General features: G+C 44.4%; 1 protein-coding gene across 1 annotated transcript; it reads right to left on the reverse strand.

Moving 5' to 3' along the window:
* Nucleotides 1-17,250: 17,250 nt before the first annotated feature.
* PLEKHA7 (pleckstrin homology domain containing A7) lies at nt 17,251-944,931 on the reverse strand. Its single transcript, XM_030201054.1, is given in 29 exon segments — nt 17,251-17,493; nt 18,939-19,039; nt 35,047-35,189; nt 35,648-35,781; nt 45,264-45,425; nt 61,910-62,113; nt 76,619-76,710; nt 118,332-118,446; nt 128,732-128,920; nt 140,833-141,080; nt 151,806-151,914; nt 179,701-179,802; nt 181,610-181,759; nt 184,861-184,941; nt 185,308-185,376; nt 208,404-208,457; nt 229,103-229,189; nt 232,218-232,330; nt 232,333-232,745; nt 264,778-265,263; nt 304,682-304,860; nt 352,165-352,265; nt 355,827-355,899; nt 367,176-367,280; nt 421,929-422,040; nt 479,586-479,666; nt 944,368-944,425; nt 944,618-944,694; nt 944,846-944,931. Coding segments are annotated over 28 exon segments (3,912 nt in total). The 3' UTR covers nt 17,251-17,493; nt 18,939-18,950.
* Nucleotides 944,932-1,144,598: the final 199,667 nt, after the last annotated feature.

The following is a 1,144,598-nucleotide window of genomic DNA, read 5'->3' on the forward strand; positions in this document are numbered from 1 at the left end:
AATCCTTGCATTCTCGTACATTCTTTGCAGTAGGGTCTTCTAGATGCAAGTTTATGTCTCCTAATATAAGAAGATTGGAAGTTCATGAAGTGTGGTTGGCATTCTTACCAGTTACCTGGTGGTCTATAAAACAAAATAAATGTTTAGATGGTCAAGCAAGGTAGTGTGATTAATTCTAACTGAGGCAATTTCAAGTTGTGGTGTTATGGATTCGGCTGTAGTTATTACGGTGAGATAGGATTTATAGATCAGCGCAATGCCACCTCCTCTCTTTCCTTTTCTTGTCCAGTGAATAATTTTGTAGCCTGAAGGGCAGAGATCTAGTATTATTGGGTCATTTTGATCATGAATCCAGGTTTCATTGATGATTAGTAGATCAAGGTTGTCATCACTAATCCAGTCTGTTATTATTGTTGCTTTATTGACAACTGATCTGGCATTAGTATATCCTATTTGAATTGTCTGAAAGGGATCAGTTGGTTGAGATTATATTGATTTTCCTTAATTGTCTGTTTTCTTGTAGTGTAAGTTTATTATGCCCATTTTTTCCTTTATTTTGATGTTGTTCGTGTAAGGTAGTATTTCCATTGTATTTGTTGTTGTTGTTTTGGCGTTGTGTATTGTGTCTAGATGGTTAATAAGGCAAGAATATTGTGGGAATGCTATTGGTTTCTGAAAGGGGGGTGGCTAGTGTGTGGTGGATTAGAGAAAGTGAATAAATAATAAGGAGCAGTTTGGTAGTATTCATTTTGATGTTTTTTTCGCTAAAGATGTTAAATTAACTAGGATGTTTGTTATAATATTGAATCTTAATTTGATAGAATGGTGTATATTTCCAGTTAAGGTGAAGTTATAACTAGAAGGATTCCAGTTAGGGGCGAACTTCAAATTTAGTTCAGAAAGATATAACTAGAATGATTTGGTTAGAGGAGAATTTCAGATGTGCTAAATCTTTTTCCCGTTTTTCTGGTCTTCCTGGTGAAGGAACTGGGAAAGGGATGGTTGCTATGTTTGTAAATGGCCTATAAAGGACATGTTAGAGAATGCAGTCCTTGATTGGCCAGCTAAAGATTCCAGTGATATTTTGGTAGCTGCCAGACAGTGTGAGCGAAGAATCAAAGAAAAGGAAGATCAGGAAAAACAAAAAGGAAAACCAGAAGCAAAGATTGTTGAACTTACAAATTTCTTCCTTAGCAGGGGCAGCTAAAGGACGGGGGAGAGGAAGGGGGGAGATCACAAGAATAGAAATCCAGGATATGGGAGTGGTAAAGCAATCTGTTATCAGTGTGGACAGTCAGGACATTTCAAACGTGAGTGCCCGTATAAACCATGGTGGGTGAATCCAGCCACTCCTTTATTGCCTCTCCCTCCACCACAACTTCTCCCCACTCAGAACTTAAATCCCACAGCCCACCATCCCTGGCCTAAACCACCTCTGGCTGCTTATTACTCTGATGTGATTAATAATTAGGTCTGCCACCTCTGTTGGCCAGCGGAAGCCATGGGCATTCTACTATCCTGTAAAGGATTGCATGTTCACTCCAAATAATTACCCCAACCTTGTATCTGCACATGACAGTTGTATACAGTCAGAGCAGCAGCAGGCTCCTCAATTAGAAAGAAACCCAGTATTCAGTAGGTATAATAGTATAGACTGGGCACTGACAAGCTCCAAAATCAGAAGGACTCATTGGGATATAAGAAGTTAGATTATTACAATCTCACCAACAGCAGTTCAGGCAAATTAGGCATTCATCTCTGGATCATGATGGGACAACATTTCACACAGCAGGTGCAGTCTGATCACTCTCCCCAGCCTTCCGGAGCCTTCTGATCTAATACCCTCTGGGCTGCCCTTTTTATACCATTTTGACCCTATTCATTCCAATGGACCCTAGCTTTCTCACCAGAGCTCTTGGCCCTTATCAGTTGATAAGAAATGACTTCACATGTTTTCAAGCCCTAAGTATAAACAAATTATGTTTAGGACAACATCTGCGAAGAAATAACGTCACAGGCTATTCTGCCCTCCTCAGTTCCCCCCTGGATGATCTTATCCAGGGTGCAGCTGGCCCAGTACTATCTCCATATAATCAAAACAACTTTGCTCATGACGTCTCACAGGTACCAGTCTTCTTATTGTTTATAGAGTAGATTTCCCCCACCCTTGCCAGCTCTCAATTACCTCATTTCAGCACTTGCTACAGTGAAATGTAATTTGTGTCAGAAGTGATCTTTGATTTTTACAGGCCTAGCTCTTAGCCTGAGCCTGAGCCATTGACCTGTATTTCAAGTAAGTGACAGCATAGTTCTACAGATGACATAAATATTGACTTTGCAGAGGACTGACTAGGCCAGGAGGCCCCAGTCCTTATGAATCTCCAACTCCTTTGCTCAGAAGGAATGGAGATTGAGGGGGAGGTGGAAGGAAGAACCTACAGGTTCATTTTGGATTTAGAGGCAACTTATTCAGCCCTCCGCTATATGGATGCCCGCATGTGGGTGTCCAAAAAGTTAGAGGGAGCACAAGTTATACAGCGTGAGGGAATTGGAGGTGCAGAAATCCTTCACTTCAAGTCACCACCCCTGACATTAACTCTGCATGGACACAAATACCACCTCCCTTCCTGATTAGTACTCAGCTCCCAGTAAATCTGCGTGGCCGGAACTTTCTTAGCATAGCCAAGGCTAGTCTTAGCTGTGACCAGGGCACATTAAAATGCTCCATTTATTTAATGCAGCCAGCAGCAGAAGAAGCCTCACCAGTAAAAATTGAAGTGGATCCAGAGTTAGAACTACCCCGTATCAAACAGTACCAATTGAAACCAGAAGGAATAGAGGGAATTAGATCAGTGCTACAGGACTCAGTCAAAGGGTTATATATCCTATATCACCTTGTAATACTCCAATTCTGCCTCCCCTGAAAGCAGATGGTAAAAAGTATAGGTTTGTCCAAGACCTCAGAGCTTTGAATAAAATAGTGGTGGCCAAGTTTCCTATGGTGCCGGACCCTCATTGTATATGGACCATGATTCCTGTGACATCTACCTGTTTTTCTGTTATAGACTTGAGATCCACCTTTTTTAGTAAACAGCTCCATCCCCTTTCTCAGCAGTTTTTTGCTTTCTCCTTTGAGGGGCAGCAGTATACCTGGCGGACCCTCTTGCAAGGATACACTGAGAGTCCTAGTTATTTTCACAGGCCTTGAGAGCTGCCTTACAGAGATTCGATCCAACGCCTTCTACTCTGGTACAGTATGTGGATGATCTGTTATTATGTGCTGATGATATTAAATCTTGTAAAAAGGTTATTAAATATCTCTTACTATTCTTGTATAATACTGGGCTTAAGGTAAACAGGGAGAAGTTACAGTACTGTAAGTCTAGAGTAGTGTTTTTTGTTTTTTTTTTTGGGGGGGGGGGGGGGGTTAACTGATAAGGGAAAAGAAATTACACCTGAAAGAATTGCAACTATTTTGAATCTGAGTTTTCCAAAAAATATGACAGCCTTAAGAAGATTTTTGGGGTTAACTGTATTCTGTAGACAGTGGATTCCTAACTTTACTCAGATAGCAGAGCCATTGTATGCCATGTTAAAAGAGACAGATGCGGAATTTCCTGTCCCAACAGAACAGCAGCTTTCTGCCTTTGTTAACCTGAAAACAGCTTTGACCAAGGCTCCTTGTCTGATTTTGCAGGATTACAATTTAAAGTTTAATTTATATGTGTAACATACTAAAACTGTTGCTACTTGTTTGTTAGCCCAGAAGTTTCCCACTGGCCTTAAACTACTGGGATACTTCTCATGCCAATTTGATCCTGTGGTTAGAGGGATGCCATGTTGTTTGCAGAGCTTGATCATAACGGCATATGTTGTACAAATTACAGATTTTGTGGTTCTATAGCATCCTCTGACTGTGCATACAGAGCACATAGTGTCACAGTTATTAGTCTTGGCAAAAACTCAGCATATTACAAATACCAAACTACTGCATGTTGATCATATAACTATCACTAAATATACTGGCATGAATCCAGCAACCCTCCTCGCTGTAGAGGAAGAGATGGGGTAGCTGAGGGGGATCATGACTGTATTCAGCAAATTGCATTGGACACTAAGCCACGCCCAGACCTTTCACCAGTGCCTTTGTCTGATGCAGATTTAATCATGCTCACTGATGGGTCAGCCTATAGGGACCAACAAGGGACTATACGACTGGGTTATGCAAAGTGGTGTGCTGGAGCCGGCTTGCACCGGCTCGCAAGAGCCGGTTGTTAAATTTTTTACTGACTTGCGAGCCAGTTGTTCTTGAGGGCAAGCCAGCTCTCCTTCCTTCCTCCCTCCCTCCCTCCCAGCTACAGGGTCTGGTCTCTCCCCTCCCTTGTCTAGCAAATTCTTCGGGGCAGGCAGTCTTGCCTGCCCGCTGCCGGTACTGACCCTCCCCAGCTGCCGGATCGCACTTTAAAAATGGCTGCTGAGACTTCCAGCGGCGGCCTCGCGAGGACTTCTGCTGAAGTCTTGGAGGCCGCCCTTGTAAATCTCGGCAACCATTTTGAAGAGCGATCCGGCAGCAAGGGAGAGTCAGCATCGGCAGCGGGCAGGAAAGACTGGGATCTTTCCTGCCTGCCCCGAAGCATTTGCTGGACATCCTCAGTGGCTTGAGGGGGGGCAGGGGAGAGAAGGGAGTCGCTGGACATGGGTGGCTGGAGGGGGGCAGGGGAGAGAAGGGAGTTGCTGGACATGGGTGGCTGGAGGGGGGAAGGGGAGAGGAGAGTCAATGGGCAGGGGTGGCTGGAGGGGGCAGGGGAGAGAGTTGCTGGGCATGGGTGGCTGGAGGGGGGCAGGGGAGAGGAGGGTCGCTGGACATGGGTGGATGGAGGGGAGGGCAGGGGGCGAGAAGGGTTGCTGGGTATGGGTGGCAGGAGGGGGGGCAGGGGAGAGAGGAGAGTCGCTGGGCAAGGGTGGCTGGAGGGGGGGCAGGGGAGAGAAGGGAGTTGCTGGATATGGGTGGCTGGAGGGGGGAAGGGGAGAGGAGAGTCAATGGGCATGAGTGGCTGGAGGGGGCAGGGGAGAGAGTCGCTGGGTATGGGTGGCTGGAGGGGGGCAGGGGAGAGGAGGGTCGCTGGACATGGGTGTATGGAGGGGAGGGCAGGGGGCAAGAAGGGTTGCTGGGTATGGGTGGCAGGAGGGGGGCAGGGGGAGAGGAGGGTTAGTACATAAGTACATAAGTACATAAGTAGTGCCATACTGGGAAAGACCAAAGGTCCATCTAGCCCAGCATCCTGTCACCGACAGTGGCCAATCCAGGTCAAGGGCACCTGGCACGCTCCCCAAACGTAAAAACATTCCAGACAAGTTATACCTAAAAATGCGGAATTTTTCCAAGTCCATTTAATAGCGGTCTATGGACTTGTCCTTTAGGAATCTATCTAACCCCTTTTTAAACTCCGTCAAGCTAACCGCCCGTACCACGTTCTCCGGCAACGAATTCCAGAGTCTAATTACACGTTGGGTGAAGAAAAATTTTCTCCGATTCGTTTTAAATTTACCACACTGTAGCTTCAACTCATGCCCTCTAGTCCTAGTATTTTTGGATAGCGTGAACAGTCGCTTCACATCCACCCGATCCATTCCACTCATTATTTTATACACTTCTATCATATCTCCCCTCAGCCGTCTCTTCTCCAAGCTGAAAAGCCCTAGCCTTCTCAGCCTCTCTTCATAGGAAAGTCGTCCCATCCCCACTATCATTTTCGTCGCCCTTCGCTGTACCTTTTCCAATTCTACTATATCTTTTTTGAGATACGGAGACCAGTACTGAACACAATACTCCAGGTGCGGTCGCACCATGGAGCGATACAACGGCATTATAACATCCGCACACCTGGACTCCATACCCTTCCTAATAACACCCAACATTCTATTCGCTTTCCCATCCGCAGCAGCACACTGAGCAGAAGGTTTCAGCGTATCATCGATGACGACACCCAGATCCCTTTCTTGATCCGTAACTCCTAACGCGGAACCTTGCAAGACGTAGCTATAATTCGGGTTCCTCTTACCCACATGCATCACTTTGCACTTGTCAACATTGAACTTCATCTGCCACTTGCACGCCCATTCTCCCAGTCTCGCAAGGTCCTCCTGTAATCGTTCACATTCCTCCTGCGACTTGACGACCCTGAATAATTTTGTGTCATCGGCGAATTTAATTACCTCACTAGTTATTCCCATCTCTAGGTCATTTATAAATACATTAAAAAGCTGGACATGGGTGGCTGGAGGAGGGGGGCAGGGGAGAGAAGGTAGTCACTGGGCATGGGTGGCTGGAGGCTGGGGAGGAGAATCACTGGGCTGGGGAGAGAAGGGAGTTGCTGGACATGGGTGGGTGGAGGGGGACAGGGGAGAGGAGGGTCGCTGGACATGGGTGGATGGAGGGGAGGGCAGGGGAGAGAAGGGTTGCTGGGTATGGGTGGCTAGAGGGGGGCACGGGGGAGAGGAGGATTGCTGGGTATGGGTGGAGGGGAGGGCAGGGGAGAGGAGGGTCACTGGGTATGGGTGGATGGAGGGCAGGAGGAGAGAAGGGTCGCTGGACATGGGTGGATGGAGGGCAGGGGAAGAGAAGGGTCACTGGACATGGGTGGATGGAGGGCAGGGAAGGGGAGAGGAGGGTCGCTGGACATGGGTGGATGGAGGGGAGGACAGGGGAGAGAAAAGAAATACTGGACATGGATGGAGGGGAGGGAAGAGTGAGGAAGGAGATGAGATGAGGGAAAAGGAAGAGAGGAGAAAAACTGAACATGGATGAAGAAAATAGGCAGAAGCTGGATCCAATGGACAGTCAAGTCTGTGGAGGACCAGAAATGAAGGAGGAAAGGAAAGAAATAAATGGAAAGGAAGCCCTGGAAACGAAGTTTAGAGGACAGATAGCAGCAGAATCGGATACTGGGCCAGCATGATCAGAAAAACAGTCACCAGAAAACAAAGGTAGAAAAAAATCATTTTATTTTCATTATAGTGTTTGGAATATGTTCACTTTGAGAATCAGGTGCTCAACATTAAAAGTTTATATTTATTTACTTATTTATGGCATTTTATTGCACATTAAACATGAATTAGATTGGAACCTGGGATCATTTAATTTTTTTCCTGGAGTAACGCATTGCCCCCCCCCTAGGCTCTCTCCCTGGCTATAGCCAGCTCTGCAATTTGGGGGGGGGGGCGCAGAGGGGGACTGGGGAGAGAGCCTGTTGTTAAACATTTACTGGCACACCACTGGTTATGCAATATGTACTCAGGACAGAATAATAGAAAAAGGGTCTTAGCCCTTTACCAGTTCTCAGCAAGCAGAACTGTTTGCATTAATTTGTGCATGTGAGTTGGGACAGTTTGCAGCTGTAAATATCTACACTGACAGTGCATATGCTTTAGGGGTGGTCTGGGATTTCGCTGAGATCTGGAAACAGCGAGGTGTTTTGACCTCATCTAACAGACCTATCAAATATGCTAAATATATACAGAGACTGTTGGAAGCAATTAAGAAACCAGCAAAAGTAGCAGTCCTTAAGTGTGCTGCACACACTGGAGGATTAGACGCCGTGAGCCAAGGAAATAAGTTTCCTGATCAGACTACAAAAGCAGTAGCTCTAGGGCAGTCAACTTCTGTTAATTTACCTCTATATCCTAAGCTTCCTCCTGAATTGACTGCATTGGAACCAGTGGCATGGCTATGTGGGGCCGGGGGGCCTGGGCCCCCATACATTTGGCCCTGGACCCCTCTGCCAACAACCCGCCGCCAACTGCCTTTGCTGGCGGGGGACTCGCAAAAGGCTTCCTTCTGTTTCTGACGTCCTGCATGTTGTACGTGCAGGACGTCAGAGTCACAGAACGAAGCCTTGCAGATTAGCTGATCTGCAAGGCTTCATTCTGTGAGTCTGACATCCTAAACAGAAGGAAACCTTTTGTGAGAAGTGGACCTCGGCTGGCGGGGGTTGGGGTCCCCCGCCAGCAAAGGTAGGCGACAGCAGGTTGGCGGTGGGAGGGGGGTCGAGAGGGTCGGTGGCAGGGGGTGGGGGGCAAAGTCGGCAATGGCAGGGGGGGGGGCTAAAATGTGCCCCCTCGCCTGGTGCTCTGGAACCCCCTCCCGCCGAAGTCTGGCTACGCCCCTGGTTGGAACATCTGAAAGAATGCTTTGTCCAGTTAGACCCACAGCAGCATACAATATGGGCTACTTAGGGGGCTGTTCCCACAGCTGAAGGCTTATGGGAAAAGGACACTTTAATTGTATGCCAAGACAAACTACTTTATCCTCTAGCAGTGTACATGCACACTGGGACACATCCAAATGTTGCTTCTATGATAAAGACTTTCTCTGACCTTTGGTATCATCCAGTTTCCTGAGCATGCTGCAGCAGTAGTCCAAGCCTGTCATCATTGCTGGGCTGCTGGAAAGAAAGGACAGCTTTGCAGACCAGTACCTGCACACCTTCCAAAGCCCTGGGGCCCCTTTCTCTATATACAGGTTGATTACATAAAGACCTCCAGCCAGAGGGGGTCTCAGGTATTTACTGGTGGCAGTCTGTGGGTTCTCTGGATGGGTGGAGGCATATCCAACTACAAATTGTACAGCTGGGACAACTATTAAGCTGATGAAACATTTCTTCCCAATGTGGGGAATACCTTTAGTAATTTCCTCAGGCCAAGGTTCCACGTTTGTCTTGTCCCATTGGGAGGGGTTAGAACACCAGTTTGGGCTAAAGAGGCAGCTACACACTCCATATCATCAGCTCAGCTCTGGCCAAGTTGAGCACATCAATGGATTAATTAAGCAGCAATTAAGAGTACTCACCTCTGAGTGGGGAAATGATTGGGTTCAGTGCTTGCCCTTTGCCTTGATGATGCTTTGAAATTCCCCTCAATAGGCTAGAAAGGGTCTTACCCCTCATGAAATTATTACAGGTAGACCCATGGTAACCCCAGAAATGTTAGGGACCCTGCCAGATTCTGTTCTACTGCGCAGTGAACTCCTAACTTTTTGTCCGTACTTGCATAAAGCACTTTCTTCTTTTTATCCATTTCAGGTCACAGATTACAAAGCTGCTGGTGAGACACAGAGCGAGTATCCTTGTCTGGAACCTGGAGACTACATATATGTGAAGGTCCAGAGGCCTCGCACAGCTTTATCGGATACCTACAGTGGACCCTGGTGCTACTGGATGGTCAAGCTTCAAGGCCTGAATTCCTGGATTAATCTTTCCCACTGCAAGAAGAAAGCAACTCCAGCCCTAGGATCGGATGGGAAAACTTGTGAGGAAGGGGTCATTTTGAAGAAAAAAAAACAGTAGCGCAATTCAAAGACAATAAATGTTAATAGTTTAATCCGTACACAAGCATCATTTCAAACTGTTACATTTCATTTAAATTAATGTCTTTTGCAACATATTTATTTTTTCTAACAAAATTTTACAAAGGCAAAAAATAAAATCATTTTATTTTGGCAAAATGTTATGCCATTGATACTGGCAGTGTTGAGTTAGTCAAAAATAGACGGCTTCTTCTAAATATATATTTGTTTAAAGAATATCTTATCTGCATACTGTCAAAATACAGTAAGAATTTTATGTTAAAAGTCAAACCCTTTTTGTTTTTAAGCATTATTTCAATGCAGCAAAATACAACAGAAACAAAGTTAAATGTGTTTCTCACAAAACACTGCAAAATATTTGGGTGCTTCATTCATTATGAAAGAAATTACCTTGTGTATTTTTTTGTACCTGGGGCTGCTTTTAGATGGTGGCAATGTTCCATGGGTGAGTGAAGGAAGACTTGAACCTAGAACCCCAATTCTGTTTTCAGAAGGTAATTTTATATAACATCATTTTTATATGTATGTGGCTACATATGTGTGAAATTGACCTCTTATAAAATACTGACCTACCTAAAAGTACACACCGTAACATGATGGTACAAACTTTGCTGGTAGGTGTGCACAGGGGTAGAGTTTGAAGTACACAAATGGATTATAAAATATGATAATCTAAGTGCGGATATTTATCCCTGCTAAAAATCGTGCTCCTAACTTGCTACCTGACTCCAGTTTCAGTGTCTTTATATGTCCCTCAGTTACCATCTGGCTTTATTTTTACTTAACAGGCTGGTTTTAGCTGACTGCATGCATAGTCATGTACTCGTCTATGGTGGGACCAGGACTGGATATGGTCAGGCCTGGATTTAGATTAGGCAATGTAGACCAACTTCCAGTGTCAACCTCTGACAGTTGCCAGAGTGTTGCTGTTGTTGCCATGTCTCAATCCAATCTGAGCCACTACTTCCTAAATGGCAATGAATGCATTACAAAGATTCAGCATGACATAGGAGCTGACTCTGTGGGTGCTTGAGCACCCCCAATATTGAGAAAATTCCTTGTATGGGTCCAGGGAGGGGTGATTTCCATTGGGCTTAGCACCTCCAATAATTTTGAAAAGTTGGCTCCTATGGCATGGGGCCTGCAAGCTCTCATACTCTGGACTGCACAATTAGCGCCTGCCCCCTCCTTGTGCATGTGTGGGAGGAGGGGCAGAGTACCATTTGGGGAAGTCCAGAGGGCAAGAACTTGTAGGCCCCATGCTGAACCTTGGCAAAGTGTTTGCTGCCTCTGTCTCAGCTCCAGGAAGGTGGTGAGATGGCAGGATTGGTGGAGGAAAACATGGAATGTCTTTTCCTCATCTCCAATTGGCAGAGGGCAGGCAGTGCACTCATGGACATGGGACTAGGGCCCAGATGCATCAACCAAACGTTAAAAAATAAGAATCGTAAAAGTGCTTAACAATTTTTAAAAAACGAGGCATGCACTACCAAAACACTCCAGAAATGTTCGGATCGGTATTGCAAAGTAGGATGTATCACAGAATCGTTAAACCCGTCGTTAATCAGCGCCTAAAGCATGCGCAGAGCAGCCCAAGCGTTATGCTGGCTGCTCTGCGCATGCCACAAAGGCCCAGCTGTCAAACAACCCCCCCCCCAAACACGTGTGTTTCGGGAGGGGGCAAAGGCACTCGTCATGAGCATCCTGTATGGACGCCTTGCCCCCCCCCCTGCTGCTCCCCGCTTCCCCCCCCCCCCCCCCCCGCACGAAAAATCTCCAATTTTAGCAGCCCCGGGCCGGCCCTCCTCTCTTCCTGTATTCTCCGACACTAGCTCCGCCTCCTGCCATGCGCCGGTCCCGTGCCCCGCCCCCGCCCCTTTGGTCGTGGCTGCCGCTCCCCCCGTCCAACGACCCCCCCCTTTGCCTTACCGGCGCCTGTCACCTCTGCTGCACGGGCAAGAACAGCTGATCGGCGAGTCAGAAGGCCTCCTCAGACGTCCCTTCTTTCTTCCTGAGCCCGCCCTCCTCTGACGTAGGTAAACTAGGGGGGGTCGTTGGACGGGGGGAGCGGCAGCCACGACCAAAGGGGGGGCGGTGGGGCACGGGACCGGAGCATGGCAGGAGGCGGAGCTAGTGTGGGAGAATACAGGAAGGGAGGAGGGCCGGCCCGGTGCTGCTAAAATTGGAGATTTTTCGTGCGGGGGGGGGGGGGGGGGGGGGGGGGAGCAGCGGGGGGGGGGGGGGGGCAAAGCGTCCATACGGGACGCTCATGACGAGTGCCTTTGCCCCCTCCCAATCCTTTTTTTTTTCTTTTTTGGTGGAGGGAGAGGGGAGCAGCGGCGACCTGGGGCGTCAATAAAGGACGCCCCTGATGCGTTTTCGCCCACCCCAGTTATTTTTTTTATTGAATTTTGTTAACTTCTAGCAGACAGACAGCCCTAATGAGAGGTACAGACTCTCGTTAGATTTCACGGTGTTCTGCGTTAAACGAATCGGAAAAGGTTAGTGCATGTCATTTCAATGGGATTTGTAGAAGAATTGCTCATCTGCATTCAGTTTTCGTTAGCTGCTACTGTCGTCGGAAAATAGGCTTTAGTGCATGGAAAGGATAGGAAATTCTTCCTTGAGGGCTCATTTAACGATGAAAAACGTTTAGTGCATCTAGGCCTAGGGAAGCAAAGCACCCACCCCTTCTGCCCCATTGTCTATGGGCACTCAAAAATTCTCAACAGATTGTGTAAATTTAGGTACCAAAAATTTGAGTGCTAATGGCCAATTCTATAATGGCAGTTACGCATGCAATTGCCATTAGAGAATACCACATAAATCAGAATTTATGCGACAATTTAGGCATGAACACTTACACCCTGTCAATGCTTGATATAAATGCTCACGCCTGTATGTTGGCAGTTGTATGTGTGATAATATTCTATAACTTACACGTGCAACTGCATGACATGGCCCTGTGTATGTCCCCTTTGCAGCTGCCTGCATTTAGGCGCTATCCTCTGGATTCTATATATTGCGCCTAGCATTCCGTGCCAAAATCCAAGCATATTCTAAAACAATGCGCGTAACTTAATTGGCTTAACATGCTAATCAGTGCTGATAACAGCACGTAACAAGCAATACTGAGCACTAATTGGCAATAATTAGAATTTACATGCACAACTCACTAAGCGTATTCTGTAATGAACTGCGCCTAAATTCTAATGTGCGCAGTTCAAAAGGGGCATGGCTATGGGCAGGGAAATGGGTGTTTCAAGGGTGTTCCAAAAGTTTTTAGCTTAGTTATCGAGGGGCCCCTTTACTAAGCCGTGTAGGCGCCTAATCGCGTTAATTTTGAACTACCGCCTTGCTACTGTGTGGCCTGGGCAGTAATTTCATTTTTTACGTGCGTACACTAAGCGCACCAGAAATTTTCTGGTGAGTGGCACTAACCGGGTGGTAATTAGCATTGTATGCAGGTAGACCATTACTGTCCGGTTAACGCATGAGACTTTACCACTAGGTCAATGAGTGGCAATAAGGTCTCAGGCCCAAAATGGACGCACGGTAATTTTTATTTTGCCACACATACATTTTCGGCCAAAAAAAAAAAGGCCTTTTTTGCAGGTGTACTGAAAAATGGACCTGTGCGCATCCAATACACGCATCTACACCAGCGCTGGCCACTTTTCGGTGCACCTTAGTAAAAGGACCCCCGAATATGGCCAAGGACGTGTAAATCTATATTTACACCACATTTTCGTTGGTGTAGTTTTAGGCGCTGGGATATCAACTAAGTATATTCTATATACTGCGTCTAAATCTAGGTGCTGCTTATAGAATACTCTTAGCGGAAGTGTTTACCATGCTTGTAGAATAGTGCCTAAGTGCAGTTACGCAGATTTAATGCTATGTTAAATTAATTAATGATACTTACTGCCAATTAGTTTCTAATTTAATAATTTAGTGATGCAACTGGCACTATCTATAACTTGGGCATGCAATTTGGTGCACTAGTCACACAATTGTATGCACAAGCTTATAGAATTAGAGGGTCAAAGACTGAGGGGCCCTTTTACTAAGCTGCAATAAAAGGGGCCCTGCACTAGCAGCAGCTGTTTTTGCCGTGCACTGATGCCCTTTTTACCACAGTGAAAAAAGAAATGGCCATGCGGTAAGTTTGTGGTAATATTTTTCTGGAATTTCCAGTAAAAGGACATCTAAAGTAGGCCTTAAATCTGCTTAAACCAAAACATGGAGCCAGATAGCAACTTATAGATATGCCAAGAAGCTTCAGAGCTGGAACAGAGATCCAAGGTAAAGGAAAATCAACCTCCAATACCAAAGCAGGCACAGTCCTCTGCCACAGAGAAACTGCCTGGGATACTGCTGTATTGTTTCTTTACCCACTTTGCAGAAACGTCATGACAGTTCATTTTAGCTCAGCTCCTAAATTTTGGATTATCCTATGATTTCAAGTGCTATCCCTCTAGCAGTTTCCCTCGCCAAGCAGCACTATGGGGGTCTTTTACTAAAGCTTAGCTCCAGTTATCTGCAGGAATAAAATGGGCCCTGCTGCAAATAACTCAAGCTAAGCTTTAGTAAAAGACCCGCTATGGTTGCTGTGTCAGTCTACTTACTGAAAACAAGCTGTAGATGCACTCAGTATTTTACAGACATGTGATAGACCTTGATACTTTTATTCATACATCTGTGATGAACTATCACAAGCTTGGGTTCTTTCACCCCTAGCTCAATTTATGTTGACTAGATAAAGAGATGGTATCTCTCCAAAGCTAGTCAAAAATTCACAAAGTTTGCTGAATAAAAAAAAATGTTACTTATAAACTTTACTGATGGAGGAGATAGGAGAGAAATAAAGATCAAGAAAACAGCAATTTCCAGCTGTTGTAAATGAGCATAACACTGATTTGGAAGCTCTACTCTAGTGTAATTTTATAATGGCTGCCTAACTTGAGCAGCAGAAATTATGTGCACATGTTCCCTTTGAAAATTACCCCATGAAAAGTACATACTCACATTTACATCTGTTATTTCATATGCACAAATTTTCCAGAGTCCTTTACATGCATCATTTAAAAAGCATGTGTGAAAACAACCCTGAGAATACCTCCGCTCATGTCAATTAAACTTACACAAATACAGTTTAAATGCATACACCCCGGGATTCTATATATTGCACTGAGATTTCCATGTGAAAATTGAAGCGTATTCCATAACAATGCGCATAACTTAATTATTATGTGTACTACTTGCTAAGCATATTTTGTAACGTGGTGCATGTAAATTTAAGTCAAGTACTTGAAATGTGGGCATGGTTATGGGTGTGGAATGGGTGGGTCAAGGGCATTCTAAAATCTATGCCTGTTTTTATAGAATACACCTGCTCCGCGCCTAATTTAGGCATCGGGATTCACACCAGGTTTTACTGGCATAATTGACTGCAACTACATTTAGTTGCATGGACTGGCGCTCTACATATTCTATAAACTGTGCAGACATTTAGGCTTATTCTATAAAGTACATCTAAATTAAAGTTTGCTTTATAGAATACGCCTAAGCAAATTTCATTTTGGTGCCGAATATTTAGGCGTGATACATAGAATCTAGTCCATAGATTTATAAAAGGTGATTTCTGCACATAAAACACTGTTTTACCCCTCACAATGTCTTAAAATTACCCCCTAAGGTATCCAGTGCTACATTGTAGTATTCCAGTGTAAACTTTCCTGTTATAAGAGCATCCTAGGTTTTGATGTGATTTTCCCAAGCTCTTGCTTTCAGTCCCATGTAAACCTTGTAGTTTCTGCTTCCAAAGGGAACATCTGACAGTGCTAGATTTTTGCTTAGGACCCTGGACTCACCTATGTTCTCTGATGACTTCCTTTCCTCACTCTACCCCCCCCCCCCCCGAGTCCTTCCACAAGCTAGATCCCAGGTGGAAGTATGGGGGAACCATTTTGTCCAGTGACCTCCCTGGGTTTGACCACTGGGGGGGGGGCAAGTGAGAACGTACCAATTCCAATGTACCAGCTTCATTAAATGGCAATGCTACTGGTCTCCACTTCTGGCCAGGAGAGTTCCCCATTTTGGGAGGAGGGGTGCAAAATGTTCCATTTGAGGGCCTTCAATAGACCAGACACTGCTTCTATATACCACACTTTGGAGCCTTTTTACTAAACCGCATTAGGGCTACAGCAATACATGCAGTATTTTCCTCTTTTCCGTGTGCTAATCATACATTAACTATTTTTTTAAATATATTTTTTGGAGGGAGCATGTCATGGGCAGAGAATGAGCCTGGAAGTGTTAACCAGCTGGTGCATTCGAATTACCATGCAGTAACTGGCTAATGTAGAGTTAACAAGGGAACACACTGCACCGGCGATGTGTTCTCGTGTTAACTTTTTATAGGTAATGTGCAATAATGTGAACATTAGCACACAACCCCTAAAAAAGTATTTTTAAAAAGCCTTAATTTGTGCTGCGGTAAATCTGGGCTTAGCACGTGAAAAAGTCCCATATTAGAATGCACTAAGCCCAGATTTTAGCGCACCTTATTAAAAGGGCCCCTTTATCTTTTAAGAATTGATATTTTATCATTTATGTTTTTATATGTATTTTAAGTATTCAAATTAATTCTATGAAAAACATTTTTTTATTTATACACCATCTCCAAGCCCGAAGCAGGTATCTTCAAGTACAGTAGGTACTCTGTTGTAATTTGCATTTTTTATATTGTAATCTGCCTTGGACATATTTTAGGTAGAAGCAGAAAAGAACACTATTTTTAATAAAATTAAACTCCCTCTCAAACCCATTTGACATTGTTCTACATGAAGATTACATTCAGTATGATTTTGCTCTAAATTATACTTTTTTTTTGTTTTTATCAATATTTTGGTTTAGAACAGACAAATACAGTGTTGTGCTCAAATCTAGAATTATGATTATATCTGTGACATCACAAAACATCTTTCAGAATTATGGGCAAAGAAGAGCCCCAGTGATAAGGATGCTTTCAGAGATCAGAGCCTTGTGAGGATGTGATCACTTTAATGTGGGTTACTGGTACTTTGCTTTCGGGTTTGTGCAGTGCAGTGAGGTAAAATAGCACCAAGAAGGAGAAGTTGCACTAGAAGGCTGAACTGGATGTATATGTGACTCTCTATAGTCTAAGATCCAGGAAACCAAGTCAGTTCATTAATGCAGCAGCAAAAGCACCCTGGGAGGAGCTTGAAAAGTTTCTCTTTGTAAATCCAGTGCAGTATTTTATGAGGTCTGTCCTAAGCCCACTCCTTTTTCCTATGGGGAAAACTGCACGTGCTATTGCAGAGTGTACACATTCCCCCTGCAGAGATAGGAAAATGGTTTCCAAGGCAAATTTCTACAAATGAGCATCCATATCCTCCATAAGCAGTACGCTTGAAATGGACGAATGACTAGTTTTATTATATCTGGTGCAGCTGATATGCAGATCAGCCACCACCAACACAACTCTGACATGGGAAATCAATGGCTGTTATCCAGCCTCCTCCAGGGACAGGAAAGGATATCCACTCTGAACTGTGAGTTCGCTGCTAGATTTCATTTTGTTCATATGTATCAGGTATGTGTGTGTCTGTCTATAGGTGCACAGTGTGCCCATCCTGCATTTAAAAATCCACATCAAAACTACATAATGACAGTTCCTGATTTTGTTTTTTTATAAAGTCAGCCCTTGATTTAAAAGAAATTCTTAAAATACATTCTACTTCTGAAATGCTAAGTATTTTACAGGCTGTATTAAAAGTGTCATCATATATATATATATATATATATATATATATATATATATATATATATATATATATATATATATATATATATATATATATATATATATATATATGAACTAAAATAAAGGCTGAATTGTTAGGCATTAAGTATGACAGACTAAAACGATTCACATTGGTGAAGAGAAAGCCTCTGAGCTATTCCTGGCATCTCTGTTAGTATATCTGCAGATGGTTGATAAATGCCCTCCCACAAAGCTGGAGTAACACATGTTGGCTTCTCTCTCTGTTTCCACTTTGGGAAGTCACCAAGGATCTTCTGTCACTGCTCACTTACTGCTTTGGCTGGCATGAAGTAAAAGAGAGTAAAATTAACAAGTGTGTTACTTTGTAAATATCTGTACCACACAACTAGAACAATGTACTTTGCTTTTGTTATGTAAAGAATGCCTGTAAAACAAGTCTGGGTGGTTAACTGATAGTGTAAGAGGATACAGAGTTTATTACACTGGCGCAAGGTGGCTCAGTATGCAAAACATTAAAGTTACTGGGGCTGTGTATTTATGTAGAATAGACTTCTTTCTACAATAGGGCTTCTTCCCCATAAAAATAAATGAGGAAGGGAGAGAGAGAGAAGAGGATCAAAGAACATTTGATAAGAGGGCAATACAATTTATTTCACCTATACACATATATATGTATTTACATTACGCACACACACACATACCAGAAATGTGCTCAGGGTAAAATTGACTTGTTTGGACTTTTCCACCAATTTTCAAACTGTTTTTGGTTCATTTCACACATTTCTTTTATTAAAAAAATTAATGCCCATTAATTTTTTTAAGGAGCGCTAATTAACTGAATGCACACTAACAGCATATCCCTAATATACGCAGATACCCAGCATTTTAGATGCTCAGGAGTGATATGTACAAATCTGAGGAAAATCTCTCCCCTCCCCTGCCTCCAATGATGCACCAAAGCAAACTCTTCAGGATGACATCATAAGTAGAAAAACTTTCAAAGATAAATATAGCCCAAAAAGAACAGTGATACCCAACAAAACTCCCTAATCAGATCTGATAGTTAAAAGCATATAGAGGCCCTTTTACTAAGCTGCGGTAAATGTTTTTGATACACACTGAGGCCCCCTTTTACCACAGCCATTTCGGTGGGGAGCCGTTACAACCACCCACTGTGATGGCAATAGGGGCTCCTGCACTAACCCAGGGGTAAATGGACAACAGTGATACCCAACAAAACTTCCTAATCAGATCTGATAGTTAAAAGCATATAGGGGCCCTTTTACTAAGCTACAGTAAATGTTTTTGATGCGCATTGAGGCCCCCTTTTATCACAGCCATTTTGGTGGAGAGCCCTTACAACCAGCAATTTTGATAGGCTGCACTAATCCGGTTACCAATTACCTCCAGTTAAGTTCCAGCACTACAAAAATTGAAAAAAATTCCTGTAACACTGGAAATGGCACGCAGTAGTTTTGGATTGGCACATGGCAAGCCTGTTGCCATTTGCCAACCCTTTAATAAAAGGGCCTCATAATTTGTAACTTAGTAATACATTACATCCCAACACTGCCAGCCAGTACAGAAATATCTCAACAGACACAAAAAAGATCACAGAGCACCGGTCTCTAACATCATGATTCACCAACAACCTATCCACCTGCCAAATCTGAGTTATTCTGTTAGAATGGAATAAGTTCACACAAAGTTAAAACACATGAAGCCATGGCAAATGAGACATGCCAAAAAGCAGTTAGTTCTTACTTTTAAAGGTGCTTAGACAAATGTGTAGTGAAATCCATTGCTTAGGGGGGAGTGAGGTGGCTGTGGTACAGAAGGTGAGGGAGCATTGGCCAGTTGCTGAGCTACAAGGGATCATACACAGGATTTTAAGTCATGTAATTAGACATGCACATTAAACAATTAGCTTTCTAACAATTAAGCACCAATTTGTAATACAGTGAGGTATGAAGCATTCAGGCTGAACAGAAAAATAAAGTTTAATAAGAGCAGATTCTTTCTGGTTTAATCATTAATCAAGTACTTACCTGATTCCTCTGTAACTGTTGGTGGAGGGCTTAGAAAACTTCTGTTTTAATGAAGGTTTATCTATTTAAAGCAGCAGTACTAACTAGATTCTTTAAATTAGTAATCAACCATTAGTAATCAACCATTTCATGACTCTTGTTGGTCTTGGATTCTGCCTTTCTGGGTCTTGTGTGTGTGTGAGGTGGAATGTTTTTAATTTCAGTTAAAATAAAAACAATATTCTTAAGTAGTTTCCCTCTAATTCTGATGGCCCTTCTTATGAGTTGAGCATTTTCATGTTATAAAATGGCAGGACTGGTTGCCCCCTTCAAGACTAATTTGAGTAAATGGGTTATTTTGTCCACATTTCCTACTGATAAACATACCTGCTTTCAGTGTGTGGTTATCGGTACTTGCTTTGCTTTTCCTGCAACTATTGTTGATGCCCACCTGATGCTGCTGTCCTAGGCACCTCCTAGTCTTTCCTGATGGTTGGGCCAGCCCTGAAGAATGGTGGAATGCTTCACATATGAAAGGATTGGATTTAGATTTATTGTTTTTTAATATGGGTTTAAAGTCCCTTTTGGAGTCATTACACACATCGGGCACTGGTACATGGGACTTCTGATGAGGATCAACACAGAAGAACCTGGATTTATTTAACTTCAGTGCAGTGAGATAAGAGGAGCTATCAAAAACATTTGAAATCTCAGGAATAAAATAAAAGCCTAAAGTGAAAAAGAAGGGAGTTAGGAGCATAGTTATCAATGTGGGCTACTGTTAAGATGTGTTACTTTCCCACTAAGTTTTGCTATTTTAACACAGGTCTCCTTTTATGCAATGAGACCTAGTTACTAACAACTGGGGTCAATAGTATAATGACATGTCTTAATGGTAATCCACATTGATAACTTCCCCCTTAAAGGTTCTTTTTCACTGCCATCTGAATTACATATTTTTTTCTTCTAGCACTGCTGCTTTTACACTTCTTTACAAGAAAAGGTTTTGCAATACATATTTTTGCTATAAATATTCTATTTATTTTTCTGCAGCCATCACTAGATTAATATATATGGTAAAGTAATGAACAATGGTGTCAGGTAAGAGCACAAAGACACAGCCAACATTTCATCAAATTTCTCCTTTTTTTTATAATTTGTAATTTAGCTCCTCTGCTACTAGTGAGGTACAAGGAAGAGATATGTCTTATATTCTCACATTATCCACACCATCATTCTTGGGCAGGGGATCTCAACCCAGTCCTTAGGACATACACAGCCAATCAGATTTTAAACATACTCACAATGAATGTGGATAAGATAGATTTGCATATAATGGAGGTGGTGCATGCAAATTTACCTTATGCATATTCATGGACGGTATCCTGAAAACCTGATTGGCTGGGTGTACTAAGGTGATGTTTTTAACCAAGTAGCAGAGAAAATCTCCTCCTCCTCTTCCTGCAAATTAACAATTTTGTTTTCTCAAATTAAATCTTTGTTACAAGTAGCTGATCATCCGCTTTGTCCTTGTGCTACCTGCAGCGTAATTTAGATAAGTGATTTATAAATATAAAGAAGTGCTCAGATAGTCAATTAGAATTGCATTTTCCATAAGTGCTTTATTAGTCTGATTTTTAGTTTAAAATAAATTTTAAAATAAAGAATAATTCCTTAAGCAAACACTGTACTCTAGGAATATGCTCTCAAAGAATATTTTCATCTTTCTCCAAACCTCATGTTCTACAACCCAGGCTCGTATAAATGGAAGAATGCCCATTTCTTTTCAGATATCAGGGCTGGCTTCACCATTGAGCAATTGTACGTGATCCCACATTTTTGTCCTGTATTTCAGCCTCTAATGACTTATGCAAATGAGGCCCAACAATGAGTCTCTGCACATGATCCACATCTCTCCCAGGCTGTCCCTGTCACAAACATTTGATATCGTTTCCCCATTAAGAAGGCTGATGGTGGGTTGTGATTGAGAAGGAGAAGGTAAAGATAGAAAATTAAATACTGCCCCTTTCCTCCACCCTTCCTGAAAATTAAAAAAATATAGAGAGAGAAATCGAGAACAAGAAAGGATAGGGGCAAAAGAAAGAACACTAAAGGAAAAGTGTGCAAAAAATAATTACAGGAAGATGCTGGCTTTGCTTTACTTCTTAAGCTTTGAAATGCGAGATATTTCTGGGGTTATTTTTTGAGAAAAGAAATATGCAAGTCTTTATTCTGAGTAATCATCCCTGGTTTAACTTCCTGCCTCCCTCTTACCCTGAGGGTCCTACCAGCTAAAGGAACAGAACCACCTTGCTGATGAAGGACTGAAAACCAGTCAATGCAATCTTTTATCAATATTGCCCTTGCTGCATATTTATCTCACCCTGGGATGTACCAGTACTAGCCCAAGAGAGGATAATTTATTATTCACTTATTTCAAATGGATTATACGCCTTACCAAAAAAAGCCCAAGGTGAGTCACATCATCAACATCAATAAAATAGACCACCTCATAAAATAATATATATACTAGATAATAACCCAACCTCTCATTTTGTCTTTTTTTTTAACTCTTGCTTCCTCATTTATCAGACTTCTCTTACATCCTGGATCTCATCCAGGCCTATTATTGCAATCAAATATATAACAAGTACAAACCTAGATTGTGAGCCCTCCAGGAACAGGGAAATACCCAGTGTACCTGAATGTAACTTACCTTGAGCTACTACTGAATAAGGTGTGAGCAAAATCCAAATAAAATAAAATTTTAATAATGGCAGATGTAAGGATTAAAATATAGAAAAAAGATCACGTTCTTTTACATTTTCTTAAATTAGCAAACTTTAATCATAGTATGTAGCTACACTAGGTATCATATGCTTCCTGATACTCAAAAAGCACTTAAATTTAGCTTAGTGATTTTTCTGATACTGCCTCTCTCTATGTGCATCAAGGTGGTTACAATACAATACAATAAAAGGGATCTGGAAAAGGTAAAGTTACATTATACTGTTGTGAAAAGTAGAACAGCTACAATAGAGTGGAGATGACAATTTGCTTGGGTTTATCTAGGTTCCTCCTCTCTAAAGGGGCCACCAATGAAGTCTTTACTAAATAACCAGGTCTTCAGTCTGGTCCTGAACCAAGCCAAGGTATGTGTGGATCTTAGAGAAGAGGACATTAAGTTCTATATGAATGGAGTCTGGTAGCTAAATGGCTTTTTGTTTTCTTTTGCTTTTTGTGAGGAATGTGTGGCAAGAAAACAAGGTGGTTCAGAAAACATTTTCCTGATACATAAGTCACGCTGTATTCATAAATATTTTAAGGATCATCAATTTCAGTTGCTGGTTCAGGCTTTATTGCTTAGTTCTTCGGACTACTGCAATGTTGTATATGTAAGTTGTTCTCAGTCATTAATGAGAAAGCTACAGACAATTCAGAACATAGTGTTACGGTTAAGTTTTTCTTTGAAACGATCTGCTCACCTGTCAGCGTACTATGCCTAAAGTTCACTGGTTGCCACTAACTGCTAGAGTTTTATTTAAAATTTTCTGCCTTATGTAATGCGCTGTTTTGTTTTGTCAGATTTAGCACGTTCCTCTTGATCTGCACATTTGCTTTCTTTTCTAACTATGAAGGGTAAAGTTAGAAAGAAATGTATTGATTCTTTGTTCTCTTATCATGCAGCTAAATTAGGCAAAGAAATTTTGTCTTTGATAGTACAGGCTTCGAGTTATGTAAATTTTAGACGGTTGCTTAAGATGTATTTGTTTCAAAAATATGGTAGGAATTGACTATTAGTTTTATCTGATTATGTGATTGATTGTTTGTAATTGTATTTCCTGGTATGTCCAGTCTCCTTGTATGGAACCCACATCACACTACAAGGTATTGTGGGCTATAAAAATAAAGTGTTATGCTATGTTACTTATATGAATAATTGTTAGCTCTAAGTTGTTATATGGCCAAGTTAACCATTTTAAATTGAAAAGTTCTGAGGGCAGAGCAGAAAGTTATATGCAGAGCTGCAAAATTCAGCCACTCTCCAGATAACGAATGCAGCAATAGCATGAGTGAATTTGGAGAATTTATTCATTTAAAAAAGTTATGCACTGGCTGTCTTCATGAATGCTGACCTCTCCAATTATATTTGCCACCGAATATAGATTTTCTGTGTGGCCATTTTAAAATTCAGAGCTGGAGAGGGTTTGTGGTGCCAAATTTCCAGTCTTCACATTGCTACTGACTACTAGACATTCAGACTTGGCGAGGGGCTTGCCAGTGTCACCATCACAACTAAAGGCTGAATGGGCAACTGAGGTCAGGAGGCACTTCTTTCAGGTACTACTTCCTCCCACAGAAGGAAAAAGCAGCAGTTGCACTTGAGAACAGCACATCTGGATCTAGGCAGCCTGTTTGTGCTGTAGTTCTGGTGCACTAGATAGCACATGAGAGTGGGGGAGGGGAGATAGCAAAGATACTTACCTGTAGCAGGTATTCTCCGAGGACAGCAGGCTGATTGTTCTCACTGATGGGTCAGCGTCCACAGTGGCCCAGGAACAGAGATTTTTCCAGCAAAAATCAACAAACTTTGTGACAGCTTCCGGAGCGCGGGACAGACGCACTGCACATGCGCTGCCATCTTCCCGCCCACGCGTGTGTCCGTTCACGCCTCAGTTATATCAAAAAGCAACAAAGAACAACAACAATAACAACTCCAAAGGGGAGGAGGGCGGGTTGGTGAGAACAATCAGCCTGCTGTCCTTGGAGAATACCTGCTACAGGTATCTTCGCATTCTCCGAGGACAAGCAGGCTGCTTGTTCTCACTGATGGGGTATCCCTAGCCCCCAGGCTCACTCAAAACAACAAAAGAAGGTCAACTGGGCATCGCAACGGCGAGGACATAAGAATGATTGACCTACGAAGAAACATCTGAGAGTGCAGCCTGGAACAGAACAAAAAATGGGCCTAAGGGGTGAAGTTGGATTCTAAAACCCGAACAGATTCTGCAGCACCGACTGCCCAAACCGACTGTCACGTCGGGAATCCTGCTGGAGGCAGTAATGAGATGTGAAAGTGTGGACTGATGACCACGTCGCAGCCTTGCAAATCTCTTCCATAGTGGCTGCGTAACCCTGAAAGAAACAAACAGTTGGGCGGACTGTCTGAAGGGGCATGTCCGCTCCACATAGAAGGCAAATGCTCTCTTGCAGTCCAATATATGCAACTGACATTCAGCAGGGCTGGTATGAGGATGGGGAAAAAATGTTGGCAAGACAACTGGTTCAGATGGAACTCCGACACCACCTTTGGCAAGAACTTAGGGTGCGTGCGGAGGGAGCATGGGCTACCAAGGCTTGAAGCTCACTGACTCTATGAGCTGAAGCAACAGCCACCAAGAAAATGACCTTCCAGGTCAAGCACTTCAGATGGCAGGAATCCAGTGGCTCAAAAGGAAGTTTCATCAGCTGGGTGAGGATGACACTGAGATCCCATGACAGGGGGCTTTCACAAAAGCAAACCTCTCATGAAGCGAACAACTAAAGGCTGCCCAGAGATAGGCTTACCCTCTACACGATAATGAAAAGCACTAATTGCACTAAGATGAACTCTTACGGAGTTGGTCTTGAGACCAGACTCTGATAAGTGTAGAAGGTATTCAAGCAGGGTCTGTGTAGGAGAAGAGCGAGGATCTAGGGCCTTGCTGTCACACCAGATAGCAAACCTCCTCAATTTGAAAGAGTAACTCCTCTTCGTGGAATCTTTCCTGGAAGCAAGCAAGACTCGGGAGACACCCTCAGAAAGACCCAAGGAGGCGAAGTCTACGCCCTCAACATCCAGGCCGTGAGAGCCAGAGACTGGAGGTTGGGATGCAGAAGCACCCCCTCGTTCTGAGTTATGAGGGTTGGAAAACATTCCAATCTCCACGGTACTTCGGAGGACAACTCCAGAAGAAGAGGGAACCAAATCTGACGCGACCAAAAAGGCACAATCAGAATCATGGTCCCCCGTCTTGCTTGAATTTCAGCAAAGTCTTTCTCACCAGAGGTATGGGAGGATACGCATACAGAAGGCCCTTCCCCCAATGCAGGAGAAAGGCATCCAAAGCTAGTCTGCCATTGGCCTGAAGTCTGGAACAGTACTGAGGGACCTTGTGATTGAGCTCAGTGGCAAAAAGATCCACCGAGGGGGTGCCCCACCCTTGGAAGATCTTGCGCACCATGCCCGAGTTGAGCGACCACTCGTGAGGCTGCATTATCCTGCTCAATCTGTCGGCCAGACTGTTGTTTACGCCTGCCAGATACATGGCTTGGAGAAGCATGCCGTGCTGGCGTGCCCAAAGCCACATCTGGACGGCTTCCCGACACAGGGGGCAAGATCCGGTGCCCCCCTGCTTGTTGATGTAGTACATGGCATCATGATTGTTTGTCCGAATTTGAATGACAGGCAATCTCTGAAAGCCTTTAGAGCGTTCCAGACCGCTCCAACTCCAGGAGGTTGATTTGAAAACCTCTTTCCTGGAGGGACCAAACTCCTTGCGTGTGAAGCCCATTGACATGGGCTCCCCACCCAAGAAGGGATGCATCCGTTGTCACCACTTTTTGTGGCTGAGAAATTTGGAAAGGACGTCCCAAGACCAAACTGGATCGAATCGTCCACCATTGCAGGGAATTGTGAAAAGCGGTGGACAGCTGGATCGCATCCTCTAGATCACCTGTGGCTTGATACCACTGAGAAGCTAGGGTCCATTGAGCTGATCTCATGTGAAGACGAGCCATGGGAGTCACATGAACTGTGGAAGCCATATGGCCGAGAAGTCTCAACATCTGCCGAGCTGTGATCTGCTGAGATGCTCTGGCCATGGAGACAAGAGACAGAAGATTGTCTGCCCTCGCCTCTGGGAGATAGGCATGAGCCATCTGTGAGACCAGCAGAGCTCCTATGAATTCTAGTTTCTGAACTGAAAGGAGATGGGACTTCGGATAATTTATGACAAATCCGAGTAGCTCCAGGAGTTGAATAGTCATCTGCATAGACTGTAGAGCTCCTGCCTCCGATGTGCTCTTCACCAGCCAATCATCAAGGTAAGGAAACACGTGCACTCCCAGTCTGCGTAGCGATGCTGCAACCACCGCCAGGCATTTTGTAAATACCCTGGGTGCAGAGGCGAGCCCAAAGGGCACACAATACTGGAAGTGTCGAATGCCCAGACGAAATCGAAGATACTTCTTGTGAGCTGGAAGTATCGGGATGTGTGTATAAGCATCCTTTAAGTCCAGAGGGCATAGCCAATCGTTTTTCTGAATCATGGGAAGAAGGGTGCCCAGGGAAACCATCCTGAACTTTTCTCGGACTAAATATTTATTCAGGGCCCTTAGGTCTAGGATGGGACGCATCTCTCCCCCCCCCCCCCCCCCCCCCCGTTTTCTTTTACACAATGAAGTACCTGGAATAGAATCCCAGCCCTTCTTGCTCTGGTGGAACAGGCTTGACTGCATTGGCGCTGAGAAGGGCGGATAGTTCCTCTGCAAGTACCTGCCTGTGCTGGAAGCTGAAAGACTGAGCTCCCGGTGGGCAATTTGGAAGTGTGGCGATGAAATTGAGGGAGTACCCTGACCGGACTAATTGAAGAACCCACCGGTTGGAGGTTATAAGAGGTCACCTTTGGTGAAAATATTTTAACCTCCCCCCGACCGGAAGATCGTCTGGCACAGGTACTTTTATGGTGGCTATGCTCAGCTGGAGCCGGTCAAAAGCCCATCCCTTGGTTTTGCTGGGGAGCTGCAGGGGCCTCTCTGGGCGCTTGCTGTTGATGATAACGAGCGCACTTGGGCTGAGCCTGACAAGGCTGTCGGTAAGGTGGATTGTACCTACGCTTATTGTAAGCATAGGGAGCAGTCCTCCTTCCCCTGAAAAACCTTCTACCTGTTGAGGTAGATGCTGAAGGTGTCCGGTGGGAGAGTTTGTCGAGGGCGGTTTCCCGCTGGTGGAGATGCTCTACCACCTGCTCGACTTTCTCTCCAAAAATATTATCCCCCCGGCAAGGAAGATCCGCAAGCCGCTGCTGGGTTCGATTGCCAAGGTCAGAGGAACGCATCCATGAGAGTCTGCGCATCACTATACCTTGAGCAGCGGATCTGGATGCAACATCAAAAGTATCGTAAATACCCCTGGACAGGAATTTGCGACATGCCTTCAGCTGCCTGACCACCTCCTGAAAAGGCCTGGTGAGCTCCACAGGGAGCTTACCCACCAAGTCCGCCAGTTGCTTCACATTGTTCCACATGTGAATGCTCGTGTAGAGCTGGTAAGACTGAATTTTGGACACGAGCATAGAGGACTGATAGGCCTTCCTCCCAAATGAGTCCAGAGCTCTAGATTCTCATCCCAGGGGCGCCGAGGCGAAATATCTAGAACTCTTGGCTCTCTTGAGAGCAGAATCCACAACCATAGAGTCGTGAGGTAACTGCGTTCTCATCAACTCAGGTTCTCCATGAACCCGATATTGCGACTCAGCTTTCTTGGGGATGGTGGGATTAGATAGTGGTTTCATCCAGTTCCTTAGCAATGTCTCCTTAAGGACATTATGCAGAGGGACAGTGGATGACTCCTTAGGTGGCGAAGGATAGTCAAGGACCTCGAGCATCTCAGTCCTGGGCTCATCCACAGACACCGCAGGGAAGGGAATGCCCACAAACATTTCCCGGACAAATGAATAGAAAGAAAGACTCTCCGGCGGAGAAAGTTTTCTTTCTGGGGAAGGAGTAGGATCAGAGGGAAGACCACAAGACTTCTCAGAAGAGAAATATCTGGGATCCTCCTCTTCTTCCCACGAGACATCGTCTTCGGTATCGGACAAGAGTTCTCTGACTGCAGTCCGAAACCGGGCCCGTCTCGACGCCGAGGAACCATGTCCTCGATGATGATGTCAAGAAGTCGACTCCCGTGCCGGTGGCGATGAAGCTTCCTCCAGCGATGTCGACAGGGAGTCGACCTGGGTGGCAGCCGAGGCCCTGAGGTCAATGCCGCAAGCGGTACCGGCGTCAGAGACCGCACCACAGGCACAGAGCCAGCCGCCGCTTCCATCAACGGTACCGAGGGCGCAAGCACCCCCGGTACCAGAATAGACTGACGCAGCAGGCTTTCCAGGAGACCTGGGAGAATGGACGAGCGCCTCCAAGCCAGAGTCTTTGCCGGAAAAGGCTGTGGGGCAGGTGCAGGAGCTGGAGGCAGAATCTACAAGGGATGGGGAGGCGGTACCGGGCTGTCCAAAGGCCGACGCACCAACACCTCTTGAATGGAGGCCGAACAATCCTCCCAGCATCAACGCTTCTCGGGTGCCGAATCCTTCGACGTCCTGGAGCTCCCGGTACCATGTCTGGAAGGAGACCGATGGCGAAGCTTCTTAGCCTTCGCTTGAGGCACGGCATCGGTACTCCTCGGTACCGATGAGGAAGACGTGGAATCCACACGCCTCCTCAGGGTTGGGTCTGAAAGAGGTCGGTCCCGGTGTGCCTGCACAGCAGGAGTCTTCGAGGCAGGTGGAGACCCACTCGATGGCTCACTGCTCCCAGCGTGTGGTGGTCTCTGGACAGCCATTACTTGCGCTCCCGATGTCGATGCCATCTCCGGTGCCAACATCGACGCTGCCGACCTCGATGGCGAAGAACCGGGCAAAGCTCCAAACAGACGGTCCCGCTGAGCTAATCTCGACGCCTATGTCTGCTTTTTAAGGCTAAGACACAACTTACACGTGTCTGGGCGATGGTTGGGCCCAAGGCACTGGATACACTACGAGTGGGGATCCGTACCTGAGATTGCCCGGTTGCATTGACCGCACTTCTTGAAGCCGCTGGGAATCCTCAATGTCATGGACGGAAAAATAGAGGTGGCGAAGTCAACGTTCTCGATGGTGCCAAACAAAAAGGGCACAAAAAAGGAAAAACGCGTGCGTGCGGCCTAAGAGAGCCGCAATGGGAACAAAAGGAAACTTAGAAGGGAAAAAACAAGAAAATAAGGATATATATATACAGTGGGGGAAATAAGTATTTGATCCCTTGCTGATTTTGTAAGTTTGCCCACTGACAAAGACATGAGCAGCCCATAATTGAAGGGTAGGTTATTGGTAACAGTGAGAGATAGCACATCACAAATTAAATCCGGAAAATCACATTGTGGAAAGTATATGAATTTATTTGCATTCTGCAGAGGGAAATAAGTATTTGATCCCCCACCAACCAGTAAGAGATCTGGCCCCTACAGACCAGGTAGATGCTCCAAATCAACTCGTTACCTGCATGACAGACAGCTGTCGGCAATGGTCACCTGTATGAAAGACACCTGTCCACAGACTCAGTGAATCAGTCAGACTCTAACCTCTACAAAATGGCCAAGAGCAAGGAGCTGTCTAAGGATGTCAGGGACAAGATCATACACCTGCACAAGGCTGGAATGGGCTACAAAACCATCAGTAAGACGCTGGGCGAGAAGGAGACAACTGTTGGTGCCATAGTAAGAAAATGGAAGAAGTACAAAATGACTGTCAATCGACAAAGATCTGGGGCTCCATGCAAAATCTCACCTCGTGGGGTATCCTTGATCATGAGGAAGGTTAGAAATCAGCCTACAACTACAAGGGGGGAACTTGTCAATGATCTCAAGGCAGCTGGGACCACTGTCACCACGAAAACCATTGGTAACACATTACGACATAACGGATTGCAATCCTGCAGTGCCCGCAAGGTCCCCCTGCTCCGCAAGGCACATGTGACGGCCCGTCTGAAGTTTGCCAGTGAACACCTGGATGATGCCGAGAGTGATTGGGAGAAGGTGCTGTGGTCAGATGAGACAAAAATTGAGCTCTTTGGCATGAACTCAACTCGCCGTGTTTGGAGGAAGAGAAATGCTGCCTATGACCCAAAGAACACCGTCCCCACTGTCAAGCATGGAGGTGGAAATGTTATGTTTTGGGGGTGTTTCTCTGCTAAGGGCACAGGACTACTTCACCGCATCAATGGGAGAATGGATGGGGCCATGTACCGTACAATTCTGAGTGACAACCTCCTTCCCTCCGCCAGGGCCTTAAAAATGGGTCGTGGCTGGGTCTTCCAGCACGACAATGACCCAAAACATACAGCCAAGGCAACAAAGGAGTGGCTCAGGAAGAAGCACATTAGGGTCATGGAGTGGCCTAGCCAGTCACCAGACCTTAATCCCATTGAAAACTTATGGAGGGAGCTGAAGCTGCGAGTTGCCAAGCGACAGCCCAGAACTCTTAATGATTTAGAGATGATCTGCAAAGAGGAGTGGACCAAAATTCCTCCTGACATGTGTGCAAACCTCATCATCAACTACAGAAGACGTCTGACCGCTGTGCTTGCCAACAAGGGTTTTGCCACCAAGTATTAGGTCTTGTTTGCCAGAGGGATTAAATACTTATTTCCCTCTGCAGAATGCAAATAAATTCATATACTTTCCACAATGTGATTTTCCGGATTTAATTTGTGATGTGCTATCTCTCACTGTTACCAATAACCTACCCTTCAATTATGGGCTGCTCATGTCTTTGTCAGTGGGCAAACTTACAAAATCAGCAAGGGATCAAATACTTATTTCCCCCACTGTATATATTTTAAGAAACAGCTCCACAGCTCAAAAAAGCAGAAAAAGACCACGGAAAAAGACCACGTAATGAAGGCTCTTTTCAGGGGCACACGGAGAAAGACCGTAAGCAGTCTCTCTTCTACAGCGGAAAGAAAAGAACTAAAGCGGGATTCGCCGCACATGCGCGGTGCGCGCACTCAAAAGCTCTAGCAAGCTTTGTTGCTAGGAAGATTTCCGTTCGGGGGGGCTGCCATGGACGTCACCCATCAGTGAGAACAAGCAGCCTGCTTGTCCTCGAAGAACTGCTTAAATGCCGATGCCTAGTTACATATAATTAAATGTCCCAAACATCTATATAGAAAGCAGGATTTCTTTCAACACACCATCTGGTGCATGGGGATAATCAGATTAACTGCCTCTCACAACCATACGAACAATCTTGTTCTATCGCTACAGGAGAAATGGTGTGGTGCAAATCCTCATATAATCCCCTTACTTCTTTTTTATTTATTTTTGCATCTTTTATATCCCAAAACTGTGCAAATTCGCAAAAGTATATAAATATATTATTTCTAAATATCAACTTATCTTTAAAAGGCAGCAGCTTAAAGATAACAGGGAACCCCCGCCAAACAGGGCGGTTCCCTGTTATCTTTAAGGTGCTGCCTTTTAAAGATAAGTTGATGTTTAGAAATAATATATTTATATACTTTTGCGAATTTGCACAGTTTTGGGATATAAAAGATAAATAAAAAAGAAGTAAGGGGATTATATGAGGATTTGCACCACACCATTTCGCCTGTAGCGATAGAACAAGATTGTTCGTATGGTTGTGAGAGGCAGTTAATCTGATTATCCCCATGCACCAGATGGTGTGTTGAAAGAAATCCTGCTTTCTATATAGACTAGTAAAAAAGGCCCGTTTCTGACACAAATGAAACGGGCGCTAGCAAGGTTTTCCTCGGAGTGTGTATGTTTGGGAGAGTGTATGCGAGAGTGACTGTTTGAGAGTCAGAGTGAAAGTGTGAGCCCTGCCCTCCCAATCCATGGCCATCCATGTTACTCTGTCACCTGCCCCCTCCATTCATCCCTATCCAGCATTTCCCCTCTCTGCCTGAGGCCTGCCCTGCAATCCATATCCATCCATGCCCATCTGTCCCCTCCATTCATCCTTATCCAGCAATTCCCCTCTCCCTGAGTCCTGCCCTTCCAATCCATGGCCATCCATGCTCCTCTGTCACCTGGCCCCTCCATTCATCCCTATCCAGCAATTCCCCTCTCTGCCTGAGGCCTGCCCTGCAATCCATATCCATCCATGCCCATCTGTCCCCTCCATTCATCCCTATCCAGCAATTCCCCTCTCCCTGAGTCCTGCCCTTCCAATCCATGCCCATCCATGCTCCTCTGTCACCTGTCCCCTCTATTCATCCCTTTCCAGCAATTCCCCTCTCTCCCTGAGTCCTGCCCTCCCACTGCTCTTCCAATCCATGTCCATCTATGCTCCTCTGTCACCTGGCCCCTCCATTCATCCCTATCCAGCAATTGCCCTCTCTCCCTGAGGCCTGCCCTGCAATCCATATCCATCCATGCCCATCTGTCCCCTCTATTCATCCCTATCCAGCAATTTCCCTCTCTCCCTGAGTCCTGCCCTCCCAATCCATGCCCATCCATGCTCCTCTGTCCCCTGCCCCCTCCATTTATCCATTTCCAGCAATTCCCCTCTCTCCCTGAGCCCTGCCCTCCCAATCCATGCCCATCCATGCTCCTCTGTCCCCTGCCGCCTCCATTCATCCTTTTCCAGCAAGTCCCCTCTCTCCCTTCCATGACCCCCCCTCGCATCCATGCTCCTCTCTCTCCCATGTCCCAGCCTGGCCCGCCCTCTTCTCCCCCACTCCCTTCGCATCCATGCCCCCCCCCCCTTCGCATCCATGCATCCCTTTGTTTTTTTTTTCTTCTTTTTAAATTTACCTCCGTGGCGGTTCCGGCAGCGAAGCGTCAGGGAAGGAGGCGGCGCTCCCAACGTCTAGCTTTCCCTTCGCTGTGTTCCGCCTTCTTTTGAAGGCGGAACACAGCGAAGGGAAGGCTAGACGTCTGGAGCGCCGCCTCCTTCCCTGACGCTTCGCTTCCGGATTTGTTTGGTTTGATGCGAGGGCAGGGCAGAGACGGCTGGCTGGCTTGAAGGCTTCACACCACGAATCCACAAACCTTTCAGCCTGGGAGTGACGTCAGATGGCTTCACAGAACGTTGTCCTCAGAACGTTGAGGGTGCGTTTTATTATATTAGATGTTTGGGACATTTAATTATATGTTTTGATTATTAGTCCCCACATTGTGCTTGGTTGGTGGTAGTTAATAAAGGGGATGCCTACAGTTAGGCACAGTTTGGCCATATTCTATATCATCATGCATAACATTTGGGAATGCCCACCAAAATGCCCCTATCCGCGCACATCATTATAGAATACAATATGCAAGTAAATCCTAATTATTGCCAATTAGTGCTGATAACTGGTTATCACCCAATTTAACATGCATGCCCAATTTAACACGCGTAGCTCGTAGCACCATATATAGAATCTAGCCCTAAGTGCATGGTATTTATTTTTTCATATTTTTGGAGAGGGCATAGCATGGGTGGGGAGCGGGTGTGGAAGCGGTAACCAGTTAGTGTATATACAGCAATTTCTGCTAACTGGTTAGCATGATTAACATGGAGGCCCTTACTGTCTCTTAAATAGGAGGCGGTGAGTGCTCCTGTGGTAATCTCTTTAAACGGCCGCACACTAATGGTAACAGCGCACAGCCATAAATATGGCAGGCTAGAATTTAGCTATATACTAAATTCTATAAATGGTGCAAAAAAAAGTGCTAAGTGCTATTCTATAAACAGCGCTCATAGGCACCATTTTTTAGAATAGTGCTTAGTGACGGGAACAGCGACTACTTTTAGACATGACCATTTACACAAAAAAAAAACCCTGGTGTAAATCCCTGTGCCTAAATTAAGTGTGGATCCCCTTTATTGTATAACTAGTACATATAAGTACTTAAGTATTGCCATACTGGGACACACCGAAGGTCCATCAAGCCCAGCAACCTGTTTCCAACAGTGACCAATCCAGGTTACAAGTACCTAGCAAAATTCTAAAAAGTACAATACATTTTATGCGTTTATCCTAGAAATAAGCAGTGGCCCCAAATCTATTTTAATAATAGTCTATGGACTTTTCCTTTAGGAAGTCATCCAAACATTTTTAAAACCCCGCTAACTGCTTCTACTACATTCTCTGACAACACATTCCAGAGTTTAATTGCATGGTGAACGAAGAAAATGTTTCTCTGATTTGTTTTAAATTTACTAATTTGTAGCTTCATTTTGTGCACCCTAGTCCTAGTATTTTTGGAAAGAGTAAACAAGCGATTCATGTCTACCAGTTCTGCTCCACTCATTATTTTATAGACCTTGTCATATCTCCCCTCAGCTGTCTTTTTTCCAAGCTGAAGAGTACTAGCTGCTTTAGCTTTTCCTCATAGGAAAGTCGTCCCATCCCCTTTATCATTTTTGTCGCCCTTCTCTGTACATTTTCTAATTTCACTATATCTTTTTTGAGATGCAGTGACCAGAATTGAACTACGAGAGTAAATTAAAGGAAGGCCCATGATCCGCCCCCCCTTTCTGGACCCATGCATAATTTTTACGCCTACATCTTGGCACTTACATTTACATGCGTAATTTCTAATTGAAGTCAATTAGCATCGGTAATTGTTAGGGCCCAATTATCGGCACTAATTGGCTCATTATTCAACTACATTGGTCGAGTGTGCAATTTTTAGCAACTTTTATGGAATTGAGGGGTTATTGCACAGGAAGGACCTGCATAAGAACACGCTAAGTCTATTTACTAGCACAGCTTAATAAAAGGGCCCTAAAATTTCCCAGGAGTTTCAACACAACCGAGGCTACTCATACTAGAGACTGGTGAATGCAATTCTAAAAAATAATTATATATACAACAATACTGGACATGCTGATTTTCTGGAGCTTTGCAATTCTGATATCAGCATTTGTTTTGTTTTAGCTTATTAAATTAAGGTTCAATACCCTAAGCTGTCAATGGCAAAGGCTGCTGACAAACTATTGTACAAGAGAGGCAACAGCATTAAGAGCAGTGATTTGTTTTGTGTGTGTGTGTGTGTGTGTGTGTGGGGGGGGGGGGGTATTTGTATACAGGGACATTACCTGCTACCTGCTTACTGCGCTGGGAAGCCTCTGAAGCTAAAGCGTAGGATATTGTAATCATGCGTGCCTGCTCCTGTAGCTGGGAATCCAGGTCTGTGGGGCTGTGTTCATCTGGGGAAAGACTGGGTGGCATACTGTGCACGCTAGAGAGAGACAGAGAGAAAATTCCCCAGCACGTTAGCACTAAAAAGCACCACTACCTTGGAGTTTTAATAAGATTTCCTCCTCAGCCCAAATTCTTTTTCATGCAGCCCTGCTGGTTGAAAATGTTCAGACATACAGCTAACAAGACAAAGCAGATGAAAGATCTCACACAAGGCAATGAAAATGCACACTCCTGCCACACCAGTTTAGGGTGGGGGAAAATGACAGTTCTCATTTATATATGCTTTTGTTGTTGTTGTTAATTTCCTGTGAAAGCAAATGATTTAGAATTAACTTGTTTTGACCAAGCGTTAGAAGGATGTGCATCTGCAAAGGTGTCTGTCAATGCACATAAGCCATTGCCAACATTTTCTACAGGTCTTCAAATTCCTGTAACACTATTCTCTCTCTTGAAATGTTAAACAAGAAAAGTACTTTGGGAGAGTAAGAATCTGACCTTGACCTAGCAAGAATATTCTTTATCTTTTCCACTTTACGGTATCTTGCCTCTAATTCCTCACTGCTGAGAGGTTCTGCGGGCTCCAGCTCAATGTATCGTTCTGGAATGTCAACCTTTTCAGGTGTCGACAGCTATGGGGGAAAAAGACAGACTGTAACTTTCAACACAAAGGACCCCATGCTTGGTATGTAACAGAGCTAAAGACTGTGCCAACAGGAACAAAGCAGATAAAAGCTGCAACAAAGCAGGTACTGGGGTTAGGTACATAGGCAGGAAATTCCAGATAATAGAAACTATCTGCAGTTAGAGTTCTTTTCACCTAGAACATGAAGTCATTGACAAAATGTCTAACCAGCCGCTCAAAGGCATCTTTGCAGATGGACGCTGCAGGCTTGCCAACATTGCTTCAGCAAATTAGAAATATGTAAGAACTTGTAAGAAAATTTGTTGTTGGTGGTGGTGTTTGGGGGTGGGAGAGTACACAATTATGTTTAATATGTCTGCAGATGCCCCTCACCTTACCCATGGAACCAGTCACATTTCTGCACCAAAATACCATAATCTATGCTTCAAAAACAAATGGAACTGAATGTTCAGAATACAAGCATATATATACATATACATGCATGTATGCATATAAATGCCAAAAAGGAGTCTAAATGCTATTCTGTAAATCACTGGTGAAGCCATAGGAGGACCCCCACCCCCCCACACACACACTTTGGGCTTAGGCACCTCCCGAAGTTAGACATCTCCCTTTCTGTGGCTGGCAGGGATCCCCAAGCCCCACCAGCTGAACACAACCTCTTCCTTCTCCTCCAGTCCGGTGGCCAGAACTCTCCAAGCTCTGAAGCCAGCAGCAGTGTTTTTGAGCTGCTGCCACTGTTGCATGACCGCTGCCGCCCCCCTCAGTTTTGGTTGAGCATGTGTGGGTGTGGGGGGGAGGGTGGGTCCGCAGCAGCCTGGGGACACTGCCACTGGCTACAGAGCTTGGACAGTTCTGGCCGCCAGATTGGAAGAGGTGGGACTTGGGAACCCCTGCCAGCTCAAGTATTTATACTTTGCATTCAGGCGCAGCTGCTGGAGGGAGGGCAGAGGGCAGGGAGATAATCTGGTGCCCACCTACTTTGGGCTCAGGCCCCCCAAATCAGCCATCTGGCTATGCCACTGCTGTAAATACCTGAATATTTTACACAGCGTGATCTGACAGGTAGATGTACACATGGGCAGAGTCAGGGCAGGATTCCTGCTAACGTAAGCAATACTATAAATTACACACTTATCTCTGACAATTAGGTGCAAGCACTTAATCCAGCTCTATGGCTGACCTAAGTGCTCATTCCTAAATTACAGGCACATGTGTGCCAGTTATTCTAGTTTCCCATACAGTAAAGTAGGTGTCCCCATCAACCAAAGAGCGATGTGGGGCAGGGGGTAGGGGGGAAATGTGTATCAGAAAAGATAGGGGAAAAGAAAAGGGAGGTGGGGAAACATTATTGTAGGGGAGATATTAATACTTTCACTGCTAACCAATTAAACCAGTGCTTTCCTACTGTCGATTGTTTTGTAGAGCTACAAAACCCCTTGGAAGGAAAAATGAAATAACTTTTGAAATAGTGATGAAACATTTGAGATTTTTAGCTTTTTCAGTTCCTAAACTCTACATCAACTTCTGATCTCTTCAAGACATTAAGAGGTCATGGAGAGCAACTTCAGTAACAGGGTTCAGCCAGGTTGAAGGAGAGAAAGACAAGGTGAGGGCAGGGCACAAGGAAATAGAAGAGGGAGAAAGATCAACTGAATGAGAGCAGGATGCAGCAGAATGAGAGACTGGTGATATGTGAAACAAAAGAGGCAATTACCTCAGGTTCAGCTATCAGGGAACACTAATATTTCATTTATGTATTGCATTTGTTCTTATTGGTTTCCAGTACCATCTTTATGCTGATGACACCCAGCTTTACCTCTCCACTCCCGACATCACAGTTGAAACCCAGGCCAAAGTTTCGGCCTGCCTTTCAGACATCGCTGCCTGGATGTCCAACCGGCATCTGAAACTGAACATGGCAAAGACTGAGCTCCTTGTCTTTCCACCCAAACCCTCTTCTCCTCTTCCCCCACTTTCCGTCTCTGTTGACAACGCCCTCATCCTCCCCACCTCTTCAGCCCGCAATCTCGGAGTCATTTTCGACTCCTCCCTCTCCTTCTCTGCCCATATCCAGCAGATAGCTAAGACCTGTCACTTCTTCCTCTATAATATTAGCAAAATTCACCCATTCCTCTCTGAACAGACCACCCGAACCCTCGTCCACTTGCTCGTTACCTCTCGTCTTGACTATTGCAACCTTCTCCTTGCTGGCCTCCCGCTTAGCCACCTATCCCCCCTTCAATCTGTCCAAAATTCCGCCGCACGTCTTATCTACCGCGTGAACCGATACTCTCATATCACCCCTCTCCTCAAGTTGCTTCACTGGCTCCCGATCCGCTACCATATTCAGTTCAAGCTTCTCCTATTGACCTTCAAGTGCACTCAATCTGCAGCCCCCCATTACCTCTCCACCCTACTCTCCCCGTATGTTCCCACCCGTAACCTCCGCTCTCAGAACAAATCACTCCTATCTGTACCCTTCTCCACCACCGCTAACTCCAGACTCCGCCCCTTCTGCCTCGCATCACCTTATGCCTGGAACAGACTTACCGAGCCCATATGCCATGTGCCCTCCCTGCCCATTTTCAAGTCCTTACTCAAAGCCCATCTCTTCTCCCTTGCTTTTGGCGCCTAACCACCTTCCCCATTCATGATACCTACACTGACTACATAGTTTGTCACCTTTAGATTGTAAGCTCTCTTGAGCAGGGACTGTCCTTCCCCATGTTTAAACTTGTACAGCGCTGCGTAACCCTGGCAGCGCTATAGAAATGCTAAGTAGTAGTAGTAGTAGTAGTAATTTGTACCCCACATTTTCCCACCTATTTGCAGGCTCAATGTGGCTTACATAGTACCGTCAAAGGCATTTGCCCAGTCAGTCGGTGGATAACAAAATACAAAGTTGTATAGTGATCGTATGAGGTATAAGTGGAGGGTCAAAATGGATGAAGATTGCGTGTTGTCCTGTGCGATCATAGTCATGCTGTGTTGTAGGTGAAGAGGGTTACGTGGGGTCATTGGGGTAGGCCTTTTTGAAGAGGCTGTTTTTTAGTGATTTACTGAAGTTCAAGTGGTCGTGGATTGTTTTCACAGCTTTTGGGAGCCCATTCCATAGTTGTGTGCTTATGTGAGAGAAGCCGGCTGCATAAGTTGTTTTGTATGTCAGTCCTTTGCAATTTGGGTAGTGCAGGTTTAGGTAGGATCTTGATGATCTGACTTTGTTCTTATTGGTAAGTCTATGAGGTCTGTGATGTATTCTGGGACTACGCTGTATATGATTTTGTGGACTAAGGTGCAGATTTTGAAGATGATCCGTTCTTTGATTGGGAGCCAATGCAACTTTTCTTGGAGGGGTTTGGCACTTTCGAAGCGTGTTTTGTGAAATATCAGCCTGGCTGCTGTATTTTGGGCGGTCTGGAGTTTTTTTATGAGTTGTTCTTTGCAGCCCACGTAGATTCCATTGCAATAATCTGCATGGCTGACAGCATGTTTGTTAGGGGTAGTGTGTGTGTGTGTGTGTGTGGGGGGGGGGGGGGGGTTGCTGCCACTAGCACTGGCACGTTAAGGGCCCGATTTGTTAAGCTTTCTTTTCTCATTGCCACAGAATAGGAAACCCTCTTAGTAAACCAGACACTAAAGCAGTGATTCTCAACCCAGACCTTGGGGCACACCCAGCCAATTGGGTTAACATGAGTTAAGACTGCATTCCAAGGAGGCAGAGCATGCAAGAGACAGATTTGCATGCTCTGTCTCTTGCATATTGGTTGTGGATATCCTAAAAAAACTGATTGTCAAGGTGTGTCCTGAGGACTGGGTTGAGAAGAACTGCCCTAAAGAAGCTGCAGTACATCTTGAAGGATAGGGGCACTGGGAGAGAAGTCTCAGCAGTTGAATCCTAGATCCAGGACTGATGTTAAACATGCTGGGACCCAGGGCAGAAATTTAGGAGGGGGCCCCAAAGCTTACCAGCAGCTTGTATGTTGTGAGGTATTAATGTACCAAGTTTTCCAGAGATGGGGAAGTGGTAGAACTAGAGGACTTCACTTGAGGTTACAGGATGGTAGAGTTAGGATTAACATCTGGTAAGTTTTCAATGAGAGGGTGGTGGATGCCTGAATACCCTCCCGGTGGAGGCGGTGGAATTCAAAAGGCATGTGATAGACATAAACAATTCCTATATGGAAAGAGGATGAAATCAAAACAAAGCTTAAATGATCTCATGGCTGTTGATGTGTTAGAGGAGGGCAGGAGTGGTGCTTAGGCAGCTACTCCAAAAGATGGGGAGTAAGGCCAGTGCCAGGCAGACTTCTGTCTGTTCCAAAAATGGCAAAAACAGGTCAGAATCAAGTATGTGTATTTTATATCACATTTATATCATGTGCTATGAGTGTAGGTGTTATCTTTATGGGGGAGAGGAAGATATCTTAACATGTTGAAATTAGAGAGTAAAATGTTGTTACTTAGCAATAAGGTTGGATTTTTGTTTTAATCAGTGGCGTAGGAAGGGGGGGCGGGAGGGGCGGTCCACCCCGGGTGCACGCGCTCGGGGGGTGCCGGCCCCGCTGGTTCCCTGCTCTCTCTGCCCCGGAACAGGTTACTTCCTGTTCCGGGGCAGAGAGAGCAGGGAACCAGCGGGGCCGACGCAGCTCCGAGTGACGTGCACTCGGGGCGGATCGGCCCTCCCGCAGGTAAGAATGCGCTCCGGGGGTGGGGGGTGCGCCACAGAGGGGGGGGGGGGGGGGGGGGGGGCCGTGCCGTGCTGCACCCGGGGGGGGGGGGGGGTGCGCAGCGGCAACCTGCCCCGGGTGCCATTAGCCCTCGCTACGGCACTGGGTTTAATCATTATTATGATTATTGTGACTATGCTGAGGTCTTAATGATAAAATTACTTATCAGAATATTGGTGTGGTGGTGTGATATTATGACATCACATAAAAATTACCTATATATGATGGCAATTTTTGTAAACTGCCCTGTTTGTAATACCAGTGTTCAATCATGAACAACTGTAACCTGCACAGAGTGGTGACTGAGGTGCTGGCGTCTTTATGGACAGACTGGATGGACTATGCAGGCCTTTATCTGCTATCATTTACTTATGCTACTATCTCCTTCAGCTTGAGACAGGATTGGAGCCCTCCCCTGAAACATGGGGGGCCCAGGACATTTGCACCCCCCCTAAAGCCAGCCCTGCCTAGATCCGATGAAAATATGTCAAGGCCCACGCTAAAAGTATGTGCAGGAATTTCAAAATAAAATACCTGCATGCATGTTCCCTCAATTTGCCTAACTCTGTCTAATTTTACCTACTTTAAGTAGGAAAGTAAACATGCATTTAATCATATAAAAAAAACTTCTGAAACTGGTCCCATCGATATCTACATTTAATATATCACAGTTCCTGGACCTTCATTATTTACGCTGGGCAGTTTTTGTATTCTCACGAGTTACTTTTTTCTTGTTTGTTCTGACAACTTCCTCCTGCACATCTGGGCTTCCAGTTTCAACCAGAACAGATTCTACTGGGAAAAGAGTCAAGCAAGAGGTGGGGAAAGGATAGGAGGGAATTGTGAGCTGTTTAGTCTTGCTCTCTATTCCTTCTATTTTTTTAAAATTGTTTTCTGCTTATTTTGCTTTTACTGTAAACTTGTAAAGACATAATGTGTGATAATGCTTTTATTATATGTAAATTGCTATAACAGCATTGCCTTAGGTGATTCATCAAATAAACATAACCCTGAACCTTGACCGACCCCAGTCTGTAACATGTAACCCCCTAAGATCAAGAAAGCATTTCTATATATATACTGCCTTTCCCTTGATTATCAGTGTGGTTTACAATAAAATCAGCATCAACTAACATTCTCAACTTATTTACAATAATAATTCCATAATCACAATGCCACAACACTTTGGAGTCCTTTTACCAAGCTGCGGGGAAAAAGGGACCTGCGCTAGCAGCGGGGGCCATTTCTCCCGCAGCTAGTAAAAGCCCCACCTTAAAAAAAAAATGGCCACATGGTGAGATAACTCTTACTGCGTGGCCATGGTGATAAGGGCTCCCTTGCTTACACGGCGGTAACCGAGCAGTGCATAGCGATGCCCGATTACTGCCGGGTTATCAACATGCAAGCCATTTCCAGGCGTTTTCTTTTACCCACGGAAATAGTGCGTGCTCGGGGTGGGACTACCACTGGCGGCTAGTGATAAGCCCGCATTGGGCTTACGGCCGATCTGTACAAGGACCCCTTAAGGTGCCATTTACTAAGCTGGTTAGGTAGTGAGCCTGGAACTCATGGTATAACATGCTAGGCTAGCTCATGGCCATCAGATGGCAGCAATAGCACAGCAAATCCGATCACCGAGGAAGCTTTCATAATGAATATTCATTTTCTGTCCAGTATAAGACACCTTTTCCCCTGCAGACATCGCTGTAGCAATCACTACAACATCCCTTAGCCTTGGAATATTTACAGTCGGAGAAATAGCAGATTTTTCTGGAAATTGGTTTTGCTCAATAGCTGGCTTTCCCTGTATCTCTCCCCAAAGAAAACAGTAAATTGCCAAGTCCTAGGCCCCTTCCTAATATTTATTATACACATATTGCCAGATTCTAAATATTGTGCCTTAATTTCTGTGCAGAAATCAAAGCATATTCTATAACAACGTGCGTAACTTAATGGGTTAACTAGCTAATCAGCGCTGTCATTTGGATGTTAAACAATCAGCAGCATTATTTGGCATTAAGATTTATGAGCAGAACTCACTAAGTGTTTTCTCTAATGTGGGCATGTAATTCTAAGTCACATAGTTGAAAAGGGGGTGGAGCGGGGCATGGGTGTTTCTAAAATGTATGCATATTGTTATAGAATACACCTGCTCTGCGTCTAATTTAGGCATGGGGATTTCCACCAAGTAAAACATGGTGTAAATGACTGTGACTAAATTTGGTTGTGTGGAGAGGCGCTCGGCATAATTCTATATACCGCATTGAAATTTAAGCCTATTCTATAAAATTTAGGCATATTTGAGAAAATTCGCCTAGGTGTATTTTTTTTCTGTGCGGAATTTTCAGGCGCCATATATAGAATCTAGCCCAAAGAGGTTAACTTCATGAAGAGTGCCAAAATGAAGTGCGCTGAGTGCAAATTCCATAATGGCATCTGGGCACTGAGATTAGAATACTAGTGTAACTCAGCATTTATGCACTCACATTTAGGTGTGTCCACTTCAGCCATGTCAATAGCAGGGGTAAAGGCACACACTTAAATCTAGCAGCTTAGCATGTAAATTACAGTATTCTGCAACCTATGTGCATAAATGTTTGCCACACCTCCCACCCCCCCTTCATGTACACCACCTTGACATTAACGTGCTATCCTCTGGATTCTATATAACACGCCTAGTGTTCCACGCTGAAATCCAAGCGTATTCTGTAATGATGCACGTAACTTAATTGGCTTAACTAATCAATACTACAGAAAAAATCCCCAAAGGAGAGACGATACAGTTTCAAACTCCAAAGTTAGTCAATCTCCCCCCCCCCTCCCCCACCAAGCAAAAATAGGATCGGATGTCTTAGACTAAATGCGTCCAACAAAACGATATTTTGCTAGAGAATTTTATATTGCAAAAGCTCATAATGGATATACTTAACTCTTCCTCTCTAAGATCCCCCAATGTGTCTATCACACATGAACCTTATTCCACCACAATATAACCTTGTATTTGTTCAAATCGGAAATACAGTACTATGTAAGCCACATTGAGCCTGCAAATAGGTGGGAAAATGTGGGAAGGACTTGAAACAGAAATTTCTGTTGGACGTGGAGGAATGGACAGTGAAATTGCAACTAAATTGGAAAGCTAAGTTTTGCTTCTGTCCTTTTTTTACACCTGCCGGTGCTCAGTGCATATTTCATTAAGTTTGTGTTCTTTGAAGAGAGACCAAATTTGAACTGGGAGAGAGACGGCCCCTGGGGTTTTTCTTTTTGAAGGGTCTAGTTTTGTATTGGATGCCTTAGAACAAAAAAACACTATAACAAAAAACGGATTTATAGATAGGTGCGGGATATCACATAATTTAATTTTCATTCACAAAAAATATTGGGGACTTGAATTTAGAGAGTGTTACATGATGTATAGAGCTTAAAAGTGAGTCACTGTTGGCAGCTAGATTCACTGAAAGATATGCTCGGCTGTATATACAGCCTATACTGAACTCTCTTTTCAGGCCCCTATATATAAAAAAATTTTTTTGCAATATGAAATTCTCTAGCAAAATATCGTTTTCTTGGAGGTATTTAGTCTTAGACATCCGATCCTATTTTTGTTCTAGGATTGACTAATTTTGGATTTTAACAATCAGCACTGATAACAGCACTTAAGCAATAATGAGCATTAATTGGCAATAATTAGAATTTACTTGCACAAGTCCCTAAGCATATTCTGTAACGCACTGTGCCTACATTTTAATGCATGCAGTCAAAAAGGGGCGTGATTATGGGCAGGGAAATGGGCGTTTGTGGGCGATCCAAAATTTACATGTGTTATAGTATATGACCATCTGTGCTTAAATCTACATGCCAGGATTTACGCCACATTTTCGCTGATGTAAATAGAGGCTCATAGTTTTAGGCACTAGGATATCAACTAAGTGTATTCTATATACAGCATCTAAATCTAAGCGCCGCTTATAGAATACGCTTAGGTGAAAATGTTTTCCATGCAGATTTTCTAGATGCCATATATAGATTCTGGCCCTAAGCGACTTGCGTATTAAGGTTATAGAATATCACTGAGCATGTGTCTACCATTTAGCATTTGTGTTACCTTCATATACATACGTACTAGTATTCTATAGTATGGTGCTTATATTTCATGCTTACCAGCCTATACCATTGAATGCACTTCCAGTTCTCAAGAGCTGGAATTTCTTTACAAAATACTATTGGCATGGACATTTATGCCCACCCAGGAGGCGTAAATGTTTGCTGTATTTTACAAACACCAGGTGTAAATTATGACTGTTCTCACACCACGCCCATCAACGTTCCTAAGCTCTGGTCGCATAAAAGTACACACCTTGTCACTATGTATAATTTTACATGCACAACCCCTATGGTAATACTTTAAAAGCCCTCTTTTTCAGGTGCAAAAAAAGATGTTTATGTATAAAATTACTCACCCAGCGGTCTATCTGGACTGTCTGGAAATCATACTGATCACTATTTAGATAAAGTTGGCTCTGCAAGAGTTTGATATGGAAGGATGTTTTTCTTTATTTTAGTTCATTCTTGCCTTACTTTACTTTATATTTGGTTTTATTATTCATTTTTTTTGTAGTATGCTATGCTCTCCCACCTTCATAGAGAGCCAGGATAAAAATGTGAGTAAATAAAGAAGAATTTAAAAGCCTTCATAAAATGAGATTTCTTTGTAAAGAAAAATAAACCATAGAGTTACCTCCTTGCTAATATCCACGTCATAGTCTAGAGGCTCCAAGTCTACTTCAGTGACGGGTATAGCCTGAACCTTCAACCAGCCTTCATCATTCTTTTCCTTATCTTCTGCATCCCGTGCTGCCCTCTCCAATAACTGTAAATCAAAGTCTTGCTCCCGTTTCCACTGGTAAGAGATACATAACAGGTCAAACATCTTTATCCTTATCTTTCAGACAGACATCACAGGGGTAATTTTATAGCAAGGCACCTACCAAAATTTCCCAGATCGTATCTATGACTATTCTGTAAAGCAGGGGTGCTCAGTGTCAGCTCACAAGGTCTGCAACCCAGTTGGATTTTCAGGATTTATATTTGTGGACATCTTGAAAACCGAACTGGGTTTTTGGGCCTTGAGGACCACCATTGAGCATCCCTGCTGTAAAGACTCAAAACTGAGCAACTGAACACAGAATAAGTATGAACACTTCAACATAACTATAAAAAAATACTGTCATATGTAACATACAGCTCAATTACTAAGCCTCCAATACAGGTATTTTATGATGGTCCACTATATGTAAAGAGTAAATAAGTTTCATTTTGTAGATAATCTGCAATAATACGCAGAACTGTTTATCTCTCAAGTTTAATCTTCGGTCCAAAATTCATGAATCAATTTCAAACAAACATTATTTCAATGTCACCTCCTGCTCATAACTTCTTTCTAAAATGATCACTCCTCTCTTCATGCTCCATTTTGACATGGAAGTGTTTCAGGAAAACCCTTTTACTCTAAAAGGTCCACATACTCCAACTTCTTAACTGTGACCTCTTCATTGCTATCTTTATTTAATGCAAAGACCTGTACTGGAGGTTTAATAATTGAGCTGTATGCTATATGGTACAGTTATATGCATGTATGTGTGTTTTTATAAAATATTGTGTACCTTGCAAGGAATCCACTGTGTCCAAGTGTTTCCCCCGGGAATGCCTACTCATGGATCACAAAAAAGCATGGACGGTCTTGTTGGCATGTATACTTGTCTATATATATGCACCCACTTAAGTTTATAATACCCAGTTTCTGCGTGTAAAATATATTTTGCACATGTAAATTGCTTTATAAAATTACTCCCAATCACTGATCTCTATTACAACCAAATTCATTCTTGCCACTACTGTTGGGACAGTCCATGATGCTTTTACTCTGAAAATAAAGAGAGAATCAAACTATGGAAAACCTTCATATTTACAGGTTTCATTGGCAAGCTCAACCTGTAGGGAATTGCCAATTACTACTACTACTACTACTACTACTATTTAGCATTTCTATAGCGCTACAAGGCATACGCAGCGCTGCACAAACATAGAAGAAAGACAGAATTAGAATTATGAGCTCAAAGATCAACTTTGACAAAGATGGCAGAGATTTAATAAGACAACAGCAAAAGAGAGGGGTTGAAGCACACACGATGAAGAAACAAAAAGTATCAAGGATCATTCAGGCATTAGGAGAGTCATGAGTTCTTTATTAGACCCAACACAGGCCGTGTTTCAATGAAAATGTGCCTGTGTCAGGGGTCAAAGCAGTCAATGTATACAAGTTACTGAGCTAAAAGCTCTTAAAAAACGTAAATTGAAGCAGATGTAGTGTCCACAAGGTAGCAGTGTGTCATAGCACTTCAGCATCTCAAAAGTGGCACCAAACCAATTTCAAGACACCAAAGTGCTATGATTCACTTTGCTTCCTTGTGGACACTACGCTTTGTGTTTTTATGGGCTTTCAGCTCAATAACCTATATACATTGACTGCACTGACCCCTGATACAGGCGAATTGTTGCCAAAACATGGCCTATGTCGGATCTAATAAAGGACACTCGACTCTCCTATGCTTGAACCCTTGGTACTTTTTGTTTCTTCAATGAGATTTAATAAGGTCAACGACTAAACATTTTTTGTTCACATCTTACATTAGTTAAATTTCTTTATCATTTCAAGTTCCATGGCAAGAAGCAATGGACGTGGGTGATATGTGGCACTTTTAGTGATATATCTTAGTGTTGCAAAATTCAGATTAGTGTATTTTCTGATACTATGAGATTTCATATCTGTGCTTAGAAGGTTACAAGTTGTTTAGGTTGTGAGGGCTTGATGGAACCTATTTGTAGCCTCTCTTTAAAAGAGATTCAGGCACCTATGCGTCTTTACAAAATCATCCCACCAACCCACAGAAATCACAGCTAGAAAGAAGCTGAAGACATTATACCTACTCAAAGTCAGGTGCAACTGTTCATGCTTAACAATGCAAGTACATTGCAGCACTGCCCTCAAACATGCCTACCCCTGACTTGTATAAAGGTTCTTCTCTCCACATGTATGTTTATACATATTACCCATGAGATAATTTTATAAGAGACTTCTTGTGTGTGTAAAACAAGGTTTACACACATAAAATCCTTGATAAAAATTACCCCTTAGGGGCCATACATTCTTGACATTGGAATGGGCCCTGGGACCAAAGCCAATCAGTGTACCAGGAGTTACACTTAGGGAGCAAGGATTGAACGTAGACAGGGAGATGTACAAACGTATGTTCCCTTTTCCCCACATATGTGTTATGGGTGCCAAATCATCTGCCTAGAGTGACCCCTGTCTCTTGTGTGATTGGTTGTGCTGAATATCTTTCAATATTCTTCAAAAAGCACTTCCAATCACAACTATTCAATATTTTATGGAATACTTTTTCTTTTTTTGTGATTGTTTATTGCTCTGATTTACTTTGTAATAAGGGCAGTATTACCAAATCTTAAGAAACAAACATCTTTTTAAAAATGTTAATCAATGGAGAGAAGTATCTTTTGAGTTCTGGGGTAATCATAAATGACGTAAAAGGCTAAGCTCCCAATATACAGAGACTTCCTGTACTGCCTTCCAAAATTACAATCATCTAACCAGACACTCCTCATGAACATCACTAAATACCGCAGAATTCGAAAGATACTTCTCTCCATTGATTATGGACCCCTTTTACGAAGCTGCATCAAAAGGGAGCCTGCGCTGGTGCATGTTTTTGACACACACCGAGGCCCCCTTTTACCACAGCAGGTAAAAGGCATGTCTTTGTTGTTTTCAGGAAATGGCTGTGCAGCACTTGCTGAACGGCCATTTCAGGGGGGAGCACTTACCGCCACACATTGAGGTGGCAGTAAGGGCTCCCGCGCTAACCCAGCAGTAACTGTGCAGTGCCGACTACCACCGGGTACAAATTGGCGCTACAAAAAGAATATTTTTGAAGCACTGGATATGATGTGCGCTACAAGGATGCTGCGGTATCCCAGCGGTACAGCGAAGATACCTGTAGCAGGTATTCTCCGAGAACAGCAGGCTGATTGTTCTCACATGTGGGTCGGCGTCCACGGTGGCCCCAGGAATGGAGATTTTCCCAGTAAAATCCAGAAAACTTTGCGACAGCCAGCACAGAGTGGGATGGACGCACTGCGCATGCGTGGCCATCTTCCCGCCTCAGTTATATCAAAAGCAAATAAAGAATAAAAACAACAACTCCAAAGGGGAGGTGGGCAGGTTGGTGAGAACAATCAGCCTGCTGTCCTCGGAGAATATCTGCTACAGCTAAGTATCTTCGCTTTCTCCGAGTACAAGCAGGCTGCTTGTTCTCACATGTGGGGTATCCCTAGCCCCCAGGCTCACTCAAAACAATGAACAATGGTCAAATGGGCATCGCAACGGCGAGGACATAACAAAGATTGACCTACGAAGAAACAGCTGAGAGTGCAGCCTGGAACAGAACAAAAAATAGTGGCCTAGTGGTTAGGGTGGTGGACTTTGGTCCTGGGGAACTGAGTTCGATTCCCGGCACAGGCAGCTCCTTGTGACTCTGGGCAAGTCACTTAACCCTCCATCGCCTGCCGCATTGAGCCTGCCATGAGTGGGAAAGCGCGGGGTACAAATGTAACAAAAAGAAAATGGGCCTAGGGGGGTGGAGTTGGATTCTAGACCCCGAACAGATTCTGCAGCACCGACTGCCCAAACCGACTGTCGCGTCGGGAATTCTGCTGAAGGCAGTAATGAGAGGTGAATGTGTGGACTGATGACCATGTCGCAGCCTTGCAAATCTCTTCTATAGTGGCTGACTTCAAGTGGGCCACTGATGCTGCCATGGCTCTAACACTATGAGCTGTGACATGACCCTCAAGAGTCAACCCAGCTTGGGCATAAGTGAAGGAAATGCAATGTGTTAGCCAATTGGATATGGTGCGTTTCCTGACAGCAACACCCTTCCTGTTGGGATCGGAAGAAACAAACAAACATTTGGGTGGACTGTCTGAAGGGGCTTGTCTGCTCCACATAGAAGGCCAATGCTCTCTTGCAGTCCATGTATACAACTGAAGCTCATCAGGGCGGGTACATAAGTACATAAGTAATGCCACACTGGGAAAAGACCAAGGGTCCATTCAGCCCAGCATCCTGTCCACGACAGCGGCCAATCCAGGCCAAGGGCACCTGGCAAGCTTCCCAAACGTAAAAACATTCTATACATGTTATTCCTAGAATTATGGATTTTTCCCAAGTCCATTTAGTAGCGGTTTATGGACTTGTCCTTTAGGAAACCATCTAACCCCTTTTTAACTCTGCCAAGCTAACCGCCTTCACCACGTTCTCCGGCAACAAATTCAAAAGTTTAATTACGCGTTGGGTGAAGAAAACTTTTCTCCGATCTGTTTTAAATTTACTACACTGTAGTTTCATCGCATGCTCCCTAGTCATAGTATTTTTGGAAAGCATGAACAGACGCTTCACATGCACCTGTTCCACTCCACTCATTATTTTGTATACCTCTATCATGTCTCCCCTCAGCCGTCTCTTCTCCAAGCTGAAAAGCCCTAGCCTCCTTAGTCTTTCTTCATAGGAAATCGTCCCACCCCTGCTATCATTTTAGTCGCTCTTCGCTGCACCTTTTCCAATTCCACTATATCTTTCTTGAGATGCGGCGACCAGAATTGAACACAATACTCAAGGTGCGGTCGCACCATGGAGCGATATAACGGCATTATAACATCCTCACACCTGTTTTCCATACCTTTCCTAATAATACCCAACATTCTATTCACTTTCCTAGCCGCAGCAGCACACTAAGTAACATAGTAACATAGTAGATGACGGCAGAAAAAGACCTGCACGGTCCATCCAGTCTGCCCAACAAGACAACTCATGTGTGCTACTTTTGTGTATACCCTACTTTGATTTGTACCTGTGCTCTTCAGGGCACAGACCGTATAAGTCTGCCCAGCACTAGCCCCGCCTCCCAACCACCGGCTCTGGCATAGACCGTATAAGTCTGCCCAGCACTATCCCCGCCTCCCACCACCGGCTCTGGCACAGACCGTATAAGTCTGCCCAGCGCTATCCCTGCCTCCCAACCTCCAGTCCCGCCTGCCACCACTGGCTCTGGCACAGACCGTATAAGTCTGCCCCGCACTATCCCCGCCTCCCAACCTCCAGCCCCGCCTCCCACTACCGGCTCTGTAGTAGGTTTCAGTGTATTATCGACGACGACACCCAGATCCCTTTCTTGGTCCGTAAACTCCTAATGTGGAACCTTGCATGACGTAGCTATAATTCAGGTTCTTTTTTCCCACATGCATCACCTTGCACTTGCTCACATTAAACGTCATCTGCCATCTAGCCGCCCAGTCTCCCAGTCTCATAAGGTCCTTCTGTAATTTTTCACAATCCTGTCGCGAGTTAACGACTTTGCATAACTTTATGTCATCAGCAAATTTAATTACCTCGCTAGTTACTCCCATCTCTAAATCATTTATAAATATATTAAAAAAGCAGCGGTCCTAGCACAGACCCCTGAGGAACCCCACTAACTACCCTTCTCCATTGTGAATACTGTCCATTTAACCCCACTCTCTGTTTCCTATCCTTCAACCAGTTTTTAATCCACAATAGGACTTTTCCTCCTATTCCATGACCCTCCAATTTCCTCTGTAGCCTTTCATGAGGTACCTTGTCAAACTCCTTTTGAAAATCCAGATACACAATATCAACCGGCTCCCCTATGAGGATGGGGGAAGAATGTTGGCGAGACAATTGACTGGTTCAGATGGAACTCCGACACCACCTTTGGCAGGAACATAGGGTGCGTACAGAGGACTACTCTGTTATGATGGAATTTAGTATAGGGAGCATGGGCTACTAAGGCTTGAAGCTCACTGACTCTACGAGCTGAAGTAACAGCCACCAAGAAAATGACCTTCCAAGTCAAATACTTCAGATGGCAGGAATCCAGTGGCTCAACATCCTTAGGTTTCATCAGCTGGGTGAGGACGACGTTGCCAACCCATGACACTGGTGGAGGTTTGACAGGGGGCTTTCACAAAAGCAAACCTCTCATGAAGCAAACAACAAGGCTGTCCAGAGGTAGGCTTACCCTCTACACAATAATGAAAAGCACTAATTGCACTAAGATGAACTCTTACAGAGTTAGTCTTGAGACCAGACTCTGACAAGTGTAGAAGGTATTCAAGCAGGGTCTGTGTAGGACAAGAGCAAGGATCTAGGGCCTTGCTGTCACACCAGATGGCAAACCTCCTCCATTTGAAAGAGTAACACCTCTTCGTGGAATCTTTCCTGGAAGCAACCAAGACTCGGGAGACACCCTCAGAAAGACCTAAGGAGGCGAAGTCTACGCTCTCAACATCCAGGCTGTGAAAGCCAGAGACTGGAGGTTGGGATGCAGAAGCGCCCCTTCGTTCTGAGTGATGAGGGTTGGAAAACACTCCAATCTCCACAGTTCTTCGGAGGATAACTCCAGAAGAAGAGGGAACCAAATCTGACGTGGCCAAAAGGGCGCAATCAGAATCATGGTTCCGCGGTCTTGCTGGAGTTTCAGCAAAGTCTTCCCCACCAGAGGTATAGGAGGATAAGCATACAGAAGACCTGTTCCCCAATGTAGGAGAAAGGCATCTGACGCTAGTTTGTCGTGGGCCTGAAGCCTGGAACAGAACTGAGGGACCTTGTGATTGATCTGAGTGGCAAAAGGATCCACCGAGGTGGTGCCCCACTCCCGGAAGATCTTACGTACCACGCCCAAGTTGAGCAACCACTCGTGAGGTTGCATTATCCTGCTCAACCTCTTGGCCAGACTGTTGTTTACGCCTGCCAGATACGTGGCTTGGAGAAACATGCCGTGACGGCGAGCCCAAAGCCACATCTGGACGGCTTCCAGACACAGGGGGTGAGATTCGGTGCCCCCCTGCTTGTTGACATAGTACATGGCAACCTGGTTGTCTGTCTGAATTTGATTTGATTGGACAGCCGATCTCTGAAAGCCTTTAGAGCATTCCAGATCGCTTGCAACTCCAGGAGATTGATCTGAAGACCTGATTCTTGGAGGACCAAGCTCTCTAAGTGTGGAGCTCATCTACATGTGCTCCCCACCCCAGGAAAGATGCATCCATGGTCAGCACTTTTGGAGGCTGAGGAATTTGGAAGGGACGTCCCAAGGTCAAATTGGATCAAATTGTCCACCACTGAACGGAACTGTGAAATGCGGTGGACAGCTGGATCACATCCTCTAGATTCCCCGCAGCTTGATACCACTGGGAAGCTAGGGTCCATTGAGCAGATCTCATGTGAAGGCGTGCCATGGGCGTCACATGAACTGTGGAGGCCATATGGCCTAGCAGTCTCAACATCTGCCGAGCCGTGAACTGCTGAGACGTTCTGGCCATGGAAATGAGAGACAGAAGATTGTCTGCCCTCATCTCAGGAAGATAGGCCCGAGCTGTCTGAGAGTCCAGCAGAGCTCCTATGAATTCTAGTGGTTGAACTGGAAGAAGGTGGGACTTTGGGTAATTTATGACAAACCCTAGTAGCTCCAAGAGTCGAATAGTCATCTGAATGGACTGTAGAGCTTCTGCCTCTGAGGTATTCTTCACCAGCCAATCGTCAAGATAAGGGAACACATGTACTCCCAGTCTGCTTTGTAAAAACCCCGGGCGCAGACGCGAGACCAAAGGGTAGCACACAATACTGGACGTGCTGTGTTCCCAGACGGAATTGAAGATACTGCCTGTGAGCTGGAAGTATCGGAATGTTGAGTGTAAGCATCCTTTAAGTCCAGAGAGCATAGCCAATCATTTTCCTGAATCATGGGAAAAGGGTGCCCAGGGAAACCATCCTGAACTTTTCTCGGACCAGATATTTGTTCAGGGCCCCTAGGTCTAGGATGGGACGCATCCCCCCTGTTTTCTTTTGCACAAGGAAGTACCTGGAATAGAATCCCAGCCCTTCTTGCCCTGGTGGTATGGGCTTGACCGCATTGGTGCTGAGAAGGGCGGAGAGTTCCTCTGCAAGTACCTGCCTGTGCTGGAAGCTGAAGGACTGAGCTCCCGGTGGACAATTTGGAGGTCTGGAGATCAAATTGAGGGAGTACCCTAACCAGAGTATTTGAAGAACCCACCGGTCGGAGGTCATGAGAGGCCACCTTTGGTGAAAAAATTTTAATCTCCCCCTGACCGGCAGATCATCCAGCACAGGTACTTTTATGGCAGCTATGCTCAGCTAGAGCCAGTCAAAAGCCCGTCCCTTGCTTTTGCTGGGGAGCTGCAGGGGCCTGTCTGGGCGCACGATGTTGATTCTTGGAAGAGATAAATCTGGGATCTTCATCCCAGGAGGCATCCTCCTTGGTATCAGACAAGAGTTCTTGAACTGCAGTCCGAAACCGGGCCTGTCTTGACGCCGAGGAACCATGTCCTCTATGGCGATGCCGAGAAGTCAACTCCCATGCCGGCGGTGATGGAAGCTCCCTCCAATGATGTCGACGGGGAGTTGACCTGGGTGTCAGCCGAGGATGATGCCACAAGCGGTACTGGCGTCAGGGACCTCACCACAGGCACGGAGCCAGCTGCCGCTTTCATCGATGGTACCGAGGGTGCAAGCACCCCCGGTACAGAGGCAGGCTGATGCAGCAGCCCTTCCAGAAGGCCTGGAAGAATGGCTCGGATGCTCTCCTCCAGAGTAACTGTCAAGGAAGGCTGTGGGCCGGTACAGAAGTCGATGTCAGAATCTGTGGAGGCCTGCGAGGCGGTAACGGGCTGTCCGAAGATCTACGCACCGGCACCTCTTGTATGGAGGGTGAGCGCTCCTCCCGGCGTTCACGCTTTCCGGGTGCCGAATCCTTCGAAGCCCCAGAGTTCCCGGTACCGTGCCTCGAAGGAGACCAGTGCTGATGCTTCTTCGCCTTCGCTCGAAGCACGTCACCAGTACTCCTCGGTACCAATGAGGACGTGGAATTCACACGCCTCCTCGGGTTCGGGTCAGACAGAGGTCAGTCCCAGTGGGCCTGCACAGCAGAAGCCTTCGAGGCAGGTGGAGACCCACTCGACGGCTTGCTGCTCCCAGCTAATGGTGATGTCCGGACAGCCATTACCTGCGCTCCCAATGTTGATGCCATCCCCGGTGCCGATATCGACGCCGCCGACATCAGTGCCGATGTCAACGTCGATGCCGAGGAATCAGTTGGAGCTCCGAAAAGACGTTCCCGAAGAGCTCTTCTCAATGCCTGTGTCCGTTTTTTCAAACTCAGACACAACTTGCAAGCGTCTGGGCGATGGTCGTGCCCAAGGCACTGGATGCACCAAGAGTGCGGGTCAGTGCCTGAGATCGACCGCTGGCACCGAGCACACTTCTTGAAGCCGCTGGGAGGCTTCGATGACATCAGCAGAAAAATCGTGGCGGCGAAATCAAAAGGCTCGATTGTGCCGACCAAGGGCACAAAAAGGGAGCACTGCGGCCCCGCGGCCCAAGAAGGCCGCAACGGAAGTGAAAAGAAACTTAACAGGGGAAAAAACTAAGAGAAAAGAGGGTTTCCTTTTTTTTTTTTAAACTGGAAAAAAGAAAAAGACAAAAAAGGCAACATAAACCAAAAAGAAAGCGGTAAAAGAATGCCTAAGTCTTTCCTAGGGCCTGAGGGAGAGAGACCGACACGCATCCACTCTCCACTGCGGAAAAAGAAAAACTGAGGCGGGAACAGATGCGCGCAGGAAGATGGCCGCACATGCGTAGTGCATCCACCCCGGGTCCTTTTACCGCCTCTTTGTAAAAGGACCCCTAATTTTTTTTAATGATATAGAAATATTTGTAATATTTATTGAGAAGTGCTTTTGAAGAATGTTGTTTACAGTATTGCTTCCTTTTGGACATTTGGGACTAGATTCTATATATCGTACCTTGATTTCTGCGCAGAAATCAAAACGTATTCTATAAAGTAAGCTTTAATTTAGGTGTACATTCTAGAATATGCTGAGTGCTGCTCTGCACGACTAAATTTAGTCATGGTCAATTATGCCAACTAAAACTTGGTGTAAATCGAGATCTCTTAGCCATGGAGCAGGTGCATTCTATAACAAAGTATATAGATTTTAGAAATGCCCACAATCTGCCCATTCCATGCCCACTTTTCAGTTATGCAACTTAGAATTTATGCACACCACGTTATAGAATATGCTTACCAAATAGTGCATATAAATTCTAGTTAATTCAAATTAGTGCTAATTGCTTAACATCCAATTATCAGCAATTCGCTTGTTAACTAATTAAGTTATGTGCATTGTTATGGAATATGCTTCAATTTCCCTATGAAAATCAATGCACAATATATATAATCTCAGTGTTGGTGTGAACACCTTTCAATGACAAACCAGGTTTCTGATATGTGTTATTTTTGACTGTAAAAACAGAAAAAACATGTCTAATCATATTAGAGGCAATCGATCATTATAGCATTTCACATACAGCATATGTTGATATAGGGATCATCAATATCTCATACCTAAGATAATGTCTGACTGGAAAAGCAAAAACATTGCTTTTTTGGCATTGAAAGTAAAAATGAAGACATTTTGGGGGCAATTAATACGGTGCCTACGTTAAACTTAACAAAATCGCGTCTATTTTATGCTTGTTTGATAAGGACAAAATATTCAGAGAGATCTAGGGGGTTCTTTTACAAAGGCATGCTAGTGTTTTTAGCACGCGCTAAATGCACGCTCTAAATGCTAGACACACCCACAGAAATATATGGTCATCTCTAACTTTTAGTGCACACTTATTTTTAGCGCGCTCTAAAAATGCTAGTGTGTCTTTGCAAAAGGACCCCTAGATGCCATCAAGAAGACACACAAAGCATGATCCTTATAAATGAACTTAAATAAATAACCCATGTGCACACATTTACAGAAAGTGGAATGGCATTTTAGAAAGAATGTACAAATCATAATTGCAATGTCCTGTTTGGGATGTCTCAAGTTCTGTTAATATTTTAGAATTTGAATTACCAATAGACATTTACGTGCTATTTACAGGCGGTGGACGCATACGTTTTAAACCGGGCAACAAGAGGACATGAAAGTCTATGTTATGAAATCGTAACATACATGTTTATGTTGGCCATTTTAGAGAAATACACATGTATTTTTCCTGATGCTGTCACAGAGCCTGGTATCCTCTTGCCAATTTTGCTTTCAGGAAAGGGGGCATCAACCACTGGGGGATTAAAGAAGCAACTACTCCCCCACCCCAGTCCCTCCAGTAGAGTGCTGCTCAATACAAGCATTTTCCTAAAACCTGGATGTCCCAGGTAATAGATGTAAATCCCAATGTTGGTCTTTTTGGACACAAGACATGCATTCTCCTTCTGAACTGGGAATACACATTTATTTTTCAGAGTCATTCAAAGAACACCTTGCCCCTTTCATGTTTTTCAGTGTTAGATGTGTGTTTTCCAGCTTTCTAAAATCAGGATTGCGATGTGTCTGCAATACAAACATTTAAATGCCAGTTTACATGTTTCAAAAATAAGAACTATAATGTAATGGACCATTATACTATATTCTTTACATAGACACACATGAACAAATTTGCAGGGGCTCTAAAGGATGAGGAAGTGTGTGTTTGTGTACACTTGTGTATTTTACAAAATGCATGTGTATGCATGCTATAATTTCACCTCTGCTCTACTCATACTAACGCCAGAAACGCTTGCACTTTACACTTTCAGCATGTGTACTTATATGTGTATATGGCTGTACAAATTATAAAAGCCCTTTCCCATATGTAAAACAGGCTTCACACATAGAAAAACTTTATACAATTATACCCTACCTTTAATTCTTTACCTCTCTCTCCTTAACAGTACAGTATATCTCACAGATATGCTGGGGACATGCTTGATCTTGACTCAGCAGAAAAGATTAGACATTAAGGTCTACATTCAAGATCCATATACCTCTTTCGAATATATTGCACTTCTCTTACGAAAGATTCTTAGAAAAAATCAAGGTACCAGAACTGCTGATTCTTCAAATTTTGAAGGCACACATGGTTTCAACATTCTGTAGCTCATTCATGCACAACCTCTCAAGACTAAATTTAACACAAATAGAATTTAGACAATACTTTTATCAGAGAAACCTCTGTATAAATAGAGAAGTACTTTATGAAACCTGGAAAGAAAAAAAAATATATACTTTTCCAAAGGTTCAGATGCAGACATACTTATTTAAACCAGGCTTCATTGCAGTAGTATTAAAATAAAAATCCTACTACTCATTCTTTTCTACAGCAGTAAGAAAAACGTGAACCCATTTTTCTTAACAACACTTTTATTAGCTTTAGTGCTTATGTGGGTACATTAAAAAGTACTTTTTTTCATAATGACTAACATAATTCAAAATGTTTAATATTTAAAACTATACTTCATTTGACAGAAAATTGTTTTCCCATCTCAAAAGCTCGAGTGTTAAATAAAATGTTACCATGTTCACAGTGCTAATAATAAATGCATGGCACACGATATTCAGGTTTGCTATATTTTGGTTGTTAGACAGCATTTTCACACTGCAAGTGCCAAAGGTCAGTTGATCCATCAAAATCTTCCTGCTGCTTTATGATGCCCTTGGCAAACAGAGATGTCTACCCAATATGCTGCACTTGGCAAAACTTCAACATATGAGAGCTAGAAATTATAAGGACCATTTTACACAGAACAAAGATCAGAACTGAGACATCCTGCTTGAGATGAGCTCAGTTCCAGTGTTATTTTACAAAAAGATCTGCCAATATAAAGCGTTTACTAAAATGTGTGTGTATTTGCCGGCACATGCCATGGGAGCAGCTAAGACAAAGTACATGTGGGAAAAATCAACAGAAGAAATTCTGCAGCTTCCATATGTTTTTGAGCTAGCTTGCAAACATTTGTGTATAATTACTGGCAAAATAACTACCAAGCATATAATCTTTATTTACTTTCAATTTGGAATGGTGGGGGGGGGGGGGGGGGGGGGGCAGAGGATTTAAGGAAGATACCTTCCCTAATCCCTCCTGTAAAAAGCTGGCAGAAACAAGCACTTTTAAAAAACCTACATGTGCCAGGGAGCAGCTGGAAATCCCAAAGTCGAAGTATTAGGTCATGCACGAGTGTTGCCTTTCTGAAACGGGGAATATGTGTGTAGATTTTTGACCCAAGCAGGCCACGCCCTTTGTTATTTCTATGTATTACTGGCACTCACGTGTAATCAAGCCCTTTCTAAAACTGGATATTATTTACATGTGTAAGGCATAAGGCTTTTAAAATAATGGCCCATATCAAGAAGCAATTACTGTCTGACCAAGTAGACATTCATGTGTTTCCCAAGTCCGGTTCTGGAGTACCCCTTTCCAGTCAGGTTTTCAGGATATCCACAATGAATATGCATGGACTTGATTTGAATGCACTGCCTCTGCCTCCATGATATGCAAATCTCTTTCATGTATATTCATTGTGGATACCCTGAAAACCTGACTGGCAAGGGGTACTCCAGGACCAGACTTCAGAAACACCGATATAAAGGGGATGGGTACAATCAAAACAGATACATATTAAATGCAGGTACCTATTTTGTACCTCGGGCAATTGAGGGTTAAGTGACTTGCCCAGAGTTACAAGGAGCTGCAGTGGGAATCAAACCCAGTTCCCCAGTTCTCAGGCTGCCGCAATAACCATTAGGCTACTCCTCCACTCTTTTCTTTTCTTATCAAACTAGTAAAAAAGGCCCGTTTCTGACACAAATGAAATGGGCGCTAGCAAGGTTTTCCTCACAGTGTGTATCCTCCCTCCCTCTGAGTGGCAGGGTCCTCTCCCTCCCTCCGAGTTTCAAGCTCCCTCCCTCCCGAGGAGTCGTTGCGGCTGCCCACACACCCTCCCATGGGGCCCGGAGGGGCAGCCGTGGCCGTTGCAAGCTTTCCTCCTCTTTTGCGCCACTCCGACTCCTGAGGTCTCCCCCTCTCCCGTGCAGGAATGCATGAGCGTACCCACGCACCGGCTCGGCATAGCAGCACGCTCTCCATGGCTCTGCCCCCTCCACTGACGCCCAAGGAGGACTCTGACCTCTCTTTCCCTGCCATTGGTCGCAACACTGTCGGCTACTCCGCCCCTCAACGCTTCTGTTTCTTTCAAGCTCCGCCCCTGTGCCCTGTCCCTTTCACCCCTCCTCCTCCGGCTCTGACATTGTACGTGACGTCAGCCTGATCTACGGAGCCTAGCAGACCAACTGCGAAGAAAGCCACGGACACAGGCAGCAAGATAGAACGTTGGAGGTGAGAATTATTATATAGGATATGGAAATGGGGCAACAAATCCAAATAATCAGCAGCATCCTTGTCCAAGCACAGGTAACCTACAGATGGTTATCAAGAAGAGAACCATGGCAAGTGGAGCTAGCAAATGAGTGTTACTGGGGACTCTCAAAAATGGAAATGAAGAAGCAGGTGGTATTAAAAGAAATTCAAATTAATTGCTGCTAAACCGCAATAAAGCCTGGTTAAAACAAAAAAACAAGTAGCCTGGTTAGCAATTATTTTAAACAAATCAGAAGTTTCTGCAAACAAAGAAGGGAAGTATTAGGTATGACGAGTGATACAGGTCTAGAAGCTAGAGAGTTTGTGCAATGAATTAGCTAGAGAAGGGCCAGGAATTTTAAAGCTCTAATGGAACAAGACAAACCATAGGGCTAGCATTACAGAGACAGTGCCATTTACATCCCTGGTATGATGCCAAAGGAGTGACTGGGTGACGGTCCTTAACAGAAGTGCTTTGGTTAGAGGGCTCATTACATATTTATAACCTGTGCAATATTTATTAAGTTGGAAAAAAATCCCCTTCTCCGTTCTACGTATACTTTGAACCTTGCTTGATTACTTGAAATTCAGCTGTATAGCAGTACTGGTATATGCAATGAATCCTTAGATGAATGCTTTATATAGAGAGCAAAAGTGATTAACAGGCTCTAAAAGATACCTCTAAAGCAGTAAAAAATAATTTCACTTTAATACATGATTATACTTAGTACTGTGTATGTTAAGCTAGCTATTAATACATCCTTTCTAAGCTATTAAAGAACATCCATCAGAAGGCTCATTCCCTTACTGTAGGTCCACAACCTGAAACAACACTTTAATGCCCTCCAAACATGATTCAAGTTATAGAGTTATGATTGGCTGAAACTGCTGCCTTCTGTCTTAACTACACAATTCTCTAACCAACTTACCTGCAGCACCCACAAGCATTTTCGAGGCCATTTTCATATAAAAAAGAAAAGATGATGCCAGTAGCATAGCCAGACAGCCGATTTAGGGCAGGCCCAAGATCAAAGTGGGCGGGCCAAAAATGTCATGTCTGCCATCCCCCCTCAAACTACAGGAAAACCCAAATTTAACCTGCCTCCCCTCCCAGCACCTCCTCCCCCCTCCACATGTAAATGAAATACCTGTGCTGGCAAGGATCCTCAAGCCCCAACAGCTGAAGACCTCCTTCCTGCCAAACAAGCTTACTTCTTAGGCAGCTGCCGACATAGCCCCTTAACTGCTGCTGCCAGATGTTGGCCTGTGCGTACGCTCAATTTTGTGCATGTGTGAAAACAGAGAATGTGCACGGTGGAGGAGCCTGCAGCTGGCAGCAGCAGCTCAGGGACAGTGCTGGTGGCTGCCCAAGAAGTAAGTTCCTTTGGCAGGAAGGAGGTCTTCGGCTGGCGGGGCTTGGGGATTCTTGCCAGCCAATCTAAGAGAGACAAAATTCTGGATGGGTCTGAGCCCACCCAGGCCCACGCCACTGAATGATGCAAAGAACTGGTTTCTTCCAAACCTGCCCAGGCTATATGTGGCTAAAGTGTGCATAAACAGCACATATGTGCATAAGTTTAACTGAGAGGAGGCATTCCTAGGAATAAGGATGGGGAGAAGTTAGCACTTACACACATTTTATAAAATATGTACATATGCATGTAAGATAAGCCAGTGTATGTGGTGTGATTTTCAAAGGAAAAGTACTATGCACAAACTTCCCCTTTGAAAACTAGTGTAACTTATGCATATACTTTCCACAAAAGTTAAGAGGCCTATTATATAAAAATTATACCCTGTGACTATTCACCCTTAAAAAGTTATCCTAACATTTACTACTTCCAACTCTTAGAACCTGTATCGATGCTCTAGACAGCCACAGTTAGTCTACGTGTGCCATGAACAACGACATTAAAGTGCTTCCTATGCAAACTATGTATTGTGCTTTTTCTTATATCCTTTCTAGGCATTTCCTAACATACTGAGCCTATGTCTGCAGAGATGGGCCGGATGAAAGATCGAGACGGATCAGGCTGTCTGTCTCCCTGGCTAAGAGTCTTCTTGCGCTCTCGGACTAATGCCTTCTGGTGTCGTTTCATGCGTTTCAGCTGCTCCTCTGCACTCATCTTGCTTCTTTGGTGGTCTCCAGAGTATAGGCGCTCCAATGCACTTTTGGGTCTATCCTCCTTAAACAGGGAAGAATGCAAACAAACTTCCACTATAATTCATATTCTGCATGAAAACCAGAAAACCTTTATTGTCACTAAATAATGATTAGACATTTTGTATTGCTGAGTGTGTTCTTACAGCAATGTATTACACCAAAACAACTACTTCCAATTGAATAGTGTGCTAATACATTTCAAGGAAAAGACTTCAAAACCCCAAAGTGCTCAGTGACAATGCACAGACAATTTAGCACTAAACGGGCAACTGTTTCATCATAGGTCAGAAAAAAACCCTTTCTTCTTAATTATGTTGTATTTTCACTTTCATCTTTTTGGTTTTTCAAATTTTGCATTTAAAATAATTTTAGTACCATGAACATCCATAATTCCTGAAGCGGTCACAGAGCCCGGTATCCCTTGCCAGTTTCACATTTGGGGAAAGAAGGGGAACAGCAATTATGGGGGTGACTTTCCCTCTAGTGGAGAGCTATTCAATCAGAGCACTTTCTGTAACGTGGGTGTGCCAAGTATCATGTCTAAATACCAACATCCATCTTTTTAGACATACATCCCTTCCCTTTCCGAAATCAGGGGGCATCCATATCTTGGCCTCTCCCTAGTCCTGCCCAACACACACCCAGACCATGCCCCCTTGCCATAAGGTCATACTGCAGTTTTAGATGTTCATATCCCAGCTCTGTAAAATTGGGATTTGGACATCCATGCAATATGGATGTCTAAATGCTGGTTTTCAAACATCGGCATCACAAATAGAGCTTCTAAACTAAGAGCCATAGGCACATGTGTCTTTATAATGCCTAAGTAAGCACCCACTTGCTCTCTCAAACCAGGCACTCTGTTATAAAATTACCTTTAAAGGGTTTACAATCTACGTGGGCTCCTGGGAGTCACACGCAGACTAACTAAAGGGCACTTTTACTTAAGGGCTGGCGCATGACAACAGGCTTGCCGCATGCCAATCTGGACTTACCATTTCCAGCGCTACAAAAAGTTTCTATTTTTGTAGTGCTGGTGCTTACCTGGTGGTAATCAGCGCTGCTCAGTTACCGAAGGGTTAGCACAGGAGCTCTTACTGCCACCTCAATGGGTGGTGGTAAGTGCTCCCCCTGAAATGACCACGGCCACGCAGTAAGTGGTTCACATACTGCATGGCTATTTCTTTTCCAGAATAACAGACAGCCTTTTACCCACTGTGATAAAAGGGGGCATCAGTGCGCATCAAAAAACACGAGCTGATGCTAGCGTGAACCCCTTTTACCACAGCTTAGCAAAAGAACCCCTAAGTTCATAAGTGTTTATGGCAGTGGTGTAGCTATGAGAGGAGCCTTGGAAGACAGCCCCCCCATTCCAGCCTCAGGTCCCCCAACCAGTGGCGTTCCTAGGGGGGGGGGGCGGTGGGTGCTGTCCGCCCTGGGTGCACGCCGCTGGGGGGGTGCCATGTGCCTGTCGGCTCCACTCGTTCCGTGCTCCCTCTGCCCCGGAACAGGTTACTTCCTGTTCCGGGGCAGAGGGAGCATGGAATGAGTGAAGCCGACAGGCGCGCGGCCCCCCCCCCCCCCAGCAGGTAAAAATGCACCGGGGGGGGGGGGGGGCGCTGCACCCGGGGGGGCGGCGCATCGGCGATCCGCCCCGGGTGTCAGCCACCCTGGGAACGCCACTGCCCCCAACCCTGATGGCCAGTCAAGTGCCTGTGTTTTAGGCACTACTGACTGCCCTCCCACTCCCTATACCGCTGTTCTTCACCTCTCCTTGCACCGCTGTCCTTCAATTTTCCAGCCGTTGTGAGTTAGACACACTGCCTTCGGTGGCCCAGAAACTTTCCCTCTGCTACAATTTCCTGTCCCGCATAGACGGGACACTGCAACAGAGGGAGAACTTCCAAGACCGCCGAAAGCAGTGTCTTTACTGCACTGTTGCTGCCGGCATCCTGGAGGATTGAAGAATGGCAGCAGTGTAAGGAGCTATGAAGGGAGCCGGAACAGGAGACATCGAAAAGCTGAAGCCAATTAGGTTGGTCTTCCTTTCCCTCTCCTCTGTACTGCTGTCGGTCATCCTCGTTCACCCAAAACAAAGCAAGCAAACCTTTGAGCTGCTCTATCCATGTTGTCGTACTTTATTGTTGGTAACATTTTTTTTTAAACTTTGAATTTTATTGAGAGCTTGAAATGGTTTAAAAACTCTGAACCATTAAAGTAATGTTTCAATACAGCCATTTTACGATAAAAAAAGAAAAAAACAGGTAATTCACTTTATTCTAATACAAAAGCTCTCTAGATAATACCCTTCCCCCAACCCACCAACCTCCTTTACAGCAGCACCCTCCTCCCTCCCCACCATCGTATTTACCCTAATAATTACAACTTTCACACTTAAGTAGAGAGGTGTGGTAGCTGTGTTAGTCCACTCTTAAAGGTTATCAATTTACTTTATTTATTTATTTATTGCATTTGTATCCCACATTTTCCCACCTTTTTGCGGGCTCAGTGTGGTTTACAATACATTGTAAATGATGGAAATACGATTTGTTACAACTTGGTTATGGATTACACTGTGAGGAGTTATACGAGACAAAGTCAAAGTGTCGTTAAGGGAAAAAAACAATGGAAAAGAACAGTAAAATGGTGGAAAGAAACAACGGGAAACTAATAGGGCAATATATAATAGCAAGAGAACATTTGGTATACATTTTTCTGTGAGTAAAGGTATGAGTGTGGTAAGATTACGGGGGATGAGAATTCAGAAGTGGATGTATTGATGCATTACTGAACAGTGAGTGTGGACTTTATGTGTTTTGGTTCTTTCCGTAGATTTTATCAAAAAGATGGGTCTTCAATAGTTTGCGGAAGGTGACTAGCTCGTAGATCGGTTTCAGGTTGCGCGGCAGTGTATTCCAGAACTGCGTGCTCATGTAAGAAAAGGTTGACGCGTGCAGCGCCTTGTATTTCAAGCCTTTGCAGTTAGGGAAGTGGAGGTTGAGGAAAGTTCGGGATGATCTTTTAGCGTTTCTGGGTGGTAAGTCTATTAAGTCAGACATGTAGGCTGGGGCTTCACCGTGAATAATTTTGTGGACTAATGTGCATACTTTAAAAGTAATGCGTTCTTTGAGTGGGAGCCAGTGTAGCTTCTCTCGTAAGGGTTTTGCACTTTCATATTTTGGTTTTCCAAAGATGAGTCTGGCTGCTGTGTTCTGGGCTGTTTGAAGTTTCCTCAGTATTTGCTCTTTACAGCCTGCGTATAGTGAGTTGCAGTAATCCAGATGGCTGAGTACGAGGGATTGCACTAGGCTGCGGAAGACGGATCTTGGGAAGAATGGTCTTATTCTTTTCAGTTTCCACATGCAGTAGAACATCTTTTTAGTTGTGTTGTTTGCATGAGTTTCGAGTGTTAGGTGGCGGTCGATAGTGACGCCAAGGATTTTTAACATTTCTGAGATTGGAAGGTTTAGTTTTGGTGTGTTTATAGCGGTAAATTCATTCGTGTTGTATTGGGAGGTGAGTATCAGGCATTGAGTTTTTTCTGCATTTAGTTTCAAACGAAATGCATCTGCCCATGTGTTCATGATGTGTAGACTTTGGTTGATTTCATTGAAGATTTCTTTAATGTCTTGTTTGAAAGGGATGTATATTGTTACATCATCGGCGTATATATGTGGGTTGAAGTTATGGTTTGATAGGAGTTTTGCCAAGGGGATCATCATTAGGTTGAAAATGGTTGGTGAGAGGGGTGATCCTTGTGGTACTCCACATTCAGGTGTCCATGCAGCAGACGTGGTTGAATTTGATGTGATTTGATATGAACGCAGGGTTAGGAACCCCTTGAACCAGTTTAGGACATTTCCTCCAATGCCAAAATATTCAAGTATGTGTAATAGGATTCCGTGGTCAACCATGTCGAAGGCACTTGACATGTCAAATTGTAGGAGGAGTATATTGTTGCCGGTTGCAATCATTTGTTTAAATTTAGTCATAAGGGTAATTAATACTGTTTCTGTGCTGATTGGGCATCATGCAGTATTGAGTGCTTGTTTAGATAGTTTGTGAGTTGTTTAGTTACCATTCCTTCGGTTATTTTGGTTATTAGTGGTATGGATGCTACTGGTCTGTAATTGGTTATTTTGCTTGCGCTTTTCTTTGTATCTTTGGGTATTGGGGTGAGTAAAATTTTTCCTTTTTCTTTTGGGAAAAGTCCATTTTGTAGCATGAAGTTTACGTGGTTCGTTAGGTCTATTATGAATTGTTGAGGAGCTGATTTCATTGGGTTGTTTGGGCATATGTCTAGTTTGCAGTGGGATTTGGCAAATCTTTTAAGTGTTTCAGAGATGAGGTCTTCTGATAGTAATTCGAATTCGGTCCAGGTTCTGTCTGCTGGGTATGTGCCGTCTTCTGGGTCTAGACAATCTAGAAGTTTGGCGTATTCAATAGGACTGGCGGGTATTTTAAGTCGTAATTGTATAATTTTCTCCTTGAAGTATTTCGCAAGGTTGTCAACATCTGGTATGTCTTTGCTGTTGTTTGTAACTGGTGTGGTGTCTAACAGTTTATTCACAAGATAGAAGAGTTTATGTGTGTCTTTGTAGTTTGGTCCTATTATTGTTTTGTAATGTAGTCTTTTAGTCTGTTTTATGGTATATTTGTATTTCCTCCGAAGTAGTTTCCAGGCATTTAGTGTTTGTTCATCTCTCTTTTTGTTCCATGCGTGTTCTAGTTTCCTGACTTCGGATCTGAGGAAGAAGGGCAACCTTCGAAAGCTAATCAAGAAATGTATTAAGTTATGTCCAATAAAAAAGGTATCATCTTATTTTCTTTTCCATGTTTTATTTTGTTTGGTAACTTTCACACTGCAACCAATATACGATCCAAATGCACCCATTCTGTCGCTTCTTGGTCAAAGCGCCCCAATCTACGGTCTGTCAGTTTCTCCAACTCGGCCACCAGTCTGACTTTTGTTAACCACTGCTGTTTAGTGGGTCCAGAACTTGATTTCCAGTGAAGGGCTATGATTGTCTTTGCCACTGCCAGACGAAGATGTTTTATACGCCTCTGCAATTTTAGTCCTCTTCTGTTCCCCCATCCTAAAAGACACCACTTGGGATCGCAGGGAAACTCAGAGTCCAGGACAGTCGTGAGATTACGCGCCACTTCCAACCAAAAGTTTTGCAAGGAAGAACATGACCACCAGAAATGCCAAAATGTGCCCACGGCCATTCCAAAGCGCCGACACTGATCACTGGCGTCCGGGTACATTATTTTCACCCGGTCAGGCATATAGTACCATCTGCTTAATACCTTATATGCATTTTCTTTAATCAAAACACATATAGATGTTTTTTTTCACCTCCATGCATATTGCTTTCCACTCGGCCGTGCTTAACTCACATTCCAGGTCATGCTCCCTTGCACTCATATATGGTAATTTAACAAAACCCTCTCCCCGTATGTGGTGATACAAAAGAGATATAGCCTTCCCCTTCTTACCTACAAAGTACCATAGCTCCTCCAGATGTTCCTTCTCATCTGGATCAGTTCTTAGCCAACCCTGCCTATTAATAAAGTGTTTAATTTGTAGATAAGCAAAAAAGTCTGATGCAGGCAGGTTATGGGACTCTTGCAGTTCCCCAAAGTCCTTATGTCCCCCGAATCCATTAGGTCTCGAAATTGAACCAAACCTCGTTGGGCCCAGCCTGCAAATGCTGCCCCATGTCAGCCGGCTGGGAAACTAGGCTCCTGCGTAATCTGAACGGTCGACAAAGTTCTCATCCCCAGCAGCTTATATTTTAGGGAACCCCACAGTATCAACAGGTGCGAGATGAATGGATTCGAAGTCAATTTTTTATAAGTATTGGCTGGGACTGAAGCCCAGAGGCCTGCATCTAGAAGATTTCCCGGGACAAAATATTGTTCCAGATTGGTTATCGATGACTCCTCCCCCCTGCTCCATTCTGTTATCAATTTTAGTTGGGCCGCCCAATAATACCACTGCAAATTAGGCACGCCTCTCCCCCCTTGCCCTGCCGCTCCCCACATCACCTTCCTGGAGAGTCTAGCCGAACGCCCTCCCCAGATGAATCTGGATATTTCCGACTGAAAGCGGGCAATCTCTCCCATGGGGACCTGCAGGGGCAGAGTTTGGAATAAAAATATCAACCTGGGCAATAAGTTCATTTTAATGGCTGATATTCGTCCCCACCAAGACAGCCACTCACTTTTCCACCTATTCATGTCCCTCCGAAGTTCCCCAAACAGAGGAATATAATTTAAGGAATATAATTGGGACAGATCTGTGGGGATCTGTATTCCTAAGTATCGGAAGTACGATCCTGCTTTTTTGAAGGCAAATGACTGTAATATTCTATCCAACTCTTTATCTAGGATAGTTACCCCCATCAATTCAGATTTGTCATAGTTAACTTTAAAGCCTGACATCCCCCCAAACCTATTAAGCTCCCTAATAATAATAGGCAATGTCAGCAAAGGATTAGTACATAAGTAATACCACACTGGGAAAAGACCAAGGGTCCATAGAGCCCAGCATCCTGTCCATGACAGCGGCCAATCCAGGCCAAGGGCACCTGGCAAGCTTCCCAAATGTACAAACATTCTATACATGTTATTCCTGGAATTGTGGATTTTTCCCAAGTCCATTTTAGTAGTGGTTTATGGACTTGTCCTTTAGGAAACCGTCTAACCCCTTTTAAAACTCTGCCAAGCTAACCGCCTTCACCACGTTCTCCGGCAACGAATACCAGAGTTTAATTATGCGTTGGGTGAAGAAAAAGTTTCTTCGATTTGTTTTAAATTTACACTGTAGTTTCATCGCATTCCCTCTAGTCTTATTATTTTTGGAAAGCGTGAACAGACGCTTCATATCCACCTGTTCCACTCCACTCATTATTTTATATACCTCTATCATGTCTCCCCTCAGCCGTCTCTTCTGCAAGCTGAAAAGCCCTAGCCTCCTTAGTCTTTCTTCATAAGGAAGTTGTCCCATCCCTGCTATCATTTTAGTCGCCCTTCGCTGCACCTTTTCCAATTCTACATAAAACAAAACATCATCTGCAAATAAAGCTATTTTATGTTCTTTCCCCCCAATTTGTATTCCTCTAATGTCAGCTAGTGAACGAACACTCTGTGCCAGGGGTTCGATAGAGAGAGCAAATAACAGGGGGGAGAGAGGGCAACCCTGACGATTGCCCCTTTGAATCCTAAACTGGGCAGAGTATCCCCCGTTGACTTTAATTCTGGCTGCTGGAGATTCATACAGACATTGAAGCCATCCCACAAATTTAGTCCCAAACCCCACTGATTCCAAGATCTCCCACAAGCAGGACCATTCTACCCTATCGAATGCCTTCTCAGCATCTGTGGTCAACAGAGCCAATGGAACCTTCTGCTGTTGGGCTCCCCATATTATATTCAGAGAGCGTTGAATATTATCTTCTACCTGCCTTTGGGGTATAAAGCCTGATCGATCTTCATGAACTAATTGTGGTAACACTCTACCTAGGCGATCTGCCATTATCTTGGCCAATATTTTAACGTCTACATTCAGCAGGGATATCGGTCTGTACGAACCACACACAGCCAGATCACGTCCGGGCTTTAAAAGAAACGATACCCCCGCTTCATGCATACTGGGAGGGAAAGGGTGGCCCGCAAAACAGTCATTTCCTACCCTACTCAAGACAGGAGCTAATTCTGGTGTGAATATTTTATAGAATTTAGCCATATGCCTTCCCACCTTTGAGACCTTTAATCACTCTTGTCACCTCCGCCAGAGATATGGGAAACTCTAACTCTTTGTTCTGTTTATCTGAAAGCCTTTGGAGCCGTAACTCCCTCAAGTAATTCTGGGTCTCCAATTTCGATGCTCCTTCACCCCTAAAGAGTGGTGTAAAATTGGACAAATTGTTCTCAGATTGCACTGTCCTAGTGGAGAAGAGCACCCCTAGTCCCCTTTTATTGTTGTTATTGTACATTTAGTCTGGTGCTGTTGAAGAAAGCGTGCCAGCATGTTTCATGATTTATTACTAAACTCAAAAAATTTTTGTTGCTCCTGGCGTCTGGAAAATCCCATCTTCTCTACCTGAATCCTTTGTAATTCGGATCTGCAGTCTAATAAGTCAGGTAGAATTTCATGGTTCCCCCCCCCCCCTTGATGTAGCACCTCTAATCGAGCCAACCTCGCGCCAGTCTCCAACTCTTGGGCACAGCGTTCACGCTTGCGGATAGCTCCCTACTTAATGAGGTGCCCCCTTAATACTGTCTTGAGGGCATCCCATAGATTTCCATCAGACACTTCTCCATTATCATTAAATTCCATGTAATCTTTTATGGCCCTCCTTAGCTCCTTACAGACCTTTGCCTCGCCTAATAAAGATTTGTTCAGCCTCCAGAAAGTATTTGTACTTTCCTTCTCTAGCCCGAAGAGGGATACCCAGACCGGGGCATGATCAGAGGCATGGATATTCTCTATTTCAGTTTCCCTTACCTGCCCCCAAAGGGAACGGCTACACCATATCGCATCTATTCGTGTGTATGTCTGTTGCGCCTGAGAATAAAAGGAGAATGTTCATTGCCCTGGGTGCTTCAGTCTCCCTACATCCAGTAGGTCTAACTCCTTGACTAGTGTTATGAGTTTACTTCTGTGGGCTCTGATATCTCCCGCCCCTCCTTTGCAGTAGTTGAGTCCAGACACTGTCAAATTAAAATCGTCCCCCCCCCCCCATTATCACTCTGCCTGATGCGAACTGTGTCAACGCATCCCGTAATAATTCAAAAAAAGTTGCCTTGCCCTGTATTGGGAGCGTACAGGTTAATGATCATTACTTGTTGGTCGTGTAGCTTCCCTTTTATCACTAAGCACCTCCCCTGGGCTTCTGTATATACACTATCGTTGACAAAAGGTACCCCTTTCTTTGCTATAGTGACCAAACCCCCTGTTTTACCCCCTCTGGGGTCGGCTAGCAGGTAGTAATCCCCAAAACCTTTTTGCTTAAGCAGTGGTGCATCTCTCTTTCATATATGGGTTTCCTGAAGCATAACAACGTCCCATTTTAGGCGCCTAAGTTCCCGAAAGATAATACTTCTCTTTCCTGGGTTATTTAAGCCATTAACATTCCAAGTTCCCACCCTCCCCCCTCCCTTCCCCCCTTCCCCAATACTCTCGACAACCAACACCTCCTCCAGCCAGTTAGCTCCCCGAGGAAGTGTGCCAGCGCCAGAGGACCACATGCAATCACCATATATCGGTACACCCCACATTTCCATTCATCTGTCAATCATTCATTCCTACGCACTTCACAAGCTTTTTCAATCTTTAACCCTCACACCACTAGAAGAACATCTGCAGCTCTCCCAATTAGACATTATGTCCATAACAGTCAAGTTGTTTCTCCCAACTTAGGGCTTGGCTCAGTCAGTGGAGGGGTACGCCTCTTCCCCCCTCTTACTTTTTCCCATCCCTTTTGTACTTTAGATGGGGAACCTGGGACCCCATTTTGGGGAACTATCCCCTCCGCTTGTACATCTGTACATCCAAGCTCTGAAAGGACCTTCCAGGCTCCTGTTGTAGTATGAATCTTCCATGTTTGGGTTCCTACTGACAATTGTAATGCAAATGGATAAAGCCATCAGTATCTTAAGCCCGCCTTTTGTAAATAGGCCGTTACCTCTTTGAAATCTCTTCGCCGTCGCAGAGTCATCTGGGCCAGGTCCTGGAAGACTCCTTTACAGTGAAATCATGAAAACAAGTGATGTCGTCCCTCGGCACTGCCCCTCTCTGAGGGTCCAGGCTTCTATGGGCTCTGTCCAGGACTACATTGCCAGGTGTTTGCTCTCCTTGGGTATTTTCTCCTGAATTCTGGATAAATTCGCAAAGGTCCTGTACCACTTTGGCACTGTCTTTCTACTGATCCTCCTCAGGAACACCTTTAAATCGCAAGTTACATCTCCTTGATCTATTTTCTAGGTCTTCAACTTTCAACTCCATATCCATTCGTAACTGCCTCTCCCTGTTTTAGAGCTGCTTGTATACCTTGCATATCCTCCACAATCGCTTCCACCTTTTCCTCTGTTTCAGCCACTCTGTTTCCTATATCTCTCACCTCTCCACGGAATTCCACTACCGCCGATTGAATCTCCCTTTTAGTGGTCACCAATTCGGCCTTCAGGTCTTTAAACCATCGGGAAACATCCTTCCTGGTGAGTTCGGTATCGCTCTCAGAGTGGTCCTCGGGGTCCGGATCTGTATCTGAGTTGTCAGCCGCCATTTTAGCACCGCGTGTCGCCGCCCTTTGCTCCGGAGTCGATCCTGTTCTCTGCTTGTCGGCTTTGTATTGGAATTTTTCAAGCTTTTTCCGTGTCGCCATACTGACAGGAGGCTTTGGAGATTGATTTGGGGTGAGAACAAGTGTTTACCTGTGTGGATCCGATTTTTTATTCTGAAGCACCGGCAGAGCTCCGCGATCAGGCGGCCATCTCTCAGCGGTGATGTCACTTCCTCCATCTGTTGGTAACATTTTTATTTGATCTCGCTTATATTTTCAAACATGTCGGCTTTGCAGTACACGGATGTACACGGGGGAAATTATTGAATAATTAGTTCTAAATTATAAATCATTGTATCTTTAGAGGGGCTGGTTATAGGGACTCCCTATATTCGTGTAGAGATGTTTTCACCTAGTAAAGAGCCACCAAAAAGACATGTTATGCAAATCAAGTGCTTAACAATCAGACTTACTATTTATAAGTACAATTTAAAAAAAAACCTTTTAAGTTGAGACCTGGGAGCATTTAACATCTTTTTTTTATCCTGTGCCTAAATCAAAATAAAAAGATGGTATGTGGGAACTTGCTCCTTTTGTTTTGTGGAATGCAGTGATATATTATAAAAATGTACTCGCCTTTTTTTATTACTACTATTTCACAGAGAAGTGTTGAATAATGAGGGAAGGGCTTCCTTCATGCAGAAGTGCTGTCCAGAGTCATTATAAATGTGCCAACATTGTCCAGTTCTGCACAGTTAGCCACCAAGTTCATACAAAGTTAATTATGTTTAGTGGAAAGTAAATCTGTTGGCTCAGGCTGCTTGCTATGTGAATATTCCATCACTGTTTCATTATTGCTACCCAGTATTACATATTAAGGGCATTTGTTTTAAACATTAATTCATTTATCCAGTCTTTACATGCATGTGGTTTTGCTTTTTAAACCCAAAGGTGAATCCTAAGGGTGGTTGAACAATTAGGTGTAAACTGTGTTGTTTCTGACTTTACTTGTCTTGGACTGCTTTGGGTCCTGATGATCCGTATATCTGCTGTCTAGAATTTTGGAAGATGGAAATAAGAAAACAGAAATTAAGTTTTGGATGTATTCTGAGTCTGAAGAAATTCTGGAACTCTTTGCCAGAAGAGGTGGTAACAGCAGTTAGCGTATCTGGGTTTAAAAAAGGTTTGGACAAATTCCTGGAGGAAAAGTCCATAGTCTGCTATTGAGACAGACATGGGAAGCAACTGCTTGGCCTGGGATTTGTAGTATGGAGTGTTGCCACGATTTGGGTTACTGCCGGGTGCTTGTGGCCTGGCTTGGCTGCTGTTTTGGAAGCAGAGTACTGGGCAGATGGACCATTGGTCTGACCCAATATAGCTACTTTTGCAATTTGCAATTACTTGTTTTGGACTGCTTTGGTCCTGCTGATCTGTACATCTGTTGTCTAGAATTTTGGAAGATGAAATGAGAAAATAAAAATTAATCTTTGGATGTACTCTGTAGAAGTTGTTGTTTACTTTTGCAATGTATGTATAGATAAATTACACTCAAGCTGTGTCAAACTGTATAAAAAATTGAAATTCCTAGCACCGGCTCACACTGCCTGTGTGCTTCTGTTGTGAACTCAAATATTATCAATGTGGAGAAAAAAAGCTTCAGAATCGCTGCCCAGCCAGTCCCCCTCAGCGGACTATAAGGCATGAGCTCGGCGTGCCATCATGTAGCTTTAAAAAAACTCCACTTGTATTGTCAGTCACCAATTCTACTAAGTGTACTGCTTTATAATTTGTGTGTCCACTGCACCATCTAACAATATACTGTATCTTCTTGGTGAAAACACTTAAAGCATCCCAAATTCACATATAGTCTATGGAATGCACATCTAGCAAGTATAGCAAACAGAAGTCGCCCCAAAATCACTTAGCTCTGTATGTATGTATAGATGCCTGTTCTGTTGTGTGAATGTCTATACATACGGCTATGATTCCTGAACATGGAGCATCATTAAGGACAGACTTTTAAATGCCCAGTTGGGTATATATGCTAATCTCAACTTTGTTAAATGTTTCAGACATATCCATCTATTTATTCCCATGATGTAACTGAATTCTACTATTCTGTTTCGCTGTATTTTCAAATGTAAGCCACACTGAACCCAAGTTTGCTTGGGATAATGTGGGATATAAATGTAAAAAAAAAAATCCTTTATCCTCCACCTTTTAAGACACTGCCTATTCAGTTGGATGGTGATGGCATACGGAAAGCAAGTTTGGTCCAGTGAAGACTAACTCAAAATAACCTGTTCCTTAGCTGGGCTCTAGTATTACAATATTGAAAATGCGACCATACCATGCCTCTGTGGTTACGTTCCATTAATAAGTTGGCTGGAGTCACTCAAACTCATTTTCAAAGCACTTAAATTTTCATAGGTTACTACTGTTATCCCACAAGTTTTTAACTTAAATTTGTGAGTTTTATTTTGAGGTAGAGTGGTGTGGTAGCCGTGTTAGTCCACTTTTAAAGGTAATCAATAGAAATCAAACAAAATAAAACATGGAAAAGAAAATAAGATGATACCTTTTTTACTGGACATAATACATTTCTTGATCAGCTTTCGAAGGTTGCCCTTCTTCGTCAGATCGGAAATAAGCAAATGTGGTAGATGACAGTATATATAAGAAAAACTTCCAAGCATTTCATTGACAGTCTAACAGGGTGGGGATGGGTAGGAGGTATACATGGGAACATCAAAGCATTTCAGTGATAGATATTTTGGGGTAGAAAGTGATCTTGTATTTTGCTCCCTACAGTAGGTAATCCCTTTTCATTTTTATTTCTCCTGTGCTGTACTGCTTACAGAGAATGTGATTTCTCAGTGTTTCCTTTTCTAATTTTGGTCCTTTATTCTGTAATTCGTGAGGATTAGTCTGTGTTCTGGCAAGTAATTTGTGCGTGGATCCATAGGAGTCTGATGTCTGGCTTTTTAAAGGTATAATTACTGATATTTGTGTGTTCAGAATTTGTGTTGTTAAGCTTGCTACATAGGCTCTGAGAAGCTTCTTTGCAGGATTTATTGTTACTTCACAAAGTAATTTGGCAGACAATACTTTGCTCCTTCGTAAGGAGAAGGGGGTGGACTGGTTCATGTCAGCTTCAGAAAAGAGAGAACGCAGTAGAACCAGAGGAAGGGACAAGACGACTTATTAATACAGCTTAATAAGGGATTTTATATTTCTTATGAAGTAAAATTGAGGGATATGTACAGTGGCGTTCCTAGGGGGGCTGACACCCGGGGCGGATCGCCGATGCGCCCCGCCCCCCTGGTGCAGCGCCCCCCCCGGAACAGCGCGACGCCCCCCCCCGGCAATAGAACCCTCGATCCCCCGGCGAAAGAACCCCCCGGGTGCACGCCGCTGGGGGGGGTGCCGCGCACCTGCCGACTCTTCGTTTTCATGAAAACGAAGAGCCGACAGGCGCGCAGCACCCCCCCAGCGGCGTGCACCCGGGGCGGACCGCCCCCACGCCCTCCCCCTGGTAAGCCACTGGATATGTGCCACTGCAGTAATTATTTTCCAGGATACTGTGATGTGTGTTGAGAGGTTAACCAGACTCAAGTCTACTATAATGGTAAAGTTTAAGTTATGGGATAATACAACTTCATTTAAAAATGTCAGTGTTTCCAAGGTTTCCATAAATGTGCATATTGTTTATGTTGATGCAGGACAGATTGTTTACTTAGAAATCCGTTATCAAGTGCACTCTAAGACATTATTTAGAAGTATACCAAGCACTATTCACACCTATATTCCTAGAGCCCCCCAACAAATGTCAGGTCTGGTTGCACCCCTGGTCCATGGCGCAAGTAAAACTGAAATTAGGTTTTCTGATTTTAAGGTCATTTTTTTTAACCACTAGACCATTTCCTGATTGGAAGAAGACAGGTTGTTATTTTGTTTTAAAATGTTATTTGACTTATTTTTATATCTCCTTAGGATCATGCACAAATGTTGACACAAGCTAGTGAATACACACTAATGTGCATTACCATTAAAACACTTTATTACACTGAATGCTTAATCTGCCTGCCCTAGTGGTAGCAAAAGGCAGATTGGCAACAACTGATGGAAGCAGGCTGTCTATTCCTAGAGACAACAAAAATCTTTAGCCTTTTGAGAAAGCTCACTACACGGAGAAGAACTTCAACTCCTGGTGACAAAGTTAATTCTAGTTATCATACCTTGGAGCCATCAACAGCTAACCCCCTTCGAATTGTAACATACGAGGAAACTGTCGATGACTGGTGCAACCTGGAAGTCGATCCAGACAAACCTTTGTAATGAGACAAACAAATGCTTGAGATAAATACATAAATAAAATTACAACTTATTTTTACATCCATGATGCCTTGTAAAAAAGTCTTCATACTCTTCTATGTTTCCAGGGGTGGGCAACCATGGTCCTCAAGGGTGACAACTCAGGTAGGTTTTCAAGATTTCTAAAATGAATATGATTGAGATTAATTTGCATGTACTGCTTCAATTGTATGCAAATCGATTCATGCATATTCATTGTGGAAATCTTGAAAAGGTTATGGCCCTCAAAGACTGGTTGCCCACCCCTGTCATATTCTGTTTAAAATATTCTGTTCAAAATGTGTTAGGGTAGGAGCTTGTTTTGTGGATATATGCAACAGACTCTGCACTTTCAATGTGAAAGAACAATTAGGTTAGGTTATCTTTATTTAAAATACTGCTCTTCATTGACTTACAAATGAGAGCGGTTTACAGTAATAAACAAAGGGGAAAGGAACTACAGTATTCCATAACTTTCACTTGGGTAGGAAATGATAAAGAAGACAAATTTCATGAAGCAGGAGTAATATACAGATCTTTGACTCTGTCTGATCTACTAAACCCAAATCAGTAACCCAAATGCAAATCTAAAATAAAAAAATATTCAAAAAGCTATTATAAGAATTCAAAAAGGCAAATCCTTTGTCAAAGCAAATCCAAATTAGCTCCGTTTCCAAATATTGCCTTAACAAGGCCTAAAATAAGCTAAACAGATACCATCTGTATTCATCCACGGTAGGTGAATAATCCTGGAGAAGAATCAAGATGTTGCTATTGTATGAAGTGAACCTGAAGCAAAGACTAAACAAACTAAACTCTGGGACCGATTCTCAAAACTCTGGCACTGCAGGGAACAGTGCAACAAAATAACTTCCCAATGCTCAACACTAATAGCATGCAAATTATATGCATGCTGTTAGCATTGAGCATTTGGAAGTTAAAGGGGAGGACGGGCTTGGCCTATGCACACAAGAGCTGTAAGGCAGGAGCAGCTCTTGTGTGCATGCCCAATCAAATTGGGGAGCAGGGAGCCCATGCTCAGGCCTGGCAGCTGCTGAGCATTCTGTGGGAAGTATATATATATTTGTAGGTAGGGCCTCACTTTTCCAGCCTGGGGAGGTCAAACTGTTTTATCAAACTCTAGAATTGTGCGATTATTGTGGTGACTCGACAGCAAAATTACCGCTGGACTGATTTCATAGTTTAAGGGAATCAACACATAAAAACAACACATTAAAAAAAAATAATAAATTACTCTTATTACTGTAAAAGCGTAAAAACTAGAGTGATAAATCATAAAGCAATCAATCATCTAAAAGTTATATGATCAACAAAACAATTAATAAATGATAGAATGTACATAATACCCAAAGTGATGAATTATGAGACAAACAAGCATCTAAAAAATCAATATAATATAATCAACCAAAAGTGTAAAAGACAGAATATAGAGCCAACGGCGTAATTATGTTAAAAACACAACTAAGAGGAAAAACAAATGTAGGAATAAGGTGCATTGCTGAAGACAAACAAGGAGCCACAAGTATGAGCCATGTACGTGGACAGATATAAGACATATCAATACATATGTGTGAGTTAGCATAAAGGGATGATTAACACATACAAAAGAAAAACAACTTTGATTCATTTCCTTGCTGACATAAGAGGGGCATAATCGAAAGGGACGCCCAAGTTTTCCTGAGGACGTCCTTGCAAAACGTCCCGGTGGAGGAGCAGGGAAACCCGTATTATGGAAACAAGATGGACGCTCTTCTTTCATTTCGATAATACGGTTGGGGACGCCCAAATCTTGAAATTTAGGTCGTCCTTAGAGATGGTTGTCCCTAGACTTGGTCGTTTCTGATTTTCGGCGATAATGGAAACCGAGGACGCCCATCTCAGAAACGACCAAATGCAAGCCCTTTGGTCATGGGAGGAGCCAGCATTCGTAGTGCACTGGTCCCCCTGACATGCCAGGACACCAACCGGGCATCCTAGGGGGCACTGCAGTGGACTTCAGAAATTGCACCCAGGTACATAGCTCCCTTACCTTGTGTGCTGAGCCCCCAAAACCCACTACCCACCACTACCATAGCCCTTACGGGTGAAGGGGAGCACCTACATGTGGGTACAGTGGGTGTCTGGTGGGTTTTGGAGGGCTCATATTTACCACCACAAGTGTAACAGGTGGGGGGGGTGGACCTGGGTCCGCCTGCCTGAAGTGCACTGCTCCCACTAAAACTGCTCCAGGGACCTGCATACTGCTGCGATGGACCTGAGTATGACATTTGAGGCTGGCATAGAGGCTGGCACAAAATATTTTTAAAGATGTTTTTTTGAGGGTGGGAGGGGGTTAGTGACCACTAGGGGAGTAAGGGGTGGTGATCCCTGATTCTCTCCGGTGGTCATCTGGGCAGTTCGGGCACCTTTTTGTGGCTTGGTCATAAGAAAAACAGGACCAGGTAAAGTCGTCCAAGTGCCCTTTTTTTTTTTCCATTATGGGCTGAGGATGCCCATGTGTTAGGCACGCCCAAATCCCACCTTCGTTACGCCTCCAACACCCCCCCGTGAACTTTGGTCGTCCCCGCGAAGGAAAGAAGTTGGGGACGCCCAAAATCGGCTTTCGATCATAGGCGCCGACTCCGTGGGTGCTGTGGGTGCTCGAGCACCCCCAATATTTCACCCACCGGAACCGGAAGTTCCCTTCGCCAGCCCGGTGCCTGCCCTCACCTTCCTGTGTCCCACCCATTATTTTAAAAGTAATCTTACCTCGGGTCTCGGCGGCAGCAGTGAAAAGCGTGCAGGTTCGGCACTTCAGCTTTCCCTTCTCTCTCTCTCAGTTCTGGTCCCGTCCTCATTTCCTGTTTCCGCAAGGGCGGGACCAGAGCTGAGAGAGAAAGGAAGGCTGAAGCGCCGAGCCTGCCTGCACGCCTTTCACTGCTGCCGCCGAGACACCGAGGTACAATGACCTTTAAAATTCAAAACTCGAAGGGAGGGGGGCCTGGAACTCAGAGGGAGGGGGGCCTGGAACTTGGAGGGAGCAGAGGGAGGGGGACAGGGGGAGGGGGGACGGGGGAATGAACCACCTGTAAAAAAAAAAAAAAAAATTCAGCACCCCCAATCATTTTGAAAAGTTGGCTCCTATGCTTTCGATTATGCCGGTTTCGGCGACCCTGTGAGGACGACGCCCATCTTCCGATTTGAGTCAAAAGATGGGCATCCTTGTCTTTCGAAAATGAGCCTGATAGTTAACTATATCTGAGTTATCTTTTTACTTTCCTTGAGTTCTGATCACAATGTAAAAGATGTGATCACCACACGCACTCACATTACATGAAACTTTTATATACCTGATTACATCAACTTTTTTCTGATAAGGGTTAATGTCTGATTATTTATATTTTTAGAACTCCTTCTATACTATTAAGAAGAAGTCTGATCTCTAGATTTTCATTTTATAATAGACTAGTAAATCAGGCCTGTTTCTGACACAAATGAAACGGGCGCTAGCAAGGTTTTTGTTGGAGTGTGGATGTTTGAGAGAGTGTGTGTGAGAGTGACTGTGTGTGAGAGAGAGTGAATGTGCGAGTGTGTGTTTCTGACAGAGAGAGAGTGAGACTGCTGTGTGCGAGTGTGCCTGCTCTGTCCCCTTTTTCCTTGGCCCCCCCCTGTATCCACCCAGGTATGCTGTTCTCTCCCCTGCCCCCCCTCCCGCCACCCAGCGACTCTCCTCTGTCCCCTGCTCTCCCTCCAGCCACCCAGCGATTACCCTCTCTCCCCGGCACCCCCCTCCATCCACCCAGCGATTCTCCTCTCTCCCCCTCCCGCCACCCAGCGATTCTCCTCTGTCCCCTGCCCCCCTGCAGCCACCCAGCGATTGTCCGCTGTCCCCTGCCCCCCCTCCAGCCACCCTGCGAGTCTCCTCTGTCCTCTGCTCCCCTCTCTCCCGGTTGCACTCTTCCACCCATCTATGCCTCTGGAGGTCTGGTCTCTGATGACCCTCAGGGACGATTGCCGGAATATTCCTAAACCCAATCCTATATACCCCCCCTTCCTTTATCCAACACCCACTGAAGTAAAGAAGAGAGAACGAAAAAAAAAAACCCATTTAAATTCGCCGACGTGTGCAGAAGATAAGGGCCCTCAACCAAACACCACCCATTAGACCTTCTACCTGCTTATTAACGGTAATTCTTACATATTGTTCAAAATCTGACTCCTCACCCTATGAAGGAGGGATTGTATATACGCATCCCATATACTTAAAAACTGCTTCTTTTGCTTAGGAGAGCTACCAGCGCCCCGCTTTTCAAATAGCATCAATGCATATAAGCGATTTCTCCATGCCCAGAAAGACGGTGTCCCATCTCCTATCCATTCCCTCAATATGATTCTCTTCCCCAAAACTACTGCTTTCTGTATAAACAAATTTATCTCCCGCTTATTAACTCCAAATTTTTCATATTTGTCTAAGAGTACTCCTGCAGGTCTCATCGGCAAAGAGCATCCCCAGAGTCCCCCCCCCCCCCCCCCCACACATATCCCAGGATCTTCACCCAAAATGTATTCACCGCAGGGCGTTCCCAAAAAGCATGGTAAAAGGAATTATTATATTGCATACACTTTAGACATATCGGTGTCTCAACTCCTCCAATTCAAAACATCTGCTCCTGTGTAAAATACACTCCGGGCTCATTTTCAAAGCACTTAGCCTCCCAAAGTTCCATAGAAACCTATGGAACTTAGCCTCCCAAAGTGCTTTGAAAATATGCCTCTCTGTGTAGTACCCGATACTGACATTTTCTCAACTCTGCGCTTATAGAGATTTTCGGAATCCTCCTAATCAATGTCAGAAGATCAGACCCAGTAAGTGGCTCCTCCAAATCTCGATTCCACTTTTCCGAGAGCGTCGTGCAAGATCCATCAACCAACCATCGCTGTATTTCCTTGTAAATTGAAGAAACAGATATACCCCCCTCTCGAAATTTACCAAAGAATTCCTCTAATTGATCCCCCAATTTAGTGGCCACCTTCCTTCTATCCAGGGACTTATGATAATGTTGCAATTGCAAGTATGCTAACACATCCCTAGCCTCCATTCCTCCTTTGGTCTGCATGCGAACCTAGCTAAGGAGTCTGCCCTCATCATCTATCACATGCTGTAAAAGAGTCAGCCCATCTCTTAAAGCTATTGTTCTCTTGCCCTGGAGAAAATTGCATATTACCCCGAATGGGTATCTGGTCTGAAATTCCTGGGTCTCCTCCCTATAACTGGACCAAATATCTCCACGCCTCCTGAATCGACCTATTGCAAAGTCTAATCCCTAAATACCTAAAGAAGGTGTCTACCCACTTTAGTGGAAATATCCCCCTCCAATCTTGGCGCACTGACTTACATGTTGGGAGAGCCAAGGATTTATCTAAGTTTAGCTTAAAACCAGAAAATTCGCCATACTCCCTAAAACTACCTATCAGGGTTGTTAAAGAGCTCTGGGGTTCTGTAATATGAAGTAACTAGTATAGAAGGCCCGTTTCGGTAGCCAATGAAACGGGCACTAGCAAGGTTTTCACGATATTGTGTGTGTGTGAGACAGAGGGATTTGAAGAGTGTGTCTGTGTGTCTCTGATGGAACATGTGTGTTTGTGTGTCTGAGAGATATAGAGAGTATGTGTGGTGAAGTGCTTTCCATGACCCTCTCCTTCCCTTGCTCAGTCCGTATGTCTGTGTTGCTGGCCTCGCTCCCGATTTCCATGACCCTCTCTTTCCCTTGCTCTCCGTATGTCTGTGTTGCAGGCCCTGCCCCTGAAGTGCCTGAAACCTGAAACACGTCTCCGTAGACAGCCTGCTGGCTTTGGCTGTTGTCTCTGCAGCTGCTCCTCCTCTCCCCTGTGACGTCGCTGCACTCCTCCGGGGTTTTCCTGCAGGGGCAGTGACGTGCAGAGGAGAGGAGGAGCGGCTGCAGAGACAACAGCCAATGCCAGTTGGCTGTCTAAGGAGCTGTGTTTCAGGGTTTATAATTTATTTTGCATCCACTTCTCTCTCTCAGAGATAGATTGAAATCATAACAGCAATACTGAAACCTTCTTGCCAGCCTGCAGCACTTCACAATCATATTCACACATTCACACTCGCTTCCGTTCCTAACCACACCTCCCGCCATCTTCACCAATCAGATTTCTGAGAATGTCACCAGCACACGTCAAGCTATATCGCTGTCCAATCCTCGGTGAGCATTTGTTCTTCAACTGAATAGCAGTGGGTTTCGGGATGCAGGCCTTGAGATTCGCTGTTTTTGGCCTAGGTCGTTTTCTGTTCCGAGCCATGAATACTGCACTTCAGATGTCCAGCTTTAGTTTATTCCTGGATATTTATTTATCTTCGTTTTGGGGTAGGGGCTTGGGTGTTGCGCTGTGGGGAGGGGCTTTGCTGTTGCGCCTGCACAGAGGGGCTTTGCTGTTGTGCCGAGGGGGGGTGCTCTCTGAGGTGATTCGTAGGCAGGGAGAGGAGTAGGGAAACACACGGAGCGTGTTTCCCCTACTCTTCCCCCTGCCTGGCTTGTAGTGTTGTAGGTGCCCCGCCTTTGCATCAAATGTGATGACGTCGTGGGCGGAGCGATGTGATTGGTTGAGTGCCATTGCTCCACCCTAGAAGTCATGACGTGAGACGTGGGGGTGGGGCAAACACTCATGGGCGAATTCTGGGTTTAGAATGTTGGGACTTGTGGAGGCTTCATAGAACGTTGGAGGTGCGTTTTATATAGAGAGATAAGTTATCTGCAAAAGCAGAGATCTTAAATTCTTGCTTCCCCACTCGAACCCCTTTTATCTCGGGATTACCCACAACCTCCTGAACCAATGGGTCTACGGATAGTACAAAGAGTAAGGGAGACACGGGACATCCCTGTCTAGTACATAAGTACATAAGTACATAAGTAGTGCCATACTGGGAAAGACCAAAGTTCCATCTAGCCCAGCATCCTGTCACCGACAGTGGCCAATCCAGGTCAAGGGCACCTGGCACGCTCCCCAAACGTAAAAACATTCCAGACAAGTTATACCTAAAAATGCGGAATTTTTCCAAGTCCATTTAATAGCGGTCTATGGACTTGTCCTTTAGGAATCTATCTAACCCCTTTTTAAACTCCGTCAAGCTAACCGCCCGTACCACGTTCTCCGGCAATGAATTCCAGAGTCTAATTACACGTTGGGTGAAGAAAAATTTTCTCCGATTCGTTTTAAATTTACCACACTGTAGCTTCAACTCATGCCCTCTAGTCCTAGTATTTTTGGATAGCGTGAACAGTCGCTTCACATCCACCCGATCCATTCCACTCATTATTTTATACACTTCTATCATATCTCCCCTCAGCCGTCTCTTCTCCAAGCTGAAAAGCCCTAGCCTTCTCAGCCTCTCTTCATAGGAAAGTCGTCCCATCCCCACTATTATTTTCGTCGCCCTTCGCTGTACCTTTTCCAATTCTACTATATCTTTTTTGAGATACGGAGACCAGTACTGAACACAATACTCCAGGTGCGGTCGCACCATGGAGCGATACAACGGCATTATAACATCCGCACACCTGGACTCCATACCCTTCCTAATAACACCCAACATTCTATTCGCTTTCCTAGCCGCAGCAGCACACTGAGCAGAAGGTTTCAGCGTATCATCGACGACGACACCCAGATCCCTTTCTTGATCCGTAACTCCTAACGCGGAACCTTGCAAGACGTAGCTATAATTCGGGTTCCTCTTACCCACATGCATCACTTTGCACTTGTCAACATTGAACTTCATCTGCCACTTGCACGCCCATTCTCCCAGTCTCGCAAGGTCCTCCTGTAATCGTTCACATTCCTCCTGCGACTTGACGACCCCTACTAATCTCAAAGGATGCCGAAAACATCCCTTTAATCCAATCACTGCCTGGGGCGAATTATACAAAGTATGCACTGCTTTCAGGAACCCCCCCCCCCCCCTCCATAATGTCGCATGGTATCAAAAACCTCCAATCAACGCAATCGAAGGCCTTCTCCGCGTCGAAGCTGACTAATAAAGATGGTACCTTCATCTGCTCCACCTGTTCTAGGGAAATGAGTATCTTCCTCATATTTTTTGTGATGGTTCGTCCATGCACAAACCCCGCTTGTGGTTCAGCTATCACAGACGGCAACACTCGAGCCAGTCTATTCGCCAAAACCTTAGCGAACAACTTAGCTTCCGTATTCAACAATGAGATTGGCCTATACGAGGAGGGCTGCTTAGGGTCTTTTCCTGGTTTCAGCAACAAAATAATCTGAGCTAACTGAAGAGATCTAGGTAAAGTCCCATCCTGAACAAACTGCATAAACAACGATTGCAACAGAGGCACAACAGACGGGGATAGGAGCTTATAGAATTCGGCTCGTAGTCCATCCGGACCTGGCAACTTACATAACGTACTTTGTTGAATGGCAAAGGCCATCTCCTCCTCCGTTATTGGGTCGCCCAACATCCTGATCCTCCTCTGATATACTAGGGAGGTCTAGACTGTTTAAGAATACATCTTCCTCCATGACCTCCTCCTCTGACCGGGCATAGAGACATTTATAATAGTTAACAAATACCTCTGCAATATCTGAGTCTTCCCTCACCAGCACCCCATCTCCTCTATCTATATGAACTATTCTAGAGGATCCCCTTGCTCCTTTAACTAATTTCGCCATTAATTTCCCCAATTTTCCCCGATCTGTTACCATTTGTTATACATCCCTTTCAAACAAGACATTAAGGAAATCTCCAGTGAAATCAACCAAAGTCTACACATCATGAACACCTGGGCAGATGCATTTCGATTGAAACTAAACGCAGAAAAAACTCAATGCCTGATACTCACCTCCCAATACAACACGAATGAATTTACCGCTATAAACACACCAAAAATAAACCTTTTTATCTCAGAAACTTTAAAAATCCTTGGAGTCACTATCGACCGCCACCTAACACTCGAAACTCATGCAAACAACACAACCAAAAAGATGTTCTACTGCATGTGGAAACTGAAAAGAATAAGACCATTCTTCCCAAGATCCGTCTTCCGCAGCCTAGTGCAATCCCTCATACTCAGCCATCTGTATTACTGTAACTCACTATACGCAGGTTGTAAAGAGCAAATACTGAGGAAACTTCAAACAGCCCAGAACATAGCAGCCAGACATCTTCGGAAAACCAAAATACGAAAGTGCAAAACCCTTACGAGAGAAGCTACACTGGCTCCCACTCAAGGAACGCATTACTTTTAAAGTATGCACATTAGTCCACAAAATCATTCACAGTGAAGCCCCAGCCTACATGTCTGACTTAATAGACCTACCACCCAGAAACGCTAAAAGATCATCCCGAACTTTCCTCAACCTCCACTTCCCTAATTGCAAAGGCATAAAATACAAAGCGCTGCACGCATCAACCTTCTCTTATATGAGCATGCAATTCTGGAATACACTACCACGCAACCTGAAAACGATCTACGAACTGACCAACTTCCGCAAATTATTGAAGACTCATCTCTTTGATAAAATTTATTAAAAGGATCAAAACACATGAAGTCCACACACACTGTCAGTAATGCATCAATACACTCTCTTGGAATTTTCATCCCCCTTTAATATTACCACATTTATAGCTTTACTTACAGAAAAATGTTATACCGAATGATCTCCTACTATTGTTTTGTTGCCCTATCAGTTTCCAGTTGTCTCTTTCCATTGTTCTTTTCCCTCAACGATACTCTGACTTTTTCTTCGCATAACTCCTCACAATGTAATCCATAACCGAGTTGTAACAAATTGTATTTCCATCATTTACAATGTATTGTAAGCCACACTGAACCCGCAAATAGGTGGGAAAATGTGGGATACAAATGCAATAAATAAATAAAATAAAAATGCCGGTATAACTGAAACTTGTAATATTGCATTGACTTAATGCATATTTTCAAAGCACTTTGGGAGGCTAAGTTCCATAGGTTTCTATGGAACTTTGGGAGGCTAAGTGCTTTGAAAATGAGCCCGTTAACCACCCTAGCAAGAAGCAGCTCCCCCAATGTGGTCTGCAAAGCTACCAATGAACTACGTTTATCCTCTGAAGGGGATTTTCCATAGAGCATCCGTTCCTTAATCAAGTGTTTTTCAAGCCTTAGAATTTCCCGATCTCTCGCCTTTCTCTTTAATGCAGTGTATGCAATAATATCCCCTCTGAGTACCGCTTTGGCCGCCTCCCAAAAAAGCACAGGAGTATGTGCATGCGCAGCGTTATTAGCCTGATACTCATTCCACTTGTTTAATAAATATTCTCGGAATTCAACATCCCAATATAGTTGTATCGGGAACCTCCATCTGAATGACCCTACTCCATCCGATCCCATATTTACCGAACACCACACCATGGCATGATCTGACACATTGTACGCACCAATTCCTGCCTCCACCACAGATGAAAAATTTGATGTCGACATCAACCAATAATCAATACGTGACTGCGACCCATGGGCCCTTGAAAGATGCGTATAGTCTTTATCCCCGGGATGCAAAGCCCGCCACACATCCAAAAGACGCAAAGTAGAACAAAGTAACGGAATACCTCTACTCGGATTCCCCACCTCTCGTGCAGAGCCCAGAGACTTATCCAAACTCGGGTCATGTACCATGTTAAAGTCCCCTCCCATTAGTATTGGAATATCTGGCATCTCCAATAACCTATGTTTGATAGATTGTATGAATTTATGATTGTACACATTTGGGCTATATATGTTACACAGGAGCATCTCTTTTTTGCAGATAATAGCTCTAACAATTAGAATCCTACCCTTAGGATCCCTCCAGGTTTGCAGCTTATGTATGTCCAACCCTTTCCTAAATAGAATCATTAACCCTGCCGTGCGGCTAATTGCCGGTGCTTCCACCAAATCTCCAACCCACCATTTTTTAAACTTCATGTGCTCTGATGTGGGCAGGTGCGTTTCTTGTAAGAACACCACATCCGCTCTCTGCCAGTTTAAAGCCTGCATAATTTTTTGCCTCTTGGTAGGAGAAGATACTCCATTAACATTCCACAAAATTAGTTTAATTGGAGTCATGGGTGATAAAAATTACTATACATCCAAATATCTATTATTTTAAACCGGGCCTCGGGGCCACCCCAGCATATAGCCCCCCAGCCCAAAGCCTTCTCAGTGAATGACCAGTCTTCAGCCTCCTCCCCCACTGCACACGCTTGCCCATCAAAAAAAGAAGAACAAAACGAAGAAAAAAGAAAAATAAGAAAACCAATCCCATCCCTAGCACAAACCCCATTCTCCATCCCCCATTCCCCCCGCAACACCTTTTGAGAACTGCCTTCCCACCCCCCCTCCCGCCCGCCTACTCTCCCATCCTATTCCACCCAGTCCGAACCGAGGTCCATGTGAAGAGCCCGCCCCCAAGCCCCCCCCTTCCCATCCTAGTCAGGCCCCCAACACTTTTCCAAAACATGCCCTGGAGAATCACTTATCCATTACCATTACATCTAATCCATATATTCTTACATCCACTCCCCCCCTTTACTCCCCTTTATACCTATTGTAAACTATTATAACCTTGATTACGGATCATAAACAAACACTTTGGTTTTAGTTTTACAGTGACATATTAATATTTATACACAGATTTATACCTGCTGATCTGCTCAATTCAAAACCCTCATCTGTACAACCCTCCTCATCCATTTCTCCTCCCCTCCTCCTCCCATTCCTTCATTCATTCTGCCATACTTGCACATTCATCCTCAATCATCTCATCTCATATCCCCCTCATTGAATGCCCTTTCCCTTGATATTGTAACTTGAGTAAATTCCCTGCTTCAGCATCAGAACAGTCTCATCTCGTTACCACCACTTGCTTTTTCCCCTGCACTGGAACTTCTCCAGATTCGCTCTCATAGTTTGTCCAACACAGCACAGGGAAGTCTGATGGGTTGTCACATATTGAAGCAATCCGTCTCACAGAAGTTTCACGTCCCACCGGGCTTCCACTGATCAAAATAACCTGGGAACAGATTAACTGCAACGAAATTTGTGCATAGTAATCCTTTAAAGCGTCCACTTAAATCCACATTCTCTGACTCAGCTACTCAAACAGAGAGGTCTTTCAGGTCCCTTTCGATATAATCCATACGACTCTGTCTCTCGTTCCTTCGCATATCTCAGTTCCCAACCGGTCCTCTTTGCTCTGCTTTATTTAAATCATAAGGGGGGAAGCGTCTGAAGAAAGGCCTTCGCCCCATCAGCTGTATCGAACATCTGCGGTTTCCCTTCTGTAAACGCTTTGAGGCGTGCTGGGTATAGTAAGGCGAACTGAATATGCCTCCGGTGCAGTTCCCTGCAAATCGGAGCATAAGCCTTACGCAGTAGAGAAACTCTGGATGAAAAGTCCTGGAAACAAAGTATTTGCTTATTCTCAAACGTTAGTGTTCCTTTACTTCTGATGGCTTGTAATATTTCAGTTTTATGGACAAAATTCAACAGCTTGAATATTACCACGCCTGGCCGCACCTCCACGGGCCTAGTCGGTGTGCTCTTTTGATGCGTAGCACTCCCACCTCCAATTGTAACTGTAGGCTCTCGCTCAGCCAGGATTCCAAGAAACTCCTAAGCTCTGGTTCAGCGATCATTTCAGGCAAACCCACCAAACGCAAATTTCCACGTCGTGATCTGTTCTCCACATCATCTAACTTATCTTCCAAGGTTCACACCCTTTTTTGTAGCTCTTCATTTCCGTTAGCCAGCTGAAGCACCTTATCTTCTAGATCCGAGACCCGCTGACAATATGCTGTGAATTCTCCATTTAAAACTTCTAGCCTTCCGTCCGTGATATTGAGTTTATCTGTGACCTCTTGAAATCGTTTGTCCAATGATGCGTCGATCGCCATTTTCACTTCATTATTTTATTTATTTGCATTTGTATCCCACATTTTCCCACCTATTTGCGGGCTCAGTGTGGCTTACAATACATTGTGAATGATGGAATTGCAATTGGTTGCAGTACAATTCTGAGTTACATTGTGAAAAGTTATCGAAAACAAAGTAAATACAGGGTATTTAAATACGGTGCATTAACTATCTCCGCAACCCATGCGGATCCAACTGTGCCATGCCCCGATTCGCCTTCCTCCGCCATCTTGCTTTCGTTCTGGCACGGCTTCTCCTTCTCTTTATGCGGCACTTGTGACGCCATTGCTTTCAAATGATTTAGTCTAAAGCCTGGTCACTTCACTGGACAAAGTCCGTCACTTATTTGGATCTGGTCTCCGATAAACCCTCTTTTTGTAGGCTTTTGCTGGAAGGGGCCCAGGAGCGGTCTCTCCTCACCGCCGCTCGCTACCACGGCATCACATGACCTCGAAACATTTGATCATTAAAGGAATTGTGTCCTGTTTTTGAAGGCTCTTGGTGCTTTTTGTTATATTTTGGACCCTGTTTTGTACATTGTACCCTCTCTGCATTGTGACATAGTTTAAGGGAAAACACGCCTCACGACCTTCTTTAGTGCAGGTAAGAGGGCAAATTCCATGAGAAATACTCTCTTCAAATGCTCTAATGCCAGCAGGTGTTAGGTTTTGAGCGTTAAGGGCAGGGTTTGGTTTGTGCGCTGTTTCTGAGCATTAGGGGGGATAGCTAAGGACCTCATTAACATCTTTGGCACACGTGTCCTTAGCATTAGTGCTCTGAACGTTCTGCAAACCCTAACGCTGGTGCTAATCACCTCTAGAGCCGGCGTTAGGTTTTGAGCATCGGCTCCACTGAGACAAACAAGCTTATTTTCGAAAGTGATCGCCGGCCATAAATCGGGAGATGGCCGGTGATCTCTCAAAAGCGGCCAAATTGGTATAATCAAAAGAGGCTTTTTTTACAGCATCGCCGCTTTCCCGTCACCTCGCTGGTGAAAGTTCAAGGGGGCGTGTCAGAGGCGTAGCGAAGCCGGACATGGGCGTGGCTACCAGATGGCCGGCTTTCATGGATAATGGAAAAAAAAAGCGGCGTTCAGCAGTATTTCGCCGGGTTTACTTGGTCCTTTTATTTTCACGACCAAGCCTCAAAAAGATGCCCCAACTGACCAGATGACCACTGGAAGGAATCGGGGATGACCTCCCCGTACTCCCCCAGTGGTCACCAACCCCCTCCCACACTAAAACAATAAAACTAAAAACCTTTTTTGCCAGCCTGTATACCAGCCTCAAATGCGGTACCCACCTCCATGACAGCAGAATGTGTTCTATCCTCTGACAGCCTTTCCCTGGTTTTGATGTGGCTCTCGGGTGAGTGTGACACCTTTTCTGTTAGGTGCACTGCAGAGTCACATCAGCAATGCATTTGGTGGGTGTAGGGTAGTGGGCTCTACTCCCATGGTGCTTTTCACCCTGCTAACTGGGTCAGAGTGTGTGCAGTTTTGTTTTCGGTAGTCCATGAGGTAGTGGCCATTTTTGTAAGCCAGTTTTAGATCCCTTTCATGTGTTACCCACGTTGCTGAAAGAGGGCATTGTACACCATTCTGCCAGCTCTGACCTACTGCTAATCTCAGGGAGACTCTTTGCCAGTGGGGCACAACCTCTGATCTGCAGTTAACTGTGAGTAAACGTGCTTATTCAAATAAAGGACTTTTTCAAAGAGATTAGTCTTCAGGTGTCAACTGGTGTGCCAAGGTTATACAGCAGCAACAAATCCTAGAGGCCTGTGTGTATGCAGGTCCCTGGAGCACTTTTAGTGGGTACCACAGTGCACTTAAGGCAGGCGGACCCAGGCCCATCCCCCCCTTCCTGTAACACTTGTGCTGGTAAATGGGAGCCCTCCAAAACCCACTGTACCCATATGTAGTTGCCCCCTTCACCCCTAAGAGCTACGGTAGTGTTGTACATTTGTGGGTAGTGGATTTTGGGGGGGGGGGGGGGGTTGGGGGGGCTCAGCACCCAAAGTAAGGGAGCTATGCATGTGGGAGCTTTTTCTGAAGTCCACCACACTGACCCCTAGGGTGCCCAGTTGGTGTCCTGGCATGTCAGGGGGGCCAGTGCACTACGAATGCTGGCTCCTGCCATGACCAAATGCCTTGCATTTCTCTGGGTTTGAGATGGCTGGCAGTTTTTTCCATTATTGCTGAAAAACAAAACCGGCGATCTCAACCCTGGCAAACTCTGGCATTTGGATGGGCTAAACCGTATTATCGAAAAAAAAATGGCCGGCCATCTTTTTCGAAAATATGGTTCCGGCCAGCTGTTGCACCACCGCCAAAATAGATCGCCGGCGATCTATTTTGCCGGCGATGTTCGATTATGCCCCTCAAAGCTATTCAAAATATAGCTTGGGGGAACACCATAAGAAAATTTCAAATGTGCTTGAATATCCCTCAGAGCACTGTCAGGTCCATCACTGTAAAGTGGAAACTGGCACCCCCAACACACTACCTTGATCAGGCTGTCCCTTCAAATGTCAGTATTTAAGGTGTCCTATTATTATTTTAAAAGAACTAGGGAAAATGTTAACTGTTTAATAATTTCAAGATTACTTCAAATCCATGGCCCGCATGGGAGAGTGTCGAGCAGGAAGTAACTTGAAGAAATGCCCCATGGTTACCACTGGAAGGGCAATTCTATAAATTAGGCCTCTGCATTTACATGCCCCTTGCATAAGTAAATGTCTAGAATACTAATGCTTATACATGTTAAGGGCCAGATTCTATATATGGCGCCTAGAAAATCCATGCAGAAAACATTTCCACCTAAGCGAATTCTATAAGGGACACCTATACTTAGGCACGGTATATAGAATACACTTAATTGATATCCTAGCACCTAAAACTACGCACCTCCATTTACAACAATGAAAATGTAGCATAAATCCAGGCACATAGATTTAGGCGTACTGGGCCATATTCGAACTACATGTGTAAATTTTGGAATGCCTATGAAAACACCTGTTTTCCTGCACATAACCACACCCCTTTTTGACTGTGTGCATTAAAAATTAGGCACTTAACTTCTAATTATTGCTTAAGTGTTGGTTAAGCAAAGTATGGCAGAGAAAGGTGCAGAGAAGGGCAACGAAAATGATAAAGGGGATGGGACAACTTCCCTATTAGGAAAGGCTAAAGCGGCTAGGGTTCTTCAGCTTGGAGAAAAGGCAGCTGAGGGGAGATATGATAGAGGTCTATAAAATAATGAGTGAAGTTGAACGGGTAGATGTGAAGCGTCTGTTCACGCTTTCCAAAAATACTAGGACTAGGGGGCATGCGATGAAGCTACAATGTTGTAAATTTAAAACGAATTGGAGAAAATGTTTCTTCACTCAACGTGTAATTAAACTCTGGAATTCATTGCCAGAGAATGCGGTAAAGGCAGTTAGCTTAGCGGAGTTTAAAAAAAGGTTTGGACGGCTTCCTAAAGGAAAAGTCCATAGACCATTATTAAATGTACGGAGAGGCAGATGAATGTGAAGCCGATCCGCACGATGCCACATCGCCAATGCCACCGACATGAGGGCTCACCCGAACATCAGTAGTAGTTTAGACTATTGCAGACGGACCAATGAGAATCACAAACCTGCACCAAGCAACTTACAGGTTTGTTTGCTCCGACCCAAGCGCTTGGAAATGACGACAATGCGGGGGGAGTGGAAACAGAGATCAACCAAAGTCTAACTGGACAATGCAGGACTCACAGTCCTACAAGACTAGACAGGATCACCTCCACTCCAACCCACTAAACCACTAATCAGCGACCTGAGTGTATTACAATGACGACTGCCTGTGGGAATAGAAACAGAGACTTACCAACAATCCACCAGTTGTGATGTTCCTACTAACTTGTTCTACTGCCTACTGATCTTTGAATGCTTTCTCTGCAGCATATAGCAGTAATCTGAATTGCACTGTTGACTTGTCTGCTAACTTTAGACCTCTAATGCTTTTCTCTACATCTTATAGCATTATTCTGAACTGTAGTTTTAATGTTCCTATTAACTTGTTCTACTGCTTACTGATCTATGATTGCTTTCTCTGCATCATATAGCAGAAGTCTGAATTGCACTGTTGACTTGTTTGCTAACTTTAGACCTCAAATGCTTTTCTCTGCATCTTATAGCATTATTCTGAATTGTAGTTTGAATCATGCTGAATTGTAGTACTGACTTATAACCTATAACCACCTCTATTGCACCTTATTACACTACACTAAATTGCACTATTGACTGGAAAATTTCATCAGCTACTACCGCTTTATACTGGTGACCACTATTCTCAACTCAGCTCCTAGTGTATTATACAAATCAACGCCAATATGAATATTAACAAACTGCTTTTAATAATCTATTTTCTCCCTCTAATATACCATGCACTGACAACCCCTCTCACAGACAATAATCTACCCACAGCACACAAACCCTACAGACAACTCAAATACAACACAACTGTCCAAAAGAATAACGACCAAGTAAAAGAAAAACGTACTACCACATGGGAGCAACCAAAGAAAGGAAGAAAGGGCACAACAAACCCAGATACCAAGAGGATAGATAACTATAAAAATTAATACATCTTCGCCCACAACTGATCCTTACCATCAATCCAATTGGGTTATAAATGCCAGATCTGTAGTTAACAAAACAACAACAATAACAGACTGGATCACAACAGACAATTTCGATCTCTTATTTATAAGTGAAACCTGGATTCATGAACCTTAATGACCCCATATCTTAGACCTATGCCCCCCAGGTTACAAAATTACCCACTGACAAGGAATGGAAAAAGAGGAGGAGGCATAGCTATAATATACAGATCCCATTTTCACCATCACAACCATAGCCGAATCCATTCTTCCCCAACTTGAAATTGCCTCAGTTAGAATCACCACCTAAATGTTGTCCTGCTCTATAGACCACCAGGTAACTGCAGGACTGCCAAAAACCTTAATGGACTTCATATCGAACACATGTGTTTCCACTCTAACCTTCACCTTGAAGATCCTAACTCATAAGCACGCGTGAATGCCAAAGACTTCTTCCAACTATGGGATCTTCATGGCAAATATGCAGTTAACCCATATAAAGGAAACACTAGACATAATTACATACAATTCTCCTCTGACTTAAATCTTGTACTAACAGATACAAAGTGGAAAGCTATACCATGGTCGACCACTTCAAAGCAAACATTTCTCTTCAAGGCGAATGAAAGATTCACACCATAAACAAGAAAGAATAACCTATACCATGAGAGGCAAAATAGATCCGTTAACATTCTGGCAACAATTCTATAATAATGATTGGAATCCACTCACAGATTCAAACCAACTTATTCAAGAATGGGACAATAGATGTAGAAGCATATTATACAAAATAGCACCACTTCAATCCAGAACCTCACACAGGAAGAACTCAATACCATGGTTTAATGAAGAACTGAAAAAACTAAAAACACAAGTTAGAAGGTTAGAATGAGCATGGAACAAAAAGAAAGATGACCCCGCACTCAACGCTTGAAGCAACTACAAAGAAAATACAAATACACCATTAGACAAACTAAAAGATCATATTACAAAACTAAAATTGGACCAGACTACAAGGATACACATAAACATTTCCAACTCGTGAACAAATGACTAAATACTACACCGGTTACTTCTAACAGCACAGACATACCAACAGCAGACAATCTTGCAAAACACTTCAAAGAGAAAATTGTAAAGTTACGACTCACGATACCCGTCAATACCATTGATTACGTAAAACTCCTCGATTATCTGGACCCAATCCCTGGCGAATACCCAGCCGACAGAACCTGGACTAACTTCGACACACTCTCGGATAATACAATCACCCAAGCGCTCAAAAAGTTCGCCAAGTCCCACTGCAAACTAGCATATGCCCAAACAACCTTATAAAATTTGTCCCTCAACAACACCTATCAAACCTCACGAAACATTTGAACTAATGTTAAAAAATGGACTCTTCCCAAAGGATAAGGAAATATTCTACTCACCCCTATATCTAAGGACACAAAGAAATGGTTAAGTCACCTGTACTTTTCTTTGTGTCCTTAGATATAGGGGCGAGTAGAATATTTCCTTTATCCTTTGGGAAGAGTCCATTTTTTAACAAATAGTTCATATCTATCTCTCAAATAACCAAATTAACGGAAGGAATGGTGACCAAACAGCTCCCAACTACTTAAATAAATTTTCAATACTTCACGACTCCCAATCAGGATTTCGGTCTAATCATAGCACTGAAACAGTACTAGTTACTCTCCTGACTAAATTTAAACAAGCTATTGCAACTGGCAACAACATACTCTACTACAATTCGACATGTCCAGTGCTTTCGACATGGTCGACCACGGAATACTACTACACACCCTAGAATACTTCAGAGTTGGAGGTAACGTTCTCAACTGGTTTAGAGGCTTCCTGACCACAAGATCATACCAAGTGATATCCAACTCAGCTACATCAGCCCCATGGATACCAGACTGTAGAGTCCCTCAAGGATTCTCCCCTCTAGCCAACTCTCTTTCAACCTAATGATGACACCCTTGGCTAGGTTACTATCTAATTAAAACCTCAATCCATACATATACGCAGATGACATCACGATCTACATCCCGTTCAAACATGATTTAAAGGAAATCACCAATGACATCAACCAAAGCTTCCAAATCATGTATTCATGGGCGGATGCATTTCAACTGAAACTTACTGCAGAAAAAACACAATGTCTTATACTTTCTTCACAACATAACACAAGCAAATTCACCACCATACCACACCAAACTTCTCCCTTCCCGTTCAGACACCTTGAAAATTCATGGAGTACACCATTGACGAAATCTTACACTTGAAAGTCATGTGAAGAATACAACTAAGGAAGATGCTCCATTCGATGTGGAAACTTAAAAGAGTAAGACCTTTCTCCCAAGGAGCATCTTTCGCAATCTGGTACAGTCAATGGTTCTGAGTCCACCTAGATTACTGCAATGCACTATACTCTGGTTGTAAACAAAATCATCAAAAAACTTCAATATTCAGAAAAACCAAAATACGAAAGTGCAAAACCATAAGAGAAAAGTTACATTGGCTTCCACTTAAAGAACGTATCGCGTTCAAGGTATGCACTCTAGTTCATAAAATCATTCACGGAGATGCCCCGGCCTACATGCTAGACCTGGTTGACTTACCACCCAGAAACGCTAAAGATCATCTCGCACATTCCTTAATCTTCACTTCCCCAGCTGTAAAGGTCTAAAATACAGACTAACACATGCGTCCTGCTTTTCCTACATGGGTACGCAGCTGTGGAATGCACTGCCGCTTAACCTAAAACAATTTACTAACTGATTAACTTTCGTAAATCTCTGAAGACCTCTCTCTTCAACAAGGTTTACCACAACGATCAATAATTGTAAATGTAACACATCACCACTTTACCTTATAGTCTGAACTAATTTCTGCCTATATCTGTTTGCCTAATTCTATTATGTCCATCCATGTTTTCTATGTAACAACCAATGTTTATCTTCTACTCTGGAATGGCGAATGCCATAACGGAACATTGTAAGCCACATTGAGCCTGCAAATAGGGTGAGAAAATGAGGGATACAAATGCAAAAATAAATAAAATAAACTTGGGGAAAATCCACTATTTCTAGGATAAGCAGTATAAAATGTTTTGTATATTTTGGGATCTTGTCGGGTATTTGTGACCTAGATTGGCCACTGTGGAGGATGCTGGGCTCGATGGAACCTTCGTCTTTCCTAGTGGCAAACTTATGTAAAGTAGGGAAAGTGATTAGCAAATATTTAAACATAGTACTGCAGTCTAATTTTTATGAAACTTTTAATGATGCTTATACCACCACCTCCTACAACTGCGGTAAACTATAAATTATAGATAAACTAGCCGTTAAGGCCCGTAAAAACGGGCGAGTATTGCAGCCCTCCTCTCTCCCCTGGCCTCACCCTGTCCACCGATCCTCCTCCCATATCCAGCGACCCTCCTCTTTCCCTTGGCCTCCCCCCTCCCCCCATGTCCAGCAACCCTCCTCTGTGCCCTGCTCTCACCCCAAGTCCAGCAACCATGGCCTCTCCCCCCTGCCCTCCCCCCATGTCCAGCTACCTCATCGCCACTGCTCCCTCCCCCCTCCACGCCGGGCCCCCTGCACTGACCTGACAGCGCCTCTCACCTCCGTGTGAAAGCGCTACAGGCAGCAGCAGATCGCTCTGCTGCCTGTAGTGCTTCCACACGGAGGTGAGAGGCGCTGTCAGGTCAGTGCAGGGGGCCCGATACAGAGGGGGGTGGGAGCGGCGGCGGGGATGGGGGGAGGATGGAGGTTGTTTCACGCGATGTTCCTTTCCAGGCCGGCAGTGACGGCGTCCGACAATTCGACTCCGTTTCCCTCTCTGTTCCGCTCTCTGACGTCATGACGTCTTGACGCGAGGGCGGGACAGAGAGGGAAGTCTGTACTGCGCATTTGCAAGTGAGTACGGTCAATTGCCGTTTATATGTTTGATATACTAGGTATAATTATATGGTTCATTAATGTCTACAACCCCCGAAAGACCCCTTAAAATGCTGACTTAGAGCTGCTTCTCCAATATTAGGGTATCTCATTAAATAATAAGGATGCAAGGCAGAGCCAGGAATATTTCAAATCGAATTTCATATACTCATTCATTCATTAGATTATTTATGTGTTGCCTATCAATTCATTCCTAGGTAAGTTACAAAGTACACATTCATAAAATATTAGAACTTGATAACATAAAACATAGCATATTCTTAATCTTCCAATACTGTATATCTTCAAATAACACCTTTCACATCTGCAGTCCTTTGATAGACAGTGCACACAAACATTGATTTAAAAAAAAAATTCTGGTGTGTTCCATGCCCTGCTGCAAGTTCTGTCTCCACTGAATAGTGGGGCAATGGTATGGTCTACTCCCCCCCCTCCCCCCCAACAAAAAAACTGCTTCTCTCTGTCAGAATATAAACAAATCCAGCAGCCTGAAGTAGTGCAGGGCAGGACTATAATTTTTTTTTTTAGGAAAATGGTCAGAGAAACTATCAAGGAAAACACACACCTAAAGGTCAGTCATTTTTAAGTGATGTAATACAGGACCGGAAGGTATATACCCCAGTGCACTGAAAGAACTCAAACATGAAATTGCTGATCTACTATTAGTGATCTATAACCTGTCATTAAGATCATCCATTATACCTGAAGATTAGAAGGTGGCCAATGTAACACCAATATTTTAAAAAGGTTCCAGGAGTGATCAAGGAAATTACAGACCAGTAAACCTGATATCAGTGCTGGGAAAAATGAAAAAAACTATTATACAGAATAAAATTACCGACCAAGTAGACAAACATGGTTTAATGGGACAGAGTCAACATGGATTCAGCCAAGGTAAATCTTGCCTCGCCAATTTAATTTCTTTGAAGGTGGATAAAGGTGAGCCGGCTGAATTAGTGCAGTGGTCTCCAAGACGTGGCCCTGAAAGTCCATTTTTGCGGTCCCATAACGGAGACAGAAAATTGAATTGGCTCACCTGAAGGATAACAAGAAGAAGCATAAGGAGTGTCAAAGCAAATGCAAGGCGCAGATAAAGAAGGCCAAGAGGGATTATGAAAAAAAGATAGCATTAGAGGCAAAAAAACATAATAAAAATTTTTTTCGGTATATTAAAAGCAGGAAGCCGGCAAAAGAATCAGTTGGGCTGCTGGATGATCGAGGGGTAAAAGGGGCAATCAAGGAAGACAAAGACGTAGCGGAGAGATTGAATGAATTCTTTGCTTCGGTCTTCACCGAGGAAGATTTGGGTGGGATACCGGTGTCAGAAATGGTATTTCAAGCGGACGATTCGGAGAAACTTACTGACTTCACGGTAAACCTGGAGGACGTAATGGGGCAGTTCAGCAAACTGAAGAGTAGCAAATCTCCTGGACCGGATGGTATTCATCCTAGAGTACTGATAGAACTGAAAAATGAGCTTGCGGAGCTACTGTTAATGATATGCAATTTATCCTTAAAATGGAGCATGGTACCGGAAGATTGGAGGGTGGCCAATGTAATGCCAATTTTCAAAAAAGGTTCCAGGGGAGATCCGGGAAATTAAAAACCGGTGAGTCTGATGTCGGTGCCGGGGAAAATGGTAGAGGCTATTATTAAAAACAAAATTACAGAGCACATCCAAGGACATGGATTACTGAGACCAAGTCAGCACGGCTTTTGTGTGGGGAAATCTTGCCTGACCAATTTACTTCAATTCTTTGAAGGAGTAAACAAACATGTGGACAAAGGCGAGCCGGTTGATATTGTGTATCTGGATTTTCAAAAGGCGTTTGACAAGGTACCTCATGAAAGGCTACAGAGGAAATTGGAGGGTCATGGGATAGGAGGAAATGTCCTTTTGTGGATTAAAAACTGGCTGAAGGATAGGAAACAGAGAGTGGGATTAAATGAGCAGTATTCACAATGGAGAAGGGTAGCTAGTGGGGTTCCTCAGGGGTCTGTGCTAGGACCGCTGCTTTTTAATATATTTATAAATGATTTAGAGATAGGAGTAATTAGTGAGGTAATTAAATTTGCTGATGACACAAAGTTATTCAAAGTTGTTAACTCGCGACAGGATTGTGAAAAATTACAGAAGGACCTTACGAGCTGGGAGACTGGGCGGCTAAAGGGCAGATGACGTTTAATGTGAGCAAGTGCAAGATGATGCATGTGGGAAAAAAGAACCCGAATTATAGCTACATCATGCAAGGTTCCACGTTAGGAGTTACGGACCAAGAAAGGGATCTGGGTGTCGTCGTCGATAATACACTGAAACCTTCTGCTCAGTGTGCTGCTGCGGCTAGGAAAGCGAATAGAATGTTGGGTATTATTAGGAAAGGTATGGAAAACAGGTGTGAGGATGTTATAATGCCGTTGTATCGTTCCATAGTGCGACCGCACCTTGAGTATTGTGGAAAAGGTGCAGCGAAGAGCGACTAAAATGATAGCGGGGATGAGACAACTTCCCTATGAAGAAAGACTAAGGAGGCTAGGGCTTTTCAGTTTGGAGAAGAGACGGCTGAGGGGAGACATTATAGAGGCATATAAAATAACGAGTGGAGTGGAACAGGTGGATGTGAAGCATCTGTTCACGCTTTCCAAAAATACTAGGACTAGGGGGCATGCCATGAAACTACAGTGTAGTAAATTTAAAACAAATTGGAGAAAATGTTTCTTCACCCAATGCATAATTAAACTCTGGAATTCGTTGCTGGAGAACGTGGTGAAGGCGGTTAGCTTGGCAGAGTTTAAAAAGGGGTTAGACGGTTTCCTAAAGGACAAGTCCATGAACCGCTACTAAATGGAATTGGGAAAAATCCACAATTCCAGGAATAACATATACAGAATTTTTGTACGTTTGGGAAGCTTGCCAGGTGCCCTTGGCTGCTGTTGTGGACAGGATGCTGGGCTCGATGGACCCTTGGTCTTTTCCCAGTGCGGCATTACTTATGTACTTATGTAAGGATGGAGCACTAGAGCATGGTCACACTGATGCGCATGCATGTTAATATGAGGGGCATGCTACCCAGCAGAGTTTTGCGGAGCCTTTTCTTTATCCACCTTCCGATGGTGCCACATCCGTTAGGTGAGCCAATTAACATTTTCTGCCATAAATAGTTATTAACCGCTTATCAGTTAGAATTAGAAACAACTGGGCCAGAAATGAGATATCTGCTCTTATCATTCCAGTCAGCTAAAGTAAACTAACTGTTCAGGTCATCAACCCCTTCCTATTCCTCAGAGATCCTCTTGTGCATGTTGCCTGATTTCCTGGGTTAAAATCCCATCCTTGTCTCCACCAGCAGCAAAAAGGAGTCAATATTGTGCTTGTTGGAGTTCCTAAGGACATGTAGATGAAGAATGTGGTTTAGAGAATTTGTTGCAGGTTTTGTACTTCATAGGTATCTCAATAATGGTGTCCAAGGTTAGGTGCTAGAATAGTGCTTAGCGTGGATTCCTGTGCCCAACTTTGAGTGCAAGGACTTAAGCCTGCTAAAACCTGGTGTAGATACTGGCACCCAATTCATGGCAGTTCTACATGTAAATCACCCTATTCTATAACACTGTGCCTAAATTTTGGGAATGTTCCTCCCTTGGCCACACCCATTTCAGACAATTTAGGTGTCTAAGTCCTAATTTAGTGCCAATTAATGTCAATAATAGATTAATGGTTCATTAACAAATTAGTTTGTGCGTGGATCTGGGATCCGTGCAAAATTTGGGTGACCTTTATAGAATCTAGGGGTCTATGTCTAGGGCTTCCCAGGTTTACATAATGTAGGTGATGTTCAGGCACTTTATAAAAAGCGATGATACTTACCTGTAGCAGGTATGCTCCGAGGACAGCAGGCTTTATATTCTCACAAGTGGGTGACGCTAATCTATGTCGTCTGGTCCGGCTTTTGCCATAGTAAAAAAGAGAGAGCTTTGTGGAGGGCGAGTTACGCTCCACCGCGAATGCCTTCCCACCCGTTGTGCAAACGAAGTCTCCTCAGTTTAATACATAGTAACATAGTAAATGACGGCAGAAAAAGACCTGCATGGTCCATCCAGTCTGCCCAACAAGATAAACTCATATGTGGTACTTTTTGTGTATACCCTACTTTGATTTGTACCTGTCCTCTTCAGGGCACAGACCATATAAGTCTGCCCAGCACTATCCCCGCCTCCCACCACCGGCTCTGGCACAGACCGTATAAGTCTGTCCAGCACTATCCCCGCCTCCCGCCACCGGCTCTGCCACCCAATCTCGTCTAAGCTCCTTAGGATCCATTCCTTCTGAACAGGATTCCTTTATGTTTATCCCACGTGTGTTTGAATTCTGTTACCGTTTTCATTTCCACCACCTCCCGCGGGAGGGCATTGCAAGCATCCACTACTCTCTCCGTGAAAAAATACTTCCTGACATTTTTCTTGAGTCTGCCTCCCTTCAATCTCATTTCATGTCCTCTCGTTCTACCGCCTTCGCACCTCCAGAAAAGGTTCGTTTGCGGATTAATACTTTTCAAATATTTGAACGTCTGTATCATATCACCCCTGTTTCTCCTTTCTTCCAGAGTATACATGTTCAGGTCATCAAGTCTCTCCTCATATGTCTTGTAACGCAAATCCCTTACCATTCTCGTAGCTTTTCTTTGCACCGCTTCAATTCTTTTGACATCCTTCGCAAGGTATGGCCTCCAAAACTGAACACAATACTCTAGGTGGGGCCTCACCAACGACTTATACAGGGGCATCAACACCTCCTTTCTTCTGCTGGTCACACCTCTCTCTATATAGCCTAACAACCTTCTAGCTACGGCCACTGCCTTGTCACACTGTTTCGTCATAAATATAACCAAGGGGACAACTCCAAGAGGAGATGGGTGGGATGTGAGAACATGAACCCTGCTGTCCTCAGAGAATACCTGCTACAGGTAAGTATCTTCAATTTCTCTGAGGACAAGCAAGTTTCAATCTTCTCACAAGTAGGGAATCCCTAGCATCCAGGCTCACCCAAAACAACAACATTGGTCAACTGGGCCTCACAACAGCGTGAACGTAATACAGATTAACCTGAAACTATATACAATCTGAATAAGAGTGCAGCCTAGAGCAGAATAAAACGGGCCTAGAAGGGTGGAGTTGAACTCTAGACCCCAAACAGATTCTGCAACACTGTCTGCCCGAACCGACTATCGCATTGGGTATCCTGGCAGCCATGGTTCTGACATTATGAGCCATGACATGATCATCCAAGGCCAGTCCAGCGTGGGCATAAGTGAAGGAAATGCAATCTGACAGTCAAACTGAAATGGTGCATTTTCCGATGGTGACCCACATCCTGTTGGGATAAAAAAAAACAAAAACTGGGTGAACTGTCTATGGGGCCTTGTCTACTCCATGTAGTAGGCCAATGCTCTCATGCAATCCAAGGTGTGCAAGCTGCTTTCACCAGAATGGGCATGAGGTTGGGGAAAGAATGTTGGCAAGACAATCGACTGATTCAGACGGAACTCCAACACCACCTTTGGCAGGGTGAGTGCGAAGGACTCTGTATGCTGGAATTGTCTTAAAGGTGTTTTCATTGGAACTATGTTTTAACCTGTGCCAAGTGTTTTAAACCTGTGACTTAATCCAAGCAATCTGGTTACGTAGAATCTGGTGACTCTGGTGTCTGTTTTTAAAGGTGCATTCATTAGAATTGTGGTTTGAATCTACACTGCCAGAGACTTAATTCAATCAATTTGGTTACATAGCATCTGGTGACTCATAGACTGGAGGAAGGGCAATTGTATACTGCTGTGTGGTAAAAGACAAAAACATAACTTGGGATTACCTTGAGAGGTGTCTGAGCTAAATTGGGCATTTTCAGACTTGGTCTGATTGTAAATTGAGGCTACTTGGGTCCTATTCCCACCCACCCCTAGGTGAATTCTCTTTATATAGGGCAATCAAGGGACAAGTTTCTTCATTACACTTAATTGGTCAATTCTACTTCTTGTTATTCCCTATCACAGTTCACCTTTTCACACTTGTGAATCACATCAATATGACCTTCATTCATGATATGCTTTAATCCTAAGGCAAACTATCTGGAACCTTAGAGCTTGTCCTATCTGCCTCCAAATATCAGCTTTGAAAGATGAGATCAACAAACTTAAGAAGGAATTAGCTACAATTAAAGAAGCACCCAGGATTACTCATTTCCCAGCCAATTTACCACCACCACTACCTCAGAGAATGAAACAACAGAGGAATAGATAGGGGTCACAGTAGGCTCTGGTAGACTAAGTACATAAGTACATAAGTAATGCCATACTGGGAAAAGACCAAGGGTCCATCGAGCCCAGCATCTTGTCCACGAAAGCGGCCAATCCAGGCCAAGGGCACCTGGCAAGCTTCCCAAACGTACAAACATTCTATACATGTTATTCCTGGGATTTTGGATTTTTCCAAGTCCGTTTAGTAGCGGTTTATGGACTTGTCCTTTAGGAAACCGTCCAACCCCTTTTTAAACTCTGCTAAGCTAACCGCCTTCACCACATTTTCCGGCAATGAATTCCAGAGTGTAATTACACGTTGGGTGAAGAAACATTTTCTCCGATTTGTTTTAAATTTACTACACTGTAGTTTAATCGCATGCCCCCTAGTCCTAGTATTTTTGGAAAGCGTGAACAGACGCTTCACATCCACCTGTTCCACTCCACTCATTATTTTATATACCTCTATCATGTCTCCCCTCAGCCGTCTCTTCTCCAAGCTGAATAGCCCTAGCCTCCTTAGTCTTTCTTCATAGGGAAGTTGTCTCATCCCCGCTATCATTTTAGTCGCCCTTCGCTGCACCTTTTCCAATTCTACTATATCTTTCTTGAGATGCGGCGACCAGAATTGAACACAATACTCAAGGTGCGGTCGCACCATGGAGCGATACAACGGCATTATAACATCCTCACACCTGTTTTCCATACCTTTCCTAATAATACCCAACATTCTATTCGCTTTCCTAGCCGCAGCAGCACACTGAGCAGAAGGTTTCAGTGTGTTATCGACGAAGACACCCAGATCCCTTTCTTGGTCCGTAACTCCTAACGTGGAACCTTGCATGACGTAGCTATAATTCGGGTTCTTTTTTCCCACATGCATCACCTTGCACTTGCTCACATTAAACGTCATCTGCCATTTAGCCGCCCAGTCTCCCAGTCTCGTAAGGTCCTCTTGTAATTTTTCACAATCCTGTCGCGAGTTAACGACTTTGAATAACTTTGAATAACTGTGACAGAAACACTCACATTTCCAAGCTTTGCCCTGCCAAATTCATTTGCAGCGTTACATCATTATGATGCTGAAAAAAAAAGAAGTACTGTTGTGGAACCAGAGGCAATGAATGTAGCACAAACCAAGAAACATCCCACAAATAATGACAGATTGGTGAAAATCATAAAATTCTTACTGATCGAAGACTCCATTATCAGAGGCATTAACTTAGGAACATAGTTCAGGGGTTCCAACGTAGTGAAATGTCTTCCAGGATCTTCAGCTACAATTTGTACAGACCAAATACTGAAAGTGATCCGAGAGGAGAGCAAGGCTTCAAACGATGATGTTGTAATTCACCTGCAGGCAGATGATCAAAAGCCCCGCGCGGTTCAAAACAGTGCTCTAAAATAGCGCTGGAACAGCGCGGGGTGCTATTAGACCTATGATCAGAGATAATGCATGCAAATTTAAGCAGCGCAATTATCTCTGATTATGGAGTAGAAGTGCGGGAGAATTGTGCCTGAGCATGCGCTCAGCACAATCCTCCCGCACTTGTTTGACAGGTCTGGGCTGGAGACCAATGTAAAGGACGTCCATCTTTAAATCGGAAGATGGATGTCCTCAACTGCCCTGTTGCAGGGATGGCCAAATTTCAAGGGGGTGTCGGAGGTATAGTGACGAGGCAGTTGAGGACATCCAAAATTTGGACGTTTCGGCAAAAGGGCAATTAAGGACGTCCAAAATTGGATGTTTCTATGAGAAAGACATCTTTCTCATAGAAACATCCAATTTTAGAAGTCCTTAACTGCCCTTTTGCTGAAACGTCCAAAATTTGGACGTCCTCAACTGCTCCGTCACAGAAACGTCCAAATTTTGGATGTCCTCAACTGCCCTCGTTGGCAGGTTTGCTGTAGGGGGGAATGGGCTGGACAGGGCTCACCATTCCTCCCCAATGATCTGTAAACCCTAATGCCAGATCGGAGCTGGCATAGGGTTTGTCACGGCCAGCAACCCAATGTTAGGTGCGCTGGACGCTGATCATTGGGGATGAATGCGTTAAGCGCTGATTAGCATGCATTTGCAGGCTACTTGCACTAAGAGGCCTGTTTTAGCATGCATTTGCATGCTACTTGCGCTACAACCCTCGAGCGCATTTTTCACATGCGCGAGGGCTCTGATCATGGGTGGTAGCAAATGCCGGCGCTAGTATGGCGCTAACAGCCTCTAGCACCGGCTGTTTGCTTTTGATCATCTGCCTGCTGGTGACAAATGACCTGCCAACAATAGCAAGTTTAAAGCACAGAGAGTGTTCGAGAAGCTTGGGGAGGGCTTAAAATCTTGGTTTGGACTGTGGCTTTTTCTGAAGTAATTCCTATATGGGGGAAAGGAGAGGAAAGACTACGCAAAACAGTTGAATTTCAATAAGTGCTTGAGTATTGGTGTAAAGAAGAAGGTTTAGATACATAGGAGCATGGGATAATATGTAGAAAAATAACAGCTGTACTGTAATGATGGGCTACATCTTTCAGTGATGGGGAAAAAGTATCCTTGGGGAGAAATTCAGACAGTATGTTTCTAGGCATTTAAAACTAGAGGGTGGGGTGACAAAAGGAAACAAGGGAATTCAGAAAGTCACCCCCAAATAAACACGATGGCAGAGGGAAAGGGCATGTAAAATATTTTACAAAACAACCTAAACTCACTAAGCACATGGAAAGCAATGAGCACAAATGCTTGTATAAATAAAAAGTTTAGGAAGGATAGAGAGGGCCGAAGAGGTGGAGGAGTGGCGCTGTATATGAGAGACAATTTTAGAGCAGCTGAAATGCAGGAACCTGGGGAAAGGAAGAAGCTTTATGGATCATCCTGGAAAGAGAAGACGGAACCTGTATCCACACGGGGGTTATCTACAGACCTCCTGCACAAATGGAGAAGTTAGACGAGGATCTGATAGAAGATATTCAAAAGATTGGTATGAAAGGGGAGGTACTATTGCTGGGAGATTTCAATTTGTCTGACGTGGATTGGAACGTAAAAAGTAGGGAGATTGTGGATGCCTGTCAAAGTGCCTTGCTCAGACAAATGGTGACAGAACCCACGAGAGAAGGGTCGATGCTGGATCTAGTGCTCACGAATGGAGGAAGTGTTTCCAATATCCGGGTGGGTGCCCACCTATGATAGTGATCACTACACTATATGGTTAGATATAAGAGTGAAGGTGTAGTGCGGATGCACAAAACTCAAAGTACTGGATTTCAGATAAACTGATTTTGATAAAATGGGGGAATACCTGAAGAAGGATTTGTTTGTGTGGGAAAGCGTAGGAGATATGGAAAATCAGTGGACCAAACTAAAGTCTGCTATAAATATGGCGACTAATCTTTATGCGAGGAAAGCAAACAAAAACAAGAGAAGCAGGAAGCCTATATGGTTCTCCAAACAAGTAGCTGAAAAAATAAGAGCAAAAGGGAAATACAAAAGAATGCAACGAGAGGATCACGGAAAAGATTATCGGATTAAACTCAAAGAAGCAAAGAGGGAAATATGGCTAGCGAAAGCACAAGCGGAAGAAAAAATGACCAAATATGTAAAGAGAGGTGACAAGACCTTGTTCAGGTATAATGGAGAAACAATAGGAATGGAATTGCGAGACTGAAAGATAATGAGAATGGCTATGTGGAGAGTGATGAAGATAAAGCAAACGTGCTAACAATTATTTATCTTCGGTGTTCACGGAGGAAAATCCTGGAGAAGGACCGTGGTTGGCTGCTGAAGGAACATCAGGAAATGGAGTGGATACTGCGCCGTTTACAGAAGAAAGAGTTTATAAACAGCTGGAGAAGTTCAAGGTGGACAAAGCTATGTGGCCGGATGAGATACATCCTGGGATACTGAGGGAGCTCTTAAAGATTTATTTAATAGACCTTTAGAAACGGGAGATTTACGTGAGATTGGAGACGAGCGGATGTGGTCCCTCTACACAAAAGTGGAGACAGGGAAGAAGTGGGAAACTACAGACCGGTAAGTCTCACTTCGGTGGTAGGAAAAATATTAGTCGTTGCTGAAAGAAAGGATAGTTAACTCTCTAGAAGTCAATGGGTTACAGGACCGGAGGCAACATGGCTTTACCAAAGGAAAATCCTGCCAAACAAATCTTATTGACTTCTTTGACAGGGTGACCAAAGAACTGGATGAAGGACGTGCGCTAGATGTAATCTGCTTGGATTTCAGCAAAGCCTTTGATATGGTCCCCCACAGAAGACTCGTGAATAAGCTGAAAGGGTTGAACTTAGGACCGAAAGTGGTGAACTGGATAGGAAACTGGTTGACCGACAGGTGGCAGAAAGTGGTGGCAAATGGAATCCGCTCGGAGGAAAGGAAGGTGAGCAGTGGAGTTCCTCAGGGGTCGGTGCTGGGCCCTATTCTGTTTAATATATTTGTGGGAGATATTACTGAAGGTTGGAAGGAAAGGTTTGCCTTTTTGTGGATGACATGAAAATAGCCAAAAGAGTAGATACCCTGGAGGGAGTAGAAACAATGAGAAGGGATCTCCAAATGTTAGAAGAATGGTCGAGAGTCTGGCAGTTAAAATGTAATAAATTACACTCAAGCTATATCAAACTGTATCCCAAATTGAAATTCCTAGCCCAGGCTCACACTACCTGTCTACTTCTATTGTGGACTCAATGTTTTTCAATGTGGAGAAAAAAAAGCCTCAGAATCGCCACCCAGCCAGTCCCCCTCAGCGGACTATAAGGCATGAGCTCGGCGTGCCATCATGTAGCTTTAAAAAAAAACTCCACATATGTAATCAGTCACCAGTTCTCTTAAATGTGCTGTTCTATAATATTATGTGTCCACTACATCGTCTAACAATATACTGTATCTTCTGTAGTAAGCCTGAGAAGGAAACGGAGCGTGATGACAGTGGATGCATTTCTGTGATAAATGACTTTGGAAATTACCCCTGACGCAGCATTCGCGAAACGGGGGCTCCCTGTTGGGTTATGAACTGAGAAGCGCCATCGGGAGAAGGACACTTGAGCGTGAACACAGAGCTAAGTGGCTTTTGGGGCGGCTTCTTTTTGCAAGACTTACTAGATGTGCATTCAATAGACTATATGCGTATTTGGATTGCTTTAAAGTTTGCACCAAGAAGATACAGTATATTGTTAGACGGTGTAGTCCACAATAGAAGCAGACAGGTAGTGTGAGCCTGGGCTAGGAATTTCAATTTGGGATACAGTTAACATTTAATGCCTAGAAATGTAGAGTGATGCACTTGGGGTGCAGAACCCCAAAAAAGAGATACCGGATAGGAGAGGAGAGATTAGTAAACTCGACTCAGGAGAGACACCTTGGGGTGTTGGTGTCTGAGGATCTAAAGTTGAAGCGACAAGGCGACAGCCATGGCCAGAAGGGTGCTAGGCTGCATAGAGAGGGTTAAAACCAGCAGAAGAAAGGAGATGTTGATGCCACTCTACAAGTCGTTGGTGAGGCCCCACTTGGAGTACTGTGTTCAGTTTTGGAGGCCGTATCTTGCTAAAGATGTAAAAAGACTGGAAGCAATGCAAAGAAAAGCTACAAAAATGGTATGGGATTTGCGTTGCAAACTGTATGAAGAGAGACTTTCTGACCTGAACATGTATACCTTGGAGGAAAGGAGAAACTGGCATGACATGATACAGATGTTCAAATATTTGAAAATCCTCAAACAAATCTTTTTTGGAGATGGGAAGGCGGTAGAACTGGAGGACATGAATTCAGGTTGAAAGGGGGCAGACTCAGGAGTATTGTCAGAAAGTATTTTTTCACAGAGAGGATGGTGGATATGTGGAATGCCCTCCCGCGGGAGGTGGTGGAAATGAAAATGATAATAGAATTCAAACATGCGGGGGATAAACACAAAGGAATCCTGTTTAGAAGGAATGGATCCATAGAATCTTAGCAGAGATTAGGTGCTGGGCAGACGTCTACGGTCTACGCCCTCATCGTAACTGAATAGATATGGATGGGCAGGAGTGTAAATTTTAAGGAGTTTCGACGTTAGCTTCAGAACTTAGTACAAGAACAGTGCTGAGCAGACTTCTACGGTCTGTGCCCTGAGAATGGCCAGGTCAAATGATGAAACTTAGCATAAGGTGTATCCACTACTAAGGCCTGAAGTTCACTGACCTTATGAAATGAAGTAACAGCCATCAAGAAAACAACCTTATAGATCTAGTACTTCAGGTGGCAGCAATTCAGTGGCTCAAAAGGAGCTTTCATCAGCTGGGTGACAACAACGTTGACAGGGGGCTTTGACAAAAGCAAACCTCTCATTAAGTGAAAACTACAGGCTGTCCGGAGATGGTCTTACCTTCTACACATTGATGATAAGCACTAACTGCTCTAAGGTGAATCCTTATGGAGTTGGGCTTGAGACCAGACTCTGATAAGTGTAGAAGGTATTCAAGTAGGGTAAGTAAGGAGATCTAAGGCCTTGGTCTCACACCAGATGGCAAACCTCCGCCATTTAGAAGAGTAACACCGCTTAGTGGAATATTTCTTGGATGCCAGCAAGACTTGGGAGACACACTCCGAAAGATCTAAGGAAGCAAATTCTAGGTTCTCAACATCCAAGCTGAAGGTTGGGATGTATAAGTGACCCAGTCATCCTGCATGATGAGGGTTGGAAAACACTCTAATCTCCACAGTTCTTCGGAGGATAATTCCAGAAGAAGAGGGAACCATATCTGCCATTGCCAGAATACCACAATCAGAATCATGGTTCCATGATCTTGCTTGAGTTTCAACAAAGTCTTTCCCACTAGAGGTATCGGAGATAAGCATACAGAAGACCTGTCCCCCTATCAAAGAGGAAGGCATCTGATGCTAGTCTGCCTGAAGTCTGGAACAGAACTGAGGAACCTTGTGGTTGATCTGAGTGGCAAAAAGATCTACTGAGGGGATGCCCCAGCTCGGAAGATCTTGCGGGCTATGTCCATATTGAGAGATCACTCATGTGGTTGCATTATCCTGCTCAGTCTGTCAGCCATAGTACTGTTTCTGCCCACCAGATAAGTGGCTCAAGAAACATGCCATGTTGGTGAGCCCAATGCCACATCCGGACAGCCTACTGACACAAAGGGCATGATCTGGTGCCCCCTCCTTCTTGTTGGTGTAATACATTGCAACCTGATTGTCTGTTTGGATTAGATCAATTTGGTGAGATAGCTGATCTCTGAAAGTGTTTAGAGAGTTCCAGATCGCTGATCTGAAGATTCGTTTCCTGAAAGGACCAAGCTCCTTGAGTGTGAAGCCCATCTACATGAACTCCCATTCACAGGAGAGATGCATCCGTCGTCAGTATTTTTCGTGGTTGAGGAATTTGGAATGGAAGTCCCAGAGTCAAACTGGATCGAATTGTCCACCTCCGAAGAGAGGGTAGAAGCTCTGGGGACACTTGAATGACATCTTCTAGACTCCCCGTGGCTTGATACCACTGAGAAACCAGGGTCCACTGAGCTGATCTCATGTGAAGACGTGTCATGGGTGTAATGTACACTGTGGAAGCAATGTAGCCCAGCAATCTCAAAATCTGCCGAGCTGCGACATGCAGAGGCATGAACCTTGGACGACAGCGAGACAAGATTGTCTGCTCTCATTTCTGGGAGGTAGGCTCGAACCCTCTGTATGTCAAGCAGGGCTCCTATGAACTCCAATCGCTGGACAGGGTGGAGATGCGACTTGGGGTAGTTTAAAATGAACTCTAGGAGCTCTAGCACCTGAATAGTCATTTGCATGGACTCCTGAGCACTGTTCTCTGAGGTGCTCATCACCAGCCAATCGTTGAGATATGGAAACACATGGACTCCTAGTCTGCGTAGTGATGCTGCAACTACTGCTAGACATTTGGTGAAGACCATGAGAGATGACTCAAGGCCATAAAGGCAACACACTGTACTGGTAATGATGTGTAACCAGCCGAAATCGAAAGTACTTCTGGTGGGCTGAAAGTATCAGGAAGTGAGTATATGTGTCAAGTCCAGAGAGCATAGCCAATCATTTTTCTAAATCACTGGGAGAAGGGTGTCCAGGGAAGAAATCCTGAACTTTTCTCGAACTAGAAATTTGTTCAGGGCCCTTAGGTCTAGGATGAAACGCATCCCCCGTTTTCTTTTGCACAAGGAAGTACCTGGAATAGAATCCCTGCCCTTCTTCCCCTGGTGGAACAGGTTTGACCCAGGGGTGTAGCCAGACTTCAGCGGGAGGGGGGTCCAGAGCCCGAGGTGAGGGGGGCACATTTTAGCCCCCCTCCGTCATTGCTGATTTTGCCCTCCCCCCGCCACCGACCATCTCGACCCCCACTCCAGCCGACAACCCGCTGTCGCCTACCTTTGCTGGCGGGGGCCCCAACCCCCGCTAGCCGAGGCCCTCTTCTTCTCGCAAAAGGCTTCCTTCTGTTTCTGACGTCTTTTTGCGAGAAGAAGAGGACCTCGGCTGGCGGGGATTGGGGTCCCCTGCCAGCAAAGGCAGGCGACGGCGGGTTTGGCGGTGGGAGGGGGTTGGGCGGGTCGGTGGCAGCGGGGTCCCGGGCCAAATCTACGGGTGCCCAGGCCCCCCTGGCGCCATGTAGCTACGCCACTGGTTTGACCACATAGGCCTTCAGAAGGGCGGAGAGTTCCTCTGCAAGTATCTGCCTATGCTGACAGCTGAATGAATGAGCTCTCGGTAAGCAATTTGGAGGTTTGAGATGCCAATTGAGGGTGTATCTGAGATGGACTATTTGAAGAACCCACCGGTTGGAGGTTATTAGAGGCCACCTTTGGTGAACACATTTTAGCGTTCCGCTGACCAGCAAGTCATCTGGAACGGACAATCTTACTGCAGCTATGCTCTGTTGGAGCCAGTCAAAAGCTCGTTCCTTGCTATGACTAGGGAGCAACAGAGGCCTTTGGCACATGCTGACGTGAACTAGCGCAGCGGGGCTGAGTCTGAGTAGGCTGACAAGCTGAATGGTTGTACCTATGCCTAGAATAGTAGTACGGACCGCTCATTGGCTTGCCGAAAACCCTCCTAGATGATGAGGTGGATGCAGAAGGCGCCTGATGGGAGAGAGAAGACATTGTATCAGTATGCTTCTTGATTTTGTCAGCGAACTCCTCATCCTTCTCTCCAAAAAGGTTATCCCCCGGCAAGGGGCATCCACCAACCGCTGCTGAACAGGATTTCCAAGTCAGAAACATGCAGCCATTAGAGTCTGTGTATTGCTATACCTTGAGCAGAGATCCTGGATGCCACATCAAAAGTGTCATAAGTGGCCCTGGCCAAGAACTTTCAACACGCCTTCTGCTGCATGACCAACTGGTGAAAAGGAGCTGCTTGACCAACTGAGGGAGAGCATCCACCAAGTCGGACAGCTGTTGCACCGAGTTTTGCAAGTAGACATTCATGAAGAGCATTGAAGCCTTCCTCCTAAAAGAATCCAAGGTTCTAGCTTCTATGCCTGGAGGTGCTGAGGCATAGTCCTTAGTACTTCTGTCCCTTTTGAGAGTGGACTCCACCACCATGGAATTGTGAGGTAACTGAGGCCTAACAAAACCAGGCCAAATATATTCCGTGTATTAAAAAAGGAGGACGAAAGACCAAACGACAGCCGGCGTGGTTAAAAAGTGAGGTCAAGGAAGCTATTAGAGCTAAAAGAAAATCCTTCAGAAAATGGAAGCAGGAACAGACTGAAAATAATAAGAAACAGCATAAGGAATGTCAAGTCAAATGCAAAGCGCTGATAAGGAAGGCTAAGAGGGACTTCGAAAAAAAGATTGCGTAGGAGGCAAAAACACATTGTAAAAATTTCTTTAGGTATATTAAAAGCAGAAAGCCGTCAAAAGAATCGGTTGGACCGCTAGATGACCAAAGAGTAAAAGGGGGAAATCAGGCAAGACAAAGCCGTAGCAGAGAGATTAATTGAATTCTTTGCTTTGGTCTTCACCGAGGAAGATTTGGGTGGGATACCGGTGACAGAAATGGTATTCGGTGCTGACAAGTCGGAGAAACTTAATTCTCTGTAAACCTGGAGGATGTAATGGGCCAGTTCTACAAACTGAGGACTAGCAAATCTCCTGGACCAGATGGTATTCATCCCAGAGTACTCATAGAACTGAAAAATGAGCTTGCGGAGCTATTGTTAGTAATATGTAATTTATCCTTAAAATCAAGCGTGGTACTGGAAGATTGGAGGGTGGCCAATGTAACGCAGATTTTTTAAAAAGGTTCCAGAGGAGATCCGGGAAATTATAGACCGGTGAGTCTGACGTCGGTGCCGGGCAAAATGGTAAAGACTATTATTAAGAACAAAATTACAGAGCATATTCAAAAGCATGGATTAATGAGACAAAGTCAACATGGATTTAGTGAAGGGAGATCTTGCCTCATCAATCTACTACATTTCTTTGAAGGGGTGAACAAACATGTGGATAAAGGTGAGCCGGTTGATATTGTGTATCTGGATTTTCAGAAGGCGTTTGACAAAGTACCTCATGAAAGACTCCAGAGGAAACTGGAGAGTCATGGGATAGGAGGTAGTGTCTTATTGTGGATTAAAAACTAGTTAAAAGATAGAAAACAGAGAGTAGATTTAAATGGTCAGTATTCTCAATGGATACGGGTAGTTAGTGGGGTTCCCCAGGGGTCTGTGCTGGGAGACTGGGCATCCAAAATGGCAGATTACTTTTAATGTGAGCAAGTGCAAAGTGATGCATGTGGAAAAGAGGAACCCGAATTATAGCTACGTCATGCAAGGTTCCACGTTAGGAGTCACAGACCATGAAAGGGATCTAGGTGTCGTCGTTGATGATACGTTGAAACCTTCTGCTCAGTGTGCTGCTGTGGCTAAGAAAGCAAATAGAATGTTAGGTATTATTAGGAAAGGAATGGAAAACAAAATGAGGATGTTATAATGCCCTTGTATCGCTCCATGGTGCAATCGCATCTCGAATATTGTGTTCAATTCTGGTCGTCGCATCTAAAAAAAAGGTGGAATTAGAAAAGGTGCAGAGAAGGGCGACGAAAATGATAAAGGGGATGGGATGACTTCTCTATGAGGAAAGGATAAAGCGGCTAGGGCTCTTCAGCTTGGAGAAAAGGCGGCTGAGGGGAAACATGATAGAGGTCTATAAAATACTGAATGAAGTTGAACGGGTAGATGTGAAGCGTCTGTTCACGCTTTCCAAAAATACTAGGACTAGGGGGCATGCGATGAAGCTACAATGTAGTAAATTTAAAACGAATCTGAGAAAATTTTTCTTCACTCAACGTGAATGGAATTCGTTGCCAGAGAATGTGGTAAAGGCGGTTAGCTTAGTGGATTTTTAAAAAGGTTTGGACGGCTTCCTAAAGGAAAAGTCCATAGACCATTATTAAATGGACTTGGGGAAAATCCACTATTTCTGGGATAAGCAGTATAAAATGTTTTGTACTTTTTTGGGATCTTGTCATGTATTTGTGACCTGAATTGGCCACTGTTGGAAACAGGATGCTTGGCTTTATGGACCTTTGGTCTTTCCCAGTATGGCAATACTTATGTACTTATATATTGTGGATCCGATACTGGGTGTTAATCTTCAGGAACTGACAGAGGGGACTCCTGCTTCCTGATAAGGACTTCCTTGAGTACCTCATGGAGAGGTGCAGTCACAGCCTCCTTAGGAAATGTGTAGTCTATGACCTTGAGCATCTTAGCCCTAGGCTCATCCTCCACTTCCAAAGGAAATGGAATGGCATCAGCCATTTCCCTAACGAAAGATGGAAATTAAAGTCTCTCCAGCGGAGACCGTCTCCTTTCAGGTGGAGGGGAGGGTTCAGAGGGGATCACATAAGACTCATCTGAGGAGGTGGCTGGGATCTTCCTCTGAATTCCCCCGGGAAAAGCTAGAGTTGAGCCATAGGTTGCAGAGTTTGCTAGGGTCGATGCGGGAGCAAGATCTCGGCTGCTTGGACACAAGCACATCGGTACCTCCTGTATGGAGGGAGAGCGATCCTCCCAGTGTTGACACTTCTCAGTTACCAAATCTTTCGATGCCCCGGAACTCCCGGCACCATGTGTTGAGGATGAACGATGATGATACTTCTTGGCCTTTGCCTGAAGCGTGTCACCAAGGCTCCTCGGTGCCAATGAGGTCGAATCCTCACGTCACCTCGGGGTCGGGTCTGATGATGGACGGTCCAGGGGGCCCTGCACAGCAGGAGGCCTCGAGACAGGTGGAGACCCACTTGACACCTCACTACTCCCAGTGTCTAAGGGTCTCGAAGCAGCCATGCTTACCAACGCTCCTGATGCTGATGCGATGCTCAACATCGATGCCAACGCCTCCAACCTCGATGCCGAGGAACCGGACTTGGCTCCAAAAATTCTCTCTCATTGAGCCTCTTGGGAAACCTGGGTCCTCTTTTTGATGTGAAGACAGAGAACACAGTTAGCAGGGCTATGGTCGGACCCAAGACACTGCAGACACCAAGAATGGGTGTATTTTCTTGAGATAGTCCTATTGCACCAGGTACAGCGCTTGAAGCAACTGGGAGTCTTCGTGGATATGGACGGGAAAACCTTGTCAGCTAAATTAAACAATTCGATGGTGCCTAAAAATAGCAAGGCACGTAAAAAAAGAAAGGGAAAAACCCGACCGAAGTCAGGGTCTAAAAACGGCCCGATGACAGAAAAGAAGAAAACGTAAACCCGGGCAAAATAAAACTAAGGAAAACAAAGGACGGGTTTGAAAAAGGTCCAAATAAAGGAGCCACAAGAAAAATGAGAAAAAATAGCCGAAAGATACTTAAAAGCTCTCAAGTGAGGAGAGGACAAAAAAGTGCACATTCTCCTCACGCTGAAAAAAGAGAACTGAGGAGACTGCGTTCGTGCGCATGAGTGGTGCGTGGCTCACGTTCCACAAAGCTCGCTATTTTTTACTATGGCAAGAGCCTGACCGTGCGATGCAGATCGGCATCACCCACTTGCGAGAAGATTGAAGCCTGCTTGTCCTCGGAGAATATGCTGGTACATTACTCAGATTTGCACCTGCCTCAAAGCCGGTTTGTACTATTAGAGATAGCCCTGGGAGCCTACCATGTAAGACTAGATTCTATATACGGCACCTGAAAAATTGGTGCCAAAAATATTTTCACCTAGGCATATTCTGTAAATCACACCTAGATTTAGGCGTAGTTTATAGAGTCTGCCTAGCCGGTTTATAGAATATGCCTGGCGGCCATGTCTGCACCTAGCTCTAAGCACATCCATTTACGCCAAATAAAGCTTGGTGTAAATACTGGCGCCTAAGTTAGGCGTGGAGTAGGTGTATTCTATAACTATGTGCATAGATTTGCGGAATGCCAACAGTCTGCCCATTCCAAGCCCATGGCCATGCCCCCTTTTTGGCAGCACACATTAGAATTTAGATGTATCACTTTACAGAATATGTCTAGCAAGTTGTGCACTTAAATTCTAATTAATGCCAATTAGTGTCAATCATTGCTTGTTAAGTGGCAATTACAAGTGCTGATTAGCTTAAGTAATTAAATTGCATGTGCAAATCCAGAATATGACCAGATTTGCACATGCAATATAGAATCTGGTGAATAATGGCTAAATAAAGACACACAGATGCCTATGTTACCTTTATAAAACAGGTCTGTTATTGGAATTCCTTACAGGTGCCCTGTTAACAAATTAACTACCTATATCCTAGAGTCTTGGCGACTTACCTCTGCCAGGCAATGTCTGGTACCCACTCTCAGGACCTACAAAAGCAGCCGTCTGGTTCAGGTCATCTGCTATGTTTCCCAGCTCAGGTTCACTCATATAGCTGCGAAGTTCTACCTGTTAGTACAAACTTTTCTTCATGAACCGAGATCAAAAGTAAAACTATACAATACTGTGTATTCTGCATTTCTGCTTGGTGTATGTTACTACCCTATAGCACCAATTCAGCAATAAGTCCCACTTCTTGTAAATCAGTAGATAATAAGAGGAACAAGGAACTGGTGGAGATTATGGAGACTTTCTGAGGTGAGACAAGGGCCTAAATGTGTAAACCCTTGAGGAAAGAGAAGAAGGGAGATATGCAAAATGGTCAGATACCTCTTAGACTCTCTTCTGATGGAAGTTAGGCATGAATCATATAACGTCTATTTTCATAAGTTATTGAAAATTTGTTTGTTTCAGAAATATGTAATATCTTCTTAATGACACTGTGGTGATTTTATCTTAATTACACTATATTTATTTTGTTTCACATATTTGATTCATACACTTTTTAAGTGGTTGTAAACCATCTTGAGCTTCTGAGTAGTGACAGGATATAAAAGTTATGAATTAGTATTAGTATATTACACAAGAAATAAGCATTTTCAGTAGAAAAGGATCACGATAGAAGGCTGAATTTGGAGTAACATATTTTTTTTGCTAAATAGAAGTTCTGAGAGAAGAGGACATCTCTGTGGGTCAGTGACATTATTTTATTCTGAGCTTGGTAACTTAAAGATTAGGGTTTAAAGAGGAATTGTAGGATATTGATAAACACAGTTAGAATTTTAAAATTAAAAAAAGCAAGCAAACTTTATTAGCTAGTCTCCATACCCTTTCCCCCATAGTTTTAAAACTTGAAGTTTCTGCCACAGCTTAAAGATTAGGGTTTAAAAGAGGAATTGTAGGATATTGATACTCACAGAATTTTAATTTTAAAATTAAAAAAAGCAAGGAAACCTTATTAGCTAGTCTCCATACCCTTTTCTCCATAGTTTTAAAACTTGAAGTTTCTGCCACAGCATAAAGTAGTTCAGCAGCAAGAGGGGTGCTATCCAGTCTTTAGCACTGTGTCACATGTATGATTATCTCCCCATTTGGTGAGATGTCATATGTGTGTGCTTGATGCAAAGAGCTCCTAGCTCTCAGAGAACGAGTCCATTCTCTTGAGGCTTTAGTAGCAGTAGTTTGAAATGTCTATATGCGAATTCCAGAAGCCTAAGAAATAAGTTGGGAGAGTTAGAATATATTGCACTAAATGAAAAATTAAATATAATAGGCATCTCTGAGACCTGGTAGAAGGAGGATAATCAGTGGGACACCATCATACCGGGGTACAAATTAAATCGTAGTGATAGGGTTCATCGAATTGGTGGAGAGGTAGTATTGTATATAAAAGAGGGCCTTGAATCAAATAGACTGAAAATTTTGCAGGAAAACACATCTTGGAATCCCTATGGATTGAAATTTCATGTGTAAAGGGGAGAAGGATAGTGATAAGCGTGTACTACCATCCGCCTGGCCAGGATGAACAGGCAGATGTAGAAAGGTTATCTGAAATTAGGGAGGCAAACAAACTGGGCAACACAATAATAATGGGTGATTTCAATTACCGAACCAACTTGGAATATGTAGAATATAACTCACACCAATTGCAAAACTTTCTACAATTACAGAAGTGTTGAAAGGTGATTCTGGACCCGCTCATATGAAAAAAATGTGGAGAAAAAAGACCTCAGTATGACCGGCAACACCTCCCTTCAAAGGATTCACCTTTTCAATTACCCCAATATTGACTGGGTAAATATAACATCAGGGCATGTTAGGGAGGTAAAATTCCTTGATGAAATCAAGGACTGCTTTATGGAGCAGCTGGTACAGGAACTGACAAGAGAAGGAAAAATTCTAGACCTAGTCCATAGTGGAGCGCATGATCTGGTGCGGGAGATAAAGGTGATGGGGCCACTTGATAACAGTGATCATAATATGATCAGATTTGATAATAGCTTTTGAGTACGTATACACAGGAAATGCAATACATTAGCGTTTAACTTTCAAAAAGGAGACTATGATAAAATGAGAAGAACGGTGAAAAAAAAACTTAGAGGACGGTCAAAAATTTACATCAGGTGTGGATGCTGTTCAAAAATAGCATCCTGGAAGACCAGGCCAACTATATTCCGTGTATTAAAAAAGGAGGGAGGAAGACCAAATGACAGCCAGTATGGTTAAAAAGTGAGGTAAAGGAAGCTATAAGAGCTAAAAGAAAATCCTTCAGAAAATGGAAGAAGGAACTGACTGAAAATAATAAGAAACAGCATAAGGAATGGCAAGTCAAATGCAAAGCGCTGATAAGGAAGGCAAAGAGGGACATTGAAAAAAAGATTGCGTTGGAGGCAAAAAGATATAGTAAAAATTTTTTTTAGGTATATTAAAAGAATTGGTTGGACCGCTAGATGACCGAGGGGTAAAAGGGGCAATCAGGGAAGACAAAGCAAATGCAGAGAGATTAAATGAATTCTTTGCTTCGGTCTTCACCGAGGAAGATTTGGGAGAGATTTCGTGCCAGAAATGGTATTCAAAGCTGACGAGTTGGAGAAACTGAATGAAATCTCTATAAACTTGGAGGATGTAATGGGGCAATTTGACAAATTGAAGAGTAGCCAATCTCCTGGACCGGATGGTATTCATCCCAGAGTACTGACAGAATTGAAAAATGAACTTGCAGAACTATTGTTAGTAATATGTAATTTATCTTTAAAATCGAGCGTGGTACCGGAAGATTGGAGGGTGGCTAACGTAACGCTGATTGTTAAAAAGGGTTCCAGAGGATATCTGGGAAATTATAAACTGGTGAGCATGACATTGTCGGTGCCGGGCAAAATGGTAGAGACTATTATAAAGAAATAAAATTATAGAGCATATTTAAAAGCATGGACTAATGAGACAAAGCCATCATGGATTTAATGAAGGGAAATCTTGCCTCCCAATCTATTACATTTCTTTGAAGGGGTGAACAAACATGTGGATAAAGGTGAGTCGGTTGATATTGTGTATCTGGATTTTCAAAAGGCATTTGACAAAGTACCTCATGAAAGACTCCAGAGGAAATTGGAGAGTCATGGGATAGGAGGTAATGTCTTATTGTGGATTAAAAACTGGTTAAAAGGTAGAAAACAGAGAGTAGGGTTAAATGGTCAGTATTCTCAATGGAGAAGGTAGATAGTGGGGTTCCCCAGAAGTCTGTGCTGGGACCGCTGCTTTTTAACATATTTATTAAAGACCTAAAGATGGTAGTGAGGTAATTAAATTTGCTGACAACACAAAGTTATTCAAAGTTGTTAAATTGCAAGAGGATTGTGAACATTTACAAGAGGACCTTACGAGACTGGGCGTCTAAATGGCAGATGACGTTTAATGTGAGCAAGTGCAAAGTGATGCATGTGGGAAAGAGGAATCTGAATTATAGCTACGTAAAGCGAAGATACTTACCTGTAGCAGGTATTCTCCGAGGACAGCAGGCTGATTGTTCTCACATGTGGGCCGGCATCCACCGCGGCCCAGGAACGGAGATTATAACAGCAAGAATCCATAGAGCTTTGCGACAGCTTCCGGAACGCGGGGCACTCGCACCGCGCATGCGCGGCCATCTTCCCGCCCGTGTGCGTCCGTTCCCGCCTCAGTTATATCAAAAAGCAAATAAAGAACAACAACAACTCCAAAAGGTGAGGTGGGTGGGTTGGTGAGAACAATCAGCCTGCTGTCCTCGGAGAATACCTGCTACAGGTAAGTATCTTCGCTTTCTCCGAGGACAAGCAGGCTGCTTGTTCTCACATGTGGGGTATCCCTAGCCCCCAGGCTCACTCAAACAACAAAAGAAGGTCAATTGGGCCTCGTAATGGCGAGGACATAACAAAGATTGACCTATGAAGAAACGTCTAACTGAGAGTGCAGCCTGGAACAGAACAAAAAATGGGCCTAGAGGGGTGGAGTTGGATTTTTAAACCCCTAACAGATTCTGCAGCACCGACTGCCCAAACCGACTGTCGCGTCGGGAATCCTGCTGAGGGCAGTAATGAGATGTGAATGTGTGGACTGATGACCACGTTGCAGCCTTGCAAATCTCTTTTATAGTGGCTGACTTCAAGTGAGCCACCGACGCTGCCATGGCTCTAACACTATGAGCCGTGACATGACCCTCAAGAGTCAGCCTAGCTTGGGCATAAGTGAAGGAAATGCAATCTGTTAGATAATTGGAAATGGTGCATTTCCCAACAGCAACTCCCCTTCTGTTGGGATCAAAAGAAACAAACATTTGGGCGGACTGTCTGAAGGGGCTTGTCCGCTCCACATAGAAGGCCAATGATCTCTTGCAGTCCAATGTATGCAACTGACGTTCAGCACGGCGGGTATGAGGACAGGGAAAGAATGTTGGCAAGACAATTAACTGGTTCAGATGGAACTCCGACACCACCTTCGGCAAGAACTTGGGTGAGTGCGGAGGACTACTCTGTTGTGATGAAATTTGAGGTAAGGAGCATGCACTACCAAGGCTTGAAGCTCACTGACTCTACGAGCTGAAGTAACAGCCACCAAGAAAATGACCTTCCAGGTCAAATACTTCAGATGGCAGGAATCCAGTGGCTCAAAAGGAGGTTTCATCAGCTTGGTGAGAATGACGTTGAGGTCCCATGACACTGGTGGAGGTTTGACAGGGGGATTTGACAAAAGCAAATCTCTCATGAAGCGAACAACTAAAGGCTGTCCAGAGATAGGCTTACCTTCTAACGGTAATGAAAAGCACTAATTGCACTAAGATGCACTCTTATGGAGCTGGTCTTGAGACCCAGACTCTGATAAGTGTAGAAGGTATTCAAGCAGGGTCTGTGTAGGAAAAGAGCGAAGATCTAGGGCCTTGCTGTCACACCAGACGGCAAACCTCCTCCATTTGAAAGAGTAACACCTCTTCGTGGAATCTTTTCTGGAAGCAAGCAAGACTCGGAAGACACCCTCAAAAAGACCCAAGGAGGCGATGTCTACGCCCTCGACATCCAGGCCGTAAGAGCCAGAGACTGGAGGTTATGAGGGATGGAAAACCCTTCAATCTCCACGGTTCTTCAGAGGACAACTCCAGAAGTAGAGGGAACCAAATCTGATGCAACCAAAAAGGCGCAATCAGAATCATGGTTCCACGGTCTTGCTTGAGTTTCAGCAAAGTCTTCCCTACTAGAGGGATGGGCGGATACGAATACAGAAGGCCTGTCCCCCAATGTAGGAGAAAAGCATCTGACGCTAGCCTGCCGTGGGCCTGAAGTCTGGAACAGAATTTAGGAGCCTTGTGATTGGTTTGAGTGTCAAAAAGATCCACCGAGGGGGTGCCCCACACTCGAAAGATCTTGCGGACTACACCCATGTTTGGTGGCCACTTGTGAGGTTGCATAATCCTGCTCAGTCTGTCGGCCAGACTGTTGTTTATGCCTGCCAGGTATGTGGCTTGGAGAAACATTCTGTGATGGTGAGCCCAAAGCCACATCTGGACGGCTTCCAGACACAGGGGGTGAGATCCGGTGCCTCCCTGCTTGTTGATGTAGTACATGGTAACCTGATTGTCTGTCTGAATTTGAATAATTTGATTGGACAGCCAATCTCTGAAAGCCTTTACAGTGTTCCAGACCGCTCGCAATTCCAGGAGATTGATCTGAATACCGGATTCCTGGAGGGACCAAGCTCCTTGAGTGTGGAGCCCAGCTACATGCGCTCCCCACCCCAGGAGAGATGCATCCGTTGTCAGAACTTTTAGAGGCTGAGGAATTTGAAAGGGATGTCCCAAGGTCAAATTGGATCGAATTGTCCACCACCGAAGGGAATTGTGAAAATCGGTGGACAGCTGGATCGCATCCTCTAGATTCCCTGCAGCTTGATACCACTGGGAAGCTAGGGTCCATTGAGCAGACCTCATGTGCAGGCGGGCCATGGGTGTCACATGGACTGTGGAGGCCATGTGGCCGCGAAGTCTCAACATCTGCCGAGCTGTGATTTGCTGGGACGCAAGGAAACTAGAGACAGAAGATTGTCCGCCTTCGCCTCAGGAAGATAGGCGCAAGCTATCTGTGAATCCAGCAAAGCTCCTATGAATTCTAGTTTTTGAACTGGAAGAAGATGGGACTTTGGGTAATTTATAACAAACCCGAGTAGCTGCAGCAGTTGAATACTCATCTGCATGGACTGTAGAGCTCCTGCTTCCGAGGTGTTCTTAACCAGCCAATCGTTGAGATAAGGGAACACATGCACTCCCAGTCTGCGTAGCAACGCTGCAACTACTGCCAGGCATTTTGTAAAGACCCTGGGCGCAGACGCGAGACCAAAGGGTAGCACACAATACTGGAAGTGTTGTGTTCCCAGACGAAATCGAAGATACTTCCTGTGAGCTGGAAGTATCGGGATGTGTGTATGAGCATCCTAAGTCCAGAGAGCATAGCCAATCGTTTTTCTGAATCATGGGAAGAAGGGTGCCCAGGGAAACCATCCTGAACTTTTCTCGGACCAGTTATTTGTTCAGGGCCCTTAGGTCTAGGATGGGACGCAACCCCCCTGTTTTCTTTTGCACAAGGAAGTACCTGGAATAGAAACCCAGCCCTTCTTGCCCTGGTGGAATGGGCTTGACCGCACTGGCGGTAAGAAGGGCGGCGAGTTCCTCTGCAACTACCTGCCTGTGCTGGAAGCTGAAAGACTGAGCTCCCGGTGGGCAATTTGGAGGTGTGGAAATCAAACTGAGGGAGTATCTTAGCTGGACTATTTGAAGAACCCACCGATCGGAGGTTATGAGAGGCCACCTTTCGTGAAAAAATTTTAGCCTCCCTCTGACTGGCAGATCGTCCGGCACAGATACTTTTACAGCGGCTATGCTCAACTGGAGCCAGTTAAAAGCCTGTCCCTTGCTTTTGCTGGAGAGCTGCAGGGGCCTGTCTAGGCGCACGCTGTTGACGAGAACAAGCACGCTGGGGCTGAGCCTGAGAAGGCTGTCGAGAAGATGGATTGTATCTACGTTTATTGTAAGCAAGGGGAGCATTCCTCCTTCCCATGAAAAAACATCTACCTGATGAGATAGATACTGAAGGCGCCCAGTGGGAGAGTTTGTCGAGGGCATTTTCCCACTGGTGGAGCAGCTCGACCACCTGCTCGATTTTCTCGCCAAAAATATTATCCCCCCCGCCCCACCCCCGGCAAGAAACATCGACAAGCCGCTGCTGGGTCCGAATGTCCAGGTCACAGGCATGCAACCATGAGAGTCTGCACATCACTATACCTTGAGCAGCGGATCTGGATGCAACATCAAAAGAGTCGTAAGCACCCCTGGACATGAATTTACGACATGCCTTCAGCTGCCTGACCACCTCCTGAAAAGGCCTGGCATGCTCCGGAGGGAGCTTGTCCACCAAGTCCGCCAGTTGCTTGACATTGTTCCGCAAATGGATGCTCGTGTAGAGCTGGCATGACAATCTTGGACACGAGCATGGAGTACTGATAGGCCTTCCTCCCAAAAGAGTCCAGGGTTCTAGATTCTCGTCCCGGGGGTGCAGAGGCAAAATCTCTAGAAACCCTGGCTCTCTTCAGAGCGGAATCCACAACCATAGAGTCGTGAGGTAACTGCGACTTCATCAACTCAGGTTTTCCGATATTGGGACTCAGCTTTTTTGGGAATGGTGGGATTACTTAGTGGTTTCATCCAGTTTCTAAGCAATGTCTCCTTAAGGACATTATGCAAAGGGACAGTGGATGACTCCTTAGGTGGCGAAGGATAGTCAAGGACCTCGAGCATCTCAGTCCTGGGCTCATCCTCAGATACCACAGGGAAGGGAACAGCCACAGACATTTCCCGGACAAATGAAAAGAAAGAAAGGCTCTCCGGGGGAGAAAGCTTTCTTTCTGGTGAAGGAATAGGATCAGAAGGAAGACCACAAGACTCCTCGGAAGAGAAATACCTGGGATCTTCCTCTTCATCCCACGAGGCATCCTCCTTGGTATCGGACAAGATTTCTCTAACTGCAGTCCGAAACCGGGCCCATCTCGACGCCGAGAAACCCCGTCCTCGATGGCGATGCCGAGAAGTCAACTCCCATGCCGCCGCCGATGAAGCTCCCTCCAGCGACGCTGAAGGGGAGTCGACCTGGCTAGCAGCCAAGGCCGATGCCGCAAGTGGTACCAGCGTAGGGGACCTCATCACAGGCCTCGAGCCAGCTGCCGCTTCCATCGACGGTACCGAGAGAGCAAGCACCCCCTGTACCGAGGCAGACTGACGCAGCAGCCCCTCCAGAAGGCCTGGAAGAATGGCTCAGATGCGCTCGTCTAGAGTCACTGTCGAGGAGGCTGTGGGGTCAGTGGAGAAGTCAACATCAGAATCTATGGAGGCCTGGGAGGCGGTACCGGGCTGTCTGAATTGCGACGCACCAACACCTCTTGTATGGAGGGTGAGCGCTCCTCCCAGCGTCGACGCTTCTCGGGTGCAGAATCCCTCGATGCCCCGGAGCTCCCAGTACCGTGTCTCGAAGATGACGTTTAATGTGAACAAGTGCAAGGTGATGCACGTGGGGAAAAAGAACCCAAATTATAGCTACGTCATGCAAGGTTCCACGTTAGGAGTAAGGACCAAGAAAGGGATCTGGGTGTCGTCGTTGATAATACAATGAAACCTTCTGCTCAGTGTGCTGCTGCGGCTAGGAAAGCGAATAGAATGTTGGGTATTAGTAGGAAAGGTAAGCTCTGTTGAGCAGGGACTGTCTCTTCATGTTCAAGTGTACAGCGCTGCGTACGTCTAGTAGCGCTTTAGAAATGATAAGTAGTAATAGTAGTAGGTATGGAGAATAGATGTGAGGATGTTATAATGCCGTTGTATGGCTCCATGCTGCGACTGCACCTTGAGTATTGTGTTCAATTCTGGTCGCCGCATCTCAAGAAAGATATAGAAGAACTGGAAAAGGTGCAGCGAAGGGCGACAAAAATGATAGCGGGGATGGGATGACTTCCCTATGATGAAAGACTAAGGAGGCTAGGGCTTTACAGTTTGGAGAAGAGATGGCTGAGGGGAGACATGATAGAGGTATATAAAATAATGAGTGGAGTGGAACAGGTGGATGTGAAGCGTCTGTTCACGCTTTCCAAAAATACTAGGACTAGGGGGCATGCAATGAAACTACAGTGTAGTAAATTTAAAACAAATAGGAGAAAATTTTTCTTCTCCCAACGCATAATTAAACTCTGGAATTCGTTGCCGGAGAATGTAGTGAAGGCGGTTAGCTTGGCAGAGTTTAAAAAGGGGTTGGACAGTTTCCTAAAGGACAAGTCCACAGACCGCTACTAAATGGACTTGGGAAATATCCACAATTTCGGGAATAACTTGTATAAAATGTTTCTACGTTTTGGTAGCTTGCCAGGTGCCCTTGACCTGGATTGGCCGCTGTCAGGGACAGAATGCTGGGCTCGATGCACCTTTGGTCTTTTCCCAGTATGGCATTACTTATGTAGGTTTTATTAGGAAAGGAATGGAAAACAAAAATGAATATGTTATAATGCCTTTCTATCGTTCCATGATGTGACCGCACCTCGAATATTGTGTTTAATTCTGGTCACCGCATCCCAAAAAAGATACAGTGGAATTAGAAAAGGTACAGAGAAGGGCGACGAAAATGATAAAGGGGATGGGACGACTTCCCTGTGAGAAAAGGCTTAAACAGCTAGGGTTCTTCAGCTTGGAGAAAAGACAGCTGAGGGGAGATATGACAGAGGTCTATAAAATAATGAGTGGAGTGGAACGGGTAAACGTGAATTGTTTGTTTACTCTTTCCAAGAATACTAGGACTAAGGGGCATGCGATGAAGCTACAAAGTAGTAAATTTTAAATGAATCTGAGAAAAATTTTCTTCACTCAACATGTAATGAAACTCTGGAATTTGTTGCCAGAGAATGTGGTAAAGGTGGTTAGCTTAGCGGTGTTTAAAAAAAAAAGGTTTGGACAGCTTAGTACATAGACCATTATTAAAATGACTTGGGGAAAATCCACTGCTTATTTCTGGCATAAGCAGCATAAAATGTATACAGCTTTTTTGGGATCTTGCCATGTATTTGTGACCTGGATTGTTACTGTTGGAAACAGGATGCTGGGCTTGATGGACCTTTGGTCTGTCCCAGTGTGGCAATACTTATGTACTTATGTAGGTGGTGGATACATGGAGAAGGTGATGGAAATAAATCTGAACAAATGGAGAGAATCTTTAGAAGTCTGAAGATGATCAAGCAGGGTATTAGAATAGGGTCATTAACATCTCATCACGTTCCTTGTTGTTCAAAGTTAGTAATTCTTTACCTTATAATCCCCATTCACATACTGTCCCAGTTCTCTGTCTCTCTTCCTCTCATCCGATTGACGTTTTAAACCTCGCACAGAGGTGTGCCTGATAACAGTGGCCTCTTTTGGAAGAGGAGGGACAGCGGGTGGTTGGTCATCAGGGTTGTAGATCTGAGGTAGAGGAGGTCTGGGTGGTGCTTCGTCTTCCTGTAAGAACATAAACATCTATAAGACATTTTTCCAACATACTGGAATGTAAATATTTTATTTTAAAAATGTATGGCCTGTGCTAGGGGGCTTTATGCATCCCTAGGGGATTTTTATGTATTAACTACCTGGTGCACATGTTAATACAGGCTATCCCAGTTCTGTAGCCCAGCTACAAAAAACTAAATAATGGTCAAACATACTAAGAAAAAGAAGTAGCAATGCTACATCACTGCAAACAAACAGCAGAAAGGTCAAAATATAAATAGCATATATACACCAAAACTAAGAATTCCTTGGTCTTTGCACAAAAAATCATTTTAAATACATATAACATTCCTCACAAACATTTAGGCAGAGCACCCTGAAGCATACAGTACCATGGAGGTAATTTTAGAATGGTTGTGAAGCACATACACAGGCTGACTATTTACATGTATAAATACCATGGGATGCACACAGCCCAATATTCAGCCAATGCCGTCAGCATGGCAAGTGCCACCACTAATTGGATAGGGACAATACTGAGACACTATCCAATAGTTTTCCAGTTAAAGTTAGGATAGCTGTTTTCTGATTTGATGTGATCCAAGTAGTTACCTGGAGAGTGGACTGAATACTGATGCTCTCTGGATAAATTCCAGCTCCATCTATGCACCCCCCCCCCCCCCCCCCCCCCCCCACACACACACACACTATCCAAGGTACATGTGTCAGCAAACTGCTCATTTGGGCATGACTTTACAGGAGGCAATTGTGCATAACATTCTGGTCTTCAAAATCACCCCAATATATAAAAATAGAACTTTAGGAGCTTGGCTCATTAACTGGTACCTACTCTCTAGGTGCAGTTTTCTGAAATGCAGTGCTTACATGTGTCAGAAATGGTACCAACATGTGCAGGGTAGTGAATCAAAACTTAAGGGTGTGAGTGTCAGTGTTTGCATGTGGAAGCAACTGAGCAATGGTAAAGGGGATGGAACTGCTCCCATATGAGGAAAGGCTAAAGAAGATAGGGTTCTTCAACTTGAAAAACAGATGGCTGAGGGGGGATATGACTGAAGTCTACAAATACAAAGACTGGGTGACAATCAATGAAATTGCATGGAAATACCTTAAAAACAAATAGGAGAAAAATGTTTTTTCACTCAAAGAATAGTTCAGCTCTAGAACTCATGGCCAGAGGATGTGGTAACGACAGTTAGAGTATCTGGGTTTTAAAAAGGTTTGGACAAGTTCCTGGAGGAAAAGTCCATAGTCTGTTATTGAGATAGACATGGGGAAGCCACTGCTTGCCTTGGGATTGGAAGCATGGAATGGTGCTACTAATTGGATTTCTGCCAGGTACTTGTGAACTGGATTGGCCACTGTTGGAAGCAGGATACTGGGCTAGATGGACCATTGGTTTGACCCAGTATGGCTATTCTTATGTTATGTTCTTATACTCTTTTTTTCAAACCTGGTTTTTTTTTATCCCCCAGAAATGTGTTTAGGGAAACACATGTGTATTCCCATGGTTCCATATATACTTTACAAAAGGCTGGAAATTGTGACTTTCCCGACTTGGACATCCTGATATGGACGTCCTGTGCAAAATTGGTTTTATATATACTGAAGTGCCATTTTCTCTGTAATATGGGGGTTGGTGTGCAGCAACACTTCTGCATTCCCTAATCCTAACACTCAACTTTCTCCAGACCCAATTAGGTCAGTCATGGGAGACCACTCTTAGCATGACATTAGAGGAGTCACTTGGATTCCAAGAGGCAAATAAATTCCCAAGATCATGGAAGACAATTTGTAGAAATATAGCATACCAGGAGAATACATTCTACAACTCATATTAGGGGAATGACAAGGTTGAACAGATCTGACCGAGGAAGCCAGGAAGGAAAACTCCAGGAGAAGCGTGAATCCTGCACAATGATTACAACCACCACCAAAACAAATAAACAGAACTGGAAAACTGTGATAATAGAGTGAAGCAATTTGTATTGGTACTTTTTTCTGGAATTGTTTTCAATTGTAAGCTAGATAATTAGGTTTCACAGAAAAATATCTATATATCTATTATTATTTATTGCATTTGTATCCCACGTTTTCCCACCTCTTTGCAGGCTCAATGTGGCTTACAATACATCATGAGTAACAGAAATACATGAAAAAGTATACATTTAGTGATAACTGAAGGATTTTGGGTAGCATGATAATGATAAAACATGATAGTATATTAACAAACAAACATAAGAAGTATTTAAGAAATATATAAGAGTTGTATAAGAAAATATACATTTAGTAGTAGTTACAGGATCTTGGGTAACGTGATAGTGAAAAAACATGGTAGTGTTTTGGCAAGTAGATATAGTAGAGGCAGTTTTGGATGTGCGTATAGGAGTTTATATTTGTTGATCATTGTTGTATGCCTTGTTAAAGAGATGAGTCTTCAGTAGAACTCGGAAGTTAGTTAATTCATAGATCGTTTTTAATTTGCGCGGCAGCGCATTCCAGAATTGTGTGCTCAGGTAGGAAAAGGTTGACACATGCGTTAGTTTGTATTTGAGACCTTTGAAATTTGGGAAGTGAAGTTTGAGGAATGTGCGAGATGATTTTTTAGCATTCCTGGGTGGTAGGTCTATCAGGTCTGACATGTAGGTTGGTGCGTCTCCTTGAATAATTTTATGAACTAGGGTGCATACTTTGAACGTGATACGTTCTTTAAGTGGAAGCCAGTGCATCTTTTTTCGTAGGGGTTTAGCACTTTCGTATTTTGTTTTACCGAATATAAGTCTGGCTGCAGTGTTCTGAGCTGTCTGAAGTTTCTTGATTATTTGTTCTTTGCAACCAGCGTAGAGTGCATTGCAATAATCTAGGTGGCTGAGTACCATTGATTGTGCCAGGTTGCGAAAGACGGTTCTTGGGAAAAAAGGTCTTACTCTTTTCAATTTCCACATTGAGTGGAACATCTTCTTGGTTGTGTTTTTCGCGTAACTCTCAAGTGTTAGGTGTCGATCAATGGTAACTCCAAGAATTTTTAGGGTAATATCTATGTCTATCTATCTATATCTATATATATTCTGAAAATTTGGTTGCTATAGAAAAAAGTGCCTTCAAAGCATGCTTCTCTAAATACTTGACAAAACTCATGATATAGAGGTCAACAGGACACACAAGACTATTGGACTACAAGCTCCATTTTGCACAGGGGCTCAACATGGGAAATGGGATGTCCAGATCAGGACACTCGCGTTACTCCAGTAGTTTACAAAGAACTCCGCTGAACACAAAGAGACGCATTTTCGATATAACCTCCAAAAGTCCAATGCCAAACATGGTCATTTTTGAACCAGGAAAACATCTTTTTGGTTTGAAAATTGCCCTATATTAGACTTTTTTGTGCTCAGTGCATCTTTCTTTTAGGGTCATTTCAAACAAAAAAACGTCCAAGGGTAAAAAAACACAAAAACAAGACATTGGGATGTTTGAGGACCAGCAGTCTTACTAGACTGGCCACACAGACATCCCAGCAGAGCAGTGGGGCTGCCTAGGGGTCTTTGCAGTGAACTTCACATATCTCACGGTCGTGCCCAGGTTTCAGGCTCTCAGTCATCTCGCCCCCTGGTGGCCAGACCTGGTGGCTGCATTGGATTGTCTGTGTGCTGTTTCCCGTTCCAGACTTCAGCCCAGTCCAGTCCAGTCCGGATCTTCCGGCCTGCCAGACTTGCTTGTCTTGTTTGAGCCTGCACAGCACCTGTAGCTGCCTTGTGATTGCTGCAGATGAATTTCAGCTGCTGCTAGGCTTATTAGCCATTTGGAAACTCTCTGCTTTGCCTTTGCATCGCCTAAGGTCCCTGGTATGTTGGGGTGCTGGTGCACTTCTGCCTAGTCCACTTATAGTCTGTAATTCTTGCCTGATTCTAGTTTAGTCTTTGTGTAGCTTTGTGTTCTGTATTGCTTGTTTCCCAGTCTTGTTTCTTGTTTGTATGTCTTTGTCTAGTTCTTGGTTGCCTGTATTTCTTGTTCAGTGGCTGCCTGGTAGCTTTCAGTCCTGTCCCTTATCTATCAGTGTTTGTTCCCTGTTTCAGTGGCTGCTTGCAGCTTTCAGGTCTGTCTCTTGTCTACCAGTGTTTGTTCCCTGTTTCAGTGGCTGTTTACAGCTTTCAGGTCTGTCCCTTGTCTGTCTGAGAGTCCTAGTCTAGTATTCTGCCTAGCCTCCCTGTGTGTTCTAGTCCCTGTGTGTATCCTGTTGGTATCCAGTTCCTGCCCTGTCCAGTAAGTCCGCCGGCCACCTGCACCCAGGGGCTCAACTCCTGAGGAACGGTGGTCAAGTGCAGGTGAAGTCTAGCTGTCCCTGTCAGAGTTCTGTCTGATCCCTGTGTGGGGTGGTTTTGCCTGCCGCTCCTCGGCAGTGGCCCAAGGGCTCATGATCCTAGTTCCTGCTTTGGAAAACGTGACAACACAAAAAGTCTCAGGTGCACATTTATTTATTTATTTGCTGTATTTGTATCCCACATTTTCCCACCTATTTGCAGGCTCAATGTGGCTTACATTATGCCGCAATGGCGATCACATTTAACGGAATGAGAAGTTCAAATTATTGTTACAATTAAGGTACATAAAAATATCAGGTAAATTAGAAGTAAATAAATAAATAATTCATATCAGGTATATGAGATCAAGGACAAGGTATAATATTCAATAATAATAATGTGATTAAAGTAACCAAATTAAAAGAGTTCAATATTGGTTTGTTCTGGTGTAGTTTTGGAGTCAGGTCTTTATGAAGGATTCTTTTTATAAATCTCTTTGAACAGGTTAGTCTTCAGTAGCTTCCGGAAGGTTGTCAGATCATGCGTTGTTTTTATGGTATTCGGTAGTGCGTTCCATAATTGCGTGCCGATGTAGGAGAAGCTAGATGCATGTATTGATTTATATTTAAGTCCTCTGCAGGTGGGGTAGTGGAGGCTTAAGAAAGTGTGTGATGAACTTTTTGTATTTCTTGCTGGTAAGTCTATTAGGTCTGACATATATGATGGGGCATCTCCATGAATGACTTTATGAACCAAGGTGCAGATTTTGAATGTAATTCGATCTTTTAGTGGGAGCCAATGTAATTTTTCTCTGAGGGGTTTGGCGCTTTCACATTTCGCTTTTACAAATATGAGTCTGTCTGCAGTGTTCTGGGCAGTCTGGAGTTTCTTAATAGTTTGTGCTTTGCATCCTGCATAGATGGAATTGCAATAGTCCAAATGGGTAATACCAGTGATTGCACCAAACTGCGGAATACCTCCCTTGGGAAGAAAGGTATCACTCTTTTAAGCTTCCACATTGCATGCAACATCTTCTTTATAACATTTTTCATCTTCTTTATAACATTTTTCACATAACTATCTAGGGTAAGATTTCGGTCAATTGTGACACCCAGGAGTTTCAGGGTGTCCGCAACAGGAAGAGTATGGCTTGGTGTATTTATATTGGTGTACTTGATTTTATTATATTGCGATAAAAGGATAAGGCATTGTGTCTTTTCTGCATTAAGCTTTAGCTGGAATGCATCCGCCCATGAGTTCATTATTTAGAAGCTGTGATTGATTTTATCTGCAATTTCTGATGTCATTTTTAAACGGAATATATATCGTAACATCATCAGCATAGATGTACGGGTTTAAGCTTTGGTTGGATAGTGATTTGGCCAGTGGCAGCATTAAGTTAAAGAGAATTGGTGAAAGCAGCGATCCCTGAGGCACTCCACATTCAGGTCTCCATGGTGATGATAACCACATCATAACCCCTTTATATTGTAAGGTAAGCCCTCCAGAAATAGCAAAAAATGCACTCTACCCAACTGTTCATCACTACAATAGCCCTTATGCTTGCAGGCATCACCTATATATGGGTTCAGTAGATATTTTGTGGGTTTTAGGGCACTCACACTTTCCATTACAAGTGCACCAGTTAGAGATGGATATGGGCCTGAGTCCCCTTCTCTACAGGGCTACTCCTGGGACCCACATGCTGCTCTAAGAGGACTGGCCATTATAGTTTGATAGTTTACAATATTTGGTATACCACCCTTCACATGACCAGAGTGGTTTACAATGCAAAATTAAAACAGAAAGGAATGCTAGTAAATAAAAGAAAAGACAATTTTCAAACATTCAGCCAAGAAATTAACTTATCTTTCATACAAGAATCCACCCATTCTTTATATCATACAATGCCAAACAAGGGAATAGCGTGGCCAACAAAACACATCCATAAACTCCAGGGAGACGGAAGTAGTCATACACGATTTTTCCGATAATATATCACACCACACAACATCATACCCATCAATCTCCCCTATCTCCAACCAATCTCCAGGCCTCTGATGATACCAATCCAGGTCAGCCAAATGATCCAAATGCCTGGTGAAAAATATAAGTTTTTAATTTCAGCTTAAATTGACTCAAGAAGGTTTTTGCCCATACATTTTGTGGGAGTTGATTTCATAAATAAGGGGCACGCCCCCAAAAAAGCACATCCATTCGTAATTAGAGGTTCCTGCTGAGTACTGGAAAGGGCCAATAAAGCAGAATTTGCAGACTGTAAAGTCCATTGGGGATTGTAGAAGAGCAGCAAAAGGACCAAATAGGCCGGTGTCCCTCTCTTTTATTGGGGTCTGTATTCCACTGGGAGCCAATGGTAGTGAACATATAAAGGTATAACATGTTCTCTTCCACCCTACCCCTCCTAGTAACTGCATGGCCACATTTTGCCACGTCCTTAAGTCTCTTAAGAAGATAACGTGCAATCCCTACATAGACCACATTACCATAGTCTAATTTTGAGATTACCAATGAATGTATAAACACACAGAGTAGAATTGTCAAAATATCTGCAGCTGATAGAACCTGGTATGTACTGCCACATTCACCTCTTTGGGGGTGGGGGTGGAAGGGGGGGTCAGTGACCACAGAGGTCATGTCTTTATCCCTCCAGTAGTCATCTGGTCAGTTTGGGCACCTTTTTGGCACTTACTCGCTACTGAAACAGGTCTAGCTAAAATGTCCTATTTTTTGCCCTGGACATTTTTACAATGTTCCATAATTGCAGAAAAACATCCAAATCGTCAGCCTGCTCTAGTCCTGCTCAAAACACACCTCCAACATGCCCCCTTGAGATTTAGATGACCTGCATAGAAAAAAGTCATAAAAATGAGTCTCAAAAAAAAAACGTCCATCTACTGCCTTGTGTGGTTTTTTTTTGGACTTTTTCTATTCAAAAATGAGTCTCAAACCCTTTTGTAAAACAGGTATAAAGAAGCCTGCAAATATAGATCTATCTGCTATCATTTCATATAGAAAGAGAATGGCAAACCTTGGGGGCTTTATGCATATACATGCATATAGGACTGAATCTGCAATATACGCACGCATGCGCCAGCATTTATATGTGCAAGTGCTTCATTTTAAAAACTACTACTACTACTACTATTTAGCATTTCTATAGCGCTACAAGGCGTACGCAGCGCTGCACAAACATAGAAGAAAGACAGTCCCTGCTCAAAGAGCTTACAATCTAATAGACAAAAAATAAATAAAGTAAGCAAATCAAATCAATTAATGTGAATGGGAAGGAAGAGAGGAGGGTAGGTGGAGGCGAGTGGTTACAAGTGGTTACGAGTCAAAAGCAATGTTAAAGAGGTGGGCTTTCAGTCTAGATTTAAAGGTGGCCAAGGATGGGGCAAGACGTAGGGGCTCAGGAAGTTTATTCCAGGCGTAGGGTGCAGCGAGACAGAAGGCGCAAAGTCTGGAGTTGGCAGTAGTGGAGAAGGGAACAGATAAGAAGGATTTATCCATGGAGCGGAGTGCACGGGAAGGGGTGTAGGGAAGGACAAGTGTGGAGAGATACTGGGGTGCAGCAGAGTGAGTACATTTATAGGTTAGCAGAAGAAGTTTGAACAGGATGCGAAAACGGATAGGGAGCCAGTGAAGGGTCTTGAGGAGAGGGGTAGTATGAGTAAAGAGACCCTGGCGGAAGACGAGACGGACAGCAGAGTTTTGAACCGACTGGAGAGGGGAGAGGTGACTAAGTGGGAGGCCAGCAAGAAGCAGATTGCAGTAGACTAAACGAGAGGTGACAAGGGTGTGGATGAGGGTTTTGGTAGAGTGCTCGGAAAGAAAGGGGCGGATTTTACGGATGTTGTAAAGAAAGAAACGACAGGTCTTGGCAATCTGCTGGATATGAGCAGAGAAGGAGAGAGAAGAGTCAAAGATGACCCCAAGGTTTCGAGCTGAGGAGACAGGGAGAATGAGAGAGCCATCAACAGAAATAGAAAACGGGGGGAGCGGGGAGGTGGGTTTGAGGGGGAAAATGAGAAGCTCGGTTTTGGTCATATTTCATTTCAGGTGGCGCTGAGACATCCAGACAGCAATGTCAGACAAGCACGCTGAAACTTTGGTTTGGATGCAAGGTGAGATATCAGGGGTAGAAAGGTAGATTTGGGAGTCATCAGCATAGAGATGGTAGGAAAAGCCATGGGATGAGATTAATGAACCAAGGGAAGAAGTGTAGATAGAAAAGAGGAGGGGACCAAGAACAGAACCCTGAGGTACGCCGACAGGCAGAAGGATAGAAGTAGAAGAGGATCACCAGAGTGAACACTAAAGGTGCGGAGGGAAGAGGTAGGAAGAGAACCAGGAAAGGACAGAGCCCTGGAATCCAAGTGAGGACAGGGTATCGAGAAGTATGCTGTGATCGACAGTGTCAAAAGCAGCGGAAAGATCAAGAAAAATGAGGATGGAATATTGACCTCTGGATTTAGCCAGTAATAGGTCATTGGAGACTTTAGTAAGCGCAGTTTTGGTTGAGTGGAGAGGGCGAAAACCAGATTGTAGTGGGTCAAGAATAGCATGTGAGAGAAAATCAAGGCAGCGGCGGTGAACAGCACGCTCAAGTAATTTGGAGAGAAAAGGAAGGAGGAAGGGAGGAGAGAAACCAATTTGGGAGATGAGTAAACTAACTGTGAAACCAAAGAGCTTTGGGTAATTGTTCCCCGAGGGCCTCTTTTACAAAATGGTGATAAGCCCAATGCGGGCTTACTGCTTGCTAAAAAGGAAGTACCGCTGGGCTACCGCAGCAGCCTGGTGGTAGTTCCCACCCCCAGCGTGGGAGCCCTTACCACCACCTCAATGGCTTCATTTGCCGCATGGCCATTTCCTGAAAAAAAGAAAGACCTACCTTTTACCCGCTGTGGTAAAAGAGGGCCTCAGTGCATGTCAAAAACACACGCCAACACCAGCACAGGCCCCTTTTTGTCGTAGTTTGGTAAAAGGGGCCCTGAATCATTGGTGGAGACCTCAGGTCCAATCAATCAGGTAGCAAAATACTTGTGGATGTCTTGGAGCCAGTGTGGAAATTTCTTCTTCTTAATAATAATAATATTTGTATACTGCTGTAACCATATAGTTCAAAGCATTTTCCATAATCAAAGGAAAGCCAAGAAAGTCATTTGGGAATTACAATCAATTAAAATATAAAATATTAAGACAATTCTTATTCTTAAAAATGTTCCTGAGTTCTCTCTATTCTTTCTGGTTCTTTAGGTATTGTATCCTGCATTCTATTTCTTTTGTAAACTGTTTTGGGACCTTTAAGGTTAGAAGTGTAATGAATAGAATTGAATTAAAAAGAAAAGCTAGGAAATGATTAACATGAAAAAATATTTCTTGAATAATAAACATTTTTAAGCTTTTTCTAGAAGATAGATAAGAATAGGATTGTTCAAAAACAACCACTACTTTCCTTCCACTCAAGAAGCTTTTCAAATTTCTTGAGTCTTTGTCTACCTTTCACTGAAGGGAAAGCAAATGGGGACAATTTTTCAATCTTCTATTTCTGCTAATAGTAAAACTGAAAATGAGAGAGCATATAAACTAAACAATCTCCCTATAAAACTTTATAGATGACACAATCTTAAATAAAATCCTGGCTTCTATAGGGAACTAGTAAAGCTTAATATACTATAAGATGCTTTCATTTTTCTTTAATGAGTAAATGCGTACTGCAGTGTTCTGTGTTCTCTACTGTTTGGAAATTCCAATGTAGTAAGGTGACTATTTTTATTTCAAAAATTTGATATACTGCTATTCACAAAAATAGTAGCAAAGTAGTGTACAAAACAGGAGTCAGATTGAACTATGTCTAAACTGATCTAAACTGAAGTACTTCCTGATACATCTATTTTCTCATCAGAAAGAGAGAGGTTTTCACTGTAGAATTCACTTGAACATTAATAGTGTTTGATCAAATTTCACACCTAAAATCTTAATTACAGGTGACAGCGCATATCTAGTCTGATCAACGAAAATACGATAAATTAAAGGATCTGCTTTATTACCCAATAAAAGAAATGTAGTCTTCTCAGCATTTAGTGTCAGTTTATAGTTCATCATCTAAGATCCAATAAGTGAGATACAAGTTGTTGTTTTTTTTACAGTCATATTAATCTGAGACAGAGTGGAATACATTGGGATCAATACTGTTATGTCATCAGCATGACTACGGCTATAAAAATCCTGGTTCTCCAATACTAAACCCAGAGAACGTACAAATATATTGTACTCCTACCTTTTTCGGCTGCCCAAACCACACCTACCTAAAATCTCTGTGTCCTAGCCATCTACACATGTTAACAGCAGCTTTCTGAAATTTTCAATCTATATATGTATGCATGTATGTAATCTACATGTGTGAATACCACAATTTATACATGTAGATGCATCTAAAATGGCTTTCTATATCAATTAATAAAAGGCTTTAACCTGTTTACCCCTTTTGGAGGAGATTCTCTATACGGTGCCTAAAAAAACTGGCGTTGAAATCAGTATAGAATAAACTTATTCTATATTCGGCACCTAGTTTTAGGCGCCAATTAAAGAATAAGCTTAGTTGATATTTCAGTGCCTAAATCTGCATGAACCCACACCAACTAAAACATGGCAGTGTGTAGATTTAAGTGCACTGGGCCATATTCTATAACTAGGCACCTAAATTTCAGAATGCCCATGAAATGCCCATTTCTCTGCCCATAACCATGCCCCTTTTTGCCTGCGCATATTAGAAGTTCGGTACACATCATTACAGGATACGCTGAGTTGTGCACCTAAATTCTAATCAGTGCCAATTAGCTTATGTGCAGTGTTTTAGAATCTGCGCCAATTTCAGCACCTAAATCTAAGTGCACTATATAGAATCCGGGGGTTTAGGGCTAAATTCTATAAATGGCACCTAAACGAATCAGTGCCGAAAAAAATAGCACTTAGCACTATTCTATAAATGACACTTAAAAGTAAGGAGCCATTAACAGAATAGCACTTAGCACTGGGATCCACGACTACATATAGGCGTGACCATTTACACCAACGAAACCTTGGTGTAACTTCTTGTGCATAAATTAAAGGAACACCCCTGATCAGCCCATGACCCTACCCCCCCTTCTTGGACCCGCATGTAAAAGTTATGTACAGATCCCACACCTAAATTTAGGCACATAAATTTTAATTAAATCCAATTAGCACCAATAATTGTTAAAATCTCAATTGTTTGTGCTAATTGGTTCGTAATTCAATTAAATTGTGTGTACACGCAAAATTGTGCATGCAATTTTTAACAACTTTTATAGAATTCAGGGGTTAGTGTTAATTTATACATTATCATTATTGAAGTCTACCAATGTAATTTGATGATTAACAGGGATACAAACGTTTCAAAAACATTCAAAACGTTTACTCGAATTCCTGAGAAATTCAACAAGGTTTCCAGTATTGCTTTTCTGCATTTCTAGCAAATAAAAACTCAAGATTTAATGACAACATATTTCTTTTCACACGTATTCATTAAGTGCAGTTTAACTGTGCAATGGCTTTTCCAACCTTTGGAAACTGCTTGGTTGGTGTCTGAAGCGGTGGTTCCATTTTTCTTAGCTGCTGTGTCTGAACCTGAGGTGGTGGCTGAGTATAAGGCTGCGGCTGGGACTGTGGAAACAATCTAACCTCCAGTACAGATTTCATCGGACTCAGTGGAGGACTTTGCTGAGTGACAGCTCTTCTCTCCTTAGGTTTGAAAGAAATGGATGTGGAAGGCACAGAAGATTGATGAAACAAAGGCACTGTTTTTCTCTCTGGATTGGTGGGGGGGGGGGGGGGGGGGGGGGGGAAGAAATGTATAATATTAGAGACTAGGGCAGTGCCCAACAAAAACAAAGTTCAGTTTGAGGGCAGTTTTACAACCTAGGTGCTCACATCAACATGCATGTTATGAGCCAGATTCTATATATGTTGCTAAGAGTTTAGTGTGTTAAATTGGGCGTGGACCCAATTTAACGCAAATATAATTGAGTAATAAGCCAATCAGCACTGATAATTGGGTGATAACCAATTAGCACTAATTGGTAATAATTAGGTTTTATGTGCATATCATATTGTATAACAATGTGTGCATATATCCTTACGTGTGTACATATTTTTTATTTATTTATTTTTATTTATAACAGCATTTATACCCCTCATTATCCAGAGATGTCTGGTTCAATGTGGCTTACAAAGATAAATGGTAACAAGGTATCAACACATTGACTAGATGGTTAAAAGGTTACAAATCTGTCAGTGTCTTTTGGTGATACTACAGAAGGTTATACATTGTAGAAAGAAGATCATACTGGAATGGATGAGGTATAGGGAGGAGAGGATGTTTCTTTGGGGCGTTCCCAAATGTTATGTGCTGTGATATAGAATATGGTCAAATTGCACCTAACTGTAGGCGCCAGCATTTAAGCCTATTTATAGCAGGCTTAACTGCAAGCACCTACTGTTAGGCAAAGTTTATGCCTAAGCGTGATTCTATAAAAGGAAGCCTACTCTATAGAATTGCACTAAGCAAGTTAAATTGTTGGTGCCAATTTTTAGGCACTACTTAAAGAATAAATGTTTAAATGTTTAGAGTAGGGGGAAGGGATTTGATATACCACCTTTCTGTGGTTACAATATAGGCACTTATTTTGTACCTGGGGCAATGGAGGGTTAAGTGACTTGCCCAGAGTCACAAGGAGATGCAGTGGGAATTGAACCCAGTTCCCCTGGTTCTCAGGACACTGCACTAACCATTAGGCTACTCCTCATGTACACATGTATATGCCAGCCTGCCACCTAAGTGCTACTTGGCAAATTACCTGCTTAGCTTACCTGGGGGGGGGGGGGGGAGGGGGTGCAGACATGCATGGACAATGGGTGGGACATAGGCAGGGAGGCAGCTCTTTAACTGTGAGCGCCTAAATGTTAGGTACATTGACAGCCAGTTATGCTAGTCTTCTATATCATAAACCTAGGCCCTGGGTTACTTTATAGAATAGGCTCCTACCATCATGTGTCCTCCAGTTGCCTAATTGTAGGTACCTATAGAATTGCCTGCATTATGTACACGAGAACCCAAAAATCTACACAATTGATCATTCACACATTAATTCATGCTTACAAATGATTTAGGCATCTCAAATGAATCAAATTCACATGCACACCCCTGTAAGATGTACACATATAGGCCAGATTCTATATATTGAGCTTAGAAAAATCGGCATGGAAAACATTTCTTCCTAAGCGTATTCTATAAGCTGTGCCTAGATTTAGGTGCAGTATATAGAATACGCTTAGTCGATATCCTACAGCCTAAAACTATGCACATCTATTTACACCAATGAAAATGTGGCGTAAATCCCGGTGTGTAGATTTAGGCACAGAGGGCCATATTCTATAACTATGTGTGTAAATTCTGGAATGCCCACAATTTCCCCGCCCATAACCACACCCCTTTTTGCCTGTGTGCATTCAAATTTGGGCGCAGTGCATTACAGAATACGCTTAGGGAGTTGTGTGCGTAAATTCTAATTATTGCCAATTAGTTCATTATTGATTGTTAAGTGCTGTTAACAATGCTGATTGGCTCCTAATAGGAGATATCAACTTCTATTAGGAGGTATCAACCTGAATCTAGAAAAACAACACAACAACTACACTAAGGTAAAATTCTGCCTTACCTGATAATTTTCTTTCCTTTAGTCACAGCAGATGAATCCAGAAACCAGTGGGTTGCATCCGTCTACCAGCAGGTGGAGATAGAGAACTAAATTGCAGAGAGCCATACCAGAGTAAACTCTAAAAAGACTGACCTGTATACTTGATATGAGAATGAAAGCCCAGAAGTGGCGACGACTGATTCTAATGGTCTAAAAAAATAAAATAAATGATTGTGATGGTCTGAAAGAATAATAATAATATGGTCTAAGAAAAAAAAACCCAAACACTAAAAAAACGATGAAATTCGCAAATTAAAACTACCGAATTGTGCAGGACACAGTGGAGGGAAAACATCACAGATGGATAAATAATAAAATAATACAATGGTGGGAAAACGTGAATGGTATAGGAAAAAAATAGTATATAATGCACCGGCATGCTTGGAGAACTGTAAAACATTAGAACCAATCGTCGCCACTTCTGGGCTTTCATTCTCATATCAAGCATACAGATCCTCCTATATAAGCACACAACTGTGGAATGCACTACCAAAAGCCGTGAAAACAACGTATGACCACCTCAACTTCCATAAATCACTAAAGACCAACCTGTTCGAAAAGGCATACCCTACCGACCCAATCTAAGTGCCCGAATCAGGCAATACAGCAAAACCAAAGCCTGTAATGAACAATATAACTCCTCTTCTCTACGATTCCCTAATGTGTCTGTAACACATGAATCTTATTCGACCATAACAACACTTTGTATTTGTTTCATCACCGGAGTTGGCTAACGTCTCCACGGTACTATGTAAGCCACATTGAGCCTGCAAATAGGTGGGAAAATGTGGGATACAAATGTAACAAATAATAAACATCTATGTTTTATTAAGTTCTATTCATGTTAAACTAACTATTTTATGTTGCATCCATGTTCCATCAGGTTTTCCATGCCCTACTCATGGAAGACCTAGACATTGATGTTGCATCTATACCACAAACAGATGAAGTATAATATAATATATACACGCACATTATATATATTTGTTTAATCCCATATGTTCATGTCTTCTGTTTTCATTTTGGCTTTATGTTTTAAATTTCATTTTTCTATATATTGTTTTCAATCCATAGACTCCTGATATAGGCCTTCTGGCCGAAACACAATGTTGTGTCGAGTCATTTTGTTTTTAAATAAATTTTGCTTCATTTTACAGACGCCAGAGGGTGGTGGTTAATGGAATTCGCTCGGATGAGGGAAAGGTGAGTAGTGGTGTGCCTCAGGGATCGGTGCTGGGCTGATTCTGTTCAATATATTTGTGAGTGACATTGCCGAAGGGTTAGAAGGTAAAGTTTGCCTTTTTGCGGATGACAATAAGATTTGTAACAAAGTGGACACCCAGGAGGGAGTGGAAAACATGAAAAAGGATCTGCAGAAGCTAGAAGAATGGTCTAAGGTTTGGCAATTAAAATTCAATGCGAAGAAATGCAAAGTGATGCACTTAGAGAGTAGAAATCCACGGGAGATGTATATGTTAGGCGGTGAGTCTGATATGTACAGACGGGGAGAGGGATCTTGGGGTGATAGTATCTGAGGATCTGAAGGTGACAAAACAGTGTGACAAGGTGGTGGCCGTAGCTAGAAGGTTGCTAGGCTGCATAGAGAGAGGTGTGACCAGCAGAAGAAAAGAGGTTTTTAATGCCCCTGTATAAGTCGTTGGTGAGGCCCCACCTGGAGCATTGTGTTCAGTTTTGGAGGCCGTATCTTGCTAAGGATGTAAAAAGAATTGAAGCGGTGCAAAGAAAAGCTACAAAAATGGTATGGGATTTGTGTTACAATACGTAAGAGGAGAGACTTGCTGACCTGAACATGTATACCATAGAGAAAAGGAGAAACAGGGGTGATATGATACAGATGGTCAAATATTTGAAAGGTATTAATCCGCAAACGAACCTTTTCCGTAGATGGGAAGGCGGTAGAACTAGAGGACATGAAATGAGATTGAAGGGGGGCAGACTCAAGAAAAATGTTAGGAAGTATTTTTTCACGGAGAGAGTGGTGGATACTTGGAATGCCCTCCCGCGGGAGGTGGTGGAGATGAAAACGATAACGGAATTCAAAAATGCGTGGGATAAACATAAAGGAATCCTGTTCATAAGGAATGGATCCTCAGAAGCTTAGCGGAGATTGGGTGGCAGAGCCAGTGGTGGGAGGCGGGGTTATTGCTGGGCAGACGTCTACAGTCTGTGCCCTGAAATGGCAGATAAAAATCAAGGATATTTTTCTGTCCAATTTTTATATGCCAAACACCCTTATGTGCTTCTGTACTTCCATATATAATATTCACAAATCACAGAACCGAGTAAGCCACACCTAACACTCGCTCCTATAAAAAACCTCCTGCACATCTAAATATTTCCGATGTGCACAAAAACTTTCTATGTCACGATGTGATTGTATTATATCTATAATTGAATGCTATTCATATTATGAGCAATTCAAGAAGTCAAAAATTCAAAAGGCACTTAGCGTGTATGCAGTCAAGAGAATCCTCAATGGGTACAATAGGTGCAGTTCTTGTCAATCTCCCTCCTCTTGCTGACGTATAGAGAAAACTGACCCCTGTTTCTTTTATGTCAGCTGTGATATCTCCTTAAATTTGTTTCTTTCAACAAGATGTAATCCGGTGAATGTGGATATCCATAAACCTCACTCAAATCGTCCCAACGCGATTCTCGACTACTGACTCATTGCGTCCTTCAATATAAAGTCATAACGGGTCCGACTCTGCAGGGTTTCGAAAATCTTCATCAGGAACTCCGTATATGATAATATTAATGTTCTTCCAAAGGACTGAAGTATAAACGTGCCTCTCCTCCTTTGATAAATGCTGCACTTCGGATGCTACATTTCTTCAACAATCTAAGGAGTTGACCAATCGATTATTTGAAAGAGGTTACCCAGAACGGACCATTCGTAGATACAAATCAAGGTCAGGTATACACATAGGGTTACCATACATCCGGATTTACCCGGACATGTCCGGACGGATTTGGCCAGCCTGCCCGTTTGTCTGGATTTCTGTCATCTCCACTCCCCCCCGTCACCTCCCCTCCCCTTACTCTACTATCCCTGGTGGTCTAGAGGTACCTCTTCAGGGCAGGAAAGAGCCCCCTCTTTCCTGCCCGGAGCGCTGCTGCTAGCTGCCCTGCATACTGTGAGTCTGGCTCTCGGCGTTTCAAAATGGCCGCCGAGAGATGAAGCAGCCTCGCGAGACTTCAACTCTCGGTGGCCATTTTGAAACGCTGAGAGCTGGACTCACCACAGGATGCAGGGCAGCTGGCAGCAGCGCTCCAGGCAGGAAAGAGGGGGCTCTTTCCTGCCCTGAAGAGGTACCTCTAGACCACCAGGGATAGTAGTGTAAGGGGAGGGGAGGTGACGGGGGGGAGTGGAGATGACAGGGGGGAGGCAAGGTGATTGGGGGAGGAGGGGAATATGAGTCAGGGGTGGGGCGAGGGCGTGGGAGGGGCAGGACAGGGAACATGAAAGGGGCGGGGCAAGTGTCCTCTTTTTATGAGGACAAAAAATGGCAACCCTATATATACATAAAGTAGCACATATGAGTTATCTTGTTGGGCAGACTGGATGGACTGTGCAGGTCTTTCTCTGCCGTCATCTATTATGTACTACTTCTGTGGTCCGGTCTTTGGAAATCCTGGTTCATAGTCCCACTTCCCTCTGTGTTTGAGTTTCTTTGTGGGACTTCTTGAGTCCTCCACGTACGTGGATTCTCTTTTGGTAGATGGATACAACCCACTGGTTTCTGGATTCATCTGCTGCTGACGTTATGGAAGATTTTAATAAATTTGCTGAACCAACAGAACCTCAAAACAGCAAAAGCCACTTCATCACATGCAAAAGGTAATTTACTAGACTTACTAACTTATAGGTTCTCTGCAAATAACCAAATACTAGAAAATCACAACTCGGAAGAGATGATATGGTCAGATCACAGCAAACTCACATTCACATTTCAATGGAAACAGAATGTTAAGATTAGTGAACCAAGAACATCACACACTTTTATTACCAGAGGAAAGGTGAATAACCACAGCATCTGGTTAACAGCGTTGAATGAACAAACAAACATAGCACCCAACAACAACCATTTCATGAGGAAATGGGATGAATCAAGCAAAAACATATTGAACAAAATAGCACCACTCAAAATGAAAACAAGGAGGTACAAACAACCAAATCCCTGGTTGAATAATGAGCTACCATGTTTCCCCGAAAATAAGACAGTGTCTTATATTAATTTTTGCTCCCAAAGATGCGCTAGGTCTTATTTTCAGGGGATGTCTTATTCGGGAGTAGTAGGAGGACTGTGGCGGTCGGGAACAGTATTGAAGTGGGGGGTGGTATCCTGCAGGAGTAGGCCGTGGCTCACCTATCTGCCCACAGTGACCGCAGGACTCGAGCAGAGCAGAGCCGCCCTGGCCGGTCTGGGAATGGAGGAGGGGTATGCACTAGGGAAGGTAATGGAATGTGGGGCCGGGCTGCTCTGGCTGGGGGTCTCTGCTCTGGCTGGGGGTCTCTGCTCTGGCTGGGGGTCTCGAGAGGTTGTGAGAGGGCTTAGGGCGCAGGATCATCCCTACCATATTACAAACGTTAAAAAGAATTCTACGGTAGCTCCGTTCCCCGTTGGTGGCGTTTTATGCGCTCCTCCTGTACATTCGCAACACTTTCCATCCATCTAGTCTGACTTAGCCCTAGGGCAATGGAGCAGCGCTGAAAGGGCTCGGTTACTCATTTTCTTTTCTTTTATTATTTCTGCAAGGGGGATGTTTCTTCTCTTTCCGGGCTCACTTACTGGTAGTTGATCTTCACAAAAGCGTGAAGGAGGATGGTAGGAGTCCGCTGGACGATAGATTTTCCACCTCAGTCTTGTTTCTTGCATTTCTTTAATGTTATTTCGTCTTTGGGTTACAGCAAAAAAAATTAAGGTTTCTGTGTCCATGTCCCATCGGGGCCAAACAAAAACTTTGCTAGGTCTTACTTTCGGGGGAGGCCTTATATGTAGCAATTCAGCAAAACCTCTACTAGGTCTTATTTTCAGGGGATGTCTTATTTTTGGGGAAACAGGGTACTGAAATAACTCTGTAGGAAATGATAAAGAAAGTGGTCCAAAAACAAATCAGACATAAACAAAACTAAATGGAGAAAAGCAATAAGAACGTATAAACAAACCATAAAGAAAGCCAAAATGGAATACTTCAGCACATATGTGAACCCAGAACAGATCAATATGAAAAAAGTATACGAACTCATGAATAACCTACTAAACACCCAAGCTCTACAAGCCATCAAATGAAACACCACCAACAGCTGATGAGTTTGACAATATTTCGAGCAATAAACAACAAAAATAAGAACAAATCTTGCTGCAAAACAAATATCCCCCAGAGACATTCCCCCAATTGTACCTACCATACATGTACCTCATTCTACCACAATATCACTTTGTATTCATTCATACTATGTATTTGTTCAGACCGGAATCGGCTAACGCCGTTAATGGTTATATGTAAGCCACATTGAGCCTGCAAAAAGGTGGGAAAATGTGGGATACAAATGTAACAAATAATAAATAAATAATAATATGAATCCAACAAAGATCACTTGAAGGCAGACAGAATCTGGTCCACCTTTAAAACGCCTATAACCAGAACAGTTAAAGCATTACTGACAAAATATGCACATGCAAACTGTCTATTAAATACATGATGAAGAATCCACCAGAATGGTTCATTGAATGTTTTACCGAATACATAAAATACATGTTTTTGAATGGTCACTTCCCTCCTGATAAGGGCGAAATTATACTTACTCCAATCCCCCAAAACACCAGCGAACTCACAAACTATAGACCAGTGGCTTCAATACTACTACTGACCAAACGATGAAGGGTCTAGTAGCACAACAGCTAATGGAATATCTGACACATTTCTCAGTCCTACATAGCTCTCAATCAGGTTTCAGACCACTATACAGCACTGAAAAAGTCATAAGCACCCTGATAACAAAATTCAGGACTAATATGCCAAGGTCATAAGATCCTACTACTACAATTTGATATGTCAAGTGCTTTTGATCTGGTAGACCACACTACACTAATGACCCTGCTTGACAACATAGGAATTACTGGTGCAGTGGCAGCCTGGTTTAATGTTTTTTAAGGTCTAGATTCTATATTGTAAAGATGGATAATCAGTTTTCAACTTCTTGGATCTCCGAATGTGGGGTGCCACAGGGTTTCCAAATATCACCCATACTATTCAATATTATGATAGCGCCACTTGGCATAAAATTAGAAACAATGGGATTTAACCCACTCAAATATGCAGATGATGTCACCATCTATGTACCTTTCAACAACAATATCACAGAAATATTGGATAGGGTTAAAACAGGGCTGGACCTTATGAAAAACTGGGCCACAATTTTCAAACTTAAACTGAATAGAGTTAAAACAAAATTCCTGGTCCTAACCAGCCCACATAGTCCCACTTCTTACCAAAAATTCTGAATCAACCAACAAATGTACCAAATCGAAACACAACTAAAAATATTAGGAATCATTCTTGACAAACACCTATCTCTTGAAAATCAAGTTTCAGCAGTCACATCAAAACGTTTCAAAACTCTATTGAAACTGCGAAAAATTAGAGACTACTTTCCCAGTCAATCATTTTGTCTCATAGTACAATCAATAATATTGCCCCAACTAGACTATTGTAATGCAGCATATGTAGGGTGCAAAGAAAGCATACTGAAATCACTGCAAACCGTTCAAAATACAGCAGCAAGGCTGATCTTCAAAAAGTCAAAATGTGAAAGAGCAACTCCATTGCTCATAATGCTATACTGGCTCCCAATCAAGTCCAGACTACTATTCAAAACCAGCACCCTCATTTTCAAAATATTGTTCGGCATGGCCCCAGATTATGTGTTAGACCTGATCGAATTATCACCAAGAAACGCAAGTCCAGATACCAGAAGTTACTTACTACTTCACACCACCCAAAGGCAGAAACACAATCTACAAAATCATTTATATGGATGGATTTAGTTACCTGGCTTCCAAATGGTGGAACTCAATTCCCAAGATCACACAAAGCATTACAAACTATCTTCAGTTCAACTACCCCTTCAAGAAATTTTATGGTTAATTATATGTGTTACTGATGATCCAGACTAATTTGTACTGTAATGCAACACTGTAATCACTCCTGATTGTCAACTGTAAGCCACATTGAACCAAAACTTGTTTTTGGATAATTGTGGGATACAAGAATGAACAAATAAATAAAGCTAACGTTAAGCACAGTGTTATAGAATATGCTTGGATTTTGGCACGGGATGCTAGGCATTCTATATAGAATCTGGTGGATACTGCAAGAGGACCTAATCTCCATGATATATGTTTTGTTCATAAGGTATGTAAATCAACTGACCTAAATTCTTCTAAGGCAGGAAGAGAATGAAAAAAGGTCTAAGGAAACAGCAAGGCAAATGGTTTGCAAAAATCCAATACAGTTAACAAGAAAAAAGGCCAACCATGTAAAGATGAAGGCTTTAGTCACTATTTTTTTTATTTTTGTTACATTTGTACCCTGCGCTTTTTCCCACTCATGGCAGGCTCAATGCGGCAGGCAATGGAGGGTTAAGTGACTTGCCCAGAGTCACAAGGAGCTGCCTGTGCGGGGAATCGAACTCAGTTCCTCAGTTTCCAGGGACCAAAGTCCACCACCCTAACCACTAGGCCACTACTTTGGCTCCTAGGTTTTATACGTACATATCTGGCATGGCCATGTTTCAGCGAAAGAGGCTGCTTCAGGTTGAATGTATGCCAGTAGGTGTAAAAGTCCAAACGTCATAAAAACTATCTCTGACCTGGATTCTAACTACATGAAAACCCCGGTCAGAGTTACGGTTTTTATTAGTTTGGACTTTTACATCTTCTGGTATCCATTCACTGCTAAAGCAGCCCCTTTGGAGAATGAAGAAAGACAGGGGCTCGGGAGTAGGCTCATATATGGTTCCACTTAACCAAGGATGACACCTTGGGGAATAACCTGGGTTAGCCAAGAGAATCGGTACAAGCTACTCTAATAGTGAAAATCGGTATAAGAAGAAGAAATTAGTCCTTCCTGTTATTCCGGCAACTGTGGGACAGTTGTGTTAATCAACCAGCAGGTGAAGATACAGAACTGAAAACCGAGCTGCGACACCTCTCTTGGCATCCAGCTAAGCTCCACAGTATTTACGTGGACAAGCAGTAAGGAAAATTAAGTACTAAGGAGTGCATTATGCTTTTTTTTTGAGCCTCAACAATTGTCTTCTTTTTTAAATGCTAGGTGATCTGACCAGTAAGCCTCAACCACTCTACAACTCCATGTGATTTTTCCATACTATCTTAGAAAGAAGTTGCTTGCATTGAAAACATTTCATTACTGTATTTATCCTAAATGTCCTTGAGATGTTTACTTGTGATTAGTGTATTGGATTCTTCCATATACCGTGAACTTGTAGGGGTTTCATTATTAATTCTGTTTCCTCATTTTTAAGCTGTGGTGTTAAATTAGATGATCTGGATTTGAATCCTCTTTTTTGTAGCAACAAATTTAGAAATACCCAGTGTACCTGACTGTAACTCACCTTGAACTACTACTGAAAAAGGTGTGAGTAAAATCCAAATAAATATGAAATAAAAAAATGATAATTATTATGTAATGCTAATTTTTACACCTGTGTAAAGTGATTGTTTCACATACCTGGATTCTTCACAGATTCTATTATGACTTTGTAGTTTGCTTTATTTGCACTTAAGCCAGCTGTAACATCTTCAATTCTCCATAAATCTCTTTGCATTTGTGTCTTCTCCTAATATTCAGCAATAGAATAAACACACAAACATATTTCTAAGCCCATGAACTATAAATCTTTATTAAATGCAAAGAGCATAGCTTTAGAGCAATCTGCTGGGCCATTTTAACCCAATCCTAGTGCATGTTGAAATGGCCCAGAAAATTCCAGCAACATATTGGAGTAGCTTATGCAGCATGGCAGTTACAATAGTAATAATGGGCCCCATATTCAACTGGTAGCGATCTGCGCTTTGCTGACTGCTGTCGGCGTTAACCCTGGAAATTCAATGCTGGGCCACTTCCAGGCACCGGCATTCAATTTCCAAGTTTCCAAAGCCTGCTAATGCATAAACAACACTAAACACTGCTGTTCAACTTGTTTACAAAGCCACTAAATTTGAAAGGGCATCACCACTCCTTATTAGACTGCATTGGCTACTGATCAAAGCCAGAATTATATTCAAAACGTGTACATTTATATAAAAAATCATTTGTGGAAAGTCCCCAGATTATGGTGTGACATGACAGATCTTCCAACTCGAAACTGTACTTATTCTACACTTCCATAGCTACAAAAATATCAAATATAAATCCATAACTAAAGACTTCTCTCATTTAGGTACTAAATGGTGAAATTACGTCCCAAGAGAAATAAAAAACTCAGTAACTACTTGACCTTCTGTAAATTCTTGAAGGCTTTTCTTTTCAATAAGTTCAATGTTCTTAATTATTACAGTCTTTCTTTCGTATGTATTATTCATTAATTTGTACTGTTTATTACTTATGTAAGCCTCATAGAACTGAATAATAGAATTCGGATAAAGTGGATACAAATATCAAATAAATAAATAAATAAATAAATGGTTAAGTGCAGAATATCGGCACTTAACTGCCCGAGTGCCGACTCTACTCGAGAACACTCCCAAAATAACCTGCTTTCAGTTTGACACTAACTAGTTATTTTCAGCAGCAGTAACTGGTTAAGTGCCACTGAAAAATAGTGGATAGCCCCAAACAGGTAATTTAACCGGCCAAGAGCCGTTTCTGGCCAGTTAATTTGCTTTGAATATCGACCCCAATAATAACAACATTTTTATATATACCATCATGACTCTTAGCTCTAGATGGTTTACAGTCAAATGGTCTAAGGGATCTGAGAAGAAAAAAATTCCTTTATCAACTATCATCAGCTCTGCAAGTACAGTAAAAATAAGTTAGTCTCAAATAAACATAGGACAAAACAGATATTTTGTAAAATGCCAAGATTTCAGGAGCTTTCTAAATTACCAGAATTTATGCAGGATACAAGGAACAATCACTAAAGAGACTACAAACAGCACAAAACACAGCAGCAAGACGTATCTTTGGAAAAAAATTGATTCAAAAGCGCTCAACCACTACTTCAAAACCTACACTGGTTACCAATTAAAGCATGGGTATGCTCTCTTGCCTACAGAATAATCTTCAGACACACTGGAATACATGATTAACCTAACAGAACTACCTATACGAAATGTTATCAGAGGCGCAAGAACCTCTCTCACCCTACACTTTCCAAATGTCAAGGCTTTGTATACTAATCTTCATACTCAACCAACTTTACATACATCTGCCCCAAGACATGGAACACAATACGATAAGCCCTCAGATGCATGAAGAACTACAACATTCTAAATACACCTAAAACTCACTTCTTCGGAAAATTTCTTCTCCGACGATCACACGTAGAGGGGTATAATTGAACGGGGACGACCACCTCTAAGGGCACCCATCTCTAAGGACGTCCCAGCAAAGGGGCGGGGAAACCCGTATTATTGAAACAAGATGGGTGTCCATCTTTCGTTTCGATAATACGGTCGGGGACACCCAAATCTCAATATTTAGGTCGACCTTAGAATGGTCGGCCCCGGTTTTCGGCCATAATAGAAACCGAGGACGCCCATCTCAAAAACAACCAAATCCAAGTTATTTGGTCATGGGAGGAGCCAGCATTCGTAGTGCACTGGTCCCCCTGACATGCCAGGACAGCAACCGGGCATCCTAGGGGGCACTGCAGTGGGACTAACTGATGCACTAACTGAATGGAAAAAGCCTTTCCCTTACCAATTCGGAAAGGAACGGCCTTGCATGAAGGAAATCGCATGCAAATGACCAGCTAGCTGTTAGCTCATTTGCACACAATTTCCTTCCTAAGGAGGGGAAGCCAGTGCCAAAGACGGCTTCATACATGCAGACAAGCTGCGTGTATAATAGCTGTCTACAACCTTAAATAAATTGCCATCTACAACTTTATAAAACATCCAAGTGGGAGGAAGTGACGTCACCGATGTGATCGGTAGCCCAAATTCGGAGCTCCGCGGGGACGCGAGGAAATAAGCTGTTAAACCCCTAATCTAGGCGGATTTAATTTCATAGACGAGAAACGGAACTTACCAGAACATATGGCAGCCAGAAAGAAACTTTCAAAATTTAAATATACGGCTGAATCGGCAAAAGCGGGAAGCAGAGGGCCGGCAGGGTTGCCTCCGCGCGAAAACAAAATGGCGCCGGAGGAACCCGAATCGGAGGCCGAACTTGAAGAACGGAGCGGCGGTGAGGTGGAACTGGAGAGGAGCGAAATTATTAAATGGTTCCAGGAGCTGAAAACGGAGATGATTAACACTAGAAATAGCATACACGCTGCTGTTAAAGAATTGCGTGAAGAAGTAAAAGACATTGGTAACCGCGTGGGTGAGACTGAGAATCGCCTGGAGGAGATGGAGGCGGGGGTGGAGAGCCTGGCGAAAACAGTTAAAGAGGAGAGACAGCAACGGGAGGAAATGGAGATTCGGATGGAAGATCTAGAGAATCGCTCTCGAAGGGGGAATCTGCGCTTTAAAGGAGTGCCAGAGGAGGCCCAATATATGGAAGCTGTGAAAGTAGTGCAAGAGATTTGCAACTTCATTCTGAGCCACGGGAAAGACCCCCAGGAGAGTACAGATACGTCTGAAATCAAAATCGATCGAGCACACCGGAGTTTGGGACCGCAGCGGGGGGAGAACCCCAGGGATATCATTGCTTGCTTTCATGATTTCCAGGTAAAAGAGACTGTTTGGAGGCAAGCCCGGGCCTTGGGTGATATACAATGGCAGAACATTAAAATACAGATTTTCCAAGACCTGGCGAAATCTACTTTACAAAAGAGGCGGGAATTCCGCGAAGTGACGAGATATCTGCAAAAAACTGGTCTGCGCTATAGATGGATTTTCCCCAGTGGCCTTTTGGTTACGGTGGGGAACCAGACAAGGAAAATACAACACCCGACTGCAGCAAGGAAAATCCTGGAGAACATGGGGTGCACGGACCTACCGGAGGAGCTGCGAGTCTCCACAAAGGATGGTAATGGAGAGAAAAGTGCCAGTTCAGGCAGATGGCTCCAACAGGGGAAAAAGGGCACCAGCATAAACAGAGTGAGGAAGGAGCGGGGCCTGGAGCAGCAAGGGGACACTTGAATGGACAAATACAGAGGGGCTGATGCCCGGGTGCTAAGTTTGGTCACTTGACCAGTTGTAGTAAGTGATACCATGTTGGTAATGTTTAACTGATCATATGTCTATGATTAAGATAGAATACATTCGGAATGAATGAAGGAGATGACAGGTTTGAAAGGATGGGGGGGAAAAATGGGAGGCTGGTTCCCCTGGGGACGACACTTTCTTAGGGGGAACATGGCAGCTTGTAGTAGCGGCCAGTCGAGGGGATGGGTAGGGGGGAGGAGGGAGGGGGGGAAGGGAGGAGGGAGGGAGGGAGGGATTACAGTGGGATCATGGAATGTAAATGGCTTGAATACACCAGAAAAAAGAAGTATTGTTAGCAAGGAGATACTTAAAATGCAGTGGGACATTATCATGTTGCAGGAGACACATATCCAAAGGAAAGATGTAAGGCTTATTCAATATAAAAACCTGGGTCAGAATTATATATCGATGGACCCCAGAGGGGGGAAAAAGGGAGGATTGGCGATTTATATTAAAGAAAGGGTACCATTTGTGCATGAGCAAACTTTCCTGGAGAGCCAAGGAAGATGTATAGCGGTTACGGGAAAGATCAATGAACAACAGATCACCTTAGTTAATATATACGCACCCAATGAGGGACAAGGGGCATTCTTTGAAAAATTAAGACTAGAGTTGACAAATTTTGTGAGAGGAAAAGTGATTCTTGGAGGGGATTTCAATTGGGCTTTAGCGGATCTAGACCACTCAAAAGGAAAGAAAAAGGGTGGAGTCTCGGCAAATACGACTAAATTATTGAGTCTGGTCAGGGATCTTGATTTGTTAGATGTTTGGAGATTGCAGCACCCTGGGCAGAGGACATATACATTCTATTCGCATGCACAACAAACATATACAAGGATAGATGCAATTTGGGGCTCCCGAACTATCTGGGGGGGGGGTGGGAGACTCGGGAATAGGGAGTATACACGTGTCAGACCACGCCCCTATTTGGGCCTCGTGGAGGGGGCTGGGGAGAGAAAAGGGTCACACTTATTGGAGACTGAATGAATCTCTGCTTGATTCAGTGGAGGACTGTGAAGAAGTCCGGAGGGTAATAAAAGATTACTTAGCATACAATGACACGGGGGAAGTGGCTGAGGGGACACTCTGGGACGCTCTTAAAGCTGTGGTGAGAGGACATCTGATTAAAAATGGCAGTCAAAGGAAGAGGGAGGGGCAAAGGCGGGAATTGGAGGTAAGACAAAGGTTAGCGACCCTAGAGGCCCAACATCAAGGTGGACAATGCCCTGAAGTGCCTGTTGAGCTGAGGGAATGCAGGGCAGCCTTACGTCAAATTCAAATTAAACAGATGGATTTTCAAAGGAAGTTGGTTCAGCAAAAGTTTTTTGAATATAGTAATAAATCGGGAAGGATGCTGGCGCGCTGCCTACGCCGGCGAAGGGTGGGCAATACTATCATGAAATTAAAAGGGGAGGGGGACACATTATTATATCAAGATAAAGAGCTTAGAGACAGATTTGCCCAATTTTATGCGGACTTGTATACCAAAGAAAGTGGGGATTCGGGGGAAAAGACCAAAGAATATTTAAACGGGCTGGGATTGCGGAAACTAACAGATGCACAAAGAGAATCATTGGACAAGCCCATAACATTGGAAGAGATAGAAGGAGTTATTAGAGGATTAAAAGGAGGGAAAGCGCCGGGACTCGATGGGTACACGGCTAAATTCTACAAGCTAATGAGCAAGGAGGTAGGGCCATTGATAGTACGGGTAGGAAATGAGTGCTTCAAATCTGGGACCTTGTCTAGGAGTATGTATGAAGCGGGAATCTCGGTGATCCCTAAGCCGGGAAGAGATCCTACATTGTGTGCATCTTACAGGCCTATATCCCTTATAAATATAGACATTAAGATACTGGCCAAGGCTATGGCGGAGCGGATTAATAAGTTTCTGCCCCAACTGATCCATGAGGATCAATCAGGCTTTGTCCCGCGCAGGCAAGTAGCGGATAATATAAGGAGATCTTTAAACATTATATGGGAGGCCCAACGTCGGGGGGGGGGATTTTGTACTTTTAACAACGGATGCAGAAAAGGCCTTCGACCGGGTCGAGTGGCATTACCTATGGGAGGTGTTGGAATTTATGGGGTTCGGCCCAGGGGTACTGACATGGCTCAAGGGGTTATATGCAACACCAAAAGCTTGTATAAAAGTTAATGGGGGATACTCTGATCAGTTTAGGATACAGCGGGGCACGCGGCAGGGATGTCCCCTGTCGCCCTTGCTCTTTGCCTTGGCAATTGAGCCGCTAGCACAGAGAATTCGGGAGACGGTCAGTATTGAGGGGATTAGGGTGGGCGATCAAGAGCATAAAGTGGCGTTATTTGCAGATGATATTCTGTTTTATGTAAGTCGCCCGGAGGAGACTCTACACTCTATCTGTACGGAGCTTAGAGCGTTTGGAGCCATATCTGGTTTCAAAGTCAACTATGATAAGTCTGAGGTGCTGGGCATTGCGGGTCCCACTTTGGATATGAGTAACCTGGTAACCAGATTCTCTTTTAAGCATGCCAGGGAGAGCTTTCGATATCTTGGGGTAAGGCTGCCGCGGAACCTTGCACAGGTATATGGGATTAACTATGTCCCCTTGATTAGAGAGCTAAGAGCAGATTTAAGTAGATGGAAAAATGGGTTACTCTCATGGTGGGGAAGAATAGCGGTTATCAAGATGAACCTCCTCCCTAGGTTGCTGTTCCTCTTCCAGACGTTGCCAGTGGAAGTACCCTTGGGTACCCTGAACAAATTACAGGCGGATATGTCTAAATTCGCCTGGGGAGAGAAAAGGGCAAGGTTATCAAAGCGAATTATGTGGAGTGGGGTGGAGGTAGGAGGGAGGGGGATGCCCAACATCACATGGTACTATCAAGCGGCACAACTGAAGCAGGTGGCGGAATGGAGTAAGGGGGAAGGGGCACCAGTAGCAGTATTAGAACAACTACTGGAAACTAGGTGTAATCTGGAAAGGGGTCTGTGGGGATCTGGAAGGATGAGCACCCCACGTAGGGAAACTGACAATCCATTTATAGGGCACTTGTTACACACATGGGAGGTGCTGAAACGCAAATTTAAAAAGGGAGTTAAAACCTCAACATTGGCTCATATTATTCATGAGGTAGAGTTCCCAGGGGGAGAAGAGGGGGGTACGTTTCATGAATGGTATAGAAAGGGCTTGCGGAGATTTCGAGATTTGATGTCAGAGGGTACAATAAGGACATTTGAGACACTAAGGAGGAAGTTCGACCTGCGGGAGTCTGACAATTATGCATATTTGCAAGTCAAACATTATATGAGTAAACAGGGGTGGTTACATGCGGACCCGAGGGAAAAGGAGCCCCTAGAAAATATATGGGTTACACTGGAGGGGGGGAGGAGAGGCATATCCAGGTTATATAACTATATTAGAGGTAGCGCATTGAATAAATTACCTTATATGAAAGCATGGGAGAGCGATTTGAACTGTGAAATGAGTGTGAAAGAATGGGAGAGAGTATGCATTGAGGTAAAAAAGGCATCAGTGTGTGTATTAATAAAGGAAAATGCCTACAAAGTTTTAAGCAGATGGTACTATACGCCAGAACGGTTAAAACGAATGTATTCTAAAGCCTCAGACAGGTGTTGGCGCTGTGACAATGATCTGGGTAGTTTTATACATGTGTGGTGGTCTTGCACTCTTGTACGCTCCTTCTGGGACGATGTTACGGTGTGCCTGACCTCTATTCTGGGGGTGCAGTTTCCTGCAGAACCAAAGTGGTGCTTACTGGGGTGGGGAAATAAAAGGGGCCAGAAATGGCAGAAGCGGCTAAAAAGACTATGTTTATCAGCTGCGAAGCTAGAGATAGCAGCCCACTGGAAACAGAGAGTGGGCCCTACGATGGGAAAATGGAAAACGAGGCTCCGAACATTAATGGGACTTGAACAACTGACAGATAGACGGAGGGGTAGATTTGACCCTGACGCGGAGGAATGGATGCATCTAGAGCGTTTATGGACTGCTGCAACTAATATATAGGGAATTCAGCCATAAAGTGAGGGAGGGGGGAGGGAGGGGAGGGGGGGGGGGGGGAAAAAAAAAAAAAAATTCATTACGTTTTCAAATGTATATATTGTAGTCCATTCTATTTGCACTGGCTGTACAGCTGTTAGCTGAATAAGTGTATGTACTATGGAACAAAGTGACGGAATAAAAACATTTTTCAAATTAAAAAAAAAAAAATAAAACATCCAAGTGTTCGTCAGGGACGTCTTTTTTTTTTTTTAAGAGTATGGGTGAAAGACGTCCTTCGCTATGCCTCCGTCCCTGCAACGGCAGTTGAGGACGTCCAAAATGTGATGTTTCTGTGAGAAGGATGTCCATGCCTGCTATGCCTCTGACACCCCCTTTATTTATTTGGATTTTGGATCACAAGTAGCAGCAGTGGGATTTAAACTGGCCACCTCTGGATTGCAAGACACTAGGCCACTCCTCCACTCCCTTGAAATTTGGCCGTTCCTGTGGGGGGGGGGGGGCAGTTGAGGATGTCCAAAATGTTTGAAAGAAGGACATCCAAGCCTTCGTTATGCCTCCGCTGACACACACATACCTCCCCCCCCCAGGGACCTGCATACTGCTCCCCCCCCCCCCCACAGGGACAGCCAAATTTCAAGGGAGTGGAGTAGAGTGGAGGAGTGGCCTAGTGGTTAGAGCACTGGACTTGCAATCCAGAGGTGGCTGGTTCAAATCCCACTGCTGCTACTTGTGATCCAAAATCCAAATAAAGGGGGTGTTGGAAGCATAGCAGGCATGGACATCCTTCTCACAGAAACATCCAGGCATCAACATCCTTCTCATAGAAACATCACATTTTGGATGTCCTCAACTGCCATTGCAGGGATGGAGGCACAGCAAAGGACATCCTTCACCAATACTCTAAAAAAAAAAAAAGACGAAAGTTTTTAAAGTTGTTTTTTTCGGGGTGGGAGGGGGTTAGTGACCACTGGGGGAGTCAGGGGAGGTCATCCCCGATTCCCTCCAGTGGTCATCTGGTCAGTTTGCGCACCTTTTCGAAGCTTGGTCGTGAAAAAAAAATGGACCAAGTAAAGTTGGTCAAATGCTCGTCAGGGACGCCCTTCTTTTTTCCATTATTGGCTGAGGATGCCCATCTCTTAAGCACGCCCTCGTCCCGCCTTTGGTACGCTGCCAACACGCCCCCGGGAACCTTGGTTGTCCCTGCGATGGAAAGCAGTTGAGGACACCCAAAATCGGCTTTCCATTATGCCAATTTGGGCAACCCTGAGAGAAGGACGCCCATCTCCCGATTTGTGTCGGAAGATGGGCGCCCTTTTCTCTCGAAAATGCCCCTGATTATCAAACTGACCACTAGCAGGTACTGAAACTAGGACAACACTTCTTCTAATGTTTATTTAACATGTCTGACTGAATTTCTTGTAAGCCACATTGAACAGACTATCAGATTGGAAAATGTGGGGTATAAATGCAGGAATAAATAAATAAATAAAATCAATCTCTTTCACATCTAGTACCTACTGGTAATGAATTCCATAAGTTTGGTGTTTTGCCATAAACAAACAATTTTTAATGTGTCAAAATCAGGCATACAGATGAGGCTGCTAGAAGATTGAATTTATTAACATGAGTCAAGCGATTAGATACTTGATAAGGTCTAACCTGCAAACAGTTGCCAGATATGATGGGTAATTCCCATACAAAAGCTTAAAAGGAAAACACAACATTTTAAATTCCATGTGGGTTACTACTGGCAGCCAGTAAAGCTCTTTCAGAACTGGAGTCACTCTATCACATTTAGATGTACATAAAATTATCTTTGGTGCAACAGTTTGCAATAATTGCAGTTGAGCTAGCAAGGTTTTCAAGATACCCCAACACAGGGAATTGCAGTAATGCAAATAAGAAAACAATCTTATAGATCAACTTCTGCAAGTCATCTTTGGAGAGAAATGTTCTCACCTGATGCAAAAATTACAGTTTTTGAAAGACAGAGGTAAAACCATGATTAAGTCGTGTTTTTTTTTTTTTACTTCTAATGTAGAATCAATCCAGACTCCTAAACTTTGATGGTCATATGGAGAGGAATTAGCTTATCTTACCATCTAAACTAGGATCAGAAGTTGGTAAAGGATTTCAAATCCCTCTTACACACAAGCAGGGTTATCTTTTCTGTATTCAATTTAATTGTATCATATTGGGCTTCTAGAAAGGACGGAATAATCTGCATATGGAGGGTAATTCTGTAATAATCTGCTAGTTTAAGGCAGCAACAAGTGTGTAAATGCTGCTCTTCTAGTTATATATGCATGTACATTGACACTCCCATAAATTACTATTTTAGTCCCCAAGTACATGCCAAGATGCTGCGGTGCACATTTTGCTAGAATGTTCATATGGGCGGGGTTTTGATGAAGAATAGACTTACATGCGTAAATTCTAAAATCTTATAATCTACGCACATCCTTTTACAATCTAGGTGTGAACATTTACCTCAGCTCTATGGCTGGAGTAAATGACTCTGTCTACAAGTTACGTGCATGTAAGGTGGCTTGGGACTGGTGTTCTATATAGAAAAGTAGGTGCCTACTTTCTTTACAGAATAGGCTTCAAATAGATGCTTTTGTAGTGCCTAAATCTAGGTACCCCTTATAGGGTTATCCTCAACTTAAGTATGGTTTAAACCAGAGCAGCCTCACTAATTTTGGTTGGGACTACTACTACTTATTTCTATAACGCTACTAGAGATAGAGCTCTAGTAGAAGACAGGGAAAGATATTCAAAGGCACTTATCTGATTAGCAGGTGCTGTTAACCAGGAAATTACATGAGAGGTATTTCAGCTCTGTCAAGATGGCGCCTTTTAATATGTCCTCTGACCGTCTTGGGTCCACCACCTCTTCCTTCACCTTCCCCCCCCATAGGTGCAGCGCCTCTTCCTTCTGCCCCCCCCCCCCAGTACATCTTCGCCCTTCCCTCCTTTCCCCTTGCACCTCCCCCTTCAACCCCCCACCAGCACCTCTCTTTCTCCCTCAGCCTTCCTCAGCTCTTCAAACCCAAGCTCTTCACCGGCAGAGTAAGTTAATCTCACGTGACTAATGCATGTCTCTCTTAACACAGCAAATACAGTGGGGGAAATAAGTATTTGATCCCTTGCTGATTTTGTAAGTTTGCCCACTGACAAAGACATGAGCAGCCCATAATTGAAGGGTAGGTTATTGGTAACAGTGAGAGATAGCACATCACAAATTAAATCCGGAAAATCACATTGTGGAAAGTATATGAATTTATTTGCATTCTGCAGAGGGAAATAAGTATTTGATCCCCCACCAACCAGTAAGAGATCTGGCCCCTACAGACCAGGTAGATGCTCCAAATCAACTCGTTACCTGCATGACAGACAGCTGTCGGCAATGGTCACCTGTATGAAAGACACCTGTCCACAGACTCAGTGAATCAGTCAGACTCTAACCTCTACAAAATGGCCAAGAGCAAGGAGCTGTCTAAGGATGTCAGGGACAAGATCATACACCTGCACAAGGCTGGAATGGGCTACAAAACCATCAGTAAGACGCTGGGCGAGAAGGAGACAACTGTTGGTGCCATAGTAAGAAAATGGAAGAAGTACAAAATGACTGTCAATCGACAAAGATCTGTGGCTCCACGCAAAATCTCACCTCGTGGGGTATCCTTGATCATGAGGAAGGTTAGAAATCAGCCTACAACTACAAGGGGGGAACTTGTCAATGATCTCAAGGCAGCTGGGACCACTGTCACCACGAAAACCATTGGTAACACATTACGACATAACGGATTGCAATCCTGCAGTGCCCGCAAGGTCTCCCTGCTCCGGAAGGCACATGTGACGGCCCGTCTGAAGTTTGCCAGTGAACACCTGGATGATGCCGAGAGTGATTGGGAGAAGGTGCTGTGGTCAGATGAGACAAAAATTGAGCTCTTTGGCATGAACTCAACTCGCCGTGTTTGGAGGAAGAGAAATGCTGCCTATGACCCAAAGAACACCGTCCCCACTGTCAAGCATGGAGGTGGAAATGTTATGTTTTGGGGGTGTTTCTCTGCTAAGGGCACAGGACTACTTCACCGCATCAATGGGAGAATGGATGGGGCCATGTACCGTACAATTCTGAGTGACAACCTCCTTCCCTCCGCCAGGGCCTTAAAAATGGGTCGTGGCTGGGTCTTCCAGCACGATAATGACCCAAAACATACAGCCAAGGCAACAAAGGAGTGGCTCAGGAAGAAGCACATTAGGGTCATGGAGTGGCCTAGCCAGTCACCAGACCTTAATCCCATTGAAAACTTATGGAGGGAGCTGAAGCTGCGAGTTGCCAAGCGACAGCCCAGAACTCTTAATGATTTAGAGATGATCTGCAAAGAGGAGTGGACCAAAATTCCTCCTGACATGTGTGCAAACCTCATCATCAACTACAGAAGACGTCTGACCGCTGTGCTTGCCAACAAGGGTTTTGCCACCAAGTATTAGGTCTTGTTTGCCAGAGGGATTAAATACTTATTTCCCTCTGCAGAATGCAAATAAATTCATATACTTTCCACAATGTGATTTTCCGGATTTAATTTGTGATGTGCTATCTCTCACTGTTACCAATAACCTACCCTTCAATTATGGGCTGCTCATGTCTTTGTCAGTGGGCAAACTTACAAAATCAGCAAGGGATCAAATACTTATTTCCCCCACTGTAACAGAGATGCAGTTAACTGCATACTGAAGGGTCCTTTTACAAAGATGCGCTAACGTTTTTAGCAAATGCATTAAATATGCATGTGCTAAACGCTAGAGATGCCCATATATTCCTACAGGCATCTCTAGTGTTTAGCGCATGCTAAAAACGCTGGCATGTCTTTGTAAAAGATCCCCTGAGTTAGCAGCCATGCCACTAACAGGCAGTAGTGACCACTGTCCCACAGTAGCAGTATGGCTGCCTTCCCCAGTGCATTTTTTCTAGCAAAAAAGTTGCCGTTACTCAAATGCCAGGGCACCCTTCAGGGGTGGGGTGATCACTGAGGGATCCACCCTACAATAGTCAGGCCCCCTGCAATCAGTCATAGAATCTATGACAAGGCAGAATTTGTGTGTAGAGCCTGAGTTCTTTCATTAAAACCTGGGTTCCATGGGTCAATTTTAGCAGACAATGGAAAAGGTGCCGGTACTCAGTACCCCCAAGTACCCCCTCAAAAAAAGCCCTGGCCTTCCCTCAAATGCCAGCAACACTGCCAACAATTACTATGGAGGTTTTGCAACATGCGTTAGCTACAAAACCTTAAGGTGGTTTAGTAAATTAGGGCCTTACTTATCCGATTGGACACCTGGTAAAAGGGAAAGGGAAGGGACTTGATATACTGCCTTTTCTGTGGTATTTTGCAACTACATTCAAAGCAGTTTACATATATACAGGTACTTATTTTGTACCTGGGGCAATGGAGGGTTAATGACTTGCCCACAGTCACAAGTTGCTGCAGTGGGAATCAAACGCAGGAACCAAGGATCAAAGTTCGCTGCACTAACCACTAGGCTACAAAAGAACGAATGACTCAAGAAATCCAGGTAGGCATTATATGATACACAAATTATATCAATGTACTTCACAATAATTTTACTTTTAACATGTGTATGCTATGCCAATTACTGTAATTAGATAATTTTTCTGCATTTGTAGACTTTTCATTCAAAGGCAATCTTCTTTCTATATCATTGAGAGTCTAAATTGACTTTTGTGGTGCTACTGATGTCATTAAGCAGATAGGTTTGCAAGCACCACATTTCAAAACATGAATCCAGACAAATATGTCCTGGTTTGTAGAGTCCTCTGCCATTTAAAACAAGCAAACATATTGCTACCAATATCTGATGGTGACAAATACTGGTCTGGGATATATGTCAGAGATAAATCATCTCCCTCCATTTCCCTAGCATAGGGACATAAGAGAGTGATAAATATGACCAGAGAATAAAGGCTCAACCAGTATTACTAACGCTGACAAGTTTCATTTAAGTTTGTGCACCCAGTCTTCTGTTATGAAAGAGGCTATTAATCATACAACTAGTGGAGAGGAGTCAACAGAACTAGCTTTTTTTGGTGGCTGCTTCCTCCAACTTGTCTCCCTAATTTAACCCTTTAGTGTCCAATGTTCCCATCAATCTGTTACTATAAGGCTTATTATGGGAACATTGGACACTAATTAAACCCCCTCTTAGCAAGCCCAGTTATTACAGACCCAGTCCTTGGACCTAAAGATACAGCCAAAGTTCCTGAGAATTTGGTGCACACCAGCAGACGTCACTGTTGTACAAGAACTCGGCCACAGGAATTTATCCCATACCCACCTGTACCGACTAAAATCCATTTCATCCCCACCCATACCTGCAGGTACTTACAGCACTAAAGGATACAAAGAAAAAAAAGATATGGGGAATTTATTCTTAGAGCACATTCAATTATTCTTAAAGGATCCAACCATTTCAGATTAATCTTTTGGCACTGACATTTTGACAAGATAGCTTGCAACAAACATGTATGTATATTGCACCTGCAGAATGGCAAAGCCTTGATTTCTAAGCAGCAGTGGAACTAGCACTCAAATAGTCTCTCTCAGTGCATTCCAAGCCTCATTCAGGTTCTCCAATAGCTTCTTTCGTACATTCCAAGCATTGTTTTGGCATTGTCAGAGATTTAGAGTGCCCTCCAGCAAGAACCCCACGGTCACTTCTCTTATCCCCATAGGATTCCTGTGGACCTGAAAGTCATACCTGAAAGTTTTCCATGGGTTTTGTGGGATTCCCACAATCCCCATTCCCATCAGCTATCTAGCTATGAATGTTGCCTCCTCAGAATCTCCAGTCAGCTGAATGAGCAGAGGCTGAGCTCAGGAACAAAGCATGCATTTCCACATGGCACAACAGCTGAGCTACCGAGACTAGTATTCTTGAACACTTTGGGTCCACAGCCCTCTGATGAGAAATGCTTGGACTCAAATCAATTGTTTCTCATGGTTTTCAGCTTACTCCCTTGCAGTTAAAATTGTTGCTATTCGTTTGCTGCCACTCTCGTATTGCAGGGACAGGGCAAATCAGTCAATTGGTCTGCAAAATTCTATTTGCATGATAACCATGTAACAGTTCTCTTCAAATATTTCTATGACGTTTATTGATACTTTTGTGGGGAAGTGTAATTTTTTCATATCTGGATTACAGTGAAAGGTTCCTAACAAAGAATCTAATCTGCTATTATTATAATTCAGAAATATGGTATGTGATAATGCCAGATTCTTCCATAATAATTCTTCCTTAATCCAGAGACAATGACACCTCTAGACTGAAGCATTTAGGGGACAGAAAACAGAAGGGTGGATAAAGTATGATGTAGACCAAGCTAAGGTGTGAAGAGAAAAGGTGGGAGGTTGACCACGGATACCAAAGACTGGAAAGATGAACTCTGGAGTAAAAAACATTTACTGATAAAAACATAGTAACATAGTAGATGACGACAGAAAAAGACCTGCATGGTCCATCCAGTCTGCCCAACAAGATAAACTCATATGTGCTACTTTTTGTGTATACCTTACCTTGATTTGTATCTGTCATTTTCAGGGCACAGACCGTATAAGTCTGACCAGCACTATCCCTGCCTCCCAACCACTGGCTCTGGCACAGACCGTATAAGTCTGCCCAGCAATATCCTCGCCTCCCAACCACCAGCCCCGCCTCCCACCACCGGCTCTGCCACCTAATCTCAGCTAAACTTCTGAGGATCCATTCTCTCGGAACAGGATTACTTTATGTTTATCCCACGCATGTTTGAATTCCGTTACCGTTTTCCTCTCCACCACCTCCCACGGGACAGCATTCCAAGCATCCACCACTCTCTCCGTGAAAAAATACTTCCTGACATTTTTCTTGAGTCTGCCCCCCTTCAATCTCGTATCGTGACCTCTAGTTCTACCGCCTTCCCATCTCCGGAAAAGGTTCGCTTGCGGATGAATACCTTTCAGATATTTGAACGTCTGTATCATATCACCTGTTTCTCCTTTCCTCCAGGGTATACATGTTCAAGTCAGCAAGTCTCTCCTCATACGTCTTGTAACGCAAATCCTGTACCATTCTCGTTGCTTTTCTTTGCACCGCTTCAATTCTTTTTACATCCTTAGCAAGATACGGCTTCCAGAACTGAACACAATACTCCAGGTGGGGCCTCACCAACGATTTATACAGGGGCATTAAAACCTCTTTTCTTCTGCTGGTCACTCCCCTCTCTATACAGCCTAGCAACCTTCTACTTACGGCCACCGCCTTGTCACACTGTTTCGTCGCCTTCAGATCCTCAGATACTATCACCCCAAGATCCCTCTCCCCGTCGGTACCTATCAGACTCTCCCCGCCTAACACATAAGTCTCCCGTGGATTTCTACTCCCTAAGTGCATCACTTTGCATTTCTTCACAAAGTGATGCTAGGCCTGCTTCAGGAGTCTACAAGGAAATGTATATATATATAATTAACAATGAACTGTTCCAGGCATAAGGTGATGCGAGGCAGAAGGCGCGGAGTCTGGAGTTAGCGGTGGTAGAGAAGGGTACGGATAGGAGTGATTTGTCCTGAGAGCGGAGGTTACGGGTGGGAACATACGGGGAGAGGAGGGTAGAGAGGTAATGGGGGGCTGCAGATTGAGTGCTCTTGAAGGTCAATAGGAGAAGCTTGAACTGTATATGGTAGCGGATCGGGAGCCAGTGAAGCAACTTGAGGAGAGGGGTGATATGAGAGTATCGGTTCACGCGGTAGATAAGACGTGTGGCGGAATTTTGGACAGATTGAAGGGGGGATAGATGGCTAAGCGGGAGGCCAGAAGGTTGCAATAGTCAAGACGAGAGGTAACGAGCGAGTGGACGAGGGTTCGGGTGGTCTGTTCAGAGAGGAATGGGCGAATTTTGCTAATATTATAGAGGAAGAAGCGACAGGTCTTAGCTGTCTGCTGGATATGGGCAGAGAAGGAGAGGGAGGAGTCGAAGATGACTCCGAGATTGCGGGCTGAAGAGACGGGGAGGATGAGGGCGTTGTCAAGAGAGACGGAAAGTGGGGGAAGAGGAGAAGAGGGTTTGGGTGGAAAGACAAGGAGTTCAGTCTTTGCCATGTTCAGGTTCAGATGCCGGTTGGCCGAAACTTTGGCCTGGGTTTCGACTGTGATGTCGGGAGTGGAGAGATAAAGCTGGGTGTCATCAGCATAGAGATGGTAGTGGAAACCATGTGATGAGATCAGCGAGCCCAGGGAAGAGGTGTAGATCGAGAAAAGAAGCGGTCCAAGGACAGATCCTTGAGGAACCCCAACAGAGAGCGGGATGGTGGTGGAAGAAGAGCCATTAGAAAATACTCTGAAGGTGCATTGGGAAAGGTACGAAGAGAACCAGGAGAGGACGGAGCCCTGGAACCCGAATGAGGACAGTGTGTCAAGAAGTAAATTATGGTTGACGGTATCAAAGGCAGCCGATAGGTCGAGGAGGATGAGGATGGAATAGTGACCTTTGGATTTGGCAAGGAACAGGTCATTGCAGACTTTAGAGTGCTGTTTCTGGGGGGTCACGTGACGTCATGAGCTGAGCTAGCAGCGTGTTGACTCGGCTCCAAGACCCTCATCCCGCAAACAGCTTCATCTATCACGGAGAAGTCCTTCAAAACCCGCTGAGCAACACAGCAAAAGCGTATGGAAAAATATTTCACGAAATCGCCAACAGCAATGACCCAACGGTTGACTAATAAGGGAAAAAACAAGGCGAGCAGTGCAGAGGGCAAGATGGCGGAGGTAGGCCTTGAAGCGGCGGGGTCGAGTTTTACGGAACAGCAGCTCTCCCAGTTGACCGGCGCAATGACGAGCGCTTGGGCTCTGAAATGGACAGCGCTAAATGATAAATTAGATAATCTCCAAATGGCAATGGACGGTCTGGGTACTCGAACAAGTGATTTAGAAACGCGAGTCTCTGCAATTGAGGACGACACACGCAGTTATGGTCCCGATTTGCGAAATTTACAACAAAAACTGAGAGATCAGGAGTTAAAAATTGAAGATTTGGAAAGCAGATCGCGAAGGAATAATGTACGCATTGTGGGACTCACGGAACAATTGCCAGAGCGCAATCTGGAACCATGGCTGGAGGCTTGGTTGACAAAAGAGCTGGCCTTGACGGATTCGGCGGGCCCGTTGGTGATTGAGCGCGCACACCGCGTGGGAAGGAAACTGGAGATAAATGCCAGGCCCAGGGTAGTAGTGGCAAAAATTTTAAACTACAAACATAAGCTAGAGATCCTTCAGGGCTTCAAGATACGAAGAGATTCATTGAAATATGGAGGACAAAATATACTGATTTTTCAGGATTACACCCAAGCAGTCCAGGAGCAGAGGAGAAAATTCCACCCTATCTGTTCAAAGCTGGCGGCAAAAAAGATAAAGTTTGCTCTACAATATCCCGCGAAACTACGGGTGCAAGTGCAAGATCGATGGCAGACCTTTCAGACAGCAACAGAAGCTGAGAATAAGCTTAATGAACACCATATAATGGCAGAGTCTTAGCGGTTGACAGGCTCTAATGGTGGAATTGAGAAAAGCTGTTTGACTTCTGGTCTTTTCTTGCTGCAGACGGAGTTTGGGGCTGGAGGTTGGCAAAGAGTTCAGAAGCAGCAGAGAGGTGCAAAAGAAAATGTTGGAGTGGACCGGCTATGATGGAAATTATGGGTTACCTACTGGTTTAATATTAATTACTAAAGTGTGAACCACTTTTCAGTTGCAGAAGAGTGAAACAGAGCCCTATATCTAATCTGTTCAGTACTGGGCTCCAACCTGGCCGGCAAAATAATGTCTGGACACTACATAAAGGGTAGCCCCTCGAATATCAGGGGCAGCAGTATGTAAGCTTGATGTAAACAATCTGCTGATGGAATGAAGTAATATATGTGCCTCCATGAGGGATCAGAGGAAAACTTATCATTAACGGGCTAACCGGAGGCTGAAAGGTTCAATTCGTGATTGGATGTTTGTAGAATGAATGATCATTATTAACAAAGCAATGTTAGTGAGATGATCTGTTATAAATAGTTCAATTTGTTCTTGATTTACAAATATATTGTTTTGATCGCCATGAAAAGGTTTAAGCAAATTGATGGTGATCAAAGTCTGCAGCGTTGATGGCACTGAGGAATGGTGCTTGCTCACCCTGGCTTAAGTCGGGGAGGGCGGGAATAATGATAGAATGGTTAAAAATGTTACAACTGTTTCTTTGGGTAAATATAGATCTGGGGGAGGTTATTTACAATATATAATCTGTACAATAAGTGAGATGGAGTATTGGCGAAGGAAGAGATGAAGCAATAATTTGGTTAAATAAATAAATAAGAAGGGCTAACACATAAGTTAATATTGGTTGGTTGGATGCGGGGTGAGGGGGAGGTGTCAATAGTGACTAAGATCTCGCAGAGGGATAGTTGGGGAATGAAGGGGAATTTGGATGGGATGTATTGGGGAGGGACGGGAAGGGGGATGGGAGGGATACTTAGGAAAGTGCACCAGACAAGAAGATTAGGAATGAATCTTTTGCAAAAGCAACTTATTATGATGTACGTGTTGATGAAAACTTTGAGATACTGGAGGGGGGGGACCAGTGGCTGGGCAGGTTTCTCCCCAGATATGATGTTAAATAATTGGGGTTAAGTAATACTTTCTATAAGGAACATGGTTAAGATAGTTACGTGGAATGTGGGGGGTATTCACTCCCCCATAAAAAGATCTAAAATATTGCAGTATTTACAACGTATTAAGGCAGATATAGTGTTTCTGCAGGAGACGCATCTGTCAGACAGTGAACATGCCAAATTAGTAAAATGGTGGGTAGGGGATTGTGTGGCCTCAGCGGCAGTGGGACGGAAAAGAGGAGTAGCCATTTTAGTCAGAAAAGGGGTGGCAATGCAAATCAATAACATTGTGAAGGATCCAGACGGTCGCTTTATTTTCTGCCGGGCAACAATAAACAGACAACAGTTGCTCCTGGGTAGTATATATGCCCCAAACCAACTTGACCAAAAATTTTATAAAAATTTAATTACAATCTTGTCCAAAATAGAATCTACACCTTTGGTACTAGGGGGAGACTTTAATACGGCTTGGAATCCTCAGATGGATAAATCTAATCCCCCGGCAGGGCAAGGGGTATCGAAAATGAGGGGACTGCCAGATTTCTGCTCAATATTGGGCCTTATAGATGTATGGCGAGTTCTCCATCCATCAGAAAGGGATTATACACATCAGTCCAGAGCACATGAGACTCATTCTAGGATTGATTACTTACTAACCTCACGTGAGAATTTCTCAGATGTAATAGGAGCGGAGATTGGCCCTTGTATAATTTCAGATCATGCAGCAGTGTCGATGACATGGAAAGGGGGGAATCAAGGAGGAAAGGGAAGAGGTTGGTCCTTTCCTAGTTACCTTTATAAAGATGGGAAATTTGGGGAGTTCCTTGTAAACAAGTGGAAGGATTATTCACATAATAATGAAGAGATGAAAGATAGGGCTGCTTTATTTTGGGAAGCTGCAAAAGCGGTACTAAGGGGAGACATAATCAGTTATGTCAGTCACCACAAGAAAGCTAGAGATAATGAAATTTTACGTTTAGAAAAACATATAACTGGCTTACGGAAAAAATTTGGGGAACAGCCCACTCACCAGATTAGACAAAATATTATAAGTGCCCAGACTGCGTTGAATACTTTACTACATGATAGGGCAGTTAAGTCGCAGGCATATTACAAATTCCAACTTTATAGATATGGGAATAAAGGGGGCAAAATGCTAGCGAATTTGATTAATTCCAAGAACGTATCCAGACATATACTAACTATTAGAGATGATGCGGGTAAACTATGTCACGCAGATGAAGAAATAAGAGATGTCTTTCAGAAATTTTTCCAGCAACTGTATAAGCCAGGAGAGGAAAGTGGAATTAGCGAAGACCTCTATTTAGAAAATGTCTTGCTACCACATATATCACAGGAAGAATGTAAGGCCTTGAATGCTCCTATTAGCAGCGATGAGGTGAGCTGGGCCATAGGAAGCTGCAAGCTTGGCAAAGCTCCGGGCCCGGATGGCTTAAGGGCAGAATTTTACAAAGTATTGGGGGACTCTATAGTTTCACCTTTAACTGCAGCATTTAATTCCTGGGTAGAGTATGGCCAGTTACCAAAATATCTTAATTTAGCCCAAATAATAGTACTGCCTAAACCTAAAAGAGATCACACCCTAGCAACATCTTACAGGCCAATCTCGCTTCTTAACCAAGAGGTCAAGCTTTTTGCAAAAATCTTGGCGAACAGGTTGAGACGTGTGCTTCCAAGTATTATCCACGAGGCACAGGTGGGTTTTGTTCAAGGAAGGTCGGTAACTCGAAACCTTAGATGTATTTTAGCTTCCCTAGAACGTTTAGAGAACACGGGTGACCCAGCCATTATGATCAGCTTTGATGCCGAAAAAGCATTTGATCGGGTGGAGTGGCCTTTTTTGTTTTCTGTCTTAGGAAAATACGGATTTCAGGGGTGGTTTATGAGGGCGATAACAGTTCTATATGAAGCGCCGCAGGCTAAATTGTGGGTGAATGGGTTGCAATCCGAAGTATTTAAAGTTCAACGGGGAACTCGGCAGGGTTGCCCACTCTCACCCTTACTTTTTGCACTATATATGGATCCTTTGATCCGCGATATCTCTTCGTGTACGTCAATCAGTGGGGTGAAGTTTGGTGATCAAGAATTTAAAGTGGCAGCCTTTGCTGATGATCTGCTAGTGGTGCTCACTAAGCCTCGGGAATCACTGGCAGACTTATTGGAAATATTCTTAGAATTTGGAACATATTCAGGATTTAAAATTAATTACGATAAATCAGAAGCACTGGCTATAACAGCAGAAACCCGTAGAACATGGGTGGGACAGTTTCCACTACGATGGGTGGAGAGCTCCTTTCGATATTTGGGTATACTACTGACTGCAAGGACAGTGGACATACAAAGAACCAACATGCAATGGCTGTTAGAGAAAACAAGGCAGCAGTTGGATGCTTGGAAGGCGTTGACACTGTCATTGTCAGGTCGATTGTGCTTGATACGCATGGTAATTCTTCCTAGATGGCTATATGTCATGCAAACACTGCCAATAAGATTAATACAGAGGGATATACGATTGTTTTATAGATTGGTGACGAGGTTTTGTTGGGCTTATAAAAAGGCAAAGATACGGTTGCCCTTACTTTTGGGGGGATGGAAACAAGGTGGTATAGGACTGCCCAATATTAAATTCTATAACATAGCATGTAACTTGAGACAGGTACGTGATTGGATTTGTCTCTCTGATTACCATACTCCACTGGGCATAGAAAGGGAATTGTTTAAACCATACCAATTGGTCTCGTTGTTGCATGGGGATGGTCCATCACTGGCACACTCGGGAGGTAAATCTGTTCTTTTGAGACCTGTACGAGATGCATGGAGGTTTTTGGGGAAACTTTTGGGGGGAGACCCACAGGTGTCGGAACTCTTAACGATTAGAGGGAACCCGATGTTTGGACCCGGACAAGAAAATTCAGTTTTTGTGCGTTGGGAAGCACAGGGCTTCACTAGCCTGGAGACAGTGGTAAGCCACACAGGAGAGCTTAAACTTTTAAATCATCTAATCCCTCAAGAGTTAATTCGGTGGGGTGACACCTTTGCACATTGTCAGTTGAAACATTATGTTAATTCTCTTAATAAGGTGTCACTTCAATTTCGTTTGGGAGAAAAAATTTTAAACCTATTTGCTGAAGTTTCTAATGAGGCTCCCTCCATCTCGAATTTACAAAAGAAAATTTGGTCATTAGTACCTGGAAAAGAGCTGGCTCAGCTTAAGAGGCGTTGGGAGGTAGAGGTAGGCCAAGACTTAGCATCTTGGGATATAGCAACACATCTTAAGAATATAACACACTTAATCACTGGCGCAGGATATAGAGAATGCGCGTACAGAGTTATACACAGAGCCTACTTTTCACAAGTACAGCTATTCCGCGCAGGTGGAATAAGGACGCCCATTTGCTTGAAGTGTAACCTAGCCGACAACTCTCTATATCATGGGTTTTGGGGATGTCCGCTTATAAGATGTTTTTGGAAGAGGGTGGTGGCTTTTCTTTCTCTCATGATGCCAAATTGTATACAGGGTACACCTGCTCAGGTAGTGCTCGATTGCCCGGACGCATTTAGTGGGTTCAGAACAGGTGATGCTTTGCTATGCCGTAAACTTTGCTTAATAGCAAGAAAATGCATTTTGCAACAATGGACCTCACAGAACAAACCTGAATACTGGCATTGGCGAAATCAAATACATCAGGTACTTACTTGGGAAGCTCTAGAGGCCAGAGGCTCTTATAAACACAAGCTGCGATTTCTTGGGATTTGGAACCCCTACTTGGCCAAGTTAACACAACGGGGAAGAAGTCTAATCCTTAATAAACTATGACTAATAGTACATTTAAAGAGGGTGCACGGGGGGGGACACATTAGAGGGGTACATAAGAAGGGAGGAGGGAGTAGAAAAGGGGGGGGGGAAGGGGGGGGGGGAAAGTTATAAACATTTGATGGCTACACGAAAGTATTAATTCAGAAATGTTATTTTATTGAGTTCTGTTGACCTGTATTGAAACAAGCTATGTTAAGATGGATTGTGCTTTTCTATGTGTCATCAATAAAAACCATTGAAACATAGAGTGCTGTTTCTGTCGAGTGTAGTGGGCGAAAGCCGGATTGAAGCGGATCGAGGACGGCCTGAGAGGAGAGGAAATCAAGGCAGCGGCTGTGGACAGCGCGTTCAAGTAATTTGGAGAGGAAGGGTAGACGAGAGATGGGGCGGTAGTTGGAGGGACAGCTGGGGTCAAGTGAAGGTTTTTTGAGAAGTGGTGTGACTACAGCATGCTTGAAGGTGTCAGGGACAGTAGCGGTGGAGAGAGAGAGGTTGAGGATGTGACAGATTGAGGGGATAACTGTAGGAGAGATGTTGTTAAGCAGATTGGTGGGAATGGGATCAGAGGAACAGGTGGTGCACTTAGAGGAAGAAAGAAGGTGAGCAGTGTCCTCTTCGGTGATCTCAGGGAAGGAGGAGGAGGAGGCCAGGTTAGGTTGATTGAGGGAGTGGGTTAAGAAGTCGCAGGGAGGAGAAGGCTTGGAAGTGAATTCAAGGTTTATCTTCTGTACTTTATCGCGGAATTAATCAGCTAGTGATTGAGGAGAGAGTGAAGGGGGGGGGGGGGGGTGGGAGCGGAGGGCACTTTTAGGGAGTTGAGGGTGGCGAAGAGGCGACGAGGGTTGGAACCAAGAGAAATGGTTAATTGAGAGTAATATTTCTGTTTGGCAAGGAATAGGGAGGACTGGAAGGAGGAAAGCATGAATTTGTAATGGGTGAAGTCTGACAGGGTGCGAGATTTCCTCCAGATTCGTTCAGCAGAGTGGGTGCAGGAGCGAAGGTAACGGATGCAAGGGGTTAACCAGGGCTGAGGATTAATGCGCTTAGTGGGGCGAGAGACAGATGGTGCTAGGGTATCCAGAGCAGTGGAGAGAATTTCATTGTAGGTAGAGACAGCATTGTCGACGGATTCAGAAGACGAGATGGAAGGGAAGAGATTGGAGATGTGAGAGGATAGGGTAGGGGGTCGACGGCTTGGAGATTCCTGAAGGCAGTGGTTATAGTTGGGCGAGGTTGAGGGGGAGGGTGGTGAAGTGTGAGGGTGATTAGGTGATGATCTGAGATTGGAAGGACTGAGGTGCAGAAGTTGGAAGGTGAGCAGGAAGAGAAGAGAACGAGGTTGAGACAGTGGCCATTACGGTGAGTAGGGGTGGTAGAGCATAGTTGGAGGTTAAAGGAGGATGTCAGAGTGAGGAATTTAGAAGCGTAGGAGTTGGATGGGTTGTCAACGTGAATATTAAAATCACCAAGAATGAGGGATGGAGATAAGGGATCAAGAAAGACGGTGAGCCAAGCGTCGAGGAATGAAGAGAGGGGCTTATCAGGGGGGGGCGGTAGATGACTGCAACTCTGAGTGGTGTCGGGTAGAATAGCCGTATGGCATGAGTTTCGAAGGATGAGAAGCAGTGAGACTGTGGCAGGAGGAGGGGTTGGAAACTACAGGAGGGTGAGAGAAGAAACCCAACGCCTCCATCGCGTGCATCTGGGCGGGGAGTGTGGGAGAAAAGATATCCTCCATGGCATAGGGCTGCGATTGAGGCAGTGTCGTTAGGGGTTATCCAAGTTTCAGTTAAAGCGAGCAGTTGAAGGGAACGGGAGATGAATAAATCGTGGGTGAAGGAGAGTTTGTTGCATACTGAGTGGGCATTCCATAGGGCACACGAGAAGGGGAGGGAAGCGGGGGGGAGAAGGGGGATAGGGATGAGATTGGAGGCATTCTGGGATCGGTTACGTGGATATGGAGAGGAGAGGTGAGGGGGACCTGGATTGGGATTGATGTCACCTGCGGAAAGTAGGAGGAGTAAGAGAGTGCGGAGGAGGGTGGGGGAGGAGGGTCGACAAAGATGACGAAGACGGGATGTGTTAAGGAGGAATGGGGATGGGTTAATGGTGGGGAGGAAGTGTAGAAGGTTGAGAGCTAGGAATGATGAGGGGGGCAGGAGAGCTGGGGAGGTGGTGGGGGGAGGTAGGGTAGGGGAGTAATGAGCAGGACGGGAGGGGACAAGGGTGGGCAATGAGTTCCTGAGGTAGACAGTGGAGGGGGAGGGGGGAAGATGTTAGGAAGGGACAGGGCGATGAAGAGAATGTGTATAGGGGCCATATATAGGGCTTAGGTGGATGCGGATAAATGTGAAGTGGCTAAGGTGATAGGAGTAGAGGAGGAAGGCAGGAAGGCTAGGACTGGGACAGCAGGCAACAGCTAAGGCATAGGGAGTGATAGTGTCTAGATGAATTCAATCAGCAGTTGAGATAGAGTAGAGGAGTACAGTCAACAGTTAAAGTAGGTATTCAATATGCATCAGAAGTCGAGGTTTTAAACATAGCATTAAAGCAGTTCAATCAATGATTAAAGTAGATTACAGTGAGATGCAGCTAAGCCTAAATGCTAGCAGATTGTAGAGCGGCAATTAATAGAGCAAATAAAGTGAGGATTTGCAGTGAGGTGCAGTTTAAACCCAAAGTCTACAATATTGCAGAATTTAAATAGCAATTTGGTAGTAGAATTTCAACATGATACAGAGCAGTAGGATTTTGGTAGCGACTTGAGTCAATGAAACAGATGACTGGGACAGGCAGGAATAAGCTGGATCTGACGGACAGGGACAAGTCGGAGCAGGTAGCTGGAACAAGCCGGAGCAGGTAGCAGGAACAAGCTGGAACAAGTAGGGAGAGGCTGGATCAGGTGGACAGGAACAAGCTGGATCGTGCTGAAGCAGAAGGACTGGAGCAATAGGGGGAAGCTGAGCAGGCGGGATGGAATAAGCCGGATCAGGCGGGCTGGAGGAAGCTGGCGCAGATGTCTGGCACAACAGGGAGGAGCTGGATCAGGCGGACTGGAACAGGCTGGTGCAGATGGACTGGGACGAGCTGGATGAGCTGGGTCAGGCAGGCTGGAACAGGCTGGAGCAGATGGCTGGAACAAACAGGGAGAAGCTGGATCCGACGGACTGCAGTGAGCTGGAGCAGGTAGTAGGCGGGCTGGAACAAGCTGGAGTAGATGGCTGGTATAAGCAGGGAGAAGCTGGATCCGGCTGGATCCTGCAGACTGCGGCTGGAACAAGCAGGGAGAAGCTGGATTCGACGGACTGCGGTAAGCTGGAGCAGGTAGCTGGAACAAGCAGGGAGAGGCAGGAGCAGGTAGCTGGAACAAGCAGGGAGAAGCAGGAGCAGGTAGCTGGAACAAACAGGGAGAAGCTGGATCCGACGGACTGCGGCTGGGCGGCAGGACTGGAGCAAGTAGCTGGAACAAGCAGGGACTGGAGCAGGTAGCTGGAACAAGCAGGGAGAGGCAGGAGCAGGTAGCTGGAACAAACAGGGAGAAGCTGGATCCGATGGACTGCGGAACCCTGGGCGAGCTGGACTGCGGCGGGACTGGAGTGAGCTGGAGCTGGCTGGATCAGGTGGACTGGAACAAGATGGGGCAGAGGAGAGCTGGGCAGCAGGGCTGAAACACTCTGGAACAAGCTGGATTAGGTGGGCTGGAACAGAGGAGAGCTGAGCGGCAGGACCGGAACACGCAGGAAGAGACGGAAAAGATGGACTGGAACGATACTTTGTTCTCTTCCTTCTGTGTGACTCGCTACAGACACTCAGTCCTCACGTTACCAAACGTGTTTCAGCTGTATGCCTTCCTCAGGATCACCAACAGGAAACGATTCCACAATATCAATGTCTCTGGTAACATTCAATAGTATGTACACAAACCAGGACTATAAACCACCAACTTATACAAAGTGCTTATCACAGCTCACACCAGTATGATTTCATACATACATTTTTTATATATAGAGAACCCTCAGATATTTCCCACCATTTTTGCAGACAATAATGCTGCTATAAAGTGGTATAGCACTTCTTTCATCTGGTTACTCTAAAAGATTTTTGGGGGGAGTGACACTTGCTCATTTTAATTTGCTTCCCATCACCACAGTGCTATTAAAATCACTTTGACTTTAAAATATATACTTGGTGAAAGCTGTGCACTTATCTTGCCTCGCTGAAAAATATTCATCCCAAGCCTTCCCCTGGAACCGCCCGACTCCGCGGGTTTCAATGAACTGTAATGATCACAGCTGTTCGTTTCTTGGAAGATCCCTCCACCCTACTTGGTGTTTGGATAAACATAAAACCATCTCAGAGTAATAAATAGAATAAACGTTACTAGGGCCACAACAGGGCATTTTTGAGCACAAGGAAAGCTGCCAGACTGATGGTTCTTGTCATGCAGGCACAAAGAACCTGTAGACAGCTTCAGGTAGGAGTGGGAAATAAGACAAGGGATGCATTTTCAGTTTTACCAACTAACATCTGCACCAATGATCTTGTCAACCCCAGGACTTAAACAAAGCTCAAAAGCTCAAATTATGTGCTGCGTAAATAGTTGCTCTAGCCCATGGCTGCTTAAGTCTGAATATTGACTTAACCGGGCATGCGCTAACCAGCTTTTTAAAAAACAGAAATTCAATGCTGCCTAACCTGAGATAAATAAGATTTCCTCATTTCTTCTTGTAAAAGTTGCTTCAAGTGGTTGACATCATTTTCCAGTTTTCTGTATTCATTCCAGCCATTTTCCATTTCCTGTAGGCAACAACAAAAACTAAAATATGTTTGCATTTTCCCAGTAGTTTACGTCAGCTACTTTGTAGAACACCAGAACCAGAGTAAGTGTAGGAATTAAATCTAATGCAAAAAAAAGGAGGTCCATTTTACTTGATCGCATCTTATAATTCTGAATCAGTAATACCATCAGGAGAACCATGTGGTCTTCATTATTTTTGAAGTGGAGGCAAAAGGAATTCAACGTAAGAGCCAGGAAGAGTGCTTGATAAAGCAGATGGGGACCAGGGTCATGGGCTATCGATAATGTAGGGGGGGGGGGCCCTTTTCAATAATATGGCTGCTCAGGCATACTTAAAGCAATACGTACAAATAAAATGACATTTGATTCTCCGGACCCTCTCCCTCAGCCCATCTTGTCTCCCGCAATCCACATTTCCCCTAAAACTCTCTTCTCCCAATAAGCATTCTTTTCCAACCTTATCTCAATCAGTCTCAACTTCCACCAACCTCTCCTCCTAGTATACTGCCATCATCCTCTCCCCAATCCCTCCATTTCCCCCAGTTTGTTAATGCCCTTTGACCTTTCCCAGAGTCTTGCAACAGACACAACCCTCTGGGCCAGCTGTTCTGTTTTCTTCCAGTGTCATGATGAGGCTCTCAGTGAGCTTGATCCATGTGGTGTCCAAACTTCTTCACTGCTCACAGTCTTGAAAGAATAATGTGGGAATCCATACACTAACTAATTCAAATTCACCAAGAACCACACAATCCTTCAAAGAAAACAGAGCAGTTGTTCTGGAGATAGTGCCAGCAGCAAGCTCTGGATAAGGTGAGGCAATGTCCGTATTGAGAGAAGAGAGTTAGGGAACCACACCGGGGTCAATAGGAGCTGCCACTGGCCTCTGAGCCTTGCAAAGAAGAACACTGCTTTAGGCCTTCAAGTGACATGTATTTTAGTGTCCCATCAACTACAATGTAACTTTAAATTAACATAAGAAAGCAATTAAGCCACATTTAGGTACAGTAGAAAACACAATACAGTAAACCCTCAATTTAACAGATTTCGGATTTAATGGACAAGATTTATTTATTTATTGCATTTGTATCCCACGTTATCCCACCTCTTTGCAGGCTCAATGTGGCTTACAATACATTTTGAATAGCAGTCTTATGTCAGGAGTTCATCAAGTTATATGCAGTTCGGTACTTTCCCATTGTTTTAAGCGTAAATTACCAGTGATTATGTGTGTATTATTATAATGACAGTGCTGATATTAGTTATTCGGCGGTCACAAGTGAAATTTCAGAATTCAGAAGCAGAATTCCAAGCAAAATATTTATATGTATGAGCAGGATATTTTTTTCCTGCTGTGAGATCTATTTATGATCCTTTTTAAGTTTTCATAACGCTATAAAAACTCATTTGTTTTAATGAAAACTTGATGTACTGATTTATTTTGATAAGGTGGCAGATTAATTTTATTTTATTGTTATCTGTGTATTGTGTTTTTTTTTTTTTTTAATTATGAATGTAACTGTGTAACCTATTCTGGGCATAGTCGAGAGGATGGCATAAAATTAAATAAATAAATATTTCTTAATACATATGTAATGTTCTCGCATATAGCTAAATTTATGTGTGTGTGTGTATTGGCGGGGGGGGGGGGGGGGGGGGGGGGGGGTTGGCCATTTCAATTTAATGAACAATTTGATTTAACAGACACCTCCCCCACCAAATAGTCTGTTTAAATCGAGGGTTGACTGTATAACAATTTTAGCTAGGAGGTGACATTTCAATAATGGCACTTAGTCATTAGCCACATACAGTCGATACTTTGGATATTTCGGCTCGAATTTGGACAAGGTCTTCTTGCAGTAGCCTCTGCTGGCAAGCAATGTTTTCAACGTGTTGTGGCTGGTTGTTGTATTGGTCCATTTGTCTGTGCAGAACCTCTAAAACAGACTCCAGTTTGTCCTGGAAAGAAAGAGAATGGATTTGCATTTGCTTAGTTTTGCATTTTTCTGTTGGTGAAGCGTGCATCAGAATGGCACCAAAAACTCAAGCAGGTAAAGGGCAGAGAAAAAATGGGTTCAATGCCCCTCAGTTACATAGGTTTAACTGAGGTATATAAAGCTAAATATTTACCCCAAGGGTGCACATCTTTAGTTGCATGAACATATTAAAAAAAAAGACATCAAATAATAGGAAACTAATATCACAAAGGATTATTAATTAGACTGTGATGAATCACACTTCATACTGAGAGACTATCATGCATTTTCTTTAGCATTAAGATAAAGACCCCTCTAATCATTTGCCATAGAAGTAGTGATTTTGTGAAGCAGAACTGATTTTAAGAATAAGTCTCTGTGTATGTTTTATATTTATATTATATGCATTACATTTTTACATGGTACTTGCTAATTGATGAAAGACGCAAAATAGTGAGGAGATAAAACACCTAGAGGGGCATAATCGAAAGGGACGTCCAAGTTTTGCTGAGGATGTCCTCGCAAAACGTCCCGATGGAGGGTCTCGGAACAAGATGGACATCCATCTTTTGTTTCGATAATATGGTCAGGGATGCCCAAATCTTGAAATTTAGGTCATCCTTAGAGATGGTCGTCCCTAGACTTGGTCGTCTCTGATTTTCGGCGATAATGGAAACCAAGGACGCCCATCTCAGAAACGACGAAATGCAAGCCCTTTGGTTATGGGAGGAGCTAGCATTCGTAGTGCACTGGTCCCCCTCACATGCCAGGACACCAGCCAGGAACCCTAGGGGGCACTGCAGTGGACTGTATAAATTGCTCCCAGATACACAGCTCCCTTACTTTGTGTGCTGAGCCCACCAAAGCCCACTACCCACAACTGAATACCACTACCATAGCCCTTACAGGTGAAGGGGGGCAACTAGATGTGGGTACAGTGGGTTTGTGGTGGGATTTGGAGGGCTCACATTTACCACCACAAGTCGGTACCTATCAGACTCTCCCCGCCTAACACATAAGTCTCCCGTGGATTTCTACTCCCTAAGTGCATCACTTTGCATTTCTTCACAAAGTGATGCTAGGCCTGCTTCAGGAGTCTACAAGGAAATGTATATATATATAATTAACAATGAACTGTAATGATGTATAAAAAATATATATAAAAAAAGACATTAATCATAAAGCCGTATTAGATATACAGTAAAACAATATACATCTATAATTAACAATAAAAGTAACATCAATGATGACACCAATCATGAGACCCATCATAAATATTCAATAAAATAATGTAGTGAAGAGCGTAAGGTGTATGGAGAATTTAACAATATATTCGCATAAAGGAAATTATTTATGTGTATAATATAATATATAAAATGATATACAATAAAACGGTGTATATATACAGTGGTGGAAATAAGTATTTGATCCCTTGCTGATTTTGTAAGTTTGCCCACTGACAAAGACATGAGCAGCCCATAATTGAAGGGTAGGTTATTGGTAACAGTGAGAGATAGCACATCACAAATTAAATCCGGAAAATCACATTGTGGAAAGTATATGAATTTATTTGCATTCTGCAGAGGGAAATAAGTATTTGATCCCCCACCAACCAGTAAGAGATCTGGCCCCTACAGACCAGGTAGATGCTCCAAATCAACTCGTTACCTGCATGACAGACAGCTGTCGGCAATGGTCACCTGTATGAAAGACACCTGTCCACAGACTCAGTGAATCAGTCAGACTCTAACCTCTACAAAATGGCCAAGAGCAAGGAGCTGTCTAAGGATGTCAGGGACAAGATCATACACCTGCACAAGGCTGGAATGGGCTACAAAACCATCAGTAAGACGCTGGGCGAGAAGGAGACAACTGTTGGTGCCATAGTAAGAAAATGGAAGAAGTACAAAATGACTGTCAATCGACAAAGATCTGGGGCTCCACCCAAAATCTCACCTCGTGGGGTATCCTTGATCATGAGGAAGGTTAGAAATCAGCCTACAACTACAAGGGGGGAACTTGTCAATGATCTCAAGGCAGCTGGGACCACTGTCACCACGAAAACCATTGGTAACACATTACGACATAACGGATTGCAATCCTGCAGTGCCCGCAAGGTCCCCCTGCTCCGGAAGGCACATGTGACGGCCCGTCTGAAGTTTGCCAGTGAACACCTGGATGATGCCGAGAGTGATTGGGAGAAGGTGCTGTGGTCAGATGAGACAAAAATTGAGCTCTTTGGCATGAACTCAACTCGCCGTGTTTGGAGGAAGAGAAATGCTGCCTATGACCCAAATAACACCGTCCCCACTGTCAAGCATGGAGGTGGAAATGTTATGTTTTGGGGGGTGTTTCTCTGCTAAGGGCACAGGACTACTTCACCGCATCAATGGGAGAATGGATGGGGCCATGTACCGTACAATTCTGAGTGACAACCTCCTTCCCTCCGCCAGGGCCTTAAAAATGGGTCGTGGCTGGGTCTTCCAGCACGACAATGACCCAAAACATACAGCCAAGGCAACAAAGGAGTGGCTCAGGAAGAAGCACATTAGGGTCATGGAGTGGCCTAGCCAGTCACCAGACCTTAATCCCATTGAAAACTTATGGAGGGAGCTGAAGCTGCGAGTTGCCAAGCGACAGCCCAGAACTCTTAATGATTTAGAGATGATCTGCAAAGAGGAGTGGACCAAAATTCCTCCTGACATGTGTGCAAACCTCATCATCAACTACAGAAGACGTCTGACCGCTGTGCTTGCCAACAAGGGTTTTGCCACCAAGTATTAGGTCTTGTTTGCCAGAGGGATTAAATACTTATTTCCCTCTGCAGAATGCAAATAAATTCATATACTTTCCACAATGTGATTTTCCGGATTTAATTTGTGATGTGCTATCTCTCACTGTTACCAATAACCTACCCTTCAATTATGGGCTGCTCATGTCTTTGTCAGTGGGCAAACTTACAAAATCAGCAAGGGATCAAATACTTATTTCCACCACTGTATCTTCCGATTTGTGTTGAAAGATGGGTGTCCTTCTCTTTCGAAAATAAGCCTGCTAATCATTTAGCAATTCTACTGTAATTACTTTATTGTCCTTGAGGGTTCTTAATTTGTCTTCCAAGTCATGCAGAATTGCATCCTGTTCACAGAGTTTGCTTAGTTTGACCTAAACAAAAAAAGAAACACATTTCTGTCAGATTAGAAAACTACAGTTTCCCACACAAGGATTTCAGTGGGGTTTTTTAGGTTCATAAAGACAGGGGAAGGAAGACAGGACTATAAACTAAGAATGAAGTGCACTGCTGACCTCCTACTGGGAATAGAAAAAGTAATATTTAATAGGGATAGGTTGCCATTTTTAAACACCGGGGAAATCACATTTGTTGTTTCGATTCTCATTCGAAGCACAGACAGACACGTCAAGTTTTGTTTCTGTGATTCAGCATGTACTAAAATGCAAGAATGGAAGAAACACTAGTAAACTAGCAAAATACATTTTTTCCCATACACAATCCAAACATACATTACTCACATCAACATCGCTTTCTGCAATTCTTACAGGTTTGAATGTTCGGTCTTTCAGACTTTCCTGACCAGTAACCTAGGAAGTAAAAGAGGACTGAAATAAAAGCTTGCTAAAGAAATGTGTACACATATGACACAAATATCGCCCATTAGTACTAGGTGCAGTTTTGATATGTTCTGCAGGATAGACACCTTGAATGCTATGATTTGTAGTACAAGGGAAAACTGCAGTACATAAAAACAAAGCTTATGTATAAATTTCTAACACAATGCTGTTCTTCCTAAAAAAAAAAAAATTGAGATCAATATTCAGTGCCATTTACCCAGTTAATTGCTACTCCCTGGGGACAGACATTGATTTTCAGCAGTATTATCCTAATAATGCCCCCGAATCTCTTTCCTGACCCCCTGCCCTCCCAACAGCTCTATCTATAAGCACTATAAGCACTGACTATAAGCACTGACCGAAGTCACAAGTACCTGAGAAGATTCTAAAAGAGTAAAACAGATTTTATGCTTCTTATCCCAGCAATAAGCAGAGGATTTTCCCAAGTCCATCTTAATAACGGCTTATGGACTTTTATTTTAGGAACTTGTCCAAACCTTTTTTAAACTCTGCTAAGCTGGAGGCGATTCAAGATGGCGGCGTAACAGGTTGCGTGGAGAAGCGTCTCTGAGGATCGAACTGGGGAAATAATTCCTGCTGATATAATGCCCCATACCAAACGGAAGGGATCGACGCGGTTAGTTCCCCCACCTACCTCGACTCCCTCCTCGACCCAGATCAGACTTGACCGCTTTTTCGCGCCGGTTTCCCAACCAAATGGAGATGAGGATCCCATAGCGGGGCTCTCTAGGCAAGCGGAGGCCCTGTTGGGAGAGGAAACATCTCTCTCTCTCCACCTTCAATTACAAGACCTCCCTGCCCAGTGTCGACGACTACCGGAAGCGTTGCGGGTGGAACACACAGTGAGGGTCGGGAAACGCTAAGGAAGATGCCGAGTCTAGAGGCAGGAGCCTCGGTGAGAACGAAGGAGGTAAATCTTGAAATGATATGGGCAAAGTTGAATGAGATGGATGTGACTTTACAGCAAACATCGGGTGAAGTCAGTAACTTTAATAATAAATTTCAAGAGCTAAATTCAAAGGTAGACCGGATAAAAGAAGAAATAGCTGGGAAAGTAGTTGATATTCAAAAGAATGTAGACTCTCTCCAAGAATTTAAAATAAATGTGGTGAAAGATAATCTTGATATTCGGAGAAGAATGAAATATATTGAAAACTTTAATAGAAGATTAAACCTACGTCTATTGAACTTTCCCAAACTCATAGGGATTACTCCACTAGATTTATTTAAAAGATACTTGACTAAAGTATTGAAAATGCCTTTGGAAATTAACAGTTAACAAATTATACTATATTTCTACTCCTAAAGGAGAGATTGGGAAAAATCAAGAAATTCATCATGCTAATTTGGACCTTGCTAATATTTCAGCTATACTTGAGCAATCGCTGGATGAGTCAACAGAACGGTCCACTTTGAGTGTGTCTTTAATATTTGAACAGGATTTAAACAACATAAAGAAGCTTTATTTTAAGAATTTAAGAACCTGTTTTGGTGGTATTAAAGTGCAGATTTTTCCTGATGTTACGAAATCGACTCAAAAGAGAAGGAAAGCCTTCTTGGCATTAAAATCAAGAACTGCTGAGATAGGAGTTTTTCCTTGCCTATCCGTGCAAATGCCTTATTAGATTGGGTCAGGTTAAATACACCTTTTATTCACCCGATAGCCTAAAGTCTTTTCTGGATTCTAAACAGCTGTAATAATGCAAATTATGGGAACATTACGCCACTTGTTATTTTTTGATGAATTGTTGTATATATTCTTCTCTTACTCTTTTCGCCTCCTCAACTTATGGGGTCTAAGGAAGCAAATAAATTTATGTTGCAATGTATTTGGACTATATTGAGAAGTATTTAGTACTTCTATGAGTTATTTCCTTTAAAATATATGGTTAATTTCTATGTAATGTACTATGGCTGTATTTCATTAACAAGTGTATTCTTGCTAAAAGTTAAAATCAATAAACAAATTGAAACATAAACTCTGCTAAGCTAACTGCTTTTACCACATTCTCTCTGGCAACAAATTCCAGAGTTTTATTACACGTTGAAGGAAGAAATATTTTCTCTGATTTATTTAAAATTTACTATTTAATAGCTTCATTTCATGCCCCCTAGTCCTTAAATTTCTGGATACAGTAAACAAGCGAGTCATGTCTGCCCGTCCCATTTCACTCAGTCAGGATGGTCTGGGGGCAGAGATAACTATCCAGGTCCTGGTGCTGAGAATGGACAGTACCTAAATTACTTTCACCTGCTTCCTTATACCCAGATATTCTGTGCCAGGTACAGCCCAGGTATAATCAAAGAGGTGAGTTCCAAAACCTGTTAAGTACGAAGAGCTGTTCTCTGATAAATGCAATTTTCCTTATTTTCAAGAATTCTATTCAGCATAAGAAATTCTTTTTCAATTAATATCATATATCTTATGAATAAATGCCTTTTAGTGCAAATTTCACATATCTATGGATATCTATAAAGGCAGTCTTTTTCCAGTATGAACTTTATTTTGAAACAAAAATACTTAACATGTTTTGGAACTCATCTCTTCAATTATCTAGGTATAAATTTAAATGCCATGGTCAGCACTTGAAGTCAATGCTGACTGCAGTGTTTAAGAACCAGGGGAAATATCTACAAGATTATATTACTGTCAACTGTTCTATATTTGGTGGAATCTCTGTAAATTAAAACTTTGGTTTACACAATCATCTATATGAGAAGGCGGAGAACTAAAGACTACAAAATATTTGAACAGCTGGTAGCTTGAATATACAATTTCTTTAGCAGTGTGGAACAGAATAACTGGGCAGACTGGATGTGTCAAACTGGTCATCCGTTGTGCTATTAATCTCTGTGACTGTGCAGTAGAAAACCAGTATGCACTCTCTGTGAATCATTCATATTTGTAGCATACTGTGTAGATTTTGAGTGTAATCCACTTCCATTTGAGAAAATGTTGATTTTGATTTATTCATAATATATAGGATGACATGGCAGAAACATGGCTTTTTCTTTCTTAGCTGTGGACACTATGGTGCATGAGTACCCTTCACTTCATGCTGGGTGCTATAATTCTTTTGAAGTTCATTTTCATGCCATTCAGCATCACATCTGGACAGGAAGAAGGGAAAAATCTAAGGTTGTTATTTGTGGCCAGAATTTAGTAAACAGGAGACAATACTGCACAGTGTGAATGCAATGCCTAGCTTTCTGACTGTTATTTATTTATTTGTTGCATTTGTATCCCACATTTTCCCACCTCTTTCACACTTCATGGACATATTCCAGCCATAATATATGACCAATTTTAAGATATGACTCTATATCAAGTTATAGCAAATAAGGAGGAAGATAATAAAATCTTGGGTCGATGAACATGTAAGATCCCCTTTCTAGTTTATACACAGTACCCTTCCCAAACCTTTTTTAAATCCAGCTACAATAATTGCTATTACTACTTGCTTCAGCAAAGAGTTCCAGAGCTTAAGTATACAAGTGAAAAAATATTTTCTATTTGTTTTAAATGTGCCACTATGTAACTTCATTGAGTGCCCCCCCCCCCCCTAGTTTTTGTACTTTGTGAAAAAGTAAACAATTGAGTCTGGTTTACCCATTCCACTTCACTCAGGATTTTATAGCCCTCAACCACATCTCCCCTGAGCTGCTTCTTATCCAAGCTGAAGAGCCCTAACCTCTTTAGCCTTTCCTCATGAGAATCCCTCCATCCCTTTAATCATTTTGGTTGCCTTTCTCTGTGCCTTTTCCAATTCCATTATATCTATTTTGAGATGTGGCGACCAGACTTGCACAAAATATTCAAGGTATGGTCTCACCACTGACAGATACAGAGGCATTATAATATTCTCTCTTATTTTCTATTCCTTTCCTAATAATTCCTAACAGTCCATTTACTTTTTTTGGCTGTCACCACACTCTAAGCAGATTTAAACGTATAGTCCATGATGACACCTAGATCTTTTCTTAGGTGATGACTGCTAATATGGAACCTAGCATCAAATAGCTATGATTTGGATTATTCATCCCAAAATGCATCACTTTGCATGTGTCCACATTAAATTTCATCTGCCATTTGGATGCCCAGTCTTCCAGTCACCTAAAGTCCTGCTGCAATTTCAAACAGTCCGCATATGATTTCACAACTTTGAATATTTTTATATTATCTGCAAGTTTAATCACCTCACTCGTTCCCATTTCCAGATCATTTATAAATACATTAAAAAGCACCAGTCACAGTACAGATCCATGGAGCACTCCATTGAGAGAAATGGCCATTTAACCCTACCCTCCGTTTTCTTCCCAATTCACAACAGAGCAGCTAGCTGCCGTATATTTACATTCTTTGATTTGCTCTTGTTTCTGTCTTTCAGCATATATTTCGCATCATCTTCAAAGTCTGCTCTTTAACGTACAAGATCGTTTACGGAGAGGCCCCTGAATACATGCGAGAACTAATTGATCTGCCTCCAAGAAATGCTTTGTCAACATCGCGCAACTTTCTCTGTCTTCACTATCCCAGCAGTAGAAAAGTTAGATACAAACATATGTTTGCTTCGTCTTCCCCATTTACCAGTGCCAAGACTTGGAACGAACTGCTAAAGCAATTAAAAGGGATATTAGACCATCAATTATTTAAGAAGTTCTTAAAGACATTCCTATTTATGAAAGCCTATTCATTAATGAATCACACCATTTGACTCTCCCGTTGTAGTTTGAAGTGGTGCTTTTACCTGATTACTCTTGTTGGACAGTTTTTCCTTCCCATGTCTTTTCTGTGAATTCCACCTAACTCTGTCATCCTATGTTTCTACCTTTCATTTATTGTAACTTTTCTTGAGCTTCTGTACGCCACATTGTGCCTGCGCTTGTGGGAAAATGTGGGATAGAAATGCACTAAAATAAATAAATAAATAAATAAAATTTCTATAAAGTTAGAATTATTTTGGATGATAGACAATTTCTTTCTTCTTGGAATTGAAGCTCATTCCGTAAGTCTTACAAATTAACCCCTGGATTCTATATAGCACACCTAGAGATCTGTGCTGAAATCCAAGAGTATTCTATAACAACATGCATAAATTAATTAGCTTAACAAGTTAATTAGAGTTGATAACAGCACTTAACAAGCATTAATAAGCACTAATTGGCAGTAATTAGAATTTATGCGCAAAACTCACTAAGTGTATTCTGTAATGCTGTGCGCCTAAATTCTAACATGTGCAGGCAAAAAGGGGCATGGTTATGGATGGAGAAATGGGCATTCTGAAATTTATGCGCATAGAATATGGCCCAATGCACATAAATCTATGCGCCGGGATTGACGCCACATTTTCGTTGCTGTAAATGAATGCGCATAATTTTAGGCACTAGGATATCAAGAAGCGTATTCTATATACCGCGCCTAAATCTAACTGCCGTTTAAGAATATGCTTTAGTTGGATTTGATTTCCATGCCAATTTTTTAGGCATCGTATATAGAATCTCTCCTAAAGGGGGCAATTGTGTAATTGAATGACACAACATAGGCAGCTCAATGCCCTACATTGAGTACTAATTCTATAATGGCATCTGGACACCAAGATTTCCTTATAGAATACTAGTGTAACTTGGCATTTGTGCACCTGCATTTAGGCATTCCCACTTATGCCATGTCAATGACAGATGTAAGTAGGTGTGCCTAAATGCAGTAAGCTATGCAGTAGATTGTGCATATATGTTGGAGACAAACCCATGCCCCCCATTATGTAGTAAGCCATTTGTACAGGTAGGGCTATAGAAAACCACTCAGCACACTGCTAGACTTAAGCATTTAAGCAGTATATTTACACATTTTTAAGTGTTAGTATTCTCTAATCTATGCGCATAAATGGTGCATAGCTTTAGGAGGAGAGAGAAGAAAAAGGAGAAAGCCTCTGCAAAGTCAAAGGTCCAAGAAACAGCGATGGTAGTCCAGGAAAGGACGAGAAAACCTTCACATAAACTTTTATTGAAGAATGACCCTACTTGGCTGAGTTTCAGAACAGTCCTCCAAGCTACTACTACTTGGCTTTGAATAACGGTCACATATAGCAGCAGCTTGGAGGATTGTTCCAGTTTTTAGATTGTGTATGGACTTATATCCCTTTGAATTCATGCTGAAGATTGTGTTGACCCATGATGAAGGCTGTTGCTGTAACTTGGCTGAGTAAGGTCATTCTTCAATAAAGTTTATGTGAACTATTGGTTTTCTCCTCCTTTCCTGGACTACCACTTCTGTTTCTTGAACATATAACTTTAGGTGCCTTGTTGTAGAATGGCCTTTTTAAATGTAATCAGTGGTTATCCTGGAAACCAGACCTTTTGGGTGAACCACAAAGAGCAGGCCAGGAACTGCAGTACAAAAAAAAAAAAGTCAAGAAAATGCCACCGCTATTTTGCATGGAGCAACAAGCTTTGCTTGGCACGATACTCTCCCATATTCCCTGGCTCTCATCCCAGCTTTATGATCTCTGGTCCAGAGGGTGAACCCTTATATGGCACTGACATTGCGCACCCGGATCCGCACTAGGCAGTGTTTTTTTCCCCAGAGAGGGCTTATTTTAGGGCTACTCCTCTTGTAATAGCTGAGGAGTTTATACCGGGTCAGAGTGACCCCGATATAGGGGATGGGTGGCAAAAGGGCTGACACAGTTGGGTCATTTGGTAGAGGAAGATACTTTAGTCCCGAAGTCTGAGCTAGAAGAGGAGCATGGATTGACCCATGCAGATGCCATCTGCGACAAGTCTCTGATTTTATTCGGAGACGTGCTTTCTTGGACCTCTGCAAGTCAAAGACTCCGCTGGAATGGGCAATAAATGAGGGGAGTAGAAGGTGGAAGGGGTCGTATCTCCCGGTGATATAAGGCTTTGATTCTACAAGATGCACCCACCTCTCCATTTAATATATCCAGTCTTGGGAACGAGCTATAGGGGATAGTAATACTCAGCAGTAATGGGAGTGTATATTTACCTGATTGCTTAAGGTGTCTGTGGTTAGCAGTATGGTGGAAAATGGGTACAAAATGCATTATATGTAGTATTTTACCTCAGACCGTCTTCATATCATCTATCTCACTGTTTCTGCTCTTTGTTGGCGTGGGTGTGGTGATAGGGGGACGTTCTTTCAGATTTGGTGGACCTGCCCACAGGCCAAGGTTTACTGGGCTACAGTGTTTGTGTTGATTAATGAGATACTTGGCACATCTTTATTGCCTAACATGGGGTGTGCTGCGCTCAACATAAAGCCTCCAGTGTTACCTGCTAAATACTGCAAATTGACTTTTCAGCTGGTGAGTGCTGGTAGGATTGCATTAGCGTCAACCTGGAAGCAGAGCACATTGCCCACATGCCAACATCTGTTGTTGAAAGTTAAATTTTCCAGATGTCCAAACTTACAGCTCTTTGGTGCAACAAATTGCGGAACTTTCTTTCAATTTGGGAATCATATTCAACAGGGAGAGAGACATATACAGATTGATGATGTTTTCCTTGTATGGTCTTTTTATCATATTCATCTTTGGGTTTTTTTTGGACAGTAGACCTCAAGTGGACACAGCTGGAGGGTAGGAGGAGTGAGGGTTTTGGAGGGGGGGGGGGGTTGAGCACCTTTATTGGCGGGGTTGGGTTTCTCTCTTGCTCTGTACCAAAGAGTGATGGTATAACTTTAGTTCTAGTTGACCAATGTATGCCTGCACTTATGCTGTCTTTTCTTTTCTACTGCTCGATTTTGTTCATCGGTTCTACAATTTACAATAAAGTTATGTTAAAAAAAAAAGAAAAGAAAAAAGAAAATGCCACTGCAATAATAGATCCAAGTTAAGTGGTTCATGAAGAGAGGAAAGTAATGAGCTGGTCTGGTATATAAATTCCTTTATATTTGAATTAGGCCCAACACCTACAAATAAATAAAGAAAACATCTACCATAATTAGAGAACTCTACAATACATCAATAATGTCAGCAAACGTAACGTGACTTATTCTGAGTTAGCAATGAAAACAGAAACATAACTTAAGCTTCAACATGCTTTAATGGTTTCAAATGTTGCTGTTCAGAAAGTACAGCAAATTGTCCACGTGCATAAAACACATATATAGTATGAAGCATGATCAGAGCAGCCACAAGTCCATATGCATACTCGACAATAAAATATAAAACAAATTAATGCAAAGCCTTAGCTGCCTTTTTACTATAAAACACATGTAAAGCACGGGAAGTCAGATGAACTAAGCATTTTCCCATCCACAGGAAATGAGAGAAATCCCTTACCACATCTGGCTTAAGGTATTCAGTTGTTTGCTGCTAAACCATGTGTAGAAAGCAATGAAATGGCTACACTTTAGATATAATCAGTCTTACGTTCACGCTGCATCGTAACTCTGGTGCCGAGTACTTCAGCACATTTTGAACCAGGTTGATCAGAGGTTCATTACATTTAATCTGTTTCAAACAAAAATTCAACATTTCTGTTATTTAAAAAAAAAAAAAAACTTCCAAATTTCACAGATCTTTGGGACTAAATATTAGCCATTCATTAGGTTGCTGAATAAGCTAGTTCTCAAGCAGATAACTATCGCTTTCCTTTGGTAATGTTATTCAAACCATGTACAAAATGTATTATGCAATAATTCAAAAGCACGCATGACAAAAATAAATTGTGCTTAGGATGATGCTGGTATTGTTCATAACTCTTTAGGAAGCCTGCCTGTACTTTGTCTGAATTTCCCTGAGCAGTCAAATTTGAAATTAATATGGTACTCAGAGGTATATGATTAATTTGTGACATGGAAAACATGGGGAAAGGGAGGTGTCAGTTGTCACATTACCGCTATAAATCAATCAGATTCAGTACTTACTGAACTGATAGATGTGATATGGGACCAAGGATACAGGGGTGCAGTTTAAAAAACTGATGGAAAGTATTTTACACTGGGAATTGAGTACAATTTGACATGTATTTCTGGCATATGGTATCCACTCTTGGACCTGATACCATTTTGATAGGTCTGAGGACACTTAAGAACCATGTTTGGATATCCCGAGTGACAGAATAATGGCGCTATATTTTGGGTATGGATAAAATTAATATCATTTATCCTTCAAGTGTAAAAATTATTTGGTGAATGAAAACAGTGTTCCTTCATTAAATTTTACCTCTCTTGTGCTGTTATGAATCTGAACTGTTATTAACCTTGAGCTGGGAAGGAGACCATTAATGGTGTTACATTGCCCATGCAAAAAAGTACTAATCAAACCAATGGCACTCTCGACAAAGCACCTATGTGCAGATTCTATATATAGCACCGAGCATAAGGCAGCAGAATTTGTGTACAGATTTACTTAATAATGTAATAGGCACCAATTGGCCAATTAATTGGTGCCTAATTGAAGTTGCACGTGCATCTTCCTTGCATGCTATTCTATAACTTGGTGCCTGTTTCACACGTACAATCAAAAAGAGGGCATGGCCATGGGAGGGGCATAGGTGTTCTCAAAAGTTAGGTGCCATGTTATAGATTTTGGCTGATTCACGCCTAACTTTGGGCACCAGACTTGCACTTGTTTCTATCAGGCATAAATCCGGGGACCAAAGTTAGTCATGATCTGCACACTATGCTTGTTGGGTACCCTTTATAGAATACCGGTTGAGCGACGATCTTTTCAGTGCTTAAACTTTGGTGCTATTTATATAATTTCCTCCCTAGTCATAGTTATATCTGCTATTCGGAACCTCTATCCTGGCTAACAGATATAAAAAATCACATACATAATTATAAGCTTGTGCATTTAAGAAACGTTACTGTAGGATGCATACGGTATTTGGTTCTCTGCATGTTACGTCTATTTTGTAATTTAAACACAACTGAGTATGAAGTGAACACATCTAAAAAGCAACATAGTATTAAAACCCTTTTGCTGTAACTGTCTTATGCTATATAAAATTTACCTAATAAAGAGGATTTATTTATTTGTAACATTTGTATCCCGCATTTTCCCCACATATTAGCAGGCTCAATGTGGCTTCTGAATAACAACAGAAAAAAAAATCACATTTATAGATGGGGTAATTTTATGAAGTATACATGACAAGTATGTGCAATATAGAGGGTTTTGCACTGCATGCTATTTTACAAAAGGGGTTGACATGAGTATGTACGTACTTGACACTGAAAACTCTGTGCCTACAAAAGGGACCTGCCCCCAGAAAATGCTGGACAAAATTCCTAAGAAGGTATATAGTACATAGTATATAGTCTGTGCCGGGGCTGGTGGTTGGGCGGCGGGGATAGTGCTGGGCAAACTTATATGGTCTATGCCAGAGCCGGTGGTGGGAGGCAGGGATAGTGCTGGGCTGACTTATAGGGTCTGTGCCAGAGCTGGTGGTTGGGAGGCGGGGTTGGTGGTTGGGAGGCGGGGATACTGCTGGGCAGACCTATACGGTCTGTGCCGGGGCTGGTGGTTGGGCGGCGGGGATAGTGCTGGGCAGACTTATACGGTCTGTGCCAGAGCCGGTGGTGGGAGGCAGGGATAGTGCTGGGCAGACTTATAGGGTCTGTGCCAGAGCTGGTGGTTGGGAGGCATGGTTGGTGGTTGGGAGGCGGGGATAGGGCTGGCCAGACTTATAAGGTCTGTGCACTGAAGAGGACAGTACAAATAAAAAAGTAGCACATATGAATTTATCTTCTTGGGCAGACTGGATGGACCGTGCAGGTCTTTTTCTGCCGTCATCTACTATGTTACTATATGTTTTAAACTAAAGTATGTACCTATGTCATAAGCAATGGATGCATGTTCTTACACCCATAGGCGGTCGGTGGCCCAACTGATTGGGGAGGCTAAAGGGGGCGGGGTTAGGGGTGGAGCTTAAATCCATAATTGTCTGATAAAACACAGAAAAAATAAATAAATAAAAAAGTCACAATTAATACCTTTTATTAAATTTAGATATTAGATATGTATCATATGTCAAAGAATAAAGTGGTTGCTCAAAGCATATACTAACCACTATCGCTCAACTACAAAACACTATGCACAACTTTGTGCAAAAACACACTCAGAACCTTACTGTACCATAAATATTACACTAGGCAGAACCTAATACACCAACATACCACCCATACGGAAAATGCAGACCGTCACAATATGAAACAAGGATCATAATATCACAATTCTCATGTAGAGCCACAAAACATCCTAATTCATGTTTAATGTGGGATAAAATGCCATACATAAGTAAATAAATATAAACATTTAATGTTGAGCACCTGATTCTCAAAGTGGACATATTCCAAACACTATAATGAAAATAAAATTATCTTTTCTACCTTTGTTGTCTGGTGACTTTGTTTTTCTGATCATGCTGGCCCAGTATCCGATTCTGCTGCTATCTGTCCTCTTAACTCCGTTTCCAGGGCTTCCTTTCCATTTATTTCTTTACTTTCTGCCTTCCTTCTTCATTTCTTGTCCTCGCTCCCCTGCCCCCCCTCCAGCCATCCATACCCACCCTTTGATTCTCTCCTCTCCTCTCTGTTCCCGGGCAGATTTTCTAACAGGAGCTGCTCATCCAATCAGAGAGCTCTATTTGAATGCAGATTAATATACAGATACTCTAATGGGAATTGTTAGTCAAAAACACTAGCTAAACCCTTCGTTTTTGGATCAAAGTTCACATTTTTGATCAGAGCCATGCCCTAACATTAAGGCTGTAAACATTTCCAATAATTTTACCCATAAATATGCAAATGAGAACCTCCCAAAAACAGACTAATTTGCATATGACTTGAGCAAATTTGAGTACATAGCATATCAATCCCACTTCCTAGCACCTAAATTCTGCAATTAGATTTCATGCAAATACTTTTAAAACTTATTTTTAGCACTTTTAAAATTTCAGGGGTCAGTGCAAGTCTCTTTGGTGTGAACTGCTCATGTGCAGGAATTCCTGATCCTAGTTAAATATCTCCCTGGCAACCCAGGACACCTCCAGCCAACCCCCCTGCTCTGCTCTCCTAGCAGTAAGATAATCAAATTACAACTGGTTATACATAAGGCTAGAGACAGCTTTCACTGCAGCTGCTGCTGCTATTTAAACCCCCCCAGAGCAGCAGGACTTGCAGGAGAACTACTACTAATACTATTTAGCATTTCTATAGAAACAGCTGATCCATCCTGCTGTGGCTGGGGAAAGCCTCTTATACCGGGCGCCTATGCTTACACCGGCTATCAATGGCAACTTGTTTTTTAGGACCTGATGAAGATTACTGGTCGATGCTGAAAATTAGCTTGAGAATTAGTGGTCATTCAGTGTTCCTCTTTATAGTTCTTTGTCCTCTACCTCTGTCCATCTTCCTTTTCCCTCTATTAATCCATTTTTATCCTCTCATGTGCTCTGTGTCCCTCTCTGTCTGCATCTTCTTTGCCTTTCTATCTGGTCAGTCATCATGTTTGCCCATCCTCTGTGTTCATCTCTCTGCATCTTTCTGGTCCTTTCTTTGCAGGTGGATGACAGACAATCAGAGAAATAGACAATAGCTAAGACATGTAGATGGGTGGCACATCTGTACTGTCACACACCCACATGTGATCACTGAAAAGGCCAGACCTTCAACAAAACAGCAGCTTGCCAAAAGTGTACAAAGCTACACAGCATATCCTGTGGCCTCATTTATGCTTGTTCCTCAAGACTTTGGGCCATTCGTTTCATGAGACACATTGTTCCATCAAAGCTGGAGTGGAAGTTCTCGCCTATTACAACACCCTTGCAGTCAGAGAGGTCTTAAGTCTCCAATCTCAGGCTACTAAAGGCTGGAACTCTGGAGAGGCAGGCCTACCTTGACATCCAAACAGAGACCTTCAGACAGGGAGGAGGGCGCCACACAGATACAAGCTGCTAGGCTTGCTAGAAAACAAGGCATGTCAGGAGAACCCAACTAGCAGAGTAAGAAAGGACCACTACTTATGTTCTCCTACTGCACACTGGATTGTATCCAGCTGTAACACATTTATATCAGGGCATCTAAGGCTTTTCTCATAACACTTCTAAAGTTATTACAAAACAGCAGTCAAGCTATATAGAGCTAAAAAGTCTGACCACGTAACCTGCTCAAGGCCATCCAATGCCCTAAATAAGCCTTCAGCCATGCAGCTCCCCTTCACCCCAGGGGCAACTCAAAGCCTTATTGCCCCCAACCATAGAGTCCAGTATCTCCATTCTCATCTTCCCTACCCTCCAACAGTCCAGCATCTTCTCTTCCTCTCCCTGCCAACCACCATCTCATCTCCCCTTCTTCCCCTCTCTCTGTATCCAATAGCCAGTATCTCCCATTTTCTCTTCCTCCTGCCAGTGCTCATCTTCTGGAGCTGAAGAGGAAAGAGGTTTCAGCACTGGCCCTGGGCCTTGAAGCACAGGCTCATACTCAAGAGCTGCTGCTGTGTGTTTTGCAGTCATGACCCTAATAAAGATATTTCAAAACACAGCCATGTTGTATCTATAAATCATTATTATTTGTGGATTTTTTTTACTTTGTCCTCCTTTGGGTTGGTTCCATTTCTTGTGACATTGCTAATATGGATCTTCACCTTCTCTCGCTTACCCTATTAGCTGACAGTCAGTTGTTGGCCAGAGGCATTTGGGACTGCAGCAATTGAGATGGCAGCACAACCAAACCTCTTTTCCTTCCCATCTAGTTTCTCTTTATTCTCTCTTCTTACCCTCTTTGCTTTATATGGGTCTTTTAATTCTGTAAACCACTTGGTTATTTGCATGTTCATTGGTATATCAATTTCAAACTGCACACATCATGTGAAGTACAGGCTGGAGAAGCAGCTCAGACACAAGCTTCTGCCAGGTGGGCAGTCATGTCTATGATCAGGTTTCACAACAGCATCCAGTCCAGTATGGCTGCAGTCCAAGGACAAAGGCTGTGCTTTCATAATAATGCTTAAGTGGTACTTGGATAGAAACTAAAGGGAAAGCTAGGTCCTGGCTGTTCTGGTTATTCACATGCAGAGCTTGCAAACAATCTGGCTTTCTACTACTTGAAGGATTTAAAAAAAAATTATTTATGCATTTCACAATTATGAATAAGCGATACTTGTACAGAAAAAGCTAATTCAGGTGAAAAACAAAAACTATGGAATCTAGTTGAATATATACAAATGATCAACTGAATACAGCTTCAAGTCCTTAATTAAATAGATCCCAAGATTTAGACAGGGAATATAAAAGAAAAACAGCTAAATCCTAGCATACAGAAACAAAAGTCCCAAGAATATAGCCCAAAACCCCCAAAACAGCATAGTAGCACCAATTATGAAGAAGGGGAGTTTCTCAGCGAAAACCTCTTGGAGGCCAGGAAAGTAGCCAAACATGAGGGATCAAATAAAGCCTACTTAGACTGTAGTTGGAAATCTGAGGAAAAACAAAAAGATGCACTCAACTGGAGAATGCCACAACGTAACAGAAGGAATTCTTTCCTCCTCTTTGAGTATCCTTAATCTGGGAACATTAATTTTACAATTAAGAAATAACATATTATGATGTTTGAAAAAAACCTTAAGTACCCATTTTCTATCTCGTGACAGAGCAAATACTACTAACAAGGTGGCGAAGCAGAAGTTGTAGCAAAAGTTTCAAAAAAATTTGTAAGATCTAATGTATTCATTTGTAGACCAGCATCATCCTGTGGTTAACATCTCAGTCTAGCTTGAGACCAATAATAAACTTGTGTCAGTGGTGGCAAATTATCCTTTTCCTTAGATACCATAAGCATCTCTAATAAATTTTGTTTAAACAATTTATGAGAGAAATCACAGGAAGCTAGGAAAATTGACAAGATGATCTTTAATAGCCTCAGATTGAAAAGTCTGTAGCGCTTCTGCTGACTGTTCTATCTGGTCCATCCAAGATTTATTAACAACTAGTTCTTGAACTTGTTGCATCTGTAGTATCTCGTAAGTACATAAGTATGGCCATACTGGGAAGACCAAAGGTCCATCAAGCCCAGCATCCTGTTTCCAACAGTGGCCAATCCAGGTCACAAATACCTGGCAAGATCCAGTACAAAACATTTTATGCTGCTTATCCTAGAAATAGTGGAATTTCCCAATGTCCAATTTTATAATGGTCTATGGACTTTTCCTTTACGAAGCTATCCAAACCTTTTTTAAACTCTGTAAATCTAACCGTCTTTACCACATTCTCTGGCAACGGACATGTTGAGTGAAGAAAACTTTCTCCGATTCGTTTTAAATTTACTACTTTGTAGTTTCATCGCATGCCCCCCAGTCCTAGTATTTTTGGAAAGCATAAACAGATGCTTCACATCTACCCATTCAGGGCTTTTTTTGAGGGGGTACTGAGTACCGGCACCTTTTCCATTGTCTGCTAAAATTGACCCATGGACCCCAAGTTTTAATGAAAGAGCTCAGGCTCTACACACCAATTCAGTGTTGTCATAGATCCTGTGACTGGTTGCAGGGGGCCTGGCTATTATGGGATGGGTTCTTCAGTGATTACCCCACTTCCTGAAGGGTGGCCTAGCATTTGAGTACCGGCACCTTTTTCCTAGAAAAAAAATGCACTGTACCCATTCCACTCCACAGTTTATTTGCCAATGAATTAACTTGAGACAATTACAATTTCCCCAAGTCAGTCACAACTTCTTATATTGAATCCAATGTGAGCAAACAGGATCTCAATAAAAAGGGATGTTCATAAGACTGTAGACAAATTAGTAATCATAGTAGCTTCAGCTTCTATGGCCTTATATGCTGCCACAACATACTCCTGTTCCACCAGCATACTCCAGTCCCCAACAGTGATGTCTCCTTTCAGCTCAACAGCTCAGAGATCTTCTCCCATACCTCCCAATCCAGCTAACTCCAGCAATCTTCTCTCTCTCCACTGCAAACAGGGCAATCTCAGGGGGACCAAGACTGGCAAGTTCTGTGCTTGCAACTGTGGAGGGGATACTCACAAATCTGGGCTTAGAGAAACTTCTAGTCCTGCAGGCTCCAAATGCCCTCGCTCAGTTGGGACAGACTGAAGTGGGCTGCCTACAGATGCAATACCTTGGGCTCCAACTCAAAAGATAAAAGCATCCACAGTCTCTAGAGAGAGGCAGAGAAGCAGATGGAAAAGCACACACCCGACTTCTGACCTACCCTTCCTCTTCCCTGTAACAAGGTAAATTACAGAACAAAATGTTCCAGCTGCTTGGAATTATCGTGCGGACGCCATCTTGGAATCTCTAGTTTGTAGGATTTTCAATGATTTGTGGAGAAGCAAATGTTTCACTGCTGTTTGAAATACTGGTTACTGTACCAGGCTTGTATTGTTAAAAGCTCCGAAGTGGCAGTACTTGTGACTTGTGCTACACTGTCTCCCTGTAATTTTTACTGAATATGAAGGAGTAGCTTAGGAGATGAAGGTTCCAAATGTAAACTATGGAAGCTAAGGTTCAAATCCCTTTTCTCCCACTGATATTCCATGATCTTGGACAAATCACTTCACACTTCATTGCCTCAAGTACAATTTAGATTGTACACCCACTTGGGCAGGGTATTAACTTATGTACCTGAATGTAACTCGCTTTGTGCTTGGATTTGGAAAAGATAGTAACATAGTAAGTGACAGCAGAAAAAGACCTGAATGATCTGCCCAACAGTCACATTCATTATCAATTCAAGATTTCAATCGACAACGAATGCGATATTATATATGAGATCATGATCTTTCTATGGTGTTTCAAGTCCGCCTGGATCTTTTCTTATGTTCATTATGTTATGTCCTTATCTAATATAATAAAACGCACCCTCAACGTTCTGAGGACAACGTTCTGAAGCCATGAAGCCATCTGACGTCACTCCCAGGCTGAAGGGTTCGTGGAGTCGTGGTGTGAAGCCTTCAAGCCAGCCAGCCGTCTCTGCCCCGCCCTCGCGTCAAACGTCATGACGTCGAGGGCGGAAAAAAAAAAAAAAAAAAAAAAAAAATCCGGCAGCGAAGCGTCAGGGAAGGAGGCGGCGCTCCCGACGTCTAGCCTTCCCTTCGCTGTGTTCCGCCTTCTTCTGACGTCAAGGATGACGTCAAAAGAAGGCGGAACACAGCGAAGGGAAAGCTAGACGTCGGGAGCGCCGCCTCCTTCCCTGACGCTTCGCTGCCGGAACCACCACGGAGGTAAATTTAAAAAGAAGAAAAAAAAAAACAAAAAGGGATGTTGGGGGGAGAGAAGAGGGTGGCCAGTAAAGAAGAACAATGGGAGCGGGAGGGCAGGGGAGAAACGACAGCATGGATGCGAAGGGGGGGGGGGGGAAAGAGGGCGGCCCAGGCTGGGACATGGGAGAGAGAGGAGCATGTATGCGAGGGGGGTCATGGAAGGGAGAGAGGGGACTTGCTGGAAAAGGATGAATGGAGGTGGCAGGGGACAGAGGAGCATGGATGGGCATGGATTGGGAGGGCAGGGCTCAGGGACAGAGAGAAATTGCTGAAAAGGGATGAATAGAGGCGGCAGGGGACAGATGGGCATGGATTGGGAGGGCAGGACTCAGGGAGAGGGGAATTGCTGGATAAGGATGAATGGAGGGGACAGATGGGCATGGATGGATATGGATTGCAGGGCAGGGCTCAGGGAGAGAGGGAATTGCTGGATAGGGATGAATGGAGGGGGCAGGTGACAGAGGAACATGGATGGGCATGGATTGGGAGGGCAGGGCTCAGGGAGAGAGGGGAATTGCTGGAAAGGGATGAATGGAGGGGGCAGGGGACAGAGGAGCATGGATGGGCATGGATTGGGAGGGCAGGGCTCATGGACAGAGGGGAATTGCTTGATAGGGATGAATGGAGGGGACAGATGGGCATGGATGGATATGGATTGCAGGGCAGGCCTCAGGGAGAGAGGGGAATTGCTGGATAGGGATGAATGGAGGGGACAGGTGACAGAGGAGCATGGATGGGCATGGATTGGGAGGGCAGGGCTCAGGGAGAGAGGGGAACTGCTGGAAAAGGATTAATGGAGGGGGCAGGGGACAGATGGGCATGGATTGGGAGGGCAGGGCTCACACTCTCTCTCTCATATACAATGTCTTTCTGACTCTCACTCTCACTCACTCTGTCTCACACTGTATCACATTCACTCTCTATGTGCCACACAGTCACTCCACCACTCGCTTGGTCTCATACACTCACTCTCACAGAGAATCTGTGTCTCACACACACTCTCTCTCTCGCCCCACACACACACTCTCTCTCACACTGTGTCTCACATACACACTTGCACACACTCTCATTCTCACACACACACACTCTCTCACAAACACACTCACACCCAGACTCACTCTCTCTCTCACACACTCACACTTTCACTCTGACTCTCAAACAGTCACTCTCACATACACTCTCCAAACTACACACTCCGAGGAAAACCTTGCTAGCGCCCGTTTCATTTGTGTCAGAAACGGGCCTTTTTTACTAGTGTTTCTTATAATACTAAAATCAAAATCCAGATTTATGCACACATACTTTTGGCAAGTATATGTGTACTTCAGAGGAAGATATACACCACAGAGTTTATAAAACACCAGTAGCCTTCTAGAAAACTGTTTCCTGGCACACATCTCAACCCACACAACCTATATAAAATCACTCTCTTAGCATATACTTCACTAGCAACATAATCATAAGTAACAAAGGGAAACAAAATACTATACAAGGAAAACAATATTCCCCAGATTCGACATATGGAGCTCAAAACAGCACTCACAAATTTTATCAAATAACAAATCTATTAGCAACAATAACTGTCTGCTAATAATTATTGGTGTTAACTGGCAGCAATTTGGATTTACACATGTACCTTGCTAAGCACTATTCTATAAGATGCGTGCATAAATCTTTTAGCGCGCAGCTGAAATGGAAGTGTGGCCATGGAAGGAATGTGGGCAGGTCAGGGCTTTCACTAAATGTGCATGCAGTATTATAGAATTCAGGGGATCCATGTGGATCTTGGCACTAAGCGCCCAATTGACAGATGCCATTTACAGAATCTAGTCCATATGTGCACACAAATACATAAAGATACATGTGGAGGGGCATAATCGAAAGGGAAGCCCAAGATTTGCTGAGGACGTCCTCGCAAAATGTCCCGGTGGAGGGGCGGGGAAACCCATATTATCGAAACAAGATGGATGTCCATCTTTCATTTTGATAATACGGTCGGGGACACCCAAATCTTGACATTTAGGTCATCCTAGTGAAGGAATGGCCTAGTGGTTAGAGCACCGGTCTTGCAATCCAGAGGTGGCTGTTTCAAATCCCACTGCTGCTCCTTGTAGTCTTGGGCAAGTCATTTAACCCTCCATTGCCTCAGGTACAAACTTAGATTGTGAGGCCCTCCTGGGACAGAGAAATAGCCAGTGTACCTGAATGTAACTCACCTTGAGCTACTACTGGAAAAGGTGTGAGCAAAATCTAAATAAATAATAAATCCTTAGAGATGGACGTCCCTAGACGTGGTCATTTCTGATTTTCGGTGATAATGGAAACCAAGGACGCCCATCTCAGAAACAACCAAATGCAAGCCCTTTGGTCGTGGGAGGAGCCAGCATTCGTAGTGCACTGGTACTACTGCAGTGGACTTCATAAATTGCTCCCAGGTACATAGCTCCCTTACTTTGTGTGCTGAGCCCCCCAAACCCCCACTACCCACAACTGTACACCACTACCATAGCCCTTACAGGTAAGGGGGGGGGGCACCTAGATGTGGGCACAGTGGGTTTGTAGTGGGTTGTGGAGGGCTCACATTTACCACCACAAGTGTAACAGGTAGGGGGGGATGGGCCTGGGTCGGCCTGTCTGAAGTGCACTGCACCCACTAAAAATGCTCCAGGGACCTGCATACTGCTGTCATGGACCTAAGTATGACATTTGAGGCTGGCATAGAGGCTGGCTCAAAATATTTTTGAAGATGTTTTTTGAGGGAGGGAGGGAGGGGGTTAGTGACCACTGGGGGAGTAAAGGGAAGTGATCCTCGATTTTCTCCGGTAGTCATATGGTCAGTTCAGGCACCTTTTTGTGACTTGATTGTAATAAAAACAGGACCAGGTAACGTCGTCCAAGTGCTTTCCATTATGGGTCGAGGACGCCCATGTGTTAGGCACGCCCAAGTCCCGCCTTCGCTACGCCTGACGCGCCCCCATTAATTTTGGTTGTCCCTGCGACGGAAACAGTTGGGGACGCCCAAAATCGGCTTTCAATTATGCCAATTTGGGCGACCCTGTGAGAAGGACGCCCAGCGTCCAATTTGTGTCGAATGATGGGCGTTCTTCTCTTTCGAAAATGAGCCTGATAGTAACATAGTGGATGATGGCAGATAAAGACCTGTACAGTCCATCTAGTCTAACCAACAAGATAAATTCATTACCTATGGCATGTAATACTTCATATGTATATCTGGTCTCGATTTGTCATTTTCAGGGCATAGACCATAGAAGTCTGCCCAGCAATGTCTTTGTTCTCCAACTTCTGAAGTTGAATCTGTCCAGCCACGATCAGAACACAAACCGTAAAAGATTGCCCAGTACTAGCTTTACTTCCCAATTACAGGTGTTGCTTCCTTACCTCTGCTAAGCTTCTTTGGATCCATTTAATCTAAACAGGATTCCTTTGTGTTTATCCAGTGGTGTGCTGGAGCCAGCTCTGTCTGGCTCGCAAGAGCCGCTTGTTAAATTTTGACAGCTCTTGCGAGCCGGTTGTTGTTGGGGGCGAGCTGGCTCCATTACGGGAGGTAAGCATGGCAGGAGGGGCGCCATCACAGGCCATGCTTACCTCTCCTGCCGCTCTGAAAGATGTCCAACAATGTCCTTCGCCCCCACCCTCCGATCCGTTTTTTTTAATTACCTCCGTCTAAGCGCGCGCTATTAAAACCCTGCTGCTTGCTGCCCTTCTCCAGATGATGTTCGTGCCCTTAGTCCTGCCTTCTGACGTCATTCTGACGTCATTTCCTTTTTCCCGCGAAGGTGGGACTAAGGGCACGAACCTCATCCGAAGCAAGCAGGGGAAGCCTGGAGACGGCCAGCACGCAGCAGGGCTTTAAATAGCGCGTGCTTCGATGGAGGTAATTAAAAAAGACGGATGGGAGCGGGAGGGGAGGGTGGAGGTGAAGGACATCGTTGGACATGTTTGGGAGCGGGAGGGAAGGGCAGGGGAGGGAGGAGAATCACTGGGTATGGATGGGTAGAGGTGGCAGGGAAGAGAATTGCATGGATGGGTAGAGGGGGGCAGGGGAGAGACTTGCTAGGCATGGATGGGTAGAGGGGGGCAGGGGCGAGACTTGCTGGGCATGGATAAGTAGAGGGGGGCAGGGAAGAGAATTGCTGGGTATGGATGGATAGAGAGGGGCAGGGGAAGAGAGGGGAGTTTCAGGACATGGATGGAGGGGAGGGCATGAGAAATTCTGGACATGGATGGAGGGGAGAGAAGGGAGAGAGAAGAAATGCTTGACATGGAGGGAAGATAGAGGAAGGAGATTAGATGAGGGAAAAGGAAGTGAGGAGAGAAACTGCACATGGATGGAGAAAATAAGCAGAAACTGGATCCACTGTACAGTCAAGTCTGCGGAGGACCAGAAATGAAGAAGAAAGGAGGAAAGAAAAGAAATAAATGGAAAGGAAGCCCTGGAAACGGAGTTAAGGGAACAGATAGAGAGCAGCAGAATCAGATACTGGGCCAGCATGATCAGAGAAACAAAGTCACCAGTCAACAAACGTAGAAAAAAATAATTTAATTTCATTATAGTGTTTGGAATATGTCCACTTTGAGAATCAGGTGCTGAACATTAAAAGTTTATATTATTTACTTATTTATGGCATTTTATCCCATATTAAACATGAATTAGATTGGAACCTGGGATCATTTAATTTTTTTTTCATTGAAAGAGTAATGCATTGCCCCCCCCCCCCCCCGGCTATAGCCAGCTCTGCAATTTTGAGGGCGCAGAGGTGGGTGGGGGGGGGGGGGGGGGGGGGGGGGGGCGCCCAGGTGGACCGGAGAGAGAGCCTGTTGTTAAAAATTTACCAGCACACCACTGTGTTTATGCCATGCATTTTGAATTCCGTTACTGTTTTCATCTCCACCACCTCCTGTGGGAGGGCAGTCCAGGTATCTCCACCCTCTCCGCGAAAAAATACTTCCTGACATTATTCCTGAGTCTGCCCCTTTCAACCTCAATTCATGTCCTCTAGTTCTAGCACCTTCCTGTCTCTGGAAAAGGTTTGTTTGTGGATTGATATCTTTCAAATATTTGAATGTCTGTATCATATAACCCCTGTTTCTCCTTTCCTCTAGGATATACATGTTCATGCCAGTAAGCCTCTCCTTGTTTGTCTTGCAATGCAAACTTCATATCATTTTGTTGCTTCTCTTTGAACCACTTCAAGTCTTTTTACATCCTTAGTAAGATACAGCCTCCAAAACATATACATAAATACACATATCAAGGTAATTTTGTAACAGGTCAGCTATGTGAAAAGTCCTCAAATGCACCTGTTTTCTGAAGGTATACTTGTAGAATGATCCCCATTAACACACACATTCTCTTGCACAAATCTACACCTGCTCCAAAGGTGTCAACATATATATATACTCTCTATGTCACATGCATTTTATAAACTAGGCATTAAGGGGTCCTTTTACTAAAGGGTTGCCACGTGGTAACCTGGAACTACCCCCAGCGCATGCCATTTCAGATATCACAATGCTTCACTCAGTTCTGCAGTGACCTGAAGAAGGGAACTCTTGGAAGTTGATTAACAACTAAGAAACAAGCTGCAGGCAATTACATTTGTATCTAGGTCAACTAACATAGCAGCCATATTACTTCTTTATGACAGGAAGAAAGAGGATTGATTATGCCAAAAAAATGAGAAGTAATTATATATAAATTGTACCTTTAAGTCTAGGTACTCCAGGTCTTTCTTCAACTGGATATAAGTATCATCAGCCTACAGAAGGAGAAAATAATTAGCCCAAAATTATGATATATTTGAATGCTTAAACAACTATTACTATATTTACAAATACTGCACTTTTGCAAGCATAAGTTATGTTATGATCACACTAACCTACTTACCATAGAGTAATTTATAACCTAATGTGGTTTTAATGAAACCAATCTTATGTTCAATATCACCTTCAACTTTAATCACAGTCCTCATCGGTGCCCAGCCATGATGAATACATAAGAAAAAATAGGAATTGTCTTACAGTTAGCCCCTGTTCTAGTAACTCTTGCAGCAGACAAGACCTGCAAGTTACAAATAATAAGGGGGGATGTTCAGCCCAGCAGAACTATCTTTCTCAAATCAGAAGTTTTCATGTTACCCTGGTCCCCTCTTTACATATCAAGCCAAACCCCTATGATCCACGGGGTTGTCAAGCACTACAACAATGTACAAACAAATCTCTCAACAGAACAACAAGGTATTTACCACACTCCACAAAACTAACAGCTGCTGTGTAGACCAAGAGATTCAGATTTATCATGAGAGGAATGACCCTGTCAAAGGATTTAATAGAAGAGGAAATGAGTGTAAGAAAAAGTAGATTGTATTACTTCCCAGAAGCCAAATACTGTAGGACTCAATAGGGCAGTAAATAAAGGAAGAAAGGTTTACAGCAGCCTGGACAAGTCTCTTCATGAAGACTTCATCTGCTGATGCTTGTTTATCCACTCTATAATAGTTCATGAATGTACGAATGGAACCCCACATAAATGCACAGCACATCTCATCCTGCGAACTCATTTCACAGGCTTTTTGAAAGACTCAGTGATATAAGAAGGACTTTATCTGAAAGTTGATTTATGAAGAGTCAGAAATCTTTTATTATCATCACTCCCTTGACCCCCTCCTTTTAAAATTAATTCTTTGACAAATAGTGATGCACTTTTAAGTTGCAGAGAGTTAATCTTTCACCTCTATAGGATCTTAAGGGTAGGCAGAAATAAAGGAGGTGGGGGGGGGGGGGGGGGCAAAGCAATTTCTATCTAATGTGAAATGGTTAATTAGCCTAGGGATGAAATAAAATAGTCCTAACACAAACTTATCTGAAAAGAACTACGGAAAAGGAATCTCACATAATGCCATTATTAAGATGGACCTGGGGAAAAATCAACTGTTTATTTCTAGGAAAAGCAGCATAAAATGTATTGTACTGTTTTGGGATCTTGCCAGGTACTTGTGACCTGGATTGGCCACTGTTGGAAACAGGATGCTGGGCTTGATGGACCTTCGGGTCTGTCCCAGTATGGCAATGCTTATGTAATGTTCTTATATTTCTCCAATTTTATAGCCAAAAAAAAAAATAACAAATCAAGACTTGCACAAGAGGTTGGCAAAAAGTAGTACGCAGAAGTTGTTCCCTAACAGAATTCAACACAACAAGAACAGGCAACAAATATAAAAATAGAAGTAGTGATGTGAACAATGAAAAAACGTTTTGGTTCATTTGATCGTTTCCCCCAATTTCTGGAAGTTTTTTCAGTTTTACACATTCATTTCAATAAAAAGTTTTAATGCACATTAAATACACACTAACTGACAATACATGCTAAGCCAATGTACATTTTTTAATTGGTTGCAGAACAGTGACACACTGTCAATTTGGAAGCTTCAAGGACTGATGCAAATAAACATGCTAATGAAGTGACATACTGAAAGCCAACCCTCATCTTTCTCTATATCTCTGGAAAAACATTCAGCTTAAAATGTACAAAAGCAAAGGAAACCACAATATGACTTAGAGCTTATCTACTAAGCGATAGGCAAAACAATAACAAAACATCAGCACAAAGGCAAGCAGACCACTATGAAGCATTTGGATAGCCACAAATTGAAAAGCACAAATGAGCTACTCAGCAGCTGACCTGGTAGGTGGGATTAGTTGGCGCATGCTGCTGTAATTGGCCGATTTTGTAATTTCGTACACTAGCCAACTTAGCCTGATGTCTCCTTAATCGAATGAGAAGCAATGTTAGCTCTTCAGGCTGCAGGTATTCAGACACATTGCAAAGAGGAAATTAGCAGTCTTCAGGCAGAGTCACTGCGATAACATTCTTCAACCTTAGTGCCCAAAAAAGCATTTCATACACAAACTAGAATTCCCAGTGGAAAAGCAGGCATACAAGAGCCAGGTCTTTCTGGCAGACTGGTGCAGCATGGCAGAGTGCCATTCAGAAAGGTGCTTGGAGGCCAGACGTTTAGATTAGAGTGTGCTAGTGTTAGAGGTTGCTTGGGATTACTGTAGGACTTTGTGGTTGAGGAGGGGTGAGCTAAAAAGGGGATCCAGCACAAGAGGATATAAACAATGGAGGAAAATAATAAATAATATTTTTGGCTAAGGAGTGACATTTTCAGTTAGTCATGTTCTATGGTTGGTAGCTGTGAATATATCAAAAGTTGCCAACTGGATCCAGAGTCACTTAACAGGGTTGATACAGCTCTGGGTTTACTCCATTGCATGCAGGGACTTGTAGTCTTCCTGTTTTGCTTTTCCTAGGGAACACAATGGGGAAAGAAGAACTGTCAAAGAAGGGAAGAAGTGTCTTCAACGGCAGACTGGTTAACCTACTGAAGAGAACTTTAAACTAGAATCACTGGGGCAGGGTGATCAAAGTTCCCAGGTAAGTACAAGCCCTCAGCATTAAATATCTCAACACAAATGGGAAAAAGGGGCAACATCTGGAAAGCAGTATATACTAATGCCCAAAGTATGGGAAATAAGGTTTTAGATCTTGAGGCTGTGATGGAAGAGGATGATTTGGATTTAGTGGCGATCACAGAGACATGATTCACAGAGCACCATTCACAAAAAAAAAAACCCAGAAAAAAAAAACCCTAAGTAGAAAAACAAATAAAATCTATACAGGATGGACAACGATCCTTAAAAAAAAATGTATATATCTATATCTATATATATATATATATACACATCACATGTACTCTTCAGAGGACCTGACATGGGACTGTGTTTTGGCAGAATAGCCGCCTGCCTCAGTGGTCACAAAATGTATGTGTACAAAAAGCATACATAAGTTAAAAAAACAAAACAATAAATGCACATATGGGAAGGCTAGATAAGACTAACAATATAAAAAGCTGTTGTACACAGAACAAATGAATAAAATAATATGAACAAACACAAAAATAAAACATGAATCAAAACATATGAATAAAAACAAAATACTGTATTAACAGTCAAACGAAAACTTGAAAACATTTTGTGCAAATAGCAGACAGTACCACCTGAATGTGACAGATCCTATACAGAGGGTCCCAAGGAACACAGAATTCATGTACAGTGCAATGAAAATAAAATACAAACATCATAGTATAAATGTACAGTATCAAATATGTATATGTCAAGTACAAAGATGAAAATGTTAAAAAAAAAAATATATAAAAAAAATACAAGAGAGCAAGGTGCTGAATATCATCAACATAAAATAAGCTATACATGAGAACAAACAGTATGCACTTCACACTATAAAATAGCTCACCAAGCCTCGTTTTCATCTTGTGCAAATACAGCTGTGAAAACCAGAGAAATCATGCTATTGTATAGAATGTGCAGTGTGCCATGAAGACAGACTCCTTCCTGTAAATCAGGGGCGTAGCTACGGGTGGGCCTGGGTGGGCCCAGGCCCACCCAATTTCGTCCCAGGCCCGCCCACCCAAGCGCACGCACAATGCAGCAGCAGCAGCAGCCTCCTAGCGTACGGCAGACAGACTGACAGAGACGGCATCCACCCGCTCGCGCTCTGGCTCAGCTGATTCCTGAATCCTTCCAGCCCGATTTCGGCTCAGGCCCGCCCCCACCATGCCACTCGATAGACTGCAGCAGCAGAGGCTGGAGCTGAGCAGCCTAGCGTAAGCGCTACCCCACGTCGCAGGCACCCGCTTGGCTAAGGGCAGGGAGGGCCGGCTCAGCTGATGATCTCTGGCGCGTCGTGTTCTCTTCTTCCCATCCATCCTACGCGGATGTGGATGTGCGCGGCGGCAAGTGTGCTCATCCGCGGGTGAGTATTTTTGTTTTTTTTTTCCAGCACTGAGTTAAAAAAAAATTGCCGGCACAACGCATGGCTGCAGAGCGAGTCAAACACCGCTCCCGCTGTAGAGCAGCGTGGAGATAGTGTCAGGTGAGCTGTGTGGCAAGCTAGTGTCCCGTCGATGATTTCTCGCGCAGCTGAGGCACCGGAAGACTCCGTCGGATGCTGAAGGTCTGGTGGCCATTTTGCAATGCCTGTCGGTCGGACACCGCGATTGCAGGCCCGTTCCCTTCTAATTTTTCTCCTGCATAGCTCCCTCTTTGGCGGCCTATCTTTCAAAGCAGTCAGGCCAGGGGGTTCGGTGCTGCAGTTTTTTGGGAGTCCAAGGAAGGAGTGTTCTCTCCACTTGCCCTAGCACAGCCTTCAGGGGATCCGGTCCAGAAGCACAGAAAGTGGACCCAGAGTCTCTGGTGCCATTGTCCCCTCGGCCTTCGGAGGGAGGGGTCTTTCAGGCTTCTCTATCCTCACAGGCACAGCTAGAATTGGAAGAGGGAGAACTTATTTGTCCTGTTTGTCTGTCCAAATTAGATTGTAAGCTCTTGTTGAGCAGGGACTGTCTCTTCATGTTCAAGTGTACAGCGCTACGACATCTAGTAGCGCTGTAGAAATGATAAGTAGTAGTAAGTAGTAACTTAATTTTTTAATCCGGGTCAGAATAGAAGTCTGCCGCTCTAGCGCCACTGCTGGGCTACGTGGATGGATGGGGAGGTAGGGTGAGGGCTGATATCGGGCCACTGGGATGGATGGGAGGGGTAGGGAAAAGAAGGACTACAGGACAAATTTTAATTTTTGGTCCTTTATTTTGTATATGATAAGGTTGGTCTATGTTCTACCTGTGATCGAGCAGGTGAGAGATTCTGCTGGCACGTGGTTTGTGTGAGGATCTATTTGTCTGACTATTCCAATGGGATGTGTATTGCTGCTGTGCATATTCACTGCTGCTTTTAAAGGCACTGTTAACTAGTATTCCTGTTCAGAATTGGTGTTAAGGTTTGCAGCATAGGCTCTAAGAAATGATTAGTAGTAGTAGTAGTAGTAGTAAGAAGCATCTTTGCAGGATATAGTGTTACTTCACTAAGTATGTGACAGTGATGGGATTTTGTGTTGCTGTTATTGAGGTGCTATCAGAATTTGAATACATTTTCCTATGGAAAGCTGTTAAGAGGAAACATTCTAGCTATGCTCTGTATGTATCCCAAGAAAGGCTACTTATAACCTATATACATTGTGCCCACCCATGTAGCTCTGGCTACGCCACTGCTGTAAATAACTGCATATTCCCACTATATAATTAACTACTCTGACCTCGGATATTCTCAGACTGTAATCAGAAGGACACCTGGGATTCAGTGGCTATAGGAACACAGTTTATTAGCATCTCACCAAAAGCAGTACAGGCAATTAGGCATTCATATCTGGAAACATGGTGGAACAGCGCTTTGTGACACACAGCAGGTGCAGTCTGTCTTCTTCTTCAGCCCTCTGCTCCGATACCTTTAGCAGACCGCCTTTTATACCTTTCTTGTACCATTCATTCCTATGGACCCTAACTTTCTCACCAGCAGTCTTTGGCCATTATCGGTTGATAACAATGACTTCATATGTTTCCAAGCTCTAAGTATCAACAACTGATGTTCATGTCAACATCTGTTAATTAATGACTTCATATGTCATTTCGTTCCCTTCGCCCCCCCCCCCCCTACTTGCACCTGACCCACTACTATCTTCCACTAGCCAAAACATCCTTGCTGTTACTTTCTTGCTAGTGCCAGTGCAGCTGTTATTTACAGAGCAGGTTCCTCCTCCTCCTGTTTGTTCTCAATTACCTCATTTCAGCGTTTGCTACAGTGAAATGTATCGTGTCAGAGGTGATCTTTGATTCTTAGAGGCCTAGCTCTTAGCCTGAGCTGTTGGCCTGTATTTCACTGAGAGCAAGTGACAGCATATTTCTACATTCCTCAATGCGTAGATGAGACGATGGTGCAGGGAGGAGGGTTTTAGATTTGTTAGGAACTGGGCAACATTCTGGGGAAGGGAGAGCCTATTTCGAAAGGATGGGCTCCACCTTAACCAGGGTGGGACCAGGCTGCTGGCATCGGCATTTAAAAAGGAGATAGAGCATCTTTTAAACTAGAAATGGGGGGAAGGCCGACAGTTGCTCAAAAGCGCATGGTTCGGGATAAGGTATCTTGCAAAGATATCTCACAAACAGGGAAGATAGGGTTTCTGGATAGTGAGGTTCCACAACAGACCATGGAAGGCCAGGTGCCCTTAAATACAACTAAAGATCAGACAAAAGATGGTAAATCAATAGTGTCAAGTACTAAGCATCATGCAAACAGGAACAACCAAACATACTCTGAAATGTCTATATGCAAATGCTAGGAGTCTAAGAAATAAGATGGGAGAGTTGGAATATATTGCACTAAATGAAATTGGATATAATAGGCATTACTGAGTCCTAGTGGAAGGAGGATAACCAGAGGGACACTGTCATACTGGGGTACAAAGTATATCGTAGTGATAGGGTGGACTGGACTGGTGGAGGGGTAGCATTGTATATTAACCAGAGCCTTGACTCAGATAGATTACAAATTCAGCAGGACAAAAATCACACCTTTGAATCATTGTGGGATGAAATTCCATGTAGAAAAGGGAAAAGGATGGTGATAGGAGTGCAATACCGTTCGCCTCGCCAGGATGAGCAGGTAGACATAGAAATGATAAAGAAATCAGAGATGCAAACAAAATGGGCAATGTGATAATAATGGGTGACTTCAATTATCCAAATATAGACTGAGTAAATGTAACATTGGGACACGCTAGAGAGGTACAATTCCTTGATGAAATCAAGGACAGCTTTATGGAACAGCTGGTACAGGAGCCGACGAGAGAAGGAAAAATTCTAGACTTGGTCCTTAGTGGAGCGCATGATCTAGTGAGGGACGTTATGGTACTGGGGCCACTTGATACAGTGATCATAATATGATCAGTTTTAATATCAACCTTGAAGTAACTACACACAGGAAGTCAAATACATAGCGTTTAACTTAAACAAAGGAGACTATGATAAAATGAGAAGAACGGTTAAAAAAAAAACTTCCGTGGGGGGGAACTGCGAGGGTAAAAACTGTACAACAGGCATGGACGCTGTTCAAAAATACCATCCTGGAGGCCCGGACAGACATATTCCGTGAATTAGAAAAAGAAAGACGGAAGTCCAAAAGACAACCAGCATGGTTCAAAATTGAGATGAAGGAAGCTATTAGGGCTAAAAGAAACGCCTTCAGAAAATGGAAGAAGGAACTGTCTGAAAATAACAAGAAGCAACATAAGGAGTGTTAAAGCAAATGCAAGGCGCAGATAAAGAAGGCCACGAGGATTACGAAAAAAAAATAGCATTAGAGGCAAAAAAACATAGTAAAATTTTTTTTTCGGTATATTAAAAGCAGGGAAGCCGGCAAAAGAATCGGTTGGGCCGCTGGATGACCGATGGGGTAAAGGGGCAATCAAGGAAGACAAAGACGTAGCGGAGAGATTGAATGAATTCTTTGCTTCAGTCTTCACCGAGGACGATTTGGGTGGGATACCAGTGTCAGAAATGGTATTTCAAGCGGACGAGTCAGAGAAACTTACTGACTTCACGGTAAAACCTGGAGGGCGTAATGGGGCAGTTCAGCAAACTGAAGAGTAGCAAATCTCCTGGGACCGGATTGGTATCATCCTATAGTACTGATAGAACTGAAAATGAGCTTGCAGAGCTACTGTTAGGGATATGCAATTTATCCTTAAAATCGAGCGTGGTACCGGAAGATTGGAGGATGGGCAATGTAGCACCAATTTTCAAAAAGGTTCCAGGGGAGATCCAGGAAATTATAGACCGGTGAGTCTGACGTCGGTGCGGGGAAATGGTAGAGGCTATTATCAAAACAAAATTACAGAGCACATGTAAGGACATGGATTACTGAGACCAAGTCAGCACAGCTTTTGTGTGGGGAAATCTTGCCTGACCACATACTACTTCAATTCTTTGAAGGTAGTAAATAAACATGTGGACAAAGGGGGAGACGGTTGATACTGTGTATCTGGATTTTCAAAGGCGTTTTGACAAGGTACCTCATGAAAGGCTACAGAGGAAATGGAGGGTCATGGGATAGGAGGAAATGTCCTATTATGGATTAAAAACTGGTGTGAACGATAGGAAACAGAGTGGGGTTAAATGGGCAGTATTCACATGGAGAAGGGTAGTTAGTGGGGTTCCTCAGGGGTCTGTGCTAGGACCGCTGCTTTTTAATATATTTATAAATGATTTAGAAATGGGAGTAAGTAGCGAGGTAATTAAATTTGCTGATGACACAAAGTTATTCAAAGTCGTTAACTCGCGACAGGATTGTGAAAAATTACAGAAGGACCTTACGAGACTGGGTGGCTAAATGGCAGATGACGTTTAATGTGAGCAAGTGCAAGGTGATGCATGTGGGGAAAAAAGAACCCGAATTATAGCTACGTCATGCAAGGTTCCACGTTAGGAGTTACGGACCCCAAGAAAGGGATCTGGGTTTCGTTGTCGATAATACACTGAAACCTTCTGTTCAGTTGTGCTGCTGCGGCTAGGAAGCGAATAGAATGTTGGGTATTATTAGGAAAGGTATGGAAACAGGTATGAGGATGTTATCATGCCGTTGTATAGCTCCATGGTGTGACCACACCTTGAGTATTGTGTTCAATTCTGGTCGCCGCATCTCAAGAAAGATATAGTAGAATTGGAAAAGGTGCAGCGAAGGGCGACTAAAATGATAGCGGGGATGGGACAACTTCCCTATGAAGAAAGACTAAGGAGGCTAGGGCTTTTCAGCTTGGAGAAGAGACGGCTGAGGGGAGACATGATAGAGGTATATAAAATAATGAGTGGAATGGAACAGGTGGATGTGAAGCGTCTGTTCACACTTTCCAAAATACTAGGACTAGGGGGCATGCGATGAAACTACAGTGTAGTAAATTTAAAACAAATCGGAGAGGAAAAAATTTTTTTCTTCACCCAATGCGTAATTAAACTATGGAATTCATTGCTGGAGAACGTGGTGAAGGCGTTTAGCTTGGCAGAGTTTAAAAAGGGGTTAGACGGTTTCCTAAAGGACAAGTCCATAAACCACTACTAAATGGACTTGGGAAAAATCCACAATTCCAGGAATAACATGTATAGAATGTTTGTACGTTTGGGAAGCTTGCCAGGTGCCCTTGGCCTGGATTGGCCACTGTCCTGGACAGGATGCTGGGCTCGATGGACCCCTTGGTTCTTTTCCCAGTGTGGCATTACTTATGTACTTATGTAACAAGGAGATGGATAATTTTTCAAATATACGATTATATGAAAAAAATGGAAGTTTATGTGCAAATGGCAAAGAAGTGCCCTTATGATAGCTGTGTAATGTTTGGTAATACCCATTTTTCCAGGGGTAGGGGCTGGTGGTAAGAGAACTGAGTTGCAGAGAAAAAGAAGGGGAAAAATAATCAAAATACCACATATAAAAAACAAGTCTGCAAAAGTGAATACAGTGAGTTGCAGAAAAAAAATGGACCATCGATCGCCAAGTATTACATATAGAAAGAGTCCACAAAAATACTCTATAAAAAATGTAAACAGAAAGAAGTCTGTCTAAGGCTGAGGTGCTATTGTATAAAGAAGGAAAAAATGTAGCAAGGAAGGGAGAGAAAAGGGGGGGACCAGGGTATGGGAAGGGAAAGGAGACACTAATGAACAAAACATGAAAGAAAAAAGGAAAAGGTGATAATGAAAAAGGGGAGAGGGTGGTGTAGGGTGGGGAGGGGGAGGAGGGAGAGAAGAAGGGGGGGAAGGAAAAAGAAGGAGAGGAGAAGTGGGAAAAAAGGAAGGAAGGGGAAAGGGGCAGAGAGGGAAAGGGGGGGAAAAGGAAAAGGAAGGGGAAAGGGGGGGGGGAAGAGGAGAAACAGGGAAAGAGGACTACATAAGGAGGGGAGGGAAGGAAAGGAAAATTTAAAAAATGGAAGGAAAAAGTGCCCACAAAAAGACAACCTAAAAAATTTGGACTAAAACATGGGATGCAAAACGAATAGACCTGAAGAGGAAACTAAAAAATATGAGACAACGTGAAAAGGTGTTCAATATATATATATATATATATATATATATTATATATATATATATAATAAGCGCTAGCAAGGTTTTCCTCGGAGTGTGTATGTGAGAGAGAGGTATGTGTGAGAGAGAAAGTGTGTGTGAAAGATGGAGTGTATGTGTGAGTGAGTGAGAGAGAGACAGAGTGTGTGTATTTGTGTCAGAGAGAGTGTGTGAGAGACAGAATGTATGTGTGTGTGAGAGTGAGTGTGTGAAAGAGAGAGTGTGTGTGAGAGTGTATGTGAGAGATAGAGAGTGAGTGTGTGTGTGTGGGGCTCCGAGTTCCATGACCCCCTCCTTCCCTCCCTCTAATCCCCTCCGAGTTAGTTCCATGACCCCCTCCTTCCCTCCCTCTAATCCCCTCCGAGTTCCAGGCCCCCCTTCCATCTGAGGGCAGGCCCCCCTCCCTCCCTCTCCTCCCCTCTGAATTCCATGCCCCACCTCTCTCCTCCCCAGCGTGTTCCATGCCCCCCTTTCCTCAGAGTGTGTATGTTTGAGAGAGAGTGTGTGGGTGAGAAATGCAGTGGGACCAATATAGAAAGAAAAGCAAAGTCACCAGACAACAAAGGTAGAAAAAATCATTTTATTTTCATTTTAGTGTTTGAAATATGTCCAATTTGAGAACTTACATCTGCTGTCTTATTTTGCACTGGGTATACTGGAGCTGTAACAGCTTACAGAAATTATCTCTAATGAAAAAAATCACGTTATTTTTTTTCTCCTATACTAGTATATATTTTCAATGATGTCTGTTTATATGCGCCATAGCTGGTATAAGGGGTGTGGCTAATGTGGGTGTAGCTATCATAGGGGTGGAGCCATATGTGGTGACTCCACCCATAATGAGTACCGCAACCTTTTTTTCTACAAAAAAAGCACTGTCCTTTTATCTCAAACACATATCCGATTGTAATACATCACAGGTTATTTACATTGTTCCGTGTCTATACAACCTTATATATATATATGATTAAAACACATATCATTGAACATCGTAGCTGCATCTGTCATAATGTTATGTCTGCACCGCTCATTGCGAATGAAGGCAGATTATACGGTAAGTGACTTAGTTTTTTATGCTTAAAGTTTTTTAAATCAGTTGGAGGAGGGGAGATACTGATACTGTTTTACTCTGTGTGGAACAGAGGTTTATTTTTCATTTTAGTGCAGTTGTGCCTCATGGTCTCAATCTTGAGATACATTTTAGGCCTTTTTTTTAATGAGCATATCTTTTTAAATAACATTTGTACAAATACATATGTTTGTGTGTGTATGTGTATGTATGTATATATATATCCTATATAATAAAACACACCTCCAACATTCTGAAGCCGAGAAAGTGAAGCCTTGAAGCATTTCCTGCACCGTTCCGGAACTACGTGTCATCAGTTGAGGAGATGGAGCCTTACAGAGCGCACGAATGCTTCAAGGCTTGAAGGCTTCACTTTCTCACACACACACACTCACTCTCTGTCTCTCACATACATACACACTCTCTCTCTCACACACAGACTCGCACACACACTCTGTTTCTTTCTCTCTCTCTCTCTCTCTGACACAAACACACACACACTGTCTGTCTGTCTGTCTGTCTCTCATTCATTCTCTCTCACATCACACTGCATTTCTCACCCACACACTCTCTCTCACACATACACACTCTGAGGAAAGGGGGGCATGGAACACGCTGGGGAGGAGAGAGGTGGGGCATGGAATTCAGAGGGGAGGAGAGGGAGGGAGGGGGGCCTGCCTCAGATGGAAGGGGGGCCTGGAACTCGGAGGGGATTAGAGGGAGGGAAGGAGGGGGTCATGGAACTAACTCGCCGGGGGAGTGTGGGGGGGGGGGGGGGGGGGGGGGGGGAAGGTGCCGGTACGCCGTATCGTTGCGTACCGGCACAAAAAAAGCACTGTAAAAGGACCTCCTTTTTTGTGGATGCATGAACACAGAGATATTTAAAGAGTGTTGACAAACACTGCACCTGCCACATTTGGTATGGCCCTTAGGCTGGGAAGGAAGATTCAAACTGGGGGTCTGGCATTGTGGTACTAACCTCTCCTTTAAATTTTTCTCTCTGGAATATGTCACCACCAAATGTTAGTTTCTAAAGCACTGGTAGCCTTCCAGAATGCGCCAGTGTTTGCAAATGATTTTGTAAATACTGTCCGCTAAGTGAGAATACTTTAAAGTGCAAACAATGTCTGGTGCTTGTTGAGCAGTATGTGTAGACAATAGATTGCTTCTGTGCTGGGATTTTGCCCTAAGGTAACCCTCTTTTATCTGTCTCCTCTGATAACATCTATTTATGAATCTATTCGCCATTATAACTGTCTGATTCTCAAAATCTATGGAATCTGAGCATATCTTCCTCAAGAACTGACAGTATGGTAGGTTCTTTTTTAATGCATAATTATGAAACGTATGTAATGTAGGAAGGCATTCTTGTTGGTGGTTTCCTGAAGAAGGAAGTATTGAAATGATACGTATCCTTCTTGATGACAAGATCCAAAAAAATTGATCTTGGTGTCATGATACTACATTTTGAGTGTCAGATTTTTATCCTTGCTCTTAAGCAATGAAAAAAAAATGTATCAATCCTGTCAACATCTCCATGTCATAGTAAAAAAAATGTCTATATATCTTTTCTAGAATGAAAACGTACTCTATAAAGGGGTAATCCTGTAAGAAAATATTCTTAAAATGAGCTACATATAGATTTGCAATGTCGGGGAGCCATGGAGGCACCCATGGCTATGTCCTTGATTTGTTTATAAAATGTATTTTGGAACTTTAAAAAATTTCTTAGTAAACACAATGGTGACAAAAGTCAGAATAAGATGATTGGGGACTCTCCGATTATCGGTTCGGCCTCTAAGTGTGTTTTCAATACCAGCAGGTGGCCTGTTAGTTGGGGAATATTGGAGTAGAGAAAGTCAATATCTAAGGTAACCAACAGCAACCCAGAGATCTCCATCGATTCATCTAGAACCATGACTGGGATATAGTTATACCGAGCTATAATCTGTTCAGGAAAGACAGGGTAGGAAGAAAGGGAGGGGGAGTGGCATTATGGAGAAGATATATTATATGGTGCCTAAAAAATCTGCGCTGAAATCAGTGCTAAGCGTATTCTATAATCGGTACCTAGATTTAGGCACTAATTATACAATATGTTAGTCTCAAAAAAGATATAGTAGAATTAGAAAAGCTGCAGAGAAGGGCGATGAAAATGATAAAGGGGATAGGATGACTTTCTCTATGAGGAAAGGCTAAAGCAGCTGGGGCTCTTCATCTTGGAGAAAAGATGGCTGAGGGAGATATGATAGAGATCTATAAAATAATGAGTGGAGTGGAAGAGGTTGACGTGAAGCGTCTGTTTATGCTTTCTAAAAATACTAGGACTAGGGGGCATGCGATGAAGCTACAGAGTAGTAAATTTAAAACGACATCGGAGAAATTTTTCTTCGCTCAATGTGTAATTCAACTCTAGAATTTGTTGCCAGAAAATGTAGTAAAGGCAATTAGCTTAGCAGAATTTTAAAAAAGGTTTGGATGGCTTCTAAAGGAAAAGTTCATAGACCATTATTAAATTGGACTTGGGGAAATCCACTATTCTGAGATAGGCCAGCATAAAATGTGTTTGTACTTTTTTTGGGATCTTGAAGGTATTTGTGATCTGGATTGGCCACGGTTGGAAACATGATGCTGGGCTTTGATGGACCTTTGGTCTGTCCCAGTATGGCAATATTTATGATATCTCAGTGCCTAAATTCTACGCACATTTCATTTACACCAATGAAATGTGACGTAAATCCCAACTTGTAGAGTTACGCACACTAGGCCATATTCTATAACTACCCACATACAGTGGCGTAGCAAGGGCAGGGCGGTGGGGGCGGTCCGCCCCTGGTGTCCAGCAGGTGGGGGGGGGGGGGGGGGTGCTCCGCTCCGCTGCTCCCAGCCTACCTTAAAAAAAAATTTGTGAAGCATCGTTGCAGGCAGCGCCTCGCGTCTGCCCTGCTTGTAAAAGAAGTAGATCTCTCTCCTCCTCCTCGTCGGGTCTCACTGTGTCCCGCCCTCCTCTGAGGTAACTTCCTATTTCCACGAGGGCGGGACACAGTGAGGCCCGTCGACGAGGAGGAGAAGAGATTTACTTCTTTACAAGCAGGGCAGATGCGAGGCGCTGCCCGCACGCCGCTTCACAAAATTTTTTTTAAAGGTAGGGTGGTGGCAGGAGAGTCGGGTGGGATGGGGAGGGGGTTCTCAGATGGGAGAAGGACTGGAGTGGGGAGGGGGTTCTCAGATGTGAGAAGAGAGGCGTGTTGTGGTGGTTCTCAGATGGAGAGGGGAGGGGTTCTCAGATGGGAGAAGGACTAAAGTGGGGAGGGGGTTCTCAGATGGGAGAATGGGACTGGGGTGGGGTGTTGTGGGGGTTAGATGGGGAGGGGGGTTCTCAGAAGGAGAGGGGAAGGGGTTTTCAGATGGGAGAAGGGGACTGGGTGGGGAGGGGGTTCACAGATGGGAGAGGAGAGGGGTGTTGTGGGGTTCTCAGATGGAGAGGGGAAGGGGTTTTCAGATGAGAGAAGGGGACTGGGGTGGGGAGGGGGTTCTCAGATGGGAGAGGACAGGGGTGTTGTGGGGGTTCTCAGATGGGGAGGGGAGGGGGTTTTCAGATGGGAGAAGGACTGGAGTGGGGAGGGGTTTCTCAGATGGATAACGGCACTGGGGTGGGGAGGGGTGTTGTGGGGGTTCTCAGATGGGGAGGGGAAGGGGTTCTCAGATGGGAGAAGGGAGTAGGGGCTCTCAAATGGCAGAAGGGGGCTAGAACTGGGGTCTGAGAGGGCTCATGAGGGAAAATGGGGCATGCCTGGGTCAGGTGGGAGAATGGGTCGGGCTGAAAAGGGGGGCCCTAATGCAAGGCATGTGGATGAAGGGGTTGGAACTGGGGGCTGAAAAGGAGGGTAGGTGGGATAAGGGGGCTAGTACTGGGACTGGGGGCTGAAAAGGGGCAGGGGCTGAAACTGTGGGACTGGGGGCTGAAAAGGAGACAGGGAGAAGTGGCTGGGGCTGAAGCTCGGGAACTGGTGAGAGAAAAGGGCTGGGGTTGAAACTGGGGCTGAAAAGAGGACATGGAGAAGTGGCTGGGGCTGAAGCTCGGGACTGGTGGGAGAAAAGGGCTGGGCTGAAACTGGGGGCTGAAAAAAAGGGGCAGAGAGAGGGGACAGATCCTGGATGGAAGGGGGAGTGAGAGGGAGGGCAGACCCTGGATGGATGGGAGAGGGAGGGCAAATGGTGGATTGAAGGGGCAGAGAGAAAGGGCAGACAGTGGATGGAAGGGACAGAAAGGGCAGACAGTGAATGGAAGGGGAGAGAGAGAGAGGGCAGAGATAGAGGGCAGATGTAGATGGAAGGAGCAGGGAGAGAGGGCAGACATTGGATGGAGGGGACAGCAGAGAGGGCAGACACTGGATGGCAGAGAGAGAACAAAGACAGATGCTGGATGGAAGGAAGACAGTGAAAAGAAGATGAGGAAAGCAGAAACCAGAGACAACAAACTGTAAATAAAATATATTTTTATTTTTTTGCTTTAGGATAAAGTAGTATTGTAGCTGTGTTAATAAATGTTTATAATAGAACATGTAAACAAGGTAATCTTTTTACTGGACTAATTTTAATACATTTTGGCTAACTTTCGGAGAACAAAACCCACTTCCTCAGGTCAGGATAGGATACTGTAACAGCACTATACTGTATTGATCTGAGGAAGGATGTTTGGCCTCTGAAAGCTAAATGTATTAGGCCAATAAAATGGTATTATTTTATTTTCTATATTTGTTTTATTTCTATTTGTTAATTTGTAAACTGGTGATAGGTACTTGTTAGTTTTTTTTTCAAATTTACATCTGCTGTCTTTATATTTTGCACAGTACTAGGGGACATTTTCTGTTTCTGTGGTGTTGCATTGTATGCAGTCTGGCATCTTGGGGGTTCAGTTTAATTTTTGTCAATAGAAAGTTTATTATTACTTATTCTATAGTGGATTAGGGTGTATCTGTATTTGTGAAAAAGACATGGCTTTCAGTTGGCATTGACTGTGCAGGATTGACGATCTGTATTATTTTGCCTGGTTTCATTTTACAATAGGTGAATTGATGTTCTAGTGCTCACTGTAGTGTTTAAGATGCTTTCCTTTTCTTTGTGTGACTCGTAGAAATTATTGCTTATGGTATGGTAGAATTGCTCTATAGGTCCTGAGTGTTTTGAATTCTCGGCATGCCTAGTACTAGATTTTGGAGGGGGTGTTAAAACATGACCAGCCCTGGGTGTCAACTACCCTAGCTACGCCACTGCCCACATAAATTTCATAATGCCCATGAAACACTCATTTCTATGCTCTTGAAATAACCATTTCTCCGCTCTTGAAATACCCCATTACCATGTCCCTTTTTGCCTGCGTACATTAGAAATTTGGCACACTTTGTTACAGAATACGCTTAGCAAGTTGTGTGCCTAAATTTTAATTAGTGCTCATTATTGCTTTTTAAGTACTATTATCAGCGCTCATTTGCTTGTTAAACCAATTAAGTTGTGAACCTGGTTATAGAAACTGCGCCAATTTTGGCACAGATCTCTAGATGCACTATATAGAATCTGGGGGTATATGTTAAAGACAATAATAAAGTCACAAAATTATAGGAGCTACAGGGTAAGGAGGCACTGTGGGGTCAATCTGGAAAGAGGAAATGGGAAATGTATTTACAATGGTGCAATAAACAGGCTCTCTTCACAGGACAGAAGAAATGGACAGAGATTTAATTGAAGACATTCAATATATAGCTGTGAAATAGGTGCTTTGATATGCCAGATGTTGACTGGGATACCCCCTCCTGCAGGGTCTTTTAGAAGCAAGGAGATCCTGGATTCTCTACAGAGGGAACTATAACAGCAGTTGGTAATGGAACCCATGCGGGATGGGGCCAAACTGGACTTAGTGCTTACTAATGGGGAGTTTTTGATGTTGTAGTAGGTGATCACTTGGCATCCAGACAGTGTGGCTTAATATTAAGATAGGTATAGAGAGGGTTCATTCAAAAGTGAAGGTCCTAGACTTCAAAAAAACTAACTTATTCAGATGAGGGATTACCTCAAGGAATTGTTGTCTGGATGGGAACATCTGGAAGAAATTCGAAAGCAGTGGGCAAAATTGAAAGAAGTTACTGTAAGGGCAACAACCTTTTTGTAAGGAAAGTAAAGTAAGTAAGTAGCTGAAAGATAAGGAAAAAGAGGTTAGCCTTTATAAACTACAAGAGATTTCAGGAAGAGGAAGACAGGTGACAATATCTGTAAAAGCTAAGAGAAGTTGGTAGAGCAGTCGGGAAAGCAAAGATGCAAATAGAAGAAAAAATAGCCAATAAGGCAAGTGGGGGACAAAATATTTTTTGAGATATGTTTAGTGATAGGTGGAAGCGCAAAAGTGGCAATGTGAGAAGGGGAAGAATATGTAGAGATGATAAAGATATGGCAGAATTGCTAACAAATACTTCTGTTCTGTGTTCACAAGTGAAGGGCTGGGATCAGGACCACAGAAGACAACACAAATAGGAATGGAGGGATGGTACTCCCTGAATGATTTTCAGAGGACTGTGTTCGTGAGGAGCAGGCTAAACTAAAAGTGGACAAAACAATGGGGCCAGATGACATACATCTGAGGATACTGAAGGAACTAGGGAAGTTCTGGAGCCTCCGCTGGCTGACCTTGTCAATGCTTCTCTAGAGTCGGGAGTGGTCCCAAAGGACTGGAGAAGAGCAGTTGTGGTCCCTCTCACTACATGCCGGTAAGTCTGACGTCTGAGGTACGTAAATTACACACTTTAAAACAAGGAATAGCAAAGCTTTTGGAACCCAATGGATCACAGGATCCAAGGCAACATGGTTTCACTAGAGGCAATTTCTTGACTGGGTGATCAGAGAGTTGGATCGAGGGAGAATACTAGATGTGGTGTATTTAGATTTTAGCAAAGCCTTTTACACAGTTCCATATAGATGACTAATAAATAAATTGAGTATGGGCTCTGAAGTGACTGACTGGGTTAGGAACTGGTTGAGTGGAAGGCAGTGGTAAATGGTGCTCATTCTGAGGAAAAGGTTGTTACCAGTCTTCAAGTCTCTGCTTAAAACCCACCTCTTCATTGCTGCGTTCGGCACCTCTTACCGTCAGTAAATCCAGACTGCCCCAATTTGACCGTTCACTTGTCTACTAGATTGTAAGCTCTTTGAGCAGGGACTGTCCCTCTATGTAAATTGTACAGCGCTGCGTAACCTTAGTAGCGCTTTAGAAATGTTTAGTAGTAGTAGTAGTACCAGTGGTCTGCTGCAAGGTTCTGTTATTAGGCTGGTTCTTTTTAACATTTTTGTAAGCAATATTGCTAAAGAGCTGTCTAGTAAGGTTTGCCTCTTTGCCAATGATACCAAAATCTGTAATAAGGTAGACACCCCTGATGGAGTGGATAACATAATGAAGGACTTAGCAAAGTTAGAGGAATGGTCTGGAATTTGACAGCTAAGATTTAATGTATGTATGCTCCTTAATGCAATACCATTTGTAATTCTGTTACCTGGAAATGGCATCCGCCAGTACGGCAAATGTAAGCCACATTGAGCCTGCAAATAGGTGGGAAAATGTGGGATACAAATGCTACAAATAAATAAATAATAAAAATGCGGTGATACATTTGGCCTGCAAAATTCCAAGGGAACAGTACAGTTTTGGGGGTGAAGAACTTTTATACCCGAAAGAGGAGCGGTCTTGGGTGTGATTGTATGTGATGATCTTAAGGTAGCCATACAGGTTGAAAAGGTGACAGCAAAAGCTAGAAGGATGCTTGGGTGCATAGGAAGAGGAATGACAAAGTAAGAAAAAGTAGGTGATGATGCCCCTGTATAAAACTCTGGTGAGACTTCATTCAGAATATTGTGTACAATTCTGGAGACCACACCTTCAAAAAGATATAAACAGAATGGAGTCTGTCCAGAGGGTGGCTACTAAAATGGTCAGTGGTCTTCATTACAAAGCATATGGGGACAAACTTAAAGATCTCAATGTGTATACTTTGGAAAAAAAGTAGGAGAGAGGAGATATGATAGAGATATTTAAATACCTATGTGGGATAAATGCACAGGAGGCGAGTCTCTTTCAATTGAAAGGAAGATCTGCAATGAGGGGATAGATTCAGAAGTAACCTAAGGAAACAGTTCTTCACAGAAAGCGTGGAGAATTTGTGGAATGGAAGATGAAAACAGTACCTTAATTCAAGATAGCTTGGGACAAGCACATAGGATCTTTAAAGGAGTGACAGGGAAAGTAGAAGGCATGGATGTGAAGACTGAATAGGCCATATGGTCTTTATCTGCCTACATTTTTCTATGCTTCAAATATCTACATGCAATGGGGTCAACCCAACACTAGATCAACCCTGACAACTAAATCTGGATCCGTTGACAACCCTAAATATATCCTTGACTGTATTAAACAACTGAGCAGACTTTTCATCCTGTCACCTACTATATTACTACTAGCCGTTGAGCCCGTAAAAACGGGCTGGTATAGAGGTTTTCCTCCCCCCTGCGGTCACCACCGCTCCCCTCCCCCCCGCGAAGTCGCCACCGCTCCCCCCCCCTCGAAGTCGTCGCCGCCGCCACCCCTCCACCTGGTCCGGGCCCTCTCTTCACTTCTGAACTTACAGATCCATTCGCCGAAGCAGCAACGCACATCAGCTGAGCTGCCCCTTCCTTCTCTGCCTGTGTGTATCCCGCCCTCGCTGACGTTACATCACAGGAGGGCGGGGCCACAGGCAAGAAGGAAGGGCTCACTGCAGCTCAGCTGATGTGCGTTGCTGCGTTCGGCGAATGGATCTGTAAGTTCAGAAGGGAAGAGAGGGCCCGGGCCGGGTGGAGGGGTGGCGGCGGCGACTCCGAGTGGGGGGGGGGAGCGGTAGCAACGTCGGCGGCGCAGTTTCCCTCTCTGTCCCGCACCCCCCGTCATCACGTATTGACGCGGGGGCGGGACAGAGAGGGAAGTCTCTACTGCGCATTTGCAGTGAGTACGGTCACTCGCCGTTTATATGTTTGATGATTAAGTATTTCATTAATTCTGCTTTTAAATCAAAAGGAGGCCTTGGTACAGGGATTATTCTAAAAGAGAAAGAAATTCTACATAGCACAAACCTGTTTACAAATTTCAGCTACTTCCAAAATTACAATGCTACTGAAATTCTAGGAAGTTAAATTAAACAAAACACTGACGGAGCATGCAAAGTTTAATTTGAACATTGCCTACAGGGGAGTAAGTTCTCAAAAAGGTTTCAAGGTAAGTATATAGCAAAATGCTCACCGATTTCCCGTGTAAGCTGGGTGCACTTACGGTGTGTGTCATATATCCCATAGAAGGCATTGATCGTCTGTTGACATGCGTGGAAGCCTGTAACAGTGGAAAGAAACCATGTGCAACTATTATAACCTGTTCAAAACCCTGTAGGAGGTTTAACATAAGAATCGACTCAAACCAGGTGTAAGGTAACTTTGTGAGTTAACCACTTTTTTCTACCTCTGGAGAGGAAAGGTGAGCAGCCTCTAAAGTCTATACTCTACTTCTCACTTTTGCTTTTTGCTGACTCTGAACCTGATTTTTGTGTTAACCAAGAAGGCACGCTAAAATCAACACAGATGTAAACTTGCATCTTTTTTTCATTTACCACTCTCATTTTGTGCAGTTTATTCTGCTATAGCTAGACAAAATTTGCTACCCTCAAATTTAAGCCTGTCAAATTTGTCTGTCTGAGTTTTTTTTAAAATTGTAACCCAGTCTCCCCCAATTTCTGTTGCTCTTACATATACTTCCTAAATTTTGTGGTGGGTGGGCTTTCTCAACCTGTAGGAAAATAGCAAAGTTTTTGTTAGGAAATTATCACAGTATTATTCCTTACTGTATAAGTTGTTAGAAGTCTTAACTGAAAAATTTCAATCCATTTTGAGTTACAAAGAAAATTTATGCAGGTAGCAGTCCAGCAGCAAGATGGTGGCTATCCAGTGTTTTGCACTGAGTGTCGCATGCATGACTACCTTTCTGTTGAAGAAAGATTATGTGTGTGCACCTGCTGCAAATAGCTTCTAGCACTCAGAGAACAAATATGATTTCTAGAACTCAAATGCTGACCTGAAAGAGCTAAAGCAAAATTAACATTTGATATGTAGATTCAGATATATAGATATAGATAGATAGATACACACACAAGACCTTGAATGACAGTCTACCCCTCCACTCTGGCAGCACTTGTTTTGAAGAACCAAGGTCACCAAAAACTGAGGGAGATGTAGGATACTGAGAGGCTTTCGGCTTTCAGGGGAACAGTGGCATGGACCCACCTCAATTCTGGTAGCCTCAGTGTAGCTTTACAGGAACAAGATCACAAGGAAAGAAAGGTAACCCATTTGGAGACACTGCCCCCATAAGAAATCACCACCTGTTAGTAGTAGGACACGATCCTTCATGTATGATCTGCTTACTAATCGAAGTATTATCCTCTTGCACCAAGGATGTATCATCATGTCTGGGTTTCCAGTAGGGCAGGAATAGAACCACTTTATTGGTGATTCAGTCATTAGGAATATACACAGCAAGGAGGATGAGGTGATGGTGCAGGGAGAAGGGTTTTAGTTTTGTATGGAAATGGGCAACATTCTGGGGAAAGGGGAGCCTATTCCGGAAGGATAGGCTCCACAATAAACAGGGTGGGGCCAGGCTGCTGGAATTGGAATTTTAAAAGGAGATAGAGCAGCTTTTAAAATAGAAACTGGGGGAAGGCTGATAGTCATTCAAAATGCATGGTTTGGAACAAGGAATCTTTCAAAGATATCACCAAAACAGGGAAGATAGGGTATCCCGATAGTGAAGTTGCAAAAGAGACCATAGTAGATCAGGTGTCCTTAAATAAAAATCAGACAAAGGATTAACACTGTCAACTACTGAGCAAGATGTAAATAGGAACAACAAACATAGTTTGAAATGTCTATATGTGAATGCCAGAAGCCTAAGAAATAAGATGAAAGAGTTAGAATATATTGCACTAAATGAACAATTAGATATAATAAGCATCTCTGAGACCTGGAGGAAGGAGGATAACCAGTGAGACACTGTCATACCAGGGTACAAATTATATCATAGTGATAGGGTGGATCGAACTGCTGTAGGGGTAGCATTGTCTGTTAAGGAGGGCCTTGAATCAAATAAGATTGAAAATTCTGCAGGAACCAAAACACATCTTGGAATCCCTATGGATTGAAATTCCATGTGTAAAGGGGAAAAGTACAGGTGCAAGAGGGATGTGCTGGAGGATAAATTTAGGTCCTCTTTTTATCAAACCACACTAGTGGTTCCCGTGCAGCAATGCCGACACAGCCCATTCAAAGTGAATGGGCTTTGGTTGCATTACCGCACTGGGAGCCGCTTGATAAGAGAGGCCCTTAACTGCTAGTTAGGACACTAAGCCATAATCTAATGTGGCATTCTCAGAAATCCTCCCAGTTCAATGTGCAGCAGGACCCTAGAGGCAGGCCAAGATTGGAAGTCTCAAAGCATGTATGAGACAATGGTGGGAGGAAGGCTTTGGAATCATTAGGAATTGGGGAACGTTTTCGGAAATGGGGAACATTTTCCAGCAGGATGGGCTCCACTGCTGGTAATTTTGTAACTACATCTTAGGGGAAAGCCAAGTCACTTGGGACTGTACACGTTAGAGCAAGGTATATATGAAGGATACTACCAATCAAACAGGAGAAATTAAGGCAACCTGATGAGAAGGAATTAGAGGGGAAAAAGAGACTCCAAATGAAACAACTGCTAGTAGAAGGTTGTGAAAGAAAATAAAAATTCAGTATCTGGGAAAGTCAAGCAGGTATGGTGTTAAATGAAGATTGAGACATAGCATCTCACAGACCTGGTAGAGAAAACAACCAGTGAAATTGTTTTCCTTTTGTTTATACTGAATGTTAACCATCTTACTGTTTGAATAAAGTTTAACAAAAGTAATGGGAAAAAGGCAGCATGGCTTTAAAAAAAAGGGAGGTTGTACCTTACTGACCTATGAAATTTTTTGCAAGTGTGAATAAGTTATGTGGCTAAAGGTAAACTGCTCAATATAGTATATTTAGATTTTCAGAAGGCAATTAATAATATTCTCCATTAGAGATTCCATAGAAAGTTTGCAATGAATATGCATGAGAGAGATTTGCATACTATTGAGGCAGTGCATGTAAATCACTCTCATGTATATTCATTGTGGATATCCTGAAAACCTGGGCTGCCTGTGGACTTCGAGGACTAAATTGAGTAGCCCTGCTCTATACTATCAAAAACATTTCAAACATGTTTCCCCAAGTGGTCAACAGTAGACAACTTATAAGTTTTTCTTTGGCTAGATCTTTGGGAGGCACACCATAAAATGCCTTACCTTAAGAGCTTCTTGGGTTTGCATCTTCCTTGGTGATCCAGTGTAATTAGTGTCCGCACTCTGGCCCTCCTCTGTGGGTTTAACAGTGACCCTTTCTGCAGGAGTGTGTGGCTTCTTGGTGGATAGGCTTTCAGTGGTGCTGGCAGAAGAATATTGGAAGGAGATAGGGGAATGGAGATGGAACGAGGAACATCTAATGAACTTCGTCCTTTAACATGGTCAATAAAATCAATAGAACCTATGTAAAGTGGGCCAGTGGGGCTGCCATGTTTGAACTGTTGCCTCTGCTGCCACTCATACAGCTGCCACACAGTACCTTCCTTTGAAGCTTTACGATCCTCATTAGACATCTTAAAATGGCTGATACGGTCCTGGGCATACTTATAGTCACTGGGCAAATTGCGATTTGGTGGTGGTGAACTCCCCAAAGACTGCCTGGTGTTCTTTGGCAAGGTTTGACAGTTTTCAGGATATGATGACAAAGTTTGATTGGGAGCATGATGTGTTAGGTTGTGATCAGAAGAAAGGCTAGGAAGAAAAAAATATTCTTTGCAATATGAATTAAAATACAGAAGTATAAGTATAAAAGGTTGTTGAAACAGCCTAAATGAGACAAGACACTTAATTCAGGCATAAAATATGAAAATTGCCTACAACCCCAAATAAATAGCTGTTTAATAAAATCAGTCTGAAGTGCATAGAGATGGCAAGTTCTAATGTTAAATGTGGTGGCTGATATCCCATAGTCCTTTTAACACCTTAGTCAATACAAATATACATCTCTGCCCTAGCTCCACTCAAACTACATCCCCAGGAAAGCCATGTAAACACTGCTGATTACCGCCAGTAACACCCCACTGCAGAAGAAAATAGAAAATTATTTTCTACTGCAGGAAACAGCACACACCAATTTTGGAATTACTGCCGAGCGCCCGCACTACCCTGGTGGTAGTGTCAATTTGGCACGCCCTGTTGCAGCTTAGTAAAAGGTAAAATTATGTATCATACCTGATAATTTCTTTCCATTAATCATAGCTGCTCAATCCATAGACTGGTGGGTTGTGTCCATCTACCAGCAGGTGGAGATAGAGAGCAATCCTTTTGCCTCCCTATATGTGGTCATGTGCTGCCGGAAACTCCTCAGTATGTCGATATCCAAGCTCCATCCGCAGGACTCAGCACTTAGAGAATTACACCCACAAAGGGACACTCTGCCCAGCTCACCACCGACGAAACGGGGGAGGGGAATTAACCCAGCTCATCCCCACACAAGTGGGGGAGGGGAATCCGTCCAGCTCATCCCCGCGGAGCGGGGGAGGGACAACACCCCGCCGATGCAGGGGGATCTGGTTTATCCTTCAACCGCAACCGCGGGAAGGGCTGACTGACCCTAACACCGCCGAAGCGGGAGGGGTACAAAGCTGCCCTACATCCGCACGAAGCGGGAGGGAGCGCCGGCAGAATTTATGTCTCAATCCAGCCCCGTAAAACGGAGGGGAGAGGAATGCAGCAGCTCACTGTAACACAAACTCGTCTCAACTCTTGAAGAATCCAATTGAAAAAACATGAACACGAAGTCCTCCTGAACAGGAACTGAAGACTAAACTTGAATCTGAAATGCAACCAGAATATAAACAGTACAGATATCTGGGAGGGGCTATGGATTGATCAGCTATGATTAATATAAAAGAAAATTATCAGGTATGATACATAATTTTACCTTCCATATCATCATGCTGATCAATCCATAGACTGGTGGGATGTACCGAAGCAGTACTCACCCAGGGCCGGACATAGAAATCCCTGACCGCAACACTGCAGCTCCAAACCGGGCCTCCGCCCGAGCAGCCACAGTCAAGCGGTAATGCCTGGAGAAGGTATGGGCCGATGCCCAAGTTGCCGCCTTGCAAATCTCCTCCAAGGAGACGGACCCGGCCTCTGCCATCGAGGCCGCCTGAGCTCTAGTGGAGTGAGCCTTCAGCTGGATAGGCGGCACCTTCCCCGCGGCCACATAAGCCGCTGCAATGGCTTCCTTGACCCATCTTGCCACTGTAGGCTTAGCAGCCTGCAGACCCTTACGAGGACCTGCAAACAGGACAAACAGATGATCCGATTTCCGGAAATCATTGGTCACTTCCAAGTATCTGATGATGACTCATCTCACATCCAGATATTTGAGAGCAGAGTATTCCTCTGGGTAGTCCTCCCTACGAAAGGAAGGGAGACAGAGCTGCTGATTCACATGGAAGCGAGAAACAATCTTGGGCAGGAAGGAAGGCACTGTGCGAATAGTCACTCCTGCCTCAGTGAACTGCAGAAAAGGCTCTCGACATGAGAGTGCCTGGAGCTCGGAAACTCTTCTGGCTGAAGTGATAGCCACCAAAAAGACTGCTTTCAACGTCAGGTCTTTCAGAGATGCCCTCGACAAGGGTTCAAAAGGCGGCTTCTGCAAGGCTCTTAGCACCAGGTTGAGATTCCACGCAGGCACCACTGAGTGCAGAGGAGGGCGCAGGTGATTAACTCCCTTGAGAAAACGTACCACATCTGGCTGCGAAGCCAGGGAAGCACCCTTCAGGCGGCCCCTGAAGCAAGCCAGAGCCGCTACCTGGACTTTAAGGGAACTGAGCGACAGGCCTTTCTCCAGACCTTCTTGCAGGAACGCCAGCACTGAAGAAATTGAAGCAGTGAAGGGAGAAAGTGAGCCTGCTTCACACCACGCTGCAAAGGTACGCCAAACCCTGGCGTAAGCAGTAGAAGTAGAGCGCTTCCTCGCTCTCAGCATAGTGGCGATGACCTTGTCTGAGAAGCCCTTCTTCCTCAGACGCTGCCGCTCAATAGCCAGGCCGTAAGACCAAAGGGGGAGGGATCCTCCATCACCACGGGACCCTGATGCAACAGGCCCTGCTCCACTGGCAGCCGCAGAGGGTCGTCCACTGAGAGCCTGATCAAATCCGCATACCAGGGACGTCTGGGCCAGTCCGGACCCACCAGGATTATCCGGCCCGGATGCTTTCCCACCCGGTCTAGTACCCTGCCCAACATGGGCCAGGGCGGGAACACATAGAGAAGCTCTTGTGTCGGCCACTGTTGGAGAAGAGCATCTACTCCCAAAGATCGAGGGTCTCGTCCTCTGCTGAAAAAGCGCGGTACTTGGCAATTGGCCGATGACGCCATCAGATCTAGGCTCGGCTGGCCCCAGCGCTTCGTGTTGTCCAAGAACGCCTGAGCCGATAACTGCCACTCTCCGGGATCCAAGGTATGGCGACTGAGAAAGTCCGCCTTGACATTCATGACTCCGGCAATGTGGGCAGCTGACAGCTGTTCCAGATTCGCTTCCGCCCACAGGCATAGATTCATGGCTTCCTTGGCTAGAGGGGCGCTCTTGGTACCTCCCTGGCGGTTGACATAGGCCACAGCCATGGCATTGTCCGACAGGACCCGTACTGGCTTCAACGCCAGTACCGGGAGGAACTCCAAAAGCGCCAGCCGAATGGCTCTGAGTTCCAGGAGGTTGATAGACCACTTTGCCTCTGCAGGAGACCAGAGCCCCTGCGCTGTCCTTCCCAAGCAGTGGGCTCCCCAGCCCGTCAAAGAGGCGTCCGTCGTGACGACAATCCACTCCGGGATCACAAGAGGCATCCCTGCAGACAACTTGTCTGTCTTCAGCCACCAGCTCAGCGCCTTGCGCATTGCTGGGTCCAAGGGAAGGCGCACAGCATAATCCTCCGACACCGGAGTCCAGCGCTGCAGCAGAGAGAGTTGTAGTGGTCTCATATGAGCCCTGGCCCACGGCACTACTTCCATCGTGGCCGTCATAGAGCCCAACAGCTGCACATAGTCCCAAGCCCGAAGCGGAGAGGCTACTAGGAACTGGTCCACCTGAGCCTGAAGTTTGACAATTTGATTGTCCGGCAGGAACACTCTGCCCACTTGGGTGTCGAATCGAACTCCCAGATACTCCAGGGACTGAGTCGGGCGCAGCTGGCTTTTCTCCCAGTTGATGATCCACCCCAGGGAGCTCAAAAGAGCAATCACCCGGTCCACAGCTTTGCCGCACTCTGCATAAGAGGGGGCTCGGATCAACCAGTCGTCCAGATAAGGATGGACTTGTACTCCTTCCTTTCGCAGGAAGGCCGCGATGACCACCATTACTTTGGAGAAGGTCCGCGGAGCAGTAGCCAACCCGAACAGGAGGGCTCTGAACTGGAAGTGTCGGCCCAGGACTGCAAAACGCAGAAAGCGTTGATGAGGAGGCCAGATGGGAATATGCAAGTACACTTCCTTGATGTCCAAGGATGCCAGGAACTCCCCTGCCTTCACTGCCGCTATAACAGAGCGGAGAGTCTCCATGCGAAAGTGCCGAACTTTCAAGGCCCGATTGACCCCTTTGAGGTCGAGGATAGGCCGTACAGAACCTCCTTTCTTTGGTACCACAAAGTAAATGGAGTAACGTCCCTTGCCAAGCTGATTTTCTGGCACCGGAACGACCGCACCCAGGCGGATCAGATTGTCCAAGGTCTGCTGCACTGCCACAGCTTTGACCGGAGACTTACAGGGAGAGAGTACAAACCCGTCTCTTAAGGGTCGGCAGAACTCTAGCTTGTAGCCGTCTCTGATGACTTCCAGTACCCAAGCGTCTGAAGTTACTCTGGTCCACTCGCCCAGAAACGAGGACAGGCGTCCTCCAATCTGCACTGGGCCATGGACCAGGACCCCGTCATTGGGTACGAGACCCTGGGGGAGGACCGGAGGGCGCACCTCCGGGACGGCGGTCTCTGCGAAAGGAATGCTGCTTGGGGGAGAAGTTCCTCTTGAAGGAAGAGGGGGCAGAGGAGCCCGACTTGCCCGGGCGGTACCGACGGGCTTCCTGAAACCGTCCTCTGGAGATACCGGGGCGAGCACTGGCCCGAGCCCTGACCTCTGGTAACCTCTTGCCCTTAGACGTGCCGAAATCGGTCACGATTTTGTCCAGCTCGACCCCAAAGAGCAGCTTGCCTTTAAAAGGCAACTTAGCCAGGCGGGACTTAGAGGCATGGTCAGCAGACCAATGTTTCAGCCAAAGCCACCGCCGCGCAGAGACTGTCTGAGCCAAACCTTTAGCCGAGGCTCTCAAGACATCATATAGTAAGTCTGCCAAATAAGCCAAGCCCGATTCCAGGGCCAGCCAATCAGCCCTCAAGGAAGGATCCGAGGGGGAAGCCCGCTGCACAATCGTCAGGCACGCCCTGGCCACATAGGAGCCGCAAACTGAGGCCTGCAAACTTAAGGCAGCCGCCTCGAAGGACGACCTTAAGGCCGCCTCCAATCTTCTGTCTTGGGCGTCCTTTAGGGCTGTGCCACCTTCCACCGGCAACGCCGTTTTCTTAGTCACCGCAGTGATTAAAGAATCCACGGTAGGCCAAAGAAAGGCCTCCCGTTCACTTTCAGGCAGAGGATAGAGGCGGGACATAGCCCTAGCCACTTTGAGGCTCGCTTCCGGGACATCCCATTGAGCCAAAATTAAGGTGTGCATGGCATCATGCACGTGGAAGGTTCTAGGCGGGCGCTTCGTCCCCAGCATAATGGCGGAGCCAACAGGGGCTGAGGGAGAGACGTCCTCTGGAGAGGAAATCTTCAAAATGCTCATGGCCTGCACTAACAGGTTGGGCAAATCCTCTGAGCGAAAGATCCGCGCTGCAGAGGGGTCATCCGCTCCATCCGAGCGGGAATCCGTCTCCTCCAAGGAATCCCCAAAGGACCGTTGGGAGAACTCAGATACGCTGCCCTCATCTACATCAGAGGAAACAGCGTCCTCTAAGGCCTGGGAATCCACCCGAGGGCGTTTACTTCCGGGGGCTTCAACCCCTTTATCAGACAAGGGAGAAGGGGCAGCGTTTTGCATAAGGAAGGCCTGATGCAGCAGCAAAATAAACTCGGGGGAGAAACCCCCCAGACTGAGCAATTCAGCAGCCTGGGCCACAGCCCTAGACGCACCCTCAACCAGCGCTCGCAAGAGCAGGGGAGAAACATGCTGCGCATCCAAAATGGCGTCCGGCGCGACACTCCGCGAAGGAGCCGTGCGGGAAGAACGGCGCTTAACTTTAGCCGCTTTTTTGCCGTCGCCCAAATCAAGGGCGGCCATGGCATTAACGTCTCCAAGCTCAAGGGCGGCCCAAGAAGAAGCCGTCCGAGCAGAGTGGCCGGCCAAGATGGCGGAGGCGAGTAGCGGGGGATGGGCGTTTATGGCGGGAAAAAACGCCACACCGGAGGAAGACCCGGGACACTGACCGGCCTCCGAACTGACACCCAACAAGGGCGAATCAGACTTTAAGACCCCCGCATCCCCGCTAGAAGCGCACACACGGTCCGGGGAGCGATTCTTCGCGCCCTCGCCCTCCGACGCCATAGGCCACGTGGAGATCGATCGGGGAACCCCCTGCCCGTTATAAAAAGATAAAAATTACCTGCTTCTCGCTCCGAGCTGTAACGACCTGGTGTCCCAGTGAGTAGCTGCAATAAACGTTTAAATAAACGTCGAAATAAACGCCTTTAAGGACGTCCAAAAATTTTTTTTTTTTTTTTTTAACGGAGCCAGCGGGAGGGGGGAGAAAAGGAGGGACCTGGCGCCACCAGGTTTGCACTTGCTCAAGAAGAGCCCTCAACCCCAGGTACTCAACAAAACCTAAAAATTAGGCTTGGAGACCTAGCCAGAGCTGCTGCTGTGTGTGACCACCACCTGCTGAGATAGAGAACATACTGGGGAGTTTCCGGCAGCACATGACCACATATAGGGAGGCAAAAGGATTGCTCTCTATCTCCACCTGCTGGTAGATGGACACAACCCACCAGTCTATGGATTGATCAGCATGATGATATGGAAGAGCCACTTAAATTGCTATTTGCATTTGGAAAATATCTATATAAGAACATGTGCAAATGCTGTTATTGACAAGGGAGATGCTTCTAAAATAATCCCTTAATCTACAACATCTTATTTAAACAATAATTCAAAATGTTAGTTACTATGGATATATGTTCAGGTCAGAAGGGTTGCTAAAATTTTTGCAATCCATTATATAGTTTTCACACACAATATTTTTTGTGGACCATCAGACAGTAGGTAACCAAAATCAGCACAAGGCTTTTGTAGTCGCACCTCTTTCCTCATTGGTCCTTTTTATCATGTATCTTCCAGTATTCTTTATCTTATATTTTCCAATCAGTCACATTTAAATAACTTCTTCCAATCAAAAATATAACAAAATAGCTATTAGAAATATGTACAGTGGGGGAAATAAGTATTTGATCCCTTGCTGATTTTGTAAGTTTGCCCACTGACAAAGACATGAGCAGCCCATAATTGAAGGGTAGGTTATTGGTAACAGTGAGAGATAGCACATCACAAATTAAATCCGGAAAATCACATTGTGGAAAGTATATGAATTTATTTGCATTCTGCAGAGGGAAATAAGTATTTAATCCCTCTGGCAAACAAGACCTAATACTTGGTGGCAAAACCCTTGTTGGCAAGCACAGCGGTCAGACGTCTTCTGTAGTTGATGATGAGGTTTGCACACGTCAGGAGGAATTTTGGTCCACTCCTCTTTGCAGATCATCTCTAAATCATTAAGAGTTCTGGGCTGTCGCTTGGCAACTCGCAGCTTCAGCTCCCTCCATAAGTTTTCAATGGGATTAAGGTCTGGTGACTGGCTAGGCCACTCCATGACCCTAATGTGCTTCTTCCTGAGCCACTCCTTTGTTGCCTTGGCTGTATGTTTTGGGTCATTGTCGTGCTGGAAGACCCAGCCACGACCCATTTTTAAGGCCCTGGCGGAGGGAAGGAGGTTGTCACTCAGAATTGTACGGTACATGGTCCCATCCATTCTCCCATTGATGCGGTGAAGTAGTCCTGTGCCCTTAGCAGAGAAACACCCCCAAAACATAACATTTCCACCTCCATGCTTGACAGTGGGGACGGTGTTCTTTGGGTCATAGGCAGCATTTCTCTTCCTCCAAACACGGCGAGTTGAGTTCATGCCAAAGAGCTCAATTTTTGTCTCATCTGACCACAGCACCTTCTCCCAATCACTCTCGGCATCATCCAGGTGTTCACTGGCAAACTTCAGACGGGCCGTCACATGTGCCTTCCGGAGCAGGGGGACCTTGCGGGCACTGCAGGATTGCAATCCGTTATGTCGTAATGTGTTACCAATGGTTTTCGTGGTGACAGTGGTCCCAGCTGCCTTGAGATCATTGACAAGTTCCCCCCTTGTAGTTGTAGGCTGATTTCTAACCTTCCTCATGATCAAGGATACCCCACGAGGTGAGATTTTGCGTGGAGCCCCAGATCTTTGTCGATTGACAGTCATTTTGTACTTCTTCCATTTTCTTACTATGGCACCAACAGTTGTCTCCTTCTCGCCCAGCGTCTTACTGATGGTTTTGTAGCCCATTCCAGCCTTGTGCAGGTGTATGATCTTGTCCCTGACATCCTTAGACAGCTCCTTGCTCTTGGCCATTTTGTAGAGGTTAGAGTCTGACTGATTCACTGAGTCTGTGGACAGGTGTCTTTCATACAGGTGACCATTGCCGACAGCTGTCTGTCATGCAGGTAACGAGTTGATTTGGAGCATCTACCTGGTCTGTAGGGGCCAGATCTCTTACTGGTTGGTGGGGGATCAAATACTTATTTCCCTCTGCAGAATGCAAATAAATTCATATACTTTCCACAATGTGATTTTCCGGATTTAATTTGTGATGTGCTATCTCTCACTGTTACCAATAACCTACCCTTCAATTATGGGCTGCTCATGTCTTTGTCAGTGGGCAAACTTACAAAATCAGCAAGGGATCAAATACTTATTTCCCCCACTGTAATTTATTCTTAAAATCGAGCGTGGTACCAGAAGATTGGAGGGTGGGCAATGTAACGCCGATTTTTTAAAAAGGTTCCAGAGGAGATCCGGGAAATTATAGACCGGTGAGTCTGATGTCGGTGCCGGGCAAAATGGTAGAGACTATTAAGAACAAAATTACAAAGTGTATTCAAAAGCATGGATTAATGAGACAAACCAGCTCATTTTCGAAAGTGATCGCCGCCCGCCCATCTTCCGACACAAATCGGGAGATGGGCAGCAATCTCCTGAATCCGCCCAAATCGGCATAATCGAAAGCTGATTTTGGGCGGCTTCAACTGCGTTCCATCGCGGGGTCGGCGAATGTTGAAAGAGGGAGTGTCAGCATGGTAGCGAAGGCGGGACAGGGGCGTGCGTTGAGATGGCCGGCTTCGCCAGACAATGGAAAAAAGAAAGCCGGCCGTCAGGAGAATTTGGTTCATTTTATTTGGACCCCTTTTTTTTTTTAGGTCCAAGTCGCAAAAAAGTGCCCCAACTGACCAGAAGACCCCCGGAGGGAAGCGGGGATCACCTCCCCTTACTCCCCCAGTGGTCACCACCCCCCTCCCACACACAAAAAAAAATCAGAGTTTTTTGCCAGCCTGTATGCCATACCCAGCTCCCTGACAGCAATATGCAGGTCCCTGGAGCAGTTTGTAGTGGGTGCAGTGCACTTGAGGAAGGTGGACCCAGGCCTATCCCCCCCTACCTGTTACACTTGTGCTGGTAAATGGGAGCCCCAAAAAACCCACTGTACCCACATGTAGGTGCCCCCCTTCACCCCTTAGGGCTATGGTAATAGTGTAGAGATGTGGCAATGGGTTTTGGGGGGGATTTGGGGGGCTCAGCACACAAGGGAAGGGTGCTATGCACCTGGAAGCTAATTTTGTTTTTTTTTATTCATTTTTTAAAGTGCCCCCTAGGGTGCCAGGTTGGTGTCCTGGCATGTCAGGGGGGCCAGTGCACTAGAAATGCTGGCTCCTCCCATGCCCAAATGCCTTACATTTCGCTGGATTTGAGATGGCTGGCTCCGGTTTCTGTTATGGCTGAAAATCAGAGTCACCCATCTCATTTAACCCCGGCGAGCGATTTGGCCTGCGCCAAGCATATTTCGAAAATACGCTTGGCTCTGCCCCTTCGCGGTGCCGGCCCCGAAGATAGCCGCCCATCAATTTGGCCGGCGCCATTCGATTATGCCCCTCAAAGTCAACATGGATTTAGTGAAGGGAAATCTTGCCTCACCAATCTACTACATTTCTTTGAAGGGGTGAACAAACATGTGGATAAAGGAGAGCCAGTTGATATTGTGTATCTGGATTTTCAGAATGGCGTTTGACAAAGTACCTCATGAAAGACTCCAGAGGAAATTGGAGAGTCATGGGATAGAAAGTAGTGTTCTATTGTGGGTTAGAAACTGGTTAAAAGACAGAAAACAGAGAGTACGATTAAATAGTAGTAGTAAATGGTCAGTATTCTCAATGGAGAAGGGTAGACAGAGGGGTTCCCCAGGGCTCTGTGCTGGGACCGCTGCTTTTTAACATATTTATAAATGACCTAGAGATGGGAGTAACTAGTGAGGTAATTAAATTTGCTGATGACACAAAGTTATTCAAAGTCGTTAAATCGCGGGAGGATTGTGAAAAATTACAAGAAGACCTTACGAGACTGGGCGTCTAAATGGCAGATGACGTTTAATGTGAGCAAGTGCAAAGTGATGCATGTGGGAACGAATTATAGCTATGTCATGCAAGGTTCCACGTTAGGAGTCACGGACCAAGAAAGGGATCTAGGTGTCATCGTTGATGATACGTTGAAACCTTCTGCTAAGTGTGCGGCTGCGGCTAAGAAAGCAAATAGAATGTTAGGTATTATTAGGAAAGGAATGGAAAACAAAAATGAGGATATTATAATGCTTTTGTATCGCTCCATGGTGCGACCACACCTCAAATATTGTGTTCAGTTCTGGTCACCACATCTCAAAAATGATATAGTGGAATCAGAAAAGGTGCAGAGAAGGGCGATGAAAATGATAAAGGGGATGGGACGACTTCCCTATAAGGAAAGGCTAAAGCGGCTAGGGCTCTTCAGCTTGGAGAAAAGGCAGCTGAAGGGGAGATATGATAGAGGTCTATAAAATAATGAGTGGAGTTGAACGGGTAGGTGTGAAGCGTCTGTTCACGCTTTCCAAAAATACTTGGACTAGGGGGCATGCGATGAAGCTACAATGTAGTAAATTTAAAACGAATCTGAGCAACTTTTTCTTCACTCAACGTGTATTTAAACTCTGGAATTCGTTGCCAGAGAATGTAGTAAAGGCGGTTAGCTTAGCGGAGTTAAAAAAAGGTTTGGATGGCTTCCTAAAGGAAAAGTCCATAGACTGTTATTAAATGGACTTGGGGAAAATCCATTATTTCTGGGATAAGCAGTATAAAATGTTTTGTACATTTTTGGGATCTTGCCGGGTATTTCTGACCTGGATTGGCCACTGTTGGAAACAGGATGCTGGGCTCGATGGACCTTTGGTCTTTCCCAGTATGGCAATACTTATAATCATTCATTAGTGAGGTGAAGGAAGCTATTAGAGCTAAAAGAAACGCCTTCAGAAAATGGAAGAAGAAACAGTCTGAAAATAACAAGAAGCAGCATAAGGAGTGTCAAAGCAAATGCAAGGCGCAGATAAAGAAGGCCAAGAAGGATTACGAAAAAAAGATAGCATTAGAGGCAAAAAAACATAATAAAACTTTTTTCGGTATATTAAAAGCAGGAAGCTGGCAAAAGAATCAGTTGGGCTGCTAGATGACCGAGGGGTAAAAGGGGCGATCAAGGAAGACAAAGACATAGCGGAGAGATTGAATGAATTCTTTGCTTCGGTCTTCACCGAGGAAGATTTGGGTGGGATACCGGTGTCGGAAATGGTATTTCAAGCGGACGAGTCGGAGAAACTTACTGACTTCATGGTAAACCTGGAGGACGTAATGAGGCAGTTCGCAAACTGAAGAGTAGCAAATCTCCTGGACCGGATGGTATTCATCCTAGATTACTGATAGAACTGAAAAATGAGCTTGCGGAGCTACTGCTAGTGATATGCAACTTATCCTTAAAATCGAGCGTGGTACCGGAAGATTGGAGGGTGGCCAATGTAACGCCGATTTTTTAAAAAGGCTCCAGGGGAGATCCAGGAAATTATAGACCGGTGAGTCTGACATCAGTGCCGGGGAAAATGGTAGAGGCTATTATTAAAAACAAAATTACAGAGCACATCCGAGGACATGGATTACTGAGACCAAGTCAGCACGGCTTTTGTGTGGGGAAATCTTGCCTGACCAATTTACTTCAATTCTTTGAAGGAGTAAACAAACATGTGGACAAAGGGGAACCGGTTGATATTGTGTATCTGGATTTTCAAAAGGCGTTTCACAAGGTACCTCATGAAAGGCTACAGAGGAAATTGGAGGGTCATGGGATTGGAGGAAATGTCCTATTGTGGATTAAAAACTGGTTGAACGATAGGAAACAGAGAGTGGGGTTAAATGGGCCGTATTCACAATGGAGAAGGGTAGTTAGTGGGGTTCCTCAGGAGTCTGTGCTAGGACCGCTGCTTTTTAATATATTTATAAATGATTTAGAGATGGGAGTAACTAGCGAGGTAATTAAATTTGCTGATGACACAAAGTTATTCAAAGTTGTTAAATCGCGACAGGATTGTGAAAAATTACAAGAGAACCTTGCAAGACTGGGAGACTGGGCGCCTAAATGGCAGATGATGTTTAATGTGAGCAAGTGCAAGGTGATGCATATGGGAAAGAAGAACCCAAATTATAGCTACGTCATGCAAGGTTCCACGTTAGGAGTTACGGATGAAGAAAGGGATCTGGGTGTCGTCGTCGATAATACACTGAAACCTTCTGCTCAGTGTGCTGCTGCGGCTAGGAAAGCGAATAGAATGTTGGGTATTATTAGGAAAGGTATTGAAAACAGGTGTGAGGATGTTATAATGCCGTTATATCGCTCCATGGTGCGACCGCACCTTGAGTATTGTGTTCAATTCTGGTCGCTGCATCTCAAGAAAGATATAGAATTGGAAAAGGTGCAGCGAAGGGCGACTAAAATGATAGCGGGGATGGGACGACTTCCCTATGAAGAAAGATTAAGGAGGCTAGGGCTATTCAACTTGGAGAAGAGACGGCTGAGGGGAGACATGATAGAGGTATATAAAATAATGAGTGGAGTGGAACAGGTGGATGTGAAGCGTCTGTTCACGCTTTCCAAAAATACTAGGACTAGGGGGCATACGATGAAACTACAGTGTAGTAAATTTAAAACAAATCGGAGAAAAGTTTTCTTCACCCAACGTATAATTAAACTCTGGAATTCGTTGCCGGAGAAAGTGGTGAAGGCTGTTAGTTTAGCAGAGTTTAAAAAGGGGTTGGACGCTTTCCTAAAGGACAAGTCCATAAACCGTTACTAAATGGACTTGGGAAAAATCCACAATTCCAGGAACAACATGTATAGAATGTTTGTACGTTTGGGAAGCTTGCCAGGTGCCCTTGGCCTGGATTGGCCGCTGTCGTGGACAGGATGCTGGGCTCGATGGACCCTTGGTCTTTTCCCAGTATGGCATTACTTATGTACTTATGATGGGCAGCTCAAAAGACCATTTCATTTAAACGTGATACACTCATAGCTCTGACATAGTGCTATGTTTTGCAATAGCTGCATCAGGGAAATCTTCTCAGGAGCTTAGTCAAGATCGGGAGGCGGGGCTGGTGGTTGGGAGGCGGGGATAGGGCTGGGCAGACTTATACGGTCTGTGCCAGAGCCGGTGGTGGGAAGCGGGACTGGTGGTTGGGAGGCGGGGACAGTGCTGGACAGACTTGTACGGTCTGTGCCACAGCCGGTGGTTGGGAGGCAGGGCTGGTAGTGGGGAGGTGAGGATAGTGCTGGGCAGACTTATACGGTCTGTGCCTGTGCCAGAGCCGGTGGTTGGGAGGAGGGGCTGGTGGTTGGGAGGCGGGAATAGTGCGGGGCAGACTTATACGGTCTGTGCCCTGAAGAGCACAGGTACAAATCAAAGTAGGGTATACACAAAAAGCAGCAAATATGAGTTATCTTGTTGGGCAGACTGGATGGACCGTGCAGGTCTTTTTCTGCCATCATCTACTAGGTTACTATGTTCTTTAACAAGTATTTTGTGGCATGTCTGAATCATATCGCTATGCATTCAAGGTAAAATTTTTGCACCATGCACAACACTAGAAATTATTATAAAGTAAAGTAGCACTGTATACCTCAATACGTTTCTAATAATTTGAATTAAAAGTGGAGTAGCAGCTTAATGGTTAGAGGAGCGGGTTCGGAACCCAGGGAGCCTGGTTCAAATCCCATTGCAGCTCCTTATGATCTTAGGTGTCACTTAACCCTCCATTGCCTCAGGTACAAAGTCAAATTTTGAGTCCCCCAGGGACAGAAAAATGCCTACTGTCCCTGAATGTACACTGCTTTAATAGCTTTCAGGCTTTTTCTGTGAGAGAAGGAGGTTACTTGCTGCTCTTGGTAAGGAAATTATTATGACATGTGTCTAACTTGAGCATTTGGGGCCCTGTTTACAAAGGCATGCTAGCTGTATTAGGGGCCCTTTTACAAAAGCGCGTTATGCGCTACGTGCATGTCGAAATGAGACTACTCCCAGGCTACTGCAACCCCTGGAAGTAATTTCAGATTTGGAGCGCACCCATATCGTCTGGATGATTTATTTCCTCCCACACGCGTTGTTTCCAGTGGTAATCAGCATTTGGCATGTACTGACCAGTCACCGCACGTTAGCCCTTACCGCAATATCGATGGATGGCGTTAAGGGCTCAGGCCGGTTTTGGGAGTGCACTGGTTTCAGTTTTACAAGTGCACGCCCAAAACCGGTCCATTAAAAAAAGCCCTTTTTTGCAGACGCGGTTAAAACTGGCCCGTCACGCACCCAATACATGTGCCTACACTACTGCAGGCCACATTTTACCGTGGCTTAGTAAAAGAACCCCTTAGTGCACACTAAAAATTAACACGCGCTAACCGTGTAGATGGTTATAATATTCCTATAGACGTTTACATAGTTATCATGCACTAAAAACGCTAGCACACCTTTGTAAACAGGTCCCTTGAAATTTTGATGAATTTGAGTATCATTCTGTCTTGAGCTGACTTGGCTTTTTAGCGTTTATTTGTGTTTTCTTTTTTATTTCCTTAAGCAATTTCAATTTGCTGCTGTAGTGGTTGTTTCAGCTGCTATCAGGTATATGTGCCTTTAGGGACCCTGATAGGTATGTCCTTTTAAGTTGTTTTGTTTAAGAGGCATATATGACTATATGTTTTGTATGTGTTTTTTAAAGATTAATAATTGAATGTGTCAACATACTGACTGAATAATATTTTTATTATTATGCTAATTAACATATGTCTGTACTTGCTTTTGGGTTAGTTTTTATTTGGATTACTTATTTTTAACTGGATTTAATTAATATATTTTTTAATTATTTGTTTTTATGGTACTTTTATAGTGGAATGATAAGCCCCTGATGCAGCCTACGGGAGGAAAAACGTGGCCACGTCAGGCAACTGATTTTAATAAACAGTGTATTTCTACTTTCACTCTGGTCTGCATTGTTCTCTTGTGTATTATCTGCATGTAGATCACAGCCTCTATTGTTCCATCAAAATACAAGCTTAAGCCAGCTTTAATACTGAACTAACTTAACATCCATAACCTAAAATTTAGTTAGGTTGACTAGCCTGTTCACACTCCAAATTTTTTCCTGGCAATATTAGATTATGATACTAGTCAGCCCAGTGGCTCAAGGGGTAAGTGCTGTGCAGTGCCATGTGCAAGATTCCTATTTTGATCCTGATAGGATTTCTGTTCCCTGGGTTAGTTGGGGTGCTGCTGAGGCAGAGCAGAGAGCTGTAATCACTGCTCAAGAGCGACATCTAGTGCTATAATTGCAGGATTGCAGAAGAGGCCTAGGACAGTCCCACCTGATGGCTGTTACTGCAATAACCAGACCAGCTGGAAAAGAGGGGATACAAAACAAGGGGAAAATCTCCAGGGAGTTACAAATGAAGGCTCATGGCCTAGATGCCAGCCCTGGCTCCAAGTGAACTGGAGGTATAGAGAAGCAGTAGGAAACTGCAGGGTAAAAAACAGAAATGCATGAATATATGCATGCTACATTGTACTAAATAAGTCACTGAAATAAGATACAGATTATAAAGCTAAGCAGGATCATTAGTACACCATCAATAAATATCTTTTTTACTAGAGTTACCATTTTTCGTCCCCCCCCCCCTAAAAAAAAAAGAGAACACATGCCCCGCCCCCTTTCTACATAGCCAATCTTTTATGAAATAAAAAAAAAAATGTATATCTTTATTTTTTCCACCTTCAATTTTTCAGTTGCCTATCCTTATTTCCTGCCCAGTATTATAAGGAACAAATTCCTGCGCATGTCCAAACGAATTTTCCCACTCAGCAGGCCCAATCAGTGAGCGCATGTGCTATGGCTCAAACAAGTTGCCATAACAACATAAAACTTTACACCTAGTGAATGCAATCAAGCAACTGAGGGTGGGAGGAGAACATTTCACTTTGCCTTTAAAAGCTCAGCTTTAGGAAACCCTGCTTCTTCCAACTTGTTCCACATAATTGCTGACAGGAATGTGCAATTGCAGGCTAGATCCCTACCAGCAAAACTTAATAAAACCGGTTCCACTAAGAACCACAGTGACATAGTTAGCCATGAATCTCCCTCTGTATTCTTGCAGTGCTAATCCATGACCAAAGGCTGCAGGACTACTTACGGTAGCCAAGATCAACAGAAAATGTACACATTAGCACTCTTTTAGGTTTCTCTTTACTTCCTTACAAACTACCATGACTCTTTAAGTGATAGAATTACCATATGTCCTGATTTTACTGGGATGGCCTGGAGGTGGCATGCTCATTTTGACTATTTATCTGCTCTGCAGTCAGTCAGAGCCTGTTGCATAACCAGACAGTCCTCACTAGCCCTAGCTGTTCTATTCTGCTCCATTCATTCCACTCTTGTCATTTAAGCCCGAATCGAAAGCAGTATCGCCCACATCACAGCCTAAATGCTTTGCTCCCTGTCCGCTACTTACTGCTTCCCGCTGACTGATAGGACAGTTCCATAGAGAACCTGAGAACGAGCACTGCAACAACTACATTTTAATTTACATAATCATTGTGCTCCGGTGGGATAAAAAGGTGTTCACTGGCACCAATTGGATCTAAGCTATAGATTGCCGATTACTAAAACCAATCACTGCTTAGAATTGCAGACTGTCCTATAGACACTAACCAATCAAGATTTTGGAGGGGCGGGGATAAAACTTATTGTGCGTGGCTAATTGGTAGTGGTAGGTACTTGTCGGGTTTCAGCAACGCGTCCTGGAATTTTTTTTTTTCTTTCTCAGATCGAGTGGAAGTTCTAAACGCAATACAAATCGCATTCACACCCTGTTTCATTTTTACAATTCTAAGAAGCAACAGGCTAATTCAAAAAGGCAGGATATCATCCCCAGCAGCTGCTAACTTGTCAATTGTGGGAGACCCATGGTGCCGCCGCCCGCCCAGAAATCCGGACAAAAGGGCGGGCGGCCAAAACCCCCCGGACATGTCCTCAAAAACAGGACATGTCCGGAGAAATCCGGACGTATGGTAACCCTATTTTTTTTTACACAATATCAGGAAAAAAAATAGAAAAAGTATGATGAACGAACAGCCATGTGCTGAAAGGTTACAGAAGACAATTCATATAAAGACAGGACTGCAAGACCTAAGAAATTATAAGAGTTTGTGGAAACAGATGAAGAATCCTCTGCAGCAACTTCCTTCAGTTACCACTGTACCGGCTGCAATAACCGATTAACCTTCCTCCCTCAGAAAATGTGAAGTGTAAGATTAACCATTTTGAGTTTTTCTTATTTTCTTTAAGATTGTGTTTTCTTGATCTTGGATCTTCCAATTGTGGACAATTATGTAAGTATATATTGTTGAGAGAAAATGTTTTCCTTTTTATATTAATTTCTGTATTTCCTTACATTTATGTGATAAATGTGAATGTAATTAAGTAAAATGATAAACAAAATAAACAAAATAAAAAAAAAAAAGACAGGACTGCAAGAACTGTCAATGTGTATATTTTCTTTTTTCTGGAAAAATGCCCCAAACCAGAAATTTGAATAAGCAGAAATCTAGCTCATTTGAGTATACAACAGTAGAGTGATTGTAGCCTTTTAAAATCTTGGCACAGAAGATGCATTAGAATTGTGTTACAAGATAACACAGAGAGAGGGAAAAAAAAGAATACAGTCTCTCAGACATTACATCAAACTTTCTCCTTCCACGTAAGCCTAAAGGATAACCCTTGTAGATCATTATCTATTAAAAAAAAAACCTTACAGCGCTAAGTATCAAATTTCAGCATGGTTAGCACAGCTTTCTACCTTCCTGAAGTAAATACAATGAATGCTACTAATGGATATTTAGAATTGTTCAGTATATTTGTGTAGCTGGATCCAAATATAAAGTGTCATTTTCTAAACAAATCACCCAAATTGTGCAGCAGATATAACCACCAAAAATATATATGCACATTTCCACCTGCTATTTGCTATAAACAAAATTTGAGATAATTTATTTGCACACTTAAAGTACAATAGAGGAAAAATTTGCAGTTTGTTTTAGCCTTTTAAAAATGCCGCTGGACTGGGGGGCAGTAGCAGCGCACAGTGGCAAGGAATGGGAAGGCAATGGGCCAGGGTGCCCAGCAGCTGTGCCCTTAGCTCTGCCCCCGCTCTCCTACAATCACGGGAGCCACGAGGAAGCAACGCGTCATAGACATGCGACTTCGAGAGAGGGCACTGACGGGAGGCACAGCAGAACTTATAAGCTGCAACCACAAGGCCAGCACCCTCTCTCTGCCTAGGTGTGGTGGTGTACGCACGGGTATGCGAGTTTCCTGAGTGGCCGGTGCATGGGAGAGAATGCCTAGTTTTCTCTTTGGAAATTTCACCCTTTCCTGCATGCAGCAAGGCCGAAGCACAGGTGGAGGGTAGTTGCCTCGCTTTCTCTTTGAAGTTTTGCCCAATCAGTGAGGGTATGGAGGGGGGTGATGGCATGTGGCAATAATGTTCACATTATGTTGTCCCTTGTAGCTGATCCGGAGCTCTCCATGCGCTGGTGCCGTGTTAAAACTCAGAGTCTCGGGTGCTTTGAACGAGACGATGGCGAGAGGTGCAGAATAGCAGGGGAGGCACGGTGTTTGATTCTGGAGGTCTTGCGGGGTTAGAAAGAGTGTTATTGCTAATTTTGCAGCCTGGTGGGGGGGGGAGGAGGAAGGGAACAGGGCTGTGTAGGGGATGGCTTTCCCTCCCTGTGCATCAAAGACAAGGCTCCCCACCCCCTGCACTTTTATGCAAGGACATGACTCATCGGTTCATAAGGTAAATTTAATAAGTACATAAGTATTGCCACATTGGGACAGACCAAAGGTCCATCAAGCCCAGTATCCTGTTTCTAACCGTGGTCAATCCAGGTCACAAATACCTGGCAAGATCCCAAAAAAGTACAATACATTTTATGCTACTTATCCCAGAAATAAGCAGTGGATTTTCCCCAGGTCAATTTAATAATGGTCTATGGACTTTTCCTTTAGGAAGTGCTCCAGACCTTTTTTAAACCCCGCTAAGCTAACTGCCTTTACCACATTCTCTGGCAACGAATTCCAGAGTTTAAATACAAGTTGAGTGAAGAAAAATTTTCAATGATTCGTATTAAATTTACTACTTTGTAGCTTCATCGCAGTATTTTTGGAAAGAGTAAACAAACGATTCACGTCTACCTGTTCCACTCTACTCATTATTTTATAGACCTCAGCAGTCTTTTCTCCAAGCTGAAAAGCCCTAGATGCTTCAGCCTTTCCTCATAGGGAAATCGTCCAATCCCCTTTATCATTTTCGTTGCCCTTTTCTGTACCTTTTCTAATTCCACTATATCTTTTTTGAGATGCGATGACCAGCTCAAATCCAGATCCTCTAGGGTAGCATTTTTTGAAATGCTACCTGTTCCAAACGCAGGGCCCAAGAGACAGGCAGAGCTCCAGAGTCTCAATGCGTGGATGAGACGATGGTGCAGGGAGAAGGGTTTTAGATTTGTTAGGAACATTCTGGGGAAGGGAGAGCCTATTCCGAAAGGATGGGCTTCACCTTAACCAGGGTGGGACCAGGCTGCTGGCATTGGCATTTAAAAAGGAGATAGAGCAGCTTTTAAACTAGAAATGGGGGGAAGGCCGACAGTCACTCAAAAGCGTATGGTTCAGGATAAGATATCTTTCAAAGATATCACCAAAACAGGGAAGATAGGGTATCCTGATAGTGAGGTTGCAAAAGAGACTGTAGTAGATTAGATGTCCCTAAATAAAAATAAAAATCTGACAAAAGATTGCAAATTAGTACTGTCAAGTACTAAGCATGATGTAAATAGGAGTAACAAACACAGTTTGAAATGTCTATATGCGAATGCCAGGAGCCTAAGAAATAAGATGGGAGAGTTAGAATATATTGCACTAAATGAAAAATTACTATAATAGGCATCTCTGAGACCTGGAGGAAGGAGGATAACCAGTGGGACACTGTCATACCGGGGTACAAATTATATCGTAGTGATAGGGTGGATCGAATTGGTGGAGGGGTAGCATTGTATATTAACGAGAGCCTTGAATCAAATAGATTGAAAATTCTGCAGGAAACAAAACACTTCTTGGAATCACTGTGGACTGAAATTCCATGTGTAAAGGGGAAAAGGATAATGATAGAAGTGTACTACCGTCCGCTTGGCCAGGATGAACAGATGGATGCAGAAATGTTAAAGGAACTTAGGGATGCAAACAAACTGGGCAACACAATAATAATGGGTGATTTCAATTACCCCGATATTGACTGGGTAAATGTAACATTAGGACACGCTAGGGAGGTAAAATTACTTGAAGAAATCAAGCACAGCTTTACGGAGCAGCTGGTACAGGAACCGACGAGAGAAGGAAAAGTTCTAGACCTAGTCCTTAGTGGAGCGCATGATCTGGTGCGGGAGGTAATGGTGATGGGGCCGCTTGATAACAGTGATCATAATATGATCGGATTTGATATTAGCTTTGAAGTAAGTATACACAGGAAATCAAATACGTTAGCGTTTAACTTTAAAAAAGGAGACTGATAAAATGAGAAGAACAGTGAAAAGAAAACTTAGAGGAGTGACTGCAAGGGTCAAAAATTTACATCAGGCGTGGATGCTGTTCAAATATATCCCGCTTATTAAAAAAGGAGCACGGAAGACCAAACGACAGCCAGCATGGTTAAATAGTGAGGTGAGGGAAGCTATTAGAGCTAAAAGAAAATCCTTCAGAAAATGGAAGAAGGAGCCAACTGAAAATAATAAGAAACGGCATAAGGAATGTTAAGTCAAATGCAAAGCGCTGATAAGGAGAGTTAAGAGGGATTTTAAAAAAATACTGCGTTGGAGGCAAAAACACATAGTAAATTTTTTTTAGGTATATTAAAAGCAGGAAGCCGGCAAAAGAATCAGTTGGACCACTAGATGACCGAGGAGTAAAAGGGGCGATCAGGGAAGGCAAAGCCGTAGTGGACAGATTAAATGAATTCTTTGCTTCGGTCTTCACCAAGGAAGATTTGGGTGGGATACCAGTGCCGGAAATGGTATTCAAAGCTGATGAGTCGGAGAAACTTAATGAATTCTCTGTAAACCTGGACGATGTAATGGGGCAGTTCTACAAACTGAAGAGTAGAAAATCTCCTGGACCGGATGGTATTCACCCCAGAGTACTGATAGAACTGAAAACTGAGCTTGCGGAGCTATTGTTAGAAATATGTAATTTATCCTTAAAATCGAGCGTGGTACCGGAAGATTGGAAGGTGGCCAATGTAACGCCGATTTTTCAAAAAGGTTCCAGAGGAGATCCAGGAAATTATAGACCGGTGAATCTGACGTCGGTGCCGGGGAAAATGGTAGAGACTATTATTAAGAACAAAATTACAGAGCATATTCAAAACATAGTAATATAGTAGATGACGGCAGAAAAAGACCTGCATGGTCCATCCAGTCTGCCCAACAAGATAAACTCATATGTGTATACCTTACCTTGATAGTATGGATTAATGAAACAAACTCAACATGGATTTAGTGAAGGGAAATCTTGCCACACCAAACTACTACATTTCTTTGAAGAGGTGAACAAACATGTGGATAAAGGGGAGCCGGCTGATATTGTGTAACTGGATTTTTAAAAGGCGTTTGACAAGGTACCTCATGAAAGGCTACAGAGGAAATTGGAGGGTCATGGGATAGGAGGAAAAGTCCTATTGTGGATTAAAAACTGGTTGAAGGATAGGAAACAGAGAGTAGGGTTAAATGGGCAGTATTCACAATGGAGAAGGGTAGTTAGTGGGGTTCCTCAGGGATCTGTGCTAGGACCGCTGCTTTTTAATACATTTATAAATGATTTAGAGATGGGAGTAACAAGCGAGGTAATTAAATTTGCTGATGACAGAAAGTTAATTCGCGACAGGATTGTGAAAAATTACAGAAGGACCTTACGAGACTGGGAGACTGGGCGACTAAATTGCAGATGACGTTTAATGTGAGCAAGTGCAAGGTGATGCATGTGGGAAAAAATAACCTGAATTATAGCTACGTCATGCAAGGTTCCACGTTAGGAGTTATGGACCAAGAAAGGGATCTGGGTGTCGTCGTCGATAATACACTGAAACCTTCTGCTCAGTGTGCTGCTGTGGCTCGGAAAGCGAATAGAATGTTGGGTATTATTAGGAAAGGTATGGAAAACAGGTGTGAGGATGTTATAATGCCGTTATATCGCTCCATAGTGCGACCGCACCTTCAGTATTGTGTTCAATTCTGGTTGCCGCATCTCAAGAAAGATATAGTGAAACTGGAAAAGGTGCAGCGAAGGGCGACTAAATTGATAGCGGAGATGGGACGACTTCCTTATGAAGAAAGACTAAGGAGGCTAGGGCTTTTCAGCTTGGAGAAGAGACGGCTGAGGGGAGACATGATAGAAGTATATAATATAATGAGTGGAGTGGAACAGGTGGATGTGAAGCATCTGTTCACGCTTTCCAAAAATACTAGGACTAGGGGGCATACGATGAAACTACAGTGTAGTAAATTTAAAACAAATCGGAGAAAATTTTTCTTCACCCAGCGCGTAATTAAACTCTGGAATTCGTTGCCGGAGAACGTGGTGGAGGCGGTTAGCTTGGCAGAGTTTAAAAAGGGGTTAGATGGTGTCCTAAAGGACAAGTCCATAAACCGCTACTCAATGGACTTGGGAAAAATCCACAATTCCAGGAATAACATGCATAGAATGTTTGTACGTTTGGGAAGCTTGCCAGGTGCCCTTGGCCTGGATTGGCTGCTGTCGTGGACAGGATGCTGGGCTCGAGGGACCCTTGGTCTTTTCCCAGTGTGGCATTACTTATGTTTGCCAAAGTACCTCATGAAAGACTCCAGAGAAAATTGGAGAGTCATGGGATAGGAGGCAGTGTTCTATTGTGGATTAAAAACTGGTTAAAAGATAGAAAACAGAGATTAGGGTTAAATGGTCAGTATTCTCAATGGAGAAGGGTAGACAGAGGGGTTCCCCAGGGCTCTGTGGTAGGACCGCTGCTTTTTAACATATTTATAAATGACCTAGAGATGGGAGTAACTAGTGAGGTAAATAAATTTGCTGATGACACAAAGTTATTCAAAGTCGTTAAATCGCGGGAGGATTGTGAAACATTACGAGGACCTTACGAGACTGGGAGACTGGGCATCTAAATGGCAGATGAGGTTTAATGTAAGTAAGTGCAAAGTGATGCATGTGGGAAAGAGGAACCCAAATTACAGCTACGTCATGCAAGGTTCCACGTTAGGAGTCACGGACCAAGAAAGGGATCTAGGTGTCGTCGATGATACATTGAAACCTTCTGCTCAGTGTGCTGCTGCGGCTAAGAAAGCAAATAGAATGTTAGGTATTATTAGGAAAGGAATGGAAAACAAAAATGAGGATATTATAATGCCTTGTGTCGCTCCATGGTGCGACCGCACCTCAAATATTGTGTTCAATTCTGGTCACTGTATCAAAAAAGATATAGTGGAATTAGAAAAAGTGCAGAGAAGGGCGACGAAAATGACAAGGGGGATGGGACGACTTCCCTATGAAGAAAGGCTAAAGCGGCTAGGGCTCTTCAGCTTGGAGAAAAGGCGGCTGAGGGGAGATATGATAGAGGTCTATAAAATAATGAGTGGAGTTGAACGGGTAGGTGTGAAGCGTCTGTTCACGCTTTCCAAAAATACTAGGACTAGGGGGCATGCGATGAAGCTACAATGTAGTAAATTTAAAACGAATCTGAGAAAATTTTTCTTCACTCAACATGTATTTAAACTCTGGAATTCGTTGCCAGAGAATGTGGTAAAGGCGGTTAGCTTAGTCGAGTTTAAAAAAGGTTTGGACGGCTTCCTAAAGGAAAAGTCCATAGACCGTTATTAAATGGACTTGGGGAAAATCCATTATTTCTGGGATAAGCTGTATAAAATGTTTTGTACATTTTTGGGATCTTGCCGGGTATTTCTGATCTGGATTCGCCACTGTTGGAAACAGGATGCTGGGCTCGATGGACCTTTGGTCTTTCCCAGTATGGCAATACTTACGTACTTAGAGTTGAACACAATATTCGCTCCATGGACTGATTCAAAGGCATTATAATGTCCTCACTTTTGTTTTCCATTCCTTTCCTAATAATACCTAACATTCTATTTGCTTTCTTAGCTGCCGCAGCACACTGAACAGAGGGTTTCAATGTATCATCAACAAGAACGCTGAGATCCCTTTCTTGGTCGGTGACTCCTAATGTGGAATCTTGCTTTACGTAGCCATAGTTCGGGTTCCTCTTTCCCAAATGCATCACTTCGCACTTGCTCACATTAAAATTCATCTGCCTTTTAGACGCCCAGTCTCCCTATCTTGTAAGGTCCTCTTGTAATTTTTCACAATCCTCTTGCTATTTAACAACTTTGAATAAATTTCAGGCTTATTTTCGAAAGAGAAGGGCGCCCATATTTCGACCCAAATCAGGAGATGAGCGTCCGTTTCCCGTGGGCGCCCAAATCGGTATAATCGAAACCCGATTTTTGGCGTCCTCAACTGCAGTCCGTCACGGAGACTAACAAAGATCACTGGGGCGTGTCGGAGGCGGGACTGGGGCATGGTTATCGGCTGAGGAGAGATGGGCATCTTTAGCTGATAATCGAAACAAGAAGGGCGTTTTTGACGAGAATTTGGTCAGCTTTATTTGGACCCTTTTTTTTTCAGGTCCAAGTCCCCAAAAAGTGCCTCAACTTACCAGATGACCACTGGAGGGAATTGGGGATGACCTCCCCTAACTCCCCCAGTGGTCACGAACCCCCTCCCACCAACAAAAACCCACTTTACAAACTTTTTTTCCCAGCCTGTATGCCAGCCTCAAATGCCGTACCCACCTCCATGATAGCAGAATGTGTTCTATCCTCTGATAGCCTTTCCCTGGTTCTGATGTGGGTCTCGGGTGAGTGTGACACCTTTTCTGTTAAGGGCACTGCAGAGTCACATCAGCAATGCATTGTGATGGGTGTAGGGTATTGGGCTCCGTGATTCCACTAGCTTGTGTTAAATGCTCACGATGTTGGTAGTTGGTAGGCTCTACTCCCATGGTGCTTTTCCCTCTGCTTACTGGGTCAAAGTGTGCCCTGTTTTGTTTCCGGTAGTCCATGAGGTAGTGGCCATTTGTGTAAGACACTTTTAGATCCCTTTCATGTGTTAGCCACGTTACAGCACTTAGTTCTTACCTTGAATGTTGCTGAAAGAGGGCATTGTACACTATTCTGCCAGCTCGGACCTACTGCTAATCTCAGTACCAACGAGACTCATTGCCAGTGGGGCACAACCTCTGATCTGCAGTTAACTGTGAGTAAAGGTGCTTATTCAAATAAAGGACGTTTTCAGTGAGATTAGTCTTCAGCTGTCAACTGCTGTGCCAAGGTTATACACCAGCAACAAGTCCTGTCCCTGGAGCACTTTTAGTGGATACTGCAGTGCACTTTTAGTGGATACTGCAGTGCAGTTCAGGCAGGAGCAGACCCAGGCCCATCCCTCCCACCAGTAACACTTGTGGTGGTAAATGGGAGGCCTCTAAAACACACTGTACCCACATGTAGTTGCCCCCTTCACCCCTAAGAGCTAGTGTTGTACATTTGTCCCTCCCACAACCAAATGGCTTGGATTGGGACGTTTCTGAGCTGGGCGTTTTTAGTTTCCATTATCGCAAAAAAACCCCCGCCCATCTCAGAAGGGACCAAATCCATGGCATTTGGTCCGTACAAATCGTATTTTTGAAACGAAAGATGGACGCCCATCTTTTTCGATAATACGGTCTGTCCCGCCTCTTCACAAACCCGTTTTTGGACATAGACGCCGATGGAGATGGGCGTTCGCGTTCGATTATGCCCCTCCACATATCAAATCCTCCTGTTATCTGACCTCAGATGGAAAAAAGGTTTGTTATGCTTTGGTCAATATGCATGCATTTGGTATCAGTTGCATGCAAATCAAAATCTCCTTTTGTAACACAGTTCCACACATGGGCATAGTTTGACTGTTTCATTTGGGGGGTGCAAAGGATGGGGCGGAGCATATTAGCATATTCATTTGCATATATATATATATATATATATATATATATATATATATATATGCAAATGAATATACTAATATGGAGGAAGGAAGGGGAAAAAAAGCTGGCTTTTTTGTGGAATAACCATAATGAATATGTATGAGATATCAAGCCAGCTCTTTCTCCCTTCCTTCCTTCCTTCCTCCAGCACTCCCCTCTTCCTCTCCAGTAGTATTTCCCTACCCCCTTTCCCATACCATGCCAGTGTTGACCTTAGAAATGCATAGGCTCCATATGTAAATCCTTCAAGAGGTAGTGTGTCATGATTTAGGCTCTAAACCCTTTCTAATGTTTTGGTGCCACCTCAGTAAGGCTAACACACAATCTCTCCACTGCAAAACGCTATACACAAACTTGTGCAAAACCACACTCATATCCTTACTAAACCATAACAGCACTAATTCCAAGGACAGGACAAGCTACAACTTTATGCGTGAAAAGGCAGAACTGTAATTACGCTAGGCTCTAAAACACCAATACACTACCTCGTGAAAAAAAGCAAAACAAAAAGGGCTGCAAATACTACACGCTAGCAGAATACTGCACCTTGATCATACATGAAAAACACATGACAAAACAGACATGACACAAGGAACTAGAAATCAAAAAATATGAAGGCAAAATACTGAACTGGAAAGTTAACTCAAGAAGTCAGACTCAGCATGCCGCAATGCCAGAAAAATTGAAACTTACAATGCAAAATATCACAGATGCACATTTCAAAAAGCTGACATATTCCAATGAATAAATTCTGAATAAAATACTTTTTTCTACCTTTGTTGTCTGATCATTTAGTTTTTCTATTTGCTTCTGTTTTATGAAGTCTTCTTTCCATTTGATATTTTTTCTCTCACCATGTCCACCATCCTCCTGTGTCCTTATGCGTCCTGTCTACCATCTGTAGCCCTGTCCCTATCCTTCCTCGAGTTTCAGTATCTGCCCTCAACGTGTTCCAAACCAGCCCTTAAACTCAGCAGTTTCCCCACATCCATATCCAGCATTTCTCCTCACTCCCCTCCATCCATGTGCATCTACTTCCTCTGTCTTCCCTCCCCTCCATCCATGTCCAGCATTTCTCATCTCTCCCTTCCCCTCCATCAATGTGCATCTCCTTCCTTTGTCTTTCCTTTCCTCCATCCTTGTCTAACATTTCTCCTCTCTTCCCTGCCCTCCACTCCATCCATGTCCAGCATTTCTCCTCTCTTCCCTCCCCTCCATGTGCATCTCCTTCCTGACTTCTCTCCCCTCCCTCCCTCCCGCCATCCATCCGTCCGTCCAGCAACTCTCCATTCTCCCCTGCCCTCTCCTCCATCCACTCATATCCAGCAAATGTCCTGTCCTCTGCCCCCTCCATTCATCCATCCATGTTCAGCAATTCTCCTCTCTCCCATGCCCCCCCATCCATCCATGTCCAGCAACTCTCCATTCTCCCCTGCCCTCTCCTCCGTTCATCCATATCCAGCAAATTTCCTCTCTCCCCTTTCCCCTCCATCCATCCATGTCCAGCAATTCTCCTTCCCCTGCCCTCCACTCCATGTCCAGCGATTTCTATTCTCTCCCCTGCCCTCCTCTCCATCCATCCATCCATGTCCAGCAACTCCCTCCATCAATCCCTGTTGTCCAGCAATTCTCCTTTCTCCCCTGCCCATCCTGTTTCTGCTTTCCTTAACTTTCTTTACAAGATCTCCAGTCCATCTCCTATTTTTTCTCTCCCTTCCTGTCTTCTTCACTTCTTCTCCTATATCCATCTCTAACTTTGATCTTTTCCCTTCAGCTTTCCTTCATTTATTTTTCTCTCTCTCAGTCTGCTCAGACTTCATTTGTAGTATTCAATCTCCTTTATTCAACCACATCTACCTACAGCTTTTCATGTCCCTCACCCCAATCATCCCATTCTTCATCCTGTTATTCCTGTTCTTTTTTTTTTGCTAACTCTCCCCTCTTCCAGCACCCTCTCTTTCTATTTTCTATAAAGCACCCTCTCTATTTTCACTCCTCTGACCAGTATATTCTCTTTCTCACACCCTCTTCTGTCCAGCATATCCTCCTTCCCTTACTTCAATCCAGCATCCCTCCATGTCCCCTTCCCTTCCATGTCAGCTTCTCCATTATATCATTATTTCTCCCATGACCAGCATATCCCCTCTTTGTCCCCATCCCCATACAATGTCTAGCACCCCCCCCCCATCTTTTTCTTACCTCCCCATTTCCAGCACCTCCCCCTTTACTACTACTACTACTATTTAGCATTTCTATAGCGCTACAAGGCGTACGCAGCGCTGCACAAACATAGAAGAAAGACAGTCCCTGCTCAAAGAGCTTACAATCTAATAGACAAGAAATAAATAAAGTAAGCAAATCAAATCAATTAATGTGAACGGGAAGGAAGAGAAGAGGGTAGGTGGAGGCGAGTGGTTACGAGTCAAAAGCAATGTTAAAGAGGTGGGTTTTCAGTCTAGATTTAAAGGTGGCCAAGGATGGGGCAAGATATAGGGGCTCAGGAAGTTTATTCCAGGCGTAGGGTGCAGCGCGACAGAAGGCGCGAAGTCTGGAGTTGGCAGTAGTGGAGAAGAGAACAGATAAGAAGGATTTATCCATGGAGCGGAGTGCACGGGAAGGGGTGTAGGGAAGGACGAGTGTGGAGAGATACTGGGGATCAGCAGAGTGAGCACATTTACAGGTTAGTAGAAGAAGTTTGAACAGGATGCGAAAACGGATAGGGAGCCAGTGAAGGGTCTTGAGGAGAGGGGTAGTAAGAGTAAAGCGACCCTGGTGGAAGATGAGACGGGCAGCAGAGTTTTGAACCGACTGGAGAGGGGAGAGGTGACTAAGTGGGAGGCCAGCAAGAAGCAGATTGCAGTAGTCTAAACGAGAGGTGACAAGGGTGTGGATGAGGGTTTTGGTAGAGTGCTCGGAAAGAAAGGGGTGGATTTTACGGATGTTGTAAAGAAAGAAACGACAGGTCTTGGCAATTGCTGGATATGAGCAGAGAAGGAGAGAGAAGAGTCAAAGATGACCCCAAGGTTTCGAGCTGAGGAGACAGGGAGAATGAGAGAGCCATTAACAGAAATAGAAAACGGGGGGTGTGGGGAGGTGGGTTTGGGGGGGAAAATGAGAAGCTCAGTTTTGGTCATATTTAATTTCAGGTGGCGTTGAGACATCCAGACAGCAATGTCAGACAAGCACGCTGAAACTTACTCACCCTATGTCCAGCATCTTCCAATATCCCTTTTCCCTCCCAGCGTTGTCCCTGTGTGTCCTTATCCCCTCTCTGTCCAGCACTGTCCTTTTGTGTCCCTGTCTCTATGCTCCCTCAATGACCAGAATCTCGCTTCTCTGTCTCCCTGACACTCTCTTTTCTCTTCCCTTCCTCCTACATCCCCTACTGGGGCCAATATGTCTGGCTCTCAATTCCTGCCATCCATTCATGGTCCAGTGTCTCTCCCCCTTTCCCCAAGTCCAGTCTCCCTTCTTCCCTCCTACCAGCTAATCCACTTCTAACAATCTCCTCCCCCCCCCAATCCAGCACCTCTTCCTCTCTGTCCATCATCCCCCCCCCCCAAATAACCAGCACAGCAGGACCTGCACCTCTCTCCCTCCATCCTGTAGATCCTCCTCCTGCCCTCCATTCACCCCTACCCACATGGTTCTATCACCTCTCTCCTCCCAAAGGTCCAGCAGAACAGTACCTCCCATCTTTCTCCTTTTCTTACCCCCCCCCCCCCCCCTTCCTGGTTTCAGCGTCTCTCCCTTTTCCTTCCTCCTCACAGTCCGATTATCCCTTGCACTTGCGTTGATCGCTGCCGGTAGCGGCACTGCAGCCAGCAATAACAGCAGTCTGCCTCGGACTCCCCTGCTACAAGTCCCTCCTCCTCTGGTACAATTTCCTGTTCCACATAGGTGGGACGTGTGGCAGGGAAGTCCGAGGCAGACTGTTGTAATCGCTGCAGCGCTGCTACCAACAGCGATCAAGGGAGTGGGAGAGGTTAGATGTGAGATGTCAGCGGGGAGGGGGAAAGGGAAAACGCTAGAAAGAAGCAGCCTCAGGTCTCAGTGCCAGCCCATTACCAGGAGTTTAGCTTCATACAGACTCTCGGCGGCGGCTGTCCGACCGAGGGAAGGCAGGAGGGAGCAGCTGGGGTACAGGCTTAGCCTTAGAGTGTGCAGTAAGAAGACTGTCGTCGTCGTTTGGGGGGGGCAATGCCCCCCTCGCCCCCCCCGGTCTACGCCCATGGTTCCACAGTTACGTACAGCAATAGACAGTTGCAAAAAAAACCTTTACTCTTCCATGAAATGGCACAATTTCCTCCTGTTCTGTTAGTGCTCAAGCATTGCAGAAGAGCATCCGCTCAGTCCATCCAAAGTTAAACATATTCCCAAACGTTCCTCAGCTCCTCTATGCATGACCACATTTTGTGATACTTCTTCAGGAGGAACTACTTCCCATATACTCAGCAGGACTAGAATCCAGCCAGAATCCCGGATTTCCACTCCTCAGGCTTCATCAGCTTAATATTTAGCTTAAATATTACCATATGTTGATGAAGTTTTATAGTGTAATGTGAGAAATTTGTTATAAAGATTATGTAAGCAAGACTGAGCTTTGTTCTGACATAAATGGGTGTGTATGTATGTCGGCGTGTGTTTTGTTACAATAAACAGAATTTGGATATATGTATTGTTGGTCTGGAGCACATTAAGTGATTAAATTTTAACTGCCAGACCTTTGATCATTCTTCTAATTTTTTGAGATATTTTCTCATGGTTTCCTACTCCCTCCGGGGTATCCATTCTATTGGCTATCTTCAAGTCATGCGCAAAAAGGAGAGCAATGTCTCTCATAAATATATTAAACAGAATCAGCTCCAGTACTGACCCCTGAGGCACTCCACTACTCACCTTCCTTTCCTCTGAGCAGATACCATTTACACTGGCTCCCTATTAAGCAGTGTTTTGATTTTAAATTGGGCTTTTTAATCATTCACCTTTTGCTAGAGGGAAAATGTGAATATTTAAGTGATACATTGAGACTGAAAAATTCTGCAGTTAATTTGTGCTCTAAAAATACTCAAATGTTGTTTGTACCCTTGGTAAGGGAAATCAAGCTTGGGAGGGTAATATCTACAATGCTTAGTATAGCTGGACCCCTTTTTTGAAACACTTTGCCAGTACTTGATTCAATTCAGGAAAATATTGAAGGCGCAACTTTGTTGAAGTCTTTGGTACTCAATGAGTAGTTACAGTGTTTGTGTATTAAATTTGCTTTGATTTCTGAGTGAGGGGAGAGGAGGGCTATGTCTGTCCTATTTTATTAGGAAAGTTCAGTTGTGAGCCATATAGACTTGTGGAAATGATAGATATAAATCATAATATGTGAAATGACATAAGCCATTTGCATGCATAAACCTCCACAATTTTACATGGCTTTTAAAATGATTCCCACACATTATTTCCATTGTCTATACATATAAAGATAGATGTAGACATACATAGATATTTATAAAACACATTGGAAATGCAAATTTAAGTTTACGACAAAAGACCGTTACTTGTATGGCTTTTGGTGAGAAACAGAGTGATTATTAAGATTATAAACCTCTCTGGAAGGAAGGAAGGAAATACTACTAATCATTTCTATAGCACTACTACACATATGCAGCACTGTACACATTATAAGTAGGTATTTTCTTTGTATCTAGAGGGCTCACAATCTAAGTTTCTGTACCTGGGGCAATGGACGGACAGACAGACAGAAAGAAGACATGGTAGTAGTTTCTGTTCAATGAGTGTTGGGACATGTTACCAGCCCACCTTTAAAAAGCTGGTCTTTTTCTCACCTTTTGGAGTCTCCTTTTTGCACTTTGATCCAGTGCTCCACTTGCGCTATGTTGGTTTTCCTTTGTGTCTCTTTGTCTGGGTTTGTTGATTTGGGAGTAATTCCTCTTTTATATCCATTAGTACCATTGTAGTGCACTGGACTAGTGCCTGCATTCAACAAGTTAGACAGCGTTCCATTCTTCAATGGCTGAGGCTGAACTGTTCGGGACCGAGATGTCCTGGGCACTAACTCTTTGTACACCAAATTAGCTTCTGAATGCTTGGGTTTTCCTTGCTTTCCCTCCAGGATGTCATTTTTGAAAGTGTAACACTCTTCATCTTCCCTTTCCTTTCTTGTATCTTTGTGATTTTCAAATGAAAATGTTTCATCTGCTTTAGGAAAGTATTCCTGCCTATGAACAGCTTCAGCCTCAGCACACCCCTTGTAAGAATCAAGGTGGTTGGCTTGTGGTGGAGCATACTGCCTTTCTATTGTTTTCATTTCTCTGTAAATAAATTACAGATATATCAGTCAGATACCATGCAATACATTTCCTGGAGGCACTGCAAGCAGCATCTGTTTTTACAGCTGTGCATCAGGTTAAAAAAACATTTGTGAGGTTAACACATGAATAAAACATGATTGTAGATAAATACTGAAAAGGGTGCAATAGTGCAGATCTTACTTAATCTGAGAACTATGGATCCATTATGCCTACTCTATACTTTAATCCCATGGTCTTCACTAATTTTTAAGTCAGGGCCACTTTGGATAATTAATAATAAAATTTATTTATAACCTGCATTATCATAAAATTCTAAGCAAGGAACAAAATTACATACATAATGAAATAATGCATGACAAGCTGAAGAACAGCTGCCAAATATATTCCCATGGAGGGCTGCAACACTGTTGAACAGTGTGTGTCAATGACATCTATTCCCACCAGCACGCCTTTAAACTTTTCACTGAGGGTATCCTCAAGGAGGTATGCATTTCCAAATGCATTCCCTTTGCCTATCTAGAAATGCCTTGCCTTTCAAGCATGTGGCTCTTCACCCTATCCACTTCCTCCATTCTGTTCTGAGCTTGGGTAGAGAGGCAGAGAGTAGCAGAAAAAAAAACAAAAATCCAAAAAACCGAAAACTCTCCAGGGGCTGCCACAGACCTCCCCCCCCCCCCCCCCAGGCCTTACGTTGAAGAACAATGCTTTAATGGTTCCTCCTCCCTCTTCAGCTCCCCAACACAATCGGGTCAATTTTCAAAAGAATTACAAGTTGATTAGTGGCTTTGCTAGTATCTTTTTCCTAATTTGTTTTTGAGTAATACTTATATGAAGCATTTTGCTTTTTCTTGACCAAGATTGAGTTCTGTAACTATTTTGAAAACTCAATAAATATAATCAGGTCAACGTTTAAACTCCATGGTTGGTGGGGTTTCTTTGCACCAGTATCTGGCTTGCAAGTGGCCCTATGTATGCAGATACGAGTGCATACAGGGCCCCTCTTTCAGGCAATGGAAGTGGATTTGCAACAGAATAAGGAGATACGAAAATATCTCTGCCTCGTTAAAAGGTTGGAAGGAAGCCTTTGAAAAGAAATGGGCCCAGGTGACTTGATGCATTGCAGCTTGATGTGCTATGTTTCTGATAAGGTGATAGTTTGACCTTGGCCACCTCCAAATCAGGGACCTAAAATGGGAAGTTACTCCACTGGTATGGTTCAATATTAAAACAGAAGAGAGGGCTCATTCGAGATTGAAGGTCCTGGATTTCAAAGGAACTAACTTTGCCGAGATGGGGGAATTTCTCAAGGAACAGTTAGCGGGATGGGAACAGCTGAAGGATGTAGAACAGCAATGGACAAGACTGAAAGGAGCTATATTAAAGGCAACTAACCTTTATGTTAGAAAATTACATAAAAGTAAGAGAAAAAGAAGGCCTCTCTGGTACTCGAATGTAATAGCTGAAAATATAAGGGAAAGGAGGCTAGCCTTTGCACATTATAAGACGACTCAGAAAGATGAAGACAGGAGAGAATTTCTAAATAAGTGAAGAGAAGCTGGAAAAGCTATCAGGAAAGCAAAGTGGCAAATGGAGGAAAAGTAAGCTAATACGGTAAAATTGGGGTACAAGACCTTTTTCAGATATGTAATTGACAAGAGGAAGTGCCATAATAGCATTGTGAGGCTCAAAGCTGAGGGACAGAAATATGTGGAAGAGGATAAGGATAAAGCTGAACTGCTTAACGATTATTTTAGCTCTGTGTTCACAAATGAAAAACCGAGGGTAGGGCTGCAGAAAACAAAGGCTAAAGAGGATGGATGTATGGCAGACCAAGACCCGTTTACGGAGGACTGTGTTCATGAGGAGCTTGCCAAACTAAAAGTAGACAGAGTGATGGGGCCTGATGGGATACACCCGAGGGTGCTTAAGGAACTCGGAGAAGTTCTGTCGGCTCCGCAGACGGACCTCTTCAATGCTTCCTTAGAAACTGGAGTGGTCCCGGTGGACTGGAGAAGGACGGATGTGGTTCCTTTGCACAAGAGTGGAAGTAAGGAGGAGGTAGGGAATTACAGACCTGTCAGTCTGACCTCGGTGGTGAGTAAGCTAATGGAAACGCTTCTAAAGAGGAGGATTGTGACATTTCTTGAACTACATGGAATGCGGGACCCGAGGCAGCATGGCTTCACTAGTGGCAGGTCATGTCAGACGAATCTGTCTTCTTCAATTGGGTGACCAAACAGTTGGATGTGGGAGGGGCGCTTGATGTGGTATACTTGGATTTCAGCAAAGCCTTTGACACGGTTCCGCACAGGTGACTGATAAATAAATTGAGTGCCCTCGGTGTGGGAACTAGAGTAACTTATTGGGTAAAAAACTGGTTGAATGGAAGGAGACAGAGGGTGGTGGTAAATGGAGCTTGCTCTGAAGAAAAGGATGTCATCAGTGGAGTATCGCAGGGATCGGTCCTAGAGCCGGCTCTTTTTTAAGTCTTTGTGAGCGATATTGCGGAAAGGCTGTCTGGTAAGGTTTGTCTCTTTACGGATGATACTAAACTCTGCAACTGGGTGGACACCCTGAAGGATGTGAATGACATAAGGAAGGACCTAGCAAAGCTAGAGGAATGGACCAATATTTGGCAACTAAGGTTTAATCCCAAAAAATGCAGGGTCATGCACTTGGGTTGCAAAAATCCGAGGGAATGGTACAGTATAGGGGGTGTAGTGCTTCAGTGTGCGAAGGAAGAGCGAGATTGGGGGTGATTGTGTCTGACGACCTTAAAGCTTTCAAACAGGTAGAAAAAGCGACGGCCAATGTCAGAAGGATGCTTAGGTGCATAAAGAGGCATGACCAGCAGGAAAAAGGAGGTGATAGTGCTGTTGTATACAGTGGTGGAAATATTTGATCCCTTGCTGATTTTGTAAGTTTGCCCACTGACAAAGACATGAGCAGCCCATAATTGAAGGGTAGGTTATTGGTAACAGTGAGAGATAGCACATCACAAATTAAATCCGGAAAATCACATTGTGGAAAGTATATGAATTTATTTGCATTCTGCAGAGGGAAATAAGTATTTAATCCCTCTGGCAAACAAGACCTAATACTTGGTGGCAAAACCCTTGTTGGCAAGCACAGCGGTCAGACGTCTTCTGTAGTTGATGATGAGGTTTGCACACATGTCAGGAGGAATTTTGGTCCACTCCTCTTTGCAGATCATCTCTAAATCATTAAGAGTTCTGGGCTGTCGCTTGGCAACTCGCAGCTTCAGCTCCCTCCATAAGTTTTCAATGGGATTAAGGTCTGGTGACTGGCTAGGCCACTCCATGACCCTAATGTGCTTCTTCCTGAGCCACTCCTTTGTTGCCTTGGCTGTATGTTTTGGGTCATTGTCGTGCTGGAAGACCCAGCCACGACCCATTTTTAAGGCCCTGGCGGAGGGAAGGATGTTGTCACTCAGAATTGTACGGTACATGGCCCCATCCATTCTCCCATTGATGCGGTGAAGTAGTCCTGTGCCCTTAGCAGAGAAACACCCCCAAAACATAACATTTCCACCTCCATGCTTGACAGTGGGGACGGTGTTCTTTGGGTCATAGGCAGCATTTCTCTTCCTCCAAACACGGCGAGTTGAGTTCATGCCAAAGAGCTCAATTTTTGTCTCATCTGACCACAGCACCTTCTCCCAATCACTCTCGGCATCATCCAGGTGTTCACTGGCAAACTTCAGACGGGCCGTCACATGTGCCTTCCGGAGCAGGGGGACCTTGCGGGCACTGCAGGATTGCAATCCGTTATGTTGTAATGTGTTACCAATGGTTTTCGTGGTGACAGTGGTCCCAGCTGCCTTGAGATCATTGACAAGTTCCCCCCTTGTAGTTGTAGGCTGATTTCTAACCTTCCTCATGATCAAGGATACCCCACGAGGTGAGATTTTGCGTGGAGCCCCAGATCTTTGTCGATTGACAGTCATTTTGTACTTCTTCCATTTTCTTACTATGGCACCAACAGTTGTCTTCTTCTCGCCCAGCGTCTTACTGATGGTTTTGTAGCCCATTCCAGCCTTGTGCAGGTGTATGATCTTGTCCCTGACATCCTTAGACAGCTCCTTGCTCTTGGCCATTTGTAGAGGTTAGAGTCTGACTGATTCACTGAGTCTGTGGACAGGTGTCTTTCATACAGGTGACCATTGCCGACAGCTGTCTGTCATGCAGGTAACGAGTTGATTTGGAGCATCTACCTGGTCTGTAGGGGCCAGATCTCTTACTGGTTGGTGGGGGATCAAATACTTATTTCCCTCTGCAGAATGCAAATAAATTCATATACTTTCCACAATGTGATTTTCCGGATTTAATTTGTGATGTGCTATCTCTCACTGTTACCAATAACCTACCCTTCAATTATGGGCTGCTCATGTCTTTGTCAGTGGGCAAACTTACAAAATCAGCAAGGGATCAAATACTTATTTCCACCACTGTAAGTCTCTGGTGAGGCCTCATTTGGAGTACTGCGTGCAGTTCTGGAAAGATATAAACAGGATGGAGTCAGTCCAGAGGGCGGCTACAAAATTAGTAAGCGGTCTTGAATGCAAATATTATAGGGATAGGCTTATGAACCTCAACATGTATACGCTGGGAGAGAGGAGACTTGATAGAGACGTTTAAATATCTCAAAGGCATTTATGTACCGGAAGACAGCCTTCTTCAAATGAAGGAAAGCTCTGGAATAAGGGGGCATACGACAAAATTAAGAGGGAATAGGCTTAGGAGTAACCTAAGGAAGTATTATTTCACAGAAAGGGTGGTGGAGGCGTGGAATGGCCTCCCGGTGGAGGTGGTGGAGTAGAGGACTGTTCCAGAATTTAAAAAGGCATGGGATAAGCATGTGGGATCACTTAGGAACAGGAAGAATTAGGGGTTACAGAGGATGGGCAGACTGGATGGGTCATGTGGCCTTTGTCTGCCATCATGTTTCTATCTCTCCAATATTCAGCAAGCAGTGGTAGGTTTGTTTTTTTTTAAAAGTTTACTGTCACTGGCTAGATTAGCCCTGGATATTCAGTGTCGGGCTACGAATATCCAGTGCTAATTTTGTGTGGCCTGGCTGCCAGAGGTTATGTGGGCCCAGCCAATATTCAGCTAGGACCCACATAACTATTTTGTACCTAAAAAGCCTCCCCGCCCCCCCCCCCCCCCGATTCCCCTCCTGGCCTCCAAATCTGCCTCCTCCTCCCACCCTTCGGGAAGCAAAGTCCCTCCCCCCCCCCCCCGAGGTCTAGGTATCCCTGGTGGTCCTAGTGGGCTATTGGGGGCAGGGGTGGACAGCAGGCTGAATTATCGCCACTCTCCAGTTAACCTGCTTCCATCACCCTGGCACTATCTGGATAGTGCTGCCGAATATCAACGGCCTTTGCTAAGCCATTTATTCAGATAACAGCTGCCAGTATTTGGATAAATGCCTTTGAATATCAGGAACCACTTTTTTTTTGTTAAATGTGACTGTGGAGAAAGGTGCAGATAACACTGTTTGCAAAGCACTAACCTTTCAAACACAGCAGTGGGTTTCACATATGTTGTCCTCTTGCAAGAGAGAAAGCATTTACGCCTGGAATGTATAATCACCTTTAGCAGCGCATTATCTTTTAATGCAGCTTATAAAGGGCCAGATACAAGCTCGGTGCATGTTCCTTTCCTGTCAATCTACACTTACTATTCATTTTTTACATCACTGAATGTTCTAAATAAGTATACAAGTCCAATAAACTGTAGAAATTGACATCATGGAGAAATAAAGCCAGAAAGAATAAAATTGCTAAACTGGGGGTGGTTTGATAGCATATTCATCATCCCATCCCTGGGAAATCCCAAGGGTCATTCAGGATAAAGTAGGTAGATACCTTTTAATTCATCTAAAACTGGGCTCTAGGGACTATACTGTGGTCAATGTCTATGCTCACAACGAACCTACCTCTGCTTTTTGGGAAGTACTTAATACACTCTTGTTGAATCGTGCTGAGGGAGATGTTGTTCTAGAAGGAGACTTCAACCTTATGCTAGACCCGTGGATGGATAACGCAGGCCCTGCGGCTCATTACGCTTGCGGCGCCCGTGTTCATTTACAGAGGTTTGTTGCCCATTGGGATCTTCTTGATTTTTGGAGGTGCTTTCATCCTGGGCAGAGAGACTATACTTATTACACTCCATGAGACTTGCTCTCGAATAGACTACTGGATGGGGCAGCCGTCTCTTCTAAAAGGACTAGTGTCCTCTCAAATTTACGCCCATACTTGGTCTGATCATGCCCCTCTCACTTTAGCATTGCTGTCAGACTCAGTTGGGATTCGTTACTGAAGGCTTTCTTGGGGAGCCTGCACACGTTTCTCAAATAGAATCGGAGATCAAATAAAACCTTCAATTCAATCATACAGACGGAATGACCCCCGATATTCTCAGGGAAGGGGTAAAATTATTGCTCTGCAGGCCCATGTCACTAGAACAAAGCTTTTGGTGGAATAATCCTTGTTAGCTCACCTGGATACTTTGGAACATAAAGCTAAAACTCACGGGTTTACCCCATCCTTAAGAAATCAGCTACATCGGTTGCACCTGGAACTCCAGGAGTTGCAATTGGTGGAGACTGCAGGGAATCTACAAAGGGTGCGTCAATCTCACTTCGCGTTTGGTAACTGCACTAGTGGGTTACTGGCTTCCAAATTGAAAAAACCCCAAAAATGTGCAATTATGTTCCTACTATCCAGGACGAGAACGAAATAGCCCTTACAGATGTCAACTCTGTTCAGGATGTTTTTGTCCGATTCTACTCTACTCTTTACAAACCAGATATAGCACCTTCTGATATGGATCTTCATGGATATTTAGATTCTCTAGTTCTGCCTTGGCTCTCATCCTCTGTATTACATAAGCCTCTCAAAAATTCTCTATTTTGTTCTTCTTATAAGCCAATATCGTTATTATTTATTTATTTTTACATTTGTACCCTGCTCTTTCCCGCTCATAGCAGGTTCAATGAGGCTGACATAGTAATAGGGATTACAGAGTATTGATAGAGAAAATACAAGTATAGCAGAATAATAAAAGAGGAGATAGGTAGGTGGAGATGGGCAAGGGAGTAGGAGAAGGTGCAAGGGGTAGGTGAGCATAGGAGAAGGGTAGTGGAGGTGGGAGGGGGGATGGTACATGGAATACATATAAGGGAATTTAGTGGGAGATGTAGTTTGGGTTATTGTTGTCTCCTGGATATTTGTTGAGTTCATGAGATTAGTGTGGGTCATTTGGGTATGCTTGCTTGAACGGATGGGTTTTTAGTGATTTCTAGAAGGATAGATAGTTACTGATTGCTCAGATAGGTCTGGGTAGGGCATTCCAGAGTTGGCTGCCTAAGAAGGAGAAGTTGGATCCATAATAGGTTTGTACTTAAGTCCTTTGCAATTGGGATAGTGCAGACTGTAAACACAGACTATAAATTATTTACCAAGATCTTGGTCCTCCATTTGCAGAAGATTTTGCAAACCCTTATTCATGAAGATCAGGCTGGCTTTATTCATAGACGTCAGACATAAGTACATAAGTATTGCCATACTGGGAAAGACCAAAGGTCCATTGAGCCTAGCATCCTGTTTCCAACAGTGGCCAATCCAGGTCAGAAATACCCGGCAAGATCCCAAAAATGTACAAAACATTTTATACTGCTTATCCCAAAAATAGTGGATTTTAATATCCGCAAAACTCTGCATCTCTTATATCAAGCTCTCTTGTTTTCTGCTAACCCTATAATATACCACACTAATAAATACGAGAGTGATCTGGGTATCTCCCTGGAGCCTAGACAATGGGGAATTGAATTTAAATATTTATTAAAGGTTTCTATAGCCAGTAAACTGGTAGAAAACAGCTATAAAATACTCTATGGCTGGTACTATGCCCCACAATACATTCATCAGATTTTTAAATATGGTAGGGCACTGCTGGTGACACTGTGGGGTGCTTGCTGACATGTATAATGTCTGGCGGTCTTGCTTTATGGGTCAATCTTTTTGGACTATTGCTTTTCGAACCTTACATCAAATACTACCAGTCGTTTACCCCCATAAAGCAGAATACTGTTTGTTACATTTTAAGCCGGTAGGGGTGAAACCAGAATGTCATATGCTCACTTTTGTGTTTTTCATGGCTTGTAAAATTTCGCTGGTGACTTATTGGAAAAAAAATCTTGCGAGCCCACCATGGACATGGTTCTCTGAAAAATTAGTATCAACAAAATATAGACTGTGAATTCATATTTATTATGAGAAATGGGGAAAAGGTCTCATTTATCACCAGGTAACACTCTATCCCCGTCATGAGGAGATTAGTTGAAAAACCTTTGCAGTGATAGATATAATCATTGACCAAAAACCCCCTCCATCCGTATAGAGTAACTCAAAAATGAAGTGACTCAAAAAACATAACTTTGTGCATGATACCTAATCAAAATCACTGTGTAATAATTTGCTGGATGACAGACTATAAATATATATTCAGCAGGACTACACTTATCTTTGGCTCTGTGGGTCCCAATGGACATCCATTTCACCGTTGCTTTTTCAAGGGAAACGAGCCTACATACCTGCAAAAAAGAGAGAGTCAACGTGTGTCATTCTTCAGCAACAGTGAATACATAACCAACAAGCAAAGTCTGACTCACAGTGGCTTCACTCCCGCCTTATGTGATCGTCAGCCAGCTGTCAAAAAATGGCGGCGGCATCTATTTAAAAGGGAGACTGCCGGAAGTACCTGTACAATTAAACAGGAACTTATGTCTCAGCTAACAAGCCACCTCATTACAAAAAACTGTAATCTACATGAAACAGCCCCACTGCAAGCTGGTGTTGAGACCTCCGGGCTCCAAAGAATGTAAATGAAAAATCCAAAAGAGTTCTCTCTGCAACAAGATTTGATTGATGTCACCACCCCGCGGTGAGTACGTGATCAATGGTAAGGCATTTCAGATCTGTAAAACTGTGTCCCGGTGTGATACAATGTTGGACAACCAGGGCTCCTATATGTTGTTTAGTGATACAAGATTTGTGTTCATTTATACGAGTGCGTAGATTCCTCTTGGTCTTCCCGACATATATCATATCACATAGGCATTTTAACACATACACCACATGTGTAGTTGAACAAGAAGTGTGATGCTTTAAATTGCAAACTTTCTTGTCCACTGGATTGCAAAACGTGTTCGTTTGGTCAGTAATCTCACACATTTTGCAATTGGAAACTCCACATCTAAAATGTCCAGCCGGTGATGTCGGAATTCTATTGTCACTTGGTAATCGTGCAGGGCTTAGTAGTTTTCAAGTTCTTTGCGTGTGAAAAAGCCACAGGCAGACACTGATCTTTAAATATGGGGTGAGTTCTCATTATATCCCAATTGCATTTGACTATATTTGCCACCACATCCCCTCCCGACATGAACTTCATCACAAAGGTGCTACACGCACTCTCGTGTTCATTATATTGCTTGTCTATCAACAATAAATCCTTATTGTTGTATTTCACTGTTTTGTACACTTTTCACAGAACCTGTTGAGGATAATTCCTTTCAATAAAAATCACCATAAAACCTCTTGGACTGAGCTTTAAAGTCTTCTTCTGTGGTACAAATTCTATGGAACCACAAAAACTGTGAAAATGGTAAGTTGTTGTGCAGGCACCTAGGATGACAGCTACTGTACTCTAAAATGGTGTTTCTGTCAGTGGGCTTAACAAATACATTAGTATGGAACTCATTAGAACAAAAAGTGACCTCTACATCCAAAAAATGTATACAAGATCTTGAAAATGTAGAGGTAAATTGTATGTTTCTGTGACACGTGTTGAGCCAAGTTACAAATTACTGGAAATCCACATCATCTCCGGTCCATAAAATGAACACATCATCTATATATCTGTTCCATACGAAAAGGTCTCTTTTGTGTGGAAACTGTAAAACCCACTTCTGCTCACATGCCAACATAAATAAATTGGCCACCGTGGGAGCAAAAGTTGCTCCTTGTGGCTACTCCTGAGATTTGTAAGTATAGTTGTTCCAAAAACATGAAAAAGAAATCACACAACACTACTCTGGCCATGTCATGCAAAAAACTTGAAGGAACATCATGGGGTCTCAGTCTTGACTCCAAAGACTCCCATATGGCTTCCAAAATGTCTTCCTGAGGGATCATCATGTATAAGTACTTGATGTCCAAAGTAGCCACGAGTAAAGGTAAATCTGCTGGAATCTCCAGATCCGCAAGAATTTTTACAAAAAATGATTTCACAGTGATTTTGTTTAAGTATCATGCACAAAGTAATGTTTTTTGAGTTACTTTATATGGATTGATGGGGTTTTTGGTCAATGATTATCAGTGCTTTTTTTGTAGAAAAAAAGGTGCCGGTACTCATTATGGGCGGGGCCACCACATATGGCTCCACCCCTATGATAGCCACACCCACATTGACCACACCCCCTATACCAGCCATGGCGCATATAAACAGACATCATTGAAAATATTACAGTACTATAGGAGAAAAAAATAACGTGATTTTTTTTCATTATAAATAATCTATGTAAGCTCTTACAGCTCCAGTATACCCAGTGCAAAATAAGACAGCCAATGTAAATTCTCAAATTGGACATATTACAAACACTAAAATGAAAATAAAATGATTTTTTTCTACCTTTGTTGTCTGGTGACTGTTTTTCTTTCCATATTGGTCCCAGTCTGTGATTCTCCTTTCCTTTGTTTTCGCTTAACTCTTCTGTGCCATTTGTCATTTTTGTCTCCTTTTTCATTGCTTTCTTCAATATTTTTCAGGCTCTCTCTCTGTCCAGATTTAATTCATTCTTACTATCCATTCTTTAATTTCCTTCATCTACCTGTGGCTTTTCATCTTTTCCTCACCCTTGTTCTCCCCATGCCCCTTCCTCTTATTCTCCAGTCTTTCTCTATTCCCCTTTTCCATCCAGCAGCTCTGCTTTCTCTCCCCATCCTTCCAATGTCCCCCCTATTTCTTTCTGCATTCTTCCATCCAGCGTCTTCCCTCTCTCTCTCCCCATCCTTCCATCTGTTTTCCCCCTCTCTCTCCCCATCCTTCCATCTGTTTTCCCTCTCTTTCCCCAATCCTTCCATCTGTTTTTCCCTCTCTCCCCAATCCTTCCATCTGTTTTTCCCTCTCTCTCCCCATCCTTCCATCTGTTTTCCCCTCTCCCCAATCCTTCCATCTGTTTTTCCCTCTCTCCCCCCATCCTTCCATCTGTTTTTTCCCTCTCTCTCCCCAATCCTTCACTGTTGTTTTCCCTCTTTCTCTCTCTCCCCAATCCTTCCCTCTGTTGTTTTCCCTCTCTCTCTCTCCCCCCAATCCTTCCCTCTGTTGTTTTCCCTCTCTCTCTCTCCCCCCAATCCTTCCCTCTGTTGTTTTCCCTCTTTCTCTCTCTCCCCAATCCTTCCTTCTGTTGGTTTCCCTCTTTCTCTCTCTCCCCAATCCTTCCCTCTGTTGGTTTCCCTCTTTCTCTCTCCCCAATCCTTCCCTCTGTTGGTTTCCCTCTTTCTCTCTCTCCCCAATCCTTCCTTCTGTTGGTTTCCCTCTTTCTCTCTCTCCCCAATCCTTCCCTCTGTTGGTTTCCCTCTTTCTCTCTCTCCCCAATCCTTCCCTCTGTTGGTTTCCCTCTTTCTCTCTCTTCCCAATCCTTCTCTCTGTTGGTTTCCCTCTTTCTCTCTCTCCCCAATCCTTCCCTCTGTTGGATTCCCTCTCCCTGCCACGTTTCCCGCGAACGGCGCGAAGTCGCGACGCACGCGGCACCAGCCCCTATTTCCGGCCGCTGCTGCTTCTCCTGTTGTTGAGCAGCAGCGGCCGCTACACAAAGAAAAAGAAGATTAAAAAATTTTTTGAAACCTGGCTGAAACGCGGCACCCCGGCACTATAGACAGCCATTAGGCATTGGCTGTTGCCCCGCAGCCGCTCCTCCTCTTGCCTCTATGTCACTGCCCCTGGAGGAAGACCCCGGAGGAGCGCAGTGACGTAGAGGCAAGAGGAGGAGCGGCTGCGGGGCAACAGCCAATGCCTAATGGCTGTCTACATTGATGGGGTGCCGCGTTTCAGCCAGGTTTGAAGTTTTTTAAAAAATCTTTTTCCTTGTGTAGCGGCCGCTGCTGCTCAACAGGAGAAGCAGCAGCGGCCGGAAATGGGGGCTGGCACTGCGTGCAGGACATGGACTCACGGGGCGGGGGGAGCAAAAAAAAAAAGCACTGATGATTATATCTATCACTGTAAAGGTTTTTCAACTAATCTCCTCATGACGGGGGTAGAGTGTTACCTGGTGATGAGACTGTTTCCCCATTTTTTCACAATAAATAGATAACATGGTGAATTCACAGTCTATATTTTGTTGATATTATTTTTTGATTTGACAGAGACTGTGTTGAGAGCCTATCATCAAACAGTTATTAAGTTTTCTCTGCAAATTAGACCACATTCATCAGATAACTAAACTCACTGCAAGAATGGTACTCTGATTAATTTCCATAAAATTTGGGCCACCTATCACACTTGGCGATCTCCAGATGTGAATGGAACTTCTCATTCTTTTTGATCCCCTCTTTCCGATTCTGATCCTTTGGTTGGACTTATATTGGCTTTGCTATGCTGTAAATTGCAATTCTACTTTTTAGAACTTTTGGCCTGGCTTCTTGGGAGTGGAGAGGAAGGGTGGAGAGGGATGTTCTTTGGGGGTTTTCAACAGTGTTAAATTTTCAACTAGGCCACAATTGTTTGTATTTCTATATTTTGTTTATTGTATAAGCATTCAATACAACAAAAAGAGTTAATTAAAAAAAGACCAAAACCAAAAATCATGTTATCTTGCAGTTCCAAACATATCATATTTAAATACATAAATATATGTCCTTAAAACACACACCTGTATCTATTAATATTTACATCTAACTAGATGTATATACATATATATTATTTAAAATTTAACTCACACTTTTCCAGCAATAGTTCAAAGCAAATTACATTCAGGTACAGTAGGTATTCCCCTGTATCCTGAGAGCTGACAATTTCAGTTTGTACCTAAGGCAATGGAGGGTTAAGGGGTCCTTTTGCCAAGCTCAAGGAAAAAGGGCCCTGCAGTAGTGGCGGGGCAGTTTTTTTTCCATGCGCCAGAGACCTTTTTACTGCAGCAGGTAAAAAGCCACAAAAACAAAATGGCCATGTGGTGGGGAGCCCTTACCATCACCCATTCAGGTAGCGGTATTGGCTCCCATGGTACCCAATACCATGGTACCCGATTACCACCGGGTTACTGCCGCACAAACCATTTCCGTTTTTTTCCCCCAAGAAATGGCACCTGCGTAATGCAGAACTACTGCCGTTCTATAAAAGGGCTCCTAAGTGACTTCTCCAAAGTCATAAGGTGTATCAGTGAGATTTGAATACAGCTTCTCTGGTTCTCAGCTCCCTGCTATAACCAGTACACTACACCTCTACTTCAATACAATATCAATAAACATTTTATTTTATTGTATATCTCTATCTATATATTGTGATAAAGTCACATCCAGGATAGTTGGGTTAAGGCAGTGTCAGTTTGAAATACAAGTCCCAGAAGGCATTGCAGGCAAGGAAGCCAAACCACCACAAGGGTGGAGGTACACAAATTCCTACGAAAAGTAGAATCTGAGGAAAGGGGGAGTAGGAGGAGTAGGCTCTTGAACAACACTAGTAGGCGACGTAGATTAGGAACAATCTCTTTATTAAAATATACACTCGACTCAACACAGCCGTGTTTCGGCGCTACAGACGCCTTCTTCAGGAGTCTTGTGATATATAAATATACGAATATTAAGCTCAAAGAGAATGAAAGCAAGGCTTCTGCTACAATTGTAATCCACTGCCGATGCAGGAAAAAAGCTCAGCGTATTCAATTGCACTTCTGGGGGTGCAAATGCAATTTACACTGGGGCCCTTTTACAACACTGCGGCTTTCCTTCATGCTAAGACCATTTCTACCGCAGCGGAAAAACGGTCAATTTAATGACCATGTGCTAATTATTGGAACTGTGAATGATATTCTGATTTTCAGATGCAGAGCTTTTAATTTGCATTTTTCTGATTTTCTAAAACTGACAGAGTTGAGGATTCTTAACCAGTGTTCACTCTTGCAAGTAATTAGCATTGACATTACTGTGAGTGTCTATCTGACCTCTGATTCAGGCACTGCTTGTGCTGAAACACAGCTGTGTTGAGTCATCTTGCAAATATTATTGATACTGGTAATAAAGTCCTTTCTGGTTCCACTCTCTGCCCCCCAGACATTCCCCCTCAGCTAAAAAATAAAAAATATTTTTTAGTGTGTGGGGAGTATGCGCACATTCCTCAGGGATCAGTCCTTTCTCAATTACTTTTCAACATTTATTTTAGTCCACTTGCAACTTTACTTCAAGATCACAATATACATTTCTTCATTTATGCTGATGATATTCTTTTGATATATCCTACATCATTTTTTTCTTTAAATTTGGAACCCCCTTCAAGAGGCCCTTACTTCTTTGTCTGCTTGATTAATAACTTCCCATAAAGTTGTACTCAGTCCTACTAAAACAACAGCATGTTGGATCGCAGGTTCATTCAATACACCGTCTATACCATTGAAATTCTTTGGTCATCAAATTGCTTCTGTTGAGTCATTCCACTATCCAGGAATATACATTGATTCTAAACTTTCATTCAATAAGCAAATTTCTAATGCTCTAAAATCTGGGTATTTTGGCTGTGTTGTTTACTGTCAGTTCAAAATTACTTAGAATTCAATTCATTTGAGTACTTTACTTTGGGCCTCTTTTACTAAGCTGCGACAAAAGGGGGCCTGCGCTGGCATCAGCACGCATTTTTTTTATGCGCGCTGAAGCCCCCTTTTACCACAATGTGTAAAAGGTAGGTCTTGCTTTTCTGCAGGAAATGGCCATGCGGCAAGTCTGCAAAGCCATTTTAGGTGGGGGGGAGCCCTTACCAATTTTATTTATTATTTATTTATTATTAGGATTTATTTACCGCCTTTTTGAAGGAATTCACTCAAGGCGGTGTACAGTACATTTTTGTAGCACTGAATATGGGGGTGGGAAGTACCGCTGGTACTTCCTTTTTAGTGAGCAGTAAGCTTGCATTGTGCTTACTGCTGCTTTGTAAAAGGGGCCCTTCATGTCTTTGTCATTTCTCCATTGGACTATTGTAAAACCACATACGTAGGCCTTCCCCAATTTCAATTACGTAGACTCCAAAATTCTGCAATTCGTTTGTTGTTTAGGGAAAACGCTTCGATTCTGTTACTCCTTTATTTTTGGACCTTCACTGCTGCCACATCTGGTTTAAAATCCTGCTACTTGCTTTCAAAATATTACATTCTGGTAGACCTGCATATCTTTCTTCTTTAATTATCCCTTACACTCCGTCCCATTCATTCCGTTCACTAGATGCTAACCGCTTAGTACTACCGTCCCCTAAACAAGCTTGCAATGAGTCAACTCGAAACTCTGCTTTTTATTATTTGGTCCCATCTCTTTGGAATACTCTGCCCTCAGCTATTAGGGCAGAACTTTCTCTTACTACATTAAAAAAAACAACTTAAAACATTTCTTTCAATTAGCCTTTCCATTCAGTTCTCATTGACCTTGTTCAGCTTGTTCATGTCAGATTTGCACACACTACACTAGCGGTTTTAACTGTTGATGTTTGCTATCCTTTTGTATATGAGTGATTGTTTCTTTCCTATTAAATATGACATTCTGTTTCCTTATTTGGATTTTACGTTACTATATTATATTGTTAACCGCTTTGACCTATTGTGTTGTAAAAGCGGAATATCAAGTTTTAAGTAGACAAACATTTGCAACTTACATAAGTATTGCCATACTGGGAAAGACCAACCAGCTTATTTTCGAAAGAGAAAGACTCCCATATTTCGACCCAAATCGGGAAATGGGTGCCCTTCTCTCATGGGCACACTACCAGAACCCTCATCCACGCTCTTATCACCTCTCGCTTAGATTATTGCAACTTGCTTCTCACAGGTCTCCCACTTAGCCATCTCTCTCCCCTTCAATCTGTTCAAAATTCTGCTGCACGACTAATATTCCGCCAGGGTCGTTATGCTCATATTAGCCCTCTCCTCAAGTCACTTCACTGACTTCCTATCCATTTCCGCATACAGTTCAAACTCCTCTTATTGACCTATAAGTGCATTCACTCTGCAGCTCCTCAGTACCTCTCCACTCTCATCTCTCCGTACATTCCTCCCCGGGAACTCCGTTCACTGGGTAAATCTCTCTTACCTGCGCCCTTCTCCTCCACTGCTAACTCCAGACTCCGCTCCTTTTATCTTGCTGCACCATATGCCTGGAATAGACTTCCTGAGCTGGTACGTCAAGCTCCATCTCTGACCGTCTTCAAATCTAAGCTAAAAGCCCACCTTTTTGATGCTGCTTTTATCTCCTAACCCTTGGTTCACTTGTTCAGAACCCTTATTTTATCATCCTCACTTTAATATTCCCTTATCTCTTGTTTGTCTGTCCTAATTAGATTGTAAGCTCTGTCGAGCAGGGACTGTCTCTTCATGTTCAAGTGTACAGCGCTGCGTACATCTAGTAGCTCTATAGAAATGATAAGTAGTAGTAGTAGTAGTATGGGTGCCCAAATCAGTATAATCGAAAGCCAATTTTGGGCGCCTCCAACTGCAGTCTGTTGTGGGAATGAACAAAGTTGATGGGGGCGTGTCGGAGGCGTGGTGAACGCGGGACTGGGGCATGTTTATCGGCCGAGGAGAGATGGGCGCCCTCGGCTGATAATGGAAAAAAGAAGGGCGGCAGTAGCGAGAATTTGGGCCGCTTTTTTTGGACCCTTTTTTTTCACGAACAAGTCCCCAAAAAGTGCCCCAACTGCCCAGATGACCACCGGAGGGAATCAGGGATCACCTCCCCTGACTCCCCCAGTGGTCACTAACCCCCTCCCACCAAAGAAAAAAACTTTTTTTGCCAGCCTGTATGCCAGCCTCAAATGTCATACTCAGCTTCCTCATAGCAATATGCAGGTCCCTGGAGCAGTTGTTAGTGGGTGCAGTGGACTTCATGCAGGTGGACCCAGCCCCCCCCCCTACCTGTTACACTTGTGCTGGTAAATGGGAGCCCTCCAAACCACCCCCAAAACCCACTGTACCCACATCTAGATGCCCCCTTCATCCATAAGTGCTATGGTAATGGTGTAGAGTTCTGGGGAGTGGGTTTTGGGAGGGATTTGGGGGGCTCAGCACCCAAGAAAGGGAGCTATGGACTTGGGAAGTATTTTAATTTTTTTTTTTAACTTTTTACAAGTGCCCCCTAGGGTGCCCGGTTGGTGTCCTGGCATGTAAGGGGGACCAGTGCACTACGAATCCTGGCCCCTCCCACAACCAAATGCCTTGGAGTTGTTCGTTTTTGAGCTGGGCGGCTTCAGTTTCCATTACCGCTGAAAACCGATACTGCCCATCTCAAATCCGCCCAAATCTGATGCACTTGCCCGGCACCAACTGTATTATCGAAACAAAAGATGGACGCCCATCTTTTTCGAAAATACGGTCTGTCCCGCCCCTTCGCAGACCCGTTCTCGGAGATAGTCGCCCATGGAGATGGGCGTCCGCGTTCAATTATGCCCCTCCAAAGGTCCATCGAGCCCAGCATCCTGTTTCCAACAGTGGCCAATCCAGTTCACAAATACCTGGCAAGATCCCAAAAAAGTACAAAACATTTTATACTGCTTATCCCAGAAATAGTGGATTTTCCCCAAGCCCATTTAATAACGGTCTATGGACTTTTCCTTTAGGAAGCCGTCCAAACCTTTTTTAAACTCCGCTAAGTTAACCATATTCTCTGGCAACGAACTCCAGAGTTTAATTACACGTTGAGTGAAGAAACATTTTCTCCGATTCGTTTTAAATTTACTACATTGTAGCTTCATCGCATGCCCCCTAGTCCTAGTATTTTTGGAAAGCGTAAACAGACGCTTCACATCTACCCATTCAACTCCACTCATTATTTTATAGACCTCTATCATATCTCCCCTCAGCCGCCTTTTCTCCAAGCTGCCCTAGCCGCTTTAGCTTTTCCTTTTCCTCATAGGGAAGTCGTCCCATCCCCTTTATCATTTTCGTTGCCCTTTTCTGCACCTTTTCTAATTCCACTATATCTTTTTTGAGATGCAGCGACCAAAATCGAACACAATATTCGAGGTGTGGTCACACCATGGAGCGATACACAATGTGTTTTGTCCAGCAAAAAAGGTGATGGTACTCAAATGCTAGACCACCCTTCAGGATTGGGTGATGACTGAGGGACCCACCCCACAATAGTCAGGCCCCTTGCAACCAGTCACAGAATCTATGACAAGACAGTGGTGTGTAGAGCCTGAGCTTTTTCATTTAAACTTGGGGACCATGGGTCAATTTTAGCAGACAATGGAAAAGGTGCCAGTACTCAGTACCTCCAAGTACCCCCTCAAAAAAAAAAAGCCCTGGCGATACAAAGGCATTATAACATCCTCATTTTTGTTTTCCATTCCTTTCCTAATAATACCTAACATTCTATTTGCTTTCTTAGCCGCAGCAGCACACTGAGCAGAAGGTTTCAACGTATCATCAACGACGACACCTAGATCCCTTTCTTGGTCCGTGACTCCTAACGTGGAACCTTTCTTGGTCCGTGACTCCTAACGTGGAACCTTGCATGACATAGCTATAATTCGGGTTCCTCTTTCCCACATGCATCACATTGCACTTGCTCACATTAAACGTCATCTGCCATTTAGACGCCCAGTCTCCCAGTCTCGTAAGATCCTCTTGTAATTTTTCACAATCCTCCCGCGATTTAACGACTTTGAATAACTTTGTGTCATCAGCAAATTTAATTACCTCACTAGTTACTCCCATCTCTAGGTCATTTATAAATATGTTAAAAAGCAGCGGTCCCAGCACAGACCCGTGGGGAACCTCACTAACTACCCTTCTCCATTGAGAAGACTGACCATTTAACCAGTTTTTAATCCACAATAGAACATTACCTCCTATCCCATGACTCTCCAATTTCCTCTGGAGTCTTTCATGAGGTACTTTGTCAAACGCATTCTGAAAATCTACCTAAGAGCCTAAATTTGGCTTCCAGAACCTCTCTTTCACATTTTCCTATGTCATTGGTACCCACATGTACCAAGACAGCTGGCTCCTCCCCAGCACTATCTAAAATCCTATCTAGGTGACACGTGAGGTCTGCCACCCTCGCACCAGAAAGGCAAGTCACCAGGCGATCCTCATGTCCACCAGCCACCCAGCTATCTATATACCTAATGATTGAATCACCTTGGGACACTTCAGCTTGCCCCATGGTACATCACTTTAACCTGCGATAACCACGCAGTAGTACTTACTGCAGCTTACTAAAAAGACCCCTTTATTTGTTACAAGCTCATTTTGGGGTCCTTTTGACTATTAGCGCACCTTAGTAAAAAGCATCCCTGTATGCCGTGGAGGGGCATAATCAAACAGGGCGGACAAGTTTTCATGAGGGCATCCTCGCAGGACGGCCCCGTAAAGGGGCGGGGCAACCTGTATAATCGAAACAAGATGGGTGTTCATCTTTCATTTCGATAATACGGTCGGGGACACCCAAATCATGAAATTTAGGTCAACCTTAGAGATGGTCATCCTTAATTCATTTCTGAGATGGTCATCCCCAGTTTTTGGCAATAATGGAAACCAAGGACGCCCATCTCAAAAATGACCAAATCCAAGCCATTTGGTCGTAGGAGGAGCCAGCATTTGTAGTGCACTGGTCCCCCTTACATGCCAGGACACCAACCGGGTACACTAGGGGGCACTGCAGTGGACTTCAGAAAAAGGTCCCAGGTGCATAACTCCCTTACCTTGGGTGCTGAGCCCCCCAACCCACCCACCCCCCACACACAAAACCCACAACTGTACACCACTACCATAGCCCTTAGGGATGAAGGGGGGCACCTACATGTGGGTACAGTGGGTTTCTGGTGGGTTTTGGAGGGCTCACATTTACCACCACAAGTGTAACAGGTAGGGGGGGGGGATTGGCCTGGCTCCGCCTGCCTGAAGTACACTGCACCCACTACAACTGCTCCAGGTACCTACATACTGCTGCAATGGACCTGAGTATGGCATTTGAGGCTGGCATAGAGGCTGGTAAAAAAGTATTTTTAAAGATTTTTTTGAGGGTGGGAGAGGGTTAGTGACCACTGGGGGAATAAGGAGAGGTGATCCCCGGTTTCCTCCGGTGGTCATCTGGTCAGTTCGGGCACCTTTTTGATGCTTGGCCATGAAAAAAAATGGACCAAGTCGCCCAAGTGTTTGTCAGGGACGCCCTTCTTTTTTCCATTATTGGCTGAGGACGCCCATCTCCTAAGCACACCCCAGTCCAGCCGTCTCTACACTGCGGACACGCCCCCATGAACTTTGGTCGTCCCTGCGACAGAAAGCAGTTGAGGGAGCCCAAAATCGGCTTTCGATTATGCCGATTTGGGCGACCTTGGAGAAGGACGCCCATCTCCCGATTTGTGTCGGAAGATGGGCGCCCTTCTCTTTCAAAAATTCACCTGCTAGGTTCCTATAGCAAATAATGCACATTAATGGCATTAGTATGTGAAGTTTCTAAATGATCTTCTTCATGATATAAGCACACCAACTGCCTTTCTCATTTATGCTAACAAAATAGACAAATATAGATTTCAGTATAGCTCTGGTTTAGGTTGCATTAGTAATACAAAAATGAAAACAAACAAAAAAAAAAAGCTCAAGGAGAACATTTTAAAATCTGAACCTATTTTGCTCAGAAAATATCAAAAAACATTATTTTTAAGCCTATGTGCAATGGAAGCTAATTCTATACACGGTGCCTACGATAAGAAGGTTAAGTAGGTGCCTATTTTAAGTGTGTTCTATAAAGAAAAGTCGACACCTACTTTTCTTTATAGAATGGTAGCACAAGTGGCAGAAAACATACTTACATTTATGGTACAACCTCTTAACCAGCCCTTGTAGGGGTCTTTTCCTGCTGTCCAACCTTTACTGGTTAGGCCTGAATCATCTTTTCCTGAACCAAATATGGAGTCTGCAAACTGAGGCCTGAATACATCAGAAAATAGCTTTCTTCAAGGAAAAATACTTCTTGGCATAACAGTGCTAGTGGCTTCATCCAAGAACGTGTTTACATGCACTAGTCATCCACCTTATCTCCTGGGAGGCGCGGAGGAACAGTTTTCTCAGAGACAGTCTCTGGTACATCTATGAACCATGGAGGGAGTTTGCTACCATCAAGCTGGAAGTTCATAAGGCCTCATTTTCATGACCATGAATAATCTGCTGGACAGTGATACATGGTTGGTGATTGGTCCATATGTATCACCTGACCCAGAGGAATGCCAATACTGGGCATGAGAGGGAGAAAGAGTTTTAGTGAGGAGAAGAAGATCGCCTGGTGTATAGTTCTCTCTCTGAGGAGACTCATTTTTCTTAAACACCTGTGAACTGTGATACCATGTGCGAGAGCTGACAACGTCAAGGTCATCCACAGGCTGGTGGCTTCCTCAGAGACTAAGTAACCAGCTGCACAAAATAGAGACTTTGGACTAAACACCTGATCTACAGGGGATCACAGGAAATCTCCTGAGCCTGAACAGAAGGAATCGATTCATCACCCCCTTGGACTTTGAATCTACAGGACCTCAAGGGTGAGATTCAGGACTTTTCTTCTTATGGCTCAGGGTTTAGTTAGCTTTGGACTTTGCTTGCAACTGATTGGTTACAACAGGACTTGTGGTTAGTAGCCTAATTCTGCTGCTGTTGGTAATCTTTTCTCGGGATATTATAGTTGTATAATTATTCATATATATATTTTCATATATCTATTGGTATAATAATCAGTATATTTTTGGTAGTGTACAGAGTTTTGTAACTTGCTTTTCAATTTTGCCATATTGTTGTTTTTATATCTATAATAAATAATATATTTCCACTTTGGTATGCCCATGCCTAGGAGTTAGCCAGCCAAAAGTAGACACAACATTCACTCTAAACTTGTTACGAGGGGGAAAGTCTCATATTGTCACAGGGACATCATAATAATTATCAACACCCAATGTGTAGGTGGATCCCACTTGTGACTAATATAATCATTGACAAAACCCCCCACCTACCAAAAACTTTGTATTTATATATTTTTTGTGCAACTTTTTAATTTTAATATTTTAATTTTATATTTCTGTCACACTTCAAAGTACATCGTTGTTTAATACTAAACAACCAAACCCGACAGGCACCCATTTCGCTGCCGCTTTCTCAAAGGATCTGAGCTAATAGAGATCTGCAGAAAAAATAACAAAGATCAATGTCATTCTGTGTAAAAAAAAACAGTGAACTCCAATTTATCTAAAGAACATGGCTGGTGCTGACATAGTGCTAACATTCTGTGTACTTCTGCCACCATGCTAAAAACTATAGCAGCAGCGTCTTTTACTACTGATTAACCAGAAGTCTACAAAACATATGGCAGGAACAGATGCAGCATTGATGACATCATCAAGTCGGCTTACATGAAACAACCCCAGTGTATGCTTGTGTTGAGACCCGTAGGTTCTAGCAATTTCAGATGGTAAATCCAGAAAAGCTCTCTTTGCAACAATATTCTATCTGTATCGCCAACTTGGAATGAAAGGGTTACATGGTCTATCGCCAGGCAGACTAGATTATTAATGTTATGTGTTTCTTGCACACAATGTTGTACCAACGGAGCTCCCACAAACTGAATGATGCTCTGTAATACATGAATGTAAAGATCTGTTGGTTTTGCCTATATAGATTTTATTACATGGACATCTCAACATGTAAATAACATTTATAGTCAAACACATATTATGATGTTTCACGTAAGTCTTGTTGTTCACACCATTCTGAAAACTGTGGTAAACAGGTCTTGCATCACAGTTTACTGCATTTGAAATGTCCTGCAGGTGGCTTGTATCTAATTCACCATACTGTATAGGTAATTGAGCTGGACTCAATAATTCTTTAAGATTTTAAGCTCAAGAGAATGCAATACATAAATGGTGGTCAGCAAAAACCAGATTGGTTCTCATGATGTCCCAGCTCTTCTTGATCAAACTGACCACCACATCCTGCCCCAGTATGAACCGCATCACATAAGTAGTGGTAAGATCACTGGATACCGGTTGTTGCGTCCCTTGTAACAACAACTCCCTATTGTTGTATTTAGCAAATTTATATGTGCTTCACAACATATTCCGAGGATAATTCCTGCAGATGAGATTCTGATGAAATCTTCCAGCTTGTATCTTGAAGTCTTTGTCTGAAGTGCATATTCAATGGAACAGCAAAAATTGTGAAAAAGGTAGACTCTCTCATAATAGCCTAGGATGACAACTGTTGAATTCTAGAATAGTGTTCCTGTCAGTGTGTTTTAAAAACACTTTGGTGTAAAAAACTGTTATCAATATACTGAATACTGACATCCAAAAAATGGATGTGAGTTCTAGAAGTTGATACAGTGAACTGTATGTCTTTTTTTTCCCCAGAAATTTTATTGAATTTTCATACAAAAACAAAATTGCAAACTGCAATGTAATGTAAATGTGTAAAACACATAGACATATTGTGCATAGGGAGAAGTAAACTAATTTAGTACATATGAGTCCATTATTGCAGAGTGGATATATAGTCTTTAAGAGGTGACCATATTAGGTTCTTCTTGCTGACAGCTCCTACTAGATGTGCGGAAGCTAGTTCGTATTTGTAGTACAACAAAACAGATTGCCACCAGAAATGCTCATTTAGAGAAACTGAGTTTTTCCAATTTGCTAATATCATTTGCTGGCCTATTGTGATTAATGTATCAAATAGAATACTACAATGATCTTTTAGACAAATATCAAATTAACAAGATTTAAATATTATCAGTGATAAATTAAGGTTTATGTTAAGCTTGAAAATCTCACATATTATTTCCATATTGATTTCCAAAAAGATTAAATTTTTTCACATTCATATAACATATGTACTAACGTACCAATATTAGCGTGCCAATGCCAGCATAAATTAGTTGCTAATAGTTTTGCATTGTGCATTTTACGTGGGGTCCATACAGCTCTGTGATATAAGAAAAACATTGATTGCATAATATTTGCCGAAGCAAGCGGCCTAGTCAAAGATGACCAAATTTTAGGTTGTATAGAATTAGAAAGTTTGTGCTTGGTATCTATTTCCCATGTCTCCTGTAGTGTAGAATTAACTTTGCAATGAGCTGAAAGGAGTTTCTTATAAATATTAGAAGTCATGTGACCTTTTCTCTTTAGTATTTCAACAGATTGATATATGGAAGGTTCTTGAGTAAGATCAGATGACAGTAAGTCAGTTTTTTTTAATACAGTGTGACAATTGTAGCCAATGAAAATATTGTGTATTAGGAAGGTGAAATTGCGTTTGAAGTTCCTTAAAAGGTAATAAGTTATTTTGACCCTTTTGACAAAGATCATGAATGGTCCATATATTACACTTAGTCCAGGATTTCCAATAGAATATGTTTTGGTTGAATTGGAATTATTCCAGATTGTTATTCGTGATGTAGAAGGAATGGGCGAATCGAGCAGTTTGTCAAGATTCTGCAAACAAACTTGGTATTATTAATTATAGGGTTGTCTAACTTGAAAGAGGCTATGTTCATATAAATAAGATGGCGCATAGGAAAAAAGCAAAATAAGACTGTTCTAATTGCAGCCATATAGGGACATATTCTTTTTCAATAGCAAACCAGTGACATCCTTGTTGAGCAATAAATGCTTTGTGATATAATAAGAAGTCAGGAAAGAAGACTCCAAGTTCTCCCTTTGGAGCTTTAAGTTTTTTTTTAAGGAAATTCTGGGGGTTTTGGATTTCCAGAGAAAAGTGGTAAGAAGTTTTTCTATTGTTTGTAGAACGAGGATTGGAAAAGGACTGGAATCATACTTAATACATAATTTATTTTGGGGGAGACCATCATTTTGATGGTCTCTATTCTACCCCACCAGGAGATATGTAAAGGATGCCATTGCAGTATAAGATCCTTGAGGAGTTTGACTATTTTTCCACTGTTACATTTAATAGTATCCTGTAGTGTGTATTGTAGATCAATATCAAGATATCTAAGTCCTTTAGAGGACCATGCAAGATTGTATGGTTGGATTGGATTAGATCAGGTACTGCGTGTATGTTAAACGGCAGGACTTCTGTTTTAGACTGATTAATTTTGTATCCAGAGAAAACCGAAAAGGATTGTATAAGAGAGAAAAGAGGAGGAAAAGAGGTCACAGGGTTGGAGATATAAAGGAGTATATCGTCTTTGTATGTGGAGATTTTAAACTGTTCATTTTGACAAATAATTCCTGTTATCTCAGCATGTGAGTTGATGGCGAGAAGTAGTGGTTCTAAAGCCAGGTTGAATAGGTATGGAGACAGGGGACAGCCCTGTCTCGTACCTCTTTGTAGTGCTATATTCTCAGATAAATGATTATTGTAAATTATTTTAGCAGTGGGACGGGTGTAGAGAACTTTGATTTTATTTATAAAATCTGAAGTTGCGGAGGTCACGTGATGCGCAGCGAGCAGTAGCCACGTTTCCACGCTGTTCCGGGACCCCTGCTCGCTCTAAACCCGCGAAATACCGTTAAAGCGGTCCGACGCTGGAACCTTATGTACCAGCAGTTTCATGCAGATTGCATGGAACAATTCCTTGTATCCATGCCGTCCGGAGCCTCAAGGAAGACTGCAAAAAGTGACAAGGAGAAGGCGCTCGCGTCTGGAGGCGACTCCAAGATGGCGCCGGGTTCGCTGAAAAATGAAGCTGAATTTACTCCCCGCCAGCTGTCTCAACTATTCGCAGCAGTGGGAACAGCGCTGGAACTGCGGTTTGCGTCGCTGGAGGGGCAGTTTGGAAAATTTGATGGACTCTTAGCGGACCTAGCGGGACGCACTGCAGAAGCAGAAAAGCGAGTGTCAGACATTGAAGACACGGTGCAGCGCTGGGAGCCTGAAATCAGCAGCTTACAAGAGAGGTTGCAACAGCAGGCGGAGAAATTAGATGATATTGAAAACAGAGCTAGACGTAGCAACCTCAGGCTCGTGGGTCTCCCGGAAACATCCCTGATCAGACTTTGGGCCAAGTATTGGAAGAATGGCTGCAGAAGGAATTTGCCTTGTCTGACAGCAGGGGCCCTTTTTGCATCGAACGGGCCCATAGTCTTGGGAGACAACAGCAGAACGCCCAGAGACCCAGAGTGGTTATTATCAAGGTCCACAGTTACATCCATAAGGATGAGATCCTGCAGGGCTATAGATTGAAGCGGAACTCGCTAGCATATGCAGGGTCTCAGATCCACATATTCCAGGACTATTCTGCTAGTGTCCAAGAGAGGCGAAGGAAATTTCACCTGATCTGCACGACCCTGGTGAACAAGAAAATTCGTTTTTTACTACTATACCCTGCCACTTTGAAAATTCACCATGGGGGAAAATGGGTCACTTTCACATCACATCAATCAGCATTACAGTTTGTGAACCGAGAGCTGAAAGAGCCTCCTGCAACAGCTTGACTTTATGCTCCACGAATTTTGCTAGAGCATGACAGAGCTGCCTACAGGGTGCAGGTGATGGCGAAATCAGAAGGCCAATGGAATTGATATTATTGTAAGCTAAGGAGTCTCTTGGACTATGACAGGGTTCGGAGCGGGGTAGGGGTCCTCGCATAGTTGGTGACTTCTACCTAGATGGGGACAGTAAAGTTATGTGGGGCTGTGGGGTGGCAGGGGGATTTTTGTTAATGGGAGGGATAGGTGGGAGGAGGGGGGAATGTATGGTACTTGGAGTTTGTGTATGAGATGTGATGGGGGGATGCCACGAGAAATTATGGTTAGGTTTGCATTTGTTCTGGCGCGCTGCTGTGGGGGCGGTATTTGCTATGGAGCTTTTTGGGGTGCTTCCAGTGATGTTTTGGGATTAAGGTAAAATTTCAAGCACCCCGATTTATCTCCTGGAATGTATCTGGTATTAACTCCCCAGTAAAGCGTTCAAAAATTTTAATGGCCTTGCAGCGTCACAAAGCCTCTATCGCATGCTTGCAAGAGACAAAATTATCTGATATAGAACATCTGAAATTGAGACAGAGATGGGTGGGGGAATGCTTTTATTCCTCTGCGCAGGGGAAGAGGGGGGGGGGGGGGGAGTGGCGGTGCTCATTCATAAAAACTTGCAATGTAAAACACGGGTGGTGGATTGCAATACTCAGGGACGGTATCTGCTGTTACATTTAAATGTGATGGGCCAAGAGATTTATCTACTTAATATGTATGGGCCGAACGTGTACGATCACTCCCTTTTCCAGCATATTACACGACTTGGGTTGCAACATCCAACAGCACCGTGGATCCTCATGGGGGACTTTAATCAAGTGATGGACGGGCAACTAGATAGATCGACCCTGGGTGCGGGAGTGGCAATGGGCAGAGACAGGGGTTTGCGATATCTGTGTAAAACATTGAACGTGGTGGATCCTTGGCGGTTGATGAACCCTAATGTGCATGATTATACTCATCTTTCCCGTGCTCATGGTACATGGTCCAGGATAGACTACATACTGATAGAAGCTAGTCTTTTTTCCCAAGTATTGCATGTAGAGATTGGCCCGATGGAGGTCTCGGACCATGCTTTGATTTGGGTGGATGTAGAATTGGGGTGGCACGTTTGCAGGGACGACACTGGCGTTTTCCAGCATATTTGTCAGGAGATCCCCATTTCCAAGCTTATCTGTGTCAAAAGTGGTCGATGTTTGCAGATACACATGTGGATCATGAGCACACGGCACAATTATACTGGGAGACAGCAAAAGCTGTAATGAGAGGGGATATCATTTCGTATATGTGCGCAAGGGCAAAATGTATGACGCAGGGGATAATCCAGCTGGAACATAAGTACCAGATGGCAAAACGTAGATACCTTGCGACACCTTCTAAAATATTTAGGGAAGAGATGGTTTCAACGCTTGCAGCTTTGAATTCCCTCATTCATGAGCGTGTTAAGAAACAATTATTCCATCGCACCTTTGCCTTTCACCGCTACGGCAACAAGACAGGTAAATTGTTGGCTAGAGTTGTAAGAGCCTGGGGTGGTAATCGGTTTATCCCATCTTTGAAAAAACCAGACGGCACTTGGGAGAATAGATTAGTGGAAATCTTGCAGCTTTTTCGTGATTTTTATGCCGCTTTATATAAGGCCCCAGACGCTCAAAGTGGCCCATCCATAGTGAATTACTTAGAAGATTCAGGTATACCGCATTTACCGGCAGAAGTGGTGTGTCAGCTCAATGCCCCCTTGAGAGCTACAGAGATACAAGCAGTGGTTAAGTCTCTTAAGAGAGGTACAGCACCCAGTCCCGATGGGTACATGCCCGAATATTATCAGTGTATGCTGCCCCAGATTATTGGGGCATTGACTGCTTTTTTTGACACATCAACAATAAAAGGGGAGCTTCCTCCGCATGCTAATAAGGCATTGATTACCCTCATTCCAAAACCGGGTAAGCCACCGGATTGTCCAGTGTCATATAGACCTATATCACTTATCAACGTAGATTTGAAAATCCTGGCCAGAGTGTTGGCGGACCGTCTGGCACCCCACATGACCACTTTGATAGGTGAGGGACAGGTAGGTTTTGTCAAGGGCCGACACTCATCTATTAATGTTCGTAAAGTGTGTCTGGCAATTGCACATAGTCACGCTCAGGAGGAACCACTGCTATTAGTGAGTTTAGATGCAGAAAAAGCGTTTGACAAAGTGTGCTGGAACTATCTGTTTGGTGTCTTAGATTACGTGGGATTGAATGGTTCGTATGGTCAGGCTATTGCGACTCTATATTGTGATCCCAAGGCCTCTTTGGTGGTAAATGGTCTGCGTTCCGCTAACTTCCCTATAGCGCGGGGTACGAGACAGGGGTGCCCGCTATCCCCGTTGTTATTTTTGTTATATCTGGAACTATTGCTGCGGACTATACAGAAGGACACGGGAATTTCGGGAGTGGAAGGCCCCTTGTTTTCGGTGAAAACATTAGCTTTTGCTGATGATATATTGTTGACATTGACCAATCCGGCGGTGTCCCTGAACAGTCTCCTTGACGTTATAGCAGAGTTTAGTTACTATTCCGGGTTCACCCTTAATTTACAGAAGTCCATTTCTTTCCCGGTCCAGTGCTCGATTAGAGAATCTTGGGAGGGAGAGTTCCCACTAGCATGGTCCCCCGGCCCACTAAAGTATTTGGGAGTGTTTATACCATCGGACCTAACACGTCTATATGAAGTCAATATTCAACCCTTACGCATCCGTACGCAGCGGGCCTTACGGGGGTGGTATCCCCTTCCCTTGTCCCGCATGGGAAGAATTGCTTTATATAATATGATCCTGGTCCCGCAGTGGCTTTATGTCTTACAGATGCTACCTTTATTTTTAAAACATAGTGATGATAGTTTTGTGACTAGACTTGTGACAAGGTTTCTCTGGAAGGGTAGACGGCCTCGGTTGAGGGCGTCACAGCTCTTCCTTCCTCGTGCTCAGGGGGGTCTGGGATTGTTAAGTGTTAAGTTATAGTCGGTTGCTAGTAACATAGTAACATATAGTAACATAGTAGATGACGGCAGAAAAAGACCTGCACGGTCCATCCAGTCTGCCCAAGAAGATAAATTCATATGTGCTACTTTTTTATTTGTACTGTCCTCTTCAGTGCACAGACCGTATAAGTCTGGCCAGCCCTATCCTCGCCTCCCAACCACCAACCCCGCCTCCCAACCACCAGCTCTGGCACAGACCCTATAAGTCTGCCCAGCACTACCCCTGCCTCCCACCACCGGCTCTGGCACAGACCGTATAAGTCTGCCTAGCACTATCCCCGCCGCCCAACCACCAGCCCCGGCACAGACCATATAAGTATGCGTATGCGTCATTTGACAAACTGGTTTCGTGGATCCACTTATTTTTCTTGTACAGAGTTGGAGACGCGCTTGTTTGCCCCCCTGCATTTCAGTTCGTGGTTGCATTCCCAACCGGGGCAGTTGTGCACGCCGAAGGCTTTCGCACCACTGGTATTACCAGTACGGAAGACGTGGCGTTGGATATGTCACTTTTATGGCTTACAGGCGGACGTTTCACCCTTGTTGCCGATTCAAGGTAATAAAGCTTTTTGCCACGTTCTACCTCGGTAGACTTGAGTACTTGGGCGGCTCGGAGATTGCAATATGTATATCAGTTGTACATGGAAGATGGGGTACTTAAGACACCGGAGCTTCTTCAGAAAGAATATGGAATTCCAAAGGTCAATTTCCTTTCTATGTTTCAGATTCGGCACTACTTCAGATCTTTGCCGGCTGTAGCCTTAACACCACAGGTATGGGAAATATTATTGACTATTTTGGGTCTGGATGCGCAATTGATGATCCCCTTGAAATATTATCATAATACACTACGGGAACACTTAGGAGTCATAGATTATGATAAACTAGTTGACAGCTGGAAAAGGGAGTTGGGGTTAATCTGCAGAGGGATCAGATGAAGGCATGTCTCTTGGGTAGACAACAGTTAACGGAGAATGTGATGTTGCAAGAGCTACATTATAAGTTTTTATTGAGGATGTATATATCCCCGTATCGGGCACACCGGGCAACTATGTGGGTTGATGATGTCTGTTTAAAATGCGCCCGGCCTTTGGCGACGCTGGGATACATGTTTTGGAGTTGCCCGAGGATTTTGGAATTCTGGCGACGGGTGAATCAGCATGTGTCCCAGATGTGGGGGGTCACTTGGCACCTGTTTCCATCACAATTATTTGAAGTTTTTAGGGTGTTCCCATTTCTCCCTGGGGCACTCAGGGCCTTTTTGAAAAGAACAGTGTTAACTGGCAAGAAATCTATCTTGCAACATTGGATATCCGGAGACAACCCTACATTACAGCAATGGCGCTCGCACATGATTATTTTATGTGCATTAGAATGACGGGGAGTAGGAGATTTATCTACCCCTAGGGGAGATCTTTTTTGCCGGATTTGGCTCCCATTTTGGGATTCCCTGACCGCAGTGGTGCACAGTAGAATCTTGAATGCTTAGCAGGTGATGACTTGGCATGGAGTGGGTGGGTGAGGGGAGAAGGGGAGGGTGAGGGAGGGGATGGGGAGGGGGGTAGGAGGGGACAGGGGAAAAGGATGGTATATCACAGTGCTGGGGTATTTATTACTCTGCTGCAATGGTGGTTTTTGTTATTTATCAATACTACCACGCCGTCTGAAATGTGATAACCTTGCCAGTACCGCAGGGGTCATCAGAGCCTAGACCTCACGGGGCTGGATGGAAGAGAGACATTGATTTGTTTCTAACTTAAAGATGGCTTTGAATGTGGTACTGGAATACTAGTTGATATATGAGGCAAATGTTTTCATGGTCAGGGGGGGGGGGTGAAAGCCGTAAGAGGTTCATAGCAGATAGGTGAGGAATGGGTTTAAATTTTCCTGAGATGTTGACTGTGTCAAGTTGATACATAACATGTTGAGTTGTTTATAAAATTGTTGAAACATAGAATCACTAGAAATGAATAGGGAGGAGTGGGGGAGGAAATGTTTAAAAGTTTGTTGACGGAATGCTTTACAAGGTGTCTAGTTTGCTATGCTAGTTTTTGAAGAAATGTGTACGCACATGGTGAAATGTATTTCATTTGAATTGTCATCAATAAAAATGTTGAAACATAAAATATGAAGTTGCACCAAACCAGCTTAATGTTTGAAATAAGTATCTCCATTCTACCCTGTCAAATGTCTTTTCTGCATCTAACGATATTGCTACAATAGGACAATCTTGAGTTTTGGAGGCTTGTTGCAAATGGAAGAACAACCTAGTGTTGTCTGATATTAGTTTATTTGGCATAAAGCCTATTTGGTTTGGAGAGATAACTTTAATAATGACTTTCTTTAATTTGTTTGCAATTAATTTTGCGTAGATCTTATCATATGTATTAAGGAGGAAGATGGGTCTGTAATTCTGTAGTATTTGAGGGTCTTTATTAGGTTTAGGAATTACTGTAACAATTGCTTCAGTAAATCTACTAGTAAGACATTTGTGGGGTTTATGACATATAATTGGAGGAGGACGGTGGAAAGAGAGTTATGAAATATTTTGTAGAATTCCACAGGAATGCCGTCAGGACCTGGTGTTTTGTGAGGGGGAAGATCTTTAAGTGCTTGAAAAAATTCTTCTATATTGCATGTTTTTGACAAATTTTCATTGTCCATATCAGACCATTGTGGATGCTTGAGATGTGTAAGAAAGTTTTTTTTTATTTTTGTGCTGTCTTCATCTGCCTCAGATGTATATAAGGTACCGTTGAATTGGTGAAACGATTTCAATATGTTGACTGGTGTTGTAACTACTATGTTTTGATTGTTTTTAATAGATGATATACTGTATGAGCTTTAGTTCTTTTATGTTTAAGGTAATTAGCTAGAATCTTACCACTTTTATTGTTTCCGTTATAGTAGTATAATTTAGTTTGAAAAATTTCCTGAGTGGCTGCTTCACTGATTATTCTGTTATATTGATATTTGAGTTGATACAATTCTGTCAAGAATTTCCGGTCTTGTGTGGTATGAAAATTTCCTTCGCTATCTTTAATTTGTTTTTCTAACTTTTCAAGCATGGCTTATTGTTCTTTCTTTTTAAATGCTGCGATAGAGATCATCTTGCCTCTCAAGGTGGTTTTGAAGGCTTCCCACACTGTAAGAGGAGAGACTGTGGAATCCGAGTTTGTTTAAAAAAATTCGTGGATAAAGTCATTTATCCTTTGTTTGGTTTTTACATCCGATAAAAGATTAATATTCATACGCCATAATGGGGATTTGGTGTTTATGTTTTGGCATGAGAAAAGATTTAACATTATTGGAGCATGATCAGAAATTACAGTTGGAAAAATGACAGCCTTTTGTACTAATGATAGCATTGAAGAGGATAAGAGAAAGTAATCTATTCTAGAGAAACTATTATGAGGTGGGGAGAAGTGTGTATAGTCTCTCGTATCTGGGTATTTTGTTCTCCAAGGATCTATTAAATTTAGTTGAGAAATTGAGGATTGGAGAGCAATGGCAGCTTTGGATATGTATTTCTATCTAGCCAAGAATCAAGGGGAAGATTGAAGTCACCAGCCATAATTATGGGGGTTGCGGCAAAAGAAGAGATTGTTTGAGATAGAGCGAGGAAGAATTCAGGTGTGTCACTGTTAGGTGCGTAGACATTAACCAACAATAGTTTTTGTGAAGCAATTTCTATTTTAACAATCATTCAGCGTCCTTCAGTGTCAGCTAACTGTTGAAGAATTTTAAACTGGAGATCTTTATGCAAAAGTATAGAGACTCCATTTCGTCTGCCTACTGAAGGAGCATCTATTGACTGTGACAACCATTTATAGGAAAATATTAACTTACATAAATTGTTAATATGAGTTTCTTGTAGAAAGATTATGGAAGGTTTAAGTTTTTTGAGATGCATGAATACTTTCTTACGTTTAACAGGATGATTTAGACCATTGACGTTCCAGGAGACAAATTTTAGAGCTGTATTGGAGGATATGTTACTGGTCATGGCGGTTGGTATGAGACAGAGGAATTGCTAATGAGCATTTTGATTACTTTCATATGTCTGAAATAACAAAATAAAGAACATTTTCTCCCATGCACGAAAAAACAAAAAGACATAAAGAGCTAAGGGAAACCTAGCTCAGTCACTATAGGAAAGTTGTAATTGATATGGTGCCAGTGCCTGTAACAGAGAAGGGGATAAGCAGGAATTTTATATTGAACAAACCTGCCAATACACTTGCTAACATTTCATTTCTAGTATTAGTTTAAGCTAATCATTCGCAAACTTGCAAATTAAAATGTAAAAGCCATCCAAAGTTTAGCCTATGTCTAATGATTGAATTAAAAGAGCTTCTAGATATTGTAAATTGGAATATCAGAGGTAATATGACTTAGCATGGTAATTTAAAGGAGATCACTTTTGATTATATATTAATAACAGGACAATCACATCTGAAAAAATGCCCATTTAGCAACAAGAAGAGAAATGCATAGTCTTAAAACATTGAGAACAGATCGTTTCAGGACTGTAACTGTATTATAATTGCCTCAGGGAATTAGTGGTGATCAAGCTGTAACAAAAGGTATTTAGGTTCCTTGTGAGCTAATTATGTTAATTAGATATTCATTGCAATGACAATAAAGATGGCTAAAGCCTTGTTTTGCAGTAGTATAAACTGAATATCATTAACAGACTAATCTACATTTAGTAACATAGTAACATAGTAGATGACGGCAGAAAAAGACCTGCACGGTCCATCCAGTCTGCCCAAGAAGATAAATTCCTATGTGCTACTTTTTTATTTGTACTGTCCTCTTCAGGGCACAGACCGTATAAGTCTGGCCAGCTCTATCCCCGCCTCCCAACCACCAACCCCGCCTCCCACCACCAGCTCTGGCACAATCTTCCTCAACCCCTACGCCAAGCCCCCTCCCTAACCATCTTCAAATCTCTGCTTAAAACTCACCTCTTCAATGCTGCTTTCGGCACCTAACCTTTCGAGAAATATAGTATGCCCTATCAGATCGACTCTACACGTCTTTTAGATTGTATACTTGTCTCTAGATTTACACCTGTCTTTTAGATTGTACACTTGTCTTTAGATTGTACACCTATCTTTTAGATTGGGACTGTCCTTCCATGTTAAAATTGTACAGTGCTGCATAACCCTAGTAGCGCTTTAGAAATGTTAAGTAGTAGTAGTAGTAGCAGACTGTATAAGTCTGCCCAGCACTATCCCCGCCTCCCAACTACCAGTCCCGCCTCCCACCACCAGCTCTGGCACAGACCGTATAAGTCTGCCCAGCACTATCCCTGCCTCCCAACCACCAGCCCCGGCACAGACCGTATAAGTCTGCCCAGCATTAGCCCCGCCTCCCAACCACCAGCTCTGCCACCCATTCTAGGCTAAGCTCCTGAGGATCCCTTCCTTCTGCACAGGATTCCTTTATGTTTATCCCACGCATGTTTGAATTCCGTTAGAGGAGCTTCATAATATAGCAAGCTAATATGTCTGAAATAAACTGACATAACATAGTAATTTAAGAAAGTAGCTTTAAAATATGCAAACTTATATATCTGAATTAAACAGACACGCTTTAAGAGCTTATGAAAGAACTTTGAATATGCATTAACATTACAAAGGCGATCAAACTTGAATAGTGGGCGAGTTATTTGAAAGGATATAGAAAGTCTTTAGGACGACGAGATCCAAATGCCTTGAACATGAAACACAGTGGAGATTTAGTCTCCTCAGGAGAGTTGTGCAGATTAAGTAGCAGGGATGAATTTGTTGATTTTCAAGACATCGAGTTGGTATTTAGCTGATCCAAATGCATCTGTAGTTGTTCAGGAGAATCGAATGTTTTAGTAACATTATGTAACGTGACAGTCATTCGTGCAGGGTACTGCAAGCCAAATCTTGCTCCGAGGGATTTCAGCTTTGGTCTCATCTTGAGGAATGCTTTCCTTTTCCTAGCCATTGTTTTGGCAAGATCAGGAACAATCAAAACAGACTTGCCATGGATGTTAATAGCAGGGTGGGAGCATGCAGTAGTCAGGATCTGCAGCATGTGCTGGAATGTTAGCAGCTTCTCCACAATAGGCCTGGGGTGAGTTTGATTTAATTCCTTGAATGAAGGCACACGGTGTGCTCGTTCAAATTCTAGCAGAGGCTCAAAGTTAATATGAAGTATGGAAGGGATCCATTTACTGAGAAAGTCTAGCATATTGTTACCTTCGATGCCTTCCTTAAGACCTAGAATTCTGATATTACTCTGTCTGGATCTGTTAGCTAAGTCTTCAATTTCTTGCTCAAGCTTTTTAAAGTTAGAAGTTGTCGCGTCCTGTATCCTGGTGAGTTGTAAGGCAGCAAGATCAGATCTTTTCTCTACCTCCTCAATGCAAGTCTGAAATGCCGACAATGAGTTGTTTATGCTTATGATTTCTGTTTTTAGTTCACAAGTTGTTTCGTAATGTTTTGAAGATAAATCACGGAGAGCTCATAGTTCCTCTAGTACCGACTCTGTTAGCGTGCTCGTGGATTTTCCCGGCACCATTTTTTCTGGAGTCGGGGGATCAAACTTTGCTCTCTTAGATCCAGGCACAGAGTAATGCAGAGTTCCATTTTTGAGGTTTTTGAGTTTGACATTAGTAGAATGAGGCTGATCAATATATTTTGCGAATAATATCTTGTGAAATATACTATTCTAACCAAAGTTCTTGTTCAGTTGGCAGGAGACGTAAGATCAGACGTCCATCTCTGTCAATAGCTCACTAGCGCCCCCTCTGAATTGTATGTTTTTATAACTAGAGTTTAGACACATCACCCTGTAGCATGATATGAGTTTAATTGTCTGTTATTGATTTTGCTGGATCAGATACAAATGTAAAATATACAGCTGCAAATACTTATTGGAACAGTATCAGATAAATTAGTGTGACCATCACCTACCCTTAACAAAGGCTAGCTGGGTGGATAATTACAGTTAATCAACACATCTCCAAAGAACAAAAATGGACAGCAATCACAGATACAGGAGTTAACAAAGACAGTGAAACTCCACCTATTCTCAGATAATGACTCAGACACTGAAAAGCCCATATACCTATCTAATCTGACAAAAGACTTTCAAAGACTCTTTTAATCCTGTCAGATGCCTTTTGGATGTATATCACAGCAGATGTCCAGACAGAAAGTCTTATGATGTCATTAAAACATGTGACCAGTTACCTTGCTCCATCTCAAAACTAGATGAAACCAGTTTTCAGCTATCCCTGAGTTTTCATTGGATTGAGTACACCCCACCTGATTTCAGCCTATGGTCCAACAAGAGATTATAAAAAGCCTGGAACATTTTCAGCGCGCTGTTCGCTTCTCTTGCGCTCCGGCCCTGCTCTCTTTGTCCACTTCCTGATCTGGACCTTCACTGAGCCTTGCTAGACTTCACACACACATCCAAGGTAAGAGTTTCTCCAGGCTCCAGGAACACCTCTGCAACGAAAAGACTTCTTTCCCAGCAAGGATATCCTTCATCACTCCAACCAGCAGCCTCCATCAAAGTGAGTTACCATTAATCCAGCCTAATTTATAATTCAGATTTGCTATTCCCCTTGTGAAAGATTCCTAAAAACTGCCTCTCTCTTGTAACATTATTATATTACCTGTATTGTAAATAAACATTTTAAAGCTAAATATATGATCTTTATGTTCTGAGCACATGTCCTTAAACCTTACAGTGCAGGTTAATGTAATTCAACAAATATAGTATTTAATTCCCCCTTTTCTTATCATATTACCTTATATCTAATTGGTGGAGAATAGAATATAGAAGAATAGAGTATTATATAACTAGTAAAAGAGGCCCATTTCGTAGAGGAATGAAACGGGCGCTAGCAAGTTTCCACACCCCCCTCCCTACCTCTCTCCCTGTCTGTCATCCGAGTTCCAGCCCCCCTCCCCCTCCGAGTTCCATGGCCCCCTCCCTCCCTCCCTCTCTGTCATCTGAGTTCCAGCACCCCTCCCTCCATCTCCTCCCTTCTTCCGCCTCCTCCGAGTTCCAGGCCCCCCTCCTCTTCGAGTTGCAGGAGCCCCCCCCTCCCCTCCCCTTAGAGTTCCACGGCCCACTCCAAGCTGCAGGACTGCCCCCCCTCCCCTTCAAGCTGTAGGACGCCCCCTCCCTCCCTCCACTCCCCTCCGAGTTCCATGTCCCCCCTCTCCTCTGAGTTCAATGCCCCCGCGCCTCCCTCGAAGTGCAAGCAGGACCTGTCCTCCAGCAGCCCCTCGCCTTCCTGCGTGCTGGCTCTAATTTAAAAATTGTTACCTCGAGGTCCGGTGTCAGCATTGAAGGTGAACGGCACTTCACACTGCCTTCCCATCTGTCTGAGCTCTGCCTCTGGTCCTGCCCTCATTTCCTGTTTCTGGAAGGGCGGGACCAGAGGCAGAGCTCAGATAGATGGGAAGGCAGTGTAAGCGGATTCAATGTTGACGCCGGACCCCGAGGTAGGCGAGGGGCTGCCAGAGGACAGGTCCTGCTTGCACTTCGAGGGAGGCAGGGGGGGCGTTGAACTCGGAGGAGAGGGGGGGCGTGGAACTCGGAGGGGAGTGGAAGGAGGGAGGGAGGGGCGTCCTGCAACTCGGAAGGGGAGGGCAAGGGGGGAGGGAGGGGCGATTGTTTACTCACCTCCGGTGCCTGCTGCTGGGTTCCCTTCCCTCTCACTTCCCACTGGTCCGCCGTGACGTCATCCCCACGGCGGACCAATGGGAACTGTGTTACGAACCCAGGTGTTACAAACCCAGGCATCCAGACAGATGTGCAGAGGTCCAAATTATTATATAGGATTATTTTACAATCCAACCAGAGCATGAAGACGTCATCAATTAGCTCAGATCCCTTGAAAAAGCGGCAGCGAAACGGGTGCCTGTTGGGGTCCAATGAGCTTGCAGATAAGTGACACTGCATTTTGAATCTTTGTGCCAACTGCTAGTCATTCTGTTTGTTTTTTTAGTATTAAACAATGATGTACTTTGAAGTGTGACAGAAATATAAAATTAAGATATTAAAATTAAAAAATTGCACAAAAAAGATATAAATATACAGTTTTTGGTAGGTGGGGTTTTTTGTCAATGATTATCTTAGTCACAAGCGGGATCCACCTACACACATTGGGTGTTAATTATTATCATGTCCCTGTGACAATATGAGACTTTTTTTCCCCCCTTACAACAAGTTTAGAGTAAATGTTATGTCTATTTTTTGTTAAGTTTATTACTTTGTGGTGGGAGACTATTGGTAAGAAATTGTTGTTTTAGCCAGAGAACACGTAGATTATTGAATACAATAATATATGCACATATCTGCATACTCTGCCCATGTGCATGCTCAGCAGCAAAGTACACACTATCGAAACATGGTGCATAAGTTTCTGCTACTCAGTAAAGAGGCCACTTATGTAAATGACTAGAATACCACCATCTACAAGCACACCTGCCACCTAAATTTTAGGATGCTTCTTTTAGAATCACCCCCTAAATGTTAACATTGCTCAGAATGACTTGTGGGCACCAACATAGGAACTCTTTGTTAAACAAACAGGAAGATGGCCCCCATTGTATTAGGTATGATTAACTTACCTCTTGAGCCCTGAATGTGTCTGCAGAAGAGCTGCTTGATTCATGGCTTGTATCCAGGCATTCATATCCTCTTGTGTATCTGCGCTGAAGTAATAAGTCCGCACCCCAGAATTTTCCAAGTGTGACCCAATAATAGAGCTCTTGTTGAGGAAGTATGCACGCATCCCTGTATGTATTGCCTGTAACAGTATCAAGATCAATCAATAATGAACTTAAAATTTTTTAAATTATATGCATATGGAAATTTACAGGACCTTGCAGATGTTGGGGCGAGATTGCCATTGGAGGTCACAGTGGCCACTTTGGAATTGGAGCCAACACAGGGAAAATGTCTTTTATAAAATTGTGCAGGGGAATACGTGCACATAAGTGTGGCAACAAGATGGCATCTACTTATATATTTGAAATATGTGGGCATTCTTGGGGCAATAGTTTGAATAGAGCAGAGACAAAGTTGCCATGCAAGTTTGTTATTACAAATACAACAAATGTTATACCATTTTACAGTATTTGAAATCCCTAGTTGTCCTGGTTAAGATACATTTTAGAAATAAAAGTTATCACTGGGATAAATATTTTTGCAGGGTATAATCAGGAGCCAGATATACTGCAACAGGGTAAATTACATTTCCAATATCATCTTAATCAGCTGCTTAAAAAATTAAGGTCACTATGGAGTTCTTGTCTCAGACACGAACCATGCTTCTCCTTTTACCACTCCACACTCTTCCTGATAAGAACTTTTTAATCAAAATTCCAATTGAAAACAGTTTAAATCTTCCCTGTATTTTTTTTTACTGCTTTCATTTTTATTGGTGTTATTTCATTTTTGTTTGAAATTTTGCATTTGGTTGACGTGGAGGGACATAATCGAATGGGGCGCCCATGTTTTTCCGAGGACGTCCTGCGAAGGAGCGGGGAAACCCGTATTATTGAAACAAGATGGGCGTCCATCTTTTATTTCGATAATACGGTTGGGGACGCACAAATCTCCACATTTAGGTTGTCCTTAGAGATGGTTGTCCCCAGTTTTCGGCGATAATGGAAACCGAGGACACCCATCTCAGAAATGACCAAATCCAAGCCATTTGGTCATGGGAGGAGCCAGCATTCGTAGTGCACTGGTCCCCCTGACATGCCAGAACACCAACCGGGCACCCTAGGGGGCACTGCAGTGGACTTCAGAAATTGCTCCCAGGTGCATAGCTCCCTTACCTTTGGGTGCTGATCCCCCCAACCCCCCTCCCCAAACCCACTACCCACAACTGTACAACACTACTATAGCCTTAAGGGGTGAAGGGGGGCACCTACATGTGGGTACAGTGGGTTTCTGGTGGGTTTTGAAGGGCTCACATTTACCACCACAAGTGTAACAGGTAGGAGGGGGGGTGGGCCTGGGTCCGCCTGCCTGAAGTGCACTGCAGTACCCACTAAAACTGCGCCAGGGACCCACATACTGCTGTCAGGGAGCTGGGTATGACATTTGAGGCTGGCAAAATATATTTTTGAAGTTTTATTTTAGGGTGTGAGGGGGTTAGTGACCACTGGGAGAGTAAGAAGAACTGAAAAAACTAAAAACACAAGTCAGGAGACTTGAACGCGCATGGCAAAAAAAACAAAAAATGAACATACACTCAAAGCCTGGAAACAAATGCAAAGAAAATACAAATATACAATAAGACACACCAAAAGAGCATACTACAAAACCAAAATAGGACCAGACTACAAAGACTCATATAAACTCTACCAAACCGTGAATAAACTAATAAACACCACACCGGTTAGCACAGCCAGCACAGACACCCCATCAGCAGACCAACTTGCCAAATACTTTAATGAGAAAATTACTAAACTTATATCCACACTACCACTCAATACCACTGATCACGAAAAATCTATGGATTGCATAGTCCCTACTCCCGGTGAATACCCAGCAGACCGAACCTGGAATGACTTCGATCTGCTAACCGAAGAAACCATCACTCAAGCACTCAACAAATTTTCCAAAACCCATTCCAAACTGGATATCTGCCCCAGTAATCTAATAAGGTTTGCCCCCAAACGCTTCATAACAGACCTCACGTCACACCTGAACCACATGCTACAACACGGACTTTTCCCCAAGGACAAAGGAAATATATTACTTACACCCAAACCCAAAGACTTAAAGAAAAAATTAAATGACACAACCAACTATCGACCAGTAGCATCCATCCCCCTGATAGTAAAACTAGTGGAAAGTATGGTAACCAAACAACTCACCAACTACCTAAACAAATTTACAATATTACATGAATCACAGTCAGGATTTCGATCCAACCATAGTACTGAAACAGTGCTAACCACTCTCATAACCAAATTTAAACAACTAATTGCAACAGGAAACAATGTGCTACTCCTACAATTTGACATGTCCAGCGCGTTTGACATGGTCAGCCACCAAATACTCCCGAACATCCTAAACTACTTCGGGATTGGAGGAAACGTACTAAGACGGTTTAAAGGCTTCTTAACAGCAAGATCCTATCAAGTGATCTCAAAATCAAAAACGTCAACACCATGGAAACCTGAATGTGGTGTACCACAAGCATCACCGCTCTCACCAACCCTTTTCAACCTAATGATGACACCTCTAGCCAAATCGCTATCCAACCAAAGACTTAACCCGTACATCTATGCTGACGATGTCACGATATACATCCTGTTCAAACAAGACATAACTGAAATCACAAATGAAATCACACACAGCCTCCAAATAATGAACTCATGGGCGGACGCATTCTAACTAAAGCTAAATGCAAAAAAACCACAATGTCTCATCCTGTCCTCACAATATAACACAAACAAACCCAATACCTTAAATACTCCAGACTACACACTTCTGGTCTCAGACAGCCTGAAAATTCTGGGAGTCACAATTGACCGAAACCTCACACTCGAAGACCATGCAAAAAATACAGCAAAGAAAATGTTCTACTCAATGTGGAAACTCAAAAGAATCAAACCTTTCTTCCCAAGGGAAGTATTCCGCAGCCTAGTACAATCAATGGTGCTAAGTCATCTAGGCTACTGCAATGCCATTTATGCCAGATGCAAAGAACAAATCATCAAGAAGCTTCAAACTGCTCAAAATACAGCAGCCAGACTCATATTTGGGAAAGCGAAATACGAAAGCACCAAACCCCTAACAGAAAAACGACACTGGCTCCCACTAAAAGAACGAATTACGTTCACAGTCTACACCTTGTTCCACAAAATCATCTGCAGGGAAGCCCTGACCTACATCAGACCTTACAGACTTTCCTATTAGGAACACAAAAAGATCATCACGCACATTCCTCAATCTCCACTATCCTAACTGTAAAGGGCTAAAATACAAATCCACATACGAGACCAGTTTCTCATACATCTGCACGCAGCTATGGAATGCTCTACCGAAGGCCATAAAAACAACACAAGATCTAACCATCTTCCGAAGGCTACTGAAAACAGATCTTTTCAAGAAGGCATACCATCAACATCCATCTTAAATACTAAACAATAATATTATACATGATCTATACAAAACCGAACTTTTATCGCCTGACTGCTTAACCTCTTTGCTATTAATGATCAAGCACTACCACTTTAAACCTTATGTCGAACAGGGTCTCTCTATAGCCGAGGACCTAATGTATGTTACAACCCAATTTATTACTGAGGAACCTTCTTGCAATACCATAATGTATTCTTCTTTACCATATATGTACGCATATATATATATATATATACACACACACACACCATGATCTGTTCCATATATATTATGTTTCCATGTATGTTACCATGAATGTATGCACCTTAACGCAATACCATCTGTAATCCTGTTAACCGGAAATGGCAACCGCCATTACGGCAAATGTAAGCCACATTGAGCCTGCAAATAGGTGGGAAAATGTGGGATACAATGCTACAAATAAATAAATAAGGGGAGGTCATCCCTGATTCCCTCCGGTGGTCATCTGGTCAGTTAGGGAACCTTTTTGAGGCTTGGTTGTAAGAAAAAAATGGACCAAGTAAAGTCGGCCAAGTGCTCGTCAAGGACGCCCTTCTTTTTTCCATTATCTGCCAAGGACGCCCATGTGTTAAGCACACCCTAGTCCCGCCTTCGCTATGCTTCCGACACACCCCTGGGAACTTTGGTCATCCCCGCAACGGAAAGCAGTTGAGGGCGCCCAAAATCATCTTTCAATTATGCCGATTTGGGCAACCCTGGGAGAAGGACGCCCATCTCCCGATTTGTGTCAAAAGACGGGCGCCCTTTTCTTTCAAAAATGAGCCCAATTGTGTTTCCATTGAGCACTGGTTTACAAAGGTTGTTTGTAAAGCCGGAAGTTTTTAAAAAAGGAGATTATATTTAAATTTAGATTAAAATGCTGCTTTGTGATTTGTAACCAACACTTGATGGTATAGATATCATTAAAATGTTATAGCAAAATCAAATACCTCATTGTATTTGGATTTTTGCATTTTATAGGTTTATTTCTTAGTAACTATTGCTATTAAATACAACACGAGGAGGGGCATTTTCGATGTCTAAATCCAAATGTTGATATTTTGGTGAAAATATCTAAAATTCTCATCCTGAACATAGAAAGTTTTGAACCAGGAAAACATCTATTTTTTGATTTGAAGATCACTAGTTTCCAGATGTTTCAGTGCTGAGTGCATATTTCTTTTTGTACCATTTAAAAAATGTTCTAGAGACTTCCGGTGGGGGCATGGAGCTGTGAGGACGTGAGGAGGAGCAGCTCCGGGGCGCCAGCACAAATCAGCACTAGTAGCAGCCTAAACCCATTGAATATGCGCCACAGACCATGAAGGGGGCACACCGCGAACGTTTTTCTGAAATACGCGGAGCTCAAAAAGTAGCGGATGGCAGCAAAAACAGCTCAGAAAGAGCTCAAGGAAAAGACACGCGCCGCGGAGAAAATGGCGGACAAGACCGCTCCAGCATCGCCATCGCCCAGCTCGCTATGGGCGGCAGAGATTACCGAGGAAGTAAAGGTGGCGGTAGAACAGGCAGTGGGAGTCAAGCTCCAGCTTATTTTGGACAAGCTTGAAGGGCTGACTGAGAGAAATACACAGCTGATTAATGAACTGCAGGTGGTACAGCAGCGCGTTGGGCAGGCGGAAGAAGATATACTCAAAGTCTCGGAGGAGCAGCCAAGAATCCGGACGCACCTTGCGGAGGTGGAGGTGAAGCTCGATGACCTCGAGAACCGCTCGAGGAGGAATAATCTTCGCCTCGTGGGGCTGCCTGAAGCGTTACCCGAGTGGAATTTAAGCACATTCTTAGAAAAATGGCTGCCAGAAGTGCTAGGAAACGAGGAGATGGTGAAAGCGCTAAGGGTTGAAAGAGCGCACAGGCTAGGCCAGAGAAGAGACGACGCAGGACAACCCAGAGTGGTAATATTCAAGATTTTAAACTATGCCCACAAAATGCTTATTCTCCAGGAGCTGCGCAAGGGGAAATACCTTGAATATAAAGGCAAAAAAATACTGTGCTTTCAAGACTATTCCACAGCAGTGTCCGCAACACGGAAACGTTTTGCGCCATTGTGTACGAAGTTGTTTGGGCTCAATACAGATTTAGCCTCCTGTACCCGGCCAAGCTCAAACTGATGGAAAATGGGCAGGCGGTGTATTTTGAGAAGGTGGAGGAGGCGAATACATACGTGGAGAGGATGAATCTTACCATTCAATTCAAATTGGATACGTGAACCCCAGATCAGTAGTGACCAAGACAGAGGATATAACAGACTGGATCACTGCAGATAACCTAGACTTCCTCTTCATCACTGAAACCTGGATCCACAACCTTCAAGATCCTATAATCCTAGAACTATGCCCACCAGGATATAAAATTACACACTGGACAAGAAATGGAAAAAGGGGAGGAGGAATAGCCATAACATACAGATCTGAGTTCAATATCACAAACATAGCTGAATCCATACTGCCACAACTTGAAATCACTTCCATAAGAATCAATCACCCAAAATTGCAGGAACACCTTAACGCAGTTATATTTTACAGACCACCAGGCAACTGGCGAGACTGCCAAACGCACTTCATGGACTTTATCTCGAACACCTGCATCTCTTCCTCCAACCTCATCATAATAGGAGATATTAACCTACACCTGGAAGATCTCACCACAACAAATACCCAAGACTGTAGAGAGTTCTTACAACTATGGGATCTACAAGGACAAAATACGCAACCAACACACGAAAAAGGACACACATTAGACCTCATAACATACAAATTTGACCACAACGCAAACGTTATACTAACACACACAAAATGGTCTCCTACACTGCGGTCAGACCATTACAAAGCACATATAACCCTCCAATGGAGAACGAAAGACTTACCTAACAAACAAATACGAAAAACCTACACCACAAGAGGAAAAATAGAACCGGTTAAATTCTGGCAACAGATCTACGACGATGGTTGGACAACAAAAACAGACACAACTCAATTCCTCTCAAATTGGGACAACAGATGTAAATTAACACTAGACATCACTGCCCCAATCCAAACCAGAACATCGCACAGAAAGAACTCAATACCATGGTTCAACGAAGAACTGAAAAAACTCAAACCACAAGTTAGGAAACTAGAACGAGCTTGGAACAAAAAGAAACACGATCCCACACTTAACGACTGGAAGCAACTCCGAAGGAAATACAAATATATCATAAGACAAACCAAAAGACAATAGTACAAAACTGAAATTGGACCAAACTACAAAGACACACACAAACTCTTCCAACTTGTAAATAAATTATTAGACACCACTCCAGTCACCAACAACAGCAAAGACATACCGGGAGCTGACGACTTGGCGAAGTACTTCAAGGAGAAAATCATACACCTGCGACTTAAAATACCGGTCAGCCACACCGAATACAGCACACTCCTGGACTGCCTAGACCCAGACCCTGGAAAATATCCAGCAGACAGAATCTGGACGGAATTCACAATACTACCGGAAGATCTTATCTCACAAACGCTTAAAAGATTCACCAAATCTCACTGAAAACTAGATACATGCCCAAACAACCTCATGAAATCGGCCCCTCAACAATTTATAAAAGAACTAACAAACCACATAAACTATATGCTACAAAATGGACTCTTCCCAAGGATGCAAAGAAAAATGCAAATGAACTAACGAACTATAGACCAGTAGCATCCATCCCCTTAATTACCAAAATAACAGAAGGCATAGTGACCAAACAACTCACAGACTATCTAAACAAGTTCTCGATATTACACGATTCTCAATCAGGATTTCGCTCTAATCACAGTACTGAAACCGTACTAGTCACGCTCATGAACAAATTCAAACAACTGATAGAAAACGGCAACAATATTCTACTGCTACAATTCGACATGTCAAGTGCATTCGACATGGTTGACCATGGAATTTTATTACACATCCTCGAATACTTCGGAATTGGAGGCAACGTTCTCAATTGGTTTAAAGGGTTCCTCACTACACGCTCATATCAAGTGACTTCAAACTCGATTACATCAGCGACATGGAAACCTGAATGCGGAGTTCCACAGGGATCCCCCCTCTCACCGACCATATTCAACCTAATGATGACACCCTTGGCCAAATTACTATCGAATCAGAACCTAAACCCATATATATACGCTGACGATGTAACGATCTTCATCCCATTACATCAAGATTTAAGGGAAATCTCCAATGAAATCAAGCAAAGCCTACATATTATGAATTCCTGGCCAGATGCATTTCAGCTGAAACTCAATGCTGAGAAAACCCAGTGCCTGGTACTCACCTCGCAATACAATAAGAATAAATTTACCACCATCAACACACCTAAACTAAATATACCAGTTTCGGACACCCTGAAAATCCTCGGAGTCACCATTGATCGACATCTAACACTTGAGAACCATGCAAATAACATAACCAAAAAGATGTTTCATTCAATGTGGAAACTAAAAAGAGTTAGACCATTTTTTCCAAGGACTGTCTTCCGCAATCTGGTACAATCACTGGTACTCAGTCATCTGGACTATTGTAACTCACTCTACGCTGGCTGTAAAGAGCAAATACTCAAAAAACTCCAGACAGCTCAGAATACGGCAGCCAGACTAATATTCGGCACACCAAAATACGAAAGCGCGAAACCCCTATGAGAAAAACTACACTGGCTCCCACTAAAAGAACGCATCACGTTCAAACTTTGCACTTTAGCCCATAAAATCATCCATGGTAACGCCCCAGCCTACATGCCAGATCTAATAGAACTACCACCTAGGAACGCAAAAAAATCTTCCCGCACACCCCTCATTCTTCATCCTCCCAAGTGTAAGGGTTTGAAATACAAATCAATGCATGCATCTACCTTTTCCTATACGAGCACGCAGCTCTGGAATGCGTTGCCACGTAACTTGAAAACGGTCTATGAACTGACCAATTTCCGCAAACTATTAAAAACCTATCCCTTCGACAAGATATATTACAAAGATCAACATGTGTAACTGTATAATCTTTTGAACTTCTAGTACTGTCTTATAATGTCTTTTGCTTTAACACTATCATGTAATTCACCACCATGTAACACAAACCCTCTGTAAACCTAATGTATATTCACTTCTATTTCCAGTACCCATGATGTATTGTAAGCCACATTGAGCCTGCAAAGAGGTGGGATAATATGGGATACAAATGCAATAAATAAATAAATAAATGCTTGCCACAGGCCGCGAAGGTTGAGATCTAAGAGGCAGCTAGTTGGATGGAGCAAAACTCAACGGAGCAATAATGGTAGGCGCAGAGATTATTATTTTGCATTGTTGGATTACAAGTTAAAAGATACAGCGGAGATAAACTGGATCCAAGAGTGGAGAGTCCAGGGCCTTAAGGGCACAATGAAGGAAGTCTCTAAAGAGGTTTTGAGTTACTGTTGTTTGGTTAATGCAAGTTTACAGCAGGACCAGTTGTCGGCTGGAGCATGGATCACAGGACGCAGAATCCAGATACATCAAGGTGCTAATCCGGGAAGAATAAAGAACTCTTACGAAGGCCAGAAAAAAGAATGGACCGCTATACTGAACTTAATTTTTCAGCCAGAGGCCTGGTGAGCAAAGGGGTGTCCGGAAGAACATGAGGGTTTGAATAGCCAAGGGTTTTAGAGGCGCCCTAGCCTCAGTACAGTAGGAAGTTATGCCTAGCGGCATGAGTGGGAGGAAAGCGGGAATAGAGGGGGGGAAGGAGGGAGGGGGAGGAGGGAGGGGAACTTCCTGTATGTCTGTTGGGGTATGATGAGAATGAGAAGGGACTTGGGGGTAGGCCGAATAAGGCTGAAGAGGGACCTATATTGGGCTGGGACACTCTCTTGGTGCATATTGCAGGGAAGAAGATGTGCAGTGGAGTGGTACAATACAGAGAGAGGTGTGACATGACAACCTTACAGTTAATAACATGGAATGTGGGGGGTATATCCTCTCCGAGCAAGAGACAGAAAATATTGAAAACACTGACTGATAAGAAAGTGTCCATAGGATGGATGGGTTCACGGCCAATTATAAGCTCTTTCATCAAGAGCTAGGGCCACTGCTGGTAAGATTGGACAATGCTTGTTTTGTAGAAAAGGGCATACCACCAAGCATGCATGAAGCCGGGATATCGGTGCTCCTAAAACCTGGGAGAGATCCAACAATATGTGGCTCTTATCGCCCGATATCCTTGCTGAATGTAGACGTAAAAATTCTAGCTAAGCTTATGGCAGATAGATTGAGTGAGATATTGCCTTCTCTTATTCATGAAGACCAATCTGGCTTTATATGTCAAAGGCAAGTGGCGAATAACATTAGACGAACTCTTAACCTGATTTGGGGAGCACAGAGAAGAGGGGACTCCATGACACTTCTCACAATAGACGCAGAAAAGGCGTTCGATAGAGTGGAATGGGATTACCTATGGGAAGTAATGTTAGAAATGGGGCTGGGTAGACCTTTTGTGGGATGGGTGAAAGGGCTATATGAACATCCAGTAGCAAGAATTAAGGTAAATGGGGGATGGTCTGGCATATTTAATATACAAAGAGGAACTAGACAGGGGTGCCCCCTATCCCCGTTATTGTTTGCTATCTCTATTGAGCCTTTAACTCAACAAATCCGGGGGCTTAAAGACGTAAAAGGAGTTCGGATGGGAGGGCAAGAACACAAATTAGCCTTATTTGCAGATGATCTATTATTTTATATAGGTTCCCCAGGGAATACCCTGCCAGTGCTTACTAGAGAGTTAAACATGTTTGGAAGTATGTCCGGGTTCAAAGTAAATTTTGATAAATCGGAACTTATGGGGATAATAGCAACAGAGCAGGAGGTGGAACAAATGAAGAGATCCGGGTTCCGTTGGACCGACAGAAGTTTTCGTTACCTAGGTATACATATCCCAAGCGATCTTAACACACTATACCAGTTAAATTATGTACCACTTATAGCGGCAATCAGGAGAGATCTAATCCAATGGAAGAAGGGATGGTTATCGTGGTGGGGACGCATAGCGGCTGTAAAAATGAATATACTACCAAGGTTACTCTTCCTCTTTCAGACTCTCCCAATTGCTGTCCCTAAGAGGGAGTTACAGAAAATACAAACAGAGCTGGGGGAATTTGTATGGGGAGGTCACCCAGCTCGACTATCAAAGAAAATAATGTGGAAGACGATAGAACAGGGAGGAAGAGGCATGCCAAATATTACCTGGTATTATTGGGCGGCGCAACTCAGGCAAATTGGGGTTTGGAGTAGTGTGGACTTATCTCCCGTAACGAGATTTGAACAGATCTTTGTCCAGGAGGGAAATCTAGATGCTTTGTTGTGGGGGTCTGCCCCAGATAACATGTATAGATCCCTGACCCTAAATCCCTTATTTCCCACTTACTTACAATATGGGGGAAACTTAAGAAGAACTTGAGGGGATCGCAGACCCGTTCCACCTATGCCTGGATAACTCAAGAACCAGGATTCCCTGGCGGGCGGGAGAATAACACATTCGCAACATGGTTTGATAAAGGGCTGATAAGATTTCGTGAGCTCATAGAGGAGGGGAATCTTAAGAGCTTTGAAAAGTTACAACAAGAATACAATCTTCCACAGACTGACCTATATGCATACTTACAAGTAAAGAATTACATGAGCAAAGAAAAGTGGTTCAAAGATAAAGGGTTGGAGAGTGAGAAGTTCGAAAATTTATGGGGAGGAATAGGAGAGGGTGGGAAAGGAATCTCAAAGCTATACGAGCATATAAGGGGCTCTGGGATGGTAAAGCTTTCCTATATGAGGGCTTGGGAGCAAGATCTTAAAATGGAATTTAATGAGGGGCAATGGAGGAATATTTGCAAAGAGGTGAAAAAAGCATCAGTGTGTGTCCTAATTAAAGAAAATGCCTATAAGGTCCTGAGTCGCTGGTACTATACTCCAGACCGAATAAAGGCTATGTATCCTAATGCCTCGGATACCTGTTGGAGGTGTGAGGAGGGGAAAGGAACATATTTTCATATATGGTGGGAATGCCCGAAGATACAGGAATTTTGGGAGTTAGTTACAGGTTACATATCACTAGCGGTAGGAATTCAATTTTCTTGTGAACCCAAATGGTGTTTACTAGGTTATGGAAAAAAGGGTGGGAAGAAATGGCAAAGTAGAATTACACGAATGGGCCTGGCGGCAGCAAAAACAACAATAGCATTGAAATGGAAGCAGAAGCTGGGCCCAACAGGGCAAGATTGGAAGGGTAAACTTCAGCTAATGATGGGACTGGAAAAATTGACGGACAGACGTAGGGGTCACTATAATCCGAACGCGGAACAGTGGCTACACTTAGCAGAGATTTGGAAAGATGATTAAGGGAGCAATAAACTTGGGTATAAGATGCGGATGAGGAAGGGTGGGGGGAGGGGGAGAAGGGAAGATGGAGGGAGGGGGATTGAGAGCTCAGGGAGGGTGGGAGGGGGGGGGAATTTGGATGTGATATTGCTTGAATGTTGCTGTTTTTGAAATTTCCAAGGAGTATTTGTCTTCAGATGTTGTTATTCTGATATGTTAATAAAAACTTTTACAAATTAAAAAAAAAAAAAAAAAAAAAAAAAAGAAAGTGTCCATAGCATTCTTGCAAGAAACACATCTCACACGGGAAGAACACAAAAAGCTGAAAACCTGGTGGGTGGGGGAATTATATGAAGCACCAGTAGTAAAAAAAAAGGGAGGAGTAGTGATCCTAATTAGGAAAAACATTAATGTGGAGGTCAAAGGAGTGGTAGCAGACCCAGGGGGGAGGTACGTCCTCACATCAGTGGTGGTGGAATGACATCCCTTATTGCTGTGCAACATATACGCTCCAAATACTTATGATAAGCAGTTTGTCATACAGCTTATTCGCAAAATACATGCAATGGGTAACATACCACTGGTGGTGGGAGGGGACCTGAATGATGTAATGGACCCACTATGGGATAGATTTAAACCGACAGGGAAGGAACTGGCCAGAAGGGAGAGAGGTACCTCGAGATTATGTGACACATTAGAGCTGGTAGATGTTTGGAGAATGTTACATCCGATAGATAAAGACTTTACACACCTTTCCAGAGCTCACAACACACTATCTAGAATAGACTACATAATGCTTTCAAGGGAGCTTATCACCAAAGTGGAGGAAGCTCAGATAGGTCCAATCATGGTTTCTGACCATGCCTGGGTGAGAACGCAGATCTGGCTGGGAGGGGGGAGACCCACACTGGGAACCTGGCGCTTTCCTGCATATCTATCGGGATGCTCAATTTCTGCCTTTCCTGGTGGAGAAATGGGAGTATAGTTCTCACCATGAACAACATAGGTCAGACCCAGTTCTGACCTTCAAAAAGAGAGCAAGGAACAGGGAGGTGTATAGATTGGAGAGGCAGGTGGTGGCACTGAGAAAGAAGTATGGACAGGGTCACGATTTGGGAGTGTGATGGCGACTGTTGGAGACGCAACAGGCCCTAAATGAACTTCAGCAGGAGAAGGCTCAGAAAGCGAACATATATTATAAGTACCAGTTATACAGGTTTGCCAACAAAAGTGGGAGGTTTTTGGCCCGACTCGCTACCCAGAGATCTAGTGCTAAGAAAATTCTCATAATGGAAGATAGTGAAGGAGTACGGGCAAATACAGATGAGGGCATTGTGGCAATCCTGAGGGACTTTTTTGGCCGTCTATACACACAGCAGGAAGATTTAGTGCGCCCCAGTGGGATGTATCTACATAGTATGGATTTGCCGCAGGTATCTACAGAAGAGGCAGAGATGCTGAACGCACCCATTGCCGAGGAGGAAGTAGAATTAGTGATTAAATGGAGTAAATTAGGGAAGACTCCGGGGCCGGATGGCTGGTGAAATGAATTTTACAAAATATTAAATGCTGAGGTGAGCCCGTTGCTCGCGGCAGTATTTAATGCAGCCATTCAGCAGGGGCAGATGCCAAGGCATCTGAATAGGGCACAAATCAGCGTGCTGCCAAAGGCAGGTAAACCAGAAGATAGACCGGACTCGTATAGGTCAATCTTACTGCTGAACGTTGAGTTAAAATTCCTGGCAAAGATTTTGGCAAATCGGTTAGCGAGGTATCTGCCATCCTTGGTCATGGACTCTCAAGTGGGATTTACCTGTGGGAGGGTGATAGCTAAGAACATGAGGCGGATATGGGTCGCGCTAGAGAGGGTTAGAATAGAACAGACCCCGGCTCTGCTCATAAGCTTCGACGCTGAGAAAGCTTTCGACAGAGTGGACTGGGGTTATCTGTTTGGAGCGCTGCAGGCTTATGGTATCACAGGATCATTCGAGAAGGCAGTGAGAACACTATATGCAGACCCTCAGGCGCAGATATATGCGAATGGTCTGCAGTCTGACTGGCTCCCGATAGGGAGAGGTACGAGACAAGGCTGTCCACTGTCACCGCTTTTATTTATCCTAGCGCTAGACCCCCTTTTGAGGGAGATTCAAAATAATGTGGATATTCGAGGGGTGGTGATTCAAGAGCATACCTTCAGGACAGCTGCATTTGCGGATGATCTGTTGGTGTTAATCACAGACCCGAAGCACTCCCTGACATATCTTATGGAAAGCTTAGAGGAGTATGGGGACTTTCGGGGTTCCGGTTAAATATTTTGAAGTCAGAAGCCCTAGCTAGTTCTGAAAAACTCCAAAGGGAGTGGGGGGGGGGGGGATGGATTTCCATTGAGATGGGTGCAGGGGTCTTTTAGATATCTGGGAATACAACTCCCAATGGATATCAGGAAGATTTATGACCTCAATGTCGCCAAATTGCTAAGTGACACAAAAGAGCAATTGGCAAGATGGTCTATGCTCCCTGTGTCGCTAACGGGACGGATACAGCTGTTCCGTATGATAGTATTCCCACGCTGGCTTTACGTACTAAAGGCCCTACCTCTGTGGTTGGCAAGGCGGGAACTGGGGGCACTCAGAAGAATAGTGACGAAGTTTTGTTGGGCCGGCAAGAAACCCAAGATGAAGTGGCAACACCTATTAGGGAATTGGAGGGCGGGGGGGTTAGAACTGCCAGATATGAGGGCGAACAACCAGGCATGCCTCCTGCGACATCTGCGTGATTGGCTCCTGGGCACGACCACATACACGGATGTAGGATTGGAGAGGGCATATTTTTACCCATGGCATCTGAACAATTTATTACATGTTAAGCAGAAAGGACAATTGCCTGTTAGACTTAGAGAAAGTATGTTGCTGGGGCCGTTGTGGTATATGTGGCAGGAGCTATTGCAAAGGTGGGGACAGGACCCGAATTCCAGTGTATTCCTTTCGCTGGCTGATTTCACCCCAGGCAGGGAAAATGCAGTGTTTCGCAGATTGTCGGAACAGGGCGTAGAGTTAATAGAAAGCTTCCTTCAAGAGGATGGTACCTTGATCTCACTGGCGGATTTCCAACAAAGATGTTCGGGGGGATTGGCGGTGCTCTTTGCCAATCTTCAATTAGCACATTATGTGCGTAGTCTAGCAAAGGAGGGGCTGTCCCTCAGATTTGAGAGGCAGCTCAGGGAATTCATGGAGGGGGATGCATTGGGGCAGGTCTCGGTCTCATGGTTCCGCAGGGAGCTAGAGAAAGGGCAACTGGAATGGCAGGTATCAGAGGTGGCATCAAGGTGGAGTGCGGAAGCGCAACAACAAATTTCTGAGCGTCACATAAAACAAGCACTGATGGGCATACCGAAGGTGGTTCACAGTGCAGAATTACAAGAGTGCCGGTATAGAATATTACACAGAGCGTACTTCTCTCCCAGAAGGGCTTTCCATGCTAAAGTAGTGTCTTCGGACAGTTGCCCGAAATGTAAACAGAACAATGCAACTATGGTACATTGCCTATGGCAGTGTAGACCTCTCAAAGCCTTCTGGTGGAAACTGGGTAACTACATGGGAGAGGTATTGGGGTATCCAGTTGCTCTCACCTTTGCGAAAATGTTACTGGGTATCCCTGGGCAGTAGGGGGTTGGGACTCAAGGGGAGCGGGTGTTCAAGAGCAAAGCATGCATAGTGGGGAAAAATGCATTCTCAACCACTGGGTGGCGGATGTGCCTCCCTCTCACTGGTATTGGAGAAACAGACTGCATCAACTAATGCTTTGGGAAGCAAGGGGGGCACGCCTGACACCAAAGCGACAGATGCGGTTCTTAAGTGTCTAGGGGAAATACATAAGATATCGCCCCGGGCGCGTAGTCAAGTGCTTAACGGGCTGCCCTGGGGTTCGTCGGAGACTGGATGAGCTCACGTATAAGATATACATACAGGAAGGGGGGGAGGGGGAAGGTCGAAAGGGGTAAGGAACACACAGGGATGAGCATGGGGTTAAGGGATATCTTGTCTCGGTGGGTGGGGGGGGGGGAAGGAAAGGGCTGAGGGAGGGTGAGAAATGGGAGATAAATAGCAAAAAGCAAAAAACATGGGATACATATTTGTACTTGTATTGTAAACATTGACTGTAACACAACAGGCTGTGTTATGCATACAGAAACCTATGTGATGGCGATGTTCTTACTGTGGTTGTAGTTCCTATAAAAATGATTTAAACATAAAAAATGTCCTAGAGAAAAATGCACAAAAACATCATAGTGGTCAGTTCCGTGGACTTCATATAAAGAGACCCAGGTACAAATCCCACCTTGACACCCTTAGGAACACCTAAAAGCCTACTGTATCTAACTGAACACCACTACAAAGTCCTCCACAAGTGTACTAGCTGGAGTAAATATGGACCCGGGTCCCTTTCTCTACAGCCCATTGCAGTGACCACTAGCCAACTCCTGGGACCAGCGCCAAGGTAGTAAAGAGGTAATGGACAGGGTAGACCATCTGGTTCATTTTCGAAAGAAAAGGGCACCCAAAAAGCAACACAAAAGGCACATGGGCGTCCCCGTGAAAGAAGGTCGCCCAAATCCAATAATCAAAACCGGGCCGTAAGGGCATCCTCAGCACGAGGATGCTCATCAGTGGTCATCCCCACAGGGGGCGTGTTAAGGGCGGCATTGCATGATGTGCACCCCCAGTGTATAACGGCTTGCAAAATGGTTTCACATGGGTCGGAACATGGGGGTTCTTAATCAGACTTGAAATAAAAGCGACCAGAGTAAGGGGGAAGTCGTCTTTAGACCCATTAGTGATTTTGTGGAGTTGGAGAGTGGCGAGAGCATTGGTGGGAGAGAAAGCTGAATCGTTGTTTGCAGAGAAAGCTGAGAGTTTGTTGAGTACCTGTTACCTTTGTCTGTGTGCCGTAGTCGGAACGTTTTCACCCTCACCTGCCTCATTTGTGTTTTACCTTTACAGCTTTCCCTACCCCTTCCTCTATCTCCCCCATCCCCTCTCCCTCTCCATTTACTGTCCTCAAGTTCATATTTCATTCCCTTACCTGTTTGTAGTCTCTGTTTGTCTCTTTGTCCTGTGTACTGCTGCAGCGTGTTTGTGAAGACTGTTGTTTGCTGCTTGGAGAGTGAGTGGTTAGAGGGTGTGGCAGGAGAGTTTGTAGTGGGTGTGTGTCGGTGGTAGGCGAGTGAGTGGCAGCTTCTGTTTGTTGCTGCAGTGTTTCACCAAGTTGGTAGAGAAAGGTGAGCACTGGTGACACTGTATTGTACCTGTAGTGTGGGCAAACGGAGGCACAAAATGCACAGGTGGCTTATATTTTGGAGGAAGAGGAGAGGCACCGCAGGAGGTACTCACACCCCAGTTTTCAGGCCCCGTAGCAGTTTCCTAGACCTCACTGACCTGCAGTGTCTCACTAGATACCGCTTTGATAGGGCTGCCATTCAGCACCTTTGTGACCAGCTCCAACCCCTCCTGCAGCCCAGGACGCGTAGGAACAACCCCATCCCTGTACACGTAAAGATCACTGCTTCTCTATCTTTTCTGGCCACTGGGAGTTTCCAGTCTGCCCTAGTTGTGAACATGGGTCTCACCCAGCCTTCCATTTCTAACTGCCTCACCCAGTTCCTTGATGCCTTCCTTTCCCACACCTCTCAGTACATCACCTGGTGGGGCTGGTGGTTGGGAGGCGGGGATAGTGCTGGGAAGACGTATACGGTCTGTGCCAGAGCCGGTGGTTGGGAGGTGAGGATAGTGCTGGGCAGACTTATAAGGTCTGTGCCAGAGCCAGTGGTTGGGAGGAGGGGCTGGTGGTTGGGAGGCGGGGATAGTGCTGGGCAGACTTATACGGTCTGTGCCCTGAAGAGCACAGGTACAAATCAAAGTAGGGTATACACAAAAAGCAGCAAATATGAGTTATCTTGTTGGGCAGACTGGATGGACCGTGCAGGTCTTTTTCTGCCGTCATCTACTATGTTACCTTCCCCCTAGGCCCTGCAGAACAACATGGCTGACTTCTATGCCGTAGCTCGCTTCCCCTCGGTCATAGGGCCATTGACCGCACACATGTCACACTCAGACCCCCCCCCCCCCCCCCCCGGGCACGAGAGGCCACTTATAGGAACAGGAAAGCATTCCACTCCATGAACATGCAAGTTATGTGTGAAGCCCAGGGGGAGATTCTAGACATGTGTGCCCGATACACAGATTCCACCCATGATGCCTATATATTGCAGCACTCAGGAATCTTCCGCAGATTTGAGCAAGGGAATATCACCGGCGGATGGCTCCTAGGTAAGTGCAGGATGGATCTTCCCAAACTATACCTCCTCCAACAGGCAGTCCTCAGCACTGTCTCCCTCCAGCTCACTCCACAACCAACTATTCCCTCCCCCCACCTCCACAAGGTGCCCGCCCTAAACAATACACACTCATCTTTCTCATCCTGCTTCTCCCCAAAGGTGACAGAGGTTACCCACAGCGGAGTTGCTTCATGACCCCCATAGTGCACCCACAAACAGGGTCAGAGGAGAACTACAACAGAAGATATCGGACCACCCGTGGCATCATCGAGCGCACCTTCGGACAACTTAAGAACAGGTTCCGATGTCTGGACCATTCTGGAGGGGAGCTCCTGTACAGCCCCCCCCCCCCCCCCAAAAAAAAAAGGTGGCAAAGATATTCCTGGCCTGTTGCATGCTACATAATTTGGCAATGCGCAGAGGACAGGCCCTCCCAGAAGAGCCACAGTCACCACAGCAGCAAGCCCCTGATGAACAGAATGAAAAGCCCCCTCCACCTCCTGCCCACAGAGCAGAGCAGAGCGCACTCCAGCTGGGGGTCAGAGCTAGGCAAAGACCAATCAAAACAAGTTTTCTGTGAGAGTAAGTTGATATCTATTTATATCACACACAATATTTACACACCAACACCACCCCCTCTCTCCCACCACCATCACCCGCTCTGTGCATATTCCCCTCCCTCCAACCCTCACCCCCCAGCATGCCCCATCACTTTCCCCGCCCCCTCCCCTGGCTCTGTCCCCATCCCCTCCTACCCCTCCCACCGTGTTCCTTTGCAGCTGGTGCATAGTAACATAGTAAATGACGGCAGAAAAAGACCTGCATGGTCCATCCAGTCTGCCCAACAAGACAAACTCATATGTGCTACTTTTTGTGTATACCCTACTTTGATTTGTACCTGTCCTCTTCAGGGCACAGACCGTATAAGTCTGCCCAGCACTATCCTCGCCTCCCACCACCGGCTGGCTCTGCCACCCAATCTCGGCTAAGCTCCTTAGGATTCATTCCTTCTGAATAGGATTCCTTTATGTTTATCCCACGCGTATTTGAATTCTATTACCGTTTTCATTTCCACCACCTCCCGCAGGAGGGCATTCCAAGCATCCACTACTCTCTCCGTGAAAAAATACTTCCTGACATTTTTCTTGAGTCTGCCCCCCTTCAATCTCATTTCATGTCCTCTCGTTCTACCGCCTTCACACCTCCGGAAAAGGTTCGTTTGCGGATTAATACTTTTCAAATATTTGAACGTCTGTATCATTTCACCCCTGTTTCTCCTTTCTTCCAGAGTATACATGTTCAGGTCATCAAGTCGCTCCCCATACGTCTTGTAACGCAAATCCCTTACCATTCTCGTAGCTTTTCTTTGCACCGCTTCAATTCTTTTTACATCCTTCGCAAGTTACGGCCTCCAAAACTGAACACAATACTCTAGGTGGGGCCTCACCAACGACTTATACAGGGGCATCAACACCTCCTTTCTTCTGCTGGTCACACCTCTCTCTATACAGCCTAACAAGCTTCTAGCTACGGCCACCGTCTTGTCACACTGTTTCGTCGCCTTCAGATCCTCAGATACTATCACCCCAAGATCCCTCTCCCCGTCCGTACCTATCAGATTCTCTCCGCCTAACACATACATCTCCCGAGGGTTTCTATTCCCTAAGTGCATCACTTTGCATTTCTTCGCATTGAATTTTAATTGCCAAACCTTAGACCATTCTTCTAGCTTCCTCAGATCCTTTTTCATGTTTTCCACTCCCTCCCGGGTGTCCACTCTGTTGCAGATCTTAGTATCATCCGCAAATAGGCAAACTTTACCTTCTAATCCTTCGGCAATGTCACTCACAAATATATTGAACAGAATCGGTCCCAGCACCGATCCCTGAGGCACACCACTACTCACCTTTCCCTCCTCCGAGCAAATTCCATTCACCACCACCCTCTGGCTTCTGTCCGTCAACCAGTTCCTAATCCAGTTCACCACTTCGGGTCCTATCTTCAGCCCTTCCAGTTTATTTAAGAGCCTCCTGTGGGGAACCGTGTCAAAAGCTTTGCTGAAATCTAAGTAGATTACGTCCATAGCTCGTCCCTGATTTAATTCTCCTGTCACCCAATCAAAGAACTCAATGAGATATTTCCCTTTAGTAAAACCATGTTGTCTCGGATCTTGCAACTTATTGGCTTCCAGGAAATTCACTATCCTTTCCTTCAGCATCGCTTCCATTATTTTTCCAATAATCGAAGTGAGGCTTACCGGCCTGTAGTTTCCAGCTTCTTCCCTATCACCACTTTTGTGAAGAGGGACCACCTCCGCCGTTCTCCAATCCTTCGGAACCTCTCCCGTCTGCAAGGATATGTTAAACAAATCTTTAAGAGGACCCGCCAGAACCTCTCTGAGCTCCCTCAATATCCTGGGGTGGATCCCATCCGGTCCCATGGCTTTATCCACCTTTAGCTTTTCAAGCTGTTCATACACACTCTCTTCTGTGAACAGTGCTCTATCCACTTCAATCTCATTTATACTTTTTGCAGTCCATCGCGGTCCTTCTCCAGGATTTTCTTCTGTGAAAACAGAACAAAAGTATCTATTTAGCAAATTTGCTTTTTCTCCATCATTATCCACATAGCGGTTCGCAGTATCTTTTAGTCTCACAATTCCCTTTTTTAGTCATTCTCCTTTCACTTATATACCTGAAGAAATTTTTGTCACCCCTCCTTACATTTCTAGCCATTTGTTCTTCTGCTTGCGCTTTCGCCAGACGTATCTCTCTCTTGGCTTCTTTCAGTTTCATCCTGTATTCCTCCTCGTGTTCCTTTTCTTTAGTTTTTGTGTATTTCTGGAACGCCAACTCTTTAGCCTTTATTTTCTCAGCCACTTGCTTGGAGAGCCATATTGGTTTCCTTTTTCTCTTGCTTTTATTTACTTTCCTTACATAAAGGTTTGTGGCCTTATTTATAGCTTCTTTCAGCCTGGACCACTGTCCTTCCACTACTCGTATTTCCTCCCAGCCCATCATCTCCTTCCTCAGGTATTCCCCCATTTTACTAAAGTCAGCACGCTTGAAATCCAGAACTTTGAGTTTTGAGTGGCCGCTCTCCACTTTAGCTGTAATATCAAACCAAACCGTTTGATGGTCACTGCTGCCCAGGTGGGCACCCACTCGGATATTTGACACGCTATCCCAATTTGTGAGCACCAGATCCAGCGTCGCTCCCTCCCTCGTGGGTTCTGTCACCATTTGTCTGAGCAAACCGCTTTGCAAAGCATCCACGATCTCTCTACTTCTTTCCGATTCCGCAGACGGAACCTTCCAATCTACATCCGGCAGATTGAAATCTCCCAGCAACAGCACCTCTCTCTTGTTTCCCAACTTTTGAATATCTGCGATCAGGTCTTTATCTAGTTCCTCCAATTGTTTCGGAGGTCTGTAGACAACACCCACGTGTATAGAGGTTCTATCCTCTCTTTTTAAGGTGATCCATATCGCTTCTTCCTTTCCCCAGGTCCCTGTCATTTCGGTCGCCGTGATATCATTTCTCACATATAGAGCTACTCCTCCACCTTTACGACTCTCTCTATCCTTCCTAAACAGATTATAGCCTGGTATGTTTGCATCCCATTCATGCAAACCATTTAGCCACGTCTCCGTGATTGCAACAATGTCTAAGTCTGCCTCCAACATCAGGGCTTGAAGGTCATGAACTTTATTGCTTAGACTGCGAGCATTTGTGGCCATCGCTTTCCATGTACATTTCCTGGTATGTGATTCAACATTTGTGATTTGGGGTTGTCTTTTCTCTTTGGGTACCTTCATATCCTTTTGTTCCAACTTCATTTCTTTCTCTTCTGCCTCAGTTCTATTTTCAGGATCATCACCATGCTGTAATGGAGCAAAAGAATTCTGTAGGGGCAACACTTGTGAGGGCGGATGCCTCTGTTGCACATAGCGAAGTCTTCCTGAGCCTACTGTGAACCATCTATTCCTAGGTGGTTTTATCCTTGGAGGCAGTGGTGTGCAATTGGCTTGATTCTGTGCTGCATGGTTTTGTGTAGTCTTAGAAGCTGCTTTAAGTGCATCTAATTCCTGTTTTACCTTACTGAGCTCCTGTTTTAAACTAGCAAGCTGATGACAGACAGGACAAGCCTTAAGTTTCCAGATAATTGGCCTTGAAACTGAAACACCACAATTATTACAGAGAATAAAAGTCATCCTGTTTGTTGGAATGGGAATGAACAGGTATGCTATGATGGGGTTAATACTGTGCAAGATTAACTTTACTCCTCAGCCATATATAGGCAAGCAGAGGCAGTTGTAATTTGGGTGGAGTTAATTTGCAATAAGTAGAATAGTTAGGAAATTTATTTAGGAAGTGTCAGTCTTGGGGTGGGTGGGTTGAGGGGCAGGGTGGGGGGGGGGGCTTAAAGTTTAAAACCTGTGGAATGTGTTTGTTTTAAAACCTATCTTCAGGAAAGGAAAAAAGTTCTAATACTTGCTAGCAGTTTTGAAATCTGAAATCTCCTTTTCAGATTTACAGATACCAATAAACCAATTAGAAACAACAGGCAGAGCAGATTAAACAGAGCACACTATATTGCAGATTAAAACAGAGCACACTATAGGCAGAGTAGAATGAAACAGCAGAGCAGAATGAAAGTCAGATCACAATATTTTCAGAGCCAGTGTCCACAAGGTAGCCTGCTGCATCAGCTGCCCTGTGGAAGTCTGGCCATCTTGTGCTCTGTGGCTTGCCCTGCAACCTGGCCACAGGACCCAGAAGGGGAGCTGGTGTGGTGGCTGCTGGACCAGTGGCTGGTGTAGGCCCATGATGCTGTGCTCCAGCCGTTGGAGCTGCTGCATCACATCACATTGTATCTGTATCGCTTCCTGTTGCACCTGGAGTGCTTCCCGTTGGGCCTGGAGCGCTTCCTGGTGCAGCTCCAATTTCAGGCTCCGGTAGTCTTCCATCTGCACATTCTGGCCCAGCAATTGTGCGGCGAGGCGCAGTAGCTGCATCCCCTGGCTGGATTGCCTCTCCTGAGGAGGATGCCCCCCCTTCTGCATATTCAGATTCTTCTTGCCACCATTAGCAAAGGCTGAGTGTGGTGGAGGGAGAGCCTCTGCTGCAGGTGGTGGAGGGAGAGCCTCTGCTGTGGGTGTTGGAGGGACAGCTGGCGCTGCTGCTGGGTCCTGTGATTCCACCCCATGGTCCTGTGTGGTTTCTTGTGCAGGCCCACTGGTTTGTTGCTCTGTGTGCTGGGGCTTGTGGCCACTAGGGCCATCTTCTTCCTCCAACTGGCTGTCATCACCTGCATAGCAAAAGGGGAGGAAGTGTGTTGGTCAAAATAATCCACTTCTGTTTTTCAGCATTCATATACATAGCCCCACAGGCAAAGACCCAGCAAAGAGATGGTTAGGAATGGGACTGGCAGCCAAGCGACAGATGTCACTGTACATGGTACAGAGCTGGAGACAAGGAGCGCAGTGTACTACAGAGACTGATGTGCAAGAGAGCCACACAGGCAGGTGGGTAGACATAGAACTGTGGAAGGAGTGCAGAGAATACAGTGGCTACAGCACAGAGGTGAGGGAAGGAGATATGTACAGTTTGGTGATGGGAAAAGAGGAGGGAGTGGGGAAGGTCCCTAAAGCTGTGACACTGTGGTAACCTACACACACATTGCTGGAAACCTTCCCCCCCTTCACCTGGCTACTCCGTGTCATGGTCTGTAATGAATAGTGATTTGTATTGCATGTGGTGTTCTCCCCCCTTTCCCTACTGAGGACCACCACACTGTCCCAAACTTGTGAAAACAGAGTGTACTACAGTACAACAGATACCCCAGCTTCCTAATGGTCAACCTACCTGAGCCCTCAGGCTGTGCTGATGTGTCAAGGGACCCAATGCCATGGATCCCCTCCCTGGGGCAAGAGCCCATGAATGATGCGCTCGATGGGGGGTCAAGTTAGCGGTGTCATCTGCTGGGGGGTTGGCAAGAGCCTTCCTCCTGATATCATGCCTCAGCCAGCGCCACTTTCGTTTGCAGTCTTCCACATCACTGCCACAGTGGAAGACCACATTGAGCTGGTCCCTTACTGCTTCCCATTCTCGCTGCTTCGTTGTAGCAGCTAGCCTCTGGCCCGTGGGTGCAAAGAGATGCATGTGCCTCCTCTGTATTTCTTGAACCAGCAGTTCAACTCCTGCGTCGGTGAAATTACCCTTGTGGGTGGGTACCATTGTTCCAATGCGATGCAAAGAATCGAAAATACAGAGAAGGGCGCTTAAATACGCTTTCAGGGACGCCCATGTGAGAGTGAGAATGAGATGGGCGTCCCTGAGATAAGCGTCCTAATTTTGATTATCGACAAAATCCCTAAACGACCCAAGCTGCTTTGTCCTAATTTCGATTATAGGTAGGGAACTATGGGCGTCCCCAGCTACACTGTGTTTTGGGTGTCCTCATTTCGATTAAGGGTGATAATGATAAACATCCGCAGGTGCTCTTCCCATTTGGAAGTTTGCATTCCCTTTATTGGTGCCTCTTTAAAACGCTTTCTCTGTGCTTGCACTTTAGAGGGTTTTCTTAGATTATGGGGTGGTATTTCAAAACGTTTTAGCTCCAGTTATAGTAAACCTTGTTTTTGCCACTGTAGGCTTTTGTACCCTGTGTTATTTATTTATTTTTTTGGGGGGGGGGGGGTGGGGGGAGGGGGGGGGGGGGGGGGGACTTTTTTTTTGCCAATTCTTGAAAGATAACTGGTGTGTGGGCTTTGTTTCCGACTGGGTGGTAGCTGGTAGCTTAGCATATACTCTGCATTTTCTATATGTGACCAACTCGCCATTCTCTACCCTCCAGGAGCTCCTTGCTGTGTGTGATGTGCTCCCTCACTGCCCCCCATTCTCTCTCCTTTGTTGAAGCAGGCAGCCTCTGGTTCCTTGGAGCCAACAGATTCTTGCACCACAAATTCAAGGTAAGCTCTAACCTCTCAGCCACCTCTTCCCTTTCTGCTATGTAGGTGCTAAACAAACACTTCTTGTATCTTGCAGGACAGCTGGTCAAGAGGATTGCAAGAGACAGCAGTGGACTGTAATACACTGGACTCTGAGAGCCATGATTGTTTCTACCCAATTCATTGTACAGATGTCTTGTTCTCTGTTGGACATACTCAGTTGTGGCAGCCTGTGGGGTGGGGTGGGGAAGGGAAGAGGCCCTGAGAATGGATGTGTGCATCCCTTATGGTCAAAGGTTCCCCATTCTCTGCATTCAAATCTTACCTCTATTTTCACAAAGTTCACGGGTATCCACAGCTGGTAGTTTTTCTCCCGCTTAGCACCTCATATGTCTCCCCGCTAGGTTCCATCCTTCTTTATGTGGTGAACCCCAGTCCCCTGTTATGAAATGCCCACCCATTCTCAAGGTTGTTGGGGTGGGGAGGGGGGGAAGCATATATGCACTGAATGTCTTTTCCACATTATTCAACACAGTCCTATAATCCTCCATAGTTATGGAACAACATTTCTAAATTCTATCCTGCAAACTATTTTCAAGGTGGCCACAGGTGCGTGCCTACCATGGCCTTGAGCCCTTGTCATGGTGAGGAAGAGGTTACACTTCCTATTCTAAATTACCTGCAGGTGGCTGTAGCCTGGTGCCTATATAATTCCCCTAGCCTATGCCCTTCTGTACCTGATGTATTATATTGCAATTGTGATGAAGTACACATCCATCTAATGCTTTTACCCTTGGTTTCCCTTTCTCCTCAGCACTATATACCATTGCTGATGCATTCAATTTGAAAAGATAACCCAGCTGTTTGTAGCTACTTCCTGGCCCTCACCAATGAGGTCTGGTTGTGGGTAACGGTGTCTGGTGATCAGAGAGCAAACATTGTCTATGCGCTACCTATGGTTATCTGCAATTTTCTACTTGGCAGATCACTAGTGCTAGACAACATACCTATTATTTATACAACTCTGTGCTGTGGGGCTCTATGGTAAGGGGGGAGAGGCTGGATGGGCATTTGTGTTCCTCAACAGAAATGTCCACCCAGCCTCTCCGCCCACCCCCCCTTACCATACAGCCATGCAGTTTGGAAGGAACAGATAGCCTTCTGTATGGCCACACTTATGACACATATGTACCAAAGTTTCTCTGTCACAGTTTATTTATTGTATTTATTTATTTCACTTGTATCCCACATTTTCCCACCTATTTGCAGGCTCAATGTGGCTTACAAAGACCTGTTGTGGCATCGCCATACAGGATGAAGTATACATTTGGTGTTAACAAAGAAGTCAAGGAAGACAAAAGGATTTGATCAAGTATTTGTAGAGAGATACATTCTGCTTAAAGTTCGAAAGGTGTTGTATTATGGTTATCTATGGGTTCTCGTGATAGGCTTTGTCAAAGAGGTACGTCTTCAGAGATTTGCGGAAGTTGGTTAATTCGTTGATCGTTCTCAGGTGAGTTGGAAGTGCATTCCACAGCTGTGTGCCCATATAAGAAAAGCTGGTTGCGTGAGATAGTTTGTATTTTAATCCTTTACAACTGAGGAAGTGTAGGTTGAGAAAGGTGCGGGAAGAGTTCACCTGCCATGCAACACAGATTGCTGCATCCTCTCAAATCAACCCCAGCATTTGATAATGTGTAGTGCACAAAGTAGAGACACACACCCTGTTATACAGAAAAATATCAAATGTGTATTTAACAACAAAGAAAAAATAGAACTATTTACAATTTGGGGTTTTGTGTTTCCAACGTTTCTCAAGGGAGGCGTTGTCCTCCCCACTGAATGGCCCCTGCAGCAGGTTAATGAGCAGCACCAGGAGCAGCCTCTGTGCCCTGAAGTGCTGCTCCTTAGCCTGCTGCATCACTGACACCTCCTGCAGCAACTGGTTTTGGCTATTCACCAGTTGCTGCAGGAGGTGCAGTGTTGGGGATGGGGTTGGGGATGGGGTGGATAAGGCGGGCGGTGTTGGGCCCTCATAATCCCCCTCAAGGGGAGGCATGTCATGCCATGGGTTCTGCCTCCTCCTCCTCCTGCTGTTGCTGCTGCTGGCACCCTGTGTATGTAAAAGGATTGTCCTTGAGATCAGCACATTCAACATGGCTTGCATAGTGAAGAAGCTGGCTAGCTGCCATAAGGCAGGAATGGGGAAAGGATGGGTCAGTGGTGAGCCCTGGGCTAGATTTCCCAATACAACACAAACATCTACCCTACCATAACCACACCTTATTGCACACTCCCCATCTCAGAAAATCTAAAAATTCTTGGAGTCCCTATTGATCGAAACCTCACACTTGATACCCACGTGAAGAACACAACAAAAAAAATGTTCTACTCGATGTGGAAACTCAAAAGAATAAAACCTTTTTTCCCAAGATACGTCTTCCGCACCCTAGTACAGTCACTAGTGATTAGTCACCTGGACTATTGCAACGCTCTGTAGCGTAGAAGGCAAAGACCAGACCATTAAAAAACTCCAACAGCCCAGAACACCGCAGCCCGACTCATTTTTGGAAAACCCAATACGAAAACGCAAGGTCCCTAAGAGAGAAACTGCACTGGCTCCGCTCAAGAACGAATTGAGTTCAAGATCTGCACGACCGTACACAAAATCATTCACGCAGACGCCCCACTCTACAGGTTAAACCTATAGACTTACCACCCAGAAATGCCAGAAGATCAGCCCGCAAGTGCCCCTCCATTTGAACTTCCCACTGTAAAGGAATTCAAATACGAAACAGACATAACGTCTACTACCTTTGCGGTACAAAAGCACACAGATATGGAAACGCACTACTCATGGCCCTGAAACCCACTGACAACTTAACCAGCTTTCGCAAATCTATGAAGACACATCTCTTCAACAAGGCCTACAAATATAATCCTTAATGAAACAAATCACTCCTTACACCACCCAAATGCTTTAAAACACCCCTCACACGACCTTACCTAACACCTAACACCTTCTAACTTATTCCTCTTCTACCTCCAGATTATTACCGACTGTATCTAAGATTATGTCATGACTTTTTCATATTAACACCCTGTAAGCCACATTGAGCCTGCAATAATAATAATAGACAGACACATGGGGTGTGAGATGCATGAGATGACATGACAGGGACTCCTGGAAGCTGGTCTGAAAAAGGAATACACTATAAGATGTGTTGGCAGGGAACACTCATTCCTCAGCAGCATGTTAGCATTTTGAGTTGTGACTATGGTAGGATGACCATTTTTATTTGGGGGGGAGGAGGAGGAGGGGGTGGAAGCACTATTTCTTTACATTACTTTCAAATCATGCTATGACATCCACTAAGAGCAGGACATCAGGCAAGAATACCATGAAAACCATATCCACCCCAGAAAGGGGGATACAGAAGTGACAGGGACATGTCATCTCATTCATCTCAGAGCAGGTTAGTGTGAAGTTACAGCCACACTCATGGGAGGGTAGCTGCAACCTCAGGCCTTGATCTGGGACGCAGGTGTTATGACTTACTAGTTGCCTATTAGCCATATGGAACTGATATTGTGCAGGACATTTGCATTAGTAAATAAATACATTACAAATGAGTACAGGTGCCCTGTTGTATAATACTTATGTCGAGCACTGAGGCGCCGTCTCAGTGCCCTGATCATGTCAGGGGCTCTCCCTCTTCATTCGGTGGAACCGCCGCCGGAGGGCCTCGTGGTCCTCCGAATGCCAAATCTTATGCAAGATATAAGTTTGTACACCAGGAGTCAGGGGATGACTCTTCTTGCCTTCAGCACACAAATTCATTTGGAAATCAAAAAGGAGAGACTCACAACACTGATTTGGTGTGTGTGGGGGGGGGGGGGGGGGAGGGACGGAACGGACAGACATTACATTGGTACAGATGATGCTCACTGGCAGGGGGACATGAGGACAGAAACATACAGTTTGTGTGCAGTATTGTAGGGATGTGGGAATGTTTTTCTTTCTAGTACATAGATTCTATAATGAATGTGCAGGCGCACATATCACTGATTACCTTGAATGCAGACTACAGTTTGTGCTTACACTGCTGAGGGGAGCTCTATATGTGTAGCTACAGGAGGGTGCTCTGATAGCCCAGGAGGGGGGGGGGGGGGACAAACACTTACCTCTCCAATCTGTCCCTTATCTCACCCCAGGCTTCGATGGAGAGAGTCCTGGGGGGCAGGTGGTGGTGGTGTCTGAACAGGATTCGTCTGTGCTTGATGCACAGTTGCACCAAGTATGACAGTTTTCCAGCTTCGCTGTAAGTTAGGTTCACGTCTGAGAGACATGTTTCTCAGTGATTACCATTGCGAAGCGTGCATCGCCTTATATGGACGCCCAATGCGTGATGGACGTCCTTACATGCACAGGTCCATATATGGTCAACCATCCCATATATGGACGGGTCAGTACGTGCACGTCCTGGCATATATAATGTCTCCACACATGGACGGCCGTCATGCATGGACGTCCATGGACCGTCGTGACGCGTGCAGGGCCTTACCGTAGATGAGTACATATTGGACACGTGCAGAGCCTTCCTTATATGGATCATTATCAAGTGTGCGAACTTTATATTACACAATAAAATATGAATGTTCCTTATATTTCCCATAGCTGCATGTTCCAGAAGTACAGTGCATGTAGTTGTAGACATCCAGGTATGGGCAAATAGAAGGAACATTGAGAAGTACAGTAACAAGGACATGTTTCTCACAGAACTGCCGAAGGACGTCCCTGTTACAGGGCCACCGTCCTTAGGTCGGCCTAGTAAGATGGACGTCCTTCGGCAGTTCTGTGAGAAACGTGTCCTTGTTACTGTACTAAGGACGTCTTTGCAAGTATTTTTCCTATACCTTTGGCAACCCTGTTGGGCATTTTCAATGCGATAATGGAATGTCTAAGGGCGTCCTTTTTACTATTACTTGGGCGTCCCCGATTTGGGCGTTTCAACTGCGATAATGGAATGTCTAAAGGACGTCCATACTATTTTCCATTATACTTACCTGATTTTGGATGACTTCATGAGGGCGTCCTCATTCAGACTTGGATGAGCTTTTGAAAATGCCCCTCCATGTGTAACTTATAATAGAAATTTCTGCTGTGTAAGAAAGGATTTCATCTAATGAAACACCTAAGACCTTAAGAGTTTCTGTCAGATGATGGGGACACCGGACATTATAATTGGGCCAGCTAATGATGGTGCAGCCATAGGGCTGAAGACCATACATTTGGGGTCTGTTCAGGGTTGAGTTTTAATTTGTAATCATATACCCAGGCAGCTATATGGTTTAAGTGGGAGTTGAGCATGGCAATTGCTTGAATATCGTTTGTAGGTAACCTGGCTAAAATTCGAATATCATCTGCATAAACGTAGGAAACAAGACCAAGAGACTGAATGAGGGTTAAAAGAAGAGACAGATGTTGAATAGTGAGGGGGCAAGAATGAATCCCTGAGGGAATATCCCTGGGATTGTTGCCAGTTAACTGTATATTTCCTGTCTTGAAAATATGATAAAAAACAATGATAAACAGTATCTGAAATTCCTAGAGTTTGAAGTCTGGCTAATAAAAGATTATGATCTATTGTATTGAAGGCTGTGGAGAGGTCTAGTGAAATGAGCACCATTGTAGAGTTTTTATCAATGCCTTGCAGTATGTTGGTAGTTAATCCAAGAAGGGCTGTTTCTGTGCTGTGAAAATCATGAAACCCTGCTTGCTTTGGGTGCCCTACCTTTAGGGGGATGGGAGCAAACACTGAGGAATTAAGTGGGGGGTCATGCTTTAATCCCTCTAGTAGTCAGCTGGTCAGTTAGGGCAGCTTTTGTCACTTAGCAGTGATTGAAACAGGTCCAAATAAAAACATCCAAATTTTTGCCCTAGACGTTTTTATCTTGTTCCGTTATCCAGGGAAAATGTCCAAATTGTGGGCCCACCCAAATTCTGCCCAAACACTCCCCCGACATGACTTTGTGATTTAGGTAAACTTTGGAGAAATCCAACTCAAATCTGTTTCAAAAATCGCAACATGGACATTTTCCCTTGAAAAATGTCCATCTGGCACTTTGTACCACTTTTGAGGCGTTTTTCTCTTTTGAAAATGAGCGCCTTAGTGGTTATAGTACTGGGAAAGGCTATTCATATGGCTATTAGTCCCCAGTTCATTAAAAAAAACAACACAGTTTGTAGTCAAAGGATGATAAATTACATCACAAATAGTAAATAGGGGAAGTGATCCAGGGTCTCCAGAACCGTTCTGTCCTCCAACCACTGAGCTAAAGTGCCATTTCCAAGCCTGCATTGGGTAAATTCCCTGTGGCTGCAAACTTATTAAGCTTTTATGAAACAATTGTTACAGCATAACAATGCTGAAATATTAATTATTAAAGTGAATAAATTACTTGTTTAGAAATCTAAACCTATTGTGATGCTAAAAGACACAAATACATAAATGTATCTGTGGTTCCCCCTTGAGCAAAAATGGTTGGGAGACTCATCCATTTACATGTTCTCACTTTCACACTGGCAAAATCTGGCATGTATCCAATGATTTTTTTTTTTGGGGGGGGGGGAGAGAGGGAGAAGAGATATACACAAATATAGTGTTCCAGAACAAAAAATCTTTATTTAATTCCAGCAGTGATACAATTTGTCCATTAAGTCATGATACACTGTAGCAGCAGCATAACATTCCATTTTGCTGCTCCAAAGTTCAAATTTTCCGTCTTTTTCTTTCATAGGGGGCCTTTTACAAAGCGTACTACCGTCGGCACAACACGGCCACCAGCAGTAGTTCCGCCCCGAGTACGTGTCATTTCCGGGGGAAAAACAAAAACCCACGAAATGGTTTGCATGATGGTAACCTGGTGGTAATCGGTTACTTGGATACAGCAAAAGAGAGGGAACGAAGTACAAACTAAAGTCCAAACAAAAAAACAGCACCATGAGCCTTTAAAAATGGAACATAGTTCTTTAAAGAATAAGCCTTGACAAAAAGGCTTATTCATTAAAGAACTGTGTTCCATTTTTAAAGGCTCGTGGTGCTGTTTTATTGTTTGGTAATCGGTTACTGCCAGATTACCGCGGGAGCCCTTATTGCCACCTCAATGGGTGGTGGTAAGGACTCCCACCGCATAGCACGTGGTAAGAGTTCTCTTACCACATGGCCATTTTTGTCTGGGGGCTTTTTACCCACTGTGGTAAAAAAAAGCCCTGGTGCACAGGAAAAACGGCCCCTGTCGCCAGCGCAGGGCCCTTTTTCCAACAGCTTGGAACCCTTAGTGTTTTGTCTACTCTGCTCAATTCTTGCCCTCCCTGGGCTCCACCTGGGTCCTAGGCACTCCCTGGATCTCTATGCCTGTTACTCCAACTACTGGCCTTTGATCTCAGACAAGCTGTCAGCTTTAGAAGTACAACATCGCTCTTTACTGGACACTCTTCTACTCATCTTCCACAACAAAGTACTCTTACTCCTTACATCTGCCCTGTGGATAACAAGCAGACACTGGGAACAGGTGTTTACTCCTGCTACTCCCACACAAAGACTAGATATCCCATTCCTTCGTTTCCACTTTCATTTCTTCTTTTCCTACTCCCTTCAGATCTGAAATTACTCAAGGACCTACTATGTACTTGAAAGGCTGCACAACTATGATATAATGTAATGCAATGTAATATAATATGGCTTTTGAATTCTGCCAACTCCTAAATTTGGTACAAAAACAAAAGTAGAAAAGAAAAATCATAATAGAAATTTTCTAAATAAATAGTTTTAAAATTCTTCCAGAATTCTCAGATTCTTCTCAGATTCTTAGGTGGAGTAGAACAGACGGATAAAGTGATCAATCCAAAATTTTCTTAAAACAAAATCCTGAGAAAGATGAAAAATAAAGAAAATAAGGATCCCTAGTCCTAGAAAATCTGACTGAAATGAAAACTAGTATAAACTAGTATAAAAGGCCCGTTTCAGGCACAAATGAAACGGGCGCTAGCAAGGTTTTTCTCAGAGTGTGTATGTTTGAGAGTGTGTGTGTGAGAGTGACTGTGCATGAGAGAGAGTGAATTTGCAAGTGTGTGTGAATGACAGAGTGAGTGAGACTGTGTGTGTCTGTGAGAGAGAGTGTGTGTGCCTGGGGTCCCTCCCTCCCACCCAGTTCCAGTGTCCCCCCTTCCTCCGTGTTCCAGGGTCGTCATCGTCCCCCCTCCCTCCGTGTTCCAGGGACGTCGTCACCCCCCTCCCTCCCTCCGAGTTCCAGGGTAGCCCCCCTTTTTTTTTATTTTTTAGTTTTTGTACAGGTGGTGCATTCCCCCCTCCTCCCCTCTCGTCCCCTCCTCCGAATTCCAGACCCCCTCCCTCCCGCTCTCTGAGTTCCAGACCCCACCTCCTCCCTCTGATTTCCAGACCCCCCCCCCTCGGAGTTCCTGACCCCTGGACCCCCCTGTCGCGACCCTCTCAAGCCCCCCTTCCTGCCGCCAAACCTCCCCCGCCGCCATTGCGTACCTGTGCTGCCGGGGACCCCAACCCCTGCCAGTTGAAGTCTCCTCGGTCCCGCGGTGTGGACAAATGATGTGATCAAGTTTGAATCAGTTTGTGCTCGTGTGTCTGACGTCTGACGCACGCACACAAACAGATTCCAACTTGATCACGTCCTCTGGGTTTTCGGAGCCCAAAGTTACGGACACAGGCAGCCAGGCTCATAGAACGTTGGAGGTGAGTATTATTATATAGGATATTCAGGGCTGGAACCATCAAAGAGTTTGAAAAAAAAAACCAGGCCTGTAAAGGCAACCAGTGAAGACATATCAAACAAGGGTTGGCTATGTCAAAACTTCTTCAAATGGAAAATCAATTTTGCAGCAGTATTCTGAAGAATCTGAAGTTTTGTATGTAATTTAACCATGAGAAAGCAGTATAGGCTATTGCAATAATCTAGATGAGACCAAACAAAAGCTTGAACAAAAACCGAGAAGTGTTTCTCACTAAACATGATGTATGTTGTAAGTTAACAAAGTTTAAGAAAAACTAATTCACAACATGATTGACCTGGTGCTCAAAAGACAATGAACACCTGCAATGACAAACCACCAAACAATAACTTCTCTGGAAAAGAAAGTACATAAGTGTTGCCATACTGGGACAGACAGAACATCCATCAAGCTCAGTATCCTGTTTCCAACAGTGGCCAATTCAGGTCACAAGTACCTGGCAAGATCCCAAAACAGTACAATACATTTTATTCTGCTTATCCCTGAAATAAGCAATGGATTTTCCCAAGTCCATTTTAATAATGGCTTATGAACTTTTCCTTTAGGAAGCTATCCAAACCTTTTTTAAACCCCGCTAAGCTAACTGCTTTTACCACATTCTCTGGCAACGAATTCCAGAGTTTAATTACACATTGAGTGAAGAAATATGTTCTCCGATTCATTTTACATTTACTACATTGTAGCTTCATTGTATGCCCCCTAGTCCTAGTATTTTTGGAAAGAGTAAACAAGCGATGCACGTCTACCCATTCCACTCCACTCAGTATTTTATATACCTCTATCATATCTCCCCTCAGCTGTCTTTTCTCCAAACTGAAGAACTCAAGCTGTTTCAGCCTTTCCTCATTAGGACGTTGTCCTATCCCCTTTATCATTTTCATCGCCCTTCTCTGTACCTTTTCTAATTCCACTATATCTTTTTTGAGATGCAGTGATCAGAATTGCACACAGTATTCAAGGTGCAGTTGCACCTTGAAGCGATAGGCATTATAACATCCTCATTTTTTATTTTCCATTCCTTTCCTAATACTACCTAATATTCTATTTGCTTTCTGTAATGCCACAGCACACTGATAAGAGGTTTTCAAAGTATCATTAACAATGACTCCTAGATCTTTTCCTGGTCAGTGACGCCTAACCTTGCATCACGTATCTATAGTTTGGGTTCCTCTTTCCCACATGCATCACTTTGTACTTGCTCATATAACATCATCTACCATTTGGATGCCCAGTTTCGTAGGGTCGTCTTTCATCTAGAACGCCCTTCTAGGACAGGTGGTAGAGTCAAAAACAGTGAGCAAATTCAAAAAATGCATGGGATAGACACAGGGGATGCCTAAATAGAGAGAGAATGGATATGCAACATGGCTGTTGAGGTGTTACTTGGGAAAGAGTAGTGGGAACTGAGGCCAAAGCTGGACAGACTTCTATAATCTGTATCCCACAAATGGCAAAAAACTGAAAGAAGATTAGCCAAAACCATTATGGGAGAACCGAAGCAGATGCCGGACAGCCTTCTACAGTATGTGTTCTGCAAACAGCAAAAGACAGGTGAAGCTTCAACAACTCTAGTGTTGCAGATCACTTTATTGTCACGTGCTGTGAGTTAGATTTCTGTGCAGCTTGGGGGGAGGGGAAGACATTGGTGACTGATAAGTTGAATACTGTTAACAATACCTGGAAAGTTGATTACTGTTAACAATACCTGTAGTCTTAGTTCATCCTCATCATATTTGGTTGCCTAAATAGTTGGTATGGTGGAGTCTCAAGGTAAAATTATGTATCATATCTGATAATTTTCTTTCCATTAATCATAGCTGATCAATCCATAGACTGGTGGGTTGTGTCCATCAACCAGCAGGTGGAGATAGAGAGCAATCCTTTTGCCTCCCTATATATGGTCATGTGCTGCCGGAAAACAGTGGCGTAGCCAAAAGTGGGCTTGGGTGGGCCCAGGCCCACCCAGAGCAGCATACCTATGATGTGCCTGGCAGGGATCCCCAAGCCCCACCAGCCGAAAACTCCCAACAAGTGTCCCTCCTGCACACCTTGTAAGTAGTAGATCTTCGCCTGCAGTGAGCAGTGACATACATACTACTCGCAAAGGCCCCATAGCCTTCCCTCTGATGTATTTCTGCCTAGATGGAAACAGGAAGTTGCATCATAGGGAAGGGTGTGGGGCCAACCAAATCACCTGTGGGACAGGGCGAGGTTCTTCTGCCCACCCATCTTGGGCCCAGGCCCACCCAAAATTGGGTGTCTGGCTACGCCCCTGCCGGAAACTCCTCAGTATGTCGATATCAAAGCTCCATCCGCAGGACTCAGCACTTAGAGAATTACACCCACAAAGGGACACTCTGCCCAGCTCACCACCGCCGAAACGGGGGAGGGGAATTAACCCAGCTCATCCCCACACAAGTGGGGGAGGAGAATCCGTCCAGCTCATCCCCGCGGAGCGGGGGAGGGACACCACCCCGCCGATGCAGGGGGATCTGGCTTATCCTGCAACCGCAACCGTGGGAGGAGCTGACTGACCCTAACACCGCCGAAGCGGGAGGGGTACAAAGCTGTCCTACAGCCGCACGAAGCGGGAGGGAGCGCCAGCAGAATTTAGGTCTCAATCCAGCCCCGTAAAACGGAGGGGAGAGGAATGCAGTAGCTCACTGTAACACAAAATCGTCTCAACTCCTGAAGAATCCAATTGAAAAAACTTGAACACGAAGTCCTCCTGAACAGGAACTGAAGACTAAACTTGAACCTGAAATGCAACCAGAATAAAAACAGTACAGATATCTGGGAGGGGCTATGGATTGATCAGCTATGATTAATGGAAAGAAAATTATCAGGTATGATACATAATTTTACCTTCCATATCATCATGCTGATCAATCCATAGACTGGTGGGATGTACCGAAGCAGTACTCACCCAGGGCGGGACATAGAAATCCCTGACCGCAACACTGAAGCTCCAAACCAGGCCTCCGCCTGAGCAGCCACAGTCAAGCAGTAATGCCTGGAGAAGGTATGAGCCGATGCCCAAGTTGCCGCCTTGCAAATCTCTTCCAAGGAGACGGACCCGGCGCCCACGCCATCGAGGCCGCCCTGAGCTCTAGTGGAGTGAGCCTTCAGCGGATAGGCGGCACCTTCCCCGCGGCCACATAAGCCGCGCAATGGCTTCCGTGACCCCTCTTGCCACCTGTAGGCTCTAGCAGCCTGCAGACCCTTACGAGGACCTGCAAACAGGACAAACAGATGATCCGACTTCCGGAAATCATTGGTCACTTCCAAGTATCTGATGATGACTCGTCTCACATCTAGATATTTGAGAGCAGAGTATTCCTCTGGGTAGTCCTCCCTACGAAAGGATGGGAGACAGAGCTGCTGATTCACATGGAAGCGAGAATACAATCTTGGGCAAGAAGGAAGGCAACTGTGCGAATAGACACTCCTGCCTCAGTGAACTGCAGAAAGGGCTCTCGACATGATAGAGCGCCTGGAGCTCGGAAACTCTTCTGGCTGAAGTGATAGCCACCAAAAAGACTGCTTTCAACGTCAGGTCTTTCAGAGATTGCCCTCGACAAGGGTTTCAAAAGGGGGCTTCTGCAAGGCTCTTAGCACTACATTGAGATTCCACGCAGGTACCACCGAGTGCAGAGGAGGGCGCAGGTGATTAACTCCCTTGAGAAAGCACACCACATCTGGCTGCGAAGCCAGGGAAGCATCCTTCAGGCGGCCCCTGAAGCAAGCCAGAGCCGCTACCTGGACTTTAAGGGAACTGAGCGACAGGCCTTTCTCCAGACCTTCTTGCAGAAACGCCAACACTGAAGAAATTGGAGCAGTGAAGGGAGCCTGCTTCACACCACGATGCAAAGGTACGCCAAACCCTGGCGTAAGCAGTAGAAGTAGAGCGCTTCCTCGCTCTCAGCATAGTGGCGATGACCTTGTCTGAGAAGCCCTTCTTCCTCAGACACTGCCGCTCAATAGCCAGGCCGTACGACCAAAGGGGGAGGGATCCTCCATCACCACGGGACCCTGATGCAACAGGCCCTGCTCCGCTGGCAGTCGCAGAGGTCCGTCCACTGAGAGCCTGATCAAGTCCGAATACCAGGGACGTCTGGGCCAGTCCGGACCCACCAGGGTTACCCCGGCCGGATGCTTTGCCACCCGGTCTAGTAAACCCCGGTCTAGTACCCTGCCCAACATGGGCCAGGGCGGGGAACACATAGAGAAGCTCCTGTGTCGGCCACGTGTTGGAGAAGAGCATCTACTCCCAAAGATCGAGGGTCTCGTCCTCGGCTGAAAAAGCGCGGCACTTGGCCAATTGGCCGATGACGCCATCAGTCTAGGCTCGGCTGGCCCCAGCGCTTCATGATGTCCAAGAACGCCTGAGCCGATAGCTGCCACTCTCCGGGATCCAAGGTATGGCGACTGAGAAGTCCGCCTTGGACATTCATGACTCCAGCAATGTGGGCCGCCGACAGCTTGTTCCAGGTTCGCCTTCTGCCCACTGGCATAGATTCATGGCTTCCTTGGCTAGAGGGGGCACTCTTGGTACCTCCCTGGCGATTGACATAGGCCACAGCCATGGCATCGTACGACAGGACCCGTTACTGGCTTCACGCCAAGTACGGATGAAACTCCAAAAAGCGCCATCCGAATGGCTCTGAGTCTCCAGGAGGTTGATAGACCCACTTCTGCTCTGCAGGAGACCAGAGCCCCCTGCGCTGTCCTTCCCAAGCAACGGGCTCCCCAGCCCGTCAAAGAGGAGTCCGTCGGTACGACAACCCACTCCAGGGTCAAAAAAGGCATCCCTGTGGACAACTTGTCTGTCCTCAGCCATCCAGCTCAGCGCCTTGCGCACTGCTATGGTCCAAGGGAAGGCGCACAGCGTAATCCTCCGACACTGGAGTCCAGGCTGCAGCAGAGAGAGTTGTAGTGGTCTCATATGAGCCCGGCCCAGGGCACTACTTCCATCGTGGCCGTCATAGAGCCCAACAGCTGCACATAGTCCCAAGCCCGAAGAGGAGAGGCTACTAGGAACTGGTCCACCTGAGCCTGAAGCTTGACAATTCGATTGTCCAGCAGGAACACTCTGCCCACTTGGGTGTCGAAACGAACTCCCAGATATTCCAGGGACTGAGTCGGGCGCAGCTGGCTTTTCTCCCAGTTGATGATCCACCCCAGGGAGCTCAGAAGAGCAAACACTCTGCACTCTGCATAAGAGGGGGCTCGGATCAACCAGTCGTCCAGATAAGGATGGACTTGTACTCCTTCCTTTCGTAGGAAGGCCGCGCTGACCACCATTACTTTGGAGAATGTCCGCGGAGCAGTAGCCAACCCGAACGGGAAGGCTCTGAACTGGAACAGTGTCGGCCCAGGACTTGCAAACGCAGAAAAGCGTTGATGAGGAGGCCAGCTGGGAATATGCAGGTAAGCTTCCTTGATGTCTAAGGATGCCAGGAACTCCCCTGCCTTCACTGCCGCTATAACAGAGCGGAGAGTCTCCATTCGGAAGTGCCGAACTTTCCAAGGCCCGATTGACCCCTTGAGGTCGAGATAGGCCTTACAGAACCTCCTTTCTTTTGGACCACAAAGTAAATGGAGTAACGCCCTTGCCAAGCTGATCTTCTGGCACCGGAACCACCTCACCCCGGCGGATCAGATTGTCCAAAGTATGCTGCCACTGCCACAGCTTTGACCGGAGACTTGCAGGGAGAGTGTACAAACCCGTCTCTTTAAGGGTCGGCAGAACTCTAGCTTGTAGCCGTCTCTGATGTCTTCCAGCACCCAAGCGTCTGAAGTTACCCTGGTCCACTCGCCCAGAAACGAGGACAGGCGTCCTCCAATCTGCACTGGGCCATGGACCAGGGCCCCGTCATTGGGTATGAGACCCTGGGGGAGGACCAGAGGAAGCACCTCTGGGACGGCGGTCTCTGCAAAAGGAAATGCTGCTTGGGGGAGAAGTTCCTCTTGAAGGAAGAGGGGGGCAGAGGAGCCCGACTTGCCCGGGCTCGATACCGACGGGCTTCCTGAAACCGTCCTTTGGAGTTATCGGGGCGAGCACTGGCCCGAGCCCTGACCTCTGGGATTCTCTTGCCCTTAGACGTGCCGAGATCGGTCACAATTTTGTCCAGCTCGACCCCAAAAAGCAGCTTGCCTTTAAAAGGCAACTTAGCCAGGCGGAGACTTAGAGGCGTGGTCCGCAGACCAATGCTTCAGCCAAAGCCACCGCCGCGCAGAGACTGTCTGAGCCATACCTTTAGCTGAGGCCAGGGCCGGTCTTAGCAAGTGCGGGGCCCTATGCAGACCAATTTGATGGGCCCCACCCTAGCCCTGCCCCCACCTAACTCCGCCCCCACCTAGCTCCACCCCCACCCTAGCTCCAGGGCCGGCTACCCCTCCCTCCGAGCTCCCGGGCTGCTCCCTCTGAGCTCCAAGGCCCCCAGCTTCAGGGCTTCCCCCCCTAGGGCTCCCAGCTCCAAGGCCCCCCTCCCTCCCGGTCATTTTTTAACACTCCCTCCAAAATCCAGTACTAGGTATGCCGAGAATATAAAACACTCAGGACCTATTGAACAATTCTACCATATCATAAGCAGTCATTTCTACGAGTCACACAAGGAAAAGGAAAGCATCTTAAACACTACAGTGAGCACTAGAACATCAATTCACCTATTGTAAAATAAAACCAGACAGAATAGTACAGATCGTCGATCCTGCACAGTCAATGCCAACTGAAAGCCATGTCTTTTTCACAAACACAGATACACCCTAATCCACTATAGAATAAGTAGTAATATTGAAACTTTCTATTTAGACAAAAATTAAACTGAACCCCCAATGCCAGACTCTGCATACAATTCAACACCACAGAAACAGAAATGACCCCTAGTACTGTGCAAAATATAAAGACAGCAGATGTAAATTTGAAAAAACTAACAAATACCAATCACCACTTTACAAATTAACAAATAGAAATAAAACAAATACAGAAAATAAAATAATACCATTTTATTGGACTAATACATTTGGCTTCCAGAGGCCAAAATCTCCTTCCTCAGGTCAATACAGTATAGTACTGTTACAGTTTTCTTCTCTGAAAGTTAAGTCGAAATGTATTAAAATTAGTCCAATAAAAAGATTACCTTATTTACATGTTCTATTTATAAACATTTATTAACACAGCTACAATACTATATCCTAAAGCAAAAAAATAAAACTATATATTTTATTTACAGTTTGTTGTCTCTGGTTTCTGCTTTCCTCATCTTCTTTTCACTGTCTTCCTTCCATCCAGCATCTGTCATCCAGTTGTCTGCCCTCTCTGCTGTCCCCTCCATCCAATGTCTGCCCTCTCTCCCCTGTCCTTCCATCCACATCTGCCCTCTATCTCTGCTCCTTCCATGATCCATCCACCATCTGCCCCTGTCTGCCCTCTCTCTCTCCCCCCTCCATTCACTGTCTGCCCTTTCTATCCCTGCCATCCACTGTCTGCCCTTTCTCTCTGCCCCTTCAATCCACAATTTGAACCTCCCTCTCCCATCCATCCAGGGTTTTGCCCTCCCTCTCGCTACCCCATCCAGGATCTGCCCCTCTCTCCACCCCTTTTTCAGTCCCCAGTTCCAAGCCCCACTATCCCACCAGTCCCCATTTCAGCCCCAGCCCTTTTCTCCACCAGTCCCGAGCTTCAGACCCCCCAGCCACTTCTCCCTATCAGTTTTCAGCCTCCAGTCCCAGTACTAGCCCCTATCCCACCTACCCTCCTTTTCAGCCCCCAGTTCCAGCCCCCTTCACTCCACATGCCTTGTATTAGGGCCCCCCCTTTTCAGAACCATTCTCCCACCTGACCCACGCATGCCTCATTTCCCACCAGCCCCAGGCATGGCCCCCATTTTCCCAATGGCCCCTTCTCAGACCCCAGTGCCTGCCCCCTTCTCCCATCCGAGAACCCCCTCCCCAGTCCCCTTCTCCCATCCAAGAACACCAGTCCCCTCCCCACCCGTCCCCCTTAACCATCCAAGAACCCCCCTCCCCACCTCGGTCCCCTTCTCCCATCCAAGAACCCCAGTCCCTCCCCACCCGTCCCCTTCTCACATCCAAGAACTCCCTCCTCAGTCCCCTTCTCCCATCCAAGAACCCCAGTCCCCTCCCCCCCGTCCCCTTCAACCATCCAAGAACCCCCTCCTCAGTCCTCTTCTCCCATCCAAGAACACCAGTCCCCTCCCCACCTGTCCCCTTTAACCATCCAAGAACCCCCTCCCCTCCGTGAACCCCCTCCCCACCTCGGTCCCCTTCTCCCATCCAAGAACCCCAGTCCCCTCCCCACCCGTCCCCTTCTCACATCCGAGAACTCCCTCCTCAGTCCCCTTCTCCCATCCAAGAACTCCAGTCCCCTCCCCACCCACCCCCTTCTCCCATCCGTGAACCCCCTCCCCACCTCAGCTTTAGAAATGTTAAGTAGTAGTCTCCTTCCCATTTGAGAACCCCCCCCCCCCCCCACACACCCTTCTCCCATCTGAGTTCCCCCCCCCAACCTACCTACTAGGTTTGTTCTCCTGCGCCCACCACCCTCACTAGCTTTAAAAAAAGAATTTAGAAGAGCCAGAGGGACAGGCAGCGCCTCGTGTCTCCCCTCCCTGCTACTAAAAATGTCTTCGACGTCGTCATTGGGCCTTCTCACATTGAGTCCCGCCCACCCTCGCAGTAATTGGAAGTTACCTCAGAGAAGGGCGGGACTCAATGTGAGAAGGCCCCCAATGACGATGTCGAAGACATTTTTAGTAGCAGGGAGGGCAGACACGAGGCGCTGCCTGTCCCTATGGCGCTTCCACAGTCTTTTTGTAAAGGTAGGACAGGGTGGGAGCAGCGGGTGCAGGGCACCCCCCACCCGCTGACAGCCGGGGCGGACCGCCCCCACCACTCCGCCGTCGCGCGCCATCCGAGGGAGGGAGGAGGACTGGAACTCGGGCGGTCGGGGCGGGGCGACCTTAGGCGCGCCGCGCGGGGCCCCCCTGAGCGCAGGGCCCTATGCGGCCGCCTCGGTCGCCTCGCCTTAAGACCGGCCCTGGCTGAGGCTCTCAAGACATCATACAGCAAGTCTGCCAAATAAGCCAAGCCCGATTCCAGGGCCGGCCAATCAGCCCTCAAGGAAGGATCCAAGGGGGAAGCCTGCTGCACAATCGTCAGGCACGCCCTGGCCACATAGGAGCCGCAAACTGAGGCCTGCAAACTTAAAGCAGCCACCTCGAAGAAAGACCTTAAGGCCGCCTCCAATCTTCTGTCTTGGGCGTCCTTTAGGGCAGTGCCACCTTCCACTGGCAACGCCGTTTTCTTAGTCACCGCAGTGATTAAAGAATCCACGGTAGGCCAAAGAAAGGCCTCCCGTTCACCTTCAGGCAGAGGATAGAGGCGGGACAGCCCTAGCCACTTTGAGGCTCGCTTCTGGGACATCCCATTGAGCTGAAATCAAGGTGCGCATGGCCTCATGCACGTGGAAGGTTCTAGGCGGGCGCTTCGTCCCCAGCATAATGGCGGAGCCAACAGAGGCTGAGGGAGAGACGTCCTCCGGAGAGGAAATCTTCAAAATGCTCATGGCCTGCACTAACAGGTTGGGCAAATCCTCTGAGCGAAAGATCCGCGCTGCAGAGGGGTCATCCGCTCCATCCGAGCGCGAATCCGTCTCCTCCAAGGAATCCCCAAAGGACCGTTGGGAGAACTCAGATACGCTGCCCTCATCTACATCAGAGGAGACAGAGTCCTCTAGGGCCTGGAAATCCACCCGAGGGCGTTTGCTTCCGGAGGCCTCAACCCCTTTATCAGACAGGGGGGCAGGGGCAGCGTTTTGCATAAGAAAAGCCTGATGCAGCAGCAAAATGAACTCAGGGGAGAATCCCCCCGAACTGTGCACTTCTGCAGCTTGGGCCACGGCCCTAGCCGTACCCTCAACCGGCGCTCGCAAGAGTGGGGGAGAAACGTGCTGCGCATCCAAAATGGCGTCCGGCGCGAAACTCCGAGGAGCCGCGCGGGAAGAACGGCGCTTAACTTTGGCCGCTTTCTTACCGTCGCCCGAATCAAGGGCGACCATAGTATTAACGTCTCCCAGCTCGAGGGCGGCCCAAGAAGAAGCCGTCCGAGCAGAGTGGCCGGCCAACATGGCCCGAACTGTGCACTTCTGCAGCTTGGGCCACGGCCCTAGACGCACCCTCAACCGGCGCTCGCAAGAGTGGGGGAGAAACGTGCTGCGCATCCAAAATGGCGTCCGGCGCGAAACTCCAAAAAGGAGCCGCGCGGGAAGAACGGCGCTTAACTTTGGCCGCTTTCTTACCGTCATCCGAATCAAGGGCGACCATAGTATTAACGTCTCCCAGCTCGAGGGCGGCCCAAGAAGAAGCCGTCCGAGCAGAGTGGCCGGCCAACATGGCCCGAACTGTGCACTTCTGCAGCTTGGGCCACGGCCCTAGACGCACCCTCAACCGGCGCTCGCAAGAGTGGGGGAGAAACGTGCTGCGCATCCAAAATGGCGTCCGGCGCGAAACTCCAAAAAGGAGCCGCGCGGGAAGAACGGCGCTTAACTTTGGCCGCTTTCTTACCGTCATCCGAATCAAGGGCGACCATAGTATTAACGTCTCCCAGCTCGAGGGCGGCCCAAGAAGAAGCCGTCCGAGCAGAGTGGCCGGCCAACATGGAGAGGGCGAGCAGCGGGGGATGGGCGCTTATGGCGGGAAAAACCGCCGCACCGGAGGAAGAACCGGGACAGTGACCGGCCTCCAAACTGATGCTTAACAAAGGCGATTCAGGTTTTGAAATCCCCGCATCCCCCGCTAGACGCACCCACGCGGTCCGGGGAGCGAATCCTTGCGCCCTCGCCCTCCAACGCCATAAGCCACGTGGAGACCGAATGGGGAACCCCCTGCCCGCTATAAAAGGTAAAATTACCTGCTTCTCGCTCCGAGCTGTAACGAACTGGTGTCCCGGTGAGCAGCTGCAATAAACGTTGAAATAAACGTTGAAATAAACTCCCTTAAAGACGTCCAAAAATTTTTTTTTTTTTAAACGGAGCCAGCGGGGAGGGGGGAGAAAAGGAGGGACCTGGCACCACCAGGTTTGCACTTGCTCAAGAAGAGCCCTCAACCCCAGGTACTCAACAAACCTAAAAATTAGGCTTGGAGACCTAGCCAGAGCTGCTGCTGTGTGTGACCACCCACCTGCTGAGATAGAGAACATACTGAGGAGTTTCCGGCAGCACATGACCACATATAGGGAGGCAAAAGGATTGCTCTCTATCTCCACCTGCTGGTAGATGGACACAACCCACCAGTCTATGGATTGATCAGCATGATGATATGGAACCAGAGTTTAAGCCGGATGACTGGGGCCCACGCAGAGTGGCAGGTGTGACTCTGGCTAACTTATTGGGCAGACTGGATATAGACTGTGCAGGTCTTTATCTGCCATCAGTTACTGTGTTCCCCTGATCCCAGGAGATACAAATTCATAAATCTCCAGGTCTCTTCATATTCTGTAGGTGCAGTTCTTAGCTAGAGAGCAAGAATGGTCCAACCATAAAGTTTTGTTTTGTCCTTGTGATCACTCCTGTGGGGGGAAGTACCATAGCTAGTGGACAGTCCAGCTACTCATATTTCTCTTTACACCACTGTCAATGTCTTCAGATGGGAGAGGCGCCTTTAGTAAGGGGATCAAGGGAGACCCCTTATATATCCTTATTTTATTAAAGATTGGCTCTTCTTTGCTGTGTTTTGTCCAATCCAACCTCACGCCTTCCTCTTCTGCTCTCTGCACAATAGGAAAGGAGAGGCTGGACTAAGGAGCAGATTGGCTCTTCTCTAGACTAAACCACACTCCCTCCTTTCATGTTCCTTCAATGCTGCCTGCAAGAGGAGGGGAGGAGCTGGAGCAGAAAACAGGCATGATTCATGCTAGTCTGATTTCTTGAGAGGGGCACAGTACTAGAATCAGGTTTGGGGTAAGGAAAGAGTGCTAAGATCATCCCAAGACAGAGAGAATGCTTGTGTTTGTGAGAGAGTGTGTTTGGAGGGAGAGGAGGAGAGGAAAGATGATGTATACCATTGTGTAAGACTTCCCACCTTTTCCATCCTTCTATCATCCAATGTGATAGCATCATTTCACACCAATCACACCAACAGCATGCGCAATGTCCTAAATAATCTGAAACTGGACAGATAGAATTACACACCACTTAAATAAGAAAAATGTTTTATGTTCTTCTCATGCCAAAAGTTGTCACAAAATTTACAACTGATGCCACAATTCTGAGGTTTCATTAACTAAGAGCTCAACTGTTTTGCGAGCTTGTTGGCCTGGAGCTCCATCCTGTTGAAAAATAAAGCACTTAGAAATGTCTTGAATTGCAGTAGGACCTTTTAGGACATTTTACAGGACCAGGACACTGTACCAGTGACTTCACAGTGAGAATCCTGAAAGGTAACTTTAAAACCATACAAGAACGTAAGACCTTTGAAGTCAGAATGATTGAATACTTTAACACCCAACAGAAAGGACTTAATAAGGATCTGGGGTTCCTAGCCCATTATAAACCATAAAGCTGTATGTCTCTGTTGATCACCCCCACCCCTCACCTATCCACACCCATCCTGTTTAGAATATCAATGATATGCTTTGATGTCCCCATGCATACCTCCTACCCACCCCCATCCTCCCACCCTGTCAGACTGTCATAGTAATGCTTGAATGTTTTCACTTATATACACTGTCAGCTAGCACATTTGCTTATTTCCGATCTGACGAAGAAGGGCAACCTTCGAAAGCTAATCAAGAAATGTATTAAGTTATGTCCAATAAAAAAGGTATCATCTTATTTTCTTTTCCATGTTTTATTTTGTTTGATTTCTATTGATAGGCTATTTGGAGAAATGTTTGGAGTCCCATTTTTTTCTGGACCCCATGCATACTTCAAAGCTAATAAATATATAAATGTTACAAATACTTGAATGCATATTGTCCAAACAGGTGCTGAAAAGTGGAAATACTTTTCCACTTTTTCGAAATCTTTTTGTTCACACATGTAGTAATTATATGTACATGGATGTCATCTAGTACAAAGAATACCAGTCTTGCTTTACAAAATGTTCAATTATGCGATACCAGCTATACGCACCAGAAATAAGATGAGCTCATTGTAACCCTCAAAGGTAAAGCTGTAAGCAGAATCAGTGCAACCATTAATAGGAACAAGGAGAAGAATCATTTTGCCTAGAAACGATTATGCCTTGTATTCCTGAACAGCATGCTACAGCCGGTTTGTTGTTAACTTAGTTCAAGGACGGGGATCTGTTATTTTAAGCACTGCAGTCAACCTGTTTTCCTGCCGTACAATTAATCAGCAAACATTACACAGTAATTGAAAAGGAATGTGCTTCTGATGGAAGGGGCTGAAATATATTAACCATACCTTAAATGAATACTTGCGGCTGATACGATCTTCAAGTCCAACAGGGGATATTACATAGCTTGGCAATGGTATACTGCCCAAAATAGCCTCTTCCCTGCTGTCTGATCAATCAGAAGAAAAGGTATCATTAACTGTTGTACTTCTGCAGGACTAAAGAAACTGAATACACGTATAGAGGTGAATTCTATATATGGAGCCGAAAAAAGCGCTATTCTATAAGCTGTGCTTAAAGTTAGGCATGGTTTATAGAACTTACGCCTGGGAATTGCACCTAACTTTAGGCGTAACCATTTGCACCAACTGAAATGTAGTGCAAATGTACATGGCTAAATTAGGCACTTAGTCCCCCTCATTCTATAACAATGCACATAAACATTGGGAACACCCCATTCTGCCCATGACTCTCCCATTTCTGTGCACCTTTTTTATTTTAAACTCTTGTGTAAAATTTAGATGCAGATCCCGTGCCTAAATTTACACTTGTATATTTCAATTAAATCTAATTAGTGGCAATTGCTTAACAAGCCAATTATCGGACCTAATTAGCTTGTTCAATTAAATTGTATGTGCCCAAATTTGCAGAAGCTATTTCTGGATATAACATCTAAAAACTGTGATTATCTATCTTCTCTGCTCTTCTTAGAGGGATCTGCAATCTTAAAAGGGCTAAGTCTCTTGGGCTAAATTTTATATGTGGCGCTGTAAAAATCGGCACCGAATAAAATATGCCTAGGCGCGGTTTATAGAATACGCCTAGAGCCTGACCATGTGACTAAACCTAGTTGCAGGAATTTACGCCAAGTAGGTGTAAATGCCGGCGACTAAGTTAGATTCAGAGCAGATGTATTCTATAACAGTGCTCATAATTTTTAGTAATGCCCACGATCCGCCCATTTCATGCCCCCTTTTTGGCAGCATGCATTAGAATTTACGTGCATCACTTTATAGAATATGCTTAGCAAGCTGTACACTTAAATTCTAATTAAAGCCAATTAGTGCCAATAACTGCCTAATTGGCAATTATTGGTTCTGATAAGCTTAAGATAATTAAGTTGGTGAACAATACAGCATACGACCTGAATTGCACGTGCAACTCAAGTCACACTATATAGAATCTGGGGGCTAGAGAGAAATCTACAACTGGGCATCTCCATTTGGTTGCCCGGATGCAGCATAGGGAGTGCATATTTTATAACAGCCTTGGCAGAAATGTGTGTATTTTTAGGTGCACCCATTTATACCAGGTCTATGGCAGGTGTAAATGTGCACATCTTAGTATGGCACACACAGAACTTACAATATTCTGCAGGTTGTGCGCTTAAGTTAGACACACACCCATGTTCCACCCATGTGGATATTCCCTTTGCATTTACATGCTAAGGCAGTTGTGCACGTATGCTACAGAATATGCATACAGAATGTGCTAGCATTCTATAACATACATGCACAAATGGTGCCTAATTTTAATGCCCTATTATAGAATGATGGTGTTAAGGAAATACTCATTACAACTCGATTAAGTTATATCAACCCATGGAAGTAGAGTCTTCATGAAATATACATAGCAACATAGTAGATGATGACAGATAAAGACCTGTATGGTCCGTCCAGTCTGTCCAACAACAAAGACTCATAGCATAAGGTGTGTCCTTGATATTTTCAGGGCACAGACCATAGAAGTCTGTTGGCACTGCACCCCTGACATACAAATAAGCTGCTACCCTTGCACCTCAGACATCTCACCCACACATCCCTAGTGTCTTAGGTGCCCCACTACATACTCCACATGTATCCCATGCCTAACATACCAAAATCCTAACCTTGAATATACATCTACCCCGATTCCTCGATATTCTCTTTGGGTGAATCTGTTCATAAAAGCAGTTAATAAATCCCAATAAATAATCTATACACACAGCCCTAGTTATCCCTTAATTTCCACACATACCTCCACTCCTCCATCTCCACCACCTTGGGATAGATGATTTTATAACAGCCCATCTTAATTTTTCCACTTGGGACCCATCTAACCCTATCTAGCCCACTGCCTGGTCTATTAAACTAGGGATAAAGCCTCATGGCATCAAGATCCCACAAATGGAAGAAGGAAGAGAAATGAGGAATAATTTGGGTCAAAAAAAGAAGAATGGCATTACTGTAACCCTTGTTTGTCCAGATGAGCATCGGACAAGTTACTTTCTATAAATTTTTATAGTTTGTAGGGAGGTCAGGGCTAAGACAAGTTTGCACTGTGAGGCCAGTTGGCATATTAATCCATTTACTCAGCACTCTCTTATGTCTCAATAAGACATTTTAGGCCAGAATTTTAGTTCTGAACCAAAGGGTTTACTTAACATATTCTTCAGCAAAAATGTGGGCCAAGGTACAGAGAAGGGCAATGAAAATGATAAAGGGGATGGGACAACTTCCCTGTGAGGAAAGGCTAAAGAGTTAGGGCTCTTCAACTTGAAGAAAATACGTCTGAAGGGAGATATGATAGAGGTCTATATAATGAGTGCAGTGGAACAGGTAAATGTGAATTGCTTGTTTACTCATTCCAAAACTACTAGGACTAGGGAGCACACAATGAAACTACAAAGTAGTAAATTTAAAACGAATCAGAGAAAATATTTCTTCACTCAATGTGTAATTAAACTCTGGAATTTGTTGCCAGAGAATGTAGTAAAGCAGTTGGCTTAGCAGGGTTTAAAAAACGGTTTGAATAGCTTCCTAAAAGAAAAGTTCATAAGCCATTATTAAAATGGACTTGGGGAAAATACATTTCTTATTTCTAGGACAAGCAGCACAAAATGTACTGTAGTTTTGGGATCTTGTACTTTTAACCTGGATTGACCACGGTTGGAAACAGGATGCTGGTCTTGATGGACCTTTGGTCTGTCCCAGTATGGCAATATGTACTGAAGCTGTCATCGAAGCCCCACTCCAGCCTATCTAGATCTGTCCAGCCAAGATCAGTGCACAGACCGTAGAAGTCTGACTGGCACTGGCTTTGCTTTCCAATTACTGGAGATACTATCTAAGCACCTCTTTGGTTCCATTCTCTTTCTATAGTGCTGAATTAATTCCAGAACTGAAAACCTACATTGTGTCTGGGACCTTTTACATCTGTATTTGTGCCTATAGTGCTATAATGATTGTTCCTACTGCTGCGCGGTTTAATAATGGAAGTTATCAATCTTCACTGTGACAATACCCTTGGATAGGGTCTATAAATATCTTTAAGTTCTGTAAATAAAATGCACTGTATATCAACTGTGGCTATATATCCGGCCTTTTTATAAGGTGCCACTTTGAGGAGTAATTGTACCTATAGGTTATTCTGATCCAATTCCACAAACAGGATACCAAAGGAGAACTAACCCCAGTCTACAGAGGGGACTGGTTCACCCTTTTCCAGTGAAAGAATTCACTCCTAATGTCTGACTGAGCACCTTGAAAAAGAACCTTCACTCATGTCGGGGTAACTTTCAAGACATGCTTGCACAGAGAAGAAATTTGGTAGAGGTCCCCAAAACCTGTCATCAGGCTGTGCCTTGTTCAGCTTCAGGCAGGTCTGGGGCTGACAGTGGCTTGGAAGTCCTGAGCAATTGCCCTGGCTGCACCCTCTCACATTAGCCCTGATGCCTGCAATAACTACTCACCTTTGTAGTAGAACAAACAATGATCAGCAAGCACAAACCACCGTCTTTTCCATAATCGCATACCTGAACTGTCCTGCAAATATAAGACAGATTTGGGGGAGATTAAATTTGCAAGTCCTATTACAGCTCATGCTTGCTTAGATATAAATATGCATTTGAAAGAGGTGGAGGGAGAGAGATTAAGATGTGAGAATAAACAGGTCCTCCCTGGGAACAAAGGGATGATCTAATAAGTCTGTTTCACCCTCTGTAAAGCAAATATAAAACCAAGAGTTGGGTGGTCCACAGGGGTGTGCTGGTAAATTTTTAACAACAGGCTCTTTCTCCGGACGTAGCCAGCTCTGCAGTTGGAAGGGCCAGGGGTGGCCGGGGTGGGGGGGGGGGGGGGTGGAAGAGAAACACTTGTCTCTCTCTCCTCCCTCCCTTAGTGTGGGCATACCTTTGCTGGCAGCCAATAAATGGACTGCCACCACTCCCAAGGTCTTGCTCTGAGCAGCATGCTGGAACTTCTCTCACATGCTCGAGAAGTCCCAGCCTGCTGCCCAGCAGTAGTCTATTTACTTGGCTTGCAGGGCTCAGCATCCTCACCAGCAAAGTAAAAGATAATTCAGCAGGGGGCCCAAGCCCACATTTTGGGAGCCAGTTGTTAAAGAAGCCATGGAGGGCCCTGCTTTAACAACCAGCTCCCAAAATTCTTACAAACTTAACAACCGGCTCTTGCGAGCCTGTGAGAGCCTGCTCCAGCACACCACTGGTGGTCCAACAAAAACAGCTGAGAAAGCAACAAGGCAAATGGTCCACAATATCCAAATACAGAAAGCAAAAGAGGAGCAAAGGAAACAGTCTTTATTCACCACTTGCAGCTCTCAGATTTAAACAAATGCGACCGACATGGCTCAGATGGATACCAGCTGGTGTAAAAGTCCAAGCTTCACCAAAGTAGTAAAAACTGTATCTCTATTCTGGGTTTACATGTAGTGAGTCACACCAGTTTGGTGAAGCTTGGACTTTTACACCAGCGGTATTCATCTGCCCGAGGCAGCCATAATGGCAAAACATGGCCATGTTGGGTGTATTTGTTTAAACCCAGGAACTTTGATATGGTCTGCTCGCCTTCTGTTTTCCAACATTACAAATAATATATTGGGCATTGTAAAATAAGTTATTACAAGCATTTGACAAGGGAGAGTATAGTTATCAGATACTGAGGGCTCGATGCACAAAGGCAACCATAAAATACGGCTGCCTTGGTAAAATTTAGTGACTCGGTAACAGCCAGCAATGCACAAAGGGGATTGCATGCAAATGAGATGCACATATCCCTCTTTGTGCATCGCTCTGCTGTTTGCGAGTCCGAGCTGTCAAATGCATTTGACAGCTCTGATGCACTAGGTCCCCTCTAACCCCACACTTTTTTTTCCTTGGTGGTCCAGTAAACCCTGACTCTCCCCCAATATTTAAAAAAAAATTTCCCTGGTGGTCCAGTGTACTGTGAACCCCTGGACCTTTTTATACAATTTTCCCTGGTGGTCCAGTGGATTGCGACCCTCCTGAACCTTTTTTTTTACAAATTTTCCTGGTGTTCCAGTGTATCACGACCCCTCCATGTATGCATGCACCCACCCATCCCGATCATATCCACCCATCCACCTCCCTCCATTTACCTTTAGAAGGTGGGAAGCAAAGGGCAGGAGCAACAGCTCCTCCCTCCTGCCTTGAGCCCGCCCGGAACAGAGTGTGGTGCCCAGGCCTGCCAAGTACACCCTGGGAGTTTTTTCCTTATATGGTGCTTAGCCCCATCCAGTGCACCACAGAATGCACTGGCAGGGCCTGGGCACTGCCACTTTGTTCAGGGTGGGCCAGAGGCAGGAGCTGTTGCTCCTACTCTCTTGCCTTCACATTCTAAAGGTACTTGGAGGGGTGTGGGTGGAGTTGGAGTTGGGGTGGGTGGATGCACACATGGGAGGGGGATCGTAGTCCACTGGACCAACAGGGACATTAAAAAAAAAATTTTTGATCCAAGATGGCGTCATGAACCTGACATGAGTGGAATCTCTGCTACATCTTGTCATTGTTTTCCTCAGAATGCCGAAGCATAGGGGAAGGTTGGCTGCCACTGTTGCCTCTCGTTGACCACCCATGCTGGTGGCTGGCATTTTGGATTCCTTTCTGTGGAGAACTGGAGTGCCGATGAGGTCAGAGAGCAGCCCGCTTGCGAAGACCTCGGTGAGTGGAGACCTCACTGTGAAGCTAGGGCTAAATGTTACTCTGAGCCCCGACCATAGAGCGTCTCCCCCGCAGCCACAGAGCTCCAGTTCTCTGTTGATGCATCTTCTCCTCTGCAGCCAGGAAATGCAGCAGTGTTGGAACGACATAAGGCACAATTACAACCAGCGGAGGACTGGGGGATTTCAGTTTCTCTGAACTCCCAAATGGCTACTGTAGGATCATCTGGCCATGCGGGAGATTGACTACAGTTGGTGACCTGGGGGCTCTTTCTTTACCAGTTCAACAGGTACAGACTTCACTCTTTCCTACTTTTCTGGTGGAGATACTGACTGAAGTTACCCTTGACAATCTATGGGCTCTAATTGTAAATGGAAATGGGACTTGATATACCGCCTTTCTGAGGTTTTTGCAACTACATTCAAAGCGGTTTACATATATTCAGGTACTTATTTTGTACCAAGGGCAATGGAGGGTTAAGTGACTTGCCCAGAGTCACAAGGAGCTGCAGTGGGAATCGAACTCAGTTCCCACGGATCAAAGTCCACTGCACTAACCACTAGGCTACTCCTCCGCTCTGGGTAAGGCTCTTAAAAAGAAAACTAGAAACTGTTGATTCAGATATTAAAAATTGACTGAAAAAGTAGAGAAACAGGAGAAAGAACTTGATACAGTAAAGAAAATTCAAACAACTGATTAAGGATGTAGTGAATTTGAGAAGAAAAGTTGAACCTTTTGAAATTCCTTGAAAAGTAATAATCTACGTTTCTTAAATTTCCATAGAGTTTTTCTATTACTCCTAGGGAAATGCTCAGAAGATATATCAAAGAAATTTTCAGAGTATTAGAGGAATCTATTCCTCCTTTCTCTCAAACATATTATCACCCAAGTAAACCGGTGGAAGGTCAACTGACTGAAGAACAAAATGATGTCCCTTTAGATGTATCGGCAGTTTTAGATTTTTCGGACTCTGAAACAGTAATTGCAACCACCTTGTTGGCAATGGTTGCTTTGACTTCAGATAAAGATTGGTTGATGAAAATGTACTTCAAAAATAAGGATAAGATCTTCATGGGATTTAAAATTCAAGTTTTCCCAGATGTGTCAAGAGAAACTCATGAAGAGACGTCGCCAGTTCTTATTACTTAAACCAGGGGTTCTTCGGATTGGAGATACTTTTTATTTATGCTATTCGTGTAAATGTGTAGTCCGTTACCAATCAGTTAAATATGTGATTTTTGAGCCTTCTCATCTTACTGACTTTTTAGTAGCCAAAAGACTCGTGAGAGCTAGTTAGTATCACATTATTCGCTCTAAAATGTAAATAAGACATTCTGTAATCACTCAGGTTTAATTTCTTTATATCATTAATAATTTTTTTCCTATAAAATATTTCCACTTATATAATCTTAGATCTGCAAATAGTGGACCTGAGTCTATCTAATATTTTTATTTTGCTTTTGTATAGAATTTTCTATTTTGAATTATTGGATAGTTTTACTTTAAAGTACAAGTTTTACTTGGTTGTAAGATTTGAAAAGAATAAAACCATTAATCATAAAAAAAAATATTGAGGGGGTGTTGGGGTCCACTGGACCACCAGGGAAATTAAAATAGATTTGGGGGGCACCGGGAGGTGAGAGGTTGGAAGCACAAGCGGGCTGCCTAGAGCAGCCATAACATTTTCTTGTTAAATTACGTTGCTCTGGAGCTGTGTATCCCACCAGTATACATATTAGACTACGAATGAGCTCATTAGAATACCAATAAGCTCACTGTAATTGTCGCATCCCTCACCTGTGCCGCTTCTCCGTCGGGCATGCCACGCTGTCAGGGTGTCGCAGGGAGCGTTGACCAGGAGAGGTGGTCGGGCACCAAGCCCCTGCGTCGCACCGCTGGAATCCTGTCTGCAGTCTGGGCTGCTCCGGCCCTCCGGTCCGCTTCGGTGGCGGCGGGGAGACGCCGGCCAGGTGGACAGGGCCGGCGTTCCCCGAAAAAGGGATCCCTTGCAGGCGCGGAGCCTCAGAGGAACGAGGTCACTCCCCACAACGTCCGGATTGGCCGATCGCGGCTGACTCCGCCCACTGCTTCTGGCCGGCCAATCCGGGGCTGTTGAGTCACGGTTGTGGGTAGCTCCGCCTCCTTTCCGCTGTTACCGGTCCTCCTGATGGGGAGGGCTATTTAGGAGCAGCAAGGCAGAACTCTCATTGCTTCGGCTTCTGCTTTGGTGGATTCTGTGGCGTTGGATTCTTCCTGGACTGCTCTTGCTTAGAAACTTGCCTGGACCTGGACTCTGCTTTTGTTTGCCGCCTGCCCTGAAACTTGCCTGGACCTGGACTCTGCTTTTGTTTGCCGCCTGCCCTGAAACTTGCCTGGACCTGGACTCTGCTTTTGTTTGCCGCCTGCCCTGAAACTTGCCTGGACCTGGACTCTGCTTTTGTTTGCCGCCTGCCCTGAAACTTGCCTGGACCTGGACTCTGCTTTTGTTGGCCGCCTGCCCTGAAACTGGCCTGAACCTGGACTCTGCTTTTGTTTGCAGCCTGCCCTGAAACTTGCCTGAACCTGGACTCTGCTTTTGTTTGTCGACTGCTCTGAATCTTGCCTGGGCCTGGACTGTGTTTTTGCTTGTCTCCTGTTCTGAGACTGGTCTGGTCTTGGATTTAGCTCCTGCTTTCCATCTGCCCTGGAAGTCTCATCTGTGGCTACACACCCCTGACCTCCTGAGGAGTGGCTGCTCCACTCTTCAAGTAAGATCAGGACTGTCCGGCTGCCTAACTCTGTTCGGCACAGGGGCTCACTTTCTGAGGGTTACTAGGCCTGACAGTAAGCCGAAGCCATGAGCTCGCCGGATAAGCCTGATTTGACCGACCTGGCCCAAGCTCTTCAACAACAGCAGGCCCAGCTTAATAGACTTTCGGGAGTCCTTCAAGATGTATGCTCACAGATGTCGGCCCAACGCAGTCCGACTACTGGTGCCAGCCGAGCAACTCCACCCCAGCTTTCCTTCCGTCTACCTGAGCCTCCCCGGTTTGACGGTACACCTGCCGCCTGCCGCGGGTTTTTGAACCAATGCCAAATGCTCTTTGACATGCAACCTGCTTCATTCCCTACAGACAGAGCCAAGATTACGTACATCATCTCGCTATTGTCGGGGTCAGCCCTGGCATGGGCCTCACCCTTGTGGGAACAACAAGACCCTCTTCTTTCTGATCTGGGAGAGTTCTTGCGGAGGTTTCGCATGGTGTTTGACGTCCCGGGACGCCCTTCCTCTGCAGCTAGTGAACTGCTGCGTATTCAGCAAGGAAGCAGTTCAGTCGGGGCCTATGCTATCCAATTTCGCACTCTAGCTGCAGAGCTGAGGTGGAATCAAGAGGCCCTCACGGCGATCTTTTGGCAAGGCCTGAACGGGCGTATCAAGGATGAGTTGGCTGGTCGGGAGGTTCCTAGTACATTGGATGCACTTATTTCCCTCTGTGTCCGGATTGATGTTCGATTCCAGGAGCGAGCACGAGAACAAGGAACTTCGCGTCCGTCTCGAAGAACTTCTCCTCCTAGGCGACGGCCCACGTCTCCTCAGGGTGCGGCAGGATCAACCACAGAGGGGTCCGAAGAACCTATGGTGATTGGCAGACATCGTCTTTCAGCCGTTGAGAGGGCCCATAGACGAAACCATAGACTTTGCCTTTATTGTGGTAAACCTGGTCACTTTGTGAAGGAGTGTCCCAATAAGCCGGGAAATGCCTAGACCCAAGCCCTGAGGAAGGGGTGGCGTTGGGTCATTCGAATTTCCTTCCAGACAACTTGATTTCTGTGCCCATAATTCTCCTTTGGCGTGACTTCAGGGTGAACACTTTAGCTCTGTTGGACTCTGGAGCGGGAGGTAATTTTATTGATGCATCTCTTCTTAAGAAGCTGGGTGAACCTGCAGTGCCTTGTAGACCCGCGCTGCAGGTAACGTCCATTCATGGCTCAGCTCTGCCTCATCTTGTTACCCAGCTCACCCCACCACTGAAGATGCAAGTGGGTCTCTTGCATCATGAAGAGATCCAATTTTTTATTTTGCCCCATGCTATCCATCCTGTTATCCTAGGGTTGCCCTGGTTACGTCTGCACGCACCCAGCATCAACTGGCCGACTGGGGAGATCAGTCAATGGAGTAAACGTTGTTTTGAGGTCTGCCTGACTCCTGTGGAACCTCCTCCTAGAAGCATTGCCGCCTCACCTGGGATTCTTCGACCTTATGAAGCTTGTCTTCCTGAGGAATATAGTGACTTTCAAGATGTTTTTGATGCACGGGAGGCAGACTCCCTCCCTCCCCATCGCCCCTTTGACTGTTCTATTGATTTACTGCCGGGCAAGATGCCTCCTAGGGGACGATTATATACTCTGTCCAGAACTGAGTCGGCTGCTATGCGGCAATACATTCATGAAAATCTTACCAAGGGATTTATTCGACCCTCCTCCTCCCCGGCTGGTGCGGGTTTTTTTTTTGTATCCAAAAAGGACGGGTCGCTGAGACCTTGTATTGACTATCGAGGACTGAATGCTATCACAATTAAAAACCGCTATCCCCTTCCTCTAATCCCTGAGTTGTTTGATCGTCTTCAGGGGGCGGTTGTCTTCACCAAGTTGGATCTCCGAGGTGCATACAATTTGATCCGCATTCGTGAGGGGGATGAGTGGAAGACTGCATTTAATACTCACGAAGGCCACTTTGAATACCGGGTCATGCCTTTCGGCTTGTGTAATGCTCCTGCTGTATTTCAGGACTTTATTAATTTCATTTTCCGGGATTTACTGTATTCATCCGTTATTGTCTATTTGGATGATATCCTTATCTTCTCTGCTTCTCCTCAGGATCATCCAGGGCACGTGCGCACGGTGCTCCAACGCCTTCGGGCTCATCGACTGTTTGCCAAGTTGGAGAAATGTGCTTTTCACCAGTCGACTATTCCTTTTCTGGGACATATTATCTCCGCCGATGGCCTTCAGATGGACCCTGCCAAGCTTCAGGCTATCCAAGATTGGCCCCGGCCTCAAGGACTTCGGGCCTTGCAGAGGTTCCTTGGTTTCGCCAATTACTACAGACAGTTTATTCCACATTATTCTTTGATTACAGCTCCTTTGACAGCTTTAACCAGAAAAGGGGCCGATGTGCGGAATTGGTCCCCCACAGCTCTGGAGGCTTTCTCTACTTTGAAGACTGCTTTTGTGTCTGCTCCAGTACTCCGTACTCCAGATATTGCTAAGCCTTTTGTTGTTGAAGTGGATGCATCTGCTCTTGGAGCTGGAGCTGTCTTATCACAGGTGGCTTCTTCTGGTAAACGGCATCCTTGTTTTTTCTTTTCTAAGAAGTTTTCCCCAGCGGAGCGTAATTATACGGTGGGGGACAGAGAATTGCTTGCCATGAAGCTTGCCTTTCAGGAATGGCGTTATCTTCTTGAGGGGGCCGCTCATCCTTTTACTGTGATCACTGATCATAGAACTCTTCTTTATCTACAGAATGCCAAGCGTCTCAATCCACGGCAAGCCAGATGGTCTCTTTTTTTGCCCGTTTTGACTTTCACTTGATCTTCCGACCTACTGAAAAGAACGTCCAAGCTGATGCGCTCTCCCGAGCCTTTGAGGAGCCCGAGGACCCGGATGAGGTTCTCCTATGCTAAATCCGGCTTGTCTTCCTGCGTCGGTGGTGGCTGCTGCTTCTCTGCGGACCCCGGTTCCTTCCCGCTCCAGACGCAAGGTGTTACAATGGGGTCATTCTTCTGTTTTTTTCTGGACATTTTGGGTTCCGAAAGACTTATCAGCTCATCTCCCGTTATTTTTGGTGGCCTCATATGGCTCAGGACATTCTACAGTTTGTTTCTACCTGTCCCACCTGTGCTCGCACCAAGTCTCCTCCAGGCAAGGCCTGGGGACCTCTGCAACCCTTGCCCATACCTCAGCATCCGTGGCAGGACATTTCTATGGACTTTATTACGGATCTTCCTCCCTCCAAGGGTAACACTGTCATCTGGGTGGTGGTGGATCGTTTTTTTCCGCATGGCACATTTTGTTCCTATGCGAACCCTACCCTCTGCTGCTGTTTTGGCCTCTCATTTTGTCCAGCATGTTTTTCTAGTTACATGGATTTCCTCGGCGTATCATCAGTGATAGAGGTTCCCAATTCACGTCTCGATTCTGGAGGTCCTTGTGCTCCGCTTTGGTGTCGCCACACTTTTTTCTTCAGCTTATCATCCGCAGACAAATGGCATGGCTGAACAGGACTAATCAGACGCTTAAGGCTTTCCTCCGGGCTTTACTAACGCCCGTCAGGACAATTGGACTGATCTTTTGCCTTGGGCTGAGTTCGCCTACAATAATAGTGTGCACTCTGCCTCCCAGACTTCACCCTTTTTTGCTGTTTTTGGACGTCATCCTTGTCTTCCTCCTCCGCTTCCTTTGGATCACGCTCCTCCACTAGTTCAGCCTACTCTCTCCACTATCCAGGACACTTGGGGAACAGTACAGCACCACTTGCAGCGGGCGGCGGTCCGGTACAAAACGGTTTGCTGATCGCCATCGTCGGGCCGCTCCCGTTTTCCAGCCTGGGCAACGTGTTTGGCTCAGCACCAAATATCTGAAGCTTCGTCTTCCATCCTTGAAGTTTGCTCCCCGATTTATTGGTCCATTTGCTGTTCAATCTAGAGTGGGGACGGTAGTCTATCGTCTGCACTTACCTAGTAACCTGCATATCCACAATGCTTTCCACGTCTCGTTACTCAAACCTTTCCGGGCCTCACAGTGGCATCCTGAACCTAAGCGGATTACTGTTCCTGATTCTGAGCCGGATCCTGAGTTTGAGGTACAGGAGATTCTGGATTCCAAGCTCCAAAGGGGAAGACTTTTTTATTTGATTTCATGGAAAAATTTTGGTCCTGAAGATAATCTTGGGAACCAGCAAAGAATGTCCATGCACCCGACTTGGTTCGAGAGTTTCACTCTCGTTATCCTTCTAGACCTGGGCCGAGACGGAGGAGGGGGGCTTTCGGGGGGGGGGGGTACTGTCGCGTCCCTCACCTGTGCCGCTTCTCCGTCGGGCATGCCACGCTGTCAGGGTGTCGCAGGGAGCGTTGACCAGGAGAGGTGGTCGGGCACCAAGCCCCTGCGTCGCACCGCTGGAATCCTGTCTGCAGTCTGGGCTGCTCCGGCCCTCCGGTCCGCTTCGGTGGCGGCGGGGAGACGCCGGCCAGGTGGACAGGGCCGGCGTTCCCCGAAAAAGGGATCCCTTGCAGGCGCGGAGCCTCAGAGGAACAGATGTCACTCCCCACAACGTCCGGATTGGACGATCGCGGCTGGACTCCGCCCACTGCTTCTGGCCGGCCAATCCGGGGCTGTTGGAGTCACGGTTGTGGGTAGCTCCGCCTCCTTTCAGCTGTTACCGGGTCCTCCTGATGGGGAGGGCTATTTAGGAGCAGCAAGGCAGAACTCTCATTGCTTCGGCTTCTGCTTTGGTGGATTCTGTGGCGTTGGATTCTTCCTGGACTGCTCTTGCTTAGAAACTTGCCTGGACCTGGACTCTGCTTTTGTTTGCCGCCTGCCCTGAAACTTGCCTGGACCTGGACTCTGCTTTTGTTTGCCGCCTGCCCTGAAACTTGCCTGGACCTGGACTCTGCTTTTGTTTGCCGCCTGCCCTGAAACTTGCCTGGACCTGGACTCTGCTTTTGTTTGCCGCCTGCCCTGAAACTTGCCTGGACCTGGACTCTGCTTTTGTTGGCCGCCTGCCCTGAAACTGGCCTGAACCTGGACTCTGCTTTGGTTGCAGCCTGCCCTGAAACTTGCCTGAACCTGGACTCTGCTTTGTTTGTCGACTGCTCTGAATCTTGCCTGGGCCTGGACTGTGTTTTTGCTTGTCTCCTGTTTCTGAGACTGGTCTGGTCTTGGATTTAGCTCCTGCTTTCCATCTGCCCTGGAAGTCTCATCTGTGGCTACACACCCCCTGACCTCCTGAGGAGTGGCTGCTCCACTCTTCAAGTAAGATCAGTACTGTCCCGCTGCCTACTCTGTTCGGCACAGGGGCTCACTTTCTGAGGGTTACTAGGCCTGACAGTAATACAATTTGCATGGGGTTCTTGGTGGCTGCTAATGGCACTCTTTAAAGCCACGGAAAACTCCTTTGTGTATTGTTAGCTCTCTGATCACTTGCTTTAAAGCAAACATTAATAGCATAGTAAGCTTTGTGCATCTGCCCTGGGTGAACTACTGAGAAGAACAGCAAATAAATCTGTGGTTAAGGGGCAAAGTATAATACAGGTTTTCTCCCAAGGAAGGACAGGCTCCTTATATAGACAAAACACATGATATATGCCAGTGTTTCCCAAGTCCAGTCCCCTTGCCAGTCAGGGTTTCAGGATACCCACAATGAATATGCATCTTCCATCCAGAAACAGGTCAACATCTTCACAAACATACCTTAACCTGCACCTTCCCAACTGCAAAGGACTAAAGTACAAAACATATCATGCATCTAACTTCCTCTACCTGGGATCCCAACTCTGGAACGCTCTACCCAGATACATTCGATCAACTAGTGAATACCTACCCTTTAGGAAACTATTGAAAACCCATCTATTCAAACAGATTTACCCGAACGACTTGACCTACCATAAGCAACCCATCCATTTACTGGTTCATCTAATCATCAACAACAATGACTCAGGAATTACCTCCTACCAACCTTCTTATCCTTCATGCTCTTCCCCTACCTCTTCTTTATCACTCCACTTCCTTACCTATCCTTTCTCTCATACCTCTTTTATCCCATTTACCCCTTGTTCATCTGTCCTACCATATACCTCCTTTGTTGATTTTGATACTACAGATTGTATTCTCTTGTTACTATGTAAGCCGCATTTAGCCTGCGATGAGCGGGAAAGCGCGGGGTTCAAATGTAATAAATAAATAAATAAATAAAAGAGATTTGCATATAATAGAGGCAGTGTATGCAGATCAAGTTCATACATATTCTTTGTGGGTATCCTGAAAACCTGACCGGCAAGGGGTACTCAAGGACTGGCCTTAGGAAATATTGATAAATGCCATCAAGATCCACATTGAAAATAGTTATACTAAATGCCTTAACAGTACCTGTTTGTGAAGCCACCCTCTCACCACAACAGGAACATTGGGGTTCCTTTTGATGGAATGGTCCCTCTTCCCAAAACTGTGAACTTTATTGCTAGGTTTCTGAGACTTAAAAAGAGAGGTTTTTATTGAGAATTATATAATACTGCACCAAAATATCAGTTAATATAAAATGCAAAGCAGCTTGGTTTTAGTAATTTTCAATTATCATGCAAACATCAGATCAATAGTCTCCTCATGTTAGATTAAGTTATCTTCTCTCCTCTGGAGCAGTATTGGCTAACATTACAGAAGAAACATACTTGGAGAGTCCTAATGAGGCAGACAAATCCAACAAAGGTGTTTTCTCAGGCAGTTTTGATCACATAAAGCCAATAGCAAGCTATTTAGGATACCAGCACCACCATCCTTATGGGGTTAATTCTATAGCTGTGTGCCTATAGGGTGCCTAATTGGCATATATTCTATGAAGGAAAGAAGGCACCTACTTTTCTTTATAGAATACTACCGTAATCAGGTACATAAAAGCCAGCTCTGTGGGTGCTCTGCACCCCCAATCATTTTGAAACGCTGGCACCTATGACCAGGCATATACATATGTATATGCTTAGCATAAGCACTTACGCCAACCACAGAACCGACTTAAGTATGTACATCTATGTTCCAGAGAGGCAACAGAACTAGAGGACATGAAATAAACATAAGAATAGCCATACTGGGTCAGACCAATGGTCCACCTAGTCCAGTATCCCGTGTCCCACAGTGGCCAATCCAGGTCACAAGTACCTAGCAGAAATCCAAATAGTAGCAACATTCCATGGTACCATCCCAGGGCAAGCAGTGATTTCCCCATGTCTATCACAATAGGAGACTATGGACTATTCCTCCACGAACTTGTCCAAATCTTTTTTAAACCCAGATATGCTAACCGCTGTTACCACATCAACTGGCAATAAGTTCCAGAGCTTAACTATTTGTTGAATGAAAAAATATTTCCTTCTATTTCTTTTAAAAGTATTTCCATGTAACTTGATTGTTTCCCCTGGTCTTTATACTTTTTGAAACAGTAAAAAATCCATTCACTTTTACCCATTCTACACCACTCAGGATTATGTAGACCTCTCAGCCATCTCTTTTCCAAGCTGAAGAGCCCTAACCTTTCTAATTTTTCCTCATTTGAGAGGAGTTCCATCCCCTTTCATCATTTTGGTCATCATTCTTTGAACCTTTTCTAATTCCACTATGTCGTTCTGAGATACGATGACTGGACACAATAGGTGGGATCACAACATGGAGTGATACAGAGGCATTATAATATTCTTTGTCTTATTTTCCATCCCTTCCTAATAATTTCTAGCATCCTGTTTGCTTTTTTGGCCACCACCGCACACTGGGCAGATTTCAAGGAAGATGCAAGAAGGGAAAATCAAAATTCCTTTGACCCCACTACTTCCAGGCATCCACCACCACCACCTCTGGGGAAAATAAACTGTGATGAATTCAAAAAGGTGTGGGATAAATGCAGAGGTTCTCTATATAGCATGAAGATGGAACAGAAGTATTGACAACTTCCACTCATAGTAAAACTTAAATAAATTTCATACTTTACAGAATAAGAGACAAAGAGTAGGACAGACTGCACTAGGCATCACTTAGAACCCTAAAGACAAAAAAAGGGGGGGGGGGGACCTTGGCTGCCTTTTAGACAGACTTGATGGGCCATGCCGGTCTTTTTCTGCCATCATTTACTACATTAATAAGTTATTCTATATGTGGCATACATAAGATGTGCCTCACCCATGGTCCACCCATGTGTACACTTGCAAACTATGCCCTATCAGATATGCATGTAGTTACAAAATATCACTTATGTGCACTTTTGGCACATTTACATGCATAGATGTCATTATTCTAAACATTTACATATCCAATTGATATAGTTAGTGACTACTTTATACAATTACCCTCTTGGAGTTCAAATATTCTATTGATTCCTTATTTGGTTTGCCTTTTACCCCTTAGAAAATCCATAATTAAGCTTTTTCAATTGAGTTTTAAATTTCCCTGATTTTTCACATGGCTGCAACCTGCAGCAGTATCAGTGCCTTCAGTGGTCTTGTATTGTCTGTTTTACAAACTCAAGTCATTTGAGTTTGCTGTGACTATAATTCAACCAATATCACCAAAAATGAAGACAATTAGCAGCTTCAAAAAGAGAGAGAAGTGTGCTAGGATAAAATCAGTCACTAATATCCATTAACTGTGCATGAGAATATTCCTAGCTGCGCCACCTGTCAGAATATGAGGCACGCCACAGGGGTCTTTTGGCCATCAAGAGCAGAAGAAAAAGCTCTTCAGTTCAACCAATTTTAGCTCAAGTGCATTGGCATCAGAGGCATCAACCCCCAAGGGCACTGGAGCTGTTCTAGGTTCTGAAGAAGCACCGATATTGAGATGTCAATTCTCTTTGAGATCATGCAACCAACAAATTCTATTGGGATCAGCCAGGGGTCAAATGTATGGGCTGCAAAACCCAAGGGTGTGGTACAGTATAGGGGTAGCACTTCTTTGCATTAAAGAGGAGCAGGATCTGGGGCTGATCATACTTGATGGTCTTAAGGTGGCAGAACAGGTAGAAATGTATTTATTTGTTACATTTGTATCCCACATTTTCCCACCTATTTGTAGGCTCAATGTGGCTTACATAGTACCGGAGAGGCATTTGGAGACTCCGGTGTAAACAAATACAAAGTGATGTTGTGGTAAGATAAAGTTCATGTGGCACAGCCACATTAGGGAATCGTACAGCGGAAGAGTTGTGTTATGTCCATTACGTACTTTAGTTTTGTTGTGTTGCAGAGATCAGGCATTTATGTTGGATTGGTAGCATATGCCTTTTTAAACAGGTTAGTTTTTAGATTTTTACGGAAGTTTAGGTGGTCATACGTAGTTTTCAAGGCTTTTGGTAATGCGTTCCACAGTTGTGCACTTATGTAGGAGAGACTGGATGCTTAAGTTGATTTGTATTTGAGTCCTTTGCAGCTTGGGTAGTGCAGATTTAGGTACGTTCGTGTTGATTCGGATGTGTTTCTGGTTGGTAGGTTGATTAAGTCTGTCATGTCTCCCGGGGCTTCACCGTAGATAATTTTGTGAACCAGAGTGCAGATTTTGAAAGCAATGTGTTCTCTGATTGGGAGCCAGTGTAGTTTTTCGGGGAGGGGTTTTGCGCTTTCAAATTGCGTTTTTCTAGAGATAAGCATAGCTGCCGTGTTTTGAGCGGTCTGAAGTTTCTTTAATGTTTGTTCTTTGCATCCTGCATAAATTCCATTGCAGTAGTCTACATGGCTTAGTACCATTGATTGTATCAGATTGCGAAATGTTTCCCTTGGGAAGAATTGTTTCATGCTTTTGAGTTTCCACATTGAGTGGAACATTTTCTTTGTTGTGGATGTCACTTGGCTCTCTAATGTTAGGTTGCGGTCCAATGTAACGCCGAGGATTTTCAGGCTGTCTGAGATAGGAAGGGTGTAATCTGGGGGTGTTGATAATTGTGGGGTTGTCCGCGTTGTGTTGGGATGAGAAGATAAGACAGCGTGTTTTTTTCTTTGTTGAGTTTTAGTTGGAATGCATTTGCCCAAGAGTCCATGATGTTCAAGCTGATCTTGATTTCGTTGGTGATTTCTGTCAGTTTAGATTTGTAAGGAATGTATATTGTGACATTGTCTACACAGATGAAGGGGTTAAGGCCTTGGATGGATAAGGGCTTGGCTAGTGGGGTCATCAATAGGTTGAAGAAGATTGGTGATAGCGGTGAAATGTTTGAGTTTGTGTTTACCATGTCGAATGCACTAGACATGTCGAATTGGAGGAGGAGGATGTTTTTGCATATTGCTATTTCCTGTTTGAATTTGGCTAGGAGAGTAAGTAGTACTGTTTCTGTGCTGTGGAGGAGGCAAAAACCTGACTGTGATTCGTGTAATATTGAGAATTTGTTTATATAATCTGTAAGTTGTTGGCTACCATGCTTTCCATCAGTTTGACTAACAATGGGATGGATGCTACTGGATGGTAGTTAGTGATTTCATTTGTTTTTCTCTTGGTGTCTTTTGGTATCGGGGTGAGTAGGATATTGCCATTTTCCTTAGGGAAGAGACCTTGCTATAGCGGTCTTGAGGCAGGTATCTAGTTTACAGTGAGTGTTAGAGAACCTGCTGATCGCCCGTGCAACTGTATCGACGGTGAGGAGGCAAAATTTGACCAGGTTCGGTCAGCCGGGCATTCTCCAGTGGTTGGGTCCAACTCATTAAGGAAGTTTTCGATGTCAGTGTTGCCCTGAGGTAGTGTGTTGCTTAGGTTTACAATTTTTTCATTGAAATACTTACCAAGTTTATCTGCAGATGGGATGACTGTATTTGATGTAGTGACCAGGTTGGTGTCTAGGAGTTTGTTCACGATTTGGTATAATTCCTTCATGTCTTTATAGTCTGTCCCTGTTTTAGTTTTATAGTATGCTCTTTTGGCCTGTCTTATAGCGTATTTGTACTTTCTTTGTGATTGTTTCCATGTGTTGAGAAGGATGCTTGGGAGCACAAAGAGTGGAATGGACAGCAGAAAAAGGAAGTTAGAGCATCTCTGTATTTTTCTGGTCAGAACTCATTTGGAGTTTAAAGGCAGCTACCAAAATGGTCAGTGGCTTTTTTTCATAAAAAAATATTGAGACAGATAAATATCTCAATATTTATACACTCCGAAATGGTGGGAGGCGGGGCTGGTGGTTAGGAGGCGGGGCTAGTGCTGGGCAGACTTCTACGGTCTGTGCCCTGAAAATGACAGATACAAATCAAGGTAAGGTATACACAAAAAGTAGCACATATGAGTTTATCTTGTTGGGAAGACTGGATGGACCGTGCAGGTCTTTTTCTGCCATCATCTACTATGTTACTATATATATATATATATATATATATATATATATATATATATTGTAATATCTGTAATCCCGGTAGCAAACCTTCCGGGGGGTGGTAGGCTCCCTTCAGCAGTCCACAAACAAAGTCCTTCCAGACAACACAGCTTTTAGTTCCAAACAGTTTATTTCCCCTCCTCCACAAAATCTCAGTTCAAGGGGGTTAAAGTCCCATTCATTTTTCAAAACCAAGCAACAAGAAAAAAACGTCCCTTTAAATCCAAGTTCTCCCCCAGTGCAACAGCCTGGGTTTCAGTTTTAAAAGTCTTTCCGCTTGGGTGGTTGCAGAATGGCAGTACACCGCCCACAACACAGCTAATTGACTCCTGTGACCACCCACTGCCTTCAGTCCCTAAAACTCTGCCCCAAAGTACAATTACAGTCCATGTCAACTGGCTCCTCCAAACCTGGGGTGCTGCTCCCTCCAGACTCTTCTTCTTCCAAGCACTCCATTAACTCTGCCTCTCTGCTAGGCTGTTGGTTGGAGACCTCCTCCCCCTCCCAGGTGGAAGGAATCTTGTACTGATTTCTAACCTAAGGGAATTGAGCTTTGTCATCCCTGCTCCCCCTTCTGGCCCTCGTCTGCCATAGCAGCTGCTCTTTCCAGTCCTTTCCCCCCTCCATTCCACGTGGAGGCCATACCGGGTTTTGGGACCTACCCCCCTTATCCCTTCTCTCAGGGCCTTGTGGGGAATGTAGTCTGGCCCCATACCTCCTCCTGACCTGCTTAGACCCTCCAACCTCCTTACAATATCTCTCTATATAAAAGGCAACACCAACGTTCTATGAAGCCTCCAGCTGGAAGTGTGAAGGGGGCGAGATATCCGGTTTCCCTATGAGTGTCTGCCCCGCCCTCTCTGTAACACAGTCAGTGAAGGAAAACAGCAGAGCACGAAATCAAATTGCTGGCTCTGTAACAGTGAAGGACTCAGAGGGGGAGGGGAGAGAGGCCAGAGGGCAGGGACACACACACTCCCACATGCACACAGAAAAAAACATTGCTAGCCCCTGTTTCATTTGCATCAGAAACGGGGCTTTTTTACTAGTATATATATATATATATATATATATATATATATATATATATATATATATATATATATATATATATATAATTTATCTATTTATTTTAATTTTGCTCACACCTTTTTCAGTAGTAGCTCAATGTGAGTTACATTCAGGCATACTGGGTATTTCTCTGTCCCTGGAGGGCTCACAATCTAAGTGCTCTGAAAAAGGCCCACCTCCTGTGCATTTTTACCATGGATGTATTTAAATGTTACTATCAGATCTCTCGTCTTCTACTTTTCTTCCAACTGAAAGAATGCCATGTTTTTCTAGAGCTAAGCATGAAAGTGAAAGGGATAGACTCAGGAATAATTTAAGGAAACATTTCTTTATGGAAAGGGTAGTAGATGTGTGGAACAGCCTCATGATAGAAATGGTACTGATACACAAGGGTATCAGTATTCAAGAAAGCAAGAGACAAGCACAGAGGATCTATAAGGGAGAAGAAAGGATTGTAGTTAGCATAGATGGGCAGACTAGATAGGTCATATTGTCTTTATCTGCCCTGAAGTTCCACCCAATGACTGCATAGACACCAGCATTAACTGATCTCAGTGCTAAGTATTACACAAAGGTGACGGGACTTTTGTATTGGACTTCAGTGAATGATGTTGGAAGCAAAGAAATCTTGACATCTACCATTCCAATTCCCAAGTCTCCCTGCAGAGAGGATCAGTTATCTTTGATGACACCTGGGGTAATGCAAAACTCTCTAAGGTTCCAGGGTCGAGACACCCATGTATCTTGAGTGACCCAGAACAATGTTACCTCTCCTCCTGCTCCCCAAGCAACACTCACATCGTCAGTCTTAAGAAATCTGGACAGGAAGATGCAAGAGATGCTGATTTAAATCTAAAAGTTCAATGCATTGGTACCAACTACATAAACTTCTATGCAAAGGTGTCAGCCACTCCTAGAGTCCATGGCGGTACCTGGGGGCATGCTACTGATGCACACACACCAAAAGGGTGCTGGCATCAGTACCAGAGACACTCCAATATTCATTTCTATAGCATGAGGAGAGGAAGCTTTGGACTACATTGCACTGGAGTCTAGGCCCCCAAGAGACAAAAAGAACTCCCACAGAGGGGGCCAAGTGAAGATGCCCCTTTTTGGCAGCCCTTCATGTGGCTGTCTGCAAGTTGGGTTTGTGGGGCTCTTGGGAAATTTGGTTAGGGGTTGCTTCCCTTTGGTATATTTATAAAGATTTGTTTATATAATATTTCATTGACTACATATTTAGATTTGTGAAAGCGGAATTGTGTTCTTTGGGTGGCTAGAACTGTGTTTGTAAATTGTGTTTTTGAGTAGAGGGAGTTGGGGAGATTACTACGGTGTTAATGGGGGTGGGGTAGATATGGGGAATTTGAGTTGAATGTAGAGAGTGGTGTTGGAAAGTGGTGTCTGTCTTTTTGACAGCCTTGCCTAAGTTACAGTGGAACCCTGGAATGGGTTAATGTTTGTTATTATTTCACTGCTAGGTCATGTGAGCAAGGCATTGTGTGTAGTGTAGTTATATTAATGCAACCAATCTTGCCACCTCATTGACAGGCTCTGTTTCTATTGGTCTTTACCTTCTTCTTCTTCTCTGGGTTTGTGTGTGCCCTACTTTTTGGCCCTCTCTCTTTCTCTATGATTCTGTATCCATTTTACTTCAGTCAGCTCATGTCCTGCTAAACGCTCTGAAGAGAACTTGTTTTTTTTTACCTTGGATATAACTTTATGTTAAGATATAACATTTCTAGCAGACCAGCTCGGATCCTCTCCTGTAAACCCAGCTGTGTTTTTTCACCCGCTCAGTAAAGCTGGGTTTCTCAGATTTCTGTCTCTATCCACTGAAGCAACTGTCAGAATCACGAAGTCTCTGTGCCAAGAGACAATCTTCTGAACTGCTGACTGTGAGTGCTTTGTTGTGTTATTCAATAAAGAAAATATCAGAAAAGAGACTTCAGGTGTGCTGGTATGTCAAGGTTACCTGCAAGATATTGAGACTTTCAGGTAACAGGTCTTAGGAGACTTGTACAGGAAGGTGGATGGGGAAGAATGCAGAAAGAAAGAGATTGTTAGGAAGGATTCTGTCTGTACTTTGATGCCATTGATAAAGGCAAGCTTAGATAAAGTGCAGAGTTTGCTTAAATGACTCTGCTAAATGTTCAATCAGTGATTTGTAAGGTTGTAGTTGTGAGTGATTTAACTGTGAAGCATAAAATGGATATTTTATGTTATCACAATACAGTGTCTTTCTTTAAATATCTGCAGGTTGAAAAAAGAATAGGTGGCGGAAAGGGTTGAGGCTTTATTTTGAGAAACATTTCATTTGCAGCTATGAGAATATTTATGTTCCCTGGATATGAAGGAATGTTGACACCACTGAAAAGGGTTACTCTTTGGTGTCAGCCATGATCTACAGAACCCCTGCAACAAATGTTTCATTTTTTGCAGTTAAAGGGAAATGCAACTTTTTGATTGGTTTGTTGGGGTCTTGGCTGCTATTTTTATTTTGTTATATTTTAGATGGTTGTATTGATGATTATGATTATTGAATATTTGTCTTGTGATGTATGTAAGTTGCATAGTTTTTTGTTGTAATGTATCTGAACTGTGAGCTGTATAGTACACTTTGGTTAGTTATCACAGCGTGTTTTTTTAATCATCCAGTTGAGTCTGCTTGAATTGCTTAAGGAAGTGTTTTTTTCATCCCTTTTCTCTTTATTTTCGAGAGTGACTGTATCTTTGGACTCCTGAGGTAGGCGTTGGTATGCTGAAACATGGCCCGTGTTGGGTCTTTATCAATAAAGGATTCTCACTGTTCCAGTCCTGATGGCCATGCTGTGCTTTTTTTTTCCACTTTAAATTTTTATTATATAGTTTTATACCAGTCAACTTTCACAAAGAACACAACTTGTTCACTCTAGCCCGCGCAGGGGCCAACAATTACTGGACTAAGACATCTTGTACAAGCTTTTCAGCTACATAAACTCCTCTACAGTATGTGTGTTTATAATAGTCCTACAAACAACTTCCACACCCCAAGTAAACTGTGCGCCAATATTATGCACCATCCCCTCTCCCAGCCCTCCAACCACTTCCCGCCCCTTCACAATATGAGAATGCCCCTTGGGTCTTTGGGACACACTCCCTCACCCCCCTCCCTTTACCCACCCCCTCCAAGCCCACCTGCATCCTCTAATTCGCCACCATCCTAAATGCGTGTTAATCGCTGATGGAATCGAGCCCACCCACTTTTATGTCGCAGAAACCCCTTCCTGCGATATGCCGTAAGGCGCTCCATTTGTATTAACTGACCCAATTTGCACTTCCAATCACCTAATGTCGGGGGGGGGGGTCTACTTTCTTCCAATGCTGTGCTATGAGGCACTTGGCTGCTGCCAGCCCCCATCACAACCATTTGCTCGCCTCCCAAGAATCCCTCTCGTTATGTAAACCCAAGAGACATACCAAAGGACTGCACACCAAAGAAGACTCAATCAAAATTACCAATGCGTTCATAACAGCCTGCCAAAAGTGAACCACTCTGGGGCAGGTCAACCATATATGTAAAAACGAGCCCAGTTGTGATTTACACCTCCAGCATAAGCCCGATGTACCCGGATACATCCGCTACAGTCTCTCTGGTGTGTAATACCATCTGGTGAGGACTTTGTATGCATTTTCCTGCACCAAAACACACACCGAGGCTTTTTGAACCTCCCTACAAATAACTTCCCACTCCTGATCAGAAAAGTGGCACTTTAGATCTTCTTCCCAAGCCCCCTGAAAACTAAATGGCCTGGGATCACATCACCTAAGAAATTTATAAATCACTGATACTGGTTGTGCCACCCTCCTCAACAAAAGCCACAGGTTTTCCAGACTTTCCATCTCTTGAGGATTCTCCCCCCCCCCCCCCCCCCCCTCCAACCCAGTGTCCCCACAAAGTGTTGAATCTGTAAATAGGAAAAAATATCTCCCCCGGGCAGGCCATACATGGAGCACAGCGTATCAAAACTCTTCATCCTACCCCTCTGCAGCACAGCTCGGAAATTCAATATACCCATTTGTTCCCACCACACAAATATGGCATTTTCACTCCCAGCCCCAAATTTGGCTCCCATCGCAAAGGCACAAGTGTAAACACCCTATCAGTCTGGCCCTGTTTCCTCCGCACTTCTCCCCACAGTTCCACCAGATGCCTCACAAACGGATTTTGTATCCCAGCCAAAATCACTCCTACTCCTTCAGTAATCCACAAGTAGGAACTCATTGGCCTATGAGGGCTATACGACTGCTCTACCTGACTACTTGGCTTTGTTTCCCCCCTCTCCCAATCTATAAACATCCGCAGTTGGGCAGCAAAATAATACCACTCAATATTGGGCACCACTCTACCTCCCTCTCAGGAGCCCCCCCACAATACACATCCTGCCAAACGGGGATGTCTGCCCTCCAAAATAATCTGACAGAAAACCCTGCAGTTGTTTAAGTGTCTGCCTCTGAACCACCACTGGCAGTGACTGAAACAGAAATAACAATCTAGGCAGCACATTCATCTTCACCACTGCCATGCGCCCCCACCAGGAAAGCCACAACCCCTTCTATCGGGATAACTCCACCCGAATTTGGTCCACGATCCTCCCATAATTTAAACTATACACCCTTCGCAGATCCCTGGGAATCTGAATCCCCAAATGTCGAATGTGATTCTTGGCCCATTTGAAAGCAAACAGTGCTCTCAATCTACTCTCTTCCATGTGGGTTAAAGAAATCCCCAATAGCTTTTATCCATATTAACCTTTAAACCAGCATATCTTTCAAATTCCCTAAGGCTCTCCAACACCGTAGGTAGCGTCTGCTCCAGATCCACCATATAAAGTAGCACATCATCCGCAAACAGCGCAATACGATGTTCCATCCCTCCAACCCTAATACCCCGAAGATTTGGATGTTGACGTATCATTTCTGCTAATGGCTCTATGTACAGTGCAAATAGAAGGGGCGACAAGGGACATCCCTGCCTAGTCCCCCTACCAATTGGAAAAAAAAGATGTAAATCCCCCATTAATATTAAGGCATGCCTTCAGATCTGCATATAGGTTTGCTAGCCAGGTACCAAAATTATCTCCAAGGCCCATGCGATTCATCACTGCTCTCAAAAACCCCAAACTGACCGGTCAAAGGCCTTTTCTGCGTCTATTGCTAACATAGCTGTACTAGACTGGGATCTTTGTGGCTCCCATATTAAATGAAGAGTACGCCTTATATTATCCCCTACCTGCCTCTTTGGGATAAATCCAGGTTGATCTATATGAATCAATTTCGGCAGTACCCTAGCCAATCTGTTAGCCAGGATCTTAGCCACTATTTTTGCGTCCACATTCAGAAGTGAAATAGGTCTATATGAACCACAAACAGTAGGGTCTTTCCCAGGTTTAGGCAGGACCGTTACCCCAGCCTTAGACATGGATACCGGGAGCCTATTGCCCTCCAAAGTGCCATTACCCACTCGCACCAATATATCTCCCAGCTCCTCCACAAAACACTTGTAAAACCTCACTGAGTATCCATCTAATCCTGGGGCCTTACCATTAGGAAGCCTTTTTATTACTCCCTGTACCTCCCCTAGTCTAATAGGTTCCCCAAGCTCAGCTCTTTCAGATTCATCCAATCATTGTAATGGAAACCTGATCCAAATAATGAGCTATATCTGCAGCTGATGCACCCTCAGAGGCACTATATAAATCTTGGTAATATTGCACAAAGCATTTTCCAATATCTGAATCAGTATAGTGCCAACCTCCCCCACCATCTTTCAACTTTTGGATAAGGGAGCGTCCTCTGCTTGCCTGTAAATAATGGGTCAACAGTGCACTTGATTTATTGGCAAACTCAAAATACTGCTGCTTTAGCTTAGTTCTCATGAAATCAACGTCTGCCATCTGCAACTGTGCTATTTCCCCTCTCACTTGTTTGAGGTCTTCCCATATCTGTGGTGTAGGGTTTCGTTTGTGCAGCTTTTCTAAGTGTAATAACCTCATATGCAAAGTTAGCGAGTGTTGTCCTTTTTCCCTTTTCTTGCACGATCCCCACTTAATCAAGGCCCCCCTCACCACTACTTTCAACGCATCCCATAACACCCCATCAGTTACTTCCCCATTATCAATAAAGCGACAGAACTCTTGAATATTAAGTTTAATATCTTCCTTCACTTTCTCATTGCCTAGCAGTGACTCATTAAGTCTCCAGACTCCTTGTCGCCTGCAATGACCTATCCCAGTTAGTTTAATCCACATTGGTGCATGATCAGAAACACAAATTGTCTCTATCTCAGCCGCCTCCACCATATGCCATCCATTGCGATGCACCCACAACCCATCTATATGGGAATAGGTCTGCGCTGCATGCGAGTAAAAGGTGTAATTCCGCTGCACCCCATGTAGCAACCTCCAACAATCCACCACTTCCAACCCCTTCATAAATTGCAACAATGCCTTCCGCCCAGGACCACTCTGCTGCCCTCCTCCTGTCGAATAGTCTAACCTTGCATCTGGGGCAAGATTAAAATCCACCCCCCTACCACCTGCCCTCCCACAAATTTCAGAATCTCTCCTTTTAATGTTTGAAAGAATTTCTTCCGCCCCACATTCGGTGCATAAATATTGATCAATGTCAGCTCCTTGCCCTGCAACCACCCTCTAAGGGCCACACAGCACCCACTAGTATCTCGAAACACCTTTCTAATCTCGATCCCACAATTTTGTCTTATCAATATGGCCACTCCCCCCATCCTCTTTGGTCCTTCTCCCTGATGTACCACCACTTCCCGAAAAGGCCTACGACGCAGCATGTGAGTATTTCTTGGTCTTAAGTGTGTTCTTGTAAAAACATTACGTCCCACTTCAGCCTGCTCAACTCCTTAAATACTCTACTGCACTTCCCCTGATTATTGAACCCGTTCACATTCCATGAACCCACCGTAAGGCCCCCCACCCTCATCCTCTTGTCCCCTTCCCCTCCCCCTCCCTACCCCTGCTCCAACCCACTCTCCCTTGCTTTAACATATCCACAGTCCCTCCCCATTCTCCCCAACCCTCCCCCTCCCTTTAGCCGATCTCTCTATAAGTAGATCAGCCATCCCATGAGAATAAATGCACTCTCCCAGGCTTTGGCCTCACAACAGTCCATCCCCTGCCCTCCCATCACCCCACACTCCCCACATCTGCTATATAACTTAACCATTACTCCTCCTGTTTAGCATCCCTCCAACCTTTCAACCCCAGACCCCACACAATTATATTTCTCACACCCAAAATCCCTTCAATTCAACCTCTCAGCTCACCCTCACAATGTTCCAACATGTTCCCATGCTGCCCCACTCTCACCAGGGAGCCATGCCTGCCCTCCCCTCTCCCCCACCGACCCCCTATGCATAGCACCCCCTGAAATGGTTGCTTATCTGCATAATGTCCTCAGCGAATTAATCAATCTGTCGCCAGTCCTCTTAAGTCCTGTTTTCCTTCAGGAAGCCTGCTTATCAGATTCTTTCCCGATCCACCACCGTCTGTCACGCTGAATCCACTCTGGGTTCCTTGGCGGTCTCCGGTAACTCAGTCTGTACTGGAACACCTCTACACCCCAAGATCGCAATGTTGACCTTGCGTCACCCGGGGTCTTTACTTTGCATGACTTCCCATCCACCATTATCCACATCGCAAAGGAGAATAGCCACCTGGAGCGGGTCCCCTTTGACCTTATGAATATCGTGACTTCTCTAAAGGATGCTTTTGTAAAGTAGTCCATGCCAGATCTTGAAACACTAGAAATCTTGCAGTTCTTCCAAAGAATCTCTTTTTGTTGCCTCGCTTTAGACAATATCTGCTTCTTTGTGGGAAAATCAGCGAAACACACTACACTGAAGTTGTTATCCATAAGTACATAAGTATTGCCATACTGGGAAAGACCAAAAGTCCATCGAGTCCAGCATCCTGTTTCCAACAGTGGCCAATCCAGGTCACAAATACCCGGCAAGATCCCAAAAAATGTACAAAACATTTTATACTGCTTATCTCAGAAATAGTGAATTTTCCCCAAGTTCATTTAATAACGGACCTCCAAGAAACGGAATGAAACAGCTTGCAAGGTTAATAGCAATTTTGCACTATTCCTTTTTTTTATGAGACTCATTAATCTACAGTACTGCAAGTTACTGACTCCTATGGTAAATAGCTGTATTTCATCACAGCTTAGAAACGTCCTCCCTTATTGCTGAGCTTTTCTAATTATGTTTTCTAATTATCTGAATTTTTTTGTCTTTAAGTTTATATTTATTCTTATGTTTTGTTTTAATTCTGTGTATAGTGTTATTATGTATTTTTATTATGCAAGTGTTTTAATCCTTTTATCTTAGTGAACTGCTTAGAGTTTTTTATGTTTGATGTTCCCACCTGGGAACAAATGACTTGTCCAGTAATACCCACTTGCTGCGCAAGAGAGCTTTTCAGGAGCTGGGAGAGGGGTAAAACCTTTGATACAAACAATAGCTTCTCTGAAGTATTACCTACCTTTGGAAAGGGAAAGAAAAGATTGCACAATCTGAGAATTTCAATAGCTGGCTCAAAGCCTGGTGTCGCCAAGAAGGATTTAGGTACATAGGAGGATGGGGCAATACTTGGAAAAACAAAAGACTATACTGTAACGATGGACTGCATCTCACTGTGGCAGGAAAAAAAATCCTTGGGGAGAAATTCAGACAATATATTTCTAGGCATTTAAACTAGAAGGGCGGGGGTGGCATAAGGAGGCAGTTCACCTTCAAGTGGTCACCCCCAGCTGAAGCTAAAGACAAGATGCATCAGTAGAAAAGAAGCAATGAAAACAACAATCTTAGCAAATCACTTCATACCAACACAGCAGGAAGTGAGACCTAAACAAGAAACTAAACAGAAGAAAAAAATTCCACTGAAATGTAGATGGAAAGCTATGACCCACAAATGCTCACAGGTCTAAGCAAAAAAATGAAGATACTTACCTGTAGCAGGTATTCTCTGAGGACAGCAGGCTGGACATCATCACACATGAGTCGTCGTCCCCGACGGCCCAGGAGCTCCGGATTCAAAATCAAAATGTTAAAACATCTAGAAGCGACGAGAGTGGGCGCGGGGACAATGCACCGCGCATGCGCGAGTGACTTCCCGCCCGCTTCCCTCAGTTATATAAAAAGCAAATGAGAAGAACAACTCCAAAGGGGGAGGAGGGAGGGTTGTGATGATGTCCATTCCTGCTGTCCATGGAGAATACCTGCTACAGGTAAGTATCTTCATTTTCCAGAGGACAAGCAGGCTGGACATCATCATGCATGGGGTATCCCTAGCACCCAGGCTCACTCAAAACAATGAACAGTGGTCAACTGGCTCGCAATGGCGAGGACATAAATGAGATTGACCTGATAACAAACACAACTAAGTGAGAGTACAGCCTGGAACAGAACAGAAATGGGCCTAGGAGGGTGGAGTTGGATTCTAAACCCAAACAGATTCTGTAACACCGACTGCCCCAAACCGACTGTCGCGTCGGGTATCCTGCTGAAGGCAGTAGTGAGATGTGAATGTGTGGACTGATGACCTGGGCTACAGCCCTGCAAATCTCTTCAATGGAGGCTGACTTTAAGTGATGCCACTAATGGCAGCCATGGATCTAACATTATGAGCTGTGACATGGCCCTCCAGAGTCAGCCCAGCTTGGGAATAAGTGAAGGAAATGCAATCTGATAGCCAATTGGAGATTGTGCGTTTTTCGACGGCAACCCTCATCCTGTTGGGATCAAAAGAAACAAACAACTGGTGGACTATCTATAGGGCTTTGTCCACTCCACGTAAAGGCCAATACTCTCTTACAGTCCAAGGTATGCAACTTGTCCTCACCAGGGCGGGGTATGAGGACGAGGAAAGAATGTTGGTGTTATGACTAAGGATGTGAGCCTTGTGCCCCGACTGAGCATGGCGAAGATGGAGGGACACTGCACTCGGTCAGGCAGCCAGACAACCCCTAGCTTCACCTGGGAAGCGACCGCCGTTCCCCGAGAGTTGAGCCCCCAGGTGCAGGCAACCACCAGGACTTCCGGAACCGGCGGGGTTGCACGGCCACTGACCCGACAGGCGGGGCGAGCAGACACAGTCCCAGAGCAAGGAGTCAGCGGTGCAGCGAAAACAGGAAACAGTCCGAGGTCTGGGCAGGCAGCAACACAGCGTGTAGACGAGGAGCAGTCCGAGGTCAGGTACACAGGAAAACACTGGAATGCTGATAGCCGACTGTGGAACACAGAGGTAGACCACGACCTCTACGCAAATAGAAGCCGAAGCATGGAAGGACTGGAGGCAGGGCTTTAAATAGTTTGGGAATTAGGCTCAAACATGTGCAGCTGATCCAAGATGGCTGCCCCCATCAGAGGAGATGCTCTACGCCCAAATATGGGCTTCCTTCCTGAAACTGCCCAACTCCAAGATGGCTGCCACCACCTGAGATGCCATCCCAAGATGGCCGCCCTAACCTGGAGATACCCACATCCAAGATGGCCGCCGCATCCTCGAATGCCCATACCCTGCACAAGCAGGCTGCACCTCTGGAGGAGTGTAGCAGAGCGTAACAGTTGGCAATACAATTGACTGATTTAGAAGGAACTCCGACACCACCTTCGGCAGGAACTTAGGATGAGTGCGGAGGACTACTCTGTTATGATGAAACTTAATATAAGGAGCATGAAACCACCAGGGCTTGGAGCTCACCGACTCTACGAGCTGAAGTAACAGCCACCAAGAAAATGACCTTCCAGGTCAAGTACTTCAGATGGCAGGAATTCAGTGGCTCAAAAGGAGGTTTCATCAGCTGGGTGAGAACGACATTGAGATCCCATGACACTGGTGGAGGTTTGACAGGGGGCTTTGACAAAAGCAAACCTCTCATAAAAACGAACAACTAAAGGCTGTCCAGGGATAGACTGACCCTCTACACGCTGATGGTAAGCACTGATTGCACTAAGATGAACTCTTACTGAGTTAGTCTTAAGACCAGACTCTGATAAGCGTAGAAGGTATTCAAGCAGGGTCCGTGTAGGACAAGAGAAAGGATCTATGGCCATGCTGTCCAAACCAGACGGCAAACCTCCTCCATTTAAAAGCATACCTTCTTTTCGTGGAATCTTTCCATGGAAGCAAGCAAGACTCGGGAGACACCCTCTGAAGGCCTAAAGAGGCAACTTCTAAGCTCTCAACATCCAGGCCGTGAGAGCCAGAGACTAAAGGTTGGGACGTAGAAGCGACCCCTCGTTCTGAGTGATGAGGGTCGGAAAGCACTCCAATCCTCCATGGTTCTTCGGAGGACAAGTCCAGAAGAAGAAGGAACCAGATCTGACGTGGCCAGAAAGGTGCAATCAGAATCATGGTTTTGCAGTCTTGCCTGATTTTCAGCAGAGTTTTCCCTACTAAAGGTATGGGAGGATATGCATACAGGAGACCTGTCCCCCAATGAAGGAGGAAGGCATCTGACGCTAGTCTGTCGTGGGCCTGAAGCCTGGAACAGAACTGAGGGACCTTGTGATTGTCCTGAGCAGCAAAAGATCCACTGAGAGGGTGCCTCACGCTCGGAAAATCTTGCAGACAACGTCCATATTCAGAGACCTCTCGTGAGGGTGCATTATCCTGCTCAACCTGTCTGCCAGACTGCTGTTTACGCCTCCCAGATATGTAGCCTGAAGAAGCATGCGGTGCTGGTGCGCCCAAAGCCACATCTTGACGGCTTCTGACACAGAGGGCCGAGATCCGGTGCCCCCCTGCTTGTTTGTGTAATACCTAGCAACCTGATTGTCTGTCTGAATTAGGATAATTTGGTTGGACAGCCGATCTCTGAAAGCCTTAACATATTCCAGATTGCTTGTAATTCCAAGAGGTTGATCTGAAGACGCGTTTACTGGAGAGACCAAACTCCCTGGGTGCGGAGCCCATCCACATGCGCTCCCCACCCCAGGAGGGATGCATCGTCGTCAGCACTTTTTGTAGCTGAGGAATTGGAATGGGCGTCCCAAGGTCAAATACATAGTAGTAACATAGTAGATGACGGCAGAAAAAGACATGCACGGTCCATCCAGTCTGCCCAACAAGATAACTCATATGTGCTACTTTGTGTATACCTTACCTTGATTTGTATCTGTCATTTTCAGGGCACAGACCGTATAGTCTGCCCAGCACTATCCCTGCCTCCCAACCACCGGCTCTGGCACAGACCGTATAAGTCTGTCCAGCACTATCCCCGCCTCCCAACCACCAGCCCCCGCCTCCCACCACCGGCTCTGCCACCCAATCTCAGCTAAGCTTCTGAGGAATCCATTCCTTCTGAACAGTATTCCTCTATGTTTATCCCACGCTTTTGATTCCGTACCGTTTTCCTCTCCACCACTTCCCGTGGGAGAGCATTCCAAGCATCCACCACTCTCTCCGTGAAAAAATACTTCTGACATTTTCCTTGAGTCTGCCTCCCTTCAATCTCATATCATTGCCCTCTAGTTCTACCACCTTCCCATCTCCGGAAAGGTTTGTTTGCGGATTAATACCTTTCAGATATTTGAACGAGCGAATGGTCCACCATTGAAGGGAATTGCAAAAATCGGTGGAAAGATGGATGCCATCCTTTAGACCCCCATAGCCTGACACCACTGGGAAGCTAGGGTCCACTGAGCTGATCTCATGTGTAGACATGCCATGGGAGTCCATGAACTGTGGAGGCCATGTGGCCCAGAAGTCTCAACATCTGCCGAGCTGTGATCTTTTGGGATGCTCGAGCTGAGGACAACAGAGCCAGAAGGTTGTCTGCCCTTGCCTGGGGAAAGACAACTTCAAGATGTCGTGTGTTCAACAGAGCTAAACTTTTTACGGAATCAGATGGGACTTGGGATAATTTATGACAAACCCCAGTAGCTCAAGCAGTTGAATAGTAATCTGCATGGACGTCGAGATAAGGGAACACATGCACTCCCAGTCTGCGTAGCGATGCTGCGACAACTGCCAAGCACTATGTGGAAGCCAAGCACTTTGTGAACACTCTGGGCGCAGATGCGAGATACAAAGGGCAGTACGCAGTACTGAAAAATGCTGAGTTCCCAAGCAAATTGACTAGGTACTGCCTTGGATCTGGACAGCACTGAGATGTGAGTGTAGGCCTCCTTTAAGTCAGAGGCATAGCCAACTCATTTCCTGAATCATGGGAAGAAGGGTGCCCAGAGAAAGCATTCTGAACTTTTCTCGGACCAGGAATTTGTTCAGGGCCTCTTAGGTCTAGGATGGGACGCATCCCCCCTGTTTTCTTTTGCACAAGAAGTACCAGGAATAGAATTCCAGCCCTTCTTGCCCTGGTGGATATGGGCTCGACCGTATTGGCTCTTGACAAGGGCAGAGAGTTCCTCTGCAAGTACCTGCTTGTGCTGGTAACTGAAGGATTGAGCTCCCAGTGGGTAATTTGGAGGGGTTTTGATTCCAGATTGAAAGCGTACCCGGACCAGGACTATTTGAAGAACCCACCTGTCGGAGGTTATAAGAGGCCACCTTTGGTGAAAAACCATCAACCTCCGCCCAACAGGTAGATCGTTCCGGAACGGAAGAAATGATATCACAGTGACTAAAATGACAGAGACCTGGGGAAAGGAAGAAGCAATATGGATCACCTTAAAAAGAGATGATAGAACCTCTGTCCACGTGGGTGTTGTCTACAGACCTCCGACACATTGGAGGAACTAGATAAAGATCTGATCGCAGATATTCAAAAGTGGGAAAGAAGAGAAAGGTGCTGTTGATGGGAGATTTCAATCTGGCAGAAGTAGATTGGAAGGTTCCATCTGCGGAATCGGAAAGAAGTAGAGAGATCGTGGATGCTTTCCAAAGTGCTCTGCTCAGACAAATGGTGACGGAACAGACGAGGGAGGGAGTGACGATCTGGTGCTCGCAAATGGGGATAGTGTGTCAAATGTCCGAGTGGGTGCCCACTTGGGCAGCAGTGACCATCAAACGGTTTGGTTTGATATGACAGCTGAAGTGGAGGGCGGCCACTCAAAACTCAAAGTCCTGGATTTCAAGCATGCTGACTTAGTAAAATGGGGGAATACATGAGGAAGGAGCTGATGGGCTGTGAGGACAAACGAGAAGTGGAAGGACAGTGGTCCAGGCTGAAAGAAGCTATAAATATGGCCACAAACCTTTATGTAAGGAGAGTAAATAAAAGCAAGAGAAAAAGGAAACCGATATGGTTCTCCAAGGAAGTGGCTGAGAAAATAAAGGCTAAAGAGTTGGCGTTCATGAAACACAGAAAAACGCAAAAAGAGGAACACGGAGAGGAATACCGGATGAAACTGAAAGAAGCCAAGAGAGAGATACGTCTGTCGAAAGGGCAAGTGGAGGAACAAATGGCTAGAAATGTAAGGAGGGGGTGACAAAAATTTCTTCAGGTATATTAGCGAAAGGAAGAAGACTAAAAGGGAACTGTGAGACTGAAAGATGCTGCAAACTGCTATGTACATAATGATGAAGAAAAAGCAAATTTGCTAAATAGATACTTTTGTTCTGTTTTCACAGAAGAAAATCCTGGAGAAGGACCACGATTGACTGGCAAAAGTACATATGAGAATAGAGTGGATATAGCACCGTTCACGGAAGAGAGTGTGCAGAACAACTTGAAAATGTAAAGGTGGACAAAGCCGTGGGACTGGACGGGATCCACCTCAGGATATTGAGGGAGCTCAGAGAGGTTCTGGCGGGTTCTCTGAAAGATTTGTTTAATAAATCCTTGGAGACGGGAGAGGTTCCGTGGGACTGGAGAACGGCGGAGGTGGTCCCTCTTCACAAAAGTGGTGATAGGGAAGAAGCTGGAAACTACAGGCCGGTAAGCCTCACTTCGGTTATTGGAAAAGTAATGGAAGCGATGCTGAAGGAAAGGATAGTGAATTTCCTGGAAGCAAATAAGTTGCAAGATCCGAGACAACATGGTTTTACCAAAGGTAAATCGTGCCAAACGAACCTCATTGAATTCTTTGACTGGGTGACCGGAGAATTGAATCAGGGACGTGCTATAGACGTAATCTACTTATATTGCAGCAAAGCTTTTGACACGGTTTCCCCACAGGAGACTCTTGAATAAACTTGACAAGCTGAAGATAGGATCCAACTTGGTGAACTGGAGTAGGAACTGGTTGATGGACAGACGTCAGAGGGTGGTGGTTAATGGAATTCGCTCGGATGAGGAAAGGTGAGTGCCTCAGGGATCGATGCTGGGGCCGATTCTGTTCAATATATTTGTGAGTGACATTGCCGAAGGGTTACAAGGTAAAGTTTGCCTTTTTGCGGATGATACTAAGATTTGTAACAGAGTGGACACCCCGGAGGGAGTGGAAAACATGAAAAAGGATCTGCAGAAGCTAGAAAAATGGTCTAAGGTTTGGCAATTAAAATTCAATGCGAAGAAATGGAAAGTGATGAACTTAGGGAGTAGAAATCCACGGGAGATGTATGTGTTAGGGGGTGAGAGTCTGATATGTACAGATGGGGTGAGGGATCTTGGGGTGATAGTATCTGAGGATCTGAAGGCAACAAAAGTGTGGCAAGGCGGTGGCCGTAGCTAGAAGGTTTTAGGCTGTATAGAGAGAGGTATGACCCAGCAGAAGAAAAGAGGTTTTAATGCCCTGTATAAGTTTTTGGTGAGGCCCCACCTGGAGTATTGTGTTCAGTTTTGGAGGCCATATCTTGCTAAGGATGTAAAAAGAATTGAAGTGGTGCAAAGAAAGCTACGAGAATGGTATGGGATTTGCATTACAAGACGTATGAGGAGAGACTTGCTGACCTGAATATGCATACCCTGGAGGAAAGGAGAAACAGGGGTGATATGATACAGACGTTCAAATATTTGAACGGTATTAATCCGCAGACGAACCTTTTCCGTAGATGGGAAGGCGGTAGAACTAGAGGACATGAAATGAGATTGAAGGGGGGCAGACTCAAGAAAAATGTCAGGAAGTATTTTTCACAGAGAGAGTGGTGGATACTTGGAATGCCCTCCCGCGGGAGGTGGTGGAGATGAAAACGGTAACGGAATTCAAAACTGCGTGGGATAAACATAAAGGAATACTGTTCAGAAGGAATGGATCCTCAGAAGCTTAGCAGAGATTGGGTGGCAGAGCCGGTGGTGGGAGGCGGGGCTAGTGCTGGGCAGACTTCTACGGTCTATGCTCTGAAATGCAGATGCAAATCAAGGTCAGGTATACACATAAAGTAGCACATATGAGTTTATCTTGTTGGGCAGACTGGATGGACCTTGCAGGTCTTTCTCTGCCGTCATCTACTATGTTACAATGTCCCTTGGGTTGGAATCTCGCTGCGGGCCAGCCACTCTGTGTGCTGTCTGGATTTGGAGGTCTGGTAATTGACCCCCTTCCTCAGGATTCAATATGTGCCCACACAGCTCTCGAATCACTGCTTCACAGTTGCTGAACATATCCAAGTCTGGGATTCCTTTAAATCTCAAATTATTTTGGCACGACCTGTTCTCTAGATCTTCCAACTGCTCCTTAGTTGTTGCACTTCCACCGTGTCAGCATTCACTACTTTATGGAGTTTTCCCATGTCCTGCTTAAGAGTCTCCATCCCCTCCTCCATCTCACTGACACGCGTTACCAGGTCGTGGATTTCAGCCCTAATTTCTCTCAGGGCGTTTGGACATCCTTTTGGACCCCCGCCAGATCGGCCTTCCTGAAACCAACCCACAACATCCGATTTAGTAATCTCGCCAGAGACCTCCAGTCCTTCCTTAGCATGCTCCTCCTCACTACAGCTGGAATCGCCGCCATCTTGGACTCGCTCCGCCGGCGGTTTTTTGCTTTGTTCCGTCGTGAAACGGAATCGCTCCAGCCCCTTCTTCAGCGGCATAGCTCTGGGACCTCTCCCCTGCGATCCAAGCTTCGAGATGCTGCTCAAATCTACGGGATTTGCTCACTTTATAGCGCCCCAACGGAGCTCCGCGTTCAAGCTGACATCCTGGTCCGTAACGTCACTTCCCTTGGGACAAGGATTTCTTCAAACTCATGCTTAAGGTCTGTGCTTTTTTCTTTTGCAATAAAACATGCACATATAATAGATGATACAATAAAAAACAATACAGCATCAGAAAAAGACCACAGGAGACCCCCTCCCCCACTCACGGGGGAAGCCACTGCTTGCCCTGCGATTGGTGGCCATGGAATGTTACTACTATTTGGGTTTCTGCCAGGTACTTGTGACCTGGATTGGCCACTGTTGGAAGAAGGATACTAGGCTAGATGGACCATAGGTCTAACCCAGTATGGCTATTCTTATGTTCCCCATTCTACAACCCTCAATTCTCAGCTCCTGAAAGTATGCCAAAACAAAAATGAGAAGCTCTTACAGAGGAGCACCTAGCATGGAGACTAGACAGCTTTACTTATTGACACTGGGAACCAGCAATAAACGTTCAACCTGGGTACATAACTATAGCCTGGATCGACGCTCATAAATAATCAGCACTATGGGGGTAATTCTAAAAGCAGACACTAACATTTACTCCAATGAATATGCATGAGATCTTTTAAAAAAGGTTCCAGGGGAGATCCTGGAAATTATAGACCGGTGAGTCTGACATTGGTGCGGGGAAAATGGAAGAGGCTATTATCAACAACAAAATTGCAGAGCACATCCAAGGACATGGATTACTGAGACCAAGGCCCAGAAGCATCAACCATACGTAAAAAAAAAAATCAAAAACGTAAAAGTCCTTACCGAAGTTGAAAAAACGAAGAATGCAGTTAAAAAACAAGTCCCACATGTTCGGTTCGGTAAACGAAAGTCGAATGCATTAAAGAAGTGTAATCCCTATCGTTAATGTGCCCGTAAAACATGCGCAGAGCAGCCAAGCATTATGCTGGCTGCTCTGCACATGCCAAAAAAACGTCAAAGAAGCTGAGGATCGGGAGGGGGCAAAGGCGCTCGTCAGGAGTGTCCTGTATGTATGCCCTTGCACCCCCCCCCCCCCGCCCGAGGTCGACTCTGCTCCCTGCTTCCCCCTGTATTAAATAAAAATCAAAAGAAAACTCCAAACTGTAGCAGCCACGGCCCCCCTCCCTTCCTCTCTCTCTATTTCTCCTTCTCCCACACTTACGTCAGAGGAGGGTGGGCCCAGGAAGAACGGAGGGACGTCGGAGGAGGCATCACTGATCGCCGATCAGCTGTTCTTGCCCATGCAGCGCCTTCACACAGAGGTGAGAGGCGCTGCGCGGGCCCGGTAAGGCAGAGGGGGGGGGGGGTCCGGTGGAGGGGAGGAGCGGCAGCGACGACCTCAGGGGAGCGAGGCACGGGGGCGGAGGATGGTGGGAGGCGGAGCTGTGGGAGAAGGAGAAATAGAGAGAGAGGAAGGGAGGGGGGCCGTGGCTGCTACAGTTTTGAGTTTTTTTTTATTTAATACAGGGGGAAGCGGGGAGCAGCGTCGACCTCGGGCGGGGGGGGAGGCAAGGGCGTCCATACAGGAAGCTCCTCACGAGCGCCTTTGCCACCTCCCGATCCTTTTTTGCTTTTGGGGTTTTTTTTTCAATTTTATGCAAGGGGAAGCGGGGAGCCATGTGTTTGTGTGGGGTTTTTTTTATTTTCAAACATGCCAGCTTGGATTTTTATGCTGCAGGGAGAGGTGGAGAGCAGTGTCTGTATGACAGCTCAGGCCTTAACGACAGGTCTGACTTCACGTTAAATATATCACAGTAAATGATTCGTTGCAATCGTCGGTATGGTTAGTGCATTGCGAATTGTTCACATTTCAATTGGAAGTGACTCGTTTGCATTTCGTTTTCGTTAGCTGCTAGCGTCGTCGGAAAATGGCCTTTAATGCATGCTACGGTTGAAAATTTCTTCGTTAAAGGGTCATTAACGTTTTGTGCATCTGGGCCCAAGTCAGCACGGCTTTTGTGTGGGGAAATCTTGCCTGACCAATTTACTTCAATTCTTTGAAGGAGTAAACAAACATGTGGACAAAGGGGAGCCAGTTGATATTGTGTATCTGGATTTTCAAAAGGCATTTGACAAGGTACCTCATGAAAGGCTACAGAGGAAATTGGAGGGTCAAGGGATAGGAGGAAATGTCCTATTGTGGATTAAAAACTGGTTGAAGGATAGGAAACAGAGTGTGGGGTTAAATGGGAAATATTCACAATGAAAAGGGTAGTTAGTGGGGTTCCTCAGGGGTCTGTGCTAGGACCGCTGCTTTTTAATATATTTATAAATGATTTAGAGATGGGAATTAAAGGTAATTAAATTTGCTGATGACACAAAGTTATTCAAAGTCGTTAACTCGCGATAGGATTGTGAAAAATTACAAGAGGACCTTACGAGACTGGGCGGCTAAATGGCAGATGACATTTAATGTGAGCAAGTGCAAGGTGATGCATGTGGGAAAAAAAGAGCCCGAATTATAGCTACGTCATGCAAGGTTCCATGTTAGGAGTTACGGACCAAGAAAGGGATCTGGGTGTCGTCGTCGATAATACACTGAAACCTTCTGCTCAGTGAGCTGCTGCGGCTAGGAAAGCGAATAGAATATGGGGTATTATTAGGAAAGGTATGGAAAACAGGTTTGAGGATGTTATAATGCTGTTGTATCGCTCCATGGTGCGACCGCACCTTGAGTATTGTGTTCAATTCTGGTCGCCGCATCTCAAGAAAGATATAGTAGAATTGGAAAAGGTGCAGCGAAGGGCGACTAAAATGATAGCAGGGATGGGACGACTTCCCTATGAAGAAAGACTAAGGAGGCTAGGGCTTTTCAGCTTGGAGAAGAGACGGCTGAGGGAAGACATGATAGAGGTATATAAAATAATGAGTGGAGTGGAACAGGTGGATGTGAAGCGTCTGTTCACGCTTTCCAAAAATACTAGGACTAGGGGGCATGCGATGAAACTACATTGTAGTAAATTTAAAACAAATCGGAGAAAATATTTCTTCACCCAATGCATAACTAAACTCTGGAATTTGTTGCCGGAGAACGTGGTGAAGGCAAAGGGGTTAGATTGTTTCCTAAAGGACAAGCCCATAAACCACTACTAAATGGACTTGGGAACAAGAAGGGAGCCTACTAACATTTGAAGAATTACAAGATAAGATAGGGAACACTTGGGGAAACCGCTTTGCCTAAACTCAGGTTAAGCATTACTTTTTACATCTAAACCAGCCTGCATTAAGATTGGACATCTGGTAAACCCATTTTTTCAAAACCTGGAGACAGCGGGAATGACAGTTTCAACCCTATACAAAGCACTAGTGTCATGCTATCCCCAGAATAACCTAGGATATATCATACAAAAATGGGAAAGAGACTCGGGGAGGTCATTAAGAGGATGGGACATCAGGGCAACACTGGGACGCATTCCGTCACTCACCATAGATGAGAGATTAAGAGAATGTGAATATAGGGTGGTTATGCGGGCATATATGTCAGGACAACAAAGGGGACATATGAGGGCCACAAATGATACTAAATGTGTAAAATGCAACAATGCACCCCACAACTTATACCATGCTTTTTGGGGCTGTCCAAGGGTACGTGCCTTTTGGAAACAAATGCAGAATTATTTAACTACAATAACACAGGTCTCAGTAGGTGGAACCTGGGATCATTATGTCTTAGATACGCAGGCAGCCTTTGCGACTCAGGCGAAAGGAAATAGAGTTTGGTGTCGCAAGGTATGTTTAGTGGCACGCAAGACTATTCTACAGAAGTGGATAGACCCAGATCCACCGGTGTATTGGCACTGGAGGAACCAGATACATGAGCTGGCCACCTGGGAAGCCAGAGAGGAGAGGGGAACCCCGAAAAGGAAAAAACAGTTCATGTCAATATGGGGCCAATATATACAAGGACTTAGTCCACAGGGGCAAAGTTTGCTCCTCAGTCTATTGTGAGTTACCTTGGCAGTACACATGGTCTGAATGTTTAAATCCATTATCCCCAATATTGTTTGACACACAGAAGTAAGGGGGGAGGGGGGAAGTATAAAAAAAACTTGATGATGGTCTGTACAATAGTTACATGTGAAGTTTCACTGTACTGTTGAAGTTTTATATTTTATGGTATCTGTTATACCATATTTATTTCATCATTAATAAAAATGTTGAAACATAAATGGACTTGGGAAAAATCCACAATTCCAGGAATAACATGTATAGAATGTTTGTACGTTTGGGAAACTTGCCAGGTGCCCTTGGCCTGGATTGGCCGCTGTTGTGGACAGGATGCTGGGTTCGATGGACCCTTGGTCTTTTCCCAGTGTGGCATTACTTATGTACTTATTTGCATGCACTGCCTCGATTGTATGCAAATAGATTTCATGGACATTCATTGGGGAAATCCTTAAAACCAAACCTGGCGAGAGCCGAGGTTGAACACCCATGATTTGTGCTATACACGTGGGTACCAATGACGTAGGAAAATGTGGGAGAGAGGTTCTGGAAGCTAAATTTAGGCTTTTAGGAAGGAAGTTCAAATCCAGATCCTCTAGGGTAGCATTCTCTGAAATACTACCTGTTCCACACGCAGGGCCCAAGCAACAGGCAGAGATCTGGAGTCTCAACGCGTGGATGAGACAATGGTGTGGGGAAGAGAGTTTTAGATTTGTCAGGAACTGGTCAGCATTCTGGAGAAAGGAGAGCCTATTCCGATCTGATGGGCTTCACCTTAACCAGGGTGGGATCAGGCTGCTGGCGTCAACTTTTTAAAGCAGCTTTTAAACTAGAAACTGGGGGAAGGCCGACAGTCGCTCAAAAGCACATGGTTCAGGATAAGGTATCTCTTGAGGATATCACCCAGACAGGGAAGAAAAGGTTACTTGTAAGTAAGGATGTCAAAGAAATCATAGTAGATCAGATGGCCTTAAATAAAATTAATAATGACCAGACAGAAGATAACACATTAATAATGCTATGTATTAAACATAATATAAGACTTGGATCCAAGATGGCCACGCATCAATAAGACGCGGCGGATCTTACTCTTACCGGTGCTAAAGATGCCGAAACGTCGAGGGAGAGTGGCGGCCAGAGCTCCCACGCTGCCCCCCTCATTGCCTGGTCCTATAGACAGATTTGTGAGACCGTCGGGAACAGCTGTTGATAGCGGAATGCTGCCAGCTAGGAATCCCGATGAGCTGGAGACGTTGGCTTCCGTTGGCCTTGATGTCACTCTAAGCCCCGCTTTGCGCTTACCGCCTCCCCAGCCGATTGGCGCTAGCTCCTTCCTCCTTGGACCGACAGGGTCTACCCCGGAAGGTACAGAGGGCCCAGAAGATCGTCGAAAAGAAGCTCAGATAACACCGGAGCAAGGAATAGAGGGCAGTTTGCCCGTAAAGACGCCGCGGAATGAGGGGAGAGGAGCCGAGGGACAGAGTGTGATTCCTGAGCAGTCTTCCATAAGGTTAGAATTACCTAAAGCACTAGTGGAAAGACCAAAAGAAGTGACTTTAGAAACTTTATGGGATTTGGTATCTAACCTGGGACAACTTTTTCTGAAACAAAGTAATGAGATATTACCTAAAATAAGAACTTTGGAAACTGAAGTGCAAAAAAAAGAAGAGGCGTTTAAAGTTTTGGATGATAAAATTGGAAAATTGGAGGAGAAATTAGATCAAAAAGTTTTGAACTTTGAAACAACTCAAGCTGTGTTGATGAAAGATTTAACCAGTCTTAGGAAAAGAACTGAATTATTTGATAATTACACTAAAAGTTATAATTTGAGATTTGTTAATTTTCCTAGAATACAAAATGTAGCTCCTCTTGAAATGTTAAAATGTTACTTGTGTGAAAATTTGAATATTCCCGAACAGAATCTCCCACCTTTTACAATGGCTTATTATATTCCTGGAAAAGAACTAAATCAGATAATTGAAAAGCCGATAGATATATCTCTTTTGCTCGATACCACTGACTCTTGCAACGGCCGCTACTTTGGTGGTGACCGTTGCACTATTGCCGGATAAGAATTGGATTTTCCGCTTGTTTTTCCGTAATAAAGAAAAGCCTTTTCTAGGCTTTAAAATCCTTTTATTTCCTGATGTCTCTAAGGAGACTAGATGGTGGAGGAAACAATTCTTACTCCTCAAGCCGGAAGTTCTGCACTTGGGGGGTACCTTCTTCTTAAGATACCCCTGCAAGTGCATAATAAGACTTGGGGGGAAGAAATATGTTTTTATGGAACCTGCTCATGTTTCGGCACTTATAGCCTCGGCAAAAAAGGATAAGCGATAAGAATAAGGCAATTCCACTTAGTGATGTGCGATATCCTATGTTTATTTTCATTTGTTTATTTCTCCAGTTGATTTCCTACATACTGGATCCTAGAATTATGGACTTGAGTATCAATCCTTTGTAAAAGTGAATTATTTTACTTTTGTAGATAATTTCTTTGGTAAATTGTATATTTACGATGATACTTTCTGATATAAGAGGTTTCTTATAAATCTTTTGAATAAATGAATAAATAAAAAAATTAAAAAATTAAAAAAACATAATATAAAACGGAGCAACAAGCATGCATTGAAATGTCTATACGCAAATGCCAGGAGCCTGAGACATAAGATGGGAGAGCTGGAATACATTGCACACAATGAAAAATTGGATATTATTGGCATCTCTGAGACCTGGTGGAAGGAAGATAACCAATGGGACACAGTCATACCGGGCTACAAATTATATTGTAGCGATAGGGTGGATAGGATAGGAGGAGGGGTAACACTGTATGTAAATGAGAACCTTGACTCGGATAGGCTGCAAATGCTGCAGGAGACAAGACCACTATTGGAATCTTTGTGGATTGAAATTCCATGTGAAAAGGGGGAAATGACGGTGATAGGAGTGTACTACCATCCGCCTGCCCAGGACGAGCGGACGGACACAGCAATGTCAAAGGAAATTAGGGAAGCGAACAAATTGGGCAATGTAATATTAATGGGCGATTTCAATTATCCACATATAGACTGGGTTAATGTAACATCGGTACACGCTAGGGAGGTGAAATTTCTTGATGAAATCAAGGACGGCTTCATGGAACAGCTGGTTCAGGAGCCCACAAGAGAAGGAAAAATACTAGACTTAGTCATTACTGGAGCACATGATCTGGTGCGGGGGGGGGGTAACGGTGCGAGGGCCGCTTGATAACAGTGATCATAATATGATCAGTTTTGATATTGGCACTGAAGTGAACTTAGGAAATCAAATACACTAGCGTTTAACTTTAGAAAAGGTGATTACGACAAAATGAGAAAAACGGTGAAAAAAAGACTGAAAGGTGCAGCTCGCAGGGTAAAAAACTCGCATCAGGCGTGGATGCTGTTTAAAAACACCATCCAGGACAAATATATTCTGCGTATTAGAAAAAGGGGAAAAAAGACCAAACGTCAGCCGGCGTGGCTAAACAGTAAGATAAAGGAAGTCATTAGAACCAAAAAACAATCATTCAGAAAGTGAAGAAGAGAACCGACTGAAACTAACAAGATAAAACATAAGGAATGCCAAGCCAAATGCAAAGCGGAGATAAGATGGGCAAAAAAGGACTTTGAAAAAAAAGTTAGCGTTAGAAGCGAAAATATATAGTAAAAACTTTTTAGATACATTAAAAGCAGGAAGCCGGCAAAAGAATCGGTTGGGCCGCTGGACGAAAATGGTGTTAAAGGGGCGATCAGGGAAGACCGAGCCGTAGTAGAGAAATTAAATGAATTCTTTGCTTCGGTCTTCACTGAGGAGGATTTGGGAGGGACACCAGTGCCAGAAAACATATTTGAAGCAGGCGAGTCGGAGAAACTAAACGAATTCTCTGTAAACGTGGAGGATGTAATGGGTCAGTTCTGCAAACTGAAGAGTGGTAAATCGCCAGGACCTGATGGTATTCATCCCAGAGTATTAACAGAACTGAAAAATGAACTTGTAGAGCTACTGTTAGTAATATGCAATCTATCTCTAAAATCGAGTGTGGTGCCGGAAGACTGGAGGGTAGCCAATGTTACGCCGATTTTTAAAAAGGGTTCCAGAGGAGATCCGGGAAATTATAGACCGGTGAGTCTGAAGTCAGTACAGGGCAAAATGGTAGAGGCTATTATCAAGAATAAAATTACAGAGCACGTACAAAAACATGGGCTGATGAGACAAAGTCAGCACGGATTTAAGTGAAAGGAAGTCTTGCCTCACCAATCTACTGCATTTTTTTGAGGGGGTGAACAAACATGTGGACAATGGGGAGCCGGTGGACATTGTGTATCTGGATTTTCAAAAGGCGTTTGACAAAGTGCCTCATGAAAGACTCCTGAGGAAACTGGATAGTCATGGGATCGGAGGTAGGGTATTACTATGGATTAAGAGCTGGTTGAAAGATAGGAAGCAAAGAGTAGGTTGAATGGTCAGTATTCTCAGTGGAGAAGGGTAGTTAGTGGGGTCCCGCAGGGGTCTCTGTTGGGACCGCTGCTTTTTAACATATTTATAAATGACCTAGAGATGGGAGTAACTAGTGAGGTAATTAAATTCGCAGATGACACAAAATTATTCAGGGTCGTCAAGTCACAGGAGGAGTGTGAAAGATTACAGGAGGACCTCGCGAGACTGGGGGATTGGGCGTCCAAGTGGCAGATGAAGTTCAATGTTGACAAGTGCAAAGTGATGCATGTGGGTAAGAGGAACCCAAATTACAGCTATGTCATGCAAGGTTCCGCGTTAGGAGTTACAGACCTAGAAAGGGATCTGGGAGTCATCGTTGATAAGACGTTAAAAACGTCTGCCCAGTGTGCTGCCGCAGCTAAGAAAGCACACAGAATGTTGAGTATTATTAGGAAAGGGATGGAAAACAAACACGAGGATGTTATAATGCCGTTGTATCGCTCCATGGTGCGACTGCACCTCGAGTATTGTGTCCAATTCTGGTCGCAGCATCTCAAAAAAGATATAAAGCAATTAGAAAAGGTGCAGAGAAGGGTGAAGAAAATGATAAAGGGAATGGAACGACTTCCCTATGAGGAAAGGCTGAGAAGGTTAGGGCTCTTCAGCTTTGAGAAAAGGTGGCTGAGGGGTGATATGATAGAAGACTAGAAGATAATGAGCAGAGTAGAGCGGACAGATGTGAAGCGTTTGTTTACACTTTCAAACAACAACAAAACCAGGGGACACAAGATGAAGCTAGAATATGGTAGATTTAAAACAAATAGGAGACAGTTTTTCTTTACTCAGCGTGTAGTTAGACTCTGGAACTCGTTGCCGGAGAATGTAGTGACAGCAGCTGGCCTTACGGAATTTAAAGGGGGTTTGGACAGATTCCTGAGGGAAAAGTCCATTGAACATTATTCATTTTTTTTTTGGGGGGGGGGGGGTGGTGTTGCCGGGTTCTTGAAGCCTGGATTGGCCGCTGTTGGAAACAGCATGCTGGGCTTGATGGACCCTTGGTCTTTTCCCAGTATGGCGGTGCTTATGTACTTATGCACTTATGTATCAAAAACTATTAGAGGGGTGGACTGAAACCACACACAAAAATATCCAGCTTCACTTGTACTTAAATGTTATGCTATTACTGTGGTTCTATTTATTTTCATGCATTTATAAATTAAAACTGGAAGGGAAAAATCTCAGATTTCTCATCTATATAAATTAACTACTGGCTCAAAAAAACTTCCATAAATATATGACAATTCCTTTCAAGATAAGTGCATTTGAATTTTTCTGGAAAAATATCAAACAACGGTCCCATTGATAGTGACCAGGATTTTGTTTCTCGCTGCTTCAGGAAATAAGGACTGTGAACTTTTATTTAAATGCACAAGAATTTTATGCAGTGTATTTAAATAAAAGAGCATGGTCCCTATTCCCTGAAGTTATGAGTAGAGAGGTGTGGTAGCAGTGTTAGTCCACTTTTAAAGGTAATCAACAGAAATAAAACAAAATAAAACATGGAAAAGAAAATTAGATGATACCTTTTTTATTGGACATAACACATTTCTTGATTAGCTTTCGAAGGTTGCCCTTCTTCGTCAGATCAGAAATAAGCAAATGTTGGTAGATGACAGTATACATGAGTGAAACATCAAAGCATTTCAGTGACAGTCTAACAGGATGGGGGTGGATAGGTGAGAGTCAGGGAGACAGGAGAGCAATACAATTTACAAAGCAATACAATTTCATGCTTTGTAATGGGCTAGAAAACCATGATCGATGACCAAGAATTACAGCGAAAGCATAAAATGATGCTCCCATAGTAAGCAACTGTTGTTACTTCTGGAGAAAAATCTTCCTACACATTTATATACCATGTATCTGTAAAGATTTGGATTCTCTGCCTGCACAACAAAACATCTTTAAAAATCAAATATTTCTCTTGTTCTCTAAGAAAACTGACCAATAAGTGAAGTCATCCTGTGAATTCTCTAAGACCCCTATAAAGACCCCAAAAGGAAACACCGCATCCAAATCACCCTCAGCCTCACTTATCAAAAGAATATGTCTAGAAACAGAACAACATTTAGATCCCAATCTAAGATAAACCTAGGGTCTCTACCAAATATTTCCTAAGTCATATCTGGAGCAAACAACCCGTATTACTGGAAAATTGAAAAAGTGAAGATTCTTTGCTCTGGCAGCTTTCTCCGAAGCCTTAATCTTATGAAGAACACAAAGACAGTCATTAATTGTACCCCTGTTATTTGTAGGGTCTAAAATTGTGATTCCAAACTCATGATACATGTGTCCTGCCCACTGACTTTCCCATCCAATTCTTACAACATACAATCCATTTCATGGGGGACATCACAGAGTTATCTTATGCAGTCAGGCACTGAAAACTGGCGCCTACCCACATTGGCCCCCAAGTTAGCCAGTTTCGCAGTAGGCACTAAATGCGAATATTCAGTGAAGATAACTGGTTAAATCCCACTGAATGTTCCCGGTTAGCCGCAAGCAAGCTATTTAACCAGTCAGCGGTCATTTCTTACCAGTTAAATAGCTTTGAATATCAGCTGGCTAGAGTACAGTAGCTTTTGCGTGCTGAAACTTAGGCATCATCACTTACCCTGGCAGGTACAAGTGAGCACGCCTAAGAGTGCCAGGAACCTGCATAATTTATAATATTCTATAAGTTGTGCAGGTAAGCTGGTACCATGCCCAAAGCCTGCTCATGCTCCACCCACATATATGTTGCCTCCCATTGCCCTCTTAGTGACTTGCACATGAAGACTGTAGAATACAACATAGCACTTACATGGGTAATTTGCATTTTTTAGTACCAGTATTCTATAACTCAGGCATGCTAATGGCATCTACCATTAGACATCAACCTATAGAATTGCCTTTTCTGTATAACCTTTGTGCCTGGTGTTTTTTCCCTCCCCCCCCCCCCCCCCCCCCATCCCCTGCTGATTCTCCTTTATATATGGCTCCTCCACCTCCACCTCCACCCCCCACCCCCCTGGAAAAAAAAAACTCTCTTCCCATTTACCCCAACTCATACCCCCTTCAACACTTTTCCAATCCTCCACAGTCACCGTTTTTTTAACACACTCTGAGGTCACACCTTCCCAACCCAATGTCCTCTAAGATCATTTCTCCTAGCAAATTCTTTCCTCACTTGTCTCCCCACCTGTCTCTCCTCTGAACTCTTTCTCCAACTCTTGTCTCATCTCCTGAGCTCGTAAGCACCCCCTTTTCCAGCACAGACTTCCTCCTGCACTACACAGCTCTCTCAGAATATGAGATGAGTGGTGCCTGAAATAAACGTCGTTCCTACAGTCACACAAAAACAGTATAGGACTTTGGGTACCGCGAAAACCACATTCACAGTGCCATGCAGTACAGGAATATGACTGCATTGGCTCCTCTTCACCTGCAGACCACTACCTTAGCCTCATGTCTTCTTGCTTATTTGCAAGTTAATTCTACATCCTGGCAACATGGTCATGAAGAAACAATTTTCATTTTTTGCTGTTTTTGTAGAGCTGCTCCCCAAGGGACAGAGGAAAACAAATAATGGATACAAAAGCTGCCTTGATATATTTTTTTAATAAATAAAGACAGTTCTTAAATGATCTAGATAATAGCATCTCACATCATTTACCATTGGAGACAGTTTTATAACAAACTGGACATCATTTTTCAAAGAGCTGAATTTCAGAGTTGTCAATCTTTGAAATGTGCTAGCCCCTTGCTTGCTTTCGAGTGTCAGCTAGTGAACACATGCCTAGAAAAGCCACAACACAATTGAATCAATAAAGCTATTATTAAATTCTATGATCATTCTTTTATCAGTGCAGCATAATTTTTCTATGGTCTCAGGCACTGGACGGAGACCACCATCTCATGTAACAGAGGCCACCTCAGCTTAACAGGATTTGAACCACTGCCCCATGGTCACAAGGCTCTGTAATGCTGTGATCGTTCTCACTGGTAATTCTCTAAAGAATAAAATACAAAGCAAGTCCAGTAATGGTCTACACCCACCACTCTTCAACTGTAATAGAGAAAAAGAACATTCATGACCAGTCAGAAAATCAGCAATGAGCTGATATTGTATAAGATATTGTATGCCTGAGAATTTCAAACCTATTTGCTAATACTTTATATTGAGTTAGGGTTAGATTTAGTAATGCAACGATATCATGTAACACACAGTAACATCATTAACATGCATTAATAGAAAATGCATCGCACTGTATAAGATGAGACCTGAGGAAGTAATAGGTATGTGGTAAACAATGGCCAATAATGACCAGTATGATCCACCTAATCTGCCCAGTAAGGTAGCATGAGTTGGAGAAATTAGGTCTTACCTGATAATTTTCTTTCCATTAGTCCTTCCCACTATTCCAGAAGCCCACCCAAGGAAAAGGATCCTGGCAAGACAGCCTGAAGCTCCGAAACCTCACATGCCAATGCAACAGCCATCATGAATGCTGTCTCCAGCATAAGATCTTTCAAGGAGACTTTCCAGAATGGCTCAAAAGGAGGCTTCTGAAGAGACTGAAGGACCAAATTAAGGTTCCACTGTGGACAAAGCGCATAAAAGGGAGAATGCAAGTGGCCCACTCCCCACAAGAACTGAATGACATCTGTAAGCCACAAGAAACATCCTCTATAGTCAGTCCCTGAAACAGGCCAAAGCCACAACCTGAACTTTTAGAGAACCCAATGCTAATCCTTTCTGAAGACCTGCCGGGAGAGATGCTAGGATATGTGCAATCTGAGCAGAGAAGGTAGAAATTCCACACTCAGAACACCAGCCCTTGAACGTCCTCCACACCCTTCATACATCATGGATGCAGAGCATTTCTGAGCCTGAAGTAAGGTAGCAATGACCAAATCAGAATAACCTTTTCATCTCAATCAGGCCCTTTCAATAGCCAAACAGTAAGACCAAAGGTCCACAGATCCTTCATGAGAACTCGACCTTGCCTCAGTAGGCCATGTACCTGTGAAAAATGGAGATGATCCCTGTCCAGCAGTCGAACCAGGTCCATGTAACCACAGCCTCTATGGCCAATCTGGGGCTATGAAAATTATTCAACCCCATGCAAGTGATCCTTTTCAACATGTGGTCTACCATGGCCCAAGAAGGGAAGACATATAGTAATGTGTTTCCAGCCAGGGCTACAGTAGGGCATCAATCCCCATTGAACCCAGTTCTTTCCAACGGCTGAAGAACTTGGGCACCTTGGCATTCCTTCTCATTGCCATCAAGTCCTAAAGCGGAGAACCCCATCAGTCCACTATCAGCTGAAACCCTGGCTGGATAGTTCCTATTCTCCCAGGTCCAAGAAGTGACTGCTGAGAAAGTCCACCTCTACATTCCAGGACCTAGCGATGTGAGCTGACGACTAGCAGAAAACAATTTCTCTCCACCCAACTCATGAGGGAGGCCACCTCCATCTCTGATGGCTGTGGGCCTCACCTTGCTTGTTGATAAGCCACCACTGTCGCACTGTATGAGAAAACTCAAACCGGTGCCCCCACCTGAAAGACAGTGAATTTGAATAAGGCACTCCACACTGCCCTGAGCTCCAAGTGATTCATCAACCAGTGAGACTCCTGTTCTGTCCAGGTGTGCTGTGCCAGATGGAATCTGCAATGAGCTCCCCAACCAGACCCGCTGGCATCCACTGCCACCACCTCCCATTGTGTTATCGGAAAGAGAGCTCCAACAGTCAAATTCCTGGGCATCACCACCACATACTCCGTCTGGCAACCAGCATCCAAGGAAGATGAAGGTTGTACTTCCATGACACTGGAGACCAACGGCTGAGAAGAGACTCTCGCAATGGTCGTATATGAGCTTTTGCCCATGGCACCTCTTCCATCGCCACTGTCATTGACCCCAGATCTTGGAAGTAGTCCCAAACCCTGAGCCTGCCCCAACTAAGGAGAAGGTGAATCTGCTGAACCAGATGAATCTGCTGAACCAGTCTCGACCTTCTGTGTTCTGTAAGGACTATCCTCTCCCTTGCTATGTTGAATAGAATACCCAGATACTCCAGTGTCTGCCATGGAGTTAGTCTACTCTTCTCAAAATTGATTACCCAACCCAATGACTGCGGAAGATGGACAACCCTGTCTCTCATCGCCACGATGTCTGAATAGAATGAAGCACAAATGAGCCAGTCATTGAGATACGAGTGATTCCTTGGTGCCAAAGGCAGGCCACCATCACCATATTAATCCTGTTAAACTTTCTTGGTGCCATGGCAAGACCGAAGGATAAAGCCCTCAACTTGAAGTGATGGCCCAGCATCGCAAAACATATGGGTATATGAGTATATATGCAAGTATACCTCCTTGAGATTGAGGGTGGTGAAAAATTCTCCCACATGAAATGAAGCTATGACTTCTCTTAGTATTTCCATGAGAAAGTGGGATACTCGGAGGTAGCGGTTTAGACCTTTGAGATCAAAGACCAGACAAGGTTTGGGACAATGAAGTAGATGGGGCACCTGCATTGTCCGCCTACGAAACTGGAACAATGGCCTGGAATGCCAGCAAGGAATCCACAGTGGCCTGAACCTAGATCACCTTGGATCCTTTTCAACAAGGAGACCTCAAGAAAAGATGAGTGACTGGGATCGGAGAACTCCAACTTGTAACATAGAACAACAGTACTAGTTTGACGTGATTTTGGCCCACTCCTCCCGAAACTCCTGAAGACGTCCTCCTACAGGAGGAAGAGAAGTGTGGATCAGCCTTGCATCATTGGAAGATTGGCGTGCCTGAAACTGGTACTTTTGACCATACTGCTGATGCCCAGGCTGGTACCATCTGCTGTCTTTAAATTGAGAGACACCTGAAGATGGACAACCGGAGGCTTTCAGCTTATCCTCCGGCAACTGCTTTGACTTAGTTTCCTCCAGTTCTTTCATCAAGTTACTGAGATCTTCTCCAAATACCCACTGCCCCCAAAAGGGCAACTTAACTAGAGTGATGCTACATCCACTGCCCAATGCCATAACCAGAGTTGCTGACATGCCGTGACAGTCAAAAACATACTGTGGGCCGTAACATGTCATAAATAGCATCTGCCAAGTAGCCAGCCCTGCTTCCAGCTGGGTGTTATGGTGTCCACCTTGTGTTGCAGATTGCTAATGCCACTACAGGCATGCTCTTTCCACAAATGAGCTGCATACTGTCGCTTGAAAGCCCAATGAGGCCACTTAAAGGCTTACTTTCAGGGCAATGTCCTCCCTTCCACTGGCAAAATGCTCTTCTTAAGTCACTGCCATAATGTCACAGCACCCGTAGGAAAAGTGAATCCCTGTGCCAAACACAAGTTTGGTGGCCGAACAATCCGGACAGTAAAGAAATTATATAGGTGATCTTGAGGCTGTCGGATGGAAATGATGCAGGTTGTATATCAAAGAGCATCTGACATTGATTCAGGAAGCCCCGGCAAGCAGAAGGGGAACCGTCAAATCGGGGAGGCTTTGGCAGCCGGAAGGTCGGGATGGAGGGAGTAATTCTCGCTGCTCCCCCCGCAGGTGACCACTGGGCCTGAAGAGATGACATCTGACAGCACACATCCTGGAGAACCCCGGATAATCTATTAAGCTGAGCCTGCTGTTGTTGAAGAACCTGAGCCAGACCAGACATGTCAGGCTTGTCCGGCGAACTCATGGCTTCGGCTTTCTGTCATGGCTCCCGTAGGAAAAGTGAGTCCCTGTGCCAAACACAAGTTTGGCGGCCGAACAATCCTGGCTTACCTGCAGAGGTAGATGGAGCATCAAGCTCTGGACCTTCGTCCAGGCGACAGGGAGGACAGCCAAAGACAGGACCCAGTGAAATCACAGGCAGGCGGTGAGCTGAGGCAAAGTCCAAGTCCAGGCAAAGGTTCAAATGCAGGCAGCAAGCAAAGGCAAAGTCCAGGTTCAGGAAAAGGTCCAAAGGCAGGCGGCAAGCAAAGACAAAGTCCAGGTCCAGGCAAAGGTACAAAGGCAGGTGGCAAGCAAAGGTAAAGTCCAGGTCCAGGCAAAGGTACAAAGGCAGGCGGCAAGCAAAGGCAAATCCAGGTCCAGGCAAAGGTACAAAGGCACAGGTCAGAAACGTAATTGCAGGAACACGACAAAGCACCAGCTCCTCAGCAAAAGAAGAAGCCGAAGCAACGCTAGAGGAACCCTTCTGCCTCTAAATAGTCCTCCCACCGGGGACCCGAGAATCAGCTGGCAGGATGCGGGGTCGAGAGATACCCTTGGTCCCAGTCTCTGGCTGTGGCTGCCCGGATAGGTCCGCTGGCAGAGGAGGTGGAGTCGGGTCGAAACTGGCCAATCCAGACAAGGCAAGGCGGGGCCAGGGTTCTTGGGCTCCGCGCCCAGAAGAAAATCCCCCTCGAGACGCCGGCACTGCAAAAATGGCCGGCATTCCAGAAGACGCTAGAAGCCCGCAGTTGCTGCAAAGGCAGTAGAAACAGACCAGGACGAGGCGCAGAAACCGGGAGCGTCGGACCAGCCCGCAAGGTCGCCAACTTCTGCTACTGGAGCGGAGCTGAGGAGCGGACCAGCTGCGGGGAATGTCACACAGGTGAGGGACGTGACACATAACAAGGGCGTCCACCCTGGGAAGCTACAATTTATCTTTCTCCTCTGGAATCAATGGGTAGAGGTGAGCCATGGCTCTTCCCACTCTCAGCCCCTCGTCTGGCGAGACCTATTCTGCTGTAATCAGGTCCTGAATGTCTGGATGCATCAGGAAGGCCTTAGAAGGACCTCTAAGCCCTCTCAAGATTGACAAAGATGGAACTCTTGATGCTGAAGCAGAAGGCTCCTCAATGGAATGCACCGTCAGTGCCTCAGAAATAAGAATACTGAGCTCGTCTTTATGAAACAACTGCAGTAATTTCATATTATCCCCTCCTCAGGATGGAGCTCTCCCTCCTTTAATGGCTCCTTTAACGATGGCTCCTCTAAACAGACTGAGGCCACATCAATCTCTCAGGAGCTGAAGAAGCAACAAGGCGAGAAACTGAAGCACCTCACAGCAATTCCAACTGTAAATAGGCCTGGTGTAAGAGCAATATAATTTCCAGAGAAAACAAAGATCCCAATGCAGCTGAATGCTCTGTCAGGCTCTGAAGCTGTAAAATTGTGAATATGCGTGTGATCACTGACAGTCATCCCTAAGACCCCGGCATATTGGGCTGCTGCACCAAAATCTGAAGATGTGCTGTTGCTGACCATTTCCTCCTCGTTCTGAGGGATTTCTGGCTTGCCCACAGTACGTTTGGATTATCCCCTCCTCAGGAGGCAGCTCTCCAATGCTGGTTGGTGGGTCCCACAGCAGGTATGCCTTTCTGAGAGCGGCCATTCACCCCGTCTGTCACAAGTGCAGCACAATGCGGTCCCAAGTGGTGAGTCAGGATCCCTCTCCTGCACCAAGTAGAACTTGCAGCCTTCCAAGCGGTTCTGAATCAAACTTTAGTCAGGCTTACCAATGCCGGCTGCTCCCTTCAAGTTCACAGTCTCCACAAGTCTTACCCCAGAAGAGAAAGGATCAGGACAGATCTCTGTCCCATGCTCTCCAGTAAACCTCTCCTTTTTTTTTCTTATGGTTGTTGTGCTGCTAAAGGAGAGCTCCACAGGAAACGGGGGAGAAGTGACGGGAGGGAAGAAATACATTCATGGGGCACCAGAGACAGGGATCTGAAGAACTCCAGATATGACTCTGCAGACTCAAGCCACCTGCAAAGCTCAACTGGTGACCAGCTGACCAACTGGACCAGGAGCAAATCACTCAGAACCAGCGGCTGAGAAGTGTGTCCATCCACCTGCTGGGGATAGAAAATACTGAGCAGTGGATGCCAAGAGATATGTCTCAGCTCAGTTTTCAGTTCTCTTTCTCCACCTGCTAGTTCATGGACACAACTATCCCACAGGTTCTGGAATAGTGGGAAGCTACGTAATGAAAGTACCTGTTGCTCCATGCAGGTTACACCCCTTCATGCTATTGTATATGGTTGTACCTGCTGCTCAATGCAGGTTACACCACTCAATACTTTCCATCATCTTGTTTTGTAGGGATCTATTTTGTTTATCCTATGAATTATGTCACTGATTTTATCCTCACCACTTCTTGTGAAAGGGTATTCCAGGCATCTACCACCCTTTCTGTGAAAACATATTTCCTGGTGTTGCTTTTAAGTTGGCCTCTTGCAACTCCATTTCATGTCCTTTGGTTCTACAGATTCCCCAAATTTGAACGAGATTTGTTTGTTCATTAATACCTTTCACGTATTTAAATCTCTATCTGTTATTGTATCTCCCCATCCCTCCTTTTCTCTTCAAGTCATGTGGTAGCACCTTCTAGTAAATCTAGTCTTTACTGTTATTAGAATCTAATGTCATTTACTGTTTCATGTAACTTTATTAATACTGGTGTTTTTATGATGATTTATTTATATGTCTGATTATTGTACATACTGATTTGTTATGTTGTACAGTACCAGGAGCTGTGTAGAAGAGTGGAACACCCTTAAGGGAGTCTTTTACAAAGGCGCGCTAGCGTTTTTAATGTGCACTAATATTTAGGGTGCACTAAACGTTAGCGATGTCCATATATTTCTGTGTGCGCCTTAGTATAAGAAGCCCTTAAATTAGGGCTCACCCTAAAAGAGGATGCAGGACTCAGACCAAACTGGACATAGAAGGGCCCTCCCTCATGTGAAAAGGGTGGGATGAAAGGATTCTCTCTACCTCTTCATTGCAGGAGCCACAGGCTCCTGGTCCACTAGTGATCTAATTCACCTTCTTTCCCCAGATCTGAGGATAGAAGTCACAATGGCAGTATGAAAAGTGAAATACGGGGGTGGAGCTGTGGCATCAGCCTTGAGAAATAACCTCAATTCACCTCTCTCTAAGGCAGACCCCTAACCTTCCATAGTAAATGATGCAACATGAAGCATTTGCATCATTTAGTATGAAAGGTAAGGGCTTTCTTTGAGTTGTACAAATTGAGATTAGAGCTCTGTGCTGATGCAGGAGATGTGTGTATGTATATATATATATATAGAGAGAGAGAGAGATCTAGATAGATAGATTATACAAACACACACAGGCAGGTACTAAATCAAGGAGATATTGAAAGAAATAAGCAACTAATGATATTTATATATGGTGATGGAGTGTGATAGAAGAAGTATGGTACTTCATGGCACAGTTGAGTATTATCAGCTTTGCAAAGATATGTAGATTTTACCATGTGATTGTATTGTTTTAGGTTTTTATAATGTATGTTTTATTGTTACCTGCATAGAAAAGACATGCAGGCCATAAATATCCTATATAATAATTCTCACCTCCAACGTTCTATGCGACTGGCTGCGTGTCCGTGGCTTTCTTCACAGTTGGTCTGCTAGGCTCCGAAGCCCTGGCTGATGTCACGTAGAACGCCAGAGCAGGAGGAGGAGGGGAGAAAGGGACAGGGCAGAGGCGGAGCTTGAAAGAAAAAAGCGTTGAGGAGCGGAGTAGCCGAGAGCGTCGCAACCAATGGCAGGGAAAGAAAGGTCAGAGTCCTCCTTGGGCGTGAGCGGAAGGGGCAGAGCCATGGACAGCGTGCTGCTGCTGTGCCGAGCCAGCACGCAGGTGCGCTCACGCGTTCCTGTGCTGGGCACGGGGGGACCTCAGGACTCGGAGCGGCGCTGCAGAGGAGGAAAGCAGGCAATGGCCGCCCCTCCGAGCCCCATGGGAGGGTGTGTGGGCAGCCACCACGACTCCTCGGGAGGGAGGGGGACCCTGAAGGAGGGAGGGAAGGAAGGAGGGGGACTCTGAAAGTCGGAGGGAGGGGGAGGACCCTGAAAGTCAGAGGGAGGGAGAGGGAGGACCCTGATAGTCAGAGAGAGGGAGGGAGGGAGGGGGAGACCCTGAAAGTGGGAGGGAAGGAGGGAGGGAGGGGAGAGACCCTGAAAGTAAAAGGGAGGGAGGGAGGGTGGGGGGAGACCCTGAAAGTCGGAGGGAGGGAGGGGGAGGACCCTGATAGTCAGAGGAAGGGAGGGGGAGACCCTGAAAGTGGGAGGGAGGGAGGGAGGGAAGGGGGAGACCCTGAAAGTCGGAGGGAGGGAGGGGACAACCCTGAAAGTCAAAGGAAGGGAGGGAGGAAGGGAGGAGACGAACGTGAAAGTCAGAGGGAGGGAGGGAGTGAGGGGACGACCCTGAAAGTCAGAGGGAGGGAGGGAGGGGATGACCCTGAAAGTCAGAGGAAGGGAGGGAGGAAGGGAGGGGATGACCCTGAAAGTCAGAGGAAGGGAGGGAGGAAGGGAGGGGACGACCCTGAAAGTCAGAGGAAGGGAGGGAGGAAGGGAGGGGACGACCCTAAAAGTCAGAGGGAGGGGACAACCCTGAAAGTCAGAGGAAGGGAGGGAGGAAGGAAGGGAGGGGACAACCCTGAAAGTCAGAGGGAGGGAGGGGACGACCCTGAAAGTCAGAGGGAGGGGATGACCCTGAAAGTCAGAGGGAGGGAGGGAGGGGATGACCCTGAAAGTTGGAGGGAAGGAACGACCCTGAAAATCGGAGGGAGGGAGGGGACGACCATGAAAGTCGGAGGGAGGGGACGACCTGAAAGTCAGAGGGAGCGAGGGGACGACTCTGAAAGTCAGAGGGAGGGAGGGAGGGGACGACTCTGAAAGTCAGAGGGAGGGAGAGAGGAAGGGAAGGGACGACTCTGAAAGTCAGAGGGAGGGGACGACCCTGAAAGTCAGAGGGAGGGAGGGAGGGAGGTTACGACCCTGAAAGTCGGAGGAAGGGAGGGGACGACCCTAAAAGTCGGAGGGAGGGAGGGAAGAGATGACCCTGAAAGTTGGAGGGAGGGAGGAGACGACCCTGAAAGTCAGAGGGAGGGAGGGGATGACCGTGAAAATCGGAGGGAGGGGACAACCCTGAAATTGGGAGGGAGTGGGGAGGGGGGAAGGAAGGGAGGGGGGAGGGGGCCCCTGGCACACACTCTCATTCTCACACACACACTCTCTCACAGACACACTGGCACCCAGTCTCACTCTCTCTCTGTCACACACACACACTCGCACATTCACTCTCTCTCTCTCACACAGTCACTCTCACACACACTCTCTAAAAACATACACATTCCGAGGAAAACCTTGCTAGTGCCCGTTTCATTTGTGTCAGAAACGGGCCTTTTTTACTAGTTTTAAATAAATAAAAGTATACACATACATACTTTGGCTCCTCCCAGTTGTGTCTATTGAGGTCATCAGTCTGCACATGTCCGCTGTCAAGCAAGCCTGCAGGCTGGAATGAGGCTCAGCCTTCCAGTAGGGCATGGATGATGGGAAGAATAGGTAAGGGGAGGGGGGAGTCAAATCTCTGGTGATATTGTCATTAAGCCTGTATCAACAATAGAATTTCCTCAATCAGGCCTCACAAAGAGATACACAGATGTAAAAGAAAAGGGTGACAAAAGGCTGCTCATTTGAATATAGTGGAATTAGAAAAGGTACAGAGAAAGGTGACAAAAATGATATAGTGGATGGGACGACTTCCCTATTAGGAAAGGCTGAGATGGCTAGGGCTCTTCAGCTTGAAGAAAAGACAGCTGAGGGCAGATGGGGAGATACGATAGAGATATATAAAATAATGAGTGGAGTAGAACAGGTAGACAGGAATCACTTGTTTACTCTTTCCAAAACTACTAGGGGTGGGGGGGCACACAAGGAAGCTACAAAGTAGTAAATTTAAAACAAATCGGAGAAAATATTTCTTCACTCAATGTGTAATTAAACTCTGGAATTCATTGCTAAAGAATGTGGAAAAAGCAGTTAGCTTAGTGGGGTTTTAAAAAAGGTTTGGATAGCTTCCTAAAAGAAAAGTCCATAAGCCATTATTAAAATGGACTTGGGAAAATCCACTGCTTATATCTAAGATAAGCATCATAAAATGTATTGTACTGTTTTGGAATCTTGCCAGCTACTTGCGACCTGGATTGGCCACTGTTGTAAACAGTAAACTGGGCTTGACGGACCTTTGGTCTGTCCCAGTATGGCAACACTTACGCACTTAAATTAAATCTTCTCAGCAGACATCTTATGGTTGAATACCCAATCATGCCAACCATATACATGCTACCTAAGGTACACAAATCATTAACCAAACCACCAGGAGGACCAATTGTTGCAGCCATCGGATCACTTTTAGAACCACTATCTAAATTCGTTGATGTATTCCTAAGACCATTTATCCCAAAAGTCAAATCTTATGTACAGGATGCTTCTCATGTAATTCAACTATTACAGGAATTCGATGGGGACATGGAACACATCATTCTGGTAACGTTTGATATTGAAGGCCTGTACATTAACAGCCCCCAGGATGAAGCGCTCACTATACTTACCAACATTCTGAATGGCTGAACATAAGTTTTAAGAGTACTTACTTTTTTCATCATTCAACTAGCAATTTTAGCATTGAAAGAAAATTTCTCTTTCCAAGGACAATACTACAAGCAAGTAAAAGGGACAGCGATGGGAGCAAATATGGCTCCCGACATTGCTATCCTATATGTCACACAGTTTGAAAAAGAATTCTTACAATCACATCCCTTCAAAGAGGAAGTCAGGCTGTGGAAATGATATGACTACATCTTGATGTTATGGAGAGGAAGTGTCGAAAGACTGCACGATTTTCATGCATGGTTGAACACAGTGGATTCCAGTTTAAAATTCACTATGCATTACCATCATCAAACTATTCCATTTTTGGATATTAACATTAGGAAAAACACCTAAGGTTTTGACACTTCAATATGTAACAAACCAACAGGTAGAAATCATTTCCTTCGTTTCATCAGTTTCCACAGCAGACGCCTTAAGGAGAACCTCCCTTACTCGCAATTTTTGCATCTATGAAGACTTTGCAACAATTTTGATGAGTTTGAATTACAATCCAAGCCAATGATGAAATGGCTTGAGGATAGAGGTTACCCCATGCGCTGTATAGAGAAAGGAGTTTGAAAGCAAAGGCAGCAGAACGAGAAGAAGTACTAAAACCAAGTATTGATAGGGATTCACTAGATATTGTATGCAGTCTAAGATTCTCCAATTTATCTTGCAGGGCTAGTGGTTAGGAGGCAGAGCTAGTGCTGGGCAGACTTCTATGGTCCGTGCCCTAAAAATGGCAGATACAAATCAAGGTCAGGTATACATATAAAGTAGCACATATGAGTTTATCTTGTTAGGCAGACTGGATGGACTGGACAGGTCTTTCTCTGCAGTCATCTACTATCTGTAATTAAGTTGATATTATGCTTTAAGGTGATCCACTTAGAAACACAGAAACATAGAAACATGACGGCAGATAAAGGCCATATGACCCATTCAGTCTGCCCATCTTCTGTAACCCCTAATTCTTCCTGTTCCTAAGCGATCCCACATGCTTATCCCATGCCTTTTTAAATTCTGGAACAGTCCTCGACTCCACCACCTCCACCGGAAGGCCATTCCACGCCTCCACCACCCTTTCTGTGAAATAATACTTCCTTAGGTTACTCCTAAGCCTATTCTCTCTTAACTTTGTCATATGCCCCCTCATCCCAGAGCTCTCCTTCATTTGAAAAAGGCTCTCTTCCTGTACATAAATGCCCTTGAGATATTAAAACGTTTCTATTATGTCTCCTCTCTCCCTCCTCTCTTCCTGCATATACATGTTGAGGTTCATAAGCCTGTCCCTATGATTTTTGCATTCAAGACTGCTTACTAATTTCGTAGCCGCCCTCTGCACCGACTCCATCCTGTTTATATCTTTCTGTAGGTGCGGTCTCCAGAACTGCACGCAGTACTCCAAATGAGGCCTCACCAGAGACTTATACAACGGCACTATAACCTCCTTTTTCTTGCTGGTCATGCCTCTCTTTATGCACCCAAGCATCCTTCTGGCTTTGGCCATTGCTTTTTCTACCAGTTTGAAAGCTTTAAGGTCGTCAGACACAATCACTCCCAAGTTCCGCTCTTCCTTCGCACACTGAATCACTACACCCCCTATGCTGCACCGTTCCCTCAGAATTTTGCGACCCAAGTGCATGACCCTGCATTTTTTGGGATTAAACCTTAGTTGCCAAATATCGGTCCATTCCTCTAGCTTCGCTAGGTCCTTCCTCATGTCCTCCAGGGTGTCCACCCTGTTGCAGCATTTAGTATCATCCGCAAAGAGACAAACCTTACCAGAGAGCCCTTCCACAATATCGCTCACAAAGACTTTAAAAAGAGCCGGCCCTAGGACCGATCCATGAGGTACTCCACTGATGACATCCTTTTCTTCAGAGCAAGCTCCATTTACCACCACCCTCTGTCTCCTACCATTCAACCAATTTTTTACCCAATCAGTTACCCTAGGTCCCACACCGAGGGCACTCAATTTATTTTATCAGTCGCCTGTGCGGAACCGTGTCAAAGGCTTTGCTGAAATCCAAGTATACCACATCAAGCGCCCTTCTCACATCCAACTGTTTGGTCACCCAGTTGAAGAACACAGATTTGTCTGACACGACCTGCCACTAGTGAAGCCATGCTGCCTCGGGTCCCACATTCCATGTAGTTCAAGAAATGTCACAATCCTCCTCTTTAGAAGCGTTTCCATTACCTTACTCACCACCGAGGTCAGACTGACAGGTCTGTAATTCCCTACCGCCTCCTTACTTCCACTCTTGTGCAACAGAACCACATCCGTCATTCTCCAGTCCACCGGGACCACTCCAGTTTCTAAGGAAGCATTGAAGAGGTCCATCAGTGGAGCCGACAGAACTTCTTCGAGTTCCTTAAGCACCCTCGGGTTTATCCCATCAGGCCCCATCGCTCTGTCTACTTTTAGTTTGGCAAGCTCTTCATGAACACAGTCCTTCATAAACGGGTCTTGGTCTACCATACATCCATCCTCTTTAGACTTTGTTTTCTGCAGCCCTACCCCCGGTTTTTCATTCGTGAACACAGAGCTAAAATAATCATTAAGCAGTTCAGCTTTATCCTTATCATCTTCCACATATTTCTCTCCCTCAGCTTTGAGCCTCACAGTGGCACTTCCTTTTGTCACTTACATATCTGAAAAAGGTCTTGTCCCCCAGTTTTACCGTATTAGCTATCTTTTCCTCCATTTGCCACTTTGCTTTCCTGATAGCTTTTCCAGCCTCTCTTCGCTTATTTAGGTATTCTCTCCTGTTTTCATCTTTCTGAGTCGTCTTATAACGTGCAAAGGCTAGCCTCCTTTCCCTTATCTTTTCAGCTACTACATTCGAGTACCAGAGAGGCTTTCTTTTCCTCTTACTTTTATGTAATTTTCTAACATAAAGGTTAGTTGCCTTTAATATTGCTCCTTTCAGTCTTGTCCATTGCGGTTCTACATCCTTCAGCTGTTCCCATCCCGCTAACTGTTCCTTGAGAAATTCCCCCATCTCGGCAAAGTTAGTTCCTTTGAAATCCAAGACCTTCAATCTCGAATGAGCCCTCTCTTCTGTTTTAATATTGAACCATACCATACGATCATCACTAGATGCCAAATGGTCCGCCACCTTGACGTCAGAAACGTACTCTCCATTCGTAAGCACCAGGTCCAGAACAGCTCCATCCCGCATTGGTTCCGTTACCCACTGCTGGAACAATTCTTCCTGTAGGGAATCTAAGATCTCTTTGCTTCTAGACGACCCCACAGCTGGGACACCCCAATCAACATCCAGCATATTGAAGTCAACTATCAGTAGTACTTCCACTTTCCTAGCTATCTTGCGGATGTCTTCAATTAAGGCCCTGTCCATTTCCTCCAACTGTAAGGGAGGTCTGTATATCACTCCGATATAGATACATTTTCCTTTCCCTCTTTCCAGTTTAACCCACAGCGCTTCTTCCATAACCCACATGTCCTGCAGTTCTGTCACTTGGATATCATTCTTAGCATATAATGCCACACCTCCACCCTTTTTTCCTACTCTGTCCTTCCTGAATAGATTATAGCCAGGTATAGCAACATCCCAGTCAAGGTTCCCCGTGAACCACGTCTCCGTGACCGCCATGTCCGCTTCCATCATTGTAGCCTCAAGATCTAGAAGTTTGTTTCCCATACTACGGGTATTGGTATACAAGGCTCTCCAGATTTTACTCTTTTTATTCACTTCTATAGAGGCATTTGATGTCCTACCTTCCTTGGGGTTAATTATGGTTTCGTGGCCTTTTATACCCATCCTCATCAATTTTAGTTTAAAGCCCTCTTTAGTACTTTAGCCAGCCTGTTGCTACAAAACCAAAGCACTCTCGTCAGCACCAACCATGCAGCCACACATTTATCTCCAAGATGTGAGCTTCTCTCATTCGACCTTTACCTTCGATAGGGATGATCGATCACTTGAAAATTGAAGCTGCTCTTCCACTGCTGTGACAGCAATCACATGAGCTCAGACATCAAGACAACAGGCGGATGTGAAGTGCTGCCACAGAGACTCCTCCAGGGCTACAAGGAAAAGGCTATTGTTGCCACCCCTCTCGGCTGGACTGTAGTGATGTGCTCCCAGATACCTGATGTTTGTAGTCTTGGCGAATATCCATGTAACACCCACTCACAGCCGAGGGAGTGGAACAAATAAACTAACCTCGTCCTTTACTCTCAAAGAATAAAGGAGGAAAAGAATCTAAATTTAGGATTTGTTCCTGAAATGGAAGAACCACACCTTCAGATATACAAATTATCTTTTTCTTTATTGGATACAAATGCAAGCAAATTTTCATTCAAATAAACTCAAATTCACAATTAGTGTGTGGCTTAATAGAACTGCAATAACATATTCAACATTCAAATGTAGTTTTACATGGATACCCTTAACTTTTTCTGTTTCTTTCAACAAAATCACCTAAAAAGGCAGAAAAGAACCTTTTCAGATAAATATTTAAATTGTCTTTTAATCAAAATCAGATATTTGTTTTAATACTCTTTCCTTGCTATTGATGTCAGAATTTGAGTCTTTATGGGTGGATCTCACTTGAAACCAGAACACTTAAGCAAGTCAGGAAAACATAGATTTTTTTTATATTTGATGTTGTTCTGTTCTTTAGTTTTCCCTTAAAATGTTGTAAACCAAACAAACTTATATCTCCTTCAACACCCTTTGCAAATGTCACTTAGCTGTGGTTGAATTTATTTAGGTGAGGTCTTTCTTGCGTTGGAGCTCAGCCGGAACACTTCAGAGAATGATTCTTCCAGATTTCTTCTTCCTAACCTCACTTATAAAGAAAATAACCGGATGCAAAAAAACTTAAACTCCCTGCTTGTCCAGGAACTGACTCCACTCTGGTGACAATTGATCAGTTCTCAATACTGTGGCCACACTCTCTAATTGAAATAAAATAAGTTAAAGGTTTTCTCACTACAAAACCTATTTCTCACTGTTGTTTCCCTAGTCTAAACTGTTGCAGAAGAAGACTTTTGCACTGCATTCAGGGATCTCACACAGTAACCCATTTCATGTTCAAATAGTGATTCAACATTCCATCTCACAGACTTCCCATAAAAACATAACATTTCCCTGCACAGCTATCAGATCAATCTGGAGCATACATCACTCTCATACAAAAGCAGGGCTTAATCTGCCACTGACAAACCTTGTACTGCAATCAGAATATGAGCACAAAACACACCTGCCATAGAGACACTAAGCACAGACTCTCTCAGTCTTACCAAGGTAGACCGCCATGTGTGTCCACTTAGTATCTGTGCATACAGACTCTCATTCCACCTTCCATGACCTTAAATTCCCTATAACTTAACCATTCCATTCACTGCATGCAGAAATATACCTTTCCTCCACTCAAAACCAAATTAAATATGGTTTAAACTTTCTCACAGCTTTCTATTAGTACTGCTTTCTCACCCAGAACATCAGTTTACCTCACATGTATTCAGAAACACAACCATGGAAAAGGCAGTCTGGTTCATTTAAGTACTCACTTCTCAGCTCAAATCATCTCATTTTTCACTCACTTTTACTATCCAAGTACCCTTTTCCAAGTCACATTTCACTTTAAACTCATAAAATCCATGCCTTAATTCTTTCTTTTCACACACTCAGCATACATTTCTCTGTCTCACTCTCCATGTTCAGCCAGCCTTTTTTTTCTGCTCACCCAGTCTCCCTAGCAACTCACCCCCCCCCCCCCCCCCCCCCCCCAGAGGAACACCTGACTCCCTCAACCAATCAGCTTGTCAGCTAAAGACTGTTTTTTTTTTTTTCTTATCTCTGAACTGTTTAGAATCTGGGCTGTCCCAACCCCCACAGAAGTAAATGCAAAACTTCCTATACAGAGAATTTCAAAGTCAATTTTAACCTGACTTGTACCCAAAACAAAAAGGAACATTTTAAAGTACAATCCCCACCTAATCATGGTTTATTTCTTGAAAAATAAAACCATATTTAAGAAACATCTCACACTTTCTTCAGCTAACTCTATTAACAATTCCCAAACTAAACTTTAAACCTTTTCCAACCAGCAGCATCCACCAAACCCCTGGCACAGCCCCCCCCCCCCCCCCCCCCCAGAGCCCCAGGAAAAAAAACATTAAATATATGATACCATATATTACACTATTCATAGCCTCACTGATGAGGAGCAAATTCTCTCAGCCATCAGCCACAACATCTGACAGAACTGGTAGGGGTGAATATTATTTAAAGAGGCATTTCCAGCACAGGACATTGCACACCTCCATGGCTCCTCCCCAGTCCTGCCAGAAAAAATCCCTAGTTACTCTAATTACCACAGGGCTAGAAGAAAAGGGCTCTTCCCTAGACAGGCCCCGCTAGCTAGCACAGTAATCCTCACCAAAAGTGAACAATTTTACGATATTTGTGTCTGGAGTTTGCTTGGTTATCTATTCTCTCTGTCTGCTTGTTCTTGGTCTTCTTATTTTCACTCTCAATTTTCATTCCTTCTCTATAAAACTTATTTTCCCTCTTCCTCACTATTCTTTAATGTTTCTTCAACATTTTCCAGCAAATTGCCCATCGGCCGACCAACTGGCAAATTACTTCAACGACAAAATTACTAAGCTTTGCAACACGATTCCACAAGACTGTACAAGCATTGATTCCTTTCTAGACAAACTAGACCCTCAAGGAGACGAAATTCCAGCCGACCGTTCATGGACTACCTTCACTCCCCTCACCACGAAAGAAGTCTCTGTGACAATCAACAAACTTTACAAATCTCACTGTCATCTTGACCCATGTCCCAACTACTTAACGAAAGAGGCCCCAGAACGCTTTATCATACATCTTACCTTTCATCTAAACTTTCTTCTACAACAAGGTTTATTCCCCTCTGATCACGGCAACATACTACTAACACCAATACTGAAAAATCTTAAGAAACCAGCGAACGTTGTCACCAATTACCGCCCTGTCGCCTCCATTCCTCTACTAATTAAACTGATGGAAAACAGGGTGACCTCTCAAATCAACGAATATATACAAACATTCTCCATTCTACACGAGACACAATCGGGCTTCCGCCCAGCGCATAGCACAGAAACTGTCCTACTCACCCTAATATCCAAATTCAAACAAGAAATCGCATTTGGAAACATCCTCCTTGTACAATTCGATTTATCTAGTGCATTCGACATGGTAGATCATAACATACTAACCAAACTACTGGACAAACTTGGAATCGGCGGAAATATTATTAACTGGATAAAAGGATTCATCACATCAAGATCCTACCAAGTTAAATCACCCACAGCTACCTCACCATCTTGGTCTCCAATCTGTGGTGTACCTCAAGGATCCCACTTATCACTGATTCTCTTCAATCTAATGATGATCCCACTAGCCAAAGCCCTATTCAGACATGATCTCAACCCTTTCATCTATGCTGATGACGTTACCGTATTCATCCCCTTTAAATCAAACCTAACAGAAATCTCTGACAAAATATCCATGGGAATGAGCATCTTAACCTCCTGGGCCAACACCTTTAAGATGAAATTGAACAAAGAAAAAACACAATGCCTAATCCTCTCATCTCAGCACTCTGCACCCCCCCCCCCCCCCCAATCTAATCTTACCACCTCCGGCACTACAATCCCCATTTCTGACAACCGGAAAATCCTTGGAGTGACACTAGACAACCACCTTTCCCTCGAGAACCACGCCACAACCACCACGAAGAAAATGTTCATAATGATGTGGATACTGAAACACGTAAAACCATATCTACCCCTGAAAACATTCCAGAACTTGGTGCAATCCACGGTATTTACCCATGTTGACTACTGTAACAGCATCTTCTTAGGCTGCAAAGCCTACATCCTGAAAAAAATTCAGACTGCCCAAAACACAGCAGTGAGACTCATCTTTGGCAAATCACGTTTTGAGAGTGCATCTCTTCTCTGTGCAAAACTACACTGGCTCCCCATCAAAGAACGTATCAACTTTAAAGTCCACACATTAATCCACAAGATAATACACGGCGATTCTCCGGCCTATATGACAAATCTAGTTGACCTCCCAGCAAGAAACATGTCTGTATCCTCGCGAAACTACCTCAACCTGCATTATCCCAACTGTAAAGGTCTCAAGTACAAAACTTATTATGGATTCAATTTCTCCTTCCTGGGCAGCCAACTCTGGAACGCCTTCCCTAGACATATCCGATCAATCTATGACCACCTACCTTTCAGGAAAGCATTAAAAACCCATTTATTCAAGCAAGCCTACCCTAAAGACCCTGATTAAACTTATGAACCGATCTACCTAACAAACACCGAAGAAGCAACGACGACACTGACCCAGACTACATCTCCCACATCACCTCCCACATCACCAACCCATCCATTCTTCCACTTATCCATCCATTCACTACCCCATATCGCCTATATTTACCGACCCATCCAAGCTATTCCTATGCTACATTTAATTTTCCTACCTATCTAACAAAATTCTGTATAACCTAATACTATGTAAGCCGCATTGAACCTGCTTTTAGTGGGAAAGCGCGGGATACAAATGTATTAAATAAATAAATACCTTTTACAAGTACAGTTTGCACAAAGCTATGTAACTTACAGCACTCCCAATTCAAAGGATGCCAAAGCCAATGAAACAGTTCTGCGTGGTTTAAGGGAGTTATTAAAGTTACATAAAGTAAGAATATTGATTTTGCATTTCTCTTCTTACCTTTGAGGCAAATTTTGCATCTGTAGTGGATGTAGTTACTGCAGTGGAGCTTTCGCTGACCATACTGGAGGGTCTTTGGTTTGCCTGCTGCTGCAACATGGGGGAACTGTGCCTAAAATCACAGTGAAAAGGCACTGTAAAAAGACATCTAAATTTCAACTGCAACACAAACCTTTGGTCAAATCAAAGAAATTCTGTTAATACAATGTAGGGAAAGCAACTTGATATACCACCTTTCTGTGATTACAAAGTGGTTTACATATTATATACAGGTACTTATTTTGTACCTGAGGCAATGGAGGCTAAGTGACTTACCCATAATCATCATTTATCATTTATTCATTTTATATACCGTTTCTTATTACTATTGCAAAACAGAATAGTTTACATTAAAAAGAAATACTTCTCATACAAACAAACAAATAAGAACTCCAATCATTGATAGAAAAGCACAGCAACCCAAAAAGACAAAGAAATAGATTTCTAGTAAAATCTACTACTCCAAAAAACAAAACAAAACACAATTATCTATAATAAATATAATTTAACCAAAACGTCTACACCTTCCCTGCTATCATAAATTCTGTTCAATACAGTTTGTAAAAAGAAATTTTCAGAAGTTTTCCAAAGTGAATGTAGGAATCCTCTAATCTAATCTCTTTTGGAAGTCCATTCCAGAGAGAGGGAAACAGAAAAAAGAACGCTGATGCACGCGTAGATTCCCATCGAGCCTTAGCAGGCGGAGGAATGACTAACCTATTATCTGTTAGCGATCTAAGAGTTTGCATAGGAGAATAGGGAATAGTCAGATTAGATAGGTAACTAGGAGTAAGTAAATGAAAAGCCTTATGTGTCAAAGTGAATACTTTAAATTTGACTCTTGCTTCAATCGGAAGCCAATGAAGTTGGTATAATAAAGGTGTTATTCTATCATCCCTCCGAGCCCTACAAATCATGCGAGCCGCTGTATTTTGTATTCTTTGTATTCTTTTTAGATTAACTTTAGTGATCCCTGCATAGATAACATTACAATAATCTAAGCATGATGTAATATACGCGTACGTCAATATTTCTTAACATTTTTTATTTATAACCATTTAAATTTTTACAAGCGATAAAACAACTTGCTGGAAATACAAAGAAAGTAATATATAGGAATTATTTCAGTCAGGTAATTCTATTCTCTTCCTTAGACCACTAAATGGGGAGAGTGAAACAAGATAAGGAAATCAATTAAACAGTAAACAGAAAAAAAAACGTGGTATTAACCTGATTATCCCAGATACAACTCGTTTAATTCATTATTCCACATTGATCATCTGGTTGGCTTCTTCAAGGCCAATACAGTGTGTAGTCAAATCATTTAATTGAAAACATACTTATTGTCCAATATTAGTTAGAAATAATACATCTGATTACATTCTCTCTCTTTTAAAAACCAGAAGTTATTTAACAATACATATACTTGTCTCTAATTCAAATCCCACTGATTAAAGTAATCCCAGTTTTCACAGGCTTCACTCTTTTTAAAGTAATAATTTGAGGAAATATATGTCAATGTTTCAAGAGAATCTTTACTTATTATATTTCTAATTGAACGGAGCTTCCTTAAGTGAAAAAAAGACTTTAACTACATCAGATATTTGTTCCTCAAAAGTAAGTGCAGAATCAATAATGACCCCTAAATATCTGAAGGATTTAACTGTCGGAATGTATTGACCAAATAACATGGGTACTTACTGATGGAATAGCTCCATGTCCCACTATCCATGATGTCGTTGTCTTATCCGGATTTAATACTAAGTAATGTGTTGCCAACCACTCTGCCACTTTATCAAGACAAGTTTGAATTGGTGTAAGATCTATACTTGATGGCTGGACATAATGAATGAGAAGGAAGTCATCAGCCTACGAATAAGAACTAATACCCATTGTTTGAATGAGTAATGCTAGGGGACTAACGTATAAATTAAACAGCAATGGTGACAGGACTGATCCCTGTGGCACCCCACATGATGAACTATATACCTTGGAACAAGATTGCTGTTGAATAACTTTAAACGAACGATCTTTGAGGAAGAATGTAAACCATTTCATGGTTATCCCAGAAATACCAATTTCACTCAATCGATCAAGAAGTAAATTATGATTGATTAAATCAAATGCCGCAGATAAATCCAACGAAATAACTAGGGCAATATAACCTTGTTCCAGTTTTGCATAAATTTCACTTAAAGAAGTCAAGATTGTTTCCGTACTGTGTCCGTTTCTAAAGCCCAATTGTCTCGGATGTAACAAATTTTTCGAATCCACATAAGCTTGCAGTTGTGTGAACACAATTGTCTCTAAACCTTTAGACAAAAATGATAGATTAGACACTGGTCGATAATTATTAGGTAACAAAGGATCCAATGAAGGCTTCTTCAAACTCGGTTTTACTAACGCTTCTTTCAACACGGTAGGCACCACTCCTGTAGAAGGACTCAATGTAACAATTGAGCATAAAAACATTTGTATTTTTAACGTAGGTATTGTCAACCAGACTGATGGTAAAGGATCTAATGAACTATAGGTGGGTGAGAGACCTGAAATTAAAGTTTGCAATGATTCTACAGTAGGAATTTCAAAATCTCACCATGATGCAGATAAGTGCATGCCTGAAGAATAATTGGTTTGGCTTGTCCTCAACACCTTTGGAAAATGGCTTGCAGTGGGAATCAAACCCAGTTCACCAGGATCAAAGCCCACTGCACTAACTCCTCCATGGTAAGTTGTTTAAGTCAAGCTATATATGTTGTACACCACCTTTAAGTGAAAACTCTTCATAAAGGTAGCTAATTAATCTTAATAAATATTTTATAAGACATATCTTACAAAATGAGACGATCAGAAGTTCAAGAACCATGAAGAGGAGTGGAGTACCAGCCTAGTAGTTTGAGTAGCAGGCTAAGAACTAGGGAATCTAGGGTACAAATCTCATTATTGCTCCTTGGGGCTCATTTTTGAAAGAGAAAAATGTCAAAAAAAATTTTGAAACCCATTTTTTAGATGTTTTTCTGCAGTGCATCCAAATCACAAAGGATCAAGTCAGGGATGTGTTAAGGGCGGGATTTGGACATTCCTAACACTTGGACATTTTTTTTGCCATAATGGATAAAAACAAAAACGTCCAAGTTGGATGCTTTGGTCTAGACCTGTTTTAATAACGACTAAATCACAAAAAAATGCCCTAAATGACCAGATGACCTCAGGAGGAATAAAGGAATGACACCCCCTTACACCCCAGGGGTCACTGACCCCCAAGGATGTGAATGGAACAGTACGTACCAGCCTCTATAACAGCTTCAGATGTTATTTATTTGTGACATTTATATCCCACATTATCCCAAACAGATTTGAGTTCAATGTGGCTTACAATAAACAGTACAGGATACATAACAAAGAATAATGCATAAGACAGTAATTTGCCATAAGAATTCAATTTTACAATACAATATCATAAACATACTTGGATAGCTATGGATGTTTAACATTTAGAAAACCTATTATGAATGAGAAATTGTACATGAAGCAAAGAGAAGGTTAATGGTAAGTAGAGTAATAACCAATTCAGGTAATAATTAATTTTTTGAGATATTGTCATTCTTTGCGAAGGTTTGTATGAATAGGAACAATTTGAGGATTCCTGTATATTTCTTATTTTGGGTGGTAAGGAGTTCCACCATTTGGTTCCTAGGTAAATGAAGTCTGCAGAGTGGACAGTTTTGTAGATCACTTTTTTGTAATTTGGGAAGTGTAGTCTGAGATAGTTTCTTGCCTCGTATTTACTGTTTCTTTCATGTAGGTTTACTAATGGTACCATATAGTTAATTATTAATGGCCAATCCTATTAGAGCAGAAAGCAGGTCTTTGGAGTAGCCTAGAAGTCGGTGCAGTGCACTATGGAGAAGGGGACCTAGGCACATAATCCACTCTTACACTTGTGGTGGAAAGTGTCAGCCTCCCAAAACCCACCAAAAACCTACTGTATCCACATACAGGTGACACCTGCATCCATAAGGGCTACTGTAGTGGTGTATAGTTGGATACAGTAAGTTTTTGGTGGGTTTTGGAGGGCTCAACATACAATATAAGGGGGTAAGGGTGAGATGTGTACCAGGACCTTCTGTGACAGTGCCCCACTGCTCTGCATGAATATCTATGTGGCCAGTCTACTACGAATGTTGGCTCCTCCTACATCTCAATAGCTCAATTTTGTGCGTTTTTCACTTGGATGGGGTTGTTCACTAATTGATTTTTGGACGTTTTTTGCAAAACATCCAAAGTCGGTGTCCCTCCTTGTGACCTTGGTTGAGTCATGTTAAGACACGACATACTACTACTACTACTATTTAACATTTCTAAAGCACTACCAGGGTTGCGCAGCGCTGTACAATTAACAAAGAAGGACAGTCCTTGCTCAAAGAAGCTCCTTAAAACCTGGATATTCAAGTGAACCATCACCACAAACTTCATATTCACATCCTCAACAGTATATTTTCTTTTTTTCCTTCCTATTCCCTTTACTTTTTCTTTTGCCCTTCCCCTGAGCTTTTTTTTTTTTTTTTTTGCAAACTGCTTTGCTGCAACATACGCGATCAGCAGTATATCAAGATTTTGTAAATAATTTGTTACCTTTCATTGTCTGAGGTATCAACATAGGTCAATGTAAAACTGTGCTAAGCTCAGCACAGTAGTTTATTTATTGTATGCTTAATTCTTATGTGCTATGATTATTTTCAATGTAGCATGGGTAGCAGAATACAAAACGCCACTGCTAACCAAGAATAAAACTACTGTACTAAGCTTAGCAGAATTAGCCTGGAATCAGCACAGGGTTTTTTGTTTGTGGGTTGTTGTTTTTTTTTACTTTCCCAATAGTGCTGAAACTTCAAAGTGAAATGAGGTTTTTACTTCCCACTGACTTCAGAGCAAGTCAATTGGAAATTAAAAAAAAAAAAAATCAGACTAGAAATGAAGCCTCCAAGTTGGGGAGCCAAGACTCCACTGACCTCAGCTGAACTATCAAATATAAGATGGCAGGTAGCAGAAGAGGTCAGCTGGACAAAGCTTCCACTAATCTAGGGAAATACTGCTGGACCTTGGGAGAAGGGAGAAGGTTGTTCAGGGGCTTTCTGGTCTCAGAGGTCTCCTGTGCTGGGGCCTTGGGATAAGAAGTTGACTTGACTCCATATACCTGGGCCACCGAGTCCCAGAGAAGGGACTCTTTGGCTTAGAGATCTGAGGCTTGAAGTTTTATGATTTTACTACCAGTTTGGTGTTCCATTATAGTTTACTTCAAGTTTAGTGCAGATATTTTACTTTGCCATTTATCGCATATCATTATATTACATCAGAACTGAAGTAAAAAATAACATGGAATTGAAAAAAAAACTTGTGCTAAAAATCTAACAAGGCAGTAGAGCACTCAACCATTATTCTACAGTTATACTCTAAAATGGCTTAGCAAGTAATTGTAAGGGGAAGGGCATAAATTTACATGTGTAATTTACAGAATACTGTATGTTATGTATATAACCACTACATTTAGGTCAAGGTAGTTTACAATCCAAATGTACTCTATCACTATATATATATTTATTTAGAAGGAGCAGCCCTTAGAGGATGTGGGACCCTGTGTAAAGACTCATTGCGGGGGGGGGGGGGCTCATTTACATAAGACAGTAGAGGCTGAAAAGCAGGGCTAAAGAGTGTGGCCTTGTGCAATACACACAGCTGCTGAATGGTAGTGGCAGTCCTGTTAATAAGTTATTTATAAACCACCAATTTAAAATTCTAAGCAATGGACAATTGAACATGAGAAATAATCACTACATTCTCCAGCACTGCAGCTGGTGTCCATGTATTCTCTCTTATTCATACAATTTGGCAGACTGTAAGCTGGATCATGAACTAGATGCAATCCAACTTGGCTGCCAGAATGACTTTTGATCAAAAAAAATTTTCTCTCTCCCTTTACTGGAAAACTCAGACCTGTAGTGGGTTACGTGACCCAACTAATGGAACCTTTTAGTAAGCCATGATAGGGCTATCACATGGGTAGCACGTGCCAAATCGGCCCTACTGCCAGGGTAGTGCGGGAGCCCAGCAGCAGTTCCAAAGTTGGCATGCGCAGTTTCCAGCAGTAGAAAATAATTTTCTATTTTCTCCCACAGTAATTGGTAGCGTGGCCACATTGCCACATGATGTCAGATTACCATATAAGTAGCATGTGAGCCCTTACCAGCTTCTATCCACATATCCTGTGTTACATCAGATCACATTCATTGTTTTTTTATTCAGTATTTTCTTCACCGCATTTATTAATCGATCATTGCATATAAATTTGATTTGATTCATAGCTATTTCCCCTTTTTTTAGTCTCTGGCATTCTTTAATTTAATTTGTAGCTTTTTTGAACTTTGACCCGGAAATGATGCATATAAACATCACAGGACACTTGCAATAGTTTTTCCAGCTTCAATAATGGTGTGTCCATTTGTGTATGCTAGAGACCACAGTAAGTATATTTTTGTTTTGAGACACATTTTATGTATGCGCATCATTGCACTATTGGCATTTACTTGTTTTCATACATATTCACTTGAAGCAGTATTGTACTTTTGTTTTTAATCTTCAGACCAGTGTTGCCAGGTGGGCGGTTTTACCGCCCAATTGGGCAGTTTTCCGCGACCCGCCGCGGGAAATTTTTGCCCGTGGCGGGTTGCGGTTTTTTGGGCTGCTTTTTGGGCTTCAGGGCGGTTTTTTGGGCGGCTTTTTCGGCCGCGGGGGGCGGGGTTAGTGACGTTTTTGGGCGGGGTTAGTGACGTTTTGGGCGTGGCCGGTGACGTGAGAGGCGGGGGCGGTGACGGCGGGGGCGGGGGTGATGACGCGGGGGTGGGGGTGTCAGGGGCGGGGTTTGAGTTTGGGCGGGTTTTGGGCGGTTTTTATGCTGGATTGGGTGGGAAAAAAATTTTCCACCTGGCAACACTGCTTCAGACTGCAGCAGTTTTGCTTTTTAGAGATGTTGATATCCACACTTTTTGTGGTCCCTGCTTTAATGTTGTAATCATCCCTGTTTTTACATATAATCACTTGAAGTAGTATAGCAGGAAGTTTACTGGCAACGTGGTGGTTTAATTCTCCTCTGATGCTGTATTAATATTTCATTGTGCTTCTGTCAGCCTTTAAGGGCACTGATAATTGTTTGTCATACATAACAATAAGTGCATCATTTTATAACACGGCACTTGTAACATTTTAGATATTTTATTATTACATTGCACTTAGTGTTTATATATGTGACATTGCTGTGCCATGATGTTGTTTTGATTGCAAGACGTTTTGTATATAGTATTTTTTATAAACTCATTGCACTAGTCATGTCAATACACAATGTAGTGTCAATACCCCCTATGATACCTAAACTAATGTCATATTATTAGTCTTGATCCGCTCTAATTTTATTTTTTGCTTTTTATTAATTCTTTTTGATTTATGATTATAGGGGTTCCCGTTTTAGCTGGTTTTTTCTTGACTTTTATGCACTATATTTGCCCCTTTACGAAGGTTTCAAATTAGGTATGTGCCTTTTATTATCTCATTTATAAATTTTTTTATACACATTTGTATCGAAGTTCGTAACCTATACCAGTGCCCTTCCTTTGCTGTTACGTGATGTCAGATTTCATTATGCTTTTATATATATGTTTATACGCACTGTCATACAATTGTTGCATTATATATACTTCTTTTATATATATATTTTCTTATATATGCTCTTTTATGTACATGTATATATATATATATATATATTATTTATATTGGACAGTGCGTATCGATACGTTTATTCATGTAATTATTCTAGTATACTCTCTATGTATACCTAGTAATAGTCCATATTTTACTAATTGTTTTTTGTCAATTTATATATTTGATATATTATGTTCGTATGTGTGTTATATTTTATTTATTATGATCTATGATAATTATTATATATTTATTCATTGTAGCCCCTGATGCAGCCCTAGGTGGGCGAAACACGGCCTGTGTCGGGCGATTTGTTCATACACGGTATCTTCAATAAAATATTTTTGTTGTGACATTGATCTGCTGGCTTTCTTTCCCATATTGGATTTTGCAGATCGTTTGCCTTGTTGTTTTTTGAGAGAGAATGGGGGGCAGTGAGGGAGCACATCACACATAGCAAGGAGCTCCTGGAGGGTAGAGAATGGAGAGTTGGTCACATGTAGAAAATGCAGAGTATATGCTAAGCTACCAGCTAACACCCAGTCTGAAACTTTTGGAAAGGAAAGGTACAAAGCCCACATACCAGTTATCTTTCAAGAATTGGCAAAAAGGTTCCCCCCCAAAAAAAATACAAACAAACAAACAAACAGGTGTACAAAAGCATAAAGTGGCAAAAACAAGGTTTACTATAACTGAAGCTAAAACGCTTTGCAATACCACCCCACAATCTAAAGAAAAACCTCTAAAGTGCAAGCACAGAGAAAGCCGTTTTAAAGAGGCACCAATAAAGGGAATGCAAACTTCCAAATCGGAAGAACAGCTGGAGACGTTTATCATTTTCACCCATAATCGAAATTAGGGCGCCGAAAACACAGAGCAGCTGTGGACGTCCATAGATCCCCACCCGTAAAACGAAATGAGGACGGCAAAATCAGCAGAGCAGCTGGGGACATTTAGGAATTTTGTCAATAATCGAAATTAGGATGCCCATCGTGTTCTTACATGGGCATCCCTGGGATAGTATTTAAGCGCCCTTCTCAGTATTTTCAAATCTTTGCATCGCTTTGTTACAATGGTACCAAAGCAGCCACCCACCCGCAAGGGTAATTTCAGTGACCCTGAAATTGAACTGCTGGTGCAGGAAATCCAGAGAAGACATACACATCTCTTTGCTCCCACGGGCCAGAGGCTGGCTGCTACAACAAAGCGGAGAGAATGGGAGGCAGTAAGGGACCGGGTCAAAGCAGTCTTCCACTGTGGCAGGGATGTGGAAGACTGCAAGCAGAAGTGGCACCGGCTGAAGCATGATGTCAGGAAAAAGGCTGGTGCCAAATCCCCAGCAGATGACACTAGTAACTTGACCCACTAGAGCGTATCATTCATGGGCTGTTGCCCCAGGAGGGGATCCACGGCATTGGGTCCCTACATCAGCACAGCCTGAAGGCTCAGGCAGATTGACCATTAGGAAGCTGGGGTATCTGTACAAATCACTATTCATTACAGACCATGACACAGGGAGTAGCCAGGTGAAGGGGGGGGGGGGGGGAGGGTTTCCAGCAATGAGTGTGTAGGTTACCACAGTGTCACAGCTTTGGGGACCTTCCCCACTCCCTCCTCTTTTCCCATCACCAAACTGCATATCTCCTTCCCACACCTCTGTGCTGTAGCCACTGTGTCCTCTGCACTCCTTCCACAGTTCTATGTCTACCCACCTGCCTGTGTGGCTCTCTTGCACATCAGTCTCTGCAATACACTGCGCTCATCTCCAGCTCTGTACCATGTACAATGACATCTGTGGCTTGCCTGCCAATCCCATTCCTACACCATCTCTTTGCTGGGTCTTCGTGTATGGGGCTATGTATATGAATGCTGAAAAACAAAAGTGGGTTATTTTAACCAACACACTAACTCCCCTTTTGCTATGCAGGTGATGACAGCCAGTTAGAGGAAGAAGCTGGCCCTAACTGGCTGTCATCACCTGCATAGCAAAAGGGGAGGAAGTGTGTTGGTCAAAATAACCCACTTTTGTTTTTCAGCATTCATATACATAGCCACAAACGCGAAGACCCAGCAAAGAAGCTGGCCCTAGTGGCCACCAGCACACAGAGCAGCAAACCAGTGGGCCTGGAGGTGTGCCTGCACAAGAAAGCACACAGGACCATGGGGGTGAAACCACAGGAACCAGCAGCAGCAGTGCCTGCTCTCCCTCCACCACCCGCAGCCTTTGCCGAAGGCGGCACAGAAGAAGATGATGCAGAAAGGGGGGGCACATCCTCAGCAGAGGCCATCCAGCCAGAGGAGACAGCTACTGCACTTCGCAACACAATTGCTGGGCCACAACGTGCACCTGGAAGATTACTGGCACCAGAAATTGGAGCTGCAACGGGAAGTGGTACAGGCCCAGCGTGAAGTGGTACAGCAGCTCCAACGGCTGGAGCACAGCATCGAGGGCCTACACCGTGACCTGAAAGCACCTAGTACAGCCTTGATGCAGCAACAAATGGAGTCTACTTCCACCACTGCACATCAACCACCTGCAAAGAAGAGGAGCTTGAGATCCTCAGCCCCCCCCAGCCACTGGTCCAGCAGCCACAATGCCAGCTCCCCTTCTGGGTCCTGTACCCAGGTTGCAGGGCAAGCCACAGACCGCAAGGTGGCCGGACTTCCACAGGGCAGCCAAGGTAGCAGGCTGCCTTGTGGACACAGAGGAGGAGAATGGGAGCTCATCAGAGAAGTACTCTCAGAGTTCTCCTGCAGCACCAGCTGCAAAGGAACACGGAGGGAAGAGTAGGAGGGGTCGGGGACGAGGCCAGGGTAGGGGCGGGGAAAGTGATGGGATATGCTAGGGGGTGCTGGGAGGTGGGAGGAAGGAGTGTGTGGGTTGGAGGGAGGAGATTATGCACAGAGTGAGTGATGGTGGTGGGAGGGGGGGGGGTGGTGTGTAAGTACTATGTGATAGCAATAAATGTCAACTTATTCTCACACAAAACTTGTCTTGATGAGTCTTTACCTGGCTCTGACCCCCAGCTGGTGTGCACTCTGCTCTGCTCTGTGGGTGGGAGGTGGAGGGGGCTCCTTATCCTCTTCATCTGGGGCCTGCTGCTGTGGTGGCTGTGGCTCTTCTGGAAGGGCCTGTCCTCCGCGCATTGCCAAATTATGTAGCATGCAGCAGGCTAGGAATATCTTTGCCACCTTTTGGGGGCTGTACAAGAGCTCCCCTCCAGAACGGTCCAGACATTGGAACCTGTTTTTAAGTTGTCCGAAGGTGTGCTCGATAATGCCACGTGTGGTCCGATGTCTACTGTTGTAGTTCTCCTCCGACCCTGTTTGTGGGTGCACTATGGGGGGTCATGAGCCAACTCCGCTATGGATAGCCTCTGTCACCTTTGGGGAGACGCAGGATGAGAAATATGAGTGTGTATTGTTTGGAGTGGGTACCTTGTAGAGGTGTGTAGGGGGGGGGGGGGAGAATAAGGGTTGTGGAGTGAGCTGGAGGGAGACAGTGCTGAGGGTTGCCCGGTGCAGGAGGTATAGTTTGGGCAGATCCATGCTGCACTTACCTATGAGCCATTCGCCGGTGATCTCCCTTCGGTCAAACCTGCGAAAGATTCCTGAGTGTTGCAATATATATACGCCATGGGTGGAACCTGGGTATCGGGCACACATGTCTAGAATCTCCCCCTGGGCGTCACTCAGAACTTGCATATTGAGTGGAATGCTTTCCTGTTCCGATAAGTGGCCTCTCATGCCCGAGGGGGTCTGAGTGCGACATGTGTGCAGTCAATGGCGCCTATAACCGAGGGGAAGTGAGCTACGGGGTAGAAGTCAGCCATGTCTGCAGGGCCTGGGGGGTGATGGGGAAGGTGACGTACTCATAGGCGTGGGTAAGGAAGGCATCAAGGAACTGGGTGAGGCAGTTAGAAATGGAAGGCCCGGGTGAGACCTGTGTTCACAGATAGGACAGACTGGAAATTTCCAGTGGCCAGAATAGATAGAGAAGCAGTGATCTTTAGGTGCATAGGGATGGGGCTGTTCCTATGGCTCCTTGGATGCTGGAGGGGTTTGAGCTGGTCACAAAGTTGCTGAATGGCAGCCCTATCAAACCGGTACCTAGTGAGACACTGCAGGTCAGTGAGGTCTAAGGAACTGCTACGGGGCCTGAAAACTCTGGGGCGTGAGTACCTCCTGTGGTGCCTCCCCTCTTCCTCCAACATGTAAGCCACCTGTGCATTTAGTGCCTCCATTTTCCCACACTACAGGTGCAATGCAGTGCCACCAGTGCTCACCTCTCCCTACCAACCTGGTGAAACAGCAGCAACAAACAGAAGCTGACACTCACTCTCCCACCACCGACAAACAATGCGGTCACACACAGCAGAGCCACACTGCAAGCACTCTTTGACCCACTACAAACTCTCCAGCCACACCCTCTAGCCACTCACTCTCCAAGCAGTCTTCACAAACATGCTGCAGGAGTACACAGGACAAAGAGACAAACAGAGACTACAAACAGGTAAGGGAATGAAACATGAACTTGGGGACAGTGAATGGAGAGAGATGAGGGAGATAGAGGAAGGAGTAGTGGTGTCTGGGTTTGGGGGCTAGAAGGTAGGGAAAGCTGAAAAGGTAAAACACAAAAGAGGCAGGTGAGGGGGGAAACGTTCCGACTGGGGGACACAGACAAAGTAACAGGTACTCAACAAACTCTCAGCTTTCTCTCCAAACAACGATCTCGCCACTCTCCAACTCCACAAAATCTCTAATGGGTCTAAAGACGACTTCCCCCTTACCCTGGTTGCTTTTATTTCAGGTCTAACTAAAGACGCCCATGTTCCTGCAAATGCGAAACCATTTCGCTAGCTATTATACATTGGAGGTGCCCATCTCTTAATGCCACCCATAACACACCCCCTGTGGGGATGTCCTTAGATGGGCATCCTCACGCTTAGGACGTCCTTGCGGACCTCTTTCGATTATTGGATTTGGACGACCTTCTTTCACAGGGACACCTATGTGCCTTTTGTGTCGCATTTTGGACACCCTTCTCTTTCGAAAATTAGCCTGTTGGACGGGTTTTGTTTTCCGAAAATGGACCAAAAAAAAAAACAGTCCAAAACACAAAACATCCATAGTATTTTCGAAAAAAAGATAGACGTTTTTCTTTTACAAAAATGACCTTCTTCCCTATTCGGATTTTGGACGTTTTTTGCAAAACGTCCCAAGCCGAACTTAGACGTCATATTGAAAATGCCCCTCTTAGTCATACATAGACACGAGGATTATTATGAAATCTCTTGGCCTTCAAGATATTGTATGCCAACCAAGCAGCTCTGACCACTAGAGACATTACCTCTATCCTAACGTCTGACTATATAGCTAAACACCAACATTTAAATGTTTTAAATTCAAGATAAAAAACCTTGTGGATTTTATTTTCCTCTATAACATACATAATATTGGCACTTGCATCGCATCCATTCCCGACTCACACATGAACAAAGAATACTATGACAACCTTATAAATTGGAGAAATAATTTTGGCCGCGGCTTTATTAACCAATCAAAAATTCATAACCAACACAAATAAAAATGTTATCAATATTTCAATGCAACCTTCACTTTTCTTATTACCCTTTATAAAGCTAGTCAGTGCCGACCTAGCTGCACATATTTATTCCATCAAATGTATTAATACTCCATGAACCACCTTGTAAAGACATCAAGGCCTCACATCTGCTTCTGGCGGTTTCACACACAAGCAAGATTACACTGTAAAATCTACATAGCCAGTAAATTCACTGTCCTTAAATGAAGGCTGCTTGAAAAATTCTCATTTAAATTACAGTAGCTGTGACTTAAATTACCCCTTTTAACATCCCTAAACATGGTTATCCCAACTACAAAATTACCCAAGATCCCAATCCCAACGCCTCACTCTTCTAAATTTTGGGAAGGATTGGGTGCGATGAAATTTCTTGCTTCAGTTCCCTCAACTAGCTTTCTTCATTGTCGCCCATCAATTCTCCACAGCCCGGAGCCTACAAATTTTCCTGACTTTCTCGTGCTCCTTTGCTCCACCCACAACCTTAAAAAAACAACCCAAAATTTACATACCCTTTGAAGTCACCATTCTTTCAGCTCTAATTTAGATGCCTTATTAAACATCAACATCTCTTCCCAATAATCCCTTCTTATTTTGTTTACCCCTTTTTGCTAATTAATTTCTTAATTAATTACATCAAATTTCAGTAATACTAACAGGCTTATTTTTGAAAGAGAAGGGCGCCCATCTTTCAACACAAATCGGGAGATGGGCGTCCTTCTCCCAGGGTCACCCAAATCGGCATAATCAAAAGCCGATTCTGGGCGTCCCCAACTGCTTTCCGTCGCGAGGACGACCAAAGTTCCCGGTGGCGTCGAAAGCATAGCGAAGGTGGAACTGGGGCTTGCTTAACACATGGGCGTCCTTGGCCGATAATGGAAAAAAGAAGGGCATCCCTGACGAGCACTTGGCCAACTTTGCTTGGTCCATTTTTTCTTGCGACCATGCCTCAAAAAGGTGCCCGAACTGACCAGATGACCACCGGAGGGAATCGGGGATGACCTCCCCTTACTCCCCCAGTGGTCACTAACCCCCTCCTACCCTAAAAAAAACTTTAAAAATATTTTTTGACAGCCTCTATGCGAGCCTCAAATGTCATACCCAGCTCCCTGAAAGCAGTATGCAGGTCCCTGGAGCAGTGTCGCGTTCCCGAGGGCCTCGGCATTCTTCTTCCCCGGAAGCACTGGGTTGTGAGCCCTTGGACCACTACCGTGGAGCGGCAGTGGCAGGCAAGGTCACCTCCAAAGCAGAGACGAGGCAAGGCTGGACTGGAACCTCAGACTGGAGTCCTGCACGGGAATACACAGGACTGGAACGCACCGGACGGGTGCGCACTGGAGTGGAGCCCACTGGACTGGAACCCACAGGACTGGAACCTGCTGGACAGGAACACACTGGACCTAGGCTTCACCTACGCTTAGCTACCGTTCCCCGAGGGCTGAGCCCTCAGGTTCGGGCAGCCGGCAGGGCTTACAGGAAAACCGGAACTGGAACTAGCAAGCCGGAACAACAGGAATCAGGATACAGAAGTGCCCCCAGGCACCTAGGCGAAAGCAAGGCAGACAGGCAGGGAATGTTCAGGTTCCGGTAATAGTCAGGTCTGGCCGCAGGCAGAGAATATCTGGGTTCAGGCAGTAGTCGGGTCAGGCAACAGGCAGCAAGTATCGGGGTTCAGGCAGTAGTCGGGTCAGGCAGCAGGCAGCAAGTATCGAGGTTCAGGCAGTAGTCGGGTCAGGCAGCAGGCAGCAAGTATCGAGGCTCAGGCAGTAGTCGGGTCAGGCAGCAGGCAGCAAATATCGAGGTTCAGGCAGTAGTCGGGTCAGGCAGCAGGCAGCAAGTATCGAGGTTCAGGCAGTAGTCGGGTCAGGCAGCAAGTATCGGGGCTCAGGCAGTAGTCGGGTCAGGCAGCAGGCAGCAAATATCGAGGTTCAGGCAGTAGTCGGGTCAGGCAGCAGGCAGCAAGTATCGGGGCTCAGGCAGTAGTCGGGTCAGGCAGCAGGCAACAAGTATCGGGGTTCAGGCAGTAGTCAGGTCAGGCAGCAGGCAACATGTATCGGGGTTCAGGCAGTAGTCAGGTCAGACAGCGGGCAGAGAGTAGTCAGATTCAGGCAATGGTCAGGTCAAGGAGCAAGCAGAGAATATCTGGGTACAGGCAGAAGTCAGGTCAGACAGCGGGCAGACAGTAGTCAGATTCAGGCAATGGTCAGGTCAAGTAGCAAGACTATGGCTGGAGCTCCAGTAGCAAGGAATACTGGCAGCGGATAGGACTAGGGCTAAAGCTCCAGAAGCAAAGGAAAACATACACGGGAAAACCAGAAAGCTAAACACAAGAAGACTAGTAAAGCTGTACACAAGCTAACAGGAAAGCTATGCCCAAGCTAACCAGTCACAAGCTAGAAACTCACACTAAGCAAAACACAGGGGAACTAGTAAAGCTGAACACAAGCCAACAAGAAAAGCTATGCCCAAGCTACTAGTAACAAGCTAGAAACTCACACTGAACTGGACAAGGTAGCAGTGCACAGAGCACTCTAACATACCAGGGACCTTAGACGATGCAAAGGCAAAGGCTGCAGTCTCTAAGTGCTTAATAAAGCCCTTCAACATCTGAGGCGCAGCTGCAGCAATCTTTAAGTAACTACGGAGGCTGTTCAGGCACAAACCAAGGAGCAGGCAGAAAGCACAGTGAAACACAGAGAGGCTTCCCACACCCAGGTGTAGTGTAGTGAAGCAATTAGAGTCATGCTGGAAGCAGCCAGCACACAGAGAGAGAGAGAGAGAGAGCGCTAACCCAGGCAACACCCACAGGTGCAGTATAGTGAAGCAATTAGTGTCATGTTGCTGGATGCAGCCAGCACAGGGAGCCAGAGCTAGCTCAGAAAGGACAGACAGAAGAAACAGGAGCCAGCTAGGAAGCTGACCTCCAGGAACACGGTAAGTCTGAGGGTGGTCACGACCACAGACGTGACAAGCAGTTTTAGAGGGTACTGCAGTGCACTTCAGGCAGGCGGACTCAGGCCCATCCCCCCCTACCTGTTACACTTGAGGTGGTAAATATGAGCCCTTCAAAACCCACCAGAAACCCACTGTACCCACATGTAGGTGCCCCCCTTCACCCCTTAGGGCTATGGTAAGGGAGCTATGTACCTGGGAGCAATTTCTGAAGTCCACTGCAGTGCCCCCTAGGGTGCCCGATTGGTGTCCTGGCATGTGAGGGGGACTAGTGCACTACGAATGCTGGCTCCTCCCACGACCAAAGGGCTTGCATTTGGTCGTTTCTGAGATGGGCGTCCTCGGTTTCCATTATCGCCGAAAACCGGGGACGACCATCTCTAAGGTCGACCTAAATGTTGAGATTTGGGCGTCCCCGATTGTATTATCGAAACGAAAGATGGACGCCCATCTTGTTTCAATAATACAGGTTTCCCTGCCCCTTCACCAGGACGTCCTGCGAGGACATCTACAGGAAAACTTGGGCGCCCTGTTCAATTATGCATCTCCACATACAGTTGTTACCATTTAGATCGCTCCCAAGTCTGTTCTCCTTCTCTCTATTGATCTCTCTGCAGCCTCTGACCTGGTAGACCAGTCCCTTCTTTTGCACCACCTTCACCAGGTAGGTTTGAGGGACACAGCACTAGCATGGTTCTCCTCCTACTTCTCAGACCACGCCTATGTTGTTGTTCACATTGATGGGTCTACTTCCTCACCATTTTCTCTGTATTCTGGAGTGCCACCGGGGTCGATCCTCTCCCCCACCCTCTTCAACATATTTTTGGCTCCGTTGTTCACCCTCCTTCAGTCCTTAGATTTCATGGCATTTGTTTATGCAGATGACATCCAAGATTTTACCACTCTAGATCCCACAGACACACTGCAAATCCATAATATGAATCAGAAACTAACGCAGGTCACATCTGGGCTTACAAACAACAAATTATACATTAACCCTAATAAATTGCAAGCTGTGCTTTTCACTAACAATGTTGATAAGGCCTTCATAATGCCTATACTTGTTTATTCCATCCCAGTCCCATTGACTAGTATCATCAAAATCTTAGGAGTTATTGTTGATAACTCACTAATGTTTATCTCTCAGATATCCTCTGCTGTCAAACGCCCATTCTATAAGCTTCAAATGATCTGTTCAGTATGCTCATTTCTTGCCCATTCTGTTCTGAACATCCTCATTCACTCCTTAGTCATTACCTCGCTTGATTATTGCAATACCCTTTATGATGATTAAGATCAAAAGACCTAAAGCATCTTCAAATAGTCCAAAATACAGTCATGAAATTGCTCACTGGTCATAGAAAATATGACCACGTCACACCCCTCCTAAAGGAAGCCCATTGGTAACCTATATCTCATCATGTTACATTCAAACTTCTTTTAGTATTTAAAATTTGCGCATCTCTTCCAATTTCTCACATCCTACTGTCCAGAACAGACTTACTGTTCATTCATTCCATGAAATTGTAAATGACTCCACTCTTCCCTCCAACTTTTCAAGGCAAACTTGAAAACCTACCTATTTACTGATGCCTACTCATAGCTAGGTTTCCATGAGATGGACCTGGACTGCGCAGTTGTCCCTATGTGTTTCCCCTCACCTTTTTCCTACTGTCATTGTAGTTTTCCCTCTTCCCGTGCTCTCTTTTTGTTATCTTTGTCCTCCCCTTTTCCTCTCTTGCTTCCTACATTTGAGAAAGCCACCTAGACATCTATTTCATGGACAGGGTAGTAATCTTTAAATAAACTTAAAACTTAAAAGTACTGATGAAATATTTAACAGAAAATCTTTAGTGCTAGTCCTAGTGCTGTACAGACTAATGACATTCAAAACTCACTCCAATTAATAAAGCAGATATTCAGTTTATTGTTTGAGCAGCTGAAAGGCTGGGCAACAGATTCAGTTGTTCCAATTTGTACACGATTCACAATATTTTTGAGGAAAGGCTGGATCAGTAGCATGGCTAGAGAAAAGTTTGGGTGGGCCTATGGGCAGAATGGATGGGCATGAAATGTTCTTTCTGCCTCTGCAACTCAATATAGATACCTGAGCTGGCAAGGATCCTCCATGTCCTGCTCACTTAAGACCTCCTCCAGTTCTCCAGAGGCACTCAGTGATCCAGAACAGCATACTGCCAAACTCTGCAATTAGCTTGGCAGCAGTGTTTCTGAGCTCGAGCTGGCTCCTAGCACACTCTCATTTCTTGCGCACACGAAAACTGACCATGTATGAGGTGTCAGTGTCAGATGCTGACACCTTGTGCATGCTCAGTTTTCATGCATGAGAAATGAGTATGTGCTAGATGCTGACTTAGGCTCAAGAACACTACCACCAAGTCAATTACAGACCTTGATGGCATGGCATTGTGGGCCACTGGGTACCTTCAATGGACAGGAGGGGCCACAATAAGTGTGTGCCACTACTGGGTGGGTCTAAGCCCAAACTGGATGGACCACAAGTGGGGCAATAAAATTGGAATAAAAATAAGGTTTTGGAGATCACGCGAGACATGAGCTGAACAGCAGCGAGTTGCTGGAGCTCCGAGATCCATGCCCGACAATCGACGATTTCTCGCAAACCCAGACCTAATATTGAAAAGGAAAGTAACCCCGCATATGGATAGATACCTGAGGAACACATCTGGGGCGATGGCACAAAGAACATCAAAGAAAGAAAAGACAGAGAAAGCGAAGACGGACAGCCCCGAACAAATCAAAATGGCGGAGGCGGACGCAATACAACCCGGAGGATTTTCAGAAGCGCAACTCCTACAGCTCACGGCGGCAGTGGCAAGGGCCTGGGATCCCAAATGGGCAGAGATGGAGCAAAAATTAGAGACCCTAGCCGCGCAGTCAGATGGCATAGGGACGAGAGTGGGAGATTTGGAGACCCGCGTGGCGGCCCTCGAAGACGACAGCAGAGGCTACAGCCCTGAGATAGCAAACCTCACAAAGCAGCTAAAAGAGAGCCACGAAAAATTGGAGGAGTTGGAAAATCGTTCCAGAAGGAACAACATAAGAATCGTTGGATTAACAGAGAAGGTTCCGGAACGGAACTTAGCGTGTTGGCTCGAAGATTGGCTTGCAAAAGAACTGGCGCTCACAGATGCCATTGGCCCGCTAATAATTGAAAGAGCACACAGAGTTGGGCGGAGGTCAGAAGATAATACAAGACCGAGAGTGATAGTGGCCAGAATCTTCAATTATCGACACAAGATGGAGATCCTGCAGGGCTTTCGTATACGTCGAGATTCATTAAAGCACGAGGGGACTAAAGTTTTAATTTTTCAAGATTTTTCAACTGAAGTGCAACAACAGAGGCGCCAATTTCACCCGATATGTGCAGCCCTAGCAAAAAAAGATATACGGTTCTCACTGAGGTTTCCAGCCACGTTGAGGATACTAATTGAAGGCCAATGGAAATCATTCAAGGAAATAGCAGCGGCATCAGCGGCAGTGCGAGAAGCTGGACTAACAAATGCTGAGTGAGGTAAAACCTGGCTTGGGGATGCGAGACTAAAAGTAAGTGCTCTAAATATGGGATACAAGGGCATGGACTCATGGGCGCAAGTGATCTCCACATTCCATCTTCAAGATACAGAAGATGGAGCTAGGGAATCTAAGGGGGGGAAAGGGAAGGGAAGGGAGGGAGATAGGGGAGATAGGAATATGCCTTCACTCATCACACCAAGAAAGTAATAGACAGAGCGACAGAAAAGAGAAAAGGGAACTGTATATAAAAACCCCTCAGGGCAAGCAATATGCCAGTTAAAATAATAACCTGGAATATAGGAGGGGTCAGCTCCCCAATCAAGCGGGCAAAAATACTAACTGCCCTAAAAAGACAGCAAGCAGACATAGCATGTCTCCAAGAGACCCACCTCAGTGACATGGAACATAAAAAACTGAAAAGACTATGGGTGGGGGAAGTTTTTGCGGTGCCTGCCCGAGGGAAAAAGGGAGGGATAGCAATACTTATTCGTAAGGGATTAACATATAAGGCGACCCTACTGACCACTGGGAAAGATGGGAGATACATCATAATAAAAGTATGGCTGCCAGGCCTGGAAATCAGGTTAGTGGTCCTATATGGCCCAAACAACTACGAGCCGAATTTCCTAAGGACCTTAATAAGTAAATGCAACACAGAAGGAAAGGAGAAGCTGGTAGTGGTAGGAGACTTTAATCTGGTACTAGATCCCCAGATAGACTGCTCAAACAGATCCTCGACACACCAGTTGGGGAAAAGGGCTAAAGAGATGGCCTTATTTGCACGGGAACTCAATTTAATCGACATCTGGAGAACGTTTCACCCCTTAGACAAAGAATACACACACCGTTCAAGAGCACATGGCACGCAATCTCGCCTAGATTACATACTGGTAGAACGAACGGCCTTTCCACAGATGGTAAAAGCAGAAATAGGCCCAGAAGAAATATCGGACCATGCTTTTGTGTGGGTGGAAATTGAGACTCACGCAGGCAATGAAAGGGGGAGGGGATGGAGATTTCCAACACACTTATATGCAGACCCAAAATTTGCAAAATACCTCGCAGGCAGATGGGAAGATTACACAAAGAACAATATTGCACACGCACAAGCGCAGCCTACTCTATTTTGGACGGCCTCCAAAGCCGTCCTTAGAGGGGACATAATTGCATATAGCAGCAAGCAGAACAAACGCAGAACAGCAGGAATTATGAGGCTAGAAGAAAAACTCAAAAAAGCACAGAGAGAACATGCACGAAGGCCGACAAAAGATACCCTAGATACTTTAAAATCAACACAAATAACACTCAATTCGTTATTGCATGAGAAAGAGAGTAAGTCAGCACTGTTCTTTAAATACAAATTGCACAAGTTTGGCAACAAAACAGGGAGATTACTGGCAAACGTAATCAAAAACCAAGGAGGCCCTAGAGCAGTGACCACATTAAGAGATAAGTCAGATAAAATGACTACTGACCATAAACAGATAGGTCAAATTTTTACAGAATACTTCACCACGCTCTACAAGAGCCAAGAGAGTGTGCAAGGGGAGGAACTTTTAAACTATCTGCAAAATTCTAGGCTCCCAAAAATGCAAGACCAGCAAATAGAAGACCTAAATGTGCCTTTGACCTTAAAAGAATTGCAAAAGGCAATCAGGACACAGAAGCTGCGCTCAGCCCCAGGTCCGGACGGGCTCCCAGGGGAATACTACAAATTACTGCCTACTGAAGCCCTGACACACTTATTAGAGTACTTTGAAGAGGTGATACACAAAGGCCGCTTCCCAGATTTTGCTAACACGGCCCTAATAACACTAATTCCAAAAACAGGAAAATCACCAGAGAGGCCAGGGTCGTATAGACCAATATCATTGTTAAATGTTGAAATAAAACTACTGGCAAAAATTATGGCAGAACGCCTGGCGACATGTTTGCCTGATATTGTTGGGCCGGAGCAGGTTGGGTTTATCAGAAACCGGAGGGCGGGCCACAATGTGAGGAAACTACTACTAGCGATGGCAGCATGTAAAACTGGAGATATCCCAGCCTGGGTAGTAAGTCTGGACGCTGAAAAAGCGTTTGATCAAGTAAGTTGGGCATACCTATTTCAGGTTTTAGCAATGGTGGGCATAACAGGGTGGTTCGCCAAAGCAATAAAAACTCTATACACAGACCCCAGAGCCAGTGTGATTGTCAATGGACAGAGGGAGAAAGAATTTCCCATACAAAGAGGCACCAGGCAGGGATGCCCTCTATCACCACTGCTGTTCGTACTAGCACTGGAACCACTATTGAAACAATTAATGCAAGACAAAGAAATACAGGGAATAGAGGTGACAGGTCAACAGCTGAAAATTTATGCATACGCAGATGACCTGCTGCTATCGCTAACCAACCCCAAGCGTTCTTTAGAAGCGGTACTGAACAGGATAGAGAGGTTTGGAGAGTATTCAGGGTTTAGGCTTAATTATGCTAAATCACACATTTTACCAGTCAATGCAGGAGTGGTGGGAACTTGGAGAGGCCCGCAACACCTTACATGGACTCAAGGACCAATCACATATCTAGGAATCAAATTACCTGCAGATCTGGGACAGCTCTATAAAGAGAACGTTAGGAGGTTACTAAAAGAGACTGAGGAGAGGTTGGCTATGTGGAGATCACTGCCTATAACACTCTTAGGACGGATTGCCCTGTACAACATGACTATAGTACCTAAATGGCTGTATGTATTCCAAACTATCCCACTCTACCTAAAGAAAAAAGACGAAAAGACATTGGACAAGGCATTGCAGAAATTCCTCTGGCAGGGGAGAAGGGCACGTTTGCCTATATCTACATTAATAACCCCAGTGGAATATGGAGGACTGGGGCTACTGAGTATACGACACATGACAGTGGCTTGTGGAATGCGTCACATTAACGACTGGTTCCGAGGCACAGAGGATTTTTCCAATACAAGTTTGGAGTTACGAGTGGCACCAGAGCACCATTTCACAAATCATCTTCACGTGGGAGGTGGTCCAATACCTGAAATATTAAAGTACTCATGGATAATGCCGTCAGCCAAAGCTACATGGCACTGGATATGCCGGTTACACAAGTTCTCAGCAAGAGTGACTCCATTTAGATCCATCTGTGGAAATAGAGGTTTTGCACCCGGTAACATGTACGCGGTGTTCCACAGGTGGAAAAGTAAAGGAATGATATACCTAATGCAGGTGCTCAATCGGGAGGGCAAGATAAAGCCATTTGCGGAACTGCAGAAAGAATTTGGTCTTGCAGTAACAGATGAATTTCACTATAAACAGCTCAAACATTATGTGAATACCTTGCCATGGGAGTGGTTAGCAGAAGACGCCCAGGAGGAACTGGCATCTGCCTTTTCGATGGAAGCACAGCAAAAAGTCCCACTCACTTTTCATCATCGACATATCCGTGATACTGCAGAGGAACTGGATTATAAAGGATTGGCAGAGCAATGGAGTAAAGATCTATCGATCATGATACAAGCTTCACAGTTACAAACACACATCCTATTCATCAGACAACAAACTAAAGTAGCAAACCATTGGGAATTACAGTATAAATTTGCATTGAGACTATATATAGCTCCTTGAAGAGCATTCCATATGGGTGTGTCTCCTTGGGGCTCATGCCCGAAATGTGGAAAAGAAGGAGCGACACTAGGTCACATGTTCTGGGCCTGCCGGAGCGTTCTGACATTCTGGAGGAATATTACAACGTATGTCTCACAGTTATGGAACACGACTTGGAGGTGTGAGGTGACCTTGCTGTTTGGACAACCGAGGTTGAGCACACCTAGCCCAGGGGGACTCAAGGAATTTGTATTCAAGTCGACCATTGTAGCTAAACAAGTCATTTTGTCAGAATGGATCTCAACTAAAACACCCACACGACAACAATGGAGAAGCAAGCTATTGTACTTGCTGAGAGTAGAACGGCAGGGAATCCATGACCTAGACTCAGAAACAGGAAAGAAATTCCAAAAATGTTGGACTCCCTTTTGGTCGACACTAACCCCAGCAGCCCGAAGTCATCTTTTGAACATTTGAACAGTTAAAGACAATTAAGAGGACATATCTGTTAAAGGAGAAGTAGAATAGACCAGATCAGAATGTTGTTGATGTGAAGGTTTAATGAGGAAGTCATTGAAAAGAAAAAGGAAAAGGGAGGGGGGGGGGGGGGAAAGGGGGGGGGGGGAAGAAAATGGCAATATTGTTAATAATGTTAAAAAGGGAAAAAACGGCTTTGGAAAAAAGGAAATGTACATACTATGGTTGTATTCCCAGACACGAGTTGTAAAATCGGAGATGTTGTTAAATTTTGAATGATTTGCCAATTTGAATAAAAAAGATTGAAATATAAAAATAAGGTTTTAAGGAAGGAATAGGTTGTCATTTCATCATCTCAATAAGCTTTCAGACTCGACAAGTACAAAACACAACCCTAAAAGACTCTTAGTTCAGTTTTTAAGTTATCATCAGCTAAGAGAACAGGAGAATAAATATAAAGTTGCATGACCATCATGATCTAATAAAACATTTAAATGAACAAATATATCCTCTTTAAAGATCATTATTTAAACAGATATTCAAAGGTCGAGACCCCTGGTCTCCTGTGATTCCACACCAAAGTGCACAAAAATGTACCCTCACCAAAGGGAAGTGGAGCAGATTTTGCTCCTCCTCCACACACACCCCTCCCTCGACAATTCCTTGCTTCGTATACTGTTTGTGCTGCAGGAAGGGGAGGAAGAGTGCAACCCAAGCTACTGCTTCCTTCTCTGTCACTCGGGGCCCAACTGTTTCTTTGAACTACACCACTCAGAGCAACAGATGATCCCAGGTAACAGAACTAGGAGAGGGATGAAAACCAATATGTTCAATATGTTGCCACTTTCCCTCTCACACAGGCAGGAAGAGAAAAATTCTGTAAAAGGTTCAGAAGATAAACCTCGAATTCTCTACCAACCCACCCCCACCTCTCCCTCCCCTTGTCCGTTCGCCTATTTCCTCAACGCCTCCATCCTTTTCCTCCTTTCCTGAAGTCACTGATGAAGAAACATCACATTTTCTCTCCTCCTCAAAACGAACTACCTGTTCCTCTGATCCCATTCCTACCCACCTTCTTAACATCATCTCTCCTACTCTCACCCCTTTTATCTGTCATATCCTCAATCTCTCTCTTTCCACTACGACAGTTCCTGATGCCTTCAAACATGCTGTGGTCACACCGCTCTGAAGAAGCCTTCACTTGATCCTACCTGTCCTTCCAACTATCGACCCATCTCCCTCCTCCCCTTCCTTTCCAAATTACTTGAACGTGCCGTTCACCGCCGCTGCCTTGACTTTCTCTCATCTGAAGCTGTTCTTGACCCATTCCAATCAGGCTTTCGCCCTCTTCATTCAACTGAAACTGCACTTACTAAAGTTTCCAACAACCTGTTCCTGGCCAAATCCAAAGGTCTCTATTCTATCCTCATCCTTCTCGATCTATCCGCCGCTTTTGACACTGTTGATCACAGCCTACTCTTTGATACGCTGTCTTCATTTGGATTCCAGGGCTCTGTTCTTTCCTGGTTCTCCTCCTACCTCTCGCTTCGCACCTTTAGTGTACACTCTGGTGGATCCTCTTCCACTTCTATCCCTCTACCAATCGGTGTGCCTCAGGGTTCTGTTCTCGGTCCTCTCCTGTTCTCCATCTACACTTCTTCCCTTGGCTCTTTGATATCATCCCATGGCTTTCAATACCATCTCTATGCTGATGACTCCCAAATCTACCTCTCTACCCCCTAAATCTCAACCAGCATCCAGACCAGTGTTTCAGCCTGCCTATCTGATATCGCTGCCTGGATGTCTCAACGTTATCTGAAACTTAACATGGCCAAAACCGAGCTTCTCATCTTTCCCCCTAAACCTACCTCTCCTCTCCCCCCTTTCCCTATTTCTGTGGATGGCACTACCATTCTCCCTGTCTCATCAGCTCATAACCTTGGGGTCATCTTTGACTCCTCTCTGTCCTTCTCTGCTCACATTCAACAGATTGCCAAAACCTGTCGTTTCTTTCTGTATAACATCAGCAAAATCCATCCCTTCATCTCTGAGCACTCTACCAGACCCCTTATCCACACTCTTATCACCTCTCGTCTTGATTATTGTAACCTGCTTCTCACCGGCCTCCCTCTTAGCCATCTCTCTCCTCTTTAATCAGTCCAAAACTCTGCTGCGCAACTTATTTTCCGCCAAAGTCGCTATGCTCATATTAGCCCTCTCCTTAAATCACTTCACTGGCTCCCTATCCATTTCCACATTTAATTCAAACTTCTCTTATTCACCTATAAGTGCATTCACTCTGCCGCTCCCCAGTACCTCTCTACTCTTGTCTCTCCCTACGCCCCCTCTCGGGTACTCCGTTCTGTAGATAAATCTCTCTTATCTGTCCCCTTCTCCTCTACTGCTAATTCCAGACTCCGTTCCTTTTATTTTGCTGCACCCCTCACATGGAATAGACTACCCGAGACTACGTCTAGCCCCATCTTTGGCCGTTTTCAAGTCCAAACTTAAAGCCCACCTCTTTACCACTGCTTTTGACTCCTAACCACTACTCACTTGCCCTGTACTTTTATCCTCACCTCTTTATTCCTTTACCCTTATTGTTCTGTCTGTTTACCTGTCTTTTCTAGATTGTAAGCTCTTTGAGCAGGGACTGTCGTTTTGTGTATGGTGTACAGCGTTGCGTATGCCTTGTAGCACTATAGAAATGATAAGTAGTAGTAGTAGTAAAATCTGTGCTGAGCTCTATCAGAATAGGTCTGGTGGTTGGGAAGTTGGGGGGGGGGGGGGTGCTATCTTAAAAAGCTCATGCATGGGGACTGTATGAAACCAGGATGGTACGGCCTCGAGGTGTGAAAAAAGAGGAGTCATGGATTGTGAAAAAAAAAGGAGTCGTGAAAGAGGGGCAGGGATATGAAAAAATATATTTTGTGTGTGTGTGGATACCTTCTCCTTTTTCTGATATCCCCCTTTCCCAAATCCCATAACTTCTCTCTCCTCCATTCCCCATCACCATATTTCCGCTTTTCTTGCCTGCCCATCCCTGATCTTTCTTCTTGCTCCCCCATATCCAATCTTCCTCCTGCCTATCTGAGATCACCTCTTCAACATGAATATCTGAAATTCCTTAACCATAAAACTCCCATTAAGGGCTAAAACATTTTTCAGACACAATGCAAGGATGGAAAATTACTCAGTTCTAATGCAAAATAAAGTTACATTCTTAATACGCAAAATTTTTCAAAATTTAAGCAAATGTACCACATAATTTTTACTGAATTAGCGACCTCTTATGGGGGCTATGCTTATAAAGGTAATAAAGTAAAATGCATCCCAAGCAATCCTGCTTATAAAGCTGAAATTAATAATTCTTTAATGCTAAGCAAAGAGAAAATATCAATAGCTTTCTCTCTATTCCACAGTAGACAATGAAACGGAAATCTGGCTTCAAGCTCAAATCAGCATCCAAGAATGAGAAAAGAACAATCACATGCAGCTCCCTTTAAACAAAGCCCTTCAAGGTTAAGTGCACAATGTTAATAGTATAAGACCACTAGTTTGTTGGTTTTTTTTTTTTTTTTTTTAATAAACCACCCTACCACACACATGCTCTCTCCTATCTAGTGGGAAAAAAACCAGTAAGAACATGAACATAGTCCAGACATATAAAGGTGAGATGCATACGGAACACCTTTAAAAATAACACATTCTATAGAATGCTTGTTAACTAAATCAAGCCATTTAATTGGGCCAGTTTTTAACATTCTCATCTGCCAAAATGTCAGTATAAGGATCAGCAAGGTAAAGCATATTTTTTTAGATATAACTTCTTACAAAACCTCACAGCTGAATTTTTTCCAACCAGAATAAAGAGCTATTTGGCTACTGAGCATTTTTCTCACCCTACACACTTCATTTCAGAACCCTAAATATAAAATTAAAAATCAAACAATCCATGAAACAAGGCTGATTCAATTAATCCACCTACCTTTTATTGCACTATCAAATCCCTTGCTCTTCTCTGTGTAGACAACACAACAGCCCAAGTTTCTATATCCCAGGTGTTTAGTTGTTTCATCTTTTGCTGCCATAGTAACAATGCGATGTAAGAAACAAGAAGGCTCATTCTCTCTAGGGGTGATGCATTGGTTTTATCAGCCATGCTTACCAACAATCACGAAAAGCACCACACAGAGGCAAACAAGGACTCCAAGAAGAGACAGACACGGAGAGAGACTTTCCTTTTGGCAAACCAACAAACAGAACCTATGGGTCTATTTAGTAGGGAAGCATCATTTTAAGCCCATTTATTGGTATTCATTATATGCTTGTCCAGTGGTGAGGAAGCAATGAGCACAATAAACACTGAACTTAAATGGGAGAAGTGAGCTCCAATGTGGCCCTCCTGAAGCTAGTGAGTAGCCAGCCAAATGATTAGTGCAGTGAATTGAAAATTTGGAGAACTAGAATCTACTCCTACTGCAGCAACTTGTGATTCTGAGCAAGTCACCTAACCCTCCATTGACCCAAGTACAAAAACTTAGTTTCTCAGCCCATAGGGAAAAAGAAAGTACCTGCATATAACAAAAACCACTTTGGTTTTATCACAGAAGGGCGGTATGTCAAAAAATCTATGGAGAGGAAAAGGCAAACAGGAAAAATAAGAAACTATGGATCCCAGCTCAAACAATCTGACCCATCTTAAACCCATGTGCTGGAGAAGGTCGTCTCAGCTAACCTGACATAGGAGATATTACGAAGACTCCATTCAGCTGAAGAGGTTTCTTCATTTTTCATCCTTGACAAAACATCAAAATCAAGACAAAAATATGAAGCCAAGCATGTTCTGAAAAATTACCTAAAAACAAAAGTTTGGGCTCATACAATAATGTGTGTTTGAGTACTTCTTTGTTATTTATAACCTAATTTGAGTTTAAAGAAAAAAAAGTCACTCTTCTTGTTTGCCTCTTCCCCCCCCCTCCCCCCCCCCCCCCCCCCCCCGTGTCACTAGTGTCATCTGCCAGTCACCGATTCCTCTCTCAGATGGTGGCATGCTTTTTGGTCCTGCATCAATATGCATTCACCTGTGGGTTCTTCTGCATGGATTTACATCATGAAATACTCATTTTGGACTGTACATATATGGTTTATGTTGTCTAACATATTAAACATTTCTGAGGAACAACCAAGTTCAATACTTTTTGTCTTTAGACATTTTGGCTTACTTTCTTATTTGGGCATGGCACAGAATAAAACTATTTTTATATTTTACTCTGCAGTTTCTACTGGCTTCTTTGGGCTTCCAGCTCAATCAGAACCAGGGTGAGAACTAACACCATGATTTAGAAATGGCAACATTTAAAAACCAGTAGGGGAGCATTTCAATCTTCCAGGACACTCTTTAACTCAACTTAAGGATGCCAGGGCAGAGGAGGGGGCAGGGGAAGGCAAAATTCCCCAGGGGGCCCAGCACCGAGGTCTCTCTCCCTCTCCCAGGCCACCAGCGTCGCAGTCCCCAGTCTCCCCTTCTGTCACCGGGCCCCCTGCATTTTTTTTTAAATCTCTAAATCGGCAGCGCAGCATCAGCGAGCAGCACCTCACATCTGTGTGAAAGTGGCAGATCACCTCGGCCCTTCCCCACTGTTTCCCCACCCTCGTCTGATGTAATTTCCTATTTTCACAAGGGAGGGGCACAGTGAGGGAAGGCCCGAGGCGCTGCTCGCTGGCGCTGCCGATTTAGAGATTTTTTTTGTTTAATGCAGAGGGCCTGGTGGCAGACAGAAGGGGGCTGTCGTGGGAGCTGAGGGTAGGCAGGTGGAGACTGAAGAGTGCGGTGCCGGCGGCCTGGGAGCAGGAGGAGGCAACAGCAGTAGTGATTGGGTGGGGCGGGCCTGGGGGTGGCCTTGCCCCGGGCCGGCTCAGTCTCTCAGCGGCCCTGAAGGTTGCCACACTCCTAGAAAAGAACTTCCAAGGGACACTCCAGTATGAAACTGCTAAATTGGAACTCATCATAAACCTGGACACCATCACCCCAGCCATGAAAAGAGACAATGGATTCATGGCACACTATAGGTGCGAATGGATTCTACTACTCTGAGATCATCCTGTCTTTGTTCTCTCTCAGCCACTACAGCTGTCAACTGAACTATGCAGCTATTATATCTTCCTTTCCACACGCTAGCAAGAAATTCAGTGGCGTAGCCAAGAGGCAATTTCTGGGTGGGCCAACAGGTTGGATGGATGGGCACTAGAGAAACACTTGCCACCTGATATACTACTACTACTTAACATTTCTAAAGCGCTACTAGGGTTACGCAGCGCTGTACAATTTAACATGGAAGGACAGTCCCTGCTCAAGGAGCTTACAATCAAAAAGACAAGTGTACAATCTAAAGACAAGTGCACAATCTAAAAGACAAGTGTAGAGTCAATCTGATATGCCTTGCCCACGCCCCTACTCCTACCGCACACCTACCCCACCCCCAATAATTTCAATGAGAGTAGTAGTGCTGGCTTCAGTGGCTGCAGGCCACATTGAGAGCTAGGAGAAATATAAGAGAGTGCACTCTTCATCCTCCACTGAGCCACGGTCCACCAACACACATATGCTTCCCCCAAATATGCCCTAAATATTACGGTGGGGCCCTAAAATATCAATACATCAAGAAAATTGAACAAGTCAAAGTACTATAGAATACTACATAGAAAATTGATGCTAACAGAATACTTTGGTCACACACACAGAACACAAATGCCAAATACAGAATAAGTGACCACAAACCATAAACAAATTAAATCAAAATCCCAATAGGCCAGACCTTGCATTTAGCACAGCACAGAGAAATACAAAGAGATGCATTTTTTCCTAGACTGTGCGAAATATGATAGCACATACAAGAGACAGTGCTAGGGGAGGTACAACTAGGGCAACTGCATTTGGCCCCCTTGCCGGCTGGAACATAGTAACATAGTAACATGTAAGCTGAAGAAGGTGCAGCCTGTTAGTAAGCTTTGTGTCCCCTCTCAAATTTCTGCCTTGGACCACAGCCATATCTAGCAGGATGTACATTTCAAATCTGACATATTCTAGTCAAAACATGGGACTGGGAGACTGGGCATCTAAATGGCAGATGACGTTTAATGTGAACAAGTGCAAAGTGATGCATGTGGGAAAGAGGAACCCAAATTATAGCTACGTCATGCAAGGTTCCACATTAGGAGTCACTGACCAAGAAAGGGATCTAGGTGTCGTCGTTGCTCAGTGTGCTGCTGCGGCTAAGCAAGTAAATAGAATGTTAGGTATTATTAGGAAGGAATGGAAAACAAAAATGAGCATGTTATAATGCCTTTGTATCACTCCATGGTGCGACCTCACCTCAAATATTGTGTTCAATTCTGGTCGCCGCATCTGAAAAAAGATATAGTGGAATTAGAAAAGGTGCAGAGAAGGGCGACGAAAATGATAAAGGGGATGGGACGACTTTCCTATGAGGAAAGGCTAAAGCGGCTAGGGCTCTTCAGCTTGGAGAAAAGGCAGCTGAGGGGAGATAATGATAGAGGTCTATAAAATAATGAGTGCAGTTGAACGATGGATGTGAAGCGTCTGTTCACGCTTTCCAAAAATACTAGGACTAGGGGGCATGCGATGAAACTACAGTGTAGTAAATTTAAAACAAATCGGAAAAAAATTTTCTTTACCCAACGCATAATTAAACTCCGAAATTCATTGCCGGAGAATGTGGTGAAGGCGGTTAGCTTAGCAGAGTTTAAAAAGGGGTTAGACGGTTTCCTAAAGAACAAGTCCGTAAACCACTACTAAATGGCCTTGGGGAAAATCCACAATTCCAGGAATAACATGTATAGAATGATTGTACGTCTGGGAAGCTCGCCAGGTGCCCTTGGCCTGGATTGGCCGCTGTCGTGGACAGGATGCTGGGCTCGATGGACCATTGGTCTCTTCCCAGTGTGGCATTACTTATGTACTTAAGCAATTGGAATTCACTGCCAGAGAATGTGGTAAAAGCGGTTAGCTTAGCGGAGTTTTAAAAAGGTTTGGACGGCTTCCTAAAGGAAAAGTACATAGACCATTATTAAATGGAATTGGGGAAAATCCACTATTTCTGGGATAAGCAGTATAAAATGTTTTGTACTTTTTTGGGATATTGCCAGGTATCTGTGACCTGGATTGGCCACTGTTGGAAACAAGACGCTGGGCTTGATGGACCTTTGGTCTTTTCCAGTATGGCAATACTTCTGTACTTATGTAGAAAAATAAAATTCTTTTTTCCCCCTTTTGTTGTGTGTTCATTTTATTTTTCAAGTCATGTTGGTCCCAGGCTCTGGTTTCTACATCCTTCTGCTTTCTCTTAACTCACTCACCAGGTCTCATGTCCATTTGGTATACTCTCTCTCCATGTCCACTATCCATCTTCTTCCATCTCTATACCTCTAGCTTCCTCCATAGTTAGTATCTCCCTTTCTCTGTGTCCCTATATTTCTCTGTCCAGCTTCTCCCTTCTCTTCATCCCCAGTGCCAATATATCTCTACCCTCTCTGACCCTACCCCATCTAGCTTCTCTCCCTCCCACTCCCTCCCCTTTCCAGCATCTGGTTTGGTTGCTTGATTCCCTGCCTGCCCACCCACACTGCCCTCCCTTCCTCCCACATCCAGTAGCTCTCTCCCTTCCCTCCAATCCCCTTCATCCCACAAGTCCAGCAGCACTATCCCTTCTCTCCACCCCCCCCCCCCCCCCGTTCTTCCCCCTTCAAGTCTAGCCCTTAGGTCTGCCTTCCTGCCCCAACCCAACATCCCTCGCTGTCACTGCCTTTTCTCCCGCAGCTCCAGGTACGGCCGTCCAGGAGCGTTCAGCGTTGCCTGCGTCCTCTGAAATTCTTCTCCTTCCCGCCACTGCCTCGGTTCCTGCAACATTCTTTCGCCCATCGCCGGCAGCACTGCCATTCACCCAGACAGCTCCGCTCCCATTTGCCGTATCCATCTGGCCCTCTCTGATGCACTTCCTGTTTACGTAGGGCCAGATGGATGCAGTAGGGGGATGCGGAGCTGCCTGTGTGAATGGCAGCGCTGCCGGTGACAGGCGAAAAAAAGAATGCTGCAGGAACTGAGGCAGCGGCGGGGAGAAGAATTTCAGGGCAGGCAGGCAGGCAGGCAATGCTGAACGCTCCCGGACGGCCGTACCCGGAGCCGCAGGAGAAAAGACAGCGACAGCAAGGGATGATGGGTGGGTGGGCCTCGAGGGAAAGGGGCTGGGCCTGGGTCCGTCCAGGCCGCCCGTGGCTACGCCCCTGATGAAATTTACAATTATTTTATATCCCTCTCCCTCTCCCTTGCATTTTCCTATACACGTACTCATGTCGTGAACTTCACATCATGCATTTGACAAAGGGGAGGTCCTCTAAAGCTCATGCCGAAAATAAATTGGTTAGTCTATAATGTGACTCCTGCTTCTGTCAATTTTGTTACATCAGACTAACCCCTTTTAAAGATTTTATAATGAACCTTCATTTGCAATTATTTTAGGATTTTTTCCTCCACTTTATGAACTGATTTATTTGGAATTACTTATAGCCTATCATAAATTTTAAACAGCAAACATCACAAACATCGGACACAAGTAACATTTTTCATCATCACTACTAATAAACTATTCAAGCAACAAATGCTTCAACACTTTTCCTGAATTTTATTAAATCAGATTTGAGGCAGAGTGAAACTGGAATTCAGGCCCAAATCTCAGCTGGGGAGCAGTAACCTGAAAAGTGCATAAACTGTCAAAACATCACATATCAGCGGCCTTTTACGAAACAGCGGTAAGCCCAACGCAGGCTTACTGCACGCTATTCCGGGACTACTGCCAGCTCAACACGGACGCTGGTGGTAGTTCCAAGTCGAGCACACACTATTTCCGTAGAAAAAATTAAAACCCTAGAAATGGTTAGCCTGGCGGTAACCCGGCGGTAATCAGGCATCACCATGTGCTGCCCGGTTACTGTGGGAGCCCTTACCGCCACCTCAACGGGTGGTAGTAAGTGCTCCCCACCGCATGGTCACGCAGTAAGAGTTATTTTACCACGTGGCCATTTTTTTAGGGGACTCTTCACCTGCTGCAGTAAAAAGGGCCCTGGTGCCCGGGAAAAATGGCCCCTGCCACTACCACAGGGCTCTTTTTCCCGCAGCTTGGTAAAAGGATCTCTCCAGTAAAGGAACAGAAAGATGAGCTTGTTGAAAAGAATGCAGAATGCAAATTGGAGAATACATGGTCATCCCAAGGGCTGCATAGCGGCAAGGAAGGTGGGGGTGTAGAAACTGCTTCCTGTTCATTGTCTCTCCTACAGCGTCTGCAATTCTAGGGACACAATACACATGCAGCACAGGCCGCATGTAAAATGATGAGCCCTGAAAAGTAACACCAATATCATAAAATCAGACTACTATCTGTAGAAAGGCAGATAATTGGTTGACTACTACTGTGCTGATCATCCTTTGGAGCTGAATAGAGTTTGGTGGTAACTGTTGATAAACTTGCTTCTCCCGTTTTTTTTGTTGTACATTAAGCTGTGTAATTTAATTGTGCATGCTTTTTTGTTACCTGCCTAGAATAACAAATTCTGCAGGTGGCAAATTTTCTAATTAAATAAGAATAAATACAAGACTTTAAAGGTAACCAGTATAAGGCACTCACAGGGGGATGATCAGAAGCAAACGCTGGCACTAGAGGCTGTTAGCGCCATACTAGCACCGGCTGCCTCCCTCCTCTTCCTTCGACGCCGCAAAATGGCGGCACCCAGCCCTGCCCAGTGTATCCTGGGATGCGCTGGGCGGGGATTCACACCATATAAGGGAGAAACTACTATTTGTTTTAAAAGTATTTCCATGTAACTTCCTAGAGTGTCCCCTAGTCTTTGTACAATGTTATATCCCTGTCCCCCTCCCCCAACTTACTTTATTCCAGTGATTACAACAACAGTCCTCAGGCAGAGGCTATCATACATTAGGGTTCCTTCCAAAATCCTGCAATCATAGGTTCTAAACCTGGCCTCCGGATGTTGCCATGGCTCCCATCCCTCCTCTCCTATTATCTAGTTAGCATTCCCAGCCCCAACCAACCTGGGGCATGAAAACCTGAGCTGGAAATCGAACCCATGCCCCTCTTCACAGCAGTGCAGAGCACCTCCGCTAAGCCAGGCAACTTGTTGCTTTTAACAACATTTCATGCTAACCAACACCCCATGCTAGAGCACGTAACCATGTTTCTATGTATTCTTTTGTTTAAGGTATCCTCACAGATTGACCTTCTTGCACTTACCTCTGATTTCAGGTGATTTTTTCACCTCTACTAACAGCTCCTTGGGGCAGGACAGAAAACCATAGAAAAAGTTCTGCATTCAAACCTATCTCAAGATAAATTCATAGCTTGTTCTCTCACTTATAGAGAATTAAAAGCTAGACATTAACTGAACTCATGCTTTGGGGACGTTTCAGAAACTGAGCCCCCCCAGACCAATCTTTCTATGCCTTTTCATTGCTTATGAAAGGGTCACCTGGGAGTTATATAGGAATTCTGTCCATTTCATATTCAACGCAATATAACACTAGTTTTGACAAAGTCTCTAGTAAACTCATCATGACCAAGGTCAAGAACTTTTATGCAATTCTCATTTTATTTGGCCTACCTGCTGCTTTTGACACTGTTGATGGTTTATTTATTTGCAGCTTTTGTATCCCCCATTTTCCCACATACTAGCAGGCTCAATGTGGCTTGCAGGACACTGAATTGGGTCGGTGTAAAACAGGTACAATTAGAAATTGGGTAAGAGAAGGCAGAGGTAGATGGGAACAATAGAAGACAAAGAAATAAGAAATAACATACTCTTTTAAATCAGTGCAAGGTTGAAGCAGCTAAGCAGAATCAGAAGGGTAGGCCTTACAAAACAAATAGGTCTTTAAAGTCCATCTGAATTCCTGATGGTCATGTATCCCAGGTTCCACTCGAAAGGGCCACTATCTAGATGCCAACTGAAAAACAAAATGGGTACTTAAGGCTATCCTACATATTTTTTATAACAGACTTCAGCTCACAGCACTCGTGGAAGGTCAATATAGTTTATATTTATTTTATTTATTCATAGTTGTATGCCACAATTATCCAAAAACATGTTTCAGTTCAATGTGGCTCATTTACAAAGATGTATGATGCTGTGCTTTACAGTGGTTGGCAAAATAACTATTAGTGCGTACGGAATGGTTATTGGGTTTCTTGAGAAGATATGTTTTAGTTCATTTCTTAGATAAGTACATAAGTATTACCACACTGGGACAGACCAAAGGTCCATCAAGCCTAGCATCCCATTTCCAACAGTGGCCAATCCAGGTCACAAGTACCTGGCAAGATCCCCCCAAAAATTCAATACATTTTATGCTGCTTATCCCAGAAATAAGCAGTGGATTTTCCCCATTTTAATAATGGTATATGGACTTATGACGTCATACGACAGAAGGCAGGACTAAGGGCACGAAGTTCACGCGAACTGCAGCAAACAGGGAGGAAAAGCTTGGGCAGCAGGGCTTTAACGTGGCGCTTCAACGGCGAGGAGGTATTTAAAAAAGATGGATGGGAGCAAGAGGGGATGGTGGGGGTGAAACGCAATCGCTGGACATGGATGGGAGCAGGAGGGAAGGGCAGGGGAGGGAGGAGAATCGCTGGGCATGGATGGGAGCCGGAGGGGAGGGCAGGGGAGGGAGGAAAATCGTTGGATACGGATGGGAGTGGGATGGGAGCGGGAGGGGAGGGAGGAGAATCGCTGGACATGGATGGGAGCGGGAGGGGAGGGCAGAGGAGGGAGGAGAATCGCTGGACATGGATGGGAGCGGGAGGGAAGGGCAGGGGAGGTAGGAAAATCGCTGGGCATGGATGGGTAGGGGGCAGGGGAGAGAAGAGAATTGCTGGGTTTGGATGGATAGAGGAGGACAGGGGAGAGAGGAGAGTTTCAGGACATGGATGGAGGGGAGGGAAGGGAGAGAGAAGAAATGCTGGACATGGAGGGAAGATAAAGGAAGGAGATTAGATGAGAAAAAAGGAAGTGAGGAGAGAAACTGCACATGGATGGAGAAAATAGGCAGAAGCTGGATCCACTGTACAGTCAAGTCTGCGGAGGACCAGAAATGAAGAAGAAAGGAGGAAAGAAAAGAAATAAATGGAAAGGAAGCCCTGGAAACGGAGTCAAGGGAACAGATAGAGAGCAGCAGAATCAGATACTGGGCCAGCATGATCAGAGAAACAAAGTCACCAGACAATAAAGGTAGAAAAAAATAACTTTATTTTCATTATAGTGTTTGGAATATGTCCACTTTGATAATCAGGTGCTGAACGTTAAAAGTTTATATTTATTTACTTATTTATGGCATTTTATCCCATATTAAACATGAATTAGATTGGAACCTGGGATCATTTAATTTTTTTTTCCTCGAGAGAGTAATGCATTGTCCCCCCAGCTATAGCCAGCTCTGCAATTTTGGGGGGGCAGAGAGGTGGATGGGGGGGGGGGCGCAGTGGTGGACGGGGGGGGGGGGGGGGGGGGTGCCGAGGTGGACCGGGGAGAGAGCCTGTTGTTAAGAATTTACCAGCACACCACTGCCCCTGGGGAACCCCAATAACTACCCTTCTCCATTGAGAACACTGACCATTTAACCCTGCTGTCTGTTTTCTATCTTTTAACCAGTTTTTAATCCACAATAGGACACTACCTCCTATCCCATGACTTCCCAACTTCCTTGGGAGTCATTCATGAGGTACTTTGTCAAACGCCTTTTGAAAATCCAGATACACAATAGCAACCGGCTCACCTTTATCCGCTTGTTTGCTCACCCCTTCAAAGAAATGTAACAGATTGGTGAGGTAAGATATCCCTTCACGAAATCCATGTTGGCTTTATCCCATTAATCCATGCTTTTGAATATGCTCTGTAATTTTGTTCGTTATAACAGTCTCTACCATTTTGCCCAGAACCGATGTCAGGCTCACCGGTCTAAAATTTCCCAGATCCTCTGGAACCTTTTTTAAAAATCGACGTTAGATTGGCCACCCTCCAATCTTACGGTACCATGCTTGATTTTAAACACAAATTACATATTACTAACAATAGTTCCACAAGTTCATTTTTAAATTCTATCAATACTCGGGGATGAATACCATCCGGTCCAGGAAATTTGCTACTCTTCAATTTGTCAAATTGCCCCATTACATCCTGCAGGTTTATAGAGATTTTATTCAGTTTCTCTGACTCGTCAGCTTTGAATACCATTTTTGGCACCGGTATCTCTCTCAAATCTTCCTCGGTGAAGACCGAAGTAAAGAATTAAATTTAAACTCTCTTCTATGGCTTTGTCTTCCCTACACTGGACAGGGGGTTTACAGCTCGGTCATCTAGCGGTCCAACCAATTCTTTTGCCAGCTTCTTGCTTTTAATATGCCTAAAAAAAATGTTTGCTCTGGGTTTTTGCCTCCAACGCAATCTTTTTCTCAAAGTCCCTCTTCGCCTTCCTTATCAGCGCTTTGCATTTGACTTGCCATTCCTTATGCTGAAGGAAGCTATAAATATGGCCACAAACCTTTATGTAAGGAGAGTAAATAAAAGCAAGAAAAAAAGGAAACTGATATGGTTCTTCAAGCAAGTGGCTGAGAAAATAAAGTCTAAAGAGTTGGCGTTCCTGAAATACAGAAAAACTCAAGAGGAATAAGGAGAGGAATATTGGATGAAACTGAAAAAAGCCAACAGAGAAATACATCTGGTGAAAGCACAAGCAGAAGAACAAATGGCTAGAAATGTAAGGAGGGTTGATGGACAGATGCCAGAGGGTGGTGGTTAATGGAATTCGCTTAGATGAGGGAAAGGTGAGTAGTGGAGTACCTCAGGGATTGGTGCTGGGGCCGATTCTGTTCAATATCTTTGTGAGTGGCATTGCCGAAGGGTTAGAAGGTAAATTTTGCGGATGATACTAAGATTTGTAACAGAGAGGACACCCAGGAGGGAGTGGAAAACATGAAAAAGGATCTGCAGAAGCTAGAAGAATGGTCTAAGGTTTGGCAATTAAAATTCAATGTGAAGAAATGCAAAGTGATGCACTTAGGGAGTAGAAATCCAAGGGAGATGTATGTGTTAGGCGGTGAGAGTCTGATATGTACAGACGGGGAGAGGGATCTTGGGGTGATAGTATCTGAGGATCTGACAGCGACGAAACAGTGTGACAAGGTGGTGACCGTAGCTAGAAGGCTGTATAGAGAGAGAGGTGTGACCAGCAGAAGAAAGGAGGTGTTGATGCCCCTGTATAAGTCGTTGGTGAGGCCCCACCTGGAGTATTGTGTTCAGTTTTGGAGGCCGTATCTTGCTAAGGATGAAAAAAGAATTGAAGCAGTGCAAAGAAAAGCAACAAAAATGGTATGGGATTTGTATTACAAAACGTATGAGAGACTTGCTGACCTGAACATGTATATCCCGGAGGAAAGGAGATATGATACAGACGTTCAAATATTTGAAAGGTATTAATCCGCAAACAAACCTTTTCCGTAGATGAGAAGGCGGTAGAACTAGAGGACATGAAATGAGATTGAAGGGGGGCAGACTCAAGAAAAATGTCAGGAAGTATTTTTTCATGGAGAGAGTGGTGGACACTTGGAATGCCCTCCCGTGGGAGGTGGTGGAGATGAAAACGGTAACAGAATTCAAAAATACTTGGGATAAACATAAAGGAATCCTGTTCAGAAGGAATGGATCTGTCACGCTTCTCCCGGACAAACAAACAAAGCAAACACTGGGCCTTCAGGATTGAGAAAAATGTAGTTCTTTATTTATAATGGAGAACTACATTTTTCTCAATCCTGAAGGCCCAGTGTTTGCTTTGTTTGTTTGTTTGGTTGTTCTTGTTTACTGTATTCCCACGCTTCTCCCGGAAGCACTGGGTTGTGAGCCCTTGGACCACTGCCGTGGAGCGGCAGTGGCAGGCAAAATCACCTCCAACCCAGAGACAAGGCAAAACAGGACTGGAACCCCGGACTGGAGTACTGAACTGGAACACACTGGACTGGTATGCACCAGACTGGTATGCACTGAACTGGAATGCACTGGACAGGAACACACGGGACTGGTACGCACTGAACTGGAACACACTGGACAGGAACACACGGGACTGGACCTAGGCTTCATCTACACATAGCCACCGTTCCCCGGGGGTTGAGCCCCTTGAGCAGGCAGCCGGCAGGACTTGGAGGAAAACTGGTACTGGTACTAGCAGGCAGGAACACCAGGAATCAGGATTCAGAAGTGCCCACAGGCACCAGGGACCTTAGACGATGCAAAAGCAAACACAGAAGTTTCTAGGTGATTAATAAAGCCCATCTGCACCTGAGGCTCAGCTGTAGCAATCTCAAGGCAACTACGGGTGATGTTCAGGCACAAACAAGAAAGACAAGTCTGGCAGCCTGGAAAATCCAGATAGGACTGGGCCTAGAATGGGTAGGAACAGCAAGACAGTCTATGGCAGCCACCGGTTCTGGTCACCAGAGGGTGAGGGAAGCACAAACCAAGAAGCAGGCAGAAAGTATACTGAAGCATAGAGAGACTCAGCATACACAGGTGCAGCACAGAGGAGCAATCAGAGTCATGCTGGAAGCAGCCAGCACACAGAGACAGAGCATACACAGGTGCAGCACAGAGAAGCAATCAGAGCCATGCTGGAAGCAGCCAGCACACAGAGACAGAGCTAACTTAGAAAGACTAGACGGCAGCCAACTGTCACATCCTTTGCTCCCTCAGGCTGCTCCTCTGCGGGAAGCAAGGGCCGGGAGGAAGGACCCGCAGCCAGAGAGGACTTACTCGACGGTTCCCCGGATGGCCGCCTATCTCGAGTACAGTCGGGGCCGAGCCGGTATCCCTTGCGGCGATGGCCGGCCTTTCTAGAACCGCAGCCAAGAGCCAGGACCCGTCACAGCGATAGCCGCCCTGTCCGCGGCCGGGCCCGTAGGCCGGCGATCGCGGCTTCAAGGCTCTCAGTCGCCGGTTATGAAGTCCGCGCTTGCACCAGCAGGGAAGATGGCGCTGAGACGCGATGGCCGGCGTCTTCTCCACATTCGGGCGCGGGAACCCGAAGCTCCGCCTCAGAGGAACCAGAGTGGGATGCCGGTACTGTTGCCCCACCTGGGAAGCCGGACGGAACCCACCAGAGGGATTCCTTCAGTAACCGAGTTCCGATTGGCCACCCATGTCGGCTGGGGCTGGGCGGTTGATTGCTGACAGTATTTTAGGAGCAGGGCTGGAACAAGACGTTGCTTCAGGTTCTGTTTCCCGAGGCCAGTCTTCGTGTGCTCCTGTTCTCTGTGCGTTCCCTTGTTTTCCTGGTTTGACCTTTGGACTGTTACTGGACAACCCTGATAGCTGCCTGCCCTGACTTGTTGCCTGTTTTTGGACGACTCTGATAGCCGCCTACCTTGACCTGCTGCCTGTTCCTGGACTTCTCTGATTTTCCACCTGCTCTCCCCGCTCCCGATTCCAGTGCTGGGTCAGTCCGTCAACCCCGCGGTTCCGGAAGTCCCGTTGGCCGCCTGCAGCTGGGGGCTCAACCCCCGGTGAACAGCGGTCGCCGCGGGTGAAGACTTGGGGTTGCACGGCTGTCCTCTGAGGTCCTTCGGGGCCTTGCGGGACCTAAGGGCTCACCTTCTTCCCAGACAAGACACCAGCTTAGAGGCTGACTGCCAGAAATAAGGTAAACCTGAGAGGGGTCACAACCACAGACGTGACAGGATCCTCAGAAGCTTAGCGGAGATTGGATAGCAGAGCCGGTGGTGAGAGGCGGGGCTAGTGGTTGGGAGGCAGAGCTAGTGCTGGGCAGACTTCTACGGTCTGTGCCCTGAAAATGGCAGATACAAATCAAGGTCAGGTATACACATAAAGTAGCACATATGAGTTTATCTTGTTGGGGAGACTGGATGAACCGTACAGGTCTTTCTCTGCCATTATCTACTGTGTTTCTATGTATTATTTTCAGTCAGTTCCTTCTTCCATTTTCTGAAGGATTTTCTTTTAGCTCTAATAGCTTCTTTCACCTCAATCTTTAACCATGCCAACTATCTTTTGCTCTTCCTCCCTCCTTTTTTAATACACAGGCCTGGGCTTCCAGGATGGTATTTTTGAACAGCATTCACACCTGATGTAAATTTTTCGCCCTCGCTGCTGCTCCTCTTAAGTTTTTTTTTCACCATTCTTCTTATTTTATCATAGTCTCCTTTTGAAAGTTAAACGCTAGCATATTGGATTTCCTGATTATACTTATTCCAAAGCTAATTTCAAATATGATCATATTATGATCACTGATATCAAGCGGCCCCCATCACCATTACCTCTCGCACCAGATCTTGTGCTCCACTAAGGACTAGGTCTAGAATTTTTCCTTCTTTTGTTGGCTCCTGTAACCGGCTGTTCTATAAAGCAGTCCTTGATTACATCAAGGAATTTTACCTCCCTAGCATACCCTGATATTACATTTACCCAGTCAATATCAAGGTAATTGAAATCACCCATTATTATTGTGTTGCTCAGTTTGTTAGCCTCATTAATTTCCGATAACATTTCTACATCCGTCTGTTCATCCTGGCCAGGTGGACGGTAGTACACTCACTATCCTTTCCCCTTTTACAAGTGGAATTTCAATTCATAGGGATTCCAAGATGTGTTTTGTTTCCTGCAATGCTACCCCTCCACCAATTCGATCCACCCTATCACTACAATATAATTTGTACCCCGGTATGACAGTGTCCCACTGGCTATCCTCCTTCCACCAGGTCTCAGAGATGCCTATCATATCTAATTTTTCATTTAGTGCAATATATTCTAACTCTCCCATCTTATTTCTTAGGCTCCTGGCATTCGCATATAGACATTTCAAACTATGTTTGTTGTTCCTATTTACATCATGCTCAGTACTTGGCAGTATTAATTTGCAATCTTTTGTCTGATTTTTATTTTTATTTAAGGACACCTGATCTACTATGGTCTGTTTTGCAACTTCACTATCGGGATACCCTATCTTCCTGTTTTGGTGATATCTTTGAAAGATACCTTATTCCGAACCATGCGCTTTTGAGCGACTGTCAGCCTTCCCCCAGTTTCCAGTTTAAAAGCTGCTCTACCTCCTTTCTAAATGCCGATGCCAGCAGCCTGGTCCCACCCTGGTTAAAGTGAAGCCCATCCTTCCGGAATAAGCTCCCCCTTCCAGGGCCGCCGAAAGACTGGGCCAGGCCCGGGACAAGGCCGCCCCCTTCCCCCCCCCCCCCCCCCCCCCCGCGAGGTTGTCATCATCGCCGCCCCCCTCTCCACCATCAGGCCGGGCCCCCCTGAATTCAAACCATAGCGCCTCACCTCGACCTCACTCCGTATGAAAGAAGCGCAGCAGCAGCAGTCTGCAGATCGCCTCCCTTCAGGCCTTCCCTCCCTGTGTCCCGCCCTCATCTGACGTAACTTGCGTGAGGGCGGAACACAGGGAGGGAAGGCCCGAAGGGAGGTGATCTGCAGACTGCTGCTGCTTCACTTCTTTCACACAGAGCGAGGTCGAGGTGAGGCGCTATAATTTGAATTCAAGGGGGTCCGGCCTGGGGGTGGATGGAGGGGGGCGGGTGGAGGGGGGGGGACTGCGGCGCCGGCAGTGGCGTAACTAAGGTAGTTGACACCCGGGGCTGGTCATTTTTTAACACCCCCCTCCAAAATCCAGTACTAGGCATACCGAGAATAGAAAACACTCAGGACCTATAGAGCAATTCTACTATATCATAAGCAGTCATTTCTACGAGTCACACGAAGAAAGGAAAGCATCTTAAACTCTACAGTGAGCACTAGAACATTAATTCACCTATTGTGAAACGAAACCAGACAGAATAGTACAGATCGTCGATCCTGCACAGTCAATGCCTACTGAAAGCCATGTCTTTTTCACAAACACAGATACACCTAATCCACTATAGAATAAGTAATCATAAACTTTCTATTTAGACAAAAATTAAACTGAACCCCAGGATGCCAGACTCTGCATACAATGCAACGCCACAGAAACAGAAAATGTCCCCTAGTACTGTGCAAAATATAAAGACAGCAGATGTAAATTTGAAAAAACTAACAAATACCAATCACCACTTTACAAATTAACAAATAGAAATAAAACAAATATAGAAAATAAAATAATACCATTTTATTGGACTAATACATTTAGCTTTCAGAAGCCAAACCCTTCTTCCTCAGGTCAATACAGTATGGTGCTGTTACAGTATCCTATCCTGACTTGAGGAAGGGGGTTTTGTTCTCCGAAAGTTAGTCAAAATGTATTAAAATTAGTCCAATAAACAGATTACCTTATTTACATGTTCTATTATAAACATTTATTAACACAGCTACAATACTAATTTATCCTAAAGCAAAAAAAGAAAAATATATATTTTATTTACAGTTTGTTGTCTCTGGTTTCTGCTTTCCTCATCTTCTTTTCACTGTCTTCCTTCCATCCAACATCTGTTTTCGTTCTCTCTCTGCCATCCAGTGTCTGCCCTCTCTGCTGTCCCCTCCATCCAAATCTGCCCATTATCTCTGCCCCTTTCATCCACCATCTGCCCTCTCTCTCTCCCCCTTCCATCCAGTCTGCCCTTTATATCCCTTCCATCCACTGTCTGCCCTTTCTCTCTGCCCCTACAATCCACCATTTGCCCTCCCTCTCCCATCCATCCAGGGTCTGCCCTCCCTCTTGCTCCCCCTTCCATCCAGGATCTGTCCCCTCTCTCTCTCTCCCCCTTTTTTTCAGCCCCCAGTTCCAGCCCCCTTATCCCCACCTGCCCCTAGCTCTAGCCCCAGCCCACATCTCCCACCTGCCCCCCCTTTTCAGCCCCTAGTTTCATCCACACTATCCCACCAGTTCCCAGTTTCAACCCCAGCCCTTTCTCTCACCAGCCCCAAGCTTCAGCCCCAGCCACTTCTCCCTGTCCCCTTTTCAGCTCCCAGTCCCAGTACTAGCCCTCTTATGCCACCTACCCTCCTTTTCAGCCCCCAGTTCCAGCCCCCTTTATCTACATGCCTTGCATTAGGGCCCCCCTTTTCAGCCCCACACCCATTCTCCCACCAGCCACCGCAGGCATGGCCACATTTTCCCTCCTGGCCCCCTCTCAGGCCTCAGTTCCCTTCTCCCATCTGAGCCCCTCCCCAGTCCCCTTCTCCCATCTGAGCCCCCCTCCCGACCCGCCTACCAGCTCTGATGACAGCCGACAGCCCTCTGCCTTCTCCTGCCACCAGCCTGCCCTTTAAAAAAAGAAATAGGTGAAGCGGCGTCGCAGGCAGCACCTCGCGTCTGCCCTGCTTGTAAAAGAAATAAATCAGCTCGTCGGGCCTTCCCTCACTGCGTCCCACCCTTGCGGAAATAGGAAGTTACCTCAGAGGAGGGCGGGACACAGTGAGGGAAGGCCCGACAAGCCGATTTGTTTCTTTTACAAGCAGGGCAGATGCGAGGTGCTGCCTGCGACGCCGCTTCACCAATTTCTTTTTTTAAAGGCAGGGTAGTGACAGGAGAAGGAAGACAGCTGTCGGCTGTCATCGGAGCTGATAGGCAGGTGGGGACTGCAGCACCGGCGGCCTTTTTGGTGGGAGCAGCGGGAGCACCCCCTCACCAGCTGATGCCCTTGGTACGCCACTGGGTGCCGGGCCCCCCTTGGAGGCCCGGGCCCGGGGAATTTTGTCCCCCCTGTCTCCCCCTCTCGGCAGCCCTGCCCCCTTCCCAAGAATATTGCCCAGTTCCTAACAAATCTAAAATCCTCCTCCCTGCACCATCATCTCATCCATGCATTGAGACTCCGGAGCTCTGCCTGTGTCTTGGACCCTGCGCGTGCAACAGGTAGCACTTCAGAAAATACTACCCTTGATTCTGGATTTGAGCTTTCTACCTAAGAGTCTAAATTTGGCTTCCAGAACCTCTCCCCCAAATTTTCCTAAGTCATTGGTACGCACATGTACCAAGACAGTCGACTCCGCAGCACTATCTGAAATCCTATCTAGGTGACGCGTGAGGTCCGCCACCTTTGTACCAGGCAGGAAAGTGACCAGGCGATCCTCATGTCCACTAGCCACCCAGCTATCTACATCCTAATAATCAAATCACCAACTACAACAGCCATCCTAACCCTTCCCACTTGGGCAGTTGCTCCTGGAGACACATCCTCGGTGTGTGAGGATATTGCATTCCCTGGTGTGCTGGTCCTGTCTACAGGATTACTTCCAGCCTCACCAGGGTGATGCTCTCCTTTTAGAAGGACCCCCTCCTTCAAGGCAGCACAGGGGCTGCCAGATTGGAGGTTGGACTTCTCTACAACGTTCCTGTAGGCCTCCTCTATGTACCTCTCTGTCTCCCTCAGCTCCTCCAAGTCTGCTACTCAAGAGAACGGACTCGTCTAAGAGCTAGGAGCTCTTTGCATCGAGCACACACATATGACATCTCACCAAATAGGAGATATTCATACATGTAATATTCAATGCAAAAGACAGGAAAACACCCCTCTCACTGCTGGACTACTGTCTGCATCTTAGTATTATAGAATTGTTTAATTAAAACTTCTTAAGGTACTAGGGATAATAGATGAATAGGGTTTGCTTCTTAGAAATTAATTAAATGTAATTCAAACTCTAATGAAAATTGAAAATTCCTCTCTTGTTGTCCTAATTAGAATAATTGACTATAAATGAAGAGTTGAGCTGGGGTGGGTGGGAGTTAGGGTGTGTGGGTGGGAATGAGGACTGAACTGGGCCCTTCTGTGCCTTCTAGAGACTATCCCTCTGTTAATGCTGTGGCAGAAACTTCAAGTTTTAAAACTATGTGGAAAAGGGTATGGAGACTAGCTAATAAAGTTTGCTTGCCTTTTTTTAATTTTAAAATTCTGTGTTTATCAATATTCTACAACTCCTCTTTTAAACCCTAATCTTTAAGATGTGGCAGAAACTTAAGTTTTAAAACAACAGATGAAAAGACGCATTACAGTTAGAGGTTGTTTTGTGTATTGTTGTTCCAGAAAGATTAGTGCATATTTTACTCATAGAATTTCCTGAAGAGGTCTTTAGGTCTTTTCTGAACTGGAGGTAGTTCATGATGCTTCTTATGACTATGGGAATTGAGTTCTACCATTTTGAGCCCAGGTAGCTAAATCCCGCCGTGTAGGTGGACTTGTATAGTATGTTTTTGCAGTTGGGCAGATGAAGTAGTAGGTAACCTCTGGTTGCTGGGTTTGCATTTCTTGGTGATAGTTTGATCATGTCTAGCTTGTAGTCCAGTGAAATGCCAAATAGTATTTTGAAGATGATTGTGCTGGTTTTGAAAAATAGCCTGGCCTTGATTAGGAGCCAGTGTAGCATTATGAGTAGTAGGGTTGCTTTATCATGACCTGCCGAAGCAATTAAAGGGGATACCCGACCATCGACTCTTCAAAAAGTTTCTAAAGACGTTCCTATTTTCAAAAGCCTACTCCCTACCGAGCCTGGCCATTTGACTCTCCAGCTGTTGGTTGGCGGGGGGACTCTGATCCACTAGCTCCTGCTGAACATTTTACCCCTTCAATGTTTTCTCTTGTCTATTCTGTCATCCTATGTTTTACCTTTCCTATTGTATTGTTTCATGCACTGTTGTAAGCCACATTGTGCCAGCGCTTGTGGGAAAATGTGGGATATAAATGCGCTAAATAAATAAATATTTTGAATTTTTGAATATCAATCTTGCTGCTGTGTTTTGGATGGTCTGCAATAATCATAGTAGGTTTTCTTTGCAGCTTACATATGCTTCATTACAGTAGTCTAGTTGGGACAACATCACCATCTGTAGTATGACTGTCTGGGGAAATAATCTCTGATTCTTCTCAGTTTCCATAGTGTTCTGAAGTTTTTGGAGGTGATTGCAGCAACTTGGTCTTCCAGGGTCAGATATTTGTCGAGAACGATTCCTAGTATTTTTATTTGTGTTTCGATTGTTTAAGATTGTAGATCTATTATGAGGTTCTGATAAGTAGTGGGATTGTGCTGGCTGGATAAAACTAGGAGTTTGATTTTGTCTCTGTTCAGTTTAATTTTGACAGTTGTGGCCCAATTTTCCAAGAGGTCGAGTCCTTTTTTGGCCTTATCCAGTATCTCTGTGATGCTGTTGTTGAAAGGTATGTAGATGGTGACATCGTCTCCATATATGAATGGGTTTAAACCCATTTTTTCCAGTTTTTTGCCAAGTGGAGCCATCAGGACATTGACTAATATTGGTGATATCGGGGAACCCTGCGGGACCCCATATTCAGGGATCCAGGAGGCTGAAAATTCATTGGGCATCTTCACAAGGTAGGATCTAGTTCTTAGAAAACAGTTGAACCAGGCTGCTACTGCTCCAGTTACTTCTATGTTGTCGAGCAGGGTCATTAATATTGTGTGATCTACTAGGTTGAAGGCGCTTGACATATTGAATTGTAGTAGTAGTATTGACTGACCTTCGCTTATTATTCTTCTGAATTTTGTGATCAGGGTCATTAAGACTGTTTCAGTGCTATAGCATGGTCTGAAGACTGATTGAGAGCTGTAAAGGACTGAGTAGAGCATTAGGTATTCCATTAATTGTTGTGCTACTAGTCCCTCCATTGTTTTTATCAGCAGTGGTATTGATGCCACTGGTCTGTAATTAGTGAGTTCACTGATCTTTCTGGTGGCGTCTTTAGGGATTGGAGTAAGTATGATGTTGCCCTTGTCAGAAGGGAAATGGCCTTTCAAGAACATGTATTCTATGTGTTCAGTTAAGCATTTGATGAACCAATCTGATGGGTTTTCCATCATGTAGTTTGGGCAGCTGTCTAGTAGGCAATTGGTGTGTGCATATTTTGACAGAAGTGCTTTAACTGAGCTGTTTGTTGGTATCTTAATGGAGGACCAGACTCTGTCTGCCTTGATGTGGTTCTTCGTTGATTTCACACTTGTGTAGGAAATCTATGAGTGTGTTGCACCTAGCTTTGATCTTATTTTTATTATTGTTTCTTCAAAATATTGTGTGAGCTCGTCTGCTGTTGGTAGCTTTTCATTTGGCGTTAGCAGAGCTTGTGTGTTCAGTACATTTTTCATTAGTTCATGTATTTTTTTCGTTTTTATCTCTTCTGGGCACACTCTTTATGGTGCGTTTGTACTTGCTTAGGGCTTTCCTCCATGTGGTTTTGTTCATGTCTGATTTGTTTTTGGACTATTTTTTTCCAGTTTCCTGCACAGTTTTTTTCATCTCTAATAGTTCCTCGTTGAACTAGGGGTGCGATTGTCATTTCCTCTTAGTTTTCATTTCGAGTGATGCTATTTCATTCAGTGTGTTTCCACTTAGTTTGTCCCAGTTTCTCATGAAGTGAATGTTAGTGTTTGTTTGGTTCTTCATTGCTGTTGACCCGAAGCTATGGTTGTCCTTTTCCTCTGGTTAGGGCAGTGTGTAGTGTCCTCAGTTTTCTGTTTTTGCTGTTCTTTTTCCACTGAAGCATGAAGGAGGAGTGGCCTAGTGGTGGACTTTGGTCCTGGGGAACTGGGTTCAATTCCCACTGCAGGCACAGGCAGCTCCTTGTGACTCTGGGCAAGTCACTTAACCCTCCATTGCCCCAGGTACAAATAAGTACCTGTATATAATATGTAAGCCGCATTGAGCCTGCCATGAGTGGGAAAGCACGGGGTACAAATGAAATAAAAAAAAAAAAAAGGTGAGTTTTTTAATGGTCTGACCATCACACTTATGCCCAGTTATGAATCTCTATTGTTATTGTCTAAGAGTCTGTAAGCTAGTATGTCTAATTGGTGACCTTTTACATAAGATGAGGTGGCTGGTGCCATTTTGAAGTTCCTTCGGTTCAGAAAGTTTGTTAGAAGCCTGGTGTTGGCGTCATATTGCTTGACTAGGTGTAGATTGATATCACCTAGTGGAAGGACATTCGAGAAGTTTGTGTACATGCTTGATATGAAGCCCATGAAGTCGTCTTGGGCATTGGACCATCTTCCAGGTGGGCAGTACAAAAGTATACCGCATAATTGATCAGTTAATGTTGAGTCTGTGATTTTGTATGCCATGATTTCAATCACAGGGGATATGTGTTCAGCTGTGGTTTCTACTGTAAAGAAGGATTTGTATATTAAGGCAACCCTGTCTCCTTTCTTTTTAGTTCTGTTGATATGTGTTATTTTATATCCTGGCGGACATAAGTCAAGCAGTACTGGGCCGTCTCGCATTTGCAGCCACGTTTCTGTTATGCTCAGTTTCAATCCAGTCTCTAATTATGGATGACTTATTAACTGCTGATCTTGCATTTATGTAACTAGAAAAAGGAATGCAGAATATCTTGCAGATTCAAATTTCGCTAAAGAAGGGCTGATGATCATTCAAGGCAATGTGCTGCTGTATACTGCCACCAAATAAAGTGGAAGACCACAGTAAACTGCCTTAAAAGTCAGGATAATAATTTTAAGTTTAATCCTGTACTGAAATGAAAATCAGTGATACTGAATGATATTATAATGAAATGACATGGTCCGTTTTCAAGCTTGTCTCAAAAATGCATAGCCAAATATGAAGAGACTGAAGTCCCTTTAAAATGATTTGTGAGACCCCTGCATAGATGAAATTACAAGAAACAAAGTGCCTGTAATAAAGAATGAAATGTGGCACTGTCAAAATAATGGTGAATAGAATGAAATTGGTATTCTATATATATAAAAGGCACCTCCAACGTTCGAATGAAGCCTCAAGTCGGAACTTGAGGCGCCCGGGATATCTGGTTTGGCCTTCAGTGTCTGCCCCGCCCTCACGTCACAACGTGATGACGTCGAGGGCGGAGCAAACACACTCGACGAATCAAGGAACCCCAGCTCTGTTTTCACTCCCCACGAGGTTCGTCACCTCCTCTCTTCACCCCCCCCCCAAGTACGCAGCTTCCCTGCCCTCTCCACTCGCCCACGAGGTCGCCGCTTCCCCTCTCCACCCCCCCCCCCCAAGGTTGCCTCTTCCATTCTCCACCCCCCCAGTTCGACGCTTCCCCTCTCCATCCGCGAGCGAAGTCGCTGCTTCCCCTATGCTATGCACCCCCTCCCCCAAGGTCGCCTCGTTCAAACTCCACCCTCCCCCCGAGTTTGCCGCTTCCCCTCTCAACCCCACCCCCTGAGGTCGCCGCTTCCCAAATCCACCCTCCCCCCCTCAAAGATCGTCGCTTATCTTAAAAACAAACAAAAAAAACCGAAACGCAGGCAGCCTTCAGCCATTGGCTGTCTGCTCTGCAGCCACTCATCTCTCCTCTCACTGGCCCTGGAGCGCAGGAACAGCAAGTTCAAAACAACTTCCTGGTACCTGTGCTCCAACGGGGACAGAAAGAGGAGAGAAGAGCAGCAGCAGAGCACACAATCAATGCCTGAATGCTGTATTCAGTGCCTGGGAGCAAAGAACAGGGAGGGAGGAGGGCATGGGGTGAAGAGGGGGGCAGGGAGGAGGAAGGGAGGGCAGACTGGAAAGTTGACGGTGAGCAGAGGGGGAGGAAGAGGAGCACAGAAGGGGAAGGGGAATGACCACCTGCTTAAAACACTCACACATATACACACACACACTCTTTCAAACACATACACTCACTCTGAGGGGGAGAGGGTGGCCTGGAACTTGGAGGGTGACTGGGGCGGTGAGAGGAGGGGGAAGAAGAGGGGCACGGTAGGGGGAGGGGAATGCACCACCTGCTTAAAACACTCACACATACACAGAAACACACACACACTCTTTCAAACACACACACTCTCTCCCTCAATCACTCACTCACTCATTCACACACAAAGTCTATATATATCAAATGCACACTCACATTCTCACACAGACAGCCTCACTCTATGTCACACATACTTGCACATTCACTCAGTCTCTCTCACACACACACTCTCTCTCTCTCAAACATACACACTACCGATGAAAACCATGCTAGCGCCAGTTTCATTGGTATCAGAAACAAGCCTTTTTTACTAGTATAATAATAATAATAATAAAAACAATTTGTAAAACTGGATATTTATGGTTCAAAAGAGAGATGGAAAATCTATTATAATTCCAATATATTAAAATTAATCTACTGACTGATTGCATGCATATCTAACTTATGAATATTCATTGCAAATATCCTGAAAACCTGACTGGCTGAGTTCCCTCAGGACACGTTTGGGAACCACTGACCTAAGTAAATGACACTTAAACTGCCCCTATTTGTGTTTGTGTGTGTGTGGGGGGTTGTATTTATTCATTTATTTTACTTTATTATTCAGTTATTTAAAATTCTTCTAACCTGCCTATATACTAAGCATAAAATACAAAATAACAGTAATAGAAATACAAGACACAGAGAACACACAGTTTTAATATTTTCAAAGTAATGATGTCTGGGGACAAAGACAGATTAGGGGCCTGAAATTTAATTAAGTGGGGGCTAAAGCTGCAGGTTCATTTTGGGCACCCAAAACCCGTTAGGGATGGGCTGCTGTTTGCAATGAAATATCATTCACCAATAATACTGTACACTCTTGGGGAGGGAATTCAGTAACGGTTGCCCAAAGTTAGGCATTAGGATGATCCATACTAAGCTAGTATTCTGTAAAGAGTGCTCTACATGGAATGACCTATTTTTTGGCACGAGAGGCAGCATGTCTATGGGCAGAGAGTAGCCATGTCCTGTGCTAATTGGGTAGTGTGGGTACATTGCCGCATGCTGCCTGATTAGCGCGGGAGCCCTTACCGCCTAGCAAATAGACGACGGTAAGGGCTCCTGCAGTGATGGCCACGCGCTAATAGGAAAATTAGCTTGTGTCCATTACAGGAAAATATGCAAATATGGCCATTTTACCACCAAGCTACAAGTGGCCGCAGTGCACAGCAAACCCACTCATTACATACAGCACCGGCCCCTTTTGAGTGGAACTTAGTAAAAGGGTCCCTATGTTTAGTTCCAAATTATCAGCAAGCTGTGGCCCTGTCTAGGCTCTCTACCGTTCCTAGTTACACCACTGTTTGCTTTTTAACTGAATTCCACAGCATTATCAGAAGCCCTGCGCTGTTCCAAATAGCGCTGGAAGAGCACGGGGCTATAACGCCCCTATGATCAAAGCTAATAGCATGCAAATTTACGTGCGCTATTAGCTCTGATCATAGGGGTACTTCTCTGATTATAGGGTTACTTCTGTAGGAGGATTGTGCCTGGGCATGTGCCCAAGGCACAATCCTTCCGCAGAAGTTGTTTGACAGGTCCAGGCTGTCAAAAATCTGGATGTCTCAAACAGCAGAAACCTAAGCCCACCCCCCCCCCACCCCCACACCAACACAACACCTGGAGGTGCGGTGGACTTCCAGGACCCTCCTCCCAAAGCACAAAAAAACCCTGGTGGTCCAGTGGGACCGCTAGATTCCCACTTCCACCCCCCCCCCCCACACACACACACATCACACAGAAACACCCTTGTTTGGTGCGCTGCCTGCTGATCATGAGGGATGAATGCGGGAGACCCTTGTTTGCATGCGTTTGCATGCAATTAGCGTTCAGAGCTGGCAAGCGCGTTATTACACACGCTCACCGGTTCTGATCATCAGGCAGAAGCAAACACAGGTGGTAGTATGGCACTACTGGCCTCTAGCACCCATGTTTGCTTCTGATCATCAGCCCATATGTATCTGTTCAAAATATAGCGGATGATGGTAGATAAAGATCAAATTGGCCCATACAGTCTGCAAAGTTGAAATTGTTCCCCTTTGGGTAGTTGAGGATATAAATTTTCATAGGCAACCCAACAACTAATTTTCCCCACCCTCATTCTTAACGTTTAATTAAAACTTTTTATACCGCCTAATCTATTACAACGTAGGTCTAGGCAGTCTTAGCTACTAAAATAATATCAGTCAAAAGGTAGAAGGAAAGCCAATTTCAGATAGGATAGAAACAACCAAAGATTCATACATTCCAAAAATATTCTAATAACCAGTGGCGTACCAAGGGTGGGGGGGGCGCCGCGCGCCTTGGGGTTCTTCATTTTCATGCTCCCTTTGCCCCTTCCTGTTCCGGGGCAGAGGGAACATGAAAACGAAGAGCCGTCAGGCGTGCGGCACCCCCCCCCCCCCAGCAGCGTGCACCCGGGGGGGTTCTTTCGCCGGGGGGGGGGCATAGTGCTGTTCCGGGGGGGGGGGCGCTGCACCCGGGGGCGGGGCACATCGGCTATCCGCCCCGGGTGTCAGCCCCCCCCCCTAGGAACGCCACTGCTAATAACGAAAAGATAAGCAAACCAAAAACATTCTTGTCTTTTATCTGACCCCTGAAGTTTTCAGTTTTCTTCTAGAACATTTTTGGGAGGGGTAACTATAAGGCAATTGTGTAAAACATGAAATTACACAGAAGGTTATGCCTCAGTTGACTGCCAACCTTAACTACTGAAAATAAAAGTATGCAGTTTGGGGGTCATTTGAAATTCTGCATGGTGGGATGTGAATTAAAAAAAAAACATTTTTAATCTAATTAATGCAGTCAGACTTGAAAAGGCATATCACAGCAGTTAATCTTCATCCATGCTTCAGGTGTATGAAGCATGACAACATGACATTGAAACAAAGCAGTTTAAACCTCATGGAAAGTGCTTAAATGAGCCATTCACACCATACATCTGAAGAGTCTCTGTTTTTCCAAAGAGAAAGCTGATGTTTACAGCTGTAAAGTCTGATAGCTGAATTTTGCTGAGGGATTTAAGGCAGTACTGTGTGTTACATACAAACTGTTTTAGAAAATACATACTGGGGTTTTATTTCTAAATGTGCAAATGGGATTTAGACACCAGAAAAGGCAAAACAGTTTAAATGCAGGCAAAGGAAATCAATTTGCTTGTTTCAGTTTTTTTTGCAGTACATAAATCTCCTATATACTGGTGATGCACATCTGAGCTCAAGGCCTGAATCAGACTTTTAAAGATTACAATTTTTGCAGAAAGGCATGTTCATATTTCACTCACCTAAGCAAGAGAACACAGAACTGGTGAGAGAGAGATGAAAAGAGAAAACAGGGAACTAGATGAAAGAATTTTTAAGTATTTTTCTACCCTGCTACTCACTAAAATTGCAATAACCATTGTTCTGTCCCCTGACAGCCTTGCTTTAGTTTGTAGTGGGATCCTAAAATGTGTTTAATGCCTTTACTGTTATTCTCATATCTAAGAACTTTCATGGCTGCAGCTCTCACAGCAAAGATATGTGAGCAATGCATTGTGTGTAGTTTGCAGGTAAATGCAGCCACACTTGCTTGGCTGTATAAGAACTGTTACCACTGGTTGTGAGGCTGCCCAGACCTCTTCTCTCTCTCAGCCAAGCTTGGCTCTTATGTCTTCCTGCTATCATTTCCTGGTCATTCTTACTATCTCTGTCCCGAGAGGTCAGCCAGGTACGACCTTTCCCTCCAATCGAGGGCCGTCCTCTAACACATCCCTTGCCACCCGGTGGCAGACTCTGTCCCTATTGGTCCTTACCTGCTTCTTCCTGGGCTTGTGTGAGCCTTCTTGACCTCTTTGTCCCCTTCGACATGAGGCATTCACCATCTTGCTTCAGACAGCTATGTCCTGCTGAAACTCCCTGCAATGAACTTGGTTTTTTACCTTGAAAATATCTCCTCCCTAATGAGATATAGCACATTCCAGTCACCCAGCTTTGAACCACTTCTATCTGCTCAACTATTTCTCACCTGCAATAAAGCTACCTCTCTTCAGGTCTCCACCTCCAACCACTGAAACAGCTCTAAGGATTACGGAGTCTCTGTGCCCTGGAGCCATACTTCTGAACATCTGACTGTGAGTAAATTACCTGTGATTTATTCAATAAAAGAGACTACATAAAAATAATAGAGACTCCAGGTGTGACTGGTGTGCCAAGGTTATACTCCAAGATATTGAGACTTTAAGTTAACAAGCCTCAAGAGTCTTGACACCATATTGATAACAAATAAGTCACAAACACTGTTGAACACTTTACAACAATGTAAACACAACATGTGCATCTGGGTTCCCTACTGCAAGGAGCTACCCATGGTATAAGGGCTGTGTTTCCCAAGTCCAGTCCTGGAGTACTCCTCATCAGTCAGGTTTTCAGGATATCCACAATGAATATGGATGAACTTGATTTGCATACACAGCCTCCATTATTTGTTGTAGATTTCTTTCATGCATATTCATTGTGGATATCCTGAAAATCTGACTGACAAGGGGTACTCCAGGACCGGACTTGGGAAATACTAGTATAGGGTAACCCAGTGAGGCTGGAGTGGAGCCACAACCAAGAGCTGGAGCAAGTCAGAATGCGATAAGTCAGCAAATACTGGAGCTAGAAGAAGCAAGAGCAAAGCAGGACTCAGAAGCATCTTCTCAATTCCTTGGAACAACCAGGAAAACAGCTAGAAGCTAAAAGCTCAGTTCTCTGCATGAGGGTGGATAGCTTTCTGTTGCTAAGTACTCTTCCTGCTTCCACCCAGTCCCACCTCTGCAATTCCAGCTCTAAAGTTGTTCTCGTGCCCAAGGATTCTGTTTTTCTCCAGCCAACCCCAGTTTGTCATTATTTAGATGGACTTAGGGAAAATCTACTGCTTATTTCTAGGATAAGCAGCATAAATTCTATTTTACTGTTTTGGGATCTTGTCAGGTACTTGTAAACCTGGATTGGCCACTGTTGGAAACAGGATACTGGGCTTGATGTCCCAATATGGCAACACTTATGTTCTTATGACTCTACTGGCACCTAACCATGATATCATCAACGGTTTGACTTACCGCACAATTACTAACGGGATGCTACACTTCAACTTTAGAAAGCTTTTCAGAAGGCTTTGAAGACTCATTTGTTTTCTTTAATGTTTAAGTTATGTAATTTTTTATTTTTATTTGTTTTTGTAAATTCCTGATGTATGTTCAGTTTTTACATTGTGTTACCTCGCCTTGAATTCCTAGCAGGAGAGTTGGCAGATTACAAGCACCAGATAATATAACGTAACAGTTTCAGCATGATCAGTTGCTCCTAAGTAGCCAAAAATCAGACTGCATCAAACATTCCACATGTATCTGCTTATAAAGTATTTCAGTAATCACATTCTAGTCAAGGAACTTGTCTAAGTACACTCACAATTCTGTCTAGGAAGGTCTACAACAGTCTATTATATAATTGAGATTGCAATTAATCAGCTTGCATAGTCAACCACAATCCCCTCAGGAAGTTCATAATAAAGCATGGAGATATACTGGTTGTAGAGAATTGGGGACAAAAGTTTTGGCAACTTTTATTGAAGCACACTACTGGTCTTACCTGGTTAAGAGGTACATGAGCTTCTAAAGAAGGGTGTGTCTTAAAAGCACTAGCATGGATCATTTTCATAGAAATTTATGCTGGCCCACACTGAAGCATTATTCAATGTACAGGAATATAACTCACTTTGAAAAAAGGTGTGGGCTAAATCCAAATAAAATAAATAAATAAATTATCCTTCATTATTACTGCCAGAAGAAAGTGTGTAGCCTTTTTGAAATGGTAAAATCTGGCTATACAGTGAAAAATGCAAATAGAAAAGCAACTGTACTTACTCTTGTATATCAAACTCCAGATTTTCAGGTGAAACCTGTCCTGTCATAGGATGTCTAAATGTTGTAGTTTTCTGGTTGTGACTGCAAAACAGCAAGATATTGACTAATTAAAATCCTGAACAATTTTATAGTTGTTTTTTAAAGCCAGGTTCTATAAACCTGAAAGATTGCTTACTGCATAACGCACAAGAGAAAAAATGCAAAACAGATTTTTTTCTGTCATGTCAGAAAGCATCATTGTTTTCATTCATTTTCACACAAGTGTGTTAAATCTAACATTTGTGTGATTCTCTAGAGACACCAACAGAAGCCCATGTATTGCAGTTAGAAGAACTGTGCTTGCGTGAAAGCTCCACACTAGCAGGCAGAATGGCAAATTCACTTAACTTTTGTAATTTACCTCAAGGGTTCTGAAAAGCTCAAAATATGTACAGCTGCACTAAGATAGCATCTTAAAAACTTCACAGGTCTTTTAGGAGGCAATTCTATAATGCCAAGCTCTGGCTCTGTCACTGAAACACAGCCTGTGTTGGGTCTAATAAAGGACTCTTGGCTTTCCTATACTTGAATGAACCTTGGTGCTTCTTTTTGCCAATTCTATAATGCCATCTGTGCACCAAGATGACATTATAGAATACTAGTGTAAGTTGGCATGGGTGCTCCTAAATTTAGGCATGACCATTTATGCCATGTCAATGGTAGGTGCAAATGGGTGTGGCTATATGTAACTACTGACAATTGTTTAACTGACAGTATTCTTATAAGTTATGTGCATTACTTAATGACACACCCATGGCCCACTTATGTGCACATCCCCTGTGGTTCCATGCAAGTCTATAGAGTCATGTAGTGAGTCCGAGTGGAGAAAAAAATGTAGCAACTCTGACTCCAGCTTCAAAGTAGAATCTTATAACATTATAATATAAGGTACATTTATCATTCATATTTTTTTTGGTTCAGTATTTGTGGTCTACTAGTTCTAATTTTATACATAGAGAAATAGCCTATGTTTCTGTAATTAATCAAAGTTCTCTAAGATTTACTACATATAGTAGGAGTCGAGGTCAGACAGTAGAAAAATAGAGGAGTCTGAGGCAAAGGTTTGATGTTATCAACTCCACAGCCCTGGTTACGCACTATAGCTCACCTGGGCACTACCTTAAAGAATAGCGTACAGTGCACATTTGTGTATAACTACCAATTAATGGTGCCTTTGACACACAAGTGGCGTGTACATCTAGGCACAAATTTATATAATCACCTCAATCTATAAGGCACTCTTGATTTGACAGTGATCAACTATTCCACGAAGTTCAACCTCAGCATGGCAATCTGAATTTTCCAAATAACACCTTTTCCCAATTTCAAAACTTTTAAGCTTCCTGAGTTCAGAATGAAGCCACCCAGACTTAGAGGGTCCTTTTACTAAACCAAGCTAAAAAGTAGCCAGCAGTAGCTTTAGCAAGTGAGTTTCCTGCACGCTCAAGCCACTTTTTAGTGCACCTCTAAAATGGCCAAATTTCTATTTCTGCCATCAATAGCCATGCACTAATTTCCAAATTAGCATGTGGCAATTACCACCTGAGCCAGTGGCGTTCAGAGGGGCGCTGACACCCGGGGCCGATAGCCGATGCGCCCGCCCCCCGGGTGCAGCGCGACACCCCCCACCCTGGCGAAAGAACCCCCAGGTGCACGCCGCTGGGGGGGTGCCGCGCGCCGGTCAGTGTCGTTGGTTTCCATGCTCCCTCTGCCCCGGAACAGGTTACATCCTGTTCCAGGGAAGAGGGAGCATGGAAACCAACGAAGCTGACCGGCGCGCGGCACCACCCCCAGCGGCGTGCACCCGGGGCAGACTGCCCCCACCTTGGTACGTCACTGACCTGAGCCCTTACTGCCACTTATTTAGTAGGTGGTAAGGACCTCACTACTACTCCATACGGTAATCGGGCAGTGAGCAGTAATGTGCCTACTCCCCGCTTCCAGTGCTAGAAAAAGTGAAGATACTTGCCTGTAGCAGGTATTCTCTGAGGCCAGCAGGCTGATTATTCTAACACGTGGGTCGACGTCCGTGTCGGCCCGGGAACCAGCATTTTGCCATAGCAAAAACAAAAAGGTTTTGCTAGAGTCTTCTGGCGCACATGCAGCACGCACCGTGCATGCGCGGACTGATTTCCTGCCGGCCGTGCGAGCACGTACCTCAGTTAAATCAAAAAGTATACAATAACTCCAAATGGGAGATGGGAGGGATTGTGAGAATCAGCCTGCTGACCTCGGAGAATACCTGCTACAGGTAAGTATCTTCATCTTCTACGAGGACAAGCAGGCTGCTTATTCCATAGCGTCCCCAGATCAATCCAGAGACTTGTGGGTTATATCCCTCCTCTAGCAGGTTAGATAGAGAGAACACCGAAGTTCGCCACAAGAGGGCATGTGCAGCCAAGCTAACTTCAGTATTCTCTCTATCTAGCAGGTAGAAGGGTGCATAAAGTGCAGCTCTGTTGTTGAGGCTCCTATCCCGTTCCCTCGGGTGTGTTGAGCGTTGGGGTTGAGGTGCTGGTGCACAGTTTTGGGATACACCTGGTGGTGCCAGGTCCCTACCCTTCCTCCCCCTGTCCAGCTGGCAGCTAATTCTTCTAAGGATTATAACTATTTCCTCCTCTGGGGAATCTCTGCCCAGATTGATTAGAAGAGGGGGAGTTGCCCGCAGGTGAAGGGGATGAATCCCACCCGCGGCAAGGCTATTCCAGAAGAGAAGAGGTCATTTCCTTTTGAACCCTTGAAAAAAGCTTCATTAAAGGACATTACTTGTGAAAACGATATTCTTGGTGGCAATGGCGTCAGCCAGAGAGGTGTTGGAGCTTCAAGCACTTTCCTGCAGAGACCCATTTCTCCGTTTTTCGGAAGCAGGTGGTGTCGGTGAGTACCGGTTCCATCATTTCTTCCTAAGGTAGTCTCCTCCCGTTTTCATATTAACCAGGAAGTGATCTTGCCATCTTTTAAAAAAGAAGATATCCTCACAATTTTCAAGCTTTACGATGTCTTGATGTTAAGAGAGCAGTGCTCTGTTATTTGGAAGCGACTAATTCCTTTCGGAAGTCAGATCATTTGTTTTGTTCTTTTTGCAGGACAAAAGAAAGGCAGCAGGGCATCTAAGGCTACTATCGCTCGTTGGCTTAGGGAGGCGATTGCGTCTGCTTACCTGTTGATGGGAAAGTCTTCCCCTCTTCACGTTCAAACTCATTCAACTAGGGCTCAAGCTGCTTCCTTTGTGGAGTGTAGGTTGGGTTCCGGTGGAGGACATTTGTAAGGCGGCGACCTGGTCTTCGTTGCATACCTTTGTGTGAAGCATTACCGTCTTGATGTAGCAGCGCGTCGTGACGCAACTTTCTGGGGCTTCGGTCTTATCTGCTGGGATTCTCGTGGTCCCATCCTTGATGAGGATTGCTTTTGTACATCCCACAAGTCTCTGGATTGATCTGGGGACGCTATGGAAGGTAAAATTATGTCTTACCTGATAATTTTCTTTCCATTAGTCCCTCAGATCAATCCAGAGGCCCTCCCCTGGGTTTCGACAGTTTGCTCAGATTCATTATAATTCATTTTGATTTACTCGGTTCTGTTCACGTTCTGTTGTTACAATGGTTATGGAGTTAATAGGGGTTATATTTTTCAATATACTTTAATTATATTTGTACAGCAGCTCGGAAGTTTTCTTCCAAGTTTCCGCTGCTTTTGCAGAGGCAGGAGAGTGTTTTATAGTTCAATGGAAGTTTCTTACTGCTTTGGTATCGTTATACTGAAGTTAGCTTGGCTGCACATGCCCTCTTGTGGTGAACTTCGGTGTTCTCTCTATCTAACCTGCTAGAGGAGGGACATAACCCACAAGTCTCTGGATTGATCTGAGGGACTAATGGAAAGAAAAATATCAGGTAAGACATAATTTTACCTTCTCACACGTGGGGTATCCCTAGCATCCAGGCTCACTCAAAACAATGAACACTGGTCAATTGGGCCTCACAACAGCGAGGACAAAACATAGGTTAACCTGAAACTATATACAGCTACCTGAGAGTGCAGCCTGAAACAGAATAAAATGGGCCTAGGAGGGTGGAGTTGGATTCCAAACCCCAAACAGATTATGCAGCACCGACTGTCCAAACCGACTGTCGCATCGGTTATCCTGCTGAAGGCAGTAGTGAGATGTGAATGTGTGGACTGAAGACCACGTTGCAGCCTTGCAAATCTCTTCAATGGAGGTTGACTTTAGGTGAGCCACTGACGCAGCCATGGCTCTAACATTATGAGACGTGACATGGCCCTCCAGAGTCAGCCCAGCTTGAGAATAAGTGACAGGAAATACATCTGTAGCCAACTGGAGATTTTGGGTTTTCCGAAGGCGACTCCCTCCTGTTGGGATCGAAAGAAACAAACAACTGGGCAGACTGTCTGAAGGGCTTCATCCATTCCACATAAAAGGTCAATGTATGCAAGCTGCTTTTGCCAAGATGGCATGAGGACGGGGAAAAATGTTGGAAAGACAATTGACTGGTTCAGATGGAACTCTGACACCACCTTTAGTAGGAACTTAGGGTGCATGTGGAGGACTACTCTGTTGTGATGAAACATAGTACAAGGTGTATCCACAACTAAGGCCTGAGGCTCAGCTGACCCTACGAGCTGAAGTAACAGCCACCAAGAAATGACCCTTCCAGGTCAAGTACTTCAGATGTCTGGAATTCAGTGGCTCAAAAGGAGCTTTCATCAGCCTGGGTGAGAAACGACGTTGAGATCCCATGACACTGATGGAGGATTGACAGGAACTTTGACAAAAGCAAATCTCTCATGAAGCGAATAACTAAAGCTTACTCTCTACACGCCGATGATAAGCAATTTAAAAAAAAATCCTTGGGGAGAAATTCAGACAATATATTTCTAGGCATTTAAACTAGAAGGCAGGGGTGGCATATAGAGGCAGTTCACTTCAAGTGGTCACCCCCAGCTAAAGCTAAAGACAAGTTGCTTCAGTAGAAAAGAAAGCAATGAAAACAACAATCTTAGCAAATCACTTCTTACCAACAGAGCAGAAAGTGAGACTAAACAAGAAACTAAACAGAAGATAAAAATTCCACGGAATGTAGATGTAAAGCGATGACCACAATGCTCGCAGTCTAAGCAATAAAGTTCATGACCTTCAAAAGCCTGATGTTGGAGGCACACTTAGACATTGTTGCAATCATGGAGACATGGCTCAATGGTTTCATGAATGGGATGCACACATACCAGGCTATAATCTATTTAGGAAATATAGAGATGGTCGGTAAGGTGGTAGGAGTAGCTCTGTTATGTGAGAAATGATATGCGAGCGACTGAAATGACAGGGTCCTGGGGAAAGGAAGAGAAGCGATATGGATCACACTTAAAAGAGATGATAGAACCTCTGTCCATGTGGGTGTTGTCTACAGAACTCTGACACAGTTGGAGGAACTAGATATGATCTGATCGCAGATATTCAAAAGTTGGAAAGAAGAGAAAGGTGCTGTTGCTGGGAGATTTCAATCTGCCAGATTTAGATTGGAAGGTTCCAACTGCGGAATAGGAAAGTAGAGAGATTGTGGATGCTTTCAAAGTGCTCTGCTCAGACAAATGGTGACGGAACTCATGAAGGGAGGAGTGACGCTGGATCTGGTGCTCACAAATGGGATAGTGGTCAAATGCCCACCTGGGCAGCAGTGACCATCAAACAGTTTGGTTTGATATGACAGCTGAAGAGGAGGGCGGCCACTCAAAACTCAGTACTGGATTTCAAGCATGCGGACTTTAGTAAAATGGGGGAATACCTGAGGAAGGAGCTGATGGGCTAGGAGGACAAATGAGAAGTGGAAGGACAGTGGTCCAGGCTGAAAGAAGCTATAAATACGGCCACAAACCTTTATGTAAGGAGAGTAAATAAAAGAAGAGAAAAAGGAAACCAATATGGTTCTCCAAGCAAGTGGCTGAGAAAATAAAGGCTAACGAGTTGACGTTCCTGATATACAGAAAAACTCAAGAAGAAGAACATGGAAAGGAATATTGGATTAAACTGAAAGAAGCCAAGAGAGAGAGATACGTCTGGCGAAAGCACAAATGGCTAGAAATGTAAGGAGGGGTGACAAAAATTTCTTCAGGCATATTAGTGAAGGAGGAAGAACTAAAAGGGAATTGTGAGACTGAAAGATGCTGCGAACCGCTATGTAGATTAATGATGAAGAAAAAGCAAATTTGCTAAATAGATACTTTTGTTTTGTTTTCACAGAAGAAAATTCTGGAGAAGGACCACGATTGACTGGGAAAAGTACATATGAGAATGGAATGGATATAGCACCGTTCATGGAAGAGTGTATGAACAACTTGAAAATCTAAAAGTGGACAAAGCCGTGGGATGGTACGGGATCCACCCCAGGATATTGAGGGAGCTCAGAGAGGTTCTGGCGGGTCCTCTTAAAGATTTGTTTTAATAAATCCTTGGAGATGGGAGAAGTTCCGTGGGATTTGAGAAAAGCGGATGTGGTCCCTCTTCACAAAAGTGGTGATAGGGAAGAAGCTGGAAACTACAGGCCGGTAAGCTTCACTTCGGTTATTGGAAAAGTAATGGAAGCGATGCTGAAGGAAAGGATAGTGAATTTCTTGGAAGCCAATACGTTGCAAGATCCGAGACAACATGGTTTTACCAAAGGTAAATTGTGCCAAACAAATCTCATTGAATTCTTTGACTGGGTGACCGGAGAAATTGAATCACGGATGTCGCTATAGACGTAATCTACTTAGATTTCAGCAAGCTTCTTGACATGGTTCCCCACAGGAGGCTCTTAAATAAACTTAAACAGGCTGAAGATAGGACCCAACGTGGTGAACTCGATTAGGAACTGGTTAACGGACAGACGCCAGAGGGTGGTGGTTAATAAAATTCGCTCAGATGAGGGAAAGGTGAGTAGTGGAGTGCCTCATGGGATCGATGCTGGGGCCGATTCCTGTTCAATATATTTGTGAGTGACATTGCGAAGGGGTTACAGGTAAAGTTTGCCTTTTTGCGGATGATACTAAGATTTGTAACAGAGTGGACACCCAGGAGGGAGTGGAAAACATGAAAAGGATCTGCCAGAAGCCTAGAAGAATGGTCTAAGGTTTGACAATTAAAATTCAATGCGAAGAAATGCAAAGTGATGCACTTAGGGAGTAGAAATCCACAGGGAGACATATGTGTTAGACGGTGAGAGTCTAATATGTACAGAGAGGGAGGGGGTCTTGGGGTGATAGTATCTGAGGATCTGATGGCGACGAAACAGTGTGACAAGGCGGTGGCTGTAGCTAGAAGGTTGCTAGGCTGTATAGAGAAAGGTGTGACCAGCAGAAGGAAGGAGGTGTTGATGCCCCTGTATAAGTCGTTGGTGAGGCCCCAACCTGGAGTATTGTGTTCAGTTTTGGAGGCCGTATCTTGCTAAGAATGTAAAAAGAATTGAAGCGGTGCAAAGAAAAGCTACAAAAATGGTATGGGATTTGCGTTACAAGACGTAGAGGAGAGACTTCCTGACCTGAACATGTATACCCTGGAGGAAAGGAGAAACAGGGGTAATATGATACAGACATTCAAATATTTGAAAGGTATTAATCCGCAAATGAACCTTTTCCGTAGATGGGAAGGCGGTAGAACTAGAGGACATGAAATGAGATTGAAAGGGGGCAGACTCAATAAAAATGTCAGGAAGTATTTTTTCACGGAGAGAGTGGTGGATATTTGGAATGCCCTCCCGCGAGAGGTGGTGGAGATGAAAAAGGTATCGGAGTTCAAAAATGAGTGGGATAAACATAAAGGAATCCTGTTCAGAATGAATGGATCCTCAGAAGCTTAGCGGAGATTGGGTGGTAGTGCCGGTGGTGGGAGGCGGGGCTAGTGGTTGGGAGGCAGGGCTAGTGCTGGGCAGACTTCTACGGTCTGTGCCCTGAAAATGGCAGATGCAAATCAAGGTCAGGTATACACATAAAGTAGCACATATGAGTTTATCTTGTTGGGCATACTGGATGGCCCGTACAGGTCTTTCTCTGCCATCATCTACTATGTTACTTCCATCCATACTGTCTTTTGTGTTATCCTATACAGTGGTGGAAATAAGTATTTGATCCCTTGCTGATTTTGTAAGTTTGCCCACTGACAAAGACATGAGCAGCCCATAATTGAAGGGTAGGTTATTGGTAACAGTGAGAGATAGCACATCACAAATTAAATCCGGAAAATCACATTGTGGAAAGTATATGAATTTATTTGCATTCTGCAGAGGAAATAAGTATTTAATCCCTCTGGCAAACAAGACCTAATACTTGGTGGCAAAACCCTTGTTGGCAAGCACAGCGGTCAGACGTCTTCTGTAGTTGATGATGAGGTTTGCACACTGTTGAACAAAAGTATGAAATATTTGTTGAATAAAAGTATGAAAAATGCGGAGTGGAAGGCTCCATGATTACAACAAGCTGTTTAACACTAACCCTCCTGAGGCATGAGAAATTTGAACGGACATTAAACATTAGCCAAAGGCAGGCTCCAAAAAGTCTGTGGGCTAAAAGTTAGGGGGGGTAATAGAAAGCAGATGTTCTGCACATGATTAACAGTTTGTGGTATTCAGAGACTTGCACAGGAATGTTGTATGAGAGAATTAGTCAGAGGCCCGGTATAAAAAGAGAGGGAACAAAGAAATAAGTAAGCATTTTGAATTTCTCTTTGTCTGTGTATAGCATTTTGATTTGCCTTAAGCTTGCTGTATATTGCTTGTGTGTAGATATGCTTTGAGTACAGAAATGCTTCCTGCAATAGCCCATTGAGCTATGCAGAAAAATTGTAAATACACTGTTTATATTAAATATCGTCTAGCCTTCTCTACAAAAGTGGCGACATCCTTTTCTTCAAAGTGGCGAGCCAGCCAGGAGTAGGCCGCAAACGGAAAAGAGAAGGCGAGACGAAGAACAAATTAAGTGTGTGTTGTTAATGAAGTTTTTTACAGGATTTTGAGAGAGCAAGCGTTGTTTAAGCCTAATTTCTGTGCTCCACTGATGTGGGATTGATCAAACTACTGAACTGGACATATAGGCTACGACTCCTGGGCTTGCTAAAGAGAAATAAGAAGACGCGTGAGTAAGCTTACATTGTGGACTTAGGTATATTTGTTTAGTTTTATAGTTTTCTGTTTTGTATATTTTCTTGGTTTAGGTGCAGTAGTATATTTTTGTAGATTGTGGCTTTATAGGAGAAATTGTAATAGTCAGAATAAAATGAAAGGGAAAGGGGCAGATAAGAAGAAAAGCCTCCTGTATATGCTATGTATTTAGATTTAGATAGTTCAAAAAATGCTCCCCTTTGCAGCATGTCATAGAATTATTCCCATTAGAAAAAAAACAGATTGAAAAAATACATGAGAAATGGTATGATGCAAAAGATTCTTTTTTGAGCTGGTCTCAGTATGGATCGTTTGAAAAAATACAGCAAGAGCGGGAAAAGCAACCTTTTGTTCAGCCTGAAGGTTGAGGAATGCCATCTGTTTTTGATTTCTCAGTGTCTGGCTGTTCAGGAAGAACTGAAATTTTTTTTTGTTCCTTTTAAAAGATTGTTTGAGATTAGATTTAAATAAGTTTGATTTTGTCTTATAAGGTGATCTCTGTTTATTTTAAAATATGTGTTATTCTGTTTCTAGTTCTCTATGTGGAATGTCTTTGCAATTTAACTTTGTTTGACTCTTTTTTAAGTGAGATTCCTGCAGTGTTAAGAGATCATCTGTCTTGAATTAGTCACAGTTCCTAGCTAGTTCTGTGTGTAGGTTTAATAGAAGAGGTGATTTAAATCTTTAATAACATCTGAACAATATGATTTGTCAGCAATTTGGTCACTATGCTTCAGAATGTTATCAGAATGCAGGAATGCCCCAAGTACAAATGCAGACGCAGCAAGGATTGATGCCACAAGTAGTAGGGATGCCTGTGAGTGCCCCGCAGACTGCAATACAGCAGCCGGCGATGCAATCACAGGGACCAGGGGCTGCAGTACAGAGACAAGGCACTGTAAATGCTTTTCCAACTTGGCAGACAGACCAATGCTATTGACTGGAAGCAAACCCGTGTCAGGAAGAGGGAATGATTTTCAGATTAGACACAAGGGAACCCTTTATTACATTGACAATTGGCAAATATGGAACTCCTGTGAGATTTTTGATAGATACAGGGGCGAGTACCTCTGTGTTGTGTGCAAAACCACTGGGAGTTAAGCTTTCAAATCAGTATAGAACAACAGTGGGATTTACGGGGATAGAACAAGAAAAAGGCTAACAGAACCCACTCTGGTGCGCTTGGAATGCCACCGCACGGTTCAGGGAGGCTGTGGTACCCTTCTTAGTGGCACCTGATTGCCCAGTAAATTTGTGTGGTAGAGACTTATTGTCTCAATTAGGATTGTGTTTAGATTTTGGAAATAAAGAAATACCAAGTTTGCTCACCATGGTTCAACAGTTGAATAATGAAAATAAAGTAAGGGTTATGGAAGAATTACCACAACATATTTGGAGTACAAGTGATTCACCATATGGACTAGCCATAAATGCAAAACCCCATAAGATAGAATTAATAGAAGGGGCAAAGGGGCCGAAGCAAGACCCTTACCCCATACGACCTAAATTAGTATCCAAAACCCTGGAACACATTGGTAAATTATTGAAATGTGGTATTATTGAACCTTCAGTATCCCCGTACAATACCCCATTGTTTCCTGTCCCAAAAGGGGAAAACAATGTAAGGATAGTACATGATTTAAGAGAGCTAAATGAGGTTACAAAAAATCAATTTCCCAATTTGTGCAAATCCTGCTACACTTTTGCATACCCAGAATATATATGCATATAACACTGTTATTGACTTGTCTAATGCATTCTTTTCAATACCTCTTCATCCAGAGTCTAGGGATTTGACGTCATTTATAGTACAGAGTGAGGCATACAGGTGGACTAGGATGCCTCAAGGCTTTACTGATAGTCCATCGGTATTCTCAAAACAACTGATGATGGATTTAAAGGATTTCAGGAGTCAATTGCCTGACACGGTGTCATTGTTTGTCTATGTAGATGATATTCTACTGTCTGCTGAGACTGAAGCAGAATGCCTAGATTGGACTACAAAATTATTTGTGTTATTAGGAGAGTTAGGATATAAATGTAACAGGGAAAAATGTGTTATAGCTCAGTCTACTGTCACCTTTTTAGGACAAAATGTTTCAGCAGAACATAAGGTCATTATACCGGAAATTATATCTATTTTAAATGAAACCCCGGTACCGCAAACAGTTACCCAGTTACGTGCTGTTTTGGGAATGTTAAATTACTGCAGACAATGGATACCAAATTATACACAAAAAGTAATGAGACTTTATAAACATTTGAAACTGCCCGCAGCCACACCAAAGAATACATTAATTGTATTGGAAGAGCAGGATAAGATAATATTGGCTAAGATTGTGAGGGATTTATTATCTCCAGGACCGTTAGCAGTAATAGATATCCAATCACCTGTGCATTTGTGGGTAAAGACATGGGAAATAGTTGGGCAGCTATGATTAATCAAAACAATGAAGTAAATGCACCAGTAGCTTTTTTGTCAGGCTCTTTTAATCATGTGGAAAAAGGAATGAAAGAAATACCAAAGTTACTGACAGCTATAGTGGCTGCAGTAGGTAAGTGGAGAGCACAAATGCCTTTTGTTCCTATTGTAATACATACTAACCACACGATTAAAACGCTGTTGAGCCCTAGCCAAACAGCATTGACAGCCACTAGATTTGGAAAATATCAAGCAGTACTTTTAGGACAAGATATAAGAATAATACCATTAACTAAAGAACAGAGAAATAAGATAGATCTGCTTTTTCCTGTTGATCAAGAGATTGAGATTGATACTATAGAAATCCCTACATTTCACTGTCTTACTTTTGAACCCTTATCTGATGGATTAATATGGTTTACAGATGGAGCTTGTGAAAGGACTGTTGCAGGCTTTGCCTGCGTGCAGGTGGATGAGAATCTAAGAAAGATAATGCAAGTACAATATAAAACCCCTCCTGACCATACTGCACAGCATGCTGAACTTTTAGCCGTTATTACGGCCTTACAACACACTGATATGACTCAAAATGTTACTATATATACTGATAGTGGTTACGTTGCAAGTTCACTACAGTATCATATATTAAAATGGCAGCGTAGGGGGATGATAACCAGTGCAGGTAAAAATTTACAACATTACACATATTGGAAATTGCTGTTTGAAATTTTGGCAAGAAGGGAACGTGAAGGTAGAAAAACTGCAGTTGTGTGGACCCCGGCCCACACTGAAAAGCCAACCTTTGAAGCACTAGGTAATGCAATGGCTGATGCAGCAGCAACGGAGGTGGTTAAGCAAAGTGAAAAGATTTTGTATAATACTAGACAGACACAGGAAGGGCCACTTACGAATGTAGATAAGATTGAAATGTGGCAGCCAGAGGGACAGGAAAGTGAAAAATGGTTGAAGAGAGGATGTATGAAATTGGGAAGTGAATGGTTTAATGCAGAAGAAGGATTACCTTGTATGCCAATGAGTCAGGTGATTAAGGTATTAACTGAGTGGCATGCAACCATGCATTGGAATAAGGAAACAATGAAACAACAATTTGAGCAAAGATTTTGGACTTTAAAATTGATAACCTGATTCAACAGGTTGTGCAGAATTGCATGGTATGTAATATTAACATACCTAAAAGAGGTCCTAAAATATCGCCTGGGACACTTCCAATACCAGAAGGCCCAGCAAAAGAATGGTATATCGATTTCACTGATATGATTGTTCCAGTGCAGGGAAAAAGGTATTTGTTAGTTTGGGTAGAAGCATTTCCATGTAAAAGGGAGACAGCACATGAAGTGGTACAATGCCTGGTAACTCATATTAGGCCAAGACATGGGTGTCCATCTAGAATAATTTCTGATAACGGGACACATTTTAATAACAGTGTTTTGAAAGAAATGGCAACGATTATGGGTTTAACACACAGAAAAGTATCAGTGTATCGCCCCACCTCCAATGGTTTGGTGGAACGCTACAATGGTATTTTAAAAACTAAATTGAGAGTATTACTGAAGGCTTTAAACAAGGAAACAGCAGGTAAACCATATACCTGGCTTGATTTGTTACCATTAGCTTTGATGGTTATAAGGGCCCAACCTAATGGGCGTACTAAATTGACCCCATTCCAAATTCAGACAGGACGTCATTTCTTCCCGATGCAGACAGCAAGTACTGATAGCACAGCTCAGTACTGGCAAAAGCTACAACCTATGTTGAACCTGACAAGTGATATGATCCGAACAAATGTAATATCACAGGCAGGAACTACTAATGATGTTTGTGCTTTTAAAGTAGGTGACCTAGTGCTACGAAAGAACTTTACACATAAAACATGGAAGGATCCTGTGTATGTAGGGCCTTTTGCTATCACGGCCCTTACTCAGACCGCTGCCCGTCTGGAAGGTCATACTTCTTGGATACATTTAGCAGATATTCGACGAATTAATAACATTGAAATGGACAAAGAATAAACAAACATCATGTCCCTAAACATGATGGTATTGGACTGTTGTTGTTTGTTAATGGACAATGAACACATATGATAATAGACTTGTTACAGTGGCCAAGATGTTGAATTTGACTGATTGTATCATATGTGCCCACTGACTGACATCATCCTTGTCCTTGCCAACTATGATATATGGGACTACAATGATAAAATCATGTCTGTTATCCCAATATACCTGTGTAAGAGATGATGAAAACCTTCATTGGACAAATGAGACTATTTATAAGCAAGCCTTGCTTATGGACAAGTACCCACAGACATCATGTTGGTGTCTGATTAATAGTATGACAACTGAACACATTCTCCCGATAAAGTGCACTTACACGCAGAATGTTGTAACAACTGATTCAATGAATGTTATGCTTTTAATTTGTGTAATTTTTAATGCCACATCAGCTAATGAAAAGTAAGAATGAATGACAGTGCACTTCCCTTTAATGAAGCTCACTGTCCTATAAATTATATACCTCAAGAGATATAAATTTTGTACCCTAGTACAATTGAATCTGTTTAATGCAATATGTATTAGCATGTTTGCAAAGATGTGCCAGGATGTTTTTAAAATAACAATGATAACTGAAATTCAGAATAAATAGAACTTTAATATGTCAGCCAAAAATATTGAAAAAGCGTGCAGAAACTGAATGCCACAAACAAAGGGGGGAGGAAATTTAGAAGGGAGGTAAGGATACAGACTGGAGCTAAACAGATGTTTGAGTCCTGGAATACCAGGCCTCAAAAGGGAGGATTTGTTGAACAAAAGTATGAAAGATTTGTTGAATAAAAGTATGAAAAATGCGGAGTGGAAGGCTCCATGATTACAACAAGCTGTTTTAACACTAACCCTCCTGAGGCATGAGAAATTTGACGGACATTAAACATTAGCCAAAGGCAGGCTCCAAAAAGTCTGTGGGCTAAAAGTTAGGGGGGGTAATAGAAAGCAGATGTTCTGCACATGATTAACAGTTTGTGGTATTCAGAGACTTGCACAGGAATGTTGTATGAGAGAATTAGTCAGAGGCCCGGTATAAAAAGAGAGGGAACAAAGAAATAAGTAAGCATTTGAATTTCTCTTTGTCTGTGTATAGCATTTTGATTTGCCTTAAGCTTGCTGTATATTGCTTGTGTGTAGATATGCTTTGAGTACAGAAATGCTTCCTGCAATAGCCCATTGAGCTATGCAGAAAAATTGTAAATACACTGTTTATATTAAATATCGTCTAGCCTTCTCTACAAAAGTGGCGACATCCTTTTCTTCAACACATGTCAGGAGGAATTTTGGTCCACTCCTCTTTTGCAGATCATCTCTAAATCATTAAGAGTTCTGGGCTGTCGCTTGGCAACTCGCAGCTTCAGCTCCCTCCATAAGTTTTCAATGGGATTAAGGTCTGGTGACTGGCTAGGCCACTCCATGACCCTAATGTGCTTCTTCCTGAGCCACTCCTTTGTTGCCTTGGCTGTATGTTTTGGGTCATTGTCGTGCTGGAAGACCCAGCCACGACCCATTTTTAAGGCCCTGGCGGAGGGAAGGAGGTTGTCACTCAGAATTGTACGGTACATGGCCCCATCCATTCTCCATTGATGCGGTGAAGTAGTCCTGTGCCCTTAGCAGAGAAACACCCCAAAACATAACATTTCCACCTCCATGCTTGACAGTGGGGACGGTGTTCTTTGGGTCATAGGCAGCATTTCTCTTCCTCCAAACACGGCGAGTTGAGTTCATGCCAAAGAGCTCAATTTTTGTCTCATCTGACCACAGCACCTTCTCCCAATCACTCTCGGCATCATCCAGGTGTTCACTGGCAAACTTCAGACGGGCCGTCACATGTGCCTTCCGGAGCAGGGGGACCTTGCGGGCACTGCAGGATTGCAATCCGTTATGTCGTAATGTGTTACCAATGGTTTTCGTGGTGACAGTGGTCCCAGCTGCCTTGAGATCATTGACAAGTTCCCCCCTTGTAGTTGTAGGCTGATTTCTAACCTTCCTCATGATCAAGGATACCCCACGAGGTGAGATTTTGCGTGGAGCCCCAGATCTTTGTCGATTGACAGTCATTTTGTACTTCTTCCATTTTCTTACTATGGCACCAACAGTTGTCTCCTTCTCGCCCAGCGTCTTACTGATGGTTTTGTAGCCCATTCCAGCCTTGTGCAGGTGTATGATCTTGTCCCTGACATCCTTAGACAGCTCCTTGCTCTTGGCCATTTTGTAGAGGTTAGAGTCTGACTGATTCACTGAGTCTGTGGACAGGTGTCTTTCATACAGGTGACCATTGCCGACAGCTGTCTGTCATGCAGGTAACGAGTTGATTTGGAGCATCTACCTGGTCTGTAGGGGCCAGATCTCTTACTGGTTGGTGGGGGATCAAATACTTATTTCCCTCTGCAGAATGCAAATAAATTCATATACTTTCCACAATGTGATTTTCCGGATTTAATTTGTGATGTGCTATCTCTCACTGTTACCAATAACCTACCCTTCAATTATGGGCTGCTCATGTCTTTGTCAGTGGGCAAACTTACAAAATCAGCAAGGGATCAAATACTTATTTCCACCACTGTATAATAAAACGCACCTCCAACATTCTGAAGCCGAGAAAGTGAAGCCTTGAAGCATTCCTGCAACGTTCCGGAACTACATGTCGTCAATTGAGGAGATGGAGCCTTACAGAGCGCACGAATGCTTCAAGACTTGAAGGCGTCACTTTCTCACACACACACACTCCATCTCTCACCCACACACTCTCTCTCTCAAACATACACACTCCGAGGAAAGGGAAGCATGGAACACGCTGTGGAGGAGAGGGAGGGGGCATGGAACTCGGAGGGAAGGGGGGGCCAAGAACTCGAAGGGGAGGAGAGAGAGGGCGGGAGAGGAGAGGGAGGGGGGCCTGCACCTCAGACGGAAGGAGGGCCTGGAACTCGGAGGAGAGGGAGGGAGGGAGGGAAGGAGGGGGTCATGGAACTTGGAGCCCCCCCCCCACACACTCACTCTGTCTCTCACATACTCTATCTCTCTCTCACACACACTCACTCACACTCTGTCTCTCTCTGACACAAACACACACACACACACTGTCTCTCTCTCACTCATTCTCTCTCTCACTCACACACACACTCCATCTCTCTCACACACACTTTCTCTCTCATACACACTCCGAGGAAAACCTTGCTAGCGCCCGTTTCATTTGTGTCAGAAACGGGCCTGTTTTACTAGTGTTTAAATAAAGGCAGCATTTGGAATTTGTTTGAAACAGCCAGGCCATATATATGTTTGTTCCAAATCGAAATATAGCTGTCTCAACCTTGAAGAAAACTGAAGTTGGCCAGTTAATATTTGATCCAAAGAGAGACATTCTATCCTCTATTGAGTTTCTTAAATATGATACCTAAGGAGCAACCCCACAAGTCTGAAAAGTGATGAACTATATCACCACTGGTTTAATCTTACACTGGTATAATTTAAAGTGTTATACAGTTATTTTTTCACAGTTTTAAACCTCTACTGGGCTCTAACTAAATTGGCAATTGTTTGCAATATGGCTGGATCCATCCCATGTCCAATTTCCCTTCTACATGCACTTAGTTCATGCTCAGGGAAATTTCTCTGCAAGAATAACATGGAGAGCAAAACCAAAAAAATTGTTGTTTACTTTCACAAGCCACATTCAAGGTCACAATTTATAGCTTTCTGCAGATCAAAGGATCAATTCCCTCTGCAGCTCTGTGTGACCCTGGGCAAGTCAGTTAGCCCTCCATTGCCACAGGTACAATATACTTAAGAGTGTGAGCCCAACAGGAACATTGCAAGTACTTTAATATATAAACTGCCTCGATTCATGCTTCAAAAGAGGCAGTATATCAAACTGATAAACTTAAATGCACACGATAAAAATGTTTCCATTAAAAATGAAGAGAACTTGTAGTAACTCACATTAAAATAAAAACCCTCCTGTCTGCAGTATGCAACTTACAGCATGCTACAAGGGAGAACAAAATTTCTAGTTTGTCTGCTTAGGTGAGCCTGTCAAGTTTTATCAGTGCAGAAGTCTTTACATCCTGAATTCTCTAGAAAAACTCTCCCCCTGACATACACAAAGGCATTTATAAACCAACTCATATGACGATACACACCACACTACCCGATGAAACAAATGGCAGCTTGTGTCTTTTTTCCAGTGTGGTTTTTTTTTTAGCAAAAAAGGTGCCGGTACTCAAATGCCAGGCCACCCTTCAGGGGTGGGGTGATCACTGAGGGACCCACCCCAAAATAACCAGGCCCCCTGCAACCAGTCACAGAATCTATGACAAGGCAGAATTGGTGTGTAGAGCCTGAGCTCTTTCATTAAAACTTGGGGACCATGGGTCAATTTTAGCAGACAATGGAAAAGGTGCCAGTACCCCATCAAAAAAAAAAACTCTGCTTTCTTCACTGAGAAGTGCATTTTGTACATACTCTGTTTCTTATGCTATTCAAGACTAATTAAAGATCTTAAATCCTGCTTAAAGTTTAGGTATACAGCATTACATATGATTTCTTAGATGGACAGGTCATATGCATTACTGTCCACCTTTGAGTGACCTTAAGTGAATTATATTAAGGTTCCGGTTTAGATTCATGTAATGGGACAATTAATTCCTGTATGGTCAGTTTTATGCATTAACTAGTAAAAAAGCCCCATTTCTGATGCAAATGAAACGGGGGGCTAGCAATGTTTTCTTCTGTGTGCATGTGGGAGTGTGTGTGTCCCTGCCCTCTGCCCTCTATCCCCTCCCCCCTCTGAGTCCTTCACTGTTACAGAGCCAGCGATTTGATTTCGTGCTCTGCTGTTTTCCTTCACTGACTGTTTGTTACAGAGGGCGGGGCAGACACTCATGGGGAAACCGGATATCTCTCCCCCTTCACACTTCCGTCTGGAGGCTTCATAGAACATTGGTGTTGCCTTTTATATAGAGAGATGATATTGGTTTTTGGAACATTGATGGCTCTGCTTTTAAAGAAGATACTACTGAGAATCCAGGCCATTAACTAACAGCTTTATAGGAAAAGGATGCTATGGGTTAGAAAATGAGCGCTTTCAGTAGGGTGGGTTGTTCTTTTAATACGAAGAATTGATTTTTTAGTAAATACTCCTGTTTTCCTAATTTTTGAAACTAGGCAACAATTAGATTTGCATGGTCTATATCTTAATGCAAGATCGCTCAATAAGGCATATCTTATTCATGATTTGATAAAAGATTCATGATGTGATTTGAAAGTGAATGTAAAGACATGGTTAACGTGGAGGGGCATAATCGAAAGGGATGCCCAAGTTTTGCTGAGGACGTCCTCGCAAAACGTCCTGATGGAGGGGCGGGGAAACCCGTATTATCGAAACAAGATGGATGTCCATCTTTCGTTTCGATAATATGGTCAGGGACGCCCAAATCTTGACATTTAGGTCGTCCTTAGAGATGGTCACCCCTAGACTTGGTCGTTTCTGATTTTCGGCGATAATGGAAACCAAGGGCGCTCATTTCAGAAACAACCAAATGCAAGCCCTTTGGTCATGGGAGGAGCCAGCATTCGTAGTGCACTGGTCCCCCTGACGTGCCAGGACACCAGCCGGGCACCCTAGGGGGGCACGGCAGTGGACTTCATAAAATGCTCCCAGGAACATAGCTCCCTTACCTTGTATGCTGAGCCCCCCCCAACCCCCCCCCCCCAAAAAAAAAAACTGTACACCACTACCATAGCCCTTACGGGTGAAGGAGGGCACCTAGATGTGAGTACAGTGGGTTTCTGGTGGGTTTTGGAGGGCTCATATTTACCACCACAAGTGTAACAGGTAGGGGGGGATGGGCCTGGGTCCACCTGCTTGAAATGCACTGCACCCACTAAAACTGCTCCCAGGACCTGCATACTGCTGTGATGGACCTGAATATGACATTTGAGGCTGGTATAGAGGCTGGCAAAAAAATATTTTTAAAGATTTTTTTTGAGGGTGGGAGGGAGTTAGTGACCACTTGGGTAGTAAGGGGAGGTCATCCCCGATTCTCTCCGGTAGTCATCTAATCAGTTCGGGCACCTTTTTGTGCTTTGGTCGTTAAAAAAAAAAAACGGGCATCCTCGACCCATAATGGAAAAAAAGGGTGTCTCTGATGAGCACTTGGATGACTTTACCTGGTCCTGTTTTTTTTGTTAGGCACGCCCCAGTCCTGCCTTTGCTACACCTCCAACACGCCCCTGGGAACTTTGGTCGTCCCCGCAACGGGAAGCAGTTGGGGACGCCCAAAATCGGTTTTCGATTATGCCAATTTGGGCGACCTTCAGAGAAGGACACCCATCTACAGATTTGTGTCGAAAGATGGGCGCCCTTCTCATTCGAAAATAAGCCTGATAGTGTATAACCCTTTTCCCATAGTTTTAAACTGAAATTTTCTCTAGAAATAGGCATTTTCCCATAGTATTAAACTGAAACCTTTTCCAGAGGTAAAAACTTAACAGCCCAAAACTCTTGTTCTAAAAGGCAGTTATTTTCTGTTCTTTGGCTGCTGGAGAGGTAGCAAGTCCAGTGACCTCAATTAGGTGCTAACTAAGGTATAGGGAAGTAGAATATTTGCATAGGTTGCTGAGTTAGCTTCAAAGAACCTTTTTAAAAAAGGCCCCTTAGATTCAAAACTATATAAAGAGGAAAGGTCCCATTGAACATTCTTTCTGAGAAGTTCTGAGAGAAGAGGACATTTCTCTGGTAAGTGAACACTATTTTGCTTTGTGCTTTCGGAACTTAGATTGGAGTTTACAGAAGGAAATGTAGGTTAGTGATAGGCAAAATAAAAATTTTATCAACTAATCTCCATACTCTTTTCCCCTTAGTTTTAAAAACTTTGTACCACAGCATTAACAGATAGACTCTAGCAGGCACTGCAGGATCCAGTTTAGTCTTCCCACCCCTACGACAACTCTTCATTTATAGTCAGTTATTGTAAATAGGGTAACAAGCAAGGAGTGCTCTTACAGAGTTTTAAATACATTTCATTAACATCTAAGAAGGGAATAAATCATACAATATACTATATAAACTAAAAGACACTTTTATATTAGGCTAATATCCTTAATACTGTGGCAAGTTTTAAATTATTGAAAAACTCAAAAACACTAAGATGGAGTCAGCAGTCCAGCAGCGAGAGGGGTGCTATCCAGTCTTTTGCATTGAGTGTCACATGTATGATTATCTCAGAGAGGTACATAGAGGAGACCTACATGGATGTTGTAGAGAAGTCCCACCTCCAGTCTGGTAGCCCTTGTGCTAGAAGGAGAGCATCACCCTGGTGAAGTAGGAAGTACTCCTGTAGCCAGGATCTGCCCACCAGGGGATGTACTATTCTCTCGCACCGAGGATAATACGTCTCCAAGTGCTGCCCGGGAGGGAAGGGTTAGGACAGCAGTTGTAGTTGGTGATTCGATCATTTGGCATATAGATAGCTGGGTGGCTGGTGGACGTGAGGATCGCATGGTGACTTGCTTGCCTGGTGCGAAGGTAGTGGACCTCACATGTCACCTAGATAGGATTTTAGATAGTGCTGGGGAGGAGTCGGCTGTCTTGGTACATGTGGGTACCAATGACATAGGAAAATGTGGGAGAAAGGTTCTGGAAGCCAAATTTAGACTCTTAGCTAGAAAGCTCAAATCCAGAACCTCTAAGGGAGCATTTTCTGAAATGCTACCCATTCTACGCGCAGGGCCCAAGAGACAGGCAGAGCTCCGGAGTCTCAATGCGTGGATGAGACGATGGTGCAGGGAGGAGGGTTTTAGATTTGTTAGGAACTAGGCAACACTCTGGGGAAGGGGGAGCCTATTCCAAAAGGATGAGTTCCACCTTAACCAGGGTGGGACCAGGATGCTAGCATCAGCATTTAAAAAGGAAATAGAGCAGCTTTTAAACTAAAAATGTGGGTGGGGGAGGCCGACAGTCGCTCAAAAGCGCATGGTTCGGGATAAGGTATCTTTCAAAGATATCACAAAAACAGGGAAGATAGGGTATCCTGATAGTGAGGTTGTAAAAGAGACCGTAGTAGATCTGGTGTCCTTAAATAAAAATAAAAAAGACAAAAGATTGCAAATTAATACTGTCAAGTACTGAGCATGATGTAAATAGCAACAACAAACAGTTTGAAATGTCTATGTGCACATGACAGGAGCCTAAGAAATAAGATGGGTGAGTTAGAATACATTGCACTAAATGAAAAATTAGATACAATAGGCATCTCTGAGACCTGGTGGAAGGAGGATAACCAGTGGGACACTGTCATACCGGGGTACAAATTATATCATAGTGATAGGGTGGATCGAATTGGTGGAGGAGTAGCACTGTATATTAACAAGACCCTTGAATCAAATATATTGAAAATTCTGCAGGAAACAAAACACTTCTTGGAATCACTATGGATTTAAATTCCATGTGTAAAGGGGAAAGGGATAGTGATAGGAGCGTACTACCGTCGCCTGGCCAGGATGAACAGACGGGTGCAGAAATCTTAAAGGAAATTAGGGACGCAAAGAAACCGGGCAACACAATAATAATGGGTGATTTCAATTACCCCGATATTGACTGGGTAAATGTAACATCGGGGCACGCTAGGGAAGTAAAATTCCTTGATGAAATCAAGGATTGCTTTGTGGAGCAGCTGGTACAGGAGCCGACAAAAGAAGGAAAAATTCTAGACCTAGTCCTTAGTGGAGCGCATGATCTGATGCGGGAGGTAATGGTGCTGGGGCCACTTGATAACAGTGATCATAATATGATTGGATTTGATATTAGCTTTGAAGTATACATAGGAAATTAAATACGTTAGCGTTTAACTTTAAAAAGGAGACTATGATAAAATGAGAAAAATGGTGGGAAAAAAAAAAGCTTAGAGGACCGGCTGCGAGGGTCAAAAATTTACATCAGGCATGGATGCTGTTCAAAAACATCACCATGGAAGCCCAGGCCAAATATATTCCATGTATTAAAAAAGGAGTAAGGAAGGCCATGCGACAGCCGGCATGGTTAAAAAGTGAAGTGAAGGAAGGTATTAGAGCTAAAAGAAAACCCTTCACAAAATGGAAGAAGGAACCGACTGAAAGTAATAAAGAATGTCAAGTCAAATGCAAAGCGCTGATAAGGAAGGCTCAGAGGGACTTCGAAAAAAAGATTGCATTGGAGGCCAAAACACATAGTAAAAAATTTTAGGTATATTAAAAGCAGGAAGCCGGCAAAAGAATCGGTTGGACCACTAGATGACCAAGGGGTAAAAGGAGCGATCAGGGAATACAAAGCCGTAGCGGACAGATTAAATGAATTCTTTGCTTCGGTCTTCACCAAGGAAGATTTGGGTGGGACACCGGTGCCAGAAATGGTATTCGAAGCTGACGAGTCGAAGAAACTTAATGAATTCTCTGTAAACCTGGAGGATGTAATGGGGCAGTTCTACAAACTAAAGAGTAGGAAATCTCCTGGTATTCATCCCAGAGTACTGATAGAACTGAAAAATGAACTTGCGGATTAATTTTGTTAGTAATATGTAATTTATCCTTAACATCAAGAATGGTACCGGAAGATTGGGGGGTGGCCAATGTAACGCCGATTTTTTTAAAGGTTCCAGAGGAGATCCGGGAAATTATAGACCAGTTAGTCTGACGTCGGTGCCGGGCAAAATGGTAGAGACTATTATAAAGAACAAAATTACAGAGCATATTCAAAAGCATGGATTAATGAGACAAAGTCAACATGGATTTAGTGAAGGGAAATCTTGCCTCACCAATCAACTACATTTCTTTGAAGGGGTGAACAAATATGTGGATAAAGGTGAGCCGGTCGATATTCTGTATCTGGATTTTCAGAAGGCGTTTGACAAAGTGGAGGAGTGACCTAGTGGTTAAAGCACTGGTCTTGTAATCCAGAGGTGGCTGGTTCAAACCCCAATGCTGCTCCTTGTGACCTTGGGCAAGCCACTTAACCCTCCATTGCCTCAGGTACAAACTTAGATTGTGAGCCCTACTGGGACAGAGAAATCTCTAGGGTACCTGAATGAAACTCACCTTGAGCTACTAGTGAAAAAGGTGTGAGCAAAATCTAAATAATAAAAATCTTGCCTCACCAATCTACTACATTTCTTTGAAGAGGTGAACAAACATGTGGATAAAGGTGAGCCAGTTGATATTGTGTACTGGATTGTCAGAAGCAGTTTGACAAAGTACCTCATGAAAGACTCCAGAGAAAATTGGAGAGTCATGGGATAGGAGGTAATGTTCTATTGTGGATTAGAAACTGGTTAAAAGATAGAAAACAGAGAGTAGGGTTAAATGGTCAGCAGGGCCGGTCTTAGCAAGTGCGGGGCCCTATGCAGACCAATTTGGTGGGGCCCCATCCTAGCCCCGCCCCACTGTAGCCCCGCCCCCACCCTAGCTCCGCCCCATTGATACGATTATTCCATTTTTAGAACATTTTATAATGAAATTTCAAATAACGACAAATGAAGCTAAACTTGTACAAAAAAACTGATTGAAATAATAAGCACAATGCTATCATGAAACCTCCCCTCCCCAGAAATTATTCAGTTCAAGTCCACTACAATTAGTAGTTCCAATTCTCATAACAAAGGAGAATAAAGGAAAAATATTAAGAAAAGATTCAGTACTTTCAAATTCCCCTATTACTCTGTAACCCATATATGCAATAAAAGAAAAATGAAATGAAAAGATATACAATAAAATTAAGTGATGTGTAAAATATAATGTACAATATAAAAACATATAGACCACCAAGGTATTAAAAATTGTTTTAAAATATATACCACAACTCTCTGACTCAAGAAGACTCCGACTCTGTCTGTCATCCATAATTGTCTGACAACACACAGAAAAAAAATAAGTAAAAATAAAATAGACACAATTAATACCTTATACACCAATATACCAGCCATACGGAAAATGCAGACCGTCAACAATATGAAGCTAGCAAGGGATCATAATACCACAATTCTCATGTAGAGCCACAAATCACCCTTTTAGAGGTAGTGTGTCATGATTTAGGCTCTACACCCTTTCTGATGTTTGGTGCCACCTTAGTAAGGCCAACACACTATCTCTCCACTGCAAAACACTGTACACAAACTTGTGCAAAAACACACTCATAACCTTAACAAACCATAAACAGCACTAATTCCAAGGACAGGACGAGCTACAACCTTATGCGTGGCGTGGAAAGGCAACTGTAATTACACCGGGCTCTAAAACACCAGTGCACAACCTAGTGAAAAAAAAAACAAACAAAAAGGGCTGCAAACTATACGCTAGCAGAATACTGTACCTTCCTTGATCACACCTGAAAAACACATGAAGGCAAAATACTGAACTGGAAAGTTACCTCAAGAAGTCAGACTCAGCATGCAGCAATACTACAAAAATTGAAACTTACTTGAAAAATATCACAGATGCACATTTCCAAAAACTATTCAAATTACAGCCCACCAGATAGAACAAATGTGGGGACTAAACTTCCATCCAATATCCTATTAGCGTCCCAAACATATATATTCACTGCAGGGTTTACAAATTTTTATAGTCATCCACGATTTACTCCAAATTATTTTCGGGGTTCATCAGATCTAACTGCCTCTCACATCCATCTGAACAGTTATGTTCTTTGCGTCACAAGCGCAATGGTGTGGTGCAAATCCTCATTGAATCCCCTTCTTATCATTCATATCACACTGTTTAATTTCCAAGTCGTATAATTTATGTAATCCAGCAAAACTGTTTTTAATAATAAAATATGCCCAACATATCTCAGTGCATAAAATTATCTTTAAATGACGGCAGCTTGTAAACGCTAGGGAACCCCCACCATTTCCAAAAACTGACATATTCCAATTAATAAATCCTGAATAAAATAGTTTTTTTTCTACCTTTGTTGTCTGGTAACTTCGTTTTTCTGATCATGCTGGCTCAGTATCCGATTGTGCTGCTATCTGTCCTCTTAACTCCGTTTCCAGGGCTTCCTTTCCATTTATTTCTTTACTTTCCGCCTTTCTTCTTCATTTCTTGCCCTACATCCGTAAGTAAAAGCTGGGTCCTCTGCAGACTTGACTGTCCAGTGGATCCAGCTTCTGCCTATTTTCTATATCCATGTGCACTTTTTCTCCTCTCTTCCTTTTCCCTCACCTCATCGCCTTCCTCACTCTTCCCTCGCCTCCATCCATGTCCAGCATTTCTTCTCTCTCCTCCATGCACCCATGTTCAGCAACCCTCCTATCCCCCCTGCCATCCATCTATGTCCAGCAACCCCCCGTCCTCTCTGCCATCCACCTATGTCCAGAAATCCCCCTCCCCTGCCCTCCACCCATGTCCAGTGACCCCCCTGTCCTCCCCTGCCATCCACCCATGTCCAGAAACCCTCCTCCCCTCCATCCACCCATGTCCAGCGATCCTGCTGTCCCCCCTGCCATCCATCTATGTCCAGCAACCCCCCCGTCCCCTCTGCCATCCACCTATGTCCAGAAACTCCCCTCCCCTGCCATCCACCCATGTCCAGCGACCCTCCTGTCCCCCCTGCCCTCCCCTGCCAACTGCCATCCACCTATGTCCAAACCCCCCTCCCCTGCCATCCATCCATGTCCAGTGACCCTCCTGTCCTCCCTGCCCGCCCCTGCCATCCACCTATGTCCAGAAACCCCCCTCCCCTGCCATCCACCCATGTCCAGTGACCCTCCTGCCCTCCCCTGCCAACTGCCATCCACCTATGTCCAAACCCCCTCCCCTGCCATCCACCCATGTCCAGTGACCCTCCTGTCCTCCCTGCCCGCCCCTGCCATCCACCTATGTCCAGAAACCCCCTCCCCTCCATGCACCCATGTCCAGCGACCCTCCTGTCCCCATGCCATCCACATATGTCCAGAAACCCCCCTCCCCTGCCATCCACCCATGTCCAGCGACCCTCCTGCCCTCCCCTGCCAACTGCCATCCACCTATGTCCAAACCCCCCTCCCCTGCCATCCACCCATGTCCAGAAACCCCCCTCCCCTGCCATCCACCCATGTCCAGCGACCCTCCTGCCCTCCCCTGCCAACTGCCATCCACCTATGTCCAAACCCCCTCCCCTGCCATCCACCCATGTCCAGCGACCCTCCTGCCCTCCCCTGCCAACTGCCATCCACCTATGTCCAAACCCCCCTCCTCTGCCATCCACCCATGTCCAGAAACCCCCCTCCCCTGCCATCCACCCATGTCCAGCGACCCTCCTGTCCCCCCTGCCAACTGCCATCCACCTATGTCCAAACCCCCCTCCCCTGCCATCCACCCATGTCCAGCGACCCTCCCGTCCCCCCTGCCAACTGCCATCCACCTATGTCCAAACCCCCCTCCCCTGCCATCTACCCATGTCCAGTAACCCCCCGTCCCCGTCCCCATGCCCTCCACCCTTGTCCAGCACAAGACTCGTTTCCCTGCTCCCCCTCCAGGCACCTGAGCCCCCCTCCCGTCCGAGCCCCCCCCTCCCCGCCAAACGACCCTCTTCTACCACCCGACCCGGCCGGCACCTCACCTGACCCAACATTTCAAAAAAAATCTTCAAGCGGCGATGCCTGCGTCTGACTAGAAGAAGAAAAACCGCTTCGCGGTTCGTCCATTGGCCGGCCTTCCCTCATGTCCCGCCCTCTTATGTAACTTCCGCAAGGGTGGGACATGAGGGAAGGCCGGCCAATGGACGAACCGCGAAGCGGTTTTTCTTCTTCTAGTCAGACGCAGGCATCGCCACTTGAAGATTTTTTTTTGAAATGTTGGGTCAGGTGAGGTGCCGGCCGGGTCGGGTGACAGAAGAGGGTCGTTTCGCGGGTCGGGGGGGGGGGGGCGGGGAGGGGGGGGGGGCTCAGGTGCCTGGAGGGAGGGGAAGCAGGGGAACGCGGAGAGTCCCGTCGTTTGACATGGGTGGAGGGCGGGCGAGCAGCGGCAGTCCGGCGGCGAGGCAGAGCTGAGGCGCGCCGCGCGGGGCCCCCTTAGGCGCGGGGCCCTATGCGGCCGCCTCGGTCGCCTCTGCCTAAGACCGGCCCTGATGGTCAGTATTCTCAATGGAGAAGGGTAGTTAGTGGGGGTCTCCAGGTGTCTGTGCTGGGACCACTGCTTTTTAACATATTTATCATGACCTAAAGATGGGAGTAACTAGTGAGGTAATTAAATTTGCTTATGACACAAAGTTATTCAAAGTCGTTAAATTGTGGGAGGATTGTGAAAAATTACAAGAGAAGCTTACGAGACTGGGCGTCTAAATGGCAGATGACATTTAATGTGAGCAAGTGCAAAGTGATGCATGTGGAAAACAGGAACCCTTATTATAGCTATGTCATGCAAGGTTCCACGTTAAGAGTCACAGATCAAGAAAGGAATCTCGGTGTCATTGTTGATGATACGTTGAAACCTTCTGCTCAGTGTGCTGCTGCGGTTAAGAAAGTAAATAGAATGTTAGGTATTATTAGGAAAGGAATGGAAAACAAAAATGAGGATGTTATAATGCCTTTGTATCGCTCCATGGTGCGACCGCACCTCAAATATTGTGTTCAATTCTGGTCGCCGCATCTCAAAAAAGATATAGTTGAATTAGAAAAGGTGCAAAGAAGGCCGACGAAAATGATAAAGGGGATGGGACGACTTACCTATGAGGAAAGGCTAAAGCGACTAGGGCTTTTCAGCTTGGAGAAAAAGCAGCTGAGGGGAGATATGATAGAGGTCTATAAAATAATGAGTGGTGTGGAATGGGTAGATGTGAAGCGTCTGTTTACACTTTCCAAAAATACTAGGACTTGGGGGCATGCAATGAAGCTACAATGTAGTAAATTTAAAACGAATTGGAGAAAAATTTTCTTCACTCAACGTGTAATTAATCTGGAATTCGTTGCCAGAGAATGTGGTAAAGGCGGTTAGCTTAGCGGAGTTTAAAAAAGGTTTGGACGGCTTTCTAAAGAAAAAGTCCGTTATTAAATGGACTTGGGGAAAATCCACTATTTCTGGGATAAGCAGTATAGAATGTTTTGTACTTTTTTGGGCTCTTGCCAGGTATTTGTGACCTGGATTGGCCACTGTTGGAAACAGGATGCTGGCTTGATGGACCTTTGGTCTTTTCCAGTATGGCAATACTTATGTACTTATGACACTAGGTTACTATGTTTAAAACAAAAAGTAACAGTCCTATTATTTCACGAAGAGTTATTTGGTCATTGTACTAATTGGAACTTCAATGGGAGGAAGTGCCAAGAGTTTTATAGCTATCCAGATCAATTTCGAAAGTGATCGCCGGCCATCTTCCGACACAAATCGGGAGATGGTCGGAGATCTCCTGAACCTGGCCAAATCGGTATAATCGAAAGCCGATTTTGGCCGGGTTCAACTGCTTTCCGTCACAGACCCGGCAAAACATCAAGGGGGCGTGTCGGTAGGGTAGTGAAGGCGGGACGGGGGTGTGCTCACGAGATGGCCAGCTTCACCTGATAATGGAAAAAAAAGCCAGGCTTGACGAGCATTTCGCCGGCTTTACTTGGTCCCTTTTTTTTCACGACCAACCTTCAAAAAGGAGCCCCAACTGACCAAATGACCACCGGAGAGAATCGGGGATGACCTCCCCTTACTCTCCCGGTGGTCACCAACCCCCTCCCACCCAAAAAAACCCAAAACTTTTTTGCCAGCTTCAAATGTCATACCCAGCTCCCTGATAGCAGTATGTAAGTCCCTGGAGCAGTTTTTAGTGGGTGCAGTGCACTTCAGACAGGTGGACCCAGGCCCATCCCCCCCTACCTGTTACACTTGTGGTGGTAAATGTGAGCCCTCCAAAACCCACTGTACCCACATGTAGGTGCCCCCCTTCACCCCTTAGGTCTATGGTAATGGTGTAGAGTTGTGGGGAGTGGGATGTGGGGGGATAAACAACCAAGGGAAGGGAGCTATGCACTTGGGAGCAATTTTTTTATTTTTTATTTTTATAAGTGCCCCCTAGGGTGCCCGATTGGTGTCCTGGCATGTCAGGGGGAATAGTGCACTACAAATGCTGGCTCCTCCCACGACCAAATGCCTTGGATTTCGCTGGGTTTGAGATCGCCGGCATTATTTTCCATTATGGCCGAAAACCGATGCTGGCCATCTCAAACCCGGCGAACTCTGACATTTGGCTGGGCCCAACCGTATTAGCAAAGAAAAAGATGGCCGGCCATCTTTTTTGAAAATACAGTTGGCTCCGCCCACTTACGGCGTCGGCCCCGAAGATGGCCAGCCAGCTATTTGGCTGGCGCCGTTCGACTGTGCCCCTCTATGTCATCTTACCATAAATCAGTAAGTATCAAAGCTGGGAAAAGTTATATTGAACAGAAAACAAGAATGACCATATTCCAGTTGATACCATCCATTAATCGCTGTATCAGGTACCGTTTTCATGTGCACACAATACCATGTGCACCCCCATATTGATGTCTGGATTGGGTTTAAAAGGATTTTCCAAAAAGCACACATTAAGAGATCGTCATTAGTGAACTGGGCTTTGTTATAATTCATCTACTATTTGAAATTACTGCACTAGAAGCAAGCTGTTTTTTTGGCTTTATTTACTCTGGTAACCCTATCCTTATTCTTGATAACTGGTGGGCACAAGTTCCAGCTGCTGCCCAAGTTTCACTACAAAACTATGAAACCTCCCTTTATCAAAGCAGACAGGGCAATCATTTCTGGATTTGTGTCAACCATCTTTGAACTATCTGACATACAGAAGATTAAGAATTCCAAGTACAGTTTGCCACCTGCTTGGTTTTCAATGCACGCTGCATGACTCCAGGTTGAAAATATGATTCACTGTGCCAGCACTGTACACTGCTAAGTAGAGAATCTGGATTCAGTTCCCAGGCAAGGATACTGACCCTTGGACGAGTGAACCAGGCCTGAAGATAGTACAGAGGGAGTATGTAATCACCTGGAAGAAGCAAGTCCCCAGATATTGCTTAACAGCAGTAGTTACACTCAAAAGTCTATGTTGCTGTGTTCCAGAAAGATCCGCACACTCTGTGGTCCCTGACCGAGAACTGTCATTGAAACAGTTTGGCTAAGTTGAAAAGAGATACAAAATGGGGAGGGGGGATGGGTAATTCTGATTTAAGTATTACAGCACTACAGCCCACAAAAGAAGACAGTTCCTAATACCCAGGAAAACCAAGAGAAACGATGAAAGTTACCACCGTAAAAAAAACAAACTCCTATTGTTCCAATGTCTGTTTCAAACAACCCTCTCCTGGAGGCACACCAAGCCAGTCAGGTTTTCAGGATTACTACCATGAATATGAATGAGATAAAATTTGTATATAGCAGAGAAGTGCAAACCTGTCTTATGCATATTCATGGTGGTAATCCTGAAAATCCCCCTGACTTGGGATGCCTCCAGAAGAGGGCTGGGAGGCACTGGTTTAGAATATGGAAAAGAACTGAACTAAACAGTGAGACACAAACAGTAAACTTTATATCTTCAATAAAGGATCAGTACGGAGAGCCATGCTGCTTAATAAAGGGCAACATAACCAAGTTCCAGTTGAAAATGGCAGAAGACAGTACACTAATGATTTACCTTGCAGCTGATATGTTTTTCTATAGTCTGCCAAGAACAAAAGGTTCCTCCCTAGTGGCTTCAGCTGAAAGCAATATGTCAATATGAGACAAGGGAGGGTGACAGGGTTGTTCATTTTACGAAGCACGTGAGTGAAACAGGCCACATGAATCGTTTTTTCATTCCATCATGGCAGGTAAAAGAATTCTAATTTCCAATCTAGTAACATGTCAAAAGAAACCTTTTCTGTTTTTCTTTCCTTCACTCCTTGCTCTCCCCGATGTCATTTCATATATGCTGAATAATCTCCATGAGCGTCCGCTAGACGTTCATTCGAGCAAGCCAGACGCTGTCTATATTTGAAAACCACCAAAGCTTTTTTGGCGGTTTTCAAATACAGACAGCGTCTGGCTTGCTCGAATGAACGTCTAGCGGTTGCTGGCAAATTATCAAGATTGTTTGAAAATCCCTGCTTACACAGTGTGAAGATATATTTTGACCCCTGAGGCAGGCGCTTGTGCGCCGAAACACGGCCCATGTCGGGTCATCTTCACAATAAAGGACGGCTACTATCTCTTTCTTGAAGGCCCAGTGGTACTTTTTTTGTTTGTACTGTATGCTGTAATACCCTCTCTTTTGTGACTGCATAATCTCCATGAGGCCATTCTGAGTTCCTCCCCTTCTCTCAGAACATCCTCAAGAAGCTGCACCTGCAAACCCAGCTGATGGAATGAAAGCAATTTGTATCTTTGAGGATGGGTTGAGGCTTTGGTGCATTCTGTTAGTCATAGGTTCACTGTAGCCTTTCCTTCTGAATTCATCCCACACTCATACATCATCCAAGGCAAGTCACTGTTTACTTTTCTTGGTGGGTTGCAGAATAATGAAGAATAATGGAAGAAGAAAGCATCACATCTGCATTAATCACAGTGCCAGTGAGCTCAAGAAACGACAAGGAAAGGTAGTTCCCTAAACTAGGTTTCCCAACATGGAAGGAGACAATATTAACATTTTAGTGCGCGCTAAAATTGGGCGCATGCTAAATGTTAGAGACGCCCATAGGAATGCATTGGCGCCTCTAACGTTTAGTGCACGCCTATTTTTAGTGCATGCTAAAAACGTGAGCGCACCTTAGTAAAAGACCCCCTAAGTTTGCAACCTAAGGCAGTTCCAAATCGTTCATATGGAGCAGCAGTGTCAAAAGAATGGAATGAAGCAAAGCATTTTCTCTATACATTACAGTGTCTAAAAAAACAATCAAAAAATCCCCTAAGCACCTTAGGGCAGGAGTTTTCAGCCCAGTTCTCAGGACACACACAGGCAGTCTGATTTTCAGGAAACCCACAATGAATATGCAGGAGATAAATTTGCATGCACTACCTCCACTGCAATCTATCTCATGCATATTCATTGTGGGTATACTGAAAACCTGACTGGTTGGGTATGTCCTGAAGACTGGGTTGAGAACCCTTGCTATAGAGTAAGACCCATACTAAATCATATCATGCAAGCATATCTGGAGAGAACAGGAACCTTATTTTTGCTTTCACTAGAAAACTGGAAGTGACGGAAGTCATTTAATCCAAAAACTAAAGGATGATTTTCTTTTCAAGAAACCCGCAAATTTTGGATTGCTTTGTTCAACTGATGGTATTATTTGCAATGAATGCAATCTACATAATACACTCATGCAGTAACACAGGAGGAAACTTTTAGACCAGACCAAGTCATCTTTACTCCCTACCCACAACTAAAATTTTGTGTGCAGATGCAAACAAGCTCTCCAATGAAACACAAGTTCAGGGCAGATGGAAATGAATACCACATGCACAGGAAAGACAGGTATCTGGAGATAGTGAAACCAAAATCAGGCTGTTACTATTATAGGATAGAATATCAGAAACACAGACATAGCTTCTAATATTTCTGTTTAGTATAATCAAAGCTATTACATCACGTTCAACATGATCCTGTTATCAGCAGTGTCAATGAAACTGAAAATTGGGAAGAACGAGTTCTTCCAGGACCTCACGCTGACTTTTCTTAAAATAACATAAAAATGAAAAACAGCATGGTGTAAATATTTACTTACAGTAATTTGATATACCTCCTGAACACATAAACCTAGGCAGTTTACAATTCTAAAAATTAGTAACAAATATGATAGATATGCGAAAGGAACTACAACGTTCAGACAGGAAAGGAAACAGCATACACACCATATAGAAAGACCAATATATATCCATACAGGGATGGTGCAAACAGGACCAATATATATCCATACAGGGATAGTGCAAAGGGAGGCAGTAGAGGAGCGAAAGGGGAAGCAGATGAGTTTGAACCAACCACAATCGGCTAAATTGGAAGATCAAATGCCTGATGGAACAGCCAGGCCTTTAAAGCAGGCTTAAACTTTTTGAAGGATAATTCAACACAGACTTTGTGAGGAAGGGAATTTCAATAGGCAGGGGCTGCAAAATAGAAGGCACAATGTCTGGTTGATTCTAAGTTAGCGTGTTTGAGATTTGGCAAAACTAAATGGTAATCGTTAAGAGATTGCAACAGATGAATGGGTGAATATAGAATGGTAAGATTAGCCAGGTAATCTGGGAATCCTAGTCGGAAAGCTTTAAAGGTAAGAGTAATAAGTTTATGAATGATTGGTCCCTACTTTGAAAATATATTTCTTATTTAGGGTGGTAAGGCGGTCCACCATTTGGTTCCTAAGTAAGTGCAGAGTGGACAGTTTTGTGGATCACTTTTTTGCAATTTGGGAGGTGTAGTCTGAGATAGTTTCTTGCCTCATATTTAGTGTTTCTTTGAGGTAAGTTTATTAATAGTACCATATAGTTTGGAGCTGTGCCATTTAGTATTTGAAAGATAAAGGTACATAATTTGAAGGTGATTCTCGCTTTGATGGGAAGCCCGTGTAATTTGATTACAAATGAAGAGTGGCTTTGTAGTCAAACAAAGACATTCAGGCTAACATTTCAGCAATTTTACTTGCTGTGAGATCTAGAGCACTGCATTTCAACCTGGTCCTCCGGACCACCCTGCCAAGTTGATTTCATGCTATCTCCAGCTGTGTGTGCATTGTTAAGAACCACTGGACTACAACAGTGTTTCTCAAACCAGTCCTTGGGACACACCCAGCCAGTCAGGATTTCAGGATGCCCACAATAAAATGTAGGAGATATATCAGCATTCACTGCCTCTGATATGCAGATATATCTCATGCATATTCATAGCCTTAAATATACATAAAAATACCTTCCCACAATCTTAATCATACATTCCTCCCACACAACCTAAAAAACAAAATATATTAAATTATAAAATCCCTTTATCCCCAGAGTTTCACAATCCAGCTGTTATAATAAATGATCACATATACTTTTTGAAGCACTTAAGTAACTTCAATCATAATTTCAATCATATTGTCTAAGAAGTTATATCGATAATGTGAAGGCTCCTCCTTCTTTAAGAGTCATTCATATTTCCCTAAAGATTTTGATGTCAGGTATGTCCCCACTTGTGTTAGGGACCAATAAAAGCTCAGTTTTACTTGGGTTCTACTACTACTACTACTACTACTATTTAGCATTTCTATAGCGCTACAAGGTGCACGCAGCGCTGCACAAACATAGAAGAAAGACAGTCCCTGCTCAAAGAGCTTACAATCTAATAGACAAGAAATAAAGTAAGCAAATCAAATCAATTAATGTGTACAGGAAGGAGGAGAGGAGGGTAGGTGGAGGCGAGTGGTTACGAGTCTCCTCCTATCTAGTACATCTCCTTTGGATTTTTGCACCCCAAGTGCACCACTCTGCACTTCCTCTCATTAATCTAACTTCCAGACCTCTGACCATTCTTCTGATTTTTGGGAATCTCTTCTCATGGTTTCTACCCCCTCTGGGGTATCCACTCTATTGGCTATGTTTGTGTCATCAGGCAAAGTTTGTTGTTTTAGCCCATTCTTGAACTGAAGTAAGACAGGAAGTCAGTTTATTCAGGGCTGTGGGTAAGTCAGGTTCAACGGGTATAAGTAGCTGCACGTCATCCACGTAGATGTAGAACAGAGTATCCATTGACCAAATCAGTTTGGCTAGTGGCTTGAGGTAAATCTTGAACAGAATAGGTGACAGTATTGATCTTTGTGGTACCCCACAGGTCAGTACCCATGGTGGTGATGAGGTGCTAACACTATGGACTGTTGCCTGTCTGATAGATAGGATCTGAACCAGGTATGGACTGTTCCACTGATATCTATTTCTACCATTTGTGCTAGCATATCATGATCCACAGTGTCAAAAGCATTTCTGTGGTTATAAAGTGGCTTATATATTATATACAGGTGCTTACTTTGTTCCTGGGGCAATGGAGAGTTAAGTGACTTGCCCAGAGTCACAAGGTGCTGCAGTGGAATTGAACTTGATTCTCAGGTCACTGCACTAACCATTAAGCTACTCCTCCATTCCTGTATATCAGTGGCGTTCCTAGGGTGGCTGGCACCCGGGGCGGATCGCAGATGCGCTCCCCCCACCGGGTGCAGCACCCCCCCCCCCCCCAGCGAAACGACACCTCCCCCCCAGGAAGTAACCTGTTCCGGGGCAGAGGGAGCACGGAACGAGCGGCGCCGACAGGCGCGTGGCACCCCCCCCCCCCCAGTAGCGTGCACCCTGGGTGGACCGCACCCACCGCCCCCCCCCTAGGAACGCCACTGCTATATATAAATAAATATAAATATATTTTTTGTATATATGTGTAACAATTTATGGACTGCCTGCCTACAGTTCTAGGCAGTTAGCAAAATGTTATATCTAATACACATGACTTGCATTAAGGTCATGAGCATTTAGGAAGGTACAATAAAACACACACAATTAAATACAAAACACAATACACAAACTAAATGCTAATATACAACAAAAACTCCAAAAGGCGGTCCAATTAGGACAAATAATCCAAAATTAAATCCTATACAAGTGTAGTCTCATAGGCTGCCTTACACAAAAGGCTTCTTAAAGCTTTCTTAAATGCCAATGTATCTTTCAAAGCTTTAGTTATTGGTAACTGATTCCACTCTCTTCACTCTTGGTACACCAATCAAGAAGGTTCTATACTAAGTTTCTTAAAAGGAGAAAGATCACAAAACATTAACATTAAGTAGACAGACACTCTCAAATCGCAAGATACAAGATGGACGATAAAACTGTACCACTACTTTGAAATCAGCAACACCAGAAGTACATGCAGCTGTATCCACAGGAACAGACCAGTAGAACACTAGAAGCAGCAGGCCTGAAGCTCCAGCATGCAGCATGGGTCTTGAGAGAAAAAGTGAGGCAGGAGCCACAGGCCTACCAGGTAAGAGACATCAGGAGGGAGGGATAGAAGGATGGGGGCTGGAAGCAGGTGTGTAGCAGAAACGTGGCATGGGAAAGGATGGGGCTTATCTCTCTGCATTCCCCTATACAACCTCAGCTAAATCCATCCAGTAAAGGATGCCTGGTATTTCCAGAGATTTTGACAAAGCTAATTATACAGCAGTGACATCTTCAGACCACCTCTTGCAAGGACAATCCCATGACCTTAAAATCTGTAAACTGGATAGATGTATTGAGAATGTAATATTGTTGTCTAAGATACTGCCTATAGATGGGCCTATAAGCAGATCTCGCACACCAAATCTAGGAATCAGAACGATCATAAATTGAACAGGCATAACATGTTTTCCAGACTTCTTCCTCTTGACTGATATTAGTTTGTGACCCAAGGTTGAAATTTTTCTAAGACCAAATCTGAACAAAAGTTGCTTTATGGTAATTTATTTTTCAGGAACATGCAACACAATTTAAAAAAAACTAAATCTGCAGGTTCAAGGAACTCAGACAGCAGACAAAAGCACTTTTATTAAAATTTTAATTGCAATTAAAAGGTATGTTATTTATTTTTCCTCCCACTGCAGGTCCTTGTGACTCTGGGCAAACCACTTAGCGGGTCTTTTACAAAGGCACAGTAGTGTTTTTAGTGCATGCTAAACACTAGAGATGCCCATAGGAACATATGGGCATCTCTAGCGTTTAGTGAGCGATTCAGAAATGCAAGGTTTTCACTATAATACACTCAGCCAAGGTATAAAAATTCTCTTAAACACTGTCTACACCAATGTATCTCAGGCTGGTCTTGAAGCACCCCTTAGCCTAGTGCTTCTCAACCTTCTGCTGGAGACACACTAGCCAGTCAGGTTTTCAGGATTACCACAATGAGTATGCATGAGTTAGATTTACATACAACAGGTCTCTAATATATATAAATGTATCTTGTGCATATTTATAGTGGTAATCCTGAAAGCCCAACTGGTTAGGTGTGCCTCCAGAAGAGGCTTCAGCAGCACTGTCGCAGACTACAAATGGGACTACATACAACAACTCTTATACAGAGGAGTAGCCCAGTGGTTAGTGCAGCAGGCAGAGAACCACAGAGACTAGGGTTCAAATCTCATTGACAATCCTTGTGATCTTGGGCAAGTCACTGAACCCACCCATTGCCTCATATAGAAACAAATTACTGATCTGCTGCTAGTTATCTGTAACCTGTTGTTAAAATTGTCCATAGTACCTGAAGGCTGGAGGGTGGCCAATGTGAGCCAATTTTTAAAAAAGGGGTCCAGGGTTGATCCGGGAAATCAGTGCCTGACTTCAGTGCCGGGCAAAATAATGGACACTATTATAAAGAATAAAATTATGGAACATATAGACAAATATGGTATAATGGAACAGTCAGCATGGGTTCAGCCAAGGGAAGTCTCACCTCACCAATCTACTTCATTTCTTTGAAGGCGTGAATAAGCATGTGGATAAAGGTGAGCCAGTTTATTTAGTATATCTAGATTTTCAGAAAGCTTTTGAGAAAGTACTTCACGAGAGACTTCTGAGAAAATGAAGGAGTCATGAGATAGGAGGCAATGTACTTCTGTTGATTAAGAATTGGTTATTAGAAACAGAGAGTAGGGTTAAATGGCCATTTTTTCAATGGAGGAGGGTGAATAGTGGAGTGCCGCAGGGATCTGTACTGGGCCAGTGCTATTTAACGTATTTATAAATGATCTGGAAATCAGAACAGTAAGTGAGGTGATTAAATTTGCAGATGACACAAAACTATTCAAAGTTGTCAAAACACATGTGGATTGTGAAAAATTGCAGGAAGACCTTAGAAAACTGTAAGACTGGGCATCCAAATGGCAGACAAAATTTAATGTAGACAATTGCAAAGTGATACACATTGGGAAGAATAATCTGAATCAGTTATCTGATGCTAGGGTCCACTTCAGGAGTCGGAACTCAAGAAAAATACCTGGGTGTCATTGTAGACAATACGTTGAAACCTTCTGTCCAGTGTGTGGTGGCAGCCAATTAAGCAAACAGGATGCTAGGAATTATTAGGAAAGGGATGCAAGATAAGACCAAAAATATTATAATGCCTCTGTATCGCTCCATGCTGCGACCTCACCTTGAGTATTGTGTTCAATTCTGGTCGCCGTATCTCAAACAATATAGGTTCAAAGAACAGCAACCAAAATGATAGAGGGGATGGAACTGCTCCCATATGAGGAAAGGCTAAAGAGGTTACGGCTCTTGGAAAAGAGACAACTGAGGGAGGATATGATTGAAATCTACAAAATTCTGAGTAGTGTGGTGTGGAGCAGGTGGAATGGAACTGCTCCCATATAAGGAAAGGCTAAAGAGGTTAGGGCTCTTGGAAAAGAGATGGCTGAGGGAGGATATGATTGAAGTATACAAAATCCTGAATGGTGTAGTGTGGTGTGGAGCAGGTGGAAGTGAACTGATTTTTCACTCATTCAAAAAGAACAAAGCCCAGGGGACACTCAATGAAATTGCATGGAAATACGAGGCAATAATTTTTCACTCAAAGAATAGTTAAGCTCTGGACCCTGTTGCTGGAGGATGTAGTAATGGTGGTTAACATATCTGGGTTTAAAAAAGGTTTGGACAAGTTCCTAGGAGAAATGTCCATAGTCTTTTATTGAGATGGATATGGGGAAAGCCACTGCTTCCCTGGCATTGGTAGAATGGAATGGTGCTACTAATTGGGTTTCTGCCAGGTATTTGGGAACTAGATTAGCCACTGCTGGAAGCAGGATAGTGGGCTAGATGGACCACTGGTCTGACCCAGAGTAGCTATCCTTATGTTCTTAGGTAAGTCCTCTGAGGACAACAAAATACCTAGTGTACATGAATATAGCTCACTGGAAAACTGTGAGCTAAATACTTAATAAATAAAAGCCTTGGCATTAAACAAATAATCAAGTAGTCTCAGTTCTTCGACTTTGGTACCCAAGATTTCTGCTTGACTATCTAACAGAAGACAAGGACTATCAAACACCGATGCTAAAAGTAAAATGCAGTAAGATACAGAGCTGGAAGAACGTGGTAAGCAGTGTATGCATGGCAAGGGGGGGGGGGGGCGACAACATTTGAGGGGTGCCAGAAACTGCCATGCTTACCCTGCTTTACACTACAGCCCTCCCAAGAAGACCTACATTGATCCTTGAAGGCTGCCCTGGTGGTGTAGTGGCCACTCTTTCCTACCCTCTGCCGCTCCTCCGTCTCCGCTTTGCTCTTCTGTGGTGCGGGTTGCACCACCGGGTTTTCAAAATGGCTGCTGAGACTTCAGCATGCTAGAGAGGTGAAATTCCTTGATGGAATCAAGGACTGCTTTATGGAGCAGCTGGTTCAGGAGCCAACAAGAGGAGGAACAATTCTAGACCTAGTCCTCAGTGGAGCGAATGATCTGGTGCAGGGAGGTAATGATGCTGGGGCCTCTTAATAACAGTGATCATAACATGATCAGATTTGATATAAGCACTGGAGTAAGTACACACAGGAAATCCAATACGTTAGCATTTTATTTCTTTATTTAGATTTTGCTCACACCTTTTTCAATAGTAGCTCAAGGTGAGTTATATTCAGGTACACTGGATATTTCTCTGTCCCAGGAGGGCTCACAATCTAAGTTTGTACCTGAGGCAATGGAGGGTTAAGTGATTGCCCAAGATCACAAGGAGCAGCAGTGGGATTTGAACCAACCACCTTTTTAACTTTCAAAAAGGAGACTATGATAAAATGAGAAGAACGGTGAAAAAAAAAAACTTAGAGGAGCAGATGTGAAGATCAAAAATTTACATCAGGTGTAGATGCTGTTTAAAAATAACATCCTGGAAGCCCAGGCCAAATATATTCCATCTATTAAAAAAGGAGGAAGAAAAGACCAAACAACAGCCAGCATGGTTAAGAAGTGAGGTGAAGGAAGCTATTAGAGCTAAAAGAAAATCCTTCAGAACATGGAAGAAGGATCCAACTGAAAATAATAGGAAACTACATAAAGAATGGCAAATCAAATGCAAAGCGCTGATAAGGCAAAGAGAGACTTTGAAAAGACGACTGCACTGGAGGCAAAAATGCAAAACTTTTTTACGCATATTAAAAGCAAGAAGTTGGCAAAAGAATTGGTTGGACTGCTAGATGACTGAGGGGTAAAGGGGGCACTCAGTGAAGACAAGGCCATAGCGGAGATATTAAATGAATTCTTTGCTTCGGTCTTCACCAAGGAAGATGTGGGAGAGATACCGGTGCCAGAAACGGTATTCAATGCTGACGAGTAAGAGAAACTGAATCAAATCTCTGTAAACCTGGAAGATGTAATGGGGCAATTTGACAAACTGAAGAGTAGCAAATCACCAGGACTGGATGGTATACATCCCAGATTATTGATAGAATTGAAAAATGAACTTGCAGAACTATTGCTAGTAATATGTAATTTATCTATAAAATCAAGTATGATACCGGAAGATTGGAGGGTGGCCAATGTAACACTGATTTTTAAAAAGGGTTCCAGAGGTGATCTGGGAAATTGCAGACCGGGGAGCAAGATGTCGATGGGCCTGACTTCAGTGCCAGGCAAAATGGTAGAGACTATTATAAAGAACAAAATTACAGAGCATATTCAAAAGCATGGATTAATGAGACAAAGCCAACGTGGATTTAGTGAAGGGAAATCTTGTCTCACCAATCTACTACATTTCTTTGAAGGGGTGAACGAACATATGGATAAAAGTGAGCTGGTGGATATTGTGTTTCTGGATTTTCAAAAGGCATTTGACAAAGTACTTCATGAAAGACTCCAGAGGAAATTGGAAAATCATGGGATAGGAGGTTGTGTTCTATTTTTGATTAAAATCTGGTTAAAGAATAGAAAACAGAGTAAGGTTAAATGGTCAGTATTCTCAATGGAGAAGGGTAGATAGTTGGGTTCCACGGGGGTTTGTGTTGGGACCGCTGTTTTTTTAACATATTTATAAATGATCTAGAGATGGGAATAACTAGTGACATAATTACATTTTCCAACGACACAAAGTTATTCAAAGTTGTTAAATCGCAAGAGAATTGTGAAAAATTGCAAGATGACCTGACGAGACTGGGAGACTGGGCATCTAAATGGCAGATGATGGTTAATGTGAGCAAGTGCAAAGTGATGCATGTGGGAAAGTGGAACCTGAATTATAGCTATGTGATGCAAGGTTCCACGTTAGGAGTCACCGACCATGAAAAGGATCTAGGAGTCTTTGTTGACAATATGTTGAAACCCTCTGACAGTGTGCTGTGGCAGCAAAGAAAGCAAATAGAATGTTAGGTATTATTATGAAAGGAATGAAAAATAAAAATGAGGATGTTATAATGCCTTTGTATCGCTCCATGGTTCCACCGCACGTTTAATACTGTGTGCAAGTCTGGTCACCGCATCTCAAGAAAAATATAGCGGAATTAGAAAAAGTACAGAGAAGGGTGACGAAAACGATAAAGGGGATGGGACAACTTCCCTATGAGGAAAGGCTGAAATGGCTTGGGCTCTTCAGCTTGGATAAAAAAACGGCTGATGGGAGATATGATAGAGGTATATAAAATGCTGAGTGGAGTGGAACAGGTAGACGTAAATCTCTTGTTTACTCTTTCCAAAAATACTACGACTAGGAGGCACACAATGAAGCTAAAAAGTAGTAAATTTAAAACAAATCAGAGAAAATATTTCTTCACTCAATGTGTAATTAAACACTAGAATTTGTTGCCAGAGAATGTGGAAAAAGAAGTTAGCTTTGCGAGGTTTTAAAAAGGTTTGGATTGCTTTCTAAAAGAAACATGATATGGCAACACTTGTGTACTTATGAGAAGAGAGAAAGGAGATGTTGGATGGAGGGGGTACCAACTGATAGTTTGCAGGGGGGGCATCATAGACCCTAGCACCAGCCCTGGAAAGATATAGGTCAATTTAAAATGCAATGGACATCTTTGCAAGTCAAATGTGGCTCCCTGAATATGGAAATGCAATTCTTTTAATACCATCAGCATTGGCAGCTGAAGCATAGTCTTCACCTGTGCAGCAGGACAGACCAACAGCAGGAGGCAACAGATCACTGTCGGTGGCCATGTGGGCAGAAAGACAGACCAGTGTCGGTGGCCATGTGGGCTGAAGGAAGTGGCAGAGTGATTGGCCCATGAGACTGAGGGAAAGAGGAGCTGAGTCAATGAACACAAAAGCCAAAGGAAGGAGATAGCAACAATGATGATGTCAGCTGCCTTCTTGCTGGTGAAGATGGAATGGGGGATTGATAAAGGAAGAAAAAAAGGATGAGAGACTGCAGGCAGTAGGGTGGTGGAATGAGAGTATTTGAAAGGGTATTTGAGATCAAGGGGCTGGATTAAGAGAGATATCTGGGTGGGGACGAGGATGAGAAAAGGAGGATGAGCAAACTGGCCATTAATTTTAAGGGAGGGCACCCCCTTCATTACTCAAATCTGAGTCTCTCTGATACTGTGAATTCTGGTTTCATGGATCTTGATGGGTGAAAAGTTGGCCACTTCTACAGCAGAGAATTATTAGACACAATATTCCTCTCTAACCCAGTTTCACTAGTCCTGCATTCTGACACATGTACTTGCAATGCAAGTCTGTCTAAAGACAGATACAGTATAGATTTTCTTTCCATAATCCATTTGTAACATGTTGTACATGGAATAAAACCAAGCTGTGAAATCTTGTAACCAGGTACCTCTCGGTGCAGCCAAGGATAGAACAATCTCCTCCAGTCACAGGCTCCCGGTACAGTCAAGAAATAAATGTCCACCAGCAACTTCAATCTTAAGGACTTTATTCCATGCAGGTTTCTAGTAGACCTGATACACAGTTCCAACAGCAGCATTCACCTTCAATCTTAAGCACATATAAGCCACCTGAAAGCAGGGGCGTAGCCAGACAGCAGATTTTGGGTGGGCCTAGGCAAGAATTGGGTGGGCACCAAGTGTTCTTCCCCCCTCCAAAAAAAAAATCTCAGCTGGTAGGAAAACGCTTCTTTCCACCTTGGCAGCAGGAATGCACTGAAAACTGAGCATGCGCAGGTGCCGGTGTCGTGGAGAGTAGCGTTTTTGTTACCATCAGGGGGAAATCTTCAGCTTGCGGAGCTTGGGATTCCCACCAGTTACCACTAAACATGTGCTACTGTTGGGTGGGCCTGAGCCATAAATGGGTGGACCCTGGCCCACCCAAGCCCACCTGTGGCTACGCCACTGCCTGAAAGTGTGTGGCAAATAGTCCCCTTTAAGCAGTAGGCTATCAGCACATAGCAGGATTCAATACAGGCTCACAGTCAGCTCCAGTCTGGGCTCTTTATCCAGTGCACAATAAACAGTAGTTCAATTCCAAATAGAAGCAGTTCATTCGGTTCATCATCACAATTAAGTCACAAAGCAGAAGTTTTTATCTTCTACTCTCTTTACCTTCATAATGGGTTCCATACTTTAGGGACTTCTCATACCCAAGGGATTCCACCCTGCATCGGCTTCACCTGCAGATTCAATACTATAGGGACCTCTCTTACCCAAGGGTTTTCAAGCCTGCACAACTTTAGGGACTTCTCTTACCCAAGGATTTTCAGCCTGCATCTGCTGCACTCTACCCTCTTCTCTCCCCTCTCTCTTGGGACTCCTTCCCACCTGCCTAATCAATTCCTGGCTTCTGCTCTCACAACCAATCACTCTCCTTCCATTTGCTTCCCCCACACCCATACCAGCTGAGTTAAGCATTAGACTAATGATGAGCTCCTGCACACAGGGTTTCCTATCTCTCTTTCCCCCCTAGTGGCAGCCAATCTACACGTCCTGCCAGCTTACACCCATGTCTTCCCCTATTGCAGCTAGGAGTCCAGTCCGGGTTCTTCATCTCACCCCATGACTCCTTGCCTGCAATGCCTTCTGTGACTTGTATTTCAGACTGAAACTGCCTTAACCCAACTATCCTGGATGGCACTCTATCACAATCTGTATTCAATTAAAACATCCCAATAGCCACAGTTGAATACATACATCATCCCTACATTCTCCTTAGTCTGTATCTAATCCTTAAAATCTATATTTCTGGCCAGTGATTCATTATCTTCAATACCTGTAGAAGCAGCATACCAAAATACCTTTGACTCTGTTCTTAAAACAACTTTGCAGTGTGGCTAAACACAATGTATTAATAAACAACCCACTAGAACACTGCTTCCCAATCTTTTTGTGCCAGTAACCCCATGATTGCAGCCAAATTGTGATCCCCCCCAGGGGTGCAGAATAATGACGTACCTATGGTCAACCCACCTAGGCTGTTACCCATTTGGGGTGTCAACCCACTGTTTGGGGAGCTCTGCACTAGAGGTAAAGACTATCACTTCTGGAGAAAAATGCAACAGAATATTTTTTTTATTACTGAAAAAAAAATGTTTTCTACAACAATGAATTCTTCTCTCTCCTACTGTAATGCACTAGGGAGCACAGACTTAACCAGATTTGACAAGGATCAGATAGCTCTTGGGGATAAAGAAAATCTTAGTCTCGCTGCCAGCCTGCACAACATGAAAAACGACAGCAATTCTAGTCACATCATCTCAAAAAAGATATAGGAGTTCATTTTCAAAAGAGAAAAATGTCTCAAAATGGCATAAAATGGCATTTAGACATTTTTCTAAAAACAAATGTCCAAATCGCTATTTTCAAAATTCAGATTTGAGATGTTTTTCTCTTCAGTGCGTGCAAATCACAAAGTGGCATGCTGGGGATGAGATTTGGACCTTCTCAAAACTTGGATGTTTTTCTGCCATAGTGGAATAAAGCAAAATTGTCCTGGGTTAAAAGTTAAACATTTTGGTCCAGACCTGTTTCAATCACGACTAAGTCATGACCAGACTGTTCTAGTATGGCAATGCTTTACAGAAGTAGTAAAAACAGCCTTACATGTAAAAGGATTTTGTATTCCAGGCCTAAGACAAAAGAATGCAAACAGAAAAAAAGGATTCAGTTTTGCATAAAGCAATTAAAACCATTCCATCACATGAGCTATGAAACCACGAAGGTCAAAAAGAAAATTTTTAAAAATTTGTTCCCATCATTCTTTGGGTGCTCTTTTTACCTTGAACAAGGACAAAACTGTGCTCTCTCATCTCTATCCCCATTCGCTCTGAGAAGAAAGGCGACCTAAAGTACAAGAATTACTATAAACTTACCTCTCCCCCTGCAAGGAAAAGAACATCACTGCAGAACCATCTCCTAGTACTCCAGAGGCATACAGCACCACTGACCAGACAAAAACAGATGAAAAAGGATATCTGGAGCCATAGCCAGATTACACTTGTGAAATCACAGTGATTTCACACTGATCTAGAGTAATAATTTGGGATTTTAATCTATATTTACCTTAATGCAAATTCTCCTTCCTTAAGATTCCCAAGTGCTGTTATGAATGCCTAGCTTAAACTATGTTAAATAAAACTGTTCTGCAGCTTAAGAAAGAGACTCTATCCTTCCTTAACTATAAGGGCATTTTATCCATGGATATTTTGCAGGGCATATGTTCAATGAAGGATAGCAAACATTCAATCCGTTTATTATTTAATAGTTATATAAGCAGAGAAAAGGCTTTTCCTGGACTGTAGGTTGATAATGAGAAACTGTATAATATGGGAGTATAATGCCTTGTCACCCCACCCAGGACATAATTATACTACAACTATAGCCAAAGCACACATAACAAGATTATGTGGTTTTATGTATTTAATATTAAATAAGCTAGTCCCCTAGATTTAAAGGTAAACTGGCTAAATGAATGGGCTTCTACTTCAATCAGAAATGGGCTCTTCTGGAATGAGAAAGCCATGCAGGACATGCAGGACAGACACTGGACAAAGCTGCACCCGGGACATGAGTTGCATCTGACATCCACTTCCCTCCTGAGCTCACATGCTCTGAGACAGACTGACTCAAAAAATGGCACATGGAGACATCCTGACTTGGCAGGCAAGAGTAGTCAACCTGCTGTATGCTATACTGGGCAGCTTCTTTGATAAGGCAGTATAAAGTGTTTCAAACAAGTGTGATCTTGGCCAGCAGGCATTACTGTCACACAACAGGAACATTTTATTTATTTCATCCAACTCCCCTTGACTTTGTCAATGCTACAGCCGCAGCATTCCTCAAGATTTTTCCGATCTGACAAACGGCAACCTTCGAAAGCTAATCAAGAAATGTATTAAGTTATGTCCAGTAAAAAAAGGTATCATCTTATTTTCTTTTCCATGTTTTATTATGTTTTATTTCTATTGATTACCTCAAGACAAATATATTGCTTTTCTACAGTGACTGCAATTCCCTGGTTTATGGACAAAATGCATGAAGATATACACAAATATTCATGGCTGATACTCTGGGGGAAAAAATGCAGAGCTACTAGGTTTGGAGGTGGGGGACGCCCCAAGTAATGAGTTTGAGAAACACTGCTTTAAATCATTCAGCCATTTGCTAGATATTTGCTTTGGAACTTGTGGTCAGGCGTATGGCACGAGAGGCAAAAGAAGGAACAGAAAAACTGTAGGCAATTTTCATTACTCACAGTTCACACAACTGGTTTCTATTTTTCTGCCTACAAAGATTTACTATAACTACTCAAGAAGCCTTCTTGATATTTGATTATTAGAGAAATGGCCATTTATTCCAACTGTGTGTTTTGAAAAATTATACTGGTACAAATCAGAGTCAACAAAAGGATATCTGATGCCCTTAACTATTGGTCTTTATTAATTTTTAAGTGGGGGCCACTAAGGATCCAAACAAGCTGAAGGAAAGCTGCCAATTAGCTTCCCATGTGGGGCAGCAATACTTCTGAGCAGCATTAGTCAATATCTATCCCTTCCAGACCATCTTCAAACGTTTCATTGAGGGTATCCCTCAGGAGGTGGGTATTTCCTAGTATGTTCTTTTCTTCTATTAAGAAATTACTTGTCCTCCAAGAATAGAGCTTTCCCCTCATCCACGTTCCCCTTTCTGTAGAGAGGCAAAGTAAAAACAAAACAGAATGATGATGGGGGCTACCCCAGAGATGTCCAAGGGCTCCCAATAGACCTAGCATCTCTCCTCCCTTTCTTTACCCCAGTTCCCATGTCAGTCATGTACCCTGTGCTACCACCACCCCCACCACTGCATATCTTCCCTGGCTATTTTGAAGGCACTCCGGGCCAGCCTTAAGACTTTCAAGTAGACATCTGTGCTCAAGAACTGCTACTTCCTGCCCTTCCCCCCGGCAATCCACTTCTTGTCAGAGGCCCACATTCAGTGATTTAACGTGGGCCTTAATTGCAAGGTACAGAACCTTCATAGTGGCCCGGGAACAGGTGCAACAGCGAGGTGGCAGCAGCAGGGCAGCATGTTGGATATGGGACCAAAGGTAAGGGAGGGGAAATCAGATGATGGTCTCATGTCATGCCACCACCACCCCCTACATGCTACCACCTAGCAAAATTTGAATGGGGGATCCTGTACATCGCGGGAGGTGGTGGAGATGAAAACGGTAAGGGAATTCAAACATGCATGGGATAAACACAAAGGAATCCTGTTTAGAAGGAATGGATCCACGGAATCTTAGCGGAGATTGGGTGGCAACACCAGTAATTGGGAAGCAAAACCAGTGCTGGGCACACTGGGCAGACTTCTACGGTTTATGCCCTGATAGTGACTAAATAAATATGGATGGGCTAGCGCCCTGATGGCAAACCTATGACACGCGTGTCACAGTACTGATACGCGTAGCCATTTTCGGTGACACGCGGCCGCATGTGGCCGCATACAGAGAAGCAGCGGCGTTCCTTGCTGACACCCGGGGCGGATCGCCGATGCGCCCCCCCCAGGTGCAGCACGACCTTCCCCCCCCCCGGCGAAATCAACCCCCCCCCCCCCCCCTCCGGTGCATGTTTACCCGCTGGGGGGGTGTCATGTGCGCTCATATTGGCTCCCTCCGAGTCCTCCGCTTGTTCCCTCCCTGCTGCTCCCTCTGCCCCGGCTCCTGCACGGCCGTTAGGGGATCTTTGACCTCACTTCCAGCCGGCGGAGCAGAGAGCAGCGGAATGCCGTGGGGGACGCATCTCTGGGGGCCCTGTGATCGCCATTACCAGCAACCACATAACCACAGCAACCATCATCCAATCTACTGTTCTGGGGTGTCGTGGATTTCTAATTGACCATCATTACTGAGATAGGTGAGGGGGAGGCTGGGAGAGGCGAGGGCATGTGCTATGGGTGCCGTTTCCCGCCATTAGAAATAGCGGCAGCCATCTTAATTTACATAAGGTGGTCAGTTAGGCTAGTTAACCCCTAATTGCCTGCAGGGCTAACAGGCTATCTATAATTCTATCTTCTGTCACTGCCCCCCTGATGGAGAACCCAAAAAATAAAAAAACAAGGTTAAGTAAAGGAAGTGGTAGTAGCAGTAGCCGACCCTTTCAAGAGACATGGACCGAGATGTATGGCATTATAGAAAAAAATGGCAGATCATTTTGCGTTCTATGTACTGAAACGGTAGTAAGCAGAACGTGGAATATAAATAGACATTTTGAAACTAATCATTCCCAGCTCTTGAAAAAAAGTGAGGATGAAAGGAAGGAATACATTTCCAGGCAGCTACACTTTTATAAGAGCCAATCTAATTCCATCCTTACATTTGTAAAAGGTTCTACAAATTTAACATCTGCAAGTTTGAGAATTGCTCACTCCATAGCTCAGCATGGAAAAGCACTCAGTGAGGGAGGATTTATTAAAGAAACTCTCCTAAGATGTGCACCAGTTCTATTTCACAATATGCAGAATAAAGATGCAATTATTAAGAGAATATCTGAGTTACCAGGAAATTTGGAGTGCCTGGATCCGATTACCAGACACTTTTAGCACCCTGAAAAATATAGCAATGGCTTTACTCACAATTTTTCCCTCTACGTACTTTTGTGAAACCTTATTCTCAGCGTTAAATAATATCAAAACCAACAAAAGAAACAGATTGAAAGACGAAGTTAGTAGCGCTTGCTTGGGCTTGAAGTGTACAAAATACCAACCTTCAATTGAAGATTTAGCCAATGAAATTCAGCAACAAAAAAGTCACTAATAGGCAGATTAGTTAAAGAATTCCCCCTCCCCCTCACTTATCTTAGTTCACGGCACCCCACACAAGTTAAATAATATCAAGACCAACAAAAGAAACCGACTGACAGATGAACAAAGAAGTCACTAAGCAGGTAAGTTAAATAATTAGGTTTTGGTTTATTAAATACAGTTATATATTACAATTATACATTTTTGTTATTTAAACTATAATATCGCGAAATTATGGTTTTTTTTCTCGAAGTGACACACCACCCGAGTTATGCTCGGTTTTTTGGCGAATTTTGACACACCAAGCTTAAAAGATTGCCCATCACTGGGCTAGCGTGTAAATTTTAAGGGGCTTCGACGTTAGCTTCAGAACTTTTAGTACAAGAACAGTGCTGGGCAGCCTTCTACGGTCTGTGCCCTGAGAATGGCAAGGACAAATCAAACTCTGGTATACATATAAAGTATCATATACCATGTAAAATGAATTTATCTTGTTGGGCAGACTGAAAGGACTGTACAGGTCTTTATCTGTCGTCATTTACTATGTTACTATCAGGCTTATTTTCGAAAGAGAATGATGTCCATGTTTCAACACAAATCGGAAGATGGGTATCCTTCTCACAGAGTCACCCAAATCGGCATAATCGAAAGCCGATTTTGGGTGTCCCCAACTGCTTTCCGTCGCGGAGACAACCAAGTTCATGGGGGCGTCTCGGAGGCATAGCGAAGGCGGGACTTGGGCGTGCCTAACACATGGACGTCCTCGACCCATAATGGAAAAAAAAAAGGGCGTCCCTGACGAACATTTGGATGATTTTACCTGGTCCTGTTGTTCTTACGACCAAGCCTCAAAAAGGTGCCCAAACTGACCAGATGACCACCGGAGAGAATCGGGGATCACCTTCCCTTACTCCCCAAGTGGTCACTAACCCCCCTCCCACCCTTAAAAAGATTCTATAAAAATCTTTTGTGCCATCCTCAAATGTGATACTCAGGTCCACCACAGCAGTATGCAGGTCCCTGCAGCAGTTTTAGTGGGTGCAGTGCACTTCAGGCTGGCGGATCCAGGCCCATACCCCCCCCCCCCCCACCTTTTACACTTGTGGTGGTAAATGTGAGCCCTCCAAAACCCACCAGAAACCCACTGTACCCACATCTAGGTGCCACTTGTTGCTTAACGGGAAGTCAATGCAGTATTTCACGAAGGGGCTTCGCAGGTTCGAATTTAGATTTGCCAAAGATCAGTCTTGCCGCAGTGTTCTGAGCAGTCTGTAATTTCTTGAGTAGATGTTCTTTGCAGCCTGCATATATAACTTTGCAGTAATCCATCTGGTTTACTTACTATATAAATATAAATATAGAAGTAGAAAGGATGCCAAAAGTGATAAGATTTCAACCACTAACACAACTTAATAGCAGCAAGCCACAGCAGTGACATCCGACAAAGGGCAGGAAATAGAATCGGGCCACCTAATGCTCAAAAATTATATTTAAAACACACATTGCTACCACTAGAGGAAACAATTTTCAAACAATTTGCATAGGTGAAAAATGCTTTATCCGTGTTTATATAAACACCTCTAATTTTAAAAAGATGAGGCGATTCTCATCAGCAAGAATCACACAAGCACGAAAAGCGGCATCAATGCAGCAAGATGCCTCTGTGTTGTCCCACAACAGGTACACTTTTACCTGTACTGATAGGAGTTGTTCATAGGGTTGTGCTTAGGTTATGGAAGGTAAATAACATGCATAGCTTTCATTTTCTATTCTACATGCAGTATTTTCCATGAAAAATTATCTGGGGGAAAAAAGGGAGGTCGTAATTGTCACGGAATACCTAGCTACCCGCCTGGGGTTACCCTGCAGTCACTTAGAGGGTCTATCCCCAGCACAGCTCAGGTCTGCCTGTATCTGCCACTTGTGCTCTACACTAGCACCCTCCTCCCACTGACTGGGTCACAACCGCCTCTGGGCAAGTCTCCCGCTCTCAAATTATCCCCACTGATTTCTAGGTTACTGGAGGCCACACTCCCAGTGGTCCCACAGTTACCAGAAAGTACTCACAGACCCAACACACAAACCACCAGGATTGTTTAACAGTCCAAAGAGCCAAACTGAAAATTGTTTACCATCTTGAAAACTGAACAATGAACAAAAAATGTGCGATCAGCAAACAATAACAGGTAACTGAAATATAGATCAATCATAACACTAACTAAACATTTGTTTACTTTCTAAAACGTTCCCTGGAAGATCAGGATATATAATTCACCCAGCCTCAGCAAAGAGATCTGTATCTCTTTTCTCCCTGGCTAAGACTGAACTCAAAACCAGTAACTGCTAGTTAGTTTTAAACACCTGGCCAATCACAGCCCAGAACACAACATTTCAAAAATATACTGCATCCTGCTTGTGTTAAACTAAAGAAAAGATCATTCATTCTCTGTAACAGCTGTAACCTGCTGGCCAAATAGGAGAAATACACTTCAAGACATAATGCAGGAAAATATCCAATACATTTTCCAGGCTTAAAAAACACTGTTTCTTCACAGTAATAGTCACACGTATGTTTCAAATAGGCACTACTTCCGCTTTAAATATTAGCATAAGACCATAGAAGTCCGCTCGGCACTGTCCTTGCTCTAAAACTACTGAGGTTGTCATCTAAGTCCCTGAAAAGTCCCACTCCAGCAGTCTGCCCAATACTGGCATTGTTCTCCAACTTCTAAAGCTGAATCTGTCCAGCCACGAGCAGGGCACAGACCATACAAGTCTGCCCAGCACTGGTTTTGCTTTCCAATTACTGGTGTTGCCACCGAATCATCGCTAAGCTTCTTTGGATCCATTCTTTCTAAACAGGACTCCTTTGTGCTTATCCCATGCATTTTTTAATTCCGTTACCATTTTCATCTCCACCACCTCCTGCAGGAGGGCATTCCGGGTATCTACTACCTTCTCAGTGAAAAAGTACTTCCTGACATTATTCCTGAGTCTGCCCCCGCTTCAAACCTCAATTCATGTCCTCTAAATTCTACCACCTTTCCCTCTCTGGAAAAGGTTTGTTTGTAGATTAATATCTTTCAAATATTTGAACATCTATTTATTTATTTTATTTGTTACATTTGTACCCCACATTTTCCCACCTCTTTGTAGGTTCAATGTGGCTTACATAGTGCCAGAGACCTGTTGCAGACTCTGGTGTATACAAATACAAGGTGAAGTTGTGATAGGGTAAGGTTCATGTGGTAGGACCACATAGAGGAATCTTTCGACAGGAGAGTTTGGTGATGGCCATTACGAACTTTTGCGTTGTTCTGTTGCAGAGATCAGGCATTTACGTTGGATCTGTAGGGTATGCCTTTTTAAACAGGTGGGTCTTGAGTGTCTTTCTGAAGTGTAGATGGTCGTATATGGTTTTCAGGTCTTTTGGTAGCGCGTTCCATAGTTGTGTGCTGATGTAGGAAAAACTGAATGCGTAAGTTGATTTGTATTTGAGTCTTTTGCAGCTTGGGTAGTGTAGATTTAGGTACGTTTGTGTTGATACGGATGAGTTTCTGGCTGGTAGGTCGATTAGGTCTGTCATGTAATCACCATATATGATGTTATGAACCATAGCACAGATTTTGAAGGCAATGTGTTCTTTGATTGGGAGCCAGTGTACTTTTTCGCAAAGGGGTTTTGCGCTTTCAAATCGTGTTTTTCCAAAGATGAGCCCTTGCAGCCGTGTTTTGTGCGGTCTGAAGTTTCTTTAGGATTTGTCCTTTGCATCCTGCGTAGATTCCATTGCAGTAGTCAGCATGGCTCAGTACCATCGATTGTATCAGGTTGCGGAATGTTTCCCTCGGGAAGTATTGTTTCACACGTTTGAGTCTCCACGTTGAGTAGAACATTTTCTATAGCTATATCATATCATATCATCTATATCATATCACCCCTGTTTCTACTTTCCTCCACAGTTTACATGTTCAGGTCATCAAGTCTCTTCTCATATGTCTGACAAACAAAAAAAGGCAAAGATCTGCCACAGAAAAAGCAAACCAAAAGAAAAAAAGCAGATAAAAAAGACAAAAAATGGAACAGGAGGGTAACAGAAGTGGTTTATTCCAAGGTTACCTGACATGGCCACGTTTCGCCCTCAGGCTGCGTCAGGGGTACAAAAAACTACAAAATTGGAGAGGTGGAGATGTGAACAAATTGCTACTGCAAGCTGAACAACATTTGATTTATAGATTTAAGACTGTTAAACCTTTTGGGTTGAATCAAGAAACTGATCTCTCAGTGTTTTTATAGTACTACCAGCAAATTGCCAATATGTGCTGCTCAATCCAATGTTTGTTTAAATCAGCCACCTGGTGGTCAGTATATTTAACTGCATGTATCCAATGACTGTTCTACATCGTTTGCCTGGAAATGTCACATGACAGAATTCTTTTTATAAAAGCAAGTTTCCTGGGCCCAATGGCAGCGCATAGGAATATGGGCCCTTAAAGATTGTATTGATGTTAACAGAAAAGTGTGGAAATCCTTTTTTGATATATGTGCGAAATTTCTGTTAACAGGCTGCCAGTTCTATAGCTTAGTTCTATGCTTAAAAAGAGTAAACCTCAAATTCAGCAAATGCCTCAAGTACCCGAAATTGTGACCATTAGTCATTGGGTTCAGCAAGTCGGCCATGTTGCCTTGCATCTGTACAAGCTGCTGTTAGGTAGCTCCTCCTTTCGATGCGCAGGCCTTCGTAACTGTTGTGAAGAAGATATTCAGGAACCTATTTCGGATAGTTTATGGGAACGGACTTGGAGATCCTTGTTTAAATACTTCACATCCTCGTTGACGCTGCAATCTATGTATTTCTTTCTGCACAGGGCATTGTGGACACCTATTAGACTCCACATCGCTAATCCCTCAAAGTCTAACCTTTGTTGGTTGTGTCACTCTCAGCAAGGCAGTCTTAAACATCTCATATTTGATTGTGCGTGTCTTCAAACCTACTGGAAAGACATTTGGTCACTGTTGACAGGGCCGCCAAAAGGGGGGGACAAAATTTCCCAGGCCCGGGCCTTCAAGGGGGGCCCAGCGCCCAGTGGCGTACCAAGGGCGGGGCGGTCTGCCCCAGGTGTCAGCTGGTGAGGGGGTGCTTCGCTCCCGCTGCTCCCACCAAAAAGGCCGCTGGCGCTGCAGTCCCCACCTGCTTACCAGCTCCGATGACAGCCGACAGCCCTCTTCCTTCTCCTGCCACCACCCTGGCTTTAAAAAAAGAAATCGGTGAAGCAGCGTTGCAGGTAGCTTCCTATTTCCGCGAGGGCGGGACACAGTGAGAGAAGGCCCGACGAGCCGATTTGTTTCTTTTAGAAGCAGGGCAGATGCGAGGTGCTGCCTGCGACGCCGCTTCACCAATTTCTTTTTTTTTAAGCCAGGGTGGTGGCAGGAGAAGGAAGAGGGCTTTCGGCTGTCATCGCAGCTGGTAGGCAGGTCGGGTCAGGTCGGGAGGGGGGCTCAGATGGGAGAAGGGAACTGGGGCCTGAGAAGGGGCCAGGAAGGAAAATGGGGCCATGCCTGGGGGGGCTGGTGGGAGAATGGGTCTGGGGCTGAAAAGGGGGGCCCTAATGCAAGGCATGTGGATGAAGGGGGCTGGAACAGGGGGCTGAAAAGGAGGGTAGGTGGGATAAGGGGGCTAATACTGGGACAGGAGCTGAAACTGTGGGGACTGGGGGCTTAAAAGGGAACAGGGAGAAGTGGCTGGGGCTGAAGCTCGGGGCTGGTGAGAGAAAAGGGCAGGGGTTGAAACTGGGGACTGGTGGGATAGTGGGGATGAAACTGGGGGATGAAAAGGGGGGCATGTGGGAGATGGGGGCTGGGGCTAGAGCTAGGGGCAGGTGGGATAAGGGGGCTGGAACTGTGGGCTGAAAAAAAGGGGGAGCAAGAGGGAGGGCAGACCCTGGATGGATGGGAAAGGGAGGGCAAATGGTGGATTGAAGGGGCAAAGAGAAAGGGCAGACAGTGGATGGAAGGGATAGAAAGGGCAGAGATAGAGGGCAGATTTGGATAGAAGGAAGAGAGAGTGCAGGCACTGGATGGAGGGGACAGCAGAGAGGGCAGGCACCGAATGGCAGAGAGAGAACGAAGACAGATGTCCGATGGAAGGAAGACAGTGAAAAGATGATGAGAAAAGCAGAAACCAGACACAACAAACTGTAAATAAAATATATATTTTTCTTTTCGATCTTATGATAATCACTACTCAACCACAAGACTCACTATTAAAACTGATCGACTTAATTCAAGTGTTTGGAGGATTCTCCGGTTTTACGTTAAATGTTCAGAAATCAATTGGCCTCCAAGTGTACCCCGCAGATGAGGGCCCGGGCGAGTTGGATGTCCCTTTAACTTGGGCAGGAGGAAGAATTAAATATTTAGGCACGTACATAACGTAGGACCTGACACAGTTGTATCAGGTTAATGTAACTTCCCTGATGGAGATGACATGCCAAAAGTTGAAACTATGGAAAGATTATCCTTTGTCACTGTTAGGCAGAATAATGCTATATAACATCATGATTGTGCCACAGTGGCTATACATTTTTCAGACATTGCCGCTGTACCTTAGGTTGGAGGATGAGAGGAAACTGAAAAACATTTACAAAGATTTCTATGGAGAGGAAAAAGGGCTCAGCTCCCTATACAGATCTTATGCACTCCCAGAGAATATGGCGGGTTGGGCCACCTGAGTATACGCCACCTTTCAATAGCCAGTGGAATGCGCCACATCTCTGATTGGTACCGCTCAGTCTCTGACTTTTCTGCTACAACAATAGAGACAGCACTCACTCAGGATATACACTTTAGTTGCCTCCTCCATGTGGGAGGGGGCCCAATTCCAACAGTATTGGCAAACTCTCATATTTTCACCACTGCAAAGGCGACATGGAAGTGGATTTGCCGCCATCATCAATTTTCAGCGAAAATAACTCCGTTTATGGCGATCTGTGGCAACCCTAAATTTCCGCCAGGCAACATATACTCAGCTTTCACCAGATGGAAACGGAAGGGACTCCAGTACCTTATACAAATTTTAACAGAAGAGGGCCAGATACAATCATTTGCGGATCTACAAGCTCAATACTCATTGCCACCCTCTGATTATTTTCACTATCATCAATTGAGACACTATGTGCATAGCCTACCTTGGGAGTCATTAACTGAAGATGTACAAGAAGAGCTGTCATCAGCATTCGCCCTCCAGGCTCAAAACAAAGTTTCATTGAGGATGCACCACAGACACATTAGAGACTCTGTACAAGAACCTAACTTCACTGCCTTGGCCTGAGCTTGGAGTACAGACAGGGCAGTTACAGTATCTAGATCTACCCTACAAAGCTTTGTCTTCAACATTAAGAACTTCTCAAAGATGGTGGCACACCAGGAATTGGAATGTAAGTTTGCACTCCGATTTCATATGCCACCGCGGCGAGCATTTTATGTAGGTGTCTCTCCGGACGGAGCGTATCCTAAGTGCCTGGCAGCGGGCGCGGACTTGGCCCATATGTATTGGTCTTGCCCGAAAATAGTGTTATTCTGGACTCGCCTTTTAAACTACATCTCAAAATGTGGCATTCTAAATGGAGACATGACCCACTATTATTATTTGGACAGCCATCATTGGTAATCCCTCCTCCGGCAGGCTTCAAGGGGTTTGTACACAGATCGATCATTATAGCCAAGTCAATAATCCTGAGTGAGTGGATTTCCCCTAACAGTCCCACAATCCAACAATGGCGTAGCCAAATGATTGTATATATGAGGTTTGAGAGACAAATGGCCAAGTCTGATTCGAACTTTATAGAAACAGTATTCTTTCGTATATGGACCCCATTTTGGCAAACGTTGACTCCAGCGGCAAAAGGACTCCTTGTGAATTCATGAACAATGTGTGTGTACCATGGTTTATTACAAAGGCAATGTGCAGGTCAATGATTAGGGGTGGGAGGGGGGTGGGAATTTGGGAAGGATGGAAAAGCTGTGAGTAATTTTCTTTTGCACTTGCGTGAGAATTTGGTGGAACGAGAGTTACAAATGTTTACATGTTTATAGAAGGTTAAGTTGTAATCTGTTACTATGGATAGTTTGTACTTGATTTGCAAGAGTGTATATTCCATTATCTTTGACTCACGAATAAACAGAAATTAAAATAAAATAAAACAAAGATTGAGTGAGCATAAACATAGTATCACACATCAAAAAATGGAAGCTCCTATAGTAGCACATAGTTTGAATCAAAAACATCAATTCCAAGACTACCATTGTTTAGTCATTGATCAAGTACTGAGCTCTATCAGAGGAGGTAACAGAGAATGAAGGCTATTACAAATAGAACAACGTTGGATATATTCATTAAAATCCACATTCCCGAGGGGACTAAACAACAAAGTGGAATGGAAAGCAAAAAAGGTAAAATGAAAAAAGAAAATCGTAGCAGTGACCTACAAAGAGTATAAAACCGATAATTGGACGACTAGGCTTAGCGTCCCTTTAAAAAATGGGAGACGCCATGTTTAAACCTAACCTGCTAGTAAAAAATCCAGCGAATTGGTAATTAGGTAAATACAGCTATCAACCATAAGTAATGTCTTCCATATCCCAGTCAGGCTAACTTATACTTGGCACTGCCTTTGTTGACAGGACGTGAGGATTGGAGAGTAGGCATAAACATATAGTCGGTTGTCTCCCGAAGAAGCTAATTGTGAAACGGAGATGCTCTGTTGGGATAACCGCTGAAAGAACCCTTTAAACTCAGATAAGTGCTTGTACACACTCTCTCCTACATATCAAGTGGCGTCCTTTCAGGTCGAAAATTTCATATGAAATGCAAATGCCAATATATTTTGAATGGATAATTTGAACAGAAGAAAATTACAGCAGGATGTTTTTCAGACCAGTGAAAAAGTTCCATCAGCAATTATGTGAATCACTATTCACAAGAAAGAACTGAACACCTGAGATCTTTTCCTCCTTAATAATCTACATTATTTATACTTGCTACTCAATTTATGTATACAGAACTGGTATCTCTCCCAAATCTTCCTCGGTGAAGATCGAAGCAAAGAATTAATTTAATCTGTCCGCTATGGCTTTGTCTTCCCTGAGTGCCCCTTGGTTATCTAGCGGTCCAACTGATTCTTTTGCCAGCTTCTTGCTTTTAATATACCTAAAAAGGTTTTTGCTATGTGTTTTTGCCTCAAACGCAATCTTTTTTCAAAGTCCCCCTTTCTCTTCCTTATCAGCGCTTTGCATTTCACTTGCTGTTCCTTATGCTGTTTCTTATTATTTTCAGTCAAATCCTGCTTCCATTTTCTAAAGGATTTTCTTTTAGCTCTAATAACTTCTTTCACCTCACTTATTAACCATGCTGGCTGTCGCATGGCCTTCCTTACTCCTTTTTTAATACATGGAATATATTTGGCCTGGGCTTCCAGGATGGTATTTTTGAACAGCATCCATGCCTGATGTAAATTTTTGACCTTCACAGCTGCTGCTGCTCTTTTGAAAGTTAAATACTAATGTACTGGATTTCCTGTGTGTACTTACTCCAGAGCTTATATCAAATCTGATCATATTATAATCACTGTTATCAAGTGGCTCCAGCACCATTACATCCTGCACCAGATCATGCCCTCCACTAAGGACTAGGTCTAGAATATTTCCTCCTCTTGTTGGACCCTGTATGAGCTGCTCCATAAAGCAGTCTTTGATTTCGTCAAGGAATTTTACCTCCCTAGCTTGCCCTGATGTTACATTTATCCAGTCAACATTAGGGTAATTGAAATTACCCATTATTATTGTGTTCCCCAGTTTGTTAGTACACTCCTATCACTATTCTTTTCACCTTTACACATGAAATTTCAATCCATAGGGATTCCAAAATGTGTTTTATGTCCTGCAGAATTTTCAATCTATTTGATTCAAGGCCTTCCTTAACATACAATGCCACCAATTCGATCCACCCTATCACTATGATATACTTTGTATTCTGGTACGACAGTGTCCCACTGATTATCCTCCTTCCACCAGGTCTCGGAGATGCCTATTATATTTATTTTTCATTTAGTGCAATATATTCTAACTCTCCCATCTTAAGGTTTCTGGCATTCGCATATAGACATTTCAAACTATGTTTATTGTTCCTATTTATATCTTGCTCAGCAGTTGACAGTGATAATCTGCAATCTTTTTCTGCTTTTTATTTAAGACACCTGGAGAGGCATTTTTGAACGGGGACGCCCATCTCTAAGGGCGGCCATCTCCGAGAACAGCGCCGCAAAGGGGCGGGGCCATCCGTATTTTCGAAAAAGATGGCCGGCCATCTCTTTTTTCGATAATACGGTTGGGACCGCCCAAATGTCAGAGATGGCCGGTTTTGATATGGCCGGCCTCGGTTTTTGCCCATAATGGAAACCGAAGCCGGCGATCTGAAACCCGGCCAAATCCAAGGCATGGGAGGGGCCAGCATTTGTAGTGCACTGGTCCCCCTGACATGCCAGGACACCAACCGGGCACCCTAGGGGGCACTTCTAAAAATTAAAATAAATAAAAATAGCTCCCAGGTGCATAGCTCCCTTACCTTGGGTGCTGAGCTCCCCAAATCCCCCCCCAAACTCACTCCCCCACAACTCTACACCATTACCATAGCCCTTATGGAGCCTGGGGTTCGCCTGCCTGAAGTTCACTGCACCCACTAAAACTGCTCCAGGGACCTGTATACTGCTGCGATGGACCTGAGTATGGCATTTGAGGCTGGCAAAAAAAGTTTTTAAAGTTGTTTTTTGAGGGTGGGAGGGGGTTAGGTGACCACTGGGGGAGTGTCAGGGGAGGTGATCCCAATTCCCTCCGGTGGTCATCTGGTCAGTTCAGGCACTTTTGGGGACTTGGACCTGAAAAAAAAGGGACCAAATAAAGCAGACCAAATTCTCACCAGGGACGCCCTTCTTTTTTCCATTATCGGGCGAAGCCGGCCATCTCAAAGCACGCCTTCGTTCCGCCCCATCCCGCCTTCGCTACGCTACCGACACGACCCCTTGAACTTTGGCCGCCTCCGTGACGGAAAGCAGTTGAAGCCGGACAAGATCAGCTTTCGATTATACCGATTTGGCCAGCTTCAGGAGATCACCGGCCATCTCCCGATTTGTGTCGGAAGATGGCCGGCGATCTCTTTTGAAAATAAGCTGGCTGGTCTACTATGGTCTCTATTGCAACCTCACTATTGCTCAGGTGTGATGGCCCAGGAAGGCCTGCTGGGAAGCCTCAGAAATTGAGGCCCTAGTTTCACATGCAGCCTATTACAGTTCCTGATGCCTTTATTGTGCATATGCCAGAGTTCCAGTGGACCAGGCCTGAAGCTGGGCATTTTCCTACCAGCCTACTGGAACTCCCCATCACTCGTGGCAGTGCGCTTGGTCACACCTGCAGCTAGGGTTACCATTCATTCGGATTTCCCTGGACATGTCCTCTTTTTGAGGGTGCCGTGGGGAGTCCGGGCAGATTTCCGCATTTCCCCGATTTGTCCGGGTTTCGTCGGGACAAATGGTAACCCCTAAATAAAACAAAAAATGTTATTTTTTTCCTCCACCTTTTAAGGCACTTCCTATCCAACTGAAAGAGCTTTAGACTATAGCGTTTGCTGTTTTGGTTGTACTAAAATCGCGGCAAGCTCCGCCTACTGGCATTCTCATACAACGGACTTGATAGGCTCACTTCGTCTCCCGTTTTATCCAACCTCCTTGGGGATGACGGCTGCGCGGAGGGGAGGAAAAGGGAGAGATAAACCTACTCGGCTTCAGTGTTTTGACGTCATCCCCACAGCTTTCCTTCTTGTTCTCTGGCGTCGCGTCCCGCCCCTTTCTGTCGTACTTCCTGTTGCCAAGGAGGAGGTTCATCTCAACCTAAACTCCTCGGAGAGGCTATGTCAGAGAAGGAGCAGAGCGCCAGATTCGGAGAAGAAAAACGGCAGGAGTTGCTGCGGCGGCCGGTGACTGATGGTGATGGGCAATCTCAAATATATATGAGTTTGAAGGTAGGATGGGAGAAGGAGTTTGAGATTCAGGGTTATTGTACCGGATCGCGGATGTGGAGGGAAGTGGAAGAGAGAAGAAGAGTTGGCAGACCATGAGGGAGGGGACGAGTTCTGGCACAGAATGTTGCATGGTAATAAAATCTCTGGAGGAGCTGAACAGGTAAATACAAATAAGGGGACATCAATAAAGTTACAAAGTTAGTCCACTTAATATAATTTCATTTATTTGCACTCAACATCTTGTTAAACTTTGGAACTTATTGTTGAAGAATATGGTAAAAACAGTGTAACTGATTTTAAGAAAGCTTTGGACAAGTTCTTGAAGATCAACTCAATAGATTAAGATAGATATGGGGAAAAGGTCTCATAATGTCATAATGTGAACCTTTAGTTCAAAATGAGGTGGTAGACCACCAGGGCTAGATAGTAAGTGAGGGGGGGGGGGGGAGTATGTGACGTGGACGGGGACTATGTGACGGGGGAGGGGAAAAGGGGGCGGAACGAGGATCCAAAAGGGGGGGGGCAGGGAGCGTGATGGGGCGGAGCAGGGGGCGTGACATGTGTCCTCTTTTTCAGAGGACACAAAATGGTAACCCTACCTGCAGCAATTTTACATCCTGCAGCCTCAGAACTCAGACCGGACCTGAAACGGGTCCCAATGATGTGGGAATTAGCCTGGAAAGCCTAGATCAACCAGGACCAGCCCAACAGCACCAGAGGCCCCCCTGGCCATGCAAATTAGCAACTGGCCAACAATGAACAACTGTATTTGCACCACATAAATGGCCAAAAGAAGACCAGGGCAGTGGGCACCCAGGTAAACCCCATAATGGGGCTATTTATTATTTTTAAAAGTTCACCCCTTTTCATTATATGGTAGAAACAATTTGATGGCCTATTAACTAGTTTTGATGATGGAACCAGAGTTAGAGGTCTGGCAGTTTAGTGGTTCACACTGGCTGTAGATTTGCACTGCCAGGAAAGAATGGTTTTCTGCACTGAACAAACATGCAGCTGACCTGCACTGAGGCCCCAAAGCTCAGAAGCAAATGCAGGCGCTAGAGACCATTAACACCCATATTAGTCAGCACAGAATGCTCAGAGGTTCTAGTGTGGGGAAACAATGAGAGCTCCAAAGTAGAGAGTTGCACGGGGACAGAAATCCAACCTGTCCCCACCCGTCCCCACTGGAATCCAACCCGTCCCTATTCATCCCCGTAGGGAATCTAACCCATCCCCACCCGTCCCTATGGGGTATCTAACCCATCCCCGCCTCTCCCCATGGGGAATCTTACCCGTCCCCGCAAGAATTTAACCTGTCCTCACCCACAAGAATTTAATGGTACATTAAAAAAAATTCCTGTCAGCTCTCTCAGTCTCTGGCTTTGAGCCGCAGCGCTGCAGGCAAGGAAGGAACGGAAGTTGGAACACTCTGGTGCGCACATATAAGACTTCTCTGATTCACTGGCACTGTGTGCTAAGAGATCACCACATGCATGCGCCAGTAGGTCAGGTGAGATCTGATGCTCGTGCTTATGTCAGATCTGAGGTCTGCGCATCAGCCCAGAAGCAGAGAGGATTAATAGTAATAGTAAATGACAGCAAATAAAAACCAGATCAGTCCATCCAGTCTGCCCAATAGTCACAATCATTATCAATTCATGATTAAATCAACAATGACTGTGATATTATATACATGATTATGGTCTTTCTGTGGCATTTCTGGGACATAGACCATAGAAGTCCACCTGGCCCTATCCTTATATTCCAACTGCTGGAGTTGCCCTCAAAGCCCACTCCAGCCTATTCATCTTCTCATTTGCGGGACACGAACCGTAAAAGTCTGTCCAGAACTGTCCTCATGTTCCAGCCACTAAAGTTGCTGTCTAAACCCTTTCCAGCCCATCCAAAACCAGATTGCCATATATGAGACACAGACCATACAGGTCTCCCGGTATTGGCCCTAGTTCATCACAGCCAGAGTCACCATGCAAGTGTCACAAGACACATCCACACACATGCAGCCATTTAAGTTTAGGTTTTTTTTATAACTTCCATTTCTAAATAGAGATCCTCTGTGTTCATCCCATGCCTTTTTGAATTTCGTCACTATTTGTATCTCTACCACCTCCTTAATGGAGGCTTTCCACATCTGTGCTGTTAAAGCAAGGAGGAGGAGGAGACAGCACTCAAAGAATTTGGTACTCGGTAGGTGAGAGGCTGGCGCAAGTGCAGCATACACTTCCACGGGAACCCCACAGGAACTGCTTCCATCCCCGCGGTATCCCTGCGGAACTGCTTCCGTCCCCACGGGAATCCCCGCGGGATCCCCGCAGGAATCACGCGGGTTCCGTGGGATTCCCGCAAACCCCGTTCCTGTGCAAGTCTCTACTCCAAAGATTAGCACAACTAGCATGCTAATGTAGTCAAATTGTTAATGTTAATGAGGTCATTTCCTATTCCCTCCCAATGCTCAGAGAAGAGTTCACAAAATAAAGCCGCCATTACTGCTGAAAAAATAATACCAGCTCAGAACAGGAAAGAGAGGATTTCTCACAACTTTTTCTTTAAAATCTGCAGGGTTTTCTTTCACTTCAAAGCAGAAGGATCCCGTGGAATCCCCTAAGCACCAGTAGTAAGAAACAAATGAACATGAGTACGAGCAAACCCGAAAGTGAAAGCACACATTGGTGCCTGTTTCCTGCATTCAAGTAAAAAAATTTAAAAAACTTAAAAGCTTATATATAAAGGCGAAGAAAACAGATGCCATTGTGTACTCCACATTCAGGTTTGCCCTGCGCATTTACACAGGAGATGGGCTTAGCACAAAACCACTCACGATTTTGTAGATCTCAATCATATCCCACCCCCCCAGTGGCGTACCAAGGGGGACGGTGGGGGCGGTCAGCCCCGGGTGCACGCCGCTGGGGGGGTGCCGCGGCGCGCGCCTGCTCCTCCGAATTCGCTAAACTTCGTTCGTTCGCTGCAGCTCCCTCTGCCCTGGAACAAGTTACTTCCTGCTCCGGGGCAGAGGGAGCTGCAGCGAACAACGAAGTTTAGCGAACTCAGAGGGGCAGGCACGCGCCGCGGCATCCCCCCTCCCAGCGGCGTGCACCCGGGGGGGGGGTGTCATTTCGCCGGACGGAGGGGAGGTGTCATCTAGCGGGGGGGGGGGGGCGTGCTGCACCCGGGGGGGGGGCGCATAGGCGCTCCGCCCCGGGTGCCATCCAGGCCAGGAACGCCACTGTCCCCCCCCCCTCCCCCAGCCGCTTCTTTTCCAAGCTGAAGAGCCCTAACCTCTTTAGCCTTTCCTCAAATGAGAGTTTCTTTCCCTTTATCATTTTGGTCACTCTTCTTTGAACCTTCTCTAATTCCGCTATATCTTTTATGAGATAGGACGACCAGAATTGAATGCAATACTCATGAGGTTGCATGGTCTTATTTTCCTAATAATTCCTAGCATCCTGTTTGCTTTTTCTGGCTACTGCCGTGCACTGGGCAGAATATTTCAGCATATTGTCTACAATGATACCTATATCTTTTTCTTGGGTTCTGACTCCTATGGTGGACTCTAGCATCAGGAAACTATGATGCAGATGATTCTTCCCAATGTGTATCACTTTGCATTTGTCCACATTAAATTTCATGTGCCATTTGGATACCAAGTTTTCCAGTTTCCTAAGGTCTTCCTGCAATTTTTCACAATCTGCATGTGTTTTTTTGACAACTTTGAATAGTTTTGTGTCATCTGCAAATTTAATCGCCTCACTTATTGTTCCGATTTCCAGATCATTTATAAATATGTTAAACAGCACCAGTCCCAGTAAAACCTCTCAAAAGCCATCAATAGAGCTTGTTTGTTTCAAGAGGGAAAAATAGAATGCAACTGAGTTGCCAAGACCGCTGCATGCGGGGAAGCCATTCACACTTCAAACTTTACACTAATCCTGAACTCTGGGGAGAAGATGCACTAAAAAATCATTAGAGCCCTTCCCTTACCAATTCCCTTAATGAATCAGTAAGGGGAAGGCATGCATCAAGGAATAGGAATGCAAATGAGCTGCTCATTGTAGCTCACTTGCATTCTCTATTCCATTGGTAAACAGTCACCCGTGGAGCATGCACAGAGCAGCCAAGCGTTATGCTGGCTGCTCTGCGCATGCCAAGAACGTCCTTTACGGACGTGCTTCACTTTAAAAAACAAACCTTTAAAAGTCTGTACCTTGGACTGAAAAGCTGCACAGCCACAGCAAGAGAGGGCTCAGCAGTTCCCCTGTCACAGGCTCCCTCCCTCCATGTGTGACCGGGATCCAAGAAGAAGGCACAGCTCCCTCCTCCAGGTCTATCTCCCCTCCTCCAGGTCTATCTGAAAAGCTGCACAGCCACAGCAAAAGAGGGCTCAGCAGTTCCCCTTTCACAGGCTCCCTCCCTCAGTGTGTGATCGGGATCCAAGAAGGCGGCACAGCTCCGTCCTCCAGGTCTATCTCAGCCAATCACAGCGCGTTTAGCTCTGCTAAACACGTTGTGATTGGCTCAGGGACTTCCAGGTCTCAGCTGAGTGAAGCACTGCCAAAAAGACATTTTTATTATTGCGGGGGGGGGGGGGGGGGGGGGGGGGGGGGGGGAATGACGGCCATAATGGACGCCCATCCAAAAAAACCTGTCTATTATGGCCATCATTCCCCCCTGCAATAATAAAAACATCTTTTTTGGCAGTGCTTCACTCAGCTGACAGACCTGGAAGTCTCAGCCAATCACAGCGTGTTTAGCTCGGCTGAACACGTTGTCATTAGCTCAGAGACTTCCTGGAAGAGGGAGCTGTGCCTTCTTCTTGGATCCCGATCACACATGGAGGGAGGGAGCCTCTGAAAGAGGAACTGCTGAGCCCTCTCTTGCTGTGGCTGTGCAGCTTTTCAGTCTGGCTTGTGCGCATACTTAACAAGAGGTACAGACCTCTCCTTAGATTTTCCAGCGTTAAGGCAATCGGAAAAGGTTAGTGCATCTCATTACAATAGGGTTTCTACACAATTTGGTCATCTGCTACTGTCCTCAGAAAGGTAAAATTATGTATCATACCTGATAATTTTCTTTCCATTAATCATAGCTGATCAATCCATAGACTAGTGGGTTGTGTCCATCTACCAGCAGGTGGAGATAGAGAGCAATCCTTTTGCCTCCCTATATGTGGTCATGTGCTGCCGGAAACTCCTCAGTATGTCGATATCAAAGCTCCATCCGCAGGACTCAGCACTTAGAGAATTACACCCACAAAGGGACACTCTGCCCAGCTCACTACCGCCGAAACGGGGGAGGGGAATTAGCCCAGCTCATCCCCACACAAGTGGGGGAGGGGAATCCGTCCAGTTCATCCCCGCGGAGCGGGGGAGGGACACCACCCCGCCGATGCGGGGGGATCTGGCTTATCCTGCAACCGCAACTGCAGGAGGAGCTGGCTGACCCTAACACCACCGAAGCGGGAGGGGTACAAAGCTGCCCTACTGCCGCACGAAGCGGGAGGGAGTGCCGGCAGAATTTAGATCTCAATCTAGCCCCGTAAAACGGAGGGGAGAGGAATGCAGCAGCTCATTGTAACACAAAATCGTCTCAACTCCTGAAGAATCCAATTGAAAAAACTTGAACACGAAGTCCTCCTGAACAGGAACTGAAGACTAAACTTGAACCTTAAATGCAACCAGAATAAAAACAGTACAGATATCTGGGAGGGGCTATGGATTGATCAGCTATGATTAATGGAAAGAAAATTATCAGGTATGATACATAATTTTACCTTCCATATCATCATGCTGATCAATCCATCCGAGCGGGAATCCGTCTCCTCCAAGGAATCCCCAAAGGACCGTTGGGAGAACTTGGATACGCTGCCCTCATCTACATCAGAGGAGACAGAGTCCTCTAGGGCCTGGAAATCCACCCGAACTGTGCACTTCTGCAGCCTGGGCCACAGCCCTAGCCGCACCCTCAACTGTCGCTCGCAAGAGCGGGGGAGAAACGTGCTGCGCATCCAAAATGGCGTCCGGTGCGAAACTCCGAGAAGGAGCCACACGGGAAGAACGGCGCTTAACTTTGGCCTCTTTCTTACCGTCGCTCGAATCAAGGGCGACCATAGTATTAACGTCTCCCAGCTCGAGGGCAGCCCAAGAAGAAGCCGTCCGAGTAGAGTGGCCGGCCAACATGGAGTGGGCGAGCAGCGGGGGATGGGCGCTTATGGCGGGAAAAACCGCCGCACCGGAGGAAGAACCGGGACACTGACCGGACTCCATACTGATGCTCAACAAAGGCGATTCAGGCTTTGAAACCCCCGCATCCCCGCTAGACGCACATACGCGGTCCGGGGAGCGAATCTTCGTGCCCTCGCCCTCCGACGCCATAAGCCACGTGGAGATTGAACGGGGAACCCCCTGCCCGCTATAAAAAGGTAAAATTACCTGCTTCTCGCTCCGAGCTGTAACGAACTGATGTCCCAGTGAGCAGCTGCAATAAACGTTGAAATAAACGCCCTTAAAGGACGTCCACATTTTTTTTTTTTTTTTAAATGGAGCCAGCGGGAGGGGGGAGAAAAGGAGGGACCTGGCACCACCAGGTTTGCACTTGCTCAAGAAGAGCCCTCAACCCCAGGTACTCAACAAAACCTAAAAATTAGGCTTGGAGACCTAGCCAGAGCTGCTGCTGTGTGTGACCACCACCTGCTGAGATAGAGAACATACTGAGGAGTTTCCGGCAGCACATGACCACATATAGGGAGGCAAAAGGATTGCTCTCTATCTCCATCTGCTGGTAGATGGACACAACCCACTAGTCTATGGATTGATCAGCATGATGATATGGAAGAAGTCTTTAGTGCATGCCAGGGTTTACTACTTGCTCGTTAATGGCTCATTAAGTTTAGTGCATCTGGCCCTGGGAGGGCTGTTCCAATCCAGTAACACCCAGGGATGTCATCCCACTTGTGCCTGACTCAATCCTGCTTGTTGACAGAAAAGGTTGAATACAAATTAGGAAAACAAAACAGACCACCCTGCATATGGAGAGATAACTTTCAGGTGGTCACACTGTAGCTGGCTAGGATGTATATTCAGCAGGATGACAGTAACTGGACAGACCAGATTGATCACTTTTTCTGTTGGTATATTGTCATTTACTGTTCATAGCAGGTACTTGGCTAACCTCACTATGCTATAAAACAAAAAGGCTTAGAAATTACGTTCAGTAACAAGTTAAAGCAAATTTTCATGCTGCAGCTGCTGACTCAAAAAAACAAGTAAGGTGAACACATCTGTGGGCTGATAGTTCTGTAATAACTCTTCAAAGTAGAAACAAGTTTAAAATGAAAGTTGGTTTCCTCTGTGAGGATTCTTCTGGGTAAATTTTGTAACTGCTTTGTGCACCTCTGCTGGGACTTATCAGGAATGTTTTATAGGGCTTTGAGATTCATCAGTGCTGGTAGAAATTCATAGAGAGGCAAACCTCTTCAATAAAATATACAGTTTCTTCCTTCAGGGGACACACAGTGCTATAAATCTACAGGAGAACATTTCCATACAGCCCACTTGCAGAAGAGCAATACTCAAGGCTTAAACACTGCTTGAAACTACTAAATATGACCATGGCAAGATGACAGATTACTAGCATAGCTGGTCCATGTTGTACTACACACTACAGACTCAAAATCACACACAACTCGTTTTATTTTCCCATGGAGAAATAAAGAGCGTAGGCAGAGCTCTATTAGCAAATGATGCATATTCAAATAAATTCTATATTACCAGCCAAGATTTGTGCATCATCTCCTAATGTTTGAATCTGGCAACACAAGAGTGACAAAATTCTGTGCACACAGGCAAGCTTGACTACACCTTTTCTTGAGGAGTGTGTTTCTGAGCAGTCTCTCATCACCACCTTATGACCACAGAAACTTAGGCCTCAGAACGTTCTTTTTTATTCACAACTCTTAAAGACAATGAATGACATACATGGATACACCACCATGAAATGAATGCAACAGAGGTGCTCCAGCACAGGCTGACAGCTGTTTCCACTGTCTTCCTCTCAGATTCCCAGTAAAAAATTTTTAACTGAATTTGTAATGTTTCTTTTGTGATAGATATTTATAACAGGAGCACTGGAAAGTGAAGTCCTCCACACTGCAGTACAGTTTGAATTTGGAAGGAAATTTAGTCAACTGGTGGGGTAGCTGTGTTAGTCCACTTATAAACATAATAAACAGAAATAAAACTTCAACATACTAGTATTAGGAGACATCAACCTTCACTTAGAAGACCAGAACTCTACCAATGCACGAGAATGTAAGGAATTCCTCCGTCTATGGGATCTGAAATGGCCACAAATGCAAGCAACCCACGTCAAAGGGCACACACTCTATCTCATCTCACACAAACTTTCAACAGACCAGAGCCTAACAATAACAGATGCTAAATGGACAGAAACACCCTGGACCGACCACTACAAACTAAACCTATTCCTACACTGGCAGAAGAAGGGTCTACAGTGAATACAAGAACGAACATCCTACAGCACAAGATGTCAAGTAGACAAGAAAACATTCTGGCAACTGATATACAATAACGAATGGCCAGCACAACCAGACTCCATATACTACCTCATAGAATGGGATAAAAGATGCGAAAGCATATTACATGAAATTGCACCCTTACGAACAAGAACCTCACACAAGCATAACTCGACACCATGGTTCAACGATGAACTGAAAAAGCTAAAAACAAAAACTAGGAAACTCGAATGAGCATGAAGTAAAACAAAAGATGAACGTACACTCAACACATGGAAACAAATACAAAGAAAATACAAATATGCAATAAGACAGACCAAAAGATCATACTATAAAACCAAAATAGGGACAGATTACAAAGACACGAAGAAATTATACGACCTCGTGAACAAACTCCTAAACACCAACTTGGTCACTACCACGAATACAGACATCCCATCTGCAGATAAACTTGTGAAGTATTTCAATGAAAAAATTGTAAACCTACGCAACACTGACAATGAAAACTTCCTTAATGAGTTGGACCCAACCATTGGAGAATACCCGGCAGACCGGACCTGGCTAAAGTTCGCCCTCCTTACCATCGAAACAGTTACCAAGGCGATTAGCAGGTTTTCCAACACTCACTGTAAACTGGATACCTTGTCTCAGCTACCAAATGAAATCCGCCACTGACTGCTTCATAGCAGACCTCACATCCCACCTAAACTACATGCTTCAGCAAGGCCTCTTCCCTAAGGAAAATGGAAATATCCTACTCACCCCAATACCAAAAGATACCAAGAAAAAAACCAAATGAAATCACTAACTACCATCCAGTAGCATCTATTCTGTTGGTGGTCAAACTGATGGAAAGCATGATAACCAAAACAACTTACAGATTACATAAACAAATTCTCACTATTACATGAATCATAGTCAGGCTTTCGCCCCCTCCACAGCACTGAAACAGTATTACTCACTCTTCTAGCCAAATTCAAGCAGAAAATAGCTACAGGCAAAAACATCCTTCTCCTCCAATTTGACATGTCTAGTGCATTCGACATGGTAAACCATAACATATTAATAAGATTACTTGACAAGTTTGGGATTGGTGGTAACATACTTAGCTGGATCAAGGGTTTCCTAACCACAAGAACATATCAAGTAAAATCAAATTCAAACATATCATCACCGTGGAAAGCAGACTGTGGAGTATCACAAGGATCACCGCTATCACCGATCCTATTCAACTTAATGATGACCCCACTTGCCAAGTCCTTATCCAACCAAGGCCTTAACCCTTTCATATATGCAGACAATATCACAATATACATTCCTTACAAAACCAAACTGACAGAAATCACCAACGAAATCAAGCTCAGCTTGAACATCATGGACTCATGGGCAAATGCATTCCAACTAAAACACAATAAAGAAAAAAACACATTGTTTCATCCTCTCATCCCAACACAGCGTGGACAACCCCACAAGTATCATCACCCCTGATCACACCCTTCCTATCTCTGAAAGCCTGAAAATTCTCGGCGTTTCAATGGACCGTAACTTAACACTAGAGTGCCAAGTGGCATCCACAACAAAGAAAATGTTCCACTCAATGTTGAAACTCAAACGCATGAAACAATTCTTCCCAAGGGACACATTTCACAACCTGATACAATCAATGGTACTAAGCCACTTAGACTACTGCAATGGAATTTATGCGGGATGTAAAGAACAAACCTTAAAGAAACTTCAGACCACTCAAAACACGGCAGCTAGGCTTATATTTGGAAAAACGCGATTTGAAAGCGCAAAACCCCTCCGCGAAAAACCATACTGGCTCCCAATCAAAGAACGTATCGCCTTCAAAATCTGCACCCTGGTTCACAAAATCATCTACGGTGAAGCCCTGAGTGTCACGTTCACTAAACAGGAACTGAGTTTGTGAGCCCTTGGGCCACTGCCGAGGAGCAGCAGTGGCAGGCAAAACCACCCCACACCAGAAGCAAGGCAGAACAGACGTACCGGCAAATCCAGGCAAGGTCTCTAGGCAGTCAGCCAGCAAGCAGAAGACAGGTCCAGGCAACGGTTCAAAAGGCAGGCGGCAAGCAAAGCAAAGTCCAGGTCCAGGCAAAGATTCAATAGGCAGGCGGCAAAAAAGCAAAGTCCAGGTCCAGGCAAAGTTTCAAAAGGCAGGAAACCAACAAAAGCAGAATCAGGTCCAGACAAAGTCTCTCAGGCAGAAGTGCACCAGCACCCACATACTAGGGCCTAAGACACAATGCAAAGGCAACTGACTGCAGTCTCTAGGTGATCCATAAAGCCCATCCACACCTGAGATGCACCTGCAGCAACTGAGTAACAATGGAGGCTGTTCCCACAGGAGATCTCTAAGGACCAAATAAGGGCTTCCTTCCTGTCCTCGTTACTCCAAGATGGCTTCCTATGATATGATCTATCCAAGATGGCTGTACCCCTTGAGCTATCCAAGATGGCTACGACTCTTGAGCCATCCAAGATGGCTGCCGCCATTGATCCAACCCAGATGACGGCGGCCAGAGATAGGAAACCGAACAGATCTTCCCAAAGACTGGACTACTCCAGAAAGGATAGGCAGAAGCCAGCTCAGAAGCTGACCCCCAGAAATCAGGTAGAGGCTGTGAGGGGTCACGACCACAAACGTGACACTGAGATACATGATAGACTTGATCGACTTATCAATTGGAAACACAACCGAATCAACACGAACTTATCTAAATCTGCACTACCCAAGCTGCAAAGGACTTAAATACAAATCTACTTACGCATCCAGTTTTTCCTACATAAGCACACAACTGTGGAACGCATTACCAAAAGCCATGAAAATGACGTATGACCACCTAAATTTCCGGAAATCACTAAAAACTAACCTGTTTAAAAAGGCATACCCTACCGATCCTGATCTCTGCAACACAACCAAACTAAAGCACATAATGGACATAACACAACTCCTCTGTTCTATGATTCCCTAATGTGGCTGTGCCGCATCAACTTTCTCTTACCACATCACTTTGTATTTGTTCACACCGGAGTCTGCAAACGCCTCTCTGGTACTATGTAAGCCACATTGAGCCTACAAATAGGTGGGAAAATGTGGGATACATATGTAACAAATAAATAAATAAAATACATAAAATAACAGGCGAACTACACTATAAAACGCCTTAACACAGTTGCACAATAATGAGGAGTTAATGCATGAAAGCAGGCTAACCTCAGGATTCTATATATGGCACCTTAATTTCTGAGCGGAAATCGAAGTGTGCTCTATAACAATGCACGCAACTTCATTGTTTAACTACCCAATCAGAACTGTTAATTGGATGTCAAGCAATTATTAGCACTAATTAGCATTTAGATTTATACACACAACTCGCTAAGTGTATTCTGTAACGTGTTGTGCTTAAATTCTAAGTTGCATAGTTGAAAAGGGGGTGTGGGCATGGGTGTTTCTAAATTCTATGCATATTATTATAGAATACACCCGCTCTGCGCCTCAGGATTTACACCAAATAAAACATGGCATAAATGGCCACACTAGATTTGGTCACATGGAGAGGCGCTCAGCATAGTTCTACATAACTGTACATAAACTGTAGGCATGCTATAGAGAATATGCCTAAGTGTATTTTTTTTTTCTGTGTGGAATTTTCAGGCACCATATATAAAATCTAGCTTTATGTGTCTAATCTACTTTAGTTGAAGGGCCTTAAATGAGTTAAGTCTCACCCAAGCCTTCAGGTGTGAAGACTCAGTTATTAGATTATTTCTGAACAGCTCTGTTACTGCAGTGTTTACAAGTCTTTTGTTACTTACTATCTTCCTGCCAGATCCATTAAAAGATGACTGATTTTTGAACCATGCCAATCACTACCTGTCTCTTTCGATGCACTTCATTCCTGGATGCTGAGCACATGGTCTTTCAAAACTGAAAAGTCTTTCAAGTCCAGAAACAATACGTCAATATTTATAAAATAAAATCACAGATTAAAAACGTGCCAAGCACGCAGAATACAGTATGCTTACTATATTCAATGACAGAGAAAAACAGAAGAGATGATGCATGTTGGCACACATTTATCACACACTTGAGGCTGCCAATTATTTTTTAAGCTTTTAGCTTTATTGCCCACTTGGGAACCTTTACAAACTTGAATGATCCCTACTTAAATTTTATAACAACTGGAGGGCACTACCTTAAAGGCCCCCACAGGCCACATGTCACCCTCAACCAGCACCAGGGACCTCAGAAGAGGTCAAGTGCTGGAGGAAACAAGATGAACAAAATCTACAGCAAGGAGGAAATAAGATGATACCTTTTTTATTGGACATAACTTAATACATTTCTTGATTAGCTTTCGAAGGTTGCCCTTCTTCCTCAGATCGGAAATAAGCAAATGAGGTAGCAGATAGTATATATGAGAGAAACATCAAAGCATTACTTTGACTGTCTGACAGAGTGGGAGGGTGGGGGTATGCATGGGGACATCAAAGCATTTCATTGATATTCTAACAGAATGGGTGTTGGTAGGTGAGAGGAGGGTAATAAAGAGAAAAATAAACAGAGAAATACAGCTTTATGTTTTATAATGAGTTAGAAAACCCAGATCCTTATTAAGTCCTGTTTGTTGGGTGTCAAAATATTCAATCATTCTTATTTCAAAGGTCTTACGTTCCTGTATTGTTTTAAAATTACCTTTCAGTATTCTTACTGTGAAATCACTGGTGCAGTGTTCTGGTCTTGTGAAGTGTTGGTCCACAGGGGTGGGGGCCTGACTGGCACCGGCTATTTTCATGTGATGTCTGTCTAGATTGAATCTTGTCTTAAGCATCTGGCCTGTTTCTCCAATATAGCATCCTTCGTTACATTTCTTACACTGAATGATATATACCACATTGGAAGATGAGCATGTAAAATAGTCCTTTATGTTGAATATTTTTCCTTTGTGAATGACTGTGGGGTCATCTTATTTTCTTTTCCATGTTTTATTTTGTTTGATTTCTATTGATAACCTTTAAGAGTGGACTAACACGGCTACCATACCTCTCTACAGCAAGGAGGATAAATTAATGGTGCATATGGATAGTGACTTCAGACCCACTGCACCCTAACTCCTTTAACTGGTATAGAAAAACATTAACAGTTTCACGCTAAAAACTATAAATTGACACCTCATTCCAGGCATTTAGCACCAATTTTATAATAACTTAATGACACACCTGTAGCAGGGGTCCTCAAATTCAGTCCGAGGTCCACAACCCAACCTGGTTTTCAGGATTTCTACAATGAATATATATCAGATCTATTTGCATTCACTGCTTCCATTGCATGCAAAAAGATCTTATCCTATTCATTGTGGAAATCCTGAAAAACAGGTTGGTTCTGGACCTTGTGGACCTCTGCATTATAGAATATTAGTACACAACTGCATTGTCGCACCAAAAGTTAGATGTGCCTACTTATGACAGGTGAACAGTTGGCGTAAGTGAATGTGCCTAAGTGTGCTAGGAGTGGCCTAGTGGTTAGGGTGGTGGACTTTGGTCCTGGGGAACAGAGGAACTGAGTTTGATTCTCACTTCAGGCACAGGCAGCTCCTTGTGACTCTGGGCAAGTCACTTAACCCTCCATTGCCCCATGTAAGCCACATTGAACCTGCCATGAGTGGGAAAGCGCGGGGTACAAATGTAACAAAAAAAATGCACACAATTAATATTGTTCTATTGGCAACACACCCATGCATTTGCTCCCTGACAGCTTTATCCACCACTTATTATTTATTTATTTATTTATTAGGATTTATTTACCGCCTTTTTGAAGGAATTCACTCAAGGCGGTGTACAGTAAGAATAGATCATACAAGCTTTACCCACCACTTATACCCTCCAGCTGCCAGTTATTAGCACAGATCATGCATATAAGCTCTACTATTCTATATACTAGGTACACTATTAGTGCCCAAATTAAGTGAGCACTGCCAGTTTAAGAATGTTTAAATGCACAGAGGATCCTGATCAACAATATAAATAAAAGTTGAATATTCAGGATATCAACAAATAATTATAATTTGTGCATGGAATTTAATTGAATGAGCTAATTAGCACCAATAATTGGCTTTTAGATTGTAAGCTCTTTGAGCAGGGACTGTCTTTCTTCTATGTTTGTGCAGCGCTGCGTATGCCTTGTAGCGCTATAGAAATGCTAAATAGTAGTAGTAGTAGGCTTTTCAACAACAAATTATTAGCATTGCTTTAATTGGATTATATATGCGTAAATTTAGGTACGGGATCTATGCCTAAATTTTATATACAACTTCTAAAAGGGGGCACAGAAATGGGAGGGTCATGGGCAGAACTGGGACATTCCTAACATTGTGTGTTATAGAATGAGGGGGGATACGCGCCTAATGTAGGCATCTACATTTGCACCAGATTTCAGCTGGGCAAATGGCCGCACCTAAAGTTAGGCACGATTCCCAGGCATAAGCACTATTCTATAAACTGCATCTAATTTTAAGCACAGCTTATAGAATAGTGCTTTTTTCAACGCCATATACAGAATTCACCCCCACATGCGGGCACATTTCTCTCATTCATATTCATTTGAGGTATTCTGCAAGGCCCAAGGAACAAGTTTGGGAATCTCTCTAATCAATCCTTTAGCAACATAAAGAAACAACAACCTTAACAGTACAATCTAACAAAGCTCTTTTCTGTGAAAGCTCATTGAGCCCAAAACAAGGAGGATCCTACCTGAGACAAAAGCAGGAAGCAGAGAGGGCCTTTCACTAAAGGTTAGCTTGAGTTATTTGCAGCAGGGCCCATAGGAATAAAATGAGCCCTGCTGCAGATTACTCAAGCTAATCTTTAGTAAAAGACTGCCAGAGTGATTAAACCATCCTAACTGACTCTCTTACCTGTCCTTCAGATTTCAGAAATGCAAGGACAGCTGGTATTGCCCTTTTTTTATTTTGTCTTTTCAGAAGGAGGTCATAATCCATAAGGGAAATCATATATAGGCTGCACAGGTAAGTACAATTTCTGGTACAACTTCTATAGAAATGAATCAATGATAGAATATTTGAGGATGATTCATCTACCTGGACAAAGAGCTATAAATAGGTTTAGGAACACATTCTCCATTGTCACAAAGAGGAGGAGGCAGACACAAAAGGAGACTGCCCTACCACTACTACTACTACTACTACTATTTAGCATTTCTATAGCGCTACAAGGCGTACGCAGCGCTGCACAAACATAGAAGAAAGACAGTCCCTGCTCAAACAGCTTACAATCTAATAGACAAAAAATAAAGTAAGCAAATCAAATCAATTAATGTGTACAGGAAGGAGGAGAGGAGGGTAGGTGGAAGCGAGTCGTTACAAGTGGTTACGAGTCAAAAGCAATGTTAAAGAGGTGGGCTTTCAGTCTAGATTTAAAGGTGGACAAGGATGGGGCAAGACGCAGGGGCTCAGGAAGTTTATTCCAGGCATAGGGTGCAGCGAGACAGAAGGCGCGAAGTCTGGAGTTGGCAGTAGTGGAGAAGGGAACAGATAAGAAGGATTTATCCATGGAGCGGAGTGCACGGGAAGGGGTGTAGGGAAGGACGAGTGTGGAGAGATACTAGGGAGCAGCAGAGTGAGTACATTTATAGGTTAGTAGAAGAAGTTTGAACAGGATACGAAAACGGATAGGGAGCCAGTGAAGCGACTTGAGGAGAGGGATAGTATGAGTAAAGCGACCCTGGCGGAAGACGAGACGGGCAGCAGAGTTTTGAACCGACTGGAGAGAGGAGAGGTGACTAAGTGGGAGGCCAGCAAGAAGCAGGTTGCAGTAGTCTAAACGAGAGGTGACAAGGGTATGGATGAGGGTTTTGGTAGAGTGCTCAGAAAGAAAGGGGCGGATTTTACGGATGTTGTAAAGAAAGAAACGACAGTTCTTGGCGATCTGCTGGATATGATCAGAGAAGGAGAGAGAAGAGTCAAAGATGACCCCAAGGTTTCGAGCTGAGGAGACAGGGAGAATGAGAGAGCCATCAACAGAAATAGAAAACGGGGGGGAGTGGGGAGGTGGGTTTGGGGGGAAAATGAGAAGCTCGGTTTTGGTCATGTTTAATTTCAGGTGGCGTTGAGACATCCAGACAGCAATGTCAGACAAGCACGCTGAAACTTTGGTTTGGATGCAAGGTGAGATATCAGGGGTAGAAAGGTAGATTTGGGAGTCATCAGCATAGAGATTGTAGGAAAAGCCATGGGATGAGATTAATGAACCAAGGGAAGAAGTGTAGATAGAAAAGAGGAGGGGACCAAGAACAGAACCCTGAGGTACTCCGACAGGCAGAGGGATAGAAGTAGAAGAGGATCCACCAGAGTGAACACTGAAGGTGTGGAGGGAAAGGTAGGAAGAGAACCAGGAAAGGACAGAGCCCTGGAATCCAAGTGAGGACAGGGTATCGAGGAGTATGCTGTGATCGACAGTGTCAAAAGCAGCAGAAAGATCAAGAAGAATGAGGATGGAATAGAGACCTCTGGATTTAGCCAGTAATAGGTCATTGGAGACTTTAGTAAGCGCAGTTTCGGTTGAGTGGAGAGGGCGAAAACCAGATTGTAGTGGGCCAAGAATAGCATGTGAGGACAGAAAATCAAGGCAGCGGTGGTGAACAGCACAGCACGCTCAAGTAATTTGGAGAGAAAGGGAAGGAGGGAGATGGGTCGGTAATTAGAGGGACAAGTAGGGTTGAGTGAAGGCTTCTTAAGGAGAGGTGTGACCACAGCATGTTTAAAGGCAGCAGGGACAGTCGCAGTGGAAAGTGAGAGGTTGAGAATGTGACAGATAAAAGGAGTAAGAGCAGGAGAGATGGCATTAAGAAGGTGGGTGGGAATGGGATCAGAGGAACAGGTGGTACATTTTGAGGAAGAAAGGAGAAGTGTCGTTTCCTCAATAGTAACTTCAGGAAAGGAGGAAAGGGAATGAGGGGAAGGAGCGAGAGGGGAACGGACTAGTGGAGGGAGAGGTGAGGAGGTAGAGAATGCAAGGTTTATCTTTTGAACCTTGTTGTGAAAGAATTCAGCAAAGGTCTGAGGAGATAATGAAGTGGGAGTTGGGGGAGGGGGCACCTTGAGGAGAGAGTTCAATGTGGTGAAGAGAAGTCGAGGGTTAGAGCCAAGAGAGTTGGTCAGTTGGATATAATAATCCTGTTTGGCACATAAAAGAGCAGATTGGAAGGAGGTCAGCATGAACTTAAAGTGTAAGAAATCAGCAAGGGCCCGAGATTTCCGCCAGAGGCATTCGGCGGAGCGGGTACAGGAACGTAGGTAGCGGATATTAGAAGTCAGCCAAGACTGGGGTTTTGTACGCCTTATAGGGCGGGTCATCAAAGGTGCAAGAGTGTCTAAGGCAGAGGATAGAGTATTGTTGTAGGAAGAAACAGCCTCGTTGACAGACGTGGATGGTGCCACAGTAGAGAGGAGGTTTGAAACATGGGAGGATAGAGATGAAGGGTCAATATCGTGAAGATTCCTAGATAAATTAGATAAGATAGGACGGGACTGGGAGGGAGAAGATTTAAGTGTGAAAGTTATAAGATGGTGATCAGAGAGGGGAAGATCAGAGGCAAGGAAACTAGAGGGTGAACAGTTAGAGGAGAAGATGAGATCAAGACAGTGACCATTTTGATGAGTGGGGGAGGTGGAGCATAGTTGGAGATTAAAGGAGGATGTTAAAGCGAGTAACTTGGAAATATAAGAGTTGGAAGGATCATTAGCAGGAATATTAAAGTCACCAAGGATGAGAGAGGGGGAGGAAGGATCATGGAAGAAGGCAAGCCAGGCATCAAAGTCACTGAGAAAGGATGAAAGGGACTTATCAGGGGGACGATAAATGACCGCTATTCGAAGAGGCAGAGGAGAGAAAAGGCGGATAGAGTGGACTTCAAAGGAGGAAAAACAGTGAGATTGAGGTGGAAGAAGGGGTTGAAATCTGGAGGAGGGAGAGAGAAGTAGTCCAACACCGCCCCCGCGACCAGCAGGGCGAGGAGTATGTGAAAAAAGATAACCGCCATGGCAGAGGGCTGCGACTGAAAGATATTCTTTGAAATTGCTTTATTATTTTTTTAATTGTTATTGCACATCTACCCATTATGTTTAGCCTCCAGGAGTAAAAACTGTTGTTTACAAGGTAAAGAGATAATGAAATACTACACGTGGGGGTAAAGAAGTGGAATTTCAGTGGTATTGAACATTTATGTTGGCATACAAATATATGAGAGATATAAACGTTTCTGGTCTACTGTAGATGAGACAATGTTATAGGAGGAGAGAGAGAAAATATATAGGATTTTAATTTTTCTGTTAGTTTCACTGAACAGGAATATAGAATCCAGCACCACTTGCTGGTTCTTCAGCAAGAGAGAATCTCTGCAGACCCCCACTACATCTCCTCCCTCTTTCAAAATGTTTTATTCCCCAACAACACAGGAAAACATAACTATGACATAATATGAGAAAAGAAAATACAAGGATGAATGGGATAAGACTAGTGAAACTAATCCAGAAGAACTAGAAGGCAAGATTTAAAAAAAAAAAAAAAAACAACCCTCTACTGTAGTTCCTCACTTTGTGTTAGAGGCCAACTGAAACTGCTTTTTTTAGTTCTGGCCAAAACCGAAACTGCCACCAAACTATCTGAAAGCTTTCAGCCAAAACTCATCGCCTGGTTTCATCTGAAGCCAAAACTAAAAACTCAAGTTTGGTTGTGTGATTAACCAGTGAGGGCCACTGGAGATTGTCAGAACTTGCAGTCTGCATCCCTCTGCTAGACCCACAGTATCCAAGCCAAAATGTAATTTTTTAAAAATCCCTCTATTGCAGTTTCTCACTTTGTTACAGACCAACTGAAACTGCTTTTTTCAGTTTTGGCCAGAACCAAAACTGCCACAGAAATGTCTGAAAGCTTTCAGCCAAAACTCATCGCCTGGCTTCATTTGAAGCCAAAACTAAAAACTCATGTTTGGTTGTGTGATTAACCAGTGAGGGCCACTGGAGATTGTCAGAACTTGCAGTCTGCATCCCTCTGCTAGACCCACAGTATCCAAGTCAGAATATAATTTGAACAAAGACTGTATTTTATCTCCAAGTAAAATAGCCTCCACACACACAGACCACAAGTAATGAAAACATACTAAAAGACATGGTGATTTTACAGTGGATGACTTGCACTACACTTGGAGTGACAGCAGATGTCATAACTCCACAGAGAGGCTATCATCCCAAATTTACAGACTTAAATTCCTGCTAAAATTTTGGATCAAAAGCATTTATTTGGAGCACTTTATTTACCATATAAACTATTGTGCAAGATCATACCTGCATTACTTACAATCGCAGTTTAAAAAAAAAAAAAAAAGATGACAAACAATAGTGCCCCCCACCCCAGAACTACAGCCCCTTGTGGTCTAATGGTGTAGTTAGAGCAGAAACGATGCCCCAGTCACAGCAGCATTTTTGACAGCAGAGCCAGAATGGGAAGGAGTAACTGAGGATTGTTCTTGCCAGACTATACTTTTAGACCACCGTGGATTGTAAGATAGGACAAAGCAGGCCTACAGGTGCGGGGTGGGGGAGAAGCACTTAAGGGGGTCCGAGAGGAGGGGACAACTCCTATTTGGGGGGGGGGAGGTAGGGAAGGAGACAAATAAGTCAATAAGCAAACCAAAAACATAGCTGAAAATTAAAATAACCTTTTGGCCGAAACTGAAACCAGGTAGAAAAAAATGATTTGGGCCTGTTTTGGTGCAATAACTGAAACCAGCATTATCAGCCTCTACTTTGTGTATACTATAGCAAATTAAAGAATAGCAGTATTTTATTTAGGCATGTTAATTACTGCATGTAGTGCTCTTCTGGACACTCCAGTTGCTCATGACTATTTGTTCTCTGATGTATAAAATGATGTCTGTCATAGTAACATATAACATAGTAAATGACGGCACATAAAGACCTGAACGGTCTATCTAGTCTGCCCAACAAGATAAACTAATTTTACATGGTATGTGATACTTTATATGCATACCCGAGTTTGATTTGTCCTTGCCATTCTCAGGGCACAGACCGTAGAAGTCTGCCCAGCATTCTTCTTGTACTAAAAGTTCTGAAGCTAACGTCAAAGCCCCTTAAATTTACACTCCAGCCCATTCATATCTATTCAGTTACGATCAGGGCGTAGACCATAGAAGTCTGCCCAGAATTGGTTCTGCTTCCCAATTACCAGCGTTGCCACCCCAATGTCCGTTAAGATTCCATAGATCCATTCCTTCTAAACAGGATTCCTTTGTGTTTATCCCACGCTTGTTTGAATTCCATTACCGTTTTCATCTCCACCATTCCACGTATTTACCACCCTTTCTGTGAAAAAATACTTCCTGACATTACTCCTGAGTCTGCCCCCCTTCAACCTCAATTCATGTCCTCAAGTTCTACCACCTTCCTGTCTCTGGAAAAGGATTGTTTGCGGATTAATACCTTTCAAATATTTGAACGTCTGTTATCATGTCACCCATTTCTCCTTTCCTCCAAGGTATACATGTTCATGTCAGCAAGTCTCTCCTTGTACGGTCTGCAAAGCAAATCCCATACCATTTTTGTAGCTTTTCTTTGCACCACTTCCAGTCTTTTTACATCTTTAGCAAGATACGGCCTCCAAAACTGAACACAATACTCCAAATGGGACCTCACCAACGACTTCTAGAAGGGTATCAACACCTCCTTTCTTCTGCTGGTTATACCCCTTCTCTATGCAGCCTAGCATCCTTCTGGCAACGGCCGTCGCCTTGTCGCATTGTTTATTCACCTTCATATCCTCTGACACCAACACCCCAAGGTCTCTCTCCTGAGTCAAGCTTACTAATTTCTCCCCTCCTATCCGGTATTTCTCTTTTGGGTTTCTGCACCCCAAGTGCATCACTCTACACTTCTTGGCATTAAATTTTGACTGTAACAGCTCTGGGGTAACAACAACGTTCTGGTTTCAGTATTATATTTAGGAGTGGAGGAGTGGCCTAGTGGTTAGGGTGGTGGACTCTGGTCCTGGGGAACTGAGTTCAATTCCCACTTCAGGCATGGGCAGCTCCTTGTGACTCTGGGCAAGTCACTTAACCCTCCATTGCCCCAGGTACAAATAAGTACCTGTATATATAAGCCACATTGAGCCTGCCATGAGTGGGAAAGCACGGGGTACAAATGTAACAAAAATAAAATATACACACACACAATTGAAACTGTTGTACCTTTATACTCTCTTTTTTTCTTTTTGAAAATGCTGTGAATACCGCGTGAGTAAAGGTGGTAGCATGTAACTAATAATTTAGTGGGTGCTCAGTAAAAACCATGTTGCTATGGCTGGACTACTGAAAAGCAACATAAACCATCAGGATCATTGCACCTCTGCCCTACCTACCACCAACTTGGTAGTGTTTACTACTGTTAACATTTGTCATATTTATAGGTATTAACTTGTCATCTTTGCACCACGATTTTGGCGTCCTGTTTGACAATTTATTGAATTACATGCTTCTCTTATGTTTTCCTGTTTAGATGCGACTTCCAACTTATCCGGTACCCGCCCCAAAAGCATTTAATATGTATTTAACTTTATTTCATTTATTCTAGGGCTATAGCTCCCGACTACACATGTTATAATGTCTTTGTTAATATACATTTTCTTGCCTTTTGTTGAAATCGGTGTTTGGATGACAAGTGATGTCTTTGGCATTTTTTTAGTTCTGGCTAATGTGTTCCAACTAAAGGCTCTTTTTATGACTGTGCCTTTCCCAAAGAGCTTACATTTGTTTTGTTTTGCTTTGGAATATTTCGTTTTTCTCTCTCTTTTTCTCCCACTTCTATAGTAATTTTCAGGGGCTCTTCCCTGGGACATACTATACTTTTATTGTTTTCTTATATACTAGTGTCATGCAATTAACCTTGATACCGATGTCTGGGACTCACATCCATCGAAGGTAATCCTTCAATGGATGACGGTATCTCAATTAGCAGGAGCAGACTTCCATTCCGTTTTCGGAATGGCCTGCGGTTTCGGCATTATTGCCCACCTATGAGTTACTTGTATAGATGACCGCGGGGTTAATAAAGAGACGTCTAACGACTTTTGTTGCGATTGTGTACAGGTTGACTCGGGCATTCAAAATTTTAGAAATGGTTAGTTGTATACGCGGGAGAGCCTAACCTATAAAATTTTCATTTTACAGCGTTGTAGCGCTAAGGGTTTGTTGACCCTGCAGATGGTTTGTAGATCACTGCAGGTCCATTGGGGTGATTATGTTGTAGCTAATCAGCGGAAACCCATTGGACCGCTGCTCCTCGACTCAGAGGACCTTATTCGCAGGTTTTTTGAGTTCTTTTCGGGGGTGTTTGCAATGTCCCTATTTGGGGGCTCTATCATGGTGTTGTAGCCCATGGCCGATAACCGGGAAAAGTTGTTGGCAGGCAAGTTGTAGCTGTCTTTAGAAGCACACTCTGGGGAGTAGTATTTATTAATTTGGGATAGAGTAGTATAAATATATAATAGCTGACACTACGTATTTATTTACTTTTGTACTGTCTCTCTAGGCATATTTCTGTTTGCAGTTTCTGTCTTGCTTTCTCCTAATGGCACTTGCGGTGAAAGCGTAGAGCTTTCCGCCAATTAGTAATTTTCATTTTGGGTCCCTATGTTGGAGTACATTAGCAGATGCGTGAGTATGAATGTGTTATGTCTCTGCATGTTTTACTATCAGGATAATCATTGCTTGTTTTTGTAAACTGTTAGCACCTTATCATTTCTAGATCTCCTTGTTATCTCTGAAGCTGCCTTTTGAATCGCTAACCTTGTACCAGGTTCTAGGTCTGGTCAATATATATATATTAATATTAATCTAATTCATTTTCCTATAGCATGTTACAGGTCTGGAGCTTATCTGTAGACCACTTACTCACTAGGTCCCGTTATTATATATATATTGGGTGATGATGTTCACTACCCATTATATCATATCTTCCTGTTACTCTTATTATAGTATGTAGAAGTGTCATGTCTTGTTTAATGTCTTTATTTTGTTTCTATACACAGCTCCCAATATAACTTTACAGTTTATTATTTGCCTTACATTACACATTCAAACACATGTCAGTGAAACCTCAATGATATGTGAAAAATCTTTTACTTAGCTTGGGGCTAGAGGATAAGGAATTGGAAACCATTTGATGCTCTTCAGCAGTGTCACCACTCTCTCTCTCTCTGTGGTGATTCGTGCTGGTGTCTAAAACGTTTTTCCAATTTCAATTTATAATCTTGTTCATTATTCCTCATTCATTGGTCCATACTCTTATGCTCTCTCATGTTCAATCTGATATCCTCTCATTCTCAACACAACGTGTGTTTCGCTAATATGGCATCATCAGCAGAACTTAATAGAAGGATTGGAAATCATTCTCAACAATCTAAAGAGTTGAATATAGATATCATTAGCATGCTATGTTCCTTCAGCAGATATACATGAATTCATGAGTGTTCATAGTCGCTTAACCTTTCATATATCTTATCCAAACTTAACAGCCTACCTGAGGAGTGCGCCGCCCTGCTCTTCCACGGCTAGCTGAAAAACGCCCACGCACATGTTAAATAGCAAGTGAAGACTGACGTCTTGAACACGTCATCCATACAGCCATTCAATTTCACGATTTAGGCCACTAGGGGCAACTGTGTCCCAGTAAAAAATGAGTCTTTGCTCCCTACGTTTCAGCATTCTGACAACATCACCCCCATGAGGAGTACTAATTTGTGTTAATATAAGATATTTCAAATCTGAGATAGCATGGTGTTGAGTGGTCCAATGCTCTACTAGAGGAGCCTCTTTCTTCTGATGGTGCAAATTACTAATATGTTCCGCTATGCGCTGTTTGATCTTAAAAGTAGTAAAACCAATATACCATTTTCTGCATGGACAGATGATTCCATACACCACTTGAGATGACTCACAATTTGTTACTGTGGTGAAGTGACAAGGTTTGCCAGTTTTTGGGTGGGTCACCTGATCAGTTTGCCAGTTTTTGGGTGGGTCACCTGATCAGTTTGCCAAACATATTGGCAGTAGACACATCTCGTACAGGGCATGTGATCCCCTGTTCTTACTGTGTGACTTTCTCCTAAATAGGACCTCGATCTAAATAGTTCACCCATATTCCTGGACCTGATGTTGGCAAAAAGCGGATAATCCTCAAACTTTAGTAGAGATAACATGGGCCAATGTTGTTTAATAATCTCACAAACTGAAACAGTTCTTATCGAAACAGGTAAAATGCATGTTAACATTTCTTGTCTTCTGCCTCTATCTTTCATGTGGGTTGAGAAGCCATTGTTGATGAGTATTTGACGCTCGTTTCCAAGATTTTTTAAATATTTTAGTAGGGTAGCCGCGTGCCCTAAATCTGTTATACATGTGTCTAGCTTCCAATTTGAAATTGTCTGTCATGCCACACAGCTTTCTGATGCATAGAAATTGCCCCATAGGGATGCCCTTTTTAACCAAGAATAGGTGAAAACTGTTGCAATGTAAAATTGTGTTGGTATCAGTGGGTTTTCTATTAACTTTTTATCAAATCCAGAGTTAGTCAATGAAATATTAATGCCTAAATAATTGATGGAAAAACCCCCGACAGTAGATTCAAACCTGATGTTAGCATCACATGTGTTAATGTAAGAAACAAAATCTTGAAGAGTCTCAATAGTCACCTATCCATACCAGAAGGACGTCATCTATGAATCTTTTCCAAACCTTGATAAATCTGCTAAATCTAGAACCATATATATACCGTTGTTCAAAGTTAGCCATATACAAACAGGCAATGGTGGGGGCTACTGTAGCTCCCATAGCAATGCCATGCCTCTGGATGTAATTACTACCCTCAAACTGAAAGGCGTTTTTCTCTAAAATTTTCTTTACCATTTCAGCAAGAAGCTCAATTTTATCATGAGGAAGCTCTTATTGATTCAAATACGTAATCACTAATTCAGAAGCTTCTCAATGTGGCATTTTTGTATACAGAGAAACAACGTCCATGGAGAATAGTGTAGCTTGATCTTCTGATATAGTAGGTGTTTGCAGCATAGAGATTAAATGTGCTGAGCCACATACAAAGGAAGGGATGTCATGGAGGAGAGGTTGCAATCAAGATATTAAGATAGTGGTTCATTCAAGGAGTCTCTACTAGCGACGATCGGACGACCAGGGGGATTTTGGAGAGATTATTGTATTTTAGGTAAAAAGTAAATCTGAGGTATGCAAAGATGTTTATTATACAAATATTGAAACTCTTTGATCATAATCGTGCCTTTGTTTGTAGTTTCCAGTAGCATGCGATATATCGATCCCTGATTTTCCCTCGTGGGGTCATAGTCAAGTTTAGAATAGAACTGCAAATCTGTCAGCTGTCTCAAAGCCTCCTGCCTATAGGAGACAACATCCTGAATAACCACCCCCCCCCCCTCCTTTGCCAGCTCTCATAATAATTATGGTCTCATCCTGACATAATTCATCTAGCTCTCTGCGTTGTTCGCGGCTTAGGTTGGAAGGAGTGTTAATCTTGCTTTTTTCCATCGCTGAAACATCACAAAGTACTACCTGTGAAAAAGCCTCAGTTATCGCTTCAGGTGGGCCAGGCCCATGACCATTCTTCTAACTTTTGGAGATCCCTTCTCATTATTTCTACTCCCTCCAGGGTATCCACTCTATTGGCTATCTTCATGTCATTCGCAAAAAGGTACACCTTTCCTTCAGACCCTTCAGCAATATCTCTCACAAATATATTAAGCAGAATAGGCCCCAGCACCGACCCCTGAGGAACTCCACTGCTCACCTTCCTTTCCTCCGAGCGGATTCCATTTACCACCACCCTCTGCCAACTGTCAGTCAACCAGTTTCCTATCCAGTTCACCACTTTCGGTCCTAAGTTCAACCCTTTCAGCTTATTCATGAGTCTTCTGTGGGGGACCATATCAAAGGCTTTGCTGAAGTTCAAGTAGATTACATCTAGCGCACGTCCTTCATCTAGTTCTTTGGTCACCCAGTCAAATAAGTCAATAAGATTCGTTTGGCAGTATTTTCCTTTGGTAAAGCCATGCTGCCTCGGGTTCTGTATACCGTTGGCTTCTAGAAAGTTAACTATCCTTTCTTTCAGCAGCGACTCCATTATTTTTCCTACCACCAAAGTGAGACTTACCGATCTGTAGTTTCCCACTTATTCTCTGTCTCCACTTTTGTGAAGAGGGGCCACATCCTCTCATCTCCAATCTCGTAGAAACTCTCCCGTCTCTAAAGATCTACTAAATAAATCCTTAAGAGGTCCCGTGAGGACCTGTCTGAGCTCCCTCAGTTTCCTGGGATGTATCCCATCCGGCCCCCATAGCTTTGTCCACCTTCAGATTCCCAAGCTGTTTATAAACTCTTTCTTCCATAAACAGTGCAGAACCCACTCCATTCCCAGATATTGTCTCAGCAGCCAATCGCAGTCCTTCATCAGGATTTTCCTCCATGAACACCGAAGTAATTGTTTATAATGTTCGCTTTATCCTCATCACTCTCCACATAGCCATTTCATTATCTTTCAGTCTCGCTATTCCATTCCTATTTTTTCTCCTTTCTCCAATATATCTGAAAAAGGTCTTGTCACCTCTCTTTACATCTCTAGCCATGTTTAATTCCGCTCACGCTTTCGCTAGCCATATTTACCTCTTCACTTCTTTGAGTTTGATCCGATAATCTTTTCCATGATCCTCTCATTGCGTTCTTTTGTATTTCTTGAACAAAGCCTCATTTGCTCTTATTTTTTCAGCTACTTATTTGGAGAACCATATAGGCTTCCTGTTTCTCTTGGTTTTGTTTACTTTCCTCGTGTAAAGATCAGTCACCATATTTATAGCAGCCTTTAACTTTGACCACTGATTTTCCACTTCTCCTATGCCTACCCACACCTTCTTCAGGTATTCCCCCATTTTATCAAAATCAGTATGTTCGCACTCCGCCTTCGCCCCTATATCAAAACATATCATGTGATGATCACTATTACATAGGTGGGCACCCACCTGGATATTGGAACCTCTTCCTCCATTCATGAGAACTACATCCAGCATCGACCCTTCTCTCGTGGGTTCCATCACCATTTGTCTGAGCAAGGCACTTTGACAGGCGTCCACAAACGCCCTACTTCTTTCCGATTCTGCAGAGTTCCAATCCACATCGGACAAGTTGAAATCAACAGTAGCACCTCCCCTTTCATATAAATCGTTTGAATATCTTCCATCAGATCCTTGTCAAGCTTCTCCATTTGTGCTGGAGGTCTGTAGATAACCCCCCGTGTGGATACAGGTTCCATCTTCTCTTTCCAGGATGATCCATAAAGCTTCTTCCTTTCCCCAGGTTCCCCACATTTCAGCCGCTCTGATGTTGTCTCTCACATACAGCACCACTCCTCCACCTCTTTGGCCCTCTGTATCCTTCCTAAAAAGATTATAGCCCAGTATAGTCACATCCCATTCACGGGAATCATTGAACCACGTCTCTGTAATAGCAACAATATCCAATTTTTCTTGAAACATCAGGGCTTGCAAGTCTTGAACCTTTTTACCTATGAGCATATGTGCTCATTGCTTTCCATGTGCTTAGTGAGTGTAGGTGCTTTTCTATATTTAGGCAACCTTTCCCTCTGCTATCATGTTTATTCTGGGGGTCACTTTCCGAATTCCCTTGTTTCCTTTTGTCACCTCCCTGCCTTCTAGTTTAAATGTCTAGAAACATACTGTCTGAATTTCTCCCCAAGGATCCTTTTTCCCCATCACAAAAAGATGTAGCCCATCATTACAGTACAGCCTATTATTTTTCCACATATTATCCCATGATCCTATGTATCTAAAACCTTCTTCTTTACACCAACACTCAAGCCACTTATTGAAATCCACTGTTTTGCATAGTCTTTCCTCTCACTTCTCCCATGTAGGAATTATTTCAGAAAAAGCCACAGTCCAAACCAAAGATTTCAGTCCCTCCCCAAACTTCTGGAATGCTCTCTGTGCTGTAAACTTCCTATTGTTGACCAGGTCATTTGTCCCCAGGTAAATTACAACATCAGTATTTCAAGCCTTGCTTTCTTCTCAGATTACTTTCAGTATTTGGTCGGTACATCTGGTAGCTGAAGATCCTGGAATGCATTTCACTAGGTTGGAACCCTTGAACTGTGTTCCTAAGTTAATGCCTCTGATAATGGAGTCTCCGATCAGTAAGAGTTTTCTGCTTTTCACCAATTTGTCATTGCTTGGGGGATGTTTCTTGGGTTGGGCTACTTTCATTGCCTCTGGTTCCACTACAGTACTTCTTTTTTCAGCATCATAATGATGTAACACAGCAAAAGAATTTGACAGGGGCAAAGGTTGGGAGGGTGAGTGCTTTGTGTCACAGATCTTAGTCTACCAGAGCCTATCATCATTTTGCATATCTCAGAAAACAAGGTATGAAATATTTCAGCTTGGGCCTCAGAAACATCTCTTGTGAAATGGTTGCAAAACCCAGAGTTTGATGACCAATAGCTTTTTTTTTGTTTTGTTTCAAATATGCTGTTCTTTGATCCACATCAAAGTACAAACGTTTGATACTAGTTGGCTATCAAAGTATATAGCAATTAGTACAGTAAAGCTTATCTGCCAAATAGTCGTTAAGGGCTGAAAACCTTCCTGACAACAAAGAGCAAATTTTTTCCAGATATAGCACACTATATTGACAGAAGAATTCAAAAGGACTAAAATAATCCTAAGTATACTCTTCTTTTCAGGAATCCCTCTCGACTTTCAAGCTATTAAGGGTGCAATTTTCAAACTATTCAAAGTGGAAGAAGGGCTGTGCATATTTTCTCTTTGAGAACCACCATGAGTACAAAGAACACACAGCCACTTGCATCCACCTTTGGTAAAGGTAGAATTTCGCTTGGAAAGTAGCATTCCTTAAACTGAAAATGCTATTTGTGTGCATTTCTCTTTCTAAAAGCTGAGCAACCCTGAAAAATGCCTCCTTTCAACATGGCTAAAAGCATGCATGCTGTGGAAAAAAAGAGGAAATGTAATCATATTTGTTAAGATACAAATTTCAGACTGCCTATTATGAGAGTAAAATGCTTTAAACCCCTGGAAATCAATTTTTGAGACCTCTGTCCAGGAGGCTGTATTCAGAGATGCTGAATTTGTACCTAGGTGGACTAGTTAAAGGGAAGGAAAAGGGAAATGGGACTTGATATACCGCATTTCTGAGGTTTTTGCAACTACATTCAAAGCTGTTTACATATATTCAGGTACTTATTTTGTACAGGGGGCAATGGAGGGTTAAGTGACTTGCCCAGAGTCACAAGGAGCTGCAGTGGGAATCGAACTCAGAGGATCAAAGTCCACTGCACTAACCACTATTCTACTCCACTCTTATGAAAGGTTCTGTGGGAGACATTTCTAGGAGTACTGCAGTGGCCCTTCAATGACCCAATCATATACTAATGGCCACATAAGAGCTCTGTAGTGTGGTGTGCTGGACAAGGTGCATTATAAAGAAATCAAATGCCCTAAAATGTATTTAAGAAATAGGAGGAAGCTTCAGAATAATATGGCTCATATCAGACCTACCAGGCAGACAGCATTCTCATGTCACAATTAATGACTAGCTGCTTAAGTGATATTAAGAGCCAATTCCAGTTATTGCATACTCCTCCTATATTCAAGTGTCCAATGTGTATCGTGCTTAACTTATTTAGGGGCTCATTTTCACAGCACTTAGGGGTCCTTTTACTAAGCTGTGGTAACAATGTGTCCTGCATTAATGTGGACACATGAAATTGGTGCGCGATGGGCCATTATTTTTTTTACCGCAGCTGAGAAAAAAAATGTTTGGTTTTTTTAATGGGAGCAGTAAATGGTCATGCAGTAAAATTTAAAGTAGCACGTGGCTATTTACTGCCTGAGCCCTTACCACCACCCATTACTACTCACGTGGTAATCAGGAGCCAGCGCCAATGTGGCCATGCTGCCAATTACCGTCGGGAACGCCACTGTGGTACAAAATAGAAAATTATTTTCTACCACGGGAAACAGCATGTACCAAAATCAGAATTACCACTGGGCGCCCGTGCTACACTACCCCAGCAGTAGTGCCGATTTGGTGCATGTTACCTGCATGTTAGCCTTACCGCTACTTAATAAAAGGGTTCCTTAGACTTACAAAGTTCCATAGATTACTATGCAACTTTGTCAGATTAAGTGTTTTGAAAATACGCCTCTATGTAATATTGTAAGTTTAATTACTTTGAAAATACGCCTCCATGTAACTTGTAATTCTAAGCACTTTAAGATACACCTCTTAATTGGCTCAGCTACATAATTCAAACTCTAACAAATATTCTTTGCAGCACTGCTGGACTTATTCACATATGCTACAAGCCAGCAAACAGCTAAAGAAGTGCAAACAATGTTGCAATACTCAGTTACACCCACCCTCAGATTCTATATAGGATGTCCAGATTTGGGCACACAAGGCAGATGCAGGAGCGCTGCAGTGCTATTTTTGTGATCTTACCAGCCTCTCTATAAAAACAAAAGTTACAACTGTTTCAAAATGTTGCAGCTCAGTTAACATTTGGATTGTCACAAAGAAACAGTATCACTCCTTATAAAGTTACTGCATTGGTTATCTATTTCAGTTGGGGTCAGATTTAGGTTGCTAGCTTTGATTTTTAAGGCTTTAAGAGGGTTTGTTCCCTCTTAGTTGTAGGATACACATAAGCCCACCCAAAATGTGAGGTCTACTCAGTACTTACTGATATGGCCAATGCAAAGGCACTGATACCTTGGCTAACTCTCAATCTTATGCCCTCCCCTTAATTAACTTTCAGGCTCCTATCCCTACCCCCAAAATTTTGATTGTTAAATTTAACAATCATAATCATCCAGACACCACCTCACCCACAAGAATCCTGTAAACACACAATTGTACTATTAAAAATTAAAATTTGTCGTGTGTGTGTGTGTAAATGGGCTATTTGAACACTGACCTCCTTCCCTGCAGGTAAAAGAATGTGCTGATGATTCCTTGAGTTTGTGTGGTTGTCAGGCTCTATTGTTTTATTTTGACTACTACTGCTGTTTGCTGCCCCTAATAAACAGCCACCCTAGCAGACTGCATAATCATGCCTGATGGTTGAGACAGCCCTGTTCCCTATTAGTGGTACAATCATGCATACTTACTAAGCAAGCGAAAATTAGATCAAGAGCTTTTACTTCACCTGCTCCTAGGCCCTCATGTTCAAAAGCAAACTCCGGCGCTAGAGGCTGTTAACGCCATACTAGCGCGTGAAACAACGCGATCGAGAGCTCTTAGCGCAAGTAGCTTGCAAATGCATGCTAATCAGCGCTTAACACATTCATCCCCAATGGTCAGCGTCCAGCGCGCCAAAGACTGGGTCGCTGGCTGCGGCAAACTCTATGCCAGCTCCAAGCTGGCGTTAGGGTTTGCGCCAATCATTGGGGAGGAATGGTGAGCCCTGTCCAGCATGCAGTTGCATGCTGGCAGGCCCCCGTTCACCCCCAAAGCAAACGCGAACAGGGGGCTGGAGGTCCAGTGGACCTCCAGTCCCCCCGACAATCCCACCCCCACCCCCATGTTCAGGGAGGGCTGGAGATCTGGTGGGTCTCCAGCCCCCCCCCAAACCCCCAGAAAATGTCAAGTGGCCGCCGCCGCCGGCCAAACCCTCTCCCACCCTCCCTTATATGGTTTGTAGCCCCGCCCAGCATATCCCAGGATGCAATGGGTGGGGCTGTGTACCGCAATTTTGCGGTGTCGTCCACTGGAAGAGGAGGAAGGCAGGCTGCATCCCTCCTCCAACTAAAGGTAGGGGGGCCGGGAGGGGGGGTTATCACTTCTTCGACTCACGCTGGACCACCAGGGATTCGTATGACAATGCTGGGGGGTGGGGAGTTGGGGTGGCTTCGCTCGCTGGGTGGGAGGGTGGGAGAGGGTAGGGGGGCCGGGAGTTGTCACTACTCTTACTCACGCTGGACCACCAGGGATTGGTACAATGCGGGGGGGGGAGTTAGGGTGGACCTCAAGCCCCCCCCCCCTGTCGCTGGGAGGGGGGGAGAGGGTTTGGCCGCCGCTGGCCACTTGATATTTTCTAGGGGTTTGGGGGGCTGGAGACCCACCGGATCTCCAGCCCTCCCTGAACTTGGGGGGGTGAGATCGTCGGGAGGACCGGAGGTCCGCTGGACCTCCGGCCCCCTTTTGCCTTGCTCGGGGCAGGGGTAGTCAGGGCTTGGTGCTCCCATGGACCTCCAGCCCCTGCTTGACAGGTTTGGGCTTTTGACAGCCCAGACCTGTCAAACAAGTGCGGAAGAATTGTGCTGAGCGCATGCTCAGGTACAATTCTCCCGCACTTTTACCCCTTGATCAGAGATAATTGCGCTGCTTAAATTTGCATGCATTATCTCTGATCATCGATGCAGAAAAGCCCTGCGCTGTTCCAGCGCTATTTTTAGAGCGCTGTTTGGAACAGCGCAGGGCTTTAGATCATGAGGGCCCTAGTGAGCTGCAATTATGGGGAGCTGCAAGGGGAGCTGAATTATGTTACATATAGAAAAGGTGTGAAAATAACTTTGTGTCATCAGCAAATTTAATTACCTCACTAGTTAATTACCTCACTAGGTCATTTATAAATATGTTAAAAAGCAGCGGTCCCAGCACAGAGCCCTGGGGAACCCCACTAACTACCCGTATCCATTGAGAATACTGACCATTTAACTCTACTCTCTGTTTTCTATCTTTTAACCAGTTTTTAATCCACAATAGACACTATCTCCTATCCCATGACTCTCCAATTTCCTCTGGAGTCTTTCATGAGGTACTTTGTCAAACGCCTTCTGAAAATCCAGATACACAATATCAACCGGCTCCCCTTTATCCACATGTTTGTTCACCTCTTCAAAGAAATGTAGTAGATTGGTGAGGCAAGATTTCCCTTCACTAAATCCATGTTAACTTTGTCTCATTAATCCATGCTTTTGAATATGCTCTGTAATTTTGTTCTTAATAATAGGCTCTACCATTTTGCCTGGCACTGACGTCAGTCTCACCGGTCTATAATTTCCTGGATCTCCTCTGGAACCTTTTTTTTTTAAATCGGCATTACATTGGCCACCCTCCAATCTTCCAGTCCTCGCTCGATTTTAAGGATAAATTACATATTTCTAACAATAGCTCCGCAAGCTCATTTTTCAGTTCTATCAGTACTCTGGGATGAATACCATCCTGTCCAGGAGATTTGCTACTCTTCAGTTTGTAGAACTGCCCCATTACATCCTCCAGGTTTACAGAGAATTCATTAAGTTTGTCAGACTCGTTAGCTTCAAATACCATTTCCGGCACCGGTATCCCACCCAAATTCTTCCTTGGTGAAGAACAAAGCAAAGAATTCATTTAATCTCTCTGCTACGGCTTTGTCTTCCCTGATCGCCCCTTTTACTCCTCAGTCATCTAGCGGTCCAACTGATTCTTTTGCTGGCTTCCTGCTTTTAATATACCTAAAAAAAATTTTACTATGTGTTTTTGCCTCCAACGCAATCTTTTTTTCGAAGATTTCCTTATCAGCGCTTTGCATTTGACTTGACATTCCTTATGCCGTTTCTTATCATTTTCAGTCAGCTCCTTCTTCCATTTTCTGAAGGATTCTCTTTTAGCTCTAATAGCTTCCTTCACCTCACTATTTAACCACGCCGGCTGTCGTTTTGTCTTCCGTCCTCCTTTTTTAATACGCGGAATATATTTGGCCTGGGCTTCCAGGATGGTGTTTTTCAATAGCATCCACGCCTGATGTAAATTTTTGAGCATCGCAGTCGCTCCTCTAAGTTCTCTTTTCATTGTTCTTCTCATTTTATCATAGTCTCCTTTCTTAAAGTTAAATGCTAACGTATTTGATTTCCTATGTATACTTACTTCAAAGCTAATATCAAATCTGATCATATTATGATCACTGTTATCAATCGGCCCCAGCACCACTACCTCCTGCACCAGATCATGTGCTGCACTAAGGACTAGGTCTAGAATTTTTCCTTCTCTCGTCAGTTCCTGTACCAGTAGTTCCATAAAGCTGTCCTTGATTTCATCAAGGAATTTTACCTCCCTAGCATGTCCCGATGTTAAATTTACCCAGTCAATATCAGGGTAATTGAAATCACCCATTATTATTGTGTTGCCCAGTTTGTTTGCATCCCTAATTTCCCTTAACATTTCTGCATCTGTCTGTTCATCCTGGCCCGGCGGACAGTAGTACACTCCTATCATTATCCTTTTCCCTTTACATATGGAATTTCAATCCACAGTGATTCCAAGAAGTGTTTTGTTTCCTGCAGAATTTTCAATCTATTTGATTCAAGGCTCTCGTTAATATACAATGCTACCCCCTCCACCAATTCGATCCACCCTATCACTACAATATAATTTGTACCCCGGTATGACAGTGTCTCACTGGTTAGCCTCCTTCCACCAGGTCTCAGAGATGCCTATTATATCTAATTTTTCATTTAGTGCAATATATTCTAACTCTCCCATCTTATTTCTTAGGCTCCTGGCATTCGCATATAGACATTTCAAACTGTGTTTGTTGCTGCTATTTACATCATGCTTAGTACTTGACAGTACTAATTTGCAATCTTTTGTCTGATTTTTATTTAGGATCACCTGATCTCTTTATCTCTCCACACCTGACATCACTGCAGAAACCCAGGCCAAAGTATCGCCCTGCTTATCCGACATTGCTGCCTGGATGTCCAACTGCCACCTGAAACTGAACATGGCCAAGACCGAACTTCTTGTCTTCCCACCCAAACCCACTTCCTCCACTCTCTATTTCGTTGATAACACCCTCATTGTCCCAGTCTCATCTGCCCGTAACCTCGGTGTCATCTTCGACTCCTCCCTCTCCTTCTCTGCGCATATCCAGCAGATAGCCAAGACCTGTCGCTTCTTCCTCTTTAACATTAGCAAAATCCGCCCTTTCCTCTCTGAGCACACCACCCGAACTCTCATCCACTCTCTCATTACCTCTCGCCTTGACTACTGCAACCTACTCCTCACTGGTCTCCCACTTAGCCACCTATCCCCCCTTCAGTCCGTTCAGAACTCTGCTGCACGTCTTATCTTCCGCCTGAACCGATACACTCATATCACCCCTCTCCTCAAGTCACTTCATTGGCTTCCGATCAGATACCGCATTCAATTCAAGCTTCTGCTACTAACCTACAAATGTACTCGATCTGCAGCCCCTCCTTACCTCTCAACCCTCATCTCCCCTTACGTTCCTACCCATAACCTCCGCTCTCAAAACAAATCCCTCCTTTCAGTACCCTTCTCCACCACCGCCAACTCCAGGCTCCGCCCTTTCTGCCTCGCCTCACCCCACGCGTGGAACAAACTCCCCGAGCCCATACGCCAGGCCCCCTCCCTGCCCATCTTCAAATCTCTGCTTAAAGCCCACCTCTTCAACATCGCCTTCGGCACCTAACCTCTACACCTCTACCCAGGAAATCTAGACTGCCCAACTTGACATTTCGTTCTTTAGATTGTAAGCTCCTTTGAGCAGGGACCGTCCTTCTTTGTTTATTTTGTACATGTTAAGTAGTAGTAGTAGTAGTAATCTACTACGGTCTCTTTTGCAACCTCACTATCAGGATACCCTATCTTACCTGTTTTGGTGATATCTTTGAAAGATACCTTGTCCCGAACCATGCGCTTTTGAGCGACTGCAGGCCTTCCCCCCCATTTCTAGTTTAAAAGCTGCTCTATCTCCTTTTTAAATTAGAAAAGGTACAGAGAAGGGTGACGAAAGTGATAAAGGGGATGGGAAGAGTTCCCTATGAGGAAAGGCTGAAGTGTCTAGGGCTTTTTGGCTTGAAGAAAAGACGGCTGAGGGGAGATATGATAGAGGTCTATAAAATAATGAGTAGACGAGGGGACATGCAATGAAGCTACAAAGTAGTAAATTTAATATGAATCAGAGAAATGTTTTATTCACTCAACGTGTAATTAAACTCTAAACTTCGTTGCCAGAGAATGTGGTAAAGGCGGTTAGCTTAACGGAGTTTAAAAAAAAAGGTCTGGGCAGCTTCCGAAAGAAAAGTCCATGGACTATTATTAAATTGACTTGGGTAAAATCCAATGCTTATTTCTGGGATAAGCAGCATAAAATGTACTGAACTTTTTTGGGATCTTGCCAGGTATTTGTGACCTGGATTGGCCACTGTTGGAAACAGGATGCTGGGCTTGAGGGACCTTTGGTCTGTCCCAGTGTGGCAATACTTATGTACTTATTCTGGACCTTGATGGAGTCTCATAATTTTATTTGGCCACAATCATGGGGTCACAGTCACAAAAAGATTGGGAATCACTGCATTACAGTCTTGGAGTGGAGGAGTAGCCTAATGGTTATAGGAGTGGGCTGAGCACCAGGGAAGCCCAGCTCAAATCCCACTGTGGCTTATGATCTTCCTGATTTGCATATGCATATGCAAATCAGGAACAGCGGAACATCTGTGTAGTTGGAGGGGCCAGACAAGATGGGGAAAAATGTTGGTTGAGCAATAGCCTCTGTGGCCCATCCCATTCCACTGCCTATGAAGCAAATCACTTAACCCTCCTACTGCTTCAAGAAAATAACTGCTTTACCTGAATGTGATTTGCCTGGAGTTACAAATGAAAAAGGTGTGAGCTAAATCCCAAATCCCTTCCACAAGAGCCAAACAACCAATTCCCTTCAAAAAGCAACACACGGTCCCCTCAATCCAAAAGCAGTGTTACCTAGGATAGTGGTTCCCAAACTATGGGTTGTGACCCAAAATGAAGTCATATGATCAATGGAGGGGTAACAAGAGCCACTGTGACCTATGCCCAGTAATGGTAGCCAGCATGGGGCTGAGAATCAGTGATAATTCATAGGCCCTGTCTCCTCCTCGTGTGGCTTTCCTTTTAGACTGGAAGTGAGGTCTGGCAGTGCACATTAATGCACAGGAACATGTGCTACCTGCTGCCACTTGTCAGCACTACTGTTCCTGATTCTTTGAACATGTGGAAGAAGAGGAGTACTGTTCCCACTAAGCTGAGCGGGAGTCCTCCAACAGCACTGCTGTCAGTAGAGGGGTAGTGCTTCAATATTTTGTTTTCAATTGCTAGGGACAAGCAGGTTCCATGCAGTCCTGCAGAGCTTGCATGTCCCCTCACTATTGAAAATGTGATAGTGAAACAGTAGCTCCTACTCGCAGGATTGTAGGTGGAGGACTTGCTCAGCTTAGAGGGAACAGTGGAGGGGAGATGAGCGGACGTCTGCTATTTTTGCTTAATCAAATTTCTTTCCATTAAAGGAATTAGATTTAAAGGTATTTCTGCATTGTTTTGTTTCTCTGTGCTGTGTGTGCTTGGCTCTTTCTTGTCTATGAATGGTGTTCCTTATTTTATTGTTACTTTGTTTTTATTGTGCACAGCTTAGACCTGGTGTGGATTGAGCTGTGTAACAAGTATTAAGCTTCAAGTTTTTTGTGATTTCTCATTTAAGATGCAGACACTTAAATTATGGAATGTTTTACCACTGAATATATGGTACTGAATATCTTTTTATTAACAGCAGATTTGGTTTAAAAGTGGTTACTGTAAATATTCCTGATAAACGTTACTCGCTTCTTTTGATTGGTATGACTGGGTGACTGACAAAAGCAAGGAATGGAATGGTATTTTGTTTCCATTATCAGCTGGGGGTCATGTGAATTAAAGGCCTATCAGGCTTATTTTCGAAAGTGATCGCTGGCGATCTTCCAACATAAATTGGGAGATGGCCGGCGATCTCTCAAAAGCGGCAAAATTGGTATAATCGAAAGCGGCTTTTTTTACACCACCGCCGCGCCAGCGAAAGTTCAAGGGGGCGTGTTGGTGGCGTAGTGAAGGCTGGACATGGGCAGGCATGGGTGTGGCTACCAGATGGCTGGCTTTCGCGGATAATGAAAAAAAAAAGCGGCGTTAATCAGTATTTCGCCGGGTTTACTTGGTCCTTTTTCACGACCAAGCCTCAAAAAGATGCCCCAACTGACCACATGGCCACCGGAGGGATGCCCTCCCTGTAGTCACCCAGTGGTCACCAACCCCCTCCCACACTAAAAAAATAAAAATAAAAACCTTTTTTTGCCAGCCTGTATGCCGGCCTCAAATGTCATACCCAGCTCCCTGACAGCAGTATGCAAGTCCCTGGAGAAGTTTTTAATGGGTGCAGTGAACTTCAGGCAGGCAGACCCAGGTCCACCCCCCCCCCCCCACCTGTTACACTTGTGGTGCTAAGTGTTGAGCCCTCCAACCCCCTCCAAAACCCACTGTACCCACATGTAGGTGCCCCCCTTCACCCATAAGGGCTATGGTAATGGTGTAGAATTGTGGGAAGTGGGTTTGGGGGGGATTTGGGGGGCTCAGCACCCAAGGTAAGGGAGCTATGCACCTGGGAGCTATTTGTGTACTTTTTAAAAATTTTTAGAAGTGCCCCCTAGGGTGCCCGGTTGGTGTCCTGGCACGTCAGAGGGACCAGTGCACTACAAATGCTGGCTCCTTCCATGACCAAATGCCTTGGATTTTATCGGGTTTGAGATGGCCGGCATTTTTTTCCATTATCGCTGAAAAACAAAACTGGCCATCTTTTTTGATAATACGGTTCCAGCCAGCTGTTGTGCTGCTGCCAAAATAGATCACCGGCGATCTATTTCACTGGCGACTTTCGATTATGCTCCTCCACGTTTACTAAGGTGTACTATAGGCGCATTAGTGTTGTTAATACGTGTTAATGGTTAATGCACGTTAAACGCTAATGTGCCCATAGAAATGTATAGGCGCGTTAAAAATGCTAACACACCTTAGTAAACACATCCCAAACTGTTAAAATGGGCTCATGTTGGATAAAAGTTTAGGAAACACTGGTCTAGGACATTGCTCACTCTCTGTACTCAAAACTATCAGCTCCCAGGCTGTTCCATCTCTGAAGATAGCTCACCTCCAAGACCCAGTTGTTCACAGAAAACCGAGCCACAAGAAACAGAAAAATAAAGCTGTATCCCTCAGGAGACTGCTCTGTTAAAGGACATCTCTCAGCAGTAAAACCAACCAGAACTCTGAAGAGAGGAAAAAGGATAAAAATGCAGGAGACTACTGAAAGACTGAGGAAGGAACCTCCTCCTCAAGAACAAAGCAGGTGGTACACGCACTACCCTAACATCTGGAGTGGGTGATGTGGTGCAGAAAAGTCTTTCTGCATGCAACTGTTACTTAAGTATCCTATGGCTGTATGTAGTGTGCAAGCTGTCTTTGCAATTATTTTTTGGATCAACAAGCTGGAGAGTGGAGGAGGAAAACAGATCTAATGTCACTCAAAAAATATATTTTATGTAGCACACCAACAGTTCGATTGTGTGAGGAGTAGCCAATGATGGTCTGTATAGGCGAGAAGGCATACTTTTCCTAACACAAAAACTGAGTAATGAAATTGAAAAACACAAATTGGTGGTGGTGGGAATTTCAATTATTTTCAGCCAGAAAGATTCACGATTACTGTAACAATTGGAAACAAAGTGTTTAGGATCACAAGTCACACTGTGCTATTCGCAGGTCCTCTCAGTCTTCACTCTGGTGTTAACCATTAACCTACTCTCCCAGATCATTCTTCAAAGTAACCACAAAAGATGAGTAATCAAACTGAAGCCTTTTCCTTATGCCAGTCTTGCACAGTATCTGAAATATGTATAAACAAAAGACTACATTCCTGAGGCAAGGTGTGCCAGAAACCTGACACTTCAGGTTTCAGTTTTCATTTTTTTCATCTGGACTATGAGACTGAGATCAGCAATTTCTGCATTAACTTTCTGAGTACTTTGATGATCACTCCCAGATGGGTAAAGGGCTCTTGAAATCTGGCATTTTGGAATGAAGAGGCCAAAATGAAACCAGTTACCGTTTCCATTTACTGGTAAAGAGAAAGAATCATAAGTAGGAGGTATGATGAAAAAAACACTAACAAAAACTTCTCCTCCATACACCTAGCCACAACTTTACACCTCTAATAATAATAATAATAATAGATTGCTTAAAAACGGACATAAAAAGATCAGAAGTTCATGCACCGCTGAAACAACCCACCTTCTTTCACAAAGCTTTATTCTCATGAAAGTTAAAAAAAAAAATAAGGAAAGCAAGCTTCTCCCAATAGGACTTGCTTGAAAACTCCCTCACTAGTCAGAGGCTGGGATTTCTCAGCGCTTATCTTTATTTCCAATTAATTCCTAAGGACAGACGGCTCTCGCATTGTTTTAATTTCTCAGAAACATCTCTGGGCCTTTTATTTTAACGTATCTTTTTTTTCAGTTATTCTATGCAGTTTGCTAGTCACCTCTAATATGGTTCACAAAAAAGTGCATAAGAGAAATCACCCTACAATTGTGAATACTTTCTAGCACACCACAACACATTCAAGTCCCGTTAACGTAAGCAGGTTCTTCTAGGGGATCTGGTTCTTCTAGGGGATCTTTTACTAAAGATTAGGTCGAGTTAGCTGCACCAGGGCCCATAGGAATAAAATGGGACCTGCTGCAGATAACTCAAGCTAACCTTTAGCAAAAGACCCCCCCCCCCCCCCCCCCAGTAAGTAATTTCAAAGTCACTCAGAGCCCAGGAATAACCCACATAGCTCTCTCTGGATATAACAGATGCAATACGCTGATACTAGTGCAGACACAGCAAGAGATCCTCTGCAATAAATTGTGTGCAAATCTCCCATACAGAACACTAAAAAATCCCGCAGTGATCGCCACCACAGTTTCTTCACTATCCTTCCAATTAAAAAATGTACAAAAGTTTCCTGCTTAAGCCAGAATTTTACTGACACATCAAACGCTCTTAACATGATTATAAACAGTCGTTCCAGTCAGACTGTATAAGAAGGTTCTGCACCCTTTCGCATATTAAAAGACGGCGGTTCTGGTACAGACCTGCAGGACTCCCGGTAGAACGGAGAATTCAGTCGCGCAGCAGAGTTCGAGCACCTGGAATGAATCCACATGTCTTTGGGTCTTATATTCACTGTTCAACTGCATGCATGTTCCACAAGTCAAGTCCTTCCCCATCAATAACTGAAAAGGAGAGGTGGGAAACATCCATACACAGGCATCGACTAGAAATACAGCAGGAGTTTATGTTCCGGATGTGTGAGGAGGACTCCAGACATTCACCGTACTTCGTCTCACTAGGAGCAAGGTAATGCCCCAAAGCCCACACCCTCCTGACATCACAGTCAACCCCACACAATGTATGGTCGTTTGGGTTTTTTTTCTTATTCAGCGAACGAGTAGCAAAACCAAGTCCTTCCTCACGATGCACAAAATGCTATATTCCTGTCTCTGCAAAGGAAGGGTATACAAGAGAAACCTGCCGTCTTAAAAGAAACAAACGGTAAAAAAAAAAACCAGCCCTGACCTGGCAGCCAGCCAGCTCCCAGCAGAACGCTGCAAATCCCTTATCGTCACCTAATGAAGCTTGAGATCGCAAGCGAAACGGGATTTCAGCCCGTGGACAGATTCCATCGCCAGGAGATCCATGACCTTGAGACTTTCCACCTTAAAATTCTTTCAGCCGTACATCGAGGAAGAATCAATCCACAGCTCCGTGCGGTTTACCAGGAGCAGCGAATACAGGTCGCTGCACGTTAGGGCAATTAAAGAGAAGTCTCTACTGCCAAAATGGGTTATCGTTTCTCCGGAGACTCTTTTATAACAAACATCCTTTAAACTGCTTTGGCTTAGACTGTGAAGTTTTGTTTCAAAAGATTTTTTTTCAGCTTTTATTCAACAGCTCTTAAAAGATGTGCATGTTGTAACAATCCATGCTATTTTGCGCTAATAACGCACAAACTTGTTTTCTGAAAAAGTAGAAACCTGCCAGCTTATCTATCCAATACTTTCAAATACGATTTCGAGATTATTAAACAAAACACTATTTTTCACATTCCTAGGAACATAAGAATAGGTCTGTCAAGCAGGATACTGGGCTGGACGGATCATTGTCTGACCCAGTATAGCTACGCTTATGTTCTACAGGTCACGGCTACCTGGCAGAGTCCCCCTAAAAACAGCAAGATTCCATGCTCCTTACCCCCCCCCCCCAAGGGGTGGTGGCAGTAGAGATAGGAATCTTTCCCCAGGTCTACTCTCATAACAGTTTATGGCCTTTTCTTCTGGGAATTTGCCCAAACCTTTTTTAAATATCCAAAGCTCAGCTATGCATTCAGATAAAAAAAAAAAAACATATATACATACATACACACTCCTATTTGTTTTAAATGTACTACTTAGTAACTTCATGGCTACCCCCTACTCTTAAACAATTGATTCACCCACTCAGGATTTTATAGACCTTTCATGCAGGATCCTCCTCAACCCTCTTTTTCTCAATCTGAAAAAACCCTAACCTCTTTAGCCTTTCTTCATGAAAGTTGTTCCATCACTTTATCATTTGATCCCTATCTCTGACCTTTTCTAATTCTGCTATATCTTTTATTGAGATGCAGTGACCAGAATTGCACACAATACTCAAGGGGCAGTCTAATCAGTAGAGGGCTAGAGGCATTATGATATTCTGTGTTTATTCTTGTGATAGTATGAGTGCTTGAGCTTTCTAGGGGCCAATAAACAAACACTAGAGACAGCTTCAAGAGCTAACAAAAACATTATTCAGGATAGCAATGCAACACAGAAGTCCGTCCTCCCTTCAAGTCTGAAAACTTTCTATCCTGCTCATTAAGCAAATGTCTGAGCTACATACAATCTTTCATAGAAGGGGGGAATAGGAAACAGAAAATAAGATTAAAGAGGAGAAAGGGAAAAATATAACCTTGTAGGTTAAGGAATACTTTGGGTCCTTCAGCTATGGCTGACAGGGTCTTGGAGACTACCCTCAGTTCCTCTCAGGGCCTCCCTGACTTTCCCCAACTCAGAAGTTTATTCTTCCTCATCTGGGCAATGCCTTCTTAACTAGGCTTCCAGTCCTCGCTCTGTTAAGGTGGCCAGGAAAGATGTTTCTTAAGAGGAACTAGCATTCACCTAGCCACTTCCTCACAATCCTCAATCCCTTTCCTAATAATTCCTAGCATTCTCTTTACTTTTTTGGCCACCACACTGACCAGATTCAACGTGCTGTCCGCAATGATACCTAGATCCTTCTCCTGTTGGTGACTGTGAACCTTGCAGCATAAACTGGATTGTTCTTCCCTACTGGCATCACTTACACTTGTGCACATTAAATTTCACCAGCCATTTCCCTCAAAATCTCTCACAATCCACAATGCCGAATAATTCAGTAACTTCAATACAACAGCAATTCATATTGACAGAATAATAGGGATGTGCACAGGCAAAAAAATATTAATTTCATTTTTAGAAAATGTAGCTTTTCCTCTCAATTATTTTGGTTCACCACATATTTGTGTTAATAAAAATGCATGCTAATTTGTAGGTTAATGCTCATTAAATTGATTTGTAAATATTAACACCTTTAAAGGCACAGTGACAAATGCACTTCCCTACAGAATAATATTTAACTGTAACTGACATGATCAAGGGGTGGAAAAATATTTATAAAACTTACCATTTCTCTCTCTATTTTTTAAATGGTTCACAGGGGTTCTTTTTGTTACTGCTGTTTCTTCTTCTTGAATTGTAGAAAGAGGGTTGGGTATTTGAATTTTGGCTCCAACCTCTCTTCCCTCTTAGCTGGGTGGAAGTCCCTCCAACTACATTGCTGCCAGTGGGGTGGGAGGGCACTGTGCGTCAATATGGTTTTTCCATCACTAGTGACTGTTAAGTTACCTCAAGGAAGTTAGACTTAGGCAGGAGATGGTATAAGCCTATTTAGAGCATTATGTGGGCTGAAGCCAGTAGGCAGCACTTGCCAGCAGTAGGCAGATCTTGCCACCATTTTAGCTCACCCAAAACAATAGCAAAACACTATTGAAAACAATAGCAAAAGATTATTAGAAATAGTAACTGCTATGCGTGTTCCATCTGTAAAAAGTCTACAGCTATTCCAGTTGGATAGGCAGTGCTTTAAAAGGTGGAAGATAAAATAAATCTGACAGCTTTTTTATTTATTTGAAAGTTTCCCATATCTAGACATATCATGAAATAAAATTTAATATCACTAAAACAGCATAAAAAATTATTGTAGCCAGTAGAAACAACAGTAATAAACTCTGTATTTTGTGCTCATTTTTCTACACTGTTCTCTAGGATACACTGCATGGGCAAATTAAGGGGGTCTTTTACTAAAGCTTAGCTCGAGTAATCTGCAGCAGGGCCCATTTTATTCCTAATGCAGTCCACTGGTTTTCTTATATTTTGTTCTTGTGCTGACTTATACTGTGCCAAAACTGAAAACTCTTGTAGCTGGTCGATAATAAAAGGACCTCATTGTGAACACCATCCACCTTAAAAGGTTGTTTTGTGCTGTACATGAGGAACTGTGATATTGAATAAATAAGTATTTCTAGTCATCAACAAATGGCAAGAGTGTCCACAGAATTCACCAAAAACTATACTACGATGAACTAAGATTCACTAAAGTGAATTAAGATATATGGCAACAGGAAAAGACCTCAGAAGTTACAAAGAATATTTACCCAACCTGTGAGTCAGGGTTGGAATAATGGTCTTTTTGCAATGTATCCTGGTACAGGAGCCAACGAGAGAAGAAAAAATTCTAGACTTAATCATTTGCATGATCTGGTAAGGGAGGTAACGGTCCGGGGGCTGCTTGACAACAGTGATTATGTTTCAATCATTTTTATTAAGTGAACATAATCAGCTGTAACATTTCACATTACATAAGCAAGTTCCATAACAGCAATTGGCATATCTTCACATTTTGTATTTTATTGATATTAGTATTTCCCCCCCTAAACTACTCTCCCCCTCCCCTCCCTGTTCCCTACCCCCTTCCCTCCCCAAAGCCTCCCCCCCCCCTTTTTCCCTTATATATCCAATAACAAGCAGAGGTTACAGGAGCAGCAGCAACGAGGATTATAGGTTCAATATCTGGCTCCGGACCATTGGGGTCAAGGTTTCCCAAAAGGGGTGCCCATCTGCATTCAAATTGTTGTCTTCTTATCCGTGGCTGGTTCCGCATTGCCAGATGTTCTGTAACGTAAAAGTATATGCATTTGAGTTCGCCAATATTGCAGTGATGGTGGTTTGTTCCCCAGCCACTCCTGCAAGATTGCTTTTTTCGCTACTACTGTAGCTCTTTTACAAAGTCTGTGAATCCCTTCGGCGTTGGCTTGCTTAGCCTTGGGTGTCCAAAAAGCAACTTTGGATCATATGTCCATCTTCGGGACCAGAGTTCTGTCACTTGTTGTAATATACTTTTCCCAAAACCAAACCACTCTTGGGCATGTCCAAAACATGTGAGCCAATGTAGCCCCTTCTTGATGGCATTTCCCACATGCTCCATCCGGTGATGCTCCCATATGGAAAGCTCTTCTAGGCGCCACATATATCCTTAGTGCAAATTTATATTGTATTTCCCAGTGCTCTGCCAGTTTGTGGTCTGCCAGAGCGACCACACATGGTCCTTAAACATAGTCTCACTTATCTGGCTTCCCAGATCTTGGCTCCATTTTGCCGCGTAGCCCCTGTAATCCAATTCTGGCATTGTATCTCGGATGTGGCGATGATGGTAGGCCTGGGCACTTTCAATTGCGCCCCCACGACATAGCAGCAGCCAGTTCTTCCCCTCACGTCTCGGTGAGGTCTGTCCAATCAGACTGGACACATAGTGCCTCAAAGCTGGTAATAATGGAAATAGTCCGCTGAATTTATTTTGTACTGAGCTCTCAGTTCTAGAAACGTTCTGATACGCCCCTTCGTCTGTGAGCACATGATATAGGTATTCTATCCCCTTTTCCTTCCATCTGTGTGAATACAGTATAACTTTGTCCCAGGCTCAAATCCCGGGTTGCCACAAATCGACAGGTAGGGGGTAGTTTAAGGCGAAAAGCCATGCATGCGGCAGATCCATTTCCACACCGCTTTCATCGTAGCAAAATATGTGACTTCTGTAGGACTGCTGGGGATGTTGCTTGCTAACCATGCAGAAATCCTGTAAAGTTGTCTGTGGCCAAACAAGCCTATTCCATAGTGGTAGCAGAGTATTCACTTGCTTCGAAACCAGTCATTTAGGTGCCTGATTCACAGGCTACCGTTAAATATCGCAAACTCAGGAGGCCCAGGCCCCCGTATTCTCTTGGGATCTGCAGAATCCACAGAGCAATTTTTGCTTTCTTTCCTTTCCAAAGGAATTTCTGCAATATTTTGTTTATTTGCTGTTCCACTTTCCTTGGAAGATAAAGTGGGAGCGTTTGGAACACATATATACCATCTGGGTACAATCATCATGTTGTATAGCGCTATTCTGCCAAGCAAAGAAGCGGGAGGGATTGCCACAGCTTCAACTTGTCCGCCATAGCCTCCAATAGCCTGTTCACATTTGGGAACACACTTGAGCCAGGTTCTGGGGGATTTGGACTCCTAAGTACTTGATTGCCTCTTCAGCTTCTTTCCACTCCCAGTTCCTCTACCCTGTGCCTCCCACCCCGGAGAGATGGTGAGCCAATGTGATTTGTGTGCATTTATTTAAAACCCTGAAAGAGCACTGTATGTTCTATCCGTGCCCAGAGGCTAGCCTCAATGAATTCTGGGGGTCCCTCATCACCACCAACAAATCATCCGCAAATGCCAAGTCTGCACTACCTCTCCACCCACCTCTAGCCCCTTTATCTGCTCATCCGTCTTCAACGTGCAGAGCAGTGGCTCAATAGACAGCAAGAACAATAAGGGTGAGAGGGGCACCCTGACGAGTACCCCGTTCTATGACTATAGGGTCTGTTCGCACTCCATTAATTAATACAGAGGCCGTCGGCTTAGTGTATAATGTCTGTACGGCCTGAAGGTACCAGCCATGCATGCCCAAATACTTTAACACCCAAACAAAAATTCCATCCTATTTTATCAAATGCCTTTCGGCGTCGAGAACTGAGGAGGACTGCAGGTACATGATTTACTTGGCTGTAGCTCATTGCCATCAGCAATTTACGCACATTAGTAGAAGAATGTCTGCCCTTCACGAAGCCCACTTGTTCAGGCCCAATTATATCTGGTAAGTATTGAGCCAACCTGGTGGCCAAGATTTTGCTAATATTTTTATATCTACATTCATAATGAATTGGTCGGTAGGCCTCCGGTTTGGTCCCTTTCTTTACCTGGTTTGGGTAATAATGATATTAATGCCATATTATTGTGAATGGGAAACCTTCCTGTCTCCACTGCGTCCTCTAGATAGTCCATGCAGTGCCAATAACGCTTTCTGGGGGTATCATATTGTAAATTCTCCCGTGAATCCATCGGGCCCGGGGCAGAGTGATGTGGCAATGACTTTATGGTGGCTTGGAGCTCTTTACCAGTGATTGGGCCATTCAGTGTCTGTAATGCTAGTGCAGAGACTTTTGGCAACTTGGAGGCTTCTAAATAACTCATGAGGGATTCTTTATCTATGTCTTTATATTTTTGATATATTTGGCTGACATGTGCTCGAAATATATTTGCTATTTTTCGCTTTTTGTATGTATTTTACCTTTCTCATCCTTTATGGCTGATAGCACTCTATTTCCTCTCCCATGTTTTCACCACTCGGGCAAGCAGGGTCCCAGTTTTATTGCCAAACCTGTGCAGCCTGTATTTGTAATATATGGCCCCCTTAAGTGCCCTTTCTTGCAGCAGGGAATTAAGTGCCACTTGTGCTGCTTCCAGTTGCTCCCTATGCTCTTTATTTGGTGTTTGGGTGTACTTGCGTTTGGCCCTCCTCGCCTTTGCCTCTAACCTCACTATAGCTGCAGTTAGTTTTCTTTTCCGCGCACAGGCAAATGCTATTATATCTCCTCTCAGCACCGCTTTTGCAGTCGGCCAGTACAACTCTGGATTTTGTTCATGTTGCTTATTATGACTGGCAAACTCCTCCCACTTTTTGTTCACATATGCTTTAAAATTTGCATCAGTCGCCAAATAAGTTGGGAATCTCCACCCCGCTTGCCCCTGGTAAAACTTTCCCGCCTCTAAATCGAGCCATACCATGGCATGATCTGTTATTTCTTCAGGCCCTATTTCAGCTGCATAAACTTTTTGAAATAGTTTTTTTGCCCGACTAGAATATAGTCTATTCGAGATTGGGTGCCATGTGCTCTCGAGACATGTGTAAAGTCTTTTTCACCGGAATACAGGACACGCCAAACATCCACTGTATTTGTTGCTATCATGAGGCGGGATAGCGCTCTAGCTTTAGGGCCCCCCCCTATGGGCTTTCCGTGGTGTGAGCAGTCTAACTGGGGGTCTGCTACCATATTCAAATCTCCCAGTATCAACCGTTGGAGTCCCGAATATTGATTACAGTGCTGGATTAAATCATGGTAAAATTTTGGTTATATGTGTTGGGGCCATATACTGCCGCAACTAACATATCCAGGCCCTGGAGCCACATGCGCACCAACACGTAACGGCCCTGAGGATCTTGTACCAGCAGTTTCGTTTTGGCTGCCAGGCCTTTGCGCACTAAAATACTACTCCCCCATATCTCCCTTCTGAAGAAGCTGCATACACCTCTCCCACCCAGTCTCTAGCTACTTTTGGTGCTCTTCCGCTGTTAGTCGTGTCTCTTGCAGACAAGCTACGTCCGCCTTATGTCTTTTAAGTGCGTTTAAAATTTTTTCCTTTTAATTGGTGATGAGAAACCCCCAACGTTCCATGTTATGAATCTCGTTGTGTTAGGTTGGGTCATATGTTGTAAGGTAACTCTCCTTCCATGTTCAAATTTAACAGTAATGGGGTCTAGGCGCCCAGCTCCACCCAGTCCCCCCACTCTTCCTTCTGCCTCTACTCCTTCCCCTCCACTCATGTACTCTCTGCAGTGTTATGTCCTTCTCCCATCCCCCCCCTCACGTCCCCTCCCATCCTACCCCACTCTTCCCCATCCCCTCCTAAACCCTTGCATTTATCCATCTCCGAACAGATAGATACTGAGATCACATACAATTTGCCAGGGACCCCCGCGCCCTACAAATAACATTCTAAATTCAACATACCTTCAAACCCAACATGTCTATAAACCAATCTTTACATATAATAACTTTGTCATTGTAGCGACACTCACAAGTTACCTTCTACACTCACTGTGCATGTCCCGATTCAGCCTTTGCCTGAGCATCCGGCAAACTTTGTAAAATTTTTGCCACGCCAGCCTTTGCAGTCTCTGCACTATCATAAAGTTGCCAGTGTCCATTCTGCATTATTTTTAGTGTGGCCGGGTATAACAACATGCACCTGATGTTTTTCTCATACAGCTGACGGCATAGTGGTGTAAACTGCCTCCGTTTCTCCTGCACAGCAAACGAGTAATCTTGGAAAATGCGAACTTGGTGTTCTTCATATTGTAAGGTGTCCTTCTTTACTCTGTAGCCACGTAATATTTCCACTTTATGGACATAATTATGTAGTTAATAAGCACTGCTCTTGGTGCTCTGCGGCCATCTTGCTTCTTGCCCACTCGGTGTGCCCTTTCCAGACATAGCGGCCCCGCACTGTCGGATAAGGCAAACTCTTTCTTCAGCCAAGCTTCCAACAGAGTAGGAAGCACCGTATCTCTGATCGATTCTGGTATTCCAATAAGCCTTAAATTCGACCTCCGGGAGCGATTTTCAAGATCGTCCACCTTTTCTGATAACATCCTCACTGTGCTGGCCAGCTTGCTTCTTTCTTCCGCAGCTGAAGGCCCTGCATCTTCCAGAGAAGAGACCCTCCGCTCTAGGTCTCCCGTCCGGTTTCCCATTGCAGCCAAAAGTGTCTCAAATGAAGCAAGCTGCTCTGTCAGTTTTCTCACCTGAGGCTCCAAAACCTTCGACATTGCTAATGTTAGCTGCTACAGCTGCTCTGGGGAGAAGAACTGCCCTTCTTGTTGTTTTTTCGCCTCCATATTTCCGGTTTGCTTTGCTTTCTTTTTCTCTCCTTGATTTCCTTTCCCTACCATACTGCTCGGGGAGGCTGCCAAGTATCTGTCCATTGAGTTGCAATTTTACAGCAATAAAATGCTGATTAGGTGTTAAAGGCAATTACTTTAATGATGTTAAGGAGCCTGGGTCCCGGAGAGCAAAGGAAACAGGTCTTGCTCCCTCAAGGCATCATGTGATCTCCTGACAACAGTGATTATAACATGATCACCTTTAAAATTTGCTTTCAAAAAGGTAAACATAGGAAGTCAAATATGATAAAATTATGTATCATACCTGATAATTTTCTTTCCATTAATCATAGCTGATCAATCCATAGACTGGTGGGTTGTGTCCATCTACCAGCAGGTGGAGATAGAGTGCAATCCTTTTGCTTCCCTATATGTGGTCATGTGCTGCCGGAAACTCCTCAGTTTGTCGATATCAAAGCTCCATCCGCAGGACTCATCACTTAGAGAATTACACCCACAAAGGGACACTCTGCCCAGCTCACTACCGCCGAAACGGGGGAGGGGAATCAACCCAGCTCATCCCCACACAAGAGGAGGAGGGGAATCCGTCCAGCTCATCCCCGCGGAGCGGGGGAGGGACACCGCACCCGCCGATGCGGGGGGATCTGGCTTATCCTGCGACCGCAACCGCGGGAGGAGCTGGCTGACCCTAACACCGCCGAAGCAGGAGGGATATAAGGCTGCCCTACTGCCGCACGAAGTGGGAGGGAGCGCCGGCAGAATTTAGGTCTCAATCCAGCCCCGTAAAACGGAGGGGAGAGGAATGCAGCAGCTCACTGTAACACAAAATCGTCTCAAATCCAGAAGAATTCAATCGAAAAAACTTGAACACGAAGACCTCCTGAACAGGAACTGAAGACTAAACTTGAACCTGAAATGCAACCAGAATATAAATAGTACAGGTATCTGGGAGGGGCTATGGATTGATCAGCTATGATTAATGGAAACAAAATTATCAGGTATGATACATAATTTTACCTTCCATATCATCATGCTGATCAATCCATAGACTGGTGGGATGTACCGAAGCAGTACTCACCCAGGGCGGGACATAGAAATCCCTGACCGCAACACTGAAGCTCCAAACCGGGCCTCCGCCGAGCAGCCACAGTCAAGCGGTAATGACTGGAGAAGGTATGAGCCGATGCCCAAGTTGCCGCCTTACAAATCTCTTCCAAGGAGACGGACATGGCCTCTGCCATCGAAGCCGCCTGTGCTCTAATGGAGTGAGCCTTCAGCTGGATAGGCGGCACCTTCCCCGCGGCCACATAAGCCGCTGCAATGGTTTCCTTGACCCATCGTGCCACTGTAGGCTTGAATGCCTGCAGACCCTTACGAGGGCCTGCGAACAGCACAAACAGATGATCCGACTTCCGGAAATCATTGGTCACGTCCAAGTAATCTGATGATGACTCGTCTCACATCTAGATATTGAGAGCAGAGTACTCCTCTGGGTAGTCCTCCTACGAAAGGAGGGTAGACAGAGCTGCTGATTCACATGGAAACGAGAAACAATCTTGGGCCGGAAGGAAGGCACCGTGCGAATAGACACTCCTGCAGGAAGGGCTCTCGACAAGATAGCGCCTGGAGCTCGGAAACTCGTCTGGCTGAAGTGATAGCCACCAAAAAGACTGCTTTCAAACGTCAGGTCTTTCAGAGATGCCCTCGACAAGGGTTCAAAAGGCGGCTTCTGCAGGCTTTTAGCACTAGATTGAGATTCCAAGCAGGCACCACCGAGCGCAGAGGAGGGCGTAGGTGAGTTAACTCCCTTGAGAAAGCACAACACATCTGGCTGCGAGGCCAGGAAAGCACCCTTCAGGTGACCCCTGAAGCAAGCCAGAGCCGCTACCTGGACTTTAAGGGAACTGAGCGACAGGCCTTTCTCCAGACCTTCTTGCAGGAAACGTCACACTGAAGAAATCGGAGCAGTGAAGGGAGAAAGAGAGCCTGCCTCACACCACGATGCAAAGGTACGCCAAACCCTGGCATAAGCAGTAGAAGTAGAGCGCTTCCTCGCTCTCAGCATAGTGGCGATGACCTTGTCTGAGAAGCCCTTCTTCCTCAGACGCTGCCGCTCAATAGCCAGGCCGTAACACCAAGGGGGGGAGGGATCCTCCATCACCACGGGACCCTGATGCAACAGGCCCTGCTCCGCTGGCAGCCGCAGAGGGCCGTCCACTGAGAGCCTGATCAAGTCCGCATACCAGGGACGTCTGGGCCAGTCCGGACCCACCAGGATTATCCGGCCCGATGCTTTGCCACCCGGTCTAGCACCCTGCCCAACATGGGCCAGTACGGGAACACATAGAGAAGCTCCTGTGTGGGCCACTGTTGGAGAAGAGCATCTACTCCCAGGGATCGAGGGTCCCGTCCTCTGCTGAAAAAGCGCGGCACTTGGCAATTGGCCGATGACGCCATCAGATCTAGGCTCGGCTGGCCCCAGTGCTTCGTGATCGCCAAGAACGCCTGAGCAGATAGCTGCCACTCTCCGGGATCCAAGGTATGGTGACTGAGAAAGTCCGCCTTGACATTCATGACTTCCGCAATGTGGGCCGCTGACAGCTGTTCCAGGTTCGCTTCCGCCCACTGGCATAGATTCATGGCCTCCTTGGCTAGAGGGGCGCTCTTGGTACCTCCCTGGCGACTGACATAGGGCCACAGCTGTGGCATTGTCCGACAGGACCTGTACTGGCTTCACCGCCAGTACCGGAGAAACTCCAAAAGCACCAACCGAATGGCTCTGAGTTCCAGGAGGTTGATAGACCACTTGCCTCTGCAGGAGACCAGAGCCCCTGCGCTGTCCTTCCCAAGCAGTGGGCTCCCCAGCCTGTCAAAGAGGCGTCCGTCGTGACGACAACCCACTCCGGGGTCAAAAGAGGCATTCCTGCGGACAGCTTGTCTGGCCTCAGCCACCAGCTCAGCGCCTTGCGCACCGCTGGATCCAAGGGAAGGCACACAACGTAATCCTCCGACACTGGAGTCCATCGCTGCAGCAGAGAGTGCTGTAGAGGTCTCATATGGGCCCTGGCCCAGGGCACTACTTCCATCGTGGCCGTCATAGAGCCCAACAGCTGCACACAGTCCCAAGCCCGAAGAGGAGAGGCTACTAGGAACTGGTCCACCTGAGCCTGAAGCTTGACAATCCGATTGTCTGGCAGGAACACTCTGCCCACTTGGGTGTCAAAATGAACTCCCAGATACTCCAGGGACTGAGTCGGGCGCAGCTGGTTTTCTCCCAGTTGATGATCCACCCCAGGGAGCTCAAAAGAGCAATCACCCGGACTGAAGTTATGCCGCACTCTGCATAAGAGGGGCTCGGATCAACCAGTCGTCCAGATAAGGATGGACTTGTACTCCTTCCTTGCGTAGGAAGGCCACGATGACCACCATTACTTTGGAGAAGGTCCGCGGAGCAGTAGCCAACCCGAACGGGAGGGCTCTGAACTGGAAGTGTCAGCCCAGGACTGCAAAAACGCAGAAAGCGTTGATGAGGAGGCCAGATGGGAATATGCAAGTAAGCTTCCTTGATGTCCAAGGATGCCAGGAACTCTCCTTCCTTCACTGCCGCTATAACAGAGCGAAGAGTCTCCATTCGGAAGTGTCGAACTTTCAAGGCCCGATTGACCCCTTTGAGGTCGAAGATAGGCCGTACAGAACCTCCTTTCTTTGATACCACAAAGTAATGGAGTAACGTCCCTTGCCAAGCTGAACGACCGCACCGGAACGACCGCACCCAGGCAGATCAGATTGTCCAAAGTCTGCTGCACTGCCACAGCTTTGACCGGAGACTTGCAGGGAGAGTGCACAAACCCGTCTCTTAGTCTCTAGCTTGTAGCCGTCTCTGACTTCCAGCACCCAAGCGTCTGAAGTTACCCTGGTCCACTCGCCCAGAAACGAGGATAGGCGTACTCCAATCTGCTCTGGGCCATGGACCAGGGCCCCGTCATTGGGTACAAGACCCTGGGGGAGGACCGGAGGACGCACCTCCGGGACGGGCGGTCTCTGCGAAAGGAATGCTGCTTGGGGGGAGAAGTTCCTTTTTGAAGGAAGAGGGGACAGAGGAGCCCGACTTGCCCGGGCGATACCGACGGGCTTCCTGAAACCGTCCTTGGAGGAACCGGGGCGGGCACCACTGGCCCGAGCCCTGACCTCCGGTAACCTCTTGCCCTTGACGTGCCGAGATCGTCACAATATTGTCCAGCTCGACCCCAAAGAGCAGCTTGCCTTTAAAAGGCAACTTAGCAAGGCGAGACTTAGAAGCGTGGTCAGCAGACCAATGCTTCAGCCAAAGCCAGCGCCGTGCAGAGAACCGTCTGAGACATACCTTAAACCGAGGCTCTCAGACATCATACAGCAAGTCTGCCAAGTAGGCCAGCCCGATTCCATGGCCGCCAATCAGCCCCTCAAGGAAGGATCCGAGGGGGAAGCCCGCTGCACAATCGTCAGGCACGCCCTGGCCACATAGGAGCCGCAAACTGAGGCCTGCAAACTTAAAGCAGCCGCCTCGGACGACTTTAAAGCCGCCTCCAATCTTCTGTCTTGGGCGTCCTTTAGGGCCGTGCCACCTTCCACCGGCAACGCCGTTTTCTTAGTCACCGCAGTGATTAAAGAATCCACGGTAGGCCAAAGAAAGGCCTCCCGTTCACCTTCAGGCAGAGGATAGAGGCGGGACATAGCCCTAGCCACTTTAAGGCTCACTTCTGGGAAATCCCATTGAGCCGAAATCAAGGTGTGCATGGCTTCATGCATGTGGAAGGTTCTAGGCGGGCGCTTCGTCCCCAGCATAATGGCAGAGCCAGCAGAGGCTGAGGGAGAGACGTCCTCCGGAGCGGAAATCTTCAAAATGCTCATGGCCTGCACTAACAGGTTGGGCAAATCCTCTGAGCGAAAGATCCGCGCTGCAGAGGGGTCATCCGCTCAATCCGAGCGGGACTCCGTCTTCTCCAAGGAATCCCCAAAGGACCGTTGGGAGAACTCAGATACGCTGCCCTCATCTACATCAGAGGAGACAGAGTCCTCTAGGGCCTGGAATCCACCAGAGGGCGTTGATTCCGGAGGCCTCAACCCCATTATCAGACAGGGGAGCAGAGGCAGCGTTTTGCATAAGAAAAGCCTGATGCAGCAGCAAAATGAACTCAGGGGAGAAACCCCCCAGACTGTGCACTTCTGCAGCCTGGGCCACGGCCCTAGATGCACCCTCAACCAGCACTCACAAGAGCGGGGGGGAGAAACATGCTGTGCATCCAAAATGGCGTCCAGCGCGAAACTCCGAGAAGGAGCCGCGCGGGAAGAACGGCGCTTAACTTTTGCCGCTTTCCTGCCGGTACCCGAATCAAGGGCGACCATAGCATTAACGTCTCCCACCTTGAGGGAGGCCCAAGAAGAAGCCGTCCGAGCAGAGTGGCCGGCCAAAATGGGGGGGGCGAGCAGCGGGGGATGGGCGCTTATGGCGGGAAAAACCGCCGCACCGGAGGAGGAACCGGGACACTGACCGGACTCCAAACTGACGCCCAAAAAAGGCGATTCAGGCTTTGAAACCCCCGCATCCCCGCTAGACGTGCATACGCGGTCCGGGGAGAGATTATTCGCGCCCTCGCCCTCCCGATGCCATAAGCCACGCGGAGACCGATCGGGGTACCCCCTGCCCGCTACAAAAGGTAAAAATTACCTGCTTCTTGCTCCGAGCTGTAACGACCTGGTGTCCCAGTGAGCAGCTGCAATAAACGCTGATATAAACGTTGAAATAAACGCCCTTAAAGGACGTTCAAAATTTTTTTTTTTTTTTTAACGGAGCCAGCGGGAGGGGGGAGAAAAGGAGGGACCTGGCACCATCAGGTTTGCACTTGCTCAGGAAGAGCCCTCAACCCCAGGTACTCAACAAAACCTAAGAATTAGGCTTGGAGACCTAGCCAGAGCTGCTGCTGTGTGTGACCACCACCTGCTGAGATAGAGAACATACAGGAGGAGTTTCTGGCAGCACATGACCACATATAGGGAGGCAAAAGGATTGCTCTCTATCTCCACCTGCTGGTAGATGGACACAACCCACCAGTCCATGGATTGATCAGCATAATGATATGGAAGTTAGCATTTAACTTTAAAAAAGGAAGCTATGATAAAATGAGAAGAATGGTAAAAAAAAAAAAAAAACTTAGAGGAGCGACTGAGAGGGTTAGAAACCTACAACAGGTGTGGATGCTGTTCAAAAACACCGTCCTAGAGGCCCAGGCCAAACATATTCCATGTATCAGAAAAGGAGGACGGAAAACTAAACGACAGCCAGCATGGTTAAAAAATGAGGTATAGGAGGCTATTGGAGCTAAAAAGGAATCCTTCAGAAAATGGAAGAAGGAACCGAATGAAGAAAAATAAGAAGCGGCATAAGGAATGTCAAGTCAGATGCAAAGTGCTGATAAGAAAGGCAAAGAGGGATTTTGAAAGAAAGATAGCACTAGAGGTGAAAACTGATAGTAAAAATTTTTTAGATACATAAAAGCAGGAAGCCGGCAAAAGAATCGTTTGGCCCGCTGGATGACCTGGGTGTAAAAGGGGCAATCAAGGAAGACAAAGAAATAGCAGAAAAACTAAATGAGTTCTTTGCCTCGGTCTTCATCGAGGAAGATTTAGGAGGGATACCGGTGCCAGACAGGATATTCGAGGCTGACAAGTCGGAAAAAACTTAATGAAATATCTGTAAACCTGGAAGACATAATAGAGCAGTTCTGCAAACTGAAGAGTAGCAAATCTCCTGGACCAGATGGTACTCATCCCAGGGTATTGATAGAACTAAAAAATGCGCTGGCAGAGCTAATGTTAGTGATTTGTAATTTATCTTAAGATCGAGCGTGGTACCGGAAGATTGGAGGGTGGCCAATGTAACGCCGATATTTTAAAAAGTTTTCAGAGGAGATCAGGGAAATTATAGACTGGAGAGTCTGACGTCAGTGCCGGGCAAAATGGTAGAGACTATTATCAAGAACAAAATTACAGAGCACATTCAAAAGCATGGACTAATGGGACAAAGTCAACATGGATTAGTGAAGGGAAGTCTTGCCTCACCAATCTGCTGCATTTCTTTGAAGGGGTAAACAAACATGTGGACAAAGGTGAACCGGCTGATATTGTGTATCTAGATTTTCAGAAGGTGTTTGATAAAGTCCCTCATGAAAGACTAGAGAGGCAATTAGAGGGATATGGGATCGGAGGTAGTGTCTTACTGTGGATTACAAATTGGTTGAAAGATAGGAAACAGAGTGTAGGGTTAAAAGGTCAATATTCGCAATGGAGAAGGGTAGTTAGTGGGGTCCCTCAGGGATCTGTGCTGTGACCTCTGCTTTTTAACATATTCATAAATGACATAGAGATGGGGGTAACTAGTGAGGTGTATTGCTTTGGTATTGTAGCCTGCTCACTTGATCACCACAGACTGTTCACAGAATAAAATACTACAGATTCTTTTGGATTCATAGTGGGTAAATTAAACTCTTTATTAATACTTCAAATGGAAAGTGTATAGGTCATTATTGCTTCAGTCTACACAATGATTAAGAAATATACACACTGACTGAGTCAAATTAGGAGATATGCACACTGATTAAACCATCTAACTAAAAGAAAGTTATAAAACAGATATATATATATATATATATATATATACATACACACATACAACATCACTGGTTCAGGAATCTCAGGCCCATATCTCATCAGTAGGAGGTCCATTACAGCGAACGCTCAAAGTCTCCTTACAACCAGGAACAAAACAAACCCTCTGCATAGCATGTCTGCTCACAGATGAACCCCGACTCTGCTGTGGCAAGCCCTCCCTTTTTATTACGCTCTTAGCTCTTGTCCAGAGCTAAGGAAAGTTACAGAATGCTTCTAAGGAAAATTACAGAATGCTTCTCTGCTTAGGTCTGTGGGAACGTGGTCACATGCTTTCCCAAGTCCAGGTGGCCAAGCTGGGCCCGGAAAAACAAGTGTCATCCTCCCCTTCACATACCAAATTAGTTAGAGCTGTGTCTTATCTTCTGCATTCCAACTTTTCTGTATTTAAAAGAAAGCAAAAGCTACATACCTGTAAAAGGTATTCGCCGAGGACAGCAGGCTGATTGTTCTCACTGATGGGTGACGTCCGCGGCAGTCCCTTCAATCGGAGATCTTCTCTAGCAAAGACGTTTGCTAGCCCTCGCGCGCACACGCACACCGCGCCTGCGCGACCGTCTTCCCACCCGAACTCGCTCGTGTTCGTCAGTCCAGTAAATAACAAAGACAAAGACAAGGGAAGACACAACTCCAAAGGGGAGGCGGACGGGTTGGTGAGAACAATCAGCCTGCTGTTCTTGGAGAATACCTTCTACAGGTATGTAGCTTTCCCTTTCTCCGAGGACAAGCAGGCTGCTTGTTCTCACTGATAGGGTATCCCTGGCCCCCAGGCTCACTCAAAACAACAAACATTGGTCAATTGGGCCTCGCAATGGCGAGGACATAACTGAGATTGTGTTATGATTGGGGTCAGAACCCCTCTCAAACTTAACTCTTTCCTGGGGGTCAGCTTCTTAGCTGGCTTCTGTTTCTTTTCTCTGTCCTTTCTGAGCTGGCTCTGTCTCTCTGTGCTGGCAGCTTCCAGCAGCATGGGCTAATTGTCTTACTTCACTGCAGCTGTGGGTGTAGTCTGAGTTGCTCTAACTCTCTTTGGGTGTACTGGCTTCAAGTGCTTCACGGTGTAGCATTGGTGTGGGTTGGGCCGCTCTGGGTTTCAGTGTGCTCTCTGGGTCAGTGTGCTGTTGCCTGGGTCTAGGGAGTGTGACATCTTCAGGGAGGGCCTTGATAAGGAAGTGGGGTTCTTTCCTTCAGGGCCTTCGTAACGTTTGCTTCTGGCTACTTGCTTTAGGTCCAGGTTAGTTTAGTGCACTCAGTGTGCACTTGTGACTTGTGTGTTTGACTTCCCTGTTTTTCCCTTTTGCTACGGTGTGTAGCACTGCTGTTAGTGCAGTGCTGGAGTTTGGTGCTGGGAGCACCCTTGTTAGTAAGTGTTTAGGAAGCACCTTTTGTTGTTTGGGTATTTGGCTTTCCTGCTTGTTTCCTTGTGCTTTCCCGCTTTTCCTCGTGACCTGTGTTTAGCTGCTGTAGCTGGGTGCTTAGGAAGCACCGGGGTGAGAACCCATGTTTAGCTGCTGCAGCTTGGTGCTTAGGAAGCACCAGTGTTAGGTCTGGCGTTTGTCTTCCCTTCCTTTTCCCTTGTGGCTTCCCTGCACTTCTGTTAGTGTAGGACATAGGGGCACCCCTGTTAGTTTCTGTTAACAGCACTGCTGTTAGTGGAGGGCTTAGGAGCTCTTTGGTTGGTGCCGGGCTTAGGAACACTTTTGGTCAGTTTAGGAGTTAGGCGCACTTCAGCTACAGCCTGTTCTAGTCCTGGTCCCTGTGTCGTCCAGTAAGTCCTGCCGGCTACTCAAACCCAGGAGCTCAAACTCCTGGGGGCTTAGTAGCTATGTGCAGGTGAAGCTGTGTGGACCAGTCCGGTGTGCTCCAGTCCAGTGTTCCAGTCCTGTGTCCTCCAGTCCGGGGAATTCCAGTCCCGTGTTCCAGTCCGTGTGTTCCGGCTCGCTGGGCGGTGCCTGCAGTCCCTGCCGGTGTCGGTGTGCTTGCCCAGCGTTGGTTAGTGGGTTTTGCCTGCTGCTGTCGCTCCTCATCAGCAGCCCAAGGGCTCACATTTGCTCCAGAGCCCGGCCCCGCGGGCTCTGAACCTGAGAACCTGACAGATTGACCTAAACTTATTCAACTAACTGAGAGTGCAGCCTGGAACAGAATAAAAATGGGCCTAGGGGGGTGGAGTTGGATTCTAAACCCCGAACAGATTCTGTAGCACCGACTGCCCGAACCAACTGTCGCGTCGGGTATCCTGCTGTAGGCAGTAATGCGATGTGAATGTGTGGACAGATGACCACGTTGAAGCCTTGCAAATCTCTTCGATAGTGGCTCACTTCAAGTGGGCCACTGACGCTGCCATGGCTCTAACACTATGAGCCATGACATGACCCTCAAGAGTCAGCTCAGACTGGGTGTAAGCGAAGGAGATGAAATTTGCTAGCCAATTAGAAATGGTGCGTTTCCCGACAGCCACTCCCCTCCTGTTGGGATCAAAAGAAACAAACATTTGGGCGGACTGTCTGTGGGGCTGTGTCCGCTCCAGATAGAAGGCCAATGCTCTCCTGCAGTCCAATGTGTGCAGCTGATGTTCAGCAGGGTGGGTATGCGGATGGGGGAAGAATGTTGGCAAGACAATTGACTGGTTCAGATGGAACTCCGACACCACCTTTGGCAAGAACTTAGGGTGAGTGCGGAGGACTACTCTATTATGATGAAATTTGGTATAAGGAGCATGAGCTACTAGGGCTTGAAGCTCACTGACTCTATGAGCTGAAGTAACTGCCACCAAGAAAATGACCTTCCAGGTCAAGTACTTCAGATGGCAGGAATTCAGTGGCTCGAAAGGAGGTTTCATCAGCTGGGTGAGAACGACATTGAGATCCCATGACACTGTAGGAGGTTTGATGGGAGGCTTTGTCAAAAGCAAACCTCTCATGAATCGAACAACTAAAGGCTGTCCCGAGATCGGCTTACCTTCCACACGGTAATGGTATGCACTAATCGCACTAAGATGAACTCTTACAGAGTTGGTCTTAAGACCAGACTCGGACAAGTGCAGAAGGTATTCAAGCAGGGTCCTGTGTAGGACAGAGCGAGGATCTAAGGCCTTGCTCTCACACCAGACGGCAAACCTCCGCCATAGAAAGAAGCAAACTCTTCTTAGTGGAATCTTTCCTGGAAGCAAGCAAGACTTTGGAGACACCCTCTCCTTTGGAGAGACCCAAGGAGGCAAAATCTACGCTCTCAACATCCAGGCCGTGAGAGCCAGAGACCCGAGGTTGGGATGCAGAAGCGCCCCCTCGTTCTGAGTAAGGAGGGTCGGAAAACACTCCAATCTCCACGGTTCTTTGGAAGACAATTCCAGAAGAAGAGGGAACCAGATCTGACACGGCCAAAAGGGAGCGATCAGGAACATGGTGCCTCGATCTTGCTTGAGTTTCAGCAAAGTCTTCCCCACCAAAGGTATGGGAGGATAAGCATACAGGAGGCCGTCCCCCAATCCAGGAGAAAGGCATCCGACGCTAGTCCTGCCGTGGGCCTGAAGTCTGGAACAGATCTGAGGGACCTTGTGATTGACTTGAGTGGCAAAGAGATCCACCAAGGGGGGTGCCCCATACTTGGAAGATCCGCGTACCACTCTGGAATTGAGCGGACCACTCGTCAGGTTGCATTATCCTGCTCAATCTGTCGACCAGACTGTTGTTTACACGCCTGCCAGATACGTGGCTTGAAGAAACATGGCCGTACTGGCGAGCCCAAAGCCACATTCTGACAGCCTCTTGACACGGGGCGAGATCCGGTGCCCCCTGCTTGTTGATGTAGTACATGGCAACCTGATTGGTCTGTCTGAATTTGAATAATTTGATGGGACAGCCGATCTCTGAAGACCTTTAGAGCGTTCCAGACCGCTCATAACTCCAGGAGGTTGATCTGTAAAACCTTTCTCCTGAAGGGACCAACTCCCTTGGGTGTGAAGTCCATCGACATGAGCTCCCCACCCCAGGAGAGACGCATCCGTCGTCAGCACCTTTTGACGCTGAAGAATTTGGAAAGGACGTCCCAGAGTCAAATTGGACCGAATTGTCCACCAATGGAGGGACTGAAGAAAAAGAACTACGTCCTCTAGGTCCCCAGCAGCTTGGTACCACTGAGACTCTAGGGTCCACTGAGCTGATCTCATGTGGAGGCGGGCCATGTGAGGTCACATGCACTGTGGAGGCCATGTGGCCGAGCAATCTCAACATCTGCCGAGCTATGATCTGCTGAGACGCTCGTACCCAAGAAACAAGGGACAGAAGATTGTCGGCCCTCGCTTCCGGGAGGTAGGCACGAGCTGTCTGAGAATCCAGCAGAGCCCCTATGAATTTGAGTTTCTGAACAGAAGAAGGTGGGACTTTGGATAATTTTATCACAAACCCTAGTAGCTCCAGGAGTCGAATAGTCATCTGCATGGACTTTAGAGCTCCTGCCTCGGAGGTGTTCTTCACTAGCCAATCGTCGAGGTATGGGAACACTTGCACTCCCAGTCTGCGTAGAGACGCCGCTACTACAGCCAGGCACTTTGTGAACACCCTGGGCGCAGAGGCGAGACCAAAGGGTAGCACACAATACTGAAAGTGCCATGTTCCCAGACGGAATCGAAGATACTGTCTGTGGGCTGGCAGTATCAGGATATGAGTGTAAGCATCCTTTAAGTCCAGAGAGCATAGCCAATCGTTTTCCTGAATCATGGGAAGAAGGGTGCCCAGGGAAAGCATCCTGAACTTTTCTCAGACCAGATATTTGTTCAGAGCCCTTAGGTCTAGGATGGGACGCATCCCCCTTGTTTCTTTTCCACAAGGAAGTACCTGGAATAGAATCCCAGCCCTTCCTGCCCCGGTGGCATGGGCTCGACCGCATTGGTGGCAGAGAAGGGCGGAGAGTTCCTCTGCAAGTACCTGCTTGTGCTGGAAGCTGAAGGATTGAGCTCCCGGTGGGCAATTTGGAGGCTTGGAAACCAAATTGAGGGAGTATCCTAGCCGGACTATTTGAAGAACCCACGGTCGGAGGTTATGAAAGGCCACCTTGGGTGAAAAAATTTAACCTCCCCCCCCCACCCCCCCCCCGACCGGCAGATCGTCTGGCACAGACACTTAGATTTCGGCTATGCTCTGCTGGAGCCGTCAAAAGCCCGTCCCTTGCTTTGCTGGGGAGCCACAGGGGCCTGCTAAGTCGCACGCTGTTGACGAGAATGAGCGTGCTGGGGCTTGGCCTGGTCAGAAGGCTGGCGAGAGGGAGGATTGTACCTACGCCTATTAGAAGAATAGGTAACAGTCCTTCTTCCGCCATAAAAACGTCTACCAGTTGAGGTAGATGCTGAAGGCGCCCGGCGGGAGCATTTGTCGAATGCGGTGTCCAGCTGGTGGAACTGCTCTAACCACCTGTTTTGACTTTGTCACCAAAAATATTATACCCCCAGCAAGGAGAATTCGCAATCCGCTGCTGAATCCTATTCTCTAGGTCGGACGCACGCAGCCATGAGAGTCTGCGCATCACCACAACTTGAGCAGCGGCCCTGGACGCGACATCAAAAGTATCGTAAACACCCCTGGCCAGGAATTTACGACAGGCCTTCAGCTGCCTGACCACCTGCTGAAAAGGCTTGGCTTGCTCAGAAGGGAGCTTATCGACCAAGTCCGCCAAGTGCCGTACATTGTTACGCATATGAATACCCGTGTAGAGCTGGTAAGATTGGATTTTGGCCACGAGCATTGAGGAATGGCAGGCCTTCCTCCCAAAAGAATCCAAGGTTTTAGAATCTCTGCCCGGGGGCGCTCAAAGCATACTCTCTAGAACTCTTGACCTTCTTAAGGGCCAGATCCACAACCCCAGAGTCGTGAGGCAACTGAGTCCGCATCAACTCAGGATCCCCATGGATCCGATACTGGGACTCGATCTTTTTGGGAATGTGGGGATTAGTTAGCGGCTTCGCCAAGTTCTCCAGCAGTGTCTTTTTGAAGACATGATGCATGGGTACTGTGGACGATTCCTTAGGTGGCGAAGGATAGTCCAAAAGCTCAAACATTTCAGCCCCTTGGCTCATCCTCCGTAACCACAGGGAAGGGAATTGCCTTATACATTTCCCGGACAAAGGCCACGAAAGATAGACTCTCGGGAGGAGAAAGCTGTCTTTCAGGGGAGGGAGTGGGATCAGAAGGAAGACCGTCAGACTCCTCATCTGAGAAATATATGACATCTTCCTCTGCCTCCCACGAGGCCTCACCATCGGTATCGGACACCAGTTCATGAACCTCTGTCCGAAGCAGCGCCCGCCTCGACTCCGTAAACACATGGCCACAGTGGGAACATCGAGAAGTAGACTCCCGCATCGGCGGCGATGAAGCTCCCTCCATCGACGTCGTTGGACAGTCTGCTTGGGAGGCAGTCGATGCGGGCACCGCAAGCGGTACTGGCATCGGAGACCTCACGACGGGCAAGGGGCCAGCCGTTGCCTCACTCGACAGCTCCGGCGGCGCAAGCACCCCCGGTACCGGAGGAGAAGGCCGCAACAGCTCCTCCAGGATCCCTGGAAGGATGGCCCGGAGGCTCTCGCTTAGAGCGGCTGTCGAGGAAGGCTGGGAGTCCGGTACAGACGACGAACTCAGAATCTGTTCGGGGCGCGAAGGCGGTACCGGGCTGTCCAGGGTAGAGCGCATCGACACCTCCTGAATGGAGGATGAGCGGTCCTCCCGGCGTTGATGCCTAGTGGGTGCCAACTCCCTCGGCGACCCAGAGCTCTTGGTACCACGTCAGGAAGGTGACCGGTGCCGATGCTTCTTTGCCTTCACACGAAGCATGTCACCGGAACCTCCCAGTACCGACGAGGACGTCGAATCCAATCGCCTCTTCCTCGGGGCCGGGCCCGAAGAAGGTCGATCCCGGGGGGGGGGGGGGGGGGGGGCTGTACCACAGGAGCCCTCGAGGCAGGGGGAGACCTATTCGAGGGCTCACCGCCATCAGCAGGGGAATGGACAGCTCTCACCTGCACTCCTGACGAAGAGGCACCCTCCGATGGCATCAGTACCAACGATGATCTCGGTACCGTAGACGCTGGAGCACCGGTCGATGACCTCGGTACCGCAGACGTCGATGCACCGGCCGATGACCTCGATACTGAGACCGTCGAAACACCAAGCGAGGCCCCGAACAAAATGTTCCACTGGGCCAATCTCGCCGCCTGAGTTCTCGTTTTCAACAAACAACAGAGAGTACAGGCCTGAGGACGGTGCCCAGCCCCAAGACACTGAAGGCATGCAGCGTGCCTATCAGTGAGCGAGATAGCCCGGTTGCAGTTGGTGCACTTCTTGAAGCCGCTGGGAGGCTTCGATGATATGGGCGGAAAAATCACACCGGCGAAGTCAAAATTCGCGATGATGGCAAAGGCACCAAAAATAAAAAGGGAGAAAACCCCGGACAGGCGGCCAACAGGGCCGCTTTCGAAAGCGAAAGGAAACTTGACAGGAAAAACAAACTCAAAAATAAAGGAGTACTTTATAAAGGAGCGCGGAAAAAGAAGACTGATGAACACGAGCGAGTTCGGGCGGGAAGACGGTCACACATGCGCGGTGTGCGTGAACGCGCAAGGGCTAGCAAACGTCTTTGCTAGAGAAGATCTCCGATTGAAGGGGCTGCCGCGGACGTCACCCATCAGTGAGAACAAGCAGCCTGCTTGTCCTCAGAGAAAAGTTACTTTCGGTCAAAGACAGAGTTGAAAAACAATCTTTAAAATTCACTTCCATTACATGAGGTAATCAAATTTGCTGATGACACAAAGTTATTCAAAATCGTCAAATCACGGGAAGATTGTGAAAAATTACAAGAGGACCTTACGAGACTGGAGACTGGGCGTCTAAATGGCAGATGAATGTGAACAAGTGCAAAGTGATGCATGTGGGAAAGAGGAACTCAACTAACTATGTCATGCAGGGTTCAGCGTTAGGAGTCACGGACCGTGAAAGAGATCTAGGTGTCATCGTTGATGATACGTTGAATCTTCTGCTCAATGTGCTGCTGTGGCTAGGAAAGCAAATAGAATGCTGGGTATTATTAGGAAAGGGATGTAAAACAAAAATGAGGATATTATTCTGCCGTTGTATCGCTCCATGGTGTGACCGCACCTCGAGTATTGTGTTCAATTCTGGTCGCTGCACCTCAAAAAAGATATAGTGGAATTAGAAAAGGTGCAGAGAAGGGCGACAAAGATGATACAGGGGATGGGACGACTTCCCTATGAGGAAAGGCTGAAGAGGCTGGGGCTCTTCAGCTTGGAGAAAAGGCAGCTGAGCAGAGATATGATAGAGGTTTATAAGTTAATGAGTAAATGGAACGGGTCGATGTGGAGTGTCTGTTTACACTTTCCAAAAATACTAGGACAAGGGGGCATGCGATGAAGCTGCAGTGTAGTAAATTTAAAACAAATTGGAGGAAATTTTCCTTCACTCAATGCGTAGTTAGGAATTCGTTGCTGGAAAAAGTGGTTAAGGCGGTTGACTTAGCAGACTTTTTAAAAGTGGGAATAATCCACTATTTCTGGGATAGGCGGGACAAATTGTTTGTTCTTTTGGCCGCTGTCGGAGACAGGGTGCTGGGCTCAATGGACCCTTGGTCTGTCCCGGCATGGCGATGCTTATGTACTTATCTATCAACCATAGGTCAAAAACCTCCTTCATACCACTTTGTTTTTCATTCAAAATGCAGGAAATTCAATATCTCATCTTATTCCAAACAATAACAAGCTTTTCAATTTTCAAATTTTTTATGGGAATAGAGCATTCCACATCCCAAAGTGACACTTATCTCTGGTGACCAAATCCTGACAGGCACCCATTTCACCATGGCTTCGTCAGGGGATCAAGTCCATTGGTCACTGTCAGCTGCTCGCATATATATTCCCATAACTCCTCTCTATATAACCCATAACCATATTGTAACCAATGTAATTCCATGACTCACAATGTATTGTAAGCCACACTGAACCCGCAAATAGGTGGGAAAATGTGGGATACAAATGCAATAAATAAATAAATAAATAAAAATAAATAAATATGTGTGCTGCCTGCCCACATGAAAAACCACATAAAAATAAAGTAATAGGAAGGAGGTTTTTGACCCCATGATTAATAGATCACAGGGTAGGTAAAAATTCTTTACGACTTCTGAGATCTTTTCCTCCTGCCATGTATCTTAATTCACTTCAGTGAACCTTATTCTTAATCCATTGGTAATTATAGTTCTGTGTTCCTAGTCAAGCATCCAAATGTTATACAGAGGTGTATTTTCAAAGCACTTACAAGTTACATAAAGGCGCCATTTTCAAAGCACTTAGGGATCCTTTCACCAAGCTGCGAGAAAAAGGGCCCTGCACTAGCAGCAGGGGCCCTTTTTACCGCAGCGGGTAAAAAAGCCCCCAGCACACATGGCCATGCGGTAAGAGAATTCTTACTGCATGGTCATGCAGCAGGGAGCCCATACCGCTACCCATTGAGGTGGCGATAAGGGCTCTCACACTAACCTGGCGGTAACCAGGCATCGTGTGGTGATGCTCAATTACCGCTGAGTTATCGCCAAACAAGCCATTTCCGGGGGTTTTCTTTTCCCCCCTGGAAATGGCACACACTTGGGCAGTTACCACGCCGGTGGTCACATTGGGCCAGCGGTAGTCCTGAAAGAGCGAGCAGTAAGCCCACATTGGGCTTACCGCCGCTCTGTAAAAGAGGCCCCTTACAAAGGCAAGGAACAACTCCTTTTATGATATAAAAGTTCAAGACACCCCCAACGTGAATGTAGAAACAGTATTTAGACAGTTTGAAATACCATACTGAGCCTGTTTCCTGCTCACTGGGCTGGATACTTGAAATGTGAAGGTTACCTTAACAATTAACAGTTCCTCTTAATATATTACTCACAACCATATTAATGGTTCTGCAGTAGCTAAAGAAGTTATGCTGTCCTGGTCACAGATAATTGCAACAATAGCAGATGGCAGCGAGATAGGACCACTTGGTTCACCTAACCTCTGCATGTTTACACTGCTGTCACAGGTCTTATCAATTTGTGGTCTTCTCCTGCACCCTACACTACTAAAGTCTTTGGGGATACTTTATAAAGGCATTTACAGAGTGGCGTAGCTAGGTGGGGCGCAGGGGGGAGCGGTCGCTCCCCCAAATGGATTTAAAAAAAAAAGGCACCTATGCGCATCCACCGTTGTCTTCCCGCTTGCATGCGGTGCCACAACAAACACAGGATGCGCTGGATCATTGTCGTTCTCTGCCAGTCAGACGCCATCTGCTCTAACACTACAGCACTGAGACTGAAAACAGACTGCTGCAGTGCTGCTAACTGAAGAAGTCAGTGATTAGCCTGACCTCTGAGCCACCCGCACCCCCAACGAACTACCTTACCACAAGGAAAGGAGCTGGCTGGCTGAATAACTGGTTGCTGCTGTGTGCATGGACAACCTGCTCTCATTGAGCTCTCTTGACGAAGTTCTCATCTTCACACTTCTCCAAGCAGCACTGTGGGGGATGGGGCCAAGCCCAGGGATCCTTCTCAGGCAGGCCCCGTGGTGTGGTGCAGGCTGCAGCCCAGCTGTTCAGTGCTCGGAGCCTGGACCTCGGTTTTGGCTGTGTGATCTGAGCTCTTCATCTCTGACTTCGGTGGGGTAGGGAACACACTGTGCTCTGTCTGTGGGCTGGAAAGTGAAAGGGTTCCACCTCCGCGGCACTGGCTGTTTCAGCTAAAATATCTCGTGGGGGGCGGGGGGGTTACAGAAGGCAGATGGACAGTCTTCCTAGCCCATGCGCAGGAAAACAGGGGGGGAGCCCAGGTCCGGTGGGGGGCAACAGAATACAAATCATGGACAGTCTTCTTATCCGGTGCAGCAGAAAAATGGGGGTGGGGGAAAGGGGGAGAGAGACATACAATCCTTTGCAGCCTATAAAATAAAATAAACAAAAAAAGGGAAGGGAAGGGGTGGGAATGCACACACACAGCCTTCTTTTGCAGCCCATAAAATAAAAAAAGGGGAGGGGGTGAACTGGACAAAAACGCACACACACACAGTCTTCTTTTTTTACAGACCATAAATAATAAAATAAAAAAAAGGTGAGAAGGGGTGGGAGAGTTCCACAGCCTTTTTTTTCCAGCCTATTAAAAAAAAAAAAAAAAAAGAAAGAAAGAAAGGGGAGGGGAGGGGTTGCGAGTCACATAAACACTCTTTTTTCAGCCCATAAAATACATGGTCAAGACAAGAGGGTCATCAAGGGAAGGAAGAGGGAGATTTCGGAGGGGGGATGGAAGTAAGGGAGGGGGGGCAGGGAAGCAAGGGGAAATGTCAGACAAGGAGGTTGAAGAAAACAGGAGATGAGGTATTCCTATCTAATCCATTATACAGACTTTAGCTCACCCAAAACAATAACATAGTAACATAGTAGATGACAGCAGAAAAAGACCTGCACGGTCCATCCAGTCTGCCCAACAAGATAACTCATATGTGCCACTTTTTGTGTATACCTTACCTTGATTTTTACCTGTCATTTTCAGGGCACAGACATAATAAGTCTGCCCAGCACTATCCCCGCCCCCCAACCACCAGCCCCGCCTCCCACCACCGGCTCTGGCACAGACCGTATAAGTCTGCCCAGCACTATCCCCGCCTCTCAACCACCAGCCCCGCCTCCCACCACCTGCTCTGGCACAGACTGTATAAGTCTGCCCAGCACTAGCAAATGCTAAAGCAATATTAAAAATAAATGCGTGGTCTTAAGCTGTTCTAGTTAGATAGGCAGTGCCTTAAAGGGCAGAGGACAAAAGATTTTGTTTTCTTACTTATTTGATAGCTTTTTAATTTATTTGAAAACTTCCCTTATCTAGATATACATATAATGAAATAAAAATTGAACATCAGTAAAACAGGTTAAAATTATTATAGCTGGTAGAAACAGCAGTTATAATCTCTGTATTTTGTGCTCATTTTTCTACACTGTTCTATATAATACAGCAGTGGCGTAGCCAGACCTGACATTTTGGGTGGGCCCAGAGCTAATATGGGTGGGCACTATGTATACAGGTACGAGTAGTGTTTCATGGGATATTACAAAATAATGCCTTAGAGTGCACTTGATGAAGGATTTCTAACTAAATAATCTGCCCAACAGTTGTCCTGTGTCCAACATAAACTGCATACATACTTTATGGAACACCACCATTTAAAAAATTTCCATCCAGCACTATCCCACAATTTAGGCAATTACTAGACAAACAGAACTTAAACCTGACCAGACATAAGTCTACTATAATGGCAAACATCCTAACATCACAGTATCCTGCAAAATAATTATAACAATGGCACGTATCCGTCAAACTTTGCTTTATAACAAATGTAAATGCCTGATTAAACTATGTTAAAACCACCTTTTCTAAAACTTTAGATAAAAATGGCAAATTGGCCTAAAAATATTTAGCAGATCTATCATAGTCCACAGCTAAGATGTTTTCTCTTACAGTTTTCCATTGAAAAAAAGTGTATTAAGTTTCTGGTAGGACCTCAGTAATAGCAACATTGTCAAAATCCCTTCCCTGCCAGATTCTTTGTGAAGTAACACTAAATCTTATGACGCTTCTTAGAGCCTATATAGCAAACCTTAACACCACCAATTCTGAACACACAAATATGAATAAGAATACCTTTAAAAAGGCAGCAGTGAATTTATACAACAGCAATATATATGTCCCATTTTAAAAGCCAAACAGATATAAGTCCCCTGATTTAAAAAAAAAAAAAAAAAGCATTTACAATTTTATTACCTGCTGGGCTGGCACTGGCAGGAACTCGATTCTGGACTCGAATGATCTGGGACTCGAACCTTTCCAATTCCCACGTTTCCACAGGGCAGGGGCCAGGCTGAGGCTCATTCTATCCAGCATCTCCCCCAAGACAGACCAACAATAAAGAACGGCAACATGGATGCAGCAGCTCACAGGTTTGCTGTGTTTTGACTGAATGGCGACAGCTGCACGTGGGAGTGGAAACAGGGGTTTACCAAATGGCTTCCTTCCTTACAGTGGGCTAGATAGAGCTAGCACTTCCACTCCAGCGGCGAACAGGCGGGCGAGCGAGCCGGGGTTGTAAAAGCAGCAAGCAGGCACACTCGTCTCTGTCCGCTTCCCTGCCCTCTCAGCGTCCCGTCCGCCCGAAGGAAATGACATCAGAGGAAGGCGGGATGCAGAGAGGGCAGGGAAGCGGACGGAGACGAGCGTTCCTGCTTGCTGCTTTTACTCCCCGCCGCCAGTTCGCCGAAGCGACTTCGGGTAAGTCGTCGTCGGGTGCCCGTGACCACGCGACATGGTACGCTGCTGTAGTGTTTGCGTTTGCCGCTTGGGTGGGCGGGCTGAAATCGGGCTGGAGCCTGCCCTGGAGAAATCACCTCAGCTGAGCCAGAGCGAGCGGGTGCCGTTTCTTGCGGTGGTCGCTAGGCTGCTGCACAGTGTGTGTGCACTTGGGTGGGCGGGCCTGAGCTGAAATTGGTCAGGCCCACCCGTAGCTACGCCCCTGCAATACAGATGGCAAAATTTCAGTGAGAATATCCTGTTTCTTGATCTTAACTGTTCATCTTAACTGTTGCTGTGATCTGCCTTTGGGAAGCCTGGTGTTATAAAGGTGGAATATACTGAAATTAAATGAAAGTAAAATTAAACTCTCCTTTTCGTTGGGGCACATGGAATCACATCTGCATCTGATGTCTGTTTTGGTGTCCATTTACTAGGTGAAAATATTTCTGCATGAATTCAGGGGGTGATGGAGGGAGAGTCCCTATAGCCAGCCCCTCCAAATGACATAATGATTTAAAATGTAGAACAAATTAGTACTCTAACCAATGAAACCAATACTTCCTCTGTGTACATCCATATGCTGCACAAGCGAGCATGTTTAATATAAGTGAGATTAAATAAAAATGCAACCAACAGTAAAGAACAACAAGGATGTAGCAGCTCATAGGTTTGCTTGCTTTATTTCGAGTGTACTAGATGACGGCTACACAGGGAAGGAGGAAACATAGACTAACTTAATTGGTTTCAACTTTTTTGACGTCATCCCGTTTCCTGTTTTCGTCAACCTTCTTGTATCGTCAACACAGTATCTGGTAGTGGAGGGATTTTGTGTTGCTGTTACTGAGGGAATGGATATCCATGCATTCTATTACAATTGTACCAAGGATAGTGAAAAAAAAACTAGGCAAAAGCAAAAATGGGAGGGGAGAGCAAGGCAATCAAATTCTCAGAGATGGGCATAACTCTCAGTAAAGAGCATAAATCCTTTCAATATTTAGCTCATAATTGGTACTTTATGCTGGGTTTTCTGCATTTATTTGAGTTCAACTTTGTTTATTCAACTTCAGTTTTTCTCTCTGTTTTTTAAGAGGCATAATACAAAACTTGTAAGTTGATTAAAGTGTCTTAAGTTTCCGTAAAAAGGTATCAGCGTATATATTTGCTTTGTATTTATTAACCTGTATTTCTGTGCATTCAGATTCAGTACTGTACCAGCACTGTCACTGAATTCACCTCAGCATTTTTTGCTGCCTGTTGTATGAAATCCCACTTCACAGTACACAAATGCCAACATCTTGCCATGCTAATATAAGCTTCAAGTGTAAAAAAAAATATTTTTATGTTTGTATTAGTGTTTGCACTTGGCTGCCACTTGGCAGTACAGTGTAAAAGGTCAGAGAAGTTCCTGTTTGGTTGTTTCCTTGGAAGATGTGCTAATCCCAATGAGAAGCAGCCACCAGTGTCCCCTAGGCTTGTCTTTTCCAAGAATGTCTGGTTGCACCTTCTCTGCTGTGGGATGCTATGGCCTGCCTACCTTCTGGCACCTATTTTACAAAAGTCTGCTCCCCCAGACGTCAAAACCTAGCTACGCCTCTGCATTTACGTTCAGGTTTATGAAAAGAAATGGTTTGTTATGAAACTGCATGGTGTATATATGGGTAAAAGGATGCATATACCTCCATTTCACACATTTATCCATGACATAAAGAGACATTCCTGGGGGCACAGTCAGGACATACACTGGAATTTCAAGAGCACATATGTAAATTTTCTCAATGTTCTGTCTATTAAGTAGGTGTACTCTGTGCATCTGTAGAATCAATGAGGTAGTTTTCAAAAGGAAGGCATGCGTGCACTCTCTCTTTGAAAGCTGGTGCAACTTATGCTCCTAGGGCTGCCAGCTGGATCCAGATTCACTTGACAGGGTTGATCCAGTCACAGATTTACTCCATTGCATGCACAAACTTATGGCTCTGCTTTCCCCATTGCATTCCCTATGAAAGCAAGACTACAAGTTCCTGCATGCAATGGGGCAAACCCAGGATGAAAAATCCTGTCAGGTGGTAACCTTAAAATTGAGGCCTATTACAAAATAACTATGTTTGTGTCTTTCCCGTGTATGCTTGAGCTCTGCCACATTTTCATCATGCCTATAATCTCTACTGAAGCTTCCTGGTGTCCACTGCCCCCTTACATTCCTTTCAAGCTTCCCTTTTTCACTCCTTTGTCCTTGAGCTTTTCAGTCTATGCAAATTCCTACTTCTTCTGGTACTTTACTGAAGCCCAATAGGTATTCAAAAGTTTGCTCCATATCTGTGTTTCCTTTATTTCTTCTAGGAAGTGCATCTTGAGCTCCTTCAGTTTCTTTGTGTATTATTTAAAGTATAGATCATGATCACAGTAATGGCAGATCTGGCTTAGTGGCCCCCCTGAGTTGCCTCTCCATCAGCATTTTCTAACCAATATGGCTTCAGAATTTATCAGGTAAGCTATGGAAAAAACATCACCTGTGCCTGATACCACAAGTGCCACCAAATGATAGCTCTTAAATGAGCAAGTACTGCCTGCCGGATACAGCATCAGCTCTGGAATGTATGAACTGGAGAGCATGTTGGGCAAGAATAGCCAGGTCTACTTTGTTAAGTCTTTCTGGTCTCTGGTGGGGTTTTAAGTGCTTTCCTTTGAACAGATGAGTCCATTCCCATGTCCACACAACCTGTTCCAAATGCTGGTGTACCTTGAGCATGAAGAGCTGGGCAAACACTGCTCTGTATTGTCAATGTACCTTTGAAGATGTGATCTCCAGACATGAACAAAGTTCTCAAGGTAAGGTCTCATCAGAGACCCACATGAGGGTACTACTACTTCTTTCTGCTAATGGTGGGACTGATGTACTTTACAGGACCAATCAGAAGAAATGCTACATTACAGATAAGCTATCTATGATTTCATCAAAGCGGCTCCCCCTACTAAATGTTTTACATGGTCCTTTGCCCAAATGGACAATCATAGTAAACACAACAAGCATACAGTTAAAGTAGATGTAAAAAGTAGGCATACCCAGATGCTGATAAAGATTAGATGTGATGCTCAAAACAGATATAATTCTTTTTTAATGAACACACATCTTGTTGGTATATCTTTGACTCAGGTCTACTAAACAAACTATTATTGACAGTAGCAAAGAAGGATGAGAAAAGGGAAGTTTATGCAGTTGTTTAGATGGTTTCAATTATGACAAAGAAATGGTGACAACTATAAGACCAATACACACCCATTATTCTTGGTAAAATGGACATTAACAAAGGCCTCTCATGTTTTAACTTTATTGTAATCCAAATTGGTCAATTCCTCTATAAAAGGTGAAAAACAAATCCTTATATTTTCTCAGTGCCCAATAGCCATGTTCCTCTACAATAATTTCAAAAAATGAAGCACACTGCTACCCTAAGAAAATGAAAATTGTTTTTTGAAGTCATATTTGAAAATTGGGATTTTAACTTTTACTTACACTATCAGGATAACCAAGGGATATTACTTCTCATGTTCTGATCCAAATTCTAACATTGTACTTGACGGAACCATACAAGAGTCACTTTTGTGCTCATGAACAAGGTACACATCTTGGAGTTTTCCCTTTAACCAAATGAGAACTTCTTCATCCTTATCATTATGTTTAAATCTTATTTGTAAGAAGTTTTCAAAATAGATAAAACATCAACATGAAGTTATTGTGATACAAAATTTACCAAACCTGATAGGAAATAGTAAAAGTACCAGTTGTCATACACAACCCCAAGAACCCATTCTACCCACCCCCTTTACAAAACCTAATTCTTGAAGTTAGAACAATATTCATTTTCTAGGGAGAAAAAAAAGGCTAAAAAGGCTCCTTTCACAGGCGAAGAGACCAGTTTCTGGTATCTCCTCACCAATAAGGAACCAGAAATTTGTCACCAAATAAACATATATGCTCAAAGAGCTAGAGAGCACAAATAAATGAAACCAAATAGAAAAAAGCTCATTCATTAAATTCTATTAGGTAGGAAGCTTTCCAACATAATACCAAATTTATCAAAATGAAACCTCAAGAATCCAGGTGACCTACAGAGATGGTCTAACCCTTATTGGACTCATCAGTAGCCTAGTCGTTAATGCAGCAGACTCTGGTCCTGGGGAACTGGGTTTGATTCCCACTGCAGCTCCTTGTGGCTCTGGGCAAGTCACTTAACCCTCCATTGTCCCAGGTACAAATAAGTACCTGTATATAATATGTAAACCGCTATGAATGTAGTTGTAAAAACCACAGAAAGGCGGTATATAAGTCCCATTCCCTTCCCCTATCATCATGTGTTTCCAATCTATCTCTGAAAACAGCCTCAGTGTAAAAAAAACTCCAATCAGGAGAAAAAAAACACTGTGACAAAAAAACAGAGGGTACTTTATAGTGGTAAAGATCCCTACCCATAGAAAATGTAAAAAAACTGGGAGGACTAAGTAAACGCCAATATTTAACAATATGGGTGCACCACACATAAGAGGAAAAAATAAAAAAAAAACTTAGCTTTAACCCTAGAACCACGCTGCTTGAGTCGAGTCCAGGTAAGTATTAATTTCTCCACTGTAATCCTCATGAGTGGCCACTCATCTTTAATACATCGACAGGGGGAACCCCTGTTTCGATCCTGCTTCAGGGGGAACAGGAGTTTTATGATTTCACCAGTCTTGATCTCAAAATATATTATGCACAAAATGGCTGCTGACTATATAGAACGCCGACCCCTAGTCACACCCTAGTTTGCTGACGACATCTGAAATCAGCCAATCAATTGACCACAATATCAGTAGAAGGCCTCCCATTCCATTGGGCCATTCAAGCCCTTAGGTGACATCATTTGCAATTTAAATATCCATTTTTGTTCCTTCTGGTGAAGGCATCGGGACACATCACCCTGACGTCAGGTATATTAGTGAAAGGAGAATGACTAAAAAGGGAATTGTGAGACTAAAAGATACTGCGAACCGCTATGTGGATAATGATGAAGAAAAAGCAAATTTGCTAAATAGATATTTCTGTTCTGTTTTCACAGAAGAAAATCCTGGAGAAGGACCGCGATGGACTGCAAAAAGTACAAATGAGATTGAAGTGGATAGAGCACCGTTCACGGAAGAGAGTGTGTATGAACAACTTGAAAAGCTAAAAGTGGACAAAGCCATGGGACCGGATGAGATCCACCCTAGGATACTGAGGGAGCTCAGAGAGGTTCTGGCGGGTCCTCTTAAAGATTTGTTTAATAAATCCTTGGAGACGGGAGAGGTTCCGAGGGATTGGAGATCGGCGGATGTGGTCCCTCTTCACAAAAGTGGTGATAGGGAAGAAGCTGGAAACTACAGGCCGGTAAGCCTCACTTCATTTACTGGAAAAGTAATGGAAGCGATGCTGAAGGAAAGGATAGTGAATTTCCTGGAAGCCAATAAATTGCAAGATCCGAGACAACATGGATTTACCAAAGGGAAATCGTGCCAAACGAACCTCATTGAGTTCTTTGATTGGGTGACAGGAGATTTGACTCAGGGACGAGCTATGGACGTAATCTACTTAGATTTCAGCAAAGCTTTTGACACGGTTCCCCACAGGAGGCTCTTAAATAAACTGGATGGGCTGAAGATAGGACCCGAAGTGGTAAACTGGATTAGGAACTGGTTGACGGACAGACGCCAGAGGGTGGTGGTGATGAATGGAATTCGCTCGGAGGAGCGAAAGGTAAGTAGTGGAGTGCCTCAAGGATCGGTGCTGGGGCCGATTCTGTTCAATATATTTGTGAGTGACATTGCCGAAGGGTTAGAAGGTAAAGTTTGCCTATTTGCGGATGATACTAAGATCTGTAACAGAGTGGACACCCCAGAGGGAGTGGAAAACATGAAAAAGGACCTATGGAAGCTAGAAGAATGGTCTAAGGTTTGGCAATTAAAATTCAATGCGAAGAAATGCAAAGTGATGTACTTAGGAAGTAGAAATCCACGGGAGACGTATGTGTTAGGCGGGGAGAGTCTGTTAGGTACGGGCGGAGAGAGGGATCTTGGGGTGATAGTATCTGAGGATTTGAAAGCGACAAAACAGTGTGACAAGGCGGTGGCAGTAGCTAGAAGGTTGTTAGGCTGTATAAAGAGAGGTGTGACCAGCAGAAGAAAGGGGGTATTGATGCCCCTGTATAAGTCGTTGGTGAGGCCCCACCTGGAGTGTGTTCAGTTTTGGAGGCCGTATCTTGTTAAGGATGTAAAAAGAATTGAAGCGGTGCAAAGAAAAGCTATGAGAATGGTATGGGATTTGCGTTACAAGACGTATGAGGAGAGACTTGCTGAACTAAACATGTATACTCTGGAGGAAAGGAGAAACAGGGGTGATATGATACAGACGTTCAAATATTTGAAAGGTATTAATCCGCCAACGAACCTTTTCCGGAGATGGGAAGGTGGTAGAACGAGAGGACATGAAATGAGATTGAAGGGGGGCAGACTCAAGAAAAATGTCAGGAAGTATTTTTTCACGGAGAGAGTAGTGGATGCTTGGAATGCCCTCCCGCGGGAGGTGGTGGAAATTAAAACGGTAACGGAATTCAAACATGCGTGGGATAAGCATAAAGGAATCCTGTGCCGAAGAAATGGATACTCAGGAGCTTAGTCAAGATCGGGAGGCGGGGCTGGTGGTTGGGAGGCGGGGATAGGGCTGGGCAGACTTATATGGTCTGTGCCAGAGCCGGTGGTGGGAAGCGGGACTGGTGGTTGGGAGGCGGGGATAGTGCTGGACAGACTTGTACGGTCTGTGCCAGAGCCGGTGGTTGGGAGGCAGGGCTGGTGGTGGGGAGGTGAGGATAGTGCGGGGCAGACTTATACGGTCTGTGCCCTGAAGAGCACAGGTACAAATCAAAGTAGGGTATACACAAAAAGCAGCAAATATGAGTTATCTTGTTGGGCAGACTGGATGGACCGTGCAGGTCTTTTTCTGCCGTCATCTACTATGTTACTATGTTATTATTTAATAATTGATCTATCACAACACAATGTAGTTGGTCAAACGAGTGCTGTTGAAGATCACAGTGCTTAGCTGGAGGCATGTGCAGCTTTTTAAACTTGATGGTACGTTTATGTGCTGTCAAGTGGGTCTTTAACATACGTTTTGTTTGACCAATATATCTCAAGCCGTACGGACATGTGATCATATATATTACTGCTTCTGAATTGCAAGTGTCATGCCCCTCTCCTTGCCGGTGATGGCAATCCTGGGGCGCTGTCCTCCGCCATTCTTTAAGGCCAGGGTTCCCTTCTGCAATGCTGCTTCCACCTGTTCGCCAGTGGGTGCGCACGCACGCACGCGCGCAAGCCTGATCGGCGTCCTCTCCCATGCTGCTTTCTCTCTCCGTCAGCGCACCTCTTCTCTCCAACAGACACAGGCTGGGCACACTCAGCATGCCAGGTTCTCAGCCACACCTCTCAGCCCTGTGGATTGGCTATGTGTGTCCTGGCTCTCTACCCTGTGGACTCTCCCTTGCTGTTTCTCTGCCTCTCCTATTGGGTCTCCTCTGGTATCCCTCCAACCCATGGCGGCTCTTCCTCCCAGCTGTTTCTTGTTACAGGCTGATTCCAGCACTATTTCTGGGAAATCTTTCTCTACTTCTGGGCTTCAGCTTCTACCTTGGTAGGTGTTACTACTCTGCAGTCTGCTTCTTCTGCTGGTCCCTCGTTGCTGACTTTGCTTGTGCCTGGATTACTCTTTTGCCTGCTGCCTGCCTGTTGACATTGCTTTTACCTGGATTACTCTCTCGCCTACTGCCTGCCTGTTGGCATTGCTTGTGCCTGGATTACTCTCTCGTCTGCTACCTGCCTGTTGGACATTGCTTGTACCAGGACCATTCCCTTCCATTCCCCTCCAGCTGGTTCCTCAGCACCCCTCTCCTCAGCTTCCCGCACAAGTCCCGCCGGCCGCCCACACCTAGGGGCTCAACCTCCAGGGAACGGCGGTCACCGCAGGTGAACCTCAGGGTTGCTTGGCCACCAAGCAGAGTACTGAGGCATGTCATTGCGCTCAGCAGTGCTCCACTTGGCACAAAAACTCACAAGTCTGACAGCAAGTGGTCGAACAGTTCATTTGAATCCATTATTATGTACATTGTCCCAAAACCTGGTGGTCTCCTCCATAATAGCGCATAGCGAGCAACTGCCACATTTACTATGACCCATATGGTGATTTAATTTCACTGACCAAGCATCTGAATGACATAGCATATCTGCAAGATTCGTACATCTAGAGTAAGCTATCATGCATCTTTTTTGTGCAAAGCTCTCATGAGCTGCCAAAATGTTCCAATGGGAACGAATAATTCTAGTGATTTTTGTGGACATTGAGGTGTATTGTAATACACAAGCTATATCTGTATTTGGAGGCTTAGGGGATTTCTCTTCCAATAGCACATCACGGTGATTATAAAGGGCATGTTTATATGCATCTTTTATAACTTTTCTTGGATAGCCTCTTGCTTGTAATTTATCTTGAAGTTGCACTGGTGCTTGTTTGTATTTAATAGAAGAATCACAAATATGTCTATAATGAAAAAAATGGGCATATGGGAGACTATTTCGTGTATGAATTGGATGCATACTATCATAGTTCAATAGAGTGTTTCTATTTGTACTTTTTGAAAAAAATGTCAGTTTTTAAACTTCCATCAAGAATGGTCACTGTAACATCCAGAAAATTGTATGGTGTGCTACATATTGAAAATGTGCAGCTCTGTACAGTACACAAAGACAGTTCATGCATCTTTCAAGAAGTCAAGAAGCATACAGACAAATTAATTTTTCTCTTATCTTCCAGTTTCTAGACCTCTGGTGCACTTTCAGGTATTCCAACTTTTTTTTTTTTAACTCTTCATGATGAATATCCAGTAGCAACTTATCATAAGAAAGATACTAATAAGTTATCTCTATCTTTATGTGGATTTTCAAAAAGATAGCCAATATTTTTCCAATACTGAAAATACACATATGAAGATCTATGGAAATCTTATCTTTAGATCTTTACCCCTGCTGGCAAGATATACAGATAGCTGCTAAATGGATAAATTGAGACTCTGCCCCCAGAACCCTCCTCACAATATACAGGCCCTGATCCCTCCCAGGAAATACAGGCTAATTTTGGCTGTGTATTGAAAAACACACACACTTATGTGGATAGCATCCAATACTGACTGCATAAATTGCGCTTCAATATCAGACCATGTATTTCTCTTTTCAATACAACTGAAATATCCACAGTAAATATATTTACACATAACAAACATTACCTCCCTCCTTATCCCCTTCCCCAAGCATTAGTTCTCTACAAGTTAGACATGCGAGGTTCCCTAATATTTAACAGAAGAGGAAAAGATCAAAAATAACCATCATTCCCATTCTAGCAAGCAAAACCTTTTACCCATACAGCAATTTTGTATAATCTTTGAGAAGGATTCCATCTTGATGCTCTTCTCAACAGAGCTCAAACAGGCCCCAAAATCTGCATGCATTTATTAGAAGATTCTACCTCAGAAGCTTCTCTAGACCAGTAGTATTCACGAACAGTCCTCGATGGCCGCATACAGGTTAGGTGTTCAGCCCTAATGAACATGCACAAGAAAGATCTGAATTCAAACCATGTCCAAAGTATGAAGATGTTCAAATCTCTGGCATGCATCTTAATTATATATCCAGGATATCGTATAAAAATCCAGCTTTTTTCTGTTTCTCGAATTATCCTTTATCCACAATTCTTCAGCTGAAGCTTTAACATCTTTCTAATATGGATCTTGCATCTAACCACCACAAATGCATGAGAAATGAAACAATCCTTTTCCCTCTGACAGGCATCTCCAGTGTATCCCAGCAACAGATAAATTGGACTTAATGATAACACCTTGCCCTTAATTTCTTCAATTAGATTACGGACCATTGACCAGTATGTTAGAGTAATTGGAGACTGCCACTAGATCTGAGCCACTGCCACCACTGTGCATACTTCTCTTGCTGTGTGAAACAATCAGTGCTTTTTTTTGTGCCGGTACGGCACACCGGCACCTTTTTTGTGAGGTCTGGCTCACCTGTCCGCTCCCTTCCATTTGTGCAGTGCTCCCTGCTTTGAAATCTTTTGTTTACCCGAAGTCATGGCGAACCGGCACTTGAAAGCAGCAGGCAGGCAGACTTGCCGCGACTTCGGGTAAACAGAAGATTTCAAGGCAGGGAGCACGGATGCACGAATAGAAAGTCGGGGAGCTGAGGGCAGGCAGGTGGGGCTGGGGTTTGAACGATCTCGGGGGCAGGTGGAGGCTAGGGCAAGTCAGTGGACATGGAAGCGAGGGGGAGGATAGGGGGCAAAAGAGAATCACTGGACATGGAGGGGAGGGAGGACGGGAGAGAGAAGAATCGCTGGACATGGATGGGAGGTGAAGGAGGAGAATTGCTGGACATGGATGGGAGGGGAAGGCAGGGGAGAGAGGAGAATCGCTGAACATGGATGGGAGAGGAGGGCAGGGGAGAGAGGAGAATCACTGGACATGGAGCGGAGGGCAGAGGAGACATGCAGGACATGGATGGGAGGGGAGAGCAGGGAAGAGAGAATTGCTGGACATGGATGGGAGGGGAGGTCAGCAAAGAGAGATTCGCTGGACATGGATGGCAGGGGAGGACAGGGGATAGAGGAGAATCGCTGGACATGGGAGGGGAGGGCAGGGGAGAGAGGAGACATGCTGGACATGGATGGAGAGGAGAGCAGGAGATAGAGGAGAATTGCTGGACATGGATGGATGGAGGAGTTGGCGGGGAGAGAGGAGAAATGCTGGACTTGGATGGAGGAGAGGGGAGGGAGAATTATTGCTTTATATGGATACAGGGGAGGGAAGAGAGAGGAGAAATGCTGGACATGGATGGAGGGGAGGTGAGAGGAGAAGTGCTGGACATGGATGGAGGGGAGGAAAGAAAAAAGAAGAAGATGCACATGGATGCAGATGAGGGAAAGGGAAGAGAGAAGAAAAGCTGCACATGGATGGAGAAAACAGGCAAAAGCTGTATCCACTTTATACCTCCTCCAGTCAATTCCACGGAGGAGAACCCAGCTTTTACTTATAGATGTAGGGCAAGAAATGAAGAAGAAAGGAGGAAAGTAAAGAAATAAATTGAAAGGAAGCCATGGAAACGGAGTTAAGAGAACAGATAGAGAGCAGCAGAATCAGAGACTAGGACCAATATGGATAGAAAAACAAAGTCACCAGACAACAAGGTAGAAAAAATCATTTTATTTTCATTTTAGTGTTTGGAATATGTCCAATTTCAGTTTCAATTTCGGTCAGCCTTTACAACAGAATTTCAAAAAAAGGGGGTCTGAATTAAACATTCCATATTTTATTTATTAGGTCTTCTGATGCCTTTCCAGCAGTAGCTCAAGGTGACTTCTCTGTTCCCTGGATTCTTACAATCTAATCTTGTAACTAAGGCATTGGAATCACAAGGAAAGGCAGCAGAAATTGATTTCAGGTTTCTCTGGTTATCAGCCTGCTGCTCTAACGACTTTGTCACTTCTCCATTCCACCTTTCAATAAAGAGAAGATATTTGCTTTGAAATTGCTGGGGATCTTCAGGGCTGGCTTGTTTGGTGGCTAAGGCTGCCTGTGTTTTAAAACGTTTCTTTCTCTTTAAAGCTTTTTCTTATAACTGTCTGTCTCTATCCAGCTCATTTTCGAAAGTGAACGCCGGCCATCTTCCGACATAAATCGGGAGATGGCCAGCCATCTTCAGAACCCGGCCAAATCGGTATAATCGAAAGCCGATTTTGGCCAGGTTCAACTGCTTTCCGTCACGGAGCTGGCAAAATATCAAGGGGGCGTGTCGGTAGGGTAGTGAAGGCGGGACGGGGGCGTGCTCACGAAATGGCCGGCTTCGCCCAATAATGAAAAAAAAAAAAAACCAGCCAGGCTTGTAGAGCATTTCGCCGGCTGAACTTGGTCCCTTTTTTTTCACGACCAAGCTTCAAAAAGGAGCCCCAACTCACCAAATGACCACCGGAGGGAATTGGGGATGACCTCCCCTTACTCCCCCAGTGGTCACTAACCCCCTCCCACCCAAAAAAATAATTAAAAAACATTTTTTTGCCAGCCTGAAATGTCATACCCAGGACAGCACTATGCAGGTCCCTGGAGCAGTTTTTAGTGGGTGCAGGGCACTTCAGGCAGGTGGACCCAGGCCCATCCCCCTACCTGTTACACTTGTGGTGGTAAATGGAAGCCCTCCAAAACCTCCCAAAACCCACTGTATCCACATGTAGGTGCCCCCCTTCACCCATAAGGGCTATGGTAATGGTGTAGAGTTGTGGGGAGTGGGTTTTGGGGGGGATTTGGGGGGCTCAGCACCCAAAGTAAGGGAGCTATGCACCTGGGAGCTATTTTTTTTTCATTTTTAGAAGTGCCCCCTAGGGTGCCCGGTTGGTGTCCTGGCATATCAGGGGGCCCAGTGCACTACAAATGCTGGCTCCTCCCACGACCAAATGCTTTGGATTTGGCTGGGTTTGAGATGGCCGGCATTATTTTTCATTATGGCCGAAAACCGATGTCGGCCATCTCAAACCCGGCGAACTCTGACATTTGGCCGAGCCCAACCGTGTTAGCAAAAAAAAAAAGATGGCCAGCCATCTTTTTCGAAAATATGGTTGGCTCCGCCCACTTACAGCGCCGGCCCCGAAGATGGCTGGCCAGCTATTTGATCGGTGCCGTTCGATTATGCCCCTCTAAATCTCAACTAAATCAAACATAAAAAAACAAAGGAAAAAAAACGCTATTCTTTCACTGCTGAGGGTATTTCCTCTCTAAGTCCTCTCTTTTATCTACTCTATACTTGCTAGTTTTAATTTGGGGGCTGGTAGTTTCTTTTAAAACTGTGTTCAATTCTGTGCTGGTAAATTGTTTTTCTTTGTGCTGGAGTTGTTTTGAAGGAGCTGTGTTTTCTGAAGTAATCCCAATAACTTGCAGTAGCAGATAAGGTCTGACAGGCAGTGTAGGATCTAATTTAGTCAATGCGTGGATGAGACGATGGTGCAGGGAGGAGGGTTTTAGATTTGTTAGGAACTGGGCAACATTCTGGGGAAGAGGGAGCCTATTCCGAAACGATGGGCTCCATCTTAGCCAGGGTGGGACCAGGCTGCTGGCGTCAGCATTCAAAAAAGAGACAGAGCAGCTTTTAAACTAGATATGGGGGAAAAGCTGACAGTCACACAACAGCGCATGGTTCGGGATAAGGTATCTTGCAAGGATACCTCACAAACAGGGAAGATAGGGTTTCTGGATAGTGAGGTTACACAAGAGACCGTGGTAGGCCAGGTGCCCTTAAATACAACTAAAGATCAGTCAAAAGATGGCAAATCAACAGTGTCAAGCACTAAGCATCATGCAAATAGGAACAACAAACATACTCTGAAATGTCAAATGCTAGGAGTCTAAGAAATAAGATGGGGGAGTTGGAATATATTACACTAAATGAAAAATTGGACATAATAAGCACTACTGAGACCTGGTGGAAGGAGGATAACCAGTGGGACACTGTCATACCGGGGTACAAAGTATATCGTAGTGATAGGCTGGACCGGACTGGTGGAGGGGTAGCATTGTATATTAACGAGAGCCTTGACTCAGATAGATTACAAATTCAGCAGGACACAAATCACACCTTTGAATCATTGTGGGTTGAAATTCCATGTATAAAAGGGAAAAGGACGCTGATAGGAGTGTACTACCGTCCGCCTTGCCAGGATGAGCAGGTAGACACAGAAATGATAAAAGAAATCAGAGACGCAAACAAAATGGGCAATGCGATAATAATGGGTGACTTCAATTACCCAAATATACACTGGGTAAATGTAACATCGAGACACGCTAGAGAGGTACAATTCCTTGATGAAATCAAGGACAGCTTTATGGAGCAGCTGGTGCAGGAGCCGACGAGAGAAGGAAAAATTCTAGACTTGGTCCTTAGTGCAGCACATGATCTAGTGAGGGACGTTATGGTACTGGGGCTGCTTGATAACAGTGATCATAATATGATCAGTTTTGATATCAACCTTGAAGTAACTATACATAGGAAGTCAAATACGTTAAAGTTTAAATTAAAAAAAAAAAGACTATGATAGAATGAGAAGAACGGTAAAAAAAAAAAAAACAGAGGGGCAGCTGAGAGGGTAAAAACTGTACAACATGCGTGGATGCTGTTCAAAAGTACCATCCTAGAAGCCCAGGCCAAACATATTCCGCGAATTAGAAAAGAAAGACGGAAGTCTAAAAGACAGCCGGCATGGTTGGAAAGTGAGGTGAAGGAAGCTATTAGGGCTAAAAGAAACACCTTCAGAAAATGGAAGAAGGAATCGTCTGAAAATAATAAGAAGCAACATAAGGAGTGTCAAAGCAAATGGAAGGCACAGATAAAGAAGGCGAAGAGGGATTACGAAAAAAAGATAGCATTAGAGGCAAAAAAACATAGTAAAAAAATTTTTTCGGTATATTAAAAGCAGGAAGACGGGCAAGAGAATCGGTTGGGCCGCTGGACGACCGAGGGGTAAAAGGGGCAATCAAGGATGACAAACACGTAGCGGACAGATTGAATGAATTCTTTGCTTCAGTCTTCACTGAGGAAGATTTGGGTAGGATACCGGTGTCAGAAATGGTATTTCAAGCGGGCGAGTCAGAGAAACTTACTGAATTCACAGTAAACCAGGAGTACGTAATGGGGCAGTTCAGCAAACTGAAGAGTAGCAAATCTCCTGGACCAGATGGTATACATCCTAGAGTACTGATAGAACTGAAAAAATGAGCTTGCGGAGCTTCTGTTAGTGATATGCAATTTATCCTTAAAATCGGGCGTGGTACCGGAAGACTGGAGGTTGGCCAATGTAACACCCATTTTTTAAAAAAGGTTCCAGGGGAGATCCTGGAAATTATAGACCAGTGAGTCTGACGTCGGTGCCGGGGAAAATGGTAGAGGCTATTATTAAAATCAAAATTACAGAGCACATCCAAGGACATGGATTACTGAGACCAAGTCAGCACGGCTTTAGTGTAGGGAAATCTTGCCTGACCAATTTACTTCAATTCTTTGAAGGAGTAAACAAACATGTGAACAAAGGGGAGCCGGTTGATATTGTGTATGTGGATTTTCAAAAGGCATTTGATAAGGTACCTCATGAAAGGCTACAGAGGAAACTGGAGGATCATGGGATAGGAGGAAATGTCCTATTGTGGATTAAAAACTGGTTGAAGGATAGGAAACAGAGAGTGGGGTTAAATGGGCAGTATTCACAATGGAGAAGGGCAGTTAGTGGGGTTCCTCAGGGGTCAGTGCTAGGACCGCTGCTTTTTAATATATTTATAAATGATTTAGAGATGGGAGTAACAAGCGAGGTAATTAAGTTTGCTGAAGACACAAAGTTATTCAAAGTCGTTAACTCGCGACAGGATTGAGAAAAATTACAGAGACTGGGAAACTGGGTGGCTAAATGGCAGATGAAGTTTAATGTGAACAAGTGCAAGGTGATGCATGTGGGAAAAAAGAACCCGAATTATAGCTACGTCATGCAAGGTTCCACGTTAGGAGTTACGGACCAAGAAAGGGATCTGGGTGTCGTCGTTGATAATACACTGAAACCTTCTGCTCAGTGTGCTGCTGCAGCTAGGAAAGTGAATAGAATGTTGGGTATTATTAGGAAAGGTATGGAGAACAGATGTGAGGATGTTATAATGCCGTTGTATAGCTCCATGGTGTGACCGCACCTTGAGTATTGTGTTCAATTCTGGTCGCCGCATCTCAAAAAAGATATAGTAGATCTGGAAAGCGTGCAGCAAAGGGCGACAAAAATGATAGCGGGGATGGGACGGCTTCCCTATGAAGAAAGACTAAGGAGGCTAGGGCTTTTCAGCTTGGAGAAGAGATGGCTGAGGGGAGACATGATAGAGGTATATAAAATAATGAGTGGAGTGGAACAGGTGGATGTGAATGTGAAGCGTCTCTTCACGCTTTCCAAAAATACTAGGACTAGGGGGCATGCGATGAAACTATAGTGTAGTAAATTTAAAACAAATAGGAGAAATGTTTCTTCACCCAACGCGTAATTAAACTCTGGAATTCATTGCCGGAGAACGTGGTGAAGGCGGTTAGCTTGGCAGAGTTTAAAAAGGGGTTGGACGGTTTCCTAAAGGACAAGTCCATAGACCACTACTAAATGGACTTAGGAAAAATCCACAATTTCGGGAATAACGTATAAAATGTTTGTACGTTTGGGTAGCTTGCCAGGTGCCCTTGACCTGGATTGGCCGCTGTCGGGGACAGGATGCTGGGCTCGATGGACATTTGGTCTTTTCCCAGTACGGCATTACTTATGTACTTATGTACTTACCTGTAGCAGATATTCTCCAAGGCCAGCAGGCTTCAAATTCTCACAAGTGAGTGATGCCAATCCGCGTCACCCGGTCCAGCTTTTGCAAAGCAAAAAGAAGAAAGATTTGTGGAACGCGAGCCACACTCCACTGGGGAGGTGGGCAGGATTGTGAGGATATGAAGCCTGTCCTCAGAGAACACCTGCTACAGGTAAGTATCTTTGCTTTCTCCGAGGACAGGCAGGCTTCAATCTTCTCACAAATTGGGAATTCCTAGCATCCAGGCTCACCCAAAACAACAAACACTGGTCAATTAGACCTCGCAATGTGGGAACATAACACAGACTGACCTGAAAATATATACAATCTGAGTGAGGGTGCAGCCTGGAACAGAATAAAATGGGCCTAGGAGGGTGGAGATGGATTCTAGACCCCAAACAGATTCTGCAACACTGACTGCCCAAACCAACTGTTGCGTCGGGTATCCTGCTCAAGGCAGTAATATGATGTGAATGTGTGGACTGAAGACCACGTTCTTGCCTAGCAAAGTTCTTCAATGGAGGCTGACCTTAAGTGGGCTACTGACGCAGCCATGGCTCTGACTTTATGAGCCATGACATGACCCTCCAAGGCCATCCCAGCCAGGGCATGTGAAGGAATGCAATCTGCCAACCAAATTGAAATGGTGCGTTTCCTGATGGTGACCTCATCCCGTTCGGATCAACAGAAACAAAAAGCTGGGTGGACTGTCTGTCTGCTCCATGTAATAGGCCAATGCTCTCTTGCAATCCAAGGTGTGCAAGCTGTTTTCGCCAGGATGGAAAGAATGTTGGCAAGACAATTGACTGATTCAGATGGAACTCCGACACCACCTTCGGCAGGAACTTAGGGTGAGTGCGGAGGACTACTCTGTTGTGATGAAACTTAGTATAAAGTGCATCCACTACTAAGGCCTGAAGCTCACTGACCCTACGAGCTGAAGTAACAGCCACCAAGAAAATGACCTAGGTCAAGTACGTCAGATGACAAGAATTCAGTGGCCCAAAAGGAGCTTTCATCATCTGGATGAGAATGACGTTAAGATCTCATGACAATGGTGGAGGTTTGAAGGGGGCTTTAACAAAAGCAAACTTCTCATGAAGTGAACAACTATAGGCTGTCCAGAGATGGGCTTACCCTCTACACACTGAAAAGCACTAATTGCACTAAGGTGAATACTTAAGGAATTAGTCTTGAGACCAGACTCTGATAACTGTAGGAGGTATTCAAGCAGGGTCTGTGTAGGACAAGAAAAAGGATCTAGGGCTTCCTCCATTTAAAAGAATAACACCTTTAAGTGGAATCTTTACTGGAAGCCAGCAAGACTCGGTCCCTCTGAAAGACCCAAGGAAGAAAATTCTAGGCTCTCAACATCCAAGCTGTGAGAGCCAGAGACTGGAGGCTGGGATGTAGAAGTGACCTTCCATCCTGCGTGATGAGGGTTGGAAAACACTCCAATCTCCATTGTTCTTTGGAGGATAATTCCAGAAGAAGAGCGAACCATATCTGCCACAGCCAGAATGGCACGATCAGAATCATAGTTCTGCAGTCTTGCTTGAGTTTCAACAAAGTCTTTCCCGATTGTCAAGATACAATGACACATGAACTCCCAGTCTGCACAGCAATGCTGCAAATACTGCTAGACATTTGGTGAAGACCCTAGAAGCTGACGCAAGGCCAAAAGGCAACACACGATACTGAAAGTGATGTGTTCCCAGTAAAAATCGAAGATACTTCCAGTGCGCTGGAAGTATCGGAATGTGAGTATATGCATCCTTTAAGTCGAGAGAGCATAGCCAATCATCTTTCTGAATCATTGGGAGAGGGTGCCCAGAGAAACCATCCTGACATTTTCTCAGACTAGAAATTTGTTCAGGGCTCTTAGGTCTAGGATGGGATGCATCCTCCGTGTCTTCTTCTGCACAAGGAAGTACCCAGAATAGAATCCCTGCTCTTCTTCCCCTGGTGGAACGGGTTTGACCGCATGAGCCTTTAGAAGGGAGGAGAGTTCCTCTGCAAGTACCTGCCTGTGCTGAGAGCTAAATTAATGAGCTCTCAATGGGAAATTTGGAGGTTTGAGATGCCAATTGGGGGCATATCCAAGACGGACTATTTGAAAAACCCACCAGTCGGAGGTTATAAGAGGCCACCTTTGGTAAAAACAATTCTAGCCTCCTTGCTTTGACTGGGGAGCAGCAGGGGCCTTAGCCACACACTGTTGATGTGAATGAGCACACTCGGGCTGAGCCTGAGTACGCTGACGAGCCAAAGGATCGTATCTACACCTAGTAGTAGGGACTGCTCTTTGGCTTGCCAAAAACACTCCTGAGGAGGTAGGTGCAGAAGGCACCCAGCAAGAGAGAGAAGAGATTGTATCAGTATGCCTCTTGATTTGGTCAGCAACCTCCTCAACCTTCTCTCCAAAAAGGTTATCCCCCTCCAGCAAACAGCATCCAGCCAACCACTGCTGAACAGAGTGTTCCAAGTCAGAAACATGCAGCCACGAGTGTCTGCGCATTGTTATACGTTGAGCAGAGATCCTGGATGCCACATCAAAAAAGTTTCAACATGCCTTCTGCTGCTTGACCAACTGGCAAAAAGGCTCGGCCTAATCTGGAGGGAGCACCTCAACCAAATCCGACAGCTGTTGCACTGAGTTTCACAAGTAGACACTCTTGAAGAGCTGGTAGGATTGTATATGGGAGATGTGCATTGAAGCCTAGTACATCTTCCTCCCAAAAGAATCCAGAGTTCTAGCTTCTCTGCCTGGGGGCGCCGAGGCATAGTCCCTAGCACTCCTGGCCATTTTGAGAGCGGACTCCACCACCATGGAATTGTGAGGTAACTGAGGCCTAACCAAACCAGATTCACTGTGGATCTGATACTGGGTTGTCAATCTTCTTAGGCACGACAGGGACCGACAGAAGGTACTTCCAGTTCCTGACGAGGACTTCCTTGAGTACCTTGTGGAGAGGGTCAGTCACAGCCTCCTTAGGAGAAGATGTATAGTCCAGGACCTCGAGCATCTTAGCCATGGGCTCATCCTCCACTTCCAAAGGAAATGGAATGGCATCAGCCATTTCCTTAACAAAAGATGGAAATGAAAGCCCCTCCAGCAGAGACTATCTCTTTTCAGGTGGAAGGGATGGTTCAGAGGAGATCCCATAAGACTCATCTGAGGAGAAGTGTCTGGGATCTTCCTCTGAATACCCTGAGTGCTCCTCCTTGGTGTCGGGCAGTATCTCCTTATGGGATCGCCAAGACCGAACCTGCCTCGATGCCAAGGAACTGTGCCCTCAAGAGAGGCGTTGAGAAGCCAGTGCCTGTCTCAACTCCAGCAAGGCTTCCTCCACTGACAATGAGGGGGTACCAGCTTGGGTGGCAGTTGACACCAGAGCCACAAGCGGCGCCGGCGAAGGCTGCACTGCAGGCTGAGGGCCAGGTGGGGCTGCAACGGAGGTATGGCAGGCTCAAGAACCTCTGATACTTCTGGGAGCAAGGCCCGGATGCACTCATCGAGGGCTGACACTGGAAAAGGCTGGGGTGCCGGTTGAGGAAATATAGAACTCTGATTGTTATACATGAGCTTTTAGTTTTGAGTTAATTTTACATAAGTTGTTTTGCACAAATATAGAATACTTTCTTAATATTTCAGCCTTTTTCTATTTAACCTCCTCTTTTCTCCTTTCCACATAATTTCTATCTAAGCATTTATTTATTTATCGTACTTATACCCCATTTTTTCCCTCTTAGCCTTCCTTATCAGCGCTTTGCATTTGACTTGACATTCCTTATGCTGTTTCTTATTATTTTCAGTCGGTTCCTTCTTCCATTTTCTGAAGGATTTTCTTTTAGCTCTTATTGCTTCCTTCACCTCACTTTTTAACCACACCGGCTGTCGTTTGGTCTTTCGTCCTCGTTTTTTAATACGCGGAATATATTTGGCCTGGGCTTCCAGGATGGTGTTTTTGAACAGCATCCACGCTTGATGTAAAGTTTTGACTCTCGCAGTCGCTCCTCTAAGTTTTCTTTTCACTGTTCTTCTCATTTTATCACAGTCTCCTTTTTTAAAGTTAAACTCCAATGTATTTGATTTCCTATATATACTTACTTCAAAGCTAATATCAAATCCGATCATATTATGATCACTGTTATCAAGCGGCCCCATCACCATTACCTCCCGCACCAGATCATGCACTCCAATAAGGACTAGGTCTAGAATTTTTCCTTCTCTCGTCGGCTCCATAAAGCTGTCCTTGATTTCATCAAGGAATTTTACCTCCCTAGAGTGCCCCGATGTTACATTTATCCAGTCAATATCGGAGTAATTGAAATCACCCATTATTATTGTGTTGCCCAGTTTGTTTGCATCCCTAATTTCCTTTAACATTTCTGCATCCGTCTGTTCATCCTGGCCAGGCGGACGGTAGTACACTCCTATCACCATCCTTTTCCCCTTTACACATGGAGTTTCAATCCACAGTGATTCCAAGAAGTGTTTTGTTTCCTGCAGAATTTTCAATCTATTTGATTCAAGGCTCTCGTTAATATACGCTATCCGTCCACCAATTCGATTTGTATCCCGGTATGACAGTGTCCCACTGGTTATCCTCCTTCCACTAGGTCTCAGAGATGCCTATTATATCTAATTTTTCATTTAGTGCAATATATTCTAACTCTCCCATCTTATTTCTTAGGCTGCTGGCATTCGCATATAGACATTTCAAACTATGCTTGTTGTTCCTATTTGCATCATGCTCAGTACTTGACAGTATTAATTTGCAATCTTTTGTCTGATTTTTATTTTTATTTAAGGACACCTGATCTACTACGGTCTCTTTTGCAACCTCACTATCAGGATACCCTATCTTCCCTGTTATGGAAGATACCATATCCCCAACCATGCGCTTTTGAGCGACTGTCGGCCATCCCCATTTCTAGTTTAAAAGCTGCTCTATCTCCTTTTTAATTGCAGACGCCAGCAGCTTGGTCCCACCCTGGTTAAGGTGGAGCCCATCCTTTCGGAATAGGCTCCCCCTTCCCCAGAATGTTATCCAGTTCCTAACAAATCTAAAACCCTCCTCTCTGCACCATCATCTCATCCACGCATTGAGACTCTGGAGCTCTGCCTGTCTCTTGAGACCTGCGAGTGGAACAGGTAGCATTTCAGAAAATGCTACCCTAGAGGATCTGGATTTGAGTTTCCAGAACCTCTCTCCCACATTTTCCTATGTCATTGGTACCCACATGTACCAAGACAGCTCCTCCCCAGAACTATCTAAAATCCTATCTAGGTGACGCGTGAGGTCCGCCACCTTCGCACCAGGCAGGCAAGTCACCAGGCAATCCTCATGTCCACCAGCCACCCAGCTATCTATATGCCTAATGATCAAATCACCAACTACAACAGCTGTCCTAACCTTTCCCTCCCGGGCAGCACTTGGAGACGAATCCTCGGTGTGAGAGGATAGTACATCCCCTGGTGGGCAGGTCCTGGCTACAGGAGTACTTCCTACTTCACCAGGGTGATGCTTTCCTACTAGGAGACCTCCCTCCTCCAAGGTAACACAAGGGCTACCAGACTGGAGGTGGGACTTCTCTACAACATCCCTGTAGGTCTCCTCTATGTACCTCTCTGTCTCCCTCAGCTCTACCAAGTCTGCTACTCTAGCCTCAAGAGAACGGACACGTTCTCTAAGCTAGGAGCTCTTTGCATCGGGCACACACATATGACATCTCAGCAACTGGGAGATAATCATACATGTGACACTCAATGCAAAAGACTGGATAGCACCCCTCTCGCTGCTGGACTGCTGACTCCATCTTAGTGTTTTTGAGTTTTTCAATAATTTAAAAATTGCCACAGTATTAAGGATATTAGCCTAATATAAAAGTGTCTTTTAGTTTATATAGTATATTGTATGATTTATTTAGTGTTTCATTCTTAGATGGTAATGAAATGTATTTAAAACTCTGTAAGAGAACTCCTTGCTTGTTACCCTAATTACAATAACTATAAATGAAGAGTTGTCCTAGGGGTAGGTGGGAAGACTAAACTAGATCCTGCTGTGCCTGCTAGATTCTATCTGTTAATGGTGTGGTACAAAGTTTTTAAAACTAAGTGGAAAGGCCTATGGAGATTAGTTGATAAAATTGCTTTTTATATTTTTATTTTGCCTAACACTAACCTACAATTCCTCCTTTAAACCCCAATCTTTAAGTTCCCAAAGCACAAAGCAAAATAGCGTTCACTTACCAGAGAAATGTCCTCTTCTCTCGGAACTTCTCAGAAAGCCTCTTAGTGCTCATAAGATTGTGTGGCCATGACAGGTAAGTAAGGCCCAGAACTCCCAACCTGCTTAGGGTTTCTAGGATGCCTGCAACCTAAGACAGTCTACAATCAGAGCACTAACCATATCCTTTTTGAGCTTATGGTAATGAAGACCTAGCTCAAGATTTGATTTTGAAGTGAAAGCAAACACCTAGGTCACTTGCAAGGAGCACTAGCCATTCCCATATTTAGTGAAGGTCTTACTTTCAAAGACCTTCAAGGGGGGAGATGTATATTATCATCATAGCTAACAGCTTTGATTCAAGGCCTGACTTTGGTTCAGGATCTAAAATGAGAGGAAACCTTACAGGCCCATGACTCTAACCTGAACTCCAGTGTGACTGCAGAACTCATGATCTGTTGTGACACTCTCATGCAGTAGAATGAGGAATGGGCGTAGGTGGAAAAACAGCAACATGGTTTAGCAACATGGTGGTCACAGATGTTCTGCAGCTGACAGAACAAGATAACGCCTCAGGAAGATGACCTATCTTTCTAAGAAGAGCTAGTCCATTATATTATTAGCATTTCCAAGAAGAACTAACCAACTCATATTACCACAGCTAATCAGTGTTGGCCACGGTGTTGTCGTGTGTCCAATGGGGCATGATTGTTGTTGTTACCTGTAGCCTGAGAAGACCTATAAAAATGTATGTACTTCCTACTTTAGAGATTCAGACCCAGAAGAACACCTATGTGTAGCTGTGGTACTGTACTCTCATAAGCAATTAAATGTACATATACTCGGAGAATAATAAAAGTATTTGATTGATTATATATTCTTTGGAGTCTCAGATGCAAGCATCATGGTTGTGTTGTGGTTCTGTGACCCCCCCCCCCCCCCCTCTTGGTGAGTAATAAAATCTCTAACTTCACTTTCTCATATGTGTGGCCTTGTATTTTATCTCTCTAAAGCCGTTATATTATATATGATAGTTTAGAGAGGTGGTAAAAATACTAAACACCAATGGTCTTTCAGCACTCCACAATACTAAGTAGTGGATATTTGGGACACTGGAGTGACAGTGAAAAGACAGTGATAATCCTGGAGTGATAAGGGGTGCCCATTATTAACACGCCTCAGACCTCAATGCCGATGTCAAGGAACTGAGCTTGGCTCCAAAACGTTTCTCTCATTGAGCCTCTAAGGAAACCTGGGTCCTCTTCTTCATGCAAAGACAGAACACAGTTAGGAGGGCTATGGTCATACCCAAGACACTGCAGACACCAAGAATGGGTGTGTTTCCCCAAGATAGTCCTATTGCACTTGATGCCACTGGGCGTCTTCGTGGACATGGATGGAAAACCCTGTCAGCTAAATTAAATGACTCGATGGTGCCTAAAAAAGGGGGTAAGGCACGGAAAAAAGAAAGGGAAAACCCCGACTGAAGTCAGGGCCTAAAAATGGCCCAATGACGACGGAAATAGAAGAAAAAAAAACTTACACCTTGACAAAATAAACTAAGGAAAATAAAGAACAGGTTTGAAAAAAGGCTAAATAAAGAAGCCACAAGAAAAAGGAGAATAGCTGAAAGGCACTTAAAAGCTCTCAAGAACCGGGCGAGTGAGGAGAGGACAAAAAAGCACACCTTCTCACACAGAAAAAAGAGAACTAAGACCGCATTCACGCGACGGGCAGAAAGGCACTCGCACATGAGCGGTGGAGTGTGGCTCACACTCCACAATGCTCTCTCTTTTTTTCTTCTTTTTTACTATGACAAAAGCTGGACCAGGTGACATGGATCGGTGTGAAAAGATTGAAGCCTGCCTCGAAGAAAACAGCAGTAAACTTAAACCATAACTCTTCTGCTCTTTTTTTAACCTGGAAGTTTTCTCTTGTTCAGTCAGAACTAATAAGTACATAAGTAATGCCACACTGGGAAAAGACCAAGGGTCCATCGAGCCCAGCATCCTATCCACGACAGCGGCCAATCCAGGCCAAGGGCACCTGGCAAGCTTCCCAAACGTACAAACATTCTATACATGTTATTCCTGGAATTGCGGATTTTTCCCAAGTCCATTTAGTAGCAGTTTATGGACTTGTCCTTTAGGAAACCGTCTAACCCCTTTTTAAACTCTGCCAAGCTAACCGCCTTCACCACGTTCTCCGGCAACGAATTCCAGAGTTTAATTACGCGTTGGGTGAAGAAACATTTTCTCCAATTTGTTTTAAATTTACTACACTGTAGTTTCATCGCATGCCCCCTGGTCCTAGTATTTTTGGAAGGCATGAACAGACGCTTCACATCCACCTGTTCCACTCCACTCATTATTTTATATACCTCTATCATGTCTCCCCTCAGCAGTCTCTTCTCCAAGCTGAAAAGGCCTAGCCTCCTTAGTCTTTTTCTTCATAGAGAAGTCATTCCATCCCCGCTATCATTTTAGTCGCCCTTCGCTGCACCTTTTCCAGTTCCAGTATATCTTTCTTGAGATGCGGCGACCAGAATTGAACACAATACTCAAGGTGCAGTCGCACCATGGAGCGATATAATGGCATTATAACATCCTCATATCTGTTTTCCATACCTTTCCTAATAATACCCAACATTCTATTCGCTTTCCTAGCCGCAGCAGCACACTGAGCAGAAGGTTTCAGTGTATTATCGACGACGACACCCAGATCCCTTTCTTGGTCCATAACTCCTAACATGGAACCTTGCATGACGTAGCTATAATTCGAGTTCTTTTTTCCAACATGCATCACTTTGCACTTACATTAAACGTCATCTGCCATCTAACCGTCCAGTCTCCCAGTCTCGTAAGGTCCTTCGGTAATTTTTCACAATCCTGTCGCGAGTTAACGACTTTGAATAACTTTTTGTCATCAGCAAATTTAATTACCTCGCTAGTTACTCCCATCTCTAAATCATTTATAAATATATTTAAAAAGCAGCGGTCCTAGCACAGACCCCTGAGGAACCCCACTAACTACCCTTCTCCATTGTGAATACTGCCCATTTAACCTCACTCTCTGTTTCCTATCCTTCAACCAGTTTTGAATCCACAATAGGACTTTTCTTCCTATCCCATGACCCTCCAATTTCCTCTGTAGCCTTTCATGAGGTACCTTGTCAAACACCTTTTGAAAATCCAGATACACAATATCAACCGGCTCCCCTTTGTCCACATGTTTGTTTACTCCTTCAAAGAATTGAAGTAAATTGGTCAGGCAAGATTTCCCCACACAAAAGCCGTGCTGACTCGGTCTCAGTAATCCATGTCCTTGGATGTGCTCTGTAATTTTGTTTTTAATAATAGCCTCTACCATTTTCCCCAGCACCAACTTCAGAATCACCGGTCTATAATTTCCTGGATCTCCCCTGGAACCTTTTTTAAAAATGGGCGTTACATTGGCCACCCTCCAATCTTCCGGTACCACGCTCGATTTTAAGGATAATTGCATATCACTAGCAGTAGCTCCACAAGCTCATTTTTCAGTTCTATCAGTACTCTAGGATGAATACCATCCGGTCCAGGAGATTTGCTACTCTTCAGTTTGCTGAACTGCCCCATTACGTCCTCCAGGTTTACCGTGAGGTCAGTAAGTTTCTCTGACTCATCCGCTTGAAATATCATTTCCGACACCGGTATCCCACCCAAATCTTCCTCTGTGAAGACCGAAGCAAAGAATTCATTCAATCTCTCCGCTACGTCTTTGTCTTCCTTAATCCCCCTTTTACCCCTCGGTCATCCAGCGGCCCAAACGATTCTTTTGCCGACTTCCTGCTTTTAATATACAGAAAAAATTTTTACTATTTTTTTTGCCTCTAATGCTATCTTTTTTTTCGTAATCCCTCTTGGCCTTCTTTATCTGCGCCTTGCATTTGCTTTGACACTCCTTATGCTGCTTCTTGTTATTTTCAGACGATTCCTTCTTCCATTTTCTGAAGGCATTTCTTTTAGCTCTAATAGCTTCCTTCACCTCACGTTTCAACCAGGCTGGCTGTCTTTTGGAGTTCCGTCTTTCTTTTCTAATTAGTAGAATATGTTTGGCCTGGGCCTCCAGGATGGTATTTTTGAACAGCGTCCATGCCTGTTGTACAGTTTTTACCCTCTCAGTTGTCCCCCTAAGTTTTTTTGCACCGTTCTTCTCATTTTATCATAGTCTCCTTTTTCAAAGTTAAACGCTAATGTATTTGACTTCCTGTGTATAGTTACTTCAAGGTTGATATTAAAACTGATCATATTATGATCACTGTTATCAAGCAACCCCAGTACCATAACGTCCCTCACCAGATCATGCTCTCCACTAAGGACCAAGTCTATAATTTTTCCTTCTCTTGTCGGCTCCTGCACCAGCTGCTCCATAAAGCTGTCCTTGATTTCATCAAGGAATTGTACCTCTCTAGCGTGTCCCGATGTTACACTTACCCAGTCTATATTTGGATAATTGAAGTCACCCATTATTATCACATTGCCCATTTTGTTTGCATCTGATTTCTTTTATCATTTCTGCGTCTACCTGCTCATCCTGGCGAGGCAGACGGTAGTACACTCCTATCACCGTCCTTTTCCCTTTTCTACATGGAATTTCAACCCACAATGATTCAAAGGTGTGATTTGTGTCCTGCTGAATTTGTAATCTATCTGAGTCAAGGCTCTCGTTAATATACAATGCTACCCCTCCACCAGTCCGGTCCACCCTATCACTACAATATACTTTGTACCCTGGTATGACAGTGTCCCACTGGTTATCCTCCTTCCACTAGGTCTCAGTAATGCCTATTATATCCAATTTTTCATTTAGTGCAATATATTCCAACTCTCCCATCGTATTTCTTAGACTCCTGGCATTTACATATAGACATTTCAGAGTATGTTTTTTTTTCCTATTTGCATGATGCTTAGTACTGGACACTACTGATTTGCCATCTTTTGTCTGATCTTTAGTTGTATTTAAGGGCACCTGGCCTACCACGGTCTGTTGTGCAACCTCACTATCCAGAAACCCTATCTTCCCTGTTTGTGAGGTATCTTTGTGAGGTATCTTTGCAAGATACCTTATCCCGAACCATGCGCTTTTGAGCGACTGTCGGCCTTACCCCCATTTCTCATATTACAAGCTGTCACTCACCTGGCTCTTCAGAGTATTTGTTTTACATTTCCTCTCAACCTCTAAACACAGTCACTGAAGCATCAACCTTAGCTAGAGGTCAGGCACCCAAGACCATTCTGGAAACAATGACTATAACTCCCACCATGTCAGGGGCTGTGAATGCTGCCTCCATGTGGAAGGGCATAATCGAACGCAAACGCCTATCTCCATGGGCGTTTATCTCCGAGAACGGGTCTGTGAAGGGGCGGGCAGAAACGTATTTTCGAAAAAATGGACGTTTTTGAGCTGGGCATTTGTTTTCTTTAGCAATAATGGAAACTAAAAATGCCCAGCTCAAAAACGTCCTGATCCGAGCCATTTGGTCATGGGAGGGGCCAGGATTGGTACTACACTCGCCCCCCTGATATGCCAGGACACCAACTGGGCACCCTAGGTCAGTGCGGTGGACTTCAGAAAAAGCTCCCACATGCATAGCTCCCTTACCACGGGTGCTGAGCTCCCAACCCCCCTCCCCCAAAACCCACTACCCACAAATGTACAACACTACCATAGCTCTTAGGGGTGAAGGGGGCACCTACATGTGGGTACAGTGGGTTTTGGAGGCCTCCCATTTACCAGCACAAGTGTTACAGGTGGGGGGGGATGGGCCTGGGTCCACCTGGCTGAAGTGCACTGCGGTACCCAATAAAAGTGCTCCAGGGACCTGCATACATGCAGGCCTCTAGGACTTGTTACTGCTGTATAACATTGGCACACCAGTTTACACCTGAAGACTAATCTCTCCGAAAACGTCCTTTATTGGAATAAGCATGCTTACTCACAGTTAACTGCAGATCAGAGGTTGTGCCCCACCACTGGCAACGAGTCTCCCTAGTACTGAGATTAGCAGGTCAGAGCTTGCAGAATGCTGTACAATGCCCTCTTTCAGCCACATTCAAGGTAAGAACTAAGTTCTCTAACGTGGCTAACACATGGAAGGGATCTAAAACTGGCTTACAAAAATGGCCACTACCTCATGGACTACCGGAAACAAAACTGGACACACTCTGACCCAGTAGGCAGAGGGAAAATCACCATGGGAGAAGAGCCTACCAACTACCAACATCATGAGACTGTAACACAAGCTAATGAAATCACGGAGCCCAATACCCTACACCCACCACAAAGCAATGCTGATGTGACCCTGTAGTGCACCCGAGAGCCACATCTGACCCAGGGAAAGGGTGTGACAGGATCGAACATAATCTGCTGTCATGGAGATGGGTACGGCATTTGAGGCTGGCATAGAGGCTGGGAAAAAAGTTTTTAAAGTGGGTTTTTTTTTGGTGGGAGGGGCTTAGTGACCACTGGGGGAGTCCGGGGAGGTCATCCTCGATTCCCTCCAGTGGGCATCTGGGCAGTTGGGGCACTTTTTTGGGACTTGTTCGTGAAAAAAAAAGGGTCCAAAAAAAGTGACCCAAAATCGCAGTAAAAACGCCTTTTTTTTTTTCCGATTATCAGCTAAAGACGCCCATCTCTCCTCAGCTGATAACCACACCCCAGTCCCACCTCCACCACGCCCCCGACACGCCCCAGTCAACTTTATTCGTTTTTTCGCGACAGAGTGCAGTTGGAAACGCCCAAAATCGGCTTTCGATTATACCGATTTAGGTGCCTTTGCGAGAAAAACGCCCATCTCCCGATTTGGGTCAAAATATAGGCGTTTTTCTCTTTCGATTATAAGCTGGATAGTATCCCCTGCCTTGGTTAGATCTCACGTAGTCATCACTGTGCAACACTGCTATTGAGTAAGCCCACAGTTATTCATGCTGCATTAAAAAAAAAAAAGTGCCTGCAAGCTTGCAATCTAACTCTTGAGAGCAGTCCACTGATAAGTCAAGAGTTTCAAAAATAAACTTTCCTTATTAAGACTTTTGAAACGAATTTGGCTGTCATCCAGTTAGCATCACGCCCAGAAACAATCAGAAACATTCTTGATAAAATAGTTTCAGTATTGCTACTGTTTAGCTCATGCAAACAGCAAAAGGCTGAAGGTCACATAAAAGGTGACAAAACATTTTCAGATAAGTTAAAACAAAGGTTAAACACACACAAGAAAGGAATGAAAAAGGAATGGATCATGTCATATTGAAATCTATTACAACACAATTATCCCAAGAAAATACTATAAAAAAAAACGTTTATGTTCTCTGTTTTCAAAGAGGAAAGTCTTAAAGAGGTGGAGGGTAATTCTATAACCTGATTTAGGCACTAGGAATGCATCTTCCTGAGGTTTGTTCTATAAAGAAATGTAGCTCATATGTTTCTTTACAGATTAGCGCAAGAGGCCAATAATGCACCTATATAAGGGTGCAGGATTTGATTATTATCTTTCTGTGGTACAACTAAAGTGGTTTATATATTATATACAGGTACTTTGTCTGTCCCTAGTGGGTTCACAATCTAAAATCTCATGCATATTCATCGCGGAAACCCCCAAAACCTGACTGTGCCATCACAGAACTGAATTAAACGCACAAGCCTAGATTGCCAAAGAACACACAATCTATGAGGGAAAATTCTATAAAGTGTGCCAAAGGTTAGTTGTGAAAATGCTGGTCACTATGCACAAATTCCAGAATGGAGCCCAAATTTATGTGCAACATTCAGACATACCCACTTACAACATGTTTATGGCGGGCATAAATGCACATGCCGAAATGCATTACTTTAAATTACACTGTTCTATAAGACATGTGCGTAATTTGGGGGAATCCCCATTACCTTCCACATGAACACTCCCCTTGCATTTACACCCAGATTCTATATATCGTGCCTAGTACTCTGCTCCAAAATCCAAGCGTATTTTATAACATTCGTGTAATTTAACTGGCTTAAAAATCAAATCAGTGCTGTTAACAAGCAATAATGAGTACTAATTGCCAATAATTAGAATTTACAAGCACAACTTGCTAAGTGTAGTCTGTAATGCACCGCGCCTAAATTCTAATGTGTACAGCCAAAAAGGGACATGGTTATGGGTGGGGAAATAGGCATCTCACAGGTATTCCAAAATTTACATGCACTGTTATAGAATATGGCTCAATGTGCCTAAATCTATGCACCAGCATTTACACCACATTTCTCTTGGTGTAAATGGATGCACGTAGTTTTAAACACTGTGATATCTTATCAACTATGCATATTCTATATACCACATATAAATATAGGCTGCTTACAGAGTATGCTTAGGCGGAAATTTATTCCACGTGGAGTTTTCAAGTGCCATATACAGCAGCGTTTCCCAAGTCCAGTCCAGGAGTACCCCTTCAGGTTTTCAGGATATCCATAATGAATATGCATGAACTTCATTTGCATACACTGTCTCCATTATATGCAAATCTCTTTAATGCATATTCACTGTGGATATCCTGAAAACCTGACTGGCAAGGGGTACTCCAGGACTGGACTTGGGAAACTTATAGAATCTGGCCCTTGATGCTTCGTAGGCTGTGCACCAAGATTACAGAATACCGCTTAGCACTCAACTAGAACTAACATGCAAATCTGTACATTCATGGTGAAGCAGAGATGGGAACAGTATTTGGGGCAAGGTCAGTGGGATTTGGTCAACAACATTAAGACCCTTCCAGGCCGATACCACCTACTTTCACTCCTTTTAGGCTTGTGCTGTAATCCAGCACTTTTGGAGGCAGGTCACTGCCTATATGGCTTTCATTCTAGAGAGCAGGATTGAGGGGTCGCCAGAACAGTTGGTCTTGGACAAACCTGGATCTTTTAGGGGGAAAACTAAAGGGGAAACATTACTGTTTTGAAAAATGTGTCTTTTAGCAAGGAAGTGTATTTTAAAATCGTGGACTTCAGAGGATCCTCCTGAAAACTGGAAATGGTGTAACCAATTACATCAACTACTCAGCTAGGAAGCCCCAAAATTCCATGGGTCATTTAAACGAAAACCTGTTTCTTGAAGATTTGGACTCCCTACTTACAGTTGCTGCCACAGAAGGGAAGAAGTCAGATTCTGAACACTTTGTGATTGTCTCTGTTGTGCAGCCTCTTTTGTTTATATGCCAGGTTTCTGGGTGCTATAGTGCTCGGTCTCTCTTGAAGTATGTTTTTTGTTTGTTTGTTTTTTTGCATCCTGTTGGGGGAGAGGGGTTTGCAGTCCTGGGGGCCATAAGAGTCCAAGCCTCCTTGGATAATGGTTCCATCTGTTTTGACACTAGATAAAGGGGTTAGAGGTATAAGTTTTCAGGCAGTACGGGGTAGGAGGATTAAGTATTTTGTACCACTAGTTGGGGCTGCTATGACTTATTGTTCTGGATTTTTTTCTCCCCTTTTGGGGAGTGTATTTATTTGCTTGAAAACTCAAAAGCCGTTTCAAGATAAAAAGAAAAAATAACAGCCTTTTACACACTGTGGTAAAAGGTTGCCACAGTGTGCATTTAAAACATATGCCAACGCTACCACAGGTCCCCTTTTACCACAGCTTGGTAAAAGGGACTCAGTGTGGCAGTGTTTTTGTGTGTACAAGCACAAGGAATACACATGAATTTGTACCACCTTCAGAGCAGGATTTGAGCACCACTGGGCCTGGTTTTGAGTGCCTATGTTGCTTTAAAAAATTTTTTTTAATTAAAAAAAAACATTTTTAAACTTCAAATACAACTGAATTAGCAGCTCCATAATTTAAACAGATTTCTAACATATGTGATGGAGGATCTTCGTGGAGAGGAGAGTCCAAGACAAATTTTTTCCAGCCAACTGGCTCTTTCTATGATCTAACCATTACTCCAAAATAAACTCCAAGTTGTGCAGATCATTTGTAAAGGAATCCTGTTTAGAAGGAATGGATCTACAGAATCTTAGCGGAGATTAGGTAGCAACGCCTGTAATTAGAAAGTAAAACCAATGCTGGGTGGAATTCTACGGTCTGCGCCCTGATCGTGGCTGAATAGATATGGATGGGCTGGAGTGTAAATTTTAAGGGGCTTTGACGTTAGCTTCAGAACGTTTACGGTCTGTGCCCTGAGAAAGGCAAGGACAAATCAAACTTGGGTATAAAGTATCACATACCATGTAAAATTAGTTTATCTTGTTGGGCAGACTGGATGGACCATTCAGGTCTTTATCTGCCATCATTTACTATGTTACTATGTTTCCAATCTCATCAATTTAAAACTCAAAAATCCATAAAATAGAAAAATAAAACATGACAACTTATCTGTACTATTTAAAAAAAAAGAGTCTAAACAATAAAAATCCTGAACATGATCGTGTTTCAAGCATCCAACCCTGCATCCAGATAATTTTACAAAAGACTATTTCTGTGCACTAAGCACCGTTTTGCCTATGGAAATGTATTAAAAATTACCCCAAGACAGACCAATTTTAAAAATAGTTAAGCAGGGTTCTCATAATCATAGTAGCCTAGATAAAACTAAATTCTGGAGGCACAGCTAGCCAGTTGGGTTTTCAGGATTACTACAATGAATATGCATGAGAGAGATTTGCATGTACTGGAAACCCAATATATGCAAATCTATTGGATGCATATTCATTGTGGTAATCCTATGCCTCCAGGACAGGGTTGAGAAACACTGATCTCAAATAAAGATAACCCAGAGACCTATTCCATAATGGTTGAGACTCCTGAAACCCCTTCTTTGGGCATTATATCTGAAGAGGAGACCTGGCACTTTGGGAAAGCTCAGGTACAGCAACATTTTTGTGTTATTCTCATACTAGCCTCAGAACCTTATATGCTAGTTCTTCAAAACATTAAGCTGTGAATGCTACAGAATGTGTAGACTTAATATTAAATCAAAAACAAACAAAGAGGAAGAAAAGGACCTCACAAAGCCGTGAGAAACAAAACAAACCAGTGAGGTAAGTCCAAGGAGGATAATAAAAGATTCTTTATTGAAAATACTTAAAAACGACCCGACACGGCCATGTTTCGGCCCAAAGGTCTGCCTCAGGGGTCTTGATGAATCTACATGAAAAACGGATATAAACAGATATAAACATATACAGTGTATTTTCTAAACTGATGAAGTAAATAGTGAACAATATATGGAATAAACACATGATGTGATACATAGATAGTAAAAGCCATTATAACTGTATAAAAATTGTATGAGAATGATGTAAAGATAATTAAATACTGAGAATTGGTTACATAGTGAAACATGCTGATCAAAAAACATATACAGTGAAATCTGCTTAAGTGCAAGGGTCTGGGACCAAAAAAAATGCATGCAGCTAACCGGAGCGTGCACTTAACCGTTGTGACCCAAAGAAGCTTGACATCTGATAAACATACATACAGTACTGTTTATTATACATACAGTATACAGTCTCCGTTAACTGACGTTATACAGTCTCCGTTAACTGACGTTAGGCTTACTTGAAGTAATCAGTCATAGTCCTCTGTACACTCTTGTGTCTGTGAGTTCCATAGACTACGTCTGCCAGACGGTAAAAACTGTCATAGCACTGACATCCAGTGGCCTCCAGATAGGCCCACACGGTGTTGAGACTCTCCAGCGCTCTTGCAAAAGTGACAGGAGGTTGTTGAATTTCGTCAGCATGTGCCTCGCTGCTCATTTCATCATCTGTTTCATCATCCGCCATTGCCTGCGTGTAGGCGCATATCTGGACATCAGTGCTGTTGTCAGCTATTTGTCGATCGTAATCAACAGCTACGTAGTGATGAAATTCCTCTTCAGTAACACCGGCTGGGATGTCAATAGCCTGTTCATCTAACGCGTTTGCAACAGCTGCATCTGTTTTGTCTCTCTCCACATCCCTAACAAAGCTTGCCCGTTTGTAGCAGTTCAAAATGGTTGCCTGTGTAACATGATTCCAGACTTCATTTTGCATATGTAGGGAATCCAACGGTGATAGATTATGAGCCAGTTCAACAGCACGTTTATCCTTGCCAGTCTGGTCATCCATAACGCTCATCAGACGACGTAGCACAAGAGCCCGATAATGTTTTTTGAAATTGGCTATTATGCCCTGATCCATAGGTTGGATCAGAGAGGTAGTGTTTGGTGGCAGGAAGACCACCTTGACGTTAGACAGCCTGACATCATCACTGTGTGCAGCACAATTATCACAAAGCAACAAAATCTGACGCTTTTGTGCCCACATTCTAGTGTCTAACTTCTTTAGCCACTGCTTCCAAATTTCCCCAGTCATCCATGAATTTGTGTTAGCCTCATATGACACAGGAAGTCGCTTAACATTCTTGAAGCAATGGAGCTGTTTGCTCTTTCCAATGATGAGGGGTTCCAACTTCTCACTCCCATCCATATTGCAGAAAAGGAGGATCGTCAGTCGGTCCTTCGACGTTTTACTTCTCGTAGTTTCGGCTTGTTTGAATGCAAGCATTCCATCAGGAATCGCTCGCCAGTAGAGACCGTTTTCGTCAGCATTGAAAATGTCATGAGGTGTTACGTCTGTGCTCACCTCGCCCTCTGGTGGCCTGAACCGGTGGCTGCTTTGGACTATCACCCGTTCCAGACTTTAGCCCAGTCCAGTCCGGATCGTCCAGGCTGCCAGACTTGTCTGTCTTGTTTGACCCTGCACAGCTCCCGTAGCAGCCTGGTGATTGCTGCAGCTGAGTCTCAGTTGCTGCTGGGCTTATTAGCCTTTTGGAACCTCTCTGCCTTTGCATCGTCTAAGGTCCCTGGTATGTTGGTGCGTTGTGCACTTCTTCCTAGTCTGGTTTCTTGCCTGATTCTGCTGTTTGCCCAGACTCGGCTTGTTTCCTGGTTTTCTCTACTGCCTGCCCTGACCCGGCTAGTATCCTGGTTTTCTCTTCTGTCTGCTGCCTGCCCCGAACTGGCTTGTTCCTTGGTTTATTCCACTATTCTGTGTCTAGTTCTTGGTTCTCTGTATGTCTTGTTTAGTGGCTGCCTGGCAGCTTTCAGTCCTATTTCTTATCTGTTTGTGTTTCTTGTTTAGTGGCTGTGCTGGCAGCTTTTAGTCCTACTCTGTTGTGTGTTGCCTGTTGGTATCCTGTCCCTGTCCTGTCCTGAAAAGCCGTGCCGGCCGCCTGCACCCAGGGTCTCAACTCCTGGGGAAAAGCGGCTAAGCGCAGGTGAAGACTAGGGTTCCTGCTCTGCCTGTTTCAGCTTGTTTGCCCCTGCTGCAACCCCAGTCCGGGGTTCCAGTCCTGTTCTGCCCTGCCCCTGGTTGGAGGGTGGTTTTGCCTGCTGCTCCTTGGCAGTGGCCCAAGAGCTCACAAACCCAGTTTCCTGTTTGAAAACGTGACACGAGGTGCAAGCTTGTTCAAGATGGTAGGAAGAACTGAAAACCCAATTTTCAGCACCAAAGTCATCAGTGTCTTGTTTCTCACCATGCTGTTTCTTGAATTTTATGTTGCTCTTCTCCTTCCATCTTTCCAACCATCCAACAGTGGCTTTGAATTCAGTTAGTCCAAGACTTTCAGCTAGCTGATTAGCTTTCTCCATAAGCAGTGGACCACCGACAGGAAACTGTCTGCTCCTGACTTGAGAAAACCACCGAAGAAGAGCATCTTCTACATTCTCAGCTTTTCCCGCCCGTTTACGTTTCATGTGTGGATTTGTATCGTTTTGCCAGTCTTCCAGAAGCTGGTCTTTCTGCTTCAAGATACGTGAAATTTGACTGGGATTGACACCATATTCTTCAGCAATAGATGCTTGATTTTGTTTGTTTTCTAATTTTTTAAGAACGTCTATTTCAGCCAGTGTTAAAGTCTTACAATTGCGCGATGACGACGACTCCAGTGTACAATCTAACAACATTCTTTCGCTTCTTCTGCCTGTGGCAGTTAACTAACGTGATTTCAAATTTATCGCCCCTTTGTCACGCACCAATTGGCTTCCATATTCCATGCGTGCGCTTATGCGGAGTCTTTCCTGCAGAGGAGCAGTCTTAAACCATGCATATAAGCGAATCTTGCACTTTTCAGTGGTGCGCTAAACCGAAGTTTGTCCCCATAGAAATTGATGGCGCCAAAAACGGGACCGAAGTATGGCATGCAGTTAAACAGAGCATGCTCTTATCCGACGTGCACTTAAATGGAGTGCACTGTATTAATACATGATGTAGCATTTAAGTTTAAAACTGCTGACATGCGAGTGCATACAAATGAATGAAATAAAGCGAAACAACATAAAACATATTGAATGTAATTTTAAAAATGGTGAAATTAAAAACATATAACACATGATATGGCATTTAAATTTTTCAATGCAAGCAATTTGAATGTGTGAAATGGCATGGACTGAACCATGTTATATGCAACTGTAGGGCATGTAATTGAACAATTGAAAGTGATAATGAAAATTTTTTTTAAATTAAAAACAAAACAAAATAAAATGAGTACTGTATGATAAACAAAATGATAAAAGACCTGTGAGTGTTTAAGAAACCGCTAAATAATTATAAATATCAACAAATTAATAAGGATTCTACTGATACCTCTGATGTTGTGAAATAGGGCTTGACAACAGGATAAATTGTGAGGATCTAGCAGTAAAGTCCTTTTATTATCTGAACATAGATGAATAAATACATAAGTATATCGTTGCTTTGAAAATGAATGGTAAAGCTGGTTAACAAATGATAGTACAGAAAAAAACAATTTCATGTGAAGATAAGATATATGTAAGTGATGGTTGAGCATAGGTGGAAGGTGAAAGAATAAGGCTTGTTTAAACTTGAGTTTATAAAACCTGAAGGTAAAAACTAAAACATTCAAAAAAAAAAAAAAAACTAAGGAGCTAAAAAAAACAGTAGAACAAATTTGAATACATAAGGATGGCATTTAGAAGGCTAAACTTATGATTGCTTATGCAATATCGATGGTACTGAGGTGTTGTATTATAAATGGTTGGAGGGATGCTTACGTCATGTATTTAAAAAAGGAGTGCCAAAAATGTTGTTGATAAAAACATCAGAACACGTTGATATTAAAGTGAATAACGTGTGAAATCACTGAATAATAAAAAAGGGGGAAGAAAACCAGTGTGGCACAAATAAAATTAACTCCAAATGTAAGAAAAACGCAGCAGGCACTGTCAAATGTATATGTTTGGTGGTGATAAATAAGTTAAAAAAAGATATCTAAGTCACAGTGAGTAGTGCCTAAAGCTGGTAAAATGACGATGGTGCTGAGACATTGTATTGTAAATGGTTGGAGGGATGCTTACATCATGTATTTAAAAAACACACCAAAAAACGTTGTTGATGAAAAAAATATATATCAAGACAGTCGATACTAGAATGAAAAACGTAGGAACCCACTGAATAAAAACAGTGTGGCACAAATAAAAATGACTTCAAATGTAAAAAAAACGTAGCGGGCACTGTCAAATGTATATGTTTGGTGCTGATAAATAATAGATGAAAAACTGATATAAAAAAGCAGCGCTGCCTGAAGCTGTTAAAAGTGAAATGCCATGGGGAGAGGTGATGAGAAAAAAATAAATACAAAACTGTCAGCGCTGGTTACTGAAGCGGTGGATAAAAGAAACTCTGTGTGTTCAAACATTTGAAAATAAATGGAAAGCTTACCTTCTGTCTTGCGGATGCACTGAAAAAACAGTGGCCGTATAGTTGGCCAATGTAAATGATGCAACTGTAGAAAAAATGGTGGTTTCGGAAGCATGCAGTTTAAATAGACATGTTGGAAGGACGTGACGTGTGCCTAAATACACAATCATGAAAGAGATGACATATAATCGCTGTTCTGTGAATTGCGTCCTTTATGAGAGAGTGATATAGAGTAATATGTGCGAATTTTATAAAAAGTATTTATCCATGAGTCATATTTACTCTGCTCCTGTTCCCTCTCAGTTCTTATTAGGTATAAAGCAGAGCTCACTAGGGCTCTCTCTCTGGCTCTCTGTCTTTCTCTGTGCAGCAGAGCACAGAGCTCAGCTTGGGGTCTACTGCCCCCCCCCCCCTCTGTCCCGGGCACTTCTCTGTGTCCAGGGCACTAGGTCTCCCTCTTTCTTTCTCCCTGCAGCAGAGGGCACAGGACTCTGCTGGGCTGTCTTTGTTTCTTCTTCTTCTTTCTCTGCACACCTCCATCTTTAGCCACCAGAGCACCTGGCTCTGCTCCCCCCCTTCTCAGACAGCCCTAGTCCAAGGTTTCTTTTTCTTCTGAACAAACACCCTATCCTTTCTTTCTTTCTCCCTCCCTCTAAACACACACCCCAAGACAGCTTGTACCCTTTTTCCTGTACTAAGTGCTGTGAGCCAATACATATATGCAAATATAATATACTTTATATATCCAAATCCATGTGGATTGCGTATTCTTTGGGAACCCACTGCCTCTGTGAAGTGGACCCCGGGATCAACCCTAGACAACGATAGCTGATATCTTCGGAAAACCAAAATATGAAAGTGCAAAACCCTTACAAGAGAAGCTACACTGGCTCCCACTCAAGAAATGCATTACTTTTAAAGTATGCACATTAGTCCACAAAATCATTCACGGTGAAGCCCCAGCCTACATGTCTGATTTAATAGACTTACCACCCAGAAACGCTAAAAGATCATCCCGAACTTTCCTCAACCTCCACTTCCCTAATTGCAAGGGCTTGAAATACAAGGCGCTGCACACGTCAACCTTTTCTTACATGAGCACGCAGTTCTGGAATACACTGCCGCACAACCTGAAAACGATCTACGAGCAAGCCACCTTCCGCAAACTATTGAAGACCCATCTTTTTGAGAAAATTTACGGAAAGAACCAAAACACATAAAGCCCACACTCACTGTTCAGTAATGCATCAATACAGCCACTTCTGAATTCTCATCCCCCGTAATCTCACCACACTCGTACCTTTACTCACAGACAATGTACACCAAATGTTCTCCTGTTATTATATATTGCCCCTTTTTGTTTCCGTTATTTCCTTCCAATGTTTCAGTGCTCTTTTCCATTATTATATTCCTTAACGATACTTTGACTTTGTCTCGCATAACTCATCACAATGTAATCCATAACCGAGTTGTAACAAATTGTATTTCCATGATTCATAATATATTGTAAGCCACACTGAACCCGCAAAAAGGTGGGAAAATGTGGGATACAAATGCAATAAATAAATAAATTATGCTAATGGAGCAGCGCTGAGTAGTATAAGAAAGAACCTTGTGGATCTGAACGTTTGAAAGCTGTTTTTTTGAGTGGATAGCGGAATGCTTAGGCAATGGATGTGTGCAAAAATATGGTTGAGAGTACCAGTGGTAATCACGATGAGCGATGTCTGATTGAAAAAAAATGAAAATTGTAGCACTGGGAAAGTAAAATGAAAAATGCAACAACTGTTGGTGGCCCTGTGCTCCAGCAACTTGTCTATATACAGTACTATAGTAAATGGCAGCAGATAAAAGACCTGTATGGTCCATCTAGTCTGCACAATAAGGTGGATAGCTATACCTGTCACTCCTTGCCTTTGTTTAGGGTCTGTCGCTTCTTACAAGTTGCACTCCTCTGTGACTCAGTTTAGGGTTGCACCTATCACTCTGTGCAGGTTACACCCCTCTGTGCCTCGGGTATGAAGATCATTTAAATTTTGCTTGGATTCCTTCCTCTTTCTATACAAGGTTCCTCTGTGTTTATCTCAATCATTGTTCTTTACTGCAGCACCTCCACTGGGAGGATATTCTAGACATCCAAAACACTCCATTTTTTAAACTTAGCTATACTATTCACCTTGACCGCATCATCTGATAAGAAATAAAGGTTGTCTCCTGTATGCAAGTACCAAGTCATGAATGACTTACGGGGGCTACAACTTGCACGACTTGTTTCTTGATAACAAACATGACAGCTTTGTGCATTGACAAAAAAATCATAATTTAATAAATGAGCTTCAAGGAATATTTAGAGGTTAAATAACCACTTACTGTTACTTTGTTCAACATCAATTATGATTTTTATGAACCTAGATTATGATCCTCAGCCATCTCTTCTCCAAGAAGATAAGCCCCATTTTTAAGTCTTGGAAGTCTTTGTTGTTCTTTGTATCTTTCCTAACACTGCCATATCTTTGAGATCAGGTGACCAAAACTGCACACAAATATTCAATATGAGATTAGATCTATACAAAAATATCTTAATTTATCAACACAACCAAACACAATATCACAATTATGTCCTATGTAAGTAGAGACTATGTTCCAAGAGCCAATCTAACTCAGTGAGCTGAGAAGAATGCAAAGTTAAAATGGCCTTGCCAAACCAAATCTGCTCCTTATCAATATAAACTGTGAAACTTTCAATTAATGAAATTTAATTCCTACAAAATCTTTGGATGCAATTTCTTAACATCCTACCTGATTTACAACACAGTGGATGAACTTCATTCAATCCACAGAATTCTTGAAGGCATTATCCTCTCTCCTGGCAATGATGATTATAACAGTTCTCAGCTGTATTAGTTACCCATTTGCAGATAAAGTATACCAAATGGAACATTAACAACCATCTCCATTTTAAAGGATTGAAATGCTCCAAGCAGACTCCACAATGACCAACATACAGCCCCAATCTTCCTGACAAAAGCTTTTTACAAGCCTGGAATGCAGCTCATGCCAGATGTCAACAGAATTAACGCATGCCAAAAATATCTTACATGCCCTATCCCAACTATTCAAGATAAGAGCATTCAACTTTCCAAACAGAAAGAGGACACCACATTCATAAAGTAGAAGCAGATATTTCTATAGAGAGGCACAATAAAGTGGTACATCTCATCTATTGGGACCTTTGTAAAGATCATATATTGCTGTAGTGGAAAAGCACTGAGGTCATGATTCAAAGAGTTATGGAGAATGAAAAAGTACTTAGGATATTCCCGTTCCAATCAATAAAAAGCTAGATGCAAGACAACTGGACAAAGTGGTAACGAAGAAAAATACAAGAACTATATTGGTATATTGACATTAGAAGTGTCAGTGCCAAGTGATTATTCTGTGAATCATATGAGAGAGAGAGAGAAGATCCTTAAATACCAAGTAATGCAGTCAGAGACCTAGAAAATGTGGCAGAAAGATACACAAATTTCTAATTCTATTGAGTGCCACAGGCTTTATTAAGAATTTTTAAGTGCACCTTGATAGGCTTCCTATACATGTTGCATCTTATGAACTCCAAAAGGAAACTCTCTCTGGTACAATGCATGCTCTTCAGTGGGCAGCAGCAGTAGTAAATTTGAGGGGCCCTTTTACAAGGGCATGCTGAAAACTGGCCTGCGGTAGTGTAGACGCATTTTGGGCGCGCGCAGAATCATTTTTCAGCGCACCTGTAAAAAATGCCTTTTTAAAATTTTTGCCAAAAATGGACATGCGGCAAAATGAAAATTGTTGCACGTTCATTTTGGGTCTGAGACCTTACCGCCAGCCATTGACATAGCGATAAGGTCTCACGCAGTAACCAGGCAACACTGGTCTACGCACGTAAAATTCCGATTACTGCCGCAAACCAGAAAATAAAATATTTTCCAGCGTGCGTACCTGAGCGACTGAGATCATATTCCATATTTATTTATTAGAATTTATTTACCGTCAAACATAAGCAATAGACAATTACAGCAGTAAAAATATTCAAATAACAGTACAAGTATGGCATAGCATGTTGCATTACAATATCAACACAATACACAATAAAACATTTTGACAGACAGCATAGGGTGTAGGCAAACATGGAACATATAGATAGATATACATATAGGAGTAAGAAAATAATGGACCAATTCTTGCTAATGCTTGAACATTATCCAGCTTATAATTGAAAAAGAAAAACGCCTATATTGCGACCCAAATCGGGAGATAGACGTTTATCTCACAAAAACGAATAAAGCGGTATAATTAAAAGCCGAAGTTGGACGTTTTCAACTGCACTCCGTCGCGGATGCGGACAAAGTTGATGGGGGCGTGTCAAAGGCGTGGTGAAGGCGGAACTGGGGCGTGGTTATCAGAGATAGGCGCCTTTCGCCGATAATGAAAAAAAAATATGCGTTTTTAGCGAGAATTTAGGGCACTTTTCCTGGACTCTGTTTTTCCACGAATAGGGCCCCAAAAAGTGCCCTAAATGACCAGATGACCACTGGAGGGAGTCTGGGATGACCTCCCCTGACTCCCCCAGTGGTCACAAACCCCCTCCCACCACAAAAATATGCCGTTTCACAACTTTTTATGTTCACCCTCAAATGTCATACCCACCTCCCTGGCAGCAGTATGCAGGTCACTGGAGCAGTTATTAGGGGGTGCAGTGGACGTCAGGCAGGTAGACCTAGGCCCATCCCCCCCCACCTGTTACACTTGTGCTGGTAAATGGGAGCCCTCCACACCGCCCCCCAAACCCACTGTACCCACATGTAGGTGCCCCCCTTCACCCCTTAGGGCTATAGTAATAGTGTAGACTTGTGGGCGGTGGGTTTTGAGGGGGATTTGGGGGGCTCAACACCCAAGGGAAGGGTGCTATGCACCTGGGAGCTCTTTTACCTTTTTTTTTTTTGTTTTTGTAAAAGTGCCCCCTAGGGTGCCCGGTTGGTGTCCTGGCATGTGAGGGGGACCACTGCACTACGAATCCTGGCCCCTCCCACGAACAAATGCCTTGGATTTATTCATTTTTGAGCTAGGCGCTTGCATTTTCCATTATCGCTGAAAAACAAAAACGCCCAGCTCACACATTGTTGAATAAAACATGGATGTCTATTTTTTCCGAAAATACGGTTCGGTCCGCCCCTTCACGGACCCGTTCTCGGAGATAAACGCCCATGGAGATAGACGTTTTCATTCGATTATGCCCCTCCACGGGGTCCTTTTACTAAACTGCAGCAAAAAGGGGGCCTGCGCTGGCATCAGTGCATGTTTGTGACGCATGCTGAGGTCCCCTTTTAATGTAGCGGGTAAAAGGCTGTTTTTTTTTTAAAGAAATGGCCATGCAGCAAGTGAAGCACTTGCCACGCAGCCATTTTAGGGGGAGAACTTATTGCCACCCACTGAGGCGGCAATAAGGGCTCCCATGCTAATCCAGCTGTAATCGGGCAGTGCTGGTAACCAGGCAACAGGCAGCATTGCCACAGAGAGATATTGAATAATGAGGTAGGGTCTTCCTTCATGCAGAATTTCTGTCCAGAGGCAGTCTAAATGTGCCAAGTATTACATATTAAGGCAGGGCATTTACTTTAAACTTTGTTTTAATTCATTTATCCAGCCCTTGCATGCACATGGCTTTGCTTTTTAAACCCAAAGGTGAATTCTAAGAGAGGTTGAACAATTAGATATAAACTGTGTTTATTCTGAATTAACTAGTAAAACAGGCCCGTTTCTGACACAAATGAAACGGGCGCTAGCAAGGTTTTCCTCGGAGTGTGTATGTTTGAGAGAGTGTGTGTGTATGTGAGAGAGAAAGTGTGTGTGTGTGAGTGAGAGAGAGACAGACAGATTGTGTGTGTGTGTCAGAGAGAGAGAGTGTGTGAGAGACAGAGTGAGTGTGTGTGTGAGAGTGAGTGTGTGTGTGAGAGAGAGAGAGTGTGTGTAAGAGAGAGACAGAGTGTGTGAGAGAGAGTGTATGTGCGAGACAGAGCGTGAGTGTGTGTGTGTGGGGGGGGGGGGCTCTAAGTTCCATGACCCCCTCCTTCCCTCTCCTCTCCTCCGAGTTCCAGGCCCCCCTTCCGTCCGAGGTGCAGGCCCCCTCCCTCTCTCTCCTCCCCTCCGAGTTCTTGGCCCCCATTCCCTCCGAGTTCCATGCTCCCCTCCCTCTCCTCCCCAGCGTGTTCCATGCCCCCCTTTCCTCAGAGTGTGTATGTTTGAGAGAGAGTGTGTGGGTGAGAGATGGAGTGTGTATGTGAGAGAGAGACAGACAGAGTGTGTGTGTGTGTGTGTGTGTGTGTCAGAGAGAGAGAGTGTGTGAGAGACAGAGTTTGTGTGAGAGTGTGTGTGAGAGTGAGTGTATGTGAGAGACAGAGAGTGAGTGTGTGTGAGAAAGTAAAGCCTTCAAACTTTGACGCATTCGTGCGCTCTATAAGGCTCCATCTCCTCAATTGATGACACGTAGTTCTGGAACGTTGCAGGAATGCTTCAAGGCTTGAAGGCGTCACTTTCTCGGCTTCAGAATGTTGGAGGTGCGTTTTATTATATAGGATTGGAATATGTCAGTTTTTGGAATTGGAAATGCACGTCTCTGATGTTTTCCATTTTAGTTAACTTCTTGAGGTTTCTAGTTCAGTTCTTTTGCCTTTATAATTGATCTCAGGCAGTTAGTGCTATTATGGTATGGCAATGTTCTGAGTGTGCCTTTGCCCAGGTTTGATGTATACTGTTAAAGATGTCTTAGCAAGGTGACAGTACTTTGATGGTGTAGCTGTAGAAATGTCTCAGGAATAAGGAATGGTGTGCAAGCTAAAGTTTGTGAAATGGCTAAACAGCTTCTAAAATGTTGATAAGTATCTATTTCACAAAACTGAAATAATTCCAGTTTTTCTGTAACATCATTATATTTTATATACTTATTTATTTGTAACATTTGTATCCCACATTTTCCCACCCATTAGCAGGCTCAATGTGGCTTACAAAATACCGTCAAGGCGATCACCAAGTCCAGTAGATATTAAACAAATACAGTTTAAAATAAGGGTCAGGTAAGGTTAGGGTATACAAGTACAACCAGGGTCAAGGAACTAAGGGATATACAATGTCCATTACAATGTGAGGTTTTGATGCATTACAGAGTTAAGGCATTCAAGTTGGATCAGTAGAGTAGGCCTTGCAAAACAGGTTTTTAATGATCGCCGAAGTTTAGATGGTCATGGATCATTTTCACACTCTTTGGTAGTGCATTCCACATTTGTGTACCTAAGTAGGAGAAATTGGATGCATAGGTTGATTTGTATCTGAGTCCAATGCAGCTTGGATAGAGGAGGTTCAGATAGGAACGTGACGATCACGCTCTGGTTCTGTTTCTGGTCAGAAGATCTATCAAGTCAACCATGTATCCCGGGATTTCACCGTAGATAATCTTGTGGGCCAAAGAGCAAATTTTGAAGGTAATACGTTCCTTGATTGGGAGCCAGTGCAGTTTTGATCGGAGAGGTTTAGCGCTATCGAAACGTGTTTTACTGAATATCAGCCTGGCTGCTATGTTTTGGGCTGTCTGGAGCTTCTTCAAAAGCTGTAATTTACATCCCGCAAATAATCCATTGCAGTAATCTGCATGGCTCAGAACCCTTGATTGTATCAAGTTACACAATATTTTCCTTGGGAAGCAAAGTCTTAGACGTTTTAAGTTTCCACCTAGAATGAAACATCTTCTTTATAATGGAATTAACTTGGATCTCAAGTGTAAGATGGCTATCAATAGTTACACCTAAGATTTTGAGGCTATCAGAAATAGGAAGAGAATAAACAGGAGTGTTCAGGGTTGAGGTTTTATAATTATTGTATGGGGATGAGAAGATAAGACAGTGTGTTTTTTCAGTGTTTAATTTCAATTGGAATGCATTTGCCCATGAATCCATGATGTTTAGACAGCGCATGATTTATTTATTTGTTACATTTGTATCCCACATTTTCCCACCTATTTGTAGGCTCAATGTGGCTTACATAGTACCGGAGAGGCCTTTGCAGGCTCCGGTGTGAACAAATACAGGGTGATATTGTGGTAAGATCAAATTCATGTGGCACAGCCACATTAGGGAATCAGAGAACGGAAGAGTTGTGTTATGTTTATTACGTACTTTAGTTTGGTTGTGTTGCAGAGATTAGGCATTTAAGTTGGATCAGTAGGGGTATGCCTTTTTAAACAGGTTGGTTTTTAGTGATTTCCGGAAGTTTAGGTGGTTGTACGTCATTTTCAAGGCTTTTGGTAATGCGTTCCACAGTTGTGTGCTTATGTAGGAAAAACTAGATGCATAAATTTCATTGGAGATTTCAGAAAGGTCATGTCTGAAAGGGATATATATTATAACATCATCTGCGTAAATGAACGGATGAAGGCTTTGACTGGATATGAAGTTATCCAAAGGGGACATCATTATATTGAAGAGTATTGGTGATTATGGGAAACCTTGAGGTACTCTGCAATGTGCATTCCACGGTGTTGAAATGTTTGTTTTTCATTTAACTTGGTATGTTCTGGTAATTAAGAAACCCTTGATCCAATTAAGTATATTTCCTCCAATCCCAAAGTGATCAAGTAGACGCAACAATATATTATGATTTATCATGTCGAATGCGCTAGACATGTCGAATTGGAGGAGGAATATACTTTTACCTGTGGCAATTTCATGTTTGAATTTAGCTAGAAGAGTGACTAGTACAGTTTCAGTACTATGGAAGGGGCGGAATCCTGACTGTGATTCATGCAGTAGTGAGAACTTGCACAAAAAAACAGCACAACTCAGCTTCAGCTCCCACACTCCCAGAAGAAGCGAGAAGAAGGCGTTCCCTACCTCTTCTTCTCGCTTCTTCTGGGAGTGTGGGAGCTGAAGCTGAGTTGTTGTGTTCTTAGTTTTCTCCTCTTTAGTAGCTGGGAGGGATAAGTGGACAGAGCTGGTAGCTGCTGATCTGAGAATATATCACACAGAATTTTGGAAAGCATCAGCCTTTTGAAATTGGTCTATTGAATCCTCCTTTGTCATTGGTGTGACCCCTGACGCAGGTGCGGTGGCACCGAAACACGGCCCGTGTTGGGTCTTTCTTCAATCAAAATTCACTATTAAAGGATTTTTTAAATGAAAAAATTGTGTTCCCTTTCGTTTTTAAAGGCCCTTTGTGCTGTTTTTTTTGTGCTTGGTCTCTTTTTTTGTACTTGGTTCCCTCTCTTTGTTACATTGTAGTGAGAACGTGTCCATATATTCCATTAACTGTTTAGACACCATACTCTCCATCAATTTAACTACTAAAGGGATGGATGCGACTGGGCGATAATTGGTTAAGGTCGTTCAATTTTTTCTTTGTGTCTTTAGGTAATGGGGTGAGTAGAATGTTGCCATGTTCCTCGGGGAAGAGACCCTGTTGGAGCATGTAATTTAAATAAGATGTAAGGTCTTCCATGAAGCAATTGGGGGCAGATTTAAGTATGTAGCTGGGGCAAGCACCCAATTTACAATGTTTATTGGAGAATTTCTGAATTGCTTGGGTAATAGAATCAACAGTGATCTGAGCAAATTTAGACCAGTAACGGTCAGCTGGGTATTCTTCATGGGATGGATTCAGACTATTGATGAACTTATCAATGTCAATGATGCATTGAGGAAGTGTATTATATAATTTTATTATTTTTTTCCCCGAAGTAGTTGGCAATTTCATCTGCAGATGGGATGTCAGTGTTATTTGTTGTAAATCGAGTGGTATCTAGCAATTTGTTTACTAAATGAAATAATTTCTTTAGATCTTTGTAGTCTGGTCCTATTTTAGATTTGTAATAGGATCTTTTAGTTCAACTTATTGTATATTTGTATTTTCTTTGTATTTGTTTCCATGCAATAAGGGTATGCTCATCCTTTGATTTTTTCCATTCACGTTCAAGTTTTCTGGTTAATGTTTTTAGTTTTTTTAGTTAATCTTTGAACCAATGAATAACATTATGTCTTCGTAAAGTTCTTGTACTAAGGGGAGCAATTTCGTCTAATACGCTACTGCATCTATCATCCCAGTCAGAGAGGTAATGTGTGGAATCCGTTTGAGCTTTCCATTCATTGTCATATATCTTTTGCCAAAATTTTATTATTTGTGTTGGGAGGGGGGGGTGATACACAGAAAAACTTTCAAAATTAATGGGGTAGCAACCTACCACATTGATTGTTAAGCAGCTGGAGAGATGTCATTGCATTTCATATTTTTCTTCCAGCTACAGAAATACCCACTGTCTGCAGCAGGACATCCATAAAGAACAACTTGATTTTGATTGTAGAAAAGACAGCTAAAATGGATAAATTTGTAATTCGGATTGCAGTGGGAAAAGAAATGGAACAGCATATACCCCCAGCATCTGGAGTTAATCAAAATAACAGAAAACAAACTACTGAAGAGTTGGATAAGATGAGAGACCCAGCACTAGGTGTTGAGAGACCCAGCACTAGTGGTGCAAAATCCAACAAAGGTTGCTCATTTCAAGAAAAGTGGCTGTCCAATTTCAGCTGGCTCACTTACTGCAAGATAAAAGAAAAGGCATTTTGCAAGACTTGTCAAGATGCAACAGGTAAAGGTTTAATACAGTTTGCTACAAAAGCTGAGACTTCATTCATTGATGATGGATTTGATGCATGGCATCATGCATTGGAAAGATTCCGTAAGCATGAAAAACCTGAGTGCCACCGGGAAGGAACAAGCAAATTAGCAAGTACAAAAAATATATTTGCCATTATGAGTAAAGCCAAGAAAAATGACATGCTGATTGCACGCCTGGTGCCGACAAAAGCCTTCACATCACTGAGATATCTTGCTGAGCAAGGCCAGGCTATACGTGGTAATACAGATGACAGGTCTAATTTTTTGAATTTGCTAAAGTTAAGGGGTGAAGATGTTCTTGAAATAAACCAGTGGCTACAATGAACTAACTACAAATGGTTGTCACATGATGTGACCAATGAAATGCTTATGATCATGTATCAGGATGTGTTGAAAAAAGTGCTTGTGAACATTCAGAATTGTGATTTTTTTTCGATCATGATTGAAGAAACAGCTGATGTAAGTGTGCATGAACAAGCTTCAGTTTGCATTCGCTGGGTTGGTGATGGTTTAGAGGCTCATGAAGACTTCATCGGATTTTATGAAACAGGTGAAACAGCAGCAGAAAACCTTTTTTAATATTGTTAAAGATGTCTTAACAAGGTGTGGTTTGGATTTTAAAACGTGCAGGGGACAGTGCTTTGATGGTGCCAGTAACGTCTCAGGAATAAGAAATGTTGTGCAAGCTAAAATTCAGGAACTGGAGCCTCGTGCTATTTTTGTTCATTGTTTGGCACACTCCCTCAATTTGGTTGTTCAGGACTGTGTAGTAAATGTATTAGAGTGTAGGAACGTGCTCAATGAAATCAGGGAACTTTTTGTGAGTGCATCTCCTAAATGAGTAGCAAAATTAAAAAATCTGAAACATTCATCTGATGCACATAACCTGCGACCATTTGCAACCACCAGGTGGACACTTCATGCAGCTAGTTTAAAATCAGTTATTGACAATTACAGCTCAGCTTGAATTTTTCCACATGACAGCTGAGGAAAATCGCACTGAAGCTGGGACTAAAGCAAATGGATTTTGTTGCAGACTACAGACATTTTCTGTGTACTTCATGCTACACCTACTTCTGAAGTTATTCTCTCATATTGATGTAGCAAACACAGCAGTACAAGCAAGTACTCTCTGCATCCAGCAAGCATCATCTGTTATTGAAAAATTGAAAACCACTCTTCAGTATCTAAGCAATAATTTTGATATGTTCTGGTCAGAAAGAAAAGAACTGGCAAACAGTCTGAATATTGAAGAGTCAGTCCTGCCCCGGAAGCGCAAAGTACCAAAGTGGTTGGATTCATGAGTCAGTGAGCAATATACATTTTCCACAGTAGAAGATTTTTACAGGTGCCAGTACTTTGAAGTTTTTGATAATGCAGTGACTGTTTTGCACGACAGATTTGACAAAGAAGACTTGCATTTAATTATGCAAGTTGAGAAATTTGTGATTGGAGAAGATTCAGGAGAAAGAGTGTTTCAGTTCTACGGAAGTGATATTGACAGTAGTAGATTAACCTCATAACGCAATATGATGCTGGATATAATACAAGCTAGTGCTAGTCAATCCCTCAGCAGCATGAAAAATATACAGGACGCTGTGATATTTTTCAAATCTAATCCAACATTTCCCATTATGTTTCCTGAAATGTTTAAGCTTATTCAACTAATTCTAACAATCCCAGTCACAACCTGCTCCAGCGAGCGATCTTTCTCTGCACTATGCCATCTACAAACATTTCTCCGGTCAACAATGAGTCAAGCAAGACTGAACAACATTGCTGTTCTCCAGATTCACACAGAGTCAGATTTTGTTGACATCGAGGCGGTGGTAAATAAATTCATCAGCAAAACTGCTGTACAAAGGAACACATTCTTCTTGACAACATAAAAATACTGATTTCTTCACCTTTTGTGGTTTTGTTTTGTGATAACATTTTGTCTTGGATGTTGGCGAATACGCATTCAGGAACACTTGGTGGAACAAGGGCCTCTTGGACTCGCAGTGCCACTTCCTTAATAATGCTCTTTTGCTCATCAACAAATTGATTCTGTCCTATTGGGTGGCAGAAGATTCACCATCACTATCTCCAGCTATGGTTAGTCAATATGAGGGAAATGGCCTGTTTTGAACTTAGGACCTTTCATCACAGCTGGCAGTCTCACTGTCTCCCACAGCTGATGATAAGAAATGCTGTGGCACAAGTTTTTACACTTGTACCATGAGACTACTTAGACAGTAGACTAATTTTGCACACCATTCATTTTCGATTTGGTATTGCTCTGTTAATTGTTTTATCTGAATGTTGCAATAAAATATATTTTAAAAAACCAAAACAAAAGGTGAATGCAGTCTAAGACTATTTTTGGTGGTGGCAAGTGGAAGGAGAAAAAGAATATTGGATTGCGATCATTCAGCACCCCCAAACATTTTGAAAAGTTGGCTCCTATGTCTGAAGGTGAAGAAACAATGCGACAAGGCAACGGCCATGGCCAGAAGGATGCTAGGCTGCATAGAGAGGGGTATAACCAGCAGAAGAAAGGAGGTGTTGATGCCCCTCTACAAGTCGTTGGTGATGCTCCACTTGGAGTATTGTGTTCAGTTTTGGAGGCCGTATCTTGCTAAAGATGTAAAAAGACTGGAAGCTACAAAAATGGTATGGGATTTGCGTTGTAAACCGTACGAGAAGAGACTTGCTGACCTGAACATGTATACCTTGGAAGAAAGGAGAAACAGGGGTGACATGATACAGATGTTCAAATATTTGAAAGGTATTAATCCGCAAATGAACCTTTTCCGAAGACGGGAAGGCGGTAGAACTAGAGGACATGAATTGAGGTTGATGGGGGGCAGACTCAGGAGTAATGTCAGGAAGTATTTTTTCACGGAGAGGGTGGTGGATATGTGGAATGCCCTCCTGCGGGAGGTGGTGGAGATGAAAACGGTAATGGAATTCAAACATGTGTGGGATAAACACAAAGGAATCCTGTTATGAAGGAATGGATCCGCGGAATCTTAGCGGAGATTAGGTGGTGACACCGGTAATTGGGAAACAAAATTGGTGCTGGGCAGACTTCTACGGTCTACGCCCTGATCGTGACTGAATAGATAGGGATGGGCTGGAGTGTAAATTTTAAGGGACTTCAATGTTAGCATCAGAACTTAGTACAAGAAGAGTGCTGGGCACACTTGTATGGTCTGTGCCCTGAGAATGGCAAGGACAAATCAAACTCGGGTATATATATAGAGTACCACATACCATGTAAAATGATTTTATCTTGTTGGGCAGACTGGATGGACCATACCGGTCTTTATCTGCTGTCATTTACTATGTTACTATGCTTACCACTGCTTGGTAAAAGCCCCCTAATGTTAGCTAGGGAGCGAGGTTCATTACTGATATGTTATGCTTTAAATGAGCCCAGCTGGAGATATTGTCCCTGACAGAAGTATACAGGAGAGCTTAGAAAACAGTAGGGCCCAATACTCTGTCACATTCTATTATACTAAGCATGATGATTTGGTTTTCCAGGTATAATTCAAGACTCACAGAAAGTGTAGAATTTTTTTCCTGAACCTATTAAATTTTATAATCCACACATGATAATAAAGAAGAAAACCCAACAACTGTAACCCCAAGGTCCCTGCAAGAATCTGGCATAGTTTATTTGACAGAAGGGGAAGAGATTCTACATTTCAAGGCCTAAAGCCAGTCTAGTCAAGGAGTTCTAAAGTTTATTTTTTTTTTTTTGGGGGGGGGGGAGAAATAAAGCCATCTTCAACACACACTGGTAAATGGTGCACATTCAGACTGGCACACATTCTTCCAATAAACAGTACAGAGAGGGGTTAGATTCTTCCTTCCATACCCACAGGGATACCCTCCTTCCCTTGTTGTGGACTGGCCCCCCTCATGACATTTCTGCGTTCTCTGACTCTTAAGGACCCACTTGGCACCTTGAGTCCAAACTTTTCAGGCTCTCCTGTGGAATTCCTCTCTTCCTATGGAATTCACCAGACTCCTGGATCAAGCATTGGATGGGTACATTTTATCCTTTTTTTCTCTCTCTCCTCCTCCTTACTACAAAGCTCCACAATTCACTACTCCTCTGGACTGCCAAAGGCACCCCAATACCATTCCTCAAAGGACACTAGAGGAAGAAAAAGTTTCTCTCCAGCTCCGAGCATCTCCTTCTCCTCTCTAGGGATCTTTGAGGATCTCCTAGGAAAAGAGCTTATCTTGCTCCCTTACTTAACTCATCCCAGGGTACTACTCCAGCACCCACAAGCCTGTACACCTCCAACTCCACCTCTTCATAACCAACTAACCAAGCCCCGTGGACTACACCATTGTGGTCTCTAGGGGGGAGTGTAACAGAAAATGTCTCAGTCACTCACTTCTGCTTTCCACCAGAAGAAATCCAGACCTAATAAAAGAAAGCAAAGTTCCCTAACTTACAAATGTTTTATTTACAGTAATTCTTCTTTTATTAACATTTCCCAGCTCTGGAACAAAAATACTAAAAGCAATTTACTCTTTGGAGATGAACAAACTTTTCCCTGTATAGCAGTATCTACTCATATAATGTCCCCATGTGATTTTACTATGCTTATGATTGTCTAGGCCTTTTAAAGCATAATATCTATGAAGCCTTAATATCCTAGAAGTATAATCTCGGCACACCATCACACACCTGGAGCCTCTTTATTTTCAGAAATTTTCTTTATTGAATAAATATAGATAGTTTACTTACAGTCAGATGTTCAGAAGCACTGCCCCAAGGCAGTAGAGACTCCGTAATTCTGAGAGCTGTAACAGCGGTTGGAGACAGAAATCTGAAAGGAAGGAGCTTTATTGCAGAGGTGGAGAATAGTTAAACAGATGAAAGCAGTTCAGAGCTGGTTGGCTGGGACTGTGCAATATGAGAAAAAATGAACGAGGTAAAAAAAACGGGTTAATTACAAGGGGGGTTAGCAGGACAAGTGCTGTCTGAAGCAAGATGGAAAATGCCTCATGAAGAAGGGGAGGTCAAAAAAGGGCTCACACAAGCCCAGTGAGGAGGAGGTAAAGGGACCAACAAGGACAGAAAAGGTAGCAGGGGTGGTCCCAGGGGGCAGTCCTCGATTGGAGGGAAAGGTCATACCCAACTGACCTCTCAGGACAGAGATAGTAAGAATGACCAGGAAATGATAGCAGGTAGACAAAAGAGCCAAGCTTGGCTGAGAAAGAGAGAAGGTATTTGCAGGAGAATAGACCGCTAGTAACAGACATTATACAAAAATGCAGGTGTGTCTGCATTACATGTGAGACTACATTATGCACAATGCATTGCTCATATCTTTGCTGTGAGGACTGCAGCAGTAAAAATCCTTAGAAGTGAACATAACACTAAAGGCATTAAACACATTTTACCGCTATACTATAAACTATTGTAAGGCTGTCAGGGGACAGAACAATGATTGCTGATGGTTTATTGTTCCCCACAAAGCACTGTGTTTGATAGAAGGAATACAAATTGTTTTAATAAATAATGTACCTGCTGCTACCATGAGTTTCCATCGAGTCATTAATGGTTCACATGAATAAAGTATGTGGCAGACATACACTACAATTAATTATAATAACAAAGCTACATTCTTTAGCTTTCATTCAATGGGTTGTCATCAACTTTATGTCCAGAATCAACAATCACCATATGGTCAGAAAACAAGGATTTCTGCCATTAGCTGTTGAGCTTCTTTGCTATTGTCAGTCAAAGTATGACTTGAACTTTATGCTGCAAACTCATAAATCTTCTCTGACAAAGAAAACATTCAGCATACAGTGACACCTTGAAGCTATGAAATGAAAATTAATAACTAATATTATCCAGCTTTAAAATGTGCTCCTTAGGGTTAAGTTCTCACAGGGAATAGAATAGCAGTACCATGTTACAACCAAAATGCCTAATTAGCATTTAAAAAAACCATAAAAAGTAGCTGTACATTTCAAGCACCATACTGTACCAAATACATTGTGAGTAAAAATAATAATAATAAAACCATAGCTATAACCACTGAAGTAAAAACTCTCAACATTAGTCCATTTCCTACAATAACTACTAGTGCAACATTATGGCGGTTATTTTAGAAGCTCTATTCTTGTTTTGAACATCTGAAGACTAGTATTTAAGACCTCCATATTGCATGAACATCCAAATTCCAATTTTACAAGGCAGGATATGGACATCAAACACTGCAGTATTTCCACATGGCAAGGGAGAATGGTCTGGGCATGTTTGGGGTGGGACTAGGGAGGGTCCAAAATATGGATGTCCAGCTGACAAAGGAGGAGAAGTGATGTCCAAGTCTAAAAGTTATTTAGGTACTTGTCATACCAAGTTTATAGAAAGGTGCCCTGAAACTGCACTTAAAAAGTTTCCAACAACCTGTTACTGGCCAAATCCAAAGGTCTCTATTCTATCCTCATCCTTCTCGATCTATCCACCGCTTTTGACACTGTTGATCACAGCTTACTCCTTGATACGTTGTCTTCACTTGGATTCCAGGGCTCTGTTCTTTCATGGTTCTCCTCCTACCTCTCACTTCGCACCTTTAGTGTACACTCTGGTGGATCCTCTTCCACTTCTATCCCACTACCAATCGGTGTACCTCAGGGTTCTGTTCTCGGACTTCTCCTGTTCTCCATCTACACTTCTTCCCTTGGCTCTCTGATATCATCCCATGGCTTTCAATACCATCACTACACTGACGACTCCCAGATCTACCTCTCTACCCCCGAAATCTCAACCAGCATCCAGACCAATGTGTCAGCCTGCCTATCTGATATCGCTGCCTGGATGTCTCAGCGTCATCTGAAACTTAACATGGCCAAAACTGAGCTTCTCATCTTTCCCCCTAAACCCACCTCTCCTCACCCCCCTTTCTCTATACCTGTGGATGGCACTCTCATTCTGTCTCATCAGCTCGTAACCTTGGGGTCATCTTCGACTCCTCTCTCTCCTTCTCTGCTCACATTCAGCAGATTGCCAAAACCTGTCGTTTCTTTCTCTATAACATCAGCAAAATCCGTCCCTTCCTCTCTGAGCACTCTACCAGAACCCTTATCCACACTCTTGTCACCTCTCGCCTATATTATTGCAACCTGCTTCTCACCGGCCTCCCACTTAGGCATCTCTCTCCTCTTCAATCAGTTCAAAACTCTGCTGTGCGACTCATTTTCCACCAGAGTCGCTATGCTCACATTAGCCCTCTCCTCAAGTCACTTCACTGGCTCCCTATCCGTTTCTGCATTCAACTCAAACTTCTCTTACTGACCTATAAGTGCATTCACTCTACCGCTCCCCAGTACCTCTCCACTCTTGTCTCTCCCTATGCCCCCCCCTCGGGAACTCCGTTCTGTGGATAAATCTCTGTCTGTCCCCTTCTCCTCTACTGCTTTTTTTTTTAATTTTAATCATTACAATATTCAATAAATCTTGAATATAATACACAAAATATGAAAAATCTTCAACATAAACAGTGAAACAATAGAAAATTCCTCTTATCGACCACAATTTTAGGAAATTGATCCAAGAGGGAAATTAAATTTAAATTTATAAGCTAATACAAGAAAGCCTATTTTCAAATTGTTAAACCAAAGACTGCATCATGCTCTGTTGACTTACTCCAAGCTACTATACAGTGTTACATTCAGGACTAAATTTTCACAATTACACTTTCTTTGCTTATTAAAAAATCCTCCAACTGCTTGGGTTCAAAAAATTGATATTGCTTTGTATGATACAGTATCCTACAAACACAAGGATATTTTAACTGAAAATTTGCAGCTAAAGCTACTACCCTAGGACGCTGTAAAAGAAATAAATTTCATCTCCTTTGGGTTTCCCTAGATAAATCTGGGAAAACCCTTACTTTTGAACCCAAAAACAAAGAATTCAGATATCTCAAGGACAGTCTGAGTACAGCATATCTGTCTAACTCTAATGTAAATGTCACTAACAAAGTAGTTCTTTGTGTGACAACCTCCAGAGATGATTCCAGGAACGCAGTCAAGTTCATTGCCGCTTGAGGGTTTAAATTATCTGGGTTTTTCCCAGTAATTTGCAAGTAATATGCCCTTCTAATTGGTGGTAATGAGTTATCGGGCATTCCCAGGATTTCCACTAAGTATTTCTTAACCATTTGTACTGGAGACACAAGTGGAGATTTAGGAAAGTTAATGATTCTTAGATTAAGTCTCTTTGATTGTGATAAGTAGTAGTAGTAGTATTTAGCAGCTGTTCATTTGTGGGATTAAGGCACGATGCCTCCTTAATCTCCCAGTAGTTACTGTCACCCTCCTTCTCCCCTCAGTGTGAAACTGGAAGGGAATACCAGGCTCTATGACAGCTTTAGGTATTATGGACTTTCTTAACAGAGCTGCATACAGGTCTGAGGAGTAGCTTAACAGTTAGGTTAAAATCCCACTTTAGCTTTGTTTGTTTTTTTTTGTTTCTTTTGGGGGGGGTTGTTTATTTTTGGGGGGGGGAGTTTGTTTTAATATGAGCCCTCCGGGGACAAAAAAATACCTACTGTACCTGAATATATGACACATGCAAGCCTGAAGGCTATTGAAGTGGTGTACATTCAGATACAGTAAGTATTTTTCTGTTCTTGGAGAGCTCACAATTAAAAAAAAAAACCCAAACAGCTAAAGTGAGATTTGAACCTGGCTCCCCTGATTCTCAGCCCACTGCTCTAACCATTAGGCTACCACTCTACATGGATATCTTGTGACCATAAGATGAACAGAAAACACCCAAGGGAAGTGACAAAAATCAATACAATTCTTCAATAAACACTTCCACTGCTCATAATTACTGTATATATAACGTTTTATATATATATATATATATATATATATATATATATATATATATATATATATATATATATATAATTATTTATGAGCAGTGGAAGTGTTCCAACGATAAGTCTTTCGTTTCCTCTTTCATAACTTGGATGGTTCCATTTGTAAAATGGGATGCTCTTGCTGGATAGTTCTAGTACATAGATGTCCATCTCACATGTATTTTACAAGAGGCTGTTCTAAAATACATGTGAGATGGACATCCTTTTGCGACACTGTGACTTAGACGTCCATATTCTAAGTTAGAAGTCCTTTCTAAGATACTCTCCATGTATCTCTGCATGGCCTTTTACCAAACCAGGCTTTGATTGCCTAACATCTCAACTGCTAAGTAGGGCTGATCCTGGCTAGTACTTGGATGTCAAACCTTCCAGAAATACCAACCTGCTCCAGGAAGTAATCTTTCAATCACTCCAGAATCAAATGCCAATAGGCCTGCAAGTGCCATCACTTAGGTCAGTGGTATTCAAGAAGGATCCTCAAAAGCCACAAACATGTCAGGTTTTCAGGACAAACCTAATAAATATGCATGAGATAACTCGTGCATACAATGAAAGTAGTATGAATGTAAATCTCTCATGCATATGGGATTACCAGAAAACCTAACTGATTTGTGGCCCTTGAGGACCTGATGTAAACACCACTAGTTTAGGTGAAATGATTAAACTGAAATCCCACAGCACTGTCTGCAAGAGTAAGAACAATAATTCCCGTGTCAGGGATAAATTAAAACATCAGTTACACAGTCTAACCTGATAAAATTCATTCTGTAGATGCAATCTCATTAGGCTTGGCAAGCTCCAGCCTGTTTGCTCTATGTAGCCCTTCTTAACATCTGTGCACAGCACTGTATAAACAGTGTATGCCATATACATGCCATATACACACACACAAGTACTGGCATTTTTGCTACAGTATAAACATTAAGGGGCCCTTTTAGTAAGCCGCGTAAGCACCTACGTGCGCCAATTCCGAGTTACTGCCCAGCTACCGCGTGGCCCTTGCGGTAATTTCATTTTTGACGCGCATCCACTACACGTGTCCAAAAAATATTTTTTATTTCTGGTGTGTGTCAGCTACGTGCATTTGACACGCGTAGGTCATCACCGCCCAGTTACCGCTTGAGTCTTTACCGCTAGGTCAATTGCTGGTGGTAAGGTCTCAGACCCAAAATGGAAACACGGCAATTTTCATTTTGCCGCATGTCCATTTTCGGCAAAAATTTTAAAAATGCCGTTTTTACAGGTGCGCTTAAAAATGATTCTGCGCGCCTACACTACCACAGGCCATTTTTCAGTGCACCTTAGTAAAAGGACCCCTAAGTAATTGTTACTTTTGTATTCAGGCCTTTTTATAAAGTAAGGCAACCCTATTAAGCACGGACATGAAGAACAAATGGGCTTTCAATTGATCTTTTTTTCCTTCTAGGTATGCAATGAAGCAACACAGAAAGCAGTCCAGTCTAGATCTTACATTACTTGTAACATAATAGGCAGAATGTCCAAGATTGTGTTAACACAATGCATCTTAAATTGATCCCTTTTAGAATTAAATGCAACAGGTCAGTGAGTCCCATACATAAAAATCTGACATTACCCCAGCTCAGTCTTAGCCTGCATCAGCTACATGAAAGTTCACTTATTGAGCAGATCACACATTTTGTTCCTCTCAGTGCTTTTTAGCTAACATTATGATATGCTTTACTGTGCAAATTGCTTGTAGAATAACACGTTGTCAATCTCTGTTTCAAAGGTTGGCAGTTATAAATGATGTGGCAAACAAGGGCCATCATCCCAAAATGGGCAATGAAATAGCCCCATGGAGGTTTTACTTCACCATCTGGACAGCCACGCTGAAAATGTCTCTCATATCAAATCCTGTCATCACTGGAAACCTCCCTACCTCTCTATTGTTTCTATCGTCCCACTTCCAAATTCTACATTGATTACTTCTTCACAGTTTAAGCACCTGATTCTCTAATAGACCACCCCAGATCAAAATCTAGGTCTTCAACTAGAAGTAATCTGAATCGGGATTTTTTTTTAATTGTTTTTTGTTGGTTTTTAAACAAAAACAAAAAACTGAGGAGCAGAAGATAATTAGAAGAATACAACTTTCAGATTAAGCCAGTCTTCCCCTTCCCTCCCGTCCTCCCCGTTCAAACAGCTTTCAAAAAAGCACTCAGCTGAGCCCACTGCTCAGCCACCATGCAGCAGTTCAGGGCTCCATCAGCACGTTTCTTAACCCCTTTTACCAATACACTTAGGCCAAGGGGCAAGCAGATTTCCACAAACCTGCTATTGCTCGCCTTGCAGCTACAAAACAGAGTAATTCCTGTTTCTCATTGTGTGTGTCCCCTACCCACCTGCCACCCCCCCCCCCCCCCCCCCCCCCCCCCCACAAAGAGGATTTATTAATGAGCAACACCTTCCATCGAGACAGAGCAAAATCTACCATAGGTCTAATTCAGGCTGGTGGTAGCAGGATACCATCTGCAAAAGCCATAAGTTTCTTTGAGGCCAAATGCTGGAGCAATACCGTGCTAGTTTTGGTAGCTATTTAGATTATTATAAGCTTTGTGATTAGACATAGGAAGGGAGGGAGTGCTGGTGTGTATTTAAAAGATTTGTCCCCCACATTATCTAAAACTATAAGCAGGTTACAACATTGTTTACATAACTGCACAAAAGTTAAAAAGATGGTTGGACTTCCGGTTGGCACGCATGGTGAGCAGTTGTGCTTAAGGGAGCTCTGTCAATCCCATCCCGTTTTCCCTCCTAGATTCATCAATCACCGGTCAAGTACACTGCTTTTTGCTCTCCCATGCACAGGGAAACACGTTGTACAGCTGGAAGAAGCCAAAACAAATTAAACCTAAAGTGGGAGCTACCATCAAAGACATCTATGCAGCAAGGACAGTGCAAACCACACAGGAGAAAATGGTGTCTGCAAGACCTGGAAAGCAAATAGTTGGTGGTGCACCAGAGACAGAAAAACAGTTGGCAGAAACTCCAAACATGTGGGATATGATCTCACAAGAGATTCAGGCTTTGAGAGAAAAAATAGCAGAATTGTGATGACTCGCCTTCAGAGGAAATTACAAGAGATAGTAACCCAGCTTGTTAGAACTGGAGGAAGAAGCGGCGGGAGACCACAGTGAACATAATCGCTTACTGCAAAAAGTGGATTAGAAGACCAAGAAAATCGCAGCAGGAGGTCCAATCTACAAATCATAGGGGTAAAAGAGGACCTGGAAGGGTCAACAGTTTTGGATTGTGTGCATAAATTTAGGATCTGCCCTCCTCTCCACCTTATGAAATTGAAAGAGCACATAGGGAGCAGCACCCCAAATATGCCAAGAGCCTTAATAGTTAAACTGCTCTATTTCACTGATGTGGATCATATTCTGCGCAAGGCCCAACAGCACAAAAATCTACGTATGACAACATGGAGATTCGAGTGTTTCCAGATTTAAGCTTGGAAACACTCAGAAAGTGAAAAGAACTTTGGTCTTATAAAAAAAGACTTGAAGGAGAAGGGCTACCAGGTGGGCTTACGGTATCCAGCATGCTTGCTGGTACTTATTAATAGTAAAAGACACTTTTTAACCTCTCCGAAAGAAGTTCAGGGCTTCCTGAACACCAACTCCAAGGAGAGAGATACGGCACCTGAGAAACGCCCCCCACTGAAACGCACACTTATGGGCTCTACAAGGCAACGGGGCAATAGACTCGCAAAGATCAGGTCTCAGCGGAACAGACATAATGCATTAGCTCTTGTTCATAAATATCAGGCATTGCAGCAGGTAAAATTGCAGAAGAAAAATTTGGAACACACAGATGGAGATACTGTCTCTTCAGGGGGAGACAGCTTTTATCTGTCACTAGTAAAAAAGCCCCGTTTCTGAAGCAAATGAAATGGGGGCTAGCAAGGTTTTCTTCTGTGTGCATGTGGGAGTGTGTGTGTCCCTGCCCTCTGCCCTCTCTCCCCTCCCCCTCTGAGTCCTTCACTGTTACAGAGAGAGCGATTTGATTTCGTGCTTTGCTGTGTTTTCCTTCACTGTTTGTGTTACAGAGAGAGCGAGGGCGGGGCAGACACTCATGGGGAAACTGGATATCTCTGTCCCTGCCCTCTGCCCTCTCTCCCCTCCCCCCTCTGAGTCCTTCACTGTTACAGAGAGAGCGATTTGATTTCGTGCTTTGCTGTGTTTTCCTTCACTGTTTGTGTTACAGAGAGAGCAAGGGCGAGGCAGACGCTCATGGAGAAACCGGATATCTCTCCCCCTTCACACTTCCGGCTGGAGGCTTCATAGAACGTTGGTGGTGCCTTTTATGTAGAGAGATATCCTCAATCTCTCTCTTTTCACTGCGACCGTTCCTGATGCCTTCAAACATGCTGTGGTCACACCTCTCCTGAAGAAGCCTTCACTTGACCCTACCTGTCCTTCCAACTACCGACCAATCTCCCTCCTCCCTTTCCTTTCCAAATTACTTGAATGCGCCGTTCAACGCTGCTGACTCAACTTTCTCTCATCTCAAGCTGTTCTTGACCCATTCCAATCTGGCTTTCGCCCTCTTTATTCATCTGAAACTGCACTTACTAAAGTTTCTAACGACCTGTTCCTGGCCAAATCCAAAGGTCTCTATTCTATCCTCATACTTCTCGATCTATCCGCCGCTTTTGACACTGTTGATCACAGCCTACTCCTTGATACGCTGTCTTCATTTGAATTCCAGGGCTCTGTTCTTTTCTGGTTCTCCTCCTACCTCTCGCTTCGCACCTTTAGTGTACACTCTGATGGATCCTCTTCCACTTCTATCCCTCTACCAATTGGTATACCTCAGGGTTCTGTTCTCGGTCCTCTCCTGTTCTCCATCTACACTTCTTCCCTTGGCTCTCTGATATCATCCCATGGCTTTCAATACCATCTCTATGCTGATGACTCCCAAATCTACCTCTCTACCCCCGAAATCTCAACCAGCATCCAGACCAATGTGTCAGCCTGCCTATCTGATATCGCTGCCTGGATGTCTCAACGAGCTTCTTATCTTTCCCCCTAAACCCACCTCTCCTCTCTCCCCTTTCTCTATTTCTGTGGATGGCACTATCATTCTCCCTGTCTCATCAGCTCATAACCTTGGGGACATCTTTGACTCCTCTCTCTCCTTCTTTGCTCACATTCAGCAGATTGATAAAACCTGTCGCTTCTTTCTCTATAACATCAGCAAAATCCATCCCTTCATCTCTGAGCACTCTACCAGACCCCTTATCCACACTCTTATCACCTTTCGTCTTGATTATTGTAACTTGCTTCTCTCTGGCCTCCTTCTTAGCCATCTCTCTCCTCTTCAATCGGTCCAAAACTCTGCTGCACGACTCATTTTCTGCCAAAGTCGCTATGCTCACATTAGCCCTCTCCTTAAGTCACTTCACTGGCTCCCTGTCCGTTTCCGCATTCAACTCAAACTTCTCTTGTTGACCTATAAGTGCATTCACTCTACCGCTCCCCAGTACCTCTCCACTCTTGTCTCTCCCTATGCCTCCTCTCGGGTACTCCGTTCTGTAGATAAATCTCTCTTATCTGTCCCCTTCTCCTCTACTGCTAATTCCAGACTCCATTCCTTTTATCTTGCTGCACCTCACACCTGGAATAGACTACCCGAGCCTGTACATCTAGCCCCATCTTTGGCCATTTTCAAGTCCAAACTTAAAACCCACCTCTTTACCACTGCTTTTGACTCCTAACCACTACTTGTCCTTTTATCCTCACCTCTTTATTCCCTTACCCTTATTGTTCTATCTGTTTACCTGTCTTATCTAGATTGTAAGCTCTTTGAGAAAGGGACTGTCTTTTTGTGTATGGTGTACAGCGCTGAGCATATCTTGTAGCGCTAGAGAAATGATGAGTAGTAGTAGACAGCTCCTCCGGCGAACCGGAGGGAGATAATCATGCTACAATAGATGACACATACACAGGGACAAGCAATCCTCTTCAGACACCTCTGGAGGTTGCACTGGCTTAGAGATAAAGTTGTTCTCCGAGGACAAGCAGGCTGGATATCATCACGCATGGGTCGTCATCCGTGACGGCCCAGGAGACCGGAACTACAACAAAAAACTTTAGAAGGTTCCAGAGCGGCGCACATGGGGACAACGCACCGCGCATGTGCGAGTGACTTCCCGCCGGCAATGCCCGCGCATTTCCCTCAGTTTCTTTTTCTCCGTGACTGCGAAGGAGTGGTGTTTTTTTTCTGATCCTCGTGTTTTGCCCAGATCGCTTTTATCGCGTTTAACACACCCTTTTTCTTTATTTTTTCCCTTAAATTTTTTAGGTTTTCCTCATTTGTTCCAAGTTTTCTTTCTTTTTCATTGCGGCCATCCTTAGGCCGCTCAGCCATGTCTCTTTTCCCCTTTTTTTGTGCCTTTTTAATTGGCACAATCGAGCCTTTTGATTTCGCAGACGCTATTTTCCCGCCCATGTCATCGAAGACTCCCAGCGGCTTCAAACCCTGTACTCGCTGCAACCGGACCATCTCGAGTACCGACCCTCGCGCGTGGTGTCTCCAGTGTCTTGGGGCCGATCATCTTCCAGCTCCTTGTAAGCTGTGTAAATTAATGAAGAAGAGGACCCAAGTGGCTTGAGAGGCTCAGCGCGAGAGGCTTTTCCCGGATCGGTCCGCTCCTTCGACGTCGGCATCGACATCGGTACCGAGGTCAGCAGCGTCGGTGTCGAGGGAAGCAGCACCGAGAGTCCAGGTAATGGCTGCCGAGAGACCACTTCGGGTTGGGAGCAGCGAGGCATCAAGTGGGTCTCCGCTCGTCTCGAAGCCTACTGCTATGCAGGTCCCCCGGGACAGACCTGAGTCAGACCCGGCCCCGAGGAGGCATGAGGATTCCACATCCTCCTCATCAGTACAGAGGAGTGTCAATGACGGGCGTCGAGCGAAGGCGAAGAAGCATTGTCATCGATCTTCTTCCAGACATGGTACTGTAGAAATATGCTGTCACTTGCTCTCAGTGAAATACAGGCCAATGGCTCAGGCTAAGAACTAGGCCTGTAAAAATCAAAAAATCATCTCTGACACAAAATACATTTCACTGCAGCAAATGCTGAAGTGAGTTCTCAGAGAGCTGACAGGGGAGGGGGAGGGGTCTGCTCTGTCAACAATGCTAGGACCGGCACCTGCTGTTGACAAGATAAAACTAATTTTTCCCCCTTTTGATTTAACACCCTGCTTGCAGCACGGTAATGATTTCGTTTCTTTTCTACTTTTCCTTAAAACATATCTGTGAGCAGTTTAACATCTTGTCACATTTAATTATGACTGTTTTGAAAAAGTGCCCGATATTGTGTAGGCTGTCCGTTTCCTTTTTTTAACGTCATTTTTTCTTTTAGTGAAACGAAGGATTTCTTTTTCATTAGAAACAATCTGAATAATAAAATCTCACCATTCACTGCTTTCTGTCTCAAATCTCTTTTGATTAACAACAGCTGTATTTTCTTCTGCTACAGGAGAAATTAAAAGTTTCTTTCCCTTCCATTTGCATCACCATGTGTGGGTGTGTGTGAAGATTTCAGACCTTTCTTGTGCAGCGATAGACGGTACTTTATTTTCCCGTGAGCAGATTCGTCTGCCCATACATTATGTCCTCCTTATCTTACTCAAGTTTTATGCCTCCTAACTGTTTTCTGTTTCACAGCTCGCTGATTCACAGGACAGAGGCATGTTTAAAATGCAGTACAATCTTGATTATTCTATTATGATTTGAACATTTTATTTTACTGCTAACTTTTCCATCCACACCCCCCTCCACCCCCCTTCCACCCCCTCCTACCCCTCCCCTTTCCTCTCCCCCTTCTACACCTCCTCCTTTTTCCCCCTCCACAACCCCTCCTCCTTTTTCCCCCTCCACAACCCCTCCTCCTAACACACCCACTCCCCCTGCTGACATCCCATCCCACCTTACCCCCCCTTCACCAGACTTTTCCTCTACTTTACAGTCTTCAGTAACAACTTAAGCAATGGAAACTAGCAGGCTGCTTTCTCAATCCTGATGGTATCTGGACATATCCTCATGGTCAGTTATGTGCTTCTTAGTACATACTCTCTTTACTCCTACACTCACTCCACTACCCGCTTCACCTGAATGCAGCATCATTATAATAAGTTGCTGGGTTCACAGCTTGCCATTCAACTTTATTTTTGTTTTTTTTCTGAAATTGAGAACTGTTTTCCTCCTTATTTTAGCCACCAGAGGGGGATACCATGTTTTGATTTGTAAGGTGATTCATAAGAAAGCAAAATGGATGTTTGACAAATCCCCATTCATTTTTGGGTATATTATGTGAACGGTTACAGAAAGGGTAATTTGATATGTAAGGTTCCAGGAATGTTTAAATGTTTTTTTAGCTGGTCATGTATAAATTGGATGTACGTTTTACAAGTGCATGTTATTGCAAAGTCACATGACAGAACATTTAGAGAGTTTTACAGCATGTCGAGATGGTGAGAGAATGTGTTTGAAGGTGCAGAGTTATGTTGAAATGTTTTGAATAAGGAAAATGTATTTGGTATCCTCTTTCTACTATACTTTTTTTTAATGGGCTAGAATAGTAATATATTTATTATTCCACATTACCCTTGCTGACACCAATTCGGTCCTGCCTTCTATGCTTTATTTTTACCTTATTTCCTCTGAGTTGGCATCCTTTGGAAGCATGCTGCGACACTAGTCTCCCAACCGTGCCACCTACGGCTGCATTATTGGAAGGAAAATTATTAAGACCTACTCTATTTACTGGATAAACTGTTAAACTCTATTATTTTTTTTTGCTTTTATACAATTTCTGTTCCATGCTTTCTGTCTGCTTATTAGATGTAGAAGCATATGTTTATGGTTTGACTCATGTTTCATAAATACCTTTGCAGACACAATAGTCAGAGACTCTGCAATAACTGTCCCTTTTCGAAGTACCCTTCTTGGGTCAGGGACTGTCTGCCACTGCTGAAAAGCTGCAAATATCATACTTCCTGATTCAAATATGTGAAGTCTGCTACAAAACTTGACTCAGCCATACTTCATACTGTATAGAGATTTATGGTTCTAAATTTTTCATGTATTTCATTGTTTGTCATTCTCACTGCCTTGTTTGCAACACTTTTGTTCATAAACAGGGAATCTACATTCTGTATTGCTCTAACATCTGTGAAAGGAATGCTATAACATTTTAACTTTCTTTTTGTTTTTGAGCTGTTTGAAATTGTTCCCACACAAACCTACTAGGGGGCCATCCCTTTATCGTTGCTATTCTGACTGTTTTTCATTCTCTGTTGTTGAGCACTACTGTCCACATATCCTCAACCTATTGAGCTTGGCAAGGTCCAAACTTGAGACTGTGTTCTACTCCAGGTCATCAAGAGGTCTAAGGCAACCTGAATAGACCACCTTCTCGTAAGGGTGTGCCCTGCTACAAAGGGGAGGTGTTTCAATAGGAACCCTTGTCTCAAACCGGCGAAGAGAATAACAACCTAAGCGAGAATTTAGGATCAAAATGGAATTCTTCACACCTGATACCAGATGACCCACGTGAACAATTGACTGACACAACAGTATGGACCCACCAGTTCGGCCTGCTCCTGTCTCATCTGGACACTTTTGCATTTGCACTCGTACTCTAAATTGTCTTCCTTTCAAGGACATTCTTCCTGTACAATTTGGGACTCTTGACATAATGAAATATACTAATGAAATTGTTTTCCTAATATTTCTGTTGCCTACTTTTCTACTTTTTTAACATATGCTGTCTACTGTTATACTCGTCAACTCTTCTTCTATTGTGGTTAACTGTGATGAATTTTTTGTTATATATTCCCTTTTCCTCCACAGGTCAACACTTAGGTTAAGTATTTTCTTCTGTCTAGTATACTCTTCATCAATTGCACCCTGCTACTTATTATCTGTACAGGTGATGATTTCTCAATCATCAAGAGGGGAGGGTAATGATAGCCTTGCCTCTGCCTCCGGTCATCCAAAAGCTCTCAAAGTTAGAGACTTGGTGCACTGGAAGTACTACACCAGCCACCCCCATCAGTCCAATGATTGCCACTCCTCCTAAACTATCAGCCACCACTTCCTGACTGATACCTATGTCAGAAAGACGTATTCCAGATTTAAGCGAAGAAAAACAAACAGCTGTCCTGTTAAACTATTTTCCTTTTGAGGTCTGTTTGTAATGAGCTAAGTTATGTGAACTGTTCAGCATGTATAGAAAAGATATTGCAAGTTAGCTAGAAGGAGTAAGAGATGTGAAAGTTTTTTTAACAGGATTGTATAAGGATTGTATAGTTTCCGAACAGTGACCCCCTACAGTTGCATTGTCATGGCAGGATATTGTTTCATGTTTAATAATGCTTCTGTCTACATAATCAGATTTTTACATATACCTTGAACTGTGCAAAGAATGACATATGAAGAACTCCCTTAAGTTAATGACATGTTACTAATGAAGTGGACAACTATTAGATGGACTGTTTAACTGACTGGAAACCACGAGAAGCTTTCAGTAGAAGTCTCCTAGATGCAACATGATGTCTTCTGAATGAATCCCCTGCCTGCCTGAGTGAGCCTGCCCGAGGGAGAACCACCTACACCGACTTATAAAATCCTCTGATGCCAAAATTGTCTACTTATCAGATCAATGAAATTTTAAGTGACTTTGAATTACCTACGAAATTAAGTCATGGGACAGGAGAAAATACATGTAAACCGATATAGTTGTACCACAGAAAGGCAGTGTATCAGATCCATGACCCTAACTATGTACCTGATTCAGAGACTAAGTAGTTTGCCCAAAGCCTCAAGGAGTGAATAAGTGATACCACTAGACATCCATATAATGCCTTCAAAAGTTTTTTTTTTCCTTTTGTTTTGCTTTTGGGGGGAGAGGCAAAAACAAACTGCATGTATAAAAACAAAAAAGTTCACAGAAATTGGCAAAAAAAGTCAAAACTGAGATAGGCATGCAAATGATCGCTTTATTAATTCCCTGGCATCCAGACAAGAATATGCTATCTGTGCACCAATATAGTGCATTTCCAAACCTAGAGAGGAACAACTCAAGCAGAAAATTAGGGAGTGCTGCAAGAATGCCGGAGTACTTGACTGAGCCCAAAGCAAGAACAAGCATAGACCATGCTGGTTTCTGGCTGTTAATCCAACAAAGTTAACTATCCAGATCAAGTGTTTAAGCAATGACAAGCATTCCAAATTCAGCAGTGCAGGATTCTTGTCACGAAACACCTAGCCACCCACCTGGGGTTACCCCACAGCCACTTTGAGGGTCTATCCCCAGCATAGCTCAGGTCTGTCTACACCTGCCACTTGTACTCTACACTAACACCCTCCTCCCACCAACTGGGTCACAACCGCCTCTGGGCGAGTCTCCCGCTCTCCAATTATCCCCAGCGATTTCTAGGTTACTGGAGCCACACTCCATGGTCCCACAGTTCCCAGAAAGCACTCACACAGACCCAACACACAAACTACCAAGATTCTTTATCAGTCCAGACAGAGAGGCAATAAACTAAATATTGTTTATTGTCTTAAAAATTGAACAGTGGAACAAAGTGCAATTAAGCAAACAATAACAGGTAATTGAAATATGAATTATAACACTAACTAAACATTTGCATACTGTATAAACAGTACCTGGGATGATCAAGACATATAATTCACCGAGCCTCAGCAAAGAGATCTGTCTCTTTTCTCCCGGACTAAGACTTAAGCAACAGCCAGCAGCTGCTGGATAATTTCAAACTCCAGGCCAATCACAGCCCAGTCAACAAGTTTTAAAAGTATACTGCTCACAGTACTGTAGATTCACTTCACCAAGTGAAACTAAAAGAGGGCATGCACTTTTCTATAACAGCTTTAACATAAAACGTGCACCACCTGCTGGCCAAACTAGAGAAATGCACTTCAAGAGACAGCTGTGTCAGGCTAGTATCAGTGAGATTGTACAGTCTTGTGAGGGAAGAGGAGATAGAGTGTATGTTGAGGTCACCAAGAATAAATGAAAGGGCAATAAGAGTGCCTGGGTGGAGAAATCATAAAGACCCTGTAATGATAGTGATATGTGGTGGTTGGAGAACCACAAGAAAAAGGAGTGAAGTTCCAGGTAGGGAGATGGGTTGCATCCAGGGGGCAAATAGGCAGTTTAGACAAAATGGTAGTCAGGAGGGCAGGAGGTAAGCGACATGCAATGCCTGCATTCTACAACCAGATTTTAACCCAACAGGAAATACCAGGTTAAATGTTCTCAATCTAAGTTAAAATCAGGTGAGCCTTATTACGTAGAAAGTGTATTTAAGAGAAATCATGAGAGATATAGTAAAGGCTTTCAGAGAAGAGCATTTTACATTATGAGAACAGATAAGTATCTTTCCTGGGGCTGATGGAGAAGAGAATTGCAGGCAGGTAGCTTGTGTCTCCAGAAAACAAATATACAGTGGGGGAAATAAGTATTTGATCCCTTGCTGATTTTGTAAGTTTGCCCACTGACAAAGACATGAGCAGCCCATAATTGAAGGGTAGGTTATTGGTAACAGTGAGAGATAGCACATCACAAATTAAATCCGGAAAATCACATTGTGGAAAGTATATGAATTTATTTGCATTCTGCAGAGGGAAATAAGTATTTGATCCCCCACCAACCAGTAAGAGATCTGGCCCCTACAGACCAGGTAGATGCTCCAAATCAACTCGTTACCTGCATGACAAACAGCTGTCGGCAATGGTCACCTGTATGAAAGACACCTGTCCACAGACTCAGTGAATCAGTCAGACTCTAACCTCTACAAAATGGCCAAGAGCAAGGAGCTGTCTAAGGATGTCAGGGACAAGATCATACACCTGCACAAGGCTGGAATGGGCTACAAAACCATCAGTAAGACGCTGGGCGAGAAGGAGACAACTGTTGGTGCCATAGTAAGAAAATGGAAGAAGTACAAAATGACTGTCAATCGACAAAGATCTGGGGCTCCACGCAAAATCTCACCTCGTGGGGTATCTTTGATCATGAGGAAGGTTAGAAATCAGCCTACAACTACAAGGGGGGAACTTGTCAATGATCTCAAGGCAGCTGGGACCACTGTCACCACGAAAACCATTGGTAACACATTACGACATAACGGATTGCAATCCTGCAGTGCCCGCAAGGTCCCCCTGCTCCGGAAGGCACATGTGACGGCCCATCTGAAGTTTGCCAGTGAACACCTGGATGATGCCGAGAGTGATTGGGAGAAGGTGCTGTGGTCAGATGAGACAAAAATTGAGCTCTTTGGCATGAACTCAACTCGCCGTGTTTGGAGGAAGAGAAATGCTGCCTATGACCCAAAGAACACCGTCCCCACTGTCAAGCATGGAGGTGGAAATGTTATGTTTTGGGGGTGTTTCTCTGCTAAGGGCACAGGACTACTTCACCGCATCAATGGGAGAATGGATGGGGCCATGTACCGTACAATTCTGAGTGACAACCTCCTTCCCTCCGCCAGGGCCTTAAAAATGGGTCGTGGCTGGGTCTTCCAGCACGACAATGACCCAAAACATACAGCCAAGGCAACAAAGCAGTGGCTCAGGAAGAAGCACATTAGGGTCATGGAGTGGCCTAGCCAGTCACCAGACCTTAATCCCATTGAAAACTTATGGAGGGAGCTGAAGATGCGAGTTGCCAAGCGACAGCCCAGAACTCTTAATGATTTAGAGATGATCTGCAAAGAGGAGTGGACCAAAATTCCTCCTGACATGTGTGCAAACCTCATCATCAACTACAGAAGACGTCTGACCGCTGTGCTTGCCAACAAGGGTTTTGCCACCAAGTATTAGGTCTTGTTTGCCAGAGGGATTAAATACTTATTTCCCTCTGCAGAATGCAAATAAATTCATATACTTTCCACAATGTGATTTTCCGGATTTAATTTGTGATGTGCTATCTCTCACTGTTACCAATAACCTACCCTTCAATTATGGGCTGCTCATGTCTTTGTCAGTGGGCAAACTTACAAAATCAGCAAGGGATCAAATACTTATTTCCCCCACTGTATGATGAGATGAAGCCACAACACTAAATATAGAAGAGGAACATAGAAAGAAAACAAAGAATTAGTTTGAGGAAAGACCAAAAAGAAAGCTGCAGAATGGTTAACTTTAAGCTGCTTATTGTTACAAGGTAAAGATATTTTCAAACTTTACAGAAACATCCTTTCCAAGTGTGTGCGCTCTGCTTTTGATATTTTGTATATTACTTCATTGCACTTTTTATACTAATCTGATAATTGGGTAGGGTGTTTATGGCTCTGTTAGTAGCTAAAATATTGAGTGATAGTGAGTGATAAGATTAAACAATAAATCTTTTCTAGAACAAAACTTGAACACTACCAAAATCATAACTACTACTTCTAAAGTCAGTACCAGAATTCATATGATAAATTATGGTTTAGATATTTTTTGTTCTGCACAATCATTTGTTCACATCCTTTTGTGTTAGAAAAGGACTGAATATTTTGAGGCTAATGTGTTCATAATGATCCAAAAGATTCTAACTGTAGTGATGAGGACTCTGGGAGATAAAGTCTGTGGTACAGTCATTTTGACTCTGCATCAATTAGGAGCTGAAGCAGAAGCGACAATTCAAAAGAGTGTTCAATGTCAAACAATTTGGTCATACCAAGCACTGAAAATATGGCTCCAATATCTTGACTAGTGATAGAAGCCACAAAAGGGATCTCAACTGGTTCATGACAACTGGTTTTGCCATCTAAATGTATGCCAAAAACTTCGACGCCGGTCACTAACACTGTTCAAACAAGCTTGGAAGTTAGAAAATCTGAATGGTGTTTATTTGGAACCATACTGAAGACAAAAAGCTACACACTGATAGAGCCCAGAAAACATGTCTGGATGTCTGAAGCAAGCGGTAGGCCTAATAGGATTCAGTCATCACAAACAGCTATAACACCCGTGCAAGATGATCCAGGAAAAACTAAAATTGAGAAGCCTGTACATAGTTGGGTTATTTTAGAGTTGCCAGATGCCTGCAAGCCAGCAGAAGTTGATAGCACACAAACTGGTTTGTCTGAAAGATTTTTTAATAAATGTTAGCTGATAACCAAATATGCAATACAAAAGGGAAGGTATTCCTTCACTACAACACCTGAGATGCAGGTGTTTTCAGTTGTGCTCTTTATCAATGGCTGTGCTCCACTGCCTCATTGTCTTTAATGGGATCCTTCTGATGTCCACAATGCTGTCATTATAGCCAGTCTATGACACACAACCATTTTGAGAAATTGATAGCTGTCATTTATGTTACTGAAAAAAATAAACTGCACCTGATTGAATGGTCAACATTTCACCTTAGTGCACAGCACTGAACAGTCAATTCCTTCATTTTCTCAAGCCTTACAGTTGATGAATCTATGGTGCCATACTGGTTTGAGGGCTTCTTGACCACTAGAACTTACCAGGTCACAGTGAATTCCATCACTTCTGCTCCATGGAATGCCTCTTGCGGGGTATCACAGGGCTCACCCCTTTCACCAACCTTATTCAATATTATGTTGATACCTTTAGCCTCAGCTCTAGCAAAATTAGACTTAAATCCTTTCATCTATGCTGACGACACCACCATCTACATCCCCTTTCATACCACCGTATCAGAAATCACTCAACGAATCTTGCTTCTCCACTATTGAGCATTGGGCCCAGGTGTTTCACTTTAAATTAAACAAGGATGAAACTCAATGTCTCATACTCTCATCCACCTATACCCAAATAACCGACACCAATGCTTCCAATAAAGGGCTACGTTCTTCCTCTTGCCACCAGCCTGCGGCTTTTAGGAGTGCACCTGGACATGCACCTCCAGTTGGACAATCATGTGCATTTGGTCTCCAAAAGAATGTTTAATGCTATGTGGAGGCTCCGGCACATAAGATACTTCCTTACCAGAGATCTGTTCCATACACTTGTGCATTGGCTAGTCCTCTCCCACCTAGATTATTGCAGCGGAATTTATGCGGGCTGCAAGGTCTCTTTACTGAAAAAGTTCCAAACAGTCCAGAACACTGCCGCGAGACTGATTCTGGGAGAACATCATTTTGCACATGCCGAGCCTCTGCGCTTCAGACTCCATTGGCTACTTGTAAAGGAGTGTGTTATTTTTAAGCTTTGCTCCTTAACACACAAAATCATCTATGGGCTTGCTCCAGACTATATGCTCCCCTTAATCGACCTTCCACCCAGGAATGCCACACCTCCAGCACGGTCATATCTCCATCTCCACTTCCCAAACTGTAAGGGTGTCAAGTATACGAAGATTTTCACCTCTTCTTTCTGGTACTGGTGCCCTAAATACTGGAATGTTCTCCCGCAGCACCTCAAAACGCAGGTGGACCACATCCTCTTCAAGAAGTTGTTGAAGACTTACATCTTTGTTAAAACTTACTCCCCTAGTTACTCTGCTGATTGATATACCCTTCACGATCCCCACCCTGCTCAGTTTCCCATTGTTAGCTGCTGCTCCCTCTGTCTATTCCCTGTCCTCCTTGTAATATTTTCTTCATGGTAAATTTTCCTAATTTTCTGTAAGCCACATTGTGCCTGCATAAGTGGGAAAATGTGGGATACAAATGAACCATAAATAAATAAATAAATGATTTCTAGCTGCTTATATTTTAAAACTACACATTGTGGACTTTTCCAAAAGATTCTGTTTTTACTGAATTATCCTTTCATATCACAAGATGATTTATGCACTGCTAAATGTTATACAAATGTTCACCATGCTAGGGAAAACATTTATACTTCTCAATTGCTGTATAACACCCTGTATCAAAAGTTTAATACATCAGATAGTTGCAACTGTTTTAAGCAGAAAAGAACCTACAGGCCACTATGTCCTGTATGAACACCTTATGGCTGATACCGAGCTTATTGCTGGAACAAAGGAAGAAGAAGATTATGTTCCTATGTATTTTCCAAAAACGCTATAACTCAATAGTGCCATCATATACGATCTAGATCTATTACACTCAGAGTTTTGCCATTATCTTGTTCATAATTATAAGACTGCTGTTTAACCTGTTTAACCTGTTTAACCTAGTAAGTTTGTATTTGGCCAATATTAATCCTTTTTAAATGATACAATGAAATATATCTTCCCTATTAATACTAGTTTTAGCTATATTTACACAATCAAAGTTTGACTAATGTTCAGCTTTGTATTAATGATATATTAGTTGATTGCAATCATACAGTGGGGGAAATAAGTATTTGATCCCTTGCTGATTTTGTAAGTTTGCCCACTGACAAAGACATGAGCAGCCCATAATTGAAGGGTAGGTTATTGGTAACAGTGAGAGATAGCACATCACAAATTAAATCCGGAAAATCACATTGTGGAAAGTATATGAATTTATTTGCATTCTGCAGAGGGAAATAAGTATTTAATCCCTCTGGCAAACAAGACCTAATACTTGGTGGCAAAACCCTTGTTGGCAAGCACAGCGGTCAGACGTCTTCTGTAGTTGATGATGAGGTTTGCACACATGTCAGGAGGAATTTTGGTCCACTCCTCTTTGCAGATCATCTCTAAATCATTAAGAGTTCTGGGCTGTCGCTTGGCAACTCGCATCTTCAGCTCCCTCCATAAGTTTTCAATGGGATTAAGGTCTGGTGACTGGCTAGGCCACTCCATGACCCTAATGTGCTTCTTCCTGAGCCACTCCTTTGTTGCCTTGGCTGTATGTTTTGGGTCATTGTCGTGCTGGAAGACCCAGCCACGACCCATTTTTAAGGCCCTGGCGGAGGGAAGGAGGTTGTCACTCAGAATTGTACGGTACATGGCCCCATCCATTCTCCCATTGATGCGGTGAAGTAGTCCTGTGCCCTTAGCAGAGAAACACCCCCAAAACATAACATTTCCACCTCCATGCTTGACAGTGGGGACGGTGTTCTTTGGGTCATAGGCAGCATTTCTCTTCCTCCAAACACGGCGAGTTGAGTTCATGCCAAAGAGCTCAATTTTTGTCTCATCTGACCACAGCACCTTCTCCCAATCACTCTCGGCATCATCCAGGTGTTCACTGGCAAACTTCAGACGGGCCGTCACATGTGCCTTCCGGAGCAGGGGGACCTTGCGGGCACTGCAGGATTGCAATCCGTTATGTCGTAATGTGTTACCAATGGTTTTCGTGGTGACAGTGGTCCCAGCTGCCTTGAGATCATTGACAAGTTCCCCCCTTGTAGTTGTAGGCTGATTTCTAACCTTCCTCATGATCAAGGATACCCCACGAGGTGAGATTTTGCGTGGAGCCCCAGATCTTTGTCGATTGACAGTCATTTTGTACTTCTTCCATTTTCTTACTATGGCACCAACAGTTGTCTCCTTCTCGCCCAGCGTCTTACTGATGGTTTTGTAGCCCATTCCAGCCTTGTGCAGGTGTATGATCTTGTCCCTGACATCCTTAGACAGCTCCTTCCTCTTGGCCATTTTGTAGAGGTTAGAGTCTGACTGATTCACTGAGTCTGTGGACAGGTGTCTTTCATACAGGTGACCATTGCCGACAGCTGTCTGTCATGCAGGTAACGAGTTGATTTGGAGCATCTACCTGGTCTGTAGGGGCCAGATCTCTTACTGGTTGGTGGGGGATCAAATACTTATTTCCCTCTGCAGAATGCAAATAAATTCATATACTTTCCACAATGTGATTTTCCGGATTTAATTTGTGATGTGCTATCTCTCACTGTTACCAATAACCTACCCTTCAATTATGGGCTGCTCATGTCTTTGTCAGTGGGCAAACTTACAAAATCAGCAAGGGATCAAATACTTATTTCCCCCACTGTACATTCAAATTTGATGATTCCATTGTATGACACATAGACTTAGTTGGATTCTCATGTTTCCAAGTCTCACTCTGCCCCAGAGGGGTAGGTGTAGGATAGTTAGGCCCCTTGGGTTGGTTATGGTAAATGGGGAATCCCAAGGCTGCACTTCATCCAGCATATAATTATGTATCCGCAGGCTGACTTTTGCTATGGCCTTGTCCCTCACCATGTCAGAGCACCCATGTCACCTCAGACATATACATCCCACCACAGGACTATAGAAGCCCTCTGGAAAGGATTGCCACACACTAGTAGTCATGTGTGCTGGCCCCCCTGGGGGGGCCCGGCAAGAGGGGAATGTAGAAATATGCTATCACTTGCTCTCAGTGAAATACAGGCCAATGGCTCAGGCTAAGAACTAGACCTGTAAAAATCAAAGATCATCTCTGACACAAAATACATTTCACTGCAGCAAATGCTGAAGTGAGTTCTCAGAGAGCTGACAGGGGAGGGGGGGTCTGCTCTGTCAACAATGCTGGGACCGGCACCTGCGAGAAGTCATGAGCGAAGATGTTTTGGCTAGTGGAAGATACAAGTGGGTAAGATGCAAGTAGGATGAGAACATCCAAAGGGGGGCTAGAGGAGGGCTTGGGAACATGTGAAGTCATTCTTATCAACTGATAAGGGCTAAAGAGTTCTGGAGAGAAAGCTAGGGTCCACTGGAATGAATAGAGACAGAATGGTATAAAAAAGGCAGTCTGAAGGGTATCGGGGGGGAGAAGGCTGGAGAGAGAGGACGTGTTTTGAAGTGCTGTTCTACTATGTGAATGACTGGTTGCCTGTACTGCCTTTGGGTAAGATACTGATGCTAATAAACTATATTATTATATATACTGAATACTGGGTTTCTTTCTAATTATGGAGGTTGCTACTGCCCAGACTGTGTAAAGCAGTCATGAGCAGATACAAGGTGAGAGTAATTAAGGATTTAGAGGGAACATGCAATCCTTTTCAGGATAGTGGAAAGCCCATGGCTTCCGCTGCCCAAACCGAGAGCTCCAGGGAGCCGAGGGAGTCGGCACCTGAGAAGCGTCGGTGCCGGGAGGACCGCTCACCCTCCATTCAGGAGGTACCGATGCGTCGGTATTCCAGCAGCCTGGTACCGGCTCTCAAACCCCCTCAGATTCTGGTACTGGCTCCACTGGTTTTTCCGATGGCAGCTCTCGATGAGCGTCTTCGGGCCCTTCTTCCAGAGTTTCTGGAAGGATTGCTTCGTCAGTCTGCCTCAGTGTCAGGGGTGCTTGCGCCTCCCGTGCCGACTGCTGAGACGGCTTCTGGGCCATCACCTGTGAGGAGGTCCCTGCCTTCGGTATCGCTTGCGGTATCGGAACTGGTTACTACCCAGGATGACTCCCCCTTGACGTAGGTGGAGGAAGCTTCGCCGCAGTCCAGGTAGGAGTCGACTTCTCAGCATCCCCCACGAGGACGTCGATCCTCGATGTCGAGACAGGAGCGGGTTCGGGCTGCTCTTAAAGAGCTTCTGTCCGATACCAAAGAAGAGCGCTCATGGGGAGAAGAGGAAGACCCCAGGTATTTTTCGGAGGAAGACTCCTGTGGGCTTCCTTCTGAAACTACTCCACCCATTGAAGTTAGACAGTCTCCGCCTAAGAGTCTTACTTTTCCATCCTTTGTAAGGGAAATGTCTCAGATGCTCGAGATCCTGGATTATCCTTCTCCACCTGCAGAGGTTGCAACGGCCCCCTTGCACAATACACTCAGGGAAGTGATGTTGCGGAATTGGTCTTGCCCTCTTTCTAATTCAGTTGTCAACAAGAAGTCTGAGTCCCAGTACACAGTCCATGCAGAACCTGTGATGGTGAAGGCCCAACTTCCTCACGATTCCATGGTGGTGGACTCTGCTCTCAGAAGAGCCAAGAGTACTAGAGACTATGCCTCGGTGCCCCCAGGCAGAGAGTCTAGGACCTTGGATTCTTTTGGGAGGCGTACATATCAGGCCGGAATGCTCGCCGCCAAGATCCAAACATACCAGCTGTACACGAGCATTCACTTACGGAACTCGGTGAGGCAACTGTCCAGTTCAGTTGAAGCTCTCCCTCCAGAGCTTGTGGAACCTTTTCACCAGGTGGTCAGGCAGCAGAGGGTGTGTCGCAAACTCCTGGCCAGGGGGTCTTATGACACTTTTCATGCTGCATCCCGAGTAGCTGCTCGAAGTATAGTGATGTGCAGACTCTTATGGCTGCATGTCTCGGGCCTGGATCAGAAGACTCAGCAGCGAATGGCGGATGTTCCTTGCCAAGGGGATAATCTTTTTGGAGAGAAGGTTGAGGATATGGTCGATACCCTCAATAAGCACCATGATGCAATGGATTCTCTCTCCCGCCAGGCGCCTTCTGCTACCACCTCCTCTTCTAGGAGGCTTTTTGGAGGGAGGAGGAGTGCTCCCTATTCCTATAATAGGCGTAGGTACACTCCTACCTTTCAGCAGCCTGTTCAAGCCCGCTCCCAGCAGGCTCGCTCTCGTCCGCGGTGTGCGCCTAAGCCCCTCCGGCTCCCCAGCAAAAGCAAGGGATGGGCTTTTGAATGGCTCCAGAGCAGCATAGCCGCAGTAAAAGTATCCGTGACAGATGATCTGCCTGTTGGGGGGGGGGTTGATATTTTTTCACCAAAGGTAGCCTCTTATAACCTCCAACAGGTGGGTTCTTCAAAAAGTCCACTTAGGATACGCTCTCAATCTGGAATTCAAGCCTCCAAATTGCCCACTGGGAGCTCAATCTTTCAGCTTCCACCACAAGCAGGTACTTGCAAAAGAACTCTCCACCCTTCTAAAGGGCAATGGGGTCGAACCCGTTCCACCAGGGGAGGAAGGGCTGGGATTCTATTCTAGGTACTTCCTTGTACAAAAGAAAACAGGGGGGATGCGTCCCATCCTAGACCTAAGGGCCCTGAATAAATTCCTGCTCAGAGAAAAGTTCAGGATGCTTTCCCTAGGCACCCTTCTTCCCGTGATTCAGGAAAACGATTGACTATGCTCTCTGGACTTAAAGGACGCCTATACTCACATCTCGGTGCTTCCAACTCACAGGAAGTACCTTCGATTCCGATTGAGAACTCAGCACTTTCAGTACTGTGTACTACCCTTCGGTCTAGCATCTGCGCCCAGGGTCTTTACAAAGTGCTTGGCAGTTGTCGCAGCATCACTATGCAGACTGGGAGTGCATGTGTTCCCTTATCTCGATGATTGGCTGGTGAAGAACACCTCAGAGGCAGGAGCTCTATGATCCATGCACATGACTATTCAACTGCTGGAGCTGCTGGGGTTTGTCATAAATTATCCCAAGTCCCATCTTGTTCCAGTGCAGAAGTTGGAATTCATAAGAGCTCTGTTGAACACACGGACGTCTCAAGCTTATCTACCCCAGGCAAGGGCAGACAATCTTCTGGCCTTAGTGTCCTCGGCTCGAACATCTCAACAGTTCACAGCTCGGCAGATGTTGAGGCTTTTGGGCCATATGGCCTCCACAGTTCATGTGACTCCCATGGCACGTCTACATATGAGATCCCAGTGGTCTCAGGCTACGGGGGATCTAGAGGATGTCATCCATCTTTCCACCGATTTTTGCAATTCCCTTCAGTGGTGGACCATTCACTCCAATCTGACCTTGGGATGTCCATTCCAAATTCCTCAGCCACAAAAAGTGCTGACGGTGGATGCATCCCTCCTGGGGTGGGGAGTTCATGTAGATGGGCTTCACACTCAAGGAGCTTGGTCTTTTCAGGAAACGGGTCTTCAGATCAACCTCCTGGAATTGCGAGCGATCTGGAATGCTCTAAAGGCTTTCACAGACTGGCTGTCCAATCAAATTTTCCTAATTCAGACAGACAATCAGGTTGCCATGTATTACACCAACAAGCAGGGGGGCACCGGATCTCGCCCTCTGTGTCAGGAAGCTGTCAGGATGTGGCTTTGGGCTCACCGCCATGGCATGTTTCTCCAAGCCACATATCTGGCAGGCGTAAACAACAGTCTGGCCGACAGGATGAGCAGGATAATGCAACCTCAAGAGTGGTCACTGAACATGGAAGTTGTCCGCAAGATCTTTCGAGTGTGGGGCACCCCCTCCGTGGATCTTTTTGCTGCTCAGGACAATCACAAGGTCCCTCAGTTCTGTTCCAGGCTTCAGGCCCACGACAGACTAGCGTCAGATGCTTTTCTCCTACATTGGGGGACAGGTCTTCTGTATGTGTATCCTCCCATACCTTTAGTAGGGAATCATGGTTCCAAGATCACGGAACCATGATTCTGATAGCACCTTCCTGGCCCCGTCAGATCTGGTTTCCTCTTCTTCTGGAGTTGTCCTCCGAAGAACCGTGGAGATTGGAGTGTTTTCCGACCCTCATCACTCAGAACGAAGGGTCGCTTCTACATCCCAACCTCCAGTCTCTGGCTCTCACGGCCTGGATATTGAGAACCTAGAAGTTGCCTCTTTAGGTCTTTCAGAGGGTGTCACCCGAGTCTTGCTTGCTTCCAGGAAAGATTCCACAAAGAGGTGTTACTCTTTCAAATGGAGGAGGTTTGCCATCAGGTCAGACAGCAAGACCCTAGATCCTTTTTCTTGTCCTACACGGACCCTGCTTGAATACCTTCTACACTTATCAGAGTCTGGTCTCAAGACCAACTCAGTAAGAGTTCATCTTAGTGCAATTAGTGCTTATCATCAACATGTAGAAGGTCAGCCTATCTCTGGACAGCCTTTAGTTCGCTTCATGAGAGGTTTGCTTTTGTCAAAACCCCCTGTCAAATCTCCTCCAGTGTCATGGGATCTCAACGTCGTTCTCAGCCAGCTGATGAAGCCTCCTTTTGAGCCACTGAGTTCCTGCCATCTGAAGTACTTCACCTGGAAGGTCATTTTCTTGGTGGTTGTTACTTCAGCTCGTAGAGTCAGTGAGCTCCAAGCCCTGGTAGTCCATGCTCCTTATATTAAATTTCATCATAACAGAGTAGTCCTCCGCACTCATCCTAAGTTCTTGCCGAAGGTGGTGTCAGAGTTCCATCTGAACCAATTGTCCTGCCAACATTTTTTCCCCGTCCTCATATCCGCCCTGGTGAAGACAAGTTGCACACCTTGGACTGTAAGAGAGCATTGGCCTTTTACGTGGAGCGGACAAAGCCCTATCGACAGTCCACCCAGCTGTTTGTTTCTTTTAATCCCAATAGGATGGGAGTTGCCATCGTAAAACACACCATCTCCAATTGGCTAGCAGATTGCATTTCCTTCACTTATGCCCAAGCTGGGCTGACTATAGAGGGCCAATTCACGGCTCACGATGTTAGAGCCATGGCTACGTCAGTGGCTCACTTAAAGTCAGCTTCCATTGAAGAGATTTGCAAGGCTACAACGTGGTCATCAGTCCACACATTCACATCTCACTACTGCCTTCAGAAGGATTCCCAACGCGACAGTCGGTTTGGGCAGTCGGTGCTGCAGAATCTGTTCGGGGTTTAGAATCCAACTCCACCCTCCTAGGCCCATTTCTATTTTGTCCAAGGCTGCACTCTCAGTTAGTTGATTTTGGTTTCAGGTCAATCTATGTTATGTCCTCGCCGTTGCGAGATCCAATTGACCAATGTTCATTGTTTTGAGTGAGCCTGGGTGCTAGGAATACCCCATGCGTGATGATATCCAGCCTGCTTGTCCTCAGAAAAAATGAAGATACATACCTGTAGCAGGTATTCTCCGAGGACAGCAGGCTGGATATCATCACAACCCACCCTCCTCCCCTTTGGAGTTGTTGTTCTTCTTCTCCTTTTGCTCTTTATGTAACTGAGGGAAGTGCGCAGGCGTCGCCGGTGGGAAGTCACTCACACACGCGCGGTGCATTGTCCCCGTGCGCACCGCGCCGCTCTGGAACTTTCTAAAGTTTTTTGTTGTAGTTCCGGTCTCCTGGGCCGTCGCGGACGACGACCCATGCGTGATGATATTCAGCCTGCTATCATCGGAGAATACCTGCTACAGGAATGTATCTTAATTTTACAGATCCCAAGGCGGCTACTAAGCTCAACTGATATGGACTGCTTACAACTACCTCTCTGGCAAGTCAGACAACTCAGGGTACAGTCCAGAACGGAGTGGATTTGGTGGTTTTGTTTTATTTTGCTTACTTTAGAGTGCTGGGTTTCCAACACTTTATTCCAGTTTAATGTACAACTAAATAACTCAATGTGCTTGTTTATAATTGATAGAAGTTGTTACCAAGGAGGAGGGATGGGATAGACAGATAGGTTAAATTACCTAACCTGTTGCACAAAGGGAAAATGTTGGGGAATGAGGGTATGGGGGGGGGGGGGGGTCTTTTCAGGGGGAGAGGCTTCCGGAAAGAGGGGAAGGGAGTGGACATGTGGGTGGAATGGGAAGGAAAGTTCTGTCAGAGTATATAGGCAATTTCATATGACCATAAAACTCTATGTTGTGAACGGCTGGAGGAGAAGTACAATACTTTTACTCAGGATGTTTAAATGCCTGTAGAGAGGATACAATTCAGCTCCTGGAATGTCAGGGGCCTTAATAACCTAATCAAATACAAACGTATATTAACTGCATTAAATAAGGAACATCTAGATCAGTGGCGTACCTAGGATAGTTGACACCCGGGGCTGGTCATTTTTTAACACCCCCCTCCAAAATCCAGTACTAGGCATACCGAGAATATAAAACACTCAGGACCTATAGAGCAATTCTACCATACCATAAGCAGTCATTTCTACGAGTCACACAAGGAAAAGGAAAGCATCTTAAACACTACAGTGAACACTACAACATCAATTCACCTATTGTAAAACGAAACCAGACAGAATAGTACAGATTGTCAATCCTGCACAGTCAATGCCAACAGAAAGCCATGTCTTTTTCACAAACACAGATACACCCTAATCCACTATAGAATAAGTAATGATAAACTTTCTATTTAGACAAACTGAACCCCTAAGATGCCAGACTCTGCATACAATGCAACACCACAGAAACAGAAAATGTCCCCTAGTACTGTGCAAAATATAAAGAAAGCAGATGTAAATTTGAAAAAATTAACAAATACCAATCACCACTTACAAATTAACAAATAGAAATAAAACAAATATAGAAAATAAAATAATACCATTTTATTGGACTAATACATTTAGCTTTCAGAGGCCAAAACCTCCTTCCTCAGATCAATACAGTATAGTGCTGTTACAGTATCCTATCCTGACCTGAGGAAGGGGGTTTTGATCTCTGAAAGATAGTCAAAATGTATGAAAATTAGTCCAATAAAAAGATTACTTTATTTACATATTCTATTTATAAACATTTAACAATACATCTAAAGTACTACTTTATTTACAGTTTATTGTCTCTGGTTTCTGCTTTCCTCATCTTCTTTTCACTGTCTTCCTTCCATCCAGCATCTGTCTTCGCTCTCTCTCTCTGCCATCCAGTGTCTGCCCTCTCAAATGTCCCCTCCATCTAATGTCTGCCCTCTCTCCCTGCCCCTTCCATCCAGTCTGCCCTCTCACTCCCTTCTATCCACATTTGCCCTCTCTCTCCCTTCCATCCACATCTGCCCCCTCTCTCTCCCCCTTCCATACACCGTCTGTCCCCTCTCTCTCCCCCTTCCATCCACTGTCTGCCCTTTCTCTCTGCCCCTTCAATCCACCATTTGCCCTCCCTCTCCCATCCATCCAGGGTCTGCCCTCCCTCTCGCTCCCCCTTCTATCCAGGATCTGTCTTCTCTCTCTGCCCCCTCTTTTTGGCCCCCAGTTCCAGGCCCGTTATCCCACCTGCCCCTAGTTCTAGCCACAGCCCACATCTCCTACCTGCCCCCCTTTTCAGCCCCAGCCCTTGTCACGGTGGTGACTGTTTCCTTGTCTGTGCTCACCTCGCTCTCTGGTGGCCTGAACCGGTGGCTGCTATGAACTGTCACACGTTCCAGACTTCAGCCCAGTCCGGTCCGGATCTTCCAGGCTGCCAGACTTGCTTCTCTTGCTTGTGCCTGAACAGCACCCATAGCTGCCTTGTGATTCCTGCAGCTGAACTTCAGCTGTTGATGGGCTTTATTAGCCACCTGGAAACTTCTGTGTTTGCTTTTGCATCGTCTAAGGTCCCTGGTATGTGGGTGTGCTCTGTGCACTTCTGCCTAGCCCAGTTCTAGTCTGAGTTTCTTGCCTGGTTCTAGTTTGTTTGTATGTAGTTAGCTTTGGTTTTATTGCTTAGTTCCTAGTCTTGTTTCTGGTCTGCATTTCCTTGTCTTGTGTCTGTGTTCCTTTCTAGTGGCTGCTTGGCAGCTTTCAGTCCTGACTCTCACCTGTCTGTGTTTCTGTCTTAGTGGCTGACTGGCAGCTTTTAGTCCTGACTCTGTTGTGTGTTTCCTGTTGGTATCCAGTTCCTGCCCTGTCCTATAAGTCCTGCCGGCCGCCTGCACCCAGGGGCTCAACTCCTGGAGAACGGCGGTCAAGCGCAGGTGAAGTCTAGCTGTTCCTGCTCTGTCTGTCCCAGCTTGTTTGCATCTGCTGCAACTCCAGTCCGGGGTTTCAGTTCTGTTCTGCCTTGCCTCTGGTTTGGGGGTGGTTTTGCCTGCCACTGCCGATCCACGGCAATGGTCCAAGGGCTCACAAACCCTGTGCTTCTTTTTCTTCCACCAGTCCCAAGCTTCAGCCCCCAGCCACTTCTCCCTGTCCCCTTTTCAGCCCCCAGGCACAGATCCAGCGCAATGCATTAGTTATCACCCTATTGCACTCTTTAATACAGAAATGAAGATTTTTGCAAAAGTATTAGCCTCTAGATTGGATATCCTGCTTCCTAAGCTGGAACATGGGGAACAAACAGGTTTTGTTAAGGGTAGAATATTAGGCGAAAGGGAGAGCAATTAATCTGATCTCACTGATTCGATGAGATAAACTGAAAACCATGTGTGTCACTATAGATGCTGAAAAAGCTTCCAATCACGTAGAATGGGATGTTCTTTTTCGTGTCATGCAACAGATGGGATTGAGAGGACAATACGGGCAATGGGTTAAGTCATTATATGTGGCTCCATCGAGTCAAATTGTAGTAAATGGAGAAATATCCAAACCTTTTACACTAGGGAGGGGAGTGTGGCAAGTACATAAGTATTCCCCAAGTTTTCCACGTCATCACTGTGGTGAGTTACCATTTTTGTTTTGCTTAGCTTAATTATCCATTTATTTTCAAATTACTATATAATAATATATGAGAATGTTAAAATGTTAAATGCTTTAGGTGTTTATATAGGCTTATATATGTATGCTTGATGAGTCTAAATATTAATCTTTGGTTTAATTCATTATATGTTAAAAAAATTTTAAAAATATATTATTTCTGTGTTTTGTATTCTATGTAGACCCCTGACGCAGGTGCTAGTCACCGAGACACGGCCCGTGCTGGGTCTTTTTGTCAAGGCTCATTCATTAAAGAACTGTGTTCTATTTTTAAAGTCCCATGGTGCTGTTTTTTTGTTTGGACTTTAGTTTGTACTTCGTTCCCTCTCTTTTGTTATATCCAAGTACATACGTATTGCCATACTGGGGCAGACCAAAGGTCCATCAAGCCCACCATCCTGTTTCCAACAGTGGCCAATCCAGGTCACAAATACCTGGCAAGATACCAAAAAAAGGATGTCCAATTTCTCCTCTGCTCTTCGCGTTGGCCATTAAGCCTTTAGCGCAGGGAATCAGACATAATCAATCAATATTGCTAGTCACTGCAGGACAATGGGAACACAAAATATTATTATACACTGATGAAAAACTCCTTTTGGTCCGGGATCCAGCACACTCTCTGGACCCCTTACTAGATGAACTGAACCTATATTCCTAATACTCTGGATATAAGCTTAAAGTAAGACAAGATGCTATATTATTTAACACTATCAGACAGGAAGGGCCTCAGAACCTTCCCTTTCAGCTGAACACCAAAGGCTTTCGTTATTTAAGTGCTGAAACCCCGCTTTCTGTTTTTTGGTTGTTGTTTTTTTCCAAAATCTACCTATCATGGTAACTAAAGGCATGTTTAAGAGATGGGAGAAGATGTTGAGATCTTTTATATGGAATAGACATAGACCAAAAATTAGCTTTAACTGACTGATGTGGTCACAGGATGAGGGGGGGATGGGATTCCCTATCTAGGTTAGTACTATAGAGCAGCGGTGCTGGCAGCTGTAAAAGACCACCACGCTCCTGGCCCAGATAAATTGTGGGTGTCACTTGAACAGGCACACATCGCTCCATGTGCTTCTTTCTACAAATATGTGCGCCAAATGCCTCCCCCACTTATTTTTGGATTCATTATTACTACAATGGAAGGAGGTACAGAGACAGAAAGGGATAGGGGTTTTCTTTCATCCATATAGCTTGTTGAGAGACTATCCTCCTTTTCACACTGGATATTTAGGTCCAATACGGCGGGGATTAGAGTCCCTGGGTATAAATTACTACAATGAGTTAATGTAGAACTACTCCCCTTGGCGAATTTCAATTTGGGTAGTTAGATGTCCTGATCACGGTATAGGGTCCCCACATTAACATTCACCATTAAGATGTTTTACAGAAAAAAATTGAGGAAATTCTATATTATGTATAGCATATGATGTGTAATATAAAATAGCCAATGAATTTCCTCTGGTGTTTTAATATTAATAATGATGTCAAACTTGCACACCAAGCGGCTATTTTAAAGTATTTTAACGCACAAAATGTTTTAAAAGTGCAATGTATGTTTCAGAATAATAAGCAAGTGTAATTCACAATAACTTTCAACTCTTGTATAATTTCAGGAAAACATACGCTGTGAAGCGACCAATTTCAGTTCAGACCACAACTTAACTCAGCCTAAGTACATCAGATAAGTATATAAATCAATTTTCCCTCTCTTTACTCAAAATTTCATTAGTTTTCACACACTTTAGTAGGGAATTGATTCTTTGTGTTCAATTCTTTGTCTTCCAGAACCACCCTACCTAACCAAGATGGCTCAGATGACTTCTACACTCTCAGGAATCAGGTAAGTATCTTTATGTGTACACAGTCTCAAATTACTGGAAGAGGTGATGGCTGGAACACTTAGCTGTTTTGTAGACCTTTCCTGTATGGTGGTAACTTTGGCCTTTCTTGTACGTTGGTGCACTTTCTGGTCCCGCGGTGTCCTCTCAGCTGCTATTGTGACCTGTTCTTTAGTTAACTAAAGAGGAAACAAAACCCTCTCTCTCTACTCAGCCGGATTCCTAAAAGGGATTTATTTAATTCTATTTTACTGTGGCCGTCTATCTTATTTTTTAAAGCAAAATAATCTCCCTTTCAAGGGGCCTATCCTATACTTGTTTCCCTAACTGAAGAGGAACACTCTTCGCCGGATGGCAGGGATCACACCCATTCTCTCACTCACAATTTTACTCTGACTCTCCCCAGAGGCGTAGCCAGGTTTTGACATCAGGGGGAGCAGACTTTTATAAAATAGGCGCCGGTTGGTGTCAGCTAGACAGCAGTGCCTTTGTTGTTCTCAGGTGCAGTGACTGTGGTGGGCAATGATAAATACAGGCTGTCTCTTTTGCGTCCTGCCTACAAGGAAACAGGAAGTTACATCAGGAGACAGGACACAGGAGAGATCCCTGGACTGGTCAGAGCAGGCAACCTGTCTTCTTAACTACAAGTAAAAATATTAAAATTGTGACCATCACCTCAGGAACAGCACATACACTTCTTCCAGTGATGGACACTTTATTTAAACCAGATGGGCTTTTGTTTGTGTGGTGACTCTACAGGATGTGGAGACCACTAGTCCTGAGCATTTTTATTTTGTGTGACAAGTGCAACCAAAGGCAGCCCCTACCCCACAGCCTACTTTCAAATAGGACCAGACAAATAGGACTCAAAACTCTGCAAAATGTCACCCAAAACCTATACTGAAAACTTACAACACCATAACAGCCCTAACCCACCTATGAAAGGACAGTGCTACAAATATTACACTGGGCCCTAGAGAGGTTTTCCTAGGTGGTCCTGGATTACCCCCTTGCCATTCAGGTTTTCAGGCTATCCACAATGAATTTGCATGTAATGGAGGCAGTATATGCAAATCAATGTCATGCATATTTATTGTGGATATCCGGAAAACCTGACTGGCAATGGGGTACTCCAGGTCCAATTTGGGAAGCAGTGCCCTAGAACACCAAACTTACCACACCATAACAGCCCTAACCCACCTATGAAAAGAAAGGGCTATATATATTATCCTGGACTCTAGAGCACCAATATACCTACTGTTGGGAAACTGGAACAAGCTGCACTGTTACACTTTCCTACATAGAAACTACATGAAAGCAAAATCCTTCATCTCAGTAGCATATGCAGAACATGAACAGACCCTCATCTAATACAGAATACGGAGCCACAACAAAAAAACATTCAAACAGAAGCTGAAATAGAGACCCCCCTCCACTCTGCCCAAGAAAGCCAGACTCAGTGCAATACTGGTAAAAGAGAAACAGAATGCATTTTCTCCTGTACTTTGGAAAATAAAAATAGAAAAAAGAAAAAAATGTACATTTTACAAAGCAGGTACATCTCAGTCCTTACAAAGTATTACATAAAAATATTTTTTTTCTTTTCTACCTTTGCTGTCTGGGAATTTAATTTTCTAATTGGGCTGGTCCCAGTCTTTTTTTTTTTCCACGTTCCATGAGTCAGTCTTCCAAATTATTTTCCAGGTTGGCCTTCCTTTCCTTCTCTACATCTCACTGGCATTGATCTTTCATTTTATGTCCCCACTATCAAATAGCTGTGTGTACCTCTGTATTTTTCTTCCTGAACTGCTGACTTAGAACATAAGAGTAGCCAGACTGGGTCAGACCGATGGTCCATGTAGCCCAGTATCCTGTTTCCAACAGTGGCCAATACAGATCACAAGTACCTGCAGAAACCCAAATTGTGGCAACACTCCATACTATAAATCCCAGGGCAAGCAGTTGCTTCCCATGTCTGTTTCAATAGCAGACTATGGACTTTCCCTACAGGACCTTGTCCAAACCTTTTTTAAACCTAGAACGCTAACCGCTGTTACCATATCCTCCGGCAAAGAGTTCCAGAGCTGGTGTTATAAAGATGGAATATACTGAATTTAAATGGAAGTAAAATTAAATTAAACTCTTTCATTGGGACATATGGAATCACATCTTCACTTCATCTGTTTTGTAGAAGTTTTTACATTGTAGATACTCAAATAGATTATTCTATTTTGAGACAAGTTTCATGGACAAGTGTTTTTATAAGTCAAAATAAAAATAAATATTTTGTTTCATGCAGATTTCTTCTGGTTAAACATAACAGGCTGTAAGTCCCCAATGCAGTCCATTGGTTTTCTTATATTTTGTTCCTGTGATGACATATACTGTGCCAAAAATGAAAACTCTTCTCTCTATCTGGTCAATAATTAAAGGAATTGATTGTGAACACTATCAACCCTAAAAGGTTGTTTTGTGGCTGTACATGAGGAATTGTGATGTTGAATAAATAAGTATGTTTGTATCCCTAGTCCTGCATCCAAAGTTTATATAATCCTTTGAAGAAAGTCAGTTAATTGTTTAACTTATTAGTGGAACATAACCACAGAGGCATGGTAAGGTCCATTTTCAATATGGTAATACTAGGGCCCAGCTAAGGAACAGGTTATTTTGAGCTAGTCTTCACTGGATCAAACTTGCTTTCCTTGTGTCATCACCATAGAATTCAGTTATATCATGGAAGCAAGTACATAGACATGTCTGAAACACTTGACAAAGTTGAAATTAGAATATATACTACCTGGAATTTAAAACTTTAGTGATGCCGCTTGTCCTGAAATCATAGCTATAAGTATAGACAATTATTCAAATATTATCACATGCACACACCAGAACAGGCATCTATACACACATTGCAAAACAACAACTTAGCTAGAACAGAACAACATTACAAAATCCACAGCATGAAAATGTTACTAATATCCAGATATTTATAAAAGGAAGGAAAAAGTCTCAAAGATCTCAAAATCATACAGATTTAAAGAGCTAACTTGATCAAATGATCTTCTCCATTATTGGCAAAAAACCTTCCCAATATTTATATCTTTTAATAGATCTCTTTTTGTCACTTTTTTAAATTTTTTTTTTATTCTTTAATCAATCAAAAAAAGTCTGAGAAAACTCTCTTATGTACTGTGCAACTTCTACAGAGTACATCCAAAACTTTTTATTTTCTCATTTCCATCTTCTAAAATTCTAGACAGATGTACAGATCAGCAGGGCCCAAAACAGTCCAAAACAAGTAAAGAAACAACAGTTTCTACCTAATTGTTCAACCGCCCTTAGGATTCATTCACCTTTGCATGTAAGGACTATAAAACAAAATTTAAAGCAAATGCCCTTAATATGTAATACTTAGTAGCAATAATGAAACAATGATGAAATATTCAGTAGTAAGCAGCCTGAGCCAACAGATTTATTTTCCACTGAATATAATTAACTTCGTATTAACTTGGCAGCTAATAGTGTACTGAACATGACAATGTTAGCACATTTAGACTGGCTGGCCAGAACTTCTGCATTAAGGACACCCTCCCCTCATTATTCAATACCTCTCCGTGAAATATAGTTGTAATAAAAACGGCAAGTGCATTTTTATAATATACCATAATATATATATTTATATTGTTTCAAGCAAGTTCCAGTAATTGATATAATATACCACTGCAATCCACAAAAAAAGGAGCAAGTTCCCACATGCCATAATCTTTTGATGTAGGCACAAAAAAAAAGATATTAAATGCTCCCAGGTTTCAACCTAATTAATGTTTTTTTTTAATTATACTAAATAGTAAGTCTGATTGTTAAGCACCTGAAAACATCTCTACATGAATACAGGGAGTCCAGCCCCTCCAAATGACACGATTTAGAAGAAAGCAGTACTCTAACCCATGAAACCAAAACTTCCTGTGTATACACATCTCTATGCTGCACAAGCCAGCATGCTTAAAAATATAAGAAAAGAAGATCAAATAAAAATGCTACCAACAATTAAAATCAACAACGGTGATACAGCAGCTCTTCCTGGATTTGCTTGCTTTGAGTTAACGGCTGCGTGGAGCAGAGGAAAAGGAGAGAGACAGTACTACAGGCAAAAGGGAAAAGACGGCTACAGCGGTGGCTTGCCTTTCAATGTTTTGAGTTCGACGGTCGACCTCCTTGTTCACGTGGTTGCCTCCCCAACTTGGCTGCAACAAAAATGAAGCCGCGTGCAGGGCCATAGCCCTAAGCGCGCCACTTGTGCATCTGCCGGTTTCCGTCCTCCGCGTGATTCCTCCCAAACAGGAAATTACATCTTTGGTGGGGTGGGCGTGGAGGGAAATTGGCAGAGAGGCAGCAGGGGTGCTTCACAAGGTGGGTGGAGGATTGCGCCATGACATCGCAAGCAGTCTTCACTAATCCCGACCCCTATCTGTCAATCAACACTGTAGGCAAGGAGTTCAACTCTCAATGCGAAGGCAGGGTTTTGTCCGTTTGTATGTCACCCAGTCAGTGAGAGGCAGGGAAGGGATACTCGCGGTTCCTCCAGGCTGCTGCAAAGTGCAGACTCAAAAGGCAGTGCAGCGGCAGAGAGGAAAAGTTAAAACAGGCGCCGCTGGTGCATAGGCGCCATTTTTTCTAAAAGATTGTTTAGGGGAGCGACCGCTCCCCCTGCGCCCCACCTAGCTACACCACTGACTCTCCCCTTATTCAACTTCCATCACATACACTATCATTCAAACTTAGCTGGGTAATGGCAATGATCAGTAAAGATGCTTACCAAAATACGCTTAATTAACTGGTTCAGGCAGCGCTAACAGCTGTACCAATTCCCATAAGCTGTATACAGCTTATGAACCTGTTCCACTTGAGCAGGTCACTGTTCCTCACTCAAATTCTTTACCCAAAATAGTTTCCCTTTTGCTTAAAGTAAAAACAATGTTTTAAAATGGTATTTTACTCTGAATTAACACTTCAAACACTGTTTGGTCCCTCAACAGGCCCATACACACTCCAGTGCTCTTGTTTAACCAAACATATCAATCATCAACTCCCCTTCAATGTCACCACACTCTATTTTATCCCACCACTCTCACTGGTTTAAAACCAATTTCTCCCTCTCTGACAAAGACACCTATCACACAGGTCTGACTTCTTCAACTTCTTCAGTTCCTCTGACTCTGTAAGCCACTCGGTTTCCCTAGCAACCAAGCTTCTGCTTAGCCACTTGACCTAATATCACCAATCAGGCACCAGCTTACAGAATGTCAGCTACCTTTTACAGTTCAGAATTTTCACAGAATCTCCATTTTAAAAACCATTTTCCTCATTAAAACCAATGGACAAAATGGATTTTTACACAAAACACAGTGTGCATTTCACCCTACACAAATAAAATTTGTACCACCATCCAGGTCACTTTATTCCAAATCTAGACCATGTTTTAATTTGTTTAAAATCCATACTGGCCCCATTTTACAACCTTTTCCCCAAAATATCATCCAAAACCCCAAAGAAATTCACCAAATTTTCCACAAATGTTCATAAACATCTACTTCACCATACGCCATTGTCAGAATTTTTAAACATGCCCACAGAGCAGTGCAGGACGTTTCGCACCGAAAATGCCCCAAAATCCGATTTAAACTGAATATTAAAATTGTCAAAGGCCTAATCTTCCTGGAGGGACCCTCCAGACCCCCTTACCATAAAAATAAAAAATGCTAAATATGTTGGGAAGGCCCCACAAATAACATCGCAAAAAACTCCAACATTGAATTAAATTGAATTAAAATAAGGCCACAGGGCCTCTTACCTTTGACCCCAACATCCATCCTGGGGTCCTTTGAATTTTTTAAGGTCCCGACGGTCCTCCAACGTTCCCTCCGACTTTCGGCCTGGAAAAACACGAAAAACCTGGGCATCTTAAAAAATCGAGGCCCAGGCTGCGTTTTGCGGCCTACCGGAGTTTTGACTCCATTGCGCACGCGCCGGACCGAAGGCAGCCGGCTTCAGCTCTCCCCAGCTCCCCTGTAATTTCGGCAGCATGCCACCTGTTTCAGCAGTGATTTCAGCCCCTCCAATTTCCCCCAGCCGCGACTTCGACGCTGCCTCTCTCCTCAGCGCCCCCCCCCCCATAATTCCAGCGGCGCACCACTCACGCCAGCCGGGTTTTTGGCAGCTCCGGTGACCTCCAGCTCCCCTCAGCTCCAGGACTTCCTCCGGTCCCACAACGGGACCCAAACCCGCTGGAGCAAGCCTGGAGCAGGGCAGAAAACACCAGACACCCCTCTGAATGGCCCAAAACCGGCTCGAAAAACACCGGACCCACAAGGGGTTGCAGAAACCACAGGGCACATTCCAAAAGGCCCCCAAAGTGCCAACCAACCCCTGGATGGGCCAAAACCAGCCCGGAGCAGCCCAGTGCCCAGGAAAAAAAAAACGAAAATGGGGCCACAATTTTATTTAATTTTTCCAACCCTTTACATTAACTCCTCAAGGGAGATTTTTGACTCTGTCATATCTTCAAGAGCTTCTGAACTTTAAAATCCCCTTTTTTCAATACTTTCAAATGTGAGATCTGCTTCAAAACACAATGGAGGGTCCTCATCTTCATAGGCAACCCACAGACTTAGAAATTGTGTCATTTAAAACTGGACCATCGAAGAAACTTCTTTTGAAATTATATAAGGTGTTGGGAGTACTATCTGTAGATGTCACTCCACTACATGAACTCAGTTGGGAATGGTGGTTGGGGAGGTCATTAGATGCAGGGGAGTGGACAAACATTTATAATTATATCAGACAATGCTCAAGTGTTTCCAATTAACAAGTTCAGTTCATGTTAATCTTACGAATGTATTGGTACCCATCAAAAGTGAATGGTGCCACACTAGGGCAGCCACCCAATGGAAGCTGTTGGAGGGGATGTAGAATGGAAGGTACATATGAACACATGTGGTGGGATTGCCCAATAAGTCAAAAGTTTTAGAAACAGCTCTGGTCTAAATTGAACCTCTGCGGAGCTACTTTATGGGAATTTGGTCCCAAGACCTCTTTGTTGGGGGATGTCCCAGATTACAGGCATCAATTGTAGCATGATATAAGTTTAATTGTGAGAGTTATTAATTTTGCTGCATCAGATCTAAATCATATAAAATATACAGCTTCAAAGACACTACCCCCCCCCCCCCCCCACCTTTCCTTAGGAAAACTACTAGCTGGGTGGTTACCTAAGACCATCAACACCTATCCAAAGAATCAATCACAGAACAAAAGACAGTGAAACTCCACCTATTACTCAGACTCAGAAAAGCCCATCAGACAAAAGAAGCTCAATCACCCTCAGACAATGGACCAGCAGATGTTCCTTTCAAAGACAGCTATCTCAGAGACTGCAGTAACAAAAGACTACACCTCCACCTATTTTCAGACAAAGACTAAGCCCATCTAAGCTCAATCACTCTCAGACAATGGACTAGCAGATGTCCAGGCAGGAAGTCTTGTGATGTCATTGAGCATGTGACCTGTTGCCATGCTCCATCTCAAAGCCAGATGCCCAGGATTCAGCTATCCAGGAGCTTTCCAATTGGACCAAGGGCAACCACCTGACATGAGTCTAATGCCCAGTTCAGACACTTTAAAAAGCAGGGATTCTTTCTTTAGAGAGAGAGTTCTTCCTGGCTGTTCCTGAGTTCCTTATGCTCCTGTCCTAGTCGCCGCTGTCCTGAATTGATTAAATCTAAAAGCAAGCTAGAATCCTGACTTCTCAAGCTGGACATCACATCCACCTTAAAAGAAACTGCTTCAAGCTCCATCAGACAGCAAATCTACAAAGAAACCTTTTGTTCCAGCAAGATTCTCATGCATGACTCTCCATAGCAGCCTCCATCAATGTGAGTTATCCAGCTTAATTTACAATCAAACCTGTTATTTTGTAGCATACTTCCATTGGTAAAAGATCCTTTCTAAAACTACCTCTCTATTGTAAACTTATTACCTTGCCTGTACTAGAAATAAACATTTTCTTTTAAAGTTAACTATCTGGCCTTTATATTGGGAAAAGCACATGTTCTCACATGTGCAGGCTCCAAATACTCTGAGCACATGTTACCTTTTAAAGTTACACTGATACCACATGGTCGCTTTTTAAACTTAGTGCCATGCTTTGAGCACATGTTCCAAAACATACAGTGCAGGTTAATGTAATTAATTCGAATTTAGTATATAAAATCCCCCTCTATTCTTACATGATTATTATTCTTAACAATTTACCTTTAATTGGAATAGAATATGTATAAGACTAGAGAAATATTATATTATAAATATTATTTGTTTCACAATCAGTAGAGTCAAATCTGGGATTGGATATACTGCTAGCAGCAAAGTTGGCTTTTGCTCGTTCTCGGAAGACTGCTTCAGATACAAATGTGGATCTCTGGTACAGGATGTGTGCAGAAATTAGAAAATAACAACTGTGTTAAAAGGCCAGAAGAAATTGTGGACACAAAAATGGGCTAAAGTAACATTCTGTTTACTTTTACTCTCAATAGCTTTCAGATTATTTCCAACAACAAGGGAGAAGTGGTCCAACATTCGCATTAACTATGATTGTTAGTGTTTTCCAAGCTGTAAGGGTGGGTGGAAGGGGAGAAATACAATGGTAAAAATTGGTTGCTTGCACATAGGTTTTTATACAGTTCTCGCATAGAAAAACTGAACTCTTATTTTTTGCATGTGAATATCTTTCTTTTTGATAATCGATGTGGTAGACTGTACATCTTTGAATTATTGTACTGCTCAATGGATGCAATATGTGGCAACTTTCAACCCAACAAACACTGAATGATTAAAAAAGTTAAAAGATTAATACAAACAAAAAAATCATAAAAATATGTCATAACCATAAAAATATATCACATGAAAAAATATAAAAACAAAAACATTCCCAGAAACTATCACATACATCCAGCACTATATCTCCTGTTCTGGCACAAAAAAAACTAGCAATGAACAAGAGGTTTGCCTAAATAAGGGGCCCTTTTTGTGTTAGGCACTAACGCACCTAGGGGCACTTTTGCTAAGGCATGGTAGGCCTAATGCGGGCCTACCATGTACTAAAAGGGCACTATTGCAGAGGGTGCTAACGCATTCTGCATTAATTTTTGGATTACAAAGCACTAATCCCACACTGGAAAATATTTTTTTTTATTTTCCAGCACAGGAGGCATGGCCGTGGGTAAAGAGTAGGCAAACCTGTGTTAATTGAGTAGCACAGGCACAGTACCGCATACTACCCACTTAGTGCAGGAACCTGTAACACCTCCTAAATAGGTGGCTGTAAGGGCTGCTGCAGTAAAACCCATGTCCTAATTGGGAAATTAGAACGTGGCCATTATAAAAACAAAAAAAATTAAAAAGCAGCCATTTTACTAGCACGTTAAAGGTGGCCACAGTTATGCTCATTTTCAAAGCACTTAGCCTCCCAAAGTTCCATAGAAATCTATGGAACTTAGCCTCCCAAAGTGCTTTGGAAATATGCCTCAGTGTGTGTTAAAACCCATGCGCTAAAGGTAGCACGGGCCACCTTTTAGTATGCCTTAGTAAAAGGGCCCCTCTAATGCAATGCTAATGGTCTAATGCAGGATGCGCTAAAGAGTCCTGTGTTAGTTTTGTTGTGTGCGCACTCTAACCTCACAATATTTTCTTTTAGTACTTTTTGGGAGGGGCTATGGTATGGGCAGGTAATGGTCAGTGCACATTAGCACACCTTAATTAGTTAGCGAACATTAATGTGGAAGCCCTTACCACCTCCAAAATGGCCATGTACTAATGTTAATATTAGCGCACAGCCATAAATAAAACAAATACACCTACAGGCACACTAGAAATGGACTTCGTACATGGAAAAGACTCACATAAGAGTGTGCTAAGCCCATTTACTACTGCAGCTTAGTAAAAAGGCCCCTAAACACAGTTTCAGCTGTTTCCCAAAAAGCCCTACATGTACAATCTGTCTCACTTCCAAAGTACTAGACCAGCAAAAGAGAAGATCTGCAATTGATCTTCCTACAGTCTTATTTGCTGAAAGGATGGTACCTCCAAAAGGCACTGGCCCTGGTATCTTAATATATGAGGAGGACAGTATATCTTCACTGAAGAAGCAACACACAAAGGTACCTCATTACTTAGTGACCGGTAAACCAACACTTTTAAAGTGAATGTGCCAAGGAACTGGGAGCCAATACAAATTTATGAGGCTAGGAGCAATGTGATCAAAACAGAAAACTCCACTCAACACAAGCAGAACAAGCAGAAGCATTCCAAACCACACAAAGTGCTCACAACAAATGGTTTGCTGGACCTAGATTCAAAGCATTACAATAATCCAAATGCGGAACTGAGATTCCTTCAAATAAAAGAAGTTGTGGTCACCGTTCAACTACAGACTTTAAAAGTAATGTAAGAGGACCCATCATCAGAAAAGAAAAACCTTACTTATCAATTGCCAAATTAAAACAACGTGTCATGGTGTCCTGCTACTTCAGGTTTCAATCCTCTGAGATGGGTCTTTACAATTAAAAAAAAAAAAACGTCCTTCTCTCTCAAAAAAGGAGCAATTACATTATTTTTTATTAGAATTAAAAAATTAAAAGATATAAGCAGAGAAAAGATGTTACACTCTGTATATAAGTTCTTTATTAAACATCAAATGTTATTCAATAAAAGTGATGAATCTTAGTTAAGACTGTAGTTAAATATGAAAAAAAAGTATATTCAGGAATTTAACATTTCAATAAATAACCTTTGTTATAAAGGATTGGAAAGTAACCATCCTTAAAACGTAAGTAAATTCAACTGAATTTGTACATAAACCGTGCTTCAATTCTTTCACAAACTTCTTATTTTAATTACAGCTTAATGTAGCTTGATTTTTCATTTAAGATGTATTCAAATAAAGGTTTAATATATAACTCAGAAGTGTTACCATTTATCACTGAGAACCTTACTCATAGGAATTAATAATAATGACAAAGGATTTCTTCTCTGGTTCTTTGTAATATCTCGCATGACTAAAGAATTAAACTTTAGTTCTAAACTTTTACAGGTAAGTAACTTAAATAATTTCCTTTTAGATAAGTATTTTGTTTGTTTGGTCTTATAGTCTTCTTCTCACATAAGTCACTTTTTATTTTTCAGTCTATTTCTTTCAGTCTTGTAGCGGGATTATGTGTAGAATTTAACTTATCTGTCTTCAAACTTCTCAATTTCTTTTCAGCTCCGGGGCCGGCCCTCTTCCACATGATTATCTTCTGTACCTAAACCTATTCTTACATAAAATTAAAGGAAAAAAAATATCTTAACTGTGTAAATTAACTTTATGTTCCCTGTCAGGATCTAGAATCCTGCACTGTATAAAATCTTACTTTCAAAAATAAAATATCAATCCCTTAACTATTTTTCCTATACTGTCTTTTACTTAAAATCCCTATCTAAATCTATTCATCTTCTGTTGGACTTTCTTCCCAGTTAGCTTTCACTCTCACCTCATTCACATCTCACTGAACTTAACCAGTAAATTCCAAAATCCACAACTGTAAATAATATTTTCCTCAAAATTTATTTTTTTATATTTATGTGAGACCACTTTAACTATTGCTTTAGTTTGTCTCTAAAGCGAATTTAAAGAAAGTTAGAAATGTCACTTTTTCTACTTTAAATCAAATTTCTTCTAAATGTCTGAAGTGCTTTAAACAGGCATCACATTTTCTTCAAAACAAGTCTATAAAGAATCTATTCAATATAAAGTTAATACAGATTTGAATCTTCTTTATTGAATTAGAATCCTGAAATCTCTCTCAAAGTTTTGAGGGCTCACTAATAAAATGTCAATTCCATTTCTTCTTCACACTGACAACTTCCACAGACTTTCCACTATTCATCAGAAAAAATGGATTTATACTCACTCTAAGTTCTGAGGAAATTATATTAAATTCTCAATAATTTATTCAAAAGTTTACTCTCACAGAGGACAATCTTAAAATTTCAAAGAAAGTATCAAATCTTCCTACTAAATACTTTTCTTAAGCGCACATCCACTTTCCTTAACTCTCTTCTCTATATAACTTTCAAATTTACTTTTAACTAAATTTCCTCACACCAAACACACAGACAGCAAATCACTTAACACCTTTCTTCTTTGCAGTCCAACAGTCTTTCCCCCAGAACAGTTCTAACTAAATTCCCCTTAGAAACAGGTTCTTGCTGTCTGCAGGGCAGCCAATCAGATTCATGTCATAACATTCTATGGAGATAGCCTCCCTGCACATATCCTAACAAAAAACATAATTTCACTATTTAAAACCCTTGTTTTTAATCTTTAATCACTCAGAACACCTTACAGCCATGCTTTAAGCAGTATTAAGTAAAAATCTGCATCTTTACACACCCCAGGAACTCCCAGGTAGAAATCTCTACAGTTACATTCATCTATATTCAAACGGAGGTTAAATGACATCATAGCACATATTTATAAACACCCTACACCTTAAGTCTTTATTTAAAATTTTTTCAATCTCTTTAGAAATTCTTTAAATATTAATTTTAGTGAGAAGGTGACCTTGCAGGTCTCCTTGGAACACACAGTGCATGCGCCCGAAATTGCGCCGTTTCTGTGTCATATATGGGCTTTCTGTACCCCCCCTTTACTTAACAGCAGCCTTAGGGCAAAAACCTTCAAAATGCACCATTCGCGTATACATGATTGCACAATAGCGCTGATCGCAACGTGATTCAATTTTAAATAAAACAGATCATTTTATGGGTCAAAACGGTTGTTCCCCACATAAAATTTGTTGGAATTTATTGTATTTTACATGCATTGCCTGTCACCTATTATTTCTCTGTGATTACTCTGTGACCTCTGATGTGAATTACTTAGAGAGGTCACATAGCTATGCAACTTCCTGTGGGGGTTAGATGCAGCAGATGCAGCACATGGAGCACATGGAGCTCATGATCTCTCCTAACCTGAGAGGAACTATGGTGGTGTGAGCATCCATTACCATCTAAGCACATGGAAGGAGCTGATAATACAAATGTATAGTAATATGTATATATAAGCCTGTCTGATTATAATCTAACTGCAAACTGTGAGTAAACAGATGTTTTGTTACTTCAACTTTAAAGTGACTCAGCAGTGAATTATTCAGGGGTGAATGAGAGAGAGATGAAGAAAGAAATTAACATTTCTAAAGCTGAAGCTGTGTGTACTAAAATCTGCTAATTATTTACTACAAATAATCCAACAAAAGGGTTATGGGCCCAGGGTCCAGGAATTGAAAAAGAAGAGAAATATTACCAGGCAGAAAAAAAAAAAAAAAGGGCCACATTTTTCTCTTAAGTTTTAAAGGAAAGATTCAGTCTGTCTCTCTCCCCCCCCCACACAGCAGACAGAAGGCTAAGAAAATGGCTGAGGGAAGAAATTCACCATTGTTCTATTCTCTCAAGGTGCCTAAATTAACTGAGTTTAATTATCAGCAGTGGGAACTAAGATTCATATGTCTCCTTCGAGCAAAAGGATTAAATATATGCTTAGACCAAGACAGAACAGCTGAAAATATGGCTGAATGGGACAATGCAAACTATTATGTGAAGTGCATGCTTTTGGAAGCTCTCTCAGAGAAACAAGCCATATTAGTGGAGGGAAAAGATACACCAAAGGACATTTTATATAAACTGAGAACTATGTATGCAACTACATATGCAAAGCAGCAACCAATTTGGTTGGCAGAGTTGAATGAAACCAAATTAAGGGATAAAAGTAAATGTAATGATCACATTATGCATCTTATGTCTTCATTTCAAAAGCTAGAACTTTCTGGAATTCCCATGTGTGATGCATTGAAAAGAGCATTTCTTTTTACCTCACTATCAAAGAAGTTTGATGTTTTTAGGTCTGTAAATGAGGCCATTGAAGGGCAATCTTTTGAACAGACAACATCAAAACTAAGGCAGGAATGCATAATAAATGATTCTGAGGAGATGTGTTCTCAAAGCAAGTCAGAGAGAAATGAAACAAATTTCTTGGCAAAGAACAGAGGAAGGCGGAGCTATGGGAAAACTCCACCCAAGGGCAAGCTGATTTGCTACTCATGTGGAAAGGAGGGACATGTATCTAAATGGTGTAAGGAAACACAAAACACTCCCTCTAGCTCACCTAAGCCAATGGAACTAAAGAATTTTCAAACCAGGAAATGTATGAAGGACAAAGATAAACACAAGGGCTTTCTAATGGCAGAAAAATCTTTGACTATGGTAAATAATAATTCAAATGAAAGTACTTGGATTTTGGATTCAGGGAGCACATGCCATTTAACCAATTGTAAGGATTTCTTTCAGGAAATGTGTCCAGAAGAAGGAATTCTTAAAACTACAAACGCAGGGACTGCTAAGATCCAAGCAAAAGGTATTGGATTCTTAAAATGCAAAGTGTCTAATGAAGTTAAAGAAATTCCTGTAAGTGATGTCTTGTATATTCCCCAAGCAGTTTGCAATATGCTTAGTGTATCTACATTAGATAAGAAGGGATTTGCGATTCATTTTGAAAACAGTAAGTGCACAATCTCTAAAAATGATGAAGTGTATGCTGAAGCTTTTATGCATAATGATGTTTATAAGCTGAACATTTCAGGTGAAGCCTCACATATGGCGCAAGTAAGGAAGAATGATGGTAAATGTAGTCTGGAAATCTGGCACCGCCGCCTGGGATATCGTGATTCTAAGGTGATCCAGGATCTTTACAGTAAGCAACTGGCCACCGGCATTCACATAAGTGCAGATGCTGGTAAATTGGAGAAATGCATAGACTGTGTTACTCAAAAAGGTGTGAGACCCTCATTTCCTGCATACACAGGAAATAGGAGTAATAAAGTACTGGACTTAATACACAGTGACTTATGTGGACCGTTTAATATCCCATCATTGGGAAATAACAGATTTGTGCTAATATTCTTGGATGATTTCTCTAGATACTGTGTGGTCTATTTGCTGAAAGAGAAAAGTCAAGTCACAGACATGCTGAAGAAATACGTAGCCATGGTGAGCAATAAATTTGAAAGAAAACCAAAGGTTCTTCAGACCGACAATGGTGGTGAGTTCACTTCACAAAGCATGTGCACATTTCTAGAACAAGAAGGCATTCAACATATCACAACAGTAGCTTATACACCAGAGCAAAATTCTGTTGCAGAGAGAAAATTTAGGTCACTTGTGGAAATGACCAGATGTATGCTGTCAGATAGCAATCTCCCTAAAAGACTATGGGGGGAAGCCATTCTCACAGCAGTGTACCTACAAAACAGAATGCCAACTAAAGGCGCTGAGCGCACACCACATGAGACATGGCATGGTAGGAAGCCAAACCTGTCACACATAAGAACATTTGGAAGTACAGCATATGCTCATGAACCAAAGCAAAGAAGGCATAAGCTGGATTCCACAACAGAAAGGGGCATTTTAGTTGGCTATGCTCCAGGACACAAAGGATATAGAATTTTGAATCTGAAAACTGGCATTGTTGGCATAAGACATGTTACATATTTTGATGAAAACAAAAGGGTTGATAAAGGCTGGATTATCCCAGATGAGCCTTATCATCCAGAATATGAAACTAGAACCATAATAGACATGCCAGTGTATATAAATGCCATACCAAGGCAGATGTCTGAAAGCAACTCACCTGTATCTAACGAGGAACAGGCAGAGGAAGCAGACACAGAAAGGATCATTGAAGAAGACAGTACAGTTGGAGAAGGGGAATCAATTGGAGAAGGACTCTCAGATTTAGAGGATGCAGAAAGGTCGGACCAACCTGTTGTCAGACGCTCATCCAGGGAAAACAAAGGTGTTCCACCCCCAAGACTGTCTTACCTAACAAAGTCAGCAGAAGCTCAAGAGCCCTTAACATGGGATGAGATTGAGAAAATGTCAGCAGAAGAAGCTGCTGAATGGCATAAGCTGCACAAGAAGAAATTGATGCATTGGATAAAAATAATACTTGGATTCTTACAAAATTACCTCCTGGCAAGAAAGCTATAGGATGCAAATGGGTATTCAAGTTAAAAAGGAATGCACAAGGAAAAGTGGAAAGGTATAAAGCCAGATTAGTGGCAAAGGGATATCTTCAAAAATATGGAGAAGATTTTGATGAAGTGTTTGCACCTGTAGTGAAACACACGACAATTAGAACACTTCTGAGCATTGCAGTCTCAAAAGGCATGCAAGTCAAACACATTGATGTGAAAACAGCGTTTCTTCATGGAGATATAACTGAAGACTTGTACATGGAACAACCAACAGGTTTCATAAATACAAAACAAAGACAGCTAGTGTGTAAATTAAACAAAGGTCTTTATGGATTAAAGCAAAGTGCAAAATGTTGGAATGAAAAATTGCATGAAATATTGACAAATTTAGGATTTAAGCAAGGTGAAGCAGATAAATGCTTGTACACTAGGTGCACAAATGGACAATATGCATACATTTTAGCTTTTGTTGATGATCTGCTCATTGCAAGCAAAAGTGAGCAAGAGTACAAGGACATTGTAAAATATTTAAACCTCAATGTTGAGATAAAAGAACTTGGAAATGTGTCATACTATCTTGGTATAGAAATTGAGAAACAAAATGATGGTTCTTATCTTCTAAGCCAGAAGCAGAAAATAAATGAGCTTATTGAAAGTTTAGGTATGCAAGATGCCCAAGTTGTAAGCACTCCCATGATCACTGATTTTCTGAAGGATGAAACAGTAAGAGAACCTTTACCAGATAACATCCAATATAGATCAGCCATAGGTAAGCTTTTATATCTAACTACCACATACAGGGCTGATATAGCAAATGCAGTAGGAATTTTGAGCAGAAGGGTCAGCTCACCTACCAAATCAGATTGGACTGCAGTTAAAAGGATGGTAAGGTATTTAAAGGGTACCATTGATTGTAAATTAAAGATTTCAGCCAATAGTAACCCAAAACTAATATGTTACTGTGATTCAGATTGGGCAGGGGATCATTCTGATTATAAATCCACAAGTGGATATGTGTTTATGTATGGAAATGTACAAATTTCATGGGCCAGTCATAAACAAAGTATTGTGAGTTTGTCTTCTACAGAAGCTGAATATGTGGCTGTATCGGAAGCGTGCAGAGAACTGATGTGGATTGAAAAACTTTTGCTGGATTTCGGAATAGCTGAAAAGAGACCAATCCAGATAATGGAAGATAATCAGAGCTGCATCCGACTGTCACAGAATGACAAGGTTCAGTCACGCACCAAGCACATCGCAACGAAATACCACAACGTGCGAGAGTTGGCGAAAGAAGGGGTCATCAGTCTACACTATTGTCACACCAGTGAGATGACAGCTGACATCATGACCAAACCGTTACCCAGAGAACATTTTGTGAATCTGCGTATAAAGCTTGGACTTTGTATGAATAAATAATTGCATGACAGTTATGCATGAGAAGGGGTTTGTTGGAATTTATTGTATTTTACATGCATTGCCTGTCACCTATTATTTCTCTGTGATTACTCTGTGACCTCTGATGTGAATTACTTAGAGAGGTCACATAGCTATGCAACTTCCTGTGGGGGTTAGATGCAGCAGATGCAGCACATGGAGCACATGGAGCTCATGATCTCTCCTAACCTGAGAGGAACTATGGTGGTGTGAGCATCCATTACCATCTAAGCACATGGAAGGAGCTGATAATACAAATGTATAGTAATATGTATATATAAGCCTGTCTGATTATAATCTAACTGCAAACTGTGAGTAAACAGATGTTTTGTTACTTCAACTTTAAAGTGACTCAGCAGTGAATTATTCAGGGGTGAATGAGAGAGAGATGAAGAAAGAAATTAACATTTCTAAAGCTGAAGCTGTGTGTACTAAAATCTGCTAATTATTTACTACAAATAATCCAACAAAATTACTTTAAACATTGGTGGTACAGCGTTTCCCAGGCTCCACAATACTTCCAGAGCTATCAGGACTGTTAGGGCCCATCGCAGCGTCACACCTCTTTCGCAGCCATTTTCAGAGCAAACCAAAGCCCAGCATCACCCGGGGCTCTCCCAAATGCCGATGCTGGCTCTCTCCAACCCCAGAGCGGCTCGGAACGAGTGCACCCATGGCAGGATTGCAACCACCATGACCCTCAATCGCGGGCACTCTGGATGCCTACCCTGTCTCCCTAGAAACTCCCCAGGTGTAAAAAAAATTTTTTTTGTTTATTTAACCACAGGTTACAGTAACATAATTTGAATTGTACTAATTTTCAGAGTGTTAGCTGCGACCCATGTTTTAATTATTCTAATAAATAAAATAATGTGGTCAAAGGTCACTGCAACATATTTCTCAAAAGCTATAAAAAAAACTGAAGACAGTCAGTATACAGCCAGTAATGAACACCTAAGCAGGTAAACAGGTAACAGCAGGATGCATAAAAATATTAAATAATAAAGCCACCAAGGCAGATTGTTGTACCATTCCAGACAGTAAAGGGGTCTATTTCAAAAAGCTATTACGGTACCAACCTTGACCTGAAATGGTCAAATGACAAAAATGAGACAAAAGTGACTCAAACCAAGATAACACTCATCAGCAATCCCTAAAGATCTCAACACTCAATCAATAAACAATGATTAATAGTATCAAATGCGGCAAATATGTCCAAAACCATAAAAGTACTGATCTTCTTATTCAAATCCTTGACACATGATATCAAAAACAGACAGCAGTTATGTCACTGTTCATTTCTCCCAGAATCAAAATTTAAAAATATCCTGAATCCCATTTGCTTCAACAAAATCCTTTAACGGCTGTAAACTGTGTTTCCTATAACTTTTGTCAAATATGGCATTGAAGAGATTAGTTGATGTCACGGAACCCAGGATGGTGAGCCCTTGGACTGCAGCCAGACTGCAGAAGACAAGTCCTCTGGGGAGGCGCAGAGCAGAGGCGAACCAGGCACTGAATACAAACAAAATACCAGAAATGGCAAATAGAGCACACACAAGACAAGCAACAAGCACCACCAGAAAAGGGAGACAGACCACTGCAAGGCTGATCCGAAACCCACTTGTACAGAGTCCAAGTAACATAGTAGATGACGGCAGAAAAAGACCTGCATGGTCCATCCAGTCTGCCCATGACAAACTCATACGTGTATACCTTACCTTGAATTTGTACCTGTCCTTTTCAGGGCACAGACCATATAAGTCTGCCCAGCAGTATTTCCCGCCTCCCAACCACCAGTCCCGCCTCCCATCACCGGCTCTGTTACAGACCGTATAAGTCTGCCCTCCCCTATCCTCGCCTCCCAACCACCACCCCCTCTTCCCCCCAACTGCTCCGCCACCCAATTTCAGCTAAGCTTCTGAGGATCCATTCCTTCTGAACAGGATTCCTCTATGCATATCCCACGCATGTTTGAACTCCGTTACCGTTTTCATCTCCACCACCTCCCGCGGGAGGGCATTCCAAGCGTCCACCACCCTCTCCGTAAAGAAATACTTCCTGACATCTTTCCTGAGTCTGCCCCCCTTCAATCTCATTTCATGTCCTCTCGTTCTACCGCCTTCCCATCTCCGGAAAAGATTCGTTTGCGGATTAATACCTTTCAAATATTTGAACGTCTGTATCATATCACCCCTGTTCCTCCTTTCCTCCAGGGTGTACATGTTCAGGTCAGCAAGCCTCTCTTCATACGTCCCTCACGGCCGAACTGGAACCAAATCATACCAGAGGGAAGAGAAAAGAAACAGAACGGAATCTTTTGAACAAGTACTACTCAAGCAGTGCAGTGCACACACACTGAGCCACAAACAAGGGGTCAAAAGACCCTACACACAAGCACAAAGAAACTGAAGGGTAAAAGAGAACCCCACTTAGACTCACATGGTTGAAAACCACAAGTAAAAGATAAGAAAACCACACAGGAAGGCAGCACAGGACTGGGCTTAGAATCACAACTATAAATGAATAGACCTAACCAAATCAAACAGACATCGCACAGAGAGATAACTCAGGGCTGTGCTATTAGTCCCAGCTAAACGGAAGATCTCTCCACTCGTGCCACACTGAGAAGCAGCTCAAGGCTGAGCTAGTAGTCACAGTTAACAGAAGAACCACTCACTCAAACACAAACAGAATCAAACAGAGAGGATGCTAAGAGCTGTGCTAGTAGTCACAGCTAAACGGAAGAACAGCCCACTCGTGCCACACAGAGAGGCCACTCAAGGCTGAGCTAGTAGTCACAGCTAACAGGAAAAGCAACACACTCAAACACAAAACAGAAACCTCACAGAGAGGACTCAAACAGAAATCACACAGGGGAAACTCAAGACAAGGTCACACAGCCATAGAAAAGGAACACTCTAAGCTGTGCCACACAGCACTCAAGGAAAAAGGGAAGCCATTCATAGGAACACTCTAAGCTGTAACATACAGCACTCACAGAAAAGAGAAACCAATCAAAGGAATACTCAAGGGTGTGCCACCAGGCACTCAAGGAAAAAGGGAAGCCACTCATGAGAATGCACAAGGCTGTGCACTCAAGGGTAAAGGGAAGCCCAACATGATAATACACAAGGCTGTGCACACAGCACTCAAGGGTAAAGGGAAGCCCAACATGATAATACACAAGGCTGTGCACACAGCACTCAAGGGTAAAGGGAAGCCACCTCATGAGAATACACAAGGCTGTGCACTCAAGGGTAAAGGCAAGCCACAACATGAGAATACACAAGGCTGTGCACTCAAGGGTAAAGGGAAGCCACGTCATGAGAATACACAAGGCTGTACACACAGCACTCAAGGGTAAAGGGAAGCCACATCATGAAAATACACAAGGCTGTGCACACAGCACTCAAGGGTAAAGGGAAGCCACCTCATGAGAATACACAAGGCTGTGCACTCAAGGGTAAAGGCAAGCCACCTTATGAGAATACACAAGGCTGTGCACTCAAGGGTAAAGGGAAGCCACAACATGAGAATACACAAGGCTGTGCACACAGCACTCAAGGGTAAAGGGAAGCCACGTCATGAAAATACACAAGGCTGTGCACACAGCACTCAAGAGTAAAGGGAAGCCACCTCATGAGAATACACAAGGCTGTGCACTCAAGGGTAAAGGCAAGCCACCTTATGAGAATACACAAGGCTGTGCACTCAAGGGTAAAGGGAAGTCACGTCATGAAAATACACAAGGCTGTGCACACAGCACTCAAGGGTATAGGGAAGCCACATCATGAGAATACACAAGGCTGTGCACTCAAGGGTAAAGGCAAGCCACAACATGAGAATACACAAGGCTGTGCACTCAAGGGTAAAGGGAAGCCACGTCATGAAAATACATTAGACTGTGCACACAGCACTCAAGGGTAAAAGGAAGCCACCTCATGAGAATACACAAGGCTGTGCACACAGCACTCAAGGATAAAGGGAAGCCACCTTATGAGAATACACAAGGCTGTGCACACAGCACTCAAGGATAAAGGGAAGCCACCTTATGAGAATACACAAGGCTGTGCACACAGCACTCAAGGATAAAGGGAAGCCACCTTATGAGAATACACAAGGCTGTGCATACAGCACTCAAGGGTAAAGGGAAACCACTCATAAGAATACACAAGGCTGTGCCACAGAGTCAAATAACAGACACTAAAGACAAAGGGAAAAGCAAGCAAACAGGGAAAGCTGCCTTTAGATACGCAAATCAGATAAGAGCATTGCTCACAAGAATCAGGAGACAAACACAGCAGACAAGGAGTTAAAGCAGGCTAAAGGGAAGGGCTGCTTCTAATATGCAAGTCAGAAAGAAGCAGGGCTTACACTGTTGGAATGTATTGTATTTTGCATGCATTGCCTGTCACCTATTATTTCTCTGTGATTACTCTGTGACCTCTGATGTGAATTACTTAGAGAGGTCACACAGCTATGTAACTTCCTGTGGGGGTAGATGCAGCAGATGCAGCACATGGAGCACATGGAGCTCATGATCTCTCCTAACCTGAGAGGATCTATGGTGGTGTGAGCATCCATTACCATCTAAGCACATGGAAGGAGCTGATAATACAAATGTATAGTAATATGTATATATAAGCCTGTCTGATTATAATCTAACTACAAACTGTGAGTAAACAGATGTTTTGTTACTTCAACTTTAAAGTGACTCAGCAGTGAATTATTCAGGGGTGAATGAGAGAGAGATGAAGAAAGAAATTAACATTTCTAAAGCTGAAGCTGTGTGTACTAAAATCTGCTAATTATTTACTACAAATAATCAAACAAAAGGGTTATGGGCCCAGGTCCAGGAATTGAAAAAGAAGAGAAATATTACCAGGCAGAAAAAAAAGCCACATTTTTCTCTTAAGTTTTAAAGGAAAGATTCAGTCTGTCTCTCTCCCCCCCCCACACAGCAGACAGAAGGCTAAGAAAATGGCTGAGGGAAGAAATTCACCATTGTTCTATTCTCTCAAGGTGCCTAAATTAACTGAGTTTAATTATCAGCAGTGGGAACTAAGATTCATATGTCTCCTTCGAGCAAAAAGATTAAATATATGCTTAGACCAAGACAGAACAGCTGAAAATATGGCTGAATGGGACAATGCAAACTATTATGTGAAGTGCATGCTTTTGGAAGCTCTCTCAGAGAAACAAGCCATATTAGTGGAGGGAAAAGATACACCAAAGGACATTTTATATAAACTGAGAACTATGTATGCAACTACATATGCAAAGCAGCAACCAATTTGGCTGGCAGAGTTGAATGAAACCAAATTAAGGGATAAAAGTAAATGTAATGATCACATTATGTATCTTATGTCTTCATTTCAAAAGTTAGAACTTTCTGGAATTCCCATGTGTGATGCATTGAAAAGAGCATTTCTTTTTACCTCACTATCAAAGAAGTTTGATGTTTTTAGGTCTGTAAATGAGGCCATTGAAGGGCAATCTTTTGAACAGACAACATCAAAACTAAGGCAGGAATGCATAATAAATGATTCTGAGGAGATGTGTTCTCAAAGTCAGTCAGAGAGAAATGAAACAAATTTCTTGGCAAAGAACAGAGGAAGGCGGAGCTATGGGAAAAACTCCACCCAAGGGCAAGCTGATTTGCTACTCATGTGGAAAGGAGGGACATGTATCTAAATGGTGTAAGGAAACACAAAACACTCCCTCTAGCTCACCTAAGCCAATGGAACTAAAGAATTTTCAAACCAGGAAATGTGTGAAGGACAAAGATAAACACAAGGGTTTTCTAATGACAGAAAAATCTTTGACTATGGTAAATAATAATTCAAATGAAAGTACTTGGATTTTGGATTCGGGGAGCACATGCCATTTAACCAATTGTAAAGATTTCTTTCAGGAAATGTGTCCAGAAGAAGGAATTCTTAAAACTGCAAACGCAGGGACTGCTAAGATCCAAGCAAAAGGTATTGGATTCTTAAAATGCAAAGTGTCTAATGAAGTTAAAGAAATTCCTGTAAGTGATGTCTTGTATATTCCCCAAGCAGTTTGCAATATGCTTAGTGTATCTACATTAGATAAGAAGGGATTTGCGATTCATTTTGAAAACAGTAAGTGCACAATCTCTAAAAATGATGAAGTGTATGCTGAAGCTTTTATGCATAATGATGTTTATAAGCTGAACATTTCAGGTGAAGCCTCACATCTGGCGCAAGTAAGGAAGAATGATGGTAAATGTAGTCTGGAAATCTGGCACCGCCGCCTGGGACATCGTGATTCTAAGGTGATCCAGGATCTTTACAGTAAGCAACTGGCCACCGGCATTCAGATAAGTGCAGATGCTGGTAAAATGGAGAAATGCATAGACTGTGTTACTCAAAAAGGTGTGAGACCCTCATTTCCTGCATACACAGGAAATAGGAGTAATAAAGTGCTGGACTTAATACACAGTGACTTATGTGGACCGTTTAATATCCCATCATTGGGAAATAACAGATTTGTGCTAATATTCTTGGATGATTTCTCTAGATATTGTGTGGCCTATTTGCTGAAAGAAAAAAGTCAAGTCACAGACATGCTGAAGAAATACGTAGCCATGGTGAGCAATAAATTTGAAAGAAAACCAAAGGTTCTTCAGACCGACAATGGTGGTGAGTTCATTTCACAAAGCATGCGCACATTTCTAGAACAAGAAGGCATTCAACATATCACAACAGTAGCTTATACACCAGAGCAAAATTCTGTTGCAGAGAGAAAATTTAGGTCACTTGTGGAAATGACCAGATGTATGCTGTCAGATAGCAATCTCCCTAAAAGACTATGGGGGGAAGCCATTCTCACAGCAGTGTACCTACAAAACAGAATGCCAACTAAAGGCGCTGTGCGCACACCACATGAGACATGGCATGGTAGGAAGCCAAACCTGTCACACATAAGAACATTTGGGAGTACAGCATATGCTCATGTACCAAAGCAAAGAAGGCATAAGCTGGATTCCACAACAGAAAGGGGCATTTTAGTTGGCTATGCTCCAGGACACAAAGGATATAGAATTTTGAATCTGAAAACTGGCATTGTTGGCATAAGACATGTTACATATTTTGATGAAAACAAAAGGGTTGATAAAGGCTGGATTATCCCAGATGAGCCTTATCATCCAGAATATGAAACTAGAACCATAATAGACATGCCAGTGTATATAAATGCCATACCAAGGCAGATGTCTGAAAGCAACTCATCTGTATCTAACGAGGAACAGGCAGAGGAAGCAGACACAGAAAGGATCATTGAAGAAGACAGTACAGTTGGAGAAGGGGAATCAATTGGAGAAGAACTCTCAGATTTAGAGGATGCGGAAAGGTCAGACCAACCTGTTGTCAGACGCTCATCCAGGGAAAACAAAGGTGTTCCACCCCCAAGACTGTCTTACCTAACAAAGTCAGCAGAAGCTCAAGAGCCCTTAACATGGGATGAGATTGAGAAAATGCCAGCAGAAGAAGCTGCTGAATGGCATAAAGCTGCACAAGAAGAAATTGATGCATTGGATAAAAATAATACTTGGATTCTTACAAAATTACCTCCTGGCAAGAAAGCTATAGGATGCAAATGGGTATTCAAGTTAAAAAGGAATGCACAAGGAAAAGTGGAAAGGTATAAAGCCAGATTAGTCGCAAAGGGATATCTTCAAAAATATGGAGAAGATTTTGATGAAGTGTTTGCACCTGTAGTGAAACACACGACAATCAGAACACTTCTGAGCATTGCAGTCTCAAAAGGCATGCAAGTCAACCACATTGATGTGAAAACAGCATTTCTTCACGGAGATATAACTGAAGACTTGTACATGGAACAGCCAACAGGTTTCATAAATACAAAACAAAGACAGCTAGTGTGTAAATTAAACAAAGGTCTTTATGGATTAAAGCAAAGTGCAAAATGTTGGAATGATAAATTGCATGAAATATTGACAAATTTAGGATTTAAGCAAGGTGAAGCAGATAAATGCCTTGTACACTAGGTGCAGAAATGGACAATATGCATACATTTTAGCTTTTGTTGATGATCTGCTCATTGCAAGCAAAAGTGAGCAAGAGTACAAGGACATTGTAAAGTGTTTAAACCACAATGTTGAGATAAAAGAACTTGGTAATGTGTCATACTATCTTGGTATAGAAATTGAGAAACAAAATGATGGTTCTTATCTTCTAAGCCAGAAGCAGAAAATAAATGAGCTTATTGAAAGTTTAGGTATGCAAGATGCCCAAGTTGTAAGCACTCCCATGATCACTGATTTTCTGAAGGATGAAACAGTAAGAGAACCTTTACCAGATAACATCCAATATAGATCAGCCATAGGTAAGCTTTTATATCTAGCTACCACATACAGGGCTGATATAGCAAATGCAGTAGGAATTTTGAGCAGAAGGGTCAGCTCACCTACCAAATCAGATTGGACTGCAGTTAAAAGGATGGTAAGGTATTTAAAGGGTACCATTGATTGTAAATTAAAGATTTCAGCCAATAGTAATCCAAAACTAATATGTTACTGTGATTCAGATTGGGCAGGGGATCATTCTGATTATAAATCCACAAGTGGATATGTGTTTATGTATGGAAATGTACACATTTCATGGGCCAGTCATAAACAAAGTATTGTGAGTTTGTCTTCTACAGAAGCTGAATATGTGGCCGTATCGGAAGCGTGCAGAGAACTGATGTGGATTGAAAAACTTATGCTGGATTTTGGTATAGCTGAACAGAGACCAATCCAGATAATGGAAGATAATCAGAGCTGCATCCGACTGTCATAGAATGACAAGGTTCAGTCACGCACCAAGCACATCGCAACGAAATACCACAACGTGCGAGAGTTGGTGAAAGAAGGGGTCATCAGTCTACACTATTGTCACACCAGTGAGATGACAGCTGACATCATGACCAAACCGTTACCCAGAGAACATTTTGTGAATCTGCGTATAAAGCTTGGACTTTGTATGAATAAATAATTGCATGACAGTTATGCATGAGAAGGGGTTTGTTGGAATGTATTGTATTTTGCATGCATTGCCTGTCACCTATTATTTCTCTGTGATTACTCTGTGACCTCTGATGTGAATTACTTAGAGAGGTCACACAGCTATGTAACTTCCTGTGGGGGTAGATGCAGCAGATGCAGCACATGGAGCACATGGAGCTCATGATCTCTCCTAACCTGAGAGGATCTATGGTGGTGTGAGCATCCATTACCATCTAAGCACATGGAAGGAGCTGATAATACAAATGTATAGTAATATGTATATATAAGCCTGTCTGATTATAATCTAACTACAAACTGTGAGTAAACAGATGTTTTGTTACTTCAACTTTAAAGTGACTCAGCAGTGAATTATTCAGGGGTGAATGAGAGAGAGATGAAGAAAGAAATTAACATTTCTAAAGCTGAAGCTGTGTGTACTAAAATCTGCTAATTATTTACTACAAATAATCCAACATACACTGCAGTCAAAGGCTTAAAGAAACAAAAGAAAGAAATAAACAATGTTCTTACCAGAACTCAGCCAGCACCCACAGCCAGGTAGGGAAAGGAAAGGCAGGCAGAGACAGAGCAGACAGAGCACATACACAGCTGCATGGATGCAAAGTAATCAAGGAAAACAGCAAGGCTGGGGAAGCAAAGTAATCAAGGAAAGCAGCTAGGCTGGCAACAACCAGCTCTCTGAACAGTGAAAGGTAACAAGGGAAACCACACAAGGAAACAGAACAGGCTTATTGGACAGCCTAGATAACAAGGAAGTAATCCATTCAGGTTCAAACCAAAACCACACACACAGAGAAAAACAGAACAGGGCTTTGCTTGGGAGCAAACCAAAACCACACACACACACACACACAGGGAAATAGAAAAGGGCTTTGCTTGAGAGCAAACCTAACAGGAAAGTACTCCATACAGATTCAAACCAAAACCACACACGCAGGGCTCAGAGCTGTGCCCAGAAGCACAGCTTAACAAGAAGACCAGTTTCCTCAGAATCAAACAACAGTACAACAAGAAAAGGGAAAAACAGCCCTCTTGCAAAGGCAACACAGGAAATCTCCCTGGGTCCTTGTGCTGATGTCACAAGTAGGAAATGAAGCAGATGCAGGGAGACCAAAGTGAGGCCTGGCTTCAGGGACACCAAAGCGAGGCTTGGCTAACAGGAAGAACAACAACAGGAACAAAGGCAGACTGGAGAGTTCACAGAGCTAGATACAGAGAAACTAGGTCTGGACATAAGGGCACGACCACAACTGTGACAGTTGAAAATAGTTGAACCTGAATCAAACTTTAGATGTTTCAGTAAATGATGTACAGATACTAATGTACAAGGCATACTACTTTCATCTAATGATTTATTGACATCACAATGACATCCAGAATATCTTCCTTCAAAGACTTAGAGGTAGAGCATAAGGTCAGGGATCTAGATAAATAATTCAGTGGAGGAGTGGCCGAGTGGTTAGAGTGGGGAACTGAGGAACTGAGTTCAATTCCCACTTCAGGCACAGGCAGCTCCTTGTGACTCTGGGCAAGTTACTTAACCCTCCATTGCCCCATGTAAGCCGCATTGAGCCTGCCATGAGTGGGAAAGTGCGGAGTACAAATATAACAAAAAATAAACTTGAACTTCCTACATTTGAGGTGGTTAGTCAAAAGAAAACTGTTCCCACTTGGGTTCCATTAGACTCACTTGCTCAGTAATTGGTATACTAACAGAATCACTATCATCAGTAATCTTTGAAACTTTTGTCTAAAATGCATCTCTGGATGCTCCACTACTTGAGGGGAGAACAAAAGAAAGACAACAAATACTGTCTTGAAAAGAAGTTATCCCACAAGAGATCCGGTGACCGGCACTGAATAGCCGGTTTCAGTTTTGGCCGCAGCTACTTAACCAGCCAAGTGAATGTTCAGTGCTAGTAAAAGGGTCCCTTAACCCTCCATTGCCCCAGGTAGAAATAACCTTAGATTGTGAGCCCATTAAGGACAGAAAAGTACCTGCACAAATAGTAAATGTAAACCACTTTGACTGTATCTACAGAAAGGCAGTATATAGTGTGGAATAAGCAGAAACAAAAACAATACATTTTTTGCAGTGTAACAGAAATAATCGGCAGCTGCACAACCGCCACATAAGGAGAAGGAACGCAGTCGGGCCCAGGTAGCCAATATGGTGGCTTCACCAACATTACCACCGCAACCTCCAGATTCACCGACTCCTAATCTGACAGATGCGGTGGTGCGTGCACTGGACCCATGTTTCAATCAACTGATGAACCAAATGTCAAGGCTTACAGAACTTACCACAGAAGTTTAACGGCGCACTAGAGAGCTGGAGACTAGAGTAGCTGAGGTGGAAAATACACAGCAGGCCCAGGCCCTGGAAGAGACACTGACCCGATTGGAAAGCTTGGTACAAGAATACCAACAAAAACTGGATGACCTGGAGAATTGATCAAGATGAGACAACCTGTGGTTTGTAGGTTTGCCAGAAAAAATGCCAGACCACAAACTCACAAAATACTGGAAACCTGGTTGGTGGCGATGTTCCCCAAAGTGGCAGAAAATGGTGCCATTCATCTAGATAGAGCCCATCGCATGGGACAGTGCTACGCCCATGAATTGTTCTGGTTAAATTTCACAGATATTCCCAAAAGGTGGAAATCCTTTGTCTCTACAAAAACCGCAGAGAAGGTATTAAGTATGATGATACTCTCACAAGTCCCACTCTGTGGTGCAACTGGTGAGTTCGTTAGCTGCTTGTAACTCCAGAGACACAATTCCACTCTGGCTTCCTGTGGAACTTTTCTTTAATAACTTGAAATCATAACAGTTAATAAAAGCAAAGCTTTCTTACTCCTATTTCCCAGATCAATCCTTCCCGGGCACATAGCACTTGGCAATCACATTCATACAGGGCACCCGTGTAGGGTCCTTTGCTCCGATAAAGCCCATTTATATTATCTGCACCAGTGCCCTTATATCTCGTGTCTCACACAAAGTTTAATACAGTCTTTGGAGGAAAGCTCATTCACCTGAATAAAGTTCATTCATGAGTTTAATCCAGTCCTTTAAGGTAAGCTCATTCACTTGAATAAAGTTCATGCATAACAGTTCATCTCCTTTAAACTCATGCCTTTGAGGGGTCACGTGATGCTCTAGAAAGAGAAAGACGTGGTCCCGTGAGCTCCCGGGCCCTGGCTTATTAAATTGCATTTAAAGCGGGACGTTTAGCTGGCATCTCTCCCCAAAAAGCGGCGCAAGACATAACTCAGATCTGCATGGACAAATACCTAGGTTCACCAGCGCGAACAATGGCGAATCGAGGGACCAAAAAAGAAAAAGAAAAAACTAAGGCACCAACCGCGATAGCGGAGGAACGCACCACAAGCGGGGGAACCCTGCTCACAACGGAACAATTGCAACAGATCGTGGAAGCGATGGACACAGCATTAGACCCGAAGCTGGAAAAACTATATACAAAAGTGTCCCACCTGGAATCGCTTATTGCGGACACGGTCCAGCGAGCGGGGGAGCTGGAAAGGAAGAATCTCCGCGGTAGAGGGATGCAGCAGGCCCCGCGACGCAGAAGGAAAGAAAATGGCCGCCGCATTGGAAACTCTGCACGCAAAAGTGGAGGACCTAGAAAACAGATCACGGCGGGGGAACCTTCGCATAGTGGGACTGCCAGAGTCCGTACCTGGACCGAATGTTACCAGATTTACTTGAAAAATGGCTAGCAGAAGAATTGCGCTTTCGGACCACACAGGGAAACTGTGCTTGGAAAGAGCAACATCGTATAGGCCGGAAACAAGAGGGCAAGCCAGGCCTCACGGACAGGTGATTGCAAAAGTGCACAATTACGTGCACAAGGAAGAAATACTGAGAGGGTTTCGCCAAAAAAGAAACACACTGCAGTATGAGGGGCAGCAAATCCGTATCTTCCAGGACTACTCAGCCGCACTGCAAGAAAAAAGGAAAAAGTTTACCCCACTGTGCCAGGAATTGCATGAATAAACAACAGATATTCAGGTTGATTTACCCAGCGATTTGAAAATCAAACACGAGGGCAAGTGGAAAACAATTGAGGATATTCAAGAAGCACGAAGTTTTGTGAAGCAACTGGACACGCAAGGCAACACTGAACAGACAAATGGCTGAAGTGCACAAAGAAGGGAGACCTGCAGTGCAAAAGGTTTGTTTGTTTGGGGACCGATACTGAGTAATAAAATAGTTCCAACAAGGGTAGAGCCAATGTAGGGAGGAGGGAAGCCGGGGCCCGGGGGCACGGGAAACCCCAACACCCATTAATATGGGAGAAGATCACACAGGGGGGGGGGGAAGGGTGGATAGGGGACACAAGGAATCCCAAAGGAGAAGAGGAGAGAACAGGGGAGGGGAAGGGAGGGAGGGTAGGGTTTGGGGATCACACGCAGGGAAGATCATTCAAACGATGGGATTGTATAAGGGGGAGAAGGTCTGTACAAAGGGGGAGACGGGTGGACACACAGTTTAAGTACAACCAGAGATGGATATTCCAAGGGGGGAGGCTGGGTCCCCTGAGGAATGGAATAGAAGGCAAACTAAAGTCTTATAGAACACATAGAGGGAATGGCTAATCAACAGGGCGGAGGGACAAGATTGATCTCCTGGAACGTGGGTGGGATCACATCCCCGGTTAAGAGGACTAAGATCCTAGGCGCCCTGAAGCGGCATAAGGTGGGAGTGGCATGCTTACAGGAAACCAGGTTATCGCACACAGAACATCAGAAATTAAAAAGGCACTGGGTAGGAGAGGTCTTCTGCTCCTCGGCAGTGGGAAGAAGAGGAGGGGTGGCAATTCTGGTACATAAGGCGGCAGCAATTCAAGCTAAATTGGCGTTTGCAGACAGTGAAGGACATTATGTAGGGGTACAGGTAAATTGGCAGGGTCAGACGCGGCTCTTGGTAGCGGTTTATGCACCCCAGATGGGAGAAAAGAAGTTTTTTGCAGACCTTTTTGCAAGATGCCAAGGGTATGGCTCCGACCCACTAATTATTGCAGGAGATATGAACCAGGTCATGGAGCCGGGACTAGATAGGACTGGCCGACAATCGAGAGGGGGGACGTTGACACCTAGTGTGCTGGAGACCTTCTGTGGTGGGCTGGGGTTGGTGGACCCCTGGAGGTTATTACACGATACAGAACGTGATTTCACGCATACCTCACGGGCCCATGGAACCCAGTCCCGTATTGATTACATTCTTGTCTCGCAACAGTTATTTTCCCAGGTTTTGGACGCAACCATAGGCCCAGATGAGATCTCAGACCACGCTTTAATCTGGATAGATATAGAGGCACAACCATACTACTGCACACCGGGAGGCTGGCGCTTCCCAGCATATCTTTATTCTTCCAATGAGTTTGCCATATATTTAGCTGATAGGTGGGCAGATTTCCAATCGAATAATGCGCAGCATGCGGACAACGCCGGCCTGTTTTGGTCCACTGCAAAGGCAGTAATGCGGGGGGAGGTGATGGCATACATTGGTAGGAGGAATAGGCAAATCGCACAGCGGGTGGTACAGGCAGAGAAGAGGGTAAAACGGGCCAGGCGGGAATATACGGCGCATGCTACACAAGCTTTGTTTGAGTCCTTAATTGCAGCGCGGACAGAGCTAAATAGCCTGCTCCAGGAGAGGTTAATGAGAGCAACGGTGGTACGTAAATACCATCTTAATAGATTCGGGGATCGCCCGGGAGGGATGATGGCTAGGCTGGTTAAAGGAGTTCGCAGACGACAAATGGTGACTAGAATACGGAATGGCCCCCACACTCACACTACAAACCCAGAGGAAATTGCAGAAATTTTAGAACACACTTTGAAGGGGTGTATTCCGGGGAGCAGACAGGGGCAGAGATACAGGGGAAGATTCAAGAATATCTAACTCAAGCTACAATGCCACATTTAACAGAAGACCAAATGGAGTCTTTAGATTCCCCCATAGACGCCAAGGAAGTGATGAGAGCGTTACAAGCCCTGAAGATGCACTCCGCACCTGGGCCGGATGGGTTTTCGGGTGAGTTTATAAATTGCTTAAGCAACAAGTGGTGGGACCCCTGATAGGCCTATTCGAAGAGGCGATAGAAGCAGGAAGGCTCCCCAGATACGCGAACGAGGCGATAATTACATTAATTCCCAAACCAGGACGAGACTCTACAGACCCTGCTGCCTATAGGCCTATCTCATTAATTAATGTGGACATTAAGATCCTCTCCCGGTTATTAGCAGAGCGCTTAGCGAATGTACTACCAACGTTAGTGGGGGAGGAACAAGTAGGATTTGTGCGTGGTAGACACTCAGTGTTAAATGTGCGGAAGTTGATTGCAGCAGTGATAGCAACACCTAGGGAAGCTGCAACAGGCCTAGTGATAAGCTTAGATGCCGAGCGCGCTTTCGATAGGGTGACCTGGCCATTTATGTTTGAGACACTAAAGTGGACTGGGATACGTGGCTGGTTCCTACAAGCTGTTAAGATGCTCTATGAAGATCCCCAGGCCCAGCTATTGGTAAATGGGGTCAGAACACAAAATTCTTGATAAGGCGGGGAACAAGACAGGGGTGCCCTCTGTCCCCGTTACTATTTTTGATAACACTAGAACCCTTGCTATGTAAAATTCGTGCAGAGCCCGGAATCCAGGGCATGAAGGTGGGTGGGGGGGAGGTGAAACTATTAGCCTATGCAGACGACTTATTGATTCTAGCAGATGACCCGCAAACATCAGTGGCGCGACTACTGGGGAGCCTAGGAGAGTATGGGCAGTTATCAGGGTTCAAACTAAATCTGGGAAAGTCCTTGGCGTTACCGATGTCCCCCACTGTTAGGTCTAATTGGAAGGGTCCTTTTCCTTTTAAGTGGGTAGATGAGAAACTTACATATCTGGGGGTGGAAATCCCGGTAGACTTATCGACACTATATAGGAGGAACGTACAGCCGTTGCTAGAGGAAACTAGACGCCTTTTGGGGATATGGGGCTCTTGTCCGCTCTCTCTGGCGGGGCGAATTGCTCTTTTTAACATGATGATAGCACCAAAATGGCTGTACAGATTCCAGTTGCTGCCCTTGTATCTGCGAGGCAGGGAGGGAGAAAGCACTGCATGCAGTCTTAAGGAAGTTTTTATGGAATAATAAACGCCCCCAGAATAGCGTTGAATGTGCTATGTAAACCTAAAGCACATGGAGGCATGGGATTACTCAGTATCAGGTACCTTACAATGCTTGCACCATGAGACATGTGCGGGATTGGCTAGCAGGCAGCCAACAATTTACAAACACACAGCTGGAAGCCTCATTGGTGCCGGAGGTACATCTCAGCTGCTTAATGCACACACCAAAAATAAGAACCTGTTAGACAACAACCCTTGAACTGTTTCGTGAGATCAGTGAGAGCAATGTGGCGTTGGCTGTGCCGAAGACAAGGCTTTGCAGCAGATGCGACTCCATTTATATCACTACGTCTTAACCCGGATTTCCCAGATGGGTCATCAGCACAACACTTCAAATCCTGGAGGACAAAGGGGATCAATACCTTTTTCAGATATTGAATGAAGAAGGGCAGGTTTAAGCCACTTGCAGATCTACAAAGAGAATTCGGGACTGGTTGCATCAGACTTTTATGCACACGCACAGGTGAAACACTATGCTCGCTCCCTGGGTGCAATGAATTTGGCCGAAGATGTACAGGAAACGATATCCAACAGCGCTTACTCTAAGATCGGAAGAAATAGTGCCATTGCGATTTCATCATAGGTATCTCCTAGACACAACAGAGGACATTGACTATCGCAAGGTGGCACAAGACTGAAGCAGGACCTCAAGGTCGAGATAACAGCTGACATTATACAAAGCTTCCTGCTGTCCATCTTGCACAGATCAACGTTTACTAGACAATGGGAACAACAATATAAATTTGCCATGCGGGCCTTTATAGCACCAGCCAGAGCGCGTAAGGGCAGGTTTTGGAGTAGGAAATTGCCCCAAATGTGGAGAGGACAGAGCAACTTTGGGCCATATGTTCTGGCATGTGTACAGATAGAGCATTCTGGAAGCAGGTGCTGGCTGAGTTCAGCCATCACTGGAACGCGGACCAGTGGGAGATACCCCACTGCTATTGTTGACACATATGCTGTGCAAAGCCGATTCCAGCGGGATGCACGGGCTTTTTAAGAAGGACAGTGCTAATAGGAAAAAAGGTGATTTTACTTAACTGGAGAGAGACACAGGCGCCCACCCAGAGAGCTGTGGAGAACAAAGATGACAGAATTGCTACACCTTGAACTATGTGGACTTCTCGAGGCCGCTCACCCAGATCAGGAGCGGAAAGTATTCCGTGGGGTATGGGAGCGATACTGGAGTACCCTACAGCCTAAGATCAGACAGAGGATCTTGTGCAAATTGGAATAGAGAACTGAGACAAAGTGACACCCGTCAGATCCCTACAGAAGTGACATTAGATCCCAATACCAGAGTCTAGAGGAGGGAGAGGGTGGGAGGGAGGGAGGAGAGGGTGGGGGGAGGGGGGGACGAGGGATATAAAATGATAAAAGAATCGGGGACAGCATTTGGGGACTCAAATGTGAAAAAACTTGTTTTGCTAAGTCTTGTGGTTTTGAGACTGATTGATATATACACATTTGTATTGTTTGATTACTTACGGCTTTAATAAAAATCATTGAAAGATAAACTCATGCCTTTTTATTCCTTCACCTCCTTAAATGTTCAGAGGCTGAAGGGACCCCCACCCTTTAACATATTAGCAACCAAACACCTGGATCCATCCAACATGGGTTGGGCTTGAGCACAGTGTAAAATTTCTATTACACTCAAGTGCTTGCCATAACCCCCTGGGCTGGTTCAAACACCTCAACCTCCCTGGGAGCTTCTTTAGGGCTCCTTCTTCCACATTTGAATTAGGTTAGCAAGCAAGGTTGTTATAAGTCCTTTAGGCTTCTCCCTCTTTACCATTGCCAGGTCAGAAATGTCCCTAGGTTCTGGGTTCAGGAGCTACACCCCTCTCTTGGAACCCCGGAAACTCCCTCCAAGGGCATCCACTCCATCGGTTCCTCTCCCTCTCCTCTCTCTGGAAGCTTATAATCCACTTGATTAACCTTCCTGAAAAGGTCAGGGGACCTACCCCAGGGAGCTTGGGAATTAAGTTCTGTGGAATGGTGAGGACTAACCTCTTGACCCCGGGGAAGCTGGGAGTTGTAGTCCCTTAAGTGTTCTGGGTAGTGTCTGCCTTTACGGAGTCTTTTCCTAAAGATTTTCCCTCTAGGTCTGCCGGGCTCTTCACAATACAAATGTTAAGCTTTTTCAAGACTATTCTGAAGCGTAGACGAGCTTTTTCCTCTGTACGTAGCAAATTGGTTGAAAAACAGTATCGCCTTATGCTATAATATCCTGCCACATTGAAAGTCTACGTACAAGTTCAGTGGATTTCTTATTCTTCTCCAGAAGCCATCCATGACTGGCTCAATCATGTTGAGTCCACACAACAATCAGGAGCACAGTGGCGTAGCCAGTCCTGACATTTTGGGTGGGCCCAGAGCTAATATGGGTGGGCACTATGTATATAAGTGAGAGTAGCATTTCTTGAGATACTCCTAAATAATGCCTTAAAGTGCACTTGATGAAGGATTTCTAATAAACAGTCTGCCCAACAGCGGTCCACTAGCAATATAAACCACATACATACTCAAAGCCTATGTAGCAAACTTTAACACCACCCATTCTGAACACACAAATACTAATAACAGTACCTTTAAAAAGGCAGTAGTGAATATACACAACAGCAATATGTGTCTCACTGGAAAAGTCAGACTACTCAGACTGAGATAGATCCCAATACAAACCACATGCCAGAGAAGAATCACTTTGGTCACATGCAGAACACAGACCAACCCTCATCAATTGCCCAGCATCCGCTCTGTCCTTCCCTACCCCTCCATTCCTTCCCTGTAGCCCAAACATCAGTCCTACCCTTCCCTACTCACCTCATCCTTCCCTATAACCTGGCATTAGTCCTATCCTTCCTTTCCTACCCCCCATCATCCATCCTGGCATCAGCCCTTCCTCTGCACTACCCCCCCCCCCCCAATCTATCCCTATAACCTGGCATCAGCCCTCCCCTTCCCCATACCCATCCCATACCTAGGCATCAGCCCCACCCCCACCCAGAAACCTACCTACATTAAATATAAAAAAAAATTTTAATTTTAAGCTGGGCACAGCAGAGAACTTCCCCACCCCAAAACTCGCCAATGTAAAAGACACACAACTTTTTTTTTAATTATTATTTTAACCTGGGCATTGAGTGCACTCCCCACCCAGAAAATTAATTAATTAATTGTTAGTGGGTTCATGGGACACTGCCTAGGGGAAAAATGTATATTTAATGATTCAATATACCTTTCTCCCCTAGGCTGTGAAGAGCCCATCCCCACCACGAAGCCCACCACCAGCAAACACTCACTGTACATGTTACAAAGCATTTATTTTACCTGGGCAGCTGGGCTTCAAACCAAATTTGTATGCATGTGGTGGCAGGTGCAGACTCCGAGAGCTTTGCAGACTGTGCTCCATATTCTGTTCCTGTTTGGGGCCATGGGTGAGTGCTGACTCTGGGGGTCTCACTCCCAACTGAAGGCTGACCCAGGCAGCAAGGGCCCAATAACGTCTTTTCCCTTCAAGGAGCAGAACATCGAGAGAGCTCATCTCAGCCACAGCGCAGTCTCTGGTTTAAGTGGCACCACGCGAACTAAGTGGCGGTGAATGCGCATAGGCGCCGTTTTTTCAACAAATCTATTTGGAGGTGCGACCGCTCCCCCTGCGCCCCCCCTAGCTACTTTAGAAATTTATTTATAGCTTTGTATCCCACATTTTCCCACCGATTTGCAGGCTCAATGTTGCTTACATTGCCGTAATGGCGGGGTTGCCATTTCCGGGTAACAGGATTATAAATGGTATTGTGAATCAAGGGTGGGAGGGATTTAATAAGAGGACATAGGTCTCTAATCCAGATTAACAAAAGAATAACTTGCATAGGAACTGCATGGGCATAAAGAGAAAAGCAAATAACAGGATATACCTTTCACAGCTACTGGGAAAGGGCTGGGACCCAGTGGCTGAATGTTACAAGCGCATTGTTATGGTATCAAAAAGTTTAAGAAATAACACATTGTAAAATAATCACTTGGAATGTGGGAGGTATTTCCTCTCCCATTAAAAGGAAAAAGATACTAGCGCATCTAAAGCACCTTAAAGCAGATATTGCGTGCCTGCAAGAAACGAAACTGACAGCCGCAGAGCATGAAAAATTGAGACAGGGCTGGGTGGGACAAGTGATCTATGCATCTCCAGAAGGGCGGAGAGGGGGTGTGGCAATTTGTATACACCGGCGGCTAGCGTGCACGGTGGAGACGATCTTACAGGATCCTAAGGGGAGATTCGTGCTGATTAAAATATGGTTGCAAGGGAGGGAACTATACCTTTTAAATGTATATGCTCCCACTCCCCCAGATGACTCTTTCTTCCCTAGACTGTCTAGGCAGTTACTCCCTTATGAAAGTAAGCAACTAGTGATTGTGGGAGATATGAATGTATTGATGGACCCAAGAATTGACTGTTCGAAGGGAGACCAGGAGGGGAGAGAGCACCGCAGGGGAGGTCGAATGTTAAAGGAATTTAGCAATTCACTGTCTGTCATAGATACATGGCGTAACTTACACCCAGGCTCGAGAGAATATACACATAGATCTAGGGCGCACGGCACCTGGGGCAGAATAGATTATATGTTTACTTCTCCCACACTATTTGCGTGTATTAAAACACTAAAATTGAAGAAATATTGATATCTGATCATAGCCCTGTCTGGTTGGAACTGGAGGCACCTGGGAGCTACCAACCGACCAGGCAATGGAGATTCCCCAGTCACTTAGCAAGGGATAAGTCTTTTCAAAAATTTTTAGTTACAAATGGGAAGAATATGGTTGGTTTAATAGACAACATGAAGCTAATCCCCAATTATTTTGGTGCACTGGAAAGGCAGTTCTCAGAGGTAACATAATTGCCTTTATTGCAAATAGGCGGAAAAAAAAACTCGGCTAGCCTCCTGCACTTAAATAGACAATTACAGAAAGCCAGAAATCGATATATGACACGGCAAACCATAACTAATAGAGACTCTTATCTATCTATCCAAGCAGCGGTGAATTCCCTGCTGCATGAGAGAATGAAAAAAATAGAATCTTTCAGAAGTATAGCTTCCACAGGTTTGGGAACAGAACGGGGGGAATGCTGGCTCGGATAGTTAGGAGACGGGAGGGAGGTAGAACCATATCGGTACTAAAAGAAAAGACGGGAAGCCTCACCAATTGCCCGGATAGAATCCTTCAATTGCTCCAAGAACACGTTGCACACTATACACAGCTGAACACCCGGCTGGGGAAATACAAATGAATGATTTTTGAAAAGAGCCAAGATGCCAAAACTCGGGGATCTAGATATAGCGGGCTTAGAAGCTCCCATCCAACCTAAAGAATTAATAGAGGCAATTAAAGGACTGAAATCCTTTTCAGCTCCAGGGGTGGATGGGTATTCCGGAGAATTTTATAAGCTATTACAACCTCACTTAATACGGCCGCTCTTTGAATACCCACCAGTCGGTGATACAAGAAGGGAAATTTCCCTTATATGAATAACACCGCCTGTATTTCATTACTGTTGAAGCCTGGGAAAGTGGTTGAAGATCCAGAATCTTATAGGCCTATTTCACTAATCAATGTGGATATTAAGTTGTTAGCAAAGATTATGGCTTCACGACTCGGTAGATGTATACCTAGTGTAATAGATCCGGCGCAGGTGGGCTTTATTCCAAAAAGACATTCTGTTGTACATATACGGAGAATGTTACTAGCAATGGCACAGTGTCAGTTCCACGAGACACCAGGGATATTGGTGAGCCTTGATGCCACTAAGCTTTTGACAGAGTGGGGTGGAGTTATCTGTTCTATGTATTGAAGTGGATAGGACTCCCTCCTGGAATAATCCAAACTATTGAGACTTTGTATTCTGGCATGGAAGCATGTATATCAGCTAATGGGGGACTTTCGACACGGTTCAGGATAGGGAGAGGAACAAGGCAGGGTTGCCCCTTGTCCCCACTATTGTTTGATATAACGCTAGAGCCACTGTTGCGCCTTCTTAACTCCGACCCCAGAATTCGTGGGGTACAGTTGGGGGGGCAGGAGATCCGAGCGTTGGCTTACGCGGATGATGTTCTTCTACTATTGACTAAGCCACGGGAATCATTTGAAGCGGCACTATCTCTGATAAAAGAATATGGGATGTTATCGGGATTTGAACTCAATCTCTCTAAATCTTGTGCGATGCCTATGAACTTGGGAACTGAGTCCCTCTGGCGGGGGGAGGCCCCCATTAGGTGGGAGACGAATAAGCTGAAATACCTAGGAGTATACATCCCGTGCGATAGGTCCGCTGTGTATCGAGTTAACGTAGGCCCATTAATGGAGATGACTAAAAGTAAATTGATGATGTGGAAAGAGCTCCCGCTCACCATCTGGGGTAGAATAGCACTATTTAATATGATGGTGGCCCCTAGATGGTTATATGTTTTTCAACAACTACCACTCTTTTGAAACACAAAGATGATAAAGCAGTTACAGCGCTTAATACAAACATATCTTTGGCAGGGAAAGAAACCCAGAATATCATACAGCCAAATAGTGACGCCAAGGGAAGGAGGTGGCATGGGACTTCTAAATATCAAATTCCTAACGACTGCATGCTCCATGAGACATATAAACGACTGGTATCGGGGGACATCTGAGTTCTCCGCCCAATTGGTGGAGACTTCGGTGTTTTCCGGATATACATTTCAGTCATTTGCTACACACGGGTGCCCCATTACCACCGATGGCATTTAAGAGGCATCCACTTTTGCGACCCCTCAGGGAGACTTGGAGATGGGTGTGTAGAAAGTATCATTTTTCTTCTCGTGTAACCCCGTGGGTGTCAATTTGTAATAATCCTGCATTCCCACCCGGCAGAGGGATTAATATATTCAGTAGTTGGGCAAAAAAAGGGATTGTATACTTGGCACACATAGTCACAGAGGAGGGACGCATTCTGGAGTACGCGGAACTCCAGGCCAGATACGGAATTTCCCCAGTGCATTACTTTGCATATTACCAGTTGAGACACTATGTGGCCACATTAGAATGGACAGATATTACAGAAGATGTGGTGGAGGTTCTATCTGAAGAGTTTACATTGGGAGCTCAGCTGCAGGTGCCGCTAAAATTTCACCATAGACAACTCAAAGATACTACAGCAGAGCTGGATTTCCGGCGTCTAGCACGAGAATGGTCGGGGGGATCTGGGTTGCACATTTACTGAGGATGACTGTAGGACTTATTTAAAATCCATTTATAAGCAGAGACTTTCCATTCCGCAGAGGGAACGGCTATATAGATGGCTGCTTAGGACTCACATATCTCCACAGAGAGCACATAAAGCGGGATTTAACACGACAGGTGTGTGCCCCAAGTGCAGCCAGCCTGCGGCAACCCTAGGCCATATGTTCTGGAGCTGTCCCTATACAGCAAGATTTTGGCAACAAGCACTAAAGGGAATAGATCAAATGTGGGATTGTACTCTCCTGAGGGAGCCGTTAATCTTATTTAACTTATTTAAATACACAGTAGACCCACCAGACGGGTTTAGAGCGTTTGCAAAGATAGCAATTTATTTTGGAATAAATACTATACTACAATTTTGGAGAGCACAAGAGGCGCCCCCATTGCAGGTATGGCGCTCTCAATTAGTACAGCAAATGAGAATTGACAGGTGTGGGATACATGATTTGGAAAGCACAAGTGGTTTAAAGTTCCAGGCCCAATGGGAGCCCTTATGGAATACCCTTACACCGAAAGCACGTAGTCTTCTCTTGAATTTTTGACTTATCCGTGAGAATATCTGAAAATTGGCCCTACCCAAAGAACTGAGTGATGGGATAAAGCCCGTCTATGTCTTCCTCTTAGATAGGGCCCTCAGTGTATTTTGCAAAGTATTGAACTCACTTCAAATATCAGAGAGGTGAAGTCGGGCCAGTTGTTTATGCTAATGGTTAGAGCCCTATTCAGTCCATTCTATTATATAGAAGTTGTGGAGACACCGAGTGGGAGGGGGGGTGGTTGAGAGGAACACAAGATCAGTTCAGGCAGGGAGGGAGGGAGGGTAGGAAGGGGGAAAATATATAAAAATAACATATATTGTTTATTTTAGTATTGCACATAAGATGTTAGAAGACAATTTTTGTGTTATGCATTTTCTTGACAAGCATTTGTTATGTGTCAATTTATTAATAAAAACGATTTAAAACATAAATGGTATTGTGTTAAGGTGCAGGACATACATGGTAAGATACATGGAACATAACATATATGGAAGAGATCATGGTGTATATATATATATATATATACACACACACACACATATACATACCCATGTGCATACATACATGGTAAAGCTATTACATTATGGTATTGCATGAAGGTTCCTGAGTAATAACTTGGATTGTAACATACATTAAGTCATCGACTATAGAGAGGACCCTATTCGACATAAGGTTTAAGGTGGTAGTGCTTGATCATTAATAGTAGGGAGGTTGTACAGCCATGTGGTAAGATTTCGGTTTTGTATAGATCTGTTTTCAGTAGTTTGCGGAAGATGGCTAGGTTTTGCGTTGTTTTTTACGGCCTTCGATAGTGCGTTCCATATCTGCGTGCAGATGTATGAGAAGCTGGTCACGTATGTGGATTTATATTTTAGCCCTTTACAGTTAGGATAGTGGAGATTGAGGAATGTGCTTGATGATCTTTTGTGTTCCTAGTAGGCAAGTCTATAAGGTCTGACATATAGGTCGGGGCTTCCCCGTAAATGATTTGTGGACCCAGGGTGCACACTTTGAACGCAATTCGTTCTTCTAATGGAAGCCAGTGAAGTTTTTCTCTTAGGGGTTTGGCACTTTCGTAAAATGGCAATTCCCCTCTCTTTTACTGCTACAGTATTACAGAGGAGGTACAGGTTGGTGGAATGGGAATCCTCAGCCCTTTAGCTGGTAGTGGGATGAGATCCGAAGAAGATTCTAACTGTAAGGCCGAAAGAGGTTAGGGGATTCTACCCCACGTGTGTGTGTGTGGTGTTGGGGGGGATGTTAATCTTAAATTCTGCCTTGCTGAAGGTGTTGGGGGTCGGACGAGAAGGGTTTTCAGTTTCTGATCTGCAGCAGTACTAAGAGACCACAGTTTGCTACAAGTTTTGAGGTGGGTAGGAAGATTACTCGGATCCGTAGCCCTGCACTCACCTCCCTCCTGTAGGCTCGGAGACCCCCCCCCCAAGCAAAGGCTCCCTTGCAATAAGAGAAACAAAAGTCGGCGCACGAGCCACATCCTGATCACTTTCCCTCACTGTTCCCTCAGGTCCAGCCTGCCGAGCAGCTGACTCAGGAAAGTTTTAAAGGGGCAGAAGGCAAAGGGGGTGGGGGGACTTGAGGGACCTTAAGGAGTGTAATTGTTAGTGACTTTGTTATGTGAGTTTGCATTTAAATTGGTGAATAAAGGGCAGAAGCTCAGCTGAGCCAGGGCAGAACTTGAGCTTGTGATTGGGTGGCCTGGGCCCATCCAGGCCCATCCGTAGCTACGCCCCTGCAGGAGCATCTGATATAGTGGGTTGAATTGCTATGTTATTATTGCCCGATATTTAATTTAATCAGCCATTTCAGAAATATCTCCTATATCATGGTTTGACCTGGTAACACATGGCAGCATATTGACATTACCATCTTGGTATTAAGGCTCTCTTATCAACCTACTATATTGTAACTGATAGTTAGAATTTGCAGCCTAACTACTAGCTAATTTCCATGTCCCTGCCTACACTCGGGGCATGGAACAGTTGTATGACTGAAGGGATGTGTGTGTCTGGGGGTGTCAATGGTGGGTAGAATTGGGTGAGTGGGGACGGGGGTACTGGATTGTGTTAGAATTTTTATGGTTGGTGAATTTACTCATGAAACTTGGCAGGCTTCAGTGTGAGCGCGTCTTGAGAAATCGCTCCTTACCGCTCGAGAGAGACGGATTCCTCAGTTCCATGATGCCGCATACAAAGCGAAAAGGAGCTGTGAGGCTTCTCCGCCACCCACAGCCTCTTCTTCCCCAGCTTCAGGGCAGCATGGAGCATTTCCTTACATGTGCGTCTCAAAGTGGAGAGATGGGGTTACCTGCTGCAGGGGCATCTGGTGGAGCGGAGCCGCTGCTGGGTCTTGAAACATCCTTATCCCCGCCTCCTGACTCAATCTGCCCTCCGTGTCCGGCATCAACGATGGGTAGGGGAGCGGGCACCCGAGAACCCATGATGGCGAATAGGGAGCCAGCAGGCTGAGGTCCCCCACCACAGGAAGGAAGCCGGGAGAGGGAGGTCCTTGTGACTAAAGGACCCAAAACAACTCCGGACGTGAATCTAGAAAAGGATTTGGCTAATGCTGAGTAAAATGGACACAACTCTTCAAAATGCTTCAGAAAAGGTAAATATATCTGTGAAATTTGAGGCATGGCAAAAAAACTTAGAAATGTTAAAAGAAGACTTGACGATACAAGTTAAAGATTTTTTAAAAGATGTGGACCAATTGCAAGAATTTAAAGTGACGGTGATAAAAAATAATCTGGCAATGCATAGAAAAATTGAACAGATTGAGAACTCAATAGAAGATTAAACCTCCGCATATTGAATTTTCCTAAAATTCCTGGCAAGACACCCATTGAGTTGTTTAAAAATACCTGCAAGAAAATTTGAAAATGCCCCAAGAATTTACTCCCCCTATAAATAAATATATTATCTTCCAACAAGCCCAGGTGGAAAAGAAGAAAGAAAGAAGGTGTTGCTGTGGATGGTATAGACTTTAATAATCTGTCGGCAATCTTAGAACAATCTATTGAAATAGTCCCGGAAAGAGCTACCTTTTGGTCTCCCTGGTGTTCGAACAAGATTTTAATGAAATATTAAAGTTATACTTCAAATTTTCGAAGCTTCCTTTTTATGGAACTAAATTATGGATATTTCCGGATGTTACTAAAGTAACTCAAGAACGTAGAAAATTATTTTTGGCAATGAAACAGGATGTCCTTAAGCTAGGTGGTTCATTTTTGTTAGCTTATCCTTGCAAATGCCTGGTCAAGTTTAGGTGGGATAAAGTATGTATTTTATGACTCAGAACAGCTGAAATCCTTTTTGGACATGAAACACTTAATGTAGAATTTGGATAAATGATGTGAGACGAATTACACACATAATTTTATTTTTGTTTTATTTTTGTTACATTTGTACCCCGCACTTTCCCACTCATGGCAGGCTCAATGTGGCTTATATGGGGCAATGGAGGGTTAAGTGACTTGGCCAGGAGTCACAAGGAGCTGCCTGTGCCTGAAGTGGGAATCAAACTCAGTTCCTCAGTTCCCCAGGACCAAAGTCCACCACCCTAACCACTAGCCACTCCTCAACCGCATTATGTATATTTCTGTTATTTTACCTTAAATAACTCCACTAAATAGTAACTCCCCCCTCTGTATTTGAGGTCTAAGAAAGCAGGCCAAATTTTTTTTTCCTTTTTATATTTAGTTTCTTTAAAAAATTGTATTATGCTGTTTTTTCTGTAACAAGTGTTCTACTTGTAAGAAATTGAAAATTCTATAAAGAAAAAAGAAAAAAAAAAGAACTTGGCAGGCTTCAATGCAGCTGTGATGTTTTATCTACCATTGTTTTCTTTTACCTTGGAGCATTTTGGGGGCCCTTGTAGTGAATCTCTCTGGGCTGAGGCTGGGCAGCCCAGGGGGCCAAGTGGGTCAGTTTGTGGGTCAGCAAATTGACTAGTTCCCCAGAACACCTTGCCTTATTTCTTGGAATGTATCTGGGATATCTTCTCCTATCAAAAGATCCAAAATTCTTATGATTTTAAAACGCCATAAGGCATCTATTGCTTGCCTCCATCTTTTCTCAGAGATTCTCCTACTACCGATATAGTAATAAAACTGGTAGGCTCTTAGCACGCACAGTGGTCCCCTACAACATTTGTCTCTTCATTGATTGGACCAGATGGGATTCGAGCTCACCGCCCTCCTGATATTTTAAGATCTTTTCAATTATTTCTCTAACGTGTACTCTGCAGAACCCCATCTGTGGGCCCTTCTCTTGTTGATTATCTGGAAGACTCAGGTACATCAAAGCTTACCGCCACTAAGCAAGCCCAATAATGCGCCATTGCACACACAGGAAGTCCAACAAGTCATAAAATCCCTATCTCTTCATAAAACACCTGGGGCGGATTGCTAGGCAAGGCGCCGGATTGTCCCGCCTCTTATAAGCCTCCCTATTAAACACTGACGTTAAAATCTTAGCCCACATATTGGCAGATCACCTAGCCCCTTTTATTAGCCATTTGGTAGGGAACCATCAGGTTGGATTTGTATAGGGTCGCCACTCTGTCCAGAATGTGAGACGAGCATTGCTGGCAGTAGCACAAAGTCAGTTTACTCAGGAACCAATCCTCTTGGTTAGCATAGACACTGAAAAAGCAGTTGACTTTCCTGCTTATAATCGAACGAGAATAACGCCCAAGTTCCGACCTAAATCGGGAGATGGGCGTTCTTCTCACAAAAACAAATAAAGCGGCATAATCGAAAGCCGAACTTTGGACGCTTTCAACTGCACTCCGTCGCGGATGCGGACAAAGTTGACGGGGGAGTGTCGGAGGCGTGGTGAAGGCGGAACTGGGGCGTGGTTATCACCCGAACAGAGATGGGCGCCCTTCGCCGATAATGGATGCGTTTGTAGCTAGAATTTAGGGCACTTTTCCTGGACCCTGTTTTTTGACGAATAAGGCCCCAAAAAGTGCCCTAAATGACCAGATGACCCCCAGAGGGAGTCGGGGATGACCTCCCCTGACTCCCCCAGTGGTCACTAACCCCCTCCCACCACAACAAATGATGTTTCACAACTTTTACTTTCACCCTCAAATGTCATACCCTCCTCCCAAGCAGCAGTATGCAGGTCCCTGGAACAGTTGTTAGGGGGTGCAGTGGACGTCAGGCAGGTGGACCCAGGCCCATCCCCCCCCTACCTGTTACAATTGTGCTGCTTAATGCTACTAGTCGTCCAACCCCCCCCCCAAACCCCCTGTACCCACATGTAGGTGCCCCCCTTCACCGCTTAGGGCTATAGTACTGGTGTAGACTTGTGGGCAGTGGGTTTTGAGGGGGATTTGGGGGGCTCAACACCCAAGGGAAGGGTGCTATGCACCTGGGAGCTCTTTTACCTTTTTTTTTTGTTTTTGTAAAAGTGCCCCCTAGGGTGCCCGGTTGGTGTCCTGGCATGTGAGGGGGACCAGTGCACTATGAATCCTGGCCCCTCCCACGAACAAATGCCTTGCATTTATTCGTTTTTGAGCTGGGCGATTTCATTTTCCATTATCGGTGAAAGCAAAAACGCCCAGCTCACACCTTGGCGAATAAAGCATGGGCGTCTATTTTTTTTAAAAAATACGGTTCACTCCGCCCCTTCACGGACCCGTTCTCGGAGATTAACGCCCATGGAGATAGGCGTTTCTGGTCGATTATGCCCCTCTTTGTGAATTACTACTACTACTACTATTTAGCATTTCTATAGCGCTACAAGGCGTATGCAGCGCTGCACAAACATAGAAGAAAGACAGTCCCTGCTCAAAGAGCTTACAATCTAATAGACAAAAAATAAAGTAAGCAAATCAAATCAATTAATGTGTACAGGAAGGAGGAGAGGAGGGTAGGTGGAGGCAAGTGGTTACGAGTCAAAAGCAATGTTAAAGAGGTGGGGTTTCAGTCTAGATTTAAAGGTGGACAAGGATGGGGCAAGACGTAGGGGCTCAGGAAGTTTATTCCAGGCGTAGGGTGCAGCGAGACAGAAGGCGCGAAGTCTGGAGTTGGCAGTAGTGGAGAAGGGAACAGATAAGAAGGATTTATCCATGGAGCGGAGTGCACGGGAAGGGGTGTAAGGAAGGACAAGTGTGGAGAGATACTGGGGAGCAGCAGAGTGAGTACATTTATAGGTTAGTAGAAGAAGTTTGAACAGGAATGCGAAAACGGATAGGGAGCCAGTGAAGCGACTTGAGGAGAGGGGTAGTATGAGTAAAGCGACCCTGGCGGAAGATGAGACGGGCAGCAGAGTTTTGAACTGATTGGAGAGGAGAGGTAACTAAGTGGGAGGCCAGCAAGAAGCAGATTGCAGTAGTCTAAACGAGAGGTTACAAGGGTGTGGGTGAGGGTTTTGGTAGAGTGCTCGGAAAGAAAGGGGCGGATTTTACGGATGTTGTAAAGAAAGAAACGACAGGTGATCTGCTGGATATGAGCAGAGAAGGAGAGAGAAGAGTCAAAGATGACCCCAAGGTTTCGAGCTGAGGAGACAGGGAGAATGAGAGAGCCATCAACAGAAATAGAAAACAGGGAGAGTGGGGAGGTGGGTTTGGGGGGAAAATGAGAAGCTTGGTTTTGGTCATGTTTAATTTCAGGTGGCATTGAGACATCCAGACAGCAATGTCAGACAAGCACACTGAAACTTTGGTTTGGATACAAGGTGAGATATCAGGGGTAGAAAGGTAGATTTGGGAGACATCAGCATAGAGATGGTAGGAAAAGCCATGGGATGAGATTAATGAACCAAGGGAAGAAGTGTAGATAGAAAAGAGGAGGGACCAAGAACAGAACCCTGAGGTACGCCGACAGGCAGAGGGATAGAATTAGAAGAGGATGCATCAGAGTGAACACTAAAGGTGCGGAGGGAGAGGTAGGAAGAGAACCAGGAAAGGACAGAGCCCTGGAATCCAAGTGAGGACAGGGTATCGAAAAGTATGCTGTGATCAACAGTGTCAAAAGCAGCGGAAAGATCAAGGATGGAATATTGACCTCTGGATTTAGCCAGTAATAGGTCATTGGAGACTTTAGTAAGCGCAGTTTTGGTTGAGTGGAGAGGACGAAAACCAGATTGTAGTGGGTCAAGAATAGCATGTGAGGACAGAAAATCAAGGCAGCGGTGGTGAACAGCACGCTCAAGTAATTTGGAGAGAAAAGGGAGATGGGTCGGTAATTAGAGGGACAAGTAGGGTCGAGTGAAGGCTTCTTAAGGAGAGGTGTGACCACAGCATGTTTAAAGGCAGTAGGGACAGTTGCAGTGGAAAGTGAGAGGTTGAGAATTTGACAGATAAAAGGACTAAGAGCAGGTGAGATGGCATTAAGAAGGTGGGTGGGAATGGGATCAGAGGAACAGGTGGTACATTTTGAGGAAGAAAGGAGAAGTGTAGTTTCCTCTATAGTAACTTCAGGAAAGGAGGAAAAGGAATGAGGGGAAGGAGAGAGAGGGGAACGGACTAGGGGAAGGAGAGAGAGGGGAACGGACTAGTGGAGGGAGAGGTGGCGAGGTAGAGAATTCAAGGTTTATCTTTTGAACCTTGTCGTGAAAGAATTCAGCAAGGGTCTGAGGAGATAATGAAGGGGGAGATGGGGGAGGGGGCACCATGAGGAGAGAGTTCAATGTGGTGAAGAGAAGTCGAGGGTTAGAGCCAAGAGAGTTGGTCAGTTGGATATAATAATCCTGTTTGGCACGTAAAAGAGCAGATTGGAAGGAGGTCAGCATGAACTTAAAGTGTAAGAAATCAGCAAGGGCCCGAGATTTCTGCCAGAGGCGTTCGGCGGAGCGGGTACAGGAACGTAGGTAGCAGATATTAGAAGTCAGCCAAGGCTGGGGTTTTGTACGCCTTATAGAGCGGGTCATCAAAGGTGCAAGTGTGTCTAAGGCAGAGGATAGAGTAGTGTTGTAAGAAGAAACAGCCTCGTTGACAGACGTGGATGGTGCCACAGTAGAGAGGAGGTTTGAAACATGGGAGGATAGAGGTGAAGGGTCAATATCGTGAAGATTCAGGAATTGGGACTAGCTCTTCTCGGTCTTGAGATATGTGGGTATTTCGGGGGTGGTTTCTACAAGCGCTGCTGGCACGCTACTCCTCCCCACAAGCGGCCAATGTGATCAATGGAATGAGATCACCTTTCTTTTCGGTGGCTAGAGGTATGAAACAGGGTTGTCCTCTCTCTCCTTTACTGTTCTTACTCTATCTAGAGCCCCTACTTTGCACTATCCTCGGCGACCCAGATATTGCGGGCATTGTCCTTCCCACCTCTCTCTCAAAGTTCTGGTGTTCACAGATGATCTTCTACTCACACTGACTGATCTACAACATTCTTTACCACATCTGTTGGAAACTATATAGGAATTTGCATTATACCCGGGTTTCAGTCAGAACTTACAAAAATCCAATGCACTCCCGATCCCGATAACAATTAAGACCTCCTGGGAGGGCCTATTTCCTTTACAGTGTGCATATGGTCAACTGAAATATTTAAGTATTCTCATCTCCTCTAATCTATCCCAACTGCATAGAATCAATTTTGCACCTCTCTGGACTTCTACAAAATTGACTCTTCACATGTGGCAGGACTTCTCTCTCTTTGCTGAGCCATGTAACCTTGTATAACATGATCCTAGTCCCTAAGTGGATGTATAAATTGCAAGTGCTTTCTTTGTTCCTAACTCAGCAGGAAGGACGAACTTTATATAGAATACTTACCAAATTTTTCTGGAGGGGCCGGCGCTCCCGACTCTCGAAAATTCACCCTGCCCCATCCTCAGGGAGGTCTGGAAGTCCCAGATGTTAAGCTTTTCTCTTTGGCTATTTGTCTGAGGCATATTACTGATTGGTTTAGGGGCACTACATTTTTTTTCCAAGTACAGCTGCAAAACAGAGTCTCCTGGAGCCCCATCATTTTAGCTTTTGGCTCCATGCACCCTCTTTAATAAAGACATCGCCTGCTTTTGCCCCTATTTTAGATCCATTTAGATGCACTTGGCAATGGCTGGGCAAATTTAAAAGGCAACTTAGCCAGGCGAGACTTAGAGGCGTGGTCAGCAGACCAATGCTTCAGCCAAAGCCAACGCCGTGCAGAGACTGTCTGAGCCATACCTTTAGCTTAGGCTCTCAAGACATCATACAGCAAGTCTGCCAAATAAGCCAAGCCCGATTCCAGGGCCGGCCAATCAGCCCTCAAGGAAGGATCCGAGGGGAAAGCCCGCTGTACCATCGTCAGGCACGCCCTGGCCACATAGGAGCCGCAACCTGAGGCCTGCAAACTTAAAGCAGCTGCCTCGAAGGACGACCTTAAGGCCCAATCTTCTATCTTGGGCGTCCTTTAGGGCCGTGCCACCTTCCACCGGCAACGCCGTTTTCTTAGTCACCGCAGTGATTAAAGAATCCACGGTAGGCCAAAGAAATGCCTCCCGTTCACTTTCAGGCAGAGGATAGAGGTGGGACATAGCCCTAGCCACGTTGAGGCTCGCTTCCGGGACATCCCATTGAGCCGAAATCAAGGTGTGCATGGCATCATGCACGTGGAAGGTTCTAGGCGGGCGCTTCGTCCCCAGCATAATGGCGGAGCCAACAGAGGCTGAGGGAGAGACGTCCTCCGGAAAGGAAATCTTCAAAATGCTCATGGCCTGCACTAACAGGCTGGGCAAATCCTCTGAGCGAAAGATCCGCGCTGCAGAGGGGTCATCCGCTCCATCCGAGCGGGAATCCGTCTCCTCCAAGGAATCCCCAAAGGACCATTGGGAGAACTCAGATACGCTGCCCTCATCTACATCAGAGGAGACAGAGTCCTCTAGGGCCTGGAAATCTACCCGAGGGCGTTTACTTCCGGCGGCCTCAACCACTTTATCAGACAGGGGGGCAGGGGCAGCGTTTTGCATAAGAAAAGCCTGATGCAGCAGCAAAATGAACTCAGGGGAGAATCCCCCCGAACTGTGCATTTTTGCAGCCTGGGCCACGGCCCTAGATGCACCCTCAACAGGCGCTCGCAAGAGCGGGGGAGAAACGTGCTGCGCATCCAAAATGGCGTCCGGCGCAAAACTCCGAGAAGGAGCCGCGCAGGAAGAACGGCGCTTAACTTTGGTCGCTTTCTTACCGTCGCCCGAATCAAGGGCGACCATAGTATTAACGTCTCCCAGCTCGAGGGCAGCCCAAGAAGAAGCCGTCCGAGCAAAGTGGCTGGCCAACATGGAGTGGGCGAGCAGCGGGGGATGGGCGCTTATGGCGGGAAAAACCGCCGCACCGGAGGAAGAACCGGAACACTGACCGGACTCCAAACTGATGCTCAACAAAGGCGATTCAGGCTTTGAAACCCCCGCATCCCCGCTAGACGCACACACGCGGTCCGGGGAGCGAATCTTCACACCCTCGCCCTCCGACGCCATAAGCCACGTGGAGACCGAACGGGGAACCCCCTGCCCACTATAAAAAGGTAAAATTACCTGCTTCTCGCTCCGAGCTGTAACGAACTGGTGTCCCAGTGAGCAGCTGCAATAAACGTTGAAATAAACACCCTTAAAGTACGTCCAAATTTTATTTTTTTTTTTTTCAACGGAGCCAGCGGGAGGGGGGAGAAAAGGAGGGACCTGGCACCACCAGGTTTGCACTTGCTCAAGAAGAGCCCTCAACCCCAGGTACTCAACAAAACCTACAAATTAGGCTTGGAGACCTAGCCAGAGCTGCTGCTGTGTGTGACTACCACCTGCTGAGATAGAGAACATACTGGGGAGTTTCCGGCAGCACATGACCACATATAGGGAGGCAAAAGGATTGCTCTCTATCTCCACCTGCTGGTAGATGGACACAACCCACCAGTCTATGGATTGATCAGCATGATGATATGGAATCTGCTATATTTATGAGAATGCTAATGTTTGCAATTTGTATATGATAGGTGAGAGTGTGAGAAAGGTGAATGTGATTTGTATGCAGTAGTGTGAGTGGATGGGCATATATTAGTAATTTAATAGAATTTTAATTCATTTGTTTATTGAAACACTTAATAAAGGAATTTGGTACTTGAATAGTTGTTAGTATTGTGTGCATTAGAGCTAAAATACAAGTATACTGAAATATATTTACCCTTTGTGTGTAATTTGTTATTAAAGAATATGCATGAGAGATTTGAATATTTTGGAGGCATTGCACATACATACATCTCATGCATATTCCTTGGGTATATCCTGAGAATCTGACTGCCTAGTTGGTTTGAATAATACTCACCCATTGCAGGGGATCTCATGCCCAGATCCTGAGGAACTCAAACATGCCTTGCTGGTTTTCAATATAACCAAATATGCAAGAACAAACCCCCAGATTCTATAAAGGGCATCCAAAGTTGGATGCAGATCCCAAATAATTAGTTAATGGGCTCCAATGATTTAATTATTGCAGTTAATCACTTTATATATCTATATGTTCCATTTTTTCTTACACCCTATGCTATTAAAATGTTTTATTGTGTATTGACATTGTAATGTAGCATACTATGCTGTAATTGTCTACTGCTTATGTCCGACTTATTCTTGCTGCATACCGTCTTGAGTGAATTTCTTCAAAAATGCAGAAAATAAATCCTAATAAATAATTGACACTAACTATGATTTAAGCGCTGATCCAGCTATGCGCTATTCTGTAACAATGGACATCTACATTAGATTGCATGCAACACAAAATGGGGTGTGGCCATGGTGAGGCATGCCATTGTGGGGCATGGCCATGGTGGGGGCTTCAGCAGGTCAGGGGCCAATCACAAAAGGCGTGTTACAGAACAGTGGGGATCTGTGCCCGACTTGCCTGTCAGGATTTACATCAGGTTTCAGCTAGCTTAAGTCCTTGCGCCCAAAGTTGAGCGCTGAATTTGGCACTCAACACTATTCTATAAAATAGAGTGTCCTTTATAGAATAATCTTGAGTATCAAATTTTATCAGTGCTTAATTTCCAGCGCCATTTATCGAATCCAGTCCAAAGCGAGAAAATATTTGATGAGCATTCATTATGGAAGGCAAGACTGCTGGCAATTCCCAAGGACCAGAATTGAGAACCTCCCAATCCTTACTGGTTAATTTCAATTATTTTGTTTCTGAATACACAGGTCTTATCTCTGTTGTTCCCCAGCTAAAAACATACCAAAGCTGAAACAAATTTTTCTCTATTTACTTACCCTAGTTTGTGAAGGATTAGCCTAATGCTTAGTGAAGTGGGCTAAGAATCTGGGGAACTGGGTTCAAGTCCCAACGCAGCACCCTGTGACTCTGGACAAGTCACCCTCCATTACCCCATGTGAGCCCACTAGGGACAGAAAAAGTACCTGCATATTATTTATTTATTTGATACATTTATATCCCACATTTTCCCACTAATTGCAGGCTCAATGTGGCTTACACTAATCTGTAGGAAGGCTACAGTGCATGAGGTACAATTATACAGTTGAAAGTAATATATTAATATCCTTTAAAACAACAATATATAAAAGATAATAAAGGTAATTAGTGTCCTTGAACCTTGTTAAGACTAAAAGTTGAACAGAATTATGTTGAACCTGGAGAATAAGCTTTTTTAAACAGTATGGACATCAACAGTTTTCTGAAATTTAGGTAGATCTGGGTAGATTTTACTGATTTGGGTAAGGCATTCCACAATTGTGTGCCTATAAAAGTAAAGTTGGAGGCATACATAGATTTGTACTTGAGATTATAATAAATATAAACCCACAGAAAGGCAGTATATCAAATACATGACCCTTTACTGGATCAGGCAATTCTTGTGAATTGGGAAGACACTCTATAAAATGTTTTTTAAACAAATATGTCTCCATATAAATGGATGACTAATCATCTAATCTGCTTAAGTATTCTCTTTAAAAGATACATCTTAAATATTTATAACAGTACTATAACCTTTACCAGTTAAACCGGGGGGGGGGGGGGGTGGGGGGGTGGGAGGAGAGATTTCTAGATTCTACCATAAATTATTTTAAAATGCACGTTTACATTATTATGAAGGTTCTAGTTAGTTGTGTTTATATCTAAGAAAAGCTGGTCCTCCCTCTAGCCTACTTCCACACCTACATGATCTTAATGTCTGCACGAAAATGCTGATAGACTATTGTTTAGAGTATCTAAATGTCAAGTTTTCAAATGCATAAAATTAAGCCTACTAGGAAATATTCTGCTGGACTTTACAACTTCCCAGATACAATGAAGTCACCAAAAACTAGAGTGGCCAACTTTCTGAAAGAGAAAAACTCACCACTTCTTCCTCACCAGACTCCATGACTTTCCACAATCCAGTTCCCTGGCGCACCCCTTCAGTAAGCAGGCAAAAGCAGTGCATTGTTGAATACTGCTGTACCTTTAACTGGGTACAGGCTAGGCAATAATTTCTGCTGGGGAAAATGGTATTTTACCCATGGAAAGGGCTTTGACTACTGCCCTATAATCGTTTAGATAATAAAAATAAAATCATTTACAATATGATAAATGTTAACTTACATATACATTTTTATTCCAGTTAATCTCACATACCCTTCTCGACTTAACCCATCCCCCAAGCTCCCAATACTCACAATCCCCATAATATGATTCCACAAACTACAAGCTTTCAATACAGAAATGCCATTATTTATTGTGTCTACATTCTAATAATATTCCAAGAGCTCTAACCCAAACATGAATCAGAACACTCATGTAAACTGCTTCCTCCATTTCCCCATCCCCAGCAGTCACATTCACTTGCTTCCCCCATCCCCAGCAATCACATTTCCTCTCTTCCTCTACCCCCATCCTTCATTCCCAGTCACTTTCTCTCTCTAACCCCTCCCACGCAGTATTTCTTTACTTTTATTCACTTAGCTGGCATGCGCCTGGCAACCTACTATCTCCTTCCACAGCGGCCCCCATTGCCAAAAAGAATGATAAATATTGAGGCAAAAAAACAACAACTTTTAATTACCTGGAAGAGGGGGAATCCAAACCTTGAGGCGTGCCTTAATGGTTGTTGTAGGAAGCAGAGACGACTGTATCACAAAACTCCCCGCAGCAGAAGTCTGGCTCAGATCTGAGCTGGGATGCATGGCTGTCGCCAGGGGAATTGAGAAGCAATAATAGTGCAGAAGGCAACAGCTAGGGTAAGGGCCTTGCCACATCAAGGGGCTCATTTCAAAGTTCTAGACTTACAACGTTCCATAGTTTACTATAGAACTTTGTAAGTCTAAGTGCTTTGAAAATATGCCTCCAAGTGTGCTAGAAGGAAAAGCAACAGAGGACAGTTGCTCCAGGGCCATGGGGGTGGCAACTGAGTAGAAGACAGTAGTCATGATTACAATGGTGGCCATGGCTGCTGAGGAAAAGTGAGGAGTGAGCATGGGCCTGCAGGCATCCATGCGCTACTCTCTGCAGGAACTTCTACCTGCTGAGCTTCAGGGCTGCAGCCGTCTCTCCTCTTGCAGTCATGTCCTCGGAGGGGATGGTGGTCAGCTCTCTTTTTGCCTAATGGGGACCAGACTTCAATTGGCAGGGGGTCCAGAATCATTCTGGTCTCTCTGTTCCACTCCATCTCCACTGCAGGACCTGACCTGCTGTTTTAACCTCTGCCAGCAGCCTGCCTAGGAACAGAAAGTTGTCCAGGCTGGATAGAAACTAGCCAGTTGGCAACTCAGAACCATGGTGGTTGTAACCCAGGAGAGAATCCAGAATCCATAGACGTGGCGAACTCAAAAAGTCCCACGGAGAAACTCAAATAACAAAAGGAAGTGGGAATGAAAACCAGGATTCCCAAAGACTGGACCACAGAAGTTAATAAATATAAAGCAAAGTTTATTAACCAATAAAATGACTCGACACAACTTTGTGTTTTGGCCAGAAGGCCTACATCAGGAGTCTGTATTTTGGAGTAAAAAATGAAAATCCAAAACTGGCAATGATGGAAAATGGTGGTCTTAAAAAAAGACCGTTAGTACGAATACTCTTTCTAGTTCACAGATGAATCAGTATTGCCAGTTTTGGATTTTCATTTTTTACTCCAAAATACAGACTCCTGATGTAGACCTTCTGGCCAAAACACAACGTTGTGTCGAGTCATTTTATTGGTTAATAAACTTTGCTTTATATTTATAACTTCTGTGGGCCAGTCTTTGGGAGTCCTGGTTTTCATTCCCACTTCCTTTTGTTATTTGGTTGTAACCCAGGGCCTGCCCTATTCACTTTGTGGCTGCTTATGCCCTACAGTAGACAGGCTCCATACATCTTCAGGTTTATAGGGTTGGTGCTTCAGTTGAGCCCTCCAACACACAGAATCAGGGATCTGGGACTTGTGCCAGCTAAAGTGTGGATGGCTGATATCAAGAGAGACAGGGGCTTCCTGAGCCACCCCCACCCACCCCTCTCCTACATACAAACACTTGTGCCCCAGAATTCACCAAAGAAAGAATGACCAACAATGTTAACTGTACTATAAAAGATAAGATGTATTGGTATTTATAAGAAACCAAACCATCAGGTTAAACATCAAGTCGACATTAACAAACCATTCAAAATAACACCACACACAAGGAACCTCTAGCTTTGCAGCACTGGGACAATACTGCAATGCAGTCCCAGGCCATATTTACCCCAAATTGAAAGAACTGGTAGCCAAAAGGCTGAATTGTTAAAATAAACTCAGAAGGGTTTGCGCACAATCCAGTTGATGGCCCCCCGTGAGATTTGGGATATTTTTTGTTATTTTGAAATTTCTTAAGCACTCTACTGTAAACGTGGATGAATCTTTAAGTTGGGGTGAATAACTTTTTAACCATGTCTGTGGGGGCAATTCTGCAACTGGGAACCTCCATTTAGATGCCCCATGGATGCACAATATAACGGCATCTGGGCACCAGTGGCATTCCTATGTCTGCTACCACCCAGAGCGGATAGCAGCAGTATCCCCCCCCCCCCCACACACACACACAGAACATCACCTCCACTCCCTGCACCTCCTGGAGGTGCAAGGTGCATTCGTGCGGCTGTCGGCTCTGCCAGATATCCTGCCCCAGAACAGGAAGTAACGTCAGTGGAGGCAGGGAACCGGCAGAGCCAGCGGCTGGCAGAGCCAGCGGCTGCACCCTGCACCCCCTTGCAGCATGCACCCAGGGCAGACTGCCCCAACCACCCTGCCCTTGGTACGCCACTGCTGGGCACCCAAATTCGTAGCCTAATGGTTAGTGCAGTGGGCTTTGACCTTGACAACTTGGGTTCAATTCCCACTGCAGCTCCATGTGACACTGGGCAAGTCATTTAACCCTCCATTGCCCCAGGTACAAAAACTTAGATTGTGAGCCGTCTAGGGACAAAGAAGTACATGCATATAATGTGTATAGTACAGCACAGCATGCGTCTAGTAGTACTATAGAATTGATTTTTAGTAATAGTGAAACCCAGTTCTGGTACACCTATTTAGATTTAGATTAGATTTATTAGTTTCTTCTAGCCCACTCTTATCCAGAGCGGGTCACAATAAAACATCCATAAAATCATTCAGCAAAAGACACAAAAAGAATCAGGTAAAGCACAAATACAGTAATCAATAGGACAAAAAAAAAGCCTTAAACAAAAGAAAGTCTCTGAGCTGTTTCCGGAATGCAGGACCACTGGTTTCACACTAAGTCATAATGGCAAATTGTTCCACTCAATTGCACCTCGAATGGAAAGAGTGCCCAGCTTTGAAATCTCCAAGTGTATACATTGTAACCTAGGGACCACAAGCAACTGATGACATTCAGATCGTAGTGATCTGTCACAACTGTCAGGAATGGTGAGCCCTTGGACCAAAGCCGGAGAATTGGCAGACAAATCACATAGGCTGGCACAGGCAGGAATCAGAACAGACTGGACTATGATAAACTAACAAGACTCAACACAGGCAGGACCGAGGTAACTAAACGCAATGGACTAACGGACTCAAGACAGGGCAAGACAGAGGTAACTAAACACAATGGACAAAACAAGGACTGGATCCAGACGAGGCAAGGAAAAGAAGGCAAAGGGGCCAGAACTGGAATCCAGACAGGATACGGCAAAACTCGGAACTGGATTAAAACTGGGACTGAGACCCAGAATTGCAAGACAAGGCAACACACGGAAGTAGATTAAAACTGGGTCCAGAAAAGGGCAAGACAAAGACAAGGCAAGAACTGGATCTGGACAAGACTAGACTGAAAGAGACCAGACAAAGCACACATAGACAGGCAAGACAGGGTAGGAGCTAAGCAACAAGAATAACAGAAGCAAGACAATAAACAAGGCAGAAACAGGATTCAGGATTCTCAAATGGCTGAAACAGGATGCTGGAACGTGCTTGGCTTGACTAGACCTGGATTCTGGAACGGGCTTGGCTTGGCTGGTGCAGGATACTGAAAGGGACTTGGCTTGGCTGGAACAGGAGTGGAGGAGTGGCCTAGTGGTTAGGATGGTGGACTTTGGTCCTGGGGAACTGAGTTCAATTCCCACTTCAGGCACAGGCAGCTCCTTGTGACTCTGGGTAAGTCACTTACCCCTCCATTGCCCCATGTAAGCCGCATTGAGCCTGTCATGAGTGGGAAAGCGCGGGGTACAAATGTAACAAAAAAAAATACTGAAAGGGACTTGGCTTAGCAGGGAACTGGGACAGAACTAGCTCAAACATAGAGCAGGAGCAGAACCTGGCTCAAACACACAACAGGAACAGAACTTGGCAGAAACAGAGCTCAAGAGCCAGGAAGCAAACATGGCAGGCAAAGGATTAAGTAGATTAAGGGAAGTCAAACAAATGAAGAAGCAATGTGCTTACCAGCACCCACAGCTGGATAGCAGTGAAGTAATCAGGTATGATGCTGGCTTCTACAGACTCAGAATAAACAGACAAGAACCACACACACAGGAAACAGAACAAGGAATACAGAAACAGAGCTTGGCTAAACACAGAGGTTGGCTTAAACACAGAACTTAACTATAGCAAGAGTCAAAAGCATGGCTAGACTAAAAGCAGGAGCCAAGGGTAGAATCAAACAGATACAGACACCAAGGGCAGGGAGTGGCTCTACAGCCAGGCTTTCAGGAAACAAGATTCAAAAGCAACCTCACAGAAACAAAGGAAAGCATTGAAACACACAACTCAGAGAAACACAGTACAGACCCTTCAGGAGTAAAACACTCAGGAACAAAGCCAAGCATGGAGGGTTAAGTGAGGTAACACAAGATTAAGAGACCTCTTGCAAAGGCAATGTAGGAAAGCTCCCTGGGTCCTTATAAAGGAGTAGACTAATGATGTCACAAGTAGGAAATGAAGCAGAAGCAGGAAGACCAAAGCGAGGCTTGGTTACAGGAAGAACAACAAAAGGAAAAAAGGCAGACTGGAGAGGTCACAGAGCTAGATATAGAGAAACAGTAGGTCTGAACATAAGGGCACGGCCACAACCGTGACATGATCGTGGTGGCATATACCACTGCACATTTACACACCTGCAATTACACCAGCTGTGGCCACATAAATGCAGCAGGGATGTATGTAAAGTTACATGCATAATTGGAAGCCTATGTACCATTGTACCTGAAACGCATGTACCTTTATCAGACCACCATATCAACTTGTATTTGTTATCTACCGGACTTGGTGATTGCCTTTACGGTACTATGTAAGCCACACTGAGCCTGCAAATAGGTGGGAAAATGTCAGATACAAATGTAACAAATAAATAAATATCTTACACATACACACACTCAAATTTCTTAGTTATGCTTTACACACTGACATGTTCTGCTGACATTACGTAATATTCTTACTGATGTAATTCATTGGTTGCGTTTCACATACTTATATGTTCTGCTGACATTATATACATTCCATAAAAGCACACAATGTTAATGTCAATTTCATTGTTTTTGATTCTATTTAATTATTTTAATCTTTTATAGAACATTGATTTTTGTAATATTTATTGTTTTTTGTTCAGACCTCTGAAGCAGCTGGGTTGCCAAAACGCAGACTGTCAGGTCTTTTAATAGAGCCACATGTTGATGCTAACCTGTTCTTGAAGGCCCTAGATCAGTGGTTACCAAACCTAGTCCTGGAGGCACCCCAGCCAGTCAGGTTTTCAGGATATCCACAATAAATATTCATGGGGGAGATCTGCATGTAGTGGAGGCAGTGCATTCAAACCGCTCATGAATATTCATTGTGGACACCCTGAAAACCTGATGGGCTGGGTGCCTCCAGGTCCAGGGTTGGGAACCACTGCCCTAGATGATTACCCTTACTCTGCCCATGTATTTCCATCCTTTCATTTATGCACTTCCCTGGTTTCTGTATAGGGCACCAATCCCAGATCTGCACGTAACCTAGTCAGATGGCAATAATCAACGATTGGTATTATAAACATTTAATTGGCAGTAACTAGGAGTTACACACTGATTTGCCTATGTCCTATTCTGTAACATACGTGCCTAAAATTTGTCTATTATCACTACAGCTATGAGCTTTGGTTCAAGGCCTGACTTTGGTTCAGGATCTAAAATGAGAAAAAAACCTTAAAGGCCCATGACCCTAACCTGAACTTCAGTGTGACTGCAAAACTCCTGAGCTGTTGTGACATTTTCATGCAGCAGAATGAAGAATGGGCGTAGGTGGAAAAACAGAGTAATATCGTTTAGCAACATGGTAGTCACAGATGTTTTAGTGAAAAACAGAACAAGGTAACTCCTCAGGAAGATGACTTAGAATCATACAACGGAAGAGTTGTGTTATGTCCATTACGTTCTTTAGTTTTGTTGTGTTGCAGAGATCAGGCATTTATGTTGAATTGGTAGGGTATGCCTTTTTAAACAGGTTAGTTTTTAGTGTTTTCCGGAAGTTTAGGTGGTCGTTCGTAGTTTTCAAGGCTTTTGGTAATGTGTTCCTTAGTCTTCCAGTAAAATCTAGTCCATTATTAGCTTTTCCAGTAAATACTAACCACATCATTATAATAGCTATTAGCATTTCCAAGAAGAACTAACCCACTCATTACCATAACCAATCAGTGTTAACTATTACATTAGCATAGATCCAATAAGGTGTGCTTACTGTCATATTATCTGTATCCTGAATGGACATATAAAAATGAGTGTACTTCCTACTTCAATGGAGAGAGAGAGTCACAACCAGTACCTTTGTGCAAGCAGGGCTGCTCTCCCATGAGAAACCATTTAATTGGCAACTAATCCTATTGCTTTCTCACAAGTAGCCTTGAGTCTTTTATATCTGCAAATTGGCTTTAGCTGGTAATTTGAGGTGAGGGCGAAAAAGACCCTAAAATAAAACATTAGAGACTCAGACCCAGAGAACACCTATGTGTAGCTGTGGTACTGTACTCCCATAAGCAATTGATTGTACATATACTTGGAGAATAATAAATAAAAGTATTTGATTGCTTGTATATAATTTGGAGTCTCAGATACAGCAGTACTTTTGTATAGCAATGTTCTGTACTCCCAGTGAGATATCACTGATCTGCTAATTGTACAAATACTTGGTAAGAAATAAGGTATCTAATAAAACTCCTAACTGATGCAGCCTTGGGTGATTTATTTCTTCCTAAGTATTGGGAGGGATAAATTGACCCTAAAAAATACAAATTTCACAGTGTGCAACTCAAAAGTAAGTGTGGCCAGTGGAGAAGCATGGACAGGGCAGGGGCATTCCCAGAAATGAGGCACGATGTAATAGAATATCTGCATTTGCACACCTAACTGCCATCAATTGGGTGCGAGAATTTATACCAGCTTTTGGCAGGCATAAGTGTTCTTGCCCAGAGTTAGGCAGTGCCAGATCTAAGCATAAGCTAAACAAGCTACAGCTTAGAGCACCACAAAATTTTAAAAATATTTTGGCTTTTAGAATTTTATGTGGCTTTTTAAGTGCAGAGCCAACATCCACAGCTGAAACAAAATTCATGAAATTCACTTTAAATACCTTGTTAATAAATAATTAAAAATTGCACATATACAGTTTCAACTTTTTCGTGGTGACCCAAGGTCCTGTTTTGGTACGTACCTTTGCGAAACCTTCTGGTATAACTTTTTAACAAGGGGCCTCCAAGCCTTATACAGCTTAGACCTCACCAAGTCAGTACTGTAAAGGGCAGTCTGTGCAGAGTGCCTTTTATAGAACGCTCTATTAGCACAGATCATAACGGGACCCAACTTTGGGCACCATTTACTAATCTGGAACACTATGGTAAGTTATGATGGCACTTTTCCATGCTAATACTCTATACATTTTACACATGCAGATGAAGGTGCCTGGCTAGGCTGGCTGGGTTCACATCAGGCTCTGCAACTCAGACTAAATAACTACATTTTCTGCTTATCTTCTGCTTATTTACTACCCAAACTTTTACTGACTTCTGCTCAGCCTGTGTTGAGGTACCAGTACTCAATTTTACTCGGAACTTCTTCCATTTATTTTTGGCTGGAGAAAGGAAATTTTACCTCCCCTAAATAACTCTCCTCATGCTCTGAAATTGCAGCTGGACCCTTATTTACATCTATCCTTCCTCTGGAATAATAAAGAAAAAGCCTACAGCAACCTGCATCAATTGGACCATCCAAGGATATCAGAACCAGAAACTCTAAAGTTCACACCTGCAATCCATGAGTTAAAAAAATTTATTTTAACAACTACTTCTATAACTCTGAATCTTTTAAATTCCTTAAAACTAAAGGAAACCTATGCACTGTCTCCAAGAATTTCACATAGAAGTGCTAAGTGCAGCCATTTGTTTCTCTATTTGATAGAAGACTTTGATCTCACAGGCCTGGTCTGAATTTACAACTTTAAAAGGTCTGTTCTTTCAGCTATTAAAGCCTTAACCATGCATTGCCAACTAGGAAGACTGCTGATCTACAGGGTGTACTCCAAAGAGTGGACTGCAGCACCACCCAGTGAAATTTTGCCTAACTAGCTTCTGACACAAAAATGTGGGAGAAGGCAAAAGTGCAAGAGGTCAAACACCTACATAACAGTACTTAAAAGATCACCTCATTGTCACACCAAAGCTACCCACAGCACCCCCAGAACACCCTTGGGAACTATAGGATTGGTGAATGCCAAATCAGCTGCAAAGAAATCCTCGGTGATTCATGATGCCATAAATGAACAGCATCTTGACATCCTAGGAATAAGTGAAACCTGGCTAGATGAAAGTGGGGGTTTATCACTGGCTGAACTATGCCCAACAGGTTTCAATATCCAACATCAACCAAGACCAGGAAGACGGGGTGGAGGAGTAGCAGTATTGATTCGGGACACAATCAAACTGCGTACAATATCCATCCCCCAGGTACATGGATCAGAATCTCTTTTAATCCAACTAAAAGAGGAGAAGCCAATCTGGCTGCTCATGATTTACAGAGCACATTGTAACAACACATTATCTGTGCAAGAACTCCTAGACCTGATCACTCAAGCAACCCTGAATTACCCTAGGCTGGTGATCATGGGAGACTTCAATCTACACATCAAAACCCCAGATACCACCACAGCTGCCTTTCTGGACACGATGACAGCACTAAGATTTACACAGGTGATCAATTCTCCAACCCACGAAAAGGATCACATACTAGACCTGGTATTCTACAAAGGGGTGGATATCCCAGAATTCTGGGACAACAGTATTGAAATAACATCCCTATCATGGTCAGACCATTTTCTAATTAAATTCTCCCTAAGTGACCACCTGAAACAAATGGCACCTCCCAGAGTTTGGAAGGAGATCAGAGACAAAAAAAGCTGACCGCTGAGAATTTTCTAGAGGCCTTGGACTATCCGCATACAGATGAAAAGACAACAGTGGCAGAAGAAGTTGACATCTGGAATACACACCTAGCCAAGACCTTAGAGAAAACAGCGCCACTAAAAAAGGTCTTATGCCTCACTCACAAACGCTCACCTTGGTTCTCTCCAGAACTTCGAATCCTTAAACGCGAAAACTGGAAAGGAGATGGCGCAAATCTCACCTGGATGAAGACAGGCATAACTGCAGGAAGCACATGGCAAAGTACCGCCAAGCCTTAACAGCAACCAAAAAACAGTATTTCTCTCAATGCATTGCACAGGCTGCCAATTCAACCAAGCAGCTGTTCAGTACAGTAAACAGCCTACTGCAACCCCCACAACAAAACCAGCCTGCCCAGTTTAAACTGAACTGCAATGATTTTGTTGCATACTTTGCCAACAAAATTAAAAGTCTCCAGCAGGATTTACAGGCAATCCCACCCCCCAACCAGTCAATCAAGGGTGCACAAACTCGCCCCCTCCTAAAAGAGACAGATGGAACACTTTTAACCTGACAGAGGAGAGTCTTGACAAAATCCTAAGAGACCTTCGACCAACTACCTGCTCCCTCGATCCCTGCCCATCAAAGATAGTGCAAAAGGCAAGTATGGGCCTTTTAGAAGGCGCCACAAAAATTGTGAACAACGGGCAATGGGCAATAACCAACAGTATTAAAAAGTCAGTGATTCACCCTCTGCTGAAGAAAATCAACCTTGACCAGGACAAACGTGAAAGTTACAGGCCAGTATCCTGCATCCCGTTTCTAGGGAAACTCATAGAACAGTCTGTGTTCAACTTAATGAATGGCTAGAAAAGAGTAACTGGCTAGAGCCATGTCAATCTGGATTCAGGCCTGGTTATGGAACAGAAACGGTCCTCGTATCCCTGCTAGATGATCTTCACAGAAACTGAGATAAGGGATTTGCCTCGATGTTAGTACTGCTAGATTTCTCAGCAGCTTTTGACACTGTGGATCATGATATCTTGCTAGCACGACTGACAGAAACAGGTATCAATGGAACAGTACTTGCCTGGTTCAGATCCTATCTATCAGACATGCAACAATCCATAATGATTGGCAGCAACTCATCACCACCGTGGACACTGACCTGCGGGGTACCACAAGGATCGATACTGTCACCTATTCTGTTCAATATCTACCTCAAGCCACTAGCTGAGCTGATTCGGTCTATGGACACAGTTCTACATCTATGTGGACAATGTGCAGCTACTCATACCCATTGAGCCTTGAATAAACTGATCACTTGTCTAACATCAATTCAAGAATGGGCTAAACATAACAAACTTTGCCTGAACCCAAGTAAAACCGAGCTTCTCTTGATCCCTAACACAAGTGGATACATACCTGACATCAAAATCTCTTTTGGGAAGTATGAACTCCCCCTCAAATCACAAGTCAGGAACCTTGGAATACAGTTACATTCAACACTTACTCTGATTCCCCAAATCCAAGCAGCCTTCAAGAGCTGCTTCTACTATTTGCCACAGCTACGCTGCCTCTCTCCTTACATCGAGAAGGTAAATCTTATCCTAGTTGTGCATGCCATGATAACATCAAGACTGGATTACTGCAATGCACTATACAATGGTCTGACTACAAAGGGCCTGCACCAGCTCCAGTTGATTCAGAATGCAGCAGCAAGACTCATAGAAGGTTGCAAGCGACGTGATCACATCACACCATTTTTGCAAAAACTTCATTGGCTACCAGTACAATACAGGGCTAAATTTAAAACTCTATGTCTGATCTTCAAGGCCCTGAAAGGAAATGGCCCCGAGTATCTGAAGAATAGGATGATCCGCCATACATCGCCAAGGACACTAAGGTCCTCCCACGGACTTTCACTCTCCAAAAGACATTACACGATGTGATACCCACAAGCGAGCCTTCTCCGGAGTAGCCCCCACACTCTAGAATGCATTGCCTGAAAGGCTCCGCTTAACACAAGACTACCTCTACTTCAGGAAGCAGGTGAAAGCTTGGCTCTTCAACCAAGCCTTTAACGGAAGAAGTGACTAACTTGTTAGTCTCACTCACACACACAAGGATTGACTCGGGCTGCACATACTGCAGCGGGACATGTTTATCCACTCCTACCCTAGCTGAGATAATATTTAACCATCTCTCTGACCTCACGTGCAACTTTCTTCAAATCAATCACCTTACTTTCTAATTCTTCCTACTTTCTTACTCAACTATATTTTTCAACTTTGCCTTACCCTTCACTACCAATTATAATGTTCTAGTACATCTTGTGTTGTCATTGCAAGTAGTATACCATGCCATACTTTGGATTGTTGTTCGAATATTTGTACTGCTCTAATTGCCTCCTGCTCATATTTGATCTATTCTTACTGTACACCGCCTTGAATGAATTCTTTCAAAAAGGCGGTAAATAAAGTCTAATAAATAAAATAATAAATAAATATAGAATTGCCCTTCACGTGCCTTGGACTGGAAAACCACATTTTCATAGCACTGTCTGGATAGACTCCCTTCCTGGGCTGACAGGTTCCAAATTCAGATCACACCCTTCTCTCAGTTACCCAGTAAAATCTGTAAGGTTACTTCTGGTTAGTAGTTGTTTTTTTTTTTTTTTGGGGGGGGGGGGGGGTTCAGTCCCTGTATGTTTTGGCTTTCTGTCAGGGTGTAACATAACTCTGGTCCCTGAGAAGCCTTTGTTCTGTAGGGAAAACAAACACTTCTCCTTTCTTTTCTGATAGAAGTTCTGTGACAGCCCAATCCCTTTTTATTATGGAAATCCACCTGCTAGCTTGCATCCCATGAAATCAGGGTCTCCTGTTGTGAATTGCTGAAGCCCAGTTTCCCCACATCTCCAGTTTCTCTCCACCTATATACATTAGAGGTATTCCCTGAGTTCTAACAGCACATGGAAATTAACCCTGATGCTACTGGCAAGGACAGAGTGAGTCCAGCAACTTCTTATGAGTTCCCAGGCATGGTTTAAATAAATCCAGTTTAGTTTCAACATTAGCTGCCTACAGGCTTTGCTTGAGTCCCACAGCAATCAGCATTGCCTCTGTTTCTAGGTTTAGTTCAGCCAGGGGGGAAAAAAAGCCTTAAACTAGAGGACTGGAACATTTAATTCATTAGGCCCTCACAGTGAAAACTCCTCATGTCAGCAAAATGAAATCCCACTGCTGTCACTCCTGTTGTGTGGCCGTGAGCAAGTCATTTTCAGCATGCTCAACAATTCTCCCACCAATGTTTTTCATGATCTTCCTTCACTTTTCTTTTTATACAACTTATAGCCTGTTCCTGAGGGGTTACATGTTAGGTTCTCACTAGGTTTACTGACAGGGTTCAGTTCCTGAGTCCTGAGAACGCCATTTGCATGAAGACCCAGGTTCTCTCAAGCTGGAGCCTTTGCTATACTGGATGCTAAGCAAGCTGAGGCCAGGTCTGGGACTCCAGGATTTTTCAGGGATGGCTATACAGGAGCATAACACAGTGCTAGAAAATCTGGTACATGGTGAAACCTGAAGTCAAGAACACTAAGGGCCATTTACTAAGGTGTGTTAACATTTTTGGCACGCGCTAACCGTGTAAACGGCCATAGAAATATTATGGGCAGCTGCACGGTTAGTGTGCGCTAATGCTTAGCACATGCTAAAAATGCTAGCGCACCTCTAGAACGACTTAGCAAACAGGGCCCTAGATTTTTGCATATAGAAACAGAGTTTGGGTTCTGTGGCAAGCCTTAGGCAGCCTTCACATGGCTGGGAACACTTTGTCTCTAAGCAACCCTTTTTACTGGCCCCCAGGCCATTTTGGATCCTCATGTTACGGTTTTGGTATTTGTCAAAGCCACTCTTTCCAGACCTTGAACCTTCCAGAACCTTCTGTGTGTTGTGAGAAACCTATGGTTATAGCACTCTTCTCAAGGGTCCCACAAGCTCAGGTCTCACCAGCAGTCAAACCTGACTTTGCAACTACATCAGAACCTGGCCTAACTGGGGCTATAGTGCCAAAAGCCTTCATCTAGCTCAGTCAGTGCAGCAAAAAACATCGTGGCAGCGAAGCACAGATAGTAATCCAATAAGAAAAACTCAAGTGAGCTGACCTGGTGGCAGTGCTAAATATTTCCATGTGGACAAACCATAGTTTAGTTCCAGGCTTATCTCTTCTGCACCCTGGGTCGATAGGGACAGTGATGCTATAGAGTTATGGAAAGAAGTTATGATCATCAATAAGGGTAACTATATAAGCTCTGGTGCATTTAAAAAAGCAAGGAGAAATGAGCAAACTCAAAAACATGCCAAAGACTTATGGTTATGTACTTCACCCTTTAAGAAAGAAATTAAAAACCCCTGAAGAGGTTACAAAGGAAGTTTCATGGCACTGATAAATTAATCTGTTTTCAAGGGCATAAATAGCAGAATGTACTCCAAGAACTACTTTTGCAGTTTTTATTTTAATCTATGCCCTTCAAAATAATAACACAATCCATTTAATGAGATGAGCAGCATAACTTGCAATGCTCCAATTAAATTTACACATTAAAAATTATTATTTATATGCCATCAATAATTCATAAACAACCATCATCTAGTTGGCTGCATTATTGATTAAAAGCTAGCACTTTAATCAACCAATGATACTGCAATGTTGGTCACAAATGGGCACAGACACAAACCCAAACACTGCTGCTGTCTACTACATGTTAGGCAATAACGCATTTTCCAAAAAACCCTAACATAAAACTTAATATCTGTAAATGAAATGCACGGCATACATCAAAACCCACAACCAACTAAAAACTGCTCGGGTCTTCTGTTCCCAAATTGGCCAGAACTAGACATTTAGGAGGCAATGTTCATGTTTCCTGAAGGAAGGGTGTCCCATGCTACAGCAATACTAAATTGTTGCTTAAAGAGTCTATGATTGCCGGGTCCAACAGCATGCTTTGCCTTATGGTCTCTGGGAAAGGACTGGCACTGCACTGACTAGTATTAGAAAGAAATGGGTAGGGGGAGAGGAGCCCCTATTAGTTCTCCCTGGACACAGGCTGATGGCCTTAGATCCCAGTCGAGGTATCCATAGAGCTGGAAGCCCAAGGGTGCAGAAAGATCTGCTGGGTCAGAAAAGGGAAATAAAGAGAAAAGAATATAGTGTACACCAAACGAACTTGCAAAAAATCCAAATACACTTATCATTTACCCCTCCTGATAGAGTTGCTTCAGTATTTAGTTATAAAAGTCTTACTGAACTGTATCTTGTATTTCAGTTCCACACATGTATAGCTCTAACAAAAGCTGCCATATAAAATACTGCTGCTTAGTATAGTTATTACTGACTGCACAAACACATCGTTGCCATAGATTCAATTATTCAATGTAAATGTGGTCACAATGCAGGTAGGTGGATTGTGCACTGTACATACAGCTAACAGATGCAAAACAATTTCTGCTTCAATTGCTAATTAGCCAGGCAGCGATTATTAAACTTATAAGCAAATATTTATATTGCATTAGAAAAATATAAACTTTTATTTCCTGAGAAGTTATTTATTTATTTAGATTTTGCTCACACCTTTTTCAGTAGTAGCTCAAGGTGAGTTACATTCAGGTACACTGGATATTTCTCTGTCCCAGGAGGGCTCACAATCTATGTTTGTACCTGAGGCAATGGAGGGTTAAGTGACTTGCCCAAGGTCACAAGGAGCAGCAGTGGGATTTGAACTGGCCACCTCTGGATTACAAGACTGGTGCTCTACCACTAGGCCACTCCTCCACTCCTATTGCTAGCTTACAAAGGTCTATGTTGCAAGGCTGGACCCAACAACAATTGCTGGATCTAACAATTGAGACATCACAACATGACACCTGAATCTGTTATGAAACCTAGTACCTGCAGACTCATTGGAGAGCTGCCTATTGACTTCATTTATATACTGTTTCCTACTTTGCACAACAGTAGAACTCCTTTTTTTCTGCTGGCTTTTAACCAAAGAAAAGGGAAAATTAGGTTCTTACCTTGGTAATTTTCTTTCCATTAGTCACAGAAGAATCCATTACGAATGCGTTGTGTCCACCTACCAGCAGGGGGAGATAGAAAACACTGAAAACCTTAGTGCCTCTAGGACGGCTAGCTCCATCTGCCTCTCAGTATTTTGAAGCTTCCAAAGCAATGTTAAACCGCAAAGTAGCATAACATGAACATTCCTCACAGCGAACAAACGCCCCAGAACAGGAGCAATAACACAAAGGAGGGACAAACTCAACCTCCTGTAGTAAACCAGAACTCCTGAAGACTGTTTTCCAACTTCTCCCAATGAGGGAACATGTCTGCAGGAAAAACTGAACACAAAACAGAGTCAATCAAGGAGGGATCATGCATTCATTTGCTGTGACTAAAGGAAAGAAAATTACCAAGGTAAGAACCTAATTTTCCCTTCCTTGTCATCAGCAGCAGATGAATCCATTACGAATGGGATGTATCAAAGCAATCCCTAAATAGGGCAGGAACAAGCCACACCAGGTGCAAAAACTTGTGCTCCAAAAAGCGCGTCCCTCCTGGCAGCCACATCCAGCCTGTAATCACGGGCAAAAGAGAGCTTAGAAGCCCAAGTAGCTGCACTACATATCTCTTGAAGAGAGATTGCTCCCGTCTCAACCCAAGAGGAAGAAATTGCTCTTGTGGAATGCGCCTTAAAGGTGTCAGGCGGAGGCCGGCCAGATAGCAGATAAGCAGAAAAAATGGCTTCCTTAAGCCAACGGGCTATAGTGGCTTTAGACGCTGGAGACCCTCTGCGAGGACCTGACAACAATACAAAAAGGTGATCAGAGGTCCTGAAAGCATTAGACATTTGCAGATACTGCAACAGAGCCCTGCGCACATCCAGAAGATGCAACTGCCCAAAAGATTCCGGAAACTCCTCCCTAGTAAATGAGGGCAGATAAATAGGCTGGTTTAGGTGAAACACTGAAACCACCTTAGGCAGGAAGGAAGGTACTTGTACGTACCATTACTACGGACTGTGCGAATTGCAGAAATGGGTCTCGACAGGACAACACCTGGAGCTCAGACATCCGTCTCGCCGATGTAATGGCCGCCAAAAAGACTGTCTTTAGAGTCACATCCTTCTCTGAAGCTCGCCTCAGCGGCTCGAAGGGCGAACACTGAAGAGCCTTTAATACTAGCCCCAGGTTCCTAGCCGGACAAGGGGCCCGCACGGGAGGCCAGAGCCAAAGCACCTCTCTAAGAAACCGTGCAATGTCCGGATGCACAGCCAGAGAGAGGCCAGTGACCTTCCCCCGAAAACATGCCAAGGCTGCCACTTGAACACGCAGGGAATTATAGGCCAAGCCTTTTTGTATACCATCCTGCAAAAAGTCAAGTATCGGCGCGACAGAAGCCCGCATGGGTGTGATCGCTTTAGAAACACACCAAGCCTCAAACTGGCGCTAGATCCAAGCATAGGCAACGGAAGTGAAACGCTTGCGGGCCTGCAAGAGAGTGGAGATGACCTTGTTAGAATAGCCCTTGTCTCTCAATTGTGCCCTCTCAAAAGCCATGCCATAAGACCAAAGCGGCAGGGATCCTCCATGGTCACCGGACCTTGCGTCAACAGGTTCGGTACCAGAGGCAAAGAAAGGGGAGCCTCCACCAGCATCCGCCGGAGGTCCACATACCACGGCCGCCTGGGCCAATTCGGGGCAATGAGGATCACCACTCCTTGATGCAGCCGAATTCACAGGAGGAGTCGCCCTATTAAGGGCCAAGGAGGGACCACATACAGGGGGCCCGGGGGCCAGGGTTGAGCCAAGGCATCCAACCCCGCCGAACGAGGATCTCTCCGTCTGCTGAAAAAGGACGGGACTTTGGCATTTGTGCTTGAGGCCATAAGATCCGCTACTGGCGTTCCCCATTTGGCACAGATCTGAAGGAACACTTCGTCTGCCAGTTCCCACTCCGCAGGGTCAATTTGAAACCTGCTTAGAAAATCGGCTTGCACGTTGCTCTGACCTGCTATGTGAGCTGCTGACAGAAGCTGCAGATGTAGCTCGGCCCAGTGGCATATCTGAGCGGCCTCTGCGGCCAGTGCTTGACACTGAGGGCCAGATGCACTAAACTTTAACAAGCCTTAAATGAGCCTTTAACGAAGAATTTTTTAACCATTGCATGCACTAAAGCCCATTTTCCGACGACAGTAGCAGCTGACGAAAACAGAATTCATGTAGAAACCTTATTGTAACGAGATGCACTAACCTTTTCCGATTGGTTTAACGCAGGAAAACCGAACGAAACGCCGTGAAAGCTAACGAGAGGTCTGGACCTCTCGTTGTGGCTGTGTGGGCTTGGAAAAACAAAAACAAACACCTTTTAGGATGGCAAGCTCAGGAGGGGGCAAAGGCGCTCGTCAGGAGTGTCCTTCACGAACGGCCTTGTCCCCCCGCCCCGCTCGAGTTCGCCGCTGCTCCCCACTTCCCCCTGCATCAAAACAAAAATCAGAACTTAAGGCTGCCCCGGCCCCCCTCCCTTCTTCTCTTTCCCAGCTCCGCCTCCCACCATCCTCCGCTCCCGTGCCCCGCCCCCCCCTGAGGTCGTCGCCACCGCTCCCCCCTCCACCAGGCCCTCGCAGTGCCTCTCACCTCTGTGTGAAGGCGCTGCACAGGCAGAAAGAACAGCTGATGTCTCTTCGCCCAGTCTTCACATCTCTCCTTTCCTCCTGGGCTCGCCCCCGTCTGACGTACTTACGTCAGATAAGGGCGGACCCAAGAGGAAAGGAGAGACGCGAAGACTGGGCGAAGAGGCATCAGCTGTTCTTTCTGCCCGTGCAGCGCTTTCACACAGAGGTGAGAGGCGCTGTGCGGGCCCAGTAAGAAGGAGGGGGGCAGAGGACGGCAGGAGGCGGAGCTGTGAAAGAGAGGAAGAGAGGAAGGGAGGAGGGCCGGGGCAGCCTTAAGTTTTGATTTTTGTTTTGATGCAGGGGGAAGCGGGGGGAAGCGGGGAGCAGCGGTGAACTCGGGTGGGGTGGGGCGGGGCGGGGGGCAAGGCCATCGGTGAAGGACACTCCTGACGAGCGCCTTTGCCCCCTCCCGATCCATGCAACGTGTTTGTGTTTTGGTTTTCTTTTTTTGGTTGTTTTGACGTTTGTAGCATGCGCAGAGCAGCCAGCATAACGCTTGGCTGCTCTGCGCATGCTTTAGGTGCCGATTACCGACGGGGATTACACCAGCTTGATGCATTCTACTTTACAGTACCGTACCGAACATGTGCGACTTGTTTTTTTGGTGCTTTCTTCATTTTTTAAAATTCGTTAAGGACTTTAACGTTTTAGATTTTTTAACGTTTGATTGATGCATCTGGCCCTGAGTGCCGCCCTGTCGATTTATGTAGGCCACTGCTGTCGTATTGTCCGACAGAACTCTGACAGCCAGTCCCTCCAGAGTCTTGTGAAAGGCCAGAAGAGTCTGGAATATTGCTCTCAGTTCCAAGCGATTGATGGACCACCCCATTTCCTCGGGTGTCCACAGACCCTGGGCATAGCTTCCCTGGTAATGTGCTCCCCATCCCTTCCGGCTGGCATTGGTTACCACCAGGCACCAATCGGGAAGTGTTAGCTGCATTCCTCACCGCAGCATGCTGTCTGAGAGCCACCACTCCATACTGAGTCGGGCCGCAGGGAGCCACGTGAGTCTGCGTTGATAATCCTGGGACATAGGAGACCATCGTTGAAGCAGGGCAATCTGCAGAGGTCTCATGTGCGCTCTCGCCCATGGAACCACTTCCAAGGTGGCCATCATCAACCCCAACAGCTGGACAAAGTCCCAAACTCATGGTCGAGGCATCCTCAGGAGCAGACGGACCTGATTCCGAAGCTTGCACCGCCTTTGGTCGGGTAGAAAGACAAACCCCAAGGTTGTGTCGAACCAGACCCCCAAATATTCTAGAGATTGAGAGGGGGTCAGGTGACCTTTGGGTATATTGATGACCCAGCCCAGAGATTGCAGTACTGAGACCACTCTGGCTGTTACATGATGACTCTCTTCTGCAGAGTCCGCTCTGATGAGCCAGTCGTCGAGGTACGGGTGAACCCGGATACCCTCTCGCCTGAGAAAAGCAGCTACTACCACCATTACCTTGGAAAAGGTTTGGGGAGCTGTGGCAAGGCCAAAAGGCAAGGCCCGAAACTGGAAATGATTTCCCAACACCACAAACCGGAGGAACCGTTGGTGCGGGGGCCATATAGGAATGTGCAAGTAAGCTTCTTTTAGGTCCAGAGACGTGAGGAATTCTCCTGGCTGTACCGCCGCAATGACGGAGTGCAGGGTTTCCATGTGAAAATGCCGCACTCTTAGTTGACTTTCTTTAAGTCGAGAATGGGCCGAAAAGAATAAATGGAGTAACGACCGCAGCCGTGTTCGGCGGGAGGCACAGGGATCACCGCTCCAAGGTGTAACAAGACATGTAAGGTCTCCTCTACTGCCGCCCGTTTGACGGCAGTACCGCATCGGGACTCCACAAACACGCCAATCGGTAACCTTCTCTGATCAGGTCCAGGACCCACTGATCTGAGGTAATCTTGGACCACTCCTCGAGAAAGAGGGAAAGGCGGTGTCCTACAGTTGTAAAGGAGGAGTAGACCGGCGTCCCATCATTGTGGAGGACAGCTCTGAACTCCTGGCCTTGAGCCTGCCGCTGTGGAGCGTTTGTCCGAGCGAAAGGAGTTCCTCTGCTGAAAGCGGGCACGTTGAGTATGTTGGAATGTATTGTATTTTGCATGCATTGCCTGTCACCTATTATTTCTCTGTGATTACTCTGTGACCTCTGATGTGAATTACTTAGAGAGGTCACACAGCTATGTAACTTCCTGTGGGGGATAGATGCAGCAGATGGAGCACATGGAGCACATGGAGCTCATGATCTCTCCTAACCTGAGAGGATCTATGGTGGTGTGAGCATCCATTACCATCTAAGCACATGGAAGGAGCTGATAATACAAATGTATAGTAATATGTAAATATAAGCCTGTCTGATTATAATCTAACTACAAACTGTGAGTAAACAGATGTTTTGTTACTTCAACTTTAAAGTGACTCAGCAGTGAATTATTCAGGGGTGAATGAGAGAGAGATGAAGAAAGAAATTAACATTTCTAAAGCTGAAGCTGTGTGTACTAAAATCTGCTAATTATTTACTACAAATAATCCAACAAAAGGGTTATGGGCCCAGGGTCCAGGAATTGAAAAAGAAGAGAAATATTACCAGGCAGAAAAAAAAAAAAGGCCACATTTTTCTCTTAAGTTTTAAAGGAAAGATTCAGTCTGTCTCTCTCTCCCCCCACACAGCAGACAGAAGGCTAAGAAAATGGCTGAGGGAAGAAATTCACCATTGTTCTACTCTCTCAAGGTGCCTAAATTAACTGAGTTTAATTATCAGCAGTGGGAACTAAGATTCATATGTCTCCTTCGAGCAAAAAGATTAAATATATGCTTAGACCAAGACAGAACAGCTGAAAATATGGCTGAATGGGACAATGCAAACTATTATGTGAAGTGCATGCTTTTGGAAGCTCTCTCAGAAAAACAAGCCATATTAGTGGAGGGAAAAGATACACCAAAGGACATTTTACATAAACTGAGAACTATGTATGCAACTACATATGCAAAGCAGCAACCAATTTGGTTGGCAGAGTTGAATGAAACCAAATTAAGGGATAAAAGTAAATGTAATGATCACATTATGCATCTTATGTCTTCATTTCAAAAGTTAGAACTTTCTGGAATTCCCATGTGTGATGCATTGAAAAGAGCATTTCTTTTTACCTCACTATCAAAGAAGTTTGATGTTTTTAGGTCTGTAAATGAGGCCATTGAAGGGCAATCTTTTGAACAGGCAACATCAAAACTAAGGCAGGAATGCATAATAAATGATTCTGAGGAGATGTGTTCTCAAAGTCAGTCAGAGAGAAATGAAACAAATTTCTTGGCAAAGAACAGAGGAAGGCGGAGCTATGGGAAAACTCCACCCAAGGGCAAGCTGATTTGCTATTCATGTGGAAAGGAGGGACATGTATCTAAATGGTGTAAGGAAACACAAAACACTCCCTCTAGCTCACCTAAGCCAATGGAACTAAAGAATTTTCAAACCAGGAAATGTATGAAGGACAAAGATAAACACAAGGGCTTTCTAATGGCAGAAAAATCTTTGACTATGGTAAATAATAATTCAAATGAAAGTACTTGGATTTTGGATTCGGGGAGCACATGCCATTTAACCAATTGTAAGAATTTCTTTCAGGAAATGTGTCCAGAAGAAGGTATTCTTAAAACTGCAAACGCAGGGACTGCTAAGATCCAAGCAAAAGGTATTGGATTCTTAAAATGCAAAGTGTCTAATGAAGTTAAAGAAATTCCTGTAAGTGATGTCTTGTATATTCCCCAAGCAGTTTGCAATATGCTTAGTGTATCTACATTAGATAAGAAGGGATTTGTGATTCATTTTGAAAACAGTAAGTGCACAATCTCTAAAAATGATGAAGTGTATGCTGAAGCTTTTATGCATAATGATGTTTATAAGCTGAACATTTCAGGTGAAGCCTCACATATGGCGCAAGTAAGGAAGAATGATGGTAAATGTAGTCTGGAAATCTGGCACCGCCGCCTGGGACATCGTGATTCTAAGGTGATCCAGGATCTTTACAGTAAGCAACTGGCCACTGGCATTCAGATAAGTGCAGATGCTGGTAAAATGGAGAAATGCATAGACTGTGTTACTCAAAAAGGTGTGAGACCCTCATTTCCTGCATACACAGGAAATAGGAGTAATAAAGTGCTGGACTTAATACACAGTGACTTATGTGGACCGTTTAATATCCCATCATTGGGAAATAACAGATTTGTGCTAATATTCTTGGATGATTTCTCTAGATACTGTGTGGCCTATTTGCTGAAAGAAAAAAGTCAAGTCACAGACATGCTGAAGAAATACGTAGCCATGGTGAGCAATAAATTTGAAAGAAAACCAAAGGTTCTTCAGACCGACAATGGTGGTGAGTTCACTTCACAAAGCATGCACACATTTCTAGAACAAGAAGGCATTCAACATATCACAACAGTAGCTTATACACCAGAGCAAAATTCTGTTGCAGAGAGAAAATTTAGGTCACTTGTGGAAATGACCAGATGTATGCTGTCAGATAGCAATCTCCCTAAAAGACTATGGGGGGAAGCCATTCTCACAGCAGTGTACCTACAAAACAGAATGCCAACTAAAGGCGCTGAGCGCACACCACATGAGACATGGCATGGTAGGAAGCCAAACCTGTCACACATAAGAACATTTGGAAGTACAGCATATGCTCATGTACCAAAGCAAAGAAGGCATAAGCTGGATTCCACAACAGAAAGGGGCATTTTAGTTGGCTATACTCCAGGACACAAAGGATATAGAATGTTGAATCTGAAAACTGGCATTGTTGGCATAAGACATGTTACATATTTTGATGAAAACAAAAGGGTTGATAAAGGCTGGATTATCCCAGATGAGCCTTATCATCCAGAATATGAAACTAGAACCATAATAGACATGCCAGTGTATATAAATGCCATACCAAGGCAGATGTCTGAAAGCAACTCACCTGTATCTAACGAGGAACAGGCAGAGGAAGCAGACACAGAAAGGATCATTGAAGAAGACAGTACAGTTGGAGAAGGGGAATCAATTGGAGAAGGACTCTCAGATTTAGAGGATGCGGAAAGGTCAGACCAACCTGTTGTCAGACGCTCATCCAGGGAAAACAAAGGTGTTCCACCCCCAAGACTGTCTTACCTAACAAAGTCAGCAGAAGCTCAAGAGCCCTTAACATGGGATGAGATTGAGAAAATGCCAGCAGAAGAAGCTGCTGAATGGCATAAAGCTGCACAAGAAGAAATTGATGCATTGGATAAAAATAATACTTGGATTCTTACAAAATTACCTCCTGGCAAGAAAGCTATAGGATGCAAATGGGTATTCAAGTTAAAAAGGAATGCACAAGGAAAAGTGGAAAGGTATAAAGCAAGATTAGTCGCAAAGGGATATCTTCAAAAATATGGAGAAGATTTTGATGAAGTGTTTGCACCTGTAGTGAAACACACGACAATCAGAACACTTCTGAGCATTGCAGTCTCAAAAGGCATGCAAGTCAACCACATTGATGTGAAAACAGCATTTCTTCACGGAGATATAACTGAAGACTTGTACATGGAACAGCCAACAGGTTTCATAAATACAAAACAAAGACAGCTAGTGTGTAAATTAAACAAAGGTCTTTATGGATTAAAGCAAAGTGCAAAATGTTGGAATGAAAAATTGCATGAAATATTGACAAATTTAGGATTTAAACAAGGTGAAGCAGATAAATGCTTGTACACTAGGTGCACAAATGGACAATATGCATACATTTTAGCTTTTGTTGATGATCTGCTCATTGCAAGCAAAAGTGAGCAAGAGTACAAGGACATTGTAAAGTGTTTAAACCACAATGTTGAGATAAAAGAACTTGGTAATGTGTCATACTATCTTGGTATAGAAATTGAGAAACAAAATGATGGTTCTTATCTTCTAAGCCAGAAGCAGAAAATAAATGAGCTTATTGAAAGTTTAGGTATGCAAGATGCCCAAGTTGTAAGCACTCCCATGATCACTGATTTTCTGAAGGATGAAACAGTAAGAGAACCTTTACCAGATAACATCCAATATAGATCAGCCATAGGTAAGCTTTTATATCTAGCTACCACATACAGGGCTGATATAGCAAATGCAGTAGGAATTTTGAGCAGAAGGGTCAGCTCACCTACCAAATCAGATTGGACTGCAGTTAAAAGGATGGTAAGGTATTTAAAAGGTACCATTGATTGTAAATTAAAGATTTCAGCCAATAGTAATCCAAAACTAATATGTTACTGTGATTCAGATTGGGCAGGGGATCATTCTGATTATAAATCCACAAGTGGATATGTGTTTATGTATGGAAATGTACAAATTTCATGGGCCAGTCATAAACAAAGTATTGTAAGTTTGTCTTCTACAGAAGCTGAATACGTGGCCGTATCGGAAGCGTGCAGAGAACTGATGTGGATTGAAAAACTTATGCTGGATTTTGGAATAGCTGAAAAGAGACCAATCCAGATAATGGAAGATAATCAGAGCTGCATCCGACTGTCACAGAATGACAAGGTTCAGTCACGCACCAAGCACATCGCAACGAAATACCACAACGTGCGAGAGTTGGCAAAAGAAGGGGTCATCAGTCTACACTATTGTCACACCAGTGAGATGACAGCTGACATCATGACCAAACCGTTACCCAGAGAACATTTTGTGAATCTGCGTATAAAGCTTGGACTTTGTATGAATAAATAATTGCATGACAGTTATGCATGAGAAGGGGTTTGTTGGAATGTATTGTATTTTGCATGCATTGCCTGTCACCTATTATTTCTCTGTGATTACTCTGTGACCTCTGATGTGAATTACTTAGAGAGGTCACACAGCTATGTAACTTCCTGTGGGGGATAGATGCAGCAGATGGAGCACATGGAGCACATGGAGCTCATGATCTCTCCTAACCTGAGAGGATCTATGGTGGTGTGAGCATCCATTACCATCTAAGCACATGGAAGGAGCTGATAATACAAATGTATAGTAATATGTAAATATAAGCCTGTCTGATTATAATCTAACTACAAACTGTGAGTAAACAGATGTTTTGTTACTTCAACTTTAAAGTGACTCAGCAGTGAATTATTCAGGGGTGAATGAGAGAGAGATGAAGAAAGAAATTAACATTTCTAAAGCTGAAGCTGTGTGTACTAAAATCTGCTAATTATTTACTACAAATAATCCAACAGAGTAAACCCAGCAGAGCGCCCCGGGCGATACCTTCTAGCTTCACGGAAGCAAGGTCTAGAGGAGGAGGGAACCACTTGACCCTTGGAAGAAGGCCGCGGCCTATCCTCAGGTAACCGCTGGGGTTTAGCATCCCCCAGGTCTTTAACAATCTTCTCCAACTCCTCTCCAAACAACAGAAGGCCCCCAAAGGGCAACTTCACCAGCCTTTGCTTAGAAGCCATGTCAGCCGCCTAATGCCGTAGCCATAGAAGGCGGCGGGCGGACACCGCCACAGACATCTGTTTAGCCGAAGCTCTGACCAGATCATAGAGGGCGTCAGCTAAAAATGGCAAGGCCGATTCCATGTGCGGTGCAACCTCAGCGAGGGACTCCGCACCATCCACAGGCTGTTCCACTGCCTGTTGTAACCAAGAGAGGCAGGCTCGAGCAGCATAAGAACTGCAAACAGACGCCCTTAAGGCTAGGCCCAAAATCTCAAAGGACCGTTTTAGCGCTGATTCCAACCGCTGGTCCTGAATGTCCTTCAGGGCGACTCCTCCCTCTACTGGGAGGGTGGTCTTTTTTGTCACCGCCGTGACTAAGGTATCCACTTTAGGCATCCCAAAAACGGGCCAAGTGCTCCTCACTCAGAGGGTAAAGACGCCCCATCGCCCTGGCCACTTTCAAGGGCCCCTCGGGGTCAGCCCATTGAGCAGAAATAAGCTCTTGGATGGAGTCTCATGCAAAGGAAAGGCACGAGCAGGCTTCTTAGTGCTCGCCATCCTCGGATTGCCAGAGGAGGCCTCGCTTTGAACAGGGTCATCAATAGAGAGGGCCTGTAAGGCATCAGAGATAAGTGCTGGCAGCTCATCGTGGTGGAAAATCCGAACCGCAGTGGGATCAACCAGATCCAGTGGCAAACCGGCTCCTTCCTCTGGCTCTTCAGACCACGAAGGCCTGCCAGATCCCTCAGAGTCCCCACAGCCCGACCACGGGGGGAAAAAAGGGGGGAGCGCCACTCTCTGACGAAGAATTTACCCATGCTTAGCGTGCATCCAACACTCAGGGGCATCCACGTCTGGCCTCCAGGTAGCAACGCAGTGTCAGACACCTGTGGCAGAGCTCTTTTCCGCATGAAGGCTTTATGTTAAAATAAGCACAAACTCGGGGGAGAAAAACTCACCCTAACCTCCCGTCTCCGAATTAGGCGCCACGGGGAACAGAGCTCCTCTGGTAGCCTCGGCCCGAGGCGCCCCTCTGCTCTCAGACTCCTCCACAACCGCGGGGGTTGAGCCATGCGGCGCTTCCAAGATGGCGCCTGCTACCATCTCCATCAAGCAGGAAGAATCATTGCTCGCCATGCTCGTACTGGCTCTAATGTCTAAACAGCACGTTTTACCGAGCCCCGCTGCTGATCTGCGCTTGCCACAACAGGAACAGCGCTTAACTCCCTCAGCAGCCATCGCCGAAAAACGGTGGAATAAAATTCAAAATGGCGGCTTCGCGCCAAAATCACCCCGATCAGAACACCATCCACTGGCCCTCCCCGGAGGAGCTGAGTACCGCTCTTACCTCAAAGGACCGAGTCCACGAGCTCCAGTCACGCTGCACAGTAAGGAAAAGCCTCAGAAATAGCAGCGCTGAAAAGCGCGTTTTTTTTAAACACTGTGAGGAAAGTTGGAGGCAAACAGCTACAGAGGCACTCCAGAGGCAGAAGAGGGTGGGAAAGGCAGGGAAATGGCGAACCTATATGCCTGCATCCACACAGGGGGAAGGGTAAGGCAGGGAAAGGGCGAACCTATGTGCCTTTAAAGTGGGCTCCACTTAGCCATAACACCCCTGGCTACAACTGGCAAAAGCACAGGAGCCACCCCGGGCAGAATCTTCAAGGAGCTGAACAAGCTGCGTCCAACCCGGCTAGGAGATAGAGAAATACTGAGAGGCAGATGGAGCTAGCCGTCCTACAGGCACTATGGTTTTCAGTGTTCTCTATCTCCCCCTGCTGGTAGGTGGTCACAACCCATTCGTAATGGATTCATCTGCTGCTGATGACAAGGAATGGGTTTCTTGCTTTTTATAGTCTAACTAGAGACAAGCCACTGCATGGCCATTACATAAAAGATATTTATGGAAAATATGACAAAAACCAATCAGGACAATGGCTGAAAACTGGAGCACTTAGAAAAGAAACAGAAGGAATGATCTTAGCAGCCCAAAATCAAACATCACAAACAAATGTTATGAACACTAAAATTTCAAATGACAGTAAATGCTAATTATGCAAAAGATGAAACTGTAGAACATCTAATCAGTGTCTTCGCAAATAACCAAAACTAAAAACAATGGCATGATCAAGTAGCTAAATTAATCCACTGGAACCTCTGCACAATTATGGTTTTACTTTAGCAAACAACTATTGAAATCATACAGAAAGGTTATAGAAAATGGGCAGGTCAAGATTTTGTGAGACTTTAAAATACAAACCGACAAGCACTTGGAGCACAACCCTCTTGATACCATGGTCATAGACAAGAAAAATGCTTGGTTTATAAGATGTTGCCAAACCTGGTGATGATAGAAAAAAACAGCTGGAAAATAACTAAAACTGAAGTGGAAAGAGTTTAGAAGACAAAAATCGATGCTAATATCAATCGTGAGTAGAGCTCTTGAAGCAATGCCAACTAGACTCCCAAAATACTTTAAAACTGTTAAAATTTGAGACATAGCCCAATCAATTTTACAAAATACTAACCTACTTGGAACAGCATATATTTTGGGTCAATATCTAACTATAGACCAGTAGCATCTATTCCCTTAATTACCAAAAAAACAGAAGGGATGGTGACCAAACAACTCACAGAGTATCTAAACAAGTTCTCAATACTACACGACTCCCAGTCAGGATTTCGCTCTAATCACAGTACTGAAACCATACTAGTTACGCTCATGACCAAATTCAAACAAATGATAGCAACTGGCAAGAATATACTACTTCTACAATTCGACATGTCAAGCGCCTTTGACATGGTTGACCATGGAATCTTATTGCACATCCTCGAATACTTTGGTATCGGAGGCAACGTTCTCAATTGGTTTAAGAGGTTCCTAACTACACGCTCATATCAAGTGACATCAAACTCGATTACATCAGCTACATGGACACCTGAATGCGGAGTTCCACAGGGATCCCCCCTCTCACAGACCATATTCAACCTAATGATGACACCCTTGGCTAAACTACTATCGAACCAAAACTTCAACCCATACATATACGCTGACGATGTAACGATCTTCATCCCATTCAAACAAGATCTAAGGGAAATCTCCAACGAAATCAACCAAAGTCTACATATCATGCATTCCTGGGCAGATGCATTTCAGTTGAAACTTAATGCAGAAAAAACCCAATGCCTAGTACTCACCTCGCAACACAACACGAACAAATTTACCACCATCAACACACCAAAACTAAATCTACCAATTTCGGACACCCTAAAAATTCTTGGAGTTACGATTGATCGGCATCTAACACTTGAGAACCATGCGAAAAACATAACCAAAAAGATGTTTCACTCAATGTGGAAATTCAAAAGAGTAAGACCGTTTTCTCCAAGGACCGTCTTCCGCAATCTGGTACAATCATTGGTACTCAGTCATCTGGACTATTGCAACTCACTCTACGCCGGCTGCAAAGAGCAAATCATCAAAAAACTCCAGACGGCCCAAAACACGGCAGCTACACTAATATTCGGCAAATCAAAATATGAAAGTGTGAAACCCCTACGACAGAAACTACATTGGCTCCCACTTAAAGAACGCATCACGTTCAAAGTATGTACCCTAGTTCATAAAATCATCCATGGTGATACCCCAGCCTACATGTCAGACCTAATAGACCTACCATCAAGGAATGCAAAAAAATCTTCTCGCACATTCCTTAATCTCCATTTTCCCAACTGTAAAGGTCTAAAATACAAATTAATGCACACATCTACTTTTTCCTATATGAGCGCGCAACTCTGGAACGCGTTGCCACGTAACCTGAAAATGACCTATGAATTGACCAACTTCCGCAGACTACTGAAGACTTATCTCTTTCACAAGATATACCACAAAGACTAACACATGTAAAACATCTCCTAATATATCCAAAATGTCTTATAATGTCTTCTGCTATACCACTATCATGTATTCTACTACCATGTACCCTAAATCCTTCTGTAAAACCAATTCTATATTCTCTTCTTATTTCCAGTATCCATGATGTATTGTAAGCCACATTGAGCCTGCAAAGAGGTGGGATAATGTGGGATACAAATGCAATAATTAATCTGTATAATTCCCAAGTCCTTGCATAGCACTAAATTCATGGAATTCAAACCAGTCAACATTGGCTGTGATAGGCCTTAAAGACATAGTAATCATAATAATAATATTTCATTACAAACCATTTCCCACCATGTGCTCAAAGCATACAACAAAATTACAATACACACATAAAATTACATTCCACTACAAAATCAGGCCTTCAAGCTTTCAAGATATTTTATCACAATGAAATTTTTCTTTAAAGCACATTATTTCACTGGAGCTATTATTAAGACAGGCTAGTCTTTCGGTGGTCCCCCAAACCTGTCATAGAGACTCCAGAGCCAGTCAGGATTTCAGGATACCTGCAATGACCATTTTTTTTTTTATTTATTTAGATTTTGCTCACACCTTTTTCAGTAGTAGCTCAAGGTGAGTTACATTCAAGTACTCTGGATATTTCTCTGTCCCAGGAGGGCTCACAATAAGTTTGTACCTGAGGCAATGGAGGGTTAAGTGACTTGCCCAAGATCACAAGGAGCAGCAATGGGATTTAACCTGGCTACCTCTGGATTGCAAGACTGGTGCTCTAACCACTAGGCCACTCCTCCACCCCTGACAAACTTTTGGAAGTTCTACTCTGTCTTATCGATACACTTTGTTAACAATGGATGCTGGGTTTTCCCTCCCAAAACAAATAAATAAAAACCTAAAAAAAAATGTTGTTTTCATTTTTTCATCATATGCGCTTACCTTAATGATTGGATAGTATAGCAGTCCATTTGATTTTTGCCATATTTAGAAACTATTTGCTCATAATTAGGTTTGCCCTTAAAACACATGCAGCATAAACTAATTATAGACTGCTAACTTCTCTTAGCTTTTAAACTGTCTATTCTACTTTCTGCTAGCCTCATGCTATCATGCATGTCTTTCACCTCAACAGGCCATCAAAAAAATGCCAATGAACACACTGCAGCTGAATTTACTAGGATTTTCTGACACAAAATGGAATGCATGCGATTGTCCGGAACTGCTGAAATTGCATCCTCCTACTTAAGTAACTATTTTCAATGGTGCTTTGCATTTATTGTTTATGAAGAAAACAGTTTTGAAAAAAATTTGAAAATGCAAAAAAACTCAGATATAGAATCCTTGTATTTAAAATTGTGTGTGAGAGCAGAACAGTATGGAACTGGAATTGATGCGACAAAACACAGAACTAATAAAACCTACTTTCTGGAATGAGTATATTTAGCTGTATATGTGAATGCCAAAATGAAATGCCCCATCAAAGGATCTCTTGGAGCCCTGGACATGTCAAGATCACAGCAAAACTTTTCAGGACACCAAATAAAAATTATTAGTGGAGGAGCAGGAACACATGGACACACTCATAAGCCTATTTTTCTTCCTTTAAAAAGTGGACTAAAAATGACATACATTCAAAACCTATCATTGCACATCACCATCCCTAACCAAGATTTTACCACAGCAATATAAAATATAATTCCCCCAGAGGCTACATGAACACATTCCTCCCCCAGCATTAACTACCATATATGTTTACAATGCCTTCTTCACGTTCACGGAGTCTGCACGAGAGCTCATGCTTTTCAGTCTATTGGTTCCTAATTTATTGGCTATAAATGGCAGACTTCATTTTCCTTTCTCAAGAATGAGGAAACTATACAGATATTACCTTATAAAAAGGAATGATCATAGACATCAACATCTTCTTGAGCATCAGCTGGCTAGAAGAGGGCTTTTGTCCTCTTTTGGCTCCCTCCAAATATTAACCCCAAAGAGTTCTAGACTAACCCTAAACAGGTAATTTCAGCAAAATAAAAAAATGTACATAAGTACATAAGTAATGTCACACTGGGAAAAGACCAAGGGTCCATCGAGCCCAGCATCCTTTCCACGACAGCGGCCAATCCAGGCCAAGGGCACCTGGCAAGCTTCCCAAACGTACAAACATTCTATGCTTGTTATTCCTGGAATTGTAGATTTTTCCCATGGGCATAGACTGGAGGGGGCGAGGGGGGGCAATGCCCCCCCAAACTGTTCTTACTGGAAGTCGCGGGGTGCCACTGTTAAAGCACCAAACAGGAAACACCTCGACTCCGTCCTTCGCTTCCCTGCCCTCAGCGTTCCGCCCGCCCGAAAAGAAATGAATCAGTGGAAGGCGGGACGCTGCTGATAGAGCAGGGAAGCAAAGGACGGAGTCGAGGTGCAGGTGCTGGTGCTTCCTGTTTGGTGCGTTACCGCCAGTTGGAGTTCGCGTTCGCCGCTCTGCTCTTCGCGGAATTGCGCCGGTAGTAGTGGAGTGAGCCAGCCACCAGTCCACACACAAGGAAGAAGGGAGTAGTAGGCGCCGCGAAGCCAGGTAAATGAAATGTTTCCACTCCCCCGCGCAGCCAGCCGTCGCCGTTACCCACAGCAAAGTTGATGGTGTTTACTGGATATAAAACCACAGTGTACATAAGTACATAAGTACATAAGTAGTGCCATACTGGGAAAGACCAAAGGTCCATCTAGCCCAGCATCCTGTCACCGACAGTGGCCAATCCAGGTCAAGGGCACCTGGCACGCTCCCCAAACGTAAAAACATTCCAGACAAGTTATACCTAAAAATGCGGAATTTTTCCAAGTCCATTTAATAGCGGTCTATGGACTTGTCCTTTAGGAATCTATCTAACCCCTTTTTAAACTCCGTCAAGCTAACCGCCCGTACCACGTTCTCCGGCAATGAATTCCAGAGTCTAATTACACGTTGGGTGAAGAAAAATTTTCTCCGATTCGTTTTAAATTTACCACACTGTAGCTTCAACTCATGCCCTCTAGTCCTAGTATTTTTGGATAGCGTGAACAGTCGCTTCACATCCACCCGATCCATTCCACTCATTATTTTATACACTTCTATCATATCTCCCCTCAGCCGTCTCTTCTCCAAGCTGAAAAGCCCTAGCCTTCTCAGCCTCTCTTCATAGGAAAGTCGTCCCATCCCCACTATCATTTTCGTCGCCCTTCGCTGTACCTTTTCCAATTCTACTATATCTTTTTTGAGATACGGAGACCAGTACTGAACACAATACTCCAGGTGCGGTCGCACCATGGAGCGATACAACGGCATTATAACATCCGCACACCTGGACTCCATACCCTTCCTAATAACACCCAACATTCTATTCGCTTTCCTAGCCGCAGCAGCACACTGAGCAGAAGGTTTCAGCGTATCATCGACGACGACACCCAGATCCCTTTCTTGATCCGTAACTCCTAACGTGGAACCTTGCAAGACGTAGCTATAATTCGGGTTCCTCTTACCCACATGCATCACTTTGCACTTGTCAACATTGAACTTCATCTGCCACTTGCACGCCCATTCTCCCAGTCTCGCAAGGTCCTCCTGTAATCGTTCACATTCCTCCTGCGACTTGACGACCCTGAATAATTTTGTGTCATCGGCGAATTTAATTACCTCACTAGTTATTCCCATCTCTAGGTCATTTATAATACATTAAAAAGCAACGGACCCAGCACAGACCCCTGCGGGACCCCACTAACTACCCTCCTCCACTGAGAATACTGGCCACGCAATCCTACTCTCTGCTTCCTATCTTTCAACCAGTTCTTAATCCATAATAATACCCTACCTCCGATTCCATGACTCTGCAATTTCTTCAGGAGTCTTCGTGCAGCACTTTGTCAAACGCCTTCTGAAAATCCAGATATACAATATCAACCGGCTCCCCATTGTCCACATGTTTGCTTACCCCCTCAAAAAATGCATTAGATTGGTGAGGCAAGACTTCCCTTCACTAAATCCGTGCTGACTTTGTCTCATCAGTCCATGTTTTTGTATATGCTCTGCAATTTATTCTTAATAATAGCCTCCACCATCTTGCCCGGCACCGACGTCAGACTCACCGGTCTATAATTTCCCGGATCTCCTCTGGAACCCTTCTTAAAAATCGGAGTAACATTGGCTACCCTCCAGTCTTCCGGTATTACACTCGATTTTAGGGACAGATTGCATATTTCTAACAGTAGCTCCGCAAGTTCATTTTTAGTTCTATTAATACTCTGGGATGAATACCATCAGGTCCCGGTGATTTACTACTCTTCAGCTTGCTGAACTGACCCATTACATCCTCCAAGGTTACAGAGAATTTGTTTAGTTTCTCCGACTCCCCCGCTTCAAATATTCTTTCCGGCACCGGTGTCCCCCCCAAATCCTCCTCGGTGAAGACCGAAGCAAAGAATTCATTTAATTTCTCCGCTACGGCTTTGTCCTCCTTGATCGCCCCTTTAACACCATTTTCGTCCAGCGGCCCAACCGACTCTTTGGCCGGTTTCCTGCTTTTAATGTATCTAAAAAAATTTTTACTATGTATTTTTGCTTCCAACGCTAATTTCTTCTCAAAGTCCTTTTTTGCCCTCCTTATCTCCGCTTTGCATTTGGCTTGGCATTCCTTATGATCTATCCTGTTACTTTCAGTTGGTTCTCTTCTCCACTTTCTGAAGGATTGTTTTTTGGCTCTAATGATTTCCTTTATCTTACTGTTTAGCCACGCCGGCTGACGATTAGTCTTTTTTCCCTTTTTTCTAATACGTGGAATATATTTGTCCTGAACCTCCAGGATGGTGTTTTTTAAACAGCATCCACGCCTGATGCAAGTTTTTTACTCTGCGAGCTGCTCCTTTCAGTCTTTTTTTCACCATTTTTCTCATTTTGTCGTAATCACCTTTTCTATAGTTAAACGCTAGCGTACTTGATTTCCTAGTTTCACTTCCTTCAATGCCAATATCAAAACCGATCATATTATGATCACTGTTATCAAGCGGCCCTCGTATCGTTACCCCCTGCACTAGATCATGAGCACCACTAAGGACTAAGTCTAGTATTTTTCCTTCTCTTGTCGGCTCCTGAACTAGCTGTTCCATGAAGCTGTCCTTGATTTCATCAAGAAATCTTATGTCCCTTGCGTGTAATGTAATGTAAAGCCAAAAGCCTCCCAGCAGTGGCTGGCCCCGTTCCCAGAAGCTGCTCTGTCTACTGGCCATCCTGCCTGCAGTGTCTAAGCCAGTATTCAGCAGGAGATAACTGGGTAGGAGAAACAGGGGATAACTCCCAGCAGACTGCTAACTGTGCAGATATTCAGTGCTATCTGGCTAGGTATCAGTATTGAACATTCAGCTATAATTCAGCGGGCAGCAGCCATCATTTAAAAAAACATTGACTGCCTTTGGCTGAATCCCCCCGGGTTTTTTTTACTGCAGCCTCCCTTAATCTCTACCAGGGAGCATTCCCTACCAAAAACAAAAAAAAAGCATTACATTTGCATAACTTGAATTCTCTTGGAGCATATTCCTAGGTAAATATTCTCTCATTCAGTTGCTTAAAAAAAGTATATGATTGAAAACTGGCCTAACCAGTTTAATGCCTTCACCAAGTATCACATGGGGACATGGAGGGATGCTGGATTGAAGTAAGGGAAGGAGGATATGCTGGACAGAAGAGGGTGAGAGAAAGAGAATATACTGGTCAGAGGAGTGAAAATAGGGAGAGAGGGTGCTCTATAGAAGGGAGGAAATAGAAAGAGAGGGTGCTGGAAGAGGGGAGAATTAGCAAAAAAACCAGGAATAACAGGATGAAGATTGGGGTGAGGTACACGTTGAGGGCAGATACTGAAACTCGAGGAAGGGTAGGGACAGGGCTACTGCACAAAACAGAAGACACTGGAACCAAAGCGAATAGAAAAACTAAATGATGAGACAACAAAGGTAGAAAAAAATATTTTATTCAGAATTTAATTGGAATATGTCAGCTTTTGGAAAATTTGCATCTGTGATATTTTGCATGTAAGTTTCAATTTTTCTGGTATTGCTGCATGCTGAGTCTGTCCTTGGAATTAGTGCTATTACAGTTTAGTGAGAATATGAGTGTGTTTTTGCACAAGTTTGTGTATAGCCTTTTGCAGTGGAGAGATTGTGTGTTGGCCTTACTGAGGTGGCACCAAAACATCAGAAAGGATGTAGAGCCTAAATCATGACACACTACCTCTTGAAGGATCTACATATAGAGCCTATTCATTTCGAAGGTCAACACTGGTATGGGTATGGAAAGGGGGTGGGGAAATACTACTGGAGATGAAGAGGGAGTGCTGGGTAAGGAGGAAAGAAGAAGGAAGGGAGAAAGAGCTGGCTTGATATCTCATACATATTCATTATGGTTATTCACAAAAAAAGCCAGCTCTTTCCCTTCCTTCCTTCCTCCATATTAGCATATTCATTTGCATATGTATATATGCAAATGAATATGCTAATATGCTCCGCCTCATCCTTTGCCCCCCCAAATGAAACAGTCAACTATGCCTATGATTTTTTCCCAAGTCCATTTAGTAGTGGTTTATGGACTTGTCCTTTAGGAAACCGTCTAACCCCTTTTAAACTCTGCCAAGCTAACTGCCTTCACCACGTCTCCGGCAACGAATTCCATTGGGTGAAGAAAGACATTTCTCCCTATTTGTTTTTAAATTTACTACACTGTAGTTTCATTGCATGTCCCCTAGTCCTAGTATTTTTGGAAAGCGTGAACAGACGCTTCACATCCACCTGTTATACTCCACTCATTATTTTATATGCCTCTATCATGTCTCCCCTCAGCCGTCTCTTCTCCAAGCTGAAAAGCCCTAGCCTCCTTAGTCTTTCTTCATAGGGAAGTCGTCCCATCCCTGCTATTATTTTAGTCAACCTTCGCTGCATCTTTTCCAATTCTACTATATCTTTCTTGAGATGCGGCGACCAGAATTGAACACAATACTCAAGATGTGGTCACACCATGGAGCGGTACAACGGCATTATAACATCCTCACACCTGTTTTCCATACCTTTCCTAATAATACCCAACATTCTATTCGCTTTCCGAGCCGGCAGCAGCACACTGAGCAGAAGGTTTCAGTGTATTATCGACGACGACACCCAGATCCCTTTCTTGGTCTGTAACTCCTAACACGGAACCTTGCATGACATAGCTATAATTTGGGGGTTTTTTTCCCATATGCATCACCTTGCACTTGCTCACATTAAACTTCATCTGCCATTTAGCCGCCCAGTTTCCAGTCTCATAAGGTCCTTCTGTAATTGTTCACAATCCTCTCATGAGTTAACGACTTTGAATAACTTTGTGTCATCAGCAAATTTAATTACCTTGCTGGTTACTCCCATCTCTAAATCATTTATAAATATATTAAAAAGCAGCGGTCCCAGCACAGACCCCTGAGGAACCCCACTAGCTACCCTTCTCCATTGTGAACACTGCCCATTTAATCCCACGTTTCCTATCCTTCAGTCAGTTTTTAATCCACAATAGGACATTTCCTCCTATCCCATGATCCTCCAATTTCCTCTGTAGCCTTTCATGAGGTACCTTGTCAAAGCCTTTGAAAATCCAGATATACACAATATCAACCAGCTCCCCTTTGTCCACATGTTTGTTTACTCCTTCAAAGAACTGAAGTAAATTGGTCAGGCAAGATTTCCCCACACAAAAGCCGTGCTGACTTGGTCTCAGTAATCCATGTCCTTGGATGTGCTCTGTAATTTTGTTTTAATAACAGCCTCTACCATTTTCCCCGGCACCGACGTTAGACTCACTGGTCTATAATTTCCCAGATCTCCCCTGGAACCTTTTTTGAAAATTGGTGCTACATTGGCCATTCTCCAATCTTCCGGTACCACGCTCGATTTTAAGGATAAATTGCATATCACTAACAGTAGCTCTGCAAGCTCATTTTTCAGTTCTATCAGTACTCTAGGATGAATACCATCTGGTCCAGGAGATTTGCTACTCTTCAGTTTGCTGAACTGCCCCATTACGTATTTACAAAGCAGTTCTTTCAAAGCATCAACTTGCTTATTGTTGTGTTTATTACTTCCTCTTTATATGTGCCCAGTTTACCTTACTTGTTTGTACTAATATTTTCTGAGTATCCTTTATTCTTAACCTTCTTGGAATAAAATGTGTATACCTTTTATTATGGCCCTACTACCATTCCTTGTGTCCATTCAGTATTTCATGCTTTATCTATCAATTTTTGGGACAGCGGCAAGATTCTACACAGCCTCACCCTTATATATTCAAAATTCATAATGCCAATGGGTGGTTGAAAAGGAAAAGCTTTCAGAAGCTTTAAACCGTTATTTCTTATCAAGAGCAAAATAAGGATCAGATTTTAAACGTCTAACTTATCTAAATTTATTTATTTATTTTATGTATTTATTTATCTATCAGATTTCTATTCCACTGCATCCAGAGATCTGGGCGGGTTACAGAGGAACATTCAGAGAGTGAAAATGACAAAACATGTTACACTATACAATCAAATGAACATATCTTACATAAAGTGGAGGAGTGGCCTAGTGGTTAGGGTGGTGGGCTTTGGTCCTGGGGAACTGAGGAAGTGAGTTCGATTCCCAGCACAGGCAGCTCCTTGTGACTCTGGGCAAGTCACTTAACCCTCCATTGCCCCATGAAAGCCGCATTGAGCCTGCAATGAGTGGGAAAGCGTGGGGTACAAATGTAACAAAATAAAAAATAAAGTACTCAAACACATATATGCAAAATGTAGCACAGCATATAAGCCTAATTTAAAATGTCACATGGCATATGACGAAAAGAAACCTAATTTTCATATGCTTCATGGAACAACCATGTTTTATGTTTTTTTGAAGTGTGCAAAAGAGACTGACTGACAAAGGGTTATAGGAAGCTCATTCCAGAGCTTTGGTCCTATAATTCTAAACACAGATCTTCTATTGCTTTCAAGTTTAACAAGATGAAAAGAAGGAACTTTTTGCCAGTTTCACCGTTTAAAAGGACTTGTTGATTACTTAATGGACACCATGAAATGTTAAGGAACTTATAAACAACTTCAACGAATCCCTGCTGCATCTGCCCCAGAGTGGAACCTGTTAATAAGTTGTTGTTTATAATAAGAAGTTGTTTATAAGTATGAACTCCCCCTCAAATCACAAGTCAGGAACCTTGGAATACAGTTAGATTCAACATTTACTCTGATTCCCCAAATCCAAGCAACCTTCAAGAGCTGCTTCTACTATTTGCCACAGCTAGGCTGCCTCTCTATTTACATCGAGAAGGTAAATCTTATCCCAATTGTGCATGCCATGGTAACATCAAGACTAGATTACTGCAATGCACTATACAATGGTCTGACTACAAAGGGCCTGCACCAGCAAGACTCATAGAAGGTTGCAAGCGACGTGACCACATCACACCATTTTTGCAAAAACTTCATTGGCTACCAGTACAATACAGGGCTAAATTTAAAACTCTATGTCTAATCTTCAAGGCCCTGAAAGGAAATGGCCCCGAGTATCTGAAGAATAGGATGATCCGCCATACATCGCCAAGGACACTAAGGTCCTCCCACGGACTTTCACTCTCCAAAAGACATTACACGATGTGATACCCACAAGCGAGCCTTCTCCGGAGTAGCCCCCACACTCTAGAATGCATTGCCTGAAAGGCTCTGCTTAACACAAGACTACCTCTACTTCAGGAAGCAGGTGAAAGCTTGGCTCTTCAACCAAGCCTTTAATAGAAGAAGTGACTAACTTGTTAGTCTCACTCACACACACAAGGATTGACTCAGGCTGCACATACTGCAGCGGGACATGTTTATCCACTCCTACCCTAGCTGAGATAATATTTAGCCATCTCTCTGACCTCACGTGCAACTTTCTTCAAATCAATCACCGGGGCAGAGGGTGCAGGCAGGAACAGATGATGCAAGCTGGGGCAGACGGTGCAGGCTGGAACAAGTAATGCAGGCTGGGGCAGACGATGTAGGCAGGAACAGATGATGCAGGCTGGAGCAGGTGATGCAGGCAGGAACAGATGATGCAGGCAGGAACAGATGATGCAGGCAGGAACAGGGGACGCAAGCAGGAATAGAAGAGCAGAAGCAGGTTGGGGGAGAGAAGAAAGGCAGGAACATATGATGCAGGTTGCAGCGTTGGCAATTAGGCACCTTGTGGGCAGGCTGGAGCAGAGGACGCTGGCAGGAACAGAGGACGCAGGCAGGAACAGAGGAGCAGGGCAGGTTGATGATGATGCAGATGATGTAGGTTGCAGTGTTGGCAATTAGGCACTTCGTGGGCAGGCTGGGGCAGAGGACACAGGCAGGTGCAGGGGACGCAGGTTGCAGCGTTGGTAATTAGGCACCTCGTGGGAGGCCTCGTGTTAATAACGGTGTTATTTCAGTGCACGGCAAGTAAGACTTTAAGTAGAATTGTCTCAATATCCAGTCTCTATCCGGTTGTAGTACAAAAGTCACAATCAAAGTAGCAGGTTTGGAGCCCAAATTATCATCTTCAAGCATTTGTGTGAGGTTTAAAGTGTCAAAAGAAACATCGGCTCCTTCAGAAATAAGTTGATTAGTATTCTTCTTTTTATGTAATAACAAATAATATATTTTAGAGACTGGAAGGTAAGTCTGCTCAGGAATATTCAATATCTCAGATAGATACTTTTTAAAAGTTATAAGAGGAGCAACAGAAGGCATTTTAGAAAAATTTATAGAAATAACTTTTATAAAATTGTTTTCCTGATGAGTGGCGCATAAAATTATTTACATATAATTTGTATGCACTTAAATTTCCCATTAGAACATAAGAATAGCCATACTGGGTCAGACTGATGGTCCATTCAGCCCCTTATCCTGTTTCCAACAGTGGCCAATCCAGGTCACAGATACCTGGCAGAAACCCATAGTAGCAACATTCCATGCTACCAATCCCTGGGCAAGCAGTGGCTTCCCCCATGTCTATCTCAACAGCAGACTATGGGGTCCTTTTACTAAGGTGAGCTGAAAAATGGCCTGCGCTAGTGTAGGCACGTGTTTTGGACACGCGCAGATCCATTTTTCAGCGCACCTGTAAAAAATCCCTTTTTTTTTGTTTTGGCCAAAAAATGGACATGCGGTAAAATGAAAATTGGCGCACGGCCATTTTGGGTCTGAGACCTTACTGCCACCCGTTGACTTGGTGGTAAAGTCTCACGTGTTAACCGGGCAGTAATGGTCTACACACGTAGAATGCCTTTTACAGTTAGTGCTGTGCAATGTTAAATAAAAATTACGACCCGGGCCACGTGGTAGCCAGGCGATAATGCCAAATTGACATGCATTGGGCGCATGTAGGCACCTACATGGCTTAATAAAAGGGCACCTATGGACTTTTCCTCCAGGAACTTGTACAAGCTTTTTTTTTACCCAAATATGCTCACCGCTATAACCACATCCTCTGGCAACAAGTCCCAGCGCTTAACTATTCAATGTATTTCCATGTAACTTCATTGAATGTCCCCTAGTCTTAGCACTTTTTGAATTTCGGGAATAAGTTGTATAAAATGTTTGTACGTTTGGGTAACTTGCCAGGTGCCATTGACCTGGATTGGCCGCTGTCGGGGACAGGATGCTGGGCTCGATGGACCTTTGGTCTTTTCCCAGTATGGCATTACTTATGTACTTATGAAATAATAAAAAAAATCAGTTCACTTTTGCCTGTTCTGCAACACTCAGGATTTTGTAGACCTTTATCATATCCTCCCTCAGCCATCTCTTTTCCAAGCTGAAAAGCCCTAATCTCTTTAGCTTTTCCTTATATGGGAGGAGTTCCATCCCCTTTATCATTTTGGTCACTCTTTTTTGAATCTTTTCTAATTCTACTATATCTTTTGAGACATTGCAACCAGAATTACATGCAATACTGAAGGTGAGGTCGCGCTATGGAGTGATACAAAGGCAGCATAATATTGTCTTATTTTCCATCTTTTTCCTAATAATAATTTCTAGAATCTTGTTTGCTTTTTTGGCTACTGCAGCTCACTGGAAAGAAGGTATCATATTGTCTACAATTTTTAGGCATATTTTCAAAGCCTATGGAACTTTGGAAGGCTAAGTGCTTTGAAAATATGCCAATGACACCTAGATCTTTTTCTTGGGTGCTGACTCAGCAGAGGTATTCTCGGGGATGGGGTTGTGGTTTATGAACATCCTTTATAAAATATGTCTGTAAATAAACCAGGAAGCTTGAGCGCACTGAACAGCAGGTGTAAAATGTATGTACATACTTTCTGAGGGATAATTTCAAAGTATGTACACTTTCCATTTCAGAGCTGGTATAATTTATACATGCATCCAACACATAAGGTAAGTGACCCATTATAAGGTTACCCTCTAAATCATATGACATTTATGTATTTATAGATTAGACAGACAGATCTTATATTATAACATAAAAGAGACTACTGGTGAAACAGGTATGGAGATTATGACTCAGCTAGCAGAGCATGTACCACTTCTATGGCACTTTCAGTATTTCAAATAATCAAGGTTAATTGAAGTCCTGATTGTGCCTCTCCAGCAGGAAATAAAAATTCAAAGAGCAGCTGCAGTGCACCTATAATACATCAAACTATTCAGCCCTTTCTGCTGGGTTCCTTACCTGAGCAACTCCAGCACAGAATAATTTCATTAAGAGAACAGGACATTTAAAAATATTTTTAGTCTGTGGTTTATAAAGACCTTACACAGAGATTATTTTTATAACATTTAAAATTAAACAGGTTAGAAAAATGCTGCACTCTGCATGTTCTTGCACACATCATACTAAACAGTTTATTTATTAGGATTTATTGACCACTTATTTTGAGAAAATTCACCCAGTGTGGAATACAGCAAGAATAAGCTGGACACAGGCAAAGACAATTACAGTAGTGGAAATAATCAAATAGCGCACATTATATCATAAGATATTTTAATGTGTACTGTGGTTGACATTGTACATAGCATACTAACAGACAGCACAGGGTGTATATGGAGGTGAAATATATATAGACAGATAACAGGAGTTAGACATTAAGGGTAACTAACAAGGAAAAGTTGCATGTGGAATCAGAAAGGTGCATGAAAATCATCTCAGCTACAGCAGGAGAGGATAAGCATGTCCTGCAAATCCTGCTTGTCCTGTAATTGGTAGCACGGAAAGTTGTCACGATCTGGGTTTCTGCCAGGTACTTGTGACCTGGCTTGGCCACTGTTGGAAACAGGATACTGGGCTGGTCTGACCAAGTATGGCTACTGAAAAATTATGCTTCTTACCTGATAATTTTCTTTCCTTTAGTCGCAGCAGATGAATCCAGGTAATTGTGGGTTGTGTCCATCTACCAGCAGGTGGAGATAGAGAGAGCTGGATTGCACTGCCTTATGGGATGGAATGCTCCCTGGTCAGTCAGTATTTCTCATAACAAAGCAGAAGGAGACAGAATTATAACATTTCTCCACCCCCCCCCCCCCCATAGAACTGTAAATAGGTAAAGCTAAAAATCTAACACACTAGCTAAAAATTAAACAGAGCCGAACGATGGACAGAAGTAATAGGAGTCACGAAAAATTACCGCTGAACAAAATAGGGTAGGGCCGTGGATTCATCTGCTGTGACTAAAGGAAAGAAAATTATCAGGTAAGAAACATATTTTTTCATTCCTTAGCATCAGCATCAGATGAATCCAGGTACTTGTGGGATGTAGCAAAGCAGTCCTTAAATAGGGTCGGAACAAAGCACCCTTGGAAAACACTGATGCTTCCAAAGATGCAGTCACTCACACGGATACCCGGAACTGAAAGTACAGGAAAAGAAAGCTCATCAGAACATGCAGACATCTGTACTCCAGAGAGAACAGACAGGTGTACACCAAGAACATATGATGCCACAGTCAAAGACGTCTGGAAGACAGCCGGGTGTGGAACATCCACTAGCAAAACGTGGACGCGACAGCCTTCCTGATCTAGTGAGGAAGCGTTGCTTGGAAGTAGATTTCCCAGCTAAAGGAAAGGTAAAGGAAACTTCCAAAAGGGAAAAAAAATCCCACTAGCTGGACAGCAAGAGAACAAGAGAGGAAAATCAGAAAACCCTTGAGGACAAAGAACTGAGCGCACCGTCCCTCTTCAGGAGAAATCCAGAGGAACTCGACCGGACAAAGGCATAAAATCTGAAAACCTGGTTGGACTGAAAATAGGAGCCCTGAAAAACAAAGCCGTCCTGGACGATAACATGCAGAATCTATAGCATTAGGGAGAATCCAATTTGAATGGAAGGCTTGGATAACTCGTCTTCAGAAAAAGATAGGAATTGTACTTCAGCCAGAACTACACTAAGTTCGCAAAGCCCCCTTCAAAAACTGATGTTCCCCAAAATGGGAGGCCAATCAGCAGCTGCAGAAATCTGTAGCTGCTGTGCAGAGGAGTAACTAAATCAACGGACAGAAAGATATCCAAAGATACATGTGTAGCAATGCCCACATGAAGACAAACACGAGATCAAAATCCCCGAGCCCCCAACTGGGGCATTCCCCTGCTTACCCCAGCTGTGCAGCGTAGTGTTCGGAGAGCAAGGAAGACTGAATCATTGAAGAAGAAACTCATGGGAAGGCATTACCCTCAGCCTGAACACAATGTAAAGGGGAGCACTCCAGAAAGTTTTTGAAGAGAGAATCCTGCCCATTAGCCAGTCTAGACAGGATGACTAGAGTCCACGATAGGTAAACCGAGACTGAGAAGCAGTACCAGAATCCTGAAACTCGTCTGTTGTCCCTCTGAGATGCAGAGTTCCATAGAATTCAAATCAACCTGTCTATATCTTCTGTAAAGAAGAGCCCACCACGAAAGGGTAGGTCATCCAGAGTGACGTAGAGTCCTAACAGGTACCTAAATCCTAAGCCAGAGCTATCATCTTGCCTAGAGAGACAAGATATGGCTGAAGTGACATGGTCAATAGAACCAGCAGACATAGGAACTCAGGGTGCTAACCAAAGTAGCTGAGAGCCAGCAGACCAGAACATAAGCATTGCCATACTGGAACCGACCATAGGTCCCTCTAGCCCAGCGATGGCGAACCTATGGCACACGTGCCAGAGAGGGCACGCAGAGCCCTCTCTGCTGGCACGCGCGCCCAGCGCTACAAACAAAACAAAAAATCACGAAAAAAATCGTCGCATGCAGCCAATCGTGTGCAGCCATCGCACCATTGGCTGTTCGGTCGGCGGCGCAAATTTTAAAGGATGCGGGCTGAAGCTAATTGGCCTGTTGATGCAGTACCATGGCAACCAAAGTTGTTTTAAAACTCCTGGCCCGCCCCCCTCCCAATCGGATTCGCCAACCAGACCGCCAGAGAGCGGACAAATTTGTCTTGTCGCTCGCCGCCCGTCCTGTCCCAAATTCTAACTGTGCAGCACTGAGTAAGTACTTTCATTTAACCCCCCGCCGCTCTGGATCCCGGCTCCGAGTCATCTCGCTGCAGCTGGACCCCCCCCCCCCCCCCCGGCCTCACTCGTCGCCTGCCCTCGGAGAGATCCCCCCTCCCTGGCTCCCTCCCTGTCCCTGCTGGCTCAGGCAGCCTGGACCGGGTCACGGCCCTCTCCCCCCCCCTTGGCAACCGGCATCAACCAACTGAACGTCGCTGAACCCCCCACCCGGCCTCCCCCTCTCCCCCGGGTCTTACATGTTTCACCATTGGCTCCCCGAGGCATTCCATTCTCCCTCCTCCTTCGACACCGGCGATTCACTTAGCCAGCCTTCTGCCAGCGTCAGAGCCTCTCCTCAGGCGCACCCCACCTTCTGCAACTTCCTGTCTTCTGCAGAAGTGGGGCACGTCTGAGGGAGAGGACCCGACGCTCGCAGAAGGCTGGCTAAGTGAATTGCCGGTGTCAAAGGAGGGAGAACGGAACGCCTCAGGGAGCCAATGATGAAACATGTAAGACCTGGGGGAGAGGGGGAGGCCGGGTGGGGGGTCCAGCGACGTTCAGTTGGTTGACGCCGGTTGCCAAGGGGGGGGGGGGGGAGGGCCGTGACCCGGTCCAGGCTGCCTGAGCCAGCAGGGACAGGGAGGGAGCCAGGGAGGGGGAGGCGAGGGGACACTGCCTGCAGACACATGAGGAGAGAGAGAAGAGAGAAGCAAGAAGACACAGGGAGAGAGAGAGGCACCACACACAGACACAAGGGGAGAGAAAGAGGGGGAGGGACAGAGAGAGACAGAGAGACTGACACTGCGCACAGACACACAGGGATAGAGACAGCCGACACAAAGGGAAAGAGAGAGCGAGAGAGACACTGCCTGCAGACACATGAGGAGAGAGAGAGAAGCATCGCAAGAAGACACAGGGAGAGAGACAGGCACCACACACAGACACACAGGAAAAGAGACAACATGCGAAGAGAGAAGGGGAGAGAGAAAGAGAAAGGAAGAGACATGCACAATGCACAGAGAGAGAGAGACAGGCAACACACAAAGATAAGGTGAAGCTGTATGGGGGAGGAGAGAGGAGGTGATTTTGGATAGGGAGGAAGAGGGTGAGATGCTGGATAGGGGAAGAGAGAGAGACAGGGAGATGGTGGATGTGATGAGAGATAGATGGGGTGAAGCTGAATTGGGTGGAAGAGAGAGCAATGATGGCTGGGGTAAGAGAGACAGTTCACAGTGCTGGATGGGGTAGAAGAGAAAAAGACACTGTAATGCTGAATGGGGGAGGAGAGAGAGATATGGGGCAATTCTGGATAACAGGGAAGTGAAAGGAAGATGGGGCAGTGCTAGATATGGGGAAGTGAGAGAAAGAAACAGATGGGGTGATGCTGGTTGGCAGGGGGAGAAAGAGATACTAAGAGGAGAGGCTGCATAGTGGAGGGGGGAGAAGGGGAGAGAAAGAAACAGAGAGGACATGTTATATGACAAGGGGAAAGAATTAATGAAAGACTGGAGACTAAGCGAAAGGGGAATGGATGGGCTTGCTTGAGTGAGGGAAACATGGGAAAATGTAGGTAGGTTCAGTGAAAAAAGGGAGCTTAGACTGGATAGTAAGAAGAATAAAATTTAAATGGATAGAAATGCAGAAAAATAGAAGAAAGCTGAAAGATGAATGTCAGAGATGAATGTAGTGGAGGAAGTGTAGAAGACAGGAGAGGGAGAAATGGAGAGGAAACTGTGGCAAGAGAGTTTAAGTTCAGTTAAGAGTAGACTGAAGAAAGCAGACACCAGAGAAACTAAATGGCCAAACAAGAAAGGTAGAAAAAGAATTTTATTTGTAATAAATTACTGTGGTAGCAACATTAGGGCTTCTTTTACAAAGCTGTGCAAGTGATTCCTGCATGGCAATTGAGAGAAAGTCCATTGGAATTGAATGGACTTCCTCTCATTTGCTACGCTGGGAATCACTAGTGTGGTTTAGTAAAAGAGGCCCACATTATACCTCCTCCAGTCAATTCCACAGAGGAGGACCCAGCTTTTACTTATGGAGGGCAAGAAATGAAGAAGAAAGGAGGAAAGTAAAGAAATAAATGAAAAGGAAGCCCTGGAAATGGTGTTAAGAGAACAGAGAGAGAGAGCAGCAGAATCAGAGACTGGGACCAATATTACCAGAAAACAAACAACAAAGGTAGGAAAATCATTTTATTTTCATTTTACTGTTTGGAATATGTTCAATATGAGAATTTACATCTGCTGTTTTAGCTTGCACTGGGTATACTGGAGCTGTAACAGCTAACAGAAATGATTTATAATGAAAACAAATCATGTTATTTTTTTCTCCTATACTAGTATAATGTTTTCAATGTCTGTTTATATGCGCCATGGCTGGTGTAAGGGGTGTGGCTATCATAGGGGTGGAGTCATATGTGGTGACCCTGCCCATAATGAGTACCGGCACTTTGCGATAAATAATTAGATTTTGGGTTGCTGTTTGGGCACTCGGTCTCTGAAAGGTTCGCCATCACTGCTCTAGCCCATTATCTTGTTTCCAACAGTGGCAAAGCCATAGTAGAAGCACCTGGCAAGGTCCCAAAAATTTTAAATTGCTTACCCTAGAAATAAGCAGAGGATGGTCCCCAAAGTCCATGTCAATAATTGCTGATGGGCCCTTTGCTAGAAAAAAATATAAACCATATCAAAACCCGTTAAGTTAACTGCTTAAACTACATTCTCTGGAAAAGAATCGCAGAATTTAAATACACTAAGAACAAATATTTTTCCGATTTGATGAAGAGAATATGGCTGTGTGGATCCATGTATTCATAGTTGGTCCACAGCAGCGGGCCCAGAATTAGAAACCTGAGGTGCACTGAGCTCACTTTCTGCTATCTGCATTCAGCAGTAAAACTGAACCATACTAAGACGCAGGGTCATTGCCAGTGAGAAAGTGGTGCCAGAGCTAGAATGGAACAGACTATGCCAGCAAGAGGAAGCCAAACTTGCAACAAGCTGCTGAGGAAATCCACACTTGGAATGTTAGTATCATGGCATGGAGACAGCGAAACTAAGTATGCCCAGAACTACTTTCTAAGGTAATCTGTATAGCAGAGAGAAGCAAAAAACAACACTCCCAAGGAAAAATGAGGAGAACCAGCTTCTAACCTGTGAGCTAGAGAGCGACCTCAGTCGCCTTCCAGAAAAAACTGTGGCCTGCCTAAAAGCATGGTCACACCATCCTAAAGAGAAAAAATACCCCAGACTTGGAGAATTGTATTATCCCTTCTTCTTCTTTTTTTTTTACAACATGCAAACACAAATTCAAATTTGAAATGATAGTAAACTCCTGTGAAAGGAAGAGAACCCAAGAACACTGAAAACTAGGGTTTCCCTATCCCCCAGTCCCCAAGAAGGACAGAGAGATTGGGGAAAACATGCCTCTGGCATGAGAAAGCTGGCGGCAGAACCGCAAGGTCACTACTACATTAACCTCAGCAAAAGACACAGCACCCAGCACAGATGGTGCTGTTACCCCAGTGAGGAGAAAAATTAAAACAGCAGATATAACACAGACAGGGAAAGCATCCCACGCTGCTCACTCCAGCATTTCTATGCTACCGGCAATCAGGAATTTGGGTAACCCGCAGGGAACCGTCAGTGGCCACGTTGCCAATCAGAGGTGGAGACCCCCCCCCCCCCCCAAAAAAAAAAAATACTGAATCATGCAGGCCACCACAGACAACTGCAAAGTGGCAGCGCAGACCATGCTTACAGGAGAGCTACTACTACTACTTATCATTTCTATAGCGCTACTAGACGTACGCAGCACTGTACACTTGAACATGAAGAGAAAGTCCCTGCACGACAGAGCTTACAATCTAATTAGGACAGACAAACAAGAGATAAGGGAATATTAAAGTGAGGATGATAAAATAAGGGTTCTGACCCCTCCGAAGGGACACCACCTTGTAGTGGTGGAGGGGCTTCTGTGTTTCAATGACTCAGAGGGCTATGCTGAAGGGTTACCCATATCAGACAGGCCTCTGAGGAGAAACCAGACAAAGAGTGTCCCAAACTGGGAGAGTGGTAAGATGGTGACCTGAAGGTCGTATGCCCAGCGGCCCAGCTGCCCTCTGAAGTTTTGTCTTTTTTATGTAAAATCCCTCTCCGCAATTGCACTTTCCTTAACTGAGAGGAAGGGAACAACCGGCGGTCAGCAGCTGATGGCCAGCGTTTTGTCCCCTGAGCAGCAAGTGCGGGACCGCTGCACGACGAACTGCCCACAGATGAAAGGGTTGGCGAGTCCTTTGATTAGCACCGGCGAAGGAGCGTCGACGCTCTTGGACCTGGAAAAACAACTCTATCGCTCCCGAATTATTCAACCACCATGTCCAAAGGAGTGGAGGAGTGAGTTAGAGGCATATGCTGAAACGGAGGACGTTTACAGCAGAACCTGAATTGGCGGAACCACTCCTAAACACCTCAAGAGAAATCACCTTGGAGTTTTTGGCTTCCGTGGAGGTTACATTGAATGCCATCTGGAAGGCGCTTCGGGACCTGACAGCGGTAGTAAATAACTTTGTTTTAGATATAGTCTTATTGGAGAGTTACATGGACAATTTGACTGAACCCTTTGAGAGTGAAAAATTGATATAATAAATGAAGTTCTACACAAGCTAGAAGTGGTTATGATCCTGAAAATGATAATGGACCAGAAACTTTGAATGATAAGGTGGATGTTACTGTGGATGATTAATGTCAAGATTATTGTTTTTCCCAGAGTTCCAGGTATGACTCCTAAAGTTTTCCTCAGAAATATTTCCTTAATTATTACTTCGAAAGGAGTGAAGCCTGTGAAAACTGGGATTGCTTTAATCAGTGGGATTTGAATTAGAGACTTAAGTATATGTATTGTTAAATAATTTCTCGTTTTTAAAAGAGAGAGAATGTAATCAAATGTATTATTTCTAACTAAAATCTGGACTATAAGTATGTTCTCAATGAAATGAAGACTATACACCGTATTTGGTCTTGAAGAAGCCAACCAGATGATCAATGTGGAATAATGAATTAGATAAGTAATATCTGGGGATAATCAGGTTAATACCATGTTTTCTTTTTTCTGTTTACTGTTTAATTGATCTCCTTGTCTTATCTCACTCTCCCTATTTTTCTTCACTTTGTGGTCTAAGAAAGAGAAAGATTGTATATAATCCATATATCTAGTTGGGATTGTTTTCTTCTTATCTTGTATTAATGTGCAGTCCTCTCTGTACAGTATTACTATTTGCAAGTGACCCCTGTAAAATGAAAAATTATAAATAAATGATTAAAAAAAAAAAATAAGGGTTCTGAACAAGTGAACAAGGGTTAGGAGTTAAAAGCAGCATCAAAAAGGTGGGCTTTTAGCTTAGATTTGAAGATGGCCAGAGATGGAGCTTGACGTACCGGCTCAGGAAGTCTATTCCAGGCATGTGGTACAGCAAGATAAAAGGAACGGAGTCTGGAGTTAAGCAGTGGAGGAGAAGGGTGCAGATAAGAGAGATGTACCCAGTGAACAGAGTTCCCGGGGAGGAATGTAGGGAGAGATGAGAGTGGAGAGGTACTGAGGAGCTGCAGAGTGAATGCACTTATAGGTCAATAAGAGGAGTTTGAACTTTATGCGGAAACGGATAGGAAGCTAGTGAAGTGACTTGAGGAGAGGGCTAATATGAGGATAACGACACTGGCGGAATATTAGTCAGGCAGCAGAATTTTGAACAGATTGAAGGGGAGAGAGATGGCTAAGTTGGAGACCTGTAAGAAGCAAGTTGCAATAGTCTAAGCGAGAGGTGATAAGAGTGTGGATGAGGGTTCTGGTAGTGTGCTCAGAAAGGGAAGGGCAAATTTTGGTGATATTATAGAGAAAGAAACAACAGGTTTTAGCAGTCTTCTGAATATGTGCTGAGAAGGAGAGGGAGGAGTCGAAGATGACCCAAGGTTACGAGCTGATCAGACAGGAAGGATGAGAGTGTTATCCACAGAAATAGAGAATGGGGATTTTAGATAGTGCTGGGGAGGAGCCGGCTGTCTTGGTACATGTGGGTACCAATGACGTAGGAAAATGTGGAAGAGAGGTTCTGGAAGCCAAATTTAGGCTTTTAGGAAAAAAGCTTAAATTCATATCCTCTAGGGTGGCATTATCTGAAATACTACCCGTTTCATGCGCAGGCCCCAAGAGGCAGGCAGAGCTCCGGAGTCTCAATGCGTGGATGAGACGATGGTGCAGGGAGCAGGGTTTTAGATTTGTTAGGAACTGGGCAACATTCTGGGGACGAGGGAGCCAGGGTGGGACCAGGCTGCTGGCATCGGCATTCAAAAAAAAGAGATAGAGCAGCTTTTAAACTAGATATGGGGGAAAGGCCAGCAGGCACACAACAGCGCATGGTTCGGGATAAGGTATCTTGCAAGGATACCTCACAAACAGGGAAGATAGGGTTTCTGAATAGTGAGGTTACACAAGAGACCGTGGTAGGCCAGGTGCCCTTAAATACAACTAAAGATCAGACAAAAGAAAGCAAATCAATAGTGTCAAGCACTAAGCATTATGCAATTAGGAATAACAAACATGCTCTGAAATGTCTATATGCAAATGCTAGGAGTCTAAGAAATAAGATGGGAGAGTTGGAATATATTGCACTAAATGAAAAACTGAACATAATAGGTATTACTGAGACCTGGTGGAAGGAGGATAACCAGTGAGACACTGTCATACCGGGGTACAAAGTATATCGTAGTGATAGGCTGGACCGGACTGGTGGAGGGGTAGCATTGTATATTAATGAGAGCCTTGACTCAGATAGATTGCAAATTCAGCAGGACACAAATCACACCTTTGAATCATTGTGAGTTGAAATTCCATGTATAAAAGGGAAAAGGACGGTGATAGGAGTTGTTTACTAACGAACATCTTCCAGTTTCTGGTATCCTTGGTCGCTCTCCCACTTTTTTTACACACTTGTTTCTATCGTGGGGCGTTTGAGTTCTCTGTTTTTTGGGGGATTTCCTCTCTACCGTCCGCCTCGCCAGGATGAGCAGGTAGACGCAGAAATGATAAAAGCAATCAGAGACGCAATGCGATAATAATGGGTGACTTCAATTACCCAAATATAGACTGGGTAAATGTAACATCGGGACACGCTAGAGACGTACAATTCCTTGATGAAATCAAGGACAGCTTTATGGAGCAGCAGGTGCAGGAGCCGACGAGAGAAGGAAAACTTCTAGACTTGGTCCTTAGTGGAGCGCATGATTTAGTGAGGGACGTTATGGTACTGGGGCCACTTGATAACAGTGATCATAATATGATCAGTTTTGATATCAACCTTGAAGTAACTATACAGAGGAAGTCAAATACATTAGCGTTTAACTTTTAAAATGGAGACTATCCAGCTTATTTTCAAAAGTGATAGCCGGCCATCTTCCGACACAAATCAGCACGGCTATAGTGTGGGGAAATGTTGTCTGACCAATTTACTTCAATTCTTTGAAGGAGTAAACAAACATGTGGACAAAGGGGAGCCGGTTGATATTGTATATCTGGATTTTCAAAAGGCGTTTGACAAGGTACCTCATGAAAGGCTACAGAGGAAATTGGAGGGTCATGGGATAGGAGTAAATGTCCTATTGTGGATTAAACACTGGTTGAAGGATAGGAAACAGAGAGTGGGGTTAAATGGGCAGTATTCACAATGGAGAAGGGTAGTTAGTGGGGTTCCTCAGGGGTCAGTGCTAGGACCGCTGCTTTTTAATATATTTATCAATGATTTAGAGATGGGAGTAACCAGCAAAGTAATTAAGTTTGCTGAAGACACAAAGTTATTCAAAGTCGTTAACTCGCAACAGGATTGTGAAAAATTACAGAAGGACCTTACGAGACTGGGAGACTGGGCGGCTAAACGGCAGATGAAGTTTAATGTGAACAAATGCAAGGTGATGCATGTGGGAAAAAAGAACCCGAATTATAGCTACGTCATGCAAGGTTCCACGTTAGGAGTTACGGACCAAGAAAGGGATCTGGGTGTCGTCGTTGATAATACACTGAAACCTTCTGCTCAGTGTGCTGCTGCGGCTCGGAAAGCGAATAGAATGTTGGGTATTATTAGGAAAGGTATGGAGAACAGATGTGAGGATGTTATAATGCCATTGTATCGCTCCATGGTACGACTGCACCTTGAGTATTGTGTTCAATTCTGGTCGCCGCATCTCAAGAAAGATATAGTAGAACTGGAAAGGGTGCAGCGAAGGGCGACAAAAATGATAGCGAGGATGGGACGACTTCCCTATGAAGAAAGACTAAGGAGGCTAGGGCTTTTCAGCTTGGAGAAGAGACGGCTGAGGGGAGACATGATAGAGGTATATAAACTAATGAGTGGAGTGGAACAGGTGGATGTGAAGCATCTGTTCACACTTTCCAAAAATACTAGGACTAGGGGGCATGCGATGAAACTACAGTGTAGTAAATTTAAAACAAATAGGAGAAAAAGTTTCTTCATCCAACGCGTAATTAAACTTTGGAATTCGTTGTCGGAGAGCGTGATGAAGGCGGCTAGCTTGGCAGAGTTTAAAAAGGGGTTGGACGGTTTCCTAAAGGACAAGTCCATAGACCGCTACTAAATGGACTTGGGAAAAATCCACAATTTCGGGAATAACTTGTATAAAATGTTTGTACGTTTGGGTAGCTTCCCAGGTGTCCTTGACCTGGATTGGCCTCTGTCGGGAACAGGATGCTGGGCTTGATGGACCTTTGGTCTTTTCCCAGTATGGCATTACTTATGTACTTATGAGATGTTGGTTTAGGGGGAAAGATAAGAAGCTCAGTCTTGGTCATGTTTAGTTTCAGATGGCGCTGAGACATCCAGGCAGCAATGTCAGACAGGCAGGCTGATACTTTGGCCTGGATTTCAGCTGAGATTTCTGGTGTGAAGAGGTAGATCTGGGAGTCATCAGTGTAAAGATGATACTGAAAACCATGAGATGAGATCAGAGTACCAAGGGAAGAAGTATAGATGGAGAAAAGAAGAGGTCCCAGGACAGATCCCTGAGGTACACCAACTGACAGTGGGATAGAAGTAGAGGAGGATCCACTAGAGTATAAACTAAAGGTACGCTGGGAGAGATAAGAAGAAAACCAGGAAAGAATAGAGCCATGAAATCCAAGTGAGGACAGCGTATCAAGGAGTAGGCTGTGACCAACAGTGTCAAAAGCAGCAGATAGATCGAGAAAAATGAGGATAGAATAGAGACCTTTGGATCTGGCCAGGAACAGATCATTAGAGACTTTAGCAAGCACTGTTTCAGTTGAATGAAGGGGGTGAAAGCCAGAATGGATCAAGAATAGCTTGAGATGAAAGAAATTCAAGGCAATGGCGGTGAACAGCACGTTCAAGTATCTTGGATAGGAAAGGGAGGAGGGAGATGGGGCGATAGTTGGAAGGACAGGTAGGATCCAATGAAGGTTTTTTAAGGAGTGGTGTGACTATGGCATGTTTGAAAGACATCAGGAACAGTCGCAGTGGACAGTGAAAGATTGAGGATATGGCAGATAAAAGGGATGACAGTAGGACAGATAGTGTTAAGCAGATGGGTGGGAATAGGATCAGAGGAACAGGTAGTTAGTTTCGAGGAGGAAAGAAGATGTGCAGTTTGCTCTTCAGTGATTTCAGAAAAGGAGGCAGGGGTTGGAGGGTTGAAAGAATGGACTAAGGGAAGGAGAGGTGGCGGTGACCTGGTTGAGAATTCAAATTTAACCTTGTGAACCTTATCATGAAAGAACTCAGCCAGAGTCTGGGGGGAAAGTGAAGGGGAGGTTGGAGGTGAAGGTACTTTGAGGAGAGTGTACAGTGTGGCAAAGAGACATCGAGGGTTTGAGCCAAGAGAATTTGTCAACTGGATGTAATAGTCCTGTTTGGCAAGTAAAAGAGCAGACTTGAAGGAGGTCAGCAAGAATTTGAAATGTATGAAGTCAGCATGGACACGGGACCTCCCCTGAACCTCCCCTAACAGGCGGAAAGCCTTCCGCTCTCCTCAGAGCACCCCAGTGGTTTAAAACACTGAACTGAGACTCAAAAGTGCCTATCAAATGTAAAGAGTACCCAGGACCCCGGCCCCCTGAAGCACCGCGCAAAGGTTGCTCATGGGCCATAAAAAATATGGGAGACCCCACTGTGAAAGGAGAAGGAAACCAAACGCTCCACAATCTAGAGGAAACACTACGGTCCCCCATGTCACTGGACAGGAATTGCCTGGGGAGACTCCATGCATTAAAAATAAACCATGCACCCCTGCAGAGATAAGGCAACTGCCTAGTGCACTGCATAGAAGGGGTTGCAAACTAGGTGAACCCCCTTAAGAAGGGCTGGCAGGGGAAGGGCCATCGGATTCTCAGCTCACGGGCACTCTGCCCTTAAAGACCTTCTGACCCCAACAGAACCATCAGCCTTCAGGATCCACTCCAAATAAGAAGAGAGAAAGGAAGCTGAAACTGCTCAACAAAGTTGAATGGCATCTCTTCTCTGCATGGCAGAATAGGAGAGAAAAGAGACCCAAAAGGCAGGAACGACACTGAAGATTGTTGAAAACAAGTAGTGTCAGAAGCACAACTTGAAGGGGCTCCCTGCATGCTTCTCTGGGTTCTTTTTTTTTTTTTTTGCACTCAGAGGAAAAAGAAATCCCTCTCTCCCTTGGAGCAAAATCCCATAACCTCGGACATCATGGAATGAAGAAGCATCCAATCAGGCAAGAGAAACCATAGAATATGCTCACAAAATGGCCACTGACACCGAAGAGGAACACAAAGTCGCACTGCCTTCGCGCGGGAAAGAAAAAGGCCGTCCTGGAATAGCTGTTTACACCTCGGACAAGCTCAGAAAACTAGTAGCCAAAACAGTTGACAGCACTCACCATGACCACCGCAGGAGAAGCGCACAAACCCCATAACAAAATAACTAAATGCCACAGCAGAAGGAAGAAGGGGAGAAGACAAAAACCAACACTCACCCCAGAGACCCAACGGGCAGTCTGCTAGCTGTGAAATGTAGTCCGAGGAAGTTGTAAACCTCATCACCATCAGCCCTGATACTGGGAGCACCAGTATGTCTCCTGGAGCCCATGGAGAACAGCACCTGCACCTCTAAAACCATGCTTTCAGGGCTCTCTTTTTTTTCAGAAGGAGGTAGGAGAATGGAGACAGGGCAGGAGAGGGTAAAAGGGTGGGGGAGGGACCTGGGGTGACCAGGCATACCCCCTAAAGGCAGCACCGCTCAGCTGCACACCACAAAGCTGTACTGAACTGAGAGACCCAGAACAGGAGCTGACAACAGATGAGACCAGGAGCTCATGAGATACCGTCCATCTGCCTGCTGGAGATAGAGAATACCGACTGACCAGGGAGCATTCCATCCCATAAGGAAGTGCAATTCAGCGCTATCTCCACCTGCTGGTAGATGGACACAACCCACAAGTACCTAGATTCATCTGCTGCTGATGCTAAGGAACTTATTTTTCTTAGGTATACGCAGCTGGTGTTAGTCCTTGTGTATGATTCTTAACTAGTTAGTTGCTTCTACCATTAAAGGCTTGGGAGAAGAGCCAAGTTTTCACCAGCTTCCTGAATTACAGATAGTCTTGTGTTAAGTGAAGCTTTCTGGTAATACATTAAGAGCATGGGGGCTACTCCAGAGAAGACTTGTTGGCAGGCAGGGCTTTTTTTGAGGGGGTACCTGGGGGTACTGAGTACCGGCACCTTTTCCATTGTCTGCTAAAATTGACCCATGGACCCCGAGTTTTAATGAAAGATCTCAGGCTCTACACACCAATTCTGCCTTGTCATAGATTCTGTGACTGGTTGCTGGGTCCTGGCTGTCACGATCTCTGGCTTCTCTGACACTGGGATAAACGCCGTAAAGCGGCGGCAGCAGGCAAAACCCCCCAACCAGAACTGGATTACCAAACAAACAAAGACAGGAGCTGCTGACGCAGCCAAAGAAGGCAAGAACACACAGGGCTAGAGATTGGAATGGAACTAAGCTATAGGCAAGCAAAGCTGGAAAGAGGACTGGACCAACTGGACTTCACCTGCGGTGGCCGCCGTTCCCCAGAGGTTGAGCCCCTAGGTGCAGGCAGCCTGCAGGATTTCAGGATTCCACACAAGACACACGGTACAGGAACACGCTAGACTGAAGCAGAGTTAGGGTTCAGAGGGGAAAGGAATAAACATGAGAGGCAAGGCAGAATACTAGGCTAGGACTCACAGACAAATAACACAACACTAGGCAGAAAACAGACTAAGGAACAGGGACGGACTGAAAGCTGTCAAGCAGCCACTAGGACAGATACAATCAATATGCTAAAAGCTAAACTACATACAGACTGAACAGGAACCAGGAAGACAAACAGAAAAGAAACAAGACTAGGAAGTAATAAAACTTAAGCTAACCAACACAGACTGAACAAGAACCAGACAAAGAATTCAGACAAGAAGCTAAACTAGGCAGAAGTGCAACAAAGCACATCAACTCACCCAGAGACCTTTGGCAATGCAAAGGCAAAGTAGCAAAGCCCACAGGTGCTTAATAAAGACCATCACCTGCTGAGGCTCAGCTGCAGAAATCCCAAGACAAGTACGGGTGCTGCTGATGGACAAACAAGGCGAGCAATTCTGGCAGACAGGAAGATCCGGGCCGGACCGACCTCTGACACAGGCTTGGGAAACAGCAACAGCTAGTCTATAGCAGTCACCAGAGGGCGAGGGGAGCACAAACCAGGAAAACAGTCATAATCATGACAGTGGCTATTGTGGGGTGGGTCCCTCAGTGATTATCCCACCCCTAGCCTAGCATTTGAGTACCGGCACCTTATTTTGCTAGAAAAACTGCACTGTTGGCAGGTGTCACAACGCTTGATTTCCTTTGGTGAGGGTGTGCTTAGGGATGTTCCTTAGGAGGATCTTAGCAACCTTGGAGGTGCATACAGAGATATCCTGGTCGAGCACCCTGGACATTACCTTTAATCAGACAGTGTTTTACCCTTCCCACCATCCCCTCCAAAGGAGAGAAGGTAAAATTGCATAAACCCTGTCTTCCATGGCAGAGGGAGTGATGCATGGCCCCTGGAGCACGTCTATCACTGCAACAACCAGGTCAGTGATGTTGGGGTGGGGAGGAGGGGAAAAAGGTTTATATAAAATAAGGGAAACCCATGAGTAGTTACAAATGAATGCTCATAGTGCCAGATTCCAGCCCTGGTTCCAAGTGTGCTTGAAATGTGCACAAAGAGGGAGAAAACTGCTGGGTCAAAAAATATATCCTGTATCCTCTTACCTTCTGGAATTTAAAGCACCTTACAGAGCTTAATATCCCTATCTCCAGTGAATCTCAGGAATGTTTGTCATGAGAATACCACTTTAAGAAATAAGGTTCTTAGTAGAATGCTTAGCCAGTGCTCCATTTAGACTGAACATAGGTATTAATACTTTTAAACAAGCAATGGAATCCTAGATAATAGGAGAAGTGTCAATTTTCTCACACCACATTATGCTGCAAAAGGCAACCTTTTCAGAATTAAATACATTTTACTGAGATTTGATGAGGCATACAAATCCCTGCACAGAATATGTATGGCTTTAAGAAATGAAGGGGTCCTTTTACAAAGGTGCAATAGCGTTTTTAGCACGCACTAAACACTAGAGATGCCCATAGGAATATATGGGTGTCTCTAGCATTTAGCACACGCTAAAAATGCTAGTGTGTCTTTGTAAAAGGACCCCTTCATTTCTTGAACAGACTATTTTGACCCCTCTCCTGAATGTTCTTCTCCAAAATATCTACACAGAACAGAGTGAGAGACTATAGAAAACTAAAGAATGTTACTTACCTTAAGGACAAGGCAAAGACAGATTATTCAAACTACAGTACAGTCTCGAATATCCTTTATTTATTTTGATTTATTTACCACCTTTTTGAAGGAATTCACTCAAGGAGGTTTACAGCAAGAATAAGTCAAAAATAAGCAACAGACAATTACAACAATAAAAATATTAAAATAACAGTGCAAGTATGGCATAGTATGCTTCATTACACTGTCAACACAATACACAATAAAACATTTTAATAGACAGCATATGGTGTAAGCAAAGATGGAACATATAGATAGATAAGACAGTAACATGAGTAACAGAAGTAAGAAAATAAAGGACTAATTCAGGGTTCCCAAACTTTTTTGGTTCACGGCACCCGTTGGCCACATGGGTCTCCGCACCCCTCCCCGCCACTAGATCTCCCTTTCCCCGCAGCCCTCTGCCTTCCCCAAATCCAGCATCACACGCTACCTTCCTTCCTGCAGGTCCAGGCTTGCTGCCACTTCCTTCTCTTTCTCCTGCCGCTGCAGTGTTTGCAGCTTACATTTTCAGGCCATCCGCAATTCACACAGGCACTCTGGGGCCTTCCCAGTCTGCCGTGTCTGGCCCTCTCTGATGCAACTTCCTGTTACGAGGGCCGAACACAGCAGAGGGAAGTCCCCGAAGTGCCTGTGTGAATCGCGGACGGCTCAAACATGTAAGCTGGAAGCACTGCAGCAGCAGCGGGGGAAGAAGCAGGAAGCAGCAGACCTGCGGGAGGGGAAAATATGGAGTGATGTGCTGCAACACCCCCAAGAGTTTGCTGCGGCGCACCAGGGTGCCGCAGCGCACAGTTTGGGAACCGCTGGACTAATTTAAAGAAAGTTCAAATGAGGTCAGAAAGGTGCTTGAACATTAGTGAATCAACATGTCCTGCTATAGTATGTGCAGCCTGTGTCAGTCCTTATCTGATGTAAACAGGACTGACCTGTTGTTGGATAACTGAAAAATCGAATATGGAAAATACTGCATAAACCCCTCAAACAAAAGGCATAGCATTTCCGATTTTCACAAGTTTTTCTAAAACAACATTTTTAAATAAAAATAAAAGTGATGTCACCGGGAGGGGGGGTCTGTTGGATATGCCAGATGGTCAGATTAGCAAAGGTCGGATAATTCGCGACTGTACTGTACATGAACAAGTAACAGACAAGTGGAGAGCAATGCTCGGATACTGGCAAGATGACATGGCAGGTAAAAAACAAGACATATGGTCCAAGTCCTATGAGAGTAACTGTATAGGAGGGGGCACCTACTTAGCTGCTACTTTACAAAGATACAGGGGCCTATATAAGTGCAAAAAAACAGAAATAGAGCCTACATTGTAGATATGAAGACAGCTTCACCTGCTCTTGAGTATATGTAACTGTCCATGCCTAGATTACACAAGTGAGTAAATTAAGCATATTTTATAATCCATGTGGCTACCTGCAAACTCCATCCACATTCCTGCCCCGTACATGCCTACTAAACACAATCATGTCATAGTGCACACTTCTACACTGGTCGGTATTTTACAAGAGGCCACATATGTTCAAAAATTACTTTGTACTAAAAAATATATAATCTTAGGGGGTCACAGAAAAAACAATCTCCCAAAAACAATATAACCTACAAAATGAGATTATTACATAAATATTATAAACAATAAATTTTATTCAAAACTCATCCCACATGTTCAAAATTCCAAAAAGCATCCAAGAATGATTAACAGCACTTAACTTCAATAGCATTTTATAGTATAGTAATAGTCTATGTCCATCTTAATCCTTAAATTTATCTTAGCAGGTGGAGTGCTTGTTTTAAAATAAAACAAAATATCAATCACATGACTACAGACACTTTACAATCTTGTCTGTGTTGCTCGACATGTGCCCATGTTTCACTAAAGTGAACCGAGGAGACAAGACTTACAGCTCCGCTAGGGTAGACCATCGAAATCAAAATATATATGAAAAAATGAATATTATGTTTATTTATTTATAACCCACCTTTATCCAAGGCGGGTAACAACTCAACATACACAGAACTCAAAACACAGAATACAAACCACTCACACAAAAAATGAAATCATTACCTGCTAAATGTTTAGAAGAGAAAGACTGACAACAGGTAGTTAAAGCAGGAAACAAGAGAGGTTCAAAGTTTAGAACACCAACACAAACTAGGCCCAAGTACATCACCTGCAAGAGCCAATAGTTTTACATGCAGGAACCATTCTGTCTGCATTAAAGATTAGATGTCTCAGGTATTAACAAAATACCTGAAGTAGGACTTCATGACACTGCAGACTAGGAGTGGATATGTGGATGCTGTTTCTGTAGAATGTTGATGGGAAATTTGTTTACAAAATACTTTAATTGTTTTATTAAGATCGCCCAAAATCAACATGAACTTTGGATGGAATATTTAAGAACATAAGCACTTTGGATGGAATATTTAAGAACATAAGAATTGCCATACTGGTTCAGACAAACCAAAAGGACCCTTTAGCCCAGCATCCTGTTTCCAACAGTAGTCAATCCAGGTCGCAAGTACCTGACAGGATTCCAAAAGTAGCAATATTCCATATTAACCCAGGAATAAGCAGTGGCCTTCCCTAGGTCAACCTTAACAACAGTTTATGGACTCTTCCTCCAGGAATTAGTCCAAACTTTTATTTCCATCCATGCTGATGTTTCATAGATAGAGTTGGTAGGTTTGAGTTATTAGAGTGTTTTGGGTTGGTTGTTTTTTTTTTTTAAATATCCATGCTGATATTTCATAGATAGGGATGGTAGGTTTGAGTTACTGGAGTTGGTGCTAATATGGCAAGTTTCTCAGAGCCCATCTGCAGGGTTTTGAGTTACTTCACACAGTGTATGGCAGTGGAGACAGAAAAATAGTGTAGGGTAGAGGTGAAGGGGAAGGAATTAGGGAGAGTGCAAAGATAGGCAGGGAAAGAGAGACGGTGTACCAGGAGGGGTTGGAAGGTAAGTGTGTATGCTAGCAGAGAGAAAGTGTGAGTGTGTTGGGGAGGGGGAGTGAAAAATAGGAGACAGCGAAGAAGGTTATGGTGGGAAGGGGGGGGGAAGAGACAAGAAATGGAAAAAAGCAGGAGGGGAGGGAGGGAAGGGAGAAGAATTGCTGAGTAGGGTGGAAAGGGGCAAAAATGGAGTGAAGGAAGGAGAGAGGTGAAGAAAGGAGGCAATTAGAGAAAGGAGGGGAAGAAGAATATATGGGGGAGGTGAAGAGTGAGGGCTATGAGAGCAGGAGGGGAAGAAAAGAATGGAAGAATACAGGTGGGATAAAGGGAAACAAAGAAACAGAATCTATTTAAAAAAAGCAAAAATAATGATAGCTGTGGAAAAATCTTAAGGAAATTCTGAGAGAATAAAATGGACAACAGAAGCAGATGACTTAGAAATCAAAGGGGAGAGGAAATATGGAAAAAAGAAAAAAGAAGGAAAGGCACGGAAAATATAAAACTAAAGAATATAAAGATAAACAAAAACACAAAGGTCTGAAAACATCTTATTGTATCACTCTTACAGTTACACTAAATCAAGTAAGAAAATTGAAGCTGGCGATGGCAGACCTGAGAGGAAAGGCTGAGGGCCCTAAAAAGAGAAAGTGGAAAACAGAATTGGGGGAAAAAGCTAATCAATGTCAATCTGAGAGAAGGGGGAGAACGTTTACACACACACACTGCCACTAATCTGAGATCCCTATCCCCTCCCCCCACCACCAACATAGCCAGCAAATTGCATCTATTCAGGTGCCTACATAAGGCAGAGAAGTGCATAACTTACAGTATTGAGTAAGTTGTATGCATAAGTGGGAGCTCCATCAATGTCCCACCCATGCTTTGTGTACACCCTTCTTGCAAATGTCTGCTCTGCAAGTTAAGCGGGTATGGGTATTTGCAAAATAGCGCTTAGGTGCCCTGCCCTTACACACATGTGTAATGACAGAGGAGAGCCTTGACAAAAGAGACCTTCGACCAACTACTTGTTCCCTCGACCCATGCCCATCAAAGATAGTGCAGCAGGCAAGTATGGGCCTTATAGAAAGTGCCACAAAAATTGTGAACACCTCTTTCTAATGGGCAACTACCAACAGCTTTAAAAAGGGCAGTGGTTCGCCCTTTGCTAAAGAAAAACAACCTTGACAAACTTGAAAGTTACAGGTCAGTATCCAACATCCCGTTTCTAAGGAAACTCATAGAACAAACAGTCTGTGTTCAACTTAATGATTGGCTTGAAGAGAGAAACTGGCTAGATCCATGTCAATCTGGATTCAGACCCGGTCCTCATATCCCTACTAGATGATCTTCACAGAAACAGAGATAACGGATTTGCCTCAATGTTAGTACTGCTAGATTTCTCAGCAGCTTTTGACACTGTGGATCATGATATCATGCTAGCACGACTGACAGAAACAGGTATCAATGGAACAGTACTTGCCTGGTTCAGATTCCTATCTATCAGACAGGCAACAATCCATAATGTTTGGCAGCAACTAATCACCACCATGGACACTGACCTGCGGGGTACCACAAGGATTGATACTGTCACCTATTCTGTTCAATATCTACCTCAAGCCACTAGCTGAGCTGATTCATTCAATGGACACTCAGTTCTACATCTATGCAGATGATGTGAAGCTACTCATAGCCATTGAACCTGACTTACCTACAGCCTTGAATAAACTGATTACCTGTCCAACATCAATTGAAGAATGGGCTAAACACAACACACTTTGCCTGAACCCAAGTAAAACTGAGCTTCTCTGGGTCCCTAACACAAGTGGCTACATACCTAAATACCTTTTGGAAAGTACGAACTTCCCCTCAAATCACAAGTCAGGAACCTTGGAATACAGTTAGATTCAACACTTACTCCGATTCCCCAAATCCAAGCAACCTTCAAGAGCTGCTTCTACTATTTGCCACAGCTACACTGCCTCTCTGTTTACATTGAGAAGGTAAATCTTATTCCAGTTGTGCATGCCATGATAACATCAAGACTGGATTACTGCAATGCACTATACTATACAATGGTCTGACTACAAAGGGCCTGCATCAGCTCCAGTTGATTCAGAATGCAGCAGCAAGATTCATAGAAGGTTGCAAGTGACAACATCACATCATTTTTGCAAAAACTTCATTGGCTACCAGGACTAAATTTAAAACTCTATGTCTGATCTTCAAGGCCCTGAAAGGAAATGGCCCTGAGTACCTGAAGAATAGGATGATACTCCACATACTGCCAAGGACACTAAGCTCCTCACAAGGACCATCACAAACCACACCCTCTCCAAAAGACATTACACAATGTGATACCCGCAAGTGAGCCCCCACACTCTGGAATGCATTGCCTGAAAGGCTCCTCTTAACACAAGCCCTATCTCTAATTCAGGAAGAAGGTGAAAGCTTGGCTCTTCAACCAGGCCTTTAATGGAAGAAGTAACTAACAAGGAGTGACTCGGGCAGCACATACTGCAGCAGGACATGTTTATCCACTCCTACCCTAGATGAGATAATATTTAACCATCTCTCTGATCTCATGTGCAACTTTCTTTAAATCTGTCACCTTACTTTCTAACTCTCCTTAATCTCTTACCTATCTTTATCCAAAATATAATTCTAGGTTCACACTCAATAACTAGTTGTATGAATTTAATATGCAAAATTAACAACTGTATATATTGCAAAACATATAAATTTTTATTTTATTCATTAGAAATGCCTTACATAAGTGTACCTATTACAGCACAATGTTCTAAAATGTATAAATACACGCACTATCCACATTCATTCATCCATACCATTCACACAATACATATTCTCATATAACAGGACAATTATCCTAGTGGAAAATATTCTAATTCTTATCTCGACCACTTTAATACAATTTTTTGAACAGTAAACTGTATTCAAGTAAACAACTTTCACATAATATCCTTCTTGGTTAGAACATCATATTTCTCCCAAAACCTGAGATTCTTCCAAATAACAATTGTGTCTTAGTTTGGATCTCGTATTTCTCAATCGATTAAAGTGAAAGTCTCTCAAATAAAAGTTCTGTACTGGTAAAGTGTCTTAAATCACTAACCCCATGATATACCGTCGGATTAGGAACTCCACTTTCCAGAAAATGTCAACTGTTGATACTTAATCCATAAGAGTCCCAAAGCAGATTAATATCCATTGTATACTCAATTGGTCTCAAAAGGGCCCTTGGTCTCAAAAGGGCCCGACATGATCAGGTTTCGCTTTCAAAAAGCGTCCTCAGGGGTCTTTTGTATCTGAACAAAATCACAGCATAATTACATACCCTACTAACTAAACACAAACGTACAAAGCAAAAAACATAATATATTCATTTACTTGCCAGTTTTTTCAGGTAGTTGGGTGCTCATCAATTTGCAGTCTGTCGGTGAGGCTACCCCATAGGACGCCCACTGTAACGCCAGACTGACTACAGATTCTCAGTGTTTAAATATTCAGCCACTCTATCTCCTTATTTAACCCACGTGGGGCCACCGTGTCACAATAGAATATCAGGCATTGCTCCTTTTTAAGTAGCAAACGGGGGATATTCCCGTCCCTATTAACTTTAATTTGGTGCAAGACCACAAAACTCAATTCCTGAACTGTATGATTACAGGGGCTTGCACTCGGGCAGTTCTAATATTACTTAAGTGCTGCTCAATTCTAATTTTGACTTTTCTAGTAGTTAAGCCAATGTACCATAATCCACATGGACACAACACCCAGTAAATGCAATTCATGGTGTTACAATTCGTGTGTTGTTTTAATTGATACATTTTCATGGAATGAGGAATCTTGACCTCTTTCACTTGCATGGAGTATTGACAATAAACACAATTATTGCATTTATAGTGTCCGAAGTCAAGCTGAGAATCCTCTAACTTATTCCTAACTCTAGTTAATTGTTCTCCCAAATTCCTACCACGTGAGAACGCAAACCGGGGTGTCTGTTTAAATGTCTCGTGAATGCCCAATATCGGCCAGTGACAGCGAATAATTTGTATAATCTTATTGGATGATCACGTGTAAGGCAGCACACACGTCAACGAATTTTCTTTCTTCCCAGTTTTTGTACTATCAGTCTGTTACCAATCCCTGTGATAATTAAAAGCCCTTTTGGCTGCTCTTTTTAATATTTTAGATGGGTACCCACGGTTATGGAATCTTGTTATTAATTTGACAGCTTGCACACAAAATTCATCACGAGAACTGCAAAACCTTTGCACCCTCAGTAATTGGCTAGTTGGGATACTATTTTTTAGCATAGTCGGATGATGACTACGGTAATGTAAAACCGCATTACGATCAGTCTTCTTGCAAGTACACTTTTGTAATGAATCTATCTTCTTGCCATATAATGTTAATGTATAAAAAATTGACTTCATGAAATCCTATTTGATGAACGAATTTAATATGTGTACTAATTGTATTCAAATAATCTAAGAACTCCCTAAGATCAGACTCCGTGCCCTGCCAAATTAATATCATCGATATACCTAAGCCACTTTACCACCCCACTAAAATAGCGTGATATATAAATGGTAGGAATTTGGGAGAACAATTAGCTAGAGGTAGGAATAAGTTAGAGGATTCTCAGCTTGACTTCGGACAATATAAATGCAATAATTGTGTTTACTGTCAATACTCCATGCAAGTGAAAGAGGTCAAGATCCCTCATTCCATGAAAATGTATCAATTAAAACAACACACGAATTGAAACACCATGAATTGCATTTATGGGGTGTTGTGTCCATGTGGATTATGGTACATTGGCTTAACTACTAGAAAAGTCAAAATTAGAATTGAGCAGCACTTAAGTAATATTAGAACTGCCCGAGTGCAAGCCCCTGTAATCATACAGTTCAGGAATTGAGTTTTGTGGTCTTGCACCAAATTAAAGTTAATAGGGACGGGAATATCCCCCGTTTGCTACTTAAAAAGGAGCAACGTCTGATATTCTATTGTAACACGGTGGCCCCACGTGGGTTAAATAAGGAGACAGAGTGGCTGAATATTTAAACACTGAGAATCTGTAGTCAGTCTGGATTGATGAGCACCCAACTACCTGGAAAAGCTGGCAAGTAAATGAATATATTATGTTTTTTGCTTTGTATGTTTGTGTTTAGTTAGTAGGGTATGTAATTATGCTGTGATTTTGTTCAGATACAAAAGACCCCTGAAGGCACTTTTTGAAAACGAAACATGGTCATGTCGGGCCCTTTTGAGACCAATTGAGTACAATGTATATTAATCTGATTTTGGGACTCTTATGGATTGAGTATCAACAGTTGACATTATCTGGAAAGTGGAGTTCCTAATCCGATTGTGTATCATGGGATTGGTGATTTAAGACACTTTACCAGTACAGAACTGTTATTTGAGAGACTTTCACTTTAATGGATTGAGAAATACGAGATCCAAACTGAGACACAATTGTTATTTGGAAGGATCTCAGGTTTTGGGAGAAATATGATGTTCTAACCAACAAGGATATTATGTGAAAGTTGTTTACTTGAATACAGTTTACTGTTCAAAAAATTGTATTAACGTGGTCGAGATAAGAATTAGAATATATTCCACTAGGATAATTGTTATATGAGAATATGTATTGTGTGAATGGTATGGATGAATGAATGTGGATAGTGCGTGTATTTATACATTTTAGAACATTGTGCTGTAATAGGTACATTTATGTAAGGCATCTCTAAGGAATAAAATAAAAATTAATATGTTTTGCAATATATACAGTTGTTGTTAAATTTACCTATCTTTATGTTATATCTTTGCTTTATCCTTCACTATCAATTAAAATGTTCTATTACGTATTGTGTTGGCATTGTAAGTAGTATACTATGCCATACTTTGTATTGTTATTTGAATATTTTTACTGCTGTAATTGCCTATTGCTCATGTTTGTTCTATTCTTACTGTATACAGCCTTGAGTGAATTCCTTCAAAAAGGCAGTAAATAAATCCTAATAAATAAATAAATAAATAAATAAAATGTAAGTGCTAGTATTCTAAACTTTTACACATATACGCCGGATTCTATATATCACACCCAAATTTCTGCATCAGAGATACACATGCAAAAAAACTGACTAATGATCTCGGAAACATCAATAATTGGGTGGTAACAACCAACTATTAAGGTTAACTGGCAGTCTTAAAAATCTGCATGTGCATCTCGCTGCACGCTACTCTTTAAAGCGCAATCTGAAAAGGGATGCAATATGAAAAGGGAGTGTGGCCAGAGGCATTCCAAAAAGTTGCACACAGATCTACTGTATAAAGGGTGCACTCCCTTAGAATATCACTTACGGCTAATACTATATATCAGTGGTGGCGAACCTATGGCACGCATGCCAGAGAGGGCATAGGCGGGACCAGAGCTTGAGAAACCGAAGGGAAGGCCGAAGGTGCGCCGAGCAAAGAACACGCGCTTCTTCGCTGCCGGCGCTGCACGCTGCTTTAACCCCGAGGAACTGCAGGCTTTTAAAATTTCACAGGAGGAGGGGGGTTCCTGGTGCTGGGAGGGAGGGAGGACGGGCGGGCGGCCTGATACTTGTTGGGTTGGAGGGAGGGCGGGAGGCAGGCCTGGTGCTGGGTGCTGGGAGGGAGGCTTGGTGCTGCTGGGTGGGAGGGCGGCCTGATGTTGGGTGCTGGGTGGGAGGGCGGCAGGCCTGGTGCTGGGTGCTGGGAGGGAGGCCGGCAGGCCTGGTGCTGGGTGGCCTGATGTTGGGTGCTGGGTGGGAGGGAGGCTGCCTGCCTGGTGCTGGGTGCTGGGAGGGAGGGCGGCAGGCCTGGTGCTGGGTGGGAGGGAGGCCTGATGTTGGGTGCTGGGTGGGAGGGTGGCAGGCCGGCAGGCCTGGTGCTGGGTGGCCTAATGTTGGGTGCTGGGTGGGAGGGAGGCTGCCTGCCTGGTGCTGGGTGCTGGGAGGGAGGGCGGCAGGCCTGGTGCTGGGTGGTGCTGGGTGGGAGGGAGGCCTGATGTTGGGTGCTCGGTGGGAGGGCGGCAGGTCTGGTGCTGGGTGGCCTGATGTTGGGTGCTGGGTGGGAGGGAGGGAGGGAGGCTGCCTGCTGGGAGGGAGGGAGGCAGGCCTGGTGCTGGGAGGGAGGGAGGCCTGCTACTGGGTGCTTCTGCTGGGTAGGTGGGAGGCCTGATGTTGGGTGCTGGGTGGGAGGGAGGCCTGATGTTGGGTGCTGGGTGGGAGGGAGGGTGCCTGCCTGCCTGCCTGGTGCTGGGAGGGAGGGTGCCTGCCTGGTGCTGGGAGGGAGGGAGGCTGCCTGCCTGCTGGGAGGGAGGGCGGCAGGCCTGGTGCTGGGTGCTGGGAGGGAGGCTTGGTGCTGCTGGGTGGGAGGGCGGCCTGATGTTGGGTGCTGGGTGGGAGGGCGGCAGGCCTGGTGCTGGGTGCTGGGAGGGAGGCCGGCAGGCCTGGTGCTGGGTGGCCTGATGTTGGGTGCTGGGTGGGAGGGAGGCTGCCTGCCTGGTGCTGGGTGCTGGGAGGGAGGGCGGCAGGCCTGGTGCTGGGTGGGAGGGAGGCCTGATGTTGGGTGCTGGGTGGGAGGGTGGCAGGCCGGCAGGCCTGGTGCTGGGTGGCCTAATGTTGGGTGCTGGGTGGGAGGGAGGCTGCCTGCCTGGTGCTGGGTGCTGGGAGGGAGGGCGGCAGGCCTGGTGCTGGGTGGTGCTGGGTGGGAGGGAGGCCTGATGTTGGGTGCTCGGTGGGAGGGCGGCAGGCCTGGTGCTGGGTGGCCTGATGTTGGGTGCTGGGTGGGAGGGAGGGAGGGAGGCTGCCTGCTGGGAGGGAGGGAGGCAGGCCTGGTGCTGGGAGGGAGGGAAGCCTGCTACTGGGTGCTTCTGCTGGGTAGGTGGGAGGCCTGATGTTGGGTGCTGGGTGGGAGGGAGGCCTGATGTTGGGTGCTGGGTGGGAGGGAGGGTGCCTGCCTGCCTGCCTGGTGCTGGGAGGGAGGGTGCCTGCCTGGTGCTGGGAGGGAGGGAGGCTGCCTGCCTGCTGGGAGGGAGGGTGGCAGGCCTGGTGCTGGGTGGGAAGGAGGCCTGCTACTGGGTGCTTCTGCTGGGTGGGTGGGAGGCCTGATGTTGGGTGCTGGGTGGGAGGGAGGGTGCCTGCCTGCCTGGTGCTGGGAGGGAGGGAAGGAGGGAGGCTGCCTGCCTGGTGCTGGGAGGGAGGGATGGAGGGTGCCTGCCTGGTGCTGGGAGGGAGGGAGGCCTGCTACTGGATGCTTCTGCTGGGTGGGTGTGAGGCCTGATGTTGTGTGCTGGGTGGCCTGATGTTGGGTGCTGGGTGGGTGGGAGGGAGGCTGGGTGCTGCTGGGTGCTGGAAGGGAGGGCGGCCTGGTGCTGGGAGGGAGGGCAGGGGGGAGAGAAGGGTGGCTGGACATGGGTGGCTGGAGGGAAGAGGAGGGTGGCTGGACATGGGTGGCTGGAGGGGAGAGGAGGGTTGCTGGACATGGATGGAGGGCAAGAAATGAAAAAGAAAGGAGGAAAGTAAAGAAATAAATGGGAAGGAAGATCTGGAAATGGAGTTAAGAGAACAGATAGCAGCAGAATCAGAGACTGGACCAATATGGATAGAAAAACAAAATCACCAGACAACAAAGGTAGGAAAAAATCAATTTATTTTCATTTTAGTGTTTAGAATATGTCCAATTTGAGAATTTACATCTGCTGGCTTATTTTGCACTGGGTATACTGGAGCTGTAACAGCTTACAGAAATGATTTATAATGAAAAAAAATCATGTTATTTTTTCCTCCTATACTAGTATAATATTATCAGTGATGTCTGTTTATATGCGCCATGGCTGGTGTAGGGTGTGTGGCTATCATAGGGGTGGAGTCATATGTGGTAACCCCGCCCATAATGAGTACCGACACTTTGCAATAAATAATTCGATTTTGGGTTGCTGTTTGGGCACTCGGTCTCTGAAAGGTTCGCCATCACTGCTATATATGGTACCTGAAAATTCTGCATGGAAGTAAAACACGCCTAGGCGTATTCTCTAAAGTATAACTGTGAAGCAGTGTGTCTTAAGTCTGTAAAATGTATTAGATATGTTCCTGTTTTAAATTATGACCTGAAGTTTATGTCCTGAAGGGTATTTCTCCTATTTGGCCAGCAGGTGGTGTTTCTTTGCTGTAAAGCTGTTACAGGAAACTGAATGTTCTTTTCCTTTAACACAAGTAGGAAGCAAGCAGCAGTATACTTTTAAATCTTGTTCACTAGACTCTGATTGGCCTGGAGTTTGAAAATTTACCCAGAAGTACTGGCTGTTGCTTCAGTCTTAGCCTGGGAGAAGAGAGAGACAGATCTCTTTGCTAAGGCTCTATGAACAGATATATGTCCTGATCTTCCCAGGTACAGTATAGACAGTATACAAATATCTGGTTAGTGTTATAATTAATCCATATTTCAGTTACCTGTATTGCTATTTGCACTATTTTATTTCACTGTTCGATTTTTAAAAGACAATAAATAATATTTAGTTTATTGCCTCTCTGTCTGGACTGATAAAGAATCCTGGTGATTTGTGTGTTGGGTTTGTGAGTGCTTTCTGGGAACTGTGGCTCTAAGTAACCTAGAAGTCAATAGGGATAATTTGAGAGCGGGAAACTCACCCAGAGGCAGTTGTGACCCAGTTGGTGGAAGGAGGGTCCTAGTGTAGAGCACAAGTGGCAGGTTCAGGCTGACTTGAGCTGTACTGGGGACAGACCTTCTAAGTGGCCGCGGGGTAACCCCAGGCAGGTGGCTAGGCGTTTTGTGACAATGCCTGTATTTTATAGAATAGGCTTAAATTTCCACACGGTATATAGAATACACTGAGCGCCTCTCCACATGACCAAATTTAGTCACAGCCATTTATGCCATGTTTTACTTGGTGTAAATCCCGACGCCTAAATTAGGCACACAGTGGGTGTATTCTATAACAATGCGCACAGATTTTATAAATGCCCATGCCCTGCCCATGGCCATGCCCCCTTTTCAACTATGCAGCTTAGAATTTAAGCACACCACATTACAGAATACGCTTAGTGAGTTGTGAGCATAAATTTTAATGCCAATTAATGCTAATTGTTTGTTAATATCCAATTGACAGCACTCATTAACTAGTTAACCAATTAAGTTACACACACTGTTATAGAATACGCTTCAATTTACACATGGAAATTAAGGTCTGATATATAGAATCCCGGGGTTAGTGCTCAGTTTTTTTGGTGCTGAATTTTCAGCCCCATTTATTGAATTTTCTCCATAACACCTGCATAAATGTGGACCATCTATGTTATAGAATTGCCCTTATTCTGATTCATTGTGGGGGCACTTTTACTAAGCCGCGTAGGCGCCCAAGCATGCCAATTCAGAACTACCGCCTAGCTACCGCGTGGTCTGGGTGATAATTTCATTTTTTTAAATGCGAATCCAGTACGTGAACCGGAAAATTTCAGGCACGTGGCATTAACCGGGTGTAATCAGCAGTGTACACGCTGACAATTACAGTACCACCCAGTTAACGTGTGAGACCTTACCACTAAGTCAATGAGTGGCGGTAAGGTCTCAGGCCCAAAATGGACGGGTAACAATTTTTATTATGCTGTACATCCATTTTCGGCCCCCCAAAAATAAGGTCTTTTTTGCAGGTGCGCTGAAAAATGGACCTGCGCACGTCCAATGGGAAAATTAGGTTCTTACCTTGGTAATTTTCTTTCCTTTAGTCACAGCAGATGAATCCATTAACTGATGGGTTATGTCCGCCTACCAGCAGGTGGAGATAGAGAACACTGAAAAACCATAGTGCTCTATGGACAACTAGCTCCATCTGCCTTCAGTATTTGAAACTTCCAAAGCAGAGTGTATCCTCAAAGTAGAATAACATGAACTTTCCTCATAGCGAATGAATGCCCCAGAACAGGAGCAATAATCACACAACGGAGGGACGATCTCAACCTCCTTTAACAGATCATTAAACAGAAATCCTGAAGACTGTTTTCCAACTTCTCCCAATGAGGGAACATATCTGCAGGAAAAACTGAACAAAAAACAGATTCAGACAGGGAGGGATCATGCATTCATCTGCTGTGACTAAAGGAAAGAAAATTACCAAGATAAGAACCTAATTTTCCCTTCCTTGTCATCAGCAGTAGATGAATCCATTAACTGATGGGATGTACAAAAGCAATCCCTAGTTAGGGCGGGAAGATGCCACTCCACGAGGAAGCACTTGCGCTCCAAACTTCACATCCCGCTTCGCTGCAACATCCAGCCTGTAATGCCGGACAAAGGAGAGCTTAGAAGCCCAAGCAGCCGCACTACAGATCTCATGACGAGAGAGTGCTCCCGTTTCGGCCCACGAGGAGGAAATCGCTCTCGTGGAATGTGCTTTAAACGAGTCAGGCGGAGACCGCCCTGACAACAGATACGCAGAAAAAATGACTTCCTTGAGCCAACGGGCTATAGTGACCTTAGACGCCAGAGACCCTCTTGGAGGACCTGACAACAAGACAAAAAGGTGATCAGAGGTCCTGAAGTCATTTGACATTGCAGATACTGCAAGAGAGCCCTGCGAACATCCAGAAGATGTAACTGCCCAAAAGATTCCAGAAACTCCTTTCTAGTAAAGGAGGGCAGATAAATAGGCTGATTTAGGTGAAATGCTGAAACCACCTTAGGCAGGAAGGAAGGCACAGTACGTACCTTTACTCTGGACTCTGAAAATTGCAGAAAGGGGTCTCAACAGGACAGCACCTGGAGCTCAGACACATGTCTCGATGTAATGGCCACCAAAAAGACTGTCATTAGAGTCACATCCTTCTCCGAAACTCGACTCAGCGACTCGAAGGGCGAACACTGAAGAGCCTTCAACACCAGCCCCAGGTTCCAAGCCGGACACGGCAGCCGCACCGGCAGGCGGAGCCGGAGTGCCCCTCTTAGAAATCGGGCAATGTCTGGATGAGCGGCCAGGGACAAGCCACAGACCTTCCCTCGAAAGCATGCCAATGCTGCCACATGGACTCACAGGGAACTGTAGGCCAAGCCTTTTTGTAAGCCATCCTGCAAGAAGTCCAGTATCGGCGAGACTGAAGCCCGCGTGGGTGTGATCGCCTTTGAAACACACCACGCCTCAAACTGGCGCCAGATCCGAGCATAAGCAACAGAAGTGGACCGCTTACGGGACTGCAAGAGAGTGGAGATGACTTTGTTAGAATAGCCTTTATCTCTCAATTGAACCCTCTCAAGAGCCATGCCATAAGATCAAAGCGGCAGGGATCCTCCATGGTCACCGGGCCCTGCATCAACAGGTTCGGAATCAGAGGCAAAGGGAGAGGGGCCTCCACCAGCATCCACCAGAGGTCCGCATACCACAGAACCTGGGCCAATCAGGGGCAATGAGAATCACCACTCCTTGATGTAGCCGAATTTGCAGGAGGACTTGCCCTATCAAGAGCCAAGGAGGGAACACATACAGGAGGCCCGGGGGCAGGGTTGAGCCAACGCATCCAACCCCGCTGAGCGAGGATCTCTCTGTCTGCTGAAAAAACACAGGACTTTGGCATTTGCATTGACACCATTAGATCCGCTACGGGCGTTCCCCATTTGGCACAGATCTGAAGAAACACTTTGCCAGTTCCCACTCCGCTCGGTTGATTTGATGCCTGCTTAGAAAATCAGCTTGCATGTTGCTCTGACCTGCTATATGCACTGCAGAAAGAAGCTGCAGGTGTAGCTCGGCCCAGTGGCAAATCTGAGCAGCCTCCGCGGCCAGTGCTCTGCACTGAGTGCCGCCCTGTCGATTTATGTAGGCCACCGCTGTCGTGTTGTCCAACAGAACTCTGACAGCCAGCCCCTCCAGAGTCTTGTGAAAGGCCAGAAGAGCCTGGAATATCACTCTCAGTTCCAAGAGATTGATGGACCACCCCGATTCCGTGGGTGTCCACAGACCCTGGGTATAGCTTCCCTGGCAATGTGCTCCCCAGCCAACCAGGCTGGCATCGGTTATCACCAGCCACCAAGAGGGAAGCGCCAGCAGCATTCCTTGCCGCAGCACGCTGTCGGAGAGCCACCACTCCATATTGAGCCAGGCCGCAGGGAGCCACGTTAGTCTGCGTTGATAATCCTGGGACATTGGAGACCATCGTTGAAGCAGGGCAATCTGCAGAGGTCTCAAGTGTGCTCTCGCCCATGGCACTACCTCCAAAGTGGTCGTCATCGACCCCAACAGCTGGACAAAGTCCCAAGTTCGTGGGCAAGGCATCCGCAGGAGCAGACGGACCTGATTCTGAAGCTTGCACCGCCTTTGGTCGGGTAGAAAGACAAACCCTGAGGCCATGTCGAACCGGACCCCCAAATATTCGAGAGACTGAGAGGGGGTCAGGTGACTTTTGGGTATATTGACGACCCAGCCAAGAGATTGCAGTACACAGACCACTCTGGCTGTGGCCAGATGACTTTCATCTGCCGAATCCGCTCTGATGAGCCAGTCGTCGAGGTACAGGTGAACCCGGATACCCTCTCGCCGGAGAAAGGCAGCTACTACCACCATTACCTTGGAAAAGGTGCGGGGAGCTGTGGCGAGGCCAAAAGGCAAGGCCCGAAACCAGGGCCGCCGAGAGGGGGGGACAGGGGGGACAAATGTCCCGGGGCCCGGGCCTCCAGGGGGGCCCGCCGCCGCCTGGCCCGCCCTCCGTCACTCCCAGAACTAACCTTAAGCCTCCTTTCACTTTGCAGCAAGCAGCACCAGGTCAGGCCACTCCTTCCTTCCATATCCCGCCCTCGCCTGACGTAACATCTGCGAGGGCAGAGCACGGAAGGAAGGAGGAGAGGTCTGCCCTGCCGCTGCTTGCTGCAAAGTGAAAGGAGGCTTAAGGTTAGTTCCGAGGGCCCAGCCCGATAGCGGGTGGAGGGGGCCCAGCGACCTCGGGTGGGTGGGCGGCGGGGGGGCCCGGCGATCTCGGGTGGGCGGGGCCCGGCGATCTCGGGTGGGCAGCGACCTCTGGTGGGGGGGGGGGCCCGGGGGCGGCCTTGTCCCGGGCCCGGCTCCGGCTCTCGGAGGCCCTGCCCGAAACTGGAAATGTTTTCCCAACACTGCAAACCGGAGAAACCGTTGATGCAGGGGCCAAATAGGAATGTGCAAGTAAGCTTCTTTTAGGTCCAGAGATGTGAGAAATTCTCCTGGCTGTACCAACGCAATGACGGAGCACAGGGTTTCCATGCGAAAATGCCGCACTCTTAGTGCCTCGTTGACTGACCTTAAGTTGAGGATCAGTCGGAAAGACCCGCCTTTCCGAGGCACCACAAAGTAAATGGAGTAGCGACCGTAGCCGTGTTCGGCGGGAGGCAAGGGGATCACCGCCCCGAGGTGCAACAAGACTTGTAAGGTCTCCTCTACCGCTGCCCATTTGACGGCAGTACCGCATCGGGACTCTACAAACACGTCTCTCACCGGGGCGCTGAATTCCAATCGGTAACCTTCTCTGATCAGGTCCAGGACCCACTGATCGGAGGAAATCTTGGTCCATTCCTCGAGAAAGAGGAAAAGACATCCTCCTACTGCAGGAATCAGGGAATGGACCGGCGCCCTGTCATTGCGAGGGCCGCCCTTGAACTCCAGGCCTTGAACCGGCTGCTGTGGAACGCTTGTCCGAGCGAAAGGAGTTCCTCTGCTGAAAACGGACACGTTGAGAAAACCCAGCAGAGCGCCCCAGGCGATACGTGCGAGCTTCGCGGAAGCGAGGTCTGGAAGAGGACCACACAGAACCCTTGGAAGAAGGCCTCGACCTATCCACAGGTAACCGTTGGGGCTTAGGGTCCCCCAGATCTTTAACAATTTTCTCCAGCTCCTCTCCAAATAACAGGTGGTCCCGAAAGGGCAGCTTCACCAGCCTGTGCTTAGAGGCCATGACAGCCGCCCAATGCCGTAGCCATACAAGGCAGCGGGCCGCAACCGCCACAGACATCTGTTTAGCCGAAGCTCTGACCAGATCATAGAGGGCGTCAGCCAAAAATGACAGGGCCGACTCCATCCGCGGTGCAACCTTAGCGAAGGACTCCGCACCATCCGCGGGCTGCTCCACTGCCTGTTGTAACCAAGAAAGGCAGGCCCAGGCAGCATAGGAACTGCAAATAGACACCCTTAAGGCGAGGCTCGATATTTCAAAAGACCATTTCAACGCGGATTCAAGCTGCCGGTCCTGCATGCCTTTCAGGGCAACCCCTCCCTCTACATGGAGGGTGGTCCTCTTAGTCACCGCCGTGACCAAAGCGTCCACTTTAGGCATCCCAAAAGGGACCAAGTGCTCCTCACTTAGAGGGTAAAGCTGACCCATACCCCTGGCCACTTTCAAAGGCCCATCGGGTTCAGACCATTGAGCAGAAATAAGCTCTTGGATGGAGTCATGCACAGGAAAGGCTCGAGCAGGCTTCTTAGTACTCGCTATCCTCGGATTACCAGAGGAGGCTTTGCTCTTGGCAGGATCATCAATCGAGAGGGCCTGCAAGGCGTCAGAAATGAGCGATGGCAGCTCATCGCGGTGGAAAATCCTCACTGCATTTGGATCATCCAGATCCGTTGGCAAACCGGCACCTTCCTCTGGCTCATCAGACCATGAGGCCCTGCCAGAACCCTCACAATCCCCACAGCCCAACCACGGGGGGGGGAAAAGGGAAGTGCGCCACTCTCCGATGGGGAATTTACCCATCTATGTTTAGCGTCCTTCCAACACTCGGGGGAAGCAGCCAGCCCCAGGCCATCAACACCCGGGGGGAAACCAGGTAGCAGCGCAATGTCAGACACCTGCAGCAGAGCTCTTTTCAGCATGAAGGCTTTATGCATTAAAAGCACAAACTCCGGGGAGAAAAACTCACCCCGATCCTCCATCTCTGAATTAGAAGAGACGGGAACAGGAGCTCCTCTGGTAGCCTCTAACTGAGGCGTCCCCCTGCCCTCAGACTCCTCCACAACAGCGAGGGTCGAGGCATGTGGCGCTTCCAAAATGGCGCCCGCTGCCAGCTCCATTGAGCGGTAAGAATCATCGCTCGCCATGCTCGTACTAGCTCTAGCGTCTAAAGAGCACGTCTTACAGAGCCCCGCTGCTGATCTACGTTTACCACAACGGGAGCAGCATTTAACTACTTCAGCAGCCATCGTCTAACCGGACGGGATTATATAAGTAAAATGGCGGCTTCGCACCAAAACTTACCCCGTTTGGAACGGCGTCCGCGGGACCTCCCCGGAGGAGCTGGGCACCACTCTCACCTCAAAATAGCCTCAGAATAATTACGCAGAATCAATGCATACTCCTTTTTTTTTTTTTACGCCGTGAGGAAAGTTGGAGGCAGGCAGCAAAAGAGGTACTCCGGTAGGCAGGGGGATGGGTAAGGCAGGGAAAGGGCGAACCTATATGCCTTCAAAGTGGGCACCACCAGCCACAACACCCCAGCTTCAACTGGCAAAGCACAGGAGCCACCCCAGGCAGAATTTTTCCAGGAGCTGATCAAGCTACGCCCACACCTGCTGGGAGATAGAGAAATACTGAAGGCAGATGGAGCTAGCCATCCATAGAGCACTATGGTTTTTCAGTGTTCTCTATCTCCACCTGCCGGTAGGCAGACATAACCCATCAGTTAATGGATTCATCTGCTGCTGATGACAAGGAAACATGTGTCTACACCAGCGCAGGCCATTTTTCAGCGCACCTTAGTAAAAGGAGCCCCTGTAACATTAAGGAATTGCACCTTTCAAACTGTCTTCCCCTCTCATCTCCTCTCCTGACCACAGACACACAGAAAGCACATATATATACCAACAAACACCAAACACACATGTACAGATACACCACCACACATTTATATGATGAGGGGTAGGAAAATTTCATGAGCCATGTTATGCATGCTTGCTCCACTTGTTAGATTTCTTCAAAGGTTACAATAATGTTAATTTTTAATGGTTAAAGAAAGGGTGAAAGAGATAGACAATTTTTTCTAGTCACTGGAAAAATGAACAATTGTAGAACACAAAAAAAATCAGACACAGACCGATATTAGAACAGAGCCATCTGGGAGTCTTCCTCAGAAGATCAGACCTTTTCCTCTTTATTTAAACAGAAAAGGCTAAAAACTAACGCTGGCTTTTTGATGCTCACTGCACATTCTGCCTTAAAGAGACACAGAATTCCAAGAGGAGGAATTGTTTGGGTTTAAACACACTAATAGACAAAACACACCCCAGACCTGAAGGCAAGTTAAGTCTCACTTTGCCAGACAAAACAAGCAATTATAGCACCAAAATTTCATACCTGAATAACAAGGAAATCTATTCAACCCATTAATTTTCACTAATACCACAGCATTTGTACTTCTTGAAAAGGTAGGGATGCAAGTCACAGGTGTTTTGCTAAAATACACCTTTGACTATTTCTCACTTGGATTTAATTATCTAGGTAAATTACTCACATCCTATACAAAATTTACTTAATATGTACATGCAAATGCACAAGAATATTAAAAACAAAGGATTTAGACTTTAAATATGACTGAAAAGAAACACCCTTGGAGCTTGCAAAAACAAATAGGAAGGTACATTTTAAGGAGTACATGGCATTTATGCATAGATGCTGGGACTAAGGGGACCTTTTACCTAAGTGTGTTAAAGCATTTTAGGGGTGAATTCTATATATGGCACCAAACAAAATCCATGCTGAAAAAGACTGCACTTAGTGCTATTCTATTTATTCTATTGCATAAAGTTAGGTGTGGTTTATAGAATATACATAACGCCCGTTCCCTCAACTAAGATTTAGGCGTGTCCATTTATGCCAACTAAAATCTGGTGTAAATGCCCACACCTAACAGGCATGGATCGGACATATTCTAAAAGTGTGTGTAATTTTTACAAATAACCACAACCCGCCCATGCTCCTCCTATGGCCATGCCCCCTTTCGAGATCTGCACATTAGAATTTATGAGCACCACTTTATAGAATACGCTTAGAAAGTCATGTATGTAAATTCTAATTCGTGCCAAATAGTGCTGATAATTCCTTAATAGGCAATTATCAGTGCCAATTGGCTTGTTAACCAATTAAGTTGAATGCGCAATTTGACCGCACTGCCAAATTTGCATGTGCAACTTTAGGTGCCATATATAGAACCTGGGAATTATTTATTTATTTTATTTATTTGTTGCATTTGTATCCTACATTTTCCCACCTATTTGCAGGCTCAATGTGGCTTACATTTTTCCGTAATGGCGATCGCCAGTTCCGGAATGAGAAATACAAAGTGGTGCACAGCTGCAGCAACTGTTATTGTACTGAGCAACACACAGAACAGTTCACAGAGTTTTTAACCAAAGGTCTTTTTTAAGACCAGCCTGATATTTTTGCAATATCATTCTTAAGCAAGAAGTTTTACATGCAGGATTAAATCAAGACTCCTGAGGCAGGCCTGTGGCTGAAACACAGTACTGTGTCAACTCTTCCATCAATAAACTTAATTTAAAATTCTACAGTTGTCACTTTCATCTCTGTAGTGCAAGGTCTATATCCCACTGGTTTTTGGTTTGTTTTTTTTGTAACACTAAGTCACACATACTACTACTATTTAACATTTCTAGAGCGCTACTAGGGTTATGCAGCGCTGTACAGTTTAACAAAGAAGGACAGTCCCTGCTCAAAGGAGCTTACAATCTAAAGGATGAAATGTCAAGTTGGGGTAGTCTAGATTTCCTGAATAGAGGTATAGTGGTTAGGTGCCGAAGGCGACATTGAAGAGGTGGGCTTTGAGCAAGGATTTGAAGATGGGCAGGGAGGGGGCCTGGCGTAAGGGCTCAGGGAGTTTGTTCCAGGCGTGGGGTGAGGCGAGGCAGAAAGGGCGGAGCCTGGAGTTGGCGCTGGTGGACAAGGGTACTTAAAAAGGAGGGACTTGTCTTGAGAACGGAGGTTGTGGGTAGGAGCGTAAGGGGAGATGAGGGTAGAGAGGTAAGGAGGGGCTGCAGATCGAGTGCATTTGTAGGTTAGTAGGAGAAGCTTGAACTATATGTGGTACCTGATTGGAAGCCAGTGAAGTGACTTGAGGAGAGGGGTAATATGAGTATATCGGTCCAGGCGGAAGATAAGACGTGCAGCAGAGTTCTGAACGGACTGAAGGGGGGATAGATGGTTAAGTGGGAGGCCAGTGAGGACTAGGTTGCAGTAGTCAAGGCGAGAGGTAATGAGAGAGTGGATGAGAGTTCGGGTGGTGTGCTCAGAGAGGAAAGGGCGAATTTTGCTAATGTTATAGAGGAAGAAGTGACAGGTCTTGGTTATCTGCTGGATATGCGCAGAGAAGGAGAGGGAGGAATCGAAGATGACTCCGAGGTTGCGGGCAGATGAGACGGGGACGATGAGGGTGTTATCAACTGAGATAGAGAGTGGAGAGAGAGGAGAAGTGGGTTTGGGTGGGAAGATAATAAGCTCGGTCTTGGCCATGTTCAGTTTCAGGTGGCGGTTGGACATCCAGGCAGCAATGTCGGATAAGCAGGCCGATACTTTGGCCTGGGTTTCCGCAGTGATGTCTGGTGTGGAGAGATAAAGCTGGGTGTCGTCAGCATAAAGTTGATACTGGAAACCATGAGATGAGACCAGGGAGCCCAGGGAAGAGGTGTAGATTGAAAAAAGAAGGGGTCCAAGGACAGATCCCTGAGGAACTCCAACAGAGAGCGGGATGGGAGTGGAGGAAGAACCATGAGAATGTACTCTGAAGGTATGGTGGGAGAGATAAGAGGAGAACCAGGAGAGGACAGAGCCCTGGAACCCAAATGAGGACAGTGTGGCAAGAAGTAAATTGTGATTGACAGTGTCAAAAGCGGCGGATAGGTCGAGGAGGATAAGGATGGAGTAGTGACCTTTGGATTTGGCAAGGAACAGGTCATTGCAGACTTTAGAAAGTGCCGTTTCTGTCGAGTGTAAGGAGCGAAAGCCGGATTGAAGCGGATCGAGGATGGCATGAGAGGAGAGAAAATCAAGGCAACGGCTGTGAACGGCGCATTCAAGTATCTTGGAGAGGAAGGGTAGGAGGGAAATGGGGCGGTAGTTGGAGGGACAGGTAGGGTCAAGTGATGGTTTTTTGAGGAGTGGTTTGACTACAGCATGCTTGAAGGTGTCAAGGACAGTTGCAGTGGAGAGAGAGAGGTTGAGGATATGACAGATGGGGGGGGTGACAGTAGGAGAGATGGTGTTAAGTAAGTTGGTGGGGATGGGGTCAGAGGAACAGATGGTGCATTTCGAGGAGGAAAGAAGATGGGCGGTTTCCTCTTCGGTGATATCAGGAAACGAGGAGGAGGAGGCCTGGGTTGGTTGGTTGAGGGAGTGGGTTATAGGGTGAAGAGGAGGAGATGGTTTGGTGGTGAATTCGAGGTTGATCTACTACATCAACTACATAAATTGTTATGGGGCAGGGAATGGGCATGGACTGCATACTGCAATTAGAGTGCAGTCTCTTAGAGCTGTCAGTGGTACAGATAGCGTGGATACCCTTACACCTCCTAAATAGGAAGCAATATACACTCTACAATGTCAGTTCATTTACTACACAGTAAAGAGTTTTTTCCGAGCAGTAACTGTATGGTAAGAATTAACACACGGTAAGTGGATTTACTGTCAGGTCAACCTTCAATTCAAGACACTTGTTTTGACTGGGTTTCCCCCATCAAGTCTACAGAATTTTCTTGTTTACCTTCTTCAGATGTTGTTCTTGTGATGAATGCTGTCAATGTAAAGCTTTGTTCATTAGACATTTGTTTGGCTATAATTATGAAATCTAGGATCGTTGATATTGCTCCTCATGTTATTAAATTGATTAATGGATCTCATCTGTCTAGTAAGGTACCATATCAGTTGAAAAGAACACTCATTAAACCAGTTCCTAAGAAGGTATCGCTTGATGCAAGAGACCCTAGAGTTATAAATCGCTCTCTTCATTGCCATTTTTGGCTAAGGTGTTAGAGAAAGTAGTATTACACCAGTTAATTGATTTTTTTTGGACCCCGAACATGGGTTCAGAAAATTTCATATTATGGAGACGTCACCATGTCTATTATTGATGTCATTTGTCTTGGTTTTGACAGGGGTGATCAATTTATCATGGTCACACTTGGCATTATGCTGTTTCTGATATTTTGAATCACATGATTTTGTTTGCTTAAAACAGATAGGACTGGGGGAACAGTTTTAGATTGGTCTAGATCATATTTTATTTATTTATTGCATTTGTATCCCACGTTTTCTCACCTATTTGCAGGCTCAATGTGGCTTATATTATTCCATAATGGCAATCACCATTACGGCGTGAGGAAATACAAACTGGTATTGCATTTAATGTTCATAAGTGAACAGGCAGATTAGCAGTCAGATATAGAGAATTCAATATCAGGATAAGAAATAGAGTGGTGTAGTGTAGTGGAAGATCACAAAAACTGATTTTCTTCCTATTACTACCAGTGTGCTTCAGGGATCATTTGTCAGCAATATTAACACTATGTTGCCAATTTGTGAATTAATGAGAGAACTGGATGTGTGTTTTAGCTGTATGCAGATGTGGTGTCCTTTTTTGCTTTAAAGGATGATCTGAATGCTGCCATGTATAAGACTAGGATGTGTTTGATTCGGATTTAAGTCTAGAAACAAGTTATTAATTGGCTATTAATTTAGCAAAGATTGAGATGATGATCTGTTTTAGAAAACTGGTTTTTGGACACGTTTCTATCCCAATTTGTTTGGGGGTAATACTGGACTCTACTCTTCAGTAAAACCATTTGTATAACTGCTAAATTTCTTTATTCTATTTCTGACTTAAAATGTGTAGAAAATTAAAGAATATTCTTTTTTTTTATTTATACAACTTTTAATTTACATTCCAAAGCAGAGCTTTGACAAGAAATATACAAAGAGTTCAAAAGAAATAATCATATTATGGGGTAATCCCCTTAAAATACATATATATTTTACATAGTCCTCAAGAATGGGGAGGCTGATATATAAACCTTATATAGAGGATAAGGATATTATTAAGCAACATAATTTTCTAAAAAAGAAAAGCTTAGGGTATGTTACACCTATACCAAATTAAAAGTCCTTCCTAAAGATTCTTATGGTGGTTTAGGAATTCTTGCATTTAAGAAAGACCGAAGTTGTAAAGGATCAAAAAAATGGTATGTCTTAGTCTTATAGTATACTACACATTTACAAGGAAATCTCAATTGAAATTTAGCCCCCAGTTGTACTGTCTCTTGTCTCATAAGCAGAAATTTCTTCCTCCTTTCTTGCATAGTTTTTGATACATCCGGAAATATTTGGATTCTCTCCCCCATAAATATAACTGAGGAGATTTGTCTTAAATATTGTCTCAGTAAAGCCTCTCTATCCATGAGAAAGACAAAGCAAAGCCGATACATCCAGATTTTCCGAAACTTGAGCTGTAGGTGGTTTGTCTTTTTCTTTTAAGTCTCGAATAGGCAAAAAATAAAGCTTTTGTATTGGGGGAAAATTGTCTTCTGGATATTTAAAAACTTCTTTCAAAAATTTATAAAATAAGTCTCTCAATGGGGTATATTTAAGAAAAGGAAAATTTAGCAATCTCAAGTTTAAGTTTCTAAGCCCATTTTCTAAATTCTCTATTTTTCTATGGACCAAGTCCGCATTTTGGAATAGTTTACTCTCTTGTTCTTTTAGTTGAGACAAGGAGACCTCACATTGTTTTAAACTTTTTCCTTGTGAGGCTATTTCAGTTTGAAGAGAGTCAATTTTTAAGGTATTAGCATTCGAATTTGTAACAAAGTTAAGGCATACCTTGTGTAGAGATTCCATTGCCCCCCAAAGGGATTCTAAAGTCACCTTAGTTGGTTTCTCCAGGGGTAGCAGTTGCGTTTCTGGGTTAGATCGACTTTCTGCCATTTGCTGGACGGTAGGACTTTGCTCCAGGATATTTCCTTCACTTCTGCTATCCTTGGGGGTGGATGTAAGGTTCGTATCTTCGTGGAACATTCCCGCTTGAGGCACCGCCGTATCTCTGAAGGAGTTCTCCTTTCCTCGGTCCGCAGCCACTGTTTCCGACTGTTGGGCGGGACTTCCTCCCGGACTGCATCCTGACTCACAAACATGACAGGGACTTTGAGGGCTAAGCAAAAGTTTGCTTTCCAGGCCCAGGCTCCTCTCTGCCTCAGCCAGCGGAGCGCCCCTCGATGTAACCAGAATCGTGAATTCAGTTATCGGAGGTTGCCGGCGATTCACATCGGTAGAGGGTAAGGAGATACCTACTCTCACTTTCCCTTTCCTCTTAGGCATAGTATTTAAAAGAAAAATTGAAAAAGGCAAAATTTTCTCTCTGAGTCTGATTTCTACGTCCTACCTCGACGCCATCTTGAATCAGCCAATTAAAGAATATTCTTACCCCAGTTGATTTTTGTACTGCTAGGGTCAAGCTCTGTAAGAACTTTCAGCACTTCCAACATATGTTTTCTAAGCATATTTTCTGGCTTAACCAGATGAGAATGTTAAGGAAACAAAGGTTGAATCTTCTATGCAGATTAATTTCTTATCAACAACTATTTTAACTTTAATCAATGCCAAGATAAACTTTTAAAGACCTACCACTACCAGATATATTCTCCACTGTAGTCTCAATCGGCCAAATGAGAAAGTACCTCACTGCCTACTCTCCACTTTCAATTCACCAGTCACTCCCAAAAGCTGATCAATATTGCAAGATAGCATTTTTTTCAGCGACATAATGGCCAAACTCAAAATCTCCAATATCATAACTGGGAACTTATTCAAAACCACGTAAGATGAAATTCCTATCTACTCCTTTCAACCAACCCTGCAGATGCCCAAGAAAGCCTCTGTTGCACAAAACTTCCCAGTGTATCAGACACTTTAGGGCTCATCCTATCTGTGGGCTAACAGAAGCGAAAGCGCAGTGCTTCCTCCTTCCAACCAAGCCAACAATGCAACCCCAGGCCAATGCTCCCTGAGCTCAACACACCCCAGGCTCCACACTCAGAATAGCAGGCTCTCCCAGAGAACCACCACTAATCTCTGAATCTTCATTCTCTACCACATGCTGCAGAAAAACATTATGCGTTGTCTGGGTGGAAGAGAGAGACTCTCCCAAGTCTGTAGAAAAGACCTGGGGCTTGCCCTTCCCTCTTCTCCATACCAGATGCAAGTGAAAAACAGAAAACAGATATCTTCTGCAAAAGCTCCTCTATAGTCTGATGCCACTAAGTGAATAACACTGATACTAAGGGTTTTTTCTTTAAACTAAAGATTAGCGCATATCTGCCTCAGGACCCATTTTATTTATATAGGCCTGTCTGCAGACAACATGCAGTAATCTCTAGTAAAAGACCTCCTACATTTTAAGGCACATTAATGAACCATATGTATGTATGGTAACATATATTAAATGTTTTTTTTCTGGGGCTCTGAGGGGGCTGTTCCAGGGTGTTGGTGGATGCTGCTGGCTGGAAAAGGTTTAAAGTTAGTTTGGGAATTTTTAATGGAGTTAGCTGAAGAAAGTGTGAGATGTTTCTTAAATATGGTTTTATTTTTCAAGAAATAAACTATGATTAAGTGGGGATTGTACTATAAAATGTTCCTTTCTGTTTTGGGTACAAGTCAGGTTAAAATTGACTTTGAAATTCTCTGTTTAGGAAGTTTTGCCACTGTTGTCAGGTGGAAAATTTTTTTCCCACCCAATCCAGCTGTAAAAACAGCCCAAAACCCGCCCAAACTCAAACCCCGCCCCTGACACCCCCACCCCCGCGTCATCAACCCCGCCCCGCCGTCATCGGCCCCGCCTCCCCGTCACCGGCCCCGGCCAGAACGTCAGTAACCCCGCCCAAAATGTCATGTAACCCCGCCCAAAACGTCACTAACCCCGCCCCCCGCGGCCGAAAAAACCGCCGGAAAAACGCCCAAAATAAAAAAAAAAAGCCCAAAAAACCGCAACCCGCCGCGGGCAAAAATTTCCCGCGGCGGGTCGCAGAAAACCGCCCACCTGGCAACACTGAGTTTTGCATTTACTTCTATGGGGGAGGAAGATTCTAAACAGATCAGAAAAAAAACTGTCTTTCTCTGACAAGCTGATTGGTTGAGCGATGTCAGATCCTCTAGGGGGGGGGGGGGTGAGTTGCCAGGGAGACTGGAGTGAGCAGAGAGACGAGGGCTGTGAACATGGATTGAAAAAGAAAAAACGTATAGTGTGTGTCTGTGTAAAAGTAAGAATAAAAGTATGGATTTTGTGAGTTTAAAGTGAAATGTGATATTGAAAAAGGGTACTTTAATATTGAAAGTGAGTGAAGGTGAGCTTTGGTGCTGAGAATGAGATGATTGGAGCTTAAAAGTGAGTACTTCAATAAACAGACTGCCTTTTTCATGATTGTGTTGCTGAATACATGTGGGGAAAAACTGATGTATTTTCGGTGGGAGAGAGCCGTACTAATAGAAAGCTGTGAGAAGTTTTAAACCAAATTTAGTTTGGTTTGGAGTGAAACAGAGGTATGTATGTCCCAGCATGCAGTGAATGGAATGGTTAAGTTCTAAGGGAATTTAAGGTCATGGAAGGTGGAATGAGAGTCTGTAGGCTCAGGTATTAAGTGGACACATGGCTGCCTACTCTTTTTAGAATAGGGGAAAACAGTTGAGACTCAGGTTCTGAGAGACTGTGATTTCTGCTGGTAGTTATACCAGTGGCGTAGCCAGACGGCCAATTTTGGGTGGGCCTGAGCCCAAAGTGGGTGGGCACAAAATTTTCTCTCTGTCTCAGCCCCCTTCCTCCCTGCACTCTCCTCATCTCCCCTGGCACCTCCCAATTCAAAATATAATTTAGCTCATAAAGATCCCCAAGCTCTGTCAGCTGAAAACTTCCTTTGAAGACAGCCACAAATCCCTTTTACCAAACTTGGCAGGCAGCAATAGCAACAATGCCTTGAGTCACCGATGCTGGCACCCCATGCATGCTTAGTTATCGGTGGCTCAAGGATGTTGCCGCCATCTGCCAAGCTTAGTAGAAGGGAGTTTTAGCTGCTTTTAGAGGAGGTCCTCAGCTGATGTAGGTTAGGGATCCCCACCAGCTACAGCAAGGGTCGGGACTGGTGTTAGACATGCTAGGGCCCAGACTCTCACCAAATACAGAACAAGGGATCACAAATTAGAAATAAAAATATGTAGACAAAAATTGAACTCGGAACCTCGGCATGTTACAGTGGAGAAATAAAATCAGAAATACATTTCTTTTTTTCTACTGAACACAATAAGATATCCGCTGTGCACATTTCTCAAGCTAACAAATTTCAGTTAATAAATTCAAAATAAAATGTCTTTCCTACCTTTGTTGTCTGGTCATTTTATTTTTCCATTATGTTGGTTCAAATTTCTCTTTTCCACTTCCCTGTCTTTCTGTTAATTCTCCTTCAAGCAGCTGCTATTCATTTGTCTTTTCTCCACTCTCATTCCATTCCCTCACTACACTGACATATTGATGTTTGTTTCATTTTAGCTCTTTCCTATCTTCCTGCTCTCTGTCCACTCAAATTTCATCTTCTAATCCTTTTCCTTTTTACTTTTCAGATACCTGATTTCCATCTCCTTCTTTCACCCACTAGCTCTCCTATTCCCCATCTCACTCCTTCTCCAGCCTTCATCTTCAATCTACTCCCCGTAATCACTATCATCCTCTCGTTCATTTCCTTACCACCCCCTTGGCCTTCCACATGGTTCCACCAACCCTTCTAGTCCAGCATCTGCTCCCTCTTTCTCCTCTCTCCACCCTCTATCCCCTCCTAGCATCTTCCTGTCCTTTCTCTCTTTCCTCTTGCCCCTTCCCCCAGGGGCCAGCATTTCTCCCCCTCTTCCATCCCACCCACATTCCAGCATTTCTCCCTCACTGTCTTCTATCTCTGGATCCTACATCTCCCTCCTTCTTCCCCCTCCTCTGCCCTCATGGTCAACATTGTTCCCTCTTTTCCTCTTCTCTCTCACCCTTGCATCCCAAGTCTAACATCTGTTTCCCCCCTTGCAGCATCTCTTCCACCACCATGAAACATTTCTCCTTCATCCCTCTCTCCCCTGTGCAGTACATTTTCCTCCCCTCCCTCCCAAGTCCAACATTTCTCCTTCTTTTGTCATTCATCCCTCCTTCCCTCCCTCCCCACCCTACCCTACATCCAGCAATTATCCCTCTCTCTCCCCAATAATGATCCCATTTCTTCTACTCTCCCATGCATGTCTCCCTGTCCTACACCCCCCTGCATCTCTCCCTCCCCTCCCTAACAATTTCCCTCACTCCTACACCCCCTGTGTAGCATCTCTTTTCTTTCCCTCCCCTCCACTCCAACGCCCAAGCAGCCCAACAATTTTATCCTCGCCAACCCCCCCCCCCCCCATGCAGCATCACGGCACCGCAGCACGTTTCAAAGGGTTGCTGGCAGCATGTAAGAGAGAATTGCTGCAGTGCTGCTGATGACCCAGAAGCCTTCCCTCTGTTGCGCGATTTCAGGTCAGACTCAGCCAGCAGCAGTGATTCTTACACGCTGCCAGCAACCCTTTGAACCGGCGCAGCAGAAGAAGGAAGGCAGCTTCGGTCCCTGCATTTTTTTTTCTTCGATCGTCGCCGGCAGCGCTGCCATTCACACAGGCAGCTTCGCTCCCTTCTGCCTCGTCCATCCGGCCCATTCTGATGCACTTCCTGTGTACGTAGGGCCAGATGGACGCAGAAAAGGGGGGCGGAGCTGCCTGTGTGAATGGCAGCGCTGCCGGCGACGATCGAAGAAAAGAATGCAGCGCTGGCGGGGAGGAGAACGAATTTCTGCGAGCGACGTGTGCGGGCGAGCGGGCGGGCCTGGACGGAAAGTGGGTGGGCCTGGGCCCACCCAGGCCCACCCGTGGCTACGCCCCTGAGTTATACTAAGTGGAAGAAACTATAAGGGTGTCAGGAAAAAGTGTGTAAGGATTTTAACTCTGACACAGGGGAAGGACTGAGAGGTGAATCTGTGATTTGAAGAAAGAAGCCATTAAGCTGTGTCTGGGGGGAAGGTGTGTTGTTTGTGAGAGTTCTGAGTTCAGTGCAAGCAAGGTTTGGAATCTGACTTCAGAATAAAGAAAATCCAGCACTGCTGTTGTCTGAGTGTGCTGTATTCTCCAGATTGATCTGATAGCTGTGAAGGGAAAAGTTTTATGCTTTTATGTGAAGTCTGTGAGATGGAATGTTGAAGCTGCTGGATCATTTTAGACTAGGGAAACAACAGTGAGAAATAGGTTTTGTAGTGAGAAAACCTTTAACTTATTTTATTTCAATTAGAGAGTTTGGCCACAGTATTGAGAATTGGTTAATAGTCACCAGAGCCTGAACAAGAACAGAGGGAGTTCAAGGGTCTTGCCTCCATTTATTTTCTTTATAAGTGAGGTTTAGGGAGAAGAAATCTGGGGGAGTCATCCTCTGAAGGGTTCCAGATGAGCTCCAACGCAAGAAAGACATCACTTAAATAAATTCAACCACAGCTAAGTGACATTGCCAAGGGTGTTGAAAGAAATATATTATTTTTTCACAACATTTTAAGGGAAAACAAAGGAACAGACCATCAGATATTAAAAATCCATGAGATCCCTGCAAAAACACCAATAGTGCACACAAAGAGACCAATTTCTACATCAGGAAAGAGAATAACCACAAATATCTGATTTTGATAAAAGACAATTTAAATACTTATCTGAAAAGGTTCTTTTCTGCCTTTTTAGGTGAAACAGACAAACTTAAGGGTATACATGTAGGTCTACATTTGAATGTTGAATATGTTATCGCATTTCTATTAAGCCTTACACTAATTGTGAATTTGAGTTTATTTGAATGAAAATTTGCTTGCATTTGTATTCAATAAAGAAAAAGATAATTTGCAAATCTGAAAGTTTGGTCCTTCCATTTCAGGAACAAATCCTAAATTTAGATTCTTTTCCTCCTTTATTCTTTGAGAGTAAAGGACGAGGTTAGTTTATTTGATCCACTCCCTCGGCTGTGAGTGTGTGTTCCCTGGATATTCGCCACAACTACAACCATCAGGTTCTGGGAGCACATCACTACAGTCCAGCCCAGAGGGGTGGTAACAGATATGTGTGCGAACAAATGGCAACAAAAGCACATCCCTACAGAAGCTAACTGTGGTGAGGGTGTGAGGAGCACTGATCATTATCAATGCTTTAATAACTGGGCAGTGCTTACTTCTGAAAATGAGCCATGTCTAACCAACTGGCACACAGGGGCTTGCTGACAAATACAGGATCTGTCTACTTTCTATATAGATTATGTAGAATCATATATAAAGGCAATTATTTTCAGTTTTCAAATAGAGAACCACATTATAAACAAGAGTCAAAATCATAACAATGTTAAGTTAGCCCAATGGTCCATGGAGCACAGAATCTCATCTTCTACAGTGATCAATCCAAATCACTTGGAAGTGCTCAACAGATCTCTTCCCTGTTGTTCAATCCCAGATAGAAGAGATAGTGCCCCCCCCCCCCCCACACACACACATCTAGCCAGTAAGTGTTAATGAATATGTTCTCTAGTCATTTGTCTAAAATGTTTTTAAAACCCATCTACACTATTAGATTTGACAACATCCCCTGGCAACAAATTACATAGAATTATAGTATATTGTCTGTTTTATGTCACATAGTTCTATACTATTTGAAATAGCCATTCCCTATTATCCTGATCCACACCACTTATTTTATAAACCTCTGTGATACCCCCATCCCATTTCTCTCTTCTCCAAGTGGAAGCACCTTAATCCATCTGGCCCTTTTTGAGCCACTATACCCTTTTAATCATTTTTGCTGCCCTTTGTGTAATTTGTGAACAGTGGTATGGCCAAAAACAAAACAAAAAGCATTGGGCAATTATTAAAGTGTATTTCTGTGGCAGATGCTATGGAAGCTTTTCATTATACTGAATGATTGTGGAGCTCATTTTTAAAGCACTTAAACATACAAAGTACCGTGGAGGGGCATAATCGAACGGGGGTGCCCATCCATAAGGGCGCCCATCTCTAAGGTCGGCCCCGTACAGTGGCGTCCCTGACTGTATTATCGAAACAAGATGGGCGGCCATCTTTCGTTTTGATAATACGGTCGGGGACGGCCAAATCTCAACACTTGGGCCACCCTTAGAGATGGCCGCCATTGGTTTTCGCCGATAATGGAAACTAAGGACAGCCATCTCAAAACTGGCCAAATCCAAGCCATTTTGTCATGGGAGGAGCCAGCACTTGTAGTGCACTGGTCCCCCTCAAATGCCAGGACACCAACCGGGCACCCTAGGGGGCACTGCAGTGGACTTCACAAATTTCTCCCAGGTGCATAGCTCCCTTACCTTGTGTGTTGAGCCCCCCCCAAAACCCACTACCCACAACTGTACAACACTACCATAGCCCTTAAAGGGTAACGGGGGGCACCTAGATGTGGGTACAGTGGGTTTTGGTGGGTTTTAGAGGGCTCCCATTTACCACCACAAGTGTAACAGGTTGTGGGGGGGGGGGGGATGAGCCTGGGTCCGCCTGCATGAAGTGCACTGCAGTACCCACTAAAAACTGCTCCACGGACCTGCATAGTGCTGTGATGGAGCTGGGTATGACATTTGAGGCTGGCACAGAGGCTGGCAAAAAAATGTTAAAAAATTTTTTTTTCTTGGGTGGGAGGGGGTTGGTGACCACTGAGGGAGTAAGGGGAGGTGATCCCCGATTCCCTCTGCTGGTCATCTGATCAGTTCGGTCACCTTTTCGAGGCTTAGTCGTGAACAAAAAGGGACCAAGTCAGCCAAATGCTCATCAGGGCCGCCCTTCTTTTTTCCATTATCGGCCGAGGACAGCCATCTGTTAACCACGCCCCCATCCTACCTTCAGTACACTGCCAACACGCCCCCTTGAACTTTGGCCATCCCTGCGACGGAAAGCAGTTGAGGCCAGCCAAAATCGGCTTTCTATTATGCCGATTTGGCCGGCCCTGAGAGAAGGCCGCCCATCTCCCAATTTGTGTCGGAAGATGGGCGCCCTTCTCTTTCGAAAATGAGCTGGATAGTAACCTATGATACTTGATGGATCTAAGTGCTCTGAAAATGAGCCCAATGTAGATCGGTAAGGGCCCTTCACTGTTGTTCAGCATTATCAGTTGGACAGCTCCTGTGCCAGACAGATGAACAGATGCTCACATCAAAATTTGTTTGGGTTTTTTTTTAACATATAACTACTAAGAAAAAAAAATCATATCACATCAGATGATATGTAAAATAAAGTAATTTAATGTTTTCTCAGCACAGGAGATAACATGCAGCATGTATTCTGTTCAGGAGGCTGATAATATCAGTACTCAAAACTCAACTCGTCGTTGATGATACGTTGAAAACTTCTGCTCAATGTGCTGCTGTGGCTAGGAAAGCAAATAGAACATTGGATATCATTTGGAAAGGGATTGAAAACAAAAATAAGGATCTTATTCTGCCATTGTATCGCTCCATGGTGTGACCACACCTCAAGTATTGTGTTCAATTCTGGTCGCTGCACCTCAAAAAGACATACTGGAATTAGAAAAGGTGCAGAGAAGGGTGACAAAGATGATACAGGAGATGGGACGGCTTCCCTATGAGGATAGGCTGAAGAGGCCGTGGCTCTTCAGCTTGGAGAAAAGGCAGCTGAGGGGAGATATGATAAAGGTCTATAAGTTAATGAGTGGAATGGAACGGGTCGATGTGGAGCGTCTGTTTACGCTTTCCAAAAATACTAGGACAAGGGGGCATGCGATGAAGCTGCAGTGTGGTAAATTTAAAACGAATCGGAGGAAATTTTTCTTCACTCAACGCGTAGTTAAAACTCTGGAATTCGCTGCCAGAAAAGGTGGCTAAGGCGGTTAAATTAGCAGACTTCAAAAAAGGGTTGGACGGCTTCCTGGAGGAAAAAGCCATAGAATATTATTGAATGGACGAAGGAATAATACAGTATTTCTAGGATGGGCGGGACAAATTGCTTGTTCTTTTGGCCGCTGTCGGTGACAGGGTGCTGGGTTCGATGGACCCTTGGTCTGTCCCGGCATGGCGATGCTTATGTACTTATAACACTACACAGTAACGTAATATCAATGTACTCGAGTTTTGAGTACTGATATTATTTTATTGTGTACTGTTTTATACATATTGAATTTTGAGCACTGATTTTATGTTATTTTTGTAGCGTTGTATACCATGGCAATACATTTTTATCCTCATTGTTCCTGGGGTTCATCTAGCCTTCCTCTTAAAGAAAGTGGTTCGTAAATTCAATAATAAATAAGCAATCATTGGAATTTGGCAGTTCATACAAACATTACGGACTTCGGCTTGGGAACCATTTAAGATACCCACTTTAGGCTTAGGAACCTAGGATAAGCTGCCCAATCTTCAGCTTGGGAACCGGACAGATACCCTCACAAGGCTTTGGAACCTTGATGAAGAAACCAAACTAGAGGCTTGGGATCCTCATCCAAGAAACCCACCCGTGGCTGGTATTGTACAGCTATCGGGCGTGACCCCTATGGCGATGGGGTTACTGGTTCAAGTTCCTGAACTGGTAGTGACAATGTCACCATGGACCAACGCAATTTAGGTACTAATAATGTCTGTATAAAACAAAAATAATAGAATGCATGTGAGGCTGCGATAGCAGCATGTGATAGCAATGTCCTCAACTTTGTCCCTATTTCTAGGGCCTTATATGCCAGCGATGAAAAACCAACCCTACTTTTTTAAGGGGTTTGAAACATGCTCTTTCTAATGAAAATGATTAAAAAGAGTTTCCAGAAGGTCTTTTTTTGTAAAAGTGGGCTAAAAATACCCTATTTTTGGCGTTTTTGCAAAAATCATCAACTTTACACTCAATTTGTGAACTAATGGAAAATATTAGGAGAATGAAATTTTATATTAAAAAACCTTGTGTTGATAAGTTGTTGTGTGCAAAGTTTCACGTTTATCACACCTTTAATTCCAGAGATATAGAAACCCAAACTTTTTCGTGCCGCAAATTTTTCGGACCAAGTTTGCTCCAAGTTTTCTTCATGGAAATCGCTCATGAAGATTTTTTTATTATTTTGTTTAAAAGAGCACAAAATGTTGTACAAGATGGCAAAGTTTTGTTTCTCTCAACAAAATATTGCCGGAGATATAGAGGGGCATAATCGAACGGAAACGTCTATCTCCATGGCCGTTTATCTCCGAGAACGGATCCGTGAAGGGGCGGACCGAATCCGTATTTTTGAAAAAAATAGACGTCCATGTTTTATTCGACAATTTGTGAGCTGGGCATTTTTGTTTTTCAGTGATAATGGAAAATGAAAGCGCCCAGCTCAAAAACGAATAAATCCAAGGCATTTGTTCGTGGGAGGGGCCAGGAGTCGTAGTGCACATGCCAGGACACCAACTGGGCACCCTAGGGGGCACTTTTACAAAAAAAAAAAAAAGGTAAAAGAGCTCCCAGGTGCATAGCACCCTTCCCTTGGGTGTTGAGCCCCCCAAATCCCCCTCAAAACCCACCGCCCACAAGTCTACACCATTACTATAGCCCTAAGGGGTGAAGGGGGGCACCTACATGTGGGTACAGTGGGTTCGGGGGGCGGTGTGGAGGGCTCCCATTTACCAGCACAAGTGTAACAGGTAGGGGGGGATGGGCCTGGGTCTACCTGCCTGACGTCCACTGCACCCCCTAATAACTGCTCCAGTGACCTGCATACTGCTGCCAGGGAGGTGGGTATAACATTTGAGGGTGAACATAAAAAGTTGTGAAACAGCATATTTTTGTGGTGGGAGGGGGTTTGTGACCACTGGGGGAGTCAGGAGAGGTCATCCCCAACTCCCTCCAGTGGTCATCTGGTCATTTAGGGCACTTTTTGGGGCCCTATTCGTGGAAAAACAGGGTCCAGGAAAAGTGCCCTAAATTCTCGCTAAAAACGCGTATTTTTTTTCCATTATCGGCGAAAGGCGCCTATCTCTGATCGGCCGATAACCACGCCCGATGAGTCACTCGAGGTGTTAGTGAAGCCGACCTTCTTCATTTGTCGGTATCTTTTAGAGCGTCTATTACTGTCCATCCATGGGTATACATACCCTCGGGTGTAATCTCTCTCGTCCCGTTTGAACTTGGCTATTTTCTGCCCCCCTGATTTCCTGAGAATACTTATCCATGTTTTTCACGTGCATTTGGTATTGAGTATCAAAGGTGTTCACCTCCATGGATGCTTTTAATTCTTCATAGATCTTATTCAAATATGTTCACTGTTGATCCAATTGCGTTTGTAACTTATCTATAGATACCAACATAAGATCAAGGGAGCAACGCGTTATAGCAGCGTTCCAACTGGCAACGAAATCCTTGTTGTCCAAAAACCGGGGTTCTTTATTCCACCTTAAACCCCTGGGCACCCTTTGGGTGTGACAGTATTCAACTAGCACTTTGATGTGGTATTTGGTATGTATCACTAGTTTATTTTGGCGAGCCAAATCTTCCCATTCCACTCCAGTACTTTCTCCTTCATTAGCAAACAATCTGTCTCCGGTCATCAATTCCCGAACCCGTTCAGCTGGGAGCCCTAACTTGCTGTCCCACCCTAGGTCCTAAATAGTATGCACTTCTGGAGTATAGATGATCTCCGGATTTTCTACTTTCACTGAATATAAACCAAAAAAAAACCTTAACATAATATGTATATATATATATATATACACACACACATACATGTATTACGTGCAGTGCAATGTTACACAAAACGACTTTCCAAAAACTCTTTTTTTATATTTTTTCTTTTGCATTCAGATAGTGCTCAGTGACTGGACAACCACCTCTAGACTGACTGGCAGTCATTAAATGTGTTGTTCCTGCTAGTACATCATTGCACTCCGTCACCTGCCCTAGATGTTATATAATGAGGCATATTTTCAAAGCACTTTGGGAGGCTAAGTTCCATAGGTTTCTATGGAACTTTGGGAGGCTAAGTGCTTTGAAAATAAGCCTCAATGTCTCTTTAAGATGGGATCAATATTTCTTATATATAGAAAACAGACTCGTAGGTAAACCACTTATCTTAGCTCTTGACAAGTTGGTTCAGCTGTAACTAGTGGAGGTCCCAGTCACTTGGAAAGTGTGTAGTAAAATAAATTGTGATGGCATTTTTAAACCAGTTCCCAGTTGTTAGTCATTATTGGTGCCCTACATGCAAGCATGTTTCACCGTAGCGTCATCAGGGGAACACCATTCTAAAAACAAAAATGAACACAAAAATAGAATGTGTAACTTGAAAGCAATACCTATATGAATGCTAAACATACAATCTTAATATTTAAACCTTTCTTCCTTATTGGCATATTAGCAAAACATTGAAGTATATATGATATAACGGCTACCTTCAGGCAAGAACAGCCTACACTCCTCTCCCTCAGTCGGCCAGAATGCCGGTTCATGCGTGGTGAATACTGCCTTGATAACACCTATGGTTTTAAATCCTTGGGAGGTTGGTCAAAGCCCACCAATCGAGTTCCTTGACCCACCTCCCAAGGATTTAAAACCATAGGTGGTATCAAGGCAGTATTCACCGTGCATGCACCAGCGTTCTGGCCGACTGAGGGAGAGGAGTGTAGGCTGTTCCTGCCTGAAGGTAGCCGTTATATCATATATACTTCAATGTTTTGCTAATATGCCAATAAGGAAGAAAGGTTTAAATATTAAGATTGTATGTTTAGCATAGCTCAACTCAGGAGAGAGACCTTGGGGTGTTGGTGTCTGAGGATCTAAAGGTGAAGAAACAATGCGACAAGGTGATGGCCGAGGCCAGAAGGATGCTAGGCTGCATAGAGAAAGGTATAACCAGCAGAAGAAAGGAGGTGTTGATGCCCCTCTATAAGTCATTGGTTAGGCCCCACTTGAAGTACTGTATTCAGTTTTGGAGGCCATATCTTGCTAAAGATGTATAAAAACTGGAAGCGGTGCAAAGAAAAGCTACAAAAATGGTATGGGATTTGCATTGCAAACCATACAAGGAGAGACTTGCTGACCTGAACATGTATACCTTGGAGGAAAGGAGAAACAGGGGTGACATGATACAAATGTTCAAATATTTAAAAGGTGTTAATCCGCAAACTAACCTTTTCCGGAGATGGGAAGGCGGTAGAACTAGAGGACATGAATTGAGGTTGAAGGGGGGCAGACAGGAGTAATGTCAAGAAGTATTTTTTTTACAGAGAGGGTGGTGGATATGTGGAATGCCCTCCCACGGGAGGTGGTGGAGATGAAAACAGTAATGGAATTCAAACATGTGTGGGATAAACACAAAGGAATCTTGTTTAGAAGGAATGGATCCACGGAATCTTAGCAGAGATTAGGTGGTGATGCCGGTAATTGGGAAGCAAAACCAGTGCTGGGCAGACTTCTACAGTCTACACCCTGATCGTGACTTAATAGATATGGATGGGCTGGAGTGTAAATTTGGGGCTGGAGTGTAAATTTGAAGGGGTTTCGACATTAGCTTCAGAACTTAGTACAAGAACAGTGCTAGGCAGACTTCCACGGTCTGTGCCCTGAGCATGGAAAGGACAAATCAAACTCGGGTATAAAGTATCACATACCATGTAAAATGAGTTTGGGCAGACTGGATGAACCGTACAAGGTCTTTATCTGCCGTCATTTACTATGTTACTAAATTACTTGAAAATAGTGACAATTTCAAGCCTAGAGAGATAAAAGAAAAAATAAATAAATATTCAACATTAAGAATAAGGTACATTCTTCTAAATTTTAAGTAAAATGTATTTTGCAAGACAACATAGCAAAGGTCTTACAACATACAAGCCATATTAAACTCAACCTTTTACACATTACATATCACTCACGAAGCTAGAATATGGTAGATTTAAAACAAATAGGAGAAAGCTTTCTTTACTCAGCGCGTAGTTAGACTCTGGAACTCGCTGCCGGAGAATGTAGTGACAGCAGCTGGCCTTACGGAATTTAAAGGGGGTATGGACAGATTCCTGAGGGAAAAGTCCATTGAACATTATTAATTTTTTTTGGGGGGGGGGAGGGGTTGCCGGGTTCTTGAAGTCTGGATTGGCCGCTGTCGGAGACAGGATGCTGGGCTTGATGGACTCTTGGTCTTTTCCCAATATGGCTGTGCTTATGTTTTATTTGCCAATGTGAAAAATCTTTATGCATTCATTTTTCTTGCAATAAAATTTGATATTTGTCCAGAAAATGGTAACACAAAAGATTTGAACTGTGTTTTTATACAGCTCTGTACATCCAGTATGCGCTATACAAATGATGAAGATAATTATTGACCCCATATTTTTTTAAATGATATTCTCTGTATTGTGGAAACAAAAAATAAAAAACCTCCCAAAAGACTTTCTAAAACTAGCTGTACCAATAGATCTATTTGTGAAGGACGTATCCTGTGGCCTTGAGCCTTCATCTGCAGCTACCTAGGGATTGGTTTTACAGTTACCCCATTTCATATCATATCACTTTAGAAGGCTTGTGGGACATGGAAATACTTAAATAGGAGAAAACTCAATAAATTTACATGGAAATACATAACAAATAGGAGGAAATATTTTTTTCACTCAAAGAATAGTTAAGCCCTGGAAATCGCTGCCTGAGGATGTGGTAACAGCAGTTAGTGTATCTGGGTTTAAAGTCACTGATTGCCCTGGGATTGGTAGCATTACTAATTGGGTTTTTGCCAGGTACTTGTGACCTGGATTGGCCACTGTTGGAAACAGGATACTGGGCTAGATGGACCATTAGTCTGACCCAGTATGACTATTCTCATGTTCTTACTGTTAACATCTTTTTTTTTTTTTAATTTGTATGAAGTCTTTATTAATAGACAATATCGCAATCCAATAAAGTATAACAAGATAATCCTCGAGTCCTGATACATACTACTGAACAGAAATCAGTGAGAACATAGTGGAAAATACATTATGCAGTTAACAACGCAGTGCTAAGTCCATATTCCCGATCCCGGCTACTAAAAAAACTGATAGACCTGAACAGCGAGGCCATATTAACTTAAAGTTTTATGAAACTTTTATCAAAGAATAACAGGTCCCAAGCCCCTTCCCCCCTCATTCCCCCCTCCCTCCCATTCCGGACTTGCATCTTTAATTCTCCTGCCTACTTCATTTATGAGTATAGCGGAGGTAAGCATCCCATATTGAGCGCCACTTAGGCGTTAGGCTTCGTCTTTCAGCCATGAGCCGCTCCATCTCGCAAACATACCCCATCTTTCGGAGCCATCTATCCAGTGATGGGACCACTGGTAGTTTCCAAGTGGCTGCTATTACAATTCTAGCTGCACACGTGGCATAGCGCAAAAGAGCCTGTTGGGTGGGAGAAAGTCCCACCACTTTTGCCGAAAAAAGGAAAATGGTTGGATGCCAGGGAATCATCCGACCCAGCCAAATCTGCAGCCTACTTCGGACCATTTTCCAAAAGGCTCTAATCTTCCTGCAATGCCACCAGATATGACCCATGGTTCCCTTGATACCACAACCCCTCCAGCACAAGCCCGACAGAGCAGGGTAAATGCGCTGAAGGCGTTCCGGTGACATATACCACCTAAACAGAACTTTGATAGCATTTTCTTTGAAAGGTACATGAGACGACACCCCCACCGCAGCCCGCTCCATTCTCTCCCATGCCACCTCCTCTATTTCCATACCCAGCTCTCTCTGCCAGCTCTTCCTATGTATGGTATGACTGGGTATAGACTGATTGAGAGTGTGGTGCAGTCGGGATATCAACCCACCTGCCATGATCTGTCCCTCACAAATTTTTTCTAAAGTTGAGTGCTCCCTCTGTATCACCTCCTGAACTGCCCGAGTCTTAAGGAAATGTGTCAATTGGAGATATGCATATTCGTCAGACCCCACTACCGGGAACTGTTCACGGGCCCTCTGGTATGGCATAAGGGACTCCCCTTCAAATAATTGACCCCATGTCTGCAAACCCCCCTCGTACCACCTTGTAAATGGTCCTATTTCAGTTCCCGGGTAAAACAAAGGATTATGTGCTATCGAGGACAGACGAGACAGTGTACATTGACGTTTTGGAAACAGACCATCCCAGTTGGCAAAGGTGACATATACAGAAGGACACAAACCCTCCCCCAGAGACCTAAGAGTGCTCGGCATCCACATAAGCGCTTTCAAGGGCCGTGCACCCACTGTAGACTGCTCTATATGCACCCACTGCCTATCTGGGTAATCCTGATACCATTCCACCGCCGCACGTGCCTGCACTGCCCGATGGTACCGAGCCAAGTTGGGGACCCCAAGTCCTCCCCTGTTTTTCTCCTGATACAGAAAAGCTCTGGCCAGCCTAGGGCGTTTACCCGCCCAAATGAACCGCACAATACGGTCTTGCAGTGCAGCTAAAAATTTGCGGGGCATCTCTATTGGGAGGGCCTGGAACAGATACAGCAGGCGCGGCAGGATATTCATCTTAATGGCGGCTATACGTCCAAACCAGGAAAGTCCAATATCTCCCCAGCTCTCCATATCCTCAGCAAGTACCCGGGAAAGACCCTTATAATTTGCAGTGAAGAGCTCCGAAAGTTGAGCAGTGATATTCACTCCCAGGTACCGAAGACTCTGAGGGGCCCACCTAAAAGCATACAGCGATTTGGCTTCATCCACAATACCTGCAGGGAGAGTCACATTTAAGGCTTCCGTTTTTGACATGTTTACTTTAAACCCTGAAACTGCAGAATACTCTTCAATGTCTCTCAAGAGCTCAGGGAAGGTAGTTAGTGGTCTAGGGACAAACAACAGCACATCATCTGCGAATAAGGACAGCTTATGCTCTCTCCCCCCTATGGTTATGCCAGTGAACCCTGGGTTAGCTCGAACCCTTGAAGCAAAAGGTTCCATTACCATGGCGAACAACAGCGGAGAGAGAGGGCACCCCTGCCTGGTGCCCCTATGTAGAGCAAACATATCAGAGTTACCTCCATTCACTCTAATACAAGCTTTGGGTGAGCTATAAAACGCTTGTATCCACCCTCGAAACTGCGGCCCTATCCCAAATGTCTCCAACACTTTATACATGTAGGGCCAATGCACCCTATCGAAAGCTTTTTCAGCGTCCAGACTCAGGAGACACAGAGGCCTATCTAGTTTTTTAGCTAAATACATGATGTCGAGTACTCTCCGCGTATTGTCTGTTGCCTTTCTGTATGAAACAAAGCCCACCTGATCAGGATGTATTATTGCAGGGAGTAGAGGCCCCAACCTATTAGCCAACACCTTAGCTAATATTTTGGCATCAGCATTCAAGACCGAGATAGGGCGATACGATCCACATTCCACATGGTCTTTATTAGGCTTAGGTAGCACAGCTATCCATGCCTCCAGCATAGAGGGGGGAAGCGACTCCCCCTTTCCAATTTGGTTAAACAACTCGGCTAATAGTGGTGCTAACTCGGGGGCAAATTTCTTATAAAATTCGTTCGGGAGGCCATCCAACCCCGGGGATTTACAGGATGGCAAATGCTGAATTGCTCTCTGAATTTCAACCGGGGAGACAGGTTCCTCCAAAGTTGCTCTTTGTTGAGCTGTCAAAGAGGCAAGGTCACTCTCAGCTAAGTATTCTGTAATGGCTTCCACAGACGGGTTAATCTCCCTGGCGTACAACTCCTGATAAAATTCAGCAAAGCGCCGCCATATGGCGTCCGATGTGTTCAGAATATCCCCCCGCTTCCCCCGGATATGTGTGACCGCCCGTGACACCTTTTGCTTGCGCAAACGTATGGCCAAGAGTCTGCCTGCTTTATTAGTAAATTCATATGCCCGGGCCGACAATTTAGATTGAAGCTGGCATAGATGGTCTGAGTAAATAGAGTCTAACTGAAGTCGCTGATTACGCAGTTCCTCCAGGGTGGCCTGTGACCCACTTGCCTTATGTCCCGCCTCTAGCGCCCGAATCTTTTCCAGACATTGTGCCAATTGTTTCCTACGTATCCTTGCACGTTGGCTAGCTAACTTTAAAAAGTAGCCCCTGGACACCGCCTTCATTGTATCCCACACAATACTAAGGGAGGGTCCCGATTCTTTGTTCAGTTCCAAGTATTCTTTCAACACCCTCCTGTAGCCTTCCACCACCTCCCCCTCTTGCAACACACTAGCATTCAGTGCCCATCTCTGATCTTTAACCTCCACCTTAATAGAGGGTAACGTCACCCAGACAGGTGCATGATCTGAAATCGTCACATTCCCAATGCCTGCCCTCGGGCCCCGCTCTGAGAGCGTTACGTCAAGGAAGATATAGTCAATACGGGAGTAAGACGTATGTACTGAAGAGAAGTAGGTATAGTCCCTCACACGTGGATAATTAAGCCTCCACACGTCCAGGGTTCCCAAAGAAAGGGCCAGCGATCCTAAGGCCAAAGAGTCCCTGTTCCCCACAGACTGGGCAGTTCCAGACCGATCTAATACCGGGTCCATGACCCCATTAAAATCACCCCCCAGAATCAGAGAGCCCCGGGCGAATGTGGCCAAAAGATTCTTCACCTTAGTGTAAAATGCCCCTTGGTGATCATTAGGTGCATATATTGAAGCTAAAGTTATGTCCACTTGGTCTATGTTTATGTGCAAAAACAAAAAACGCCCCCCTGGGTCCCGTTTAATTTTAATTATTTGGGCAGGTACCTGTTTATGAATCAAAACCGCCACACCCCTTTTCCTAGAGCCATCCACAGATGAGGCAAAAAAACCCTTAGAGTATTGTGGTTGGTTTAGGAGTCTCTCATCCCGCTGGCGGAGGTGCGTCTCCTGCAACAGCACTATATGAGGCTTCCTTACTGTTAACATCTTGACCTGAGATACATCTCTTCATAAAGGCGGTTAATAAATCCCAATAAATAAATTCCTACTTGGAAAACCTATGTAAACTTGGGCTGATCATATGACCATTTCAGTGATAATCCCTGGCCAGGGACCATACATCCAAAGTTATTTGCTCATTACAAAATCACAGTAAAAGCTATCTGAAAAATTCAACACAGTAGAGTAAAAAAGTCTGGTCATACAAGAATATAGCAAAAATCCTTTTAAAAAATGTGGTATTTGCATATTTTTTAATCAGTCAATTAAATAATTGGTTTTGGGGTAATGGGCTTTTGTTCCATTTCAGTCATGGCTAATACTATTTTGAAGCATTTTCTGATGTTCAAATTTATAGCAATTAATATTTGACTGTCATTGTACAATTTGTCTATGAAATTTTATTTTGTTTTATGCAATGTATTGGATGTATATGCTTTTTGTAATGACCTAAGATGTTTTTTGAGAGAGCAACATCAAATGTAACAAAGAAAATCATTTTTACTATTGCATGAAGTATCCTTTTGCAACACTGTAATTATGAAAACAGGGACATCCTAATAAAAAAGCCGACTTCTTTGGCCTGTGCCCTGAAAATGGCAAGGGCAAATCAAACTCAGGTATACATATAAAGCATCACATACATCTTGTTGGGCAGACTGAACAGATCGTACAGGCCTTTATCTGCAATCATTTACTATGTTACTATCATGGAAATGCCACAACAATGCAATGAAAGTATGTTTTTTTTCTGGCTCACCATAGATAATGTTATTTTATAAATACCTAAAACGCGCTTTCAGTTCCTTTCTTTACACTATCAAAAGTTCTTCTTGAGCAATGTAAACATAGAATTTTGTTTCAGCTTCACAATATAGGTAGCCGAAACTATGAAACAGAACCACAAGGACTTTACATGGCTTCATTCCCGGTTCAAATCTACTTCAAAATAATTAGAAATGTACTTCCAGTGTATTTAATAATTTATGCACAGCAATGTTTCGTACCTTACCGTTATTTGTACGTTTGTTTTCTTGATTTGTTCTTACTCAAACAAAAAGAAATGTATTTCCAGATATGCAAAATTACTCGAGGACATACTGCCATATGGGTGATATTTAAGGGGATTTAATTAAGTAAGCACATTTTGGAGGTTATTAACACACATAAATACCAATATTACAATGATGTCATTTACATATGTAAATGCCTCCAGGTGCACAGATTCAAAGGGGGCATGATCTGGCTGAGTTTTGAGCAGTACAAAAATTTATGGGTTCGATTTTCAGAGTGATTTAAACAGGCAGGAGAGCCTTCGGCCTGCTTACTACTACTACTACTACTACTTAACATTTCTAGAGCGCTACTAGGGTTACGCAGCGCTGTACAATTTAACAAAGAGAGACAGTCCCTGCTCAAAGAGCTTACAATCTAATAGACAAGTGAACGGTCGGTCCGATAGGGGCAGTCAAATTGGGGCAGTCTGGATTCACTGAACGGTAAGGGTTAGGTGCCGAACGCAGCATTGAAGAGGTGGGCTTTAAGCAAAGACTTGAAGACGGGCAGGGAGGGGGCTTGGCGTAAGGGTTCAGGAAGGTTGTTCCAAGCATAGGGTGAGGCGAGGCAGATTGAGCGGAGCCTGGAGTTGGCGGTGGTGGAGAAGGGTACTGAGAGGAGGGATTTATCCTGTGAACGGAGGTTACGGGCGGGAACGTAAGGGGAGATGAGGGTAGAGAGGTAGTGAGGGGCAGCAGACTGATCACGGTGAGCTGCCCAACCGTCAATTCAGCAGCACTAAAAAGGGCAGTAGCGTGTTAAAAGTGGGCAGATCACGGGCGGCACAAGGAGCAGCACTGGGGAGGAGCCAGCAGTTATGCGGGTGCCAGCAATGTTCAGTGCCAGGACTTGAAGAGCTAACCCAACCAAGGCAGGACTGACCTAACTTAGGAGCTCTGCAGTAGCGTCGGCGAGTGGATTTGCCGCACACTGAGGCCCCTTTTACTACAGCAGGTAAAAAGCCAAAAAAGGAAATGGCTGTGCAGTAAGTCAACATTTGCTGTGTGGCCATATCCGGAGGACCCCTTACCACCACCTATTTAGGTGACTGTAAGGGCTCCAGCACTAACCTGGCGGTAACTGGGCAGCATACAGCACTGCCTGATTACCGCCAGGTAACCCCCCAGGCAGTAAAAAAAATGTTTTAATAAATAAAAATAATTCCGGACACACCGGAAATGGCGTGCACTGGAGGCAATACTATCGCTGGTTCCTGTATTAGGCCAGTGGTAGTGTTGGATTGGCGCACAACAAAGAGGCGGTAGCTTTACCGCCACTTTGTAACAAGGCCCCTAGGCCAGGTTAGGTATGCAGGTCTCAGCACTGAATACTGGCTGGGACCCACATAACAATTTTTGCTTTAAAAAGTCTACATAAGGCCTGGAGGTCAGCTTCGGGCAAGTTAGCCCCAGATATTCCATGTCGGAGCCTGGATATGGCCCAGTACTGATTATCTGGAGCTAATTTAGCCAGCCACAATCATGCCAGTATATGCAAATTTCCAATTTTGCCCAGGAATACATGTATATTTTTTAAACCTTTCCCCCATCAGCTTTTGTACCTCCTCCAAATCCATTTAAACCTTCAGCAAATTCTTCATTTTGAGTAAGGTTTTAGAGGCATGGAGGAGGCAACTATTCTTAACCCTCCAGACTTGGTTCCTACACTTCAAGCTGAATTAAATGCACTGGAGAAAGTGTTCGGGTCACCTTGGAGGAAGGAAAGAAATCCTAACACTTGTACAGCAACAAAACCAGCTGACTGGTTTATGGAACCCATTACTAGTGCACCAAACGATGCCCAAGAACAAAATAGGTTGGAAATGACAGGAAGGCACATGGGCAGAAATCCCAAAAGCAGCAGATACAGACTCACGACAATGCAGAAAAGCTTGTGACAGTAACAGCGCCAAGAGACAAAAATAAATATAAATATATTCATTTAGATTCTCCCTAAATGATTAGGAAAGAAGAAACAGCTTAAGGAAAGATTCAGTCTCTTGACCAAATCCAAAGAAAATGGAGAAACAGAATTTATCCACTGGCCTTATTCTCAGTTTCAAGAATCCTACAAAATAGAAGATGGGATTCTATGAACTGACCACTGTTGTTGATTTTTTTTTTTTAATTTACCACCTACAGTTTGGACTTGTAACGCATTACTGGGTAACCCTAATCGTAAACTTCGCAAGAAATCTATATTAATAATGCATTTTTGCAATAAGGGCACTGTTTACTAAGACACACTAGCATTTTTAGCAAATGCTAATGCTAGAGACACCCATATATTCCTATGGGTGTCTCTAATGTTAGAATGGGCTAATTTTTAGCGTGCATTAAAAACACTAGCACGCCCACAATGTGGATTAATAAACAGGATCCTAAATGTTATCTAACCACCAACTGAAGAAAACACAGATTTCTGAAATGATCTTTGGATGAGAATGCTTCTTGCACATTTTTTTGGACCCAAGAGTTTCCTCATGTATCTTTTGGTCTTTCAAATTTAAATCAGAACCTGGCCCCGGCCCTCAATTAAAAACTACCTAGGGACTTCTTTCCATTTTATACTCTTTCCCAGCTTACATGCCTAGGCCAGAGATCATACAATCATGGGCTCTGAATCCAGCCACTAGGTGTCACTGTAACAAAATGGCTAATTCTCTCACCTCAGAAACTGTAAATGCTCCCACAACAAAATTCCCAGTCAAGCTGGACCAACTCATTTCTGGAATTCTATCAACCTATGTCAACACCTCAGGGTTAAGTGGATTGCTCACCTGAATTCAGTTACCTTTATCTTCCTGCATGGCAGGGCAAAGGTAAAGGTAGTCCCCTGTACATAAGTACCAAGTTGTGAACGTCTTAAGGTGACTGCCACTTGCATGATGGTTTCTTTGCAGATTATTAGTAGGGTAGTTTGCCATTGCATTCCCCAATCACCTCCTACCCCCAGCCCCCTAGCTAAAGCCAAGTACTTATTTACTGACAACGTGGATGTATGGCTAAGTTGGCCACAGGCCAGCTACCCGACAAAAACCCCACTGCAGTATCTGAAAATCATGTGGTTGAAGCAGTAGGCAAGTGACCTACCAACTGCACCATGAGGCCTCCCTGCCCATTCAGGAAACCTGGATTCAGTTTTTGACTCATTTCTTTTCCTTAGTCTGGCCACAGCCAGGAAATCTATGGAGGCAGTTCTCGTTTGGAGGAAGGGAGGAGGTGGTCACTTCAGTCAATCCATAACAGCGATACCTTCTGCAAACTAAAGAGCCCTTTTACTAAGCCACGGTATACTTCATAGTTATCACGGCTCAACGCGGGACTTTACAGTGTGGTGGTATTCCAAGTGTTTTCTATTGCAGGTCATGCGTTAACATTCTTATAGTGTGCACCTATTTATTGGGATTTATTAGACATCTTTTTGAAGGAATTCACTTAGAGCCAGATGCACTAAACCTAACGAGCCAGCAACGTGGTTTTTAAACTAGTTCTAGCCGGTTTAGCGAGCAAGTACTAAAACGAGACATGCACAAAAGGGTTCTCCGAGCCATTTTCCTGTCACGGTAGCAGCTAACAAAAATGGAATGCAAAGCTATTATAATGAGCTAATTACTATTATAATGTGCATGCAAGGCGATGCACAGCCGTTTCTGACCCCCATGCACAAAAGCAGTCCCTACCTTTACCGTGGAAATTTTAACAGGAGGTCTGGAGCTATTGGTTTTTCATTGTCACAAGTAGGAGAAGGGGAGAAACAAGGAAGGGAAGATGGAGCACAAAAAAAAAACGTACACCGGCTTACTCGCAGCTTCTTTGCATGTATGAAAGTCGTGTATAAAAGCCGTACCATGATTCATTTTTCAAATGACATTTTACTAGCAAGTAACGGTGACTTACCAAAAATGCAAGAGTCAATCAAACAGCCTCTGCTGGGAAACAGCATCCCCCATGCTAGACACACAACAGAGAGGGGCTAAACTAATTGGACAGTGTCACCCTGGGATGCCCCGCCCACTCACTACTGGAGGGGGACACCAGGAAGTTCGGATCCAATCAGCTCATAGCTCTAGAGTGATGTCATCAGGGAAGCCCTGCAGGGAGGAGGAGTTGGGACAGCAGCCAGCCAATGAGAATCCATCTTCAGGGAGATGGACATTCCAGGATGTCAGCCTGCCAATAGGAGGAAGCAGCAGGAACAGCTGGGAGTGGAACCAAGCCCTGATGCTGATTCCTCAGAGCCCAGAGCAGCAGAGAGCAAGCATATTCTAGGCTTTTCCCAAGCAGAGGGGAGGAAGGGAACCCCAACACAGGTCTGTCCATCCAAAAAAAAAAAAAAAAGCGCTTTTGTGCTTGCATAAAAAAAAGGGGACTACATCTACTGCTTTCATATACACAGCTTGTCAAAGTATATGAGAGCCATCTGTAGCATGTGCAGAGCAGCCACACATAGCGATTGACTGTTCTGCGCCTGCTCAGCTCACCAACTGGCTTCCCCCATATCGCATGCAAATGAGCTGGGTCACAAAAGCAACGGAGCAGCTCATTTGCATGCGATTCTCTTTGTGAATCCCTCTGTTTCTAAATCGGTAGATTTTTAACGATTTGGAAATGCAGACGGATTCTTAACGGGACCTTTGTGCATCTGGGCTTAGTGTCTCCTATTTAAAAGGTACTAAGTGGTCCACACTAACTCCGTCTTAGCATATTAACTGCCAAATGCCTTCCCCCACTCTCCACACATGCCACACCCCCTGAAACAAAAAAAAACACTTAAAGGCCGGAAAGTGCTATATTACTGCATAGCCGTTTAACATGGTTCTGTGAAGTAAACCATGTGTTATGTGCTTATCACTAGTGTAAAAAAAAAAAAAAAAAGTTCCCGAGTGCACTCTGGTACCAAAACAAACAAAAGCACAACAACCATGGCTGTGCTTCTCAGCAAAAGGCTATCACTGTGATGACTAACTGAGATAGGTGGGAAGGATTTACAAAAGGAGAAACTGTCAGCTAGTTGAACAAGGCTCACAGCAAATTAGTTCTGGTGAATTAGTTCCATTTTATCTTATGGGCCCAGATGCACTAAACGTTTTTGATCGTTAAATGAGCCCTCAAGGAAGAATTTCCTATCCTTTCCATGCACTAAAGCCCATTTTCCGATGACAGTAGCAGCTAATGAAAACGGAATGCAGCTGAGCAGTTCATCTACAAACCCCATTGAAATGACATGCACTAACCTTTTCCGATTGGTTTACCACAGGGAAAGCAATTGAAACGCCGTGAAATCTAACGAGAGGTCTGCACCTCTCATTAGGGATGCGCGGGCTTGGAAAAACTATAAACAAACCTTGAGCCAATCCCAGCCCATAGCTGTGATAAACGCACTGTGATTGGCTCAGCACAGCGTGTTGTGACACTGCTCCCCGCTTCTCCCTGCAGCATAAATCCAAGCTTCTGGCACGTTAGAAAAAATAAATAACCCACAAAACACATGGCTCCCTGCTTCCCCCTGCAATAAAAAAGAAAAAACCAAAGCAAAAGGATTGGGAGGGGGCAAAGGCGCTCGTCATGAGCGTCCTGTATGGACAGCCTTGCCCCCCCCCCCCCGCTGCTCCCCGCTCCCCCCCCCCACCCCGCATGAAAAAACTCCAATTTTAGCAGCCCCAGCCCCGGCCACCTACGTCAGAGAAGGGCGGGCCCAGGAAGAAAGAAGGGACGTCTGAGGAGGCCTGCTGAATTGCCGATCAGCTGTTATTGCCCGTGCAGCAGAGGTAAGAGGCGCTGCACGGGCCGGTAAGACAAAGGGGGGGTCGTTGGAGGGGGGAGCGGCGGCAACGACCTAAGGGGGGGCGACGGAGGCGGGGCACGGGAGCGGAGCATGGCGGAAGGCGGAGCTAGTGTGGGAGAATACACAGAAGAACAAGAAGGGAGGAGGGCCAGGGCCGGGGCTGCTAAAATTGGAGTTTTTTCGTGCGGGGGGGGAGAGGAAGCGGAGAGCAGCGGGGGGGGGGGGGGGCAAGGCCGTCCATACAGGACGCTCATGATGAGCGCCTTTGCCCCCTCCCGAAACACACGTGTTTGTGGGGGGGTTTTTTGTTTTGACATCTGGGCCTTTGTGGCATGCACAGAGCAGCCAGCATAACACTTGGCTGCTCTGCGCATGCTTTAGGGGCCAATTAACGACAGGAATTATGAGCGTGTGATACATCCTACTTTTCAATACCGCTCCGAACATTTCTGAAGCGTTTGTTTAGTGCATTCTCGGTTTTTTAAAAATCGTTAAGCACTTTTACGTTTTTTATTTTTTAACGTTTGGTTGATGCATCTGGGCCATGGAGAGATAATTTCTCACCTCCCCATCTTGGTGTGATACCAGTCCCCAGTCTGAAGTAGCACCTAATTAGTGAGATACAATGAGATAGTGAATGAGAGAAACAGGGAGACAGGCACCCTAACAGCTTTCTTCTGGGTCCCTAATTAAACTAAAAAAGGGAAAGAGAAGGAACTGCTGGGACCTATCACTTATCCCCTTCAAACCTGAACATTTCCTAGCAAGTTCAAGATGTTGCTCTAATGCTAATAGTTATGAACTGCAAACTAACTGGTTGCTAATGTTCTCAATTTAACTTTAATTATTTCATCAAAATGAGCGTGAGGGGTGTGCAGGAGGCACACTGTTAACAGTCAGGAGCATTTTGATGCTGCTGACATTCTCAGCATATCGTTCATAAACTAATAAGAGAACCATTCCGAATATGAATTGTATGGGTTCTGGACAAACAAAATCTATAATTAACTACTCACTATCAAAAATATTAATTCTGACAACCTTTTCAAGGTTCTGTATAAAATGCAATAATTGTACAAAAGCAGAAATTGTACATTTATCTATAACCACTGAAGTTTTAAATAACACTAGTTTACTAAAAAAAAAATTGGAAAAGGAAAAAAACAACATTCAATTCACTACTAATTATTATATGTCAGCACATTTCTTATCTTTTTAATGTAAAACCCCACAAACCTGAATTTGTCAAACACCTTTTAATTTCTCTTTATCCAAGTTCCTTCCACATGACAGAACAAAGCTATATCTGGCAATCTCTTACAGGCCCTTTTACTAAGCCACCCTAGAAAGTGGCCTGTGGTAGTTTTAGCATGTGACTTTCCCAATATACCGAGGCCACTTAGAGCACAGCAGTAAAATGGTCACATTTTTCTTTTTTCCCTTAATGGCCATGCACTAAATTTCCCAATTAGCACATAGTCATTAGCGCAGGAGCCATTACTGCTATTTTGTAGGGTGATGGGGCTCCTGCGCTCATCCAGCACTAATCAGTGCAATGCTCCCATGCTAACCAAATAGCGCAGGGAACACCTACTCTCTGCCCATAAACACATCCCCCTCCACATTAAAAAATAAACCTTTTTAGCACGAGATTGGCACACAGTGATCAGCAAACTATTGCAGGACACCTCAGTGTGTCCCACGGCAGTACTTTTTGGCAATCACTAGAGCCTACCACCACTTAATAAACTAGTGCAATTCTGATCAGTCACCCCCTTTTCTGCCTACAAAAAAAAAATGGATTCATGCATGAAGATGCACTTAAGTTTCGAGAACGACAGACATGGCATGGTGAAAAGCACTAAGGCCAAGACCTAACTGATATGAACTTAATTTGCAAGGCTCATTAAAAAAAATTAAAGTCACCTCCTGGTAAATATAAATACTGTAGATATCATTAAAATTCAGTGTAGGCTAAAATACTACTATATTCATATTTGTAGAAACACACAATAGTGGCAATATATAGCTGTCATTTTGTTCAGGCAAGTAAAGATATGCACCAATGCTCAAAAATGCTTACATAAGTACATAAGCATTGCCAAGGGTCCATCGAGCCCAGCACCCTGTCTCTGACAGCGGCCAAAAGAACAATTGTCCCGCCCATCCTAGAAATAGTGGATTATTCCCACGTCCATTCAATAACATTATATGGCCTTTTCCTCCAGGAAGCCCGTCCAACCCTTTTTTAAAGTCCACTATGAGGCATATTTTCAAAGCATTTAGCCTTCCAAAGTTCCATAGAAACCTATGGAACTTTGGAAGGCTAAGTGCTTTGAAAATATGCCTCTAAGTCAACCGGCTTAACCACTTTTTCCGGCAACGAATTCCAGAGTCTAACTACGTATTGAGTGAAGAAAACTTTCCTCCGATTCGTTTTAAATTTACTACACTGTAGCTTCATCGCATGCCCCCTTGTCCTAGTATTTTTGGAAAGTGTAAACAGACGCTCCACATTGACCCGTTCCATTCCACTCATTAACTTATAGACCTCTATCATATCTCCCCCCTCAGTCGCCTTTTCTCCAAGCTGAAGAGCCCCCAGCCTCTTCAGCTTTTCCTCATAGGGAAGTCGTCCCATCCCCTGTATCATCTTTGTTGCCCTTCTCTGCACCTTTTCTAATTTCACTATATCTTAATGGGGATTTCCCACCGGGGCTGGAGAAGGGATTATTTGAGAGATGGTCGGCACAGGGTATCACTTTGCTAGAACATTTAAAGAACGAAGAGGGTGTCCTGTACAGCTTTCCGGACCTGCAGCAGAGATTCTCTTTAGCCACTAAAGATTATTACCCATATCTGCAATTACATCACTATTGGTATAGTATGGATCAAAATGCACTGGGCACGAGGTTGGGCTCTAGGCTTCGAGATTTTTTGAAAGGGGATGCATATGGACAGGTGTCAATATCGAGTTTACATAAAGTGTTGGAAGCTCTTAGCCCTCCCCGTGCCTACGAGACACTTGAGAAGTCATGGAGCAAAGATTTGGGATACGAGCTGAAAGGAATAAATTTTGCAAAATTGATAAAAGATATACCAAGACAAGTAGGAGGGGCGGAGCTGCAGGAGAGTCAATACAGGGTAATTCACAGGGGGTACATATCACAATCACAAGCAGTAAGAGCAGGATGGATATCTGATACTCAATGTCCTAAGTGTCATAGAGATAATAATACTTTTTTGCATGCATTTTGGCGATGTGATCGAATAAAACACTTTTGGGAAATGTTACAGAAGTATCTGGAACAATTATTGGGACATAGAATGCTTCCCTCTTGGAGGGGAGTGCTTTTGAATAAAAGCAATGCTTATGGGATCTCAGATAAAAATCAGGAGTTATTCTTACGTAAGGCCTATGCAGTGGGGAAAAAATGTATACTCAGACATTGGCTGCAAGCTGAGCCACCCTCCTTTTGGTATTTAAGAAATAGGCTCCATGAGCTAATGCTCTGGGAGGCTAGGGAGACTTACGGTAATCCAAAGAAAAGGAAGATATTTGTCAATATATGGTCTACATATTTACAGCATATCTCTCATAAGGCTAGAAGTGCAGTGCTTAACAAACTGGATACGTCCTAGATGGTGAGACATCTAGCAGATATTGGCTCCGGAGTTTGGACTGGTTAAGATCGGTAACAGATATAGCTAATATTATTACCATGGAATAAGTAGACAAAGGTATAAGAGCAAAATAAAGGAGAGGGTGGGGGGGGGAGAGAATGGGGGAGGGGGGAAAATGTAAAATAATGATGATAATGTTAGACTTGATGCATATGTACAATTTTGATATGACTGAATATTTACACAGTGTTTGATTTTCTTGGTTTTGTTTGACATGATATATCATCAATAAAAACAGTTAAAAATTAAAATCTCCTCCCACAACCATTTTGTACTCGTGCAATGGGGCTAACATAGCCAGTAACTGTGTGTAGAACTTTTGGGAGTAGACGTTCGGAGCTTAGACCGAACACAAGGCTACCTTTACTCCTTGGAGTGTACCCACCCATATCACAAATCTGCCTTCGGGGTCTTGTATAATTTTATGGCAGGTACTATCTAATCTTTTACTTATAAGGGCTGCCACTCCCCTTTGTCTGCAGTTAAAGGATGAAAAGGCCAACTCGCCCACCCATCCTTGTTTCAACTTAAGATGTTCTGAGACAGACAAGTGGGTCTCTTGCACCATGAGAACATCTGCCTTTAAGTGCTTACTGAGAACATCTGCCTTTAAGTGCTTACTGTATTGCAGAATCTTTTTCCGCTTGATTGGGGAGTGTATGCCATCTACATTAAGGGAGGCTATTCGTATACTACCCATTATCCCACATCAAAACCCTTCTAATACAGTACTTCATGGGCGCAAAGACCCACCGGTGTGGCATCCCAGCCGTGCCACCCTGTGAGATAGGCCCCCTATACTTTCTCCATTCGCCCAGCTCCCATACTGCAGCATAACAAAGCCTTTCTCTCCCCAGCCTCAAGTCCTTTTGATCCCCCTTACCTCTCAGTCCCCTCCTCCCACTAATACTCCTCCCCACCCCCATCCTCCCTCCCATCCCCCCAACCCCATCCCCTCTGTGCTCGCACACTCTCACTGCTCCCCCGCCCAACCTCACACGTATACTTTCATCCTCCATCCTTCGCATCCCATCACACCACCATACACAACACATCAGCTTCCATATACCAATTATCATTTCCCCCTTCCCCCCCGATTGAGACTCTGCCCCCCTCAATCATCTCCATAATGGCAAGCATCGGAACCCCTCCCCCCCTGTCTCCCCACCTCGCATTCAAACCTTGTAACCAACAAAGTTAACTTGCATTCAAACAGTGTTACCTTCTGCCCCAAGGGGCACTAGCCCCTGACCAACTCAAATAATTAACCTATAAACAATAACATTGCGTAGTGTTTCTGTTTCAACTGGCAGCACTCTGATCTGCACTCTATCCACTTGACTTTAGTTAGTGGGACACTTCCGTGCTCGCGCAATCCACAGGGCCAGTTTGGATCCATGTCAGTTCCATGAGGGTATATCACAAAAGTCTTCCATCTCTGGCCCTGATCCTTGTGGGTCCTGTGTTTTTTCCTTCAGGCCTCGGATTTACCTCCGGACCATGATGTAATGTGAAGCTGTCATGATGTTCCCCCATCAATAAGTGGCAGTATCCAGCGCATTATAGTATCAGCCCTTGGAAATGGCTGCCCATTTTTCACTGTTCAGTTTGTGTACCCTTGTCCAACAAACGGTGAATGGCCCCATGTCCTCCCCCGCTGATCACATTCTTGCGGGCTTTCAATGTCCTTCAGTTGTTTAATCTAATCAGGTAATAGGGCCTTCCATTTTCTCTCTGCTCTCCTCCCTACCGCATCTCCACAGCCTGTTCTGGAACCTTCGATAGCTTCTCCATAAAAGCTTGCAGCTCTTCTGCCTTTGTTAAGGTGAAGGTGCGATTCTTGTGGGTAATCCGTACTTTAGCCGGGTACTGGAAAGCAAATTTAATTCCATGTTCATACAACTTAGTGCAATACGGTGCCAGCAGCTTCCTTTGCTCCATGACTCTAAAGGAAAAGTCCTGCAAGATCAAAATCCGACTCCCTTTGTACTCCACATTGCGTTTTTTCTTATAGTGCTCGAGGATTTTGGCTTTATCCGCATAGTTTATCCGCATAGCGATGACCAGCCTCGGCTTCCCAGTGGCTTCTCTCCATGGCCCCATGTGGTGGATCCGCTCCACCTGCCCCTGGCCTGGCTCCAACTCTAGGCCCAATTGCCTAGGGATCCATTTTTCCGCCAGTTCTTTCAGTTCTGCATCAGGAACAGTTTCAGGGATACCCACAAATCTGATGTTGTTTCGTCTCCCTATATTTTCTTGATCTTCTACGCGTTCGATCAGCGTGCGTACTTGAGCCTCCAGGGCCCCGATGCACCCCTCTGCTGCTACCATTTGATCTGCTTGAGAGGACATCCGCTCTTCCATCTGTTGTATTCTAGCCGCGTGGCTCATGATGCATTCTTTGATATCTTCCATACCGGTGTGTAACTTAGCGAGCTTATCATCCAGTAGTTGTGACATATGTTTCAGTGACACTTGTATCACATCCTCTTGTGTCGGAGTCAAGCCCGAGCTTTGATTCGGCGGGGTTGGTGAGTTGAGCGGTGTTTGCGACGCCATTTTGCTTTTCACCGCACTGCCTTTCTCCTTGCCCGTCCGCAGTGCTTTTACTGGCATTCCATGTTGCTCTTCCTTTATAAAATCCACACCACCCGCTTCTGTACAAGTTCAGGTAACGTGCCTGTCTGTTTTAAGTAAAGTTAAAGTTCTTGCATCAGCAGTATTGGGGAAAAACAAGACAAGGAGAGGGGAGCTGACCAAACAGGCGTCCGCTCAGATCTTTTGCATCACGTGACCCCCCCAAATGTGTGCATGCTAACCATGCACTAATTTTTTTATTTTTTGAGGGAGCATGTTGGGGCGGAGAGTGAGCATTCCTACACTAAACAGTTAGCAAATCTACATTAGCACACGCTGTGAGCCCTTACCACCTACAAAATGGAGAGCTGTAAGGGCTCACATGGTAATTTTTTTAAATGGTCACATACTAACGACATTATTAGCGCAAGGCCACTAATACAAAAAAATTGGTTATTTTACAGCTATAATAAAAGATGGCCTTAGCATGCAGGAAAAACCCATGCAAGGATGTGCCGAGGCCACATTTTACCACATCTTAGGACCCCTATGTTACTATATTTTAATGTTCTCCACTTTGTGTTCATTTGTGGTAAGACAGGAAAGAAAGGACACAGAGACAGAACACATTAAAAGCACAATCCCCCCGATATTCAAAATCATTTAACTAGCCAGGAATGGCACCTGGCCGGGTAAACGGTACTTAGCCGGCTATCCAGTGATATTAAGTGGGAGATAGCCAGCTGTCTCCTGTTGAATATTCCAGTTAGCTGGTTATACGATATAACCAGTTATCTGCTAAGAGTTAACTGGAATATTCAACAGGAGACCGCCGGCTATCTCCCATGGAATATCACTGGATAGGTACACAGGCGGCAGTGCGTAGTTGGTTTAAAATGTAGAAACCACACACTAAAACTGCATGTCTGAACAACCTGAATTATATCACTATTGGATATGCTCTGATTCTGTGCTCAGTTTTTTTTTTTGTATGAAAACTTTCATTAAGACATGAATACTACTCCTTCTGGGTTTAGCATTCAAGACATATTCAGTAGTGATGGCTTAGGTAGCTTTTCAACTGCACGAAACATATCTATTCTAGTTTCCAGTGACTAGGGAAATGTTTGCACTAAAAGCTGATCTTTACAGTAGACTTCCAGCAAAGTTTTTAAAAATTCATACAGAGGCCAAATGCCATTAGTAAGGCCTTGAAATTGAGAGTGTTGTGTTCCACTAAATATCTCAAATATTATCACCACAGTCAATTAACAACAACTTCAGCATTGTTGGCTACAAACCCAATGCAAGAGCAGATGGATTGTATACTGAAAGCTGTTTAACCTACATGCAAGGAAAACAAAACCATGGTACATTTCACACAAATAATGCCAGGAGTCACATGCCAGAGGTTCTTTCAAATACCAGGTTTCCCTCAAGCCTAACATATTGCCCATCAGTGGGTCTTACAACACACACACATCTTTTAAACAAACTTTGTTGTACTATTCTCTTCTGCAGTGCTTCTCAACCCTCTCCTGCAAGCACAGCTAGCCAGTCAGGTTTTCAATTTACCACAATGAACATGCTTTAGACAGATTCACTTATACTGGAGACTAATATGTATGTTTCTTATGCATATTCATTGTAGTGATCGTGACTGGCTAGGTGCACCTCCAAGAGAGGTTGATAAGCGCTATTCTAGTGAGCAAAAACCATATTATTTCAAACTGCAGATAAATGGTTCTACATTAATCCGATAAACGGAGTGATTCTATAAAGGTTTTTTTTTGTTTTGTTTTTAACCTAAATGCTCCTTTCTGCTACAAGCCATAATAAGCTTAACACACTTCTAATGTACTAGCTGTCACCATTCTGTGGCTGGAAAAAGATGGTGCCCCCATCTGTTTGCGTCTGAAGAACAGAAGGGTTAAAATCACACCACAGACAAAAAAAAAAATTAAGAAGCATACAATACTTTAGTAGGGTAAAGAAGGGGAATTTAAAATAACTGATCATATATATATTCACCTCCCACTATCTGAATTCTCTAAAGGCTTAATGTCTGCACAGATCATCTGAATGCATTTATGCCAAAAGACAGGAGGTAGGGGCAAAAATACTGAGGAGCCAAGGAATTACAGCCCAAACTGGCATCTTACTATTAAGAAGGAGTAAAAGAAGAGATGAAAAGCAGTTACTACTACTACTACTAATCATTTCTATAGCGCTACTAGACATACGCAGCGCTGTACACATTATATACAGGTACTTTCTCTCTATCCCTGGGGGGGGGGGGGGGGGGGGGGGCTCACAAGCTAAGTTTTTTGTACCTGGGGCAATGGAGGTTTAAGTGACTTGCCTAGGGTCACAAGGAGCTGCAGTGGGAATCAAACCCAGATTACCAGGATCAAAGCCCATTGCACTAACCATTAGGCTAGGCAGTTACACCACACTTGGGAAGCAGAGAAGCAATTCACTGTAGGTAGAGTAAACGTCACAAGATAACGGTGTACATTATACAACTTGAACATGTAGAACAAACTTCATGATGACTATCCTCCTCAATCTGTAATGTGAGCACCTAAATGTACGCACCATTTGCAAGCTCAGATTATAAAATACTTGCACTTATGTGCATGGATGTTACAGATTCAAGTGTTGAGTGCTAGTTGGCACTGAACGGCATTCTATTCAACTGGAGGGATGGGCATCTGCCACAATTACACTTGTTTAAATGACACTATTCCATAATGTATCTAATCAACTAGAGAGTGAAAAGAGCTTCAACAAATCAATTCCACAAAATATCTACGCTCTTTTTTCTCCACCACCGCCAACTCCAGGCTCTGCTCATTCTGCCTCGCCTCACCCTATGCTTGGAACAACCTTCCTGAGCCCTTACGCCAAGCCCCCTCCCTGCCCGTCTTCAAGTCTTTGCTTAAAGCCCACCTCTTCAATGCTGCGTTCGACACGTAACCCTTAACGTTCAGTTAATCCAGACTGCCCCAATTTGACTGCCCCGACCGTTCACTTGTCTATGAGATTGTAAGCTCTTTGAGCAGGGACTCTCTCTCTTTGTTAAATTGTACAGCGCTGCGTAACCCTAGTAGCGCTCTAGAAATGTTAAGTAGTAGTAGTAGTAGTAGAAGTTTCAAAGATAACAGTACTTCAGCGTCTCAATATACAAAAGTAGTGCAATCAAGAAAATCTTGAAAGGGATAAAGCCTCAACTCCTGCTCCTCCACCCTTATGTTTAATGTAAAAGATGATAGGATCTTTAGCGGGTTTTAGTACTTCACAGGCATAAAAAACCCTTTCAGAAAAGACTGCTGAGAGATGGGTGCAATCTAATGCTGATAAGAATATTTTCATCAGGTCTTGAAACTGTGGCTATGGCGAAACTCTGGCCACAATCAATGTGATTGAATGCTTATAAGTTGAAGAGCACCTTTTCACTAGTTTGCTTTTGTGTATGATTTTCTCATGTTTTAAAGTCACATGTTATGATCCCTTTGAATTGAAGGCAACTGGAGTTTTAGCAATCTTTTCTGAAAGGGTTTTTTATGACTGTGAAGAACTAAAACCCGCTAAGGATCCTATCACCTTTTACATTAAACTCACGAGTGGAGGAGAAGGAGCCGAAGCTTTATCCCTTTTGAGATTTTCTCGATTGCACTCCTTTTGTATATTGAGATGTTGAAGTACTAATAGCTTTGAAACTTTTGGAAAAGAGCATATATATTTTGTGGAATTATTCTATAACTAGTAAAAAAGGTCCGTTTCTGACACAAATGAAACGGGCGCTAGCAAGGTTTTCCTAAGAGTGTGTATGTTTGAGAGAGTGTGTGTGAGAGTGACTGTGAGACCGGGTGCGAGTGTGTGTATTTGAGAGAGAGAGAGAGAGAGTGAGAGAGTGTGTGTGTGTGTGCCACAGGCCCCCCCTTCCCAGTTCCAGGATCGGGCCCCCTCCCCATCCCCTCCCTCCCTCCGAGTGTCAGGGTCCCCTCCCTTCCTCCCTCCGAGTGTCAGGGTCTCCCCTCCCTTCCTCCCTCCGAGTGTCAGGGTCTCCCTCCCTCTCTCCGAGTGTCATGGTCTCCCTCCCTCTCTCCGAGTGTCAGGGCCTCCCTCCCTCCGAGTGTCAGGGAGAGTGCTAATAATTTGCGTGTACAATATTCTTATTTTCCATACCTTCAAGGAATTAGGTTGTCGGTACTAAGATTGTATTTTGGAACCTCAGGAACTTTTGGGGTCACGAAGTTCCCGAGGGTTTCTGTCTCAAAAGTGAAACATCAAACCATCCTGCACGTACGAAACAAAAGTTTACTTGGCTAGAGCTTTCCCACACTGATAGATTTATCATTCTGCTGACTGATAGATGACCCCGCACCAACAACAGCACCTCAGAAAGCGCCCAGCGTGCCCTCGCTTCCAAAATAATGCGTGACCTTTCAAATATTTACTTCGCTGTTCGCCGGGGTTGCATAGGGTTGCATGGCAGTTTTAAAAATAGTTCTGAGCGCTCGCGGAAAGCTGTTCAGAGTGTAATAATAAATCCCTATTTTCCGGCAGCTGCTCTGGAAGGCAGAAGAACCCGATCCTGCCACCGGGGCTCAGGTTACCAGCGCAGACCCCAGGACGGATCAGGTGGTGGGGAGAAGTGGGGGGGACTGTAAAAGCACGGACAAGGGCATGGAACTGCCTGCCTCTGCGCACACTAAACGCTACGGGAGTCATACTTTGTATTTATTTTAAGGTCTGAAAGAAAAAAAGATGGGCTCTGGTTCAGAGAACTCCTGCCAGGGACCAAGCAGCAGAGTTGAACTTCTTGCCAGTGCATCGCAATACTACCTACACAGTAAGAATGGCAACTTTGGTGAAGGAAAAGAAAAGGCAGTACAGGGAGGCAAAGGCAGTTTGCTGATCATGTGTGACAGCCCTGCAGTGGAGTCAGAGAGACAATCTGCCTTATTTTCGAAAGAGAAAGACGCCCATATTTCGACCCAAATCGGGAGCTAGGCGTCTTTCTCCCGTGGGCACCCAAATCGGTATAATCAAACACCCATTTTGGGCATCTTCAACTGCAATCTGTCGCGGAAATGGCCAAAGTTGATGGGTGCATGTCAGAGGCGTGGTGAAGGCGGAACTGGGGCGTGTTTATCGGCTGAGGAGAGATGGGTGTCCTCGGCCGATAATAGAAAAAAGAAAGGCGTTTTTAGCACGAATTTGGGTCACTTTTTTTGGACCCTTTTTTTCACAAACAAGTCCCAAAAAAGTGCCCTAAATGACCAGATGACCACCGGAGGGAATCGGGGATGACCAACCCTGACTCCCCCAGTGGTCACTAACCCCCTCCCACCCAAAAAAAACAACTTTAAAAACTTTTTTTCCAGCCTGTATGCCAGCCTCAAATGTCATACCCAGCTCCATCACAGCAGTATGCAGGTCCCTGGAGCAGGTTTAGTGGGTGCAAGCACTTCAGGCAGGCAGACTCAGGCCCATCCCCACTTACCTGTTACACTTGTGGTGGTAAATAGGAGCCCTCTAAACCGCACCCAAAACCCACTGTACCCACATCTAGGTGCCCCCCTTCAGCCATAAGTGCTATGGTAATGGTGTAGAGTTGTGGGCAGTGGGTTTTGGGGGGGATTTGGTGGGCTCAGCACCCAAGGGAAGGGAGCTATGGACTTCAGAGGTAGTTAACTTTTTTTTAATTGTTACAAGTGCCCCCCTAGGGTGCCCGGTTGGTGTCCTGGCATGTGAGGGGGAGTAGTGCACTACGAATCCTGGCCCCTCCCACGACCCAATGCCTTGGATTTGTTTGTTTTTTAGCTGGACGCCTTCAGTTTCCATTATCGCTGAAAAACGAAACCGCCCAGCTCAAATCCGCACAAATCCGATGCATTTGGCTGGCACAAACCGTATTATCGGAAAAAAAGATGGACGCCCATTTTTTCCGAAAATACAGTTTGTCCCGCCCCTTCACGTACCCGTTCTCGGAGATAGACGCCCATGGAGATGGGCGTTCGCGTTCGATTATGCCCCTCAACTTGTACTCTTTAGAGGAACTCAAGAGCCGAGGGGAGGGGGCTTGGGTGATGCGCCGAGGGGGGGCCTGCTCCTGATCGCCGCGGCCTGGCTACTGCCGCCCGCCCTGCTGTTTCCCAGGCTGCACAGAGCACCGAGCCGGCTGGACACCGGACACATCACACGCCCCGCCCAATGCCGGGACAGCCCCGCCCCCCATGGGTGTGGCCACAATGGCTACAGTGATGTCAGCCTGAGCTACGGAGCCTAGCAGACGCACTCCGAAGAAGCCATGGACACAGGCAGCAAGACGCATAGAACATTGGAGGTGAGAATTATTATATAGGAGAATGTAACAAGGCCAGAAGGATGTGAAGCTGCATTGAAAGAGGTATAACCAGCAGAAGAAGAGAGGTGCTGATGCCACTGTACAAAAGTTGTTGGTGAGGCCCCACTTGGACTATTATGTTCAGTTCTGGAGGTCATATCTCACTAAGGATGTAAAAAGACTTGAAGCAATTCAAAGAAAAGCAACAAAAATTATAAGAGGTTTGGACCAAAACCAAAAGACATATGAGAAGACACTTAAGGAACTAAACTTGTATACCCTAGAGGAAAGGAGGGATGGAGTGATATGATAAAGATGGTTAAATATTTGAAAGGTATTCATATGCAAACAAAATCTTTTCCAGAGAAGGGGACGTGGTAGAACAAGAGGACATGAACTGGGGGGAGGGGGGGGATCAACTGAGGAGTAATATCAGAAAGTACTTTTTTACGGAAAGGGAGGTGATTGCGTGGAATGCCCTCCTACAGAGGTGGTGTAGATGAAAACGGTACCAGAATTTAAAAATGTACGAGATAAACATAAAGGATTCCTATATTCCACTCAGGGCCTCCGTTCTAGGTGTCGCGCGCCTGACAGCACACGGGGTATTTTTCTCTTTACATTTATTTTTCTCCCAGTTACTACTTATGGCTCCAGTACACTTTTTCTTCTTGGTACTGTTCCTTCCTAATTTGTTTCTCCATCTTAAACCACTGTACACTGCAGGAACACATTGTTCACCCTCTGTATTCATCATCTCACCATCTCTTTTTTCCTCTTCCTTTTTCTCAGCTCTCAACCTTCAACATTTCCTTCCTTCCTTCCTTTCTGAGTACATCTCACCTTCATCGCTGTCGTTGTACCTCTCCTACTCTTCTCCGTACTCTCTTGCTCCTTCTCCTGCTCTCCACTGGGGACATTACTCCCAATCCTGGTCCTCCACATCAGCTCTCATCCTACTTGTGCAGGTCACACCGTGATATCTCCAATCTAATTTCTGTTCTTCTCCTCCCCCTTCCTTCCCTGCCTTTCTCCTGCGCTCTGTGGAGTGCCCGCTCTGTCTGTAACAAACTTTTTTACATCCATGACCTCTATCTCTTGTACTCTCCATCTGCTTGCCCTAACTGAAACTTGGCTTTACCCTGAAGACTCTGCTTCAGTCGCGGCCCTATGCCATGGAGGTTATCTTCTCTCCCATACTCCTCGCCCAGTTGGCCGTGGACGTGATGTCGGGCTACTAATTTCACCCTCTTGTAGATTTCAACCTTCTACCTCAGTCTCACTGTTTTTCTTCCTTCGAAGTCCACTCCATCCGTCTATTTGCTCCTCTACCTCTCCGAGTAGCAGTCATTTATCGACCCCCTGATAAGTCCCTTTTTTTCCTTTCTCATTGACTTTGATGCTTGCCTTTCCTTCTTTCTTGAACCTTCATCTCCTTCCCTCATTCTTGGGGATTTTAACATTCATGCTAACATTCTGACTCTTATGCTTCGCAGTTTCTTGCTTTAACATCCTCTTTCAATCTTCAACTGTGCTCCACTGCCCCCACTCACCAGAATGGCCACTGTCTTGATCTTATCCTCTCCTCAAACTGCTCACTCTCCAGTTTCTGTGCCTCAACTCTTCCCCTCTCTGACCATCATCTGATAACTTTCACACTTTAACACCCTCCTCCCCAGTCCCGTCCAATCTTAACCAATACATTTAGGAATCTTCGGGCTATTGACCCTTCTACTCTGTCCTCCAATGTTTCAAATCTCTTCTCTACCACTATGTTATCCAAGTCTGTCAATGAGGCTTTCTCTTCCTATAATACTATTCCCTCTGGATACTCTTGCTCCTCCCATTCCCTGTTCTGTAAAGCGTACCAAACCCTAGCCTTGGCTGACCTCTAGAATCTGCTACCTACGTTCCTGTGCCTGCTCTGCTGAATGCCTTTGGCTGAAATCCCATGCCCATGTTAACTTCATACATTTCAAATTCTTGCTGACCTCCTTTCAGTCTGCTCTTTTACTTGTCAAACAGAACTATTACATCAATTTGACAAATTCTCTTTGGCTCAAACCCTCGACGTCTCTTTGCCACACTGAACTCTCTCCTCAAAGTGCCTTCACCTCCAACCTCCCCTTCACTTTCCCCCCAGACTCTGGCTGAGTTCTTTCATGATAAGATTCACAAGATTAAACTTGAATTCTCAACCAGGTCACCGCCACCTCTCCTTCCCTTAGTCCATTCTCTCAACCCTCCAACCCCTGCCTCCTTTTCTTCCTTTTCTGAAATCACTGAAGAGGAAACTGCACATCTTCTTTCCTCCTCGAAACTAACTACCTGTTCCTCTGATCCTATTCCCACCCATCTACTTAACACTATCTCTCCTACTGTCATCCCTTTTATCTGCCATATCCTCAATCTTTCACTGTCCACTGCAACTGTTCCTGATGCCTTCAAACATGCAGTAGTCACACCACTCCTTAAAAAACCTTCATTGGACCCTACCTGTCCTTCCAAATATCACCCCATTTCCCTCCTCCCTTTCCTATCCAAGATACTTGAACTTGCTGTTCACCACCGTTGCCTTGACTTTCTTTCATCTCAAGCTATTCTTGATCCACTTCAATCTGGCTTTCGCCCCCTTCATTCAACTGAAACAGCGCTTGCTAAAGTCTCCAATGATCTGTTCCTGGCCAGATCCAAAGGTCTCTATTCTATCCTCATCCTTCTTGATCTATCTGCTCCTTGATACGCTGTCCTCACTTGGATTTCAGGGCTCTGTTCTTTCCTGGTTTTCTTCTTATCTCTCCCAGCGTACCTTTAGTGTATATTCTAGTGGATCCTCCTCTATTTCTATCCCACTGTCAGTTGGTATACCTCAGGGATCTGTCCTGAGACCTCTTCTTTTCTCCATCTATACTTCTTCCCTTGGTACTCTGATCTCATCCCATGGTTTTCAGTATCATCTTTACGCTGATGACTCCCAGATCTACCTCTCCACACCAGAATTCTCAGCCGAAATCCAGGCCAAAGTATCAGCCTGCCTGTCTGACATTGCTGCCTGGATGTCTCAGCGCCATCTGAAACTAAACATGGCCAAGACTGAGCTTCTCATCTTTCCCCCTAAACCAAATTCTCCTCCTCCCCTATTCTCTATTTCTGTGGATAACACTCTCATCCTGTCTCATCAGCTCGTAACCTTGGGGTCATCTTCGACTCCTCCCTCTCCTTCTCTGGACATATTCAACAGACTGCTAAAACCTGTCGTTTCTTTCTCTATAATAACACCAAAATTCGCCCTTTCCTTTCAGAGCACACTACCAGAACCCTTATCCATACTCTTATCACCTCTCGCTTAGACTATTGAAACTTGCTTCTCACAGGTCTCCCACTTAGCCATCTCTCTCCTCTTCAATCTGTTCAAAATTCTGCTGCACGACTAATATTCCGCCAGTGTTGTTATCCTCATATTAGCCCTCTCCTCAAGTCACTTCACTGGCTTCCTATCCGTTTCCACATACAGACTCCGTTCCTTTTATCTTGCTGCACCATATGCCTGGAATAAACTTCCTGAGCCGGTACGTCAAGCTCCATCTCTAGCCGTCTTCAAATCTAAGCTAAAAGCCCACCTTTTTGATGCTGCTTTTAACTCCTAGCCCTTATTCACTTGTTCAGAACCCTTATTTTATCATCCTCACTTTAATATTCCCTTAGCTCTTGTTTGTCCTGTTTGTCTGTCCTAATTAGATTGTAAGCTCTGTTGAGCAGGGACTGTCTCTTCATGTTCAAGTGTACAGCGCTGCGTATGTCTAGTAGTGCTTTAGAAATGATAAGAAGTAGTAGTAGTAGGAAAGAGAATGGAAGCAAAACAAAATAACTTAGCAGTGCTTAGATGGTTAACTCAAGTAATTGAGAAATAAGGCCAGTGCCGGGCAGACTTCAACAGTATGTGCCTGAAAATGACAAGGACAGATCAAGATCAAGAATATAGATGTTATATTGCAACATGCTATGAGTTTATCTTATTAGGCAGGCATGCAGGTCTTTATCTGCTGTCATCTACTATGTTACTATAACCCTCAAGTGCTACATTTAGGCATATTCATTTACACGTGCTAAAAAATTGGCATAAATGTTAGTATATAAATGTCAACCAAAAAACAGCGAAGATGACACAGATGAGCAAAATAAAAACGAAAAAGGAAAAATAAAAACAGTGAAATAGGAAAAAGGAAAATGACAAAATATGTATTAAAAAAGGAAAACTCAAAAAATGGAAATATAACTGAAGTAAAAAAAGGACGACACAAGCAAAATGAATAAAAAAAATGATGAATAGATTTATTGAGTTGATATGACTCGACACAGCTGTGTTTCGGCCCAACTGGCCTGCGTCAGGAGTCTGTTACACCATGTGTGTATTTTCTAGCAGTGTAAATTCTTGTAGAGTATTCGATAGGACACACCTTAATGCAATAACACTATGCCTTTAAAAAGGCTATGTGCATGGTTTAGGAACAATCGTTATGAAGAATTCTGGTACGAGAATTATATATATATCTCTCTCGACGAGAGAAATTCCAAAGCTGCTTTGCGTACCAGAATTCTTCATAACGATTGTTCCTAAACCATGCACATAGCCTTTTTAAAGGCATAGTGTTATTGCATTAAGGTGTGTCCTATCGAATACTCTACAAGAATTTACACTGCTAGAAAATACACACATGGTGTAACAGACTCCTGACGCAGGCCAGTTGGGCCGAAACACAGCTGTGTCGAGTCATATCAACTCAATAAATCTATTCATCATTTTTTTTATTCATTTTGCTTGTGTCGTCCTTTTTTTACTTCAGTTATATTTCCATTTTTTGAGTTTTCCTTTTTTAATACATATTTTGTCATTTTCCTTTTTCCTATTTCACTGTTTTTATTTTTCCTTTTTCGTTTTTATTTTGCTCATCTGTGTCATCTTCGCTGTTTTTTGGTTACTGTTTTTTGCGAAGACAGGTTTCTTCTGTATTTGTTATAGTATATAAATGTCGACATGCTAGTATTCTAGAAAAGAATCTGGGTGTCCAGATCTTGTTACACAATTCATGCTCATCACCCAGCATTTTAGCACTTAACTTTTGTTGGCCCTTTCCTGAATTGCCCCCAATGTCTCCAGCGATTTAATTATTGCACTATGTACGTAGAAAAGTCTAGCAAAGCAGAGCTAAGCAATACATTTTTCACTATCAGCAACAATCCAAAGGTCAGTCTGACCTGCAATTTCTAAAGGACTATTTCTGCATCTTCCAAGGTCAGAATGTGGATGTGTTGTAGTGTTTTACTGATATATAAACACGTTTACCTTCAGACTTACCAGGGAGACGCTTAGAGAGAATCACACTACATCATCCCTATGACTGTTGAAAGATGCAAAAAAAAAAAAAAAATCAAAACCACAACAGAATACTAAATGTGCAACAAAAATGCTGCGTTGCAGATATGTACAAAAGGTCAGCTCTGAAAGACAATACTCATTTCTGTGTATGCAAACTCAAAGCCTTAACAGGGGGGTGGGGGCGAAGCTTTGCATGCTCAGTTCTGAAACTCTTCTGAAACAAAGGCTCTGAACAGATCATTCCATTGGCGTTTTCATGGTAATGATGATAATTCAGGCAAGTTGGTTGACAGCCAGATTATGCATAGAGATGCTGACTGGTCGCTTGTTTCTTCAAATGTTATGCTTCTCCCCCCTTCATTCTACATTCCCTCCCCCCCCCCCCCCCCCCCCCCCCGCTGCATAAACAGCCTGTCTGAAATATGGCCCTTGTTTTCATGTTCCAGTATTAGACAGAACAGTTTGTGAACAGCGAAATGTCTTGATGCCGTGACCACTTCCTCACAGGAACAGTAATCAGATTGAAAAGATGCCCTGTGTAGAACAGGCTTAACATAAGCACATAGGCAGCAATGTTTAGCAGAGCAGAAAATTTAAAGATCACTTTACAGACCACTAGAAACATTTAGTATGGAAAAAAACCCGCTTTCAAATAGAGGGAAGACTGAGGTGACGATTCCCTCTCTCTCATACATAGTGTCTTTGATAGATTAAATAAATAAATAAATAAATAAAGGGACCGGTCTGCTTCACTAGATCCTAAATCAGTGGAAACCAAATATGAAGAATTTATTGAAAGAATGTGTGAATTAGAAGACAAAACCACACCAGAAAGAACAAGTGCATACTTACAATATAACAAAAGGGTGTGTTTCCTCCATTTGCAAACTCATGCATATGTCTGTTCAGGGACTGAGTGTGAAAAGAATAATAAACTGCGTCTTGTCAGGGTGAGAGGAGCAGTATGAGACGTGTATGTGTACGGGGTTGAGGGGTGGCCGTCTTTGTGCCTACCCATATACACAGCCTAACCGTACAGACAAATGGATAGAGGTTCCCCAACTGGCACTATCACCTGGACAAAATGCACACTAAAGAAAACAGCTTAGTTGTTCATCAGTGCTCAAGCAGTGTGGGTAAGGCAAGGTTGGGAGCAATAGCTTTTTATATGTTTTGCATTACACATTCAACTCTACTGGATGGTTAACAAATTTGATAAATAAAATTCAATAAATGGTGCCAAAACTTAGGGGCTGAAATAAATTCAGCACACACACACCTTATATAAGAACATAAGTGTTGCCATACTGGGATAGACCGAAGGTCCATCAAGTCCAGCATCCTGTTTCCAACAGTGGCCAATCCAGGTTACAAGTACCTAGCAAGATTCCAAAACAGTACAATACATTTTATGCTGCTTACCCTAGAAATAAGCACTAGATTTTCCCCAAGTCCATCTTAATTGCTTATGGTCCTTTCTTTTAGGTTTATCCAAACCTTTTTAAAACTCCTTTAAGCTAACTGCTTTTACCACATTCTCCGGCAATGAATTCCAGAGTTTAATTACACGTTGAGTAAAGAAATATTTTCTCTAATTTGTTTTAAATTTACTACTTTGTAGCGTCATTGATTGCCACTTAGTCCTAGTATTTTTAGAAAGAGTAAAACAAGCAATTTATGTCTACCCATTCCACGCCACTCATCATTTTAGAGACCTCAATCATATCTCCCCTCAGCTATCTTTTCTCCAAGCTGAAGAGTCCTAGGTGCTTTAGCCTTTCCTCATAGGGAAGTCGTCCCACCCCCTTTATCATTTTCATCTCCCTTCTCTATACCTTTTCTAATGCCACTGTATTTTTTTTTGAGATGCAGTGACCAGAACTCCATGATTTGGCACCATGGAGCAATACAAAGGCATTATAATGTCCTCCTTTTTGCTTTCCTGTCTAATATTCTATTTGTTTTCTTGGCTGCCACCGCACACAGAGCAGAGAGTTTCAACGTATCATCAATGATGACACCTAGATCTCTTTCTTAGTTGGTGACTCTTAATGTGGATAGAATAGAATTTAGCGCGGATCCTCACCTAAAATTTGGTTGCTGGACTTACTCCTGCCGAAACCCGGTATAAACATCAGCACCCTTTGGCAAAGTTAGGCAGTATGCTGCAATTCCATGCATAACTTTTCAGAATGCTTTTTTTTAAACACCTACTTTTCAGATACATGTAATGGGAGTTAGGTGCTATGCCTTATAGAATAGTGCACATCCAGATGCGTGCACAAATTTTAATAACTGCAATCTTACATCAATAATTGGTTGTTGGCACCCATTTATTGATGGTTCAGGCTCATTATCTAATTTATTTGCAACCACATCTCAGAAGCATGCCCAAAGTTGGGTGAAGCAACATGGACACCATATATAGGATCCAGGGGAATGTGGACATCACTGCACATCAGTATTAGTCATTAGGAAAAAAAAATGCTGCTAAGAGGAAAACAACATTCGTTCAAAAACAAAAAGGCACTTCTTGTATTCCATATGGTAAATTTAATTCTCTTATAATTTATTTTCTGATGGTAAAACCATCCAGCAGCACCCTAGTGCAACTGACAGTATATCAAGCATTTGCAATCAATCAATAAATAAATAAATACCTAAACTGCTACCAGTTCTACCAACAGTTCCACATCAATGTTTGCAATAAAAATACTATGGAGCATCTTAGTTACACATCCATGCCACATACACATTCTGTATCTCACCATAAATCACGGCAAAGCACTCCTTTTACACAAGAATTTCTACTGGTAATTCACCTTCTTCTATGGGGCTGATATTCAGCAGTGGCAGCACACAGATTAAATGTCAGTGCTGTTGTTAAATGAATATGAATATCTGCCAATGTAAAAAAATATATATATAGAGAGATAGTTATAGATATATATTATAAAATACATACATATATATATATATATATATATATTTTTTTTTTTTACATTGGCAGATATTCATATTCATTTAACAACAGCACTGACATTTAATCTGTGTGCTGCCACTGCTGAATATCAGCCCCATAGAAGAAGGTGAATTACCAGTAGAAATTCTTGTGTGAATATACATACATATATATATATATATATATATATATATATATATATATACATATACATACATATACATATATATATATATGTACTACCCGTTAAGCCAGTTAAAACAGGCGAGTATTGGTATGTTCTATTTTGATGTCTAACTCCCTTCCTCCCAGCTCCAAGGCCCCATTCCCTCCCCCCTCCCCTCCCAGCTGCAAGGCCCCCCGCCCTCCCTCCTTCCCTGCCAGCTCCAAGGCCCTCTGTCCCTCCCTCCCAGCTCCAAGGCTCCCCTCCGTCCCTCCCTCCCAGCTCCAAGGCCCCATCCCTCCCCCCTCGCCACTCCAAGGCCCCCCTCCTCCTCCCAGCTCCAAGGCCCCATTCCCTCCCAGCTCCAAGGCCCCCCTCTGTCCATCCCTCCCAGCTCCAAGGCCCCCCTCAGTCTGACCTCCCATGTCCAGCATCCTCCCTCCTTCCCTGCCAGCTCCAAGGCCCTCTGTCCCTCCCTCCCAGCTCCAAGGCCCCTTCCCCTCCCCCCTCCCCACTCCAAGGTCCCCTCCCTCCCAGCTCCAAGGCCCCCCCCTCAGTCCCTCCCTCCCAGCCAGCTCCAAGGCCCCCCCTCTTTCTGAGACCTCCCATGCCCAGCATTTCTCCTGCCCTCCCCCTCCCTCCCCAGGGTCGCCGCCGCCGCCCCCCCCCCTCCACCCGGGCCGGGCCCTCTCCTCTACATTAAACGTACAGCGCCTCACCTCCGAAACCGCAGCAGGCAGATCGCCTCCCGTCGGCCTTCCTTCCCTGCCTGTGTCCCGCCCTCGTGTGACATAACGTCGGCGAGGGCGGGACACAGGCAGGGAAGGAAGGCCGACGGGAGCTGATCTGCCTGCTGCGGTTTCGGCGCTGTAAGTTCAATGGAGAAGAGAGGGCCAGGCCTGGATGGAGGGGGGCTGGTGGCGACCTCGGGGGGGGGGTGGGTGGTAGCGGCGACCTGGGGGGGGAGCGTTAGCGACCTCGGCGGTTCCCTCCCTCCCGTTCCGTGTGGTGCACTCCTCAGCGCAGTTTCCCTCTCTGTTCCGTCATCACGTCTTGACGCGGGGGCGGGACAGAGAGGGAAGTCTCTACTGTGCATTTTTGCAGGTGAGTCGGTCACTTGCCATTTATATGTTTGATACATACACACATATACATACACACACCTTACCCAAGACAGTGGCTGAATATCACCATTATCCAAATAAGTTTTGGGTGAAGTCCTCACTTGCCCTCCGCTCTTACTGTACAGATAGCCTCAGGCTGCTTAGAGATTTTCAGACCAATAACATTAACAATGTAACTTGTATTCCGCCTATACCTCATGGTTCAAGGCGGATCCCAGTACAGAAAAAGATGGACATATCCAGGAATTTGAAGCAGGGCCCATAGGAATAAAATGGGCCCTGCTGCAGATAACTCAAGCTAAGCTTTAGTAAAAGACCCCACACATTATTTGTTAGATTGCAGAACAAATTTCTGAAATGTTTCTGAAATCGACAAGAATTTGAAGTAGTAAAGTCTGAACATCCTTAATTAGACAAGCTGCTTGAAAAGAAAAAAAGGTTTGAATCTTTTTACAATTTTTAAATAGGGCCATAGATTACTTTAAAAACAAGACAATAGAATTTGAATTGAATTCTAGCATGAATTGGTAACCAGAGACACTTTATGAAGAACTGAGTTACACTATCAGACTTTTTTAGAGAGAAAATCAAATAAAGGGCAGTATTTTGGATGGTCTGCAATCACTTGAGAAGTAATTTAGGAACACCCAAATAAATATTACAGTAGTCTAACATACTCAAAATAGAAAACTGCGCTATTAAATGAAAATGATCTTGAGTACCTGCATACTCACTGAAGATTATGCATGATAAAAAAAAAAGTTCTGTGTGTTAATATATTAACAGGAGAATCGAAAGATAATTTGGAGTCTAGTAAAATACCCAACACTTTTATTGATGAAGAAAACTGATATAAAGTCCAATTAATTCTAACATTATTTTCCTTCTCTAAAACTGAAGGACTAACCAATAGAAATTTAGTGCCCTAAACACTAGAGACACCCATCTATGGGCGTATCTAGCATTAGTGCACGCTAAAAGTGCTAGTGCACCTATAGCGTGGCTTAGTAAACAGGGCCCATAGTCTTTTTGGCATTTAATTTGAGCTTATGTGTTTTCATCCAGAGACATAAAGTATTAATAATATTATGAAGTAAAACTGATTGAGATGCAACTGTCATACAGGGGGCAATTGTATAAGTGGGCCCTCCTTTCAGGTGAAAGCCTCTTCTATAATTGCATCTGGGAACAAAGATTTTGTTATGGAATAATAGTATAACTCGTTGTCAGTCTAGCTTATGTTAAGACACCCACAGTTACACCAGTCATAGATCGGGTGTAACTGGAGGAATCTAAATGCAGCAAGGGCACATGAAACTTATATTCTGTAAACTGTGTGTATAAATGGAAGCCCCGTCTTTGCCCCTCTCATGCTTCATCTATGTGAATGCCCCTTTGAATACACGCTATGCCACTTATTACATTATATTGCAGGATACTTATACCCCACACATACCTCCTATGTTCAGTGTGGTTTACATGTCAAGAAGATGGGGCATCCCAGGTATATTACAGTGGAAATACATAAGATTAAAAATTACAAAAAAAAATTAAAAACTAAGACTAAACATAATAATTAACCCTCTGTTTACTAAGCCATGCTAGTGGCTGCTGTGCGCTAATGCGGACACAAGACATTCACTTTGAATGGGCTGTGTCGACAATGCCATGTGGCTTAGTAAACAGGGGGGTAAATCAGATAATTTCTAAATTAAAAAAAAAAAAAAAAAGATTTCAAGGCTTGCTCCAGAATACCTATTGAATTCAGGTCTGGACTTTGACTGAGTCATTCAAGGACATTCATTTTCTTCTCGTTGAGCCACCCTCCGTTATTACTTTTGTTTTTTTGTGCTTGGGATCATTGTCCTGTTGAAAGATGAGTCTTCTTCCCAGTCCCAGGTCTGTGGCACTGGACTCCCTTCCCCTCCCCTTATGCTTGTCTCCCTGGTGGTCTAGAGGTACCTGTTTGGTCAGGGCAGGAAAGAAAGAGCCCCCTCTTTCCTGCCCGTAGCCATGCTGCTAGCTTCCTTGCTGCATCGTGTCTGAGTCCGGCTCTCGGCGAATCAAAATGGCCGCCGAGAGTTGAAGCTGCCTCGCGAGACTTCAACTCTCGGCGGCCAGGGCAGCTAGCTGCAGCGCTCCGGGCAGGAGAGCGGTGGTTCCTTCGTTCCTGCCCAAGCGAACAGGTACCACTAGACCACCAGGGATAGTGGCGTAAGGGGATGAAAGGTGACAGGGGGAAGGGAAGGTGATGAGGGGAAGAGTGTGGTATCGAGGGTGGGCCGGTACCTAGAAAGGGGCGGGGCGATGTGGTGAAAGGGGCTGGGGTGATGGGCACGTCGTCGTTTGCGGCTGGGATTTGTTGGAACGGGAAGAGTAGGGAAACATGCTGCGCGTGTTTCCCTACTGCTCCCCATGCGTTGATTTGCCTTGTTTTCATGTTCCGCCCTCGACTGAGGACGCGAGGACGGGGCATGCAGACATGATGAGTGTTGTGGCTTCACCACCATGAAGTTACGAACCGGTGTGTGAGTGCCTGCAGTGACGTCAGTGTCCTCAGAACGTTGAGGGTGCGTTTTATTATAGTAGATTACATTTAAGCCATATCTGAACAAGGATACAATTGTACAATTATTCAGTGCTGATTTCTACCCATTTGGACTACTGTTATTCTTTGTTCTTTGTATGCAGGGGAGCCTCGGAAGAACTGCACAGGATGCTAATGGTGTAGCTTGCAGCAGCCTGTGTAATTATTGGCATTAAAAGAACTGAACACATTTCACCAGTTCTTAAGGTCTTGCACTAGCTTCCTGCAGAGAAGCATATAGATTTTAAAATACTTTGGTTGATGTACAAATTTTTTTGTCAAGACGTGCCACAGTAATTTCTCCAACTGTGTAGCATATTATATTCCAAGTCATCAACTGCACTCTACACAACCATTTTTACTGCAAGTGGAGGCACTTTCACTCTGGAACTCTATGCCCTTGGGGTTGAAAACAATTAAGGACATTAAGGAATTTCACAAACAATGTAGAGCCTAGCTTTTTAAATGCTATGATTAATTTTATGTGGTCATTTTTTAATGATGTGATTATTTGTTGTAAACCACTTCACAGACACATAGGAAAAGGCAATATATAAGACTGCTGAATAAACAAATATATTCCTCAAGAAAGTAGAAAAACAGAGAGCTCAAGAGGCATGCCTCAATTTCTAGACTTATCATTTAACTACAGCATGTATTTCAGACACTCTTTCTGACAAGCTCAAAAATAATTGGAGAAAATGTATTGCATACAAGTAATTGCAACGTTTTTCTCGCTGAAATGGAGATCATCTCTAAAAAGCAGCAGATTGGTAGCTATAGCACAAAAGAGAAAACCTAATTCCTTACCAAGTATCTGAAATAATGGCTTGACTTCAGTGTTGAGGGATGTCTAACATGGGAATCTGTACATATCTTTTCTGCCATCTCTGGCATTCTGACTGCACTGGCGAATACAATGAAATATCAAGGTGAAGGACAACTGTCAGCAAGTCCTTCTCCTTTCTTTATTACCCTGAGTAAATCTGACCTGCTAAGAGCTTGCTTTTCTTCTGAAGTTCAGGTTAATTATTTCTGCATTCCAGTCTTCCTTTCTTACTAAAACAATCAATATTTGAAATGGATCATAAATATATCACATGCTGAGGTGGAAATAAGAGAAATAATTCCACAAAGTGGAAATAAAAAAAAAAGATACAATGGGTACAGTTCATTATCTTGAAATAGTCTCAGTTATTAAATGTCTGTAATCAGAGGATATGAAGGCAGGTAACAAGTGAAAACGTGAATTTGTAGTTGGGCAAAAATAGGGAGAAAAATCTGAACAGATGAAATGGAGCCAAATCAGATAAGGACAAAAACTGAAAGGGAACTTATGAGTAACTGGAAAGATGAGATTAAAACTGAAGTATTCTTATTCAACTATATTTAAAAATAATGCAGGCCCTGATTATTGTCCATATTACAAACAATTTTCAAAATGTTTTGCATATCAAGCTAAATAAAATTAGAATCAGTTTACCGCATTAACATTACGATATTTCAAGCCTGAATTAGAAATACTCTCAAAGGACAACAACCCTAAATTAAAACATCAATGGTGTTCAACTGCAATAATTTCCAAGGCAAACTTCCAAGCAAGGTAAACAAATTTATTTATTAGGATTAGTTGCTGCCTGTTTAAAGACAGTCACCTAAGGCGGTGTACAACAAGAATAAACCAGACTCTGGCAATAGACAATTACTGAAATATTCAAACAACAGTACATATGTAGGGGATTTACCTTGGGATATAAAACCTAGGTCCACATTTTCCATCTGTCTGCCCTAATACTGCAAGCCAGTGAGGTCAATTTCTTAGCCACTGTCTGATACTGTACTGCAGTAATCATACTTCTATGCATTTCAAGTAACAGAGTTAAACATTACTGAACCAGTAAATGCTAGAATACTTCCAACAAAATACTAAGGGGCCCTGTTATCAAAGCATGGTGGGCATACCGCCAGCCTGCCACACACAATTTGACTCTACTGCTGGGGTCCCGGGGAATCCTGGCAGCAGCTCTGGCTCCGAGCACCATTTTCGGCACTACAAAATATTTTCGTATTTTCTAGTACCGGGGGAGTGTCTGGAGATAATTGGGCAGCGCTGCATAGTTACTGTCAGGCTACCGCCAGAGCGCTTACTGCCTCCTAAAAAAAGGAGGCAGTAAGGACTCTCCCAAGAAATGGCCACACACCAATGCCACTGCTTAGCGCACAGTCATTTCCTTCCCTTTACTGGAAAACGCCTTTTACCAGCACCAGCAACAGACAACCTCAGCACGTAGCAAACCTGCGCGCCGATGCCACCGCAAGGCTCCTTTTACCGCCGTTTGGTAAAAGGAGTCCTAAATTTAAATTCTGTATAATGCAGATCAGTTCAATGGCCCAGTGGCAAGTAATGTGCGATGTCAGAAGAAGCAACCTGTGTTTGAGTCCTGGCTGGTTTTCAGCTGCCCCGGATGTCTGGGAATGCTGCAGAAAGAATGACCATGGGCCCACCCCCTCCCCTTCCTCAGAATCAATCATCCTGCAATGCTGCCAAAATATGGTCAAATTTAAGGCCCGTGATTGCAGGGTTCCCATAAAGCCAAAAACTGTCATTGCTGTGACCTTAAATGTGTAAGAAAAATCCCAAGTCTCATGGTACCAGATCTCAGTTTGGGTTCCAACTAAACTGAAAGTCCAAAAAAGCAGGTCGAAACTGCTGAGTTTTTTGTGGACATTTTAGCCATTCTAGCTTTTACAGCAAGTTTCACATGCTAAAGTGGAGAGAGGCCACTCAAAACTCAAAGTCCAGGCTGAAAGAAGCTATAAATAGGGCCACGAACATTTATGTAAGGAAAGTAAATAAAAGCAAGAGAAAAGGAAACCAATATGGTTCTCCAAGCAAGTGGTTTGAAAAAATAAAGGCTAAAGAGTTGGCGTTCCAGAAATACACAAAAACTCAAGAAAAGAAACATGGGGAGGAATACCGGATGAAACTGAAAGAAGCCAAGAGAGAGATACGTCAGGCGAAAGCGCAAGCGGAAGAACAAATGGCTAGAAATGTAAGGAGGGGTGACAAAAATTTCTTCAGGTATATTAGTGATAGGAGAATGACTAAAAAGGGAATTGTGAGACTAAAAGATACTGTGAAACCGCTATGTGGATAATGATGAAAAAAGCTAATTTGCTAAATAGATACTTTTGTTCTGTTTTCACAGAAGAAAATCCTTGAGAAGGTCCGCGATGGACTGGAAAAAGTACAATGAGAATGAAGTGGATAGAGCACCGTTCATGGAAGAGAGTGTGTATGAACAACTTGAAAATCTAAAGGTGGACAAAGCCATGGAACCGGACGGGATCCACCCAGAATATTGAGGGAGCTCAGAGAGGTTCTGGCGGTCCCCGTAAAGATTTGTTTAATATATCCTTGCAGACAGGAGAGGTTCCGAGGGATTGGAGAACGGCGGATGTGGTCCCTCTTCACAAAAGTGGTGATAGGGAAGAAGCTGGAAACTACAGGCCGGTAAGCCTCAATTCGGTTATTGGAAAAGTAATGGAAGCAATGCTGAAGGAAAGGATAGTGAATTTCCTGGAAGCCAATAAGTTGCAAGATCCGAGACAACATGGTTTTACCAAAGGGAAATCGTGCCAAACGAATCTCATTGAATTCTTTGATTAGGTGACAGGAGAATTGAAATCAGGGACAAGCTATAGACGTAATCTACTTAGATTTCAGCAAAGCTTTGACACGGTTCCCCACAGGAGGCTATTAAATAACTAGACGGGCTGAAGATAGGACTCCGAAGTGGTGAACTGGATTAGGAACTGGTTGACGGACAGACGCCAGAGGGTGGTGGTGAATGGAATTCGCTCGGAGGAGGGAAAGGTGAGTAGTGGAGTGCCTCAGGGATCGGTGCTGGGCCGTTCTGTTCAATATATTTGTGAGTGACGTTGCCGAAGGGTTAGAAGGTAAAGTTTGCCTATTTGCGGATGATACTAAGACCTGTAACAGAGGTGGACACCCCGGAGGGAGTGGAAAACATGAAAAAGGATCTGAGGAAGCTAGAAGAATGGTCTAAGGTTTTGGCAATTAAAATTCAATGCAAAGATATGCAAGTGATGCACTTAGGGAATAGGAATCCACCGGGAGACGTATGTGTTAGGCGGGGAGAGTATGATAGGTACGGACGGGGAGAGGGATCTGGGGTGACCAGTATCTGAGGATTTGAAGGCAACGAAACAGTGTGGACAAGCGGTGGCCGTAGCTAGAAGGTTGTTAGGCTGTATAGAGAGAGGGTTGACCAGCAGAAGAAAGGGGGTGTTGATGCCCCTGTTTAAGTTGTTGGTGAGGCCCCACCTGGAGTATTGTGTTCAGTTTTTGTGAGGCCGTATCTGGCTAAGGATGTAAAAAGAATTGAAGCGGTGCAAAGAAAGCTACGAGAATGGTATGGGATTTGCGTTACAAGACGTATGAGGAGAGACTTGCGGACCTAACATGTATACTCTGGAAGAAAGAAGAAACAGAGGTGATATGATACAGACGTTCAAATATTTGAAAGGTATTAATCTGCAAACGAACCTTTCCGGAGATGGGAAGGCGGTAGAACAAGAGGACATGAAATGAGATTGAAGGGGAGCAGACTTAAGAAAAAGTCAGGAAGTATTTTTTCACGGAAAGAGTAGTGGATGCTTGGAATGCCCTCCCATGGGAGGTGGTGGAAATGAAAACGGTAACGGAATTCAAACAGCATGGGATAAAAATAAAGGAATCCTGTTCAGAAGGAATGGATCCTCATGAGCTTAGCCGAGATTGGGTGGCAGAGCCGGTGGTGGGAGGTGGGGCTGGTGGTTGGGAGGCAGGGATAGTGCTGAACAGACTTATACGGTCCTGTGCCAGAGCCAGTAGTGGAGGCGGGGCTGGTGGTTGGGAGGCGGGGATAGTGCTGGGCAGACTTATAAGGTCTGTGCCCTGAAGAGGACAGGTACAAATCAAAGTAGGGTATACACAAAAAGTAGCACATATGAGTTTATCTTGTTGGGCAGACTGGATGGACCGTGCAGGTCTTTTTCTGCCGTCATCTACTATGTTACTATGAAGAAAAAAAAAACTACTAATATACCATTTCAAGCTACAAAAACAAAAAAAACACCACACAAAACAAAACCTATCACATAAATATAAATATTAGCAATGAAATCTCCATTGCTATCACCTGTTCATATATATCGAAACACAAGTCAGGTTTTGGCACATGAATTTACAGTCTTTCTAAATTAGCTGGCAAGCATAAAAAAATTAAACAGTACAGTGAAGAATATTCTAAAGCATTAAAGTGGCAACATGGCATTCCTTTCCTTTTCTAGTGATTGATTTTATATTTTTTTGTGAACCACTTTACAATGCATTAGTCATAAAAGGCAGTGTATCAAATCTAATAAGCCACGAACCATCTGCTGTCTGGAAAAACTCCCACTATCCAAAGTTCTTTTATCAGAAAATGCCCAACTATTCCAGATAAATGGTTCTGTAATAGTTTGAAACAAGCTATTGATTCCACCAGTTACATAAAAGTTTTGAAAGAGCTTTATAAAGAGGGAGCAATGCTGTTTTGGAATACATACATGACACCTCTTAAGCGTGGCAGGTTATGATTCGAAATTAATCAGGTCAACCGCTCACATACAAATCTGATGACTCTAACGACCAGTGCATTAGGATTAATTGACAAATGGCTAGCTTTCTAGCAAAGTTATTCTACAGCAGCCACAATCTCTTGGCAAAATCCAATTTTCCATTCACAGAATTCGTTACAAAACATGGGGAGGAAGAGTCACTCACTGAGCAAGAAACTGATTGGATTTGAAGACGAACCAGAGCCATTTCCACAACTGCGCACTTAAAAGCATGGATAAAGTTTATCCATCTGATTGAAGATTGCCTGGGAAAATAATTTCATCAGAAAATGCTCAAGACTTTCTCCTTTCACACAATAAACACACCACAATAGCAGCATGATCCAATGTCATTCATGAGGCAAGTTAGCCAAAAAAAAAATGCTTTCATGTTAAATCTTCAGTACAAATACTACGGTAGTCTTATTTCAGAAACTGAAAGTTTCTACAGTTTGCTCATTTTTCATTGCTTCTGCTTGGACAGTTTACAGAAAAATTTGCAATAATGGGGGCGGGGTGAGTGTTAATATCCCAAGTTAATTGTGATTAGATCAGAGCAGATTGACAAGAGAGCATGGGAGGAACTTGTAGTGTTGCTGCCTATTCTGAATCTCACTGTTTCCCAAACCATGGATCAGGACCCTAAATGAGATTAAATCATCAGTAAATAGAGGTCAAAGAAACAATGTTGCTGCCCCCTCCTTTTGGGCCCATTTACTGATGATGTAATCTCATTTAGGGTCCTAATCCATGAGATGCAGAATGGTATTGTTGCTACCCAGTTTCTCCCATGCTTTCTGAGAAGTTCTGAGAGAAGAGGACATTTCTCTGGTAAGTGAACACTATTTTGCTTTGTGATTTGGGAATGTAAAGATTGGGGTTTAAAGGAGGAATTGTAGGTTAGTGATAGGCAGAATAAAAATATAAAAAAGCAAATTTTATCAACTAATCTCCATAGTCTTTTCCCCTTAGTTTTAAAACTTGAACTTTGTACCACAGCATTAACAGATAGCCTCTAGCAGGCACTGCAGGATCTAGTTCGTATTAAGGGGGAACAAAAAGAGGGAAAAGCAAGCAGGACCAAGTTTAGTATTAAGGGGGAATAAAAAGAAAGAGAAAGAGAGGGAGAGAAAAGCAAGTAGTATTAACTAGTTGCTATAGAGTACAACCCTTTTCCCATAGTTTTAAACTGAAATTTTTCTCTAGAAATAGGCATTTTCCCATAGTTTTTTTTTAATTAAATTATAATACCAAAAACAAGCAAATATACTACTTGTCAAGAAATTAAACATTTGCTGCCTCATATTTATAAGAAAAAGGGAAAAAAAAACCCCTAATGAAGAAAAATACATACAGCCAAGTTTCTAAAGTCCACACTAATGGGATTCAAAATATTCGATTATGGACAATTTAAGACAAAGTTACAGGAAACTTCACTATTTCAGAGGCTCATATCTATTACCCCTATATATTAACAAGAAGAGCTATGATCTAGTATCTCCCTTATTCTGTTTAGCAGCCAGAAAAGTGGAGAGCTGTGAAGGTTCGTAGAATACATACTATTTAACTGGTATTTTATAATACATTTGCAGGGGTAAAAAAGTTCCACCTAACTGGATTACACCAGGTCTCAATAATAAAAATCTTCATCTACGCTTTTGCGTTTCTTTAGTTACGTTTCTTTAGTTACGTTAGGGAAGAGTTGAACCTTCAATCCGAGAAAGCTTTTTTTCTCTGTTTTGGAAGAAAAGCCTCATTAGCCAGTTTCTTGTCCAGTGATAGGGCCACCGTAGCTATCAATGTAGATGGACTTATTGGCTCACTGTTTGAGGCCTCTAACATCAACGAGACACCTAGAGCTGGTTTTTCCTGAGATACTTGGTTTTTTAAAGGTAAATAATATATCTGTGTGAATGGAGGAATCATCTCTTCTGAAACTCCTAATATCTCTTTGGAAAAATGAAATATGAAAGCGCCAAACCATTAAGAGAAAAACTACATTGGCTCCCCACTAAAAGAACGAATTGCGTTCAAAGTCTGCACTCTGGTCCACAAAATCGTTCACAGGGAGAGAGCCCCGATCTACATGTCCGACCTCGTAGATCTGCCAACTAGGAACACAAACAATTCAGCGCGCACATTCCTGAATCTCCACTACCCCAGCTGTAAAGGACTTAAATATAAAACCATATATGCATCCAGCTTCTCTTAAATTAGCACTCAGCTCTGCAATGCACTACCAAAGACCATAAAAACAGTGAACGACCTAACAATCTTCCGAAAACTACTGAAAACGGACCTATACAAGAAGACATACTATAACGATCCTTCTTAAATACCAGACAACCTGACGTCACACGACCTAGACATAACCGATCTCTTTATACCGAACTGACTACCTTGTTGCTACCAATATAAGATACGCAATACCACTTTATTCTCATGCTGGAAACGTTCTTCTATAACTGACTATTTAACTTACATAGTAACATAGTAGATGACGGCAGAAAAAGACCTGCACGGTCCATCCAGTCTGCCCAACAAGATAACTCATATGTGCTACTTCTACTTTGATTTGTACCTGTACTCTTCAGGGCACAGACCGTATAAGTCTGCCCAGCACTATCCCCGCCTCCCAACCACCAGCTCCGCCTCCCAACCACCGGCTCTGGCACAGACCGTATAAGTCTGTTCAGCACTATCCCTGCCTCCCACCACCGGCTCTGCCACAGACCGTATAAGTCTGCCCAGCACTATCCCGCCTCCCAACCACCAGTCCCGTCTCCTACCACCGGCTCTGGCACAGACTGTATAAGTCTGCCCAGCACTATCCCAACCTCCCCACCACCAGCTCTGCCACCCAATCTCGGCTAAGCTCCTTAGGATCCATTCCTTCTGCACAGGATTCCCTTCATGCTTATCTCACGCATGTTTGAATTCCGTACCGTTTTCATTTCCACCACCTCCCGCAGGAGGGCATTCCAAGCATCCACTACTCTCTCCGTGAAAAAATACTTCCTGACATTTTTCTTGAGTCTGCCCCCCTTTCAATCTTATTTCATGTCCTCTCGTTCTACCGCCTTCGCATCTCCGGGAAACGGTTCATTTGCGGATTATTAACCTTCAAATATTTGAAGTCTGTATCATATCACCCCTGTTTCTCTTTCCTCCAGAGTAACATGTTTAGTTCAGCAAGTCTCTCCTCATACGTCTTGTAACGCAAATCCCATACCATTCTCGTAGCTTTTCTTTGCACCGCTTCAATTCTTTTTACATCCTTAGCCAGATACGGCCTCCAAAACTGAACACAATACTCCAGGTGGGGCCCTCACCAATGACTTATACAGGGGCATCACTACCCCCTTTCTTCTGCTGGTCACACCTCTCTCTATACAGCCTAACAACCTTCTAGCTATGGCCACTGCTATTCGCCTTCAAATCCTCAGATACTATCACCTCAAGATCCCTCTCCCTGTCCGTACCTATCAGACTCTCCCCGCCTAACACATACGTCTCCCGTGGATTTCTATTTCCCTAAGTGCATCACTTTGCATTTCCTCGCCATTGAATTTAATTGCCAAACCTTAGACCATTCTTCAAGCTTCCTCAGATCCTTCGTGCATGTTTTCCATTCCCTCCCGGGTGTCCACTCTGTTACAGGTCTTATGTATCATCTGCAAATAGGCAAACTTTACCTTCTAACCCTTCGGCAATGTCACTCACAAATATATTGAACAGAATCCGGCCCCAGCACCGATCCCTGAGGCACTCCACTACTCACCCTTTCCCTCCTCCGAGTGAATTCCATTCACCACCACCCTCTGGCATCTGTCCGTCAACCAGTTCCTAATCCAGTTCACCACTTCGGGTCCTATCTTCAGCCCATCCAGTTTATTTAAGAGCCTCCTGTGGGGGAACCGTGTCAAATGCTTTGCTGAAATCTAAGTAGATTACGTCCACAGCTCGTCCCTGATTCATTCTCCTGTCACCCAATCAAAGAATTCAATGAGATTCGTTTGGCACGATTTCCCTTTGGTAAAACCATGTTGTCTCGGATCTTGCAACTTATTGGCTTCCAGGAAATTCACTATCCTTTCCTTCAGCATCGCTTCCATTACTTTTCCAATAACCAAAGTGAGGCTTACCAGCCTGTAGCTTCCAGCTTCTTCCCTATCACCACTTTTGTGAAGAGGGACCACATCCGCCGTTCTCCAATCCCTCGGAACCTCTCCCATCTGCAAGGATATATTATACAAATCTTTAAGAGGACCCGCCAAAACCTCTCTGAGCTCCCTCAATATCCTGGGTGGATCCCGTCCGGTCCCATGGCTTTGTCCACCTTTAGCTTTTCAAGTTGTTGATACACACTCTCTTCCGTGAACGGTGCTCTATCCACTTCATCTCATTTGTACTTTTTTCCAGTCCATCGCGGTCCTTCTCCAGGATTTTCTTCTGTGAAAATTTGCTTTTTCTTCATCATTTTCCACATAGCAGTTCACAGTATATTTTAGTCTCACAATTCCCTTTTTAGTCATTCCCCTTTCACTAATATACCTGAAGAAAATTTTTGTCACCCCTCCTTACATTTCTAGCCATTTGCTCTTCCGCTTGCGCTTTCGCCTGACGTATCTCTCTCTTGGCTTCTTTCAGTTTCATCCGGTATTCCTCCCCGTGTCCTTTTCTTGAGTTTTTTGTGTATTTCTGGAACACCAACTCTTTAGCCTTTATTTTCTCAGCCACTTGCTTGGGAACCATATCGGTTTCCTTTTTCTCTTGCCTTTTATTTACTTTCCTTACATAAAGGTTCGTGGCCCCTATTATAGCTTCTTTCAGCCTGGAACACTGTCTTTCCACTTCTCGTATTTCCTCCCATCCCATCAGCTCCTTCCTCAGGTATTCCCCCATTTTACTAAAGTCAGCATGTTTGAAATCCAGGACTTTGAGTTTTGAGTGGCCACCCTCCTCTTCAGCCGTCATATCAAACCAAACCGTTTGATGGTCACTGCTGCCCAGGTGGGCACCCACTCGGACATTGACACATTATCCCCATTTGTGAGTACCAGATCTAGCGTCGCTCCCTCCCTCGTGGGTTCCGTCACCATTTGTCTGAGCAAAACACTTTGGAAAGCATCCACGATCCCTCTACTTCTTTCCGATTCCGCAGAAGGAACCTTCCAATCTACATCTGGCAGATTGAAATCTCCCAAGCAAACAGCACCTCCTCTCTTGTTTCCCAACTTTTGAATATCTGCGATCAGGTCTTTATCTAAATCCTCCAATTGTGTCGGAGGTCTGTAGACAACACCCACGTGGACAGAGGTTCTATCATCTCTTTTTAAGGTGATCCATATCGCTTCTTCCTTTCCCCAGGTCCCTGTCATTTCGGTCACCGTGATATCATTTCTCACATATAGAGCTACTCCTCCACCTTTATGACCCTCTCTATCCTTCCTAAATAGATTATAGCCTACTCTATAACCTACTCTATCAAGCAGGAACTCTTTGCAATACCACTCTGTATTCCACTTTACCATGTATGTACCTTAATGCAATATCATTTGTAATTCCTCACCCGGCAATGGCGATCGCCATTACGGCATACTGTAAGCCACATTGAGCCTGCAAACTGGTGGGAAAATGTGGGATACAAATGCTACAAATAAATAAATAAATACAGTTTCAGAGCATTTCTCTTGGTAAAACCCCAGATTGCTTAGGAAAATTCACAAATCGAATATTATTATTCCTAGTTACATTTTCCAGAAATTCTGTTCTTCTTCTGAGTGAAATTAGATCTCTTATCATAGTCTCTTGGTGTAAATGTATTTCTTTCAAATCTTTTTCCACTTCTTTATGCTGGCTCAATAATGACTCTACCCTGACTTCAGTATCTTGCACCTTTCAGTCAAGATTAACAATATCTTGTGATAATTGTTTTATGTGCGGACTTAATGATTTCCCCAAGTCCACAATCAATGTCCAAAGAGTATCTAGTGTAACCTCCGTAGGTTTTTGTAAAACAGGAAAATTTACCTCAATTACAGCATGTGAGGCTTGTTGTACTCCCGTTTCTCCACGTATCTCTGCCAATTCTGAGTTACCCGTAGTTGTTCCTTTTCCACTCTGACTGCCTAGATCGCTTGAAAGGCCCGCATCCTCCGCGGATTTCCTTTCCTCCTCATTCCGTTGAATCGCTACAATCTTTGGTCACGTCACAGCGGAGTCCTGCATTGGCGTGCTCGTTCCAGAGGGTTCTGTAATGGAGGCGCTCTTCCATCGGGGCTGAGCGAAAGCTCCAACCCTGAGATCGCCGAGGTGTTTCCATCCTCACCCAGTCGTTCTAGCGGGTCCACTCCCGATATTGAGGGTAACTGGGCTCTTTGAAGGTAATTTTGCATTGCATTGCATTGTGGAATTCTGCCGTGGCGGGACGGCGGAGGACAGGCGGCCCCTTCTCTTCAGCATCGTAACAAACACAGAGCACCCTTGAGAGCGTCCAAATTAGTCAGCAGCCATTGTGAATCCCTGGCATTCTTTTCCCGTAGTTTTAAACTGAAACCTTTTCTAGAGGTAGAAACTTAACAGCCAAATACTTTAAAAGGCTCAAATCTTGTTCTAAAAGACAGTTATTTTCTGTTCTTTGGATGCTAGAGAGGTAGCATAGCCAGTGACCTCAATTAGATATTAACTAAGTTGTGAGGAAGTAGAATATTTGCATAGGTTGCTGAGTTAGCCTCAAAAAGCCTGTTTTGAAAAGGTCCCCTTAGGTTCAAAACTATATAAAGAGGAAAGGTCCCACTGAACTTTCTTTCTGAGAAGTTCTGAGAGAAGAGGACATTTCTCTGGTAAGTGAACACTATTTTGCTTTGAACTTTGAGAACTTAAAGATTGGGGTTAAGGAATTGTAGGTTAGTGATAGGCAGAGTCCTATATAATAATTTGCAACCTCCGTCTGGCTGCCTGGGTTCGTAACCGAGTTCCTATTAGTCCACCCTGGGGATGACGTCACAGAGCGGACCAATGGGGAGAGGGAAGGGAACCCAGCAGCAGCCACCAGAGGTGAGAAACCAAACGCCATCCCAAGTTCTATGATCCCTAACCTCCCTCCCTCCCTCCACTCCCGTCATCTGAGTTCCGGGCCCACTGCAGTCCGACGGCCCCACTCCCATACGAGTACCACGTCCCCCCTCCTCCGATTAAAACGTTTTACCTCCTGCTCCGTGTCCGAGTTCCAGGCCCACTGCAGTCCGATGGCCCCACTCCCGTACGAGTACCACACCCCCCTCTCCTCCGTTCCGCGCCCCCCTCCTCCGATGAAAACGTTTTACCTCCTGCTCCGCCGGTAACGCTGAAGTCCAGCACGCACGGACGCCGCTTCTCACTGTCTTTGCTTTCTGTTTCAGCTGTTCCTCTGGTCCCGCCCTCATTTCCTGTTTGCGGAAGGCCGGGACCAGAGGAAGAGCAGAAACAGAAGCGAAAGCGAAGGCACTGTGACGCGGCGTCCGTGCGTGCTCCCCTTCACTCTTGCCGGCGCTGCAGGAGGTTAAAAGTTTTTTACATCAGCCGGCACTAACGAAGGTGAGAGGCAGCAGCACATGCCCTGCTTGCAGTCGGAGGCCACAAACAGAGAGGGAGGGAGCCGCAGGGTGGGGTCCTGAGATGACAGAGGAGGGGAGAGGGGGTCCTGAAACAACAGGGGAGGTGGGGAGGGGGGTCCTGAGACCAGAGAGCAGGGGGGAGGGGGTCCTGAAAGCAGAAAGGAGGGGGGTTCTGAGACGAGGGGGGGTTCTCAAACTAGAGGGGGGGTCGGGGATCCTGAGACCAGAGAGGAGAGGGGGTCCTGAGACCAGAGAGGAGAGGGGGATGGGGGTTCTGAAACCTGAGAGGAGGGGGATCCTGAGAGCAGAGAGGAGCGGGGGTTCTGAGACTAGGGAGGAGGGGGGTTCTGAGATTAGAGAGAAGGGGGAGGGGGGTTCTGAGACTACAGGGGGGTCCTGAGACCTGAGAGGATGGGAGGAGGGGGGAGAGGGTGTCCTGAGACCATAGAGGAGGGGGGAGGGGGGTCCTGAGGACCGGGGGGAGGGGCGGGTCCTGAGACCAGAGAGGAGGGGGCCCTGAGACCAGAGGGGATGGGGGGTCCTGAGATGACAGAGGAAGGGGGAGGGGGTCCTGAGACCTGAGAGGACGTGAGGAGGGGGGAGAGGGTGTCCTGAGACCACAGAGGAGGGGGAGGGGGGTTCTGAGACCAGAGAGGAGGGGGGCCCTGCGACCAGAGGGGATGGGGGTCCTGAGATGACAGAGGAGGGGGGAGGGGGCTGGAACTTGGAGGAGAGGGAGGGAGGGGGCCTGGAACTCAGAGGAGGGGGCCTGGAACTTGGAGGAGAGGGAGGGAGGGGGCCTGGAATTCGGAGGAGAGGGAGGAGGGCATGCACCACATGTAAAAAAAAAATCATTTTGAAAAGTTGGCTCCTATGCCTAGGGTAGCATTTTCAGAAGTTATACCCATTCCACGCACAGGGCCCAAGAGACAGGCAGAGCTCCGGAGTCTCAATGCATGGATTAGATGATGGTGCAGTGAGAAGGGTTTTAGATTTGTTAGGAACTGGGCAACATTCTGGGGAAGGGGGAGCCTATTGAAAGGATGGGCTCCACCTTAACCAGGGTGGGGCCAGGCTGCTGGCATTGGCATTTAAAAAGGAGATAGAGCAGCTTTTAAACTAGAAACTGGGGTGCCGTGAACGGATGCATTGTAAGTTTGCTCCAGTAAGTCTTGTTCGGGAGTTTGATTTCCTCCATTAAAAAATGCCACATTCAAAGCGAAAAGGAATGCTGCAGGTAGTACCCCCGCCTATCGTGTCTTCCACGCTGACTCGACCAGGACTGGAGCGCTTATTTCCCATTCTTTCTCAAACGGTGAGTGGGGCGGATTCCTTAGCAGTTGGACCCGGTGAAGCGGTTCCTCCGCTGGAAAGTGAAACATCTTTGTCGTCCCCCCCCCCCCCCCCCCCCCCCCCCCCCCGCCAATCTCTACGATTCCTCCGTGTCCAGTGACAATAGCGAGCCGAGAGGCAAACCAGACTCCGGAAGTGCGTCAGTTGGCGGACCCAGCGGGGTGCCCGGCTCGGTACAGACATCGCTGAGGCCTAAAGATCATATGGCATCTGCGTCAGTGAGAAGAGAATCGGAGGCAAGTCTTGAAAAGATTTGGCTGAAATTACTTGAAATGGACAAGACCTTGCAACAATCTTCAGGAGAGGTAAAAGCTTTGAACTCTAGAATTCAAGAATTGAAAGACTCAGTTGAATCGGTTAAACAAGATTTTTCCTTAAAGATATCTGATTTACAAAATGAGGTGGAAAACACACGTGAGTTTAAAGCAACTGTGGCAAAGGATAACGTGGATATTCGAAGAAAGATAGAACAAATAGAGAATTACAATAGGAGATTAAATCTCCATCTACTAAATTTTCCTAGATTTTTGGGGGTGACTCCGTTAGAGCCGGTGGTGGGAGGCGGGGCTGGTTGGGAGGCGGGGCTGGTTGGGAGGCGGGGATAGTGCTGGGCAGACTAATTCTGTCAATGTTTGTTAAATATGCCTATAATCTTCACTAATTCCTACCCCCCCCTCCCCCCCTCATCATTGGGGTCTAAGAAAGCCTTACTTATTTTGTTATGATTATTACCTGATTTGTAAGAATTTTGATATTTTCTTCTTTTCCTATGGCTGTGTTTTACTTAACAGATGTAACCTGTTTAAGTTTTGAAAAATCAATAAAAATGATAAATCATAAACTAGAAACTGGGGGAAGGCCGCCAGTCACTCAAAAACGCATGGTTCAGGATAAGGTATCTTTCAAAGATATCGCCAAAACAGGGAAGATAAGGTATCCCGACAGTGAGGTTGCAAAAGAGACTGTAGTAGATCAGGTGTCCTTAAATAAAAATCAGACAAAAGATTGCAAATTAATACTGTCGCATACCGAGCATGATGTAAATAGGAACAACAGTTTGAAATGTCTATATGTGAATGCCAGAAGCCTAAGAAATAAGATGAGAGCGTTAGAATATATTGACTAAATTAAAAAATAGATATAATAAACATCTCTGAGACCTGGTTCAAGGAGGCTAACCAGTGGGACACTGTCATAACGGGGTACAAATTATATCGCAGTGAAAGGGTGGATCAAATTGGTGGAGGGGTAGCATTGTATGTTAAAGAGAGCCTTGAATTAAATAGATTGAAAATTCTGCAGGAAACAAAACACTTCTTGGAATCCCTATGGATTGAAATTCCATGGGTAAAGGGGAAAAGGATAATGATAGGAGTGTACTACCATCCGCCTGGCCAGGATGAAAAGACAGATATAGAAATGTTAGCGGAAATTAGGGAAACAAACCAACTGGGCAACACAATAATAATGGGTGATTTCAATTACCCCGATATTGACTGGGTAAATGTAACATTGGGGCAAACTAGGGAGGTAAAATTCCTTGACGAAATCAAGGACTGCTTTATGGAGCAGCTGGTACAGGAGCTGATGAGAAAAGGACAAAATTCTAGACCTAGTCCTTAATGGAGTGCATGATCTAGTGCGGGAGGTAACGGTGCTGGGGCCGCTTGATAACAGTGATCATAATATGATCAAATTTGATATTAGCTTTGAAGTAAGTATACATTGGAAATCCAATACGTTAGCGTTTAACTTTCAAAAAGGTGACTATAATATAATGAGAAGAATGTTGGGGGGGGGGGGGGAGAAACCTTAGAGGAGTGGCTTCGAGGGTCAAAAATTTACATCAGGCGTGAATGCTGTTCAAAAACACCATCCTGGAAGCCCAGGCCAAATATATTCCGCGTATTAAAAAAGGAGGACGGAAGACCAAACGGCAGCCGGCATGGTTAAAAAGTGAAGTGAAGTGAAGGAAGCTATTAGAGCTAAAAGAAAATCCTTCAGAAAATGGAAGAAGGAACCGACTGAAAATAATAAGAAACAGCATGGAGGAGTGGCCTAGTGGTTAGGGTGGTGGACTTTGGTCCTGAGGAACTGAGTTCAATTCCCAGCACAGGCAGCTCCTTGTGACTCTGGGCAAGTCACTTAACCCTCCATTGCCTGCCGCATTGAGCCTGCCATGAGTGGGAAAGTGCGGGGTACAAATGTAACAAAAAAAAAAAAAAGTCAAATGCAAAGCACTGATAAGGAAGGAAAAGATTGTGTTGGAGGCAAAAACATAGTAAAAATTTTTTTAGGTATATTAAAAGCAGGAAGCTGGCAAAAGAATCGGTTGGACCGCTCATTGGCGCCAACTCCGTGGGTGCTGTGGGTGCTCGAGCACCCCCAATATTTCCCCACCGGAATCAGAAGTTCCCCAGGACAGGAGCCAGCCCTCTGCCCGACCTCTTCTCCCACAACAGTCCTTCACCTGCCCCTCGCCTTGCCGCCCATAACTTAAAAGTCATCTTACCGGGGTCCCGGCGGCAGCAGTAGTGAAAGGCGAGCACGAGCAGGCTCGGCGAGTCGGTGCTTCAGTCTGCCTTCCCTTCTCGTTGCTCTCAGCTCTGCCTCTGGTCCCGCCCTTGCAGAAATAGGAAATGAGGGCGGGACCAGAGGCAAAGCTGAGAGCAACGAGAAGGGAAGGTAAAATGACTTTTAAGTTATGGGCGGCATGCAGGAAGGCGAGGGGCAGGCAAAGGACTGCTGTGGGAGTGGGAGAAGAAGAGGTCGGGCTGGAATTCGAGTCGGAGGGAGGGAGGGAGGGGGGATTGGGGGCTGGAACTCTGAGGAGAGGGGGGGCTGGAACTCTGAGGAGAGGGAGGGGGACCTGGAACTCTGAGGGGGGGGCAAGGGAAGGGGAGAAATGCACCACCTGTAAAAAAAAAAAAAAAATTAAGCACCCCCCTCAATCATTTTGAAAAGTTGGCTCCTATGGGACCGCTAGACGACCGAGGGGTAAAAGGGGCGATCAGGGAAGACAAAGCCATAGCAGAGAGATTAAATGAATTCTTTGCTTCGGTCTTCACTGAGAAGTATTTGGGACAGATACCAGTGCCAGAAATGGTATTCAAAGCTAATGAGTCGGAGAAACTGAATGAAATCTCTATAGACCTAGAGGATGTAATAGGGCAATTTGACAAATTGAAGAGTATCAAATCTACTGGACCGGATGGTAATCATCCCAGAGTACTTACAGAACTGAAAAATGAACTTGCAGAACTATTGTTAGTAATATGTAATCTATCCTTAAAATTGAGCATGGTACCGGAAGATTGGAGGGTGGCCAATGTAACGCCAATTTTTTTAAAAGGTTCCAGACGAGATCCGGGAAATTATAGACCGGTGAGTCTTACGTCGGTGCCGGGCAAAATGGTAGAGACTATTATGAAGAACAAAATTACAGAGAATATTCAAAAGCATGGATTAATGAGACAAAACCAACATAGATTTAGTGAAGGAAAATCTTGCCTCACCAATCTATTACATTTCTTTGAAGGGGTGAACAAACATGTGGATAAAGGGGAGCCAGTTGATATTGTGCATTTGGATTTTCAGAAGTCGTTTGACAAAGTACCTCATGAAAGACTCCAGAGAAAATTGGAGAGTCATGGGATAGGAGATAGTGTCCTATTGTGGATTAAAAACTGGTTAAAAGATAGAAACCATAGTAACATAGTAGATGATGGCAGAAAAAGACCTGTACGGTCCATCCAGTCTGCCCAATAAGATAACTCATATGTGCTACTTTTTATTTGTTCCTGTCCTCTTCAGGGCACAGACCGTATAAGTCTGCCCATCACTATCCCCTCCTCCGAACCACCAGTCCCGCCTTTCACCAACGGCTCTGGCACAGACCGTATAAGTCTGCCCAGAGAGTAGGGTTAAATGGTCAGTATTCTCAATGGAGAAGGGTAGTTAGTGGGGTTCCCCAGGGGTCTGTGCTGGGACTGCTGCTTTTTAACATATTTATAAATGACCTAGAGATGGGAGTAACTAGTGAGGTTATTAAATTTGCTGATGACACAAGGTTAATCAAAGTAGTTAAATCGTGGGAGGATTGTGAAAAATTACAAGAGGACCTTACGAGACTGGGAGACTGGATGTCTAAATGGCAGATGAAGTTTAATGTGAGCAAGTGCAATGTGATGCATGTGGGAAAGAGGAACCCGAATTATAGCTACATCATGCAAGGTTCCACATTAGGAGTCACTGACCAACAAAGGGATCTAGGTGTCGTCGTTGATGATACGTTGAAACCTTCTGCTCAGTGTGCTGTGGCAGCTAAGAAAGCAAATAGAATGTGTTAGTGCGAGATCTTATTTATGACCACCCTGACCCCCATTGGGATCAGGAGACTACATTATACTTAATTCAAGGACTTCAGTTTGGTACATTCTTGGGGGGCTCGGGACCCCTCAATTCACAACAAATGTTAGGTATTATTAGGAAAGTAATGGAAAACAAAAATGAGGACGTTATAATGTCTTTGTATCGCTCCACAGTGCAATCGCACCTCAAATATTGTGTTCAATTCTGGTCGCCGTATCTCAAAAAATATGTGGAGGAGCATAATCGAACGGGGACGACCATCTCTAAGGGCGTCCCAGCGAAGGGGCGGGGAATCCGCTATTATTGAAACAAGATGGGCGTCCATCTTTCGTTTCAATAATACGGTCGGGGACGCCCAAATCTCAACATTTAGGTCGACCTTAGAGATGGTTGTGCCCGGTTTTCAGCGATAATGGAAACCGAGGACGCCCATCTCAAAAACGACCAAATCCAAGGCATTTGGTCGTGGGAGGAGCCAGCATTCGTAGTGCACTGGTCCCCTTCACATGCCAGGACACCAACCGGGCACCCTAGGGGGCACTGTAGTGGACTTCAGAAATTGCTCCCAAATGCATAGCTCCCTTACCTTCGGTGCTGAGCCCCCAAAACCCACTCCCCATAACTGTACACCACTACCATAGCCCTTACGGGTGAAGGGCACCTACATGTGGGTACAGTGGGTTTCGTGTGGGTTTTGAAGGGCTCACATTTACCAGCACAAGTGTAACAGGTAGGGGGGAGATGGGCCTGGGTTCGCCTGCCTGAAGTGCACTGCACCCACTAAAACTGCTCCAAGGACCTGCATACTGCATACTGCTGTCATGGAGCTGGGTATGACATTTGAGGCTGGCAAAAAAAAAAAAAAAATTTTTTTTTTAGGGTGGGAAGGGTTTGGTGACCACTGGGGGAGTCAGGGGAAGTCATCCCTGATTCCCTCCGGTGGTATCTGGTCAGTTTGGGCACCTTTTTGAGGCTTGGTTGTGAAAAAAAATGGATTAAGTCGACCAAATTCTCTTCAGGGACGCCCTTCTTTTTTCCATTATCAGCCGAGGACACCCTTCTCTTAAGCACGCCCCAGTCCCGCGTTCGCTACGCCTCCGACACGCCCCCATGAACTTTGGTCTTCCCCACGATGGACTGCAGTTGAGGACGCCCAAAATTGGCTTTCGATTATGCTGATTTTGGCGACCCTGAGAGGACGCCCATCTCCCGTTTTATGTCGGAAGATGGGTGTCCTCCTCTTTCAAAAATGCCCCTGATAGTGGAATTGGAAAAGGTGCAGAAAAGGGCGACGAAAATGATAAAGGCTAAAGCGGCTGGGGCTCTTCAGCTTGGAGAAAGGACGGCTGAGGGGAGATATGATAGAGGTCTATAAAATAATGAATGGAGTGGAACGGGTAGAGGTGAAGCGTCTGTTTATGCTTTCCAAAAATACTAGTACTAGTGGGAATGCGATGAAGCTACAAAGTAGTAAATTTAAAACAAATCAGAGAAAAAGTTTCTTCACTCAACATGTAATTCAACTCTGGAATTCGTTGCCAGAAAATGTGGTAAAGGCGGTTAGCTTAGCAGAGTTTAAAAAAGGTTTGGACGGCTTCCTAAAGGAAAGGTCCATAGACCATTATTAAATTGGACTTGGGGAAAATATTTCTGTGATAAGCAGCACAAAACGTTTTGTACATTTTTTAGGATCTTGCCAGGTATTTGTGACCTGGATTGGCCACTGTTGTAAACAGGATGCTGGGCTTGATGGACCTTTGGTCTGCCCTAGTGTGGCAATACTTATGTACTTATGCCCATGTACTCTAATTTGGAGGAACTATTTCCAAGGATAAGAGTGCAATTCAGTCTCTAGGCCAGGGCTCCCCAAACCTATCCTTGGGACCCCACAGCCAGAAATATTTTCAAGATATCCACGTGAATATGCATGAGATCAATGTCTGTCATACAACTGTGCATAACCTGAAAAACATACTGCAGGGGCTCACAAACCTGTCCTGGGGGAACTCCAAACTGTCAGGTTTTCAGGATCTCCATAATGAATACAAATGCAATTGATTTGTATACACTGCCTCCTTGGAATGCGAATCATCTCATGCATATTTATTGTGGATATCCTGAAAACCTGACTGGCTGGGGTTTCTCCAGGACAGGTTTGGGAATCACTGACTTACTGCCTGTGGGATCCTGAGGACAGGGTAGGGAAGCCTTACTTTAGACCCCTGTAGATAACTCTCCACCTGCAAGAAGTGCCAAAATTAGGATGGTGGTTTTAGTGATGGGGCATTAGAGAGACAATTATCTAGCTACTGAATGTTTATTAAAAACTGAACTGGACATAAGGGTTTGTAGCACAATAACAGTACATTGGAGTGGAGCAGCCTAACAATTTAGTGCAGTGGGCCGAGAACCTTGGGAATGAGGCTCAATTCCCTATGCAGTTCCTTGTGACTCTAGGCAAGTCACTTAACCCTCCACTGCCCCAGGTAAAAAAAAACTTGACTGTGAACAGAGGAAGTACCTGCATACAATAAATTACTCTTTGTCATTTTATACCTTCAAGAGTCCACTTAACCCTAATGAATCCTTCCAATTTTTTCACCAGTTTCTGTTATTTTGTCTCCTAGGGCAGTAGGTCCATAAAGAGCCACCATGGCCTATAGCTGTAGCAGAAGTGTTGCCTTGACCTGAAGCATCTACACTATTGCTTCCACCACTGTTTAGCCCTGTTTACTATTTAAGCTAATGGCAGGCACCCGTTTATCCTTGGTGATGTACAGGTACAGTGGGGGAAATAAGTATTTGATCCCTTGCTGATTTTGTAAGTTTGCCCACTGACAAAGACATGAGCAGCCCATAATTGAAGGGTAGGTTATTGGTAACAGTGAGAGATAGCACATCACAAATTAAATCTGGAAAATCACATTGTGGAAAGTATATGAATTTATTTGCATTCTGCAGAGGGAAATAAGTATTTGATCCCTCTGGCAAACAAGACCTAATACTTGGTGGCAAAACCCTTGTTGGCAAGCACAGCGGTCAGACGTCTTCTGTAGTTGATGATGAGGTTTGCACACATGTCAGGAGGAATTTTGGTCCACTCCTCTTTGCAGATCATCTCTAAATCATTAAGAGTTCTGGGCTGTCGCTTGGCAACTCGCAGCTTCAGCTCCCTCCATAAGTTTTCAATGGGATTAAGGTCTGGTGACTGGCTAGGCCACTCCATGACCCTAATGTGCTTCTTCCTGAGCCACTCCTTTGTTGCCTTGGCTGTATGTTTTGGGTCATTGTCGTGCTGGAAGACCCAGCCACGACCCATTTTTAAGGCCCTGGCGGAGGGAAGGAGGTTGTCACTCAGAATTGTACGGTACATGGCCCCATCCATTCTCCCATTGATGCGGTGAAGTAGTCCTGTGCCCTTAGCAGAGAAACACCCCCAAAACATAACATTTCCACCTCCATGCTTGACAGTGGGGACGGTGTTCTTTGGGTCATAGGCAGCATTTCTCTTCCTCCAAACACGGCGAGTTGAGTTCATGCCAAAGAGCTCAATTTTTGTCTCATCTGACCACAGCACCTTCTCCCAATCACTCTCGGCATCATCCAGGTGTTCACTGGCAAACTTCAGACGGGCCGTCACATGTGCCTTCCGGAGCAGGGGGACCTTGCGGGCACTGCAGGATTGCAATCCGTTATGTCGTAATGTGTTACCAATGGTTTCCGTGGTGACAGTGGTCCCAGCTGCCTTGAGATCATTGACAAGTTCCCCCCTTGTAGTTGTAGGCTGATTTCTAACCTTCCTCATGATCAAGGATACCCCACGAGGTGAGATTTTGCGTGGAGCCCCAGATCTTTGTCGATTGACAATCATTTTGTACTTCTTCCATTTTCTTACTATGGCACCAACAGTTGTCTCCTTCTCGCCCAGCGTCTTACTGATGGTTTTGTAGCCCATTCCAGCCTTGTGCAGGTGTATGATCTTGTCCCTGACATCCTTAGACAGCTCCTTGCTCTTGGCCATTTTGTAGAGGTTAGAGTCTGACTGATTCACTGAGTCTGTGGACAGGTGTCTTTCATACAGGTGACCATTGCCAACAGCTGTCTGTCATGCAGGTAACGAGTTGATTTGGAGCATCTACCTGGTCTGTAGGGGCCAGATCTCTTACTGGTTGGTGGGGGATCAAATACTTATTTCCCTCTGCAGAATGCAAATAAATTCATATACTTTCCACAATGTGATTTTCCGGATTTAATTTGTGATGTGCTATCTCTCACTGTTACCAATAACCTACCCTTCAATTATGGGCTGCTCATGTCTTTGTCAGTGGGCAAACTTACAAAATCAGCAAGGGATCAAATACTTATTTCCCCCACTGTAGATATGTACCAATCACGTTGCTGAGATTTGATCTAGCTCTAATGCCACAGGATTGCCAGGAATTTAAGTTTGAAGTCATGGCAATCAATCAGATAAACATGTTTTCATATTGTGCCTGCACAAAGTAGTAGAAAGGCTACTACAGGTTCTGTGGTATCTTAGGCACAGTGTGAATTGCCTATCAGGCTTATTTTCGAAAGAGAAGGGCGCCCATCTTTCGAAACAAATCGGGATATGGGCGTCCTTCTCCCAGGGTCGCCCAAATCGGCATAATCGAAAGCCGATTTGGAAGTCCCCAACTGCTTCCTGTCGCGGGGGGGGGGGGGGCCCAAAGTTCCCAGGAAAGTGTCGGAAGCGTAGCAAAGCCAGGACTGGGGCATGCCTAACAGATGGGCATCCTCGAGCGATAATGGAAAAAAGAAGGGCGTCCCTGATGAGCACTTGGCCGACTTTACTTGGTCCATTTTTTCTTACGACCAAGCCTCAAAAAGGTGCCCAAACTGACCAGATGACCACCGGAGGGAATCGGGGATGACCTCCCGACTCCCCCAGTGGTAACTAATCAACAACCTTAAAAACTTTTTTTGCCAGCCTCAAATATCATTGCAGCAGTATGCAGGTCCCTGGGAGGGGAGGTGTGTGTGTGTCAGCGGAGGCATAGCGAAGGCATGGACGTCCTTCTTTCAAACATTTTGGACATCCTGAACTGCCCCCCCCCCCCAGGGACGGCCAAATTTCAAGGGAGTGGAGGAGTGGCCTAGTGGTTAGAGTACTGGTCTTGCAATCCAGAGGTGGCCAGTTCAAATCCCACTGCTGCTGCTTGTGATCCAAAATCCAAATAAATAAATAAAGGGGGTGTCAGAGGCATAGCAAAGGCAAGGATGTCCTTCTTACAGAAACATCCACATTTTGGACATCCTCAACTGCCCGTCGCATGGACAGAGGCATAGTGAAGGCGGCTATCACTTGGATGTCCTTCACCCATACTCAAAAAAAAAAAAAAAAAGACGTCCCTGACGAGCACTTGAATGTTTTCACCTGGACTTATGTTTTTTTAAGGTTGTAGATGGCTATTATACACACAGCTTGTCTGCATGTATAAAGCCATCTTTGGCATGCGCAGGGCAGCCACGCATAACGCTTGGCTGCTCTGCACTGGCTTCCCCTCCTTAGGGAGGAAATAGTGTGCAAATGAGCTAACAGCGAGCAGCTCATTTGCATGCGATTTCCTTCATGCATGCCCGTTCCTTTCCAAATCGCTAAGGGATCGGTAAGGGAAGGGCTTTTTCTGTTCATTTAGTGCATCAGTTAGTCCACTGCAGTGCCCCCTAGGGTGCCCGGTTGCTGTCCTGGCATGTCAGGGGGACCAGTGCACTAAGAATGCTGGCTCCTCCCATGACCAAATGACTTGGATTTGGTCGTTTTTGAGATGGGGGTCCTCGGTTTCCATTATTGACGAAAACCGGGGACGACTATCTCAACATTTATGTCAACCATCTCTAAGGTCGACCTAAATGTTGAGATTTGGGCGTCCACGACCGTATTATCGAAACGAAAGATGGCCGCCCATCTTGTTTCGATAATATGGGTTTCCCCGCCCCTTCGCGGGGACGTCCTGCGAGGACGCCCTCAGGAAAACTTAGGCACCCCATTCGATTATGCTCCTCCACATCTCCACTTTTCCTAGGCAAGAAAGAAAATCCAAGGGCAACCACAAAGTTCATGTGTTTGCCATTTTTCCCCTCAAGTCAATAAAAGAGAACATTAAGCTATCTACCAATGAACTGATCTAAAAAGACCAGTGTGCAGTCTAATGGCTGAAGAGCCTGGTCCAGCATACGGTCTACCAAGTTATCATTTTAAATTCAAGTGCATCTTTCAACCAGGTTCAGCAACTGAAAGCCTTTTTATAGGTCATGACTAGCCATATCAAACTATGACCCTTCAACTGCAAATACCTATACAAATCAAATTGCATTACATAAGAACATAAGCATTGCCATACTGGGACAGACAAGTCCATCAAGCCCAGTATCCTGTTTCCAACAGTAGCCAATCCAGGTCAAAAGTAGCAGGCAAGATCCCAGGATCCCTGCTACAGATTTTATTTATTTATTTGTTGCATTTGTACCCCACATTTTGGCTTACATAGTACCGTCAAAAGCATTTGACCAGTCGGTGGATAACAAATACAAAGTTGTATAGTGATCATATGAGCTATAAGTGGAGGGTTGGAATGGATGAACATTGCGTGATGTCCTGTTCGATCACAGTCATGCTGTGTTGGTAGGTGAAGAGGGTTACGTGGAGTCGTTGGGGTAGGCCTTTTTGAAGAGGTAGGTTTTTAAGTTCAAGTGGTCGTGGATTGTTTTCACAGCTTTTGGGAGCCCATTCCATAGTTGTGCACTTATGTACGAGAAGCCGGCTGCGTAAGTTGTTTTGTATTTCAGTCCTTTGCAATTTGGGTACATAAGTACATAAGTAATGCCATACTGGGAAAAGACCAAGGGTCCATCGAGCCCAACATCTTGTCCACGACAGCGGCCAATCCAGGCCAAGGGCACCTGGCAAGCTTCCCAAACGTACAAACATTCTATACATGTTATTCCTGGGATTTTGGAGTTTTCCAAGTCCGTTTAGTAGCGGTTTATGGACTTGTCCTTTAGGAAACCGTCCAACCCCTTTTTAAACTCTGCTAAGCTAACCGCCTTCACCACATTTTCCGGCAATGAATTCCAGAGTTTAATTACACGTTGGGTGAAGAAAAATTTTCTCCGATTTGTTTTAAATTTACTACACTGTAGTTTAATCGCATGCCCCCTAGTCCTAGTATTTTTGGAAGCGTGAACAGACGCTTCACATCCACCTGTTCCACTCCACTCATTATTTTATATACCTCTATCATGTCTCCCCTCAGCCGTCTCTTCTCCAAGCTGAATAGCCCTAGCCTCCTTAGTCTTTCTTCATAGGGAAGTCGTCCCATCTCCGCTATCATTTTAGTCGCCCTTCGCTGCACCTTTTCCATTTCTACTATATCTTTCTTGAGATGCGGCGACCAGAATTGAACACAATACTCAAGGTGCGGTCGCACCATGGAGTGATACAACAGCATTATAACATCCTCACACCTGTTTTCCATACCTTTCCTAATAATACCCAACATCCTATTCGCTTTCCTAGCCGCAGCAGCACACTGAGCAGAAGGTTTCAGCGTGTTATCGATGACGACAACCAGATCCCTTTCTTGGTCCGCAACTCCTAACGTGGAACCTTGCATGACGTAGCTATAATTTGGGTTCTTTTTTCCCACATGCATCACCTTGCACTTGCTCACATTAAACGTCATCTGCCATTTAGCTGCCCAGTCTCCCAGTCTCGTAAGGTCCTCTTGTAATTTTTCACAATCCTGTCGCGAGTTAACGACTTTGAATAGTGTAGGTTAAGGTAGGATCTTGACGATCTGACTGTTTCTTATTGGTAAGTCATGTATCCTGGGACTACGCTGTACATGATTTTGTGGACTAAGGTTCAGATTTTGAAGATGATCCGTTCTTTGATTGGGAGCCAATGCAACTTTTCTCAGAGGGGTTTGGCACTTTCGAAGTGTGTTTTGCTGAATATCAGCCTGGCTGCTGTATTTGGGCGGTCTGGAGGTTTTTTTTATGAGTTGTTCTTTGCAGCCCGCGTAGATTCCATTGAAATAATCTGCATGGCTTAGGACCATTGATCGTATTAGGTATCAAAAAGTTGCTCTTGGGAAGAAAGGTTTTAATCGTTTGAGCTTCTACATTGAACAGAACATTTTCTTTCTTACAGAGTTTACTGGGCTCTCAAGGGTAAGATTGCGATCGAGTGTGACACCGAGTATTTTCAAACTGTCCGAGGTAGTGAGGGTATGTCCTGGCGTATTTATGGTTGTGGGTTTGTATTTGTTATATGGAGAGGAGAGGATGAGGCAATGTGTTTTTTCGGTGTTCAGTTTCAGTTGGAATGAGTTTACCCAGGAGTCCATGATGTTCAGACTATCGTTGATTTTGTTGGTTATTTGTCAGATCATGTCTGAAGGGGATGTATATTGTAACATCATCTGCGTAAATGAATGGGTTAAGGCCTCAGTTGGATAAGGACTGTGCCAGTGGGATCATCATCATGTTGAATAGTATTGGTGATAATGGTGATCCTTGAGGTACTCCGCAGACTGCTTTCCACGGTGGTGATATGTTTGATTTTGATTTTACTTGCTAAGTTCTGGTGGTTAGAAAGCCTTTAAGTACGTTTCCTTCAATCCCGAAGTGGCCTATTCTTCTTAGCAGTATGTTGTGGTTTACCATGTCGAATGCGCTCGACATGTCGAACTGGAGGAGGAGTATGCTTTTGCCTGTGGCAATCTCCTGCTTGAATTTGGCCTGGAGGGTGACTAGGACAGTTTTGGTGCTATGGTGGGATCGGAATCCTGATTGTGAATTATGTAGTATTGAGAACTTGTCCAGGTATTCTGTAAGCTGTTTAGTCACAAAGCTCTCCATCATTTTTACTACTAATGGGATAGACGCAACTGGGCGGTAATTGGTAATATCGTTTGTGCTTTTCTTGGCGTCTTTTGGGGGGGGGGGGGGCCTGACACCAGAGAGAGAGGGAGAGAGGGAGGATGGGCCTGACACCAGAGAGAGAGGGGGGGAGGGAGGGAGGGAGGTATCTCTGTCACACACTCTCTCTCTCACAGTCAATGTCTTTCTCTCTCTCACTCTCACACACTGTCTCTCACACACTATGAGGCACATTTTCAAAGCACTTAGCCTTCCAAAGTTCCATAGAAACCTATGGAACTTTGGAAGGCTAAGTGCTTTGAAAATGAGCCCCTATGTCTCACACTGTTATCACATTCACTATGTGTCACACAGTCACTCACACACTCTCTTGGTCTCATACACTCAGTCTCACAGAGAGTCTGTGTCTCACACACACTCTCTCTCTCTCACACACACTGTATCTGTGTGAAACACACTCTCTCACACTGTCTCACATACACACTTGCACACACTCTCATTCTCACACACACTCTCTCTCTCTCTCTCACAGACACACTCGCACCCAGACTCACTCTCTCTCTCTCTTACACAGTCACTCTCACATACACTCTCTCAAACATACACACTCCGAGGAAAACCTTGCTAGCTCCCGTTTCATTTGTGTCAGAAACGGGCCTTTTTTACTAGTTTTATATAATTCAAAGCTGAAAACAGCTGCTGATAAGAATATGATGACCCACACAGAGTAAGTAAAGCAATCCCAAGTGCTTTCATTGACTTAAAATTATTTGGCAGAGAATTCCACACTTTTAAGGATTTCATTTTCAGAACTAACTGTGCTGTCATTTGTCATCCCTTCTATCTTCTCAAGTGTTACACGATCACAGAATTTATTTTTCCAGATAAGAGTTTTCTTGAAATTCCAATAGCTCCATTTCCAGATTTCCTAAATCGAAACCCTGTAAGCAGGAAAGATCAAGTTCCTCAAATCTGGCTCTCTCTGGAGAAATTAGAAAACACAGGGTTGTCTCCATTTTACGGAACTATAGAAATCTGTTACTAAAATTCACCTTTGCAGCTCGTACAACACTAGAAAATTCCTTGTAGATTTCCTGATGGCTTGTAGGACTGTCTGCAAATGTTTTACAATTTTCTAAATGCATTTTTAGATTTGGAAAATATTTTAGCTGCCCACTTTCAAGGTCTCTTTCAAAAACCTGAAGTTTTCTCTCAAATGTTTTGATATCACAAAACATCCTTTCTGCTGTTTTCCCTACAGCTATACCTTGTAGTTGTTTGTTCAGTACATTGAAGTGTAGGTGTAAAATCTGTAAAAAAAAACATGAAGTTGGTAAGCCAGGCCATATCAGTGAGCTGTGGATATTCCTGCCTTTTTTCATTCATAAACGGCCTAATTTCATCCAAGCAAGCTACAAATCTCTCCAGGACTCGTCCTCTGCTCAGCCACCAGACATTATTGTACGTAAGTAAACAATTATACTGTGCCTGAACCTCATCAAGAAGTGCTTGAAATTGTCGAAAATTCAGAGCACGAGCTATGATATAATTAACCATCTTTGTGATATCTTTGAGGACATCCTCAAATTTTTTGCTGCTTTCCCTGGCACAGAGAGCTTCTTGATGTATAATACAATGGAACTGAATGACTTGATGTTTTATTTCTTTAACAAAGAACCGTATGAAACCAGATGTGCCCACCATAGAAGGTGCCCCATCACTAGTAACTGAAACCACTTTTTCTGGTCTTATGTCTTGTGACAAAAAAGCCTCCATCATAGCATTGTAGATATCTATCCCTTGTGTTCTTTCAGGCAAAGACAACAGTTTCACCAATTCTTCTCTCATGATGTCACCAACAGCATAACCAGTGCATTTTGTCTAGCAAAAAAGGTGCTGGAACTCAAATGCCAGGCCACCCTTCAGGGGTGAAGTGATCATTTTGTGACTCACCCCACAATAGCCAGGCCCCCTGCAACCAGTCACAGAATCTATGACAAGGCAGAATTTGTATGTAGAACCTGAGCTCTTTCATTAAAATGCGAGAACCACGGGTCAAGTTTAGCAGACAGTGGAAAAGGTGCCGGTACTCAGTACCCCCAAGTACCCCCTCAAAAAAAGCCCTGAGCATAACACAAAATTACTGCTAGTCTTGCGTGATTATTTACATCTGTACTTTCATCCTAGCACATGGAGTAACAGGCTACCTTTTTGTAAGTCAGTGGTGAGCTGCTGACTAACATCACTTGCCATGCGCTGGACTCGATCTTTAACAGTATTTCTGCTAAGTGGCATCTCAGAGATGTGTTGAATAATTTTATCCTTGTTTGGCAAATCATGAAAAAGAGAATTACTCCCAGTCAACATGGCCACTTTGATAATATCCCCATCAGAGAGGGGTTTACCATGTTTTGCTATGCACAGTGAAATTTGAAAACTGGCATTTGTCAGATGATTTGTTCTAGAAAGATAGTTGCAAAAACTAAGATACTACATAGTAACATACTGGGAATTATATTTCCTCAATTTGCCTTCAATAAACTCTTTTCTTTCAGTTTCACTTAGTTTGGTAACATTTTTGTGGTTGGTGTCAAAGTGTCGTCTGACACTTGATGTGCGACACACAACACTTTCATTACACAGAATACATAACGCTTTTCCATTGCATTCAATTATTCCAAATTACTCTGTCCAGACCTCTTGGAATGATCTTCCACTATCTGTTTTTGCTTTTTTTGCTGCACTCATTTTTGGGTGTTCAAGGCAGTCTACAAAAAAAACAAAATAAAATAGCAATAATATGAAACTCCCAATACAAATCTATCCCTATACCAAAAATAGCTAACACTATGATATTCTTACAGACAAGCCTCCAGTGAACAAGGCAGGGCCAGCGCCGCAATGCCTGTGCTGTGGCCTGAGCGCTCTGCTTCCCTGCAGCTATGCCACTGTGAGCTATGCTCCCCTCCAACCCCACTATGGGAATCACCTTCGTGATATACAGAGGGCAGCAAGAAGACAGAAGAGACAACTGGATGGGGCGCATAATTATGGAGGAGCAGCCAATCTGCACACTGCATCTCAGCCTACTTTGCGGCCATATAATAAACTACTATGGCCTCACAGTTGACTGAGATTGAAGACAGTGTAGTACCATTTTAGAGGACCTTTTTGCACTGTGCATTGGCACACACGCAGTGCAAACTGGGCATTGTTTGCTCTGACTCCACTTTGAACTGAGCGCTGCTTTGAAATAAAAAATTTCTTTGTCCTTCTGGGGGGGGGGGGTAGGGGCAGTCCAGAAATGCAGGTCACACAGGTTTAAAAATAGTAACAATAGTGTGTGGCTTCACCCAATGATATTTAGCTTCCCTGAGCATAAGTTGCTTCCCCCTCGATAGGTATAAAAATAAAAAAAATCATACTCACTTTCCTACTCCCGCTCTACCGCTGCTCGTTGCTGGTCTCCTCATGTCTTCTCTGTCAGTTCCTGCGCAGCCATGATGGTGCTGGACTTAATGATGCTCCCAGTCTCTCCTAGGCCGCAGGTCTGCGGCCTAGGAGAGTGAGTGTCGGAGCGAGGAGTAATGTCTCCTCCGCTCCGACACAACTTTGAACTGCTAGCCGCTAGCACGATCGCGCCAGCAGTACGATTCTGGCTGAGGCGACAGTGCACGTGCCAACAGAGGGGGCTCTGCATGCCCTCTCTGGCACGCATGCCATAGGTTCGCCATCACTGGCTTATGGACTTTTCTTTTAGAAAATTATCCAAACCTTTTTGAAACCCTGGTAACTGCTTTTACCACATTCTCTGGCAACAAATTCCAGTGTTTATTTCTTCACTCAGGGCCCTGTTTACTAAGCCACGTTATAGGCACGTTAGCACTTTTAACGAGCATTAACCATGTACATGCATTAACAGTGTACATACCTACAATATCCCTATAGGCACCTACACAGTTAGTGCGTGCGCTAATTGCAGGTGCGTTAAAAACTCTAACTCGCCTTAGTAAGCAGGGCCCTCAGTATTTTCTCCAGTTTGTTTTAAATTTACTACTTTGTAGCTTCATTGCATGCCTCCTAGTCCTACTATTTTTAGAAAGCGTTCCAACATATCAAAAAAGGTGGGGGGGGGGGGGGTTGTTGTTCTTTTGATGGCAAATCTGAGAGGCTTAATCGAAAGGGACACCCAAGTTTTGCTGAGGACGTCCTCACAAAACGTCCCAGTGGAGAGGTGGGGAAACCGCTATTATCGAAACAAGATGGACATCCATCTTTTGTTTCGATAATACAGTCGGGGACGCCCAAATCCTAAAATTTAGATCATCCTTAGTGATGCTCGTCCCTAGACTTGGTCGTTTCTGATTTTCAGCGATAATGGAAACCAAGGACGCCCATCTCAGAAAGGACCAAATTCAAGCCATTTGGTCATGGGAGGAGCCTGCATTCGTAGTGCACTGGACACCAACCGGGCACCCTAGGAGGCACTGCAGTGACCTTCATAAATTGCTCCCAGGTACATAGCTCCCTTACCTAGATGTGGGTACAGTGGGTTTCTGGTGGGTTTTGGAGGGCTCACATTTACCACTACAAGTGTAACAGGTGGGGGGGGGGGGGGGGGGAGACTGTGTCTGCCTGCCTAAAGTGCACTGCACCTACTAAAACTGCTCCAGGAACCTGCATACTGCTCTCATGGACCTATGACATTTGAGGCTGGCATAGAGGCTGGCACAAAATATTTTTAAAGATGTTTTTTGAGGGTGGGAGGGGGTTAGTGACCACTGGGGGAGTAAGGGGAGGACATCCTCGATTCTCTCTGGTGGTACCTGGTCAGTTCAGGCACCTTTTTGTGCCTTGGTCCTAAAAAAAAACAGGGCCAGGTAAAGTCGTCCAACTGCTCGTCAGGGACGCCCTTTTTTTTCCATTATGGGTCGAAGATGCCCATGTGTTAGGCACGCCCAAGCCCCGCCTTCGCTATGCCTCCGACACACCCCTGTGAACTTTGGTCATCCCCGCAACGGAAAGCAGTTGGGGACGCCCAAAATCAGCTTTCGATTATACCGATTTGGGCGACCCTGTGAGAAGGACGCCCATCTTCCGATTTGTGTCAAAAGATGGGCGTCCTCTTTTGAAAATGAGCCTGTAAGGGATCTTTTTACCAAGCTACAGGGAAAAGGGCCCTGCAGTAGTGGTGGGGTTGCTTTTCATACGTGCCAGGGCCCCTTTTCCCCCACAGTGGGCAAAAAGCCCCCCCCCCAAAATATGGCCATGTGGTAAGATTACTCATACCATGTGGAAATGCAGCGGGGAGCATTTACACTGAGGTGGTTATAAGGGCTCCTGTGCTACCCCGGTGCTAACCAGGCAGTGTGGTGTTGTCCGATTACCGCTGGATAACCCCCAGCAGTATTTTTTTTAATCCAGCAGCGCCAGAAATGGCTCCGGCAGTAGTTCTGCGTTGTTGCGCCGCAACCCTTTAGTAAAAGGGCCCCTACGTTTTTTTTTATGTTTTGTCAATTAAAACATAAGCAGTCGTTCAATAGCATCATCCTGACCCATACTGGGAAGGGGGGGTGTTAATTGACACACTGAAGCATAATCTAAAATAAAAAAATTGTTTGCAGTTTTTTCCCCCCACTATAAACCATCTTTCTCCAGATACGCTGACACACCTTCCCCAAAATCACATTCATGGCCCTTGTTCTACTGTGATTCAATGACAAAGACATCAAAATCTACTCCCCCCCCCTCCCCCATGGAATTTGCTAGTCCCCAGGGGATCACGGTGGGGGGACTGGGAGATATTTCCAATTATCTTGGATCTCAAGGGGCCAGTTATCTGTGTTATGATCACACTCCCCTCATGCTTACCACTCAGTGAAAAGAGGAACAAAGTGGCTGCCCCCTCCTCTGTTGTATGCTGCTTTACCCTTTACCCTCTCTTTTGGTATCTAGTTAACACATATCACAAACATAACTTTGAAATGCTTAACCTTTTTTTGGTTCCCGCACCCTTTTAACTGATCAATGAAACCCTTGCATCCCCTTCCTACCACGTGTCCACTACATAGTAAAATATAGTAGATGACGGCAGAAAAAGACCTGCACGGTTCATCCAGTCTGCCCAACAAGATAACTCATATTTGCTGCTTTCTGTGTATACCCTACTTTGATTTGTACCTGTGCTCTTCAGGGCACAGACCGTATAAGTCTGCCCAGCACTATCCCCGCCTCCCAACCACCAGCCCCTCCTCCCAACCACCGGCTCTGGCACAGACTGTACAAGTCTGTCCAGCACTATCCCCGCCTCCCAACCACCAGTCCCGCTGCCCACCACCGGCTCTGGCACAGACCGTGTAAGTCTGCCCAGCACTATCCCCGCCTCCCAACAACCAGCCACGTCTCCCGATCTTGACTAAGTTCCTGAGGATCCATTCCTTCGGCACAGGATTCCTTTATGCTTATCCCACGCATGTTTGAATTCCGTTACCGTTTTCATTTCCACCACCTCCCGCGGGAGGGCATTCCAAGCATCCACTACTCTCTCCGTGAAAAAATACTTCCTGACATTTTTCTTGAGTCTGCCCCCCTTCAATCTCATTTCATGTCCTCTCGTTCTACCACCTTCCCATCTCCGGAAAAGGTTCGTTTGCGGATTAATACCTTTCAAATATTTGAACATCTGTATCATATCACCCCTGTTTCTCCTTTCCTCCAGAGTATACATGTTTAGTTCAGCAAGTCTCTCCTCATACGTCTTGTAACGCAAATCCCATACCATTCACTACGACTACTGAAAGCTACTTATGTTGCTAACCGTTAGCATTAAAGCATTTCTTTTTCTTTTTTTTTGGCTAACTTGCTGCATGAATGACATTGGATCATGCTGTTATTGTGGTATGTTTATTGTGTGAGAGAAGAACTATCTTGTGTATTTTCTGATTAAATTATTCTCCCAGGGAATCTAGAATCAGATGGATAAACTTTATCCATGCTCTTAAAGTGCGCTGCTGTGGCGATGGCTTTGACTCTTCTTCAAAGCCAAGCAGTTTCTTGCTCAGTGAGTGCCGCCCACCCTGCATTTTATAACTAATTCTGTGACTAGGCATTGACATTGCTGAAGTCTTTTCCTCCACTGATTAAGTCAGAATGATCATTATTCAGACTGGTTATATATTCTGGTTATATAGAAACTGATAGCCTTAGTATTGAGATTCATAGTTAACTCAGGGGTCCTTTTACTAAGCTGTGGTAAAAGGGGGCTTGCTCTAGCGTCAGCGCATGTTTTTGACATGTGCTGAAGCCCCTTTTTTAAAAGGCTGTCTTTTTTTTATTTAAAGAAATGGCCACGCAGTAAGTGAATCACTTACCGAATGGCCATTTCGGGGGGGGGGGGGGAGCACTTATTGCCACCCATTGAGGTGGTGGCAAGGGCTTCTGCACTAACCCAGCAGTAACTGGGAAACACGCGGCACTACCCTATTACCAGCGGTAGTTCTGGATTGGCGCACGGCAAGCCCATCACCGTACGCCAACCTTTTATTAAAAAGGCCTCAAATTTTTTTTTTGGGGGGGGGGAAGGGGGCAACTAGATGCTCCCAGAGATGTTCTGAAAACCAACTGCTCAGCAGAACGTGAAGTAAAATCTGTTTCTCCATTAGAACATCCAGCTGTTAGGGATGTGCATGGGGGGGGGAGGGGGACGAAGAACACACGACTTCGCTCTATTTCGGATTTTGTTTCATTGCTATCTTTATCCTTTTATTTCTGCATTCCAACATTCCCTGAAGTGCTGAACTGCTACAAAAGAAAAAGTAGGTGTTTTTCTGTCACCTCAGATTAGAAACTACTTGAAACAAATGGCTTTGATGATGCTCTCAGAACTTGGCAAGCACTAAAGTGAGGAAGGAGAGATGAAAAGTGATTTCTTGAAATTATCCTAGTAATCTGAAAACTGCCAGGAACCTCACCAAATGTTTTACATTGTACACTTCCCCAAAAACACAGAGTCTCCAGAAGCATATGCAAAGAAGCCACTAAAACTACTTCCACACCCCTAACAGACATATTCCTTCCTTTGAAAGCAATGGATTTCCATGCCAAAAGCCCCTCCTCTCCCAATTTACAACAGTTTGGCAGAGACTAATACAGGTGGCCAGGCAGAGAGAAGGAAAAATAAAATAATTGAACTATTGATGAACCCAAAAAGCGCTTTCAGTTACCTTCTCTGTACTTCCAAAGCCCCATCCCACCCATCTATATAACACCCTCATATAATCTCCTACTTACCTCTCACAAGTATTAAAATTTTAGCAGGAATATGAATCTGTAAATTTGGGATGATACCGTGAAATTAGAAAAGGTTCAAAGATAGAGAGGATAGAACCCCTCCCATTATTAGGAAAGGTTAAAGAGGTTAGGGCTCTTCAGCTTGGAAAAGAGACGGCTGAGGGGGGATATGATTAAGGTCTACAAAATCCTGAGTGGTGTAGAACAGGTAAAAGTGAATCAATTTTTCACCCTTTCAAAAAGTACAAAGACCAGGGGACACTCAATAAAATTACATGGAAATACCTTTTAAAACAAATAGGAGGAAATATTTTTTCAGTCAAAGAATAATTAAGGTCTGGAATTCATTGCCGGAGGATGTGGCAACCGCAGTTAGTGTATCTGGGTTTAAAAAGTCTACAGTCTGCTATTTAGATAGACATGGGGAAGCCACTGCTTGTCCTGGGGATTGGTAGCATGGAATGTTGCTACTATTTGGGTTTCTGAGATACTTGTGACCTGGATTCGCCACTGTTGGAAGCAAGATATTGGGTTAGATGGACCATTGCTCTGATGCTCTGGTTATTCTAATGTTCACCCACTTGTTCTCCTTCTCTGATCCCTTGCATTCCCACATACCCAAAACTCACAAAACCCCATGCCCTCATACTAAGGAGCTGCCAAGTTAACCATCTCTACGAGAAAATTTTTAAACCAGTCCTAACCTTTTCTGATCAGGTCCAGGACCCACTGATCTGAGGTAATCTTGGTCCACTCCTCTAGAAAGAGGAAAAAACGTCCTCCTATTGCAGGCAAGGAGGAGTGGACCGGCGTCCCATCATTGTAGAGGACGTCCCTGAACTCCTGGCCTTGAACCGGCCCCTGCAGAACGTGCCCCTGAACACCAGCCTTGTCAGCCGCCCAATGCCACAGCCAAAGGCGGCGGGCGGACACCACCACAGACATCTGTTTAGCCGAAGCTCTGACCAGATCAGAAAGGGCGTCAGCCAAAACTGACAGGGCTGACTCCATCCGCGGGGCAACCTCAGAAAGGGGGCCTGCACCATCGGCGGCCTGTTCCACCGCCTGCTGTAGCCAGGAAAGACATGCCCGGGCTGCATAGGAACTGCAAATAGACGCCATCAAGGCAAGGCCCGCAATTTCAAAGGACCGCTTCAGCGCGGACTCCAGCCGCCGGTCCTGCATGTTCTTTAAAGCGACCCCTCCCTCTACTGGTAGAGTGGTCTTTTTTGTCACCGCCGTGACCAACGCATCCACTTTAGGCATCCCCAAAGGGGCCAAGTGCTCCTCACGCAGAGGGTAAAGCTCACCATAGCCCTGGCCACTTTCAAAGGCCCATCGGGGTCAGACCATTGAGCAGAAATAAGCTCTTGGATGGAGTCATGCACTGGAAAGGCACGAGTATGCTTCTTAGTACTCGCCATCCTAAGATTAACAGAGGAGGTCTCGCCTTCAGCAGGATCATCGATCGGGAGGGCCTGCAAAGCGTCACTAATGAGAGCTGGCAGCTCGTCGCGGTGGAAAATTCGGACCGCATTGGGATCATCCAAATCCAGTGGCAAACAGGCACCCTCCTCTGGATCATCCATCCCTGAGGGCCTGCCAGATCCCTCAGACTCCCCACAGCCCGACCACGGGGGTGGGGGGGGGGGGGGAAGGATATGCGCCCCTTTCAGACAGGGAATTTACCCATCTATGTTTAGCGTGTTTCCAATGCTCGGGGGAGGAAATAACCTCTGAAGCCATCCCCGGGGCATCAACACCCAGAGGAAAGCCAGGAGGCAATGCAGTGTCAGACACCTGCGACAGAGCTCTTTTCAGCACGAAAGCCTTATGCATTAAAAGCACAAACTCAGGGGAGGAAAAACTCACCCCGACCCTCCGCCTCCAAATTAGGAAAAACAAGATGTAGGAGCTCCTCTGGCAGCCTCTAAATGAGGCGTCCCCCTGCATTCAGATTCCTCCACAACCGCGAGAGTCGAGGCATGCGGTGCTTCCAAAATGGCGTCCGCTGCCAGCTCCATCGAGCGGGAAGAAACATCGCTCACCATGCTCATACTAAGGTGAGCATCTAAGGCGCATGTTTTACACAGCCCCACTGCTGATCTGCGTTTACCACAACGGGAGCAGCGCTTAACTCCTTCAGCAGCCATCGTCCAACAGGACGGGAACATAGCAATAAAATGGCTGCTTCATGCCAAAACTTACCTCAATTGGAACGGCATCCACGGGACCTCCCCGGAAGAGCTGAGCACCACGAGTCAACAAGCTCCAGTCAAGCTGCACAGAACCAGAATCACTGGAAAAAGAACGCTCTTTTTTTTTTTTTACGTTGTGAGGAAAGTTGGAGGCAGGCAGCAAGAGAGGGACTCCGGGAGGCGGGGGGAATGGGTAAGGCAGGGAAAGGGTGAACCTATATGCCTTTAAAGTGGGCACCACCAGCCACAACACCCTTGCTCAACTGGCAAAGGAGTCACCCCAGGCATTCTGAAATCCAGGAGCTGATTAAGCTACGTCCACACCTGCAGGGAGATAGAGAAATACTGAAGGCAGTTGGGGCTAGCCGTCCAAGAGGTACTATGGTTTTTCAGTGTTCTCTATCTCCACCTGCTGGTAGGCGGATACAACCCGTCAGTTAATGGATTCATCTGCTGCTGATGACAAGGAAACTGTATTTAGCTCACAACGGAAAGGTTAGACATAAGAAAATACCTCACCCAATAAAAATATCACCGGATGAATTGTTTTTATAAAGAGTGGTGTGAAGGTGTAAAACTGTGAAGAGAATCAACAGATGTTATATATTCTCAGATAATACAGACAGGTAAAAATGAATGAACTATTCATTAAAGTGCAACTAGTGAATTTATTGCACTGAAAATTTGTTATAACTATTTTAAAATATTAAAACCATCTAAATAATTTTAAAATATACAATAAATAGTTAAAAATTCCCTTCTGGATCCAGATTTACAATACTAATGTTTGTCTCTCTTCCATAGAATTTTGTGTTCTTACAAAGAATCTTTAGGTAAATATTGCACCTAAACTATATCATTGAACCTTTAAGTTAATAAACTTAAAAGAATTTCACTTAACAATTAAATTTTTCTTTCCCTTACAGGGTTTACTTTACAAGTATGATGTGCAAATTTAAGAAATAAATTGTACTTTCATGAGAAATTAAACTAGTTTTAACACTTCTCTCTCTCTTTTCTCATCCTTCTCGATCTATCTGCTGCTTTTGACACTGTTGATCACAGCCTACTCCTTGATACGCTGTCCTCACTTGGATTTCAGGGCTCTGTTCTTTCCTGGTTTTCTTCTTCTCTCCCACCTTTAGTGTATACTCTAGTGGATCCTCTTCTACTTCTATCCTACTGTCAGTTGGTGTACCTCAGGGATTTCCATCTATACTTCTTCCCTTGGTACTCTGATCTCATCCCATGGTTTTCAGTATCATCTTTACGCTGATGACTCTCAGATCTACCTCTCCACAACAGAAATCTCAGCTGAAATCCAGGCCAAAGTATCAGCCTGCCTGTCTGACATTGCTGCCTGGATGTCTCAACACCATCTGAAACTAAACATGACCAAGACTGAGCTTCTTATCTTTCCCCCTAAACCAACCTCTTCTCCTCCCCCATTCTCTATTTCTGTGGATAACACTCTCATCCTTCCTGTCTCATCAGCACGTAACCTTGGAGTCATCTTCGACTCCTCCCTCTCCTTCTCTGCACATATTCAACAGACTGCTAAAACCTGTCGTTTCTTTCTCTATAATATCAGCAAAATTCGCCCTTTCCTTTCTGAGCACACTACCAGAACCCTCATCCACGCTCTTATCACTTCTCGCTTAGACTATTGCGACTTGCTTCTCACAGGTCTCCCACTTAGCCATCTCTCTCCTCTTCAATCTGTTCAAAATTCTGCTGCACAACTAATATTCCGCCAGTGTCGTTATGCTCATATTAGCCCTCTCCTCAAGTCACTTCACTGGCTTCCTATCCGTTTCCGCATACAGTTCAAACTCCTCGTATTGACCTATAAGTGCATTCACTCTGCAGCTCCTCAGTACCTCTCCGCTCTCCCTACATTCCTCCCCGGGAACTCCGGTCACTGGGTAAATCTCTCTTATCTGCACCCTTCTCCTCCACTGCTAACTCCAGACTCCGTTCCTTTTATCTTGCTGCACCTTATGCCTGGAATAGACTTCCTGAGCCGGTACGTCAAGCTCCATCTATGACTGTCTTCAAATCTAAGCTAAAAGCCCACCTTTTTGATGCTGTTTTTAACTCCTAACCCTTGTTCACTTGTTCAGAACCCTTATTTTATCATCCTCACTTTAATATTCCCTTATCTCTTGTGTGTCCTGTTTGTCTGTCCTAATTAGATTGTAAGCTCTGTTGAGCAGGGACTGTCTCTTCATGTTCAAGAGTACAACGCTGCGTACATCTAGTAGCGCTACATAAATTACTAGTAAAAAAGCCCCGTTTCTGATGCAAATGAAACGAGGGCTAGCAATGTTTTCTTCTGTGTGCATGTGGGAGTGTGTGTGTCCCTGCCCTCTGGCCTCTCTCCCCTCCCCCCTCTGAGTCCTTCACTGTTACAGAGCCAGCGATTTGATTTCGTGCTCTGCTGTTTTCCTTCACTGACTGTTACGGAGAGGGCGGGGCAGACACTCATAGGGAAACCGGATATCTCGCTCCCTTCACACTTCCGGCTGGAGGCTTCATAGAATGTTGGTGTTGCCTTTTATATAGAGAGATAAGTAGTAGGTTACAGGTTTTTCAAGCTAAGAATGAGTATTAAGGCAAGTGCATAGTGCTTCTCTCAGTTCTAAAGTCTTTACATTTAGCTTTTCTTCTTCTTTACTTATCTTTATTTTCCAGCTTTCTTGGTTCTTCAATTTTTCATCTGTCTTGAATGTCTTTGTCTTCTCCCTAAACCTTTACTTCAAATAAAAATAACAGGAAAGAAACTACCTCCCTTCAGTGTATGTGTAACTTTGAGTGGGCCTGCCGCAGTGGTGTGCTGGAGCCGGCTCGCACTGGCTCGCAAGAGCCGCTTGTTAACTTTGCTCGGCTCTTGCGAGCCGGTTGTTGAAACCCGTGAGCCGGCTCTCCTCCCTCCCTCTTCCCTCACATCACCGACCTGACGAATTCTTCGGGGCAGGCAGTCTTGCCTGCCCGCTGCAAGTGCTGACTCTCCCCCGCTGGCGCTGCAGGTTCGCGCTTTAAAAACGGCCACCAAGACTTCCAGAGGCGGCCTCGCGAGACTTCGCCCTTGTAAGTCTCGGCAGCCATTTTGAAGCGCGAACCGGCAGCGCCAGCGGGGGACTGAGTCAGTGCTTGCAGCGAGCAGGCAACACTGCCTGCCCCGAAGAATTAAAGGAGTCAGATCAGTGACGGGAGGGAGGGAGGAGAATTCTATTAACAACTCGGGAGGGGGTGGCAGGGGAGAGAAGGGTCGTTGCTGGGCATGGGTGGATCATGGAAGGGAGAGAAGGGTCGTCGCTGGGCATGGGTGGATCATGGAAGGGAGAGAAGGGTCGTCGCTGGGTATGGGTGGATGGAGGGCAGGGGAGAGGAGGGTCACTGCTGGATTAGGTGGATGAAGGGCAGGGGAAAGGAGGGTCACTGGGTATGGGTGCATGCAGGGCAGGGGAGAGAAGTGTCGCTGGGTATATAGGTGCATGCAGGGCAGGGGAGAGGAGGGTCACTGGGTATGGGTGCATGGAGGGCAGGGGAGGGTTGCTGGGTGCATGCAGGGAAGGGGAGAGAAGGGTCACTGGACATGGGTGGATGGAGGGCAGGGGAGAGGAGGGGAGAGAGAAGAAATGCTGGACATGGATAGAAGGGAGGGAAGAGTGAGGAAGGAGATGAGATGAGGGAAAAGGAAGAGAGGAGAAAAACTGCATATGGATGAAGAAAACAGGCAGAAGTTGAGGACCAGAAATGAAGAAGAAAGGAAAGAAATAAATGGAAAGGAAGCCCTGGAAACGGAGTTAAGAGGACAGATAGCAGCAGAATCGGATACTGGGCCAGCATGTTCAGAAAAACAGTCACCAGACAACAAAGGTAGAAAAGAAATAATTTTATTTTCATTATAGTGTTTGGAATATGTTCACTTTGAGAATCGGGTGCTCAACATTAAAAGTTTATATTTATTATTTATGGCATTTTATCCCACATTAAACATGAATTAGATTGGAACCTGGGATCATTTAATTTTTTTTTTCCTGGAGAGAGTAATGCATTGCACCCCCCCCCCCCTCCCGGCTATAGCCAGCTCTGCAATTTTGGGGGGGCGTAGAGGTGGACCGGGGAGAGAGCCTGTTGTTAAAAATTTACCAGCACATCACTGGCCTGCCATCACAGGAACCTTAAACCGAGAACTCTAATTTAAATAAAATAAAATAAACTTATTTTCCCTGTGTCTGATTTCCTGACTGACTCTAATAAACTTTTAATTCCTTAACCTGACTACTGAGAGCAGGTCCTCCTCATAGATGCAGGTGTATCCTTGAAGATCTTCAAGCATTCACACAACACACATACAGCTCTCATTTAATTCACACAGAACTAGGAGGTTTGATTTAAATTAAATCCTTTCTTTTTCTCTGAGTTCATATAAATTTAATGTCTGATAGGTTCTAATCTTTAATAATAACCTGTTTGGCTTCAAGAACTTATAAAAGCTTAATATCTTTTAAACCTCAAAGAATATTTTTTCTTTCAGGAGTAATACCATATCAATTCCTGTAGTAATTTCTTCAACTTACTGAAGCATTTCTAAGTTTCAGTACTTGTACAACACTGTTCTGAGAAAAATATTTTTTTATTTCTCCTGAATTATATTCCAACTATTTCTTAAATTAACTACTATCAATTTTTAAGTATTTAATCTATCAATTACAACTTTTCTCCTTATAGAGAACTAAAACCTCCTTATCATTTTTACATATTCTCACTTTTTGTGTATCCAGGCACTCCTATTATTTCAATCAAAACTTTCTCATTTATTCCTTTCTTTTCATTTTCTCAGACAGGTCAAGATACACCTCCTCTCTCCTTTAAATCTTCAGTTGCTCTCTTACCAACTGTTTTAGCTAGGTTCCTTTCTAGAGTAGTACAGCCAATCAGAAAGCTCTATTCAAAGACACATCTCCATACTAACATTCAATTATGCATTTTTTATTAAAAATACTATCTAAAACCTTCATTTTTGGATTTTAACTATATAACTCAGGTTACAGCAGTGCCCTAAAGTCTATTATGTAAAACATTTCATTTAAATTGACCCCCAAATAACCAAATTAGAATCTGCACACAACTGGAACTAAAATAAACCCATGGCAAACATCTACAGGCTTCCACCACCTAAACTCTATCATTGAAACTTTTGCAAACATTTTTAAAATTTATTTTTAATACCTTTGAGTTTGCAGGTGTCAGTGCAGGTCTCCCTCAACTGTACTGCGTCTGCACCCGAATCTGCGCCATTTACAGGGATACCTTGGCAACCAAGATGCCTCCAATAGCCTCCCTCCATTTCCCAGCACCCACTGGGCTGAAATTTATTTAAAATGCATCACATGTGTGCGCTTCACGCATGCACGATGGTAGCAAAAGCCCAATTTCAGCTGCATATTAATTAAACCCTTCCCGGGGTCAAAATTAGCACCCCCACAACATTTTTAATAAAATCATTGGTGCTTCAGCAGTCTCGAGGCTCCAGTACCCCTCCGGAGTCCCCGAGCACACTCTCACTGCTGTGCATGCGCGCATGACATCACTGATGACATTGGCGCATTCCTCAAACGCTGTGCATGCTAGCACAGCAAGTCCTGGGCCCTGCAAGCCTCAGGACATCTCCTACCTACCATGTCCGGCTCTCCTTCTCCTAGTGTCAGTCCGGACGCCTGCAGTTTGCGCCAAATTCACAATTCCGCATGGGACCCGCCAGCGACATCAGGCAGACCTCCCTAAGCCCCTCCAGTGCTCTCATGGCCGGGTAGGTAAAAAAAAAAATATATATATATATATATATATATATACATATATATATAATTTTTCTATACTGGTTACACTAATCGTTAGTGGGCCTTAGTAAAAGGGCCCTTTAAATTATTAGGGACATACCTAGCAAAAATAATGTTTGCCTGAAAATCAAGAAAACTCTGAAAACAATTTTTTGATTTCAGACACTAATAAAAAAAAAGTTTTAATAGGCATTAGAATTATTTTAACATAAGAAAAATCAATTTTTATTGTGCACTAATTCATTTGGCATGTAGTAAATGTTTTTAGGCATGCTAACAAGCAATGAGGTCCTTTTACTAAGCTGCAGTAAGCACTAATGTGTGCTTATCACAGGTTAAAATCCACTACCACGAGGTGTGCTCAAGCATCCGACGGTAGTTCTGTTCAGCATTAATTAAAAAACAGAAAATATTTTTTTACCACTAGAGGTGTTTGGGGTAGACAGTAGGCATGTCCACTACTAATCAGTTAGCGTAACTGCATAACCACATGCTAACCAATTAGCACACCGTTGGCGTAGGAAGGCTCATGCATTAATTGGGAAATCAGCACTTGGCCCTCAATGGGGGAAATAGAAAATGCAGCCATTTTTACTGCCATGTTAAAAGTAGCCTCAGTGAGCAGGAAACCCCCATGTTACTAAGCTGCACTAAAAGGGCCTCCAATGTATTCTAAACAATACAAATCCCTATCTAATATAATAAAACGCACCGTGAACGTTCTAATGAGGACAACGTTCTGAAGTCACTAAAAAACACTCCCTGAAGGGTTCGTGGGGTTCGTGGCGTTCGTGGTGTGAAGCCACCCAGCCGTCTCTGCCCCGCCCTCGCGTCAAACGTCATGACGTCGAGGGCGGGGAAAACACACGGATCGCGAGGCCAGAAAAAAAAACAAACGGATCGCACCCACGCACGGTGCGTTTACTATATTACATTTACCTCTGTGGTGGCGGTTCCGGCAGCGCAGCGTCAGGGAAGGAGGCGGCGCTCCCGACGTCTAGCCTTCCCTTCGCTGTGTTCCGCCTTCTTCTGACGTCAATGTGACGTCAGAAGAAGGCGGAACACAGCGAAGGGAAGGCTAGACGTCGGGAGCGCCGCCTTCTTCCCTGACGCTGCGCTGCCGGAACCGCCACCACGGAGGTAAATAAAAAAAAAAAGAAAAGGGATGTGGGTGGGCAGCAAAGTTGAACACTGGGAGCAGGAGGGCAGGGGAAAAACGACAGCATGGATGCGAAGAGGGGGGGGGGGGAAGAAGAGGGCGGGCCAGGCTGGGACATGGGACAGAGAGGAGCATGGATGCGAGGAGGGGTCATGGAAGGAAGAGAGGGGAATTACATGAAAAGGAAGAATGGAGGGGGCAGGGGACAGAGGAGCATGGATGGGCATAGATTGGGAGGGCAGAGCTCAGGGAGAGAGGGAAATTGCTGGAAAGGGAAAAATGGAGGGGCCAGGTGACAGAGGAGCATGGATGGACATGGATTGGAAGGGCAGGACTCAGGGAGAGGGGAATTGCTGGATAGGGATGAATGGAGGGGACAGATGGGCATGGATGGATATGGATTGCAGGACAGGCCTCAGGCAGAGAGGGGAAATGCTGGATAGGGAAAAAATGGAGGGGACAGATGGGCATGGATGGCTATGGATTGCAGGACAGGCCTCAGGCAGAGAGGGGAAATGCTGGATAGGGATGAATGGAGGGGACAGATGGGCATGGATGGATATGGATTGGGAGGGCAGGCCTCAGGGAGAGAGGGCAATTGCTGGATAGGGAAAATGGAGGAGCCAGGTGACAGATGAGCATGGATGGGCATGGATTGGAAGGGCAGGACTCAGGGAGAGGGGAATTGCTGGATAGGGATGAATGGAGGGGACAGATGGGCATGGATGGATATGGATTGCAGGACAGGCCTCAGGCAGAGAGGGGAAATGCTGGATAGGGAAAATGGAGGGGCCAGGTGACAGAGGAGCATGGATGGACATGGATTGGAAGGGCAGGACTCAGGGAGAGGGGAATTGCTGGATAGGGATGAATGGAGGGGACAGATGGGCATGGATGGATATGGATTGCAGGACAGGCCTCAGGCAGAGAGGGGAAAATGCTGGATAGGGAAAAATGGAGGGGACAGATGGGCATGGATGGCTATGGATTGCAGGACAGGCCTCAGGCAGAGAGGGGAAATGCTGGATAGGGATGAATGGAGGGGACAGATGGGCATGGATGGATATGGATTGGGAGGGCAGGCCTCAGGGAGAGAGGGCAATTGCTGGATAGGGAAAATGGAGGAGCCAGGTGACAGATGAGCATGGATGGGCATGGATTGGAAGGGCAGGACTCAGGGAGAGGGGAATTGCTGGATAGGGATGAATGGAGGGGACAGATGGGCATGGATGGATATGGATTGCAGGGCAGGCCTCAGGCAGAGAGGGGAATGCTGGATAGGGATGAATGGAGGGGGCAGGTGACAGAGAAACATGGATGGCCATGGATTGGGAGGGCAGGGCTCAGGGAGATAGGGGAATTGCTGGAAAAGGATGAATGGAGGGGGGCAGGGGACAGATGGCCATGGATTGGGAGGGCACGGCTCACACTCTCTCTCTCATATACAATGTCTTTCTGACTCTCCCTCTCACACACTCTGTCTCACACTGTATCACATTCACTCTCTATGTGCCACACAGTCACTCACACACTCGCTTGGTCTCATACACTCACTCTCACAGAGAATCTGTGTCTCACACACACTCTCTCTCTCGCCCACACACACACACTCTCTCTCACACTGTGTCTCACATACACACTTGCACACACTCTCATTCTCACACACACACTCTCTCACAAACACACTCACACCCAGACTCACTCTCTCTCTCACACACTCACACTTTCACTCTAACTCTCAAACAGTCACTCTCACATACACTCTCCCAAACATACACACTCCAAGGAAAACCTTGCTAGCGCCCGTTTCATTTGTGTCAGAAACGGGCCTTTTTTACTAGTAAATTATATTTCCAGCTTTAGCAATCATGTCCTTCATGAAGAGATATCCTAAACATTTATGATCTTTATTAGACAGGTTTTACTGTAGAAGGCTGGTTGCAATTGTTCAATGACTCAGGACTACTGAAGACAGTGACAGGGAGGCTCTTCGGCTGTGACTTAACCTCTCTTCTACCTTCAACTCAAGGACAGATCAGAGAGGCTTGGAGAGTAAAGAGGGCTGATGGTCTTTCAAACCCTAAGAGACAAAAATTAGGTGTACCACAAGGATCTCCTCCATCACCCATTCTATTCAATATATTTCTTTGCCCATTTGGTTCACTGTTATGTAACTTGGGGATGGTTTACTTTCTTTTTGTGAGCAATATTCAAATTGATATTCCATTTAAAGAATCTAGAAATACAGCTTACCTTTTAATGGAGGAATGTGACCTGCAGGTTGAAGAATGGATAAAGGATAACTTACTAAAATTAATCTGGATAAAACACTGCTGTTATGGATGGAAGGAATGTGCAAGGTAACAGCAGATGAGAGCCCCGTGTGGGGAGAAGATAGGATTCAACTGAGCTTCACTATCCAAAGTTTGAGGGTAATAATACATTTGACTAACAATGGAGAATCATGTTGCTTCTATGATAAGAGTTTAGTCAACCTACATGTCATGCACCAAATTTGTCCTTTCCCATTGGATGCTAACTTTGATCAGATAATTTAGGCAATAGTGCTCGTCCATCTTGTCTACTGTATCATCACATACTTGGGACTTCTGAAAAGAACAGTGGACTTGTTACAACAGCTACTAACAATTTTTGTGGAGCTAGGTGGGAGAAGGCTGTGCCATATCTGGAACATCTGCACTTGTTCCCAGTTTAAGCATGAGTAATGCAGAAATTATTAACACTGGGTTTCATGATTTATATAAGAAGATATGACATCAAACTAATGGTCCTGTTTACTAAGCAGCACTAATGGCACACTAGCATTTTTAGCGTGCGCTGATTAGCACGCGCTAAATGCTAAAGTCACCCATAGAAACATAGGAGCAAACTCTAGCATGTGCTAAAAACGCTAGTGCACCTTAGTAAACAGGACCCCAAGTGTTTTCCACTTTCAGTTGGGGATTATAGACAAACCCCCAACCTCTGGGCAAGTATTTGGTAATTACAAGAGAGAAAGGGGACTAGGCCTGCAATGATGAAATAGATTATCTAGCAACTAAAGATAGAGGTGAAGTGGAAGAGTAGCCTAGTGGTTAGAGCAATGGACTAAAAACCAGAGAAGCCAGAATTCAAAAACCTGGACAAGTGACTTCACCCTCCAATAGATTACAAGCCCTCTGGGGACTGGAAATAACTACTGTACCTGAGTGTAACTTGTCTTGAGCTGCCACTGAAAAAGGTATGAGCTAAACTAAAATGCACCACACAAATTTCCCGAAAATGGTTGAACTGAGTGGTTTAGAATTATTTAAGAAATATCTTACTGAGGTTCTTAATTGTTCCCCCGAGATGATTCCTCCTCTAAATAAACTATATTATCTACCAATTCCACAGAAGGAAATGGAGGAACAAAGGAGAAAATCAGCAGAGCAGGGAATGCAAGAGGATGGATTACAAAACTTAACAGCTTCTCTTGAAAACTCACTGCCTGAAATTTATACTCGTTCAACTTTGTTAGTTTCTTTGGTTTTTGAGCAAGACCTCAATTTAATTATGAAACTATATTTCAAAAATGCTCAAAAAACTTTCTTGGGATCTCGTTTGTGGATCTATCTGGATGTAGCTAGATTCACTCAGCAAAAAAGAAGAGAGTTCTTATTATTGAGAGATGAAGTTAAAGCTTTGGGTGCTAGCTTTTTGCTAGCCTATCCATGTAAATGTCTAATCAAATACTTGGATAATAAGTACATTTTTTATGAACCTGAACAATTGAAAAGCTTTGTTGGATCAAAGAAGATTGTCAAATGACCTCTTGGATTAAGGGAAATAATGAAGTATTGACTACCTGTGGGGCGGTCTAGGTCATATTGCCACAAAAAAAATGATAAATAATTTGATGCTGTTCTCCTTCAACTTTTTTGACTCCCTCTTAAAGTGTTGGTGGTCTAAGATAGGAAAATATTGTTTCTTTTTGATATGGAAATATTATTGTAATTTCTTTTGTCAGATGTTTTATTTCCGAGTTTTCCTTAACAAGTGTATCTTGTAATTATTTGTGAAATTATAAATAAATAAATAAATAAATAAAATGCACCACACAACACCCTTATGGTTTTGTGCAAAATTACAAACTTGGGGGCCTCTTTTACAAAGCCACTATAATGATTCCTGCACAGCAAATGAGAGGAAGCCCATTCAGTTCCTACGGGCTTCCTCTCATTTACAGTGTGGCTTTGAAAAAGAGGCCCTTGGTTATTTGAAAAACTGTGAGGAATTCTAGGTTGGGATGGGAATACATACTTCTTTTGCTTTTCTTTGACCTGATTAATAAAAAACTTTAAAGATCCTCACTTTAATATTATGTTCAAGATGATGTACAAACAAAGACAATGTAGAACAAGAAACAAAACAAATACGTTCCCTCTTCCCATACCAATATAATTTTAAGTTCTTCCTAAATATTAACAATATAACATTGTTTCCAAGTCCAGCTGCAACCCTAAAGGCCTTTCTTCACCACATATTTCTGAGCTGGCATTACTAGTGATTTATGTGAAAGGCGATTCTATAACTGGGTGCCTAAATTTATGCATCCCCTTGCACATATAAATTCACAGAATACTGGCATTTTTGCAGGCGGGTGTTACAGAATAGTGCTTAATAGCATTCTGTGTAAATGCGGGGGGGGGGATACACATGGGCATGGCTTCCACTTACATGCATAAACCTACTGTCAGTTAAACACATCCCTACTGCGCTTACAGCAGCTCTACAGCTGGCATAATTGCAGGCATGTAAACATAAGTTTATTCTTATAGTCCTCAATAACCACCAAGTTCTATGCAGATTACAGAATCAAGAAATCCAACAATTTCCTGAGAACTATAGCTCCATACAACAGTTAAAAAAAAAATAATCTCTTATGTTATTTCCTAAATTGACCATAGCAAGTTAAAATTCTTAGCTGGACTGGCAAAGTATTCCATACTGTAGCTGCTAAAAATTAAAAAGGCATGCTAATACTGGGTTACACTGATATTCTCTAATGGAACCTGAGTGCCCAGATGCCTTTATATAACAGGCTCTCACCTAGAGGCCGACCAAATTACAGTTTCAGTTACGATGCCAAGACCCGACCCCAAACCCTTTTTCTGCCTGATTTCGGTTTTGGCTGAAAACAATCATGTGTTTTTGGTGAAAGCGAACAATTTGTGCTTTATCCCTCCATCTCCCTTCCCCCCTCCCCATCCATACGCTCCCTGAGTCTATCTTACAATTCCTGGTGGTCTAGGGGTGTAGCTGGAGCACAAGTTACCCCCAGTTATTCCTGCCCATTCCAGGTTGGCTCTCAAACTAGCTGCCATGACTAGGGCATCGCTCCTGCCCTAGACCACCAGGGATGTAAGGTAGTCCTGGGAGGAGGGGGGCTACTCTTTGTATTTTTTTTTCTATACTGAGATTGAAATTAATGTAGTTATGATCTTGCACAATACTTTATATGGTAATAGAGTGCACCCATAAACACTTTTGATACAAAATTTTAGCAGGAATTTAAATCTGTAAATTTGGGATGATAAACTCCTTAGGAATTAGACTCTGTGGAGATATGACATCAGCTGCTTCTCTACATGTGACGGGAAGTCAGCCATTGTAAAACCACTGTGGCTTTTAGTTTCAGTTTTAATTAGCAGAGGTCCATGTGTGATAAGGCTATTTTACTTGGAGGTAAAATATGGTCTTTCATTATTTAAATTGAATTCTGTCTTGGATACCTTGAGTTTAGCAGAGGGATGCAGACTGCAAGCTCAGACAATCTCTAGCGGCCCTCACTGATTCACATTCACACAACCAAACTTAACTTTTCAGTTTCAGCTGCAGTTTCAGTTTAAGGCCAAAAGCTTTCTAGCCAATTTCAGTTTCGCTCGGCCTCTAACTCTCACCACACATCCTCAAGAGGCCTAAATGGAAATGCCCGCTTAGAGAACTGCCCCTTGTTTAATTTCAATTGCTACTAGACAGAAGGCAAGTGGCTTGAGTATATGTTGATGTTTTGTTTGTTTAAATTCTTTTTAGACTGCCTTTCTGTGGTAACAAACCAGTTTACATATTAGATTTGATACACTGTAAACTTGTAGCACAGATTCTTCTCTTTTTTGTGTTAAATGTATTTTAATGATATGATGATACTGTTCTCAGCTTTCAACCTATATTAGTTACTAAAACACAGGAAAAAAATCAAAATAGACAATTACTAAAGAATAACAAAATACAAAGTTTGGTACAAGGAAGAAAGATAGATTAGCGACTGTTTCTAGCACCAACTGTAACCTGTAAAAGCTCAATATAATAATGTGCAGTGCATGCTAATACATGGTATATATCTCATGCCCCACTGCATAAAGAGAGACCTGCAATATATTGCAATAAACATTGATACTGGAGATAAGGTGTGTCAATACACCATGGCTTTCTCTTATACCATCATGCATTTACATTCCTAAAACCCACGAAAGAATAAACATGGAAAAATGGAAACTGCATGTAAAAAATTATTACTGAAATCTATAATCTCCACTTAGCTTGAGGGTTATAAGTAAAGACAATCTCCACTGACCAGGAAAGTACAGCACTTGCCTACGCACTAAATCGCACTCTACAAACTGCGGAATGTGCACAACCGTGTGTCTGCAAACCAGCGCCTACTAATCTGCATAAACTCCAGGGTGATCGACAAGTTGATTCCGTTCAGTGCGGCTCGGGTAAACAATGTCAAGCACCGGGTTTCAAAGGGCACTGAGCAGCAATTCTGAAACCACAACCTTCAAAAGTTTCACCACCTGCAATCCCGATAGTAACCAAAAGAACCAACAGCCTTCCATGCCACTGGGGCAACAAATGGAAGCAGAAAACCCAAGAATCAAAAAAAGGCCAGAAAGAAGCGGCCCACTTCCCATACCACTAAACACCCCAAACGTGTGTTTCTCATCTACCCCCTTCCCTTGTCATGATTGCAAAGGTATAAAACCTAGAGTACGGTAAAGGAAGCAAAACAACAGGTGCCACGTCCGTCCCAGATCCCTGCAAGAGGTTTCCCGTAACAGATGAGCTCACAAAGTACCAGCGGAGGTCCATACTCACTCGATGAAGTAACTGGCTCCCTCTTCGGTGAAGCCCTCTTCCCATCCTCGGGGCAAATCTAGAAAGCAGGACGAAGGAAGAGAGAGAGTGAAAAACTTTGCGAAAACTCACCTCCCCTTCTAGAACGTCCCCACTGAAAGAGCGCTGCTCGCATTTTTCGGAGCAGAACAAACGAAAAGTAAAGAAAAGGTCCTGAAACCAGTAAAAGAAAGCAATATGTGTGGTTTTTCTCTTCCTTCCCTTCACCCACCTGACCGTATCATATGGCCAGAGTTGACAGGTTCACCGGTGCGAGGATGCAACCATGTAGTTGAGCGAGTTTGGTCACTAGCAAACGAAAGCAAATAATAAAAAAAAATCATGCACCTGTTAGTAGCAAGAAAGCAACAAAAAAACATGAAGGGAGGGTGGAACAGCGCAACATATAATTGCAAGCTGCATTAAAAACCCTTGGTGACCCCGCAAAATAAACCCTTACTTGACGAAAAAAACCCTGCCGTCTTGGCAAACACCATAAGACCAAGGCGCAGGTAACGTATCCCGCTCGCCCGCGCCCGCCGCCATGTTCGCAGCCAGGAGGACGCTTCTCCCAGGGCCAGGACTCAGCGGCCCGCTCGCTTTCATCCCTGCCCGCCAGGGGCGCTCACAGACCACCACCTCCTCCTCCTCCTTAAAGGTCCGCAGGGTCTAGCGAGCATCCTAGAGCTGGTGAGACCTGAGATGAAGAAGAAGGGAAATGGGGCTTTAGCCGACTGAAAACACGGGACGAAAGCGCACTTTTAGTCGGAAATACTCACCGATTGGGAGCTTTCGGGTGTCTGGAAGTTAGTTGAGATGGATTTCCCCCCCATGTTTCTGTTATAGACTTACTTATTTATGTTTCCCCTCCCGCGATGTATAAGTCTTTTGACCACTTTTCTATATTATGTCTTGTAGCCTCTGGCAGTTCTGTGGCCCAGCGACTCAATCATACTATCTGTACTGTACAGCATTGCTTAAGCTCCTTAGGACACAACTTTTCAGGATTATTGAGGGTGCTAAATCCAATGCAAATTATTTGTCCTTGAACACAGTCAAGGAGTTTGTTCAATACTGGGAATGCTCAAGTACCCACAGAGCTGGCCAGTGCCTCCTATGGCTTAGCTCTAACAGTGTGGAGAGCAGTAATAGTAATTCTACAAGTTCATTGAATATAGCAGAGAATGGGGGTCTGGTTCATAACTGGATTTCAAAAGATTTCAGCATTGGATCCGTGAGATCCGTCCTTTACCTTCTTCCTAGCGTACAGGACCCCACAGTCATTCACAAAGGAAAAACATTCAACATAAAGGAATCCTGCACGTGCTCATCTTCCAATGTGGTATACATCATCCAGTGTAAAAAATGTGACCAAGGATGCTATATTGGAGAAACAAGCCAGATGCTAAAAACAAGATTTAACTTACATAGACATCACATGAAAAACGCCATTACCAGCCAGGATGCCACGCCTGTGGGGCAACACTTTACAAAAACAGAACACTGTACTAGTGATTTCATAGTAAGAATCCTGAAAGGTAACTTTAAAACAATACAGGAACATAAGACTTTGAAGTCAGAATGATTAAATATTTTGACACCCACCAGACAGGACTTAACAGAGATCTGGGCTTTCTAGCCCATTATAAGCCATAAAATTGTAAATTGTACTGCTTTGTTTGTCACTCTCCTGTCTCCATGCATATCCCCCTGTCTCACCCATCCACCTCCATCCCCACCGTTAGATTGTCACTGAAATGCTTTGATGTCTCACTTATATATACTGTCATCTACCAAGATTTGCTTATTTCCAATCTGACGAAGAAGGGCAACCTTCGAAAGCTAATCAAGAAATGTACTAAATTATGTCCAATAAAAAAGGTATCATCTTATTTTCTTTTTCATGTTTATTTCAAATAAATTTTTATTGATGATGGTATCAAACAATAGGCAAATAGTGTTATACAGTATCCATTGCAGCTAAGTCTTAAATCAAACATTCAAACAGCATACTGTCACATCATCATTTTGTACATTCTCTAATTCTACTAATTCCCCCCCCCCCCCCCCCCAACAGGGAACCATTCTTCTTCTCATTACCTATGATGCCTAAACATCTATGTTACACTCCTTACCCACGCAGGCAATTATTTTGTAATTAAGTACATCACAGATTTAATATAGGACCTTTCGCTGCTGGTGGCAATGTCAACCAAAATGGAGTCCATATCTTGCAAAAAACTGTTTCTTTAAAAGCTTCTTTCTGATCTACCAGCCTTCTCTCAAACCTCATGAGACAACCATCTGTCTTCTCCATTGATTGACTGTAGGGATTTTATTTGTAATCCACTCACTCAATATTACTTTCTTCGCTACAACTGTTGCTCTAATTGCAAAACCTCTGGAACCAGCTGGAGCCGGAGACTCCCATCTCGGGTTGTCAAACAGTAAGTGTGGTTCATAACACCAAGTTGTCCTCCATATTAGAGATACATGCTTTAGGAGACTCTTCCAGAACTTTGCTATTTTTTCACAATGCCAAAACATATGGCCTAGCCGTACTCCCATCTCGCCACACTTCAAACAGGCCCCATCCGACGAGGCCCCCATATGGAAGGCCCTTCTTGGTGGAATATGTGCACGCATAGCAAACTTATATTGTAATTCCCAAGACGACATCATCTTGCAGGATCTCCGCAGAGACAAAATATATGTTTTGAGAACTTGGTAGGAAAATTCAGTTCCTAAGTCTTCAGTCCATGCCTGTGCTAGACCTCTGAAATCAGGTTCTGGAATTGTGGTCCTTGATGTGTCTGTGGTGCATCCGAAGCGGAACTTTATTTTGTGCTTGTAATGAGAATGCATCAGACAGTTCCTCCTGTACGTCCTCCGCCAGGTCTTGCCACTTCAAAGTGGCTATGTAATGTTTCAATTGTACATAGTGAAAGTACTCTGATGGACGACAGGAGTATTTCGTCTTCAATGCTTCAAAAGATTGAATTTGGCCCTCCTCAGTCACCACTTGTGTTATGTAGCTTAGTCCTTGCTTTTCCAATGGCGGAAACACTCCGTATATCTGTCCCGGTGGGAAGCCAGGATTGTCACAAATGCTCAGGTATGGTGTGGTCCGTGATGAAATTGATGAAGTCGACAAATCCATCTCCAAACTGCCTTCGCTGTTGGCATTATATGAGAGTCCTGCAATATTGGCGGGATCCGTCCTCCACCTGTATGTAGCAGGCTGCTGAAGTGGATCCCAGCAGTGAGCTGGGTCTCCAAGTCTGTGGCAGAAAACTCCGCTGTGTTACGGAACCAATCCGAAATGTGTCTCATTCCGCATGCTATAGTAAGATGTCTCACACTCAAAGTCCCAAGCCTCCATGTTCCACCAACATCTGGAGTGTTGCAAGTGGTATCCGAGCCTTCCGCCCTTTCCATAAAAATTTGTTCAATTGTTTATTCAATCTCTGTTCGTCTTCCACACGTAAGAACAATGGCAGTGTTTGGAAGACATATAACCACTTAGGCACAAGGACCATATTATATAATGCAATCCTCCCTGATAATGATAATGGATAATCATGCCATAGTCTCAGCTGTGTACAAGTCTGAGTTAATAGTGGTTGCACATTTTTGGAATACAGAGTAGTCAAATCCTGTGGTATGTAGGTGCCTAGGTATTTAATTTTTTCTTTTTTCCCATATCAAATTTCTCTCACCCACATTCATGTTTCCCACCTGGGGGTACACCATCAATCCCTTGGACTTCTGCAGATTTAGTGTGAAGCCGGACAAAATCCCATATTCCTTAATTATAGCTAACATGGCCTCCAGCGCCTCCCGTGGTCCGGTCGTGATCACAGCCAGATCATCAGCAAACGCTAGCACTTTAACTTGACCCTCTCCCACCATAACTCCCGGGATGTCCTGCTCAGATTTCAAAGCCCTCAACAGTGGTTCCAAGGCTATCACAAAAAGTAAGGGGTGAGAGGGGCAAACCTTGTCTAGTACCCCTCTCTATTCCAAAGGGTGAAGCCTTGACTCCATTAACCAGAATCTCCGCTTTTGGGTCTTTATATAAGGCTATTATGCTTGATAGAACCACCCTTGAATTCCCATATATTTAAGAGTTGTGAACAAGTATTCCCAACCTACTAGGTCAAAGGCCTTCTCAGCGTCTAAACTAAACAGGCACGTCGGTATACCCCGCTGCTGACTGGATGCCATTGCCAACAGCAGTCGGCGCACATTTCCAACCACCTGCCTAGCTCTGACAAAGCCCACCTGCTCCTGTCCTATTACCCTAGGCAATATTGTGGCCAACCTATTGGCAAGAATTTTTGGACAAGATTTTAATGTCCACATTATAAGTGAAATTGGTCTGTAAGAGGCGGCCTGATCTTCTGGCCGTCCTGGCTTGGGTAATAGTGAGATCACGCCGTATTAGCGTGCTGGGGGAATTTACCTTCTGTTATGACCTGAGTATAATAATCACAAAGGGGGCCCACGATGGATGTTAGTAATATTTTATAGAATTCCCCTGTATATCCATCCGGCCCTGGTGCGGAACCCAAGGGTAAGGATTTGATCACCTCCTGGATCTCTTTCCCCTGTATTGGACCTTCCAACCTTTTAATTCTATTTCTGTTAGTTTGGGTACTCCCACACGGTCTAAAAAGCTATTAATTACCTGACATCTGGTTTTGGGGGTTGCCTGATAAAGAGCCTTAAAGTGTCTTGTAAATATCCGTGCAATATCTTCGCTATTATTATATTGCACTCCTTTCTCGTCTTTCAAATTCGTTATTGGTTGCCTATTTCCCCAAGTCCTCACTAACCTCATTAACATAGATCCTGATCTATTCCCAAATCTCTGTATTTTAAATTTTTGGTATGCCAGGGACCTGCACGTGCGTTCGTGCAACAATGAATTAAGTGTAACCTGCATGGCCTGCACTGTTCTTTTGTTATGGCATTGGGGCTACGTATATAACTGGCTTTCGCCTTCTGCAACTTGGCTTCCAGCCTCAAGATTGCTATAGAATGTTTTTGTTCCTTGCATGGACATAGGCTATCACCTCCCCTCGCAGTACAAGCTTTTGCAGCCGACCAAAACAATGTTGGTTGTGCCATGTGCCTTCTATTATTTTCCTTATAATCTTCCCATTTCTGATGGAGGAAATCCTGGAATTCCTTACTGTGGTAGAGATATGCTGGAAACCTCCATCCCCCTGATGACTGGTAGAATCTCGTGGTCTCCACATCTATCCATACCATGGAATGGTCAGACAGCCCCCCCGGGCCTATTTCTTCTGCTCTAGCTACCCATGAGAATGCTGTTCGACTTACCAATATGTAATCTAATCTTGAAAGTGTGCCATGTGCTCGAGAAACATGAGTATAATCACGCTCTCCAGGGTGTAGTGCCCTCCATGAATCTACCAGATCTAATGAGCACATGAAAAGACCTCATGGCCCACGCTTTAGGCCCTCCCCGTGATGACTCCTTGGGATCAGAGCAGTCTACATGGTAATCTGAGACCAAATTAAAGTCACCCATAACTATGAGTTGTGAAGCTTTATATGGCATACATATTTCCATTAACTTCGCATTAAATTTTGCATCATAGACATTAGGTCCATATAATCCCAGCACCAAAAATTCTCTATTTTGTATCCATAACTTATCACTACGTAGTCACCTTGTGGACCAACTTGCACTACTTCGGATTTGGCTGCTAACCCCTTGCGTATTAATAGAGCCCACTCCGCCTTTTCCGTCCTCCTGCTGAGCATAATGAACCTCCCCCCCCATCTAGTTCTTAATTTCTTATGCTCTTCCGGGGAAAGTCTAGTTTCTTGTAAACACCCGACATCTACTTTATTCCTCTTTAGGGCCTCCAGAATTTTTGCTCTCTTAATTGGGGTTGCTATCCCTCCCACATTCCATGTAGCAAATCTTAAAGTTTTAATCTTCCTTTCCGTAATACTTGTCTTCCATAGCTACTTCCAAATATATCTCCCAGGTGCCCAGCCTCACCCAGAAGATCCAAAATGTCAAAATTCTCCATTCTAATCCCCAGCTAATGTCTCTGTTATCACTTCCTACCTGCTTTTCCTTCTGATCACCTTTGCATTGTGTGTTATACAAATATTCATCCCCTTCTTCTTCCTACCCAACATTGTCATTGACCCTTCCCCCCTCCCTCTCTTGACCCCCCTCCTCTCCTTAACTCCCCTTGTTGCCTCAAAAGCAACTGAACTCCCATTCTATTCACCTAACGGAGATACAGATGAGATTGTGCCCCCCCCCCTCCGGAAACACACATTAGTATCATGTCATATCAATCCCGCTACCCGCCTGTCTTTCCCCGCAATTCTCATAAGGCATCTCTGCACATGAAAATACAACATACAAACGCTTTAACTTGTCATAATCATACATTGAACTTAACCCTTGATGAATGTTCACTGGTTCTAAACACCTTCTTGTGCCACTCATGTCAGCTCTATCCCAGCAATAAATTTTGTGGCTTCTTGTGGTGTTTTAAATTGATGCCATTGTCCTTGATGTTGGAGTTTTAATATCGCTGGGTAAATTAGGGCAAATTTTGTTTGATTTTCTGCTAGGGTTTTACAAATCGGCTGGAATGCCCGTCGCTTCTCCTGTAAACATAGTGAAAAGTCTTGAAATATCTTAACGGGGCTGCCATTGTAGAATAACTTATCGCGTTTCAACCGAGCCCCTCTCAAAATCTCCATCTTGTGTATAAATTGTGCACCTTTACAATCACCACTCTCGGTCTTTGGTTTTGTTCCGGTTTTCGTCCTAATCTGTGGGCCCTTTCCAGGCACAGGGATTCGGTATTATCTGATAGCGCCATTTCTTCAGACAGCCATTTTTCTAATACCGATTGTAACATGTGCTCCGGAATTGTTTCTGGGATGCCCACTATGCGTAGATTATCACGCCGTGATCGATTCTCCAACTCATCAATCTGTTGGGATTGCAATTGCACTAGCTTTTTAAGCTCTTCCAGCTGTTTAACTTGTCCGATCTCACCGTCTTCTATGGCCGACACTCTGTGCTCTAACTCTCCCGTACGACGGGTAGTGTCATCCAAACGTGTTTCCATCAAGGTGAGCTGATTAGAAAGTTGTTGTAACTGGGGCTCTAGTGCCGACTTCACCGCTTCGGTTAATTGCACTAGTTGTTGTTCTGTGAAAGTTACCTCTTTCGCGCTTGGTCCGGGGCTCGGCGCCATTTTGGGATCCGTCCCACGCGGCTTCTCCGCGTCTTTTTAACGTTTTTTTGCTGGCATCCCCGCTTCAATTTTTATAACAAAAGGGTCCATATAAGCGAACTTGCTGTTTTATAGGATTTTGCGGTTCACTGTCGCCCGGCAAGCAGTGTTGTTGTGTCCGAGGGGGGGTAGGGCCCAGGAGAGGAGCTACTGCACGTCTGCTCCGCTCAGCTCATCGCGTGATCTCCTTTTCATGTTTTATTTTGTTTATTTCTATTGATTTCCTAGAGAACGAATGTGTGCCACTTCTTTACAGTGTTTCAAGGGGTAAAACAGTGTTCTATGGTGAAAGTAAAGTAAGAACTTGTGATTAACATCTGTAGACTTCGTACCTGTAATAGATAACAGGATAAACACACAGCCCATGAGCTGACCATACACAAAGAGAGGGTTGAACCTCGGCAGGCCAACTATGTAAGAGAACCAGGAAAGACCCAGAGCAAGCAGCTCAGATAAGTGACCTGAATCCAGTGCTCCCAGATCCTGTGACTTGCATCTGTTCTCTTAGGCTCTGAGGCGGTTTAGGGCAGGCAGCAACCCTGGGCAGGCTTAACAAATGTGTTAGAGAATCATGGTTTCAGATAAGGAAGCTTTTTAGTATTAAGAAAGTATCTGTGGAGTTTCTTTCTTTCTTTCTTTCGGGTACTATTGTTACATTTTCTGCAAATAAAGTAATCAGATTAGATTAAAATTGCCAGGCTATGCAGTTTAAATTAACTGCAGTTACAGAAGAGGCTGGAACCAGGACTGGTGCAAGGATATAGGTACCCTAACCTTATGCTTTGCACCCCATCCCATTAAACCCTTAAACATCTCTTCCCCCCCCCCCCCCCAGAATAATTTGGGTGAATGGACTATATGAAACTACCCCACTCCCTTCTGGTAACTCTACCTCCTGTGGCTGTCAGGACCATTGTTCTTTGCTTCTTACCACCCCCCCCCCCCCCCCCCCAGATATTACTGCCCTTGTCTAATGGTTGGACTGGCCCTGGGCTTGATTCATCAAATTTGTTTGCTTTTAATTCAAATACTCCAACAGTAGCTTTGTACCTGAGGCGATGGAGAGTTAAGTGACTCACCCAAGATCATAAGGCGCTGTACTGGGATTAGAATTGGGCTTCCCCTGGCTCTCAGCCCACTGCTCTACCCAATAGACTACTCCACTCCTATTATGTCATCTTTTCTTCTAGAACTACCTTTTACAAGGCAAGAAAGATCTCCAAAATAAATCTAAGTGAATTGATTTGCTGTTTTTTAAATGCAACAAAACTTTGTATGTATGCAAGAATAGTGCACAGTGCTTTAAAGCTCTATCATGGTCACTAAACAGGCCAGAATCCTGTTAGCAACAAGTATCAGAAGATATCACTAGTTTTTAGCAGTGTGCCATGCTCCAAAACCTTGCTTAATGAATGTTTAGTTACAACAATCTCCTTATTCTCAATGGCCTGTTAACTAACTAAGCACCAGGATGTCTTTCATGCATAAGGAGAGGGATGACGCAGCAGGAAGAAAGAAGGTGATGGTGCCATTGTATAAGTCTCTTGTGAGGCCCATTTAGAGTACTGTGTGCAATGCTGGAGGACACACCTACAGAAAAGATTAAACAGGATGGAGTCAGTCCAGAAGGCGGCTACAAACTGGTAAGGCTGTCTTGGACATAAAACATATCAGGACAGGCTTATGAACTTCAACATGTATACGCTGGAAGAGAGGAGGGAAAGAGGAGATATGATAGAAACATTTAAATCTCTCAGGGACATTAATGTACAGGAAGAGAGCATTTTTCAAATGAAGGAAAACTCTGTAATGAGGGGACATATGATGAAGTTAAGAGGAATCTAAGAAAGTATTCATTTACGGAAAGGGTGGTGGAAGCATGGAATGGCCTCCCAGTGGAGGTTGTAGAGATGAGGACTGTGTCAGAGTTTAAGAAGCATGGGACAAGCATGTGGATCCCTTAGGAAAGGGAGGAGTTAAGAGTTACAGAGGATGGGCAGACTGGATGGTCATTTGGCCTTTATCTGCCATCATATTTCTATGTTTCTTACAATCTAAGGGCCTCATGTACTAAACCAGTTAGTACATGAGGCCCTTAGATTGTAAGTAAACCCTTTTGAGGCAGAGGAATACCTACTGTATTTGAATATAACTCACCTTGAGCTGCAAATGAAAAGACAAGAGTTAAAATCCAAAAATCTATGTAAATAAAAGAGATTCTGTACAACCAGGTGTAGTGACAAACCTGGACTTGTCAAACCCTGAGCTTGTTATACAGTAACATAGTAATGTTCCAATATTTCCTTTCAAATAAGTCTTACTTACGTTTCCTTGAATTCTTCTCTCTCCCAAAAGCACCCCTTTTGGTGTTAGATGTTACAAGGGCTGCTGGTTCTCCTTGTTCAGTTCTTGGAGTAAGTGGTTCATATCCTTGCAGATGAAGTACAGTTGGTTATATACCATACCCCTAAATATGGTTAGACAATGCACATTTGAAATATTTAATAAATTAAAACAAAAAGAAAAACTGTACTAAAATTTAAGCTGCCAGAAAATTATTCACGACATATTTAGTCATCATTGTACACAGAAAAACCCTTAAATTTAAGTATGAAACAAAAACTGAAAAATTTAATCAACACTCCATTTGAAAGAGCAACAAATCTACACAGGACCATTTGTAATAATGCCATCCAACAGAATGCTGTGTTTCGCCTTAGTCTTCATCAGGGAATTCATATAGTGGGTTCTGCCTCTTTCAGTATTGCTGGGTTATAACCACAGCCATAACTGCGTGAAAAAAAAAAAAAAGAGACACCTCTCCACTACTGGCAGGGAGCAGACCTGGAAGACAGCAGTGGAGGTATTTCCCCTTGTTCGTTGTGGTTTGTTTGTTTTTTTATTCCATTGCAGTTATGGCTGTGGTTGTGGACTGGCAATCATAAATAAGGAGAGCACTGTATGACTCCTGATGAAGATGGACTAAAAAATGAAATGCAGCACTGCACTGGAGAACAGTACTTACAGTACAGTGAAGAGTTCCTGCTTCCCACTAGACCACCAAAGAAACACTTGGTAAGGCTGGGAGGCCGGTATTTGTGTCAGAGCAGATCGCTATTACTAATCATTTCTCCTATTGCTACTAGATGTATGCAGTGCTGTACACATTATAATGCAGGTACTTTCTCTGTCCTAGAGGGCTCACAATCTAAGGGTTGGTTTTTTTGTTTGGTACGTGGGGCAATGGAGATTAAGTGACTTGCCCAAGGTCACAAGGAACTGTAAGTGGACTTAAACCCAGGTTGCCTGGATCAAAGTCTGCTGCACTAACCATTAGGCCACTCCTCCACTTGCATCAGGGGAGGTTGCCATTGTTTTGAGGGCATTGGGGGAGCAGGGGGTTGTCATTATGTTGAGGGCATCAAGGGTAGGGACCTGTTTATATGTCAAAGAGGTACATAGGGGCTTTGATTGCCTCAGAAGAGATGAAAGGGGACTGGATCCCACCCATTGGCCCCAATGGGGCTGACATAGCGCTCACTCTTTTGATTGCTACAGCCAGGAACCCTCTTTTTTTTTTTTTTACATGTTTTTTAAATAAAATTGCTGGATATTCTAGAAAATGGATATACACTCCTGTACATTCTTCTACATATTTTACAAAAACTGCAGCATTTGGCAAAGCATTGGACGGTGCTGCCCAATTACTGCCAGTTAAGTCCTTGGCGCTAACCCCACCCCCCCCAAAAAAAAAATAATTCCAACATGCTGGAAATGGCATGAGGTGGGGGAAGGCACTACTGCCGGGCTCCTGTGGTAGCCCAGCACTAGTGCCAGTTTGCTGCGCTTTAGTGAAAGGGCCCCTAAAAAAGGAAGGGAAGGTGTAAGAGACTGAGAGAGGGTTTAGATACTCTGTTTTATTTTATTGTATTGTATAATATTTGATGTTGATGTATTTTTTATTTAATAAACCACTTTGAAATATGTTTTTATAATAAGCATTATATCAAACTTATTATTTTTATGAACAAGCTCAGCTGCTCTTTACCATTGAGTGCTGGTTCTTCAAGCCAGTGCTTGGGATATTTATTTATTTATTTGTTGCATTTGTATCCCACATTTTCCCACCTATTTGCAGGCTCAATGTGGCTTACATAGTATTGTATTGGCAATCGCCAGTTCCGGTCTAACGGTTACAAAGTGAGTAATGGTATAATAAGGTTCGTGTGTAAAGACACAATAATGGATCGTAGGGAGGGGGAGTTATGTTTTGTCCATACACTCTTTGGTTTCGCTTGTGTTGCAGGATTTTGGTATTTAGGTTGGGTCAGTCGGGTATACCATTTCAAACAGATTAGTTTTTAGTAATTTCCAGATACTCCCATTCAGCCTTGTTTTTCAGCCACACAAGATTTTTCCACATATACTTATGATTTCCAATGATCTCTTGTTAAAAGTTGAGTGAACATCTAAGGTGCGCTATGTAGATAATGATGAAGAAAAAAGCCAATTTGCTAAATAGATACTTTTGTTCTGTTTTCACTGAAGAAAATCCTGGAGAAGGACCACGAGGGACTGGCAAAAGTACACCTGAGAATGGAGTGGATAGAGCACCGTTCACAGAAGAGAGTGTGTATGAACAACTTGGAAAGCTAAAGATGGACCAAAGCCATGGGAACGGGCGGGATCCACCCCAGAATATTGAGGGAGCTCAGAGAGGTTCTGGCAGGTCCTATTCAAGATTTGTTTAATAAATCCTTGGAGACGGGAGAGGTTCCGAGGGATTGGAGAACGGCGGATGTGGTCCCTCTTCACAAAAGTGGGTGATAGGGAAGAAGCTGGAAAACTACAGGCTGATAAGCTCACTTCGGTTATTGGAAAAGTAATGGAAGCGATGCTGAAGGAAAGGATAGTGAATTTCCTGGAAGCCAATAAGATCCGAGACAACAATGGTTTTACCAGAGGAAAATCGTGCCAAAACGAACTCATTGAATTCTTTGATTGGGTAACTGGAGAATTGAATCATCGACATGCTATAGACGTAATCTACTTAGATTTTAGCAAAGCTTTTGACACGGTTCCCCACAGGAGGCTCTTAAATAAACTCGATGGACTGAAGATAGGTCCCGAAGTGGTGAACTGGATTAGGAACTGATTGACGGACAGATGACAGAGGGTGGTGGTAAATGGAGTTCATTTGGAGGAGGGAAAGGTGAGTAGTGGAGTGCCCTCAGGGATCAGTGCTGGGGCCGATTCTGTTCAATATATTTGTGAGTGACATTGCCGAAGGGTTAGAAGGTAAAGTTTGCCTATTTGCGGATGATACTAAGATTTGCAACAGAGTGGACACCCGGGAGGGAGTGGAAAGCATGTAAGGATCTGAGGAAGCTAGAAGAATGGTCTAAGGTTTGGCAATTAAAATTCAATGCGAAGAAATGCAAAGTGATGCACTTAGGGAGTAGAAACCCAAGAGAGACTTATGTGTTAGGCGGTGAGAGTCTGATAGGTACTGAGGGGGAGAGGGATCTTGGTGTGATAGTATCCGAGGATCTGAAGGCGACGAAACAGTGTGACAAGGCGGTGGCCGTAGCGAGAATGTTGCTAGGCTGTATAGAGAGAGGTGTGATCAGCAGAGGAAAGGAAGTGTTAATGCCCCTGTACAAGTTGTTGGTGAGGCCCCACCTGGAGTATTGTGTTCAGTTTTGGAGGCCGTACCTTGCGAAGGATGTTAAAAAAATGGAAGCGGTGCAAAGAAAAGCTACAAGAATGGTACGGGATTTGCGTTCCAAGACGTATGAAGAGAGACTTGCTGACCTGAACATGTATACCCTGGAGGAAAGGAGGAAAAGGGGTGATATGATACAGACGTTCAAAATATTTGAAAGGGTATTAATCCACAAACAAATCTTTTCTGGAGATGGGGAAGGCGGTAGAACGAGAGGACATGAAATGAGGTTGAAGGGGGGCAGACTCAGGAAAGATGTCAGGAAGTATTTTTTTCACAGAGAGGGTGGTGGATGCTTGGAATGCCCTCCTGCGGGAGGTGGTGGAGATGAAAACGGTAACGGAATTCAAACATGCGTGGGATATGCATAAAGGAATCCTGTGCAAAAGGAATGGATCCTAAGAAGCTTAGCAGAAATTGGGTGGTGGAGCAGGTGGGGGGGAAGAGGGGTTGGTGGTTGGGAGGCGAGGATAGTGGAGGGCAGACTTATACGGTCTGTGCCAGAGCTGGTGATGGGAGGCGGGACTGGTGGTTGGGAGGCAGGAAGTACTGCTGGGCAGACTTGTACGGTCTGTGCCCTGAATAAGGCAGGTACAAATCAAGGTAAGGTATACACATATGTCACGTCTGTGGCCGTGACCACCCTCAACCTTACCTTCTTTCTGGGGGTCAGCAGCTCTGCTGGCTTCTGTCTGTCTTTGTGTTAGTCTTGTCTCTGTCCGGGTGTCGTGTTCTCGAGGACCTTGGCATTCTGTCAGGCTTCTTCCCCGGGAACCCTGGGTACGTGAGTCCTTGGACCACGGCCGAGGAGCGGCAGTGGCAGTGGCAGGCAAGATCACCTTCGGAGCAGAGAAGAGACAAGGCTGGACTGGAACCCCGGACTGGAGTCCTGCACTGGAACACTCGGGACTGGAACGCACCGGACCGGAACACACTGGAGTAGGCTTCACCTATGCTTAGCTGCCTTTCCCTGAGGGTTGAGCCCTCAGGTTCGAGCAGCCGGTAGGCTTACAGGAAAACCAGAACTGGAACCAGCAACAGGACAACCGGAGTCAGGATCCAGCAGTGCTCCCAGGTACCTAGGCTAACGTGAGACAGGCAGGCAGGGAATGTCCGGGTTCAGGGCAGGTGGCTGGCAGAGAAGCTCTGAGTACAGGCAATAGGCAGAGACAGGTGGCTGGCAGAGAATATCTGAGTATAGGCAATAGCAGAGACAGGCGTGGTCAGGCTCAAGCAGGAGTCTCTGGGCAGGCGGCTAGCAGAGCAGTAGATAGGTACAGGCAAGGGTCAGAACCAATAGCAAGACTAGGGCTGGAGCTCCAGTAACAAGGAGAACTGGCAAAGGACAAGACTAGGGCTGAAGCTCCAGAAACCAAGGAAACCCACCGGGGGAAAACCAGAGGCTAAACTCAGGAGACCTAGAAGCTGTACACAAGCTAACAAGCAGAGCAGTGCCCAAGCTAACTAGGCAAACACTAGGAACTCACACAGAGCAAACACAGAAGAACTAGTAAAGCTGTACACAGGCTACCAAGCAAGGCTGTGCCCAAGCTAACTAGTCAAACACTAGGCAATCACACAGAACTGGACAATGTAACAGTGCACAGAGCACTCTAGCATACCAGGGACCTTTTACGATGCAAAGGCCAAGACTGCAGTCTCTAAGTGCTTAATAAAGCCCTTCCACACCAGAGGCACAGCTGCAGCAATCTCCAGAAACTACGGAGGCTGATAGGCACAAGCCACAGAGCAGGCAGAAAGCACAGTAAAACACAGAGGCTTCCCACACCCAGGTGTAGTGTAGTGAAGCAATTAGAGTCCTGCTGGCAGCAGCCAGCACACAGAGAGAGAGAGAGAGAGAGATAACCCAGGCAACACCCACAGGTGCAGTATAGTGAGGCAATTAGTGTCATGCTGCTGGATGCAGCCAGCACAGAGAGCCAGAGCTAGCTCAGAAAGGACAGACAGAAGAAGCAGGAGCCAGCTAGAAAGCTGACCCCCAGAAACAAGGTAGGTTCTGAGAGTGGTCACGGCCAGAGACGTGACACCGGGTGTGCTGATTGCTTCACTAGACCTCACCTGTGTGGGCTATGCCTCTCTAGGGAGCCAGCATCTAAGATGGCTGCCACCGGCTCTGTGCCAGCTTCCAAGATGGCTCCTGCTTGTCTTTCCTGTGGGCTCACTTCCTATGTGTGCCAAGCCTCTTTGGGGTCAAGGTACTTCCTGCTTCTGTCCTGCTGCTGGTGACCTCATCAGTGAGAGCCTTCATAATGAAGTGCTGTGCTGGCATTCTGGGCCTTTGCATTGGTGTTATGCTCTTAGGCCAGGTCAGGTTAGTAAGTGTCCGCTGCCTACTGCTTAGCCTTTCTCTGGGTTCCAGCCCAGCTTCGCTTCTGTGTCTGTTGTCTTCCTGTGGGGGGTTCTTCCCTGCCTCTGCGTGTCTGTGGGACTGTGGGTCCTTCCTGGCTTATCCTGTGTTTGGAGGGAAGCCTCTGCTCCTGGCTTACTCTGTGTTTGGGGTGAAGCCTCTGTTCCTGGCTACTCTGTGTTTGGGGTGAAGCCTCTGTTCCTGGCTTTCTCTGTGTTTGGGGTGAAGCCTCTGTTCCTGGCTTACTCTGTGTTTGGGGTGAAGCCTCTGTCCGTGTTTGTTCTCTGTCTGCATGTGATGAAGCCTCAGCCGTTGTGAGTTCAGACCCTTGGCTTGATTTTCCTGGTTTACTCTGTTTGCTCTGTTGCCTATCCTGAACCCTGGTTCTGGCTAGCTAACATATTTCCTGAGTGCCTATCCTGTACCCTGCTTGTATATCCTGTGTGCATATCCTGAACCCTGCTTGTATATCCTGAGTGTATATCCTGAATCCTGTATCTGTCTAGCTAGTGTGTCTTTCCTGGGTGATTATTCCTGTATCCTGTCTCCACCTAGCTAGAGGGTTTACCCTGTGGGTATTCCCGGATCCCCATTCTGCCTAGTGTGTATGCTGCCCTAGTCTTTGCTCCTGCTAGCTTTCGTATGTCTTGTCTCCTTGGTCTGTCTTCTGGTTCTTCCTAGTGGCAGTGCAGCAGCTCCCTGTCTGAGTTTAGTTCCTAGTCTAGTCTCCCTCATGTATCCCAGACCCAGGGTGGGTCCTCGGGATCTTCAGTTCCTGTGTATCCTGCAAGTCCTGTCGGCCACCTGCACTTCGGAGCTCAACTCCGGAGGAACGGTGGCTAAGTGCAGGTGAAGCTGTTCCTGTTTCCTCTGTTCCAGTTGCCTACTCCAGTCCAAAGTTCCAGTACTGCTCTTCCGTGTATCCCGTCCCAGGGTGGTCTTGCCTGCCGCTGCCGCTCCTCGGCAGTGGCCCAAGGGCTCACGAACTCCAGTTTTACCTCGAGGACCTGATAGAATGCCAAGGTCCTCGAGAACGCGACAGAATGCAAAGGCCATGAGTCCGGCAAGATCATCGGTCCAGCTGGGCTTCCTGCCCATGACTTCATTCCCTATGGACAATCCGGGTGCAGTTCCTGATTTTGACTTTGATTCCTATGTTAGCCCAGTTTCTTTTTTTGGGTCCTTTTATGACGCTTCGGGAGTACCGAGATTAACTTTTGTCTGATCCAGCCTTGAAGGATACTCCTGAAGCAGCAGCTGAAAGAAAGCGTCTCTGGTGGCGTCTGGTCCGCCATAGCCCAGTTTCTGATATGAATCCTGCTATCTCGCTCTGTGAGTACTGCCTCAGACTTCTGGAAGAGCCAGCTCTGCGGGATACTCCGGAAGCTGAGGCCGAAAGAAGACGCCGGGGACTTCCTCTGCTCTGGTCTCCTCAGCCGCCTCAGCCGAGCAGCCGGCGGTACCATGGTGGGTTAGCTCCTGTTCGGGATTCCAGTCCACCAGTGCTGAGTCCAGTCCGAGGAGAGTTTCAAGCGGAGCATTTGAAGTGTGTTCGAGTGAAGCCTCCAGCTAAGCCTCTGAGGTCAGCCCGAGGGATGGTCCTGACCATGTCTCTGAGGTCAGGCCGAGTGAGACGTCGGACCAAGCCTCTGATTCCAGTCAAAGTAGTGCCGCCACCTAGGCGCCTGAATCCAGTCCAGGGGGTGCTTCATACCGAGTCCCCGCTTCCAGTTCAAGTAACGATTCCACTTAAGACTCGCAGTCCGAGGGAAGCTTTCGATTGAGCCTCTGATTCCTGCTCGAGTGGCGCTCCGGGTCGAGTCTCCGGTTCTTGTCCAAGTGACCTGTCCAGTCAAGCCACTGAGTCCAGTTCGAGGGGGGCTTCTAACCAAGCCTCCGGTGCCAGTCCGAAGGGTGGTTCAGGTGGAGCCTCCGCTTCCAGTCCAGAGGGCACCTCCAATCAAGCTCCTAAGGTCAGTTCGAGTGGCGCTTCAGATCGAGCCTCAGTTAAAGTCCAGTTCGCGGGGCGCTCACAGCCAAGCTCCTGAGTCCAGTTTGAGAGGCGCTGCCAGTCAAGCTTCTGATTCCAGTCCAGGTCCCAGTCCCGGTTCAGCTGCTGTTCAGAGTTCATGTTCCAGTCAAGACTCTGATTCCAGTCCGGGTCCCAGGCCCGGTCCAGCTCCACTTCAGACTTTGAGGCCCGTCTGGGTCCCAGCCCCGGTTCAAGTCCTGATTCCAATCCGGGCCCCAGTCCCGGAACTGTTCCTGATTCCAGTGTGGGCGTCCAGCCCATGAGTTTTGCCTCAATTACGGTTCTTGATGATGAGATGATGTTCCAAGAGGCCCGTGACAGCCCTTGTTCTGAGTCAGCCGTGGAGAATCCCCCCCGAAGCTATAGCTGAGAGAAGGCGTGTTCAACGGCTTGGGGTCTGGAGAAACCCATTTTTTGCATTGCACCCTGCTAGCATGCTCTGGGGATACCATGGCCGTTTCCTCTTGGACCCTGCTCAGACAACTCCTGAAGCTAACGCTAGAGAGACATCCCAGTCCGGCCAGAGGGGTGCGTCCAGCCCTGCAGCTGAATCTCTTCTGAGTTCCAGTTCCAGCCAAGATGCTGAGTCTGTTCCGAGTTCCAGTTCCAGCCAAGATGCTGGGCCTGCTCCGAGTTCCAGTGCCAGCCAAGATGCTGAGTCCGTTCCAAGTTCCAGTGCCAGCCAAAATGCTGAGTCTGTTCCAAGTTCCAAGTGGTCTTGCCTGCCGCTGCCGCTCCTCGGCAGTGGCCCAAGGGCTCACGAACTCCAGTTCCACCTCGAGGACCTGATAGAATGCCAAGGTCCTCGAGAATGCGACAACATATGGGTTTGTCTTGTTGGGCAGACTGGATGGACCGTGCAGGTCTTTTTCTGCCATCATCTACTATGTTACTATGTTAGTGTTCTTTAAATTGCGACAATTGTGCGATGTATGTCCATACATTAATAAGAAAAACTACTTGGTTCAAGCATTGGCATTTAGATTACTGTAATAGCTTGTATTTTACCATTACAGTTAAATTACATGCCAAGCTCCAAGTTCTTGAAAATATGACTGCAAAGCATATGAAAAAATTTGATAGAGAACTCAGGCCTTGATTTCTTTGCACTGGCTTCCAGTGCAAGCTCAAATTTACTTCAAGCTTGCCTGTTTTGTGTGTAAAATGTTTAATGGTTTGTCCCCAATTTATCTGTTAAATTTGGTTGTTTTCCCTCTGAAAAGATCTTCTAAATCCAGATCATTTGTGGGGATTAGATTTAAGAAAAATTTAGAGAATTCTTTTAACTTTCAGGCTGTACAATTTTGGCTCTCATTACCTGTAGTGTTACGGACAATCTCTTCTTTTAGAAAAAAAATGTTCTTATTTAAGAAATGTTATGCTTAATTTTTCTGCAATGTTTTAATTTTGTTAACCGCTTTGAACCACCATCTGGTGGGAGTTGGTGGTATACAAGCAACATATCATCATCATTATCATCATCATCATCATCATCATCACAATGAATACGCATGGGATAGATTTGCACGTGTAGCCTCTATCAGGAAAACCCAACTAGCTTGTGCACCTGAAGGACAGAGTTGAGAACCACAGAATCTGAGGAAGTAAAAGAAAATTATCACTCAGGGGCTATGGTATTGCAGGGGGCAGGCGAGGTAAGTCTGTCAATCATGTTCTGTTATCACACTCTGGCACTTATTTTTGAAACATGTAGACATCCCAAAATGCTGCGACAGATGTCCATATGCTAGATGCATTCCAACTAAAACTTAACGCAGAAAAAACACAATGTCTTGTACTCACCTCACAACATAACACAAAAAAACTTCTCCACCATAATCACACCATACTGTTCTCTTCCTGTCTCACAAAACTTTAAAATTCTTGGAGTCACCATTGATCGAAACCTCACTCTTGATACCCATGTGAAAAACACGACGAAAAAGATGTTCTAATCCATATGGAAACTTAAAAGAGTAAAACCTTTCTTCCCAAGATACATCTTCCGTACCCTGGTACAGTCAATGGTAATAAGTCATCTGGACTACTGCAACGCACTATATGTGGGCTGCAAAGAACAGACTATCAAAAAACTCCAAACTGCCCAGAATACTGCTGCCAGACTCATATTTGGAAAAACTAAATATGAAAGTGCAAAACCCTTAAGAGAGAAACTCCACTGGCTCCCACTTAAGGACCTACCTCCAAGAAACGCCACAAGATCATCCCGCAAATTTCTCAACCTACACTTCCCCAGCTGTAAAGGACTAAAATACAAGCTGAAGCATTCCACTACCTTCTCTTACATAAGCACGCAATTATGGAATGCATTACCTACAGACCTGAAAACAATCGACGAAACAACTATCTTTCGCAAATCTCTGAAGACATATCTCTTCAACAAGGCCTACAATGAGAACCTATAGCCACACTAATCCAACTCACCAACCCACTCAGTTAAGAAAGCCCACCTTCTATAATTACCCTAATCACCCCCCTTCCTTCTCTTTCTTCCCTTACTAATCTCTGCACAATACTAAATATATCTGTTTATCCTGTAATGACAAAGTAACAAAACTATGTAAGCCACATTGAGCCTGCAAATAGGTGGGAAAATGGGGGATACAAATGCAATAAATAAATAATAAACAATAAACATCCAAATCCCGATTTTGCAAAGACAGGATTTGAACGTCCGGCAATACCATATGTTCAAATAACAAGAGGAAGTGCTTTGGGCATGTTTTAGATGGGTTAGGGAGGGCCCAAAATTAGGACGTCCAACAGTGATTACAGAAGGAAATGTCCAAGTCTAAAAAGAATGACGTCCTTAGTTAGACCTGTTTCAATTACGTTTAAGATACAGAAAGGTACTCTGATTCAGCAGCTGGCCATAGAAGGGATTAAGGGGGTGGTTCTCAACCCTGGTCCTGGAGACACACCCCAGCCAGTCAGGTTTTCAGGATATCCACAATGAATATTCATGAGAAAGATTTACATGTACTGCCTCAACTGAAAGCAAATCTATCTCATGAATATTCGTTGTAGGTATCCTGAAAACCTGCCTGGCTGGGGTGCCTCTTAGGATCAGGTTGGGAACCACTGGATTAAGGCACGACACCTCCTTAATCCCCCAGTTGTTGCTGTCCCCCTCCCCCTCCCTCTCCCTTGAAAGTGAAACCATAAAGGAAAGCAAGGCTCTGTGACAGCTTCAGGTAGTTTGAGCATTCTGAACAAAACACTATACAGGTTTGAGGAGTAGCCTAGTCGTTATTGCAATGGACTGTAAACCAAGGGGTCTAGGTTCAAGTTCCACTTTAACTCTACCCCATGGCCACTTAGAGAGTCTATCCCCAGCACAGCTCAGGTCCGCCTGCACCTGCTGCTTGTGCTCTAAACTAGCACCCTCTCCCACCAACTGGGTCACAACTGCCTCTGGGCAAATCTACCGTTCTCAAATTATCTCCAGTGATTTCTAGATTACTGAAGGCCACACTCCCGGTGGTCCTACAGTTTCCAGAAAGCACTCACAGACCCAACACACAAACCACCAGGATTCTTTATCAGTCCAGACAAAGAGGAAATAAACTGAAACTTTTTTTGTCTTAAAAATATTGAACAATGAACAAAAAGAAGTGCAATCAGCAAACAATAGAATGAAATAAGACTCTGCAGTGATTATTTGCAATTTTGCAGTCTATTAAAAACATGGTTGTTAAGTCAGGCTTTTGTGGTGTAGTTAGGAGAGAGGTGCTGGCCCAGGTGAAGAGGTTATAAGAAGGCTGGCGAGGAGCATGCCGAGCAGCCGCAGGTAACATAGCGGTTGCCACACGGCAGCTCCCCAGCACGAGCCCCCTCCCCCTTCCGGCTTCCCCCTGACGAGGCGGGACCCTGCCCGCCGCTGGTTGGGGGAGGAGTTTCAGGGTCTCCATGCGCCGTTTAAACGGCTGCCGACGGGGCGGGGAGGTTTCTTTGTTGGCAGCAAGCAGCGCAGGATTTTTGTGGACCACGTGTTTTGTACGGTAAACTTTTCTTCCCTTGCTCGCGGCAGCCGACAGTATAGTATTACCGCGTAGAGCGGTTGTGGCCGGCCACTCGATCAGCTGATCACACAGCCGGCCTTTCCATTTTGGCCTCCCATTTTGATTTGGCCTTCCTTTCCTTTTAGGCCCCCCATTTTGATTTGGCCAGCCTTTCCATTTGAGTGCAGTTCTGGCCGGCCATTCGATTAGCTGTGCTTTCAGTGATTTTTAGTGCCAACTCAGTTCGCGGGATCGCTGCAGTCGCAGACTTTCTCCGTATTCGGCCATCGCGAACCAACGGTAACCAGACTCGCTTTCAGAGACTTTAGTGCCAGTCGCCTTATTTTGGCCTTTTTTCACTGTCGCCCAGCTTCGCCATTTTTCCTTCGTGGCCGCCATATTGGCCGTTTTTCTCATAGTCGGCCATTTTGTTTTCTTTCTTTTGTTTGCTTTGACGCGAACTGTTTTCGGCAGTGTACCCTTGCGGTTTTAATCGTATCACAGTATGCCTCGCCGTGCACAGGTTTCACAGCCTACTTCCACCCAGGCCGCAGCATTGCAACCACTACGCTCATCCTCGAGGCGGGCAAAGCGTCCCGAGAGACTGTCCTCTGCTTTCAACTACTTCTGTACCATCAGCTGCAGATACCCGCTCTTGCTAGCCTGCTGTTCCTGTGCTTCCTGCATGCCTGATGGTACTTTGCCAGGGGACGATCAGGCCGGCCCGCCGCACTCTCCTGAACAGCCTCACCCAGCAAGTTTGACACTATTGAGATCCCCTACGCACCCACGTAAGGACACCCATGTGAGAAGACCCAGTCTGGTTCTGCATCCTGCAGCCCACCCTGTGTTGATTCACAGATCTTCTTCTCCAAACGACCCAGCGTCCTATGGCCTCAGCACCAAACGAAGCAGATGCAGGTCGTTCTCCGGAGACAGCAGATCCCCTCGCAGAGATCCACACACCTGGGACAACAGACCACATCACAGTCACCGCGCAAGCTCCCGCACATCCAGGAGCAGCTCTGAGGGTCCCAGATCCAGCAGCCGTGGATCCCAGTCCTGTCGCAGGCCTCACAGATCCCCGTCGTGCTGCAGACACCGTGCACACTGTACATCCCATGACCACTGCAGAGACCCTAGGCAGGCCCAGCCTACGGCCACTACGGTGCTGCAGGAGCGGTCAGCCTCATCTCATCACAGCCCTGCACTCACAACCTCTCGGCTGGTGAGCCATGAGGTCCCACGTTCGCAACAGGGCCGCCCTACGGGACACAGCAACCTTTACTCCCAGGTGACGAAACATCAGGCGACTAAGCGGCGAAAGAAAGGTAAGAAGCGCAAGCACTCCAGATGGTCTAACACATCTTCATCCTCTGATTCTTCCTCTTCTTCCTCCTCACCATCCCCTACTAGAGACATGAATGCTATACCTTTCGCACCCGCGCCTACATTCACATACGGTGTTCCCACTGAGCGCTTATGGCAGAGAGTATCCAGGACCCTGCGGAAGAAGGTGCTGCGGTGGTGGTACTTTGACATTTTCAAGCTGGCCGAAGGCAGATGTAGGCGACATGCCAAGAAACGTGTGAAGAAGGGTGACCTGCTCCCAGAGCACAATAGAGTGCTTCCAAGGAACCTTGCATGCTGGGTTATCTCCTATGCACACATGATGAGCATTGTCTGCAGAAAACAGCCTCATCAACTCGACCCTATGCTCTGTTACCTGGAGACGGTGCTCAGCATCTATCAGGAGCATGAGGGATATGCATGGTTAGCGTATGACAAGCATTTCAGGGACAAAATGGAGGCTAATCCTACTATGGCGTGGGACATGGATAACGAGGGCTTATGGTTGCGGAATGTCCTCACGAGCCCCGGCATCGCTACAGGATGCTCTGCCCAGCACAGGGCGCCTCCTGGCAGCAAGAAAGGGAGGTCTGCCATGCTTTCACGGGAAGTGTGTTGGAGATACAACAAAGGAAGCTGCACCATCCAAGAGTGCAAGTTCAAGCACCTGTGCACCACATGCGGAGTTCCACACCCAGTGTCCTCGAAAGGCTGCCACACGACAAGCAGGACCCTCAAAACCTTGACCCATTCGCCCTGGCACCTACTCCCATTTGCTTGGACGCTATGAGACCTTGGCTGGCGCGATACCCTAAGCAACAGGCTGCGACATTATTCCTGCATGGTTTCCAAGATGGTTTCCTTATACCATTTCTGGGCGTCGTTCCGCCATGCTCCGAGTCTCCACTGCTGCGCTCCAGGTCCTGCCTAACCGCCATTATCTCAGACAAACTCTCTGTTGAGTGATCGGCAGGCCGCGTTGCGGGCCCCTTCCTCCATCCCCCTTTCCCCAGAATGTTTGTCTCTCCCTTTACGGCTGTCCCCAAAAAGGAGCATGGCAAGTTCCATCTCATACACAACCTTTCCTACCCCCCTGGTCACTCTGTCAACGACTCCATACCAGATGGCGCGACATCAGTCCAGTATATGTCTTTTGATTCTGCGCTGTCCTTGGTCCGGCCAATGGGGCGGAATGCGCTTATGGCCAAGGTAGATATTGAATCCACCTTCCGCTTACTACCCGTGCACCCAGACTGTTTCTCGTTGCTGGGGTTTTGCCATGACGGCCACTTTTACTTCGACAAATGCATGCCCATGGGGTGTGCCGTCTCTTGCAATTTTTTGAGGCGTTCAGCATATTCTTGCACTGGGTGGTGTCACAGCGGTCCATTGTACAAGCTATCGTGCACTACCTTGACAATTTATTCTTTGTCAGGCCCCACCACTCCAGCGCCTGCAGAGATCTCAAGGATGTCTTTCATACCATTGCCCTGGACTTTGGAGTGCCCGTCGCCAGCAGCAAAACCACAGGGCCTAGCACTGTCATCACCTTCTTGGGAATCGAGATAGACTCGACAACACTAACCACCAAGCTCCCAGAGGACAAATTGCACGGCCTCTCGCGGAAGATCCTTCATGCCCTGCGTTCGCCTAAGCTCACCCTTTACCAGATGCAATCGCTCATTGGCTCCCTCAACTTTGCCTGTAGGGTCATTCCAATGGGTAGGGTATTTGTCTGCAGGCTCGCTGCTGCTGCTGCTACTGCCGGCATAGCGCGCAAGCACCATCACTTGCGCATCACACTTCCCATCAAGCAGGATCTGTACATCTGGCTCCGCTTCCTGCAGGACTTCAACGGACGAGCCCTGATACAATCGGCTCCAAATTCCAGCGTCGATCTCTGCCTCTATACAGACGACACCGGTTCCTCTGGATGTGGAGCCTATTTCAGCGGGGACTGGTTCGCCGTCCCTTGGCCACCGCACTGGACACGCTCTGGCCTCACCAAAAACATCACCTTCCTTGAACTGTTTCCCATTGTCGCAGCAGTCCACTTTTGGGGTACTGAGCTTGCCAACAGAAGTGTTACCCTTTGGTCAGACAATGCAGCTGTGGTGGAGATCATAAACAAACAAACGGCGCGTTGCCCACACACTTCAGCTCTTCTCCGCCACTTTGTGCTCCGCTGCTTGCAACTTAATCTAACCACACAAGCAAAGCACGTACCAGGAGTGGATAACTGTATTGCTGATGCTCTCTCATGTTTTCAATTTTCCCTCTTTCGACAGTTGGCCCCCTCGGCGCACGAAGACCCAACCCCGGTCCCCGAGCACCTGTGGCAGTTGGTGACAGCACCGAGCACTTACTCATCGGCAGCTCATTAGCCCCTTCCACTCTGCGGGCGTACCAGCGGGCATTTCATCACATTTCCAAATACCTGTCAAGTAATGGATGGACGATTGGAGCGGTGCCTGAGCATCTCATTGCCCGTTATATCACGGATGATTTTGAGCAGGGCGCTTCCAGGACATCAGTTACCTCATGCATTGCAGGCTTCTCCTTTTTCTCCATGCTCCGCGGATGGGGTAGCCCACACTCCAGCTTCCTGATCAAGACTTTGCTGAGAGGATGGGCGCGGTTCACTCCGACGCCCCTCGACACCCGGCAGCCCGTCACCCACGAACTACTGCACGGCCTATGGGTCGCCATGGACAGAGTGTGCAGGGACAGTGATGAGGCCGCCTTGTTCAGGGTGGCCTTCTCTTTGGCCTTCTTCGCCGCCCTGCGCATCGGCAAGCTCACTGTGCACTCCAAGACCAGACCAACGGGAGGACTACAGATGAGTAATATCTCGTTAGCACAGGATGTGGTCCACTTGCGCATTCCCAGGTCCAAGACGGATCAGATGGGCAAAGGGCACGTCATTACCCTGCATGGCGTCCCGGGCTTGCGCACTTGCCCATTTGCCAACCTCAACAGCTTCCTAAAGATTAGACCGCCAGCTGCCCCGACCCTTTTGCTGCATCAGGACGCCAGTCCTCTCACCCGATTTCAGTTTACGGCTGTCTTTCGACAAGCTCTCCTGGAAACGGGTCAGTGCCCCGACAACTACGGCACCCATTCTTTCCGAATAGGGGCGGCAACTACTGCCTTCCAGCAGGGTCTCTCCTCTCATGGCATCAAGCGGCTGGGCCGCTGGAGATCCGCCGCATACCAGACTTACATCAGGCCACTGCAATAGACTAACCATGCCTTCTCTAACCATTCCTTCTCTTACAGGTCTGCCGCGGCCAGGTACAGTGTGGATCATCGGTCATTCGTACATCGCCAATGCTCGCAAGCGCTTAATGGCCCGGAGGCTGGGTCTACACCTTGGGTTAGACGCCAAGGGGGTGACGCTGACATGGATTGGCATCCCTGGCATGAGGTGGCATCAGCTCTTGCCCAATGTCCGCCGGCTGCTGCTCACGGCACCTCAACCTGATGTCCTGCTCATCCACCTGGGAGGCAATGACATTGGACACACCCCATGCCACCACCTGATTGCCATGGCCAAGCAAGATCTCCTAGAACTCTCTGCTATCCTGGCAGGACCTCTATCCTCTGGTCGGATATCATTCCGAGGTGGCAGGCATCCCCTTCTAGGTTGTGGTCCAGGGGTGTGACTAAGGTTAACCGACAGATTGGCATATGGGTGGAGCAGCTTGGCGGAGCAAAGATCTGGCACCATTGGGCTTATCCTCTCACTCCGGGGTACTTCCACCCGGATTTTATCCATCTCTCGGAAGTTGCTGATTTCCTCCTCCTTAATGACTTCCAGGAGGCCCTTGAGAGACATTTCTGAAAAGGGGGAAAAGGGGGGACCCGAGGACCCTGATTCTCAGGCCCCCCGGGTTGTGGCGGAGGCACCCGAGCTGGGGAACTCTGGGATGTGCTGGAGCAACAGCCAAAAGGAAGATCGCCCGCTCCAGACAAGGGACAGGAGCACGCAGTGCTGGCAGACTAGTCACCTTGCTGGTTACAAAGGGCAGGTGGGACGCTGGTCTGGGGGATGGGCTGCCCCAAGCAGTTGAAAGCTCGGCCACGCTGGAGGCGGGAGACAGGGCTGGTTGCAGCATGAGGGGTGATGCTGGCACTCTAGCTGGATAAGCATGGCGGAGGGTTGGAGCATCTGTAACGTCAATCCCAAGGCTCGGGTGCTTCCTAGGAATTGTTTATTATGTTTAATGTGTTTAAATAAAGTTTGGTCTGTGAGTGCGTGAGGGGTGAAGGCGAGGGCTGGAGCGAGAGGGTGTGCAGCCTGCCTATGTTAAAGAAGGCTGGCGAGGAGCATGCCGAGCAGCCGCAGGTAACATGGCGGCTGCCACACGGCAGCTCCCCAGCACGAGCCCCCTCCCCCTTCCGGCTTCCTCTTGACTTGGCGGGACCCTGCCCGCCGCTGGTTGGGGGGAGCCGGGGGGGAGGAGTTTCAGGGTCTCCATGCGCTGCTTAAACGGCTGCCGACGGGGCGGGGAGGTTTCTTTGTCGGCAGTGAGCGGCGCAGGATTTCTCCCGCCCTCTCTCCCCTTTCGCACTTCATTGCACGGGTGGTGGTTTCACCAATGACAGTTAAACGGGATAAAGGCTCCAACAGCATGCAATGTTCTTGTCGGGCTGCATCCTCACCGCAGCCCGACTTTACTATTATGTTCAGCTACTTACTGTCAGTTGAATTATTAATTATTAATTAGCCAAGGCACTGTGCTGCCATGGCGGTTTGTTCAGGTTGCTTTATAATGTTAAGTTCCATTGTTAGTTCTTCATGTCACTGTAGTACTGTAGGGGTTGCTTAAATAGTGTACAGAGTTTTGTTTCAATTGACAGCTATGTACCTAGCTGCTCTCAGGGATATTATAGCAGATAGGACTGCGGGAGGGAGCGGGGGGCCTATTCGACTCTACTGTTTTCTCCCTAGGCAGAATAGATACGCTTATGCTGTCACAGTGGCGGAAGCACCTGAACCGAGGAACACTGGGATGTGCTGGAGCAACAGCCGAAAGGAAGATCGCCCGCTCCAGGCAAAGGACAGGAGCACGCACTGCTGGCAGACTAGTCACCTTGCTGGTTACACAGGGCAGGTGAGATGCTGGTCTGGGGGGTGGGCTGCCCCAAGCAGACGGAAGCTCAGCCACGCTGGAGGCGGAGACAGGGCTGGTTGCAGCATGGGTGGTGATGCTGACGCTCTAGCTGGATAAGCATGGCGGAGGGTCGGAGCATCTGCAACGTCGATCCCAAGGCTCGGGTGCTTCCTAGGAATTGTTTAATGTGTTTAAATAAAGTTGTGGCCATTTATTCCCAAAACCTGTTTCATGCTTGGTCTGTGAGTAAGTGAGGGGTGAAGGCGAGGGCTGGAGCGAGAGGGTGTGCAGCCTGCCTATGTTAACGCTGGGAATTGGGTAAGGGAAGAACAGAGTGGGGTAGGGAATGGAAGGAGAAACTGTACTTCAGGTTGTTAAAGGAAACAGTGTATAAATCAAACTAAATAACTGGTCTAGTGATGTCAACACAATGGTAAGAAAAGCAAAAGATGGAAGCAGACTCAGTAGAACTTCTTCAGGGCAAATATTAAGAAGCAGATGGGTTCTACAAATGAAAGTTTTAGTAAAAGCAGCAAAAAGCAACAAGAAAATAAAACAAATTGAAGCCAATGTATGGAGAGAGAAAAGTAAAAGAAATAAAACATGGAAATGTAGTTGCAACACAGTTATATATCTAGATGTTTATGTAAGCATAAAGGATCCTATTCATTACGGATTAGGAAATTCACTTATGGCAAGAACTGTGGCCAAAAGCAACATCTGTCAGTGCCAAAGTGTTCTGGACTCTAGCAAACATTTTTACAAGTGAAGCTGTAGGTAGGAGATTTTCATCACAAACCACTAAATTGTCTGTGGATAAAGGAGGACTGCTCTGTGGAAAAAAAGATGTAGCATAAGAGAAGGGAGGAACAATAGGCAAAAACAAGAAGAATAAACACCTCACAGGTAGCAACAACAAAACAACAAACCCAAGACAACAGAATTAAAAATATGCCCACACTTTAACAAAAATGTGGCTCTGCCCGACTCTCATCATCCTGGGCCTACAGCATGACGTCATGGCCTAAGGTAGATTTCATGACGAGAAGTGTTGTCATCACTAGCAGACCACAAAAATCTGCTTCCTCCCTGCTTCCAATCAAATATTACGTACTCATTTTTGTATACTGACAGACTATCACAGAATGTGTTACATATTTAAGACAGAAGGAACAAAGGAAATACTTCCATTTATAATCAGAGATCTGCTTTATGCCAGCAACAACCCTCTTCTACCAACACTCCTTAGTATGCATTACCCTACAACCACACTTCTTAGATTGCTGAAGTAGCTTTGGACCTTTGGTCTCGTACTACTACTACTATTTAACATTTCTAAAGCGCTGCTAGGGTTATGCAGCGCTGTACAGTTTAACAAAGAAGGCCAGTCCCTGCTCAAAGGAGCTTACAATCTAAAGGACAAAAAATGCAGTCAATCAAATTGGGGCAATCTGGATTTCCTGGATAGAGGTCCAATGGTTAGGTGCCGAAAGTGACATTGAAGAGGTGGGCTTTAAGCAAGGATTTGAAGATGGGCAAGGAGGGGGCTTGGCGTATGGGCTCAGGGAGTTTATTCCAAGCATAGGGTGAGGTGAGGCAGAAAGGGCGGAGCCTGGAGTTGGCGGTGGTGAAGGGTACTGAGAGGAGGGATTTGTCCTGAGAGCGGAGGTTACGGGTAGGGGCGTAGGGGGAGATGAGGGTAGAGAGGTAATGGGGGGCTGCAGATTGAGTGCATTTGTAGGTTAGTAGGAGAAGCTTGAATTGTATGCGGTACCTGATCGGAAGCCAGTGAAGTGACTTGAGGAGAGGGGTGATATGAGCATAACGGTCTAGGCTGAAGATAGGACGGGCAGCAGAGTTCTGAACAGATTGAAGGGGGGATAGATGGTTAAGAGGGAGGCCAGTCTCGTACTTGTACATTGGCAGACTCTTTCATGGAACAAGGGCAGGGTTGACCATCAACTCTTTATATAACAGCATCTGTTAAACCGCTCCATAAATAGTGCATCACTTTGCAGGCAGTCACGAGTTATTTGAGCACAGGCCTCCAGTTGGCCAAGTGAAATCCTACTGCCAAGCCCAAGTTTGGAGACAACAATCCATTGTTTCAGAAGCTTTCAAAAAAGAACTAATTGAAGAAGTTTAAGGTGATAAAGCTTAAGACCCATCATTTTAACTTGCCTATCCAAATGCAACTAGTATTGCCGTGTAACTATTCTCACGGCTATCACAATAGGATTTTGTTACTAATATCTTGATATCTCTAGCACACCCTACCTCCCTTATGTATCTTTGTTGGATTTTAAATTATTGTCCATTCTATCCCTTTCCCTTATAATGATAGCTTTCTAATTATAAAATTACCCCATATATATTGTTGATTTTATATCCGGAAACATCTAAAGGTCTTTTATTTAAAAAACACATAAATCACACACTGCACATGAGAATCTTTTTTTCTACTCTTTATACGACGTTATAAAATGTCATTTCTAGATGTACTGTACAATTCACAATTGTCCTTTAAGCCTGTACCATATGCCATTATAAAATGTCAGTAACTATCCAGCTTATTTTCGAAAGAGAAAGACGCCCATATTTCGACCCAAATCGGGAGATGGGCGTCTTTCTCCCGTGTGCAACCAAATCGGTATAATCGAAAGCCGATTTTGGTCATCTTCAACTGCACTCCGTCGCAGGAACGAACAAAGTTGACGGGGGCATGTCGGAGGCGTGGCGAAGGCAGGACTGGGGCGTGGTTATTGGCCGAGGAGAGATGGGCGTCTTTAGCTGATAATCGAAACAAGAAGGGCGTTTTGGACGAGAATTTGGTCCGCTTTATTTGGACCCTTTTTTTTCAGGTCCAAGTCCCTAAAAAGTGCCCCAACTGACCAGATGACCACTGGAGGGAATCGGGGATCACCTCCCCTGACTCCCCCAGTGGTCACTAACCCCCTCCTACCAAAAAAAAAACACTTTAAAAACTTTTTTTTCCAGCCTCTATGCCAGCCTCAAATGCCGTAGCCACCTCCATGACAGCAGAATGTGTTTTATCCTGTGACAGCCTTTCCCTGGTTTTGATGTGGCTCTCGGGTGAGTGTGACACCTTTTCTGTTATGCGCACTGCAGAGTCACATCAGCAATGCATTGTGGTGGGTGTAGGGTATTGGGCTCTGTGATTCCAGTAGCTTGTGTTAAATGCTCACGATGTTGGTAGTTGGAAGGCTCTACTACCATGGTGCTTTTCCCCCTTCCCCCTGCTTACTGGGTCAGAGTGTGCCCTGTTTTGTTTCCGGTAGTCCATGAGGTAGTGGCCATTTTTGTAACACAGTTTTAGATCCCTTTCATGTGTTAGCCACGTTACAGAACTTAGTTCTTCCCTTGAATGTTGCTGAAAGAGGGCATTGTACAGCATTCTGCCAGCTCTGACCTACTGCTAATCTCAGTACCAGGAAGACTCTTTGCCAGTGGGGCACAACCTCTGATCTGCAGTTAACTGTGAGTAAACGTGCTTATTCAAATAAAGGACTTTTTCAAAGAGATTAGTCTTCAGGTGTCAACTGGTGTGCCAAAATTATACAGCAGCAACAAGTCCTAGAGGCCTGCGTGTATGCAGATCCTTGGAGCACTTTTAGTGGGTACCGCAGTGCACTTCAGGCAGGTGGACCCAGGCCCATCCCCCCTACCTGTAACACTTGTGCTGGTAAATGGGAGGCCTCCAAAACCCACTGTACACACATGTAGGTGCCCCATTCACCCCTAAGAGCTATGGTAGTGTTGTACATTTGTGGGTAGTGGGTTTTGGGGGAGGGGGTTGGGGGCTCAGCACCCTTGGTAAGGGAGATATGCATGTGGGAACGTTTTCTGAAGTCCACCGCACTGACCTCTAGGGTGACCAGTTGGTGTCCTGGCATGTCAGGGAAGTGAGTGTACTACGAATCCTGGCCCCTCCCACGACCAAATGGCTTGGATTAGGACGTTTCTGAGCTGGCCATTTTTATTTTCCATTATCGCTAAAAAAAACAAACGCCCAGCTCACAAACGACTAAATCCATGGCATTTTGGTCTGTACAAACCGTATTTTCGAAACGAAAGATGGATGCCCATTTTTTTTTTAAATACGGTCTGTCCAACCCCTTCACGTACCCGTTCTCGGACATAGATGCCCATGGAGATGGGCGTTCGCGTTCGATTATGCCCATAGGCACCTCCTATAAGCAGCGCAATTATCTCTCATCATCGAGTCAAAAGCCCAAACCTGTCAAACACCCTGCCCTGTCGGTCAAACACCCTGCCCCGAGGTCCCCCCTGATGATCCTACCCCCTCCCCCCCAGGTTCAGGGAGGGCTGGAGTTCTGGTGGGTCTCCAGCCCCCCAAACCCCCAGAAAATGTCCATTGGCCACCGGCCAAACCCTCTCCCACCCAGCGAGCAATGGGAGGGGGGCTGGAGGTCCGGCGGACCTCCGGCCCACCCCGACTCACCCCCTCCAGCGTTGGCTACCAAATTCCCTGGTGGTCCAGCAGTAGTAGTAAAAGAGACCCCCCCTCCCTTGGTTGGAGGAGGGAGGTAGCCTGCCTCCCTCCTCTTCCATGGGTGATGCCGCCGCAAAATGGCGGCGCCCAGCTCTGCCCAGGGCATCCTGGGATGCACTGGGCTGGGCTACAAACCAAATAATAATATGTAAAAAGTGGGAGTACGACCACGAAAACCAGAAACTGGAAGATGTTCTTGAATAAAAAACTTTATTGAAAATTTAAAGACTCGACACGTCGTGTTTCGGCCGTCAGGCCTGCATCAGGAGTCTATAAAAAGTACATTTATATATGATGTGTATGATAAAAGAACAACAAGAAATATTTTTAACAGAAGAAATAAAAACAGTAAATATAATAAATTATATGAACTCATAAACTTATATAAAAAATGGTAATAATAAAAATGAGACAAATATAAAAAATACTGTATATGAATTTATAAAATAATAATACTATACGAAAGCATGTCATATATAAATAGAGTCATTAAACATTGCAAGATGTATATGCACACATAAATTTGAAAAAGTGAAATAATACAAAATGCACATACAAGTTGAAAATAAAAAACAAATAACCATTTAAAATTTGAATTAATAATAATATAAATATGTATAATAATAATAATATATGTATATGCAAACATATGTGTATATTATATTAAAGTAACATGCATTTGGGGAATATAATAATATTGGTCAAAGGTTTAATGTCAACCACATGAATGGAAAAAACTATAGAAAAAAGTATGGGGAAACCATTTACATAGTACATAACCGCATTACTTAGTGAAAGCGAGTGTGTAAGAAAAATAGCAAATTTGAATGGATGAGGAAGATCATAAAATTAAAATTAGAAAAATTCTTAATGAGAAATGGTATTATATTTATTAATGGGACTAACCTGCTGTACAAAGTGCTGCAGAGCAATGACGATGGAAATCCTCTGGAGTTTTTACAGCAGTCTATCAGGCAATATATAGAACAAATGAAGAGAAAAAAAGAGGAAAAAACTTACCCCTTGATAAAGTGTAAAAAACTGTAAAAAAATATATATGGTGTGTAATATATTGAGGAGCACTAACCTCTTGCACAGAGAGTTGCTAAAAAAGTAATAAGGCTGATTCTTCGGAAATAGCGTAGTAGTCTGTTGTGAATAGACAAGTAAAAAAGTGTTTCACAGGAGAGAAGGATCAAAAGAAAATAGAATAAAACTTGAGACAGGAAAGGGGAGCCAACAATGTGAATTAGTACTACTAACCTTAAAAAAGACTGTTTTAAAAAAGTCCGTCAGAAGCGCTGCTCGCACTGGTGATAGTATAGATGAAAAAATTGTATCTCAGAGGAGCTGCACTTTAAACAGAAAAAGGCGCGAAAGATCACGAAAAAAAGCCGCTAAACCGGAAGTGATGTATGGAAGAAAAAACAAGGTCTGTAGTATTTGAACGAATGATACGCTGCACGCACTGCTGATAATATAGATGAAAAAATTATGTCTCAAAGGAGCTACACTTAAAACAGAAAAAGGCGCCGAAGAAAACTGGCAAAAATCACAAAAAAGAAAATCGCTAAACCGGAAGTGACGTATCGGGAAAAAAATAAACCTGTGGTGTTTAAACGAATGATGCAACAGTGCGCAAAAAGTTAAAAATATAGAGTAATATATTAAAAACTTTACAATAATGCTTATGAAATGAAATATAAATACCGATGCGCTGTTGCTAAAGAAACAAAAATAAAAAAATAAAAAAAGATTAAAAAAGGAGCATTAAAACCGGAGATAACATACACTTAGAGAAAAATAAAAAAAGGGGGAATGACAGTGTACCAATACTGAGAAAACAAAACCAACACTGTGTGGAGTAATAAATAACGGTTGATGCTATCTGAGAAACAGAAACAGAACAGGAAATATTATGACAAAAAACATAAATGAAGAGAATTATATGAAAATAAGAATTAAAAATGAAAAAAAATACAGAAACAAACAAAAAATTGTTGCATAGGTGTTATGTCAGACATGTGTGAAAAAGATGAAGTATGTCAATATCATAAAGCAATTAAACAATTATGATGCAGGGATATATAGATGAAAAGCAAAGAAAAGAACGATTAGTAGCATAAATATTAATAATAGTGAGTACTGCAAGGATATAATTTGAAAGGAAAGGAAAATAGGAGAATTGGTTGATACTAGATTATGGAAAAGTGTGTATGAGTGGAAATAGTAAAAGGGCACTGCAATTATGTAATTTGAAAAATGGAATGAACTTGGATTATAAAAAGAATATATTGGTATCATGTATACTTAAAAAAGAAGAAATAAAAGAAATAAATAATAAAAAATAAAAAAATAACAGAAAGTGCTAATGTGGGTAATTGTGTTAATACTCTTCAAGTATTCAAAATTATGAGTGTATTAAAAGGGATGTTCATAAAAATGGCCGATAATCGATCTCGTTATTTAGACCATCAGGTGTTAAGGTATTGAGGTCAAAGATCAATTTCTGTTCTTCCTGTAGCAGTTGTTTATTCAAATCTCCTCCTCTCCATTTCTTTGCAAAGGTTTTAAAAACAAAATATTTTAAATCTGTAATGGAATGATTTGCTGAGTACCAGTGTTCAACTAGGGGAGCAGATTCGATCTTTCGTTTAATACAGCTCCTGTGTTCGATAATTCGGGTTTTAACTGCTCTAAGTGTTTTGCCCACATATATCATTGGACATGGACAAATAATAATATAGATGACAGATGCAGTAGTACAATCTGAGGTATGGTTTAATTTGAATGATTTCCCAGTTTTTGGATGGATGAAGTTGATAGTTTCAATGCAATGAATGCATACACTGCAATGTCCACATTTTTGATGTCCAAGTGGTGATGTAACTGTAGTGACATCCGGTAATGTCGAGGGTACGAAATGCTCCTTCAAGTGCGGTATTGGAAAGAAGGATGTATCACACATTCGCAATCGCCGTCGTTAAACGGCCTCTAAAGCATGCGCAGAGCAGCCAAGCGTTATGCTGGCTGCTCTGCGCATGCCGCAAACGTCAAAACAAACAAAAAAAAGCCACAACACATACACGTGGCTACCCGGTCTGCACCAATAAGTACAAAAAAAAAAGGATCAGGGGGGGGCAAGGGTGCTCGTCTGGAGCGTCCTGTATGGACGGCCTTGCCCCCCCCCCCCCGCTGCTCCCCGCTTTCCGCCGCTCCCCCCACCCCCACCCCCACGAAAAAGCAAAATTTTAGTAGCCCCGGTCCCCCTCCCTTCCTGTTCCTCTGTTTTGCCAAAGTTCCGCCTCCCGTCATTCCTCCACCCCGTGCCCCGCCCCCGCCGCCTCCCCTGAGGTCGACTACGCCGCTCCCCCCCTCCACCGAGACCCCCTCCATATTACTAGCCCGAGCAGCGCCTCTCACCTCTTTCTGAAGGCGCTGCACGGGCAGGAAGAAGATCTGTTGCATCTGTTGTTGGTCGCAGAGTCTTCATGACGTCTCTTCTTCCCTGGCCTAGGCCCGCCTCCTTCTAACGTAAGTCACCGTGTCTGTCAGCTGTCAGGCAGGCAGCGCTGATAGAGCGCTGCCGCGGGGGTGGGAGACAGAGACCATGATGTGCAGGAGAGGAGGCAGCGCCATGGTGGGAGAAGGTGAGTGGAGGCAGCGCCGATAACTTTAAATGTGCTGGACAGACGCGCACGTGTGTGTGGGGGGGAGGGGGGGTTGTAGTGCCCACCCATCCAACCCACTGGCCCACCCAAAAATTGTCTTTTGGCTACGCCACTGGATGGCAGATAAACGTCGAATGGCCCATCTAGTCTGCCCATCCTCTGTAACCCCTAACTCTTCCTTTTCCTAAGCGATCCCACATGCTTATCCCGTGCCTTTTTTTTTTTTATTGAAAATTATTAATTTTACAAGCATTTCCATCTTGTATACAGAAATATAGAGCTAAGATATCTTCAAAACCTTTTATGCTTAGGCTTATATATAATCACTAATAGGAACCAATAATAAGGAAATTAACACAGAATTATTTCCCAAGCATTTAAACACTTATAGAAATAGGCCCTCTACCTCAGACCACAAAAGAGCTAAGGGGGGGCGAACAAAGTATAGGAGATAATAAAGCAGAAAAAAAAATTAAAGAGGCATTATGGCCTGGTCTAATGAACACAAATTATCACATTACTCATATACATTAATCTAATTTAGGCAGATATTGTCTTTTGTTCCAAAAAGGTTTTGAGCTGCACAGGGTCAAAGAAAACATACTTATTGTTAACATAGTAAATTATACATTTGCATGGATATTGAAGAAGAAACTTAGCACCGATAGATTTAGTGTCCTCTCTTAGGGCCAGGAATAATTTTCTTCTTTCTTGGGTAGTTTTAGCAATATCCGGATATATCCAAATCCTGGCCCCACAAAAAAGAGTCAAAGTATTCTTAAAATAAATTTTCATTAAAGAATTAACATCTTGCTCAAATATAAATGACACAAGTAATGTAGCTCGAGTTTTTATATCACTAAAAGATTGATCCAGGAGTGCAGAAACATCCAGAGTTACATTATCATCCACATGTGGTTGTATTTGAGTTCCAACTCCTTCTATTACATCCTGTTTTTTTGAGGCAATCGGTAAATAATAAATTTTATTTATAGGAGGAATCAAAGTGGGTGAGTAATGAAGAACTTCGATCAAGTATTTCTTAAATAATTCCATAGCTGAGATTGCTGTAACTACTGGGAAGTTTAGAACTCGTATCCCGTGCCTTTTTAAAGTCTGACACAGTCCTCGACTCCACAACCTCCACCGGGAGACCATTCCATGATTCCACCACCCTTTCTGTAAAAGGGGCCCTACAATAGCAACCCGTGTGGATTCACCACGTGCCGAGGCCCCCTTTAAGGTAAAAAGCTTTGGTTTTTTAAAAGGGAAATGGCCCTGTGGTAAGTGAACCATTTGCCATGTGGCCATTTTCCAGGGGAGGCCTTACTGCTATCCATTTAGGAGGCGGTAAGGGCTCCCACGCTATCCTGGCGGTAACCAATTATTGCTGGGTAAGGCCCCAGCTCTAGAAAATAAAAATGCATTTTCTAGCATCAGAGTTGGCGTGTAGCAGAGGCCAGGACTACTGCTGGGCTTCTGCAGTAGCCCAGCGGCAGGCCTGATTTGCAGCAACCAATGCAGCGGTAGCCCTACCCTTTAGTAAAAGGGCCCCTAAATCATTTAGCATGAGTTAACCCATAAATTAATATGTGTTAAGATGATGAACATGCAATAAAAGGTTCTAATGTGTGTTAAAAATTCTTTATGTATGTATTTATGTATGTATTCTTTATGAATGTACATTCTTTGTGTATGAAACAATCTGAACAAATATCAAAAAATTTGAGAACATTGCCAGATGATCAGCAAAGCTGTAACTAGGAGGGGCACAAGGGAAGTGGCAGCCAGTGGCGTAGCTAGGGTAGTTGACGACACCCGGGGCCGGTCTTTTTTTAACACCCCCCCCCCCCCAAATCCAGTACTAGGCATACCGAGAATACAAAACACTCAGGACCTATATATAGAGCAATTATACCATACCAGTAATTTGTACAAGTCACACAAGGAAAAGGAAAGCATCTTAAACACTACAGTGAACACTAGAACATCAATTCACCTATTGTAAAACGAAAACAGACAGATTTGTACAGATCGTCGATCCTGCAGTCAATGCCAACCGAAAGCCATGTCTTTTTCACAAACACAGATACACCCTAATCCACTATAGAAAAAGTAATAATAAACTTTCTATTTAGACAAAAATTAAACTGAACCCCCAATGCCAGACTCTGCATACAATGCAACACCACAGAAACAGAAAATGTCCCCTAGTACTGTGCAAAATATAAAGAAAGCAGATGTAAATTTGAAAAAACTAACACATACCAATCACCACTTTACAAATTAACAAATAGAAATAAAACAAATACAGAAAATAAAATACCATTTTATTGGACTAATACATTTAGCTTCCAGAGGCCAAAATCTCCTTCCTCAGGTGAATACAGTATAGTGCTGTTACAGTATCCTATCCTGACCTGAGGAAGGGGTTTTGTTCTCTGAAAGTTAAGTCAAAATGTATTAAAATTAGTCCAATAAAAAGATTACCTTATTTACATGTTAAAGCAAAAAAATAAAAATATGTATTTTATCTACAGTTTGTTGTCTCTGGTTTCTGCTTTCCTCATCTTCTTTTCACAGTCTTCTTTCCATCCAACATCTGTCTTCGATCTCTCTCTCTCTCTCTCTCTGCCCTCCAGTGTCTGCCCTCTCTAATGTCCCTTCCATCCACTGTCTGCCCTCTCTCTCTCTGCCCCTTCCATCCACTGTCTGCTCTCTCTCTCCCTTCCATCCACTGTCTGCCCTCTATTTCTGCCCCTTCCATCCACCATCTGCCCCAGTCTGCCATCTCTCTCTCCCCCTTCCATCAATATCTGCCCTCTCTCTCTCCCTTCCATCCATCCAATGTCTGCCCTCGCTCTCCCTTCCATCCACTGTCTGCCCTCTATTTCTGCCCCTTCCATCCACCATCTGCCCCAGTCTGCCATCTCTCTCTCCCCATTCCATCCACATCTGCCCTCTATCTCTGCCCCTTCCATCCACCATTTGCCCCCATCTGCCCTCTTTCTCTCTCCCCCTTCCACCCACCATCTGCCCTTTCTCTCTGCCTCTTCAATCCATCTGCCCTCCCTCTCCCATCCATCCAGGGTCTCCCATCCATCCAGGGTCTGCCCTCCCTCACACTCCCCCCTTCCATCCAGGGTCTGTCCTTTTCAGCCCCCAGTTCCAGCCCCCTTATTCCACCTGCCCCTAGTTCCAGCCCCAGCCCACATCTCCCACCTGCCCCCCTTTTCAGCCCCACTATCCCACCAGTCCCCAGCCCTTTTCTTCCATTAGTCCCGAGCTTCAGCCCCCAGCCACTTCTCCCTATCCCCTTTTCAGCCCCCAGTTCCAGCCCCCTTCATCCACCACATGCATCCCCCCTTTTCAGCCCCAGACTCATTCTCCCACCTGCCCCAGGCATGGACCCATTTTCCCTCTTGCCCCTTGTCAGACCCCAGTTCCAGCTTCAGACCCATTCGCCCATCTGAGCACTCCCCTCTGAGCACCCCCACCCCTCCCCAATCCCCTTCTTCCCTCTGAGCACCCTCTGAGCTCCCCCACCCCTTCCCAATCCCCTTCTTCCCTCTGAGCACCCCTCTGAGCTCCCCCACCCCTCCCCAATCCCCTTCTCCCCTCTGAGCTCCCCTCTTGGCTCCCCCACCCTCCCTCCCCAATCCCCTTCTCCCCTCTGAGCTCCCCTCTGGGCTCCCCCCACCCTCTCCAATCCCCTTCTCCCCTCTGAACACCCCTCTGGGCTCCCCTACCCCTTCCCAATCCCCTTCTCCCCTCTGGGCTCCCCCACCCTCCCCAATCCCCTTCTCCCCACTGAACACCCCCACCCCTTCTCCCATCTGAGCACTTCCTTTCTCCCCTCTGAGCTCCCCCCTCCCATCTGACCCCCCCCAACCTGGTCCCATCCCTGTCCCCGTCCCCCCTCGTGGAGAACCAACAGAGCCCTCGTCTCCTGCCATCACCCTTCATTTTTTTTTAATCCATTGCAGTGACGCAGGCAGCGCTTCGCGTCTGCCCTGCGTGTGCTGTGAAGAGAGAAAATCACCTCGCTGGTGTCAGGCCTTCCCGCGTTGTGTCCCACCCTCAAGGAAATAGGAAGTTACCTCAGAAGAGGGTGGGACACAACGGGGGAAGGCCCGACGCCAGCGAGGTGATTTTCTCTCTTCACAGCACACGCAGGGCAGACGCGAAGCGCTGCCTGCGTCGCTGCAATGGATTTAAACAAAAACGAAGGGTGAAGGCAGGAGACGAGGGCTGTCCGGAGCACCCCCCCCACCCGCTGACACCCGGGGCGGACCGCCCCCACCACCCCGCCCCCACCGCCCCGCCCTTCCTACGCCACTGGTGGCAGCTTCCCCAAATGGATTTTGAATGAAATGGCACCTATGCAGATTGGCCTTTCAACCTCACCTCAATTTTTAACCATGTCGGCTGTCATTTGGTCTTCATAGTAACATAGTAGATGACGGCAGAAAAAGACCTGCACGGTCCATCCAGTCTGCCCAACAAGATAAACTCATATGTGCTACTTTTTGTGTATACCCTACCTTGATTTGTACCTGTCCTCTTCAGGGCACAGACCGTACAAAAGGTGTGGATCAAGGACTCAGGAAGCAGCTTGTGGGACAGACAGAGGAATACAAGGACCAGGACTGAAAGCCTCAGCAAGTAAAGCAAATGAGGAAAAACCCCTAAAAGACCAACCAGTCCTGGCTTATATTTCAGCACCTATTAATCTGTGAAAATATGGTAGCTAAATTTGAATACCATGTTTGTTCAAAGAACTTTTATCACTGGACTATACACTTTCCATACTCTAGGACCATTTGAATTTGGACTTAGACCACCACTACAACTACTCTGATTGTAAAACCAATTAAATGTACTGTGCTAGTTTCACTGGGAAGATACACTGGTTCTGGGAGATCTAGTAGAGAAAAATATTCACCAATTAAATGCCATAACATCCTAAGCATGTTTACATACAGGTTAAACCACATTCCTTAAAATTAAAGCTCAAAGCTACATAGGAGTTTCTAGCCTTCTGTGTTACAGTTCAGCTCATCAGTGGGCATTATGACCTGAGGGGTCCTAAGGCAGAGAGGGGGAATGAGTAAGGTTTTAAGCACAAATCCTTAAGCAAAAGATATCTTTAGATTTTATATACAATGCTGCAAAATGTAGGGGATTTTCAGAAAAGTGGTTTAATTTTACAAAAAAAACAAACCTTCCAGAAGAAGATGGAGCCACAGACAAACTATGCAAGCATTAATGAATGAATGAATGTGCAAAAGTTAACACACACAGAGGACACTATGTGAAAAATTTATTCTTTTTATACCCAAATGATGAATCTTATGCAACCAGAGCAGATGCTGTGGAGATGCCCTGTGTGTGCTGTGAAGAGAGAAAATCACCTCGTTGGTGTCGGGCCTTCCCGCGTTGTGTCCCGCCCTCGCGGAAATAGGAAGTTACCTCAGAAGAGGACGGGACACAACGGGGGAAGGCCCGATGCCAGCGAGGTGATTTTCTCTCTTCACAGCACACGCAGGGCATACGCGAAGCGCTGCCTGCGTCGCTGCAATGGATTAAAAAAAAACCGAAGGGTGAAGGCAGGAGACGAGGGCTGTCCGGAGCACCCCCCCACCCGCTGACACCCGGGGCGGACCGCCCCCACCGCCCCGCCCTTCCTACGCCACTGGTGGCAGCTTCCCCAAATGGATTTTGAATGAAATGGCACCTATGCAGATTGGCCTTTCAAACCCACCTCAATTTTTAACCATGTCGGCTGTCATTTGGTCTTCCTTCCTCCTTTTTTAATACACGGAATATATTTGGCATGGGCATGCTAGGGATGTAAAATTCCTTGATGAAATCAAGGACTGCTTTATAGAGCAGCTGGTACAGGATCCAACAAGAGAAGGAAAAATTCTAGTCCTAATCCTTAGTGGAGCGCATGATCTGGTACACGAGGTAATGGTGCTGGGGCCGCTTGATAACAGTGATCATAATATGATCAGATTTGATGTTGGCTTTGGAGTAAGTACACACAGGAAATCCAATACCTTAGCATTTAACTTTCAAAAAGGAGACTATGATAAAATGAGAAGAACACAGAAAAAAAAACTCAGAAGAGCAGATGTGAAGGTCAAAAATGTACATCAGGCGTGGATGCTGTCCAAAAACACCTTCCTGGAAACCCAGGTCAAATATATTCTGCTGTAACCAGGTACCTCTAAGTGCAGCCAAGGATAGAACAATCTCCTCCAGCCACAGGCTCCCGGTACAGTCAAGAAATAACTGTCCACCAGCAACTTCAATCTTAAGGACTTTATTCCATGCAGGTTTCTAGTAGACCTGATACACAGTTCCAACAGCAGCCTTCACCTTCAATCTTAAGCACATATAAGCCACCTGAAAGTGTGTGGCAAATAGTCCCCTTTAAGCAGTAGGCTATCAGCACATACCAAGATTCAATACAGGCTCACAGTCAGCTTCAGTCTGGGCTCTTTATCCAGTGCACAATAAACAGTAGTTCAATTCCAAATAGAAGCAGTTCATTCAATTCATCATCACAGTTAAATCACAAAGCAGCAGTTTCTACCTTCTACCCTCTTTACCTTCAGGAGAGTTCAATACTTTAGGGACTCCTCATACCCAAGGGATTTCACCCTGTATCAGCTTCACTGGTAAATTCAATACTTTAGGGACCTCCCTTACCATAGGCGGTTGGTGGCCCAACTGTTTGGGGAGGCTAAAGGGCACAGGGTCAGGGACGGTGCCAGGGGTGGGGCTTACATCCATAATTATCTGACAACACAGAAAAAAATAAGTAAAATAGTAACAAGCAATACCTTTTATTAAATTTAGATATTAGATATGTATCATATGCCAAAGAATAAAGTGGTTGCTCAAACTGTCTGAGTGCTTGATGGCTGAACAGTATAGTTGGAAGGAAAGTGCATTTCTATAGAATAGGCAGTCAGAACTTTTGGTTGACACAAAAGCACCAGTGCTAAGGTCCAATTTCCAGAGTGCAGAGATACCAAGGGTGTCCCATCCCAAATGTGAAAAGTACAACCCCAATTAGTGAGATTCAAGGTTACCAAGTGAAAGTTGAGCTACTACTGAGAATGCGACGAGCTAAATTAAGTCCAAATTCTAATGTTAGGCATATTGAAAAGCAATGCAAAACCTTAAAAAAGTCACTCAGGACCTATAAAGCAAATTGACTGTAACATAAGAATAGCCATATTGAGTCATACCAACAGATTTACATTTCAGAAACTGACACATGCCACTCACTAAATTAAAAAATGAATAAATATTTGAAACAAAAATGTATAATAAGGTGATACCTTTTTATTTGACTAATTTAATTTTTTGACTAGTTTTTTGGAGTTTACTAACCTGAGGAAGGAGGTTTAGACCTCTGAAAGCAAGTCAAAAATGTATTTAGTCCAATAAAAAGCTGTCATCTTATTTTACATTTTTTATGTTTTATTTTTATTTATTAACCTGTAAAGTGGACTAACATGGCTACTTCATTCTACATTAAAAATAATTTTACCTTTGCTATCTGGCACCTAATTTTCCTAATTGTGCAGGTAGCAGTCTCTGGTTACTGCCTTTCTGTCTTAACTCTTTCCATATCTCCTGTTCATTTATCATTTTTCTCTCTTCACATGTCTTTTTCACATCTTCTATTACATCCATCTCCGACACTGATTTTTCTTTTCTGCTTTCTTCCATTTTTCTGCCTCTCTGACCACTCAGACTTATCCATGCGTCATTTTCCCTGTTTTCCATCTTTTTCCCTCACCCAGGGTGTGTATGTGTCTCAACTCCCCCTCAGCCATATCGAATCTGTTTCTCTCTCTCCCACCCCACCATCCAAGATCTTGTGTGCGTGACTCTCTCCCTGCCTGCCATAATCTCCTCTCTGTTTCTCTCCCTCCATCTAACTTTCTTCTCCCTCCCTGCCATGCAGCATCTCTTCTCTCTCTTCCCCTGCCCCAGGCACCCAGGATCTCCTCTCTCTCTCTCACCTCACCCTACCTCACATACCATACAGATCTCTTCTCTGTCTCTCTCTCTCTCCCCATACAATGCACCTCTGTCTCTCCCACACCTTCCAGCATTGCTCCTCCCTCTCTCTCTTCACTCTACACCTCAGCCTCTCTTCTTCCACTGCCTGTTTTTCTTTTCACTATCTAGCTTTGCTCCTCTGTCTCGTCCCCCCCCCCAATATCTAGCTTTTTGCTCCTCTGTTTCTTCTCTTCCCCTAATATCCAGCTTTGCCCATCTGCCTCTTCTCCCCCAAAACATCTAGCCTTGCTTCTCTGTCTGCCTCCCCCCAAATATCCAATCCAACATTGTGCCTCTGCCTCTTCCCTCCCCCATCATCCTCTCTGTTTCCTCCCATTTCCTGCCTCCAGCATTATCTTCTCTCTCTCTTTTTTCTTCCCCCTAGCCACAAAAAGAAAAAGAAGCTGGAACTTCCCTTCCATGCTGCCTTGCTGCCAAACCTGCTGCCTCTCTGATTCAGTGGCCATCGGTAAACAAACACTGTACACGGAGCCATAGAGCTCTGCACGGCATCGCTGACAGCTCTTCCGGTCCCACCCTCTATGATGCAACATTCTGTTCGGGCAGGAACCGGCAAGCTGTCAGCAACATGCAGAGCTCTATGGCCCCGCACATAGATAGTCTGTTTATTGATGGCCACTGAATCGGGGAGCAGAGAGTCTCAGGCAGAAAGGCTGCAGGGAGGGGACGCTCCAGTTAATACCTTATGCTGTCGCCAGATTGGGAAGTGCTCCAAAAGAGCTTGCATTTGGGCTGGGGAGGCTTAGCCTCCCCAAGCCTCTTATACAGGGCGCCTATGCCTACAGTCATGACAATGAGGCCTTGTGATTTGTGAAGGGGTGGAGCAGATGGAAGTGGAAGGGGAAGGAGTGAGGCGGCTCAAGAGCAAAAGGAGACAGAACAGAGCCTTGCCTTTATTACTTCCCCAGAGAGAGAGAGAAGAGAAAGGTTAGTGCCCCCTGAAAAATGGAGGAGAGAAAAAGACTACACTACCCAGCAGCCCCGGCACAAGCCCTGGTACAGAGATTACCTTCCCCAGCAGGTCACAGGGGAGAACTCTGACAAGGCAAGGGAGGGGCCCCTGGAGGGTAATCAAGTGAAAGAGGAACAGCTGAAAAGTGGGTGAGACGAGGAACCCATGGAGTGGCAAGAGGCTGAGGAGAGGGAGAGAGAGGAGAACCCAGAGGAGCCGATGGACCTCACAGCTTGGGCTCATTCCTTAGGAAAAAAGCTGAAAAAGCAGGTGAACTCGTGGTATGGCAGCTGGGTTGCAAGGGGAAAGAGAAAGGGTCATGAGGGAGAAGGGTCAGTGTATTGAGAGAGTGACCCAAGAAAGGGTGGGACCTTTTTTCTTCCCAAAGCAAGTTCAGGCTGTTATGAACTGTGTGTTAAAGGTGCTGTTTAAAGAGGGATTATGGCCTCCCCCTGTGTGAACTGTTGTTCACAGCGGGAGGAAGCTGGTTGTGAGAAAGTGTTTGCTCAAGCCTGAAGAAGTGGTTTATTGGGAACTGGTTATTGGGACTGTTTGCCAAAGCACCAGGAAGAAACCGAGAGCAGTTTCTCTTTTTTTCTTGTGTTGTTTTTTTTTCTTCACGGACATTCTCCTCCTTTTCAAAGGGGAGTGAGAGAAGGAGAGTACGGGGCTGCAGACTGCTTAAGGTAGAACAAACTGAGTTCTGGCAGCAGGGGACTGGAGTTGTTTTTCTTTCCTGCTGCGCTGTGATCCTGAAAGGAGAACAGTGGGATTGTGTTTTAGATGCCTGCTTTATTGTTGTTTTGGAAACTGCTGGACTGTGAATCCCAGAAGGAAAATAAAGAAACTTGCTGATTTTCTTTTAAGTTTGATTTCTGTAAGCCCTGCCTTGTGGACTACAGTGGGCTAGGAGGTTGGGACATAAATCCTGTTTTGTAGCCGGAGTGTCCAAGGCAGGGGCAAGATCCTGCGGACTCTGGAAGGAGGGCCGGATCTTTCACAGATTCCAGCAAGAATATCTTATCAGTCACAAGTCTGATGGTAGCAAACTCTCACAGATGTACTGGAGACTCTTTCTCTGTGAAAACTGCTCCTCCGCACCTCTCAGGAGATAAGGTGGATGGCTAGTGTATGTAAACACATGTCCTTGGATGAAGCCAGCACAGCTATGCCAAGTAGTAGTTTTCCTTAGTAGAAAGCTAGTTTCTGATGTATTCAGGCCTCAGCTGCAGAGTTCATATTCTATCAGGAAAAGATGGCTCAGGTATACCAGGGCTCTAACCAGCAAAGGTGAAAAAGCAGGAAAATACCCCTACAGCACCTCCTAGGAGGTGTTAAGGGGAGATTCTATAAATCACATTCAAAAATGGGCAATAAAAGATCACCATTAAGCGTGGTTCTATAAAAAGCATGTGCCCTTTATAAAATCACACTTAGTGCTGATTCCCGTGCCCAAACTTTGGGTGCCAGACTTACACCTGCTGAAACCTGGTGTAAATGCTGGTGCTAAAGTTGAGTACACTGGCCCTGTATTCTATAAATATGTATGTTTCACGAAATGCCTAGCCAGCCACCTGGTGTAACCCCGCGGCCACTTAGAGGGTCTATCACCAGCACAGCTCAGGTCCACCTACAGTAGCCGCTTGTGCTCTACACTAGCACCCTCCTCCCACTGACTGGGTCACAATTGCCTCTGGGTGAGTCTCCCACTCTCAAATTATCCCCAGTGATTTCTAGGTTCCTGGGGCCACACTCACAGTGGTCCCTCAGTTCCCAGAAAGCACTCACAGACCCTACACAGCAGGATTCTTTATCAGTCCAGACAGGCAGAACGAACAAATAATTGTTTTTATTCTCATAAAAATTGAATGCTGAACAAAAATGTGCAAATAGCAAACAGTAACAAGTAACTGAAAAATGGATCAATTAGAAAACTAACTAAATGTCTATATACTGTCTGAGCAGTACCTGGGAAGATCAGGACATATAATTGTTTACAGAGTCTTACAAAAAGATCTGTCTCTTTCTTCTTCCAAGCTAAGACTGAAGCAACAGTCAGCACTACTGGGTAATTTTTCAAACTCCAGGCCAATCAGAGCCCAGTCAACAAGTTTTAAACGTATATTGGTAATTGTTTCCTGTTTGTGTTAAAGAAAAAGAACACTCAGGTCCCTATAACAGCTTTAAGCATTAACATGCACCATCTGCTAGCCAAATAGGAGAAATATACTTCAGACGTAATTAATACAGGGAAATATCTAATACATTTTTTACAGGCTTAAAACACACTGTTTCTTCACACCTCCCCCTTAAGAGAGAGACCCTGGACTGCGGCCTCCACAGACCGCTGATTGGGTCTCAATAGTCCAGTGTCAGGGTGGTTCTGGCTCTTCCTTAGCACCCCTAGCACAACTCTTCATTTATAGTCAGTTATTGCAGTTAGAATAACATATATATTACTGGGGATAAATATTTAAACTAGAAGAACAGATCCCAAAACTATATCACAAAAAACGTTCTTCCTTTAAAATATTTAATTTCTTTTATTACAATACATATATCACATAAAACCACTTATGCTGTGTAAGTTCCGGAACTTGCCCAGTCACACCCTTCACTTCACCACCCATTCACATAAACCTTGTGTGGGCACATTTCTATATATCCATAATCTGTGTACATTCTCCCCAATTGTTGTTTCCTCAATTTCAAATCTTCCACTTGTGTCTTAGATATCGTCCTTAAAGGTTCAAATTATAGTCCTTTTAAATCATAAAAATCTTCTAAATCACATCAAGCAGGAGCACAGTGTTCACAACAAAGTCTCTCCAGCACTCTTCTTGGAGTAGTGTTAGTTCAGCAGAGTGAATCAGTGCAGTGTGTCAAGGGCTTCCTGGAATTTACATACTGTTTCCAGACTTTAAGCACCTTCTAACTCTTCACACCTTCTCTCTTTTGTTCCTCGATGCGAGACCGCATTTCGAACACTCCTTCTTCAGGAGGAACATTTCCCTATACCAAAAACAATACATAGTTTATCTATAACATTTCCCTACTTTCATTCCTATCTATCTCTTTTAACCCCCCTATACAAACTTATTCAATCTAAATCAAATTCAATAATGAAATCTTTAACCTTTAAATTTTAAGGCAGCCTACCTTAGGAATCATGAGTCCAGCACAGGACCCTCTGTGAGCGTCTCAGCAACTTAAATGACTAAAGCAGGAAATCACACTGCTTCCTTATATCAAATTTCACTGAATCATTTTCACCTGGGGGGCAAAACCTACTATGTCCATTCTACCTCCAGGTTCAGACCCCTGGGAGCCACCGTATCCCACTCGAAGATAAATCTCTGTTCAATATTCAGCAGCTGTGCTGTGACGTCACCCCCTCCTCTGCACGGAGTGATCTGTCTAAGCACCGTGCATTTTAAATCAGCTACTTCATGAGCATGTGCTATCCAGTGGCTGACCAAAGGAGCCTCTTGTTTACCAATTCTAATGTTGCTAGCATGCTCAGCCAGACGTTTTTTTAACTGGCGTTTCGTGTGCCCTATATATTACATTTGACAAGGGCACACTATACAATAAACTACTCCTACACTGGTGCAATCAGTAATGCTGCGCAAATAATATTTCTTGGTGGTACCAGGGATCCAAACCCATTGAGTGGACATGGAAAATGTACAAAATGCGCACTTCCCACACGGTGAATGTTGCCCCTGGTTGTTACCATTATTTCTAGGTTTATGTAACAACTCCCCTAGATTAGACATGCGGGAATAGGCTATTTTTGGATGCTCAGCAAACACCGGATGAGTTCTTAGGATGTGCCAGTTCTTATGTATAATATGTCCTATTTTAGAGGCTTTAACAGAAAAAGGCAGAACACAAGATAAAGTGCGATCTATGGATCTTGGGGTGGGGAGAAGTAACCAGGGACGTTGAGCATACAACGCTCTCTTGTATGCTTTTTTAATCAACCCCATAGGGTACCCTCTTTGCAGAAATCTTTGAGTCATAGGCTTAGCTTGTTTTCTAAATTCACTTGTGGTTGAACATATACGTCTAAGTCTCAAAAACTGGCTTATGGGAACCCCTCTCTTGAGAGCAGGATGGTGAAAGCTAGTGTAATGGAGTATGGAATTACGGTCTGTTTGTTTTCTATATATAGTGGTACTGAACTCATTATTATCCATTCTCTTGACCAATATATCCAAAAACTCCATTTTCTCACTATCCATACGAAAGGTGAAGTGCACATGAGTGTCCAATGTGTTCAAATACTCAACAAATTTAAGGGCCTCTTCCCTAGTGCCCTGCCAGAATAAGATCACATCGTCTATGTATCTCTTCCATAGCAGGATATGTTCCTGCCATGGTGAGTGATATACATATTTCTCCTCAAACTGAGTCATGTACAGACACGCCAGCGAGGGAGCGACCGTGGCCCCCATGGCCACCCCTCCCCTCTGCACATAAAACTCATTCTGGAAACTGAAATAATTCTGGCAGACCACCAAGGTGAGCAATTGGCTCAACACCTTAACTTTAGCCATAGGCATGGCAGAACGTATCAAATATTCTGATGCCATCTTAATGAGTTGATCCTGAGGAAGGTTGGTATATAATGCTACCACATCTAGCCCAATCATGTGAAATTCACCATCCCGTATGTGTGTTAAATCAATCTCTTCTAGCAATTGAATAAAATGTAAAGAATCTCTGACATATGACTCTGCCTGGCTCACGTAAGGTTTTAAAAACCTATCCATGAATTGAGATATAGGTTCCAAGACAGAGTCACGTGTCGATACTATAGGGCGGCAGGGGGGATTCTCCAAGGTTTTATGAACCTTGGGTACAAAATATATATACGGAATCTTCGGACACGGATGACATAAAAATCTTTGCTCCTTAATCGTAAGTATACCATTTAATACTGCAGTGTCCACCCACTCATCTATTTGCTGTTTTAACTCTAGAGTGGGGTCTCTTCCAATTTTGTTATAAAACTGTTGTTGATTCAATTGATTAAGGGCTTCTCTAACATATTTCTCAGAGTCCATAATAACCATGGAGCCCCCCTTGTCCGCCCTCTGTATAATAATTTCCTTATTTCTTGCTAGTCTATCAATACTCTGCCTTTGAGAGTAAGAGAGATTACCACCTGCTCTCCCCTCCTGACTCTCTATAGAAGAAAGTTCCGCCAGAACCAGTCTCTGAAAAGTAACAATTGACGGATCAATGGGTCCCGGAGGTACCCATCTAGATTTATACCCAGTCCGGGTAAGATAGGAATCCGGTCCTACTACAGATTCTTGTGCCCCAAAAAATAGTCGTAATCGGAGCTCCCTAAAAAACCTATATAGTGCCCGACGCGTAGCAAAAGCATCGTAAGTATTAGATGGTACAAATGAAAGCCCTTTACTTAAAACATGCTGTTCCTCTATAGATAAATTAACCTGTGATATATTGATTATATTGCTTTCTTGGCCCCCTTCCTTACTTTTCCCGACGTTTTGCCTGTCTCCTTGGTTTCTATTTGTATTTCTTGCTTTAGTCATTTAAGTTGCTGAGACGCTCACAGAGGGTCCTGTGCTGGACTCATGATTCCTAAGGTAGGCTGCCTTAAAATTTAAAGGTTAAAGATTTCATTATTGAATTTGATTTAGATTGAATAAGTTTGTATAGGGGGGTTAAAAGAGATAGATAGGAATGAAAGTAGGGAAATGTTATAGATAAACTATGTATTGTTTTTGGTATAGGGAAATGTTCCTCCTGAAGAAGGAGTGTTCGAAATGCGGTCTCGCATCGAGGAACAAAAGAGAGAAGGTGTGAAGAGTTAGAAGGTGCTTAAAGTCTGGAAACAGTATGTAAATTCCAGGAAGCCCTTGACACACTGCACTGATTCACTCTGCTGAACTAACACTACTCCAAGAAGAGTGCTGGAGAGACTTTGTTGTGAACACTGTGCTCCTGCTTGATGTGATTTAGAAGATTTTTATGATTTAAAAGGACTATAATTTGAACCTTTAAGGACGATATCTAAGACACAAGTGGAAGATTTGAAATTGAGGAAACAATTGGGGAGCATGTACACAGATTATGGATATATAGAAATGTGCCCACACAAGGTTTATGTGAATGGGTGGTGAAGTGAAGGGTGTGACTGGGCAAGTTCTGGAACTTACACAGCATAAGTGGTTTTATGTGATATATGTATTGTAATAAAAGAAATTAAATATTTTAAAGGAAGAACGTTTTTTGTGATATAGTTAGAATAACATGCCAGGAGTACTCTTACAGAGTTTTAATTACATTTCTTTACTTTCTAAGAAGAAAACACTAAATAAATAACACAATATACTATATAAACTGAAGACATTTTTATATTAGGCTAATATCATTAATACATTAGCAAGTTTTAAATTATTAAAAAACACCAAAATACTAAGATGGAGACAGCAGTCCAGCAGTGAGAGGGGTGCTATCCAGTCTTTTGCATTGAGTGTCAAATGCAGTGCTTTTTTTGTAGGAATAAGGTGCTGGTACTCATTATGGGCGGGGTCATCATCTATGGCTCCACCCCTATGGTAGCAACATCCATAGTAGCCACACCTCTTATACCAGCCATGGCGCATATAAATGGGTATCATTGAAAATACTATTCCAGTATAGGAGAAAAAAATAACTTGTGATTTTTAAATAATTTCTGTAAGCTGTTACAGCTCCAGTATACCCAGTGCAAAATAAGACAGCAGATGTAAATTCTCAAATTACACATATTCTAAACACTAAAATGAAAATAAAATGATTTTTTCTACCTTTGCTGTCTGGTGACTTTGCTTTTCTGATTCTGTTGGTCCCAGTCTCGGATTCTGCTGCTCTCTATCTGTTGCCTTAATTCCATTTCCAGGGCTTCCTTTACATTTATTTCTTTGCTTTCTTCCTTTCTTCTTCATTTCTTGCCCTACATCCATAGGTAAAAGCTGGGTCCTCCGCAGACTTGACTAGAGGAGGTATAGAGTGGATCCAGCTTTTGCCTGTTTTCTCCATCCATGTGCAGTTTTTCTCCTCTTTTCCCTCATCTCCGTCAGTATGCATCTCCTTCCTATTCTTCCTTCCCCTCCATCCATATGCATCACCTTCCTCTCTCTTCCCTCTCATCCATCCATGTCCAGCATTTTTCCTCCCCTCCATCCATGTTCATCTCACTTCCTCTCTCTTCCCTCCCCTCCATCCATGTCCAGCATTTCTCCTCTTCTCCTCCCCTCCAGGGCCGTGCCGATGCGGTAAGCGAGGTAAGCGCCGCAGGGGGGCACCCACCTCTGGAGGGCGCCGCCGCGGTGCTTACCCTCGCCCCGCCGAGGCCTTTAAATCTTTTGGTCGCCCCGGGTGTCACCAGAAAGGGGGGTGCCGCCGCTCCCGCTGCTCTTCATCCTGGCACCCCCCCCCCCCCGCACCAGCCCTTTAAATTTATTTGCCGACGCGATAGCGAGCGCAGCACCTCGTGTGGAAGTAAAGGAAGCGGATCCGATCATCTCATTGGGCCTTCCCTCACTGTCCCGCCCTCCTCTGACGCAACTTCCTATTTCCTCTAGGGCGGGACAGTGAAGGAAGGCCCAATGAGATGATCGGATTCGCTTCTTTTACTTCCACAAGAGGTGCTGCGCTCGCTATCGCGTCGGCAATTTCTTTTTAAAGACGGGTGGCAGGGAGAAGACGAGGCAGGGTGAGGGTGGGGGACAGATGGGGTGACCGTGAAGGTGGGGGAGGACTCGGATAGCAGAAGGGATTGGGTGGGAGACAGATGGGGTGAGGGGGACTCGGATGGGCAGAAGGGACTGGGTGGGAGACAGATGGGGTGAGGGGGACTCGGATGGGCAGAAGGGACAGGGTGGGAGCCAGATGGGGTGAGGGGGACTCGGATGGGCAGAAGGGACTGGGTGGGAGACAGATGGGGTGAGGGTGGGGGGCACTTGGATAGCAGAAGGGACTGGGTGGGAGCCAGATGGGGTGAGGGGGACTCGGATGGGCAGAAGGGACTGGGTGGGAGACAGATGGGGTGAGGGTGGGGGGCACTTGGATAGCAGAAGGGGCTGGGTGGGAGACAGATGGGGTGAGGGGGACTCGGATGGGCAGAAGGGACTGGGTGGGAGACAGATGGGGTGAGGGTGGGGGGCACTTGGATAGCAGAAGGGACTAGGTGGGAGACAGATGGGGTGAGGGGGACTCGGATGGGCAGAAGGGACTGGGTGGGAGACATATGATGGGGTGAGGGTGCGGGGCACTTGGATAGCAGAAGGGACTGGGTGGGAGACAGATGGGGTGAGGGGGACTCGGATGGGCAGAAGGGACTGGGTGGGAGACAGATGATGGGGTGAGGGTGGGGGCACTTGGATAGCAGAAGGGACTGGGTGGGAGACAGATGGGGTGAGGGGGACTCGGATGGGCAGAAGGGACTGGGTGGGAGACAGATGGGAGAAGGGGCATGGAGCTGGAACTGGGGTCTGAAAAGTGAGCAGGAGGGAGAATGGGGTCATGCCTGGGGCAGGGGTGGATGGGAGAATCAATGGATCTGGAACTAGGGGCAGCCGCAGGTGGGAACTGGGAGCCGAAAAGAGGGGGCAGTGAGAGAGGGGGGATAGATCCTGGATGGAATGGGGAGTGAGAGGGAGGGCAGACCCTGAATGGATGGGAGGGGGAAAGAGAGAGGGCAAATGGTGAATCGAAGGAGCAGAGAGAAAGGGCAGACAGTGGATAGAAGGGAGTGAAAGAGCAGACAGTGGATGGAAGGGGGCAGAGATAGAGGGCAAATGCTAGAGGGAAAGGAGAGAGAGAGGGCAGATGGTGGATGGAAGGGGGAGAGAGAGATGGCAGACTGGGGCAGATGGTGGATGGAAGGAGCAGAAATAGAGGGCAGATGTGGATGGAAGGAACATTAGAGAGGGCAGACACTTGAGAGCAGAGAGAGAGCGAAGACAGATGCTGGATGGAAGGAAGACGGTGAAAAGAAGATAAGGAAAGCAGAAACCAAAGACAACAAACTGTAAATATATATTTTTATTATTTTGCTTTAGGATATAGTATTTTAGCTGTGTTAATAAATGTTTATAAATAGAACATGTAAATAAGGTAATCTTTTTATTGGACTAATTTTAATACATTTTGACAACTTTCAGAGAACAAAACCCCCTTCCTCAGATCAGGATAGGATACTGTAACAGCACTATACTGTATTGACCTGAGGAAGGAGATTTTGGCCTCTGGAAGCTAAATGTATTAGTCCAATAAAATGGTATTATTTTATTTTCTGTATTTGTTTTATTTCTATTTGTTAATTTGTAAAGTGGTGATTGGTATTTGTTAGTTTTTTCAAATTTACATCTGCTGTCTTTATATTTTGCACAGTACTAGGGGACATTTTCTGTTTCTGTGGTGTTGCATTGTATGCAGAGTCTGGCATCGGGGGTTCAGTTTAATTTTTGTCTAAATAGAAAGTTTATGATTACTTATCCTATAGTGGATTTGGGTGTATCTGTGTTTGAAAAAGACATGGCTTTCAGTTGGCATTGACTGTGCAGGATCTACGATCTGTACTATTCTGTCTGGTTTCGTTTTACAATAGGTGAATTGATGTTCTAGTGCTCACTGTAGTGTTTAAGATGCTTTCCTTTTCCTTGTGTAACTCGTAGAAATGACTGCTTATGGTATGGTAAAATTGCTCTATAGGTCGTGAGTGTTTTGTATTCTCGGTATGCCTAGTACTGGATTGGGGGGGGGGGGTGTTAAACAATGACCGGCCCCGGGTGTCAACTACCCTAGCTACGCCACTGCTGCCGACGTCTCCCTTCCCTTGCACTCGTTGGTTCCCTCAGTGTCCCGCCTTCTTCTGACGTCAGAAGAAGGCGGACACTGAGGGAACCAAGAGCGCAAAGGGAAGGGAGACGTCGGCAGCGCTCCGCTTTCACTGACGCTGCTGCGACCGGAAGTAAAAGATTTAAAGGCCCCAGGGTGCGGAGGGAAGGGCAGAGAGGCATGGATGGGAGGGCAGGGCCCAGGGAGAGGACAAATTGCTGGAAGGGAAGGGGAGGGGAGAGAGGATTGCTGGCTATGGATGGAGGAGGGAAGGGCAGAGAGGGACAAGGATGGACATGGGGGCCCAGGGAGAGGACAAATTGCTGGAAATGGAGGGGAGGGGAGAGAGGAGGATTGCTGGGTATGGATGGAGGAGGGAAGGGCAGAGAGGGATAAGAATGGACATGGATGGGAGGGCAGGACCCAGGGAGAGAGGAGAAATTGCTGGAAATGGATATAGAGCAAGAAATGAAGAAGAAAGGAGAAAAGTAAAGAAATAAATGGAAAGGAAGCCCTGGAAATGGAGTTAAGAGGACATATAGCAGCAGAATCAGATACTGGACCAGCATGATTGAAAAAAGAAAGTCACCAGACAACAAAGGTAGAAAAAAATTATTTTATTTTCATTTTAGCGTTTGGAATATGTCCACTTTGAGAATTTACATATGCTATCTTATTTTGCAATGTATAGCAATTTGTTTCTAAGAATATTGCTGACAATTCCTTTCAGTGTGGCAAGTGGTGAGCGATCATTTTCATGGGGGGGGGGGGCGTGATCATTTTCATGGGGGGGGGGCGCCAACTGATAGTCTGCAGGGGGGCGCCAGAGACCCTAGGCACGGCCCTGCTCCCCTCCATCCATGTTCATCTCACTTCCTTTCTCTTTCCTCCTCGCCATCCATGTCCAGCATTTCAACTCGCTCCCCTCCATCCATGTGCATCTCCTTCCTCTGTCTTCCCTCCCCTCCATCCATGTCCAGAATTTCTCCTCTCTCCCCTAAATCCATGTGCATCTTCTCCTCTGTCTTCCCTCCCCTCCATTCATGTCCAGCATTTCTCCTCTCCCCCTCCACTCCATATACGTATGTGCATCTACTTCCTCTGTCTTCCCTCTCTTCCATCCATGTCCAGCATTTCTCCTCTCTCCCTTCCCCTCCATCCATGTGCATCTCCTTCCTCTGTCTTTCCTTCCCTCCAACATTTCTCCTCTCTTCCCTGCCCTCCACTCCATGTCCAGCATTTCTCCCTTCTCCCCTCCCCTCTATATGCATCTCCTTCCCGTCTTCCCTCTCCTCCATCCATGTCCAGCATTTCTCCTGCCCTCCCCGCCATCCATCCATGTCCAGCAACTCTCTCTCCCCTGCCCTCCCCTCCATGTTCAACGATTCTCCTTTGCCCCTATCCTTCCCTCCCATCCATGTCCAGTGATTCTCTTCTGCCCTCCTCTCCATGTCAAACGATTCTCCTTTACCCCCTATCCTCCCCTCCCATTCCATCCATGACTAGTGACTCACTCCAGCCTCCACCTGCCCCCCGAGTTCGTTCCAACCCCAGCTCCACCTGCCCATCCTCAGCTCCCTGACTTTCCATTCGTGCTGCAGCGGCAGTGAAGACAGCAAGCAGGCTTCCCTCCAGCCTTCCCTTCCCTCTCAGTGTCCCGCCCTTGCAGAAAGGAATTTACATTAGAGGAAGGAGGGATGCTGAGAGGGAAGGGAAGGCTGGAGGTGAGCCTGCCTGCTGCTTCACTGCCACTTTGCCACTATGACTTTAGGTAAAATAAAAGATTTCAATGCAGAGCGGCATGAACAGAAAGTCATGGAGCTGAGAACAGGCAGGTGAGCTGGCCCTGAGAAAAAAGGTGCCGGTACACCGTACTGGCACATACCAACACAAACAAAGTACTGGTCACATGAATGATTATCTCCCAGTTGTTGAGCAGTAATATGCGTATGCCCGATGCAACGAGCTCCTAGCTCTCAGAGAACGGGTCCATTCTCTTGAGGCTAGAGTAGCAGACTTGGTGGAGCTGAGGGAGACCTAGAGTTGCATAAAGGAGACCTACAGGGACATTGTAGAGAAGTCCCATCTCCAATCTGGCAGCCCCTCTGCTGCCTTGGAGGAGGGGGGCCTTCTAAAAGGAGAGCATCACCCTGGTGAGGATGGATATAATCCTGTAGACATGACCAGCAAACCATGGAATGCAATATCTTCTCGCATCAAGGATGTGTCTCCAGGAGCTACTGCACAGGTGGGAAGGGTTAGGACAGCTGTTGTAGTTGGTGGAGGAGTGGCCTAGTGGTTAGGAGTGGCCTAGTGGTTAGGGTGGTGGACTTTGGTCCTGGGGAACTGAGGAACTGAGTTTGATTCCCACTTCAGGCACAGGCAGCTCCTTGTGACTCTGGGCAAGTCATTTAACCCTCCATTGCCCCAGGTACAAATAAGTACCTGTATACAATATGTAAGCTGCATTGAGCCTACCATGAGTGGGAAAGCACGGGGTACAAATGTAACAAAAATAAAAAAAATAAATAACTTAAGCGTGTAGATAGCAATGGCGTACCAAGGGGGGGGCGGTCCGCCCCGGGTGCACGCCGCTGGGGGTTGCCGCGGCGCGTGCCTGCTCCGAGTTTGCTAAACTTCGTCGCTCGTTTGCTGCAGCTCCCTCTGCCCCGGAACAGGTTACTTCCTGTTCCGGGGCAGAGGGAGCTGCAGCAAAGCGAAGTTTAGTGAACTCGGAGCAGGCGCACGCCATGGCACCCCCCCCCAGCGGTGTGCACCTGGGGGGGTGTCATTTCACCGGAGGGGGGGGAAGGTGTCATTTAGCGGGGGGGTGTGGCACCGGGGGGGGGGGGCGCATCAGCGCTCCGCCCCGGGTGCCATCCAGGCCAGGAATGCCACTGGTAGATAGCTGGGTGGCTGGTGGACATGAGGATCACCTGGTCACTTGCCTGCCTGGTGCGAAGGTGGCAGACCTCAAGCGTCACCTAGATAGGATTTTAGATAGTGCTGGGGAGGAGCATGTGGGTACCAATGGCATAGGAAAATGTGGGAGAGAGGTTCTAGAAGCCAAATTTAGGCTCTTAGGTAGAAAACTCAAATCCAGAACCGCTAGGGTTGCATTTTCTGAAGTGCTAACTGTTCCACGTGCTGGGCTCAAGAGACAGACAGAGCTCCGGAGTCTCAATGCTTGGATGAGACGATGATGCAGGGAGGAGGGATTTAGATTTGTTAGGAACTGGGTGACATTCTGGGAAAGGGGGAGATTGTTCCGAAAGGATAGGTTCCACCTTAACCAGGATGGAACAAGGCTGCTGGCTCTAACTTTTAAAAAGGAGAAAAAGCAGCTTTTAAATGAGAATGGGGGGGGGGGGGGGGGAGCCGACAGTTGCCCAGGAGCGTATGGTTCGGTGTGGAGTATCCTTGAAGGATACTGTTGAAACAGGACATTTATGGAATCCCAGTAGAGAGGTTTCAATAATGCTGAAAGTAAGCCAGTTTAATGAGAGAGCAGGATAAAGGATGCACATTATCCCCTTCAACTTCTAAGCAGCTTATAGATCAAAGGAAAAAACACAATTTGATGTGCCTGTATACAAATGCTAGAAGCCTACAAAATAAATGGGAGAGTTAGAATATATAGCACTAAACACTGAGGTAGATATAATAGGCATCTCAGAGGCTGTCACGATTGTGACTGTTTTTCTTGGTTTGTGCTCCTCTCGCCCTCTGGTGCCCAGAACCGGTGGCTGCCATAGACTTTCCAGATTCCCTTTTCGATCCGGTCCAGATATTTTGGCCCTCCAGTCTTGCTTGGAAGTTTGGCAGCTAGCCTCACCCTTAGATGCCTTGAGATTGCTGCAGCTGAGCCTCAGCTGCTGATGGGCTTATTAGCCACCTGGAAACTTTCTGCCTTGCCTTTGCAATGCCAAAGGTCCAGGTTGGTGTTTGTGCTTAGTGCACTTCTGCCTTGTCTTGTTTAGCCTTGTTTCTTAGTTAGTGTCCCTAGTCTGTATTCCTGCCTGTTTGAGACCTGTACCTTGAACCCTGTTCTAGCCAAGCTTGTGTTTGTTTCCTTGCCTGTTTGAGACCCTGTACCTTGAACCCTGTTCTAGCCAAGCTTGTGTTTGTTTGTTTCCTGCCTGTTTGAGACCCTGTGTCCTGTATCCTGTCTAGTCAAGTTTGTCTTGATCCACTCCATCCAGTAAGTCCTGCCGGCTGCCTGCACCTAGGGGCTCAACCCCTATGGAACTGCGGTCAAGCGCAGGTGAAGTCCTGTTCCAGTCACGCTAGTTCCTGAATCCTGCTTGAGAATTCTGTATCCTGTCCAGTCTGGGTTGGAGGGTTTCCCAAGGGCTCACGTTGGTCCAGTGCCTGAGACCGTGACAGAGGCTTGGTGGAAAGAGGACAATCAATGGGACATTGTGTTAGGGTATAAATTGTATCACAATGATAGAGAGGATCAAATTGGAGGGGGGGTTACGCTATATGTTAACGAGGAAATTGAGACAAATAAAATAAACATTCCACATGACACAGAAAGCAGCGTAGAATCATTATGGATAGGAATTCCATGTGTGAAGGGAAGGAGTATTCTTGTAGGGCTGTACTACCGTCCGCCAGGACAGAACGAACAGACGGATGAAAAAAATGTTTACAGAGATTAGGAAAGCTGGCAAATTGGGCAACACTATAATAATGGGTGATTTCAATTACCGTAATCATGCGGAATAGGTAGAATCTATTATCAAACAAAGTTACACCTTCCTACCTTATATACAACGTATTGGAGAGTAACAATGGCACGCAAAAGGTGAGAAAAAGTCTTTTTTTCTCACATTTTTTTACTTTTTCTCACCTTTTGCATGCCATTGTTACTCTCAAATACGTTGTATATAAGGTAGGAAGGTGTAACTTTGTTTGATTTCAATTACCCCAATATTCACTGGATAAATGTTACATCAGGGAGTGCAAGGGAGATAAAATTTCTAGATGTATTAAACGACTGCTTCTTGGAGCAACTGGTCCAGGAAGCGACGAGAGGGGGAGCCATTTTGGATCTGGTTCTTGGTGGCGTGCAGAGCATAGTGTGAGAGGTGGCGGTGTTGGGTCCCCTGGGAAGCAGTGATCATAACATGATCAAGTTTGGCCTACTATGTGGGATGAACCCGCAAAGGCAATCTACTGTAACTGCATTTAATTTTCAAAAGGGTGACTATAATAAAATGAGGAAAATGGTTAAAAAGAAACTAAAAGGATTGGCTGCAAGGTTAGGACGCTAAATCAGGTGTGGACGCTATTCAAAAATACCATCTTGGAAGCCCAGACCAGATGCATTCCACATATTTGCAAACGTGGAAAGAAGAGAAAATGTCAGCCAGCATGGTTAAAAGGTGAAGTAAAAAAAGGCCATTACAACCAAAAGATTGTCCTTCAAAGAATGGAAAAAGGACCCAAATGAAGAAAATAAGAAGCAACATAAGCACTGGCAAGTCAGATGCAAAGCACTAATAAAGAAGGCTAAAATAGAATATGAAGAGAAACTTGCTGTAGAGGCTAAAACTCACAGTAACAACTTTTTCAGGTACATCAGACGCAGAAAGCCTGCGAGGGAATCCATGGGACCGTTAGATCATGAAGGAGCAAAAGGGGTGCTCAGGGAGATCAAGGTCATAGCGGAGAAACTGAATGAATTCTTTGCTTCTGTCTTTACGGTAAGAGATCTGCCTGCACCAGAAATGGTTTTCAAGGGTGATGATGGGGAGGAACTGAAAGAAATCTTGGTGAACCTGGAAGATCTACTGAGCCAAATTGACAAATTAAAGAGTAGTAAATCACCTGGACCAGATGATATACATCCAAGGATACTGAAGGAACTGAAGCATGATCTACTGTAATTACTGTACTATAATATATAACCTATCGTTAAAATCATCCGTAGTACCTGAAGATTGGAAGGTGGTCAATGTGATGCCGATTTTTAAAAAGGGTTCTAGGTGTGATCCGGGAAATTATAGACTGGTAAGCCTAACATTGGGTGCTGGGCAAAATAGTGGAAACTATTATAAAGAATAAAATTATAAAACATGTAGACAAACATGGTTTAATGGGACAGAGTCAGCATGGGTTCAGCCAAGGGAAGTCTTGTCTCACCAATTTGCTTCATTTCTTTGAAGGCGTGAATAAACATGTGGATAAAGGTGAGCCGGTTGATGTAGTGTATCCAGATTTTCAGAAAGCTTTTGATAAAGTTCTTCATGAGAGACTCCTGAGAAAATTAAAGAGTTATGGGATAGGAGGCAAGGTTCTGGTGTGGATTAGGAATTGGTTATTGGACAGAAAACAGAGGGTAGGGTTAAATGGTCATTTGGATGAACAGTGGAGTGCCACAGGGACCGGTGCTATTTAACATATTTATAAATGATATGGAAATCTGAATGACGAGTGAGGTGATTAAATTTGCATATGATACAAAACTATTCGAGGTTGTTAAAACACATGCGGACTGTGAAATATTGCAGGAAGACCTTGGGAAATTGGAAGACTGGGCAGCCAAATGGCAGATGAAATTTTAATGTGGACAAATGCAAGGTGATGCACATTGGAATGAATAATCCAAGTCATAGTTACCTGATGCTAGGGTCCACCTTGGGGGTCATGACTCAAGAAAAAGATCTAGGTGTTGTTGTAGTTAATGAAATGAAATCTGCTCAGTGTGCGGCAGTGCCCAAAAAAGCAAACAGGATGCTAGGAATTATTAGGAAAGGGATAGTGAATAAGACTGAAAATACTATAATACCTTTGTACCGCTCCATGGTGCGTCCACACCTTGAGTATTGTGTTCAGTTCTGGTTGCCGTATTTAAAAAAGATATAGCGGAATTAGAAAAGGTTCAAAGAAGAGCGACCAGAATGATAAAGGTGATGGATCTCCTCTCATATAAGGAAAGGCTAAAGAGGTTAGGGCTCTTCAGCTTGGAAAAGAGACAACTGAGGGGAGATATGATTGAGGTCTACAAAATCCTGAGTGGTGTAGAAAGAGTAGAAGTAAATCAATTTTTTACTCGTTCCAAAAGTACAAAGACTAGGGGACACTCAAGGAAGTTACATGGACATACTTTTAAAACAAATAGGAGAAAATATTTTTTCACTCAACAAATAGTTAAGCTCTGAAACTCTTTGCCGGAGGATGTGGTAACAGTAGTTAGCGTATCTGGGTTTAAAAAAGGTTTGGACAAATTCCTGGAGACAGATATGGGAAGCAACTGCTTGCCCTGGGATTTGTATTATGTAGTGTTGCCACAATTTGGGTTTCTGCTAGGTACTTGTGACCTGGCTTGACCACTGTTTGGAAAACAGGATACTGGGTTAGATGGACCATTGGTCTGACCCAGGATGGCTACTCTTATGTTCTTATATAAGAGGCCATCGGCGTTACCGTGTTCACTGACTTTCTGGTGCTGTATGGTGGAGTTGTGCATTTACAGGGACAGGCTCCACCGGAGTAACTTCCTATTCTCTCCTGAGACCCTCTTCAGCCAGACCAACAGATTGTGATCTGTGATGACAGTAAAGTCTCGCCCATACAGATATGGTTGTAATTTTTTGAGAGCCCACACTAAGGCCAGACACTCCTTTTCAATAGTGGCATAGGCTACCTCTCTGTCAAGGAGTTTGCAACTTAGATACATAATGGGATGTTCCTCCCCTCTGCTATTCACTTGACTGAGTATAGCCTCAATGCCATATGTTGAGTTATCAGTCTGTACCACAAATCTTTGCTGATAGTCAGGTGCAGCTAGTACTGGATCGGTAACTAATACTTGTCACGATTGTGGTCGTGACCCCTCTCAGGCTCACCTTATTTCCGGCGGTCAGCTTCTGAGCTGGCTTCTGTCTGTTCTTTCTAAGTTAGTTCTGTCTCTGTGTGCTGGCTGCTTCCAGCATGGCTCTGATTACTCCACTATACTGCACCTGTGTGTGTTAAACCTCTCTGTGCTTCAGTATGCTTTCTGCCTGTGTTTTGGTTTGTGTTCCTCTTGCCCTCTGGTGGCCAGACATGGTGGCTGCATTGGATTGTCTGCGTGCTGTTTCCCGTTCCAGACTGCAGCCCAGTCCAGTCCGGATCTTCCGGCCTGCCAGACTTGCTTGGCTTGTTTGAGCCTGCACAGCACCCATAGCTGCCTTGTGATTGCTGCAGCTGAATCTCAGCTGCTGCTGGGCTTATTAGCCATTTGGAAACTCTCTGCTTTGCCTTTGCATCGCCTAAGGTCCCTGGTATGCTGGTGTGCGCTGTGCACTTCTGCCTAGTCCAGTTTATTGTCTGAGGTTCTTGCCTGTTTCTAGTATAGTTTTTTGTGTAGTTTGTCTTGTACTGTATTGCTTGTTCCCAGTCTTGCTTCTTGTTTGTATTTCTCTGTCTAGTTATTGGTTGTCTGTGTTTCTTGTTTAGTGGCTGCTCTGTAGCTTTCAATCTTGTCTCTTGTCTGTCAGTATTTGTACCCTGTTTTAGTGGCTGCTCTGCAGCTTTCAGTTCCTGACCCTTTTGGCCTGTCCACTTCCTGCCTAGTGGGTATCCAGTTCCTGCCCTGTCCAGTAAGTCCTGCCGGCCACCTGCACCCAGGGGCTCAACTCCTGAGTAACGGTGGACAAGTGCAGGTGAAGTCTAGCCGTCCCTGTCAGAGTTCTGTCTTATCCCTGTATGGGGTGGTTTTGCCTGCCACTGCCGCTCCTCTGCAGTGGCCCAAGGGCTCAAGATCCTAGTTCCTGCTTTGGAAAACGTGACAATACTGTCTATAATTTTTGGAAAGCTGCTTCACATTCTGGCGACCAGGTAACTATTTGGGGTAGTCTCTTTTTAGTCAGGTCTGTTATGGGCTTGGCTATGGTGCTGTAGTTAGGCACAAACTTCCTGTAATACCCGTTGTCCCAAGGAAGGCCAACACTTGCTTTTTACTTTGGGGAGTGGGCCAAGTTTGTATAGCTTCCACCTTAGCTGGTTCAAGCTTCAGCTGCCACCTCCCACTCTGTGTCCTAAATATTACACTTCTGCTATCCCCACCTGGCATTTGCTGGGTTTTATGGTCAAGCAGTCCTCCCTGATCCAGTCCAATACTCCACTCAAATGGATCAGGTGGTCATGTACACAGTATTATCATCAAGATAAGCCCTAGCATGCTCCTGGAGTCCATCTAACAGACGATTCACTAAGGAATGAAATGTACCAGGGGCATTTTTCATTCCAAAAGGCATTGCAGTAAACTCATAAAGACCAAATGGGGTAATAAGTGCTGATTACTCCTGAGCTGCAGCTGTTATGGGGATCTGCCAGTACCCACAGCTAAGGTCCATTGTACTCAGGTACTGGGCCCCAGCTAAATGGTCTAGTAACTCGTCCATCCGGGGCATCGGATAGGTGTCAGATACAGTACAATCATTAAGTCTCCTGTAATCCACACAGAAGTGAGTTGTGACATCTTTCTTGGGAGCAAGAACTACAGGAGAGGCCCAAGGCCTATGAGATTTCTCAATAACACCTAGGGCTAGCATCTCATCAATCTCCTGCTTCATTTGCCTCTCCTCCTCAGCAGATATTCAATAAGGACTCTGCTTCAGCGAGTCATGGCCACCCGTGCTTGCATTATGATTAGCCAAATGGGTAAGTCCTGGTTTAATGGAAAACATATCAGCATACTTTTGCAATACTGCTTCTAACTGCTGTCTCCCACTACAATTTGTTGTATAGATCCCTCTGGTAACGTCCCTGCTAAGAAGTATGGGCTCACTATCCTGACACTCTTCTGGTAGATTGCACACAGCAAGCACCATAACTGTGTGATTTGCATAGGCCTTTAACATATTTACATGAAAAGTACGCTGCTTTCTCTCTTGAGAGTCCATAGATATAACATAGTTTGTATCATTCAGGTGCCTTATGACCTTGTAAGGTCCCGCCCAATTAACTTGAAGTTTATTCTGATGATGTCACGGTCGTCGACGCCCGTGCCTTGCTCCATCTAGACCCATTAGATTTACCTGCAGTTCTTGCCAGTGACCTGTGGGGTGGTGGAAGCTAAGCTGGTGATATCAGCAGTGCTGAGCCCTTCTTAAGCTGGCCCCTGTGTGCACTCAGTGTTCTAGGAATAATCCTTGATTGAGCTCAGGCCTGCCTGAAGCTCTGCTAGTTCCATCTGCTGTTTCATTGTCAGGCCGTGGCATTGTTGCAGCTTTCACTTTCTTGCTCTGTTCCAGTGAAAGCTGCTTCCAAGCCTTGAAGTCCTGAGAGCTACATGCCCTTCAGCAGAGTCCCCAGTCATCCAGTCGCTGGCTGCAGTGAGTAGGCTCTGTGCTGAATTTTGGACTGTGTGTGCTGGTAGCGCAGAGGGATCCATGTGGGCTGTTCCTGGTTCCTGTTTGCTGCGCTGTGCCTGTGTGTGTCTTTTGCCCTGGGAGCATCGGCTCAGGCATTACTTTATTTAAACCCTTTTGCCCTGGGAGCATTGGCTTGGGCATTGCTTTGCTTAAAACCTTTTGCCCTGGGCGCATTGGCTTGGGCATTGCTTTGCTTAAATGTGGTTGCCCTGGGAGCATTTGGCTCAGGCGCCTCTGTGACTGTTTGTTTGTTCTTTGCCTTCAGCAAGTGGAGTGGACCACTCAAGTTCCCTATCCACGGTTCTGGTCTACAAGAAACTATTTTTCCTTTGCCCTGCTGCTCATCTCCGGCTTCTGAGAAAGCTTGCCACGGAGGTCCTGCAGCTTACATGAGAGTCATGACAGAACGAACCTTTATCTGACTGCCATCAGTCTCACTGCTTCCAGCTAAGTGCTACTGTTTTCTGTTGCCCGCCAGGACGGGCCTTTGACTAGTCTCTTGTGCTCTTGTGTTTGCTTTCCTTGTACAGCTAGGGTGTCTTACTATTTGCCAATATTGCATGCTTAATGTTTTGCTTTGCTTTAGCTAGTGTTAGGATGTGCAGCTAGGCTGCTTATTGTCCTCTCTTCTCTTACGTTATTGCTGAGCCGTTTCTTTGCCTTTTGCCTTATGTTTCTTTTGCTGCCATTAAAGCTACCTTAGTTCACCTCCATTTGCAATCCAGTCCAGTTCTTTGGGATACTCTTGTCTCTATGGGAGTCCGTCTACCCAGAGGTGGTTGAGTGATTCTCATGCAGCCACCCCTGGGCCAAGGGCTCACAAATGTCACAGATGAACTGGAACTAAAACAAGTACCTGCTAGCCCTCATAAAACTCTATTCCGGACCTTACGATCATACCAGATCTTTTGCTTATTCTGGGCTGCCTGCAAGTTATCTCTGACAAAGCCCACAAGTTCTTCTAATCTCTGCCGCAATTACAGGGGTGTCAGAGGTATCAAATTTCCCCTTCCAGTGTTCTCTTATTAGGTCAAGGGGCCCTCTCACCCTCTGGCCATAAAGCAACTCAAATCGGGAGAACCCTGTAGACTCTTGAGATACTTCTCTGTATGCAAACAGTAGGTAGGTAAGTATTTTTCCCAGTCTCGGTGTCCTGTTTCTACAAAAGTCTTTTAACATGTACTTTAATGTACCACTAAATCTCTCCACCAACCCATTAGTTTCCTTGGTCAGAGTATTTCTCGTGGATATGTAGGGGTATATATATTCAAGAGGACAACTCCTAATATATATCCAGACATACTTAGCTGACAGAACACTACTAAATAGCAATTATTCTGGACTTGTGTCTAGGGGAAGCGTACCTCTTTGGCCCAATGGCTAGCTAGCTTTGCTGGAAAAAGGAACAATGCCACAGATGGAATATATATTATTTATTAGGTTAAGAAATATATAGATAGATATAGATATATAGATATAGATATATAGATAGATATAGATAGAGAGAGAGAGAGAGTTCTGAAGCAAAATGCAAAGCAAAATACAAAATAACTTGCTATAAAAATAGATTATCACCAAAATATAGATAATGATGATATATGATTATTCTAATGGACTAACTAAATGAGTGATTACACAACCAATCACAATACTGATATCGTAATGATTATTATGAGAACTTACACCACACGTCTTATGCAAAATACACAGTTAGCAGCTAAATTCACAGACCATAAGTCATGACATAAAACCCATCTGTCTTAGACAAAAGCCCAAGAACTAGTTATCCCCTAACTAATAGGTAGTAAATCCTGTTATCTCACCCTGCAGTCTGTAGCAGACTTCCAATGGTAAAGAAGCAGATTCCTCCTCTGAGACTCAAGCTGAAGCCTCAGCAAGTCTCTTAGTCCAGGAATAAAGTCCGAGATCTGCATTCTGGATGCAGATGGCACAGTCTTTAGGTAAGGCCGTATATTGTAGCTGAGCTAACCTTGTGAGTTTGTTACAAGGTATGCAGTTCACTGGTGTTCAGCAAATCAGTTTCTTGCTCTCTCTCTCTCAGAGCCTTCTATCTTCCAGCAAGTCCTCTGGTCTTCTCCCTTCTGCCTACCTTGGCATCCAAGGGTCAGATGATACCTGTGGACCAATCACAGATGGTGTGTTAATGTCTAGCCAGCTTCATGGTCATGAAGAGGGGCCTTTGTTGTAGCAATGAAACTGTTATCCATGGCATGCAAACCTCCCTGTTGGATCCCATACTCCTGGAGGTATCTGTGTCTCTCTCCTCCATTCTTCCCAGGAGATAACTGGGCTAGTTTGCAACAATTATATGTCCTTGGATGAAATCATGGTATGCTCAGCAGTAATTTTCCTTTTTGTAACAAAGCTGGTTTCTGATGGTTACAGATGCATGCAGGCCACAGGCTGTAAAATCCATATTGTTATAACAGAATGGTTCGGCTTGTATAGGCCAAGACCAGCAAAGGTGAGATCTCAGCTTGGAGAAAAGGCAGCTGAGGGGAGATATGATAGAGGTCTATAAAATAATGAGTGGAGTGAAACGGGTAGATGTGAAGCGTCTGTTTACGCTTTCCAAAAATACTAGGACTAGGGGGCATGCGATGAAGCTACAATGTAGTAAATTTAAAACAAATCAGAGAAAGTTTTCTTCATTCGATGTGTAATTAAACTCTGAAATTCGTTGCCAGAGAATGTGGTAAAGGTGGTTAGCTTAGCGGAGTTTAAAAAAGGTTTGGACGCTTCCTAAAGGAAAAGTCCATAGACCATTATTAAATGGACTTGGGGAAAATCCACTATTTCTGGGATAAGCAGTATAGAATGTTTTGTACTTTTTTGGGATCTTGCCAGGTATTTGTGACCTGGATTGACCACTGTTGGAAACAGGATGCTGGGCTTGATGGACTTTTGGTCTTTCCCAGTATGGCAATACTTATGTACTTATATAAATACTCCTACAGATATCCTACCCGGGAAAATATTTCTAGCTGGGTAGTGGCAATTTTCTCTGATTCTATGGAGGATAAGGCTACTGCTTCAGGATATCTGGTAGCAAAGTCCACCACTGTCAATATATATCTTTTCCCAGTCTGACTAGGGACAGCTAGAGGCCACACTATATCCACAGCTATTCTCTCAAAGTGCTCACTGATAATGGGTAAAGGTTCCAAGGAAGCTTGGGGTGACAAAAAATTCTTCAGGTATATTAGTGAAAGGAAAATAACTAAAAAGGGAATTGTGAGACTGAAAGATGCTGCGAACCGCTATGTAGATAATGATGAAGAACAAGCAAATTTGCTAAATAGATACTTTTGTTCTGTTTTCACTGAAGAAAATCCTGGAGAAGGACTACGAGGGACTGGCAAAAGTACATATGAGAATGGAGTGGATATAGCACCGTTCACGGAAGAAAGACTGTATGAACAACTAGGTGTATGAACAACTAGGAAACCTAAAGGTGGACAAAGCCATGGGACCAGACGGGATCCACCCCAGGATATTGAGGGAGCTCAGAGAGGTTCTGGCGGGTCCTCTTAAAGATTGTTTAATAAATCCTTGGAGACGGGAGAGGTTCCATGGGATTGGAGAATGGCGGATGTGGACCCTCTTCACAAAAGTGGTGATAGGGAAGAAGCTGGAAACTACAGGCCGGTAAGCCTCACTTCGAATATTGAAAAAGTAATGGAAGCAATGCTGAAGGAAAGAATAGTGAATTTCCTGGAAGCCAATACGAGACAACATGGTTTTACCAAAGGGAAATCGTGTCAAACGAATCTCATTGAATTCTTTGACTGGGTGACTGGAGAATTGAATCAAGGACGTGCTATAGAAGTAATCTACTTATATTTCAGCAAAGCTTTTGACATGGTTCCTCACAGGAGGCTCTTAAATAAACTGGACAGGCTGAAGATAGGACCTGACGTGGTGAACTGGATTAGGAACTGGCTGACGGACAGACGCCAGAGGGTGGTGGTTAATGGAATTCACTCGGATGAGGGAAAGGTGAGTAGTGGAGTGCCTCTGGGATCGGTGTTGGGGCCAATTCTGTTGAATATATTTGTGAGTACATTGCTGAAGGGTTAGATTTGTAACAGAGTGGACACCCAGGAGGGAGTGGAAAACATGAAAAAGGATCTGCGGAAGCTAGAAGAATGGTCCAAGGTTTGGCAATTAAAATTCAATGTGAAGAAATGCAAAGTGATGCACTTAGGGAGTAGAAATCCACGGGAGACGTATGTGTTAGACAATGAGAGTCTGATATATATGGACGGGGAGAGGGATCTAGGGGTGATAGTATCTGAGGACCTAAAGGTGACAAAACAGTGCAACCAGGCGGTGGCCATAGCTAGAAGGTTGCTAGGCTGTATAGAGAGAGGTGTGACCAGCAGAAGAAAGGAAGTGTTGATGCCCCTGTATAAGTTGCTGGTGAGGCCCCACCTGGAGTATTGTGTTCCGTTTTGGAGGCCGTATCTTGCTAAGGATGTAAAAAGAATTGAAGCGGTGCAAAGAAAAGCTATGAGAAGGGTATGGGATTTGCGTTACAAGACGTATGAGGAGAGACTTGCTGACCTGAACATGTATACCCTGGAGGAAAAGAGAAACAGGGGTGACATGATACAGAGGTTCAAATATTTGAAAGGTATTAATCCGCAAACAAACCTTTTCCGGAGATGGGAAGGCGGTAGAACTAGAGGACATGAAATGAGATTGAAGGGGGGCAGACTCAAGAAAAATGTCAGGAAGTACTTTTTCATGGAGAGAGTGGTGGATGCTTGGAATGCCCTCCCACGGGAGGTGGTGGAGATGAAAACGGTAACAGAATGAAAAAATGCGTGGGTTAAACATAAAGGAATCCTGTTCAGAAGGAAGGGATCCTCAGAAGTTTAGCGGAGATTGGGTGTCAGAGCTGGTGGGGGGGGGGGGGGCTGGTTGTTGGGAGGCGGGGCTAGTGCTGGGCAGACTTCTACGGTCTGTGCCGTGAGGATGGCAGATACTAATCAAAGTCAGGTATACACAAAAGGTAGCACATACGAGTTGTCTCTGTCCTATATCAGTATTCATATCTGGAAGGGTCTCTGCTGGTGACTGACAAATCAGGGTCATCAGTCTGATCAATAGGTGTGTCAGATAAGTCAGGCTGTTCCTTACTTACAGCCCCGGTCACCTCAGGAACTGGTGCTCCTGGAAGCACTAGAGCACCTCCTCCTGTCGCTTTGTCAGCAGGTCAAACCTGGACTGGCTCAGGATCTGGAACTGGAGAAGTGATCTCTGCTGCTTCTGCTTGGTGGGCCGCCCAGTCACCATAGTGGAAATGCTGAGTCCTCTATCAAGAGTAATATTCATTGGACCCATGTTGGTCCCACACATTGGTACAGGAGTGTTTTTCAATATGCCTACTTCTCTGTATCCAGGTTTGTACCCCAATCTAGGAATACTCGTGCAATGAGTACAGTCTCTGGATCCGTTGGCTAGCAATACCTCTGCAGTACGCCCTGGTAGAATAGCATCTTCCAGCACTAGCTCTGGTCATAACAAAGTCATGCTAGAGCCACTGTCTACAAGCCCAGCCACCTGGGTCTGATTCACAGTTACTGGAGTGCTATAGTGTTGTGGTAACTCATCTGCTTCCTTGCTTGATGAATGGCCAGTAACTTTTTGTGCTGTGGCAACTGTGTGGGTCTTCTTCGTGGTACTGGAGCTACCCATGAAAGCCGCCGGCCTTGGTGCAGGAACTGGAATGCCCTTTAGTGCAGGTTTGGGGTTATCTGGGCAATCCGCTTTGAAATGTCCTGTAACACTGGTAACAAGGACATTCATGCCTAAAGTCTTTAGGTTTTTGGGAAACACTGGAGGGTTTGCTGACAGTCTCTGAGGTTGCAGGGATATTTGGCTTAGGGCCCTGGCTGCCCTTAGGTACTGGCTGCGCCTGCTGCGAATATGGACGGCTTCTCTTTGCCAACCATGGATGGATTAGCCATGAAGATGTCAGCCAACTCAGCCACCTTCTGTGGAGTACAGGGCTGGTGAGAAGAGAAGAACCAGATGTCTGTACATGGGTGATGAGATTTACTCAGGTAACACCAAGACTGACAGCAGCAATTAGAAAAAATTGGTCAGTTCTACAGACTATACCATTTTCAGCCCAAATAAGACTAAGTTTCGCATACAGTCAGGGTAGCAACCTCAAGGAAAGACTATCACCGGTGGTTTTGAGAACTCCGCCGGTAGAGATGACAGAAGAACCAGGCCATTACAGCTGTGGTAACTGTCAGATGTGCGGGCTGATGATTTGTGCTAAAGAATTTGTGGACCCCCAGTCGAATAAAAGTTATACTTTAAGATCCAGGACTCTATGCACATCAAAATATGTAGTATTGCATCCAATGCCCTTGTAACAAATTATATATAGAGCAGACATCATGGAAATTGCTAACCCGCTTGACAGAACACAAAAGCAATATCAATATTAAGAAAGTGGGCGCTCCATTGGCAATGCACTGTGAAGAAGAGCACCATGATTTTGCAAGTCTACGATGTATTGTTCTACAGCAACTCACTACAAGTGCGAGAGGCGGAGACAGTAAACGCTGTCTGGCCCAATTAGAGTAAATATGGATCTTCCGTCTACAGACAGTATTCCCAACAGGTTTGAATTTCAGATTGGAATGGAACCATTTTTTCTGAACATTTTTAAAAACATTTTTCCACACATGTTTTTGTAGTGGATGAAGATTGGATACACTAGTGTAGGCGTCTGACGTCAGGTTATAAATACAGGCGCCATATTTAAAGAAGGATATACAAGAGAGCTGCAGGAATGGGACGTAGGTCACCAGAACAGTGAAGTGAGAAACTGTGGTTTATAACAGAGTTGTTTGATTAGTGTTATTACAATGTAGCCAGAATTCTGAAGCGCTGTTCTGTATTTTGTAGAGAGATTTGCCACAGACCCTGAAGAAGGTTCAAAACTCTGGCCATAGTCGGCCGTGGCTCTCTGACTGCAACGAACAGCTAACATAGACAAGTTATGTATATTAAAAAGATAAAAAGAAAAAACTAAGAGAAAACTTGTACTACTTAAAAGCCTAAAACCATAAGGAGGAGGAGGAGGGGTTGAGCCAATGATGAGAGTGAACGCTCCCAGTTGAAGTAGGCTATGCCACAATAAAAAGGGTGCACTTTTGAGGTGTCTTCATCCATATATCTTCCCTGTTTCAGTCTAATGATCCGATAGATACAGATGGTATTAATTGATGTCAACCATTATAAACTGCTAAACTAGGTAGAGGATTATTGAATTTGCATGTTACATGGTGTAGCAGTATCCTCTTCAGCTTGTATTATTATATAATAGTCAGATAAAGGGAGAACCACTGCAGAGGATCTAGACTGACTCTATGGTGGGATGCCAGGATGGTGCTCCCAAGCTTTTGGATGTCTCAGCGGCTAAGAGATAGTGTGGGATACTAGTAAAAGACCCATGAGATCTTAAACCATTGTGTAAAGGTGTGGAATATGATAGGAAGACACTACATTTTTGTTTTATCTTGTAAATAGAAGCCTTGTTTGAAGTGTGAACTGCATTTGTCCAATGAGAAGGATTATTGTGTTTATTGACCAGATTGGATATTGTGAAGATGAGGCTTCTGCTCCCACTCTCCAGCAGGCCTCACTGGCCTGTTGCCTCTGAACAGGACTCCAAACAGTCTCCTCCCAACACCCTGAGCAATCCAACCTCAAGCTCCTGGTCCCCTTTCTCACTCAGGGTGAGCTGGTTCTCAGTATGCAAATTGTATGCAGATTAGCAGGTTATCCTTTCACGCTCAGGGTGACCTGGTTCTCCAGCGGCAAAATTAAACAGGTCTTACCAACAGCATATTCAGGCAATTCTTTATTCCAGCCCCTGGGCACAGTTCTTCTAGCTTCAATACTTTATACATTTACATATCTTCACACTGAGCCTCCCCACACAGATTCCTGGGCTCAGCATTAACCTCAATACTTTGGGGACTTCTAACCCCAGGCTTTGCAGCCGGCTTCTCAGTACTGGGACACACAGCCCTACTTCTTCTTTGGACACCCAGTCCTTCCTTACTTTCACAGTCCTTTCTTTGAACACACAGTTCCTCTAAGTACTGAGGCTACACAGTCCAACACTAATGCTTTAGGGACTTCTTACCCCAGCCTGTTTTCCTGCCTTGAGCACACAGTCCACCACAAGTCCATAGGGTTTAGCCAGTTCTTTCCAGAGGGATCCTCTTTCTTCAGCTACCAGCTCTCTCCTCCTCCTTTTTCAACTCAGGTGGGGTATAAAGTGGTTAATAGCTAAACAGGACCCAGCCCATAACCGCCTGCACCTGTAGCCATCCCAGGACTCTCCCCCGGTCCTAGCAACCTCCACATCCCGGCCCCTAATGGGTCCCTCTAGTGGCTCACCCGGACATCCTGGACATTTTTAGGGGAACAGCGCCACCTAGTGGCCTGCCCCGGCTAGGACAGCCTCTTATTTATCACAATATGGACTGGAATTGAGCTGAGTCTTATCCTAGATGTGTTACATTAAGTCAGCTATTTCTTTAGATGTGAAGAATATCGTAAGCCAACAAATATTGTGGTTATACCTTATTTATTTAGGAAAATTTTATATATTGCCTTAGATCTAGGCAGTGTACAATAAAAACAATATTAAGAAGCAAAGAAAAGAACTACAATTTGTTGACAGGGAAGTATGTATATACATTCATTTCACAAAGCTAGGATAATACATAAGAGGGTTACAAAGGAAATGAAGGAAAAGGGAAAAGGAACAATTTAACAACTTGGGGGGGGGGGAGGGGGTGGCAGGTAATAGCGGAGGGAGAACTGAACCTTCAGCAGCAAACATCTTAGGAAGTATTATAAGCCTGGTGGAATAGTCAAGTCTTTAAGGCTGATTTATTTTATTTACATTTGTACCCTGTGCTTTCCCACTCATGGCAGGCTCAATGTGGCTTACATGGGGCAATGGAGGGTTAAGTGACTTGCCCAGAGTCACAAGGAGCTGCCGGTGCCTGAAGTGGGAATTGAACTCAGTTCCTCAGAACCAAAGTCCACCACCCTAACCACTAGGCCACTCCTCCACTCCACTTTAAAATTTTTAAAAGAGGATTTGGCTCTGATATCGCAAGGGAGAGAGTTTCAATAGAATGGAGCCTCAAAATAAAATGCACAATGCCTAATTGATTCAAGAATGGCTAATTTAAGATTGGGAAGGACTAAACAGAAATCATTGGTGAGTAGGGGATGGTGAGATTACATAAGTATTGTGGGAAACCTATCTGGAAGGCTTTAAATGTAATAGTTAATAGCTTGTGAATAATGACCAATGGGAAGCCAATGATGTTTCTGGTGTAAAGGGGTGACATGATCAAATTTCTTAGCACGACAGAGTAGCCTGATAGTGGTGTTTTGTAATGTCTGGAATCACTTGAACACTTAGCAAGGTGAACCTAAACAAATAATGTAGCAGTAGTCCAATCTAGACGTTAGTAGCGAGAAGATGAGTGAGTGAAATGCATTATGATCAAAGGACTTCCTAACAAAGCAAAGCTTTCTGAGGATAAAAAAAAGCCAGTTTTACATACATTAGAAATCTGTGGTTTGAAAAGTCAAATGAGAGTCCATAACCCTGCTTATAATCGAAAGAGAAAAACGCCTATATTGTGACCCAAATCGGGAGATAGAGGTTTATCTCCCAAAAACGAATAAATCAGTATAATGGAAACAAAACATTTAGTGCGTCCGTTTCGCTCGTACGCTCAGATACAAACACCCAAATAAGGGGCATGTCGGGGGCGTGTTAGGGGCGGTGTTACGAGGTGGTCGTCTACAATGGATAGCGAAATGATTTTGGGTGGGCGGGAACATGGGCGTCATTGTTTAGACCCGAAATAAAAGCGCCCAGAGCAAGGGGGAAATCGTCTTTAGACCCATTAGCGATTGTGTGGAGTTGGAGAGTGGCGAGATCGGTGTTGGGAGAGAGCTGAATTGTTGGTTGCAGAGAAAGCTGAGTGTGTGGAGTACCTGTTACGTTCGTCTGTCTGCCCTAGTCGGAACGTTGTCACCCTCACCTGCCTCTTTTCTGTCTTACCTTTTGACCTTTTCCTACTCCTCCTCCTTGCTCTATCGGTCCCTTCCCCTTCCCCTCCCCCTATCCCTCTCCATTCACTGTTCCCTCCTGTATATTGTATTCCCTGACCTCCGTTTGTCTCTGTGTTCCCTGTACTGTTTGGGGAGTGACTGGCCAGAGGGCGTGGTGGCTGGCAGTGAGAGATCTGTGTGCTGTTCTTGTTTTACTACTAGTACTAATACTTGCACTGGTGGGGATATGGATGCAGTTAATGCACTGGTGGCTGGCATGGTAGAGGAAGAGGCCACATGCCGCAGGAGGTATTCACAGCCCCGAGTGTTCAGGCCCCGCACCACCTTCCTACACCTCACTGACCAGCAGTGTCTAACAAGGTTCAGGTTTGATAGGGCGACCATCGTGCAGCTTTGTGAGCAGCTGAAACCCCTCCTTCAGCCCCAGACCCGTAGGAATAACCCCATCCCTGTCCACCTCAAAATCACTGCCTCTCTCTCTGTCCTGGCCACTGGGAGTTTTCAATCTGTATTAGCTGCTAACACAGGGCTCACCCAGGCTCTACTTCACACTGTCTCACCCAGTTCCTGGATGCCTTTCTAACTCACACCTCTCACTACATCACTTTCCCCACCACCCCCCAGGCCCTGCACAACAACATGGCTGCCTTCTATGCTGTTGCTAGATTCCCCTCGGTCATAGGTGTGATTGACTGCACACACGTCGCACTCAGACCCCCCCCCCCCCCCCGTCCATACGAAGCCACCTACAGAAACAGGAAGGCATTTCATTCTATGAACATGCAAGTTGTGTGTGATGCCCAGGGGGAGATATTAGACGTGTGTGTCAGGTACCCCGGTTCCACCCACGATGCCTACATCCTACAGCACTCGGGCATCTTCCGCAGGTTTGAACAAGGGGAGTTCACCGGTGGATGGCTACTAGGTAAGTGCAACATGGATGTACCCATACTATACCTCCTCCACTGGGCAACTCTTCGTCCTGCCTTCCTCCACCTCACTCCACAACCCACTATCCTAATCCCTCCCCCCCCCCCCCCCCCCGTACCTGCTCCAAGCAATACACACTCATCTATCTCATTCTGTTTTTCTCCAAAGGTGACCAAGGCTACCCGCAGAGGACGTGGCTCATGACCCCCATGGTGCACCCACAACCAGGGGCAGAAGAAACCTACAACAGGAGGCATCGGAGCACCCGGGGGATCATCGAGCGGACCTTTGGCTTCTTGAAAAACCGGTTCCGCTGTCTGGACAGGTCTGGAGGAGAGCTGCTCTACAGTCCAGAAAAAGTGGCCAAGATCTTTGTGGCGTGCTGCATGCTGCACAATTTGGCCCAGCGCAGAGGACAGGTCCTCCCAGAGGAGCCACAGCCAACAGAGGAAGCCCCAGATGAGCAGAAAGAGAAGCCCCCTCCACCCCCAGCCCACAGAGCAGAGCTCACTGCTTACCAGCTTGGCGTCAGAGCCAGACAAAGACTCACAGAAACAAGTTTTCTGTGAAAGTAAGTAAGTGCACATTTATTTGTATTACTCACATAAGTGTTACCTTCAATCACACCCCCCACCACCACCCACCAACCCTCACCCTCCAGCATGTGCCGTCACATTCCCTGTCCCCTCCCCCGTCCCCTCTTACCCCTCCCACAGACTTCCTTTGCAGCTGGTGCTGCAGGGGAAGTCTGTTCAGACTCCTCTGATGGGCTGCTCCCACTGTCCTCCTCCGTATCCACACAGCAGCCTGCAGCTTCGGCTGCGCTGTGGAAATCCGGCCACCTTGTTGGCTGTAGCCTGGCCACAGGACCCAAAAGGGGAGCTGGTTTGGTGGGTGCTGCACTAGTGGCTGCGGAGGTGGACGATCTCAACGCCCACCTCTTAGCTGGTGGTTGCTGCCCACTGGAGGAGGTGGATGGCAGGTCTTACTGCAGCAGCACCGGTGGAGTAGGTGCTGTGACCTGAGGGCGCAGGCCTTCAATGCTGTGCTGCAGCTGTTGGAGTTGCTGGAGCACCTCCTGGTGGGCTTGGCGCTGCACCTGGAGCACCTCCTGGTGGGCTTGGCGCTGCGCCTGGAGCACCTCCTGGTGGGCAGTGCCTCCCGCTGCAGCTCTAATTTTTGCTGTCGGTACTCCTCCAAGTGTACATTGTGCCGCAGCAAATCAGTGGCCAGCCGCAGTAGTTGCCTCCTTTGGTTGGATGGCCTCTGGCGAGGAGCTGGCCCCCTATATGTATCCTCCGCATCAGAAAACTCAACCGGTGGTAGAGGTCCAGCCTCTACTGCTGGTTCTGCTGCTGCGGGTGGTGGAGGTACAGCCTCTACTGCTGCTGCTGCAGCAGGTGGTGGAGGCAGAGGCTGTACTGCTGCAGGTGGTGGAGGTAGAGGCTGTACTGCTGCCTCAGGCAGTGGAGGTTGAGGCTGTACTGCTGCTGTAGGTGGTGGAGGTTGAGGCTGTCCTGCTGGTGTAGGCCTTTGTTGGGATTGGAGGCCACTAGGGCCAGCCTCATCAGAGTCATCACCTGTATGGCACAAGGGTGAGGAAGTGTGTTGGTGAAAATAACCCACTTTTGTCTTTCAGCATTCATATACTTTGCCCCACGCTTCATGACCCAGCAAAGAGAGATGGTGAGGAGGAATGGAATTGACACCCATGTGAAAGAGAGCACCATAGGCAGCTGGGTACAGGTGGTGGACAGACAGCCAAGAGAGGGACACCGCTCACAACTTTGTGGACAAGCTGTTTGTTGTATATTTGTTAAAGTGAAGGACATTTGAGCATGTCTTGTGTTACTACTGACTTGGTAGACTGCCTAGAACTGCTGTATGACCCCGATTACAGGCTCCTTAAGTTGCATGCATGTGGCCCACACTGACTAGAGCACAGAGGTGACAGAAGGAAATAGGCTCAGTTTGGTGATGGGAAAATAGGAGGGAGTAGGAAGGAAGGGCCCCAAAGTTGTGCCACAGTAATAACCTACACACACCCATAGGAGCCAAGCGTAAAGTATTATTGGGGGTGCTAAGCCCAGTGCAAAGAACCCCTCCCTGGACACCTACATTACATGATATTTCCTCAATATTGGGGGTGCTCAAACACCCACAGCACCCACAGATTCTACTCAAATAGAGCTTACAATTTAATTAAGATGCACACACAGGACAAGTAAGAGGGAAGCCAATGAATATGGTAGGGATAGGGAGTAAGAGTATAGAGCAAGTGAGTAGGGGTTAGGAGGTCAGGACACCATCATAAAGGTGGGCGTTTATTCCACATATGAAGACAGCCTGAGACACACCCTGGTGAAATTCCTCCCCCCACCTCCCTCCTCCTGACCCCCACTCCTCACCTCCCTCCCCCTGGCCCCATCTTCTATAACACAGTGTGGTGCAGCACAACAGATACCCCAACCTCATAATGGACAACCTACCTGAGCCCTCAGGCTGGGCCGAGGTGTCAAGGGACCCGATCCCGTGGATGCCCTCCTGGGGTAGGAGAGCGTGAACCATCAGCTCCATGGGGGTGAGGTTGGCTGTGTCATGTGCAGCAGGATTGGCCCCAGCCTTCCTTCTCACATCCCTCCTCAGCTTGCGCCACTTCCGCTTACAGTCCTCGTCGTCTCTCCCACAATGGAAGACTGCATTCAGCCTGTCACGTACCGCCTCCCATTCCCGCTGCTTTGTGGTCGCAGCCAGCCTCTGCCCTGTGGGAGCAAACAGATTGGCGTGCCTTTGCTGTATCTCCTGCACCAGGAGCTCCACCTCTGCATCTGAGAAATTACCCTTCCAGGTTGGGGGCTGGCGTGGCGGCATTGTACCAATGGGGTTTCGAAAATACGGAGTGGGCGGTTATATCGTCGCCAGGAATGCCCATGTTGGATGGGGGATAGGCGTGTCTGATATGGGTGCTTTAATTTCGATTATACACACAATTCCTAAACGTGCCCAGCTGAGGTAGCGATTTGAAGCGCGTGATTTCGATTATGGGCAGATAACTATGGGCATCCCCACCTGCCTTCCCCTTCTTGATTGCCATTTAACCCGCGATTTTATGCGCTGGGACTTTGGCACATTAGTTCACACGTTTTACCCTCACTTATATTAAGGTTTGTGTTTGGCCAATTATGCTTCGGTACACCTGTGTATTTTGGGGGGGTTGTTATTTGTGGTTGCCCTCAGCCCACAACACTTCCGTTTCCATCCTTTGAGCCTCTTCCTGTCTCCCATTCTCTCTGCCTGGTTGTAGCAGGCAGTCTGTGGGAGCTAAGAAATTGCTACAATCGCACCAAATCAAGCACCCCTCGACAAGGGTCCTTTCACTGAGGCAGACGTCCAGCTAATGTTCCAGAAGATAGAAGACGCACTACACATTCTTGAAACAGACGTTCATGGTAATCTCTTATTTCTCTGCCACCTCTTCTCTTTCTGCTCATCATCAAGGAGTGTCCATTCACTGTATGTAGTCTGCAGTCATCTCTTAGCTCTCTTTTCACCAGGTTCCTGTGCACTGGTTGGAGGACATCAGCCCCGTACTGTGTGGTTCTGCCAGGTTCTGTTGCAGCTGCTGTATTGGTTCCCGGTAGGTTCAATCCTTTGTTTGTGTGCTGAAACCCAGTCCCCATTTATGAAATGGCCACCCATTCTCACTTTTGATAGGAGGGGGAGGGGGAACAATATAGGCAATTCATGTTTGTACCACATTATTGAACACAGTCCTACAATCCTCCATAGTTCTGGAACAACAACATTTCTAACATGTAGGCTGCAAACTAGTTTCAAGGTGGCCACAGGTACCGCCTACTGAGCCTTTAAGACATGGTGAGGGAGAGAGTTTGTGGTTACAGGTCCAAACCCAAATTACCTGCAGGTAGCTACAACCTGGTGGCTGCCGTGGCTTAGTGGTTAGATCACCAGCCTTGTAATCACAAGGTTGCCAGTTCAATTCCCACTGCTGTGCCTTGTGATCTAGAGTGAGCCACTTAACCCTCCATTGCCTCAGGTACAAACTTACAGTCCTCCTGGGACAGGGAAAGACCTGGAATGTAGTTCACCTTGACCTACTACTGAAAAAGGTGTGAGCAAATAATGAACACCATATTTATTTGTGCCCTTCTGTAACTCTTGTATTATATTGCAACTGTGATGCAGTAAGCCTCCATCTAATGGTTTTCCCATTGTTTTCCCTGTTTTCCTTAGCACTATATACCATTGCAGATGCATAGAATGTGGAAAGATGAGGCAGCTGTTTGTAGCTCCTTGGTGGGACCCCCCACCAATTTGGTATGGTTGTGGGTAAGAGTGTCTGGTGATCACACTGATAAAAGATCATGTATGTGCTACCTAGGGTTATGTGCAAGAGTGTACTTGGCAGATCACAAGTGCTAGACAACAAATCTATTATTTATGCCACTCTGTGCTGTGGGGCTGTATGGTAAGGGGGAGGGAGAGAGGCTGGATGGCCATTTGTGTCCCTCAACAGTAAATAGCCATCCAGCCTCCGCGGCCCACCCCCCTGCACATAGGGCCATGGAGGTTGGAATGAACAGGTGGGCTTCTGTATGGGCACCATTATCACAGACATGCATCAACTTTCTCATTAACACTTCACATTTCATGCAATGCATATTGCTGCCTCCTCTCACATCAACAGCACCATTTGGTTATATGTAATGCACAACGCACACACTGTTAGATTAAATGTGAAAAAATATTTTTTATGTCCAAACCCCAACATATTCCCCCCCACCCCTACAAATTCCCCCCACACACAAAAATTCCCCAACACCCCTACATATCCCTCAACCCCCCTCCAACATTTCCCCCCCCAAATTCCAAACAAATCACCCAACAACCCCCCTCACAGAAAGCAAACAATAACCCACCCTTCCCCCCCCCCCCAAGTCTATGAAGGGCGGCCATGGCCTCTTATCAAGGCCCTCTGTAGCAGGGTAATAAGCAGCAGCAGGACCACCCTCAGTGGGCCATGGAGCTGCTCATTACCCTGCCTAATGGTTCTGAGCTCCTGCAGCACCTGGTTCTGCCCATCTACCAGGTGCTGCAGGAGGCGCAGAACTGCAGCTGGGCCAAGGGCTGGAGGTGGCCCAGGGGATGGAGATGATGGCCCAGGGGATGGAGAGGCCTCAGATGGAGGTGGCCCAGGGGCTGGAGCTGGCCCAGGGGATGGAGAGACCTCAGATGGAGGTGGCCCAGGGGCTGGAGCTGGCCCAGGGGATGAAGATGGCCCAGGGGAGGGAGATGTGTCAGATGATGGAGCTGCACGTGGGGAGGGTGTCCTCTATAATGTCCTCATCAATGATGAGGACCCCCTCCTCCGAGTCCGACTCCTCATGGGCCTCCTCGGCCGGCTCCTCCTCCTCCTGCTGGTGGCCCTCCTGGGCTGACTCCTCCTCCTCCAGGTGGCCCTCCTCATCCGCCTGCTCCTCCTGCTGGTGCTGGAGCCCTGTGTAAGTAAAAGGAGTATGGATGAGATCACCACATGCAACATGGCTTGCATAGTGCAGTAGCTGGGTGGCCTGAGCCGGGGGAAGGTGTGAGGAGGCATGGCCTATACCCATGGGGGACTGAGATGCATCAGATGACATGACAGGGAAGCTGCTCTGACACCACAGAACACACAGGACATATTGGCAGACCACACTCATTGGTGACCAGCATGTTTGCATTGTGAGATGCGACGAGGGTTTGGTGACCTGTTTTTGTTGTTTTTAATGGGGGGGGGGGGCGGTGGGAAGGGTGTTTAGCACATAGCTTTTATGTGAGGGAGGCCATGACATCCAGTAAAAGTAGGGCCTAAGGCAGGTCTACCAGGACACACTATCCACCCACCCCAGAAAGGGGGAGAGTAAAGTGAGACATGTCATCTCATTCATCTCGGGGGGGGGGGGGGGGGGGGGGGGATGGTCATTGGAAGTTGCAGCCACAGTCATGGGAGGGCACCTGCAACCTGCATCCTTGATCTGGGACAGATATGTTATTACTTAGTAGTTGGCTAATAGCCACATGGAAAGTGATACTGTACAGGACATTTGCATTATTCAATAAATATATTTACAAATCAGTACAGGTGTCCTGTTTTTGAATACTTACAGCGAGCGCTGAGGTGCCGTCGCACTGCCTGGATGAGCTCTGGCCTCTCCCGCCTCACACGGCGGAACCTCCTCCTCAGGGACTCCAGGTCCCTGTGAACCCCGAAGCGTCTATAAGATATAAGTTTGTAGAGCAGGAGTCAGGGGATGGTCCTTCTTGCCCTCTGCACACACATTCATTTGTTATTCAAATAGCAGAGAGGGTCAACACTGTTGGGGGGGGACCACCTCCATTGGTACAGATTCATAGGAGCCACCTTTTTTAAATTTTGGGGGGTGCTACCCCCAGTGGAGATCACCCCTCCCTGGACACATACAAGGAATTTATTCTATATTGGGGGTGCTCAAGCACCCACAGCAGCCACCGAGTTGGCTCCTATGCAGATGATGCCATAGAGGTGGCCATGAAGCCAGAAAGTACCGTTTGTATGCATTATAATTTATGCTTGTAAAACTACTTTACAGTATATGTGTTATCATTACCATGTTATCAAGTATGCTATACGTTTAATTGGTATAATGTTTCCACTATTCCGATGTGTTGTAAGCCATATAGAGCCTGCAAAGAGGGGTGGGAAAATGTGGGGTACACATGCAAGAAATAATTAAATAACGAAATACATTATTGTAGGGATGTGGGAACGGTCGTCCTTTCAAGAACATACATTTTATTAGTGATTGTGCATGTACCCATATTACTCATTATCCTTGCATGCACACTCCAGTTACTGGTTACATTGATGACGGAGCTGTTATATGTGTAGGTACAGGAGGGGTCGATATGGGCCAAACACTTACCTTTCAAGCCTGTCCCTGATGCGGGACCAGGCTCTCATGGCCTGGAGCCAGGGGGGGCAGGTGGTGGTGCTGGATGAACAGCCTGTGGCACCAGCAGCAGGCTCTCTGCGTGGCTGAAGTTTGGCTCACGTCGGTGCGCCATTTTTTCAGTGAGAGAATAGGTGTTGGAAAACAAGTGCCTTATATGGACATCCTTGCGTGACGGACGTCGTTTCGTGCACAGCTCCATATATGGATTACCATCCCATATATGGCCCTATCAGCACGTGGACGCCGTCGTAAGCATAGATGTCTTTGAGGTGCATGCCTGGTTGTTATGCGTGCGGGCCCTTCATGCATGCGGAACTTGCCTTATATAGATTAGTATGAAGCACCCGACCCTTTTGACATATACACAATATGCATATAGCTGCATGTTCAGTAGGTACAGTGCATGCAGTTCCGGACATCCAGATAGGGCACATATGAGGAATATTCGGTGGAGCAGCATGATATTTCTGTAGATGCGTATAAACGTCCCTCATATTTTCCGTACCTGGATGTCCAGAACAGCATGTACTGTACTTGTGGTACACCTATGTACATTCTTTTACACACTTTCTGATTTGGTCATTTTCACCTGTGATAATCGAACGTGTTAGGGCGCCCTATTTATTAACGCTTATGCGCTCCTCATTTGATCATTTTGCAACAGGGATAATCGATTGTTGAAAAACGCTCATACTATTTTTCGATTATACATGCCTGTAGCTTTCCTCTAATTCTGATCCTCTCCCAGGAATAAGACTCTTCAAAGTGTGGGTTCTGTATAGTTCTGCTTATTGACAATCTTTCTATATCATCATTTGGTGGTAAAGGTGAACAGCAGAGCAGTTTATAGTACATACACACAATACAATCATCCTGGTTAGCACTAATGCTAGTTTATATACTCCACCACACACCAAGAGTTAAATACTCAATGTTAGGAAAGCTTTCATGAAGTCTGCTGAACTTCTGCACAGCTCTCTGGGCAATTTCTCCAAATGAGTTTGTTTTGCGCTTATAATGGCAGGAATGAGCCTCAGATTTAAGCCCGGGCATGTGCAGTATGATCTCAGTCTCTCAAATACACTGTTAATGCTCGCCATAAAACTTGCATTGTGCCAAAGAGATCTTCCCTCTGGAGTTCATAAGAAGTAACATATATAGGCAACCTATCCTGCTGTATTTGAAAATTCTTTTTGATCAAGCCTGTGGCACCCAAAACGATGGGAAATATTTCTGTATCTTTCTGCAAATTTTCTTGGTCTCAGACTGCATTTCTTGATACTTCAGGATCTTTTCTTTCTCCACGCAATTCACTCATTAATTGCTTGGGACTGACAGCTCTATGATTAATGCTATTCTGGTGTTATTCTCTTTTACCACTAAGTCATGTTTTCTTGCATCCAGCTTTTCATCTGTGGGGATGGGGATGTCCTAAGTGATCATAACCTCTTCATTTTCCACAATTCTCATTATCCCAATGTTTTTCTGGTACATTGATGTCGTGTTTACAGAGTTGCCTTGAAGACTACTAACTAATGCCTTTATCCAAATTTAATTTTGTGCACACTTTTTTGCATGCACAACTCTTGGGTATGCAAGTTTACAGAATTGGGGGGTATATGCAAATAGTGAACATTCTTATCAGCAAATGACATTTGTTTCAAATGACAGCCCATCCCTACCTCTCGCTACAGCAGTCTGCACATCAGCACATGACCTCTGGTGGCCAATGGAGGAGTGGCCTAGTGGTTAGAGCACTGGTCTTGCAATCCAGGGGCTGCTCCTTGTGATCTTGGGCAAATCACTTAACCCTCCATTGCCTCAGGTACAAACTTTGATTGTGAGCCCTCCTGGGACAGAGAAATATCCAGTGTACCTGAATGTAACTCACCTTGAGCTGCTACTACTAAAAAAGGTGTAAACAAAATGCAATAAATAAATAATAAATAAATAAATAGATGGAACATGCAGGCTACAATTCTCCCCTATAGCCACAAGGAGAGCTCTCAGCATGGATTTATCTTTCCTGACACTGGGAATATCACCTACATTCAGCAAGATAGAAGATCCTGCCCATCCCTGGATCCCCCATGTAAAGGCATATAACTCTCACTGGTGACCAATGAGGTCACACTGTTTTATTCATTCTGCTGCTTAATCCTCAGTGAGGTGCCCTCCACTTTGAATTATTACATTATGATAAATGAATGTCTAATTCAATTACTTTTTGATTTTTTTGTAATGAATTAGTTATGGTTCATGCACCATTAACATTCTTCTTCAATTCAGTTTAAGCTACATCCTCTTTCATCTCTTTAAATTCTTAAATCAATACCAAATGCTGCATGTATCATTACCCCTTTTCAACTACCGACAATTAACATGCAAAGTCAAGAGCCAAGGACCAATACACAAATCCTGCTGGGATTCTGAATGAACAGCAATGGATTTATAATAAGACACTTTGCCGGCAGGAGCACTGCAAAAATATTATACATTCAGGGATTCAGTTACAAGAACCTGTCATATGTGACTAAAGATGTTTAATAGCATGGTGGGGAAAAGTCTAACAGTATCCTGTGAAAACTTTATCTAGCTCTGTCTAACATTAGTGATCGAGAGAGAACTAAGAAATGACTAGCGGAACAGTGCAGGTGACTGTTTAAGACAAGTGATCAGAGTCAACATAGCAGTTCTTTCAATGTAAAATAAAGGCTGACTGGAGTGTAAAAAACCTTGAACTACATTTTTAAACCCCTGGACATAGCCATTTTATTTTCCTGTATTCTGGTTGGTTGCCAATTAACTAAACACGACTAGGGGTACATAAAGCTAGTGTGATTCTAATGCCTAGAACTTCCCCCAGGTGGCACTATATTATAAGAGCAAAAAGACATTCCTGGCTGGTGTAACTATTATGCAAACTAGGCACAAGCCTAAGGTAGCAGCTTCTGGGGGCCAGTAAGAAGCAGCTCAATGGAGGAGAGTGAATAATGGAGTGTTGCAGGGATCTGTATTGGGATCAGTGCTATTTAACATATTTATAAATGGTCTGGAAATCAGAACGACAAGTAAAATGATTACATTTGCAGATGACACAAAACTATTCAAAGTTGTTAAAACACACGCAGAGCATGAGAAATTGCAGGAAGACCATACGAAATTGGAAAAACTGGGCATCCAAATGGCAGATTAAATTTAATGTGGACAAATGCAAAGAGTTGCACATTGGGAAGAATAATCCAAATCATAGTTACTTGATGCTAGGGTCCACCTTGGGAGTCATCACCGAAGAAAAAGATATAGGTGTCATTGTAGAAAATACATTGAAATTTTCTGTCCAGTGTTCAATTCTGGTCACCATATCTCAAAAAAGATACAGTAGAATTAAAAAAGGTTCAAAGGGGATGGAACTGCTCCCATGTGAAGAAAGGCTAAAGAGGTTAGGGCTCTTCAACTTGGAAGAGAAGCTGAGGGGAGATATGATTGAGGTCTACAAAATTCTGAGTTGTGTAGAATGGATAAAAGTGAATTGATTTTTTACTCTTTCAAAAAGCACAAATAGGGGGACACTCAATGAAGTTACATGGAAATACTTTGAAAAGAAATAGGAGTTAATATTTTTTCACTCAAAGAATAGTTAAGCTCTGGAACTCTTTGCTGGAGATGTGGTAAAAGTGGTTAGCATATCTGGGTTTAGAAAAGGTTTGGAAAATTCCTGGAGGAAAAGTCCATAGTCTGCTATTGAGATAGACATGGGGAAGCCATTACTTACCCTGGGATTGGTAGCATGGAATGTTGCTACTATTTGGGTTTCCTCCAGGTACTTGTCACCTGGATTGGCTACTGTTGGATACTGGACTGAATGGACCATTAGTCTGACTCAGTATGAAGGGCGTAGCCAGATAACAGATTCTCGGTGGGCCTAGGCAAGAAGTGGGTGGGCACCAAGTGTTCTTCACCACCACCACCACCACCAAAAAAAATATCTCAGCTGGTGAGAAAACGCTTCTTTCCACCTTGGCTTACCATCAAAGCTACCACTAAACATATGCTACTGTTGGGTGGTCCTGAACCCTAAGTGGGTGGGCCCTGGCCCACCCAGGCCCACCTGTGGCTACGCCACTGCTCAGTATGGCTATTATTATGTTCTTATCCTGACACCCACACAAACTTAAAGAACCATGAGTATGCACTTTTACCTGCAGGGAGGATCAGTAGTTTTCAACTAGTCCATTCACCTGGATAAATGGCTTTTAGAGATTGTTCTCATTGTATAGGTATATGCAAAGCAAACTTTGGTGTCTATTTTCTCCAAGATTGCTCTGAGAAAGATGAAAAAGGGGGTAATTATGATTGTTGAGATAAAGTTTCAAAAGAGAGAGAGAGGGAGGGACTAGGAATTTGGAGGTCAATATTTATCACTAGTGAACCAGGGTAGGAACGGCTCCTACCCAGGGCCGTGCCAACACGGTAAGCGAGGTAAGCATGGCAGGAGGGCGCCATCCTCTGGGGGGCGCCCTGCCGCACCATGCTTACCTCACCCTCTTCTCCCCAGATCCTTTTCCTTTTTTTTTTGTTTAAATTTACCTCTGTCCGGCAGTATAGCGTCAGTGAGAAGGAGGCAGCGCTCCCCCGCCCCGACGTGTCTACTAGTCTTCCCTTCGCTGTGTTCCGCCTTCTTCTGAAAACAAAAAAGGAAAAGGATCTGGGGAGAAGAGGGCGGGCAGTGTAGCGATCGTTTTCGGGGGGGGGAGCGGCGCGGTGCCAATGGGGGGGTGGCGGCGGCGCGGTGCCAATGGGGGGGCGCCGGAGGCGCCAACTGCAGGGGGGCGCCGGAGACCCTAGGCACGGCCCTGCTCCTACCCAGTTAGCTAGCACTGACTGGGCCCCCACAGGATATTCAGACAGTGCCACTGAATATCCACTTTGTCAACTGCAGCTCTACAATTAGTGCTGAGGTGGTCCAAGGCAAAGTCAGGGTGCAGCTGGAAATTATCCCAGCACTACCGATATTCAGATGTACTACCCAGTAGAGAATGACACGGGGATGGGTACCCGCAGTAACTGTGGGGATGGGGACAGAGCTTGCAAGGATGGGGAAGGGACAACTCCCATGGGGATGGGGTGAGGATAGGGAAAGAGCCCACGGGGATGGGGACAAACTTTGTCCCTGTGTCATTTTATACTTTGAAGCCTGTTAATGAATTGGACTGTTATTTATGTTTGAGTGATGCAGACAACAATATTTTGATTTTTTGGAAAAACAAGCCAACATGTTGGCCACAACTAGCAAAATTTGCATGGGGGATCCTGTACATCCTGCTACCAGCACATCTTCTAAGAAGACATCTTCTATTGCAGGAAGGACTGTGGAAGACAGGAGAACTAGACTGAATCCTGAGGTTGTTGATGACTTCTTATTCATCCACAGATTAAAAAATCATAACAGTGCTTCACAGGACATATTTCTCCTCTCTACAGCATAAAGAACGGGTTGTATTTTGTACCCCTGGACATTTTAACAGGGTGGATTAGGATTCCTTGGTGTAGTAGAAATCAGCTATTGTTGGTGGGGTTAGAAGGGTAGAGGGTGGTAGTGAGGACGGTTATTATAGCTGCTCACTGTTATTATTGTTTTCTATTTGTAATTTATACACACTAGTTGCACAGCATATTGTTCCTTTTTATACTTTAATAAAAAGATTTAAATATAAAATCATAATTGTTCAAGGTTTCTGCAGATGAGAACAGAGCCCAAGGAAACGGGGCGGGGACAGGGACAGAACCTGCAGGGATGGGGCAGGGACAGAGACAGGGACTGCAGGGATGGGGTGGGGACGGAAATAGAACCCACGGGGATGGGGCAAGGATGGGGGCAACTTTGTCACTGTGTCATTCTTTTGTACCCAGACAGCTACCCCCATAACTCCTGGCAGGCCACCTAGTACCCAGATAATCAGTTTTGGTACCCACATTGGGACTGGCAATGAATATCTGGGCATAATTTAGCTGCTGGTGACCAGCATTTAAAACTCACTGACTGCTGCTGGCTGATTATTGACCAATTGATGGGGAGGGTGCTCAAAGCTCAAGGTTTGCCTGGGGCACCTAATACCCCTGCACCTTTATTTAACCATCCCTTGTTGTCTTTTCTGACACTTCCCAGAGAATTGTAACATGCAAATCTGCATCCTCTTTTATGAACTTCTGGATTTTGAGAGATAAACATAAGCACGGGGGAGGACATTCTTCTAAATATCAGATAACAATGGAATATATTTATCAGGATAGAATTTCACTGTGATAACTCATTGAGCTGATAAGACTATACAGTTGTAGCTATAACAGTCATTTGTTTATTTTTGGTAAGATGATTTGAAAGCAGAGATATGCCTAGGCACCAACATTGGGGTGCCAACACAATCTAAATTACCCCTCCCTGGACACAATAAAGAAGCTTGTTCAATATTGCTGGTGCTCAGCACCCACTGGCACCCAAAGCTGGCTCCTATGTGACGTATAAATGTTTTCAGCATTTATGCCTCACTTAAAGGGAATTGCACAGTATTTTCATCACACTTTGGAATAATGCTATGCATATGTTAGAAATTTCTGTCCATGGGGGGCTCACAATCTGAGTTTTTACCTTAGGTTAAATGACTTGTTTAAGCTCCTTATGAACTAGGAGGGGGGGAGGCAGAAAAATACCTATCAAACCTGAATATATACCACTTTGATAGCTATTGAGCTTGTAGGTGGCATATACAAACTTTAAATTAAAAAAAATTGCAGACAGATGTGAAGGACATTTAGGTAAAGTAAAGATTTAATATATAATTCGAATTCAAATTTGTTGTTATATGTTGTGATATTCCACTTCTCACTCAGGGTGACCTGGTTCTCAATATGCAAATCATACGCAGATTAGTGTGCTACCCCTTCTCACTCAGGGTAACTGGTTTCCACTCAGCACATTAAGCAGGTCTCACCAACTGCATATTTCTCAGGCAACTCTTTATTCCAGCCCCTGGGCACACTTCTTCTAGCTTAACACTTTATGCTTTCATAGATCTTCACCTTGAGCCTCCCCACACAGATACATGGGCTCAGTACTATACCAATACTTTGGGGACTCTCACCCCAGGCTTTGCAGCCTGCTTCTCTCAGTACTTTGGACACACAGTCCCCTCTTTGAACACACAGTTCTAGACACACAGTCTTTTCTTCTTCGGACACCCAGTCCCTCTTTGAACACATAGTTCTAGACACACAGTCTTTTCTTCTTCGGACACACAGTCCCTCTTTGAACACACAGTTCTAGACACACAGTCTTTTCTTATTCGGACACACAGTCCCTCCCCTGAACACACAGTTCTAGACACACAGTCTTTTCTTCCTGGACACACAGTCCCTCTTTGAACACACAGTTCTAGACACACAGTCTTTCTTCTTGGACACACAGTCCCTCTTTGAACACACAGTTCAACTCTAATGCTTTAGGGACTTCTTACCCCAGGACTTTCAGCCTGCTGATCTCCTTTGGACACCCAGTCCACCCCCAAATCCATCAGGTTAGCCAGTATCTTTCGGGGGCTCTCTCTTCTTCTTCTGCTAGCTCACTTCCCTCCTTTCACAATTCAGGTGGGGTATAAAGTGGTTAATTAGCCACCCAGGACCCAGCCCATAATCTCCTGCACCTGTGGGCTTCCCAGGGCTCTCCCCGGTCCTAGCGACCTCCATCTTCTTCTAGCGCCCTCTAGTGGCCTACACCGTATAGGACAGCCTCATACCTTCTCACAATGTATATTTACTCTCAGCAGTTTTTCAAAACATATGATGAAATATTTTCTTCCTTTGAGTCCTGACAAATTGGTCCAAATTAATGTGTAATTCCTCCTGCCAGCAGATGGAGGCAGAACTAAGAGCTAAGGACAATTGCCCCTGTTCTCTCAGGTGATGCCTTCCATCAGATCCAAATCCTCATTTCCTTCAACTGAGTGACAGCTTCTGGAGAACATAAGAACATAAGCATCGCCAATGGGAAAAGACCAATGGTCCATCAAGCCCAGCATCCTGTCTCCGACAGCGGCCAATCCAGGCTTCAAGAACCCGGCAACCCCGCCCCCCCTTTAAACTTTCTTAAGGCTAGCTGCTGTCACTACATTTTCCGGCAACGAGTTCCAGAGTCCAACTTCACGCTGAGTAAAGAAAGACTTTCTCCTGTTTGTTTTAAATCTACCATATTCTAGCTTCATCTTGTGTCCCCTGGTTCTATTGTTGTTTGAAAGTGTAACTAAATGCTTCACATCTGTCCGCTCTACTCCGCTCATTATCTTGTAGACTTCTATCATATCACCCCTCAGCCGCCTTTTCTCCAAGCTGAAGAGCCATAACCTTCTCAGACTTTCCTCACAGGGAAGTCATTCCATCCCTTTTATCATTTTCGTCGCCCTTCTCTGCACCTCCTCCAATTCCTTTATATCTTTTTTGAGATGCGGCGACCAGAATTGGACACAATATTCGAGAAAATATAGCTGTTTGCCTACTTTAATATATTATGGTAATCTAGGCACGAGATGTCTTATACCCAGTGCTTTTTTTGTGCCGGTACGCACCGGTACGGCATACCGGCACCTTTTTAAATTTGTCCTCAGCTGACAGCACTCTCTCCCTATGTCAGTGTCTCTCACTGAACGGCTCCACTGTGGTTGGCAGCAGTGTTGCCATATAAAAAAAAAAATTCCCACCCAAAACAGCCCAAAACCCACCCAAAAACCGCACACACCCCACCCCCGACGTCATCACCCCGCCCCTCCGTCATCACCCCCACCCCCGCCGTCATCAACCCCGCCCCTTTCATCATCACCCCGCCCCGCCATCATCAGCCCCACCCCTTCTGTCATCACCCCCGCCGTCATCAGCCCCACCCCCATCATCATCGCCCCGCCCAATATGTCACCTCGCCCTGCCCAATACGTCACCAAACCCCGCCTCTGTCGCCGTCAACCCCACCCCCCCGCCGGCCGAAAAACCTCCCAAAACCCGCCCCCCCAAAAAAAAACAAGCCAAAAAAACCGCAACCCGCCGCGGGCAAAAGTTTCCCGCGGCGGGTTGCAGAAAAACCCCCAATTGGGCGGGAAAACCGCCCATCTGGCAACCCTGGTTGGCTGAATTGAAGTGAAGCTACTGGCCCTATCAGCTTTGGCAGGCAGGCCCAGCAACAGCACGCACCCAATAGCAACAAAGACGTCACCTGATCGATGGCGCGTGCGTGCTGTCAAGCCAGGTCCTGCTCTTACCTGCCTCGTGCACTGCTGTTGGATCACGCAGGAGAGAGAACAAAGATAAGTGTGAAAGTGCTCACCAGCACCACTGCTCCCTCTGAGTCGGCTCCGAATAAAAAAGTGCCTGCAACAGGCAGGGTTCAGCTGAGCAGCTAAGGCTGTTTGTGCTGCTGTGTCCCTGCCCTTGCCCCCCACGACACATCAGAAAGGCTGGTTCAGCCAGGGCAGCAAGCAAGCTCCGAGTCTTGCCTGCCTTCTGCACTGCTATCGGATCCCGCGGGAGAGAGAACGACAACAAAGAGAAGTGTGAAAAAGAACAAGGTGCTCACCAGCACCACTGCTCCCTCCGAGTTGGCTCCGAAGTCCTAAAAAAGCACCTGCTGTGGGCACAGACCGCCCCCCCCCCTCCAGGCTCTGGAAGCAAGGTAAGAAGAATGGGCCTGAAAAAAACTGAAGGAATGGGAATGGTTGAGGGGCTGAATGGGTGATAAGTCATCTAGACTATTGCAATGTGCTTTATGCTGGTTGTAAAGAGCATATCATCAAGAAACTTCAGACAGCTCAGAACACCGCAGCTAGACTAACATTTGGAAAGACAAAATACGAAAGTGCTAAGCCCCTAAGAGAGAGTCTGCACTGGCTTCCAGTTAAAGAACGTACTGTGTTGAAAGTGTGCACTCTGGTTCATAAGGTTATTCATGGAAATGCTCCGGCCTACATGTCAGACCTTATTGATCTCCCACCCAGAAACGCTAAAAGATCAGCACGCACATAGGCGCCCGGTATAGGAGGCTTGGGGAGGCTAAGCCTCCCCAGCCCAACTGCAGCCCCCACCCCGTGAGCTGCAGACTTCCCCGTCTGCCCTCAGCTGTCATTTCCTGCGTTCATTCTAGCCCGATCCCCCGCTCCCCCGTCGTCAATCATCTCAAGTCTGCCCGCCCCTCAGCTGCCCGATAGGCTAGCCCTCGTCCCCTTCCTGCCCTCGCCCTACCTTAAAATATTGTAATTTTCCTCGAGCGGGCGGCACCGGCATTGCAAGGAGCAGCAGGCTCCCCAGCCTTCCCTCGCATGGCTCCGCCCTCTGCTGACGTATTTCCTGTTTCCGCGAGGGCAGAACCATGCAAAGGAAGGCTGGAGCCTGCTGCTCCTTGCTGTCCGTCCCGATCTCAGTCTCCTTCACGGTTGTCAGTACCCCTCCTGTACCTGCTGTTCTCTTCCACGTGGTGACACGCCTGCCCACAGAGGACTCAAGGGCTCTCCCGCTCCAGGCACTAGAGGCTCCAGCAACTGAAACAGCACACAGCAGGCGCTCTGTGTCACATGACTGCAGCCAGAGTCCGAGCACAGGAAACTTGATTATCCTCCAGCATAAGGGTCATTGACTTTCAGGCTGCCATACAAAGGACCACCTATCTTGTTTGGTACGCTTGTTTCTCTATCGATGTAACACTTGTTTATAAAGTTTATATGATACTTTGTAAATTAATACTCGAACTGTACAGAATGTATATAATGATGTTTGGTTAAGTGCATAAGAATATAAGATGCGCTATATGGATCAGAATATAGGTCTTTCAAGCCCAGCTTCCTGCACTAGAAAGCAGCTTGCAGATCCAAGAGACCAAATTTATTCCTTATACAGTGGTGGAAATAAGTATTTGATCCCTTGCTGATTTTGTAAGTTTGCCCACTGACAAAGACATGAGCAGCCCATAATTGAAGGGTAGGTTATTGGTAACAGTGAGAGATAGCACATCACAAATTAAATCCGGAAAATCACATTGTGGAAAGTATATGAATTTATTTGCATTCTGCAGAGGGAAATAAGTATTTAATCCCTCTGGCAAACAAGACCTAATACTTGGTGGCAAAACCCTTGTTGGCAAGCACAGCGGTCAGACGTCTTCTGTAGTTGATGATGAGGTTTGCACACATGTCAGGAGGAATTTTGGTCCACTCCTCTTTGCAGATCATCTCTAAATCATTAAGAGTTCTGGGCTGTCGCTTGGCAACTCGCAGCTTCAGCTCCCTCCATAAGTTTTCAATGGGATTAAGGTCTGGTGACTGGCTAGGCCACTCCATGACCCTAATGTGCTTCTTCCTGAGCCACTCCTTTGTTGCCTTGGCTGTATGTTTTGGGTCATTGTCGTGCTGGAAGACCCAGCCACGACCCATTTTTAAGGCCCTGGCGGAGGGAAGGAGGTTGTCACTCAGAATTGTACGGTACATGGCCCCATCCATTCTCCCATTGATGCGGTGAAGTAGTCCTGTGCCCTTAGCAGAGAAACACCCCCAAAACATAACATTTCCACCTCCATGCTTGACAGTGGGGACGGTGTTCTTTGGGTCATAGGCAGCATTTCTCTTCCTCCAAACACGGCGAGTTGAGTTCATGCCAAAGAGCTCAATTTTTGTCTCATCTGACCACAGCACCTTCTCCCAATCACTCTCGGCATCATCCAGGTGTTCACTGGCAAACTTCAGACGGGCCGTCACATGTGCCTTCCGGAGCAGGGGGACCTTGCGGGCACTGCAGGATTGCAATCCGTTATGTCGTAATGTGTTACCAATGGTTTTCGTGGTGACAGTGGTCCCAGCTGCCTTGAGATCATTGACAAGTTCCCCCCTTGTAGTTGTAGGCTGATTTCTAACCTTCCTCATGATCAAGGATACCCCACGAGGTGAGATTTTGCGTGGAGCCCCAGATCTTTGTCGATTGACAGTCATTTTGTACTTCTTCCATTTTCTTACTATGGCACCAACAGTTGTCTCCTTCTCGCCCAGCGTCTTACTGATGGTTTTGTAGCCCATTCCAGCCTTGTGCAGGTGTATGATCTTGTCCCTGACATCCTTAGACAGCTCCTTGCTCTTGGCCATTTTGTAGAGGTTAGAGTCTGACTGATTCACTGAGTCTGTGGACAGGTGTCTTTCATACAGGTGACCATTGCCGACAGCTGTCTGTCATGCAGGTAACGAGTTGATTTGGAGCATCTACCTGGTCTGTAGGGGCCAGATCTCTTACTGGTTGGTGGGGGATCAAATACTTATTTCCCTCTGCAGAATGCAAATAAATTCATATACTTTCCACAATGTGATTTTCCGGATTTAATTTGTGATGTGCTATCTCTCACTGTTACCAATAACCTACCCTTCAATTATGGGCTGCTCATGTCTTTGTCAGTGGGCAAACTTACAAAATCAGCAAGGGATCAAATACTTATTTCCACCACTGTAGTTCTCTCCCAAGAATAACTGGTGGCTGTTTCCAAATCTCTGTGACTAATTATTGTTCGGGCCTTTTTCTCCAAGAGCTTGTCACAATCTCTTTCAAACCCAGTTATGATAATAAATAGAAATAAAACAAAGCACAGAAATGAAAATAAGATGATACCTTTTATATTGGACTAATTTAATACATTTTTATTAGCTTTTGAAGGCAATACCTTTTATGCTAACTGGTGCCGGAAGGAAACGAGGGCTAGCCTATCGGGCAGCTGAGGGGCGGGCAGACTTGAGATGATTGATGACGGGGGGAGCAGGGGATCGGGCTGGAAGAAGGCAGGAAATGACTGGCAGAAGGTTGACATGGGCTGCTGGATGGAGGGGAGGGGAGAGGAGGGTTGCTGGAGATGAATGGAGGGGAGGGAAGAGTGAGGAAGGAGATGAGATGAGGGAAAAGGAAGAGAGAAAAATTGCACATGGAGGAAGAAAATAGGCAGAAGCTGGATCCACTAGACAGTCAAGTCTGTGGAGGACCCAGCTTTTACTTACAGATGTAGGGCAAGAAATGAAGAAAAGCGGAAAGTAAAGAAATAAATGAAAAGGAAGCCCTGGAAACGGAGTTAAGAGGACAGATAGCAGCAGAATTGGATACTGGGCCAGCATGATCAGAAAAACAAAGTCACCAGACAACAAAGGTAGAAAAGATAATTTTATTTTCATTATAGTGTTTGGTTTATGTTCACTTTGAGAATTAGGTGCTCAACATTAAAAGTTTATATTTATTTACTTATTTATGGCATTTTATCCCACATTAAACATGAATTAGGGTGTTTTGTGGCTCTACACATATCATGATATTATGATCCCTTGTTTCATATTGTTGACAGTCTGCATTTTCCGTATGGGTGGTATATTGGTGTATTAGGTTCTGCCCAGTGTAATATTTATGGTACAGTAAGGTTCTGAATGTGTTTTTGCACAAAGTTGTGCATAGTGTTTTGCAGTTGAGCGATTGTTTTTAGTATATGCTTTGAGCAACCACTTTATTCTTTGACATATGATACATATCTAATATCTAAATTTAATAAAAGGTATTAATTGTGACTTATTTTTATTTATTTTTTCTGTGTGTTATCAGACAATTATGGATTTAAGCTCCACCCCCAACCCCGCCCCCAACCCTGCCCCTTTAGCCTCCCCAAAATGTTGGGCCACCAACCGCCTATGAGCATGCACATTCCTGGGACTTCACTTCCCAAGTTGTAAAGGTCTAAAATACAAACTAGTACATGCGTCTAGCTTTTCCTACATTGGCACACAGATGTGGAATGCATTGCCACTTGACCTGAAGACTATTCATGACCTAATCAACTTTTGAAAATCATTAAAGACTTACCTTTTCAACAAGACTTACCATAACAATCAATAATAGGATTTCTAACATACCGCTAGTCACTTGATATTCTGACTGTTTTCTTGTTTACTGAATTGATTATATCCACTATGTTTCACTTGTTCTATATGTAATTAATTGTGTATGTACTCTTGAATGATGCTTGACATGATGTAATATTGTAAGCAACATTAAGCCTGCAAATAGGTGGGAAAATGTGGGATACAAATGCAACAAATAAATAAGATGTCAGAAGTCATATACATGTCCCTGTACAAACATTTCTACATAGATTTAGTTTACACATGCATATTTTCAGCTCTCATTACAAATAGACTTTCTCATTTGTTTAAACATTTCTGTAACTTTCAACATAAAATTTCCAAAATTGAATGGGAGAATGCTTATAAGTCCATAAAATTCAAGACATAATTTTTAAAATCTTTATCATTGGGGTATGCTGGGTAACTAGGGCTGTTACAAAAAAGCCTCTTAAAAGCATTAGATAGGCATTTCATGTCAATAGATTTTTTCCGACTTAAGTTAAACAATAAAAATCTCTTTTAAATGCATTCATTATATCCTATTTTCTTTAGTCATCAGGCATCATTTTATAATTATACACGATTTGACAGTAGGTATTTTGAATGGTGGGGATACATGTCTATCTCGAGTGTCATTTTATCGTATTACTGCATCGGTAATACCAATCACTTTTAGTTTTCTTTCAGTTGACTGTCTAATTACCTCATTTCTGGTTACTTTTGGCGCCAAAATTAACGTATTTAAATGCCTTGTAACCTGACATACGCTGTTTGTCTTGTATATATTATACATAGATGCTACATTTTTAAATATTATTTTATCAAAGTTTTTATCAAGGTATTTTATTTCTTTGGCATAGGCAATAAAGATATTTCCAGTATGTTAGTTATTTTTTACACGCTCGCATTAGATGCACAGTGGTGACTAATATATTTTCAGTACAGATCTTTTATATTTAACGTATCTTACTTATTCCACAAAAATTACTATTCACCCTTCATATTTTTAAATTATTTACATATGGACGTCGTTTGTTTTCTGTTTATAAGTCGTTATGATTATACATACATAAGTACGACATTGCAGCCTTATACAGATATACACCTATTTTTTTATTTAAATGAGTGTCCGCTTCACTTTCCAGACTACCCATTAGCATCTCCACTTTTCAAGCTACAAGAATCATTAAAGGTTTGTTCATATATTGTTTTTATATCTACATTTTTTAATAAGTCATCAAGACAATAAATATATATACGTTTCATTTCAGTTTCATTCAGATAGATATTTATTTTGTATTTAATAAGGACTATATATATGTGTGCCTGTTTTATTACATAGACTATCCGATAACAAATTCTTTTTTTAACCCATGAGGATCATTCAACTCTATACCAAATAGGTCTACCTTACATAATACAGATATTATATAGATCTCTATTTCAAACAATATTTATTTAATAGAAGTTCATAAGGTTATCATATAATGTTTTTTAAAAGTGTCCATATTTTAATTATATTTACATTTTTGGAAAAATAATTTTATTTTTTGTTACATTTGTACCCCACGCTTTCCCACTCATGGCAGGCTCAATGCGGCTTACATATTGTATACAGGTACTTATTTGTACCTGGGGCAATGGAGGGTTAAGTGACTTGCCCAGAGTCACAAAATAATAGTTTCACAATTTCCAAACACAAAATACATTTATCATATACACATTTTTTGATCATCTATTTTTCTTTATTCCTTATTTTTTTAATGTTTTCATTATTTTTTATATGTTTTAAATATTTTTTTCATTATTATTATTATTTATATTTATTTATTTATTTATTTTCATCCTTATCTTTACATAACACCATTTATCAATTATATCTTCATTTTTAACAAAGTTTTTTATGGTGTACCATTTCATTTCATTTGATTTGATCTTTATTTGCACTTTGGATATTTATTCATTTTCTATATCATAAGTTGCATAAAGAATCTATGGTTTTCATTTTTCAGTTTAATTTTATGTTGTTCCCTTGCTTATACATAACATAAGTTATGATGTTTTTATCCATTCATTTATTTGTAAATGTTTTTCATATATGATGACATATGTTTCAAAAATATTGTATTGACATAGGTTTCAAACATGTCGTGTCAATATCACATTTTTATGATTTTTTCTTTAAAAATTATTGTGTTTATATTAATTTTAATGTTCTTTTGTCAATAATTTAGACTCCTGAGGCAGGCCTTTGGCTGAAACACAGTACTGTGTTGAGTCTGTGAATAAAGCTTTCTTTTATCATCATAGTCCCATTTCCCTGGAGTCATTGGTCCATTCCCACTTCTTATTAGATAGCCTTGTTTATGTTGGAGTTTGTGTTCATCCACCTAGGTGGATTGCCTTTCTCTTGACTTTAGATAGGCACAGTACATTTATGTAAAATAAATTAGGGAAAAATAAAAATTACATCAGAATCCAATTGTTAACAGTGGAAATTAGGGAAAATAAAGTTCTATATTTGTAGTAAAAAAACTAATTTATAGCTTGCATAATAAAGAAGATTAGAACATCAAGTAATCAATTAGGAGCACAGTTTCTCCATTTATAGTAAATAAAGGATACATAAAATGGAAGAAAAGAGTTTAACATTCCAGATGTTTACAAAGAGTATCTAGAATATACATATATTATCTTGAAACATCCCTCTTATTGCTGAAACAATATGGTGAAAGAGAAGGCAATTTAAGCAAATTGGGACAAACTAGGCAGTCACCTAGAAAGGTTCTGTCTTTGTTCTGGGGCAGTACAAAACATTTTCTTTCCAGGTACATAAAATATCTTAACTTCTTCTTAATCTAACATTCATCTAGATTCACTTTTACTGTGGGACAATTTCTCTGGAATCTCAGTTATCTGAGGTACAGTGACACAGATATATATATATTTATCATAAGAGTAATGAACTAAACAGATGAAATACTTCAGTAGACAAAAGTTTCCTTGCAGAAATCACATTAGGAAAACACAAGTTTCAGCAGGACTGTGGTAAACCCTGTGTTGATGAATCTCGCTTGCAAAGTACAGTTGATTGCTCAGGGATATTAGGGAGGAATAGAATGTAAACATATGGGAACAATAAAACTGCATCACAAATTGTAAAAGTATGTAGCATGTAGACATTACAGAAAAATATAAGCAGGAACCTTACAATAAATCTCACAGTTAATGTAAGATTTATCCTTGTATGAAAACATGTCAAGTTTTGAATGCAATGCAACAAAAATCAGCTTTAAAAAAGAAAAATCCTAATGAGGCAGACAAAAGCTACATCCTTGACTGACCTTTACAAAGTTTCACATAGATCAGGCAAGAAATATAGCACACGTCTGTACAATCAAGATGGGGCAAAGATATCATCCAGGTAAAAGCTATCTTTAAGGTTTATTCTTAAAGAAAAAGAGACCCTAATTCTGTACTGAATGTGAAAACACATTGCCTCGTCCTTTCATCCCAACACAGTGCCAACAACCCCACAACTATCAACACCCCAGACTACACCCTTCCTATCTCAGACAGCCTGAAAATCCTTGGCGTTACAATAGACCGTAACAACGCTAGAGAGCCAAGTGGCATCCATAACAAAGAAAATGTTCCACTCAATGTGGAAACTCAAACGCTTGAAACAATTCTTCCCGTGGGAAATATTTCGCAACCTGGTACAATCAATGGTACTAAGCCACAAAGAGGCTCATTTTCAAAGCACTTAGCCTCCCAAAGTTCCATAGAAACCTATGGAACTTAGCCTCCCAAAGTGCTTTGAAAATATGCCTCTTAGACTACTGCAATGGAATTTATGCGGGATGCAAGAAACAGACCTTACTACTACTACTACTACTACTACTTAACATTTCTAAAGCGCTACTAGGGTTACGCAGCGCTATACAATTTAACATGGAAGGACAGTCCCTGCTCAAGGAGCTTACAATCTAAAAGACAAATGTACAGTCAATCTGATAGGTCAGGCAGATTGGGGCAGCCTATATGTTCAAAAGGTTAGGTTCCGAAAGCAGCATTGAAGAGGTGAGCTTTAAGCAAGGATTTGAAGATGGGTAGGGAGGGGGCTTGGCATAGGGGTTCAGGAAGATTGTTCCAGGCATAGGGTGAGGCAAGGTAAAATGGGCGGAGCCTGGAGTTGGCAGTGGTGGAGAAGGGTACTGAGAGGAGGGATTTGTCATGTGAGCGGAGGTTACGGGCAGGAACGTAGGGGGAGATGAGGGTAGAGAGGTAGTGAGGAGCAGCAGAGTGAGTGCATTTGCAAGTAAGGAGGAGAAGCTTGAATTGTATGCGGTATCTGATCGATAGCCAGTGAAGTGACTTGAGGAGAGGGGTGATATGAGAATAATGGTTTTGGAGGAATATAAGTCGTGCGGCAGAGTTCTGAACAGATTGAAGGGGGGATAGATGGCTGAGTGGGAGGCCAGTGAGGACTAGGTTGCAGTAGTCGAGGCAAGAGGTAATGAGGGCGTGGACGAGGGTTTGGGTGGTGTGCTCAGTGAGGAAAGGGCGAATTTTGTTGATGTTGAAGAGGAAGAAGCGACAGGTTTTGGCAGTCTGCTGGATATGCGCAGACAAGTAGAGGGAGGAGTCGAAGATGACTCCGAGGTTGTGGGCAGATGAGACGGGGAGGATGAGGGTGCCATCAACCGAGATAGAGAGTGGAGGAATGTTATGATTGGGGTCTGAACCCCTCTCAAACTTACCTCTTTCCTGGGAGTCAGCTTCTTAGCTGGCTTCTGTTTCTTTCTCTGTCCTTTCTGAGCTGACTCTGTCTCTCTGTGCTGGCAGCTTCCAGCAGCATGGGGTTAATTGTCACTTCACTGCAGCTGTGGGTGTGGTCTGAGTTGCTCTACCTCTCCCTGGGTGTACTGGCTTCAAGAGTTTCTCGGTGCTGCATTGATGTGGGTTGGGCCTCTCGGGGTTTGAAGGTGTTCTGCCTGGCTCTAGGGAGAGTGACATCATCTGGGAGGCAGGGGCGTAGCTACGGGTGGGCCTGGGCCCACCCAATTTCACCTCTGGCCCGCCCACCCAATCGCACACACATGCCCGCCCACTTTTCTTCCAGGCCCATGCCAGCGCCAGCTCCCATTGCCGGCCACTGCTGCTTTTCCAGTTGAGCAGCAGGGCCGGCGCTACAAAAAGAAGAAGCGCTCAGCTGATTGAGCTGAGCGCCAACTTTAACGAGAAAAAATGTTTAAAAAAAAAAAAGTGCAGCACCGCAGGCAGCCTTGGGGCATTGGCTGCTGGCTCTGCAGGCTCCTCCCGTCTCCCTACATCACTGCCCCTGTTTCGCTCAAGGGGCAGTAACGTAAGAGAAGGGAGGAGCCTGCAGAGCCAGCAGCCAATGCCTCAAGGCTGCTTGCGGACCTGGTGCCGTGCTTTTTTTTTTTAAACATTTTTTCTCGTTAGCATTGGCACTCAGCTCAATCAGCTGAGCACTTCTTCTTTTTGTAGCGCCGGCCCTGCTGCTCAACTGGAAAAGCAGCAGTGGCCGGCAATGGGAGCTGGCGCTGGCGGGCCTAAATCAGGAGATGGAAAACAGATGGAAGGATGGGGAGAAAGAGGGAAAACGGAAGGATGGCAGAGAAAGAGGGAAAACAGATGAAAGGATGGGGAGAGAAAGAGGGAAAACAGATGGAAGGATGGGGAGAAAGAGGGAAAACGGAAGGATGGCAGAGAAAGAGGGAAAACGGATGGAAGGATGGCAGAGAGAGGGAAAACGGATGGAAGGATGGGGAGAGAAAGAGGGAAAACAGATGGAATGATGGCAGAGAAAGAGGGAAAACATGGAAGGATGGGGAGAAAGAGGGAAAACGGATGGAAGGATGGGGAGAGAAAGAGGGAAAACAGATGGAATGATGGCAGAGAAAGAGGGAAAACATGGAAGGATGGGGAGAAAGAGGGAAAACGGATGGAAGGATGGGGAGAGAAAGAGGGAAAACGGATGGAAGGATGGGGAGAAAGAGGGAAAATGGATGGAAGGATGGGGAGAGAAAGAGGGAAAACAGATAGAAGGATGAGGAGAGAAAGAGGGAAAACGGATGGAAGGATGGGGAGAGAAAGAGGGAAAACGGATGGAAGGATGGGGAGAGAGAGGGAAAACGGATGGAAGGATGGGGAGAGAAAGAGGGAAAACAGATGGAATGATGGGGAGAAAGAGGGGAGATGGATGAAAGGATGCAGAGAGAAAGGGGAGAGACTGGAAGGATGTGGAGAGAGAAGGGACACTGAACAGAAAAGGGTAGAGAGATAGAGAGACACTGGTTAGAAGGAGGGAGAGAGAGACATTAGATGGAAGGATCAGGAGAGAGGGTAGATGGGTGGAAGGATGGGGAGAGAAAGAGGGAAGATGCTGGATGGAAGGGTAGGGAGAAAGAGGTGACAATGGATGGAAGGATGTAGAAAGAAAGAGGGGAGACCACTGGAAGGATGGGGAAAGAGAGGGGAGACACTGGAAGGATGGGGAGAGAAAGAGGAGAGCTGCTGCATGGAAAAGGGGGGTAGTGAAAGACTGGAGAATAAGGGGCACGGGGAGAACAAGGGTGAGAAAAAGATGAAAAGCCATAAGTAGATGAAGGAAATTAAAGAATGGATAGTAAGAATGAATTAAATCTGGACAGAGAGAGAGAGGCAGAAAAATATTGAAGAAAGCAAAGAAAAAGGAGAGAAAAATGACAAATGGCCAGGAAACCCTGGCAGAAGAGTTCAGCAAAAATGAAGGAAAGCAGAATCTAGAGACTGGGAGCAACACAATGAGAAAAAGTAAATGGCCATACAACAAAGGTAAAGAAAATAATTTTATTTTTAATTTAGGATAAAGTAATATGGTACCTGTGTTAATAAAGTTTCAGAGACCAATACTTCCTTCCTTAGGTCAGGAGAGGATACCATAACAGCATTATACTGACCTGAGGCAGGAGGTTTTGGCCTCTGAAAGCTCACTGAAAATGTGACTAAATTTTGCTGGGGGAGGGGGGGGTAGAGAGAAAATTTTGTGCCCACCCACTTTGGGTTCAGGCCCACCCAAAATCAGCAGTCTGGCTACGCCACTGCTGGGAGGGCCTTGATAAGGAAGTGGGTTCTTTCCTTCAGGTCCTTCGCAACGTTTGCTTCTGGCTACTTGCTTTAGGTCCAGGTTAGTTTAGTGCAGTGTGCACTTGTGACTTGTGTGTTTGACTTCCCTGTTTTTCCCTTTTGTTACGGTGTGTAGCACTGCTGTTAGTGCAGTGCTGGAGTTTGGTGCTGGGAGCTCCCTTGTTAGTAAGTGTTTAGGAAGCACCTTTTGTTGTTGGGGTATTTGGCTTTCCTGCTTGTTTCCTTGTGCTTGCCCAGCTTTTCCTCATGACCTGTGGTTAGCTGCTGTAGCTGGGTGCTTAGGAAGCACCAGGGTGATAACCCATGTTTAGCTGCTGCAGCTGGGTGCTTAGGAAGTACCAGTGTTAGGTCTGGCATTTGTCTTCCCTTCCTTTTCCCTTGTGGTTTCCCTGCACTTCTGTTAGTGTAGGGCGTAGGGGCACCCCTGTTAGTTTCTGTTGGGAGTGTGAGAAGGGAGAGGCTTTCCTACCCTGGTTAGGCCCCTAGAGGGCGCTCCCCTAAAATGTCCAGGGAGAAGGGCTGGGTGAGTTGCTGAAGGGAGCCAGTAAGGGGAGGTATAGCTGGAGGTCGCTAGGACCGGGGAGAGTCCTGGAGGTGGAAACAGGTGCAGCAGGTTATGGGCTGGGTCCTGTTTGGCCATTAAACACTTAATACCCCACCTGAGTGGTGAGGGGGAGAGGAGAGCTAGCAGCGGAAGAAGAGGGCTGGTAGCTGAAGCAGGAGGTCCCCATGTGAAGTACTGGCTGAGCCCTTTGGACTGGTGGTGAACTGTGTCCAAAGCAAGGAAGCTGGCTGGGGTAAGAAGGCCCTAGAGTGCCAGGTATAAGAACTGTGTGTTACAAGGACGGACTGGGTGTCCGGGTTACAAGGAAGGACTGGGGTGTTCATGTTACAAGGAAGGACTGAGTGTCCAGGTGCTTAAGCTAGAAGATTGAACTGACTAGGAAGAAATGTTTAAGCTGGAAGGACTGTTTAAGCTTGTAAAAGCTCACTGAAAATGTGACTAAATTTTGCTGGGGGAGGGGGGGTAGAGAGAAAATTTTGTGCCCACCCACTTTGGGTTCAGGCCCACCCAAAATCAGCAGTCTGGCTACGCCACTGCTGGGAGGGCCTTGATAAGGAAGTGGGTTCTTTCCTTCAGGTCCTTCGCAACGTTTGCTTCTGGCTACTTGCTTTAGGTCCAGGTTAGTTTAGTGCAGTGTGCACTTGTGACTTGTGTGTTTGACTTCCCTGTTTTTCCCTTTTGTTACGGTGTGTAGCACTGCTGTTAGTGCAGTGCTGGAGTTTGGTGCTGGGAGCTCCCTTGTTAGTAAGTGTTTAGGAAGCACCTTTTGTTGTTGGGGTATTTGGCTTTCCTGCTTGTTTCCTTGTGCTTGCCCAGCTTTTCCTCATGACCTGTGGTTAGTTGCTGTAGCTGGGTGCTTAGGAAGCACCAGGGTGATAACCCATGTTTAGCTGCTGCAGCTTGGTGCTTAGGAAGTACCAGTGTTAGGTCTGGCATTTGTCTTCCCTTCCTTTTCCCTTGTGGTTTCCCTGCACTTCTGTTAGTGTAGGGCGTAGGGGCACCCCTGTTAGTTTCTGTTGGGAGCACTGCTGTTAGTGGAGGGCTTAGGAGCTTTTCTGTTGGTGCTGGGCTTAGGAACACTTTTGGTCACTTTAGGAGTTAGGTGCACTTCAGTTACAGCTTGTTCTAGTCCTGGTCCCTGTGTCGTCCAGTAAGTCCTGCCGGCTACTCGAACCCATGAGCTCAACTCCTGGGGGGCTTAGTAGCTAAGTGCAGGTGAAGCTGTGTGGACCAGTCCAGTGTGCTCCAGTCCCGTGTTCCAGTCCGGGGGACCAGTCCAGTGTGTTCCGGTCCAGTGTGTGTTCCAGTCTGGTGTGCTCCAGTCCAGTGTGTTCCGGTCCGGTGTGTGTTCCAGTCCGGGGGATTGCAGTCCTGTGTCCTCCAGTCCGGGGGATTCCAGTCCACGTGTTCCGGTTCGCTGGGCAGTGCCTGCAGTCCCTGCCGGTGTGCTTACCCAGTGTTGGTTGGTGGGTTTTGCCTGCTGCTGTCGCTCCTCGTCAGCAGCCCAAGGGCTCACGTTTGCTCCAGAGCCCAGCCCCGCGGTCTCTGAACCTGAGAACCTGACAAGGAAGAGGAGAAGTGGCTTTAGGTGGAAAGACGAGAAGCTCGGTCTTGGACATGTTCAGCTTCAGGTGGCGGTTGGACATCCAGGCAGCAATGTCGGATAGGCAGGCCGATACCTTGGCCTGGGTCTCTGCTGTGATGTCTGGTGTGGAGAGATAGAGCTGGGTGTCATCAGCATAAAGATGATACTGGAAACCATGAGATGAGATCAGTGAGCCTAGAGAAGAGGTGTAGATAGAGAAGATGTAGATAAAGAAGCTACAGACCATTCAGAACACGGCAGCTAGGCTTATATTTGGAAAAACATGATATGAAAGTGCAAAGCCCCTGCATGAAAAACTACACTGGCTCCCAATCAAAGAACACATTGCCTTCAAAATCTGCACCCTGGTTCACAAAATTATCTAAGGTGAAGCCCCTGGATACATGATAGACTTGATCGACTTACCAACTAGAAACACATCAGAATCAACACTAACATATCTAAATCTGCACTACCCAAGCTGCAAAGGCCTCAAATACAAATCAACTTACGCATCCAGCTTTTCCTACATAAGCACACAACTGTGGAACACACTACCAAAAGCCTTGAAAATGACGCATGATCACCTAAACTTGCGGAAATCACTAAAAACTAATCTATTCAAAAAGGCATACCCTGCCGATCCAACCTAAATGCCTGATCTCTGTGACACAACAAAACTAAAGTACGTAATGGACATAACTCAATTCTTCCGTTGTACGATTCCCTAATTGTGGCTGTGCCACATGATCTTCATCCTACCACAACATCACTTTGCATTTGTTCTCACCGGTGCCGGCAAACGCCTCTCCAGTACTATGTAAGCCACATTGAGCCTACAATATGTGGGAAAATGTGGGATACATATGTAACAAATAAATAAATAAAGCGAATGCTACATACCTGTAGAAGGTATTCTCTGAGGACAGCAGGCTGATTGTTCTCACTGATGGGTGACGTCCACGGCACCCCCTCCAATCGGAATCTTCACTAGCAAAGACGTTTCCTAGCACCGCGCATGCGCGGTCGTCTTCCCGCCCAAACCAGCTCGTGTTCGTCAGTCCCGTATATAGCAAGACAAAGACAAGGGAAGACACAACTCCAAAGGGGAGGCGGGCGGGTTTGTGAGAACAATCAGCCTGCTGTCCTCGGAGAATACCTTCTACAGGTATGTAGCATTCGCTTTCTCCGAGGACAAGCAGGCTGCTTGTTCTCACTGATGGGGTATCCCTAGCCCCCAGGCTCACTCAAAACAACAAACATGGTCAATTGGGCCTCGCAACGGCGAGGACATAACTGAGATTGACCTAACATTTTATTCAACTAACTGAGAGTGTAGCCTGGATCAGAATAAAAAATGGGCCTAGGGGGGTGGAGTTGGATTCAAACCCCAAACAGATCCTGAAGCACCGACTGCCCGAACCGACTGTCACGTTGGGTATCCTGCTGCAGGCAGTAATGAGATGTGAATGTGTGGACAGATGACCACATCGCAGCTTTGCAGATCTCTTCAATAGTGGCTGACTTCAAGTGGGCCACTGACGCTGCCATGGCTCTAACATTGTGAGCCGTGACATGGCCCTGAAGAGCCAGCCCAGCCTGGGCATAAGTGAAGGAAATGCAATCTGCTAGCCAATTGGATATGGTGCGTTTTCCCACAGCCGCTCCCCTCCTGTTGGGATCAAAAGAAACAAACATTTGGGCAGACTGTCTGTTGGGCTGTGAACGCTCCAGATAGAAGGCCAATGCTCTTTTGCAGTCCAATGTGTGCAGCTGACGTTCAGCAGGGCAGGAATGAGGATGGGGAAAGAATGTTGGCAAGACAATTGACTGGTTCAGATGGAACTCCGACATCACCTTTGGCAAGAACTTAGGGTGAGTGCGGAGGACTACTCTATTATGATGAAATTTGGTATAAGGAGCATGAGCTACTAGGGCTTGAAGCTCACTGACTCTACGAGCTGAAGTTACTGCCACCAAGAAAATGACCTTCCAGGTCAAGTACTTCAGATGGCATGAATTCAGTGGCTCAAAAGGAGGTTTCATCAGCTGGGTGAGAACGACATTGAGATCCCATGACACTGTGGGAGGTTTGATGGGGGGCTTTGACAGAAGCAAACCTCTCATAAAGCGAACAACTAAAGGCTGTCCCGAGATCAGCTTACCTTCCACATGGTAATGGTATGCACTGATTGCGCTAAGGTGAACCCTTACAGAGTTGGTCTTGAGACCAGACTCAGACAAGTGTAGAAGGTAGTCGAGCAGGGTCTGTGTAGGACAAGAGCGAGGATCTAAGGCCTTGCTGTCACACCAGACGGCAAACCTCCTCCATAAAAAGAAGTAACTCCTCTTAGTGGAATCTTTCCTGGAAGCAAGCAAGACACGGGAGACACCCTCTGACAGACCCAAAGAGGCAAAATCTACGCTCTCAACATCCAGGCCGTGAGAGCCAGAGACTGATGGTTGGGATGCAGAAGCGCCCCTTCGTTCTGAGTGATGAGGGTCGGAAAACACTCCAATCTCCACGGTTCTTCGGAGGACAACTCCAGAAGAAGAGGGAACCAGATCTGACGCAGCCAAAAAGGAGCAATCAGAATCATGGTGCCTCGGTCTTGCTTGAGTTTCAACAAAGTCTTCCCCACCAGAGGTATGGGAGGATAAGCATACAGCAGGCCTTCCCCCAAATCCAGGAGGAAGGCATCCGATGCCAGTCGGCTGTGGGCCTGAAGCCTGGAACAGAACTGAGGGACCTTGTGGTTGGCTCGAGATGCAAAGAGATCTACCAAGGGGGTGCCCCACACTTGGAAGGTCCGGCGCACTACTCTGGAGCTGAGCGACCACTTGTGAGGTTGCATAATCCTGCTCAACCTGTCGGCCAGACTGTTGTTTACGCCTGCCAGATATGTGGCTTGGAGAAACATGCCGTAACGGCGAGCCCACAGCCACATGCTGACGGCTTCCTGACACAGGGGGCGAGGTCCGGTGCCCCCCTGCTTGTTGATGTAATACATGGCAACCTGATTGTCTGTCAGATTTTGGATAATTTGGTGGGACAGCCGATCTCTGAAAGCCTTCAGAGCGTTCCAGACTGCTCGTAACTCCAGGAGATTGATCTGTAGACCTTGTTCCTGGAGGGACCAGCTTCCCTGGGTGTGAAGCCCATTGACATGAGCTCCCCACCCCAGGAGAGACGCATCTGTAGTCAGCACTTTTTGCGGCTGAGGAATTTGGAAAGGGTGTCCCAGAGTCAAATTGGACCAAATCGTCCACCAGTGCAGGGATTCGAGAAAACTCGTGGACAGGTGGATCACGTCCTCTAGATCCCCAGCAGCCTGAAACCACTGGGAAGCTAGGGTCCATTGAGCAGATCGCATGCGAAGACGAGCCATGGGAGTCACATGTACTGTGCAGGCCATGTGGCCAAGCAATCTCAACATCTGCCAAGCTGTGATCTGCTGGGACGCTCGCACCCGGGAGACGAGGGACAACAGATTGTTGGCCCTTGTCTCCGGGAGATAGGCACGAGCTGTCCGAGAATCCAGCAGAGCTCCTATGAATTTGAGTCTCTGTACTGGGAGAAGATGGGACTTTGGATAATTTATCACAAACCCAGTAGCTCCAGGAGTCGAATAGTCATCTGCATGGACTGTAGAGCTCCTGCCTCAGATGTGTTCTTCACCAGCCAATCGTCGAGAAAAGGAAACACGTGCACTCCCAGTCTGCTGCTACCACAGCCAGGCACTTCGTGAACACCCTGGGCGCAGAGGCGAGCCCAAAGGGTAGCACACAGTACTGGAAGTGACGCATTCCCAGACGGAATCGGAGATACTGTCTGTGAGCTGGCAGTATCGGGATATGCATGTAAGCATCCTTTAAGTCCAGAGAGCATAGCCAATCTTTTTCCTGAATCATGGGAAGAAGAGTGCCCAGGGAAAGCATCCTGAACTTCTCTTTGACCAGATATTTGTTCAGGGCCCTTAGGACTAGGATGGGACGCATCCCCCCTGTTTTCTTTTCCACAAGGAAGTACCTGGAATAGAATCCCAGCCCTTCTTGCCCGGGTGGCACAGGCTCGACCGCATTGGCGCTGAGAAGGGCGGAGAGTTCCTCTGCAAGTACCTGCTTGTGCTGGAAGCTGAAAGACTGAGCTCCCGGTGGGCAATTTGGAGGAATGAAGGCCAAATTGAGGGCGTATCCTTGCCGGACTATTTGGAGAACCCACTGGTCGGAGGTTATAAGAGGCCACCTTTGGTGAAAAGCTTTCAACCTCCCCCCGACCGGCAGATCGTCCGGCACGGACACTTTGATCTCGGCTATGCTCTGCTGGAGCCAGTCAAAAGCTCGCCCCTGCTTTTGCTGGGGAGCTGTGGGGCCTTGCTGAGGCGCACGCTGCTGACGAGAGCGAGCGTGCTGGGGCTTAGCCTGGGCCGCAGGCTGTCGAGAGGGAGGATTGTACCTACGCTTACCAGAAGAGTAGGGAACAGCCCTCCTTCCCCCATAAAAACGTCTACCTGAAGAGGTAGATGCTGAAGGCTGCCGGCGGGAGAATTTGTCGAAAGCGTTATCCCGCTGGTGGAGCTGTTCTACCACCTGTTCGACTTTTTCCCCAAAAATGTTATCCGCACGGCAAGGGGAGTCCGCAATCCGCTGCTGGATCCTATTCTCCAGGTCGGTGGTACGCAGCCATGAGAGTCTGCGCATCACCACACCTTGAGCAGCGGCCCTGGATGCAACATCAAAGGTATCAAATACCCCTCTGGCCAGGAATTTCCTACATGCCTTCAGCTGCCTGACCACCTCCTGAAATGGCTTGGCTTGCTCAGAAGGGAGCTGGTCCACCAAGTCCGCCAGCTTCCGCACATTATTCCGTATATGGATGCTCGTGTAGAGCTGGTAAGATTGAATCTTGGCCACGAGCATGGAAGAATGGTAGGCCTTCCTCCCAAAGGAGTCTAAGGTTCTAGAGTCTTTGCCCGGGGGCGCTGAAGCATGCTCCCTAGAACTCTTAGCCTTCTTCAGGGCCAGATCCACCACACCAGAGTCGTGAGGCAACTGAGTGCGCATCAGCTCTGGGTCCCCATGGATCCGATATTGGGATTCTATCTTTTTGGGAATGTGGGGATTAGTTAGTGGCTTGGTCCAGTTCACCAGCAATGTCTTTTTCAGGACATGATGCATGGGTACTGTGGACGCTTCCTTAGGTGGAGAAGGATAGTCCAAGAGCTCAAACATTTCAGCCCTTGGCTCATCATCCTCCACAACCACCGGGAAGGGGATGGCCGTAGACATCTCCCGGACAAAAGCCGAGAAAGACAGACTCTTGGGAGGAGAAAGCTGCCTTTCAGGGGAGGGAGTGGGGACAGAAGGAAGGCCATCAGACTCCTCGTCAGAGAAATATCTGATGTCCTCCTCTGCCTCCCACGAGGCCTCATCATTGGTATCAGACACAAGTTCACGGACCTGTGTCTGAAGCCGTGTCCGTCTTGACTCCGTGGAACCACGGCCATGGTGGGAGCGTCGAGAGGTGGACTCCCTGGCCGGCAGCGGCGAAGCTCCCTCCCCCGACGTTGTCGGGGAGTCCACCTGGGAGGGAGCCGAAACCGGTACCGCAAGCGGCACCGGTACCGGGGACCTCACCCCGGGCAAAGGGCCAGCTGTCGCCTCACTCGAAGGCACCGGTGGCGCAAGCACCCCCGGTACCAGAGGAGAAGGATGCAACAGCTCTTCCAGAATGCCAGGAAGAACGGCCCGGAGACTCTCGTACAGAGCGGCTGTAGAAAAAGACTGAGAAGCCGGTGCAGGCATCGAGGTCAGAATCTGTTCCGGGCATGGAGGCGGTACCGGGCTGTCCGGGGTAGAGCGCACCGACACCTCCTGGATGGAGGGTGAGCGGTCCTCCCGGTGCCGATGCCTGCTGGGTGCCGACTCCCTCGGGAAGGTGACCGGTGACGATGCTTCTTCGACTTCTTCGAGCGAAGCATGTCACCGGAGCTCCCCGGTACCGATGAGGAGGACATTGAATCCAGACGTCGTTCCTCGGGGCCAGGGCCGAAGAAGGTCGATCCCGGGGGGGCTGTACCGCAGGAGCCCTCAGGGCAGGAGGAGACCTACCCGAAGGCTCACCGCCACCAGCAGGGGAATGGACAGCCCTCACCTGCACTCCAGACGAAGCACCACCGTCCGACGACATCAGCACCAGAGGGGGTCCCGGTACCACCGACGCTGACGCACTCTTTCGAAGCCTCGGTACCGACGATTCAGGAGGAAGACGTCTCGATGCAGTCGACGTCGATGCAGTCCCTGAAGACTTCGGTGCTGCCGACGTCGATGCACCCGACGAATCTCTAGATGCCGATGCCGTCGAAGCGCCGGAGAACAGAACGTTCCACTGGGCTAATCTCGCTACCCGAGTCCTCTTTTGCAAAAGATCACAAAGACTACAGGCCTGCGGGCGGTGCCCAGCCCCAGACACTGAAGACACGAGGCGTGCCTATCAGTGAGCGAGATTATCCGGGCGCACTGGGTGCACTTCTTGAAGCCGCTGGAAGGCTTCGATGTCATGGGCGGAAAAATCGCGCCGGCGAAATCAAAATTCGCGATGATGACAAGAGGCACCGAAACAAAAAGGGGAAAAAACCCATGCGGGCGGCCAACCAGGCCGCTCCCGAAAGCGAAAGAAAACTTACGCTGGGAAAAAACTAGAAATACGGGAAAAAAGGTTTTTTGTTTTTGTTTTTTAATGAAAACACGAAAGACGCGTGAGGGTCCTCAGAGGGGCATGAAACGGTGGCAAAACACGACCGTCCCGAGCGCGGACAAAAGAAGACTGACGAACACGAGCCGGTTCGGGCGGGAAGACCGCGCATGCGCGGTGCGCATCGGCGCGCGAGGGCTAGCAAACGTCTTTGCTAGTGAAGATTCCGATTGGAGGGGGTGCCGTGGACGTCACCCATCAGTGAGAACAAGCAGCCTGCTTGTCCTCGGAGAAATAAAATTACACTTTAGCTGTAACTAATGCATTAAAAATGTTGATAAAAGACAGAATATAAGTAATTAACATGCCTACTATGGAATGCAAAAAATAAATCTTTTGTTATATTGCATATACAACTGATTTGTAATCAGGAGAAAAACTTTTATATGTACTGATTGTATTACCCACAAAATTGGAAGAAAGACAAAAGTGATCACTTATACTGATTGTATATGAGGGGTAACATAAAGGCACACTAATAAATAAAAGACAAAGAATTAAGAGGTTGTAAATCAGATCATGCAATTGGAATTCAGTACTGGGCATAACCTTTAAATTAAACATGGTGTTATTCACAATTATGTATGATAAATTACCAACAGGAGAGAGACCACACCAAGTGTGGAGGTGCACTAGATCCCCACGGAAAAAGTCAATTACAACGTAGAAAAGAAGTGGGGAAGGTAGGCTCTTTCCAAACAGAGAGGAAGACGTATGATAAAAGGTTTTATTGATATATTAAAAAAATGACTCAACACAACCGTGTTTCGGCGCCGGAGCACTTTCTTCATGAGTCTACAAATTAAATATAAAAATCAACATAAACAAAAGCACAGAAACTAACACACATATTAATAAGGAAACTAAAATCAATAAAAAAACAACTAATTAATATATCAAAGTATACAAAGGAAAAGAAATAAATATAAATACAATAATGACAATAAAAATAATAAGTGTAATAACTAAAGCAGGGTGGCTATATTAATTATTGTGCAACCAACAGAGAAATGTATGCATATCCAAGTGTAGAGATAAAAATGCAAATAAAGTAAAATCAAAACAATTACATATAAACATACATTCTATATGATAACAGCATGATAGAACACCATACAAACATAAGGTTATATTGACAAAAATGTAACTAAACTATATATTACATTTATATATATATATATATATATATATATATATATATATATATATATATATATATATATATATATATATATGAATGAAATACAAAAACGTTCAACCATTGACCATACAATGAATATATCAGAAACTAAGAGTATCATTCTTCAGGCCAAAATGTATGTAGGGTGTAAGGTTGTTAAACCATTTACGGTAAAATGTTTCACAGATGAAAGTATGTATATATGAAAGATTAACACATTGTTCAAAAACAAGAAGGTGAACAACAACAACAACAAAAAAGAACAAAAAAAATGCATCTAAGAGACTACTAATGTGGAATATGATACGATTTAAGTGCTGTTAATGTAGAACTATTTTAAAAACATTATATTGTATAATTTAAAATGTATATCCATACGTATGTGTATTTATAAAAGAAGCCAAAGTATTAAAAAACACTAGTATTGGATATAACAAAGTAAAAAATTAAAAAATTCATGTTGCTAATATTCAAAGATAAATTAAAGTAATGTATATGTCCTGTATCAACATAGTATGTGTAGAAGAGAGGTCAGACATATGGTAATGTTAATCTTACAAAGCCTCGGAAATAGTAAAGAGAAAGAAAAGAAGTGTGGAGACGAGAATACAGATAGTATCTCACTGACCTTGTGTTGTGATATGATGTTGAATTCCAACTAGGTATAGGTGCGGTGGGACCACAGTCCCCTGAAAAAAAGAAGGACCAATGACATTGAGAGTGGGACGGTGCAGTGGTCTAACGCAGAGAAGCGACCTGTGTAGAGAAATATCACGTATGATGCTTATGTCTATGTTACCAAAGACTACTATGAGCACCGATACAAAAACATCCTGTATAGTGATCATAAGGAGAAAAGATGGTAAAGGAGAGGGAAACGTATAAAAAAAAGTGGCAGCTATTGAAAAAGCTCCGCAAACACAACTGGTGTAACGAACACTTCTAAAGAGCCGAAAGTATAACTGTATAAAATCAAATGTAGCTGAGCGTGCAAGTACTTAAGCAACATCTCGATTCTAAAGACATAAGAACAAAATGTACAAAAAAGCCAACAAACTCACCACTACCAAGATCAAACTGCTTCTGTAAACAATGTATGCTGTCGCAGAGAAGTATCAAGAGAATACACACAGCTCGTCTGTCTTTTAAATGCTCAAAAGCGCGCCAACAACAAGGCTGTGTTGAGTCATTTTTTGAATCTATCAATAAAACTTTTTATCATATGTTTTCCTTTCTGTTTGGAAAGAGCCTACCTTCGCCACTTCTTTTCTATGTGATAAATTACCAAAACAGTGTCTTAGGGCTAGAAGTACTTCTTATGTGCACAAATTAATATGAGATAGCTATTCCAGAGGTAGGAAAAATGCACAATAGTACTGTTTAAATGCTCCATTGAGATTCTGTATCTCTGCAGCTGATCAGAAATCTTGGTGGAGTGCGTTGAAATAATTAAAAAAGAAAATATTTCTTTATATTCCACTGGCCTAGCTATATCATTTTTAGGATACACATGTACATGTTTCATTCATAGTTTCTTAAAACAAGCAGGGAAAAAATACCATAAATTTTCATACTGGAATGTGGACCAAACACTCCCAATATTTTAAATATCCTGAAAATAAAACTGTAGAATTCTTAGCAGGAAAACAAAATTGTTATCTAGAAATCATATACACAAAGGAAAACATTGAAATAAAATTGTATCTAATAAATATTAGATTTAAGCCATTAGAATTAAAACTGCAGGGCAAACTTGGGAAAATGTTTTTTTTTTTCTTTTATGATGCAAAAGTAGTGCCAGGTCAGCAGTTAATTGCTTCGGGCTAAGGACAAAAGGTAATTTAATCCTTATCAGTACTGCTGGAATGCAAGATTCCAGAGCTCACACAAAGGACATAACAAGAGATAAAACTGGAAAAACCTGTTTATCATTTAAATTAAACTACAATCTTCTCTCTGACGAGCAGATAGAAGTCTTAGTAGCCGTCATGGGTCACCATTTTGTTCTAGGCTGCGTTTGGTTTGCTATTCGCTAAAACACTTACAAAATCTATTAAATATCATAGAAAACAATTATACAGGAATTAGACAGAATTAAAAGTCTTTTTAATTACTCACCCACCAGCACAGCATCAGACATCAGTTTCAAGTTATAACAAACTTACAAAATCTAACATCAGTACCTCTGGTAATTATAATTAGACTAATTAGATAAAGAAGGAAGAAAAGTTTGTTCCTCATACAAAGGTCACAGAACAGAGAGAAAGCAGAGAAAAGGCAGAGACAGAAAGAATGAATGAAAGATTCATAGCTATAGAGAATTAGTTTCTATCAAGGGGGTGAAAGTAAACCCCCATGGGAAAAACCATAGGCCATTGGACAGATCTGAAACACTCTCTCTCCAAATGTTTTGGCATTGTTTGCAGCTGGATATATTTATGCCACTCTCTTCTTTTTGAGTCTATGTTATCACCATGCATATCTCCCTGTCCCTCATCCACCTGGCCCTCCCTGTCTCTTAACTAACCCACCCCACCCTCATCCTGTTAGGCTGTCACTGAAATGCTTTGATGTTTCACTTATATATACTGTTATTTATCAACATTTGCTTATTTCTGATCTAACGAAGAAGGGCTACCTTCGAAAGCTAATCAAAAAGTGCACTAAGTTAGTCCAATAAAAAAGGTATCATCTTAGTTTCTATTCTATGTTTTATTTTATTCTATTTCTATTGATTACCTTTAAAAGTGGACTAACACAGCTACCACATCTCTCTACTCAAATTCCATGTAGGAAGAGAAAGAATATTGGTAGGGTTGTATTATTGTTCACCTGGCCAGAACAAACAGGCAGATGATGAAATATTAACAGAAATTAAGGAACTTATGAGAGGAAAGGAGTGGGCCTGTACCTGCTCCAGCCAGAGGGCTCTGTGCCGAAGCGTGCTTGCTGTGTTCCTGGAACATCACCAGCCCATGATGTGATCAGTAGGGCTGATAGCTTTGCATAAAGGGGAGCATGTTCTGTGGCATGTAGCTACAGGTGCGGCTGAAAATGCATGTCCAGGCCCCTTTGGGAACCCAACAGAGCCCAGTGGAGCCTAGAAGAATCTTTATTTGATTTGAGGCCTATTATTATAAGGTACTGTGATTTTTTTTCCTCAGTATTTCAATTCTTATATATCTCCTTGACACTTCAAACAAAATAAATAAATATACATAGAGAGAATATGACAGCAGGGAAAAGACCATATGGCCCATACAAATTACTAAGCTCTGCAATCCATTCCTTTCCTTCAAAGATCATCTTTGTTTGACCCATGTTTTCTTGACTTCAGATACAGTTCTTGTTTCCACTACCTCCATAGAGAAGCCACACACATCTACCATCCTTTCCATAAAGAAATATGTTTTCATATTACTCCTGATTCTATTCCCCTTTACGTTTATCAATGAATTCTTCAAGAGCGTCCTTTCAATTGAAAGAGGCCTTCCTCCTGTGCATTTGTATCACAGAGGTAAAGCTCAATCTCACAGAAGTCATAGCCTAACAAGTCTGCTTCCTATGGCTACAACTGGGGTGCTAACTGGGGCGTGCTTGCTGTTCTCGTATGGCTTTCCAAAAGCAAAACCCAAGGAACAAATAAACAAAAACCAAAAAAAAATACAACCCACAAAAAACCTAATTTGGGGGGATAAAAAAAAAAAAGAAACAAAACAAAGAACAACAACAGAGTTTGCACTTTCTTCATGCGAATCCTTCAGGTTTCAGCCTATTGTACTGCTGTACTACGCATTGCCTGTCTGTGAAAGCTATTTCATGTTAACTTTATAGCCTTAATTTTTATATCTACTGCTACTCCTGATTGTAAGCGAATGTCTCACCATAATTGGTCTGTTTATGCTATGTTTTATATTATGATTGCCTATCTCCTCAATATGACACATGTTTGTAATATACCGCATGCTTCTAGTCCTGCCTATCCTTCAAATACGAGGGTTTCTCTCTAAATGTTCTAAAGATACGTCTTCATAACTTCCAGACTCGTCTGAACTATGTCAACATTTCTCTTATCTAGTAGAGGCGTTTCTTTATACAGTAGTTGTGCAGTTTTGTTCGCCCTAGGTTGCAGGATAACCCCTCATACTGCAATTGAAATGCCATACTACTAAATAGTGGCCATCAATTCTGGCGCATGCTCACCTGATAACAGCCATTCCTCTTCAAGTTTCATGAGTCTGGATGTGGCTGTATCTTTGAATGAAACTGTGTAGCATTTCTGTTTATCTCCTTTATGGTGTTTCAGTTGCTCATTAGTCATAACCCTCATATTTGAACCTCAGTTTTGCAGTCTTCATGTTGTTCTTATAATTAGCTGTCTCTTTCTCTTATATGATGTGTAGGTTTGACCAGTGTTAAGTATTTTTCAGTTTCGCATATATCTGAAACATGCAGGGTCTGTCTTTAAGTGTTCTCTCGTTTCTCCTCGCAACCTCTCTTACTATATTACACTTTTTAAGGCTGAACTAGCTGTTAGTTCTTTATGCCGCTTTTCTTTCTTCTAACCTAGCTTTTCCTCTCCTCCTCTTTTTGGTGTTTCGCCAGGTGTCTGTCTCATAAAAGACCAAAACTTTTCTATTTAACTTTCCTTATACTCACTGATGGCTCAGTCTAACATTCAGTGGCGTTCCTAGGCTGGCTGACACCCGGGGCGGATCACCGATGCGCCCCCCCCCCCCCCCCCCGGGTGCAGCGCGGCCCCTCCCAGCAAAATTACCCCCCCCCCCACGATCCTACCCCCCAGGTGCATTTTTACCTGCTGGGGGGGGGGGGGGGTGTCGTACCTGTCGGCTCCGAGTCCGCTCGTTCCCTGCTGCTCCCTCTGCCCCGGAACAGGAAGTAACCTGTTCCGCGCAGAGGAAGCAGCAGGGAGGGAACGAGCGGACTCGGCCAGCAGGCACGCAGCACCCCCCCAGCGGCGTGCACCCAGGGCAGACCGCCCCCACCGCCCCCCCTGTTGGTACACCACTGCTAACATTGTCTCACCCTTAAGATTTGTGACCTGGAATGTTAATGGTTTAAATCATCCTGTTAAACGGAAAAAAGTTTTGATTTAAGAAACCTAATCCTGTGATAATTTTTCTGCAGGAGACTCGTGCCTCCGCATTAGCTTTTATAAAACAAAGTAATTGGCTCTCATCTTCCATAGACTCTCCCTCAGTAGGGAGGCAGCATGGAGTTTCAATACTATTTCACAAAGACCTGCACCCAACTATCTTGGAATAGAAGGTAGATCTCCAGGGTAGATGGGTAATTGTCAAAGTATCTATTAATAATGTCTCAGTTTTACTTGTTAATATATATGCTCCTAACTCTGATACTCCTGATTTGTTCCTTAACCTCTTTCAGCTAATACAAGCATTTGATCCCCTTCCCATAATATTGTCCAGTGATTTTAACATACCTTTAGATTACCATCTAGATAGACATTCTCAGGCTAAGGTAACACCCTCCAAATCTTCTATTGCTCTGTGTTCTCTTATTGACCACATGCACCTTGTTGACCCGTGGAGATTATATAACCTGATCGCTAAAGAATTTACATTCTACTCTTCTCCTCATAAGAGTTTCTCTCGGCTGGATTACTTTCTAGTCTCTAACACTCTAACTAAGTCAATTCTTACCTCTACTATTTTTCCAATCACTGTCTCTGATCACGCACCAGTCTCCTTAGATTTGAACTGGTCCTGTACCAATAGTAGGCGTTCCCCATTATGGAGAATGCCTCTCCATCTTCTGGCTGATGATGATATCTCATTGAGGTTAAAAGCATTCATTAAAGATTTCTTTAACACCAATTCCTCTTCCGCACACTGCTGCTTACAGTATGGGAGGCCTTTAAAGCTACCCTTTGAGGTGAGCTTATTTCGCTCGCTGCTTATAAAGCTCGGACAGTGCGGGCCTTAATCTCACAGCTTGAATCTCAAAATAAAGAAACCGAAAACAAATATTTTCAAACTTCTAATCCTATCCTCCTTAATAATTTATGTCACTTAAAATTTGGGATAAATAAACTGTTAAGCTTTAAAGCCGGCCAACAGATATTTGAATTTCAATCTAAGCATTATGCTGAAAAAGATAAATCTAGTAAGTTATTAGCTAACTATCTAAAAAGGAAAAGATCCAAAGTACAGATCTCTGCCATCAACACATCTAACCGTGGCATCGCCACCTCTCAAATCGATATCTCCAGGTCTTTTCATAATTTTTACTCTGAACTATATCAGTCTGAAGCCCCTCAATCGCATCAGTTAACTAAATATTTTTTAACCCCCCTACATTGTCATAAATGGACAGAGAAGGAAGTCATCCCCCTTCAAGAGACCATCACTGAAAAAGAAGTTAGAGTGGCCATCCAAGACTCTCCTCTTGGAAAGTCCCCAGGCCCGGATGGGATCCCTATAGAGTTTTACAAAGTTTTTAAATACGACCTCTCTCTTTTTCTTTTAACTTTATTCAATGATCTGTCTCCAGAAACCGCCTCCACCAGCCGATTCTCTGAGGCAGTCATAATCGTCATTCCTAAACCAAATAGAGATCCTCTATTGGTGTCTAACTACCGGCCTATATCATTACTAAATGTGGATTATAAATTATATGCTAAAATTCTAGCCAACCGTCTTAAAAAAATTGTGTATAAAATTATTCATCCCAGTCAAGTGGGTTTCATGCCTGGAAGACTTATCAGCGACCATGCAAAACTTTTTCTCCATTTATCACATGTGGAGGGGCATAATCGAACGCAAACGCCTATCTCCATGGGCGTTTATCTCCGAGAACGGGTCCGTGAAGGGGCGGGCCGAACCGTATTTTCGAAAAAATGGACGTTTTTGAGCTGGGTGTTTGTTTTTTTTAGCGATAATGGCAACTAAAAATGCCCAGCTCAAAAACGTCCTAATCCGAGCCATTTGGTCATGGGAGGGGCCAGGATTGGTAGTACACTGGCCCCCCTGATATGCCAGGACACCAACTGGTCAGTGCAGTGGACTTCAGAAAAAGCTCTCACATGCATAGCTCCCTTACCATGGGTGCTGAGCTCCCAACCCCCCTCCCCTCAAACCCACTACCCACAAATGTACAACACTACCATAGCTCTTAGGGGTGAAGGGGGCACCTACATATGGGTACAGTGGGTTTTGGAGGCCTCCCATTTACCAGCACAGTTATTACAGGTAGGGGGTGATGGGCCTGGGTCCACCTGGCTGAAGTGCACTGCGGTTCCCACTAAAAGTGCTCCATGGACCTGCATACACGCAGGCCTCTAGGACTTGTTGCTGCTGTATAACATTGGCACACCAGTTGACACCTGAAGACTAATCTCTCCGAAAACGTCCTTTATTGGAATAAGCTTGTTTACTCACAGTTAACTGCAGAGGGTGTGCCCCACTGGCAACGAGTCTCCCTGGTACTGAGATTAGCAGTAGGTCAGAGCTGGCAGAATGCTGTATAATGCCCTCTTTCAGCCACATTCAAGGTAAGAAATAAGTTGTCTAACGTGGCTAACACAGGAAAGGGAACTAAAACTGGCTTACAAAAATGGCCACTACCGCATGGACTACAACAGGAAACACAACAGGGCACACTCTGACCCAGTAGGCAGGGGGAAAAGCACCATGGGAGAAGAGCCTACCAACTACCAACATCGTGAGACTGTAACACAAGCTAATGAAATCACGGAGCCCAATACCCTACACCCACCACAATGCAATGCTGATGTGACCCTGTAGTGCACCTGAGAGCCACATCTGACCCAGGGAAAGGCTGTGAGAGGATCAAACACATTCTGCTGTCATGGAGGTGGGTAAGGCACTTGAGGCTGGCATACAGACTGGGAAAAAAAGTTTTTAAAGTGGGGGTTTTTTTGGTGGGAGGGGGTTAGTGACCACTGGGGGAGTCCGGGGACATCATCTCCGATTCTCTCCAGTGGTCATCTGAGCAGTTGGGGCACTTTTTTGGGACTTGTTCGTGAAAAAAAAGGGTCCAAAAAAAGTGACCCAAAATCGCGGTAAAAACACCTTTTTTTTTAATCAGCTACAGACGCCCATCTCTCCTCGGCTGATAACCACACCCCAGTCCCGCCTCCAACTTTATTCGTTTCCGCAACGGAGTGCAGTTGGAAACGCCCAAAATCGGCTTTCGATTATACCGATTTGGGCGCCTTTGCGAGAAAAACGCCCATCTCCTGATTTGGGTCGAAATATAGGCGTTTTTCTCTTTCGATTATAAGCTGGATAGCCTCTTTCCAGCCTCAACCAATCATGGCTCTATCATTGGACACGGAGAAGGCCTTTGACAGAGTTGAATGGAACTTTCTCTTTGAAGTACTAACCTGGTTTGGCTGTCCTTCTGAACTTTTGCTTAAAGTTAAAACTCTTTATGCCAATCCAATAGCCAAAGTAATCACTAATAACCTTTTGTCAGATAACATCATTTTGCTCCGTGGCACCAGGCAAGGCTGTCCATTATCCCCATACCTCTTCAATATTGCACTAGAGCCGCTTCTCATTGTGATTAGAGCCCATACGTCTATTCATGGAATTGTTTATAAAGATTTAGAATTTAAATACTCGGCCTATGCGGATGATGTCTTACTCTATATTTCTGATCTGAATCAGTCTATTCCTACTCTGCTGGACTTGATCACTCACTTTTCACAATTTTCGAGCTACAAAATTAACCAACAAAAGACGGAACTATTTCCTCTCAACACATTAGCATTCCCGAATTTGGCTCAATCTTTCAACTTGGTATGGGCCAGCCCAAAACTTAAATACCTTGGTGTAGAATTGCACACTACACCCGCAGATTCTATTCACCATAACTCCGACTTAATCCTAAAAACCCTTAAAGCTTTGCTTCATTCATGGCATCCACTAAACTTGTCCTGGTGGGGCCGGCTTGAAACTATTAAAATGATGATTTCTCCAAAAATCAACTATATCCTAAGCATGCTTCCAATTCTCTTCCCTCTCCCATTCTACTCGCGCGTGGACAAATTGTTATCTGCCTTTCTATGGTCAAATAAGCCTCCAAGAATTGCTTTGAGGAAACTTAAATGCACCAGGGAAAAAGGTGGGCTTTATTTCCTGACTTCCTCACCTATCATAAATCTTACATTTCGCAGCAAGGATGCAGATGGTTCTTCCATAATTCTGAATACAAACCTCTGTGGCTGCCATTGGAGAAGGGTCCCAAGAAAACAACAAGGCAAACGATCTGCAAAATCCAACGTGGAAAACAAACCAGCAGATCAATGTACAATCCAAAAGACTTTATTGAAGATACCGTATATAAGACAATTGCCCGACACAGGCCGTGTTTCGCCCAACATTAGGGCTGCGTCAGGGGCTATAATAAACAACAAACATATCAAATTATAAAACATAGAGAATCATAAAAAATATATCTCTATAAAATATGTAAAACATCATTATGAATAATAATGTACATGTAAAGCATAGACATGAATTATGAACATTGAGAGTCTCTTTTGATTCAAAAATAATATGTACATTTAAAAATATGTTAAGAATAAACATATAACATTGAACACAAATTATTATTTAAAAATATATAACATAAATATACATGTAAATATGCATAAAATGCATAAATATATCAGAAACCTCTACATTATTAATACCAAGCTACAAATTAAAAACATATATATTACACATCCATAAAATACCAGCAAAGAAAGGGCACAAACATAAGCATAAAAAATGTGAAAAAGATTTTTTTAGTCATAAAATGGGTTGTAAAACCATTAAAAAATATATTAAAAAATAAAATCAAGGACACATAGAGGGGCATAATCGAACGTCGCCGGCCAAATAGATCACCGGCGATCTATGTTGGCGGTGGCGCTACAGCTGGCTGGAACCGTATTATCGAAAAAGATGGCCAGCCATCTTTTTTTTTCGATAATACAGTTTAGCCCGGCCAAATGCCTTGGAGTTCGCTGGGTTTGAGATGGCCGGGTTTGTTTTTCAGCGATAATGGAAAGTTATGTCGGCCATCATAAACCCCGGTCAAATTCAAGGCATTGGGCCATGGGAGGAGCCAGCATTTTTAGTGCACTGGTCCCCCTGACATGCCAGGACACCAACCAGCCACCCTAGGGGTCACTGCGGTGGACTTCAGAAAAGCTCCCAGGTGCATAGCTCCCTTACTTTGGGAGCTGAGCCCCCCCCACCCCCCCCCCAAACCCACTACCCACAAATGTACTGCACCCACTAAAATTGCTCCAGAGACCTGCATACAGCCTCTAGGACTTATTGCTGCTGTATAACTTTGGCACACCAGTTCACACCTGAAGACTAATCTCTCTGAAAAAGTCCTTTCTTGAAATAACCACGTTTACTCACAGTTAACTGCAGATCAGAGGTTGTGCCCCACTGGCAAAGAGTCCCCTGGTACTAAGATTAGCAGTAGGTCAGATGATACTGTAACCCCTTGGCCTCCTATGGCAGTTTTTGCTTACAGAAGACAGGCTGGGGAACACCTTCAGGGATAAGGAGTTTGAATAAAAATTGAGTAATTCCTCCCTTATTCAGAAAATTAGGGTTCTGGGATGCTGATCCATCGTAGCAAAGCAGATTGGTATAAGAGAATATCCTGAACACTCCTCTATCAGTCTCACAACAAAAACAGCCAGAAAGGCAGGTATATAATCCACAGCAAATAAGTTTACTAGAGGGTACTGGGTTTAACTCAAAAGAACAGAAACAACAGTTATTTTATTTTTTGTCTATTAGATTGTAAGCTCTTTGAGCAGGGACTGTCTTTCTTCTATGTTTGTGCAGCGCTGCGTACGCCTTGTAGCGCTATAGAAATGCTAAATAGTAGTAGTAGTAGTGTACAATGCCCTCTTTCAGCACCATTCAAGGTAAGAACTACGTTCTCTAACGTGGGTAACACAGGAAAGGGAACTAAAACTGGCTTACAAAAATGGCCACTACCGCATGGACTACAACAGGAAACAAAACAGGGCACACTCTGACCCAGTTAGCAGGGGGGAAAAGCACCATGGGAGTAGAGCCCAATACCCTACACCCACCACAATGCATTGCTAATGTGACTCTGCAGGGCACCTAACAGAAAAGATGTCACACTCACCCGAGAGCCACATCGCAACCAGGGAAAGGCTGTCGGAGGATACAACACATTCTGCTGTCATGGAGGTGGGTACGGCATTTGAGGCTGGCATACAGGCTGGCAAAAAAGGTTTTTAGTTTTATTTTTTTAGTATGGAAGGGGGTTGGTGACCACTGGGGTAGTATGGGGAGGTCATCCCCCATTCCCTCCAGTGGTCATCTGGTCAGTTGGGGCACCTTTTTGAGGCTTGGTCGTGAAAATAAAAGGACCAAGTAAAGCAGGCGAAATACTGCTTAACGCCGCTTTTTTTTTTCATTATCGACGAAAGCTAGCCATCTGGTAGCCAAGCCCATGCCCGCCCATGTCCCGCCTTTGCTAATCTACCGACACGCCCCCTTGAACTTTCGCCGGCGAAGCGACGGGAAAGTGGCGATGCTGTCAAAAATGCCGCTTTCGATTATACCGATTTCGCCGCTTTTAAGAAATCGCCAGCCATCTTCCGATTTGTGTCGGAAGATGGCCGGCGATCACTTTCGATTATAAGCTGGATACCTAGTCTATATCTTCCTTAAATGAGCGGCTGAAAGAAGAGGAACAAACATATAGAAAACACATAATTATTGCAAAAAATGAAAAAGATATGAAAAAAAATCATCATAAAAATGATAAAACAATGATTGAAAAGATATAATAAAAATAATGATAAAAGATGCACATTGAATGGGTATGTAATACTTACTAGCAAATTGCATACCAGGACAAGGATAAAAGCAATTTTCTTTATAAAAACCTCAAAGTAGCGTATCCCTAAATGAATAAAAGAATAATGGAAAAATAGACAATGAAAAAAATGAAAAAAATTATAACAAAATGTCAATAATAAAAAAAAATGATGAAAAAATATAATGAGGATATATAATAAAAATATTAATAATGAAACAATGATGAAATGTGTAGTGAATGATAAATAATAGGGAAACTCAGGCAATAAAGTGGATATGTGAGTGTATATCAAATATCAAAAGCTGATGTGTTATGTGTGAATCATGTAAATTACAGTAGTGCACTCTAAAATTAGTGAATAAAGTATACCAAATATCAAGAGCTCTGACAAGACCTAATAGGCATAAAGTGCATATCACCATTAGTAGGCTCAAAGCAAACACCTATGCTTCCATATAAAATTACCTAATGTTGGCTAGCTGAAGCTACTTCTCACACCAGGGCCGTGCCAAGGGTCTCTGGCACCCCCCTGCAGACTATCAGTTGGCGCCCCCCCCCCCCCCCCGTGTGGCACAAGATGCAAAGGAAATAGGAGCTGAAAGAAGGAGTGCATCTTTGTGGGATTGCTGAACAAATAAAGGGTTTACAACCACTTAGCTTTTCGTGCTTTCATGTTCACGAAATTGGTAATTAAATCTTTGATATCTAGACTTCCGGTTGGGAAATGGAGTAGCGAGGCGGAAGGCGAAGCTGCTCCGGGACACTAACTGACCTGCACTCGTAAAAGGCGTCCTAAACAGAAAATAAACATCGGCTCCAGAACGGGAGTGAGTCCTGCACAGACCGGAGACAAGGAGTGGCGAACTAAAAGATATGGCGGCGAAATCGGGGCGGAAGGAGCCCAAAGACCGCATACGTCTGGGAGACGGCAAGATGGCGGACAAAGGAGCGCCCGACTCACCTTCGCCCAGCTCATTATGGGCCGTGGAGATCACGGAAGAAGTGAAGGCGGCAGTGGAGCAGACGGTCGGACAGAAACTGCAGCTGATTTTGGATAAGTTGGACGGCATGGAAGAGAGGCAGGCCACGCTGATGGCGGAACTTCACGAGGTGCAGCAGCGAGTGGGGCAGGCGGAGGAGGAGATCCGGAAGGTAGCAGAAGAGCAGCCAAACTAACTCGCAGGATGGAGGAATTTGAATCGCGGCTAGAGGATCTCGAAAACCGCTCAAGACGGAACAATCTGCGACTTGTGGGTCTCCCAGAAAGCGTGGGGGAAAAAAATCTGAGTGCATTCCTGGAAAAATGGCTGCCAGGAGCGTTGGAGCATCCGAGCCTTGAAGGGAAGCTGAGAATTGAGCGGGCGCATCGCTTGGGCCCAAGGCGAGATAATATGGACAGGCCACGGGTGACCATATTAAAGATCTTGAATTATGCCCACAAGGCAGAGATTCTGCAATGCCTGAGAGCGGGGAAGAAGTTGGATTACCAAGAGAAGAACATATTATGCTTTCAAGACTACTCGCAGAAAGTTTCCGCAGCAAGAAGGGATTTTGCCCCTTTCTGCTCTACTTTGTTTGGTCTCAAATACAACTTTAGCCTCCTTTACCCAGCGTGGCTGAAGGTGATCAACAATGGCCAAGCGGTCTTTTTTGAGAGGGTGAAGGAGGCGAAGGATTATGTCAGCAAACTGCAAGCAGCAGACGGAGGTGTGCATGGAGGGAATAATGGCTGAGAGGACAACTTCTTAAAGACTTGGCCAAATCTGATGTGGTAATTATGACCGCAGGAGACTGGAAGAGATTTCAAGTTGATTGTTACAAATGTTTATGCGGACTCATCGTTGTGAGTCGCGACTGTTTATAGTTGGGGCTGTGGGCAGCCTGCAGTTTGGCACGGATACCAGAGGGTTGCAACCCTCAGAGGAGTAAGAGAGTGTCCTAATCCTGGGGACACGGAAGCTCATTTGCCTTCGGGCATGTTGGGGGTACAGTATGTTGGGGGGGAGATAGGGGGGGAGGGGCTGGGAGGGGGTTGGGAAGGGGAGGGGGGAGTAGGGTCGGGGGGAGTAGGACAAAGGAGGGTTACTGGAGAGAGACGAATGTGGATGTGTGTGGTGTGAGAGTGAGATATGGCTGACTGGGAGTGAGGGGGCGGGGTGTGAGGTGGAAGATAAAGAAGATTACCTGGGAGGTGGTGGCTGGGACATCTCCTGGGTGCGTATAACTGGGAGACAGAGGATGGGAAGGCACACTAGCATTTGGGGATGATAAATTTAAAGATTGTGACCTGGAATGTGGGGGGTATACACTCCCCAATAAAAAGGCAGTAAATCTTGAAAGTTCTTAATGATCAGAAAGCAACAATAGCTCTCCTGCAAGAAACACACTTAACACAAGTAGAACACGAGAAGCTGAAGAGATGGTGGGTGGGAGAGTTTATGGATTCCCCTGCAGTAGACGGGAAAGGCGGAGTGATAATACTGATCCGCAAAGGTCTGCATGTGAAAGTACAGAAAACTATAAAGGACACTAGAGGGCGGTATGTCCTGGTGGCTCTAGAGATAGAGAGACAGCCATTGCTATTATGTAATATATATGCGCCCAATAAATTTGAGAAGGTGTTCTATAAGCAGCTTCTGCGGCGGATACAGGACATGGGAGAAGGCCCTGTTGTGATGGGCGGGGACTTTAATGAAGTCAGAGAACTGCAATTAGATAGATCTAAGCCAACGGGAAGGGAGCTGTCCAGAAGCCAGAGGGGTTTGGGGATGCTGGAGGAGGCGTTAGATGTGATAGATGTTTGGAGAACCCTAAATCCGTTAGAGAGAGACTATACGCACCTATCCCGAGCCCACTCCACGCTATCCCGCATTGATTATATAATGATTGCAAGGGAGATGTTAACACAAGTACAGGGGACTAAGATTGGTCCAATAGTGGTCTCTGATCATGCTTGGGTCTCCCTGGACATGCAATTGAACAGAGATGCGCAGAGGATCTCTTCCTGGCGCTTCCCGACATACCTTTACCGAGACAAGCAATTCCACCTGCAGCTGAGAAATAGATGGGAGCAATATCAGGAGGAAAATGAAGTCCATAGGAGTGACCCGGTGCTTTTCTGGGAGGCCGCAAAAGCGGTGCTCCGAGGTGAGACAATAGCCTACAATAGCTTTCGGAGGAAGGTGAGGCAACGAGAAGTGCAGAGGTGGGAAAGGAGGGTAACAGCTTTGAGGAGACTATATGGACACACTCAGACACCAGAAGTGCGGGCCCGGTTGTTGGAGGCGCAGCAAGCTTTAAATGAACTTCTGCAGCAAACAGCGCAAAAATCTGCACTGTATTATAAGTATCACCTGTATAAATTTGCTAACAAAGGGGGAAAATTTTTAGCTCGATTATTGCACAAACAGGTGGGCTCCAGGAAAGTTCTTTCACTAGTTAATAAACAAAAGGAGCTAAAGCATAAGGATAGAGAAATAGCGGAGATCTTTAGGCAATTCTATGAAGCGCTGTACAAACCGCAGCTGGAGATAGCAACTCCGAGTGAGGCATATCTTGGGAGCGTTGATGTGCCGAAGCTGCACAATGATGACCTACAGATCTTAAATGCAGCAATAACGGAGGATGAGGTAGACTGGGTTGTAAAGCAGAGCTCGCTGGGTATGACACCTGGGCCGGATGGTCTCAGCAATGAATTCTATAAACTACTTAGGCCGGGAATAGGACAACAATTATCGGAGGTTTTTAACGAAGTGATCAGTAGGGGACAGATGCCCAACCATTTGAACCAGGCTAATATTATGGTCATACTGAAGCTGAACAAGCAAGCGCACCTGCCGGAGGCCTATAGGCCTATATCTCTGTTGAATTCAGAGACAAAATTTATAGCTAAGATATTGGCAAATAGACTAGCTCGGTTCTTACCGACATTGTTGGAGCAGTCACAGGTGGGCTTTGTGAAAGGCCAGAAAGTAGTCAAGAATCTAAGGCGAATACTTGGTGCCCTGGAGCGAGTGCGGAATGAAGGTTTGCAAGCTATGTTAATCAGCTTTGATGCTGAAAAAGCCTTCGACAGGGTGGACTGGGGCTTTATGTTTGAGACCTTAAAGGCCTATGACATAACGGGATTCTTTGGGAAGGCTTTATAGACTTTGTATACGGAGCCTAGGGCGCGAGTAAGTGTCAATGGGCTATATTCTGGCTGGTTTACTATAGGGAGGGGAACCCGGCAGGGCTGCCCGCTCTCGCCGCTTTTGTTCGTATTGACCCTGGACCCGCTAATACGGGAAATTGGAAATAATGTAGGAATTAAGGGTGTACGGATCCGAGGTCAGGAGTTTAAAACTGCGGCATTTGCGGATGACTTGTTGGTACTGATCACAGACCCACAGAGTTCGTTGGACCAACTGATGGACAGTTTGCGGGAATATGGGGACTTTTCAGGGTTTAAACTGAATCTGGAGAAATCGGAGGCACTAGTTAGTGCGGGGGTGGATCCGGTGATTTGGAATCGGACACAGCTCCGTCAAACACATGGGGAGTTTAGGTACTTGGGAGTGCAGCTCCCAATGGATCCAGCGCAGCTGTATAGGGTTAACGTCCCTCGTTTGATTGTGGAATCTAAAGCATAGCTGGCGGCGTGGGTTTCCATGCCACTGTCCTTTCTTGGAAGAATACATTTATATCGCATGATAATATTCCCAAAATGGTAGTATATGCTGCAGATCTTACCTATTAGGCTGTTGGCTAAAGATCTGGAAGCCCTGCAGAGGCATGTAGCGTGGTTCTGTTGGGCGGGGAAAAAATCGAAAATGCAATGGAAACATGTATATGGGGCGCAGTGTAAGGGAGGCTTGGGCATGCCTGATTTGAAGGATTATAATTGGGCGTGCTTGGCTAGACACCTCGGGATTGGCTCCTTAATAAGACAACCTATACCGATATATGTTGGGAACAAGCCTTCTTCAGGCCATGGTCCTTAAATTGTTTGTTACACGCTAACAGAAGGGGGATACCAAACCCGTTTAAAGATAGTGTACTTTTGCAACCTCTACGACAGGCCTGGAGAGTACTATTAGGGCACTGGGGACAGGATCCGGGAACCAATGTGCTGCTGACGATAGTGGGGAACATGGACTTTCCGGCGGGTCAGGAGAGTCGTATTTTTCAAGACATGAAGAGGCAGGGAGTGATTTTATTGGAGAGTTTTTTGCAAGTGGATGGTTCGCTATTGCCCTATGGGGAATTTGAAAGGAGATGTGCGGGAGGTCCACTGGCAAAATTGGCCTACTTGCAGTTGGAACACTACTTTAGAGGTTTGCCCCAGTCTGCACTCACATTGGATTTTGGGAGGAAGATTCGTGACTTTCTGAAGGGGGATGCAGTGGGGCAGACTTCAATCTCTTTGTTTCATAAGGCACTGGAAGAACTGAAACCTAAAAAAGATATTGGTGAGGTAGTGGGGAGATGGGAGCAAGAAGTGGGGGGGTTCCTTTGCAACCGAGAAGGTAATGGCTGCCTTAAAAGGGATGACAGGGGTGGTGCATAGTGCGGAACTGCAGGAATGTCATTTTAGATCAATCCACAGGGCATATTTCTCGGGTAAGCAAGCTTGGCATGCAGGGATAGTGGGGGCAGATAAATGCGGGAAGTGCGGAGTGGGCATGCTTTCTCTGGCACATGGGATGTGGCAATGTTGGCTCATTCAAGGATTCTGGGCGGCTCTCGCCCGGTTCGTATCAGAGCTATTGGGAAGTAGGATACACTTTACATTTGAACGTGTAATGTTTAGCTCCCCAAGAGTGTGGACGGTGGGAACAAGGGAAGAAAAATTGTTCCTGAGCAAGTCCTGCATTCTGGGGAAGAAATGCATAATGAACCACTGGCTAATGGACATACCGCCCTCATACTGGTACTGGAGGAACAAGTTGCACGCTCTCATGTTATGGGAGGCTAGGGGTGCCCGTTACACGCCGAAAAGGAGACAACACTTTGTTCGAACGTGGACTGCATATTTGAATGTAGTAGCCCCTAGGGCTAGAAGTCAGGTGTTGAATGAACTGGGTTGAGAGGGGATGAATGTGGAGTGACTGATGGGAAGCAGTGTGGGGGGGTGGGTGAGGCGGGAAGGACTGAGGTAATACTGAGGAGAGCAGCCAAGGACAATCCACAATGTAGAGATGACTCACTCCTTGAGTATGGGGGTTCCTATTACTAAGTTTGTACGACTTCTAAAGAGGTGTTGGCATAAGATGAAGGGCTGTAAGATATAAGTCCATGTGGGGCAGGTTATGTCGTAAGATATAAGTCCATGTGGGGCAGGCTATATCGTATGGTCGACACCTCCTGTGTTTCGATGTTGGCTGTTCTATTGGTTGTACTGAGCAGGGTGGTATACACCCTTTTGGAATATGCAAGGGTGATTCGCATTAATAAACATAAGGCGAGAGATGGATATAGGGAGGGATGGGGGGAAGGGGGGGGGATAAAATGTAAAAGTGTATGGTGACTTAAGTGATATCATTGATAATTTGCGTTTGTCTCATTTTCTGAGCAATTTGTACAAGCTCTGTTACCACTAATAAAAAGATTTAAACATAAATATTTGATATCTAACTGGGCACATATATCATTCTCAATAGCAATCATGGCAAGGCTTACAAGCCTTTCTTGCAAAATACTTGATCGCAAATAATTTTTTATGATTTTTAACCATGAAAATGATCGCTAGCACTGACTCTAAAGTTTAGCAATTTCATTAAAGCAAAATGTATTTTCACATATCACAAACTCTTTACTCTTCCTATCCAAGGAGAATGTTTTATATAAAAACAAACACAAAAAAAAGCAATCAGATTTTCACTTACCAGCTCTTCAAACACTAAACAGTCAGCTAAACTTCTTTGAAACTACTGTTGGAACCATCAGCGAATGAAATGGCTTTTAGCTCTAGCTATCTCAGGTTACCTGATAATTATGCACACATCATTGCAGTCATCATGCCCTCCTCTCGGTGTACATGCTCAGAAAAACTTTGAACCACTTACAGATTTTAACAATTACACTATTTATTTTTTATTTCTCCCCAGTCTCACTTGCACACCTCCCTCCAAACCTGTTCTCTTTAATTTGAATGTTGTTCAAGCTCACCCTGACTAAGGAGTTCTTCCCACAGAGGAGAATCACAACTTCAGGTAAAAGATTTTGCAACTGAGCGGACCTCAGGCGCCCTCCAGAGGTCGGTGCCCCCCTGCAGTGCTTACCTCGCTTACCGTGTTGGCACGGCCCTGTCTCGCACTAGTTTCGAACTCTGTTGTCAATACTGATGCCGTCCATATTGAAGTGTGCATACAGAACCCATTAGTGGTTTGTGTGCATAAATAACATGATTATTTCATCAGTGAGCAGCGCAAAATAAAACAACTTGTTACTAACAACTAGAAAGTCCATTAAGGACATTAACTGTCACAAATTAAAAATATCTATCAATACGCCTGCAATAACCCAATGTATGTGCGCTCTATTATAGATCCTGACGACATCCTCATAGAAGTCTACATATAGAGCAAATCACTAATTTGGTTACAGAAACAGCGTTAATATATCATTTGTTAGCAACATCGAATAAAGCTATTTTCACGCTGATCTCAATCTCTGTAGTAAATATTAACAGCGTCAGAAAACTTTATCAAACAACTCATTTCTAACAACCAGCTGATCCTATTAAGCCATACTGATAAAAAAGTAACTGACGCAAATAAAGAATATCTTACCACCGATTCAATCTTAATAATGGACCCCGGTAGTATGTGGGGGAGCCTCAAAACCGTCGTAGAGTGGAACTATACTTTGCTAAAATGACGGAGCAACTCAGAAAAAATGATAGTACTCACTGTAAGACGCCAAGTGATCAATAAATAGTTTGCTGTCAAAGGCTGGAAAAACCGCTGGACGTGGAAACGCTTCCTTATATGCGTCATTTCCAGTTTGATTTCAAACAACATTAGCTCTAAAACCACGATTAGAACTGATAGCCTAAGTGACAGGATAATGTGGAATGTAGTATAACGACTATCTGTAAAACTGAAGTAGTGAGATAAAATAGATAATAATATTAAATGATTGGTCATGCAAATTAGACCCTATGTAGATGAGGTGCAGTGTGTGAATCATTAAATCCTATGTGATTGTGAAATAAATATAAAATTGAAACGTTAAAACAATATGTGAATTGAAATAAATATAATTAAAAAATGAAGTAAAAATATATATATATCAAAATATAAAGAATGTTGATGGGAATAAAATCCTCACCCAGAGTTGAAAGATGCATCCATTGATGGCCATATATACTATTCAAGAAAAATATATAAAGAATATCTAATGAACCAGGAATATGATAGAGACAATTAAATAAAGAAATGTTTATTTTATATAAATTAAGGAAAAATGAGATTAAAAAATGAAAAATGAAAAAAAAAAATAAAAATAATAGAAATTGGTAAAGATCAAAAAGAGGGGGGCAAATAAATAAGAATTAATAAATCAACAGAATATTACTACATATCCTCGAGTATTTTGGAATTGGAGGCAATGTTCTCAATTGGTTCAAGGGGTTCCTAACCACATGATCGTACCAAGTGACATCTAATTCAACTACTTCAGCTACATGGATACCTGAATGCGGAGTCCCACAGGGATCCCCCCTCTCACTGACCTTATTCAACCTAATGACGATACCCTTGACGAAACTACTATCAAACAAAAACCTCAACCCATACATATACGCAGACGACGTAACGATCTACATCCCATTCAAACAAGATCTAAAGGAAATTTCCAATGACATCAACCAAAGCCTACATATCATGCACACATGGGTGGACACATTTCAACTGAAACTCAATGCAGAAAAAACCCAGTGCCTAATACTCACCTCGCAACATAACACAAACAAATTCACCACCATTAACACACCAAAATTGAATCTTCCAATCTCGCACACCCTAAAAATTCTTGAAGTTACCATTGACCGACACCTAACACTTGAGAATCACGCGAAAAACACTATCAAGAAGATGTTCCACTCAATGTGGAAATTAAAAAGAGTAAGACCTCTCTTCTCAAGGACCGTCATCCACAACCTGGTACAATCAATGGTACTCAGTCATCTAGACTACTGCAATGCACTCTACGCTGGCTGCAAAGAGCAAATAATCAAGAAACTTCGGATAGCTCAGAATACTGCAGGTAGACTCATATTCGGCAAATCAAAATATGAAAGTGCTAAACCCCTACGAGAAAAGCTACATTGGCTGTCACTCAAAGAATGCATCACGTTCAAAATATGCACCCTAGTTCACATAGAGGGGCATAATGGAACAGAAACGCCTATCTCCATGGGCGTTTATCTCCGAGAACGGGTCCGTGAAGGGGCGGGGCGGATCGTATTTTTTAAAAGAAAAAGACGCCCATGTTTTATTCGTCAAGGTGTGAGCTGGGCGTTTTTGCTTTTCAGCGATAATGGAATATGAAATCGCCCAGCTCAAAAACGAATAAATCCAAGGCATTTGTTCGTGGGAGGGGCCAGGATTCATAGTGCACTGGTCCCCCTCACATGGCAGGACACCAACCGGGCACCCTAGGGGGCACTTTTACAAAAACCAAATAAAAGGTAAAAGAGCTCCCAGGTGCATAGCACCCTTCCCTTGGGTGTTGAGCCCCCCAAATCCCCCTCAAAACCCACTGCCCACAAGTCTACATCATTACTATAGCCCTAAGAGGTGAAGGGGGGCACCTACATGTGGGTACAGTGGGTTTGGGGGGGTTGGACGACTTGTAGCATTAAGCAGCACAATTGTAACAGGTAGGGGGGGGATGGGCCTGGGTCCACCTGCCTGACGTCCACTGCACCCCCTAACAACTGCTCCAGGGACCTGCATACTGCTGCTTGGGAGGAGGGTATGACATTTGAGGGTGAAAGTAAAAAGTTGTGAAACATCATTTGTTGTGGTGGGAGGGGGTTAGTGACCACTGGGGGAGTCAGGGGAGGTCATCCCCGACTCCCTCTGGGGGTCATCTGGTCATTTAGGGCACTTTTGGGGGCCTTATTCGTCAAAAAACAGGGTCCAGGAAAAGTGTCCTAAATTCTAGCTCAAAACTGTTCCATTATCGGCGAAGGGCGCCCATCTCTGTTCGCCCGATAACCACGCCCCAGTTCCGCCTTCGACACGCCTTCGATACGCCCCCGTCAACTTTGTCCGCATCCGCGACGGAGTGCAGTTGAAAGCGTCCAAAGTTCGGCTTTCGATTATACCGCTTTATTTGTTTTTGTGAGAAGAACGCCCATCTCCCGATTTAGGTCGGAACTTGGGCGTTATTCTCGTTCGATTATAAGCTGGTTAATCATCCACCGAGACGCCCCAGCCTACATGTCAGACCTTATAGACCTACCACACAGGAATGCCAAAAAATCATCCCGCACATTCCTCAATCTTCACTTCCCCAACTGTAAAGGTCTAAAATACAAACTAATGCATGCGTCAACCTTTTTCTACCTGAGCACACAATTCTGGAACATGCTGCCGCGCAACTTAAAAACGCTCTATGAACTAACCAACTTCCGCAAAATACTGAAGACCCATCTCTTTAACAAGGCATACCACAAAGACCAACAAATATGAACTCCAATACAAATATCCAGAACTGCCTTACAAAATTTGCTTGTTAATTATTAGTATGTTCTATCATTATCAAGTTTGCTTGTTAAACTACTATTATGTTCTATCATTATCATGTTACCCAAGATCCTTCTATAATGCTAAATGTATATCTTCTTATATTTTTCCACTATTCATGATGTATTGTAAGCCACATTGAGCCTGCAAAGAGGTGGGAAAATGTGGGATACAAATACAATAAATAAATAAACATGATTGGATAGAATAAAAAAATATAAAAAATAATAATGATGATCAAGAATAAATGAAGAACCATGAATAAACAATGATAATTAAAAAATAAAAATAAAAAATAGAAGATAGACCCCAAAATAAAAAAATGATAAAAATATATAAAATTGAAAAAATTGCATATTAGAACAAAAAAATAGTAAAAGATGAAAAATAAAAAATAAAAATGATATATGTAAAGTTATTAATGGAAGAGAAACCGAACGATTAGAATATGTGTATTGTGAATTTAGAGGAATACAGATAAATCCGTTTCCATATTCAAACCTTCTGGATGTAACGTCTGTAATTCAAAAATGAATTGTTGTTCTCTCTTCAAAAGAAAATTATCAGCCGATCCTCCTCGCCAACTGTGTTTGTAAACAAATATCACACAAAACCGTAATTCTTCAAAATGGTGTCCAAAGTTCTTTGCATGTGCTACTAATGGTTTTTTGAGTGCATTCCTTTTTAAAGCACTTCTGTGTTCAATGATTCTTGTATTAAACTGTCTTTTTGTTTTGCCTATATAGGCTAACCCACATGGACAAATTACCACATAGATGACATTTTTTGTTTTACAATTTGAGAACTCCTTAAGATAAACATTTTTTTTAGATGATGGAATGTGTACAACACTCCTTTTCATATTAACATTGCACACTGAACATGATCCACAAGGATAATGTCCCACTGGTAGATTTCTTTTAATTGTAGGTAAATTACGCAAAGTTGATGGAACCAACATATCTTTAAGATTTTTTTCCCGCTTGAAGGCTATGAGTAGTTCTTTATTGTTAAGAGATGTGTCTCCTTGTAATAGATGCCAATGAGGCTTATTTTCAAAGCACTTAGCCTCCCAAAGTTCCATAGAAACCTATGGAACTTAGCCTCCCAAAGTGCTTTGAAAATATGCCTCATAGTTTCCTAATGATCTTTATAATTGGATTAGACATGTGATTAAAGGGCAGTGTACATACGAACTTCTCATTTTTCCTCTTCTTGACTGGTTGTAGTAATATTGATCTCGATATGCTTGATGCTCTATAGAATCCTTCATTGATGTGCTTGAGTGGATAACCTTTTTCACAAAAGCGTTTGGTCATATCAGCTGACCTGAGGTGATAGGTACGTGGGTCAGAGCATAGTCTCCGTAACCGTAGAAACTGGCCATACAGCCGAAGAATTTGCTGTATAGCCAGTTTCTACGGTTTTGGATCTAGACATTCAAGGATGCTTGTGTATTCAGTGATGTTGGTAGGTATCATATATGTAGGGATTAAGTTTTTGATTGGCTAAAGGTTTGGCTAAAGGTATCATCATTAGGTTGAAGAGAGTTGGTGATAGGGGGGAACCTTGGGGAACTCCACATTCAGGTATCCATGGGGGTGATATGTCCGCATGCGTATTGATAGATATTTTTAATTTGTGACAGTTAATGTCCTTAACGGACTTTCTAGTTGTTAGTAACAAGTTGTGCATATTTTATTTTGCGCTGCTCACTGATGAAATAATCATGTTATTTATGTACACAAACCACTAATGGGTTCTGTATGCACACTTCAATATGGACGGCATCAGTATTGACAACAGAGTTCGAAACTAGTGCGAGAAGTAGCTTCAGCTAGCCAACATTAGGTAATTTTATTTGGAAGCATAGGTGTTTGCTTTGAGCCTACTAATGGTGATATGCACTTTATGCCTATTAGGTCTTGTCAGAGCTCTTGATATTTGGTATACTTTATTCACTAATTTTAGAGTGCACTACTGTAATTTACATGATTCACACATAACACATCAGCTTTTGATATTTGATATACACTCACATATCCACTTTATTACCTGAGTTTCCCTATTATTTATCATTCACTACACATTTCATCATTGTTTCATTATTAATATTATTATTATATATCCTCTTATTATATTTTTTCATCATTTTTTATTATTGACATTATTGTTATTGTTATTGTCTATTTTTTCCATTATTCTTTTATTCATTTAGGGATAAGCTGATTTGAGGTTTTTATAAAGAAAATTGCTTTTATCCTTGTCCTGGTATGCAATTTGCTAGTAAGTATTACATACCCATTCGATGTGCATCTTTTATCATTATTTTTATTATATCTTTTCAATCATTGTTTTATCATTTTTATGATTATTTTTTTTCATATCTTTTTCATTTTTTGCAATAATTATGTGTTTTCTATATGTTTGTTCCTCTTCTTTCAGCTGCTCTCATTTAAGGAAGATATAGACTAGGTATGTGTCCTTGATTTTATTTTTTAATATATTTTTTAATGGTTTTACAACCCATTTTATGACTAAAAAATCTTTTTCACATTTTATAGTATGCTTATGTTTGTGCCCTTTCTTTGCTGGTATTTTATGGATGTGTAATATATATGTTTTTAATTTGTAGCTTGGTATTAATAATGTAGAGGTTTCTGATATATTTATACATTTTAATGCATATTTACATGTATATTTATGTTATATATTTTTAAATAATAATTTGTGTTCAATGTTATTTTAAATGTTTATTCTTAACATATTTTTAAATGTACATATTATTTTTGAATCAAAAGAGACTCTCAATGTTCATAATTCATGTCTATGCTTTACATGTAGATTATTATTCATAATGATGTTTTACATATTTTATAGAGATATATTGTTTATGTTTTATAATTTGATATGTTTTTGTTTAATATAGCCCCTGACGCAGCCCTATTGTTGGGCGAAACACGGCTTGTGTTGGGCAATTGTCTTATATACGGTATCTTCAATAAAGTCTTTTGGATTGTACATTGATCTGCTGGTTTGTTTTCCACACTGCAATTGGAGGAGGCCATGGTAGCTCCTCTCACTCTGCCGCTTCTTCTCACTTCTACTTCATTTCCGTCCTATAGAATTGATCAGATCATAGTCTCCACGGTCAAATGTCTGTTGGATCTGGACAAATTTCAAAAAATACCCTTCAGCAAGTCATTACATCGGTCACTTTGGTACATTTCACATATCTTAATTAATAAGGCTCCATTCTTTTGGAAGGAATGGATAGATAAAGGAATTTTCTGTATCTCTGATATTGTTAATACAGATAATAGCTTTTGGTCCTTTACAGAGGTGGCATCCAAGTTTTCTATACCTCCAACTATTTTCTTTCAATGGTTGCAACTTACTCACAGTGTCAAGGCATCTGTTGAGGTGGCATCGTTGTCACCTCGGCTGCCTTCTCTTTTTTCAAACGCTCAGACACTAGTATTAGTGGGACACATGACTTCATCTATATATAAAACCTTTATAAACGCAACACATAATTTCAATGCTGCCCTTCAACATAATTGGCAACTTGATACAGGATCTGTATTAGATTAAAATAAGTGGTTCTGTTTTTGGTCTAAAGTAACAAAACCTTTTTCCTCTGCAGCGGTCTTACAATCTATGTTTTTTTTTGTATCACAAAACCAATTGGACTCCTCGGAAACTTGCAGCTGCTGGCCTGAGCTCATCAGACAAATGTTGGCACTGTTCGCTGCAAGTGGGCACTTTCTTTCATATGATATATGAGTGTCCATAAGTACATAAGTAGTGCCATACTGGGAAAGACCAAAGGTCCATCTAGCCCAGCATCCTGTCACCGACAGTGGCCAATCCAGGTCAAGGGCACCTGGCACGCTCCCCAAACGTAAAAACATTCCAGACAAGTTATACCTAAAAATGCGGAATTTTTCCAAGTCCATTTAATAGCGGTCTATGGACTTGTCCTTTAGGAATCTATCTAACCCCTTTTTAAACTCCGTCAAGCTAACCGCCCGTACCACGTTCTCTGGCAACGAATTCCAGAGTCTAATTACACGTTGGGTGAAGAAAAATTTCTCCGATTCGTTTTAAATTTACCACACTGTAGCTTCAACTCATGCCCTCTAGTCCTAGTATTTTTGGATAGCGTGAATAGTCGCTTCACATCCACCCGATCCATTCCACTCATTATTTTATACACTTCTATCATATCTCCCCTCAGCCGTCTCTTCTCCAAGCTGAAAAGCCCTAGCCTTCTCAGCCTCTCTTCATAGGAAAGTCGTCCCATCCCCACTATCATTTTCGTCGCCCTTCGCTGTACCTTTTCCAATTCTACTATATCTTTTTTGAGATACGGAGACCAGTACTGAACACAATACTCCAGGTGCGGTCGCACCATGGAGCGATACAACGGCATTATAACATCCGCACACCTGGACTCCATACCCTTCCTAATAACACCCAACATTCTATTCGCTTTCCTAGCCGCAGCAGCACACTGAGCAGAAGGTTTCAGTGTATCATCGACGACGACACCCAGATCCCTTTCTTGATCCGTAACTCCTAACGCGGAACCTTGCAAGACGTAGCTATAATTCTGGTTCCTCTTACCCACATGCATCACTTTGCACTTGTCAACATTGAACTTCATCTGCCACTTGCACGCCCATTCTCCCAGTCTCGCAAGGTCCTCCTGTAATCGTTCACATTCCTCCTGCGACTTGACGACCCTGAATAATTTTGTGTCATCGGTGAATTTAATTACCTCACTAGTTATTCCCATCTCTAGGTCATTTATAAATACATTAAAAAGCAACGGACCCAGCACAGACCCCTGCGGGACCCCACTAACTACCCTCCTCCACTGAGAATACTGGCCACGCAATCCTACTCTCTGCTTCCTATCTTTCAACCAGTTCTTAATCCATAATAATACCCTACCTCCGATTCCATGACTCTGCAATTTCTTCAGGAGTCTTTCGTGCGGCACTTTGTCAAACGCCTTCTGAAAATCCAGATATACAATATCAACCGGCTCCCCATTGTCCACATGTTTGCTTACCCCCTCAAAAAAATGCATTAGATTGGTGAGGCAAGACTTCCCTTCACTAAATCCGTGCTGACTTTGTCTCATCAGTCCATGTTTTTGTATATGCTCTGCAATTTTATTCTTAATAATAGCCTCCACCATCTTGCCCGGCACCGACGTCAGACTCACCGGTCTATAATTTCCCGGATCTCCTCTGGAACCCTTCTTAAAAATCGGAGTAACATTGGCTACCCTCCAGTCTTCCGGTACTACACTCGATTTTAGGGACAGATTGCATATTTCTAACAGTAGCTCCGCAAGTTCATTTTTTAGTTCTATTAATACTCTGGGATGAATACCATCAGGTCCCGGTGATTTACTACTCTTCAGCTTGCTGAACTGACCCATTACATCCTCCAAGGTTACAGAGAATTTGTTTAGTTTCTCCGACTCCCCCGCTTCAAATATTCTTTCCGGCACCGGTGTCCCCCCCAAATCCTCCTCGGTGAAGACCGAAGCAAAGAATTCATTTAATTTCTCCGCTACGGCTTTGTCCTCCTTGATCGCCCCTTTAACACCATTTTCGTCCAGCGGCCCAACCGACTCTTTGGCCGGTTTCCTGCTTTTAATGTATCTAAAAAAATTTTTACTATGTATTTTTGCTTCCAACGCTAATTTCTTCTCAAAGTCCTTTTTTGCCCTCCTTATCTCCGCTTTGCATTTGGCTTGGCATTCCTTATGATCTATCCTGTTACTTTCAGTTGGTTCTCTTCTCCACTTTCTGAAGGATTGTTTTTTGGCTCTAATGATTTCCTTTATCTTACTGTTTAGCCACGCCGGCTGACGTTTAGTCTTTTTTCCCTTTTTTCTAATACGTGGAATATATTTGTCCTGAACCTCCAGGATGGTGTTTTTAAACAGCATCCACGCCTGATGCAAGTTTTTTACTCTGCGAGCTGCTCCTTTCAGTCTTTTTTTCACCATTTTTCTCATTTTGTCGTAATCACCTTTTCTATAGTTAAACGCTAGCGTACTTGATTTCCTAGTTTCACTTCCTTCAATGCCAATATCAAAACCGATCATATTATGATCACTGTTATCAAGCGGCCCTCGTATCGTTACCCCCTGCACTAGATCATGAGCACCACTAAGGACTAAGTCTAGTATTTTTCCTTCTCTTGTCGGCTCCTGAACTAGCTGTTCCATGAAGCTGTCCTTGATTTCATCAAGAAATCTTATGTCCCTTGCGTGTACAGATGTTACATTAACCCAGTCTATATGCGGGTAATTGAAATCCCCCATTATTATTGTGTTGCCCAGTTTGTTTGCGTCCCTGATTTCCTTTAACATTTCCGCATCCGTCTGTTCGTCCTGGCCAGGCGGACGGTAGTACACTCCTATCACTATCCTTTTCCCCTTTGCACATGGAATTTCAATCCACAGTGATTCCAAGGAGTGTTTTGTTTCCTGCAGAATTTTCAATCTATTTGATTCAAGGCTCTCGTTAATATACAATGCTACCCCTCCACCAATTCGATTCACCCTATCACTACGATATAATTTGTACCCCGGTATGACAGTGTCCCACTGGTTATCCTCCTTCCACCAGGTCTCAGAGATGCCTATTATATCTAATTTTTCATTTAGTGCAATATATTCCAACTCCCCCATCTTATTTCTTAGGCTCCTGGCATTCGCATATAGACATTTCAAACTATGTTTGTTGTTCCTAAGTACATCATGCTTAGTACTTGACAGTATTAATTGGCAATCTTTTGTCTGATTTTTATTGTTATTTAAAGATACCCGATCTACTACAATCTCTTTTGCAACCTCACTATCAGGATACTCTATCTTCCCTGTTATGGTGATATCTTTGAAAGATACCTTATCCCGAACCATGCTCTTTTGAGCGACTGCCGGCCTTCCCCCCATTTCTAGTTTAAAAGCTGCTCTATCTCCTTCTTAAACGCCGATGCCAGCAGCCTGGTCCCACTCTGGTTAAGATGGAGCCCATCCTTTCGGAATAGGCTCCCCCTTCCCCAGAATGTTGCCCAGTTCCTAACAAATCTAAAGCCCTCCTCCCTGCACCATCGTCTCATCCACGCATTGAGACTCTGGAGCTCTGCCTGTCTCTTGGGCCCTGCGCGTGGCACAGGTAGCATATCTGATGACTTGACTTATTCAATTGTAATTTTTAAGTCCATCCATACAACTTTAGATTTGACCATCCCGCAAGCAAAACTATTAGACATTCTCCTCACTATTGCTCAATGGCAAATTCTGCAAAATTGGAAAAACGCACAGTTGCTGAATATTCACTTTTGGTGGAATACAGTCCTGCAACATCAGAAGTTTGAGTTCGCCATGGCTGAGAAATGTCGGATGACAGTATCTACGAAACAAATTTGGTCTTTCTTTGGAAAACTACCTTCAAATTATCCAGACCACACCTTAAACCAATGCAAAGGACTTATATGTCAACCACCTGGACGCTTTCCCCTCCTTTTTCTTTTCCTTTCTCTTTTTTCCTCTCCCATCTACTGTGTTTATAGCTTCTAATGTTATTCCATCATTGTTTCCCTGTTAATACATAAGTATTGCCATACTGAGAAAGACCAAAGGTCCATCGAGCCCAACATCCTGTTTCCAACAGTGGCCAATCCAGGTCAAAAATACCCGGCAAGATCCCAAAAATGTACAAAACATTTTATACTGCTTATCCCAGAAATAGTGGATTTTCCCAAGTCCATTTAATAACGGTCTATGGACCTCTCCTTTAGGAAGCCGCCCAAACCTTTTTTAAGGGGTTGGGCGACTAAGCATTGAGCAGCACGGTTGTGGCAGGTGGGGGGGGGGGATGGGCCTGGGTCCGCCTGCCTGGGGTCCACTGCGCCCCCTAGCAGCTGCTCCGGGGACCTGCGTGCTGCTGCCGGGGAGGTGGGTATGACATTTGAGAGTGAAAATAAAAAGTTGTGAAACATCATTTTTTGTGGTGGGAGGGGATTGGTGGCCACTGGGGGAGTCGGGGGGGGGGTGGTCCCCGATTCCCTCTGGGGGTAGTCTGGTCATTTGGGGCACTTTTTGGGGCCTTATTCGTGAAAAAACAGGGTCCAGGAAAAGTGCCCTAAATTCTAGCTACAAACGCATACTTTTTTTCCATTATCGGCGAAAGGCGCCCATCTCTCCTCGGCCGATAACCACGCCCCAGTTCCACCTTCGCCACGCCTCCGACACGCCCCCGTCAACTTTGTACGCTTCCGCGATGGAGTGCAGTTGAAAACGTCCAAAATCGGCTTTCCATTATACCGATTTATTCGTTTTTGTGAGATAAACGTCTATCTCCCGATTTGGGTCGAAATGTAGGCGTTTTTCTCTTTCGATTATAAGGTGGATGGTGTTCCCAATAGCAACCCTTCAAGAAAAATGGGTGATACGGCTGTGGAACAGGGATCTTTCAGTATTACTGATGCGAGTAGTATCAGAATGTTGCCATATCAGTATCTGGATTATACAGTGATGCAGATACTATGCCATCTCTTAAAAATGTGGGTTTCTACGCTCAATAGGCAGGCGTTGTATGATTCCACTAGAAATTACGCTTTATATTGCACATCCCCTTCTTTGTGGTCCATTTTATTTACGACCAAGCCTCAAAGAGGTGCCCGGACTGACCAGATGGCCACCGGAGGGGATCGGGGATGACCTCCCCTTGTTCCCCGGGTGGTCGCCAGGCCCCTCCCACCCTAAAAAAAAAAACTTTTTAAATATTTTTTGCCAGCCTCTATGCCAGCCTCTAGTGTCATGCCCAGCTCCGTGGCGGCGGTGTGCAGGTCCCTGGAGCAGTTTTGGTGGGTGCGGTGCACTTCGGGCGGGCGGACCCAGGCCCATCCCCCCCTGCCTGTTGCACTTGCGGTGGTGAATGTGAGCCCTTCAAAACCCACCAGAAGCCCACTATATCCACATGTGGGTGCCCCCCTTCACCCCTTAGGGCTATGGTAGTGGTGTACAGTTGTGGGGGGTGGGTTTTGGGGGGGGGGGTTGAGGGGCTCGGCACGCGGGGTGGGGGAGCTATGCACCTGGGAGCAATTTGTGAAGTCCACTGCAGTGCCCCCTGGGGTGTCCTGGCATGTGAGGGGGCCCAGTGCGCTGCGAGTGCTGGCTCCTCCCGCGACCAAATGGCTTGGATTTGGTCGTTTCTGAGATGGGCGTCCTCGGTTTCCATTATGGCCGAAAATTGGAGATGACCATCTCTAAGGACGACCATCTCTAAGGTCAACCTAAATTTCGCGATTTGGGCGTCCCCGACGGTATTGTCGAAACAAAGGATGGACGCCCGTCTTGGTTTGATGATACGGGTTTCTCCGCCCCTTCGCGGGGATGTCCTGTGAGGACGTCCTCAGGAAAACCTGGGCACCCCTTTCGATTATGCCCCTCTTTGTGAACTCCCTCATTTTAAAAGTGTGTAGTGTAAGCATAGCTGTACTTTCTCTCTTCATTTGATCTTCAGGGGTCCCCTTAATTATAGTTAGTTCTCTTGAATTTTTCATTGCTTCTGTGGTCTGTCTCCAGATGCAGTGGGTCCATGAACAGATTCACCATGACCTGTAATTGCTCCATGGATGTCTGCTTGAACTGTCTGCAGTTGTCTTAGTATGTGGCCACTGTGAGATTTTCTTTGTTCTGTTTTTTCAGTCACTAGTAGGGGCCATCTTGCTGTTATCTGGCCTAGATGTTAGACCACCAGATTGACTTTGTGTAGAAATTGTAAACTCTGCTTTTGTCTCCACCACCTTCCCTGAATGGCCTCCCAGTGGAGATGAAGGCAAAAACAATAACAGAATTCAAGAAAGCTGGGCTTAAGCACAGAAGATCCTTAGCTGCAGAAACATGAAGCCAGACATCACCCAAGTTTTATGGCATTGCCCTGCCAATGATATTGGGCAGACTAATCCACCATCACATCAGTGCTTGCACAGTGGGTGTCCTGCAGCCAGCTGCTGTAGACTGATAGACTGGCTCTGAGAATTTGCTGTTCTCTAACAGATGAATTTGGGCTCTAAAAAGCTAATGTCCTAAAAATAGAGGAAGTTCTAGAAGCAAAGAAATTTAGATAAAGATCATACAGCTTATCCTTTCTGCCCATCCATAGCAACTACTAGACTCAAAAATCCCTTATTCATCCTCAGAGATCCTCTGTGCTGTAAGTTAAATTCCTAACTTAAACATCTGTTTTCAGACAAACCTAGGCATCCACATTTTCTGCTGAAAATTCACCTTTTAGCTTCTTATACTGAAAAATCTGTGATAATTTCCTGATCTTTTTTTCCCTTTCCAAACTCTACACCCATAACCACATACTCTTTAGGCACCTAAATTTAGGAACCTTGTCCTAGTAAATTTTCAAAGGGCCAATTTAAGATCATAACCCTTAAAACTAGGCACCTAAAACTTTGAAGATTGGCCTATAAATCGGTAAACAGCTAGAGGCAAATAGCATGCTCTAAATTTGTCCTCTTCTTTTTGGGATGGTGTCACAATATTAGTCTTTAGATTTGGAGGGCCACTTTTTTCCTCCAGTTCCACATTTGCTGCATATTCAAAGTCGTTAAATCGCGACAGGATTGTGAAAAATTACAAGAGGACCTTACGAGACTGGGAGACTGGGCAGCTAAATGGCAGATGATGTTTAATGTGAGCAAGTGCAAGGTGATGCATGTGGGAAAAAAGAACCCGAATTATAGCTACGTCATGCAAGGTTCCATGTTAGGAGTTACGGACCAAGAAAGGGATCTGGGTGTCGTCATCGATAACACACTGAAACCTTCTGCTCAGTGTGCTGCTGCGGCTAGGAAAGCGAATAGAATGTTGGGTATTATTAGGAAAGGTATGGAAAACAGGTGTGAGGATGTTATAATGCCGTTGTATCGCTCCATGGTGCGACCGAACCTTGAGTATTGTGTTCAATTCTGGTCGCTGCATCTCAAGAAAGATATAGTAGAATTGGAAAAGGTGCAGCGAAGGGCGACTAAAATGATAGCGGGGATGGGATGACTTCCCTATGAAGAAAGACTAAGGAGGCTAGGGCTATACAGCTTGGAGAAGAGACGGCTGAGGGGAGACATGATAGAGGTATATAAAATAATGAGTGGAGTGGAACAGGTGGATGTGAAGCGTCTGTTCACGCTTTCCAAAAATACTAGGACTAGGGGGCATGCGATGAAACTACAGTGTAGTAAATTTAAAACAAATCGGAGAAAATTTTTCTTCACCCAACGTGTAATTAAACTCTGGAATTCGTTGCCAGAGAAAGTGGTGAAGGCGGTTAGCTTAGCAGAGTTTAAAAAGGGGTTGGACGGTTTCCTAAAGGACAAGTCCATAAACCGCTACAAAACGGACTTGGAAAACTCCAAAATTCCAGGAATAACATGTATAGAATGTTTGTACGTTTGGGAAGCTTGCCAGGTGCCCTTGGCCTGGATTGGCCGCTGTCGTGGACAGGATGCTGGGCTCGATGGACCCTTGGTCTTTTCCCAGTATGGCATTACTTATGTACTTATGTAAGCTAACCGCCTTTACCACATTCTCTGTCAACGAATTCCAGAGTTTAATTACACGTTGAGTGAAGAAAAATTTTCTCCGATTCATTTTAAATTTACTACATTGTAGCTTCATCGCATGTCCCCTAGTCCTAGTATTTTTGGAAAGCGTGAACAGACGCTTCACATCTACCCGTTCAACTCCACTCATTATTTTATAGACCTCTATCATATCTCCCCTCAGCCGCCTTTTCTCCAAGCTGAAGAGCCCTAGCCACTTTAGCTTTTCCTCATAGGGAAGTCGTCCCATCCCCTTTATCATTTTTGTCGCCCATCTCTGCACCTTTTCTAATTCCACTATATCTTTTTTGAGATGCGGCGACCAGAATTGAACACAATATTCGAGGTGCGGTCGCACCATGGAGCGATACATAGGCATTATAATGTCCTCATTTTTGTTTTCCATTCCTTTCCTAATAATACCTAACATTCTATTTGCTTTCTTAGCCGCAGCAACACACTGAGCAGAAGGTTTCAATGTATCATCAACGACAACACCTAGATACCTTTCTTGGTCCATGACTCCTAAAGTGGAACCTTGCATGACATAGCTATAATTCGGGTTCCTCTTTCCCACATGCATCACTTTGCACTTGCTCACATTAAACGTCATCTGCCATTTAGACGCCCAGTCTCCCAGTCTTGTAAGGTCCTCTTGTAATTTTTCACAATCCTCCCACAATTTAATGACTTTGAATAACTTTGTGTCATCAGCAAATTTAATTACCTCACTAGTTACTCCCATCTCTAGGTCATTTATAAATATGTTAAAAAGCAGCGGTCCCAGCACAGAGCCCTGGGGAACCCCACTAACTACCCTTCTCCCTTGAGAATACTGACTGTTTAACCCTACTCTCTGTTTTCTATCTTTTAACCAGTTTTTAATCCACAATAGAACACTACCTCCTATCCCATGACTCTCCAATTTCTATCAGTACTCTGGGATGAATACCATCCGTTCCAGGAGATTTGCTACTCTTCAGTTTATAGAACTGCCCCATTACATCCTCCAGGTTTACAGAGAATTTATGTTTCAATCATTTGTATTAAGTGAACATAATCAGCTGTAACATTTCACATTACATAAGCAAGTTCCATAACAGCAATTGGCATATCTTCACATTTTGTATTTTTATTGATATTAGTATTTCCCCCCCTAAACTACTCCCCCTCCCCTCCCTGTTCCCTACCCCCCTTCCCTCCCCAAAGCCTCCCCCCCTTTTTTCCCTTATATATCCAATAACAAGCAGAGGTTACAGGAGCAGCAGCAACGGGGATTATAGGTTCAATATCTGGCTCCGGACCATTGGGGTCAAGGTTTCCCAAAAGGGTGCCCATCTGCATTCAAATTGTTGTCTTCTTATCCGTGGCTGGTTCCGCATTGCCAGATGTTCTGTACGTAAAAGTATAAGCATTTGAGTTCGCCAATATTGCAGTGATGGTGGTTTGTTCCCCAGCCACTCCTGCAGGATTTCTTTTTTCGCTACTACTGTAGCTCTTTTTACAAAGTCTGTGAATCCCTTCGGCGTTGGCTTGCTTAGCCTTGGGTGTCCAAAAAGCAACTTTGGATCATATGTCCATCTTCGGGACCAGAGTTCTGTCACTTGTTGTAGTATACTTTTCCAAAACCAAACCACTCTTGGGCATGTCCAAAACACTACAGAGAATTTATTAAGTTTCTCCAACTCGTCAGCTTCGAATACCATTTCTGGCACCAGTATCCCACCCAAGTCTTCCTCGGTGAAGACCAAAGCAAAGAATTCATTTAATCTCTCCACTACGGCTTTGTCTTCCCTGATCACCCCTTTTACTCCTCAGTCATCTAGCGGGCCAACTGATTCTTTTGCCGGCTTCCTGCTTTTAATATACTTTAAAAAACATTTTCTATGTGTTTTTGCCTCCAATGCAATCTTTTTTTCGAAGTCCCTCTTAGCTTTCCTTATCAGCGCTTTGTATTTGATTTGACATTCCTTATGCCATTTCTTATTATTTTCAGTCGGTTCCTTCTTCCATTTTTCTGAAGGATTTTCTTTTAGCTCTAATAGCTTCCTTTACCTCACTATTTAACCACGCCAGCTGTCGTTTGGTCTTCCGTCCTCCTTTTTTAATATGCGGAAATTAATAAAATATCTTGACAAATAAATCACAGAGGTATTTCAATGTTTCTATCACATCTCCCTTTTCCTGCCTTTCTTACAAAGTATACATATCAAAATCTTTAAGTTTGTCCCCTTATGCTTTGACAAAGACCATGGACCATTTTAGTAGCTACCCTTTCTGAAGATGTGGTCTCCAGAATTCTACGAAGTGCTCAAATAAGGTCTCATTAAAAAACTTTATAAGACCTTCTTGCTCCTTGTGGCTGTTGCTCTCCCTAAGCACACAAGAATCCTTCTAGCCTTTTCCATTGCCTTTCCTACCTGTTTGGGCACTTTAACAGCATCTGATATGATCACCCATAAGTCCTGTTCTTTCATGCACAGAAATACTGTACTACTCCTTTGGGTTTTTATAGCCCAGATGCATGACCCTCCATTTTTTTTTAGCATTAAATCTTAGCTGCCTAATTCTAGACAATTTTCAAGCTTTGCTAGACCCCCTTCTCATATTGTACACACTTTCAGGGTGTCTACTCTGTGGTAGATTATGGGATCATCCATAATATCACTAACAAAAGTGTTAAAAGGAATGAGATCAAAGACTAATCACTACAGTACAGCATGGTAACAGCCCTATTCTTAGAATGAATGGCATTTACCCCAAGCCTAATTTCATTTACCACTATCCTCTAGACAACTGATTTCACCAAGCACAGTCTTCCCCACAGCTTGTAAAACTAACCTGTAATCTCCAGCCCTTAGCACAATGATGAGCCAGTCATTGCCCTGCATGTGTCTTACTTTACAGAAGCCTAGCCCTCTGTTGAGCCTTGCTTGAAAGCTTCCTGACGCCTATTGACCTTTGGTAACAGAGGCCGATGCACAAGCTTCTGTTCAAACTCTGTATTTATTTAGGTCAAACAGAAATTAAATTGAAAATAATTAGCTCAAGGTGCACAATCATCCAAGTTTTCCTTCTTTGCAGAACAAATAAATTACTTCATTTTTTTTCTCATTTCCTTCATAGTGAGGGCTGCATTGCCTTTGTATACAATTGGTCTGATAGTCTGATGTCATCCAAAGCACACTAAGCAAAGATAAATATTTACCTTGCATATGCAGGCAATTTGAAAGATATTTAAAGTTATTTTATGTGTAGTAATAATGGTGGGTGGGAAGATTGAGGGAGGGGAAGGGAAGAGAGAGGGATCAATGGGCCCCCTCCTTAATTTCAGTCCTGGACCCCAGCATGTCTAACACTGGCCCTGCCAATAGGTATTGCTGTTGGGCAATGGAGATTCCCCCCTCCCACCTCTGTAGCTATAATTTTTTTCTCTAATGACACCGAATCAGTACTGACTTCTCTTGTAAGTGACTTACACTCATCTTTTGATAAACACATCTCTCTACTTACTTCACTAGATCTTTCAGCAGCTTTTGACGTGGTAGATCACTCCCTTCTCCTGGACTGTCTCTCGGATATTGGTATTTCTTACACAGCTTTGGCTTGGTTTTCATCTTTTCTTTGTGGATGCACTTTTTTAGTTTCTATAGGATCCACGACATCTGCATCCCAACCACTCTCTTGTTGAGTTCCCCAAGGTTCAGTTTTGTCTCCTCTTCTCTTTAACATTTATCTCAGTCCATTTGCTTCTACTATTCAAGAGTTTAATATATCTACGCAAACGATATCCTTCTGATTTTCCCTTTCTCTCCATATCAAATTGATCTTATTCCTGTTCAGTCCTATCTTTCCACCATCCAATCTTGGCTCATTACTCACAAACTTATTTTGAATCCTGATAAGACACTGCCTGTTGGGTTACTGGTTCTTTACCGACTCCAACAGTCTCTCTTTTTTTCTTCAATCAAGTTATGCAACTTGTTTTGTGCTTTCGCTATTTGTTATCTTGGATTCAGAACTGTCCTTCGCTCAACATATTTCCTCCATCATTAAATCTGGTTACTGTTTTCTCCATAGGCTCCATTCTATTCAATCTTATTTTGATTTTGCCTCTTTACATACGTTGGTTCACTCATTTATTATTTCCAAGCTTGACTATTGTAAATCTATTCTCACTGGTCTTCCTAATTCACAGTTTAAAAAAACTTGGAGCACTCCATAACTCTGCTGCTCACTTTCTCTGTAGAACCAAATGCTCTGATCATGTCACTCCACTGTTTCTTCAACTTCAATGGTTGCCTTTTCCCTATCGGTCTCTTTTTAAGATTCTTTGTCTGGTGCACAAAACCTATCACACAGGTTTTCCATCTTTTCTTTATTCTTTGATTATTCCCTACACTCCTTCTAGATCCTTATGTTCCTTGGACTCTCATTGCCTAGTTCTTACAGCACCTAAACTAGCTCTTCTTGAATCTACCAGACATAATGCTTTTTACTTTCTAGATTCTATGCTATGGAATGATTTGCCAACTTCTATTCATTCAGAAGCCATTTAAGAACTTCAAATTTAGTTCCCATTACTTTTCTGTTGCCTTTGGATTATCTCAGCGCTGACTCTTTTTTTTTCTCTCTGCTGACCTGGGTTTTATTTTTTATTTATAACCATTTAAATTTTTACAAGCGATAAAACAACTTGCTGGAAATACAGAGAAAGTAATATGTAGGAATTATTTCAGTCAGGTAATTCTATTCTCTTCCTTAGACCACTAAATAGGGAGAGTGAAACAAGATAAGATCAATTAAACAGTAAACAGAAAAAAAAAAACGTGGTATTAACCTGATTATCCCCAGATATTACTCATCTAATTCATTATTCCACATTGATCATCTGGTTGGCTTCTTCAAGGCCAATACGGTGTATAGTCAAATCATTTCATTGAAAACATACTTATTGTCCAATATTAGTTAGAAATAATACATCTGATTACATTCTCTCTTTTAAAAACCAGAAGTTATTTAACAATACATATACTTAAGTCTCTAATTCAAATCCCACTGATTAAAGTAATCCCAGTTTTCACAGGCTTCACTCCTTTTAAAGTAATAATTTGAGGAAATATTTCTGAGGAAAACTTTAGGAGTCATACCCAGAACTCTGGGAAAAACAATAATCTCAATATTAATCATCTATAATAATATTCATGTTATTATTCAAAATTTCTGGTCTATTATCATTTTCAAAATCATAACCACTTCTTGGTCATGTAGAATCATTTATTATATCAATTTTTACTCTCAAAGGGTTTAGTTGAATTGTCCATGTAGCTCTCTAATAAAATTATTTCTGAAACAAAATTATTTACTGCCACCGTTAGGTCCTGAACCGCCTTCCAGATGGTATTCAATGTAACCTCCATGGGAGCCAAAAACTCCAAGCTGATTTCTCATAGGTGTTTAGGAGTGGTTCCACCGATTCGGGTTCTGCTGTAAACGTCCTCCATTTCAGCATATACCTCTAACTCACTCCTTTGGACATGGTGGATGAATAATTCAGGAGTGATGGAGTTGTTTTTTCCAGGTCCAAGAGCATCAACGCTCCTTCGCCGGTGCTAATCAAAGGACTTGCCAACCCTTTCATCTGTGGGCAGTTCGTCGCGCAGCGGTCCCGCACTTGCTGCTCAGGGGATAAAACACTGGCCATTGGTGGCTGACCGCCGATTGTCCCCTTCCTCTCAGTTAAGGTAACTGCAATTGCAGAGAGAAAATTTACGTAAAGAAGACGAAACTTCAGAGGGCAGCTGGGCCGTTGGGCATACGAACTTCAGGTCACCATCTTACCACGCTCCCAGTTTGGGACACTCTTTGTCTGGTTTCTCCTCAGAGGCCTGTCTGATATGGGTAACCCTTCAGCATAGCCCTCTAAGTCATTGAAACACACAAGCCCCTCCACCTCTACAAGGTGGTGTCCCTTCGGAGGGGTGCTGACTTGGGTTTTAACTGTTTTTTTTTTTTAGTAAACTGTGAGTTATGAATGATCTTGGTTTGTGTGTTGTTTCTTTCCTATCACAATGGAATTCCTTGTTTTTTTTTTTTTTAATTGAAAAATAGTTTATTGTAAACCACCCTGACATGTAGGTTCAGAAAGGGCGGTATAACAATTGTTAATAAACATACACATAATGCATTCCCAGCACCTGGTGAACCTGTGCACTGTCACTGAGCCACCAGTTCAACCCAAAATGATTATTTTTATTTACAACGCCTATCTAAATCAGCAGAAAGGTATTTCATAGTAACATAAGAAACAATGCAGATAAAGACAAGCATGACCCAGGACTTCCGGTGGAGCCGAGCGGCAAGATGGCCGTCAAGCTGTGAGCTCCGTACCACTCGAGCGAAGCCCCGAAACCAACGGCACCGGCACCGCTTCCGATGGCTCTAAGGGGCATCGGAGGGTAGCGGAGACCAGGAAGCACCTACGAACGGCCCCACCACAGAAGCTGACAGCCCCCGCGCAGAGTTTCCCACGACCCGCATTTCCAAGATGGCGGCGGCAGAAGAGAAACGACACCAGTGAAACCCAGAGGCCAGCGGTGATCAGGGGAGAAGGGACGTACACGAGGGGAGAAGTCCGCACCTGTTAAAAACTGGAGGCAGAGAGGTGCGGATCGGAAGCAGGCACAGCAGATCCCCCAGACGCAATGCGAACCCCGGAGTAGAAGCGAGGCTCAAACGGGTTTGAGCAGGCAAGTGACAGAGAGCAGCAGAGAGTCTGGGGGAGGCACAAGTTTTTTTTTTTTAAAGAAAAAGGAGAGAAAGGGGGAAGGAATATTATATAATTTTTTTTTTTTTTCTCTCTCTCTGAGGCATATCGTGGGCACAAGTTTCGGGCAGGATAGTGCGGTGTATGCTTCCTGTTTGCCCCCCTCCCCCCAGTCTGGGGGTGAAGGTTTTGGACGGTAGCCTAAGTGGTATAACGTTTCTCCCACCCCGTCTCCAAACCTGAGAGACCACGGAAGGTACGGGCTGAGTGCCAGAAGAACTCCGGAGTGCCCCGAGGACGCTGAGAATACGCATAGGAGCTCAGTCCCCACAGAAGTTGGACAACTAAAGCCTAGTAAATTCGGGAGGCAAGCTGTGCGGAGGACGCATATGAACTGGTGAGCTTTGTGTATGGAGCAATACCTGAAACACATGTCGCCTGGGACCACTCGCAAGGGGACGAAGTTTGATAAAGAAAAGCCCACACCTCTCAGGCCCAACCATAAAATGGAGGACTTGAAAAGTTCAGTGGAGGTAGAGTTTACTGATAAACAGCTGGCACAAATAACAGCAGCGGTGAGTGCGGCCCTCAGCCCAAGGCTTGATCTGCTGGCGGGGCAATTAAAAAATTTGGAATCATCTGCAGCAGACACGGAGAGGAGGGTGGGAGAGGCGGAAAATCTAATAGCCACAACGGAGGACTGTTGTTCACACAATACACAGGAGATTGCCAGACTCCAGAATCAGCTTAAGCTGCAACAGGAAAAAATAGAAGACATGGAAAACCGTGCACGGAGATGTAACCTGAGACTTGTGGGAATCCCTGAAAAGATTCCGGAAAAATCGTTGGGACATCTACTGGAACAGTGGTTGAAAAAAGAATTGGCTCTCTCTGACAGTTACGGAGAGCTGTGTATTGAACGAGCCCACAGGTTGGGGCGCTGGCAACAAAACTTGCAGAGACCGAGAATCGTCATCATTAAAGTGCTCAATTACCTGCACAAGGAAGAAATCATGCGGGGTTACAGATTGAAGAGAGATTCCCTTATATATGAGGGATCCCAGGTAAAGATCTTTCAAGACTATTCGGCAGGAGTACAGGAGCAGAGACGCCGTTTTCACCCCATTTGTTCTGCATTGGCTGCTAAGAAGACCAGATTCATGCTGCTTTATCCAGCCATTTTGAAGATTCACCATCTGAACCAGTGGCGTTCGTTCCAGACCACACAGGAGGCCCAGCAGTTCCTAGACAAGGATATGAAGGAGCCCAACACATGAGATAGTACTGGGTATGAACTTTGCTGCAAACAGTTGGGTGGCCCCCTCCTACGCTTTTCTGTGGGTGGGGGCCACGGACCCAGAGGTGATGAATAATGTGGGGGTTACGTGAAAGTTATGGTTGTAAGTTAATGGTTAATGTTTTTCTTTGGTAGGACAGTTACAATGGTAAGAACACAGAGAGGTTTCAGTGGCTGTGGGGGATTTGGGATTTGTGAGGGCCATCTGACCATGAGTTGGGTGGCGTCCTGAGGGGTGGGGTTCGAAAAATAAGTAGGTGCTGATGGGCTAGGGGCTTCCAGGAGTGAGAGAAGTCCGAGACAAGAAGAAGACTCTGAAGAGTTACAGGGAGGAGGGGTGGGGGGAGGGTGGGGACGGGACACAGGGGGAAATAGAGGGGGTAGGGATTAGGGGGGACACAGAACAAAAATATGCACGCGGTGAGGATGTGAAGGATGAGTGGTGTGATGAAATAGCTGTGATAGAATGGAAGGATGCACCGGGGAGGTGGTGGCTGGGACACCTCGCCGCTGAGATTATAGGAATATCATATGGAGGCATTGACAGATATGTAGAGACTACATGGCTCCACTACAGGTTTTAACTTGGAATGTGGGGGGTATACATTCACCAGTTAAGAGGCAAAAAATTTTAAAAACTCTGAATGATCAAAAGGCGTCAATTGCATTTCTGCAGGAGACACATTTAACACAGGCAGAACATACTAAATTGAAACGATGGTGGGTAGGCGAAATTTTTGAGTCACCAGCAGTGAGAGGGAAGGGAGGAGTGCTCACATTGGTAAGAAAAGGAATACATGTGGAGGTTGGCAAGGTAGTGAGGGATGACAAAGGGAGATATGTGCTGGCATCTGTAGTGTTGGATAGGCAACCGGTTATACTTTGTAACATCTATGCACCAAACACATTTGAAAAACAATTTTATACGCAGCTTATTCGTATATTGCAGGGTTTGGGAGGGATACCCATTATAATGGGGGGAGATTTTAATGAGGCAGCAGATCCAGCACTGGACAGGTCTAAACCAACGGGGAGAGAGCTGGCCGGACCTCGGAGGGGAATAGCGGCGCTAGAAGAGGCATTTGCTGTGGTGGACGTGTGGAGAACACTTAACCCTCTTGAGAGGGACTATACCCATCTATCGAGGGCTCACTCCACTTGGTCTCGAATTGACTATATATTTGTCACAGAGGACTTGTTCACACAGGTAGACACCGCTCGGATCGGTCCAGTTGTGGTCTCTGATCATGCCTGGGTAATGGTGAGACTACAGTTAGATGAGGGGAGGAGAGGGGACAGGGTGTGGCAATTTCCAAGCTGGCTATATCGGGATGGGCAGTTTCTTCCCCACTTGATTCAATGTTGGAAAGACTTTAGTAAGACCAATGAGATACATAGGGCGGATCCAATGCTCTACTGGGAGACTGCTAAGGCGGTTCTCAGGGGAGAGACTATAGCATACACAAGTTTTAAACAGAAAGTGAGAAAACAAGAGATACTTAGATTAGAGAAGAGAGTAACTATGCTGAGGCGACAATATAGTGAGGGACATTCGCAGAGGCTCCGGGTTCAGCTGTTAGAGGCACAACAGAGTCTTAATGAGCTAGTGCATCGTATAGTTCAGAGGTCCCTGGCCTATTATAAGTATCGGCTATATAAGTTTGCTAACAAGGGAGGGAAGTTTTTGGCACGGGTGATGGGCAGGAAGGCAGGCTACCGTAAGGTGCTCACGCTGGCAAATGAACAAGGAGCCATGGTACATCAGGATAGTGAAATCTCAGGAGTATTCAAGAAATTTTTTGAGCAACTGTATCAGCCGCAAGATGACTTAGTCACGCCTAGCGAGACTTATATGACTGGTATAGATCTACCTAGATTAGAAGAGGAAGAACTCCGGGTATTAAATGCAGACTTTACGGTGGAGGAGGTGATGTGGGTAATTAAGCAGAGCCCCTTGGGGAAGACACCAGGCCCGGACGGAATGCGGAACGAATTTTATAAGCTATTGCAGACTGAAGTTTGCCCGATTCTGACTGAGGTCTTTAATTTAACAGTTCAGCGGGGATCCATGCCATTACATATGAATAAGGCTCACATAACAGTGCTGTTAAAGCCGGGTAAGCCAGCCAATCGCCCAGAATCATATCGACCGATATCACTTTTGAATTCAGAGGCTAAATTTTTGGCTAAATTGTTAGCCAATAGGTTGGCCAGGTATCTCCCTGCTTTGGTGGAGGAGCCACAGGTGGGATTTATAAGGGGAAGGAAAATAGCAAAGAACATGCGAAGAATAATTCTAGCTTTGGAAAAAGTGCAGAGGGAGGGAACGCCGGCAATGTTAATTAGTTTTGATGCCGAAAAGGCTTTCGACAGGGTGGACTGGGGGTTCCTTTTCGAAACACTTAAGGCGTATGGGATGAATGGATTCTTTCTACAGGCTGTTAGGGTATTATATAATGACCCTCGGGCGCGAGTCTTGGTCAATGGTCTAGGGTCGGAGTGGTTTCCTATAGGCCGGGGAACGCGCCAGGGATGCCCTCTCTCTCCACTCCTTTTCGTGTTAACACTCGACCCATTGATACGAGAGATTGGGACTAATACAGATATACAAGGAGTACATATTCGAGATAGGGTATTTAAAATTGCGGCATTCGCCGATGATTTGCTGGTGTTAATTACAAACCCAAAGAGGTCCTTGGGATATCTTATGGAAAGCATAAAGGAATATGGAGAATTTTCGGGGTTACATTTAAATTATATGAAATCTGAGGCCCTGGCGAGTCCGGAGGTCAGGAGGGCAGACTGGGAACAGTTCCCGCTGCGCTGGGTGACTGGATCCTTTACGTATCTGGGTATCCAATTAACAATAGATCCAGCAAGGCTGTACGCCTGTAATGTTCCTCAGTTATTGCAGAACACAAAGGTACAGTTGGTCAAGTGGACCTCCTTGCCGTTGTCACTGATGGGAAGGATACATTTGTATCGTATGCTGGTGTTCCCGAAGTGGCTATACATGTTACAAACATTGCCAATACGGTTATGGAAAAAAGATTTAAAAGCCCACCAGAGACAGGTAAATCGTTTTTGTTGGGCGGGGCGGAAACCAAAACTCAGGTGGCATAGTCTTGGCGGGAACCAGGTGAGTGGGGGACTGGGGATTCCTGATATGCGCACATATAACCAAGCATGTCTGCTCCGCCATCTGGGAGATTGGGTTTTGGGCACGGCTACATACACTGATACACAATTGGAGCGTCTGTACTTTAGCCCCTGGCACCTTAACTACCTCTTGCACACAAAATTTAGTAATCTCCCGCAAGGGGTAAAACGTAGCTGCCTTTTGCAGCCTTTGCGATATTTGTGGAGAGAGGTAGCGGGACTTTTAGGGCATAATCCAGAGCAGAGTGTATTGCTGCCCATTATGGGCAATGGGGATTTTGTGCCTGGGAGGGAAAATAAGGTCTTTCGAGATCTGGAGAAAAAGGGAGTGATACTTTTAGAGTATTTCCTACAGAGAGATGGGAAAGTCATGACTTATTTAGAATTTGAGAGGCTCTGTGCGGGAGGAATATTAGCGAAACTAGCCTACTACCAATTATCACATTATATATATAGCCTCCCCGCCGCAGACCTACTACCAGAGTTTGGGATGAGTATCAGGGAGCTCCTGGCCGGGGATGCAGCTGGACAAATATCAGTGTCCTGGTTTCACAGGGTGCTGATAGGGAAACAACCTAAAAGAGATGTTAAACCATTAGCTGAGAAATGGAGTCAGGAGGTGGGAAGTAGAATAATAGAGGGGACTATATTAGCCGCGCTTCAGGGAGGCGTAAGGGTGGTGCATAGTTCTGAGTTACAGGAATGCCACTTTAGAACTATCCATAGGGCAATGTTTTTCAGCTAAACAGGCGTGGTATGCAGGTGTGGTGGAAACCAGTGAATGCCCCAAGTGTGCAGTGGACAATGCATCGTTTCTTCATGGTGTGTGGCAGTGCAGGGTGATACAGGGGTTCTGGTCGGCTCTCTCCCGGTTCCTAAGTTGGGTCCTTGGATATCAGGTGGACCTGTCCATTGAGCGGGTCTTATTTAGTTCAGTGAGGGTTTGGAATAGAGGTTCACTAGAGGAAAAGAATTTTCTTAGCAAAGTTTGCATTTTGGGGAAAAAATGTATTCTCAACCATTGGATCATGGATAAAGGCCCCTCTTATTGGTATTGGAGGAACAAGCTTCATGAGCTGATGTTATGGGAAATGCAGGACGCTCGTAGCTCACCAAAGAGGCGGCAGCGGTTCATGAAAGTCTGGGGGGCCTATTTGCAAAAAATATCTCCAAGAGCACGGAGTCAAGTATTGAATGTTTTAGGTTAGATCGGGTGCATGGAAGAGATGTGATAGGAACGAATGTGTCGAGAACTTGTGGTAAGCCGTCACGACTGGAAGTTAAAGGTGTGATGAGTGGAAGAGGAGGTTGGAAGCCTCAATTCTTAATGTCATGTTCGCTACAGTACCCACATGAGAAGATTGGGATATCAAGTTGTTGTAGGGGGGGTATGTTCTGTGTCTTATCACATGCTCAATTACTACTAAGTGGTGCTATAGTGAAGAGGATAGGGGATAGGTAAGAGGGAGGGAGTTGGGGGAGGGGTAGGGGGGAAGAAAAGGTTGACTGGTACGGGATAATGTTTAATTGGCATTGGGAGTGCTGTCGAAAGGTATGTTCAAGTTTTGAGTTTGATTTGTTGCAAGTATATAATGTCATAATATGCGTAAATCCTAATGGCAAATATTAACAAGGGTTCAATGAACATGTATTCCACAGTGGTGACCTACTGCGACGGGGGGCTATAAGAGCCAAAAGCCCCTTGCGCATCTTTGTTAGCAAGACATCAAAGGAGTGGGGCACTGTTGGAAGTTTTTTTTTTTTTTTTTTATGACATAGCAGAGTTTGTTATGTGGGCGACCTTATGCTCTATAAAGGATTAAGTGGGTTAGAGATTTAATATGGGTAAGCACTTGTTGGAGTTTTTGCATAACGTTGGGATTGGAATGGGGTTGGGGTATAGGGAAGGGAAGGGTTGGGGGGAGGGAAGAGAAAGTGGGGGGGGGGGGAAGAAAATGTATGGAATTACATGTTCAAGAAATGTTTCACTGTGATTTAACTGCTGTATTTGATGTTATTCCATCAATAAAATAGATTTAAACCTAAGACAAGCATGACCCAACCAGTTGGCCCAGAAATCTGTCTAGGGTTGTACCCAGGGCTTTTTTGAGGGGGTACTGAGTACCAGCCACCTTTTCTATTGTCTGCTAAAATTGACCCATGGTCCCCAAGTTTTAATGAAAGAGCTCAGGCTCTACACACCAATTCTGCCTTGTCATAGGTTCTGTGGCTGATTGCAGGGGACCTGGCTATTGTGGGGTGGGTCCCTCAGTGATCACCCCACCCATGAAGGCTGCCCATTTGAGTACCGGTACCCTTTTTGTTAGAAAAAACGCACTGGTTGTACCTGTCACCCTGTGCCAGTGAACACAGATTCTGTGAAATGAACCCTATTGTTTTGGGGTGAAACTGCTCCCTCTTTCTTATGTTACCTCCATGAGCAACATAAAATTGGTAACCATGTAGTTTCAATGGATTTCATTATGTTCCTGGCTGAGCATGCTGAGGATACAGTGTGGAGAACAAGCTGATAGAAGTAGGAATGCCTGCTGCAATAATCTCATATCACCTGTTAAGTACAACCAGAAATATAATATTCACCACTGTCCTGTCCTTGTTCTCAATTGCATGCAAGCATTGCTTTGTATTAAAGAGGGCATATGGACATTTCATGTGTACCCCCAAACCTCAATGTTTCTCAACCCAGTCCTAGCAGAACCACAAGCCAGTCTGATTTTCAAGATATCCACAATGAATATGCATGAGATAAATATTCATGCACTACCTCCATTGCATACAAATATATCTCATGCATATTTATTGTGGATATCTTGAAAACTAGACTGGCTTGGGGTTCCCTGAGGACTGGGTTGAGAAACCCTGCTCTGGAATTTTAGCTGCTGTTTTTAATTTCAGCACATACTGCTGGGATCTAAAGCAGAGTTTCTCAAGCCAGTCCTGCAGCACCCCAAGCCAGTCTGGTTTTCAAGATATCCATAATAAATATGCATGAGATCAGTGGTGCAAGTTCCAAAAGGGTCCCATATGATGAGGGGGAGGGGGGAAGACTTCCCTCCCTCCTCTCTCCCCTCACACCCCTTAGAAAGCAGAGTGAGGCAAATGTTACTTACTTTTAAAAAGTTTCCACACCATGTTCATCATTAGTGGAGGCATTGCCCCCCCCCCCCATGCCCACCAAAAAACTACACCTATGAATGGCATGGATGCAGTGCATACAAATCTGTTTCGTGCATGGAATGGATGCAGTGCATGCAAATCTTTCATGTACTGAATGGATGCGGTGCATGCAAATCTCATGCATGGACTGGAGGCAGTGAATGCAAATTTATTTATTTGTTGCATTTGTATCCCACCTTTTCCCACCTCTTTGCAGGCTCAAAGTGGCTTACAATACATCATGAGTAGTGGAAGAATGTTAGAAAATAAACATTTAGTATAACAGAAGGATCTTGGTCAGCATGATGATAATAAAACAAAGTAATAGTATACAAGCAGATATTACGAAACAGTTCTGAATATAGATAGGCGAATTGTGCATATTCACATTGGTTGATCGTTGTGGTACGCTTTATTAAAGAGATAAATCTTCAGTAGTATGCAGAAGTTCGTTCTTTCGTAGATCGATTTCAAGCTGCGTGGCAATGCGTTCCATAATTGTGTGCTCAGGCAGGTAAAGTTTGACACATGCATTAGTTTGTATTTCATACCTTTGCAGTTGGGGAAGTGCAAATCAATGAATGTGCAGGATGATCTTTTGGCATTCCTAGGTGGTAGGTCTATCAGGTCTGACCTGTAAGCTGGTGCGTCTCCATGGATAATTTTGTGAACTAGTGAGCATATTTTGAACGGGATGCGTTCCTTAAGTGGGAGCCAGTGTAATTTTTCTCGTAAGGGCTTAGCACTTTCAAATTTTGTTTTGCCAAATATGAGTCTAGCTGCAGTGTCCTTGGCTGTTTGAAGTTTCTTGATTATTTCTTCTTTGCAGTCGGCATATAGTGCGTTACAATAGTCTAAATGACTGAGCACCATTGATTGTACCAGGTTGCGGAAAACACTCCTTGGGAAGAAAGGTCTTATTCTTTTTAATTTCCACATTGAGTGGAACATCTTTTTGGTTGTGTTTTTCATGTGGTTCTCTAGTGTTAAGTGTCGATCAATGGTGACTCCAAGAATTTTTAGGGTTTCTGAAATAGGAAGGTTTAGAGTTGGTGTGTTAATGGCGGTGAATTCTTTCTTGTTGTGTTGAGAGGTGAGTATTAGGCACTGGGTTTTTTCTGCATTGAGTTTCAGCCGAAATGCATCCGCCCAAGAATGCATGATATGGAGACTTTGGTTGATGTCATTGGAAATTTCTTTTAGGTCTTGTTTGAATGGGATGTAGATTGTTACGTCGTCTACATATATGTATGGATTAAGGTTTTGATTTGATAGTAATTTTGCCAAGGGTATCATCATTAAGTTGAATAGAGTCGGAGAGAGGGGGGATCCTTGTGGTACTCCGCATTCATGCAGCTGAAATAGTCGAGTTAGATGTCACTTGATATGATCTTGTGGTTAGGAATCCCTTGAACCAATTGAGGACGTTGCCTCCGATTCCAAAGTATTCAAGGATGTGTGCAAATCTCTTTCATGCATGGAATAGATGCAGTGCATGCAAATCTTTTTCAAGCACTGAATGGATGCGGTGCGTGCAAATCTCTCTCATGCAGTGAACAGATTCAATGCATGCAAATCTCTCTCATTCATATTCATTGTAGATATCCTGAAAACAGACTGGCTAGACATTACTCCAGACAGTAATGGCTTGAGAAACACTGGTCTAGAACCTTATTCATGAAGGCTTCTTTCCCATTCCATAGCAGTAGAGAAAAGACCTTGATACATCAGGCCCTTAATGTATGGTATGTTATGCTACACTGATAAAACTGTTGTCATTAGGAGCAATTCTGTTTTAACCATTCATTTCTTTTACGGTATGTTGTTGCAACCTTCAAACAAATTGGAGGGGGGGGGGGGAGAGAAAAAAAATGTATGGATTTATATTCTTTGCATTTGCACTACAAGCCCATACCTTAATATATGGAAATGAAATTGAATAATTTCTATGATAAAATAGATTTGCACATTTGAATATATCTACAAAAACTATATTCAAGGTGGCAGACTGAGAGGAGCTCCCGTGAGGTGTTCCCTATTACCAGGCCATTTTAAACCCGATTACAGGATTGGATTTTACGGTGGATCTAGAGCCCCCGAGAACCTGGGGCATTGCGCACTAGGGTTGACCCAGGCATGCCGTTACAAGGCCACCATATAGTGAAACTCACCCGCAGGAATGCGAGGTCGGCTGCTTCAGCACTGCGCTGCCACCACACAATCAGACTCACCAGCAAGAGATCCTAGAACTCCTAGGACTTCCACTGGGCCCTTAAAGAAGCAGAGGATTGAGCAGGACAACCTGCTACAACGATTACCGGCAAGAAAAGACTACCTGGCCAGTCCGAGTGTGTAGGCACATGTGTTGCCACGGTGGCATCCAGCCTCGAGAACGGCAGCGCGCTGCAATGGGAATGCTATTCAGTGAGACTCACGCACAGGAACTCGAGGCCAGAGGCTTCAGCCGCCACACAAGCAGACCCACCAGCAGGAGATCTGAGAACTGCTACGATTTCCACCAGGCCCCTCGAGGAAGCAGAAGATTGAGCAGTGGATTGGAGTGGAGAAGTGGCCTAGTGGTTAAGGTGGTGGACTTTGGTCCTGGGGAACTGAGTTCGATTCCCACTTCAGGCACAGGCAGCTCCTTGTGACTCTGGGCAAGTCACTTAACCCTCCATTGCCCCATGTAAGCCGCCTTGAGCCTGCCATGAGTGGGAAAGTGTGGGGTACAAATGTAACAAAAACAAAAAAAAATAGCCTGCCACCAAGATTACTGGCAGGAAAAGACCAGCTGGGCAGTCCACTGAGCAGTGGGACTGAGTCCCGGGACCCAAGGAAGAGTAAACCAAGGACCTACACAGGAGGTGCCAAGCTGACTCCAGACGACGATCCGGTCAACACAGCCCAAGGTGGGAACAAATAGTCCTCCTCTCACCCCCTCCCCAACAAAAGGCAGAGAAGCCACATAGCACATGGAACGAACCCCACCAACACCTCCATCAGGGAGAAATCCCAACAAGGAGGGCTAACTGGACAACAAACCGATCGCCTCATCCTGAACTAGGCACAACGACCGTCCGCATAATTCATGATGATCCCACGGCTTGGCCGCTCCGCTCCCGCCACCACTGGCGCGGCGCCCACACCCGGCTTGGGCCCACTGAGCCCACCGTCAGCTCCCGAGTTCCCGGACCCCGGCGAGGCGGCGACAGTAACTTTGCAGGCTTGCAGCGAGCCAGGAGGCAGTGACAGCCCCGCCCCCAACGGCGACAGACAGTTGCAGCGCAACAGCTCACCCCCAGGCTCCAGCTTTTCACTTCCCGCTCAATGTCCCTCCTTCTGATGAGGTATTTCCTGTTTCCGCGAGGGCGGGAGTCACTGAGCGGGAAAAGCTGGAGCCTGGTCCGAGGTGGTGAGCCATCGTCGCTGACTGTGGTGCAAGAGAGAGCGCGGCCATGCAGACTCGTGGAGCCAAGCGAGGCGAGCAAACTAAGCAACAGACAGGGGAGGGCTGCCTACAACAGTTGTGCCAATCCAGGCAGGCAGGCAGCAAGCCAGGTATGATGATGATAGCTTTTTTTCTAAATTAGTTGCATTGAGCCTGCCATGAGTGGGAAAGCACGGGGTACAAATGTAACAAAAACAAAAAAACAAATTAGGAAGAACCTTTTTAAAGTACTGTCTGTCTCTGTGGTGGTTTGAAATGTTTCAGCTATGTCCACCATTTTGTCAAAGGTTTTGCCTGGGACCCTTGCTTCCAGTGACAGTGAGCCACAGTAGTCCCCTTCTTCCCCTTTCAGTCCCTGCCCACCTTTACCCATAGATATCCTTTTAATCATCTTTTACCTCCCTTCTTCAATGCACCTTAATTTTATTAATTCTTCCTTCTGAGCCTTACTCATCCTCCCCTAAGTGGTCCCATATGCCTCATCCCTCCCCAGGGTTCACCCCAAGTCCCACTCTCACCTGTACTCCACACTACACCTCAGTCACCCTCCACCCTCCCAGTATCATTCATTCTCTCACTAGTGCTGCCACACATCCCCATCCATCTTCCTCCCTTAGTGCTCTCCCACTCCAGATCCTGTTATCCTTTCCCAATATTTATGTCCAAGCCTCTCATCTCCCCAGTAGCCTATATTAGTCAGCCTTAGTCATCCTTGCTGCAGTGCTCCCCTAACTTCATTCATCCTTCCGCTCTCACTCATCCTGCATCCCCAGTGTTTCCCCTATTGTTAGTCACTTAATTTCTCCACTGCATCCCCAGGTATCTCCCTTCTACTCTCCACATCCAGTGACTCTCCCCTCTTCACCTCCCTCCAGCATCTCTCCCTACCCTATCCCTCTATGTCCAGTATCACCCATCTCTCTTTTCCTCTCCATGTTCACTGTTTCCCTTTTGTGTCCTATTCCCTTGCACCCCTTGTAATAGGGGAATTTGAAAGTACTGGATCTTTTCTTAATATTTTTCCTTTATTCTCCTTTGTTATGAGAATTGGAACTACTAATTGTAGTGGACTTGAACTGAATAATTTCTGGGGAGGGGAGGTTTCATGATAGCATTGTGCTTATTATTTCAATCAGTTTTTTGCACAAGTTTAGCTTCATTTGTCTTTATGTGAAATTTCATAAATTAAAAAAATGGAATAATCTTATTGTCATGTCTGTGGCCGTGACCACCCTCAGACTTACCCTGTTTCTGGGAGTCAGTGGCTGTGCTGTTTTCTGCTTGTCTCTGTGTCTGTCTTAGTTTCTTTCTGGCTCTGTGTGCTGATTGCCCTACTGAACCTCACCTGTGTGGGCTATGCCTCTTCCAAGATGGCTGCCGCCGCCGCCGACTCCTCTATGCCAGTATCCAAGATGGCTCCCGCTGGGCTGACTTCTCTGTGGGCCAAGCCTCTGTTTGGATGCAAGGTGATTGCTGCAGCTGTGCCTCTGGTGTGGAAGGGCTTTATCACTTACTTAGAGACTACAGCCCTTGGCCTTTGCATTTTGTCTAAGGGCCCTGGTATGTAGAGTGCTCTGTACACTGCTACATTGTTTGCTCTGTGTGAGTTTCTATGTTGGACTAGCTAGCTTAGGCACCGCTTGGCTTGTTAGCCTGTGTATAGCTTTGCTAGTTCTCTGTGTTCGTTCCTAGTGTTTGACTAGCTAGCTTAGGCACCACTTGGCTTGTTAGCCTGTGTATAGCTTTGCTAGTTCTCTGTGTTTGTTCCTAGTGTTTGACTAGCTAGCTTGGGCACAGCTTGGCTTGTTAGCCTGTGTATAGCTTTGCTAGTTCTCTGTGTTTGTTTCTAGTGTTTGACTGGTTAGCTTGGGCACAGCTTTGGTTGTTAGCTGGTGTATAGCTTACTAAGTCTCCTGAGTTTGCTTAGTGTATGTTTCTTGTGTATGACTGGTTTGCCTGGGCATAGCTTTCCTATTAGCTTGGGTACAGTTTACTAGTCATTGTGTTTAAACCTGCCTACTGACGGAACCCGGACATTCCCTGCCTGCCTTGCCTTCGCCTAGGTGCCAGGGGGCACTCCTGGATCCTCATTCCTGCTGTTCCTGCTTGCAAGTTCCAGTTCTTCCTGTAAGCCCTGCCGGCCGCCCGAACCTGAGGGCTCAACCCTCGGCGAAAGGTGGTCAAGCGTAGGTGAAGCCTAGGTCCAGTGTTTCCAGTCCAGCGGGTTCCGGTCCCGTGGGTTCCGCTCCAGTGTGTTCCAGTCCAGCGGGTTTCACTCCTGTATGTTCCAGTCCAGTGGGGCCACTTCAGTGTGTTCCAGTCCAGCGGGCTCCACTCCAGTGCGCACCCGTCCGGTGCGTTCCAGTTCCGTGTATTCCTGTGTAGAACTCCAGTCTGGGGTTCCGGTCTCATCTCTACCTTGAAGGTGATCTTGCCTGCCACTGCCGCTCCACGGTAGTGGGCCAAGGACTCACGAACCCAGTGCTCCTGGGGAAGAAGCCTGACCGTCTGCCAAGGTCCTCGAGCACGCGACACTTATCAATGGGGTGGAGCTAGGGTGGGGGCGGAGCTAAGATGGGGCCCCACCAAATTGGTCTGCACAGGGCCCCGCACTTGCTAAGACCTGCCCTGCTGACTTCATCTCTGATATATGCATATCCTACTCAAACATACTGCTACTTGGCAACCTAAACATACACCTAGAAAACAAACGATGTAAACACAAGAGATTGTCTAAACTTTCTCCAACAATGGAATTGCCAATACCCTCCTCCACAACCCACCCACAACAAAGGCCACACAACTGATCTACTAACCTACAAATTCACAGAAACACATCTCATAACACACAACAGCACAATATGGGAAGAAATACCTTCATTGGACCACTTTAAACTACTAACAACCCTCAATTGTATAGAAGCTAACCCCCCCAAACCAAACCACCTATGCAAGCTACAAATCCCAAGGCAAATCGACAATGAAACCTTCAGGACGGGAGGAAGTGACGTCACGACACGGCATGGCTGCATGCTAGCTGAACTCCGTATAACCCGCAGAGATTAATAAGCTAAAAAGCCTGTTTAAAGTGGCGAAATCACTACTCACCGCGAGCGGAGGAAAGCGCAACATAGTGGGAATAAACACCCGATGCAGACGGAGGCGGAGAGAGTGAACTTCTCCCGCTTCGCATATACATCGCTGCGCGAGGAGAAAATCAAATGGCGGCCGCACCATCGAACCGCCCCAGAACGGGCGATCGCGGCAGCGGACCTTGCAGAATTAACATCCCCTCGGAGACGAACACCAATGCAGACCAGGTGGGGCCCGAAGAAGAGATGGGCCCGGAGTGGCAGAAATGGCTACAAGACAATAAGGGCAGACTTGAAAGCGATGCGCAACGAGCTGGTGACTATGGGAGCAGACCTCAAAGGTGAAATTAGAGAGCTGGGATCGCGCTTAGGAGGGCAGCAAATCGGCTTGATGCCCAGTCAGATGCAATCGAGGCCTTGGATCAAGCGAACCACGGAAAGCCAGCTGGCCCACCAACAGGTCCTTGATAAAATAGAAGACCTGGAGAACCGTAGCCGCAGATGCAATTTGCGTTTCGTGGACTACCAGAATCCCCTGCTTATACAGACTGGGAGGATACTATACAAGGCTAGTGACTGAATTACTAACAGCTGGAGGTACTGCAACAGAGCCAACCTTGATCCTCATTGAGACAGCCCATCGGGCATTCAGCTCTCCACGAGCCAATCTGCCTAAGGACATAATAGTGTGCTTTAGGGACTTCAAGATGAAGGAGCAGGTGGCAAAAGCGGCACGGCAGACCCCAAATTTCAAATGGGATACATACGCAGTTGAAGTGTATCAAGATTTGGCAGCCACTACGTTAAAGCGTAGAGCGGAACTCAAACCAGTCACTAGGCGACTTCAAGAATTGGGGATCCGGTACAAATGGAGACCCATTTGCATTAATTTTTTACAAAGAGGGAAAAATGCAGCAAATAAGAACACTTTCAGAGGCGAAAGAAGTCCTTCCAGAGGAAGTCGAGATGGAGACATCGACTCCGACGGCAGCGGCAAAGCGAGGTCCATCCCGGGTGATACCACCAAAGTGGCAACGAGCAGGCAATGATCAGAGACGTCTAAAACGTCAACAATCGGCAACCAAAGTGACCTGAATGAGAAGCACTTCAAGGGGAGACCTCGGTTTGTGAGCAATTGCTGGATCAGCGAAAAGACAGAAGCTACCTATATATCCGCTCAGCGGCAATGATACAAAAACGATGGACCTTAAGAAGTGATTGGGTGATGTATTTTGTTCTGTTAATACTATGCAAACACCAGTTATGTTGTCAAGTTGTCACTCAGTTTTATAGAAAGGTTAAATTTGAAAAGAAACAGGGCTTTGCTTAAATATACAAGAGCATTCACGGGAATATGGACTGAACAGCTTATACTTCTTCTAGGATGCCCTTAGTGATATACAGGGGCAGCTTTCAAATGAGGGGGGGGGGGGGGGGAAGGGAGGGAAACATGGGGAAAGGGTCAGGGAAGAGGTCTATCAGAAAGCTATGGGGAGGATCAATCAGAGGGAACCAATGGAAAAAAGGCAAAGAAACACACTAACTCAGACTCCAGCAGGCAATAGAGAAACCTATTATGACAATGCATGGCAGCTATTAACCTATTACTGATTAATGCCAGAGGGTTGAATATCCCGAGAAAGCGACAACTCCTGTTTAGAGAAATGCTCCGTTTGCGAGCAGATGTGGTTTTAGTGCAGGAAACCCACTTATTACCCAGACTCGAATACTTATGTCACCATAAGAAATATCCCAATGTATATTTTGCGTCCAATGGCGACAACACGAAGAGTAAGGGGGTACTGATGGCATTTGTGGGGGATAAGCCCTGGATCATTCTTAAAGTGATTAGAGATAGAGGGGGAAGATATCTCCTGGTGGTTTTTTCACTACTGGGACAGGTCTTCACTGTAGTAAACGTATATGGACCGAATACACAGCAAGAGGGCTTTTTCTCTGAGATAGACCTACTACTCCAGAAACATGTAGAGGGCTCCCTCATGGTGGGGGGAGACTTTAACCTTACCCTACAGTCCCACCTAGACAATTCCTCGAGCAGCATACAGTATGGCCGAAGAGATAGAGCACGATTGCACGAATTTGTCAATCATTGGCACCTAATAGATCTGTGGCGACAAGTACATCCAAGAGAGTGTAGCTATACATACTACTCTACAGTCCACAAGTCATCCTCCCGGATTGATTACTGGCTAGGAGAAGTAGCGATAGCAGGGTTGATGGGGACACAGCAGATCTTACCTAGGACCTGGTCAGACCACTCCCCGGTTCTGCTGCAGTTGACATTACCTAGCACGAGGGAGACAGAAAAGCTGGCATCTAGATGATGCTCTTTGCAGGATCAGCTAATTTAGCTAGCATTGAAAACAATATTAAAGAATATATCCAATTCAACGATAATGGGACAGTTTCACCGATAATAGTCTGGGAGGGATTTAAAGCAGTCATGCGGGGTCACCTCATAGCGCTGAAGGTACATATTAGGAAACAGCGAATGTCCAAGGAGGCGACTCTCCGGAAACAATTAAAACAGGAAGAAGCCAAGCTTCATTGTGGTGGGTCGGAACACATGCAAACGTGCTTGGATGGTATTAGCCGGCTGCGGAATCAAATTTGTGATCTGGAGCTGGCGGATATCTCCGAGGGTCTTCAGAAGGCCCAACAGACCCACTACGAATTTGGCAATAAGGCCAGCCGTCTTCTGGCTTACAGGCTTAAACAGCAAGCGAATCGCAACATAATTGCGAGCCTCAGAGATGAAGGAGGGGCACCATACAGACTGATTATATAGAGCTAGCATTTAAAGACTTTTATGAGAAGTTATACACTGGGGGCGAGGAGACAGATCACACAGAGATAACAGACTATCTAGAGGGGCTAGAGCTCCCAAGGCTGGCGACTAGTGCTACTCAGATGCTACACCCCATTGAATGGAAGAGGTTATTCATACTATTAAGGAGCTCCCAGCAGGAAAGGCGCCAGGCCCGATGGCTTCACTAACAAATTCTATAAATATTTGGGAAGCTCTAGCCCCATTATTATTGCAAGTGTTTAATTCCTTGGAGGCCAGCTCAGGGCTCCCGCCAACCTGGAATCTGGCCAATATTACGGTCATCCACAAACCAGGGAAGGATCCACAGCTCTGTGGATCTTATAGACCATCTCACTGTTAGGGATAGACTATAAGATCTTCACAAGATTCTGGCAACACGACTGCAAAAACATTTGCCCTTTCTGGTCCATGAAGATCAGGCAGGCTTTGTGCATGGGAGGCAAACATTCGATAACATACGTAGAGCTCTGCATTTGGTATACCATGCACAGGACACACAGTCTCCACTATGCATTCTGTCGCTAGACGCCGAAAGGCGTTTGATAGAGTGAGCTGGTCCTTCCTGTTTGGAGTGCTAGATAAAATGGGATTCACCGGGCGCTTCCTCCATGGCTCCATCTAATTTATAGAACTCCTCAGGCCTCCATTAGAATAATGGCAGACTGACAGAGCCCTTTAATTTATATAGAGGAACAAGGCAGGGATGTGCATTATCCCCCCTGATTTTTGCCATTGTAATGGAGCCATTGGCGGTTGGGCTTCGGACACACCCAGAGGTTAAGGGGCCACGATTAGGTAGAATCGAAACGCGGACGCTTCTCTTTGCAGACGATGTCTTGCTAATGCTGAAAGACCCTGAGACCTCCTTTCCGAGAATATTGGAGATGTTAGATGCGTACGGGAAAGTCTCGGGTTTTAAGATTAATTTAGACAATCTGAAGCGCTTGACATAAATATTCCTACTGAACAAAAATCCCGTCTACAGCACGCAGCTCCGTTCCGATGGGCACCGCGATACATCCGATATCTGGGGTTTAATATTCCCAGAGATATTAAGGAGCTATTCCAGGTTAATTTTCCCGAGATAGCGAAGCGGGTTGCTACAAGATTTACAGAGGTGGGAGGGTCTCCAGCTTATCCTGGGTTGGGAGGATAAGTGCAGTAAAAATGGTAGTACTCCCCAAGGATATTATATCTTTTATGGCGTTACCGATTTCCATCCCAGACAGCTTCCTACGAGGCCTCCAGAGGGACATCTCATTTATTTTGGAAAAAAAGACCACCACGAGTTAGAAGAGAAGTTATGTACCAGCCAAGACAGCAGGGAGGGATGGGGGTCCCTTCTATCACTTTGTATTACCAGGGCGGCACATCTTAGAACAATAGCGGCTTGGTTCACAGACACAGAGAAGTTAAGTATAAAGATGGAGCAGGGTTGGGTGGGTCCCTTCCCACTTAGGGCTATTCCATGGGCTGGCTAAGCAGGAGTTGGATGAGCTCATCAAGGGATTGTCTGCCACTGATGCAGTGGCCCTTACACACCTGGAGTAGGGTGCGAGAACAGTTTTTCCCAGGGCGCAAGTTCTTTCGGCACATGTACCTTAGATTGCTCCGCACTTACTCCAGGAAGGCATACCACAGCCTATTGTAGCTGGGAAGATATGGGTCTGTGTACGCTAGGCCAATGTGGGAGGAGAGTAAGACAATAACGTTTGAGGAGCTTGCAGGGAACATGGTCTATCCTCTTTGCAAGCTTTCCAATATTATCAGGTACAGGACTTTATAAAACGAAGGGCAAGGGATGAGCTTGGTCTATCAGAAACTAATATAGAAATGAGTATGATGAGAGGGGGAGGTAAGGGCAGTATATCAAGACTATATGAAGCGTTGCTTTTATACTCTAACCCAGTAGAACATTATTTAGCTATATGGAATGAAGCCTTGAGGGAAACATATACCTTCAGCAATGGAAATTACATTTAAATCTTTGCTTAAAGTTTCGATTTCCAGCTCTATGATCGAGAATGGACATAAGATATTATATTGCTGGTATTACACCCCACATCGCATTGCAAAGATGTTTAGAGGAAGTTCAGCTACATGCTGGCGACAGTGCGATGGTATAGCAGACATGTTCCACATCTGGTGGGCCTGCACACACGCCCAGACATACTGGACCATGCTTTTGAAATTTCTGTCTGAGGTCACTGGGATATCCTACCCAATGAAGATGGATTACTGTCTGCTACATTTTAAACCTAAAGGAGTTCCAAACCCAATACATCAGTTTGCTGGACAGCTGTTTGTGGCAGGCAAGCTGGTGTTAGCAGCGGCTTGGAAACAACCATCATTGCCGGGCCTTCGGAAAGTCCTGCAGAAATTAGACTATATTTGCCTTATGTCCAAACTTACAGCATTACGGAATGGTCATCTAGTACAACATCAAAAGACTTGGAAGCTTTATGAACATTGGTTATCCTCCCGAGACAATACGGGACAGTAAGATATAGGACATTAATGAGTGGATAAAGCGGGGAGGGGGGGGGGGAAGGGGGGGGAGGGGTTTTGTGAAGCTAAATGAGTGGAACTAGAAATGGGGAATAGTTCAAGCAATGTGCCTAGCAATATGGTTGTATTAGAATTGTTCTATGTTTTGATATGTTTATATATGACAATAATAAAATAAATGGTAAAAAAAAAAAAGAACCTTCAGGACCAACATATATTCAGATTCTTGGTCACCTCACCACAATATCGCACAATTCCTAACATCCTGGGAAGACAGATGCCTGACCATCCGCAACACATAGCACCACTGAAAATGAAGAGAACTACCAGAACCAAAATGAACCCATGATGCAACAACGAACTAAAGGAAAACAAAAGAGGATGACGAAATTAGAAAAGACTGTGGCAGAAAAACAAAATAGAAGAAACAAAACAAAATGGAAATCAGAAATTAGACAATACAAACTAAACTGAGGAAAATCAACTCAACTACTACAAACAATTAAGCAGGAATGACTATAAAAACACAAAAAAAAAACTCTACAGCATAATCAACACTCTACTCTCCACATCCCAACCCACATGCGACACAGACAACCAGGGGCGTAGCTACGGGTGGGCCTGGGTGGGCCCAGGCCCGCCCAGTCTTTTGCGACCCTCACCAAGTTCCACGACGACTTATTTTGTTGTCCGCAGCGGCGAGCGGCCGTAAAAGCAGCAAGCAGCGAGCCAGTCTCGACTCAGTCCTTCGCTTCCTGCCCTCTCAGCGTCCCGCCCACCCAAAAGGAAATGACATCAGAGGAAGGCGGGACGGCACAGAGAGAGGGCAGGAAGCGAAGGACGGACTTGAGACTGGCTCGCTGCTTTTACGCTGCAACTTCGGGAGTGGAGTGGAAGAGAGCCAGCCAGCCCGCCCATGTAGTCCATTGTAAGGAAAGAAGCGATTTAGTTTCCACTCCTCCATGCAGCCGTCGCCGTTCACTCAAAACACAGGGCAAGCAAACCTGTGAGCTGCTGCATTCACGTTCTTTTGAGGAGGGGGGGGGGGGGGGGGAGACGCCGGATAGAATGGGGAAGGGAATTGAAATAAACAGGATGGGCAGGGGAGAGAGGAGAATTGCCGGACAACAAGGATTGATGGAGGGGGCAGGGGAGAGAGGAAATTTGCTGGAGATGGATGGAGGAGAAGGCAGGGGAGAATGGAGAGTTGCTGGACATGTATGGATGGAGAGGAGGGCAGGGGAGAGAATAGAAATTGCTGGACATGGCGCGGAGGGCAGGGGAAGGAGGAAAATTGCTGGACATGGATGGATGGAGGGAGGGGAAAGGGGAGAGAGGAAATTTGCTGGGTATGGATGGATGAAGGAGAGGGCAGGGGAGAATGGAGAGTTGATGGACGGATGGAGGGAGGGGAGAGAAGTCAGGGAGGAGATGCGCATGGATGGAGGGGAGGGAAGAGAGGAGGAATGCTGGACATGGATGGAGTGGAGGGCAGGGAAGAGAAGGAAAATGTTGGACAAGGATGGAGGGGAGGGAAGACAGAGGAAGTAGAAGCACATGGATGGAGGGAAGTAAGGAGAAATGCTGGATATGGATGGAGGGAAAACTGCTGAGTTTAAGGCTGGTTTGGAACACGTTTGAGGGCAGATACTGAAACTCAAGGAAGGATAGGGACAGGGCTACAGATGGTAGACAGGACACATAAGGACACAGGAGGATGGTGGACATGGTGAGAGAAAAATATCAGATGGAAAGAAGACACTGCATAAAACAGAAGACACTGGGACCAAAGCGAATAGATCAGACAACAAAGGTAGAAAAAAATATTTTATTCAGAATTTATTAATTGGAATATGTCAGCTTTTAGAAATGTGAATCTGTGATATTTTGCATGTAAGTTTCAATTTTTCTGGTATTGCTGCATGCTGAGTCTGACTTCTTGAGTTAACTTTCCAGTTCAGTATTTGCCTTCATATTTTTTGTTTTCTAGTTCCTTGTGTCATGTCTGTTGTCATGTGTTTTTCATGTGTGATCAAGGTGCAGTATTCTGCTAGCGTGTAGTATTTGCAGCCCTTTTGGTTTTGCTTTTTTTTTTTTCACGAGGTAGTATATTAGTGTTTTAGAGCCTAGTGTAATTACAGTTCTGCCTTTTCAAGCATAAGGTTGTAGCTCGTCCTGTCCTTGGAATTAGTGCTGTTATGGTTTAGTAAGGATATGAGTGTGTTTTGCACAAGTTTGTGTATAGCATTTTGCAGTGGCGAGATTGTGGGATAATGTAATTATATTTAAAAATATCAATTTTTCCATTAAGTATGTATGTGGTTATACTGATGCAGGGCAACTGTTGGGCATCAAGTGAATTCTAAGGCATTATTTTGTAGGATCCCAAGAGAAACTGCTCAAACTTATATAGACAGTGCATGCCCACCCATATTAGCTCTGGGCCCACCCAAAATCTCAGGTCTGGCTACGCCACTGCAGACAACCCACTTCAAAAACAAAACAACATTCAGAATTGGCTTCCAAAACGATGACCCAAACCTCAAACTGTTTTTAGATGAACTCACCAGAACTGAAGACCCATTCGACACTGATAGATTATGGTCATCATTCTCCCCACCAACCATGACCTTAATTCAACAATTACTATTCAAAACTACCAAATCCCACTGCTCACTAGACACATGCCCAAGCTACCTACTAAAAGAATCTCCCAACCAATTCCTAGAAAGCATCACATCCTATCTAACCGATCTACTAACCTCAGGAACCTTCCCTAAAGAAAAAGGCAATACCACTCTAACACCCTTACCAAAAAAATCCCAAATCAAGCAAAAGTGACGTAAAAAATTACAGACCAGTGGCCTCCATTCCTCTCACAGCCAAGCTTCTAAAATATATAGCCAACAAACTCACTGAATACCTGAACAACTTCTCAATACTCCACGACTCCCAATCAGGCTTCAGATTACGCCACAGCACAGAAACCATGCTAACCGCACTCATTGCCAACTTTAGAAGAGAAATCAGTCAGGGAAGAAACATACTACTACTTCAATTTGACATGTCCTCGGCCAGCATACATTACTACAAATATTTGATAAGATCGGAATAAAAAGAACAGTACTCAAATGGTTCGAGCAATTCTTGACCGACCAGGTCTAAAAAAGTCAAAATGAAATATCCTCCCTCTGGAAAGCTCAATCATGATGGTCCCATTAGCTAAAACTCACATGAACCAAGGCCTCAATCCATTCATCTATGCTGACGATGTGACCATCTACATCCCCTTCAAAAGCAACATCAAAAACATCTCAGAGGAAATCAAAGGAGAGCTGGAGTACATTGCACACAATGAAAAACTGGATATTATAGACATCTCTGAGACCTGGTGGAAGGAAGATAACCAATGGGACACAGTCATACAGGGCTAATAGTGCACACATTATTTGCATGAAAATAAGTAATTACATTATCCACACATCTGCCCTAGACTCTCAAATTTGGGTGCCCAACTTTGCACAACCTAAATAGAATTTGGAGGAAAATGGGCACATATTATTATTATTAAATTTGTGCCCCGCACTTTCCCACACAGTCCAGGCTCAATGCAGCTTACATAGTAATTTGAAATACAAAGTTAATAGAAATTTAATAAAACAGTAGTAAAACAATATAAAGTTGGGCTTAGTAGTGTATGATAAGTTGAGCTAGATAATATATAACTAGGATAAAAGAGGGTAGACAGGATAGGATAGTGTAATTTGGGAGAAAGGGTGAGGGATAAAATTAAGGAGAGATGGAAAGAGAAGGATGGGAGGTTGGTATTTAAGTCAGAACAGAATTGGGGGTGGAAGTTGGCGAGATTAGGTTGGGGCATTTGGGTAGGCTTGCTTAAAGAGATGAACTTTCAGCATTTTTCTAAAGAGCAAGAAGTCGTTTATTAATCGGGTTGGTCTTGGTATAGCGTTCCAAAGCTGGCTGCCCAAAAGGAGAAACTGATGCATAGTAGGTCTTGTACTTAATTCCTCTACAATGGGAAGGTGTAGGTTAAGATAAGTTTATGAAGAAATAGATCTGTTTCTAGCAGGGAGGTCGATCAATTCATTCATGTAGCCAGGGGACTCGCCGTGGATGATCTTGTGGGTCATTGTGTTGATCTTAAAATTTATTCTCTCTTTGATGGGGAGCCAGTGAAGCTTTGCTTGAAGAGGTGATGCACTTTCGAATTTTGATTTGCCAAAAATAAGTCTGGGAGCCATGTTTTGGGCACAGTCTCTTCAGTATTTGGGTTTTGAATCCTAAAAAGACACGGTTGCAGTAGTTGGCATGGGTAATAACAGTAGACTGTATCAGGTTCCAGAAAGTGTTGAGTGGGAGATAAGGCTTCACTCGTTTCAATATCCACATCATATTAAACATTTTCTTCGTGGTGAGCTTAGCGTGGTTATCAAAAGATAAATGGCTGTCTATCGTTACTCCCAGTATCTTTAAGTTGTCAGACATGGGGAGTTTGACATCAGGGGTGTTGAGAGTAGTCGGGAGATAAGGGGAGTATTGGGAAGAGAGAACCAGGCACTGCGTTTTTTCTTTATTTAATTTCATTTTAAAAGCATTAGCCCAGGAGGTTAGAGTGGTAATGGTAGTATTGATTTTGTCGTGGATTTCAAACAGATTGAATTTAAAGGGAATATATATGGTGACGTCATAGGCGTAAATGAAAGGATTTAGACCATGTTTGGTTAGTATTCTGGCCAAGGGGATCATCATAAGGTTGAAAAGTATCGGGGAGAGTGGAGATCCCTCTGGTACTCCACATTCTGATGACCATGGGGATGATAGATTTGTAGCTCCTTTGACTTGATAGGATCTGGTAGGTAATGAAGTTATTAATCCAGTTGATAATGTTTCCACCAATCCCAAGTTTTGTCCAAGAGTTTGGTAAGGATTGAATGGTCAACCACGTCAAAAGCGCTGGACAAGTCAAATTGTAAGAGGATGATGTTGTATCAGTTTGCTATTTCAAGTTTGAATTTAGATATTAAGGTTAGAAGAACAGTTTCAGTGCTGTGGGGCAGGTCGGAAGCGAACTCGTGGAGAATGGAGAATTCTGAATATATTCATTAAGTTGTGAGGTCACTCTGTTTTCCAATATTTGGTGATTAGAGGTATGGATGCAATTGGACGGTAGTTGGTAACATCATTCATAGGTTTCTTTTTATTCTTTGGGATAGGTGTTAGTAATATGTTACCATGCTTGGTGGGGAAAGAGCCTTTTTGAAGTAAAAAGTTTAAGTGGGAGGTGAGATCAGAGATAAAGCATAAAGGGGCGCTTTTCAGAAGGTAGTTGGGGCAGGGGTCAAGGTGATCTAGAGAGTTTTGATCTGGTTATGATGACTTTCTTCAGTAGTAAGGGGGGTAAAATTAGTCCAGTAACGGTCAACAGGTGGTTTCATCAGTTCCAGGGTCCAGTACGTCAAGGAAGGTGTCAATAGTGGAGTTATCTTTAGAAACTGAGTTACGAAGATTAGTTACTTTTTCTCTGAAGTATTTTGCCAATTGATCTGCAGAAGGACGATTTAAAGGTGATGATGTCACTGGATCTGTGTTTAAGAGGTTTTTTATAAGTTGGAATTGTTTCTTCATGTCTGTGTCAAACGTTGAGATTTTTTGTGTATAATAGGTTCTTTTAGCATGTTTGATGGCGTATTTATAGTTTCTTTGCGATTGTTTCCACATGATAAAGGCAATATTATCTCTGGACTTCCTCCATGTGTTTTCCAGTTTCCTGGTTTGAGATTTTAAATTTGTCAGCAAATCGTTAAGCCATGGTGATGGGTTTCGTTTACGTGTAGCCATGGGTCGTAGAGGTGCAATTTCATCCAATATCATTGTGCACCTATTATCCCAAAGTGTAAGAAAGAGATCTGAATTAGGTTGGATTGACCAATTGTTCGCATAGATATTTTGCCAGAATTTGACATTATCGATCCATCCTCTATTTTGTGTTATGTTACTTTGCATCTCCCCCCTTTTCCTCTCCTAATTATTTTCTATATAAAACTCCAGTGAAACCAGCATTTCATGGATCCCCAAAAAATGAGATGTGAATATAAGAAAATAAAACTTAGCTTTTAAACTTCCACAACTCCACCTCCACATAACACACACTGACTGAGTTTGAGTTTCACCAAACAGGCTGTGTCAAGGTGCAAACCATGTATCAGCATTCACATCTTACAGGTTAAGGCTATTTTACTAAGGCAGTAGGCCTACTACAGGCCTATCACACACTAAAAGAGAACTACCATGGGATCTGCTGAGGCATCCTGTGGTAATGTTCTGTTTGTCTGGGGTCAGAGAGTAAGGAAGAGGCCAATCCGATTAGGGAGGCCGGCCACAACTGGGCTGTAGGTCAGCGAGAAGGAAAGGGTTAAGGAAAGCAGGGCATGGGGGGGGAGGGAGGAGGGGCAGAGAAGGCATAAAAGTGAGCCAACGGGGAAGGAAAGGCTATCGTGAGCGGTTTATGTTCATTTGATTGCATTTTATGAGTCCTTTCGGTCTTGGCGGTGCGCGACATGTGGAAGCTGCATGGGTACCATTGCTGGAAGGTGAATTTTGGCCCAAAGTTTCCACAATACCGCCTTCTTCTGATGAAGCATCTGGGGGCAGTCAACACACTCCTCATGTCATGCAGTGGTTCCGGACATTAATAAAAATAGCGCTTAAGGAAAATAGCACTTGCAATCCACATGTCTGCGGCGTTCGCACCACTTTCAGGAGGTGTGAATTTTTCGTGATACCGCCGTATTGCAATGACTCAATGGGGGCAGAGCCTTGGGAGAAGGGGATGCCTTACATTGGCTACAGAGTTGCTTTCCCTTTCAGTAACTCCAGGCTGTAGTTTTTTGGTTGTCCACCAGAGGGCATGGTTGTCTTGCAAATTTAAATACTATCTATATCCCTCTTTGCTGGCAGTGCTCTGTTTGCAAGTTTTGTCTCTCACTACCTAGATATTACAAATCACATCACGGTTTCTCAGACTACTATGTTCATGATTGTATGCTGTTTTTCCTTTTTAGTCCATTTATTGCAGATATGCCTTCATGCCAAGACGAAGGGAGCGACCCCAGCAACGGCTAAGCGCACAACTAAACCGCGGACCTCTGGCAGCAGGAAGAGATCGGCGGCGGTGCAGAGCGCAGCCTGTACAGATACGGATACGCTGACGGCTGAACTACGAAAGCTAATCGATCAGCATGGGGTGGCATCTGTCACCCAACAGCTGCAGACTATGGGAGGAACAGCATCATTGGCTGCGGCATCGACTCCACAGCAGCGGCTAACTTGCGAAGCTGGACCGTCAGTGGTTTCAGCTTCGGCTCCTGTTGTGCCACAGGCGCTGTCAGCAGTGGGTGAGTCTGCCAATTACTATACATCGCAGCACACAAGGGACACATCCATCATGGAGGTGCTCAGGAAGGTATTAACCAAGCTTGACCCCAATGGGGAGCGAAGCAACGTCAGTATGGACCGCTGTGCCCCTAGTTGGGGCGAACTCGTCCTTTTTGCCACAGGTTAATGCCCTCGCCAATTCCGAGCAAACAGCCTCAGTCTCTCAAAAAGGGGTAGTTAATCCTCGGGCGGATGTGGTTTGCGAGGTGTTTACATTGTCTAGATGTGTGTCTAAGACAATGAAGGAGAAGATATGGAAGCGGGAGTTCATTGATATTTTCTCGCTCCTCTTATGGGAGTCGGATGAGGAGGGTGGGAATATGCAAGACAAACTTGTGATGACCATTGGTTTGGATAAGAAACCGCGCATATTCAAGTCCATTAACAATTGGACTTCCGTGTTTCATATCCTCATGTCAGTAATAGTCGAGAAAGACCCGGGAATGAGTCTGTACTTGATCCAATAAACAGACTCGATCATTAAAGCCCACAGGCGCTATGGGGGTGGGCATGGTTCAATTATGATATGAAATTCCGTAAGAGCATGGCCGATGACCCTTCTATTACATGGCAGCATAGAGTGGTGGATTTATGGCTAGAAGAAATGTCCGCTAATCGGCCTCTTCCCCAGGAGAAGGGATATAGTCTCTGGGACACATCAGCGCAGACTAGTACTAAGCAAGGGCAGTCCTTTCTCCAGCTTGGGGGGTGGGGAGGAAGCATATCTTTTCCCAGGGAGGCAAAGGGGTTTGCCGACAATTTAACAGAGGCCAGTGTATCTGGCACCCCTGTAAATTCCGGCATGCCTGCTCACAATGTGGTGGCGGACACTCTGCAGTGCAGATTACCGAAGGAGAGACGGGGATCCTCATTCCCCTCTACACGTCATTGACGGAGCTCGCCCCATCTCCCATTAGACCATGTTGTACTGGCTGGCTAAATACCCAGACGAAATGAGCGCTGATGCTATTAGGCAAGGATTTCAAAAGGGCTACTCAATTCCTTATAAAGGGAGCCTGATCCAGTCTATTATTTGCCCCAGAAATTCCAAGTCTATTGACACTTACCATAATGTAGCTAGGGAAAAGATAGAAAAGGAGCTGCGTTTAGAGAGGTTAGCGGGCCCCTTTTCCGTACCTCCTTCAAAGGATCCAGGTAAATTCAGGCTTATTCATAACCTTTCCTATCCCTTAGGACAATCCGTGAATGACTTTATTGACCCGGAAGATTGTTCGGTGCAATACACTTCCTTAGACCAGGCCATTAAAGTCATTCGGGCGCAGGGCCATGAGGCCTATTTAGCGAAAGCGGACATAGAGTCTGCATTTCGATTACTGCCGATTTCCCCGGACTCCTTTCACCTCTTCGGCTTCCGTTTCGATGACAAATACTATTTTGACCGATGTATGCCGATGGGGTGCTCAATTTCTTGTGCCTACTTTGAGCAGTTTAGTTTGTTTGTGCAATGGGTGGTGGAGCAAGTGGCCCCAGGGGGGGCTTTGGTCCATTACCTGGATGATTTCTTGTGCATTGGCCGGGATGATCGCCAGTGCACAGCTATATTGCAAGCATTTTCAGATGTGGCCCAAAAATTCGGCATACCACTGGCAGCAGATAAAACTGTCGGGCCTAGTTCAGTCCTCACTTTTTTGAGTATTGAGTTGGACGTCAGAGGCCAACTGTAGCGGCTTCCCGAAGATAAAATTGCTAAATTGAGGGCAGCTTTGCAGCAGTTGAGGCAATGGCGTAAAGCCACGTTACAACAATTCCAAGAATTACTGGGTCTCTTATGCTTCGCGACGCCGGTCATGCCCATGGGCCGTGTTTTTGCTAGGAAATTGGCTTTAGCAACGCGGGGGGGTAACACAAGCTCACTACCATATACGAGTCACTCAGGATTTTAAATATGATCTTAGTGTTTGGGAGACATTCTTGACGCAATTCAATGGAATTTCCTTTTGGCATGACGCCCCTACTCCATTGTCCGCTCTTCATGTGTTCACGGATGCTGCGGGAGGGGAAGGTTTTGGCATTTATTTTCAAGGTGCTTGGTGCGCGGCTGGCTGGCCCCCATTGTGGGTGGAGTCAGGGACCACAAGGGATATCACCTTCTTGGAGTTGTTTCCTATTATGGCGACTTTCCACATTTTGGGGCAGGGACTCGCGAACCAGACACTGCTGTTCCATTCGGACAATATGGCGGTAGTCGAAGCACTCAACAGGTTGTCCGCACATACGACACGCACTGTTAACTTATTGCGGGACATAGTGTTGCAATGTTTGTGTCTGAATATCGTGATTAAAGCGCAGCATGTGCCGGGCAAGCTGAACTCCATAGCTGATGCTTTGTCTCATTTTAAGTTTTCAGAATTCAAACAGCAGGCACCAGCGGCGGATCGATCGCCAACTCCAGTACTGGCCAGCGTCTGGCAATTTGGCCCATAACAGTTTGGGAATTGATGCTGCATTCCCTGTCAGACGCCACAAGGAGAAGATATCTGGCTGCCCTGACGACTTTCCTGGATTTTATGGACAGTCAAGGATGGGCGGAGGTTTTCAGTGTAGACACCATAGTGCGCTACCTCCTGGTATTCCGGGCGAACGGGGTGGGGAAGGGTCGGATGGCTGTCACATTGGCTGGCATCGGTTTCTTTGCAAAGGCGATGGGACTAGCCAATCCGACCCGCAATTTTGTTGTCACCAGACTGTTACGGGGATGGCAAAGGGAAGAAGGACATTGCCTCGATGGGAGGCGGCCCATTATGCACAGCAAACTACTGCAACTGTTTCAGGCAACTAAGGCGGTATGTGCCACCTCTTACGAAACTTGCCTGTTTCGCTGTGCTTTTTCTTTGGCATTTTTTGGGGCGCTGCGGGTGAGCGAACTAGTAGCGAAGTCAAAGAGGTCATCCACTGAGATGGGGCTATTATTAAAGGACGTCACCTTGCACGGGGGCTCCTTGCGTTTAGTAATAAGAAAATCAAAGACCGACCAGATGTCCAGGGGAACTTGTCTTTACATCAACAAGGGGACGCCAGGACATGCCCGGTGCATTCACTGTCCGAGTATGTTCGGGTTCGGCCCGCAGGTGGGGGATGGCTGCTAATACATCAGAACGGGACACCACTTGTTTTCAGTTCTCGCGGGTGCTGTCCCTATGTGTGCAGTGTGCTGGGCTGCCGTCGACCGGTTTCAGTTCCCACTCCTTTCGCATAGGAGCTGCGACAGCAGCGGCCGCCCAGGGACTGCCTGCACAGCAAATTATGAACCTGGGTCGCTGGAAGTCCCAGGTCTACAAGACATATATTAGACCTTAGCCTCCCAGTAATCGGGGCACCCATTAAGTTACATAGTTGGTCTGTTCTCAATGCTGGCTGCTTTCACGTCATGTATTATTCACTTTGCTTTGACTACTCATTGTCTCATATATTGCATTTACCCCTATCAATATTTTCTTGCTTCACATATTGCAGGTGGCCAGCAGACAGAGCGCATGATTTGGATCTGCGGACATTCCTTTGTGCACTGGGCTCGTAGGAGAGCAGCGGTGCGGCCAAATGGGGAGAATTTAGGTTTCATCAAAGGGCAGGTATCACTCACTTGGCTGGGACTCAGAGGGATGCGCAGCTGTTGCCAACCTTGTTATGGAAATTGAAATCTCATCCCACCCCTCAAGTCCTGATTGTGCATCTGGAGGGGAATGATTTGGCCCTGGTTAACAGCATCCTCCTTTTGAAAAATATGCAACAGGATCTGTTACAAGTGGCATCCTCATATCCACAGCTGAGGTTGGTCTGGTCTGATATCATACCGCGCAGGATGTGGCGAGGGGAGCGTTCCCATGCGGCCGTGGAACAGACTAGGAGGAGGATTAACAAATGGATGGCCAAGTTTATAGCCACCCTGAAAGGTCACGCTATCGCACACCCCCTCCTCACAGAGTCCAGTGAAGGGTTGTACAGGCCAGATGGGGTTCATCTATCTGACATAGGGCTAGATATCTTTAATTTGGACCTACAGGATTACATTGAGGCCACTAATAGGCGCGAGCAGCGCTAGTGCATTAAGACCATGGTAGGCCGCAGCCAAGGGGACGTACGGGGGGGGGGGGCCTTGGCAAACGAGGCTTCGTTGCCGTGGCTGTGGCGGCTAGGGACAGGGATTATGTAAGGCTACAGAGGGTACACAGCATTGTCAGCACATAATAGTCCTTAGTGGTTGGTGAATAAGGGCTGAAAGATGATGTTCAAAATCAATTGCATTTGTTATACCTGCAGGGGGCAGGTTGCAGTTCATTGACTTTGATTACATTGTCTCCTGGCTTGAACGGCTGGGAGGCCAAGAGCTTAGGCGGGGTGCGTCCTTAAATGGAAGGCACCCTAATCAAGGAGGGGTGTGTGTGCTTGGACAGCACAACCGGCAGCGCGCTAAACACAAAATGAATGACAAGCTGTGTACCCAGGGGTTTCCTATGATTTCGAGGTTATCGGAAGTAAGAAAATTTGGCAACAGATGTAAATGCTATTTATGAGATATAATGTAAAATTGCTTGGCTGCGGCCTTAATAAATTCCAAATTCGTTCAAAGAAATGGCTGGTCCTGTTTATTCTTATGGGAGTAAAGAAGAATGGATGAATGAGCCATGCCAAATGCCCCAGTTGTGTGTGCCTGCGCTAATCAGGTAGTGCAGACACATTTTTATTTAATTTCCATTTTGCTCACACCTTTTTCAGTAGTAGCTCAAGGTGAGTTACATTCAGATACATTGGGTATTTCTCTGTCCCAGGAGGGCTCAGAATCTTGGTTTGTACCTGAGGCAATGGAGGGTTAAGTGACTTGCCCGAGATCACAAGGAGCAGCAGTGGGATTTGAACTGGCCACCTCTGGATTGCGAGATGGGTGCTCTAGCCCCTAGGCCACTCCATTCACTACCCGATTAGTGGAGAAGTAGCACGGGAGCCTTTACATTCTCCTAAATAGGTGGTGGTGGTGGTAAGGGCTCCCAGGGGTAATTGCCACGCGCCAATGGGGAAATTAGCATGTGGCCATTACAACAAAAAACAAAACAAATGCAGCTATTTTACTTCCATGCTAAAAGTAGCTGCAGCACACAGGAAACCCACATGCTGACAGAAGTGCCAGCCACTTTTTAGCACAGCTTAGTAAAAGGACCCCTTATTGAGATGTAGGATTTTAGTTTAAATTTACATGTTAGTTGTTTTGTCTTCTGTTATGTACATTTTTATTGTTAGTCGTTTAGCATTAGGTGATATGTTTTAAAAAGTCAGTGCCTCAAGCTACGAACCAGCTTCTACCAATTAAACATTTAGGGTGTGTTTACTAAAACGCAATACGTTTTTTGCACTTCATGCACCTTAAGTGCAAAGCCTGTGTGGTACATTGCTGAGCCCTGAATTTACAACACAAGGCAGACACTTACCTCTGAATTCTATAAAGTTGTGTAACCAAATTTCTGACCAGGATGCAAGTTATAGAATAGTGTCAGTTGCACGCCTAAAGGAATTGTTAAATTAGGTGCCATTTGACCTTAAGTACCAGTAATAGTCCTTACGTGGCATTAATTTGTAGTTACATGTATAATTGCACTTAAGGCCCCTATTCTATAAACAATGCATAAATGCTATAGTGCATGACTCCCAAGGGGCATGTCTTGCATGGCATAAATGCTTGCACCTTAAGTTAGGCCCAGGCATGCCAACTTACTCTCTATTCTATAATGGTTATTTTGCATGCAATTACCATTATAGAATTGGTGCTTAGCATCTATATTTTTCACACCAAATATTTGGCACACTTTCTTGAATCTATCCCACAGCACATGGGCCTGCATTAAATACTGCACCCATGCTATCCGCCGAGGCATGTAATGTAGGCCTGGTGCCAAAACACCCCCCAAAACATTCTCACAGCTGCACAATCTGAACTTCCCAGCACATAATACCCCCTGGGACTTATGAGGGGGGATATCCCTGGTAATTTAGTGGACAGGGTGGGTGTGGTTCTCCACTCCTGCTCCATAACCACTGGGGTTCAAATGACAGCTTTGACCCCTAGTTCTACATTATTACCAATAGAAATCTGCCATATAAGTGCAATCACTCCTGACAGGTTGTTAAATTTCTCCATTTTCAGCTCTTGAGAACATGCCTAGAACACCAGAGTGGGAAGAGGGAAGGAGGAAGCAGTGCCAGCTCCCATTGTGCCTGTACCTACTGGACAAGGACTCGCATTTGGGGGTGTTGGAGAATGCCCGGGGGATGCTGCAGGACTCCACGGACTCAATCTCACCTCCGGCTACTGGGGATGGCGAGCCTGGGCACCTGCAGTGGCAATTGTGGTACTTCCTTGGGGCAGTTGCCCAGCTGAACATTTGGGGGTTGTGGGTGGAAGCTGCAGCTTACTAAAGATGGTGCTATGGAGTTAGCCAGAGGCCCTTTTCATGCTAGAGAAATAATGCTGTACCAGACTGCACTACTCAGTGTCCCCCCCCCCCCCCCCCCACAGCTCACTGTCTGTGTAGACACCTTAACACCAGCTCCGAGCTTGCTTAGGGATTACAGTGTTAAGGGTGCCCTTGTTAGCTGTGCAGTTCACTGTGCATTTGAGAGAACAGGAAATTCCCTCATTTGCATGTTCATTACACTAGTCTTCAGTGCTGTTGGTGCCTGTGCTCCGACCCTTCCCAGCGTTGTACGCTTGCAAATGCAGGCGCCCGTATCTGCTTCTGAGCATCAGGACCTTAGTGCGCATCACCCTGGAAATGATCTATAGAGAATTGTCCCTCTACTAAGCAGATCAGATGGGCTAAGTTGGTCTCTACCTACTGACACCCACTTTGCTACTATTTGCCCTCTAATAGACAAACACTCTCCATCAGTTATCAAAGGGTGAGGCTTCATCGCATGTAAAAAACAAAAGTGTTACTGAAACCTCTACCTATCCTTTCATCCAGTGCAAGGTCAAACAGAACTTGAAGGATTGAAGTTGCTAATTGCCTAGAACTCAAAACCCGTCAGAAATTGTAGATTCAAACGATACAGCAAACAAAACAACCAATTGTGTTTCATTTCCAACAAGAACATCTAAAGGCCCATACAGTCTGGAAAACTAATGTACTCCTTAGGTTCTGGTTGATCTTATCAAGGATATCACAGGCAACGAAGACTCCAAAACCGGTGCGATTAGAAGTACTCTTTATTCTCAACAAGGCGTCCTTTTTCATTAGCTAAGATTCACGTGTAGGGTCCAAGCTGTGGGAGGGTGGGTGCCAATGTCCTGCCACCTGACCCCTCTACTTTATGGCTATTGTCAAAGAATGAAGATGATTACTTTGGTCACTGATTCAGCTTTAACAAGACAATGAACAGGACACAAAAATTTATCTACACTGCCTTGTACCAAAGAAATTTTGTGACGCTAGAAAGGAAAAGCCAGTTTGATGGTGAGCTGAAGATATGGGATAAACGTTATACAAAATAACCATTAGCTCCATATGGAGTATACTTGTGAAATAAAGTATGAGTGGTGTGCAGTTGAATGAATATGAGCTGTAACTTACAGGACAAGTGTGAGGGTTTAACATAACCATAGAAAGGGGACTTGATATACCGCCTTTCTGTGGTATTTTGCAACTGCATTCAAAGCGGTTTACATATATATAGGTACTTATTTTGTGCCTGAGGCAATGGAGGGTTAAGTGACTTGCTCACAGTCACAAGGAGCTGCAGCGGGAATCGAACCCAATTCCACAGGCTTAAGTCCACTGCACTAACCACTAGGCTACTCCTGAGGCCTTTTCCATCTGCTCAGCAAAAGCAATAGCCCAGTCTCTACAATCCCTTCCTGGCCCTCAGAGGTCCTCCGTGCTTGTTCCATGCTTTTAGGTTTCAGGTACCATCCTCATCTCCACCATGTGTCAAAGCAGCTTGGAAAGCTAATAGATTGCTAAAGTGCATTAAGAGAGGTATCACTAAGAAAAAGGAGTTACTACTACTTGCCTATGGCTCTTTGGTGAGACCCTACCTTGTGTTCAATTCTTGAAACCATATCTGCAGTGCAGATGATCCAAAGGAGATGCATTAAAATTGTACATGGACTACCCTGCAAACCTTACATAGAGAGGCAGAAAGTAAAATACGTACCCCCAGAAGTAAGAAGAGAAAGGGGAGATATGATACACCAACACTGAAATATCAAAATTCAAGGATCATCATATGAAACTGAAGAGTGAAAAACAAAAAAAAAAACATAAATGTAGGACAACACTGTCGCCCCAAGAAGGTGGTGGATGTCTGGAACAGGCTGTAAACAAATTTTATATGATTCAAAACACTGGTAAAGTTCAAGCATACATGGGATAGAAACATAGGAACTGTAGGGCAAGCAGGATGAGAACAAAACAGCAGGGTCTCTATTTTGTAATTGAACAGGCTAATAACCACTGAGGGCTTATCAGAACGTGAAGCACCTCTTACACACCACCTAGTGGACAACTCATAAAAAGGCTCTTATTGTGTGCTCCAAATATTGCGGCAGGTTCTATAAACCAGGCTGCATTACCACCTTGGAAATATCAAATCTTTAAGACCATCAAGATGGTTACAGATATTGTTCCACTGCTTTTTTCATATGTTTGCATATAAAATTATTTGTCTGCTCACAGGTGGTTTTCACTGCTATTACTGTACTCATGGAAGATCTGCAAATGGAAAGCAATAAACAACATGAAATTAAAAAGAACCAAAGGAAATAATCCCAGTAACATACTTAGTGGATGACGGCAGAAAAAGACCTGCACGGTCCATCCAGTCTGCCCAACAAGATAAACTCATATGTGCTACTTTTTGTGTATACCCTACCTTGATTTGTACCTGTCCTCTTCAGGGCACAGACCAGTAAGAGGCTTAAAAAGATTGGGATTGTTTCTTTAGAGATTACAAAGAAAAACGAGTGTTGTGGGCCCAGATGAGAACAAAAGGGCTGAATTAGAAACCATAGGAAGCAAAAATTTACAAAGAAAAACGAGTGTTGTGGGCCCAGATGAGAACAAAAGGGCTGAATTAGAAACCATAGGAAGCAAAAATTTATTCAAGGGCCTCCAGTTTGAGACTCTGCCTTTTCGTTCTCATCTGAGTTCATTACACTCTATTTTCTCTATTATTTGGCTTATGTTGCGGTTTCCCTCTGGTTTTGTTGCCTCTGTATTACAGCCAAAACATATTGTTAATGGCAGTTCACATTTTATTAGCCTAGTCTTCAAAGAAAAAAGTTGTGTGTGTGTGGTTGAGTGTTGGTATGCCTTCCAATAAGCACCGCCATACTGGGAAACGACCAAGGGTCCATCAAGCCCAGCATCCTGTCTCCGACAGAAGCCAATTCAGGCTTCAAGAACCCAGCAAAACAAAAAATAAATAATAAATCCCCCCCCCCTTTTTTTTTAATAATGTTCAATAAACTTTTTCTTCAGGAATCTGTCCAAACCCCCCTTAAACTCCGTAAAGCCAGCTGATGTCACTACGTTCTCCGGCAACGAGTTCCAGAGTCCAACTACACACTGAGTAAAGAAAAACTTTCTCCTATTTGTTTTAAATCTACCATATTCTAGCTTCATCTTGTGGACCCTGGTTCTGTTGTTGTTTGAAAATGTAAACAAACGCTTCACATCTGTCCGCTCTACTCCGCTCATTATCTTGTAGACTTCTATCATCAACCCTCAGCAACCTTTTCTCAAAGCTGAAGAGCCCTATCCTTCTCAACCTTTCCTCATAGGGAAGTTGTTCCATCCCTATTATCATTTTCGTCGCCCTTCTCTGCACCTTCTCCAATTCCTTTATATCTTTTTTGAGGTGCGGCAACCAGAAATGGACACAATATTCGAGGTGCAGTCGCACCATGGAGCGATACAACGGCATTATAATATCCTCGTGTTTGTTCTCCATCCCTTTCCTAATAATACTCAACATTCTGTGCGCTTTCTTAACCACTGCAGCACACTGAGCAGAAGTTTTCAATGTCTTATCAACGATGACTCCCAGATCTCTTTCTAGTTCTGTGATTCCTAATGCAGAACCTTGCATGACATAGCTGTAATTCGGGTTCCTCTTACCCACATGCATCACTTTGCACTTGTCAACATTGAACTTCATCTGCCACTTGGATGCCCAATCCCCCAGTCTCGCGAGGTCCTCCTGTAATCTTTCATACTCCTCCTGCGACTTGACAACTCTAAATAACTGTGTCATCTGCAAATTTAATTACCTCACTAGTTACTCCCATCTCAAGGTCATTTTATAAATATGTTAAAAAGCAGCGGTCCCAGCACAGACCCCTGAGGGACCCCACCAACTACCCTTCTCCATTGAGAATACTGACCATTCAATCCTACTCTCTGTTTTATATCTTTCAACCAGCACTTAATCCATAGTAATACCCTACCTCCGATCCCATGACTCTCCAGTTTCGTCTGGAGTCTTTCACGAGACACTTTGTCAAATGCCTTCTGAAAATCCAGATACACAATATACACCAGCTCCCCATCCTCCACGTTTGTTCACCCCCTCAAAAAAATGTAGTAGATTGGTGAGGCAAGACTTCCCTTCACTAAATCCATGCTTTGTCTCATCAGCCCACGTTTTTGTATGTGCTCTGTAATTTTATTCTTAATAATAGCCTCCACCATTTTGCCCGGTACCGACGTCAGACTCACCTGTCTATAATTTCCCAGATTTCCTCTGGAACCTTTTTTAAAAATAGGCATAACATTGGCTACCTTCCAGTCTTCCGGTTCCACACCCGATTCTAGGGATAGATTGCATATTACTAACAGTAGCACTACAAGTTCATTTTTCAGTTCTATCAATACTCTGGGATGAATACCATCCGGTCCTGGTGACTTACTACTCTTTAGTTTGTAGAACTGACCGATTACATCCTCCAAGTTTACAGAGAATTCGTTTAGTCTCTCTGACTCGCCTGCTTCAAATACCCTTTCCGGCACCGGTGTCCCTCCCAAATCTTCCTCGGTGAAGAACAAAGCAAAGAATTCATTTAATTTCTCCGCTACGGCTTTGTCTTCCCTGATCGTCCCTTTAACACCACTTTCGTCCAGCTGCCCACCTGATTCTTTAGCCAGCTTCTTGCTTTTCATGTATCTAAAAACGTTTTTACTATCCTTTTTTGCCCTCCTTATCAACACTTTCCATTTGGCTTGGCATTCCTTATGTTCTCTCTTATTATTTTCAGTTGGTTATCTTCTCCATTTTTTGAAGGATTGTTTTTTTGGCTCTAATGGCTTCCTTTACCTTACTGTTTAGCCACGCCGGCTGACATTTGGTCTTTTTTCCTCTTTTTCTAATACGCGGAATATATTTGTCCTGTACCTCTAGGATGGTGTTTTTGAATAGCATCCACGCCTGATGCAAGTTTTTTTTACCCTGTGAGCCGCTTTCAGTCTTTTTTCACCGTTTTTGTCATTTTATCGTAATCACCTTTTCTAAAGTTAAACGCTAGTGTATTTGATTTCCTAAGTTCACTTCCTTCAATGCCAATATCAAAACTGATCATATTAATCACTGTTATCAAGTGGCCCTCGAACCGTTACCCCCGCACTAGATCACGAGCTCCACTAAGGACTAAGTCTAGTATTTTGTCGGCTCCTGGGACAGCTGTTCCATGAAGCTGTCCTTATTTCAAGCAATTTGATCTCCCTGGCATGTACCAATGTTACATTAACCCAGTCTATATCTGGATAATTGAAATCACCCATTATTATTACAGTGCCCATTTTATTTGCTTCCCTAATTTCCTTTGACATTGCTGCATCCGTCCGCTCGTCCTGGCCAGGCGGACGGTAGTACACTCCTATCATCATTTCCCCCCCTTTTCACGTGGACTTTTGATCCACAAAGATTCCAACAGGGGTTTTGTATCCTGCAATATTTGCAGCCCGAGTCAAGGTTCTCATTAATACAGCGAAGTTACTTACCTGTAGCAGGTATTCTCCGAGGACAGCAGGCTGATTGTTCTCACTGATGGGTGACGTCCACGGCACCCCCAAGTCCGGAAAATCTTCCTAGCAACAAAGTTTGCTAGTCTTCGAGCGTGTGGGCGCGTGACCATCTTCCAGCCTGTCGTGCGAGAACCCCACTTTAGTCAAGTTATAAGGCAAAACCAAAGAAAAGAACAACTCCAAAGGAAAGGCAGGCGGGTTGGTGAGAACAATCAGCCTGCTGTCCTCAGAGAATACCTGCTACAGGTTAAGTAACTTCACTTTCTCCGAGGACAAGCAGGCTGCTTGTTCTCACTGATGGGGTATCCCTAGCCCACAGGCTCACTCAAAACAACAAACAGGGTCAATTGGGCCTCGCAACAGCGAGGACATAACAAAAATTGACCTACGAAGAAACACTAACAGAGTGCAGCCTGGAACAGAATAAAAATGGGCCTGGGGAGGGGGGTGGCTCTGCAGCACCGACTGCCCAAACAGACTGTCGCGTCAGGTATCCTGCTGAAGGCAGTAATGAGATGTGAATGTGTGGACTGATGACCACGTCGCAGCCTTGCAAACCTCTTCAATAGTGACTGATTTCAAGTGGGCCACTGACGCTGCCATGGCTCTAACACTATGAGCTGTGACATGACCCTCAAGAGTCAGCCCAGCTTGGGCATAAGTGAATGAATTGCAATCTGCTAAGCAATTGGAAATGGTGCATTTCCCGACAGCAACTCCCCTTCTGTTGGGGTCAAAAGAAACAAAAATTTGGGCGGACTGTCTGAAGGGGCTCGTCTGCTCCACATAGAAAGCCAATGCTCTCTTCCAGTCCAATGTGTGCAACTGACATTCAGCAGGGTGGGTATGAGGATGGAGAAAAAATGTTGGCAAGACAATTGACTGGTTCAGATGGAACTCAGACACCACCTTCAGCAAGAACTTAGGGTGAGTGCGGAGAACTACTCTGTTATGATGAAATTTAGTATATAGAGCATGAGCTACCAAGGCTTGGCGCTCACTGACCCTACGAGCTGAAGTAACAGCCACCAAGAAAATGACCTTCCAGGTCAAATACTTCAGATGGCAGGAATTCAGTGGCTCAAAAGGAGCTTTCATCAGCTGGGTGAGAATGACACTGAGATCCCATGACACTGTAGGAGGCTTGACAGGGGGCTTTGACAAAAGCAAACCTCTCATAAAGCGAACTAAAGGCTGTCCAGAGATAGGCTTACCTTCCACACGATAATAAGCACTAATTGCACTAAGATGAACTCTTACTGAGTTGGTCTTAAGACCAGACTCTGATAAGTGCAGAAGGTATTCAAGCAGGGTCTGTGTAGGACAAGAACGAGGATCTAGGGCCTTGCTGTCACACCAGACGGCAAACCTCCTCCATTTAAAAGAGTAACACCTCTTCGTGGAATCTTCCCTGGAAGCAAGACTCAGGAGACACCCTCAGAAAGACCCAAGGAAGTGAAGTCTACGCTCTCAACATCCAGGCCGTGAGAGCCAGAGACTGGAGATTGGGATGCAGAAGCGCCCCCTCGTTCTGTGTAATGAGGGTTGGAAAACACTCCAATCTCAACAGTTCTTCGGAGGACAACTCCAGAAGAAGAGGGAACCAAATCTGACGCGGCCAGAAGGGAGCGATGAGAATCATGGTTCCTCGGTCTTGCTTGAGTTTCGGCTAAATCTTCCCCACCAAAGGTATGGGAGGATATGCATACAGGAGGCCCTTCCCCCAATGAAGGAGAAAGGCATCTGACGCTAGTCTGCCATGGGCCTGAAGTCTGGAACAGAACTGAGGGACCTTGCGATTGATCCGAGTGGCAAAGAGATCCACCAAGGGGGTACCCCACACTTGGAAGATCTAGTGTACCACTCTCGAGTTGAGCGACTGCTTGTGAGCGTGCATGATCCTGCTCAACCTGTCGGCCAGACTGTTTACGCCTGCCAGATATGTGGCTTGGAGAAACATACCATACCGGCGAGCCCAAAGCCACATCTGGATGGCTTCCTGACACAGGGGGCGAGATCTGGTGCCCCCCTGCTTGTTGATGTAGTACATGGCAACCTGATTGTCTGTCTGAATTTGAATAATTTGATTGGATAGCTGATCTCTGAAACCCTTTAGAGCGTTCCAGACCGCTCGCAACTCCAGGAGATTGATCTGAAGACCTGATTCCTGGAGGGACCAAGCTCCTTGAGTGTGAAGCCCATCGACATGGGCTCCTCACCCCAGGAGGGATGCATCCATTGTCAGTTTTTGAGGCTGAGGAATGTCCCAAGGTCAAATTGGATCGAATTGTCCACCAACGCAGGGAATTGTGAAAATTGGTAGACAGCTGGATCACATCCTCCAGATTCCCTGCAGCTTGATACCACTGGGAAGCTAGGGTCCATTGAGCTGATCTCATGTGAAGACGGGCCATGGGAGTCACATGAACTGTGGAGGCCATATGGCCTAGAAGTCTCAACATCTGCTGAGCTGTGATCTGCTGAGACGCTCTGGCCATGGAAACTAGGGACAGAAAACTTTTCCTATAACATCCTATATATCAGCTACTCAACTGTTGAAGAAATATTTCTCTGATATTTTGCAAATACCTTTTGATAGCCACCCTCTGGTGTCTAAAAGTGATTTATATTTCCCTTAAAATTTACTTTATCAAAGAGATGTGAACTGACATTTTGGAAAATTCAGAAATTACAGATAGTTATATTATTAGCGACTTTTGCCTTTGATTTAGATAGGAACAATGTTTTGAAATTGTATTTCCGACACATGGCTGATAGTTTTTTGGGTTCAAAGATGAATATATTTCCTGACATAATCAAGGAAATCGCAGACTAGGAGGCGTGAATCCTTGGCTTTTAAGCCAGGAATCATTGCCCTAGGTGGGACCTTCCTAGTGTGATTCCCTTGTAAAGTGTTTTATTTCCTTATCACTTATTTGTTGAATCTAAGAAATTACAAGAGTTTGTGGAGTTGAAAGAACAGATGAAGAACCCTCTGCAGCAACTTCCTTTAGTTACCACTGTACCGGCTGCAATTACCGATTAACCTTCCTCCCTCAGAAAATGTGAATTGTAAGATTAACCATTTTGAGTTTTTCTTATTTTCTTTGAGATTGTTTTCCTGATCTTGGATCTCCCAATTGTGGACAATTATATAATATGTATTGATGAGAGAAAATGTTTTCTTTTTCCTTTATATTAATTTCTGTTTTTCCTTACATTTATGTGATGTGAATGCAATTAAGTAAAATTATTAAAAAAACAAACTAGGGACTGAAGATTGTCTGCCCTCGCCTCGGGGAGATAGGCATGAGCCGTCTGTGAATCCAGCAGAGCCCCTATGAATTCTAGTCTCTGAACTGGAAGAAGATGGGACTGCGGGTAATTTATCACAAACCCTAGCAGTTCCAGTAGTTGAAACTGAAGAGCCCCTTCAGTAGTTGGGCTGAAGAGCCCCTGCCTCCGAGGTGTTCTTCACCAGCCAATCGTCGAGATAAGAGAAGACATGCAGTCCCAGTCTGCCTAGCGACGCTGCAACAACTGCCAGGCATTTGGTAAATACCCTGGGCGCAGCAGCGAGCCCAAAGGGCAGCACACAGTACTGGAAATGCTGCGTTCCCAGACAGAATCGAAGATACTTCCGATGAGCTGGAAGTATCGGAATGTGTGTGTAAGCATCCTTTTAAGTCCAGAGAGCATAGCCAATCGTTTTCCATCGTTTTCCTGAATCATGGGAAGAAGGGTGCCCAGGGAAAGCATCCTGAACTTTTCTCACACCAGATATTTGTTCAGGGCCCTTAAGTCTAGGATGGGACGCATCCCCCGTTTTCTTTTGCACAAGCAAGTACCTGGAATAGAATCCCAGCCCTTCCTGCCCTGGTGGCATGGGCTCGACCGCATTGGTGCTGAGAAGGGCACAGAGTTACTCTGCAAGTACCTGCCTGTCCTGGAAGCTGAAAGACTGAGCTCCCGGTGGGCAATTTGGAGTATCCAAATTGAGGGCGTATCCTAGCTGGACTATTTGAAGAACCCACCGATCGGAGGTTACAAGAGGCCACCTTTGGTGAAAAACTTTTAACCTCCCTCCGACCGGTAGATCGCCCGGCACGGACACTTTTATGTCGGCTATGCTCGCCTGGAGCCAGTCAAAAGCCTGGGGGAGCTTCAGGGGCCTGTTGAGGCACATGAGTGCACTGGGGCTTAGCCTGAGCAGGCTGTCGAGAAGGTGGATTGTACCTACGCTTATTATAAGTATAGGGAGCATTCCTTCTTCCCCCGTAAAAACGTCTACCTGATGAGGTAGATGCTGAAGGCGCCCGGTGGGAGAGTTTGTCGAGGGCGGTTTCCCGCTGGTGGAGCTGCTCTACTACCTGCTCGACCTTCTCACCAAAAATATTATCCCCCCGGCAAGGAGCAACAGCAATCCGCTGCTGGACTCGATTCTCCAGGTCAGAGGAACGCAACCAGGAGAGTGTGCACATCACTATACCCTGAGCAGCAGCCCTGTATGCAACATTAAAAGAATTGTAAGCACCCCTGGACAGGAATTTACAACACGCCTTCAGATGCCTGACTACCTCCTGAAAAGGCTTGGCCTGCTCCAGAGGGAGCTTATCAACTGCCAGTTGCCTCACATTATTCCGCAAGTGGATGCTCAGGTAGGTAATTTTGGACACGAGCATAGAGGAATGATAGGCCTTCCTCCCAAAAGAGTCCAGAGTACTAGACTCCCACCCCAGGGGCGCCGAAGCGTAATCCCTAGAACTCTTGGCTCTCTTAAGAGCGGAATCCACAACCCCAGAGTCATGAGGTAAACTGGGTCTTCATCAACTTCAGGTCCCCGTGAATCCGATACTGGGACTCAATCTTCTTGGGAATGGTGGGATTAGATAATGGTTTCGTCCAGTTCGTCAGCAATGTCTGCTTGAGGACATTATGCAGAGGAACAGTGGATGACTCCTTAGGTGGTGAAGGATAGTCCAGGACCTCAAACATCTCGGCCCTGGGCTCATCCTCAGTTACCACAGGAAAGGGAATTGGCGTTGACATTTCCCGGACAAAGGAAGAGAGACAAACTCTCCGGGGGAGAAAGCTTTCTCTCTGGCGGAGTAGGATCAGAAGGGAGACCACAAGACTCCTCATCAGAGAAATACCTTGGGTCCTCCTCTGCCTCCCCATGAGGCCTCCCCCTCGGTATTGGACACTAGTTCTCTGACTGCAGTCCGAAGCCGGGCCCGTCTCGACACCGTGGAACCATGTCCTCAATGGCGATGCCGCGAAGTGGACTCCCGCACCGGTGGCGATGAAGCTCCCTCCATCGATGTCAATGGTGAGTCAACTCGGGTGGCAGCCGAGGTCGACGGCGCAAGTGGCGCCGGCATCGCAGACCTCACCACGGGTGGGGAGCCAGCCGCCGCATCAACGGTACCGACGGCGCAAGCACCACTGGTACTGGAATAGACGGTCGCAGCAGCCCTTCCCAAATCCCTGGA

Source organism: Microcaecilia unicolor, chromosome 4 (assembly GCF_901765095.1).
Source record: "Microcaecilia unicolor chromosome 4, aMicUni1.1, whole genome shotgun sequence".
NCBI lineage: Eukaryota > Metazoa > Chordata > Amphibia > Gymnophiona > Siphonopidae > Microcaecilia > Microcaecilia unicolor.